The following is a 1,153,433-nucleotide window of genomic DNA, read 5'->3' on the forward strand; positions in this document are numbered from 1 at the left end:
ATCTGGGGCTTTTAGGAAGGTGATTAGATCTATCACCTCCAGAGAAAGGGAAGAGCCTAAAACATGTAAAAGGAAATTTAGTTTGATAGTTTTCTGTCTGGTAAGAACTCACTTATCAATAGACACAGCTGGAGAACCCTTATGTCTGTATAGATGTAGTTGTGAAATCCTCACTTCTGTATTGTTTTGTATGTTTATTTGCATGGTTTCTGGTTCTGTGATTGTTTCTGTCTGCTGTATAATTCATGTTGCCGGGTGTAAACTAATTAAGGTGGTGGGATATAATTGGTTAGCTAATCATGTTACAATATGTTAGGATTGTTAGGTAAATTTTAGTAGAATGGTTGGTTAAGGTATAGCTAAGAATACTACTATATAAATTAGGGGCAAACAGGAAGTAAATTGAGATTTGAAAATAAGGAAAAGGAACTTGAGTTTAAGCTTGCTGGAAGTTCACCCCAATAAACATTGAATTGTTTGCACCTTCGGACTTTGGGTATTGCTCTCTGTTCATGTGAGAAGGACCAGGGAAGTGTGAGAGTGAAGGAATAAGATCTCTAACATAAAGATTAAAGACAACACTTCAAGGTTCATGCTCCTTTGAAAACATGGGGTAGAAAATATTGCAGTACCTATATGCAGTATGACTGATATAACATTGGGCCTCTGTGGCAAGGTGAATCTGAGTTGGGATGGCAGAGGGGCATTTTCTGTGCCCTTCTACACTCATTGGCACCCAGGAAGCACCCTGAAATGACTATAGTATATCTGTGTGAAAACAACTTGGGATTTTATACGTGGGTTGTACAGAGATTTTTCCCAGACCTTTGCCCAAGGATGAGGTAAATTGGTCTGAAATGCTACAGTGGAGCGGTTGGTGGGGAGCTGCTAGGTTTCCATAGGTAGACAAGGCCAGAGGTAGTGTGTGTCATTGAGAATGGGAAGGATTAGTAACAACCCACCAAACTATCATATCTGGTACCTGAGGGATGTTCGGGTACACCTCTCCAAGTGGAGAGTGGATATATTTTTGACTGATGTTAGTTAACAATTCCCTCCCTATCTGGAAATCTGTTGCATGTGGGAAGGGGAGGAGGAGGCAGCCAAGCTAATTCCTAGTGCTCTTTGTGGTAGATGTCCAGTACAGGTACTCATTCCATTGGGATGCTAGTTCCCTTGAGACCAGCCGAGGGCAACAAAAATTATTAGGGGGCTGGAGCACATGACTTATGAGGAGAGGATGAGGGAACTGGGATTGTTTAGTCTGCAAAAGAGAAGAATGAGGGGGGATTTGATAGCTGCTTTCAACTACCCGAAAGGGGGTCCCAAAGAGGATGGATCTAGACTGTTCTCAGTGGTACCTGATGACAGAACAAGGAGTAATGGTCTCAAGTTGCAGTGGGGGAGATTTAAGTTGGATATTAGGAAAAACTTTTTCGCTCAGAGAGTGGTAAAGCACTGGAATGGGTTGCCTAGGGAGGTGGTGGAATCTCCTTCCTTAGAGGTTTTTAAGGTCAGGCTTGACAAAGCCCTGGCTGGGATGATTTAGTTGGGAATTGGTCCTGGTTTGAGCAGGGGGTTGGACTAGATGACCTCCTGAGGTCCCTTCCAACCCTGATATTCTATGATTCTATGGAGGTAGATTTAGGAGAAGGTATTCTCCAGAGAAGCTAGAGAAAGGTGGGTGAGGTGCCCAATTTCTAGTACAGCAAGGAGACAACCCACTTACCTCTCATGTGAGGGAAGGATGGTGGGGTTCCAGCAGTAGGCTGGGGACCAGCTCTGGAGGGATGGGGTCTGATGGCAGCCCTTTACTAGGTAGAAACAAATTAAAGAAGGAATGATGCCCTACACTGTGCAAGTTATTGTTGCATAGTTTCCAGATGAGCTAAGTTAATAAAATTGCGGCCAAATTAAACCACATCTCATACAGTTTTTGTGTCTGGAACAAATGCTTGATGCAGAATCAAACCTGTAAGGTTCCACAGAATTCTATGGGTCCTAGGTGTAACTAGAACTTTCAAAAAGTGTTCCTATCACAGTCATTACTGTGGAAACCATCCAGACATATTCTGTTTGTGGAAGAATTATATAGAAAGAAGAGCTAAGCACACAGAGATGGACGGTCCCCACAAAAATCACTCAGACAAAAGTATCAGAGGGGTAGCCGTGTTAGTCTGGTTCTGTAGAAGCAGCAAAGAATCCTGTGGCACCTTATAGACTAACAGACGTTTTGCAGCATGAGCTTTCGTGGGTGAATACCCACTTCTTCGGATGCAAGTGCAAAAGGAATACAGAGATTTTAAAAAGAGAAAATTTCCATGGATGTGTCCTGTCTCTCCCTCAGCTGGTCACAAAAACAATGGCTGGCAATATTTTATTTGTAAAGACACAAAAGATAGTGAAATATCAACTGTAAGCCATGAATTCAAACTCTTAATAATTAACCAAATCAGTTTCGCTTTCAGCAAAACATAAACTGTTACACATCCAATTCATGGTTACCATGGTAAACTAAAGTACATAGTGCAACCCCAGCTGTGAATCATTATCCAAACATTCAATTATTAATTCAAGTATCTTCAGTCACAGCATCAACTATTGCCATGTCAAACTAAGGTGCATAGAACAAATACATTTAGATCATCCATGCTGCAGTACATGCAGCTAGGTGATTCAGTATTCTTGAGTATTCTTTAATGCTAGTAATGATATTTTCAGTCCTTAGGCTAGAGCATTAATCTAACTCTACAGTAAGTAATATGTATCTGCATTCATAACACGATCACCTACTGTATGAACATGTGATGGGGCAGAGAGGTCCCACACCAGCAATGGGGGGGTTAAGGAAGCTCACAGGCTTTCCACAGGCAAGGAAAGGGCTTTACAAAACCTGTGGACTGAGGTGGCCCTGCTCTGCTTCACCTGAAGCCAGCATCAGGCATTAAGAGGAGAGCTCAAAGGAGGAGAATAGCCCACTTTGAGGTTGACCCGGAAGGAAGACAGAACTCTGTCTCTCTGGAGGGTGATTGCAGCCCTGAGATGGAGCTTGCTTGCCAGCCAGATCTGTCCTCCTCGAAAGACCTCCAGAATTGGGCAGGGACCAGTGGAAGAACAGACTGCTTGGGAGCCCTGAATGGAAAGGCAAGGCCCCACCAAAGGTTCATCGAATGACCCTGTTTCTGAGTTGTGTGTGTTACCTTTGAACCTCAACACCTGAAAGTGGTAGGACTAAAGGCTGCTTTGTCTGGAAGACCGAATCTCCATTACACTGGTCCTCATAGAGTATGTCTACACTGCAATTAAACACCCGTGGGCCCAGGCCTGAGTCAGACAGAACTGGGTGTAGATGGAGGGGGGATTTTGGCTATAGCCTGAGTCTGAGCCCAGGCTTTCTTTGCAGTGTAGACATACCCTCTATTTCTTCAGATCTTCTAAAGTACAAAGCAGTGGTACTGTAATAGTTCTGATAAATCCAGAATGCTTTGGCTCTCTAACAAGGTCACGTTTCTCTGGCTGCAACGATTCTTCAGACTTCTTCACTGATGATGGGATCCAAACTGTTCAGCTTGCCACAACAATAGCAGATGGTAGTGAAACTGAATGGAATTCTACCATTCAGTTTCTATAGCCGATGTTTTGGTTATATGGGAAGTTGCAGCCGATCACTTGAACTTTGGACCTTTGGCCCTCCTGTCTTGCAAACACCAGCCCGGCAGTCTTAATCCCACTATTGATGGACATTTATAATGTCCACTCTCTTACTATCCGGAGTGAATATTTTTTAGTGAGCCACATGTGAACTGTTAATGTTCTGTCATTTTTTTTCTTTAGACCTGTGAGTAAAGTCTTAAAAGTGAACTTTTTTCAAGCTAAAAATGTACATTTACATCCTGCTAAGATATCTCAAAAATCACTTAAGTGACTTTCCTCTGACTTTATGGATTAATTAATATTTTGACTGAGAACAAGCATTGAAAATTTCAGTCTAAATGAAGAAACTTTCACACAATTCAATTAGTGACAGAAATGAAACTTAAATCATTTGGATTTATCAAGTAGCTGTCCAAAGTTCTAGATGTTAGACATATCTTATAAACATCCACACATAACAACCATAACTATAGCATTTGCTACCCTAAATGGTGGTTTAAGGATTTACCTCAAGAACTGTATGAAATACAGCAAAATTGAAAATGCTTAGGAATTGGCCTTTTTGAGTCTATGGAGCACCACAACATTTCGGAGTCTTCTACGGAAGTGAAATTTTGTCCAGAATGAGCACAGAACATTTCCCACTCTCCATTGAAACTTTGTGGCAACTTTTTATGGTGCATTTATTTTATTTGGATGGGGATTTGCTTGGCCATCCAGTTCAATAGGATTGGTATGGATTTGGCTGGGATTGGTTTCATGGTTTCAGTTATATAGTCCAGTGGAGTGAGGATTTTACTGAATGGAATCAACATGATTGGCTGGATGACTTCTGGTGGTCTTAGCAACTGGGAAGGCAGGCTGGCTGCTGGGAAACTGAACATCTGACCTCCACCCCCCCAATTCAAGTCCCCTATCTTCCTTTTTTAGATCCTGGTATTTGTGACATTGCTTCTACACTCTTTCTAATATTATTTTTCAATACAGTATTCCTCTCATGCTAACTTGAATGTAAATGTATCTTTTGACTATCTCAGTTTTCAGCTGACAGACACATTTTAAATTTCCTTCTCTGAAGGAATAAGCTTCAGCCAGCTAAGCACTGGGAAGCAAAACATTCACAATGAAAATAGTTGTCTCACTAAAATAATGCTCATGAGAATTTATTATTTATAATACATTGCAAGATTTCATGATGTGTTAAGTTACTATGTGCTATTTACAGTATTTTATATTGACATAATGGGCAGAAAGTGAGGTAATGAGCTGGAAAGTATTGTAACTTGCAAGAGAGAAATTCAGATTTTCAGTCTGTGTATGTGTGTGAAGGGAGAAAGAAATTTTCCCATTACACAAGGTCTTACTTTGGACTGAGGCCTCCTTCTTCCTCAGTAGATAAAATAGATATCATGCCAAATTTTCAAAATGTTGTGCACAATTATTTGTGGCACAAATGAGGGTATCTACATGCACAAAATTCCAATTGTATGCAAACATAAGGCCTGATCCAAAGTCCATTGAGGTGAATGGAGTCTTTCCATTGACTTGAATGAGTTGTCGATCATTTCCATAGTGTTCATAATGTATGCATGCAAAAATCATATCTTATTTGTGAGTACAAATAATAACTTGGAAAAAATCTGCATGCCCAAGTGATTTTCATGCACAAAAATAGAGGCCATATTGAGGCCCTTTAAAATTCCTGTTCCTCTCCTACCTACACATCCCCACACCTGCAGGGTAAGATGTATTCTGTTTTTCTTGTGTGTCATGTACAAAATTCTCAACTAAATTCAGATTCCAAAGTCTCCATGCTGGAGAAAGAAAGTCAGGAAGGGCACTTCTGGTTTTGATACCAGATTCAGTTTGAAGTGCTGGCAGTCAGAAATATCTTGTAAAGTGAGGAAGCTTCATACAAAAATTAGTGATGGAGAATAATTGTGGAATGCCATATAGAACTGAGATTTTTTTTGTGGGGGTAATTTTGTTTTTGTAACTTGCAAAACAGCGGCAGTCCTTTTCTTTTATAAGGTGAAATAGGCAGAATGAATACACTGGACAGTTCCAATCCTATGGCTCAATCCTGCCCCTTTTGAAATCAATAGGAGGAACAGGGCTATATAAAGATGCACAAACATATTTTGCCTAATTTTTGGTACCTCACTAACATCCTGGGTTTGAAATGTTGACTGTAATATTACTGGGGTCATTGGCACTTGAGAGGCTATTAAAATGGTCTGATTCTAATTATGATAAATTAGGGCTGTAAGTCTCTCATCCTGCGCCACTTCCAGCAGCCCCCATTGGCCTAGAGCCGTGAACCGCAGCCAGTGGGAGTCATGATCAGCTAGACCTGTGGACGGGGCAGGTACACAAACCAGCCTGCCCGCCAGGGGCTTTCCCTGCACAAGTGGCAACCCCAGTTTGAGAAACACCAATATAGAGGCTGTCCAGCATTATCAGCCTTGGTTTTTTGTTTGTTGAGAAAATGGTTACAGGGAAAAAAGGATCAAAACTCTCACTAATTTTGTGAACTCTCCAAAATTGCTTGTGATTCATGTATGTTTACTGCTGACCCTAACTACTATGTTTTGGGGAAAGAAAAGGATTAAAAGTTCTCAACATCTTTATATAAACTGCAGACATTTTAAAAAGAGTCAGAGGATATATAATGGACTGTCTTATACCCTAAACCATTGTACCCTTCTTAAGACGGGGATTTTCTTCAAATAAAGATGTTGATGTGTATTAGAACACAAAAATACTTTAGTTTGATTCCTTAGCTGGTGGAATTGCTCATTGTCTGCTCTAGACTTTCTGCATAGCTCGGAAATTTGGATATGTAGAAGTCTGCTGTTATAAATTGACCAGAAACATGTTAATAAAAGCACCTGAGTCTTCTGGTTCTGCAAAGCTGCTTTGGGAGTCTACCCATTTAAAGGGCAAGCAAGGAAAATTCTGTGTTGTTCTGTCTGAATGTAAATTAGGCAAAGCTAATTAAATCCTTTGTTGTGTGTTTGAATGTAATAACAATTCGAGATCTCCAAAGAACAGGCTCAAATGGAATTATTTAATCAGAGATTAGTACAGCACTAGATGGAATACAGAAGGAATAGATACATCACCACCTTTGGTATAAAAGCTGACCTCTGTGTCAGGTAAGATGCCGACAGTTTTGTATTCGCCTTCTAATTCCCAATACCCCTGTCTTTTTTTTTTTTATAGAGTATAAGACAAAGAAACCCCTTTTGTGGATGGAAAAATATCACCATATGATATGTTTTAACATTTTTGTTTACCTCACTACTTATAGAATTTCCACTACGGTATCTTTATGTTACAAGATTGATAAGCAAAAAGATAATTCTAATTTTGTCACTATCTCTACAAGATAGGTCGATTGGCAGTTCCCCAAAACATCTTTTTAATGGATCTCCATTTCTTCATTGCAGCCTGCATCTGCAATCACAATTGTTCCTGATCAATCAAGCAGTCCTGCTTATGTCACTGTAGACACTTTTGGTAGTTCGAGGGGAGAGGTCTCTTTTCTGGACATCTGTTTTCCTATAGACTTGGAGGTGCCAGCCAGGATGAATTATAGTCCAATATTCAATCCTAAAGAATTCTTGGATATAGGTCACTCACAGGTTATGGACCAACACTCTGGCCTTACTATCCAAAAACACTCTTTGCTAATACCATAAAGAAGTTTGGTGAATAGTTAATATGTAAACAAAATTAATCTTCAAGGAGGAGGACTAAAAGGGTCAATATTTACTGACAAGTACCAAAACCTTTTCCCAATGCAATTTATAGGCTGCTTGGCACCCCTGTGTGAAAGATCACCTTACCAATTCTATGTCTCTATGGCTTTTCCCCCTCCTCTATTCAACTCTGAATTGAAAGTATACACAAAGATAATCCACACAACTGATGCTCAGTCATGCTCCAGAACTATCTTTTGGTGTCCATCCACCCAAATTCAGATAGCCAGTAAAAGCCACAGATGGCCAATATCACAACTCCATAGAATCACAGAAATGTAGGTCTCAAGAGGTCATATAGCCCATACCCCACCATGCTCAGGGATAACCAAGTATACCTAGACCATCCCTGACAGGTGTTTGTCTAATCTGTTCTTAAAAACTGCCAGTGATGGGGATTCCATAACTTCCTTTGGTAACGTATTTCAGTACTTAACCATCCTTGTAGTTAGAAAGTTTTGTCCCAATATCCCACTAAATCTACCTTAAAGATTAAACCTATTACTTCTTGTCCTACCTTCAGTGGACATGGAAAATAATAGATCACCATCCTCTTTATAATAGCCCTCAACATATTTGAAGACTGTTATCTGGCTTCTTCCCTCCCCTGTTCTCTTTCCTCAGAACTAAACATGCCCAGTTTTTTTAGCCTTTCCTTTTAGGGCAGATTTTCTAAACTTTTTATGATTTGTGTCCCTCTTCCTCCCTGGTCTCTCTGCAGTTTGTCCACATCTTTTCTAATCCTGTCCTCCAAAGTACTTGCAATCCCTTCCATCTCGATCATCTGCAAATTTTATAAGCATACTCTCCACCTCTCCATCCCATTATCCAAGTCATTAATGAAAATATTCAATAGCACTCTACAGACCCCTGTGGGTTCCTGCTAGATACGTACTACTAATTTGACAGTGAACCACTAATAACTATTACTCTTTTAACTGAAGCTCTCTATTGTAGGTCAGTCCCCAGTGAATAATCATAAAAACAGCCACAAGTAAGGTACATGATTGGCCATCTCCATGCTGAGGAGAGATGCTGAACTAAGAGAGCATGAATACTGAATCATTTTCTCGTATGTCAGGGTAGAGTCATTGTCAAGCAGTATGGTGAAGTGCTTTAAAATGCAGCTGCCTTTAATGCCTGTGACATGGCTATAAACAGACTTTGGGCTCCATACTCACTGTAGTGTAGAGCCTTCATAGGTATAACTAAATAAGAAAATGAAAGATAAACTGTGAGACAAGTCCCTTGTTTATGTATGCTTCAGCAAAGTGCAGTATAGGGACCTTATAGTCTCTTAAGATGACCACAGGGAACTATCTTTTAGGATAGTCAAAGACAGATATTTTATTTCTCATGTTTTTTTCTCTGCTTGCCTTTTTTCATCAAACTGCAGACTTGCCTGGAATAAGAAGTGAAGTGTCTCAGTAAACTGAAACTGTCATCCTTTACATCTCTTGCTGCAGATTTGTTCTGTTGATCAAGTCAGTATACCCATCCCAATGGAGGTGTTAGAACATCCAGGTTACAGATATGAAAAAGGTTGGGATAAACTAATTACTGTTGCCAATTGCTTTTTAGGTGGAAATAGTTATTTATGTTGGAGACAGAGAGGTTGAAAGAATAACTTTTAGAAACATCATGCAGCCCTGATGGAAGAGATTGCTAAAACAGTAGTGTGTTCTGGGTATGTATGTGTAAGACATTCTACACAAGAGTGTAGTTTCATAATAGCTTGTTTATGGTTGGATACTATAGATCGTGGGTTAGATTCAGTCCTGGATTGTGCTCTCTTCTGCTGACATAACCTAAGATGCAGGGCTCCTGGCATCAGAAAATGTATCAGAAGGGGATTGTGAGGACCCAGCTCCACTAGGGGCCTGCACTTGCATCCTCAAAAGTAAGGGAGTGCAGTTTGGAAGAGGGTAGGGTTAGGGAGGCTCTGGGCTGTATTAATTCAGCACACGCCCTGGAGGGCCTTTGCTGGTGGAACTTTTATGAAGCTCCAGCTGCTCACTGTTCAAAGCTGCCCTCAGCAAAACCCCCGTGGGAGGGTTGCAGAAACCTGTATGCTGTCATCTGTGATGAGCCCTTAAGGGGCACAGCCCTCGTTGGTCAAGGAGGTGCAGTTTGTACTGTCTACAGCAAATGAACGGTCTATGGCAAATAGTGCAGCCAGTGCATGTAGCCTATATGTTATAAGGGACTATATTAATTCCCATTTTCTGTGGAAAAATGGACAATGAAACATCACAACATATATTTAAAGTATGGTTACCACTAGCATCTGTGGAGCTTCTTGCCAATCAAAGAACAGTCCATGATGAGTAAACTATTGCATAGCTCCTTGGGACAGAGACCATGTCTTCAGATATGTTTGTACAATTCATTGCACAATAGCTGTACAAAACAACAATAATGCTAGAGCTTGTTCCCCGTTCTCCGTTATTAAGGAACTCTTTTCCTTGTAGAAAATGGAACTCTCCAGACGTCCTTTTGCTGAAGTTCACCTTTAGGAAAGCTAGTTTTGAAAATGTGGCGAGTGCAACAGTGAGGATGTCAGAAAGGCCTGAAAATTCATCTCCTCCACATCTATTACTGTCAATGTTCTTTTCATTATGATTTCATCAGGATTAATTAACAGGATCTGTGATAATATGATGCATGTATTTGATATACAAAACCAAATTAGCTGTACAATTTATGCTTCTGTGCAGCTGCTACTCTACATTTTGATAGTCCGGAGTATAGATTGGATGCATTAGCCTACACCAGCTGTCTGTGACTAGCTACTTGGCTTCCTGCTGTCTGATACCCATGAGGTGACACAGGTCACAGTGAATGCTGGTGCTAGTGGTTGAACTTGCTGGAGTCATGGCATCTGAAGTGGACAACCAATACAGAAAATCATAGGTTTTCTTACAAGCATATGTATTAAATGTTTTTACATTATGTTAGAATACTATATTTTAAAAATATTTTAGGGCAGAATCATGGAATGTCTAATGATATTTTTTGTGTGTGTTTTCTCAATAATCATTCATAGAAGAAACTTGTAAGATATATTACTGGTATGATTTATCAGTAGCTACAGTAAATCCAAGAAGAGGCTGCTTGTAAAATTGTTCAGAGGAGGAGGTCAGATTTAGCACAGACAAGCTTTAGTCGATAACTCCAGTAGTATCTGGTTAATCTCCTTTCTGTATAACTACCTGGTTCTGACATGAGAAGTCACTTTTACAGGGATTATTTTCTCAGCAATTTAGTAGAGCAGTTAATAGCTTAAACCCTTGAGTCATATTTCTATCTTTTTAAAAGATAGTATACCATTCTATGCATGCAAAAAATGCAGTATTGACTATGTTTTGAGAGCCTGATCTGAAGCACTTGAAATCAGTGGGTGTCTGTTCCCTGCCTTCACAGGGTTTCTCATTAGGCCTTTAATATTTACATTTTAATCTTTTCCATTTGACTGTAGTATGTGTTCATATTTGGACTCAGTCTTGCGAAAGATGCCAGGCTGACAGCCCAGGAGACTGAAGCCTTCTGTTTATTCACAAAATAGGTACAAAGTTCAAACTTCCCTCACCAGTTGAAGTGTCTCTATCTTGAACCGGAGGGACCACTACAAGACATGAGATTGTTCAGTTTCCATACTCAGTTCCTTCGCCTCTCAGAAGGCCAACAAAGAAGAAGCCAATTTAATGTCCGCTGTGGTGGGTTTAGTTTTTATTTGGGGAGCAGTGGTTTTTTTTGTTTTGTTAGATGGATATGCTCATCCACTGGTAATTAAGCCACCAAATAGCCATAAGACGGTACACAATTTTGAGTGTCTACTGACCTAGGCTGGATTTGAACTGATGATCTAGAAGCAAAAGACTACATTTCACTACGGGTCCCAATACACTATAATTAGAGCGGGGTGACATTTTTTAACCAGGACTCCTTTTTTTCAGTGAAAAATGCAGATTTGGCGACACTGAAATATTTCACTAATTATATCCATTTTGTCAAATTGTTTTGAATAAGAAAAAAATCCCCCAAAATTGAAATGTTTTGTTTCAACATTTTTGAAACATTTTAATTTTTCAGTTTGGAACAATTTTCTGTTTTGAACCTTCCTTTAATTTTGTTTTACAAAAATTCCAAAAATGTTTAAAAATGTTTGAAGTAGAAACAATGTTTTGTTTTATCTGAAACACTTCCCCCCCAACTTTTTGAAATTGCCAATAGGCTGAAAAATCCATTAGGTGGTCAGCTCTCATTATAACATTGTTGTGAGGGTCTTACCAGAAGGTCAAATATTTAAAAAATGTTTCAGCTAATGAAGGAATGCAAAACAGAGGGAAACATGTTCCATGAACATGAAGTAGGGGTCTCTTTACTGAAATGTGATGTATATTTAATAGGTCAGGGTAGCAGCTCAGATTATAAATGTAATGCCTTTGTATTATATCCGGTGCACATTTATCTAAATAGTGTTGGGCTTTAAAACAGCTGACATTAACTCTGCATGTGTGCTGTGAATTCAGTTAAGCCATTTTTCATGATTTTGGCAGGTGAGAAGGAACTTGTTACTGATACATGTTTGCTTCCCCATCCTTCCCCGAATTGTACACTTCTGAAATGGACATAATAAATGAGGAAAGTAGATTGATTCTAAGATAACATATGGAGTGAGAAGGAAGGCACATTAAGCAACGAAGAGGAGCATATTACAGCTAGGTGGATTATGGGAAAGCTCCAAAAAGTTTCCAGTTCTCGCTTTGCTCCAAAACTATTAGGTCTGACAGTTTAACATGCATGTGCATTCGAATAGGAGTTTCTCCAGTGTGTTTCCTTTGAGATGGTATTGCATGGGACACTGACAGGGCACCACAGAATGTCTATGCAGATCCAGCAATCTTTCTGCTAGTAGATAAAAATTGTGCCACCTCATTATGGGGTTCTGTTCATTCCCTCCACTGTGCTTTGTGAATTGGTACAGACAGGGCCACCCAGAGGATTCAGGGGGCCTGAGGTCTTTGGCAGCGGGGGGCCCCCGCTTCAGCGGTAATTCAGCGGTGGGGGGGTCCTTCCATCCTGGGGCAGAAGGACCCCCGCTGCAGAAGACCTGGAGTGGAAGAAGCTCCAGGGGCCCGGGCCCCGCGAGAGTTTTCCAGGGCCCCCGTAGCAAGTGAAGGGCCCTGCTCCAGGGGCCCCAAAAAACTCTCATGAGGGCCCCTGCGGGGCCCGGGGCCTGGGGCAAATTGCCCCACTTCCCCCCCCTCCCTCAGGCAGCCCTGGGTACAGAGGGGGAGAGGGAGAAATGAACTTGCTTTCTCCTTTAGGGCACTGTGCATCCCTTATGGTCCCCTCTCCCGCCTTATGTACAGTGAGGCATGTGTCTACATCCCCCATAGAATAAAGATGGCTATTCTGATTGCCCACAACCTCCCTTTTCTCCAGGCTGCACACCCACATAAGAATATGGCCTAGAATAAATTATTTGTGCAACAGTGACCCTCTTCTCGGAAATCTATTAGCTGATGCTCTGTTTCCCCATCTTTAAATATCAAAATCATTGTCTTATGTGGGGTAAGAGAAAATAATACATTAGCAGGCCAGTGATTGCCACTTGGCTAGCAAATGCCAGGTCATTCTCATATCCATGTTGTTGTGTATTTGGTTGTCATGTTTTTTGTTCCTATGGCAACTGAGTTAGATTATTAGGGGATAGCCCAGCCAGTTTCGGCCGGTTGGGTGAGCTCTGTGTCTGTAAATAAAATGGTAGTTTTGTTAGCTGTCGGCTCTCTGGCCTCAAGTGATTTCTTCCTAAATCGGCTGCCCCCAAGGGTATAACAAGTGGTGACGATGGATGGGATTCCGGTGCTGCTCCAGTAACAGAAGGAAGTAGAAGTCAAGGTAAAGAACAAACAAACAAAAAACCTACTTGTTTGCACTGACTGTGAAAGTGAAACTAAAAATCATGGCTACTCCGACCAGGCCACTGGAACCTTTTGATGAGAATATAGAGCAGTGGCATGTGTATACTGAGCGTTTTGAGTTTTTTGTTATTGCAAATGACATTACAGAAGCGAAGAAGGTGCCAATATTCGTAAGTGTTGTAGGGGCTAAAACCTACTCCCTGCTACGCAGCTTACTACACCCTGTTAAGCCTGAGACTAAATCTTACAGTGACATTGTGGAAATCCTGGGGTCCCATTTTCCCCCCAAACCACTGGTAATTGCTGAAAGAGATAGGTTCCACAAAAGAGACCAGAAGGAAGTTGAAACAGTTGTACAATTTGTAGCCATTTTAAAAAAGCTAGCAGAACACTGTGAATTTAAAGAGACGTTAAATGATGCTCTGCGTGACAGGTTAGTGTGTGGCCTCTACAGTGAAGCTATACGGAAGCGCCTACTGATAGAGGCTCAGCTTACATTACAGAAGGCTGTTGATATTGCTGTCTCCATGGAACTGGCTTCAAGGGAGGCGCAATACATCGGTGCATCCCCTAGGGTGCAAAAAGTGTCAAAAGGACCGACCCACAAAACTGTGCAGAGTCAAGAATGTTACTGCTGTGGTCACCAGGCATCAGAATGCTGGTGTAAGGACCTGGTGTGTCGACACTGTGGCAAAAAGGGACACATTGAGTGTGCCTGTAAACAAAAGAAAAAGAGGCCTGTGATCTGGCCGACAAAAAGAGGAACCCTGCATACCCTAGAGCAGACCCAGGATGATCAAGGTGACACCTCATCGCAAGAGGAAGTGCCACTGCATGTTTTGTCTTTGGCAGTGGGCTCACATGAATACTGGGTAACCCCATTGTTGGATGGCAAACCTATATGGATGGAACTGGACACCGGTGCAGCCGTCTCGCTGGTCTCTGAGACTGTGTATAAAGAAAAGCTACAGCATCTTCCACTTAAGGCAACAAAAACTGTTCTGAAGATGTATACGGGAGAAGCTGTGCCCATGTTGGGCACTATTGATGTTAAGGTGGAGCTCAATGGACAGGCTGCTAAATTGCCACTGTTTGTGGTGAGAGGTAACTACCCAGCCTTAATGGGTAGGTCTTGGCTTGGGAAGATTCAACTGAACTGGGCAGAAGTGCACCGGATGACTAAAGAAGAAACCAGTCTAACCCCTATACTAAGGAAACATGCTGCTGTTTTTGGAGATGATTTGGAAAGTATGAAGGGAATCTCTGTGTCCTTGAACATTAAACCTGACAGTCCACCAAAATATCTGAAAGCCAGAACTGTGCCATATGCCATCAGTTGAAGCAGACCTGGAGCGCCTGGTCACCAATGGAGTCCTAATACCAGTTACCCATAGCTCATGGGCCACTCCTATTGTTCCAATAGTGAAGAAAGATGGCTCTCTCCGGATTTGCGGTGATTTTAAAGTCACTGTCAACCCAGTGTTGTGTGCAGAGCAATACCCGCTTCCCCGCATGGATGACCTCTTCGCAGGCCTGGCTGGGGGACAAAAGTTCAGTAAGATTGATCTGAGTCAAGCATATTTACAGATGCACATCGATGAAAAGTCCCAAGAGCTGTTGACTATTAAGGGGCTTTATCGATACTGTCGCCTACCCTTCGGAATAACGTCTGCTCCCGCCCTGTTCCAGAGGGCTATGGACCAGATCTTGTGTGGCTTGTCAGGAATTCAGTGCTATCTGGATGATATCCTGGTCACTGGAAGAAATGAAGAGGATCACTTAAACAATTTAGAGGCTATCCTACAAAGACTGGAAGAGTATGGCCTACGAGTTCGCAAAGACAAGTGTGAATTCTTCAAGCCCTCTGTTGAATATTTGGGACACATCATTGATTCTGCAGGTCTTCATAAGGCCCCTGCAAAAGTTAAAGCTATTGTGTAGGCTCCCCCACCTCGAAATGTAAGCCAGCTGCGCTCGTTTCTAGGACTACTGAACTATTATGGAAAGTTCATCTCACAGTTAGCCACACTGCTAAAACCACTTCATGAGCTCCTTGGGCAGAACAAGGCCTGGAAGTGGACTGAGGCCTGTGATGTTGCATTTAACAAAGCTAAGGATGCATTGCTAAATTCTGAAGTTCTAACGCACTTTGATCCATCCTTACCCCTACAATTGGCCTGCGATGCCTCCCCTTATGGAGTGCAGTCGTGTCACACATTATGCCTTCGGGAGAATTTAGACCTATTGCTTTTGCTTCACGCACTCTAAGCAAAGCAGAAACTAACTACGCCCAAATCGAACATGAGGCATTAGGAGTTGTTTTTGGAATTCGGAAGTTTCATCAGTACCTGTTTGGGCAAAAGTTTACTCTTCTCACAGACCAACGACCTCTGACATCAATTTTTGGACCCTACACAGGCATTCCCCCATTAGCTGCTAGTCGTATGCAACGTTGGGCATTGTTACTTTCAGCACACACATATGAAATCAAATATCGGAAATCCACTCTGCACGGCAATGCATATGGCCTCTCATGATTGCCTTTGCTGGTCAAACATCAAGATAGTACCCAAAAGGAAATCTTCTACTTTGAACAGGTAGAGAATACACCCATCACTGCTACTCAGATAAAGAAGGCAACTTGCGTTGACCCAGTATTGTCCCAAGTTATGGACCTGGTGATGCATGGAAAATCTCGACAAACCTCTCCGGTCTCACCTGACCTTGTTCCCTACATGTCCAGGAGGACGGAGTTATCGGTCCAATCTGGTTGTTTGTTGTGGGGGAGATGTATCATTATTCCACCACCACTGAGATCACAGATGCTAGAACAGCTACATTCCGGTCACTGTGGAATAGTGCGCATGAAGGAAATTGCACGAAGCTATTTTTGGTGGCCTGGATTGGACAGTGCTATTGAAGAGAAGGCAAAAGCTTGTATGTCATGTCAGGGTATGAGGAATGCACCCCAGTGGGCACCCCTACACCCATGGGACTTGCCTGAAAACCCGTGGCAACGTATTCACATTGACTTCGCTGGCCCCCTTGAAGGAAGCATGTTCTTGATGGCAGTAGATGCCCATTCTAAATGGCCAGAAGTCTCTATAATGCAGTCCACTACTGCAGAGAGTACTATCCAAAAACTACGGGGACTCTTTAGTCGTTTTGGTCTGCCAGAACAACTTGTGAGCGACAATGGACCGCAGTTCGTCTCTCAGGAGTTTCAAAATTTTATGAAGGCAAATGGGATACACCACATCACGTCAGCACCATATCATCCATCCACCAACGGATTAGCTGAAAGATTTGTGCAGACAATGAAACACACTTTGAAATCAGCAAGGGGACAACACTCCATTCAAAAGCGTCTGGATACCTTCTTACTTTCCTACAGAGAAACGCCTCATGCTACGACCCAGGCATCCCCAGCCTTTCTAATGATGGGACGACAGCTGCGCACGTGCTTTGATCTGCTGAAACCTTCTGAACCCCGACAAATTGTGCAACATCAGCAGCAATATCAAGTCATCAGATGGGCACCCAGAGCAAAAGACTGAACCTTTAGCCCGGGACAGCCAGTTTTGGCTCAGAATTATACTTCCAGAGCTAAATGGGTCCCTGCCACAATCATCACTCAAACAGGACCTGTTTCCTACACAGTCCGGACTGCAGAGAATCTTACCTGGCGGCGACATGTAGATCAGCTGTTGCCAGGTCATGCCAGTCCTCAGGACACATCTGCAGTTGAGTGGTCTGACTCCACCTCTTCTGGTGAGACACCGAATCACAAATCACCTGTTCCTGACTGTTCTCCTCCATTACTGCCGGCGGCTGAGATACCCCTTTGCCCAGCATGAGCTGATACCACCTTCTCACCTGTTCGTGCTGCGGACCCTGAGCCCATGGTACTTTCGGGTGCAACAACACCAGAAGTTCGCCGTAATCCACCTAGAGACAGAAGGCCTTCTCATCGGCTGGATCTTTAGCTAGGGCGAACCCATGGTTATGGGGCAAAATAATCCCCAGGGTTTAGCCGGGAATGGAGGTAGTCCACCCTCCTTCTCTAGTCTAGTGTGTGTTTTATTTAGGGGATGTTCTGATTAGGGGGGAGGAATATGTTGTGTATTTGGTTGTCATGTTTTTGTTCCTATGGCAACTGAGTTAGATTATTAGGGGATAGCCCAGCCAGTTTCGCCCGGTTGGGTGAGCTCTGTGTCTGTAAATAAAATGGTAGTTTTGTTAGCTGTCTGCTCTCTGGCCTCAAGTGATTTCTTCCTAAACCGGCTGCCCCCAAGGATATAACACATGTCTCTTAACTGATGCAAATAATTTCTCCTTCATGCCAAGATCCACAGATATATTACAATGGGCTCTTCAGTCTCCTTGCAGTTGGGGGGCAGAAGCACACCTGACGGTCACTGACAAGTTGGTTCAGTAATAACTCTGTCAATTCCTAGTGGTGTCCCAGGCTGCATTTGATTTTTGGGGATGTTGTCCCTTCTGCACCACTTCCCCTTCTGAGGTATTTGCAAGCTTAAGGGATGAGAGGTAGGACAAGGAAAGCCAGATGCAGAAGGGAAGGGTCTGTATCTTTTGCTCCCTTCCTTCTTGAGTGTCTCATTGGGGCACTCAGTGAGCTCTTTGGGAACAGAACAGTTTTCCACACAGGCCCGGCAGGGTTACCTTGGCTCCCTGCTCCTTGGCAGGAAAGCAGACAGGCAGGATGGGAAAAGAACTGGCTCTAGGACAAGGTCACCCCTGCATCTCCATGAGGGGAGCAAAGCCAGAAGGGCAATGCACTGCACAGAAGATTGCAGAGCTCAGTCTCCTCCCTCTGTTTCCCCTCAAATCACTGATGGCAGGTATCAGACACAGAACAGGCACCATCAACACCAGGGAATGTGGTAAGGGGCCTTCAGTATTAGTTCTTTCCATCTGCTTCTGCTTCTATAACAGCCCCCGGCCCCAACCCTCCCACTGGGTATCCCTACTCAGATCCCAGGTCAAGACCTTGAGGGGAAACACTGACCAATATGGCCCAAGTGGACCCCATACAACAGAGAGGGGTCTAGCTCTTGGGGAAACCATCCTTGAGCCCCAGGCCCTCGTACCTCCCTTGAGAGATCCAAAAGGGCCCCATGTTGTTGGAGCAGGGACATGAAGTCAGTCATAGGCCTGAAATGAGGACGAATACGATCAAATACAAGGTCTCATCTCAGAAGGCTGGTAACAGAAGATTCAAAAGGCCATAACAACAAAGAAGTGGTATCATAGAACAAGAATCCAGTTCTGATTGGTGCCTCACACAGAAGCATGCTTAAGTGAGGCAGTGTTCATATGATACATATTCAGTAATTCTGGGTATCCCCTCTGCAGCTCACTTGTTGGCAAAGATCTAATTCCAACTGTATATTCTCTGCTCCCTCAAATGTTGAATTCAGAGAATCAGATATTTTTAAGGGATCCTTCCAATTCAGTTCTGCAGACTGGGATAAGTTTGGGTGCACATGCACGAGCCATTAGTAACTGGCGAGTTATGTACATTGTTTAACAGATGAGATTGATGAATCACATAAGTATAGACATGAACACTTTATTTACCATCCAAATAATTAGTAAAAGCAGCAAAGAATCCTGTGGCACCTTATAGACTAACAGACGTTTTGCAGCATGAGCTTTCGACGAAGTGGGTATTCACCCATGAAAGCTCATGCTGCAAAACGTCTGTTAGTCTATAAGGTGCCACAGGATTCTTTGCTGCTTTTACAGATCCAGACTAACACGGCTACCCCTCTGTTACAAATAATTAGTGTGACTGAGAAAAATACAGATACATACAATAGAAAGGCTGCTTGTGCCGTCATACTATCAAACTCCTGGAAGCCATGGAAAATACATAGTAGAAGATAGTTAGTGGAGTACATCATAAGTGGAGGCAATGGCCCAGTTTACATCAACCTGTCAATCCCGATGTGTCCACTCGGGTCCGGCAAACACTTTTAGTAGACCTTTTTCCCATTCTACCCACATAGATCCTGGACCATATCTGATGAGATTTCAGCCCCTTGCCCACATGTGGTATTCCAGGAAGCTTTCTTTGGTATTGTAGCTAACCAAAATCAAACTTCCGAGGCCGGCCTACATTATTTGCATCAACTCCTTTCCCAATACTTTTGACATGTGCAGTTGGTGTCATGGATACATTTACTATAAATCCCCCAAAAGCTACTATTTTAAACTTGTTTTTGCTTTAATTGTTTGTCAAAAGTTGTATATTGCTAAATCCGGTGATCTTTGGTCAAGTACTCCTGCTTAGGTAGACTCTTTACTGGGCCTATTTAGGCCTCAGCCTATTGCCAATAATAATATTTTGTATCTTATATATGTCCCTACTTGTGTTTCTGCTATATTAACATCACTTATAAAAGCACTTTTGCATATAACATATGAGTTAAGATTGCCTCATAACTTTTATAATATCAAGCTCTGGGCCACAAGTCAACAGCTCAGAGAATGGGCACGAGAAAAAGAGCACAACATCTACCAGTTGGAACACAATGATTCACTAAGGTCTCAGAGCATGGCTGCTTCCATGGATAGCAGACCTGTTCTGCTTGTAATAGCCAATGTGTCAGAGAAGAGTCGTGTGGCACCATATAGACTAACAGACGTATTGGAGCATGAGCTTTCGTGAGTGAATACCCACTTTGATGGATGCATGTATTCACTCACGAAAGCTCATGCTCCAATACGTCTGTTAGTCTATAAGATGCCACAGGACTCTTTGCTGCTTTTACAGATCCAGACTAACACAGCTACCCCTCTGATACTTGAAATGTGTCAGAAGGGGGTTTCAACAATAACTGGGAAGAAAACACCATCAGCCCTATCCCAAAGAGTGAGTCTCCTGTCCTGGATGTAGTAAAGCTTCCTATCTCGATGTGCACTGCTCACCCAGGGGAAGATGAACTCCAAGGCTTACATAGCAGAAGTTGGATTAGAAGAGTGGTTCCTACACCCATAAATATCTCCGTCGTCGCAAGTCCAGTGTGGCTGTCTGGAAACCGACCTCTTTGCATCTGAAAACAGTAAATAAAGTGCCCTGCAGTCTCTCTCTTTCAGGACTCGGGTTGTGGAGATGGTATATGACCTCTTGCAAAGCTAGGCAAGGTCCCTACTGTGTCTTCCCACCTTTTCCACTGCTCCGCAGGAGAATACAAACAAGACATGGCAAGGATATTTTCTGCCATTCTGGCTGAAAAGGCAATGGCTGTCAGGCCTGATTAACCTAGCACTGGATCATCAGATATTTCTGTCTCTCAGAGGAGGGCTGCTATGGCAAAACCTGGACCAGACGTGTTTAAAATGAATATTTGGATGAAGTGATTTTATTGCTCTCATGGATCCTAAAAGAAAAGTCAACAAATAGAACTTATTCTACTGGCTGGTTCAAAGTTTGCAGTATAACTACCATGCTAAACCAGTGAAACATAATCTTGAGTGGCCATATCCCAGGAAGGCTTTATTGTGGGTTTATAAAACTGTCCAAGCAAAAAGGTCAAGTCTCTGTAGTATAATATTCTCAGCATGTTCAAGAGCGTGAAGCTTTGTACAAATCCCTATATTAAATGCTCCCGTAGGGCACCAATCTTATTGCAATCCGGTGAGGTCGTAGAGCATGACTTTGGAACCCCATTCTGCTGCTGACACACTGTCTGAGCTGAACTCCTGCTGGATGTGTCACAGTACTTTCTATCCATTAGAGTAAGCTACTACCTCCAATCGAATTAATGCTTTTATATGAAGCTGGGAACATTCTCTGAGACCCAGTATTGTACTTTTCATTCAGACAGAAACTCCTCACAACTGTCACAGTACTCATTGCTTAAGTAAATTCAAGAAATATTCCTCCTTCCGTTAAGTATCAGTCCCGTCCTTCGGCGCATTGATAATATCAGGGCAAAGTAATCATGTCACCTGTATTGAGGCCATTAGTTCCCCACATTTTGTATATTGGCTATCCTGTTTTAGCTGATGCCATTTTCCTTCCTTTTGGCAGAAGTCTTCACCATGCTTTAGTGACCAGGAGAAAATGGAGGAAAGAGATTACATAATCTATCTTGGTTTAGATTACCATCCTTAAAGGATGATTCTCTTTACCACCCTGGAGGTACCCAGCTCTGAGAATGACATTGTAATGGATCTGTGGAACTTAGCATGAAGAAGAATAGAAAAATTCATCTGTGCTTGCTTGAAAATTTCCTTTCTTTTGAGTAATAGGGTTCACAGATCCAGTTTACTCTAGAGAGAAATGGATTATGCATAAGGCTGCAATTTAGTCATGGAGGTCACGGAATCCGTGACTTCCAAAGGCCTCTGTGACTTCAGCCAGCACTGCCTGGGAGCTGCAGGGTCCCTTGCTGCCTGCGGAGGCAGGGAGCTGCAGGGTACCTCCACCTCCCCAGGCAGCAGGAGCCCCCCAAAGCTCCAGGCTGCTGCGGGCGGCAGGGGGGACCCCTAGGGCTCCCAGCCCACCAGAAGCTGCCCAGGCTTTCCATTTTGTCATGGATATTTTTAGTAAAAGTCAGGGAAAGGTCACAGGCTTCCTTGAATTTTTCATTATTGCCCGTGACCTGCCCATGACTTTTACAGAAAAATATCCGTGACAAAATCTTAGCCTTAATTATGCAGAATAGAGATGGAAATTTACATGCAAAGATTTGGGTTTGTTGTCAGTAGGTGGAATATTCCATGCTCTGCATTAGGAGAAATTGTTGTTTTTCCATAATCTGTAATATAAGAAAGTAGGTTTGAATTATTCCAGCTATAGAGGGAGGGAACTTCAGGAGAGAGGGCATTCTCCTGTTGCCACTGAATGACAGGTCTGGTTTTGACCCCAACCTGTAAGGAGGAGGAGGTACCACTATTACATCTCTGTGGATCTTATTAATGTTTCAGTAAATACTAACATAATTTCCTATTCTATCACCTACTAGCCTTTTGAAGAGGTGTACATACATAACATCTCTGTAAAATCTCTCAGATAAAGTTAAATTTACAAACACAATTCATTACTATTATTTTACTCTGTATATTTTAGAAATGGTTTCATTCCTTGTCTAGTGAAGTTTTTTGAATTTCACTGTCCCTCAGATCTCCTTTCCTGCTGCATACAAACATTTTTTCTAGGCTGTATAACCCAGCTTCAAATACTTTCTCTTTAAACAGAAAGGGAGCTTGCTTTTCATTATACCACTTCCAAAGGCAATTGCTCCACTAGGAAGATAAGGTGAAGAGGCAACTGAAATAATATATATCATTAAAACTAAAATGTGTTACAATTTTGGTGTAGTGTTACTGAGGGAATTCCATTTCAACATCCTTCCGTCTGTGCCCCAAAGCATAATAGACTAGTGAGCATTCCCACTTTTTGCAAAGTCCCAGTTATGACATACACTGGAGTATATGTGCTGCAAGCAAAAAACAAAAATTCTTCCCCCAACATAAAATCTCACTAGCTTTAAATCTTCTGTTACTGCTGGCTACATTATAATGGAGTGCTTTTCATGATAAAGTGTTGTATATCCTCACTCCCTAAGAAAGATACTTTGGGGGTCTCAAACAAATAGTTGTACAATATCCTCACAGTGTGGCCATGCAAAATTGTCTCAGTTAATCAAGTCCATAATATGCTTTTGGTACAGTGTGTTGAGTAATATCTCTTGAAAGCTTTGTAATAGCAGTCTGTAAACTCTGTGTGGTTGGTCCAACACATCATCAAATCTGGACTTTCATCTCTCATGCTCAACTGGAAGCGCCACCTATTTATTTGTGTTAAATTAGCCCCGAGAGGGTTAGGATTGAGGCTCTGTTGTGTTTATACATCATTTAACACAAAGTAGAACAGCAATCCTTGTCTTGAAGAGCAAGATATAACAAATAGTGGGGGAAAGGGGGATGAGGAAAACAACAAAAAGGCTCCCTCTCCTCCTTTCCCCACAACTCTCTACCCACAAATGTCCATGGGGGTCAATGAATAAAAGTAAATGAGTTAGACTCTAATCCACATGATCAGACAACCTACTGAAGTCCACTTAAAGAGAATCAGTTCTCCAAGACTGAATAACAGCTCCTGTAATTTCCTGAGTTGATACTGAGGAGGGATACAAACAGTAACAGCTCCTTTCTTCCCATTCTCGTCTTTGTGTGTGGGTGTAAATATGATTCAATACAAAATTGTAACATCAACAACTGGGTGGAGGGCTCATTTCCAAACGTTTATTTCAACTTGGAAAAGGTTTTGGATGAAGGTGTCAGAGGAAGAGCTAATAAAAGCAAAATAATTAGGAGAAGGGAAAAGTAAGAAGTCAAAGAGAAAAACCTCCATTGTTTTCAGTGGGGCCAGCATAAGGTGTTGCCTGATTTAGGGTGTTCATAATATTAATTTGGATAGTATGGGTTTTAGGCTCGCCAGTCTGTTAGATCAGAAGATAAAAGTTCTTGTCCCGAGTCAGGCTCCACAGACTTTACAAAGGACCCTCGGGGGTATGACAGGAAGCTCACACTGAGACAGATATAGCCATAAAGACTTTTTATTAAAATCCATTAAATAGTAAGTAAATGGTAAAATAATCAGAGTTACAAAGTTACAGTTGCATTACTGCTATTCAAAAGAGACATATAGTATTATATGCTACAAAGCTTTGGTTAATATACTCATACCCTTCCTCGATAACCTGGTCATGAGGGACACAGAACAAGCCTCGCAGTTCAGGTTTCTCAATTCTTGAGTGAGAGATGCAGTGCTTAGAAGAAGCTAATGCTAAGAACTATCAAAGCTAACTTAGAGTTTACTTGATTAACTTAAACTTAAAATCAAAACCTAATAAACAAACTAAGAACAAAAGCTTAGGGAAACCAAGCTTAGCCTAGTTCCCTTGGAACTTAAAGTTTGAAAGAAAATGAGTACGGCCTACTAATAATTAGTAGTGTCATGGATACATAGCATAGATAGAAGAGGAATAGAGTAGAAAATAGAGAGTACTCTAGCAAAGTGGGTCACCTCTTTTAGAGGGCACAAGTGCCAAAAATCCTTCCTGCTATGCCCAAATTTCATTTCTCACCCACAAAATGTTAGGGTACGCTTACTCCAAAGGCTAGTATGTTTGTGCATATTGATGACATATACATACGCACATATGTTGTTTTTGTTCTTTTTAATCATTTCAGTTCTTTCCTTGTGGTGTACCTGTTAAGTCTGTGGGTACAAACTTGGAAACCTCATATACCATTCTTCCATTATCTATCTGTCTAGATAAAAGGTCTTAGACATATGCATGGGTGCTTATCTAGGTAAAAGGTCTTAATATAGATATGCTAACTTTGCCTTAGCTTAACATACAGGCTTGTAGGTCCCTTGCATTACAGCCAAACTTAGGTTAATATAAATTTATATTAACCTATTACAATAAACCAAAATACTTAAACTATAAGAAAATATATATATATATATATATATATATATATATATATATATATATATATATATATATATATATATATATATATATATATATATATATATATATATATATATGCAAATAAGTAGATTAATCCTATAGGCTACACGCTCCCTGCCCCCCTTTGATGGGGTGGTTTGCACCAATGAACCCAATTAACCATGTAGGTAGTTAAGTATTTAGTGAGCATGTACTTTGGATAGTTAAATCCGGATAGGCTGGGTCGGACGGAATAATGGTGATGTTTTTAAAAGTGGGAATAGGGGAAATAGCTTGATTTCCTATTAAAGTGGGTTGCTTTGGAGTAAAACAAAAATTTGGTTCTGTGACAGGACACTCCAAGGGGCCATATTGGTACCACTTTTGGTTGGTAACCACGCAAAATTGGTTATTTCCAGCATAGATCACCCTCTCCATCAGAGTCTTCCATTTGGTCAGACTCACTAGGCATGACGATGATGAATTATGTACTTTCTCTCCCTGGAGTCCACACAGAACAGTGTCTGTTTCAAACATGTTAAACCTACACATGTACTGAGGCCCTTTTTTAGAGCAACAGGCCATTTGTGGCACTTTCCAAATCTGAGTTGTAGTGTGATAGACCAACAGGGGAGGTGCATTAATTCATTCCCTATAGATGTCGACTTTGAGGTGACCTATAGAATGGACAGCAACCAATTGCCTATACACATCCTTGTTTGGGTCAAATACTGGTAATGAGACTGTAAATGAGACATACAAGGATCGTGCCATCATACAGTCTTTTGAAAGAGAACAACTGTCTCGGTTGGGGTGAGGTGTCACAGATCTCATTTCTCTTATAGCACCCACTGATAAATGATGGCATGAATTCAAACACGTGGATTGTTCCTTTTCCAGCTTTTGAAAAATACTTGGGACAGTACCAACTTAACAGTTGCTCATTTTTAGTTAAGTCAGGAACCTTTCCCAATTTTAAGGATCGTAATGCATCAGTGATTGCATGTACAACGTATTCCCCATATGAAGAGCATATAATTTCCTTTCCTAAATGCTGATCCCTGTGCTGATCATTGTTTAAAGTGATCAGCTGATTAATTTTACGTTGGGTCTCATTAAACAGTTGGGTTATGTTATGCATATTATAAACATTAAATTGCTCTTCCTATGGATAAGTCCTGGGTTGAATATAATAGTCCGTTTCTTTTGTGTTGGTATGTCCTGTTTCACGTGCTCAAGCAATCGAGCATGACTGTGTCATCTGGTTTTATGAGGTTGTAACAGTGCAGTTCCAAATTTGTGACTTTGGCTCAGTCTTACCCTTAGAGCAACGATAAGGGTGTAGTAAATCAGAAATACTAATGTCCATTTCATGGTTGCAATCTGCTGGACTCCAATTGTCGCGATTCTGTCGGATGCTGTTCACTTAAGTGCTGAGGAGGAAATTGCTCCTGCAACCTGAATGATTGATGCAGCTTTAACTGATTAGTATGATAGATTTTGTTTCTATTACACTTGCCTCCTGTTATCCTAATTTTATATACTGCTGAACTGAATTTATCGATGGTTCAGAAGGGTCCAAACCATCGGTTGCATAGCCCATGTTCTGGTGTTTTATAAGAGAACAGCATTACTTGGTCTTTAATCTTTCAAGTAGTCTCTCTTTGGTTTTTGTCAAAGTAAGTCATTGCTTTTCCTTTGGATTTTCCCAATTTGGCTGCTACCTGCAAGTGGATTTGATTTAAATATTTTTGCCGATTCTGCAGGTAGGTATCCATTTTTATTCCCTTTAATTGAGTGCCACTGGTGTGCCAAATTAAATGCTTTGGTAATTGCATCATTCGGCCTGTCATCACTTAAAAGTGTGTTTTATCAGTAGATGCAGCCAATGTCGCTCTCAATGACATTAAAATTAGAGTCATGAGAGTGTCCCAGTTATGTCCATTGGCATTAACCAGTTTCCTCAATATCATTTTTATTGTCCGATTGGATGGTTCCACCATCCCAGATGACTGTGGTCTGTATGGTATGTGTAGTCTCTGTGGAACTCCCATTAAGTTAAGACAGTCTCTAAAGAACTGTCCAGTGAAATGTGATCCCTGGTCCAATTCTACCTTTGCAGGGATCCCCCCTCGAGAGGCGACTTGCTCTACTAGGACTTTGGCGGTGGCTTTTGCAGTATTGGCATTAAGAGGAAATGCCTCTACCCACTTTGAAAAAGGACTGAGAACTATAAATAGGTATTGGTTACCTCTTTGAGTCTTTGGCAAAGGACCTACAGTCAACCTGCAAAACCATCCAATGACCTTCATACACCTGAGATTTTAATGGCACATTTCTTTTGGATGGAGTTGGATTGGCTTGGGCACTTGCCAGCTAATGTTAATGGCTGAAGTAAAGTTGATCCCTGCCTCATTGAGGGCCTAATTCTGTGGCATTAACATCAGGATAAATGTGGAGTAATTCTACTGAAGACAAGAGAGTTCATATTTATACTGAGGTAATTCAGAATTTGGCCCTTTAAAGAGTGCAAGTTGGATGGTGTAAAGTCAAGAATTCAGGCATCCATGCAGAGTTTGGTTCATTGAGCAGTAAGGATAAAGATAATTAATTTGATTTGTTTAAAAAAAGAATGTGCTTCCTATTGATAATAGAAATTATATTTTAGTTTTCATTGACAGATATTGTACTGTGCTGTCTTGCTCTTTGCATCTGTTTTAAGTACTATTTCAAAGTGAAAATGTCAGTCTCTTTCCTCATTCACTGTACATCGTCCTTGGTAGATTTTTATCTAAACCCCATTGAAGTCCTTTGGAAATACTCCTAAGGATTTCAATGGTCTTTAGATCAGGCTTTGAATGAGGCGGGGGCTCCTGTGGAAAATAATAGTGTGAAATCTTGTAATTAGAGGCCTATGCAAAAGGGGGAGGATTTAAGGTAGCATAGGCAGCTGTAACTTTATTTCTTGAGTGCTTAACTTTCCAAATTGAATGTTCTCTTAATATAATACTTTGTTTGAAGTTTTACACTGTAATTGTAGGATCATTTCCCAATCTTCTGTGCCCTACAATCCTTATCAAGAGATTGGAGTCCTGTTGCGCATTTTTCATTTCCTATTAATAATCTTGTTCACCAAACTGGGCATCAGGAATTGAAGGTCTAATGTAATCTTGGAAATTATTGTAATGTGTTAAACTAATTTTGACCTTTTTAAGGCTCTCTATTTTGATTGCCTGGCTATCCCACCCCTTCAGCATGAATCAGTGAGACTGCAATCAAAGGAGAAATAAAAATAAGCAGAAAAATGTGAAGTATGTTAGTTTCAAATCCTACATCTCTTGATATGAGCCAGAGCTACTGTCAAAATCTCAGGGCATGTCTATACTACCGCTTAAGTCACTGTAATTTGCGTCGCTCAGGGGTGTGAAAAAGACCCCAGCACCCCCCGCAAGAGACACAAGTTACAGCAACGTAAATGCTGTCCACATCGGCGTTATGTCGGCAGGAGACGTTCTCCTACTGACATAGGTTCTGCCTCTCGAGGAATAATTTTGTCGACTGGAGAGCGCTCTCCATTGGCGTAGAGTGTTTTCATCAGACACACTACAGCTAGTGTGCCGATGTAGCATTTCTAGTGTGGAATTGCCCTCAGTATCAGTGCTTCATTTGTCCTGGAAACACAGGAGATATTGGTTTAAATGGAATCAGTCACATACCACTTCGCTTGCTAATGTGAATAAATGCTGGCAGAAGTGATTATTCTCACCATTCCCACTAGATTTTGACTGCATGATATACTGGAGCAACCACATTTTTGTGATTTTTGCTTATGTTTATGACTGGGAGCTACATAACAATTAACTGAGAACAAGACCCATTACAAATGATTGATTGATTTATGTTGCTTCTGCGTATCTGTTACAAATTGCCAATATGAATTGCATTTTAATTAAAAGTACTGCTTTTATTAATAAATGTGACTATAACCAGCTGAATATAAATTATGAAAACCTTGTATGCTGCATCCCCCTTTATAGACACACAATGATTTTCTATTCCTGTTACCAGGATAGTGTTTTGTGTCTCAAATCAAGTGTTTAACTCCATTAATAATATAAGCAAGTTTGTGCTACAATCAACAAAAGCAAAAAACAAACAAACAAACCCCCTGAAGGTTATATCTATGGGAATTTATAAAGTGCTTGTTGCCAACAAATTTCAATTACTTGCACAGTCTTGCCCCCCAAACCTGGGCCCCTGGTGCCTTTATAGCAAGTCTAAACTATTATTGGTAAGAGATATGATTGAAAACTGGGTTTAATCCAAGTTTAGAAATAAATTGGGGATATCTTGCACTGTCCCGCAAGATAAGTCCGTGGATCAAATGTCACTGAAAGCACATGCCTTGAATTAAATGGCAGCCTGTTTGTATGATTCTCTCAGATATACAACCATTGACACAGAAATTAGAAATTGAAGAAACCCAAAGTCATCTTAATCATCCTGTTCTCCTCTCAATGCAAGATTATTCTTTTCGGGGTATTTACTAGTTCTTTCTCTAATATAATGTTAAATGTTTGTATCACCATTTCACTTGAAAGGCTATTGCACAACCTAATAGATCTCAGTATAAGGAAACTTGTCTTGATAATCAGCCTAAATTTTCCTTTTTAAATTCAGTCCGTTAATCCTAGTTGCATCCCTTTACATTTGTGCTACCCTAATTTCTGCATCTCCTTTGTGCTTACATTTGGTTACCTTCCCCCCTCTCCACACATACACACAGATCTGTCGCTTAGGCCTTGTCTACACTACAGGACTATTTCGAATCTACTTAAGTCGAATTTGTGGATTCGACCTTATGAAGTCGAATTTGTGTATCCATACTAAAACAGTGGGGCTGGTTGATGCTGTAAGGAAAGAGCTTGTACAAATTTACAGCGCGAGAGTTGTCTCGAACATTATCGGTGTGCTGCAGTGCAGGGACAGTTCTCACGGCCCCTACCGCCCCTCCTTCTTGTAACTTTGGGTGAGGGGGGGACAGGACTTCCTGGCGTTGGAGGGCGGTTGCAGATGCACTGCAGGGGGGCTCTCTCCTCCTGCCTGCGGTCTTGCAGAACATCTACAAGGCGCCGGAGCGTGTCCGTTTGGTCCCTCATTAGACCAAGCAGCGTTTGAGTCGCCTGCTGGTCTTCCTGCCGCCACCTATCCTCCCGTTGACACAGGCTCTCCCTCGACTGTCTCTGCTCTGCCGCCTCCGCTCTGGAGCTGGCCATCAGTTCCTGGAACATGTCATCCCTAGTCTTTTTCTTTCAGCGTCTAATCTGAGCCAGCCTCTGCGAGGGGGATGCCGGGGCAGTCCGGGAAGGAGCCGAAGCTGTGTGATGCGAAAAAGTAGGTGATTTCCTTGAACAAATACATGTTTGCCAACAGTAAAAACACAGTCTAGTCAGTTTCAGTTAAGAAGACCAAAGAGGGAACCAAGTCTCATGAGATCTCAGAACTAGTCCGAGATTTCGGAATACGCTCTCATTGGCGGCGCCATTGCACTGGATAGCGCACAAGCGAGGAAAGACAGCTGCATCCCTCTTGCACAAAGTCCTGGTAAGCCTTACAGTACAGAGTGCTTATCAGTTAGTGCTTAGCTGTGCTCTCCTGCTGGAGGCAATGTGCAAAGCAGAAAAGATGACCGTTTTGCGGCCCCTCCCGCCAGTGCACGGGAAAGATCACTGTATGCTTTTCCTCTGTGGCCTCCAACACGTGGCTGTTAAGCGAGGGTCATTCTTATGCAAAGTAAAACTCTGTTAAGCGAGGGTCATTCTTATGCAAAGTAAAAGTCTACCATTCACAATAGTAACAGTACACTAATTCCACTAATTAGATGCAGCACTTCCACAACGACATCACCCTGAGGTGTGTCAGGCGGACTGAGAGAGAGCGGATGCTAACAGAAGCCCTGCACAGACCAGGACCATACGCTGCCATGCTCGTCGAGGCGATGGTCCCCCTTTACCTGAGGATGGCCTGGCGCGGAAGAGTGTGCTTCAACGGAGCACCCAACAAGGCACCTCTACCAAGGAACCTCCTGCTGAGGCTTTTCCAGCTGCTCTCTGAGAGCTTTTTTGAACTGTCCCCAGAGGACTATTGCTCCATTCCTGTATGTGTAGACCTGCTGTTTGTATAGCTCCTATATGTGTAGACCTGCTGTTTGTATAGTTTCATATTTAAAAATTTTTGTATAGTATAGTATAATTTTTGTATAGTATTTCTATTTTTTCTATTTTTTATATAGTATTTCTATTTTTGATATATATCCCTGTTTCTTAAAAAAATAAATCTTTCCCTGTTTGTAGCACTTACCGCCTGATCCTTCCCCTGATTCCGAGTCCGGGTTAACGGGCGGGGACGGTTGGTAGGGGATCTCTGTGAGGGTGATGAAGAGATCCTGGCTGTCAGGGAAAGCGGGAGTGGGTTCGATGTCGCCTGCGCCGTCCTCAAAAGACCCTTCCTCATCTTCCCCATTGGCGAACAGGCAGGAGGAACTGTCCCGGTACACTATTCCGTCCTCGGAGTCCACCGTCACTGGTGGGGCACTGGTGGCAGACCCACCTAGAATGTCATGCAGTGCCTCGTAGAAGCGGCATGTCTGGGGCTGGGCTCCGGAGTGTCCGTTTGCCGCTCTGACTTTTTGATACCCTTGTCTTAGGTCCTTCACTTTCACGCGGCACTGCATCGCATCCCGGCTGTATCCTTTCTCTTTCATGGCTTTAGAGACCTTCTCGAAGGTCTTCGCGTTCCGCTTGTTGGAGCGCAGCTCCGAGAGCACAGACTCCTCGCCCCACACAGCGATCAGATCCTGGACTTCCCGGTCACTCCATGCTGGGGACCTCTTTCTATTCTGGGATTGCCCGGACTCCTCTGCTGGAGAGCTCTGCATCGTTGCAGGTGCTGCGGAGCTCGCCCCGATGTGCAACCAGAACGTCAGATTCAAACCGCCCAGACAGGAAAATGAATTCAAATTTTCGCGGGTCATTTCCTGTGTGGCTGGCCAGAGAATCCAAGCTCGGACTGCTGTCCAGAGCGTCAACAGAGTGGTGCACTGTGGGATAGCTCCCGGAGCTGCTAAGTTCGATTAGCATCCACACCTAGCCTAATTCGAGCTAGCCATGTCGAATTTAGCGTTACTCCACCTGCCGGGGTGGAGTACCAAATTCGAACTAAAGAGCCCTCTAGTTCGAATTAAATGGCTTCCTGGTGTGGACGGTTGAGCGGTTAGTTCGAATTAACGCTGATAAATTCGAATTAAAGTCCTAGTGTAGACCAGGCCTTAGCAAGACTATTCATGCCCACGTTGTACCACCAGAGATGACTTTGGTCCAGTATGTTCAATTTGTTTGTGAAAAGTCAAGAGTCAAAAATGAAAACACTTGTTGAGCTAAATATTGGCATCATGTTGAGTATCATAGTTATTGATGCAGAATGTTGTTGCTTAGAAGCAATTTGTAAGCAGGTCAATATTCTTACCTTAGCAAACAAGGTATTATATCTAGTATGTTTGTTTTGCACTGAATGTTTGTTTTTGCAATTTGCTCAGTTGTTATGTTGGGCTGGGGGATTAAGCTAATCACGTTGGACAGAAGATTACAAAATTCCATGCCTATTTATAAAAAAAAAGTATACAGGGTTTGTGTAGCCACAAAATGCGAATTATGTGTTTTTTCCAGGGAAGAAAAATGCTCATCTTTGGAATACAATAAATGTAATCTTTAAAAAATGGTATTAAAGTAGCATCTGCCTATATGATATGTCATATAACTGTTCCTATTTTAAATCATGTTCTACAGGGATTTCAGGATAACATGCCTTAGATGAAGCTTACTGTTTTATATTATCCTGCTTGACTGCATGGAGTTAAATCAAAGGCGGCTGCTTGGTGTGGAGGGAGGGGGAAGCAAAGGAAATGAAATAATGACAAAAGTAAGACTCCTTAAGGGAATAAAGGGGAGGGGCAGTTGTTAGTCGGGCAGAGGGTATGTAGGAAGAAAGGGAAGAATTAAGGAAGAGAATTCAACAAGACTGGGACAGCAGTAAAAGCTATTCTGCATCAAGAACATGTGGAGAAGGAAGTTAAAAGATAGAGACAGAGAATGGATGGAAATCAAAGCAACAGAAACCAAGGAGGCAAACAATCGAGAGGATTCAAAAAAAGCTTTTTCTAGTATCCAAACAACTGATATCACAATTCTTAAAACATGTGGCATTGTGAAGGCTTAGGATGTTTTGATATTAAACCACCAAGGAAGGACAGAGACCCCATTGATATGAATATTTCCAGGCTGTGCCTAAGCAGTCAGACCCACTAATACATTGAGAGATGTGAAGAAATAGTGGACTTACCTCTATCACTAGGAGTAATTGCCTTTGCGGAAGTAACTAAGGCCATAAAACAACTGAAGAGTGGTAAAGCACCAGGCTATAAGATAGATGCTCAAATGTTAAAAGCTGGAGAGGAAGGGATGTTGAATTACATGTGCATGTTGTATACAGTAGTTTGGGGAAAGGTCTGTCCTAGAGATTGGAGAAGAGCTGTTATCTGTAAAATGCCTTAAAAGGGGACCAGTTTATTTGTGATAACTGGAATGTTTTGTATTATCATTTTGAACAAAATGAAAATGGCCGTTGACAAAGTACTCAGGGAAGAACAGGCGGGATTTTGATCTGGTGCATAGCCTTCAGATCAGATTTTCTCTTTGAGAAGACTTATTGAGAAAGGCCTAGAATACCAGCAGAAGACTGATTTTTACAAAAGCATTTGATAGTGTCCACAGAGAACCCCCCTGGAAGTTCCTGAGACACTATGAAATTCCAAAAAAGGTAGTTAATTTGACCAAAGCTTTGCATGATAAATCCGCAGGCTGTATCAGGACAGAAAGCGAACACATGGAATGCTTTAAGATTGTGACTGGTGTACGGCAAGGTTGAGTACCCTCCCCATTTCTCTTCTGCATAGTCATAGGCTTTGTGATCAGAAGAGTGATGGCTGCTGCAGAGGGCACTGGTACTGTTTCAGCAAGACTTAAGTTGCAGGTCCTAAATTTTGCAGATGACGTAGTCATGCTGGTGTCATGACTGGGCCATGGGCAGTCTGATCTAGTGGTGTGAGCAGGGATCTGGAATCAGGCTGGGTCAGATAGCAGGCAGAATCCAAGGCAAACCAGAGGGCAAAACCAAGAGTCACATGTCAAGAGGCAGGCAGGGTCAGGTTACCAGAAGATCAGTAGGAGCAGGTGAAGCAGGGGAAGCAGTCCTAAGCAGGGAGAACCCAGTTGCATGGACAGCTCCCTGTTCCTGTGCTTGGGTTAAATAGAAGCTGGGGACCAACCAGGAACCTCTAGAATTCCACCAGTTAGATCCCAAGACTGGAGTTCTCTGTGAGAAATCAGCTGCTATTCTGGCATCTGTTAGCAGGTCACTGGCTGGAAGGTCAGGACTGCCTACCTCCTAAGATCCCTGTAGACTAGTATTCAAGATCTGTAGTCCCTGACAACTGGATACTATCTTTGATGGAATGAAGACTTTTTATGAGCATAAAACAGAAACTGCTAAAATGGTACATTGTATCAGTAGATAAATGACCAAGATCATGGTGATAGGATAGAATGCTGTCAGATGTGGGACTGATGGAGCAGAGTACAAAAGAGTTGATTACTTTGCTTATTTTGGAATAGGATGACCAGATGTCCTGATTTTATAGGGACAGTCCTGATTTCTGGGTCTTTTTCTTATATCGGTTCCTATTAACCCCCACCCCCATCCCAATTTTTCACACTTGCTGTCTGGTCACCCTATTTTGGAAGTACAGTGTCTGTTAATAGCCAGTTCACTTAAGAAGTGAAGGCAAGAATCGGCAAAGCCGGTGGATCATTTTCCCATTTGTAAAATATCTGGAAAATGAAGAGGATATATCTGCATACTAAAATTAAATTTGTAAAATGTTGTTGTCCTTCCAGCATGGCTGTATGCTTCAGAAATATGGCAGATGGTGGAAGTACACAGCAGGAAGTTCAATGCATTCAATCAGCTTTGTTTAAGAAGAATTTTTTGGAGATCATGTTTAACCAATGTGGAAGTGTTACACCACACCGGTCAGCAGATAGTGGACTCAGTAATTAGACCATGATGGAGACTGTTGATCAGCTATGTCATCAGACTACCTTGTGGTAGAGACACAAAATATGTCTTAGATTGGATTCCACTTAGAGGGAAGGGAACGCGTGGAGGACAAAAAATAACCTATTGCAGGCCGATCATCATTGCTATCATGGAGACAACTTCTGATAGCCATCTTGCTCTGAACAGACAGTAGTGGAAAAAATGGGTTGCCTCATGCGCCATGAGGCTCGGGTGTCTCTAAGTCTACATAAGTGAGTGGTTAATGATGAGTAACTGACAGAGAGATACAGAGAAACTGACAGCTTGCTTTGTGGCTCTTCCAACCCACAGATGGAGGTAACTGGGCTGAATGGATTTTACCAAAACTTGACAGGAAAGATTAGGTCCTCATTGTTTTTACCCTTTGCTCTACTTTTGGATGAATGAACAAATAATGCTTTGTTTTTTAATAAGCATTTTTTTTTTTGGGTCGCTTGAATTAGCTGCTATCACATGATCCTGGAGGAAAAGGGCTTACAAGTGCGAAGCACAGTTGGGCATGTCATGTTAACACTGTTGATATAAAGAAGGGGCTGCAGATCAGAGAGCCCATCTAGGGGTGCTAAGACTGCATGGTGCCACCTAGAGAGGAGTGAAGGTAGCAAAACCTGTCCTCAAAGGGATGCACTGGAGATGGACTAAAGAAAAACTCACCCTATAACCATGACAGCTACCTTTCAGTATAGCTGAGACAAATGGGTTTAGCCAACTGGGCTGTGGGCTGTCATGCCTAATGTTGGAAGGGAGAGTTCAACCTACAGGTTAGAACTGGGTCCTGGGTGGGAAGAGTCCAGGAAATGAGCTGAGGGACAGAAGCCAAATGCCAGAGCTGGAGGGTAAACAACAGGAGTTCAGAGGCAGAGCCAGGAATCAGTACCAGAAAGGCAGAAGCCAAGTGCCAGAGCTGGAGGGTCAACCAGAGTCATAAACCAGGGATTAAAGCCAGAGGTCTGAAGCTGAAGGGGAGCAGAGGCTGAAAGCAGGCTGGAACAGGGACTGGAACAAGGGCAAGTGCAGCTGTGGGCATGGTACATGTTGAGCAGCTGCTCGCCTGCCGTGGGGGCCAGACTTATAAGCAGGGCTGCTAAATCAGCAGCCAGTCAGGGAGCTGTGGCCACGCTGTCAGTTCCAAGGCAGTGCAGTTGGGCTCACTGGTTGCGCAGCAGCAAAATTAGTTAGGGAGCAGGTGGTCCTAGCTTGTCTGGTCCCTAACTGTGGGTAAGGTATTATCTTGAGACCAACACAGCTACAACAACACTGCTTTCAACATAACTCCGAGTCAACACGTTTGGCAAGAAATAGGTGAGTATGTTAGCTAGGTAGATCCTATGAACCATTTCCCCAAGATTAACTGTACAATCTAGTAATCTGGAATCAACATAAAGGTTTAGAAATTTGATTATGCTGTGTATACTATAACTGGCTACACAGTAACGCTCTGTCAACCTGGTGTATTGGCTTCTACACAACATTTATATGTGAGGCAAATGGTGCATACAGCCAAAGTGTGCTTATAAAAAATTGCCCATGCTTCACCCCAGATCTGGGACATATTGTACACACATACTCTTCTAATATATACTCTCCAGTAGAAGCATTAGTAAAATTGGGCAAAGGAGTATGACACGACTCCAAAAATTCCATGTACATCAGATATTTTGTAATGATTTTTTTTTACAAGAGAGCCTATTAAACTAACCATGTGACAAACCTAGAAGCGATTCCAGCGCTACTAGCTTAACTGCCAAGGGAGCCTGCCAACACGCCAGATGTCACTAGGAATGTTTCTGTCACCACTTAGCTTCTGGGTCCTGTGGCTGCCCTGAAACAAGAGAAGAAATGGGACAATATATCTCACTATCATAGGGCAGCACCCTTTCTATCACTCTGCTGGGACTTACTGAGGCTATTAAAAGCAAATATTGTGGGTGGGGGAGGGAAAAATGTCATTACCATAATATATAATGAAAAGTCTCCCTAATTTATTAAAAACTTTTCAGTAAATTGTAACTCTAAAGTAGCAGAGTTTGGGTCAAGACTTTCTAGTTTGGGTGTGTTTGGTTGCAGTGGTTTGGTTTTGTCTGTTAGAAGGGTCCTCCAGGCAGATGAGATACATTTCAAAGTTTCCCAAAGATAGGGAGAGTTCACATCTGAAGCTTGTGCTCCGGCCCATCTCTGGACAAAACATCAGTCGTGTTTGTCCTCATCTTTGCTGTGGTTACCACCCATCACTTTATATATTGTTGATGCATGTTAACTCAAACATTTTTCTTTTCAGAAAAAAAAAGTGTTTGCAGTTTCCTGCCTGACTTCAGCAAGGTGGCACCTCTGCGAGTAAAATTAATGATGAAAATCATGGTTAAGGAAGTACAGATATGGACTACTGCATGCTGCAGAGGAGGGAAGGTACAGATATATAATAAGATAATGCTCCAAGTGGCAGTGCAGAAAAATTCGGATTTGTCTCTATTTTTAGACACATGGCATGATCTATATCTTTAGTATACTGTTACTGTGTGTGAGTGACTGAAGTGCTTTGTTCATCCAGATGGCAGTTCATCTCTGTGCAAAGGGCCAGAAAAAGGCCTGTGCACTACTCAAATCCCATTTGAGTTCTCAAGCAAGGGCTTAATTGTAACGGGTGTATAGGCATTGTGTTGGTCCTCTGTACGGAGGTGATCTTTATCTCTCTCACTGAATAACACTGTGTGGTCTCCCCAGCACCAGCCTGCCAGTGTGCCTTATAGCTGTCCTTGAGTGACCACCCTTAGGGTTAAATGCACATTTCTATATTAACAGAAAAAAATGAGGAGTCCTTGTGGCATCTTAGAGACTAACAAATTTATTTGGGCATAAGCTTTCGTGGGCTAGAACACACTTCATCAGATATATGAAGTAAAAAATACAGGAATGGGTATAAATACATGAAAGGATGGGGGTTGCTTTACCAAGTGTTAGGTCAATCTAACGAGATAAATCAATTAACAGCAGGATACCAAGGGAGGAAAAATAACTTTTGAAGTGGTAAGAGAGTGGCCCATTACAGACAGTTGACAAGAAGATGTGAGTAACAGTAGGGAGAAATTAGTATTGGGGAAATTAAGTTTAGGTTTTGTAATGACCCAACCACTCCCAGTCTTTATTCAGGCCTAATCTGATGGTATCTAGTTTGCAAAATAATTCCAGTTCTGCAGCTTCACATTGGAGTCTGTTTTTAAGCACTTTGAGGTCTGTTATTGAGTGACCGGAGAGACTGAAGTGTTCTCCTACTGGTTTTTTAATGTTATGATTCCTGATGTCAGATTTGTGTCCATTTATTCTTTTGCGTAGGGACTGTCCGGTGTGGCCAATGTATATGGCAGAGGAGCATTGCTGGCACATGATGGTATATATCACATTGGTAGATGTGCAGGTGAACAAGCCCCTGATGGTGTGGCTGATGTGGTTAGGTCCTATGATGGTGTCCCTTAAATAGATACGTGGACAGAGTTGGCAACGGGCTTTTTAGCAGGGTTTGGTTCCTGAGTTGGTGTCTTTATTGTGTGGTGTGTAGTTGCTGGTGAGTATTTGCTTCAGGTTGGGGGGCTGTCTCTAAGTGAGGACTGGCCTGTATCCCAAGGTCTGTGAGAGTGATGGATCATCCTTCCGGATAGGTTGTAGATCCTTGATGATGCGCTGGAGAGGTTTTAGTTGGGGGCTGTAGGTGATGGCTAGTGGCGTTCTGTTACTTTCTTTGTTGGACCTGTCTTGTAATAGGTGACTTCTCGGTACCCTTTTGGCTCTGTCAATCTGTTTCTTCTCTTCACCAGGTGGATATTGCAGTTTTAAGAATGCTTGATAGAGATTCTGTAGGTGTTTGTCTCTGTCTGCGAGATCGGAGCAAATGCGGTTGTATCTTAGAGCTTGGCTGTAGACAATGGATCGTGTGATGTGGTGGCTTTTCAGTCCTTTCCTTCGCTGCTGAGGAAGAAGCAAACTGTACTGTCGATGCCTGTGCAGTGGAAGATAGACTGAAATCAACAATTTAGTTAATATAGGCCACTTTCTACCAGCCTGAGATGGCCTCACATCATTGAACTAAATCAGCACTGAACTGAACACACTGGTGATCACATGAGCCAGCCAGTGTCCCTGTTCTCCTGCATACATTAAATTGTACAAAGATTGGTCCCTTATGTAAGTGTATTTGCCAATGCCTTTTATGAAAATTATATTTTGCTAACTGTGGGGGCACGTTAACAACAACAACCAAAAAATTACCCAAAATTAAGTGCAGTGCCCCCCTTTGCCTTAGATATTATGTTGAGAGAGTCTAGGAGAATTCACTCCTATGGTAATCTGAGACTGAGACATTCACAGTTGTTTTTCACATTCTGCTTCTCCAAACCCCTTACTGCTGCTGTAGCTTTACCTCTCTGATGATGGGTGACAACTCACCCCTCTCCACATTAAAATAAAATAAGATTAGGTTTCAAAGGCCCTGATGCTTAGTGGGAGGAAAAAGAAGATTCTCGTGTTCAGCATCAGCTGCTGCTACTATCATTACAGCATCTGTCCTCTGCCTCTATGCTTGTCAGTACTGTGGTTATCAGGCTTTGCAGCAGTGGCATCTGTAACTGCTATTTCCCCCCGTTTCTTTTAAATTGAAGAAAACATGTTTAAAAATGTATTTGGTACTGGATGGTCTTCCCAAAATCTGCTTGATTTGAATGGGACTATTTATGGTTTCAGAGACTAATGAGTGTGAGTAAAGGTATCATAACCCAGCCCTTAAACTAGAATTACAATAACCCAGACATGAATTAAAATATCCATTCAAGTTTTAAAGGAATAATACCAATCACTATATGACTTAAAACTGAACAAAACATCACAGTAGGATTTTGTATTTTTCAATTTCCCTTTAAATGTGTTTTTCAGATTTTTTTTAAATAAGATAATAAAAATTGTGATTATGATTACTGGCAGTTTTGCTTTATTTCTTAGCCTGATATGTCAGTTTCTGATTGGGAAAGAGGAAATCTGAGTATAGAAAAATTGGGGTGGGTATAAAAATTAACAAGAGACACTTTGTTTTTAGACACTAAATAATCCTGTTTGGGTTTTCTGTAGTTCCAAGAATTTGGCAAGCTTTTTTAATTGATGGTATAAATTGTCAATACTCTATATAATGATGTGTTTTATTTAATGTTCATAGGAATATTTCTAGACCTGCTACATATCCAACCAAATGCCTTCAGCATACTAGACTATTCTAGAGACATCACTTTATTGAGGGTTACTAAAATGAAAGCAAGAGGCCTGCATGTTAAATTCTTATTTCAAAAGATTTCCATTTTCTTCTGCAGACCTGCCACTTTACTCTCCGGTTGTATTATGAAAAGCTGTGCTAATAGTAAACCTATTGTCGACTGAAAATAGAAAATGCTTTGTTACAAGGGAGTAGCTAATTCACTATTCTTCAGGGACTGATATTCATCTGTCCTTCAATAAAAGCTAATGGTTAAATAGACTCAATGCACTCAGCTAATCTAGGAAGAAGTCAATGCTTGGGGGTTGGGATTCAATCAAAGTTCACATAGAAGTGCTTGTATTGCAGACAAAAACATACTTACATTTACCTTTAACATATAAAAATGTTATAAAAATAGTCTCAAATAGTTGGGTAATTGTTTTTTTTTTTACAAGAGGAAAGACATATCAGACTGGGTCATAGGCAGTCAGCCAGTGGTCAGAGTCTAAATGCCAGAGCCAAGAGTTTGAGGCAGAAGCAGAGGCAGACCTGAGGTTGGAACCGGATTACCAGGAGTCAGGGAAGGCAGGAGTAGGGCTGGTTCTGAGGCAGAAGCAAGGCTGGAACAGGATGGGAACAAAGCTGAGTGCACGGCAGGATCTGGGCTAGAGCATTGGAGAAGCAAAGCAGGAGCAGGGTTTGGAGAGTCAAGCGCAGGGAGGCAGAGAGTCCACCAGCATGTGTATTGAGCAGCCAGTGAGCTACTTCTGATACAAAGTTTAAGAATCACCCTGCTGGTTTCCTCAGCCAATCAGGCAGGGTGGCCCATCAGGCAGCGTACCTGGCTCATTAGGGCATCAGAAGTACTGAGAAGACACAGCTGAGGGCCTTATTCCTGATAGTACTGGAATATCCATTTGGTTGCTTCTGCAAAAAAAGTGTTTTGTTATTTTTTAAATATATAGCATTGTGTTGTACTTGTTTTCTTTGAAAGGATTTGAAATATTTAAGCAATAGGGGTTTTTTATTATTATTTTCAGTTTTGGTTTCGTTTAGGTTGGTTTGTTTAATAACCCACTGGCTGGTGTTTTGCCATTTGGATTCTAACATAAAAGGCAATTTTTACTGTGCATTCCCAGAGGGTGAGAGAAGAGAAGAAGTTTCTCTTCATATAAGCATTGTTCCAGTTACACGTACTGCTGTGCTGTGCAGTGCATATCAAAGGGTACGTCTTCACTACCCGCCGTATCGGCGGGTAGCAATCGATTTCTCGGGGATCGATATATCGCGTCTCATCTAGACGCGATATATCGATCCCCGAACGTGCTCATGTCGACTCCGTAACTCCACCAATGCGAACGGCGGTAGCGGAGTCGACATGGGGAGCCGCGGACGTCGATCCCGCGCCGTGAGGACGGTAAGTAATTCGATATAAGATACTTCGACTTCAGCTACGTTATTCACGTAGCTGAAGTTGCGTATCTTATATTGATTTTCCCCTGTAGTGTAGACCTGCCCAAACAGTCCCAAGAAGGGAAGAAGCTCATTTGAGAAATCAGCAGCAGAAACACCCAACCAAACCAAAACCAAACAAAACCACCCACAACCAAAATAGCAGCCTACACAAGTGCAGAATGGGTTTTTACAAGCCAGGTTACAACTTGAAGTAAAATATGCAGGAAATCATGCGGCTTCCGGACAGCTGCAGCAGCCTATGTCTGTTTTGGTTGGTCCTTCAACAGATGTAGTGAAAATGTTTAATCTATACTTAAGGGAATAGTAATATAGCCATTTCATGCATGCACACCAAGAGTTATATAATGGCCTGAATACGCCAACTTTTGATTTAACTGAAGTATGCAATCAATAGATCACAAACAGCCTGCTTCTGCTCCCGCTGAAATCAATGGCAAAGTTCCCACTGGTTTCAATGGACGCAGAATGGTACCCAGACTGACTGAGTCTGTCATTACTTTAGCAAGAATTCAGGGGGAATGAAATAATGTACTCTGTATTCAGACCATGCTTGTGGATGTAAACTGATAACCACCAAAATGGAAATGTTTTCATGTGAACAACATGATGCAATTGGATAGGTTCTCTGTGAGAGGGGCAGAAGATTCATTGCTCTCTCTGACCCATTAGGCACTGGTGACCGCCAGGTGGGGGATCCCAGACTGTGGAAATCAACTCCTATTCTCCAAATAATCTCTAAACATACCATTTAATTTTTTTAAATATTATTCCTCCTCATCTACTACTGCATGGCTAAAGAGATCTGTGCAGATCCCTAGTGCACCGTCACTTCAGGGTGTGCAGGAAGAGGGAATCCTCTTGAGTTGGACACCAATGCTAGGAAGATGGGATTGTTTTGTGGTTAAGGCACTGGACTTAAAACACCTGGTTCAGTTACTAGCTCTCCTGTTTCTATGACCAAAGTGCACTGACCCTAATTCTTATCTGTCAAATTGGGATAATATTTAACTATTGCACAAAGGTGTTGTGAGATTAAATTTAATTAATGTTTGAGACACATTTATGTTTATGTGCAGATATAATGAAGATATATGCAGCACCGGATTTACCATGGCACCAGGCCCATGTTCCAAAGGGGCCCCAACCCAGCCCAGTCTTCTCCGCCCCCCACCCACCACTCTCTCCTGTGGGGGCAGTAGGCAGAAGCTTGGTCCTGCCGGCTCCAGCTGCAGCAGGGCAGGCTCTGCGGGCAGCCAAGCTCCCCTTCCTCCAAGCGTGCCACATTCCTGCCCCTCTCCCTCCCAGCGCTTCCCCCACTGCCAAACAGCTGTTCACCCCTGTGAGGGAGGGGGAGGAGCGGAGCCACAGCGCACTTGCTGCTCGGGGGAGGGGGCGGAGAAGAGGCGGGGGCAGGCCTTGGGGAAGGGGGTGGAATCAAGACATACCCCCTCCAGCCCCCTGCCATGAGGCACTCAGGGCAGGGGGCTGGGAGCACCCCCATGACCCCAGCCCAACACCCCCAGCCCTCTTCCCTGACTCCTGCCCCCCCACATACCCACCCCCACCCCGAGCACCAAATGGGAGCTCCTGAACCCCCCCCCACATTCCCATTTGCACTCCTCACACCAAATGGGAGCTGCCCCAGTGCTCCACACCCCAAACTCCTGCCCCAAACCTGAGCCCCCTCCCTCACCCTAGCTCCTGGCCAGACCCTGCACCCCAACCCTCAGCCTGCTCTTGCATCTCCCAGATCCTGAACCCCCAACCCTGTGCTTAGTGCACTCCCACCCTAGTGCAGAGAGAGATGAAGAGAATGGGCTAGAACCAGGGAGAAGGTAGGTACCCACTCTATGTGGGTAGGGGCGGGGGGGGATCCTGTTTACTCGCTCCTCAGCCTTGGTGCACTTGCAGTTTACCCTGGCCCCTCCCTTGCTCCAGGGACCAGCCCTAGCTCCTGCCCCACTGTGCTTTTGCCCCCGGCCCCTGCCTTGTTCCAATCAGCAGGGACTAATCTTCCCCCCTTACCCCACTGTGCTCATATTGCCCCTGGCCCCTGCCTCGCTCCAGCTGGGGACCAATCCTCCCCCCTCCCCCACATCATGCCCCACTGTCAGGGTGGATCAAAATCAATGACTTTTTTTATTTAAATCGGATTTTTGAGGGAAAAAATATATCTAAAGATAGTTTTAATTAAGATACATTAATCGCTATTCCATGATAAGATCTATACATTCAAATTCTACAGTATGAGACAATATATTCATGTAATGTTTAAGAAAAGTTTTGTAAAAGCGTTCTAATAGTTCATGGATTAGGGACCCAATCTTATGGCGTTCCGTAGACTTCTGCATAGATTATTGAGGTTAATCTCCCCAATGGGACTCGGTGCTCAGTCTAGAAGATACCATCAAAGATGCTTAGTTTTGCAGTTCTCAAACTGTGGATTTGTGTCTCCAAAGGTAACATGCTTGTTAACAGCAAAAATGTTTTAAAATAAATAAATAATATATAGAGGTGAGAAATAACAGACCTCAACTCTATTGTCCCTCTGCAAATTTGTGTACACAAAGTCAATTCCTTACCTCTCTCTAAAAGTGAAAAGTTTCAAAAAGTTTTCAAAAATGAATAGAAGATTGTTGGGGACGGAATAGATGTGGATAAAGAGAAGAAGTCTGGAGATAAATGTGAGAAGCGAGGGACATATGCTTTTTTCTTAAAATATGATGTTTGCTGTTGAAGAAAAAATCCAGAATACTTAACATTGTTGTTTTAGTTAAATAAAACAATTTAAATGTCTGTCTGGTGATGTTCTCCTTCTAATACAGCCTGGCAAGAAAATCCTCCAAATATTAATGATTAACCTGTTGAACTGGAAATAATTCATCTCCCAATGACTTCATAAATATCTGCTTTAATTATTTTTGGTAAATGAAATAACCAAACAATCATTCATTTTCCGATATATCTGTAAAACTCATCTGAAACATTTTCAAAAAAATCACTGTTTAAAAATGTATAGTGTGTACCTTCTAAAAATGAAACCTACATCTATCTCTGAGTTGTGAACAATATGTACTAAGGTTATAACAACCAACAAGAATGGACTTTTATGTAGAAAACCATGATTAAATCAATGTTTTCTAACTAGTGATTTAAATTATGATTTAAATCGAATCTACCCTGCCCACTGTGCTCTTGCCCCTGGCCCCTTCATTTCCCAGGGGGCCCACACATATATTTGGCACTAGCAGTGGTGAGCCGGAGCCGGTTCCCACCAGTTCGCAGGAACCGGTTGTTAAATTTAGAAGCCCGCGAGGGACAACGGGTTCGAAAAGGGCTTTTAAATGTAACAAAAGCTCTAGCAGCTCCCTGCCCTTCTCCTGGCCCCAGCTCACCTCACTCCACCTCTGCCTCCTCCCCTGGGGGGTTGGATGGGGCAGGAGTCCCGGGGGGGGGCAGGACCCCCTCGTGGGCTGAGGGTGAGGGAACCGGTTGTTAATATTTTTGCAGCTCATCACTGGGCACCGGGCCCACAAAAAGTTAATTGGGCCCTGCATATATGAAGCCATTCTGGTGAGCTGGCCAGCAGCTTTCATGTGGTAAAGGAATTGCAGAGTAACTGCAACCAATTGTCATGTATGTGAAAATGGAAATTTATTTGGATACTTCAGAGGGTTTTGTTATATATTTCCCCTTTGAAAGATATCCCAACAGTGCTTTTCACTAAGGGGTGAAAACTTGTTACAGTAATTATGTAGCCATATATTTTACACTCTTCAACATATCAAACATAGTCTTGGACACTATAATCCATTTTAATGACAGGGAAAATATTGACCCCTAATCTTTTTGCAATTAAAAGTGCAAGGCTACATTTCACTCATACTGGGGCCAGTGTGTGAAACTGGTATTTATTTTTGTTCAGTTCAGTTTTGGGTTCACTTGCATTCAGTGTGTTTGGGTTGAGTTCTGGTTCAAGCCACCAAAACAAAAAAAATGGTTTCGTTACTGGTTCAAATCAAATTTCAATCATAGTGGAAGTAAATTCAAAGAAGAGAGTTGAAATTTAAAATTGAAACTATTTTTATTTTGACCATTTATTTATTTTTGGACTTTACGTAGGTTTTCCTTATGTGTTTGCATTGTCAAATCAACCAAATTATTTTTCATGAACAATTTGAGCGAACTAAAACAACATCATCAATATTTGCTCTGCCATATTGGACTTTTGCCATGAAAGAATATATTTGAGTTTGGGGCCTGGGCCTTGCCTCAAGTGGGGCAGTTGGAGGAAGGAGCTGCCCCAGGGGTGTGGGATGGGTGGGAGGAGACCAGTCTAAAGGGGAGAAGGGCTGGGGAGCCATTACCTCTTTCTATGGGCTTGAGGAGTTATTGTTAACTTCTGGGACCAGGAAATATTCCAACTCTTCTCTTCCTAGTGGGGAGTCTGAGAGAGTTCATCTATTTTGGAGGGGGGAGGGGGCTGCTTCTTCATGTGGTGTGTAGGCAGCTACTAAGCATCCCCCTACTCTTGTGGGCTGGACTCCTTCTGTTCTTATTTTCTTCTCATTAACCTGGCACCAGTCTTTCTGGTAACAATCACATGCCTATATGTTATTTAGCTGTCTGGTTTTATAATGAAAATAAGATCATAGTACTGTAGATTTTTTTTAAAATCTTGAGCTTAAAAAAGGTTTAACTTTATTTTAACTAGTGACCCACATTTTTTTTTCCTTTCTAGTTCAGTAGGAAGGACAAAATTATGGTTCAGGTTTGGTTTTGGTTCACGTAAAAATACCAGTTTAAGTTGGTTCTTGTCCAACTCCCTGATTGGCATGGCCACCAGAGTCCGATAGAAGTGATAGAATTTTGGTTCACCATTGCAATCAAAGGACCATACATTAGTGAGTAAGTATTACAACAACAGACGCTAAGCTACTAGCATAGAAAAGATTTGTGAGTTTCTGTTGCTGTGTCCTGAAAATCTACTCTGAGCAAGTCTCAGTTACGTAGTGGTGATAACACCTGAGCCCTGGCTGTGCTACCACTTACTATCATTGCCGGTAGTATGATATGGCTACTAGTTTTTCTAGTGTATATTCTGTTGTGCATATCCTAATGTTTGTATTACTGGTAGGAACCTAAAACCTGGTGGGGGAATTGAACTTATGACCTCCATAATGGAGAATACTTTCACTGTAGCTATATGCCACTAGTGTCTTATCCTATAATTTAAAAGCTGCTCAGTATTTTCCTTTTTAATTGCACATGAGGTTCCAATTAGCAGAATAAAATATTCTAATTTAATAAACAACTATAGTGTTATTAATTACTGTTACAATAATGACCTCTAGCACGAGGTACTGCCACACACAGCACAGTAATATACAGCAGGTAGATAGGTGCTTAGATCTGCTAAAATTACTCATCTTCCAGTTTACACAAGAAGGGAATTTTTAAAGTTGTTCTGTGAAAGATCTGCTGCTGCTGTTTGATATCATTTAGAATGTCAATGACTCCTTCAAATAGGTTTGTGAGTGACAGAATTGTTTAAGGAACGATCACTGAGGGAAATGATTGATTTAAATCACACCTTAAAACAGTTTATGAATATGTGGTATTTCATTTCCCAGAGTGGTGTTTTTACTAAATTAAAATGACCTTGGAGAACTAAAATATTTGGTGAGTTCTCTGAATATGATGAGTCTGAATCAATTGTACTCAATGGTTATAAGTGGAAAGACCTGGCCCATTCAAATGCATGGTTTTTCACTGAAGAGTTCTGGTAAACGTACTACTGAATGTAGATGAGGCATTTAATACCAGACAAAGAGGTCACAGTCAGCTTGAAAAACAGAAAGAACCAATAGTGCGAACCAGTTGATATATGTGAGGGGGGTATGGAGTAAAAAATAAATCCCCCATAAATTCACATTGTTTCCTTTTGCCTCTTCTGCTTTTGTAGAAACTACTGACTTTGCTTTTTAAATGTCATCCATATTTATCAGACTGCATGGTTCTTGACATTTAGGAATATTTTTTCATCAAACTGTAACTGAAGCTTTGACAAAGGGTGCTAATTATTAAGGGGCTGGAGGGCTTGGGGTTTTTTTGTTTGGTTTGGTTTGGTTTGGTTTGTTGTTTTAAGAACCAGCAGGCTATGGAGACAGTGTGAATTATCAGCCACTCTGAAAGCTGTCTTTTCCCCCTACAGCTACAAACGCAGTTCTAATTTTGAATTAAAATAATGACTGAACCATGTACAAAGTATAGTGGGAGTTGAGTAGCAGTAGATGCCAAATGACAGACAAGTCATTAGGTTAGTTACTCGGGTCCTAAAATCTAACGCTTTCTGGTAGTACTACCTGAAATAGCAATTACTGAACAGAAAAGGCCTGACTGAAAATGCTGATTATTTGTTGGTGATGATTTCTTTGCCTTAGAGATGCCCAGTTTGTGCAGTATTACTACAACACCCATAACAAAAATTGCCCCTAGAATATGAGACGTTGTAAAAGCAAGTTGCTCTAAAGCCTAAACAGAGGATTAGAAAATGTCCACAGGGAAGAAAGCTGCATTTTTGATAATCTGGTGTTTGTCACTAAAAGTTGTGCATAATGGAAGCACTCTGATGCTCTTGTCCTCCTTCATTGTAAAGATGTACTGAGCTCTGATCAGCCACACAGGGACCGTTTGTACAAATCCTTTCCATGCTCATCCAAATGAAGGCTAATGTAAGAGTATGGATATACATTTGCATTCTATTATTAATCCATCCTCAGTTGCCTAGCAATGGCACAACTGAGGAAGCAAGAAAGATATGTGGTGTAGAATAAATTTTTATTTGTATTGATAATCTTGGCTCCATATAGTTCTTTTCCACTGTAACCCTATGTGCCATCACCTATAAATGATTTGATTTCCTTGACTGCTCACATATAGAACACTTTTGGCTTGAAGCAGGAGTTTTGCCTAAGTAAGAAATGTTGTATCAAGCCCATTAGAAAATCAGATTTAATGTAGTTACCATGTCAAAGGTTACTTTGAATATGTACTCCATGATTTCATCTGTGCTAATAGTGACTCTGAGGTCAGGTTATCAGAATCAATTTGATAAGAGCCCAAGGTAAACAGCACTTATATATCCTATTTTTAAGTAAGGGAAAAAAGGTGATCTGAGTAAATATAGGCCTGTTAGTTTAACATCTGTAGTATTCAAGGTCTTGGAAAAAATTCTGAAGGAGAAAGTAGTTAAGGACATTGAGGTCAATGGTAATTGGGACAAAATACAACATGGTTTTACAAAAGGTAGATCATGCCAAACCAACCTGATCTCCTTCTTTAAGAAGGTAACAGATTTTTTTAGCCAAAGGAAACACAGTGGATCTAATTTACCTCGATTTCAGTAAGGCATTTGATACGGCTCCACATGGGGAATTATTAGTTAAATTGGAAAAGATGGGGCTCAATATAAAAATTGAAAGGTGGATAAGGAACTGGTTAAAGGGGAGACTACAACGGGTCATACTGAAAGATGAACTGTCAGGCTGGAAGGAGGTTACTAGTGGAGTTCCTCAGGGATCGGTTTTGGGACCAATCTTATTTAATCTTTTTATTACTGACCTTGGCACAAAAAGTGGGAATGTGCTAATAAAGTTTGCAGATGACACAAAGCTGGGAGGTATTGCTAACACAGAGAAGTACCGGGATATCATACAGGAAGATCTGGATGACCTTGTAAACTGGAGTAATAGTAATAGGATGAAATTTAATAGCGAAAAGTGCAAGGTCATGCATTTAGGGATTAATAACAAGAATTTTGGTTATAAATTGGGGATGCATCAGTTGGCAGTAACAGAGGAGGAGAAGGACCTTGGAGTACTGGTTGATCACAGGATGACTATGAGCCGCCAATGTGATATGTCCATTAAAAAAGCTAATACAGTTTTAGGATGCATCAGGCAAGGTATTTCCAGTAAAGATAAGGAGGTGTTAGTACCATTATGCAAGGCACTGGTGAGACTTCATCTGGAATATTGTGTGGAGTTCTGATCTCCCATGTTTAAAAAGAATGAATTCAAACTGGAACAGATACAAAGAAGGGCTACTAGGATGATCCGAGGAATGGAAAATCTGTCTTATGAAAGGAGACTGAAAGAGCTTGGCTTGTTTAGCCTAACCAAAAGAAGGCTGAGGGGAGATATGATTGCTTTTTATAAATATATCCGAGGGATAAATATCAGGGAGGGAGAGGAATTATTTAAGCTTAGTACCAATGTGGACACAAGAACAAATGGATATAAACTGGACACTAGGAAGTTTAGACTTGAAATTAGACTAAGGTTTCTAACCATTAGAGGAGTGAAGTTCTGGAACAGCCTTCCAAGGGGAGTAGTGGGGGCAAAAGACATATCTGGCTTCAAGACTAAGCTTGATAAGTTTATGGAAGGAATGGTATGATGGGATAGCCTAATTTTGGCAATTAATTGATCTTTGATTATTAGCAGGTAAATAGGCCCAATGGCCTGTGATGGGATGTTAGATGGGCTGGGATCTGAGTTACTACAGAGAATTCTTTCCTGGGTGCTGGCTGGTGAGTCTTGTCCACATGCTCAGGGTTTAACTGATCGCCATATTTGGGGTCGAGAAGGAATTTTCCTCCAGGGAAGATTGGCAGAGGCTCTGGAGGTTTTTCGCCTTCCTCTGCAGCATGCAGCACGGGTCACTTGCTGGAGGATTCTCTGCACCTTGAGGTCTTTAAACCACGATTTGAGGACTTCAGTAACTCAGGCATAGGTTAGGAGTTTGTTACAGGAGTGGGTGGGTGAGATTCTGTGGCCTGCATTGTGCAGGAGGTCAGACTAGATGACCATAATGGTCCCTTCTGACTTTAAGTCTATGAATCTATGAATTTTGTGCAGGGACACTTTAATGTTATTTAAATGTAAACTGACACATTGTCCTACTTTAATGACAGATAGGCATCCAGCCCTGGTTGCTGCAGTGAAAGTATAAAGCCTTTCTTTGCTGCACATGTGAAGCCAGTCTCAAATAGGCACCCATGGCAGAAGAAAAGTAATATAGACCTAAGCACTTCTGATAAGGCTCTGTACTTCTTCTAATGGTGAGCCTATCTTATCTTCACTGATTTCCGCCATCTACATAGTATTTCTTAATACAAGTATAAAAATAAGAAACATTAATATGGACATCTGCTTGCATGCTTTGAATCCAATAAGGGAAAGTAAGTAGAAGTGCCTTTGAGAAGAATGCACCATAGGTCCCAGATTGTTCTCACATCATCTTCTTTTATGCACTTGTTTTTATCTCTGAGAAATAATTCTGGCATTAGTGAAAAATCCATCTTTTCCAAATTACTGAAAAAGTAAGAGTTTTGGGGCCATAGTGTCCTTCAGAAAGGTTATTCCCACTTAGAGAACTTCATCTTCATAGGGTTTACTTCCTATGATTCTATGCAGAAGGTGAAGATTTGGGCCGCTTTGCCTCCCACCCCCCGTGTAATTGGCAGTAGTTTAACCCATATAACCTCTGGATTTTAGGGGATCAAAGTAAAAGTTTTATGTTGCCTTCTAATACATATTTCTAATACAAATATTATCCCTTAAGTTTTCCTACCTTGGAAGTCCAGCTCCAAAAAAACCCCAGAGCACAGACTGGGAACGCCACGTCCGCATTAATGTAAGCATTCGACCGCGGAACAGGAGACAATGCTGCAAAGAACAATACATCTGCCTGGCTCCATCTCTTTCTTACCCACATGGCCCAAGCCCTACAGAGAACCAATAGATGGACTTCAGTGTTGGGGAACAATGTCACAGCGGTGGTACTTTCCTTTAGCCCCGGCATAGAGTTGGGGAGGACGATTTGGCCCTTGGTTCTTCAAGTGATAGGACTTCTGCAATTTTTTCTAGAAGTCAGAGAACTGAGAAAATGTATTCTGGCATCAAGAATTGTTCAATATAGAACACAGAATTCCGCAAGTAAACCAACAGATAACTGACCTAGATAGCTTTATATCAGTTACTAGACTACTAAGTCCTTAAATTCTGCATTATATTAAATTAGGTGTGGTGTTATTAAGCCAAATTCTGTAGGATTTGTCCCATTTTATATATAGATAATTAATTTTCACACCTGGGCTTAATTCTCCACTGTAAGCAGCTACACCTGCATAAAGTGGGTATAAAGTTTACCATTATTGGATTCTCTTCTTGTACAAAATAGATGCAATTATTGTTAAGCTGTCTGTCTGTGAGCTGAGGAGTGATCATTAAAAAGGGTGCGATTAGCAAAAATCTACATTGCCCTTATTCTCTGGCTTGGTGCCTCTGTTAATCTGGTTTAATTGGCAGGTGTTTGATGAGACATGTCTTTTAATATTATCTGTTCTGTACTTCCACTTTTGTATATTTATTGTCTGACAGGTAGATCATGGAAACTGCATTTTTGTCTGATATGGAGGAACCCACATTTGCATGGGCACAATATTTGAAATTCACTGAGGGCTTGTGCAGACAGGAGAAACCAGAGAGGAAAAAGTAGCAAAGCAGCTGAGAGGACTATTTAGAGAATCTTTCTACAATTTACTAATTTTGTTTGCGATTGTGAAAACTTGATGTTTAAGCATTGATGATGATCTTTACTGCATTCTTGCTTCAGACTCCTTGTGCAGAGGAGACAGGGAGGAGCACCTGAGGGCTTGGCTACACTTACAAGTTGCAGCGCTGGAAGTTACAGCGCTGGTCATGCAGCTGTGTAGGGCCAGTGCTGGAGTGTGGCCACACTGACAGCTACCAGCGCTGCAGTGTGGCCACACTTGCAGCACTTTCCAGCGCTGTATTGAGAGGTGCATTGTGGGCAGCTATCCCACAGAGCACCTCGTCCCATTTTGGCGCTGAGTATTGTGGGAAGGGGAAGGAAGTGTGCGGGTCATTCCGCTTCCTGTCCCAACGCCCCATGGTGCATCGCTTCACATCCCAGCATTCACTCTTTCCGGCAACGTTTGGCGCCATTGTGAGTGTCTTTCTGTTTTACTCTCTGTGTGTGAATCGCGATTTCTGTGGCAAATGGAGCCCGAGCTGCTGAGGACTGTGCTGATGAGTGTCGCCAGCACAACACGTTTGGCAGTCGAGCTATTCCTTCAGCTCCAAAGTGACAGTGAGGAGTCTGACGATGATATCGATATCGATTCTCCTGCCGCGTGTGACACTAAAGTGCTTGTGGCATTCACGGAAATGCTCAGCACCGTTGAACGCCGCTTTTGGGCTTGGGAAACAAGCACTGACTGGTGGGATCACATCGTCATGGAAGTCTGGGATGACGAGCAGTGGCTGCAGAACTTTCGTATGAGAAAAGCCACTTTCATGGGACTGTGTGCTGAGCTCGCCCCCACTCTGCGGCGCAAGGACACAAGATTGAGAGCTGCCCTGACGGTGGAAAAGCGGGTGGCTATTGCAATCTGGAAGCTGGCAACTCCAGACAGCTACCGGTCGGTCGGGAACCAGTTTGGAGTGGGAAAGTCGACCGTTGGAATCGTTTTGATGCAAGTTTGCAAGGCAATTAATCGCATCCTGCTAAGAAAGACCATGACTCTGGGGAGCGTGCAGGACATTGTGGATGGCTTTGCACAAATGGGTTTCCCTAACTGTGGAGGGGCGATAGATGGGACGCATATTCCTATTCTGCCCCCCCCCCACCTGGCATCAGAGTACGTTAATCGTAAGGGGTATTTCTCTATGGTTCTCCAGGCGCTTGTGGATCACCGCGGGCGTTTCATTGACATTTACACAGGCTGGCCTGGAAAGGTGCATGATGCACGCATCTTTCGGAACAGTGGCCTGTTCAGGAAGATGCAGGCAGGGACTTTTTTCCCAGACAGGAAGATCACAGTAGGGGACGTCGAAATGCCCATTGTGATCCTTGGAGACCCCGCTTACCCGTTACTGCCTTGGCTCATGAAACCCTATACAGGGAAGCTTGACAGGAGCAAGGACCGGTTCAACTACAGGCTAAGCCGGTGCCGAATGACTGTGGAGTGTGCTTTTGGCCGTTTAAAGGCACGCTGGCGTTCCTTGTATGGGAAGCTAGACTTGGGGGAAAGCAGCATCCCCGCGGTTATATGCGCTTGCTGTACCCTCCATAATATTTGTGAAGGGAAGGGTGAAACATTCAGTCAGGCATGGACCACCGAGGTTCAAGTCCTGGAGGCTGAATATGCACAGCCAGAGAGCAGGGCTAATAGAGAGGCCCAGCACAGGGCTTCAAGGATTAGGGATACCTTGAGGGAAGAATTTGAGGCTGAAAGCCAACAGTAATGTTTGCTGCCTTGCATGGGAGTGAATTGCACTGTTTACACTGTTATTCTATTATCCCTAAAATGATTTGCAGTGCCTCTTTCTTTACTGGGCTAAGGTATCTTTCACTATCTGCTATAATAAAGACTGTTTTCAAAGCCAAGAATTGTTTTATTGAAAAGAAAAAAACTTCCTTGACAGACAGACAGACACACAACATTTCATGAACACAAGAGGGCAGGGGTGTGGGTTGGTGAACTGTACAGTCACAAGTTTGCATATGTCCTGTCGGGAGTGCTGTTTAATGAATCCTGCACTTCAGGGTGCATATACTGCATGGTGATGGGGGTTGAGTGCAGAGGGTAAGGGTGGTAGTTATCAGGGCTGGTTGGTGAACGTACAGGTGTTGGAGGCAGCTGGTGGTGGTAAGAACCTGGATGCTGGGGAAAGGTGGTTTGAGCTGACATTGGGGCACAAGGCAAAAAGCTTTGGGACGGGGGTGGTGGTGGAGTAGCACAGTAGTGCTCTGCTTGCATGGCAACGAGTGACTCTATAGAGTCTGCTTGGCGCGACAGGATGCTTAGCAGCCGCTCTGTGCTTTTCCTCTTGGCCACTGCATTTCTCTTGCGGATCCTGCTTTCCTTCTCTCTCCACTCCTTCAATTCTTTACTCTCTCTAGCAGAGTGATGAAGAACAGTTTTCAACATGTCCTCCTTGCTCTTTCGGGGATTTTTCCTCAAATTGTGCAGCCTCTGTGCTGTGGTACATCTGCTCAGTCCAGCAGTCAAGGTCACTGTAGAAAGCCAGAAATGTATACATTTAACAGGGCAGCATTGTATTCACTATCTCCAGACATTAATTGCTACACTGAGGGAGTTCTTAGTCCTCAGTTTAGCATTCTTTTACCACACACATAACACAACAGAAGACACGAAATGGTGAGTGAGGGGTGCTTATAGAGGGAGAAGTGGGGCTTGAATGATAGAGGGGTGCTTGCTTCGGGTAATCTGGAGTGATAGAGGGGTTGAGTGAAGATGCAGCTGCAGGGGTGATCTTCACTATCTCCCAATCTCTTCACTAAAGAGTCTCCCAACATTTTTCACAGGAGTTAATCCTGGAAGATATCTCCCTGCTGCAAGTCACTAGGGAACAGCGGGAGGCTCTTTTACAGCAATGTGGATTCCGCCCTGGACCCTATGCGGCTTCCCTGTGTTCAGAAATGGTCCCCCCACCCCTCGCGGCACAGTGGCGCGGACGCGTCAGCGTGACTGGGACAAGGAACACAGTGGCTCTCCCTATAAACCTGCGCAGGCATATTGCCCACGCTCTGGCTGAAACTTTTGCTGAGATCACTGCAGCCGATTACCGCGACGTGATAGACCACATCAATGGGCTATTCCACATCTAGGCTGGCATGCATGCAGCCCTAAACCCCCTTCCTCTCCAGAAACATTTCCACCCAGAAAATAAAAGCCGCTTACCGGTAACCCGCTCCTCTGCTTGTCCTTCTGCAACTGCTGGCTGCTGCGATTGGGTACTTTCCTCCTGGTTTGAGAAGAGCTCCTGGCTGCATGCCCACTCTGAGGTGTCTTCCCCCATCCCAGTAGCTTCACTCGCGTTTTCCTCCCCCCCCCGCCGCCTCCGCATCCGCCTCCGCCTCCTCCTCCTCCTGTCCCCCAGCCTGCTCAGAAGTGTCCATCGTTGTCCTGGGATTGGCAGTGGGGTCACCCCCAAGTATCGCGTCCATCTCCCTGTAAAAACGGCAGGTCGTGGGGGCAGCTCCGGATCGGCGATTACCCTCACGGGCTTTGTAATAGGCACTCCGCAGCTCTTTAACTTTCACCCTGCATTGTAGTGCGTCCCGATCATGGCCCCTATCCAGCATGGACCTTGATACCTGCTCAAAGATATCGTAATTCCTACGGCTGGAGCGCAGCTGGGACTGCACAGCTTCCTCCCCCCAAACACTAATGAGGTCCTGCAATTCGCCAGTGCTCCATGCTGGGGCTCGTTTGCCGCGTGGAGGCATGGTCACCTGTAAAGATTAACTGATTGCACTCCACACCTGGCTGCAGCAAACAGGAAGGAGATTTTTAAAATTCCCGGGGCATTTAAAGGGCGGGTCACCTGAGGCAAGAGCAGTAGAGTGCAAACTGATGAGCAGAGTGGCTGAACAGGAATTGTGGGATAACTCCTTATTCCCTGGAGGACAATTAAAGCGCTGGTGAGTGTCCACACCTGCTGAGCAGCGCTGGATCACCAGCGCTGCACTCCTTATACCCCAACCGGGATGGGTTTTCAGCCAGCGCTGCAACCAGGGAGTTGCAGCGCTGGTTGTGCCCTGCAAGTGTGGACGGGGTGTAATTGCAGCGCTGGAAAGCCTCCACCAGCGCTGCAACTTGTAAGTGTAGCCAAGCCCTGAGTTTCTCTCTGAACAGCTGAGCCATTAAAGACTATCAATACCTGAATAGGTCTTACCTGAACAGAGCAAGAGGATGGCTGCATCCTAGGTGAAATCAGTTTTTTCCAGCTTGTCTGCCAAGAGCTAGGGTATGGAGAGGTAGAAAATCCCCAGAAGGAGAACAAAGAAACCAACTGTTAGTTCAGGCCTTTTTAAAACCACAGAGACTGAAAAATTTGGGAGAGAGGAACAAAGGGTCAGGTTTCCAGAGCGAGGAGGAACGTTTTTGACTGCCTGAAAAGACACTGACACAAATCCCACAGAATGCACAAGAGTGGTGAAAAGACTGGGGGAGGGAATAGTGTAAAGATGTTTCTTGTTTTACCTGAATCTGGGTTTATCTTGTGCCATCCAAAGTAAAGAGTGGTTGTCTTAGAAATCCTTCTGCCAAACTATTATCATGTGTTCCTGAAGGGGTAAACTATACCTGTCATGCCCACAAGGAGGGAGCTCTGGTGTTCTTAGGCAACTGGGTTGTCTTGGAGGGGTGGAGGTCAGCATGGTGCTGAGAATGTAGGGCAGCTGGGAAGTGGGATCCTACTTCCAGAAGAGGTATCAGACAGATAGCTTCCACCCCGGAAGTATGCCAGAGAGGCTGGAGCCAGAGAGAGTTCTGGAGAGTACCCAGGGAAGCTTAAAGGTGCATGGGTCTAGCATGAGGGACTCAAACACTGCAGCTTCGTGAGTGTTCAGCAGGGGAAGCATGAACAGGATTATGACAGAAGGTTATATCGGCTGGTAAAAGTGGAGCCTCTTCTTTTCAGCTAGGCCTTGTCAGGAGTAGGCAAAAATCACTTCTAGGCTGAGACTTGATTATTGAACTAGTGCAGATGTGGAGAACTTTAGTGGTTTGGGCCTGGGCATGAGCATCTCTCCAGAGATGCATTCTTTTCCTCTGCAGAATTATTCTGAATTTGCCTTAGAGCTACTTGTGCCTGTTTTTCACATAAAGCCAACACAGATCTCTTTTACCAGTGTGCTACTCTTCAAGTGCTCTAAGAAGCAGTGACAGGATGAGCAGGTCAAGGATTCCAGTGCCCTGGCGAGCTACAGCTACAGAAGGGAAAGAAGGAAACAACATGTGACCGAGAAGCTGATATCTTTACCCGAAGTTGCTCCATCTACACATCCATCTATCCATCATTCTTCAGTACTGTGACAGACCCAGACCAGTGGGGTACAGGAGTCTGGTAGAGGGCAAATATACTGGTCACTGGATGAGTAGTTTTCTGTTCCCTGAGTGACCAGAGCAGGGGCTGCACTAGAGTAATCAGGAACCTGCTAGAACCAATTAAGGCTGACAGGCTGATTAGATCACCTGCAGCCAATCAAGGCAGGCTAATCAGGGCACCTGGGTTTAAAAAGGAGCTCACTCCAGTCAGGCGGGGAGGAGCCAGAGGAGAGGAAGTGCGTGTGAGGAGCTGGGAGCAAGAGGCACAAGGAGCTGAGAGTGAGAGGGTGTGCTGCTGGAGGACTAAGGAGTACAAGTGTTATCAGACACCAGGAGGAAGGTCCTGTGGTGAGGATAAGGAAGGTATTTGGAGGAGGCCATGGGGAAGTAGCCCAGGGAGTTGTAGCTGTCATGCAGCTGTTGCAAGAGGCACTATAGACAGCTGCAATCCACAGGGCCCTGGGCTGGAACCCGGAGTAGAGGGCGGGCCCGGGTTCCCCCCAAACCTCCCAACTCCTGATCAGACACAGGAGGAGTTGATCCAGACTGTGGGGAAGATCACTGAGGTGAGCAAATCTGCCAATAAGCACAGGACCCACCAAGATAGAGGAGGAACTTTGTCACAGTACTCATATGGCCCTCACTACGGTAGTATCTGAGCATCTCACAGTCTTCAGTGTATTTATCCTCACAACACCCCTGTGATGATGTTTTACAAATAGGGAACTGAGATGAAGAGAGACTAAGGCCCAGATACTCAAAGGTAGTTAGGTGCCTGACTTCCATTAATTTCAGTGGAAGTTAAGTGCCTAAATACCTTTGAGGATCTGGGCCACAGTCACCCCTGTGCCTAGGAGCCGGACATGGTGGCCACTTCCGGGAGCTGCACAGATCCAGGTCAGGCAGGGAGCCTGCCTTTGTCCCTCTTGCACCACCAACCAGACTTTTAGCAGCCCGGTCAGCTGTGCTGGCCAAAGCCGCCAGGGGCCCTTTTTGACTTGGTATTCCGGTTGAAAACTGGATGCCTGGCAACCCTACCCCAGGTTAGCACCCCAACCACTACACCATCCTTTGTCACTCAGGCATTTCTGCTGTAAAAACTACTGAAGCATCGGGATGCCGAAACTCACATTTCTGTTGTCCCAGAATTATCCATGGAACTGAAACTGCAGTGCTCATTTTACACCAGCACTATCCACTCCATTGTCTCTTCATTCCCCATCCTTGAGATGTCTGGTACAGCAATTAGCAATGTTGTTGAATTGTGATGAGGTGTCTACCCCCACAGATGACTAGAAGGGGTTAAGATGACCAGGTGGGCCAATTAACTCCACAGGCTGCACCTGGAGGAGGACCCAGGATGCAGGGAATTGATTGGGAGCAGGCTTGGCTGTACAAAGCCCCAAGACCTATCATAGAATCATAGAATTCAAGATCAGAAGGGACCAATATGATCATCTAGTCTGACCTCCTGCAAGATGCAGGCCACATAAGCCGATCCCCCCACTCCTTTAGCAAGCGACCCCTGCCCCATGCTTCGGAGGAAGGCGAAAAACCTCCAGGGCCACAGCCAATCTACCCTGGAGGAAAATTCCTTCCCGACCCCAAATATGGCGGTCAGCTGAACCCCGAGCATGCGGGCAAGACTCTCCAGCCATACCCTCTGGAAAAAGGTTAAGAATATCATATCATTGACCCATGTACTATTTACCAGTATGGCACTTAATTAACCTATTGACTAAGCCCGGTATCCTATCATACCATCTCCTCCATAAACTTATCTAGCTTAATCTTAAAGTCATGGAGGTCCTTCGCCCCCACTGTTTCCCTCGGTAGGCTGTTCCAGTATTGCACTCCCCTGATAGTTAGAAACCTTCGTCTAATTTCAAGCCTAAATTTCCTGACTGACAATTTATATCCGTTTGTCCTCGTGTCCACATTAGCACTGAGCTGAAATAATTCCTCTCCTTCCCTGGTATTTATCCCTCTGATATATTTAAAGAGTGCAATCATATCTCCTCTTATCCTTCTTTTGGTTAGGGAAAAGAGGCTGCAGGGAAGTAGGCTGTAATCACTCCCTAGGAAAAGGAAGATGCATTAGGGGTTAGAGGTTAGTCCACAGTTTCCCTAAGAGAAGGGAGTTGGGAGGCTGGTGAACCTAGAGAGGGGGAAAGCAGCAAGATTGGACAGTGCAGGCCATTGCTGCTGGTCAGAGGGCCCCTGAGCTGGAACTTGGAGTCAAGGATGGGCTCAAGTTTCCTTTCCAGCCACTGGGGATGTGGCAAAGTCCAGGCAGAGGACAGCAGACTGCCTGGGATGGTTTGTCTGAGAAAGACTTTGTTACATTCCCCACCCCAGAAGGGGAATATGTATGGTGACCCAGCTGAAGGACTGAATCACAAAGAGGAGGCTTCAGTTCCTGGAACTAGAGAGGCCACAGATGAAGACAGGATAGGTAAAGACACCACCTGAGGAGGGTGCAACGCCTGGAAGAGCTAATTCCCAGGAGGCCAGGAGGAGGCACCACTAGCAGTGAATGGACCTCATCACACGAATATAAACCTATTTTGCCCCCCCCCCTTTTTAATTGTGATGCATGTAAATAATGTACATTAAAAAAGCTAAACTTTTTACCAAGTGCTGGAAAATCAAAGGGATCTTATTAAATGTTTATATATTCAAAGTAGTTTTAAAATAAATGTAAATTCTGGAGTTATATTTTGAAAGTTTATTTAGTCTGTTCAATCAGTTGTCTCAAGCACTGAGGCTTTTGGTTTATGCTGGGTCAATGCATGGTCAAGCTCCCTGGCACAACAGGTACTGAAACAAGAAGCTTTGATATGGAGATTGCCAAGAGCATACAGTAAACCCATTTTTAAACTGTAACAGTGCAGTAACTCCTCACTTAGTCGTCCCAGTTATCATTGTTTCATTATTAGGTTGCTGATCTATTCAAGAACATACTCATTTAAAGTCGCACAATGTTCCATTATAAGGTTGTTTGGCTCACCCCGTCCAGCTGGGGAGTGGACAAGCCCCTGACCCTGATCCCCGGCAGGAGCGCCAGATGGGCAGAATGGGGCAAGCCCCCACGCCTGGGCTCCACTCCCCAGCTGGAATGCCAGGTGGGTGGAGTGGGGCAAGCCCCTATCTCCCAACCCCACTCCCCAGCTGGAATGCCGGGTGGGCAGGGCAAGCCCCCGACCCCGCTATGCCCCTGCCTGAACCAAGCTTCCCAATCATCATTGGGGAGTACTGTATTAAATTGTTTGTTTAAAATTATTTAAAACTTATACTCTATATGTATATAATGTCTTTTATCTGGTGAAGAAAATTTCCCTGGAACCTAACCCCCCCCCACTTAAATTAATTCTTATGGGGAAATTGGATTTGCTTAACATCGTTTCGCTTAAAGTAGCATTTTTCAGGAACATGACTACAACATTAACAAAGGAGTTGCTGTACAGTGGGGGCGCACATATAAATGGTCATATTTTAAACATAGCTGCCTTGTTGCTGACCCAGGGCATACACGAGGGCTACCTGGGGTTTCCACTGACCAAGCAGTTCCAGCCCTGCAGAGACCAGCATCCAGAGTATCGGAGATGGGACCCAGCACTGGCTACTGAGAGTCAGCCGAGACCCCAACGCGACTCCAAACTAGAGAGCCAGAAGAGGACCTTGCCCCTCGGAGGGGTGAAGACAACATAAGGGGACCCCTTTTTGTTTTAGCTGGCCCATGTTCTCAATGCTGCAGCACTTATCTCCAGACTTATCATCTGCCTGAGGAGGTGCCAGGGAGGTAGGCAGGAACTTGGGATAAATTGCGTGTTGCGAGATGGGAAATTTGTTGATTTTATTAATGTTTAGTACTTAGTAATTAACCCTCTTCTTCCCCAAATCCTTTTTTCCTGTTAGTAAGAAATTCCCCCTTTGTTATATTGTTTTGGGGTGTGTCATCTCCTTGCTGCTTCTTCATTTTCCCAGGGACAGCACCCCTTGTGTCCCAGGCACAGTGAGGAGGCACCGGGTGTCACAAAAAAAGAACCGAGGACCCAACCCATAAAGGGGAGAAGCCATGCCAAGTAGCAAGCACCAGGGAGGTGGCTTGAGACACACCTCTGGGGAGGGGCTATATTGGAATTTTGGTTACACTGTTAGCCAAAATCAGGCAAAGGCTCTCTCAGGTTGGGCAACCACAAAGTGAAGCACCAAAAATCAGTGGCCACTTTTGAAAAATGTAGACATTACCCTTTCTATTCCTCAGTTTCCCTATCCACAAAATAGAGACCACAATACCTATCTCATATGAGTGTTGTAATGTTTTATTCATATTTATAGAGTACGCAGTCAGCGGACACTATTGAAATATAAAATGAGTTTTTTTTTATTAAAAGCCATTCCATGGCCTTGTCCAATTTTATTTATTCCTGTTTGACCTTTGAAATTGGTGAATCCTGAACTTCTTACCATTCCTAAATATCATCTGAAGTCATGTGGTTATAGAACCTTTAGTCTCTTTGCTCTTTAGCTTTACTTATCATTGCTGATTGAAGTAAATGCATCACCTGCTGATGCTTTTGAGAGGTAAAGGTTATGTTTTCTCTTAAGTATTTTTATAATCATTCTTTTAGGAAATATCCATGCTTTGGTATTAACAGTCCTTGGCTCAGTGTGCTAGACGACTGGATTTGGAAACAGTCACTCCAGGGACTGAGTTTGTTCCTGTAGTGCATAGGAATTGAATAGCATTCCTTTAAATAGTTTGGGGTGCCTTCTAATGGATCTCCCTGCCTTCTATTGCAGGTGCCCACCAGAAGGGCAGTGTACATAGGGAGACAGGCTTTGTATAATTAGTAAACATGGTTATTATGAACTCAGTTGTGTCTCCTTATTCTTATAGGCATGTAGAAAGCAAAGACTCAACAGTTCCCAAATTGGAAAATATCCCGATTTGGGAAAAGTAACTATCTGATCAAATACAATATGTGCAATGGGTTGGGACTCAGGCAGATATGATTGGTTATAATAACTGCCCCCGGTTAAATTTCCTTAATAGTATGTTGCTTGAAGATAAATCCTTAGTTATCTGACAATGCAGAGGTTCAGTTATACACCAAAAGACAGGCAAAACATTAAATTTAAGCCTGCCTCCATTCTTTTCTTTTTTTAAGGCAAAGTGATGGGGGACGGGAATGTATTTTCTTTTAGCGAAATAGCATAAAGGCTGTTACATCAGAGGACCACTTTAGTAAAGTCAGACAGAGAAGCCGTTTCTAGCAGATAAATACTGCAAAGGCATGGACTACATGCATAGACAAAGACAAGGGGTGCTTAGATCTTTAATGGACTGTAAAAACTGGTAGCTTATATTAAAATAGTATATGAAGGATTTAGTGATGTAAACCCTCTCCATAAAATTTTGAAAAGACTACTTTCATGCAAAGCTTTCTAGCTGCTACCTGTAAAGGATATCATTACTAGGGGAAGCAGATGTCCATCTTCAGGAAAATGCTAGGTGAAACTACTGTTGAAGAGATTCCTTATGGTAAATGGTGCTACTAAATCCTCTGGACAGCATATGGGAATAATGGCTTCTCCTGGAGACTTCTTCCCTACCTTGTGTAGAAATCACTGTATGTTTCCCTCAGACCTATTTCATGTGCATTTAAACCATTCTTCAATATAATTGAGCCACTGTAGCAGTTCCTTCACAGTTTTGAAAACAGTATGACCACTTATGAGTTACACGACTTTTAACCTTGAGAGCTATTCTTTTTGCAGGCCCTTTTAGTATATTTTAAGGTGCAAGGAACCAGCTCCTGTATGATAAGACAAGAACCTCAAAAGCCTTGCCAAGTCACAGAGCAAACTGCATCTTAGGTGGCTCATTTAGGATTTTCTACTACAGTTATGGGATGTCTGTATGTTCATTGGAGATGCAAAAAAATTCATGCATGGTTCCAAGATTTTACAGAATCTCAGAATTTCCAACCTGTCCTCCCTTATCCCCCAAAACCAGTCTGCAACCGCCTTTCCCACTTTCACAGCTGCCCCTTCTCTTTTGAGTCAATGAGCATACAGCAGGTCTGGTGGCCTCTTGGCTGGACTAAACAGGTCATTCCTTTCACATTTGTCATCTTTGGGGCTTTGTTTTTTGTTTCCCACGAGGTTCTGTGAACCACCTCTAGGCCTGGCAGTTTATAGCCCCAGCACCTCTGGGCTTGCTACATCGGTTATGAGTGTAAAAAACTTGCTTGAACCCTGGCATCTCTTTCATTACAAATTAAGCCCTGTGTTTATCCATTACTAATCTAAATTGACTGCCTTGGTTCCCTGTATATCACAAACCAGCAAGTGAGCTATACAAAATACCTTTGTCCTGGAGGGAGTCTTCTAGGACTGGTGCCAGGCTTCCAAAAGTTAAATAAAATAATTGGGTGATAGCCTAACAATATTTCAGGATATCTCTGCAATATATCTTTCTGTCTTCAGAGAATACATTTTCACGTAAGGAGATATTTTATGAGTGATGTGATGGGGGATGTAAAATGAATCTGTTTTGGGTATTTCAGCGGAGCAGCATGGGTTAGTAGATAGAGCCCTGGACTGGGACTGAGGAGACCAATGTTTTATTCCCAACTCAGCTGCTGGCCTCCTGAGTGAATTTGGGCAAGTCACTTCCTCTCTCAACTTCAGTTTTTCCACCTGTAAAATGGAGATAATACTGACTCCCTTTTTACAGTACTTTGGTTTTCTTTACAGCTACTGGAGTGGCAAAAATAAAGGGAAAGCAATGTGCAGAGGAAGGAGCTTTGGGGGATTAAAGTAAAATGGTTAGGTACTGTTCAGTAGCCAGAGACCCAGGGACGATAACTGTTTGTTTGTTAGCTCTGTAACTGTGCAGTTTAATCTCATATCCAGTAGTGGTGCTTCACATTCACCAGCATACATCAGTCTGAACATTTCATTCATTTAACTCATGTACATGGAGGCTCCAAGCTGTAGTTTAGCTGGGCAATACCATGGCTTTTCACATGCCATGTGAGGATTTAATCTCCACAGGGACCAGTTATAATCTTCTCATTGACTCTGGGTTTGTTGTTATACTTCAGCTGTTGCTGTTTGCTACACAGTGACTTTCTTCATGCTAATGGTCTCCTCTTTCTGTCCTTGTGACCTAGTGGATTTTGGGCTGTGAAGTGTTGAGCGCTACACTAAACTGCTTCTTTACTGTTGACTTGCTGTGTAGTTGGCACATCCGTTGCATGGCCTTGGATGTTCTGTGCCAGACGGTGAATTTTGAAATCAGCCACAGCTGAGCACTAAGTGATGGCTTTGACTGTCCTTTTTGTTGAAAGCTGTGATGGCATGTGAATCTTAGGATAAGTATAGTAAAGATCTATTTTAATTTACACCTTGCAGCTTCAACACCCTTAGCCAGATTCAGATCTCAGTCATATAGGCTGACATCCAAAGTAATTTTGCTGACCTCAGGGGAGTTATTCCAGAGGTAACCAGCCTAACTAAGAATAGAACCAAGCCCCTTTTGCTCACTTATACCCTGCAGGATGATCTTAGCTTTCTATTATCCTCAATACACCCACTTTTGCTACAGTACCTCTTTTCTGTGTTACACTCCCCTCTGTTGACTATGATAATTTAGGCTCTGTTCTACATCAGGATGCAGGATAACATTTTGCATCTTGTCTAGTCACACCCCACTGCTGCCTAATTTACTCTTGCTTAACTGGTTAAAGGCATCTTATGTACCACTTGGTCCACTCTGCCTCAGTTTCACCATCTGTACAATAGGAGAAATGATACGTATTGACCCCTTATGCTAGCATATGACCCCATCTTCTCTCCACCTCTCCCCATCTCCCTTTCAGTGGGGACAGAGCACAGGGATTACTATAGAGGGCAGCACCTAAGAAGATGGAAAATAGTGCTTAGAAGTTTGCTGTTTTTTTCCACTTGCTGTACGTATTTTAGATAAGAGACTTGATTATTTGGAACTAGAGTAGAAATATAGATGAGGAATGACTATGTTAAGTGTTGCCTTTTAAGTATTTGTATTAAATAAAATTGAGTTCACAGTTGGCTGGATTATGCCCTTCTGTGGAAAACCAGGAGGAGGGGTCAGGTTCATTTTGCAGTTTCCTCAATGTTTCCTTCCAATGGGAGTGCAGGCTTTGCTTTTCACCCAACCCCGCAGTGGTCCAGCCTCACAGATCTCAGGGGATCTGCTGGAGGTACAGGGCCACTGTGCTGAAGACTTGTTGTTCCATGTTGCCCTCACACTGACAGGGAGTCAAGACAGTGCCTATGTCCCTTGAGATGTGTTGACAAGATTTTCCAGGTAGGCAACAGTCCATATCCTGCAGAGAACTCTCCAGGCCTAAGTGCGGGGAGATGGTGACCCTAAGGTGGTTGACCTTGCCTCTTCTGAGTAGAACTGAGGAAGTCCCAAAAAGGGGACCCTTTGTGCACAGATCTCAGCAGTATGGTCTCATCCATTGTTCCATTTTCACCAGGTGCATTCTTCTATCAATTTATTGATCACAACGTTTAATTAAATGGAGGGAGAGAGGCTTCCACTTAAGGAAAAAAAGTTATTTTTTCATATCGTGGCCATCTGCAAAGCTATTCACTCCCAAAGGCTGATACGAGATGAAATTATTCCTACAATTTCAAAACTGCCCATTTACACCGTTTTGAATCATTTCGTCTTTTTGGTACTTGACAGCATGTAAAATAGATGGACTGTGTTATGCTCCTATTCACTACATATCTGCTACTTCCTGACAATACAATTTTGGCTTTATAATAAATCCTTGCTGCAAATCATTTTAAGAATTCCAGACCCATAATTCGCCAAAAAGCTTTTTGACCTTGTTAACTACAGATTTTAGAGTAGAAGTTTGAAATAAATGTCAACCTGGCTGATGCAGTCTTATTGTTTCCTTCCATTAAGATAACTTAATAGGCTTAGACGGCTGGAAGTGAATATCCTTTATAAATTTTAAGAGCCATCATTAATTTACTTTAATGAAAAGCAAAACAGAATGACAACAACCTTTGTAGTGGTCTGTGTGTACTAATGAAACACTGTTAAAGATGAAAGGAATAACCAAAAGAAAGTCCTCTTACTAGTTGTTTGTTATCCATTAGATTATCATTGCTAAGATTGGTCCAGATAAATGAATGTATTGACCCTGTAACAATAAAGGGAAGTGTGTTTTGACGTTGCTGCTATTGTAGCAGAAATAAAACAGCAGTATGTACCTGGGATGTTTCATTGAAGGCCTGCTCCTGCTCCCATTGAAATCAACAGGAGGTTTGCCATTCACATCAATGAAATCAAGGTTGAGCCCTAAATGAAGTACACTGTTATAGTCTGTATACAACGCTAATGGGACAAAGTCCCATCAATTATTTCCTTAAACAAAACAAACAAGTTTGTGGCCAATGCTCTTTTTCCTTTCGCTGCCTTCTCTCCAGCTGCACAATGGAGAGAAGAGGGCAGTGGGGAGGCAAAGAGGGGCTGGCAGCATCTAGTTCTTTTTGGTGCAATGAGGAGTGGTGGGCTGGTGACTTCCAGCCACTGAGATTGCTCCTCTGTCCATTGAAGGTATAAACCAGTGCTGAATTCAGTGCTGTCCTTTTTGTTTTCTCTGGGGCTAAAGGTTTGCATCAAAGGCCTTGTTTATGCTATGGGTGCTATAGCAGAATAGCTACTGATTTTTTCACACCCATGAATGCCATAGGTATGTCAACCTAAGTTTTAAGTGTAGTCCAGGCCAAAGAGTCTGAGGGTATGGCTACACTGGCGAGTTGCAGCGCTGGTAGTTTGCAGCGCTGGTCGTCCAGCTGTGCAGGGCCAGCGCTGCAGTGTGGCCACACTGACAGCTACCAGCGCTGCAGTGTGGCCACATTGGCAGCATTTCCAGCGCTGTACTGAGAGGTGCATTGTGGGCAGCTATCCCACAGAGCACCTCGTCCCGTTTTGGCGCCGTTTTGGCACTGAGTATTGTGGGAAGGGGAAGGAAGTCTGTGGGTCATTCCGCTTCCTGTTCCAACGCCCCGTGGTGCATCGCTTCACTTCCCAGCAGTCACAGTTTCGCCGTCCACGTTTCTTGCCATTGTGAGTGCAGCACGCCTTCAGTGTGTGAAATGGAGCCTGAGCTGCTGAGGAATTTGCTGCTGACTGTCGCCAGCACATCACGTTTGGCAGTTGAGCTATTCCTTCAGCTCCAAAGTGACAGCGAGGAGTCCGATGATGATATGGATTTGCCTAAAGCGGGTGACATGAAATTGCTTGTGGCGGTAACGGAAATGCTCAGCACCGTGGAACGCCGCTTTTGGGCTCGTGAGACAAGCAGTGAGTGGTGGGATCACATTGTCATGGAAGTCTGGGATGACGAGCAGTGGCTGCAGAACTTTCGTATGAGAAAAGCCACTTTCATGGGACTGTGTGCTGAGCTCGCCCCCACCCTGCGGCGCAAGGACACAAGATTGAGAGCTGCCCTGACGGTGGAAAAGCGGGTGGCTATTGCAATCTGGAAGCTGGCAACTCCAGACAGCTACCGGTCGGTCGGGAACCAGTTTGGAGTGGGAAAGTCGACCGTTGGAATCGTGTTGATGCAAGTTTGCAGGGCCATTAATCGCATCCTGCTAAGGAGAACCGTGACTGTGGGGAACGTGCAGGACATTGTGGATGGCTTTGCAGAAATGGGTTTCCCTAACTGTGGAGGGGCAATAGATGGGACGCATATTCCGATTCTGGCACCACCCCATCTAGCCTACGAGTACATTAATCGCAAGGGGTATTTCTCTATGGTTCTCCAGGCGCTTGTGGATCACCGTGGGCGTTTCATTGATATTTACACAGGCTGGCCTGGAAAAGTGCATGATGCACGCATCTTTCGGAACAGTGGCCTGTTCAGGAAGATGCAGGAAGGAAAATTTTTCCCAGACCGAAAGATCACAGTAGGGGACGTTGAAATGCCCATTGTGATCCTTGGGGACCCCACTTACCCATTAATGCCTTGGCTCATGAAACCCTATACAGGGAAGCTGGACAGGAGCCAGGACCGTTTCAACTACAGGCTGAGCCGATGCCGAATGACTGTGGAGTGTGCTTTTGGCCGTTTAAAGGGGCGCTGGCGGGCGCTTTATGGGAAGCTAGACTTGGGGGAAAGCAGCATCCCTGCGGTTATATGCGCTTGCTGTACCCTCCATAATATTTGTGAAGGGAAGGGTGAAACATTCAGCCAGGCATGGAACAACGAGGTGCAAGTCCTGGAGGCTGAATTTGCACAGCCAGACAGCAGGGCTACTAGAGACGCCCACCACAGGGCAACAAGGATTAGGGATGCCTTGAGGGAGGAATTTGAGGCTGAAAGCCAACAGTAATGTTTTTTTGCCTTGACCAGGAGTGACGTGCACTGGTTACAGTGCTTTTAAGTGCCTGTGTTTTCCTTGATGTTTGTTACCTGTGTTTTCATTGGGGTTTGTTATCTTTAACTTTATGCAGTAATAAAAACTGTTTCATAATCAAAGAAATCATTTATTTAAAAAAAAGGAAGTACATGGGCAGGGGGATTGGTTGTTGAACTGTACATTCATAGTTTTGCATATGTACTGCCAGGAGTGCTGTGCACCTCAGGATTGTACTGTTGCATGGTGATGGGGGTTGAGTGCAGAGGGTAAGGGTCGTAGTTCTCTGGGCTCATAGGTGACCGTACAGGTGTCGGGGGCAGCTGGTGATGGTGTAGGTAAGAACCTGGATGCTGGGGAATGGGACTTGGAGCTGACATTGGTGCATAGGGGAAAGAGGTTTGGGAGGGTGGGGGTTTTGCACGGTAGTGCTCTGCCTGCATTGCTACCAGCGACTGCATACAGTCTGTTTGGCGCGCAATGAGATTTATAAGCTGCCTCGTGGTTTTCTTCAGCGTCAACGCCTTTCTCCTGCTTTCTGTTTCCCTCCAGTGCTGCATCTTTTCTCTCCATTTCTGCGCATTTTTATTCTCTGCTGCACACTGGTTCATAACTGCCTTGACCAAATCTTCTTTGCTTCTGTTAGGTTTCCTTCTCAGGTTCTGAAGCTTTCTTTCAGTCACTGATAAGACCGGCCCAGGACTACTCAAGGTCACTATAAAAATACAGCAAATGATACATTTTAAGAGAGCTTGCATTGTGTATAATCTGAAGTAAAAGTCTCACACAAGCATTCCTCAGATATTTCAGCAACTGCTAGAGAATTCACAGCCTCCCAGAAATGGTAATGGTAATTAACCCTGGGGTTCCTGCCTGCCGCGGTCTGCTCGAGCAGGGTGCTTCTTGCTTCATGGCTAGACTGCCTGTTTTGGGGCTTTGTTAAACGCAGCACTGCCATGTCCCTCAGGAATTAACCCAGGGGTTCCTGCCTGCCGCGGTATGCTCGAGCAGGGGGCTTCAAGCTTCATGGCTAGACTGCCTGTTTTTGGGCTTTGTTAAAGGCAGCACTGCCATGTCCCTCAGGAATTAACCCTGGGGTTCCTGCCTGCCGCGGTCTGCTCGAGCAGGGTGCTTCTTGCTTCATGGCTAGACTGCCTGTTTTTGGGCTTTGTTAAACGCAGCACTGCCATGTCCCTCAGGAATTAACCCTGGGGTTCCTGCCTGCCGCGGTATGCAGTTGGGGAAACCAGCACTGAAACACTCCCTCCATTTCCCACAGGAGTTAATACTTGAAGATATCTCCCTTCTGCGGGTTACCAAAGAAGCAAGGGAGGGTCTCCTACAACAATGCGGATTCCGCCCTGGCCCTTATGCAGCTTGCCTCTGTGCAAGCATGGTTCCCCCACCCCTCCTGGAACAGTGGCGCGGACGCGTTAGCCTGAATGGGACAGGGACCACAATGGCTCTCCCTTTAAACTTGGTCACGCGAATTGCCTATGCTCTTGCAGAAACTTTTGAAGAGATTACAGAGGCAGATTACTGCGACGTGATAGACCACATCAATGGGATATTCCATGTCTAGGCATGCAGGCATGCAGCCATACCATCCCCCCTCCTCTCCCAAAACCTTTGCATTGCAATAAAAGCTGCTTACCTGGGACCTGCTCCTGTGATTCTTCTGCACCAAGTTCCAGGGGCTGCGACTGGCTAGCTTCCTCCTGGCTTGAGAAGAGCTCCTGACTGCATGCCTCCTGGGACTCCGGGGTGTCTTCCCCCACCACAGTAGCCTCACTGTCTGCCTCCCCCTCCCCCTCCTCCACCGGCTCTGAACTGTCCATCGTGGTCCTTGGATTTACAGAGTGGTCACCCCCATAAATCGCATCCAGCTCCTTGTAAAACCGGCAGGTCGTGGGGGCACTGCCGGATCTGCGGTTCCCCTCATGTGCTTTGCAATAGGCACTCCGGAGCTCCTTTACTTTTACCCTGCACTGCAGCGCGTCATGCTCATGGCCCCTTTCCAGCATGGCTCTCGATACCTGGGCAAAGGTATCATAATTCTTACGGCTAGAGCGCAGCTGTGCCTGCACAGATTCCTCCCCCCAAACACTGATGAGGTCCATCAGCTCGCCATTGCTCCATGCTGGGGCTCATTTGCCACGTGGCGGCATGGTCACCTGTAAAGATTCACTGATTGCATTCCATACCTGGCTGAGCAAACAGGAAGGGGATTTTTAAAATTCCCGGGGCATTTAAAGGGCGGGTCACCTGAGGCCAGGGAAGTAGAGTCTGACCTGATGAGCAGAGTGGCTGAACAGGCATTCTGGGATACATCCTTATACCCTGGAGGCCAATCACAGCGCTGGTGTGTGGCCACACTTGATGACCAGCACTGCAGAACCAGCGCTGGAATCCTTATTCCCCATGCCGAGTGAGGTGTACGGCCAGCGCTGCAGCCAGGGAGTTGCAGCGCTGGAAGTGCCTTGCAGGTGTGGCCACTTACTAATTGCAGCGCTGGTGGAGGCTTTCCAGCGCTGCAAATCGCCAGTGTAGCCATACCCTGAGTTCAGGTGCAGTGCCAGCGTAGCTTAGGAGAATCTAATTATCACAGGTGTGAATAAGAGACCTAGTGCTTCTCCCATTACAGCTACTGCTGTGTATTCCCAGAAAGACCTGTCTGGAGTTCCATCTGGGAGTTACCCAGAAACATCTCATACTATTGTCAGGCTCGGTGGGATCTCCTGCTAAGGACATCTCCATGTCCTGCTTCTCCCACATATTGCACCCAGTATAAAGCTCCTCACGTACTCTGTTATAGCCATGTAAATCCCTAATATAGTACTACACTGACACTTGTGTGCAGCAGATGTAGGATGGAGTGACAGCCAAAACAACAAAGGAATGTTGGATGTCTTTTTTTTTTTTTTAAGGAATTCATATTTGTGAAAAGCGGGGTAAAGCATTTGGGGCTGGTGACAGTTTCAAAGGGACAGGCCCCCCTACTGTACGAAACAAAATGATAAATACACAAAATAAGCATGGCATGAGCCTGCTGTGGTTCCATACAAGTGGACCTTTGCACCTGTGCAGAGCCCTATCGACTCAAAGGGACTCCGCACAGGTGAAAGGGTCTATCTGTCCTGAGTGGAGACAGTCACAGGTTTGGAGCTCACTGCCTGCTCTTTAGAATTGTATTGATGCTTTTAATCTACAGGAGTTCATGAAGACTTTGTACCTGAGGCAGAACAGGGGTGGCTACTGCTACAGTCTTTTAACAAGGTAGTATTTGCTCCTGCTGCATCAGATCAGCTCTGCTGAGAGCTCCTTTGGGCCTTCTAGTGCTGGCTGCAGCACCAGAATCTCAGAGCACAGCACTGAGGAGACACTGCCTCAACTTTTTTTTAGATGTTTTTAAGAATCAGTACAAAATCAGACAACATTGCACAGACATAACATGTTGGGGCAGGGGTAACAATATATTTAATAAAAGCATAAATAGGAGAAAAGGGGAAATAGAGAGTGGTGGGAGAGGGAGGGAAAAAGTGGAGCGGTCAGGTGGAATGAAAGTCTGTCATCTGAGCTACTCGGCATTCTTTATTCAAATGCTATTCAAGAAACAGGGTTCAAATGTCTTCAAATTCATATAATTGCTTTTTACATCAATAAAACTATTCTTTCTTTTGCTGCTAACTCAGACAGGCCCAAATACCTCCGCTCTATTCTGAGCGTAAGCCTACTCCTCCATCTTTGTAAAATCATTTGCTTGGCTATCATTGCAGCCTTGTGGTAGAATTAAATCCAATGCAGTAGGTACATAACCTAAGATATAATTTTCAGCTGAGGTTTAGTTGCTGAAGTCAGGCACTATTTTCACTCTTGTGTCCACCTCTTTCCACAGCTGCCTGACTCTGGAACAGTCCTGTAGCATATACATCAGGGTTCCTTTTCCTTGATGACAGCGCAACAAATGGTAAGGCACAAGGCTGCCAATTTGCACAACTCTGTGGCATCCAATACATTTTGAATAGACTCTCTTGCTGTAATAACATAGGCTGAGATCCACTGAAGCATTTTTAACATTCCATAATATGCTCTACCATTATCTGTTCAGGGCTGTCATAACTCCCCTTCCCATGCTTTCACAAGCAACTCCACATCAATGGAGTTCCTCTTCATTAGTAAGGCAGACAGAGTGGACATGGGCCTGGGGAGTTTCTAAAGCATTTCCAAGGTTCTGGGGCCTCTGGCAGTCCTAGGGCCTTCGGACCAAACCGACACATTAGCAAGTTTTTAGTTTTAAGTATGCTTAGGGTGGCAGGTCATATTGTCACTTTAGTGTTAGAAAAGAGACTAAATGGAAAATTTTAATGCCCGTTTAGCATTCACATAGCTAAAGCCTGGTCTAACAGCTGTTCCCTGGCATGCAGGAGGCTCTGGGAGGGAGGGGCAGGACTTGAGTTGATCAGCGGGCCCCACGGACCCCCGGGAGTACCCTCACAGACCCCCAGGGGTCTGCGGACCCCAGTTTGAGAAACGCTGCTATAATAGTTCTTTTTCATCTCCAGTGTATATGAGTCACTGAATGCAGGATACTCTCCTTTATCTGAAGACCTGTGAGTATGTCAGGTATTTTAAATTATGGAGGGGTATTACAAGGATTCCACTATGTTGCAGCATCACTGTTGATGCCATACTCTTCTTAGAAGCTCACCTTCCCCTTTAAAATGCCTATGGGTAGGTTTGATATTTCATGATGCTTGAATTTGTCCTTCCTTTCACCCCCACATAGAATTTACATTGAACATGCACTGTACTCATGGTAATATATTGTGGGAGGTTGTGTATAAGAGGCAGGCAAATAGTTGGTCAGTAGCAAAAAAAAAAAAAGGATCATAATGGATGTTCAGCCTTTCAGATTCTCTCTGATGTTGAAGATGGACATTTTAGTCGGCATTATAAGATGTTTAACACTTGATGGTTAGCTAATTCTTCTGAACCTGCTACAGTGAGCATGAAAAAATACAACTTGCAAAATAAATTAAGCAAATTATAGTGAGGGCTACAAAGAAGAAAATTATGTGTTGTCATCAGCTTAGGCAATAGAATCATTTTAATAACTTTCTCCATTAATTTTGTCATTCCCTTTGTGACTTGTACATTTCTGTTGGATGACTAAACATTCTAATTGTTTAGAAAGGCACAGATTAAAAGTTTTTTGCGCATAAATTAAAGATTTCTCAAGCACACTATGTTTAGTTTCTAATTCTTTGTTGTTTTCTCTTACTATTCATTTAAGATTCAAAGATCAAGAATAAAATTCCAGCTGAAAAGGCAGCCAGTGTTTAATTTGTACACGAATCCACTTGGGCAATTGATGTTTTGTTTCCAGCTGACAACACTGACAAGAATATATAGTCTTTTGTCTTGTAATTATATTAGCCTGGGAAGATAGCCCAGTGGAGCAGGTCACACTATTATGATTTCAAAAGAGGTCTTTTCAAATGCTGAGCTGCTAGAAGTGAAGAATGCAGTCTGCTAAGCCAGATAGCTGCGTAACCAATGGGTGTTGGTCAGCCATGGAGTTGGAGCAGGAAGACGATGGGGAAGAAAAAGATGGTAAGTAGCCAAAAACCTGTGTTTGAAAACACATGAGCAACTGCAGGCCTAAGGAACTGTGGACAACCATAGAGCTTCCCTAGTGACACAAAGTATTGTTAGAAAAGAGACTCCACCAGGGTTGTAACAATTTTCAGATGAAGCCACTAAGCAACAATTCATAAACAGCTATGATGTGCCTCCTTTCCCCAACCCCTTCTAGCACCCTGATCTTTTCTGGCCACCCTGTGCTGTGTCTGTCCTAACACATGCCACCCTCAGACAAACAAAACCAAATCAGTGATTCTGCCCCTTCAAATGTTTGGTGTTTTGCTAAAAGCTGGGCAAAATTCTTAAGACAAAACATTTTTTGCCTCAAAAATTCAGATTTGATCAACCAATATATTTCACAAATCCATGTAAAATTTGCCAATTTTTTTCCACTTTAAAGCATTTTTCCTACTTTGATTCAAAACAAAGTTATTTTGAATTTTACTTTGATTTTATTGAGTTTTTTAAAAAAGTTAAAAAAAAATACAAAAAAAAACCCTCAAAACATTCTGTTCACCCCAAAATGATTTTTTTTTTGTTCAGCCACCAAACCAAAATATTGGTTATTTACACAGCTCCTTTCTTCACTCACCATGATTTCTATTCCATTCCCCGTCTGCTGCCTGGGATGCTCTGGCAAACAAGCACAACTGTTGCTGGTTGTCAAAAGGCTACTTATGCCTATTGCTACTCTCCTGTATTCCTCTCACAACTTGCTTCTGCAGGGCCACTGGAGGGGATGTTGGAAGGTAACAGGCCGACAGTTCAGCAGGTGACTTCAATGAAGTTTTACTCTGCTTCCTCTACTCCCTTTCTGCAATGAGGATGGGATCTGGCAGGGTTTTTTTACTTCCTCTGGTGCCTCAATCTTTCTCATTTTCCTTGTTCTCTATCTCTCCCATTTTATGCAACCCCTTTGCTTCTCTCTTCACTCTGAGTTCTCCTTTACCCCCCTAAGTCAGACCCTTCATTGCTTTCACCACTGTTTCCCTTCTTGTCTTTCATTTTCCCTTTTCTATTTCCTCTTTGCCAGTTTCTCCTGTTTTTTCCTCTAAATTTCTCTGTTGATTCTTCCATTGTTTTATCGTCTCTCTGTTTTCTTTCTCTTTGCCGTATTTTCTCTTATTCTTCATCTTTACCAGCACAGTTACACAGCAAGAGAAATCCTCTTAACTTTGATGATCAGCCTTTGCCAAGTGCTATATTCTGTAATTGATGATGTCTTTGTGGTATGTCCTGCCTCTGTGGTACAGTAGACACTCATTAGTAGCAACATCTTGGTGCCCTTTTGCTATGTTGCTCCTAAACGGCTATTGCTATTATGGGGAGTGTCCACAAGTCTCAGTAGGGAAGGTGTTCCCTGGGGAAATGTTGCTCGTGAGCAGTGGTTGCTGCAAAAAAAAAAGTCTACGTAATGTGACAGAGGGGATGTTATGGTGCCTATGGGGATTAGTTGCCACGAATTACCCTTGTATGCCGCCCAAAGATGTAGACAATGACTGTATCTTCCTCCAAGCAAGAAGGTAGAAAAGTAGCTTTCAGATGGAAGAGAGCAGCATGAAAGGGGACATTTAGAAGGTATATTCTTGCTTTGAGATGGGTTACCTTACTGGGGGATCTCTGCCATAACAAAGCATGCTTACACATAACAATGTTGTGGTACAGACGGTACTGCATGACAATTGATTATTTAAAAAGAAAAAGAGGCCAATCAGATTAAAAACATAAAATGAAATTATTTACATAATCAAAGAGTATGTCAGGTAATTTCACTTAGTTGTCTCTTCTAATTTTAGTTTCCATTGTTTAAAAATGTAGCTACTTACCAATTTTATCCTTTGACAAATGAGGAAAAATTGATTTTATTCTGTGGTTCTAACAATACTTGAAATACGTACATTTTGTTCACTTTTTGTATATTGTGACCATCAGTGATTCAGGTGCATCGGGAATAGGTTTTGTTTGTGTATTTATGTTCTAATTCTGTAGCAACTCAGTAAAATAATATTTATTTTTTATTCAGGTCCTATATAAAGATGATCACTTTTTGTTACAGTTCCACAATTACAATAGTGATAATTTCTCATTTAGAAGCCAACAGGCATTTCCCAAAAGATTTCTCTTCTTTCAAAGTATATCAGGTTTGGATTTAAATATGTTGACAATGTCCCTTTAAAGATGCACAATCCAACATACCTTCTCTGAAAGTCAGTATCAAAAATGGGTTGTTTTTTAAGGAACTACAGTAAGTGATTATTTCTTTTAACAAAGCACACTAGGTCATAAATGTCAGATTTGCAAACAAACAGTTTCTTTCAAACTGATATGGGTGGCAAACTGATATAGGTGGCAAACTGTTCTGTGCAGAGCATCCATTTGTATAGATTTTTGAACACTGAAAAGAAACAAAAACAAAACTGAACATTATTAAATACCAACACATTCAACAGAAAGCTTAATATTACAAACCAGTGAAGAAAGATTTTGTCCTTTCAGGCTGAGACTAAACGTATGGTTTGCTAACACAGATTACACAACAAGCTGAATCCAACTAACATTTATTCAAAAACAGCATTGTCATAAAAAAAACACTGTACATTTTAGAATACAGTACAAAAAACAGTGCCTGTTTGTGTACCAATCCACTTCCTGTGTCTATCTTGGTAGCTTGTAGATCCAATCAGCATAGTAAATGAGAACCATAAACAAATATGTCCCTCATAAAACCACAAGTAGACCCCATAAAAATCTACATTGATTTGCTATTTTATTGGTTTATTGGCAATTGTCAGCTGGCAAATGTTATGAACTGTATCAGGTTGATTATGGTATATGGGTGATAATCCTCAAAGCTGCAACGACATGAATCCCACTTTAGTACTCCTGCTGGAAGAATGAAGTAGCTCTGTTGGGAGCTGCTTTGTTAAAGTCAGGCCTACTCCACATTTTGAAATATCCTTGATAGCCTAAATAAAATGTTTGAGAGCTTGCTATAGTAACTACCAAAAGATAAGCTGATGATCAGCATCCAGACACTTTGACATGTACCCGTCACTAATATTTTTAAACTTATATTTTGTTGTGTTGGGGGTGTCTGAATAAATAAGATGAGACCACAATTGTCAAAAAACCTTATGCTGTCAGAGCCTTCCTCGCAAAGCAGTGCCTGTCTCTTTATAGAGCAACCACCCCTCTCCCCACACAGTTCAAAAGAACATTTTGTTTTAATTTCATTTCCATTTCCTCCATCTCAAGCCATGTTCACCTGCAACGCTGCTAAACTCTGGATCTACCAATCCCATGAGGCAATGCATTACTGTTGGTAGATGCAGTTTATTGTTGAACTGATTTGAAATTAAATGTTTTGAGTCTGTTCAACAAATCAGAATGAAGCATTTTGATTCAGGAATATCAGAATGTTCTGTTTTAATAAAACATGTCAAAAATAACCTGTTTTTCCCTTTCCAATTCAAATTATTTCAAAATATTTCCTTCAGTGAAAAATGTTGACATTTCAACTTTCTCCTGATCCGAGATGAAAGCAAACATTGAAATACTGGAATTTTGGATTTTTCGCTTAGCTCTGCTTATATCAAAGATGCACTAAATGACTTCAGCTGGTAAGTTGTTAGTGGTTTGGAAGGTTGCTAAAAGTGAAACATCTATAAACATCACATTTTATGGTATAAATCTTCAGTTTAGAAAAAAGTTATGAAATCATGCACATGGAGAAAAAAAATAAAAACTGTAGAATTTATTTGAGAGGTCAAGTGCTGTTTCAACCAAGATGTTCAGTACCTTGTAGGAGTTGCTCAGGTTTTGGTTCCCGGTTGTTTGTATGCTTACTTGGATAGCCCCTTTTTTTTGTGTATGACCATATGCATATTCATGACAATGCCAAGGGGAGACAGCAGTGATACAATCACATTCTAGAATACTTCCATAAATCACTCACAATACAATTTAGGATATTAGATTGTAACAACAACATTCAGTTGAACAATCATCACTCAGTCAAATAAAAAATGCTCATTCTAGACAACTGGGAGGGCTTCTTAAAATAAGAGATTTTTATAACTAAATAATGTAGGTACCTTTTCAATGGGTTTTAATACTGGAGGGTTGTGCCCCCAAAACCCAGCCCTTCACCCCAAAATATAGGTGGCTTTCTCTATAACTGTCATCAGAAAAATATTGAAAGTTAGCAGAATAATGAGCCAATTTCTATGGAAATAGTCTCGTTATTATTTAATCAAGCCAGCAACTAAGCGATTCATGAACGGCCTGTTGAAATTCAATAAGCAGTTCATGAATCTCTCAGTTCAGGATGTCTGAAGGAAAAAAGCGCAAAAAAAAACCACCCACAGGAATCAGTAAATACTTTGTGTCAATGACGAATGTCACCCAATTTACTTCAAAGCAGTTATGAAGCTCCTTAGTACCTCTGCTCATTCTGAATCCACTTAAAATCATTGTAGCGTTGCTCAATAAATATGACATCTATAGCTATATGCTGAAAATATTTATTATTTGTATTGCGGTAGCATGTAGGAGCTTCATTCATGGATCTACTGCCCATTGTGCTTGTACAAATCTGGAACAAAAAGACAAGCCCTTGCACAAAATTGCTTATAGACATGAACGTGGCCTATGGTGCTTAGGTTGCTAGGAGGGGAAACTTACCATCCTTCCTTCATTGCTGCCACCATCTATTCTCCCACTGAAATTTGGGAGTATGTTGAGTAAAGTTGAAAGCTTAGCTGTACTCAAGGGTAGGAATTGAGACATTAGAATAAAGCTGTCACATGTACATCTAATGGGAATTATTCCCATGTGAGAGAATTATTTTTAATTGTCCTGGCCTCAACTCCAGAGGAGGAAGATGTCCTCCACCATTATCCTTATGTTGTGTGTGTGGAAACATTTAAGATTTTACACTCTTCTTCTTTAAAGAACAAACATAAAAAGAGACATGCTTCTGAGCTAAAGACTATTCCACTAATGTTTCCACAGAGTGATCTTAGTAGTCTATTAAACATTTATAATCAACTGAAGCTTAAAATAGGTAAATGAAGGAATAAGATTTGCATTGTATCTAAGCTCATTGCGCAGAATGAACCCAGGCAGCTAAAACAGATTTCCAGAAGAGTGGTACTGACTCCTTGGGGACTTGAAGCTTATCCACCTTACTATCATTTCTGCCACCACCTAGTCTCCTACCCGATAAAGGTAGGAGGAAAAGGAAGAAACTGAGGAGAGAGCGGGAAGGATGGAACACAGCTTGCCACTGGAACAAATGACACACATTGAATTCTATCGGTGTTCTGTTCCTGTTTTCAGACGGGTGATGTGCACAGCTTTTTTTAAAATGTAAAAAAAAAAAAAGTAATCCTGACTGCTTTGCTCTTGAGTTGCATCAGTTTTCTGTCTCCTTTCATCTTTTTTTAATTCAAAGTATAAATGTAGTTCCATTGCTTTAACAGAGCACAAAAAGAATCCTTGTGATGTTTTACCAAGGCAAAAATACATTCTCTCTCTCTCAAACAAACACACGTTCTTTATTATCATTGCTAGCTTTAGAATAATAAAAGCACAACTACCACCTTAATCACAGAACTCAGAAGAAATATGGTTGTTTTCCAGATCATTCTGGATGTACTGTGGCTATTGAAGTCAGTGAAAATTCAGCTTGCGCATTAGTCCCATATCCTCAAAGATATTTAGCCACCTAACTCTCACTGAAATCAATGGGAATTAGGCACCTAAATACCTTTGAGAATCTGGGCCTACGTGCTTTGCTGAATATGGATGAACCGCTGGATCTGGGCCATGGTGCTTATACAAATTTGATTACAAAGGTGATGACAGCATGTTGTAGGCAAATAAAAAATAAACTAGGTAATAAACAAGGCTACGTACACAGGGATTTTGTATACAATGAAAATGAAAGCTGAGAACTGTCTGTAGAAAATAGCTGGGCTTTCTTCAACTTCTACCTTCTCTAGAGTTAAACCAGGCTGCTTGCTGTCAGAGCAAATCATGTGTTCACAGTCTCTCTCTCTCTCTATGCTTATATCTGCCCTCTTGATTATTGTAACCTGCTTTGTAGGAGGAGGTCTTTCTACAAACAACCTCTTCTCCATTTTGGATTCTTTGTTTCTAGTGGTGCAGAGAGCAGCCAAAAGCAGGGAAGATTTTACCCCAAAGAAAAAGGGAAATAAAGACATTGTGCAACTTTCCTATTGGTCCTAGTAACTAGTGGGATCCTTGATACTGTGTTGCTACCTCAGAGTTTTAATTAATGGGAAGGTTTGGATTGCCTGATCATCCATAAGAAACTATGGAGGAGAAGGATATTGGCTTTTCTACCATCCGGTTTCTTGTCCTAGTTTGTTAGAATGAGGCAGATTTTCACTTCTAGGCATCTGTCTCCCTGTCACGGGGCCAGTATACTCCATCCCCCTGGAGGCAAAGGAAGGGAGGGATAGGCCCACAGTTAAAGTCAGTGGTCCAATGGCCAGTCGGGGGGGGGCGGTTTGATGTGCCACCCCCCAAAGGGGGCAGCTGGGTAAGGGGACACAGGTCCTTCCTGCTCCACCACGTCCCAGTCCAGGGCCCAGGTAGTGGCAAATGGATTCACCACTAAGTCAGCGGGGAATCCACCCACAACACACCGACTGCTGCCAGAACACTGGCTAGTCCCTCCCTGGGCTACTTCTTACCATGACTCCTGCAGTTGAAGTCGAGGTGTCTTCAGAGTCTCTGGGCTCCTCAGGTGGCAACTGCAATCTCCCTGGGGTGTCCACAAGTACATGGGCCCCTGCCTGGGCTTCAGCATCTCCTGCTCCTGGGATCCTGGCTGCTTCTCAGCTGGTGTCAGCAGGGTCCATTCTTCCTCCTCAGCAGCCAGCCCAGACTGACCCTTTTATAATGCAGCATCACTTGGAGCATGCCCAACATGTGGCTTCTGCTGCTAAGGAGCACTGCTTTAGCCCCTTTCTCTCCAGTGTGGGGGCAGTACACCCCGTCACACTCTTCCATGCTTATTTCCTCTAATTGGGTAAAATCAGAAATTCTGCAGTCCCTCCCACAAACTGATCCCCGGGTACACAGACCCTCTATCCCAGGATTGCATCACTATTAAGTATTATGCCTTGGAAGGGCTGCAGTTTCTAACAATAATAGCAGAAACACTCAAGGGAGGGGAGTCACATGACCAAACAGAATTAGCTGATAAAAGGGCTAGTTCTGTCTGTGTTCAGTCAGAAGAGACACCAGTAGGGAGCAAATGTGGTAGAGGCAGGAAGTGCTTGGAGACTCTTGGCCTCACAAACAGCCAAAAAGGGCAGAGAGGGGAACACTAAAGGTTAGGAAAGCTCTGGGAAAGGTCTCTCTAGGCAGAGAGTTCCCTTGCTCAAAGGACTCTGTGGAACTGAGAGAGACCCAAGGCCTAAAGCCCCAAAACAAGACTAAGCAGGAAGGAATCCCTGATGCAATGGTAACTTGCAAGCCCTAGGTAAGGGATCAAAGACTTGGGGAGTCCTGGTGGGTTGGAAAGCCTGGAGAAGGGCCAGAAGGATAGTGGGAGCCCTGAGCTTAAGGTGAAGCATGGAAAAATATTTGTATTTTGTTAGCATTTTTATGATTTGGCTTGAGGACTAAATAATTTAGAAGCACTGGACCTTAGCCATCTGAGAGCAGGAGACTGAAGCCTCTGGAGCTGGAAGAGGGAAAACTGTGGCACAGAGCACTAGGTTAGAGGCCTGCTTGGGCCCAATTTTAAAGCCCAATGTGGATCTGAACCTGAGCTGAGCACAGCCGACCTGAACCTGACCCTAGGCTGTCGAGTTGTTTTTAGAACCAACCCGACCCTGACAGTTCCCCCTGAACCTATGACAGTGCTGCCACTGCTGCTTCATCCTTGGAGCTTGGCCTGGTAGGAGTTTCCCACTCAGTGCACTCCATGCCTGTGATCCATCTCTGGCCACCTCCTGCCCCTGGGGTCAGTGCAGTGAATGTATGGCCTGCTCCTGCCAGCTGCTGCTGTCTTGCTGCAGAGTTAGAAGTGCTGAGACTCTTCAGTGCACACACACACGGCAATACACACAGCACAGCGAGGTGGCAGCAGCCAGAAGGAAAAGGGCACGTACTTATTGACCCATGGATGATCATAGATGACCTGACCCAACCTTGAGAGGGTTGGATTGTTTTCAGATCAGGACCAACCTGAATCTGACACTTGAAGTCACTGGGTCCTGTCAGGCTTGGGTTGTATGTCAAGGCCCAGGGTTCCAAGGTGAGTGAGTTACACTTGCCTCAACTGCTTGTTTGTATGTTTATTTTTAAGTCGTGGTAGCTGTGGGAGAAAGTGCTCTTTAAAAAACACCTAGTGGGACATATTAAGGGGTGGAAAGAATTGCCTCGCTAAGCATTTTGTAACATTTTTTTAGGGCTGTCAAGCGATTAAAATATTAATGATGATTAATCACGCTGTTAAACAATAGTAGAATACCCTTTAAATATTTTGGGATGTTTTCCACATTTTCAAATATATTGATTTCAATTACAACACAGCATACAAATTTATTTTTATTACAAATATTTGCACCGTAAGGAACAAAAGAAATAGTATTTTAAATTAACCTAATATGAGTACTGTAGTGCAAACTCTTTATCATGAAAGTTGAACTTACAAATGTAGAATTATGTACAAAAACACTGTATTCAAAAATAAAATAATGTAAAATGTTAGAGCCTACAAATCCACTCAGTCCTACTTCTTGTTCAGCCAATTGCTCAGACAAACAAGTTTGTTTACATTTGCAGGAGACAATGCTGCCCACTTCCTGTTTACAATGTCACCTGAAAGTGAGAACAGGTGTTCGCATGGCACTGTTGTAGCCAGTGTTGCAAGATATTTACGTGCCAGATGCGCTAAAGATTCATATGTCCCTTAATGCTTCAACCACCATTCCAGAGGACATGTGTCCATGCTGATGACGGGTTCTGCTCGATAACGATCCAAAGCAGCATGGACCGACGCATGTTCATTTTCATCATCTAAGTCAGATGCCACCAGCAGAAGGTTGACTTTTTTTTTGGTTGGTTTGGGTTCTGTAGTTTCTGCATCACACTGTTGCTCTTTTAAGGCTTCTGAAAGCATGCTCCACACCTCGTCCATCTCAGATTTCGGAAGGCACTTCAGATTCTTAACTCTTGAGTCGAGTGCTGTAGCTATTTTTAGAAATCTCACATGGGTACCTTCTTTGCGTTTTGTCAAATGTGCAGTGAAAATGTTCTTAAAATGAACAATATGTGCTGGGTTATCATCCGAGACTGCTATAACATGAAATATATGGCAGAATGTGGGTAAAACAAAGAATAGGAGACAAACAATTCTCCCCCAAGGAGTTCAGTCACAAATTTAATTAATGCATTATTTTTTTAGTGAGTGTCATCAGCATGGAAGCATGTCCTCTGGAATGGTGGCCAAACCATGAAGGGGCATATGAATGCTTAGCATATCTGGCATGTAAATATCTTGCAATTCCAGCTACAAAAGTGGCATATGAACGTCTGTTCTCGCTTTCAGGTAAATAAGAAGCGGGCAGAATTATCTCCGTAAATGTTCAATCGCTAAGACAAACAAGTTCCTTTACAAGACTTAGGGCTGAGTGGACTTGTAGGCTCTAAAGTTTTACATTGTTTTGTTTTTGAGTGCAGTTATGTAACAAAAAAAAACCCCACATTTGTAAGTTGCACTTTCATGATAAAGAAATTGCACTACAGAACTTGTTTGAGGTGAATTGAAAAATACTATTTCTTTTGTTTATCTTTTTTATAATGTAAAGATTTATAATAAAAAATAATAACATAAAGTGAGCACTGTTCACTTTATATTTTGTGTTGTCATTGAAATCAATATACTTAAAAATGTAGAAAAACATCCACAAATATTTAATAAATTTCAGTTGGTATTCTATTGTTTAACAGTGTGGTTTAAACTGCAATCAATCACAATTTTTTCAATTGCAATTCATTTTTTGAGTTAATCACATGAGTTAACTGCGATTAATCAACAGCCCAACTTTTTATACTTCTACTCACAAATTCTTATATTATGAAAACATTAAAATTTGGCTCAACCTGGTTGCTTCTTGTGGTCCGCTAGGTCCATTTATTGTGCTGTGCTGAAAATAAGAGTCAATGTGTAAACATTTATAATATTCCATTACTGGAGAAGATAATCTAGAGGCAAGGGTGAAGGAAATATTCCTGTCCGGGAGCACTTACAACACAGGGAAATGAGCCTGCAATCAGACCCTTATGGACAGACTCATGGACTTTTTTAGAGCCCTATTGACTTCAGTGGGACTCCACATTGACATAAGGGTCTGTCTGTTTTGATCAGTCAGCGGGGTCAGGGACTAAATTAGATAAAATGCCGATCAAGAAGGCAGGAAAGCACTGACACAAAAAGCAAAGGGACTCAGTATTTTTAGCACAGGTCTTGTTAGTTTGGGATTTTTAAAAGATCTAATTTTAACCATCTGTTATAAAGTGAGCACAATTGAAAGCTTTAGGAATGTGAGAACTGTAGCGGAGGTTAACCGGTGGATGGCTCACCACAGAAGTGAGAGATGATTGTAGCTGCTCTGTGCTGGAGTACACCAGACCTCTACGGGTGTTAGTAGTGTGTCAAGTGTACTGTGACTCAGAGGCAAACATTGCAGGCATTTTAGTGGCTAGGTCTTGTAAGCACAAGTGGATCCCAATAACCACTTAGACTCATGCCTAAAATGAAGGGGTATTTTACTAGGCTACCTGGCAAGGAAATGTCGGGAAAGGTTGCAGATACCATAGGTCCAGTGGCTTTAGGGTGACCAGATGTCCCGATTTTATAGGGACAGTCCCGATTTTTGGGTCTTTTTCTTACATTACCCCCTACCCCCTGTCCCGATTTTTCACATTTTTGTCTGGTCACCCTAAGTGGCTTAGGCAGTTACAACTCAGTGAGACAACACTGTTTTTTATTTGGTCCCCTGATGGAGAGAGGGGGCAATCCCATCAAGGGTTAGGGCTCTTTGGTTTGCCCTCCCCAGTGCTGACTTCTGTTCGAACCTACTAAGAGGTTGCAGGTTTCCAGGCCAGGTTTACTTGGTGATGTGAATCACTGAGGCTCCTCTGCCCTGCCTTCTTCCCCAGTCTCCGCACAGTAGTGTCTGGGGCACATTGTTCCCCAGCTTCTGCATAGCCTGTTGGTTGCCTGGTTCTGGGGGGTTCTCCTCTGCACGTGACTTCTCTGTTGCTCCTGGCTTCCCAACAGCTGCTGCTTCTCCAGAAATGCATGGTCATTTCCTGGGTCAGAGTCTTTCCTTCTACCTGGCCATGAGGAAGGGGACGTGCAGTGGGGTGGGGGTTGATGGGAATCGTAGTCTCTAGCTTAACAGGTTCATCTCATGAGTTGTAGGTGTGAAGTTGCTTGATGAACTGGAAAAGGAAGTCTGTTCCAGATGTAGGGAGTGAGATGAATAAAGGAGCAGAATTGTGAGTGGCAGAGGAGAGATGTAGGGCTTCAAAGGGTAGGAAAATCTGGCTGAATATTGTGCACTAAGAAGAAATGTAATTGGAATAGAGACAATGTATACAGGGATGATCCCTTTCAGAGCCTTGAAAATGAGGATGACGCATCTGCCAGTAGTTATATGTAGAGCTGTAACCTATTCCTTATCATAGATGCAAAACTGTGGAAATTCATATTTTGCAATCTCCAAACTCAACCTTGTTATCCAGTGACTACCACACTGAATAAATAATGTGAATCATTTAAAAGCCCCATAGGCTGTTCAAATGACTCAAAGCCACTTGCACTAAGCTCTGCTGCCTGGCTGTTGCTTGCTGTAAACATGGCGCTCTCTAGGAAGGCTGCTCTACGGTTTCATGGAATGGCTGCCCTCACTTATATGCTGACACAGTCAGATTACTGCTCACACAGTGGCCTTGCAGGCCCTCGATGAATAAATGTTCTATGCAAGTAGCAGCTCTACTTTCTGGGACACTGTGTTCATAAGGCAATCATTTATTCTGCACTTATTGTTGTGTATGACTGTATAATCAGGAAGAGCAAGGGGAACAGGCAGCTGCTTACCAAAAAATGCTGTAAATAAGAGAATCTGTGCAAGAGGCAGAAATAAAAACCTGGAGGGAAGAGGCTGCTTTCTACAGACTTCATTGTCATCTTAGAATCTCTCCTGAGAGAGGGCCAGCATATAGCTGCAGTGCCCAGGAGTAGGACAGTAGTAACTCTTGGGGCTTCTCTTCACTGCAGAGTTAACAAAAGCTCTTACTCAGCTGTTGCATAGTTTACTGAGGTGCTAAGAACCTTGCGATGTGACCTCAGAAGTCCTAACACCTCACACAATTGAGTTATGGCACCAGTGTGGACACAGTTGAGTGGACACCTGTGGATACGGTTTACAGTTTGGCCGCTCACGCCTCAGAGCTGATCACGTGACTTAATGCTGCAGTGAAGACATACTATTAGGCTATTTCTTCACTACAGTTAACTTGCATGATCCTCTCTCAAGTGAGTGCTAACTTGATATGTTGCTTATAATCCCTGGTGGGCCAGACAACTTGAGTTAAAAGCACCAGCGCCCTCAAGTTAAGGGTTTTTGTGTGTGGATGGGACTTGAATTAGGGACAACGCTCGACTTACAACTCTAGTTACTTCAGCAGTCAGGACCAGCCCTCAGCCACACTCGGGTTGGTGTTTCCCCATTGCTCCAAGTTGGGGAGCAGCGATCTGCATTAGCCCTTTGCTGGCTCAGTTGCGCTGGTTGATGCATGGTGAGTAGAACCAATGCACTGCCCACTCCACAGCCACCTGAGTGAGATGGGAAGCATAGCCCAGTATAGGCTGAGTTTTCATCCCCTAATTGGCTTGGATGATGCAGGTAGCCTACACAAGCTAGTAATGAAGATCCTTTCTTCTCTTTACTCCCCTCAGAGGGTGTGCTACTGGGCTCACCATTGAGCCCTACACGGTTGGTTTAAACTCTGGGTTGCAGTGAATATAGCTTGAAACCATAAAAAATGTTATTTCAGTTGTGTAGATAAAATAGCTTCTTTTTATTTGAACTGTCTGCTACCTTGGAAATGTATAATATGGTCATTCCTTTAATAAAATGTTTTAATATCAAAAGTTTTATAATTTGGGAGAAAGGGAAATTTTGTATATTTACTTCTAGTCTGACAGAAAATCTCACACCATCTTAGAGATTAAATACTCTTTGGCAGATGCTGGGTCAATACCCTTATTGCCTTGTTACAATATCTAAACCAATCGTTGTTGCTGTCCAATCGGATTTCATACAGGATTTGGGTCTCAGTACATATGGTATGGGCACTATGAAGCCTGCACTTGGATCCAGCCAGACTTACAAGAAGTATATTTCAGATTCTTGAGCATCTGGAGACCGTGGGCAGACTGCTCAAAGAACATGTAAACTACTTAATGCATCCAAACTGGAAATATCCATGCCAAATTAGCATGTGGCTTGTGAAATGCAAATTAAAATGAAAGGTTAAAGATGAGCTGGATTAGCAACATTCTGGTGCACGTAGAAAATCCATGTTTGGAAATGGCATCAGGTCTCCTGCCATCCAACATGAAGCATTACACAACAGGTGATACACTTGAATCTTGAGGGAGTGGGAGCAATTTGCTACACAAGTAGATACACCTATGCAAAGTGGCGGTAAAAACACTACGAGACCAGCATGGTAGCATTTTACATTAACTGTGCACTCACTCTGCACAGTTGTTTTTTTGTGTTTAATTTCTAATTGATTTTCAAAAAAGCAGACTCTGAAAAGTACAAAAAGGTAAATGATTTACAGCTCGTATATGTTTCCAAATACCGCATGCTTCACGGGATTGCTAATACAATTATGCAGTTTTACAACTTGTCAAAGCTTCTGCAAGCCCAGCCAATAAAAAACCAGTCAGCCCTACATAGACATAATATGTCAGGGTAATAAAATAGGGGAAGACATGCACGAATAAGGAGAGGAGGAGGTCGAGGGAATAGAGGTCTACCATTCTTTGAGCCATCTTAACATTTTTATCCAAGTATATCTAGAAACTGGGTCCAAATGTCTTCAGTTTCATATAATTGCTATTTAGGACAGTTGTAAAGGTGTAGTGATTTAGCATTTGGCCTGTGGTCATAGGGAGAAATTTAAATATATAAAATGAAAACAAGCATAGGGAAAACACAAGTTAATAGCTCAAATGGTTCTTTAGAAAGCGAGTTCTTTAGAAAGCTTGGTGCCAATGTTACAAATACACACACATGCGCTCACACAGTGCTAGGTGCTTACAGGGGCTGTGATTCTGTAGAATAAAGTGGGCTAGAGGGAAATGAAAAATAGAAAGTTAAAGAAAATTTGTCAAACATCAAATAAGTTTGAACTTGAGAAAAAGGTTTGTTGATTTGGGTGTCAATATTACTTCCAGTGCTCACCATCTCGCTACAAAGTACATCTCATTACAAAGGAATAGACTCAGCTAATTGCTTGTGTAAGGAACCAAACTTTGCCCTTCTAGTTTGCGTTTGCCACCCTTTCTTTAGTAGTCAGCATCTGATGACTCACTGGAAGGCAAAAGCCCCCCCTGGAAAAACAAAACAAAAAACAATCAGCATACTGTGACCCTGCCCCTTGTGCAATGCTGGGATTTCTTCCTGAACCTTGAAGGTAATCAGTTTAGGCATAACAATAAGATTTGATTGCTCTTATCTTACATAGCTACATAGTTATTCTGCCTGTTTTCAGATCCATTCAGTGCTTATTGAGCTCTTGCTGCAGTGTATTGCACACACAGACCATAAGGTGTATCAAATAGTATTTGCTGTACATATCTTGCCCTTTAACCTAATGGGAAAAATAGGATGCTGGATGTTAGTTTCAGCTCAATTATGTTCTTATTTTCAGGTTTTGTCACGTCACTAGCACTCATATGTTATTTCAATGTACCACGAGCCTGAGAATCAACTTGTTAGTAAATAATCTGGGTCTGTTTTGTTGGCTGGCATTGGACATGTTACAAGCTGAAGCTGCTGGTTCAGCCGTCAATTCAGTTAACGGAGAAGCAACTCCAGACCTACTGTGCTGTGTATTTAATAAAAAAAAAAGCTAAAATCTCCATGAGATCTCTAGGTGAGAACCTATTATATTTAGAAATATTCAATTTCTAAAAGATTTCTAGCAGCCAGGATGTATAATGGAAGTTGTCTTTCCTTGGACGTTTACATAATCATTTAATTTGATCCTTCCTGAGATATTTCTCATCCAACACTTTAGTTCTTTGATCATAATACAATAGGACAAATGTCAGAAAATATGAGCCTACAAAGTGATGTAAATCTTGTTTCCTATCAGAAATGACTAAGAATGTTACCTTCATGATAATTGCATTCACATGCATTTTTTCTGCTCTGTTTTCCCAGTTCCATGGTGAGAGTGAATGTCAATTTTTTTTAAGTTAAAGGTAAGATCACAACTACTTATCAGGTAATCAGACCCTGGCATCTAAACTGGCAAGGAAATATTTTGGCTTGTACTATTTGTGGAGGAAAATATTTTTGATAAAGTTGGATTGAATATTTTTTGTAAGCTGAGTGATGTTACATTGTTTTTAACGAACCATAGGTATTGTCTTAAGTGGTACTTGCCATCATTTCAACTCAATTGCTATGATGTATGACAAGACCTACATTTATGTGTCTCTCACATATCAGTCACTTAATGAACAGCACAGAAACCAATGCTTTTCTTACCCTTTGATAGCTTGGGTTATTATGAATTACTGTAAATTGGAAAAACAAAAATTTCAGAAGATAGTTGATTTAGATCATTGTATCAATAAAAGCAGCAACAAAGGGCATCCAGCCATATAGATCTGTATAGTTTCTTGCAAGTTTTATATTCATCAGTTTAAAATAAAGAGAGCTAGGAAACATTCCAGTCCTGTGATAACCTGACTTTTATATCCATTTCATCTGAGTTTCATATGAAGATATGGTACAATTCATGATTTAAAGTAAAAGAAAAATTGGAGTAAAATGTGGAGGCCCTTGAAACAGTCAAAAAGTGTTTTATATGCTGCCATCTAATATTTCAATGTTTTGTACATAAGGATATTTTTTCTCAACAATGAAATCCTAGCCTGCTTTTAATTAATGCCACATTACTCTTCGTAATAACATCAGTTAGATGTCTCTAACATTAAATTAATGGATGCATTCCAATGGCATTCTATTAGGTTTTCCCAGTTAAATTAGCATGATGGTCTTTTAATGGATATTTTAATAGACATTATTAACCAGAATATTGTAAAATTAAAATCAGACTCAGAGTACTTTGAATTCCTGTTGTAATAGTCTTTGCAGTCATTGATGTTGAGTCTCTGAGGAATAACTAGATATACATTAATTTAGTTTGTGATATTTGGCAAGAAATAGGACATGAACATGTCCTGTTTATGAAGAGAAAAAAAAAACAAATGTTTACCTAATTAAATGGCTGCTGATTTAAAAAAATAATCTGATACTTCAATTCTGTGGCTTAATGATCTTCTTAAAATATTGGTGGTAGAGAGAAACTAAACAGATTTAAAAAAAAAAACAGGAGTACTTGTGGCACCTTAAAGACTAACAAATTTATTTTAGCATGAGCTTTCGTGAGCTAAAGCTCACTTAGCTTTAGCTCACGAAAGCTCATGCTAAAATAAATTTGTTAGTCTTTAAAGTGCCACAAGTACTCCTGTTTTTTTTTTGCGGATACAGACTAACACGGCTGCTACTCTGAAACCTAAACAGATTTAGAAACTTTTGGTTATTCCTAAACTTGAGGGGGTGGGCGGTGGGAGGTATCTGTGGCTACTGCAGAGAGTTTCTACATCAGTAGATAATCCAAAGCATCATACACATCAGAAGTCAACCCTAAATAAGTTATCTTTTCAATACTAAGGAGCCACTTTCTCTGGGATGGTATGCTCTTCTCATCATGCAGTGTCATCAGCCATTTCTAATTGTCTCTGACATTAAGTCAAACCCTTCCACCAATTTTTTAAAAAATACACGTAACTAAGAAAGTTATATCTTTTCTTCACTAGATTTATTTGCTTATCCTCATCCCCTTCCATTCATCTTTACATTGTAAATCATTCAAGGCAGAGGATTGTCTGTCTTCTGTGTTTTTACAGCACCCAGCACAATGGGGGGGGCCTCAATCCCAATTGAGGCCTTTGCCTGATACTCCAGCATACTTAATAATCATTAAGGTATGTTGCATCAGACAAAGAAGTACTCCAAAACTGGGCAGAAGGAATGCTGCTGATCTGTCTGCAGAACAACTCTTTACAGTAGCTTCTTGGAAAACTGAATTGAGCTGAAGGTGGAGAATACTTATTTAGTAGACTCCATGGATCAGTATTGGAGTATGTGCAGTGAATTCCGTGAACACACTATGATTTAAATGCTCATAATTGATTTTCTACATGCCAGCCAGATTGCTGAAAATACATATTCCTCCATTGCAGCTGCTGTGCTCATTCTCATAGATTAAGAGCTGCAGGCCATATTCTTTCAGCAGCAGTTGAGACACATGTTTTTCGTTCTGCTCTTATGTTGATTCTTTTTCTTCTTTATTCTGTTATATTGGTGCCAAATGGCAGTCATATTGTCATATTTAAGAACTTAATGCTCCAGACAACATTTTTGGATGTTGAACCCCAAATTTTCAAAGCCAAGTGGATCAGGATTGTAATGGTTGGTCCTTCTTGGATGTATTGCCTAGTGGTTAGGGTGTGTGTGTGTCAGTTTCTTTTTAATGTGGAGGGGATACTGGGCCATTCTACTCCACCAGACTCCAGGCCAGGAGCCTGTGAGGGTTACCAAAGGCCATGCATCCAAGGGTGCCTTAAGGCTGCCCTTCCTAGTCCACTGTCTGGTCCACGCTTTGCAATCTGTAGCAAAAGGTGCTAACTGCATCGTCTCTCTATCTGGGGCCCAGAAGTAGGCTCCTTTTTTCCCAAAGGGGTTTCTGCAGCCACCCTTCTCAGGAGATCGCAGAGCAAGGTAGGTCCTTCTCCCTGCCTTGTCAGCCCCCTTTAAGCTGCCTGTCTTCCCTTTTAAGCTCCACCTCCATCTGAAGCATACTCTGCAGGTGTGGCTGAGTGAGGTCATCTGGGTGCACAGTTGCTGTTTAATCCCTTCAGTCTCAGTGTGGGGTTTATACACCCTGTCAGAAGGCTAACCAGTGGCCTGACATGTTGAATAATTTGTTCTCTCTTAGATTTGGACATAACTTTGAAGAACTGTCCTAGTTTTGGGTGCTCTGGAAACACCTGCCAAGATTTGTTCAAACCTGTAACTTCTGGGAATTTGGGTAAAAGGTTTTCCCTCACTCAAGTGACTTTAATCACTAGGGAGTTTGTTTCAAAATCAAAATATGCTTGTCTCATTGTGTAATGGTTTTAATTCAGTCAACACACAAAACTTGCAGATCTGGTATGAATTTACCATTGATATGAATCTAAACCTTAATGAAAAGGAGGAACTAACCAAACCCCTTCTCATTTCTGTGACAGGGTATACTAATGCCACCCTAGACAACAGGGGGTTAAGGAGCTGCTCTGGGCTCAGGCAGCTCCGCCCACCACACCTGCAAAGCATGCACAGGCTGGAACAGGAATTTAAAAGAAGAGCAGAACAGGGCTGCCCAGAGGATTGAGGGGGCCTGGGGCAAAGGAATTTCGGGGGTCCCTTCCATATAAAAAAGTTGCAATACTATAGAATACTATATTCTTGTGGGGGCCCCTGTGGGGCCCGGGGCCCGGGGCAAATTGCCCCACTTTCCCCGCCCCTCTGGGCAGCCCTGGAGCAGAACAGCTCACTTGTGGGTAGATCAGGCCAGAGAACAGACATTCAGCTCCTCAGAAAAGCTGACTAAATGCAAGAGTTTCCCAGGTGACCACTTCCTGCAGGCCCTTTCCTGAGGGAAGGGAGGGCCAGATCCTGATATACTATGAGAGGGTGTCATTTCCCTCTGTTCCTTATTAACGCCGTTTATTTGTGTTAATTTCCTTTGCATTTTGTTCCTGGGCTACTCTCAAAGGGGAGACACTTTAAAGTGACCTGTCTGGTGTGCCACATAACAGGAAGAGGCAGGTCACTACAGAAGTGGAGTGGCTGTTAGCAGGAGAAGAGCTACTATGTCACCCCTGGCCGCAAGGGGCTCCAGCAGTGAATCCACTCCTTTACAGCTCACAGAATGTCTTGCCAAAACTTGTGTGAACTGAAATCTCCATTTCTCACACATCACTCTGTTACCTGCCCACATCTAATTTGCACTTTGTGAACATCATGGTAGGTTCCTGACCTTCCAGACTTGTCCTGTTTCCAAGTAAACAAATGGTATTTGTAGTGTGAATCTTGTGTGCTTTAGAAGCTACACACAGTCACTAAACAAGCAGCATGATCAAACATATTTGGTGGAAATGGTAGGGGAATCATATATTGTTTGCAGCAAGAAGAGAAGTTTCTGTATTTTAAAAGTCCAGCCTTTTCATATATAAATATTAAGAAACGTGGCTAAAATAAGATGTTTGAAAAGTGGACTGGAGGGACATGTTTCTCGTAACATTGAACTTCACTCTGTCTGCATTCTCTTATGTTGTGCAGAGAAGCAATTGTCAAAAGAACATGCCTAGAGGCTCTTTCAAGAAGAGAAGACGGTTTTATTATAATCCTGGATCTCAAAAGTTCCCACAATGCAGCAGGATGCAAACAAACATGAAAGCAAACTTTGTTATAAGCTAAGGTGAACTCCTGCAGTGCCAAGTAGGCTAGAATACACTGTAAATTCCTCAGAAATCAGCATTAACACCCTTTTGGAAAAAGAAAAGTAGAAATAGGGTTTTATAGCATCTGTGGGAGATGGTTGTGCCAGTTGTGCCAATTTTTAAATGGGTAAATGGGATGACCTGAGTAATTACAGACCTGTCAGCCTGATATTGATCCGGGGCAAGATAACAAAGGGACTGATACAGGACTCGATTAATAAAGAATTAAAGGAGGATAATGTTATTAATGTCCATCAATATGGGTTTATGGAAAATAGATTGTATCAAATATCTGTGCTGATGAGATTACAAGTTTGCTTGATAAAGTAATAGTGTGGATGCCATATACTTAGACATCTATCTGGTGTTTGACTTGGTAACACACAACTAGAACAATATAATGAAGAGGGCAGATCACTGATACAGAATGATGTTGATCACTTGATAAGCTGGGCACAAGCAAACAGTATGTGTTTTAATATGGCTAAATGTTCCTAGATGTGTACATTCACAAAGAATGTAGATCATACTAACAGGATGCGGGTCTCCATCTTGGGAAGCAGTGACTCTGAAAAAGATTTGGGTGTCGTGGCTCACAATATGATGCTGTGGCCGAAAGAGCTAATGTGATCCTGGGTGCATAAACACAAAATCTTTAGTGGGAGTAGAGTTGTTATTTACCCCAATATTTGGCACTGGTGTGACTACTGAGTGCTGCTGAGTACTTAGGAGAAGCCTAGTGGAAGGCAGTGACAAAAATCTTGGAGTCTGGGAAGGACTGAGGGTTTACAAAGGAGAAAGCTCCTGAAAAGAACAAGAATCTAAAAGATAGAGCCCTGTGTGTATACAAAATTTAGATCTGTGGATGCGGCTATCCACAGATATAAAGCAGATATCCATGGAGTGGCAGGGCTTTACCAGGAGCCACAGCAGTGAAATCAGCAGCATGTTGGGCTGCCGCTTGCAGGAGCCAACACTCAGCCTGGGCTGTACCACCATAGATGACTCTTGCCTGATGACAGTAGGAGGCACAGCCCCAGAACAGCTGAAGTCATGTCCTTCCCCTTCCCAGTAGCTGTCCCTCTTTCCCCTGCCCCCGGGAAAGAGGCAGTCCCTCTGTGCAGCTCCTAGCTGTTCCTCTGTCTCTCCCAGCAGAGTTAAAGCAGTAGCACCTCCAAGCAGCTCCCAGCTGTTCTTCCACTCCGTCCTCTGCCTCCACCTGTCCAGTGCAGTTCCCTGGCTCAGCTCCTCCACAGGGAGGGGGGTCCAGCCGCACCATGGGAACATGCAATCTGGGGGCCATGTGACCCCATAATCCATCCCCCATGTGATGCCTCTGTGTACCGCCCCAAGCCCTGCCCATTGGGGCAGGCACTAGACACACCAACAGCTGTCCCTGTTTGCACTAGTATGTGCAAGTGACTCACACGTTCCCGGACAGGAGACGCAGACTCGCTGCATGGAGGGGACTCCTGTCCAGCAGTGTGTGAGCCACTTGCATACACTAGCATGACCAGGGACAGCTGCTGATGAGCTTGGTGTCCACCCAGTGGGCAGAGCTGGGCAGTACATCCATGCCAGAAGAGCTGCCCAGGCTGGACACTGGCTTCTGCGAGCGGCAGCCCGACACACCACTGCTTTCACCACTGCGGTTGCTGTAGAGCCCTGCAGCTCTGTGGATATCCGCTTTATATCCGTCGATATCTGCAGATATAAATTTTGTATCCATGCAGGGAGCTACTAAAAGGTAAGAGTGCATCTATGATTATAAGGTATAGAAAAATTGTAGGGAAACAAGAAAAGGTCCTGAAACTGAAAAAACATCTTTAGAATTAGGAGTGATGTTAACATTAACAGCAGAGATGGTACCTTATGGGAGAGCATAATAAAGTCATTAAGTCATACAGCATTAACTCTGTTTTTTGACTGTGTTCATGTAGGTCATCTCATTCACGGAAAAGAGTAATAAATCTTCCATGTATTGAGGAGAGGTGTTAAGAAAATATCTTGCAGCTAGTATATCTTTCAGATCTGATCTTATAAAATAAACAAGTGACAGTATGATTTTCTTTGATATGAGACTTTCTTTAGTGGTTATTAAATCTGCTGTGCAATAGACAAAGTTGTTCTACTCTCAATTACTTGTAAACTGTGACACTGAACACTTCTTTCTACTTTGTTATTCTTCTGTCTTTTCAAGAAATCAGTTGGGTATTTACAATAGAAATGAAATAGCATCCATGGTATTCTCCTACCTTTATTGTATTTTCAATGCTATAAACAAGAATAGAGGCAACATTTTTATGGTCAATTATTTTTAATGTAAACTATTCAGTCTAAAAAGAAGCTTATTCTCACTGTTGTGTGTGGATGATCTATTCTACAGTAAAGAAAAACAAGGAAGAAAGTCCCTAGTTCTGTATTAAGTGAGCAGCAGGGTGAGTGGTTGAGTGGCAAATGTTGTAAACCCATAAGGACATTTTAGTGTGAAGTGTAATAGAATGCTAAAGCGTATTACACTGTTCACCACTAGGCGGTGCTGGGATCATGTGATGGGGTGCCTGCCCCGCAGTGGCCCTGAGAGGGTTAAAACCAGTCTAGGGAGGCTGAGCAGCAGACAACCAAAGGAGTGGCTGCAGGGGAAACAGCCATTGGGTGGTGGCTGCAGACAATTAGGGTGGTGGCTGGACCAGCCAATCAGGGCCCAGCTGCCCCATATAAAAGGAAGCTGCAGACCAGAGCGGGTTAGTCTGCTGCAGGGAGCCCTTGGGAGAAGACTGGCTTCCTAGAGGGCTACAGAGAGACCAGCACTTGGGGAAGGGCAGGTGCTAGCACGGACCAGGGGAGCTAGGGAGAGCTCCTGATGGGCTGCCAAGACTTACAGGCTCGAGACCCTGGGAAGAGGGTAAAGGAGCTGGAGCCAGAGGCAGGAGCAGAAGGAACTGAGGCTGTGAGGAAGTGGCCCAGGGAATAGAGATAGTGAGCAGGAAGAAAGAGGCAGCAGGAAGTTGCAGTTTGCAGGGCCCTTGGGCCGGGGCCCCTAATAGTGGGTGGACCTGCCCACCCTCCCACTAGCCACTGAAGGAGCGGCTCAGCTGTGGACTGCTAAGCTGCTGCAAAGAGTGGTTGGACTCTTGTTGGAGGAGTCCCCCGGAAAGGGGGGAAACTGGATGGTGATATGGCTGGAGGGCTGTGCTATGAAGCAGACACTGAGAGAAAGGAGCTGTACCAGGTCTGCAGGCAGAGGCGAGGATGGGAGAGCCACCTCCACCCGAGGGCTCACCTGCTGGGACTGAGGTAATTCAGAGTGGTGAGTGACACCATGACAGATCAACATACCTTAACTTAAATTAATCTCAGTCATACCTGTCAGTACATTAAAGATACGTATGGTGAACACATCTGGTGTAGCTCCAGAAGGAAGTTCTGTAGCCAGTCCATACCTGGTATAGAAGACTGCCGTGCTAATAGCTGTCCTTCAACCTACAGTGTACAAGGTGTACATGACATGATGTCAGAAGTAAAATAGTGCCAGAGGAGAACAGCAACAAAGGTTGCAAACAGAAGAAACAAAGGCAAGAGAGGCTGCAGGATTTAATCAACACACTACTTTTCATGCATCTGACAACTTCAACTTTGATCAGACCTTCAGAATGGACAGACTGGAAGCAGTGTTTTGCAAAATTTCCCATTGCTATAAAACTCCACAAGGAAATTGAGACATTCAGATATGCTCTCTAATTTATGCTATGAGGAAGCAGGCATAGTGTATCTTTAAATCCTTTGACTTTATTGAGGATGGTCACAAAGATGACTATGAAAAGATTATTGCTATGTCTAATGCATACTTTATACCTCATGGAAATGTGGCTTATGAAAGAGCATGTTTTCTCCAGAGAATTCATGGCTAGGGGGAAATGTTGCATGTTTTATAAAAGTTCTGCATGTATGAGCTTAAAACTCTGATTTTTTGGGACTATAAAACATGAAAAAATCAGAGGCAAGCTGGTTATTGGGTTAACAGTCAAGAACCTTTTCACAGCAGCTACCGATGAAGACAGACCTAACCCTAGACACAGCTATACAGATAGCAAACAATCTGAACTAGTCAAACAGCAGAACACCAGGCAGGAGCAACTTGGAAAAAAACTGAAAAACGAGAAATTAGCTTAGAAGGTGTAAACGGCATGAATGCTAAAAGTCATTTATCATAAAATCCCTGAGGCAAGAAGAAAGAACTTCCAGGCTAAGCAGGACAAATACTAGTCAAATGCCAAAACCTTTCAGCCTAAATGCACAAGATGTGGAAAAATACATTGCACAAGAGATGGTGTATGTTCAACCAAGGGGCAAGGTGTAATAAATGCACAAAATATGGACATTTTGCAGTTGGTTTCCATACCAAGCCATTGCTTCTGGGATCTATCGTGTGATAACAGAGTCTACCTGCAGAGTGAAGCTGAATGTTTGTGGAAAGAGGCAGCGAGACACTGGCCTGCAGAGGGCGCTCCAGAGACTGGAGAGCTAATTCCCTGAGACCACCAGCAGGAGGCGCCTCAGGGGTGAGTCCACTCCCTTACAATGGGTCTTTGCTGTCTGAAATTGGCGTTCTTTATATGATGAGGCTTTAGTATTTTAAAAGGACCAAGGAGCTATTAATTTTGAATACGTGAGAAAGGAGAATATAAGGATTCTGAAAAAATGAAAATGTATCTTTTGGCAATGTGTCTAAGCATCTGCATTGTGTGGGTTTCCCTGTCTCAAACTGGGTAGGAGGGATCGGAAGACCTCATGTTTAGACTGAAGAAGTGACTCCTTGTAAGTGGAGTTTCAGTGTTTGAAGGTAGTAGGTGGAGAGAAATTGCTGTTTATTGAGGAATAGACTTTACTTACTGGTGAATATTGTCTGTATGTTGGGGTGCCTTGGATATCTCAAGTGAAAGGGAAGCTTCTAATTTTGGTAGATCTTTGAGCTCTTAAATGGAAGGATCTCTTCTTTGTGAAGGTCAGTGATTGTCACAAATTGAAGAAGAGGAGAATTTTAGTGCCTCAAACTGAGGAGAAGCTCTTCCTTTGGATGACATGCTATCTATAGCTTTACCTGGATGAGATGATAATTTAGGCTTTCTGTGTCTGAATTTGGGAGAGCATAGCTATTACTTCTGCAAGAACTGTGTCTGAGGAACAGGTTTAATTGACATTGTAATAAAGACTCCAGCAGTTGATGAAGCCTTTATACCAGGGTTCCCAAAGTATTAGCACTGGTTCAACCTCAAGAGGAACCTTTCATAGACAGGGATTCTGTGTCTGGAGCTTCTCCTTGAGGTCTACTGACTTCCTGTTCCTCTGGCCTTTTGTTTCTGCTAAAGCTTAGATAAGAATGCAGCAACTGGAAGTTTTTTCTGTATCTGATGCATTGTTAATAAATGCTAAGTGATCTAGGTTGCAGCACTTTACTTTGGTGCCTTCTGTACTGGCAACTGCAAGCATTCAAAAATAATGAGCTAGGCTTTAAAAATCATAAGATTGACTTTAAAATGAGATTTTAAAAAATGTTATCTTTTTATTTGAGTTTTTGAGGCTTTAGGTTTAATGTTTTCAAGCTGTTGTCTACAACCCTCAGGACTAAAAACGTACTTTAAATAAATAAATTAAATAAAGCTGAGATTCTCATATAATCCTAAAATTCTAGAAATAGAGTTTTAAGAAAAACACCAAATATTGTGAGTTGGCAATACTGTGACTTCCCAACTTTGTTTTCCATTTCTTATCTTCAAAATGGTTGCAATCGTGTTTGCTAAACTGGGAATTACAAGAATGTGCATTGGAAGCAGCAGAGAACAGATGACTGAAATCAGATATATAAATTAGTCCTCATCCAGATTATCATTTTAATCAGGTCATATGATTCCTGTCATATTGATCATATCATGTCGCTTGGTTTCAAAACAGCTCCTTGCAGAATCTGATAGGATGTTTATTTGGCAACCGATCTTTTTTTGGATAATCATGCATAAAATGACTTTCAAATTTTGTTCATGAAAGAAAGGAAGCATTTGAATTCTGTGAGTAACCCCAGCCACATACCTTACTGATATAGCAGTTTTTCTTCCTGGCTGAAGACTTATTTCACTGCTTGTAAGTGATAAGCGGACCTTTCAGCTTTCAAACAGAGAAGCCTAGGATTTATTTAAAAAAAGGCAAGAGAGAGAGAATGAGGAAGAGAAGGGTGAAATCATGACAGAGTCAGAAAGAGGAAGACAGAAAACAAAGATCAAAAATATATGGAAGCTAATACTTAAATTTTAAAGCTGGAAATGTTCTACTATAATATAACTAGGTTTTTAAAAGCAAGAGAAGATGTATAATGAGGGATCACATGATGAGAGAGGAATGTCGTACAGTTTTAGCCCATACTAGGAACTGCTGACAGATACTGAGACAGGCTTCATGCAAATCAATATGGAAACACTTTGAACCTATCTAATAATCATTATGCACTGTTGCCTCCATTGTGAAAGATCCATTTTGAGTGCTTTCAGATAAGAAATCGGAGTACTGCAGGGCTATTTTTCTCAAGTTACTCTGCTATCGAGCACCTGCAACTCCACTGACTTCACTTGGACTTGTTGCTGCTCAATAAAACTGAACCAACTTGAATCTTTGTCTGAAATGTGAAAACTAACCAAATCATTTGCAAAAGCTAGTAACTTAAGTTCATTTTTATGCACCTCTCTGTTTCTTCTTTTTATCCAGGACCTGAAAGAAAAATGATGAAATTGATTTAATAAAGCATACATGAATGTGTCATGATATATCAAAACAATAAATACATTTTAAGCTTTGATTAAAATTTTAATAAGTCAATATAAATCTGGCAAGATGACTGTGTAGACTTAAAACATAGAGATGGTAGGAATGGAAATTCTAGAAAGAGACTTAAATTGAGCACAGTTTTTAAGTGAGCATAGATGCAGAAATCAAATTATGCAGGTAGAATACCATTTCAGAGTGAAAAACTTTTAATGTCAGGGTCAACACCATTAACTATATATATAAAAAGCAGGAAGTCAATTGAGGCATATAAGTAACAGGATTATATGTGAGAATTGGTTTTAATATGAAGAGGGTAGAGGCTAATAAACCAGCAAATAGACCATATGTAATAACTGGAGATACACCAATCTCCTAGAACTGGAAGGGACCTTGAATCCAGCCCCCTGCCTTCACCAGCAGGACCAAGTACTGATTTTGCCCCAGATCCCTAAGTGGCCCCCTCAAGGATTAAACTCACAACCCTGGGTTTAGCAGGCCAATGCTCAAACCACTGAGCTATCCCTCCCCCCGTGTAAGAGAATGAGGGCATGTCCCAAAATTGTGTCAGTTAGCACATAGGCCTGGATTTTTGAGAACTTGAATAAAGGAAATTGTATTGTTTAATCCTCTCAATGTAAGGGAGAATGACATATTTCAAGTATGTTAGGTACTATTTAAATAATACTCAAAAAATACATCTAGTCCTTGAGCCATTGGGTCTGGAGAAATGTGGGAAGAATTTTCACATAGAGACCTGTAAGTAGTATGATGATGCCAAAATGTGGCTTATCTATGTTTTTAAAAATAAATAACATTACTACTCTAGTTGGGGACATCTCTCAGACTATGATAAATACATAGATGTGGAACCCTGGAAAATATTGAAAAAGTAATATAAAGATAACTCCACCTAAAACTAAAAATGGGCTGAGTCATCAGCATCTGAAATGGGAATTGAATGTGAGCGTCTCCAAATTTCAGGGCTGACCAGAATTTTTCTGTGAGCTCCATTTTATGGAGGATCCTGAGTCACAAAGGTTGCAGATCCTGTAATTTGCACCTGCATGTAGCCCCATTTCAGTCACTGGGACTCTTTGTGGGTGCAGTATTCCACCCTTGCGCAACAAATTACAGGATCCTGGCCAAAGTGTGGCTCTGGATCCAGATGTGAACTTCCCAATAGCTTGGGTGGGAGTTAAAATGCAGTATTTCTGTTCAGGGCCATAAGGGATGACAATGCACTGAGTGGCAGAAGGTAGAGAGAAGTAGGTCTAATATAATTCTTCTGTGGAACAAGCAACTGTAAATATTATGGCAAAGATACATCAGAAGCATAAATTGCCCAAAATGACTGGTCAGGTCATCTCAGACAATAGTGATGATGATCAAGATAATAGTTTCAGAAGATCCAGTGTATCAAATGCTGCTGATGGTTCCAATAAGAGCAGATGAGATTACATTACCATGAACATAGCCACATCAAGGGAACTGTATATCTTTATCACAGTGGTTTCCATCAACACTCTAAACAATGACTGAAGTGGTTTTATCTGAAGATAGAGGTGTAGTAAAAGCTGTTCCAGAACATTCACTCTAACAGCTTTGAAATAAAAGGAAAAAGAGGACTGTAAAACATCTGGAAAACTGTCAAAACAAACTTTTTCATTCCGTTATATTTTCTGTTGTGGAAGATTTTTATTTTTTTTTAAATAAAACTGAAGGAATAGATGTACAATGAATCTCAAGGGAAAAAGTAGTATAAAAAGGAAATGTTGGTGATATTGAAACAGGATATAAAAATGTATGTATAGCGAGACAATCTGTGTTACCCTGAAGTAGCCTTAACTGCATGTATATCCCACCGTCAAACCTTTAAATCAAGGAAATACCATGTTGAGGAAGAACCTCCTCCATCTGGACATCCTGGAGAATGCTGTCAATAAACAGGGGCATCCTTTTTTATTCCAAAATATACTTCAAACCCACTACACACTCGCCATGCCTTTAGCAATGCCCTTCTGACTTCATTACTGTACCAGCTTTAATACTGTTCCTTGCGGAGGGTGCATATCAGTATATGTCATTATGATTATATCAGTCCCATCTTCTCTTCCTAGAATGAATCTGTAAGTTGGACAGGGGTAAAGGGCTCCAAACTATAATGGGAAGTCATACAGAGAAAGATGGGCAAAGACACTGAAGTTTCCATCCTGTATTTGGAGAATGTGAATGGGTATGAGGTGATACCAGTGGCAGATCTACACTGTGGTACATTCAACACACTGAACAAACATTAACTGTTTACCCTTCCTCTCCTGGTGGACACAGAAGGACCACAGAATTTTTTTCGGAGCTGCTCCCTGGCAACAGTGTGGTCAGAAGCCCATGAATCTGCTGCCATTGTGCCTCTTGTAATCTCTTTCAGCTCATCCTGGAGACTACAGTGTGTCACAGTGACCGAGACATGAGTCCATTGCCAATAAAGCTGTAAATAACCTTTTTATATACCTCTTTACCCAGACTAGGCAAAGCCGTACTTCTTGTGGAGAGCTAACTATAGGGAAAGCCAAAACTTGGAAAAGCTATATTTGAGTTGTAGTATAAGTGGACAAATAAATTGGTCTTTCTGCAAAAGTCAAACATAATTTTTTGGAACTCTGTAATACAAAAATGTCTTGACCATTTTCCCACAAAAAACATTCAAGTTTGGTCTGAGATGAAGCACAATAATTTGCAAGCAGAAAGTAGTTATTTAGCCAAAGTTAAAAGGTGCTTACTAATAATGTTTAGAATAGAATAGGTCTTTTTAAATTTTAGAGTTATGACTTATTGATACTTAAATCATTGAGGTTATTCTGCATCTCTGACCATATTTATGAAGAAATATGAATTAGTGTCACATTACAACTGTGGTGTGGGTCAGATATTTACAGGGAATCCAAAGACTCAAAGTAATAGCAAAAAAAAAAAAAAAGCACATCAGAAGCAGGAAGCATGGTAAACAACCAGTGGGTCCACTGGACAATCAAGATGCTAAGGGAGCACTCAAGAATGATAAGGCCATTATGGAGAAACTACGTTAATTCTTTGCATTGGTCTTCATGGCTGAGGATGTCAGGGAGATTCCCAAACCTGAGCCATTTGTTTAGGTGACAAATCTGAGGAACTGTCCCAGACTGAGGTGTCATTAGAGAAGGTTTTGGAACAAATTGATAAATTAAACAGCAATAAGTCACCAGGACCAGATGGTATTCACTCAAGAGTCCTGAAGGAATTCAAATGTGAAATTGCAGAACTACTAATGTGGTTTGTAACCTATCATTTAAATGAGCTTCTGTACCAAATGACTGGAGGATAGCTAATGTGACACCAATTTTTAAAAAGGGCTCCAGAGGTGGTCCCAGCAATTACAGGCTGGTAAAACTGACCTCAGTTCTGAGCAAATTGGTTTAAACTTTAGTAAAGAAGACTGTTATCAGACACATAGATTAACATCATTTTTTGTGGAAGAGTCAACATGGTTTTTGTAAAAGGAAATCATGTCTCACCAATCTACTCGAATTCTTTGAGGGGGATCAACAAGCATGTGGACAATGGGGACCAGTGGATAGTGTGTATTCTAGATTTTCAGAAAGCCTTTGACAAGGTCCCTCACCAAAGGCTCTTAAGCAAATTAAGCTGTTGTGGGATAAGAGGGTAGGTCCTATCATGGATTGGTAATTGGTTAAAAGATAGGAACCAAAGGGTCAGAATACATGGTCAGTTTTCAGAATGGAGACAGGTACATAGTGGTGTTCCCTAGGGGTCTATACTGGGACATGTCCTATTCAACATAATTTATGAATATCTTGAAAAAGGGATAAATAGTGAGGTGGCAAAATTTGCAGATGATACAAAATTGCTCAAGATAGTTAAGTCCCAGGCAGACTGTGAAGAGCTACAAGAGGATCTCTCAAAACTGGGTTTCTGGGCAACAAAATGGCAGATGAAATTCAATGTTGATAAATGCAAAGTAAAGCACATTGGAAAACATAATCCCAACTACACATATAAAATGATGGGGTCTAAATTGGCTGTTACCACTCAAAGTATTTCTTCACACAACACACAGTCAACCTGTGGAACTCTTTGCCAGAGGATGTTATGAAGGCCAAGACTACAACAGGGTTCAAAAAAGAACTAGATAAATTCATGGAGGATAAGTCCATCAACGTCTATTAGCCAGGTTGGGCAGGGATGGTGACCCTAGCGTCTGTTTGCCAGAAACTGGGAATGGGTGATGGGATGGATCACTTGCTATTTACCTGTTATGTTCGTTCCTTCTGGGGCACCTGGCATTGGCCACTGTCGGAAGACAGGATATTGGGCTATATGGACCTTTGGTCTGACCCAGTATGGCCGTTCTTATGACAGAAAGGAATTCATTACAAGTATCAAAATTTAATCTGAGATCTCCTGAAAATGAACACTTTAATTTAAAAAGAACAGGAGTACTTGTGGCACCTTAGAGACTAACAAATTTATTTCAGCATGAGCTTTCGTGGGCTACAGCTCACTTCTTTGGATGCATAGAATGGAACACACAGACTGGAGATATTTATACATACAGAGAACACGAAAAGGTGGAAGTATGCATACCAACTGTAAGGGCTTGGCTATACTTGAAAGTTGCAGCGCTGGGAGTTACAGTGCTGGTCGAGCAGCTGTGTAGGGACAGCGCTGGTGTGTGGCCACACTGACAGCTACCAGCGCTGCAGTGTGGCCGCATTTGCAGCATTTGAAGCGCTGTTGGGAGCAGAGCATTATGGGCAGCTATCCCAGCGTTCAAGTGGCAGCAACGTGCTTTTCAAAAGAGGGGGGTGGGGTCGTGTGTAGTGTGACAGGGAGCGGGGGAGAGAGAGAGAGTGGATTTTTGGAGCCAACACTGTATGTTAGCTTCCTGACTTGCAAAATCAGAAAATGTTCCCGACCCCTTAATCTTAACTCTTAACTGCAAACAGCCTGCATCCAACGGACTCCCGTTCTCCCCTCTGCCCCCACTGTTCCTGGTCAAGCAAACACTCAACCCCTGTGAATGAGACAGGCAGGGGGTTTTCTCATTTGATTGTTCACAATCGGGTACAGATTGATCACAGCAAACAGGAGCTGTGTTTGTTTTTTAGATAAGCAGCTCCCTGTGCTCCAGAGTGCCGCGGAGCTCCGAGTTCACAACAAAACAAAGAGAGGCTGCATAACAAAACAAAGAGAGTAATTTAGTTAAAAGCATTCTGGGATATCTCCTAATACCCTGGAGGCCAATAACAGTGCTGGTGTGTGGCCACACTTGACGAGCAGCGCTGGATCACCAGCGCTGCACTCGTTATACCCCAAGCAGACCAGGTGTACAGCCAGCGCTGCAGCCAGGGAGTTGCAGCGCTGGATGTGCCTTGCAGGTGTGGACAGTTACTAATTGCAGCGCTGGAAAGCCTCCACCAGCGCTGCAACTTTCAAGTGTAGCCTAGCCCTAAGAGTCCAATCAATTGAGATGAGCTATCAGCAGGAGAAAAAATAGCTCATCTCAATTGATTGGACTCTTACAGTTGGTATGCGTACTTCCACCTTTTCATGTTCTCTGTATGTATAAATATCTCCTGTCTGTGTGTTCCATTCTATGCATCCAAAGAAGTGAGCTGTAGCCCACGAAAGCTTATGCTGAAATAAATTTGTTAGTCTCTAAGGTGCCACAAGTACTCCTGTTCTTTTTGCGGATACAGACTAACACGGCTGCTACTCTGAAACCACTTTTAATTTAGAATTCCAGTATCAATAACTGTATGAAATAGTCACCTCTTTGTAAAATGCGGGACCAGAAGGTATCTGGCAAAAATCCTTAAACTAATCAGCATTAAACCATCATCCGAACTGAGTTTTTTACAGGATCAAACTCATTAAGCTAGTAACCTCCTAGAGTGACTGAACATCTAGGCTAGAGTGGGCTTCTGATACTGGAGATCAGTTTCATAATCCCTTGTATCCACCCATTTTGGGGTTTAGCCAATCTGCCTCCTCTACTTCTTTATTTATTTATTTATTTTGGATATGTGCATGTTTCCCCCCCCCTTTCTATATTAAAACATTACTTATTACTTCTGACCACCCCCACACCACCTAAAATAAACAAACCAGAATCAAAGCCCTCATAACTTAGGGCTTCTCTTCACTGTATTGTTAACTTGAGCTAAAACTAGTTTTGCCCCAACCTGATTCGTGTCCATACACACAAATCACTAGCGTGAGTTAAGTGGTGCTTTAATCTTGAGGTAGCTGGCCTGCCAAAAGTGGATGGAGGGATGGAGGATAAAAGTGCAAATAACTAATTTTTGGTTTGCTGGAATTTCCAGAAAAAAGTAGTAAGTAGTAGTTTTAGGTCAAACAATGTTTCACTTGACCCAAAACAGAATGTTTTGTTTGATTTCGTGTCTTTTAAATTACTGAAACTTTTAAATAAAATTAAATAGGGCTGTCAAGTGATTAAAAAAATTAATCATGATTAATCACGTGATGAAAAAATTAATCACGATTAATCGTGTGATTAATCATGCTGTTGAACAATAATAGAATACCATTTATTTAAATATTTTTGGATGTTTTCCACATTTTCAAATATATTGATTTCAATTACAACACAGAATACAAAGTGTACAGTGCTCACTTTATTTTTTATTACAAATATTTGCACTGTAAAAAACAAAATAAATAGTATTTTTTCAATTCACCTAATACAAGAACTGTAGTGCAATCTCTTGATCATGAAAGTTGAACTTACATATGTAGAATTATGTGCAAAAAAACCCCTATATTCAAAAATAAAACAATGTAAAACTTTAGAGCCTACAAGTCCACTCAGTCCTACTTCTTGTTCAACCAATTGCTCAGACAAACACATTTATTTACATTTGCAGAAGATAATGCTGCCTGCGTCTTGTTTACAATGTCACCTGAAAGTGAGAACAGGTATTTGCATGGCACTGTTGTAGCTAGTATCATAAAATATTTACATGCCAGATGCACTAAAAATTCATATCTCCCTTAATGCTTCAACCACCATTCCAGAGGACATGCATCCATGCTGATGACAAGTTCTATTTGATAACCATCCAAAGCAGTGTGGACCAACGCATGTTCATTTTCATCATCTGAGTCAGATGCCACCAGTAGAAGGTTGATTTTCTTTTTCAGTGATTTGGGTTCTGTAGCTTGCGCATCAGAGTGTTGCTCTTTTAAGCTCTTCTGAAAGCATGCTCAACACCTCATTCCCCTCAAATTTTGGAAGGCACTTCAGATTCTTAACTCTTGGGTTGAGTGCTGTAGCAATCTTTAGAAATTTTACATTGGTATCTTCTTCGCATTTTGTCAGATTTGCAGTGAAAGTGTTTGTAAAATGAACAACATGTTCTGGGTCATCAGCCGAGATTGCTATAACATGAAATATATGGCAGAAAGTGGGTAAAACAGAGCAGGAGACTACAATTCTCCCTACCACAAGGAGTTCAGTCACAAATTGAATTAACGCATTATTTTTTAAGCGTCATCAGCATGGAAGCATGTCCTCTGGAAAGATGGCCGAAGCATGAAGAGGCATATGAATCTTTAGCACATCTGGCACAGAAATATCCTACGATGCCAGTTACAACAGTACCATGCAAATGTCTGTTCTCACTTTCAGGTGACATTGTAATTAAGAAGTTGGCAGCATTATCTCCCATAAATGTAAACAAACTTATTTCTTTTAGCAATTGACTGAACAAGAAGTAGGACTAAGTGGACTTGTAGGATCTAAAGTTTTACATTGTTTTTGTTTTTGAGTGCCGTTATGTAACAAAAAACCCTACATTTGTAAGTTGCACTTTCATGATAAAAAGATTGCACTATAGTACTTGTATGAGGTGAATTGAAAAATACTATTTATTTTATCATTTGTACAGCGCAAATATTTATAATCCAAAATAATATAAAGTTAGCACTGTACACTTTGTATTCTGTGTTGTAACTGAAATATCTATATTTGAAAATGTAGAAAAACATACAAAATATTTAATACATTTCAGTTGGTATTCTATTGTTTAACAGTGCAATTAATCACTATTAATTTTTTTCAGTTAATCACGAGTTAACTTCAATTATTCAATAACCCTAAAGTTAAATAAAAGTTCAGAACATATTGATTTTGAATCGAAAAATCAAAACTGCATTTTGAAAATTCCAGTACAAAACATTTCATTTTTTTCCCAGATTTTTTTAGGTTGTTTTGACCTAAACAACTTGCAAAATCAATACAGATTTTTTAAATGTTTCAGTGTCACCAAATCTGCATTTTTCACTAACATTTTTTTTCTATTGAAAACTTTGGCCTGCTCTGTTGCTCATGCATGAGCTAGCAATGAAGTGAGGATTCAACAGCTTGAATTACAACAACTCATCAGCTGCTTATCAAATCACTCTGTGTAGTTCCAGTGTGTTGCAGTGTGATCATTCTTTCTCAAGAGAGGCTACTTAGTGCATGTAGTTGAGCTAATAATGTAGAGAAGATAAGACCTTAGTGTTTGTCCACTTTCAGTGGGAAGCAGCAGTGCTGCCCTCCTTCCAGTACTACCTTCATAACACCAGATGCTGCTATGTAAGATACAAATAGCAACACTTACTAACTCCCTTAGATAACCTAAAATGGAGTCCAATACTGTGGCTTCTCGTGGCTCCAGAGAAAGTTTTACTTCTTGCAAATAATGATTTTTTTGTTCCTACTTGAGCCAGTCTGGAGATAATGGGAGAAGCTCCAGCCTTCACAACATTTTAGACTGCACAGAGCCTCTGATTGGCTGCTTTCCCACCTCCTACCAAAGAACAACCCACCACAGCTGCTGCAGGAGGTATGCTGAGCAATTTCCCCTATGTCTCATGATACAGAGAAGTTTTTGGATGGGGGTGAGGGAGAGGGGAGGAGCCAACTGATACTATGCTCACAGTGTGGGAGGAAGAAGCAGAAAAAGCCTAGAATCTCAGAGTGACTTTTCACACCCACAACTCTTGCGGGGGGAAAAATGGTTTGGCTCATTTCTGCTCCTTCCTCTCCTCATGTCTCTCCAATGCTGCAATACCAGGCCTAGGAGGGGAAGAACAGGACCTCCCCTGGAATTCCCCACCTCCACACAATGTGGGAGAGGTGCAGGAAGAACAGAGATGAGTTGGGGGGCAAGCAGGGTGCAGAATTGTTGTGCAGCTTTGTGAGTGGAGACTGTGGGGTGTGTTGAGGGTCCAAAATTAATTGATTTGTGGCTGGGGATGAAGAGTTGATGTAGGAGGAGTGGCACAAAACAGGCAGTTGTAGAGAGAAGAAGTCAGAGAGGAGGTCTGGCAGGAGGTCACAGCAGTATTCTGCATGGCTGGAGACAGATGAGCATGGGCAGGCTGTGGCCACCAGAGAGAAGAGGACCAGGAAGAATTCCACACAGCTAGAAGTTTTTAATCAATACCAGGTCACCAGCATGGAGACTGTGGATGATACTTCTCAAGATCCAGCTGGTCCAAGAGAATGGGGACATGTGTGGAACACACCTGTGGATGGTAGCTCAGCCCAACTTGTACAAGAATCAAGTTTGCCCACAAAGAGTTCTCCAATTGGCCAAGGAAGCAACAGTCTTTGCTGGAGGTTCTACACTCAGAAGAATCTAAAGAACATTCTGCAAATGACAGGCAGACAACAGATCCAAGACACAAGACATCATTTTAAGATTGGATAGGATTTTGAAGCTGACTGGCAAAGATCTGTTGGTGATGGTTCATATTAGCACTTATGACACTGTCACAAGATATCTCACAGATAATAGCTGACTTCAGAGAAATCGGAAGTGTGCTGCTGATGAAGAAAAATGTCCATGCCATCTTCTCTGAGATCTTTCCTGTCCCACAGGGCATAGAGAACAGAAAGCAGAAGCATCTGGATGCAAATCAATGGCTAGCTCAGTGGTGTACAGTAGATGATTTTGGTTTTGTTGCACATTGGTCCGCCTTCTATGGAGAGAGGGGGCTTGATCATTTGGATGTCCTTGTGTAAGTGTTGGACTTCTACTTAGGAATTAGATTTATTCAGCCGAGCCCTCAAGGGTATTCCCAGATGAGAGAGTTGTAGGATTTTTGAAGGTCAGCCATTAAATAATAAATCAAACCAGCTGTGATGACACTCCATTGGCAGTACAGCATATATTATCATCAGCGTAGTGTATAGCAGTGATCAGAAATTAATAAACCAGGGGGAAGCCATAACATCCACATCAATAATTTATGAGGAGGAGCAACAACATCTGGGAAAACTGGAAGCTGTGATTCAGCACTTCATCGTTTTATATAACAAACTGTCTGACTAAAGGACTAAGAGGAAAACAGGAGTTCAGTGGTGATTTTCTCCTAACTGCAATGAAAATACCATCCTGCATTGGTTCGAGTCATGTCAGTACACCCTGGCTACCTTTATTTTCAAAGGAAGGCTCAAAAATCTTAGCTGTTAGCCCAAAGCAGGATCCCCGAACAAGGGGCACCATAAGAATATAAGAACAGCCATACTGGGTCATACCAAAGGTCCATCTAGTCCAGTATCCTGTCTTCTGACAGTGGCCAATGCCAGATGCCCCTGAGAGAATGAACAGAACAGGTAATCACCAAGTGATCCATTTCCTGTTGTCCATTCCCAGCTTCTGGCAAACAGTGGCTAGGGACACCATCCCTGCCCATCCTGGCTAATAGACATTGGTGGACCTATCCTCCATGAATTTATCTAGTTCTTTTTTGAATGCTGTTGTAGTCTTGGCCTTCACAGTATCCTCTGGCAAAGAGTTCCACAGGTTGACTGTGCATTATGTGAAGAAATACTTCCTTTTGTTTGTTTTAAATCTGCTCCCTATTAATTTAATTTGGTGACTCTGAGTTCTTGTGTTATGAGAAGGAGTAAATAACACTTCCTATTTACTTTCTCCACACCAGTCATGATTTTATAGACCTCTATCATATCCCCCCTTAGTCATCTCTTTTCCAAGCTGAAAAGTCCCAGTCTTATTAATCTCTCCTCATACAAGAGCTGTTCCATACCCTTAATCATTTCTGTTGCCCTTTTCTGAACCTTTTCCAATTCCAATATATCTTTTTAGAGATGAGGTGACCACATCTGCACTCAGTATTCAAGATGTGGGCATACCCTGGATTTATATAGAGGCAATATGATATTTTTTGTCTTATTATCTATCCCTTTCTTAATGATTCCCAAAATTCTGTTCGCTTTTTTGACTGCCGCTGCACATCGAGTGGATGTTTTCAGAGAACAACCCACAATGACTCAAAGATCTCTTTCTTGAGTGGTAACAACTAATGTAGACCCCATCATTTATATGTACACATATAATTGGGATTATATTTTCCAATGTGCATTACTTTGCATTTATCAACATTGAATTTCATCTGCCATTTTGTTGCCCAGAAACCCAGTTTTGAGAAATCCTTTTGTAGCTCTTCATAGTCTGCCTGGGACTTAACTATCGTGAGTAGTTTTGTATCATCTGCAAATTTTGCCATCTCACTGTTTACCTCTTTTTCCAGATAATTTATGATATGTTGAATAGGACTGGTCCCAGTACAGACCCCTGGGGGACACCACTATTTACCTCTCTCCATTCTAAAAACTGACCATTTATTCCTATCCTTTGTTTTCTATATTTTAACCAGTTACCAATCCATGAGAGGACTTTCCCTCTTATCCCATGAGAGCTTACTTTGCTTAAGAGCCTTTGTTGAGGCACCTTGCCAAAGGGTTTCTGAAAATCTAAGTACATTATCGCCTCTGGTTCCCCCTTGTCCACATGCTTGCTGACCTCCTCAAAGAATTCTAATAGATTGGTGAGGCATGATTTCCCTTTACAAAAACCATGTTGACTCTTCCCCAACAAATTATGTTCATTTATGTGTCTGAAATGTTTGTTCTTTACTGTAGTTTCAAGCAGTTTGCCCGGTACTGAAGTCCGGCTTACTGCCCTGTAATTGCTGGAATCACCTCTGAAGCCCTTTTTAAAAATTGGCGTCAGACTTAGACTGCAATGTGTCCCCTTAGTATGCAGCTGACTTCTGTACAAAGCAGATGCTGGCTGGTGCAACTATACCTGAACTCCCCTCACTGGAGCTTTTCCTTGCACTCTGGTTCCTTGGGCAGATTTAATTTGATTTACGAACGACACCCTTGAACTAATTGTAAAGATATCTGTCTCTCTTCTTCCCCTCTCACACATGCCCTTGTACCTAAATTCAACTGAAGGTCTCTGGACAGGGGGGAACTACTAGAATATACTTGATTTCATTAGTTGTGTATAGCTGGGTAGCTTCTCATGTATTCATTTGTCTTTCAGAGGATGGTTCTCACTTCTGTGGCTTACCATTATCAGTTGTTTCCATCTGTTTCACATCAGTCTCCTGGTACAAACTCCACTTTCTATCTCTAAGAATACACTTCCTAATTGCACCATGGCCAGATGCTCAGATGGCATAAATCTATATAGCTCCACTGCAGTCAGTGGAGCGACACCAATTTCCACTAGCTAAGGATGTGATTTCATGTCTTAGTGTTTTCAGTGAGAATCTGTCCTTGGATCTCTTATAAATTCAGTCTGGGGTGTGCATTTAACTTAAGAGAAGAAAGGAGGATATAAAATGGAGTGTTTTCAAACCACAAAAAATGGAAGAGCTAAAAAGAACTTTTTTTTCTGCCATCAGAACTTTTCTGAAAGCCTAACCCGTCTGCCATCTCCTTCATCACTAGCTATGTGGACTGCCCACAAACCAACATTTGAGAGTCACAATAAGCAAAATAAATCAAAGAAATAAACTAAGATTAGTGCAAGAAACTAAGTCTGCAAATTACTAACAGAAATGCATGCTTGTAACCCTAAGTAACACAGATCTGTTGGATGACATTGTTTGAGTCACAGATGAATCCTTATTAACTTACTATTCTAAATTATCCACTTAATAAGTTAACAATGCCATCAATATCATTCACTTTCGCAGGCATTCAGGGCATTTCCATTGCAGATCCACCATCTTGTCCATCTAACTCTGGCTGTGGCATTACTGATGCCAAGTCTACACTACAAAATTAAGTCCACATAAGTTACGTACAGCCGCTGCAGCAATTAAATCACTTTTGCACATTCACACTATGCTCCTTATGTCGGCAGAGTGCGCCCTCACTAGCAGCACTTCCATAGATGCAAAGAGCAGTGCACCATGGGTAGCTATCCCACTGTGCAGCTCTCCTCCTTCTAGGACAGGGTGTTTTGGGAAGAGTTTGCAATGCCTCATGGGAGCAAATGAGTCACACGGGTGACTGGGAATATGGGTTTAGCATACAACAATGCAGTTTTCTCCATCCCATCATTCCATGGGCATCCTATTGTGTTTTGTACATCTTTTCAAAATACCCGCAAACCTCCGCATCCACCATCTCTGAGAGAATCATGGATCCTGCATTGCTCTGCAGTACTCTGATGAACATTATGAACACAACCTGCAGTATTGTGATGAGCGTCACGAATGTGCCTGATCATGCAGTATTTCCAGAGCTGTGAGACGGAATATGACTGCAGTCTGCCTTGCTGTTTGCAAAGGAAAGAAACAATTCAAGGTTGTTGGCATTCACAGAGCAGCTGAACACAGTGGACTGCCATTTCTGAGCCTGAGAAACAAGCACTGACTGGTGGGATCGCATCATTATGTAGGTATCAGCTGATGAGTAGTGGCTGCAGAACTTTCAGATGCACAAGGCGACATTCATGGAACTGTATGTGGAGCTCACTCTAGCCCTCCAGCGGAGTGACACCAAAATAAGAGCTGAATTTATGGTGGAAAAGTGAGTGACAATCTCCGTGTGGTAGCTTGCAATGCCAGATTGCTACTGATCAGCCAGGAATCAATTTGAAGTTGGGAAATCCACTGTGGGGGTTGCTGTGATACAAGGAGTGCAAAGCCATGAATTGTGTCCTGCTATGAAGGACTGTGGCTATGGGCAATGTGAGGGAAATAGCGGATAGTTTTGCAGCAAAGTGGTTCCCAAACTGTGGTGGGGCGATAGATGGCATGCATATCCCTATTTTAGCACCAGACCACCTTGCCACAGAACATCAACAGAAAGGGCTACTTTTCTATGGTATTGCAAGTGTTGATCGATCACTGGGGTCATTCCACTGATATCAATGTGGGCTGGTCAAGAAAGGTGCATGATGCATGAATTTTTAAGAGCACAGGAGTGTACGGAAAGCTGCAAGAAGAGACTTTTATTCCAGACCATAGGATTACCCTTGAGGATGTTGAAATGTCAGTAGTGATCCTGGGAGACCCAGACTACTCCTTACTCCCTTGGCTCATGAAGCCTTACACCAACCACCTCGACAGAGCAAGGAGCGCTTCAACAACAGGCTCAGCACGAGCAGAATCACGGTTGAATGTGCTTTTGGCTGTTTGAAGGGTTGCTGGCACTCTCTTCTCATGAGATTAAACCTCTGTGAATAAAATATCCCCATGATCATAGCTGCTTGCTGTGTGCTTCATAGTATCTGTGAAGCAAAGGAGACGTTTCTGCAGAGGAAGGGCACAGAGGTGGAGTGCCTGTCTGCTGATTTTGAGCAGCCAGATATCAGGACTATAAAAAGTGCTCAACGGGGAGCTATACAGCTCAGGTAGGCTTTGAAGGACCATTTTAACAATGTGCCACAGTAATATATGTTACTGTCGTGTGCTGTGCCTGGCACTGGTTTTTTTGCACCCTGGTATGACCCTTGTAAGGAGTGCTGTGTGTGTGGCAATAGAACATTTCAAATGCCTCTATTGCTATTATCTGTGAATGACGTCAGTCCCAGCAACTATATGTTGTAGACTAATAAAGTTTCCATAAATAGTGAATTAAGTTTCCATAAATAGATTTTTATTCTAAAACCCATGCAAACATATACACTTAAAACTGAAAAAAACTTTATAAATACAGGGGACCGTACCTTTGAAAGGGAAAGAACAGTCATTTCCATTTCACAAACACATATACCAACTCTCTCTCTCACAGGTCAGTGTATGTGCGGTAGTGATTGTGTGTACTCTCCTAAGGGCTGGAGTGGTAAGAGAAGTGCTGCTGCCCTGGAAGATATGTGGAATGGAGTGGGGGGGGAGGAAGTGTAAGGAGGTCCCAGAATGCAGCTCTTTATGGGCCACAGGGGGAGGCAAGCATAGTTCTGTCCAGCCTGAAGTTCAGTCAGAGACTGCAATCATGTCTCTTTGCTCCATGCGGAGTGCTATCATCTCTTGCTGCCCGTTTCTCCTGTCCTCACTATCCCTTTGCAGTCTGTCTTTGAGCATGATCCTCCAAGCCCTGTGCTCAGAATCTGGAGCACAAGAAACTTGCAGGAGCTCTTGGAACATGTCTTCCCTTGTCCTCTTCTTTTTCCTCCTTATCTGGCCAAGCTGCTCTGCTGGTGTGGATGGAGAGACCCTCAAGGCCACATTTCCAGCTGCTAAAGAAACAATGGACAGAGGTACTATTGTGAGTGCATTCACTCTCCTTGACAAGTTAGGGTCAGTCTATGCCGGGTCCCTCTTTCTATTCAGAGATTACATGAACTCCTCTGCTGGAGAGCTCTGCATTGCTGCCGGTGCTGCGGAGCTCGCCCCGATGTGCAACCAGAACGTCAGATTCAAACCGCCCAGACAGGAAAATGAATTCAAATTTTCGCGGGTCATTTCCTGTGTGGCTGGGCAGAGAATCCAAGCTCGGGCTGCTGTCCAGAGCGTCAACAGAGTGGTGCAGTGTGGGATAGCTCCCGGAGCTACTAAGTTCGATTTCCATCCACACCTAGCCTAATTCGAACTAGCCATGTCGAACTTAGCGTTACTCCACCTGCCGGGGTGGAGTACCAAATTCGAACTAAAGAGCCCTCTAGTTCGAATTAAATGGCTTCCTGGTGTGGACGGTTGAGCGGTTAGTTCGAATTAACGCTGATAAATTCGAATTAAAGTCCTAGTGTAGACCAGGCCTTAGAAGCACAACATTCACACTTCTCTTTGGGATTCATAAAGCACAGTGGCAGTCCCAGCCATGGGGAATACAGCCCAGGGTAAAGGGGATGAGTTGGGACAATGTGGGGGGTAGCCCGTGGGCATCAGTATATGTGGATAGGGCAATTGAACTGAATGCTGCCACCATTTTCTACAGCAGTGGTGATTTATCTCACTCCTGAGGCTAATGGAGGCTGAAACAGAACAGTTCCTGCATGGGCCCAGCTGCAGACCAGATCCATAGGCTGCTAGCCTGTGTGCTGCAATGGTGCCTGCTGAAGTAATTGCTGACTGGCATGGGAAAGTATCCTACCGTGTTGAAAGAAATAAGGCAGCCCTCCACAGAAACCTTCAGCAGAGGATTACAGGCTACTTTCAGGAAAGTTTCCTATGAATCTCTGTGGAGGATTGACCGGACATCCCAGTACACATAAACAAACTGTTCCACAGGGTCCCATCTGCCTAGCTGTATAGGGGAATGATAAGCAGGTAGCAAATATACCTCTATTGGTTATTTCACTACCCCTTCTAGCCTGATTTAAAAAAAAAAGTAACTGAACAGATGAGTCCCTGCAATATTGAAGCAAACTGCATATTCCCCCGCATCAGGCTTGCCAGTGCGGGACTGCTGGGGGTGGTTCATTCAGGAGTCAAAAAGAGGTCCTGGCTCGCCATTTCACAGGATCCCTGGGTCTCCTGTCCCCCATCCTGCTCCTCCTCCTCTTCCTTGTCCAATGCCTAGTCCTCAGGGTTCATTCCGATGGCCTTTGACTCCAGTTCCCCTGAAGTATCCATGGGGCCCATGGGGCATGGGTCGCCGCAGAGCATGGCATGCTGCTCCTTATAGCAATGGCATGTCTAAGGCTCCACACCAGAGCAACTGTTTGCCTCCCTTGCCTTCTGGTATGCCCACTGCAACTCCTTGATTTTCATGTGGCACTGTTGCATGTCCTTGTTGTAGTCCTTCTCCCCCATGCCCCAAATAATCTGGCCATAGATGGTGACATTTCTATGGTTGGATTGGAGCTGTGACTGCACAGCCTCCTCTCCCCACAAAGCCAGGAGATCCACCATCTCCTGTGGACTCCAGGAAGGAGCATGTTTGTTGCATGGAGCCGGCACGGTCAACTGGGCAGTTGCTATGTGAACTCTCCATGCTGAGCAAACAGGAAATGAATTTAAAATTTGCAGGGCTTTAAAAGGGGAGGGACGTGTTCCTGTGTACCTGGCCACCAGGCAGCAGAGTTCAAAACCATGGTTAGAGTAGTCATGGTGGGGCATTGTGGGAAACCTCCTGGATTCCACTAAAGTTGATATAAGTAACACAGTGTATATGCTGACACTGCATCGACCTAACTACATTGAACTAAGCGCAACTACATTGAACTACGTCTCTTGCGGAGGTGGAGTTATTAGGTCGATGTAGCAGGTGAGTTAAATCAATGGGAGGAACATTGTAATGTAAATACTTACACAGTTAGGTCAACATAAGCTGCCTTGGGTCGATCTAACTCTGTAGTGTAGACTGGGCCTGACTTAGAAAGGGAATCCTGTGGCAATGCAGGGCCCCAATGGCTGGTTTGAGTGTGCTGTGGGCCTATATATTACAAATTCTGTCATTCTTGAACTTGCTGTCAGCTCAATGACGTATCATTCCTGTATCTGCTCTTTATACGCTGTAAAACTTGTAAGAGCTTTATTCATGTCATGGCCTGAGCTGGTGTTTTTGGTTTCATATGCTCCCAGCACTCTTGGGCTCTCTCAAATTTTGTGGAACTGATTGGTTTCCCTTTTTTCTCTCTCTCCACCACCATTTTACCTCTATGGTCCATATTTCCTCCCCCACCCCCTGCCACCCTTCTTCCCAGTCATAACTTACAGGGAACAGAAGCATAAAAATTACAAAGAAAAAATACCATTACTTTCTCCTATTTTTATTTAATTTTTGAGATAGGCCATGCTTTTCAGTTTCATCTCTGCTGTGCATTGTAGCTTCTTCCATTCCAAAACCTCTGTATTGTGATAGTTCTCATTTCTGAGTGATCATTTAGAGTAGACTATGACCAAGAGATACAAGGTTAAATATGGGTCTGGTCCTGCAGCCTATTGAAGCAGGATCTCCCATGTAATAACTGCTTAATGTCCTTTTTAAAAAATGAAAAGTTAATCTAATGTTTTAGAAATATAGTTGGCCCTGCCTGGGTGCATTTATTCAGGAGGTAACCACAATGCTGATCATTGTGCTTCATGAACGCAGTGGGAAGGACTAACTGGCCCTTCTGGTCAGATTGGACATTCCTCCATGGATCCTGAGTAAGGCTACGAGTTGGTCACGGACTCCGTGATTTTATGTGACCACTGCAACTTGAGCCTTGGGTGGCAAGGACTTGGACTGTCAGCCCCACACTGTGGTGACTGGGTCTCCGTGATTTATTGTTTATTGCCCACATCCTATCCATGATTTTTACTCTCCAGGCTTGTTGCAAGACTTGTCTTTTCTCATGGCTGTAAGAATTCCTTAGGAACTTTGTTGCAATTTGTTTAGGGTTAGACACTCTCCCTCTTTCCCCTGAGAGGTGGGTGGTAGTGAGTAGATATTCAGTAGGGGAGTGAAGTTTGCTTACAGTAAGGGAGGCATCACCCCATATACAAACAAAACATTATTTAGCCTAATGTAAAAAAGTCATAGGCACTTTTGACTGGGCTAGAAGGGGAGCATGATGCAAATTCCCCCCCACCATCACCACCACATACACACCCAGCCCCTACCAAATACGTCATTGCCTTAAACCAGGCAGACTTCCTTTGGAGGGCCTCTAAGATAGGGAAGTGGAGCTATGCAGTTCTCATGCTGCCTTCTCCAGATGTGCTAATTTCTATTCCTTTCTTCCTGCATTATAGGAGGAGCGCATTGGGCTTAAATTATATAAACAAAACACCGCTCAGCCCTGTAGGACCTGATTCTTGCATTCCTTGTGCACACAAAACTCCCATTGACTTCATTGTGCATGTGTGAGTGTGCCAGGGATGCAGTATTGTGTCTGTAAAATTATTGGCACTGAAACAGTTCTTTTAACTCACCAAGTAAATGACATATAGAAAGCAGCTGCTGAGGTCTTTGGACCTGGGAACAGAAGAGCAGTTTTTATGGACGCACTGGAAATAGGTGTGTGATTTTGGGTCTGAAATTTGTCAAATACCACATTTCCCCCAAGAGCATAGCTAGACCTCTTGGGCTAAACTATAGCTGTTCCTCCACAATGCATTAAATGGGTGCAAATAGCCCCTTTACCCCTTCCCTTCCCACCATCATGGCCTAACACAGCTGTACAAGAAGCAGTCACACTTTGACTGCTAGAACTGGGGAGTTGTCTAGCACTGATAAAACCAAAGGGTGTGTATTTGAACTGAGCAGGAGCAGGGCCATAACTTTCCCCTGGAAAACACCACTAGGGAAGTGTTGAGTATGAAAAAGCACTATATTTTTTTTTCTGAAGGTGTAGTAAGACTTAATGCTCACTGTGCTTCCAAAGGCAGCCGGGGCATTATGACTTCCAGAGTTGTCATGCCCTCGTCCACTACCACTGATGTGCGCCCCCTCCTGTCCTCTTCCCCCAAAGCTAGATGCCATAATCTACACCTTATATGTTAATGCATCTGTCTCTAAGCATACTACATAAAAACAGGCACATAGTTATGGAATGTATTGCCATTTATTAAAGCTTTATATAAGAATTGTAATCCTGTAATAGTCTGTACCGGCCAAACTGTGGCCAGTACAGACTGTGGTGTATAAAGTGTAGATTAGGATTCACCTTTGGACCTGAAGTGGTACCTTTGGCCAATGAAAAGGAAAGATTATTAATGTGACATTATTATTTATAGAATGTAACGTTTTCCATTCGGCAATTCTAAGAAACCTCAACACCCTGTGATTTACATGCAGTAATAATGTAATTTAGGCAGGAAAGAACCTTATTCTTTTTATATCCATTATTTATATTTGTAAGAGCTAAATTTACATCTAGAACTGCCTCCATTTCCCTTTGGAGCCTCCCAGTAGCTCTTTATGTTCTATTAAGCATTAGACAAAGAGGAGAGGTCTAATTAAAAGTTGAAGAAATGTGCTTCTGTTAATTGAATTTGTGGTACAGTTACATTTTGCAGACCAATGTTAATCAAAGCTCCAGTTCAGAGTGGACGGAGCTAGGTAATTAAGTTAGCTGTTATATTTCCTTACCTGAAAACGCCAATAAAACCTGCTCTGTAAAAACCAAAGAACTCAATTATGGCGAATTTTATTTGCAGCCATTGATTAGATGTTACTGCACACGAACTCCTCACAGCTGTAGGGTTGGAAAGCGCCCATCCAGAAGGCAATTTAAAAAAAAAACAAGTATTAAAAGGGGGTCAGAGAAATGAACAAGTTCACCAGCTCAGTTTGCACCTGAAAAACAGCAGCCGCCGCATCCTGGGCTCTGTTGCTGATTAAGACTCTTGCTCTTTTACTTTTATTAGTGCCTGTGGTTCCTGCTCACCTCTCTGCCCCATCCCCCATCTCCTGCTTCTCTCTTACTGCGCCTCTCTTTGTGGTCGGTAAATGCCATACTATAAATTGCCTGAAGTCCCAGGGGGTGGGGCGAATCAGGTCACCCAGCCGTCTCTGTTTCCAGCTTGCAGCACTGCTTGGGGGTCATCACTTTGCCGGTCCAGAGGACTGATTTGATGTCCTTGATTGTCATTCGCAGGGAACTCCCTCCCAGCCCCCTGGCCCGCTGGGGGGGACAGAGACTCTCAGATCCCTGGGATGGGCGATGCCGGCTGAGCAGGTCCACCTATTATTAGTGCAGCCTGATTGGCTAGCGGAGGCAGCATCCCCGCCTCTCGGCCAATCAGGCAGCCAGGGCTGGGGGATGATGGGCTGCCTCTCACTGGAGGGATTCCTGGAGAAGCTGCAGTGTGGTGATGCTCTAGGAGCTGCACAGCCCCCAGTTTCTCTCTCTCCTCCTCCTCCTCCTCCGCCCAGCCAGCAGCAGCTGAAACTTAACACCCAACACAAAGCGAGCCCCACTGAGAGCAGGGGGCTACAGAAACCTGCTGGTGGATGTGGGAGGGCTGCCACACACACACACCTTTTTGTATTGCAGTTTCCTCCCAGGAGAGGCAGAGAGAGCGTGTGTGATTGCTACTAGACAAGGAGGCGAGAGCATTGAAGGACAAACAGACTCCTCCTGCCCTGGTTGCCAGGTAAGGCAGTGGTGTTGGTGCTTCTGCTGCTGCTGGATCTGTCTGCGATGTTTGCTGTCTAGCAGTGACTTGGATTTTGTGGTTACCGTGGGGGGGGGGGGGGATTAAGAGATGTACAGAGAAAGAGAGAGGGAGACCCAGGTGGTCTATTGTGTGGGCGGTGATGAGAGCGCACATGTTCCTGTTAGCGGATGCTGGAAAACAGTTTGTCCGGTGTCTCCTGATCTGAATGCTGGCTTGAATTGAGGCAATCCCCAGCCACCCAGTGTTTCTCCTGTCTCGGAGAAGGCTGCTTTCCAGTCCACTGGAAGGTGGCATGGGACGAAACTGGGGGAGATGGGAGGGGTGGGATTCTGCAGGCTAAAGGAAACGGGAGGTAAAAAAACTGAACCTAAAGCAATCAAACTGCTTACAAGCGAGTAAGCAAATCCTCGAGCTCCTGCTGTGGGAGATGGAAAGCAGCTTGACTTTACTCGTCTTCCAAGTGGATCTGTCTGTCACTTGACTTGTTCAGCGGGAAAAAAATACATTTAATTGTTGGGTTTAAGCGTCAATCACCTGACTTCTCATTCCTTCTCTGACCCCCTCTTGCATGATTGTTTGACACCGAAAAAAGAGTTTCAGTATCAAAAACTTGAAATCTCAGGTAACAAAATAGAGAAGGATTCGTTTCCAAGATCTGCAATCTTTGAACAGATAGTGTTCTTATTAAGACTTGTTGTTTGAAACACTGGTGTTGTTCTCAAAACACTATTCCCTGGAGGATCTGCTTTTCTGATAGTAGAGGACTAAATTAATCCTTTGTATTGTAGTTTAAAAAAAAGTAATTAAATGCCATGACACCTGCTTCCCTTTCTTAGAAAAAGCTGACAAATTAATTTTCTTTAGATTTTTCATATAATTACATGTTTCTACCTTTTAGACTTGCATCTTTCTACTCTCTCCTTCCTTCCCTTTATACTCCTCTTTTGCCTTGTTTTCTAATATTTTACAGTGTGCATATTGTGGGCACAGAGGGTGCTAATATGGGTTCAAAACTGTGTTTAGAAGTTAAATGTGTGTTGGCTTAGGCACCTATCACATTACAAAAAGTTTAGGGAGTATAATCAAAAAGTGGCACAAATGTTTAATAATTTTTCACAGAAAATGGTGGTTCTTTTTTGTTTTGAGTCTTGTAAAATAAAGACCTCAAACAACTACAAGCTTCTAGCCCTGAGCAGAGTAAGTAAATTAAATATACTCATTGGAATGAGCCTTTATGGCAGTTTTAACAATGTGTAATTCAATCATCACTGATAGAAGCTGCCTTTTACCATTATTCATCAGACCCAGCTGAATGATTTCTGTCAGATGGGAAGTAGAAGAGAGAAATCTCTAAGTAAATGTAACTGGAAAGCTTTCCAAGTAGAGTCCTAAATGAACACAGAAAAGCACTTGGCCACAATCTGCAGACAGATGTTAGTATCCAAATAAATCTTTTCCTTTGATTGTTGGGGGGGAAGTCAAGTCTTATTTTTCTTTCTTAATATCTATTTGTGAATGAAGAAGAGGGATCTCTGTGCTTAGATGACTATGACCTTGTACATTTAGTGTAATATGCTGTATTTCAATAGTATTTCCCTACCTTTCAAATGCTGTATTTTCTATACAGAGGTCAGTACAGTAATTTCAGACACTCGTGTATTGTTGCCTGCAACCAGACCCTCATTCTGTCAACTACATATTGATCCTCTGAACAGATACCCTATTGTGCCATCCGTGTTTCATGTTCATCTTTCTTTTACAGATGGAAAAAGTGCTTTTTAAAATGCATGAGTTATTTCTTCTTCAAAACCATACACTACCAGCAGTTGTAAATCTGAGAGGAGACCTTCTCCCTTGTGGAGTGGCATCCAGAATTACATAAATGTAATTATTTTAGTGGTGATCTCATACCAATATTTAAAAACACAATACCTATAACCTTCCTGCTCTTTTAATAAATGATAGATTGGGCTACAATGGCAAATGGGCAATACATTAATTTGCCTTTTAGTATGGTGTATGTATGTAGGAATTAATAAGCATTAGTTATGGTAAAATGGACAGATAGCAAAAGTATAGGGAAATTCCTTATATTCCTTCCTGATATGGTCAGAATAGTATTTTCTTATCTTTATTGGGGGTGGGGTGGGGAACTTGACCTGGCTTTATGTCTGAGATACATTTTTTTTTTCTCTCCAAGTTCTTGCAGTTGTAGTTCTATTAGGAGTGTCCAAAGGGAGTATACCTCAATATGGTATGTTACTTGACTTGTGATGTAGTTGCTCAAAATTTGAATACACACTATTCACAATTTGAAAAGTATGTAGCTTGAAAACTATACAGCTTAAAAACATAGTGCAGACAGCTTGAGTGAAAAGAGATAATTTTAAAAAGCACCACAGGGCAGAGGATAATGACATACTGTAGGAAATGATCGCACTACTGCACTTGCAAAAGCATGAAATGTCCTAGTGTAGCCATTTCATACAAACCCAATTTTCCTTCACATTAAGAGTGCCTAAGTGAGCCTTATTAATGTTTGATACAAAAGATGCTCAAGCTATTTTCAAGTATTTATACTGGACTTTTAAGCATTAGCCCATAGATCAAGAGTACTTGCTTGCTTTTCTACACATAAGTATAAAAATAGTTGTTTACAACGTCTAATAGTAGCGTAAATGGAATATAGGAAACTCCATATGAGATCAGACTAACAATTCATCCTGCCAATAAATCATGGCTACAGAATAATATTTGGTTTATAATACAAAACTTTATCACACCTTATTCTTAGTGTAAACCAAATATCTGGAAAACACTCACTGTCTTATATTGGCTTGATAGTTTTAAGAATGTAAGAGAACTGGAAAAAATCTGTATTTGTCCAATTACGATAAAGAAACCATAAGCATAAACTCATTTTTTTTCTTAATCTTTTGACAGGTTCATAATTCATATTATATATATTATAGCGCAGGGTCATAACACAAGTTTTTAGAGCCATTCACCCTTCTGGAACTCAAAGTTAATTGATGAGGCCTCAGATGAAACAATCTCTTATTTATCATACTGTGTCTTGCCTATACCACAATATATAGGATGTTACCGTTTAGGAGATCCTGGTATATAGAATGTTACTGGAAAATGAGATCGAAGTAAAGATGACAGTGCATCTTTATGACCTTACATGCTGTGTGGGAGACACCAAAGTTGACAATAATATTGTAAAGGGCAAGCAAAGATTTCCTAATTTTCTTAATTGAAAACATGGAAGCATCATTACTTATAGATTCCATGTTCTTCTCAAATCTGCTCATGCAGTGCATCTTCATGTTCAATTTTACAAAGAAAAATATCTGACCACTTTGGGTTACTTTCATCCCCTACAGGATATGTTTGTTTTAAACATTATTCTGCATCTTGGAAGAGCTTAATTAGAAATACACATAAGGGAAGCTTGCTAGCCAACTATGAATTTATATTTACCAGTGACATTTACAAAAGATACTTCAGGTTAAAATAAAAGCATTTGCCAAACTGAATAAACAAATCATTATGTTAACAAATATTTTCAGGATCTTTATGTATGACAGTCCTCTTTGCTACAATCGGCTTTACTCATTCGTGATACACTCCAATCAAAGAGAGAGGATTACAAAATGCTGGAAATAATATTGCATCTTTTACAAAAAATAACAGCGTAGTGGAGAGTTCAACATTAAAAAGAGGACATCTGTATAGGGCTTTTAGTGGTTCTTTGGATGAAAGACTAAGACCAGCTAGAGACAATGCTAATATGCTGCCTGTCTAAATCTTTCTCTTTACTCAGGATTTATGTGGATTTGAGGAGAGGTTGTTTATATAAACAATGAGTGAAAAACTTGCCCAGTCAAACAAAATGGAAATCTACAATTGGACATTTTTTGTTCTAAAGAAGAACATATTTTTGTATGCAAGACTTATGATTGAAAGTATGAGACCGGCTGTGATAAAACTGTTTTCTAATACTTTTATCAGCTGTTGCAATCAAAATGTTTTTTCTATTAAGCTCTTATTTATTCAAGGGATTTAATGAGTAGGCTATCGTCAGCTTTATGGATATTCAGTTTGGGGGTTTATTAAAAATCCTTACCAAAGAGTTTAGTATTTTCTTACTATGTTTTTATTTGTCTTTGGGAACTCCCCCAAAACTGCATGCATTTAATGTCTCCTTTTCTTTCTAGACGGACTGGGGCCTCCCTCTTTAAGATTCTCAAACATTTGCTAAGTCAAGACATCACTTTCTCTTTCAGCCAATTAGCTATTACCTAAAATAAGTGTTTTAACATTCAGCAGTTGTTAATTGTAACATTAATATAAAATCTCTTCGTTAACTGTGATTTTAAAATAATTATGATTACTTAACTATCTTAAGGGTAAATTTCCAATGACTCTTCAGGATATATGGATAAGCACAATTTTATTGTGGTGTGCCTATGTAGTAGAACTGAGGATGTGTTTTGTCTGCTCGATACATTTTGTCTGCTCACTGCTGATTTAACAGAGTTTGTTATAATCCTGTTTACCTATTCTGTTTGATACTTTTTGTCTGAAGAAATAATTTTATTGCAATGAGGGTGAAATTCAATTCACCAGTGCAATGTGGGGGAGCTAGGGAGACAATCTACCACTATCCAACCTGGATCCAAGACCTAAATCTGTAGCAAAGAACCTCATTCCTGTCACTTGGTGACTGAACCTTTAAGAGGCAATGGGTCCAGCCCCAACCTGTGATGCACTTAGCGACACACTTAGCTCACCTCCCCAGGTGTTTGGGTTTTTTTGTTTTTTTTAAAGCAAAGCTCATGGCAAGCAGGTCATGTGGCTAAAACCACCCCAGAAGGCTTGACTACAAAAGCAGAAGCCTCTGGAGAGCCAAGGAGGAGAGAAAGAAGGGAGGCTCTGCAAAGCAGATTTGGAACCTGGCTATTGGAGAACAGGGAAAGCTGGCTTGAACCACTCCACAGCCCCATGGAGAGCTGTGGAATCCTTAACAAGGAGAAAGGATTTGCACCTGAGGGGCCAAAGGAGACTTTTTTTTATAAAGACTTAATAAATTGGACCCCAAGCAGGGGAATATTACTCTAAGTACTTTGGACTGTGAACAAGTTATTTGGGGAGAGGCAAGAGGGTGGCATACTGCACCCTATGAGCTGAAATGTGACCATTGCTCATTTGTACCTCTTAGAAATGTAGGTCAGTCCAATGGTCCATCCAGCTCAGTACCCTCTCTCTGTCAGAGATCAATACCAGATGCCTCAAAGTAAGATGTACACCCACACAGAGGCTCTTCCAAAGTTCTTGGGGAGGGATGCTGCACCCCCGCTCTGCCTGGGGCCCTGCCCCCGCTCCACCCCTTCTCCCAAGCCCAACCTCTTCCCACCCTGTTCTGCTCCTTCCCCTGCTCTTCCCACCCTGTTCTGCCCCTTCCCCTGCTCCTTCCTGCTCCTCCCCCCTCCTGCCCCGTACCTCCTGCATGCTGTTGAACAGCTCATCACCAGCAGACAGGAGTCGCTGGGAGAGGAGGGGGGAGAGATGGTCAGCGGGGCCTGTTGGCAGGCAGAAGGCACTGGGGAGAGGGGGAAGAGCTGATCTACGGGGCTGCCAGTGGGTGCTGACCACCTACTATTTTTTTTTCCGTGGGTGCTCCAGCCTTGGAACACCCATGGAGTTGGCACCTATGCACCTGCATAATGGGCATCTAGGCAATAATCTTCCAATAGGCTTACTTTCTTCTTAATTCCAGTTGTTTAATGGTTGATTTATGAATGGCATGAAGGTTTTTATCCCATATACATTTTTGTCCTATCTAATGAAACTGCTGGTATTATTAACCATTGGCTCTTCTTTGAATTCTGTGAACAAACCTTGGAACACTGGAGAAGTTCCAGAGGGCTGGGAAAAAGCTAATTGTGCCAGTATTTTAAAAGGAAAAATGGAATAACCTGAGAAACTTTAGAACAGAGAGGCTGACACTGCGCCTGGACGAAAACATGGAAAAGCTGATTGGGAATGCAATCAGTAGAGAATTAAAAGATGCCAATAATTAATGCCAGTCAACATGATTTTATGGAAAATAGGTTTTTGTCAAACTTGATATTGTTGTTTGGTGAAATCACAAGTTTGGCTGACATAATATACTTAGCCCCCATGACATTCTGATTAAAAAAAAAAAACCTGAAACTCACTATATAACATCAGTACAACCCTATTAAATCAAAGAAAAGATGGTTAAGTGATGATTACAAAAATAATTATAAATGGGGAATCATCGTTCAGAGGGGGTATTTCTAGTGGGGTGTCACAGAGGTCTTTTCTCAGCCCAATACTGTTCAATATCTTTATCAATGATCTGGAAGAACATTTGCAAATCCACACAAAAATTGAAGTGGGAAATACTGGTGGGGCAAGTCTGTTATACAAACTGATCTAGATTGGTTAGTAAGGTGGAATGAATTGAGCAATATACAAATGTATATTTGTAAGGTCATACTTCTAGAAACAAAGCATGTCAATAACACTTGCAGTTCCCCATCTTATATCCTGGAAAAGTGCGACTCTGAAAAGGACTTAGGTGGTCCAGTAGATAAGCAATTGAACATGAACAACCAGTGTGATTCTGTATCTGAGGGCATATGCAATTCTTAGATGTATAAGCAGGGAAATATCCAGTAGGAGTAGGTGGTTTTATCACTATATGTCATTAGTGAGACTATTGTTGGAAAAAATGTGTCCAGTTTTAGTGTCCAAACTTCAAAAAGGATGTTGACCAATTGGAAATGTAGCTTTTTTTTTTTTTTTTTGGAGACAAGAGAATAATTTCAGGTCTAGGAAACATGTCTTCTAGTGAGAAACTAAAGAAGATTAATCTATTTGGTTTATCTAAGAGGTTAGTAGGTGCCTTGATCTTGGACTACATGGAGAAAAGGTTTCTGATAGTTAGAAAGTTCTTTAATGTATCAGAAAAGGCACAATGAGATGCAATGGTTGGATTCTGAAGCTAGACAAATTCAGACTAGAAATAAGGCACAGGTTTGTTTGTTTTTTAAATAGTGAGAATAATTAACCATTGGAATTAAGTGACCAAGAATCCCTAGGTAAGTTAAGTCTTTAAAACAAGACTTTCTCTTTTTTTAAAAAAAGAGAAATTATAGCTCAAACAGCAGTTATGGACTTCTTGCAGAAATTACTGGGTGAAGTTCTTTGGCTTGTGTATGCAGGAGCTCAAACTAGATGACCATAATGGTCTTTTCTGACCTTAAAATATATGAATCTGAGAGCCTCTTAGCCTGAATATCTTGTGGCAGTGACTTCCACAGACTGAATAATTCATTGTGTAAAAAAGTAAAGTATTTTCCTTGGGTAGGGATAGGATACAAAGGGACCTAGACAAATTAGAGGATTGGACCAAAAGAAATCTGATGAGGTTCAACAAGGACAAGTGCAGAGTCCTGCACTAGGATGGAAGAATCCCATGCACTGCTACAGACTAGGGACCGAATGGCTAGGCAGCAATTCTGCAGAAAAGGACCTAAGGGTTACAGTGGACGAGAAGCTAGATATGAGTTGATAGTGAGCCCTTGTTGCCAAGAAGGCTAACTGCATTTTGGGCTGTGTAAGAAGGGGCATTGCCAGCATATCGAGGGACGTGATCATTCCCTTCTATTTGACATTGGTGAGGCCTCATCTGGAGTACTGTGTCCAGTTTTGGGCCCTACACTACAAGAAGGATGTGGAAAAATTGGAAACAGTCCAGCGGAGGGCAACAAAATGGCTGGAGCACATGACTTATGAGGAGAGGCTGAGGGAACTGAGATTGTTTAGTCTGCAGTAGAGAAGAATGAGGGGATTTGATAGCTGCTTTCAACTACCTGAAAGAGGGTTCTAAAGAGGATGGATCTAGACTGTTCTCAGTGGTAGAAGATGACAGAACAAGGAGTAATGGTCTCAAGTTGTAGTGGGGGAGGTTTAGGTTGGATATTAGGAAAAACTTTTTCACTAGGAGGGTGGTGAAGCACTGGAATGGGTTACCTAGGGAGGTGGTAGAATCTTCTTCCTTAGAGGTTTTTAAGGTCATGCTTGACAAAGCCCTGGCTGGGATGATTTGGGGACAGTTGGGGATTGGTCCTGCTTTGAGCAAGGGGTTGGACTAGATGACCTCCTGAGGTCCCTTCCAACCCTGATATTCTATGATTCCTTTTATCAGTTTTTTAATCAGTGTCCTTTACATTTCAGTGAGTATATTCCTGATTCTTTTAATATGGGGAGCATGTATTTGAGCTGGTATAAAGCCTGTTGTAAGTTTTCACATTGACTTCTTTGGGCTTTGGAGAAGTTTCTATGACTGTCTTATGGAAGTCTCTCAATGTCTCTAATTATATGTTATCAATGATAATTCTGCTTAAAAAAGTGATGATATGATAGGGCTGTCTACTAGGTCTTTCTGGTGTTCCTACATAATATTAGGCATACAGATATTTTGCTTTCTCACTGTTCCCTAGCACTACTTTTCCAGGCAATAATTAGATTAAATGCTGGGTGAATCAGTTTGGATCCTAAATGAATGAACCATTTATTTGTACTCTTTCTATCTTTTAGCCTGTTTCCAATCCATAACAGAACTCTCTCTCTCTCTCTCTCTCTCTCTCTCAATTTACCGGCATTAGTGAGGGACTTTATCAGTCTTTTTTTTTTTTTTTTTTAAATCCAAGTAAAGCTACAGGTGGTTCTTTAGCATGTATTGTTGTGCAAGATTTAAGGCCACTGAATCTACACAGTGGATGCATCTTGTATGTCTGTAATATGCTTACATCCAGCAACACTCTTCATGCCAGGCTTTGAAAGGCCATTTTGGATACCCTTTCTTTAGTATACAGATTCATCCCAAAGTAGCCGCTACATCAAGGGTCCTCTTCTAAACAAACCCAATGGCAGTCTTGTGTTCCACATAACACAAGCAGGGGCGGCTCTAGGAATTTTGCCGCCCCAAGCACGGCAGGCAGGCAGGTTGTCTTCGGCGGCTTGCCTTCAGAGGGTCCGCTGGTCCTGCGGCTTTGGAGCCTGTGGGAGGTCCGCCGAAGCCGCGGGACCAGTGGACCGTCCGCAGGCAAGCCGCCGAAGGCAACCTGCCTGCCGTGCTTGGGGCGGCAAAATTCCTAGAGCCGCCCCTGCTTGTGTTATGTGAATGGCATTGTCCCGGACCTCTGAACCAGAAGGAATTTCATTGTGCATGTATTACCTTGCTCCAGGGGTAACTTTATCTTGTATGCATCACCTTCCAGACCCTAGGTGCTAGGAAATGATATTTACATACACACGCCATAGACTGTTGCCACTATTTATAAGTGAGTGCTTTTCATTTTCAGTGAACTGCCTTGGTGAATTGGCAAGAAAAGATGGTTGGAATGGGCTCTTCTCCTCTGGGTGTGTCACTGAGTTGTAGAAGATGGGAAATTAGGTGGCTCAGGCCTAATTGAAAAGATGCTTATCGGGGTGGGTGGAGCAACATCAATCTTCTAGATTTCTTGTGCCTGGAATTAAGAAATGATGTTTCTATTTGAAGGGTCCAAGTTTTTAACTAAACATACATTTGGTAAGCACAGCAACAAAGCTATTGCTTTTGATATAAATCTACAAATTGATCACCTTTTTATTCTTCTGCACTGCACTTTACCATTGCTGTTTCCTGTTTAATAATAATCAGGACACATCATGAATTTGTTCCTCACTTTGATCTTTCTGAGTATCTGGTGGTTAAAGCAGAGAGACATGGGGAACATGTTCAAGTAACCTTGGCAGAGGTCAAATATATCTTCATGATATACTAGAATTGCTTAAAGCTATGAGCAGTCGGATGTGTATTGCTTTTATTTTTTATAAATACTTGCAAAATGGGATTGGAATGAGGTTTTATATATGAATGTGTATTTAGTACCATTTAAACATGTTGGGATAAGTGCTAAAACAGAAGCACTCCAAGAAAAATCAGCTGGGACAAAATAAGCTTGTAGGCATTTAATCTAACTCTATGCACTGTTGCATTTGTTATTTTCAAAATTTATTTCCATTTTTAGTGACCTTGACAATGACTTAAATTTATTTTAATACATGATCTTCAAAGGCTGGATTGACCACTTGTACATTAATTAAGATAACTGTTAGCTGGTTACACAATGAAAATTAATTTATTCTTTATAAAGGTGGACAGAAATCCTGTACTTTTAAAGGTAAATAAGGCATAGAACCCACTATGAAAATCAGCAGTGTCTAAGAAAATAGTGACACTAAATATTTCTAGCTCGCAATCAGGCAGCTAGAAGAAGTTGCAATCCTTAAATTGATCACTGTTTACCCAAATGTCAACTGGCTTCCAAAGTAATAAACAGCTAAGTGTTTACTAAAGGTGATGAATCAGATTCCTGGAGGAATAATTGAGACTGTCTACTCTGACTATTCTTGAAGGATTCAAACATATCCCTAAAGCCAAAATTTATTTCTGCTTTTCTGTCTAACTTGTGGACCTCTTTATCTGTCAATTGGATTCTAAAATGCACGTATCACATCTTGGCGAGATGAAAGATAATCAGTGCTAGCATAATGAAACACGACAGTGCCCCTGTAGTTAAGGCTCTATTGGAATTCCCTTTTTTTAATATCAACATGAGTTTTGAGTAGTGTATAACTAATCAATTTGCATTTTTATTGGGTTGAAATTTGGCTCTAAGCAATGGCTTTTTTTATTCAAATAATTTTTTGGTTTTTAAAAAGACATAAAACAGTTCAGTGGTCTTAAGGGCTCATTTCAGAGCGACAAGGGCAAATTCTTTGTTGTAAATTGACTCAGCTTACTTGCAAACCATGTGGTGCTCTCCCTCCCACACTGCAGTTTCAGTACAGTGGACACCTTCCTGAGATGAACTAAAGTCATCTCCTCTGAGGAACTCCGTATGTACAATTTTCAGTGTGTTAGCCTTGTAGGTTCTCAAGAAAATGAAAGAGTATAAAGTTAGGGAGATCTGTTGCTGATGCACTAGGGTAGAAGGAAGGGCTCAACATGAGTATGTAGAAAGTAGTGAGCCTTGTTAATTGTAGAGCTTTTTGTATGATAGTGTAAAAGGTTGTGCACATTTGTTCCCTCCGCTAGGCCAAACATTTTCTACCACACAGGTTATTCTGAGGATAAATTGTATTGCCCCATCTTTGTAGTATCTGAGCACATCAGGTATTTAGAAACAAGTAGGCATGCAAAATGTTGGCTTTTGTCTAGTCCTTCCCTAGTTACACCCAGGATACTACTAGGGCTGCATAAATGAAGTTGCTTTAAACAGGCTTAGTGGTAATTATGCTGCTCAAATTCTCAGTACAGTTTCTGGGACAGGTATGATGTCAATAATTTTTAAAGTTCTAACACAACTCAATGTTTCCATTGACATATCCATAAGGGTCCGATTTAAGCCATTTAGGCAAAGGCATTTTAATTTAAAACTGTTGTTCCATCTTCAGTCAGATCACGCTTTCGCGTCTCCATGAGGCTATTGCACATATGATCGGACTGCCCACTTTACCATCTGAAATTATAATGGGGACTTGGTGAAGTTAAAGATAATGGGCTATATTCAGTCCATGCCTACATGGGTGTATGGGTGGCAAAAATCTGTGCCCACGGTTTTGGGGTAAATATGATATATGTCATAACATTACCTGCCAGAGTGAGACTGTTGCTTCAATGGGGCTAACAGCATGGAATAAGCAAATTCACCATAAGGTCAGCCAGAATCCTGGCAAATGTATACATAGTCATCCACAATAAGTGCAAGCTGCCAGCAATAGCAGCAAGGGAGCTGCTCAGAGGACCAGGCAAAGTAGCAAGTGCCCTGTAGCACATACAGGCAGCCTGAAATGGAAGCCTGCACTGATGGAAGGTTTCTTGTTGCAAAGCCGGTTGTTGTCCCATACTGCCTTGTGTTTGTGCAGGACTTGGTTCTTTGTGGCACACTCCGCTCTGAACGTCCTTGCTTTTGTGCATTTAAGTCACATCTTTCTTTTTTTAAAGCATAGTTCTATAAAATTTAATTTCCTTTCATAGGAGAAGTTTAATTCCATCTTCTAAATTTTAATTTAGATTTCAAAGCACCAGTGAATAAGCCATGTGAATGATGAAGAAAGTTGCACAAAACAAATCATCCACTGTCAATCATAATTTAGACAACACGAGTCTAAAAGCCTTAACCGGATATTACTTTTCTTTATATCCCATCTCTTGTCCTGCTTTCAAGGGCTCAACAAATGATTGAGAAGATCGGTTTGAAAATGCACTCCCAGTTGTTTGACAAACATAAAGTATAGTTCGCACGTTCCTTCCCTTTTGCCTGAAAAGGAAAAGTAGGAGCAGATGGTACTCAAATTGTCCTCATCCTCATATTAAAACGATGTGAGTTTATAATGGTGAGTTGCAATCAGTGGCAGCAGTTTCAGAAAGAAACAAATATTCCATATCAGGAAGAGGCAGCATTTACTCTGATTGTAAACCTTTCAGAACAGGGACCATCATTTTAGTTGTGTTCATATAGTGCCTAGCACAATAGAACCCTGATCCCTAACTGAGAACTCTACATGTTGCTGCAATACAAATATTAATGTACCCAAGTGCTCTAAAGGTGCAGTCATTTATGGTACCTGCAGATCAATGAACACTTTGAACAGTAGATTGCTGTAACCGTATTAACCATCTTCATCATTATATTATGGATCTGATTTGTGCTTTAAAACTAGTGAACATTCTTTATTTGTTATACTGTTGTTTGCTAGATATACAGGAATTGGTAATAATACAAGTTATAATGGGGAACAGATATACTAGGAAATTGGGATACTGGATTTATTAACTATAATTAGAAACTAGTTCTGTTTGGTTACCCAATATACCAGCTTCCTAGTATAGCCAATAAATCCATTTTCTAGTTTATAAGCAGCACAAGTTTCCATTATGCCAGTTTCCCAGTATGTTGATTCGCCTGTTTCCAGTATAACCCTAGTGAATTGTTTGCTTATTTTATTTTAACTAGTATATACATAGGGCCAGATTCTCAACTGAGATCTAGCTCCTTTGCACCATAGAAAACACAAAGGGGTTGGATTTTGGCTGTAAACAGCTAGCAAGGAATTTAAATGGGCTGTAAATGGCAAGCTGATGAGGTGGCTCCTGCTTCAGCAGCCCCCACTGTCTCTGGTGTTGGAAAGGAAGGGGACATGTCAGGGACATAGCAGGAATCTTCTGTGCCTATCATCTACTGGCAGAGAGTCCATTAGAGGCTGTGCTCTGGCATAAGTTAGAGTAGTCCCTAGTTGTTATCAGGGCTGGTGCAATTTTTGTCGTCTTACTGTATGTGCTGTCCACAAACCTGTTTATGTTGGTAGCTGCCCATATGGTGGCCCCCATAAAAGCAATATCTGACCGCTTCACATCACATTAACAAATACCCTGTTGAAGTAGACACAACTGTTGTGTATTTGGTTGTCATGGTTTTTGTTCCTATGGCAACTGAGTTAGATTATTAGGGGATAGCCCAGCCAGTTTCGGCCAGTTGGGTGAGCTCTGTGTCTGTAAATAAAATGGTAGTTTTGTTAGCTGTCTGCTGTCTGGCCTCAAGTGATTTCTTCCTAAACCGGCTGCCCCCAAGGATATAACAAGTGGCGACGAGGATGGGATTCCGGTGCTGCTCCAGTAACAGAAGGAAGTAGAAGTCAAGGTAAAGAACAAACAAACAAACAAAAACCAACAAAAAAAAAACCTGCTTGTTTGCACTGACTGTGAAAGTGAAACTAAAAATCATGGCTACTCTGACCAGGCCACTGGAACCTTTTGATGAGAATATAGAGCAGTGGCATGTGTATACTGAGCGTTTTAAGCTTTTTTGTTGTTGCAAATGACATTACAGAAGCGAAGAAGGTGCCAATATTCTTAAGTGTTGTAGGGGCTAAAACCTACTCCCTGCTACGCAGCTTACTACACCCTGTTAAGCCAGCGACTAAATCTTACAGTGACATTGTGGAAATCCTGGGGTCCCATTTTTCCCCAAAACCACTGGTAATTGCTGAAAGAGAGAGGATCCACAAAAGAGACCAAAAGGAAGTTGAAACAGTTGTACAATTTGTAGCAATTTTAAAAAAGCTAGCAGAACACTGAATTTAAAGAGATGTTAAATGATGCCCTGCGTGACAGGTTAGTGTGTGGCCTCTACAGTGAAGCTATACGGAAGCGCCTACTGACAGAGGCTCAGCTTACATTACAGAAGGCTGTTGATATTGCTGTCTCCATGGAACTGGCTACAAGGCAGGCGCAATACATCGGTGCATCCCCTAGGGTGCAAAAAGTGTCAAAAGGACCGACCCACAAAACTGTGCAGAGTCAAAAATGTTACTGCTGTGGTAAGCCGGGTCACCAGGCATCAGAATGCTGGTGTAAGGACCTGGTGTGTCGACACTGTGGCAAAAAGGGACACATTGAGTATGCCTGTAAACAAAAGAAAGAGGCCTGTGGTCTGGCCGACAAAAAGAGGAACCCTGCATACCCTAGAGCAGACCCAGGATGATCAAGGTGACACCTCATCACAAGAGGAAGTGCCACTGCATGTTTTGTCTTTGGCAGTGGGCTCACATGAATACTGGGTAACCCCGTTGTTGGGTGGCAAACCTATACGCATGGAACTGGACACCAGTGCAGCCGTCTCGCTGGTCTCCGAGACTGTGTATAAAGAAAAGCTACAGCATCTTCCACTTAAGGCAACAAAAACTGTTCTGAAGATGTATACGGGAGAAGCTGTGCCCATGTTGGGCACTATTGATGTTAAGGTAGAGCTCAATGGACAGCCTGCTAAATTGCCACTGTTTGTGGTGAGAGGTAACTACCCAGCCTTAATGGGTAGGTCTTGGCTTGGGAAGATTCAACTGAACTGGGCAGAAGTTCACCGGATGACTAAAGAAGAAACCAGTCTAACCCCTATACTAAGGAAACATGCTGCTGTTTTTGGAGATGATTTGGGAAGTATGAAGGGAATCACTGTGTCCTTGAACATTAAACCTGACAGTCCACCAAAATATCTGAAAGCCAGAACTGTGCCATATGCCATCAGGCCAAAAGTTGAAGCAGACCTGGAGCGCCTGGTCACCAATGGAGTCCTAATACCAGTTACCCATAGCTCATGGGCCACTCCTATCGTTCCAATAGTGAAGAAAGCTGGCTCTCTCCGGATTTGCGGTGATTTTAAAGTCACTGTCAACCCAGTGTTGTGTGCAGAGCAATACCCGCTTCCCCTGCATGGATGACCTCTTCGCAGGCCTGGCTGGGGGACAAAAGTTCAATAAGATTGATCTGAGTCAAGCATATTTACAGATGCATGTCGATGAAAAGTCCCAAGAGCTATTGACTATTGTGACTCATAAGGGGCTTTATCGATACTGTCGCCTACACTTTGGAATAACGTCTGCTTCCACCCTGTTCCAGAGGGCTATGGACCAGATCTTGTGTGGCTTGTCAGGAGTTCAGTGCTATCTGGATGATATCCTGGTCACTGGAAGAAATGAAGAGGATCACTTAAAGAATTTAAAGGCTATCCTACAAAGACTGGAAGAGTATGGCCTACGAGTTCGCAAAGACAAGTGTGAATTCTTCAAGCCCTCTGTTGAATATTTGGGACACATCATTGATTCTGCAGGTCTTCATAAGGCCCCAGCAAAAGTTAAAGCTATTGTGGAGGCTCCCCCACCTCGAAATGTAAGCCAGCTGCGCTCGTTTCTAGGACTACTGAACTATTATGGAAAGTTCATCTCACAGTTAGCCACACTGCTAAAACCACTTCATGAGCTCCTTGGGCAGAACAAGACCTGGAAGTGGACTGAAGCCTGTGATGTTGCATTTAACAAAGCTAAGGATGCATTGCTAAATTCTGAAGTTCTAACGCACTTTGATCCATCCTTACCTCTACAATTGGCCTGCGATGCCTCCCCTTATGGACTGGGAGCAGTCGTGTCACACATTATGCCTTCGGGAGAATTTAGACCTATTGCTTTTGCTTCATGCACTCTAAGCAAAGCAGAAACTAACTATGCCCAAATCGAACGTGAGGCATTAGGAATTGTTTTTGGAATTCGGAAGTTTCATCAGTACCTGTTTGGGCGAAAGTTTACTCTTCTCACAGACCATCGACCTCTGACATCAATCTTTGGACCCTACACAGACATTCCCCCATTAGCTGCTAGTCGTATGCAATGTTGGGCATTGTTACTTTCAGCACACACATATGAAATCAAATATCGGAAATCCACTCTACACGGCAATGCAGATGGCCTCTCAAGGTTCCCTTTGCCGGTCAAACATCAAGATAGTGCCCAAAAGGAAATCTTCTACTTTGAACAGGTAGATAATACACCCATCACTGCTACTCAGATAAAGAAGGCAACTCGCGTTGACCCAGTATTGTCCCAAGTTATGGACCTGGTGATGCATGGAAAATCTCGACAAACCTCTCCGGTCTCACCTGACCTTGTTACCTACATGTCCAGGAGGACGGAGTTATCGGTCCAATCTGGTTGTTTGTTGTGGGGGAGACGTGTCATTATTCCACCACCCCTGAGATCACAGATGCTAGAACAGCTACATTCCAGTCACTGTGGAATAGTGCGCATGAAGGAAATTGCACGAAGCTATTTTTGGTAGCCTGGATTGGACAGTGCTATTGAAGAGAAGGGAAAAGCTTGTATGTCATGTCAGGGTGTGAGGAATGCACCCCAGTGGGCACCCCTACACCCATTGGACTGGCCTGAAAACCCGTGGCAACATATTCACATTGACTTCGCTGGCCTCCGTGAAGGAAGCATGTTCTTGGTGGCAGTAGATACCCATTCTAAATGGCCAGAAGTCTCTATAATGCAGTCCACTACTGCAGAGAGTACTATCCAAAAACTACGAGGACTCTTTTTAGTCGTTTTGGTCTGCCAGAACAACTTGTGAGCGACAACGGACCGCAGTTCATCTCTCAGGAGTTTCAAAATTTTATGAAGGCAAATGGGATACACCACATCACGTCAGCACCATATCATCCATCCACCAACCGATTAGCTGAAAGATTTGTGCAGACAATGAAACACGCTTTGAAATCAGCAAGGGGACAACACTCCATTCAAAAGCGTCTGGATACCTTCTTACTTGCCTACAGAAACACACCTCATGCTACGACCCAGGCATCCCCGGCCTTTCTAATGATCGGACGACAGCTGTGCACTTGCTTTGATCTGCTGAAACCTTCTGAACCCCGACAAATTGTGCAACATCAGCAGCAATATCAAGTCATCAGATGGGCACCCAGAGCAAAAGAGCGAACCATTAGCCCAGGACAGCCAGTTTTGGCTCAGAATTATACTTCCAGAGCTAAATGGGTCCCTGCCACAATCCATCACTCAAACAGGACCTGTTTCCTACACAGTCCGGACTGCAGAGAATCTTACCTGGCGGCGACATGTAGATCAGCTGTTGCCAGGTCATGCCAGTCCTCAGGACACATCTGCAGTTGAGTGGTCTGACTCCACCTCTTCTGGTGAGACACCGAATCACCTGTTCCTGACTGTTCTTCTCCATTACTGCCGGCGGCTGAGATACCCCTTTGCCCAGCACGAGCTGATACCACCTCCTTACCTGTTCATGCTGCGGACCCTGAGCCCATGGTACTTTCGGGTGCAACAACACCAGAAGTTCTCCGTAATCCACCTAGAGACAGAAGGCCTCCTCATCGGCTGGATCTTTAGCTAGGGCGAACCCAGGGTTATGGGGCAAAATAATCCCCAGGGTTTAGCCGGGAATGGAGGCAGTCTACCCTCCTTCTCTAGTCTAGTGTGTGTTTTATTTAGGGGATATTCTTATTAGGGGGGGAGGAATATGTTGTGTATTTGGTTGTCATGGTTTTTGTTCCTATGGCAACTGAGTTAGATTATTAGGGGATAGCCCAGCCAGTTTCGGCCGGTTGGGTGAGCTCTGTGTCTGTAAATAAAATGGTAGTTTTGTTAGCTGTCTGCTGTCTGGCCTCAAGTGATTACTTCCTAAACCGGCTGCCCCCAAGGATTTAACATAAACCCCCTTTTACAGATGGGAGGGTGGGGGAGAACGGAGGCCCAGAGGGTTGAAGTGATTTATCCAAGGTCATTCTAGAAGTGTGGTAGAGTTTAAACCCAGGTCTCCGGTCATGGTCTTAGCCCCAACATCACTGAGGGAAGTAGAATAGAGCTAGCATATGAAAGGCTCAGTAGCCTTTCAGTAGAAAGATTTTTCTCTCAAACCCACTAGGCGCGATATAATTAAGTGGGTTTTGTTTTGTGTGTGTGTGTGTTAATAATGGCAGTGTCAAGCTACAAATCTGGTTAAAATAAAAGCAATCATATATTTATTTACTTTAATGGCGTTTAGAAGATTGTATTTCCTTAAGTCATACGTACCTTTCCCCCCCCAACCACTGGCAGAGGATTTCACTGCAATATCTTGACAGTATAAGGGAGTAGCTAGTTAAAAATAAACCACATTATTCAGAGCTCAGAGTTTGTGCGCAGTTTTTTGCCTTATTATAAAGGAACTGGTGGGTGGGTGTGTGTGTGTGTGTGTGTGTTTGCCAAATCCCTGCAGAGCTGTCAAGAAAGAACAAACTTTCTATCCTTGAGCAAGATTTTGAATGGTAATTAAAACTTTACTATTGGCTGCTTAGAAAGTTGTAAAGTTAAGAGCCAGTAAAACTTTAAATGAACACCTGACACAGTGCTTTTGAAAAAAAATGTTTTCTTTATGTTCTGAATGTGATGGGGGCAATGGTTAAAGATAAAAGGCTAGATTTTTGTCTACCTGTCTACAAGTGTTCAATAGGGAGAGGGCTCTTGCACAAGGCTGATCAATAACTGTGATTCCTGAGGCACTCTCCAGTGCACATTGAAGTCCATGGGAAAACTGTGATGGACTTCATTAAGCTTTGGATCAGGCCTGTCACATTGAAGGAACCAAGGAGTTCAGCACCAACAGTAGTGCCAGAAATATCACAGAGGGTGAGAATGATGAGGGTGGAACCATGGCTTCTCCTCTCTGCAGTCTGCAATGTTGGTCTAAGTTGACTAAGCAGTAATGGTTTTTGAGCTGTATTGTAAAAAAAAAAACCATTTAAGGTATTTTGTATTATTTGTCTGTCAAAACTTGTTCAGAAGATCTGGGTAGCTTGTGACCCCCTCAAAGTCATGGCATCACAGTTCTTTAAATGGGAACAGTATGTGATGTTAAAGCCTCGGGGTGTGAAAACATGTTTGCAGTGTAGTGCTGGAAAATATGCAGGGGAAAAGAACTCTGCTAAATAAAGATAAAAGAGAAGCTGGCAACGTGGAGAATAAGATATGATGTATATTTTAGGCTTAAAGTTTTTTTTTTTTTTTAATCTGAGACTGGCTGTTTCACAGTATCGTATATTGTAGAAAGTATATTTTTACATCAGCTGTAAAGAGGAGTGTTAAGTTAGAACAGTCTAGGAAGAGAAATTTAATACAGCATGTGAAAAATCAGATCACAGCAAAATGGTCGTCCTTGTTGATATCATTTGCCACTAAAATGTATCACTCATTTCCATCTTCCTTCAAACTAACAGCTAAATGTGATGTTTTGGTAGTTGATTTCTGGCTTATAAAGGTTAATTTAACTATATATAAATGCAAAATAGCAGCTCTACAACTGATTTCTCTACAAGTATGGTAATTCTCATGTATCTGGTTTCTCTCCCTCTCCTACTTTCCCCTCTGTATTTTGATATGCATTCATGTGAAAGAGGCCAATTATACTTTGACCATGGTATAAATAATGCAAAATTTGTTGCCATCAATAGAGGAAACAATTTATTTTTAAAAACCTGTGCCCAAACACAAGTTGAAATGTTGAGGAGGGGATTAAAAGGACCTTTTAAAAAAGAGAAATAGTTTTCATTCTCTTTATCACTTTATCACCTGTTAAAATACAGTGAAACACAATCTTAACAATTTTAGCTTAAGTTGTGTCTTTTTTTTTTTCTTGGTCTGAGTATTAAATTTGATAATGAAATCCCAGATCATCCTCTATGGGAACTGTGAGGTCAAGAGCATCTTCCATGCATTGACCTCCTCCTGTGCTGCTTCTGTAACATTGCCCTTCTGTCTTCTCTAGAGCCTGTGGAAGATGGTGCATCTTCATCCTCATTCAATGTTGGGAGATAAATGTTTACTAGAAGACACATAATTGTCCTTCTCTGGCCCTATGGAGAGTACTTGGAAAAAAATTAATACAACCAGGGACTGTTATTTTTCTGTGGTTATCTGTAGCTATCTTCAAGGGCCTGCTGTTCTCAGAGGGAGTTCTTGATAGCACAACTTCAATAGAACCATGCTACAGATTACTGGGGAAGTGGGGGAGAGCAGTCTCCATGAATAGATCCGTAGTGACATTTCCTCCCCAGCGATTTCTCCCTTGGGTTTCATTCTGGGGGAGAGTGAACTGGCTTGAAATTTGACACAATCTATACATTAACATTCAGTGGGGCTTATCAACCTCTGTAAATCAGCTTATAAAAATCATCTGTGAATCTTGCTGGACCATATGCCTGCTTCTCCCATGGTGCCTCCTATTGCAGAATCAGCATTGGCTTAAGAACTGACTTCACATAATTACTTGTTCTGTTTTCAAAAAGTGGTGCTATTAAAGGTAAAAGAACCTTTCTAATGGGAAGATAAATAAAAAACTGCATCTTCACTGGGCCTTAAAACAGGAGTAATGAGATAAGCAAGTAACTTTTTTTCTCTCTCTTTAATTTTTTTTTTTAAACAGGGAGCTCAAATTTATGCTTTTCCTCTTTATCTTGATGCTTTCATGATTGAGCTGCTTCCTTCCAGATGGCGCCTATGCGTGTAAGGACTGGAATACACATAGCTCAATCTGTTCAGCTGCAGGCCTCTGCCATCAAAGGGAGCCGTAAGTGCTGGACATGCTAGACTTTTCAGAGTGGTTCAAGAGCCCATCTCTTAGCAAACATTCTCATTTATAATGCTTTTGTTTCCAGCTACAAAGGCTTTGGAGTAGTTATATATATATATATAATCATAGAACTGGAAGGGACCCCAGTTCTATGAGATAAGGGGGTGTGTGTGTGTGTCTCTCTCTCTCTCTTTCTCTCTCTCTAGAGATATATATAATTACATATATAAACTACTCCAAAGCCTTTGTAGCTCTTTTCATAGTTGATGATGATAATACTGTTACAGGATTCAGCTGATAAGAAATGCAAAAATCCAGAGACATCTACCACCTGTCTACAGAGAGAGAATTAATTATCATTTTCAAACATGTTCATGTCACCACAGAACTGTGACCTAGCATTCCGAGTTTGCTCCAGGCCTTGATTTCTTAGCGGCCAACTTCTGTTCATTGTGTTGCTGTTAAAATGTCTGAAATGTTCAAAAACGTAGCATCATATTGGAGGAAATGCCAGAAAGAATGTTTAAATGGTTGTAAATTGGGCAAGGGACTTCTATTAAAAACCCAAAGGGATGAGGAGTTTTGATCTGAAAACAAAAACTCAACATGCTTGATCACGGAAGTGCTGGTCAATCCTGGCAAAGGACCTAATCTTACATTTTTGGGAAGCTTCAGTTTTAGTCCCTCATTGTTTATGCCTCTGGCTAGATTATGTCTAATCAGATTGAATGTCATTTTTTTTCTTAGTTTTCTCCACTCCCTCCCCTTCACTCTGATTTCCTCCCCATTTTCCCCCACCCCCTTGAAATGAATACATGTGCAGTAATAAAATTTGATTGCAAGCCAAAGAGACAAAACACATTTACCATACTTGAAGGCTCAAAAGGTGCCATGTTCATAATCAAAAAATAACTGTCAATAATACAGTAAACAAGATGATTATGTACCACATTGTTGACCCTGTGAATTTATTATTGTGATTCATTGAGTCACTCAAGTTGCTATTTGACAGTTAAAGAGGGTGAATTTTTTCAGTGCTGCTACTATATTCCCACTGGGAGGTTATAAGTTGAAAGTGTGACTAGAGAGTGTAGGCAAGCATGGAAACTACATTTTAAGACCCTGATCCTGAAAGGTGCTCTGTGCATATGGACCCTTAACCTATACAGATCCCCATTAAAGTCGGTGGGCTAGAGTGCAAGCAAAAAGATTCACCCACACAAAACATCTTGTAGCATTGGACCCTAAAGATATTGCCATCAACTGATTACAGTATGTGGACTCAATTCCTTAAGCAATAGAAACCTTCATCCATTGCTTGTTATTTCAGTCAGAGACACAAAGCCGTTTTTCTGTGCTAAGGATCATCTCAAGTACACATTATCAATATCTTTGTTTATGAAAGAATACTATAGAGATGAATAGAAAATTATATCCTTATGTAGAATTCTATGAGACATTTCAAAAAGCCTATGGAAAGAATGTCATTCTCTATGACATTCTGTTGGTTACAAATGCCTATTAAATTTGCATAAACCCCTATTGGCTTAATCCCTACTGAACACTCTATCATTGTTTTCTTATCAGAAAACATTTCAGAAATATGTTTGTTCTTCTTAAAACTGAAAAAACCCCATAGATTTGTTTGTTATTGCACGTAAGACTGTGACTGAGGCTCTTTGGTCTTGGAATCTATTTGCCTGGAAGTTTGTCTGTGTTTAGAAACATACATTCCTGAATCAAAGATACATTTGCTCTGCCATGTTACAGCAGTGCTAAAAATAATAGCTGTAAATGTATAGGTTCAGACGGCTATCACGGCAGATAGCTGCAAAAGAATGAAGAAGTCCCATGTGGAAAACATTGTCATTACTCGCATGATCTCAACATTTCCCAGAATGACGACGGTCATTTTATCGGTATCCAGTATTAAAAAGCCCAAAGAATAGAGCCCTTTGAATTGTATTTCCTGTTTCTTTAATGGTTGTTTGAGAGAAATGAAAGAGAATTCAAGGATTGCTACTTCTTACTACAATGAGCAGTAAAACAAAAGGAAAAGCAGTTCATTCAAGTCACTTGGTGATATCAGTGAGCCTTCTGTACATGTCCGTCTTTTTGGTTTCGTTTTTTTATTGCGGGGTGGGGAGTCAGAATTGATTTTTTTCTATTCTGCTTTTTGTAAAAACTAAATATATATCCCTGGATTCCCCTCCCCACACTTAAAATAACACCATAATACATGTTATGCTACAATGTTTCCCTCCACAAGTCGGAGAGCAAGGGGTTTATTTTCCTGTCAACAAGTGAAGACCAATTATATTCCAGTTTCCCTACACCGTAGGAAGTAGTGATGTATCATGCCTTTTCATTTAGGTTGTGTTTCATAGCTTTTGCAATAGATATCCTTGGGTCATACTCCCAAACTCAAGATGTGGTCAGTGTGCTACTAGGATTATTTGGTTTTGGGGGGGTGGGGGGGTTCTTTCTTTCTGCCAGAAAAGGAATTACCAGTATGTAAAATGATCCAAGAAGCCTCTTCAGTGAACAGTTTGCTTGTACTGCTATAGTTTCAGAAAAGTTGAGTGAGATAAGAGCTAAACAATTTTAATGTAATAAATGATTTGACCTCACTGCACATTCCAGGCAAGGATAGGAGCTAGTGCCCTGTAAAAAAGGCTCAGATGAATTAATCTCCTCAGTTTCTTATTGGTAAATGACAGCACTGAATAGTAAATCATTGTTAAGACTAGTGATTTAGAGTATCCAACTTAAAACACCTTTAAAAGGGGCTTCTTGTCCACATGTGCTGAGCACACACTCTGCGGAAGTCAGGCCCTGCACAAGCTCCACCCAAAGGCTATTTTAATTCATGTGTGGCAGAAGCGGAAGTACAATTGGATAAAAGCTTTATGACAGTCCTGATATAGGTCAGGAGAAAGTTAATTAGCTATTCTAGCTAACTAAGGTTCTGACTCATTGATGTACATGGAAAGATTCCCATTGACTTTGTAGACACTGAATCAGGCCTTAAATGTGTAATGGTGCTACCTAAGAGGCACAATTGGGCAGGGGCGGCTCTAGAAAATAGGCTGCCCCAAGCAGCGCGGTGTGCTGCGCCGCCCTTCCTCGGTCCCGCGGCGGGTCCCCTCTTCCCGCGGCTCCGGTTGAGCTCCCGCGGCAGGTCCACCGGAGCCCCGGGACGAGCGGACCTCCCGCGGGCACGGCTGCGGACGGTTCGCGGGTCCGGCGGCTCCGCTTGAGCTGCCGCAGTCATGCCTGCGGGAGGTCCAGCCGAGCCGCGGGACGAGCGCCCCCTCCGCAGTCATGCCTGCGGCAGGTCCGCTCGTCCGCGGCTCCGGTGGACCTCCCGCAGGCATGACTGCGGCAGGTCCACCGGCCCAGCCTGCCGCCCCCTAGATTTGGCCGCCCTAGGCAACAGCTTGGTTTGCTGGTGCCTAGAGCCGCCCCTGCAATTGGGGCACATTTTTCTCTGCTTCATGGAACTTGCTGTTTTGCCTTGACAAGTATTGAAGATCTGAGATCGAATAGGAGGTGGGGAAATTCTGGTTTATCAATTTCAGACATTAGTTGCCATAGTATTAGGATACTGATGTCCAAGTGGAGATCAGGGAGCTGTCAATGTTTGTCTCACCCCACCTTCAAGCAAGAAATGTGAAGCCAGATATTATTGACAAATAAAGAGGAGCTTTAGAAAGATGCACAAATTCTACTTTTCTGTGAAATAAATGTAATTGATTTCCCTGGGTATTGACAAATTAGTATATATGTATTAGCTACAGATCACTCAATCTGTACTGGTAAGGTGGAAAAAGCACTTTAAAGTAATCTAATATTCTTACCTAACAGTGTGCTGGTGAATAGTTTTGTCATTATTCTCATTTGTATCTGATACATATTTTACTTGGTGTTTTGCAATTGATTTGCATGTATGATGCTTTGATTTTACAAACTTGAATGAATTTCTGCATCTCCTAAAACACAAACTGCATATGACATGAAATGTTCCTTAATAGGCTTCTGTAGAGTGCCTTTCAGTACTTAGTCAAATGTTTACATGATCACTTAATCTTAAATTGCTCTGTTTTCCAATTATTTTTTTCTGTCCCTGGAAACCATAGATATGTGCAAATATCTCAGCCCAAAATCTGGAAAGGATGGTGTAAAATGTAGTTGTGCAAAGCTATCTGAAAGGCTGATTTCACCACCTTTTATATATAGGTATCAAATAAATCTTATCTATCTATCTATAAATGTATTGAATTTTAGACATACCTTAAGTAAATAAAATATATTTGACTGAGGATAGTAAGGGAGGGGTGTGTGTGGGTGTGTGTGTTTCTTTAATATTAAGCTTACATTACCAAGTAAACTGTTACTATCACTTGTACCTCTCTTCCTTGTCTCGTTGGTGAACCTTATCCAGCATTGCTATAGATTAGATTTTTTTATTATTATTACTAAGGTAACGTCTAGGAACCCCAGTCATGGGCCAGGGTTCCATTGCGTTATAGGAGCTCTACAAACTCAAAACAAGAACTTTGCCACAAATAATTTACAATTCTAGCATACTTATTTCAATCTTAATATAATCTGAGGCCAGTTCTAGATTTGCTAGAGTACTTAATTTTGTTTTGTTTTTTGAGGTAGCCAACGTGCATAAGAATATCTAAATATCAACAAAGCCAATTAACAATACACGTTTGCTAAATAATAAGATAAAATATCCAACCCAAATTCTTCAGGCCTTATCTAGGCAAAATTCCCAGTGATTCTGAATAGGCATCAAATAAATCTCTTCTTCCCGTTAACAGTCCCTGAAGTATTTCTTTTGCTCCATGTGTTGGCTATCTTGTGCTCTCAACAACTGCTGAGTTTACTTTCTCATTTTCCCCAGCCGATCAGAAGTAAGAATATAATACAGATAATTAGCTCCTAGCTGAATTGTGTTCTATGGAAGATTTATTATAAAGCCATATTTTTCTCTGGAATATGCAAGGGTGGGAACCCCCTCCCCCAAAATCTATCACTTATGAGAAGATGGAATATTTGTTTTAAATCAACATAATATGTACTAGGTGAAATAAACTCCAACCCTTTTCACACCTTCATGAGATAAAATCACTGGCCATTTCATGAAACAAGATCTCTTTTTATTAGAACTATCCACTGTATGTGTGTAGATAAATAGGATCATTCTTAAATGTATTCTAGCTAAGGCCCAATACAGTAATACATGGAACCACTTCTTACTATTAAACATGTGAATAGTCCCATATGACCTGAGATTAGTTTTCTATTTAGGGATTTTGTTATACATTGCAGTGAGACTGCTCATATAATCTTAGTTACGTGCATTTAAGAGCTTTGCTGGATTTGCTGATTCAAAGTCCATTGAAGTCAGTCTACACTAGACTTTTTGTTAACCTCAGGTTGATTGCTAATTAACTCAAGGTAGTTGATGAGATGCATCTGAAACTGCTCTATAATAATTTATTAATACTGGATGTTGACTTGATTAAGAGGATGTTTGCTATATGAATATATTGGATAAACTGAATAAAGGGATGTTTAGAAAAGCAGGCAGGACAGACAAGAGTACAGTAGAACCTAAGCATTAAGAACACCCCTGGGAATGGAATGTTCATAATGCTGAGCAAACAGTAGGACATTTATTTATTTTATTTCCTACTGTTTTTAAGAAGGCTGCCTGGTCGCTACATAGCACTAGTCACAGGCTCCCACAGGGGAGAATCATGGGTACCTGAACTCAGTTGGGTTTACAGGGTAAGCACAGTGGATTTGGAGTGGATCTGCAGCCTAGGGTCCAGTCTAAGAGTGGGAGAATTCCAGCCCAGGACAGGTAAAGCTATAAGGCCTAGCACCTGCTATAAGGGTGCCCTCAGAGGGGACACAGATGCAACTAAACCTGTAACTGTACATTTGTAAGGGCTAGTGTGGTTACCCTCAATGTGTGTATTCTGGAACAAACCCTAGGTAAAGCACAAACATTGTTTTCCCTGGAAGAAGCATGTGGAGATGGTCCACACTGGTCTTTACAAAAACATTAACTACCTCAAGTTAATTGGCTATCCGTTAACTCAGTGTAAAAGAAGTCTAATGTAGATATATCCTCAATGACTATAGTGAGTTTTGGAGTAGACATGAGTTGTGTTTGGTGTTTTTTTTTTTTAATTGGGTTCTTTTATTTGCCTTCTGGTTTTGCTTCTTTTTTAGCTTGGCAGAGGGAGTCACTTTTTCAAGCTATTCTCTATAACCATGAGAGGTAGAGCCTCTCCCACCCACCCCCCACCCTTTTTTTTTTAAATGCAAAATGAGATTCTGGCATAATCATGTGACTCTAAGAGCTGAGACTTTAAGATATTGTAAGATATTGCAAATATTGTAAGACATTCAGTAAAATCTTGAGATTGACAATACTGCTGTGATTTTCTCTTTCCTGTGTAACCCACAAACAATACATGATTAAATCCCTAATATAAAACATATCTCACAATGCATGCTATTAACGTTTAAATGGTAATTCCAGTTAACAATAGAACATACTGAAAGTGTCTTTAAAAATGTAATAAGTGATTGTGTAACAATGTTCTAAGAAAATGTCACTGAATCAAGAATTTGTTTCCCTAAATAATCCCTAATGGACAATGATGCTAGGGTTTTAAAAAAAAAACAAAAACCTCTTTTAAACAAGCAATTATAGAACAGTCGATGGCAGGTTTTGTTATTAACCATTGCACTTATTTACTGAAAGTTACTTAAGACTTGACTTGCCTGCACAAGAGTAAAACACACTAACATGCTGCACTTTCATTTCCCTGAGTAGACCCTTCTGGTGAGCTCTAAAAGGTATGTAGTTTGCACGAACATAGGAATGTTTGAAACAGGACTAAATTAAGTCTAAAAAAGTACCTAGTATGTGTGCGCCAGCAGGATCTACGTGGCAGTTAGAGCACATGTTAGAATGCTTAACAAATCACAAACCACTTTGCCAGCTCTGTGAAGACAAGCCCTTAGCTCATTAGAAGACCAGTGGCATTCAGTAGGGAAAAGTAAATAGGCAAGAAATTTTTTTTGTTTTTGTTTTTTGCACCACAAGAGAAGAGTAATTCTCAGCATGTTTTTAATATCCCAAAGGCCTAGCAGTCTGTCTAGAAACAGGCAAGAATGTTTGTCAGCAATTTCTCTAGAAAGGTGCAGTAAAATTTGAATTATGTTTAAGGGAGCACTTTTAGAAGTTCAAGAATATTTTCTTTTTCTTTTTTGTATCTTTGGAGAAAAAAAATGAACTGAGATGCAAGTTGTCTCATGCTTGACTTATAAGATGCCTAAAGGTGATGCTCAACCTTTGTAGTTCAGAACCAAATTCATTTTTTCTCATTAAGGACTAAAAGTTTCATTCCGTTGCAGATCGTGGAGCAGTATACAAAATACATAATTTTTAACCATATATTTCCTTATATCAGCTTCATGACTGAGCAGCCAGTAGCTCTTCTGACGTATGTTGTTTCTTGTCACATTGTTCATGATTAAAAATGTTAGCTAGCTAGCTTTACTGTCTTGTCTTTTATGATCTACTTGAACCTTACAGATTTAGTGAATCCCTCCGGAACACACACTGGGAATAAACCCTTTTATAATGTGCCTGAGGCATACTTACGTGATATGATTAAAAACAAGGAAACTGTTCAGTTCAGCCTACCACGTTAGAACCAAAGTTCACCAATTTCACTATACAAAGCCAGCATAGATTCCATTGTGTTACTAGCATGTTACCACTGTTTTTTTAAAAAAATTTTGTTATAAATTCAACCTTTTAAGTTTAGTTTCTAGCTATCTAATTTCATGAATGTGTTGTCTGAAACCTTTCTTTATCAATTATTCTGAGACAAAAAGCCATCACAGGGAATAGAAATAGTGTTACATTTTTATACGAGTTAGAAGCTTGTATATTTCTGTTAGTATAATAGTACTTCATATATTATTGGAAAAAAAATTGACGCCTATATTTGGCTCTGGGGCCTGAAAATGTGCAACAGTTAAATTAGTAGATAGCGAAGAACTGACTAAAAAGAACTGGAAGAATATGCAACTGAAAGTGATCTTTTGTAGTAAGTGTCAAACAAGTCAAGGACAGTTTCCAGTAGTCTTTGTTAGGCTAATGAGGAAATATTAGCCAAATGTCACAATAAGAAAAGAAATACAAAAATTAAGATTGGAACTTGAAAAAGAAACTGAAAAATAGCAATAGATGGAGTGCGCAAATGGAAAGAAAAAGGAAATAGCTTTATCTACTAATAAAGATATTTAAAGGAACCAGTAGCCTGGACATTAAATGAAAGAGGGGTCTTCTGTATAGTATCTGAACTAGAGGGTGTAGTCCTGGTGGTGACTGATGGAGATTGTGGCATTAGATGGCTCAGGAGAATGAGACTTGGAGAGGAGACTTTTGAACAAGGTGTTTCCAGAAGTTCTGCAACTTTGTGGGGATCTGCTTCCAGATATGACTGTCAGCAGTGCCTTGCACCAGAAGGTACAGGATTCTCCAAGGTTCCCAATCACCAGAGTGATGTAAAATGGGATGCTAAAGAATTTTAGTAGTTCCAGCTATGCTAGTTGTACAGAAAATATGGGAAAAATAATGAAGGAACAGCCAGAACTTTTTCTGGTTTCTTATCCTCCTGGATAGATGAGCCCAGTTACGATGATTCTGACAGACGTTATAATGCTGGGTTTTACTGTGATCAGTGAGTACTGGTAGGAAATTTAAATCCTCAGCCAAACATTCTGATTCAGAATTCTGCATCCAATTCAGAGTTCTGAAGATTCTGTCCAGGAAGGGATTTTTGGCTGCCTTTTCCCCCCTGAAATGATAGATGGGCTCAAGATTCTAAAGTCTCTTTGGGCTAAATTCTCTTTGGGTTTCTAGGAGACTTGCACTGTGAATGTGATGAAGTGGCTGTAACACTTTGGATGTTAAAACATTATTGCTTGTGACACTTTTTCTTTCTTCTTTTTAGCTTTTATGGTTAAAGATCTGTGCACTGTTCTAGAAGTTATTTGAAATCAAGAGCATATGTTGATTGCAGCTGAAGAGATCATGAGGCAGATTTTCAAAAGTGCTTGCCACCTAATAGCCCTCATTTTAAATATTACCATACCCAAGTGTTGAAAAATCATGTTAACTTCCTGCCCCCCCCACCACCAAAATTAGATTGGCTTAAAAACCTTGACGTTTTAAAAATTGTAGGTTCTTTTTATTTGTCTTCTGATTTTTGAGCCTTTTTTGGTGCAACCATGAGGACTTGAAACCTTTTCGTTAAATGAAAGCTGATATTTTTCACATCATGGCATGACTGCAGGAGCTTGAGGCTTTTAAAAAACACCAAATATTCCAGGACTTGCACTGCTTTTTGTGAGCATGAGAATGGCATATTGAAAGAGCTGATCATTGAATGGAATACTTAATTATGTTCTGCTGGTCCTAAAATCTGAATTCTAGAAATTAAAAACAAATAAATTAAAATAAATAAGTAAATAAATCTGGCCAGCTGCTGTTCTCATCCAAAGTTATGATATACCGAAAGAACTTAACAAAAATATAGTTGACTGACCATCATGGTTCAATGGAGTTCAGTTAGTTGGATTCATACTGTTTACTGCTACAGTAGTATGTCAATTTGGTTGTGATTTTAATGTTCAATAAATACTTCATACTTACATGATTGCCACTGATACATCATGGCAAATTCAAAATGTTGCATCTAGGCACACATCAATGTTGATATGCAGTTTTGATTAGAATTGGAAATCAAATTGATTCAAGTGTAATTGATTATTGATGGTATCTATTTGTTAAAATTAATGTGTCAAATTTTGTTTCCTGTCAATTTCCTGGTAGTGGGATTGCACGGGTGTAACCGAGAACAGAATTTGGCCCTCTGATTGTTCTTGTCATTTACTTTAGAACTTTGAGGCAGATTAAAAGATTACATTTGGACCACAGTGAGAATTTCTGATCTATAAATGAATAAAGAGGTATAATGATAGCAATACATTAATTTCTAATAAACATGTACAGTAAGAATACTGTACATTCATGTTACTGAAGTCAATGGCAAACCCCCCATTGACTTCAGTGCAGGAAGGATCAGGCCATGAATATGTTTATGTATGTGTGTATTATAGGTAGAGCTGGTATTAACATCTATAACTAAGGTTTCCTGACACTTCCCATTACAAGACCTGTCTTCAGTTGCTTATAACTCTGCCAAACTGAAATAATTCAGGTGGAGTATCTACTTGAGGCTCTCTTTTTTATTATTATTATTTTTTAAAGTTTCAGCTAAAATGGTTAATCTGTTTCCAAGAATGAGACTAGGGGAAAATACAGTGGTTTGCCCATGTTAAATAAACCCATTTAGTTAAGAAGCTTGAGCACCTCCATGATTTGGAGCAGGGACTTGAAATTTGGTATGGAGGTCATCCTGGTGTCAGGGATTTGCCTTTTGCCAACCCTGTGAAAATCCACCAATTTTGGTAAAGTTAACAGCCTTTGAAAAATCTCTGTGCACACATGTTCAGTAGTCTTGTTAGAGTTTGGCGCACAAATTCAATGAAGATTCTGTATGTGCTGAGCATGCTTATCCCTTTGCAGCTCCTAGGTGCCAACCATACTGCTCATGTGCTAGCCATCCCAGGGGTTGAGGACTTTCTGTGGAATTGCTCCTCCTGGCTAACAGTGACTACTCTGGCATGGGGCACAGGAAATGAGTACAGGGAGACAGTCTTTCTTGTACAGTCAAAGCTCCCTTTTCTGACGCACAGGCAATGTGTAAGAGGAAGCAGCCTGACTCAAATGTAGAGGGGACAAGAGGTTGACCTGGGCTGGGGGTGATGGCAGAGAGAATAGATTGGGATGAGGAGCCTTGGCAGGGGACACTGGAACCAGGAGCTAGGACTGGCTGGGCTAGGCGACTGCAATAGGGTGCCAAAGGAGATGTGGTGGTGGTGGTGGTAGTAGTCCTTGGGAGTCAGTGGGGTGAGGGTTCAGACTGGAGGAAGAGCTGAGCAGGGGGATGCTGGGACTGGCTTGGAGAGGAGCCTAGAACAAGGAGTGAGGAAGGGGAAAGGCTGGGGGAGGAGGGACTGGAACTGGAAGTGTGAGGAGAAGACAAGGAAGGACAAAAGAGATCAGGCTTCGGGAGTACAGAGCAGGAAGGTCTGTGACCACAAGACACTGCCTTTCAGAACCTGGAATAGAACCCAAGATTCCAAACTGTCACTGTTCCTCTGTTAGCCAATATCGGTGAAATCTACTAGCAAAACATGCATTCCATCCCAATCCTTGTAGCTGGCTCACATAAAGGGCAACATACCTGTAAGGTACCTGTAAAGCTCTGAATGAGAATGGCCCTGGTTATATCTGAGATCTTTTCCCTGAGCCACCACCTGATAGGTATTAGTGGGCAATCAAAACTTTGCTGTGGCAGGTTTAACAGTGTGGAACTTGCTCCCTCCAGTTCATTTCATCTCGCCCATTTAAAAAAAAAACAAACCTAAAAATTTACTCTCTTCAGAGCTCTTTTTAAATTACTATCCTGGTCACTGCACGCCACAACATAATCACAACCGCTGGCTACTGCAAGAGTCGGTCCACTGCTCCAGCCATGGTGAGTAAGGCCACAAGGCATGGGGCGAGAGGTCTTGTGCTGCAGCTTTTTTGAAGACATCCTTGGGATCACAGGTTGGAACTGCAACCTAGCAACCTCCATGTTGCCTGAGAACAGGCACCAGTGTAAAGTTACCCAAATAGGTTTTTTTTGTTTGTTTGTTTGTTTTTTACAAAAGCAGCACCAGGTTGGGGGCAGGGGAGGGCGGAAAGGGAGACAAATGGGAAGCCGCCCCCCATTTTTAAGTGCAGATTGCAATACATGGTGATCCCTTACAACCATGGCACATTTAGGAAAGTGTGGTGGTGTGACCCATATTTCACCAAACAGGGTGTGGATTCCTTGTTTAATTGTTTGAGGTTTAAGGGCTAGCATTGAAAACTTCCCCCATTTCCCCTAGGTGACTCTATGTGATATCACTCTCCTGAGGGTAACACAGGCAGCAAAGGAGCAGATGCTGCAAGCGTCTGGGTACCGACCTGGTCCTTATGCTGTAATGCTGTGTTCTGCTATGATGCCAGCAGAGTTAATACTGGAGTGGAGAGGGAAAGTGTCATACCATGGTGGACGAAATAAGGCAGCCCTTCCCAGAAACCTTCTGCAAAGGATTGAAGAGTACCTCCATGAAAGTTTCCTAGAGATCTCCATGGAGGATTCCCAAGCCATCCCTGTGCACATAAACAGTCTTTTTCGGAGCGCACGCTCTGCATAGCTGGCGTGGCCATCAATTCCCACTACACCTACTTTTTGTTAAGATTAAACATACATGCTATTATTTTTTTTAACTCCTACAGTTTGACTGGAAATGTGTACTCACCAGAGGTATGTTCCCCAGCATGGGGGGAGGGATAGCTCAGTGGTTTGAGCATTGGCCTGCTAAACCCAAGGTTGTGAGTTCAATCCTTGAGGAGGCCACTTAGGAATCTGGGGCAAAAATTGGTCCTGCTAGTGAAGGCAGGGGGCTGGACTTGAGGACCTTTCAAGGTCCCTTCCAGTTCTAGGGGATTGGTATGTCTCCAATTATTACCTTAATTACCTTAGCATCAGGCTCCCCTGCCAACTCGTCATGTGAAGGGATGGGCTCCGGGGTAAAAAACAGTTCTTGATGTCGGGGAGAATGGATCCTTTGCTTGCCTGCCTCACATTCTCCTAGTCAACAATGTCATCCTCATTGTTGCTTGAGGTCACACAGGGCTCCTGGGAGGTATCCACAGAGCATTTTGGGGTAGTGGTGGGGTTGCCACTGAGAATGGCATGCAGCTCCTCAGAAAAGCAGCATGTCTGTGGGGCAGCACCAGAACTACTGTTCACCTCCCTTGTCTTCTGGCATGCTTGCTGAAGCTCTTCTATTTTCACACGGCACTGCTGCATGTCCCTGTTGTAGCCCTTCTCCCTTGTGCCCTGTGCTATTGTAACCCACACACCTCCTGGGTGTGCTGTTCTGTCCCATCTAGTGGCTCCAAGACCACTTAGAGATTAATGAGTTTGCTCTACAGCCTTAATTAACAATCAGTTGGCTTTTAGCTCATGTGGTAGAGACTCATGCTTTAAGCTCCAGAGACCCCAGGTTTGATCCTGCCTGCTGACAACCGGGGTCTGTTGGCATTGCACTATCTTGGCATTTCTTCGTCTGGATAGGAGCTCTGCCTGCACAAACTCTTCTTCCTACAGAGCAATAAGATCCACCACCTCCTGTGTACTCTATGCTGGAGCACGTTTGCGGCCTTGAGTCTCAATGATCAGCTATTCTATGCTTATCAAACAGGAAATGAAAATTCAAAAGTTTCCGGGACTTTAACAGGGGAGTGACTGTTTCCTGTGTACCTGGCTGACGTGCGGTGGAGTTGAAAGTGCTCTCCAGAGCGGTTACAGTGGAGCACTGTGGGAGACCTCCTGGAGGCCAATTCATTCGAATTACACAATTTCCATCTTGACCCGTGGATGTCGAATCAAGCGGTACGACCTCTCGCTCAGGTGGAGTACAGAAGTCAACTTTACAGGCCACTTAGGTCAGCGGAAGGGACTCAGTAGTGTAGACACATATTATTAGATCGACTTAATGAGGCTTATGTCAACCTAAGCTTGTAGGGTAGACCAGGCTACAGTGGGGTTTTTCTCTCATCACCTGTTGTATGACTTGAACAATAAGCTTCCATTAAGCAATTGATATAAATTGGGGAAAATGTATGTGCTTATCTTAAAAACTGTAGGGTGTAACCAGCCCAAAAAATGAAGTTAATTCATTCAGTAATAGGTCTTTGTTCATTGCTTAGTCTCACAAATTCACATTGATTTTCCTGTGAAACTAATTTTCATAGTGTGTGCTATTTAATAATAATAAAAAGATTGTTCAGTTTATAAAAGCAGATCTGCTTCTTAGATGACAGTTAAATGCAACTAAATAGAATAGTTTTTTTATATATTAATATGAGAGAAACTTGTAGAATCTGTTAATTTAAAAAGTTATATGCAACTTATTATCCAAAGTTGTTATCCACTTCCGCTGGCAAGATAAAATAAATGACAGTATAATGTTGCATTATTACTCTGTTTCTGAATAATATTGAGATAGAAAATGTCTGAACTGGTATACAGATACCTGTTGGCTACTTATTTTTTGGTTTCTTTGTTTTGCTTGTTTGTTTTTTACTGCATGTTGCATAAAAGTAAACGATAAAATCTATGGGTGTTTTAGGTTACCTTGACTACTATTCATTAATTGAAGAGCACCATCAGATTGGAAATTTATAGGATCTTTCCTGGGATTTATTCCATAATCTGGATTATTTTCTTTGTTGTATAAATGAAAGCAGTTTGAAGATCTGAGCCTTTAAAATAAGCCAATTGCCTTAAAGTCAGAATTAGTTGAACAAGCAAGTGGCCTTTTATTGTATTACAAGGATAGTTGAAAATGGTCTTTAAATCCTGCTTTATCTTTCTCTAGCTAAAAAAAGCTCAAATTAGAGTGGCTGGGTTAACTCTTTCATCAAGAATGATCAGAACATAGAAGGGCTGAGCAATGAACACAAGAGAACAGCACTAGAGAGAGAAAGTATGCCAATCTATGAAAAACTGACCAACATGGAATCTATTTGGAAGATAAGAATTCTACTAAGCTAAAAAAAATTAAATATTAATAATTTGTCTTCTGTCTTTTTATGTTGAAAAAATCATTTAGAAAAGGAGATGCAGTTGTTGTTTTGTTTTAAATATGTCTGATTTCTTAGGATAAAGTGCTTTAAATCATCATATATTAGACCAAATATTCCAAACAAGATAATGATGTTAGCAGAGTAATTGTGACTTGACTTCCAGTAATAACCAATTTATTGGAAGTAATCTCATAGCCCACAAGCCACATCTGCTCCGTCAGGCCTTTTAATCTGGCCCTCGAGCTCCCGCCTGGGAGCGGGTTTGGGGGCTTGCCGTGTGGTGCCCAGAAGCAGCAGCTTGTCGCCGTCTCCAGCTCCTATGCGTAGGGGTAGGCAGGGTCTCTGCACGCTGCCCCTCCCCAACTGTTGCCCCCTGTAGCCCCCATTGGCCGTGGTTCACAGACAATGGGAGCTGCAGGGGCGGCACCTGCGGACGGGCAGTGCACAGAGTCACCTGGCTGCGCCTCCATGTAGTAGCCAGAGGAGGGACATGCCGCTGCTTCGGGGCACTGCTTAAGGTAAGCATTGCCTGGAGCTTGCACCCCTGAGCTCCGCCCGTGCCCCAACCTTCTGCCCCAGCCCTGATCCACTCCTGCCCTCCACACCCCTCGGTCCGAGCCCAGAGCACCCTCCTGCACCCCAAACTCCTCATCCCCAGCCTCACCCCAGAGCCTGCACCCCCAGCCAGAGCACCCCCACAGATACACACACACACACACACACACACACACACACACACACACACACACACACACACACCCCAGCTCGGAGCCCTCTCCCACACCCTGAACTCATTTCAGTCCGCACCCCAACCTCCAATTTCGTGAGCATTCATGGCCTGCCATACAATTTTTATACCTAGATGTGGCCCTCAGGTCAAAAAATTTGCCCACCCCTCTCATAGACTGATTCTGACTTGGGGTCTAAATGTTTAAATGTATTTCAACTGGTATAAAATTATAACAAATTTCATCTTTGTAATCTCCTTCAGGTTTCCATTGGGCTGAACACTAAGTGCTTTCTTCTTACATGAACCTCAGTGAGTCTACAAAACTATAATAATCTGAGGTCCCTGGATCTGACTGTTAAAACACAGCACCACACCACTTGCACAGGTCCCATCTGCTACAGGAGAATTTATGCGTGTTTGTTAAATGGCAGAATTTGTCCCACCAGTGTGATACACTAGATTATTCAGCTATACCAAAAGGAGGACAGGAGACACTTGATAAAGATTTAATCAGGCCGCAACTTTATTAGATGTCTGGGACTACCTGACAAATGAGAGTGTACAGTGCAGGAAATTCCATGTCCATTCAAATAAGTACTTGGGGCTTCCACCAGCCCCCACTTCATTTTCCATCCAGGTTCCCCAGCCAACCCATGGCTGGGACCTTACCACCCAACCCCTCCACTCCTCCCCAAGAGTTAAGGGCGACTATAAGAAAGGGGGTTGGCTCCCTGCCATACCAATCATAGGAGCCCTAAATCCTCCCCCACACATTTTGTTCCTTTAAGAAGCACCTCCTTTTAAAGTTCTTTAGCAAGGCATTTTTCTGGTCATTGGGTGCCTTCCCTATGGAGTACCTGCACTGGACATTTTTCTGGTCATTGGGTGCCTTCCCTATGGAGTACCTGCACTGGACATCCATCCCACACTTACATAAAGTGTGTGACATCATAGCTTAACTCCTTCTCACCATAATAGGTCCTCCCTGACACCATAATAGGTCCTGGAGAATGTGGGGGGAAAAAACCCCACCAATTCGCTCGATACCCACAGCAGGTCCTAACCCAATCTGATATTTATCACATCGAGGGGAGAGAGGGTGGGTGCTGCCTTGCCTGCTGTGTGGCAAAAGGGCTTCTAACGCCAGGGCTTGCACCTTTTAAAGCCTTCCACCCTTATGCTCCCAGGGGATGAGTCAGCATCGCCAAGCTGACCACCAGCCACCTTTTTACAGCAGTTTCTGACCTCCAGACCCCTTCTTCCCCCTCCCCGCCCCATAAAGCACTGCTACCTTCCTCCGGCAAGCCCAGACAATGTCCCCTCTGCTTCGGGTGCAGTGCGGCCAACCTCCCTAATCTGCACTTTCCTAAACCACACCGTTTATAATCTCCACAAATATTGGTGGTCTCTCGTCATTTCTCAGGAAAGATTTAATAGCGAATGCTAATAGCTCTATGATAAAAGCTAGTACAGTGCATTTACTATTATACAAGGAAGCATTATCATGAATAATTAAACTACAAGTGACAAAATAAATGCGTACATTTAGCAATGCCTTTTTGTTTGTTCATTTAGGGTCAGATTTTCAAAAGTGCCTAGGTGACTTTCAATGGTACTCCTAAATAATGTAGAGTCTTCTGAAAATCCAACTTCTGTTCATTAATTTGCAAACTTCTGTAATTTGCAGTAAGTCTTCCACTCAAGGTTCAACTGAACATTGGTAGATGATAATGAATTCTTAATGAGAAACATTCACTACCTTCCCATATATAATTGTATCTATCAAGGACACTGACATTTTTTGTATTGTATTTCTTTCCATTGCAATATTCTAAAGGCCTAATTCCTACTTTTGATCACTGTAGACATCTTTGGGTAATGTATAACCAAAAGTAACAATGAACCAAATTTCTCATTCCATAATTTACTCTGCATGTGCTACTATGTGAACCTATTGGTCCAGACATCAGTATAGGCTACTTGCCAATTCCCCTTTACCCATGTGCAACACATGTGGGTTGACAGAGCTGCATATTTCATGCTCAGATAAACCTATAGGAAACCCAAAAATATTTAACCATAGAGATGGGACAATAGGCCATTCTCTACCACACCTTTGGAATTTCAGCTCTGGGCTTGGCACCTCACACTAGGTCTAGGCACCAGAATTGAGAGTAGGGAAACTGCCTCTCCTGTGCTCTTAATGACTGCATGCTGGGCCCAGGCTTCATGCAGGAGGAAGCTGCCTGCTTTGACCATAATGAGAGAACAAGATCCAGACCAGGGAGAAGGGCGTAGAAACTGGTGCAAGGATCTTAGGGGGAGTGGACATTGTGATTGAACAAGGACCTCTAGGAAGGAGACTGAAACTTTGAGCCAGTGGGGACAGGGAATGAAGGTGGGAGAGGACTGGCGGTCAGAATTGGGAGCGAGAGACAGAATGGTTGAGGAAGTGGGGTGGGGGAAGAGTGGACTGGGGATAAGGACCAAGAAGGAGGGTGGGGTGCTGCAATGGCTGTCAAGGAGACTGGGATGGGGAGTTTGGAGGAGTGAGAGTAGTATTTTCTGGGGAAGAAGACTGGGACTTGGGAGTAGGATGAGAAGCCTGAGGACTGGAGACTGAGAGTGTGTAGGCAAGGAGAATGGGATTGGGAAAAGGAGCTGGGGGTATAGAAGAGACAGGTCAGAGACAGTTTGGAGGGAACAGGGCAGAAGGGGTCAAGCTTAGGAGGAATGGGCAGAAGAGGCTGTGCCCAGTTAGACCATACACCCCTCCAGAGCCAAGATTCTTGAGTGTATGCCATTCCTTTGCTATCAGTCCATATCTGTACTGCCAAATGGCAAGGTGTCCCATCCCCCTTCTAGTGACAAAACCTGCCAGATCTGAAGATCATATGTGCTGGTTCACATGGAGTATGACAACATACTATTGGTATCAGTTACTCCATTAGCTCAACTGACAGAGGACGGTGTGGTTAATCTAAAAATGCCATCCATGATGATGAACAATGTGAGTAGCAATATACCACACGATGGACCTTCTATTTGCTTTAAAAATCTACACAATTACACAGAAACTCTCTATATTAAAAGAACATTATTAAGGTTACAATATCAAGCACTCAAAATTTAGGAAATGCCAGAATTAAGGTTGTCTGTGCATATTAATTCACTCTCTTTGTGAATATATGTTATGATAATTCCATGATCACCTACTATTTTTTCCTGGCTTTGAAAGAATCTAAAAATTAATGAAAGAATTTCAACTTGATGATTTGATATAGTCATAACTATAAAACTGCATAACTGACTCTTCAAACTTGAATTCAACTTATCTGAGAAAACCTTAATGCTGAGTTGCCTTATCACAGAGGAATATTTATAATAAAAATAGTTCTCTGCATTTAATAGTATAATTTATTTATAGGCTTTCCTATGGTGATTGAGTGCCTCACAAACATTATTGAATGTCTTGCAATACCTCCAAGAGCGTTATGACTTCCTCACTTCATTGACATCATTGAGACCAGCAGGTGCTCAGCACCTTTGAGAAGCAGGTCAAGTTTCTAAAATGAATGGCCACTTTTGAAAATATTGGCTTATGTGACTTGCTCTTCACCATATAGTGAATTAGTGGAAAAGATGAGAACAGAGCCCTGATTTTTTTTGAGTCTCAGTACAAACTTTTAACCATGGACCCATGCTACCACTTTTGGACTTGCATAATTGTTGAAGCATTTCACAACTATTAATGAAGTAAGCCTTGCAACACCTATTTGAAGAAGGCAAGTGGTGTTATCCCCAATTCACAGATGAATAATTTTAAAAGGGCATGTCTGTTTTCACTCTGCTTCCACAAAAAAACCTTTGCAGATGTTAAACAACTTGCACAAGGTCACACAGGAAGTCAGGCAAAAGTGAGAATAGAGTTCAAATCTTCAAATACTAGTCCCATGCCATAACTGCAACATTCAACCACATATTGGGGGAATACGTTTTGCCATGTTCAGCCGCTAACTCAGCACCTACAGTGAAGTTAGTTCAAAACAAAGCACTTCACAGTTCAGTTTGTTTGTTTTTATTTCAAGTAATCCTAATTCTAAAATTACTGAATTTATGTTAATTTTCTTCAGGTTTGTTTTGAAGATGTCAATCTTCACTTAAAAAACCCTTAAACTTTTTAAAATATCTGGCCAGCTCTGAAGAGCGTGGTTTTTGTTTGTTTGGTTTTTGTTTTTGTTTTTTTTAAATATGCTCACATGATTTCTTAAGCACTGGCATATTTTGTCCAGTCAGGCTCTCTGCTCCCCATAACAGAAGCGTTGATAATGGTACCCATCACAAGCTCTGACAGAGAATTTGCCCAGATGTTTGTGGAAGTAATCCTTCTAGTCTAAGGGCTGCTCTACACCTAAAATTTAGGTCAACCTAGCTACGTCACTCAAGGGTGTGAAAATTCACCACCCTGAGAGATTTAGCTAAGCTCCCCTAAACCCTCATATAGGCACTGCTAGATTAGCAAAATGATTTTTCTATTGACCTAGCTACCATCTCTCAAGCGAGTGGATTTACTCCATTAATGGGAAACCCTCTCTAGTTGCTGTAGCTGGTGTCTACACTACAGCAGCATAGCTGCATTGCTGGAGATGTACTACTATAGCACTTGTAGCGCAGACACAACTTAAGACTCTTCACACACAGTATTAACCTCAGCTTGAGGAGCATCTAAATGTCTGCCAGCTTACACTGACGCTGCTTCCTGGTATCACAGAGACTGGCTCTAATACAATCAATTTTCTCATCAAAAAAGTGATCAACTGATGAACCTGTTTTAGGGAGACATTCTCTGGGTGCACCAGACTCTTATTTGCTTCCCTGCTTTACTAAGGATGAAGGCATTCACTTATGCTAAAAAGAAATGGAAACAAGTGAAGTGGGAATACACCCTGTGCTATCCCTCTGAGTGTGTGGCTGTTTTAGGAGTCCTGATTAGTGGTGGCAGTTAAGTGTATTGTCCATTATGGAGATAATTTGCAGTGATGCAGATTTCCTTCAAAATCGGGCACTGGATGGTTTTGTCCCCCTTCTCCCCCCCACCACCCCACTCCAGTTGGGACTAACATTCATAACTAAGAAAGAAAATTAACATTTTCAGCTTTCCCAAAGCTAAGAGGGAATTGTATGACAAGACAGGGCATCAGACATTTGAGACTGCAGTTTGAGCTGTTGCTTTGTCTGTATTCCTTTCTTTGTTTTGCTGCTATTCTGGTGCCTTTCACTTACTTGGACCATTTGATTGAGTGCTTGCACTGAGGCTGGTTCTTAATGAAAGGTGCTGACTGTTTATCTTGCTCTGTTAGTAGAGCAGCTCTTACGGAAGAGGTGGGGATGATATAGTAGTTGCTGCAGTGATCTATTTAAGACTTGGGATATTGTCTTATGTTTTGATCAGCAGAACTGAAATTTCAGGAAGATGTACTGAGATTACACATATGAGGGAAGAAAAAGTAATTGTAAATCCAAAGGAGAACACAACTTGCACTTGCATAGGCATTATATTTTTCACAAGCTGTGTTTCAAAACAAGGTTGCCTGAATAGTCATGAGGTGGCTAGAGGTGTGGTCACTTCTGAAATGTGAAATCCCACCACTCAAAGTAGCTGTGAATTGTTTGTCTGTGCATCCAATGTAGTTGATTCATTTTCACCTTTCGAGTGAAATTGTTGTGCAGAGCCAGCAAAAGACCTATGCACCATTTAGATCCCAAGTGTTTTGAGGACTCAAGTGGTCCATAGATCTGTGCTGCTATTCTGTACAGAGTGAATTTCACTATTAACACTGATGTGTTTAAAATCATCCCAATACAGTACTTTAATCAAGATTTGTGAGTTTCAAATGAATGGATTTTATTATAATTTTGGGGAAAAACTGTTAAAAATGAAAACCTCCTTTCCCCTATATATCCTGTTAGTAGGCAAAAACCCATCTCTTCTTTTTATTCCCTTTGCAGCAGTATCAATCGGACAGACTACATTTTAAAATTTGTGAGCAGTTTATAAGGGATTTGTAGAGAACATAATTCCTTTCTATTTTAATCCTCTCTGTGATTTTTCATTTCTGTCCTTCTATCAATAAAACTAGTATGCTGTTTCTGATTGAAGCATCTTAGTCACATGGCCTACCAGTGAGCATGGAACTAGAAGTAGGGGACACAGAATTGTCATGGCATCTCAATGCTGCCTACTGTTGGTAGCCAGTTAAGCTGGCTTTCCAGCTGCTTCATCCTGCCAGAACATGAGAGAAGGTACAGGCCTAGATACTTAAAGCTTGACTGAAATATGATTGAGACAATATATATTTGCAAATACTGGGTTTCAGTTCAGGGAGGAATTATTATAATTAGTGGGCCATAACCCTGCTTACCATAGTGATCTTGTTTTTTATTTTTATTGTGGCAGCAGGGCTGCCCAGAGGATTCAGGGGGCCTGGGGCAAAGCAATTTCAGGGGCCCCTTCCATTAAAAAAAAAAAGTTGCAATACTATAGAATACTATATTCTCATGGGGGCCCCTGCGGGGCCCAGGGCAAATTACCCCACTTGCCCCCCCCCACCTCCCAGGCAGCCCTGTGTGGCAGTGCCTAGAAGTCCAAGTTATAGACCGTGGTGCTAGGTGCCATAAATACACACCCTGCAGCGGGGGTGGTATCGTAGAATCAGTTCTGTAGCAGCCGAGAGATTCTCTGAGGTAAATATCACATATTGCATACTAGCTCTCACCCACAACCATACAGACAGTGAACTTATTAGCTTCTGAACAGTTATATAATTATTTTTAAACACATAAATACACATACCACCTACCTCCAAAAGCAATTAAACACATTTTATAGAAAATAATGTGCACTTCTTGACAATAGAGAAAATGGTTCTCAGCTGTGCATGCTAACTAATAAGTTAAAAGCAGGAGATCTGCAGCAGGAACCAGATCAAGTCATCCCAAAACCATAAGAAAAGTTTGTTTTGGGAAGGAAAAAGGAAAAAATGTCACTGATCCCAAGGCTGCAGCCGGCCTTTGTAGTATTGGCCTGATTGGCGCCGCAAGCCTGGGAGGGGAGGAGAATTAAAGCAGGGGCGGTGTGCTCGGGGAGGACGCGGAGCAGAGGTGAGCTGCCGTGGGAGGGGGGTGCCTCAGGGTAGGGGGGGGAGCTGCTGCAGGGCTGTGGCGGGGGGGGAGAGGGGCGCGCAAGGTGGAAGTTTCGCCTAGGGCGCAAAACTTCCTTGCACCGGCCCTGGTGACGTGGCTAAATAGCAGCCAGAGATCACCTTGTCAGGGGAAGTTACAGGGAATAAGGCAATGGAGCTGTAACTGGGCTGCACAAGTACAAAACATTACTCTAGGATCTATGTATCATGAAGAATTTAGTTTACAAGGACTTGCTGGAAGGAATTGATACTTTAGAGGCTTCCAAAATGCAAGTGTCAGAATAACTTGTAAATACATTTTGTATCGGTGATTGGCTTATCCTTGCAAAAGGGGAAATAATAAATTCATTGCTTTTTTCTCTAGACACTGTAAAAAGCAACAACTTTAATGACCAATTTTATTAAAATATATCTAAAATCCACTTGCAGTTTCTAAAGTCACTTAAACATTAATAATCATTGTTCAATTGCATTGCATATGCATTAAATTAACAATTAGAAAACATAATTGAGGTATTTAACCAAAAGAAATATATTGTCTGTTTACCTCATTATGGGCTTGCTCCAGCTCCCATTGGTGTCAACAGAAAAGCTCACAATGAGAGCTGATTCAGGTCCAGTATAAAACTAGCAAAAGTATATTTTTGTCTATTTTAGGAGGAAGGATAAAACACGGAGAGTTATTTTATCTGTCAGTTTTTCTACCTACATATTTTCTTTGTCTTTTCTATATAGAGAATGGGTTACATGCGTTAGGACTGATCTCCCTTGATCATAGTAATTAATTTTATTTTTGAAATGTTGTACCTATAAAAAAGGAAAGGACAAAAACACAGAACCGGATGACTTTTGATGGTATAAATTAATTTTGGTTTCACTTCTGGGAAAGGGTTTGGAAATGGCAATCAACTTGTAAAATAAACAATTAGAAACTTCAGAATTGCAGAGTCAAGCATGATATTAATGTTGTAAATGATTAGCTATCAACTTGGAAAAGTAACGAATGAATTACAAAGCTCGTTCAAGAAAAAAACAACAACCCACTTTTGACATGTGCACCCCCCTGTCAAGTCCAAAATGTATTAAGGGATATAAACATCTTTTCTAATCTTCCTTCCCAAAGCTGATTTTCTTTCTGAAAGCGTAATAAAATAGCAGAATAATTAAAATTTACAGTAGAAAAGATTAAGCAACACAGGATTCTAGATTAGTTCCACTTGTTCCAATTTCAACATCAATAACCCCAAGTAATATCTATCTGTTCTAAAGATGAAGTATACCCTCTGAAAATCATAACAGAATTATCCAACCAGAAAAAAACATTAAACCAGAGATAATTCTGGTTGCTATTTTCCACTATGGTTCAGAATGCTAATTATTTGGTTTTTAATAGGGTATCAGAGCAAGTAAAGCGAAGCTCAGGGAATTTTTAAAATGTGTATATGTACATACAAGTTTTCTTCTCTTTAGGAACAAAAAATATTAAACAGGTGGTGGTACTAATCAAGGAGTGCTTTTTACACAACTCTTCTTAACCCATTCCAGCTACTGAATTGTTTCTAATTATGCAGTGCACTAATCAACAGCTCTGATTCCATCAGCTTGATTAGTAGTTTTTAATCATTAGAGAGAGGTGGGAGAATATGCTAATATATTGTAAAATAAAAGTACATTGAGCTCCATACAGCATGTGTGGACATTGTTTTTCCTTGCATAAATACGTATCAGGACTGCCTAGACTAATAGATCAAGGATGCCAAATGACTTACAGATGTTAGGCATCATGCCCAGGTTGGGATACAAAATCGTCTTGGGGTCTGGATATGTGATACTGGGAGCCAGCAACTCCTGTGATCTCACTGTCATGCCCTTTCTGGCTTGTGAAAGAGTCATGAACAGCTGGTGCCTCTCCTAACCAAAATAGTCAATGCTTCATTCAGAGAAGGAATCTTCCCTTCCTCCTTCATATACACAGTAATCAGACCAATTCTGAAAAAACTCAGCCTGGATACTTCAGTTCTATTCAACTATCACCAGTGTCAAACCTTCCATTCCTGAGTAATCTCATAGAGAAGCTAGACAAAGACTGACTACAAGCTCATCTAAATGAAGCCAACATTCTAGACCCAACATCATGCAGATTCAGGCCAAGACATAGAACTGAAACTGCTTTAGTGGATAGAGGACTGACATCCATGCTCATCCTTCTGGACCTCTCTGCAGCATTCAGTGCTGTTGACCATGAGATACTGCTGTCTTACCTGAGAGAAGGGGCAGGAGTCCAGGGCAATGTGCTAAAATGGTTTTAGTCCTTCTTGGGAGGGATGCAACTAAACAGTAGAGATGGGAAATTGCACTTCCACCCCTAGACTTCTCATTTGTGGGGTTCCACAAGGATCAATTCTCTCTGGTGCTTTTCAACATCTGTGTGCAATTACTAGATGAAATAATCAGACCTGGACTCAAGTCCTGGTCATAAGAACATAAGAATGGCCATACTGGGTCAGACCAAAGGTCCATCCAGCCCAGTATCCTGTCTGCCAACAGTGGCCAGTGCCAGGTGCCCCAGAGGGAGTGAACCTAACAGGTAATGGTCAAGTGATCTCTCTCCTGCCATCCCTATGCAGATGACGTACAGCTCTACCTATAGTTCACTGCATACAACCATACCATTACTTCCAAGATAGCCGGGAGCTTGGAAGAGATGTGTTCCTGAATGAAGAACAACTGACTGAAGCTGCACCTGAGCAAACCAGAGGTGATACTGGTGGGCAGAGGAAAGTATTTTGAGGAATTTGCAGCCATGATGCAGTCTCCTTTGATTAAAGGTTCACATCTGCAATTGGTCAATTCAGTACTTAGTCTTCAAGTACTCTTGGATTCCTCTCTGACACTTAGCTCTCACATTGCAACAACCATGAGTAATGCTTTCTACCATCTCCAGTTGGCTAGGCAACTCCATCCTATCCTGGCAGATAAAGCACATGGGAAACTCCAACTTGTACAAAACACTGCAGCGTGTCTCCTCAGCAACGCAGGCTACTGTGAGCGAATCACTCCTATCCCTCTGTTCTCTACACTGGCTTCCCATAGAATTTTGAATCAAGTTCAAGGTCTTGGTCTTTGTTTTCAAAGCACTTGTGGTCTGGACCCAGGATACCTAAAAGACCGTGCAAAGCTCCGGGATAAAGACTGTCATCCATAACTTCACTCCTCTGGCACTATGGAATTCTCAAAAGGAAGAGTAAAGCTCATCTGTGCAGGAGACCGAACTTTCTCTGGGGGTTGTCTGAGATTGGGGAATGAACTTCTCCAGGAACTAAGGACTATCACAAACTTCGCCATCTTCCATTTCAATTGCAAGGCACATTTCTTTTACTTTGCCTTCTCTAACATAAATACATAGCAACAGGTATGTTTAACAGCAAACCAACCCCCGCTACCAAATCAAGACATTCCATTCCACTCCACATGCTTCTCCTTCTGGGGAGCAGCTGAGAGACCAAACAAGACATGATGGATGTGTAGTCATGTTGCTTCCTGCACTACTGGAAGACACTGAGATACTACAATGATGAGCGCAGTATAAAATCTTATACAGAATAGAATGGAATTTTGGCTCTGTCACTTTATAATCTTGGCTGAAATTTTCAGAAGGGGGTCTCTGAATTTTGGTGCCTCCATTTTGGATGTCCAACTTTAAGTCCCCATGAGCTTGTTCCACTCCTGCTGGCCTCCTTTGTGGCAATTTATCTGGAGCAGGCTCACAGGTGGTGAGAAGGCCTTTCAGTCTGGATGCTTCATATCTACACCCCCACCCCATGAAGCCTGACTGCAGGGCCCGTGTGGTGTCATGTCATCAGGGTCTTGCTCCCTGGATGTGTTGGAGGAGTGAGGTTTTGAATTATGGAGACCCCTTGTAGTTTTCTCATTTTTCCATAATCTTGTAATACTTTTTCCAGTTATTCCTTCCTGATGAGATCAGCTTTTCTGTCTGAGCAGTTGTGGATGGCTCACTCAGCCAGTCTGCCTTACTTCAACTTCCTCAGAGTGATTCTCTTGTTCTTTGTTTTCCAAGTTCCCACACAAGACTTTGATTGCTGGCACTTGGTATGTTTTGCCTTTAAAAAGGAAATATAAGGGTATTTTGCCTTCATAGGTGAATGCTACTGACATGGTTTCTGAAGGCTCGTAGGAATGGAGGGGATTTCAGACAGATTGGTTACTTGTCTGTTTAAATTTGTCTGATTTAAAAATTTAGCTTTGCAACACATGACCTGAAAACAAGTTCACCTACTCTCCTCTTAGGACATCTCTGAGAACAGAAATAATTGGACTCCAATTAATATCATTTTTATGACAGTGAATGACTCTGTAGTAACATCTAGTTAATAAATCCTAGCAAAAATCCATTACAACTTGATGTTTTTTTTCTGCATAGGATAGAGTGACATAAAACATACATTAAATCTTATTTCTTTGGTACTGTTGTACCATGAAAGTTGTGCTGTTCCCTGGATTTACATATGGTGGACATATATAATGTTCATACAGCTGTTACTAAATAAAATATCCCACAAATGCAGTGGTGGTAATATGAGGCAGCCATGGCATTAAATCTGAGGAAGTGTATGCTCCATGAATGGATTTTCCCTACCTTTCAGAGCTTATTCTATTCAAACTCTGGGGTTTCCTTTGCTGCAACCTACAGGACTGTAAATGAATGAGGCTAGCTGTTTTGTGCGACATTAGAAAGTGACCTTTTCCCCTGAAACACTGCTTGAGTCATTGCTATATTTGATGTATTTTTCAAAAACAGCAATATGCTGGTACTGTGGTGCAATTGTGATGCACTATGTTTAACCAGCTTCCAGATCCTTGACTATAGACAAGCCTCGAGCCCCTAAGCAGTAATTCTTCACTCACAACTCCGTTTTCTGAAATGATCGACCACTCTGGAGACCTGGCTAACATCTGTGGCACTAAGATAGAAAGAATCTCTCTTCCTGCCATCTGCCCTGTGTTCACATACACGTTTTCCCAGTATTTGTACAATATCATGATAAAAGGTGTGGTTATACTCCCATTGAGGTCAATGGCAAAATGCCCATTGATTTAGTGTGGACCAGGATCGAACCAGTGGTAATTTCCAGAGTTCCATCACAAAAACTGACCGGGAGCACTTATAGAAAAGCCAATGACAATTCTCTTGTCTCTTAACAAAGGTATATCATTGGCTGAATATCTTTATGCTAGATACTTATAAAATATTAGAAATTGTGTTTTGGGGGATTAAAGGTGGGATTTTCCAAAGTGTTCCTCGACCATTAACTTTAATGAGAGATGAGTTAGGCCAAGAGCAGTCTAGTCTAAATGTAAATGAATGATCCAATTACATGAAAATAACTGGAGTTTCAGAGAAATTAGACCCATCAAACATTTTCTTAGTAAATACATTTTGATTCAATACCTTATTTTAGGAAAATAACCTCAGCTCCATAGTTTTGGCAGTGCACAATGATGTGAAGAGGACATTGAGAAGAAGAGGGAATTTCTTTTTTTTCTGAAAGTGATACACTTAAAGTGTAACTAGATCCCGCTTTACCCCTAGAGTTGTCTTATATAAACCATAGTTATGCTTAGAACTTTATATACTGCTTTTTGTGTTCAAAGCACATTTAAAAAATTACCTTAATTAGTCATCACAATCCCCATGAAAAAGGTTAAGCAAATATAATCCTTGTTTTTACAGATTTCATCCAGAAAGGTTAGGTAACTTGCCTAATGACACAAAGGGAGACATGGTCAGAGCTAGGCTGGGAACTCAAGGGTTCTTTTTTCCCAGTCTTTTACTTTGTTTGCTGCAACACAATTCTTTCATACAAAATGCTTCTCAGTTATAAATGTCTAAGATATTACTGGTCACTGTTGGACTATAGTGTTTTGGTTTGCGTTTACCCTTGTTGGTCAAAGCAATAGTTTAATCATGGAAGCAATCGAATTCACTGAAGGTAGAATATAACAACACAATCCCTTTCAACAAAAATGTCGTTTTACTAGCCTCTTTGGTCTATAATTAGATAGCAAAAGGTAGTAGGCAATGTTGATTATGATTGGTTCATGCAATTCTGCAAAGTCAACAGTCATCTAGATGTTTAAGCGTATAATGGAATAGGCAGTGTTCTATGAAAGGAAGATATGTTTACTCTTCCCCTGCAATCTATTGGTTCAGGGCACATTAATATAACAGTGCCATATTACAATAAACGCACAACATGCTGCTTGTGAAGATTTCTTTTTTCAGTGCCATGCATTTTGTTTGACTTCAGGAAAAATGAATATGCTATGCATATATTTATTTGAGTAGAATTTTCTGTTCTGATAAAAAGGAAAAACGGGATATGGGGTTGGTAGTTTTTATCCGTTTTTTGAGTGTAGTTTAGAATTGCAGGAATTGAAAATCGATACTGTGCTTCTACAATTATGCCTCCCTTCAAAGTATAACTATTGGGTGTCTGCAAATATTCTACAGTACCATCTATGTCTTAGGTCTCTAATCCCTCAAGCAGGAAGACATGTAAGGGCTGAATATGTCAAATGAGTTTCCTATTTGCTGAGCTTTTGAGAGACAATTTGCCACAATATAAAACACTAGAGAGTCTGGAAGGTTAGTAAATGATACATTTTAAAGGGGAGATGGAAGGTAAAGGAATGGGATGGAACTTTGGGGTGCCCTGAAACACATCTCTCTCCACAATCTGAGAAGTAAATCAATACATCACAGGAAATGATTGGAAGCATTGAAGTTTATTCAATGCATAGCACACCCGTGAACCCATAAACTGAGACTGCGTTAACATCAGGACCATATAGCAGTCTAGGATGTCAGAGCTCTGGCTATCAACAGATGATTTAACCCATTATAGCTGGGTTGAATGTGAGCAACTCAGGGCCGGTGCATGGATGTTTCACACCCTAGGCGAAACTTCCACCTTGCGCCCCCCCCACCCTGAGGCCCCCCCTTCCCCTACGGCAGCTCCCCCCTTCCTCCCTGAGGTGCCCCCCTTGCAGCAGCTCCCCACCCTCTGCCCTGAGGCACCCCCCCACCCTAGCTCACCCCTGCTCCGCGCACGAGCATGCCGTCACTGATTCACTTCTCCTGCCTCCCAGGGTTGCGGCGCCTAAAGTGATTGAGCAGGGAGTTCCTCTGCGTGCTGCCCCCACTTACTTGCTGCAGGCGGCCCTCCCCGCGCTCCCCTGCCCCAGCTCCCTCGCCTAAATGTTGGCGGCGACTGGGGCGGCCGAAGAAAATGGCGCCTCCCAAATTCCAGCACCCTAGGCGACTGCCTAGGTCGCCTAAATGGTTGCACCGGCCCTGGAGCAGCTGTCTAGTCAAAATAGTGATGGAGAAGGACATGAGAGATGGATCTGACTGGGGAAGTTCCCTTAACTGAAGGTATCTTTGAGTAGGTATTTAATGATTAGTGGGAAAGAGGGATCAAGCTTGGTTTGTTTTTCCCTTTTTGTTCCAAGCCAGCCAAAGTTTTTAACAAGCAATAAGTTTAACACTGGTCTGCATGCTGCATAGTTTAGAAAATTTCTAAAACAACCCAAACTCTTTTGCCATCAGGGGGGGATAGCTCAGTGGTTTGAGTATTGGCCTGCTAAACCCAGGGTTGTGAGTTCAATCCTTGAGGGGGCCACTTAGGGATCTGGGGCAAAAAAATTGTTCCTGCTAGTGAAGGCAGGAGGCTGGACTCGATGACTTTTCAAGGTCCCTTCCAGTTCTAGGAGATTGGTATATCTCCAATAATTACCTTTTTATCCCTGGGTTCACACTGGAACCATTTCATCAGCAATTTTGGAAACTGTAAGTCCTGCAGAGCATATATGAGGAATCTTTGGCCATTTTCACATGTGCAAATAAATTGCAAAAGCAGGTGTAAAATGCTACCCCTGGAAGTGGAGAATTCTCCATTGGTAGGTTTTTACATGCACTTTTGCGCTCATTTACACAGGTCTAAATGGTGTAAGGCAATGGAGAATCAGCCCTTATGAACTTAACTGAAGGACAAGACTTAGGTAAAATTACTAAACATTTGACTGGCTACATGTGCAGGGGTAGCAAGAAAGAACAGGGTCATTTACCCAAGGGTAGCAAAATTAGTCATTGGCTGAATGTCAGGTAATTTTCCGGGGTAATTATTAAGCTTACTACAGATGCTAGCGTAGTTACTATAAGATTTGGAAATTTGAAGTGTCATTAGCTAGCACCCTCCCCCATCCTTTTTAAATTTTAAACTGCAGATTATCCTCTCTTACGATTTAAGCAAAGGATTGGATCACATACAAACCATGATTTGTAAAATAAGTGTATGTATTATACAGAGAACTTATGGACTGGTAAGAAATGATTGTTTCCGATAACATGCACCATAGACTGTTACATTTGTAAGTGCCTTATTCCATTAACTATATAGAAAGTGTTTTATCCTTTTTTGTTTTTCACAGTATGAATACATTTAGTAGGCAAGAGTTATTTTAAACTGTTCTTGGAATCTTAACATTATACATTCAGTAAATTGCCTCCTTGTCACTGGATTTTATTTTACAACCTTGGAGAATTTCAGAAAAAAATTATTGCAATTTTTAACTATTAACATTAATAACTATTCCAAATTATTTAGCATTCAAATTTCTTATTTATAACCAATTAAATCCTCTGTCAGTGTCCTTCTAAAATAATTGACTATGAATATAACAGTGATGATTTTTCTTTTGTTAGCTACAAATTTAGTGAGACCAGACATTTTTCAAAAATATGAACACTAAGGACTTTTCTTTCTTTCTTTCCCCTCTACTGCAATCTCGTGCAAAGGCGTGAGTTTGAGATAATCACAAAGCAGTGCCAGGTTTTGATTTACCAGTCAAAAAGTCATTTTGTTTTGTGAAGTCTTCTGATGGATTTATTCAGATGGTGATTAAGGCGCAGCTGGCAAGTAGAGTCTAAAATTTGAATGTTAAATGCACAAACTAAAAGGTCAGAAGGTTACAATCTTTTCTTTCTGATCCCCTTTTCTGTCATCTGTCTCCAAGTGGTCACAATCCTTCTAAAGCTTCTGTGCTATGGCTTCCAGGATTCTAGGAAATTTTATCTGTCTCTCCTCAAAACCATTGAGTCTTCATCATGACTAGATTTCTCCCACAATTCTACTTCCATTTTGTACTCAGTGTCATTTCAAGTCATCCCAGAATTCTTGATCATGTGTCGTACTCATCCCTGGAACCCCGCGACACAATGAACTCACACCTCCCTGGTTCCTTCACAATTGGCTAGCACGTGGGTCACTCATGCCTCTCCCAACTGAAATGCCTAGATAACAGCAGCTTTTAACAGTTTGGGAATCACTTAAACCATGTCCCTAGGGGGAAAAAAACTGGTAGGCTTGAGTTTTGCTCAAAGTCTTTCTTTGTTTTCCCCCAGAGTTTATTCTAAAAGTTGGTACTGAAGACAGATGCTTTTGATGCCCTGTATTATTTTTTTTTTGTAAGTGACCTAATATCTGAGCAGTAAGGGCACTGATACGGTTACTAAGATAATAGACAGAGATACAATATGAAGAAGTGTTTAAGTGTGCAGGTATCTGAGCAGGTTTTTATTAGCGCTTCAAGAATAACTGGTTTGTCAGTTTATCAGAGGTTCAGAAAAATCAGAAAAAAACCATTTTGGTTTAAACAAAAATGTTTAATTTTGATTTCATGCTTTTTTATGTTTTTTTAAATGAAAATTGAAGAAATGTCAAAACCAAGTCACTTTGGATCAAAATGGAAATGTTTCATTTAGAAAATGTCAAAACAAAGCATTTTACATTTTGTTTAAATGCTATTTGTTTTTATTTTTTAAGCAAAACAATTCAGCAAATTTGACAGAAATTTGCAAAATGTTTTGGTTGACCCAAATCTGCATTTGTGGCTGAAAAATGTTTCAGTCAAAAATGTTCACCCATTTCTAGTCATTATAGTAGATATCAGAATGAATAATTTGAGGGGAAATATAATTTTGCAATAAACTGGGCAGATCTAGAGAAGGGAAAGAGATTTAAAAAGGGGAAATGGCAGTTAAACCACCTGAGTGCAGTCACTCATTGTGAGCTGAAGGTGCCTGCACTATTCAAATAGCTGGCAAAGAAATATAAGACTCTACCTATAATCTAATCTGTTTAGGTGCTTGTGTGTATATAACTGTATGCACACTGAGGAAAACTTCCCCATTCTAGGCTTACCTGAAGGTTGAAGGGGAAATGAAAATCCATGAGCGATAAGGATACAGATTGTTTAGAAAGATATTGGAAGGAAAGTTTTAGAAATAACTAATATCTCAAATATACTGTTATGTTCAGGTTTGGATAAAAAATAAAACCGAGAAGAGAGATTATGTCCCCAGAGCTCAAACTCGTACATAGCTCCAACAGATGGGTCTGTGACTTCAGTGGATAAAATTCTCTGAAACCCTTGGCATGTTGTAACCCCCTGCTCCTTCCTTTCCCTACAGTTTGGGAATACATAAAGGTCTCAAGCATTGGAGGATATTTATTCTTGCACTGCACAAAAGAGATAAGTGAAACCACATTTGGGATACTATGCAGAATTCTGAACAAAAGTCTGCATATCAAACCAAAAATAATTTCAGGATAATTCTTTACAACGCAAATAGATAGTACCTAGGATAAATAACTAAGGACAGCAATAAGACAAATAGTGTAGACAGTTTAGTAAGTATAATTATTGTGAGTTACACCAGCTAACCAGATTTGCTTTTGACTTGAAATTTCCTGTGTTCCTGTTTTGTTTTTGTTTTGCTGGTATTCTACTGAGGACTGTTGTCACGAGAGAGCAGACTACCACATCTTATTTACTCTTCTTTGCAGGCAGTGATGCAAAGAGGTTCTTTTTTATTATGTTTGATGAGTAATAACAAAAATCTGCCTTTTTAAAATTTAACAGCTTTTAAGTCCCACAAAGGGTAAGTTTATTAGTTTTTTACTAAGTAGGCATCCTTGGCCTAGTAAATGAATCCATTTCTTACAAGTGACGTTTTCTTGGATGGCAAAGCTTGAATAAAATGTGAAGCAAACTAACCTGACTCTACAGTTATTCTAATATATTCCTTTTGGGTAAGTGTCAGTTGATTCTAGTCCAACGGATTTTGTACATCTAAGATTAAGTGAAGGAGGCCAGACTTTCCCTTACATCAAAGGAGAAGAATTAATGTTCTCCATAAGCTTGTCATTTTGCTACTGTTCAATATAATATAGCTGTGATTAATCAACTTTGCCAAATTGTCTTTCCCTCCTGTCAAGGCTGATTCCCCACTCTGGCATTTTGAGTGCAGAAGGTGGGGCTCACAAGCATTCTAAAAATTAATACTGGCCACTCCAGGCTGGTATTAAACTCCCAAGGTTACAGCTTTTCTTTGACCTTGGATGGGTAGATGGTGCCACCACTCAAGTGCGCAAAAAAAAAAACCCCACACCCTTTGAGAACCCAAGAAGGAGCACTTGGAAATTTCTTCCTATGGGGTATCCTCAAGCTCCTTCACCCCTCCTTCGGGAAAGAGCTGAGAAAGAAAACAAAGAAAATCATCTGTTGTCACCAGTTAATTAAGCAACATGTGCACAAACCTCTTCGGACACAAAAATCCAATCTTGTTCTTTTTAAAGAGGTAAATTTTATTAAAAACAAAAAGAAAAAAATACATCTAAAAATTCAGACTATTGCTAGATTTTTAAAAAGAACCACTTATAAGAATTAAGCATCAAAATAACTTCCTTGAGGTCCAGCTTAACGGTTACAAGCAAAACAAAAGCACCTCGGGTTAGCACAGAGGAGTCCACAAGCCATAAAGAAATAAGAGATAAACCTATTCACATCTTCCTAGACATTTCCTGATCTACTTACATATCTGGGGTTTCAAGTGAGTAGTTTTTAGGTATGATTTGATGATTTTTCATACCTGGCTCAAAGCTTCTTACAGCATTGCTGCTCTGTGTCTCGTCTCTGGGAGAACAAGACAAAAAGGGGACAGACAAAAGGGGAGTCTTGTTTCAATTTTAAAAAGTTCTAGCCTTCCCATTGGCTCTTTTGGCCAGATGCCCACTCATGTCCCTTTTAACTGTGCATGCAGTCAGACACTTTAACCCTTTACAGGTAAAGTAAATAGAGAACAGCTACTAACAGGAATTTAATAGCTAACTGGCTGGCTGAGTGTCCATAAAAGGTAGCTCTCCCCACCCCGCCCCCTTAATTTATCACACCTCCCATCCCCAATTTATTTCTGAAGAGACTAGGTAAAATATACAAAATGTGGGCAGCACAATTGCTTGCTTCTTGCTTATGAAGAGTTTATTTCACTGGAACATTTGTAATTCTAGATTTAAAGTAAGTGAAGTAAAGGTATACATACAAATGATATATAAGCAAATTACTTTTAAAGCATATGGACTCTATCTATTCAAATCTCACAGAAATCAGTGGGAGTCTTTCCATTGGCTTTACTGGGAACTGGAGCAAACCCAAACGAATTCAGTCTGGAAAAAAAAAGTCAGTTGAATAAAGCATGTCACATGCGCTATATAGAAAGAGTATTTAGTAAAATAATATAAATAGGTTTAACAACAAAAATAGATTTCACAGCAATGAGGAGAGCAGTCCTTTGTTCCCACGCAGAGCCTCGCTGACTTAATGGGGACTACGTGGTGGGAATAAAGATCCATTCACCCAGGTCCATTTGTAGGATGGGGCCAAAGCGAGACTACTATTTTCATCTGGAGCCTGACCTTGATTGTTTTAATTGCACAATATAAAATTTTAATTCAGTACACATTATAGATGAGATATGTCTTGTCAGCAATGGCAGCGATATCAAATGGTGAACTTTTCAGTGACAGTAATATATATTGCTGACATGACATCATCTGATCTTTAATGTGTACTGAAATAAATTTTTATATATAATATGAGAAAGAGAGACACTTTGCAGTACCTCACTTTATGATACTTGGTACAATACCACAGTGATTATGTATGAGTTTGTTGTATGCATAAAATAATTAATGTCATTCATCAAACAGTTTTAAAAATATCTCTTCCAAAATGCAGGTTGTGCAAATACTAATTGTGACCCAAGTGCAGCTACCCTTACTCAAATTAAGCAGTGCTTTTCTCTACAAGGAGTCCTGTTGATTTTATTGGGACTAGTCACAGAGTAATATACTACCGTGTGTGCAAGTTCAGCAGAATCTGGCCATATGTTGTTATCAGAATGCCTCAGTCAAAAACAATTTTATTTTTATAGCCTTCATTAGAGAGGCTAGTCTAGGGTATCATTTTACAAAATAAAGGCAGCCCCAAATCTGTAAACTAACCTTTTTATCGTGTTGTTTTTCTATCCAGTTACATGTGCATCGTATAATATTACCTACAGAAAATCAAAGATACTAAGCAAGCACTCAAGAGGAAATGTGAGAAGCAAGGCTGCCCACACAATTTTAAATGTGCCCACCTTATGTGTACATGTTTTTGTAGTCTTTCCCAACATCTCATGGGAAGTCTATGGTAGAGCCAGGAATAGTACCCAGCACGCCTGCATCCCCATTCTGTGCCTTAACTTCAGGAGACCCTTGTGCTTACTGCAATCCTCAGCTTTCTTTACTGTCAATGAAGCAGGGGTCCTGCAGAGCATATGTGATTATATAATTAAATGCTGTCATACAGGGTGGGTGCAAGGATGTTTCGCGCCCTAGGCGAAACTTCCACCTTGCCCCCCCCCCCGAGCCCTGTGGAAGCTGTCCGCCCCCTCCTCCACCCGAAGGTGCCTCCCCCCATGGCAGCTCCCTCCCCGTCCTCAGGCACCACCCCCCCGCCGCAGCTCCTCCCAGCCCGGGGAGACTTGCGGCAGCTCCCCGCCCCAGCTCACCTCTGCTCCGCCTCCTCCCCAAGCACGCCGTCACTGCTCCACGTCTCCCGTCTCCCACCTCCCAGGCTTGCGGCACCAATCAGCTGTTTGGCACCGCAAGCCTGGGAGGGAGAGAAGCAGAGTGGGGCGGCATGCTCAGGGGAGGAAGCGGAGCAGAGGTGAGCTGGGGTGGGGAGCGGTTCCCCTGTGTGCCACCCCCCCCACCTTACTTGTTGCAGGTGGCCCTCCCCATGCCCCCCTGCCCCAGGTCCCTCCACCTAAATGCCGACAACGACTGGGGTGGCCGAAGATCCGGCCGCCACAGTCACCGCTGAAGGACCCAAAATGCCGCCCCCCAAATGCTAGTACCCTAGGCGACCGCCTAGGTCGCCTAATGGGTTGCACCAGCCCTGCTGTCATAATGCATACACAGAAGGAGGTTGAATTAAGGTTGTTTGGGCTTTGCTCAATAACAACAGCTATAAATTCCACAGAATGATTAATACCAGTAAATGGAAGAGATGGGTGTAGAACCCCTGCTTTCTTCCTAGCTCCTATCACACTTCCCATAAACTAAATGTGTGCTGCTGCTACATTCTGTGTAGATGTAAGCTTGGTTGGGTATGAGCGCATCCTTAATGAAGAAAGGCTGTTCAGAGACTTTAGCGAGCCTCCAAAAAGCTCTGAGCGTGTCAAGTGGCAACTTTTATTAGCTTATACGGTGCCCAAATCTAGGTATGTTGTCATGGGAACAGCTCAAGGCATCTTTCTGGATCCTGAACCATGCTTGTGTCAAATTTTAATCTTCCTATTTCAGACAATAGAAGCAATGGCGGGGAAGGGACGGGGGGACATGGAATTAACACTTGCAAAACTACCTGTTTTTTTTCCCCATGTTCATTCTTGGAAATGGCTGAGAGACTTTTGCTGCAACTCTTCAAACAAACTTTAGGCTGATGCAGAGACCAGGCATAGAAAGTTTCAGCCCAAATGGTTAAAGTTTGGCCTGGTTATAAGCAACTGAAAACAGTGGTTTTAAAATGGAAAGTATTATTTTATTTATAAAAGTATTTAATTTCATCTATAGATAACACTGCCAGCTCTGCCTATAGATTTATGAAGAAGGTTTTTAATATTATTTTAATTCTGACATCAAAAAAACTAGCTACCAGTTAATAAACACATTGTTCTAATAGTGAAAGTCTGAACAATATTGAATAGAGACAGCTCTTCAGCTGGTATAACTTGGCATAATTCCATTGAAATCAATACTTAATATAGTTTAAAAGGAAAAAGAAAGCAAATGCCACCTATAATTATTTTGGGAGCTGTAGAAAATTGTTTTTATGTGACCTTACAAGCCATTTAATACATAACATGGATAGAGAACAGTAAACTTGATTATTGATCAAATATTAGTATTAGTTTCAACATACAATGTTTAGAGTCTGTTACAAAGTCTGCTGAAGTAAATGGAAAGACTCCTGTTAATATGGAGCTGCTCTTTAATAATTTATGAATACTTGTTGTAACTATTGGGATGAGGTTTACTGTATGTATCTATTGCTTTAACTCAATAGGTGTCTATCTGGATTACCGGACCAACATATATAAGATATTATCTCACCCACTTTGTCTCTCTATCTGAAATACAGACAGGAAGGAAAAGAATAGTTCAAGATAGCTACCTATCGGCAAACACTTAAGAGTTGTTAAGGGAAAGTGCCAGTTCTATTAGCCTTGGTGAGTTTGTCTCTGGTCTCCAGCCAGCCTATGAAGCTGGTTTGTCTAGTAAACGACAAGACTTGAAAAACATGACAGAACAAACAACTCTCAGCGTTTAAAAAGGGCTCTGTCAGGGGAAGGAGATCAAAAAGTGGGGGGAGGGGCAAACTGAAATGAGATGCAGACACAAGAGCCCACTGAGGGTGTCTAGAGAACCCAGGCCTACCTATGTGGCCATCTTAGAATGGTAGGACTTTAGGTAGAATAGACATGCATGCAGATTGTTCGTTGTTTTAAAATCCTTTTTTCTCTAAAGCTTTGTTCTTACTGATAAATAAAACAACACTTTTATTTTTTAAGAAGGCTGTTGGCTGCATCACTGGCCACAGATGCAGGTGTCCAGTCAGACCTGCAGGGTAATAATTGTTTGTTTGGCATAGTGGTTGTGCCCAGATCCCATCTAACAGTGGGAGAAATGCAAAATTCCAGCTCAGGACAGGCATGGGGCCTACAACCTAGGGGCTTCACTCAGAGAGTCAGAAAGGGGACAGCACAGGAAGCAGTCCCATAACAGTGACAACTCCCATTGATTTCAGTGGGTGTTGGATTAGGCCTTTAATGGGCATGTCAAATTGTGCAAAATTTAATAACGGAAATGAGTCCAAACCAAAACCCAAGATTTGAACACTTCTGAATTTTGAGGAAGTTCAGATCCAGAGTAGAAATTCAGACCTTGTAACCATGGCTAAATATCAATATAGCAGGTGAAATTGATTAATGATGCATATTGTCAGAGCTGGAGCCTCAAGGAGTGGTTGTACAAACTATATCTTGATCAGATATTTCATCTGACTATGAAATGTAATAGCAGATGTAATTTCTAATAATAATGTTTTTTTTTCTTGCAGAACACATTTGTATTGACATTTAAGTATTGCTCAGCTAAAAAGTCACACAGCTGAGGGAGAAGGGAAAACTTTCACTTCCCAATAAATTATAATTCTTTCTTCTGAGTGACTACATTTGACAAGAGGGGAGGGACAGAATGGTAAAAGGATCACAGAAGGATAAACACTGTTGTTCCTACCTGCCCTTTGCTGTAATGTGTGCCAGTTTTTCAGGGGCTCTCTGTCGTTCCATTTTCCCACCAGCCTACTCCATCTCCCACCAGCACCCTTCCCTTTGACAACCCTCACCAGTGACCCAGATCTTCATTTTTAAAGGCAACCTGTAGGAGGTGGTTCCTGCAGCCTCAGCTCTTATTTTGGGGACCAGCTGCCACTGCTAGGTAACAAGAAGAGAGAACTTGGTGACTAGTTGGCAGGGAGAGAAAATGTTGTTCTTTTGCTAAAAATTGTTGCATCTATTTAAAAACAATCCTGTCACCAACTCTTTCCAAAGACTCCAATAGTTCAGTCTTCCTTAGTCTTTACAAGAATGTAGCTTGGAGTTTAAAGAATCACTAAATGTTCTTTAAATAGCATCAGATATTACACAGAAAACGTATCTATAGTTATCACTCTCTTTATGCTGACTGTTAACATGTGCTGCAAAATTTGGGTACTAGAGTTTTCTAGGTGCTTTTTCTAGCAGTCTAGTTTTTCCTAGTATTTAGTAGATTTAAGTAGAGTAATATAGTGAATTTATTCTATATCCTCAGAGAAAGAGATTTATAGTCTGGACATGATGTACATTATTCTAATCTAATCCACTCTAAATTTACTATGCATTATAACATTGAAATACTTTCCAGTTACTAATTGGGCCATTTTGGGCCACCATCAAATGTAATCAAAATGCCATATATACTGGAAATATTCAGTTCAGACAGGCTGCTACTGGAACAAGGTATAATAGTAAAAGAATTAACTTCATTCCTTTTGCAAGATCTAGTGAGAGATGTTTTCTGAATTCTGATGAGTTACTGCAACTGTGAACCATTATTTGAATTGGGGTAATGGCTCACTCTGGCATCTGGAGCCTATCTTGAGATGTTCAGTGCAATCATGTAAAATCTTCTGAGATGTACAAGATTAATCTGCGTCAACTCTATATTATGTGCATTGAATCCTGCCTGTTTTGGAGATCAGCAATAGTGCAACCTTGGGGAAGAATCCCTGCAGTAGTTACTTATTCCGGATATTAGTGTAATTGCATTTTTTATACCAAGAAGTGTCAGTTAAGAACAACACCTAACGAGGAAGTAAAATGAAAAAGCTGACCGTATGCAAGGTACCAGTTATCTTCCTAGACAGTTCCACAAAAATATGACAAATTAAACTCTGGCATCCCTAAGGTCCCATCATCTTAAAATAATGGTAGTCTTGGATTTGTTTAGCATACACTGAATTTCTTAATTGATCTTAACATGATTCATAGCAAGGTTACTTCTAGAAAGGCAACAGTGCCAAAAATGTTAGACCATGCAAAGTGAACAGAAGGTTGGTTACAATATGTGCAGTTGTCATTCATATGTACCTGTGAACATTTGTACAGTGTAATATATGATGCTAGTCCTCAAAGTATGCAGCTGGCTGTTCTTAAATGTCTTATATAATAAGAACACAGGTGGAGCTACATAAGTAAAGATTACATCGACTTTTCATTTATAAGCTGCCATTTCTCAGCTATTCCAGTTTATTTTCAGTTTTGCAAATGTTCTCATTTTTTTAGCTTTCTTAAAGTTTACAGATAGAAAATAATTTAGATCTAGTTTCCATTTTTTTTCTCAAGCTACAGACAAAATAGCAAACACTGTTCAACTTTGACAAATAGCATTTGGCATGCAATTAGTTCATAGATATCCAAGTACAATTGGTATATGAACTAACAATTCTTGTAAATATTTGATGTAATGAGGTTTTGAAAACTAGCTATTGAGAGTACTTAGTAGACAATTTCAGTAACTGACAGGTGAACAATTTTATTAAGGGTAGGCTAAAAGCTAACCCAAACCGGAGCCATTCTTTTTAGGTGACAGATCTGAGGAACTGTCCCAGATTGAGGTGTCATTAGAGGAGGTTTTGGAACAAACTGATAAACTAAACAGTAGTAAGTCACCAAGACCAGATAGTATTCACCCAAGAGTTCTGAAGGAACTCAAATGTGAAATTGCAGAACTACTAACTGTAGTCTGTAACTTATCATTTAAATCAGCTTCTGTACCAAATGACTGGAGGATATCTAATGTGATGCCAATTTTTAAAAAGGGCTCCAGAGGTGATCCTGGCAATTACAGGCTGACAAGTCTGACTGCAGTACCGGGCAAACTGGTTGAAACTATAGAACAAAATTGTAGACACATAGAGGAACATAATTTGTTGGGGAAGAGTCAACATGGTTTTTGTAAAGGGAAATCATGCCTCACCAATCTACTAGAATTTTATGAGGGGGTCAACAAGCATATGGACAAAGGGGATCCAGTGGATATAGTGTACTTTAGATTTTCAGAAAGCTTTTCACAAGGTCCCTCATCAAAAGCTCTTAAGCAAAGTAAGCTGTCATGGGATAAGAGGGAAGGTCCTCTCATGGATTGGTAACTGGTTAAAAGATAGGAAACAAAGGGTAGGAATAAATGGCCAGTTTTCAGAATGGAGAGAGGTAAATAGTGGTATCTCCCAGGGGTCTGTACTGGGACCAGTCCTATTCAACATATTCATAAATTATCTGGGAAAAGGGGTAAACAGTGAAGTGGCAAAATTTGCAGATGATACAAAATTGCTCAGGATAGTTAAGTCGCAGGCAGAGCTGTGAAGAGCTACAAAAGGATCTCTCAAAACTGGGTGACTGGGCAACAAAATGGCAGATGAAATTCAGTGTTGATAAATGCAAAGTAATGCACATTGGAAAATAAAATCCCAACTATACATAGAAAATTATGGGATCTAAATTGGTTGCTATCACTCAAGAAAGAGATCTTGGAGTCATTGTGGATAGTTCTCTGAAAACATCAACTTAATGTGCAGTAGCAGTCAAAAAAGCGAACAGAAAGTTGGGAATCATTAAGAAAGGGATAGATAATAAGACAAAAAATATCATATTGCCTCTATATAAATCCATGGTACGACCACATCTTGAATACTGCGTGCAAATGTGGTTGCCCCATCTCAAAAAAGATATATTGAAATTGGAAAAGGTTCAGAAAAGGGCAACAAAAATTATTAGGGGTATGGAACGGCTGCCATATGAGGAGAGATGAATAAGACTGGGACTTTTCATCTTGGAAAAGAGACGGCTAAGGGGGGATATGATAGAGACCTATAAAATCATGACTGATGTGGAGAAAGTAAATAAGGAAGTGTTATTTACTCCTTCTCATAACACAAGAACTAGGGGTCACCAAATGAAATTAATAGGCAGCAGGTTTAAAAGAAACAAAAGGAAGTATTTTTTTTCACACAATGCATAGTCAACCTGTGGAACTCCTTGCCAGAAGATGTTGTGAAAGCCAAGACTATAACAGGGTTCAAAAAAGAACTAGATAAATTCATGGAGGATAGGTCCATCAATGTCTATTAGCCAGGATGGGCAGGGATGGTGTCCCTAGCCACTGTTTGCCAGAAGCTGGGAATGGGCGACAGGGGATGGATCACTTGGTGATTACCTGTTATGTTCGTTCCTTCTGGGGCACCTGGCATTGGCCTCTTTTGGAAGACAGGATACTGGGCTAGATGGACCTTGGTCTGACCCAGTATGGCCATTCTTATGTTTATGTTCTTAACCAGTTATACAAATTCCCCTAACCTTTGAGGAGTAAGTTATTACAGTGGTTAGAGCAGATCAGAGGAACTCAAGAGAATTGTGTCCTAATCCTGTCTCTGCTACAGTCTCACTTTTTTACCTCAAGCAAGTCACTTAACTTCTTTGTGCCTTTTCCCTCCTTCTGGATAATAGTATAGATAAAATAAATCCAAATTTTATGACATTTATTCAGAAATACCTGGGTGTTCCTAACCTAATAATGGATTTTTGTATTTTCCTCTGACTTTACAAACAGTGGCTGTCCCCTGATACTTTGTAAAATCTAGATTTACCTGTAATAGCTTTTGTTAAAGCATTCTGACATTCCAGAATGGTGGTTACTATATAAATGTATATTATTGCTATAATAACTATAAAAAGGCATCTAGATCCACACCACCGTTTGTTACATTTAAAAAAATAAAACCTGGACTGGTGAGAACTTGAAAACCCAAAGTCACTCAAAGCTTTGCTGCAGACTGGAATACCTAACCATGCTGTTCCTCCCAAACTCAGAGGTTTGAACCACTCCTACTTGGCAAAACCAAACCACAGTATAAGAAGTTTGTTTTATTTTCCCAGCTCTAGTTCTTTGGATTCCATAGTCAACTTTTATCTGAGGATCTCAAAGTACTTTACAGCCATTATTAAATGTCAGAACACTCCTTTGAGTTAATTAAGCATTACTTACCTTATTTGACATATGGGAAAACTATGGAAAATTGATTAAGATGCCAATCCTATGAGGAGAACTATCTGTCTGTGCTAAGTGCTGTGTTTGCGAGGGGTCACACTGAAGTTCGTATAGTCATATACACTTGAATCTGTGACGCCTCTTTGACTTATGCCAGGCCATGCAGTGAGTCTGTGGCAGAGTTCAGAGTAGAAAATCCTAGGAATGTTGCCTCCAAGTCTTTTATCCCCAGAGCTAAGCAACACTTCCCTATTATAACTAGGGCCCTACCAAATTCATGGTCATGAAAAATGCGTCTCGGACCGTGAAATCTGGTTTCTTCCCTCCCCCATCCCCCATCAAATTCTGGCCTTTTGTGTGCTTTTACCCTATACTATACAGACTGGGGCAGAAAACGACGAGACCAGTGTTTCTCAAATTGGGCATCCTGACCCCAAAGGGAGTTGAAGGGGGGGTTGCAAGGTTATTTTAGGGGGGTCATGGTATTGCTACCCTTACTTCTGTGCTGCCTTCAGAGCTGGATGGACGGAGAGCGGTGGCTGTTGGCCAGGCACCCAGCTCTGAAGGTGGCCTCTTTACCTTACCTTACCATGCCATCTTTACTTCTGTGCTGCTGCTGTCAGCGGCTCTACCTTCAGAGCTGGGCTCCCAGCCAGCAGCTGCCACTCTCCAGCTGCTCAGCTCTGAAGGCAGTGCTGCCGTCAGCAGCAGCACAGAAGTATGTGTAGCAGTACTGCAACCCCCCCTTCAATAACCTTGTGACCCCACCCCTACAACTCCTTTTTGGGTCAGGACCCCTAGAATTACAACACTGTGAAATTTCAGATTTAAATAGCTGAAATCGTGAAATTTATTATTTTTAAAATCCTATGACCATGAAATTGACAAAAATGGACTGAATTTTGTAGGGCCCTAATTATAAACTATTCAGATTTTGTAATAGATTAAATGAAAGCTAAAACCATTTTTGACTTCATTGTACATTGTAAATAAGAACAGGATCAATTATATGGAGAAAAGGCTAACGCTTTGTTTCTAATCCTTACAATTAGCGTGAGGTTTTTTAGAGTTAAGTAGGGAGGTAAGGCTACCATGTGTTGTTAACTTGTCCTGTTGTGTCTGGGCATTATAGCACATATGGTGCTCTATCAGAAGTTCTAAGAACAGTGGGAGAACTTACAAACCATATGTTCTGCTATACCTAGTCACTTGCAGGGAATTGACGATGATGTGGCAGTTTTAACTTATAATTTCTTTTTATTGGTATGTATCTCAACTTTAATGTCCTCATTTGCATAAGTTTAAATAACTATGTAAATTATAGCTTTGAAACTGACATATGGTATTTTTATGTGCACATCTATCCTCTAACACATACTTAAGGAATACAACACTTTGACTAATAGAGCCAAAATGCTACACTAGAGACATGTTGCCTGCTTCTATCGTTTCTACATTTCATGTTTGAATTAAAAAAAAAATAGTCCTTTTTATTCTGGGATAGTTATTATGTAGGATGCAGTTGAGTCTAGCTTGAATTCAAATGGAACACAATATAACAAAAACAGTATGTCAGTGAGAAGTCTAAGGTATTTACAAAACAGACTTATTTAGATTTTTAAAATCTAAATGGACCTAAAGTTTAATGACTAGATGCTTAATAAGAATATTCTCATAAAAGGAAATATTTCAGAACTCTCCCAGAACTCCTTTTTCAGAACACTTGGCAAAATTCTTGTTTCTACCTGTATGCTTTACTAAGATTCACCTGGCAATCTTTTACAAAAGGCACCATTACAGTAGTAGCCACTACTGTTTATACTCTACACACTGCACCACAGATACCTCCTGTAGTAAATATAAGTGAGAACTATGGAAAACTCAGATAAACTCAGTATGTGGTAATTCTTTGTCAATGTGATTTTAAATGAAAAGAAGGTGCATTTGGGTGATGTTGGTGCATCCATTTAAACAAATACAAAACTAAGTGATAGACAACTCAATAAGAAGGAAATATTAAATACAAACGTTGATGAGTTGGGGAGTTTGACATTATAGAACACAAGGAGAAAATGGAAGAATGAGTGATGAAATTACTAAAATTCTGAAACTTCATTTCCCTTAAATTAAGGCTACTGGTTAAAAGCAGCTGTCACTGATGATAGCTGCCATGGAGCTCTATGGCTGGCAGATCCATTTAAAAAAAGCAAGTTTTTTTTTTTTTAAATGTGAAGAAAGACAGGGGATTTTTTCCAGCTAGAAAGCTACTTACCACTAATGTTATTACATTTCATGTTTAATGCAGAGGATCATCCGCTTCACTATTTTATTTCCCTAAGGTGAAATTCTTAGCTCCAGTGCAAACTCTGAGTAAATGGATTTTGCACAGGCAGGGGAAGGATGCAAAACACCTTCACAGCTGATCTTGCAGGTAGAAAGGCCTCACAGTTCACAGACTGGCTGGCTGACCATATCCCTACTGTAAGATCAATCTACCTACAAATTCTTCTGTGTACCTTTATGGAGTTCTGCTACATGTCTGCTCTTCCACCTGTCTCCTCTCACCACATGATCCTGTTTCTTGCAGGACCATTATAAGTCTCTTTGTCTTTTGACCTTTCCACAGTGATGGGATGGGTCAGGATTTCACCTTTTGTGAGGCTAGTCAAAGATAAAGGCAAAGAGCAGGAAAAAACAAAACACATTTGATTTTTCCTCTTATTCCAAGTGTAATATAATTTGCTAAGCAGCTCCAGAGTTACTATTTAAAACTCTGGAATGGGAGAAACAAATATCTCTTGACTTATCCTTTTGAATAAAAAGTGGAGTTTTGCCTATAGTGGAAGTGCTCTTAAATCCTGTAGCTGTCCCTGTGGGGTGAGGGATAGGCAGTAAGTGGTAAATCAAGGAAGCTTTTAAAAATATTAATGTTGCACTTAAACCATCTGTAGATTAAGAATTTTGTTGTAAATAACTAAATCTATTTATTTTACTAACTTTAAGTTTACTTCCATCCCTTGCCCTAACAATTTGAAAAGATGTTTGTTTGAATTTCACAGAACACGCGTGGCAATATGCTGAATACATAACTCTATTTTTTTTTTAAGTAAACAGAACCGTATTTGTTGCAGTGGATACTTTCCCCACCCATGGTTTATTTTCCTTTTTCTTTGTTACAATAAGACTAATCAGATGAGACAATGAACGGTAACTAAAGGCTCACGAATTCTTCTTTCCACAGATGCTTCTATAAATTATTTTTCAAATAAGAATATACAGTCACTTTTTAAAACCTAGGTTATAATAGCAGCAACATGCCAAGTAGCTCATTTCCATTGCTGTTTTGCACTTCTTGGGTGCGAGAAGGTGATCTAACATGCATGTTTCATATATGCTTGGCGTTGGATTAGAATTCAAATTAAAAAACAAAAACTGACAATGTTGTGCAATTCCAGTTATGTCATCTAGTGGACAGAGCACAGGATTGAGATTCAAGAGATGTGGGTTCTGTTCCCAGATCTGTCACTGCCTTACTGGGTGCCCTTGGACAAGTCACTTCACCTCTCTGTGCTGTGGTTTTCCCCATCTGTAAAATGGAGGTAGTGATACTGACCGCCTGATGAAAAGCACTATATAAGAGTAGGTGGTGTTTATTATGATGAGATATTAGAGCATATGAGCCAAAGCTTGCATTCCTGCATCCTATATAGAATTTATAGTGTAGTCATTTCTAAAAAATATTCAGGCTTAATTTACCACTGTTACTCCAGTGTTGCACCAATAAAATGCCCTAGAAATCAGTGAAAATGCCATGGAAATCAGTGGTAAGTCAGACCCAGTACACTTCTAAATGACAATGAAAATGGCAGGCTGCTGCTTTCTTCTGTATCTTCTATTTCATTTTTCCTATCTATGCCCCCACCGTTAACAAGCGAGTGTTTATTTTTTAATATCTTACTCATGTACTATTAAATTAATCCCCTCTCCGCACAAGTCGCATGTCACCAAGAATTATGCAGGGGGTTCAAGTGTCCAAATTTCCTTTCATTTAAGTCAATGGCAAAATTCCCAATGACCTCAGTGGGAGCTGGATCAGGTCTTTAATGGGTAGGGAATGGATTATTGAAAAATATGTGCCAACCTGTTGACAGGGCTAGTGGCTGCAGCATAGTCTCTGTATGATCACTACTGCAGCCTATGGATGCTTGGGACTATTTAGGAGATTAAAACTATATAAGCATGAGTCCACCCTCATTCTGCCCCAGAATACTGGCCTCTTTGGAACAGCATGGAATAACCTCTATAGTATCTAGGAGGTGTGGGGACCTGCTGCTCCTTTCACACCTCTGCTGTATAGAAGGCCTGTGTGAGCCCTGTACACCTGGGTGGATTTTACCAAAATTGCAGTTTTCATTCAGCAACATACTGTTTTCTTTAGCTTCCTTACTTTTCTTTACAGTTGCATTTAAAATGAGCTGAATTGCATTTTGATTACTAGTGAGCCTGATGAGCCCTGCCCATTATGAAGCAATCAAAATGCTTTTTAATTACTTTCATTACTATATGTTTGATAGTATTCGTTGAAATTGGGGCTTCTAATTGCGTCTTCAGTAGTTCATTTCTCCTAAGGAATGTCATTTGTTTGAAACTCTGCCTTTTCACATCTTTTAAGGTTTTACTTCAGTGTATTTGTGCTTCACAAATAGGTGCTTCAAAATTGTCCTTCCTAGGACAATATCCTTAGAAATACATGCTTGATACACCCGTATGCAAGGCTGATGCTAGCTTCTTTATAACAGCAATATATTAAAGCTGCCTGCTTTGATATGTGCTACTGCCAAATCTCTCTCTCCTCTCTCTTCTCCCGCCTTCCCCCCCCCAACACACACATCCTTGTTTTTCTTTCTTTCTTCTCCAGGGAAAACTCCTCTGTGGACCCAATGACTTGCTAATAAACACTATGGCCTTGTTCCTCCCCAGTGCTGCTAAAAACATCTACTACTACTACTAAAAAGCTCTGTAGTTTGTTAGGTGACACATTAGCTTCCTATTATTCCAGTCCTGTGGTCAGAATAAAAGGTGCCACCAGGATCCAGAAAACGAAAGCTTGACTAGCTGATTCCCACTGTTTTTCACAGTGCTAAGTAAAGATCACTTATCACATCACCATTATGGAGCTACTGAGGAAACAAATTCACCTGACTGAGAACTGCAGAAAAAGCAGCTTTAACTTATCCAGCCTCTGAGAAGTCTTTCAGCGACAGCAAGTGTCTAATGATGCAAAATGATTCTAATATCTTGGGATTTAGACATTTCAGACAGGGAAACCTCTGAGGCACTTTCTGTGGGGGATTTAGTTCTCTAGATTCTTCATGAATACAAAGACCTGTGAATCAAACAATTGGTGGTTAACTGTATTTAGTTGAAATGATTAATTTGAGAACCTGCCAGGTTCTTAGGAAAAATAAATAAATTAGCAAGTGGATAACTTTTTCCAGTAAGAATCTGGCATATCTGGGGCAAAATTGGGTCCTTGTTTTTGCAGGGAACTTTGTGGGGTGGGTGGTGGAAGAGAAGGTGGGCAGGAAAGAGATAGAAGGTCCAATGAGCCGCTTGTCGTCTTCATCCCACTGGGCATCTATTTAGTAGTAGAGCAGGTTAGACGTTTTCTGGTGCTCTAGCTCTATGCTTGGCTAACATGCACACTCATGTTCCACAGGACCAGTGGGAGAGGCCGTTAACCCCATTGTATGCATGATGCAGTATGCAGCATGGGAAAGGTGGATGCAACCACATTCTGCTCCTTTGGGGAGCAGAAGAAATGTGTGCTCCAGAACATGTTCCCTTGGGCCTCCTTAAGCATCCTGACCTGCACCAACATGATGGCTGCAAAAAACTATTTCTAGCAACAGGAAGATTTGCTCTTAATTTTTCAACCACAAAAACATATTTGAATGTGGTTTTACAGTTATCTGACCAATATGAATGATGAAACAAGGGAACTTAGACATATTTCTAAGTTCCTTCCTCACAGGTCTTCATTAATCAGTAAGTTAATAAGATCAGCTGTATTACTAGTGCAAGGTCTTTCACACTCCAATTCTCTCCCACCTCTGGTTTGTGTTTGACACATCAAGGTTTGATTAAATATGTAGTCTTTTAGCTTTGCTCTTCCTAATACACCACCAGTGTTTTCTGGCATTCGCTGCACCCGAATAAAGCAGCCAGTGTTCCTTTATCTTTATCAGAAACTCCTCTTGCTGTTTATTTGTTTTAATCTACTGATGGACCGACATGTACATATTTAATACTTTAATTACGATTGTGATAGCAGTTGCTTGCTTAAATATGAATTGACGCAAGTTAACTTTAATATTATTTGTTGGAGCAGGAACACCAGAGAATGTTATTGAAAACCAGACGCCTGGCAACTCTATCCCTACTGCGTTTTTAAATGATAACCTATACGCTTGAAGATCTACATGCCAAAGGGAACTTGTTATGCATACAATAGTGCAGATTTTTATAGCGGTGAGTTGGTTAAAGGGATAGGGCATAACAACATAGTGTGACAATGTTCTTGAGAGATTAGTGAGACAGGGTAACTTTCTGAAGGGAGAGATGATGGAGAATGTTTTCAGATGCAACCAGGGATTGGTCAGCATAGATGAGATCATGGATAAAATTAGAGGAGAGAGAGGGTATGTTGTCAATAGCCAAGGATAAGACTGGGATAAATGACAGGACTATGGAAGCTAAGGATGGAGGTGAAATTAGAGGAAAGAGAGTGAAGATGACTACTTGACTGACTCCCACTACACTTAGGCAGATGAGCTTTAACTCCTCATAAGTCTATGGAGAGCTAGTCCAGCATCAATCCACTGCTCTCCAGTTCACTGTGAGGGAGAGAAATGAGATGTATTTGGGGGTGGTGGGGATACCCCTGACCATCCTCTTGTACAGAATGTGCACTGAGGATTAAAGGTTGGAGAAGAGAAAAAGCAACTAACAAAATTGGAGATGAATGCTAAACATTCAGTCATAACTTGGAGTTGGAATATAATTAGTGAAGTTAATGGAAAATCAAACCACTCTGCCAAATGGTTTCTGCTAGGCTAAAGGTGGCTAATTTGCAACACTAATATAACAAAATTTGTTACACTGCCTTTGTTTCTTACACAGAACAGTATTAAAGTGCATATGTATTCATAGTATTGTATAAAATGATTGAGGTCCTCAGCTTTTCTCCCAGATTTTAAAGTTGTCCATGGTACCTTCAAACTTGAATAACATTGGTTTACAGTATATTGTGGTTTAGATTTATTATTATTATGGGGTTTTTTTGGCATTCTATTCAATTTGTAAAATCCTCTTTACAAAAAAAAATTTTGGACCTAAACTATTGTAGTCACTATAATTCAACTGTGTGATTTATTATTGTCTGTCTTGTTGAAATACCTGTACTCTAATCCATGAATAGTCTAATGCCCTCTCTCTCTCTCTCTCTGTTCATATTTCAGATTAGGTCAGAGTAACCAAAAATAATCAATGGTTAATAACATACATGTTTTGTATATTCTTGTGGGTGACTTACTGTATGAATTCCATCAGATTCAAAGTCATGCCTCCTAACCCAGGCACTTCCCACATTAAATAATCATGAAAGTGCCTACATGTTTAAAGCACTTTAAATATTTCATTTATTTTTTGTGATTATTTCACTTGGATGGAATAGGAGATGTGAAGGTAGAATGATTCTGCTGCAACTCCTCAAGGATCATAATTACTTGATCCACTTTGCATGGGTACTGTAATAAGCTAGCTGTGTTTGTCTGGAACACTTGCCTCTCCTGTTGTTAGCATGTGTTGCTCCTGCTTAGAGAATATTTAACAGGGCTCTACTAATTCAGAGTCAGGTGAGTTATTAACCTACTGATATAAAAAGAACATGTGAGTGTGTGTCCCTCTTAGAGGAAACAGGCTCTAAGATGTGGACTGAGCAGTCCTGAGGGGATACTCCTAGGACCACTGAGATCTGGAGAGAAAGTTTGAGCCAATATTTATTATCTTATTGTTGTCGTTGTTAATCAAGTCTAGGGAATGAGTGTGAACAGTGGTTCTAAGAGCCGTTTGGGGAAGGTGTCCGCTTAAACAGAGGTGTTGGAAATTATGAAGGGGGGTTGTTGTTTTTCTAAACCCTCTGCAAGAAAGGTATACAAAGGAAAAATGGAAAAGAGATTGAAATGGATGATGAAGCAAAAATGACCGCAAGCCCAAACTATGGCTCAGCACCACAGACTGTACTAGGAGCTGATGTTATAGAAGCTCACTAACCTCAAGACAAGGAACTGGAACTGGCCACAATTTCTGAATACATCTAGGCTTTTTCACCCTGGCTTTGACCTTATTCTAGAGGTGATGACATATATTAACCCCCCTCTTGGAAATTACTGTAAGATTACATTGTCACCAGTGCCTCCACTTTATTTGTACACCCACCCAAAATGTTTGAACCCCTCTGAATTTTCATGTGCTCTGAACCCCATTTCTCTTGGCTAAAGGTGATATTGTAACACCTACATTACAGACCAGATTCTCCTCGCCATTATATCAGGAAAAGTTAGCATTGAACTGTTATACCTGAGTGGAGAATTGGGCCCCATACCTTGCTCAACAACATTAGATAAGAATACAAGATAAGATTAACATCAGTGACATTTGACCACTTCTTATTAAGTGTTTCCAATTACATTGCAGTGTTCTCACCAAGTAATTACTCTATAAATAGATATTTAAGTACAGGTTTTTTACATGTAACTATACATACTAGCAATTTACATAATTGTTATAATTTGTGATATCTGTAGGTACATAATTACACCAGTTTATTGGATGGATTTGCTGGTTCCAAAGTATTCCTTTTAACAATGTCAAATCTACATTTTCATAGTGTCACTGGTTAGCTCAATTTATACTTCACTACATTTGCCATTATCCTTAATTATACAGATCAGGAGACAGGATTACTCCATTAAATAAAAAGTCAAAATGCACCCAGCTTCAAATCTCACAATGGACTTGTATTGTGCTCTAATTAGACATTTCAAATGTATTTGTTGAATAAGTACATGGACTTCATATTTATAGTCTTCTTTTATATGTACTTAATTTAGAATCTCATAATTTATGTATATTTGAGGTGTCTAATGCAGTCAGAAAAACTAAACCTGGAAAAAAATAAGAACAGGTTTATTTCTAGAAATCGTCACTTTAATAATTTTCTGGTATGTAGTGATAAACATACAAACTTCAGGTACTATGGAAATATAATAGACTTTAATGAGACTAATTAGAAAGTTTTATCATCTATTCTTGTTTCCACTATCATTGTTTTGCATAACGATGTATACTGTAACTAAGTCATAATTAGGTAATATCTTGGTTGGTTTTCAGAGTGGCAATACTGATGACTACTTCCTTTTATACAGATGCATCAGTATAAAAAGTACTGCATAGCAATGTTCTTTTTTTTGCCATCATAACTAATGTAAAATTCTAGCATTTATTTGAAAACTGTGTGGAAGTGTTGAAGCAGAAAAACAAAATGGTTGTACAGAAATTGGTGGTAGTTTTACAAAATATGTATTTTTCAGCTACTCTGTCACGTGTTAGCTCTTACACCACTGAGGGGAAATTTTTCCTTTAACAAGAGAGTGGCTATCTGTACTGATGTTCTCTTTCTGGTGCATAGGTGTTTTTTGTTTCGTTTATGGTGGTTTCTCTGATTTTTGGGAATCATCTGGACCAGTAAGAGGTTCTGTCAGCACCTATTTTGTAACTTCGGGTGCTTTAATACTATGCTACTATGACTCAGAGCCCTGGCACCAATAGTCTGCGCACAAGCATGAAGTTTTCACCATGGTTCTCACCAGCTTACTTCCTTCTTGCAGGATGACACTAATAGACCTGCTGGTCCTGAATCTCTCCAAATCCATCTACCCCAAATTCTTAACTGCAAGACACTTGGACTTTTCCCCGCTGGTTCATCACATCTGAAGGTGTGAAAACTTCCCCCAGTTATCAGTTCACTTTGGCACCCACACGCCACACAGTTGCATACCAGACACCTGCTTGGGGTAAAAATAAACAAAATGTTTGTTTAATAGAAAAATCACAGATTCAAAGATGAAATAATAAGGAAAACTCATACAAGTCACAGAGAAATAAACATCAAGACACAACTTCAGACTTCACATGTCTATATTAGATAAATGTCCTTTTCTTATACAAGTTACCTATTGCCTTTGAACAGTTTCCCAGAATGCCCCAGCCCTAAGGGGCAATCTAGTGTTCCCAGACAAAACTCCACTGCCTTTGAGACTGTCCCTTGGTTCTGGATCAAGACTTCAGTTTCAAGCTCCCTTTTTAAAAGGCCTTTTTTTTTTTTCCTTTTCTTTTCCTTTTTTTCCTGGCATGGTGACTCGCGGTCACTTAGGATAGGGAACTTGTAGCTGGGATTTCTCAGTGTTTCTTCACTAACCCTAATGGCCCATCATTTGTCTTTTTCCCGAGTTGTACAATGCTAGGTGCTTGGAACTAGTCTCCTCTGGTTGTGGAGGCAGCCCCCGCCTGCTTTACTGCTCCGTTGTCAGGTGATAAGTTGCATCACAGTTACGATTAGAATTTGCTACATATATAATACATTCAGAACTATGACCTATATACATAGATCATAGGGACCAAGTTCAGAAAATTACAAGCTTTCATAAAAGACCTTGACATATTTTGATACACAATAACATTGTATACAACCATTTGATACAATTGCTTATTCTTTGGGGCTCAGACCCCCTAGTCTCCTCTTGGGGTGTCTGCACCTTGATTGTCACAGTTTGTTTTAAAAAATCACATTTGGGATTTGTTGGTTTATATGAAATTGTTGTACAGGTACTTGGAGACATTTTGCAATGGATCCTTTTTTAATATATTGAAAAATAGATATATAATCACAAGGCATCTGATGTTTTGGATCCAGATTCTGCAAGTTACTCCATGTGGGCAGATCCCCTGCATCTTCCCTGAAGTCAGTGGCGCTCCTCCCAAAAACAGAGTTAATTGTGGGATTGGAACCTTGGACTGTGATCTCCTTAGGGCAGGGATTATGCTGCTATCTTTTTTTTTTGGCAAGCCCCCGGTATATTGTGAGCGCTACTAGAACTATGTAATAGACAATAATAATTTACTTTGACTGACTGTTTATTGGATAGTTTTGGAGACCTGTCTTACTCTAGACTGGTATGACACAGAAAGGGAGAATTGTGTCAGTTCCCTCCCTGCCCCCCTTTGGGATATATTACAGAGCAGTGTGTGTTGAACATCCTCTTTTAAATCTGATCTTTGCTGCCTCATCCTTACAAAATTTAGTATACAATAGTAAGAAAATAAGATTTAAGCCAATCCCAGGGTGGACACTCTACCATTTCAGAACCCCTGTAGTGCATGGACTTGACTTCATGGAATGGTCTAAAACTAATACACAAAGACATGTTGGGAAGAATTAAAGAGAATATCAGCCTCAACTTTCCACTTTGAATTTTCCTGCTTCTGTGACTCTGACGGTTATTTCATGTTGGTTTTAATTAATCTGTTTGCTTTACATTTCATGGATATGTGACTTCTGTGTTTTAGAAAACCAGTATTTTTGTTTTGTTGATTATTTTACCTCTAGATACTAATTTTCATTTCATTAATCTTCTACTAGATGTCTTCATAGTGTAGTATCACATTTATTGGTACACTTTTGCCCAACCTCTAATCTCCGATGCATAGTAACAGATTGTTTTCACGATGTGCTGTGATGTGCTCGGTGCACTTGACTCTTTCTATGATTAAAGTAATATTTTAGGAACAATTTACTTGACTTTCGCATGGTGAAAAAAATGAAACCATTTTTGCCTTAATTTGATTTTAAAACATCTAATTAAAGACATATTTTAAAAATGATGTTGGGACTCATGTTCCCCACCCCATTAGATGAAGGCTACCTAAGGGTATGTCTACACTTCAATTAAACACCCATGGCTGGCCCATGCCAGCTGACTTGGGCTAAGGGGTTCGGGATAAGGGGTTGTTTAATTGCAGTGTGGACATTCAGGCTCACGCTGAAGCCTGGGCTCTGGGACCCCATGGTGGGGGGAGGGAGGAGGGTACCAGCCTGAACATCTACACTGCAATTAAACAGCCCCTTAGTCTGAGCCTGGTGAGCTGAGTCAGCTGGCACGGGCCAGCTGTGGGCTTTTAACTGCAGCGTTGGCATACCCTTAGAAGTGATTCATTTAGACTAGGGAGTGGAGGAGCATTAGGAGTGCTGGCAGTACTGTTCAGCACTCTTGGTTAATTCCTGGAAGAGCAGGCTGCATATATTACTGCAACATCAGGGGTACAGCTGCTTTCTTTGTGCACTTTCACAACTCCCTTAAACAACTGGCTGATTAGAATTGAGAAAAAAATGCTGCTCAGCACAAAAGAAGAAGGTAGGTGGCTTTCATAGATTCCAAGGCCAGAAGGGACCATTGTGATCATCTAGTCTCACTTCCTGTATAACAAAGGCCATAGAATTTCCCCAAAATAATTCCTAGCGCATATCTTTGAGAAAAGCTGATCTTGATTTAAAAACTGTCAGTGATAGAGAAGTCTTGGTAAATTGTTCCAATGGTTAATTACTCTCACCATTAAAAGTGTATACCTTCTTTCCAGTCTGAATTTGTCCCAGCCATTGGATCATGTTATACCTTTTTCTGTTAGATTGAAGAGCCCATTATTTAATATTTGTTCCCCATGTAGCTACCTAAAGACTGCAATCTGGCCACAAAGGAGGATGGAGAAACAGCAGGTGGTACAGCCTGGTTTAATGGACAAAGCATGGAACTGACAGCAGAGGATTCCTATCATCTAATCTAGCTCTGATATATAGTCTGGGGTCATAATCATGTTGCTTAACCTCCCTACCTTAATCTCTCTGCCCACAAAATGGGAATATGTGCCTCTGTCACAGCAATGTTATGATGATGATTGTATAATAAAGCTCACCTGTGTGCATACATAGGCCCTCAGTGACTGAGGCTTAATAGACTACAGGCACCTGAGCTAATTAGAGAGAATTTTTTCCTTGAAACACTTTTAATTGTTGGCAACCATGCATGGCACCAAGCACACCAGCTGGGCTCCATGCTTCCTCCCTCTGTATATACATTGAATTAGTTACATTTGTTGTTAATTGAGGATTTCACTGACTCCAGACTTCTAAATGCCCTAGTCCTGGCCTTGCTTGCACATACTGTTTTCAATTACATTTGGAGTGAAGTGCAGTGAATGTGGAAAAAATGGTTTTGCAGGCCCACCCCAAAATGAAAAGCCTGGATCAGCTTATGACAACAAAATATGTTTTCCAGCTACCTCTGCATCAGAAATTATGGTAATTATTAAAACTCCACTATATTTCCCTCCAGTCACTCTTCTTAGATGGCTGGAGACTTCATTTAACTGTCAACAGGCAAAGAAGGGACTCTTTGAAATTCTACATGAAACCAGTGAATGTGCTACAGCAAAGATGGATTTATATTTATATTCATCTTCACCCCCATCTTATAGAAAATTCCTCTTCAAAAGCCAGGGCACACTATGAAAACAGGACAGACTGCTTACGTTGACGGAACACCTCACTTCAGACAGCCATCAGGGAGTAAGTACTAATCATGCCAGTACTCAGTAAGCCATGTCTGAAAGCTTGCTTGTTCCTCTGGGCTTAATATGGATAAAGCAAGTAGTGAAAAGAGAAATTGGGAAATGTGGCTTTACTGATAAGAAAACCTACCATAAAGTTTGAATTAGTGGCAGTGTAACAGACTTGCTTCTGGAGGGTTTCATTAGTATTGTAGGGGCTCCATTGCATTTTAGCTTTCTGCGATCTATCACCTGAGGTAATTCCTGTACCTGTTCAAATACATGCATTTAAGAAACAAGCTAGTTTCTCACAATCCCCCCTGACTCCCAGAAAAAAATCAGAATAAAATGACAGATTGGACCAGAGACGCAGATCTAGTCTGTCCAGGCAGTGAAGCTGTGTATGACAACATTAAGCAAACAGCTGCTGTCTTTGTGTCGCTCACTATATAGGCTGTTTTATGCAGACCCTAATGAGGACAAAACCAATTAACAGATTAGAAATTGCCAGAAATAAAAGAGAGCACTTACGTGCCACCAAAAGTAAAAATGCATTTCATCAGTAGTGTTGCCAAGTACTGTTGATCTAAGGATTGTAGGAGAAATCACTGAGCAATACATTGTTTAAAAGGTCATATTTGTCCAACTCCTTTTTATTTTGTTTATTTTTACTGAGATCTTGATGAAATTCCAGCATTAAACAAGTATACATTCTGCAGCTGAAATAGTATTCTTTTAAAATGGAACAGCAGAGAACTGATCAAAGCTAATATTCAAGGGCAACATAAAATAAACTCCCAAACTGAACATTTTAATAGTTTTAAAGTAACATGAGATATTTTTCAAAGAATATCTAATCTCATTTAAATGTAAATTTGGGGTTCAGTTATCAAAGCAGACATGTCTTTTTACAGTCCTATATTTCTAGAGATCTGGGATCAAAGTCATTGATTGGACTTGCAAACCAAGTGTTTGAGGTGGCTAGTGGTAGGGTATGAATTACATTGAAGGTAGAGTTCTTATGTAACTTTTGCAGCAAACAGAATAAAACTGAATTAACAGTAGAGAGATTCTAGAGAGCTCCATAATATAAATAATACTTTGTACCTTTACAGCATTTTTAATTACGCTCTCAAATGAGTTTACAGACATTAAAAGCCAGATTTTGCCTAGACAAGGGAAAAGGGGATGGAGCTGAACATGACTGTAGTTCTTGCTCTCTGGCAGTGCAAGAACTTGGCAGCACCTCTGACACAAGCTTGTGTAAAGGGGGCATGGATGCACCTGGAAAAGACCATGCCTTGGGATGAGTAGGTGAAGCCAGTCAAGTGGGAAGTGCCTGCAGCACTTACTTTTACTTTGAAGGTAGCATAGCAACTGCAGCCCAGCTGGTGTTCCAGGAAGCATTGTGCACACAATTTAACCCTGACTGACGCATTCCAGGGCAACTCTGTATGCACCTATGTAATCTGTAAGCAAGGTAAATTGAAACATTTCTATGAGCTTTTTGGGCGTAAAAAAGATGAATAAAAATTGTTCAGGAAAGATTAAATTGAAGGAAGTAGAGTCACTGAGTCAAATTCCAAGTAAATCGAGAATAACTTCAGTGGAGTGAAGATTTACCAGAAAAGAGCTATCTTATTCATAATCTAGAGAAGTAATGTTGAGTAGCCATATGTTGTAGTGAGACGTAAGAGGAAGGGCCATACATATGAGTGGCTGGTCATAAAATTGTCAGCAAAATTCAATCAGGGATGTACTTCTCCTTTTCTCTCTCTTCTGTTGGAGTGTATAAGAAATCTGTTTTTATTACTTGTATCACATGCAGTAAGCTGGGATAGAAATGAAGTGTTATGTTTATTCCTTATCGAATGATGCATTTGTCTTTTCTACCATCTGCCTTTTTGTAACTGTTCTGATATAGGTGATTTTTTATTATGGGTTGTTGTTGTTATTAAAGGAGCTGTCATTTTACTAGGCAATTAAATCTATGGTCTGAAAGTGGGAACTGAATGATTGCATTTTTCTTTATAGTTATTCTAATAGTATGGAACTTCACAAACTAATTTTTGGAACAGCGTCTGCTGTTGTGAGTCAGGTGTTAGGAAGATTCAGTATCATGAGCGGAACACTGAAAAACCTGCAGAATAAACAGAGTGGGCAGAATTCAATTTTTATTTTATATAACATTTTGAGAGACAATATCAATGTTTAATTTTGAGCATATTTTTATCTATTTAAATTTTTTATGGTTGCAGAAAATTATGAAGGGAGTTCACAAAATAATTATTTTGACGACAGATTTTGAGATTCAAAAAGTTCAAGCTTTATAACTGTTAAAACACCAAGGATCAACATCACATGTCAAAATATGCAGAGTAAATAGCCTTAAATCAAACTCTAAGTTTTCAAGCAGCATTTTCCTTACTTTGCCTATGTGTAAACTTTGATTATTATTGATGGAAATATTTTGTCAGTTTGTGTGTTTTGTATGATGGAATTGACATTCACTGATTTAAAATCTAATCCTTCTAAGCCTAAGAATAAAGTACAAAACCACCCCACAATGGCAGACCACAGGATACTTATCTGGATGTTGCCAGATAGAATTTAACTCATTCACCAGCTCTACGTTACTCCATAGTAACCACGTCTTGGAAATTAGATCTCAACCATCCCCAAAGGCGGGCTTTTCCCAGCCTAACCAGACCCTGCCTGTTCACTCAGCATCAGAGAGAATCCTGTGCTTAGGTCTAGGGAAAGGAGTAACTGTACTGAAGAGGCAACTAACCTGTTATCTTCCTTATCCTTATTCTGATCCTTAGTCATTCTTATTTCAACAGATGACAAGGGCAATGCTCTCTAAATATCCCTTTGTAACTGTCTAGAATAATTCAAAATCCCTAAAGTCATGTGTCTAGTTAAATTAGCTTGTTCCTTTATAAAATAGTAATCCAAAGACACTTATTTCTAAAGAGGTCAGAACTGAATGCACATGCATATCTATCCTGTGAAGCTATTGTTAATTGAAAGAGCTCAGCAGATATGTACCATAACCATCCAGGTTTCTTGTATTCATTCAACTACGCACATTTTGTACTATGTTCATATAAGTTTTAAAAAATAGCATACCAGTGTTGCATCAACTGTTGGCCTCCAAGTATGTTATTACAATATATTAAACAGAAGTGTATGTATATTGAGAGTGGAAGGATGGTCTACTGGATAAGGCACAGAAGTGAGACTTGGGAGATCCATTTTCTATTACTGCATTCATATACAGCTATGTTGATGAGAACATAGAAAAGCCTATAACAATACATATATTTCACCTTTCTCTAGGTAATGAGGGGGATTTCTTATTGTGTATAGAAGTTGAAAATTCCTTACTTCTACCATATGCCAGTTTCAGATCAAAATATACAATCCCAGGTCTTTTGCAGCACAGGACAGTTGGCATAAAGCAATCCTGAAATTAGTATAGCCAGCCATAGTAGGATCACTTCACCAACATGGTACCTCCGATGCCTCATCCCTATTGCAGTTTTACAGGCTTCCTTATGTCCTGGAGAATTAAAGTTGCAGTGTCATTTCTTGAAACTTAAAGCAGGATTGGGGTGGGAACACAGCCAGCCCTGCTTAAGGATGTGGGAGCGCTATTTTTGCACAAATCATGTTCTGAGAAGATCTGGGCAAATAAAAGGATTTTTTGGTTTGCTTGTAAAATTTAAAAAAAAAAAAAAGAAGAAAGATCATTTCAGATCAAACAGTGTTTAGCTTGAGCTGAAACAAAACATGTCAGTTTGGCTTCAAGCATTTCTAATTTTTTAAAAATTAAAGGAAATCTCAAAATAGTCATTTTGAGTCAAAACTTTTTGACCTTTTTTCAGATTTTTTTTAGGATTTTTGGACCAAAACAATTCAGTGAAATCAACATGAACACTCAAATATTTCCATGTTGCCAAATCTGCAATTCCCCGCTCCCCCACCACCAAAAAAAAAAAAAGTTTCAACAGAAAATTTCATCCAGCTCTATTGCTGACCAATCCGGTGTGTTTCTTGGCCATTGGTGAGGATCTGGTCTAAAGGCTAGGAAGTCCTATTTTATAATGTCATTCATACCTTTGTGAGTTGAACAATTTTTTAATAATTAAGTTCTATTGCGATGCTCTGATTTTATGGCACTCCCATATTTCTTAATATATTTTTATACTTTTTTGTTAAATGTCTGAGCATCGTAGTAGAATTCTTAAGCTACCATTTTATAAGCTGTCTAAATAGCCAGTAGGCTGCTAGTTGTGTACTGAGAAACAGTATTTGGACTATCAAGAAAGGAGGCTTGAGCAAAGCACAGTCAGCAGGATCAGAATTATGAATTTGTTCTGGAGGTGAAGCTCAAGCTTTTTATAGAAGAAAGGGGAAACTGGTGAAGGTATTTTAAAAGAGAGATGATATGGTCTGAGTGTCAGGACAAGAATATGATCTTCACTGTTGAATTTTGTATAGACTGAAGCAAAGAGATAGGAGAGGACAAAGTCAGAGATGCAGGCATTGCAGTAGAGTTTTATGTAGGCCGTCTTGCCTTGTAGTTATGACAGGAATCAGATGTAGAAGGCAGAGCAGGTGTCCAGGTTGGGGAATGAAACTAAGGGACAGCACCAGAGTCAACTGCCAATTACCAGAGCCAGGGGCCAAGCCAGAGTTGGAACCATTAATCAAAGCTGAGTGTCAGAGCTGAGGTCAGACACCAAATGCCAGAGCCAAGGGTCAAGTCAGAATCAGAGTCAGAGGCCAGGATCAGATTGGTGATTGGAGGCAAGGTGTAAGGGCAAGAATTGGAGGAGAAGCAAGAATCCAAACACTGAGCAAGAGAAGAGGCAGGAGTGGAACAGGAATAGGGTTGGGTACACGAGACAGGCACAAGCTGGGTCCAATGCAGTCACAACAGGAAATCACCTTATTGGTCAGACAGCTTCCTGTGCTTTCTTTTGGCTTAAATACCATGGTTGGCCCAATTGGTGGAGTCGGGTGATCCTCCAATCAGGGCTGCTGGGGGTGGAGTCTTGGCTGAGGCTATAGTCCTACTAGTTTCAGAGTAGCAGCCGTGTTAGTCTGTATCCGCAAAAAGAACAGGACAACTTGTGGCACCTTAGAGACTAACAAATTTATTTGAGCATAAGCTTTCGTGGCCTACAGCCCACTTCATTGGATGCTAGTAGGATACAGTCCTACTAGCTGTCTGAGGACTCCCAGACCTGCGTTCAAGACCTGGAATATGACATAAAGAAAATGAGAGCAAACTACCATACCTATGATATACATGGCATAAAAAGATAGACAGGCTGAGTTTTGTATGTTATAAATACTTTAGTGATAGGATTTACTAGCTGTGAGGAGAAAGGGTGAAAGAATTATCAAAGAGGACACTAAGATATCAAGGCTGGATGATGAAGAGGTTGGATGCTCACAGAAGTCTGCAGTAATAGGGTTAATAGAGAGAGGTTACAGATGTATGGCTGTGGGAGGAGAATGAGAAGTGGGTCTAGCCATGTTGGGCTTAAGTGGTAGAGGTTAAAAGGAAATACTATATAGAAGCTTTGGGATTTAATCTGAGGTTAGTATGGCCTTTTTTGCTTAGCTATGGAGAAACATTTTGGAACCTTAGGCCAACTTTCTTGACCTCATTCACCCACAACATGGCTGTTAGTGAAATGTAATTTTTTGGCCTTTGGAAAGAGCAGACAAAATATTTTGCATGCTGATGAATAATGCAAGCAGACTGTAATGTGGTGCATTAGAAGTGAATTAAATTTTCTCTTACCTGCCAAATGCTGGGACACTGTGTAATTTAGCTGCATGTCTCTCTCTCTCTCTCAAAAAAAAAACAAAAAAAAACAGAAAAACTAGTTTAATTGCTGATAGAATCCAATACTGAGAAAATTTCCTTTTGCATTATCTATTATCAATACCCATGTAAATAATTCACTGTTAGATCTCTTCTGTATATTAATGCAGAGCAGTGTCTTCTGAAGTTTCATATCCCAGGAAGCTCACAGGTGTTTCTGTTAAGACTTCTTCTTAGCCATTTATTTATTTATTTATCATTTGGATTTCTTCCTACCCCATTGTTTGTTTTAACTTGTATAGAAATCAGCATGGCTTCATTTTGTTTGTTCCCTGGCATGTGAGAGAACAGTACTGATGATGCTAACAATATTGTGCCTAACTCTGGAGAGTAATGTTAGTTAATTGCTGTTGCATATCCAGGAGAGGAAAAACAGGAGTACCAAAGATTGTTTGGGTTTCTTCTGCCCAGGTCCCATTTGAATAATGTCTTCTGGGAGGGGTATGTCTCTTTATTTTACATGAAATGTAGCCAGGGTTTCACTACACACTGCTGATTCCTGACTCTGTTTGGCAGCTGGCATAACTTACAGTAAAGTTTAGACCGCTCAAAATTGCACTGGGGGATTGGTCTGCCAAACATCAGGCTCAGCACTCCATCTTTGCACTTTGTCTTGAACAGCGTTGTTTTCTCCTCAGCTGTGGCTAGGGAGCTGTGCATCTATATTTGGTGGGCATACTAATATGAGGTATATTGCTAGATGGGTGTTCCTTTCCCCTCATTCTTGAATGCTTATCTTAATCCAAGATAGTGAAGTTTCTGATTTTTACCTAAAAAAAAATAAAAATGAGACAGATTTCTTGTATATATCTCTGTAATGGCCTAATCAGTTCCACAATTCTGAACATCATATGCTTTAGAATACTGGACTGAGGTCATAACTTTGAGACTCAAACCATCCCTTGTAATTGGTGGAATAATGTAATTGATGTAGCTCAAGTTGTTGTACCAAAAAGTCCCAGTTGGGGAATATTGTGTCAGGTGCTGTACGTGTACACACACACACACACACACACACACACGAAAGACAGAACCTCAAAGAGCTTACAATCTAAATATAAGACGAGTCAATAGGTGGATGCAATAGAGCAAGGAGGAGACCAAGTTAAATGTAGTAAATGGAGGTTGCAGCTAGAAGTGGGTGAAACTTTTCAGGCGAATAGCTAATTCTCCCAAAAATGCAGTTTTAGTTGAACCAAAACTATTCATGAATTTGACACAAATTTGCTAAATAGCTTCAGTCTCCCCCCCCCCGCCCGCAAAAAGTGACTGAGGAGCCATTTGCAAAAGAGGAGGAAGTGGAGGTGGTAGTGCTGCTTCCTTTCCCTCCCCACAACCCATCTAACCTTTTTAACCCAGTGATTAGTGCACTCACCTGCGATGTAGAAGATCCAGGTTCTAGTCTTCCCCCTCCAATTAACACTAATTATTTATAAACCGTGGAACAGCTTCAACAGGAGAGCGCGTGAGTGAGCCATCCCTGAATAGCCTGGGGTTAGGGAAGGAACCTGACTTAAAATTCCTGTTCCAGAGCAGGTATTCAAACCTGGGTCTCCCCCATCCCAGGTGAATATCCTAACTACTGGGCTAAAGGTTATAAGGGGGCACTGCCACCATCTCCTCCAGCCATTTTGTGAATCTATCTCCTTAAAATGCTCAGAAACAACCTGTTTTGGATTGAATGTAACATTTAATGCGGTCCAAAATGGACCTTTTTGGTTCAGCAAAAAATTCAGATTCCAAAATGATTTTTGTTTTGAACTATCACCAAACCCCAACACCAGTTCTTTGCCCAGTTTCAGTCACAGCATACCAACTGCCTAGCCAAGTGACAGTGCTACAGTTCGAGAACCTTGGTTCTAATCCCAAAATGGACACATTTTACAGGTTAGATAATTACTGTATTATGTAATTCAATTTGTTTAGTGATATTTTTTCCACTTTTTCATCTGAATTAAAATCCTAGTTCTGCAGCCTTTATACTGAGTAGGGTTTACTCATGTGAGTAGTGCCATTAACTTAGTTAGCACCACGCCATATAAAGACAACAGATTTGGGCCCTATATTAGCAGTTATGAACTACACATTTTTGTTTTCCAAATTTTAGTGGCCTCTATCCCACAGTAAGGAGTCAGCCAGCATGACTCCATGCCTGTCAAACTTCAGCTTAATTCTCAATGAAAAATAGCAAGTGATGTTTAATTGTACTTGCCGTATGGCAAAAATGGCTTACACAGTGACATGAGAAACCTTTCCTAGCATTATCTTCTTTAGGTGAAGGCCTTCCACTGGTGTGGAAAAAATACCTCGTGCAACAGGAGGAGTTTCACAAGGATAACAACAAAAGGTGTTGAACCTGATTCATGTTCCTAATTGAAAGGCTTATGGTAATTCAAGTCTTGCATGCAAATATGTTCTCTAATAAATCATGGTGATAGCTGATTTAGGTGAAAGGGATGAAAACACTCTATCGACCAGAATTTTTTAGCTGTATTGCGACTTACAAATGTCAGCATCGTGGAGTTTATACTAAAGGAATTGTAAGTGATTTAGAGGACTAATATTTTATGAAAACACCACCTTACCTCAGTAGCATAATATTTAAATGATTAATACAGTATAAGGAATAGTTATGAACAAACTGCAGGCAAGACAATAAATTCTCTTCAGCTAATTTTAACCATTTCATTAAGAAGACCATCAATAAAATTTTTCTTGAATTATAGTCTGTATTGTCACAGTACAACACAATGACTTACTTTATGAAACATTTTCAGTCTAAAGACATTAGCATAATTTTATTTGCATTATCATAGCACCCAGGATCCCTAGTTTTGGAGCAGGACTCCATTGTGCTATCCACTGTACCAATACTGAACAAAAGATAGTCCTTATTCCAGGGACTTTACAGCCTAATCATAAGAAAAGAGACAACAGATGGATAGAGGCAAATGGGGGAGTACAAGGGAACAATGAGACAATATTGGTCAGCAGCACACTAGCAGTCTAACTGTCAATTTTTTTTTGTAGGCATAATTTTGAGGAGGTATTTGGGGGATAATGAGTTTTGTTGATGTTTATGGGGAGCTCCTCCAAAGCATGAGGGGCAGCATGGAAAAAAGCACAAAGGTGCTTGTTTGAACATTTACCAAGTGAGTGATGGAGCTAACATCATGGTCTGATCAGAGGCAAGAGTCAGCCTCCGGATAGCAAATGAGAAATGGGAAGGAGGGAGGGGATAGGCCATGAAGGGCCTTGAAAATGAATACAAGCAGCTTATATCTGATGCACTAGAGAAGGGGATTGTAGACTGTTTGCTCAGTGAGTTTAGAGATGGAAGGCAGATGGGCAGTGGAATCAAGAGTGTGTGTGTGTTTGTTAATATATATGGAAGAGATTAATGCATGATAATATGGAGGGGGGAGATTGGTGAGATCGTCTGTGGAGAGAAAGAAGTGGAAGCAGGAGGAAGGGAAGAGTTGAGGAGTGAGTCAAAGGTGGTGAAAATGATTGTGGGCATGGAATTTAGTTAAGGTGGAGAAAGAGTTGTTTAGCAAGGAAGATGGCAGAACTTGGAGAAGAGAATGAATTTGTAATAGAGGAAGTTGGCTTGGTCATGGGATTTCCACCAGAGACACTCTCCATTGTGAAAGCATGAGTGGGGGAAATGGGTGTAAAGAGTGAGCCAGGGTGGTTGTTGACAAGGTGGACTTTGCTATAGGAGAGGGGGTAAAAGGGTTGAGGGTGGAAGAGAAAGAAGCCTGGAGAGAATAGACAAACATATAAATGGAAAAGAGGGAACACAGGGCAGGGAGGAGAAGACTGAGAACAGATGAGAAGCCACCAGTGCTGGATGGACTGGAAGTCACAGAACAGCCAAGTAACAGAGCATGGGAGGGGGGAGGGTCTAATAGGTAATGCTGAAAGACATCAAATGATGATGGTAGAGAGAACTCAGCAACAGATTAAAAAGAGAGCAGTGTTTGATGCAGAGCAATTCAAGTGGGTGGTGTTTTTGGTGAATAGGAGGCCTGGTCTACACTGGGAGGGGATCCATCTAAGATACACAATTTCAGCTATGAGAATAGCATAGCTGAAATCGACGCATCTTAGATCGATTTAGAATCACTTACTTCGTGTCCTCACAGCGCGGGACCGACAGCCGCCGCTCCCCCGTCGACTCCGCTTCCGCCTGTCACCGTGGTGGAGGTCTGGAGTCGACAGCAGAGCAATCAGGGATTGATTTATCTGCATCTACGCTAGATGCGATAAATCAATCCCCAATAGATTGATCACTACCCACCGATCCGGCGGGTAGTGAAGACATACCCAGAGAGTTGAACTAGAGCTGCAGGTCAAATGAAAAATGTGCAGCTAAGGAGTTGGATGGGTAATCATCAGGCGACATTGTGAGGACAGGATGAGAAAGAGAGAGTTAGGAGTTGAAATAAGAGAGGAAGGCTGATGGGGAGGAGGTAGGTGCACGGTAGATGACAGAAGAGTCTGATGCAGTGCTGTTAACAAGAGAGAGTGGGAAGGGGAAAGGGTGGAGAAGGAGGAGATGGAAGCAGCAGGAACTGGGAAGAAGCCCAGCCTGGTCTGATCTAGGGGACCTCATCCTGAAGGTCCACACCACACCTTTCAAGATCCATGGATCCTCTACATGCCTATCACAACCTGTGGTGTACCTCATCCAGTGCACTGGATGCCCGCATAACAACTATGTGGGTGAAGCCAGACAATCACTATCCTCTTGAATGTACTCACACAGGGAAATGATTGATAAAAGACAAAAGCATCCTATCATCTGTGGGTGAACACTTTTCACAAACCAATCACTCTGTGGCTGACCTATCAGTCCTAATCCCCAAAGGAAATTTGTACAATGCTTTTGAAAGACAAGCCCAGGAGCTTAAATTCATAATTCTGCTGGACACTAAAAACCATGGACTGAACAAAGATACTGGATTTATGGCTTATTACAATAATCTATAACCCTCTAACCCCCTCTTTTTGTCTTATGACTGTAGAGGTGTTAACAGGCCACTCGACTTTGAATGGTCCCTTAGAATATGTGTTAACCATTTATGCTAAACCATATGTTCCACCTTCTATTTAACTGTGTCACTCGGAGTACCTTTCCCAGACCCGAAGACCTGCTCTCTGTGGCTTGAAAGCTTGTTTCTCCTACCAACAGAAGTTGGTTCAATGCAAGCTATTACCTCAGCCACCTTGTGTCTCTAACATCCTGAGACCAAAGTAGCTACAACTACGCTTGCATACAACATTTTTAATTACTGGCCATTATCTTTATAATACTGAGTTTGGCACTGAAAGTGAATGTTCACGTAGTCTCTAGTCATGGTTCTGTTTATTGGAAAGGAGCCAATTTTAAATGTGGCCAGATGCTTCTGTGGCTGCAGGTTGCTGTCCTTTCTGTAGGTGTGATGCCTGTCCAACCAATATCAAGTCCACTACAATTTAATACAGACTTTCTTTTCAATGTAACATGCACTATGAAGTAGCCACTGCCCAGCTCTAACCCCACTGTGGCTTGTCTCCTTCTTTATCCACCTCTGGTGGAGACTCTGAGTGACCTTGTTGATTACGGTAATACTTATTTTGGGTGAGTTAAATATACATTTCCCTTTGGGTGAGTTAAATATACATTTCCCATATATCTCATATGCAAATCTACATGAAAGAAAGGATCACTCTTTCCAGATTTCATGTACCTAACAATATGCTCTAGACTAATAGAGCACCGTGAATGGGTTAAAATGTTACTGCTCTATTTTCTGTGCTAGAATGATGGTGGTTGTGGGAGTCGATCTCTTTATTTAATCATATTCTATAAAATCATTCCAGTATTTCACCTGAAATGAATTGCTGTCCAGAGGCCTTATAGGGTCTGTCTTCTGAGTTTTTTCTTGAATACTAATGTAGGCTGTAATTAATCATTTGTGATCTTACAAAGCATAAAGCATTTATATGATCTTCATACCTGACATCTGAACTCTCCACAAGAGACTAGCTGAAATAGGGCTAAAACAGAAAAAGTATATTTCTTCTAGAATGTTCATACATTTGTAATGCTAGAATGTATGTATTTAAAATACTCTTTGAGAGAGCTAGTTCAGAAACGTCATTTGATTTATAGCTCTGAATACAGTCTTGATTTTTAGTGTTGACATAGTGTCAAGTATCAGAGGGGTAGCCGTGTTAGTCTGGATCTGTAAAAGCAGCAAAGAATCCTGTGGCATCCGACGAAGTGAGTATTCACCCACGAAAGCTCATGCTGCAAAACGTCTGTTAGTCTTTAAAGTGCCACAGGATTCTTTGCTGCTTTTAGTGTTGACATAGTTAATATTCCTTTGCAACTATTCTTAATATCTAAAAGGTATTTAAATAAAAAAAATACTTGCTTTGGTTCAGTACCGGTGTTTTCAGAGTACAAAATACAAACTTAAATGTTAATTAAAATATTTAAATGATTCTGTTAAACTGCCAAAACTGTAATTGTAGCCTTCACATGACTCTTTCTGGCTGACAACCCTGTTAGTTAAAATGTTAAAAAAATTAAGTAAGGATGAGTAGTGCCACTCAAGAAATAAGCAGTTTCTTAAAGGACCTCAACAAGTTTTGCTGTTTTTAGTAACACTGGGAATGTCTGGGGTTTTTTTTTTTGGGGGGGGGGGGGAATTGTTTTTTTTAAATCTCCAAACCTTCAATTAAATAAATCAGTGCATTGCTGTAAATAACTTTTTGCCAGATATCAATTAGATTTTGATATTTTTAAACATTTCTTTCTTAATAAAGTATCAGTTGTAATATATTCACTACAGGTTTGTACAGTGTCTAGCACAATGGGACCCCACCCATGTTTGGCCCTAAGGCTCTATGATAATAAGCATATTGATGAATAATAATAATAATCTGAATGGAAATAAATTTCAGTTTCTGTGAGATCTTGTGTCTGATCTGTCACTGGTCAATATGAGCTATCATAGATGGGAATCTAATTTTCAGTACAAATAATAGTTCTTGTTATCCATGACAGTTTGATACTTACTTGGTATATCGTGCTTTCACCTTAACAACAATATTGTAATTAGATAAATATCTTATATTTGCACAACTCCTAGCACAGTGCATTACTAATCTTGATTGGGATATCTGGGTGCTGCTGTAATAGGAATAAATAAGAATTCTAAGGGAAAAAAACATTCATTATAACACTTGGACATACAAACACCATGACACCTTAAAGAATGATAAAACAACTTTTTGTATTTTGAATAGATTAAACAAGGAATTGGATGTTCTTTGGAATTACCATGGATCCATCATGCTACACATGAAGCCCTGTTCAGTAAAATGCATTAGTATATTCATTTTGATATAGTTTTCCAACATGACCAAATAGGTGTTCTGGATGCACATCTGTGATTGGAAAAACTCTGAATTGCCCATCTGCAGAAAGCCATTTTATTAGCAAGTTTTCTTTTCTAAACACTACCGTAAGTCATTTCTTAACAGGAACATTGTGGAACTTGGCTACAAGGAAGTCAGCAGCTGCTATGGCTTGTTGAACAACTGAGTGCTCTCCTAATGAGGACCATACACTTAAATTTGTTCTCTATTGTCTTTCACGCACACAATTAATGGGTGATGATAACCAACTTTGTAATGACCCTCAAACAAGGTATTTCATATTTTTCAGGTACATTTTTGTGTTCATAATAAACTGGTGTTAAATTGCAAGCACAATTAATTGTATGTATCAGTAGTATTTAGACATCTGACTTATTGATTGTACCTGCAAACCAGGTTATTAGCAAGCTATATGATCAGATTAGCATTAGCAATTAAATAAATTGAGTAATAATGTAATAATGACTGCTAAAATGCTCTCTCAAAACTGGAAATCTTTATTTAAAATGTTGGCTCTGTGTGAAAATGTTAAATATCGCATGTCAAAGAAACATCAAGCTGAGAAAAACGTAACCTTCTTGTTGGATTGGATGGTGGAGAATCATGCAATCACAGAAATTAGAGATGGAGACTGGGGTTGGGTTATCTACTTCACTCAGCCACATTAGAGTTTTATTCCCTTTAGCACACCTGATAGAGCCCCTGCCTGCAGGTCAGGTATCCTCCAGTTTAAGGTTTGTTGTGCTGCTTTGAACATTATGCTCTAGTAACTAAATCATGGGAGAACAGTCTGTGCTAGTTGACCTAGGGCCAGATTTAAAGGTTTTTAGATACCTAAAGATGCAGATAGGTGCATTTGTAAATCCCACCAGATGCCTAGGTGAGTTAAACATCTAACTGCCATTGAAAGTAAATGGGAGATAGACTCCTATTGCGATTAACAAATGCTCCTAAGCACAAATTAAGCTCCTTTGATACTCAATGGGAGTTAGGAACCTAACGGGATTTACAAAATCTTCTAAGCACGTTAGATGTCTATCTGCATCTTTAGGCATCTAACTACCTTTGTAAATCTGGCCCCTAGTCTAGACAGAACCTCCATACTAATCATACATGGATATAAATTAGGGGTAACTCCTATAGAAGCCAATTGAGTTACACTGGTTAAAATCAGAGTGAGTTCAGAATTGGGCCCAGTGTCTCTGGTTACCAGTAGGCAGAGAAAACAACAACAACAAAAAAGATGCAGAAAAATGCATTCTGAAGACAGAAAGACAAAAAATAAAATTACATCCATGTGACACAAAGACATTAGAAGCTTGATAAATCTGGATTAGTTGCATCTTTAACAATAGCTGATATTAAATCCCTGGCCAGAAGATAGATAATTGGAATCACACAATACACAGCACTTCGGTTTGGCATCAATTTCATAATATAATAAAACTTATCATTTGTAAGCTTGTCTGGTTTTTAGAAAGACTGAGAACAATTTGATCTGTCCTGGTACATCAGACAGCACAGTGCAGGTGGCTTAAAAACAAAGCATTTAATCAGGCAAAATTTTACTTAAACTACCTGATGATTTATCATCCAGCTCTTGTTCATTGTCAGTTGTCTTTCTAAGCTATTATTCACAGAATATTTAAAAAGCCTGGACTGCATGTGCCGCTGCCATGAATGCTATTGTACTGTAAATTACAGCTCCAATTTGTTTCGGATTCAGAATAGACTGTCAGCATTGCAGTGACTCATCCTTCTGTGTCTATGAATACTCTGCAACAGCTATACAGAAAATCAAGCTTTGCCACCAATAATTTCTTGCTAACATTGGAATATTCTTAGGCTATTCTTTAGTGGGCTCGAAGAAATACTAGAAATTTAGGCAAATCAGAGATTTCATATTTATTCTTTTCCTCGTGTTTTCCCTGCCTCTTATACATGCTGCAGTATCAAATTCTATTGAAAATTGTGCCTTTGCAAATACGGGCTGCTATTTAGGTGCAGTCTCTGTGATCCCAATATCAGCAATGCATTTAAATTCCAAACTGTTAGTCACATTTTATCTGCTTCTCCAGAGTAGTTCCCTGTTGGTCAGAGTAAAGAAAAATAAGGAGCTTTCATAGCTGTTTTTTGGTTGGGTTGCATGGAGTATGGGGAATGTTAGGGCGGTCAGAGGGAAATTATAGAAGTTAAAGTATGAACTGATCAAGAGCTGCACAAGACTTTTGGCAGCTGGAATAGAGATGAAAAGACAGAGTTGAAGCAGCTGTAGAAAGGGTGGGGAAGCAGGATTTTCTGGTAGTTTCTCTGTGAGGCATCAAAAATGGCAATATAATTGTGAGGCTGAGAGATGGGAGAAGGTGAAATTGCCATTGGTAGTGATGGGTACATGACTTGATAGAAATGAGTATTTTTTTACTTTGACATTGAATTAGTGGTTGAGGCTAGAGATGGGAGACTAGGTGGAGAGGGAGAGGTCCTCTGGGAGTCAGTGACAGTAGTTTAAGCTTAGATAGAGTGGCAAAGTTAGGGATTGTGTGTAAAGATAGAGTTGGAGAGCCAAAAATGGATCCCCCAAGTGACTAGAGCTGGCTGGGAAAAAAAGATGTAAAATTTTAAATTGTGTTGTTTTTTTAAATTGACCACTCTGTAAGGTGGGGTCAAAAACCAGCACATATTTTTAATTAAATTAATTTTTATTAAAATCCAAACATCATCTGGCATTAGCAGTGACCTATTGCTTTTGTGTGTATACTCCTGTATTCACGCATGGTGATACCTTATCACCACACCCCACTAAGCCAGTATTCTAAAGAAGCTCCTTCAGGCCCTACCTGATGTCCTAAAGCCAGGGGTTATCACAATTCCTGGGATCACCTCAGTAAACAATTTTATAGGGTTTCAACAAGAGATACCCCAATACCCACTGGTACTACATCATTCAGTGGCAATGACTGACCAACCTTCAGTACCACAGGATTGCCATTAGGTACTGCACAATCACCCTCAGGTACCTACCTCCTCGGCATCAGGAGACACCCAGGAGCAGCAGAACCCCTAAATTGAGGAAAACTTATCTCCATCAACTAAGGCTCAGAACACTACCAGTACCGAGTCCTTTCCTTCGGGCACTTCACAGCCCACACAGGCTTTACAAACTTCTCATGATAGTGGTGAACCATCTATGTCAGAGGAGAATAGCAATATTCCCTTACCTGGATGATTGGCTCCCCAAGGTCAATCAGCTCTACAGGTCCACTCAGTGAGCAACCTCCAGGACTGTAGCCCTATTTCAGTCTCTGGGCTTTTGCATCAATCAAAAGAAGTCTACATTGACCCCAACCCAAAGATTAGGCTTCATTTTAGCCACTCAGACTCTGGCAATTACAGAGTCTAATCTCCCCACAGAAAGATTCACCACTCTGTTCAGTCTAGTCTCGACAATACAACACAAACAACGGCAAGCATCTGCCTACAACTCGTAGGCACATGTCAGCCTCCACATTCATCACCTTTTATGCAAGACTGCACCCCAAGTGCCTTCAATGTGGCTAAGGTTGATGTACACCCCAAACAGACACGGTCTCTCCAGATGCAACACAGAACCTCAGAAAGTTCTGCACTCTCTCAGGTGGTGGAAAGACCCAGTGAATGTCTGCATGGGAACCCCATTTTCACATCCCCCACCCTCAAGGTTCCTCACAACAGATGCTTCTCTTCTGGGATGTGAGGGGCTCACCTGTAAGGGGCCATAGCCTAGGGCAAGTGGTCCGTACAAGAGGTAATGCTCCAGTTGAACATTCTGGAGCTGAACACAGTTTGTTGTGCTTGCCAACACTTCCTTCACACCATCAGGGTAATGCTTGACAACAGAGTAGCAATGTATTATATCAACCAACAGGGAAGAGCAAGATCCTAGTCCTTGTGCACCAATTGTGTAATTGGTGCATTTCCCATCAGATAGAAATCTCAACAATCTATCTTCCAGGCATCCAGAATACAATGGCAGACTCCCTGAGCAGACATTTCCTTCAGGAACACAAATGGGAGATCAGTGATTCTGTCTTCCACAGCATCTTCCAGACATGAAGCGCCCCAAGACTAGACCTCCTTTGTCACCCTGAACAATGCAAAATACCATCTTTTCTGCTCCCAGGGAGGATACAGCTGCAACTCATAGGGAGATGTCCTCATGACGCTGTGGCCCCTTACCGTACTGTATGTTTACAAACCTCTACCTCTAATCCTCAAGAAATTACTCAAACCATACCAAGAAAGAGCAAAGGTTATCCTCATAGTGCATCCCACCCAAGACAAATAAATGTAGCACTTTAACTTCATTTATCTCTCTGTGGCAAGGCCTCTTTGAATATCTCTCAGGAAGGATCTCTTGTCACAGAACTCAGGGGCCCACATCCATCCCAACCACTTCTTCTTGAACCTGAGAACATGGTTCTTAGATGATTCTCAGGCATGGATCTCATCTCTTTTGATGAGGCCCAGTCAGTTCTCCTATCTAGCAGAAAACCTAGACCTTGCATAACTTACCTTCAAAAGTGGAAACACTTCCACTCCTGGTGTTCCTGTCACTCTTCCCAAACCTCAGATGTTCCGCTCTCCAAAATCCTGGGTAACCTCTTGGATTTCAAAATGCAAGGTCTACAAGTGAGCTGAGTGAGGGTACGTTTGGCCACTATAACAGCCTTCCACTCACAAATTGAAGGCTTCACAGTGTTTGCCCAGCTTACAACAGCTAGATTCCTCAAGGGCTTATAGAACTTGTTTCTCCCCCGCGCCCCATACAGAACCTGGCTTTTCAGTGGGAACTCAGTTTAGTTCTCAATTCCCTGAGGAAACCTCCATTTGAACTAGTGTTTATAAATGCAGGTTACACTGCAGCCCCATCCTTACTTCTCCCCAAAGGTCTTTTCAGAATATCACATTAATTAAGAGATACACCTGCCAGTGTTCTAACCAAAACTTCATGCTTCCAGAGAGAAGCCCAGCCTACATACACTAGATGTCAGAAGGGCTCTCACCTTCTATCTTGACAAGATTAAGACCTTCCAGGCTTCTCCTAAGCTATTTGTATCACTTGCAGAGAGGATGAAGTGTCAACCTATTTCCTTTCAAAGACTGTCAACATGGGTTTTGGGTTGCATCTTAATCTGCTATGAATCCACTGGGATGGAAGCCCCTCATAGAGTGACAATATATTCCTCTAGAGCTCAGTCCACATCTATGGCACTACTCAAGTACGTTCCCATAAGAGAAGTGTATAGGACTGCAATTTGGGCTTCCTTTGGCCAAGCATCTTACCTGCTTCCAGGGATAACTTTGCCAACAGTCCTCTGAACCATCTTGAACTTCCCTCCTTAGCACCCACCTCCTGATTGAGTTACTGCTTGGAAATCTCTTATGGTGGAGCACCCATAAGGACATTTACTTGAAGAAGTTGGAAAAGTTACTTGAGTTCTTTGTTTTGTCACTATGGGTTCTCCACCTCCTGCCCTCCTTCCCTTTGAGTGTGGAGGCTCTGCTTTACTTTTGAGAAGGAACTGAGTGGTGGTGGGTCCATGCCTATTATATGCCCTAATTTGGAGTCATGAGGTGCAGATCTGCACAGGTGTCGGCCCGCAGCCCTGCTTTTCATTCTCCGGCTGAGAACGCACTGGTGTGTGCTCATGCTATGGTGAAGCATCCACAAGGACAAAAAATCTAAAAATTCAAGTTACTGTAAGGTAAGTAATCTCTCCTTTTTTACTGTGAGGGAGGTTTTTTTGTGAGTGATATATCTGTGAGGATCTTATGGATCCAGGTGGTGCCATAGGCACCAACTCTGGGGTGCTCTGGGGTGGCCACCAAACAGGTGTTTGGCAGTGTTGGCACACTCCGGGAGGGAAGGGGAGGAGCGGGAACGTGGCACACTCAGGGGAGGAGACGGGGAAGAGGCGGGGCCGGGGCAGGGATTTGGGGAAGGAGTTGGACTAGGGGCAGGGGTGGAGTTGGGGGGGGACTTTGGGGAGGGGGTTGGAATGGGGCAAGGCATGGGTGGGAAGGGGCGGGGGCCTCATGGAAGGGGTGGAGTGGGGTTGGGGCCATGGGCAGAAGTTGGGTTGAGCACCTAGGGGAAAGAGGGGAAGTCATCTCCTATGGATGGTGCTGTATCCTACTGCTTTGCTAGTCAGTTAGGGACACGTTATAAGTAAGAACTTACTCGTGCTACTCATGAAATATCAAGAATTTGTATCTGGTTATTCTCTGCACATTTCATTTTGAGGCCTTGGAAAAATAAAAGCATTAATCTGCAATTAGATCATTTCATCTTTCAAAATGTCTAGTTAAGGTGAAGTGTATAATTAGATGTAGAAAATTGCATGCCATTGCCACCCACTCAGAGGCGACATGTGCTATTTTCCTTCCCCATTAAGTGCTGTACAAGAATTCTTCCATGGTATAAGAGAGCCATGGCTTCCAGGGTAAATAAAAGTAGCTGAAAATGGTATTTCCATCATTATATTGGATGTTCTAGTATGATAAAATAGATGTTGGGTGGGTATACTGTATATCTAATATATATTAATAGAAGGAAGGTATTGATAGAAAAGACTTAGTAGGTTGTGTAGTATTCCCTCTGCCAAGGCAGGATTGTACCCTACAGTATACTTTGTTGTATTTGCACAAATTAGTTTCAAATATCTCAAATGTTGTCTTCCACCGTATCTTTTGGGGGTTAATTTTGCTCTTGGGGATGTGATCTTTGATGTTCCCCTATATAGACAGATTTTCTCCATCACCTCCTCCCCCACCCCCAAATAATAAGAAAACAAAGGAAAACGTAAAAACTATATTTACCTATCTGAATTGTTGTCTTTTAGGCAACAGAATCTCATAAATCTAGTTTTAAAGGAAACAACTCACATTATAGTAAACCGTCTACTGGTTGCAACTAAGCTATAACACAACAATAAATGACTACATCATGCAAAAACGAAGTGGTAGTGAACTTTTTTTTCCCTTTTAGTGTGAACACTAATTTTCAAGGGAGCTAATTAAAATCTTTATCTGATCCTTAGCTATGAGAAAGCTCTGCCTGGATGCACGTGATAAGTTCATAGCCTTTGGGATTTTTTTTTTATTGTATGATTTTGAGTTGTCATGACTAGAGGTGTTTTTTAAAAAACAAAAAAACCGTATCATAGACTTTTGTTGGAGCAAACAGCAACCTCTCCTCTAAATGCTGTTGCTAAGAAACAACCATTTAAAATAAAAGGGGTGTGTGTAAATAATGTTTATTTTAGTTCATCATGGCTGACGGGGTAGAGGGAAGAGAGACACATCATCTCCATCCTTACTAGTTAATGAGTTGTTGTCTTAAATTCTGTCCAACAGAGGGTACAGTGTGTAGTGCTCAGTGTGATATCTTGGTAACTTGCAAGATCAATAGTCAAAGCTCTGGAAAAAGTATTGTTTTATCAGCTTAAAAAAGTCACACAGAGGTCTTTAGATACAGAGTGATATTCTGTATCAGCTGGACATCAGTAAAGAGCACTAAACTCTTATGTTGGGGTTATAGGCTGTCAGCTGATCGCTTGAGTTGACTTTAATATTTTCTAAATGAGCACTTACACAAATCAGGAAGAGAGAACCTCAAAAAAATTGCCCTTTCTCTGACAGCTTGTTAGTTTTATGTGTGCAGGTTTTTTTCCCTTGTAGCATTAAAAAAACAAGTTTTTCCCCCCCATCTGCACAAGGGTCTTATACCAGCAGATTGATCATGTTTTTTGAAGTCTTTCATAAATTGAAGGTCACACTCATAGTTTAAGCTTGAGATATTGTGCTTTAGCAGCAAGTAAATGAGTTGATCGGTATGGAATTGGGTTGGTGAGGGAGGTCAGAAAGTAGACTTATGACAGAACCTGCTGCATTATAAAGAAATGGTGTAAAATTCATGTGCTTATTGTGTAGTGACCTACGGATTTATTTATTTATTACTGTATATTCCAGCATTTGTGTATGAGGATAAAGCTTATGGGACATCTAAGCAAGAAGCTCTCTGTATATTCTAACCTAGCTATAGAAGAAAATCAAAGTTAATAACTTGAATTATAGTTTAAAACCAAAAATATTCTAAGGGATAGGCGAAATCCCAATTAGGGGATTTCATCTGATTCTGGTTAATTGCTGACAAATAGTTTGTGTGTGTCTGTTATGGCCAACAGGTGTCTTCAGAATTTGATGGTGAATGACGAAGGGGCACTAGCAGATTTTCTAGAAGTGTTATAATCTATGTGACAATATTGAAAAGCTATATAATTTGAGGAACCCATGCTGACACAATTTTATAATCGCACTTGCACAACCCTGACACTTTTTTTTCGAGTCATAGGACAATAAAGTGTCTATAGTTTTTTAGAAAGAAATAGAGAGAGAGGGCCAAACTCTGTTATGTGTACATCCTGAAAAGTAATCAGTTAAATTAATACAGGGCCACCCAGAAGCTTTAGGGCACCTGGGGCAAAGCGGGAGAGCTGTGGTGCTTGTACACACCCGGCGACAGTCCAGGTCTTTAGCGGCATTTCGACGGCGGAGGGCCCTTCAGTCGCTCCGTGCCTTTGGCAGCACTGAAGGGCCCCCTGCCGCCAAAATGCAGCCAAAGACCCGGACTGCCACCGGGCCAGGGCTCGCAGGGCATTTCAGCAGCGGGGGGCCTTTCAGTTGCTCTGCGTTTTTGGCAGCACTGAAGGGCCCCCTGCCGCTGAAATACCGCCAAAGACCCAGACCGCCACTGGGCCAGGACTCACGGGTCTCCTGCGGGACCTGGGGCAAATTGCCCCACTTGCCCCCCTCCACCCCCCCGGGCAGCCCTGAATTAATAGCATGCAAGGGAGTTAAGAATTTTGCACAAAGACTCCTTTACATGTAGTCCTGGTAAATATACAGGAAATTAAGAAGAAGGCAAATATTTTCTTGGAAACAAGGATGGCTGATTCTCTTTCATGGCCTTAACACACAAGGTATTGTACAAGTATTCTATTGAGCAGAGAGCATGAGTCACAGAAAAGACAAATGGCCTAGAACATCGTGTGAGCATCAGCTGGGTAATGCTGAAAGGTGGTAACACACAGATGTTGGCAAGAAAACTTGCAGGTCATGATTCTTATAGACGTTAATATAAACAATACCTAATACAATTTATATGACTAACACACACTCTGTAGCGGCTGCCAAGCAGAACAGGATCAGTCCTACTGCATGACCGCCATTCATGTGCAGCACTGGCTTTACTAAGAGTTAGCCATGCCACCAGGCTGGCAGGATCTGTGCTAAAGTTGTTTCTATATAAACAGATGCAACATCTATATGTAAAAAAGATTATTTATTATGTCTCATCCCTTATCTGCTACATCCTTAGCTGCAGGAAAAGAGAGTGGGTTGGAGAAAATATCCTGCAGAATGTAATCCCAAGATGGTTGTTGCAAAGTTACTTGGCTGGTCCAGAGTTATTTCATCTCTCAAATAGGACTATATGTGCTTATGCAGTTCTTTCTGGCCTTATATTTTGGCAGGGGGACTCAGTACACCTGGTATTGACACTCTGGTATCCTGCAATAATTTTTGCCAAGTAATGAAAGGAATTCTCCGAAGCATCTCAAGTTAAAGCCATAAAAAGTAATTTGGCACAAATGAATGTGCCCGTTTCTCCCTTATTTTCAGTTCATGATTGGTGCAAAATGCAGAATGCATTCTTCTCCCCAGGCTTGCACAGCCTTGCCCAATCCCTTGATTGATCAGGCATCAATTTACATATCTGCCTTTGATCAGATATAAAATGTAATATAAGCTCAAGCCTTGCCACTCTGGATGGGATTTTTCATATGCACAGTACTCTACTAAGCCTTCAAATTTTATAAAAGACTATACCAGAAATCTTCCCTTGATAGTTTTTACATTGAGAGAATATAATTTCTCACTGTGCAGTTCTAGGGCAGAAATGACAATGCTAACAAATGTTTCCCCACTGCATTATTTGTGGGGTCCATTGTGAACATGGTCTCTAGTAATGCTGCACAACAGCCCATTAACATTGTTAGTAGAGTTAATTGCAAAAAAATAAATGTGGAGAGTCAACGTTTGGCTATAGAGTGCATATTAAGGTTTGTAGCATCTAAACGTTTGTTAATATCCTAGCTGCTATTGTACAAGCTGTGTACAAAAGCTATGGAAAAAGCGTATGGTGACATAAGCCGGATTTTGTTGAAACCTGGGCAGTTGTCCAAAGCATCAAATAGAAGGGCAAGGAGGATCTGTTAGATACCAGTCAAGCCCTTATTATTTATATGTTTTGTGATTTTCATTTAGACAGGAGAATCATGTAATAAACTTTTTATATTTTCCCCAATTTAGTGTGGTGTAGCTTAAAGATTGTTGTGTAACTGAATCATAACAAAACATAATGTGATCCAAATAACTGCATGCATCACCTAGTGCATTTAGGTCAAGGCTGACTGAAAGATCTTACTGTATAGGAACAGATGCCAGACTTCTTAGAGATTCTTGTCCCCATTACTGAACAGAGATAAGTTTTAACCTGCCTCAGACTAAAATAAATGCTATTATGATGCAGGAGATAGACGTACAGTAGGCAATCAGATAAAAGTTGACATAAAAGACTTAGTATCTTTTAGAATTATAATAGTATTTAAATTTTACTTGTAGATTAATGATGCTTCCTGAAACTATTCGGTATTTTTATGGCTCTAATATCTTGAACTAAAAAAGGAACAGTGCAACACATTGTATAGGATTAAAATCTGATTTGAGAAAGGATTGAAAAGTTTAAAGGAGGTATGAAGATTGGGTCAAATCATAAGCTCTTTACACTGGGCTAGATTGTGTTAACTGCACACACCCACAATAGAGGGTGATGCAGAGAAAGAGTATTTTGGAGAGGAGAGGAAGGGTGTAAGCAGCAGGTGTGTCTTCATTGCACACCTGGAATCTCTGAGAAGAATTTTCTTGCTCAGAATAAGAATTCTATCTTCCTCCATTCTCCATCACCACTTGCAGTTCCAGGATGCTCTCTGTCATTTCGGCTCACAACTTCATTTCCATTTTTGATCGCTCTCCCTTCTCCTTCAACATTAAAACTGTCATTTAAATCTTTTTTTGTTTCTGTTTTTCCCATAACAGCTTCACCAGAAATCTGTCCTTTCACCCTGAGTCCGACCCCCAAGCCCTTTGTCCCGGTCTTGATCCTTTTTTTCACCTTAGCTACAGTAACTTCCTCTGCTCCAATCTCCCTGATCCTTACTTTACTCCAACGAACCAACCAATCAATCCAAAATGCAGCTGCAAAACTGGTTTACCTTGTTCTCTGCTCTAAACCAGTCTAACCCCTCTATTATATATACCTTTGCTGTCTTCTAGCATTCCTGATCAACTTCATGCCCTTTGTACATGCTTTCAAGCACCTACAAAATTTCTCATTACTACCTCTTGGTACTAGTCTCTCTTCCCTTTCTATTTTATCCCCTTTGCTCTATTCAAGTTGTTCAACTCAACCCCTGCCTTGTCTCCTTCCATGCTTACCTATTCTACAGACTCCCTGTGCTTGGATCCCCCTTCCTGACCATACCCATCAAACTTCCCTCCTTTCCTCCTCCAAGTCTGTTCAAAACAGTCTTTGGTGAGACCCAGTTTTTCCCTTGTGTTTATGTTTTAGAAATAAAAAAGCCACCTAAAACCCTCAAAGCTTTGTAACCCTCAAGATACATTAATTTACTAACTTCAGTAGCTGCATAATCCATTATAGTAGCCCTTGTCTTCCCATTCTCTTATCATCCCAGTATTTATCCCCATTCTTTGTTTGATTTTTTTTGGCCTTAAACTGCAAATTTCTTGGAGAAGGTATGTGCTCTGCATTGTTTGTAATGGCTCTTAGCTCTCCCACTATGAAAATTGTTCCAGCACCCATGCTTTGGCCCATAGGAGTTTGTTTTTTTGTGTCTACTGAGGAAATGTATAGGATACACGAGTTCACCCACTAGCTGTTGAATGAAACCAGTCTGGATTTTTTTTTTCAATTAAACATTTTTTGTTGGAAAATGTAGATTCATCAAAACTGAAGCTTTTTGTGGATTATTTTTGGTGAAATAGAATTCTTGTTTTTCAGCCAGTCCAGTTGTTGAACAAACTAGGAATGTCTCATTAAGTATCTTGGCACCAGCTGGCAGATAGCAAATACTCCGTTTCACCAAATTTTCCTCTGGACACTACAGTAGCATAAACATATTTTTGTAAGCATTCAGACATGTTAGTTTGGCTCTCATTACATCATGTCAGCATGAGCTCATTGTGTGGTTCACCAGACCTCTTTTTTGGAAGTCTACAGAGAATATTTTCCTCTTGCAGTAAAATTTCAACTTTGAGAGAGAGATTTTACAAAACTACATTGACTGTGTAAGAGATGTTGGGAAGTTACTCAGGCTAACGCACACCTATTTATTCTAGTCTTTACAATGCAACTGAAACTATGATGGTCTTTAAAAAATTCTCAAACATCTTCAGATTTAAATAAACACTGCAGTCTTCATATGCAAGCAAAACAAGGGAATGCACTGACCTCTGTATCCTTCTAAGAGGGAATAACAACTGAACTGCCCTTCTTGGGTCTGGATAATGAAGTCTGCTGTTTGTTTCAAACTGTGGAAATGGCCAGTCAACGTTTTGGTTGGTTGGTTGGACTGAATTTTTTTCTAGACAAAGTTTAGACTTAATGTTTGATTTTACCTACATCTTACAGTGCTGCTATTACCATCCTGTATTAGTTGATCACAGACCTTTCTAGATAAGAGAGCCTTTTCCTGCTCATTCATGATGACTTCTCTCTCCTTCTCCCCCTGCCCTTGAAAAAAGACACTAATTGTGCGGGGAGGCTGCCTGAGGACCAGGATCTCAATGAAGAAAGGCTAGTTCATTTTTTTTAAATGGTCTGCCTAAGCCACTAGCTTGAACAGGTATTAATGAATCTGAAAATTTGGTTACAAAATGCAAATGGAAAAGATTTCTGCATGTGATTTGTATTTATACAAAAGATAAGTCAGAACTCTTTCCATAAAGAACCGTTGGTATCCAGCAACAACTGTCAGTTTGCTACATAGCCCATCAAAGTGCTGATAGATGCAGTATTGTATAGAAATTTAAGGACTATATTCATGTGTTCTATATGCATCATGCAAATAACTGAGTACTAAGAGTGAGAAGTATTATGAGAACAAAGGATTTAAAATCTTCTATCACTGCTGTGTTTCATAATGTAGTAGGATACCAAAAACATCTGCTTGGTTTTCCTGCTGCATTTTGTCTCAATAGCCATGTTTGCATATATTTAGGCGTCTTTATTTCATTATGCAGAGTATTATGCATTGTTCGTCCAATAAGTGAAGCGCTCATTTTGTAACCCAAGGGACTTGTTCTTAGCGATCTAAAACATCTCTTTATACCTACAAATACTTGTTAAAACATGGATCATGTTTCACTATCACTTCTATTAATACTCTAAAATGTACATTATTGACTAAGTTATCCATTTCTTCTGGACTCTGTAGGTATCAAAATATTTCTGTAAATAGGGTTTTCACACAAGGAAGACTCTTAAACAAATAGTAGTCACCACCTAAGGTTGCCCACCACTTTCCATTATAAGACCCTGTTTTCAGTTGCTTATAACTTCACTAAGTTTAACAATTGGGATGAAATTTTCCATTCTGGATGTCTGCCTTAGGCTGAACTTATTATTTATGTAGCCCATAGAATTATTTTGCTAGCTATAATATCCTATTAATCCAGCCAGCCGTATCAAATAATATGTTTCTCTTTCTGAATTAATCCATTTCATTCTTGTATTTTATCAGTATTAATTCCTTTGAATTTAGGATGTGTTGAGGCATATGTTAAGTGTTTCCTCATAATTATACATAAGTTTTGCTGAAATGCAAGAAGCCTATCAGCCTGTAAAATCCGGTAAGATCTGCTATATAGCAAAAAGTATAATCAGTTAAGAGTATGTCAGCATAAAAATTGGTAACCTTTGGCACAGATAAGAATGATCCCTTAACTTTGGGGAGCCAAAGGGAAGAACTACATACATCACTAAACAGGTTTATCCGGCGTCTACAACCAGTTGGTAACCGCAGGGTACACCACAGCTTGGAAGTCACCAGGAGAGCCTAGGTTGGCAGTTTTTGGCGTGAGATAATCCTTATTAATACATAGAGAGTAAGTGTCATAATCCACTAACCTATAGGATAAGGGTACCCATAAATTTCTTTGGGTACAGAAATAAAATTTGAGTATAGTAGGTTGGGCCTGAATTACATAATGTCAGGATCCTATAAAATACCTGGTAAGGAAGTGTCTTGGCACTCGCTATTTTAGCCCTCTTTGAGTACTTCTTCTGGTCTTTAGCTCATTCTTTAGTTCTCCTATATTCTATAGGCTACCTTTTTATCTACCTATCATTCTATCTTCTATCATACTATCAGCTCAGCTTATGCAGTATAGTATAACTACTCAACATTTCTAACTATTGGGGGAAGCCAGAACCATTGCCAGAACTTCACCTCCTATTACTGGGTCCTTAAGGAAGGGTGTGAGTATGTTAAATTAAGGAACTTGGGGTATGTCTACACTACCCGCCAGATCAGCGGGCAGCGATCAATCCAGCAGGGATCGATTTATCGCATCTAGTCTAGATGCGACAAATCGATTCCCGAGTGCTCTCCCTTCGACTCCTGTACTCCAGCTTGGTGAGAGGTGCAGGTGGAGTCGACGGGGGAGCGACAGCAGTCGACTTACCACAGTGAAGACACCATGGTAAGTAGATCTAAGTACGTCAACTTCAGCTACGTTATTCACGTAGCTGAAGTTGCGTAACTTAGATTGATTCCCCCCCAGTGTAGACTAGGGCTTATAATAAGAATGTTACCACCAGAAGTTTTGGAATTCTTTAACTGTTTAGCAGTTATAAGTTTCATAGCATTTATTATTCTTTTGTTAATCTCAATAAAGTTTTTATCAATTTGGTGTTGTCCTCAGTGTAAGTGTTGTTGCCAAGCACCCCGAGAGTCCTCTCCTGATATAGAACTCTGAGTTCTTGAACCCTGTAGTCTGAATTGGACAAGAACCTATAAATCTTCTGGTCGGATGTGATCAGTGGTGAGCCATAACAACTAACCTATCAAATTCAGGTCAACATTTATTAATTATTATTATATATTTTATTTCAGACAAAATAGTGCAGCTGTTTCCAAGAATGAGATTAGGGAAAATTAGCAGGGATTTGAAATTGGAAGAGGGATGGCCTTTGTGTCAAGAGTGTTGTTCTTTGACATCCCTGTGAAAATCCACCCAAATTTGGCCAAGATATATTGGAAAAATTGCAGTGTGCACATGCTCAGTAGAGACTTGCTAGAGCTTAATAGCTAAAATCTCTGAAGATTCTGTCCAAGGGAGCATGCTTGACTCTCTCACGGTTCCTAGCATTTATCCCACAGAGCAACTGAGCATGATACATCCCCTCAGAGATCCTACACATGACAGGACTGCATGCTCCATCCCCACAGAGCAACTGAGCGTGCTCCAGCCCAGGGCTACAAAGGCTTTCCCTGTAATGGCTGTTGCCAGATGCTCTGGGCTGGAATAGGACAGGGCACTAGAGGTGAGAGCAGGGACTCTGTCTCTTCTGTGTTCAGTTCCTCCACCACAACATGTTGGCACCCGGGTAGTTGTCTGATTTGAATGCAGAGAAGAGAAAAGCGAGACTTGGGGGTGGGGGAGAAGCAAAGAAGTGAGTTGGGACAAGGAGCTTGGGGTGGGGAAAGTGGGAGAGGAGGGGAGAAACTGAGAGTTGGAGGGGGTAGACTGTGATGGGTTGGACAAGGAGACTGGCAGATGATGGGGAAGACAGGGCTGGGTGGAAGAGAGATCTGACAAAGAGCTGTGGTTCAGAAGAAGAAATGGGACTGTCTGGGCAAAGAGACAGGTTCTTGTTCCAGGGAGCAGGTATGGGGGGGACTGGAGGTTGGAAGAGGACCCTCAGGAAGGAGACTGTGCATCAGGGTGGGGAGGGAAGTGGGGAGAGACAAACCAGATGAGGATCAGGGGAGGGCTGGAACTGGCTGGGCAAAGAGATTAGTACTATGTGTGGGGAGGAGGTGAGACTGGGGCCTGGATCCACAGTGTTTATCTTGTGAGTGCCTAGAAAATCACTGGAATCCACAAACTGGAGGTTAGGTGCCTAGGGTCCCTATGCAATGAATGGGATCCATAAAAGCCAGCATGCTAGGTGGGGAGCTGGCTATGTGAGCCAGTGGGAGACGCTGGTGAGAGGAGTGTATCCTAATCCCTTTCATGGAGCGAAGTGCCTAAGTCTGTGGTGGAGGGAGGTGCTTATCTGGTCTTGGGATCCATAACTGGGAACCCCTCACCTGGAGTCAAGTGTCTAAGGTGTTTCCTGTGAGAATGGCTTAGGCATCTGTCTAACTCTACACAACATCCAGGAGGTTGGGAGGAGGAGGTGATCTCCCTTATGAACTTTAAACCAGTAGTTATGGTGCTGGGCTAAAGGCTATAAAGGAGGCCTCTTTTTCCCACCCTAAATCTGGGATTCAGGCACTTAAATCCAATTGTGGATCTGGGCCTGAGCATCAGGGGGAGGGCAGAGATTGGGACTTGAAGAAGGAAACGAGAGATAGCTGGGTAAGGAAACTGGGACTGGCATGAGACATCTGAGGACTGGAGACAAAGACTCAGTAGGCAAGGAAAATACGACTCGGCCAAGGAACTTTGTGTGGGGAAGAGACAGGACTGGGAAGGGACAGGGTGGAAGGAACAGGGCAGAAGGGATCAAGCTTGGGGAGTGGGGATGGGAACATGCAGAATCTGTGCCCACTAGAGCACATTCCCCTCCAAAGCCTGGAATGAAACCCAAGACCCCTGAATTTCATCATTCTAGCAAATATCTGTGAAACTCATGGGCAAAGTGTGTGTCTCATCCCCCCTTATTATGGTCCTCATAATAAGCTACTACTGCTATCAGTTATCATTACCTCAAGTGGCAGAGGTCTGGGCAGTAGATTTAAAGGTTCCAAACCTGTTGATAACTGATGTGAGTGTCAGTATGACGCCTCAGGATGGAGTTTTCTATTTATTTATTTTTTTTAGTTTTCTTCTTTGAATCTCAGAAATTGCACATAAAATAATGTTAAAACATGATTAAGGTTAAAAAGTCAAGTACTCAAAAGTTAGGAAATGGCAGAATTAAGGATGCCTCTGCTTAAGTGGCTCTGGAAAAGCTAGATTTGAAAGTAATTATTTTCCAACAGAAATAATCTTCTTTGAAGATTCAATGCATCATTGGGAATTTTGAAAAATCTTGGATTTATACATAATTCTGTTTTGTCATTTTATTCCATTTTATTAATACTAAACTGTTCTTTTGAAATTCCTGCTGGCACAGAAGAAAAGAGGATATTTTCAAGCATCTAATAGAGGAGTTGAAGAAAATAGTCTAAAGCTAGTGAAAATATTCAGAAAATATTTAGCAATATCTCTAAGCACAATCTCCTGGTTTTTCTGCAATTTTACATTTTAATACTGTGCTTTTCAGTGATTTTTAAGAAAGTGCATTTAATGTCTTCTGCTACAATTGTTTCCAAGACCTTGCAAATATGGAAAAAGCCTGAACTTCACAATAATGTGAAAAAGTCACTTACTTTTCTGTGCCTCAGTTCTCCATCTGAAAACTGAGTAGGACACATCATTTCTCCTGTCCTTTGACTGCCTTGTCTATTTAGATTTCAGTTCAGCGACTATCTCTTATTATGCGTTTGTACAGCACTAGCACAGGGGCCTATCGTCACAACTCTAATGTTAATAATATGCAGCAAAGGCTATTTAGCTCTTTGGATGCAGCACCCTAATGTGGACTTGTATCAAAGGACCTGTTTGTCTGAAACACCCCACTATCTTCAGTAGGTATTGATCTGGGGGAAAATTGTTTCTACTAAATCACTAGGTGAGGTGACTCATTTACCCCACCTGAGGTCGGATGTAAGGTGTGGGTGGAAATTTATGAGTAGCCAAGACTGTGGAAAAAATTTGAACTGATCTTTGTTACTGCTGCACCTTTGTCCAAGTGGGTTAGCCAATATTCAGGGCCTTGCTGCATTGTTTCATTAGGAGGAGAAATTGATGATGAGTAAAGTCCTGTTTTCCTGACCCCAAATGGAATAAGCAACAGCAGGGAGTTTTCTTGCTTATCACTTCCAAGCCTGCCTTTCCACCCTCACTGATGCCTTCTTTTCTGTCTTTGTCACCCACATCCCACACAGAAAACCACAGCTGCAACCAAACAACCTCCCAGCCCTTGTGTTCACAATCAGTCCCAGGGAAAACCTCTCATTCTCCCTGAGTTAGTTCTCACTCTGGTCTTCCCCTGTGGCACAGTGTTGGGGGCGGGGAGGGGAGTTTGGTTTTTCAGGTATCTTATTCCATAAATGATCTTAACTGCTCCTTCCATTTGGATGAATGAAGGGTGGCTCACATGCCTATAAGCTTTAATGAGGTCTATGATTGCCTATAGCTCAAAAGACCTGCTTGCACTCAGTCATTAACACCTTCCAGCATAACATTATGTTGTTGTGGTTGTTTTCTTTGTTGATAAAGCTAAACCAAAGGAAGACTTTCCATATTGTGTGAACTGTGTTTATAGAGCAGATTGGAAAAGCCACCTGCTCAGAGGGCCAAATTCTATAAAGACTGATCCAAAGCCTATTAAAATCAATTGGAGTCTTTTGATTTATTTCAGTAGACTATAGATCAGTCCCCATAATCTTTACCCAGCCAAAACTCCCATGGTAATCAACTGAATTCATTAAGTAGATTAACTGAGTAAGACCTGTGGGCTGTGGCCCAAAACAAAGTGTGATTCCTGCAGAGCAAATTCTTCTGTCCTCACATTTTACAGTAAAGAGTTTACTCAACACTGACTAAAGTAAGGACTCCTGGGATTCCTGTCTTCAGTTGCCCCAAGTTTCCATTGACTTTTCTAAAGTACGTATCAGCAAAGTGTTGGGGTGAGAGTGATAAACATTCACATAATTTTGGTTATATATTATGGCCTTTAATCTCAAACAGGCAGAAAGATAAATGAATGTCCAAGAAGTTAAAACTATGGAATCATTCTCTCACATGTTTATCAGCTGGCATATAAGTATCTCATTGGTGTGACAGCACTAGAATGGGAAATTCACCACATTTGCCTCAGTTTTAAAAAGTGCAGAAAACAAAAAATATTGTCACATTAATAAAGTAAATAAATAAAACCCTATGTGTCAATGATAAAGTGTTAACATAAAGAAGGAAGAAATTTCTTCATCCAAGGTTCATTTTTGTAGATCTTATGATTGATTCTCCTTTGTTACCGCTCAACCTCTCACAATCAAGAACTGAAGGGGATAGAACAAACCAAGAATAATTAATGTGTTTTCTAAACGGAAGTTGGTTGTGGGCAAAGAGATAATAGCAAATGCAAGTAGAGAGGTGCCTAACAGTGTTCAGATGGAATCTCTCTCACTTTCTCTTTTTAAAGTGAAAAAGAAAAGGGAGCTTGAGCAGTGAAGAATTTAGAACCTGACTGGTACATACTTCACTCGAGATTTCCCTGTGAAAAGAAAACTGCATTGATGCCGATCATATAAGGTATTTTAAAAACACCAAAAAAAATTTGGTATCCTTGTGGATTTTGTATAGCTTGTGAAATGTTTTAGTGCAAGATACTTTTCTATAGAGAAAATTATATTTTCTAAACATGGCTTTTTCTGATTTCAAGGGTATGTCAAATTAGTGGAGGCATATTTTTATGGCTCTTATGTTGCTATTTCAGATTGCAAGGATAAGCAAAAAACAATCTGTCTGCATTTGCTGACTGTTCAAATATTTCTTGCATTCCTTTGCCTTCTTTCACTATCAACTTATGCTTCATCAAATTCAAAGTTGTCATGGTTCATTATCCATAGATGATCTTGAGCAGTCTTGCATCATAAAAAAAATATGCTGTGACATCTGCCTTTGAGCTTTTGTGCACCACTGTACATATCACTTCTAGGCAAGGTTATCTATCTTTGGTTTAACCTATGTTTAATATACAGTATTGATGGGTACAGCAGGATGTATCATTGTTTTACATATGTATGTCTCAATCCATGGAAACTGTATACATTACATTGTTATGAACAGTGTAGTTGTGTTTATAAAATGTCTGCTTTATTGTTTTAGCTAATGAGTTTCATCCAATTCAATTATTACACAGCTCAGAATCTTCATTAGCCAATCAAGTTGCTCCCTCAGTCTGTCATTTTGAGTTCTTTGTACTGAATGTAAGAGTGTGTTTTGAAGTTAGTTGTAATTGAATTATGAATAATGATCTTTTTATTCAGTCCCATGTTTTCTGAATATTCAGATTTTAGAAACCATAAATGAATTCCACAATCCTGACACTTTATATTATTAATATTGATTATATTCATAAAAGTTAATTATGTCCAGACACTCAGAATTATGTTTAATGAATTGAATTACCATAGAGGAAATAAAGATTCAAGTGGTTACTAATTTAAAAAATACATTTTTTTAAAGAAAACTTATGTACTTAGATAATGGTAAATAAATGCCAGTTCACGCTCTTTTGTATCCTACAATTCACATGCTGAATGTCTTTGATAAGGGATGTTTTGAGGTTAAAATTTCTCTATGTACTTCTTTGCTGGAGTAATAGTTTAAATTTTAATCAGAAGTTAACTTACTATTAAAACTGCATTCATTACTTCTGACTTCTTTATCTGAAAACAGATGCTTTCAGAAGTGATATTCACTACTAATTCTTTTAGCTTTGTTTCAATGCCTCTTGAATTAGTAAATGTTTGAAATAATATGCACTGAAATAATTGGCTTTATGTATCCAAGTGTAGTTTATTCTTAGTACACTAAACACAGGTACTTCTGCCTACTACAGCCCAGAGATCTAGAGACACTCGGGTGACATTCTCCCTAGGAAGTCATAGCACAAGAGAAACATTAGATTCCCTATATTGTTACAAGCTTGATACAACTTTTGATTAAAATACCATAGTATGTGCCATTCCTTCTAACTGTTGAAAGGTATTTTCATAGTCTGAAGTTATTTTCAAGACTTTTGATGCATGTCACACATTATTCATACCACTTTTTTCTTGCTTACATTGTAAGGACTTCATTCCAATAGCGCTTCCGTGTGTGTGTGTGTGTGTGTGTGTGTGTTTTGGATGGATGTGAGGGAGAGCTTCTAGAATTTGAGATAATTCACAGGTCAAAAGACAGACAAAAACCTACAAAGCTGGGGAAATGCCAGGAGAGTACCCAATAAAAGTTCACAAAACAAGTGAAAGGCTAAATGTGAATGAAAGGCAATATGTCCTGCTCTGTCCCCTATGAAAATAATACACTTACAAAAGATTAGTATTATTTTTCTATTTGTAGAGGGAGGTCCCAGTGAAGCTAAGTCTTTCAGTCCATCTGTGACCTTAGCTCTGGCTCTTGTTTTGCCTACAGCCTGTTTTATTTTCAGTACAAAAAATTCAATACAACTTTTTGCAATTTGTAAGAAAGGGAAGGAGAGATGGAGATTGGAAAAAAAAAATCTTACTCCTCCAACACTTTCTCCCACAGATACTGTTGAAAATGAATCTTGATTGCAGTAGGAGTGTGTTCATTAGGATGATAAATATTAATTTCCATCTCTGTTCGCAATCATGTGTGTCTCAGTCATGTGTAGCTTCTTCTGGGAATATGAATATGTGTCTGGGAGTTAAATAAGTCACCAATGTTTAAATCTGTTCTCGTAGATAACTCATTCTAATTGAAATGAGAACTGGCAAACGTTTGAGATCTGAGAGCTGAAGTTCCTATTTGAACTGTGGCTTCCAGGACTTGCACTCACATCTGACTGTGTTTGAACCTGGATTGCTACTAAACAGCTTACCCACATATACCTGTGATTCACAATAAGATACGTAACTAAGAACATGGACAAGAATTAGCCTATCCAAATCATGAAGAAATTCTACTTAGGGCTTAATCCTGCAGTCAAATTTTTCACATTTAAAACTCCTAGTAAAGCAGAGTTTTGCCTATGTAGGACTGCAGGATTGGGTCCTAAATAGGGTTGCCAGCTCTTGAGGATTGTCTTGTGGTCTCCAGGAATTACAAATTTATTTTTAATTAAAGATTATGATCATGGGATGAAACCTCCAGGAATATACCTATCCAATATTGGCAACCCTAGTCCTAAATATGTATAGTGTTACTGTTTCATAAATATTGGGTCTGGTTCTGATGTTTTTTTTTATTTTAATTTTTATTTTTTTACTGCTGTAAGAACATTGATTTCAAGGAAGTTCGTCTGTCTTTATGCTTCTTATGAACTCAGAATCTGCCCCAAAGTTTATTTTATGGAAATAATTTTATTTTCAGCAGAACTGTTTATGGTAGAAGTGGAGAGCCACTGATTTTTGTTGTTTGTTTATTCATATCCAGTGTGGCTTGAATCTTGTGCTAGTAAAGAAAAGCAAACAGGCTAAATTCTGCCATGGTGCATCCTACTGACCATACTTCCTATCCATTCAGCCTTGCTGGCCTGATACAGATAAAGAATGCACAATGTACATAGTATGTGTGTGTTTATAATCACCTCTTAACTGTCATCATTCAAATTCTATGTTAATAATGCCACAAACACCACATTTATGGTCAACTTTCCAATGGCAACCACAGTATGTAATAACTGGTATTTATATAATATATGCCTATATATTATGGAAATGTATAGGGTTAAAGTGTTCTCAGCATTACTACTACTGTTTGTTCCTGACATTGTGAGAGAGATAGAGAACCAAGCAAAGCAATTCGTTGACTTTTACAACATGACCAACTGGTTTGAACAGTTTGTCCAAACAATTGGTTTCTTTTCTTTTCTTTTCTTTTCTTCTGTTTTTTTTAAGATGATATGATGTGAAATCTTTGTATTTTTGGAACTGCTTATCTGTGCCTGACACCACATCACATCATTATGAGAGGTCCAAAATTTGCAGTTCTTTCTTGGATTTAATTATCTAGCAGTTTTCAACAGTAGCCTGACTGCTACTGACATGTAGAATTTCAATTTGTTCAAATATCTTGTGTGTGTGTGCCTCCTTGATATTGGTAACAGTGGCTTCTGTTAGTGCTTATCTATTTTGATTTTTAAAATGGAATAAAGAGGGAAAATGCAAAGTAATAGCTACATGTTCTAGTTAGCAAGGCAGCGATCAAGGCTTTTTATCACACTAATATTTGGAAAAATACAGTATGCGTGTTGAAGCTTAGTTTTTCAGATATCTCAAGGAAACAGAGATTGCAAGGAACAGGTTTGGCATGGCAAATATGCCCACAAAGCAAAATAAATCATCATCCAAACAAGGAGTGATTGGTCTTGTGGGATTATTTGTTACATATTCCTGATAGCTTTCTGACATGTTAATTATCATGTTTATCTCGCTTGCTACAGTTTTTTGATTCTATGGTGTACTTGTTGTCCAAACACAGCAGAGATGAGAAAAGAAGCCATTGTTAGTTTTTCAGTGTAACATGAACCAGTCAGAGTGGCCAGTCAAGGTAAAGAAAATTTGTGAAGAGAGGAACCCTGTATTCTTGTGTTTGCAAAATAAAATAGATTCTCTAAGTACTGAGCAGTTGGCAAAATGGAAGCAGAATTGAAAATATGGGTGAATTTGAATTCATCTGTAAAGGAAGTCATAAAATTCAGGAAGCGTGGATAATGTAGGTACAGGTCAAGTGTTATATTTTGCTCCCTTTTAAATGAGTGGAAACATTGAAGACCTGTATATTGAAAATACAAAATAAAACACAACTTGTGTTTATAAAATATTCTTGTGGCCCTGCCACACCCCATCCCAGAGAAGGGCAGTAGAGAGGTCCTCCAAGCTGCCTAGAGTTGCTGTGTGGGAAGCATCCAACCATGGCCCAGCAGGTCAGTATAAGAACAGCTGCAGGGCCAGAATGAGTTCAGTTCCTTGCTAGAGCTGAAAGAGAGTGGATGATGCTCCAGGCTGGCTGCTGGGACTCCATGAGGACAAGGTCCTGAGGTAAGGGTGAAGAGTGTGTGGGAGCCACAGGGAAATGGCCCAGGGAATTATAGCAGCAATGCAGTTTATTTAAAGAGACGTTGTGAACAGCTGCTATCTATAGGGTCCCTCAGCTGGGACCCGGAGTAGAGGATGGGCCCAGATTCCCCCCACCCACCCCCCAGCCACTGGGAAAGTGGCCTGAACTTTGAGGCACTCCAAAAAGGGGACTGAACTGTAGTGGGCCAGCTGAAGAGTTGGGGCCAGAAAGGGAGAAGACACTGCCTCCAGGGAAGGATCCCTGGAGCACTGCTCTATTCTGGATCAGGGACAAACAGAGAGACTTCACAGAGGGCACTGAGAGAGGCTCCTGTTGGACTTGTACCCCAAAATGGGTTTGCGTTGCTTTTATCACAGGTGGACAGTGTATGCGACTCGGCCAGAGGGCTGAATCACTGAAGACCTGCCAAGAGAGAGAGTGCAGGCAAATGCTCTCGGCCAGGGGGCACTGTTGAGAGGTGAGTGCAACCCCGTTACAATAATAAATACAGTATGGTGGTGTTTAGTTGACATTTTGGGGGTGAAAATCAAACATAGTCTATAGAAATATGAAATGCTGGTATTTTCTAAGTTACAATTTACATAAAAGTTTAGTCTTAAAGAATATTAATTCTATTTTTATAGCTGTCACTTAGGAAACTATTTTGGGCAAAGCAAAACGTTCTTGATATACAGATGGACTGTTGGATACACGCAGACTATCAGTGCCTCTATGCTGTTTTTTGTGAATCCAGCCCTTTATTTCTTTGATTTTGTAATGCCCAAACCAAAACACTTTGTGTGACAGACTACATTATGTTCACCTTTTTTACAAAACTATGATAAATTTTGTATGAAGTATGCCTTTTGAGGTATCATTTTTAAAACTCATAATCTGCTGAGCATTATTGTCCTGGTAAAATGTGTGTGGCACCATTGTATGTAAAGTTTATAAGATTCTACTGTATAACATTGCTGTAACATGTTCCAAAGTTAGAAAAGCAGACCCAAACCAGTTCTTCAGAGTCAAAAAGACACACTGATGCCCTGGCCAGGTATTGGCATAATAAAATGGACTATCCAGAACTATCACCTGGCTAATGGCCATTCTTTGGCAGGAAGAAGGGTGTGAGTGAGAAATTTACATATTGGCAAAGACACAACTGGGTTTTTTCCATGTAAACAGACTATTGCCTGAGCCCCAGCTGGAGGTAATCCTCAAATTGGGAAGAGGGGTATAAGAATGAGAAACAGTGCCACCCAAATCACCTCTTTCCCCATCTCTACTCACAACATCAACATCTTAAAGACAAAAGAAGCATTATTGAACCGTGGGGAGGTCCTGGCTGAAGCAATCCAGCCAGACTGCTGTAAGCTTATAGTGAGGAAAAACCTTTTGCTTTTAAGTACACTTAGCTTGATAAGTTAGATATTAGTTTGCCTCTTATATTTTTTTCCTTTGTGACCAGTTCTGACTTTTATGCCTCATTACTTGTAGTCACTTAAAATATGTCTTTCTGTAGTTAATAAACTAGATTTATTGATTTTATCTAAACCAGTGTGTGTTTGGATTGAGGTGTTGGGAAGCTTCACTTGAGATAACAGGACTGTGCATATCAATTTCCATTAATGAAATATCAGACTGTCTATGAGCTTGTATTATGCAGGAGGGTGCTGGGCAGTATAAAATGAACATTTCTGGGGGACTATCTGGGACTGGGAAGTTGCTGGTGTCGTCCTATATATAATTCATGAGCGGCTAGCCGGAGCATTCATGTAATTCATCAAGGAATGATGTTGCATATACTGGCCAGGAGTGGTTGTTCTCATAGCAAAGTAGAGTAAAATGAATCCCAGCTTGGAGAATTGAGGGGACACAGCTGCTGAACAGTCCAGATTGTACGCTGAAGAATATCACACTTTCTTATACCCAGAATGAAACATTTCCAACTTTTTTGATTTGCTGACAATTCTGAAAAATTTTGGGTTTGGGTGGAACTAACATTATTTTTCACTTTTTTGGAACTGCCTGCTAACAAAAAAAAATAAGCTATTTGTACAGATGTAGCTTCCATTTCCATGCTGGCCTCCATCCTGTCAATGTCAGGGATTGAACAGGAACTTCCCGAGTTAAACACAGGAGTCTGTATAATTTGAGTTTAAGAGCCAAACTCCAAAATTATTAGCTGTAACACTCGGATATTCTCTTTGGATTGTGTATATAGGGGCATGTAACATGCACTGACCAGCGGGGGCGGGCGATTGGTGTGTGTAGACAGAGGGTGGGAAGAAATCTTTCTTTATAATGTGAGCCAGGAGGTGGGACAGTTAGGTATATCTGATACATTGGCTCTTGTAAGTAAGCTTTAAAATCTACTGGAACAGCACTAAAAAAATAAATAAATAAAAAGAAAGGAGCAAGTGGAGACAGTACAGAGAGCTTCCATCACTCAACATCATTCCAGTTCTTTCTTTCTCAGAAACAGATGGCTGAAATGAAATGGGATTCCTCTCTATTTTATAAATCTTAGTACAGTATAAGGTAAAATTGTACTTTTGTACATTGAGGTTATGACACAAGGTAGAGAACGTAGGTCTACCTTTCGGGGCAGGAGAACAGATGAAAGACAGCAGGTTGGCATCCTTAGTGTATGTGATTGGTTTTGGCAGGAGAGGTGCAGGTCATCTTACAGTATTTACTAAAAGACAGCTGTTGTTATGATTTGTATTTGATGGTAGAACTCTTGTCCACATCAGTTAAGATGCACATGTACTGGAGAATATAACAAACGCCTAAATAATGGACAAATTGTCTTTTGCACAAACTTGTAATAAAAGAAGCACAGCGTGTGAAATTTCATTCAACTGCAGCAAAATTGTACATATTTATGAACATAGGGGATGCTTGATACTTCTTTGGTAAGCTCGGAAATACTTTATAAGTGAATAGTTGTGTACAGCACACTGTGACTTGCACACATTTTTTCCAGTATATTTCTGCACTGCTGTTCATTCTGCTTCCCTTTTTCACCAGCAACAAAATGGCTCCTTCTGTGTTAATACATTTTCCATTTTTGCTGCTGTAAGCAAGATATATTCTGGTCTTTCTATACTCCATGTTTTAAAATGTGCACTTTGTCCATTTATAAGCAGCACGGGACACTACCTAGCTTTAAAGTCTGGCATGAAGTACTGCATGGAAAATATCACATAATAATAGTGAGAGATGTATATGCAGCTTTATGTTTAGAATGCAGGCTCATCCATATGGCCACTCAGACGTGTTCTATCTTTAACAGCATAAGGAGGCTGGCTAGATGATTTTAAATTGCCAGACATTTTCCTCTGCTCGGTTTCTGTGATTCAGCTACTCCAATTATGAACCACTAGGTTTCTTTCTCTTTAATTATGAATAACACAAGGTAGCCAGTATTTAACCAGGGGTTGTTGGTTTTTAGTTTTGTTTTTTGTTTGTTTTGGGGTTTTTTTTTCGTCATTACTTCCATCCTCTTCTTCAGCCTGCCTATGTCACAGTTCACTTACTGCTTGAGTACTGGAAGGTCTGGTGTTAGACATCACCACTAGGTCATTCTATTGTTATGGTTTGGTTAATGTTGGTTCCCTGGAATAAAAATACTTAACTGCTTTCAAGAACCAAAACTTACTAGGACAAAAAACAAATGGGGAGGCAGTGAATGAAGACATGTAGGAGTGTTGGACAGACCGGTTTGAATAAAATAAGCACTGGTCCAAACCTTCACCTGTCCCTAAACCAAAATGTGAAGCAAATACTTTGAAGGTTAGAAAAAGTTCTGAACCTCATTTACTTGCCTGTTGCAGTGGATCTTTTGGGGGTAGGAGAGGGCTTCTCCTATCCCTGAAGAGATCTATTTCCTTCTCAGTGGGCTTGGTGTCAGCAAGACCCACCAATCCTTCTGGGACGCGGATACAGTATTTTTAAATGCAAATGTACTGTATCACCAATCTTCTGTATAACTTGTGACCCATTGTGTTCCTCTGAGTTTGTAAAATCCCCAGAACAAGTATAAATCCCTATCCCAAGGTTAGCAGGAAGGGAAGGAGCTATCTAATGTGCTCTGGAATTTTACTATCCATCACTGCTTTCCAGGAAGTCCCAGAGTGCCTTTCCATTTTGAAATATAGTTCAATAGAACTGAGTTCCACATGGTCCCTACCTATTGCATCCAGGTGGGATTTGGGAAAGCTGTCTACCTCACTGTCCTCTAAAGAGGAAACCTGCTTCCTAGCAAGATGCAGTAACTCCTCACTTAATGTTGTAGTTATGTTCCTGAAAAATGTGACTTTAAGTGAAACAATGTTAAGCAAATCCAATTTCCCCATAAGAATTAATGTAAATGAGGGGGTTAGGTTCCAGGGACATTTTTTTCAAAAGACTATATTTTACACACACACACACACACACACACACACACACACACACACAGTATAAGTTTTAAACAAACAATTTAATACTGGTACACAGTGATGATGATTGTGAAGCTTGGTTGAGGTGGAGGAGTCAGAGGATGGGATAGTTCCCTGGGAAAGCCTTACTGCTAAATGATGAACTAGCAATTGGCTGAGCCCTCAAGGGTTAACTCTCACACTCTACAAGGCAGCAAGAATGGAGGGAGGGGAGACAGCATCGCAGACAGACACACACCGTATGTGAGAGAGAGAGATGCGTATTTCCCCTTTAAGTACGCTGACCCTACTCAAGTACACTGGCTTGTTAATTAGATCAGCTTGCTGAGACCGCAGCTGCTGCCAGCAAGCTCCCTTCGTCCTGAGCCCTGTCATGGTTTTATTCAATATCTTCATTAATGATCTGGAGGGTGGTGTGGACTGCACCCTTAGCAAGTTTGCAGATGACACTAAACTGGGAGGAGTGGTTGATACGCTGGAGGGTAGGGCTAGGATACAGAGGGACCTAGACAAATTAGAGGATTGGGCCAAAAGAAATATGATGAGGTTCAACAAGGACAAGTGCAGAGTCCTGCACTTAGGACGGAAGAATCCCATGCACTGCTACAGACTAGGGACCGAATGGCTGGGCAGCAGTTCTGCAGAAAAGGACCTAGGGGTTACGGTGGACGAAAAGCTGAATATGAGTCAACAGTGTGCCCTTGTTGCCAAGAAGGCTAATGGCATTTTGGGTTGTATAAGTAGGGGCATTTCCAGCAGATCAAGGGATGTGATCATTCCCCTCTACTCAGCACTGGTGAGGCCTCATTTGGAGTACTGTGTCCAGTTTTGGGCCCCACACTACAAGAAGGATGTGAATAAATTGGAGAGAGTCCAGCGGAGGACAACAAAAATGATTAGGGGGCTGGAGCACATGACTTATGAGGAGAGGCTGAGGGAACTGGGATTGTTTAGTCTGCAGAAGAGAAGAATGAGGGGGGATTTGATAGCTGCTTTCAACTACCTGAAAGGGGGTTCCAAAGAGGATGGATCTAGACTGTTCTCAGTGGTAGAAGATGACAGAACAAGGAGTAATGGTCTCAAGTTGCAGAGGGGGAGGTTTAGGTTGGATATTAGAAAAAACTTTTTCACTAGTAGGGTGGTGAAGAACTGGAATGGGTTACCTAGGGAGGTAGTGGAATCTCCTTCCTTAGAGGTTTTTAAGGTCAGGCTTGACAAAGCCCTGGCTGGGATGACTTAGTTGGGTTTGGTCCTGCTTTGAGCAGGGGGTTGGACTAGATGACCTCCTGAGGTCCCTTCCAACCCTGAGATTCTATGATTCTATGTGTGTCTCCCCTGCTCTATGGAAGATGGGGTAAGTGGTGTGTGGGAGCAGGGGGAAGGGGGACACCCTGACAGCCCCCTCTTCCTCCCCTCCCATCCACACAGAAAGCAGTAGTCTCGGGGAGCAGAGGGCAGGAGCAGCACATGACAGTGGGGAGAGGGACAGCTGAACTGCCAGCAATTGATAGCCTGCTGGACAGCTGCTGCACAGAGAACTTAGGCAAGTGGGGAACTGATTGATAGGGGGGCTGCCAGTCCAGCCTGGTTCCAAGCCCTCACCAGCTAGCTCCAATGGGCTGCTCTTTCAGCAAGCACTGTACAAAGCAGGCGGCTGCCAAACACCGTTATATGCACAACTTTAAACGAGCATGTTCTCTAATTGATCAGCAACATAACGAAACAACGTTAATCAGGACAACTTTAAGTGAGGAGTTACTGCAGCATGGACCAGCTGAGCCACTCCTCTCAGCTAAAGTGGATCTGCTAGATGAAGGCTGGTTAGATGAGCGGGTATTTACTGGGGAGGGTGGTGCTGGGAGCCTATGGTTAGGACAGTTGAGAGAGATTTTGAATAAACATTTATAATTTCAAGTGCTTATCTAAATCCTTTGAGGTTTGTCCACCACTAATGTGTGTTATATGCTCCCACCACCCATAATATGATCTCTTGCAGGAGTATTTTGTTCAGTTAGTGACTTGGCCAGCCATGCCCTGATGTAATGTTACCACTTTACTTTCCTACCATTGCTTTTGCAGCATGTTGAACATACTACTACCATTACCAGGGGAGAAAGGGCTTTTACAGCCTGCATGACCAGGAGGAATTCTTTTTGATGCAATTTTTGCCCCTTCTGACCCTCTGCAGCAAACACCCAAGAAAAAGCTTCAACTCTTGCTGTATTTAGCAGCTGCTGCTTGGCAAAGTGCCTCAGTCTTATCTGTGAAATTCTGCTGGGGCTATATGGATATTTTTAGCTTTGATTTCTGTCTTTTATGCAGAACATCATAAAGTAAAGACTTGTAACGGGTTGGCGGTGTTGGCCTAAACTACTCCACTCTCTGAACAGATGTTGCCGTTATGGGAGGAAGAGTTAAACTGGCTCTGAATTTCTATGGCAGGTGACATATTTCCCTAACTGAATGTAAGAGAAGTGGGAGTAACTCTTAAGAGAGATGGAGGATCTAGGGTGGAGGAACTAAGCAGTCTTGGGATAGCAGTCTCTTGGAGCAGTCAATCCTGGGAAGAAGGCTGGAGTTGAACTTTATTTTAATTCCGTTTTTTTTGTTAGCAAAGCCAGACTCCAAGAAGAGGGTGAGGATTTTTTTTTTCTACCCGATGTGCAGACTTAATTATAGAGCGGGTTCAGAAAGGCGCTGCTCAAACACTCCTGTTGACATTAGAGGTCATGTCACTCACGTTTAGGGAAGAATAGGGCCCTAACTCATTTAGGGTCTGCTCTTCCCTTGCATTCGTCTGTTCAAGTCCCATTGATGCTAATGGGACTTTTCAATATGTATTGACAGGAGAATTAGACTTCCTTTTTTCTTCTGTCACTTGGTATTTATATAGCTGGAGAGCTTGACTGCTTCACCGAGAAGACTGCTGTTTTGCTGATAGAACTAAGTTTAAAGGGAGGATCAGATGGCAATGACATAGGGGAGGCTATTTTTCCTTTTTACTTCAGTGTTTTCCTACGTGTCTCTCTCCCTACAATTATCATTTTAACTCAGGCTTTTTCATACCCATCCTTTCCTTTGTTCTTGCCCATCACCTTGAAATTCTTCCTAGATACTAACTGTACTTCTGCTGATCCGCTGACTTCATTTTAACAAGGGTCTGTTCAGCCAGGACAGTGCTAGTGTTAATCAATTACCTGGCTAGGGCCAGCAACCCCTTACTGCCAGTTAAGAGGTGACTGCTAGATTGAACACATCTTTCCTTGAACACCTAATATCACATAGCAACACTGCAATATCAGTGCTAGCCTTGGGATTAGACATAGATTAAAATTATGTAACCCTTCTGCCATGGGCTGTCAGCAGTGAAACAGGCTGTGTTCAAATATCTAGGGGTTCCTCTTGAAATTTACAAATGCCACTGGCGCAAATCCCAACCCAGAAACCTGGGAGAAACTAAATACCTTCCCTGGCCAGCCTTAACAAACACTGCTTCCTCTCTTGCAAGCACAATCTGTGTACAACACAAAGAACTTTATTAAGGGGGAAACGACCACAGCATTAATTTGGGGAAACAAAAACCAATAACTTTAAAGTATGTTTGTACAAATTGTAAGTAAAATGCCCACCTTGGGCAGTAGTTCTTTGTGTCGGTCTCTTGGCCTGCTGGTTTCAACCTTGGATTGACAAACAGTCCTGGTTTGTTGTCAGTGGTTAATGAAGTCCCAGAGCCCAGCACTCGGGCAGGTCTATCTCAGGCCCCTGCAGGGGGGAAGAAGGTCTGCCTGACTTCCATGAAGAGACACTGTCTCTGCCTGTAGCCATGATGCCATCTCTGTGCTGTGCTGTTGCCTCTAGCTGCACAGCTGTCTTATGTGCTGTCGCTCCTAACTGCCTCTGTATCACTGTCACTGCACCACTGTCTCCATGCCATCTCTCACCTCTAGTCACAATTCCAGATCTAGGTCTTCCAGCTCCTAACTCAGCTATAGTGATCACAGCTCTTAGGGGTGCTGGTAGATGCTGGATCCAGCTCCTTGCCCATGGTCATTCAGCTCTGTCATTGTACCTGGAGACAGTTCAGTAGTACTGTATGCAGGACAGTTGAGTAGAGCCTTTGCTACTAAGGATTCACTCCTCCCTACAAAGTAGGAGTCTGTTTTTCTAATTTCCATTACCCAGCAGTTTTGGTTAGGGCATATCTTCACTCTGGTCATATCAAGTACAGTTGTATTGCCCTTTTGTCACATAATAAGAATATTATTATTTATTTGTATTATTGTAGCATCTAGGAATTCCAGTCATGGATCAGGACCCCATTTTTATGAATTTTAATCAAAATGCCCTCACTGGGAGGGAGAGTAACAAACATGCAAATAAGGCTTGCTCATTCTAGCTCACCAATAGAACACCAATAGAAGGCAGCAGAGAGCTCATTCCCTGGAGCTGCCAAACTGCCAGAGGTTTCCATATATTATCCTGCTGCTACTGTTGCTCTGTTTTAAAGAGTTGTGTTCTTTAATGATTTCAGATAATTAAAAGTGACAATGAAGCTATTGACAAGCTTTGTGCTAAATTTCACTTCCCCAACCAGTTAGTCCATTCTGTGAATCATAATACTTATCATAAACTGCGTATGTGACATAGATGTGTGTGGGTCTATCTGTATGTGCAGAGAGACAGAGAACACACACAAGCAAAGCACTAGAGCTTTACAATTACATTTATCCTGTGGGAAAGTAGTTTCTGTATTTTTGGAATGGAGGGGATGGTTATTTTTATTTTAAAGAACTTCAGCGTTCAGTGTCTTGCAGAACATCCTCTGCAGGAACTGTGAAATCTTGAGGTTCAGAGCTCTGTGTGTGTGTGTGTGTGTGTGAGATATTTATATAGTTATTCAAATGTATGCTCCATAAGAGTGCCCATGCCTAGCTCTGACCACCCTTCACAAATACCTCCTCTGACCACATCTTAAAAATACAGATCATGGCAAGTGCCGACAGATAATAGTACCCTGGCAGCAACATAAATATAACAAAAGCTTAATAAATCCATCAACAAAATCACAGCCAAAGTCTCCCTCCATTCTTTGCATGATTTATATGGCTTTAAAACAGCAGTCTGTAACTGTCTACCGTGACCCAAACTTGCTCTGCAGAAAGACAAAAGAATCTTGGACTTCTATGCGCCGAGTAAGGGATAGCAATACTAAAGGTCAAACATCATGTCAGCTGCACTTTCAGACTCTGATTGTATTAATCAAAAGTAACATAATAAGCAGTCTAATATTGCATTCTTCATCCCTGTATGCTGTAGCATCATTGCAGATCTTTAACTATTTTATGCAAAACTGACCCAAGAATCAAACAATACAACAACCTATCTGTTGAGAAAGAAAAGACTTAAGTACTGAATAACGGCTACCTTGTGGTGCTTAAATACATAGGAAGTAAAATGTTTGCTGCAGCCTCTTGTTATGTTACAAATCATAGCTTTTCTTTTCACCTTTTACATGGATTTTCTTGTAAACCAATAAATTGGACAAAGCAAGATACAGCATATTGCAGCATACTTTTTGTCATAAAATGTCTAATCTCATAAAAGTGAGAGACTACTGGCACAGGCTAAGGCCAGGAATCATGTAGCTAACTGCTATATGAGTTTCCTCACACCGTTCTGCCAACTTTGAGCTCAGTTCATACTGGTAAAACTGCTATTTCAATCCTAACCACTCTTGGGCAGAAACTCAGCCACACTAAACTAGCCAAAGGGTTTGAATTGTGGACATATATGTACTAGTTACCAAAATCATTTTTACTTTTTACCAAGCTCTAGTGTTGTGCCAGGTCTTGAGAAAGGACCGTGCCTTGCAGTACATGTCCTTTTTATACCAAACTTATAGTTTTATATTGTATAACTACAGACCCAGGGGTCTGTAGTGGGACCAGTACTGTTCAACATATCCATAAATGATCTGGAAAAAGGGGTAAACAGTGAGGTGGCAAAACTACTCAAAATAGTTAAGGCCAAAGCACACTGCGAAGAATTGCAAAGGGACCTCACAAAACTGGGTGACGGGGCAACAAAAGGGCAGATGAAATTCAATGATTAAATGCAAAGTAAAGCACATTGGAAAACATAATCCCAACTGTACATATAAAATGATGGAAAGAGATCTTGGAGTCATTGTGGATAGTTCTCTGAAAACATCCACTCAATGTACAGCAGCTGTCAAGAAAGCTAACAATGTGGGGAATCATTAGGAAAATGATAGATAAGACAGAAAATATCATATTGCCTCTATATAAATCCATGGTACACCCACATCTTGAATACTGCTTGCAGATCTCGTCATTTCATCTCAAACACGATATATTGGAATTGGAAAAGGTTCAGAAAAGGGCAACAAAAATTATTAGTGATATGGAACAGCTCCCGTATGAGGAGAGATTAATAAGACTGGGACCTTTCAGCCTGGAAAAACTACGACTAAGGGGGAATATGATGGAGGTCTATAAAATCATGATTGGTATGGAGAAAGTAAATAAGAAAGTGTTATTTACTCCTTCTCATAACAGAAAAACCAGGGGTCACCCAATGAAATTAATAGGCAGCAGGTTTAAAACAAGCAAAAGGAAGTATTTCTTCACACAACATACAGTCAACCTATGGAACTCTTTGCCAGAGGAGGTTGTGATGGCCAAGAGTATAACAGGGTTCAAAAAAGAACTAGGTATACTTATGTAGGATAGGTCCATCAAGGGCTATTAGCCAGGATGGACAGGGATGATGTCCCTAGCCTCTGTTTGCCAGAAGCTGGGAATGGGCGACGGGATAGACCACTCAATTACCTGTTCTGTTCATTCCCTTTGAATCACCTGGCATTGCCACTGTTGGAAGATAGGATACTGGACTAGATGGATCTTTGATCTGACTCAGTATGGCTGTTCTTATGTTTTTAAGTACAATACAGATTATTTAGGGCAAGGTTCTACCCCCCTTGACTATGTTGAGTATCGCCTTACTTCACAAGTAGTCCACTAGTTTTTGTGGGAATAATCATGGATTAAGATGCTATTCAACATGAGAGAATGGAAGAATCTACCCCATAAGGTCCTAGTCTTAAAAACCCTTAAACAATTAGTTCTCGTCAGCAGCTAACGAACTCACTCACTCATAGGCGAGGAGTAGAAATAAATCTGAAGGTAGTTAACGTTACAGCATAGTGTTCATTAACTTGAGCAAGAGGTGATTTTGAGGGAAAATGTTGCTATCATCTAATGTGTTTAAATAAGCAATCTTACCTTTTACTGGAGGCTGAATAACCATCTGTTTTGGATGGTTTAGACCCAACAAATCCTGCATCTTGGCATGGGATTAGACTAGATGACCCTTGAGGTCCAATCTAACCCTGTGATTCTATACCAAGCAAGTGATGGGCAGAGATCTGAGAGTTCCCATGAGACAATAGGTGGGAGGTAACTCATTTTTCCCTAACAGATACACAATTTACTATGCAAGATTTATAACTGTAATAAGAAATGTTGTGTGTCAGGTATGTGAATCACAGAAGCTGAGAAATTTAAAGACACATTTTGAAAGGGTGTGCTTGTATTTCTTTATTTGTTTTGTGCTAGAGGCCTCTATAGGGGTTCAGGCCTGATTATGCTAGGCACTAAACACACACATAATGGAAAAGACAGTCCCCACCTCAGAGACCTATTTATTTAGCACTAATTTGTTTGTGCTCACTGAATTCAATACTGCAGCAGCTCTCCTCTGTACTGCCCATTAGTTGTGTATAAACATCATTCAGATGTGGAATATTACATCTATAAAAATGTTGATCTTTCAATAGGGGTACTCTGCTTACACATGATGAAATACAAAGAATAATATGATGTGATGAGTGAACAAGTTTGGATAAAATAACTCTCACAACCTGATTCCTTGACCAAATCTTGCATTAAGTAATTTTTTGAGATTTAGGGGGTTAAAAGCATTTTTGTTTTGTTTTTTGCCAATACTTTTTAATTTAGCAATCTCATTTGATGATTAGCTTTGGCTGAGAAAGAAAGTTTTGAAGTTTCAAAATATTCTTAGAAAATCTGTTCTTAGGAAATTTCCAGTTCTCTTGACTTATAGGTTAATATTCTGTAGCTTTGTTCAGCATCTCAACTTTCAGTGCTCATCCAAACAGAACCACTGACGTGTCTGAGCTTAACTTTTCACTAACACTGTGTGTTCACTTTGTCATACTGGGTGTGACTCTCCACTGCCTTAAACCTTGCATGGTCACACCTGTGCAAAAACAGAGTGAAACACTCCCATTTGGATTTGCTAGTATTTTATATCTGCTTGGCATAGTCATGTTCACTTGGTCAAGGTACACAGCAATGAAGAATCAGTCTCTTTGTGTCTGGGTCAGTTTTGCATTATCCTGGATGGGCTAGGGATATAACGGTATGAAATATTCAACCAAAACCCCTTTTCTCAGGCTATGCAGGTGGTAGTTAAAGATCTCATGGCACGTTTCAAACACAATAGTCCTCAAGTGTCCCTTTGTAGTGTCCACCCCTTGTTCCACTGAACTCACTCAGATTCTCTACTCCCAAAGGAGTAGTACATATTAGCTTACTAGTTTTAACCCAGGATCACCATTCCACTTAACACAGAGCACTCAAATATATTTGAAGTGAAAACAAGAATAAATTTATTATCAAAGAACAGAGATTCAAATGATAGCACATAAGAATATTGGAAATAAATGGTTACATATAAAACAAAATCATAACATGCTTTCTAGAGCCTAAACTTAACTCACAAGGCTTTCCCCTGTCTACTACAGCATAGCTTACCCCAAATCCTTTTCCCAGCATTTTTGCCCAGGATGGCTGAGATCTTTTTTTCATAAGATAAAGCCTGCTGGCAATTGCCTTCTCAGACTAAAGGATACCTGGGGGTGGGTTCATCTACATCCCAGATATACCAGACCTTTCGATCTTCGCCTGAAGACAGGGTCACCCCACACTGTTAATTTTCTTTTGGAGTTCCCCATCCCCCCCCAAGATCTTCATTAGCATTTGACTTGGTACGGTAATAGACTTCTGTTATAAGATACACACTACACAATGGTTAAGTAAGGAGATAAGCATCTCTCACCTCCCATCTGGAGACGTTTGTCTCAAGGAATGCACACTCCCTTTAACTGCAAGGCCTTAAGAACATAATTTCCAATGTATCTTCCAATATACCAATGATTATGATGACCAGTGTGGTGTAGGCTTTCATTAGAGGCCTTAAGTGGCATTCTTTGGGAGACTAGGATATAGACACCAGACCCAGGGGACTCCTGTACCACTGATTTACCTCTGTGCCCTTTGCCAGTTGGCACAATGAGGGTCACAGGCAGGGCCGCTCAGAGGATTCCGGGGGCCTGGGGTCTTCGGTGGTGGGGGGCCCCTGCTTCGGCAGTAATTCGGCAGCGGGGGGTCCTTCCACTCTGGGACCCGCCACCGAAGTGCCCCGAAGACCCGCAGTGGGGGCCCCCCACTGCCGAATTACTGCCGAAGCGGGACCCGCCAAAGTGCAGCCGGGTGTTCGGCGGTAGTTCAGCGGCAGGGGGGGCCCGCAGCAGGTCTTCGGGGCACTTCACCGGTGGGTCCCAGAGCGGAAGGGCCCCTTGCCACCGCCGAATTACCGCCGAACACCCAGCTGCACTTCAGCGGCAGGTCCTGCTTCGGCGGTAATTCGGTGGCAGGGGGTCCTTCCGGCCCGGAGCGGAAGAAGCTCTGGGGGCCCGGGCCCCGCGAGAGTTTTCCGGGGCCCCCGGAGCGAGTGAAGGACCCCGCTCCAGGGGCCCCAAAAAACTCTCGTGGGGGCACCTGGGGCAAATTGCCCCACTTGCCCCCCTCTCAGGGCGGCCCTGGTCACAGGTGGGTTCCATTTTAATAGGTTTGCTTGCATGAGTCAGTACTATTCAGCTGGAGTAAGAGTTGAAGGAATGGGCTATCTGAAGTGGAGCAGGGATCTGAGCCGAGATTAAACCCTTGCTCACCACAGACTGAGCAGTGCCTCTACATCCAATCACAGCTTTCTGTACAACCAAATTCTGTCTTCTGTAAGTGACAAAGAACCATGGAGAAGAACATAAGAAAGGCCGTACTGGGTCAGACCAAAGGTCCATCTAGCCCAGTATCTGTCTACCGACAGTGGCCAATGCCAGGTGCCCCAGAGGGAGTGAACCTAACAGGCAATGATCAAGTGATCTCTCTCCTGCCATCCATCTCCATCCTCTGACGAACAGAGGCAAGGGACACCATTCTTTCCCATCCTGGCTAATAGCCATTTATGGACTTAGCCATCATGAATTTATCCAGTCCCCTTTTAAACATTGTTATAGTCCTAGCCTTCACAACCTCCTCAGGTAAGGAGTTCCACAAGTTGACTGTGCGCTGTGTGAAGAAGAACTTCCTTTTATTTGTTTTAAACCTGCTGCCTATTAATTTCATTTGGTGACCCCTAGTTCTTGTATTATGGGAATAAGTAAATAACTTTTCCTTATCCACTTTCTCAACATCACTCATGATTTTATATACCTCTATCATGTCCCCCCTTAGTCTTCTCTTTTCAAGCTGAAGAGTCCTAGCCTCTTTAATCTTTCCTCGTATGGGACCCTCTCTAAACCCCTAATCATTTTAGTTGCCCTTTTCTGAACCTTTTCTAGTGCTAGAATATCTTTTTTGAGGTGAGGAGACCACATCTGTACACAGTATTCGAGATGTGGGCGTACCATGGATTTATATAAGGGCAATAATATATTCTCAGTCTTATTCTCTATCCCCTTTTTAATGATTCCTAACATCCTGTTTGCTTTTTTGACCGCCTCTGCACACTGCGTGGACATCTTCAGAGAACTATCCATGATGACGCCAAGATCTTTTTCCTGACTCATAGCTAAATTAGCCCCCATCATGTTTTATGTATAGTTGGGGTTATTTTTTCCAATGTGCATTACTTTACATTTATCCACATTAAATGTCATTTGCCATTTTGTTGCCCAATCACTTAGTTTTGTGAGATCTTTTTGAAGTTCTTCACAATCTGCTTTGGTCTTAACTATCTTGAGCAGTTTAGTATCATCTGCAAACTTTGCTACCTCACTGTTTACTCCTTTTTCCAGATCATTTATGAATAAATTGAATAGGATTGGTCCGAGGACTGACCCTTGGGGAACACCACTAGTTACCCCTCTCCATTCTGAGAATTTACCATTAATTCCTACCCTTTGTTCCCTGTCCTTTAACCAGTTCTCAATCCATGAAAGGACCTTCCCTTTTATCCCATGACAGCTTAATTTACGTAAGAGCCTTTGGTGAGGGACCTTGTCAAAGGCTTTCTGGAAATCTAAGTACACTATGTCCACTGGATCCCCCTTGTCCACATGTTTGTTGACCCCTTCAGAGAATTCTAATTGATTAGTAAGACACGATTTCCCTTTACAGAAACCATGTTGACTATTGCTCAAGAGTTTATGTTTTTCTATGTGTCTGACAATTTTATTCTTTACTATTGTTTCAACTAATTTGCCCAGTACCGACGTTAGACTTACCGGTCTGTAATTGCTGGGATCACCCCTAGAGCCTTTTTTAAATATTGGCGTTACATTAGCTAACTTCCAGTCATTGGGTACCGAAGCCGATTTAAAGGACAGGTTACAAACCTTAGTTAATAGTTCCGCAACTTCACATTTGAGTTCTTTCAGAACTCTTGGGTGAATGCCATCTGGTCCCGGTGACTTGTTAATGTTGAGTTTATCAATTAATTCCAAAACCTCCTCTAGTGACACTTCAATCTGTGACAGTTCCTCAGATTTGTCACCTACAAAAGCCAGCTCAGGTTTGGGAATCTCCCTAACATCCTCAGCCGTGAAAACTGAAGCAAAGAATCCATTTAGTTTCTCCGCAATGACTTTATCCTCTTTAAGCGCTCCTTTTGTATTTTGATCATCAAGGGGCCCCACTGGTTGTTTAGCAGGCTTCCTGCTTCTGATGTACTTAAACATTTTGTTATTACCTTTGGAGTTTTTGGCTAGCTGTTCTTCAAACTCCTCTTTGGCTTTTCTTATTACACTCTTGCACTTAAGTTGGCAGTGTTTGTGCTCCTTTCTATTTGCCTCACTAGGATTTGACTTCCACTTCTTAAAGGAAGTCTTTTTATCTCTCACTGCTTCTTTTACATGGTTGTTAAGCCACGGTGGCTCTTGTTTAGTTCTTTTACTGTTTTTCTTAATTTGGGGTATACATTGAAGTTGGGCCTCTATTATGGTGTCTTTAAAAAGGGCCCATGCAACTTGCAGGGATTTAACTTTAGTCGCTGTACCTTTTAACTTTTGTCTAACTAACCCCCTCATTTTTGTATAGTTCCCCATTTTGAAATTAAATGCCACAGTGTTGGGCTGTTGAGGTGTTCTTCCCACCACAGGGATGTTGAATGTTATTGTATTATGGTCCCTATTTCCAAGCGGTCCTGCTATAGTTACCTCTTGGACCAGCTCCTGTGCTCCACTCAGGATTAAATCTAGAGTCGCCTCTCCCCTTGTGGGTTCCCGTACCAGCTGCTCCATGAAGCAGTCATTTAAAGTATCGAGAAATTTTATCTCTGCATTTCGTCCTGAAGTGAAATGTTCCCAGTCAATATGGGGAAAATTGAAATCCCCCACTATTATTGTGTTCTTAATTTTGATAGCCTCTCTAATTTCCCTTAGCATTTCATCATCACTATTACTGTCCTGGTCAGGTGATCGATAATAGATCCCTAATGTTATATTTTTACTAGAGCATGAAATTTCTATCCATAGAGACTCTATGGAACATGTGGATTCGCTTACGATTTTTACTTCATTTGAATCTACACTTTCTTTCACATATAGTGCCACTCCTCCCCCTGCACGACCTGTTCTGTCCTTCCGATATATTTTGTACCCCGGAATGATTGTGTCCCATTGATTGGTCTCAGTCCACCAGGTTTCTGTGATGCCTATTATATCTATATCCTCCTTTATCACAAGGCACTCTAGTTCACCCATCTTATTATTTAGACTTCTGGCATTTGTGTACAAGCACTTTAAAAACTTGTCCCTGTTTATTAGCTTGCCTTTTTCTGATGTGCCAGATTCTTTTTTATGTGACTGTTTATCATCTGATCCAGCCCTTACATTATACTTTTCAGTCCTCTGCTCCTGACTATAACCTGGAGATTCTCTATCATCAGACTCTCCCCTAAGAGAAGTCTGTGTCCGATCCACACGCTCCTCTGCAGCAGTCGGCTTTCCCCCATCTCCTAGTTTAAAAACTGCTCTACAACCTTTTTAATGTTTAGTGCCAGCAGTCTGGTTCCACTTTGGTTTAGGTGGAGCCCATCTCTCCTGTATAGGCTCCTCCCATCCCAGAAGTTTCCCCAGTTCCTAATGAACGTGAACCCCTCCTCTCTACACCATCGTCTCATCCACGCATTGAGACTCTGAAGCTCTGCCTGCCTACCTGGCCCTGCGCGTGGAACTGGGAGCGTTTCGGAAAATGCCACCATAGAGGTCCTGGATTTCAGTCTCTTCCCTAGCAGCCTAAATTTGGCTTCCAGGACATCTCTCCTACCCTTCCCTATGTCATTGGTACCTACATGTACCACGACCACCGGCTCCTCCCCAGCACTACACATAAGTCTATCTAGATGCCTCGAGAGATCCGCAACCTTCGCACCAGGCAGGCAAGTCACCATACGGTTCTCCTGGTCATCACAGACCCAGCTATCTACATTTCTAATAATCAAATCTCCCATTACTAACACCTGCCTTTTCCTAGAAACTGGAGTTCCCTCCCCCGGAGAGGCAACCTCAATGCGAGAGGTAACCCCAGCACCATCTGGAAGGAGGGTCCCGACTACGGGAAGGTTTCCCTCTGCTCCCATCGACTGCTCTACTTCCCTGGGCCGTTCTTCCTCCTCAACAGCACAGGAGCTGTCTGAGCGGAGGTGGGACAATTCTACAGTGTCCCGGAAAGCCTCATCAACATATCTCTCTGCCTCTCTTAGCTCCTCCAGTTCCGCCACCCTGGCCTCCAAAGTCTGTACATGGTCTCTGAGGGCCAGGAGCTCCTTGCACCGACTGCACACATATGCCACCCGCCCACAGGGCAGGTAATCATACATGCAACACTCAGCGCAATAAACTGGATAGCCCCCACTCTGCTGCTGGGCTTCTGCCTGCATTGTCTCCTAGTTAGTGGAAGGGTGGTTTACAGAAAGGAGTTTTGGAATGTAGTTCGGTTTACAGGTTTTAGGGGGACCACAGGAAAAGGGTTTAGGGCTGGCGAGGGACTTCCGCTCCCTTCCCACTCCCCTTGCGAAACTCCCTGTTAGCAGCCCCTGGTCGCTTGTGCGCGGCTTTATAAAGCCCTGGCCTGAGTGAATGCCCCACCCACTGATTAAGGCTCAGCCAATTACCAGAGGCTTCGAGCTTTCAAACCTGCCTCCAACTGCCAGCCAGAGCACACGGTCCCCCAAACAACCAAACAGACTGACAAACACAAGCTCAGCACACAGCAAGTAACCCCCAAACACAAACAAACACACACTACAGACAGTCACTTACCCCACAGATGCTGTATTAGCTCCTCCTTCACCTGGAGAACTCCCTTGCGAAACTCCCTGTTAGCAGCCCCCATTCAATGACTGTGTGAAATGTGTGCCATTGTCTTCAGTGGAGAATATTTTAGTAATATTAAAAAGAGTAAAAAAATGTTTTGAATCATATGAAACTAGGTCAAAAAGTGGAAACTAGGTCAAATTACAAACACATAACACACGTATGTAGGGACAACATTAGAAAGGCCAAGACACAAAATGAGATCAAACCAGCTAGAGACATAAAGGGTAACAAGACAACATTCAACAAATACATTAGAAGCAAGAGGAAGACCAAGGACAGAGTAGGCCCATTCCTCACAGAGGGGAGAAAAACAATAACAGAAAATATGGAAATGACAGAAGTGCTAAATGACTTGTTTCAGTTTTCATTGAAAAGATTAGTGGTGATTGGGCATCTAACATAGTGAATGCCAGTGAAAATGAGGTAGGATCAGACGCTAAAATAGGTAAAGAACAAGTTAAAAATTACTTAGATGTCTTAAAGTTAGCAGGGCCTGATGAAATACATCCTAGAATACTCAAGGAGGTGACTGAGGAGATATCTGAGCCATTAGCAATTATCTTCGAAAAGTCATGGAAGACAGGAGAGATTCCAGAGGACTGGAAAAGGGCAAATATATTGTCCATGTATTTTTAAAAAAAGGGAAATAAGGACAACCTGGAGAATTACAGACCAGTCATCTTAACTTCAGTACCTGGAAAGACAATGGAGCAAATAATTAAGCAATCAGTTTGCAAACACCTACAAGATAAGGTGATAAGTAACAGCATGGATTTGTCAAGAACAAATCAAGCCTTGTGGATAGAGGAGTAGCAGTAGATGTGGTATATCTTGACTTTAGAAAGGCTTTTGACACCGTCTCACATGAGCTTCTCCTAAACAAACTAGGAAAATACAACCTACTATAAGGTGGGTGCATAATTGATTGGAAAATCATTCCCAGAGAACAGTTATCAGTGGTTCACAGTCAAGCAGGGAAGAGCATATCAAGTGGGGTCCCATGGGGATCAGATCTGAGTCCAGTTCTATTCAATATCTTCATCAATGATTTAGATAATGGCATAGAGAATACACTTATAAAGTTTGTGGAAGATACCAAGCAAGGAGGGGTTGCAAGTGCTTTGGGGAATAGAATTAAAATTCAAAATGATCTGGATAAACTGAAGAAATGGTCTGAAGTAAATAGGATGAAATTCAATAAGGACAAATGCAAAGTGCTCCACTTAGGAAGACACAGTCAGTTGCGCACATACAAAATGGGAAATGACTGTTTAGGAAGGAGTACTGCGGAAAGGGATCTAGGGGTCAAGCTAAATATGAGTCAACGGCATAACGCTGTTGCAAAAAAAAGCAAACATCGTTCCGGGATGTATTAGCAGGAGAGTTGTAACCCAGACACAACAAGTAATTGTTCTGCTCTACTCTGTACTGATTAGGCCTCAACTGGAGTATTGTGTCTAGCTCTGGGTGCCACATTTCAGGAAAATGACAAAAAATTATTAAAGTTCTAGAAAACACGACCTATGAGGGAAGAGTTAAAAAATTGGCATGCATCCGACGAAGTGGGTATTCACCCATGAAAGCTCATGCTCCAATACGTCTGTTAGTCTATAAGGTGCCACAGGACTCTTTGCTGCTTTTACAGATCCAGACTAACATGGCTACCCCTCTGATACTTAAAAAAAATTGGGTTTGTCTGGAGAAGAAAAGACTGGGAGGGGACATGGTAACAATTTTCAAGTACATAAAAGGTTGTTACAAGGAGGAGGGAGAAAAATTGTTCTCCTTAACCTCTGAGGCAGACGTTCTCAAACTGGGGGTCGGGACCCCTCAAGGGGTTGTGAGGTTATTACATGGGGGGTCATGAGCTGTCAGCCTCCACTCCAAACCCTGCTTTGCCTCCAGCATTTATAATGGTGTTAAATATATAAAAAGTGTTTTTAATGTATAAGTGGGGGTCGCACTCAGAGGCTTGCTGTGTGAAAGGGGTCACCAGTACAAAAGTCTGAGAACCCCTGCTCTGAGAATAGGACAAGAAGCAATGGTCTTAAATTGCAGCAAGGGAGGTTTAGGTTGGACATTAGGAAAAACTTGCTAACTGTCAGAGTGGTTAAGCGCTGGAATAAATTGCCTAGGGAGGCTGTGGAATCTCTATCGCTGGAGATTTTTAAGAGCAAGTTAGACAAACACCTGTCAGGGATGGTCTAGATAATACTTAGTTCTGCCATGAGTGCAAGGGACTGGACTAGATGACCTCTCGAGGTCCCTTCCAGTCCTACGATTCTATGATTAAGGCAACAAAAGAATTTTTTTGGTTCTTTGTTGTGACTCTCAGTTCTTCATCTAGATGTTTCTTTCAGCTTTCGCTTTTTCTTTATTGTAGTAAAGGCTAATTTTTTGGCAGTCTCTTCCTCCAATTCAGAAAGCCTGGGAATGTTTAATTTGCATGGATTAAGCGAATGATTAGATTAACTGAGAGGTTTGCTTTAGGTAATTTCAAGGTTTTGTAATTCTACTTTAAGTGCATCCTCTGCTTTAATTATTTGCATGATGAAAGAATTTAAATATTTAAAATCAAGGACCACAGGGCACATCAAAGAGTTTCTAAATCATTATTGAACAAAGTCTAGTATATACTGGATCTGTAATGCTACAAAAATGCCTAATTATAATCACTTTACAATAAAGATTTTCAACACTAGATGCAAACTTTAGGAGAAATTGTATGGAAAAGGTAAGTTTAATAGCAGAATAAAATATGTCAGTGCGATCTCCCACGGGGATGGAGGGAATAGTAAATTAAAAGTCATCATGGCATGTGCTTTCTACTCATTCTTTATAATTTACATTCATTAATAACTTATGTCTTATAGCTGTAATTTTGGGAGAAGGAATAACAATATATTTCTAGCTTCAAGATGAAAGATTCAACATGCTACATCTAATCCTCCCTGACCAAATGCTTTTGATTTCTACTTTAAAAAAAATGCTTTGAAAATATAAATATTTTCTGATCGTCTCCTCTTCTCCTGGTTGGTTCTTCTGAAATGGTTTGGCTCTTGACCATCCATTTCAGTACCTAGGTGACTATGCTATAAATGGTTTGATGTTATATTTATTGAGTTGACCTGAACTCTTGCCTCCAGCTTATTCAATTTATATGCCATGTTAACTCTGGCTGTGCAACTAGTATGGCGTCACTTAAAACTAAAAAATTCACTTAATGATCATATTGTCTTTGCAACTAAATTGTTAACAATTCCTATATCATTTGCCCATACTTAGTTAGGCTGAGGGAAGGAATAACTGATTTTTAAAAAATCCTGTGTGAATAATGAATTATGGTCGGTGTCTCTCTCTCTCTCTCTCTCACACACACACACACACACACACACACACACACACACACACACACACACACACACACACACACACAGTGAGACGCATGGTAATATGTGGCAGTACAGTATCATGATTTTATAAGCATGAATTTTCAGTGATCAAATTTACTAATGAGTAAGTTATGTAGGTCATTCCAGCTGAGTGTGCATCCATTTTTTTTATTCTGCAGCACATCACGTATTGTGTTTATATCATATATTTTAGAGAAGTTATATTAGAAAATTTGTTGAGTTTCAGTTTTTTGGATGGATGTAAAAGTATTATTTTTCATATCCTCTTAACTGTAAAGTCAGTTTGCTTTAGTTCCCATATACAGAGGGGAGAAATGCTATTACATTTTTAAAACCTCTTAAAGTGAAATTCAGTAACTATTTTATAAATCATGAATTCATTATTTTAAGGTCTGAGAGCTTGCAAGCTTCCATGAACCAAAATGTATGTTGTTTCTCACTGGTAAGTCTGGAATCTCAGTAAAGTGGGTCTGTATTGTTGGAGACATGAGGGGAAATTTTTCAAAAAGTACAAATGACATTTAGGCAATGGGAGTTGGGCACCTTTTGAAAATCTCCACCAGATTAATTTAAAAACTGCTATTTGTAAGGGCTCTTTTTGTAAAGACACTAATTTAGATTATTATTTATAGTTTCCACCTATGCCTAAAATTTCCCCTGCAGTAATATGTGTATTTACACAGAATACAGCAACCTCTAGAGTGGAACAGAGTACGTTAGTTTCTCAACATTGTACAGGAACATCACAATTTAGGACAGGAAGTATAATTTTAAGCATTTGGAATTTTAGTGGCTTTAGACACATCCTTCTCTTGCAGAAACTGTGCAAGCTCTTTAAAAGTCATATTCGATCAGGATCTGAATTTTATTTGCCAGGATGGCAAATACAGAAAGGTTCATTTCATTTTATAATATGTACAGCTTTCTTATCTTCTGAGGCCTAATCCCCTAGCAACTAGTGCACTGGATGGGGATTCAGGAGACCTAGGGTTCTATTCCTTGCCTGGCTGTTGGGTGACCTTATACAAGTCACTTTGGCTTTCTCTGCCTCAGTTTCCCCCATCAGTAAAATGAGGATAACAATTCTGACCTCTTTTATAAAGCACTTTGAGATCTACTGATGACAAGTGCTATATAGAGGTTTGATATTACCATAGTAGGGATAGTACAATAAAACTATAATTAATTTCATTTATTTTGTTTCCTTAGAAAAGAGGTTTTCTCTTTCATACCACTGTTATGTAGAATGTGCCCTAGAAGTCTGCTTTTACAAGGCTATGGACCAGTAAATCTTAATTATTGGCCAAATTCTATTTCAGTATATCTTAATTATTGGTCAAATTCACCTAGTTGAGGGTGCTCAGCACCTTACATTATCAGGCTCTATGTTTTTGTTTCTGCCTTCTAGTAAAAACATTGTAATCTTTTTGAAGTCAGATTGATTCTGCATACTACCAGGCAAGATTTGAATTATGACTCTGTAAATAGACTATTTTCCACTTTTAATGTAATTATGACAGACTCTTAAGACATCTGTTCATTGAAACAGCCTTAGCTATGAACTCAGTATGGTTTTAGAAAATAGTCCAGTGTGTGAGAGGCTGAAGTCCAGAAAGCTTTGTGAATCAAAGCTTGGGCCAAGATTTTCAAAAGTGTCAACTCATTCGGAGTGGCTCATTTTTGGGTGCCCAACTGGAGATACCTAGATGAGGCCTCAAAATCAGGACCCTTTAAGTTGTCTCAAATTGGATACCAAAAAATAGAGGCACCCCCACATCACTAGTCTTTTCAAAATCTTTCAGTGTTTTTTTTTTCTTTTTTTCTCTTTGATTTGGTGGTTGTTTGGTTTGTTGATTTGTTGTTCTACCTTTCTTTGAGATGGGGGAAGGCTGGACCCATAAACCTTGTGGCCTTGTACCTTGGGTCTGGCCTAGTTCTAGTCAGTGCAGGACAATGTGCAGTGCACAGATGGCTTTACTTTACAGACCTCTATTCTCAGTTCCTGTCCCTAATTTAGCACCCAGTGGATATTAAAGCAGCAGTCAGGCTGCTCTAATCTTGTATCTGGCTGCAGCAGTCTCTAAGGGGCCATCCCAGAGGCTGAAGATCACTGGAGCACAGCACTGCTCCAGCCACATCCTCTGACGCACTCCCTTTACCACCCAGAGATTCCTCTGTTCTGGACTGGAACAAGGCACCTACAATCAGAGCTAGAATCTGGCAATATATATTTCCCGCTTGATTAACATTAACATTTAAATAACTGCTGTCTCATTGACAAAGGTTAAAGGCACTTAAGTACATGCGTAGGAGCTTTGTTAAATAGGGACTTATGTTGAGAACAAGTGCACCTACAAAATGTCAACATCACCCAGAGTCTCCTTTTCAGGAAGTCCTCTGTTAGCACAAAAATGACTTTTTATAAGGCCCTCAAAGATCAGAATAGGCATAAAAATACTTTGTATTGGAAATGTAAGGGCCCAATTTTCTCTTGGTTTGGCTTCTCTGAAACAAATCTGCAGGGAGAACTTGGTGCTAAATGTTGGCAGTACTTCTAGCATTCAGATCTTGTAAATGTTAAAGCTACTTTTTACACTTTCCATGACGATTTATCTGAAATGGCATGACTCCTGACAGTCTAGCTGTAAAAGAGTCATTCACTTTACTTTCAGCTCATTAGAAAGCAGTATATTTAAGGGTAGAAAAGAGTAGCAGTTAATTAAGACCTCTATAAAATAAAAACCCAATTTCTTTTAACATCCACTTTTGTGTGCCATAGAGTTTGAGTTAGTGGTGAACTGATTGAGCAGACGGAGCAGTAATACTTTCAGTGCTGCATGGTTGGGTGTGGCAGCAGGCAGGAATCAATATTGCCTTGCACTTCTACAGAATTATGACTTTTTAAAGAAATTCTATTACAGTTGGGACATTTTTTAACATAGTGCTGGGACACTGTCCCTTTTAATGTTTATGACACAGCTATTTGTAGATAGAATGGAATGAGAACAGCAATAGCAGACTATTAAAATGCATGACGAGGTTTCTTGTAGATGTAGTGCTAGAAGAGTTAACTGATGCAAAAATATCAACAGATTCCTTAAAGTTTATATTAGGACATTTTACATCACTTTCATTTTTAGATGTACTAGGTGTTGCTGTTTTTTTTTTAATTTCTTTCCTCCAACAGATAAGAGTTCTTAAGAGCTGTGCTTCTTACAGAAACCCATTTCTAATCCCATTTATTTTTCTCCTTTTATTTACATGTTTAGATCTTCATTTGACCTATAAAAATCTTATTTGCTGAGCTGATTTGGGATGTTCTGTTTTTTCTACATCAAGGGGTGTGTGTGTGTGGTTTTTTACTCCTTTCAGTTTGGTGGTGTCAGTTAATTTTTAAGTTGATGTTTGAAGGCACCAACACCTCTGTGTTAGTGTCTGACAGCTTTTGTTGTGGGTGTTGTAAAATGCAAGGTAGTAATCTAATAGAAAGCTTGTCAGGTCCCTATACCTAATCTGTACACTCCCCAATCTGAACACTCATCTATGTAAGATAAAATCCTATTCATCTAATGTATATTTAGACAAACACCAAAGATGTACAGCTCTGTACAAGACCCAAAAATATCTCTGGCTCGAAGTCTTTCAGACAAAAAGACAGATATATGTAAAAGAAGATGTACTAGAAGGCCTATGGGTTTTTGTTAAGTTAGCAAATGTGTTTCCTTCCCCTCTAATACAATATTGAGGTGAAGAGACTATTTAACCAATGTGGATTAGTGTTTGTGACTTCACGCAATAGTGTTTAGAAGTGGTTTGAATTGGAGAGAAGAGTAGAGGCATCTGTGGCACTGTGGTTGCCTTGGGGGCAGCTTGGAAGAGGTCACAAAGCCAGGAGTTAGAAAAGGAGATTCACAGAGGGGTGAGGCTGGCATCACTGATAGGGTGAGGAACAAACAAGCTCTGAGGAGTAGCTTGGAGCAGGGACATGAAGGTGAGAAGGAATAATTTATACTTGATATGATAGGAATTTCAAGAGGATAATTATGTGATCTGCTTGGATGAGGAAGATAACTTTAGCAGTTGTATTGTAGGTGGACTTCAGCGAAGCAATGTGCTAACAGGGAAGCCAGAGAGATGGAGTTTAAATAATGAAGGCAGGAAATGACCAGACCCACACGTGTTTTGGCTGTTGAGAAAGAAGGGTTAGGGGTGGGAGGTTTTTTCTGTGTTGTAGAGGAAGAAGTGATAGGACTTAGGGCTTGTCTTCACTACAGGGGTAAGTTGACCTAAGTTATGCTACTCCAGCTACATAAATAACATAGCTGGAGTTGACGTAGCTTAGGCTGACTTACCCCAGCGTCTTCACGGTGCTGAGTCGATGGGAAATACTCTCCAGTCAACTTCCCTTAGTCTTCTTGGAGAGCTGGAGTACCAGGGTCAATCAGAGGGCACTTTGCCATCAATTTAGCAGGTCTTCACTAGACCTGCTAAATTGATCCCTGCTGCATCGATTGCAGCAGTGTCAATCTCCCCATAGTGGCAACCAGCCCTTAGTAGCAGCTCGGTTGTGTGCAAGAAGGATAGAATGTGACCAAGTTTTATGAGCCTGAGTGATGGGGAAAATAAGGGCTTTGTCCACAGCAAGAAAGAGGGAAGCATTTGGGAAGAAAAATAAGAACTTCAAGTTTGGCAACATTAAGTTTGAGCTGATAGCAGGTCACCCAGGATGATACATTGGAAAGATAGTTAGATATAAAAGAGGAGAGTGAACAGTTGGGGAGAAATAGATATGAGTCATAGGCATAGATAAGATAGTTGAACCTACATGAGGTCCCCCAGGGATAAAGTTAAAGAGAAGGTGACCAAGGACTGAATGCTGTGGGGAAGAGGAAGGAGGAACCACAAAAGGAGATGCTGGAAGAGTAGTTGGAAAGGTGAAAACCAAGAAAAGACAAGACCACAAAATCTAAAGGATATCAAGGAACAGGGAGTAGATGATAATACCAAAAGCTGTAGAGCAGTCAAGGAGTATGCGGAATAGAGGCCCTAAAAGTGAGTTGTTTGGGAAGAGATCACTGGAACCCTTGGGGAAACTGTTTCAGTGGAGTGGGGGAGGACAATGTCCAGACTGGAGAGCATCTAGGACAGCGTCACAGGAAACAAAGTAGTTATAAGGTGAAAAGGATGAATAAGATGGTAGATAAAGGGACAGCGGTAAGGTCTGGTTTTTTTTTAGAATGTGGACTGTTGTAGCATGCTTGTACTTTGAGGGGAAGGAGTCAGAAGAGAAGGTGAGATTGCTGATAAGGAAGAGGGAGGGATAGCAGTAACAGCAAGGGAGTGCAACAGTCAAAAGAGAACAGGGTCAAGGTAAGGTCATAAAAAGGCTGGAGGCAGAGTGTGAAACACTTTAGTCAGCAGCTAAGGGAAAAAAAGAAAACACAGGAGGAGGGAGGAGGAAGAAATAAACTCACGCCAGATTTTGTCAGTCTTCTCTTTAGAAAAGTCTGAAATAACTCAAGGGCAGAGTCAAAGGTGGCAAATAGGCATTGCAGTTATCGTCATTGGACTCAATGAGGCATGAGAAATAGAGCCATTTGGTGAGGAGAATAGCTGTGCTGAAGTGTGGGAGGACAAACTGAAGTCAAATTGAACTCACAGCTCATATGAGTGAGACACTCAAGGTTTGGTCCATAGTATATTTTCATTACAATCCCAAGTAAGAACTGATAGCACATATCGCAGGAATAACGCTTCTAACCCATAGATTCCCAGCAATGGCTTAGTCTTTTAAATGATCAGCAATTAAAAGATTAACCATCTTGAAATACCACATTATTTTGAGTGTTACCAATTCATACTTGGGACTGTAATGAAAATAAAACTGCGGGCTAAATCCTGTTCAATCAAATAGTTCCACTGACTTCAATTAAAACGGCACATTGTATGTTAAAGGTGTAGATAAGTACTGATCCACCTAGCCCATCTAGCACCCACTGGGAAGAACACCCTGCTCAGCAGCAGGCAGACCCAGTAATATTACTGAAAATGTAAGTATGTGTCAATTCTTTTATTATCATTCTTTTTCCTACTTGCTCCTTCTCCAGTCACCTCTTGTGACATCATAGAAATGCATCTTCTCCCTTCTCTCAGATATGTCATGTTACTCCTTTTTCCAGCTTCCAATTCAGCTATCTTCTATAATCTGATCAGCTCTTTCTCAAGAATACCAATACATGCTATGATCAAGCCCCCTTTTACTCTTCCTTTAAATGCTGGACATATTCAGAGCTCTTGAAGCCTTTCATCATAAAATAACTTTTTAATCCCCAGATAAGCCCTCCAGCTCTCCTTTACATCCTTTCAAGAATATGAATGTCCTTAAACTTGGAGTCCAGGACTGGACATGACTTTCCCAGTGTAGCATACAAGGTAATGTTTGTACCTTGCATCTGTGGGTTATTTAATTTTCTGGTGCTAACTGGCCCTGCTCTGGGGGAAGACTTCAGCCTTTCCGTACTGGACTCTATATTCAGTCATCTTTTCTTTGCCTCAGTGGAAGCCTGTTACTACTTCACTATCAACACCCAATTCAGTTTAAATTAAACAAAAAAGTAGTATTTATTGGGAACTAACAGAGCACAGAGAAAACAACAATCAGAAACTAACTAAAATTTGTAGTCTCTAGCATGGGGTCCCCTACAGGAAGAACCTAAAAGCTAGCGTGACAAGTATGAGTTAAAGAAGATGATTTTAAGATTTCCTTGTCTGTACCTTTACCTGTCAGAGATACTGTACCTCCAGGAATGGTATCTCTTCAGAGAAAGCAGTGTTTTGAGCCATGGGAAATCTAGCCCACATGTGGTAGGTGGTTCCTGCGAACTCAGTTTGTCAAAAGATAGGTTTCCCTTGTGATATTCTATCAAAAATATATCAGCTTTTGTTGCAGACACTAGCTCATGTGAAGTTGAGAGTACACAGCCAACTACCCTCCTTCCTCTTGGATTATCACTGATTTTCCTTTAATATGCACCATTATATCTTCCTTATATTATTCCAGTTCAGATATAGTCATCCTCTCTTACCCTGTTTCTGAGTAAATAAAATTATTGTGTAAAGTTTAATCATCTCTTCAAGTTGCCTATCTAAAGATTGACAGGAACACCATTTCTGCCATTAAAAGGGTAAATTATTGTCAATTTTTATCTGCTTTATGTACGGAAATCTTAAGTTCACAACCGTAGAGATTTCAACTCTTAAAATCATACGTACAGTTATTTCAAAGATTAAAAATTTGGAGAGGCTGGATATAGCCTGAAACATGAGGATTTGGTTTAATGTAACCATTATTTCTTTTGATTCATAACTAATCCCTTTCCTTATGCATCCTAAGACCTTACTAGCCTTTTCTTTTAACAGTTGTCACACACTGGTATTCTATCTTCAAATTATCACATACTGATTTCAACAGTGTTACCTGAAACGTAGGATATAGGCTTGTATTGCTTTTTGATTTGCTTTCCCCAGGTGTGTAACACTTATTAACCTTAAATGTTATGATTTCATGTTCGCCCCATATTCCTGTCCTATTTTCATCCTCTTCTTAGTCTGGCAATGTCTCCCCTGCTAACCACCTCCAAGACTTGTCTCATCTGAAAATTTGATCATTATTCATTTCAAATCCATTTTTAAATCATTAATATGAACTTTAAACAAAAATGGCGCATAGGTTAACAGTTCAAATTCAGCCCAAGCCTGTAGTGGCTGAAAGTCATTATCGGCCGATGTCTGCTTGGTGGTTTATTTGAAGCGAGCCATTTGTTACTCCATTTCTCCAGTCCAGTATGAACAGCAGCATTTTTGACCTTTTTATACTGGCTTCTTGTGAGATACTTTATCAAAAACTCAGCTAAAATCGAGATAAATTAAGTCAGAAGATCTCCCTTTATCTAGTTAGTTACTCCATCAAATACTGTGGCTGTTGTTGCAGATTGGATAAGTTTGATCGCTTCTCAGCTCTCTGAGCTAAGAGGTGAAAACATTATTTAAAAGTATATCAAGCACAGGAGTAATCACTGTACAAGTTCTAGATTAAAATATGCAATAACAGACATACACCTTAGTGATCCTTAATGATTCCATCCTCCTGGTAACTGGAATGAAAGCTCAGTCTTTTTCATGTGTTATGAAATATGTCCATAAGTATTATGTCTGCCTTTAAATAATATTGTTCATATTTAAACAGCTGTTGTGTCTTCAGCTGAGTTTCATTTATGCTGGTTATAATTGCAGTGCTGTACAAAATAGCTATTCTATTTTAATTTAAAGCCTGACATATGAGTAACTTTAAAAGTAAATAGAGAGAGGTTTTTCAAAATCGGAATCAATTTAAATATTAACTAACAGCAGTGGTGGAAACATGGGACTGTGGATTCATACATTTAAAGTAAAAAATACATTTATATAATTCATGAGTACTTGTGAAGATGCATTATGCTTTATTAGTATGACTTGACTTTTGAACTGGAAATACTGTTTCCTGAAGAAAAGTGTAAATTTTTTTCTTTTACTTAGTGAGTCATTTTCTTTGATTGCAACTGTTGTAAATGCTTAACAGTGTCAGCTTTTCATATTTCTGCACGTGCTTGGGATATTAAATGTTAGTAGCCACAGGTAAAATCTGGCACCTTTGCCATTCTATGGCAGCACAATCAATAACTGCCATGTATTCCTTAATTTTCATGAAAGCAAGCTTTTACTAATTCCACTGGGGAAAAATCAATTAAAATAGACCTTTACTTTCTCATAAATATGTAACTTATTCACTTTCTACTCTCTGTCTCTACCACTGGGTTTCTTTCCATCCTCTTTGCAACACACCTTTGTTTTCCTTAAAATGGGAAAAAACCTTCCTCTCATTTACTCCCTTGTTTCTATCTGCTACCAAACTCATTTTACTCTCTTGGCCTTCTTCGGTTTGTTCCCCTGTAATTTGGCTTTTACCCCTTTTACTGCCCAGATTAATCTTTAAGCCTTAGAAAAGTGCCTTTTCTTTGTCCTTCTGAAATATCATTCAAGTTTGGCTGAATTATACACTATGAAAATTACCATTTCCCTTCTGTTGTGTGCTCTGCGCAGGAAAATGTTGGCAGCTTGCCAGTATCATTGAACATTCTGGGGCCAGGCTCAAATTGCCACCAAAAGCAGCAGCACATGGCTGTATTTTCCATTGCCCTGAAGTTTTTTAAAGGTTTAGCACTCCAGAGTGTGAGGTCCTGGCAGCCAATCAAGCCATGGGCTTTTGTGTGCTGTGTGTTCATGGTTTGATCCTTGACAAATTTCAATAAAATGATCTAATGTGAAATAGTTCAACCTAGTCTGGGAGTGTAGGGGACACACTATACTGGGAATGCCTGAAAGTTGCTGAGGCAGCTGTAGTTGGGGGTGAGAGAGAGCCAGCTGGACTCTACCCAACCACCTGCCCCTGAACCCAGCACATGACCCCAGTACTACTATCCTGGGGTGGGAGAAGACAGAACAGTGCCCAGGCCTCCTCCTCCCCATTCATCGGCTAGACCAAACAACTGGGCACCAAAGCCTACCTTCCCACCTTTCCCATCCAGTATGATAACCTTTACCTATGGCTTGCTAAAGCAGTTTGTCCTGTAGTTCAGGTGGTTGAACTCTGTACCACAATGTGAAAGGTTCAGGGTTCACATCCTTTTCATGTACAGTAGCATGTAATTTGTTTTTTACCCTTTTTAAAAAGAACTTAGGAAATGACATTTAAAATATGTTAAAAGAACATTATTTGGGGTGCAAAGTCAAGCACTCAAAAATTTAAGAATTGCCAGTATTTAGGTTGCCCCTGAAATCTGAATTCCCTCCCTGATGAATATGCAATATGGTACAATCTTAATTACATACTCATATACAGATATTTTTGTTCTGTAGAGACCTTGCCTCATCCTCATTCAGTGAACAGGATAGAAGCACAGGCAACCTTAAACTGGCCTGTCAAAGACGGAGCAGGGCCAGTGTACCTGTGCCACATCAGCTGGACAGGATTAGGCTTTAAAAGAGGGCACCTGGGCCTAGGGAAAAGGGATGTCTGGTGAGTCAGAGCTAGGAAGCTGCAGGATGGCCAGAGTCCCCTGAGAGGACCTCTTCTGAAAAGGGGAATTCAGGGAGAAAAGCCCTGGGGGGTGGTGCTCAGGGAAGAAGGCAAAAGAGATGGGAGCAGGACTGTCAAGAATTCCCTGGGTGAGGATGGAATCAGAGTATGTGATGTAGAAGGGAAAAATTGGTGAACTGAAACTGTTTGCTTTTGTTTGTTCTGTTTAAGATTGACATAGTAAATCTGCCTCGAAAGACTGTGGGTGTGGCAGTGTCTTTGGGAGCTGGGGAGGAGCCCTGCCTAGTTATACATGGTGGAGAATGTGGACAGGCAGTTGGTCCCTGGAACTAAGGGGAAATTGAAACTTAGATTTGACTGATACCCTCAACCCAATTTGAGTGACCAGGAATTGATGGAGCTGAAGTATGTGGAAGCCTGCCTTGCTAAAGGTAGATCCATCCTCCCAAGTTGATGCATGGAAGAATGGCTGCAACAGCAAGAGTTCCTGCTCCAGTTTCCGCAGGTGGCCAGATGACTAAAGCAGCAGGAGGAGGTGCAGCTTGATCTACAGAAGTGACTATCCATACTCAAGGAACAGCAACAGCAGTACTTCCTGGAGATCCCACAGAGGGAAAAGATCAGTGGGCACAGGTATAAAACAGTAAAGCGGCATTTGAGGATATGCAACATGCGGCCCAAAGGAGGGAATGTTTTGCCTCAGGGCAAGAAGGACATATAAGAAGCATTTGTCCCTATGTGAACTGAGCTTTTAAGACTGGCTCAGCTGTTCAGAGCATAGAAGAAACAGGAGAGTCCTAGTGAGTCAGAGCAGACTGGTTCAATTCGGAAGGGCAGGTGACAACTGCCAGAGAACAGGGGACTGGAGGAGTCCCAGAGGGCAGCAGGGAGAGGCTGAAGGCAGGAGAGAAGTAAGAGGGGTTTGCTGGCTCATGTCTCCAAACCAGAGAGTCAGGGCTGAAGGAGGAGCTTGTCAGCTCTCCAGCCCTGGAGATGACAGCAAGCAGTAGAGAGGCTGTGGAGTTCCTACTGGGAAAAGTGGGGGTTGCACTCTAGCTGTAGGGACTGAGGTGGCTGTGAGCAGGAGAGCACTTCACCGAAGCCAGGGCATGGTGAGGGATGCTGGGACTGCACTGGTAAAGGCAGAGGAGTACAGGGGAGTGGAAGCTCATGGTGGAGGCAAAACACTTAATAGCGGGGACCCAGACAGGCCTTCAGCTGATCAATGTGCAACAGGGACCCAGAGGGCCTCAGAAGAACAGTATCTGTGAGAAGGGCACAGGTATAGAGGTTGCAGGAAAAAATGGATGCTGCAACACTAAATGCATGAGCACACCATGAGTGGGGAGGAGAGGCAAGGCTTGTTTTTTGTGAAGGAAAAGCGCTTGGTGGAGCTTACTGCTTCTGAACAGTGCTGGCAGCAAGCCCTAAAAGGGAAGGAGTAGCTAAAAGAAATACGAGAGTTGAAGTTACAGGTTGAGCTCCTGGAGGATGAGTGGGATTTGAAATATATCCAGGGTTTGCAAGAGGTGCTCCAGGGGAGAGATGAGTTATTCTTTGAAATCAGCCTGCTAAAGGAAAAGCTGGAGCAACTACAGACTGAAAAAAACACTGGTAAGGCCAGAGATGGGGATGATGCTCTAAGAGACAGGGCTAGCATAAAACCCAGAGTGGCAAGGACTGGGGACTTGTTTCCTCCATGACTGTTTTTTTTTTTAAGACTTTGAGGAACCCTCTGTGTCTGAATGTACATGGAATAATTGGAGTAAAACATCGGTAGAGAATGTGGGGAAAGTTTGAGAGTCCACTTTGGGGGGTGGGCTGGACTAAGGATGGGTTTTAAAAGGCTTACCCAAGGGGTTAGCTAAGCCTGAATGGGAAGAAGTGATACAGGGTGACACTAGCCCTCTAAAAGGGAATAGAGCCAGTGCACCTTGCTGCATCAGCAGGGCCGGCCCACAACATTTTGGCACCTGAGGCAGGGAGCTCAAATGATGCCCCCTCGCTTGGGCCAAAACTTTGAAAGGTCTCAATTCTGCCTTCTTCCTGTTCTTCTACTCTCATGGTACTGCTTTGCTACCTACCCCAATAAAGGAGAACTAACAACTTAAAATGCCTTGTTCAAAAATTTTAAGTAACACTTAACTTTCAAACGCCTGAAGAGCAAATGTAACTTTTCTTGTCTGCATAGTAAGCAGTGGCATTTTTATCTGTTTGAATAATCAAAGTGGTGCTTTACCTGCCTTCTTGGTTGCAAAGATTTGAACTGCTTCCTGCTGAAGGTCCACAGTCTGGGCCAGCTCATGCTCTATTGAGATGGTTGCAAGGCCGATCAGCCTCTCCTGTGTCATTGTGGAGCATAGATGTGTTTTTATTAACTTCAGCTTGAAGAAGCTGCGTTCTCCAGTGACAACTGTTACAGGAAGTGTTAGACGTATGCGTAGAGCAACAAAAGCATTTGGAAAGAGGGTGGTCATCTTATTTGTGCACATCCATTTCAGAACAGCCTTTGGAGTTGATCCTGTTGAAATGTATCTTGAAAGGGCTTTCAGTTCATCACCTAAATCACTTTAATCAATATCACGCATGTCATAATGTGTCACCACTGTCTCTAGTGCCCTGCATTGCTGGTGTAGGTCTTCTTCAGGTATAATGAGGAGTTTTGGAATATCATACAACATCCCAAATATACTGCTGTGTTCCTTGAGCTGCATGAAACGTTCTTCAACTGACTGTATTGCACAATCTAGCACCTGGTTAAAGAATTCAACTTTGAATTGTTGTTTGGGGTCTCTTATAGGATTATCCCATGCCTCGTAATCAAAATGTCGTCTTCTTCAGTGACTCTTGTATTCTTGAATGGGTGGGAAAATAGCTTCAGTGTGAAGTTCCTCTGCCACCTTCTGTGCACTCTTCAGAACATTTTGAAATCCCTCATCTGACTGGTCAGACTCTAGGTATGACTTTGCTTTGTCCAGTTGTTCCATTGCTCCAGATATATCAAGGTCAACACCTTGGATTCTCTTGCTTACAACATTTATTTCAAACAGTATGTCATGCCACAACACTAAGCCACACAGAAATTTGAAGTTATGTATGTTTCTGGTGATACCATTTCCCTCTGCCGCTATTCTCTGATGAACAGTTCCTGTCATAGCATTATCTTCCATAATGGCAACTATGGCATCATCTATCTTCCCAATTTGCTGGGTGTTAGGCTTTATCACCTCCACTCGACTTTCCCATCATGTGGCACTCAGTGGTTTCAGTGTCAGAGAGGATGTTCCCAGATGTTGCTTCAAAATCTGCCATTGATGAGTTGATGTAGCAAAAAGTACATAGATGCTTTCAATTACATTAAAAAATTCAGCAGCCTCACTAGAAGCTGATGCTGCATCACTGACCACCAAGTTCAATGAATGAGAACTGCATGGGACAAAAAAAACTTTGAGGGTTTAACTCTCGGATCCGTGTCTGCATGCCTCTGTTCTTTCCTCTCATGTTGGCACCATTATCGTAGCCCTGACCTCTCATATCAGTTACAGGAATTGCGATATCTTCCAGCTTTTTAAGAAGCACATTTGTCATACCAGCTCCTGTAGTATCATCAATGTCATGAAATTCTAGAAAATGCTCTCTGACAGTCACCATTGCAGGGACATTTTCACTAGGTTCTGTTGTTACAACATGCACCATTAAAGTCATTTGTTCCGTATGGCTGATGTCAGGTGTGCAGTCCAGAATAACAGAGTAATACCTTGCTGACTTCAAATCTGCTACAATCTTCTGTTTGACTTTTGTTGCCAGTAACTGTATGATCTCATTTTGAATTGTTCTTCCAAGGTAGTGGTGTGTGTACATTTCTTGGGTGGTGACTCTTAGGGTAGGTCTATACTCACCGTCCGGGTCGACGCGGTGAGTTCGACTTCTCGGAGTTCGAACTATCGCGTCTAATCAAGACTCCCCGTGTGCTCCGGTCGACTCCGGAACTCCACCACCGCGAACGGCGGTGGCGGAGTCGACCTTGGAGCCGCGGAGTTCGACCCCGCCGTGTCTGGACAGGTAAGTCAGTCGAACTAGGGTACTTCGAGTTCAGCTACGCTATTCACGTAGCTGAACTTGCGTACCCTAGTTTGACCCCCCCTCCTTAGTGTAGACCAGGCCTCAGATGCTCCTGGAGTACAGCATCAAATTCAGCCATCAGCTCCACAATTTTAAGGAAGTTTCCATTGTTTGGCACATACAGCTGATCTGAAGTGCTACACAGTGCTAGGTTTTGGGTAGCAAGCAGTCTCACGATGCCAATGAGCCTTTTCAGAACATTTTTCCAGTAAAGAGACTCTGATGCAAACTTCTCTTGATGCTGATCATCTCTGGTGGCCTTTAACCTTAGTCTCATCTCAAGCTCTTTCCACCTCTGGAATGCTCTCTGGTAATTTGCTAACTTCTCATGGCATACAGATTTTTCCAGTCCTTTGTTCCTGTAGAATCCAATGTGGCTGGAACATTAGACTGGAAGAGTTTGTAACAAAAACAGTATGCAGCATTCTGGGTTTTTGTGTACATAAGCCATGGCCTCTCCACTTTGTCACCATTGGTGATTTCACACCAGTAATGTGTTGGATGGAAACTTCTATTTTCATTGTCTTTGTGGAACATGAAGTTTTTCACTTGCTGTGGCCTGTGCAGTACAAGGAAGTCCCTCAGACTATGCTCATGTTGGTCCATAGTCCTGGATCATCTAGACCAGGGGTCGGCAACCTTTTAGAAGTGGTGTGCCAAGTCTTCATTTATTCACTCTAATTTAAGGTTTCACATGCCAGTAATACATTTTAATGTTTTTAGAAGGTCTCTTTCTATAAGTCTATAATATATAACTAAACTATTGTTGTATGTAAAGTAACTAAGGTTTTTAAAATGTTTAAGAAGCTTCATTTAAAATTCAGTTAAAATGCAGAGCCTCCTGGACCGGTGGCCAGGACCCAGGCAGTGTGAGTGCCACTGAAAATCAGCTCACGTGCCGCCTTCAGCACGCGTACCATAGGTTGCCTACCCCGATCTAGACGTAAGGAACTAAACTCAACAGCAGCAGCTGTTTCTTGCGCTTCCAGCAGACTCTTCTCTGATCTACACTTTTCTTCAGAAATGTGCATGGTTACATCCATTTGAGATGGAGATATGGATGCTGCAGTAGCTGCCAGGTCACCTGCACTCTGACTAACTGGAAGATCAGGCATGTCCTCACCACTCACATCCTCACTGGAGCTGGAAGGCTCATCATGAACATTTGTATCTATGTATCTCAGGAGAGCTCCTTCCTGCTTAGATAGAAAAGCTTCCTTTGCTTGCTTTCTTTTTCTGAATGCTGCCACAGAGGGGCATTTTCTTCTTTCACTCATGACTGCTGTTCTGTGCCAACTATAGTGGCTCTCAACACTCAACTGAAGGGGACAAATAAGCAGGCTGGTAGCAGGGCCTGAGTGAGGGAAGATATCAGCATCTTAAGGGCCTAACTGGCTCCTACTACTTCAGTTGACTGCCTGTTCTCCTCAAGTGGGTTCAGGGAGGCAGTAGGAAACAAGAAGCTCCCTGAGAAGCTGGTGTTAATCAATCCAGGCTCCTGGAGGTGCTAGAGAGGTATATAAGAGGCTCCTTCTCCTCCTCTCTCTCCGTGCAGCTCCTGCTGCTTTCTGTTATTCCCTCTCACCTTTTCTCCTGCCGGCTTGTCATGTCTCTTGTGCCCTCCTTCCTCCAGCACAGCACTCCACCATCTCTGCATCTAGAGCAGAGAGAATACATATGCACCAGCAGCAGACACAATTTTCTACACTCTGGGTCCTAGTGGCGCCCTCCCCTTCCCCGCACCCCCAGTCTGGCGGCTGCCTCAGTTCTCCTCATGGTAAGGCCAGCCCTGTGCATCAGCTAGCCCAGATTAGGCTTTAAAAAAGAGCACCTGGGGATGAGGGAGACTTGGTGAGTCAGAGCTATAAAGTAGGACTGCCCGAGACCTCTAGGAGGGAAAGTAGTGAACCCTGGGAGGTAAAGGAGAAATGAAGAAATGTTTGTTTTTATTATTTATTTGTTTTTGTTTTTGCTTAAGTTTTGGACACTAAAACAGCCTGAGACTGTAAGTAGGGCAGCGTGTTTTTGGGAGCTGGGGAGAAGCCCTACCTTGTGACATGGCCTTTCCTAACTCTCAAGTGCTTGACTTTGCAATGTAAATAATATTTTTAATATACTTTTTATATTTAATATGTGTCTGCTTGGGTGTGATAACATATATTTTAAAACCATATTAACAGAGTAACTTCCTTAATTTAACTATTAAGTCTTCTTTCCAGTGCCTTTCTAGTATACTTATCTTTTATGTTTGTTTTTATGATTGACACCAGTTGAGAACAGCTGACCTGAGTCCAACAGTTCATTAGTAAGATTGGTATGGGAGTTATCGGAGCTTGCAACAGCATAGCTCATTAACATAAACATTAAAAATGAAAGCATGTTACTGCTGTCTGACAGACACTCTATTTGTACTAAATGGCCTGATGGATACCGGTAATTGAATAATGCTGAAGCATTGTCAATTAAATCTGACTCCAATAGCATACTTCAACCTATTTTTTTCCTGCAATGTAGCAGATACAGAATAATTGTGGAAAAGATCTTGGGAAGGACTAATTGTCTCTTTATTCATATTAAAATATTTTCCTTTTTCATAATTCATCTTACCAGTAGGTATTCCCTATCAAGCAAAATAGATTAATCTTTTCTATCCATAATGTTACTCCTTGCTTTTGAATGATACACTGCACCATGTAATGACACTCGCACACTGAGCTGATGCAAAACCTCATTTTGAGAAACAAAACTAGTGTCAGTTTATGGCAAGATAATGAATACTATATTCTTAGCTCATATAGGATCTGACATTTCAAAACTAAAATAAATTATTCGGAAGGCCTACTCTCTTCTTCATTGACCTTGGTATTAATAATATTTGTGCCCCCAGCATGTAAATGAGGCCCGTTACCAAGGACCTTCTCCATCAAAGTAAATTAACAGCTTTTTAATTCATATATCTATGAACACCGATTTATTTTCAAACAAGTAATTTCCATCTATCTAAATCAATTTCACCAGGAACAAGGTTCGGATGTAACTCATTTGTTTCATGCTAGTGGTTAGCATTACATTGTCAAACAAGAAGCCCTGGCCGATTTGTGAACTTTCCTGGCTATTTCCAATTAACATAATTCCCAGCATCTTCCCATGCTAAAGCCCAAATGTGGAATGCAGAGTGTGACAGAAACTTTACATGAGGATGACAGACAAATTCATCTAAAAATACTCTCAGATTAATTCTTTTAGGGTAAATTCTTTCTATAACCCGTTTCACCATTCTTTCTTTGTGACATAAATATCAATCTCAAAAAGGAGGCAACACCAAACTTGTGTGGCTGGAGGTAATTTTGGCACTAAAAGTGAGTGATGTCCCTCAGTGAGGGAGATGTAAAGAGGTATGCTTTCCACGTCAATAGGCTAAGAAACTCAAAGCATTTGCAGTCAGTAAAAATATGGATATTTAATGGGTCAAATCCACAAATCCCTACTGCTTGCTGCTCAAGGTGAAGAAAGCTTCTTGAGAGGAGTTCAGCGAAGTGCTGAGCTCTTCCGAGGAGGCAGTCAGCATTTCTATTGGATCAGGTCCTCACTCAGGCAAAGGCTCTGTGCAGGGGCGGCTCCAGGCCCCAGCACGCCAAGCGCGTGCTTGGGGCGGCATGCCGCGAGGGGCGCTCTGCCGGTCGCCAGGAGGGCGGCAGGCAGGGTGCCTTCGGCGGCATGCCTGCAGAGGGTCCACTGGTCCACAGAAGCCGCGGGACCAGCGGACCCTCCGCAGGCACGCCTGCGGGAGGTCCACCGGAGCCACGGGACTGGCGAGCGGCAGAGCGCCCCCCGCGGCACAACGCCGTGCTTGGGGCGGCGAAATGTCTAGAGCCGCCCCTGGCTCTGTGGAAGTCAATGGGAGTTTGGACTGAGAAAACAATGAGCAAGTACTTCAGATGTTAGCATTATTAATCAAACCATCCTAATGACAAAAGTAGTAGGCAACAAAAATAAAAGAAACAGCAAAATACTAGCTGGGGCATGAAATGTGTGACTTTGTTTCAGTGCACACATTTGGCATATTTTTTCTTTCAGTTGCACCTGTGAAACCCCAACTTACTCTTCTCTTCAACCCTGATCCTCTAAATGCTGATCCATGTGCTTCACTTGATGCCTACTAATGAATTGGGTTTATTTTTCTATGATAGCTCAAAGCCTCATATTTCCAAAATTAGAGTTAATGTTTTTATTCGTTACAGAATCTTTGCTCTTTAAGTAACACCTACTTTTTGTAGCTATTATCAGTGTAGCAAAATCTGCAGTACTTTTATGAGTTTTGAAAAGGAAATTAACAAACTAATATCTGGAAGTATGCACTAAAATATTAAAAAAAGAATTACTTTTTTGGAATATATTTTTGATCAACGTCCCTTTTTATTAAAAGATTTTAAAGAATGATAAAACTAATCACAAGGTATTTGTTGGAGACAAGGAAGTAAACACAAGCAAAACCCTCTTTGAACTTGAGGGGGGAAATATTAGTAATACTAAAAGCTGACTTAAGATGAAGTGATATGAATAATTTGTAATGTGAAACACCTTGATTTTTACACCCAGTCAAAATACTCAGCATAAGGTTGACTAATGTACAAAATTATTTTGGGGTTAGTTTCCCCTTTTATGGAATACCCAATAACAGATGCACAATATATTGGGATTTTTCCCTTCGCTGTCCACCAAATTTTATGTCCAGTACGTAAAGAAAAAGTAGTTACAAAAGGGGAAATATTTTTATTGTTACTGTTGATCTAGCCTAGGTTAATATGAACATGCCCTCCTATTAGATATTCACGTTCTCAGGATAAAAAGCTTCCAGCTATAAATTCTGCCCACTACATTCATATAGAATCATAGACATGGAGGACCATACAGGACTTCAAGAGATCATCTAATCCAGCCAAGTATACCTAGAGCACTGCTGATAGGTATTTATCTAATCTGTTCTTAAAAACTCCCAGTGATGGGGATTCCACAACCTTCTTTAGTAACCTACTGCAGTGCTTAACTACCCTTATAGTTATAAAGTTTTTTCCTATCTAATCTAAATCTCCCTTGCTGCAGTTTAGTTTTTGTCCTACTTGCAGTGGACATGGAGAACAATTGATCACAGTCTTCTTTGTAACAGCCCTTAACATTATTGAAGATGGTTATCAGGTCCCCTCTCAGTCATCTTTTCTCAAGACTAAACATACCCAATAGTTTAGTTTTCCTCACAGGTCAGGTTTTCTTAACTTATCATTTTTGTTGCTTTCCTTTGGACACTCTCCAATTTATCCACATCTTTCCTAAAGGGTGGTGCCCAGACTTGAACACACAACTCCAGCTGAGACCTCACCCGTGCTGAGTGTTACCGGACAGTTACCTTTCTTGTCTTTGATATGACACTTCTCTTAATATACCACCAAATGATATTAGCCTCTTTTGCAACAGCACCACACTGTTGACTCTCATTCAATTTGTGATCCACTATAACCCCTAGGTACTTTTCTGCAGTACTATTGTTTAGCCATTTATTCCCCATTTTGTAGTTTTGTATTTTATTTTTCCTTCCTAAAGTTCTTCCTTAGTCCTTTGCACTTTTCTTTACTGAATTTTATTTTGCTGATTTCAGAGCAATTTTCCAATTTTTCCAGGTCACTTTGAACTCTAATATTGTCTTCCAAAATGCTTTCAATCTCTCCCTGCTTGGTGTCCTCTGCACATTTTATATGCATACTCTCCATTCCATTATCCAAGTCATTTAATGGAAAATATTGAATAGCATCACACTTGGTAGCATCCTCTTTGAGTATGGTTTTTCAACCAATTGTGCACCCACCTCATAGTAACCTAATCTAGACCAAATGTCCCTGGTTTGCTTATGAGACTATCATGTGTCACTGTGTCAAAAAGTCTTACTAAAATCAAGATATATCTTTTCTACATCTTTCCTCCCCCCATCCAGTAGGCCAATAACCGTGTCAAAAAAGGAAATTAGGTTGGTCTGGCATGATGTATTCTTGAAAAATCCATATTGGTTATTACTTATCACCCTATTATTCTTTAGGAGATAACAGTATCCAGTATCTTTCTAGATATCAAAGTTAGGCTGACTGATTTATAATTCTTTGGGTCCTCTTTGTTTTCCTTTTTAAAGGTGAGTACTATGTTTATCCTTTTCCATTTCTCTGGGATCTTACCTGTCCTCCATGGGTTCTTGAAAATAATCCCAAATAGTTCTGAGATTGCTTCAGCTCTTTCCTTACCTAGGGTAAATTTTATCAGGCCCTGCCAACTTGAATACCTCTAATTTATCTAAATATTATTTAACCTGTTCTTTCCCTAATCTGGCTTGTGTTCCTTCCTCCTTGTTAATATTGTGTTGAGTATCTGGTCACCATTGAGCTTTGTAATCAAGACTGAATCAAAATAGGCTATTAAACACCTCAGATTTCTCGATATCGTTTGTCATCAGCTCTCTTTCTCCACTAAATAGTAGACCTACACTTTCCTTCATCTTTCTCTTGCTCCTAATGTATTTCAAAAACCTCTTTTGCCTTTTATGTTCCTTGCTAGAATATAGTAATTTATTTTGGCCTTAGCCTTTCTGCTCTGATCTCTACAGGCTTGAGCTGTTCTTTTGTATTCATCCTCAGCAATTTGGGCATGTTTCTTTTTTTTTTCAGGATTCCTTTTCGATTTTCAGATAATTAAAGAGCTCCTGATGCTGTCATATTGACCACTTACTATTCTTCCTCTCTTTCCTTGGCATTGGGATAGTTTGCTGTTGTGGCTTTAATATTGTCTCTTTGAGAAACTGCCAGCTCTCCTGAACTCCTTACTCCCTTAATTTTCTTCTCGGGGACCCTACCTACCAGTTATCTGAATTCATTAAATCCTGTTTTTAAAAATATCCATTGTCCTTATTCTCATGCCTTCCTTTCTTTACAACTGTGAAATCAATTGTTTCATCATCACTTTCACCTAGATTGCCTTCTATCTTCAGATTTGAAGCCAATTCCTCCCTGTGAGTCAAAATCAAGTCTCACATGGGTGCCCCAATGGTTACTTCCTCCATCTTCTGAAACAAGAAGTTGTCCCCAATACATTCCAAGAACTTATTGAAGATTTTGGGTTTTGCCAAATTCTTTTTCCAGTGGATATTGGTAGTAATGGGGGGACTTTACCCAGGTTTTGTGAGCTGGGTATTTGTTCTAGAAATGCCGCCTCCTGGTATGTAGTAGATACCCTACTACGACCTCACACCTGTCTCTTGCCCCTTTTTTTCTTCACCCAGAGACTTTCAGCTGGTCTGCTTCTCATCTCCTTTTGGACCTCAGAACAACTGCCTACATTATTGATGTATTATGCAATACCTACTCCCTCTTTTCCCTGCCTGTCCTTCCTATACCAATATCCCAGTCATTAGATTTATCCCAACAAATTTCTGTGGTGCCAACTAAATCATAATTTAGTCTGTGTACTTAGACTTGTAGCACTTCCTGTTTATTCTACATATGCCTTTCATTTGTGTATAGACATCTAAGATATTGAGTAGATTCCCCCACTGTATTTATCTTGTTGTTCCTATGACCCTGTTGTAACTTATATTTTCCCACACCAACTTCCAGACCTCTGATAAGGTCACTTTTTCTTGATACTTACATTCACTTACCTATACAGACTTCCTTCACAGAAAAGCAACCCCTCTTCTCACACCATTTGTGCAGCCTCACACTCATCTCCAAGCTCTACATGTCCTTGCTTGGACCCTCGTCCCCAATCAGAAGGATGTATGAGAACATCAGCTGCACACCCAACTCCTCCACTCTAATGTATGTGTCATTCTTATGTGGTATATGTACAAGATCTGCAGGTTTGCTCCACCTATTCCATCTCACAGGTTGGTTAGATCCTTTCACTGAGAACTAGTACAACAACATTCTGGAAGTTCTGTCTCTGCTAGAGGAAATTCTTCTTTTATGATAGCATTGCTATACTGGTGACATGCTTTTTAACCTTGATTAAGGTTAAAAGTGATTACTATGGTTGTCTGTTTAAAAAAACAACACCATAATGTGTCTATATGCATACTTTTAGATGTACAGGCCAAGATTTTCAGAAGAGGCTAGTGATTTTGATGCCTTTTCTTGGGTCTCCAAACTGAGACCCCTTAAAGGGCTTAGTTTTTCACTGTGGGTATACCGCAAGTGAAAATCAGGTCTTTTTCAGGCATCTCAGGCTGGGCATCCAAAATCACTTATCACTTTGGAAAATCTTAGGCGTTGTATGTAGAAATGTAGTATGATTACAGGGAAAACAAAGAGGTACAAATAACAAATGTGTACATATCATTTGTTAAACTGACTGCATTTACAGAGCTCTATCATGTAATGTATTAGGATGATTGGGTATTGATATCTTACATTACTGTAACTCAGCTAATTTAAACAGTCTAGTAATAGGAAAATATAATGATTGTTGTACAGGACCTTAGGACTACCACACAGTATTTATATATTTTTGAGAAGAATGAGCCAGAAGAAAGATCAAAGAGCAGGGAGGAGAAGGGGGAGAGTAGGATCAAGGGAAAACACTCAGAAAAGGATTAAGTCAAGCCAGGGGAGAAGGGGGGGAGTGAGAAGTAGAAGGCTTGTAGTTTGAAAAAGTAGTTGTAGTTAGAAGCAAGGAGGTATGGAGTCAAGGAGGAATTGAAGATCAGGAGGAGTTGGAGTTTATGAAAGAAAAGGAGGGGGGAAGGATGTTCAAAGCAGAAAAGTGGGGAGCAACAGATGGGGGGAAGAAAGAGGTCAGGGAGGATCATGTTGAGCTGTTTGAAGAAGTCTATCGATCTCATGCAGGGGAGCTTTAGAAGGGAGTCAAAGACTAGAAGGTGTAGCATTCATCTAGAGTGGAGAAGAAGTGTTGCTCAACAAGGAGAGTAGCAGAGCTTAAGGAGGAGAGAGCAGACTTGGAGTGGAAGAAATTTACTTGGTCACCAGCTTTCTTCAGAGGCATTCAGACTAAACAGAAATATGGTCTGGGGCAAGGAGGCTAGAGGTTGGAAGGAGAGGGAAGTACTAAACATGTTCATTATGTTTAAATTTAGTTCTAAATCATTTATAAATCCCATATTTCATTACATTCATCAACTTTATCCTGAACTCTAAACATAAATCTCGTAAGAACTGACCTCTGAAACTCAGAGCCAATTTAGTTATTGCAGATGTCCTTCCAATATCTGAGCAATGTCATTGTATCTATCAAACTTATCTGGAGCCATTCGATTCTAGTGGGAATCAAAATAGAAATCCTAAAACAAAAAGCTTCCTTTCAAAAGCCAGTTTAAGTGTTTTCATGTAGCAACCTTCTTATTCTATCGCTATTCTATATGGCTTTTTAAGATCACCATAGTACCTGAGTGCCTTTCAGTAGTGTACACATTTATCACATTTGTTCTCTCATCCTGTCCCCAGAGGGAGAAGTGTGCAGAGTGTCTTGTTTTGGTAGGGTGTAGTTTCTATTACTGTTGTTAAATATGCCTATTGCTCTGTGTGTGTTAGAGAAGGCGAGGTCAAAGAAATGTGCCTTGCACTTGAAGTGGAACGTGGTGAGATTTGTGATGTCCCTTAATTCCTGGGGTGGTTCATTCCACAGTGTTGGACCATTGCCAGAGAAGGTTCTGTTTCTCACACAGACAAGCTTTACTCAGGTTTCAGAGTAGCAGCCATGTTAGTCTGTATCCGCAAAAAGAACAGGAGTACTTGTGGCACCTTATAGATTAATAAATTTGTTAGTCTCTAAGGTGCCACAAGTACTCCTGTTCTTATTGTTGAGAATTCCATTGAGCAAAGTTGTCAACCACAGTCTTTGTCTTGGAGCTTTAAACAGTCTCCATGGCCTGGGCCCCCGGATTGCTTTGAAGATAAGGACCCAGACTTTGAAACAGATGCAAAATTCCATGGGAAGCTAGTGTTGGAGAGCAGAGGACAGGTGATGTGCTCACGGTAGCCTGTGTTGCTGAGGAGATGTGCTGCAGCATTTTGTACTAGTTAGAGTTTAGTGCTGAAGGTTTTGTGCACAGGTATGTTGCATTGCTGTAGTTCAGCCAAAAGGTGATGAAAACATGAATAACTGAGGCCAGATCTTCATCTTCCAGTAGGGAATGGAGTCTCCTAGCCAACAGGAGATAGTAGAAAGCATTACTCATGGTCACTGCGACGTGAGAGCTCAGTGTCAGTGAGGACTCCTAGACTACAGACTGAATTGACTAATTGTGGATGTAAACCTTAAATCAAAGGAGACTGAGGTGTTGGCAGCCACAATTCAAAATAATGTGGACTTGAAAAGGGCAATTTTAAATGTTTGGACACCGAGTAATTTTGTTTTAAAAATTACTACAAATATTTAGTTGAGGTAAAACAAGAAATGGTAGGTCAGCTCTTACTAATTGGTTCTCTGACTGCCAACTCAGTGGTGTGGAGCCCACTATTGACTCATAGGGGTTCTTTTACATACTTTAGGGGCACCATGATCAGAACTAGGCAAAATAATTATCAGTATTGACCATGGCTATTTTATTGTTCAAGAAAAGAAATCTGCTTGTTTAAAATGTTGTGGTCTATTTCAATGTAGTTGGGCTGAGAGAGGGAGACAAACAAACAATTTGCAAAACTTTACAAAAGAAGCCATTTTTAAAGCTTTTAATTTCAAAAGTTATTACCTAGTTTCTCAGAAACATCTTGAAAATATCCGTTGCTACTAAGAGCTTGACCTTAAAATGTTCAGAATATGCTCATTTTTATTTTTGGAGTTCGTAGGGATAGGACAATATTCCTGAGAATGGAAGCCTGGTTACAAGCTTAACAGCAGAGCTCAGAATTAGAGAGAGCCTACAAAGCGTTCACATACTTTAGATGCAACCAAGACAGCCTGTATTACCTTTGTAATCCTTTGAGATGACTTGTATGAAAATCTATTTAACCTGAGACATCAAGCAACAAACTGGTTCATGACAAAATACTGAACTTGTACTCTGGACACAGAAGTGTACGATCTCAGAAGGAACATAATAGGTAAGGTCAACAACTGGGTATTCTGTACCTTTTTAAGGACATGAATCTGTTCTCATTGAAGTCAAGTGTGTGTTTTTCTTTGAATCACATGGAATAGGATCAATTTCAAACTGAGATAAAGGCATACAGAGCTTTGTGCATATTTTCCTGAGTGAAAAACATGCCTGGTAATCTGAGATAATGTCTGTTTGCATATAACAAATGTAATCAAGTCATGATCACTTGCACCTAAGCAACCACTAATATTTAGTTCTGGGATCAATTCCTCTTTACTTGTTTAGATTGGGGTCTAATATAGAATTCCCCCATGTTGAATGCAACATCTTTAGTTAGGAAATTATCATCTATAATTTTTAGAAATACCAAGGACATTTTAGTACTGGCAGTATGAGACCCCCAGCATATTGAAATCCCTCCCATGATGGTGCAACTCTCCCCCCCATATATGATAGATCAGGGGTTCTCAACTTTTTCTCTTCGAGGCCCCCCTCAACATGCTATAAAAACTCCAGCATGAGGGGGGCACTCGGGGCACAGGGCTGGAGGTGGGCTCTCAGGCATGGGCGTAGTTTGAATTATATTTTGGGGGGAAGAGGCCAGGGGGGCTTGAGCCAGTTCCATGCAGCAGGGTCCAGGAAGGCAATGCCACCTCCACTCTGACTCACCTCAGCAAGCCACCCAGCCTGTCTGGGTTGTGTGTGGTGGGGGTTCAGCTCAAAAAGTTAGAAAACTGTTCAGGGTACAGAGAGAGGGTAACTACTGGCTGTGTGCAGCCAGGGGTGTAGCTCGGGGTTCAGAGAGGGGGTAGCTAGGGGCTGTGTGTGGGCAGGGGGGCAGCTCAGTGTGCAGGGAGGGGGTACCTGGGGGCTGTATGTGGGCAGGAGGGCAGCTCAGGATGCAGGGAGGGAATAGCTAGGGTCTGTGTGCCAGGAGGGCTCCCTTTCAGTCAGTGCTCCTCAAGGGCTCTGCCGGCCACAGAGTGAGGTCCCCCTGCCTGGGTGGCTCTTACACGCTGCGTGAGCTGAGAAGCAGCTGCAACCCCAGGCACCAACAGCAGACAGGGGAATGTCGTTGCTGCCTACTCCATGGCACTAGCCAAAGCAGCAGCTGCCCCACTGCCCACTCTGGCTCCCACCTCCAACCTGGCTAGGGAGTGAGGCCTCGGGGATAGGGAGAGGAATAAGGTGGGGGGGAGCTTCTCCCGGGACTGCCCCCCTCTGGTACTGCAATGGGGGAGGCAACCAGTGCTCAGGGTTTCAGCCCCACAGCAGGGAGCACCGGGGCTCCAGCCCTGCAGCCCCTCTGAAAGGAGGGCTGTGGCCTCCCAGTTGAGAACAGCTGTGATAGATGGTCAGTGTGTTCTTTAGTGTGATTTTACTGGTGTGTAGCAGACAACAACTAGTATTCCATCTTGTTTGTTTTATCGGTTAGAGTGTTGATCCATAAACATTCAAGATCACTTGCTTCTGAGTTGTCAGTGACCTTGAAACAGATATTTGATGTATCTCCCTCCCCTTTTGCCAGCTTGATCCTACCTAAATAGATTTGTAAAATTGACTTTAACATTCCAATCATGCACATCTTCCCACCAGGTTTCAATAATACCAACTAAGTCAAATTTATGCTCATAGTAGAGCAGTTCCAATTCCTTTTGTTTGTTACCCATGCTCCTAGCATTGGTGTATAGGCCATTAAAAAGTTTCTTCTCCATGGCCCTTGGTGTCTTGATTAATTTGTTCTTAACATCTTAATTTTGTGCTAATTGAGTGTTCTTTTTTTTCCCCTCTTCACCCTCCCCTTTTGCTGTTAGTTTAATAGCCTCCTGACTGCTCTAGCTAGCCAGTCCCCTGGCAGATTTGCTCACTTTCTACTGAAATGGAGGCCATCAAACCTGTATAGCCCTCTTACCCCATAGAAGGTGAACCAGTGTCCCACAGAACCCAAACTCTCTATTTTACACCATGTATCTAGCCAGTGGTTTGCTTCTAGAGTCTTCTGACTTCTGTCTTCCTTCGCTTGTGGGACAGGGAGGATCACCAAGAAAATCATTTGGATGTTCTTTTCTTTCAGCACCCTTCAGAGTTCCCTGAAGTCATCTGTGAGGTATTACATGAAGCAATGTAGCCAGCATCCATATGCATCATCACCAGTATGGTTCCTTGTACTCCAACTTCAGAAGTCTAGCCAGTCTTAGGGTATATCTGCACTTCGAAGCTGTCAACAAAACTTTTGTCTTTCACGGATACTTAAAAAAGCCCCCCTACGAAAGACAGAAGTTTTGCTGACGCAAATGGCAGTGTGAATGCAGCTTTGTTGGTAGGAGCGCACTCCTGCTGACAAAGCTAACGCCACTTGCGAGGCTGGAAGTATTCTGTCGGCAAAAGTGCCGATAAAGTACTGACAGAGCATTTACACATGCTGACTTTTAGCAACAAGGCTGTGTTGACACAGCCTTGCCGTTAAAAGCTGTGTGGTGTAGACAAGCCCAGAGTCTTCTCTCATGTTTTGGCTCCAGGAAGACAGCACACCATCCGTCTTCTGTTTGTCCCTTGCAGAAGGTTGTTAGTATAGAACACCACAACAAGGATCTTCTGTCTTCTTTGGATAGTTGGAGATCTTTACGAGAACACTTGATTGTCTTGCAGATTGGGCTGAGCTGCCATCACAGTTGTGTCCTGTATAATGATCTGTTCCATTTGAGCAGCTGAATCTTCAGAGATAACTTTTGTAGTTTCCATGCTGAAAACCCGATGATAATTTTGCTTGGGGCAGCTTGCCCATCCTCCACCTATGTACAATGCCACTTGATCCAGTTTTCTCTGGCGCTCTGCCAAGTACCCTCTTTGATTAATTCTCTCTCTAGTTCCTTGATGGCCAGCTTCTTTCTTCCTTGAATTTGGGGTGGTGATGTTTCCGGAATCTTTTACAAAGGAACTCCTCTCAGCCTCTCTAATGCTCCATAGTGTCTGTACTTACAAACTGTTAATCTTTTCTTCCCGCATGGCCACCAAGTTGCATTTCATACCCCAGAAATAAAAAACACAATGCAGATCATAAGCACTGATTTATTACTGACCATTACGTTTTTAAGTTTTGAGTTGTACCTAGAAAGAAAGCCTCATTCACTCTGACATACCAGGGTACAATCCAGACCAGTGAGGGGCCGTGTCACTCCTGCCCTGTAACCTGGGGTGCCTTGCAATGCCTTGCTGTTGTAGTCTCCAACCTGGTCTGCTCACGACCAGCCATCAACATACACAAATATATATGGATTGACCTGTAACTGCAGCCTGCCAGTTATACCCTGGCTCTCACTAGCATTGGCTATACTGCAGGATGACCCCAACACTGGACTCTCAGTCCTGGACTCTCCCCAGAAAGATATGTTCTGTACTGCCCAGTCTTCTCCTAGTCAGTCCAAATATATTCAGTCTGCTATTCCTTTAAGGGAATAATATACACTAACTTGTTATTTTAAATAGCTACCCAGACATTTCTGCTTAAACACACTGGGTTAGGTAAAACAAACTTATTAACTGCAAAGGGAGATTTTAAGTGAGTACACATGATTTTTATGCCTCATTAGAAATGGTTACACGAAAAATAAAGATTAAATGCTTTCTAGCGCCTTACTTAACTAGATTAGATTCAAGCAAAACTTCTCACCACATGCTTCCAGCAAGATTACTGATCAAACTTTTCAGATCAGGACCACCCTTCTCCCAGTCCAACAGCTGTTTCGTTTTCTCTTCTCAGGTGTGGCTACTGTGATGAGCAGGGCTATGGGTGTGCCTTGGGCTATTTGCCCTTCCTTTTTATAGTTTCTGTCCCCTTCTTGAAAAATATGTCCAGCTGAAAACCAGCAGACAAAGAGTCTATGTGGAACGATGTTCCCTTCCACCTATTTGAGCATCCTTTGTTTTCCCTTCCTCCTTGATGACTGTTTACTGCTCAAATGCAAATTAAGACAAGCATATAGTCCTTTGTTCAAGACAGACCCGTTTGGCCAGTTTGGTGCTACATGATTCTGAACATGTGTTTGGTTTTTTTTTAACATCATTCAGGGGAAATCGATAACTTTATGCATAAAGCTGCTGCACACATTTTACCATGATATTACTGATCAGTATATTATGAGCTTCCAAATGATACCTCGTAAGATAAACCTTGTACAAAGATTATTACAATAATGCGTGGGGTGTGAATACAGGGGTGTATTCCATCACACTCCTCCAAACTTCCTCCAAAACTACCTGGTTTGACACTTCTGTTTGCCTGCCAGAGCTGATCTCACTAGGAACTTAGTGAACAGGCAAAAGCTTGTTGTAAAATCAAGAAACACATTTATATGTAAACTCTAGCAGCAGTCTTTCATTTTGTACAGAGGCAGGATGCAACTCTAGAAAATAGGGCAATATAATGGCCTGGTAATTTGGAAAATATAAATCCAATCAATCAAAAAAAAAAAAGAAACACAAGGGAAGTTTGAGGAACTTGGACCCAATTACTGTCAAAAATACTAATTGGGAAATTACAATGTTCTTGTTGTAGTATTTTCTCTAGTGAGGAATGCGTATGTATCAGCACACCTGCACTGTAGCTCAGAAACATGCTCTAGTGTGACTTTGTATATTTGTGGAACTAAAATTAATTTGATTATTTTTTAGTAAGAGGTCTCAAGGACCAGATCCAGAATCATGCTTTGCCTTGCCTCCTGCTATCCTCCTTCTCTGATTTTTCTAGGGCCGTATGCTACCCTCTCCTATCCAGTGCCAAATTGAATTGGCCTCATTAGCACTGACCCCGCACTTGGTAAGGCAATTCCCATCTTTTCAAGTTATACTGCTTACTATATTATTCATTCCATGAATCTGATGAAGTGGGTTTTAGCCCATGAAAGCTTATGCCCAAATAAATGTGTTAGACTCTAAGGTGCCACAAGGACTCCTTGTTGTTTTTGTGGCAGAATAGGATCTCATTTTAACTGTAGAGCAGGAAGAGCAGTGGCTCCCAGGCATGCCCTTATTTAGCCCTAAACATGTGAGTAGCCCCACTGGCGCTACTTCTTTTTTTTTCAGAGGCTTCATGACTGGGGCTTGGTAGAGATAGGAACATTTGTGGAAAACCCTCTACAAACATGAGAGTTCACAATCTGAATTAACACATTGGACACAAGCTGATACAACAAACCAAAGGAATAGAAGAGAAAGGTCAAGTTTAATGGGGAATATTGTTCACTGGCCTTTAATTTTGTTCCCAAATATTGTTCACTGGCCTGAGAATCAGAGGCAAAACCAGTTGCAAACAAAAGATAGAATTCAGAGGTGGAATTCTGAAGTGCTCAACATCACTCTAATACTGCTCCTGTTGAAGTCAGCAATTGCTTGGTACCAGCTAAGTCCCCAGGCCTACAGTCTGATTCATGCAGGCACCTATTAAGGCTTAAAAGGCTATATTTAAAAACTTGATCTTGTGTGTTCAAACCACTGTACAGACATTAACTAATTAATCCTCCCAACTCCCTTGTGAGTTTTAACTTAACTAAGGTCACAGTGAGTCAGTGGCCAATCCAGGATTAGAGCTCAGGAGTGCTTGACTTCCAACCCTGTGCTCATTCTTCCAGACCATGCTGCCTCCATAATAACTCGGTACTCACTGAGAAATGTTTGAAACAGTGAAAAATGTATTTGTCAATAGCTCCTTTTCCTGCCAGTACAAGAACAGTTCCTATAATACATTTTCTAATGCTTTTCTTCATTTAGTTTTAAGTGTCCCAAGCAATAAGGCTTCCACCACTTTTCTTGGCAGACTATCCCCCAGCCTACTATGTCTTAAGGAAGCTTTTTCTGATTAGTGAGCCTACACTTCCTTTTTCCTGATTTCATTCTCTTATGCCTACTTACACCTGCTGGTAACACTTCAAATAGCTCCTCTTCAATCGTGGGTGTTTTCATCCTTCAAATTCTTACTGTTCTAGTGTCTGCTCTGAGTTCTTACCTACCACATTTATGTAAATTTCCTCATAAATCAATCTGTCCAGGTTCCTAATCACTTTTGACAAATTGGAGGAAATACAGAGAAAGGTGACAGTCTTTTTGTGATATTGATGAGCCCAGAACTGAATGCAGTATTCTAAATGTCATCTCACCAGACCCTTATAAGGAACTATCGCCTCCCTGTAACATGCACTGATGCCTCTGTGTGTGAAGCCTGAGTTACATTGCCTTTTTTATTTTTTATTTTAGCTGTTACATTGTAAACTCACCCCTTAGGACAGTGCACTGGTTAAATGATTGGAATTAGAGCCTAGGTCTATAGTCCTACCAAAGACTTCTGTGTGATTTTGGGCAAGTCACTTAGCCTCTCTCTGCTTCAGTTTACCCTTATAAAATACTTACTCTATTCTCAGGGATGTTGTGAGGGATAGCTCAGTGGTTTGAGTATTGGCCTGCTAAACCCAGGGGGTTGTGAGTTCAATCCTTGAGGGGGGCCACTTAGGGATCTGGGGCAAAATCAGTACTTGGTCCTGCTAGTGAAGGCAGGGGGCTGGACTCAATGACCTTTCATGTCCGTTCTATGAGATAGGTATATCTCCATATATTATTATTATTAATTTGTAAAGTGCTTTCCCATCTTGGACTCAGAGGAGCCATTGAGGTGCAAAGAATCCCTTATTACTCTCTTATTGTGCAGATGTGACTCTACAATTAAATGCAAGTCTAGCATTCTATTAAGTCCCACTCTTGGGGTGTGTCTACATTACAAGCAATACAGCAGTTCAGCTGTAGCACTGGAACTATGCTGCTGTAGCGTTATAGTAGCAAGTGTCCATACAACAATGGAAGGGGCTTTTCAGTTGCTATAGTAAATCCACACCCTCAAAAGGTGGTAGATAGGTTGACAGAAAAATTCTTGTGTCAACCTAGCTGCGTCAAGAGGTACAATGTTGCACAGGGCTGAGTGACATAGCTAGGTTGACCTAAGTTTTAGGTGTAGACCAAGCCTCAAGTCGGGAGGAAGCGGGAGAAGGTGAGGAAACAAGACAGAGAAGGGGGGTGAATCAGGGAGAGGGGGGAGATTTTTGGTTTCTTTTCAGTTACATCTTGTCTCTGAATTTTTCAGTGTTTCTATTGTTTAATAAGTACAAAGTGAGGTAATTTTGTCCTTAAGTTATTGATATGTGCTATCAGTCTTATAGTCAGTTAAACAAAGATGTTTGGTTATTATTTATTAACCCTTCTTACAACTTGTTGTGAGCAAGGAACTTTCCTTGTTGGATCCTAAAATCTCCATGTGTCACAACTCTGTGTTAAAGATTTGCAGACTGCATCGTAGAATTCCATCGAGTGAATTTACTTCATGTGCCACACTTCTGTTACCCCAGAGAGAGCACTGAGAGTTGATGGAAGATGGCTGATTTTGCCAAAAGTGGAAAGTTGAGATTAAAAAACTGTCTGCATACTTTCAAAGATAGTAGAAATTGATTGAAACAGTTGATTGTGTTCTATTCGAGGAAATTTATGGTAGTCATATGAACACCAAATGTGCCAGCCAACTTCAGCAAGTGCATCTACTGATTTGTTGACTTGAACTTCAGATTTCCTTTTTACAATTTATATTAAAAGCTTCCCCTCTCCAGATTATCTTTATCAGATGTTTCCGCTTTGCTGAAATGTAATTTTAGACACAAACATTCCATGATGCATGGTGGGATTTTTTTTCTCCCCAAAAAATCAATTTTAAGTGCTCTTAAAGGTGCTGAAATGACAGCTCTGCTTAGTGAAGTCCTGTATGCAATCTCCCCCACACATGCACCCACACATTATTCCTCACTCACTCACACATCCACACCACGTTCACTAGTGTCCATCTATCATTCATAGCTTTATTTTCCTCAGCCCCTCCCACTCCCCCCCCCATAAGCTCCAGTTGAAAGAACTGTTCAGTGGCACTTGGTAAGGGCTGTCCTGGGACATCCAGCAACGGATGTTTTTGGAGTTGGTGTGAAGGCAGCAGCTGCAGTTTGGAAGCTCAGATGGAGAGAGACGGAAAAAAATCTTCACACCATTGCTGGACTGACTCTAATACTAGTGGTGCCATAGAAGAACTGGATAAGAAGGCTAGTAGAAGTTATTTATGTGGAAATTATTGCAGGGGTTGCTCCCTTGAGTTTGTCCACTCAAGCTGTTCTAGAAATTGTAGCATTTCCTTCCTGAAAGGGGTGTGAGAAAGAGCCCTCCTAAAATGTTTAACAAAACGTAATTAAGAGAACATATTATAGTACTATGTACACAATGGCCAAACCTCACTATGTCAGTGGGAGAAATGAACAAGACCCATTTTGGAGGGTGATTGTGCATTGAGCTAGAGTGTATACCTGCCTCTAGTCTAGACAATACAGACATCTGTTATGTTTTCTAACTTTGTTTCTTGCAGTTTTGTGCTATGGGTAGTACAGATTGCTTTTGTTTTATAGGTTTTGCTAATATGTTTGCAAATTACAATGAAAGAATCTCAGAAAATTACTCCATACATCAGTGCAGACAGTACAAATGATTTTTCTCCTTCAAACTGTTCTAATGTGCCACTTGAGTGCAAATCAGTAGTTATAAAGTGGCTAAAATCAGGTCTGAATAAGGTAGCTATGCTGTAAAGAACCTAAGAATAAAATGAAAATGTTTTCCCACAACAACTAGAAAGATTAAATTAAATGGAGGTTTAGGTCAAACGTGGTTCTACAAAGATTTACAAATATTTCTACATGGATTTCTTAGCATCATTAGTTAAACTGGCCCAATTAAAATATTTGCCATATGTCTTTTAGAGTTTCAAATAGACCTGGTTTGAATTTTCCTTGATACAGAGATACCAACATTGAATACAGCACATTTTATTTTAGCTGAATAAATCAGCTATCCCTATCAGATGTCCTCTGGCAATATCTGGCTGAGACTGATAATTTTATAGCCAAATGCAATAACAAAGTGTCTCTTCTTCATTCAACTATGTAAGAAGCAATAACCTTAACTGCCTCTTTTGCTGTTTCCAGACGTCTCTACCTAGATGTATTGTAATGCATGATGTGTTGCTTTCTGATTGGACTGTCAGACTTTCTGAAGATCTTCTTGATGGGTCCTGAATTGTCCTTTCATGAGAATTTGCAAAATCAGGGCTTGTCTTATGCGTTGTATCCTGTCACAAATTGCTTGCATTTAATCTGCAAGGATTGCTTCTCTAGCACTCTATCAGCGGAGTCGAGAGTAATAACTGTATAAAAGAAGTTAGGACTGAACTCTCCAGTCTCTATAGTGTTTGCATCTAGTTTCATGACAAAAGAAGTCCATTAATTTTTTATCTTTAGCACCCCAAAATCTGCATTACAAAAATTGTGTTTATTTGTAAAGTATATGCAATGTTATGAAGGACAAATTAGTGCATTGCAATATCTAAATGTCTTATCAAAAGGAATTACTTTCTGCCGGCAATAGGATAATCAAGTATCATAGCTGTATAATCTAATAACTTTACTCATTTAGGCCCAAATCCGCCTTTCCAGGGCACAACCTGAATTCGTCAGGTTTTATGTAGGCTAGCTCCTTAGGAAAGAGACACATACCCTCCAGACAGTGGAACCAGTGGCGGCTCCAGGCACCAGCGCTCCAAGTGTGTGCCTGGGGCGGCAAGCCGCGGGGGGTGCCCTGCCGCTCCCTGCGAGGGTGGCAGTCAAGCAGCCTTCAGCGGCGTGCCTGCGGGAGGTCCACCGATCCCACGGATTCAGTGGCAATTCAGCAGCGGGTGACTGCCGTGCTTGGGGCGGCAAAAAAGCTAGAGCCGCCCCTGTGTGGAACAGCTGTGCGGCTGCAGTTTCTGAGGCTACTATAGCCCCTATGACTACACACCATATCCTCCAATAACTTTCAGAGGCCATGGGCATGCAAGATCTCCTCTCACTCGTTCAGATTATACCTTCTTCAGCAATATATACTCTGACTAAAAAGTTCAGCATTAGCTTGCATTTATATTACTTACTCATAGCTCTCAACTTGCATGGATTTTTCCCGCAATTACTAACTTTGGCTCTTCCCCCTCTCTTCCCTTTTGCCCTCCTGGAGTGCCCTCATGCATTTCTCTTCTGTGTCTAGGCAAAAGCTTTGCAGGAGCAGAGAAATCCGGTGACTGGTGCTCAAGTAGAAGGAATGGAACATCAATCACATTGCTCTGTGCTCCTTAGCCTCTACTTCCCTAGTGGTGCTATATGCTGCTTTCCCCAGGGCACAGTCTTGCCTGTTACCTTGATGATGGGTGATAAAAGTTTGCATAGTGCCAGCCAGGTGGGGAAGACGGGTGATAGTGGCAGTAGTAGATTTGCAAAACAAATGTAACAATTTTTTACAAAAACTAGACTAGTCAAGCCTCAGTGGCACCTCTTTAAAGTCCTATCTTCTTTACTGCTTGTCAGGGTTTTTTTTTCTTGTTTTTTTTCTTCTTTTCTTGTTTTACAGCTTCTGAGAGTTGTAGAATCATCAGCCAGTCAAAATGCAATTTTTTTTTTACAACTGCCTAGTTTTTTCCACTAATTAAGCAGAGGATTAATATTCTGATGTCTTATTCCAATGAAGAAGACTGAAGATGGCATAATATGAATTCATGTTCTTTTGAAAAAAAAATTGTAATGAGTAAACAGACACTTTTGTTGTTGTTGTTGTTGTTTGTTGTTGAAGGGTTAGTAATCACGTTTTTGGTAAATTTGATTAATAAATCCCTGTCTGTTTTAGCTTGAAAACAAATGACTGGCTACTTTAAAACCTACCAGTAACGTTTTTATCAGCAATTTCAATATGCTCCCATTTAAAACTATTAGTGTTTATGAATTTGGTAGGGGACTTTCACAGTGTCTTAAATAAATGGCCCCTGGGTGATTATACTAGAGACCACACGAAGAGACAAAAGGCCAGACCATTTTCTCGTGCAAATGGTGTAGCTTTGCTGAAGCCACTGGGAACTTCACTCACTTACCTTCACTGAAGAGTGGCCAATAAAATCCTCTTTGACAGTGGTCAGGTGTCACACAAGGAGGCAAAAGTAGTTTTGTGCTGCACAGTTTCCAGCTCTTTGTACAAAGATTAAAAGGGGGCAGGAGTGTGGTAGAGCAAATCATGTGGCAAAGAATGTGACAGATCATGTCTGAAAGGAGTCACAAAGTGACGCATCTTTATATAATATTAGTTTTGCTAGCTGCCAGACCATGCCTTGAGCAGTCCTTACCTCTTGGATTAGTAGATAACAGAATGGGGGGGGTGAAAACTTTGTTTAGGATTGGCTTCACGTGGGGTATGTTTTTAAAATAACACAACTGAAGGGTCACTACTACATGAATAGGTTCATAATTGTTATGTAACCCTTTGACCAGGTGGTGTAGGCAGCAATAAGGGCTGGATTCAGTATTTCGGGGTTCCTCTTAACCATATAAAACAGACCTCGCTCAAGCCTCCACCCAAAAATCTGAGAAAACTGACCACCACCCCTGGCTGCTTCTAAGAAGCAATACTTCTCCACTCACAAGCTTTGAGTCTATGTATAACAAAATAAGAAGAAAACACACCATTAATTTGGGGAAATACTGCAACACTAACTTGAAAGTACCCAACCAATAAGTAAAACACCCACCTTACAATATCTTGGGTGTTGTCTTTTTTTTCTCTGTTTCCTACCTTGCAGTGGGAAAATCCCAGAGATGAATGTGTCTTGGACATGCCTCTCCCCTTTTCCCTCCACTGCACTCACTCATAGTTTGTTGTCTGAGGTCAGCTACGTCTCCAAAGTCCAGGCATGTGTTTGGGTGGATTCACCTCCTGAAGGGAGAGAGTGGTTGTGTGAAGCCTCCACTTCTGCTCATCAGTGTCAGTCTTTGGCCGCTATATGTTGCTATTGCTGCTGCTGTCATCACTGCTGCTGCTTGTAGCTGCCACTGTTGCTGCAACCTCTCACTGTAATGCTGTGTTCAGAGGTCCTACCAGTTAGCTGAAATCCCTGAAGTGTGCTGTCTAATATTTCACTGGGTAGCGAGGAACCTTTCTGCTGCTGCCTCTTTGTTGTCTTTTCACCACAGAACTGTCTCTCTAGCAAGTCTAAGGTTCAGCCCCTTACATCAGCAACCTTGGCACTAGTGATCACAGAGAAAGAACAAGTTGCTCAAATGCACCTTGTCAGCTCAGTCTTTAAACACTGCAGATGGAGGGTCAAATGGCTTCTGGGAATCTTCAACAGGGCCACACCACTAAAGAGGAGCACCTGTCCCCATCACACTTGGATTTGGCATCTCTATCCTCTGCTTAGCAAATGAGGTTAAAGCTAGGATGACCCCCTCAGTTAGGGTGATACCCTCAGTGAGGTGCCATCCTGTTGCCCTTTACAGAATAACATTTCATTACCCCTGAATTTTAACCCAAAACAGCCAAAATTAATCACTTTAACAACACAGGTCTGTCTGCTGCTCCCCTAAGCAGAGTAGGTGTGTCAATGCAAATTCAGTCTGCTCTTGAGGTCTTTCCTCCTCTCCTTCCCCCCTCCCCAGTTCATTACCAGATGTCAGGGGAAAGCTCATTCAGACCCTGGTTACGGTTAGTTTACTTTTGTTTTACAGTAACTTCTAGTGTACTTTTCATTAAGCCAAATACCCATTTTATAATAATCACTTTAAAAGGAGTTCCATCATCAGTATTAAAACAATAGTAAAAATTAGAAGGAGCTGTATATGAGAGAACATCTAAGGTGCTACGTAAACCCCAGTCACTCTTCAACAATCCATACTAGTTTTAGTGCATTTGTTCTCGTGTACGTCAGATTAACACTATGGCTGTGTAGCTGTTTGGGTTATTCTTAATAGTTTTCTTTGAACTGATGTATCTAAACTACCAGTAAAGATTGAAGTTGCTGCTGTCTTTAGTCACCCTTTGTGTATTATGGCTATGAAAACAATTCACTCATAGGGTTATATTGTTTGATCTACTGAGGTGCTACTTAGCAAGTTAAAAGAGTATGGATTGGATGAATGGACTAGGTGGATACAAAGCTGGCTAGATTGTCGGGTTCAAAGGGTAATGATCAATGTCTAGTTGGCAGCCGGTATCAAGCAAAGTGCCCCAAGGGTCAGTCCTGGTGCTGGTTTTGTTCAACATCTTTATTAATGATCTTGATGATGAGATGGATTGCACCATCAGAACGTTAGCAGATGAAACTAAGCTGGGGGAGAAAGGTAGATACGCTGGAGGGTAGGGATAGGGTCCAGAGTGACCTAGACAAATTGGAGGATTGGGCCAAAAGAAATCCGATGAGGTTCAACAAGGACAAGTGCAGAGTCCTGCACTTAGGATAGAAGAATCCCATGCACCGCTACAGGCTGGGGACCGATGAGATGAAGAAAATATTGGGACACATAGGGGAGTCGGGGGGGTCCGCTGGAGGAGCAAAAAAAAAAAAAAAAAAGCCAAGTGCTGCCGGCAGAGCAACAACAAAAAAACAGTGCTGCCAGTGGAGTGAAATATCGGGACAAATTGCATCCCGACCAAAGATCGGTCAGGACGCAGGATAGCCACCCAAATATCGGGACAGTCCCGATTTTATCGGGACGTCTGTCACCCTAGACTGGCTAAGCAGCAGTTCTGCAGAAAAGAACCTGGGGATTAGAGTGGATGAGAAGCTGGATAGAGTCAGCAGTATGCCCTTGTTGCCAATAAGGCTAATGGCATATTGGGCTGCATTAGTAGGAGCATTGCCAGCAGATTGAGGGAAGTGATTATTCCCCTCTATTTGGCATTGGTGAGGCTTCATCTGGAGTATTGCATCCAGTTTTGGGCCCTCCACTACAAAAAGGATGTGGACAAATTGGAGAGAGTCCAGCAGAGGGCAACAAAAATGATCAGGAGGTTGGGGCACATGACTTATGAGGAGAGGCTGAAGGAATTGGGTTTGTTTAGTCTGCAGAAGACAAGAGTAAGGCGGGATTTGATAGCAGCCTTCAGCTACCTGAAGGGGGGTTCCAAAGAGGATGGAGCTAGGCTGTTCTCAGTGGTGGCAGATGACAGAACATGGAGCAATGGTCTCAAGTTGCAGTGCAGGAGGTCTGGGTTGGATATTAGGAAACACTTTCACTAGGAGGGTGTTGAAGCACTGAAATGGGTTACCTAGGGAGGTGGTGCAATCTCCAACTTCAGAGGTTTTTAAGGCCTAGATTAATAAAGCCCTAGCTGGGATGATTTAGTTGGTGTTGGCCCTGCTTTGAGCAGGGGGTTGGACTAGATGACCTCCTGAGGTCTCTTCCAACCCTAATCTTCTATGATTCTATGATACTCTTTGGAGAGTTTTATGAGTGAATTGCTGGCCTACATTAATGCTTCGTTGTAAAACAGTATCAAGACATATTTTTATACATCAGACTTTCTGAACAAAAAGATCAGCAGCATTTTGTAATATGTAATCATGTCACACAGTGGATTGCATAGCATTTTGTTGGCTCTTTTGTCCTGTGATAAAAGCAATTAGATATTGAACCTCTTAACACTGAAAGACGGCCAAGTGAGTATCGAAGATACTGAAGTTCTTATAAGTGATTGCCACTAGATAAACTAGAGTTAGTTGCATTACATACACCATCTGTAAATGTCAAGATCTATGTTATCTGGCTGGGAAGGAGTTGGAAGACTGATTAATAACCTTCATTTGCTACTGAATAAAAGCTTTGATTTAGAGTTGTAGTGAACAACCCAAATATGATTTCTGAAATTCACTTCATGCTAAAAGCTGTTTTATTTCAGATGTAATATAATCAAAAAAAATCTGTCAGATTCCCCTTTTACCCCTAGTTTATGTTTAGAATTAATATGGGGGAAAGTCGTTTATTTATTTCTATGATTCTCCATGGGGAAATGATTCAATAGTGGCAACTTTTTGACTTTTTGTCTAGGAATGTCAGAAAATATTTCAATTCAGATTTGATAAACTACCCTCATCAATGTTGGTAGTTTCTACTGATGTCATGGGAATCTTTACCAAGCAAATTCAAGTTAACTTCTGATGCATAAGCTACTAAGAACTTAATGGCATTAATATGCATGTTCTAATGGTTTTATCTGTGCGTGCATATCTGGACCTATGTTTTGTGCTTCATGTAGAGCCTGAGGGATGCTTATGCCTTTAGCTTCTAAGTGGCTTTGGATCCAGGGCCAAGCTAGAGTAGCAGGCCTTGCACTGGATACATGGAAGTGGGAGCCGGGGGACCTGTGTGGGGAAAAGAATTCTCTTCCTACACCTAGGAGCACCTGGAGAGTTGCTACATGGAAGTTATAGTCCAGATACTGAAGAATCCCTCCATAACCCATTGTTCTGCCCCTATTCACTGACAGAGAGAGCTCCTTGGAGATGGGTCCCATGCCATATGAGGTGCATGCTTCTTGCATATCCACTCCTCGCCCCTCCTTCATACAATAGAGCCACATCAGTTCCGCTGTCTGGAGTATCTCCGTGAAGGTGAAGCTGGATGTAGCATTGAATACAAGGGAAAAACCATAGTAAAGTTTCAGAACTCATATCTTTTCAGGACCCCTAGATATTAACATGTCTCCTCATATGAATGTGATTCTAAGTAGCTGATTCAAATACTGATTTGTGACTATGCTGTCATTGGCTACACAGTGTGTATTGTTTCACTTTAAGTGCTTAAAGTGAGAACAATTTTGTGGGTAAATAAAGGTGTCACAGTGAAGTAATTAACAGGTTTTTTTTCTCATGAAAAGAGAGCACTGTAATGCCCACTGATTCCTGTGATTGTTTATTGATCATGGAGCTCTGATACAGAGTCAAGCGTTATCATGGTTCAGTTATCAGAGTAGTATGTTGTCAAATGATGTTCTCTTTTGACTTGGGATCAAGCTGAGGATGAAGCAGAAGTTGCAGAAAGCTATATAAATCCATCACAAGAGCTATGGGAGCCTTGAATCCTTCCAGGCTTCCGTCCCTGCTGTGCTGCCCCATTTCAATGTGTCCACCTGCTGCAGAGCAATATTGACCAAGATATTTAAATCCCTGAATTTGTGCTTCAGAGGCTGGGACCTATTAACCAAATTGCCTCTGAGGCCTGGGCACCAACACTTTTAAGACAATGAAGGAAAATGAAGCTAAGCCTTTCAGTCTGGAATTTCATTTTAAAACGTATAACACGATGGTAACTGGGGCAACACCTCAAGGAATGAGATCACAGAGGAGTGCAACAGAGTGGGTTCTGGTAGTACATATAGTGAAGAAGTTGGACTGGTGAGGATGGAGCCAGAGAGGCAGGCAGGCAATTAGGAGTGGCAACAGCTACTGCTGTGCCAACCAGATTATTGAAGGAGCTATAGCTGCCTGCCAGCTATGCACAGCAGAGAAAGAGCATGTCAAAGGAGAGAGGATGGCGGAGTAAAGAGGTGAAATTGGATGGAAAAGGAAAGACTGACAGGGGGAGTCAGCTGTGGGAGAAGAAGATTGTAAGCTGCAACCCTTTGACCTCTGAATAGTTTTGGACTGACTTTTTCCCCTGAGGTGCCAGTGAAGTTATATGGAAGCAATGATGCTCACCACCTTTGAAAATCTGGTCATTGAGATGTTGGGATAGCTAGATTAGAATGTGAATGAAAAGAGGCCAAAAGATCCAGGCCTATGGCGTTGTTGCTAACATTGTAAAAATGTTTCCAGGGACAAATTCTCCTAATGGGCAGGTTTCTGGGGAATGTTTTGGAGGCTGAAAGTGGATTTTGGTGAACTACAGGCCAATTTAAATATGAATATCCTAGTTCAGGGTAGGGTTACCACCTTTGAAATGCAACCCCCGCACGGCAAGCCCTCCATAACCACAAGTCAACTCGGTAACCCCCTCCAACAGCCACTTATAGTATCTAGAGAGATAACATCCCACGTCTCCTCACTCTTGTGTGACTCAAACCCTCTCTCATACATGTGTGATACACTTGTGTGTTGGTGGGCAGACAGCTGCTGTATTTTCAGCAGTTTTGATCTGTTATTGCTTAAACTGCAGAAATGGGAACACTCCACATCTTTAGCTGGGCATAGAAACTTTTAACTTTGGCTATTCTAGTGTATTGTAATGATAATAATAATAATAATTAATAATGCAAATCTTTATACTCACATTTAAAAAAACAACAACAGAAAAACAGCAGATTAATCTAGCAACTGGCAAATCCATTTAAAAAAAAGGCCAGGTGGTAACCCTAGTCTGGGGCCTGAAAAAGTTCGGGGGCTAGAAAAATATCTGAAAAATCGGATATTTATCCAAAACTGTGGAGATCCCACAAAAGACCCTTCCTCTCAACAAACTTTTTGTCTCTGGATTTCTTCTTGTGAAGAGGCACTCACTGATGTATTTGGAGGAAGACAACATTCCTCCAGCATCTCCCTCTTGGGGAGAGGTAGTGGAGACAGTTTGGAAAGGGATGGTAGGGCTTTTCCTCTCTCTGGGATACTTTCCTTGAGGGGAGATAGGGGTTTCCTTCCTTCTTGGGAGGAGCATGAAGCTTCTCCTCCCCTTGCGTTCGCCCATTTCTCCTGCTATTAAAATCCCATTTTTCCTCTCTCTGGTTGGCCTTTTGTCCCTGTGTGTATCCTCCAATCCTGGCTCCTTCTCTGTCTTCCGCTTTCTGTGTGCCCTATTTATCCTCCTTTGTGCACCCATTCTCTCCACCACCACCCCTCTGCCTCCCTTTCCCCTTCCAAGTAGTTTCCTTGCCCTCTCATTCACTGCTGCATTGGAGGGGTTCATGATCCTCCTGCACTGGGCAGAGGGACAGAAACAGGGAACTGACACTCCTGCTTCTGTGTAAAACCTCCACGCAGGCAGCCACGTGACACAATTTCCTTTCCTACTCCCTGTATTAGCTTCTCCTGCTGGTGCACTAGAGATTACAGAGAGGCTAAGGAAGGGCTTGGCCCTGCCTGCTCTGTACAGTGACATCTAGTGGCAGGAACACTGTTTGCTCTCATTTGGTAAGTGTACGTAGGAGTGCACATTTGGTAAGTGTACCTAGGTTTATCCAGACCTGTGCACAATTTTAGAGGGCTGTTTGAAAACATGGCCCAGATCAGTGTTTGCATTGCCTATGAAACTTTACTTTTTAACAATACTGAATAGTTCTCAGATTTAAATCAAACGTTTTGTATAATACATGTGTGTTTGTGGTGTGTCTGCTCAGCAGAGCACTTTCTGCTACACATTTTTGGTATACAACATAGCAATGACTATTGAACATCTCTTCCCTTCATTATTCTCTCACCAAACTGTTTGAGTCATCACCCACAACCATTCAGTACTAACATATTTGTAAAGTAAAATGGATATTATTTTTTGCTGTATACTTCTACCATTTGTTTATATGGTGGTGAATGCTGTCATTTAAAATTTATGAACTTAATGAATCATATTTAGTCTTTTTGTTTTTCCTCGTATATTTAAAAGAAGGTTTCCATTCTATTACATTAAAGGCCTCAGTTCAGACAGTAATGACCTGAATAGTGCCTGTTTTAATGTAATCTCTGCTGACTGCTGTTCCAAGAATAAAAATTTAAGCCCAAAGATTTAATGAAATCCCTTGAGATTAGTGCTTACTGTGCTGAAGAAATTGCATATCAACCTTTTCTCTGCACTCTAACCATAAGGTTTGGTGTCTGAATAGGAGGGTGTCCAAGAGAGAGACAACTCTGAGTTCATCAATAATTTACATTTTTGTTACTTACAAACCTGGTATTTGGGATTCTGTTGCTATAGCAATCCATCTGGGCCTGAATGGATAGTGTTTTAAGTGGTGGTTGTATACGGATTCACAGTGTGTGCTTTAAATCCCATGCTAAACTAATCCTTAGATCTGTGCTGTGAATTATTTGAGGCTTCAACAAAATCAATGTTACTTACAGTTAATGTTACAGACATATTGAGCAAATTAAGCTTATTAAATATTTGAATATGAATATTGGGAAAGCGTTTGAAATTGCACTACATTGCAACTTTCATATGAATATGTCAGGCACTTAACAAACTTACACAACTCCCTCTATTCAAAATAAATCTAATTTGTTGCAGATCTGGAATTTATGTAGGTTATGTATTTTGATTTAAGATACAGACCGGCTTTCTACATAATATTACATATCAGAATATTAGCTTGGCTTTCTGAGGTACCATTTTTATGTCTTAAGAACATCCATGTAAGTCATCATACAGTATAATTCCAGTCTTCAAATAATCCGGTTTTATCTCTGTGATGGTAGTCAGGGTTCTAAGGCTGAGAACAAGATTTTAAATTCCCATCTGCTTTGCTGACATTAAACTAAATTTACAATTTGCAGTTGAGGTTTTAAATCCAGCTTCACAAAGCCCAGCAGTTTTATTTCACACTTTGATTTCAATTTGCATGGTTTTGCAATCCCAAAATTCAAAATGAAACTAATTTGACATCACCTGGTATCTACATAAAACCATAAATCTGCCCGGGGTCAATGAAAAATTCAAAGGCATCTCCGTGAACCTGAGCTAAATTTCAAATTTACTGCAAAACCAGAAACGAAGCAAGTTTATAGATTCATGGATTCCAAGATCAGAAGGGACCATTGTGACCATCTAGTCTGACCTCCTATATAACATGGCCCATTGAACTTCCCTAAAATAATTCCTAAAGCAGATCTTTTAGAAAAAACACCCAATCTTGATTTAAAAATCCTCAGTGTTGGAGAATCCACCACAATATTTGGTAAGTTGTTCCAGTGAGTAATGCACAATTTCATGTGGCTTCTGTTTTTTATAAGAAAAGTTTCATGTAGTTCAAATGTAAAATTATAGCCAAATCTGTCATATGCCATCATTACTTTATTATCTCAAAATAAAGAAAGTCCAGTTTGGAAAATATTCCCAGTGTTCAAAAGAATACATATGTAAATACACAATAAACTAAACAGAACCTGGACATATTGATCCAAAAATTTAAGGAGATAGGAATTGTTATCTCCATATAGAATAGACCGCCCCATTCATCTTGGGAGTGTTGTGCGTGCAAAACAGTAATAAAGTAAAACTGTCACAAATGGTCCAACAAGTCTTGAAAAATGTTTAATTACTACACAGCTACTCTTTTGAAAACAGGTCTCTCAGAGAAGAACGAAGCATAAAATAGAGGGGGGTCTAGTTTGCTAATGTTTTTATAAAGTAGAGGGGTTCCATGTTTCTAGTAACAAGTTCCCATCTACTTCTATTCTATTTAAATGATTTAAAACAAAACAAACCCCTATTTATTTTAAATGTATAGGTGACATTCTGGCTCCATTGAACTCCCCTTGCCAATGTATTAAGATTTCACCCTATATCAACATACTTGGCATATTGGACTAGGTTTATTTTGATCCCCTTACTTAATGGAACTGTTCTCATAGTAGGGTACTATTCTGTGTAACTAGGGGTGGAGGAGTTAAAATGAGACCCAAAATGGCTTTATTTTGTTGGGTGAGTAATCATGAGTAAATGAAATAGACGTTGCAGGTTATTTATGTGACTGGTTAGTGCCCTGAAGTATCTTTTGTAGACACCATATGTAAAATATAGATTATGCTTCAAACAGATATTGTAAAATGCAGCCAAGCATATCTAAATGTATTTTATTCTGTGGGTATTTCTAATGGCTTTCATTAGAAAACTGTTTCCTTTCAAATACCATTGAAATGAAACCAAATTGTGCAAGAGACTAGTAATGTGACAGATGCTACATCTGTAGCTTTGGAAATGTAGTTGTCACTACAGGGGATCTTTCGCATTGAAGACCCACAGGAGCCCATAACTAAAGCTGAGTAAATTAATCTTCCAGCACATCTCATCAAAAATATTCTGTTTAATAGTAAGCAATAGAAGCACAGATGAACTCCCATTGTAGAGACATTTTTATCTTCCTTTTACAGTATGTATTTTTTATTTCTTTTGTATCTCTATTGTATTTCTGAACTCTGATAGTAACTTTGAGAAGAATTTCAGTATTTAGTCTACGCAAAGCTTTCTGGTCATTGTGCTATGATTTTTTTTTAAATTATTTATTCAAGGCTGTTAATATGTCACAAACTGTAGCCTAACCTGTGTACCATTACTACCTTGAGGAACACTCCCTGTGTTAACACCAAGGAAGGTAGACAGGCTCTCTTTATTTTTCACTTAATAAACCACCTGACATGATCATGATGTTGCATAATTTTGTTTCACTTTTTTTGTCTTCTCTGGGGAAGAGACTATATTTTTATTCAGTCCTTTTCGATTAATACTCAAGTAGGGATCTATATTTTCATAACTTTCTCTGGCATTCTCTGTCTTTATGGTAAAAAGAAATAGTTTTCATCTGAGACACATAGTGATAATATGACACAGCTTGACACAGACAGCTTGTATAAACAGAGTAAGACTGAGACAGTATACAACAGCGCAGGTGTGACTGTGTGTTAATTTGTCTGAGGCCCGATAGTTCTATCTGTTTTAATACTAAATGTACAGATGGATCTGAACCCCAGGATCAGGTTTGGATCCAAATTTCTAGCTGAAGCATATCTTTGTAATGAACCAAATGTGAATATGCTACAATTTGGGAAGGTTCAGATTTGGGTCTGAATTTCAAATTCCCAAATTTTGGAGCATTTGAACCAAAGTTTGATCTAGAGCAGGGGTGGGCAAACTTTTTGGCCCGAGAGTCACATCTGGGTGGGGAAATTGCATGCAGGGCCATGAATGTAGGGCTGGGGCAGGGGGTTTGGGTGCAGGAAGGGGGCAGGGTGTGCAAGGGGGCTCAGGGCAGGGAGTTGGGGTGCGGCAGGGATTCGGAGTGTGGGCTCCGGCCCAGCGCTGCTTACCTGGAGTGGCTCCGGGGTGGCAGCAGCACGCAGTGGGGCTAAGACAGGCTTCCTGCAGCCCCTGGGGTGGGGGGGACAGAGGGATCCGCATGCTGACCTCCCCTGCGGGTACCTCCCCCGAAGCTCCCATTGGCTGCAGTTCCCCATTCCTGGCCAATGGGAGCTGCTGGAGGCGGTGACTGGAGACAAGGACAGCGCACAGAGCCCTCTTCCCCAGAAGCTGCAGGGACATGGTGCCGGAAGCAGCGGTGCGGGGTCCACAGCACCACAGCGTGGCAATCCTGCGGCCCAGATCCAAAGCCCTAATGCCCACCCCGATCTAGAGGTTTGGTTCAGCCCACTGTAGAAATAAGAAGCTTGCATCCAGGAATTTGGATTAGGCCCAACAATGGCAGAATCAACAGAATTTATATCGTATCTAAGAATGAGCAAAGTCATTGTTCTATATACATGCATGCGATTACTCACAGCTGAACTGAAAAATCTGGAGAGGATATTAGTTCATCCCACAGCTATGTGTTGCTAGATTTTTCTAAACTTAACCTCTTCTTTTTGAAATAATGGTCTTCTGTAATCCTGCCAGTCAATTTTCTATTACTTCATTGCTCCAGAACTCTTTGTCATTTTGTCATACCAGTGACTCTGCTAGATGGAGGAGCTAGAACATATAGTTTTGAAAAAGTTTAAAAATTAATGTTCTATCCCAAGGGCTGCAGAATAATGTTGTTTTTTTCAATATAATGGAATATGTAACCCATCCAGCTCTATTGTCCAGCAGGTGTCTCTAGCTGTGATATGTGAAAGGATGATTTTTGGGGCACCACAGTGACTGGAAGAACAGCACAGGAGCTAAAATTAATGCTTTAATAAAAAAAAGGAGGGAAGCAGATTTAGAATAATTTACAAGCGGAGTCATTTGCTAATTGTGTCATAAAACATAGTTGCAGGGTTAACTAATTTGGAGTGGGATGGTGGAGGGAATAACAAATTATCTTTTTAAAAAATGTGATAAGGATTGATATGATATGGTTTAAAGGTTTTCGAAGAGCCCAGCCCTAGATACTGCCAGTGCCATTCTTCTGTAGAAACGTTGAGGTAAAAGTGCATTTACCTCTCTTTGTAACCCTCCACCTGGCTTTCTAGTCTCCACTGCATCAAACAAATTGCTCATCTTCACTTTTAAGTTCCTTCAAAGATTCGCCCTTCCCTCCATTTAACTCTTATATCCTAGCAACCATCGAGTTCTGCCAATGATGCCTACCTTTGCCCAGTAGTCCAAATTTCCCTCAAACACCTTACTGTTTTCACCATGCTGCCTTTATGCATGGGAATTGCTCCTTGTAACAAACTGTGAAGTCACTGTGTTACACGCCTCCAAATCCAGCTCTAAAACTCATCTCTGCTGTGATGCCTATAAAACACCCGACAATGGTGAGGTAGCTGGTATGCTGTGATCACTGCTTATCATATAGCTGACTGCATGACAAGGTGGAGGAGGCATGAGGCACCCCTGCAGCAGTTTCCCCACTCTTCCTCTGGCAGGGGAGGGAGAAGGCTGTGGCAGTAACAGGGAAGAAATCGTGTATGTCCCCACCCTCTTCACTTTCATGAGGACCCTGTTTAAGAGTTAATACAACCAGAATGTGAAATTTAAGTGGAGGATTTCAGGGGGCATTATCCCTAGGTGAAGGCCTGTCAGTATAAGAGTTGAGGAGAGCCTCAGGAGTGCCTCAGAGGCCCAGATTTCAGAAGGTATTGGACAATCCATGGGTTCTCGGGGGGGCAAACTCTCTGCTTCTCCTGCAGGGTACAAGAGTCAAAACCACTGGGTTCAAAGGAATCTTTGGAAAGGGAACCTTGAAGATTTTCTTCCCACGGTAAACCTGGGCTGTAAATCTTAGGCTACGTCTACATTGTAAATGAAGCTGTGATTGTAGCATGGGTAGGAATAGCCACGATAGCTTTGATTGAGCTGGTCTGGGTAACAGTGATAGTAAAGATGTGGTGATGGGGGTTAGTCGCCTCACTACAGGCCCATTCGGGATTCTGTGTATGTTCTCTGGTTGCTGGCCCACACCAGGATCTGTACTCCCTTGTCTTCACTGCTATTGTTAAAGCTAGTGAAATTAGTACCAGCTCTAGCTAAATTCAAACTAGTGTTGGTAGCCTACCTGGTTTGCAATGACACCTGCATTTGTGGTGTAGACGTACCCTTAGAGCGTACACAAGTTAACTAAAAAGGCAAACCTGTGGCATGAAGTAATTGACCTGATTTGTTTTATGCATATGAAAAATCAAATTAATGTTTTTCTTACAGAAACCTGGAATCCTGAACAAAGAAAATATTTGGTCACAGAATCTGTACTCTGAACAGTAAGTAGTTTGATTACACACTAGAAAGATGAACATTGTTTGTTTTTTTTTAACCCTACTGTAGGTAACTTTCTACATTTGCCTTTCTTCTACCTGTGTAAGAAATTTAGTGTAGTAAGCAATTTCTGCCTTCTCTGAAAACTCAATTTCATTTCACTGGAGTGGATTTTTATTAATTTACCCTATAATCCTCTTAGATAAGATCATGATAATCCATGCAACGTATCTTTGGGTCAGTACATAGTGAAAATATTGGTGTTGCTTTTACTTTTTTTTGTTTTGTTAACAAAAGTGCATTGTTGTAATACTGGAAGTTAGCAAAGTAATAAAGAATAAACTAAAATTTGTCAAATCTGGGATTCTATGTAGTTTAGTGATAAAAGAATAGCTGGCTCTTGGGTTTGAGATATACAATTCATTCAATGTGGACAGGGTGGGGAGAGAATTCTGTGTGCTCATGTTATCTATTTAATCGTTAGTTCAGAATCACAAAGTGCTGACATAGTCACCTACAAGCTTAAAACATACAGCTGTTCTGTAAAGATTAGTCTTTGATTTCTACTGCTTCATGATGCATCAGGAAATTAAAATTGTCTGCAGAGATCAGACAATGAACCATGATGTCTGTGTTGTGAATAATAAGGTATCTTCTTTTAAAAGAATTTTTCAGGTTGGTGATGAAGTTCAAATTGTGGTCTGAAAAAAATGCAGACAGTGTTTTTATTTCCAATCCTCAATAGTATTCTTTGCAGAAAGTAGCAAAAGGTATATTAGTCCTGTATCTTTGGGTATCAGAAGTGACAACTCTCTGATAATCAGCATAAATAAATGTGTTTAAAGCATTTCTATTTACAGTTCAATCCAAAGAGCTGCTGTGCATTATGCACTAGTAGAGGCTGCCTCTTTGTGGCAGAATATTGTGGGCAACGTGTATTGTACATAAGACATATACTATTCTTTACTATGCTTTGTAAATATATGTATAGTGGAAATGAGAGCCTTTTCATGGTCATATTTGAAATCTCTATTCAGATAACTAGTTTGTTGTATAATCCTAAATAGAATAGAATAGAATCACATATTGTGAAGACTCTTCAGCAACATAGTGTGGCCAATATACTTTGGGTGCATAGAAGATCCATGGGGGGGCCCATGGGGGAATTTATATATGTAATTTTTAAAAGCCAGAATACAGCCCTTGATCTCTGTATGTACCCAGGTTCAGTGAATGGTTTTAAGATTCCGTTAATCACTGACATCATGAAAGGAATTGTGTGACATTCTGTTAATGCTGATTCAAGTGGTACGCTTCTTTGAAAACCTTAAGCTCTACCTTTGCTGTTGTTCATATAGCACCCAAAAGTAGGCACTTTACCAGCATAAAGTGAATGCATGCCCTATGCAGCTTATCTAAAAAGAAAGCAACATTTTTTAAATGTTTTATCCATCAACCAGTATAATGATTGCAACCAACCCTGAGCTCTTATTTCCCATTTTTAACTATACTAAATATATTTTTATTATTGCAAAATGTTTAATATTTTACACTTTGTTCATTCCCTACAACTTTTGTCCATTCACCCCAAACTTTACCCCTTCCTGCAATTGTTTTCCCCCATTTCCTACTGATCGTAACCCCATCCACTCCTCCTCCCCACCATAACAACCCCTAACCTCACTTAGTTTCTCACCAAACACTCCCACCCAAAAATCACCCTTTCTTCCTCTTCACAGATTTGGCTTTTAGTACATTTCAGGTTAAAATATTACAGTATACAAATCAGCCACTATGGATAAAATTGAAATTACAAGCTAAACTAGTGTCCTAAAATAGGCAAAATGTTTAATTTCCAAGTGTAGTATGGGATAGAGGTCATGTGTGTCAAGGCAACCTGATAATGCAGTGAATAGATTCTCACACATATATCTAAGGAAATTGAGAGGGATTGCAAAACATGAAATATGGATGAGCTGTTGCAATTTGTATTTGAAGTTAGACCTGCAAAAGGATAGCTTTTTGACATTGGAAAAAGGTGCAAATAAATCAATTATAATTTTGCCTCAAAGATTTAGGTTCTAGCAGCAAATCATTGATGGAGGTGTACATGGATTGTAGCAACTCCCCAATATTTTGTATTGCATTAATGGTTTATGCATTACAAGAAATTTCATGAACCGCTATATTTCTGTCTATAGAAGGTGAATTTCTCTATCCTCCCTACACATTCACATACTCTCACAAGTCCTCCTCACTTGTCTTCCTCCGCTAACTTGCCAGAACTTTTTAAATAAAACAGCTGTTTCAAAAGAGTGTGGATTTATTTGTGTATATGGAAAATAAATTAATCAACTTTCACTGGTGCTCCATCACATTCAGCTTCCTTCCCTCCCTCTGGCAGAATAGGATGATGGAACCTTTTCAGAGTATCCATTACTTAATTTATCAGTCATGGTATTATGGTTATAGAATATAAATGCCCTATCCATAAATGTATAATTACAGAAATGGAAAAATACAGTGATTATTTAACATTTGTAATACATAATTTATTTAATATCCTCTTTGGAGTATATATTAGAAATTAAAATAAACATAGAAATGTATTTTTATCTTACACCCATCATCTGCAATAAGTCACATTACTAACTCGATCAGGCTATACATCCAATCATGTAGAGTACATTCAACTCACATTGGCTTTTTACCATTCAACTTAATATTTTTCACATGAATTGTACATTCCTTATGCACTAGTATTCCTTATACATTCATTTGACCTGGGATAATAAATTATATATTACCATTTTAAAGTATTTTTATTTCTCAACCATTTCTCGGAATGAAAATCCTGAAATGTCTAGAGTTAGTATAAAAATACAGACCTTATCTCAAAAGTAGGACAAATATAATGAATATTGCATTAAATGCTCACCTTGTTTAGCTATAAAATTTGACATTTTGAATTATGTTGATGTGTTATTTTATAGTGTGCTTACAGGTGCCCAGAAAATGAACAGAAGACAGACTTCTTCAGATATTCAGCCTAATACCCCAGTTCAGGAAAACACTTAAGGATATGCTTAATTTTAGGCAAATAATTACATCCCAAAGTTCAGAGGGTAGCCATCTTAGTTTGTATCCACAAAAACAACAAGGAGTCCGGTGGCACCTTAAAGACTAACAGGTTTATTTGGGCATAAGCTTTTGTGGATAAAAACCCCCATTTCTTCAGATGCACCCTCGTTGTTTTTATCCCAAAGTTAAGGACTTGCTGAAGTACTGTCCTGAATAGGGATACTTTCCTAATTCCCATTATCTTCAGTGGCCTTTGGGTCAGGCCCCAAACTCACAAATGGATCTGCATGAGCATATCCCTGTGTTTGCATGGAGCTCTGTTGACTCCAACACCAGTGCCCATTCTATCTGTGTACATATGATTGCAATATTAGGGACTTGATGACAAACCATTGAAGATATAATACACACCATCAAGGTGGATGAGCAAGGAAAATCACAGGTTATGCATATACAATTATGCACTCACTTTGTTTAGGCAGGCATATATCTAGTCTATGTGTCTCTGATGGGTTTCCTTTGTTGTTAAAAATACACTGCTTCTTACACTTTAGGAGTGACTCAAGCAAGGTCACGATGTAGACTTGTAGAGTACATTTGCAATAACGTGAATAGTATCTTCCAAATCTATAAAGCTCTGATTAATAAAAACATTCTTATTCAAGACAGCACTTAAGCAAGTACTTAAATTAAGCACGTGCTTAAGTTGCATGCAAGTTAATTGTCCCATTATGTTTAAAAAATTGCCATCCCATATCATTATTACATCTTTGTCTGCTTGCTATAGAACTAGTGATAACGAAGGGGCTGACTTACCTCCCATCTTCCTATTGACTTTAATAGAAGTTCCTAGAGCTCTGCTCATTTCTGTTTATTTTAATGAGAGTTCATGCAAAGACAGAAAAGGATCACGGAAGGGGCAGTCATCTTAGCTTTGGCTTAAAAAGCTTAGACACCAAAGTTAGTGGGGGAAGGGGGGGATGCAAACTATTCTGTGATTTTTAACTTTTACCATCTTCATTTAAAATGCAGCAGCCCTTGTCATTTGTCTTTGATATTTTAAAAGTTCAGAATCGTGCGGCTGTGGAGGAAGAAAATAATCTTGCAATATGTGTACCACAAGCGGTGTTCATCATCCTTCTGCATTTAACTGCAATCAAATTTCATCTGTCACTACACATATTTTGGTTTATCATGTAATTGACAGCTTTGATGGTTTTTAATGGCTGTCTGGTTAATGACAGGTTTTTTTCCATTATTTATGCATAATAAAGACAAATTCATGTAATGTAATATAAATTAGGAGACTGCTCAAATCAACAGTCAGTGCAAGAGGAGCCTGGTAGAACTATAGTCTGCTACAATGAGATGAGAGTGGACTTATTCTATTGAAAATAATTGCATGGGCAGTTTCACTCCATTAATTCTAGAAGAATTGAATTCGTGTTTTGCTTATTAGCTCACAAATACCCAGAATTATAGTGTGTTGTTTACTCTAACTTCTGTTCTGAAGCTACCATAGTATAGAACATTAATGTATTGTAATATCCAAATAAACAGTTCCTATGAGAAGCAGGTATTTCGATTTTGAAACGGTCAATTTTGTATAAGATGGATTTATATAATTTGAAAAGAAATAAGTCAGTGCTTTCTGAATCTTTCATGGCAATCAGGATAATGTTATGTTTCATTAAAATAATATACATGCTTTAAAATCTAGAAGCAGCATGCAGTCACCCTCATTCCCCATGCTCCTAGTTTTCTGATTGCCCATCAAGACTTGTGTACATATACCACAGCTATGGATAAAATAATTCATTCTAATGCTCACACTACCTGACTTACTCCATAGTGTTCTCACATAAATTGATTTTACGTAATTTCTATGAAAGTCCAGACTTTTTGTTACTGCAGGGTATAGCATTTGCACAGAATAGTATGATTTATTTGTTTTTTCCTCTCTTGTTGTTGTCTTCTAAGAACTGGTGAAAGCAGTACATTCTTTGTGACTTGCCTGCTCATGAATTCTTATGCACAAAAGCTATTTTCCTTCCCCCATCACTTATCTGTATCTGATATTAGGGCTACAACATTACATTTTCAGCTGAGAAACCTCAGACATAGATTTAGATTCTGTAGTGTTTTGAGATATACTAGTTATGCAACTTAATTTTGCAAAATGGCTGTCTACATACCTCCTTGGGGCTTCAGTTTAGTTGTCGTCTATCATTTTAGCACCTTGATTGATTATTCTCTGCTATTTAATTTATCTTCTGCTTCTTAGCTTTTTCTTCAGTTGGCAAACACATACTTTTCTAGACACATTTTTAAATGCAGTGCTTGCCAAGTGCCCTAGAAGTCACTTTTTTTCCCCCTGAGAATTTAGCCATTAAAACAAATGACGGGCTGAGAATATTTTTGTCAATTGTCCATAGACTCTAAATATGAAATCATTGGTTGTGAAATTTTCTATTATAAATCCATTTTTTCCAGGGTTTTCAACTCCACTGTGTAAGTTAATTATGACATATAAGGATGCAGCCCTGAAACTCTGTGGGGGTGAGGTGTGTGTGTGTGTTGCCCTCTGCCCTGCAAATAAAAGGAGCAGCTTCTTAAAAATTATGGGCCAAATTCAGCATTGATGTTTCTCTGTCAGCTTCAGTTGAATTACCCGAGGTACACCAGTGGAATTTCACCTGCTTTAGACTCATTTACTCATAGACTTTAAGGTCAGAAAGGGACAATCGTGCTCATCTAGTCTGACCTCCTGCACATTGTAATAGACCCCTAACCTCTGACTGAGTTATTGAAGTCCTCAAATAGTGATTTAAAGATTTTATACCCTATAACTGCAAATTTACTGGCTTAATATGCTTCTTTGTAATTCACAGAATATTTTCACTTTAAAATAGAAAAGTAAGCACATGGTAAGTGTGTTGGTTTACTAACTTTTGACATTTTGAAATATGAAATAATCAACACACTACTGTGACTTTAGATTAGGTTACTACACACACTCCTGGGAACATTTTTCCATTTTAAAAAAAATCAGGATTTTTTGCATGAAGATTTAGTGTGTATGTACATTTGGCAGCAGGAATGACATGACTGACCACAACATTTCCAAGGAAGCTACTGCAGTTTATTGGATCCGTGATCCATGAATCAAGAAGCTTGCACTTTGAATTTCTTTGCTTTCCTTGTTTTGTGTAGACTTTAAGGCCCAAAAGGACAATTGTGATCACCTGGTCTGAACTTCAGCACATTGCAGGCTACAGAACCTCACCTACCCACTCCTGCAATAGAGCTATAACCTCTGGCTGAGTTACTGCAGCCCTCAAATCATGATTTAAAGACATCAAGTTAAAAAGAATACACCATGTACTCTAGTTTAAACCAGCAAATGAGCCATGCCCCACACTACAGAGGAAGCCCCCACCCCCCAAAAAAACAACAAAAAAACAAAACAAAACATGGTCTTTGCCAATCTGACCTGGGGGAAGATTTCTTCATGACCCCAAATATGGCAATCAGTTAGATTCACCAGCCAGACACCTGGAAAAGAATTCTCTGTAGTAACTCAGAGCCCTCCCCATCTCTGGCCCTTGGAAATATTTTACTCCTGGGGGAATTTTGTGCCTCTGCACATGTCCAGAAAACAGAGGTGAGGCATTGAGGGGGGGCACACTGGGTGATGTGCCACTGCCCTGCCCCCTGCACACCATTTCTGCGAGTGCAGGGCTACCCAGTTGAAAGAGGGTGCCCCTTGCTGACTCTGCAGCTGGATACCGCCTCCTGGGTTCTTGTGTTGGTTGTGCTCGCTTTCTGTGTGCTGGGAGCCATCCTGTTTTCTGCACAACAATGAGTGCCCACACCCAGCCCCCCACCGCTGAGCCCCAACCACCCTCACCTTGACCCTCCCCCGCACAGTCAGAACCACTCAATGAGCCCCTGTGCATCCAAATTCCTCACTGAGCTGCCCACACCCAGATTGCCCCAACACAGAACCCTCTTGCCCCCCCCCATATGCTTGGATCCTGCTGAGCTCAGCCTGCCTGCCCACACCTGGTATGTCTGTTGCAGAGGAGTAGGGTGCCAAAGTGTTTCTAGGGCAGGCCTGGCCCTTGCACTGTGTCAGGGCCAGCTGCAGCCTCCCTGCTCAGTCTGTGGCCCAGGGGAAGGGGGCGGGGGGTGAAGAGGGCTGCAAGGTGAGCTCCCACCTCTTTGCAGCCAGTCACCTGAGCTGGAGACTCCACATTTACTTATTGACAAATAAAATTTGCAGAATTTTGCAGACTTTTAAAATATTGTTTGATTTTTTTTTATTATTTTTTTTGCGCAGAATTCCCTCAGGAATAATATTTGCTACTAGCAGTTGTATATGGGCCATTAGATAGATAATAATGTAGATAATCTCATCATACTATTTCCTCCATAAATTAATCAAGCTCAGTCTGGAAACCACTTAGATTTTTTGCCTCCACTAATCCTTCTGGGAGGCTGTCCCAGAGCTTCACACTCCTCTGATGGTTAGAAATCTTCTTCTAATTTCAAGCCTAAACTTGTCAATGGCCAGTTTTATATCCATTTGTTCTTGGGCCAACATTGGCACTTAATTTAAATAATTCCTCTCTTCCTGGTGTTTAACCCTTCTGATGGATGTATAGAGAGCAAACATATCTCCTCTCAGCCTGTCTTTGATTAGGCTAAACAAGCCAAGCTCCTTAAGTCTCCTCTTGCAAGATAGGTTCTCTATTTCTCTGATCATTCTAGTAACCCTTCTCTGCGCCAGTTCTAGTTTGAATTCATCTTTCTTAAACATGGGAGACCTGAATTGCACACAGTATTCCAGATGAACTCTCACCAGTGCCTTGTATAATGGTACTAACACTTCCCTATCTCTACTAAAAACACCTGCACCTGATGCATTAGCCTTTTTCACGGCCACATCACACTGGCAGCTCACAGTCATCCCGTGATCGACCAAAACACCAAGAAACACTGAGAAATCTCCTCCTCTGTTGCTTGCAACTCATGAATCCCCAGCTTATAGCAAAAAAATTTGTGCATGACCCTGCACTTTATTAAATTTCATCCCATTTTTTTTACCCCAGTTTTCAAGATCATCCAGATCTTCTTGTATGATATTCCAGTCCTCCTCCTCATTGGCGATACCTCCCAACTTTATGTCATCTGCAAATTTTATTAGTATGCGCTCACTTTTTGTGCCAAGGTCATTAATGAAAATGTTAAATAAGATTGGACCCAAGACTGATCCCTGAGGAACTCCACTAGTAACCTCCCACCAGCCTGACAGTTCACCTTTCACTGTGGCCTGTTGTACTCTCCCCTTTAACCATTCCCTACCCATCTTTCAATTCTTGTATTGATCCCCATCTTCTACAATTCCCTAATAATTTCCCATGTAGAAATGTATCAAATGCCTTACTGAAATCCAGGTAGGTTAGATCTACTACATTTCCTCGGTATAAAAAAATCAGTCATCCTCTCAAAGAAAGAGATCAGGTTGGTCTGGCACAATCTACCTTTTGTAAAACCATTTTATCCCATTTACCTGTATGTCCTTAACTGCTTTCTCTTTCAAAATGTGTTCCAAGACCTTGGGGTCAAACTAACAAGGCTGTAGTGTCCTGAATCACGTTTTTCCCCTTTCTTAAAAATAGGCAGTTCTCCAGTCATAGGGTACAACTCCCGAGTTTACAGATTCATTATAAATTCTTTGCTCTTGAATTTGCAATTTCATGTGCCAGTTCCTGTAATATTCTTGGATAGAGACTATCTGGCCCCCCAATCTGGTCCCATTAAACTGTTTGAGTTTGACTTCTACCTGAGAGGTGGTAATTTCTATTCCCATGTCCTCATTTCCATTAGACCCTCTGCCACTACCCCTAAGGTCCTTGTTACCTTTTTAAAAACTGAGGAAAAATATTTGTTTAGAAGTTAGACCAGGCCTAGATTATCTTTAATCTCCACCCCATCCTCAGTGTTTAGCAGTTCCACTTCTTCTGTAAGGTGGAAGCTGTAATTTATGTGAAGGATTTTCTTTGGTTGTGGATTGTAGTTAACATTTTGTGGAAAAAAATCTCTGTTCAGAAAAGCTGTTCAAGTCACAAATTATTAGGGTTTTTTTACTATCTCAGCATAGTTCCAACTGTGCCATATTCCTAGCTTTAAAACAAGTAAATAAGACATGCACTTTTCCAAGATGCAATCAACAACCTGGCGGGCACATGTCAAAGATAGTGTGATCAGCAGTTGTTTTTCTTTCTTTGGAACAAAGACTGTCCCTTCACATCCTCCCTCATTCAGGGGAAAATCACTTTGGATTCAGATACATATTTATTTAATTACCAGTCAGTAATCGCCAGCCCATATTTCATTAAAATGCTAGAGATAGCAAATGTCACAATCCTGTCATACCTCTTGACATACCTTACTGACTTTGTCTTATGAGACTAGCAGAATTTTCTTTTCTATCGATCCAGATGTTTGACAGTTATGGCACACAAGGTTTAACTTTGACTTCTCAATGGTATGTTACAAATAACTGCATGTATAATTTAATCTTGCCTGGCTGAGATTGTTCTCCAGTGTGCAGATAATGCTAGCTCATGATATTGAGTCTTTATTGTCTTCTAAAAATAATTTGGTAGTTTTGGGTAAGCTCTGTGTAAAGACTTATTCTTCAGTGCTACTTTTTCTTGTCTTCCTGTTTTTTCTTTCAAAGATTTCCAATGTAGACTTTCATTTTAGGGATTTGTAGCCACCATAAATATCACACTCACCGAGATTTTGAATCAAATGCTCAGCCTGTACACATTTTTTTTGTACCTAAGGTTAGAGACATTTTGTTCAATTGGCTGAAGATCAAACTGATTTAAATGGGTTCATCCAGAGTGGGAAAAGGTATGTCTGGAACATATTAACATCAAACTTGACCTTCATCTGTTTTGAGTCAGTGATATGCTGCCAATATTTTAACATTGAGCTTCTTGTAGAGAGAAGGGAGAGAAGGTTGGGAAGCCTAGTCATTCATTTTCTTAGTATACGAATACTTTTTCAGAACCATAACCAATGAAGGATACAACTGCTTTGCAAAATATATTAAATGCACATTGCTAGAGAAGTTTATACTTGATTTCTTAAAAATATTTTGCATTACTGGTGATCTAGCATTGTGTTCATTTTGATTTCTGAGCTGGGGTGAGGGTGATGAAGACCTTGTAAAGGTCTTAGAATATCTTCCCCCAGGAGTTATTTTAAAAATATCTGATACTTGATGCTGCTGGGGGCATTTTGAATAAAAATAATTTTGCATTGGAGACGTATTTTTCTGTTTTCTCTGAATAATGGGACAGAAATGATTTACTAGCATCCAGAATGAGAGTGAACTCTTTCAGAGGCAAGAAAATCACCTCTCACTTCAATTTGCTGGAGTCTTAACAAGCAGCTCCCACAACTCCAAGTGCAATACAGCACTGATTTGAGCGGAAAGTAAAAGCTTTCTTAATTACAAGTACATAACATGGTCTAATTTATATATTTTTTAAAAGACAAGACAACAGGTGGCTGTAAGCCAAGTCTAAAGCTACATCTTCAATACCATTGTTTATGCATAGGCATTGCTATACAAATGACAAATAAGCAGTGCTGCCAAGCCAAGCACTCAAACATCATAAGTCAGGTTGCTGAAAATAATGAGATTGGCTTGAAAATCGTGAAAGTTTTTCAAAGAATAATAGACGTGGGGTTGGGTTTTTTACTTGCCTTCTGGTTTCTGAGTCCTGACACTGCCCTTGGGTCACATTTTCAAACTTTCTTCACAACCGTGAAGGCTAGAATCTTACTACTTTTTGTCTGAATTGCATGAATCCAGGAGCTGGGGCTTTAGGAATAAAAACAAATATTATTAGACCTGTGATACCATTCACTGAGAGATTTGACAACACTGGGTAAGATCCCTCACTGTTCGCAGGACTCTGTTAATACTATTTATCTTTTCCATACCATGTGAGAAGGATTGCCCAGAATCCTTCTCACATGTAGCAGAGACCATACCCTGCCATTTAGCAATATAGGAAGGGTCAGGTGGTCTTGACACCTGGGCACTCATTCACACGCCTACATGTTCATGATGGTCTCCAGTTGAGAACATATACTTTAGAGCAAGAGGGTAAGAAAAAGGATAACGTCACTTGGGACGTAGAACCTTAACTATTAATTTTTTTTAACAGAATTGTGTTCTGGGCAACACATGATACAGAATATGACTCTTTAATTTGAATCAGACCCAGAACACAAATAGGGTGTTTAAAGGTTTTTAGCAGTAATTTAGGAACCCCGAAAGGTCTATTAAAGTGCAGTTTAAAACTATTAGCTATGCAATTATGAATTTATCCCATAGACCACAACGATTCCTTCTGAGGAGTTATGGTCTGTTGGGCAAATATGTATTTAGGGAGCTTTTAACATGTGAATTACTTCCTAGACTATGTAATTATGTATTTAGACCTTTCAAAAAGTGTATTAATGCTCTTATTTATACAAGGAGTATCTGTTTTGTTCTAAACTGTAAGTAAAGTAGTAAATCTGCAGTAGTTACATTTCAGTTGCAATATCTTTGTCACTTTAATATTTTAAGTGAAATTTCTTTCAGGTCATTGATAACAATGTTAAAAAATGTAAGGCCAAGAATAGATCCGTGTGGGACCTCCACTAGAAACAGACCTGTTCAATGGTGATTTCCTGTTTACAGTAATATTTTGAGACCCGTTAGGTAGCCAGCTTTTAATAATATGATGTGTGCCATGTTAATTTTATATCATTGTAGTTTTTTAATCAAGATGTTGTGCAGTACCAAGTCAGTGCCTGACAGAACTCTATGTACATTGCATCAGCACTACAAATTTGGTTGATAAAGGTAATAATCTCATTTAAAAAAATGTTAATTTGACAGGATCTATTTTTCATAAACCCATATTGATTGGCATTAACTATTTTATCCTTCCTTAATTCTTTATTAATCAAGTCCCTTATCAGCCACTCCATTATCTTGCCTGGGATACATGTCAGACTGACAGGCCTATAATTACCCGTCATTCTTTTTACCTTACATTTTTCTTCCACTCAACTCTTTTTGTGGGGTTACAAAGGGAGAATTTCCCTGTACTTCCCCCCACTGGCACATCTTCACAGTGCCAAGTGACAGAGTTGCAGTAAATTGGCATTTTCCTTGTTTTTATAGCCCATAATTTCCATTTGGGACCTACCATATGAGTGGTGCACTCAGACACCACCTGCTTCCCAGGGAACTTACCATGGCTTTTTTGCTTATTCATTTTCAATTGAGTAAAGGGAATCCTACTTTGGGATGTTCCCTTCTCCACTTGTTTGTCTCCAGCTCTTTCCTCTTTGAAGAAACACGGAAAGACATTTTTTCTTAATAATGATTTTTAATATGATCACTATTGTTCCCATGTTCTCTTTCTCCACACCCCATATTTTGGACCCTATGGATTTATTGTATATACATTTTAAGGGGCAGGGAGGTGTGCACACAAGACACTTTTTTCATGGTGTCATCAATAATATTGTGGAGTGGTCTAGAGGAACAAATATAGGATGCAGAGTCAGGAAATCCTGAGTGTTAATACCAGATCTTCCAATAACTTTCTATGTGCCCCTGGGCAACTCACTTAAATGTTCTCTGAGCCAGTCTCCCGACCTTTGAAATAGGGATGATTGTAATTGCATGCTTCCCAGGGGTTTTGTGAGGATAATCCTGCCCTGAAATCAGTAGGACTTTTGTCATTGACTTAAATGGAAATGGGACTGGGCTTTTAATTAGTTAATGTTTACACAGCACTTTGAATATATAAAAGCTACATAAATGCTAAATGTTATTTATTATTATTAATTCAGACTTTGAAAGCTCCATAAATATCTATTTGCTTGATAGACCATAACTACATAGAAGAAGCTGTTATGGTGAAATATTAGGTTAATGAATTTTCTCTGCGTCTAATTATGTTGAGACCATTTTTATTTAAGCTGTTGTTAACTAGAGAAACCTTTACATTCTTGTTAGTTTTCCTTGATTTCTTGTGGCTTGAAAATAGTTGGTCTAAGTCTGATGAAAAGACGGTTACTCACCTGTAGTAACTGGTGTTCTTCGAGATGTGTTGCTCCTATCCATTCCATTGTAGGTGTGCGCGCCACGCGTGCACGGTTCTTCGGAACATTTTTACCCTAGCAACACCGGCGGGCCGGCTGGGCGCCCCCTGGAGTGGCGCCGCCATGGCGCTGTATATATACCCCAGCCGGCCCGTCCGCTCCTCAGTTCCTTCTTGCCGGCTATTCCGACAGTGGGGAAGGAGGGCGGGTCTGGAATGGATAGGAGCAACACATCTCGAAGAACACCAGTTACTACAGGTGAGTAACCGTCTTTTCTTCTTCGAGTGATTGCTCCTATGCATTCCATTGTAGGTGATTCCCAAGCCTTACCTAGGCGTGGGGTCAGAATGAGACGTGGCGGAGCGTAATACCGCATGGCCGAAGGCTGCGTCATCCCGAGACTGCTGCACCAACGCGTAGTGGGAAGCGAAGGTGTGGACTGAAGACCAGGTAGCCGCTCTGCAGATGTCCTGGATGGGAATGTGGGCCAGGAAGGCGGCCGACGAGGCGTGCGCCCTCGTCGAGTGTGCGGTGAGGCGGCACGGGGGGACGCGAGCAAGCTTGTAGCACGCTCGTATGCAGGACGTCACCCAGGACGAAATCCGCTGCGAGGAAACCGACTCGCCTTTCATACGCTCAGCAATTGCCACGAAGAGCTGCGAGGAACGCCGGAAGGACTTTGTCCGGTCGATGTAAAAGGCGAGGGCCCTACGGACATCCAGAGAGTGGAGCTGCTGCTCACGAGGTGAGGCGTGCGGCTTTGGAAAGAAAACCGGGAGGAAGATCTCCTGATTAAGATGGAAGGCCGACACCACCTTGGGGAGGAAGGCCGGATGCGGTCGAAGCTGCACTTTGTCCCCGTGGAAGACGGTATATGGGGGGCCCGCTGTCAGGGCGCGGAGTTCCGAGACTCGTCTGGCGGATGTGATCGCCACGAGGAAGGCCGTCTTCCAGGTAAGATGCAGCAGAGAGCACGTGGCCATGGGCTCGAAGGGTGGGCCCATCATCTGGGCGAGAACCAGGTTCAGGTCCCAAGTCGGAGCAGGCGGACGCACCTGAGGGTAGAGATGGTCTAATCCTTTAAGGAAGCGGGCTACCATCGGGTTAGAGAAGACGGAGCGCCCTCCGACAGCGGGCCGGAAGGCTAACAGAGCCGCCAGGTGCACCCTCAGGGACGAGATCGCGAGACCTTGACCTTTCAGGTACCAGAGGTAATCGAGGACGGTCTGGATGGGGGCCGAGAATGGGTTAAAACTGCGCTGGTCGCACCATAGCGCAAAGCGTTTCCACTTTGCGAGGTAGGTAGACGGCTTTCTGCTTTCCAGCAGAACTTGCTGCACCGCTGCCGAACATCCCCTCTCTGCGTCGGTCAACCACTCAGGAACCAAGCTGTAAGATGCAGCGACTGCAGGTTCGGGTGACAAAGCCTGCCGAGGTCCTGAGTGATGAGGTCCGGCCATAGCGGAAGGGGAATGGGTTCCCGAACCGACAGCTCGAGCAGCAGGGTATACCAATGCTGCCTCGGCCAGGCCGGAGCGACGAGTATTATGCGGGCCCTGTCTCTCTGAAGCTTGAGTAATACTCGGTGGATGAGCGGAAACGGGGGGAACGCGTAGAGGAGAGGCTCCGTCCATGGCAGGAGAAACGCATCCGGGAGGGAGCCTGGAGCTTGACCCTGGAAGGAGCAAAACCTGTGGCACTTCCTGTTGGCCCGGGAGGCGAAGAGGTCTATCTGGGGAAACCCCCACCTCTGGAAGATTGCGTAAGCCACATCTGGGCGAAGGGACCACTCGTGGGAGGCGAAGGACCTGCTCAAACGGTCCCCCAACGTGTTCTGTACCCCCGGTAGAAAAAACGCTTCTAGGCGAATCGAGTGGGTCACGCAAAGGTCCCAGAGGAGCATCGCCTCCTTGCAAAGCGGGGAGGACCGAGCTCCGCCCTGCTTGTTGACATAGAACATGGCTGTGGTGTTGTCCGTGTACACCGCTGCACAGCGGCCCTGAAGGTGGGTCCGAAAGGCGAGACACGCCAGACGGATCGCTCTCAGCTCCCGGACTTTGATATGGAGGGAGAGCTCCTGGGCTGACCAAAGACCTTGGGTGTGCAGGTCTCCTATGTGAGCCTCCCAACCCAGCGCCGACGCGTCTGTGGTCAGGGTGATCGACGGGCGAGGAGGGCGGAACGGAACCCCTGCGCAGACTGTCTCCGGATCCAGCCACCAGGTGAGTGACTGAAGAGCGGGACCCGGTACCACCACCACCATGTCCAGTGGGTCGCGCTGAGGGCGGTACACCGAAGCCAGCCACATTTGGAACGGGCGCAGTCGCAGCCTTGCGTGCGCGGTCACAAACGTACACGCTGCCATGTGGCCCAGAAGACGAAGGCAGCACCGCACTGTTGTTGTCGGAAAGGCCTGAAGTGTTCGTATCAGGGATGCCAACGTGTCGTGTCGGCCCCGAGGGAGGCAGGCCCTGGCCAGAGTGGAGTCGAGGACGGCTCCTATGAATTCCACTCTTTGTGTTGGAACCAGGTGGGACTTGTCGGTGTTGACAAGCAGGCCGAGAGATCGAAACAGACACAGTATCTCGGATACCTGAGCCGCCACCTGCTCTTGGGTACGGCCACGAATCAGCCAGTCGTCGAGGTATGGGTACACGTGAATCCGACGACGACGGAGGGCCGCAGCTACGACCGCCATGCATTTGGTGAATACCCGTGGTGCGGTGGAGAGGCCGAAGGGTAACACCGCAAACTGGTAGTGGGCCTTGTTGACCATAAAGCGCAGGTAGCGTCTGTGGGGGGGGTAAATTGCCACATGAAAGTAAGCATCCTTCATGTCGAGGGCGGCAAACCAGTCTCCTGGATCCAAAGAAGGGATAATGGTCCCCAAAGTTACCATCCGAAACTTGAGCTTGCAGAGGTATTTGTTCAGCTCTCGGAGGTCCAAGATGGGACCAAGACCCCCTTTCGCCTTGGGGATGAGAAAATATCTGGAGTAGAATCCCCTGCCCCACCTGCTGGGAGGCACCTCCTCGATGGCACCCACGCTCAACAGAGACTGGACCTCCTGTAAGAGGACTTGCTCGTGAGAGGGGTCCCTGAAGAGGGACGGGGAGGGTGGGTGGGAGGGAGGGGGCGAAGTAAACTGTAGGTGGTAGCCGTGCTGGATGGTGTTGAGCACCCAGCCGTCTGATATTACTGAATACCACGCCTGGAGGAAGCGGGAAAGGCGATTCGAAAATAACGGGGATGGATCCTGAGGGGAGAGTGGTGCGCCGTCCTCGGGCGTCCCGTCAAAAGGCCGGCTTGGGACCTTGGGGAGCCTTGGACGAGCCTTGAGATTGGTTATGCCGCCCGCCCGACGGTCTGCGGCGGAATGGGGCCCTGCGATTGTTAAATGGCCGAGACCTGGCCTGCGGTCCGGGCCGATAGGGCTGTTGGCGGAACGGACGCCTCTGAGTGGCTGGTGTATGCATCCCCAAAGTACGGATTGCCACTCGTCCGTCCTTGAGGGTCTGAATTCTCGTATCAGTTTTTTCCGAGAACAGGCCCTGCGTTTCAAAGGGGAGGTCCTGGAGGGTATATTGTACCTCCGGTGGCAGAGTGGATGACTGTAGCCACGCGATGCGTCGCATGGTTACACCGGACGCCACAGTCCTGGCCCCCGAGTCCGCCGAGTCGACCGCGGCCTTAATCAAGGTCCTGGAGGTCAACTTGCCTTCCTCTAGAAGCGCCGAGAATTCCCGGCGGGAGTCTTGTGGGGTCAGCTCCGCGAACTTTCCCAGGCAACCCAGGATGTTAAAGGTATACCGGGAGAGCAGGGCCATTTGATTAGCGATGCGGAGTTGGAGACCGCCCGTGGAGTAAATCTTTCGTCCCAGCAAGTCCATGCGCCTGGACTCCTTAGACTTCGGCGCAGCGGCAGGCTGTCCGTTACGCTCCCGGTCGTTAACGGATTGGACCACCAACGAGTCCGGGGCCGGGTGGACATAAAGGTATTCGTACCCTGTTGGTGGTACCGAATACTTCCTCTCCACGCCGCGTGCCGTGGGAGGGACGGAGGAGGGCGACTGCCAGATGGTGGCATTGTTCCGCTGGATTGTGCGGATGAATGGCAGCGCTACTCTTACGGGGGCGTCTGCTCCCACTACGTCCGTGATGGGATCATCGACCTCCTGGACCTCCTCGATTGGCAGGTTGATGGCTTTCGCTACCCGCCGAAGAAGGTCCTGGTGCGCTTTGAGGTCTATCGGTGGGGGCTCTGCTGGCGACGCCCCCGCCACCGCCTCGTCGGGAGAGGAGGACGAGGAGTGACCAGGCAGCACCTCTTCAGGAGCTGGCTGCGCATCTGGTCTGTCTGGTGCCAGCGTCTCATGCCCCAACGGTGTATCACGGGGGGCAGACTGCGGCGTGGGAGACGGGGGTGGCCTGCTCACCGTGGCCTCCGGCACCGAACGCACCGAACCAGGCTGTCTCGGTGGAAGGGGAGGCCCCTGCTCATGTTGGGCCCAGGGTACCCAAAACCCCCATTGCTGAGGTCCATGGTCTTGCGGAATAGACCCCGCTCTGAAGTCCACCGCGCTGCCCTCCGGAGAAGCAACTGAGGGCTCCCTCGAAGGCCAGGGAGGGGCCGTAGCGGTACCCGGGTGAACATCCGGTGCCGGGATAAACTGTCTCTCCGGTGCCGGTGGACGGTACCGGTCGTCATGCTTGATCGGCGAACGAGATCGTCGTGAAGCGCGGTACCGGGAGCTCGACCGGCGGTGCCGGGAGCTCGACCTGCGGCGCCGAGAGCTCGACCTGCGGTGCCGGGAGACTGACCTCGAGCGCGATCGGCGGCGCCTTGAGCGGCTGCGCGAACCGCGATAACGTCCGCGATGTCTGGAGCCGGACCTGGTGCGGTGCCGGTGACTCGGCGACCGGGACCTGGAACGCCGCCGGGAGTGCGACCGGTACCGCGATTGCGAGCGGTACCGGGACTGCGACCGGCGACGAGATGGGGAGCGGCGTCTCGACGTCGACCGCCATGCGGAGCGGGCCCGGTGCGGTGGTGATCGGCCCCTTGAAGGAGAACGGGAGCGAGAGTGGATCACGGTGCTCCGATCACCTTGGCCGAGAGAAGGAGGGCGCATCATCAGAGGCTTTCCCATGGATTTTAGAGTCCGTACCGGCGGCGCCGGTAGCTGATGGCCCTGGTCCGTGAGGTCAATTAGCTCCCTTGCCGTTGCGAACGCCTCCGGCGTAGACGGGAGCCTCAGCTCTTCCTCGGTCGGCACCGGGGAGCCGGGCGGTGCCGGACTCGACGGCCCTTGCGGCGCCGGAGTCAACGGCCCGGTGCACTTCTTGTGCACCGCCTCAGCCTGTACCGTTGTAGTCGGCGGCGGCTGGGCTGACGGCTTGTGCTGTTGTTTAGCAGCTGCCGTTTTCGGCACCTTTTGCTTCTTCCTCGGGGAGAGGGAGCGGTGCCGGGTCTTCGGTGCCGGGTGCCGAGATGCGCCGGCACCGGAGTGGCTCGGTGCTGCCGGTGCGCTGCTCACTGAGGCCGGTTTCGGCGCCGACGGAGCTGGTGCCGGAGGTTGGAGAGCCGACTCCATCAGGAGCTGTTTTAATCGAGAGTCCCGCTCCTTCCTCGTACGCGGCTTGAAAGCCACACAAATGGGGCACTTATCTGACCGGTGCGACTCTCCCAGGCAGCGGAGGCAAGAGTCGTGCGGGTCACTCACCGGCATGGACCGTTGGCAAGCCACGCAGGGCTTGAATCCCGGTGCCCCGGGCATAAGCCCGCACCGGGGCGGAAGAAGAGGGCTAGCCCCTCTAATTCCCTAACTACTATGCTATACAACTAACTATCAACTTTAACAAGAAAACTAACGAACTATTAACAACTATATACAGGAAACTATTGAGAACGCTAGGGCTGTGGAGGTAAGAGAGCACTCCACTGTTCCTACTAGCCGTCACGGGCGGAAAGAAGGAACTGAGGAGCGGACGGGCCGGCTGGGGTATATATACAGCGCCATGGCGGCGCCACTCCAGGGGGCGCCCAGCCGGCCCGCCGGTGTTGCTAGGGTAAAAATGTTCCGAAGAACCGTGCACGCGCGGCGCGCACACCTACAATGGAATGCATAGGAGCAATCACTCGAAGAAGAATGCTCAGAATTCAGTTCCATAGTGGGCTTTTAGTCATCAGTATCCTTGTTTTTGTTGTAATGTCAACATGTGAGTCAGGGGGATTGGGAAAAGGGAAGGGAAGAGGAATGTTCTGATATATTGCCATCTTGATCTGCTGCAGCCTCTTTCTTTTTTTTTTTCTTCCTACCATTTAGCCCTTACCCTCCCACATTTTTTTCATGCCCTCATCACTCCTTTGAGTTTTACTCATCTTCCCCCTGCAAACAGGGAAGTTTGAGAGTGGGAGAAAAAGATTCCCCTGCTGAATGAACGAGGTGCGAGTACTAACACTGGGGTGAGTGAGTTTGTTTGGCTGTTTGCATTTTTCTTTCTCTTTCAGGTTATTTCAGTTATTTTCAGTTATTTCAGTTACTGAGTCAGTTAGGATTGTGTGTCTGGGGACTGTTTTGAGCCCTTGTTCCGTGGATCATCCTTGATCATCTTTGATCAGCCTCGTGATCACCCTCCCCTGTGTGATTAATGAGGGAGTAGGGCTGACCTAGGAGAGAAGGCCTTAAGAGCCAGAGGCTAAGCAATCAAGGGGAGCTAGCAAACAGGGGAGTTTGAGAGGGAGTTTGTAGGAGGGTAATATAGTCACTATGGTTAGGAAGGGCTGCATTGCCAGTGCCAACGCTGCTCCTGTTTCCTCCACCTGCACCTGTATCCAGACAGACAGCCTAACCATGAGTGCCTCTACCCAGATCCTGGTGTGGATTTGCAGAGACTGTGGCCTGCATTTCCCACTCTCAGAAAGCCAGGCTGGGGGATCATCCAGCGTGAAAGGTGCCTGCTGGTGGAATCTCTCAGGAAGCAGGTGGGAGAGCTAGAGGAGGAGGTGTCCAGGCTGAGGAGCATCCGTGCCCATGAGGAATTCCTTGAGAGTATTCACATGGAGACACTCAAGGCTGAGGAAGCTATCCAGCCACAGAGGATTGCTGTCTCACCACCAGAGGAGGAGGATATGGCTCTGTCACAGGGAGGACACTGGCAGATGGTTACTTCTGGCAGCAGGCAGTGCTCCACCCCTTCCCCAACCCACCCACCATATCATGTGATGGAAAACTGATATGCTGCCCTGGCAATGAGCGATGAGGAATCACCCCTAGAGGACGAGGAGAAGCCATGTACCCCCAAGGCTGGGAGGATCACAGCCACCACTCCCAGGAGGAAACACAGGGTAGTGGTGATTGGTGACTCTCTTCTGAGGGGGACGGAGGCACCCATCTGTCGCCCTGATATGGCATCCCGGGAGGTATGCTGCCTGCCAGGGGCCGCTATCCGAGACATTACGGAGGGATTGTCGAGGATCATCCGGCCCTGTGACTACTACCCTTTCCTACTCATCCACGTGGGCACTAATGATAGTGCAAGGCATTACCCTCAGCAGATTAAACGTGACTACAGGGTTCTGGGAGTAAGAGTGAGGGAGTTGGGAGTGCAGGTGGTGTTCTCTTTGATTCTTCCAGTCCAGGGTAGGGGCCCAAGCAGAGACAGATGCATCCTGGAGGTGAATGCCTGCCTGCGAAGATGGTGTCACCAGGCGGGCTTCGGCTTCCTTGACCATGGGATGCTGTTCCAGGAAGAAGGATTGCTAAGCAGAGATGGGGTCCATCTATTGAGGAAGGGGAAGAGCATAATTGGATACAGACTGGCTAACCTAGTGAGGAGGGCTTTAAACTAGATTTGAAGGGGGCAGGTGACCAAAGCCCATAGGTACCGTAAGTCAAGAACATGGAGACCTGGAAGAAGGTTTGGAATTTGGGGGGGGGGGGAGCATGGGCTGTTATAGCAGGGATAAAGAAGAGACAAGCCAGAACTTAGATATCTGTATACTAATGAGAGAAGTATGGGAAATAAGCAGGAAGAACTCAAAATGCTAGTAAATAAACACAACTATGACATAGTTGGCATCACAGAGACTTGGTAAGATAATACACATGGTATAGAAAGTATAGGTATAGAAGGGTACAGCTTGCTCAGGAAGGACCGGCAGGGGGAAAAGGGAGGAGGTGTTGCCTTATATATTAAAAATGTATACATATGGACTGAGGTTGAGATGGAAATAGGAGACAGACTTGTTGAAAGTCTCTGGGTAAGGATAAAAGGAGTAAAAACAAGAGTGATGTCATGGTAGGGGTCTACTTCAAACCCCACCTAACCAGGAAGAAGAGGTGGATGAAGCTTTTTTTTTAAACAGCTAACAAAATCATCCAAAGCACAGGACTTGGTGGTGATGGGGGACTTCAACTACCCAGACATCTGTTGGGAAAATAACACAGTAGGCCACAGATTATCCAATAAGTTCTTGGAATGTATTGGAGATAATTTTTTATTTCAGAAGGTGGAGACAGCTACCGGGAAGAGGCTGTTCTAGATTTGATTTTGACAAATAGAGAAGAACCGGTTGAGAATTTGAAAGTGGAAGGCAACTTGGGTGACAGTGATCATGAAATAGTAGAGTTCATAATTCTAAGGAATGGTAGGAAGGAAAACAGCAAAATAAAGACAATGGAATTCCAGAAGGCAGACTTTAGCAAACTCAGGGAGTTGTTAGGTAAGATCCCATGGGAAGTAAGTCTAAAGGGGAAAACAATAGAAGACAGTTTGCAGTTTTTTAAAGAGACATGATTAAAGGCACAAGAGGAAAATATCCTACTGCACAGGAAAGATAAGAAGTACTTCAAGAGACCCTGGCTTAACCAGGAGATCTTCAGTGATCTAAAAATTAAAAAAAAGAGTCCTACAAATAGTGGAAACTAGGTCAAATTACAAAGGATGAATATAAACAAATAACACAAGTATGTAGGGACAAAATTAGTAAGGCCAAGGCACAAAACAAGATCAAACTAGCCAGAGCCATAAAGGGTAACAAGAAAACATTCTACAAATACATTAGAAGCAAGAGGAAGACCAAGGATAGGGTAGGCCCATTACTCAACGAGGAGAGAAAAATAATAACAGAAAATGTGGAAATGGCAGAGGTGCTTACTGACTTCTTTGTTTCAGTTTTCACCAAGAAGATTGGTGGTGATTGGACATCTGACGTAGTGAATGTCAGTCAAAATGAGGTAGGAACAGAAGAGGCTAAAATAAGGAAAGAACAAGTTAAAACGTACTTGGACAAATTAGATGTCTTCAAGTCTCCAGGGCCTGATGAAATGCATCCTAGAATACTCAAGGAGTTGACTGAGGAGATATCTGAGCCATTAACAATTGTATCTTTGAGAAGTCATGGAAGACAGGAGAGATTCCAGAAGACTGTAAAAGGGCAAATCTGGTGCCCATCTATAAAAAGGGAAATAAGGACAACCCAGGAAATTGCAGACCAGTCAGCTTAACTACTGTACCTGGAAAGATAATGGAGCAGTAATTAAGCAATCAGTTTGCAAACATCTAGAAGATAATAAGGTGATAAGTAACCATCATCATGAATTTGTCAAAAACAAATCATGTTAAACCAGCCCGATAGCTTTCTTTGACAGGGTAACAAGCCTTGTGGATAGTGGGGAAGCAGTAGATGTGGTATATCTTGACTTTAGTAAGGCTTTTGATACTCTCTCACATGACCTTCTCATAAACAAACTAGGGAAATGCAACCTAGATGGAGCTACTATAAGGTGGGTGCAAAACTGATTGGAAAACCATTCCCAGAGGGTAGTTATCAGTGGTTCACAATCATCCTGGAAGGGCATAATGAGTGGGGTCCAACAGGGATCAATTCTGGGTCTGGTTCTGTTCAATATCTTCATCAATTATTTAGATAATGGCATACAGAGTACACTTGTAAAGTTTGCGGATGATACCAAGCTGGGAGGTGTGGCAAGTGCTTTGGAGGATAGGATTAAAATTCAAAATGATCTGGACAAACCGGAGAAATGGTCTGAAGTAAATAGGATGAAATTCAATAAGGACAAATGCAAAGTACTCCATTTAGGAAGGAACAATCAATTGCACACATACAAAATGGGAAATGACTGCATAGGAAGGAGTACTGAGGAATTCTGAGGGATCTGGGGGTCATAGTGGACCACAATGTAAAGGTGAATCAACTGTGTAATGCTGTTGCAAAAAAAAAAAAAAGCAAACATCCTTCTGGGATGTATTAGGAGGGTTGTAAGCAACACTCAAGAAGTAATTCTTCCAGTCTACTCCTCTCTGATTAGGCCTCAACTGGAGTATTGTGTCCAGTTCTGGGCGCCACATTTCAGGAAGGATGTGGACAAATTGGAGAGTGTCCAAAGAAGAGCAACAAAAATGATTAAAGGTCTAGAAAACATGACCTATGAGGGAAGGTTGAAAAAGTTGAGTTTGTTAAATCTGGAAAAGAGAAGACTGAGAGGAGACATGATGATAATTTTCAAGTATGTAAATGGTTATGAGGAGGAGGAGGAAGAAAAATTGGTTTTCTTAATCGCTGAGGATAGGACAAGGTGCAATGGGCTTAAATTGCAGCAAGGGAAGTTTAGGTTGGATATTAGGAAAAACTTCCCAACTGTCAGGGTGGTTAAGCACTGAAATAAATTGCCTAGGGAGGTTGTGAAATCTCCATCACTGGAGATTTTTAAGAGCAGATTAGACAAACGCCTATCAGGAATGGTCTAGATAATTAGTCCTGTCATAAGTGCAGGGGACTGGACTAGATGACCTCTCAAGGTACCTTGCAGTTCTATGATTCTATGATTCCTCTGTATCTCTATCTCTCATTTTTACCCTTTTCTCCAGATCTTTGTCTCTCTTCCCCTCTCCCAAATGCACCCGAACCCATTCCCCTCTGTCTCTCTCCTCACTCCCCAGAAAAGGTCCCTGATCCCCTGTGACATAAATTGTCCTCCTTAGTCTAACATACCCTCCATTGTCACTCATCACCTGTGTTCCTAATGTCTCACTGTAACAGAGCGCACCTGGCCCTCCTGGCTCCTGCCTCTGCTAGGCTCAGATAAAATCACGCAGAGACCCTCGGGTTCTGAAACCACTGGTGCTTTTATTCACAAGTTTGTGCTCTCACCACGTTCACACCATACAACGTACACAGCTCTGGGTTCCTTGTGTCTGAACCCAGAAGGCAAGGGCTTTCTCCCTGCCTATACTTGCTCACTCTCCTTCATCCCACAACCCTAGCTTCCTACTTCCCAGCCTCTTATATAGCCCTGGGCTAATTGGGCTGGCAGCTGGCTCTCATTCCCCAATTAGGGCAGGTTCTTTCCAGCCAGCTCCACTTTATTCACCTAAATGGGGCTGGTGTGGCAGGGGGCTGGCTCTGCAGTCTTCCTGCTCAGCACCCTGTCACACCCACTCCCTAGTTTCTTCCTCACCCCCTGTTCCTCGCTTTGTAGCAGGCCATGGAACTGTGAATGGGATGGAGGTGGCTTCCAGCTGGTGGTGCACATCACAATTGCCCTTTTAGTTCTAAGGGAAGTAACTGAGAAGAATGAAGACAGTTGTCTTCACAGCCACATATCCTCATCCAGCTGCTGACAGTTCTTGCAGCATGCTACAGTGGATGGCATAGTGGTGGGGTAGGGACTTTGGAGCAAGCTTTCTTTCTCAACTGTTTTCTTCACTCCCTGACCTTAGCTTAGAGCCGAGGTTCTCAAACTGAGGGATGCAGAATGTATTCTGGGGGGAGGGCAAGAGATGCTTTAGGGGGAAAAAAATTACAGAGCACATTTTACTCTCAACAATGAATAACTAGCAAAGCTGATTCGTCCAGACATATCAGATCCTCAGATGGCACTGTACATTTCACTCTAGATTGGGGTGAGCAAAATTTTTGGTCTGAGGGCCACATCGGGGTTGCACAACTGTATGGAGAGCCGAGTAGGGAAGGCTGTGCCTGGCCCCCACCCCCTATCTGTCCCCTCCCACTTCCCGCACCCTGACTGCCCCTCTCAGAACCCCCAACCGATCCAACCCCCTGATCCTTGTCCCCTGACTACACCCTCCTGGGACCCCCCGCCTCTAACTGTCCCCTGGGATCCCACCCCTGTATCCACACACACCCCCGCTCCCTGTCCCCTGACTGCCCTCCCAATCCCTATCCACATCCCGGCCCCCTGACAGGCCCCCTGGGACTCCCACTTCCAACCCTACCTGTTCCCCATCCCCTGACTGCCCCCCAGAACCTCCGCCCCATCCAACCACCCCCTCCTCCCTGTCTGCCCCCCCAGGGTCCCCTGCTCCCCGCCCCTTACCAGCAGCAGGAGCTTGCAGCTGCCACACCTGGCTAGAGCCAGCTGCACTCCCCATGCTGCCCAGCGGGAGTGGCGGGCCAGAGCGCAGCCCGCATGGCAGCATGGCTGCGGAGGAGGGGAGACAGTGTGGGAAGAGCCAGGGGCTAGGCTCCCTGGCCTGGAGCTTAGGGGCCGGGGAGGACAGTCCCGTGGGCCGGATGTGGCCGCGGGACGTAGTTTGCCCACATCTGCTCTAGATGATGCTGTGCATTTTGATGGATTTCTGTTAAGCTTGCATAGCATTATACAAAGTCGTTGCCATCTCTACATTAATCCATTTGCTATAACATGATCTGCACATTTAATTCTCAGCATCGACCACCATAGCAGCTTTGCTTTTGCTCTTATTACAATGGATCATTGGCTCTGTTTAAATCAATGCCTTACTGTTTTTAATATTTAGTGAGAGTTGCATATTTTGTTTTGTTTTTTTATCAGCTCTTTGGACACTGGAGAACTTAGTTTGCTCCATTTGCCTCCTGTTGCTTCACTCCCACCACTTTCTCCCCATCTATTGACCCAATTGGAGCATTGTTTAAATTATGCAGTAAATGCTACAAGAGCATACTTCTTCCTCAGCTTTTTGTTGGTAGTTTAATTGTTAACATTAGCAAACGGAACTGTACCTAAATTATCTGACTATAACACGCATTGTCTCTGATCTGTTTGAAGGGTTTCTGCTTGCTGCTGTGATTAGGTATTTTAATGAGAGCTCCATGAAACTCTATGTTTATGGGGGATGGGGAGATTGTTGGGTTTTTTTTATTATGTTTGCTGGAACATTATGTCCTCGGTTGTCAAATAGCTTTTCTCAGCTGAAGTTTCAATGCTCAATTGAAATAAATTAAACAGAAGCACTAGAAAGTGGCTCATTATTACAATAAAACTGAATTTTAAAACACAAACTATTCTAAAACACAAACATGATTTTTTTTTAAAAAAAAACCCTGCTATCTCCACGAAAGGCTCACTAAGATACAGTACATAAAAATACAAATGCTGTGACACTGAGATTATGGAACTCCACAATTTTTTTATGATGTACTTGTTTGGGTTCAAAACAAAGCTCCCTCTCCTTAATTCTAAGTGTCCTTTCATTTGTTGCAGTATGTTAAATCAGGGATAACCCTCCAAGGTGCAACTTCTCATTAACATTAGTGTCCTGGAGGTACAAAGCTAATCTGTAGCAATCAATCAACTAAAGACTGACACAACACAGGAAATAAATATGGATGCTTAGGCAAGAAGACATTAGTGGTACATAGATCACAACATCCTTCTTATTCATGCAACAACAACAGGAGATTTTTTAAAAATAACTAAAGTATACAGCATTCAATAAATGTATAGCTGCTAATAATGTGTCTTTATTGACTTGTTAAACCAATGTGGTGAGCAGGAGCGGCTCTAGCTTTTTTGCCGCCCCAAGCACGGCAGGCAGGCAGCCTTCGGCAGCTTGCCTGAGGGAGGTCCGCCGGTCCCGCAGCTTTGGTGTACCCGCCGCCGAATCCGCAGGACCAGCGGACCTCCTGCAGGCGCGCCGCCAAAGGCTGCTTAACTGCTGCCCTCAGAGGGACCGGCAGGGCGCCCCCCACGGCTTGCCGCCCCAGTCACACGCTTGGAGCGCTGGTGCCTGGAGCCGCCACTGGTGGTGAGTTAGTATGTTTGTCTGAGGGAGAATGGGAATGACAGATTATGAGTTATAGACTTCCAGGAGTTGTGAGCTACAAAGAAAGCAGTTAATATTAATGTAAGAACTGTATGACAGTGGTGAATCATAGCTGAATAAAAAATCTCAGGTCTACAAGCAGATATTGCAATCTGCAGTAACATTTTCTGCAAATCTCCCTACCTGAATTTTCTCCTTTTTGTTTTTTTCCCCCTGAGGTGGGGATCACACCCTCCTAAGGAAATGCCCATGAGAGGAGGCCCAAGCATGAAGCCTTCACTATGTTCTCTTTGCATTTTCCTCTGAATTCTTTTGTTAGGAGGTGGGGTTTGCAGGTGGTCAAGGAAATCTTAACAGATATGCTGGAAGCATAGTGCTGTCTGTGCAGAGGCCCTGTGCCTCTGCACTGGCTGTTGGCCTCTTGAAAACCCTTTAGTTCCCTGGCAGTTCAATTCCATTGGAGCCCTATATCCAGTGACTACCCATCCCACAGAAGCCCTGGAACACCCCAATAAAGGGATTTCCATAGCACTGAGAGCAACTATGCTAAAGTTACTATGGAGCTTGAGGATCAGAAGTGAAAATGCACAAAGCCCACCTATCCCACCGCAGCCTCTCCCCTGCCCAGGCATGCAATCCAAATGCCACAGAAGTTGCTCCATCGTTTTGTTGGCCAGCAGAATGAAGGGGAAGTATCATATAAGGGTTGCACCTGCTTCCCATTCCACAAGTCATTCCACATGTAACAGGAGTGGACCATGAAAGCAGAGTCTTCTCGTCAGGTTGATCCTGGGGTAAAGAGGCAGTTCCTTGCCCCACGGCCCTAGATTTATAGTGAATTCCCGCTTTATTGAGCTATCCCAGACAAAACCTGTGGGTTTGATCAGATTGTGCTAACCACTTGGTGAGAATCATCTCAAATGAGGTTTTAAAAAATTCTTTGCAAGAAAGACTTGGATAATTTTCACTTGTAAGAGTTTTTAAATTTAATCAACTGTTTTATAAGAATTGTTCTTCTCCAAGGGATTAACAAAAGGAGCAGATGAACCCTAAAGAAGCAGGGTTTCTGTCATAATTTTAAGTGTCATAAGTAATAAAAGGCCAGAGAAAAGAAATACAGGAAATAGGAAATGCCAGAATAGTTTCTAAATAGAATGTGCTCTAAAGTTTTTCATGAGGTATCAGGCATCGTTCAACTTGTTTTACACCATCCTCTAGATAAATTCAATCTAGCCTATGGAGGGAGGAAGATGTTTTAGAGGAGAAAACAGATATTATTTGGGGGCAGGAAGGAGTTTATCCCTGGGTCAGAATGGCACAGACCTTGGAGGGGTTTTCCACCTTGCTCTGCAGCATGTAGGGTTGCCAGCCCTCCAGGATTGTCCTGGAGTCTTCAGGAATTAAAGATTAATCTTTAATTAAAGATTTTGTCATGATGAAACCTCCAGAAATGCATCCAACTAAAATTGGCAACCCTAGCAGCATGGGGCACAGGTCACTTGCAGGTTTAAACTACTGTAAATAGTGGATTCTCTGTAACCTGAAGTCTCTAAATCACGATTCGAGGACTTCAGTAACTCAGATGGAGGCTAGGGGTCTATTACAGGAGAGGGTCAGAGCCCTGTAAGAGGGCAAAGTGCAGGAGATAGGTGTGAAATGTCAGCACAAAAGCAATGGTCAAACACATGGATGGGATGGGATGGGATGGGATGAGTTTCTCTATGGAGTTATCCAAGGACAGTGCTGTAATGTAAGAAGTGGGCCATGATTAGAACTCTGAAATATCCTAATAGAAGAGATGCAGTGGAGAAGATGTTAGCTAAACTATAAAACAAGAACCACAGCAATAAAGAAGGAAGGTACATTTCTTATCAGAAAATCCCTGATACTCAAGACTGCTTAGTGGAAAATGTACAGTGTGCTGATTTCAAAGGCAGTTTGCTATTAAAAGTAACTTTGAGATTTGTTCCACTTATTAAAGCTGTTTCATCCAAAGTAACTACAGAAAACTTTTATTTTGTTTAATAGTTTAGGAATGGGGGGGGGGGAATATTTAACATTAAGCCTGATCTGAGAGCACTGTGTATGTTATGAAATTATGTGAAAACATTTAAGCAGAAACTTCTGTATATATAACATTATAATGTCTATAAGGCTAAATATTCTGGCTTCTGTGCAAGTGCAGCTTTGCTTGCAAAACACTTTTGCGCATTACTATTTCTGCATACAAAGGAGAGAATTAATACATGTATTCCTAATTCATTTAGGACATTAGAAAATGGATTACAGAACATATGCAGCACTTAATTTTTGGTTAATTTAAAGTATGCTTACTGAACTGGCTTCTTTACACAAGAGTGTGGATGTATTTATTTGGGCATGTGTGAATTGGACTTATTATTTATTTATTTTACACAAATATCTTGCCCCCGGTAAGCACAGTCTTTGAGCATTTGTAAAGGATTTTGACAGTAGCTCTTCCATAGTTTGGTTGCCTTATCATTTTCTGGTGCTGCTGATACAGTGATGCTTTTTCTGTTGGGTAAAATTTATAGGAACATTACCCTGCTTTTCTGGAACAGTGAGCTACAATACAAGATTTTCCTCAAGAGAAACCTGTGAATGAGGTTTCTTATTTTGCTTTTGCATACAGTTTAATTTGCTAACTCTACTAATTATGCTATCACCCTGTCATACAACCATAGCTAAAATACTGTGCAGACCTTTTTTAAGGACAGTCTAGGACTTTTTTTAAACAACTTCTGTAAGAAGATAACTTGTAGCATCAAGATTTCTTAAAAAATAATCCAAGGCAAAATGAATTGAGACATAGTGTTGCAGATATTTGCTGACGTTAATGCCTGCATTGGTGCTCAGGTGCACCTCTGTTAGTGCAGAGCACCCTATGGCAGGGGTTCTCAAACTGGGGGTCGGGACTCCTCAGGGGTTGCAAGGTTATTACATGGGGAGTCGCGAGCTGTCAGCCTCCACCCCAAGCCCCGCTTTGCATCCAGCATTTATAATGATGTTAAATATATTCAAAAGTGTTTTTAATTTATAAAGGGGGGTCCCACTCAGAGGCTTGCTATTTGAAAGGGGTCACCAGTACAAAAGTTTGAGAACCACTGCCCTATGGGGCCTGATGAGTGCCTTATTGACAATGTAGAAGTGAAGGTATTGGGGCTGCCCAAGCGAGTGGCCAGTTGTTCTGCCATTGTGTGGATCTACAAGTCAAATCTCATCTACCCCAGCAGGACTCCAGTTGCTATTGTAGCTCATGGGCTGTAGAGAAACTGATCAGGGATAAAGATTCCCTCTCCTCTATCCTTTCTTGGATGCCTTGTGCAAAGCCCATTTACTCTGAATTAGTACTCTCTCCATCAGTGGGGGAAAAAGCATACCCTTGCTAGAAGTTGTTGCTAAGCAGAGGTGATTTCCAGCAAGGCAAGTCTTGCTAACAAAGAACTAGTTGGGTGAATTTTACAGGGAAGTCACCAAATTAATTTCTTCTATGTTTAAAGTAATCTGTTATTTCTTGCTCATTAATTTTGCATAACGTGTGATTCTCTACCCTATGCATCTTGCCATGTATTTGTGATTTTTTGTGTGTCTGAAAATATGTAGTTTATTCATTGTACTTTAGATGTTAGGGTGGCTGATTAATAATTATTATGGTGTTGCTATTACCAGGGCTAGTAAATGTCTAGTTAACTCTGGGCACTGGTATTTTTCATGCAGGAAAGTTATCTTTTTCCCCTAATTTTCATTTGTACACACTATCCTGATTCTTAGCAAAATGTAGTTGATTCCCAGGAGTAAAAAGCTTTTCATGTGAAAAGTTGGCCCTTTGTGTGTAACAGAAGGCCCTGAGTATTAAAATGTTGGCTTTCCCTTCATCACTCATTACTCAGCCATCATCATAAGATAGACATTTGCCAAGAGTCTGTCTCCTCCATGGCAGGAGCTCAGACAAATTACTTTAGTCCAAATGTGTGTTTGTATGCGTGCTTTACTGTAAAACACCACCCTTTAAAAACTTATCTTTATGCCTGTTAATGGAAACGCAACGTTTTCAATAGTCCCTACAGTAGGTAACACTCATTATCAGGGAGGGCATTCAGTCCACCCTTAGGTCACATCATTGCTGCTTCTTTAGCTAGCAGCTAAGGCTTGCTTGAGGATAGCACAATATGGGGCATTTCCTCAGAGACTAAGCCTGTCACATCCAACCCACTCTGTGATTCCTTTGAAATTTAAGTACAAAAATATCACCTGCTTGTGCCAATGGAGCTGTCAAGACAGCCAGGTAAATTGTGAATTAAACATACATCTGATTTACAATAGCCTACCAAAGGGAATTCCCATAATGAGCTTGTTCAGATGCCCCATGCTATAATTTACAGCTGGTATGCAAACATTTGGATACTCTCTCTCTCTCTCTATCAGTGCCGTAACAAGGGCGAGGCAAGTGAGGCACTTGCCTCAGGTGCACAAAGCGGAGGCATACAGCTCCACCGTGATTGGGGGCACTTCGGCGGCAGCTCTACCACCGCCACTTCTTCGGCGGCAATTCGGCGGTGGGTCCCTGAGTCCCTCCGAATTGCCACGGAAGAATGAATGAAGCAGCAGTGGCAATTCGACTGCAGGTCCTTCCCTCCGACAGGGACTCAGGAACCCACTGCTGAATTGACGCCGAAGAGCCTGGAGCCGGCCCTTGCCTCGGGCGCAAAAATTCCTTGTTACGGCTCTGGTCTCTCTATATATAGATAGGTAGATAGATAAAGATATCTATCTATCTAGGTGATGGATGTACACATGTAGCACATCTTTCTGGGAAAAGAATAAACTGGTTAAATTCCATAGTTTTCTTTATGAAATAATCAAAGACTCTCCAAGCCATGTTGCAAATTAAACAAAAATGTTGACTGAATGCAAATCTGCAACACAAGACCATTGACTAATAAACAGCATATCTGGTTTTGGAGACTCTTAAAAAATAGCTCTCAGTTATCATTTTGGCTACTGAAATATATGGAAAACAGTAAGCTGACATACTGTTTGGTGCAGCATGTAAACAATGTCCTTCCCAAAACAATACCAGCAAACATGATGATGATGATGATGATGATTTTTATGGCTACATCTGAAAAAGACTATTTACCTCAGGGACTGTTCATGGTCTAGTGATACTCCAGGTCATAAAAGGGAAGTTGATAATGGTCTTTAATGTAGTTGAAGTAGCATGTAATAGTACGTAATAGGCCTATATCCAAAGTCACTGTATAATAGAGTTGTTTTCTGAAATATGCATAATTATCCACATTTCAGTGTGAGTAACTAGCAGATGTGGAAAAAGATGTATGATTTTTGCCTGCACTGTTGCTTTCCATTCCCTAATAAGTATTAAATTCATTCTGTGCTACCTGAATTAATACTGGATGTCAAAGCTGTGGGGGGGAACCCCAAGTTTTTGTGTTTATCATGGAAAGTTATGCTGTAAACTGTTTTTGGTTACTGCCAACTCATATACTGAGTTCCAAATAAATATGCATCTATAAAGACCAATAAAGACTTTGAAATTATTATTTCTGGGTAGATAAATGTGCAGCAATTTATTATCATTTATCTAAATAACAATTAAGTGATCAGATTTGCTCTTAAAAATCCATCTTAGCCCTTCTAGTTTCCCTTTTACGTATTGCCAGTTCTAATCATGGTTTTGTTTATTGGCTACCCTAGGGTTAGATTTTCTAATTTTGAAAGATTTCTGTTAGGCTCAAATAACCTCTGAAACCTTTTTATTTAGTCGTATTGGTTTACTTATTTCCTTACTGTCACTCTCCTTGTTCAGAGGTACGAATGCCTTCTAAGGAGCTATTATTGTATTTTTATGTAGCATCTATACCACATCTAAGAATTTTACTTCCTTTACTTTTAACTTTTTTAAAGCATTTTGACTAGATGCATCGTTTTACTGAACTCACTCATGTCATGGAAACTGTTGTGATAAAATAGAGCATGATCACCTAACTTTAGCATTAATTAATAAATAATTAGGATCAGATTGCTCCTGAGAGAGCATTGTTGGTTTTGGCTTTTGCTAATTATTTAATCTAATTTTGGGGTTATGTGCTCAGAACATATTAAACATGTGGAAAACTTAGTTTCAAGCTATATTGGCCCAGGTCTTGGGCTGTGTTAGGAGAGGGTTGTGCCAGTCCTCTTAGTCTAGTGGAAGGTTACTCAACATTATACTACTGCAAATCATCCCTAGATTGGTAAGCACAAAAGGTGGCCTAAAACTAGAGCTGGTCAAAACTCAGAATTTCCATTTTGTAAGGAATTTTGAGATTTCAAAATTTTGTTTTCATTTTGAATCAGAACAAAATCAAATATTTTTGGAATTTCCTGCAAAATAGATTTTCTGAAAAAAATCAACTTGGAAAAATTTATTTCTTAAAAATTTGAAATTTCAATTCAAAATGTATTTTATTGTTTCTTTGTTTATATTTCTTATACTATTTCATGGCATCTCATTGGTAAAGCACATAAGATGACATTCTACTATATGCCTACTACTATACATTGCTGACATGACATATGACATAATAGTCAAAATATTCTATTAATTTATTTTCAGGTAAGTACTCAGTGTACTGTTAGAGCAACAACAGTTTTCAATATCTAGAAAAATTATTTCAGGAGATTACAAGAATATTAAAAACAGCTGCTGCTCTAATAGTACACCTAGTGCTTATCTGATTTTCTTGTACAAAGTGTCACACTGTTTCATTACAACACAAAGCATGAGACTTTGTTCTAAAAAAAGAAAAAAAAAGTAGGAAGTTTCAAGCAATACAAAGTAGCCGCTGCCCTTAATGTGTATAAAAATAATAAAGAAATATTCCATTATTTTATTTTAATTCTATAATATGTCATATTATGTCATAGTATGTCCGTTGACTACTATGTCATAAAATGTAAAAATAATAACATATACAAATGAAAATCATTTCAAAACATATTTTCCATTTTGAAATGAAATTTCTAAATGTTCCCAAAACAAAATTTCAAAACACATTTTTGCTATCCAACTATTTGTTTTTGAAGGTAATGTTATTGAATCCCTGTGATTTTTGAAAAAACCCAAAACCTTCAGTTTAGATGAAACAGCATTTTCTGTCTGAAAACTGTTTTGATGAAAATTTTTCAACTAGCTCTACTTAAAACCATCTTTCCACCAACTCCTTTTTTCTGAGCTCCACAGAGTGCTCCTCTTCACAGCCCATGATCGGAGTATGAAAGATATATTTGCACATCAGCAGTGGTTCCAGGGGAGAGATTACAAGCCCACTCTACTATCCTGAGAACGTCTACGTGTGAAACAACACATCCAGTTGAGATTACAAAAATGTTTCCAGTCCAGTTCTGTTAATTAAGTTGAAAGGGGATTGCAAATCTGACTGTCACATCAGCTTTTCAATAGGAAAATAAGAATGACCACAGCGACCATATGAGGTCAAGGCTGGGGAGAGTTTCATCCCCTTCCTCTCTAAGGCCACTGGCCTTCTGATGTTGCTGTTACTAGAACCAGCCAAATTACTAGCAAGTCATAAATTCAAAATATTATATAAAGAAAACTTCCTATAAAATTAAAATCCCTTTTTCTCTTCTTGTTCTCCAATCTGTTTTCCTATATGTTGGTGCACTTTCTCAGTCCTTTCCAGTGTCCATATTTTCCATCCGAGTAATTTTTCAAATGTTTCATTAATTTTCAGAGACTCTTCTTTTTTGATATTTGCCTGTCTCTCAACTTTTACCCTCAGTATTTTCTCCTTCCTATCTGTATCCCAACTTCTCCCCACCATTTCTTCCTCTCCCCAAGTCCTTATTTGGATGAGAGCTTGAGCACAGATGATCAGTGGTGACAGAGTGTATTTGCTGTGTATTGCTCCAAATGTGAGTGAGCTGACGGCCCTGCGTGTAGCTGGCTGGGAAAATCCTGTTGTCTGGAAGGCTAGAACAATGAAAAACCAGTTTGGACAAATAAAATGTAATTACATGTTGCCCCACAAATAAGCAGCTGACCTGTATTTTAAAATCCTGAGTACACAGATTGAGTGACATATGTCAAACCTGAGGCTGAAATGAGAATGGACCTTCCACCTCAGTTTCCTTGTATATGCCACTGAATGACAGAATTGTATGACTTGTTCAGCTAGCCAACTGCTTTGCTAAAAATTCTACTTCTGGCCCTGCTCAGTAAATTATATTCCCCATATTGTATCTTAGAAAGAATGGACATGGCTAACTATGTTTTTCCTCTACGCTTAAGTTTTTATATGGGACACAACTACAGTTCACTGGTATTTACAAGAACACTGACGCAGGAGATCAGTTCTCTTTTTCAGCCCCAAATGTGACACATCAGTCAGCAAATCCAGGATTTCTATGGTCAGGTCAGATCAGGTCAACAACTTGTCCTTGAGAAAGAGACATACAACATTGTCATTTTGGGCTGGTTTGAGCACCAAATTTGGATTCAGGTTATTTCTGGACAAATTGCACATAAAGCATGCCCTAGCAGGTAGTAGCATGTGTGTTTTAAAAAGTTAGGGTTGAAAACACCTAGTCCATTATTCATACATATGAGTAACTAAAATAGTCTGATGTAGTGAATGTTCCAGTTGTGGCAAACGAAGCAGCCTTCTGAATACGCTTTTCAGTATTGTCCACAAATAATGCAAGTGAATTCTGTGTTTTCATACCTTATTGAAGTATGACTTAGTAATATTCTGTACAAATGAATAACAACAATTAGAATAGAAAATCAGTGAATAAGAAAAACATTGAAAAGGGTCAGCAGAATAGGTCAGAAACACATTTTTACATCATACTCTTCCTGTGGGGATATTTTTAAACATTGATATTGCTGTTTGCAATGGCATTAGCAGCTGAAAGCCCAGAATGTAGTTTAGCTTGTGTATCTTAACAGACTGTTTCATCAAATGCAGTTCTGTGTACTGTTGAAATTATCTTAAGTTTTTTAATTCAATCCCTGTTTATCTAACAAGTTTCCATGATAAATAGCTAAGGAAAACTCTTACAGAAGTAGATAAGAAAGCACAGCTTTGAAAATACTGATACCTTCAGTCCTGTCAAAAAATACTCATTCTTCAAAAAGGAGCAGAGATGGAGTTTGCTTTAGTGCAAATTAACCATATATCTTGTTATTCCAGCTGAGATTTATTCATGTAAAATTGTGGCTGAAGGGAGGTGGATAAAAGTTAATGGAAGGAGGGCTTCATCTTGTGTGTCTCTGTGCTTGTATATGTGAGGGTTCATGTCCATGAGAATTTTACCTTGATGTTTTCCAAAGGTTTGACATTAAAAATGTCAAAGTAATTAGTGGCAAACATGTAATGTCCAGACTATTGAAGAATGGAAAATGGCACTTCTTCTGTATGTAATGCTTTTTAAAGCCTGGAATAGAAAGGATTACTCAAGAAACAAACCCTTAAATTAGTTCTATGAAAAAATAAATGAAGTCACATCACAGTGAAATATTAAATCATATATAATATATATGTAATCATAGAATCAGAGAAATGTAGGGCTGGAAGGAATCTCAAAAAGCCATTAAGTCCATCCCCCTGCACTGTGGAATGGATAAGTATACCTAGGCCATCCCTGACAGGTGTTTGTTCAACCTGTTTTTAAAAACCTCCTATGATAAGGATTCCACAACCTCCTGTGGAAGCCAATTACAGTGCTTAACTACTCTTACAAAACTGGACACAGTATTGCAGTTGATGCCTCACCAGTGCTGAGTAGAGGGAGACAGTTATCTCCAGTGTCTTATGTATGAGACTTCTGTTAATGCACTCCAGAATATTAGCCTTTTTCACAACTGCATCACATTGTTGACTTTCATTCAGTTTGTGATTCACTATAACTCCAGCTCCTTTTCAGCAGTATTACCACTTAGCCAGTTGTTCCTCATTTTGTGGTGTGCATTTGATTTTCCTTCCTAAGTGTAGTACTTTGCACTTATCTTTTATTGAATTTCATCTTGTTGATTTCTGACCAATTTTCCAATTTGTCAAGATCATTTTGAAGTCCAGTCCTATCCTCCAAAGTGCTTGCAACCCCTCTCAGCTTGGTGTCATCAGCAAATGTTATAACCATACTCTTCACTCCATTATCCAAATCATTAATTAAAATATTGAGTATCAGACCCAGGACTGACCCTACAGGGCCCACTATATACACCCTCTCAGTTTGACAGCGAACTATTGATAACTACTCTTTGAGTATGGTCTTTTAACCAGTTGTGCACACATCTTATAGTAACTTCATCTGGAGCAGGGGTTTTGCGAGACATTTTTGCCGGCCTTAAAATACGAGTACCAATTCTTTCTGGTGGCCGCTCTGACAATTTTTTTAAGATACTTAACTTTAGGGAAAACAAATATGTACATGTACATGTCCAAATCATTGTAATTTATTTAAGTAGGGTTTTTGCTGAATCAGTAATAAAAATAATGTACAATTATTTCTATTCTTTACAGGACATAAACAGAATAGAAACAAAATAAAGTGCTTTGCATGGTCTTGTCCTTTTTTATTGTTTCTTTTACTTTTTTGATTTCTTTTCTTTAGATTTGCTAGTAGTAAGTCTATTGCTGTGAAAACTGATATTTGCATGTTTGTTAATATCACTTTTAACAGCAGCCTATCTATCTAGCTGGGGGGCTGTGAAAATTGATATTAACAAACATACAAATATCGCTTTTCACAGCAGACTTACTCAGCCCTTGCACAAGCCTGGTGACAAATTAAGCCTTGGATAGAGAGGTGGGTAGGAAGGCAGTGCAGGTCAGGGCGATGGAGAGCAGAGGGAAGTTGCGGGGTCCAGGAAGACTGGGGGGTTGGTGAGCCTGCAGCCAGAGCTTGAAGCACTGCAGCCAGGGGATGGAGCCCTAAGCTAGAGCCTGCCGTCCGCCACCCCAGGGCGGAAGCCAGAAGCCTGAGCCCCACTGCCCCTGAGAAGATGGGGAACTCACATCGGCTGCCTGCTCCTCTTGCATTTGTGGCTCCAGAGAGTGCCAGGGCTGGTAGCCCCAGGAGAGGGGCCACTGCTTTGCCCCCCCATCACTGCCCAGAAGGGTGTGGCCGCAAGAAGAGCCCCTGGTGGCCACATTTGAGAAACACCGATCTAAAACATATTTCTTTAGTTTGCTTATTGAGAATGTCAAGTGGGACTTTGTCAAAAGCCTTACTAAAATCAAGATATTTCACATCTACTTCTTTCCCCCATCCAGTATGCCAGTAACATTGTCAAAGAAGATTAAGTTGGTTTGGCATGATTTGTTCTTGACAAATCCATCTGGCTATTCCTTATAACATTATTAGCCTCCTACTGGTCTTCCTATCTTTTCTTTGCATTGGGTTAGTTTGCAGTTGTGCCTTTAATATTGTTTCCTTGAGAAATTGCCAGCTCTCCTGAATTCCTTTTTCCCTTAGATGTTCTTCCCAAGGGACCCTATTTACCAATTATCTGAGTTTTTAAAGTCTGGTTTCTGAAGACCATTGTCCTTATTCTACTGCTCTTACTCTTTCCTGGTTTTAGAATCATGAAATCTGTCATTTTGTGATCACTATCACCCAAATTGCCTTCTACTTTCATATTTGCTACCGATGCATTCTTGTTGGTCAGAATCAAGTCTAAAATGGCTGTCCCCTAGTTGTTTCCGCCACTTTCTGAAAGTTGTTCTCAGTACATTACAAGACATCATTGGAAATGTTCTGTTTTGCTGTATTACTTTTTCCAACAGATGTATGGGTAGGTTGTCCCCCATTACTACCAGTTCTTGTGTTCTAGATATTTATTTGTTCTAGAAATGCCTCATCCACCTTCTCTTTCTGATTTGGTTAGTCTATAATAGATGTCAACTCTATTTTTATCCCTTTTATCTTTACCCAGATACTCTCAATTGGGCTCCTCCCACCTCCTCCTGGACCTCAGAAAAAGTGTATATATTCTTGAAGTATAATGCTACACACCTCCTTTTTTTACCCTGAACAAGCTGTAACCCTCTATACCAATATTTCAGTCATGACACTTATCCCATCAAGTCTGTGATGCCAGTTTGTGATGATTTAGCTTATGTACCAGTTCTTCCTGCTCATTCCCTAAAATCCTTGCATTTGTGTATCGATCTTTAAGAAATAGAGCAGATTCCACCACTGATTTCCCTTCTATTGCTCCTATGACCCTATTGTCATTTTTCAGGTCCCCCTCAAACATCTAACCCTTTTATTAAGATCATCTTTTTTTATACTTACTTGTGGGCTTTTGTTAGCTGCCCCCTTTGAACGTAGTTTAAATCCCTCCTCACTAGGCTGGAGAGTTTATGTGCAAAGATGATGGGCCCCTTCTTGGTCAAGTGGACCCCATCTCTTTCCTTCTTCCCAGAACAGCATCTAAAGGTTGTGGAAGCTGAAGCCCTCCTGAGAACACCATCTGTGCAGCCATGCATTCATCTTCAAGATGGGTGTGTCCCTGCTTGGGCCAACACCTTCAGTCGGGAGGATGGATGAAAACACAACCTGTACTCCTGACCTTTTTAGCCTAGCTCCCAGACCCCTGTAGTCACTGCTGATCTGCTCAGTGTCAGACCTGATAGTATCCTTAGTGCCCACATGTGCAATGTGGGATACCAATCAGAGAAATGGCAGCCTTTCACTAGTGTCTCAGATGTGGGCTCCAGGCAGACAGCATGCTTCCCAGGACGTCGTATCAGGCATGCAGTGTAGTTGTAGCCATGTCGGTCCAAGAGTATTAGAGAAAAAAGGTGGGTGAGGTAATATCTTTTATTGGACTGACTTCTGCTGGTGAGAGAGAGGTTTTTGAGCCATACAGAGCTCTTCTTCAGGTATGTGAAAGGTACCGCAAGCATCACAGCTGAATGCAAGGTGGTATAGATTGTGTAGCATAAGTAGTTCACACTTTTCTAAGGGATTATTCAAGGTAGAGCTCCATGTGGCTCGAAAGCTCTATCTTTAATCAACAGAAGTTGGTCCAATATTACCTCATCCACCTTGTATTCATATCAGGTAGGCAGATAGATGTCTCAGTTCCGCTCAGAAGGGTGTCCCCAGCCACCAATGCTCTACATCTCCCTGACCTGTGTGTGGTAGCTGTAAGCCTCCCAGCCTTGGAGATGAATTGCTCCTCCTCAGCCATTGGGGTCTGCTCCTCACCTTCTGTTGCCATTACAGCATACCAGTTTTTCCACCTTGATGGATGGCTCGATGGGTAGGTGAGTGGGTAGAGCACTGTCTACTGCCCGAGGTGGATAGCAGCCAGTTCTCCTCCTTGAACTGCAGCCAGTTTTCCTTCTTCCTCTGGTGTTGCTGTAATCCTCTGTAGCCATCTAGCATCCTCCATCCCAGATGTCTCCATGTGCATCTTGTCAATGAAGTTCTCATGTTCCCAGATGCTATGCAGATGAGCTGCCTCCTCCTGCAGCTCTCTTATGTGCTTCCTGAGGGACTCCACCAACAGACTCTTCTCACACTAGATGGTTTTCAGTGGAAGGAGTATGCAGGCTGCATTCCCAGCAAGTCAAGATCAGGGCCTGGGGGAAGCCTCAAGGATCATAATGCTTGTCTGACGGGGGCCCCAACAGGTGCAGGCAGAAGAAGAGCAAGCAGTGGTGTTGACGACATCATTTTCCTCCCAGGACAGGTTCTTTATTGTAGGGTACCTGCAAGTAAAGCAAACAAAAAACAACACACAACTCTGCCACCCTCTGCTGGCAAAATTAGCTGGCTAATTCTCTTAGTCTCCTACCTGTCTTCATTTCGTATATAACATATACAGTGTGTGTGAGAGACAGTTGTATAAATAAAGACTTCGCAACCTTAATAATGTTCTTTTAAATTTAGGCACTCAGAAGTTAAGAAATGTCAAAATTAAGGTTGCCAGTGTAACCTTAGTTCAGCCTTGTTGTGTATATGTATTTTGATACAGCCTTTAATTACATGATCACTTCCTATATTTTCCCCTGCCTCATTCAATGCACAGAATAGATGGTGCTAACTTAATGAGGAGAGATTCAGTGTTTTTTCTCATTGTTTGATGTGTGCCCCGTCTTATTTATTGTGCACTCTTCCAGTCCTGCTCTGAAGACAGAATTATTAATTTCCTCATGGACTCTCCTGTGGTGCTCATCTATATGGTATCTGAGTGCTTCACAAACAATAACTAAAAAGGGATGCGAGACTCAGTTTACCAATGGGTCTCTCCAATATTTGCTGACACCAGAGGAATGATGAGGAACTTTGGGTTCAGTTCCAGATAGTAGAGGAGTGCCTTCTAGTGCAGTGGTTTTCAAACTGCGGGTCGTGACCCAGTACTGGGTTGTGGAATGTAGGGTACTGGATCACGGGGGCTCTGGTCAGCACTACCAACCAGGCCATTAAAAGTTCTGTCAGTGATGCTGCCTGGCTAAGACAGGCTAGTCCCTTCCTGTTCTGACACCGCACCACACCCTGGAAGCGGCCAGCATCATGTCTGGCTCCTAGGTTGGGGGGGCCATGGGCCTCCACATGTTGCCCCCGCACCAAGCACTAGCTCTGCACTCTCATTGGCCGGTTCCCCACCCTGCAGACCTCACCCCCTCTCCCCAACCTTCTGCCTCAGCCCTGAGCCCCTCCCCACACCCCAAATCCCTCATACCCAGCTCTGTTGGGTCATGGACATCAACAATTTTCTTCATCTGGGTCGCCAGGAAAAAAAGTTTGAAAACCACTGTATTAGTGGGCAGAGCCTTTCTGCCCCTGTTACTCCTCCCCAAACCTGATCCCTTCTTTCTGTATCTCCTTCAGCCTTCCCTGTGATACTCCTGTTTTCCCCAGCTCCTCATCCCACTCTCCTCCACCCTGGGCCAGTCTCTTTTCCCAGTCAGTCCTGGACTTCCACTCTGAGTTCTTTGTCAAAGACCACATCTCCCTCACAACCCAGTTTTCTTGCCCTGCCAGATCCAGTATGTATGTATGTACATGTACGCCCCCCACACATGCACACCTTTAGTCTTCCCCTAAACCCCATGCTGACTCCTTATCCCAATCTATTCCCTGTCCGCCAGGATTAGCTCCTCACCCCACTGAATTTCAGTCAGTCAGCTTCCTCCTCCATGCCGCCTGGGAGCCAATGAGAGGGTTATTGAGAGCTTAGGGGAGACAAGCTCCCTGTTCTCAGTTCCTGGGTCCAGGACCTCTGCAGTCTTGGGAAGGAATATCCTTAGTGAAGATGGAATCTTTGGAAAAATTAGCTGCCAAACACTAGCCAATCTCTACTGAGCATTTATGAACTGAGACTTTTTCAAACGCTCATCACTTAGTTATGTGTAGATGATTTTTCACAGGAATCAACACATTTCTGACACCAGAGCGAATCTCTTGGCAAATTTCAAGTCTCTGTGCTTCAGTCCATGGGGGTGCTAGAACCGCTCAGTGAGAAGTCTATAAGAAATTTTTTAACATCGATTAAAACAACATATTTTCCTCTAACCTCTTTCTGAGAAATGGCTGAATTGTTTTTACTGAAATATTCTTTAAATATTCAGTATGAGGCATACTCCCAGTGTGGGAAATTTCAAAATGAAATTTTTAAGTTTATCAAAGTCACTGTATAAGCAATGGAAAACAGGGTCTCATAATGGAAAGTGTCGAACAAATTAAGTATAGGTGGTGCTACTTGTCCTGTCTATAACATTTTAAAGAATTTATTTTTTTACCCCCTCTCATATCTTTATATAATTTATATGTAATGGCAACATCAGTAACTTTGGTGTGGAGGGGAAAATCTTTAACCTAAAGTTCCAAATGACTTTTTATTAAATGAATGGATGCATAAATCTAACTCATTAAGCTGGGGGACAAAGCGAGAAAAAATTCAATTATAGGATCTAATAGTGCATTGTGTTGTGATTTAAATTAGTCCCATGAAAGGATGAACAAAGTGCTTTAGACTTTTATTTCTTGACAGATTATTTCCATTCAAGGCTGTAAGCTTATTTTCATTAAAACCCTTAACTATGGGAGTATCTTCCTTTCTTCAGGAATCTGGTTGCTACATGTTTTCAGTAAATTATTTTGCAGTTTTGAATGTCAAAACTTTGTAAAATATCAAGGTCAAATATAGACTTGCAAATGAATGCAAAAAATATAATTAACATACCAGTAGATATTATTCTAGTCAAATGCCATTATTTTTACACTGGATGCATTTTTAAAAAAAATCTTTAAATTCCTTTTTTTAAATTTTATCAGCTGAAACTGATGTCTTAGTGTCATTGGTTTAAGCCAGGCATGATGCAGACAGGTGCTGTGTAAGATTTTCCCATGGAACTCTGCCAATGTAACTCAGTCCTGACCTGAAAAAACCCTGCTAATCTAGTCCTGGCTGTCTTGAACAGAGAATGACACTCTTACTAAGCAGCATGGTACTTCTTTTTTTTTTTAAATGAACAACATATAAAATAAAGATAATGCTACTGAATAGGCAGGTTCCTGATTAGGCTAAAGTTCAGATTGTTACAAGGGGCTAGCATTTTTGCCTGTCTTAAGTAGAGAACAAAAATCATGTTTTCACTTTACTTTCTAGACCTCTTAGCATGAAATTCATCCATCTGCAGAAGTGAATATACGTAAGTGTTCCCAGGCCTTGTGCCGGGGTGTGTGTGTGTTAATTTCAGCCTTTATTCATGTATAACATACATGTCTACGTAGAGGTCACAGCACTATTAATATCATATAAGTGCAAGTAGAACATCTTTCATGTTAATACAGGAAGGATATGTTCACATCCATGAGTTCCCTTACACAGGGAACATCTTAATACATAAATAATTATGTAATGAGTAGTACTTCTGGTCTCAAAGTGTTTCTGTTATGCTGTGTCTCTCATAGAAACTGGAAATCATGAGTAGAGCTGGTTGGGAATTTTTCTCAAAACATTTTTTCTTTGGAAAATGTTGATTCCTCAGAACTGAGACTTTTTGAGGGGAACCTATTGGTTTCAGTGACCTTTCATCAGGAAAAGATTCTCAAGTCCAGCATGGCAGTGAGAGAAACACCCACCCTAGAATAACTAATAGCCCAGAGGTTCAGGTGCTCATACACAATGTGAGAGATACAGGTTCAAGTCTCTGTTCTGCTTGATTCAGATGGGAGAGCTGAACCTACATCTTCCATATCCTAGGTCAATGCCCTGACCTGGCTATTCTGGGGTGGAGTGTGTGTGAGGTTTCTCTTGTTTTTCATGAGAAATGCCAAAAGGTCTTGGGTTTGTCACAATGTGGAATGGGAAACCTTTCAAAAGTTTTCATGGGATGGAAAGGCTGTTTCTGGTCCCACTGCAACTATGATTCGAAGGATGTACCAAACAGTTTTCATTTGCAACTCTAAAAATGAAACCATAGTTTTAACTGGAAAAAAATACCCTGGAAGTGACAATAGTAAAGGCTTGGATAGTACCACAGGAGTGCCAGTAAACAGGTAAATCTAACTTAGACAGGAGGCTAGTATTAATTCAGCAAAAATCCTTTTTTGAATTTAGCAAATTAGTAAAGTCCATAAAACTGTGCAAAAACCTCGTGGACAATGTGGGGCAATGACTAGGTTGCTGGTCCATGTTACAGGATGGCAGAAGGATAAAAGTTAGAAGCAGGCTAAATATCATATTTGAAACAGAAATGCCAAAGGAACATTTGATCTTTGTCTTAGCCCATCCAACTTTCTATTGTACTCTAATTCCTGTTTTTTAAAAACAGGTGCCCGTCTTCCTAAAAGAATCATTTTAGAAATTGAAACCCACATGTCAATTAAGTGTAGCAATCTGGTATTGATACCTTAAGGTATCTTTAAATATTGTCCTGTTACTGTCAAAGCAAATGAACATCATAGAAAATATCTAAAAAGCTAAATAGTTTAGCTGACTAGTGTCTTCATTTTAGTTTAGGCTTCTAACTTGAGCCTTACATACCAATTTCTATATGTGGCAATGAAGTTGTGGGGAGGGAGAGCTGTTTGATATCGTCCACACCATGTCTATCTGCAAGTATAGACTGTCCTTCAGCTAACAGGACAGAATGAGGCTGGGCTGTCAGTCAGGATAGAATTTTAATTTAATGGCAATATCATATTAAAAAGTGATAGAAAGAAGAAAGTAGTCAGAGAGCAAAATCACTTAGACAGGAGGTCAGGTATCTTTTTTTTCTAAATCTTAAATAATTTTGATTTCTAGATACCAACTATGGTCCTTCCTAACCCCATCCTTCTCCTGCACTTCCTTTGGATTGGGGGAGGTTGTATATGTCTGAATTAGCTGGGGGTTCGTTCAAGCTTGGTATTGAGTGAGGAAAAGACAGGCAGGACCAGGGTAACACTGAAAAGCCAAGTGGCTGCGTTTATTTAAGGGATAATTACAACTTGGGCTGGGGGAATAGGCACCTTTGGCTGGGAGGGTATTAAAAGTACAAACACACCCCAAAACACAGTAATAATACACTTTATACTGCTCACCACACCACACTAGATAGTCAGACACACCAATCACACAGATAAGAATCGGGTTCGTCAGGGCGGTGCCCGGTGCAAACACAGAAAAGAGACCCACGGGCCACTGCCTCAGCCACCCTTGCTTTCACACAGAGGGTAAACCCAGAGTGTGGTGCAGCTGCAGCTGGGCAGATTCCACTCACTCAGACCACGGGGACTGGACCCCCTTGGTCAGCTACCCTCTAAGTAGAGGCAGCTCCCAAGTTAAACACACACACACTGGACACAGACAGAGCAGTGATTCAAACACATAAAGCAGTTGGCAATTAACAATTTAATAACAACTAGAACTATTATACAAGCTAGCTAAGCAATTGTGCAATTCTGAGCTCACTAATACAATCCTGATATCCTGAGTAGATATTTGGTACCAAGTTAGGGAGGGGAACAAATAAGAGGCTAGATAAGCTAACTGTCAGATATCAAAAAGCAAATACCGCACTCCAGGCGCAGCTGACCAGCAGAACAGACACCAGAAGCATGACGAGCTGACAGGGATCGGGTCCAAACGACAACGAATCCAAACGATACGACACGAGTGCACTTTACCGGGAGGAGACCCTGGCCGAACGAGTGATCAGGTCCTTCAGCTAACACGCGGATGCTCCACACAAATTTTGGGGGGAAATCTAGTTTTATAGAAAGGTCTCACTCCCTTGTGTCAGCATCTGATTGGCTCCCTGGTCCCTCCTCCCTTCAGGATTTGAGCTGTTGCCACCCCACGTCGGAAGGCTTTGCACACGGCACACTGGAGTTGACGAGTAAACAAACCTGACCCTTAGATGACTGGGTCCAAAAAGAGCAGGAAAGTGAGTCTCTGGGCAGAATTAACCTGACCTCCAGATGACCGACCCAAAAAAAACAGGTTGCTGGGCAGAATCAGGCCTCCACACACAGAACTAGCCTGACCTTTAGATGGCCCAGCAGGAGAGAGAAAAAAACAAAAACACAGGAGATCATACACAGCCAGTGTTGCTGGGCAGGATTGAGTCTCTGCCCTCTCCTATACAACAAGAACCTGGTCCAAGATGGAGGCTGCCTTGTCCTTTTAACAGGACAAGATGGCCATGGACCGACAAGTGGCCATACATAGCCATAACTGTGCATCGGATTGCGACAGTATAATAAAAATACTCTTGTCTTGGGCTAAAAAATTCAGTACCTAGCTGTGACTTATGCTTTAAATGGCTAGATGAATTTGTCAAAAGGCTCTTCCACCAGCTTTTGTGAGCCTCATATCTCTGCAGCGGGCCAATTAAGTCAGCAGAAAGCCAAGACTGGTACATGCAGACAGCCACTGATGGTTACAGCTGCTAAGAGCCCGGAAAAGTAAGGCATACATTTCCGTAACCCTGCTTCACGTGCAGGATGCACCCTTATTGAAATGAAATCCTCACTTGCATGAAAATGATGTGCTATGATTGACTGTTGCATTCTAATGATTTTATAATAATAATAAACATCTGATGCCATTTTGTTAATAAGTAAATATAGTAATTAATATTAAATTGCTGGGAGCAATTTGAAAGGAAACAGCTCACTAGTTAAATGCAAATAGTTTTAATTATTAGCTATTAGGCCACAGGTTTGAAGAGGCTAAGCATAGTATAACAGCAAGGGAGACAAAGCAAAACTTTGTATTAGTTCCACTGGGTGTCTTGTTCTTTGGTTTGAGTAATGACATGGATAAATGGACAGTTTCCAAAAGAGGATGGAGAAGTTGGTGCTTGCTGTGTGTGAATGAGAGAAGATGAGCAGGGGAATGGGCAAATCGAATATGAAATTTGACAAACAGCATGAATGTTAATGGCATCCAGCTGGGTAGTACTTTGACTCAGCACGTTTCACTGATATCTATCACAAGAGCAGAGAATTTCCTTAGACTCAGTGCACTATGGGGCATCTCGGAGCCCCAGATTTAAAGGGCAGCATAGAAGCAGCAGAATGGTTTCCTGACCCACTGTTTTCCAGTAATACAAAAAAAAGTTTGTGTTTTGAAGCAGACCCACCTTGCTGGCTCCCTGGTGCTCATCAGGGGGAAAACAGAAACTAGGAGATAGGGGATCAAGGCAATGGCTGGTCACTGAAAGCATTGGAAAGCAAGGGAGTTAACTACAAGTAAACTTCCCATCTCTCACCTAACCTCCCTCCCCTGCAGTATAACAGTAGATACCAATAATGGAGAGTCTTGTTGGAGGGAGAGAACCGTGGAGAATGGGAAAGAAGGATGAGTCATTCACATTGGGGGTATGAATGTTTTCTGAATAGTCAGACCCTCAATTACTGTGTGACTATCGCCAACACTAAATAATTAGCTACTAGCCCTTACTAGTGAACAGCCCCTGGACCAGATTGTGTTCCTCTTACTCCTGCTTCTGAGCAGTTACTCTCATGAGTCCCCCCACTGTCTGCTGCAGAACAGGAGGAAGAAGGCAGGTTCAGGAGAAGTCACAAGAAAAACACCTCTGTGTCTTGGGTGCACTATGGCAGTGGTGGGCAACCTGCAGCCCATCAGGGTAAGCTGATTGCGGGCTGCGCGACATCTTGCTGACATTGATCATCCACAGGCATGGCCCCCCGCAGCTCCCAGTGGCTGCAGTTCATCATTCCCCGCCAATGGGAGCTCTGGGAAGAGGCAGGTTGCAGGAACATGCTGTCCGCCCCTCCCCGCAGCTCCCATTGGCCGGGAATGGCGGCCACTGGGAGCTGCTGGGGGCTGTGCCTGCGGACGTTCAGCGTAAACAAACTGTCTCCCAGCCTGCAATCAGATTACCCTGATGGGCTGCATGCGGCATGCGGGCTGCAGGTTGCCCACCATTGTTCTATGGCCTCAACTGTCCATGAACATCCAGAGGGAAGAAATATGACAAGTTGGGGTAGGGGTCATGGGTGCATGAACTGCTGACCTAACACCTGGCCATTACTGCTGCTCTAGCCCAAGGGCTGGAGTAGCATCTGCTGTATGGAGGCTCAAGTGCTTCCTATTTAGATGGAAGAATTTTCTCCTCTTTAACCTCAGCATAGGTCACCCTTGCAAAACCCATTCATGCCCCCAGGGAATAAACAGTTATTTGTGTTTTAAACTACCTCTTTGATGTTGGTTGCATAGGTAGGGAGTTTCTGCAAGAGTTGTTGGAAAAGTTCCTGGTGTACCAGCTACAGCCAAAGAAAATATATCCTGGATTTTCAAGTATCAGACATTTTTAGTCAAGCTTCTATACAGATGGCTCTACTAATGGCTGCTGAGGAAACCATCAAAAGTGACCTTGGGGCACTGTGGAAAAGAAATAGTTGCTTATTGTCAATCACAGTTGAATGTCAAGCTAACTGTAGGTAATTTTGTTGTCAAAAGCTCTGTTTTTGCTGATTTCAAGCTATTGGATTTCTGTCCTGCCTTTTCTTGGTACTTCATCAGCTCAGAACTTGGAATATGAAATACTGTATGTTCATTAGGAAACTACTACAATTGCTACTTTGAAATGCTGATGCTGACACGATAGCTCTTTATAAACTATTTGTGTGTTGCTTTGCCTGGAATTTGGACAAGCTGGCCACCGAAGCAGAAAAAGCACAGCCAGTGTTGTCAACTATTATTGGTGCAATGTGCCTTTATATGTGCCTGGCTGAGCAGCATCAAATGGCATTTGACATGGTTCTTTCCCAAGGCCATAGCTTGCTGTGTACGGCGGGCTCCAAGTTAAATCAGTTATAGATAGAACAAGATTAACGTGAAGAAAAAATATTTTACAAATTCGTGCAAAGTAGGCTGGTGCATTGTAAGTGGAAACCTTATAGAGATGTGTATATATCATACCATGGGTATAGGGGTCCTTGTTATAATGCCTCAGCCTGCTTTGCGTAAATTTCTAAAGTACCATTTTTTTCAGGTTAATCTCGCGCTCCCGACTGATTAATCATTTTGAACCATAGCATCATTCCTAACATAGCTTAAATGAACAAGCATGAATGCATACAACAGTGATGCTATACAGCAGTCAAAAATAAGATTTCTTTAATAAATAATAAAGAGCAGGCCTAAAAACAGTAATTTAGCTGCTATTAAAGAATACTACTGGAATTTTTCTGGGTGATTCTTTTGGACAATGCTTTTCAAACCTGTGAATATTTGTTTATATAAAGCAATGAATTGGTCTTAGAATTATGGGAGAACATAAGCATTATTATTTGTTTCTGGTATCAGTGCAAATACAAATCAAATCCATTAAGTAATATGTTCTACTCTGAAAGATGAGGGGAAATGTCAAAGTAATTCTCAAATAGCATTATTTTAAAATAAGCCTGTGCTTTATTAGTAAAGATTTCTTTAAAAAAAACCTGTGATTCAGCTCCAAAAAAAGCAATGCTGGTTTACAGCACTCCGTTATTAATATTCACTTTGGAAGTAATGAAAATAGTATTTCAGATCCTAATTAAGATTGATGCCCAACATGTATAAACCTAACACACTAACAAATATGTGCTTCTCTTTTTGCGCAAAAACATTTCCTAGACCAGTAAACATAGTTAATAATTGGAATTAATATTGGATACAGGCTGCTAGTGAATATAGCTTGTGTAGATCTAAAGAACTGAAAATGTATTTATTTTTAGTTGAATTCTGGCTAGTACAGACTGAATAATAAAGGTGAATCTTATTCTTTTTTCTCCATGCTGTTTTATTTTCTGTACCCCAACTCACTTGAGGCTGAAAAAAAAAAACACCTGCCAATCGGTACTGAAACATTTGTGTTTCATTGATTGCTGCCTGCAGGGACTATCCCAGTAATGACTGTGTAACAACTTTGGGGTGAAAATGATCTCCTTGTCTAGTCTTGTGTGGGATGATGCCCTAGTGTGAAGGACAAATGGCCAAAACCCCACTGCTGCTTTGCTCTAGGCTTGTCTTTTCAGTAAGATTTTATTCACCGTACTTCCTTCCTGCTGCTAGCTGCAGATGTATTTTTTAGACATAGTAGATTCTTTCTTATGAAAAGACAGTTTTTCTTATCATATTTAAGTGATCCTATTAAAACCTTTTGAAAGGTTTGAAGCACAGTGCTATTAAAGCCTGTGCATTCTATCCTTATCTTGACAAGACAAATCAGAGTATTAACTTTTGACTCGGATAATAATCAATTTTTTAAAAATTCTTCTTGCACCAAATTGGAAAGAAAAAAAAATATGGTGGATTATTTCATGAAGTAGAAAATAAACTTTAGATACTAGGAATAAGATGTTTTGGGGCATAATGTAAAGCTACCTCAGGCTTAGTAAGTCTGTTACCTCTTTACTCAAACCAATGGTACTTAATTGTATTACTTTAAGTGGGTGATCAGAATGTAAAGGGACACCATCAACTTAGCATCTTATCATTTAAAAATGTATTTCAATAGTTTCAGATACAGTCCAGCCTCTCTACCAATTTTTGCAGTAACATTTTTCTATTTTTTCGATATTTTTCTCCTCCTCTTGGTATGTGAAAACCCATACCAACAAATGAGGAAACTGCCTCCATAACAGACACTGTGAAATTGACTAGACACTGTGCTGTGAGTAGAGCGAAGTAGTGAAATTTTTCAGACAAATTATTACAATCTTCATAGCACCTAAGAATACCAGTCACAGATAAGGACCCAATTGTGCCAGGTGCTGTACAAAGAGAATTTTTGGTGAATAGTTTTGTCCAGAAAAAAAGCAATGGACATTTTTTAAGTCAAAATATTTCATTTTGACATTTTCAAAATGAAACGTTTCAAAGTTTCATTTCAAAATAACATTTCAGTAAGAAATTCAGCTAGGTTTATATAAGACACAAAAGGATTTATAAAAAGCTGCAAATTAAACAAAGAAAATGTGTTTCAGCAAGAAAAAATGAAAAAATTGTGTTTCTGGTCACCTTGAAACAAATTTTTTTCAGATTTTTTGTTTCAGACACTAAACCAAAAAATTCTTATTCTTTCAGATTTAGCTGTCAAATGCACAGAATAAACTGGACACGATTAAAGAGAGATATTTCTCCTCTAACCTTTTTCAGTTATGGCAATGTCAAGTGTAATAGTATGGTTCAATTTTGTTCAAAAGAAGCACATACAAACCATACATGGTATCATTTATTTCATTTTCTGTAGATTTTATGTTTAACATTTATTTAAACTCCTGTGCAGTACATTCATATCTTCATGCGACAGTATTTCTAGGGAAATTTTATTTCCAGGGTAGCTGTTTTTAACTGACAATTGTGGTTTCTAGATACTTTTTGCTAATTGAAAGAACAGATTTCTCATACTATGTGTAGTGTGAGGGTGGGTTTATATTTACAATTTTCTGCAAACCTGTCAACACAACAAAATGTTATAGCAGACTTTACTTTTGGGGGGGAAGGCGGGATGCCTTTTTTTCATTATATTAATGTAACCTGGCTGCATGAATTCTACTGTCATGCTGGATGAATTCCACTGAATTCCTATTAAAAAGACACCGCTTTCTAGTAGTGCAGGTGGAATTTTAAGCCTTAATGTTGCTTATATTATCAATATGCAAATCATACTATTTTTGGTGAACAGAAGAATCAGGACTTCATCTGATTTTAAACTTCTCCCTCCTGAATATGAACTCTTAATTTTGTGACTGGGCACAGGTAGATGAAATACTCCTCTTCAGTATCTTCTGGCTGCTTGAAGCTTGAACATATTAGCCAAAATTTTCAAAAGAAACTAGAGAGACAAGGTGGGTGAGCTTGTCTCTCTCACCAACAGACGTTTTTCCAATAAAAGATATTACCTTACTTATCTTGTCTCTCTAATATCCTAGGACCAGCACCGCATACAAAAGAAACTGGTAATTTTAAGTGTCCAACCTGAGATGCTTCAAAGCAGCCTGATTTTCAGTCAGTCCTGAGCATCTACTCTCTGAAAATCAAAGTGCCTGCAAGGTATCTCAAATTAGGCACTCAAAAAAATCACTTTTGAAAATCTTGGCTATTGCATCTCTGAAGTGATCATATACAAGAGCAGCTACTTGCCAATGAAGACCCCTTTCATGATCTGTTGATATATTGAGTTCTTTTGTGAACTAATAGGCATCTTCTGAGACAGATCTGATTTAAGAAGAACATAACTTTCATGATCCTAGAATTGTTGCCTCACCACATATTATTTCAAAGCTTGTGAATAGCACATTAAAAAGGTTGTTTGAAGAGCAACTTGAATTGGTCCGCTGTATGAGCATTGATTTTTGTCCTTTGGAGCTTTGCCATAGTTACACTAGGAAAAATAGAGAAATAACTGCAGGAGGCACAACCCAAAAGCAATTTTCTACATTGAGAGCACAACCAGAGGAGAAGGTACTGTTTTAATATGCTCAACACTCACTAGCAGGGCCGGCTCCAGACCCCAGCGCGCCAAGCGTGCGCTTGGGGCGGCATTTTCCCGGGAGGGCAGCAGGCGGCTCCGGCGGACCTCCCGCAGGCATGACTGCGGAGGGTCCGCTGGTCCCGCGGCTCCGGTGGAGCATCCACAAGCGTGCCTGTGGGAGGTCCACCAGAGCCACGGGACCAGCGGACCTTCCGCAGGCACGTCTGCAGGAGGTCCCCCGGAGCCGTGGGACCGGCGACCGCCAGAGCACGCCCGCAGCACGCCGCCCTGCTTGGGGCGGCGGAATTCCTAGAGCCGCCCCTGCTCACTAGCCCTGTTTTTGCACGACATCTTGGCTGGTGACAAGACAGCAATGAAGATTGAACCAAAAGAGTAGGTAGGATTCAGTCCTGGAGGATGTGATATCTTTAGTGCCCCTGCTAGACAGGAAGTGAAATCATTCACATCCGTATTACAATGAAAATGATTTGCACATCATTTTGTCTGACCTTGGAAACAGCTAATCAAACATTTTAAGTTATTCTATTCAAATATAGTAATCCACCTAGCATTCAAAAAGATTTATTAAACCAAACACTAAAGCCTGGTTGCGAAAAAGAAGATCAAGTCCAATAAATGTTCCTTTTCTGATGGTTATTATTTATTCATTGCAAGTAGAACTTTAAAGCAAGGTAATTTGGAGTAAACGGATACATTGTTAATGGTTATTCCTCACATAGGAATAAAAATTAAAAATTTAAGACTGCTAGGCCTAGAAGGCTGCTGTTTTGATGAAAGTGCCCCTTTTAAGTGCACAAGAATGTAATAATCTACTTAAATGCATTTTGGAAATATGCATTTTATTTTTTCAAATATTGGGTCATTCCTTGTGACCAGAGAGAGAAAATTAAGTGGTTTTTTTTTTAGTAACATGCACTGCTTTGTGTTTGTTTTCATTTTAGTCTTAATTTTCACTGGGGTTTTAGAAAGTATGCATGCCTTCAGAAAGGAAAAACACATTTGAAGTCTGCCTAATTAGTTTTTAAAAGGACTCTGACCAAAGACAATTGGCAAAACTCAACCCTTTTGTATCTCTGTTCAATTTTAATGCTTAACATCCATGGATTTACGGCAGAGATGAGATTGACCTACAATATTTTGTCTGTTGTCAAGCCATTGTTTCTATTTGTACATGGCTCAGACAAGATTATACTTATTTATCTGTGTACACACAATCTTGAAATAAAATATAACTATTAAGACAAATGAGATTGTAACTTAATGGTATGTGCTCTCGTGGGACTAGTTTACTTACACAAATATTAGAAAATACAGAATGTGTTGAAAAAATCTTTGATTCCTCACAAAGGGATTTTTCTTTTCAAAAGATTCACTGATAAACCCAATGAGTCAGATTCTGTGCTGTGCTTCTTTGAGGCCCCTGTACCTATGCGAAGGTCATTGTAGCACCAAAGCCTAGTAATGCTTTGAGAAACAGTGGACTGGCTGGAGATTATATGTAGGGGTTCACAGATAATCCAATCACCCTTGCTCCTGAAGTTCCATGTACCTCCTTAAAAACATCCAACAGACACAGTGGTCACCAGGACTGAAGTAGTGGCTTGCAAAGCTGCTCTTAACCTTGGAAGAGGATTGTATTCCTTACCTTTTTCTTTCTTCTCGCAGAGTTGTATTTTATTTAATCTGGGCTGATCTCAGGAGGGACCTAAGTAGACACAGAATGAGAAAAGGTCCATGAGAGCAGCAATTAAATACTATCAGAGTTGAATTCGCTTCTTCTGTTGCTTTGGAAATGCTGTGTACCATACGTCATGTTACTTGCTTAAATATTTGACTTTAGTTATAAAAGTTTTTTGAAAAAAATCAGCAGCAGAAAAAAAATTAGCCCCACAGACTGTGGAGGTTTTACTGTATGGATAGTAGGAGGAATTGTAAAGAGACTCGGGGCTAATTGACTCATAAAATCCTCAATCAGTTAATAAGTCATTTTAAAATATATAAACTTCAAACCCATCTGAACAATGAATCACAGCATTTTGTAACTCATAAATCATTATTAATACATTAAATTTCTTAGAATAAGCCTTTTCTGAATTAACTCATTTATGCATCATTTATGTATTCCACAGGTATTCCAATCAAATTTAACATAAATATTCCTTTGCTTATGCCCTAAAATCCTGCACAACGGGAGCGGTCCATTTGGTTGTAAAGCTAACACTAGATAGTAAATGGTAAAGACTCTTTGGGACAGCCATATGGAACAGTCAGTACTAATTCTAAATCAAAGCATGCAAAACTGCTTTGGCTTCATCTGCCCACTTCATATTCTTTTATGTGCTCCATGACATGGTAAATGATGTTGGATGATACGATATGTTATAAATTATAAGTTAGAAAAACAGACGAAAGTGAATACAGGAGTGTGGGATATTTCTGGTGAAGCCAAGGACATAGCATGTCAACTGGAAAACAAATACATTGTTTGTAAAAATGAGGCACTAGTAAATCCACAGCCATTTAAAACATCTGGCCTTCTCTACAGTTCTTTAATACTGTAGTACAGGGGTAGGCAACCTATGGCACATGAAGGCGGCACGCAAGCTGATTTTCAGTGGCACTCACACTGCCCGGATCCTGGCCACCAGTCCGGGGGGCTCTGCATTTTAATTTAATTTTAAATGAAGCTTCTTAAACATTTTAAAAACCTTATTTACTTTACATACAACAATAGTTTAGTTATACATTATAGACTTATAGAAAGAGACCTTCTAAAAACGTTAACATGTATTACTGGTACGTGAAATCTTAAATCAGAGTGAATAAATGAAGACTCGGCACACCACTTCTGAAAGGTTGCCGACCCCTGCTGTAGTATCATTACAACATAGGGAAATTGGAAGCCCAAATCTGTAACATAGTTTTGCTTGGGAGTTATAAGAATTAGGTGAATTTAAGGAGGTTTCAAAAATTGTCCTAGAATGTATGCTTCCAGACAGCTAAAATGTTTCATTTAGCCAATACTACAGTGATATCCCTTTAACATAGTTAATCAGTTGTATTACTCTGTGTCTGAGAGAACTGTCTAAACATTCATTAACAACATCTTTAGTTATTCCAGGGCCACAAAATGAAGCCTGTACTCCTGCTCAGTGCATTTAATAGTTTACTTATAGGGAGATTTGTACAACTTACCCTTATTATGGAGTAGAGTGTGTGTCACAAATAACAGCTACTGTAATCTATAACAACACAAAATAGAGTTTGGGTAAAAACCAATTTATGGACATTTTGATGGACAAACACTGCAGCTCACTCTACACAGACAAAGTAAATAATTGTTAATCGTCTAGACAGACCCTTCGGTGCTGATCTACTCTGTGTAGGTTGTGGCATGAATCTAAAATGTGGCATAGCTCTGCGCTGTGAAGTTGCATTCAGGGCCGCCGAGAGTGGGTTCGGGTCCCAGTGAAAAAAAAATTTCGGGCCCCCTAGCAAGGGCGGACCGGCTAATTGGGGCGGACAAAGCCGGGGAAGCTGGGCCCCCTTCCGGACCGCCGGGCCCCAGTAATTTGTACCGGCTTCCCCCCCACCCCTCGTCAGCCTGGTTGCATTTCATCAGTGAGCTCAGTAGTGAATGAAATCTGAGGATCATAATATGCAAAAGGCCAATACCCACATATCTGTGGCAGACAGTGTGAAGTGGCTTTTCTTCCACAGTCCTTTCAAACCATCCCAAGCATGTGGCCTGGTTACAATGTTGCCATTGGCTCCCAAGCTGTTGTAACCCACACTAAGGTTGTGTGGCTCTTTGTCCCCCTCTAGCAGCTATATCACGTAGCAGTATGAGTCTGCTACTGCATTTTAGCTAATGTACATGGCTTAAGCAGTAGAAGTTCATGTATTTAGATTTGGAGGTCCTGAATTCATTCCCCAGAAAATATCTGTGTGGGGGCACTGTTATAAGTGTTACAAGTGTGGCTTCCTATAATGAAGCTTCTGATCAGGTCAATATGCTTGGGACCTGGTGCTTTTCTGTATGGCTGTGCGCTGTTAGTCAACCTCCATGTAAAACCCCTGGAAGACATCGTGAAACAACATGAACTAATTTGCCAGCGCTGTGCAGATAATATTCAGCTCTACAGCACCTTTGCATTTGGTGCATACAGCACCATCTGCCAGTTATCTCAGTGCCTTGATCAAGAGAAACTTTCTGAAGCTAAAATGATGGTGGAGAAAGACAAATATTTTGAGGAACTGGATTCCATGATGGCTAAAAATAATGCTTCCCAGCTCTGGCTGCTCAGAAGTCTGCAACCTCTCCTCAAAGATGAGAACCAGGTCATAGTGATCCACTTATTTTGCACTTCCAGATTTGGCTATTGCAGCATGTAACAGGGAATTAAAACAAGGTCCCTAAAACAACTGCTGGTTCAGCAAGCAGCAGCACACCTGCTCATCAACCCAAAGCACTAAGAATATATCACGCCTTGCCCCCAGACTCTCTATTTGCTCCCCACTGAATACTGGATCCAATTCACAATTGTGCTCCTAATCTTCAAAACCCTTGAGTGAGGCAGTTCAAGGCAGGGTTTACATTACTGACTTCTGTCAGCATAGCTGTGTCAGTCAGGTGCATGACAAATTGTGATCCCTGACCAACATAATTGTGTGAGCAAAAGCCTCTAGTGTAGACTGCTGTAACATCAAAGTTGTGCTACTGTTGGTATAACTTGTTTTGTTCCAGGGCTGGAATAAGTTATATCAGCAAAAGTGCAGCTTTGCTGGTCTAAACAGCATCTAAGCAAGGAGCACTTTATTTTTTTAGTATACTGTTAAAATGATACTGTGCAGGCTAGGAGCATTTTGCCCTAGCCAAAGAAACCTCAAAGATCACCTGTCACTTTAAGATTAAAGACCGCTTCATTACTTGAAGACACCAGAGTTGTCAACAACTAGAGTGAAATTAGTGGTAACAGGGACAAAACTTTCCTGTTAGATGGTCCCGTTATGGAGTTCCCTTCTGAAAGAGCTGAAAACAGACCTGGCTCTTAGTGCATTCAAGACAGAATGAAAAATCCACCTTTCTGTGTTGTGTTTGCCAAGATGATGACTTCTATAAAGCAAACAACATCCACATCAAAAGCAAAGCAGAGAGGGCAAGTATTGAATAAAACTGGAGACAAACGTCCTGTAATTTTTTGTAAGTCATTGTTGAAGACCAGTGTCCCAGGAGGATGGTGGGTACTTGTATTTCAGCCTGTGCTGTGCCTGTTCTCTGGATGAATGAGACTCCAAGTGCCAGGGCTGTCAACAAGCAATTTTTAGGAATACCACATTCACTTAACTTTTTAAACAATATGGATGTGTCTTCACATAAAACAAAAAGAACATCCAATGGATAATCCTTTTATTCTTCATTGAAGTTTACTGTAAATGGATGATTTTGGGAGGTGTGATGGCATCATGCACATTTCTGTGATGAACTCTTTTTTTGTAGTATTTAGTTTTAGATAATGAACCTACTGCAAGAGCAGAATATACATCTTTTCAGCAAAACTATACTACATTGGCTGAATCATGGCCTGACTAGTACAGGATGTAAGGGAGTTTAAGGCACCCCCTTTACACCTCTGCGTTGGCAAAGGTTCTACAGCGTTGCTACATCCCCTCTGTGTGCAGGTGAGCAGGAGGCAGCAGGGAACGGATGGAGCCTTTGCTCTACTCCCTCAATATGTCCAGCAGCGTAGCTGCGCTGGCAAGTCCATGCGCATACGTGGTCCCAGTATAGATCAGAATGTCATGATCTAGCCCCAGATAAGTAATGAGAGAAGGGAGTGGTTCCTTTGTAGCTGGTGTACCTTTATTCCCATTGTACTTTTAGAATACAAATAGTTGCTTAAAGCTATTGTTTCTTTGGTAGCACTTCATCTGCAAGAAGCGATGTTGACAAGTCTTGACATGCACCATTAGCACCTTAATGAAATCGGGCTTTATTTTTATAAGGGCATGAGTAGAAAAAACAACAGGATACTATTGCTTTTAGCAATTATTTACCTGAACTGATAGGCTGGAAAATTGACTGGAGTCTTCCTGGGTCGTCTTTCCAGATTGTGATAGCCTGGAGATAAAGATGTGCGACAGAACGTTTTATAGATGAGCACTATGTCACTGCTTAATGTTAGTCATCTCTTCTCTTCTCTTTCTTTTTTTATTTTTATTTTCTTGGTGAGAAATAAATAAAACAGAAGACTCTACAAGTAAATGTGTTGTCTCTGATCCAGGAAGTTATCGGCAAAGACAGCTGAACTTCCTGGTATAAATTGACTTTACAATGCATATAACTTCAGAACATTAATGAGGAAAAATATTTATGCTCACTCAACTCATGCTCAGTTCAGCTATATTTGTACCCCTTTGTGTATGTATTTTTGTGAATATATTTGTTATTGATTTGTTCATCTGAATTGATAAAAAGTTTAGGATTGTAGCTAAAATTCTTTTTTGTGACTAATATACATTTGGTTTGCCTGAAAACTAAGGTGGGGGGTTTGTGAATGACAGGAGACTGAGTAAAAATAAGGGGTTTAGTTGGAGAGAGAGTGGAGGAAGAAATAGGAACAGAGGGGAGTTGGAGTTTGAGGAGGAGGGGGTTGAGAATGAGGGTGGGAGAAGGCAGATTGTTTTTGTGTAAGTATTTTCAGCATAAAATTTGTATCATAATTAGGTGTTACTTAGTTGGGAAGGACGCAGGGATAGCTCAGTGGTTTGAGCATTGGCCTGCTAAACCCAGGATTGTGAGTTCAATCCTTGGGGGGGCCACTTAGGGATCTGGGGCAAAAATTGGTCCTGCTAGTGAAGGCAGGGGGCTGGACTTGATGACCTTTCAAGGTCCCTTCCAGTTCTAGGAGATTGGTATATCTCCAATTATTACCTTTTAGTTTGGTATAGAACATTCTATAGTTCTTTGACATAGCTCTGAGGTGGAAGCACATTTGGGATACTGGCATACTGAAAGAACTCCGTCCAAAATACTGTAGAGATGTTTAGCAAAACATACTCTCCCACATTGAAAATCAGAGGTGAATTAGTACTTATGAAAGGTTCTGCACTGATAGCAACTGAAATTCTGCCTTTATTATCTACAGAATAGATATGGTACGAACAGTATCAGTGAAAGCTTCTTGAGATTGCCATAACAGTGCACTTGAGCCTTTTTCTGTGAGCCCACCTTTTGCTGTTAAAATAGGTTAGATTCTATTCAGTAATTTGTTCTCTGTCCTCTGTACTGTGAGTACCAACAGGAATGTCAGTCAAGCAAGTGATGGACATCAGTCCATTACTGGCTAAATAAAAATCATCAACTCATTTTGCCTACGCCACTAAACAGATGATGTCTTTCAGTTCCTAGCAACATTATGACCCACTGGTGATACCAAGATGTAGAAGAATGTGCATGTCTGTATTCACCAGTCACCTGAATTATCTAGTTCTCTTTGATTAAAATTTTAAAGGCCAAGTTCCTATGTATTATGAAGAAGGAATATTACAAGTCGGGTTGTCAGATTAAAATAGAATTAATGGCATTTCCTTCATTTAAAGCTTACTGTATAAACCTGAAATTCTGCATGCATGGTGCCTTCCTTTTATTAAAACACACAGTAGTATACTTTAAGAGAAATGAGTAATATGTAACTTGCCAGCATCTATTAGTCAAATGCATTTAGAGAGGCATCCTTCCTTATTCTGTCCTTCCCTTTGTCCCCTTGTCCCATGCAGGGTTTGTTGTTTGTTAGTTTTTAACTGGACAATCATTTTCCACATTGTTGAGCAACATCATAAGGCGACTGTGTGACACTGAGATCTGCAATTATTGTGCATAAACTATTTCTGCCAACAAGAAAGAGTAACTCAAACAGGTATTTTGATGGGGAGAGGTGCATCGGATCAGTCTCTGTCTGCGGTGCATCTGAACTAGAACTCGAATTACAACTGCCACGAGGCACCAAAGTGTCATTTTGAAATGAAACATTTCCATTTTTGGCCAGAAACGTTTGAGTTTTCAGCTTGAATATGAAAACTTTTGGGTTTTGTGCATTTTGACATAATATCAGAATTGTCTGCAGAAAGCTGACATTTTTAAGAGAGAAAATTCATTTTATTGAACTCCCACTTTTCTCACACTCACAGAATCAAAAGGAGCAGGGAAGTTTCAGCTCAGCTGGAGAGGTCAGGGTATAAGGGTGGCTCTAAGGGCCACATTTTTAAAGGCAATTAGGTGGTGAAGGCTGCCAAAGTCCCCCCCATGACTGGTGATCAGCAGACCAGTGATATGCTCCCATCCATTCTTGTCCCTGGCAGGTACTTTCTGTGGAATTGGAGGAGGATGGGCTAGAACTGAGATTGTCTTACCTAAAGATTCCTAGTGTCTGTGGGGGGGGGGGGGGTGGAGGGAGGGGGGAGGATCTTCAGCTACCTGTTTTTAGGCCAGTATTACAGCTGCTTCACACAGACATAGGGCAGGCGGAATATCTGGCCTATTAACAGTATCATCAACTACTGCAATTTGTTGTAGTCTCACAATATTTGGTGTTTTCTTAAAGTCACAGCTATGAAGTAAGTGGTTACAGGAAAGTTTTTTGGTTTGCATTTTAAAAAAAATATGTTTCTAGCCCTCATGATTGGAGAGAAAAGACTGAAAATGTGATTCAAGTACTTGGACTCAAAAATTAGAAGGTAAATAAAAAATTCCTCAAATTTCTTATTTTATTTTATTTATTTTTAAAAGCTTATGATGTTTAAGCCAATCTCATAATTCTGGAGCCTGAATCATAATTCTTGAATGCCTAGGGTTGGCAATAGTGCTATAGTTTGTGTTTAAATTCAAGCTATATCAACATATATAGCAGTCAGAAGGACATTCTGGGTACTGGTAGGCTGATAAGGTCATCAAGGGCTTCCCAGAATGTAAGAGCCTCCTGTTGTGAGTTGTATATTTTGACATGTGAGCGGGGTTTATTGAGGACAGAACATGACCCCCCCACATATGTGTATTGATCCTATTCAAGGTCCTCTGTGTGGAATAGCAATCTGGCTTAGATAAAACTGGGTATATTTCCAAATATATTCTCAGTAATGCCATAGACTCGCAGAGGATGAATTTGGAGACTACTCTCCATCACTCTCACTTGCAAAGTACATTCCGTATAGGATGGGGAGTCAGTGTCCAAACCATTCACTATGTCACCAATTTGCCTGCATCCTGATGGAGCTGGAAGAGATTTCTGTGTACTAGAATGCAAATATCCATATATAAGGCAAAATAGTGCTGATTGATACCAGTTCATAAGCTACCACTGCTACTAGTAAGGCATTCTTCTACCTCACAGCTATGTAACAGTAGTGCAAGCATATTAGTGATGTACAAACAAATTAGTGATGTTTAAAGGTTTGGAGGATCTGTTCAGTTCTGTTTATGCACCCCAAAATAGACAGTTTAATTTCATACATGCAGGCTTTCTTTCGGCCTGACTGGAAATCCCAAAGCAAAGTCTGGGCAGCCTTTCTCATGATATTGCTGCTTTTGACCTTAGCCAGTACTGGAATTGCAGAGAAACTTAAAAGTGAAAACTTATAGAGTCAAAAGTGTTTAAAACATTTTCAAACTTCTTAAGTTTCATTTGGACAGAGTTTTCATTGAAGGTTTTGTTTGGTTCATATAGGTCTGACCTGGTTTGCTCATCTCCATAGGAGTAGGATCTGCTTTTACAGATCCAGACTAACACGGCTACCCCTCTGATACTTGAAAAGCAGAAGTTAGTCTGGAATTTTCAGAGGTCTAAGAGTCAGGTGCTTGACTCCTGTTGAATTCTGAAGACCCCTCAGGCGTCTTTGAAAATCCTAAACGTATTAAGTGTAAAGAAAGGCATGTAGTTTATTTGCTAGTTTACTTAGAAAATGTCACTGATATTTAAACACTCATCGATCAAAATTCTTAACTGAATTCCAGCTGAGCAATTAGTTCTGCTTACCTCAAATTGTGTCTCCTTTGGTACCATACTCTGTCCAGAACCGTGGCATAGTGCAGTGCGCTTTTAAAGTGCTGCTCCCTTCCACCCCAAAGATGTCTGCACTCAAGAAATGCATGAGTGATTTCCTTCCAGTGTATTCTGGGAAAGGACGGCAAGCAAGCCTGTTCTCTTCTCCAGCGTCTCCCCTTTACTTCTTTGGGGTCATACTAAAGGGGTATCTTCTTTCCTTCCTTGGGAAGGCAAGAGGATGCTCCCCTCTCCTTTTACTTCTGGGAAGTAGTGGGCTTCCCCCATAGCTCCCAGATCCCTGAGAAGATTTCTTGTGCACTTTAAAGGCTTTAGGACATGGGACTTCCGAACTTTATCTTGAAATGATGGATGAAGTACCTGTTGGCCTTTTAAGCTGAAATCCAATAATATCTACCAAGAATGGCCCTAATGATCATGATAGCGAGAGACTTTTTTTTTTAATTGGAAGGAGTGTGACTTTTGTAGCCTTATTACCACTTTAATTGATTTACAATTCAAATGGTGAAAAGTTGGATTTTCTTTTGCCATGTAAATGTCTAGCTAGAATCACACCTCACCAAAATGAAGAATGAATAAATAAATATGTAACTTTGTCGCTGCAGATAACTGAACTACTGTTCAGCTTTACAACAAAAGCTACCTGATTGCTCCTTGTTTTAAGCCTCTCAAATCCTCATGATTTAGTTCTACAAATATAGCAAATCATTTCTTTCCCTAGGTTGCTCTGTACTGTTAAAAAACAGAGGAAGCTACATGAGGCCAGTATGAAGAGACTGTTAGTGTCAGTACTTTACAATACTTACGATTGTACTTGAAGATGTCTTTGCATTATCTATGTATCTTTAAGAAGTGCATTCTTCTAGTTCATTCCCATAAAAGAGAAGAACTAGACTTGAATCTCCCCATTTGATGAGTTTTTCAGGCTGTACAAAATAGCTATTAGGACCAGAGAATTGTGACTCAGTGGGGTTAAATTAGATTTGTTACTGCTTGCAACTGAACTCCCTTTGGTAGTTGGAGTGAGCTTCTATAGCAGATGGAAAAAAATAGAGCATGAGGCACACAGCAATTTTTCATAGTTATTACAGGTGACATATCTAAACTGGCAGGATGCAGGCACAGGAAGGGCATATAAATTACACAAATAAAAGTTTATTTAGACTCATTCGAAATCACCAACAGAAATATAGATAGAAAGGAACTTCAGTGGGGTCTGAGTGTGAATAAAATTATCATGCCTTCTTAGATGTCTTTCAATGAAAAAAATCTAGAAGAAAGAAATGTAGCTGTGGCCTTTCATTGTGCAGTGAGTCAAAAAACAAGTGTGACATTTAAGCAAAATCTGTACTAACTTGCCCTGCTTCAGAGAATGGTGTGCATAATACAATGTCCTTTCATTTTAGAAAGCATTTAAAAATCCAGGTCATTAATGATCTCTTCAAGGATAAATAGTTTGTAAAGGGTTGGATCTTTCTGCTCCATGGATTTTATTAAAAGACTGTACACTTTATTCACATTTTTATTCTGTGAAAAGAAGATTCAATAACAATAGGTCACAAGTAGCATGTGCATCATACTTAAAAGCTAATTCCTGTGAACATTTTTCCCCACTGCAATACAGCCACACTATCTGTTAGGGGGCATACGATTATTGCAAGTGAGGACTACTGATAAAGTGAGGACTACTGAAGATTAATTCAAGCAGGAGTGCTGAAACAATTTGTATAGTGAGAGCTATTGAACCAAACTGTAAACCCTATATATAATCAAATCCACTTCAAGCCACGGGGTGCAGCAGCTCCTTCCACATCCCCAGTTCCAGCACCTACAAATTCAAGTATTAACCAGTGCTACAGTACTCTTGTTATTCTATCTAATCTTATCAGATTTAAGGCATTTGTAGTGCACACTCTGCAGTGTTAAATACAATAGTGCACATTTAAAATACTCACCTCTATGCAAAATGAATTATTTATCTGCTCTTGTCTCACACAGGAGATCTTATGTCCTGTGCTGGGGGTGGGTAGGTAGGGGAAGAGAACCTTTTTCCTTTTCATTTCTTGTTTTGTTAGCCAATTTTATTGGAGGTGAAACATGGACTCACCTTGATCTTCAGTGGTGAGAAGCTACACAGCCAAAGGCCTCTCTACCGCAATTGTCCTTTCTCTGTTTTGCTAGAAACGTATCATTGACTCCATCTACTGTAATAACCCCACAAAGCAGTGCATTCTTGGTTGGCTGCATAAAGACAAGGGTCCCTAAGATTGTCAGACTGAAGCCCACTGAGAGCTTCTACTAATCTTTCATTTTCAGGAACATCAAAACTGTACAAGTGAAAGTGGAAAAACACAGGCCTTTCACTTGAGAGACTAACGTGCAGAGAAAGAGTCAGGAAGAAAATAAGTATTTCGAGATGTAAAATCTAAATTTGAAAGAAACTAGTTGTTACAGAGTTGGAATATTTCTTTCTGTTTCTATAAAAACGATTGTACTTTTGCATTAGTCTCTTAGTAAATCAAGGCCAAGGTATTATTTCCCAACATTATTGTGAGGCCAGTCTTACTATATCCTCAAATACCTAAGGTGGTTTATAAATGGTAAAAATAATTTTTTTGAAGAAAAGGTGGATTATGCTGGTTATTAATAACCAGACAGTTGATAATTGGGCAAAATAAACAATCTTAATCCCATGAAATTAAAGAAAATATTTAAATCGGTTATTTAGAAGAAGTCATTTAAGAAGCTGTCTGAAAACAGGCCTATTACAAGTATTTGTAATCTCAAAGCAAATTAAATCCTACCATTTACTTGTTTACCAATGGTCTCTTCTCAGGAATACATGGTCTCACAATTTGGTGATTAACAGGAGATTCTGTTAATATTTTAAATTACAATTGCATTTCAACATTCCAATAAAATCATTACAAGAGACTTTAAATCTAATACCTTGGCAATGTCTTAGTTAACTTTCTTTCACCAATCCATGTTGACATTTTTGGGAGGATTTCCTTGGACTGGTTTCTTCTTGAGTCTTCTCTGTTCTTAGCTGTTTGTAATAGTTTGCTTGTAGAGATGGGCAGGATGAGTTGTGAAGCATCTGCAGGGTAGCAAAGGATGTATGTGGGGGGTGCTCACTTCAGAATTTGTACACTCTTCTCCTTCCTGTTTCCATGAAATTATAGGAAGATACACCTGTGTCAGGCTTGTTTAGATTCACAGTTAGTTGCTGTCACCCTTTACCTGGCTCCATGGCTTTGGGGTTGGCTTAGGTGACACCTTCAGCTCCTCAGTATTCAGTCTGCTTAATGAAAATGCAGCTAGCTAACAGGAGTAGCAAACAGGAGTTTTACAAGGAAGTTCTCCAAGTGAAGGAGGAAAGACTACATGTCTCTTGAGGTGAGTTTGTCTGCCAGTTTGTTTTGTTTGTTGTGTGCTTGCTTGTTTTCTGTGTCTCTGGCTGATTAAAGAATACACAGTGTTGTCTGTTATGGGGGCTGTGTGCTGAGCCAAGTGGGCCTGCTAGGCTAGGCTGAGAGCTTACTAACAAGGCTTTAGTCTCCAGTCTTTTGTTTCCTCAACCTTTAAGCATTCCTTGAAGCGGGGGCGGGGGGCGGGCATTCAGTCAGGATGAACAGGGGTTTAAAAAGGCAGCTCCTAAGTGGCAAGACCAGCAAACGGGATTTTTTTGAGGGAGTTTAAAAAGGGAGTGTGAGAGGCAGATACACTTAACAAACATACTCTAAACTTAGGCCAATAACCCTCCATCCCCCGTGCCCAAAAATACCCCTTGCAAGAGTGAAAATGATGCAGACAAAAGTCCTGCAGAAGATTGGAGGCTATCCAGGTTATTGCTCTGAATGCAGACTACATGATTACCTGTCTCGTGGGCAGGAGGTGTGCCTACAATGCAAGCAGCTCTTGGCCCTCAGAGACACCGTACAGAGTCTTGAGACCAGAATGGCTGAAGTGGAGGAGCAAAGGGAGACAGAACAATACATAAAGGAAACGTTCAGACACACAATAGAGCTTTCCCACCTCCAATCTTATAGGTGGTGTACTGTTAAGGAAGATTAAAGTCTCTCAGGGTAGGAGGCCATCAGGCTGGAGTGGAGGTAAAGAATCCCATAGTTTGGACCCTCCTTTCAGATGATGTCATGGTATCCTCTTGCACCGAGGCTATCCCTCTAGGCGAGGGAACCCCAGTTACTAGGAAGAGCCTGATAATATTAATGGGGGATTTGATTATTAGAAATATAAATAGTTGTGTTTGTGATGACTGGGAGAACTGCATGGGTAATTGCCAGCAAGATGTGAAGGTGGCAGACCTCTTGAGACATCTAGATAGACATATGTGCAGTGCTGGGGAGGAGCTAGTGGTTGTGGCAGCAAGGTAGGTACCAGTGACATACGGAAATGTAGGGGAGAGAGGTTCTGAAGGCCAAATTTGGGCCTCTAGATAAGAGATTAAAGTCCAGAACCTTCATGGTAGCATTCTATGAAATGCTTCCAGTTCCACAGGGCCAGGAAGACAAGCAGAACTGCAAGGTCGCTATGCATGGAAGAGACGTAAGGAGGAGGGATTTAGGATTATTAGAAACTGAGGAACCTTTTTGGAAAGCAGGAGCCTATACAGGAAGGATTGGCTCCACCTACATGAAAAAACCAGATTTCTGGCATATAATGTTTTTTAAAATAAAGGCAGGGGTAAAACTGACAGGTGCAGAGAGCACATGGTTTGAGTGGAGATATCCCCTAAGGATGCATTTGTAACACTGACAGCCCCTGGTCATCGGCGGGTGGGATCAAACCTGGGACCTCTGGAGTTAAATGCATGACCCTCTACTGCATGAGCTAAAAGCCATATGGTTGTTGGCTAAGGCTGTAGAGCAGATTCATTAACCGCTAAGTGGTCTCAGTGCCACTCTGTGGGACAGAGCTCCACACCCAGGAGGTGCGTGGGTTACACATTTATTAAAGGAGGAGCTCTATATCCTTGTAAAGAGGACAGGAAAGAAGTTGTAAAGTCCTGGTAGGAGCTAGTGAGGAACAGTCATATGTAAAAGAGTCCCATTTAAATATAGCACATGAAGGCAAACAACTGAATATTGACAAAATGTACAAGTGTTTATATACAAATGCTAGAACTCTAAATTCTAACATGGATGAACCAGAGTGTCTGGCATTAAATGAAAATATTGATATAATAAAAACATAAGAATGCCCATACACAGTCAGACCAACGGTCTATGTAGCCCAGTATCCTTTCTTGTTTCAGTAGCCAGTGCCAGATGTTTCCATCGAAATGAATTTATTGAATGATCCATCCTCTGTCATCCAGTTCCAGCTTCTAGCAGTCAGAGGGTTAGGGACACCCAGAGAATGGGGTTGTGTCCCTAACCATGTTGGCTAGTAGACATTAGTGGACCTATCCTCCATGAACTTATCTAATTCTTTTTTTAACCCAGTTATACTTTTGGCCTTCACAACATCTGCTGGCAATGCGTTCCATGGGTTGACTGTGTTCTGTGAAGTACTCTCTTATGTTTGTTTTAAACATGCTGACTATTAATTGATTGGGTGACTCTGGTTCTTGTGTTATGTGAAAGGTAAATAACACTTCCTTATTCACTTTCTCCACACCATTCATAATTTTATAGATCTCTGTCATATCCCCCTTTAGTTGTCTCTTGTTCTAAGAGAACAATTCCAGTCTTTTTTCATCTCTCCTCTTATGGAAGTGCTTCCATGCCCCTAAGCATTTTGGTTGCCCTTCTCTGTGTTTTTTCAATTCTAATATATATTTTTGAGATGAGGGACCAGAACTGTATGCCATAATCCAGGCATGGATGTACCATGGATTTGTGTAATGGCCTTTACTAGGTGTGTTTATCTGTCCCTTTCCTCATGGTTCTTAACATTCGGTTAACTTTTTGACTACCTCTACACACTGAGCAGATGTTTTTGGAGAACTATCCACATTGACCCCAAAATTTCTTTCTTGAGTGGTAACAGCTAATTTATATCCCATCATTTACTTTATATATCTAGGATTATATTTTCCAATGTCCATTTGCATTTATCAACATTAAATTTCATTTGCCATTTTGTGTCCCAGTCATCCGTTTTTGTGAGATCCCTTTCTGATTCTTCACAGTCAGCTTTGGACTTAAATATCTTGATAAATTGTATAATTTGCAAATTTCTCCACCTCACTGTTTACCCCCTTTTCCCAGGTCATTTATGAATATGTTAAACAGCACAGGTCACAGTACAAATCTTTGGCGGACCCTGCTATTTACCGCTCTTCATTGTGATTAAAAACCCATTTATTACTACCCTTTGTTTCCCATCTTTTCACCAGTTACCATGAGAGGACCATCCCTCTTATCCCATGACTGCTTACTTTGCTTAAGACTCTTTGGTGCGAGACCTTGTCAAAGGCTTTCTGAAAGTCCAAGTACACCATATCAACTGGATTATCTTTGTCCACATACTTGTTGACCCCCTCAAAGAATTATATTAGATTGGTGAGACATGTTGTCTCTCCCCAACATATCGTATTCATCTATGCGTCTATGATAATTCCATTTTTCCTATAGTTTCAACTTATATGCATGGTGCTGAAGTTAGGCTTACTGGCTTGTAATTGCCATGTTATTGCCATGTATTTGTTATGCTTATATTTGACACCGCTTGAATATAGATTTCAAACACAGTATGGTATGACCACTTCTATCCCTTCCCCTTCTCCATTTTGTAACAACATATTCAACATCCCTTTATTGTAAACTTTTGCCAACAGCTGGTCCACATGTCCCTCAGCTGGTAGTTTTCAACTTTAATTGAAAGCTACTGGTTCCAGAGATACTATTATGGAACTCGTTGCATCTTATGAAGTTTGACTGTAGTTCCACCCAATCATGCTTCAGGAGCAAACTCGCATCCAAGCATGGATGTGATCAGTTAGCTGTCAGCAGCAGAAATGCTCTGGCTTTTGAAGCATGAAAGTGCAGAACTCCAGTCAGCAACATCTACTAACAGATGGTTGCTGTTGTTTAAATTGGAAAAAATGGAAAAGGTAGAGTTGATAGGTCACAGAGGGGAAACTGAAATGAATTCTTATGAAGCCATATTTATGTCTCTTGATGTGTTAGTGATTTGGTGACTGTTTCTGCTATCCTATGCACAGCATCAAAATGTGTCTGACATAAGGCAAGGGAAAGAAATATTAGAGATATATTCCCAATTTGCTTTACCCTGTTATAGATTAATAGATTCCAAGGCCAGATCATAGAATCATAGAATATGGTTGTGATCTAGTATGATCTCCAGTATAATATAGGCCATAGAACTTCCCCAAAATAATTCCTGTACTATATCTTTTAGAAAAAACATCCAATCTTGATTTAAAAATTGTCAGTGATGGAAAATCTGCTGCATCCATGGTAAGTTGTTCCAGTAGTTAATTACCGTCACCCTTAAAAATTTACACCATTTTTCCAGTCTGAATTTATTTGCTTCAATTTCCAGCCTTTAGGTAGTATTATACCTTGCTCTGGTAGATTGAAGAGCCCATTATTAAATATTTGTTCCCTGTGTACATACTTATAGACTGTAATCAAGTTACCCGTTGGCCTTCTCTTAGTTAAGCTAAATAGATTGAGCTCTTTGAGTCTATCGTTATAGAGTATTGTGATGGGGTTGTGATGGGATGTACCCTCGGGATGAAGCTTGGAAGATGTTGGAACCACTGTGCCCCGTAACTATTAAACTGTTGGCCTCTCACTCTGCTTTTGCTGATGACACACAGCCAGCCCCTCTAGGCCCTATCATTCAACAAGACAGCAGGTGATGCCACACCCCCAACTGAGTCATGCGAGTGCTTTACCTAAGTAGGGTGACCAGATGTCCTGTTTTTAAAGGGACAGTCCCATTTTTTGGGACTTTTTCTTTTATAGGCGCCTATTACCCCCACCCCCGTCCCTTTTTTTCACAGTTGCTATCTGGTAACCCTATACTTAAGCCACTCGTGGACCACCAATGGAGGCACCAGCCAATTTCCCAGTCTTGCACCCTACTGGAGTATAAACCCAGAAATATGCCATCTTGCACTGCATAGGGATCTGTGCAGTGCAAGCTCATTAATTAGTCTGGTCCCCCCTCGATGTGGGGCAGATATACACTAGCCTTTGTTAGCAGAGCTAAGATTCCCTAACACTTCACTCAAAAACACACTGGGTAAGATAAAACCTAATACAGGTTTATTAACTATGGAAAGATAGATGTGAAGTGATTGTAAGTGATAACAAACAGACCAAAGCCGGTTACCTAGGATTTGATTCAGCAACATCTCACCATGACTGATGATACAAGCAGATTTACAGATTCCTGAGGCACAGGTTTCCTCCCCCATTCAAAGTTCTTTGTTTTCCAGAGGTTCTTTCAGGTGTTGAGTTGTGGGGGAGTAAAGACAAGTCATGATGTCACTCCCCATCTTTTATAGTTTCTTCCAGCTTGCTGGAAAGTCTATGCATGTGATGTCGGGGGTCCGCCCCCATTGGTCAAACAGTCTCCATTATGTCCATGCTCCTTCCTTATACAGAGTTCCTGTGTTAGTGTATTCTTCCCTTGATGTCAAATATCAGAGGGGTAGCCATGTTAGTCTGGATCTGTAAAAGCGGCAAAGAGTTCTGTGGCACCTTATAGACTAACAAATGTATTCACCCACGAAAGCTCATGCTCCAATACATTTGTAAGTCTATAAGGTGCCACAGGACTCTTTGCCACCTTCCCTTGATGGGTGTTGATGAGAGCAATTAACACTGTCTGGCTACTCCATTGTTGTACCTGAAAGGCTGGTTTGGGGTGTTTCCAGCCTCATGTCATACTTTAGTAACTCACACATAGTAAGACTTCATACTTTCACATGTAATGATAGCACACACAATCCAACAAGATATTAACGTTTAGCAGATCAAGACTTTTAGAATGATACCTCACAAGGCATACTTTGTACAAAACATATTATAAATACATCATCATCATAAGTATGGGGTGCTTTGGGATGCAAACTGTCACAGGGGTGTACCTGGCCTTTTGAGACCCCTGGCTGGAGGATCTGTTGTCCGACCACACCCTGCCTCAGGAGAGGAGCAGCAAAGGTGGGTCCTTCATGCCTGCCTAGAGAGCCTGCATAGAAGCAGCCAATCAGAACCTAGCTGGCTCCGATAAAAGGAGCTGCAGGGCCTGAACAGGTCACTTCCTGGTTGGTACCAGCGGAGCAAGGAAGGAAGGGTGCCCCTGGTCACAGAAGCTCAAGAGAGAATCAGAAGATGTGTTCTGGTGTCATTTGCATTCAGCAAGGAGGAAGAGGATCTGAGAACTTGAGCCCTGAGGTAAGGGTGAAGAGAAAGGTCTTATGTGGGAAAAGGCCCAGGAAATAGCAGCAGCAAACTGGAAGTAGCAGTACATGTATGCTGTTTATTGGGTCCAGGGTTGGAACGTGGAGTGGTGGGCAGGCCCGGGTTCCCTCACTGGCCAGTAGCAAAGTGGTCTAAATCCCAAGAATAGGATAAGGCTTGCTTAGAAGCTCAAGTGAAGGGATTTAAAGGGCCAAGAGATGGGGCTGAAGACTCTGGTAAGAGCAGATAGGAGTTGTTGGGGTGTTTTTGTTTTGTTTTGTTTTTGGACTTTTGCTACCCCAGAAGAGGTTCATCTATTTTGACTGTGAGACTTGGCTGAAGAGCTGAGCCACTGAAGACCTGCCTAGTGAGGTCACCAATCTACAGGGGACACCAGGAATAGGGAAAAAAGAGTGCACACCACACTCAACTGCTAGGAGCACCCAGGAGGTGAGTGCCCCATCACAGGCATGTTTTGTAATCCATTAATAATTCTTGTGGCTCTTCTGTCAACCCTCTCCAATTTATCAATATGCTTCTTGAAATGTAAACACCAGAACTGGACACAGTATTCCAGCAGTAGTCACACCAATACTAAATGCAGAGGTAACCTCTGTATTCCTACTCAAAGTTCCCATGTTTATGCATCCAAAGATTGCATTAGCCCAGTGTTTCCCAAACTTACAACACTTGCGTACCCCTTTTGAGATATTTGTCTTACTGGCGTACCCCTTCTTCAATTAAGATAAATTGTGGGGGAGGCCCCGCTCAGGCCAATGCCGGCCCCTTGCCACCCAGGGTCCCGGCCACTTCCCCAGCTCAGCCCGCTGCTGGCCTGGGTGAATGGGACCCCCAGCCGGCAGCGGGCTGAGTGGGACCGGCGGACGGAACCCTGGGCTGGCAGTGGGCTGAGCCGCTCAGCCCGCCGTGGGTCTGGGGTCCCGGCCGCCAGCCCCACTCAGCCCACTGCCAGCCTGGGTGAACGGGACCCCCGACCGACAGCAGGCTGAGTGGGGCCAGCATCTGGGACCCAGCTGGCAGGAGCCGGCAGACGGAACCCCAGACCAGCAGCGGGCTGAGCCACTCAGCCCGCCGCAGGTCCGGGGTTCCATCCGCCAGCCCTGCTCAGGCCACTGCCGGCCCCTTGCCAGCCGGGGTGAAGGGCTGCGTGCCCCTTGAAACCCTTTCACGTACCACCAGGGGTACGCGTACCACACTTTGGGAAACACTGCATTAGCCCTTTTGGCCATGGCATCACACTGGTAGCTAATGTTCAGCTGATTATCCACCATGAGCCCAAATCTTCTCAGAGTCACTGCTTCCCAGGATAGAGTACCGCATGCAATTGCGGCCTACATTCTTTGTTCCTAGATGAACACATTTACATTTAGCCATATCAAAATACATACTGTTTACTTGCGCCCAGCTTACCAAATAATCCAGATCGATCTGAATCAGTGACTTGTCCTCTTAGTTATTTACGACTCCCCCAATTTTTGTGTCATCTGCAAACTTTATCAGTGATGATTTTATGTTTTCTTTCAGGTCATTGATAAAAAATATTGAATAGCAGAGGGAGAAGAACCAATCCCTTTGGGACTCCATGAGAAACACACCCATTCAATTATTTCTTTACAGTTATCCAGATTTTAATCCATTTAATGTGTGTCATGTTAATTTTATATCTTTCTAGTTTTTAATATAAATGTCATGCTATGGCAAGTCAAATGCCTTACTATTTACCAATTTACCAATACTTATTATTAACCAATTTTGTAACCTAATCAAGTTAGCTTGACAGGATCTATTTTCCATATATCCATGTTGTTTTTTGCTAATTACATTACCCTCCTTTAATTCTCTATTAATCAAGTCCCATATCTGCCTGTCCATTACCATTTCTGGGATCAGTGTCAGACTGACAGGCCTATAATTACCCAGGTAATACCATTAATGCTTTTTAAATATTGAAATGACATTAGCTTTCTTGCAGTCTTCTGGATCTTCCCCAGTGCTCCATGTTGAAAATCAAGATTAATGTCCATCGAGGTCATCAGCCAGTTCTCTTACAACTCTTGGATACAAGTTAATCAGGCCGTCTGGTTTAAAATTGTCTAAATTTGTTAGCTGCTGTTTTACATCCTCCTGAGATATTAGTGCAATGGGAAGAGTTATCATGTAATATGATTACATCATCTTTCTTTCCCAGATGCAGAACAGAAATATTTATTAAACTCTACTGCTTTTTCTGCATTATTATTGATAATTCTATTATTTCCATCTAGTAGTGGACCAATATCATTGTCAGGATTCTTTTTGTTCCTAATATACTTTAAAAACTCTTTGTTGTCCTTAACACCGCTGGCCATAGATTTCTCCTTGTGTTCCTTGGCTTCCCTTATCAGTTTTCTAGAGTTCTGATTTATACATATTACTATCAACTTCCCCTTTCATTCATTTGTTATATGTTATTTTTATAACTGTCTTCACTTCCCCTCTAAATCAGCTTGATTTTTAGCCAATACGACTTTCTTCCTCAATTGTAGGATTATGTCTTTTGGGGTGTCTAGTAACGTGTTCTCAAATGATTCCCAATGATCATTCACATTTTTCTGATTTAAATTCTTCATCTCAATTGATTTGGCTCATAATGTGTCTTCAGCTTTGTGAAATTAGCCCTTTTAAAGCACCACTTACATATCACTGGTCTGGACTTCATTCTGTTTGCACATTGTATATGTGATCAAGTTATGAACAGTTGTACCTAAATTACCATTAGTTGTGATCAGTTCCTTTATCTATCAAGATGAGGTCTAATATAAAATTCTCCTTTGTTGGATGCAACACTTGAGTTAGGAAATTGTCATCTATAATATTTAGAAATTTCAATGATGTTTTAGTACTGACAGCATGAGACCTCCCAGAGTCCAGCATACATCACTCAAATTGAAGTCCCCTATGATCACACAGCTTTTTTTCCCCTACACAATCTAGACAGGTATGTGGATCTGGTTATCTTGTTCCTTAGTGTGATTTGGTGGTCTACACCAGACACCAACTAATACCCCATCTTATGCTTTATCCGTTAAGACCTTGATCCATAAGTATTCAAGATCATTTTCTCCCAATTCATCACTGGGTATGTCTACACTGCAATTAAACACCCATGGCTGGCCCTTGTCAGCTAACTTGGGCTTGTGAGGCTCGTGCTATGGGTCTGTTTAACTGTGATGTAGACGTTCGGGCTCAGGCTGGAGCTTGGGCTCTGGGACTCTCCCACCTCGCGGGGTCCCAGAGCCCAGGCTCCAGCCCAAGCCTGAACACCTACATCACAATTTAAAGAGCCCCTTAGCCTGAGTCAGCTAACACAGACTAGCCACGGATGTTTAATTGCAGCGTAGATGTACCCAGTGACTTGGAAACAGTGTAGTGCCATATCTAACATGGAGTTGGTTCAGTGGAAAGGTTAGCCACGTTTGTAATATGAATGGTATGGTGTTTCTGAAAAAGGAGATGAGAATACATCTGAGCAGTGGAAAAATGGCATGACGTGACACCAACACACATGGGACTCCCTTTTCTAACAAAGTTGAACTTGCTCCTTCTTTCTTGTTAAAGTCAGTGGTGGTGGTGATACTTTCAGAAATTATAGGGGGCTGAACCAAGATTTTTTAAAAAGCGACTAGTGATTTGGGGCACTTCAATTTTTGGGTTCTCATCTTCTGGTCCTTTCAAGGGGTGCTCAGCACTTGCTAAAAATCAGACCTCTGGAGATGTCTTGAGTTGAGCACCCCAAAATTGAATCACCCGAAAGAACTACCTGCTTTTGAAAAACTTGACTTTCTGTATTTACACTAGCTGAGGAACTGGATCCAAATGGTGTAGGTGGCACCACTTTAATCTTGTAATTAACTATGACTAATCCTGCTGCTTACTGCAAAGCTGAGAGTATAATGGAGTGGTTTTATATTTCTGTATGCATGCACAGTACTCGCTATTAAAGATTGACATCACAATTAGAGGAAAGGAACTTTGTGGAGTTTGTCAGATTTTTAATTTACCTTTCAAATTATTTTGGGAGCTCACAGTGATCACAAATCTGGTTGGTTTGTGAATCATTTCTTCCTTTAATGTATAGCTGTGGATTTTTGCCAAGAGAGGTTTGGTTTTAAAAAAACAACTAATACAAAGTCAATGTTGTGTGTTAGGTACAGTATTAGGGAGAAGAAAATCCCTCAAAAGCTAGGCTGACAATCCAGTGCCCTAATAAAGTAAATGAACAACATTTTTAATTGAAATTTTCTCTCGCCTTCTCAGCTACTTGTTTTACAGACTCTTTATATTTATTTGTCCCTCTTCAAGCTTTGTTCCATTTTCTACTCTTCTCTTCTCCCCCCCTCCCCGACACATACACACACTGGATTTTTCTCTCTGTCCCTTCATTTCCATCCCCTAAACAGAATGTGAACCCAGTGATGTTCAGATGAACTTTTAACCCCCCGTGTGTGTGTACTGATTTGAAAGTAAGTTCAGCAAGCAGTCCTATTCCTAACAATGGTATCATGATAATACTTGCATAGCACCTTTCATCCAGGATCTCAAAGTGCTTTGTAAATGTAGGAGAGCATTATTATCTCCATTTGACAGATGGGGAAACTGTGGAACAGAGAAATTAAGGCAAATGTTTTCAAAAATGGGTGGCTTAAAATTAGGCACATAGCAAAATTCATTCCACACGTGGATGGAAAAAAATGAGAGGGAACACTGCTTATGACTTACAACGGGGCCAGAGACAACGGCATTCTTAATACTTTATTTTTATATTGCTGGCTACTCAGTGCTTAATTTGTGCTGGGCCTTGCTGGGGCTCAGCCTCAGCGCCTCTAGGCATGGCAGTTCTTAGCCCCAGCTCCTCTGGGCTCCCGGCCATCAGCCACTGACCAGCTGGCTAACCAGCCAGTGCTTAATTTGTGCCAGAGCTTGCTGGGGCTAAGCCCTGGCATCTCTTCTTTTACAGATTAATCACTGTGACTACTATTTTTTCCATTTTGGGGGAGTAGTCCAGAGACCTCTTCACCCCAGGGAGAAAAGAATGAAAGAGGTGCAAATATACCAGCTATTTAAACAATAGTAGTGCATAATTTTTATGGTGCAATATACAGGTAGCAATTATAGTATCTTTCATTTCTAGTCTAGTTCAAAGCACTCAGACATTCACTGCACCTGAGTTAATCTGTATTTATATGTATACAACTTGTGAGTGATTACTTAAGAAATATACTCACACTCTGTGATGTAGGGAAAATTATAGCATGCATTTCTCAGAACTTTATAAAGAGAATTGACATAGGAAACATAAAAGAATCTACTAATGAATCTTTTGTGTGTGCAAAAGCTAATTAAATATTTTAGTTGATTGCAATTTGAATAGTTACACTGCAAGTAAGAGTAGAAGTTACAAAGAAAATGTAAAAGCTTAATCATCTAATTCCAGAGGTGAAAGTAAGCCAGTACACCCCTGTACAGCGTACTGGGGTGGATCGGCTTCCCCTGGCGGCAATTTAAAAGATCTGGGGCTCCCAGCAGTGGCTGGAGCCCCAGGCCCTTTAAATTGCCGCTAGAGCTCTGCTGCCAGAGCCCTGGGGTAGCGGTATTTAAAGGGCCCAGGACTCAAGCCACAGCTACTGCCCTGGTCCCTTTAAATCATCCCCAGAGCCCTGGGGTAGTGGCGGGGCTCTGGTGGCGATTTAGAGGGCCTGGGGCTCTGGCAGCCGCTACCACCTCGGCCCTTAAAATAGCCGCTGGAGCCCCGCCGCCGCCTCCCCAAGGCTCCGGCAGCAGGGCTCCAGGGATGATTTAAAGGGCCCTGGGCAGTAGCGGCAGCCAGAGCCTTGGGCCCTTTAAATCACCGCTGGAGCCCCTGGCTGCTGCTGCTACCCCGGGGCTCTGGCAGCGGGGCTCAGGTGGCAATTTAAAGAGCCCAGCGCTCCCACTGCCACTACCCTCCGGGGCCCTTTAAATTGCCACCCGAGCCCCACTGCTGGAGCCCTGGGGTAGTGGCAGCAGGGCTCTGGCGTGATTTAAAGGGCCAGGGGCTTCCAGCTGCCACTACTGCAGTGGAGCTCCGGGCCCTTTAAAGCTCCACCAGAGCCCGGGGCCCCGGGGTAGTGGCGGCAGCTGGGAACCCCCTCCAATGGTGATTTAAAGTGCCTGGGACTCCGCTGCGGTAGTGGCCTCTGCAGCTGGGAGCTCTGGGGGTGATTTAAAGGACCCGGGGCTCCCAGCTGCTGCTACCACAGCTCCAGCCTCGGTCCCTTTAAATCCTGATTTAAGGCGCCCAGCGATTTAAAGGCCCCGCCTCTTCTGGTTGAGGCCCCGCCCCCTCCTAAGGACTCCAGAGTACTGGTAAATCCTTTAAGTTACTTTCACCCTTGTCTAACTCTTATATTTTCTTTCCATAGTATTTTTATTGCTTTATATTTTCCTCCATTATTCTCTATTCCAAAAATTAATAAGGTTTGAAATCTCATTTCAATATACACCCTAAGTGAAGATTCTTGCACTAATTATTGCTTCCCTTATCTACAGCAACTCTTCTAGCAACAAGCAGTCTCTACATGAATCATATGTAAAAATTTGTTGGAGGGGGAGGGCGAGAAAGAAATCATCTCTTAGAACAAACTCAGTGGTTTATTTCAGTTGGTATAATCCAAGAAATATCATATAGAATATAAAACATAAAAGGGACTTATTTAATTTTTATAACATTATTTTGAAACAGCTCAACATTTAAATTCAATGAGTGAGATCGTGGTCCCATTGAAATCAATGGGAATTTTGTGATTTACTTCAGTGGGGTCAAGATTTCACCTATTGTGGGTGTTAAGGGAATATGTGTAGAGATTTCATGGACTATATAGATGTTTTAACACATAAATAAAATTATCATATGGGTTGCATTATCTGTTATCAACATGAATAATATTGCCTATTCACCAGTTTCTTGTGCCTCCCAGTTAGCCATTTTCTATTTATGTGCTTGCTCAGTGCTTCTAGTAGCTATCCCTAATGTATCTCAGTAACATAAGTAATATGAAGATGGTGTTTTAAAAATAAATCTAAGCACAAAATAAACATATCAAAGAACGAATGCTACTTAGTTCAGGTGAGCAAGTACCTGACTTGACAGTCTATACTTGTGGTCCAGGATGAAAACAGTTTCAGCAGATTAAATAATATATGTGGGAGTCTGAATCTTCATGAATTTCGTACTGCATGTTTATTTCTCAAAGTCTAAAACAAACCATGATGGCCAGTTACACCAAATCTACGTGTGGGTAATGATTAGTAATTAAATGGTTCATTTTTCTTATTCAATAGGAACAAAAAAAAAGTTATTCAAACAATTCTAACCAACATTTCTAACGTTCAACTCTCTGTCTCTCTGAAGACCTAAATCTCTCATCCTGGTTCTCATTATCTCTTCCATCTTTGTCAGTGTAGCTTCCTCTTCACTGATATGCACAACACACGCATTGCTATGCCCCTCTCCCAACAGTCCATACAAAACCAACAGCAAAGATCTTATGTTCTGTTCCTCTGACCACATCTTCTCTTTGAATCTCTCTTCTCCTCCACATCAAGTTCAAAAGTCTTGTGAAAGCCATTATGACACTACATGGCTCTGCCCCACTCCTGTTCTTGTCTCTCCTTGAATAACCCTCCTCTTTCCATTCTATCAACAATTTCAGCTTCATAAAAGTAGGGGGAAAAGAGACATATTTTCAAGGTGGGTCAGGTTATATTTTTTTTATGGCACCAACTTCTATTGGTGAGAGAGACAAGTTTTTGAGCTTCTTTGGAGCTCTGTGTAGCTCAAAAGTTTGTTTCTCTCGGCTACAGAATTTGGTCCAATAAAAGATATTACCTCACCCACCTGGTCTCTCTAATATCCTGGGACCAAGACGGCTACAACAACACTGCATACATATTTTCAAGTTTGATAACGTGTGTGTAAAATTTACTGGTTAAATCTAACTGCACTTTGAAGTGTTTTAAGAAACTTTGGTAGAATGACAACTTTGAAGTTGCTCTTTTGCATGATTGTTTCATTAGTGAGAGATGATCTCTTTTGATTAAACTAGCTTCAAATGATATGTTTGAAAAAGGACATCATTTTATGGAGATTTCTTTCAAGATTTTGTAGAGGACCTCTCCTTTTTCTGTATAAAAACGAGCAACTTTCAGTTGTCAGAGAGTTCATCTAGTTTGCACATTTTTCCATGTTAGTAGCATACTGCATCTGTTAAACTTAGATAAAAGGTTAAAAATGGCAAGATGTCATCACTTTTAAAGGGGATTTTTTGGTGATATTTTTTTCACATTGTCTCTGAGTTAAATGAAAAGTCAACCCAGCTGTCCCACTTTGTTGTTTAACTGTCCTAGCTGTGGCTGCTTTGAAAGTGCCTGTGTGACAGTGCAGGTAACAGTTTTTCTGTAGAACATCCCTTCAAATAAATGGAATGTCAGTTAGTGCCAGGTATCTTAGAAAAGTGCCCTTAGAAAAGTGCATTCACTAGATGTATTTGCTCCATCATTAACAGTGAAGTGGTTGACATCATTGACATTTACATTTTGAGATTAAAAACTTAACAATTGAAGCTTCAACATTAATACCACAATCAGATGAATGAGGAAGTTCATACTTTTTTTCCTTGGTGCTATTATGTCAACCTGTTAGGTTGCAGGCTAGGCAAGATGACTGACCATTGTTTTACTTTGCAAAGGTTATCTTCACAAGCAGAAGGGCTAGCAGCCTCCTCACTGTAAAAGAGAAGCTTAGATTTTGGAAGACCCTAAAACAATCAACGTAAGAAATCCCTAAATCTGCACATTTCCATTGTCATTGGTTACATTAATAACTTTGCAATGTGGAATAATGTGTTGCGAAAATAAATTGTCACATCAATAATAAATGGTGTTAGTATTGTTGTGATTTCCAAGGATTCAAGCTGTGAGTTAATTTCTCTTAAGAAGATAAAGGAGTGGCCTTGGACACAAGATCAGGAAATGATTCAGTAATTTTTATTTACGTTATGGTATAGTTTCTATGGTGTGGCCTGTCTATCTTGATTACTGTGGGCTATGAAGGAAAGCTGCTTGAAATTAACTGCTCGTATCCTCGTATTATTTCAAATGGGCCCTCTGTGTGAGAGACAATAGCTCATGCTTGCCAAATATGGCTCCCATCCAGCAAGTTGCTGAGCATCCGCAACACCCACTGGTGTTAATGGGAGCTGAGGGATTTCAGAACCTTGTAGAAAGCACTCTGAGAGCTTGTCTATATGATAATCTCCAGGGATCCCGCCAGCTTGCTTCTGAGTGAGAATTGTTTGATTGTTTTAACTATTTGTTGGGAAACTCCTTTGCATGTTGTATCAATCTTACTTTATAAAATAATACAAGAGTGTTATACTTTTGACACATCACAGGACCTTGGGCCAGAGCATGTTCTCAAGTAGTCATCTCCCCAGCCATATAACTTGCATTTCTGCATAGATGGGTAAGAACCAGTTACCTTCAGGGCACTATCTCTCCTTCCTAAAATCCTACAGAAAGTTGTCCATGGAGTTGGGATCTGCAAAGGAGAGAGGAGAGGGGTAAGGCAGGCTTAGGAGCAAGAAGAGGATAACCCTATATTGGGCAGAGTTCAGGTCAACTTATATATGCTGTCTCCACTCACTCCCAAGCAGCACAGAGCTTACATGGTGGGGATTCCCATTTGAGGTGTCCTTGTAATCCTGACCCTCTCAACAGTCTAGGAGGAATCATTTTCAATTGACTCACCATGTGTGTGTTTGGTCCTGAAGCATCTCCAGGTGGCTTATCTTATTACTTTAAACTACCACAGCTTGCTGTAAAACAATCTTTTCCTTGCCTTTTGGAAGCCCTTCTGCCTATTGATTACCAGTTATAAAAGGTGTGGTGTGGTAAACTATTTTTAACCTGCAGTGGAGTCCGGTGACACACCAAGTCACTTTAGGGAATAGATGAAAATTAGTTATGTTAGTGTTAAACTCTCCAATAGTATTTCTTTATGCAAAACTCCCTTTGACTTTCTTGGATAAGCAAACAAGTGGATAAAGCTTGTGCTCAAAGGAGTTAGATGACACCTCCTCTCAGGATAGGTTTATCATTTTCTTGAGATGGAAGCACTGGGTGCACCACTAGTAAAACTTGAGGACCACAGGGGAGAGCTTGTTGGACCCAGAGTTTTTTCACCATGGGTCCTCCCAATTGAACACGCTCACTCTTTTGACAGGATGAGTCCTTTAATACCAGTGCTGCTATTAGCTTTCTATCTAGATGCTGATGTGGATCTCATTACAGTATTATTTCACAATAATTGATTTTTATCTTCACAACACCCCCGCGAGGTAAGCAGTGCTATCCCCATCCGGGGAGCCGAGGCACAGGATACAATGACTTGCACAGGAAGTGTGTGCCTGAGCAGGGTATTTAATCCAGATTTCTTGAGAATCAGTCTTGTGCTTTGTCTTAGTCTATCCTTTCTACCACTGTGCCTTATCCATTAGACCAGCCTTCCTCTGAACCCTTGTTTTTTCCCAGGCCCATCCACAGAATTCCTCGAGAGACTTCTTCACTTTTGGGGAGCTACGGAGGAGAATGCTGTGGACATGCAGACCTCTCCCTTCATGTCTGTGGCCCGTTCTCTCCTGCTATGTTCTCTTTTGCCTTGTCGAGAGTAGAAGACCCTGTTACTCTGAATAAGGAATACAAAATCTAGCCTTTGGTAATTTGTACTCTATACAGAACCTGTGCTGCCAGGCTTTTTCTTACAGTGGGCATCATTTACAAATTTAACATTTGCTATTCTGCAGTTATTGTCATGCTGCAAAATCTGCTATCCTAAATGCAGTTATTGGAGATATTGAAACTGTGTTTCCAGGAGTGCCCACAATATGCAAGCCCAAACATGGGTGGAAGGCTGTTATTGTTGCTGCTTAATATATTTCAAGCCTTTTATTTTTTTGTAAATAGGTAACTATTGATGTGGCTTTCAAGAGACATACTCTCCCCAATGTCAATAGTGTATCAGTTTAATACATCCTGTATCTTTAATTGGAAGAACAAATCCTGATACTGTATCAGAATATTTTTCAAATCTTCTCCTGTTCCTCATTTCAGAATACGGAACAGCCTTGTAGCAAATGCAATAAAATTCAGAGAGCTGAGAGCAGAGCACCCCTTTTCTCATAGCAATATCTTTAAACGTGATTTCTGCTTGGCCATACACTATTCACTGGTTCATATTTTGTTGAACTTGATCCCTTTTGGTCCCAGTTCTGGAAAATGCTGAGTACTTTTAGCTTTCATTATCATCGGTAGAAACTCTGATCCTCATTCAACAAAGCACTTAAGCATGTGCTTAAGTCCAACTGAAGTTAATACTTTGCTGAAACAGGGTCTTGGGACACTCAGCACCTTGCTAGATATGCCTAAATTATTTTCAGTATACTTAATTGATTCCAGTACAAAGTAAAGAGTATTAATGTACTAATTACTGCATTACTTCATTAATTCAGTAATTAATATGATTATAACATTGTTAATAAATAATACAGAATTGTATTCTCTGAACCTTTGAACCTGTAAACAAAGAAATGAGTAGAATAGCAATGGGAAAAGGACATTTAAAACAGGTTTTGCAAGTATAGGTACTACTACTTTTCAGATATCTAAATCCTGCCATTCCTGGGGAGTTTGGCACACACCTCTCTAAAATGTAGCCATGATATCAATTCATTTCATTTACTGTTACCAGAATTACCTTGTCATGTTACAAGACCATTTGATGTTAGCCCGCATTGAAGGCTATGTGATAATCAGAGTGTTGCATTAGAATACATCATTTTCAATTACAATTGTGTACATCACTTTCACTACATCAATTATGAGTTGTCACTAGTTAATGCTTCATGCATTGTAGAGCTATAGCTAAAACTGTAATTATCACATAAAATCAGCTTCTTACAGAGGTGATTTCATACTAGACCAACCTTCCAAAATTCTACTCACTGATCTGCCTGGAGGAGGTGAATAATGTTTTTGATGGGCAGAGAAAATGTCACCATACCATTGTCAGAATGAGCATGTGGGGTTTTTGCTTAAGGTAGTATATTTTTCACGACTTCATAAATCTCTATTAGCCTATTTTTCATGAATTTATAAAGATTTTTCTTTGCAAAGGAATGTTAAATGGCTGCTGCCACAAAATATCATTCTGTATTAATTTAAAAGAAAGGTCTGTATCTCTGAAGTGAATGCTTGAGAAAGCTGCCCACCATGTGATTTGGGAGTTTATGAATAGAGACTATAATTTTTTAGTACTGGCGCAAGTTCCTTGTTTTTCATTTGTAAAAAGTGCAACAAAAATATTTTAATGGATTTATTATGTTCTCATCTTGCTGCTCATCCATTTATAACAGAAACCACCTTCCACAGAGTTTCAGCTCATTTTGTGAAAATTTCCATGTAACAAAATATATTTTTATTTAATGTCTTCTGACTGCTAAGTTTTTACTTGAAGCAGGTATTTTATAAATGCATTCACAGTGTTTTCCTAGATATCAATCAGAGTTTTAAGACGTTTAATTTGGCCTCTCTTGCTTTAGAGCTTAGTAGGAATTCTTAAATTTTAATGCTGAGGATGAACCTGTAAACTCAGTGGAAGATAAATGTGCTAATGAGAAAATATTCAAGAATGCTTCAGATCTGTTTGTAATATTTATTTATTTATTTTTACTTCCTGCATTGACTGTTAAGTAAGAGAGGGTAGCTTAATGACTTATAACATTAGAATAATGTGCCATGGTAATTAAAAAGGTACGTGAACATTTTGCATAAGATTGTAGGCTTTCTAATTACAGCCTGAGAAAACCCACCTGGTGAGCAAGCTTGATTATTATTGTTAATTTTATTTTACTCTTTTATGTATTTTATGTAGTAATTCTTTTCTTTAAAAAATCACTTCACTAATGCTCAGATTCTGCATTGGGTTGTAAGCCCCACTGAAGTCATAGTTTTAGTCACAGCTCCCTGATTGTCAGGGCAGATCGAGGCTACAGTGAACTGTGGTGTAGGTTTGAACAGCATAGGGGCTGCTCCAATTTATGCCAGCTGGTTATGGTGCCTAAGGAAACATGCACCAATTCAATATAACTGAAGTGCAGTGTGCTCCAGTTCCTATGCTGGAAACAAGTGCGGGGGCATGGTGCAGCAGACAGCTATGCTGGCTTCATGCCTACTTAGAGCTCTCCTCATGCCAGGAATATTCTCATTTTGGCCAAATCTAATTGCTTTCCAGTCTTCTTTGCTGCTCATGTGGCTCAAAGGACCATGTTCTTGGTTGCTTTCTGATCCTACTATGGAAACACTTATGACCATGTCTGATACCGTGCAGCAGCAACTTATGTTCCTACAAACTCTGTCAATTTAAAATAAAATTTGTGGCCTTAGGGATAGCATAATTAAAGTAAAAAGATCGGTGAAAAAGGGAAGGTAGGATTGTAAGAAAAAACAAACTAGAAAGGAAGAGAAGATAAAAGAAAAACAATAAGGAAAAAATAAGTGTGACACGGTGGACTTTACCATTACCAAATCCTCCCTTCTCAATTCTGTCTAATCTCCCTATTTAAAGTATCCCATATAGGGTTCTGCATGAGAGGCATTCACACAGTTGTGCATATCTGCACAGATTGACTGGGAGAAGAACAAAGACACTGGCCTTAGTCTACACCACAACAGGCTCCATGCTGAACCAGTTCCACCCCTAAGTAGTTGCCAGATTCTCAACAGTTTGGAAATAGATTTTTTTTCCTAATCATATTGCATAATACTGCACCATGGGAATATTGGGAATAACATATAGAGATAGGAAGACGAATGAAGAAGTCAGTAAAATTACTGGACAAGGTACCCTCTCACAAATAATCTACAAAAGAAGACATCGGTGGTTGGGACATGTGCTGAAATGGAAAAAAATGCTTGCCAAATTCCGTCCTTGAATGGAAGCCAGAAAACACAAGAAGAAAGAGAGGAAGGCTGCGAATAACATGGAAACGAATAGTTCTGAACGACATCAAGATTTGGAGAGAAGGGAAGTTGACAGGCAAGGATGGCAAATATGGGTAGCCCAATGTGCAGCAAAGCACAAGATGGACTAAGATCTAAGTCACCATGGTGTTGGGGAGCTTCTGTGAAGGAAAAGGATGTAGTGAAAGTGCTATCTTGAAAGTGTTCACTGGTATCCCTGTTTTTTTAAGCCTAGATTTGGCACTGATTCCATGTGTTGTACCTTTGCTGGACTTTACCCTGGCAGGTCACAGCTGCAGCTGTAGTACAGGAACTTTTTATAACTGATGCCTGGGTTGCTATATTACAGAACCCATGGAGGTAGATCCCATAGTAGTGGCCTTAAATGTTCTTTTATTATTTGGCTGTTTTCATTATCTCTGAGTCTCAAGTGAGCTTTTTCCAAACTAGTAGCCTGTGACCCAGGACTAAGGAGATAAAACATCTTAGAAATATAAAAGGCAGAAAAAGAAATTGAGAAAAATTAGTTTCAAGCTTCTGTTGATAGATGTTTATATAGTAAAACAAAATCTTTGCCCATTATGCCTAGACAATGCAGTGATGCTAGGCTGTTGTAATAGATGTGCAGCCCAAAGCACAGCAGAGAGAAAAGCATACAGTGTTCCAACAGTGAGGCGGCAACGTGTCCGCACTGAAGGGAAGATCTCTCCTCCAAAGTTTCCTATTTTACTGTAACTTGGGGGCAGAATCAGCACCAGCATCTGGTATGGATGGCAGAGCTGGCGAGAAAAAAAATCTGTTTCATGAAAAATATTGAGGTTTTAAAATTTGTTGCCATTCCAGCATGGGGCAAAAATAAACTCTTTCACATTTTGTGAAAAAGAGCCAGTAGCCTGGTAATCAGGGCACTCATCTGAGATGTGGAAGGCCCAAGTTGAAGTCCCCAATTCAAATCAGATAGAACCAGTATATGAACATGGGTCTCCTACATCCGCTGTGAGTGACCTAACCACTGGGCTACTGACTATTCTGGGTTGGGGTAGTTTGAAATTTGTGTTGAAACCAACATATTTCCATTAAACACTTTGCTTTTGACAAAATAGCATTTTTGATGGGGAATAAAAATCATTTTTTTTCAACCAGCTCTTCCAGAGAGAGAGGCCAGGTGATGGAGGAAGTAGAACTCTGGAGATGTGGATTCAATTCCTGGCTTTCCCACAGGCTTCCTGGATGAACTTGGATAAATGCTTTAATCCCTCAGTGCCTCTCTTCCCCGTGTGTAAAAGGAGGAAAATAACACTTCCTTTCTCCCACCCTTTGTGTGCCTTGTCTGTAAGCTGTTCAGTGTATGGATTGTTTCTGTGTTTGTACAACCCCTAACATGAGGGAACCCTACCCTTGGTTAGGGCATCTAGGTACTACTTATTAACTATTGCACTGTATTGCATTAATTGAATTTAAAATTATTTATCTTACTAGATGATTGCTCACCTACATAAATATTGAAATGTTCACAACTGAATGTTTCAGAAGATAGAGAATTTAATTTAATGAACACAAAGAAGGGAATACAAAGTTGCAAACAAAGCTTAAAAGCAAAACAAGCCCAATCCTATGTTCCTTACTCATGGGAAAACTCTGATTTACATCTGTGGGAGTCTTGCCAGAGAAGGATTGGGACCTATTTGTGTTAAATTAGAAGTGCAAAAATGGTGTGAAAGGAGTGGTGATAAAACACAGCTGTGGGAATTAATAAGCTGTTTCCTTCCCCTATGAACAGAAATACAAACAGCCATAATATGACTGCAACATGCTGCCCTGATCGCTGTGTTGCCATGTTTGCTTTGTAACACTTCATCAATATGCAGTATGTCACAATGCAGTGTCATCACATATTAACTCACTACAACACAAGTATGTCAACACAATGCCAGGAGTGAATGGCTCCATTCAACACAATATATCCTCTCCCTCTTTCTCCATCCTCCCTTCTGGCTGCCAGAGAGAGACCCCAGCAGTTCCTTATCTCGGATTTGCGGTTTGGGATGGTGCCCAAACCTCTGATCTGTTTTCATTAGGGACCACTAATCAGACTGGTGGAGTCAGTAAGAACCATGTACAAACAGCTGCTAAGTATGAGGCACGTGAGCTACAAGCAAAGTATCTCTGACTTAAGACATAGGAGAGCAGGGGCTACAGGACACCATTTGAAGTGGGGGACTATGCTAGGTGGAGAGATGAGTCTTGCCCCCTGGGGCTTGTGATACAGGGGTGGGGGTAGCATCCTGCCCTCATGGGTGAAAAGTCCTGGTTTGGGGGTGGGAGGCTTGGACACCAATCCCATCCCAAATTCACCCCACAGTGGCCCCTGTCCCAGAGTTGGTCTGCTTCTCCACTCTGGCCCGTTGACTTTCCACATCATGCAGGCAGGGCCCTCCCTCCATGACTCCCCATCCCCACCACTAAGTCTCCTGTCCCAAGCTGGGCTAAGGTGGGCCAAAAAGGTGTTGCAGTGAGTTAATATGTGATGACACTGCATTGTACAGTATTGCCAACCCTAAGAGTTCAAAAATCACTAGTCAGAACAATCAGAATTCATAAGAATAGGCTAAATATAATGAAATTCAAAAATATATATTTTTGTTAGTCTGATTTCTAGTTTTTGAACTCCCCAATCTCTGCTAGTGTGTGTGTGAGATAATTTCAGGGTGAAAATTCAATTTTAAATGCCTACAGAATGTGTGCACAAGCCCTGGGCTCCCCAAATCATCCCCACCGGCAATCTCCCACAGCTGCCCCATCATCAGCCAGCCCAAGAAGGGCTTCCAGAGGGCTCTTTTGTCCCCCTCACTGTACTGTGGTGGAGGAGGAGAAGAGGGTGCTACTGCTGAGCATGGATTGGGGGCCAGCTCTGCTGTTCTGGACCTGCTCTTGGACACAGCCCCCTCCAAGCACACAGAGGTGTCTGGTGCTCAGGTGCTAGAGGCAGTTGTCTCTAGTGGTCAAAGATGGAAATTGCAAGGAGTTCTGGCAACATTCCTGAGCTGGCTGTATTTCATCACAAGAAACCCTCAAAGTCTATAAAGTCACAGTAGTGTCACAGAGTTGACCCCACTGTAGGATGACCTTGTAAAACAACTTTCTTTCATCGTTCAGTGTGAACATTTTTCCTGATTGCACATGTAAATTCATTTAATTAATTTCTAACTTATGCACAACTTTGCACAAACTTTCATCTATAAAAGCACTAGAGGTTACAATGGATATCACAAAACACTTACAAAAAAGAAAAAGATTAAATACATTCTACTCCCAAACTTAATTATTATTGTTACATAACATTTATAATAGGATATTTGGAAACCAAGAAAATCCTTAAGAATATGTTGCAGTAATTGTTACTTGACAAAAATAATTATTGTGAATGATCATTCACTTGAGATAATTCATTGCTTCAGTGTCAGCTGGGAGATCAACACTTATGCACTACACTTTTTTGCTTTGATCATGCAATCAGTGTCTCACTTGCTAACAGCCTATATGCTGTCTCACTGAAGGACAGGCTGGATTTGCACAGATTCATAGACCTTTCTGTATCCTTTCTCCTCATTTCCTCTCCCCTCTTCCCCATGATATAAATTGTTTTTAGCCGTTCCAAATAATGTTCATGCTGCATAGGCTTATTTTCTGCATAAGTGCTTAACTCTCTGAGGAGGATAGTTGTAATATCCATATCCATGACTTTTGTTACTATGGGAATTCTTCTACTGTGGATTGGTTGGCTGGTGTTTGTTCATTTTCTTTATGCACATTGATACAACTGCAGCAGTGTTATATAACTCAAAGTGTTCATAAAAAAAAAACCATACATGTGCTTAGAAATGAAACATAAAGCCTGGGAGCTAGATCAGTGCAGCAGCTAAGAGACATGACATATTGATATTTCCCTTGTTGAGAGGCTATGAAAATGCTCAAAGTGTACAGTAAAACTTTATAATTTTAGATCATTGTCTGAGTCTCTGTAATCAAATGTATTTTAACCTCTTTAATCGGTCTAGACGGTTCCACAAAAAACAGTGTTTAAATTAGAACTAGACTCTAGTATTCGTTGCATTTTCTATCATGACTTTTAGTAATTTATTGATCACGTGTGTATATGATGTTATGAGACAGTAATAAAACATTACATTGTGAAGCATTATTCATTAGGTTAAATAGTCTGTCATTGACTCGGGTATCTTTCTTCAGTGTACTCTGATGTGCACCAGGACCCAGCAGCTTGAGCTATGGAATTAGCATATTGTTTCTCGGGGAATGCCCTTGAATGTGCTTGAGTAGCTGTCTTTTGCAAGACGTGAGTTGCATTGCTGAAGGAAAGAGCGGAAATTTTGTTTCTGGCACCATGTATTAATCCTGTGTGGCTATGTCTACTTTTATATCTCAGGAAAGCTCTTCAGAAATGTCAGGATCACTGGTCAGTGATTAACGAACAGCCAGTGCTGGACTAGTGTTGCAGCTGGGGAATCAGTGCTAGGTCACTTTACAGCACACTTGTGTAGAGCTCCAGAAAGGGACTATATTGGGTACCAGGTAAGAATCTAATCCTCACTTCTAATGCTCTGAAGATATTGCTGAGAAAAAGATAAGCAGAGCTAAGGCCTCTCCGTTGCTACCACATGAAAAATCCCCTCATGTAAATTTTTAAGAAAGACTTTTATAATGAGTGGATTTTCTGAAATGTATTTAAGATTTAAATAGAGGCTTGATTGACAAATCTCACTGAACATAAAAAGCTATCAAAGATCAACCTTGATGTGACCAGCCAAGAGAGACAGCCAGCATGACTTTTTATTAATGTCACATGCCAGGGAACATTGTGTCACTTGCTAAGATGGATGGAACAAAATGTTTCCATTTGGCATAATGCTAAGAAATGGAGAAAATTGCAATCAATCAAATGCAGCAACCTTAGTAAATCAGGAGAAAAAATAACACTAGCAACATACTGTGGAACTGTCTCCTATTAACACTCATTTATTTTATGTACAGAAATGTAAGATTTAAGTCTTTTTTTATTTTCAGACTTTTAATCAAAACTTGTATTGTGAGAATTAAATGTGTGTGGACCTACTGCTTGAAGGAATTATTCTGTACTTCCCTCATCATTTAAAGCTGGAAATGTTTTGCCTGCCTATAGTGTACAGTACTTTAATTAATTTATTTATGGTAATCATGTCAGCCACAGAAAGCTAGGGAAAGATTACTCTTTGAATTAGACAACAGGCTGCAAATTGCAATGAGCGCTGGCCTATGTCCACATGTATCTTTTTGTGTGCAAGGTAAATCCAAATGCTACCCATACATGTGAGAAGTGAGGATATATAGCAGAGCGCAGACCCTGGATATTTTTTTTGTAATGGCATGGGGTTTTTTTTAATATTAAAAAAGTCGTATTGCTGTGCAGGATCGTAGAGATACATTTGTGTGTGCAGGTAGGTACAATATCTAACGATGATGCTAAGTATAAATTACATCTTTAGCAGGAGATCTTTCAGTAATCATAGGAACATCACCATTAATGAGTGTCACATACATGTATGCATATGCTTTCCCATAATTCCCATCAATCCTTTGTTATGTATTATGCTCTCTATGTGTGCATGTGTGTTATGTTGTCATAGGTAAATCTTAATAGATGTTCCCTTCCTGTTAAAGAACATATATCACTCTTGGCATTAAGTAAGGCATCGTCTACATGGGGAGTTGTTCAGGAACAGCTATTCCTGATTAACACTCTTATTCCCAAATAAGCATGGTTTTATTCCAAATTAACATAATCTATTTTGGAAGTGAATTAAGATAATTCATAGTAAACTAATTTGGAATAAGAGCATCCACATAGGGAGTTAATTTGGAGTAGCTATCCTGCTTGAAATTCACACCCAAATTTCATCTGAATTAACTTCTCAGTGTAGACAAGTCTAACCTTAAATGAAACACCATTCTTTGCCTGCAAGCTTCATCTCATTTTCACTCACTTTTTACTTTACTATAAAAATGAACGTGTTTAGCTTTCTTACCTTTATTTTTCTTCATGAAGAAAACAAACTCTTTGCCACCCTGGGTGAAAATTGCTGCCGAAAGCCATGGAAGGATCCAACACAGTCAAAGAGCAAGAACGATTATAACAAAGAGAAGCTGTTGTCATTGCTGCATGTTGTAGTAGTGCTGCAGCTACAGTCATGGCATCTATAACTTTGATTTTGCTTTGGAAACCCTAAATCAGGAGAAGTAAACATCTCTTCGGTTAGCTAATATAGATAAAAAGGGGCAAACTAGAAGCAATGAGGTCAAAAGTGAAGGGGTTATTTGAAGACTAAAGCCCCATAGAGATGATGAAACACAAAGTCTCTGGAGCAAAAAGCACATTTTCACTAAAAGAGATTATGACCCTCCCTGTGGGAGAGATTCTGCCTTGGTTACACTGGAATACATCTGGAGTGGCATATTGAATCGACTGGTGTTAACTCCTACATTTTTCATTGGTGAAAATGGGAGCGGCACCTGACCCTATACTAATCCTTGTTATAAAACTTTGCATGGTCATTTTTTAAGTTCCAGTCAAAGGATATAAATTTTACAAAACGTCATTGATATGCAGTAGACTCTGTCAGATAACGTTAAATTAATTGGGCTAAATTCAATTCTCATTTACCTAAGACAAAATATGCAGCAGCTCTGTTGAAGTCAGTGGAGTTACTCCGGGTTTATATTCATCCAGCTGAGAGCAGAATTTGGCCTGATAATTTTAGATGAAAAAATTTAAAACCTCATTCTGTAAAATGCATTATTTAGTATTGACTCCATCATAATCTTATTTGGCTAAATTAAGTAAAGGAAACAATCAATCAGTGTTTCATTTCCTTTTAAATATCTATGTCCATCTTAGTTAAACTAGTTTCATAAGCACCGCCATTGTTTAGTTCTTTGTTAATTAAACAATGTTTCAGTCATTTGCAGTCTTTATTTTTTTTTGACCCCATCATGTGTGTCATTTTTCATTTGCTTAATAACTGTCAAAAGCCTGTTGCTGAATTTCCTATTCCCCAACAAGTCATAATTGCCACCACCTACCCACCCCCCTCGCCCCAATCAAAGTGTTTCAAACACATTTCTACTAATTTCCATCACCAGGTTGTTCAAAAAGCTGGAAGCACTGATCCTAGTGAGCGTCATGTCCTGGCCACTCACTAGCACTGCTGTGAGGAGAATCCAAGCTGCAGCTGCTCGGGATCCCCACAGTGTTTAAAGCCCTGAAGTCCATCCATTGTCCCAGTACCCAATATCAGAGTCACTAGGACACTCAGGGCACAGACTTTCTATCAGTGTTGGAACCTCCATCCAGCTGCCTAGCCCCTTTGAACACACCGCTGACCCTTCAGACTCCCCGGCACTTAATATACCCCTCTCCCAGAACTCCACCCAAAAGGTCTGAAGCATCTGATTTACAGTTTAATTCTCTCGGGAATCCACAGCAGTTGTTGAGCAGTTACACACACACACACACACACACACACATTTTGCACAGTCCAACGCCTTTATGCTGAATCATATAAAGCACAGGGGAGTTCAGATCCTGCAAAACAAACATCTCAGATGGCAATATTCCTCATTTTCTCACAACCCTTCCCTTGTGAGTCCTTGAGGAAATATCCATGTCCAGGAAGGCAAGGCGTTCCTTGCTCATGCAGGCTGTTGCATGCTAATTGGTCTTTCTTCCTCATTGGTGAGGGGACCTAGCTTCTGTGACCTTACTGTCTCCTGTCCCAGGCTTCCTCCTTCTGAATGCCACCCCACCTTGTTCCCCTGGGTTTCACTATGCAACTCACCTAGCTTCCTTCTTTCTGTCTTTTGGGTGACTTTCCACTGTGCTTGCCTTTTTCCCTCCCTTGGGAGGAATTAAGCTAAGGGCTTGGCTACACTTACAAATTTGCAGCGCTGCAGCAGGGTGTGAAAACACACCCTCTGCAGCGCTGCAAATTGCGGCGCTACAAAGCGCCAGTGTAGTCAAAGCCCCAGCGCTGGGAGCTGTGCTCCCAGCGCTGTCCGTTATTCCCCACAGGGAGGTGGAGTACGGACAGCGCTGGGAGAGCTTTCTCCCAGCGCTGGCGCTTTGACTACACTTAGCGCTTCAAAGCGCTGCCGCGGCAGCGCTTTGAAGTGTAAGTGTAGCCAAAGCCTAAAACTGGTTTTCTAAGGGTGCAGTTCACCCATTGTTCAGGTGTTTGCACCTGAATAGAGTCATTGAGTCCCACCCCATTGTTTCTCTGGTGTGTGTATGTGTGTGTGGGGGAGGATAGAGGAGTTGTCAGGAGTGGTAGATCCACATACATATAGGTATTCATGACACAGCAGTTTTTCATAATACAACTTCACAATATCAGCCAGAATTCTTAAGTGGTACAGATTTAGTGACAATGCATCACAAAGGATAATAAGCAAATCTTCCCTTTTTATGGGGAAAAGTGTATAATAAAGCAGACCCATCTAGATTTTATTGTTTTTCAACATTATTCTTTCTATTCATTCATAGAATCATAGAATATCAGGGTTGGAAGGGACCTCAGGAGGTTATATAGTTCAACCCCCTGCTCAAAGCAGAACCAGTCCCCAACTAAATCATCCCAGCTAGGGCTTTGTCAAGCCTAACCTTAAAAACTTCTAAGGATGGAGATTCCACCACCTCCCTAGGTAACCCATGCCAGTACTTCACCACCCTCCTAGTGAAAGTTTTTCCTAATATTCAACTTAAACCTCCTCCACTGCAACTTGAGACCATTACTCCTTGTTCTGTCATCTGGTACCACTAAGAACTGTCTAGATCCATCCTCTGTGGAACCCCCTTTCAGGTAGTTGAAAGCAGCTATCAAATCCCCCCTCATTCTTCTCTTCTGCCAACTAAACAATCCCAGTTCCCTCAGCCTCTCCTCATAAGTCATGTGCTCCAGCCCCCTAATCATTTTTGTTGCCCTCCGCTGGACTCTTTTAAATTTTTCCACATCCTTCTTGTAGTGTGGGACCCAAGAACTATGTGCTTAGGTTGTTCATATATTAGAATTTTCTTACCACTGTGGTTCTAAACTACATAGAATGGATGGTACTCCTCAAATAAACTCTGTTCTCAGTTATGCCAGTAGCTTCAGTAGATATATTGACTTTTGTGTATTTACCTTGGTGTAGAAGACAACAGACTTTGGCCCCTTGCCTTCAAATAAGGTGTTCCAGGCATGAGCTCGTGCAGCCTTCACAAAAATCCTATACGCAGCAGACATGTTATGATGAATTAGTGACTTCAGAGAAGAGAATGAGAGAACTTGTTTGCCATAGCTCAAGCAATGCAACAAGCACAAAAAAACTGTCTATGTTTTACTGATGTGTCATTATGTATATTATCAATCTACAGCATATCATGAGTATCAGTTATGGTATATCATCTGAAGGAATTTGTGTGTTACTAAAGTGGTCAGCATCCTAAGATTTATCTTTAAATAAAAACCAATCTGTATTGGTTTACGAATTTATTTACATATTTAATTGATGAAAATGTTGAGAATAACATGTAGCTGTGATTCAATATTCAACCCATGAAGTATGCCATAAACTATTGTAAAAAAACAAAAACAAAAACCACTTATTAATGGTGAAGTGTAGAAATGGACAGAAGACTAAGTAGCAAATAGAAAAATGCACTACTGTGTTGGTGCACTGGGCTGGAGAATTAGATTCTGAAATTTCATTACAATAAAGTATTAATTTTGAAATCCAGAAGAGTTTTTTTAGATGAAGCTGAAGAATAATTTGTTGTCTTGTGCAGGGTTAAATTGCATTTAGAGAGCTTGGATTTAATGTGTCTGCCCAGCAGTGACCAGACAATTTAAGTGTATTTAGGCAATTAACGGTGAACCTCTACTCATGTCTGAGCTTGTTTTTGTGTTCACCATAAGTGACACAGCAGCCATGCCTCACAACATGACATTCTGTCTGCAGGCAGTGTTTTACCTGGTGTGGTAATAGGAGCCAGTAAAATTTGTGCTAAGTTTTTCCACCTGGAAGTCACTTGTACATATGACACAGAGATGATGGGGAAATAATTAGAAGTGGTTAATATGTAAAGTAGGCAGAGCTACTTAGGAGAAAGCAATATAGAAGATGAGCAATAAGAATTTGACTCTTGTGGTTTTTATGCCTGCTATGGTAAAGCCAAAATGAGTAAAGATCTCTCTTTAGGAGACCGTGTATGAAAACCTTTTTGTGCTGGTGATGGAAGAGGAGGAAAAATGAACACCCATGTTAAGGTGTAATTGGACTCTACAAATTTTAATGCTGCATCTGGAGAACAGATTAATGTAAACTGCTGCAGGTATAATTACTGAAGATAATTGCAATGCAGCTTGGGGTGGGGGGTGTTAAAAAATTGCCAAGCAAATAAAACCACAAGCATCAAAAAGACAAAAAGTTTGTGATAAATGGTTCATTTAGGCATATAGTGCTGCGTGGGCAAAATTGGACTGCAATCATAGCCATTTCAAAAAATGAAAACATTAAGAGAAAAGGAAATTGGACAGAAATGGCATGGAAATTACAGCCTTTGATCCATTTTTGAAGAACCTTTTATGAGGCATCATCATGAGTGGGCAGCAAATTCTTTCCAATCTCCTCTTAAAGCACTTGTGAAAGCCTGGAGACCATGAGACAGAAATAAATGTTTAAGTACAGATTGTGATGGCATATCTCTCTGACCTTTTTTTAGCTTTTATAAACAGTATAAAATTGCACTACATATTTAAATTGTTTTCAGATTTTGATATGGAAAGGAGACCATGTTTTTTTATAGTACCGTTGACCTACTCACCAATGTTCTGTTAATAATCAAGAGCTACTGAATGAAAAACACTGGATATTACTGTTCGTGAGGTGTTAGAACTGCAGGTAGTATTTACAGGTTTACTGTCTGAAGGCTGATTTGAATTGGGTTGGTTGTTTTTCTCTAGCCAGGACAAATGTGCCATCTTTATTCTTCTTAATCAAGTAAAGTTTTGAATCTTTTGAGTTATCCTGCTATCTCGAATGAATGATCATGTCCTTTCAAATATACAATAAAATAAGTAAACATAGACCATGTTCGGAATGAGGAAGTAAATTGTTAACATGAATAAAATACTGTAATTGCCAAGGCCTGCACAGTCCAGCTCTGTATTAGCTACAATTAGATTAAGCTCTGAGGCTATAAAACAGTGATGATCAGAGGCTTGTTCAATCCAGTATTAAAATATCTGTAATTCTGCTGTAACACATTAATGTATGGATGTACTCTTTGGCGTTCTTTATTAAGTACCAGTAATTAATGGGTTCAACATACACTGAGATAGCTGACCCATTTTGTAAAATCAAGTAATTAGCTTTCAGGTAATTGGTCAGATTAGTTACTGTACATATAATGATTGCAGATTGTTGTATATGAAAGGGAAAATGTTACATCCTGATTTCAAGGAGCAGGGATGCTGTCAAATAAAAGGAATAAGCACATTATTTTACGTTTCAGTAAACAACAGCTGGATTCTTCTGAGACTGCTGCTTAAATCAGATTCGGGCTGCCTGAAGCAAAATCTCTGTTTATTTTCTTATTTTATTTGACTTGACTGGGTTCTGTTTTCATTAACATTTCTATTTGACCTTTTGAATTAGAGAACCTTTCTATTCTACGAAGATGTTGCTATAAAAAAAGGTGCCAGTATGCTTTAGATCTGTGAAATTTGGGATCTATGGTTTTTTGTAGCATTATTAATGTGAAAATGGAGGCCAGATATTTCAACCAAAACTAGAAGGGGAAACAATATAAATTCATTAAAAATGTTTTCTGGACTATAAGAGACACACAACAGAATGTCTGTCTTGTCTGGGTTTTGTTATTGTTTTATTGCATAGATGGTGGAGATAGATTTGTAACTTACACTGTTTTTGCTTATATTGTTATTGTTATTAATAATCTATATATTTCCTAAAGGTTGCTATTCACTTTACAAGCAAACAAAAGATGCCGTCCATGCCCTGAAGTTTTTATAATCTAAAATTAGGCAAAGCACAACAAGGGAGACAACAGATAGCGGTGCCTGGGGCAAGGGAAGAGGAGAACAAGAACTATGTGATGAGAGCATATTGTTGCACTTCTTAAAGATTCCACATTTGAATGCTTACATTTGCTTCTCATTTTACATACAGCAATAGCTAACAACATTAGTAATTGTTTAGGTGGGACTAGCCTGAAGAGTTTGGGGTTGATATGAAGGGAGGTAGAGGAGGTCTTTTGCAGGAGTAAAAGGAGCAGGAAGAAGAAGAGATGGACATAGTGAGGGGTAAGGATGAGAGAGCAGGAAGACGAGGGGTGCATAGATGGAGGCAGAAGGTAGATCAGAAGGATGAGATGCATGGTGGGCATGTGAGTGTGAAGCTGGTGAGCAGAGGCAGTGGCTAAAGACCTGATCCAATGCCAATTGAAATCAACAGGAATCTTCCTGTTTATTTCAACACGTGTTGGTTCAGCTCATAAATCCGGGAAGTGGCAGGATGTTAGAAACAAGAGATACCACAGTCAAGACAGAGTTCATTCCTGAAAGTTCAGCTGATGCCTGGGGCCTTTTGGGTTTGAAGCTTCCCTCCTCTACCTCCTGCTGCTGTTGGTGGCTGCTGCTATTGGGACATCTGGAGCTGGGGGCTCTGTAAGAGGCAGCATTAGGAATAAATATTGGTTTGTGGAGGTTTTTGAATGATTATCTGCCTCCCAATGGCTCAGAAGTGAATTGGTTGGATGACCATCCAGAGAGTTGTATGCTGTGTTGATGTAGCTGTATTGGTCCCAGGATATTAGAGAGACAAGGTGGGTGAGGAAATATCTGTTATTGAACCAACTTGTGCTGGTGAGAGAGAGAAGCTTTGGAGCTTACACAAAGCTCTTCTTCGAGCTCTGTAAACTCACAAGCTTCTTGTTCTAACCAGCAGAAGTTGGTCCAATAAAAGATATTTCCTCATCCATCCACAGGATGTGTTTTAATACATCTCTTCAAAACACACTGAAGTGGTGTAGAATGAACTCTGGGCTAAAATGATATTGTAAATTCTCAAGTTCTCACAGGAAAAGCTAAAAGCAAAGCTTTGATTTAGAACTTAAATTATAGTATTTTTTTCTACCGAGCCACTGAACGATAAAGAAACTTAAATGGTCTTTATCAATTTAGCACAAGATTTGCCAGTGGGTCTGCTTTGCAAGAAATTATAGTGTATGCACAGTATATCATGAAGCCCGGAGCTGGTAGTTTAATTCAGTCTTCCCCGCCTTTCTTTACTTTTTTGGCATGCACATGCTTTTTTTTTTTTTTCATTTTAACACTATTCCATCATCTAGTTGTGTGATATGTAGTATACATGCCAATGTTATTTAGCCAAGGAACTAAATGTAACTTCATCCAACCTCAAATGCTAATCTGCACAATCATTTAAATTCCATCATTGAGAGAGAGCTCTCTCCATGTTTAGGAGCATTGCTGGCCTGTTTGGTTTCCTGCTGGGAGGATAAGCAATTGGGACTTGGCTGTCTTCTCTAATACTTCCCATATTGGTCCATGTGTTGTCACTGGAGAATGCTACAATACATATTTATTTCATTTATTTATTTTGATTTATAAAATGCACCAATAAACACAGGAACCATAGAAATCCTTTGCAAAAAATCCTGAAAACTTCACACTGTCTCATTCACAAATGCTCCAAAATAAAGACAAGTTTTATAGTGTGTCCAAACAATTGGTAAAGCAGACCTCTGGCAAACCAAGGCAGGGAAATGCATTCCAGAGCAAAGGGGTATTCATAGAAAACACCAGTACCCCTCTTGTGTAGATCCAAAGAGTTCTTGCTTGAGCACAACTGTACAGAAGTTTGGCGGAAGTAGAAGGAGGAGGGGGTCAGGTATAGCACATTCCCCCCTAGAATCATAGAATCGTAGGACTGGAAGGAACCTCGACAAGTCTAGTCAGTCCCCTGCACTCATGGCAGGACTAAATATTATCTAGACCATCCATGACAGGTGTTTGTCTAGCCTGCTCTTAAAAATCTCCAATGCTGGAGATTCCACAGCCTCCCTAGGCAATTTATTCCAGTGCTTAACTAAAACTCAAGCACATTAGGCCTTAATAGATATTCATCTGCATCTCAGATCACAGCATACAATAGGTGAAGTGAAAAAGGATTTAAATATAACAAGCAGGTAACAAAGGCAATCTTCCTTCAAGTAGGAACTCTCTATACTTAGAATCAGGGGCGGCTCCAGACCCCAGCACGCCAAGCGCGTGCTTGGGGCGGCATGCCGCGGGGGGGCGCTCTGCCGGTCCCGGGAGGGCGGCAGGCAGCTCCGGTGGACCTCCCGCGGACGTGCCTGCGGAGGGTCCACTGGTCCCACGGCTCCGGTGGAGCATCCGCAGGCACGTCTGCAGGAGGTCCACTGGAGCCACGGGACCACCGGACCCTCCGCAGGCACGTCTGCAGGAGGTCCACCGGAGCCACGGGACCACTGGACCCTCCGCAGGCACATCCGCGGGACTGGCGACTGGCAGAGCGCCCCCCGCGGCGTGCCGCCGTGCTTGGGGCGGCGAAATGGCTAGAGCTGCCCCTGCTTAGAATAGAATTGTATGGAAATGGAAAATGGGCCGAGTCCCATAACTGTTCGTTTCTGGTCTTTTTTTAATATTTGGAATTATTTTAAATATTAGAGGTTTGTACAGAAATTGTTTGTTTGTAATTGTTTATTTTCAGCATTCTCTGGAATCCATAGAAAAACACAATCACCCTTATTTCTTTTTAAGAGTGTGTGTGTGTGTGTGTGTGTGTGTGTGTGTGTGTGTGTGTGTGTGTGTGTGTGTGTGTGTGTGAAGTTTTTCTGTCTTTCTCTCCATCCAAACTGAGAGTGGGACAGTGAAGTATAGTTTTATAGTAAAGAGTCCCATTTTATTTACAAACTTCAAGCAAATAATATAGGAAGTTGTTGTTCAGTAATATTTGTAAGGATATTGAAAGAATGTTTTATAAAAAGATGTTTCTCAGGTTTTAACATACTGACTTTCATTACTCTTTCCAGTGGTCATTTTCATATAAATGAAATTTGTAAATAGCAACCTGATCCCTTTCCGCATTGGATTGATTACAGTGAATGGCTCCAAGGCCAACAATGCAGAGACAATCTTACCTCTGCCACTCTCTTTCAAATTAAGTCAAGGATCCAGAACTTTTTTTCAATACATGCTGGATGTTATCAACATAATAACAAAGAAAACAACATTAAACTATCTTTCTCCTATTTCTTGTTTATTTCCTTTCATTCCCCCATAGCCCCACTGGAGCTGTGCAAATATATTTTTAACCCAAAGTGAAATTTGCTAGTTCTTCTTTGCACGAAACATTTCTAACAATGTGTCTGAAATATCACTGTCAGATTGGAATACTAGCCCTTTCCTTGCCTCACCTTCTGCACTAAATAGAAATGAAAACCCCTGAAAATCACAGGCCTGTTAATTTTTTTAAAAAGAAAAAATAATCTAAGGAGTGGATTTATACCTCTGAGTGCTACCTCTTCCCTTTCCCTCCTATGTTTTCTTGTCAGTTTCAACTTCCTGTTGCCGCATCTTTTTTCCAGACTGCTGTCTTCCTGGAACAGAGTTGTAAGGCAGTGCATTGCACCTTCCTGCAAGCACCAGTGCTGTCTGCAACCTTCAGAATCTTGCCACGAGGCCACCAGGGATTTGGTAGCTCCTAGGAGGACAAGGTAGAATCCAGGCAAAGTTGTTAAAATTACTTAGAAAAACTCATCTCTTTACAAACTATTATATTCTTTCATGAAAAGGAATCCATTACCTACTGCTAATTACTCTCTGTAGAAGTTACAGATTGCTGATTACTGATGACTTTTATATTACTTTGGTGTCATGTTTTAGCTGCACTGTGACAATTTAGTTTTTTGGAGTGCTGTGACAGTCTCCCTTACACCTGGAACATAGATGACCAGATTGGTTAGAAAAGCAATGTAAAGCTCCCAGAGAAGTATTTCAATACAAGTTCCTGTATCTCAGCTCAGGGGAGGAGGAGGAGGACTTATCTTATTAATAATTAATGATTAATTCATTAAAGATGTCACTAGGACCCACAATGAAAACAAATGTTGCTGCTTGTGGAATTCCATGTCTAATCAGTATTCCAAAACCTACTCCCCAAGATGCATTTTAACAAAGCTTTTACTGGCATAGCCAAGTGGAAGCTTGCTTGTGGCTCAGTGGTACAGCTGCTGTTTGATCCATGAAGTTCTTCATTACAGTCGTGGATAAAATAACATGAAGGTCTTGCACAAAATGGGGGGCTCTTCCAATGCCTTAATGAACGGATGAATGGACTATAAGGGGGATAGAAAGCTGGCTAGATCATCAGGCTCAGGAGATAGTGATCAACGGGTCCATGTCTAGTTGGCAACTGGTATCAAGTGGAGTGCTCCAAAGGTCAGTCCTGGGGCCGGTTTTGTTTGATATCTTCATTAATGATCTGGAGGATGGCATGGACTGCACCCTCAGCAAGTTTGCAGATGACAACTAAACTGGGAGGGGTGCTGGATAAAAACGCTAGAGGGTAGGGATAGGATACAGAGGAACCTAGACATATTAGAGGACTGGGCCAAAAGAAATCTAATGAGGTTCAACAAGGACAAGTGCAGAGTCCTGCACTTAGGATGGAAGAATCCCATGCACTGCTACAGACTAGGGACTGAATGGCTAGGCAGCAGTTCTGCAGAAAAGGACCTAGGGATTACAGTGGATGAGAAGCTAGATATGAGTCAACAGTGAGCCCTTGTTGCCAAGAAGGCTAACTGCATTTTGAGCTGTATAAGTAGGGACATTGCCAGCAGATTGAGGGACGTGATCATTCCCCTCGATTCAAAATTGGTGAGGCCTCATCTGGAGTAACTGTGTCCAGTTTTGGGCCCCACACTACAAGAAGGATGTGAAAAAATTGGAAAGAGTCCAGTGGAGGGCAACAAAAATGATTAGAGAGCTGGAGCACATGACTTATGAAGAGATGCTGAAGGAACTGGGATTGTTTAGTCTGCAGAAGAGAAGAAAGAGGGGGGATTTGATAGCTACTTTCAACTACCTGAAAGGGGGTTCCAAAAGGAAGGATCTAGACAGTTCTCAGTGGTACCAGATGACAGAACAAGGAGTAATGGTCTCAAGTTGCTGTGGGGGAGGTTTTGGTTGGATATTAGGAAACACTATTTCACTAGGAGGGTGGTGAAGCACTGGAATGGGTTATCTAGAGAGGTGGTGGAATCTCCTTCCTTAGAGGTTTTTAAGGTCAGGCTTGACAAAGCCCTGGCTGGGATGATTTAGTTGGGGATTGGTCGTGCTTTGAGCAGGGGGTTGGACTAGATGACCTCCTGAGGTCCCTTCCAACCCTATATTCTATGATTCTAAAACTACTCTTTTCTCTGACCACCTGTTGGCAGACAAAGGTGTCTATTCATATCCCTGACATTTCAGAACCTTTTTATCACAAGTTAAGCAGACTTCTTCCATAAACGTCTGTTCTGTTGTGAAGTATCAGAGAGGTAGCTGTGTTAGTCTGGTTCTGTAAAAGCAGCAAAGAATCCTGTGGCACCTTATAGACTAACAGACGTTTTGCAGCATGAGCTTTCGTGGGTGAACGCCCACTTCGTCGGATGCACTCTTGCATCCGACGAAGTGGGCATTCACCCACGAAAGCTCATGCTGCAAAACGTCTGTTAGTCTATAAGGTGCCACAGGATTCTTTGCTGCTTGTTCTGTTGTGTTTACCTCTGTGGAAAATGATTCCAAAGAAGCTTGTATCTGTTATATTCTATTACAGTTGATTCCTAAGATGTCTAATATCTCTAGTGATTAAACTTCAGTTTCCCTGCCCAATTCAGCAAGATTTAAATCACTAGGTTGAAACTACTCAATTGTGTCTTAAGGACTGTTGCTGAGATCTAGAAGTTGGAATGCATAAAAAAAGTTAGCTTAAATTTATGATGGCTTAGTGATTACTTTGACATGCCGTTCATATCTTTTTTAAATGACTGTGATTAAGCTCAACTGCTGATGGAAAATAGTATGCATTAATTAGTACAAGGACTGATAAGCATATTAAATCAGCCGCATTTGTTGCATATAAATTATAATATGAAAGAGAGGTTGATGATTGGGATGTACTAGTGCTAATAGTGATTTATAAAACAATTTTTAAAAAGGAAGTTGAAAAAAGCTGCCCTCAGAGGTAGACATTAATTTTCTGTCTTCTCCCCACCTCACACCAACCCTTTTCTTGATCAGCTACTCTAATTACATAATTTTAACAAGAGAAACTCCATTTTCCCACTTCTTCAACGTGGCCTCTGAATAGAGTCTGGCATTTAATTCCATGCAGGTTTTTGTATTAGGCAACAAGCATGAGCATGTGTCAATGCTAATGGCAGAGGAGCAAACGATCAGTATTGTTCATCCATTTTGTAGTTTGACAATATTAAACTTTACAATGAAATTACCCATAAACTATTACCTGAACTACCTAGTTTACTCACTTAGACTAGAGAAATGTCTCTACACCTCTAAATTTATATTAACATCTAAGATTCAAATGTACTGAAAATTAAGCCACAGCAAACTTTTTGTATTATGTTGACATTGTTTCACATAAACTCTTAATTCCCTTCTTTGAAACCACACACAATAAATAACAATGGTGATAAAGCCTGTTTAAGTGCAAACTACCTTGATAAGACACTGAAGGACAGGTATTGCTCACTTGTTTGTGAAACCTTAAAAACATCGTTAGATTAAAATTAATCTGTTTTATAATTATTATTTATATTTTAAACAGCTTTTCACTCCAAAAGATTCCAAAGCATGTGAGAGGTGAAGGGCTCCCACTGAGTAGTTTTGCCCGAATAGGGAATGCAGGCTTGTGTGTGTTTGTACACACCCACACCTACAACCACCCAATCCTCCCCCCCGCCACACACAAAAGAGTGCACTATTTAAATGCAATCACCTCTGGGGAGGAGGATGCAACATATTGCACAATAATTGTGGAAGGGTAAGTTTGGTTAAGAAAGCCAGTTCTAATGCCTGCTTTTTCTAAAAGAGCCATGAAATCTACAAAGTCCACCAATCAGAGAGCACTCCAGCCAAACTTTTCAAATGTAGGTGCTCAAAGTTAGGCATCTAAATCTATATTTAGGTACCTAAATAAGAGGCCTGATTTTCAGAGGTGCTGGGAACCTACAGCTCCCATTGGCTTTAAAAAGCATTACATGTACACAGCAGCTGTGAATAGTTAGTCACTCGTTTATGTGTCTATGATTTTAAGTACCTATCTTTTTGGCAGTCAAGTTAAAAAGTGACTCTAGTGTTCTTTAAGGTGTCATCTGAAAGACCCAGCTCCCATTCTACCTCTGCAGTAAACATCATGGTAATTAGTCTATGAAGGATGAAGAGCTGAATGAACATTGTTGAGATATGAACCACTGTAATCTAGGAAGTCTGTTTTATGGTAACCTCTAAGTTTGTGCCTGCCAGATACAGATTATATTATAAATAAAGAGCTGTTAAGAGCCCTAAAGCATGAAGCTTGAAATATTAGCCATTTTCCATTTTCTGATATAATTGCATGATTGTTTTAGAATTCACTTATTTTAAGCAAAGTAAAAAATATTAAAATACATTTTAATTTAAAATATAGCATTTGCCCAATGGACATTGACATACAAGCTGTCAGTTGGAGCTGTTAACTTGTTTTTTAAAAAATTAACCATAATTATTTTTTTGAACTTATATGGCTGACTTTATGCCTGTAGTTTGTAGAAATCTGTTAATAATTTAGAGTTGTCCTAGATTCAGAAAATGTTGTTAAAATTTGTGGATTAAAGTATGCCTGAGAAAGACCCATTGTTATGGGTTAAAATTGCCTTGCTTATGTGGAATATATGTTTCCTATATTTTTATTTGCTCTCTAGCGGAAAATAAGAATTTCATCTTGTGTTTGCACACACACATTAAGTTTCCTGTGTTCCTTAATATTTACTATAGTGAATGAGATGCAGTCACCTCTCTGACAATCTATTGGAAATTCTTAACAGTTTGGGGGTTATGACATTTATGTTGCCTCTCAATAATTCCTTTACTTTTTTTTTTGTTTGTTTGTTTGGTTGGGTTTTTTTGTTAGTGCTATTTCAGTGATCTAGCCTTTTAGCAGGCGGCAATAATAGACATACAGTCTTAGGCCCTAATGCCTCAAGGTCCATAAGCAAATGAGTGGTTTCACTGAAGTCAAATTTGAGTGGGCAGGGCCAGCATTAGAGGGTAGCAAGCAAGGCAATTGCCTGGGGCCCCACACCACATGGGGCCCAGTGAAGTTAAGTTACATGATATCTGCAGCGTCACTGTGGGTGAATGGATTACGAGTAGTACAGTAATTTAATTTCTAAGGGTGGAAATAAATCAGTGGGCTGTAGCCCACGAAAGCTTATGCTCAAATAAATTTGTTAGTCTCTAAGGTGCCACAAGTACTCCTGTTCTTTTTGTGAATACAGACTAACATGGCTGCTACTCTGAAACCTGTCACTAAAGCAGAGGTTTTCAAACTATGGGGGACATCCGCCTATGGAGGAATAGAGGAACATTCGGGAGGGCAAGTGGTGACGCCAGCCGACACAGGCTTCAGAGCCAGATGGTGGGGCTCGGGCTTCAGAGCCAGGTAGCGGGGCTGGGACTTGGGCTTGGCTTTCAGACTCAGGCAGCGGGGCTTGGGCTTCAGGGTCAGCCCAAAGCGGCCAGGCTTGAGCTTCGGCTTCAGAACCGGCTGGTCGGGCTCTGGCTTTGGCTTTGGCTTCAGACCCGGGTGGCCTGCTGAGTCCAAGTGCTGTCTGCCTAGAAGTACTATTTCAGTGTTTCTGCAATAGGGTATGCCGGTCAGCACAGCATTCAGCTAAATAATCAAAGTAAACTGTGATTATTACCTGCTGAAAAAAACTCCTCTCCTTTAAGTAGCTAGGTTTTAGGGTAATTTTAGGCTCTGTAATATTTGGGGCGAGGGCTTGCAGCAAGAGCTGTTACAATGATTAAATATCGAGACATTTACATTGAACTGGGTTTTCCCTGTGTTACTTGCAGATGAAGGTTGTAGTAGTGAAAGGTTGTTCCCAGGCTACAAACTCCATGTAAATCACATTGTGCAGTTCGGAAATGCCAAACATGAGTCAATATTTATTGTGTTAATCTGTACAGCACAAGCCAAGTCTTCTGCCATCAGGGCAAACTCTGCTGACACAGGTTGAAATTTATCCAGGCATGGAAGGGCTGTGCCAGACCCTCTTCATTTACCCTCCATGTTGGTCCCAAACAGGTTTCTGTTGGGAAGATGATGTGGGAGGGCAGAGATTTACCGTACACAGATAAGTGACCCTCACACATTGATCTTATGTTTTCAGAGTTGGTTGCTGCAGAATGATATTCAAGCTCCATGTCCTGGACCCAAACTGAGGGTTTGAATTTTACCTCTGGACCTCTGCTAACTTTAGTTCACCAAAAATTTTGTCTGCATAAGGGCTACAGAACTGGGGGATTTAAAAGGGGTTGTGGGGAGAGAAGCTGGTAGCGACTCTATTTCCTTTCTTGCTGCAGGAGAAAACAAAACAAGTAAGTTCTGCAGAGCAGTGATTGTCTTTTTCTGTGTTTGAAAGCACCTAGCTCATTTTGGTTACCACTGCAATTATTAGTAGTAATAGCTGATATTAACTGTAACCACAGGCTACTGCTTCTATACAGTGTACAAAATGTACAGTGTATGACTACAATATGTTACAATCTACATGTATTCAAACAGATGCTTAAGTGATCTGTAATTGGCTATTGCAATTTGGGGCCAATTATTTATCATTACAATAGCTGAAGAGGTGTTTATTGGCAGGCATTTGCTATTGGAAGAGTGGTTTTGTTTTGTTTTCTGTTCTAAAAAGATTTTGTAATTGGTCAATATTTGTTTTATTAATCTTAAGTCTTTTATTGGCCTGCGTTTATGGAAATGTTATTAACATTTCTCTACCCTGGTTTAGTCCAGGGTTTAGGGGAAGTAGGAGTGTCCCTATCCCTGTTTGTCTGAATACACATTGGTATCTGTAACCTCAGTATTTCTCTGGACTTAGAATAGCAGTTACCTGTGGGTAAATGTTGGCTTTTTAACAGTAACCACTGTATAAATCATATACATATAGCTGGGCATGAAAACTCATGCTTTTCAAATGTATTGTGGTGTTTGGTATGGCTGGAAGATGACACAGATCATCAGCTGTTTGTGGTTTCCATCATTCTATCTGAAGTCAGCAAGTGATCAGATCTCTTTTTTTGTGGTGAGACTGTTGAATCCCCTGCCTGAAATTTCATCCCTCTTTACTTAAAAAACAACAACAGCGAAATCTCAAATACTTCTTTAAATCCCCAAAAGTGTTTTTAGAATGGCTCTCTTAATGTCTTTCTTTCCTTTAAGATTGAATACCCTCCCTGGTTTCGTCTTTGGATTTTCAAGTTATGTTGTTTTATTAGGCTTTTATTATATTGCATTTGTTTTTATTCTGTTGTATAACAGCTCAAATGCTTTGCCAAGGCCATTCTATGTAAATAAAATTATTTTATTGTTGTACTTGTTAATAAAGGAGACACTCAAAGTTGACTGGCCAAAATCCTTTTAAGAAAAAAATCCTCCTGGCATATTTTACCCTTCTTATAAACTGGTGGTTGTATCATTTTTGTGAGAAGATGGGACATTTAAATGTTTGAGAATCCTGCTCTTTTTCCCCCTCCAGTTTACTTCAGCAATAACTCCTGCATGATTTTCCACTCATAATTCTGTGCTCGGGGAAGGGGAGCATGCTGTGCACATGGGGAGCTCCCCTTTCCAGATGCCTCTTTTAGACCTACAGAAACAACCTCATGGGTCTTTGATGGAGGGGACTTCCACAGTGTCCAGAGGCAAGAAGGGATCATATCATGGTGGCTTCTCCTTCTCCTGTAGATCTGTGGCATTTTCAGCCTCATTTTGCTCTTTGCACCACATTCTGTAGGGCTGCCTATATGATGTACAAAAGGCAGCATGATTGTAGCTCATTACATGATATCTCACTAACCTTAACCTCATATTTATCTCTGTGCTGTGAAGATGTGGTGTTGCCTCCAGTGTTTATTTGTTGCATGAAATGGTGGTGTAGCCATCTGAGTCCCAGGATATTAGAGAGCCAAGATGGTTGAGGTAATATCTTTTATTGGACCAGCTTTTGTTGGTGAGAGAGACAAGGGCCTGGTCTACACTACAAAGTTAGGTCAAGGTAAGACAGTTTACACTAAAATGTAGCTCCCACCGCTGTAAGTCGCCCACTACATCAACTTAATTCCACCTCTGTGAGAGGCATAGCGCTTAGGTCAATGGCATTAGGGCAACCCAGTGTTGGTGTCAACACTGTGTTACTTACATTGCCTGTTGGCTGTCAGCCTCATGCGAGGAACAGCTAGAATCATGCCACCGGGGGCTGACAGCGTGAGATGTCAGCCCAGTGTGGGGCTCACAGCTGGAGCTTTCCGCCACCCGAGGCAGGGAGGGCTCCAGCTATTAGCCGCATGCCCAGCTGACAGCCCGAGTTCCAGATGTCAGTCCTGTGCTGGGCTGACTGCTTGAGCTGTCAGTCTCAGGGCAGCAGGTCTCCAGCTGTCAGTGCTCCACAATGCCCTGTTTCAGTCAATGGAAGCACTCCTGGTGAGGGCGCGCACCTCCAACAGAAAGAGCTTAGTATGGATGTGAAACACTGGTATAATTACTGTGGTGGCTTTAAGTCAACTTAACTTAAGTTTTTTTAGTGTAGACCTGACCAAGATTTTGAGATTACACACAGCTCTTCTTCAGGTTTGGAAAACTAACTCAGGCTTTGGCTACACTTACACTTCAAAGCGCTGCCGCGGCAGCGCTTTGAAGCGCTAAGTGTAGTCAAAGCACCAGCGCTGGGAGAGAGCTCTCCCAGCGCTGTCCGTACTCCACCTCCCTGTGGGGAATAACGGACAGCGCTGGGACCGCAACGTTGCAGCGCCGCAATTTGCAGCGCTGGAGAGAGTGTGTTTTCACACCCTGCTGCAGCGCTGCAAATTTGTAAGTGTAGCCAAGCCCTCAGAGTGTCATGGCTAAATACAAGATTTGAACAGACGGTTTAGCATAAGTAGTTAGCACATTTCAAGGGACCATTGAAGGTGAAATGGCCCGTTAACATCCTTCCAATTCAAAGCTGCGCCAGACCCTGCCAGAACAATAGATGCAAAACCTGCAGACGTATCTCCATTGCTACAATAATCAGCACCCCCCACAACAGACCTTTCAAGATCCATTGGTTCTACACATGACTAACAATATGTGGCATACCTCATTCCTGCACTAAATGCCCCAATAGCAACTGTGTGGATGAAACCAGAGAAGCACTTACGCTCTTGAATGAACTCACACAGGAAAATGATAAAAGACAAAAACACCATGTCACCTGTGTTTGAACACTTTTCACAAGCCAATCACTCTATATCTGACCTCATCCTCAAAGGAAACCTGCATAAGACTTTCAAAGGATGAGCCTGGGAGCTTAAATTCATAACTTTGCTAGACACTTAAAATCACAGACTGAGTAGAGACACTTATGGTTTATTATAACAATCTATAACCCAATAACAACCCTACCACAATTATTTCCCCCTCTTCCTTTTTCTCACTATGACTGGAAGAATGCTAATGGGCCAGGTTTCCCGGACCTGAAGAACTCTGTGTAAGGTCAAAATCTTGGGCATGCCTACACTACAAAATTAAGTCAACTTCATTAGTGACACTTTGAATTAGGCCACGTCTACACTTACAAGCTTACAGCGGCACAGCTCATGTAGCTGCATTATGCCAACAGGAGAGAGCTCTCCTGTCTACATAATAAAACCACCTCAATGAGCGGTAGTAGCTGTGTTAGCAGGAGAGCATCTCCCACCAACATAGCGCTGTGCACATGAGCTCTTATGCCAGCAAAACTTAGCCACAAAAGGGCTAATGTAGGCATGGCCACAGTTTCCCAGACCTGAAGAAAAGTTCTGTGTAAACTCAAAAGCTTGTGTCTCTCACCAACAGATAAAAGATATTACCTCTCCCACCTTGTCTCTCTATTTGTCATAAATTAAGACATCAGAGATGCTCTGTCTTAAAGCAGAGGCTGTTGGATATGTGCTTGTTCAAGAAATTAACCACACAGCATTTTAAGGTTTTGGTTGTGTCTCACTTCCATTCTATTGTTGAATGTTTATGTCCATATATTGAGGGCCATCAATGTCACAGCATGCATGATGCTGTTGTGATAAAGGCACTGAAATGGGATCTGGGAGATCTGTGTTATGTTTTGAGTTCTGTCACAAACCTCTCTTAATTTTTATGTGCCTCAGTTCCCCATTTGTAAAGTACAAGTACAGAGATAATACTTTAACACCACCCAGGGATAACCCTGTGCTGAGGGAATCCTCATCTGTCCCATTATTACAGTTCTCTTTGCAGTGCAGGTGTAATGCGAAGGGCCATATCAGACCAAAAATCTTCCTCTACTTGTTTCACGCAGCACTTTCCTTTACAAAATGTCAGCTAATTAGTGTGTTGTATGTATTATATGGGAACAAAGAGCCTGCACAAAATGAAGTTACTAAGGTGTAGTAAACCAAAATTATATATTTCATTGTCATGGGATAAATCCTGGACCCACTGAAATAAATGGCAAAACTCCCATTGATTTTTTAAAGGACCCAGGATTTTATTTACATCCTCTTCTTGGAGTTCATATATTTTACACAAGTGACTGATTAAAGGAAAAGTTCTGTTTAATATTCAAGTTGCTGTGCCAATGTGTGAATGGAATTTATGTGAATATAAGTGGGTATGTAGCGGCAAATTTTCTAAATGACCTTTAACCAGCCCCCCTCTGTGCACTTGCAAACAGCAATATGCACAGGTGTTCCATAAACACCTAGGTGTGGAGGTGGCAGTGTGAGGAGTTCAGGTGCCAGTATTTGCACGTGCAGTATTGCATGCACATGGATGGGAGTCGTGTTAGAATATAGTCCATAACTTTCAGAACTTCACAAAGGGTAGCATGGGCTAATTTGCTTATCTCTGGAGAGGTTGTATTTATACACAATACCATTTTTAAAAACATTGGTTTGAATCTGTTTGGCATTAAACACTATATAGCTTTACGTGGCTCTGTGAGAGTTAGAGTACTTGGCAATATTTTGCAACAAAAAATATCAATCCAGTACATATAAAACATGCTTTTTGAAAGTGGGTTTAAGTGCACATTATTCCAAGAATCCAATCTACCTAGCCTGGCAAGTTTGCCATATCTCAGATAGATTTATAATGAAAATAGATCTGGGAGATGCTAAGTAGAAAGGTTGACGGTGACTATATAAGAGAAATACCTATTGCAACATATTGCCTTGAAATGTAGGACAGTAGAATAGTGAGTAAAATCAAGGATGATTGTACCTTAATCAGTAAACAACATGGAGGAGCCAAGAAAAGGATCATGACTAGGTTTGTTTTCACATTGTCTTCTATACTGTAGTTAAAGGGAAGGAGTCAACTCAAAAATCATGTTTTTAAAAACAAATTTCCTTATTTGTGTGTAACCCTTCTGCCCCTCTGAGTTGGCAGCAACAAGGGCCGGGTTCAGTATCCAGGGGTTCCATTTCAATAACACAATGCAAAACCGTCTTGAGCCCCCACCCAGTGACCTGGAACAATTACATACCACCCCACCGGGCGCCTCTAGGAGGCAATACTTCCCCACTCGCAAGCACGGAGTCCGAGTGTAGCAAAATCCTTTTAATAAAGGAGGGAAACAATGCGGCATCACGTTGGAGAAACACCACAAACAGGATTATAACACAAACCATAAGCAAAAAACCCACCTCCAAGTACGTTTGGCAATGTCCTTTCCCCCTTAGGGTCTTAAGTCCAATCACCCCAAAGTCCAACAACCCAAAAGTCTCTGTCTCTGGTCAGTGCCACCCCAGAGTTCAAAAGTTTATCTGCAGAGTTTTACCCCCCCCAGCCTGGGTGGAAATGGGGGGGTGTACACAGGGTGTTAAGGGGCACCTTACGTGGGCCAGGGCCTACTGCTCCACCTCTCCGTGGAGTTCTGCTGCAGCCTTCACCACGACCGACTCCACTCTACCAGCTGTGCCTCTCCTCCAGCCGACCCGTGAGCCACTCCAGCCGTCCCCGCAAACCGCTCCGCTCACTGTTCCGTGGGCTGCTCCAACATGCTGCAAACTGCTCCGCTCTGCCAGCCGCTTAGCGATAGTTCTTCCGGCTCCCCTCTAGTTAACACAGCACTCCGTGATCTCAGCTCAGTAAGCTTAGCTCTTTTAGTGATTTCAGCTCTTAGTGATTTCAACTTGTAGTAGGGGAGCCCCGGTGCTGGTGCACCATTGGGCCAACGTTAATTCAGCTCAGCAGCCTCTAGATGGACTCCTAATGGATTCAAAATTAGCTCTGCTCTTCAACAGTGGAGAGAGGAGGATGTGCAATTGGTGTTCCAGGCCCTCAAAATGGCCCATACCATCAGGTACACACACCAGTCCTCACCCTCTCTCCATTCACTGGGTTTTGGCACCCATGTCCCTTGTCTAACGAGTGCTACTTAATTGAGGTGAGACATCTCTGTCATAAAGCAATCTCATAGTTCCTCATTCACATAATCAGGGTGACAACACTTTATTCCTCCTGCCCCAATAACAAAGAAATTTGGGATCCCAGAGCTGTCAAAATAACCATCCCAGGCTGCCGTGGTCTATCTTAGGGGGGGTGGGTGTGCCAATGCAAATACCTGAAATTCCTTTCCACACTCCCCATAATTCACCACCAGATGTCAGGGTAGAACTCATCCTGACTCTGCTTACATGTGTAATAAAAAACAAAACAGAGTCCCCAAAACCTACAGTCATTAAAACTGAAAGGGTTTTTATAATCTGATGTTCTTCTCTCCATGCTGTTTGCTAACTTACAGCATTTCTCTCAGCTTGGTCAATAATGGAGATGGGTTTATAGTCAGTTTCACAAAAAGGTTCTCATTCTTTTGTACAGTGCTGCAATGTTTGGGTTGTAGGCACTTCAGAGGTGTGTTTACATTCAAAAATGGTTTCCATTGGGATTTTAAAAAATTAAACCCATGGAGTAATTTTAGTTTGTCTATGGTTATGCCACCTAAAGTTTTAATTTTTACAAACCTAAATTTTATGGCAAATTTAACTTGGCAGTATCCCTTCAAAAGGCACTTAAATGTGAAACACACTAAATTAAATCACATTGTACCAATTTTCATGTAACATTAAAAATATACTCTGGCAGAGCATCCCTGCTCATCACCAGAGCAGGACGGGAGCAGGTGGGGTGTATGCATTAGGTCTGCCTACCCAGTTATGGATGTAAACAACTTCTATTGGTTCCTTTAATATCTTGTGGTGTTGCTATTTTCTGCCCTGATCCTGTAAATAACTGAACTAGTGCAGACCCCTGTGTGATGGGATCTACAAACCCCACATTGGGCAGGAGGGAGTCAGTGAGGGCCTGTGGGCCCAATCAACCCTGCCTCACTACAACTGCAGTTAGTGTCAGGAGTGTAAAGGGGAGTTAAAAAGAGGGCTTAGGTCAGTTGCAGGCTGACCAGAGAGGAGAGCAGACCTCTGCCTCACCCTCTCTGAGGGAAGTCCTCATCTCAGCCAAACCTGAGTGTGCCTGGTAGCTAGGTGGGCCTCCCCAGGGACAAGGAGACAGGCCCAGAAGAGAAGGGCAGGGTCCTGCTGAAGACACGATATATGACCCTCTCTTGAGTTCCCTGTTCACCCAGAGAGAGGCAGCAACCAACTAGCAGAGACCCTATGGCAAGGTGAGTTGTGCCATATTGGACCATTGGTTCACCATGGAGGTGAACCCTGCCATACCCGGCAAGTCTTTGGAAACCTGTGAAAGTCTGGAGCCCTGCATGAACACAAATGTTTATATTAGCATACCTGCTTGCAGGAACAGGCCCTTAGTTTTGGGGTTTCCATTCACTGTTGGATCCTTTTCTTGCTGTCAAATAATGTTGTCCAAATGAACAATTAAAATATAACAAGGGCATTTTAAAAAAAACCCTGCTCTTTCTTCTCTGTCTGCTGGGACCATACACCCATCTACAGGCTGCTGTTGGCCCACTTCCTTGTAAAGCATACAACAGAAATGACCTGGAGGTGCAGTATAACATCTACTGACTAATGCTATTGCCAGGATGGCACACAGCTTTGGAGGGAACCCACAGGGCAGCACAGCCACAACCAGCCCGTTAAGGACCTCTATCATCTTTTGGTTTACATATAAAATTAGCTTGACTAGCACCTGGCTTAGCTTCTCAAATTATTACTTATTAAAAGAGCTGTGTTGAATTGGGTCTGCAACAGCAAGAGGGTGGTGGCAAAGACGCCTCTTATGTCTGGAGTATAGACCTAACCTATGTCAGTAAAATTACATTGCTCGGGTGTAAAAAATTCACAGAACCCGACCGACGTAGATATACCGACAACGGCCCAAGTAGACAATGCCATGTTGACGAGAGAGTTTCTCCCATCAATGTAGCTACCATCTCTCAGGGAGGTGGGTTAACTACACTGACAGGAGAGCTGTTTCTCCCATCAGCGTAGGAGCATCATCACTTAACAGCTACGCATCAGTGCAGCTGCGCCAGTGGAGTGCTTTTAGTGTAGACCTGCCCGTAGAAAAGCCTTTGTGTGGTATACCTGCTTTTAATAACTGATGGCCGAACTTTCAAAGGTGCTGAGTACCTTCCTCTCCCATTGACTTTAATAGGATTTGTGACTGTGCCATACCTTTGAGAATCAGCCCTTGAAGTCATTTTCTTTTCTTAATTTGAAAGTATTTTATACATTTTATTAACAGGTAAAACAACCACAATTTTCCCTTTCCATTTTATCAATGTAATAAGTTACTCCCTGCTGTGCTGTAGATCTGATCATTTCTCTTCTCAGGTGAGTTAGGGGCACTTGGCTTCTCATAACTCACTGTGCACTGAAGACTTCTATTAATCAATATGAAATATGTCTCTTCTTTTTTCTTAGAGGCAAATAAAATAGTGACAACTTTAAACTAATTTTGCTATATTTAAATGAACAGATTCCACATTTTATTTTGATAGCTAACTGTAATATACACAGTGAGTGCATCTTTGTAATAACTATATTTTCTGATAAAAATCATTCATTCAGCACCTTAGATTACAGATACAATACAAACAGCCTCCAGGTTAATAATGGAGAACATGCTCTAATAATGAGTAATCACCTCTACAGTAAAAGCAAACCGGTGTGCTCAGCTCTTTCTTAGACAATTAAATTATAAATCAAATTCTCATTAAAGGAGATGAGGTGCTTCAATCTGTTTTGAAGGGATATAATTGGTGCCACTTCTCTGTGTTTTTGCACGTGGCAAAATCCTGCTTGTTCTGTAAAGTATGGGTGCACGAGAACTTCAAGGGCTGGCATGCTACTGCCACTCAGGCATATGGGGTGGAGCATTCATGCTGGCCCTCCTCAACCGCTACTCAATGCTGAGAGCTGAAGCTGGTTAATTCACCAAGTCGAGGATCCACAGAACCCTACCCTACCCTTTGCCTCTCCCTACATATACCCAAACTAACTACTGGGGCATTTTACAGCCCCTGAGTACCTTGTCCTTTCTTCCATAGTGGAACTGCACCAGTTATGCTGCACTGAGGGCTCCTCGTTTGGTCCAGAGGATTTAGCCCATAGAAAGCTGAAGTTTTTACAGATGTAATTTCAAGGGTGCCCAAACTTTGCTTAGTTAACACCAGTGTTGGTGATTTACCAGGAAACCCAGAGCTATAGCTAATTGCATTAAAAGGAGCATGTTTTACCCACTGTTCTATTTAATATAGAGGTACAGGCCTAAGGTGCTGAGACCAACATACGGGAAAGTTTAGAATCTAAATTGTTCATGTCAGGGATTGTCTAGCACTCTGTGTTTGTACAGTGCCTATCGCAATTGGGCCTGATCTTGGTCATTACCTAGGCACTACTACAATAAATATGATGAACATAATTAACACAGTCATCTGTGCAGACTGCTGCTTCATATTGTTTTAGTTCATTAGACCATCCTCACATCTAATTTAGTAAATTAAAGCTGTACAGCATTCATTGTATCTAATAATGCTAAATGGTAGTGCTACATACTCAGAATTATTCTATGATCCGTGAAAAATATTCCATTGTCTAATTGACCTTATATGTGGTTTCTTTCCTCATATCTAACTTAAATGTTCTCTTAGTTTCAAGCTATTACCCCTTGTTTACCACTTTAAACAATTCCTCCTTCACTTTTATGTCATTAGTTCTCAAGCGTGTTGAGAATGAGAATGAAGCCCGTTGAGATATTTAAAGTATCCTGGCATTACTGATCGCCTTTTTTAGAATTAGACCAATTTCTTCATTACACAATGATTTAAAAACCCTTTGGTAATTTGTATTGAATAAATTTTCTAGATAATCATTAAAGATGAGGACAAATTAAAAAGATGCATAGGTTGTACTTGAAATTTTTCTGTCCGAATGAAGAGATTCACCAGCTTCAAAGATTTAGACCTCCAAGGTCTTTTGAAATGTTCTTGGTATGGACAATGTCTGTTGATAGTAGACATACTGAATAATAGAGTCAAAGGAATCCTTTCTATTTTGCTTTTTATAGCTTTCAATCCTACCTCATGTCTGCACACAGCAACACATCTGTTTTGTTTTGCAAAATATAATTGGATTATGCTATTTCAGAGGTGGTTAGTGTGACAGCAACTCACACCAGGCTGTTACTGGTTTTTACTCAGCTTCAACAAGTCAGCATTTGTTACTTTTGAACCAAGACAAGGGTTTGGTTTGAGAACCTCTTTTTGGAGTTCATGGCCTACAGAAAAAGTAAGATTTTTCTAAAACTGAGTAGGACTATCCTTTTAACAGTAATAGCTCTTGTAGGAAAAGCCCTATGGAAATGAATAGGGAATGATGAACTTCATATAGAATTTTTAAACCAATCTGTAAAACTTAGATGTATGGGTATAATTCTGTATTAAATTGTTTTGGGGGGTTGAAAATCCTGTTGAGATGTAATAATTCCATACGTTTTCAGTGTAATTTCTGTAGTAATTACTATTGGATTCTTTCCTGTTCAATTTAATAGGACTTTTCCATTAGAGACTGATATTGTAATTATGTCAGAGCCTGTGAGAGAAACAGAGTTTTACTGGAACACTTTAGTTTTTGGAGACAGAGAGATGGTCTTTCTATTGCATTTGTGTGAAGCTGCAATGCCATCCAGTGCTTTATCTGGTTATTATTATTAGGTTTTTGTTTGTCCCAAATCGTATTTCATAGTTAAGGGTAGTGTTATGGGGAGCTTCTTATCATTTTGTTTCTCTGTTCAGGCTATTTCTATTGAGCACTTTCTTGTATTGAGAAATCATGTAGCAGTGATCATTGAGGATCCCATGGCAGTAATTTATGCAGCATATGGGGAACTCATGACTCTACCCTTGGTTGCATCTAGTGATTTTTAAACAAATATATTAGAACATATCCAGCGTATACAAGCATGGGAATTTTATTAACTGATATTTTATGCACTGGTATACTAGCTTCAGAAAAACCAACATTTAATGACTATGGCTAGCTGTGAAAGGGGAGGATTGTGCAAGTAGCCTTACTAAAATAAGTTGTATTATATAAAAACACATTATACATTCCTTCATAAATTCTGAGGGCTTTGAAATAACCTTTGTACTATATGAAGTGATCCTGTTTGTTTTCCTAGAGAGGCCTGGATTTAGAACAGTACTGCTCAATCAATATGAAACACCAGCCAGAAGTGGGTCACAAAGGTCACACACCATACCAGCAAAGAGGTGGTGTGGGGGTGAAATCAACAAAATTCCCCACTCTTTATGACCCAGCTGGAGCCTGTGGAGGGGAAGAAAAGAACAACACACTCCCAGACAATCTTCCTACACTCACGGCTTCTGCTGCTGGTGCCACCCCACCACAGCATGCCTTATCACCTAAGCCAGTCACACTGGCACTCTCCCCTTCCCCATCTAGCACTTGGCTTTCCATGCAGCAGTACCAGCCTTTTCCACCATACAAAAATTGCCAAACAATTCCTTTATAGGTTATGCTGGGTTAAAGAACCAGAGGATTAGGGAATATACAGTGATCCCTGTTTAAAAAGTTGACATCTGACAAAATACGTAAATAATATATGAAAAGATTATGTATTATTTACATTTCCTAAGCAATCTACTATGCAGTTCCCCGCTGCAATTGATTTTTAAAGTGACCTAGTCCGTCGTCTTTTTAATATTTTTTTTTAAGTCCACACTCCATCCAGTATGAGGACTCTTCAGTGCCTTTATGATTGTCATCTGACTTGTATCACAAAGCCAGGCTCCTTTAGCGTCAATAACACATATTGGAAATGTGTCCAGGAAGCAAGGCCTAAAAGAAAATGCAATGTTCATAGCAGAGAGAAGACTGTGCTGATCATAAAAGGTGCACATGGAGCACCTATATTCTGCAGTAATTACTGTCCTATTGGTGTCATTGTAAGTTCAGTGCCATCCAAGATGTTCACAGTACCTCTCTTCTCTCTCTCTCAATGCTATGCTTGTCCAATCTCCTGGCAATGACAATGGCTGTTCCCCTGCATGATCAAAAGAGAGTGTATTGGAAATGCTGCTTCCAAAGAGAGGCAGCAGCTGGAACACACCTGGGATCATGGTGTATTTAAGGAGATTTTGCAATTTTTGTGCGTTTTAGCAGTGAATACATTCCCAAAAATTTGTTGCAGAGTTCTATTACACATTCATGTATTCCTGCTCTACATCTGTCAGGGAGCATTATAAAAGCCTTCATTAAAGAATAAGTTGAGTCCTGTTCCTCCTCCTCACAAACCACTTCACATCCTTTGCAGTTTGTCTGTTGGGTAATTAGAAGAACACTCCCTCCAATCAGTTGGGGTCAGTTTACAGATAATGAGACTTTACAGACTGCAGGAAGCAAAGCACATTTTCTGGTCCTTGCTGCATGACTCCTGCGATATAAAGGAATCAGAATTCCATTGACCTGGGAAACAAGAAAAGTAAAGCTTCTCTTAAACCCAGCTTTCACATATAGCAGGAGGCAGAGACGATGCATAACTATGGATAGTGGGGGGCGCACAATGTAAAGGTTCTGGAGGGGCATTTGACTGCCCCACGTGTCGGCACTAAATCTAAAACAGAGGTTTTCAAACTGTGGAGCACACCACCCTGGGGGGGTGAAGAGGAACGTTGTGGGGAGAGGGGGGGAGGCGGCGAGCAGTGATTCCAGGTGGCTTAGGTCAGTGATGTCAAGTGGTTCAGGCCAGTGACACCAGGTGGCTTAGGCATCACTCTAGGATTTGGATCAGCCCCACAAGGTGGGGCTCAGGGAGGGAGTGCCACCTCCACCCCATGACTCACCTTAGAAGCTGTTGCTAAATGGAAGGCAGGGCAAGCCCGGCTGCAGTGCGAGGGGAGCAGTTTCCCCTGGGCAGACCCCCTTCTCATAGGAGTGAGAAAGCGGCCTCTGCCCTGGGAACAGGCACGGGGCATTTGCCCGGGGCATTTGCCCAGGGCAGTCTGCAAAGCAGTCTTCCACATCTCGAATGAGTTCCCTAGCTACTGGGCTAAAAGTTTTATAAGTGAGAACCACCACTTTCTGTGGGTTTAGACATATCCTGAGCATATCTACTGGATGGGGTTGGCAGGCAGGGGAACGACTAGTTTGTGAATCCCTCTGGGGCTAAGGTGTTAGGAGCTGAACTGCGGGGTGATGCCAGGATTAAGGTGATTAAGCGCATGTCCAGCCATTGAAACGTAAGGTGCCTAGAGACATTAAGCACTCATGGAGTTAGTTAGGAGGCATCTGAGCATGGATTTTATGAATGCCAGTGGTACCTAAGGTGGCAGTTGGGCATCTAAGTCCTCCTTGTGAATCCCACCTGAAATGTGAAAGTTGAGGTTGAAAGGAGAACTTGACTCTCTAATTACTGTGGTTTATGGTGTGTAAGGCTTTTTCACGTAATCACATGCTATTTCTAAAATATATGCATAGCTATCTGGCAGCCTGTAATACTGTGTATTACTCTGTGGAATGTATGCTCATTATGTTCACTAAAGTAAAAGTATATAGTAACCACCTTAGACAATATAGTATAATGATCTATAATTCCAAAATAATTAGTGAAGGATGTTGTCTTGGCATATATAAAGCTTTTCAGTTAAAGTACAGAATTGACTCTCAATAACTACATTACCATCCATACTGCTTCATTAATACACTTATTATAATTGTACTGTTTTTATTTAGTGCAATTAAATACTTTGCTGGAACTATACATTTTTTAAATCAGATGATGGGCAACAAACAGTTATACTTCAGTTGTAAAGTTAGAAATACCTTGTTAACATTCAAACCAGCAGTGCACAAATATAAATTCTTTACAAGAAAAGATTGTACAATATTTTAAATACAGTAAATCAGAACCTTGCTAAACCATGCTTTATATTCTATACAAAAAAACTTTGGTATCTCATGCCACCTTTCAAAAAGATTTAACAGATGCAGTAGTGAAGTCCATTGTAATGAAGAAATTAGTGTAAACATACAAGACTGAAATTGTATGTGAATCTGATGTAGAAAATAATTTTCTGCAATATCATTTGAGGAAAATTGTGTGGTTATAGAATTAAAGATTAATCATAATTCACATGAATAACCAGGAAAGTTAGTTTAACGTTCAACATTGGCATTGTCTGTCTATTGAACATTTAAATTTGTAACAAAGCATTGGTAACATTATATTTTAATTTCCCCGTTTCTTTGCAAGAAAAAACAGGAAAAATCAAACCATCTTATATTCGTGAAGCTTGTAAGATCTTTGAACTATGTTCAAGGCCTCAAGCTTTTGGAATACACAAGCTTCGCCATTTGAAATTGCTTCATCAGTTTTCTCTTCCCGTGATTATATATTGTGCCAAAGAAAGTGTCTCTTCTGTGGAGTTCTCAAGCTAAGCCCAAGAAAGAATCCCTGCTGTGTAGTTTACAAGCTGTGTAGCAGAATAAAGACTTCAAAACAGAATCCCGTTTCCACAGTGAAATCTGTCTACAGAGAAAATCTTCCATGTTTAAAACTTTATATATATATATTGCACTAGATCTTCAGTAAGCATGCCCATTTATGCATAACTGCTCATTCACACCATTTGAGGATCTGGCCCATTAAGTATAGTATTTACTTAGCATTGCACTTAGCATAATAATTCGTCCCAAAGGCAGCAATAATTCGCCCCAAAGTTACTATTGCACGTATGCAGAATTGAGTTTTTAAATAGTCAACCAACAAAAGAGCTTAGTTCTCAGTGGGGACTAGACAACCTGAACATTTCAGATGTGCAAAGTTCTGCTGTTTTAGCAAAATATGTCTGCATGGACTCAAAACAGAAAGTGTGCGTTTTTCATTCTTGATTAATTCAGACATCCAAAGAGATTTTGCTCAACAATTAGCCCTCCACCATACACACACTGTCACTAATGTGCTGCATGGAAAATTTCAGAGAGGAAAATTTTTGCTAGGCAAGAACATATGAAAATGGAATTTTAATTGAAAGTTAACTTTGATCATAGAAGGTACTGTGAGGCACCCACTAAAATGACTTCAGAATTTTGCAAGATATAGTACTGCACTGTGAAACGGCAACAGTGAAAGTGGTTATTGCTGGTACATTCAACTGCCTAACTGAAACCGTGTTTAAATGTTTAGACTTCTTAAATGTTTGTAACTATTTTATGATAATTAAATGTAGTAGTGTTGGATAATTATCACCTAAATTCCCATATTTACAGAGCTTAATCATGATTCATATCTTGTGTGAATTATGCAGCAAAATCACAGTTGGAATTTGGCCAAATGCAGCTGCTCCACATGTATACGTATGGAGGAATATAGTAATTTACTATACCTGATCAAACCTACGGTCCATGTAGTCCAGAATCCTGTCTGACAGTGACAGATGCATCAGAGGAAGGTGCAGGGTTCCCCAAAGTGGATTGTTATGTAATAACCTGCCCATAAAGGAAGCTTCTATCTGTCAGATGGAGATTACCTTAAGCCCAAAAGAATGTGTGTATACCTTCAATATACTGAAGGTATAGATGTATATATGAGGGAAGGGAGAGGGTATTGGAGAAATGAGATTTGATAGGTTGGGGGTGGGGGTGGAGTGACTATCACATCAGGGCCCCCCAGAGGATTCCAGGGGCCTGGGGTCTTCGGCAGCGGGGGGCCCCCGCTTCGGCAGTAAGTCGGCGGTGGGGGGTCCTTCCGCTCTGGGACCCACCGAAGTGCCCCGAAGTGGGGGCCCCCTGCCGCCAAAGTGCAGCCGGATTTTTGGCGGTAATTCGGTGGCGGGGGGCTCCCGCTCCAGGGGCCCCGAAAAACTCTCGTGGGGGCCCCTGCAGGCCCCGGAGCCTGGGGCAAATTGCCCCTCTTGCCCCCCCACCCCCCTCTGGGCGGCCCTGTATCACATTCCATTTCCCCTCCACATGGACACATCTGATATGAGCATGGTCAGTAGAATGCTTATTGCTTACTTTTTATTAGTGTGTGTGGTGGGGCGGGGACACAATTTCTTAAGCTGTTAGATATCTGGTTTTCGTGTTTTTGTCTTAGGAGAGCATCAAAGAAGAATCACATCTATATCTATATATGTATATGTATGTTGATTACAGGCTTTTTTTGACACAAATTAGTTCAGATGAAAGAGCTCCAAGTTATGAGTGGCCCTGTGTTTATGTAGTGCTACTTTCCATTACTAGTGGAAGAGATGATCTTAGAAATGTAGCATTTAAATTCTACACAGCATCATCAGGGTGCAGTACTCAGCAGGGCACCCAGGGTTGGGTAAAGAGCTTTGGCTTTTGTTTCCTATATTATTAAAATGATTTTTCTAGCACAAAGAAACTTTTCAGCAGTCTTATATGTAATGGGACAGGCCCTTCATTTTAGATTCTAATTTCTTTCACCCCCCCACCGTTGTGATTTACTAACATCACAAGCATGAGCAACGTTAAAAAAGGCCTGCTTATTATTCATATGGTATTTCCAGCGATACTAATTGGATGGATCCTCCACACCTGTACCCTCTCTTAGAAGGAGAATATCAAACCTGCTCAAATATCAAACCTGTGTTCTCTCTAGTAGCTGAACTAATGACTCTGCAGCTTTAACCCATTGCATGGATGCCTGTATTATTTTTTGTAAGCAACTGTCTGGAATTCTATAAGTGACTTATTAAACATTTATAGGGTCCCATTATCAATTTTACATGGTACTTTCTGGGGAATGTAAAAGGACAGTCCCTGCCCCAAAGAGCTTGCACAATCTAAATTAGAGAAGCAAAGAAAAGTAAAGATATTAGACAAAAGGAAGGGAACAGGAAGGGAGGGAGGGAGAGACAACGGGTACAAGAAATAAAAATTAGTCTTATTCTAGAATAGGAGAGTTAGAGATGTAGGGGGAGATTTTTAAAGGCACAAATACAGACACCTAAGTTCCCTTCATGCCTTTGAAAATCTCTCCATAGAGAATGAGGTAAGGCAAGTGGGAGGAGTAGAGCAAAGAAGTGAAAGACAACGCAGGAAAGAGCAGGAGAGGAAGGAGCTTTGAGGAGGGAGCTGAAGAAATGGTGTGAAGGTTGATGCACAGGAAGAGGGGTGTTGTCCCAGGGTTAGCAGAGTAATATGGAAAAGACACAGCGGTGAGACTTGGAGGAGAGAAATGGAGTAAAAAAGGCAAGAAACCTGGAGCAAGTTCAGAGATGAGGTGAGAACAGCTGAGATAATAATTGAGATGGAAGCAGAAAAAGAATCTTTGAAGGGTAGTCAAGAAGTGTGAATTTATGTAGAAAGAAACAGACCTGCATGATACCCCCATAGGGGGGAGGAGGGCATTGGGCTAGAGGTGATGGTGTAGGCCTATGACATACCCTTTATAAAAGGCAATATGGCATAGAAGAGGAGGCTTCGCTCGGCTCTATATGTCAGATGAGGTTCTATTCTCAGCTGTGCTTGAAGTGACCAACCACTTAGTTACCTTATTTGTAAAATGGGTGAGTGACACTTGCCTGCTTGGAGGGCAGGAGTATGAGGATGTGGTCAGAAATACGGTTTGTGAACTGCTCAGAAATATTAACACTGCTCTAGGCAACACTCTCCTCCTAAAGCAAGAAACAGAAAGCAGGAATTCTCATAACCAACACTCCACAGTTGTGTAACCCTCTGGCAAAGTGTGTGTTGTACTCTCCTCTTAGAGAACAATAGACTACTTCTGTTACCAATTACTCCTTTAACTCAAGTGGAAATTCTCTGTTGTGGATCTAAAGATCTTGGATTCAAACAGTGTTGATGGTCTAGGTCAGAAAAAATACTATGTGATCATAATATATAGGCACAAAAGGATAAAATTAAAGTTGCACAGGTAACCTCTATGTCATACTCCCTAACTTTTGAGTTCTAAACTTTGCAACCTTAAAGTTCTTTTCAAACAGCCTTTTTATATGGTAAGTATATAGACAGCTATACAGACAGGAACTCTTCATAAGTCAGCACTTAATGGGGGACGGCATGCCTTGGGACACTTCTAATCAGCTACTGTGGTCACCAGTTTGAATCCAGCCCAGCTTGTAAGGATTAAAAGGATGCAATCTTCAACTATTCCCAATTTCACGTGCACAGTATGCAGCTAATGGAATGTTATACCACCATGGACTGTTACAGAAGCCTGGTAAATTGTATAAAAGGGATGCAAACCCTGAGTTGTGTTCCTTAAAGAGTCCCCTACTGATTTTGGACTCATGGGATTGGTGTGTAGGATAAACAAATAATTAGTCAAGCAACCACCAAGCTTTAATCATGGTTTTCCATCCACAAATGTTAGTAAAGGAATGTTTGAGTGGGAGGGCGAAAGGATGAATTTGTTGAATCTAAAACTCACTAAAGAAGCAACATTCCACTACGCTGCTTCTGTTAAATTTTATTTTGCACACAGGCATGAGATTTCCCAATTAATTTTCTGATTGCACTGTATCTAGACTTCTTGTTCTACTAAAGTGACAACCTTTAGTTTGGTTGGTAAGAGCACAGTTCCTACATCTTCAGCATATCTTCCACAAGAACTGAGAGTTTCTCACAGAGATAGTCCCTCCTTCTTTGGAGGCAGCCAGCTGCCACTATATTCTTTCTCTCCCAGTGGAGTACTTTGGCAGTAGATTTCTTTTACAGTTGTGACTACAATTTCAATGAGGAGAGTATTGGTTTAGAAAAGGAGGTATTTAGCAGAGCACAGAATTATTGTTTTAAATGACTGGGAAAGTGATGAGAATTCCACTCCCTGAGTTGAGCTTGCAGATTAAACACAAATATCATTGGCTACCATAAATGCTGCCTTTTACCCTGTGTGACACTGGGGCAACTGAGATAATTGAAACACACATGCAGCTAAATCCAGGAGTTAAATAGGAAAGGGCTTTCAGAGAGGGTCTATTGACTCTAAAACTTCAAACTCCAGTGCTGCTCATACTGACCACAGATTTGTTAATCTCTTCAAGGACTATTGCATTACATGGGCTCTTGTATGTGGGGAGATCTGAGGTTCTTTTTCATTTGTGGGGATTGAGTGTGGGGGAGAGAGAGTTGGAGTTGTTTATTGGTATTGAGCCACTTTTGTAAAATTATTCATTATTTTTGTATTACAAGTATGCTAAGAAAATATGCAAGTTAGAGAACTAACAAAGTCAAATATGGCCCTATTTGAGCACAAATTTCCTTTTAGTTTTTGAAATGATCTTAAGCTATTCTGTTTGACTTCCTTTAGCAGTAATAATGTAAATAAAATGAAGTCTGGGTTCCTTACATAAAGCACCATGACTTAAAAACCCCAGAACATAATGCAGTTACCCTAGTTTGAAAGCTAAACCAGTTTTTGGTATTTACTGTATTTGTTTAAAATGACTCTGACGTGTTAAGTGACTTTTTCTCTGGTACCACCTTCTCTTCTGGATATAATGTTCTTTGTTTATGTGTCTCCCAACAAAGTGCTAGATTCTGGCCTGACTTAAATCATTGGCTTTGTTTGGGTTGCACCACTAGACGTCAAGCTAGAACTTGAACTATGGTCTCTTTGCATTTCTAATAGTCTTTGTCTTCCTTGTAACATTCCTTGTATGTTGAATCCATTTTGATTCCAGTGGTACTCTAGCCTCCATTATAATAACCAACTTTCTACTTGTACTGTACAATCCCTAAACTATCCATCCTTTGCTGCTCTGTGTTCATCAAGGTCCTGCCCTTGGCAACTAGGATAACAGCCTGCTAGAGAAGATTTCTTCCTTTCACACATCACAATACATCTTTGCTTTTCCAAAGAGATTTCTGAAGCTCCTCAGACAACCTCACTACAAAACAATGTGTCCATGTGCTCTGTCCCAGATAGCCACCTTTTCTTCTCACACAGCTTTGAAAGAATGCCAACTTATTTATTAGGTTCATCTAAACATAAAGCAAACAATTCATTATTCATGTTAAATCCTTCTGTGCTCCCTTTTTATACAGTTGGTATAATAGCTTCTGAGGAGCTCTGTGATTTCTTTAGCAACCAATTCTGTAGTCATTGTGCAGCAACCAAGTTCCAACAAGTGTCATTTATTTCCAGTCCAGGATCCAGAACCGCTGAAGTAGCTGAAATGCACAGAGTACATATTAGGAATATGTGTGCACAGGTGGCTAAAAGCTCAGGTTTGCAGTCCCCTGATCTTGTTGCGATTCTGTGCATACTAACCCCACCCTATGCTGAGAAGGCTTCTCTAATTTATGCGAGCTACAAATGGTATAGGAGTGCTACAAGAGGTTGAAACTGAAGAAAAGGATCTATGTGGCATCCCAGTCACTCCCTCTTTCCTCTGACTGCACCTTCTTTTCTCAGCTATACAAGCAGTAGTGAAGATGACCGACATCAGAACTCTGCATACTGACTCTTCTCCTTTAGAGAATCTATGTTTTGTCAGGGTGACTCCTTGAGTTGGTTAAACCCACTTCTCAAACAGATTGTGCTGTCACTGTAAAAGTAGCTATACCCCATTGGAGGATCTGTTCCTTAATGTCTTTGAGTTCTATACTCTTAAATGCTCTCTGACTTCAGGGTGTCTGCTTCTCATATCATGGGATGGTCAGAAACCATGTTTTTGGTGGATAAAATTGTGTTGATTAGATCAGTGACCATGATTGCCAAATTTGTTATGTCATAGCTGAACACTGAGCTTTCCAAGAAGTTAAATATAGTAAAAAACAAAGTCAGGACAGAATCTCTGACCTGAAAAAACTTCAATCAGAGGACACGCATATGGTCATGCTAGGATAAATTACCGTATGTACTCGTTCATAAGCCAAATATTTTTGGAAAGAAGTGACGCATCAAAGAGCAGGGGTCGGCTTATAAATGGGTCTACACCAATATTTGATTATTTTAAACTCTATGGAATCATTGAATTGAATATCTAATACATTGTTGTTTTGTTTACCTGGAGGGTCTGCAGGCACAGAGCCCCTCAGCTCCCTGTGGCCGCGGTTAGCTGTTCCCAGACAATGGGAGCTGCGGGAAGTGGCGCGCCACTTCCCGCAGCTCCCATTGTCTGGGAACAGCAAACCATGGACACTGGGATCTGAGGGGCTCCATGCCTGTGAACACTCCAGGTAAACAAAACGTCCAGGCCCGCTTGAAGCTTACCCTAATGGGCCAGGAGCCAGAGTTTGCCAACCCCTGAAATATAGGGTCGGCTTATGAAAGGGTCATACAGTTTTTGCTATTTTTACCTAACTATCTTGGGGGGTCAACTTGTAAACGAACAGGCTAATGAACGAGTATATACGGTAAGTGTGAAAGGATGACCAAATTATTAGTATGTTTCACAGGTGGGGTTTTAGAAATGATAAGGTGGAGAAGCAGGGTATCAAAGAGAATTGTTGAGTTCTTTCATATTTCTCTCTTGACTTCAAGCTAATCTGATATTTTGTTGCATAAACATTTGCTCACTTGTACATCCCATGTTGATATTCAGCAAAACCCAAGTGTATCTTTACTGTGTATTCTCTGCTTGAGTAAGGTCCATGTAATCTTTCTGGATCTTCTGCTGTGTTTATTCCTTCTTAAAGTGAAGACCTGTTAGCAGATGAATGTAGCACCCCCTATCCACCTCGTTACCTCCTTTAACACCAATCTCCTTTCAGGTTTTGATGGACAGGCCTGGGTTATTCTGGATCCAACCTCCAGCTTAGCAGGTTATAACATAGTTTATTTTCTTCCCATATGAATTTATTTAGCAGTGTCTCTGCCCTCCTTGCTCCTTCCTCGCCGGGTCACCAGGGCAGCTTGGAAGGAAAATTCTAACCACAAGGAAATGCCCAGTTACTTTCCAGATAGCTGGAGACTCCCAGGAAATAATACAAATACATACAATATATTCAACAGAGTAATTATATTAAACAGGAAGTAAATATAACAGAACGGGGTAAGATAATACTCTTAGGGTCACTGTTGCCTGCATTGATAATATGCAGTGAATTTCCCCAGTCATGTGACCTAATATAGCAAGACAAAGTTGGTTGTAGTATTGCATTGGTACGCATACTTTGTAGGAGTCCTTGATGGCCTGTGACCATGATATTCTCTGTGCAGCAGTTAGCAACTTGGCCAACTGGCTTCAGTGCAGTAAGTTACCTAATAGCAGCAGGTAATAACATCCCCAATCCCTTATCCCCTGGCTTGAGGACATTGGGATCTCCCATGCAATTTCCCTGACTATCTAACTAGCAGATTGTGCACTCACAACTCCTTGAATGCACCTCAGGTTTGGAGATGAATCTGGACTCCTCAGTCACTGCACAGTGGCTGATGACCACTGCTGGCAGGGATCCTCTTCATGCAGGAGTCAAGCTGCTTCTGGTCCTCAGATTTCCCCTCATCACAAAGGGAAGCAGGGTTCAAGGGGCAGATTACAAAAACTCTATGAAAGACCCTAACTTTAGTCTCTCCCCTAGTGCTCAGATATACTCACAGCAAGCTAGCAGCCCTGGACTAGCAGCCAGTGAAGAGCTGACTGATTTTACGTTCAGAGCTAGAGGCTTCCTCTTCCTGGCTGGGTGGACAGTTTTCCCAACAAAACTCTATAAACTGAGAGTCACTTTGAAAAGGAAAAGTACCAAGCTGAGGGATGTTGCTTCCAGGTCCCCAGAGGCCATTTCTCAGGAGACTTTGCATGCAGACCTGGGATTCACCAGCTCATCCATAGCCAGTCTTGCCCTTTCTGTGGCTGGCTCCAGACTACTCCAAAGTGGCTTTCCCCTCTCACAGTGGTCTCGAAAGTGAGCATCTCACTTCCTATTGGTCAGGCTAGCTCTTCTTCCCAGGCTTTGCTGGAAGGGCGAAGTGGATGATGAGAGGAAAAGAGAGGAAGATGAAAAAGGAGGGGAAACACACACCCAGGAACAAGGAAGGCTGTGAAAATATGTGCATTAAGGGTGCACTCATTGCTAACTTTAATTGCTGTAGACCACATAGATACCAGTATGACAGGCATTTTAGAACAGAGGAAAAACATGCACTTCCAATTTTCAAGCACTGTAGATTTGCTTTCTGGGGTTCCCACATTTTTCCATAATACATGCCAGATATTAATAGAAAGATTACTTTGTGAACACCTCTTCTCCCATTCGTAATCACATAACATTCCTCTGGCAACTACATGTTACATAAAAGAGTAATAGTAGGAAAATGACATTTTTAGCCCCTTTAAATATGGTTTAGCCAGAGGAGAGTTAGAGCTGTGCAACAAGCTAGCTCTCTGGACCACCAGGGCAGAAGTACTGTACCTATGGTAGATGTGTAATCTATAAATTAGTAGTTCTAAACTGTGTTTGGGTGACCAGGAGCTGCTCCGTGGCCTCCAGTGTCACCCAAACACAGTTTAGGACTACTAATTTATAGATTACACATCTACCATAGGTACAGTACTTCTGCCCTAGTTCAGATCTATCTCAAATGGTTTCAGTACTGAGTTTCACAGGGCAAAATGTCTATAGTTTAAGATTTACTCCCATAAATCCTTATATAAGAGCTAAAATGTCATTAAATTCAAAATCCTCGACTGCTTTCTTCCTCTCCCTTTGTTTTACTTCCTCATCCTCATGCAGATGTTGTCTTTTCACATGTGTTCTGTGTATATATTCAGTTGCAAAATCCTTCAAACAGTGTCTTTGTCTTGAGTGCCTAGCTCTTCTCTGGATCCATAGAAATAACAACAACAAAAATAATGACTGTGATAAAATTTTAATATCCTAACTCACCTTGGGATCATCATTCATTGCTAAAATAATTGAAAATGTAAATATCACTTAGATGGACCATTTATAAAGATCATTCTCCAATTCACCATAGGGACTCCAATCCTTATAATCGTAAATTAGCTTGCTTTTATTTTCAGCAGAAAAATGTTACAAATTAGGAACTAATTGTCCCATGATCGATTGATAATTTTCCCTCCCATTGTGTGTGGAAAGCTTCTAGATAGCAAGCATTCTGCTTCCAACAGCAGGGGAAAGTATAAGTCAATTATGAGACAATTAGTTCAAATTTCCACTACTTTTTTACATGTGCTGACAAGATTGCCTTAAAAGTGTAAAAACAGTGATTAACCATAGACAACATGTAACTTACTTTTAAACTTAAAAATCAAACCTAGAGGCAGATGCTTCCAGAAGCCATCATTTCTTGGAGAGGTGAAATTAATGAAATAATAATTACTTTTTGACAGCAATTAGAAGAGACTGTCATGACCAAGTCAACTTGCATTTGTGGTTTTTCAAGGCTGCTCATTATTGCAGCTTTGACATGACATGAAATGTTCTTGAAAACCTCAACATCAACATTGTTAATTAATTTAGACTGTGCATCATAGACAAACCCCTTACTTCATCACAGCACCCCTGAAATAACCCCTAAACATAAGTTCCTTTATGAGAACATAAGTGGAACAGAAAACATCACAAACTTCAAGAATCAAGACATAATACTCATTAGGTCAGCTTCATTCTCATCCTTACTGAATAATAGTGTATCACTAATCCATATACAAGATGTATCTGAGATGTATTCATGTAACTTGTGTGTGTGTATATACACTACATATATGAAGTTAATATTTGTGTGCTAAACTCATGGTCATTGTATAAATTACATTTGTCCTGCACCTTATGAGTGCAACATTTGAGTCCTTTATTGCACACACATCTGCAAAGCTTTGAAGCTGATCTTCATGATTCAATCAAATGCAAGTATTCTTTCCATTAGAATGCTTGGGTGACAAATGTTGAAGTTTTAATACCAAATACCAACCATTTTCAAGTAAAATGTTTTTCTAAATGCCAATGGTATAAACTCATCAAAGAGCTGAAAGATTAAGTGAGTTATTTCTCCCACATACCACCAGTAACTCAGGCCAAATTTTATGCCCTCTGGTACACGACCACGTGCAACCCCAGTATTCTAATTATGCCTCTAATGACCATACTGCCTACAACAGGCTTTCACAAATGTACCTGACTGGCCCTTGGAATTTAGTAAATAATTCTGTTGATGATGATGCACAGGAGGAATAGAATCCAGCCCACATTCTCTTAGTTGTTTGGCACTGCAGATTTAACAGGAAGAAAAAATAGTCAATACTTAACGTCCAGATTCTTTTATCATTAAAGTCAACAGATATGACTGAATATATACAGGGAGCAGATCTTTTCAGAAAGAAGGTGCCATTATACATAGCCACTTGTCAGAGTAGAACCACGTTTTAAAGTACCAGTTATTTTGCAACCTAATTCTAAGAATTAACTACACTGTGAGGTAACACTAAATTGTGCTTCTCAGCTCCCTGTATTTAATACTTTAATGCATGCATCATCCTGCATGTTCCTAATTAATTTAACTAATCCCATGGTTACTGAGTGCAGAAATTTGGACAAGTAAGAAATATCAATTGAAGGAAAATTCAAATGGGAAAAAAAATGAATTTGGAATTGTGGCCTACAGATATTAAAGAAAGCATGTTACAGTAATAGCATCTGTCTTTCATGAATTTTACAATTTCTGTTGTATTACTGCTTATGAATTTTATCACTTCATATTTAATCTCTATGGCTTGTTATTAGTTTCTAGTCTTTTTTTAAAGACAGTGATTTGACAGTAGCCAAATATGTGAATAGAAATTGATTTTATGCAATACACACAACAAGAATTTTATTGATATAAAGGGCTTCATTATTTGTAGAATTACTCTAAAATTATTTCGAAACAGCAAGAACTCTCTCTGGACTATATTAAAATTTCATGCCTAAATGCAGTTGAACATTCATTTTTATGTGAGTTCTTTGTTTTGTGCTGCGTATAAAAGAAGTCTGTTGGAAGTAAATATCAGGGGAGTACAAATGCAGATTAAAGCTTCAGGAAACAAGATGTAAGTGTGAAAGATGACAGAATGATCATGTGGGAGGCAATAGCTGTAGCTTTTTTCTCTCCTTCATTCCTATTCATAATTATGGTTAAGAGCAAGGACCTCAGTCATTTTACTGCAGCATTTGCAGATAATCGCGGGAGATAGTGCGGTTAAATTATATGCATTCAGACATTTTGGCAGGCTCGATAATCTTACCAATCTTGCTTGATACACAGCAACAATGTCAACATCTACAGATACAACTTTGTCTCCAGCACAGTTTCCTTTAATATTAAGAAAAAACAGATTACTAAGAATTTCTGTATTTAGGGTCAAATCCTGGCTTCAGTGCATAGCCCATTTAACAGGGAATGTATTGTGAATGTTTGATGGGGATTTGTGTATCAGGATGATGATGTCTTTTACTCTACCCCAAATTGCCACTTTTAGGCTGTTATGTCTGCCTTATACCTGCTATTATGGCTATTATGACACGCTCTTTGCATAGTGGAATGGCTATTGCAATCAAGTTGGTAAGGCTGGAATTTTCAAAATCACTCACTTCATAAGTATTTGTTGTCCTACCTTTGCTCTCATTGAAATCAGTGGGAGGTTTACTGATGACTTCTGTGAAAGCAAAGATACCCTAGTCCTGAGCACTTTTGAAAATCCCACCCAGAAACTGAATGTTGACTGATATTACTTATCATTCTATTGGGCTGATATATTGTCTAGGCATGTCGCAAAATGAAAATTAATGGAAGCACATGCAATTTAGAGACTAAGATAGAAATTCTATATTCCATTTATGCTTCTCGATACAGTTACTGCAAATCCTCGTTTGGCCTAGAAACACAGTTTTCTTTGGAAAAAAGTTCAGAATCGTTTTGAACCAGGAGTTAATGTTCACTTGTGTTATCTGCCTAACCAATGAGAGGTGGCAGTCCGGAAGCTTTTAAATGGCCATGTACCGGTAACAGGGCTTGGTAGTACCACATGCTTTTTGAGTGGCTGTTTTTCAATTTTGTGTATGACTGTTTGACAAGAGACCGATGACAGTTTTAATGTAGTACTATAGCCCTGGGGAAATGTTTTGAGTCGCAAAACAGTAACTTTGGCCTGGATACACAAAAGGAACTAGGTGTTGTGTTGCTGAGCGTCACAGTGCCTAACTTTTAGACACCTAGAAAATCACTGGGATTCGCAAACCCTGAGTTAGGCCCCTAGACACTTTATACAATGAATGTGGGGAGAGTGGCACCTTCACAAAAGCCAGAATTCTAGGCAAGGAGCCACTTAAGCTAATCAATGTGAGATGCTGACCAGAGGGATGTCTGACCCTCTCGCAGAGATAGGTCCCTAAGTCAGGACTGCAGTGAGGTGATGATTTTTGAAGTTAAGCAACTGGTTCAATAGGAGAGATTGAAGGAACCCCACATCTGAATATCCCATAGGTCAGTGGTTAGCTCTGATAGATGTCAGACCCCTTTTCACATCTCTTCTTCCCCCTGAGGCAGAGGGGAGACTTCAACTGCAGGGTCTCCCACATCCAAGATGAGTATCCTCATCCCTGGGCTAAAAGTTATAATTGATGTCCTCCTCCCACCCCATAGCTATTTTGTGCGAACTTGCCTGAGGGGCACAAGCTAGTAGGTGTGCTCAGAGGGCACCTACTGGATCGGGGCCAGCACATGACTTAGTTAGCCAATGCCAATCTTATACTGGGGCTTTGGCAGGAGATAGACACCTGGACATCTAGAGAGAGGCAGCAGTATGCATGCCCAGAGGTAGAAACATAGGCACCTCTGGTAACTTTTACTGCAAAAATCTAGGTGCCTGCAGGGTTCAGCATGAGTTTTGTGTACCATAGAGATGCCAAAAAGGTACCATTTAGATACCTAAAGCAGGGATTTAAACACCTAACTACTTTTGTGTATCCAGTCCTTTACAGCTTAGACATGTGCCTGTGGCTGGTGATCGCTTTATGAGGCTATTCAGCATGTTAAATTAAAGCTGAAGGTCTGTGTTCAACTCTCATCCACATTATTCCCACGACAGACACAATAAGATTCTCAATATGATATACCTGGCAAGCATCAGAAAGCAGTTTTAATATTGATTATGTACAGCTGTCAGCTGGCCTGATAGATCCTATAAGCTTGAAGAGGGGTCTATTCTTAACATACAGATTCACAGATTCCAAGCCCAGAGGGGACCATTCTGATCTTCTACTCTGACCCGCTGTATAACGCAGGCCATAGAACTTCCCCAAAATAATTCCTACGGCATATATTTTAGAAAAACAGCCAATCTTGATTTAAAATTTGTCAGTAATGGAGACTCCGCCATGACCCTTAGTTATTGGCCATTGTCGGAAGACAGGATACTGGGCTAGATGGACCTTTGGTCTGACCCAGTATGGCTGTTCTTATGTTCTTAATTGTTCCAATGGTTAATTACGCTCACTGTTAAAAATTTACACCATATTTCCAGTCTGAATTTGTCTAGCTTCAACTTCCAGCCATTGAATTGTTCTATACCTTCCTCTGCTAGACTGAAGATCCCTTTATCAAATATTTCTTCCCCTTGTAGTACTTACAGACTGTAAGTCCCGCCTTAACCTTCTCTTTGGTAGACTCAAGGTGCTCAGTCTATTTAGCTTATCACCATAAGGCATGTTTTCTACTCCTTTAATCATTCTTGTGGCTCCTCTTTAAACCTTTCCAAGTTATCAACATCCTTCTTGAATTGTGGATACCAGAACTGGATGCAATATTCCAGCAGCGGTCATGCCGATGCCAAATATAGAGGTAAATTAACCTCTATACTTCTAGTTATGATTCCCGTTTATGCATCCCAGAATCTCATTAGCTCTTTTAGCCATAGCATCAGATTGGGATCCATGGCCCCTGTGACTGAATGCACCCCTATATTCACACCCTGCACACATTTGTAATAATCTCTGTAAAAATATGCCTTGTAAGGCATCATTTGAAAACTAATAACTCACTGGTCAATAATATCATGATGAAATATGTGCAACAACATTATAAAGTTATAAGCATAAGCTGAAATTAGGTCTGAAATGTGTTTACCAGACAAGTCTGGGTAAATCGGTTTCTCAAAGACAGAGGACAAGCTGACACCTCTAGCTAGCTGTCATCAAAGTTGATGGTCAATCAGCTATAAGTGTCCTTTTTTGACAAGGAAGCGAGGCAGGAAGAAACAGATCATGGAACAACATCATGGAACCTTTTTTAACACCAGACTCCTTGTCTTCATCCTTAGCAGGAATGAGCTTTCTCTAAAGGTAACACTCAGGAAAATGCATGTCCAAAGGGTGACTGAACTATAAAAGAGGGGCAAAAAAACCCAGCTTATCTCTCCCTATCCATCTCTCTCTCTCTCTTTCATCTAAGAAGACAAAAGAAACAGCTGTTGGACTTTGGGTACAGATCCTGGCCTGAGAATTTGGTCAGCAATGTTACTGGAAACATGTGGTAAGGGATTTCACCTTGAACCAAGTTTAGTTAACTAAGTTTTAGTACTAGGAAGTGTTTTATCTTTATTTCTCTTCTAACTATTTCTGACTTTAATGTCTTGTACTCACTTAAAATCTCTATTTGTAATTAAATAAACTTTTTATTCTTTAATCAAAACAAATCAAGTGTTGTGAATTGTTCGAGTAACTCCATTTGGGGTAGCAAAGTGTTTTATGTTGTTCCCTGCTAGCGGCAACAAACCTAAAATATCTGAACTGTCCAGGAGAGGCTGGACAGTGCAAAACACATGTTGTTGGGGGGAAATTCAGGAGTGTGTTGGGAGTCATCCTGCAAGTAGTAACCAAGGCTGCTGGAAGCCAGTGCATAGCTGGAGTGTGCTGGCAAGCTGCTGCGGTCAGAGTTGCTGAACCAGGGCTAAGGCTATACACAGACACTCTCAGCATGACCTGCATACGGACAGGCTGATTGGGTGCCCCACAATGCTTTGCTGTTGTGGCTTCCAACTTGGGTCGCTCACAAAGTTGCAGTGAAGGAGTGACGCAGCACCTAAGTTCCCTTTAAGCTGCGCAGCTGCCTATTAAGCCCTGAGCAGGGGCTCAGAGTTGTGGCAGGGAGAGATGCCTCTCCCCCAGCATGGACTTGCCACAGCGGGGACAGGCACCCCTCCCCGCCGGCCCCAGCTTGGACCTGCCCCGGACTTGCTGTGGCCAGGGGAGAGAAGCCCCTCCTTTGGCCTGGCTCAGCCCAGGCCTGCAGGAGCTGCTGGGAAGAGTAGTCCCTCCCCAGGACCATTGGAGCTGCCAGGCAGAGGAGCGCCTCCCTCGGCCCGGCCCAGCCCCGCTGGAGCTGTCATGGCCAGGGAAAAGTGCCTCTCTCCCAGCCCCAAGCTGCTGTGGCCACTCAGCAAGAGAGGGCTGGGGGGAGTCCTCTCTCCCTACTGCAGCCTTGGGGCAGCCTGCACCCCAAACTCCTCATCCCCAGCCCCACCCCAAAGCCTGAATCTGCTGCACCCCAACCCTCTGCCCCAGCCCTGAGCCCCCTCCCACACTCCGAACCCCTTATCCTCAGTCCCACCCTAGAGCCTGCACCCCCAGCCAGAGCCTTCGCCCCACCCCGCTCCTCAACCCCCACCACATGAATTTTGTTATGTGCACCAATATGGAGGTGATGTGTCCTGCACATGGACATAAAAAATTAGAGGGAACACTGCATAGCACCTCACTGGTCTGGATTGCATCCTGGAATGTTACAGCCCCCAAATCTTTTTCAGAGTCGCTGCCTCCCAGGATGGAGTCCCCCATCCTTTAAGTATGGCCTACATTCTTTGTTCACAGATGTATCCATTTAGCCATATTAAAACATATATTGATTATGCCCAGTTTACCAAGTGATCTACATTGCTCTGAATCAGTGACCTGTCCTCTTTATTATTTACCACTCCTCCAATTTTTGTGTTATCTTCAAACTTTATCTGTGATGATTTTATGTTTTCTTCCATTAATAAAGATGTTAAGTGGCGCAAGACCAAGAACTGATTCCTGCAGGACCTCAGTGGAAACAGACCCATTCGATGATAATTCCCTGTTTGCAGTTACATTTTGAGATCTAGCTGTTACCTGATTTTTTTAATATATGCCATGTTGATTTTATATGCTAGTTTTTTAATCAAAATGTCATGTGTTACCAAGTCAAACACCCTACAGAAGTCCGTCTATTACATCCACACTATTACCTTTATCAACCAAACTTGTATTCTCATCAAAAAAGATATCAAGTTAGTTTGACAGGATCTATTATATAGGCAGATAATGCCCATAATTGTTCACATATACATTCCTTCCACATAAAGGGCAACATTGCTCAGTGGTTTGAGCATTGGCCTGCTAAACCCAGGGTTGGGAGTTCAATCCTTGAGGGGGCCATTTGGGGCAAAAATCTAAGTGGGGATTGGTCCTGCTTTGAGGAGGGAGTTGGACTAGATGACCTCCTGAGGTCCCTTCCAACACTGATATTCTATGATAGATCCCAGGGAGATTTAAATTCCACCTCCATCATGTTGCCTTTTTCACAAGAAACATTGGCCATTTCCTGGACCTTCTTTAAAACCGCACTAAATACAGTTTGTATTTGAAGGCTCTGTGGCGGTTTTGAAATGGCTGTTTTGATATAACATCTTTATCGTGACCCTTCCATTCTTCTGAAAACACAGTTACAAGCCTATCGTTACAAAATGCTTAGAAAAGCTCTTTTTGGAGCTTGTCTTTTTAAAATAAATGTCAGTTACTGAAGCTCGAAAGATAGGCTATTTCATTAATGGGGAGATGAATGAGGAAGAAATGTATTATTAACACCAGAATATTTAAACCTAGGAAGAGATCGTTTATTTCAGATATCTTTAGACACTCTGCTAATGCTTCCATTTTGTTAATGATGAATTCACTTCATTTAAATAAAAAACTAATGGAATTTGGTACATTTTCAGTATAATGTGAAACCTTTCTCCATTCCCAGTATATACTTATCCTGGCCTACTGTCACTGAAGGTTAATGATGTTGTCTCTCGCCTTCATTGTGCTATAGGATATAGCTGTAAACAGAAAATGATAGAGCAACTAAAGTAATTTTTACTTGCCAAGTATTTAGTTTTATCTTAGTGGTTTTTTTTCCCAGAATGTGTTTTGTGATTATGTTCAAAGCTAAATGTAATTATTGTGGTGAACATGTTTGGGGTGCTGAATAGATCTACTGTACTGTATATACCATGCATAATCTGGAAGCAAACTTCCAATATTAGATTCTGATTAAAGTACTGTACCCTTCACTATAGTTGCACCACAGTCGTTGAAGTATTGTTCATAATTATTGCTCAGAGTTTTATAACCACCCATCGAAAACTATTCTGGTGTGAAACTTGCCATAACAGGACTTTAAAAAAAATAGTTTCAGCCATTTTAATTTGTAAGAGGGTGGTAAATAAATACAGTTGGTACTTTGCAGATCATGTTACTTACTCCTTTAAATTGATAATACTTTTTTAATGGCATTGGTGAGGTTCAGAGTTGGTCCAGATGCAATATTTTGAAATGGCCAAAGATCTCAAATGTCTCTAAAAATTTTCATATTAATGATAGGAGGAAAAATAAAATAGACACTTTCCAGTAAGTCTCTCACTGGTCAAGCTGCCTTGCTCATTCAGTTTGGATGTAAAGGAGCAAACAAAGACAAGGTAGGCCTGCTCTCCTCAATTCCTCTGCCTTGAAGGGATGGCGCCAATTCTTTGTCAACAGGGGCTAAACATGTTCCACCAGATCCTTTTGCTCCTGCTGTGCTGGACCCATAGTGTACCCCATTCTGGGACCTGATATGCCCATAATGTACAGAGCAGAAAACCATAGAAACTTGGCTGGTTTAGACTCTAGCCTGCACATCCTGAAGGAATGCCAAAAGGTGATGTACTTTGGTGAGCTTCACTCTCAATGAAACCTGAAACTGACAAGTTTCACCTGCTTGTGGAGGGGGTGGGGTTCACTGTGAGCATTTCACACATCTCTAATTGGCATGTCTTGAAAGGACAACAAAGATTTCGCCTATTAGAAGTGGTTCAGGTTTCTTTTCAAGAACACTTTAGAGCAGGTCAAGCAGAATTCTAATGAGGTCAGCCTCTTCCAAATGGCCCCATGCTCCTTCCATTTTCCTGTGAGATGTTCAGATTTCAGCTTCAGTGTGCATGTGTTTGAAAGGGGGAAGTGCTGCCTCTGCAGCATATTCCCTCTTCTCCAACTCTCCAGTCCTATGGATGGGGAAGAAGGAAGGTTAAATCATGGGTTTAAACCCCTTCTCCCCACATAGGTTACATCAACTCTGTCTACATCCACTGCCTCCCACTTCTCATTATGACCCTTCGAGATGGGTTTCAAGGGATCTCCTTGCAGCAGGACTTCTGAAGGAATCCTGCACAGGGACAGCTGGGCAGAGGCGGGTGCCTCCATAAAGAAACTTCTGATGAATCCCCAAGATTTTCATATTTGTGTGGTTGTAGACTGTTCAGATACTAAAGAATTAACAGTGTCATACCTGCTCTAAAAAGGTATTACCTTCTTCAGAGGAAGAGTTAGGAAGAAATTGAGTTGACACTAATGGAATGTCCATTCACTAGTGATTATTCATGCATAGTGGAGATTGGAGCCATAAATTCTAGCATTCTCAGTGGTCCAGATTATCATCTCTCCCAGAGTTAGTTTCTAATTCCTGCAAATTTCTATATAGAAGAGAACAATTTTCCTTAATAAGAGCTCCCGATAACACTTTTACATTCTCTATTGGCTTGTTTGGTTCTTTGTTTGTTTTATATCTAGGTTTTAAATATGACTTCTAATAAACTCAGCACTAACGTGTGGATAGCAATAGTGGTACACAAAGGAATCAGTATGCATAAGGATAACAATTGTCTGTGGGGGTATTTCAAAATCACGCAATGTTGACAGTATTACACTATTTGGCAAATGCATTAGAATATAACACAAGGAAACTGCACTTTTTCTTATAACTGTAAATCCATATGTAATATTCCATAGAGGTCAGTATAATCATATAATAAAACTTTATTAATGCTGCAAAGGGAATCATAACTGCATTCCATGGCTACTTATTTCTTAACCTAAATTTAGTTTTAGAAAGAGCCACCATGGCTTAACAACCATGTAAAAGAAGCAGTGAGAGATAAAAAGACTTCCTTTAAAAAGTGGAAGTCAAATCCTAGTGAGGCAAATAGAAAGGAGCACAAACACTGCCAACTTAAGTGCAAGAGTGTAATAAGAAAAGCCAAAGAGGAGTTTGAAGAACAGCTAGCCAAAAACTCCAAAGGTAATAACAAAATGTTTTTTAAGTACATCAGAAGCAGGAAGCCTGCTAAACAACCAGTGGGGCCCCTTGACGATCAAAATTCAAAAGGAGCGCTTAAAGATGATAAAGTCATTGCGGAGAAACTAAATGGATTCTTTGCTTCAGTCTTCACGGCTGAGGATGTTAGGGAGATTCCCAAACCTGAGCTGGCTTTTGTAGGTGACAAATCTGAGGAACTGTCACAGATTGAAGTGTCACTAGAGGAGGTTTTGGAATTAATTGATAAACTCAACATTAACAAGTCACCGGGACCAGATGGCATTCACCCAAGAGTTCTGAAAGAACTCAAATGTGAAGTTGCGGAACTATTAACTAAGGTTTGTAACCTGTCCTTTAAATCGGCTTCGGTACCCAATGACTGGAAGTTAGCTAATGTAATGCCAATATTTAAAAAGGGCTCTAGGGGTGATCCCGGCAATTACAGACCGGTAAGTCTAACGTCGGTACCGGGCAAATTAGTTGAAACAATAGTAAAGAATAAAATTGTCAGACACATAGAAAAACATAAACTCTTGAGCAATAGTCAACATGGTTTCTGTAAAGGGAAATCGTGTCTTACTAATCTATTAGAGTTCTTTGAAGGGGTCAACAAACATGTGGACAAGGGGGATCCGGTGGACATAGTGTACTTAGATTTCCAGAAAGCCTTTGACAAGGTCCCTCACCAAAGGCTCTTACGTAAATTAAGCTGTCATGGGATAAAAGGAAAGGTCCTTTCATGGATTGAGAACTGGTTAAAGGACAGGGAACAAAGGGTAGGACTTAATGGTAAATTCTCAGAATGGAGAGGGGTAACTAGTGGTGTTCCCCAAGGGTCAGTCCTAGGACCAATCCTATTCAATTTATTCATAAATGATCTGGAGAAAGGGGTAAACAGTGAGGTGGCAAAGTTTGCAGATGATACTAAACTACTCAAGATAGTTAAGACCAAAGCAGATTGTGAAGAACTTCAAAAAGATCTCACAAAACTAAGTGATTGGGCAACAAAATGGCAAATGAAATTTAATGTGGATAAATGTAAAGTAATGCACATTGGAAAAAATAACCCCAACTATACATACAACATGATGGGGGCTAATTTAGCTACAACGAGTCAGGAAAAAGATCTTGGAGTTATCGTGGATAGTTCTCTGAAGATGTCCACGCAGTGTGCAGAGGCGGTCAAAAAAGCAAACAGGATGTTAGGAATCATTAAAAAGGGGATAGAGAATAAGACTGAGAATATATTATTGCCCTTATATAAATCCATGGTACGCCCACATCTCGAATACTGTGTACAGATATGGTCTCCTCACCTCAAAAAAGATATTCTAGCACTAGAAAAGGTTCAGAAAAGAGCAACTAAAATGATTAGGGGTTTAGAGAGGGTCCCATATGAGGAAAGATTAAAGAGGCTAGGACTCTTCAGTTTGGAAAAGAGAAGACTAAGGGGGGACATGATAGAGGTATATAAAATCATGAGTGATGTTGAGAAAGTGGATAAGGAAAAGTTATTTACTTATTCCCATAATACAAAAACTAGGGGTCACCAAATGAAATTAATAGGCAGCAGGTTTAAAACAAATAAAAGGAAGTTCTTCTTCACGCAGCGCACAGTCAACTTGTGGAACTCCTTACCTGAGCAGGTTGTGAAGGCTAGGACTATAACAATGTTTAAAAAGGGACTGGATAAATTCATGGTGGCTAAGTCCATAAATGGCTATTAGCCAGGATGGGTAAGAATGGTGTCCCTAGCCTCTGTTCGTCAGAGGATGGAGATGGATGGCAGGAGAGAGATCACTTGATCATTGCCTGTTAGGTTCACTCCCTCAGGGGCACTTGGCATTGGCCACTGTCGGTAGACAGATACTGGGCTAGATGGACCTTTGGTCTGACCCGGTACGGCCTTTCTTATGTTCTTATTATTTTGTGTGCTTGTGTCTATGGCTGTCACTTCATAAATGGCAATTATTCTGCTATTATATAAAGCTTTACCTTCACAAACACACTGTAGTATTAAAGTAATCTTTATTTTACAAAAGAACAGTACACCAATCATTCAGACTCTATGCTCTATAATAATGCCACTACAGTGTTTATACCATCCCTGTGGAATAGAATAGTAGTATGATAATGGCAGCCTTTGGGTGCCATCTCTGTGCACATATGTGCTGTTCAGAAGCTTAAAATTTATTGCAGGGAACTTTTCTGGATCATGATTTTTTTTCTTTTAGGCCCATACACATCTTTTAGAAATATGACTGTCTTTGGCATGTAAAGGTGGAAGGCTTTATGGCAAGTCTCAGAGTATTCGTGCATGCCTCATTAGATATAGTGACCTCTTACTGCACTATGAATTTAGAGAGGACTGTTCCTCGAGATCAGAGGAATCTACTTGTTTTGTTATTTTTCCTTACTTTTTTTTAAGAAACATTTCAAATTTGCTCTTCCAGTACATTTTTTTTAAAATGTGACTCCAAAATTATAAGTAAATAAATTACAACATTTGCCTTAATTTTTAATTAGCTGAAAGTCATCACTGGAAATTGTGTCTTCTATCACAAGTGAGACTATTCAACTGCCAGGCCTGAAATAATTAAGCAATATATTACAATTAAGCAATGTAATTTTAATTTAATTATGATATATCATAGACTCTGCTTCTGATTTAACTGGCATTCATTGACAAAATGCTACAACATAAAAATAACACTAAAATATACAGCTAACGGCACTGCGTGTTTTGTTTCATAGTATTTGGCATTCATCAGAGCATATGGAGAGAGATCCTTCTAGTCTGAAATAGCTGGCATGTTTTTTAGTGCTGGGCACAAATGCTGCAATTTTCATTTTGCCCTAATGTAATTGTGGGCAGTGACTGGGGAGAGTTACAGTCATAAGACCTGATCCAAAGTCCACTGAAACCCATACGAATATTTCCAGTGACCTAAGTGTGCTTTAGATCAAGCCACTATTGAACTTCCCCCACACCATTATAGGCAGTAGGTAAATAGATTCATGTTGGCAAATAACATAAGAAATTAAATATTAGACAAATAATATAACATCTGGTGCATCACCGTCGTCATCCTTTTCTGTTAGGCTGGAAACTGCACAGGGCAGATGCAGAATGCAGAGAATAAGGTAAAAAGCAAAGAGCAGGACAAGGAACACAGGGGCACTCAGCTCTGGGGTGGGGCCGGGGATGAGGGTTGCAGTTCAGGGGGTGAGGGCTCTGGCTGGGGGTGCGAACTCTGGGGTGGGGCTGGGAATGAGGGGTTTGTGGTGCAGGAGGGTGCTCAGGGGCTACAGTAGGGAGAGAGGACTCCCCACAGCTCTCTTTCCCCACAGCAGCACCTGGAATGGGGGGAAAAGGCAGCCCTCCATGCTGCAGCAGCTCTGGGGCTGGGGAATAGGCATCCCTCCCCCGGCCCCAGCAGATCTGGGCCAGAGGAGGGCCACCCTAGCCTGCCTGGGTCCGGTCCGATCCAGGCCGGGCCACCCCGGTCGCGACTGGGGCCAGGCCGCATCAGCCGTGCCAGGCTGCACCACAGCAGAGTTAGGGCCAGGGGAGGAGTGCCCCGGCCACAGCAGGTTGGGGGTCGCACTAGGTGGGAGCTGGGGGAGGGATGCCCCTCCCCTGGCCACAGCACATCCCCAGGCAGGTTCCTTGAGCACCTGTGTGGCACTAAATAGGCTGCTGCATGGCCGTGCAGCTTACAGGGAACTTAGCTGCCAACTCTCATGTGAGTGCTCTAACCAGTGGGCTCTGGGATAGTCTGATGTGGGGCTCTCTCAATCTCTCCCTGCTGAACCTGTTGCACTGTGGATAAATACAGTCATTGTAGCAGGGGGATTGGATTCTGGGTCTCCCACGTAGTGGGTGAGTGCTCACTATTTTAAAATGTTATAAAATTACAAAATATACACACAAAAGATATTCATAAAATAAAGCGAAACATAGCTTAATTAAGTGAACATTTAACATGAATCACTAAAGCATCATCACCAAGTTCACTCAAAATATTGTTAACACCAAGTCACCCGAAAAGTGTCCAGGTTACATGTCAGTTTATGAAAAGTATAATCAATCCATAGCTGGGCCACAATGGTGCACGTGGAACAGCTCTAGCACATCTCACCCCATAACCCCAGCTACTATGTTCTTGTAAGATTTCAAAAGGGATAGTTTTGCCTGACCCGGAAACCATCCAAATGAGAGCACTGTCTCATTCCCAGAACAAAGAGGGGCTTGGAGAAAACTCATCCCAAACCACTGAAAACTGCTGCAAAAAAACCAAAAAGAGGAATCAAACAGGGGTATCTGAAACCGAGCAAAAGGGATACTGGACAAACACCTCCGGGTAATATGGTGCACAAAATAATTGGTTGCTACAAGTCACTGAAGCACTTAGGAAGAGGTTTGTACAATGTACTCCAGTTTATGGGGAGGTGCAGGAATGGCTCCAAACTAAAAGTGTCACCAGGCTGAATCAGGAAGATCAGAGAGGGTGGCAAAATGCTGCACTTTGACTCATATATTACAGAGTTGCTTCTTGGTTATGGTTGCAAAAGGAACATTCACCAAATCCTTCCAGTATCAACAATCTGCCTGGTTGTACAAGGATCTCATCCACAGAAGGGGAGACAGCTAGGGAGGGGAATTCAGGATTCAATCTCTGCAATCTTTGCAAAAACGTACTACAACTGCTGAGCAGTCTTTTGCCGAAGCAACACCTGGAATTCAGCGAGGACCTTGTCCAAAAAATGCACAGACCGGATTCTGGTCTGAATAGCAAGAGTTGTTGTCAACTTCCAGCTTGACCAACTAGAAACAATCAGGTAGAAGAGCTTGGTCAATCCAGCCTGCATAAAGGCAGGCAACAGGCTCCTGGAGGAGAGCACTTCATCAGGAAAACGTGGGTTAACAAACAGCAGCTCTTCCAAGAGCCATAAACTGGAAAACATCTGCTCAGGCTGCGCTCTTCGCAGAAGTCACCAGGCATTAGAGACCATTATAGAATCAAAGCAAATCTAGACTCTATAACTGAACAGGTGCCAATAAAAATAGGTGAGAGTCAAAGTCCATCCCCCCAGCACGACAGAGGAGAGAAAAAGCAAGCGACTTCCAGGCCAGCAGGGAGTCAGAGTACAGCAAATGGTAAACAGACTAGAGGCAAAAAGCTGCCACCGGACTGACTAAATCAGAGAACTTCTGGCCTCCTTCATCTAATGACAGGAACAGCAAAGCAGGGCACAACCAATGGGAACTATTTAAAAATGGTTAATATTCCTCTGAATACTGTCCCAAAAGCCTGGGGAGGGTCCCAGACACATTAGTCGGTGCCACAACATTGAGGCCACAGTTTTGTTGGCAATCAAAAACCTGTCCCCAAAAACAGTCCTGGAAGGAACCAGCGCCATTTCTGCCAGGTGATCTTCCACCTTCTCCTTGGCTACCTCCTAGTTCCTTAGCATATATTGCTCAGATCCAAAAAAGACCCCTAACATGATAGTCTTAGAGGTCCCCTATAGCAATTGTTGGGGCAATAAAGAGGGACTGCTACACTGCCAAGAACCCAGTAAGACTGAATTGCTCTTAGCCCAGTAGTGCAGGCAGATGATGCCTGTTCATACACTTGTAAACAAGCACACAGTGCCTGCACGTCACTGTCAGATGTGAGGAAAACTGACAGTCAGACAGAGAAAGGCCAGTCAGACAGTGTATGAGGAGGTGCAGGAATGGCGCCAAACTAAAAGCATACAGTATCCCATAGGACACCACTGACAAACGCCTCTGTGAACTGGGAAGTTGAGGCTAAGACCTCCTTTAATCTTTTAGGAAAATAAAAACATTATGGTACAATAAAGAAATGTATGAAGAGAACTCTGGCCCAATCCCAAAAGCTTCAATCCTTTATAAAAGAAAGTTATGGCTAATTCTGTCAAAGGCCTTCTCCTGGTCCATTAAAATAAGCCCCAGATCCAGATTACAAAGTTTGGTAACTGTAGTATGTCACCCATTTAAAAAGAGGATCAAAAATACAGTGTTTAGGGATACAATATATTTGATCGGGGTTTATCGAAGAGTCCAGATAGTCCTTCGGCCAGTTAGCTAAGGTCCTGGATAAAATCTTATAATCAGAGAGGAGAAACAGGTCTCCAGTTCCATGAATCACAGAGGTCCCCTTTTTTGATATCACTGCCCTGCATCCACTGAGGGGCAGTTCTTTCTCCTGGATACACTCCACCACTACTAGAAAAAAAGTCAGGGCCAATAAGATGCTAGAAATGCTTGTAAAATTCAGATTGCAGCCCATCAATATTTGTGGCTTTGCCTGTAGAGAGCTGCTGGACACCCTGCAGTGACAGAAGGGTGTCCAGGCACTGCTGTTCCTCACCAGTCAGACGGGATAACCCCTGGGCCAGCTCCTCTATTGCCAGCACATCACAGGCATCAGGTGAGTACAGAGTAATGTAAAAAGAAACAGCTGCTTTCCAGCTCTCAGCAGGGTCAGCCATCAGATGACCACCCAGCAGTTGTAGGCAAAAATCTCCTGATAGCACATAGACTCTTTCTCCAACCCGAAAAAGAACACTGTAGGAGCATCAGTTTTATGCAGCTGAGTAAAATGGGCCTGAACCAGGGCTCCTTTGCACCTTCTCTTCCAACAAGCACCTCAGGATCTGATAGTCCTCAGTTAAGGTTTGGTCAATCTGCACCTGGTTTCACACATCAAGGTTGCCATGAAAGCCCAAGATGTCTCATTCCAGGGCACTGATGGCCTGATGCAAAGACCACGTGGCAGCATGGGTATACTGTTGGTAGAACAGTTGAATCTGGACCTTTCTGACGTCCCACCACTGTCTCAGGGACTAGTACAAGGCCTTGTGCTACCTCCAACACTCCCAAAACACAGCAAATATCTGGGTGAAATTCATGTCCTGTAGTGATTTACTAATAAAGTGCCAGTGGGCAGCACAGGCAGGAACAAGAAACACACTGACAGAAACATAATGATGATCAGACAAATGAGTGGGATACATGAAAGACTGAACATACATATTCATGCTGGCCTTAATGGTATAAAAGTGATCCAGTGTAACCCCTTGAGACCATATTGGGAGTAGCCTTCAGCCAAGAGTACTGCCTAAAAGTGGAGTGAGAGAATCTCCAAACATCTACTAGTCCAAAGGTCTGCAGGAGACAACACAGTTCTTTGACTGACTGACAGGGTGTGGCTGCTCATGGTTCCTGTCTCAAACATAATGTATAGTGCAACTGAAATTTCCTCCCAGGACAATAATATCAGAGGATCACAGTCAAGCATGGCAGGGGCAAGTGTCTGCAGAAAGGAGAAAAGATGTCGCCTCAGAGTAGGGGCATGCAAAGTAAAAAGATTAAAAACAAAAGTGCCGGTACATGTTCCCTCTTGAAGGAGCCAACCCTGCACAGTCTCCTTCATAGAGATGATCTGTGCCACTGCACCCTGGGAAAAGAGAACAGCCACCCCAACAGTGACATTGGCTCAAGGACCTGTCTGTTCCTTCAACCAGTTTCCCTGATTATCAGAGTCCGAATGCATCTCTTGCAAAAGGATAACATCAGCCCATTTTTGTCTGAGAAATTCAAAGAGTTGTGCCCTTTTATGACCATCCCAGCATCCATTCAGAGTTAGAGTGCCAAAGTTGAGCAGCACCATCGACTCTAGAAGGAGAGAGTCAAGCACCAGAGAGAAACAATGGAAAGTGAAAATACTTTGAACAAAATGAGCCATGGAGAGGCCTCCGCACACACTTCCTCACCTTGCTCAACAACTTTCTGAAATGGAAATGTTTCCTACAATCAGCCGCGGTATCCCTCTTAATGCTTGTGGTGGGGTGTATAAGCCCCATACCAGGGGAGAAAGGATTAATGAGCAGCTCTGGGCCCAGATGCTCTGCCCAGCCACACCTGCTGGGCATGCTCACAATTGAGGCAGAGCTCAAAAGGGAGCATCCCAGCTCAGTCAGGGCAGACTACACAAGGGAGCAGCCCTAGGCTTAGGGAGAGAGGCTGCAGGAGTTCCTCACCACCTGGACCAGACCCCGCTGCCGACTTGCTGGAGGCCCCCATTGAGACCAGGAAGGGCGGGTCACGACTAACAAATAGAAGCCTCCGGGACACAGTCATGGAGAAGCCCCTTTGGTGAGTCCATAAGCTGACTCCCCTGTGACTTTGGAGGGGCAGAAGCCATGATAGGATGTGACCTAGAGAGTAGGCTTTGTGGCATCTGCCCCACAGGCTACATATCCAAACAGCTAGTCACCCTGCTTTGCAACTTGTTGGAGCAGGAGGATCTGGTTTCCCCTAATACCAGTTGTAGACTCTTGCTGCTTGGCAACATGGCCACAGGCACTCAGCCACAGTCTCTTCGCTGGTAATACCGCCAGACTCAGTTGCAAACCCCGCAACAGAGATGAATGAATGAAACACTAATACAGGGAAATAGGCCTCAACGTCAATTCCCCGCTTCTCTTTAGCGCTATCTAAAAAGTTACTAATCTCCATCATGCTGTACCCACCCTTTCTATACAGCTGACTGGCTGGGACATCAGGAACCAGTGAAGAGTCAGAGAGATCCTCATCATCTTCTTCCTCCCCCTCAGACTCCACCAGCTCAGAAGGACATTGAGCTGCTATTGTAACATTCTCATTATTCATGAAGGAGCATGCTGACATATCTATTTTCCCAAGAGTGGGAGGCAGCACAGCCCCAGGCTGGGACCCAGCATCATCACTGCAGCATGCAGGATTGGAGGCTTGAGGACTCACCATGTCAGGGGAAGGCAGTACCCCACTGGGAGCTCCACGCATGGAGCTACCACCCATTGCAACACTCTGCTCCTTTTCAGGGCATGCAGCTCCATTCTCAGCCACTGCCAGCAGCTCAGGGGTTTCCAACATCTTAGCCCTTTTAGACATAATCTCGGCTAAATGTCTCGTTGGTTTGTTCTTCACCTCCATCTCTAGAATCTGTCTCTCCTTCCTCCGCAGGGAGGGGCTCTTCAACCTCCAGATTTGCTTCTGGCCAGTACAAGTGATTGAGTCATAATAGAGGTTTCCTTGGAGAAGGGGAGGAGCTGCTCCCTGGACAACAGCAGACCATATATGGCGGGAGGGGGTAGAATCTTTCAGTACAGTTGCAGGCTGTTTCCTGCTGCTCCCTTGATGTCCCAGCCCCTTCCCCACTATTCCCGGGTCTCACATTCTTACCAGGGACCTCCTAGCCAGCAGTGGGCAGGAACCCTTCAAATGACCAGGGCCACCACACAAGAAATATTTCATGTTTTCAGAGGTAGCAAATACTGTCGTATCCACCCCATCTATGTGCAAACGGGTTCAAGGGCTATTCGGGGTTATTTAGAGCCCCATCGACCTGGTGCCAGAATGATATAACATGCCTCATATTTGGGTTCTTGCATCCTAACAGAAATACCCTAACAGCAGAAACTGCCCTCCCATAATGGGAGAAAGCAGACACTATCATCTCATTGTGAAGGACATGTGGGACTTTGGAAAAAACTACCTTAGCAGCAGGAGTAAACAAGGGAAAACATGAACAAAAAACTCCTTCACCCAAAGTCCCTCCTATACCAAACAATTCACAAACTGCTCCTGGACCAGGAAAATTGCTATAGATTTGCTCATTTGAGAGGCAGATTTTATATTAGCACAGTCAATAACATTACCTACAGTCAGCAACATATCCTCCCCAGTGCAGGAGAGAGTAGAGACACACAAAACACTTGACTTGCGGGTCAAATCGCTAAACCCATCTGAAGTGGGCCCCATGGAGAACCCTCACCTAGGGCAAAGGGGGAGACCCAACAGTGCCTCTAAAACAAAGAAACAGCCAGTAACCAAACAAAAAACAGACTAACAGAAACCAACTAGTGCACACAGCATGTAACAAACACATCTTCAGTCTCAGGGGAGCGGGGGTGGGGATGAGAGAGCACAAGAGCAAATGCACAAACATAAACACAAGTGACTTTATAGACCGGTGGTTGGTGCTCTGACCCAGGATATGGGAGACCCAGGATCCAGTCTTTCTACTCCAATGACTCTAATTATTTACCCTGAGTGCAGCAGCTTCAGCAGGAGAGGTTGAGGGAGCCCCACCTCAGAATATCCCATAGCCCAGTGGTTAGAGCACTCATCCAAGGGGTGGCAGATTGGCAGGCAAATCCCTTCTCCCCCTCAAGCAGGGGGTGGGAAATTGAAGTGGGGGATCTCCAACATTTTAGATGAGTCCCTAAGCACTGGGCTAAATGTTATGAGGGAGAAAGTCCTTGTCGTCCTCAGCCTTGTACAAACATGGCATAGGGGCCTAACACCAGGAGAAGGTTTATAGTTGAGAATCGCTAGCAGAGAAAGGTGCCCCTCTGCAGTTTGGAATTAGGCCCTTATCTCCACGAGAAGGATGGGGCTTAGCACACATCCCTCTGATCAGCATCGCCCATTGGCTAGCTTAGACGACATCCTGCATAGTGTGCTGACTTCTGTAGATCACCATCTAAGGCTCCTATCTCTGCCCATTTATTGTACAGGAGCCCAAGTGCCTAACTCAGGCTTCGTGAATCCCAACGATTTTTCTAGGCACCTAGAAGTTAGGCACTGTGATGCTCAGCATCACAATGCCTTACTGAAGAAGTGGGTTTTTTAGTGCATCTGAAGTGGGTTTTTTACCCACGAAAGCTTATGCCCAAATAAATCTGTTAGTCTTTAAGGTGCCACCGGACTCCTCGTTGTTCTTATTGCCTGAGTAACTTGAAGAGGCCCATGATGTAAGTTGAGAAAGATTTGGGTCTTGATACATGAATTTGCTACGTGGAAGTTTTTTGCTCATTTCATTTTCATGTGTCTCATTTTGTTCATTTGGTGGTTATTTAAATTTCTTTATGGAAGGCTGTAGGCCAAGTTCCTTTTGGGACTGTGAGAGCAGTTGTATACTCGAAGCAATAATGAATGATTGTTATCTCTCAAATCCCTTCTCCCTCTGGTTTTCTGAAATAAAAAATGAAGGATGATTAGTCAAGTCAATGATATTTAGGACACAGTGGAACATCAGAACACTGTTAAACCAAGACAAACACTTCAACCCAGGGCCGGCTCTACCATTTTTGCCCCAAGCAACAAAAAAAAAAGACACTTGGACTGCCGCCTGAACTGCCAAAGCAAAAAACAAAAAAACACCTGGACTGTGCCACCCCAAGAATGGACGGAATGCCACCCCTTAGCCGCCCCAAGCACGTGCTTCCTCCGTTGGTGTCTGGAGCCGGCCCTGCTTCAACCAACGCTCTGGTAACACTAAAATTGTGCCACGTGTGCCCCATAACAATTCTTTATCCTATAGTTCAAGTAAAGGTTTTGCAAAACGCACCTCAAATAAACATTACATTAAAAGTATGTTAATGTGGGAGCATATGTGTGTCAACATTGTGATTGCTTCAATCTGGCTTCAGTTAACTACCTCATAGACATAGTTCATGAATACACTGGTGAAACAACTGCATCATTTAAGAGAATATTGTCTGTAGCAAATGTCATCATAGGAAATGACTAGAAGGGAAGTTACTTTCAAAAAGTGAGGATCAGGAATGGATGCTAACCACTTTCTGCATAATGTACAATTCTGCTTAACTGGGTGCAACAGTAGATTATTGGTTTTGCAAGAAAGCTTGGAGGTGTTTTTCTTATATGATTATAATTTCTTGATTTATTTTACATAAACATCTTGGCTCTGACTCTTCTCACCCCCTACCAACACACACACACACAATTCTGTAAATACAATGTAGTGTTTGTTTATCTTGAACTGCTGTCAGCGAGTTTACTTACACTTTCAAAATTAAAGGGCAAAAAGCTAAATCTAAGCAACAGGGTTATAGCAACTGTGAGGTATCTAACAGATTCAACAGTTCAAAACTCAGCAGTGTTGGAGAAGGATCATAAGATAATAACTACAGTTGATATTTCCTCTGGAAAAGACCCTTCCCTGTAGTCTAATAAATATTGTATGAACCAACAAGAAGCAGTATGCTAATGATGTGATATTTACCCAGTATGCTGAAGCATCAGCTGATGTCCTGTATCTTTGAGACCTGTTGATATGAGAACCATTTAAATATTTTCTTTTGCTTCTATTTTTCCAGTAGCTGTTTTCCTGGAAACGAAAATGGTGAGTGAAAGTCGTCACGAGGCCTTGGCCGCACCACCAGCCACCACCATTGCTGCTTCACTGCCAATTAATGTCACAGAACCAGCCAGTCCTGGAGCAGGAGGTGGAAAAGAAGATGCATTTTCAAAGTTAAAGGAGAAGTTTATGAATGAACTGAATAAAATCCCATGTAAGTAAAATATGGTTGGATAGACACACTAATGGTAAAAAGCAACTGCTAATATTCTAGATCTTTTTTAGAAAATATTTCTACAGTTTAACTAGAAAATATTAAAACCATATTTGTGGGCCTTTCAGCAAATCAGGTGGATGCACCAGGAATGCTGACACTGGATTAATTTTATTTTCAGTTTCCAAAACAGTAACTATATAGTTATATATTTTCCAGAACATTATTATTATGACCAAGCCTCTTTACTACATATAATTATATATTATTAATAATAATACTTAGTTTCTGAAAACTGAAAATAAAGTACAATTAATAGACTATTATTAGAAGCATTTTTGAGGTGATATTGCATATAATAATTATAAAATTCCTTTTCATTTTAAAAATGTCACATAGCAACACAAATAGGTTATTTTGATACTTGACTAACCTCCAAAATGAATTAAGGTTTTTTTTAAATAGCAGCTATCATAACAGTGTCCATGCTCTTAAAAAAATAGCAAGTAGACAGTACAAGGAAATTAAAAATATATTTGGAAAAGCATTACATTTAACAGAATAGGTTTTTTCCCCTAGAGGTTATAACTTGTGGAAAGGTATAATATAGTGTGACCAATAATGACAGGTAACAAATCAGAATATTAATCGATTTTTGTCTCTGAAATGGATCTTGGCAATCTGGCAGATGCAATTTTTGCTAAATTGATAGCAAACAGCTTTGGTCTGTCACTCCAAATTCCCACTTGTAAGAATAGAGGTGTTACAATGGCAAGAAGGCTTCATGTCATTAGTTTGGTAATCTGCACAGTCCAGCATGGACCACATTCAGGCAGAATTGTCTGATAATATCATAGGGAAAACAAAACTACTAGGAGCAACAAGAAAAGAAAAAAGCATTTAGGAAAATGATAACATGGGAAAACCTTTATTGTTTAATTTATAGTTCAAGGTGTTATCTAAATGAGGCAGACTAGAATTTTATATAGGATATACCTTTATTTTTCAGCTTTGATGTTAATATGACTAAGGGCATGAATGGTTTGTACTATGCAAAATTCTGTAGTTTGCAGGTCTGGGAATGGAGTCCGTACACAGAGATGAACTTGAAGTGCAGCACATCTTTCCTTTCTAAAATAATAATGAAAACAACTGGAAAGCCTAATATCGAGAATTTGCCTTTTGTTTGAATAAAAAGCTCCCATGATGCACAGCATTATGGATGAAGGAGAATTACCTACTATTAGTCTCTGAAATTACTTACTGGAATTTTTTTTTTAATCATACATGTTTCATGCACTATTTCATAATATATTGAAAGTGACATGAGTCTGTACCTTGACAGTTTCAACATGACTTGTTCTTCCTACCTGCGTCAACTCTTAGAGAAATACTGTTATGTATTATCATTTTAAAATGGAGAAAAAAAGGACTGTATTGGATGCAGAATACCAGTAAGCCAGCCAAGCCCCAAAAGAATTCGGTTAAGCCAACTATCTATATTCCTGCATGCTGCTGGAAGTGGATCAGATGACCAGCTTGATGATTTCCATGTGTATTACCCATCCTTTAGATAATTCCCCTACCTGGAAACATCTGTGCATGGGGATAGAAAACATCACAATGTTCCTTCACAAAGTTTCACCAGATCATTCTTTTTGGAACAGAAACCCTTGGTCCTTAAAAAGTCAGGACCTTCATTGCATCTCCATGCTGCCTCCAGGCACTCTACAGCTCTCTCGCTCTCCACCAGCACAGCATCAGAGAGCTCTGTAGTGCTCCCAGTATATCCCCGCTGCCACTCCCCAAAAGAGGGTTGCATAGTGCAGAGAGGCTCCATGAGAAAATTAATACAACCAAGCTATATTACGCATTTATATGGGCCCCCATCATGATAGTCTGTGTGCCTCAATCTTTAATGCATTTGTCCTCTCAACACCCCTGTGATGGAGAAAAGCGCTATTATCCCCATGTTGTAGATGGGCATCTAAGGCACAGAAAGGCTAACGGCTAGCTTTTTAAAGGGATTTAGGCACTCGAACAGATATATGTCTACGTCCATCATGTAAGCACCACTAGCATTTTCCAAACCTCAGCTCAGGTGCTGCCTAACACCTTTAAGTGCCTGTGCTTCCATCAGGTGACATTTTCAAACCAGCCAAAATGGTACTCAGAGTGATAGCTCAAACTGGAGCTCCAGAGGCCCTGGAGCAGGATTTTTAAGTTAGGCAGGGGAATACCTATCTTGCCAACAGGGCCCAAACCTGTAGGCCTGCTCTGAGCACATCTGAGACCGGTCAAACTCTGCAGCAGGAGGGCTAGATGCAGGCCACCAATGGTGAGGGGCAGCATAGCACCCAAACAAAAGACAGCCAGGGGCACAGGGCACTGTAGGGTGGCCGCGAGAGAGCTGTTGAATGTGAGCAGGAGACACAGAGTGAGAGACATGGTTTTGGCTGCTAGGGCATGGGGCTGTATCAGCATAACTATATTGGTATACATTGCACCCGTACCCAATACAATCATACTGGCACAAAAACTGTGTGTGTAAATTGTTTACAGTCACATCTCCCTGCCTACACACACAAATCCCTGCCTACACACACAAATCATAAAATGTCAAGTCATGGATATTTTGTAAAAAGCCATTAATTTGTGGCTTGCATGATGGCAGCCACAAAAATGTAGTCTTCCTTTAATGATCAGTGAACACGCCTGAAATGTACCTTTCCTTCCAGTATTTTTCAGTGAAAACTGCACAGTTTATTTTAATGTGGATTAAAAGGGAATCAAAAATCTTTAAAAATAGTGCATTTTGTAGAACATTAAAGGTCACATGCTTAATGTAATGTGCAGGCCTAAATAAGTACAAAGACAGTAGGCATGCTTTAAAGCAGAAATTTAAATATCAGCTGGCTCTTAACAAACCAGCCAAGATTCCAGTCCAAAATGTTAAATTTCACCTTACTCTACGAAATTCCAGCGTGGGGTGCATTGGATTTAAGTGACATTCATCATTGTTGATGTGCTTTATAACACTAAAATTCCATTCCTCCCAAAGGCCAAGGAGCTTCCCACAGTGAGGGAATAAAATTTATTGCCAAGGAAAAGAGAGGGGGTCAATTACACTATTGCTGCTATAAGCTTAGTTAATACAAAATTTAAAACCCTTGTTACAGTTCCTACCAATAGAGGCTCAAATCCTGGCCTTTCACTGATATCTGTTCCCCTAAAAAAGAACAGTGTACTGTCCCCTATGTTGTGTACGAAGAGTCTGAGCATCTGAGGACATGCAGAATGTTCAGGAAGATGTCTCATCATTCATTCTACTGTGGATAAAATGATTGGAGTTATTTTATTACAGTGACTCATACAATTAAAGTGCAGAGATGCTATAAGGTTACTGAGGCACAACTGTAGAGATTTTTTTTCTCAGTAATGCAAATCCCTGCACTCTGGTTGTGAGTGTCTGATTTGCATAATCACAGAACAGTTTCTGAATAACTGTACTGTATGTAAATCTCTCTAAACTGATTGGCTGCTGTAATCCTTCCACTTTGAATTGTCTCCTGTATGCAGAAATTTCAAACTGTTTACAAGCAACAAGGACTCCAGCTCAGTTTTTTACTTCCTTCATTTTAAACAGAAAAATCCCAACATTTAAATGAAAGAGAAGGAAGAACAGATCTAAAGGAAAGAAAATGGCACTGTCAAACTGATGAAAGGGAAATTGCTTTGAAAAGTTTTTCAGACCTCCTTTTATTCATTTCTTTTCTTTCTCTCCTCATTTTCCCTCTTGATCCCTCTCTACAGGCCAGCAAAGCTCTTGTCCTTACAGTAACTGATGTATATTAATGTTCATTTTCTTTACATTATAGAATCCCAGCCCCTCCTCCTAAATTCTGTATTGAACACTATGTAAACAAAAGTGTATTGCAAGTGGTTCTGGGGACAAGGGCCTTACAGTACTGAAGGAAGGAGAGATCAGGGAGGGAGAAGGTGAGAGGGAAAAGGATAAATCACAGAACAGAGGAGGAGGAATTAGAAAGGGCAAAGCGGGGGGCTTTAAATAAAATCCCTTTAAGCTGCTTGACAGTCCCCATGCAATTTTTATTGGGTGTTTTTCCCCTTAATTTGAAGTTTAAATGTTTAGTTTAAAAATTTGATGATGATGATAATGATAATTACATATAAATATAGACAAATGTTTATAATTTTACTCTACATAAATGAGCACCCATCTCAAATGCTAGATGACCTTGAAAAACTCTTAAAAATATATTCATACATAAACTGATTCCTGTAATTGCCCACAGATAATACTCTCCTGGGAGCAACATAAGTTTAACGATACATGAATAAGCCCCACAACAAAGCCTACCAGAGTTCCCTCAATAATAATAATAATAATAAATATGAGAGTGCTTCCTGTACCCTTAGTAATAACTGTATTGGAATTCAGCTGTCATAACTCCCACAGCTTGCTGTATGTTTCTCCCTACCTGTCTTTCTTTTTCTATCCATTCTGGCCCCCTTGATTTACCAGTTTAGGTTGGATTAAGTGTTTTTATTACCCCCTCTAAGAGACATTAAACTCATTTCTTGATTTTTCTCTCTCCCTTGACACCGGGATTCTGGGCTATTACTTTGAATGATACTTTCTAATCACATTTTGGGACTTCACACACACTCTTATGTGGTATTTCTGAAATCTAACTTTTATGGGCCTGCCATTTTGACTGCATTTAGAAAATAACTTGGGGCTTTGTTCAGCTTTCAACTTTCTTCATAGTTGTCACACCACTGAGGTTGATGGGACACTCATGAGGTTCTGGTCAGTGTGACTAAGGGTGGCTAGATCATGCAAACAGTGCTGAGGAAGAGATACTGAGTTCCAAAACTGTTCTAATACACAGAGACAACAAATATAGGAAAATCAGCATTAACTTCCTATTAATTATTTGTATTACCATAACACCTAAGAGCCCCGGCCATGGATGAGGACCCATTGTGCTAGATGCTGTACAAACACCAAACAAAAAGTCATCCATGCCTTAAAGAGCTTACAATCTAAGTATAAGACAAGAGGCAACAGATGGAGACAGGCAGACAAGGGAGTGTAAGGAAACAATGAGACAATATTGATCAGCTGTCTCGGTACTCCGGCAGTCTAAACCTTGTCAAGTATTTTATAGGCTTCATGGCAGAGGAGAGTTTTTAAGGAGGAATTAGGAGGGTAAATAAGTTAATTTTGTGGATATTTACGGAGAACCCCTCCTGAGTGTGAGTCAGCACTGGAGAAAGCACAATGGGCCGAGGCTCACTTCCTCCTGTAGCACTCCCCATCTTGCAACACATGTTCAATTGGCTCATGTCATTCAAAGACATTCATTGTTCTACATGGGTGGCAGATATGAGTAATTATGAATAGTGCCTTATTGGTGACATACAATAGAAATGGGAAGAAGATGTGACAGGGCAGTAGCGGGACAAGTCAAAGATCCAATGTTCTCAACTAGTGCAATTTTTTTTTTGCAAATCTCACAATATTTGTCCTTTTCATTAAAAGCCCATCTCCTAGAGTCCTCTGATTACATAAAATCTCAGCTTTCATTCTTTTTAAAAACAGTTTGTTGTAGAGACAGGCTAGAAAACATGGCACAAATGCACCCTGAAGACTCAGAAACCACAAGGTAAATAAAAAGAACCCAAATTTATTATTTTTTTTTAGAAATCTCAATTTATAAACCACCTCAATTTTGGGGAGCCTGACCCTTAATTTTTGAATGCTCAGGGTTGATATTACTGAAAATCTGATTCCAGAATGTATTACTCTCTATGTCGCTATGAGTGAGTGGAAAATATAAACTAAAAGCTCATTACACAGAGCATAACTGAAAAGAAGCATTTGTAAAGAAAATCGCAGAATCTGACATCCTATTTGATTATTTAGTGATGTGGTGCTGATATTTGAACAACTGACTCCAACAAAAAATTTTCCCTTAAGGAAATAATGATTAACTCATGTTATCCTAGTAAAATGTTGATTGATATCCACCTCTTTAAAATGTTCTGTACATCATGTATTAGGGTGCATGTCTTACAGTCAGCATCTTAGCACTCAGACTAGGAACTGAACTGGGGACCTACAGAGCTTAAAAGAGGCTATAACAGACACACATGCTCTGCAGATCAGGCACAGAGGAGACCCGTAACACACCCTCACAAGCAGGTTACATCCTTCCTCTAATAAAAAAAAGCTTGTCACAGGCAGCTGAGGTTTACAGCAGTTCTAATCCAGGGCAAGCCCTGAGTTATGTGATTACCACCATCTTGGCTGACTTATCAAGGATTGAACCAGAGACCTCAATCAAAAGTGTGAGTTGCTACAACCTCAGCTGAAGAGCCAGCTGTAACAGAATATACCTGCTGTTACTTGGGCACAGAGGAGAAGCTGTAACGCACACACTCAACCGTGGAGGGAGGGATCTGGCAACCTATCCATTTGTTGTCCTAAGTATAAAAAATGCTTTCTCTTAGCCAGAACCCCAGAAAAAGCAAAATCTCCCTGCCAAAGAGAGTGACACACTATTAATTACATTTTCTGGAAACTGTATATTTTGTTCCTGAAAAGGATACTAATTAAACCATTAATATAATATAGTTTTTTAATTGTGTGATTTGAAGTGAGGGGGGAAGACAATTAAGACCTCATAGGGGACCTCTCATGAATGTTTTTGAAAACACCTGGTGCAATCATATTTTCTCTGCCACAGGGAGAAAAGTAATCTATAGTAAAGAGGGGGTTGAGCACATACCATACATTTGGTGACAGGATTTTAAGAAGGGACTCCTAACAAGCAGCAAGGGTCCCTGTGATGGGCTATTCACCTCACACCAGAAAGGAAGGGATTAAAAGCAGCCTAGGGAGGTTGTGCAGGGAGCAGCCAATCAGGGGCTGGTGGGCTTACATAAAAGGAGCTGCAAGGCTAGAGACAATCAGTTGCCTTGGGGAGCCCAAGGCATGAGGACTAGCAAGCTGCAGAAAGGGTAGCACCTTGGGCAGAGCAGTTGCTGGTAGGGATTTAGGGAACAAGAGGGAGCTCCTGGCTGGCTGCTGGGATTAGCTGGCTGAAAGCTCTGAGAAGAGTAGTGGGCGGGCCCAGGTCTCCCTCACTCACAACTGGGGAAGTGGCTGGACTGTTGAACTAAGATACTCCTCCCACTCCCACCCCGGGAAGGGCGGAAACACAAATGGTGACACGGCCGGAGGGCCAAGTCATGAAGAGAACCCTGCGATACTTGGACTGAGGCAGGTCTGCAGGCGGAGACAATGATGGGAGATGCACCACCTGGAGAGGGCACACCAGTTTGTGGAGCTAATCCCCGTGATGGCCATCAGGCCACTGTGGTGAGTAGACTCTGTCACAGTCCTCTCCAGCACATCATTGTGTTTATTTCTTTATAGTCATTACAATGACTGTGTAGATATTTTATTGCATTATGGATATGTCAAGTTGTGGCAGTTCTTATTAAATTGAGTAGAGAATTTAATTTGCAACCAGAAAACTGTGAACATGTTGTTCACAAGTTTATTTTCAGCACTGGGAATTTCTTTTTTAATTCTTTATATTAGAAAAAGGCAGTACAAATGTGTTAAACATTATTTACATATATCGTATAATAATTTTGCATGTTCTAAAAATTACATGAAGACGGATTATCTACTAAAATTATGCTATATGTATAATTCATTATGCACTATTGTACTGACATTTTTTGTGAAAGGGTGCACAGGGCAGTTATGAACTCACAATTAGCACTATATTAAAACTGAGGTTTTTTGCAGCAATATATTATGTGAAAGAAACATGACAATTAGTACTAAGTTTAATACAGTTACTTAAAAATCTAATAAAGGTATCACAAAATCAAGGAAATTCAAATTTAAGCCTGGCATTGCATCTTTAACTCATCTATTTGTGCCTAGGTAGCATAGCATCTCTAAGCCATTATCACACAAAGTTATGAAAAACCTGCAGTAGGTTGGCACAGAGGTACAAATTAAGAATAGACCATCCGTCTTTGCTATTGTTGCTTGTTAAACAGTAATATTTCACTGGATGTGCTTGGTTCTGCAAAAGATCCCAAAACAAGTAAGACTTCCCTGATGCATATGACAACATTAATTTAAGTTTGTGTATGTTAACTATCTTGTTTTGTTAACTTTTAAAAAATCATTGCTATATCTTGGAAGGCTTGCTCAACACTTCTGACAATCAGACCAAAGTCACTCACGTTGGGCACCCAAAAACTGAGGCACAAAACTGATGGATCCTTTCAAATATTTGAGCCCATTATTTGTCATCCAAAGTACATTGTATATAGCTTTCTTCACCTTCCTCTGGTCTTTATTCTAAAAAAATTCGTCCATGGCTAAAACTAATCCTATGTCTAATATACGTCATCTGTAAGAAAATATGTGCATTAATCAGGACAAGCAAGTGAATGGCCACAGCTTTATTAAAATTGAAGATCAGAGTTGGGGGAGTTTTTTGCCCATCTCCCCATACCAGGCATTCAGGTGGGTCCAGTGCAATGTTTACAAAAAAGGCCATCTATCATATAGCCCATAACTCAGGGTAAACTGTCCACTGCCTACCCCGAGAATTCAGCTTGTTTTGCAGAATCCTCTCACCTTCCCTCTACAAAGGGGATAGAAAGTATCAGATGGGACCCCGATCTGCAGACTTCAGGTCTCCTTTTTGCCCATAGACTTGGGGTCCACCAGCAAAATCCTATGTCTCTGATTTTCTGTTTGTTTGCTGTTTGGCCTTTTATTCGTACTGGACACCGGCTGCAAATTATGACAAGCTAACATTCATACAATTCCTAATGTTAAACTCCAAAATCCTATATCTATCAAACCTAACTGTGTCTCCATGATGGTATGAGGAAGGCAAAAAAAAAACAAAAAAAAAACTAGGCCCCAGCCAATTTGGCTCCAATGGGAAAAATACCTTACTGGTCCCTTGAGCAGGTGATCAGTCAGGCCCACAGCATCCTTGTACTCTCTTACCTTTTATCCTATAGCTGTCTGGCAGCTTGCAGACCCAATAAAGTTTCCCACCTGTTAAATCAATGGGTGGCATTCTAATACTCAGATTTGTCAGAATGGGAGGGAACTAAGCATTTACTCTATTGTGTGGATCCTAAATATGAAGTCAAACAATTTTATCATTTCCGAACATTTTAAAGATGGAATCACGGAATATAGCACCAGGAATAGGTTAACGTTCGTTGATTCTGTAGACAAAAGACTTTGGTACGCATTCTGGATCACTGCCTGTCATTGACATTTCGCTGTTCTTCTGTAGAACTGCATCTCTTCCTGAATTCTCTTGTTCTGTTTAGGCTTATAATTGCACTTCAGGCCAGATCCTCCACTGGTGTAATAGCTTTATTGACTTAATTTGAGTTATGCCAGTTTGCACCAGCAGAGGACTTGGCCTCAAACCTTTATAAGAATCCTGGTGTGGATAGGTGAGACTCTTACTATACAAAAGAGACTATAAAACCCTGTTTGAATGATGGGCTTGTGAAGACTCAGTTCCGGTTGAGCAATCCATCTGCTAAATCCCATGCAGGCTTCTCAATGTGAATCTAATCTTAATCATCAGCTTTGGCAAAAGCAGCCTAATTTTCTCATTGCCCCTATATTATCTGGGGGTACGTTTCAGTACTCTAGCCGGCATCATTTTCCAAACTCAGGAAAGGATTGCAAAACGAAAGAAGGGGGGACAGGAGCGTCTTTTCAAATGGCACAGAAATCTACTGTGACCTTTGACCAAAACGCATCCTCCATCTCTTGGTCTTCATGACTTGTTGTCAGGATAGTGTTCTGTAAGCAAGACTTTGCCATTCAGTATGTTATCTCAGTTCCCACTGAGTGAAACACTTCATTTACTAAAGGTGTGAAGTTTACTTTTCCTATCATGAATTTGTAGTCCAGGAAGGCAACATGTTGTTGGTGTTTAACAGTAACAAGTGGGGATGTGTGAAGACAAAGCTTTCCTCTCCTAGGTAGCAGTGATATTTATTTTTATGAGTTGTTATTACAGTTTTCAATCACTCCTCACCGTAGAAGACTTCTCCATTTCCTTGCTATGTTATTTCATTTATGGATTTATTAACACTCCCTTATTAGCCAAAGTCATATAGAAGATTTGGCCTGAGCAGGGCCATCACTATGCCAACATTGAGGCTTGTTTGTTGTCTTTGCTTAGAAACCTCCTTGCTCTTCCTCCAAGTCCAGACCTTTTATAACCAGGTTTCTCAGCTCACAGTAACCCACTTGCTCTGTGCTGAAATGTAATATTCTAGGTCTCCATCCAGAAGCCAGCTATTTGTTTGTAAATTCCAGTGATGCAGATTTATGTGCAGCTTGGGCAATGGAAGAAAGACAGTGGAAGATAAGGCAGGTTTACTATCCATAACTTGCAGTCTAGCATATCCTTTTAGATTATACCTCTGTGATGGTAATCACTTCACATGAACTGCTCCAGAATACCAATTTCTAAACTGTCTTGCCTTGTGAAACATTTGTTGAAGGGTTTTAAGTCCTAGAACTGGTGAGATGTCCCAATGCACAGAAAAATAGGGGTTTTAAAAAAAAAGATTAGTAGACAAATAGAAATACCTAATGGAATCTTAACTCGGGCATAGCATTTGGCCTTATAAAATGTCATGGAAAAAATACAAGTCAAAAGTGACTTGACTGATAACAATTCTGAAGCAGCAATGTATATATTTAATAATGATTGTGTGGTATGGAACTATTTAGTCACATCACCCTCTTCATCTAAATACATATACTGTAGGAAGGAACAGACAAAATAAGAGAGAAAAAATCTTTACTTAAAGTCTTTTTCTATTAAATTAATGTATAAATAGAAGCTTAAGGGTATGTCTCCACTACTGCTGGGAGCTAGCACAAGAAAGTAGCAGTGTAGCTGGGGGTAGCTTGGGCCATGTCTCAGGCTAGCCACCTGAGTACACACCCAGGGGGTCTGGACAGGTTGGTATTCAGGCAGCTAGCCTGATGTGCCCTCCATGTTACCCCTGGCTACCGTGCTATTTTTAGCAGGCTAGCTTGAGCAGAACTAATGTGTCTCTGTCTATCTGCACTGGGAAGCATGCTCCCAGCTGCAGTGTAGACATACCCTTAAAGGCCTGCAACATCCCAAGCCTGCTTTTACTGAGGGTAGGTTTACACTATGTAGCTATGCTGCTATAACCCCATAGTGTAGACACAGCCTACACGGATGGACAGAGTAGTTCTGTGGTCTAGGAACATCTCCTCAAGCAAAGTTAGTTAAGTTGTCAGAAGAATTCTTCCATCGACATAGCTGCATAGGTCAACATATCTATGTCAGTTGGGGTGTGGTTTTTTCACACCCCTGAACAGCGTACCTATGTCAACCTAACTTTTCAGTGTAGACCAAGCCTCAGGCACAGAGGTAATTACAAGATTGGGGCCTTACTGCCATGCTTGTGTGACCAAAGTGGATTCCCAAAGAAGGAAACCAAAAAATAATTTATTTAACGATAAGAACAACTAAAGTGATTTAGTTGTCTATTCAGAGTTGAACAACAAATAACCCCACTGAGGCAGGAACAGAAGATTAAAGGTTCTTTAAAAAAAAAATCAACATAAGTTGCCCCACTTCAAACAGTGTCAACACAATGAGTCCAATTAACAGACTGGTGTGCCACAATCTACTACAGGTTTTAGAATCATATAGGCCTCAGTCCAGAAAAGCACTTAAGCATTTGTTGACCTTTAAGCACTTCAGTGATCCATTGACTTCAGTACAGCACATACTAAAGTGCTTTGCTGGTTCAGGGCCATAAAATCTTAATACCTCAACTGCATTTAGTTTCATTTAAAACGGGCAGGGGAGAGAGGGTAGGAAATCTGGAGGAAAAAAAAGACACATGCAGGAATTTATTTAATGGAATATTGTGTTCATTCACCTGTTTTAGATTGTTTTTCCACATGTAAAATAGTTGTACTGTATTAATAACTTTAAATTAATAGAGAAGATATTTAAAACAAAATAAGATGCAATAGCAAAAAAAGTGTATTGCCACTATGTACTAATGTTAGAATGTTCAGTACCAGAAAAAATTCCTATCAAAATATTAATAAATACAAGCCTGTTTTTCCTCCCAATTCATTTTAGCGTTATTGTTTTCCACAGCTGCTTGTTGAGTGTGTCCTTTCCATTACATTGACCCAATGACTCATTATCACAACATGCTTCTTCAAATTTGCTTATCAAAGAGATGGTATTTAGCTAGTTGTTAAATTCTAAATGTGCAATATTTTTCTACTTTGACATAATTATCTGGGTAACTATTGAAAGCTTCCAGTGAAACTGCTTGGAGAATTCAGGTAGGGAGGATATAATTACCTCTGTTGAAATTTTGGACAGATTGCTAAACATTTTAATCCAATTCCTTCTGAAATGATTGAGCATCTTTCCATTTACTTTAATAGGAGTTGGATTGGGCCCTCAGGCATTGCTATCCTTATCAGAAGTCCCATGGGGATGTTTAACAATCACAAGTGCTCAGTACATAAGTTTTATGACTTATTAAAAGGACAGTACCTCCTGTAGTAGAGTGTTTTCAACACCATCCATGGGCAGCTTTAGTAACTCAGAGGGAAGCCTGCCATCTTCAGCCTGCCTGAGTGGGGTCCAGGATACCAGCAAATGGCATTGTTAACTTTCTTCCTGTCTATTATGTTTATGTGGTCACACACAGAGCATGGTGATCTGTGTGGCTGGTGGGATAGTGCTGACGTGTCTATAACAGCGATCAAGGAGTGGTTATAACGTCTTGCTAATTCTTCCATTCTTTGGGTTCTTGATTGGTAGAATTTTCTCTAAGTGAGCTTTTGAATCTGGCAGGGTCTAAGACTTTTCAGTGGCAGTGGAAGGTGATGCTCTTATTCTTGTGGAGAAACGAGTTTTCAGGATACTCTGGAGCACGGGTTGGCAACCTTTCAGAAGTGGTGTGCTGAATCTTCATTTATTCACTCTAATTTAAGGTTTCAGGTGCCGGTAATACATTTTAATGTTTTTAGAAGGTCTCTCTCTATAAGTCTATAAACTATTGTATGTAAACTAAATACATTTTTTAAAATGTTTAAGAAGTTTCATTTAAAATTAAATTAAAATGCAGATCTTATCAGTTTAGTGCAGTGGTTCTTAACCTGGGGTGCACGCACGCCCTGGGGCAGGGCAGGTGCAAGGATATTTTGCACCTTAAGTGAAACTTCCACCTTGCGCCCTCCCCCCCCGCGCCCTTGCACATCGGTTCATTGAGGGGCAAATCCCAATGAGCTTTTATAGACCCCAGGGGCTCTCCCCAGACCAGGTTCCCCCCTCCCCGCCCCCTGAACTCCCCTGGAGGGTGCACAGCCCCCTCCCCCCCCCGCGAGCCCTCTCCACCCCACCCAGGTGGCCCCCGTCTTCAGTCCACTCACTGGCTTTGCCGGGCTTGGGCTGCTGCAGCAGCTTGGCAGGGAGGAGCCACCTTGTGGAGGCACCGGAGAGCCAGAATGTCCCGCTTGAGGCAGCAGCGAGCCCCAGCCATGGAGGAGCCAGCGTGCTGCAGGGGAACAGCAGCCCTGCAAAGGCGGCAGCGCCACTAGCGGGGAGCAGCTGCGCCCCCCCCACACCCATCCTGCCCAGGCTGCAGCCCGGCGCCCCCCCCCCGGGGGCTCCTGCAGGCTGCGGTGGATGTATGTGGGCGCCAGCCCCCATGCGCCCTCCGGCTCCCCCCTCGCCTAGGGTTACCATATTTCAACAATCAAAAAAGAGGGGAGAGCCCTGCCCTAGCCCCGCCCCCATCCACTCCCTCCCACTTCCCACCTCGATTGCCCCGGTCAGAACCCCCAACCCGCCCCCCTGCTCCTTGTTCCCTGACTGCCCCCTCCTGAGACTCCCCCCACCCTACCTGTCCCCTGACTGCCCCAACCCTTATCCACACTCCCGCCCCCAGACAGACCCCTGGGGACTCCCACACCCCATCCAACCACTCCCCGCTCCCTGACAGGACCCCCAGAACTCCCGACCCATCCAACCCTCCCCCTGGTCCCTGACTGCCCCTCGGGACTCACCTTACCAGGCCCATGCCGGTCAGATGCTGGCTCCACATTGGAGGCAAAATTCCACGTGGGGTGCTGAGGCAGCGGGAGCGGGAGGGCTGTGGGAGGGGCAGCGGCGGCGGTGGCTCACACTTCCGAGCGCGGTGAGTGGGGAGCCGGGGGACGCGCCTGCCTGGGCTGCAGCCCAGTGCCCCCGGGGGGCTCCTGCAGCGGATGCATGCGGGTGGCGGTCCCCATGTGCCCCCTGGCTCCCCCCTCGCCGTGCTCAGGCTCTGCAGCTCCTGGGATTCTGAGCTGCTGCCGCCCCTCCCACAGCAAGCTCAGGGCCCCACGCCCCAGCAGCTCATACTCCCAGGAGCCACAGAACCCGAGCATGGTGAGGGAGGAGCTAGGGGGTCTGGGGTCCCGGCCGTTGGCCCTGCTCAGCCTCTGCTGGCCTGGGGTTCCGTTCACTCAGCCAACCGCATGCTAGGCAAAATCAGTTCATGTGCCGTAGGTTGCCGACCCCTGCTCTGGAGGCTGACACCCAGACCATCTACTGCTCTCTGACTGAGCTCCAGCATGGAGAAGAATACAGTGGAAAAAAATTTATTGGAGGTGTATACTGATTTGAGAGCTCAAGATCACCATGTTGCTGAAGTACTGGATGGCCTTGAATAATACTGGGGACTTCCAAACTGTGCTAGTGTTATTGGTGGAACTCACTTCCTAGTTCTTTGCCAAAACAACCCGAGAAGGGGCAGACTATCCAGGACCAGCTGGAGGGCTGAGCCTCTTAGGACTGGAACTAGAGTGGGAAAACCACCTGGAGATTGCAGAGCTGCTGCCCAGGTTAATGCTGGGGACCTGCCCAGAGCCTAGTACAGGGTTTGGCAACCTTCAGCTCGCAGCCCATCAGGGTAATCCGCTGGCAGGCCGCGAGACATTTTGTTTACGTTGACCATCCTCATGCATGGCCCCCCACAGCTCCCAGTGGCCGCGGTTCTCCATTCCCGGCCAATGGGAGCTTCAGGAAGCTGAGGGCCGCAGGGACGTGCTGGCCGCCACTTTCTGCAGCTCTCATTGGCTGGGAACAGCAAACCGCAGCCACTGGTTGCTGCGGGGGGCCATGCCTGCAGACAGTCAACATAAACAAACTGTCTCACGGCCTGCCAGCGGATTACCCTGATGGGCCGTGTGCCAAAGGTTGCCAACCTCTGGCCTAGTGGGTGCCCGGGGAAGGGACTCCAGTGACTGTCTGTACTTACTGTAAAAGTTGGGGAGCTTGTTTATCCTTTATTGCCCTGGAATGGGCCTGGATCATGAAGCTTTACCCAGGTTCTGAGGGTGTTGAGAAACAGCAGGTTAGTGACTCTCTCAGCACTGCCAAAGTGGTGGTGGTTGCTGACACCGTCCATTTTCCCAGACAAGCATGGTAAGGGTGGCTCTGTGCCATTGTTTTGTTCAGACTGTTATTCAAGGAGTGGTGAATGAGAAGCAATGAGATCTCCATGTTTATATTCTGATGTTACATGACCTTTCATTAAATTGCATTGTAAATAGATAATTTTTATGTTAGTCAATCATTCCTGCATGTAATAAGCAATTTGATTGAAAAACGTTTCCAGTAGCACAAATATTTTTATTAAACAATAATGAATATTTTTAAAACATTTCAAACTATGTAGAGCCTGCAAGCTGATCAAAAAGATACATTGAAGTGCTGCTAATGTGCTTAAATGCAATGGATATATCACAATAATAGTTCATGTCTTCACAGTACCTACAGGAAGTAGATCAGCTGTTTTGGAATAAATTAAATAGGCCCTTCATTCTTGGAGTAGAGGAAATAAGAATCATTGCTATGAAGTATCAGAAGTCATATTTGTGATCTGGGGGCAAATGATACTAATGCAGCCATCATCATTTGCACACTATAAACCCATATCTCTATCTTGACTGCAACTGTTCTCGTGAGTCTCCATTTCCTCTGTCTTGTCTTTAATCTCTTTCTTAGTCTCTCTTCCTTCTGCTTCTCTAGAAAAACCAGCATTCTGTCACCCTCATTATCCATAAAGACTCCTCATGGGGTCTATAGTCTTCTCTTAATTTTTCTTCCTTATCTGCCTTAAATTATTAAGATCCTCTGACACTCTTATAGGCTACTTTTGACATATAGGTGGTGCAGGGACACTACGCATTTGAGACGGGAGGAGGGGTTGTTAGACATGGTTGCATCCTCAGGTTGTCCGGTAAGCCTGGCATTCTGTTAGTAACATGTGAAGCATTTCACTCTGTGAATGTATCTCATCAGCCTCTGAATGTGAGCTACCCTTTCTCTGCTGACCATTGTATCCCAGGTTCAAATTGTGACCTTGATGTCATTTTTTTTTAAAGCTCTTCACTACACTTCAAGTCAACTGTGCTAATTTCTTTCCTTAGAAAGGACAAAGGAGGTGTGAAAAACATCCAGCTAGCCTTATAGCAAACCGGACCACTGGATAGTGATTTTTTTTTAAATAACTTCAAGTCTAATATACTGCAAAACATATAGAATTCAGTAACACAATAGCAGGACTAGTGAACAGAGGACTCACTCTTTCCTTCTTGAATGCTTCTGCCATTGATTTCTCATTACCCATTGTGACTCTATTAAACATTCCTCTGGTGACCAGTGAACTAGAAGCTAAATCTCTGCTCAGATTTCTCAAAACTGTTATGCTCCTATATGGTTGGACAAGAAGGGTATTTGGAAGTAGGGTCAGAAGGCAAATGTGCCCCCCCCCACACACACACACCCCCGTGACCCTGGTGCATCAGTGGCTGTCAGGAAAGTTCCATGTCATCTTAGATAGTCAGGGAAAGATACAAGCTAGGATAAACTTCCTCATTGGCTAGATCACAGAGTAGTGAAAGGAAGAGCTATTTATCAAGAACTGGTTACAATGCTGGCTTCCAGAAAGCGGTAGAGTTTGTCTGTTATGAAATGGCTTACTTGAAGGCATCCCAAGGCCATAAGATAGTTACTAGCCACCTGGAAAGGGGTTATTTTGCAGAAATTTGCTACAATCTGTGCACCCTGCCCCCATGGGGATGTCTAGCAAAAAACTCCTCACTGATGGCCCCAGGATCTGATAAGTAAAATAAATTGACTGCCTACACAACAGTTTAATAGTTTGTTTTAACATGTTTTGGATGTTCTGCTTATGGAATCCATTACAAGGATGCTGGATCTCTGAGCTGTCAGCACTGAAGGGCATGGCATTTAACTTCTGCACAATACTGCTTATGCTGTTAACAAATGCTGCATCCACTAAGACGTTTTAGGAAACGTTTCTGTTGTGCAATCCAGGGAGCTTTGATGGAAAGGGCTGAGGCAACATTACTAATGTGAGTGATTATTGATTGTGGATTGGTTGAATATTAGCTTCAGCAAGAAAACAATTCTATCTTCTGGGCTCACTGCAGACTGGAGGAAATAGAGAGAAAGCTTCTATCCTCACTGTAGGACAGTTTCGTCATAGCAATAAAAACTGGCATGACTCTATTCCAACCCTCACCATCTGCACTGACCATGCCCCAAACTGCATTCTATATATAGCAGCAGCTGTGGCTCCATAGCCATTCTGTACCTCTAGCATGACCCATAAAACAGTTTTCAGTGTTGTCTTCCTTCTCATACTCCACTTGCAACTTGTGGACAGTGATGAGCCTGATCCCAAGATTCATGGGCTCTGTGGCAGGTCTGGTTATGAGCACCCGATCCATCTCCTCAAAAATTAAACAGGTTGTCTGCCGGTTGCTGGAGACCTTATTTGAATCTTTGAGTATTGGACCTGCATGAGCTTTTTTTCCCCAGTACTGTAGCAGTCCACATGGTTAAGGTTCAGTTGCTAATAGTATGGCACAGTAAAAGATGTCTTTGTGGTCAGAGTCTTAGAATCTGATTTCCCTTGATCTTTGTGTCCCAATGTGGACTATTTTAAAATAGCCATATACGAACTAACATTTTTTTTTTAAATACTGTCTTATTTACAAAATATTTTTATTTTAAACTACTATTTTTACATATGTTGTAGAAGTCTCTTGGGCTTGCAATCTTGATTGAGGTACAGGTACTTCACTGGTTACTGACCCTACAAGGCATACATATGTTATAAAAAGAGTTTGCTCTCTATACCGTTTGCTCTGTATATTTCAAGCTAACCTAGAAAAACAAAGTGATCAAGGCCAGAGCAACACAAGTAACTGCACTATGTCTAAAGTGCTGAATGTTCAGCCAGTTGCTTATAGCCTTTTAAAATCCACAGTACAAAATACAGTGAGATCAAAATAAGAATTTTAACTATAACTATTTCTTTTAAATTCGCCTCCACACTCTGCCACAAAATTATAGTATCTGGAGAACTTTACACCAAGGAAACTCTACTTTGGATTTTGATTTTTAAAAATCTCTGTCTATTTAAGTGCCCTAAAGTGTTTTCACTCACACCTCTCTCTGCAGTGTATAAGCTGAAGGAAAAAAAAGACAAAACCTTCTAAGAGGGCCCAATTGGCCTATGCCTTTATACTGTAGTTCCCAACGCCATTAATCCTAGTGTTCACATAGGGCAACATTCACCCCAGTGCAAAGGTCTGTACAGGAGTCCATGCAGCACTTAAACCTCACCTTAATGTGGGTCTTAAATTATACAGTGCTCCTTAGCAGGCCCTCTACACTGCAGTGAATTTAACATAAGAATTTTTAAAAATACCATGAAGATTGATCAATGAATTGAGACTGACATTTTATTTGAAAATTAACTATGACTTTTTCTGCAGATGGCAACTGATGGTCTCTGGCAGGTTAAAGTGACACTGTCAAATTAAAAAAAAATCAAGCACAAACACTTCCTTACCTGTGTTGTTAATTCCACCTCAAAACCTAGTCCTGGCCACATTAGTGAGCATAGTGCTTGTTGCCATTAATGGGACTACTTGTAGCCGAGAGTACTGCACCTGGGAATAAATGTTTGCAGGAGTGGGCCCTTCAATGGTTTAATAAATAAAAAGTAATGGGATTTCACTCTAATCACTGTTTTACTGAAACACAGTTAAGTGTAAATGGGTTTCATTGTATACCGAACAAAATATTAGAATAAACAATAGAATAAATATAGCATACAGCAATCAATTATGCCATCCGTAAACACACTAACATTCCTAAATCTGTTACAACATGGCTCTCATATCAATGATGAAGCCTTATTTTATCCTTACAGTGGATCCAGATGGGAACTGCTCCCGGCCAGAGGCAATGGGCAGGAGGAAAGTGACTTCAGCCTTCTTTGTGATTCACAGTTTCTGGCCCCAGCCAGGAGCTTGTCTATTTTAGCAGCCCCTACAGTGGCTTCCCACAGCCATCTCTGGGCTCCTCCAACAGTCCAGAATAGCCATAGCACAGCACAATCTGGCCCCACCTTGTCCTTCCCCAAGATGGGGTGGCATAGAGCAACTCTGCCAGCTCTAAATGAGCAGGGAAGCTTCTTTATGCCGCTGTTTTTCCTGGGATCTGTCCCCCTTCATACTCCTTTCCCACCACATGAGCAGAATGAAGTGACCAGAGCATGGAGAGAAAATTGAGGCCTGCACTATTAGTTCTACTAACATTACACGTTCTTGTTTAAATTCAGTATTATTTTACTTTTAATGTAGACTTGCCCAGATTGAAACGTCTCTTATTTGGTTCCCATCTTACTTTGTCTAGACAGACTGGTGAAGACCCTGGGGTTTGTTCTTTTAAAATTCCCTATTGATGTGGTTTCACACCACATGTGAGTGTGCACTGAGGAGAGGGGCATGGGAACTAATTTCTAGGTGTTATTTTATTCCCTCGTGGCACATTTTGATTCTCAGCATTGATAGCTGTTAGGTCAGGATTTTGATCATGAGCAGTGAATTTCCTTGCCAAAAGAGAATCTGTGAAATGATTATTTACTAGGGAAAGTATATTTTAAAAAATATATTCCAGCTACTTCACAAGCTAACATTTATGCCCATGCTTAACTTTACATGCTTGAGTAGTTGTGTTGAACTCAACTATTCACACGAGTAAAGTTACGCATGTGCTTAAGTGTTTGCAAGATCAGGATCTCAGTTTATTAGTGTCCAATGCTGCCTTTCTCCCCTATATGAAGTGTTGTGCAATGAAGGATCTTAACACTGAATAGAAGTTATTTTGTTAAAAGGCAATTCCAAAGAGTGAGGGAGCTAAATAGCAGCCTGACCAGCTTCCAGCAAGCTCTTTACAAGCTCAGAAGGCATTCGCAGTGCAACTGTGTTCTGTGCAGCTCTCAGGCTGCTTTGCAGATCCACCCCATATTTAATTAGACAAGGCTTAATTAGATTACAAAGGCAAAGTTGCATCTGTGTATCACTTAGTACTTTTAGCCAATAACAAACCAGCAGCTCATTTGCATTTGTTTTAAAATAATTAACCTTTTATTTGCTGGATTATGTGCTGTACAAAGAATATATATAACACAGAGTGTAGTTATATTAGTGATGTGTAGTTATTATCGTGCAGCACCTTAGAGCAAAGACAACAGCCCAAAAGATAGAATGTTCAAGGGAAGAGGGAGATAAATTGCTCTGGAGAATAAATGTGCTGTAAGAGGTTTCTGAAAACTCATTAATACTCTTCCAAATAACTTTAAGTACACTTATTTTCAAAGGCAGTTTTTGCTAGCCTTGGGCTTTGCTGTTTTTGTTTTTTTTATATATAGCATTAATAACCACTTTCTTAAAGTTATGTTTTCATTTCTTCATGCTTCATAGACACTATTTTCTTTTGCTCAGTATATCTCTCTCCTACAGCTAACTTATTCAGTGACAAAGAATTAATTGTTCAGTGCTGGTGATTCTACAGGTTTGAAAGAATTGTCAATTAACTATAACAAAGTTTCTGTTAGCATGAGAAAGCACAGCTGCTCCTTTAGTTAATGGCAAAACACTTGTCTGGGTAAATGAAGACCTGGGGTGAAATGCTGGTACCATGGAAGTCAACGGGAGTTTTGCCATTGACTTCACTGGAATAGGGATTTCGCTCTTGGGTTCCAATTCCAGTGGTGATTATTTTCCCTGTGTCTTAATTGTGTTTTTTTTTTAAATCTCCTTTTAATGTTTTTATTTTGACTGAACATAAGGCTTAACTACTTGCAGTATATTTGCATTTATATAAAGACTGCAGCAAGAACCCACTCGTGTGGTTTTTGCTTTTAGATTTTGTGATTTTCAGCTTAACAGAAAACTTGATCTATAGCAATGAAGTGGATCCACAGGCAAATTGGTTTTTCTGGCTTTTGCCACACACAAAAAAATAAATTAAAGCACAAGGCAGCGGATCCCACTTGGCATTTTTATTTTGATTATGCAGCATAAAAGACGACTAGTCCATATGCATCCGCTTTTGGGGGTAATCTACAAATTCTGAAAAACAAAACTATGTTATGGCGGAAATGCTGATAAGATACCATCCTAATAAGAAAGATGTGGTCTAAATATCTCTTTTTTGTAAATCTCTTTTTTGACACACGTCCTCTGTGGCTTTAGACAAGTAATTTATCCTCCTTGCCTCAGTTTCTCCTCTGTAAAAGAGGAATAATACTTCACCTCTCAGGAGTATTATGAAGATTAACGACTTCATGTTCATAAAATGCTTTGAAGATGAAAAGGAATATTTAGAAGCCAAGCATTAATATTACTACATGGACACTGGAAAAAATAAGCATGTTGGCAGCCCCAGACTGTAGATCCGAGTCCTTTATGGAGGTATGGAACAGACCCTAATGGCCATTTAATGGAGTAAGATTTTACATGGTGTTTATTGTTTAATAAAGTGTGTGTAGAGGGGAGTTCAAATTATACAGTTCTAAGTATCTCTTTCCTCTGGAATTGTGGAGGTTGGGGATATTGCAGAGGCTGGGTTTTTATTTAGCCTGTAGCAGATATGTCAAATTCATTTGGCGAAGAAGGCTTGACTGGGACATAACTTTAAGACTCCATGGCCAATTGGCCGTTCCATTCATGGCAAGATACTCACTAATATCAATGGAAGGCTGCACACAGAGTAAGGGTAGAATCTGGCCTTTATCTAGTCACTGACCATTTAGTTACTATTATTTATGAAGTACATTGTCACAATCAGTAGGCTATTTCTTCTCCTCCAACTTGGGCCACTTTTTATTTCTTTCCTTCGTATCTTTTCCTTCTTCACCCTCTTTTCTGTTTTTCTCATCTTCTTCTGGGTCTTTACATCTCCCGTGTTCATCCTCTGCATTTCCTTTTCTGCAGCAATACCCAATTCTCATCCCCATTAGACTTCTCTTCCTTTTCCCTTCCTTGGTCGATCCACTCATATAATCAACAATGCAATAGTTAATGTGGACATTAAAGTGTCAACATTTTAGCTGACACTCCAAGGAGTTTAACAGGTCACAGGAGTGTTTGCATCTCTGAGTCATTATTTCAAGCTCTCTGCAAACTCTGGGAGGTAATACAGCAGTGGTTTGCCTTCAGTTCCTATTTGGAAGAGATTTTTTTAGCAGCCACGAGAGCTAGAAAGATATTATTTTATGAAATATAAGCTCCCTCTATTCTGGATGCTCACATTACCCCAGTGACTCCACTCCCCTGTGCACTAGTCCAGAGAGCAGGCCAGCTATTCAGGGCAAGAGCAGGGTCACTGGTTTTTAGGATGATGCCTATGTGCACTCAGTGAGACATGGTCCCTCCCAGAGCTTCTCCCAGGGAGGGACAATTCCGTAATTCCCCTGCTCAAGGTTTCGGCTAAATATTGCAGTTCACATCAGACAGATGTGAACCTTGTGCTGTGGCTGTAACACACAGTAAATGGTCTAACGGGGTTGAGGGCCAGCCGAGAGCATATGTGAATTAATTATGCATACTATAATTAGCCCAAGTCTAAAGCATAATATGAGGCAAAACCTATTCCCGGAATGCAAAATGAATAGCTGCTTACACCGTTCTCACCTGCTAGGTATGGGAAGTGACAAGCACAGCAGAGATTATGATTGTCTCACACTGGTGCCCTCCAGAACAATAGATGAAGGATAAGAGAGAGAATTTTCAGTTAGAATGTAGAAAATCTAGATTAAAAGGCCAAAAGGCAGATTGCAGTCTTGTCATTTCACAGTTACGGAGAAGCCAAATTATCCCCACACAATCCAGCCTTTCCATGTAGATTTTTCAATGTTTGTATGAAATTTATGCTGTATAATGATTTAATAGATTAGGTGTTCCTAATTCCTAGCAAATGCTAGAAAATCAACCCTGCAGATATTTTCTCCCTTAAAAGACTAATTCATCAAAGACTATTCCCCCACATTCTTGTTTGGCATTCTGTATTCACATAGGTTTTTCCTGATATTTTGTAAACATTTCCCTGATCTTTGATAGTTACGCAGTTTAAGCATTCAACACTGCCACCCCTCACAAGTCCACTCTTCTAAATCTGACCAGTAGGTATTTTAAAAAGCATTCACAATATCCATTCATTCAAGGCTAAAATGTTTGTACATATATAGCACTTCTTCAGTCCAAACATCCAGCTCCCAATAGAAGTTGCAGATACAGATCAAGATCAGTATCTGGCCTTCTGTATATGGACTGCTGGGATAGTTATGAAGAATGTTAGTGACCCAGCAGCAGATGCTTATTCTCCATCCCCAAGTTATCGTTACTCAGAGCTTCAGTACTAACATAAATGGCTTTTGAAAGCTGAATAGTTTGCCAAGATAGATAATCTTCTTTGGCCTTGTATAGAATAAAAAGGTGTAGTTATTTTTTGTTTTTGAATTGAATCTTAAATAAGTTTAACTGACTTGGTAAAAAAGCAATGTTCTCCAAAGCCAAATGGAAAGAATGAGGCAATAACATTTGCTTAAAACATTTTGGGTGAAATCCTGGCCCCACCTGATGTTCAGTGGGGCAAGATTTGACCATTTGAATTTATTGGGACTGGCAAAAAGAGTCTGTCTACTCTCCTAAAATAATTGTCCTTCTCCTTAGGTACATGTAACGTTGGATTTGATTAGAAGCCATTAATGAAGTCAAATAATGCTTTAGTCTAGTAGCTAATGTAAACCAAATCTATTTATCACCTTGGCAGTGGCTTCTGCAAGGAAGTTAATGACCATTACTGCTCTGCTACTTAGCCAATCAGAAATCATGCTTTTTGTGCAGAAAAGCAGAAGCCGGTAATCAATCATCATCATCCTCATCATAATAGCATGTTAAATGGGCCTCTAAAAAGGAAAGAAAAGCAACTTGGCTATTAACCTCAAATGCATCTTCGAAATTGATTTCTTTGTACATAGGCTGTCTCAGAAATCTGGGTTACATTGGAGGTGAGCGTTCCTTGCAACATAAAGGAGGTGGAAACACTAGGCAATAGGAGAACCCACGTTTCATTTTTTATTACATCTTTAAAAATAAAAATGTATGTTTGGAAAAAAAAAGTTTGGGAAAAAAAATGATTTTATTTCCCTAAAGACTAGTTAAAATAATAGGTAAAAGCACCAATTTCTTATGCAAGAGACACAAGTTTCATGCAAACCATAGATAATCACATGGGATTTCTTTCTTGTCTCAGCATTGTAAATGGTTAATAGCTTCCATTTTCCATGCACAGATTTATTAAAATTACCCCTCTCCCCCACCAACAACTCACCTTTGTAGTAATGCCTACAAAGAACTCAACAATGGCTAGGCAGCTGGGGAGCTGACGCTGCTACATACAATGCCAAAGATAATTGTTTCACTTGTTTCTTTTCCTCGCCCTCATTTGTTTGTTTTATACACCTGTTGTTTCATGTCACATGCTAAAGTCCCCTTCCCCCAATCCTGCATTGTAATTGGCAAAGGTGAACTGGTGCACCCCCACACACAACACATCACAGACTTGAGGCCTTAGGGCAGGGGTGGGCAAACTTTTTGGCCTGAGGGCCACATCGGGGAATAGAAATTCTATGGCGGGCTATGAATGCTCACAAAATTGGGGTTGGGGTGTGGGAGGGGGTGAGGGCTCTGGTTTGGGGTACAAGCTCTGGGGTGGGGATGAGGATGAGGAGTTTGGGGTAGAGGAGGGGGCTCTGGGCTGGGACCAAGGTGTTCGGAGGGCGGGAGGGGGGTTAGGGCTGGGGCAGAAAGGGGGCAGGTTCCAGCTGAGGGTGCGGGCTCTGGGGTGGGGCTGGGGATGAGAGGTTTGAGGTGCATGAGGGTGCTCCGGGCTGGGACCAAGGGGTTCGAAGGGCAGGAGGAGGATCAGAGCTGGGGCAGAGGGTTGAGGCATGGGGAGAGGTTCAGGGGTGCAGGCTCAGAGAGGCGCTTACCTCAAGCAACTCCCGGAAGCAGTGACATGTCCCTTCTCTGGCTCCTATGCTGCCCCATCCATAGGCATTGCCCCTGCAGCTCCCATTGGAGCACCGGAGGGGGCCATTGGAGTGCGGTAGGAGCCAGAGTGGGGCCATGCCACAGTTTCTGGGAGCCACATGGTGTGGCCCGCGCCCCAGCTGGAGCGCCGGAGCAGGGCCGAGCCGCATGTTGTGGCCCGTGACCCAGCGCCCCGGCTGGAGCAGGGCCGAGCCGCGTGTTGTGGCCCGTGACCCAGCGCCCCAGCTGGAGCTCTGGTGCAGGGCCAAGCTGCAGACCCAGCTCCTCAGCAGGAGCTGGCGGCCAGGCTTAAAATGGCTCACGGGCTGGATCCAGCCTGCGGGCCATAGTTTGCCCACCCCTGCCTTAGGCCCAAAAAAAACAACCAACCATGGCAGAGGGTCTTGGAGCCCAGGTTTACAGCCCTGGGCTCATGCTCTGACACTAAAAATAGCTGTGTAGACAGTCAGGCTCAGGTTGGAGTTCAGCCTCTGAAATCCACCCCAGTTCCTGGCTTTCAGAGCCCAAGCCAGAATGTCTCCATGGCTATATTTAGTGTCACAGTCCAAGCCCTCTGCCACTGAATTTTTCTCTTGCTGTGTAGACATACCTTTAGATTGTAATTAAGCCCTTTGGGCAGGAACTGTCTTTTTGTTTTGTGTGTATACGTTGCTGAGTACTCTGGGGTCATGAGCTTTGATTGCGGCCTTTAGGCATTACCATAATTCAAATAATGTAATATTAATAATGATAGTATTGCATATAAAAGAATCTCTGTTAGTTCAAAGCTAAATGTGTGCAGTTAAAATATGAGAAAATGTGGAAGCTGAATTGATTTGTTGGGGTTGCTGTTCAGCAAAATAAATATGCATATTCAGAATCATTAGATACCCTCCTGGCACAGGAAAGACACAACCCATCCTCTCAACAATTACTACATACCTAATACAATTGACCTAACATTCAGTATATAAAAAAATATTAATAAAACTCTGAAAGTAATTGGTTTTTTTGGTGTGTTGTTTGATTGATTTGCTAGTTGAATTTTCAATACTCCAGGCATGTCATTTAAGAATTTAATGAGAAAAAAAATCGCTGACATATAGGGAAGACTTTAAAAGAGCTCCTGTCCCTACTTGGGAATGAAGCCACTCTAGCTGTTAACTACATTTAAGCAATGCTTTCCTAGTGAAGTGATAAGAAGAGGGGTTTCTTTTTGAAAAATTACAAACGTTTTTGGACTGAAAATGTTAACCGTTTTTCAGAGTCAGTTGTTTCCCTGATTTTAACAGCAAAAGATTCTTAAATCCTGGGTCATTATGTTGCAAATAAGTTATGAATAAAGACCCAGTTTTTCATCAGTGCCTTCTTAGAGTCCATCCAAAGTCAATATAGCTCCACATAGTCACTCTGGTGGATCCCAGCGAAAGATCAAGGCCTATGGGGCATTTCTGTCATAGCTCTCTTGGATTCCATGAAGTTCATCATTTAAAAAATAAAAATCCTTGGCTCTTTAACATGTTGGTCTTATATCATACGGGTAGGCAGTAAACAGTTGCAATTGCACTGAGAACCTCAACGGCTGCCAGTTCAAAATCTGAGCTGGATGTAAGGCTGAGCGACAGCAGGAACTGTCCGATATTAGGATTAGTGGTTTCCCACAGGGATCTGTGTAAGTGATTCCAGGCAGCTCCCTGCAGAGATTCAATACTATTTTGATTAAAATAATACAAACCATGGGGATTTTAGCATTTTTATTATAAATTCATGACTTGTGCCTTCTCTCCAACATCTAGTCCATGATTTTTTTGGATAATTTACCATAAGAGAACAGTAGGAAAGGGGGCAGGGAGGCAGATCACACAAGGGACCTAAAGTCATTGCTGTTTGCTGTTCTCACAAACTGCCATCACACCTGGCATCCATATGGTATTGTCAATAGAGACTGAATGAACTCCCTCCTAGAAGTAGCTCATCTACAGTAGAAATGACTCATTTTGGTGAAGAAATGTGTGCTGCTGTTTGCCTGCATTGTATGTATATGATGGATAAACAGAGGACATCATTCTCTGAGCTGCAACCCTGACACCTTTTATGAGCACTAAATTTACTTACAGTTTTTATATAAGCTAATAAACATCCTGCTGATATTGTGCTCTGAGGGGATAGAGCACTGGCATGGGACTCAGGAGACCAGGTTTGTATTCCCAGCTCTGGCTTACTGGATGACTTTGGGCAATTCACTTTCATCGCTCTGTGCCTCAGTTTCCCTGCATGTGAAATGGTGCTAATGATAGTGATCTCCTTTGTAAAGTGCTTTGCGGTCTACTGATGAAAAGCACTTTAGTCTAAAACAATATAACCCAAGCAACAAAACTTAATATTCCTCTGTACTATGCTTGATGAAGTTAACACTGAGTCATTCTTATTTTGAGGTCTTCTAAATTAATATTGAGCATCAATAAATCAAAGCAATGACTTTCCCTGGGAGCTGGGCATCTAACTCCTAAGACTGCTGATTCACACAATGTTCTGTGTTTTCTTATAGTCCCAACTCCTGAATTCTTGCAGTAAATTAGCATATCAGCTTTTATTTGACAAAAATGAAGTATATTTCTAACCCCTCCTGGCTGCAAGACAAACTTTGAAAATGTGATCCAAACGTGACCCAAAAGATCAAAAACTTAGAAGGCAAATAAAAATTACCCAAAATGTATTACTGTATTTTTAAATATCTCAAAATTTTTAAGCCAATGCAATGAATTATTGAGGCTTGACTCAGGATTTTTGGATGCTGGAGGTTAGTATCACTGAACTTTCTTAGCTGCCTTTGAAAATCCCAGTCTAAAATCATAGGCAGATGTCTGAGGTTTTTCATTTGTTTTTTTTTTCTTGAGACTATCGATCAAAGCTTGAAGTGTAACATACAGTAAATGTCACAGGAAAAGTGAAATGCTCTTTAACCACAAAATACCATTGTCCACAACATGATTGAAAATGCTGTCTCAAGCTTCTACAGGTTTTTAGAGCTGAATATTAGCTCCTTGAATTGCCTCATTGTCCTCCACTGGCAAGTTACCTGGCATCACCATATGTTTGCAAATGCACCTTTCCTGAAAGCCTGCAGCAGAGCTGCCTCCTGTCCAGCTTTTGGCTGGAGGCTCCATCTTTCTGCACTCTTCTCCAGTTGTGCAGCATGCCCATGCTGCCTTTGGCATTTCTGGAAGTCATCTAGAGCTTTTCATTTTGTTACGTTTTATTCTAAAGGCTTTGTGGCCACAGCTACGGTGCATTCCCCCTAACTGCTAGACAGGCAGGAATCATCAGGCTCAGAGGCTCACCTCCTTCCCTGGCCCAGTTGCTATACATGCAGTGAGTGTGCTAGGGGCCTGTTGGGAAGGGAGAGATTTGGAAACCCCTCTGCCCTACTTTCTTGACTCTGCAGAGTCTCTCAAAAAGGATGGGTCAAAAGGAGCAGGTGAGAGGGGAGTAGACAGAGAGATCTTGTGGGGGGGGGGGTAAAAAAATGGGGGAGAGAGAAATTGGTGACGAGGAGAAAGAAAGAAAAAAAGACTCAGCCATAGAGGAAGATGGGGTGATGGCCTGATGTTTATCTAGGGAAGAGAAGCCTACCACCTGCCCTGAAGATGTAGTAATTAAACACATTTCATTTCCAATAGTTTGTAAAGCATATTTATGTAAATTAGCATCTACTTTATGCAGATTTGGCCTCAGGCATTTGAAGGGCAAGGTAAGCAGATCTGCTCAGCCAGCATTCCAAGTGTCTTGGCTAGGTGTATAATCCTGTCTAATGCTGCCAGATAACAGGCTGCAGCTCCTCTGTGCCTGCTAGACTGCAGGTCAGTTCATTTGCCAAGTTTGGAATATTCAGCAATACAAAGTGTCAGTGATTTTGCATGATAACAGCTAACAAACAGTTTAGGCAGCAGCATATTCAACAAGTGAAACTCATCTGATCAGCACACTTTCATGTCACACTATTTTGCATGGAGGGAAGTTTTGCTGTCATAACACACATCTCTTAGCTCAGTTACAGCTTCAGTAATTTCCAGAAGTTATTCATGGAGACTGTCTTCTGCAACAACACTTTGAATGCTCATACAATAGACAGAGTGGAGAAATGTCAGCATCATTCTATTTCATTAAGATGCTTTGTCCTGGTTCCCTCTAGTGGTAGGTAGGATTTAAACACACATTATAGTAAGCACTAAGCAGAGCCATACAGAAAATCTAAGATAGAAGTAAGGAAGTGAAAATGGGAGTAAAGTGTGAATGCCATATGCAAAGAGTGCTCACAGAGCCACACGGCATATGTAACTGTGTCTGGGAAAAAACACGTGTGCAAGTAGTGAGTGTTAATATTTAAACTGTATTGATATGATAGGTGTTTTTTCTCTTCATGCCTTCCCAGTGCATTCTGGCATTCTAACTAGTCCACACCAGTACTTATATTTGTGGTTTTTTGTAACCTGCATACTGCCTCCTCAGTCAGCTGTGGTATCCTCTTCCACTGTTTACATTCCAGGGTGGGTTTCCAGAGCATATGTTCTTCAGCCAGCCTCAGTCTCATCCTTTCACCTGTGTGGCAGACTGGTTTTGTGGATGTGGACTTTAGGAGATAGGGAATTTTTTTAATATGTCCTGAGCTGTAAAGGTACTGTTGGGCAGCTGTTAAGCTGCCCTTTCTTTTCTGTCTTGGCACCATCAAAAGTAAATAGCAGAAGTAAGTCTAGAGCATATTATAGAAAAGACTAGACAAAAAAATACAGTACTAGTGCAGCTACACAGTACTTCTTAATAATAAAACTGGGGTTTGTTACTCAGATGTGCAATCTGGAGAGTTTCAATCCCCAAATTTTTGTGGATGGATGCACAGAGAGCAGCTGTTTTCAAAACAACTTTCCAACATCTGTACTCGGCAAGAAGCTTGTAACCCTTTTTTCATATGTGAAAGTTGTCAGAGTAGTCCATGCTTTTGCCACCACAGTTGGAATGCTTCCGTGTGCTTCATATGGGATTACACCTTCAAACCATTTGGAAATTGCAGCTGCCTGCTTACTGAGTAGTATGTCTCACAGAGAGCATGATTTCTGGCTGAGATGCTGATTTTGATCAATACATTCCTAAATGGTTTGGTTTCTGACTGCCTTAGAGACTGCCTACGGTTGCAAACCCTCCAGTATTGTCCTAGAGTCTCCAGGAATTAAAGATTAATCTTTAATTAAAGATTATGTCATGTGATGAAACCTCCAGGAATACATCCAACCAAAATTGGCAACCCTAAGACCACCTGTTTCCCTGTAGTATACCCTGACAGTTGCCATTAGCTATGGGGAATTAGCTACTATTCCCCTAGCTTAAATAGGAGTGGGATACTGGCAGGAACTTCTTGATACGGGGCCCTTAATTTTGGAATTCAGTTCACCCTCTTGGTCCAAAGAATACTGTTCTTTCTTTCCCTCTTCCTTGTTTTTAAACTTCAGAGCACCAGGCTTTTCCCTGATGTTAAAGACTGGCTGGAGGAAGGGGAAATGCTTACTGGTGTGAGTGTTTGGTGGGTAGTGGTTGTTTTTGTTTTGGTGGGTTTTGTGCCTTCCTCCCTCACCCCCACTTCTTATAATAACTGTACAGCACCTAAAGCCCTTGTGCTCACATAAATAAACTAAATTTAGGAATGTTAATGTTACATATGCTGGTTTTTGCTTTTCCTCTCTTTGTTCCTATCTTTTTCTTCCCCTCTCCCACTTACATTCTCTCTTTTTTGTGGCTTGACTTTTCTCCCAGACTTAACTGGGTTTCCCTTGTTGTGTCCTTGGGTGATTTCAAAGCACTAGTCCCTTCAGGGCCGCCCAGAGGGGGGGGCAAGAGGGGCAATTTGCCCCAGGCCCTGGGCCCAGCAGGGGCCCCCACGAGAGTTTTTCGGGGCCCCTGGAGTGGGGTCCTTCACTCGCTCTGGGGGGCCCGGAAAACTCTTGCGGGGCTGAGCCCAGGAGCTTCTTCGCTCCCCGTCTTCGCCAGCGGGGGGTCCTTCTGCTCCGGGGCGGAAGGACCCCCCGCCAGCGAATTACCGCCGAAGCGGGACCCGCCGCCGAAGTTCAGCTCGGTCTTCGGTGGTAATTCGGCGGTGGGGGGCCCTTCCGTTCCGGGACCCGCCGCCGAAGTGCCCCGAAGACCCGCAGCGGGGACCCCCCCGCCGCCAAATTACCGCCGAAGACCGGGCTGCACTTCGGCGGCGGGTCCCGCTTTGGCGGTAATTCGGCGGGGGGGGGCCCCGCCGCGGGTCTTTGGGACACTTCGGTGGCGGGTCCCGGAACAGAAGGGCCCCCCGCCGCCGAAGACCCCAGGCCCCCGGAATTCTCTGGGCGGCCCTGAGTCCCTTTATACAATTTTTCCTTTTTTTCTGCTGTCTGTTTTCCTCATTCCCTGATACTTCCTTACTCCAGTCTCTCCATCTGTTTTTTCCGCTGCCTTTATCCTTCCAAACATCTGAGCTCCCTCCAAGGGAGGAGAATTTTTTCTCCTGACATTGAATAAACATACCAACCTGTCTGATTTGGCCAGGAAACTCAGGGTTTGAAGGGAGCAATCTCTGTTCAATGCATATAGGTAAGGGAATTTGGGGGCCCGGGATTTGGTGTGTATTTAGTTTAGAATATATTTTACCAGTGTCAAGCTGTTGTTCTACAGAATTCCATTTTCATACCAAGTAGGATTACTTTTTTTTTAATCATTTAATTGTTAAAATATTTTTTATGATCACCTAAAACCCAGGAATTTTCCACTGGTATTTTCAAATCGGTTTCCAAAGGCAGATTCCAAGATTTTAATTTAAATCAAACAAAAAGCCTTGACAAAGTTGTCCCTTCTGATCAATTGTAAATGTTGGCAAATATGGTAATTTGTGTCTATTGGCAATTATCTCTTTCTTCCCTATCCTACCCTGTGTGTGTGTTACTAGGCTATATAATATAAGACAGGCATAAATCAGTAGGACTTATAAAAGCCAACTGGAAAATATGAGGATTTCACAAACTGAACCCAGGCATAAAAGTTCTGCTCTACAGAGGTAGCAGCAACTGATGTGCTAAATTAAGTACTACTTTGCTTTTGATTATTCCAGAATAATCCATTATAATTGGAGCAAACTTGTCATCAAGCTCAGTTCCTATATGCATATTCATACATGTGTCTGTGTTAGGGTGATACAGTTCAAAACATCAAACTTATTGGATTTCTGGTCACCTTGTATTGTCTGTAAGTTAGCCAACACCAGGAGGGTAATACATGTCTGAGAATTATGACAAGCCTGATGCCACAGTTATTGCAAATGTTCTTATAAAAATACAGATTAATTTGACTAGGGAGCGTCGAAAGCCGGTGGTACATGCCTGGAATTAGAACCTGTCAAAATCAGTGTTGAAACTTTCCAGAACAGGGCTTTTACATCATTTGGTAATGTTATAGATATTCACGTTTATTAAGGCATTTTTGAGTAGTTTAGTAGGAGGGACTCTCTCTATGCAGCGTACACCAACATTAGTACTTTGATGCTGATATGCAGCTTTCTTCTTCCCTCACGTTGCCTCTTTCTCTGGAATCAATTGTCCTCCCTGGCATTTAATATTTTCAGATTGTCTCACTGGAATGTCAGCATTGAACTTCTCCAAGCATTTTTTGTAAAGCTAACCAAAAAAAAAAAGAGGTTTTATACAAAGGATGCAATTTTGCACCTCTTCCCATTTTGCAACTCACTCACCTAAATTGTCCTTTTGAACTTGGTGGATTCAGAGGGACTACTCGCATGAGTCATTGCTGCTCAACATGAGTGAGGTCAACAGAAATGGTCCCTAAAATATCTTGGCTAATGATCGTCCTGATGCTTATCTCTTTGGTTCAGTGTTATTGTTCAGGGGGGAGCTGTACCTTCGACCTCTCTGTCTCTCCATGGGTACCCTTTCCAAGTGACAGGCCTGTGCCTGAACTTCTCTGCATCAAATCCCATGATTCACCGCACTTCAGACTGGATCACCAGGCTGCAGCATCCCTCTGGACAAACCAAGCTACCTTCAGCAGGTCCGTCTGGGTTTGGCCCCTGTTATAGACTTCTTTCCAAAAGCATGTGATAGGTATGAAATTGCAGCGACTCAGGACAGCTTCTTCAAAACAAATATTAGGTATTTGTCCACAAGAACATATCAGATAGGGAAGACAACAATGAAAAGCCTACATTCATGTTATCTATCTTAAACTTTAGCCTTTCCTTGCAACTAAATGTTATTCTTGCTTGTTTCAGGCACAACCACCCACCACTGGGGCTGGGCAAGACAGGCTGTACCTCCCACTGCTCCAGCCTTTCTGATGGTCTGATCCATCAGTCAATGTGTTTCCCTCAGGTCACAGTCTGCCTTTTTATCCTTTTCAACAGTTCAATGATTCTTTTTTTAAGAGTCCCTGCCCCAGATCTCCTGGGGTTTGGAGCAGCCTGAACCTGGTCACACATTTCTTCAGAGGGGGTCCGAGATCACCTTCCAGCAATGTATTGTCCATTGAATTAGAAGCTTTGCCAGATTCTTGGATACCTGGCAAGAGATCCAGCTGGAATTAACCTTTAGGGTTCCATAAAGCCAGCCACCCCACAGTAACTACCATATCCACAGATTATAAGCTTCATAAAATTAATACAGATATCTCCCTCATTCTTCATATTCAGTATGTCAGAAAATTAAAGGCTATAGGCATACATTTGCAAAAGTGACTAGTGATTTAGAGTGCCTGTGTTCTGGGATGTCCAACTTGAGACATCTTAAAGGGGTCTGATTTTCAGAGGCTCCACTCTTTCTGAAAATCAAGCCCCTTTAAGGTATCAGAAATTGGGGCACTTGAAATCACTGGTCTCCTTTGAAAATCTTGGCTTTATCATATAGCATAATTAATTCTATTCAGAAGGATTTAAATAAAATTTCTATGAAACATTCTGAAAACAAACACCTGGTTCTGTTTCAAAGCCTATACAGTTGAAATTTTACTTGTTTTAAACCTCATTTGTACATTCAGTGCCAGTAACACAAGGCTGAGTGCTCTCTGCCAGTAGCAGTATTGTGATGAGCCATCTTCTTGACAGAGATTGTACACTCATATTGAAGAAAATATTCTTTACAGTCTGTCTGGTTTGGGTTTTTTCCTTTCTTTTCCTGAAGATTTGGCTGTTGAAGCCTTTTTGAAAGTCTCCAGAGCTTGAACTGCTTTAAAAGATTCCTTCCTTTATACCTGTATTTGCTTTAACAAAAAACTGGGGAGTGTCTTCTTTGAAGAGATCAATTAAAAATTCTGAATCACTTTGAGCATCGCAGTCATTTGTTCGTGATTTAATTATAACACAAGAGTTATTGTCTGCAATTAATTACAAATGGATTAAAATAAAATAAACAGTTTAACAAAGGAGCTGAGGGTCTGTGTGTCAAGGCAGCAGTGCTTGAAGAACTCCCCATGGTGCTGCTGCCTCATTACTCTGGGGAACCAAGGCAGCAGTGCCAGAGGACCCCCTGCATTCAGCATATAGGCATCTGACTGCCCCAGACACCCCCCTCTCATATTGTCTTTCTTCCCAGGCAACATGCACATCCAGGCTAACCCCCATCCTGCTCCTCTCAAGTCTCAATCCCTTGTGTCCCCCACCCTGGGTATATTCCATTTGCCTCTCCTTATCCTCCCTTTCCTCCCATGGTGCGTGCTCTCTCTCTCTCTCTCTCTCTCACACACACACACAAACACACACACACACACACCCCTCTCTTACTTCTGAAGTCCATCTTCATACCTCCTGTTGCCAGCTGCCTCCCCACATCACTGGGAGTATGTGCAAAGCACAGCTGGTGAAGTGGGTTGGCAGCACTGGAAAACAGAAATAGCTGATGGATCTGAGCAGTTCCTTTGGTTAATCTTGGCATAACTCAAGTAAGAAGACTAGCATTTTATGTTTATTTTCAGATGTTAAAAGTGGCCTACACCTCTGTTGTAGTCGTAGACTGTGTTTACATGTGATGTTTGGAATTGACGAGGACTGTGGGTTGGGGGTGGGGGGCTTAATAACAGAGGAACCCAAAGAAACATGAAGAAAATAAGGTAAAATTTCCCAAAGGCAGCATTTAAAATGGTTTCTTCTGGAAAAGTTAGTAAATACTTTACAAAAAAATAAATGACAGAGAAAAGTCAATTGCCCTCTAAAGTATTGTGCCAAATTTGAAAACAAAATTCAATTGTTAAAGCATAAAATGGAGATTTTAGTCTTGCAATAAGTGCAGATCTCAATGCAGCCCTAACTGTGGAATTGCTACTGCTACCGCCATAAAATATATTTCTTAAACAGCTGCTAATCTGCTCACTGTATCTGTTAACATTCATTTCTTTGATAATCAGTTCACATTTATTCTACATGGTACAACATCTCTTTTATGGCAACTACATTAAATGAACATTTGGAGACACATAAAGTGTTATGGAATTTATTATTTAACTATTCCAAACATGTCTCCTACAGTCTTTTTATATCTCTAGTGCAACTTCCAGTAATTATGCTTTCTACTCTACTTGGCTGCTTTAAGCAATTGCGTTTTCTGTATTTTCACTGTCCACTTCCCTTTTGTGAGTCACTGATGTAAATTTGTCAAATTCTGATACCACTTTTGTTGTGTCCTGTGTAATTTTAGAGATGTTTATGTATTGAGTTGAGAGAATACCTTGCAGATCTGATAGGCAGAATACATTTCAAGACACAAAAATGATTCTCCTCTTTAAAACCCCATTGTTTATCACATTATGTATTTTGTCATGTATGTCAATGAAAAGTATGGGAATCAGAAGAGCTCATATTAAAGTTTACTTATGTGAAGATAATTCTCGTCTTAATTTTTTCAAGACCAATTCATCATCATTATTATTATTATTATTATGTATTCTTTGTATTACAGCAGTGTCCAGAAGCCTGGACTGAATGAATAAACGAAACATGTTTTTCTTTATAAGGCTTTAATGAAACATAGATGTACACTGAAACATTGCCAATATCAGAAGGGCTTGATGGTTATCAGCATAGATGCTGGACTGAGCAGTCCTCTGACCTTGGTCATTGTTTACTGATAACCTTGACCTGCATCTATAATGAGTAGCCCACTAGTCTGTCAAATAAAACAGTGGAAAAATGCTGCTCATTAAAACTGCCTGTGTGGATCAGAGGCACTTCTTTACCTAAGCTCTGTTGGAGGCAAGTCCCCAGTCAGCGCCACATGACTTCAAGCTAGGTTGGTTTACCAGGCCATAATGCAAGGTGGGTTACAAGAGTGATTTTACAGAGAGAAGTAAACAATTTCCTCTAAACATGATTAACATTTTAAAGGTGGTTTTTAAATTTTTGCTAGATGCGTACCTTGTGAGTACATTAGACAAATCAAATTATTCCTGCTGATTAATCTAAATAACTGCAAGTTACATTCTTTGTTGTTTATTTCCAAGTAGGTTGCTAGATAATGCTTGCTTTGTTATATTAATGTTCTCTGTGTAAATGTTCAATTGAGGGAAATATACAAATTCAACAGAACATTTTTAGATATATGCTCAAAAGGTTGATAAAAGGTTTGGCTACAAATGAAATCTGTTGGTTTTTACATTTAAATTTACTAACAGTGTGCCACTTTGTGTGTTTCTTTTTCTCTTCCAGTGCCACCTTGGGCCTTAATAGCCATAGCCATAGTTGCAGTCCTATTAATCCTTACCTGCTGCTTTTGTCTCTGTAAGAAATGCTTGTTCAAAAAGAAGAACAAGAAGAAGGGAAAGGAAAAGGGAGGGAAGAATGCTATTAACATGAAAGATGTTAAAGATTTAGGGAAGACCATGAAAGACCAGGTAAAGTAGCCATCCTGTTCTTGGACACTATTTATGTTTAAAGTGTTAAGTCTTCTAGCAATTATCTATTTATGGTATTGCTCAATGGTTGGATAGTGGTGCTGTGCAGTGGAGACCAGCTGTCTGTGCTTTGTATTGGAGTTCCAGTTAGTAACCCCCTGGTGCCCATTGGAGGATGCTAACCCTACAGGCAAATGCTACTGGTGGCAGCCCTAGTCAATGCTTTCAAAGCAGCCAGTTAACTTCTCTCCAAATGAGAGGAGGAATACTGCCACTGGTCCATATAAAAGAGGGGGGGGGTTTGAGACCCCTGTGGTCTCAAAAATATAGCTGTGGGAGAGTCTTACAGCCATGTCTATATAGGACTTTGACTAGGACCAGGTGCAATAGTGAGGTAGAGAGAACCCATGTTTGGATGACCGGTACTAATCAAGTTCTTGTGAGACTAAATGACATGCAAGAGTGCACCTGGGCTACTAAATCTTTTGCTGCACAAAAACAGAAGCTTACCTAGAGAGAGACCAAAGGCAAAGTACAGCAAAAGAATGGTGGAAGAGACGCAAAGGAACAGGGGAAAGGGACAAAAAAAGGAAAGAATAAAAGAAAATTGGAAAGGGGGATGAAGGCAGAGTTATATATGTGGGAGGGAGAAGGAGATTAAAGGTGACAGAATACAGTTTTAGCTGAGAGCCAATGAATGGCTTGGGGACAGATCATCATGCTGCTATTTGCACAACATTAATTGAGAACAGCAGAGAAACCCTTGCTTCTGACCTGTTGTGTGTGTGAGAGAGAGGTGCTATACTTGGGCACTAACTGGAAGGTTGCAGGACCCTGCATCTAATCCAATGTTCCCTTGGAGCCACAGAATAGATTAGCATTGATCTGAAAGAAGACCGTCTACACTTTTGATCAGAGGAAAATTCCACAGTGCTGGCTCTCTTGTGGGATGGGGTGGTAAAGAGTTCAGATGTATGGTAAATACAGAGGTGGTAAAATATAAACGAAACCATCTTCACTAGTTATCTAATTAGTGCTAGGGTTGATGGGTGGGGATAAAACCACACTGTTGTGTAGATCATCTGGAGGTATTTCAGCAGCTAAGGACACACAGGAGTACATTTTTCAAATAATGTATATTCAGAAGAATTAAGGAACCGCAGCACAAAACCTTTTCAGCTGGAGTAGGTGCTTCAGCTTCACTTCTGCAAATAATTAAGATTTTTGCATGGGGAAGATTAGAATCCAAAGGCACTCTTTGTGCACTTGGGATCTAATCCTGCACCACTGACGTCAGTTGAAGTTCCACAGTTGCCTTCAGCGGCAGCAGGATCAGGCCCTTAGCAGCATGCAGTATCCAGCCAGAGAGCTCTTTAATATTTCCTTACTCCTTACATTTGCAGGCCCATTGACTAAATTTAGAGGCACAGTTTGCACATAACTGAAAATGGACTCTTCATTTACACACCATTTGAAAGCAATTAGCGTTATCAAGATATTACAGGCATTCCCTATACTGAATAAGTAATATTGTGGGGAAAGCTCATTACTTTAAGACTATATGGATCAACATTTTAATGGTGACCACTGTGTATAGTTTCCTGTCATCAGAAGTGCCACAAAATATGTTAAATTCCACAGTGGTGAAGCTCAGAATATTACTGAGCAGAAAACTTGGATCCTCCCTTGCAAAAGTCTTATGAGGATTTTGTTTTACTTAATATGATAAATGTGAAAAAGAAAGTTCTTATACTCTCTTGATTCAGGCACTTTGAGGAGGCATTTTTGGACTCCCTGTGCTTGAGCTATAGAAATTGTTCTAGTTTATCAATATTAAGTAATTGTGAGATATTTCCCTCTGAGATATTGTCTGAAGAAGCAGTCCATTAAATGCTGAGTTAGTCCTGGCCAACTTTAGCAAACTTTTGATCATAGAAACGAAAATAATTTGAAAATACTGTTTGAACATTTTTGGGATAAAATTCAGTGTGTTGTTTGTTGTGTGCTATCAAATGATACTAACGATAACAAACCTAACATTTCTTTGTAGGACAAGTTGTTAGTAGATATCTGTGTGAGATTTGTTCTGTATCATATAAGACTGTTCTCGTACTTATACTATATTATTAAGTGTTGTTTATTATACTTGTTATGACCTGGATAAATGACCAATGACTCTAGCATTGAAATATAAAATTGTGCTTAATAGTTAATGATGAGTTTGACACATAGTCCCTTTTTGGAGGAAAACAAAGGTCAAATTCCAGTTACTAATTCATTGTCATGGAGATAATCAAAACTTTGCAAAAAGCATACAAAAAGCTACAGTTTCAAGTCATATAGAACTTAATATCTTATTATTTATTTTAAAATAAATGTGTCCATATATTTAGAATTTAACCAGTGGTCTGTTGATAAATTTATGCACCACTGAACATCTGGATTGGATCCTCAGATGATGGAAATTCCACCAGTTGAGGAGATCTGCTTGCCAACGTTTTCAGAAATGGGTTGCTAAAGTTAGGCTCTTAGGTCCATATTTCAGCATCTAAATCAGTGGCCTTATTTTCAGAAGTCCTAAACTCATATCATCTTTAATTCCTAATCTGGAAAACCTTGACCATATTTGCAGTATTTGTTTTTTAGTATAAGGAAAATCAGTTAATGATTTATTCTTGAATCAACACCACAGATTTCAGCATTTCCCCATGAGGACAGTGTATTGCTAAATTGAATGTAAGATATTTCAGAACGTAATCATTTTAGTGCCTCTGTTACAAATAAAATGGCAAGAGAGTGCCTCCAAGATATCAAGGAGATACATTTTAAAGCAAACAGACAAATATATATGAAAAAGGTCTACTTGAATCCACCTGGAAAGAATTATTGCATTGGTCAGGTATGGTGCCAGAAATCTGAAATGTTGCCAAAGCACAAAGGCTTAATCCTGTAGTCATTAGGCCCTAACCTGCAAAGTTCTGATCACCTCCTGGATTCAACACAGTGCCTTCAGTTCCCTTTGATTTCAGTGGAAGTTGAGTGCTCAATACCTCATGGTAGGCAATAGGCAGCTTGCAAGTTCTAGCCCAGAGTGCATGCAGAAGTCCCATTAACTTCACTGTGAAATATTCCACTTGATAGAGCTAAAGGATTGGGCCCTCAAAGTAACTTCTTTTTTTCTTCTTCCTCCAATAAATATTCATTAAAACCAATAACATTCCACTGACTCTAGGCCCTGATCCTGCTAGTAGCAGCCCCTGTGCCCACCTAGAGCACCTCTGAAGCCAATGAAGCTCTGCTTGGTCACAGGGGTCCATAATAGTAGATCTAGGGTGACCAGATAGCAACTGTGAAAAAACGGGACAGGGGGTGGGGAGTAATAGGCACCTATATAAGAAAAAGTCCCAAAAAACGGGACTATCCCTTTAAAAATGGGACATCTGGTCACCCTAAGTAGATCTGAATGCAGAGTCAGAACTTATCACTGGTAACTGTTAGACACTGAATTGTGTAATATCCAATATTCAGATAAATTTGTCATATTTCAACATGTTTTTTTCTTTAACATAATTTTAATATGATATTTTGAATAAATGTTGTTGCTATGAAGAGGGAGAATAGTTAAAGGACAGATTAGGATCCTGATCTTGAAACTCTTACTCATGAGAGTAATTCTTAGTCATGCAAGTAGAGCTATCTGCTCCAGCAGGACCAATCGCATGAGTAAAGGTTGCAGGATCAGACCTTTCTTGTGTAGAGGTGAATAAAGAATATATTATCTGTGAAAAAGGTCATTTCTCCATGGTTTTTACTAATGTTTGTGCGTGGATATTTTAATTTTTATTTCTTCCTTCTATGTCATCCTTATCTATGTTGTGTCTCATGACTGTTCTGGATTGTCACTTGCGGTAGGTTTATTTTGCTATTGGACACGCCTAATCTAAAGCTCTGATATATTTAGTCTCCTGACAGCTGTGGCTCCTCAGCTAAGATTTATACATAGCTTTGACACATCAAAAGGCTGAACTAAATTGATTTTTTTTTGTGGGATAAAAGGTTGTCATTTTCTCCATACTCAAAATATATTAAGTCAAAATGTACTAGAAAGCTCAAGTTTAAAATTGATATGCACAAAAAAGAAATGTACTGCTTTTATTTCTTTTTAATATGCATTTTCACTGTATCAAATCTAGACCAAAACAGAAAAATATTCAAAAACACCAAAACAATGGTCTCTTTCTACTGGTGCTAAAATATTCAGTATCTCATGCTGTTACTTTATTCTCGTTATTTTGTAGTCTTAATACAGTGAGTACACTTCAAGGTGTCAGCCAAAGTCTACTCCACACCAGATTGATTTTAGTGGGGTAATTCCAGAATTACACTGGTGTACCTGGGTGCAGATGGAGTCAAACATTTTTTAAAGATATCCCTCACAATTTTCTGTGCTACAGTTTATCAGTCTCTACCAATCTCCTGTAATTTTCTCCTGCAGTTTTTTTTTTCATCTGTAGAAAAACATCCAGCTCTAGAGACACTGTAATAGCTGCTGATTTAATGGGTCTGAATTTAATGCATTGGTACAGCAAATTTCTTGCTTAAGCTCAGCCTTTGGGAAAGGAATAGACTTAATCACTTCTGTGATGAACAGTGGCACTGAAAAATTATCAAAATTCAGCCCTGTTTCTTGGAGAATAATTGCCGTGATGGTCTGCACCTTTTATTGGGTCACAAAGCATTTGTAGAGAAGGAGGTTTAATATCTCAGCCATTTCTAATTGCATCAGGCTGAAACACTGCTATTTGTGAGAGATTTTTATCTTGGGAGGAGTTTGTGTATTAACTAAAGCAGGAGATTGGAAATCAAGCTGTATGGATTCCATCCCCAGTGCCATTGACTCACTGTGTGACCGGGGGTAAATCACTTAAGAACATAAGAATGGCCATACTGTGTCAGACCAATGGTTCATCAATCTAGTATCCTGTATTTCGACAGTGGACAGTGCGAGATGCTTCAGAGGGAATGATGGACCTATCCTAAATGAACTTATATAAATTTTTAACCCAGTTTTATTTTTAGCCTTCACAACATCCATTGGCAATGAATTCCACAGGTTGATTGTGCATTGTATGAAGTACTTCCTTATGTATGTTTTAAACCAGCTGACGATTAATTTCATTATGTGACTGTTAGTTCTTTTGCTATGTGAAGAGGTAAATAACACTTCCCTATTCACTTTCTCCACACCATTCATAACTGTATTGACCTCTGTTGTCTCTCCCCGTAGTCATCTCTTTTCAAAGCTGAACAATCCCCATCTTTTTAATTGCTGTTTGTATGGAAGCTGTTCCATACCCTTGATCATTTTTCTTTCCCTTTTCTTTACCTTTTCCAATTCTATTATATATTTTTTTAGAGATGGGGCAACCAGAACTGCATGCAGTATTCAAGGCGTATCACAAATTTATATAGTGGCATTATGATATTTTCTATCTTGTTATCTATCCCTTTCTGAATGGTTCCTACATTCTGTTGGCTTTTTTGACTGTTGCTGCACATTGAGCAGATATTTTCAGAGAACTATCCATAATGACTCCAAGATCTCTTCTTGAATGGGAACAGCTAATTTAGAACCCACCATTTTGTATGTATAGTTAGGATTATGTTTTCCAATGTGCATTACTTTTGTGAGATCCCTTTGTAATTCTTTGCAGTCAGCTTTGGACTTAATTATCTTGAGTAATTTAGTATCATCTCTAACTTTGCCATGTCACTGTTTAACCCCTTTTCCAGATCATTTATGAATAGGTTGAACAGCACAAGTCCCAGTACAGATCCTTGAGGGGACCCCACTATTTACCTCTTTCCATTGTGAAAACTGATCATTTATTCCTACCCTTTATTTCCTAACTTTTAACCAGTAACTAATTCATGAGAGGACCTTCCCTTTTATCTTATGACTGCTTACTATACTTAAGAATCTGTAGTGTGGGACATTGTCAAAGGCTTTCTGAAAGTCCAAGAATACTATATCAGCTGGATCACCCTTGTCCACATGCTTGTTGACATGCTCAAAGAATTCTGATAGAGTGGTGAGAGATGATGTCCCTTTACAAAAGCTGTATTGACTCTTTCCCAACACATCTTGTTCATCTATACGTCTGATAATTCTGTTCTTTGCTATAATTTCAGCCAATTTTCCTGGTACTGAATTTAGCCTGTAATCACCAGGATCGCCTCTGGAGCCTTTTATAAAAAATGGCATTATTTAACTACTGTCCAGTCATCTGATACAGAGGCTGATTTAAGCAATAGGTTACATACCACAATTAGTAATGCTGCAATTTTATATTTGAGTTCCTTTAGAACTGTTGGGTGAATACCATCTAATCCTGGAGATTTACTACTGTTTAGTTTATTAATTTGATCCAAAACCTCTTCTACTGACACCTCAATCTGGGACAGTTTCTCAGCTTTGTCACCTAAAATGAATAGCTCAGGTGTAGGAATCTTCCTCACATCCTCTGCAGTAAAGACTGATGCAAATAATTCATTTAACAGATTCTCTGCAATAGCCTTGTCTTCCTCAAGAGCTCCTTTAGCAGCTTGATTGTCCATTGGCCCCATTGATTGCTTGGCAGGCTTCTGATGTGCTTAAAAATAACTGTTGTTTAGTTTTTGTGTCTTTTGCTAGTCGCCCTTCAAATTCTTTCTTGGCCTGCCTAGTTATATTTTTACAGTTTACTTGCCAGAGTTTGTTCCTTTCTGTTTTCCTCAGTAGGATTTGACTTCCAAATTTTAAAGGCTGCCTTTTGCCTCTAACCACTTCTTTTACTCTGCTGTTTAGCCATGGTGGCATCTTTTTGGTCTTCTTACTGTTTTTTATTATTATTATTATTATTATTATTATTTGGGGTGTACATGTAGTTTGAGCCTTTGTTATGGAGTTTTTAAATAGTTGTCTTGCAGCTTTCAGGCATTTCACTCTTCTGACTGTTCCTTTTAATTTCTGTTTAACTAGCTTCCTCAGTTTTGTGTAGTTTCCCTTTTTGAAGTTAAATGCTGCTGTGGTGGATTTCTTTGGCATTTTCTCCTTTACAGGGATGTTAAATGTAATTTCGTAATGATCTCTATTACCGAGATGTTCAGCTATATTACCTCTTGGAACAGATGGTCTGCTCCATTTAGGACTAAATCAGGAATTGCCTTTCTCCTTTTGGGTTCCAGGACAAGCAGCTCCAAGGAGTAGTCATTAATAGTATCTAGAAATTTTCTCTCTCTATCCCATCCTGAGGTGACATGTGCCCAGTCAATATCAAGATAGTTGAAATCCCCCATTATTATTAAAATTTCTGTCTTTGTAGCCTCTCTAATCTCCCTAAGCATTTCACAATCGCTGTCACCATTCTGGTCAGGTGGTTGGTAATATACTCCAACTGCTATATTCTTATTATTCAAACATGGAATTACTATCCATAAAGATTCTATGGTACTGTTTGATTCACTTAAGATTTTTCCTATATTTGACTCTGTTTTCTTTCACATACAATATGCTGACCCCCACAGTCACACCTACTCTGTCATTCCTATATATTTTATACCATGGTATTACCGTGTCCCATTAATTATAATCTTTCCACCAAGTTTCTGTGATGCATGTTATATCAGTGTCCTCCTTTAATATCAGGCATTCAAGTCCACACAACTTAGTATTTAGCCTTCTTGCGTTTATATACAAGCACTTATAAAATGTGTCAATATTTACCTGTCTGTCTTCATGAGATGTGATTGAACGGAACTCTCTTTCATTTGACTGGTTCTCTTTGGTTCTTAGCTGTATTTTATATACTTCTGTCCTCTCCTCTTTACTAGAATATAAAGTATCCCCTCTCCTATGGGCTGTCTCTGTCTGAACCATGTGCTCCACTGCAATTGTTGGCTTTCCCCCAGCCCTTAGTTTAAGAATTCCTCTATGACCTTTTTAATTTTATATGCTAGCAGTCCGGTTCCATATTGGTTTAGGTGGAGTCCATCCTTCCTGTATAGGCTCCTCCTTTCCCAAGTGTTCCCCAGTTCCTAATAAACCTCTAATAAATCCCTCCCCTCTGACCACCATCATCTCATTCATGCATTGAGACCCTGCTGTTTTGACTATCTAACTGGCCCTGTGCATGGAATTGGAAGCATGTCAAAAAATGTTACCATGTTTAATTAATGTTTAACAGCTAGGAGATATTTACTCCATTAAACTCTTTAAATTATAAAATAGTAAGATATTTGCTCCATTAAAATCTTTAAATTATACAATGGTGACATCACTTCACCACCCTTCAATGTGTAACTGATTAGTTAAACTAACTCCATATTCTTATGGGCTATAAAACTCTTTGTCCACATGGAAACAAAATATGCCAAAGGAGTGAGCTTTTTAATATTAGATACCTTCAGATAGCTAGGGAAAAGAGCAAATTAATGTACATTAACCCACAAAAAAGCAAGCATCAAAATCCCAGTCCCAATGAGGAGTCACAAAACTCTCATTGACTTCAGTAGAGCCAAGATTTCACCCAAGGGCCAATAGTGCCCAGCAAAAAAAGTCAACTGTCAAGCAAGTGGGTTTCTGAAACAAAGGTTCTCCAGCTGACACTAGCCTTCTCTTCTGTAATCCTTTTTCTGAACTGGACTCCTCTGAGTCCAGTTTCTTTATCTGGTAATGATCTGCGTCCCTGCTATGGGGTAAGCCATTTCCCGTTCTGTGCTGTATGCTGTTTCCCTCTCTATATGTCTTCTGACGAGCACATGACCTCTCTAATTTACTGGTCCACACTAATTCAAACTAATGCAAACTTCTAGAATGCCCTTATTCAAAGTCTTTTATATTTTTACTAGTAAAAATATAAAGTTATTAATTTTATAGGACGTTCTTTTACAGTTAGAATGATTTTAATTTTATGTTAGAGTATAAATTATAACTTATCTTAGATCTGTTACTTTCTGTAGTAAAGCAGTTGCATACTAGTTTCCATTGTAATACCTTGTTTTCACCTGCCCAGTAGACCAACCTCTGAGCTCCTTATTAAAGACCAGATTCTACTCAGCCCTTAATGAGTACATCATAGTGGTTGGGGAGAGTGTGAGGAGCCTTTCCCATTGCATAGTCCTCGCAAAGGATAGGCAGAATTGTAGCCTCTTCACTCTTTGATACAAAGGATCTTCTGCCTTGTTACTCCCTTGGGGTGCTCTGTAACCCAAAGGGTCAGGGAGAAAGTCAGGCAAGTCTCTGTCCTTCCCCCCTCACCACAAACTAGCCAGTAGGGCTGGCCAGGCAGAGAGGGGAGTAGTAGAAGTCCCCAGGTTCTTCCTGAACACACAGGTTCAGCTAGCTGTTCCTTGAAGCAGAATGCTTCCTAGTGGTCCTGAAAGGTGCAGCCCCCCGTCACCTCTTAGTTGTATGGGCTGTGCCTAAATGGCACAGGAAAAGCACTGCGATATTACAGTGCTAAGTGTTATAGCAAATTCATAGAGAGAAAACTCAAGTAAATGTATCTGACTTGTAACTCTCTAAAATGTTCCCTTTTTAGGCTGAAATTTTCCATGTTTAGTCACTGCCCAAAAGTGATTTTTTTCTGGGCCATGTTTGAGTTCTGGGACAATGAAACGAGTATACTTTTCCTGTTCTAAACATTTCTGTGCGGACTTTTTTTAACCAAAGCCACACAAAAAAAGGTTGAAGTTTGACATTTGCCAATTGCAATGTTTGGACAAGGGGAATTTAAAAAAAAATAGCTGTTGAGATAAGACTTCTGAGCATGTTTAGGGAGAGCTGCCCCCAGCAAGACATTTGCAGTCCATAATAATGTTATTGAACCTACAAAATTATGAACAATACAACAGATGTGATTATTATTAAGAACATAAGAATGGCCATACTGGGGTCAGACCAAAGGTCCATCTAGCCCAGTATACATCTAGCCCAGTATCCTGTCTTCCAACAGTGGCCAATGCCAGGTACCCCAGAGGGAATGAACAGAACAGGTAATCATCAAGTGATCCATTCCCTGATGCTCATTCCCAGCTTCTGGCAAACAGAGGCTAGAGACACCATCCCTGCCCATCCTGGCTAATAGCCATTGATGGACCTATCCTCCATGAATTTATCTAGCTCTTTTTTGAACCCTATTATGGTCTTGGCCTTCACAACATCCTCTGGGAAAGAGTTCCACAGGTTGACTGTGCATTGTGTGAAGAAATATATATTATATGCAACTGGATGGTGATCTTTATTTATCATTCTATTTATGCACACAGATATACATATTATTCATTGTAAACAACTCTTATAACAGGTGGTATTGCCTAAGACTTTAGCGGAGTTTATTGAAACCCCATTCCCTTTTGGATATTATTACAGTTCTCTCTGCCCAGCCTGATCAGTCCAGTGTCTGCTGCTGAGGCAGTCTGTATGAGTCAGATCATATACATCTAATTGAAACATACGTAGTAAAATCCTCCCTATGGGCCTGATCCGAAGTCTCTGGAAGTCAGTGGAAAGATTGCCCTTGACTTAAATGGGCTTTGGATCATGTTCTATCTGCCTTAGGAGAACAGATAGTACAAAAGTACAGGTGTGTGTGGGGGAGAGGAATTGAGAAATGCTTCAGCTTTAGGGACTTGTCTCAAGTCAAGCTCTGACAGACCAAGGCTGGCAGTGAATTCCAGATTCAAGGGCCATTCATTCTGGCCCTATGTATTCTAGACAATATTAAGAAAAAAATCCCCACTCGGGCAGCTGAACCAGTTGTAGCACTGGTGGGAACTTGTTGCAAAATTGTACTACATATGTGGCCTGAGAACACACTGCTTCCTGTTCCCAAATGCTAAAGAATCTCAGCTGCTGCTATGGACTGGTGATGTCTTGGAGAGCCAGAGCCAATACTACATAGGGCTTTAGAGATCAAAGTAAACACCTGAAATTGCACAATAGCAGCAACAATTCAATTCATTGAGGTATGAATTTCATAGCATAATTGGGACTACTTAAATGCTAACATGGTTAAGCAAAGGCATTTTCTCTTTAAAAATAAGCACCACACCTAAGAATATAAATGCCAAGGCCTTCATTGATGCATTATTAAGACAACACAGTTAAAATCTCAAAAATCAGGAAATTGGAAAATTTTTATCAAGATCAGCTTTAAACACAAGCATAGCAAATGCTCTCTCTGGTCATTCCACTTTGCAGCTCAGAGTATAGTCCAGTCACTATCTCAAGCAATTGTGCCAAAGGGGAAGACAACTCATTGCCTGATTTTAACCTTTGTAGCAGCCTGAGGCTTCACATATCATAAGGCTGGCTATGCTTATGTTTGCACTGTAAAATGCATACAGTCCAAATTGGATATAGTGACCTATTGTGGTTATAATGATTAATTTAGATTATCATGTTCAATTTCAGCAAACTGATACTGGCTGCGGATAAAGGGGTTGCTTGTGGGGAGCTAACAGTGCCATATCTCCCACACTTAGTACAGTGTCTTCCAGCTTCCAGTCCATGTTCAGATTGCACCAAAGACAGCAATATGGCCACAAACAATACCCAAACGAGCCACTGATATCTAATGAAACACTTCAAAAGCCTTGTCTAATCTCACAACACTCCTCAAAACCAAAACATTTTGAGTAACTGGCTGTCCATTTAAAACCTGTATAACAAGGGAGAAAGTGATGTCAAAACGCTCCATGTTGGACACAGCTCATTACATGCATCGGTATGGCCAACTGCTGATGCAGGACAACAGTCTTGCAGCAGTAATGGATAAAGTAGATTTCACAGTAACCAAAGCCTGGCTTAGCCACTGGAACCTGAGAAACAAAATGGGTTTTTAATGAATTCATGGAGAGAAAGCAGATGCTGGAAGAATCAGACTTGCCTCTCCTTCTGAGAGACTCTGATAAGCGGATGTAGTTACAATAGTGAGGAGACCAGGCTGTTGTTTTGATGGATGATGGGAAATCAGCCAGTAACTTTTAAAGGTCCTCCTGTCCCTATGGGATAAAAGATCAGGAGGGTCACAGCTATGCTGTTCTTGAATGTGTGTGGAACTGATAAGATATGTACTCATATTGTGGGGATTTCAGCAGTTCCTCATTGTTTTCTTTAGATATTCGATCCACCTGTGGAGGTTAGAAAAAACAAGCCTGAATGATTGCACTTGAGTTTGGCTTGAAATAAAAGAGAGATATGGAGCTTGGCCATTAAATTTGGGAGAAGGAGGGAAATTGGCCTTGCGACAAACTGCATTGTTGGACATAGCACAAAATTTTCTCTTTATAATATGAATATTGTTTTCCTGCCTGCACATTCAACAAGCTTTGCACAATCCTGAGGCCAGGGCAGCATGCAGACATTAAAAAAACCCTATTTTTTACCCTGTGAACAAAAAGATTGGCTGATGGGATAGCCTTGGGTGGAATTCAGACTGCAGTGAACATTGCTTGGCAGGTAGCCTTACAGACTGTACTCTACATGATTTTGTTTTGTTTTTACTACTGGGGTGCTTTCACAGTTGCTTTTGTTAACTGTTTCTTGAAGCATGAATTCATGGTCCACTTAGTGGGTGGAAACAATCCTGAGGACACTATTGATGAAGATATTCCTCTACAAATGACACTGAAAGAGTTTAGCCTATTTGGAGTCCTAGCTAGGTCACAGTGAAATTAGTGAGGAGCTAGCAAAATGCAGTGCTGTAAGATAACTGAGACCAGAAGCATAATGGGCTGGAGACTTCTTCATGGATCTTTGCATGGAGATCCCTCATACATGATTCCTCTCCCTTTCTATGTAGTAGGTGGAGGAGGACAACCCCTGCTGTAGTATTTTCCCATTTTGTGATTCACATGGCTCAGCTCTGTGTTGATAGAGATTGAGGAAGTTGAGGAGGATCAGAGGACCCACTATGCTCAGTCCCTTGCAGACCTTCAGAGTTTCCATGTGAAATTCTGGGAGTGAGTAAATAGAGCCTGGAGCTGTTTTAGTCCTTCAGGGTCCCCTTTGTGGCTGATGCTGAGAAGTTACAGGTTAACCCAATCAATGGGAGCTTGGCCCTGATGGGGGCTATGTTGTGAGGGAGGAAGGGAAGGACAGGAGAACCAGCAGAAGAACAGCTGTCCCTGCAGGATGGCTCATGTCTGCACATGAAAAGAGCCTGTAGGGTGAAAATTCAAGAAACACTCTTCGTTGAACCCTACAGAATTCTGACTCCTCCCAAGTTTTTCTAGCACTGAGGGAGTCAAGAAGAGATGAGACTACCAAAAATGAGGAAGAGGAGGGATCTTGGTTCATAGTGATGCACAAGAAAATAGAAGTGTACAAATCCACCCTTAATTGTGCTATAAAAATGAGGAAAGAACAAACACATTGTGACTGTCACTCACTTCTGACTTGAATTGTTCTAATGTTTTCTAGAAGGCACTTAAACAGTGGAAGAGCTTTAAAAAGAGTTAACTAAAACATGGCACAGAAAGGGAAATCAGAGTGTCATATGTTAATTGATGTCTGGACCATTGGCTAGAACTAGTTACAATGGTCATTCAAATATGGATCAAATAATACATTTGTCAACAATCCTTATAATCATCAGAGTACTGTAAAACATACAAGATATTTAGTGTGGCTGAGTTATGTTGTAGCTGGAATCTTAACTTTTGCATTTCCTGACTATTTGTGACATGAGCGTGCAACCTTTCACCTTTATGTTGCACTAACACAGGAGTTTTTTTGCACTGCTCTGCATGTTTACGTATACGTATATACACAAATACATAAAACAGACATACATATGATGATATGGTATCATGATTTTATTGTTTTTGTATATATTACTCAGAAATGGTGAAATCTCTTGAGTGAATTATGAAGTCATCCCAAATTAGTGCAAATAAAACCACTCCATGATGTATTCTTTTTATGCTGGATGTTTTACAGAAAAACAAATTTTAAAATATTGAATGTCCTTTCAAAAATGATTAGATAAACTTTTCACATCCCTCTCCCTGTAAACCAGTGCTACCTGAGTACCATGAAATCAATTGTACAGTCTTGAAGAGGAAAAGAAATTATAATTATAAACTTCTTAATAGTACTAAAAACAACCCAAAATAGCTTACAGGCATGATATATCATGAAATATTGGACCTAAAAGCTAAAACACTATGATCAGTTGAAAAAAAAAAGACCAAAAAAACCTGAGGGTCACAGTACATTTCCTTTAAATATTCCCTGTCCAAAGACCCTCAACATAAAATAAAAATCCCTAGGTGGTGCTTCAACTACTTTGACACAATCCAGTGCTTCTTCCTCTTTGGAACAGAGTAGATGCATCACACGAGAAACTTCTGTGCCAACTTCTTTTGACCCAGATTCTATTAAAGTACCAGCCTTTGATTTGAAAGCAAATTCCTTCCTTAAAGATAAAAATTATTGTACGCAGCTTGCTATGGTAACATCCAGTCCCTCCTCTTCTCCTGACCTTGGTAAAATCAACGCACTTGATCCTATTCTCAAAGTTTTATAAGTCTCCTGTATTTCTGGTCCAAGGTCAGAAAGAACAATCTGGCTGCTTGATAGAGACAAGTAATATGGTACCTCTTCTTTCTCTTCTACCAAACAATTACCTTCCAAATGCCTTCTACAGTGCATGTGGAAGGGGTCTGTGTGCACTTAGCACTGTGCAAGAAATCCACCACTTACAACTTCCTGTGTTCCCTGTTTTATTTTATTTGTTTGTGTTTTACTATTTGTTTGATAATGATGTCTCTGTAGCTCTGGCATCTGTGTAGGATATTTTTTCTTTCCTAGAGAGAACAAATTACTTGCATGTAACTCTTGTTCTCTGCAAGCAGTATCCTAGATTATAGAGACCTATTCTCACCGACCACTTCTCAATGAGTCAGTAGATGGCTAACATCACTAAAAATATAGTCAGAGAGGTCTTCTCTCCACTCCCCGAAAGACAAAGGCCACAATATTTGGCCTCTTTCCCCCCCAAGAAACGGCAGCAAGGATGCCCTTGCCTTCAAGAGAGGCAGGGACAGCAACAGGGGGTCTCCTCTTCCTCTGCCTCTCCCAGCCCCCCAGATACGGAGGATGGGCAGTACTCACCCCAGCAGCTAGGGTATATCTGCCTGGATGAATATGCTGGACCTGTTTAATTCTTCTTCTGCCACAGAGTCCTCTACTGGGGTGACGTTAACAAGGCTCCTCAGAGCAGTGCATCATGGTGTTAGCTCTGAGAGGGGCAAACTGTGTGTTATTATTCCTGGCAGTCTGCAGACTCAGTCACATATCTCTGTGTCGATTACACATGGTCGCACCCTCAAATTCTTCTTCACAACTGAGGGGCCTAGAAATTTACTTTTATTTTTTTAAAATGAGAATGGAGAGTCTGATGTAATCACATGATGACTCCAAAAACTGGGGCCTAAGACATGGGCCTTAATCTGGCCCTGCTCCAATGCTATCCTTTGTTACCAGGCAGATCATTTTTGCAGTGCCATCTTTGCCAGCACTTAAAAGATTGCCATTCAGCCATAGCAAAGGAGCTTCAGTAGAGACCAGCAGCTCAGGGATTAAGAAATGTAAATGTTACTCACATTTTAAATAGGTTTATCACAGCCAAAATGAAATATTTTTCTTTAGAAAAATATTCCACCATCTCTCTCTTTCAGGTTTACTGACTTGACTTCATAGGAGATTTTGATCCATTTTAAACCTTTTTTCCCCTATAAAAATATACAGTAATTTATATTCTGACTAAGAGAGCTCAAATCATTAATCGGCATCCATCATTCACTAATAGAATTGGTATCTGTAATATCTGAACCAGATCCTCATCTTGCATAAACCGATGTTACTTCATTGACTTCAGTGGAAGTATGCTGATTTACACAAGCTGAGGATCTAACCCATTAGCATCTGATTACAAAAGTTTATTATAGTACTTGACAATTCTGAATCTGACCTTTAGTTTACAAGTGATTCTTGACAAATGAATGTTTCTGCTTCAGTGTTCCTATTCGAATCACTGTTGCTCAGCGCCTACTCTCTTTGCATCTGACTAAGGAGGTTGATGCTTTTGCAGAGAACTCAAGTTGGCAAAGTTGTAACGCATGATTTTTTGTGAGAACTGGTGTGATGTCACACAGTCTCCTGTTCACAACTCCAGAAAAAAAACAAAAAGACTGAGCGAGGTTGCTGAGAGGGACAGTCTTTTAGTAAAGCTGCCTAATATCATTCAGCTCTACTTTCCCATCAATGACTCCCCTCTACACCACTCAGCTTCAGTTCCTGTCTGCCCACTGACTGATTGGTTCTCACTCCCAAACAATCTGGCTCTGGCCAACACACACACACATTCCAGAAGTGCGTGGAGGCAGGGCGCTCCTCCGCCAATGAGGGAGCTGTGGATGGCGTAATGGTGGAGCCCCCCTCCCAGCTCCCATGACAGAAGGGTGGCTGGGCTAAATTTAAGTGACGTTGTGACCCAGCGCATGGGCTTCTGCTCCTAGAGATTTCATGAAGTAAGCATGAATATGTGAGACAGGGTGTCAAGGCATGAATGTGACATGAGTGGTCTGGCTTTTGCAGCCAATATTTCTTTGGCAACCAGTGCCAACTGTAGGTATAGTCTTTGTCACCTTCGTTGTACCTAGATCTCAAGTATATACATCCACCTGACATCTGTGTCGTTACAAATAATGTCGATTAGTTCTAACATTTGATGGCATGACAGGAAAAACAAAAACAAGCAAGTGGTTCTCTCACTGTCCTGTACTCTGCATTTTATTAAAAATGAGTAATATGAGCCCTTTTGAAAATAATCAGTGCTTTATATTGAGCGCCACTTTCACGCTGATAAAATTTGCATATATAACACTGTATATTCATACAATCTACTGGCACAAACATGCCAGTTATCCCTAGGTAAAAAGAACAATCTCTGATTTTTAGCAAAATATTTAGCTTTTTACCTTCCAGAAATCTTAATCCAGTATTTTAAAGGAGTTGAAACTTACAATCCTATTTTTTCTTCCCACAAGTCCCTCTTTCTAAAGTTCAAGTGCTGGCAAATATCCTATATATTCAGTAAAGAGGTTATTAATAACAAAAACAAGGATCGTTGGAACAGGTCCTTACTATTTGACTTTCTGAGCTAAAGCATTTAGGACTTTCAATAATGAGAGGCATTGGGATACAAGGGCCCAATCTTCTTCACATCAAAGTAAAAAACTAAACTCCCATTCACTTCAATAGAAGTAAGATCAGTGTATATTGTCTGCACCGCAATCACTGGCTTTTGGGAAGTTATAGAAATTTCAGAAGCTTTTCGAGCACTCCCTAAAAGGAACATTCAAGAGTGTAAATCTATGATGAATGCAGTTTTCTCATATCAGTTCCAGGTAAGTATTCAGTATTTAATTCTTTGCCTTTGTGCTCTTGATATTATTTTCATGCTTATGAGGAAATATTAATAATTTTATTTTAATATTTGGCTTATTACCCTGAGCCCCATCATTTAGTTCTCCCTCAAGCAAAAGTTTGCAAGATGGGGCACTTTTAACATGTTTTCAAAATTGTATGTATTCCTTTGCAACAAAAATACTTCTGCTTTCTGGTACAGCACAAAAGGATGTTTTCAAATTGTATTTTTCTCTTGTGTAGCATCTGAGATAGCTGCTGCGTCTTAAAAAGAAGAATGCTGTTTTATATAACAGACAAAATTATATTTCTCTCTAACTTTACTAAAATCAGTGCATCTGTAAATCTGTTTGGTTCAGCCTAGCTTTGTATAAAGAATGAATAAAAGGACAATGGGACTAGTGTGGTGGCCTTTTCTATGAACATGCATTTGCTAGTAGCATGGTGATACCTTTTGCTTCCATATTCATCCTAAATAACAACCTGTCAAATGTAGGAAGAACTCACCCACAATAGTCTCTTTTTACCAGCCGTAATCCTACAGAAACGCGTGGCTCTGTTGCAAATAATTCACAGCATGCGCAGCTAGATTTGACGTTACTGAGATCTCTTTAAGAGGAATGAATGTGACTTTGCCTACTTAATAGCATGTTTGTCCACATTGGCCTCTTTAAGAGGCAACTGGATTAGAGCAGACTTTTTAAAATATCAAGTTGACATTTGCTTTCTGTTTTCAGACTTTGTAACAGTTCTTGCTGGCCATGTCCCAAGAAGCTTTCTTCCTACTTCCATTGCTTCCCTGCTGCTTGCTGATTTAAAAAAAGTTTTCTTGCGCAACTTGAATACTAAAAATATATGTAAACAGCATATATGGATTTGTGCCATCATGCTTGCTTTTAATGGCTTTACAATAGATTTGAGGATAGAATATCTATTTTAGGTTACTGTTAAGAAGGTAGTCATATTTATTATTGTTTCTTTTCTTCTTTGCAGGCCCTTAAGGATGATGATGCTGAGACTGGGCTGACTGATGGGGAAGATAAAGAAGAACCCAAAGAAGAGGAAAAACTAGGGAAAATCCAATACTCTTTGGATTATGACTTCCAGAACAATCAGGTGTGAAACAAACAACCAGTGATACATTGTTGTGTAGGTGAAAGGAGACTGCAAAAATACAGACATGCAGAGTAGATACTTAGCATTCTAGCTTGCATTGAAGAAAATTAGAAAACAAGCCTGAAGCTTTATGAAACAATTCCTTCTCCATTTGTGTTTAATACATGTTAAGGGTACACTACATTTCTAGTCAAACTTTATGCCAAAGTTTTTTTCTTATGATGATGATGGTTGATTGATTTATTATCTATTTGTATTACAGTATCGCCTACAAGCTCCAACTAAGATTGGGCCCCATTGTGCTAGGCAGTCTTTGAACGAATTGTAAGAAACAGTCATTGCCCTAAGGAGTTTATAATCTAAACAAACAAGATAGACAAAGTGTGGGAGAGAAAATGGAGGCACAGAGAGGTGCAGTGACTCATCCAAAGTCTCACAGCAGGTCAATAGTACAGTGAGGGATAATCTCCTGACCGCCAGTCTAATGGTCTATACATTGGCCCATGCTGTCTCTCTAATTAATTAGAATTCCAGGCTCTCTTATCTAGTTCTGTTGGGTTGAGCAGAAATGTACAGCCTGCTAATCAGTCCTTAGTCTGTCAGTGAAATCCAAATAAAAGGGCTCTGCCCTTAAGAACTCTGCAGGGAGTTGGGTAGAAAAAAATCTCCTACCTCCACTAATACCACCGCCTGAAATTTGGAGGCTGGAAACTGATACAATTGAGGTTTGGCTGCTTCTCCAGACTATGAACGGGAATAGCGGCCATAAATGTGGAATTTCAGGGGCGTAAATCTGTTTTGTACAGACCTGCGTCTCATGTCTTCATCATACCCTGAGCTTGCCCACATTCCTCCGCTCAGCTTGGCTTCTTGCCAGGCATGGAGTGCAAAGCTTCTTTGTTTGGGATCCGCACTCCACAATCTGCATGCTCATATGCACAAGCACGCACTCACATTGAAAAGACTATTTCATTTATTTGGGACAGAAAACTTCAAAGAATGTTTCTTCTCCACGTTATTGTCTTTGGGTGAACTTTTCATTAGAGAAATCAAATCAAAGGTTTGTTGTCTTTAAGGCTTTTAGTCAGAACAAAAAATTGTTCTCTATTTAGGGAAAGAAATGAATATTAACTGAAAGTCCTGTACATTTCTTCAACTAAACTAACTTCCATATGTAGTTTGCAATATATTTCCACTAACATACATTCAGATTCTTTATCTAATGCTCTTCTTGGCATAAAATATGTTTGCTTCAGGGGTGGAAGGGGGAGCATAGGCAGAAATTAAGTAAATTCCCTGTATCTACAGGAGGACATTGCATAAGGCTATGTCCTGGCACTATACACTATACTCCCCAAATCATTTCAACTAACTTCTAACTGCCACTGCTTCTGCTTTTCAAAGCAAGAGGCAAAAATAATTCTGAAGTCTTTCTAGAGCCTATGGATGAAGGACATTTTTCCTCAACTCCCCAAGAAAACACTGTAGTGAGAATTCTCTGCCCTATAGTCCTTTACCTGGCCTGTTTTCATCACTTGAAATCCGTAGGAAACTTAAGAATCTTCAAAGGGTAGAAGATCTAAGGAAGAAAAAAGAAAAGAAAAGCTGCAATCTTTTGTGATAAATAGATCTGAGATCCCATAGTAGATGAAAATAAACTTTCTTTGTGAATTTTATTAAGGAAATGCCACATTGAGTTTGAGAACTAAATTTTCCAAAAACAAAATAGAATGTGATAAAAAACCATTTATTTCTTTTCCCCGCACCACATCTTTGATAGTGTGCCGTGTTTAATTAAGGTGCGAAATTCTATGGTGGTGTGGGTTCCTATTTTATTCTGCTGCCCTAACAGTAAGATTAAATTTCCCTTCTGAGCTCTGGTACTTCCTTGGGATTAGATGTTAGTGGTGTGATAGTGCAGCACAGCTGCATGGAGCTGGAAACCCAATTACCATTTGGTGTGTTCAGCTGGGTTAAAAATGGGGACAAGCTGACCAAAATACTCTCTCAAGCATGATGTTTCCTTTTTAGAGCGCAAGCTTTTAAAATGGAAGTGAATTCCTTTTCCACTCTGTTCACTGTCATAGGCTCATTTTTCACTCTTTGATGTGAAAGATTTGAGGTAGATCCCGAGCCCGTCCATGTATTTATGAACTATTATGCATCTAGAATAGCAATGAGAGAGAAAAAGAAAAGCGCCAAGTAGAGGTAAAGGAAAAATGCTTCATGGAGCTTAAGAAGGTAGGAAAGCACATATGACACATTTTGAATTTAAAATAGGCATAAATAAATCCCACTTTTAAGAATCTGTGAGAATACAGTTACTTTCCCAGGTGAGAATTTAGTTGTTCCAATTGCTTGAGCATCTATTTCTAATTTTCAAACAACTGGTCTATGAGAACAAAGAAAGGCACTGGATTGTCACTTAGAAGGAGCTTTGCCTCACATTTCCTGTGTGACCTTGGACAAGTCACCTAGGCCCAGAGTTTTAAGGTATTTAGGTATTGCTGCACACAGTGTTGCAATGTCTAACTAATCTAGGAGCCTAAATCTCATTTTCAAAAAAGGATTTAGGCACTCTGAGTTGATGGGATTTGAGCTCCTGTGTGCCTAAATCCCCTTTTTAAAGTGAGATTTGGGCTCCTAAATCAATTAAGTATTGCAGTCCAGTGTACAAAGATGGCTAAATGCCCCTTTAAAAATCTGGGCCATAAGGACTCTCTGTTTCAATTCCCTGCCTGTAAAATGAGTTTGCTAATACTGCCTTTCACTAACCCTTTGTATGTGTTGTCTATTCAGCTTGTAAGAGCTTCAATGCAGGGAGTGTGTTTTACTACCCATATGTACAGCGTTTAGCAGAGTAAGGCCCTGATCTCAGCTGGTTCTTTTGGGGCTACTGTAATACAAATAATAATCATGGTCAGCTTTAGAGCAGGACATCCATCCTTTTGTGACTGACAAAAATGGATACTGTGGGTAAAATGATCAAAAATGCCTAGGGCCCAGGTTTTTAAAGGTATATAGGCATTGCTGTGCTCAGTGTAGCAATGCCTAATTGATTTAGGAGCCTGTCACATTTTGAAAAGGGGTTTAGGCACATAAGTGCTTGAATCCCTTTTAAAATGAGAGGCAAGCTCCTAAATCGGTTAGGTTCTGCAGTGTTCAAAAATCTGAGCCAAAGTGCCTTTGCCACCTAAATCTATTTTCAGAAGTGATTTAGACAGTTAGAGCCTAAACCTCATTGACTTGTAGTCACTTATATGCCTTTAAAAATGTTACTGTTTAGTGCCTAAGACCGATGTTTGCATAGAGAAATAAATATGAAGTGTGAAGATTGCAGGACCCACTTGTTTCTATGAAAATTCTACCCCATACCATTTAACTTCCTTGTTTCTTTTTTTACGTATTTTGGGGATGGTTTTGGAATACAAATTTCATAGTCAAAATTGCACAGTGCCCTGCACAGAAAACGAATGTACAAGCAACTCTAGCAATTGGGAACCTATTTGATTGCAGTTTTAAAAAAAAATGAATTTCATATTTAACTGTAATCAGCTGCGCTTTAAAAAGCCTCTTTTCTGCTTAAAAACACACTGCCTAGAGCCTCCTTCTTCCATAATTGGTTTTGTGCAGTCTATAGCTTTGCTCCATTTGCCTTTTGTGCAGAGGCTCTTGAAAGGATGGAAGATGTTTTTGTTTGCTTTTTTCTTTTAAAGCCGAGCAACAAGCAGAAAAGAAAAAGTAGTAACGACAGAAAAATCGCCATTTTTTGACTACATAAATCTTTTCTTAAATGTCTCTTCAGTAGTCCATTCTCTCTCTCTCTCTCTCTCTCCTTTCAGCTTTTGGTAGGGATTATTCAGGCAGCTGAGTTGCCTGCTTTAGATATGGGCGGAACATCTGATCCCTATGTGAAAGTTTTCCTGCTGCCTGATAAGAAGAAGAAATATGAAACAAAAGTCCACAGAAAGACCCTTAACCCTGTCTTCAATGAGCAATTTACGTTCAAGGTATTCCTTTGATAATTATTTGGAGTTCATTTCTTTGCTCATTATATAGAGTAAAGGTTCATCTCATGCTCAGTTACAGTATTGCTCATGTCTTAGTTAGTTGGTGACCTGAGGCACAGCGGATTTTTCTGTTGCAGAAACCTTTGAGATTCAGTCTTGTGATGAAAAATGTAGTCACGCTGGGCCAGATCCTTTGAGGGTGTAATTAGACTTAGCTTAATTGTAGTGAGTGACCCTATGCCCATTATTCTAAATGGGGGTCTGGCCCCTACCTTGTAGTTGGAGACTACTACAAAATAGAGTGACACTTTGACAAAGGTATATGTGAATTTCCCTAAACCAGCATTTTCTTAAAAAAATCTGTTGCAGTCTGATTTATGAATTCTGGTATACTGCTCCTTTTCCCCCTCTCAAATAAATTAAAGCATGAGCAAGGCATATGGATGAAGGGAACAAGTATGAGATCAGTCTTGTTTGGTTTTCCTATATCCTGACACAGTAATGCTTTACCATGCTACCTTACATAAGAGGCGAAATCATGACCCCCAGCTTACAGGGCACATATTAAATAAATGTAGTTAAGGGTTTGATTGTAAAATTTCAGCAGCAGTATTAATAGTGACTTAAGAAAATTCTAGCCATGCTGAAAGTCCAGTTAAATGTAATAAAGAAGCATCAGGGAATGTATTTCAAAGGGATTTTCCTAATGTGTGTCTTACTTCTATTACTTTAGGCTCTTCCATGTATATGCTCAGTCTTATAATGACAGCTCCAGTTTGAGAACAGGAACAATAAGAGACTCAGGCTATGCAATCACTCAACGAGAAAGATATCCCCAGAGGTCGCAGCCACTTCTGCATACATAGTCTGTTTTTCCCCTTGAAGATGTTCATAAAAATAATCCTTTTTGGGGACATTTCTTTACTGAGCTTTCCTAGGAGAGTATTTAAAAGAAACCAGATCTATAAATTACAGATCCCACGGTAGCATACGCAAGAAACAACAAACAAATCTGTCATCTAACAGGAAGGCACAGTGAATAAATCAAAACACTCACTCACAGGCAGATAATGTCCACTTATTTTAAGTCACAGCTTTAATAGTCACATTTTGGAACCCAGAAGGAAATGTATGCTGAAATCTTTTGCCTAACAAGCTGTGACTGAGGTGTTTAGGTGTGCCACAACACAGTACTGATAGTGGGCTAGATCCTTCAGTCTTTACTCAAGCAAAACTGATGGTGGTTTTGCCTAAATAAGGACTGCAGGCACCGGCTCAGTGGTATAGTGGCTTTACTTTCTGCAACATCAGTAGTTTGTCTGCATGGCTGCATACACGCATTGCTTTCGGGTGCTTCAACACAACATGATTTTATCTTGGTTTCACTGCTTTGAAGGATAGAAGCAGCTGTTCTTTGAAATACCCGCTGTTTAAAACATTCTAAATTCTTAAATTAACACATTTATTATCATAAATATTAAGAGGGGGAAAACTTAACCTATACAGCTACAACTTGCCCACAATGCATGGAAATGAGAATCCAATTGAATGGGATTTATTCCATTAGCATATGGAGGTAAAGTGCTGTTGTAATTTAAAGGGTTCTCTCTGGAGGGACACGCCAGAAAGTTTCTTGGTGGTGTTGGCTGGAATAATTTCTCAAAAAGAGAGAAATCTTCAATTTCTGTGTTTTCTGGGCTGCTATCCAGTGTCTTGCAAAGAGAAAAGTTCACCTCAATATCTCAATTAGTGTAAGTTTTGCTACTGCCTTCTCTGGGGTCAGAATTTCATCCTTTGTATTGTACATTACACCTGGGGGAATTCTGTACTACTGCATATGTGAATAATTAATGAGTTGTGCATATTTTTAATTTTTTTGCACAGTAAAAAGCTTCTGCTGAAATGTTGCTGCAGTTCCGCCTTTTGCCCACGTGAGGGCACTGTGGTGCAAGAACAGCAGCAGCTCCCAGCAGAAAATAACTTCTGCAGTTCTGTCTTTTGCCCACCAGAGTGCACTGTGGCGATAGAAAGCAGCAGCAGCAGCTCCCGGCCAGCTAGGGAAAAGAAAGAACCTGCCTTAGTCACAACACCTGTTAGCAGGGCCGGCTCCAGGCACCAGCTTAGCAAGCAGGTGCTTGGGGCGGCCACTCCGGAGCGGGGTGGCAGGTTCAGGTATTCGGTAGCAGGTTCAGGCAATTCGGCGGAGGGTCCCTCACTCCTGCTCAGAGCAAAGGACGTCCTGCTGAATTGCCGCAGATCGCAATCGTGATCGCGTCTTTTTTGGGGGGGGCTGCTTGGGGCGACAAAACCCCAGGAGCTGGCCCTGCCTGTCAGGCTAGGTCAGGAGACAGGGGCTATGGGGAGACAGACAGAGTGGGGTGCTGTGGGGGGGGGTCAGACAGGAGCTCATAAGGACTAGTGGGGGAGGACAGACCGAGGCAGGGGCTGAATGGGAGTGGAGGTACAGGGCCACAGTGAAGAGGGAGGTACAGGGCTACTTGGTGATTGGGGAGGGGGTGCAGAGCTACATAGGGATGGGGGTGGCTGAGTGGAGGCATAGAGACACATGGGGAGGGGGGAGGGGTACAGGGACACATAGGGACAAGGGTGGCTCAGTGGGGGTACAGAGACACATGGGGACAGGGACAGAAGAGCAACTAGGTAGGGGCACAGAGACATGTAGGGATGTGGGATGGGGGTGCAGGGCCACATGGGGAGGGGACAATGTGTGTCTGAGTGGGGGTGGAGGGATACATGTGGAGAGGGGGTGAAAGGACACATGGGGGTGCAGGAACACTTGGGGACAGGGGCATATGTGCCTGACTGAATGGGAGAGCTGCATGGACTTCCAGCTGTCAGTGAGCATGAAGCTAGGCAGTATAGCATAGACCATCTGAAAATAAGATTGGTGACAATATGATGGGCTTGCCAGATGCCATCATTTTCTTGGACACAAGAGAAAGAAAGTCAAGACACCAGGAATGTGCTTTAACTAGGTTTCAGGTTTATTAATTAGTGACACATCTGAAAACTAGCTGGTAATAACTTGTCTAGTGCAGGGACAAGTACCTTCTGAGTCTGTACCCACTTGGTGGAGGGCTCATCCCCCATCTCCCCCACACACACCATTTATCTGGCCCCAGCACCATTGCAAGAAGAGATTGCACAAGGGCTAAGGTAGGAGGGGGGAAGTTTCCGTACTGCACCAGACATTAGAAGCCCCAACCCCATTCCCCACCTTCTTTTGGGGATGCCTTCTTCTAATCCACTTACAATTTCTGTTTATCGGGGAACTAGACACTCTATTGAAGGAGTACCTGTACTGGGCACCTGCCATTTTACAACCTAACTACCCACCACGTCCCTGGGCTGCTGAGAGAAAGGTTAAAACCCTGCTCTGCACAGGCCAGTATGGGAATGAGGGGGAAATTTCTTCCCAGATTACAAAAGGTGACTAGTGCAATGCCCAGAGCAAGGCCCAAATGTCCAGTCCTCCTCTGATCCCAACTGGAGGAATGGGGAGCATTTCCTTGTGGTGCAGCATGTCACCCTGTGCAGGGGGAAGGGCTTATAAACCTTCCCCTTATGAGTGAAGGAGCCAATAGATTTACATTGTTTCCCTTCTCTCCTAACCAATCAGCTATAGAGCCTGACTCCTGAAGCCCACAGAGAAAGAAGGAAACGAGAGGAAGCAATCCTTAAAGGGACCAAGGGTTTTCTTTGCCCTGCTGGTCCAGACAAACCCTCCCAGCCTCTGAAGCAGGAGAGAAGAGGAGGTGGCATTGTTACCAAATCTTCTTTTAAAATGTATTTGAATAAACTAAACTTTAACAAAATACAGTGCCTAAAGTTACTGAAGATAAAAATTAAATAATAGCTAATATACCTTATCAAATTGATAGAGTACATTATGTCTAATGCACAGTGAATATAAATTTATGAAAAGGGACACTTTAATATTGCTGTAAAGACAAGCATAAATGTACTTAAAACTTTTCGTACTGTATGTTTAAACCTACTACGCCATTTAAAAAGCACTCATTACAGAACTAATTTACAATATTCAAAATACATTTTGCTATTGTGTTCGTACCATGTTAATGCACAGGCCTGTTCCCATTGAAGTTATCATAGACTTTAGCAAAAGCAGGATCAGGTCCTTAACTTGAAATATTCTGTGTAATTGTTCTATAACACTTTTTGACTAAAGGTTAAATACCATCGGGTCAGTCAATATTTTAAAAAGCAAGTGAAAGCCAAATAGTCACACAATATTTGAAGACCCAGAGCTCAACAGACTAGAACATTTGGGTGTTCATGTGACTAAATATTATGCCATGCTATGACTTCCCTTTTTATAGAGACAATTACTAGAGAAATGTTTACTGAAGCATATGGTAATCGTTTAAACCTGCAAAATATAGAGAATTTATTAAAATTGACCAAGCCTTCAATGCAAGTTCAAACAATTTTAATTAGGCTTTTCTACCCAGCTACTCAAGTGTAGCTTACCTGAACTGCATCGCTTACCCCGAATATTAAAAATGTGTCTAATAAAGATCCTAACCCAGAGCATCTGTCCCAAACCCATCAGAACAGCTGGAGAATTAGTCAGGACTTGGCCTGCTGCCGCCGCAATTTCTAATCGTACACTGTGTCTTAGAATGAACTTTATCATCTATGGCGTGAAAGGTATAATGTTGAAAAAATATACCTGAATAAGTAATAAATAGTTACCCTGTAAGAAGACGATCTAGTCTCTAATTACCTTGTGTCAGATGCAGTAAATCTGTTCTGTAGTTTCTCATCAGTCTCTGGGCTACCCTTTTCTGAGTGTTGACAGTATGATTTATTGGCAGAAACCATACTGCAGTGTTAAAAACTCATGTATCTTTGGGGCAAATAACTGGCCTCCAGTTTCAGTTTCACCACACACAAAATAATATTTGAGGACAGAGGACAAAAACTGGAGAGTGATAAGTGAGCTGCCACATTGTTCTATTGAGTGCCATATTCTGGTCTCGGGAAACAGTGCATCAGATGACTACAAAAATATATACCTCATAATTTTCCCCCAGTTCAATTTACCCAAGATGACAGCTGGTAAACCAAAGAAATTGATTTGCATTGCAGTGAACCCATCTTTATTGTCTGAGCTAGAGAGCTTGTCATTTTTTCTTCTTTATAGGTGCCGTACTCCGAACTGGGTGGAAAAACCTTAGTGATGGCAGTATATGACTTCGATCGTTTCTCCAAACATGATATCATTGGGGAATATAAGGTGGCCATGAACACAGTGGACTTTGGCCATGTGACTGAGGAGTGGCGGGACTTGCAAAGTGCTGAGAAGGAAGAGGTAGGAAAAACAATTGTTATCTTTTTGGCCGCATACTTTTATCATTGGCTGGTGAAACAGTCAAACTAGTAAGTGGGAATTGACTTATAGCAAGAAACCTATCAATATTTCTCAAGTTAGCCTGATGGCAGCTTGATGGAACTAAACTATCTTATAAACATGTATTGCTATCAGAAGATTTTCATGGTGCATTATATCTTGTTACCCCCTAGTTCCAATCATTTGTGACAATTTAGGCACTCTGTTGTGGGACAGACTTAAAAAGAGTGACCTTTCTCTTGAGTGGGTGCAGTTTGCACCCACAACATTTGCACCCTCATTTGCAGTTGAATAGTGAGAGTGATTTACCCCTGCAGTTAATAGTGAAACATACATCTGAGAATTTGAATTTCTATGCATCATACTGTGAGGTAAGATGTTGCTGGTTTTAACATACAATCATAGAATGTTAGGGTTGGAAGAGACCTCAGGAGGTCATCTAGTCCAATCCCCTGCTCAAAGCAGGACCAACACCAACTAAATCATCCCAACCAGGCCGTTGTCAAGCCAGGCCTTAAAAACCTCTAAAGATGGAGATTCCACCACCTCCCTAGGTAACCCACTCCAGTGCTTCAACACCCTCCTAGTGAAATAGTGTTTCCTAATATCCAACCTAGACCTCCCCAACTGCAATTTGAGACCATTGCTCCTTGTTCTGTCATCTGCCGCCACTGAGAACAGCCAAGCTCCATCCTCTTTGGAACCCCCCCTTCAGGTAGTTGAAGGCTGCTATCAAATCCGCCCCCCCACACACACACACTCTTCTCTTCTGCAGACTAAATGACCCCCGTTCCCTTAAGCCTCTCCTTGTAAGTCATGTGCCGCAGCCCCCTAATCATTTTTGATGCCCTCTGCTGGAATCTTTCCAATTTGTCCACATCCCTTCTGTAGTGGGGGATCCAAAACTGGACACAATACTCCAGGTGTGGCTGGAGTAACATGTGGCTTTAACATGCTAGATTTTTATTATCATGTAACAATTCAAACAGTATTCAGTGATTAAAAACGTTGTATTAAAAGAGAGTGCATTGGAATGAACTGTACTATACCATAATATTATTCTCTCCCTTGCCTTTTGCTGTCTCTAAAGATCAGTTTTGTCACAGTCAGCTTCGGAGAAGAACGTTTATAATAATTTGCTATCTAAAGTGCTATGTACACATATAGCATTCTTTAGAAATATTTAATGACTAAATTGTGCATTCTGCAATGTTGTTCATACCTAGGGTGACCAGACGTCCCAATTTTATCGGGACTGTCCCGATATTTGCTTGTTTGTCCCGCGTCCTGACCAATGTTAGGTCGGGACACTGGACAAACAAGCAAAGGCTCTGGAGCCCGGAAGGGCTCGCGCCCTCCCCCACCCCGACTCCGCCCCCTCCTTCCCCCAGTGGCCAAGCACGTGGCGCTCGGCGGCTGCGGCTTTGGCGCCCAGGCCCGAACCCGGGCCTGCTGCGGGGACCCAGCAGCGCACACGCTGTGCCCAGCCCCTGGCCAGTCGCATCTGGGCTGGCTGCCCAGCTGGTGCAATCCCGCGGCGGAGGCATCGGCAGCCCAGCCCCGTTCATTCCCCTGCAGGACCCGAGGGGATGGGGGGGATGGGGCCTGCTGCCCCCACTCCGGGGCCGCCTGCAGGATTGCACAGCTGGGCAGCCAGCCCAGACACGACGTGTGCACGCTGCTGGGTCCCCGCAGCAGGCCCGGGCTTGGGGGGTTCGTGGGCGCCAGAGCCGCAGCCGCTGAGCTTGGCCAGCGGCCGCTTCCTCCCCCCGCGGCAGTGGGAGCTGCAGCAGCGGCTGCTCCCGAGTCCTGCTGCCCAGGTGGGGAAATCAGATGGCGCCGGGCCCCGCAGGTCAGCCCCTACTCTCCCTCCAGGTACCGCGCCCGAGTTCTGCCTGCTCGGGGCCAGGCCGGACTCACACTCACCCCAGCCCCGCGCTCCCCTGAGTCTCCCGGGCCTCCCTCCATCACTTGCGGAGGGAGGAGGAATCGGGGGTGGGGGATTTTTTTTTTTTTTGCTCTGCCGCCATTTTTTTCCCCTCTGCCCCCACCCCGCCCCCCCACATCCCAATATTTGACATGGGTGATCTGGTCACCCTATTCATTCCAGTATATCCACATTTTGCTTATCATGAGAACATTTTTTCTTAAATTTTACATTATTTTTCTTTTTGATTGTCAGATAATAAATAGCTTCCCATTCGTAATAGACAGAATGTACAACATGTTTCAGTTTTCTGGTGAGGCTAGAATGAATCTGAGTCTGATTTCCTTATTGTCTAGTTTAGCCAATAAATTGCTTTAGATTCCAACCTTGTTTTCTATGATTAGAGGGACAACCTCTGGATAAAATCCTTCCCCAATCCATGTGAAGAAAAGCTGAATACTGGATTAAGAACATAAGAACATAAGAACATAAGAAAGGCCGTACCGGGTCAGACCAGAGGTCCATCTAGCCCAGTATCTGTCTACCGACAGTGGCCAATGCCAGGTGCCCCTGAGGGAGTGAACCTAACAGGCAATGATCAAGTGATCTCTCTCCTGCCATCCATCTCCATCCTCTGACGAACAGAGGCTAGGGACACCATTCTTACCCATCCTGGCTAATAGCCATTTATGGACTTAGCCACCATGAATTTATCCAGTCCCCTTTTAAACATTGTTATAGTCCTAGCCTTCACAACCTCCTCAGGTAAGGAGTTCCACAAGTTGACTGTGCGCTGCGTGAAGAAGAATTTCCTTTTATTTGTTTTAAACCTGCTGCCTATTAATTTCATTTGGTGACCCCTAGTTCTTGTATTATGGGAATAAGTAAATAACTTTTCCTTATCCACTTTCTCAACATCACTCATGATTTTATATACCTCTATCATGTCCCCCCTTAGTCTTCTCTTTTCCAAACTGAAGAGTCCTAGCCTCTTTAATCTTTCCTCATATGGGACCCTCTCTAAACCCCTAATCATTTTAGTTGCTCTTTTCTGAACCTTTTCTAGTGCTAGAATATCTTTTTTGAGGTGAGGAGACCACATCTGTACACAGTATTCGAGATGTGGGCGTACCATGGATTTATATAAGGGCAATAATATATTCTCAGTCTTATTTTCTATCCCCTTTTTAATGATTCCTAACATCCTGTTTGCTTTTTTGACCGCCTCTGCACACTGCGTGGACATCTTCAGAGAACTATCCACTATAACTCCAAGATCTTTTTCCTGACTCGTTGTAGCTAAATTAGCCCCCATCATGTTGTATGTATAGTTGGGGTTATTTTTTCCAATGTGCATTACTTTACATTTATCCACATTAAATTTCATTTGCCATTTTGTTGCCCAATCACTTAGTTTTGTGAGATCTTTTTGAAGTTCTTCACAATCTGCTTTTGTCTTAACTATCTTGAGCAGTTTAGTATCATCTGCAAACTTTGCCACCTCACTTTTTACCCCTTTCTCCAGATCATTTATGAATAAATTGAATAGGATTGGTCCTAGGACTGACCCTTGGGGAACACCACTAGTTACCCCTCTCCATTCTGAGAATTTACCATTAATTCCTACCCTTTGTTCCTTGTCCTTTAACCAGTTCTCAATCCATGAAAGGACCTTTCCTTTTATCCCATGACAGCTTAATTTACGTAAGAGCCTTTGGTGAGGGACCTTGTCAAAGGCTTTCTGGAAATCTAAGTACACTATGTCCACCGGATCCCCCTTGTCCACATGTTTGTTGACCCCTTCAAAGAACTCTAATAGATTAGTAAGACACGATTTCCCTTTACAGAAACCATGTTGACTATCGCTCAAGAGTTTGTTTTTCTATGTGTCTGACAATTTTATTCTTTACTATTGTTTCAACTAATTTGCCCGGTACCGACGTTAGACTTACCGGTCTGTAATTGCCGGGATCACCCCTAGAGCCCTTTTTAAATACTGGCGTTACATTAGCTAACTTCCAGTCATTGGGTACCGAAGCCGATTTAAAGGACAGGTTACAAACCTTAGTTAATAGTTCCGCAACTTCACATTTGAGTTCTTTCAGAACTCTTGGGTGAATGCCATCTGGTCCCGGTGACTTGTTAATGTTGAGTTTATCAATTAATTCCAAAACCTCCTCTAGTGACACTTCAATTTGTGACAGTTCCTCAGATCTGTCACCTACAAAAGCCAGCTCAGGTTTGGGAATCTCCCTAACATCCTCAGCCGTGAAGACTGAAGCAAAGAATCCATTTAGTTTTTCCGCAATGACTTTATCATCTTTAAGCGCTCCTTTTGAATTTTGATCGTCAAGGGGCCCCACTGGTTGTTTAGCAGGCTTCCTGCTTCTGATGTACTTAAAAAACATTTTGTTATTACCTTTGGAGTTTTTGGCTAGCCGTTCTTCAAACTCCTCTTTGGCTTTTCTTATTACACTCTTGCACTTAAGTTGGCAGCGTTTGTGCTCCTTTCTATTTGCCTCACTAGGATTTGACTTCCACTTTTTAAAGGAAGTCTTTTTATCTCTCACTGTTTCTTTTACATGGTTGTTAAGCCACGGTGGCTCTTTTTTAGTTCTTTTACTGTTTTTCTTAATTTGGGGTATACATTGAAGTTGGGCCTCTATTATGGTGTCTTTAAAGAGGGCCCATGCAACTTGCAGGGATTTCACTTTAGTCACTGTACCTTTTAACTTTTGTCTAACTAACCCTCTCATTTTTGTATAGTTCCCCCTTTTGAAATTAAAGGCCACAGTGTTGGGCAGGTGAGATGTTCTTCCCACCACAGGGATGTTGAATGCTATTGTATTATGGTCACTATTTCCAAGCGGTCCTGCTACAGTTACCTCTTGGACCAGCTCCTGCGCTCCACTCAGGATTAAATCTAGAGTCGCCTCTCCCCTTGTGGGTTCCTGTACCAGCTGCTCCATGAAGCAGTCGTTTAAAGTATCGAGAAATTTTATCTCTGCATTTCGTCCTGAAGTGAAATGTTCCCAATCAATATGGGGATAATTGAAATCCCCCACTATTATTGGGTTCTTAATTTTGATAGCCTCTCTAATTTCCCTTAGCATTTCATCATCATTATTACTGTCCTGGTCAGGTGGTCGATAATAGATCCCTACTGTTATATTTTTACTAGAGCATGAAATTTCTATCCATAGAGACTCTATGGAACCTGTGGATTCGCTTAAGATTTTTACTTCATTTGAATCTACACTTTCTTTAACATATAGTGCCACTCCTCCCCCTGCACGGCCTGTTCTGTCCTTCCGATATATTTTGTACCCCGGAATGATTGTGTCCCATTGATTGCTCTCAGTCCACCAAGTTTCTGTGATGCCTATTATATCTATATCCTCCTTTATCACAAGGCACTCTAGTTCACCCATCTTATTATTTAGACTTCTGGCATTTGTGTACAAGCACTTTAAAAACTTGTCCCTGTTTATTAGCCTGCCTTTTTCTGATGTGCCAGATTCTTTTTTATGTGACTGTTTATCATCTGATGCGGCCCTTACATTATATTTCTCATTCCTCTGCTCCTGACTATAACCTGGAGATTCTCTATCATCAGACTCTCCCCTAAGAGAAGTCTGTGTCCGATCCACACGCTCCTCTGCAGCAGTCGGCTTTCCCCCATCTCCTAGTTTAAAAACTGCTCTACAACCTTTTTAATGTTTAGTGCCAGCAGTCTGGTTCCACTTTGGTTTAGGTGGAGCCCATCTCTCCTGTATAGGCTCCTCCCATCCCAGAAGTTTCCCCAGTTCCTAATGAACGTGAACCCCTCCTCTCTACACCATCGTCTCATCCACGCATTGAGACTCTGAAGCTCTGCCTGCCTACCTGGCCCTGCGCGTGGAACTGGGAGCATTTCTGAAAATGCCACCTTAGAGGTCCTGGATTTCAGTCTCTTCCCTAGCAGCCTAAATTTGGCTTCCAGGACATCTCTCCTACCCTTCCCTATGTCATTGGTACCTACATGTACCACGACCACTGGCTCCTCCCCAGCACTACACATAAGTCTATCTAGATGCCTCGAGAGATCCGCAACCTTCACACCAGGCAGGCAAGTCACCATACGGTTCTCCCGGTCATCACAGACCCAGCTATCTACATTTCTAATAATCGAATCTCCCATTACTAACACCTGCCTTTTCCTAGAAACTGGAGTTCCCTCCCCCGGAGAGGCAACCTCAGTGCGAGAGGCAACCCCAGCACCATCTGGAAGGAGGGTCCCAACTACGGGAAGGTTTCCCTCTGCTCCCATTGACTGCTCTACTTCCCTGGGCCCTTCTTCCTCCTCAACAGCACAGGAGCTGTCTAAGCGGAGGTGGGACAATTCTACAGTGTCCCGGAAAGCCTCATCAACATACCTCTCTGCCTCTCTCAGCTCCTCCAGTTCCGCCACCCTGGCCTCCAAAGTCCGTACATGGTCTCTGAGGGCCAGGAGCTCCTTGCACCGACTGCACACATACGCCACCCGCCCACAGGGCAGGTAATCATACATGCGACAGTCAGTGCAATAAACTGGATAGCCCCCACTCTGCTGCTGGGCTTCTGCCTGCATTGTCTCCTAGTTAGTGAAAGGGTGGTTTACGGAAAGTAGTTTTAGAATGTAGTTTGGTATATAGGTTTTAGGATTTTAGGGGGGGGCCACGGGGAAGGGGTTAGAGCTGGCGAGGGGCTCCCACTCCCTTCCCACTCCCCTTCTAAACTCCCTTGCGAAACTCCCTGTTAGCAGCCCCTGGTCGCTTGTGCGCGGCTTTATAAAGCCCTGGCCTGAGTGAATGCCCCGCCCACTGATTAAGGCTCAGCCAATTACCAGAGGCTTCGAGCTTTCAAACCTGCCTCCAACTGCCAGCCAGAGCACACGGTCCCTCAAACAAACAAACAAACAAACAGACTGACAAACACAGGTTCCTTGCTCTAAACAATATATTGGTTTAAATTTTATTCCTTCCCGCTTTATATCTTCATCACCAGTGTCTTCTCAGATCTTCAGTTATGTATTTCACAGTGTGCCTTTTCCGTGTTCACTTTTGATGACTGTATCAGCCAACAGTTTTCTGTTTTTCTGTTTTTCTGTTTTTCTGGTGTATACTCATTTTTCTGTGGCATTTTCTTGGCCATCTTTCGTAGGTTTCTCTTACTAAAAAAGTCTGTAACATTGGTAGATGTGTATTGTGGCATGTTTCTATCCCACTCTTATAGTAAAGGTCAAAAGAAGTGTGTGAATCATATTACCCCAAGAGGGCCTGATCCTGGGTAACTCTTCTTTAAAGTCCATGCACACGGGAGAGTCAGAAATGTTAAACCAGTGTGTATTTGATCACTCCACTCTGTAGTAAGTGCCATGAATGTCAGGGAATCAGATTTTTATTTCACTATCTCATGACTTCTATTTTGTCACAATAAAAGCTACAATCATACAGTATCAGTGTCTCACACCACTACACCTCGAAAAGCATAAAATGAAGCCAAATGATGCATGAAAAGTATTTGAACCTTTACCTCTTTAACAAAAACTTAACATTTTAAACAAAACTATTACTCTCATGGGCAGACAGCCAGTAAAATAATACAGGTTAGTAATGTGACAGTCTGTTGAACATGTACTTTCCATATTTGCAGCAATATTTGACATAGTCCCTCTGTTCTTTGATAAAGTTCCCACACTGCTAATACAAAATTATGTTAAAGTTGCTACAGACAGTTGTTCTACAGGGCATGCTAACTCTGTCAGTCAAATACTTGCACAACAGACTTCTGACTTGACTGGAGCCTGGCTTTTTATTAAAGATGAAGTGAATTAATTAAAAACATACATTGTTCCTGAACTTGGAAGTTAATAAATATAATAATTCATGTAAAGTACATTGTGGACCTGATTTGAAAAGGGCAAAAGCCTAGGGCTGCATGTAATGATGCACTTTATTTGTATATGCAGTGGCCATAAATGCACGGACAAATGTGGTATTTGTATGTACGCATAGAAGTTAGACATTTAACTGGCAATGTGCACATACAGATACCATTTTGCATGAGCATTGTGCTAACTAATGGATCCCTTCATTGGTTCCCACCAGTTCACATTTAAGTTTTTGCCCTCACATGTAAAGCCTCCTACAACATTGCCCCTCCCTATTTATTCACTTTGTCTCTTATCTCATTGCCTTCCCCTGTTCCATTGTGGTTTGATCCTGCAAGGTGAAGACTCCTGCAAGATATGGACTAAGTGTCCTCCACTCGCATCAGTGGGCTGAGAGTGCTCAGCTTGTTCCAGAATCAAACCCTTAATGGCCTGGTGGGAAGATATTTGTCACCATGCCATTTCCTAGACCACCCCACCCAGGCACATGTCCAGCTCAGTAGGTGAAGCTCCATGTCCAGCAGCACCAGGGCCAAGAAGGGGACAGGGCATAGCCAGGGGAGGGCCCCGCCTGCACGCAAACATGCATATTGGTGATGCTGTGACAGGTTCCTCTAAACCCAGGAATGGCAAGAGCCAATGGGCTGGAGCAGGAAGCCAGGCCCAGCTGCACAGGACAGGAAGCACTGCTATAGGATGCAGGCAGAGCTGGCTCAACACCACCCCCCACAAGAATATTTTCCCCAGATGCCTGTAGCTAGGGTAAATAACCCCAAGAATGTATCATTTCCCTCATCGTCCCTCTATTCTTCTCTCTTTGTTCATTATATTCACTCATTGAAGCAGTTTCAAATTTGATTGCAAGGTCTTTGGTGCTACCCTAGGTTTGTATGGCACAAGCATGATGTGGAACTGATCCTGATTGGTATTTCTAGATGCGATCACAATATGAATAACAAATAAAGATAATAGCTGTTATGCATGCAGGTCAGGTGTGCAACTGTGCATAGCTCAGGGCTTCAGTCCCTTTGAAAATCAGGTCTCTAATCTCAAACACATACATCAAAAGACCAAATAATTCCCATTTCTCATTCATTTTAAGGTTAATTCTCTTCCCTATTGCTGCCTAATCACTCATGGCTATATTCCAGGTATCATATGTACAGAGGAGAATTTCCATTTGTGTATAATCTGGTTTGATTTGGTTTCCCACTATTATTATGTGGCGATTTCCCTTTATAACCATTAGGCAATTTGACATGGAAAAATGTCCTACTGCATACAAATATTTTGTCTTGTAGATGATTGAATCCAACCACTAAATACATTCCCATAGTAAATGGAGTAAGTTTCCAATTTCTTTTTATATCTCTGATTATATTCCACATCTATTTATATGACTTTCCAATAAATGTTGGAAATTATCATTTAGGTTTGCTGAAGACTTAGATTAAGTTTAAATTTCTTAATGTTAGAGCAGTTGTTCTTTTGACAATATACAGCACTGTAGTACACACAGCTATCACTGCACCTGTGCCAGTTGTGGCATTTTTGTTGTTATCGTTAAGATTATTCTAAGCTCATTTCTTGTGGGCATCATGGAAAAAGTGGGATTTTAGGAGCGATTTGAATGAGGGGAGGGTTGTTATGCAAACTGTGATGCATTTGATAGGTAAGCTATTTCACGCAATAGACTCAGACCTTACTTCCACCTTGCTCCCCTCTCTCCTTTCCCACACCCATGACAGACTTATACAAACCTCCAGATCCCAACAGAGAAGAGCTCTTTGTTTAAGAATATTGGATTTTGCACTGTTCTTAGTAGGTCTCTGAAAGATGAGCCTTGCACACAGTCTCCTCAGAATGGATTTTGTTATTCTCCATTTAGATTCTAAAGGACTTAATCAGATGAAGATAATAATGCTATAGTGATTGCATAAGAGTTTTTTTTTAAACATTCACTAGTCTAAAATCACTTATGGGTTCTTTACTAACCAATTTATGAAACGTGCAGTGCAATACAATGCAGCATAGTTTGATACTGTATTGTGTTTTGCAAACAAAAGTCTCACAATATACCCCCATTATAGCACCATATAATGTTTTCAAAATGTAGTAAGAAGTGAGAGGTAAGCGGGACTGCAAGAAATGAGCCAGGAGGTATCTGGAAGTACTCAATATAGGAGAGGTGCTTTCTGAATTGTGTTGTTAAAAGTGTCAGTGAGAAGCTTAGCCTGGCAAGAGGAAATTAGCATGCAGAGGGACTCCTCTGTGTGTATATTGTGGTGGGGGAACAATCCTTCCCCACCCATTCACATGGGTGAGATCAATGACAAGGTCATTTATTGGAAAGGCAATTCTGAACGTCTTTCCTTATGTTGATAATCAGTATTTACCCCCCACCTCTTGGCCCCACGTTATAGGGGTTTGATTTCACTTCTCAAACCACTCAGCACTTCACTCACAGTTATGGCTACATCTTCACTGCAGAGTTAACTCAAATTGACTCCCCTTGAGTTAGCCTAACTTGAGTGAGAATTAATCCTTGAGCTACACCGAGTGCTTGGATTACAGCAAAGAGTGGTTGTACTAGCAGCTGATGAGTTGTACAAATTCAGGCTGTAGCCTCTACTCACAGTGGGCTAGCCAACTTGAATTAAAAGTACCACCAGGCTCGATTTATGGGTGTGTGTGTATGTGGACAGTACTCAAGTTAGGGGCAACACTTGGGTTATAACTGCTATGAAGATAAAACCACGTAATCCAGTTATTTGGGTTCTATGCAAGGGATTTCATCCAAAGAGTCTTTATGCATGTTTGGTCTATTATGGATCCTATGTTTGTCTTACGTTGAGCCTGATTCAGAAGAACTTCATTGCTTATGCTAATTCTGGAACCTAAATATCTCCAAGAACAACAGAGATAAATCTGTAAATGGTTTGGAGAGATTTATTTTGCAGGACATTTCTTTGTTTTTATATTTTCTATTTCTTGGCATTTAGCTATCAGCAATGTTACAATCTGCTCCCTAATTCTGCAGTGACGATACAAAACAGCCTAATGGCAAGACCTGACTCAGGAGAATCTCTAGTAGAGCTTGCTCTGAGGACAGAATAACTTACGTTTGGTGCCCTGTTCTTCTCTCCAAAGATTAAGGTGACTGGGCCCTCAGGATTTGAACAGCCTTCATTGATTCAGGATCTTAGGGCATTCCCAAAATACTGTTTTCTCCTTACAAATGAGGAAAAATTTTAAAATAATAGTAGTCTACTTTATATGAAGATATAAGGAGTATGGATATTTTGTAATTGAGGAAAAAGAGAGCAAGAGAGACTGGTTTGGTAAGCTAATAGCAAACTTCTACTGCATGGATGCATGCAAATAATAATACCTTTCAAATTGCTCCTGTCATGACCAGGATATAGGGAGTCTGGCCTAGTGGGTAGAACCAGGAGTCAGGAGCCAACAGTCAAATCAATGGTTGGCACTAGAGTCAGGGGTCTATTCAGAAATTATAGCCAGAGCCAGGGATCAAGCCAAGAGTCAGAGCTGAAGAACAGAGCCAGGATCCAAAGTAGGGAACAAAAGCAGGGTCTGTGGTAGCAACAGGCCAAGTACTGCCAAGTTGTACAGACAGTTTCCTGGAACTTATTCTATGTTTGAATAGTGCACCTGGACCAATCAGAGGTCACGGGGCATGCTGTCAGTCAAGTCTTCTGTGGGCAGCACTTCCTGTGGTGCTTAGTTACCCAGAGTTTATAGTGCTCTGATCGCAGCTCTATGATGTCTGCCGAGTGGTGGCATGGAAAAGTCAGTCACCTGAAGCCATGGGTTCTAGTCTTCTGAATCCTTACAGCTTCTACAGCTCAGGTTCTACCACTGATTCTGAATCAATCTGGGTTTTAACTTCAAATGTGCACATCAAACACCATCCTTTGCTTCAGACTTACTAAATACAAGACTGCCATTACAAAGACAAGAACAGAGTTTACCTAGGCTAGATGTACAGCAACAGACCCAGGCGTATGTCTTCTACTAATTACAACCAAACATGATAAAAATAGGATAAAACCCTAAGGAATTGGCTAAAATTGTATGGACAAATGTAATTACGTTAGATTACTGCAGTGACATTTTATAGCATATTCCACATATAACTGCAGAATGTAATGTTCATCACTGAAAAGCAAAATCCGTATATAGTCCGTTCGTTTATAATATCCATTATCTGAGGAATATCATGTAATTTATTTGCTTACAACATCAGTTAGGTTTTTCGGGTCCTAACAACTTGTCACTAAGTGGAATTATAAATAAATTGGCAATTAAGTAGATGTGAAGTCAGATTCTGAAATGCTCTTAATGTTTTAAATTATGACCCTGAAGTAAGATGTATTCCAAAGTGTGTTAATGGCAGTCATAAGCAATCACTTTGCCAGAGTCACCTAAGTGATCTCAATCAACTTTAGCATGAAGATCCTGTTTTATAGCCCTTTACATAGAATTCAGTTGTTGCACATAATAACACATACATTTTAATGAACAGCACAATCACAGAGGAGAAAAGCATCTGATGAGCAGTTAGCCTCCTTTTTGTCCACAAAGCTCCTCGTGCTTCTCAGCCTCTTCCTAAAAGTATCTCGGAAGAAGTCAGAGGGTGAGAATTTAATGAGATATTAGAAGCTTCCTTCTACTCTCATGACCCAGTCAGATTTGAATGCCATCTTTTCCCATCTCTCCTGGAAAAGGATGATTAATAAGTTAACGTTGCTAAAGCCCTTGAAAGATAAAAGTCTCTATATAAGGATTTGTTATGCACTATGCGAGCTTTAAAGAACTGGGTCGCTCGGCTCAATGATTGCCTGATATTGGGCAGTCCATTACACATGAACTACATGCCCAGAATCCATTTTACCTTACTCCTGCTATCTTTGTGCATAATTGCTGCTGATATAATATATTCTTCAGGCTCATATGACTGGAAGAGTGGAACTGATGGAAAGACTATTTTCCTGCACCAACTCCAGCATGTAAGATTTTGGGCAGAGAATGTAGAAAAAAAAAAGGTGTTGAAAGGAGTTTGCTCCTCTGTGGCATAGGCCAGATGTTGTTGCCAATAACTTTATATGCATCATGTGGATGTTAACACTTCAGTACAGTGGACCAGAGATACCCCCTTAATGCTTATTGCTTTGTGAATCTCTTCGTTTACTGCACATGATTAATTTTTTTTTCCTTCAGACATTTTGACAATATTTGAACTTAAGCCCAGATACAGCCCCAGTGACCAGTCCAAGGAACTCAACTGGCTGATGAGAATCTCTGTGTGGGGAGGGAGAGAGTCTTCCTCCTAGACAGCAGAGCAGGAGCAGAGCCATTAAATTGGAGTAAATTCTACAACCCTAATAACTTCCTTCCCTGGGGAGAAGGACTGCCAGCAGGAGAGGGAGACGGAGAGGGGTGTGTGTGTGTGTGTGTGTGTGTGTGTGTGTGTGTACTACTGCCATCCTTCCCCTTCCATACACAGTGGTTCTGCTGTGTTGGGGACTATCAGTACCTGAAGAGGAGGCGATAGGTGTTGGGCTTCCAGGGGGACTCCTTATTTTAACACTCAAGCAAGCTTCATAGAAATTAAAGATGGAAGATACCAATTAACCATCTAGTTTGTTGAACCCCCAGTGCAGAAACTCTGTAAGTGAGAGTTAAGGTCATTTATACAAAGAGCAGTCATTCACTTCACCAGTCATTTTCTGTTATATAAAAGATGGACAAATGATCAAATAGGCCTTTTCCATCTCTAATAATAATATTTGGCTCTTACATAGCTGTATAGATAGTGATTTACAAAGGAAAGTATCATTATCCCTATGGAGATGCTGCCCACGGTGCCAGACACATTTTTTAAAATTTAAGTTTTTATTTAACTGAATATGAAAATGAACTTCTGTGTTTTCCGCTGTGGTGTTTAATTATATATTAAAATTATTTTACATTTTTAAAATTGTCATGGTGGTGCAGAATTTTGTATTCTCATTGCACCATGCTGTGTTATAGCATTTCTCAGCAGGAGAGATAGGGGACAGTTGGACTTTTGGAACTTGCAAGGCAGTTTAGGTTTGTGGGGAAAGCATCTTAGCTGGATGTTAAAATCACCAGCAGTTAATTAGTTGCTGTTTACCAGGAAATTTGCAGCATAAAATGTTATAACTTCAGAGATAACACCCCACTGAGATGAATGTGGGGGTGAACGCTGCCTGCTTGGAACTATTGTTTCAGGATTTGCAGAACTATATATTTCCTTCAGGGCCCCTCACATTTATGATGTTGGTAATCCTATTACACACCTTCCTTGAAGTAGCATCCTCTTTCTGTACTCCCTCTCTGGAAAGAAATGTGCATATGGTGGTCATGGGCATTTTTATGTCATCAATGAGGGATTTAATTGGCTCATTGAAATCAAAAGGGGAAAAAAAGCCAATTTGTGTGTCTTGATTCACCTCAGACTACATGGAGATACAGCCATCAAGCGTTCCACCCAAACAGTAGAAAAGAAACCAAATATTCCACCGTGGAATTAAAATCTGCCTCCTTTGGGGCCTTTCTGTTTCTGGGCAGCAGGCTGAGCAGCGTGTGTTCTGAGGTCAGAAAACCTTGTGGTGCTTATTTGTCAGAAGCGAGTTAATTACCCATTTGACTTCCACATGCAGAAATGCGTCTTGAGCAGGTCTACTAAAAAAGTACTTCCCGGCATCTATATATTTGCAGCTAGTGTTAAAACATCTTTTACCAATCAATATACAAAAAAGAATAATACCAGGCAGAGTACATTCCTGACAACGAATAATACCAGACGGAGTACATTCCTGACAAGTGTGCAGAAGGTCAGTGGAGCAAAATGGAGTTACAACAAGAAAGGAAGGAATAGCAGAGAGAAGCTTTGCTTTTTTCTTTTTTTTTTTAACAACAATAATTTTTTTTTTGTCCTTGTTGAAGTACAGGACAGAGAATAGAGGAAATGGATAAATTGAAGTTCACTAAACTTGAATGTTTAACATGCTATGGCATTTGGAAAGTAATATTATACAGGTTTTTTTATAAGCTTCTTAGAAACGTGGTGGGAGAGGTCAAAATGATCTCAGCTAATTCTTTCTAAAAGGTTTACGGAGAGTCTGGATTGCTCAGGGGCAGGCAGTGGTCTGCCAACCAATTGCCTCTAGGTCTTTAGTTCAGATGATTGGTATGCCAATCATTTACATTGGTTGAAATCCAGTTCAAGGGAAAGAATCTTCCCTCTATGCTGCAGATGCATTGAAGAGGGCTTTGTCTTGCTGTGGACCTGCAGGGGGGAATTCTGGTCTAGTCAGCTATAATTTTTTCTGGGGTCTCCTGGTGTGCACACATTGTAATAGCAGCTCTGGCACTCTGTGCTCTGCTACATCTGGTGGCAGATGCAGAGGGGCAGTGGATATGTGTCCCTTGTTTTGTGTCTATGGGTTTGCCGGCATCCTTCTTTCCCAGCCTTATTTAGACAGCCAACGTCTGGGATGTACTGTCCAGAAGCAGAAACTGCATTCCTCATAAGGATTCTGGTCATCCCCCTTTACAGGAGTCCAAGAAGAAACGGGAGCTCCATGCATTTCCCCCACACTCTTTGCAAACCCATGCAGGGTGTAGCTAGATTCTGGCCCCAAGTCAGTAAGTGACCAAAAATCATTATCTGTTTGCTGTTAGATAAACTGAGTTCATGAGCCAGATATTTGTTTCTAAATATTATAATACCCCATCATAGGTTTCAATAATTGGCAAGCTTGTTTGGCAGTCTCTCAGCATAGAGATCTGCATTGTAATAGACTGAGGAAATACCAGCTTTCGCACTGGTGAAATTGGTCCACTCAAAAAAAAAAAATGTTGGGGCACATTGGTGTTGCAGTGTTCCTGCTACCCATGCTGTACCCACTCTGTGGAGAACTAGAGCTTTCCAGAAGCATCAGAAAAAGGCATTAGGTTTGGGAGTAGTAGTCCATGAAAAAGAGAAATTAGTCATTTTCTTCATTTTCTTTTTTCTGGCAGTTCTTAAACACCAATTTAGACCATGTCATCGATTACCATAGTAACCATTTAGCCTCTTTTCTGAGCCTTTTGTGTTTCAGCTTAGTTTAACAACTTGCTTAACTGACAGCTGAAGCACTTCGTACTGTAGCTATGATAGGTACTGGTAGCACGAATTGCCTTTTTTTTTTTTAAATTGCAGCTATAGTCTAAAACACAGCACAATATTGTAAACCGTAGTGTGTTGGACTTTTACTGTAGAGTACTGTAACATTTTAAAAGATTAGATTACAAGAAGTTAGTGTATGATATTGTCATGTGTCCATTGGCCCCTTCCTGTTTACTTTCTGTGATAGGTGGAAGGCCTGCAGGGATTACTAATACCTATTTTATATCTTAAAAACTGTTTTGGATCCATCTAATTATGCACATACCTGGTCTCTGTAATCATACGTCCTTATTGCTATAACTCTCATACTTCCTTTCCCCCGGCCTTTCCTTCATCTCTTTGTTACACTTACTTGTTGTTATCGTACCCCTAGAAAGACCATTGGCTGCATCATGTCTTAAATTAGAATATAAATTCTTTGAGGGAAGCCTTTTATTATGTGTTTATACAGCACCTTGCACAGTGCTAGTGAGGCCCTAGTCCTGACTGGGCACCTATCAGTTATATATAATATAACTAATAATGTGTAGACAAACCCCTTCCACTTAATTTCTGTTTCAGGATTTTATGCATTCCTTTCTGCTACGCTAGTAAGAGACTGACTTTTCTAGGTTTTAAGACTTTGCAATGTGTCTTACATACATGCAATCTCTTTTTGTAGGACTGATTATAGTGAATCTTTAACTTCTGTCATGTAGATCAAGGTGAATAATAAATTCATAATAATAATTATCATTCTCAGATATTGACAGGTTGCACAGAGAAAATATTTAAGAAAACAAAAAATGGATATAAATGCTGTTCTGTAGATTAGTCTAGAACATACATTTATAAAGGTGGTAAAGAACAATTTGAATTGTATAGTACCATCTATATCATCTGGGTTTCTCACACTGGAATCACTGTCAGAACAAGACTATTCTGTGAAGATCAAACCAACACCCTTCTCAACTTTCTCTCTCACTAAAATCACTGACACCCCTGTTCTCTCCCCCGCACCTCCATTGGAGAACATAGTAAAGTTAGACTGATCTCCTAATTTCTCATCCTGGTTGGCTATTTTTGAATTGTTCCATCATTCTGCATATGTGATTTTGATAGTGATAGCTTAGTTGCACTTTTTGGCCTGTGTACTTTAAGGTGATATTGCTCTTTCATGATGGCTCTTTGGTCAGGATATTCAATTTTTGTGAATTGTTCTCTGCTGAGAGCATTTTCATTGTGCATATGTTAAAAATGCAGGCCCAGGTATGGCACAGAAACATATCTGTCTTTTCTGATCTAGCCACAGTGGAACAAACCAATAAAACCTCCATGATGATTGATTTAGTTCTGTTAGCAGTCTTTAGTACCACTGACCATGACGTTTTGTTGACTCATTTGTGTTGCTCTGATTGGATAGAAGGAATGGATGAAGTGGTCCTTTCCTTCTTCCTGCAGAGATGCCATGGTGTAGAGTGAAATCTGCCTCAAAGGGGCTTTAGAATGTATATTGCCACAGGGTTCCATCTCATTACCCCTGCTGGCTGTTGGGACAGAGTGCAAGGCACTGTGGGCTGCAGTCATCCGTATGCAGGTGACATGCAGCTCTGACCTCCTTTTGAATCCACATTGTACTGTCTCTGTGCTTCTCAGTTCTGAGTGATGATTTGGATCTGGATGGGAGAGAACTGACTGTGATTTAACTTGATGACGCTGGTGGGCCTGAAGATTCATTTTAAGGATTGCATCTGCACTTACAAACATAGAAATAATGCCAGAGAGCAGTTGTGGTCTTGAGTGCCTTTTTTTCATTTGTGGCTGACCATGATACTGCATTCTTTCTTCTTCAACACAGACCTTGTCACAGAAATCTATACCTATGGCATTTCCAAGCAGAGTTAGTGTAATGTGCAGTTTATAGGGCTTCCAACGTAAAGAAACTAAAGTTGGTGCAAAACATGGCAGCCGACCTTCTAAGTGGGTTGGATGGATGACTACATGTGTTCCACTAGCTCCCGAATCAGTTGTGGGTACAATTTAAAGTGCTTGTAGTAGTCTTCTAAAGTTCTACATTGTCTGATACCCAGTTATTTATGTTCTGCCTCTCCTTATCTTCCATAACAACTTTTAAAATCCATTGAGGAATCTCTGTTGTTGATGCCTGGCCTTGCTGCCAGTTCAGAAAACTGCGTGCATTATCATCTGAGTATCCTAATATCCTGAACTTATTTCTCCTGACTGTCTATTAGTGCCCAAGCCAGAAATTAGTTTCACATTATACTGCACATGTTTTTGGTTCATTTAGGCTTTTATATTAATCAGTCAGGCTGAACATTAATTTCTTCTAATGCTGTTTTCTTTGAAAGGCAGGACATTTGAATTGATTTTGATTACTCTAATTTTTGTTTGCACTTTTGTACAGAAGGTAGACACAATTGTTAAAGGTGCTATACCAGGCAAAATAAATTCCCACATGAGTAAATTTCCTTTAGTAACTATGGTTTTCTTTTTTGTAATTTTAGATGTAATTTCCTTCATTTTCTTACTTTCCATATTACTTTTAAAAATATTAACCTGTACATTACAATGTGCATCAAAACCCTACTAAAGAAACCTAAGTATTTGCATGTGTTATCCAAATATGCAACTAATCTAATGTTTTCGCCTGATTTCTACAATGGGAGATGTTTCAGCTCATTGACATTTGACATAGCTACCAAGAATTTTTTTAAAAAATCTATTATTTACTGAACAGTGTCAGTTAATATTTGATACTGATTGCTACAGGAACACACAAGTATGCAATAAATGTGCTTCTATGTCACCAGATCCTGGCTAAGGTTTGAATTTTCAAGTAGCAAATGAATCATAGAAGGCAGAGATAGAAATAATCTATTGGATTAGCCAGTCAAATTTCTTGCCATGGCAGGATTGTTCTCTATTGTACGTTTGCTAGTATTCTGTCCAGTCTCATTGTATATATTCCATGTGAAGGGGGTTCCATGTCTTTCCTTGCAATCCTATTCCACTGCCCTAATGCATTTTTGTCAGGAAGTTTCCCCCTGATAATATATCATCAAAAAGGAGTGACTGTAGCTAGGTATTATTCACAAACAGAAGAATTCCCCCGCTTCCTAGACTGGACACAGCTGCAACAAAACAGAGGAAGTATATATAGGAAAATACTTTTGGAAAAGAAGCAAGTAATGCAATTGTTAATTAAGTGGGATTAATTTTGTGCATCAATTTACTAAAGTGTCCGTCTCCAGAAATAGTTTATGGGTCAGGGTCCAAACTTTAGATAAAATTAAAGAAAGCTAGAGCTGATTCCTACAAAAAGCAGCCATTCCTTAAAATCAACTGACCAACCAAAGAAGAAATTGTGAAAAAGAATGGTCAAAATGATCAAGGTGTTACCCATCTTAATAGCAAGCTGCCTTGCACCATGCCTCAAACACAGCCACAGAGGGAGTTCCATAGATTGGATCCGTGACTGAGGACCCCATCTCCCACAGAACTTGTAGAGAGAGAAAATCTATATGATCTTGATATGCTTGGAGAGTCATGTGGGAGAGATAGTTGCTCAAATATTTTTAATGGACTTCATACAGTACTAATAAGGCCTTAAATGAAGTATGTTTATAGCTTCTGCAGTATTTATAAAGTTTAAAAAATGTTCTAATGTCTGTGAGAGCTGTGACTAAATCCATAATCGTTTCTTCATTTGCAGTGCCAAGCCCCCTTCCCAGTTTTCTCAGTCCCAGCAGCGCTGATCCTTTTCAGGCTGTGTGCCACCATCTTAGCTCCAAGAGTTCTGAAAGTTCCATGGTTTGCTCAGGGCCGGTGCAAGGATGTTTCGTGCCCTAGGCAAAACTTCCACCTTGCGCCCCCCCACCCCACGCCCCTGCTCTGAGGTGCCCCCCCACAGCAGCTCCTCCCCTCCGCCCTGAGGTGCCCCCCTTGTGGCAGCTCCCCACCCCCACCCTCCGCCCTGAGGCACCACCCCCACCCCAGCTCACCCCTGCTCCGCGCACAAGCACCCCGAGCACGCCGTCGCTGCTTCACTTCTCCTGCCTCCCAGGCTTGCAGCGCCTCAGCTGATTGGCGCCGCAAGCCTGGGAGGCAGGAGAAGTGAAGCAGCTCACCCCTGCCCCGCCTCCTCCTCGAGCACACCATGGCTGCTTCACTTCTCCCGCCTTGCGGCGCCAATCAGCTTAGGCGCCGCAAGCCTGGGAGGTGGGAGAAGTGAAGCAGCCATGGCGTGCTCGGGGAGGAGGCGGGGTAGGGGTGAGCTGGGGCGGGGAGTTCCCCTGCGTGCCCCCCCCCTTACTTGCTGCAGGCGGCCCTCCCCGCGCTCCCCTGCCCCAGCTCCCTCCGCCTAAATGCCGGTGGCGACTGGGGCAGCCAAAGATCCGGCCACTGAGGTCGCTGCCAAAGAAAATGGCGCCCCCCAAATCCTAGCACCCTAGGTGACCGCCTAGGTCACCTAAATGGTTGCACTGGCCCTGGGTTTGCTGTGTTCTCTTTTTCATACTCTTTCTTTCCTATTGACACCACTTTAGGTTTCTTGGCCTCTTTGATGCTGCTTTCTTGCTTTTCATCCTCTTGAATTTTCTTGGTCATCTTCTGGCTCTCCAGCTGCTGCTTCTTGAGTTTGAAAGGACTCAGGGTACCAGTGTTCTCCCTCTGCTGGACATTACCCCTTAGTTACCAAGCTCCCAAACCTTCTTTATTGCGGTTGCTGTTCTTTTAAACATTTAACATTGAACCAGAGCTTTCTTGTGTGCAGCTAGGTAGCACCTGCTGTGATGGAAGCAGACACAGCCATGGTGTTTCGTTCTAAAAGACATACTGAGGCTGGAGGATTTGTGGATTTTGAAATCTCTTGGTTACCTTTTTCTGGAATCTTCACAGCAGGAGGAATGGATGTAGCTGGAGCTGTTGGAACATTTTGCAGAATTATCAGAAATTATAAATAATTATATTACTATGACCCTATCCACCTTTCCCTTTATCTCCACCCACTGGTTTGTTTTCTCTGTTTGCTTTTGTCCTTAATCAAGATTGTAAGGTCATTGCGTCAGGAAATCTATTTATGCTACATGTTTGTACAGCACCTAGCACAGTGGAGCACCGATTCCTGACTGCGACCTCTAGGTGCTACTGTAATACAAAAAATAATAATGTATTAGGAGCTAGTTTGTGTGTACAAAATCAAGCTTTGCTCACATGTATTCTTAAGCTTTTAAAATCCAAACATTTTAATTACAGTCCTTTGATGGCTACTGGCCTTGTACATTTTCTGATACATGGTATAATGTCAATCTAAAATCTCTGATTCAATCGCTTTCAGAATCCGAGGCAATCTTTCGATAGTAGGAACTGCATTAACTAAGCAGTAATATGCACATACTTATTATGAGAGATGTCTTTAAATCAAGCAAGGGCACTGTACTATGGCCTCTCTTGTCCTCTCACAATAGGACAAAGATTATCTTTAGAGTAGCTACAATAGACACATAATTTTACCATAATTATGGAAAAGCGTTCCTATTTGACTTCTTACAGTGTCTGGTAATCAAAAAAAAAAATTCCTTCAAATGTATTACATTTCCTCTCGGTGTTGTACTTAGACTATTCACTCGGAGAAGAGCCTTGTGACATGCTATAGTTAATAAGTTTTCCATGCTGTCAAAAGTAATAATATTAATGTGCCATTCTGAGTTAAATTAATTTTGTTTTGTGCATTGGTCTGCATAAACGTGAGTGACATTTAGAAATATGATCAGGCAGGAGCTGAGGAGAAGCCAAGTGGCAAAACCGAATGAGATGCAATCATTAGAGCATAACAGCCAGCTGCAAGCATTTGTGGGGTAGGCAAAGAGTTACGAAATGCCATTCCATCATGCTTTTGGGGTATTTGTTTTAGTTCATTTTCCCCCTTCTCATTTATTCAGAAATTACATTTCCCCCCTTTTTAATTAGGAACTCAAGATGTTTGCTAGCGTGGCTCCCTGTTTTGAAATGGAAGAGCACATTCCTGCTAATCTCTGATTTCAAGTGCCTTGAGCCACAGCTTATTCTCATTCCACAAGAGGCAGCTGATTGTAATAGCTTTTAAACTGATGACCATGAAGTAGTATTTTCAACTCATAATGACAGTGTTTATTCCTATTTCTTCTGCTTTTTTAAAAAAACATCCGTTTCTATAAACAGTTAAAAGTAATGAAGAGTACCAAAAGGGGGAGGCTAACAGAGGATGAGTAATAAATATTGTGATCAAAATGATTGGTCCAAGTTGTTGCCTAACTTGCCTTCAGCTCTGATTTGCCAATACACTGGAGCGCATTAAATTATTAGGCCATTTAACACAATATGAATCCATTATTTTTCTACATACTTTTCACTGCTTTGTTATTGTGACAAGAGAGAGAGGCCAGGAAGCCATGCACTAGTAACCGGTAATATAAATTAGTGCAGTCGGATTTAAAAATAAACAAACAGCCCAGTTTCGACAGGTCTGCTATCACTACTCTGTCTTCCCTCTCTATGAAAAGATCCTACCACTGGTGGAACCTCTGCTATTTCTAACCTAACAGATCAGTAGGTGTGAGAAAGTTACATGCCAAAGGAGTAAGAAGAGTAGGGTTGTAGTAGGAAAAGCAACCAACTGGAATGTACAAGATAAAGCAGCTCCTCCTCCTTTCTTACCCAGTCCTATTTTTAAACCCAGATCTCCACCTACTTGCTCAGCATGTAATTTACATCAGATTGATGATTTTGCTCTTTCCATTACATAGATTTGTAATTTACACCACTATGTACAACAACTTCCAATTTGGTCCTTTACTTCTATGTTTAACCCTAACTACCATTTTTTCACTGAGGAGCCAGAGCTAGGATAGATCATCTAGTGCTTTCAATAAATTATCCTGATTCACACAACCATTTCAGGTTCCAGTTCAAAACTGCCCTCCTGTTTTTGAAAACCTGTCTCCTAGACCTTGCCTCTTTGATACCATCTCCCCTCTCTCTATTCATTTAGCACCTGCCTCCTTTCTGTCCCTTCCCAGAATTTTGTCACTGATGCAAAACCCTTCTTCCCTGTCATTTGGAACTGGCTTTCTGTATCTCTCGGCCCTCATGGACTTTCCACATCTCTTCTTAAAACATAACGTTTATCACCTGACTGTGCCTCTTAATTTTCTCTGAGTTTGTGACCAAATGCTTTAATTTTAATTATTTTTTTTATTTTAATTTTAATTCAGTTTTGCATACTAAGGTTCTACCAAGGCATGGGAGGTTTGAAGAGTGAATATGATCAGTGTATTGGGTCTAAGCCCCAGTAATAGTAAAATCAAGCAGCGAGATATTTTGTCCATTGGTACTTGAGATCACCTTGGAGGTTAATCACCCGGACTTCAGTGAATAAAGCCTGCTTTCTAAGTAAGAAGGTGCATGATAGGACAGCTATCTGTACATTATTTATATTTAATAATAACTTAAAATATTTTAATCAGGAAGTGTGGGTTGTGCAGTTCTGAAGATGATTTATTTTTTAAAAATAACTTCTTAGGGATTTTTAGCACCTGTATAGGTACACTGAGGCAGCTGTTTTCTTGATAACATGGAAGCAAAATAATCTTAGCACTGCAAAGGAATAGTTCTGCTTGTCAGGTTAATAATTTCATAGAATTAATCTAGTCCAGTCCCCTGGACTCATGGCAGGACTATGTATTATCTAAACCATCCCTGACAGGTGTTTGTGTCATTAAAGTCCCTAAATGTATATTTAGAGGGTCTATAATCTACATTTCAAAAGTCTGTAAATATGTATTTCCATAATCAGCAATTTTTGGGTGAAATTGTGCTACCAGTCTCACTGAATAGCACCTTTCACCAAGAGCAGTTCATGATGGGCAAGATATTACTCAGTGTAAATGAGGGTGGCAGAACATGCCCCTATGCGAATATATAGTTATGTTGTTATTAAGCCACTTTTGAAGATTTCCTGGCTTGTCATGTGAATAATAATTACCTCCAGGTGACTTTCTGTCTTTGCCAGCACAGTTGCTATTGATGTGATTGAGTTTATTTTGAAAAGAACATTAATACACACACTGTGTTGCTTGAGTAATGCTCAAATTGCTCCACAAATTGACAAATCCAAAAAGATTCAATGCTACCACTGACATCCTGTTCTGAACTCTTCCCAATGCCCCTCTAGACAGGGCACCTCTTTCAGATTTCGGTGTGCATGAGAGAAACAGAGACATCTTTGGCATCATGGGCCCATCGTCCCCTTTTGCAAAAAAAACCCATGAGAGAGGAAAAGATACTAAGGAAGGCCTGTGTGGTTCAGCATGTGGAGTTTCCTAGCTACCACCTGCTCAAGAAGAAAGATTTGCAAGCATGTGAGGTCAGAGAGAGTGAGGATGGCCTTCCAGCAATGTGAAGCATGCGGCCCAACCTGGGAGAACTTGATGCAGTTGAGAGACTGCCTCTCCATGGGTCTCCATCCTCACTTAGGGTGACCAGACAGCAAATATGAAAAATCGGGATTGGGGTGGGGGGTAATAGGAGCCTGTATAAGAAAAAGACCCCAAAATCGGGACTGTCCCTGTAAAATCGGGACATCTGGTCACCCTATCCTCACTTAAGATATGTGTTTATAGCGCCTGATCCAACCCTGTGCCATCCCCACTTTTCCCAGAGAGTTTTAGAAGGTGTTGATTGGCATGAATGCTAATCATAGCATAAATTCTGTCTGGAAATGTTGCTGGGTTGCCAGGGAATAATGATACACGAAGGAGTCCTTTTCTCCCCCCTCCTTCCAATCTAACATGTAAACCTATCACCAAACCCAACAAATTGCAACTGCAACTTTCAAAAGCCACATTGCAGCCCCTTTAAATGCTCCTTTTTCTGATAGTTTTCTACTCCTCTCAGTGCTACACAGCGGACAAGCTGATAAGGCCCAATATTGTTTTGGGTTTTTTATTTGTTTTTTAAAGTGTGTCAGAAACATCAACTTTTTGTATCATTCTATAAAAAGTATGATAAATATTATATGCTAGAGAGGGGCTCTATTCCTAGAGATTAAGCACCATGAATGAGAGTAATCTGTGTATACAGCAATTTTTTTTTCAATACCTCATTAGGAAACTATTTTACCAAGACAAAAGTGCAGAATCAAGAGGAGAATCATCAGAAAAGCATGAGCCACTCAGTACCTTCTCTATAAGACAGCTTCTATCTCAATAGGTCTTAAACTGGCCTTTTGTAAAGCAGCAAAAATGGTTCCTGTGCTGTCTGTTAAAGTCATGAATTCATTTCTGTTCTGCTCAGTTGCAGCCTCTTTAAAAGTAATGAAATTATCAAGCTGCTTAGATGGAAGGAGCCTTCTGATTGGCAGTTGGACATTCTAAGAGAATAGGTTAATGTCTGTGAACCTCACAGTTGGATGTTTCTAACACTCTAACTGGAAGTTTCCATCCAGTGATCAAAGTAATTTATTTAAATAAAGTATTTATACACAAAGCTGAAAGAAATTCAAAATGACAATAAAGCCCCTGCATGAGATAATCACCCCACCAGAGGCACTCATCTGTATCCTGTAGCCCTGTAGGGGTTGGCAATTATCTCACAAAAACCACACCTTTACTGAAGGCTTTTTATTGCTTCACTGCAGTGCTGCCACTCAGAGTATTTTGTCTGCTGAATATTTCAAAAAGTTATCAGATAAATTACAGTACACATTAGAAATATAAAATTGAATGCAATTTTTATTTAGTAGGAATAAAAACTGGATGCAATACTTTATCCCCACAGGCAATTTCTTTGATGTGTAGGAAGCATTTATGGAATGCACTAGCACAGATTTGAACAAAAAATTGTGTACCACATGGTACTTTGAGCTTTTAAAGAGGTGCTTAAGCTGTTTTCTCAGGTTTTTCATTGTGATGGGCCCATGTTTTAATGCAGTTTCCCAAACTGTGGTCCATTTAAAGCTTGTTGGTGATCTGTGAACTAGCTGTTCACATGGTACTGGCTCCTCCTCCTCATTTCCTAGAAGCTAAATTGCATGCAAAGAGGCTAAAAATAAATGCTTTCCTAAAGTTACTCCTGCATGTAAACAATTGTAGTAGTTGTCATAGAGATCTTACATGATTGCGAATGGGAAGAGAGGCAATCCATATGAGACATGACAGTCTGTCTTTTAAGATGTGGTCCACCCCATGAAAAAATCCAGGAAAGTCTAATTTAATGTGTTGGCATATGAGAGCCTGTAACTTTTAAAAACTAAAAAGCATTATTGAATTGTATGAATATCAAGGATTAAAATCCCCTAACCTGGGGTAAAATGGTATTCCTTGTCATAAGGGGAGCTCTCTCTTGAGTTCTATACTTAATTTTAGAATAGTTGAAAATTAAAAATTGATTTAAAGAAATACTGGCTGCACAATGCAGAGATATTCTTACTACTTAAAGCCCTGATTCTGCATTCTTCTTTCTTTCTTTCTTTGTATGGTTTTTGTAGGTAGCAACAACTACACATTTATATCTAAATTTGATAGCCAGCACATTGCTGCAGCACTGAGCTGGTGAACGACAAAAGAACGAAGGGGACACTCAGATACGATGTGCTCCATTTTTTTGTGCCTTTGTGCCAAGCATCCAGTTTTCGACCAGAACGCCCTGTTGAAAAGGCCTGGCGGCTCCAGTCAGCACAGTTGACAGGCGGTGGCGCAACGGGGTTAAGGCAGGCTCCCTGCCTGCCTGGCTCCCCATAGCTCCTGGAAGTGACCAGCATGTCTCTGTGGCCCCTAGGTGCAAGTGCAATCAGGGAAGCTCCATGCGTTACCCCTGACCCCTTGCCCCAGATCGGAACCCCCTCCCGCACCCTAATTCCCTCCCAGCCACCGCATCCCAACCCCCTGCCCCAGGTCAGAACCCCCTCCTGCACCTCAACCTCCTTCCCCAGCCCAGAACCCCATCCTGGAGTCCACACCCCCTCCTACATCCCAACCCCGTGCCCCAGCCCAGAGCTCCCTCCCATACCCTGAACCCCTCATTTCTGAACCCGAGCCTGCATCCCCATCTGGAACCCTCACCCCCTCCTGCATCCCAACCCCCTCTCCCAGCCTAGTGAAAGTGAGTGAGGGTGGGGAAGAGCGAGCAACAGAGGGAGGCTGGAGTGAGGGGGATGGGGCCTCAGAGAAGGGGTGGGGTGGAGGTGGGGCAGCAAGGAAGGGGGCAGGGCAAAGGTTTTCAGTTTTGTGCAATTAGAAAATTGGCAACCCTATGTGACCACAGTTGCATAGAGGTGTTTGCCTCATTTTCCATTTAAAGAAGGTTTGGCCACATCTCCCATGAGTTGTCCTGATGCGATTCAATCTGTAACAGTCTTTCCGACTGTAGCGGGGTGGTCACCCCGCTCCAGCCATGAAGGGGTTAAAGCAGCAGCTGGGAAAAGGTAGGCTGATGGGGAAAGCAGCCACAGCTGTGGCCAGCTTAATAAGGGCCCAGCTGGCCCTTATAAGAGGGCAGTGGGCCAGAAGCTAACACACATTCACTCTCCAGCTTCCTGAGAGAGAAGGACCTGGCTGCCCGGTAGCTGAGAAGGGTACCTGAGGTGGAGCAGTGCTGGGGAAGGGCAGAGGGAGCTGGGGAGCTCCAGCCTATTAAAACCCCAGGCTGCTAAAAAGGCCAAGACGTACTGGGGGCTGCAGGGAGGCAGCCCAGAGACAGGCAAAGGCAGCAGGTCCTAACCCACCTTGCCGATGATGAGTGGCCATTACAGACTGCAGTCTGCCCCAGTGAGTGGGGGCTAGATGGAGACTGGCACTAGCCACTGAGGCAAGGTGGGGATAGAGAGTTGGCAGTTCCCCTGGGTGGGGAGACCCAAATTGTGGGTTGCTGCTGGGGGCAGAACCCCGATGATAGAGACACACTGGGGTCCAGGAGGGACACGGGGGCCAGCGGCAGGCAAGCCACCGGCCTGCAGAGGGCACTCTGGGCTGGAAAGACCTTATTCCCAAATTTCCAGCAGGAGCCAGTGCCAGTGAGTCGTTGCCCTGCCACACCGACATAAATCAAAACCTAGAGGTTCCTTGCCAGGGTCAACAACAAGCTGTTTGTTTTGAGCAGTCGAAACACTCTGTCACTCTCCATTGAGCCTCAGCATCGAAGTTGGGTGTAAGGGTCTTGATGCGGTTCCATAAAGAGTTGTGGGATTTTAGTCTTTGGCAGGTTCTGCAGCTCATCGTGCAGCAGGAGCCTCACATTTGCATTGACATGGTTAAGAAAGCGAGATGTCTGAGCAGCTCTTCTAATCTGTGGAGGCTGGATGTGCAGTTGACTGGAGTTGATTTGAGCGTCCCTGTCGCTATGTGCTTAGCATTATAGAGTTGAGTGTCAAGGAGTTCACTGCTGTGAAACCACACTGGTTCATAATATTCAGCTGCAGAAAATACCAAGCCAATTGTTGCAGTTCGTAAGGTCCATGGACTGAACCCCATGATGTTCCGGCCAATTTTCTGATAAGCGCGACATGAGACCTGACCTTACCACGGTCAGGTGTTCTCGAAGTGTTGTCACAAGATGAAACTCCAGTCCAGTATAACACCAAGATATTTTGGACCTCGTGGTTGACGCTCTTGCCGCAGAACTGCACGTCAAGTTTGGTATTCGCCATTTTATTGTTCAGATGGAAAGCAGTTACTATGGGGTTTTTTTCAGGATAGGTCTAAGTTTCCAGCATTGGAAATAATCAGCCATTGTGCTAATAGCTCTGGTTAGGGTGCAGCTGATGGTATGGAGGCTTGTATGCTGAACAGCCAGGACAACATCATCCGCATACGTGAATCTCCTTGACTCCGTCACTGGTATATCTGTGGTGTATAGATTAAAGAGTACTGGAGTCAGGTCAGAGCCCTGAGGGATGCCTTTCTGCATTGAAAACCATGTGAGCAGGCCCCTGCACATGAATGGGGCCCTGCTGAAATCAACCCATCTAGTTCTTAATGTAGGATTGGGGTGTAACATTTTAGTATGCGCTGCATGGATAGCATATATGTCTCCGTGCTGACAGGCTATGGGTTCAAATCACACAGCAGGATCTGGTTCATATTGAGTGTTGACTCTAAAATGATGGTGTAGAGGAGGTACTGTCCTATTCAAAGTATTGATAGAGAAGTTTAACAAGAACTTCAAAGTAAATATATAAAATATATATTAATCACTATGGATGATAGTTTCAAAAGCACTTCAGTTATTTAGGAGCTTAAATCCCAATGACAGTCAATAAAAATTATACTGCCAAAGTCACTTTTGAAAAATGGGACTTACGCTCCTAAGGCATTTAAGCTCTTTCAGAACTTTTACCTTGAGTGCCTAAAGATGCAGATAGGTACCTAGCGGGCTTTTCAAAAGCAGCGAAGCAGGTAAGATGCTTAATAGCTGTTGCCAGAAATAAAGTTGCTCTGAAATCATTTCCTAACTTTTGAGTGCTTGACTTCGCAACCTTAAAAATGTTCTAATACAGTTATTTGTATATAATATTTATCTAAGGGCCAAAACCTGATTTTTATGCAGGACTCTCCATTGTTTCCTTTGGGGAGTTATGCGTGAAGACTTTTAGCAGTGTGTGGTTATTAAAAAGTGGCACTGAAACTTGCAGAGCTAGACAGCAACTTTGTCACTCTACAAAAATTAACAAAATCCCATCCAGTGTGGGAAAATATGATTACAGCATAGGGGAGGCTTTTCTGGATGTTACAGAGGGTAAAATAATAAATTTGTTCAAGTAAGTTAATGACAATGCCACTGTGAATTCATTCCCTCTCCGTGTACTGAAGTACATGCTACTTAGGAAAGCAAAAATTAAACCTGCCCAAATAATGGAATTAAAATACAACCGTGTATCATTTAAAAATAGATCTGACATGAAACACATGTAATAGACAAAAATAATATTGTTACTTTTTTATGCCTCCCTTATCATTCCCTAATTATCTTCCTTTCCATCTGCTGTCATCTCTTCCTATGTTATGTCTAATTTAGGCCCAGTCCTTGACTATGGTGGGACTTTGTGCCAGAGTAAGAGTCTGTGCATGCAGCTTTACGTTGTAGGCTCCTTAGGACATGACACTCTCTTTTACATGTCCATAATATTTCAGGCACACTTATGGATATGTTTAAAAAACATTATCAGTGATTTTCCTCCTCTTTCTTAGCTGAGGCTCTGATTTGTACACTTAGTTTCTTCAAAACTGGCAGCTGCCATATCCTCACCATGTTCCAAGTTGTGGACCAGCTGCACTTTCAAAATTGGCTAATTTGGATAAAACAAAAAATCTATCAAATAAATAGACTTGTATTGTACTGCAAAGATGCATTTGTGGGATGGAAAGATTTCTTTAAAGATAGTTCTTTTCTTTTCTCCCAAAATTAACTGTGGGATTAGATTATGTGCCAAAAGGAGTGCCATCGTTTGAAAGAGAAGCAGTGATGTCTGAAATGCCTAATTGAAATGTTTAGTGTAACCTGATTCTTCTGTTTGCTAAAGTAACACAGATAACTCCCCAGAGGCACCATTGTGAATGAGAGGAGATAGCAGATCTAATCACCCTCATGATAATTTCTGAGCAGTGTTTTTGTTCATTTATATCTCTCTTGTATCTTAAAGTTCAGAAGTATTTGTCCTTATTTTTAACACAAAGTTTCCATAATTTTGAGAGTAATTCAGTCTTCCTTGAAGTGCCATCACTGTAAGAAATATATTTAACAGCAAAACACAATAGGTTGTGGTCACAGGCTCCCCACTGATATGTTCTGGCGCTTGAAGCAAAATGAAGTGCCTCCAGGCACTCAAGATGTGTAGAGGTTAGCACTGTGACCCTTCCCAGAGCTGCCATCCTATCCAATCTGGTACAATATGAAGGAGACAAGACCTTTTTGCAATCATAGAATCATAGAAATGTAGAGTGGGGAGGGACCTTGAGAGGTCATTTAGTCCAGTCCCCTGCACTGAGGCAGGACCAAGAAAACCTAGACCATCCCTGACACAGGTTTGTCTAACCCGTTCTTAAAAACCTCCATGGACAGGGATTCCTCAGCATCCCTAGGTGACGTGTTCCAATGCTTAGCTACCCTTATAGCTAGCAAGTTTTTCCTAATAACCAAACTAAATCTCCCTGGCTGCAAACTAAGACAATTACTTCTTGTTCTACCCTTTGTGGGCATAGGCAGAGGTGAAGATATTGTTTGCGTGTGCGGGGCTGAGGAAAACTTAATAGCTACCCAGAGAGGACCAGGGTGTTGGAAAGTGAGCCTACCCCACATTCACCGGCCTGCAGAGTATGTACTGAGGTCCCCTACAACTGCCACTTCCTCCTTTCTGCAGGAGAGAGGGGACCTTTCTGTTCCCTAGGGGAGTGAAGCCCCTGTTACCATTCCTGAGAGGACAAGGAGTCCCAGTGCCACAGTTCATGCCTCGCTGGGAGAGGACCCCTACCACCGACACTCCTAAAAGATGAGGGATCAGAGTGCTGGGGCAGAGTTCCAGGAGTGGTGCCACAAGTGACCCAGGACATAGTGGGCCTCGTCAGGTGGCTATTCAGTGGCCTTCCAAATCCTTCGATGGCTTCCATTACTGTGGTATAGAGGTCTATGGGAAGCAATTTGGTGGTCTCAGTTCCTTTCCTGATGAACAAATAAATATCCATGCCCGATACAAATATTTACAAGTATTTTTCCAAAGCACTGCAGCTCACCACGAAAAATGAAGGGACATTTCAAGGGCAATAACTGACATTCTTAGCAGAGAGAGGCCAAAGACTGTACAGGTCAGGGAGACTGATATATTCTGTCACACACTGATCAGGGAGAAGTCATGTTGGCAGCAGTGGCTTCTGTCCCTCAGGGCTGGGCCCAGCTCTGTGCTGGGCCGGCATGGGGAAAACGGGAGGTAAGGTTGGAGAGTGGGCCTGTACAACCCTGCACTCACCCAGGGGACTTGGAGAACAAGCCCACCCAGCCCCACACTCACCCCAACAGCAGTGGCTCCCTCCTGTCCTGCGGGGCTGGACCCATGGCTTGCAGAGCCAGCTCAACTAGCTGTATGTTCAATTTGGGTAGCAGCAGTTCCATCCTGTCCCAGAGTGCTGGCTAGGGCCCAGTTCCCCACTGCGTCCCATTGGCTCTTGGCGCTAGGAGGAGCCTGCAACTGCATCATGTGGTGCACTTCAGGGCTTCTCCTCAAGCTGGGCATGTGTTGGCAGGGGCAGATGTGTGCTGAGTTTATAGATTTGGGGGGGCTGGACCCACTCTATCCTAGCCACCCGATGCCTGTGTTGGTGAGCCTGGAGAATATTGATGACTGTCTCTTTATAACAGCTTCTGACATATTTGAAGACTGATATCATGCACCTCAGTCAGCCTTCTGTCCTCTAAACTAAACATGCCAAAATTCTCACCTTTTCCTCATAGATCATGTCTAAACTTCTTGTCATATAATGGCTTCTGTTTGCATGGCAAAGCATGGTAAGAATGACCCCAGTTTACTGTTTCACTGACAATAATGTAATGATTATTTGGATAAGTGCTAACCAACCAGCTGAAGCTGAAACTCAATACGAGGAACAAAAATTGTAACTCTGCTGCTTTGTGTTACAGCACAAGTGGAACCTCTGAAGGCCTGATCTTGTGGGATGCTGACTTTGTGCAACTTGCATTGAAGCCAACTGAACTCACGGGCATTCAGCACCTCACAGGATATAGCCCAATGAGCTTAAAACAGAGTTGCTGAAGCAGGGTTCAGGTTTCCCACTTTTTAAACTGAACAGCTTGAAGCTGATTTCTCAGACTGTAATATTACACATTTTATTTTAAAACAAGTGTTTGAAATACAATCCAATTAACCTACTTTGTGGGCTTTCAGAAGTCCATGGTTTTTTTTAAAAATGTACTTAAACTGATTAAAAATAGCACATTTCCTTGTTTGTTTTCATAGCAAGAGAAGTTGGGTGATATCTGCTTTTCCCTTCGCTATGTGCCTACTGCTGGCAAGCTGACTGTCGTCATTCTAGAGGCAAAGAATCTGAAGAAGATGGACGTGGGTGGCTTGTCAGGTAAGTTTAAGGACGTCTGCATGTAGCAGATACTCTGCTAACCCGTAAAGCAAAGGAACTGCTTTTCCACAATAGCCCTCTCCCTTGAGAAAGTGAAGAGTCTTGCTTATATTCTGGTGAATTTTGTAGTCACTGCTACTCATTGGATAGTTGTGTGCATGAGAGCCCATACATAACTTAAAAACAACTCAGTGCATTATGCATTGCGTTCAGGATTTAGACAAGATCTAAACAATTAAACAGTCAGATGACACTGCAACCTCACTGTAATTTCCTCCTTTCCTGTTGCCTGGAGATAAATATGGATTATTCAACAGGAAAAACTCTGATTATACTTCCTATTGTCTGTCTAATCTCCCACCAAACCTTGAGAATGAGCTGCATTTCTCTGCAATGTTTCAGACACTGTATAATACAGGTACTTACAACAGGTCACTATACTGGCTAGTGATTGAGGTGCTGGGGGTGATTGCGTCTACATTGTCAGGGCTTGATTGTGACTGGCTCATGCACAAGGGTAGGAGGGACACCCTCTCTCTTGTTCCTATGTGCGGGGGTGGTCACAGTTGCAGTCCCTGTACTTGTGGGAGAACAGGGGTTGCTTCCTCCCTGCCCCATTGGATGCTCAATGCCCCAAAGGGGTTAGGAAAGCATGGCCCCATCTCCCTTTTGGCACCAGCTCATAGTAAGGCTGGCACACTGTGGGTAGGATCATATGCCATTCTAAAGGATGGTGAAGCCTGCACATGTGAAGTTTGGAGCAGGATTGTGAATCACAGTCCATCCCCAAAATCCTTTGGGAGTGGTAGAGCTCCACACTGATCTCCATTCATGGCTGTGTCTAAAATACAGAATCTAGCTAATGCATGAATTACACATTAGCAGAAATCAAAGTATGTGCTGTTAAATAAGATAGTTTGTACAAGGAGAGATCTTACAAAAAGTGGTTTTTTTTATTCACCTCATGTTTAGAAGAGACTATTTGTAATTTCTCATCAGTTTATACAAACACAATGGGAATGGAGTTGTTTCTAATAACAACTAGGTCATGGTCTAGAAATAGAAACCTTTAGTGATGTCACTACGGTGGTGAGAGGACTGGAGACCATACCATAGGGAATGATCTCCAGTTGGCAAGGAGATGATGGATGAAATGATCTCATAGGTATGTGTTTGCTTATTTCTACAAATCTATGTTAGGACTAGAAAGAGTTGTGTCAAATACTCATACAGAACTCAGGAACTTGCTCAAACTACGTACTGCATTTGAAAAACATAAGGAGGGAAGGTCACAAAGTGAGGAAATCTGAGTTCCTCACTAGCTGTCTAGGTCCCTTCTTTTCCCCACCAAATTTTGGGTCCCCACACTCCCCCACTATGTGCTATTTTTTTGTCTTCAGGGAAACAAGGTGATCTCCCTTCCCTTCTGCTACTTCCTGTGCTTTTGGGGGCACAGGTACCCACTACTGCTATCTTTATAGAGGGACTGCCAGCCTGGGTCATAGCCCCTAACTTCTACTTTCAGGAAAATAGAAGATGGAAACATTCCCATTTTCATCACATCTAGCTCTGTAATAAGCCAAGAGGCAGCAAGTACCCTTAAGGTTTAGCATAGTAATTAGAGTTTCCCTAGGAAATCACTATCTATCATGTGCTATCAGTAATGGTATTAACAGACCATAATGATAAGACAAACTTGTGTTTTTAAGATAGCAGACAAGGGAACATCCATAATGAAGATTCATAGATTTTAAGACCAGGAAGGATCACATGACCATCTAGTCTGACCTCCGGCATTACACATTTTATAGAATTTTCCCCAGCAATTCCTAGATGAAATGCAATAACTTCTGGTTGAGCTAGAGCAAATCCTTTAAAAAGATATCCAGGCTTGATTTATAGCTTCAAGTGGTGGAGAATTCATCCCATTTTCTGGTGTGTTGTTCCAATGGTTAATTCCCCTATTAATTCTTTTATTGAAACTTTTGCCATTCTGAATTTGAACTTGTCTAACTTCATCTTCCAGCCATTAGATTTTTTTATGTATTTGTCTGCTAGATTAAACTGCCATCTACTATCAGAAATCTCTTATCGTCGGTAGGTACTTATATACTGTGATCAAGTCACCTCTTGACCTTCTGTTTGGTAAACTCAATAGATTGAGCTTCTAAAATCTTTCACTGTAAGACAGTTTTCCAGAACCTCAAATCATTCTTGTATCTCTTTTCTGAATCGTTTCTAATTTTTCACAATCTGTTTTGAAATGTGGACAACGGAGATGTGGTACTGCCTCATCGATGCTGCATATGGAATGAATTGCAAATAGATGCTAACGTGCATCTTCTTTGAGCCCTATATTGTGATCCTTTCAATAGCATTTTTTTACTACTTTGTATTCTAACCTATGATCAGGGTAAGTCCTTTGACTCAGTTACAGGGCAGACAGTCAGGACAACTGTATTCTACTCGCGGCTATGCTACAAACTTACTGATATTGGAAAACAGTAATTCAACTGTGTAAGTAGTAATGGGACTACTCATGTGAGTAAGGGGATCACAATGTGGCCCTAATCGCTAGGTACCTTGGCGCTCTCATCTGTTGAAAAGGGATGATAATTCCACAAAATTTTGTGAAATTTACAAACCTCAATGAATTAAAAGCATTCTGTCAACTTCAGATGGAAAATGTTATCTTAAAAATGTTTTGCAAATAAGCATGTTTAGTATTGCTCTAAGTGCTGAAATGCCTCAAATAGTGCAAGAGGTTATTTCTAGAAGGGAATTAGATTCTGCATTCCTTTGCTAGGATCAAACCGTACTAAAGATACCACCACTCCTCGGCAACAAGCAAACCCAACAGGACCTAGCAGTTCTAAGTGGGGGGTCTGAAAGTCACTGATCTGAGGTCAGTTGTAGATATATGAATTCCTGCCAGAACCTGTTTATTTGGAGCCGTTCGGAACATAATACAAAACTTATTCTAGGGTAGGTGTTTAAAAATAATAGCATAGAATTTAAATAAAAAATAATCAAGATGATTGATCACAGATGGCAGTGAATTACAGTCCTCCATGCTGTTGACCATCAGCATTTTGCAACACATGAATTGAGATCCCCTCCAAAAAAGTTTTGTTTGCCTGACCGTCACAAATAGCAATATCTCTAATATAAAAACCAAGGCCTTGTCTACACTACACAGTTTTGTCACAAAAGTCAGCATTTGTTGACAAAACAGCAGAGGTGTACACCCAGAAATGCTCCTCCCACCAGTGTAACTCCCCTGTTATGCCGACCTAATAAAACCACCTCAACGAGAGGCATGGGACTTATGTCAGTGTAGTAAGGGTGATGCCGTGACTGTGTAGATGCTGCGTTCCTTACAGCGGCTGTTAGCTGTCATCTTGTCTGCTGCCTGGTTTCCACTCCAAGCCGGGCTGCCACCCAGGCTCCCCACTCTCTACCGGGAACCCTGCTGCCCTCTGGCTCCCTGCTCCCCACACTGGAAGCATGGCAGCCAGCTGGACTCCAGGCGTAGATCTCCCTGCCAGAGGCAAGAAACCCTAGGCAGCCTCCCCCTGCTCCTGGCTGGGAGCGTGGAGGCGAGAAGCCATGGGGGGCAGCTGGGCTCCCACTGGGGAGCTGCATGGAGCTGACAGCCCTCGCTCTGAGTCCCCCACACTGCCCTTCTTCAGTCGGTGGAAGCGCTCCTGTCGAGGATGTGCACCTTCGACGGAAGAGGGAGGGTAGTGTGGGCATCAGTAATTACTGTGATGGCTGTAAGTCAGCCTAACATAGGTCAACTTATCTTTGTAGTGTAGACATAGCCTAAAGGCGACGTGTTGGTTTAAAGTGGGGGAGTAGTTTTTACTATGGAATATCTCTCTCCCACAAATCATGCAGAAGCAACTTTCAAAACCAAGACCCAGATTCTGCCCCCACCTCACACTAAATAGCATCTTACTCTGCAAGTAGAACTACTCTTGGAATAAGATGTTATTCAGTGTAAGTTGGGGCAGCAGGATGTGATCCCAACAAATGAACTTTCCCAGTATAGTTTTGTGATTTCTGTCCCCCAAAAGCAAAAATTGCTTTTCATTTTGTAAAACTGAAAGTAGTGCATCACAGTGGAGGTGGGAATATGTGAACAATCAAACATGATCTTAAGCTGAATATTGCCCACACATTCAACAGCACTTACTGTCACTCGGAGGAGGCCATTAGCAGGAGATGGAAATTATGTAGGTGTCACATGGAAAAAAAAACTTAAAAGTTTGTGAAAAATAGAGACAAGTCTGCTGTTTTTCAAGTTAAAAACCATTTTATCTTTTGTTATCCTTTCCTGTTGTGAGAAGGGCATGCGAAAGGGGGAATAGGAAGGGATACAGCATTGTGTTACACCTGAACTCTGTGCCCCACAGAAGAGTTTTTTACCTGTATTGCATGTTCAAAGGAGGAGGCGCACCCCAGTTCCTGTGGCATTCTGACATGGGCATGCTTCTGGGCAGCACACACATTGCAGTTGCATCAGAGACAGGGCAGCAGGTTTCCTTCATGCCTTATCCCACACCTTTTGGGTTTTGTTGCTGGTGTTGGTAAATGTGTGCAGTGCCTTTTTCACATGGAGGAAGATCCCTGTGCAGCATTTTAAGGGAGTAGGAACTAGTACCCTAAGGGTATGTCTACTCTGTAGCTGGGAGTGACCCATCCAGCCCAGATACACAGACTCACACTACCGGGTCTTGAGCGATAATGCTACAAATAACAGTGAGGACATTATGGTTTGGGCTGGAGCTTGGGCTTGACCCCCTAGGCTTCAGAACCCCAACTCCAGCCCAAGTCATAACAACCCCATTGCGCTTTTTTAGCACACTAGCTTGAGTCTGTCTAGCTGGGCTGGGAGGTTCAGTGTAGACATACCCTCAGTCTTCCTCTGCCCTCTTCCCCCACATGGAACTGGCCATGATGTAGCCCAATAGCTTCATAAACCTTAATTTAGCAATTTGTGAAGTTGTTGTTGTTGTTCTAAGACACCCCTGTTCAGGACAGCATTTTAATTTACCATTGTAGTCAGTGGGATTTAAGGACATACTTAAAGTTAATCGTGCATTTAAGTGCTTCCCTAAATAGGGATGGGCTTAAGTGCTTTTGGGAATGGGCAATAAACTTCTAGGCCTTAAACTTAATTGCAACATCAGGCAGCAACTATAGCAAGCCATAGCTTGAAAACTGGAACTGCTTGGCCCTAGCTCATCAGCTCAACGGAACAAGTGGAAATTCTTGCTGTTGCTGAATGAGGGCTTCTGGCAAACAATTATGTGTGTTTAAAAATGACATTTTAAATATTTTATTGCACTTTGATATCTGGAAAGTGTTATCTAGAAATGTTGGGTGTGAAAAGATTGTCTCTCTTTGCCAACATTTGGTAAGACCTTGCTACATGGTTTTATAGGTAAAATTTCCAGAAGCATCTAAGTAATTTAGGCACCTAAGTCCCTTTGCAAGTCAATGGGATATAGGCTCCTAAGTCCTTTAGAGCTGTTCAAAATTTCATCTATATTATTTGGACAAGTTAAAAAGATTTCAAAAATGGGTTGCAACTCAGCCCCTCCATACAGCCCACAAAGTAAGGCCAGATTTACAGCCTCCTCCCTGCAGATACTGTCTCCATTTCCCCAGCAGGCATAAAGCCTGTGTGGCAAGCTCCTATGACACCTGAGCATAAAGAGTGAAGAGGGGCATGGCCGGAGTGCACTGCATTGGACAGTGACTTCAGAACCGTTGCCAGGTTCCATAAATTATGGCAGCCCCTAGACAGCTCTAATCTATGCCAGAGTCAGGATTTAAGAAGAATTGGGAAGAGAATCGAACTGTAATTGGCTCCTTGGTGGTCCTCTCTGCAAAATCAAGCAGATCTTGGCATAAAAGAGAATCTAGCCCATAATCCAGCCCATAATGTTTCTAAACTAATCTCAGTATTAATGGATTATAAATAGAAAATACAATCAGATTTTCAGCATCTTTTTGTCTGCAAAGCAAAATATCATAAACATAAAACTATCCCAAGGGATCAAATTATATTACAACAGAAATAAAGCTACAGTTTCCTGTAATTATAAATCTATTTTCAACACCACCTTCACATTTTAAAAGGCTTTCTTGGATGTCTTATTAAAAAAAAAGTCATTGACAAGAAAAAAATAGTTTAGAGTCAGAATTGTTGAAGAGATAGTGAATGCTCATGAATTATGCTAGTCAGAACTTTCATTTTAATAACTTCATTAAAATATAAAAAACCTTAAAAGCCAGCCAACATGAATACATATAATATTGTAGAAGAGAAATACATTGAGTGCTGTGACCTTGCTACCAGCCATATTGAAAGAATAACGCAAAAAACCTTAGAGGAAAAGAAAAGAGATTTATTAATGGGCAAAATTAACAATAAAAAACAAACACCACAACAACTACATATCCACCAATATTAATCCTAAAGATTCCATCAGAGTCTCTACACTCTGTACAGAAGCTATCCAGCCATTTTAGGGTTGTCTGTAATGCCTATCACCAGGGGCAAGCAGTCATGCGCGGGAGGCGCCCCGGAGCCGCGGGAGCAGCGGACCTCCCGCGGGCATGACTGCGGAGGGTCTGCTGGTCGCACGGCTCGGCTGGACCTCCCGCAGCTGCGGACGGTTCGCAGGTCCGGCGGCTCCACTGGAGCTGCCGCAGGCATGCCTGTGGGAGGTCCAGCCAAGCCGCGGGACCAGCGAACCGTCCGCAGTCATGCTTGCGGGAGGTCCACTGGAGCCGCGGGACGAGCGCCCCCTCCGCAGTCATGCCTGCGGCAGGTCCGGTCATCCCGGGACTCCGGTGGACCTCCCGCAGGCATGACTGCGGCAGGTCTGCCGGCCCAGCCTGCCGCCCCCCCGGGAAAGGGCCGCCCCATGCGCGTGCTTGCCGCGCTGGGGTCTGGAGCCGGCCCTGCTTATCACCTTAACATCTAAGCTGTCACTGACTGGCAGAAACACAGGCAAAAGATGAGTGCAGCCTGCATAGTTATCTAATCCCTCCCGAACAGCCTCATATGTGACACCAAGGTAAATTCTGTTTGTGTTAGATTGCCCACCTGCGCAGGGATGGGATCAATTCAAAATAATCAGGTGTATCATCTTCATAGCACCCTTGTGTTGAAACTGACTCTTCTATCTTGATCAAAATATCACCTGATGATGTCCTCCATATCACTGTGTAGACTGGAATTTACCTCTCTGATCCCAGCCTTTGTCTGCTCTGGCACAGCTGGTAATTTCTGTGCAGTCTTTTACCTGCACAGAAATTACCTGGCAGGTTGCTATTTTGGATCATAGAAAAGGCCTAAGGGAGTTGGTCCCTCCAATCCAACTCTGTCCTTTCCAATCCATCAGTTGATCGTTTTCCTCAACTGGGGAAGCCAGTTCTGAGGCTGAAAGCTGGAGGGATTTGACATTTATATTGGCTAAAAATCTCCATATTATATCAAAATTAAGATCTGTAGACCCTCATACTTCAGGGCATACGTCAACCTGGGTTAGGAAGAAACTTTCCTTATGGATAGATTTTCCTATGTTTGTTCATTTGGGGAGTGAGTGGAGGAAGGGAAGAGAGGGTTGCACTTTCCACTGAATCATCTGCTACAGGCTACTTGACTGCAACAGCATATTGAATTAGATGGACCATCTAAAATATGGCAATTCCTACTAAGAAGGGACATTATTTCAGCAGAGTAAAATTGTTCTGCTATGTTTTCTTCCAATGCCTAGGGTGAGAAATAGATTGCACATGCCGATTAACGATTAAATTAGAATTGTACCGAGCTTGTAAACATTGCTCTCAGAAGCTTTAATACAAGCCCTTTACTACAAGCAAAAGACATATAGATTCATTCAAAATTAACATACAGTAGCTATTTTAGCAGCTGGATTATTTGATAGGGAGATATTTCTAATTACATATATAAACCACTATAGTAATACACGTTGATCAAGGATAGCGTGATCAACAATCAACTGGTCAGATTGATAGATGAACCTTATAAACAAACTGGTCATTATCTCAACTTCAGATCTGAAAAAAAAAAAGTGTGGAGGAGGACGACTTATCCTTCCAGTGCTAATTTTCCATTCCTTCCCTTTACACTTTTAAAAAGTAATAATCTTGCCTTTTTAAAATTAGATTTTCTCATATGGTCTAATTTTAAGAGGATTTTTGTTTAATTTATGTTGTATTTGTTTTTATTCTGTTGTACAGCAACCCCAAGCAAGAGGAAGGCCTATCTACATATAATTATTATTAACTTATTAATAATTATGTTGTTAAAAATGTAGTTATTAATATCCAAGATTTGGCTTAACTCTACAAGAACATCATACCAATATGAGCAGCTGTGAAATAGATTCAGAAATACTAGCTAGTAGCTAGTGTTGCAGTGCTGGAGTTCTTGAGGCGATTAGTCAAACAGAGTTGCACATAGGCTTACCAGCAGGCTTAATTTGCTTTTAATAATACTGAAAGCTGCCGCAGTTGAGATACTGGCTGTAAAGCTGCTGCCTATTTCTTGGTTTTTGCTATAATTGTTTATAAGAAACAATTTTTTAAAAAATATTATGCTAAAATCAGGGGGGAAAAGAACCAGAATAAATATATTTTTAGATTAATGCTTAAATTTTGGCAAAAACTTGAAAAATATAGTTTAGGATTTTGCGAGTGGGGGAGGGACTCTGTAAAGCCACATGATTTCTAAAGCACCACAAGCATTTTACTGACACTGCTGTGCGCTTCAAGTTCTAGGGAGCTTGTATTACTTTCTAATGAAATTATAAAACTGATTTGAAAATCTGATTACACCTTACGTACATTTTACATGCTTTTTTCCCCTTGTCTAAGCCCTGTGTGGGCAGGACAGGTGATTGATGTGACTATTTTGTGTGTGACTGTTTTATAGGCTTCTCTGTTCTGTTTCTAGGTGGGAAACTGGCATGTGTGTGCATCTCAAAGGAAAGGGAAAAAATCACAAATTAGAGCCTTGATCTTATATTCCCACTGAAATCAGTGGTAGTTGTTTACAGTAATAAGAATTGAGACGCCTAATGCCCTATACTGTGCTAAAAACATACCTGTGAATGTATAGGAAATAGTGGTTCTGGCACTTCTATTGCTAATGAATACTTTTCTTGTAATAAAATATATAGGAAAATGGGTTACATATTTCTTATTCTCTAGCAGTATTGCCAGTTTATATATACTTTTTCATGCGGTTTGTTTGTGGAAATTCATTTACTAGTCTGAAGACTCAAGGTTCATCAAATATGTTAGAAAATGTGTACTTGTCATGGGGAAGGCTCTCCCTTGATAGCTGGGAGATTAGATTGCCCAAACAAAAATAAAAGCAAAGTTCCAAGTTACAAAACTATGCCAAATTAAAGCTCTTCTGTTTCAAGGTAAATAAAATTAGGAGAACAACACAATTTCTTCTCTCATTGAGTCCTGGATTCTCCACTTTCAGTTATCCATTTCCTCTTCTGCTTTCTGTGAACATCAGCTTGATTCTGTAACATGCACATGCCGATGTGCCTCCATGGCATTCTCTCCCCAGCAACTTTACCTGTCCTGGTTTATTTCCATAATCCTGCAGAAGTGACCGAGAAATCAGGATCATGGGCTTTGGTCATACCTGGGCAACACAACCCAAGCTGTCTTTGGGCTACTGGGTACAAAGAGGTAGAATATCCATTACAGTAACTTAGTTACATGGGAATTAACCACTTAAGAGGATAATCAAATAGCTACAGAAAGTGTAGAATTACCATTTTTGCCTCTTTCAAAAGTAGGATGATGATGGAGCTGAGAGAGCAGTGTGTATCAATAGCTGCATGGTATAGTTTGTTGACTGCCCTTCTAGAACAGCTGAGGCCCTGAAATCTCCAGTCCTTTTATTCTAGATGTTATCAACCTAAATTACAGATTTGGGGTTGGCGGGGGGAGTGAATTAAGAAGAGCTGAGTGTACCTCATTATGCAAGAAAGTCACTATGTCCATTCACTTGGGATCATACTAAATGAGGAAGACTGGGGGCATCATTAGAGTTCAGTAGTCAATGGAAATAAAAATGTCAGTGTTTTGAGTTTAACGATTTCGTAGCCATTGAGAGCGCTTGTGGCTCCCAGCACATTAGTGAATTATCAAAATTGACTGGGTAAAATGCCAATGACTGACTGTTCTTTTGAGACTATTTTTCATTGCATTGGGTAGCTTCTTGTTAGTACATCTGACGACAGTGCTGCACAAGTTTGGGGCACCACAGTTTAGGGAAGATGTGGATAAACTGGTGAGAGTCCAGAAGAGAGCAACAAAAATGATAAAATGTTTAGAAAACCTGAGGTCAGGTTAAAAAAAACTGGGTGTGATTACTCTTAAGAAAAGAAGACTGAGGGAGACCTGATAAAAAGTCTTCAAATATGTTAAGGGCTATTGCAAAGAGGATGGTGATCAATTGTTCTCCATGTCCACTGAAAGTAGGACAAGAGGTAATGGGCTTAATCTGCATCAAGGGAGACTTAGGTTAGATATTAAGAAAAAAATTCTAACTATATGGATAGTGAAGAACTGGAATAGGTTAACAAGGGTAGGCTGTGGAATCCCCATTATTGGAGGTTTTTAAGAACATGTCGGACAAACACCTGTGAGGGATGGTCTAGGCATACTTGATCTTGCCTCAGAACCAGAGGGCTGAACTAGATGACTTCTCAAAGTCCTTTCTAGCCCTATATTTCTATGATTCTCTTAAAAGAATAAATATTTTATGCCTTGTAATGAGAATATTTAATAGGCGTGTCCCATGGTTAGTATAAACCATACAAAATTAAGTATATATAATACTTCATAATTGCATCTGAGTGTATCAGGTATGTCTTCAGCAATTGGGTAATGTTTGCATAAGCAGGTGCAATGGGGCACAGCAAATGAGGTTAAATTAAAATAAATTATACTAATTCATAATGCTCTTTATTGGCAAAAATACAAAATTTCAAATAATTTTAAAGGGAAAAAAAGCTCAGGAGAATTACCCACTTCCCATGTTAAGACACATCAAGCAAAGCAAGGATGCTGAAATATTGTATAATCATTTGAATAATGAGTTGATAAAACCTAAGGCTGAAATTTTTAAATTAAGGCACCTAAAGTTAGTCCCTGGGATAAGATTTGCAAGTGGGATTTGAGCATCTAATTGTCTTAGGTTCCCTTGAAAAGTTGTAGATTCATATATTTTAAAGCCAGAAAGGATCATTAGATCATGTAGTCTGACTCCTGTAAAACAGAGGCCATAGAATTTCCTCTTGTTATTCCTATACTGAGCCCAATAACTTGTGTTTGGCTAAAGCTTATCTTCTAGAAAGACATCCAGTCTTAAAGACTTCAAGAGATCAAGACTATTTCACTTGCCTTGGTAGTTTGTTGCAATGGTTAATTGCCTTCACTGTTAAAATTGTTTGCCTTGTTTGTAATTTAAATTTATCAGGCTTTAACTTCCAGCCATTGGTTGTTGTTATACCTTTAAAAAATCCTTTAGTACTTGATATTTTTTCACCTTGAAGGTACTTATATATTATAATCAAGTCACCTCTTGATCTCCCTTTTAATAAACTAAACAGATCGGGCTTCTTAGGTCTCTCACTGTAAGGTTTTTTTCTAGCCCTCAAATCACTTTTGTGCCCTTTCTCTGCACCCTTTGCAATTTTTTTAGTGATAAGCATGGGCTTGCAACATGTAGATTTTTTTTTTAAGATCAGAAGCTATGGATGTGCAGAAGATAAATAAAGGTTTGTTTGACTTCACAATAGCATCTGCAAAGTGTTGTAGAGCAAAGCTGTTCCAGTTGGTCAATATCTAGATTAAATCTGGGTTAATCTGAGCTGCATCTTCTTGGTTATAGAGTATTGGTACTGGTGAATGGTTAGAAAAAAGTTTCATGTTACTTTGTAGATAAAATCATTTAGATGTTTACAGAATTGTCTACTGCAGTGGAAACACAGCACTGTTTTGAGGGGGAGTCTTCTCTTCTTGCTACTTTCACTCATGGTCCCTCATGCTAGGGCTGCTCCAAGTTAAAGAGGTCCAATGGCAACTGGACCAATGTCCTTCCTGGCTGGTGAAGGCAAGTAGAGAAGTACTGTCTCAGCTGTTGCTGGAGATTGTCCATGTTACTTTGTGTGTATTCATGTGGAGGTGGGGGATATGGTGATGGCTATTCTTAAGAATGTTATTATCTGGCTGTGGTTGGGTCCCTGGGCTGCTTTGTGTCCATTTATTCTTTTACGTAAATCAGACGTCAAGAATTATGACATTCAAAAACTAGTCGGAGAAAACTTCAATCTCCCCGGTCACTCGATTACAGACCTAAAAGTCGTAATATTACAACAAAAAAACTTCAAAAACAGACTCCAACGAGAGACTGCTGAATTGGAATTAATTTGCAAAATGGACACCATTAAATTAGGCTTGAATAAAGACTGAGAGTGGATGGGTCATTAGACAAAGTAAAACTATTTCCCCATCTTCCCCCCACACACACACACTGTTCCTCACAACTTCTTGTCAATTGCTGGAAATGGGCCATTTTCATTACCACTACAAACAGTTTTTTTCTCTCCTGCTGGTAATAGCTCACCTTAATTGATCACTCTCATTAATGTGTGTATGGTGACACCCATTGTTTCATGTTCTCTGTGTGTGTATATATATATCTTCCTACTGTATTTTCCACTGCATGCATCCGATGAAGTGGGCTGTAGCCTACGAAAGCTTATGCTCAAATAAATTTGTTAGTCTCTAAGGTGCCACAAGTACTCCTGTTCTTTTTGCGGATAAAGACTAACACAGCTGCTACTCTGAAACCTGTTAATCAGGAGTAACTCTTGGGGTGAGGTGTTTTGCACTGGTGTAAACTGGCACAAGAGAAGAATCAGGTCCCAAGTGTGCATACTCTCCCTTTAGCTCTGTCTGCAGCCTTTACCCCCACTGACCACATGTTTCTACAGACTTATCTTTGGACTCCAGCTTGGGTGGGACAGCATCCCTCCTGGGTGCCTCCATTCTTATTTCCCTGAGAGGAGCCAGAGGGTAATGGGTGGGCAATTGCGCCTCTGCATGTAAGATAACATAGGGGTCTATTCTGTTCTTCCTGATGCTCAGTGTGTATAAGAGGCTGTTGGGAGGGTTAGTGAGGAGACAGAGACTACTGTGTAACTCAGTATGTTCATTCTCTGCCTCTACCATATCTGACTTGGTTGGAATTCCTCTCCAAGTCCAGCTTTGTTTACCTTCTGGGTGCATTGCAAGGCCCATTTTTTCCCCCAGGCATGTGGGAAGCAGGTTGGTAGATTTTATTTCTATGCCTGCTGTGGAGGAGGCTTTATTTTGTTATTAAGTCATCTGGGACACATTTGTTCATTTATTGCAAAGATATTCATAGTGAAAATTAAAATTATGTATGTGTCCCGTCCCCCCTCAAAACCTGGGATAGATGTTCTTTTATGTTTTTTTAATCAAAATCAATTAATCAATCAGCACATCTCCCATGTACCCTGGTCACCACCCCTCTCTGTCTGTGTAATATATTTATGCCATAATATCTAGGCATTGTCACAGTCAACTCAAAATCCTACAGAGGATGGGCTTTGCACTGATGGAGTACTCCAGTGCCCTAAGATAAGCTGACCAAAGACAAGGGTATATATATAAAAGATTGTACATTGTTCTGTACAACTGCCAACTGCAGAGACAAAAATTCTTTGCTGATTTCACTCTGTTCCAATTTACTTATTGTGTGTCTGGTTTCAAGCCCTGGCTAAAAGAAATTAATACAGTTTTTCTTTTTTGTTTTCTTTTACTGTTCATAACCATTCCCAGAAGCTATTACATTCCTCTTTATTTTTGATTGTACTGTATCCAGAGAGGACCCTGAATCTGGGGATTGCATTTCAACAGCCAGACTGAGTGACCTAAATCGTACAGATTTTATAAAGCAGTTTCTGCAGCTTCTGTTCACTCTTGATTTCAGCACAGAACACACAGAGTCCCTAAGCATACCATAGCCATTGCTATTTGCATAAGGGTTTGCTTACTTGGAGTCATTCCTAGTATAGACACATTGGCTTTCCTTGTTTACATTCTGTTTGCTATATTTTTCCCTTGTTTACAGTTTTAGCATATTTGAATACTGATAGAAGATGAAAAGGAAGAATAGAATCACCCAAAGTGCTGCTGCCTGACCTACCCAACACACATCTTGCTTTTAGAAAAACCCAATCGTTCTTCAGCAGTGCTTTGAGGTACATTCAAATCTGCTCTGGCATCTGTCCAGCCCTGCATAATATCAAGCAGGGGACGTCCTGTCTGAGAGAACAGATTGTTAGTTCAATTATACTACTGAAATTGAGTTAAATTTCCATGAAATCTGCTTCAAAATGTGAAGAGCCCCAGGGGAATTTTTTGTTTGTCTTCTATTACGGCAATCAGGCATATCAAATGGAAGCATGACATATATTGTATACGTGTGTGTTTTGTATGCTGTTTGTGGTTGTTTAGTTCACGTGTTGGGTAATAAGGCAAAAGTGAACTGCTGTATCTTGAGAAGGTTGATAGAGCTGCCATCTAAAGACAAAATCCAGCAGTTGTACATGCCTCAGTAATGAGAAAGGAGGAGCTGTGACTTTTTTACATTTAATTGTATAATAATGTTGTTATATTATAACCAAAAGGAAATTAGGAGTGCTTTAAGATTCTACCTGTGTAAAGATGACTAAAGGAATTCCTCAACAACATAGCAAGCTGTTTATATGATAGGTTTGGGTCAATAGTTTTTAAAATGATCTTTGTATATTGTACTACCTGGAATCTTCAATTCTGACTTGGTAGCAACCACTCTACCAGTGCCTTATGTTGTTGTTGCCAGAATAATAACAGTATTTCCCCATGAGCATCACATCTGGTGTATACACAAGCATGATGAGGTTCCCCTGAACTTTTTACTGCATCACACAACTTTTAGTTCACTTTCTGGCAGAGGGACATACAGGTGCAACTTTTTTGGCAGTGACCCAAATATCCATATGGTACAAACTTGCTCTGCATTGATTTCAACATTGTTTTAATAAAATATATTCTTCTAGTTACATGGATCCTGTCACGCCTGGTTTTACATGATTTACCTTTGATTTTTCACTCTCCATTTCTGTACTCTCTCTAAAGTTTGAAAACAGTATTTCCCCCTCCACCTGTTTTGTCCTTTCCTTTACAATGAACATTTATTTCCCTGCCTCCTAACTTCACACATTTCTTGGGAAACACAAGCCAACACAGCTTTAACTTACCTTAGGTCATAGTATGCCACTCCTTCGCAGGTTGATAATATACATACTCACAAATTGTCCCATTTATTTCAGTGTAGAACTTGCCTCCACCTTCAGTTTTTGAAACATCCTTGTTTAAAAAAAGGTCAGCAGTGTCAGCACAGGTTTGAGAAAAGGGTTTGCAATTTAGCTAAAGCTCTCTCTGATGGGGAGATGGCTGCCTCTCAAGAATCATGAAGGAACTTTGTCTATTATTCATTTTTAATTTCTTGGTGACAGTTGGTGGATTTTTGTTTTTAGCTTGAAGAGGGTTGGGGGTAGTTGTAACAGTTTATAAAATCCAGAGGACCTTTCCCAATATGCCAGTTTAAGAATGGTCAAATCAAGGTCTTGAGAGTGTCCCTTTTCGTTGAAAAATGAGAGAGAGAAATGCTTATTAATGTCTATGCTGTATCTTAGGCAATTCATGGCTTTTAAAATATTCTGCATTTTACTTGTAAGGCAGTAACTTTTTTTACATTTACGTATAGCACTCTTTGATTCTTTCCTGCAATTTTCCTGTCAATTTTTACTTGCAAAGAATGAAATTGGACTGTATAGCATGTATTCCAAAATGGAATTTAAGGCATAGAAAAACAACAACATATGATCAAATATTGCCTAGCACGCTGATCAGATATTGTCTAGTAAGCTAATCAGAATGTAGGAAAGACAATAGGATATACTAGCAACAATAAATCATTTGATGACTTAATTAGGTTAGCATGACTTCCACACAGTGATATACTGTAGTTTCTTAAAACCAAATCACAAAGAAAAGTATTTGAAAGTAATGTCATGCAAATTGTCAGGAAGGCAATAACCTTGGCTTTCCAAAAGACACCAAGAGGTGCAAGCTATGCATCACCACAGATTGTTAAGGCTAAAAGCATGCTCACACGATGGGTTTGATAAAGATCATAAAACACAAAGTAACGTAGAACAGTACAAACTGTGCAATAGCCACACTAATCTACATAAAGCTTGTGCATGTATTTATTTATTTATTCATTCATTTTTGGCATGCACTCTTTCTCTGGAAAGGTCTAAGTAAACCCAAGTATTAGGGTTGGTTCAAATGCATATTTTTCAAGCTTTACATCAACTCATTTACAGGATGATATCAAACATGCTGCTCTGCTGTATCTTTTGGGTGTTACTAGAGTAAAGCTTAACATGCGACATATTAAAATAAAGACAGTTTAATGTAATAAAGAACTTTATTAAAATAACAAGGATCTTTTGCAACAGTTTTATTTAAATTTTCACTGAGTTGGGATTTTAGAAAGTTGCAAGCTCCTGTTTATTCCTTTGCATAGTACAAACAAAAAAGTGACATTCAGTTAAGTTAAGCAGCAGCAAATTTTAACAGGCAAGAGGAAAGACCACATATAATTAACCTCTGGAACTCACTGGCAAAGGATACTGAGTCAAATAATACAGTAAGTTGCAAAATAGAATTGTTGGCATCAAGACCAGATTTTTAAACGTATTTAGGTGTCTAACGGTACTGATAGGATCCTCCTAGAGAGATTTTCAAACATGCCTAGGCACTTAACTCCCGTTGAAATTAATGGGAATTGAGCACCTAGGTGCTTTTGAAAATCTGCTGGGCACCTAACTGTTTCTTTAGGCACCTATATACCTTTAAAAATCTGGCCCGCAAGGTCTGCCTCTGATCCGGTTGAAGATAATGACAAAACTCTCATTGGCTCAGTGGTACAAGATCAAGCCTTTATATACTGTGAATAAATTAGAGGGCTGGTACTCAGCTATACTAAGGCCCAGCAATTACAGACCTGTAAGTCTAACATCAGTACCGGGCAAATTAGTTGAAACAATAGTAAAGAATAAGATTGTCAGACACATAGAAGAACATAAATTGTTGGGCAAAAGTCAGCATGGTTTCTGTAAAGGGAAATCATGTCTTAGTAATCTATTAGAGTTCTTTGAAGGGATCAACAAACATGTGGATAAGGGGGATCCAGTGTACTTAGATTTCCAGAAGGCCTTTGACAAGGTCCCTCACCAAAGGCTCTTATGTAAATAAAGTTGTCATGGGATAAGAGGGAAGATCTTTTCATGGATTGAGAACTAGTTCAAAGACAGGGAACAAAGGGTAGGAATAAATGGTAAATTTTCAAAATGGAGAGGGGTAACTAGTGATATTCCCCAGTGGTCAGTCCTAGGACCAATCCTATTCAACTTATTCATAAAATGATCTGGAGAAAGGGGTAAACAGTGAGGTGGCAAAGTTTGCAGATAGTAGTTAAGACCAAAGCAGACTGTGAAGAACTTCAAAAAGATCTCACAAAACTAAGTGCTTGGGCAACAAAATGGCAAATGAAATTTAATGTGGATAAATGTAAAGTAATGCACATTGGAAAAAAATAACCCCAACTATACATACAATATGATAGGGGCTAATTTAGCTACAACTAATCAGGAAAGAGATCTTGGAATCATCGTGGATAGTTCTCTGAAGACATCCACGCAGTGTGCAGCGGCAGTCAAAAAAGTACACAGGATGTTAGGAATCATTCAAAAAGGGATAGAGAATAAGACAAAGAATATCTTACTGCCCTTATATAAATCCATGGTACACCCACATCTTGAATACTGTGTACAGATGTGGTCTCCTCATCTCAAAAAAGATATACTGGCAGTAGAAAAGGTTCAGAGAAGGACAACTAAAATGATTAGGGGGTTGGAACAGGTCCCATATGAGGAGAGATTAAAGAGGCTAGGACTTTTCAACTTGGAAAAGAGGAGACTAAGGGGGAATATGATAGAGGTATATAAAATCATGAGTTGTGTGGAGAGAGTGAATAAGGAAAAATTCCCATAATATAAGAACTAGGGGCCACCAAATGAAATTAATGGGCAGCAGGTTTAAAACAAATAAAAGGAAGTTCTTCTTCCCACAGCGCACAGTTAACCTGTGGAACTCCTTGCCTGAGGAGGTTGTGAAGGCTAGGATTATAACAGGGTTTAAAAGAGAACTAGATAAATTCATGGAGGTAAGTCCATTAATGGTTATTAGCCAGGATGAATAAGGAATGGTATCCCTAGCCTTTGTTTGTCAGAGGGTGGAGATGGGTGGCAGGAGAGAGATCACTTGATCATTACCTGTTAGGTTCACTCCCTCTGGGACATATGGCATTGGTCACTGTCAGTAGACAGGATACTGGGCACAGGACACTGCTCTGACAAGCAAAGGAACCTTCAACTGGACAGAAATCTCCCCACATAATACCCCTTGTTTATTAATTAAAGACACTTTAATTCATATAATACCTTCTAATGCAAGTAGCTCTATAAAGAATCTTTTGGGTTTAAGCTAATGCCTACCTGAGCTTTTTCAGATGTGCAATCAATAGGGAAATACTTGACTACATCCTATTTTAGTCATCTATCAGCTAACTGAGATATCCAAATTCAAAAAGGAGCATTCGGAAGAATCAGGTGGAGTTAAGTTGTTAACTCCACAAACCCAAGACTGGATTTGAATGAGAGTTAAGCCCAGTGACAAATGATAAAATGTTATTTAAATGAGAGTTGGGGCCATTACTTCAGACCACTACTCTGACATTTTCCAAGAGGTAAAACAAAGAGAGATGACTAAGAGGGAAAGAGAAATGAATGATATATGTCTGGATTTGCCACTAACCTTCCCATCAATGTAAATTATAGTATTTCCCATGGCCTGGGCACCACTGTTGTGCATGATCCAGTTGATATAGTTGATGGGGAGGCAGAAAATCCAAGATAAATGGTGAGTTTCTGTTCTGATTTATAAGTCTCTTTGCCTGTATTGATGCTTTATGTTTATGTAATAGGAAACAGAATTTGATTCAGAGAGTTTAAAGTAGAGTGTAGCTCATTGTATTGTAGTAAATAGGGCAGTGGCAAGGACTCAGGAGACCTGAACTCTGTTTCCAGCTCTGCCACTGACCTGTTGTGTGACCTTGGGCAAGTCACTTCATCTCTCTGTGCCTCTGTTTTCTCTTCTACCATTTGTATTGTCTATTAAGGTCTTGAGGTAGAGGCTAGCTCTTACTGTATGTATGCACAATGTGACCTCTAAGTGCCACTGTAACATTAATAATAGAATAGACAGAGCTGGTATGGCATCTTCTCTGTATGTATATATATATACTCTTCTTATATGTTCCATTCTATGGATCTGATGAAGTGGGTTCTAGCCTACGAAAGCTTATGCTCAAATAAATTTGTTAGTCCCTAACAAGTACTCCTCGTTGTTTTTACAAGTTCTTTGAGCCCTTCTGCACTCAGGAGCACTAAGCTGTGGGAGTTGTCTGCCTCCTTTTGGCCTTGCAATCCAGGCTGACCTTTTCCCCATATATGTGGCCATATTTCTATTGTTTATTATTTGTGGACTGTACAAACAGAACAAAAAGACAGTCCCTACTACAAAAAGCTTGCACTCTAAGTAACTGTTCAGAATAGTCAAGTTAAACAAGAACCAATTTGTGCTAAATGTACTTGCTCCTCCCTACCACCTTAACATGAGAGTTGGGAATCATATTGGTGGGCAGACAATTTTGTGCACATATGATAAATGTTTGGGGTAGAGCTTTTGTTTTCTTGGTTTATTTATAATTCATTGCTAGTGGCATGTAAATTTAAGAATCATATGATATTAATCCAACCCAGTACTTACAATAAAATGCAGGTTGAAAGAATCGTGACTGAAAATGCAATGGAATGCATTTTTATACCCACAAAAAAGTCAGTTTTGCTGTTCTCTGTTCTCTCGTTTAACTTTCCTATGTACTCAGTCCTGCTGATTGAATTAGACAAAATCTCCACTCCATTCTGTACTAGTATGTACCTGAATTTTGCTAAACTATTTGGTACCTCTGTAGCTGAAACTGTCTCAAGTTTCCACTGAATCAGATAATTCTTATCAGATATCCTTGAGGATGATAAGAGGATCACCAAGTGCAAAGCAGCACAAAATTATGGTTCAGTCTAGAGCTGTTCACTGCCATCCTGGTACTGTGTGGCAAGAGTTTTGAATGATTTGAATATGAGATTTCTGATACAATCATTTCTGCCATGAATGAGACCTGAAATGATTACTTATCCCTGTAGGGTAAATGGAACAGCTCATCATGAAGGTCTTTGTAGAGATAATGCATATAACTATTAGGAAGATTTAATATTCTTGGTTGAAATACCAGGTCTGCAGCTCAAGGGTTAGGAAGGATGGTTAAGCTTTAAAATTATTTGGAAGCAGCTGATTTTAAGTTGCCATGGCAAAGGATTTTCAGACAATGAGAGGCTTTTACATTAATAGCATTGTAAGACTTGTTGTGATAGAATTGTCTCACTGAAGAGCAGCCTCTTTTTTGCTCCTGCCGACACACACGCTGATAAAATCATAAACTAATTATATAGTGTTATAATGATTTCTGGATACCTTCTCTGAGGGCTTTGTAACTGGGTTGGAGATGACTTTTCTGATAGATTTTTCTAATAGGACCTGTACTATTCAATATTTTTATCAATCAATTATCAAAATATGCCCCAGGACTATACAAATGCTGCTTTATGGAAATGACTGAGAATTTCAGATATGTTCGTCTTTTAAACTAGAGGCATGGCTGACTGTGAATAGGCTGCTTTTTACTTGGAATGGAAAATATTTTCTTATGGTTTATTGTGATTTTCCTTTAGATTCTTCAACTTTGGGGCTGCAGTGGACTCTATGTGCTGCTGATGTTCAGTTGCACATTTTCTCAAATCCAGATTGTGTCTTTTCTACATTCCCAGTGTGTATCCAAGATAGAGGGCTGGAGAAGTGTGATCTGGCTGAGGTTTAATCTGGATAGGACTGACGCTTTTTGGTAGGGGAATGTGTTTGAAGGAATTGATAGGAGTTTATTCTCCTCCCTCTTTTGCATTCCTGGGGTTGTCTATCCTTTTCCAGGATCTCCATAGAAGCAGTAGTAGCCAATAGTGCCCCTTTCTATGTATGGCTAGCTAAAAAATAAAGCAGCTTCTCTTTTGTAATGCAGAGCATGAGTGAAATTCTGACTCTGTTAAGGTTAGTGGGAGTTTTGCTATTAACTTCAATGAATCCAGGACAACACCTCTTGTCATTGTTATCTACGTCTTTGTAGCCTGGGAGACAGATCCTCTCCCCCAGTTCCAGGTGCTTTGCACTTCTCAGATGGTACAAAATGGCTGGAATCTGGCCCTACTAACTGAAAATTTGTCTGGCAAAGGGAATCTCTCAAATGGCATAAATCCAGCATAAGCAGCCCATGTATTTACTGCCCTTCTGGTGTATGGGGCATGTTGGAGGTGGCGGGGGGGGAAGGGCAGGGAGGCAAGATAGAGTGAAGGATGTCTGTGCCCTGCCAATTCTCAACTGGAGTTTGGTCCCTTGGGAACTACAGCCCACTGGTGTAAGCTGGAATAGCTCCTAGGCTGCTCAGATTTACACCAGAGTCACAACTGAGGAGTAGTAAGTAGCTGACTGACTGCACCCTACCTGCTTCTCATCCCTCTCCTGTCCTGACTAGGCCTCAGTAACAAAGAAAATATGGGCCAATATTATATGGCAGTGTTCCTAACTGGGTCCACTCCACCCACTCAGAAGCCTGCAATGGGTGCAAAATACTGCTGCTCACCTCTGATGTGGGAGAGGATGTTGGAAGCCCTGTGCTCTGTGTTTTGCCCTTTCTCCCTATTGGCTTTGGGGTGAAATTCCAGGTGCTGATTGCAGTCATGAATAGTCTGGAAGTCAATATTTTGAAAAGCCCCTTCTCTCCCTTGCTGCAGTGACAGGACAGACTGTCACTAGTCACTCCTGAGATAGAGCTCTCTAGGCTGACAACAAGGCTGTTTTGGCAGCGTCGCATCTTCATTTCCTGTGGCACTCTGTCAGACCGGAGTCTGATGGGCTTCAGGACATAGTATGAGGCACATTTGTTCTGACAAGCTTTTAATTAAGGCTTTCATCAGAGGCTTTTAATTGAATTGTTGCTTGACGCTGACCACTTCCTTGTTTGTGGTTCAACAGGTCTAGATAGATTTCAGTGGGGAGAGGGTTATAACTGTAGGTTTTAAATGTAGTTATTAGTTATGTACTATATAGGAGTGCACTGTTTCCTATAAGTTAGCATGGTACAAAGGCTGCCTAACTGAGCTGCTGTGCTTGAGTTGAGAACTGAAGCTCCATTACAAAGCATTGGTTTTGCCATCTATACTGCAGCCCAGGCAACCTATTTATGTAGTTTTAGCAATAACAGCAGCACGCAAGATAAAGGGGGTCTGACAGCACGTTGCAAATATTGTCAATTTAATTGTGTATTGTAAGCTATATGAAGCACCCAAGTGCCATGGTGATGTACAAATGTAATACATTTAAACAATTATTTTAAAATAAATAGATTAATCCAATGAATCTCCAGTCCATATATTTTTTTAGTAGCATGTGGCCTTTTAGCTACTCAGCAGGGGCAGCTCCAGGCCCCAGCACGCCAAGCGCGTGCTTGGGGTGGCATGCCGCGGGGGGCGCTCTGCCGGCGCCGCGAGGGCGGCAGGCAAGCTGCCTTCGGCGGCTTGCCTGTGGAGGGTCCGCTGGTCCCACGGCTTCGGCGGACCTCCCACAGGCACGCCTGCCTGCCGTGCTTGGGGCGGCAAAATGCCTAGAGCCACCCCGCTACTCAGTTCCCATTAAAGCACATGGCTGTTGCACAGAAGGGCTTAAAAACCCAAACAAACTCCAAACCCTGCTCAGCTTTGAAAATCTCAGTCATTAACCCTTGAAACTAGCCAAATTATTTACCCTGGGTGAAATGAAAAGATTAGGTAAGGATTGTAGAGGCAACTGAAATTATTCACAAAGCTATATTAAATGATTTATCGTAGCCCCCTGAAAAGATGTGAAAAGAAGTCATTTTGGAGGAGACAAAGATATTAAAATCTGCAAAAGTATGGCTAGAAAAGATTCTAAACTGTTGAGATTAAGATGGTTACATGATAATGGTAATTTTAAAAAATATGTTACTTATAGATACAGAAATATAAGAGAAAACATAACTGCCAGTTGTTGATCTTGTTAGCACATGACAAATTTCGCTCAGAGACCCCCAACTTCGAGAAATAACCACACTGCAGGATTTTCACATGTTCAAAACTCCTCTGAAATCTTAAAGGGCCATAATTTAAATCCGCAGTGAGATTTTAGAGTACTTTTGATCATATGGTTTGCTTTTTTTTAATTAAACTTGTATTGGTATTTTCAATATAGTTGACAAGATATTAATTCCAATCCAATTCTCTTTATTTAAAAACAACCATAAAAGATCCTAGGCTTGATTTTCAGATGTGTCAAGGTCTCAGTCGTCTTTCTGACTACACTGAGCCTGGCAGAGGAGAAAACTGACCCCCAGCATACCTTAGAGATGCCACAGGGCTGCTTTAACATACAATGGCTGCAAACAGTTTCTCAGGGGCCATTCCACTGACTGGACACATTCACAGAAGCAAACCACACTCTAGCCATACGGCAACTGCTCCTGCTGTGTGGAAGAAGATGCAGTGGGTGGTATAGAGTCATGCCACGGTGGCCTCCCCTACATTGGGGAATACCCAGTTGTCCTTTATAGTCCTGTTAGCACCAGTGGAGCAATCTGATATCGGGACATGGCCCCTTTTACACGTGAGAGAACCTATACGCTGAAGTGGATGAAACAGGAAATTAATCATTTAACACTTTTAAAGTTTTGTGACAATTTTCTATGCCACAGAAGTAATAATAACAATGAAGGTAAAAGTAAATGAAAAGTAAAACTGAAAGGATAGAGGGTCAAAATATGGCATAAAAAATGTACCATAAAAAGGGCAACTAGAACAAATAGCTGCAATTTGGGATGGGTTACAATTAACAATAGAACTCTAATCTACAACAGAAAGCTATTTATCTACTAAACAAGAGCTTATAAATGTAAGCATTAATGAACAAATAAATCCCTTGAGTGGGAATAATCCTCCATCTGGAGCACTACTGTACAGATGCCCTCAAGTTGCCCCCACATCAGACCACAGGAGAGCAACTTGTAGTTTTCAGAACCAGGGCAATATGGAACTAATGAATGAATAAACATCCAGCACACAACATTAAGCGGACAGTCCACATCTATGTTCATCACTGGCAGGCATTTAGAATACACACATCTGTGTACTTCACTACTGTCAACAAATGCATTGCAGAGTTTTTGATGATAAGTGAAAGTCTCTTATTTTCGAAGTATTTGTTTTTCCATCTGGATTTTCACCTATACATTTAGGAATTGGCAATACATGAAAGAAGAATGGAACTAAACATGACAGAATTATTTGAGATTTCAATAAGGTGTATGTCAACCTTGCTGCTAAATGTCTAGAAAACCAAAGCCCACAAATTCTAGTGGGATTCAGGAACCATAGAATGAAGAAAATGGTTTCAAAAGCCTAAGATATTGCCATGTAGTAGGTATGATGCCATAGCACTATTCAGCGTAAAAAATGGCCCCATATTGATGCCTTTTGTGGATCACATATTGGATTGGAATCAGGGCAAACCAAACAACTGTGGATGATAGCTTGGGAAAACAGCATAACTCACTGCATAATAGACTTAGAGTGGGAACATAATGTCAGTTTGAGCGGCAACAACTTGCTGTTGGCAGAAACTTTCTCCTCAGAGTGGAAAGTAGATTCCAAAGCATCCTGGGTAAACTGCAAATACTGTGGGATGTATCCCAAAGGGGCAAAAAAGCTCATTGCAGATGTAGCCATAAGTGTAGCAGTGCAGTACTGTGTTTTGTTCCCCAGCAAGGGATTTGTCTTTTTTGCCTTTCTTTATTGGTCATGTCTAGTCATTCTTACTGCCAGCTACTAAAAATACTTTCTTTTCTCTTATGACTGGGTGACATTCTATACATAAATTTGTGCAGCCCGTTTTTGTAATGAATTTGTATAGCATTTTTCCCCTTTTGCACATTTTTATTACTTCTTAAATAACGAAGCCAATTTCTGTGCAACCCAATTATTTTGGAGGAATTAGAGTTTTATCATTACATTTTAAATTACATTGCGAGTCCAGTGCACACGACGGAACGTGGAGTGGAGATTCAGTTTTCACACAAAAATACTGGAGAATTGTAGCCCCCATACTATATTGCCAGTTTTAATGTATGGTTCCCTGCTATATCATAACATGTTTTGAAGAGTCACATCTACCTATGAAAGAGTATGTTGATTCTGTTTTCTTGGCATATATGAAAGAACTTTATTGTTCTTTGTATGTGAGGCTTAATTGGCTTTCTCCTGAATTACACAGACAATATGTTTCTTAATTTGTTTGTATATAGGGTGTTTAATATCAAAAACTCTGAATTATTGTTTGATTGTTTAGCCTTTTCCAAATAATGATTGTTTACAAAGAGTAATTTATTGTAAACATCTGGTTTGTGGATATTGGTATCCAATTTGGAATAAGCTAACTATTACACTGAGAACTGTTCTTTAAATATCTAGGTTTAAGAATGTAAAATGTAATCATATTTGTCAATGAATTCTTGTGGTATTTGAATGTCACTTTTGTTTGCTATATTTCTTGTGGATAATTAGAGTTTTATGCATATTCATTGCTTATCTGGCCACCCTATTAGCATTTAAAATGATTCTTTCTTCCTTCTTTTTATACAGTTGACAAAATATTCAGTGAAATATCAACTGAAACTATGTTTCCACAGAAAATTAGCAACCAAGATGTTCAGGAGATTGTGACCTAATCATGGCATCATGAATCCTTGCTGTACTGGATGGATTTTTTTATATAGAAGTTGTTAAGAGGTTTCAGATTTGCTTAGTCATTTGAGACACAATAACTTTCTCGTTGTGAGTTCATTCTGAGAAAAAAAAACTTTTTGAAAAACATGTAGAAAATGACTAGGTTAATCAAAATAAACCCAGCCAGGGTCATGCCAAATACGCCATCTGTTGAGAGAGATAGTGGCCTGACAGTCCAGTTTAGAATTGTTCAGTCATTTTGACTGCAACCACACTGATTACCTTCCTTACTCTGCTAGTGAGTTCTGACAGTTGACCCTGCTTCAACACTCATAAATACGCTATCATGCAAGGTACTGTACCAATTTGACAATATGGGGAAATCTTACTTTTCATTTTGGTGTTTGGAACGAAAGGGACCTCTTGTCTCAGATTCCTCTCTCAGATTAGTACAATATCCATCCAAGTGGTCACACAATGACTTAACATGGAGAACTTAGGAGCTTTATTTAATACAGTGGTTGACATTAACAAGTCCGCATTTGTCAATATTTAGCCATAGAGTGCAGTCTCAGACACTTGTTTTACATATAACCATTATGTGGTAAGTGTTGTTAAAAGTTCAATTTTAATTGGCACTTCTCTACTGTTGGAGGAAAAAAATCTACCTACTGCCTAGGACTCATCTAAAAAATCAGAGTAAAAGGACTGTCACAGCTGTAGTCTCTGGAACTGTAAAAAAGATGGTGTTTACATATAGCATTCGTGGTTTTTACATTGCATTTAGATTGTAAGTATTTCAGGCCAGGGATTATCTCTTAATGGTGCCTATTTGACATTATCATCAAAACATAACGGATAATAATATATCACATTTCTGTATTTTAATACCAGAAATAACAAATGTTAAAATACAGAACTCGTTACCAGAATTTTATGATTTGGAAAAACATATTACCCAGTAAATGGTCACCTAAGCAAATTTCTGAATAACGTGAGTCATGTAGACTTGTTTTGGTGGCTCAGACATATAAATGTGTCACAAAAGGGTAATGATTTAGAGAACAGAGAAACATTTTTTTCCAGTGCCAGAATACCAGGACTAAGGGGAATTTGGAAGCCTGATGCTTAGAATTTTGAAAAGCTCCTTGAGAAGGGAAGAAACTAATTTAATAAAGAAAGACACAGTCCATAGGTCATTTAACTCCAAAGCACATATCGGGAAGATGGCCAAGAGCTAAAGTGGACTCCTTTCATTATTTTCTAGACATGGATAAGATTGCCAAGAGCAAAGAAAGACATCCTCTTTTCAAATCATTAAAGTAGAATCTTTAGTTGATCCTCCAACACTGTTGAGTGTAGATAGCAAAAATTACACATGATTACACCACTAAAGGAAGTGAGAATAGAAAATAGATTAAGTTTTTGTTCAAGCTGCTTTGCTTGTTGTGATGAGAAGCCAAAGAAATTCTAAAACACCTGAGAGTGCAAAATACGTGAGAAAATACAAGACAACAACATGAGTCTACATATGGCACCTAGCTGAAGCAATGAATAGAATAATTGGGCACACAAGTTTCTGAGATAACAGTCTGCAAACTAATATGTGCTAGTGTTGAGAACCCTCATGCACTAATGAATACTTTATCAGTTCCCAAAAATTACAATATTCTGCTCCACTTGAGCATTTTAAATGGCTGTGAGAATACTGGTGCTGTAACCAAACACATTGTGAAAAGATAGACAACAACCACTGATGGTTTTATTTTGTTTCTTCCAAAGGCAAAGGTTAAATCTGCTTGAATAGTAACGATAAAGCTGAGTTCAAGGCCCTTACAGATCTAAACTGAAGAGAAACAAAAACTGAAGTTCATGAGATCATTTTTGTTAATTTAATATTTTCAGTGAATTTAATGCCACATATCAGATTGACAGCCCTGAGATAGATGCCCTCTCTTCACAGACCAGGTAGTGTCACTGCTTGGGAAATGTGCAGCATCAGCCATGTTCTGAAAGGAGCCACTCGTAGGCATGAAAGAATTATTTCTGGTTAACCTATTGTATGGTAAGAATATCAGGACTCTGACAATACAGTAGGTAACATTATATTAGATTTATATTAGAAGAACCCCTTTAAAAGGAGGAGGTCATGTCACAGGGATCAGAAAAGAAGATTCCAGAAAGTGGCAGGTGAGCTCAGCTGGAGAAGGTGAGATGAGAGCAGGACAGGGTGGGGTTCACTATATTTTTCTGATTCAGTATTCATAGACATTTATAGCAAATAATATTACACAGCATATTTTGTGTGCGTGGGCATTTGTATTGTTAACTAAACAAGAAAACCTATTGTAATGAAGCAAATCAAAGACTCCCTTACTGTGTGCATACTGTACACACAGAACATGCAACTAACATTTCAGAGAAGGCTATGCCATTTCCATGAGATGTATCTTTTTAAGTCAGTACCGGCCGCTGTCTAGGCCTAAGACCTCATACTGCAGTGAATAGAGGTGATGCCATCAGTCTCTGGGGGAGTACAAAGCATCTATCATGTTTAACACACTCGAGCAGTAGAGTACCAAGAAGAGGTTATAGTCGCAATGGCAAATGTCTTCGCAGCTGCAAGTGCAGTGACTTCAGTTGCCAAAAGGGAGCAGGGACTGAACAACTCAAGTAAGATGTGAGAAACACACAAAATGTTATTCATATACAAATGAGGACAATACGTTCATAACATTTATATATTGTTATTTAAATCTGGAATTAGAGAAATCATTTGAGGGAGAAGATAGACTCACTCTCTCTCCCATCAACCCTTCAGCTGCACTTCAGATTGCAAGCTAGAAAAATCATTATTAAGGAATTGTTCTAGAGACTAGATGAACCCAGATTTCCTAGGAGGACAAAAGGTTTTACTCATTTACCCCCTTACAAAGTAGGTATAAAATGCCACCAGATCGGAATGGCAGGGTTTTATATTCACTTTGCACAGATGAAAATAACAATGCAAGGTACAATGCGGTGGACAATGAGGCCTAAGCAACATAACCCCACAATTTTGAACTGCTAAGGGGATTGCATCATGCTGGAAGGTGTCCCAGGTGTCCGAATGGTGAATTTAGACAGCACTTATTAAATTCTGACAAATTTACCATTCTCTACTGCTTATCCTGATATTTCTAGTGGATATGACTAAATACAAGTAGTAATATACTGATTTGAATAGAAATGGGCAGACTGATATTACTATAAGTTGGGATGTCCCTCAGGCACTTGTCAAAGGGGGAAACGTTATCACTGGTTTTGCTTGGAATAAGCAATTGAGAGTAGAGCAAATAAAGAAGGAAAACTTAAAGGAAAAAGACAAACAATGGGCCAGCATTATCCTAATGCAGCTTGCAATTGAGCTGGTCTAGTGAAGATGATGGGCTGTAGTATCAAAAGCAGTGCACCTGTTGTAATTCATTATCACAGTATAATGCCATTTGACAGCATAACAATAAAACCTAAGCAGATGTTGATAGTACAGGATCCAGGTGCTCCTCCCCAATACTTTGTTCGTATACATAATGGTGGGAGGGGAGACCAATGGATCTCTGTTAATCAGATTTTGTTGAAGGAAACATGCCTGAGTTAATTGTCCACTACACCAGATTTAATTGGTTGTCTTGTGAAATTCTCTGTTGGTGTAATTTGACAAAATTTCATTTAAGTCAAGGGTGATGTGCCCACTTATGCTAGCAGAGAACTTGTCGCCATATGTTTGCTGTAGTTTGAAATGTCTTTCTGGCTTTGTTTTGTCAGAACCCTTTTCCAACTATATTAAACCAGTGCACTGGGGGTTGGTTCATGGAGAGCACTGAGCGGCATTATTATTATTTATTGTTTGTATTATGTAATGGCAGCTAGGTGTCCCAGCAATGGAACAGGGCCTCCTTGTTCTTTGCATGATACAAACATATAACAAATTATGGTCCCTGCCCCAAAGAGCTTACTGTCTATTCTGCTCCAGGGAGATGGTTACAATCCTTGATGGGGAGCAGAATAATCTCCAGCCTGCTTTGCACCACTTGGAAGATAGAGAGAGAGCACTCCCTCTGCTCCTCTGAGTATAGCCTGTAGTTGTTCCAGGCTCTTATGTGAGTTACTAAGGAGGTTGAGGAAAGTATGGTCTAGCCCTAAGTCATAAGACATAAGTCAGACAAAACTCCCAGTGACTTCAGTTGCCATTGGCCATTCCTCTCTGCCTGCATATAGCTCACCTGCCCCAACGTACTTCAGTTAATATTCAGGAGACCAGTGTTTCTCAACTATCAGTCCGTGGACTGACTGGCGTCCATCCTGGAGATCTCCCTGACAATTTAAGAAGGCAGCAAGCCATTCTCTGCTATCAAAGAAGGTTGAGTAACACTGCAATAGACATGTCATTGATTTTTGACAGTCTGGGTCATCCTTATTTCTGAGGTTACCTGTGTTTTTGTGAGTATGGTTTATACTGGCAGTGAGTCCAATCCTGAAGTCCTTGTTCAAGCAAAAGACATATTTACTTCAGTCTGAAATATCCTACAGCAGGAGTGTCAGAACTTTCTGTGGAGATGGGCAAATTCCATTTTTAATTCTAACCTGTGATGCACAGTATAAATTTAGCTCTGCACCCTACCCTCACTCCACAGCACAATTCCTACTGATGTCAGTGGGAGGGCAGAATACAGCCTTTATATAGTAATTAAGTTCTTTGTTATGATATTATACATGACTTTTTCAGTGCCTTATTCCTGTACTGAGCTTCAATCAGCAGGAAAATATGGACATTGCTGTTACTACTCTTTCTCTTCCTTCCCCATCATCCTTCCTCTATATCTCTCTCCATTCCTGTTTGTCATATCTCCTGTCCTGTGTTCCCTCTGAAGTACTCACAATTCTACACACACACACACACACACACACACACACACACACACACACTTGAGGCTTTTTTCTCACCCTCTTCTCTGTTCCATCTTCCAAAATTATCAGCAACGAATTGTGAATGTTGACATGAAAATGGCATCAGAAAGCTTTAGGGGGAACACCCCAGTGAGATGAATGCTAAGTGGGAGAGTTCACTCCTCTCCAGTACAGGTAGCCTCTGGGGTTACAGGTTGCCTGTTTGCAGATTTAGAAAGATAACAGTGCAGTAGTTCACATTCATTTCACATCTGGAAGGTTATCTTTGCAACCATGTGAATTAAAAATATACACAGACAGGCTCTGACCGTGGCATGAGGGCCACAAAAATACATTTAGTCTGGCTAGCTTCAGCCCATTGGCTGGGTGTTTGACATCACTGACAAACAGGATCCAGCTACATTATATGGAATATATTTTACTTATCAGTAGCCATAGGCATTTGTTAATTTTGTATCACTTCTTGACCTTATTAAGAAAGTGTAGCGGATGCAAATCAGAGATCACACAAATGCACCATGGCTACATAAGGGATTTGCACTTTATCCAGCTATGCTGGTGGCTAAAATCTCCACTGAAGGCAAGGCCCTAGTGACTCAGAAATATACCCAATTTATCATTTTGTGACTGAACACAGAGCAATTGGTCTGTCGTGTAACAGAGTGTATTGAAAGGGAGAGTGAAATCTCCTAAAACATGTTGTACCGATATTCTACGTCCAATACATGAGTTGAGCTGAGATTCACAAAGTCAATAATAGAACATCATTTGTGTGTCAGTAGATATCAAATTAGTATAAAATAATCAGCCCATATACTTCTTATAAAAAGAATGTTTCCCCTTGTTCTTTTGAGCTGGGTATACAACTTTCTTGTTACTAGAATGATGGTTATTAGGTAAATTTGAGACATCAATTTGTACAATTTTGGATTCATTTCAATATGCCTTTTTTCATCTCTTATTACATTGTGCAATAGTCATTATTTCCAGCTTCTACAACTGCAGAGAAAATAGTGTGAAGATGAAAGTCAAACTAAAATGTAGGTCACTGACAGTGTAACTATTTAAATATATAGTTACACTGTTTTTTTCTGTTTGTTTGTTTTCAGAAACCCTGGCAAGTTGTTTTTAGATACTGATATACCTACATCTGTGCAAAAACAACACTGGTTATATTGCATGTAGTTGTCCACTGGAAGTCTCTTTAACAGACAATTTTTATTCTTACTGTTATACTCTATTGACAAATAGTGCCAGGAAAAATGACAAGAATTTCAAGACTGAATCTAATAAATGCTAGAGTTGTGTCAAGGGCACCTTTTCTTTAGATGGTAAAAATAATTCTACAGGGGAATTATGGTACAAAGCATATCTAGAGATCTCCTGCTGTTCTTGTGAGACATGATATTTGAAACTAATCAACTGGTTTTGATGGCATTAAGGACTTCATAGGAATAGGTTGCTGCACCCTGCCAATTACTTTTGACAAACTCTACCAGGACACAAAATCTTGTTTTGATCTACTGTATAAATTCATCGATAGAAGACCATGAAGGGGTGTGGAATTATAATGCTAACAACTCTCCCCGTTATGCTTATTCTTATTCTGAAAAAGATAATCCAAGTCACAAATTAGCAATGGTATAGCCCATTAACCAAGGCTGAGTAAATTCAGTAGTGTTATATGTGCCGGGTAGATGAGAGGTCTGTACAGACTCTTCTGCAATGCCTTTTGTTGCGCAATGCATCTTTAAACATAATTCTCTATACAATGGTTGCCATCAAAAAATTCAAGATTTTCTATTCCTCAGTGGTTGTGTTGCTGTGGTACTCCAGTTCTGAATATGAGTAATAAGTACTGAGTTTTTAGTGCACCTACTATGTAAGCTTATACCCTAAGAATCAATACAGAAACAAGGCAAAAAATATGTCAAATTCAAAGGTACTTGTGGTTCCTTAGCGATGTCTGGGTTCATCAGGTTTCTTTAAATCCCATCAAAGCCAATCAGGGGGCTGCAGAGGGCTTATAATGTATGTAACAGAAAGTATATTAATGCAGTTAGCTGAGATTGTCTAAATACAGACTCTGTGAGCCAATTGTATTAATCTGAAGTCTTTAAATCAAGATCGGATACCTTTCTGAAAGGTATGCTCTAGCTCAACCAGAAGTTGTCGGCTTGATGCAGAAATCACTTCATGAGATTCTGTGGCAGGAAGTCAGACTAGGTTGTGATTCCTCCTGGCCTTAAAATCTACAAATGAAACTGAGATTTGAGGAAAAATAAACTGCAAGGGAGGATGTGCACTAGCTTCTGGAAATGTGCTCAGATTCAGGACATAATTATGATTTAACAACAATGGAAGTAAGATGCCCTTTCATGTAAATAAAGGCAAAAAGTGATGTGTATATTTGTTATATCTGAGTAACAGCTCTGGTTTTATATAGTATAGTTTAAGATTAGGATTGTCAAGTTTGGTTGGCTGAATGCCTGCAGATTTCATCACATGACATGACCTTTAATTAAAGGTTAGTCTTTAACTCCTGGAGACTCCAGGACAATCCTGGAGGATTGGCAACCCTATTTAAAGTCAGCAGACATTTTCTTCTAGCTACAGTCGACATGTAAATTGGAAGATACAAAGTGGGTGAGGTAATATCTTTTATTGGACCAACATCTAAGGGTGAAAGACCAGCTTTTGAGATTATGCAGAGCTCTACGTCAGTGTAAACTCAAAATCTTGTCTTTCACCCACAGAAATTGGTCTAATAAAAGATACTATCCCACCCACCTTATCTTGCTAATATCCTGCAACCAACAATGCAAACAACATGTAAACAAAAAGTAAGACAACTGTGGTTTAAATAATCCAGAGCCTGTAAATCCATGCTAACAGACCACAGGGAAGAAACCTGAATTTATTCGTTGAGCATATTAGCCTACAGAAGCATTCTTACTCGACCTATGAAAGTCCTCTTCCTAAGTATCATGATCCTGGGCACGAGTGAATTCTTGTTTCATGCTAGTCTTGAGAGTGTTGGCAAAGCTCTAAGTCTAACCGCCATAGTAACAGAGCAGGACAACCTGGCACCTGAATCAGAATTATGCAGCACAACTGCTTTGCTGTGGAAGCCACAGGAAGATTTTGTGACAAGGACTGCAACAATCTACTTTTGTCTGATTAGATTCCTAAATTTGTTTACTTTTTTGCTCATGAGTGGCAACCTAAATAACAATAATTGACAGTGGTTGTTATTTCCTCCTACCACATTTTGAACGTGGGCTATAGGAACTTTGATGAAAAATCAAATAGCAGTGAAGAAGCATAACCTGAGGTCAGAGCTTTGAGAATTGGTGCGTGCTTTAGCTCATAGCAGTCTGGTAGTGAATCAGCCAAGACAGTTTGAAACCTCTAAGAAGAGCCCCTGTCTCCAAAACTTTTGCAGCACCTATAAAAGACAAAGCTGATGCCTTGCCCAGTTCAGTTCAGTGTGAGACAAATCCCACCCACAATAGGTTGAGAGCAGCAGGCACGGGCATGTAGAAAACTCTGGGGGTGGGGAGGGGTAGAGGGGGCTGCATATCATACTGCTCTCACTCTCACCCCAACAAAAGAAGGTGGGAGAGTTGGCAGGTAGGGTTGTTAATGAAAGTGTTTCATTGCTATTTTTTAAGATTATATCATGGCTATGTTATTATTTTTAGTCGGAGAACCACAAAGCGAGAGGTAGTAAGGTGATTTATATTCTTCTGCGGATAATTAAAGGAGAGTTTCAGTATTGCCAATGCCATGTGTTCAAAAACCTTGAGATTTTTTAAAAATAATAAATGTTGGGTGCTTTCCTGGTTCTGAGCCTTTAGGGTTCAGGTTTTCAAGCTTTTCCTTACAATTAGGGTGGCTACAAAAATACTTTTTGTTTTAAGTGAAAGCTGAGATTTTAGATGATAACATGCCTCCAAGAGTTGAGGCTTTCAGAAATACATAGCATATTTCAATACTTGTGATAAAATTACACAAAAGTTGGCAGCACTACAGTATTCCCAAAGGAAGATTTTTACACAGTTGATTTTATAGTCTCACTTCTGTAATGATACAGATCTTATGGCAGCCAGTTGTTAGCAAAGCTGGACTTATTAAATCTATAGCCATTAAAGGGCTTGATGCATTAAAATGAAGTGTGTATTTTGATCCACTTTGAAAGAATGAGTATAGCACCCTTTCAGAACTCAAACAAGAGTGCGGAGGCAGCCTGAAAGCCAATATGATACCCAGGAACTAGTGGCAAATGAGAATGTTTAAAAATAACTGCTTTACTTGTAAAACAAGCTTATCAGCATCACGCTGTTTGGCATAATTCAAGTTTAAGCATTACTCTTCATCTGTGACTTTTTATCTTCTGATTGCAGTGGCTGTCTCAGACAAGAGGGAGGGCTGTCTCTGTCATGAGGAAGGGCAAGAGACTCAGCTGACATTTTGCTAGAGACCTTTAGCACTGCATGGTCATCTGTGACTCAGACAAAATGCTGGAAAATAAAACACTAGCTTTTGCTCTCATTGAACCAGCAATGTTTAAAATTGCCACTACTTTCTTTTTGGTTTGGGTTTTGTTGTTTGCTTTAATATGAGAGCAATGCACTAAAAGTGGCTACAAATTTCCCAAAAGCATCTTTCTTCCATTTTTATAAAGTGATCTAGTGCATCTTACAAGTTTTGGCGTACAGTAAGTATACTTATTACTGTGATACAAAATTGATTGTTCTTTTAAATGCCCCCAACAATTTTCCCCTAAAATGTATTTGATTGTGGAACAACAGTAATAACCATTTAAATGTTGGAATGCATTCTTTCCTTCCAGAGCAGCCATTTTTCAAGGCAATAAAGTTTTAGGTTAAAAATTTCTTGGCTGCTTAATACTATATTCTGACCTAGTCAGTAACTGGAAGCAATAAGAGGATTTCTCTCAGTTTTTGTGCTCTGTGGTTGCATTAGTGACTGTGTGAAAAATGGGATATGACAAAGGCTTCTTATCCATGATAAAAGTTTGGCAAAGTGACCTACTTAGTCATGAAAAGTAAAACATATAAAGGGTTGTTTTTTAAATCACTCTCCGTCTTTTTAGCTGTCTACTACTGCTTCTCAGTCTGGGGTTGGATAAAGAACAATATTGTCACATGTAAAGACACATTTATAACATGTTCAAACACTTAAGAGGCAAAAATACTGATGAAGGAAGAACACCGTGCCTTGGTACAGTTCCAGGGACTTAGATTGAGGCTCTCGTTTGGGGTTCTCCCAGGGCAGCATGTGAGGGTAAATGTAGGATGAAGGGGAAATCCATAAAAGGATTATTTTGATGCAGTAGGTGTTGCACCACAGGTTAAGTTTGGTTTACAGAGTTCAGTTTTAATAGGAGCTTTAAACCTTTATTTGTAAAAATCTCATTGAATTGTGAAAAACCAAAACATAGTATTTCACTGGATTATCTCACGTTTTTAATACCCCTTTTGCAAGAAATCTAAAACAGTTTGGGACCTCTGTTGTGACCACAATATCCTCATGTGCTTATTCCTTGAATATCAGTTATACATTGGTAGTGTTTGTTACAGACTATTTTATAATTTCAGCCATAACAGAAAATATGCCTGTCAAACCCATGACAGATTGGTTGTGGTGCAAATGCCATCATTCACTTGCAGAAGAGAGAGGGAGTAAAATGAGACCCAGTTCAGGCCATCCCTCCCACCAGCACTCACCTATATACAGAATTGTGCAGGTTGGGGCCTTCTGTTCTGAGGCTTGTGAGAAAACTGTAAAAAGGAGCCAGTAACAGACTGTAGCCAGAAGAAACAGCCAAAGCAAGGGTCTTTGGCCATTCAGAGAACTTTCTACAGATTTATTTGGAATTTGTCTGCCCCAGTGATTCTCAGTATATTTACCATTGTGCAGGGCCGCCCAGAGGGGGGGGGCAAAGGGGGCAATTTGCCCTGGGCCCCGGGCTCCGCAGGGGCCCCCAAGAGAAGAGCGGAGGCTCCCGCCTCCGCCCCTCTCCTGGAGCCTCAGCGCATCAAGCGCTGAATCTCCGGCCGAGCCCCTGAGCCCCGCCCCGATCCGAGCCACGTGATGAGGGGGCGGGGCTGGGAGCTCCAACGGGGCCTGAGCCCCGCCCCGCTCAGAGCGGCATGGGGAGGGGGCAGGGCTGCGAGCTCCGGGCTGAGCTCCCAGCCCCGCCCCCTCACCACGCGGCTCTGAGCGGGACGGAGCTTTGGCCCCACCGGAGACGCACTCGGGTAAGAGGCTGGGGCCGGGGCTGGGGGGAAGCGGGACCCGCCGCCGTCGCCGAAGCGCAGCCCGGTCTTCGGCGGCGGGGGCCCTTTCTGTTCCGGGACCCGCCGCCGAAGTGCCCCGAAGGCCCGCGGCGGGGACCCCCCCCCACCACCGAATTACCGCCGAAGACCGGGCTGCGCTTCGGCGGCGGGTCCCGCTTCGGCGGTAATTCGGCGGCGGGGGACTCCCGCCGCGGGTCTTCGGGGCACTTTGGCGGCGGGTCCCGGAACGGAAGGGCCCCCCGCCGCCGAAGACCCCGGGCCCCCGGAATCGTCTGGGCGGCCCTGCCATTGTGGGATGCATATGCAGTTCTCTCTATGTTATGTGGGCCGCAGCCGCACAATATATATACTACCTGTTTGGCCCTGAGGATGTCACATGGGCCACAGCTGTGTGCTGATTGGGCCGCAAGCGGCCTACAGGCTGCAGGTTGAGAACCACTGCCCTATACTGATTGGCTGCTGGTTCCAACCCTGATGCTTCTCCTCTTGCAGCCTCTTCACCTTAACTTCACTCCGCGCCTGTTAGGGTGACCAGACAGCAAGTGTGAAAAATCAGGAAGGGGTGGAGGGTAATAGGTGCCTATATAAGACAAAGCCCCAAATATCAGGACTGTCCCTATATAATTGGGACATCTAGTCACACTAACGCCTGTCCCTCTTATCCTCTCCTCCCCTGCCCTCTCTTTTTTCAACCCTTTCCTCTCCCCCACCCCTGATATTGCTAACCTCAATGGATGGAAAATCATGAGATTGGCCCAAAACATCATTAGATTTTTTTAAATATATTGTGGGTCAGTTTTGGTCTATCTTTTGATATTTTTTTAATGCCCCCTTCCCATCCCGTGTCTGTGGGTGGGAGTATGAAAGAGAAAGAGAGAGAGAGAGAGACACACACACACACACAGTTAGTATTGCTATGTATGGGGTAAGATGATTTTGGCTCCACATCCACAATCTGCCCATCCCCTACCTAGCAATTAATCCTGTTTCCAGTCCCCACATCAGTTATGTCCCAACCCAGCCAACTCATCTGTTCAGGCCCCACCCCTCTCAATCCAATGCCAGCCTCACCTCTGCTCCTGGAAGTCTTCACTCCCCTCTTCCAGGCCTGGGGGGTGGGCTGCAGTAGGGTCCCCTCTCCCTCTTCCTGCCTGAGGGGCAGCTCAAGGGGCTCTTCATCCCCTTTTCCTCCTTGCCAGGCCAGGAGCTATGGGGAGGGGGGAGGAGCAGAGCCACCATCCTGTGAGAATGGTGAGTGGAGAGAAGACACTTTGCTGGCTACCAACAGGGTTGAACGTCTCCAGGGGATCAGAGCCTCTTGCGGCATCATGAGACAAGCTTCAGAATCCCCCAAAATCTCATCGTTTATGAAAAAAATCATGAGAGTTGGCAACACTGCTTTCTATTTCCCCTAATCCACCCACCCCTTGTCTCCCCCCACAAAAGAAGTGTGGAACTAACATATGGTTTGCTATCATCACAGTGTTCACTGCTTGTGTGTTACGCTCCTTCCCCCACCCTTGTGGATGTCATGTGCATTTAGATTCTAAACTCTTTAGAGCAGGGTCCATCTACTTCTCTTTGTTTGTACAGTGCCTAGCACAACGGGGCACCACTTTTGGTAAGTCCTTAAGCACTACTGTAATAAATATGTTAAATTTTAAAAAAGGTCTATCGGTCCCTCCTTCACTGAATACCTCAGAAGGCTGGAGCACAATCTCTGAGGTAAGATAGGAGGAGGCTGTTTAAAGTCCCATCTAGAACACTAATCTTAGTATTTACTTCAGCTATGAACACAACCAGAAAACATTTACAAAGGAGCTACTTTGAACATTCCCCCCTTTTTAAAATAAGTTATTTCATTTTTATTTATTCTTATCCCTCCTTAAAACCGTCAGTAGCTGTGTAAACTACTCTATCAGTGGCAGGTTTTGTTGTCACCTCTAAATAGAAAGGAACCTCAACAGGTTAAAACAGGTTAAAGTCCCAAATGCATGGAATTTCTGATAGATGTGCTGACCTATTGATATAATTGCATATGAGGTCCCTGTTAAGGTTTTTCATTGGAGTATGAGTTTGCTGAGGGATCACATAATGCTTTTTTGGTACAGATGGAAATGAAAGCTTTATAGAGTGCTGGAGTGTGCTGACATATTGCAGGCAATATAAAGGTGGAAAGGAATGCACAAATCTTTCCCATTTTTTTTTATTTCCTTCCTTTCTTTTAAGGTTTTGTGTGAATAGAGTGTGTCCTGTTGCAATCTTGATGGCCACTAAGCGTAGTTGTGTTCATAAGTTTTGTGGCCGTTTGGCTGGCCAGATAAGACTGACTTCCATCGGATTGAAGGCTCAAAATATCAGTATATCCAAATAGGTGAAATGACAGCATACAGCCATTAAGCCATTGATAGAAGAGAGACCTTTGAGGAAAGAGACTGTATGCCTGAGAGAAAAGGAAATGTCATATTACTACAAAATAGCGGCTCCTTTCCCTTAGCAAAGACCAGAAAAAAGTGCAAGTTACAACTGCCAGGGCCACTTCTTCCATCCCCTCAGCCACTGCTTATTTCCATACATGGAGAGGTGCTGGAATAGAGCATCCCTTTGTGTCCCTCTGTAATCAGATCCCACTCTAGGCTGCTTTAGGCTCCTGCTCTGTCAGGGGAAAGGTTAGTGGGACAAGACCCAGAGGGAAGTCAAAGAAGCCCAAGGGAACAGGGCTTAGTCTAGGCATGTATGCAGCAATTTCCTTGCTTCCTCCTCATTGCTCCCAGGCAAAGGCTACCATCACAAATACAATTCTAGCCTTTTTAGAAGGTAGAGGTACTGCTGTTGCTTAGCAATGTATCACTCCTACTCCTCTCCCCACTCTTACTTACCGTGCAGATGGTTTTATGTCTGTGGAAATTTCAGCTGTCTAAAACTGAGTCCACGTGGATTTCAGAATGAAATATCTACTGGTCGAATGTTGATATAAAGAAAACTGACATGCAGCAGAAATATTAGTTTGCATGAGGTGAGAGAGGGTCTGCTTCACGGTTAGCACGATTATATTATGAGGTAGTGAGTAACGTGCCTGAGATGACAAGCTAAATGATATAGTTTTAAAAAAAGGGAGTTCCAGCCGCCATGTCTGTTAGGAAGCTGGAGTCTTTCCAGTCTAAATGCTAGCTCTCTCCCTGCTCAAATGAAATCAGGGAAGTTTGTGCATTCTGAACACTCCCATTATAATCCTAGGAATTTGCAAAGCTCGAGGTAGGATTGGAATTTTTGGAGTAGAATCTATCAGTCTCAGTGTGAACTCCTGGACTGCCAAGCAGCAGGAGTGAGCATTTTCTTGTGTTTTAATGGCTTTTGGCTTATGTTGTTGTTGTATGTTGTGCTATTACTTTCACTCATATTTACTATTATGTTAAGCATTCATGCTTTATCTACACAAGCCATTTCTCCTATGTAAAAGCCCCAATCCTCCAAAGACTTATGCATTTGTGTAACCCTTGTGCCAGATGGAGCCAGCAGCAACAAGGGCCGGGTTCAGTATCTACTATCTTTTCAACAATACAACACAAAACCAGCTCGAGCCTCCACCCAGTGACCTGGGATAATTACACATCCCCCGCCGGGTGCCTCTAAGAGGCAATACTTCTCTTGCAAGCACAGAGTCTGAGTGTAGCAAAAAATTTTAATAAAAGGAGGGAAGTAACTCAGCATTAATTTGGGAAAACAGAGCCACTGGGGTTCATAAACACAAACCATGAGCAAAAGACCCACCCCCAAGTAAGTTGGGCAGAGTCCTTTTCCCCTCAGGTTCTTAAGTCCAGCAACCCAAAAGTCCCTTTAACATGCCCATCCCTTCTCTGTACCCCACTCACAGTTGGCCAGTGCAACCCCAGAGTTCAGCGGTTCATCCGCAGACTTCGCCTCCGACCCTGGGTGGAAGGGGGTGGTAAGGAGGCACCTTACGTGCTCCGCTGCTCAGGCAATCAGTTGTCATCCCAACGGCCAATTGCTGCACCACTTTGCGGGGCTCTGCTCCGGCCCTCTCCGCCAGCCCTCTTGCTGACCACTCACCAAGATATCTTCAGGGTCCCCCACAACACAGCTGTCAGTGATTTCAGCTCTTAGTGAGGGAGCCTCGCTGCTGGTGCACACTGGGCAGCTTCTTGCCATAGAGACACTGTTCCAAAGTAGGTCTAATACTTAGACCTCAATATCAGTGATTTCAGCTCTCCAGCATGTAACAAGACTCTCAATTGAGTCTAAATTAGGTTTTTTTTATTATATCATGGAGAAAAGAAGAGTCAAATGGTGTCCAGGACCCTTTAACAAGTCACCCGATACTAATACCTGTCCCTGCCCTCTCTCATTTCATTGGGCTTTGGAACCAATGTCCCCTGCCTAGCGAGTGCCGTTCAGTTGAGAGTGAGTCCCGCCATTGCGGTATGCTAGGTACTGTTCTGCTCCCCTCAGTTCACACAACAAGGATAACAACCCTTTATTACTCCTGCCCCAATAAAAAGGAGACAGGGGATCCAACGCCAGACACAAGTGATTATTTGGACGAGCAATCCCATCATGCTGAGCACCTAGGCAAGGTGGGTGTGTCCATGCAAATGAAATCAGCTCCTAAAGTCCATTTACACAGCTCACTACTAGATGTCAGGGGAGAGCTCATTCAGACTCTGCTTACATATGCTTAACTTTAAGCGTGTGTGTAGTCCCACTGAAGTCCATAGAACTATGCACATGTGTAAATTTAAGAAACCATGTAAGTCTTTGAAAGATTGGGACCTTAACTTGTAACCTTCTTTCTGTGTAATGCTATTCTACACTGTGCCATCTGTTATTCACTACAGCAAGAAGATATATGCAAAAACAGTTATAGAGGCCCTGATTCAAGTTGATCTTCCATATTTGTGCAAGGTCACTGGATTTGACATGGTTAGCCCATTGCTTATAAACCATGGTCTTGGCCTATGTAGTCTTGAGGTGATTACAGAAGGCATTACACAAGACATGATCCTGTTTAGATTGTCTTCACACATGTCTGTCTATCATGTTTTTGGCAATACGTACTATAAATAAAAACAGACAACTTAAATGTACTACCTAGTCTCTATCCCCTACCACAACTTCCATAGGAGCCATATTATTAATTGCCTTTATTAATCTGTGTGGGTTTTAAACAACATTTCATATGACAAAGGACTGAAACTTGCAATCCCCAAGATTTTATCTTGTTTTCCTTAAAGTTCCAGCTTCTGGAGGCAACCAATTATGAAAGAGTCTCAGCTTTCTTTGTCTTTCTTTTTTTTTTTAAGTAAATTCTAGCCCTCTTGGCTGATGAGAAACACCTGAAAACATGAACCAGAAGGCTCAGAAGCCAGAGGGTAAATTGGTGGGGGGGGGTGTGTGGAAAAGCCCACATTTATCATGTTCTAAAACCTCATGAGTAAATCTCAGGATTCAGGGGAAGGGCAGGGGGACAGGGGGACTGATTCATAAATTTTGACTACTTAAGGTTATCAATACTGCAATCCTCACACAGACCAAACTCCCAATGGAACTTCAGTAGGATTTCGCCCTGAATAAAGACTGCAGGATTTTCTCCTTTAAGTTTAATTATCTCAAACTCATATGCATCTGAGCATCTCTCCCTTCTATCCTTTATTTATGTTTCTTTACCTGTTTGGGTGTTCTGATTATTATTATTTATTTATTTATTTATTATTTTATTATTTATTTTATTATGTATTTGTATTGCAGTAGCACTTAGGACCCCACATCATGGATCAAGACCCCATTGTGTTAAGTGCTGTACAAACGCAGAACAATTCATGCCCCTAAGAGCTTACAGTCTAAGTTTAAGAGGACAGATAACAGACGGACACAGACTAGACGGTCATGGGACTATGTGTAAACACCAAGACAATATTTGTCAGCATGATAGACTGTGCTATCAGGCTGTTTTGTCAAGTTTTTGGTGGGCTTTACAACTACTGAGTTTTAAGGAGGGATATGAAGGAGGATAGTGACATAACTTTGTGGATATTCATGGGTGCTCCTGCCAAGCATAGGACAGTATGGGAAAAAGAACAAAGATGAGTGTTTGAAAATTTAACAAGGGAGCAATGGAGGCTGGCATCATTAGTGATTTGGAGGTGGGAGACAACATTTCAATAATGATAGGCTGCAGATGGACTGTGAAAGGCCTTGAAAGTAGCTTAACAGACAAGTATCTAATGCAATAAAAAAGAAGGAGCTAATGGAGAGATGCAAAGAGAGGGGTGATGTGATCAAAGTGATAGGCCAGTAGGAGAATGATCTACGCAGCAGCATTCTGAATGGATATGAGTGAGGCAAGACTGCATTTGTCAAGACCAGAGAAAAGGATGTTGCAGTATTCGAGACACAAGATAAGAGACCAGACAGGAGTTCTAGCTGTGTGGATGGATAAGGACGGATGTATTTGAGCGATGTTACACATAAAGAATCAGCAAGATTTAGACATAGCCTGGATGTGACAACCTATAGAGAGGTCCAAGTTGAAGATAACACTCAGGTCTGAGTGACAGGCAGGATGGTGGTGATTGAGAAAGGAGGCTAAGTAGGGGGTGATCTTCAGTGGAAAATATTAGGAGCTCTGTTTTAACATGTTGAGCTTGAGCTGACAGCTGGACATCCACAAGGAAATACCAGAGAAACAGGCCAAGATTTTAGTTTGGAAAGAATGAGACAAATCTGGAGTACAGAAGTAAATATGAGTTGTCAATATAGAGATGGTAGCTGAATTTGTGTTTGTGAATGAGATTACCCAGAGCTGAGGTCCAGAGGGAGAAGAGAGGGGACCAAGGTCAGAGCTCTGTGGAACTCCCCACAGAGAGTTGGAGAGAAGCATAAGGAAGATTCTCCAAAGGACTTCTGTTGCTTCAAATTCCTGCATCAGGCTTCATCTGGCTGCATGTAGTGATTAAGAATTTTAGTCCCAGCACTTCTCAGTACTTGGTGCCTAATGTTTACGTACAACTGAAGTAAAATCTATAGATTTTAATCATTTCCACTTGGGACTTCTTCCTTACACTGATGGCACAATGAGGTAAATAGCCTGTTACTGGAGATAGTGCAAAAAGCAGCCACAGATATGTTTTGAAGTATGATATCAAGTACTACAGCTCTGCTTTCATACACAAAGGGCTGGATCATTTAAAAACCATGTACTTTAAATGAGATTTTCTATGAAGTACAAGACAGATCTTCAGTGAAAGAATTACTACACTTATGATTACAGGAAATCTCAGTAGAAATTGAATGGTCAGATTATCAAGTGGTGTGAACTGACATTTACTTCAATAGAGCTATGCCAATTAACACCAGCTCAGTTTCTTCACTGCAATATGGGCTGTGTATCTGACCCAAAAGGATTTATTAAAAATATTAGCTAAGTTTTGAAACTAAGGATTGGTGTGTGACTCACGGCTCAGAGGCACAACAAAGTGGAAGTAACAAGGTTTTCTTGTGTGTCCATAAGATCTGCTGGTTTCTAGCCAAGATTTAGTAGAAAGTCTGATAGAAGTGATGGGGCACTATATTCTAAAGCCTACTAGTCATTTTTTATTATTACTGTTATTTATTTTGTTTCCTCAACCATTTTGCTTTACTCATTTAGCTGGAAGGCAAACACATTCCCTGTTGATTATCCCCCCTCAGCCATAAGCTTCTGCTACACATTTTGATTCCTAATATGGTAGCAAGAGATTTTGTATGAGTTCCAAAGAGCTCCTCTCAGCTTGTGGAATGCAGCAAGAAAAGAATCCTGCAGAGACAAAAATCTGTGTACTTGTACTAATAAAGAACAGAAAATGAGCTCCGCATACTCTAAAAGTTTGTGCTTTCATTACTCTTGAAATCACCACTTTATCTTACTTTACTCCAATGCTACAAATTTTCTGTTATTTTCCTGAACAGACTTTCTTAACCATTTCAAAAATCATATGTCCAATAACTTTGAGGTTTCCTTTACCAAGTCTACTCTATCAAGATGAAGTTTTTATTATACTAGCTTTTAGCCTGAAAACGTGCTGCTGTCACAGTACCAGTAGAATGAAATGTTAGGGGAATTGAGGAAACTTAGAGATTTCATTTAAAAACTTATTTGAAAACATTTAAAACTTTTCAGTGCTGTGAAATATCTGCTGTCCATTCACTGGATCGGGATAAGGCCAGTTGTTTATCAGCTTTTGTAATGTTTATAAAGTGCTTTCCAGATAATTTTCTGGACACTTCATGAAATCCAGAAATTTTTGCTGTTTGAGCAATAACCTTGTGTGGGCCCTATTCACTGAAGAAATTTAATTCTTTGGGTCTTGGTACTGTGGAGGGGGGAGTTTATTTCTCCCAAAATAATGAACAGTTTTTAGTAGTCTGGTTTTGGATAAATATTTCTTAAAGCTACATGCTCTTTAAGCCTCACTGTCATTTTCCTATTGTTATTAGCAACCTAGCTTCTGTAGAAAAGGTGTCATAAAGGCAAATATAGTCTTTCCTGAATATTACAATTATCACTTTTTTGTGTGTTTGTGTTTTCAATTTTTGGTAATAGACCATTTGGTCTTTCTTACTGACATCCACATATTTAAAATTCTTGCTGCCACTTGCCCTAGCTCTGGATGGACAGCAAATAATAAGAATTTAAACTATTAATTTATTGACAGGTGACAATCCCAGTTCTCAGCATTCAGAGATAAAAGGCTTGATTTTCAAAGCTATGTAGGTACCTTAAGATACAGATAAATGCCTAGTGGGATTTTGAAAAGTGCCTAGGCACTTTAATCCCATTGATTTCAATACAGGCACCTAAATAGAAAATATGACCCAAATTAAATATTTCTCCACCATCATAATGTTTTCTGCCATTGTTTCTGTATCACTTACAATAAGTAGTGCCTTGACTTGGATAGAGAACACCATCCATCCTCTCCCAGCTATCATATCATTTTATTGAGCTTGAATACAAACATTTATCAGTCCTCCTACCCTCCCAATAAGTGTAATAATCTCAAACAACTAGACTCATTCTTTCAACTCTGAAATTTCAAAGGTCTTCTGAAATTCATACATGATTTATGGGTTGTTGGTTTTTTGATATAGCAGATGTTCCTTTGACTAGACTGTGTCCAGATCTTGTCTCAATAGAATGGCAAAGAGAAATATGCTGAACTGCTCACATTTAATCGAAGTAGTCAGTGAACCACAAGATCTATCTGCTCAACCACTTTCATACCGGATTGGATATCTGCAGTCCAAATTTGTAGCTGAAAACTATCATGTACCTTCAGGTTTCTGATGGTTTGTGTCATGTTTCACTTCCTTTTAAGCCAAAGTGAGATGCAATAAGTGGCAAAACTGCAACATGTCAATCAAATACCTATTTGTATCGGCGAATGGCTGGAAGAATTTGAAGCATCCTGAGATACATTGGCCCACAAGCTACTGATCACACTATCAGAAACACTTCCTCCCTTTTTCTAATGATGCAATTTTCCAGGTCTTCTTTTCTCTTGTCTGATAACAGGAATAATGTTCTTGGTGTTGGAGTATTCTCACCATTGTTGTTGATAGCCTTGAATACTTTTTCTCCATTCTGCCTTGAATATTAGCACTTATATATTTTTCAGGACTTTTGTCTCTGAGACAGAAACCTTTTCATCTTGTACCTGTCTGTAAATTGCCATTCACACATATGGTGTTATACAATAAATAACATGTTCATTCTTCCAAACAGTTTCAACAGTTGCATGTATCTTCTGAGGTCTGAAGCCCAGTCACATTCCAGTTGTTCAGAGAACTGTACATCATAAGTTAGCGGCTGCTACTTTTCAAGAAGAATAACAGAGAGCTCGTGAAGAGATGCACCTAAGCCCCAGATGTATCTTTGCAAGCACTTGTGTTCAAAGTCTGCCTTCAGCACGTTTCAGCTTTGAGTGGAGAGCGGAAAGAAGTTAGTTTTATTGGGAAACAGCAAAATTGCTTTTCATCAGATTTGAAGACGTCAACTTGTTTCTTGTTCAGCTAATGTCTTGCTACCAGTTAGCACAGATGCAATCTAAAGATCCACAGAGACATTTTTAGGAAGTGGAGCCCTGATCATTAATATTACTTAGAAGCAGAAGTCATGCAATGGGGCAAAACAGTAAATCCTGGAAGCCTAATCTCCGAATAACATCTGTGAGTTGTCTTTCACCCTTCCATTAGTATAGCAAGGGACAGATTGTGGCAATAAACAAGTTAGCACAACAAAGGGTAATGTGACAAGGCACCATCCCAGAAGGAGATACTGGGCAAGATCAAGTTGCTGTTGCAAATTGAGCCTAAACAACCTCTCAAACTACTAGAACAGAGATCAGGGTGTTGTCCTGCACTGGGAAATGTGCTCAAGTTTAAGTTGGGTTTCTCTAGCTTGTGGTAACTAAGCCCTATCTAAACTTGCCCATTTTTCCTAGTCTGGACAGAGCCAGTATCTCCAGGAGTGTCAAGGGAGCATGGGCCAGAACAGCCCCTGTCACACCTCGAAAGGGCGCAGTATGTGCTCCTTCCTGTGCCAGCCCCACTGCCAGTTTCCAGTGCCTCACCCCTTTAAGGAGGCAACAAGACGCACACAGGCTGTATTTGTCACTAGCCCCTGCACAGGGAAGCAAAGAGTGGGGAAAGCGTCCGCTATCAGTCAGAATGTAGAAGTAGATGTCCATAGCTTATTGCTTTCGGTTTCAAATGTAGGATTGTTGATATAAGCTTTGAGCCACTAAAGATTGCTCCTGCCTTTTGGGAAAAAGTTTAGTTAGCCTTGGGGAAACCAATACAAAGCTGTTCATGGTGTATTCAGAAAAGGCTGCTTAGGGAAGAGGTGTGTATGTGTGTGTTGGGAGGGAGGGATCTGTTAAACAAATAGTTTCTCCTGGTGTTGGTGACCTAGTTGTTTTGGTAGGCAAAAGCAACACAACAATCATTCAAATATACTGAAGAGCTGGAATTTTTTCCCTTAAAGCTGTAATTGCTAGGAAAATGCAGACACTTAAAAAAACCCACATCACTGAGCTACATGTAAATATGAATTTCTCAGGTAGAAAAAAGAAGTTGCTTCAGATTGAGAAGAAAAAAATCTGAGTTAGTAGGATCCTTTTTATATAAAACCACTGATGAGTAAAATGTGGTAGGAAAGTCATGATATGCTCTTGAAAATAAATATCAGCTTTGATAAAGCGTAACTAGGACTGGTTTCTCACTCAGCTGTGAAGTGTGGAGAACAGGTTTCTTTGATGGTCCTTGTAGTTGCAGAAGCTATAAGAAGAAAACTCCAGGACTGTATTTTTTATTCTTTCTGTACTGCAGCATTCCTACAGTATTAGATGTCATTGATTTGATATTTTTGACTTAATGATTTGAATTATAAAACATGCCTCTTTCACGCTGTCAGATGTCAAAAGGCTGCATGTTTTCCTAAGCTCAGCTAAGAAAAACATTGTCAATAAAGCAGCAGCAATGGGCTTTTAAACAAAATTCTACAGTTGTTGTACAATCTGTAGTTTTGCACATTTTTCTCTATAAATTATACAAATTAAAAGTGTTTTTCAGGCGTGAATAATTGGTTTCCTTACCTTTATACTGTATGTAGCTATATAGATGTGAATTTAAAATAAAATGAATTACTTTTTAATCACTCATACATTACTTTCCTATTTCATCATCTCCCTGTCCTCTCTGCTTTTTCTCCAACACACTTATTTTTTATTAGGAGTACGTCATATCCAGTCATAACCATGTTTGCTGAATTTAGGGAAAGAGTAGTTTGTAAATAGAGTCATAGCACAGTAGTTTGTATAAGGGGCAGCCTTTTTCTCTGCTTCTGTCATCTTTCCAAATACGTTGCTTCCAGTTCTCTGGATAGCGGGGGAGGAGAGAGATTATTCTTAAACATTGTGTCATCCTTTTTTCCTGTGCTGAAAAGCAGAACCATGTTGATGTGCTGTCAAGCCACAAAGCTGTAGTACAGGGGTAGGCAACCTATGGCACGCGAGCTGATTTTCAGTGGCACTCTCACTACCCAGGCAGGGCCGGCTCCAGACCCCAGCGTGCCAAGCGCGCGCTTGGGGCGGCGTCCCGCAGGATGGCGGCAGGCGGCTCCGGTGGACCTCCCGCAGGCATGCCTGCGGAAGGTCCGCTGGGACCGCGGCTCCGGTGGACCTCCTGCAGACGTGCCTGCGGAGGTTCCGCTGGTCCCGCGGCTCCGGTGGAGCATCTGCAGGCATGCCTGCGGGAGGTCCACCGGAGCCGCGGGACCAGCGGACCCTCCGCAGGCACGTCTGCAGGAGATCCACCGGAGCCACGGGACCGGCGACCGCTAGAGCGCCCCCCGCGGCGTGCAGCCCTGCTTGGGGCAGCGGAAATCCTAGAGCCGCCCCTGTACCCAGGTCCTGGCCATCGGTCCAGGGGGCTCTGCATTTTAATTTAATTTTAAATGAAGCTTCTTAAACATTGTAAAAACCTTATTTACTTTACATACAACGATAGTTTAGTTATATATTATAGACTTATAGAAAGAGACCTTCTTAAACTGTATTACTGGCACGTGAAACCTTAAATTAGAGTGAATAAATGAAGACTCAGCACAGCACTTCTGAAAGGTTGATGCAGCATTAGAAGACTATCACATGAAATGTACGTTCTTGCTACAGTAAATTGCTAATAAACTAATTGGGCTTGTTGCTGTTGTTAATATACTTTTGATAAACATTGTCACTCAGATTCTCTTTTCTTATCCTGTGATAGTGGAAGTATTGCCTGCCCTCAGGTCAGTTTGGGATTGGATCAGGTCTTGTTACTTCACAGCGACTGGGCTGTTTTTATCATGAGAGACATTGTTTTGGTCTCAATTAGTAGTTTCTGGGAATGTAGACGGGAGTTAGCTAGAGATAGAGAAAAAAAATCTATGAAGTCATTTTGGGTAGACAATGCCTGTCCCAATACAGGATTATTTCCTATAGCAATATATACTTTACAATGCTTTGTCCCATCCATTTCTAATTGATTCAAGTGGTGGGACTTTAACCACTTTCCAGGAGAGACTATTCTAGTATAATTTATTTTCTGATATGTGTTCAATCTAAAACTTCCTTTAGTTAATTTCATCCCCATTTCTCTTAGTTATATGCCCCCTTTCGACACCTTGAACAATTCCTCTCCTCACCCTTCATTGACTTTCACATGAAATCATAACCCCACTTAGTGTTTGGCCAGGCTGTACACATTTAGTTCTTCTACTCTTTCATCACGTCAGTCACTCCAGTCACTTAATCATATTTGTTACTTTTCTCTGAATTACTTTGTTAAATAGCTGCCCTGGTTCTAGAGAGCTCAGAACCGTACCCAGTATTCCAGATGCTTCAGCAATAAACCATTTCTGTGGTTCTATTAGAATCTTTTTTCCCCGTTGGCTTCCTGATATTTCTAACCTTTCCAAGCTCCTTTGTATTCTCTCTCTGTCCTGCTCCTATTTGCTCTACCACCCAATTTAATAGTATCTGTGAATTTAACTAATGTCCTGTTTAGCCCCTCTTCTTCCATAGCATTAATCATTATCATTAAAACACTAACTAAAACCATGCCCAGCACCGATCTCAGCAGCACCCCATTGAACCTCTTGTTCCAGCTTGATAGATTGCCACTACCCTCTGTGTTGAGTCTTTTCGCTCGAAATCAGTCCATGAGATGCTGTTTATAGCCGCACAATTTGAATTCATGTATTGAGAAAGATTCCATTAAAGATAATATGTAGGTTTGAATTATACCCACTAGTTCATGCTCGCCATCATTTAGTGTCAAGTCTACTACAGCTTGATTATGATTACCTGCACTGCTTGTGTTTTTGCATAGCCACAAAGTATAATACCATTCCTTTCTGTTGATGTTGTTGTTGTTGTTGTTGCCTTAAATTGAAGGACCAACTCCTTCTTCTTACTCAGACTAGAAGCACATGCTGGATTTTTTTATCTGCATTAAAGCCTGATCAACAAGCAGCTCTACCCCCTTTGAAGTGAGTAAGGTGGTGTCCCATCTGATGCAATGGAAATAGGTTTACTGCTTTGTAGTTTGATATTTCATTTGTAATCAAAGTGCTTGATTCAGTTGCTTTATTATTACAGCAGGGCGTTTAGTTTGGCTCAGGATTAAAACATAAGGCATGTTTTGCTGCTGGGTTCAACCCAAATGTACTGTGCTTTCTAAAACAATTTGTTTTGCATATCTGTAGCTAGGTTGAAATGGCTGCCAGTATTCAAGTGAGACCGATCAATTGCCCATTTTTTGGCAGCAAACTTTACCTCAGGCTTCTAAGCACTAGGCTGTGCAGTTTTTAAATAAGTTTGGGGGCGGGGGTTGTTTTGGGGTTTTGTATTTTTTTTTCATGTAATGCATCTTTTCCCATCTGGAGTTCTAACATTTCTTATACAATTCTGGTTGGAGACCACTGTGGATGGAATTACAGCCTGAGCTTCTGTCTAAATCGTCCTCAGGCCACTATGAACCATTCTGTTTCTACTGTCTGCTTTCCATGGTTAGCAATTCCAGCCTGGAATTCTCAGATGAGTAAATCATTGGCTCTTTGTCAGTTTTCCTCCTTTGCCCCAATGCTCTCTGATTCTCTAGATTCAGCATTTTAAGACCAACTTCATATTCATTTAATTGTACAACAGTGAAAGGTGGTTATTTTTGAATCATGTTTGGCTTCTTTCCCCCATTCTAACTTCCTTTGCGGCCTAGAGGCTATTGTTAGTACTTATAGGGCTGGATTTGCAAAGAAATTTAAGCCTGGTGATGCTGAATAAATTTTAAGTGCCTAGAAAATCACTGGAACTCACAAAGCCTGAGTTAGGCTTCTAGGCTCTCTAGTCAATGAATGAGGAGAGAGAGAGACACCTTAGACTGGGATTCACAAAAAGTCAGGGTGTTAGGCAGCTCCCCAACTAAGCTAGGGACGCCAAGCTGAGGGATGTGTGCTAAGCTTTACCCTTCTTTCAGATCCAGGCCCAAGTCCAGGCTGCACAGAGGCACCTTCCTCTGTTTGGGATTCTCAGCTGCAAACCCTCTCTTGAAGTTAGGTACCTATGCTGGTCTTGCAAAGGAGGAGGAGCAGCTCTCTCGTAACTTTTAGCCCAGTGGTTGGGGTACTCACCTGGCATGTGGGAAATCCGTGGTTGAAGTCCCCCCTCTGCCTAAAGGGAGAAGGTTTTTGGACAGGGATCTACCACCCCTCAGGTGAATGCTCTGAGCTATGGGATAGTCTGAAATGAGTAGGGCCCTACCAAATTCACGGCCATGAAAAACACATCATGGACCATGAAATTTTATCTCCCCAGTGATATCTGTCTACTGTAGGGGAGGGGCAGGGCTGGGGGCTCCCCAGCCGAGGGCTCCTACCCTATGCCGGGCTCCAGCTGCTAATCCTGGCCAGGCTGGAGAGGGATAGAACTTCCTCTTCTCTTGCAGGGGTGGCTCTCGGGGCCGGGTCAGACCCACTTCTGGGAATCTTCCCCAGCTGCAGGAAGCACTGCGGCTGCTGGCTGGGAGCCTTGCTCTGAAGGCAGCACAGAGGTGAGAATGGCACACCTTCCCGTGCTTTCACTCTCTGCCTCTGGCCCAATGACTCTTCCATTATTTATTCACAGTGGAACAACTTCAACAGCTTTGCTCTCCTCCTCTTCCACTCCATCAGCCATTTTGTGCAAGCTCACCTACAGGTGCTTGCTTCAGTAGGCGAGGTCTGAGCATGCTTACCAGATCAGACCCCACAGATGAGTTAGACGGAGGGACACCTCTCTTTCCCTTGTTTGTGCATTGCACTGAGGCTTATGCGTCTGGATACGTGGTAAGGGGCTGCAGTATACATGCAGAGAGGCAGAAACATAGGTGCCCAGAAAACTTCTACTGCAAAAATGTAGGCACCAAGCAAGTTTAGAGGGGTTAGCAGCAGCTGAGCAGGTGGTTTGTGAATCCCTGTGGACCCGAATCTGGGATTTAGACACCTGAAGAGGCATTTAGGCATCTAAGTCTTTTTGTGAATGCAGCCCATAAATGTGAATTCCATGTAGTATTAAAAAGTCCTTGTTATCGAAAAAGTTGCTGTTTCTGTGAGAAAGATGTTTAATTTTACTGAAACCACATTTATAAAATGCTTCATCTCAAAATTCACCACTCTGTGAGCTCTTCCTTTAGAGGGGCTTATTTAAAGATATGTAAAGAAGTAGGAGTCAGTCAAGATATGTAAAAATATAGACCTTATGGACAACAAATTCCAAGGCTGCTCTATTTTACACCCAGTTGCATATGATGCTCAAGGGCCATTCTGGCAGCCATAGACTAACCTTATCAATGACTCTTTGCCCTGGCCATGGCCACTATTCCATGGGGTGGCATAAGGCCAGCTTTAAGGAATTCCCCCATGTAGCAGAATCTCCAGCATGCTGGTTAGGTTGGCTTTAAAGGCTGCTCTGTATTGCTGAGGCCATGGGTGGCACAGAAATCACCGCAGAATCAGGGTGCTAAAATGGGCTTTTGCAGCCCATCCTTTCCCACCCCCAGCTGAACCCAGAAGATACTCGGCACATCTCAAGATCTGTCTCATAACCCTCAAGTGAGTTATGCTGTTATGGAAATTGTGATGATGTCCCAATCAAAGAAATCTTAATAATGGCTGAGGAATAAACACCAAATAAACTCCAAGGACTCAACAATCCCATTTTCATGCAAATATTGTTGGCAAGAAAAAAAACAAATTATATTTTATGCCAAGAGAATTGTTTCTAATTACAAGGTTTTTCAGTGTTTTCCTTGAGATGTCAGCTGCTCTTAAAAGATAACACTACATCTTGCTCATTTGTGGAGGCATGTAGAAGGCACAGCAGCATGAGTTAGAGTATAAATCATAACTTTTATGAAATCTAGAATTCAGCACAGTATTTGTACTGATTCTTAGCCTTTGTTTCATATATTGCTGCTTCCCCAAAGAGTTCAATCTTTCGCCTTCTGGCTTTCCTTCCAGTTCCAAGGATCACTCAACACTCATTAGAGGTTAGTTCTGAGGCCTTAATTATCTCCTCCCACACACAAATACACAGAGGAGAAAAGTTAAGGCAAATTATCCATGGCTTGAAAGCCACAAGCATCATACTGACTCATCCCCTCTCACAAGGGAGGGGATTGTGTGCCCAAGGAGAGAGGATGTCCCAAGATCCAGGGGAAAATCCAGCCATGGTGAGGAAGCCACATGGAGGGCTTGCCCTGCTGTGCTCCTCTCTCAGGAGCTATGCTGCTTCTGACCCCCCAACCAAACCCCTGCCCTACCTCTTCCAAAGGTGGGAGACAGCATAGGGTAGACTAACAGCATTAACCCCCAGTACAATTGCCATAGAAATTCAATATGTTTGCTACGTAGAGCAGGCAAGGAGCTTTTCCCCATGCTGTCCTCCCATTGCCACAAAGCCCTGTCTGCACAGTAGTTGCAAGGAGGAGTTGCAGCAGGCTCAGCATAGAATGGTGCTGTACTGATTCCATTGCCCTTCTTGCTTCAGCCTTTGGTACAAATCTTTTCCATCTCTCTGTGCAGTGGCAGCCGGGGGAGAGCAATTCTAGCCCGCTGATATCTTTCTCATTATAGCTTTACCCTTCAAATCACCTCTAGTCCAAACATGTTTTGAGATCCATGTATAAAACATGCATTTCCAAATTTGACTTTATTGGATGCATTTCTGGGCTGTTCTCAACAGTTCATTCTGTTCCCTAAAATGGAAACTGTACTGAACACTTGGCGTTCTGTGGTACTGCTTTGTCATCAGTTTTGATCAACGTTTCTCCTTAAAGGTGGAATGTGCTAATTAGCACCCTGAACTTCATAAACAAAAATTGACTGTAGGCATTCTAACCCTATGTTTCTGCCCAATTACCAATTTTAATTGCCAAGTATCATCTGACATATTATTTTGTCATGTGAAATTTTATGATTATGCAACTGCACATATTACTAGATTAGTCTGGCTGGGTTATTCCTCTATTAATGAGCATGCTGGCTCAATCAAGAGTTACAGAATTTGAGAGGTTGGGGTGGTTTTTTTTCTGATCTCCACTCAGGGTTGTGCAGATTGATTTATTTTTTTAAACAATCACACGCACCCCTAGGAAAGTAGTCACTCTTGTAATCAATTTCCAATGTTTTCACCTACAGCAGTTTCCAAATTTGTCAACTTTCTATCTGCTAGCTTTTCATACTTTGATTAGATTACCACAGAACAGAGACCTGACAAATATTTATCAAAGATCAGCACTATTTTTATGTTTGTGTTCAGAATAAACCCTTGTAGTAATACCATTCCTATTTGGCTGCTTTGTTGACATTGCAGTGCTGAAGAGAATTTGTTTCACCAATTGGAAATTCATGTGTTCTGTAAATTCTATTCTTTCTGAAGGAAAATAATACTGATTTTTCATTTAAGACTAATCACCTACAACTTGATTTTCATCTTAAAATCCGCAGACAAAGGCTCTCCAGCTCCATATTTTGTTTGTCAGAATATTTCCATCTCCGATCTGTTGCACTTTACAGACTCTATACTGACCTTGAATTTTAGATGTTGCTGACACAGGTGATTGACTGAAACATGCCATTTTCTGAGATACACATTATTTTCGCTTGAACGTCAAATACGTTACTGTTTTTTCTTATCTAACAAATTAAGTACACCCAATCCACAAAGTGGTGGTGATCTGGGTATTAGTTTTAGCAGAATTATTCTGGTATTTTAGTAGCACTGTCTCTAAAATCAATAACAGTGTGTTTACCGCCTAGTTAACACTACTTCAACTTCCATTTCAGAGGAAGCACAGCTCTTTTAGTTTCCTTTAAATAACACCCTCACATTTTTACGGTAAACTTCAACAAAGCAAAGGATGTCAGGTTGGCACCCCAATGCTTTAAAAGCTGCCTTATTAGCTTCCCGTGAGATATTTTTGTAAAACCCATGATGCACAATTTGAGTGATGATTTTTACAGCTTTTTTACATTTGTGAATAAAATGTTAATGAGAAAGCAAATGAAGTAGAAGCAACTAGTATTTAATCTCACAGTCATTTTAAAATGAAGTTAGCAGGGGAGCTTGGCCAGTCCTATCCCCCAGGGAGCCCTATCAGAGGAGTACCTGTGAAGTTCCACACATACAGCCCTTCCTTTTTCACATGGACCTGGGGAGATCCACAACAGAGGATCCCCTCATTGTGGAGATAATCTGGGCCCCTGTCTCAGTTTGATCTAGGTAAACCATTAAAGTTGATTCAAAGAAGTTCACTCTGCCTTGTGAGTTGTGGCTATATTCATGCTGTACAACTTTTGTCCATTGTGCTTAGGTCTATCACCCTTACTCATGTTGAATAGCACCTTATTCAATTAGACTATTCACATATAAGGTATCACTCAACATGAGGAATGCTGGCAGAATTGAGCCTTTGGTAAAACTAGAAAGTATAGCTGTCCTCACTAAACTTTATCACTGAAAATCACTTGCAGTATTTTTCTGTGACTTTTCAGATAAAAGAACAGTCTATCATCATTATTTTTACTCTGTTATCCTGTGTTCTTGCAATGGTTTGCTTCTGTTAGTTTGTGGAAGAGAGACTCTTTTTAAAAGGGATATCTTTATTTTATTTTTTTAATTGAAAAATCCTTTCCTTTAAATCCTTACATATTCTTTGTCATGCTTTGCTCTAGAGCGATAATCGACAATATAAAGGAAATATTTTTAATCATAAATGTGTAATACAATCTTTCTTTACTAGTATTGTAAAATTTGTTGAATTATGTAATGAAGTCAGGTAATTTTTTTTGCTATAATAAGTGGGGGAAACAACAAAGTAATAACCATCAATGGGTATTAGCCAGGATGGGCAGGGATGGTGTCCCTTTCCTCTGTTTGCCAGAAGCTGGGAATGAGAGACGGAATGTATCACTTGATGATTACCTGTTCTGTTCATTCTCTCTGGGGCACCTGGCACTGGCCACTGTTGGAAGACAGGATACTGGGCTAGATGGACCTTTGATCTGACCCAGCATGGCCGTTCTTATTTCTTATGTTTGCCTTACTGGTTGAAATTTTATTATTAATTTCAGTTCTAACACCACACTTCACTGTAGCAGATTGTAGCCTTTAGAGGTGAATGGCTACTACAGGTTACATGCAGTGTTGTTGTAATCGTGTTGGTCCCAAGATATTAGAGAGAGAAGTTGGGTTAAGTTGTATCTTTCATTGGACCAATTTCTGGTGGTAAAAGAGACAAGCTATCAAGCTACACAGAGCTCTACTTCAGGTCTAGGAAAGGTACTTGGGGCATGTCTGCACTTAAAACACTGCATCAGCACAGCTGTGCCACTGTAGTGCTTTAGTGAAGATGCTCTATGCCGACTGGAGAGAGCTTTCCCATCAACATCATTAATACACCTCCTTGAGAGGTGGTAGCTATGTTGGCAGGAGAAACTCTCCCGCCAGCATAGACCTGATCTACACGGGGGGTTAGGTTGGTATAACTACATCTCTCAGGAGTGTGGATTTTTCACATCCCGGAGCAATGTACTTATACTGATATAGGTCTGTCGTGTAGAGTTTCACAACTAAATACAAGGTGGAACAGATTGTTTAGCATAAATAGTTAGCACGTATTCTAAGAGACCAGTGAAGGTGAAGTGGTTAACATCCCTGTAGTCCAAGGACAAAAAAAAGCATTAGTGGGTTACAGATTGTTGTAATAAACCATAACAATGTGTAACTCACTAAACCCCCCTTTGTCCTATGACAAATCTGAGGAACTGTCACAGATTGAAGTGTCATTAGAGGAGGTTTTGGAATTAATTGATAAACTCAACATGAACAAATCACCAGGACCAGATGGCATTCACCCAAGAGTTCTTAAAGAACTCAAATGTGAAGTTGCAGAAATATTAACTAAGGTTTGTAACCTGTCCTTTAAATCAGCTTCTGTATCCAATGACTGGAAGTTAGCTAATGTAACACCAATATTTAAAAAGGGCTCTAGAGGTTATCCTGGCAATTACAGACCAGTAAGTCTAACGTCGGTACCGGGCAAATTAGTCGAAACAATAGTTAAGAATAAAATTGTCAGACACACAGAAAAACATAAACTGTTGAGCAATATCAACATGGTTTCTGTAAACGGAAATTGTGTTTTAGTAATCTATTAGAGTTCTTTGAAGGGGTCAACAAACATGTGGACAAGGGGTATCCAGTGGACATAGTGTACTTAGATTTCCAGAAAGCCTTTTACAAGGTCCCTCACCAAAGACTCTTATGTAAATTAAGCTGTCATGGGATAAAAGGGAAGGTCCTTTCATGGATTGAGAACTAGTTAAAAGACAGGGAACAAAGAGTAGGAATTAATGGTAAATTCTCAGAATGGAGAGGGGTAACTAGTGGTGTTCCTCAAGGGTCAGTCCTTGGACCAATCCTATTCAACTTATTCATAAATGATCTGGAGAAAGGGGTAAGCAGTGAGGTGGCAAAGTTTGCAGATGATACTAAACTGCTCCAGATAGTTAAGACCAAAGCAAACTGTGAAGAACTTCAAAAAAATCTCACAAAACTAAGTGATTGGGCAACAAAATGGCAAATGAAATTTAATGTGGATAAATGTAAAGTAATGCACATTGGAAAAAATAACCCCAACTATATATACAATATGATGGGGGATAATTTAGCTACAAGTCAGGGAAAAGATCTTGGAGTCATCGTGGATAGTTCTCTGAAGATGTCCACGCAGTGTGCAGAGGCAGTCAAAAAAGCAAACAGGATCTTAGGAATCATTAAAAAGGGGATAGAGAATAAGAATGAGAATATATTATTGCCCTTATATAAATCCATGGTACGCCCACATCTCGAATACTGCATACAGATGTGGTCTCCTCATCTCAAAAAAGATATACTGGCACTAGAAAAGGTTCAGAAAAGGGCAACTAAAATGATTAGGGGTTTGGAGAGGGTCCCGTATGAGGAAAGATTAAAGAGGCTAGGACTCTTCAGCTTGGAAAAGAGGAGACTAAGGGGGGGGTATATATAGAGGTATATAAAATCATGAGTGATGTAGAGAAAGTGGATAAGGAAAAGTTATTTACTTATTCTCAAAATACAAGAACTAGGGGTCACCAAATGAAATTAATAGGCAGCAGGTTTAAAACAAATAAAAGGAAGTTCTTCTTCACACAGCACACAGTCAACCTGTGGAAATCCTTACCTGAGGAGGTTGTGAAGGCTAGGACTATAACAGCATTTAAAAGAGAACTGGATAAATTCATGGTGGTTAAGTCCATAAAGGGCTATTAGCCAGGATGGGTAAGAATGGTGTCCCTAGCCTCTGTTCGTCAGAGGATGGAGATGGATGGCAGGAGAGAGATCACTTGATCATTGCCTGTTAAGTTCACTCCCTCTGGGGCACCTGGCATTGGCCACTGTCGGTAGACAGGATACTGGGCTAGATGGACCTTGGTCTGACCCGGTACGGCCATTCTTATGTTCTTATGACTACAGATGTGTTAACTGTCCACTTCACCGTTTAGGTGGCTTGCTGCCTAGTGGAATCCATAGCCCCAAGTTAGGCACTTAGGCTCCCTGTACCATGTCTGGGGAGAGTTAGATGTCCTCTGTGTATATCTATCTTCCTACTGTATTTTCCACTGCATGCATCCGATGAACTGGGCTGTGGCCCATGAAAGCTTATGCTCAGATAAATTTGTTAGTCTCTAAGGTGCCACAAGGACTCCTGTTCTTTTTCCTTTGAGCATAAGAATGAGATTCACAGAAGCCAGCAAGCTGAGCAGAAAGCTGCTAATGCTAGGGAATGCTGAGAGAGGCGTGTGGCCTAAGCCAGCCCTCCGAGTGATTTTAGGTACCTAAATCTAGACTGGAGGGAAGATCCTGCCTCTGCCCAAATTCACAGCCATTAACCCTTTCCTGAAATTAGGCACTTAAGAGGTTTTTTTTGAAAGACACAACATTGGTGCTGCTGTTACTGTGATGGTGGCAGCTGCTGCCTTGGTCCTCCCTCCCGCCCCCTTATAATCTTTATCCCAGTGGTTAGAGCACTCACCCAGGCGGTGGGAGACCCATGTTCAAATCATTCCTCTGCCTCCTGTGAAAAAGAAATTTGAACTTAGCTCTCCCACCTCTCATGAGAGTGCCCCAAGCACTCGGATATTCTGGGCTGGGGTCTCTCAACCTTTCTTTTTCAAACGGAGCCACTATATGCAAATAATTAAATATGTGTTGGGCCAGAGAGAGAGTGAGAGAAAGTGACGCTGTAGGCCATTGGTTAGTGGCATTTAGGCTCCTAAGTCTCTGCAAAACTAGTCCTTTGCTTCTGTGATTTTCTTCACACACCCCTAAACTTCTTTAACACTGTTTTCCAACCAGTACTGATGCTGAAATGGTCTTTTATTTCAAACCAGCTTTACACTCAACATGGAGCCTTAGCAAAACCAACAATTTAGACCACTTCTTTCGGGAAGCAGAGAACCATCTGCTTTACACCATCAAATCCCTAAAAGCGCTGGTGCTAAACCCAGTGTTGAGGCTGCAGGGGCAATAACTCTTCTACTGAGAAAAAGCCAGGAGAGTTTTAAGCTTTTCACACAATACTTCCTTATTGTAGGAGGATGCAATTATTCCCAGATTCTTCAGGCACCGATTCTATTGGACAGTCCTGAAAGATTGTGTACTCATAGTAAAGATAAGGAAATTTAACAACAAAGTGTTCACTGGTTTCCCTCCCCTCACCTGCTTTCACAGCAGGGAGTCATGCTCTCTTTGATAGAAATAATTTAATAAAAACCTTCACGCAAGATATGCCAAGAGTGACTTCCAGCTAGCAGGCATTTGGCACAGATCCTGTTGTTTTGCGCTAGGGGATGCTTCCTTGTGGCTTACATTGCAGAATTGCTGTCTAAAGTCACAAAGGTTGTTAGTCAAGTCGTGGCTGCAGTAATATACAGGATGTTACAAACAGTGAGCCTGATTCTCTCTACCACTCAGTGCTTTAATTGTGTATGGGTGTAAAACAAGTTATTCCTGATTTACACTGGTACAAGAGGAAGACTGGGTCCAGTAAGTCCATTCTCTGAATGGGGTAAAGGATCCATTAAGCACTCGGTTGCACATGTCCTAAGCAGGCACAATTCCAATTGAAGTTTTAGCCACCAAGATATCATTTCAAAGCAGAAACTTCACTGGGAGTTGAGCTTGTGCAAGGAATCTGTGATTAGGTGATAAATCTGTTCTTACGTCTGGCCACCAGTACTCATACAAACTCATGAACAATGAGAATTGAGTAGAGAGTAACAACACTTGGTTATATATGTATGTGTCTGTAAAGAGGACAGTAGTCCCCTACCACTATGTAATCTGGCTGCTTCTACAGACAATCAAACCCAGTGCACATGGGAGTTCGGGGGAGCAAGAAGACCAGCACATGTGGGGAGATTGGGATAGAACTACTATGCAGAGTTAGAGTGGCTGGGACTGGCTTCCCAGATCATTATTCTCTGTGTTCTAGTAGTGCTAAATGCCAATTTCAGTGAAAGGGGGCCTATTGTGCTAGACTCTGTACAAACATGTAACAGTCCTTGGACTAAAGAGATTATGCTGATATGAGAGAGAAGAGTAATATAACATGGAGCAGAGTGAGGTTGGGATTTACCTCCTCCTTGGGCTTGTGCATAAGTGGATATAAGAAGAACTGGTATGTACCTTATTTAGTACAGTTTGTATTTAAATGCCAGATATAGCACTTGATCAGATTTCATCCAATGTAAATACAGACTTTGTTTAAATGACCATTGTTTGCTATGACCATGTCTAATTTTTCACCTAATAGTCATTTCAGGGATTACTCTATACTGGGGTAGTCAGTTATTTTTTGTGAAGGTCCACATTTCTTGGTCAGGGAATAATCAAGGTCCAGACTCCAGGGAAAATAAATAAATAAATAATAATTATAAGTAAATACATAGATTTCAGGGTCTGTTCAAAAGCATCTGGTGATCTGGATTTGGCCCGCAGTCCACCTGTTGACTACCCCTGCAATACACATTGACGTGATTAGCATTTCTTAACTACGCTTTTTCATTGTAATTATTCAGATCCCTATGTGAAAATCCATCTGATGCAGAATGGTAAGAGACTGAAGAAGAAAAAGACAACAATTAAAAAGAACACTCTGAACCCCTACTACAATGAATCGTTCAGCTTTGAGGTACCCTTCGAGCAAATCCAGGTAATGTCAAACCCTGCTTTCCCCTTCCTCTGAATTCCATTTCTCAGCCCTCATAAATATTTAACAGGGACCTTGTTAATTCTGAAGTGTGCATGCCTTCATTAGCACCTATGTGCCAGCCCCGCTTTACGGTAGATGAGTGTGACTGCTTCAAGAGGGAAATGATAACATGCACAGAACTTATGAAGTGTTGATTCATCAGTGAAAAATGGATAACTGACGTTTTATGGTCAGAAGCAATGGATTCCAAAAAGAAAAACCAAACAGGAAGATAGTTATAAGAGAAGAAATGCACTGACAAAAGTTATAGAGATAGAAGTTAAATGAGTTTTGGCCATTTTTCCCATATCATATTCATTATTTAATTAGCCTCATCATATCTGTGGTATCTGGGGATGGAAGTGTGATGAGCAGTTTCAGTACAAAGGCTCCAGTGGCTCCATGGAGTCAGGCCCATGCTCAGAAGGGGCCCTGGCCTGCTCTGCTTGCACTGCACCCCGAGACCCCACTGGCTCCCCCGGCCCACCACTTGCTCCTCTCGGCCTGCCCACCGGCTGGCTGCGGGATCCTCCACACTCCCTGGCCCCACCCCCTGCTCCTCTCAGCCCCCTGGTTGGACCGCAGTGCACCTCTGGCTCTGGACAGTCTCTGCTTCCCACCACCTGTGGGGCCCCACCTGTCTCCCCGGAGCTGAGCCACCTGGGACTGGCGCAGAAGCCTGGCCAATCTCAGCCAGGTGTGGGGGGAGACAGTGCAGAGGGCTTGCTGGGCAGGCCCTGGCCTAGCTGATCATGCCACTCCCGAGGGGCCGGAGCAATTCCCGGCCCTGGGACCAGCCCTGGCTGTGCTGCTGGCTCAGCCCAGTAGACACAGTCACCTCCCAGCAGGGCTGGTGAGTGCAGCTGGGAGGCAGGGCTTGGGAGAATGGGTCTGTGGGGAGCATTGGGGGGTGCTGGGCTGTGAAGGGGCAGAGAGAATCAGTGTGTGTTGGGGCACTAGGTAGTGATGGTTCTGTGCGGGGTGCTGGGCAGTTGCGGTAGGGCTGAGGGCAGGGGTGGTGTTGTGCAGGGGCTGTACATTTGTGGGTGGAGCTGGGGGGTGCTGGGTCCAGGGAGCCTCTGGCCATAGGGAGTCGGGGGTGTTGGGGGAGGGGGCTGTGTGGTGTGGCATAGGCCCACCCCTGAGGGGAAGGAGCATGCTGGCAGCACAGAGCCAGGCAGGCCACTGTGCATCTGGCAACTGCCGGTTTGTAAATAGTGCCCTCACATTGGGAGGAGCAGGGCCTCCCCTGCCATGCCATGCCCCGTTGCCTCTGGCTAGCCCCTCACTCCAGGGACTGACCTCCCCATACCATGCTCCATTGCCTCCATGGGGGCCCACAACAGGTTAATCCAGCCCTGGCAGTTATAGTTCATGTTGTTTGGAATAAAATGCTTAAACAGAAGTAAGTTAACTGACAGACCAAGAAAAAAATTCAAAAGCAGCGAAGTCCCATTTTCAAAAGTGATTTACTAGCTAGATTTATCTAAATATCTCAGTATTCAGGCACATAAATATAAACAAATTAATGGGAATTAGGCACCTAACTCACTTACATGCTTTTGTAAATCTGGCTCTTGGGAGCATAAGTGTCCAAGACCCTGATTTTCAAAGGTATTTAGGCACCTAGCCCTCTTTGAAATCAATGGGCCTAAATATCTTTGAGGATCCTGGCCTAAGTCACTTATGAAAATTGGACTTAGGTACATTTGAAAATTTTACCCGTCATGTTTAATTGTTTCAAATTTAACTTTCTTGTGGTTCTGTTAGAATGGTTTTATTACTGGTTCCCTCATCAGGGAGTCTCAATTCAAAAATGTGTAATCGGGGACCAATATCATAAGTCATTGTATTTAGGTGTTTGTTATAAGAAACTAGTTTCAAAGGTAAGTTGTGGCTATGTTACTTTCATTTATAGAAAAACATATTTAAACATTATTTAAATGAATACTGTAAATGTTGCTGTGACCTTTGGTACTTCAGGTATAACATTTGCTCAGGTAAACTTCCACTAACACGTCAGGTAATGGAATAATGGTTATACCAGGTCCAAGATCATTAGAGAGCAAAGAAAGAGATCATGGAGGCAAAGCAGAGTTGTCAAGAAACAGCTCGTTAGCAGCACCAATGTGGACTGTAAAACAGGATAAGAATAATGTCTTTCAACAAACCTCATCATAAATTCAGATTTGTGTATTTGTGAACAGTCTGCAGCTATACATGCACACAGAATTGTGTACCAGAGAGAGGTGATCCTGGAGCACAGAGTTTTTAAAAAAAGACTTTAGTGAACTGCTATCTTAAAAGTGCTGAATCAACCCCACTGGAGTGTGAAATCCTACACAGGACAAGCACAAAATAGGCAGCTACCCCATTCTGTTCTGCCAGTGTTCAGCTGTTAGCTTCTGAGTGTGAAAGAATAGTTCAGTCTCCATGCCCACTCTGGCCACTCTGCTGAGGTTGCTAATACAGGTGCTTATTGCTGTTAATGGTCTTTGATAGCAATATCCACAGACATTTGCACTGAAACCTACATTTTAAATAGGCCACCAATCAGCCACCAGATGGCAATGATTTTCAGTCACTAATTAAGCCATGCAGATTTGAACCAGTGACCAGAAGATGAAACTCATTTCATGATCAATCCTTTGAGCCCTCCATTCCCACCCTCTCAAGGCCACAACACTGTTTGTACTGTGTCCATCCTTGGGGGTATGACAATAAAAAAAAAAACATTCCACTAGTCATTAGGCTAATGGTTCCCAGTAACATCAGGCATTTTATTTTGTACCATAATAAGAATTTTAAACAGTCTTACACTAAGATAAAGCCAATACACTTTAGGGCAATGATCATACCCTGCTCTAATACATAAATGTCCATTTATGATGATCATTGACAATAAAAGCAAATACACTGCAAGCAACATTATGTTGTAAGACATCATTCTGGCTTCTAGAAATAGAAGCAAGAAGAATATTGCATTTTATCATGAATGGTCTTGGGGAAGAGAGTCTGAGTTTGATGGGCACTTTTGCCATAAATGATTATGTAAATACTTACATGCCTGGAGCTCTCATATCCTCCTCTGGCTCATTGATTTGTGCACTCTCTCATGGGAAGGGGCTATAAAGAGTCATTATGACTCAGCTCTTGAAGCCTTTACTCACAGGAGTAATCCCATTAATAGTAGTGGAACTACTACTGCAAGTAAGGACTGTAGGATCTGGCCTTTTTAGAATAAAAGGATGACGGACCCCTTGGCACTAAAAATATTTATCTTTGTAAATTACGTTTTCCCGCAATTCATAAAACCTACCTGTAGAAACAAATCCCAGTCTAGCATGAATCCAGGAGCTGTGTACATATATAATATCATGAAGCAGAGTCAGGAAAACAGTCATACATTCATCTTTTAAAATGAAAGTCTCGAAGGGAAAGTGTATACAGTTAAGTCAAATCAGCCTGAGGCTGTTTCATCTAGGATGCTATTGAGGAAAACCCAGTTTCACTAGGGGAATAAGTTATGTTTGTGCTATTCAGACAAATAATAAGGACCAAATGAGCACAGACGCACTTACTAATGCACAAAATAGACACCCTGAGATTCACTTAGACCGGGCCATATGGGAGGCAATACATAAAACGATGTAATATCCAATCTCATCCCAACCTCCTCAGCATGTAGATTACATTAGCCTGACTTGCCTTAGACTCTCTCATGCACCTAAATGTAATTTACACCCTTATGTAACAACTCTGAATTTGGTCTCCTGAGTCTACATTGCTGTCACTAACATGCTGGAGGACTAGAAAAGAGGCCTGGAATACAAAATGCAACTAACAGAGTCTAAGAAGTTGTAAGTTACACTTCTGAATCTGATCCTCTGAGTTTGTGGGTATAACTTACGCAGTGGGGAGGATATAAGTTACACCAGTGTCAACACCTTTAGATTCACATCTCAAGTTAGCCCTACAAGCCTATGCCAATCTAATCATCTTTCCACAAAAAACACAAGTTACGCTGTTAGGTTTTTTCTTAAAATATTGCCTCAGAACCCATTTGAATAAAAAATTTGATTAGAAGAAAGCTGTGGGAGGGACTTTGGCTCAGGATCCACCTACAGTAGCTTTCTTGGAACATGCTGTTTGTTGTCCTGCTTTGGTGTCCTGACTTCTATTCCCGGCTCAGCCACTGACCAACCTTGGAGAAACTGAGGCACAGAGAGGGGGCAATGACTTGCCCATCTGTAAAATGAGGATAATGATGCTTACCACCTTTATAATGCACTTTAAGGTTTGCTGATGAAGTTCACTATATAAGAGCTAGGTAGCATTATTATTGACTTCCAAGGTGGGTGCAAAAGCCCATTCCATGGGAAGAGAAAGTGCACAGTAGTCATTTCACAAGCTCTGTTGCTGCCTGCAAAAAACAATATCACTCTGACTCCTATGTAATTCTGTTTGTTTGGGATTTCACATCAGAAGCCCAAATAAAAAGAAGAGAATAAACAGCTGTGTTTTTGCTCTGTGGGTGGGTTTCTTTTCCAGAGGGTTGTACTTTTGCAGTCATGTTTCCTGTCGGAGCTGATTAAGATAATAAAAAATTGCATGTGGTTTTGAAGATATATCTCATAGTGGGCCCAAAAAAAAAAAAAGGGTATGCCCATACCTGGCTATTGTATTTTACTTCACACACACCTGATCCCTACTCACATGGTTCCTTTCAGCCAACCACTGCTTTTTTTTAGAATCTTTCTAATGTCCATGTCTTCAAACATGCAGAAACAGGAGCTACATCATCTTATGTTGATATCAATGAATGTAGACCCAGGATGCAGCCCTCTTGGTGTGGCAGGGTGGAAGAGCCACCCTACACACTGGCTGTGTGTCCACGATCTGGGGCACACAAGAACACTGGTATATGCCACCTCTTGAGCTGCACTGTGCATTCCTTAGCCATAACAAAAGATCTCTTCCATACCAATCAATTGACATGGCCGTTTTGATCTTGATTTCATTCATAGGAGTTTGCTACCTACTATATCAGACTTTGAATTCTCATATCATTGGGAATCTGCTACGACTTATTGTGCTACCCACCCTCCCCCTTCTCAGGCACAAGCTCTGAATTCCAGTTCTGTACTGTATTTACCTGCAGGTCTTGCTCATTGCTCTTTCTTGTCTCCTTTTAGAAAGTGCAAGTTGTTGTGACTGTTTTGGACTATGACAAGATTGGCAAGAACGATGCTATCGGGAAAGTCTTTGTGGGCTACAACAGCACTGGAGCAGAGCTACGACACTGGTCAGACATGCTGGCCAACCCCAGGCGACCCATTGCACAGTGGCACACCTTACAGGTTGAGGAAGAGGTAGACGCCATGCTTACAGTCAAGAAGTAAACAAAAAACAAAAGAAGCCTTTCTGCATTTGCCCACATAGTGCTCTTTAGCCAGTATCTGTAAATACCTCAGTAATATGGGTCCTTTCATTTCCAGCCATGCGTCCCTAACACAGATGAGTGGTACTTAAAATCCTGTTTTAATTTGCACAACTTTAAATGTAGAGAGCCCTCTAAAGGCCTTTCATTTCACCACTGCCCCCAGATCTACTCTTCTTTTAAGCAATATGATGTGTAGATAGAGCATGACAGAAATTATTTATTGTATCACACAGTTGTATATACCAGTATGCTGAGAATTTATTTCTAGTTTGTGTATTTGTATGTTGTAAACGTTTCCTAATCTGTGTATATCTAGATGTTTTTAATAAGATGTTCTATTTTAAATTATGTAAATTGACTGAGATATAGGAGAGCTGATAATATATTATAGGGTAACTATTGTATCGTCTGCATTCCAGCAAAAATTCCAACTTGTAAGGCACTAGTAGTGTTACACTGACATATTAAAGGACAACTTAAATCTGAGCTTTCAAGTGAACCATTTAAAATAACAAGATATGCCTACACAGTACACCTTGGAGGGGTGAATCCAATTTTGTAGACTTCTTTTTCACAGGCAACTTAGCATGATCTGAGCAGCTCCGTGGCTGACCTCAAGGAAGCGTAGCCAATAGATCATTTTTTTCTGTATATATTTAAAAAACTGAAATCATGGCTTTAAACTGACAATTGAGGAAGCAGTTCCATGGGAGATAATTTCACATAACAACAACATGGGGGAGATTGTGTAGGGGGTGGGGGGAATTTCAGCAGTAATGAAATGCTGCTGCATAGAACCATGAAAAAAAAAAGTAGCTCTCCATTATCACCTTTATACAAAATTAACATACTGTGAATTCCAGTTGTGATTTCACATTCTAGGATTCTAATGAGTTTGCACATTAGACTTTGTAACAAAATATTTTATTATACTAACAGATTAGAAGGAATGCAGAATATTTTTAAGCACAGCCGTGTATGTTTATTATACAAGTTTCATGGTGAACAGACAGTATTGTAATCCCATCAAAAGAAGACAAAAATTAGCCATAGTTCTGAATGCACTTCAAAGTAAGCCAAAAGAGAACAGCGAGTGACCTTTTTATATACTATTTATACTTAAGTTTTAATTTGTCCTTTAAAAACAAGTGAAACAAAACAAACAAGTTCAAGAAAACTGAAGCAACCTCTTATGTATACTAGATGCTCGTTTCAGGAGGAGTTTTTAAATGTTTTCAATGTTATTCTGTAGTAAATGGCACTATTATAAAGCTATTAGTCATTCCATAAGAGTCTTGAAAGACTGCTCTGTGTACCACTGTGACTGCCGTGTGTGCTTAGAAATGTAGTTTTCTCAGTGGATAGCAATCAATTTATTCCGTAGTGATATTGTACTAATACTGCCATTCCCTTCTACTGCACTGCCGAAGGAGTGCATAGCACAAGCAGTTCTAGTTACTATGGACCAATTTAGAACTGACACACTATGCGTAGGGCAAGGATGTTATATAGATTGGGATGACCACACAGCATTTTGTCCAGCACTGTGCAATATTCCACATTCCGCCCCCTTCCCCTCCACCCCCCATTTGTAGACAGTTTTGTCTCATGGCTAGACAGCATATGATCTCAGATTATAGCATTTCATCCTGTCATTTTGGGCATTACGTTTTATCTCACATCTCATCCTTTGAGACTTTATTTTACGGACTGTGAATATATTTATAATGCTTTGAAGACTTAGTTCTTTTCAGTACCACTAAACACCAAAAAATGCGATTTTCTTTAAATAAAATAAAATAAAGCTACAGCCTGAAATTATGTTAAACTAAACAAGGGTGTGAGCAATGGAGTCCATACAGAAAAATAAATTCCCCAAGCCCCTCCAAATTTTACTTATGAGGGATAAGGTGTAGCCCTACAGAATTCAGCCCATGTGTAGCAAACCAACCCAACTCTCATTAAATTGGGAAGCACAAAATTGATATGAATCAAAGCACTATAGTCTCTCCTCACTCCAAAATATAAGAATAGCAACACTGATCATTTTTAGAGTTGTTTCTTTTGACGTGAAACATGGAAAAGGTACAACTGAGGCATATTCTGAGATAACATGTGTGAACACAGTAAGTGTCAAGCTGGAATATTTTTTTAAAGGACTAAATCCCACCAGAGAAAGGAACTAGGTTGACAGAGTTGCAGCAAAGAACAGGTATTCAGCTTCATGATATCCAGCTTTAAGTTGTTCATTCAAGAAATTTGCAGGTTCAAACTGCCAGAACCGATTCATTGTGTTAAGGTATTCTTAATGCATTCTCTTCCTACACTGCCAGACTGAATGTCACCAGAGAATTGGTTTGTAATGTACTATGACTCTCAGAGACCGAACCTGCTATATGACCAAGATGACATATTCATCCTCAAAGAAGCCACATGTACCTTTCTGACAAAGCTGTGTAAAGTATTAGAATCTGATGCTGTAGAAAGATCCTAGTTGCCTTTGTGTATATTTACTGCCTGCTTGAGTGTTTCTACATGTGGGTTTTCTCTGTATCTTGTAGAAATGTTTGGGGTGTTTTATCCTGCCATATTGCTCGTGACCCACGAGCTGACAACTTTAGCTGTATTTTACCTTCATTTTTGATGAGGTGGTTTATATTTTGTTTCACTTTGTGTAGTAAATTCCCCAGTAGAGTTGTCATTAAAATAACATACATAGATATTCAATAAAAATGTTTTATTTCCTGTTGATGTCTCAGTGTTTCAACTCTTTTGATTTAAAATAAAAAAGACATTGCTCCCTAATGTTTATGAGCCCAGTCACAGTCTGGCTTCACTCTGATACAAGTGGACAAGTAACCAAAAATCTCAAACTGAACAGCTGCCTGGTCTCTGTAAATATAAGGGCTAACTACAAAGAAAACCTAGACACTGTAAATGTGCTTCCATTACTTTCCAGCAGTCAAGGGCAATAAATTGTTTTTACAGCTCAAGTACTGTTTTCCCAAGTAGTTTGAAGTACTGAGTGTTTATTGGTGTCTACATTATGATTTAGAACTCATACTGCCCCATCAGGAGATGCATTAGCTTCTATACAGAGCCAACAAGTGAGCCCACCCAACTGGCTTCTATCCATTTACTTTGTGTTAAAGTGACAAACATCAGAAGAAATACTCATCTTTTTATTTAATTTCCACTCCAAATAGTGAGGCACTTGACTGAAATATCTGGAGGAACATGACCAGTGGCAACACAAAGCACAGAGAAATGGTTCAGGATCTAAGTAACTCCTTCCAAGAAGAATGGTAAAAAATGAAGTAAGTTTTTAAAGGCATTTAATTGTCATTTAACATTTACAAATATTTATCACTCTGTGGGGTTCCACCTACTGTCATTGCTTTCCTGTACTCAGACCAGGAGATAACTGTTTTGTTGGATCCCACACAGTGGTAATTGTTGATAAATATCTTTTAGCAGCAACCTCTGTATTGCACCACTGTTTACCAAGAAGTATAGTATCAGGGGTAGCCGTGTTAGTCTGTATCCACAAAAACAACGAGGAGTCTGGTGGCACCTTAAAGACTAACCGATTTATTTGGGCATACGCTTTCATGGGTAAAAAACCCCACTTCTTCAGATGCATGGAGTCACGAAAGCTTTTTATCCACGAAAGCTTATGCCCAAATAAATCAGTCTTTAAGGTGGCACTGGACTCCTCGTTGTTCAAGAAGTATAGCTTGTTTTCAAATTGGTTTTGTATTTTTTTTTCCGTTTTTACACATCCCAGATTATTTTGTTTTATGAGTTATACTGCCACCACATAATTTCATTTGCATTCAGGGCTAAAGGTAGTTTTCCGTGATCCTCTTTACTGTTCGAATAGCATTTGCACAGTACAATGTATTAGGCTGGTTCCCTCTCTCCTCTAGGCCTTGATTCAGCAGTCCATCCCTATTCAGTAGAGTACTTCTGTCAAAGAGAAATTAAGCACATGCTTAAGTGCTTTGCTCAACAGGGACAGATTTAAGAATATGCTTAAAAGCTTTGCTAAATGTGGGGCTCTAGTGCTGCCCTTTCTAATAAATGACAGCCTTACAGTCAGTGTTTAAGACCAGCTGGGACCACCAGATCATCTAATCTGACCTCCATACAGCACAGGCCACCAACACACTGAACCCAGCAACTGAAAATTAGACCAAAGTATTACAGCCCACAGGAGCCTAGACTGTTATGTGTCACAGGCAAGGAACAGAAACATTATTTGACAGATAATTCTGGCAAGTGGCCCCCACCCACATGCTGCAGAGAAAGGTGAAGAACCTCCCCATGGTCACAGCTAAGATGACCACAGGGAAAATTCCTTCCTGCTCCCCGACATATGGTGAGCAGTTAGACCCTGAGTACATCACCAAGAACCAACCAGCCATGCACCTGACAGACAGGGAATGCTCGATGTCACCTCAGAGCTCTGGTCCACCTTGCCCAGTGTCCCATCTCCAGCCATGGACATCCCAGATGCTGCAGAGAGAGAAGATTTTTTTTTAAAAACTGAATACATTCGGCAGGGGAGAGAGAGAATCCCTTCTTGACCCCTGCAGGTGGCCAGGTGGAACCCTGAAGCTTAAGCTTTTAGGCACATAAGACAAACCAGAAGTGAACCACACAGCTGCTAACTCCTGCTCCCACACACAACAATCAACCCTGTCATATAGTTGCACTCATAAATCTGTCCAGCTCTTTCTAAGTTGTTTGCCCCCACAACTCCTTTTGCAAGGCTGGTCCAGAACCTCACCCTGAGATGATTAGAAACCTTCTAATGTCCAGCCTCAATTTGATCATGACCACTTTATACCCATTTGTTCTTGTGCCAATCTTGTTCTTCATCTTAAATAACTCTTCACCCTCCCTGGTCTTTTCTTATAAAAAGTACTCGTATCCCCTCTCAGGCTTCTTTTTTTGCTAGACTGAACAAGCCAGGCTCTTTTAATCTCGTCTCATACGAGAGGCCCTCCATTCCCTGGTCATCTTATAGCTTTTCTCTATACTTGTTTCAGTTTAATGTCACCTTTCTTGAACATGGGTAACCAAAAATGTACACGGTATTCCCAGTGAGGTCTTTCAAGTGCTTTGAACAAAGTCATTAATAACAGTCTATCTGTGTAAATGCATTGCCTGATACATCCTAGGCTCACACTGGTAGTTCACAGTCATCCTGTGATCAACCCACATACCCAGGCTCTCACCTTGGCTATCATTTCCAATCAATAAGGCCCCCAGCTTGTAGCAGAAATTCTTATTATTAGAGTCTAAGTGCATGACCTTGCATGTTGTACTATTGAATTTCATGCCATGTCTATCATTCTAGTCTTCAAGACCATCCAGATCTTCCTATATAATAGGCCAATCCTCCTCTGTATTGCTGGTGCCTGCTAACTTTGTGTCGTCAGCAAAATTTCAGTAGTATGCTCCTACCTTTTGTGCCAAGATCATTATAGGCTTGATTGCAGCTCAGATTTGAGAGCTCGCAAAGCCTACTGAACACCATGAAGAAGTTCAGCACCTCACAGGCGTGCCGAGCAGTTTACAGGATCAAACCCAAAATGATGGAAAATGACACAACTCATTGTATTTTAGGGTAGCCTTAAGAAGAAATATATGTATCAACAAATGACAATTATAAAGCAAGCCATGTAACCAAAGAAGACTTGCTTTTGTTCTTGTCTAGCCCTATGAATTGTCTCATCAGCAGCTTCTGCAGATGCTCAGAGTTAGCCTGTGAGTATCTTTACAGCCTTCTGGAACCCTTAGACAGTCTCCCAATTCAATCTACCAGATAAACTGGAGCTTGCTGAGAATGCCTTAAGATGCTAATGCTGGCAGACTATTCAGAATGTCCTCTCCTCCCCTAGTCACACTGTTCCCCTGCCAACCAACCAAAACCTTGTGTAGCTGCCAGCTCCAAGCAAGACAAAGCAGTCATACGTCTTCTCAAGTCTCCAAAGTGATCTTGAGAGCAGTCAAGCTTTCAGGTAAATGATGCATGGAATCTGCATCCATGTATTGTCAGAGATGCTGTGAGGAGCTCTCCCTACAGGTGCTGCAGCGTACATAATTTCCCCCGAGCTGCAAGTGGTACCAACATCAGGAGAAATTGGCTTCTTTTTCTCCTTCCATTCTAAGCTTCTGCATGTTCATAAGAAGCATCTGGTGCCTCGGCTCAATAGCTTCTGATCCCATATGAGCAGGAGATTGCTTGAACACAGTTTTTCCACTTTGTCCTAGCGCATAGGAAAAAACAAACAAAACAAACCCCCATGCTTCCGTTATCTGCTCAGTTTCCATTCTTATCAGCCATTTTAGCTGATTTTCAAAATGCTAGCCTTTTGGCAGCCAAAATCAGTTTTTCTACCATGGATAATCAGTTAATTTTGTTTTTATAACTAACATAAGGGAAAAATGCTTCAGATAATCGCTGTTATACTAAGTGGGAAAAGCAGCAAAAATTACTCATTTTATTCAGCTCATTTAACCCCTAATCAACTGTCAAGTAAAATATTCTTCCCAACTGACAGCCTCAGTTAGCAAGGACCTACATCTCTCAATCACTTTTCACATCATGCGTTACTGAAAGAAAGCTAATTGCCTCTTACTTATGCAAAATGAGAATGAGAACATTATATATTCTGATTACTGTATGGGCCAGTTTCCTTATTTATTTTTCCATTAGTATTTTCATTTTATATATTGCCAGATGAACTCCTTACCCTTAAAACTGATTTCTCAAGATACGCATTAAAAAAAAATTACTGCCGGATTCCTGTTTCTGGTGTCAGTTTAGGCACAATTTTATTATCCACACTTAATATTTTTTTAATTTTTAAGAATGTTCAGCATGCTAAAAGTTATTTTTCACCCCTCCTACAGATACCAGTGTTAGTAGGACTTTCTTAGGTCACAGGAAAAACAAACACATCATTTCTGTCTTTGAGTGATACAGTAGTGGCCTTTGGCAATTTTGCCGAAGATAAATAGTTATGGTTACCTCGTCAGCTGCAACACTCCTTTGTACTTAATATAGGGTAGACACTGAATATTGCAAATATTGAGGTTACCTAATTTCACTCAAAAGTTTAGGGGTGAAAAGTTACCTTCTGCAAAGTGGTATTAACCAGTATGGTACTTGGCGATTACTCCAGTAATGGTCTCTGAAACAAGTAGCATCACCAAGTAATTTATTAAGATTTTTCCCGTATTCAATATAAAATTACCTTTAATTACTAAGGACACATCCTGTGTGATACTTAGTGGCTCTTCTGAGACACCAAACCTGCCAATGGGAGGCAAGAGTTTTACCGAGATTTTTAAGCTCCCTGGGCATGGGTTGTCTTTTTATTGTCTGTGTGTACAGTGCCTAGTACAATAAGGCCTGGATCAGTGGTCTCTAGGCACCACTCACAATATAAATAAATAATGGGGACTTGGCCTCGCACAGGATTGTGCCCACCATGTGACTCCTCAAACTGAGCTCTTAGACCGATTCAGTGAAGATTTATTAACTCTCAGTATTGACATGTACTATATGTATCATCATTATTTAAAAACATTAAGTCATGAAAACGCTACAAAGGCTACTAAACAGCAGTGCTATTAAAAGCAGCCTTTTGCCAAAGAAAAGGAAGGCATAATTTCGAGTGGCCATTATACATTAAATCTAATCTCCAAGCCTAGCCCACATTCCTTCACAAATCCCTCAACATTTTACCACTTCATCCTTCCAGCCCTTTATCTATGATTCCAGGGACATCTCAGCCCTTATAGTCTTATCACATGTGTTGCACTTGGCCAGGGATGCCTATTCTTTCATCTTGTCTCTTTTTCCTAAAACATAACTCACATCACTCCTAAGAAGTTGTTTCCAGTGCACTGAACATGGATTTGTCATCAAAAAAATTCCAAGTATGGGCTTAGGATAAATGATCTATGGGACAAGATAAACTTATCACAAGGAAGTGGTCTGTGACTGTAAATCCTGATTGAAAGTCTGTCAGTTTGGCACTTGGAATGTACCATTGCAGTCAATTGTTTCACACCTCGTCAAAAATGTTATCATCCACTTGTTCTGGCAAAAGACAAAATGGAGTGTACTCACTCATATCCCACTTGTCACATTTTCTTCTTTAGGCAAATGGCAATTTTATTAAGCCAATTTCTTGGAGACATTTTCTGTGACATTCAGAAAACCAACTGGTCTTTCATATGCTGTTTCTGAGTTTCTTTTTCTTATAAAAGGTTGTCCTACTCTTACACCATGAGGGTTAAGATTTTCAAATATGATTCACTGAAATTAATAATGCGTGGTTAACTTGCCTCATTGGCTTTGGCAATCTACACTTAACTTTGGTAATGTTTTTCAAGGTTCTCAGAGTTTTCGCTCATTCTTTCCTCAGAACTGATCTTGACTGACAAGGTCCTAGATGGAAGTTTTTTACGGAAATTAAATGATCATAGGTTGAGAGGTAGAGCTCTCATCGTGGCTTAAAAAATGGCTACGAGATAAATCAAAGATTAAAAATAAGTGATCAGCTTTCAATATGCCATAAAATTAATGGTGAAATTCCAAAAGGCTCAGTACTGGAACTGATATTTATTAATGATCTTGAAAAAAGAGATGAACAGTGAGGTGCTATATTTGGCAATGCACAAAATTATTTGTGTTGGAACAGATCTGAATTATGAACCCATCTCTAAGTTCAGCTACTTTAGTAATAAATATCCATGTAGGCACTTCAGCCTACAAATATTGATTACTTTTTCTACAGTGGTCCATATGCATGCGTGTAATAGCTCCAAAAGATACCAAATAAGCGGTAGAAACCACAACCGCTGCCCACATCATTAATGAAAAGCCATAAGATGACAGAACCCCTTACACTTATACAGAACCATTACAACAAAAACAAGCTCTTCTTGGTGATGGTCTCCTGGCCATACTATATGCACCCACATGCAGGATGCAACTAAAAGTTCACAATGAACTATACATTGAGTGTTTTAATCAAGACACAAGAAGAGGAGGTTACTTACTGTAATTGGAGGTTCTTACAGATGTGTGGGGCCTACCCACATTTCATACGTGGGGTGTGCATATATGCCTTGTGCCTGAGTCCGAAGTTGTCTCCAAGCAGTGTTTGTTGACCTGCAAATGTGTAGTGTCTTCTCTCGTGCTTTCAACCGAGGGTAAAAGGCGCAGTCTGGGTCAACGCCACTCCAGTTCCTCCTCTTACCGCAATGCAATCAAATCTGAAGCAGAGGGGAAGGAGGGTGAGTAGTGGAATACAGATATGGACCATACGTCTTGAAGAACCGCCAGTTACAGTAAGTAACCTCCTTGTCTTCAATCATGGTCCCTATGAGTATTTAACACATGCAAGCAGTGATCAGTGTGGAGATAGGTGCAAGGAGGCTGGTGGCAGAGCAGTTTGTAATACAGCCCTTCCTACTGCTGCAGCCATGGCTGTCACTTGAGTCAAGGTGTAGTGTGCTGTAAACAAGTGGACAGATCACTGTGTTGTGGCTTCACAAATGTCCTGCAATGGGATGGCCAATAACAATGCCATAGAGGCAGCCTGCACCTGCGTAGAGTGAGCTGTAACAGCCCCAGGAGAGGGAGAGTTTGCTATCTTTTAGCATTCTAGTATGCAACCCATGACCTACCTAGAAATTGTCTGTGAGTCTATGGCTTGACCCACCCCTTGATCTGTCTGCCCTTGCAACAGAAAGTCTTGGACGCTTTCTAATGGGCTTTGGTCTTTGCCGATAAATAGTAGGTATGTCTGACGTTAACGGAGTACAGTTTCTTGTCTTAAGGCGAGGCATGTGGCTGATTGGTTGAGATGGAATTCAGCCACAACCTTGGGGAGGAATTTGGGGTGTAACTATAGGGAAATTGTCTCCATGTGAAAAAACCACGTAGAGAAGGTCTGCCGTCATGGCTGCTAGCTCACTGACCAACCTGGCCGAAGTGATGGCTACTGAGAATGCCACTTTCATGGAAAGATGGCTCATGGTACAGATTGCCATATGTTTGAAGGGAGGCCCTATGAGAGATACAAGGTTAAGAGCCCACTGGGGCATGGGTTTACCAACCGGTGGGATGGTTCTGAGCAACACTTTCCTAAAGCATACTGTCATTGGGTGTATGAAGCTAGGGAGTCCCTATACTGGAGGAAGAAAGGCACTAAGCACCACTAGGTGTACTTGGAGGGTGCTTACGGATGAGGATAAGTGGGCTGCTCACTGCAAATCTGGCGGGGAGTGGGGAGAAGCAGAGCGGCGGCAGCGTGCTCAGGGGAGCAGGAGGGAGCGGAGGTGAGCTGCAGCGGTGGGGAGGGGGCAGGGAGGGCCACAGGAAGTAACCCTGAGGGGGGGAGCAGAGGAACTGCTCTCCCCTCCATCTCACCTCCATCTCCTCCCCTAAGCGTGCCGCCTCTCCACTTCTTCCCCAGGTAGGAGGGGAAATGTGGTGCACCCTGGGGAGGAGGCGGGGCCGGGGATTTGGGGAAGGGGCAGAGTTGGGGCAGGGCCGGGCGGGGGGGCGGCCACCGGAAAATTTTTTGGCTTGGGGCAGCAAAAAACTTAGAATGTGCCAGGGCCAGCTCCATGTCTGATACCCACCCAAACACCAGGCCATGAGGTGGAGGAAGCTCAGATTGAGGCACCTGAGCCTCCCATGATCCTCTGTGATAAGAACTGGGAACAGCCAGACCTGATTGCTGGAAAGTCTCAGGAGGTCTGTGAACCAGAATTACTGGGAGCAATAGGGTGCTGGGAGAATGCCCATGGCCCCATCCTGGCAAACTTTCTGGAGAACTTGGGGGAAAAGCATATTGAAGGTCACCTGCCCAGGGGAGCAGCACCATGGGAGTCGCTGCTTACCACCCCCACACCTCCCAATGCAGAACATGCTCATTAATATAGATAACCGAGGTCAGACCCATCGATAGCAATGGGCGCCCCCTACAAAGGGATGGCTGAGGTTTGATTCATGCAGGGTGGGCTGGAGCCAGGCCCCACGCTGCTGCTGGCATCATGGACGCAGAGCTGGACCACGTATGGCAGCAGGTACACGCATGCACAAGCCACGCCCATGAGGATGCAGTCCACCTGGCATTTGGGCGGTGCTGCACCTGCACTGGCTGGTGCCCAGCAAGCTGCTGTTGGGTGCACTCTTCTGGCACAGCCAGCATAAGCGTTGACTCCGTGGGTAGGCCAGGACTGGAGCACTCATGGGGAAAAAATGGTTGCTGCTGAGCACCCAGCAGCAGTCGCCCTACCACAACCTCCCCCCTCCCTCCAGCACCTCCTGCCCACCGGGGAGCCCTGCTGATCAGCCTCTTCCCCTCTCTCCCTCCCAGCACCTACCTCCTGCCATGGATCAGCTGTTTCACGGTGTCTGGAGGCATGGGAGGGGGAGGAGTGAGGGTGTAGCATGCTGGGAGAGGAGGGTGGAACTGGGTGGGCAAGGGGCAGGGGAGGAAAGAAGCAGGGTGGGGAGGAGCAGGGGGTGGGAAGAAGCGGGTGGGGGGCCTTGGGGGAAGAGTGGCATGGGATGGGGCGTGGGCAGAGCCAGAAGGGGGGAGCACTCTCCAGCAGATTAGAAACTCAGTGCCTATGATGGGCAGGGCTTCCACATGCCTGCCTGGCAGCCTTCACTGCCACTGGTACCACCCCGTGCATGCCTCGGAGCCCTGCAGCCTGCCCGAGAAATTGAAAAGGGCCCGGGGCTCCCGGCTGCCATCACTGCTACCGCAGCCGCTAGGTGGACAGCGCTGAGCTCCCGTATATTAATGTGCAGCCTGGTTTCCCATGGTGTCCAGTCACGACCCTGTGGCATGTGGTGGTCCAGGTGGGCACCCCCATCCTATAAGGGAGCTATCCATCACAATGGTGGCCCTCGGTAGGGGAGGGCTGAAGAGAGTCCCACTCATGATTTGGGAGGGATCAGACTACTAAGTGAGAAATGCTAGAACTGCTGAATGAACAGTGACTCTGGCATCGATGAGCTCCCTAGTCGACCTGGTCGTCGAATGGAGCCAAGCTTGTAGGTACCACAGGTGGAATCTGGAAAGGGATGTCCCATAGATGCAGGCAGCCATGTGTCCCAAGAAGGAGAGGCACTGATGCACCAGGTGCCTATCGCAGAGAACCTGTCTGCCAGAAAGAAGGCTCACATGGAGCCCAAATCCAGCCTTGCCCCTATAAAGAGAGAGAGAGACAAAACAAACATGCCTTCATTCAGGCAGACACCTAAGACTGTATCAAGAAGGCAATTTCTTGTTGGGACTATCCCACCAGAAGCAAGTCCTCCAGGTACGGAAACACCATACATCCTTGAAATACGCATCTTTCATGTCTAGAACCACAGTCCCTCCTGGAAGGAGGAGATTATCAGCGTCAGTGTGCCCATGCTGAATTTCAGCTTCCTGATGAAACTATTGAGAGGTTGAGGATCAGGATAGGCCTCTGCCTTCTTTTTTTGTTGTTTGGTTTTTTTGGAACAAGGAAATATGGTGAGTAGAACACTCATCCCTGGTATTAGGCAGGACACCCTCTATCACAACTTTGAGAAGTTTACCTGCCGCATCCACAGGTTTGGCCGATCGCAGCTCCCACTGGCCGTGGTTTGCCACGCGAGGCCAATGGGGTCTGCGGGAAGCAGCGTGTGCCGAGGGATGTGCTAGCCATCACTTCTTGCAGCCCCCATTGGCCTGGGACAGCCCCCATTGGCCTGGGACAGCGAACCACGGCCAGTGGGAGCTGCAATCAGCCAAACCTGCGGATGCGGCAAGTAAACAAACTGGCCCAGCCCGCCAGGGCGCTTACCCTGGCAAGCCGCGTGCCAAAGGTTGCCGATCCCTGGATTATGGTCACTATACCAACTGAAATTTCATGTTAAAATTATGACGATATTCTTACAGTTTGTTATTTCTTAAGATTTAACATTAAAAAGAACAGCCCTACAAAAGCTCTGAGCACTGTGCCCCAATCAGACTTGCAGTGGCCACCAATCCAGCAGCATAAATACTAATATACAAATAAATTTACTCCTCCACCCAGCAACCTTAATTATCAAATGGTAATAATAATTTACCTTAATCAGCTGACAATAAAAATTTATAGAAAAAAACCACACATCATACTCAGGCTGGCATCCTCATATAGGGTGACCAGATGTTCCGATTTTATAGGGACAGTCCTGATATTTGAGGCTTTTTCTTATATGTGCACCTATTACCCCTGACACTCAGTTCTGATTTTTCATACTTGCTGTCTGGTCACCATATCCTCATATATCCCCCAAATAATGTTGGTTATTTTGGACCAAAATAGGGAGCAAATTCCAGAGGTTGGGGGCCCTCTCTGAGAATACCCTGTGACCAGCCCCATCTCTTTTTTAGAAGTTTAAGCATGTCATAAAGTTTCTCAGATGAATGCATCTCCACTGGCCTGCGGGCCAGGATATTAATCATCATGATGTGCTCATAAAATCTGTTTTATTTTTACCCAAACCACTGTAGATCACACATTGCCCATCTGATGTATTATCTTATTTATCATATAAAACCTTCATCAAGATGAAAGGAACGTTAGAAGATTTACAAAACAAAATACATTGTGGAAGAAACTAACTCCCACCATCGTCAGAGTGATTAACTTTTTATGATTGGGTTATCCTCATTTGCATTAATGGATAATTTCCTATGGTTTGTACCTCTCTCTACTCTGCACATGTTCATACTTTCCCTTTCTGCTCCCAGACCATATTTTAATCTCACAGTTTTCTTCTTCTCCTCCTATTGAGGACCATTGCTGGACCAAGGCCACATTTTTTCATTAGGCTCCATCTTCCCCCATATTTCTATCATAATAATGTACACATACGATGCCTCCCACCTCAGATGTTGATCCCACATATTTGCTAATCTATGACAGTATGGCTCACCTCTGCAGTGCTCCATCATTCATCTAGCCAACAAACAGCTCAAGTGTTAATTCTTCTCATCCTTCTCCTTTCCGTATCACTACTTCTATACCTCTTTCCAAGACTTTACCTCATAATTGGTTCCCTCATGCACAGAAGAATCCCATGCACTGCTACAGACTAGGGACCGAGTGGCTGGGCAGCAGTTCTGCAGAAAAGGACCTAGGGGTTACAGTGGACGAGAAGCTGGATATGAATCAACAGTGTGCCCTTGTTGCCAAGAAGGCTAACAGCATTTGGGGCTGTATAAGTAGAAGCATTGTCCTCTATTCGGCATTGGTGAGGCCTCATCTGGAGTACTGTGTCCAGTTTTGGGCCCCACACTACAAGAAGGATGTGGAAAAATTGGAAAGAGTCCAATGGAGGACAACAAAAATGATTAAGGGGCTGGAGCACATGACTTATGAGGAGAGGCTGAGGGAACTGGAATTATTTAGTCTGCAGAAGAGAAGAATGAGGGGGGATTTGATAGCTGCTTTCAACTACCTGAAAGGGGGTTCCAAAGAGGATGGATCTATTCTAGACTGTTCTCAGTGGTACCAGATGACAGAACAAAGAGTAATGGTCTCACGTTGCAGTGGGGGAGGTTTATGTTGGACATTAGGAAAAACTTTTTCACTAGGAGGGTGGTGAAGCACTGGAATGGGTTACCTTGGGAGGTGGCGGAATCTCCTTCCTTAGAGGTTTTTAAGGTCAGGCTTGACAAAGTCTGGGCTGGGATGATTTAGTTAGGGATTGATCCTGCTTTGAGCAGGGGGTTGGACTAGGTGATCTCCTGAAGACCCACTAAATCAACAAAAGGGCACTCTCCAGTTGACTCTGGTACTCCAGCCCCCCGAGAAGAGTAAGGTAATTCAACCGCAGTGCAGTGAAAACCCTGCCTTTAGTCAACCTAAGCTACGTCGACTCCAGCTACGTTATTTACTAAGCTGGAGTAGGGTAATTTAGGTCAATTTATCCTGGTGGTATAGACAAGGCCATAGTTGCAAGACTGAGCTGCTATGTACTTCCACTTTAGAAATGAAAAGCTTATCTGCTGGGCACTAGCCACTACTCCTAAATGAAAGCACTATGGGACCTGTTCTGCAAAACAAACAACTCACTTCCTTGAGAGAAATATACTAGACTGCTGTAAGATAAGATTTGTATCCTAAAGTAAAGAAATGGCATGGCACAAGGAAGCACTCTATGCACTTCATTGCTCACTCGTGCTGGATTAAGATCAGAAGCCCAATTTCTGCACCTAGCGATCCACAAAGTTAGACTGATGAATTATCCCTCCTTCTCTTTCAGTTGACAGGCAGCACCTTTGGGTCAGTTCAGACTATGATTTCCTTAAGTGTTGATCCCTGATACACATTCCACTTCTCTTAGTGCAGCTGTAGCTCCACTATGTGGAAAATGAGGGAAGACAGAAAGAGATTAAGGTGTGATACTTGCATAGTTATGTAGAGGATTTCCAAACTTGAGGATGTGTATTTAGAATCTAGGGTATGAAACTTCTCATCCACCAAGAATTAGTCACTAAGTCTTCTCTGTATCTGGTTATATATTCACAGTTCTATCTGAAAAAATACAGCTGAGACTTGAAGGAAAATTTATGAGGACTAAACCAACCCCCACCCGTTCATTTTCAATGGAAGGCTTGCACATTCTCCCATAAATCTTCGCTACTTTTCAGCACTCTACATATAGATATCACTGAAACAAAATGCATCTGCAAGATACTGAAATCAAGAGACTGAAGGAAAACGATTTCCTGATATCTAAGTATGCAGCCATGGAAACTGGCAGGCCGCAGTTTCCAGCTCTGTAAAAGGAAAGGATGTTTTTTCAGCATATGCAGTCTCCTGTTGAGTATCATGATGGGAATTAAAGTTTTTTTCCTCCTTAGAAAATCTTCAAATTTTTAGCGCCAACGATGGAGCTGCAGTAATATGTATTTGAGTACCCAAATACTATAGTGGTGGATGTGTTCAAAATGTGTGTAATAATTAATAAAAATAATAATAGTGATTTTCAAAAGATTTCTTTCCTCTTTCACGCACTGGGGTGGGTTTCATGGCATTTTAAGGCCATGAGGGACTGGATTTCTTCAAGGGATCATCTAGCCATTCGCTCAGAAACCTTTAAAATACCTGGAGGTTTTTCCTGTTTAGATGGTAAGGGCTTAGAAGCCTCCGCATCCAAGTGACATCCCTCTTCCTTTTCGTAGGCAATGATCATCTTATCACAAACATGTGATGCAGTACAATGTGTTGATGCTGTCAGAGTACCACTGACAGAGATACTGTCTGCTGCTTTCCTACCAGCACAGGTTGTGCTGGATGTCATGTCACTGAATGGCCACCTCTCACTACAGCCCAGGTTCCATGGAAAGTATTCTTCTCTTGATCATGGTCAAATTGGACATGCTGAGAGCCTTGATGTTCTGATCAGTGCTGGATACACCAATTCAAGATACACCAGTTCAGGCAGGATACAGCTTGTCATATCAAAATAGTGGAAGCAGAGATCTAGGACTTATCTTTTCAGACTTACAGTGCTGCAAGTAGGGACACCAGTCTCAACTCTCGATCTTTTGAGGCCAATGCCTTCAAGGGTTTCTAGGCCACCTTCAAGCCATGCTGAGCAAAAGAACTGAGGGCAGCCAGGAGAGCTTTGGAATGTTTCCTCACTGGGCCATCAGTCGCCATCTCTCTTAGCACAGTCATTAGCTTTGTTGAGGAGAAAGGGGGAATGATGTAGGCACTTTCTGAACACTTTCATCATTTCATTTGAGTACTGCTCTATCCGAAAGAAAAAAGGAAGAGGAGAAAGGGGGGGGGGGAGTAACAAAATAATTTGATGCAACATTCAGAGAGTGTTGAGATGGATGCCTCAACTACTGTTGAACTGGAGCTCTGAAGCATACGTTCAGCCTTGAAGCAATAAAGCATGAAGCTCATAGCACTTGAGGAGAGCACTGAAAGCTCAACAGTGGTCCAAAGGGAGCATAGGACAAAGCTTGATGCTGCTGGGTACCTTGCTGATGGCCATATGATCAAAGGAGACCTCCCTAAAGAGCGCTGCAAATAGGCCTGGAGCCCTCATGTTCATTGACTCTGCAGCTGGACAATAGTAGCTCCAATAGGAACGGGAGGGGAAGGCATGAAGCTCTAGTGGAATGCACAATGCCAGTAAATCAAAGTCTGAGAGGAATTACCATGGAGTATTGTGTAAAGGGATCTGGGGGTCATAGTGGATCACAAGCTAAATATGAGTCAACAGTGTAACAATGCTGCAAAAAAAGCAAACATCATTCTGGGATGTATTAGCGAGTGTTGTAAGCAAGACACGAAAAGGAATTCTTCTGCAGATATGGCCTCAATATGGTGTCCAGTTCTGGGAGTCACTTTTCAGGAAAGATGTGGACAAATTGGAGAAATTCCAGAGGAAAGCAACAAAAATGATCAAAGATCTAGAAAACATGACCTCCGAGGAAAGATTGTAAGAATTGGATTTGTTTAGTCTGAAGCAGAGAACATTGAGCGGGGACATAATAACAATTTTCAAGTACATATAAAGTTACAAGGAGGAGGGAGAAAACTGTTCTTGTTAACCTCTGAGGCTAAGACAAAAGCAATGGGCTTACATTTCAGCAAGGGAGGTTTAGGTTGGACATTATGAAAAACTTCCTAACTGTCAGGGTAGTTAAGCACTGGAATAAATTGCCTACTGAGTTGTGGAATCTCTGTCACTGGGAGTTTTTAAGAGCAGGTTAGGCAATCACGTGTCAGGGATGGTGCAGATAATACTTAGTCCTGCCTTGAGTGCGGGGGACTTGAACTAGAAGACCTCTCAAGGTCCCTTCCAGTCCTACAATTTTATGACCTATTCAACTAGCACTAGTACAAACTGCACTCTTCAAAAGACATTTAAAAAGATATAAATGTAATGCCTTCGTAATACTCCTTTTTCAACAAGTGTCAAAAAAGATTGAACATCTTGGAAAAAATAGAAGATCCTTTGGGTCTGAAGTTCAAATAGGGTGACCAGATGTCCCGATTTTATAGGGACAGTCCTGATTTTGGGGGCTTTTTCTTATATAGGCACCTATTACTCCCTACCCCCGTCCCGATTTTTTACACTTGCTGTCTGGTCACCCTACGTTCAAATTAGTCCAACTTGGGAAAACCCACTGGCTTTCTCATGAGCGATCCTTGGCTGTTGTCTTAAAATTAGTGAAACCATTATTACTGGCTTTGGCAAGTATCTACCAAGATGGGACAGATCTAAGTAGTGAAACTGGTGGACTACTTTTGCTACTACATTCAGAAAAGACAATCGCCATTCTTTCTCTTGTAAGTCTACTGTTGAAATCTCTTGGGTCATTAAACAATGCCATCCAGGGATCTGCTACAACAGTAGTAGATCTTTGTCTAGCAATAGAAGCTTCACTTGGATCTATCAGAAATATACCCATTGAAAATGTACTGGGAGAAGTAAAGGCTTCAGTCCAGAAGTTGGCTAACGACGGCTCTTACACTGAATCCTTAAGTGAAGAGGACAAGAGGTATTTGTTAAGCCAGCTGAAAAAGTACACAGACTTTATTGTCACAAATCTACAACAGTGACTTCTGGATTCTACTCAACCTCTGTGTAGCTTTTACAGATGCTTGTCTTTCAAACAATGGGCCTCCCATGTGATCAGGACAGAATAGAGAATTTGAACACAGGAGTGGAATGTCATACAATGAAAGAATGAAGATTTGACTTCAACTTATTTTTTTATCATTACTAGTGTCTTGACCCAATCTTTGTGCTATGTTTCCTGGGATGAAAGAAATAAGAATTCATCTCTTGCTACTTCCAGTCACAACAGCTACAGCTGAATAGAATGTTGTGTTCTGAAAGAAGACAACAAGAAAGATGTAGAGGTCGTGCTTCATCGAAGGCTTGAGTAGCCAACTTTAATTTGTGTGATGATTTTAAAACATGTTAAATCTAATGAAATGTTTGTGACACATTTTTCAATTTTTACTATGGTGCCATACTGCCCGCCTTTGCCCACATGGTCTCACCCCTCACCACCATCCCCCGTACATTCAAACCCCTCCCTAATTTCAATTCCAGGGGAAAAGTCTCTCTCTCTCTCTCGGCAGCCCAGGGCAGCTACAGACTACAGCCAAATGAACTAACTATTGGAGTAGTGGCAGCAGCCTATGAGACACACCCAGCTTAAAGAGCTTTAAATTCCTGCCTGCTCCCCACACAGACCCATTAATCCGTGGTGGGAATTCCCGGAGACAGATCTCTTTAGAAAAATCAAAATGTCTCCTTTCTTGGATAGCTGTAGGGCTGCAGACCATGTAAACAGTTTGAGTCTCTGAATGAATGGAATGTTGAGTGGAATGAAGATGAGGGAATAGACAAACAAAACAGGCAGCGTCTTTAAATTAAAAACATACCTATCTACCCACTGCTTCATACAAATGCATGACTGGTTCAGGTTGTTCCCAGGAAGAACAAGATCAAGTCGTGCAGCATAAAGGAGAAAAACTGCTTTAACCTTTACTTAAGGAAATGAACTTTATGAGACTCTAAAGCATGTGTCATGGTGCGGCTTATCGAAGAGACCCTGAAGCTGCGGAGTGAATTGCTGAGTTAATTTGAAAGCAATCCAGAGCCATCACAGGAGAGTTAAATACATTGATTTTATCTCTTGTGCGCTTAAAAAAAAATGTTCTTCCCCTTATTTCTGAGCCATGATTTAAAAAATAAAAAACTATGAACTGGTGACCTAAAAACTAGGAGAAACTTGAAGACAAGAGCCTATCCGAAAGTTTGGGTGAGCTTTTGTGTGTGTTCATGTATGAAAATAACCTTAAATGGTTGTGAAACTTTAATGCAACTATTTCACAAAAGCCTGGCTCCTACTCATAACCTGACATAAGAGTCAAGGTTTTCAGTACACTAACACTCAGTATTAATTATAGGCTTGTCTGGGGCTAAGCTATATGTTGCAGTGGGTGACAGTCAACACAAGGTGGCAGAAACACACTGTGAATTCATGCTTTTTAGCACAACAAAACTGAAAAAAGGTGTCTCAGCTACAGGAGCCTCACAGAATCTGCAGTAGTAAACACTCCCTTCATAAACAACTGGCTGGCACAGATGCCAATGCTAATATTTTAATCATTATTTTACACTCACGGAGGGTGAGAAAACTAGGAAACATGTTTATGACTATTTGTTATCCCAGCAAAAAGGTGAAACAATATTATCCTTTCCATCTGATGTTGTTAGTGCTCTCAATTCTTCATCAGAAAAGTGATCAAGCCACAGCAGAGGTAGGTATTACTATTTTTAAATACCAAGTGTTCTATACAGATTATACATGCTTAGGTCAAGGGGCCAATGCCTTTTTTGTGTAGTACCACAAATCATTTTGATAGCAGAACACATTGGAGCCAAAATTCAGTCTGTATACTGCAAAGTTACCATGTTTCCAATACGTAAAGCCACTGAAGCAAGCCCTTTTATGCCATTTTATTTAAGGAGCCTGGGGAAAAATAAACCTGCATATTGTATTGTGTATATTTTTTCCTGTCCACTAAAATTCCTTTTACTTCATTCAAGTGAAAATGTCAGTTGTCATTAGTGAAACTGAATTCAGTATACTGTAGCCCTAAATATTCATGAAAATGAATAATATGGTGTCTCATCACTCTTTGGTCTTTCCTTTCACTAGGAAAATCTTGACTCTTTGCAGGTTTTTGTGATGACATGCTCTTATGTTTTCAGAGGGTGTCTAAACCAATGAAAACCCCCATCCATAATCCTTAGTGACTGGAAAATGCAGTAATGCAAAGAAGCAGTAACAAGACTCTGGAGAGTTCACTCGCAGGTGGCTCAGGTCATCCATCATAGGCCGTTTAGGAACTAATCTCCAGCCTATCTGAAAACATTTTGTAGAAACGTGTCCCAAGAGTTTTCAGTAAATGGATTACCAAGTCTTTATGCTGTCCAATTCTAAATCACTAAGAGTCCCACAGACACTTGACAATCACCACTGCTTTGGCAAGTCTAAATTCAATAGACTTCAAAACATGGGATTTGGCTGTCTTGGAGACTCTTTCCATACGGCTCCACTTGGCAATCTCCACGTTGTTCCGACTCCCACAGATGCACAGAACTTCAAGAAAGAACAGCCTGGATTTTGTTTAAGTGCCAGAGTCCTTTTTCAAATCCCCTGGAGATAAGGCCTTGGCTGTCCCAATGTTACACAAAGGGAGTTGAGGGTTGGGCTGCCGGGGGGGGAGGAATGTATTTTTGGTTCAGTAACTAAACTGACTTCATGAACTCAGATCAGAGTGTTTTCTTTCTATAATTAAAAAGACAATAAAAATTTTGTTTACAATAAATAAATAAATACTGCAGTTTTTAACTCTTACAGGCTTAAAATAAGCTACATTCACTGTCTGAATATGTTCATTAGTTATTCTGATCTTTCAATTGCCCTGCAAAATATTTGTTCATTCTAAGGTCTAGTACTGGACATTTTTATGTAACTCTAATGCTGCAGCTGCATTAATCTTTTAATTTCTAATAAATATACACTTTGACACTATTGTCCATGCTTCACAGAAGCGGATTACCATGACACTAAGATTTTTTTCTTGTTGTTTCACATCAAACGAACTAAATTAACTCAGATTAATGAAGCCCAATTTGATTCTAATCCAAACCACACACCTTATATGTTCCTGCCAAATGGGCTTTGAATTACTAAAAATCATGAGCACTTCTAATTTAGTGACCTGCAGTACTGGAATTTATAATAGGGTTGACAGGCTAGCGCTGCAGGTCAGGAAAAGAATGTTGAACGTGGAAGACAGTAAACAGATTGGCCTAGAGACCTGACTTTATCAAAACTACGTTTCTCGTGGAATTCAAATGCTAAGAAGAGAGCAGAACTTTGTATCAAGAAAGACGACAGAGAGAGAGAGAGAGAGAGAAAAAAGCACTTTCTTTATATGCACAAAATAATCTTTCATTGTTTTAGTTACAAGGACTGGGTAAAACTGCTTCATGAAATATTTGCAATAAAATTAAATTACTGTGTGGAGCTGTACAAGAGAATAGAGACTGAAATTAATTCCCCCCCTTTAATCAAATTAACAAGTGAGTCAATATTTGAGTAAATTGATGTAAGCGCTGCCTCTTCCTTATTACAAACACTTGGGTAGTCTCTTGTTTAAAAGGCATTCCTTTACCTTATCATAAAGACTGCACTAAGCCAAAATTCATCACTCTTTTTACCCATGCCTTCTCACCCCACGCCCCCTTTTACTATAGCTCTAGTAGTTATATTTAACTTGTTAAGATATAGTAGCTTTTCTACATTGAAAAAAATGCAGATGGACTGTGAGCTAATATTCCTAAACAGTAATCCCAAGTAATCCTGCAACATATTTCAGATTAAACGAAATGACACAGTTTACTCTCTGGTGCCATCAAGCCTCAGTCGCTCTCTGGCTGGTTTTGTCGACTCCAAGTTTGTAGGATGATTTTAGTACTTTGGTTCTCCCTTTCCATATCAGAATAAGAATGCAAACGAAACACACAAATCCAAATGGAACACGTTCTTCAGGGTTGACTCGGTGTCTTTTGCCCTATCTGGGCTAGTCGTTCCTTCACTCTCAATGCAGAACTCCCCTCCTCTCCTTGTATCGGAGCTGCCCACAATCCCTCTTTTACACAGCACAGTTGGCTTTTGCCTCTGGTCTTAAAAGTCTTTATCCTTGAGGCAGGAGCTTCTTTAGGTGACATCATAGGAAGGTCCATGAGTGGGGATTTGATAGCAAATACCTGAAGGGGGGGTTCCAAAGAGGGTGGAGCTAGGCTGTTCTCAATGGTGGCAGAGGACAGAACAAGAAGCAATGGTCTCAAGTTGCAGTGGGGGAGGTCTAGGTTGGATATTAGGAAACACAATTTCACTAGGAGGTGGTGAAGCACTGGAATGGGTTACCTAGGGAGGTGGTGGAATCTGGAATCTCCATCCTTAGAGGTTTTTAAGGCCCAGCTTGACAAAGCCCTGGCTGGGATGATTTAGTTGGTGTTGGTCCTGCTTTGAGCAGAGGATTGGACTAGATGATCTCTTGAGGTCCCTTCCAACCCTGATATTCTATGACTCTATGGGAGCCTAAACTGTAGGCAGTAGTTTGCCCCAAGCCCAAGTCTGCCCTTTCCACTACTTCCCATGGCTATTTACTCCTTCAGGTTTCAGTGAGTTGGGCCCTCTTCAAATGGTCCTTTGCCGAGCCCCTCTTGGGTGTTTCCCTATTTCCTCTGATCCAGACAATCCCCAGACATACTTCAAACCCCTGGCTGCTGAAGAGCTTTCCCAGCTAGCTATTGCCCACTCCAGAACTCTCTGCTCCTGGCTCTCCCAGGTCGAGCCCCTCCATAGGCTTGTTTCTTCTTCAAGAAGTGCCTCACAACATATACTGCTCAGCTTGAATCTCTATCTTGAGTAAGGCACTGTGATGTGCAGGAAGTCTTAAGTAGTCCTGCCCTCACATGATCCTCCATAGTATGACCCTCCCTAGTCAGTCTCAAAGAGCCTATAAACCCTAACAGAAAGTCTAGTGCTTAACGGACCAGCTCACACTAACAAATATTTGTTTGAAATGGCTTGTCTGAAATGTATGTTTTCATTTGAACTGCATGATTCCAATAATTAGACTATTGAAAGCAAAAAAGTTGACTTTGGATGTTGATCCTGCAGTATCTGCACAAGTTTATATCATCTCCTATTGCACAGTCTACAATTTTCAGAGAGACAAGTTGGGTGAGGTAATATCTTTTATTGGACCAACATCTGTTGGTGAAAGAGACGAGCTTTTGAGCTTCACAGAGCTCTTCTTCAGGTCTGGCAAAGTTAACCAGTGTGTCCCCGCTAAATACAAGGTGAAACAGATTATTAAGCATAAGGAGTTAACACATGTTGCAAGGAACCACTTAAAATGAAATGGGAAAGTAACACCTCTGCTGTCATACAATGAAGGAAATTAGTCAGTTACAAATTGTTGTAATGAGCCTTGCAACCAGGGTCTCTGCTAAGTCTAGCAGTTTTGAATTTAAATTCCAAGGCTTATCACAATTCTCTAAACATGACACAGAACTTGGTTCATTAACAATAAGCCATGTAGTAGACAGGCAGCGTTGTAGGAAAGAGATTGTTACTAAGTATGCTGAGAGGCCAGTGTTATATTCTATGGCTCCAGAGTTTGAATGCAAGCAGCCTCTGACCCAGCTTGCTTTCCTGACTCCCTTGGTATGACACCAGACAAGGTCCCTCCTGAAACCTGACCTTTTGTTCTTTCAGTTCCACTCATCATATTACAGAATGTGGAAGAGATGTGGGATTCATAAACAACTTAATACCAGTGGCTCCCCAACAGTGGTCCTTAGAAGTATGTGCCAGTGTTTTATGGAGAGCTCGTGGGTCATATGATGATCCTTGGCTTTTTTCAGAGAGAAACCAAACAGGAGGAGAAATGCAAGGAAGAGAAAAAATAGATAGTGTGATTAACATTTTATGCAAGCATTTTCTGTAGTTGTCACAGGGGTATTCTACCATCCTCAGTGGAAGGAAGGGTGTTCACAATACTCTATATAGTGAGGTTCATATTATGGAAATTCCTGCCTTATACTTATTATTGTTGCTTGCTGTAGGGTGACATTTTTCTAATGTGAAGGCCTTCCACTTGGCTTGCTGTAACATTTAGCCCCCACACTAGGGCTACATGAGGATAAGGGAATGTAGGTGGAGTCTAAATAAATGTTGTTATATCTGTTTTTTTAACTGCCTTTTTATTTACTTAGATGTGTATACAAACTAGATTCTAGAATGCCCATCCCAAGCTCTGGGCACCCCTTCCAAAACATAAAATTCTAAATAAAAATAAGCCATTAAAACAATTTACTTCCTGTGTTTCCAATCATAATCAGAAGTAGGTCTAGAACACAATTCTCCCATGCCAATAAATAACCCCATTGAACCATCTTCATATTGCCTCCCCAAATGCTGGGGTGGGTTTGGGGGGAAGCTGAGCTTTACAGTGTGTCCAGAATGGTAATAAGTCCAAGCTCCTATATGGTAAACATGAGTGCATAAGGGGACGCGTAATCCAGAGTTGAGGACTTCTCAGGGAACAAACCCTAACAGCAGCTCCCTCTCCTTTATCAAGGAAACACCCTTGAGTAGGGTGACTTGCCCTTTAATGTAATCTGGAGAGTTAGCTCAAGATTTCTGTGTGTGTGTGATTAATTTTATTGATTTTCATAAAGAAGCAGGCAATGAGAAGTACAAAAAGGTAAATGATTTACAGCAAATACTGCTTGCTTCACAGGATCACCAACAGAATTATGCAATTACTCAGCTTTACAAATGGAAAGCTACAAGACCAGACAATACTACACAGACATAACATGTTAGGCGTGGGAAACCATAATAAAATAGGAGAAGACATACAGGAATAGGGAGAGAAGGAAAGGATGGGACCAGCAGGGAAGGGGAAAAAAGGTCTGGCATTCTGAGAGTCATCTTACTATTTTTTATACAAATGTATCTCCAGAGAGGTCCACATTTCTTCAGATTCATATAATTGCCTTCTACATCAATACGCTATTCTTTCTTTGGCTGCTAACCCAGACAGATCCAGACAGGACCAACACCAACTAAATCATTCCAGCCAGAGCTTTGTCAAGCCTCTAAGGATGGATATTCCACCACCTACCTAGGTAACCCATTCCAGTGCTTCACCACCCTCCTAGTGAAATAGTGTTTCCTAATATCCAATCTAGACTTCACCCACTGCAACTGAGACCATTGCTTCTTGTTCTGTCATCTGCCACCACTGAGAACAGCCGAGCTCCATTCTCTTTGGAACCCCCCTTCAGATATTTGAAGGCTGCTATCAAATCCCCCTCACTCTTCTCTTCTACAGACTAAAATTCTATGATTCTATGAACTAAGTGATATGTGTTGGCAAATACTGCCCATTTATTGGTGACCACTGTATCTCAATGCCCCATTCTGCATCCTGGTTATCAGAGGGAGTTTCTTCTCTTGTTGGGAATTATCAAATCCTAGACATTTCACTCACTGCTTCATGAACTCCCTGGGAAACTCTGTTTGCAGTTTACAGTCTGCAGTGCATGCTGAGTCACAGACCTCTGTGTAATGCTCCCACCCCACCCTGGCAACCTACATTCCGTAGCTGCTCGTCCATCCCCAACATATGAATTTCAAACAAAAGACTAGAAGGACACACCCATTCCTCCTCAGAAAACCTCCCTAATTTCAATTACTCATTCTAAATCCAGAATCTGCTGCTGCTTCTGTTCTCCTGTTTAATCATTCTATGTGGAGCAGAGAGACACCTCATTTCTCTTTCCACTGCTTCACATTGACACATTTTTAAAAATGTAAGCAAAGTGTCCTAAAAATAAATATACATAGTACATCTGCTACCATGTTCACTAAAGACCGCTACAAAGTAACATTTAGACTTTTTATCAACTAAAGATTGACCAAACCGCTAGCGTCTAAAAAGAATTAACTGCCTGAAAAAGAGAACCTTTGGCCCTTACTTTTCAGTGTATAGCGTGGAGGCCATTCTGGATGACTGTTTGACTGCTATTACTTTTGCTGAATGCTGGAACAGGCTGTCTGCTGGCAGACCGGCTCCATTCACTCTTCCCTTGCATTTCACTAGCTGTCTCCATTTTCATTTGTTTGTTATTTTAACACTTTCCCTGATCAATTTTATTTGCAATACTGTACTTTGATTTGTTACCTTTCTGCCCCTTTTGTTATCTCTTGCCTTGAAGATCGCTTGCCTCTATACCTCCCTTCACACTGCCATCACTCCCCATTGCACTAAACAAACAGTCCTAGAGTCAGAAAGCTCGGGATTTAGATTTTAAACTGAAAACAACACATTTTTGCAGGTTCAGTGTTGCTTGGCTAGCAGGACAGCTCTTTCCACAACACAAACATCTCACCCAACAGCACTGTCGTTGCCCATCCCATGTCTGAGTCTCTTCCCCTCCTATTGCCCCAAGCTAATGCATCTTCCCACACATGCACCTAACTCCACTGTGAGTCCCCTACCTGTTGTGCAGTCTGACCTTTGTTCCAGCTCCTCTCTTGCTGACACGCCCTAGAATTCTTTAAGCAACAAAAAAAAGGGCAGTTGAGCAGACTAAAAAGCACTAGTCGAGAAAGATAAGAGACTAAATAAATCCACTAGGCATTTTCCCTGACTCTATTATATTTAAATTGATTCCAAAGGCTTCCTTTCACCAGTCTTGTCGCTTACTATTCTAAGCCTGATACCTTATAGCTATGCTATTAAGAAAATCCAGCTACTTGTTTAATCTGCACACCTAATTGTTGCGATCTTGGACCTCCTGCACTAGGTAATGTAAACTATAGCCAAAGCTGCCTTTTTTCCCTATGTATTTAAACTATAGCCAAGGCTAACAGAGACAAATCCTCTAAAACATGCTTGAAGAGTATATTTGTTCTGCGACTGGTAAATTATGTTACTGTGTGGATTTTTAACAACTTTTATTAAAACACTAAAATCTGCAAATTACTTTTCTGTTTTGACATTTAAAAGATTCAGTTATAAACTTTTGTTAAGATCTTGTTTTACAGGGATCTGATTTTATAAGTACTGAAAAGGTTATTCTTCAGAACTATGTATTATCTTTTCTTTGTCTTGCAAGTGCCAAGAATGTTTAACAAACCAAGGAATGGAAGATTATTCAAGGAACAAAATAGGATTAACTTTCCTCACCACAGTTCTGAATTAGGACATTTTTTGCACAGATAAACGCAAAGACTAAAAAAAAAAACCAATAAAAAAAAACAACCAAAAACCAAAGTACTATTTGTTTTCTATGTCTTAAAACAGTATGTTATTTTAATTCTTGTGTAATTGAGGAGGGAAAATATGTTTTGTTCCAATCTCTTTGGAGAACTTTGTATGGCTTTGTGCCATAGTGCGGGGGGGGCAGAATCTCTCTTTAGTGCCAATGCTTAGTAAACTATATCCTGTGTCTCACTGCCTCAGAGCACTCCAGAACAACCAATAGCCAACTTGCTCTGAAACCTCCCTGTTCCTCGGTATCAGAACACAGTGTAATTTGTAAGCATGCATTAAAAAAGGGGACAAAAATTCAGAGATTTGGGGTGGTGGGGAGAAAATGACATGTTGCCAGTCTGCATGAATTGAAGTTGATTCATACTATTTTTGGACCCCCATATCAGCACTTAGTTAATAATTCTTCCCTCTAATACGTTGGTTCAACGCTCTAGTCATAGCAGGTTAATAAGACGGTGCAAGTGTAAGGCTTAAGAGAAAAAAAATAAAATTATTTACCAGTAACCATTCTTCATCTCAGTGGATTACTTTCTTGTAGGCTCTGGACATCTCTGTGCTTCCAGTGCATAACCACACAGGACTGCTAACAGAGTCAAAATGTTGGGTGTTCAGAGGCACCACGAGGAGCGCCTCAGAATATTATCATCATTGTGTGTGCTTCTGTCAGTGCCTTAGGCTGCCCATATTAGACTAAAAGTCCAGCAAAATATACCAAAAAATTACAGAACTCTCAAAGCTCAGAGAAAGAAAGAGGGAAGCTGGTAATCCACTGGAATATCCTTTGGCAGATAAAATAATATATAAATAACTGGATGCATCTCAGGGGATTTTAGCTCTTGAAGATTAAAAGAAAAAAATCAAGGGATGTCTGTAAAATGAAGCATAACAGAAAAACTGCAATGGAAGAAAATTGCCAACTAAACTTCTGTGATGTGGAACACTCAAGAAAACAGCAGCCAAATGAAACTAAAATAAAAATAACTAATATTAACAAACAATGGAATGGTGTTGAAAAGTTACCAAACGGACTGTCAGGAGAGTAGGAGTACTTTATTAATCTACCGAGTAGGCAGACCACGGACATCAGCTTCACTGTGCACCCTAACAGTGTTCTGGAAGTACTGACATGTACTTGTACCTGGAATGGAACACTCCACTCATGTTATGTAGTCTGGCATGAAACTTTCTGTCAGTCACTACCATCTTTGAAATATTAAAGATTTCCAGTAACCGTTATACATCCTAAAAGGCAACCTACTCTACTGGATTAGGAGACCATTAAAATCTGCTAGGCTACAGGAGAACAGTTTTCTGCAAATTCTTTGCTGCTTCAATTGGTGGAGAAAATTATAGCTACTGTGAACCACTGCTTCAGAATATGGACTCCTGCAGAAGGTATCTAAAGTAATTTGATCTGTTGTCAGCTCTCTCAGATAAAATATTGATAGTGTTCAAAAGCCTTCTGAAATTGCAGTAGACAGGTTTTAAAATAAAAAAGGATGAGATAGCTAGACAGACTGTTACTGAGAGAGGCAGCTGGCTGCTTTAAAAGGAGTTTGAAGAAAGAGAGCACTTCAAGGCACACTAACTTTGAAATCTAATGAGTCTGAGAGAAAAAAAAAGGAATTCAAAGAGGTTTTAGGTAAGTGCCTTTCTTGAGACCCCTGCTCATTTTTGTGGTTCTACAGTCACAAAAGAAACATGTATACAAAATATTTTTCTCCTGCTGTTGGGGTATGATCGATCTATCAGGGATCGGTCTATCGCATCTCATCTAGATACATTGATCCCCAAACGCGCTCCCCATCGACTCTGGAACTCCACCAGGGCAAGAAGAAGCAGCGGAGTTGATGGGGGAGCGGCGGGCGTTGATCCCGCGCCGCGAGGATGCGAAGTAAGTCATTCTAAGTCGATCTAAGATACATCAACTTCAGCTATGCTATTCTCATAGCTGAAGTTGTGTATCTTAGATCGATTCCCCCCCCCCCCCACAGTGTAGACTAGGCCTTGCTGTGCAAAAGAACCACACCAAAAAAAAAACAACCCAGGAGAAACTGATTAATTCAACTGACTTCAGAGCAGAAACAATAAAAACTACTGTACACATAGTAAAATGGAAAAAAGTAGAGAACTTTTTTTTCCTCTAATCTCTTTCAGTTTTAGTAGTCATAGGTGTTACTTGTAACAATAACTACTGTAGATAACCATTACAATATATGGAGAAAAATAGCTTGTGAGCGGCCAATACTAAGGATGATCAGAATGTAGTAAAAAATGTTAGGTCATGACACCAGCCAGCATAGTTGCTAATCCTAGTTAGTATTTCCTGTAGGACATGGCTATTTGACAAAAACAAATTCAGTGCAATAATTTAAAATAGTGTAGAGGAGAGAAGTATGTTAGTTCTAAAACCAAAAAGAATCTTTAACGTTGGACACTAAAGAAAAAAATATAGTGCCAGGGTAACTTAAATGTAACATGTTTAATACAAAAATCTATATAATTCTATTGTCTGCCAATAAAAAAAAATGATAGGTGAGCAATATTTTAACCAGTTTCCCATAAAAAAAATCCCTGTCTTGGCATGTAATGCACCCTGTGTACCAGCTGTGTGTTTGTTTGCAGAACTGAAGAGATGAGTGGCTGAGAAGTCTATTAATGCATTTCTGCATTTAACCAAAGCACTATCTAATAACCAAAATCAGACACATGACCCTGATGCCAACTGGCAGAGGGCACAGGGGTTGCACAGAGTTTTACAGGGATCCCTTGGTCAGATATATGCATATTAAGTTTATCAAAGGGTGAAGTTTCTACCAAGTCTCAAGAGCACACTGGTCATCATAATCATTGCGAAATGTTTGTACAGCTAATGTCTAAGGAATAATGTACCTGTACTGAAAATTATGTTTTTAAGGTACATGAGTTAAGGCAGTGGTAAAACATGCTCCTGTCAGGTAGGAGGGAAGAGATTCTTTTCTCTCTCTCTGGCTGGTCATATGTGTATTGACCACTTCACAACAGAGGCCAATCTAGTCAAAGCCAAATCAAGAGATTGTGTAACTGACAAGAAAGAGGCACACAGAAAAAGACAACAGGGAAGCAGTCTGTTTGCTAGTAAACACAATGGATTGGGGAGTATAACTGAGGGTACAGAGAGATACCTGGGATCTTTTTCACTAAGGAAGCAAGCTGAGTGCATGACTTGTCTCATGAATGGAAGATCATAGGGAAGCCTGGCTGCAATACACTGGAAGTACCTGGGGTGAGTGTTTCTCTATAAGACATGACAGTAACTAGTTAAGTAAGTCTAGGTTCTAGAATACATATTGTTTTTATTTTATATGTAACCATTTGTTTCCAATATTTCTACTTGCTATCACTTGAATCCCTGTCCTTCGTCAAATAATCTTACTTGTTTTCACTATAAACTTATCTAAGTGCTGTGTGCTAAGCAGAGCAGTGATCAGAGGTGAAGCTGGTAAGCTGAGGTGTATGGTTTCTTGGGGAGCAGTGACTTTGTGAACACTGTAAGTGTCCAGTGCAGCAGGGACTCCAGAGGGACCTATCACTAACCTGTAGACAGCAGGAGCCTGCATACGCTGAGTGGGGAATACTTGTGGTGCCTGTGGCCAGTGGGATCAGGGAGTTGACTCATAGCTGGCACAGAAAAGGTTTCCTTATGCTAAGGGCAGGTGGGAGAAAGGTGCTTCACCACACTGGGTACCCCTGGGCAGTGTCACAGGACTGCAAATATTTAGCCAATACTCGGTTCCTAAAATACAGGTATACAAGAGTACATTATATATATTCTTATTGGGTGATTTTAAACCTTTTCTTCTCTATTTTAAACTATTACACAAGCACCTACATACAAGAAGATGTGATTTAAATTAAATCAAAGTTAATACAATGAATTGACAATATAACACTATGTCCCATTTATGTTTTAAAAGATAGGAGAGCTGGTTTTTGTTTTTAAACATCTGACATAATGCAACATGGTACATTCCACAGGCAAAACATTTGTCTTCAGAAGCCCCAGGAATAATTCATCTTTGGCACATTTTATTTTACAGCATGCAGGGAGAGGGGAATCACAACTCCTCTGCAAGTTGCTGACAGAATTTTAACAAGAGACTCCCACCATAACCCAATAGTCACCTCCAGCACATCACTGCAAGGGATAAATAAAATGCTAAATAACCAGGGCCAGTTTTAGACATAGACTACTCAGTCAAAAACATCAACACAGTATTACCACCCCCAGCCAGTTTGCAGCCCGTTACAATTGGTTGGGGCTGGAGTGAGGGTGGGGGTATGGATATCCAGAAAGAGTGTTATGATTTGGCATATAGCCCCAATTCCTCTGACTACAACCCAGCCAGGACTGAGAGACAATTTTTTTTTTTTTTTTTTTAAGAAACACAATTCTAAAGTATTCCTTGAAGAAGCAGCTAGGAGCTTGGTTTCTAGGAATTATAGTTCAGTCTTGTGTAGGGTAGGGGAAAAGTAAGGGCTGAAGCCACTATTGTTTGGAGTGGATCCTGGACTGACTAGACAGCAGGAGTGGCTTCAGGCCTTTATTAAACAGGGGCTTCAGCTCCTCATTTTCCCCTCTACAACTCTGTAACCTTGTTGTATAAAACCTAAATCTCCAACCTCCATAATTAGTTCTTTTGTGTGTGTATTTTTAATTAGGTATTTTCTCCTATGTTTGTTAACCTTTACCAGAGCCTGTATCTAAGGGACAGGATAAAGCTGAAATTTACCACTAGAAGTAGTTGGCCTCTTTCAGCCCCAGCACTCATCTCTATTTGATGCTGCCAGAGTAATGAAGTGTCACATCATTTTATACGTATATTTTGTTACAGAATACAGTAAGCAGGAGCAGGCACATAAATAGAGGTGGGAAGAGAAAGTCCCTGATAAACAGAATTAACATCTTTCCTTTCATTTATCCATGGAGAAATCTGAGAATTGTTCAAGTTTATTCAAGAGTCTAAACTCATGAAGACTCGGTAGTTTGTATTCTCCCCTCCTCCCAACCTTTTAAGCATATTTGGTGGCTGATTGCAACCACACCTACACTGCTGCAATCAAATATTAAAATGTTTCTAAAATGCATCATTGTTATTAGGAGCCTTGAGTCAAAAACATGGATTAATTAGTACAGAAAAACAAAAATTTCGTTCTAGACTCTTGGTCTACAGAATCCATCCGAGTTCCAGAGATAAATACTAATGGGTCAATGTCAACATGCCAATAACCATATTGGAGCTTTTTCAGATAGTCTTACGTAACACCCCCCCCGCCATTTTCTTATAAATTATCATTACATTCCTTATACAATGCCCAGAGTTATAAAGAAAGGGCGCAACAATATTGATTTGTTACACATGGTTAAATGGTAGACATTTAGCACAACGTTTGTGCTCATTGTGTGTACTGCAACACCTCACTATCTTCTGGTAATTTGGATTAAGAGAAGCTCTGGTAAAAACTGGTCAAGTACCATCCATTCATGATTAAGGTTGTTTTTTTGTCTAGGACCACTCGTTTAAGTGATACAAAGAAGCAAATGTGTGTCCTTTAGCTATTTCCAGAAGTGAAGTCAATGTTCAAATAGTGAATTGTAAAAAACTGTTTAAATCATGTTTGCCTTTTGCCAGAAAACATACTTAGTGTTAACATCTAAGGGTATGTCTACACTCCAATAAAAAACCCATGGCTGGCTCATGTTAGTTGATTCGGGCTCCAGTTAAGGGGGTGTTTAATTGTGGTGTAGGGCCCTGCGAGGTGGGAGCCTAAGCTTGAATGTTTAGACTGAAATTAAACAGCCTCATAGCCCGAGCCAGCAGGCATAGGTATCTAATTGCAGTGTAGACATACCCTACGATAGCTACCAGGGTAATGACCTACAAAAAAAAATGGGGGGGGGGGCAGGGGAGATAATTTAACCCTTTCATCCAGGATGGGCCACAGCTTTCAGGAGGAAGTTTTGTTTTTCTTCAAAGAAGTGGATCTTGTAGTCCAGCCCTGAGCCTTGTTCAGTGGAGGAGTCTGTGGTGACCATGGGATATACAGGATAAAAGGTTCCTCTGTCTGAGGCTAACTTAAAGCCCCAGCCTGCTACTGGTAATAGAAGACTATATAAATACTAAAGGCTTTTGAAAAGTTTGAGTGCATGCTGAACGAGGACTTTGGATCCCTTAGACAAGGGAGGACAGCCATTAAGGCCACTAGATCTGAAAGCCTGATTTCCAGACAGAGCTCTTCCCCGACGGAGGGACCGAAGTGACTAGTCCAAGAGAATGACGTGCAGTCTTTTTAAAGAGTAAAAAGGACTGCACCTGCCTCCCAAACAAGTTCTGTGGTTTAAGGCATGTGCTTGATCTTTCTCTAAACCTTGTGATGGAATCCAGATGCCTTTAGCCAATCAGGCCTACAGGGAGATCCATCTTTGAGGCAATGGCAAGAGGAGCTATGAATGCCAGCAATAAGACCAGAACTTCCTGAACCAGAAATGCCAACTCTTGGGTGCAAGCATCAGTCTCAGTGCAAGAAGTGCTCCAACTCCACAATATCCTCTGTCAATACAGGCCAAAAGAAATGCAATGGTGATAGCTGGGCTTCATGGTTGTCTCAGAAAGGACCAGGTGTGAACAAGCCACATCACTGAACACATGCTAAAGATCAGAACTGCCATCAACCTCTCTACTTTGAATACATAAATGCAGGAGGGAAACATCTGGAGACCTCAGTATAGGGACCCTGACAGAAACATGTCAGAAAGCAACTGGTCCTCTCTTGGTACTTCTTGCTTGTCAAAACTCAGCACCATTGACTTTAAGCCCTGAATGCATCCATGAGTCAATGCTTAGCAGTGCCATCAGCTTTACTGGTAATAAATGCAGGAACTTCAGGATGTAAAGCCTCCCCATTGGGTTTACCTGTGAGAGAGTAGTCCTGACACTGAGTTCTGGTGCTCAACAACTCTGTATCAGACTTAAGTATTAACCCTTCAAAGCATTCTGGCAAGCTGAGTGTTGAATTTACAAGAGTCCCTGGGATGTCTCAAAGAGAACTCAAAAGATGATCACTATGTTTCTTCAGCATGTGGTGTGACATCTGCATTAATATCTGGCACTCAGGCATGTTGTAGGAACGCAGGAATTGCTATACTGGATCAGATACGAGGTCCATCTAGTCTAGTATTCTCTCTCCTACAGGTGCCAGTACCAGATGTTTCAGAGAAAGGTGTAAAAACACTTACCGGTAAATACTTACGCAAGCCTTCCGTTCCAGAATTCCTTGTGTAAGTTGGATTTTGCCTAAGTCGGGAACATATCTCTGACAATTACGCAAAAAAAAAAGGGAACTTATTCCATAAATCCAGATTTCCATAAATCGGGTTTGTGTAACCCGGGGAGTGTCTGTAAACAGATTAGGGTAATCCTGCCCCCCCACACATAAGGTCTCATCCTGATTTCTAACAGCTAGAGATTGTCTTGAATCCTGAAGCCTGAAGTTTAATATCCCTTCCAAAGTTTATAATAATTAGAAGTCTGGATAATTTTGTTATCCATATATAAATGTCCAATCTCTTTTGGAATCTAAGTTCTTGGCCTCAACTGCTTCCTGTGGCAATGAAGTCTACAGTCCAATTACTCACTGTGTAGAAAGTATTTCCTTTTATCAGTTCTAAATTGTGTTTGACTCTGACCAGACAACACAACAAAAATGGTTGCCAATCATAGATGTTGTTTTGCCATACAGACATGCTTTGAAGCTGTTAAATGGTCTTCCTTCTTCCACTGATTCCAAACCTACAAAAGAAAAGTGGATAGTTGTGCTTTGAGTGAAATATTGGACCAACCAAAGAAATATGTGCCCAATACCAAGATCATATAGATGTTGAATTGTAACATAAAGAAATTTGGCAGCAAAGAAGCAGAGCAGGCATCTATGCACTTTGACTTAAGGTTTCCTAACAAGAACTGGGACAGATAGACATTGAAGTGGCATGAAAACAGATGCCAAAGCACCAGAGGTGCTCTGAAGTACTCAAGGCAAACACCTCACATTTGAAACTCTGAATTGTACCTCACTGGAAAGATTAGCTCCAGAGTTAAAAAAATAACCAATCAAAAACAACCTTCATCAGTCTCACATAAAAGAACTAACATATAGGAATGATACCATCTGTGCAGGTTTATCTTTAAAAAATAATTCCAGTCATTAAATACAAACACATACCATGTCTTATTCAAAGCAGGTGTTTTTAAACACATTGATTAACACCATCATTGTGGTATTTCTATAGTAAGTGGATTGTTTGAATCAAAAGATTAAAATCAATATTACAAGCTTCAAAATAATTCATTTAAATCTGTTCCATTTCCCTAATGCTCTGTACTAAACACACTAAACAAAGAACAAGTGTATGTATTAGGCTGCCTTTGAGGCCTCTGCGTGTACTTACGAATGTATGTACACACACACACACACACAGCAAGCATTCACACATGTGCAAGTCCCAGAGGGACTGAGTGTATTGTGGAATCAGTGCACTCAGCACCTCCAGGAGGAAGCATCTTGGATACATCTTCTAAGACCTTCAGCCAAATGAAATAGCTGGACTTACAGCTCTAGAAGCAGCATTTCCAGATCTCCTTACTGAAGGTAGGTCATGATTTCAGTCTATGAAGGTGAAATGGGATACAGGGTAAAAGAACCACCAAGCAGAAGACTACAAGTGGAGGTGGAAGGTGGTTCTAAAGTAGAGATTAGATGCAGCCAGACACAAAGAAGGTTGTAGTTGGATCTGAATTTATACTTTGTTTTTAAATCTATAGGTCTGAAGTGTAATTTCAGAGTAAAAATAATGAAACTAACTAATGAGGACTTCCCAACTTTGATGATAGGCCCCAGTGAGTGTATTTGGTATTAATTTTAGTCATATTCTATTATTTCTCTCTGAGCACATTCAAGAACAAACTCAGACTTAAAAGCATTTTGTTTTTATTTGGACAAAAGGCACACAGTCTTTATTGGTAGGTTAAAAGGGATATCTTTTACCTGCAAAAGTAAATTTCTCAATACCATTTTTTTAAAAACAAATGTTATCATAAGATAGGAAACAACTAGCCAACGTTCAAAAATAAAAACATTTAGTTCTTTATAACTAAGTGATGATTCAGCTTTTTAAATACATATAACGGTTATATTTTAAAATGACTGTACATACATTTTAAGACTGGATTATGACTGAAATTTTTAAATGAAAAATGTAGTGGGTATAACAATTTTGCCTCCTCTCCCCACCCCCCAAAATATCTCACAACCACAACCCTGAATAACAGTACACCAGAAATCCAAGAATAAAAGCAATAAGACTCAATTAACAGAATAATGTACATCTGTTGCAATATGAGGAGAAAGGCATACATTGAGATACAGAAAAAGTGATTTTAGTAAGTTAACACTTTAAAATCATGACTTGGTACATCAGCTGCATAGTTACATTATTTGTGTCCTGCATACATATTATAAGCGGTTCTACAAAAATGCATAACACAAGTAAAAGTCATGTCTATACATGTATTGACACCAAAATTACTGGCTGGGAATAGACCTATAGTGGTATGGAAGTTTTCTTTTACAGCTTCAAGTTACCTGATCGCTCCCAGTAACCAATTTGTTCATTTTGTACTGTTTGTAGAAATGCTATAATCAAATGCTTAAGTTGGAAAACACATTTTTATGCTTTTCTTCCCATTAGCTGATTATGACTGTGAATTCACTGATACTAGTGCAGACGGGTCCACGGTGCTCATCTACTCTGACCTCCTGCATAGAACAGGCCATAGAACTTCCCTGAAATAATTTGTTTGAACTGGAGCATACCTTTTAGAAAAATATCCACTCTTGATTTAAAAAATGGCCAGTGGTGGAGAATCTGCCACAACCATTGATAAATTGTTCCAATAATTAATTACCATCATTGTTAAAATTTTACGCCTTATTTCCCATCTGAATGAGTTGGTGGAAATAAACTGTTTTCTCTGGCAGTTCTCCTTCATGACAAAGGCCATCTTACTTGCTTGTGATGCCAGCTGTCTAGATTATTAGTCAATACTGATGAAAATGCATCAATATAACTGACATCTTCACCGAGAGAAGTATGAACTCAAGAAATACTGAGAGGCAGACACAAGATAGTAATACCTAAATTTAAAAATAAATTTGCTTCAATAATTTCCAATAATTCCCAATAATCACCTCTCTACTTGGCTGCTATACCGAATTACTTTGCTTCCAGCTGGAAAAAAGTAGCAAAGACCTTGCTCCAACACAACAGTTGAAGCCTACATCTCTCTACGTTAGTAGTGCATTTTACAAAGTAATGCGATCGCCAGCCTTCCCCACTGACCTCTCTTACGGCAGCAAAATCTGCATGTTGCCAGTACAGTAGGCAAGCTGAAATGCCACTTGATGTAGATTAAAATCAGCTGGTTTGAGCTATATTAAAAGCTCTTTATATTATTGAATGGTGTTAATGCCAATCATATTCACTTTAGCTAATTCTCAGTACAAGTAACTGAGAAACAAATTGCTAGGTTATGCTTGATACTTTGATTCTTGATACTATCAGTTTATTTCCTGTTTCCAAGTTATATATTCCAAACAGATAAATTAGTATCAATTACTTACTCCCCCCCCCCCAAAAGAATCAATTTAAAGAAAAAATACATTCAGAAACATATGATCCAAAACCTAGTTATAGAAAGGGAACACTTTTTGGCTTTTAAGATATAAAAAATACCCATTTTCAAACATAGGCTGTTTCTCTGGTTAATAAGTACATCAAGTAATGTCAAAGCATAAGGATGACAGCTTAATTCTTTTAAAAATTAAAAAAGCTATTCTGATTATTTAAAATATTCATATACCATTAATTTCTTATCTTCAGAAAAAAAATCCCCAAAATATTAATGCATACCATTTATGGTCACTATCTCCATGTGCTATTTTAAATTTCAGGTCTTCAGACATATCTGTCTGCTACACAACAGAACTTGACAGTCAGAGTCATAGAAAAACCTCATAATGCATTATCAGTACAATACAAATTAATGCATGGCAGCTCATCCATTATGGAATATATCGTGCACCATTCATTATGAAAATAAGATAAAGCAGATGTCTGCCCTATTAGTTTTATTAACAGCCGACACGGACATTTGTTAAAATTTCCAATGGTGACCAAGTTTACCTTTTTTTTTTTTCTTCTTTTTTTTTTTTTTTTAAGAGAAATGTGTCAAGTCTTTGTAGTTTGGTCCCATTTTTAAGAGATGAAAGTACATAAATCTGTCTCACAAATTTACTTGCACAATTTATATCAGAACATTAGTGAACCCAAACCTCTTGCATGTTAGGTTCACCTTACTACAAAATATCCAGATCAGCTTAGGAAACATACAACCTTCCCAAATGAGGTGGGTTTTCACTTTAAGGCCTATTAAGCTATTGCTCAATTTCAGTGTCCCTGATATTTAACTCACCCCAATTTACATTAATTCTGAACAATCCAGCAGTAAGTAGGTAGGTAGGAGAAAGTAAACAAACTGTAAACGGTCAACAAAAAGTCCTTATACTAGAGTAGCTAAAGTAACACCCTCTAAAACTACTTAGATTAAAAGCTTGCTGTATGTTTGAGTTTAAGGATACCCTACTAAGAGAAAAAAGTATTGGCTACACAAATAGTCTAAGTACTGCATCATTTTTCTATAGAATGAGACTATCAAACTTCTGCCAAGAGCCTGATAATACCGTAATTTACCATAAATTTTTGCAGTGACTGAAATACTTTCCTCCGGATATATTTAAGATCTACAGGACTGTCGGCTGAAGTGTGGGGGAGCTTCATGGTGCAGTTGCGTAAGATCATGCAGGGTATTACATATGTGCATTTATGCAGAGCCACATTAATGCCATGAGCCGCTTTCTGTCTGAACTCCCACAATTTGTATTAAGGGACACAATGATGGCACTGTTCTTGAGTTGAACCACTGTCATTTTCAAGAATGCTAAAACTTTACTTCAAAAGCCCCCAGGGAAGTCTACTGTAAATACTTCTCCCATACCATTAAAAAATCCCTCTCGTATTAAATGTGTCAAAAGGAAAAAACATTGTTTGTGAACTTCAGCCATTATCTTTTACTTAATTCATTAAAAAAAGTTAATTTTTGAAGAGGTAATGAGATATAGAGAAATACTGGTCCATTTGCATTGTTTTCTTTCATGGGCTGAAATTAATATTGTCTCTTAGATAATCATGTAAGACAAAAGAGCAACTATCCTGATGCGAAGAAAAGCTCAGAAGAATAATAAGGGACCATCAGGAGCTCTTTAATGACCTGAAAATCAAAAAGGAAACATACAAAAAGTGGAAACATCGACAGATTGCTAAGGAGGAGTAACAAAAGAATAGCACAAGGATATAGGGACAAAAATCAGAAAGGCTAAGGCACAAAATGAGTTACACCTAGCAAGGGACATAAAAGACAGTAAGAAGAGTTTCTATAAATACATAAGAAACAAGAGAAAGATGAATAAAGTGTAGGTCCTCTACTTAGTGGGGAATGAGAGCTAACAACAACAAGAAGGCTGAAGTGTTTAATGACTATTTTAATGCCTTCAGTCATCACTTAAAAGGTTAATTATGACCAGATACTTAACACAATATTAACAAAAGGGGGAGGGGGAGAAATGAAGCTAAAATAAGGAAAGAATGGGTTAAAGAATATTTAGATAAGTTAGATATATTCAGGGCCTGAAGGAAATCACGCTAGGTTACTCAAGGAACCAGCCAAAGAAATCTCAGAACTGCTAGCGATTATCTTTAAGGACTCACAGACAACGGGTGAGGTCCTGTAGGAGAGAAAAAACAGTACCAAAGGGGAACAAAAAGGACCTAGGTAATTTTAGGCCAGTCAGCATAACTTCAATATCTGGAAAGATACTGGAACTAATTATTAAGCAATTTCTATGCACACAGAGGATAACAGGGTTGTAAGTTATAGCCAGCCTGGATTTGTCAAGAACAAATAATGCCAAACCAACCTAATATGCTTCTTTGACAGGGTTACTGGCCTAATGAATGGGGGAAAGTTGCAGATATGATACATCTTGATTTTAATAAGGCTTTTAATAAGTCCCACATGACATTCTCCTAAGCAAACTAAGGAAATGAAGTCTAGATGAAGTTACCATAAGGAGGGTGCACAACTGGTTGAAAAAATTACTCCAAGAGTAGTTATCAATCATTTGCTATCAAACTGTGGGGACATACCTAGTAAGATATTGTAGAGGTCTGTCCTGGGTCCAGTACTAGTCATTATTTTCATTAATGACTTGGAGAATGGAGTGGAGAGTATGCTTATAAAAAATTTGCAAATTATACCAACTTGTGAGGGATTAAAAGCACTTTGGAGGCGAGAATTAGAATTCAAAATGATCTTGACAAATTGGAACATTAGTCTGAAACCAACAAGATTCACTTTAATAAAAACAAGTGCAAAATGTACACTCAGGAAGGAAAAAAAATCAAATGAACAACTCCAAAAAAAGGGAATAACTGACTAGGTACTTTTGAAAACGATCTGGGGGTTATAGTGGATCACACACTGACTAAGTCAGTAATGTGATGCAGTTGTGAAAAAGGCGAATACTCTGTGGTGCATTAACAAGAATGTTGTATTTGAGACACAGAAGGTAACTGTCCCACTCTACTCACATGGTGAGGCCTCAGCTGGACTACTGTGTCCAGTTCTGGGCACCACACTTTAAGAAGGAAGTAGAAATACTGGAAAGGGTCTAGAGGACAGCAACAAAAATGATAAAAGTTTAGAAAACCTGATCTTTGAGGAAAGGTTAAAAAAAAGGGGGGCATGTTTAGTTTTGAGAAAGGAAGCCTAAGGGGTGATCTGATGGCAGTCTTCAAATGTGTTATGGACTGTTATAACAATGATGGTTATCAACTGTTCTGTGTCCCACTGAAAGTAGAACAAGTAGTAATGGGCTTAATCTGCTGCAAGAGAAATTTAAGTTAGACACAAGGAAAAACTTTCTAACTATAAAGATAGTTAAGCACTGGAATCGGCCTCCCTGGGAGGATGTGGAATCTGTCATTGGAGATTTTAAAGACAGGCTATACACGCACTTGTCAGGAATAGTCTAACTATACTTGGTTTTGTTACAGCACAGGGGACTGGACGACATGACCTCCTGAGATCACTTCCAGCCCTACATTTTTTCTGTGATTCTATGTGAAATATAATTTAGAAATATCCAGTTCATAACTTTGTTTATATTTGACATTATGGTCTCTGTATGTTCAGAGTATGACACTGAGCATCTAAATTATCTTGGTATTACGTCAAATATAAATTTGGAAGCACACTCTACAAGTCCTTAAATTTTGCCTACAGATTAAATGGAGAGGGAAATAGATGCTATTTCAAAGAAAGTTTCAATGTTAGGTTCAGATCCATTAAGACCACTTACATGTGTGAATATTATATAAAGTTGTTTTTCCCCCCTTTACATGTTTAAATTTCCAATTTTGTAAACGTGATCAAATTAAGGACTTATTATTGCTGGACCAAGATATAGATTAGTGCTCACTCGTGATCTTCACCCTTGTGCCAATTAAACCCTGCATTAAGGATATAAACTCCGAGTAAGACTGTGTGGGCTCACTCCTACTGTGAGCACAACTTCCAAGCACATTAGAAGGTAAATGTACTGTGTAATACTTCTTAAGCTCTCAATCTCTTCTCTCTCATTGGAATATAAAATAAACAAAGCAAAGTAACCTGTTCAAGATTCAGAACGAAACCAAAGCATCTAACATGAAGTGATAATTCCTGGATTTAAAAAATTAAGAATTCCTTAGTCTCATTAAATACAAAGACTGTTTAACTCAAAACGGAAGCTATGGGCAAATCTTTGTAGATGGCTATCATTATGTATTAATGTTATCTTTATATTTTAAGGCAACAAAAACTGTAGATGTTTCAAACTTTGTATTTTGGTATATTCAAGATATGAGAGGAAGAATGCTTGGAACTTCAGGAAGGTTTTAAAGTTGATTTTGTAACTCAAATGACTTACATATTTTTTAAAATCAGGGATGAGTTATGCCCTACCAGGATGAGTCCAAGCATCAGTCTAGTTTCAGTCTAGCAAGAATTTTTAGGCTAGAATTATTTGTGACTGAAGACAGTGGTTTATATATCACGAAAGTGTCATCTTGCACTAAAAAAACAATGCTAGAATATTGCCCCAAGTGGCTAAAATTAACTGCATATTCAAGCTTTAATTTTCATACACATTAGCGGCAATCAAGAGTGAATGTTTTTATTGTATGTTGCATACTTCATGTTTTTCAAAGGCCTAAATAATTTATGAAACTTCCCTTTCATACATTATAACAAGCTTTATCACAGCTTTAAAAACCCTTAAAACTCTCATTTATTATGAGCACTAAATATTTTAAATAGGTAGATTTAAATATAATTATGTTTTAATACTTTTGCAAAATGAAAGCTCCAGGCTTTGTTTATATTCTCAATACACAAAACAAACTTACTGTAGGATAGTAAATTTGCATTTCACTGCTAAAGCACAAGCATTATGATATACTATAGTGCACAACTTAGACATGTTACAAAAATGTTGGTAACTACAATTGATTTATTGAATTTTAATAAAACAACTTATTTTTCCCCAAGACAACTGCTATACAGAAGAAAATCGCTACTCAAATATTGTTTGTCTTTCAGATATAGTAAAAAACTCACAACATACAAGATTTGTATTTTAGAACAAGTAATCAATCTGCAAAATGTTATACATCAGTAAGGCACCTACACGTAACAGCGGCTGAAACAAAATGAAAATATCTCCCAAAATATATATTTTGGATCTGTGTAAACAAAGCTTATTTTTATTGCTTCCTTTCATTCAAGAAAAAAATATACACCCAACAAAGACCAAAAGTGATCCTGGTGCTCTGATTTTTAAACTACTATAACCAGATTATATGTAGTCAGAAGACAAAACCCAATACAACCACCATGAATTTAATGTTTTTGAAAGATGTCATAATTGTTAATTATTGTTGATGTGAAAAGTAAGGTTAAAAATACCCACAAAAGTTGATGCCATTTTACTGAATGAAAAAGAATGTATTATGAAAATAAACATCCATCTGGTTTCCTAATAATAAATATAAAGACTTGGTTATTTTAACATACTGCAACACAGGAAGTATTACTGTCATGTTGACTTTATCAATCAGTAGTTTTTAAATCTCTCTCTCCTCATTGAGGTTTGAATCTTCTACCTTGTCAGCTGTCCAACAACTTTTAAGAGGGTCTTATTTTCCTGCTTTAATTGCTCATTTTCATCCTCTATATCATCTAGGTCCTTTGGGGGGGAAAAAAAAACATTTGTCAGGATGCAAAAATGGATTCTTAAACTAGTAATTTAAAAGTCCTGGAATTTAAGAGATCAGTACATGAAACCAAGAGATGATAGAGTAAAGACAGAGGAAGAGTTAGTTTCACAGCATCTATATTTAAAAGGGCTAATGAAGCAAAGCAAAAATTGCTAAAAATTCACATATTTCCAATGCTACTCTCATGACAAAACATTCTTTCACATTCCCAAGTGACAAGCTACTTTTCAAAAGAAATATATAATCAAAAACTGACTGTGTCAGGAGATTAATAGTAAGAAGCCACTTGGCACGTGCCCATGTTATTTCATATTTGCAAAACACAGGGGCTTTCACGCACCACAGTGCACTGATACACACAGTTTATTAGCATAGGACAGCACATTAAATTTTAAGACTTTTTTGTAAAATAAGTTTGGTGTCAGAGGCTTATGACAAGTATCTGTTAGCACACTTTCAATTTTCATTTTCTATTTGAAAAAATAGTTGAAAAGCCATATCTTGCCCTCGTCAGAGTTCTGATTAAAGCTAGATGGCTTGAAAATTAGAAGTTCAATTTATTTTTTTCAACAGAAGGCGAGTGTAAGGGGACCAGAGAACAGCAGGGTTCATTAAAAAAAGGGGCATCCTATTTCTCTGCTTCCGTCCTTCCTTCCCTCTTCTCCCAATATTGTGCCTGCCATTCCCCCCAGCTTGCCCCTTATTCCTCCTTTGCTTCTTCACTTCTGCTCCCACAGTGAAGTTTAACTGAAAAGCAGCACAGCTGCTATGGTCGGCAGTGCTGTAGAAGAAGGGAAAAGAAGAAGAGAGGTGGAAGGAGAAGGGGCAAAGGCAGAAAAGTTAACCTGGTGAGAGGTAAAAAGAGGTGGATGGTGGAAGTTTGGAGGAGAAAAACCAGAGATGGGGAATTAGGGTTTTCAGCTTCCTTTGCAATGAAAACGTGTAAAATCCCCACAATAGTTATGTCAGATGGCAGGGGAAGGGACAAAAAAGGGGTGAAAGATTATCCACTTCCCCCATTCCCTTAATTTTGAAACACACACTTAACAAAAAGAACAGGAGTACTTGTGGCACCTTAGAGACTAACAAATTTATTTGAGCATAAGCTTTCGTGGGCTACAACCCACTTCATCGGATGCATAGACTGGAACATACAGCAAGAAGATATTTATACATACAGAGAACATGAAAAGGTGGAAGTACACATACCAACTGTAAGAGGCCAATCAACTGAGATGAGCTGTCATCAGCAGGAGAAAAAAAACTTTTGAAGTGATAATAGAGATGACCCATAGAAGGTGTGAGGATACTTAACATGGGGAAATAGAGTCAATTAGTGTAATGGCCCAACCATTCCCAGTCTCTGTTAAAACCTAAGTTAATTGTATCTAATTTGCATATTAATTCAAGTTCAGCAGAGAACATGAAAAGGCTCTCTTTGGAGTCTGTTTTTGAAAAAATTTTTGTTGTAAAACTGCCACCTTCAAGTCTGTCACTGAGTGCTTAGAGAGGTTGAAGTGTTCTCCCACTGGTTTTTGAATGTTATGATTCCTGATGTCAGATTTGTGTCCATTTATTCTTTTGCATAGAGACTGTCCGGTTTGGCCAATCTATATGGCAGAGGGGCATTGCTGGCACATGATGGCATATATCATGTTGGTAGATGTGCAGGTGAATGAGCCCCTGATGGCGTGGCTGATGCGATTAGGTCCTATGATGTTGTCACTTGAATAGATATGTGGACAGAGGTTTTTTTTCTCCTGCTGATGATAGCTCATCTCAATTGATTGGCCTCTTACAGTTGGTATGGCTACTTCCACCTTTTCATGTTCTCTGTATGTATAAATATCTTCTTGCTGTATGTTCCAGTCTATGCATCCGATGAAGTGGGCTGTAGCCCACGAAAGCTTATGCTCAAATAAATTTGTTAGTCTCTAAGGTGCCACAAGTACTCCGGTTCTTTTCACGGATACAGACTAACACGGCTGCTACTCTGACACTTAACAAAATGATCATATGAATATGCCTATTTCTTTTGGTGGGGGCATCCCAGAAGTGCACCTTTGGGAGTAGGTGCTTAAGTGTGCCATCAGTAAAAAGCTCCAGCCTGCCAGCCAAAACATGGCTTTGGCAATCAGTGCTCAAAGCCACACTGCAGTACCTTTGCAGTTACTCTTTTGTCCTATGTAGCATGCAATACAGAGATTAGCAGCAGAATGTCTTATGTGCCTAACAAAAATACAAACATTTTAGAGATGTTATATCAAAATATAGCTGGCTTTCTGAAACAGATGATATTTAATTGTTCTGAAGACACAGATGAACCAATCATTTAATATGATCTATAAATATGGTAATTTGTATTTAGAGGTAATAACAGTGCATGAACACATAGCACCTTATTTTAACTAACCACCGTAGGCTTTGCTTTTTCTATTGCAAAGTCCATGTCAGCAACAGATGTTATAATAAACAGTTGTAAGGAATAATGAAACAGCACCTTTTCAATAAAATGGCTTAAGTGCAGCTTTCCATAATCATAATTTTATGCTTATTTTTTAAGCTAACTCAACCAATTATGTACTATAACTAAATGGTAGATGACTCAACTACATTGAAACAACTGTTTAAAAGCCTTTGGACAAAAATATTTCAGAGTTACTCAAAAATTAGATAAAATGTAAAAGACTTTGTGGAATGTTTATGCTACAAAAATAACATTCCAAAGATTACTGTAAGTATGGGCTACTTGAATACAATCCAGTAACAACAACTGACTGTAGTTTAAATGTATAAAGAAATAATAATGGATGCATACATGTAAGTGACTTTTACCACTTTAGATTTAAAAAATTACATTATTAATTTAATACTGTTTATTATAAAAGAACTACAATGGCAAAGAAGTGTAGGCTTCAGATACCAAAATGACAGATGACTAAACTGATACTTTAATCAGAGTGCAAATGCTCTCTGAATATATTCTCTCCAAACACACATTTAACTACAGTGACTCCCCAGTGAGGTCACAGATGACCAACTCTAAACTACTCCAAAGTTGAACTAAGTCAACAAACAGTTTAATATCTTCAGATGCCTTTCCTTTCAGACAGCTGGGAACTTTATGTACTCATTCTCCCTTTCTTTTAAAAGGTAGCAGAAGTTCATCGAATAGCTCAGCCATTGAACTGAGACAACTCCATTTATGGCACAAAGTTTTTGCCGGGTTCTCAATGCAAAGGGATCTCTTGTTCTAGAAGCTTCTCCATAATCTGCTGACTGATTTTAGTAAAAATCTTTCAAGTAAAAAGTTATTTAACCTAATTTACTTAGAAAGGACACAACTTAAGAAGTTTTCTAGATTTGTTAAAAAAACAAGTTACAAAAGTGAAGATTTACTTACCACTGACTAGAGCCCTTGAACAGCCTTTGTATATCTACACTAATGGGGGACACATCACTGGTGCAGCAGGACCAGCAGGAACCTCTAGAAGTGATGCCTAGAAGTTGGAGTGTGAGCCTATGCCCGCTGGCAGCTCTGAGTGTTTGGAGAGCTAGACTATAAAAGGGGGCATCATAACCGCTTCAGTTCTTTTCACCACAAATCGACCGCCTAGTAAATAGCAACAGGACTCTAAGGAAAAGGGGGAAGGTGGAGGAATAGCTTGAATGTCCAGAGGCACAATTAGAAGAACTCTAGCTATTTGTAAGGAACCGTCAGTACTTCTGTGAGTAGGCCTCTGTTAAACTCCCGTTAATGGGAATGTATAAACAGTGCATCCTCTTCTCAGAAGAGTGGGATGAGGCTGACTAGCTAAGGAGTAATTGTAGTACTGATCTCCAAAATTGGGATTCTGAACTAATGCCAGGTCCATTGTATAATGTTCTGTGAATGGGTGAATTGAGCTCTAAGAGGCAGTTCTAAAGATCTCAACTATTATGTTATGCCTCAGATAAGCCATAGAGCCCATTCATTTAGTGCTAAGGCAATCTCTCAGTCCCTCTGGCACAGGGACATTAGCTTTCCCCAATACACAGCCTGATCCAATTGGCCAGGCATTAGGTTGTAGTGGCCTTTTACCAGAAAACACAAATGTAACCTCAGCAACCGTCTATAGTCTTTTGATCTACATATATGAAAGGCTACAACCTTACCTCCTGGGGATATGAGTGTGGTTTTGGAAGAAATACTATTAGATTCAAGGTTTGGTTAAGATGAAAGCCAGTTACCATCTTGTGCATAAATTTAGTTGCCTTTGAAAGAACTATTTTGTCCTCATGGGAGCCCATAAAGGGTGGGGTCAGCAAGGAGCACTTGCAGTTTAGAAACTCACAGTTGATGTCATGTCTAAGATAAAGATGGTCTTGATGAAGAAATGGGAAAGGGAACATTCTTCCCTGGGTTCAAAGGAGAATGCATCACTGAGTGTCACACCTCACTGAATCCTTCAGTGACTATTCACGCTAATCTTGCTGATTCCTGCTCATGTGGCCAGCAAGTATGTTGTCCTTTCCTGCCAGATGGGCAGCCACAGGATAAGAGAGATAGGTGATGCATCACTGTCATAGGATATTGCTTCCCTTCACTGCTGGGTGGAGGGAATCCTTCCCTCCCCTTTTTATTGAAATAAAACATTCTTATGGTATTGTGGGTGACTATTTGCACCACAGGTGACAGATTGAAAAGGTCCCTGCAGAGCTATAAGTGGCTAACTTAGTAATGGCAACCTCATAGGGGATGATTTGTTGGTTTTATGGTTTTCAAAAGAGAGAGAGAGACAGAGACAGACAGACAGAAGGGGGCCTACGGAATTGGAAACAGAAACTTGAGAAGTTTTCATTCCCATATCTGCAATCCTAACTTTTGCCCTGGAACCATGATGAAATCTCTCTCTCTTAGGAAAGGAAGCCATCCCTGTGTATCTGTTTTATGCTTCTGTCCCTTGTGTGTAAGGGTCAAAGAGAGAGAACTGAGTCCCAGTTGCAATTCTCCCTCAACCGGATCCAATACCAGGTTTGAGGGCCATTCATGGCCTGGGACCTGAACTGAAATGGGAGTCATGGATCTGCTAGGCCATCAACTGGGGCACTGGGAAAGACTGATTCCCTATACTCTGAAGGAACAGCTGAAGCTTTCAAGCAAGCGTTGGTCAATGGAATGAGCCAGCAGGTGGAGGTGGTCAGATTCATACGTGATGGATCCATGACTATTAACACCTTTAGGCTTAGGTCTACACCCAGAAGCCAACATCTTAACAGGCCAGTTCCTTTCTAGCAGTTGAATACACATATCATAAGATCCTTACCAGCTGAATCTTTAAATATCGCTCTATGTATGGAGACAGATACCTGAGAAGCAATTTGGCCAGGTCTCTTAGTCCTCAGGAAGGACACTAGGACCTGAGGAACACCTCTCAAAACTTAAAGCATTCAAGGAACCAGGAGTATCTGAAGCAAACATCTTTCCCATTAGAGCCTCTAGTAGGAAGACTGCCTACAACCAGTTCTGTAGCTCCTTCCTAGCCTGTGGGGTGAAAGTCTTGCAGACAGACCACCTAGGTGGGAGATAACATTCCCATAGAAAGTTCAGACACAGTCTCTGGGTATCTGAAACCAGGAAGGTGGCAGGAGTAGAGGGGCACCTCTCAAACTTTGGTCTCTTAGCTTTGGAATCTACCCTCATGAGTATGGGAATGTGCAATAGGATGCAGAAGATCCCTAAAGGCCCAAAATATTCCTAAAAACTATATAAATTACCAATACTCACTGGAACTAAAGTTTTATTTAAACTACAATAAATTTGTCTAAGAAAAGTATTGGAAAACCAAGTTTCCAGAGAACTGGGTCAAAGTGTTAGCAGAGAGGATCAGGAGCCTCATTATTGTGATTAGAAAGAACTAAAATGGTTAAGCCCGGCCCTACCCATTTTTATAGCCTCTCAGAAGATTCAGAGCAGCAAGGGGGAACATGCAGGCACTCTAGTGGGCACTGTGTCTAGACGTTTCCTCTGGTCCAGTTGTAACCCTGGCACATTACTAGGAATGGGCAGAGGCCACTTCAAGAAAGAAGTCTATTAAATCTGAGGTGAAAAGTTAAACACAAAATAAATGCCTAATTCCCTCCTTATCTTGTCCTGGAAAATATAGGGAGAGTGGGGAAGAAGAGAAGAGATGGAAGAATTTGGAAGCTTTTCTCATCCTTGTGTAATACATGTACTTACTCTGTTTAATAAATCAATTTCTTCCTTCAATTTCCCAATCTGTTCCTCTTTGTCCTGTGTCATCCTCAATAATCTTACATTTTCTTGCCTCTCCTTGGCTAGTTCCTATAAAAGACACAAATTAACAGTCTCAAATTGAATGTTCTTCCAGCACTCCTAAAAATTAATTTGAAAAAGGACAGTTTTAAAATTCTGTAATTAGGCAAATTTTGCTTCTTACCTGAAATCTCCTTTCTTCAGATAGCTAGGCCTACAAATCCTGCAGTGTGTCTTCAAGTCCTTGTAGCTCAAGGAGGCCAAGCAGACCTGTTAGTCACAGGTCTAGGGCAAAATTCTGCCCCGAAGAACCCACCAGTGCAATGACCTCTAAAGCTGACCTTTTAACTGATTAATTTCTAACTTAAGCCCTGATCCTATGGTGAGTTCTGAAACAAAGCCCAAATTGGATATTAAAATCAAAATATCAAGTCCTAAAGTAACCATGCTGGTGGGCTTTTCAGAGGCAGAATTTTGCTCCGATATATGACTAAGGTCTACTTGGCCTTCTTGACCTATAGGAGCCTGAAGACCCACCCATGGGCCTGGATGCAAAGGTGTACGAAACATTTGTCATACACGAGGCTTCAATTACTGAAGAAGTTATTCAAACTCCTCCCCCATCTCTTGCTATCCTTTTGGTAGTTTGACTGGTTTGGGAGGAAGCCAGTTTTGGAAGGGAGAGATTACAAGGCAATTTAAATTAACTCAAGGATTCCATAATTCCTAAAAATATATATAAAAGCTTCCTGGTGTTTTACTCCCATCCTTTTTAGAAGGAAGATCTCCCCCAAACAATATTTTTATTTTGCAACTTTCATCTACAAGGATTCAAGCGTATTTGGTAGGTTATATTACAAGGATCACTTCAGAAGGAGCATGGAACATCAGGAATATGACAGATCAATGGCCCAGGAAAATATCTGTAAGGGATTAGGGTTTAGGTTATGTTTCAGTGCCTGAGAGGAGAACAGGAGATGGTTGTCTCTCTGATCAAATCACCTTTAGCCTTGGTATTATTCCCTGGTTGAACAAATGGCAATTTAGCATTTGTAATACAAATTTCACATTCTTCTCAGACAATCTGATTCTGTATGCGTATTGGTATTCACAAGAAATTATTGCTACTTTTTATTAAAAATTTAGGACCATTGCTTAATATTTTTGTAACACTGACCACCCCAGTCATCATCAGCGATCAAACCTGGGACCTGTTGAGCTTATTGCATGAACCTCTACTGCCTGAGCTAAAAAACCATGTCTCTTAGCCAAGATCGTAGCAGGCTCATCAATCTCTACCTGGCCAAGCCACCACTAGAGGGGGACAGAGTTCCACACCGAGTTGGCATGGCACTAGTATTTCCTCATGGAATTTATAAGGTATTTTATTTTGAAATTAACATTGGGCATCAGTTCAATTTGTATTTACCTTTTCAAGTTCTTCAATCCTCTTTTCCAAAGCACTGCTTGGTACAGAATTCCCAGAAGAATTTGCATCCCTGCTGTATCTGCTATATCCTGTCCTGTCTGTTCGGGAATATCGATTTGGACCATCATCTTCAGGTGCATTAGTTGCACTGTGAAGTAAAGATTAAACGTTATTAATACGCCTAGTGTAAAAAATAGGTTTAGTAAATATTTTCTGTGTTCCTTATATTTTTCTCCTAGTGCCAATACATTCATGTAAAATTGACTTATTCATATTGTAAATCACCACTACTTCAAGACAACATGGATAAAACTTAATTTTCTTACCTGTAATTTTGTCTTCTCTGAGAAACAAAATCAGTTGCTTGGTCAGACCTGCAATTTCTGGGTTTTTCTGTCTCTAACTGGATTTTCTTTTCTTGCCTCTAAGGTAGGACAGCAGTACCTGTTTCCCAACACCCCCAATGCAATCTGCCTCTCATTGATCTATACAGAACTGCACAGCTGTTGCTTCAAAGTCCCTGAGTTTCTAGGAACTCAGGTTAATTCCTTCAAGGGGTCCATGCCTCGAAAAGTGCTGTCTGTATCTAGCGCCCAGAGCCAGATATTTCCTTATGCCTGTGTGCTGCAAAGAAGAAATCTGAAGAAGAATCTGTTGAGGTCACTAGAGGCCAGCTCCAGTGCCCACTGGTGCCATGTGCTCATGTATTGGTACAAGAGGCCCGGCTTATCCCGCATCTTCTCAGTTTCTTCTTGCGGCTAACTCCAACAGAGGGGCAGGAGGGTAGGTTGTGGAATAGACATAAGCAACATATCTCAAAGAACAGTTACGGAAAGGTTAGTAACCGGTTTTTCTTCTTCGAGTGCTTATTTATGTCCATTCCATGTTAGATGACTCACAAGCGGTATCCGAGGCACTGGACTCGGAGTTCATAGACATGCGGATTGCAACATTACTTTTCTGAACTTGGCATCATCTCTGGCCTGCTGGGCGATGGCGTAGTGGAAAGAGGAGGTCTGAACCAACAACCAGGTCGCTGCTCTGTAGATGCCTTGTGTGACGTTGCAGTCTATATGGTTTTATACAAATATACTAACGAGTGAATATAATGTAACTGGAATATGCTTCATGCAAAAGGTCTCTTGTAAGGTATCATTACAAAGCTTATAATCTACTGAGTGTGATCATCCTATCTGTATAAATGTATCACTCTTGTATCTAAAACTAGAAATATGAAATATAACTCTAAGGGCCTATTGTAATTATGCAAAGTGTGGGCCATTAATGGTGGTTTGGAATCTTGACTCCCATTAACCAGGACAATTGGCTGCAGATAGCTGTTTTACCTGCAAGTCTTCCTTTTATACATGTGTGCTGGCAAGTGGGCAATGAAGTCTTGCAGTGACATGCGATCATGTCACCTGAACTGGAATCCATCTTGAACCTGGTGCTTTTCCATTGAGAAGGAGGGGATGGGAACCCAGAGAAGGACAAAGGATTCCCACCTTATGCAAAAGATATATAAAGGGGTGGAACAGAACAAAGGGAGAAGAGGAGCCATCATGAAGAATCCCCTAGCTACTACCTGAGCTGGAACAAGAGCTGTACCAGGGGAAAGAATTGTGCCCAGGCCTGGAAGGTGTCCAGTCTGAGGCAAAAACTTACTGAAGCATCTCTGAGGATGAGATTATCTGTATTCAGTTTGATTAGACATAGATTTGCGCATTTTATTTCATTTTGCTTGGTGACTTACTTTGTTCTGTCTGTTACTCCTTGGAACCACTTAAATCCTACTTTCTCTATTTAATAAAATCACTTTTTACTTATTAGTTAACTCAGAGTATGTATTAATACCTGGGTGAGCAAACAACTGTGCATCTCTCTCTATCAGTGTTATAGAGGGCAAACAATTTATGAGTTTACCCTATATAAGCTTTATACAGGGTAAAACAGATTTATTTGGGTTTAGACCGCATTGGGAACTGGGCATCTGAGTGTTAAAGACAAGAACACTTCTGTTAGCTGCTTTCAGGTAAACCTGCAGCTTTGGGGCAAGTAATTCAGACCCTGGGTCTTTGTTGGAGCAGACGGGAGTGTCTGGCTCAGCAGGACAGGGTGCTGAGGCCCTGAGCTGGCAGGGAAGGCAGGGGTAGAAGTAGTCTTGGCACATCATGTGGCAGCTTCCAGGGGGCTTCTGTGATCCAACCCGCCACACCTTGGATCAGGACCTGGGCCTGGGCTGATGATGAAAGCCTGAGCTCTTGTTGAATGGGTGGTCACGATGGCAGGAGGTGGGACACCCGCCTTCTCGCAACATGGGTGAATACAGGAGAATGAAATACTCTGGGCTGAAACAAGTATGCCTTTCATCTTATCTGCTACTGCCACAAAGAGCTGCATTGTTTTACGGAACGGCTGATCCTCTCAACGCACAAGGCCAGGTCACATCTAATATCCAGTGAGTGGAGATGACGCTCCTCTGCATTCCTGTGCAGTTTCAGGAAGAAAACTGGCCTGATTACTATAAAACTGCAAGATCACCTTTGAAAGGAATGCTGGATCGGGATGCAGTTGAACCTCGTCCTTAAGGAACACCATATACTGGGGCTCAGACATAAGACCCTAATCTCCGAGACCCTCCTGGCTGAGGTAATCACTACTGGGAAAGCGACCTTCCAGGAGAGATACGACAGAGGGAACAGTGCCAGCAGTTCAAAGGGAGGACCTGTAAGTCTTGACAGGACCAGGTTTAAGTCCCATGGTGGAATCCATTTGTGAATTTGAGGGTAAAGTCTCTCTAATCTCTTGAGGAAGCGGATGGACATTTCATGAGATAAGACTGATTTACCATCCATCAGAGGGTGGGAGACTGAGGTTGCTGCTAGATGCACCCTGACTGAAGAAAAAGTCAATCCCTGTTGTTTCACGTGGAGCAGGTATTCCAGCATAGACTGGAGGGGCAATTGAGTCGGAGAAAGACTTCGATGGGAAGATCCCTGAAAAAACTTCCACTTGGCTAGGTAAGTTGCTCTAGTAGAGAATTTCCTACTACCCAGCAAGACCTGGTGGACTTGTTCTGAACAGGTCTGTTCTGCTGGGTTCAACCATGGCTTCCACATGGTCAGGTGGAGGTTCAGGTGGAGTAAATGGCCATGATCCTGCAAGATCAGGTCTGGGCAGGGCAGAAGCAGCATCATGAGCTCTACTGACAAGTCCAGCAGCATGCCAAACCACTGTTGTTGCAGCCACTCAGGGGCTATAAGGATCACCCACGCTCTGTCTCACTTGACTTTCAGGAGGACCTTGTGTACCACAGGAATGGGAGGAAAATCATAGAACAGGAGCTCTCTTCATGGAATTAGAAAGGCATCAGAGAGAACCTGGGCTGTGACCACGCAATGAGCAAAACGGATGACATTTCCTGTTCTGCCTGGTTGTGAACATGTTGACATGGGGAGACCCCCCCACTGCTGGATCTGGTCACCTCTAGGTGAAGGGACCACTTGTGGTGAGAACAGAAAGACTTGCTGAGGTGATCTGCCAGAACGTTCCAGGCTCCCAGAAGATGGGAAGCTTTGAGGTAGACGGAGTGTTTCTCACACAAGTCCCACAGGTGAATGGCCTCCTGGCACAGGGCAGAAGAGCATGTTCTTCTGTACCTGTTAATGTAAAACATGGCTGCCGTGTTGTCCATGAGCACTCGTACAACTTTGCCCATGATCTGGGGTAGGAACACTTGGCAAGCTAAGCCGATCATGCTGAGCAATCTGATGTTTATGTGCAGCGAGAGCTCTTCCCAGGACCACAAGCCCTGAGATGCTCAAGGTGAGCCCCCCAACCTAGACTGGCTGCATCTGAAATTAGGGATACTGAAGGCTGGGGGTGACAAAGGGAATGCCCACAGCCATTGATTGGGGATCCTTCCACTAGTTGAGGGAGGCGAGGACTGGGGTGGGAACTATAAGCATTGAATCCAAGTAGTTACGGTTCAGTGAATACATAGGGCCCTTCAGATTTAGTTGGCATCATAGATTTGTGTGCTGTACTACCTAAGTTCATGAGGCCACGTGACCCAAAAGTTTGAGGCAAAAAAATGTGTTGTCGTGACCGGCTGGGCCTTGACCTTGGATATCAGACCTGACATTGTCTGAACCAAGCCTCCAGGAGGAAGGCTCCAGTCCAGGTTGAATCGAGCACCACTCCAATAAACTCTATTCTCTGGACAGGGACAAGAGTCAACTTTTGCTTGTTTATCAACAGGTGCAGGGCCAGCAGGATTGCAGTGCCTTGGACCAGGCTGATGCTGGTTTTCACTTGAGTCTCTGAGCAGCCCTTGATAAGCCAGTCATTGAGGTACAGGTAGACTTGAACGCCTTGCCTTCCGAGGAAGACCACTACCACCTCCGTGCATTTCATGAAAACCTGAGGGGCTGCTTTCAGACCAAAAGGAAGGATGGCAAACTGGTAATGGGTCTGGTTTACGATAAATCTGAGGAACTTTCTGTGGCCCCAGAAAATGGAGATTGTGGAAATAGACATCTTTCAAGTCGAGGGCGGAGTACCAGTCCCCTGGATCCAGGAAGGGAATAATGGAGGCCAGGGAGATTACACGAAACCTCAGTTTCTTGTGATAACTGTTGAAGTGATGCAGGGCTAGGATGGGTCAGAGACCCCCTTTGGCCTTCAGAATTAGGAAATAATGGGAGTAAAATCGCTTCCCACTCAAGTTCTGAGGCATCTACCCCACAGCCCTTACGCAAAGGAGGGCTTGCTCCTCCTGAATTAGAAGTTGCTCATGAAAAGGGTCCCTGAAGAGGGATGGGGATAGGAGGTGGGTGGGAGAAAACTGAAGGGTGTAACCTTCTTCCACTGTACTCATCACCTCAGATCATGGGGTGCCAAGGGACAATGCCATGCTAAAGTAGGAAAGACGGTCTGAAAACAAAAGGTGCGCAGGATATGGTGTGTGAACTGATAGAACTCTTGAAGGGACACCTGACGGCGTTATGTTTGGGCCCTCCCAGGTATCTGTGCAACCAGGGTATCAAGGTTGAAATGGAGGTGGGCAGTTGTCTGCGCTTATAATTGCTCCTCCATTTTTTAAACAGGTCCTGGCAAGGTGCCGGAGCCAAGCAGCGGATCAGCTGTTGAGGCTTGAACTGCTTCCTCAAAAGTGCTGAGGAATAGAGGCCAGGAATCTGAGAGTGGCCCTAGTGTCCTTCAGACCGGGGAGCTTTGAGTCCATCTGCTCCAAGAAGCAGGAGGTACCCTCAAAGGGAAGATCCTAAATGGACTACTGGACCTCAGGTGGCAGCCCTGACCTCAGGATTGAAGCCAGGAGCATCACCTCATAATCACTGCCAAAGCTCACTGTTCTGGCTGCAGTGTCAGCTGCATCCAGGGCCACTTGGAGAGAGGCTCTGGCTATGGTCTTCCCTTCTTCCATTAAGGTGGAAAACTCGGAGTCCTATGGCAGCAAGTCTTTAAACTTCGCCATGGAATCCCAAATGTTGTAATTGTACATCCTAAGCAAGGTTTATTGGTTGGAAATACGAATCTGGAACTTACCCATCAAAGTAATCTTCCTTCTGAACTGATCTAGTGTCTTTAAATCCTTTGGCCTGGGGGTTGTGCCTAACTGACCTTGCCTGTCCCTCTCATTGGCAACTGTGACCACAAGGGATCCAGGAGGAGGGTGGAAGAACAAGTATTTATAATCCCTTGGCAGAAACATAGTATTTTTCTCTGCCCTCTTTGAGGTGGGAGGAAGAGAAAATGGAGTCTGCCAGAGGGACCTGACAGGATCCATAATAGTCCTGTTGAGGGGTAGGGTCACCTTTGATGGGGACACCATGGTCAAAATGTCAGTGAGGGTAGGAGAGGACTCTTTAAGAATCTCCACCTATAGCCCCAGGTTAGAAGCCACCCTTTTTAATAGCTCCTGGTGATCTCTAAAGTCATCCTGTGGCACTGAGCCGCTCAGTCCCAAGAACGCTTTGTCTGGGGAGGAGGAGGAGGAGGAAGAATAAGCCTGTACCAGTACCAGTCCCAACTTTAGGGCCAGGCTTAAGTCCTGTGTGTTGGTACCAGAGTCTGGGTCAGGTGCTGGATGGTGCAGTGGAGAGGCCCTCCTCTCGGACACAACTGAATAGGAATGGCTGGATGGTGGTCATAATACCAGGGAAAAACCCCAAGAATTCCAGAACAGCCACTTGACCTGCATCGACCACTGTCCTCCAGGCCAGGTGTCGGGGCAGAGGGGGGAGCCTGTACCAAGATCCGGTGGAACTTAGGATGGGTAATGGTGGTGGCTCTTTGGCTGTGTTCAGGATTCCGCCTGAGGAAGTGTCTTCTTGAGGAGACCATGGGATAGTGGTACCCCTCGCTTCCACTGCTTAGTGCGAATGATCTGGGGATTTGTGCCGGATCAGGAAAGTCCTCGCGAAGACAGGAGGGCCAGTTTTCCTCTGGTAGGTACCAAAGAGCCCAGTGCCAGGTATGAGCTCAGAGGCACATGCTCCCTTTTGCTCGACACACTTGGAGCTGGTGGTTTTCCCATCAGGGTTGGCGGAACCAGGAGCCTCATTAGGTCCCTGTCTGCTGCAAAGACTTCTGGGTGGAAGGCACTGCAATCCTGCTGGTGCCACAATGACCCCTACCCCCAGCCCAGCGTCAGCAGATAGTCCCACACTGGACTCAACAACACCTGCGAGCAGGGTGGAGTCGACAGTGCCACTAGCGAAACAGGGATGAAGGAGTGGCCCAACGCAGGTCACACTCTGCTGCATTCCTCTCATATGTCCTTCTCTGATACCAGGGAGTGTTCCCTCTTTGGACCACTGTTTCTTGTGCTTCTTTCTTGATACAGGAGAGGGGGGGATCAGTGCCAAGGAACACACGGTGCCAGAGGGATGCTTTGCACCAAAGCCGAGGTGCTTGGCGCCGAGTCCGACCAGCTTGGCTCTGACACTGGTCTGACTGCAGCTTCCAATACGATAGCCTTAGCCTAGCCTGTCCTTTTTTGTACAAGGTTTAAAGTCCTGGCAGATTTGGTAAAGCTCTCATATGTGAGCCACTCTCCCAGACACTTCAGACAGTCGCTCACCAGCATAGGCTTGTCACAGGTGGCTCAGGGTATGACGCCCGGAGACTGGGGCATGCCCGGCCCCAGGGGCAAAAGAAGCCCTTCTAATTTAAGAGAGGGGGTCCAACTATATACACTAATACTACCTACACTATGTACACTAATACTAGAAATTAAAACCGAAGATAACTAAACTAGAGAACAACAGGAAAAAACACTGTATGAATGCCTTGCCAAAGCAAGAGAAGCTGTTCCAGCGACTGTCACAGATAAGAAGGAACAGAGGGTGTGGGGCGAGCCAGGCCCCTTATACTGGGTCATGAGTGTGCGGCACCAGAAGGTGCTAGAGCCGACCTGAGGGACACCACTGAGGAAAAAAATCTCTGGTGACTGTGCATGTGGCACGCACACACCTAACACGGAATGGACATGAGTAAGCACTCAAAGAACTTGATAGCTATAGCTGATCAGAATTAGGACAGTTGCAGACAGACTTTATTGATTTCCTTTGCCTGAGCTGGATGAGAGTCAACAATTTTATCTTGAGGATCCAGCAAGGTTAAATCCTATCTCCTTTACACCTCACCTTGAGGAGGGGCTAAGAAGATTAGAATGGGTCAAGACTTGCATCTCCATTAAGGAATGTGTGATCTGAATCTTTTGGATCACAATGCTTGGAAACTACCCCTTCCCAGCTGAGCAATGACTGCTAGTTACATCTAGGGGAAAACTTTGGAAGAAGCAGGCAGTGTGTTTTTGGTAGGGCAATTACAGCCTTTGATTTGAGAGTCCTGAAAAGCAGGGGAGTCCCTACTCATACTGCTTGAGGACAGAGGGGAAGCTATCTGAGTAGACCCTTAAGCAGAGACTGATATTCTGATTTGTGGGGAACAGGCCAAAAAGAACGTGAAGCGGGTCATGGGTGGTTCTGGGAAAAGCTAGGATATGAAGGTGGTGGTGGGGATGTTTAGACTGATCCTCAGATTCAAACAAGCTATGGAGGTAGTGGATCACTTGTGGCTTAAGAGACTGTTCCTGAGCAGGAAACTCTCAGATAAAGCAGAGGTCCAATAGTGGGAGAAAGTGAGGCTCCAGTGCTACCATCCTCACTTTAACATTATTCAATAGAAGCCATCCATTGTAGCATTTTGGGGGCTCCCACATAGCCCATATTTGTTCTCTTGCTAACCAACCTGAGGCTTCCTGGCTATCATGGAACTGAAAGTTGTGAAAAAGAGCAGGACTTAACAGCTGGAAAAACAGCTATCACGTATGAGAAGCCCCCAAAACTAATAGATGCTGAAATGGGAGGATGACGCCAACATGTGGAACTGAATATAGGAATAAGATTCCTTTGACATTGCCAGCTCTTCACAACCAAGGAAATGCTCAAGTGGCTAGGAATATGCTGTTAGGCTAAAGAGATCCCCAGCCTCCCCTGAACTGATCCCCTGAAGACCCTCTGTCCCTAAAGAGAGAAGATGGTAAAACTTACTGAGGAAAATAAAGCCCCCAGTGACCAAACTTCTGAAAACAGGAACAGGTGACTGGGAAGCAACCATAGTGCATTTCACCAGATGAGGGACAGATAAGGCAACAACATTCTTGATTGTCTGAGACTTTAAAAAACAAACAGTAAAACTTAAAGGTCCAAACCAAAGGGAGTAGCAGATTCTTTTGACAGAACTGGCCCAGCACATGCACTCTCCCTACCAAAAGAGAGCAGAGCTATATAGTCACTACAGATATCAATTCATATATAAAACAGAGGATGCAGGAAAAAAGTGAAGCATTATTTAATTTGCCCTCTGCTAGCTAGCAGGCTTGAATATCTATTTCTTTCCTGTCTCTAGCATCAAGAAATGTGCTTAAAAAAATTCTGCTATTAAACTGTACAACACTGCAAGCAAGAAACTCCCATTTGTGTATAAAAATCATTGCGTCCGGAAGAACATAAGGATGACCATACAGGGCTAGACCAATGGTCCATGTAGCCCAGTATCCTGTCTTCTGACCGCTGTCAATGACAGATGCTTCAGAAGGAATGAACAGAACAGGCCAATTATTGTGCGACCCAACCCTTGTCATCCACATCCAGCTTCACTCATTCAAAATCTGGGAATGCCTACAGCATGAGGTTGCATCCCTGAACATCTTGGCTAATAGCCGTTGATGGACCTATTCTCCATGAAATTAGCTAATTCTTTTTTGAACGCAGTTATAGTTTTGGCCTTCACAACATCCCCGGCAATGAGTTCCACAGATGGACTCTGTGTTGTATGACGAAATACTTCCTTTGTTTGTTTGTTTGAAACCTGCTGCCTATTAATTTCATTGGGGGACTGCTGATTCTTATGTTATGAGAAGGAGTAAACAACACTTATTTATTCACTTTCTCCACATCATTCATAATTTGATAGACCTCTGTTATATGCTCTCTTAGTTGTCTCTTTCCAAGCTGAAAATTCCCAGTCTTTTTAATCTCACCTCATATGGAATCATTTTTGACTCAGACCCTGAATCATTTTTGTTGCTCTTCTCTGTATCTTTTCCAATTCTAACATCTTTTTTGAGATGGGATGACCAGAACTGCAGGCAGAATTCAAGATGTTGGTGTACCATGGATTTATATAGCAGCATTGTTATATTTACTGGATTATCTATCCCACCGGTTCTCAAACTGTGGGTCGGGACCCCAAAGTGGGTCACAACCCCATTTTAATGGGGCTGCCAGGGCTGGCATTAGACTTGCTGGGGCCCAGGGCTGAAGCCCAACCCCAAGCCCAACCATCTGGGACTTTGGCCTTGGTTTCAGCTCCTGGTGGTGAGGCTCAGGCTTCAGCTTCAGCCCTGAGTGACAGGGCTCGGGCTATAGTGTCTCCCCCCCCCACACACACACACGGGCTAAAACCCTTAGTGTTCGATTTTGCTGCCCCCGCCTGGGGCGGCGGGGCTTGAGCTCCCCCCCCCAATTTGGGGGGGCTCGGGCTTTGGCTTTGCCCCCTCTCCCCCCACACCACACACACTTGGGGTGGTGGGGCTCAGGCAGGCTCAGACTTCAGCCTCATCTCCTGGGGTCATGTAGTAATTTTTGTTGTCAGAAGGGGGTTGCAGTACAATGAAGTTTGAGAACCCCTGATCTATCCCTTTCCTAATTGTTTCTAACATTCTGTTAGCTTTTTTGACTGCTGTCACACATTGAGCAGATGTATGCAGAGAACTATCCACGATGACTCCACTGTCTCTTTCTTGAGCAGTAGCAGCTAATTTAGACCCCATCACTCCTTAGTTGGGATTATGTTTTCAAAATGCGCTACTGTGCATTTATCAACACTGAATTTCATCTGCCATTGTTGCCCAGTCATCCAGTTTTGAGAGATCAATTTTTGTAACTCTTCACAGTTCTTTGAACTTCAATATCCTGAGTAATTCTGTATTACCTGCAAATTTTGCCACCTCACTGCTTACCCCTTTTTCCAGATCATTTATGAAAATGTTGAACAGCATTGGTCCCAATAAGAGTCCCTGGGGGACACCACTATGAGAGGACCTTCCTTCTTATTTTGCTTAAGAGCCTTTGGTGAGGGACCTGGTCAAAGGCTTTCTGAAAGTCCAAGTACACTATAGCCACTAGATCTCCTTGTCCATGTTTACTGACCTCCTCAAAGAATTCTAATAAATCGGTGAAGGCCATGTTGACTCTTCACCAACAAATCACATTAATCTCTCTGTCTGATAATTCTGTTCTTTACTATAGTTTCAATCAATCAATCTGCCTGGTACTGAAGTTAGGCGTACTGGCCTATAATCACCAGGATCACCTCTAAAGCCTTTTTTAAAAAACTGACATTATATTAGCTACTGTCCTGTCATCTGATACAGAGGCTGATTTACGCAATAGGTTACATACCACAATCAGTAGTTCAGCAATTTCATATCTGAGCTCTTGGAGAGCTCTTGGGTGAATACCATCTGGTCCTGGTGACTTACTGCTGTTTAATTTATCAATTTGTTCCAAAACCTCCTCTACTGACACCTCAATCTGGGACAGTTCCTCAGATCTGTCACCTAAAAAGACTGACTCAGGTGTGGGAATCTTCTTAACACCCTCTGAAGTGAAGACCAAAGCAAAGAATTCATTTAGCTTCTCCATAATGGCCGTATCGTCCTTAAGTGCTCCTTTAGCACCTTAGATCATCCATTGGCCCCACTGATTATTTGGCAGGCTTCTGCTTCTAATGTACTTAATTCATTTGCTGTTAGTTTTTGAGTCTTCTGCTAGCTGCTCTTCAAATTCTTTTTTGGCCTGCCTAATTATACTTTTACACTTCATTTGCCAGAATTTATGTTCCTTTCTATTTTCCTCAGTAGGATCTGACTTACAAATTTTAAAGGATGCCTTTTTGCCTCTAACTGCTTCCTTTACTTCATTGTTTAGCCATGGTGGCACTTTTTTGGCTCTCAGACTGTATTTTCTCATTTGGGGTATACACTTAATTTGAGCCTCTATAGCAGTGTTTTAAAAATAGTTTCCATGCAGTTTACAGGCATTTCACTTTTGTGACTAACAATTTTCATTTAACTCACTTCTTCATTTTTGTGTAGTTCCCCTTTCTGAAGTTAAATGCTACTGTGGTCAGCTTCTTTGGTGTTTTCTCTCCCACAAGGACGTTAGACGTAATTATATTATGGTCACTATTACTGAGCAGTTCAACTATATTCACCTCTTGGATCAGATCCCATGCTCCACTTAGGACTAAATCAAGAATTGCCTCTCCTTTTGTGGGTTCCAAGAAGCAGTCATTAATGGTGTCTAGAAACTTTATCTCTGCATTCCATCCTGAGATGACATGTACCCAGTTAATGTGGGGATAGCTGAAATATTATTATTGAATTTTCTTTTTTATAGCCTCTCTAATCTCTCAGAGCATTTCACAATAACCAGCCTGGTAAAGTGGTTGGTAGTATATTCCTACTCCTATATATAGGACATTATAACTGTGGGCGTATATTTAAGTATATAGCAGTTGTTTCACAAGTGAACCTGGCTTTGGCTTTAATTCAAACAGTTTTAAGCTCGAATCAGTTGAAAATAAAGACGTGTAAACTTCTGTGCTATTACACTATCAGATTTGCAAGTTTATATGAAAATGAAAGAACAGACCACAACCTCAGTCCAAGCACAGTATTTGTTAGTCTACATGGAGTATACAATTTTTACGCCAAATCAATTCTTTAACTTTTTTAGTTTGTTCTATTAGGAAAAAAATGCTCTTTTGAAAGCATTTTATTAGCCCATGTGTAACAAAATTCCTGATACCCAGTTTAAGAGTGTTAAAAGAAAATGTCAAAGTTTTCTGAAATACCAATATTAAAAAAAGCCAATCTATTTAAAAGCCAAGCAAGGTGGTTTTACTTTAAAAAGGAGGATCTCACAAGAGAGTCAACATCAAAAACTAGAGTTTTCATAAATGTGTGTTAAGATGGGAAACTTGTATCTCAACCTCATACTCGGAGCTTCTTCAAATTAAGAGTCAGTCACCTAATGAACTAAAGCACCGTTATAGAATCCTTAAAAAATGGAAATTGTCAGAGCACAGAGCGCCACTGAAACAAAACTCAAGGGGGAAGTGCAACTACATTCTCAGTTATTATTATGAAATGTAGATAATATAAAATATGGCCAATTTTTAAAAGTTACACTGTCAAACATTTTCATATGGGAAATCTCAGATTCAATATGGTCTCTCTTCAAGTTTGAATAAGGGGCGATGTTAAATAACTCTGAAGTAGTCCATAGTTACGTCTCCTCAACCAGGAAAGTCAGCACCCACAATGCAGACCCTCAAGTAGAAGTTACTGTGAATAGTAAAAAATATATATATAAAAAATAAAAATATTTTTGGAAGTTTTCTACATTTTCAACTCTATTGATTTCAATTACAACACACAATACAGTGTATAGTTTTCACTTTATTTTTTTATTACAAATATTTGCACTGTAAAAAACAAAATAATATTTTTCAATTCACCCAATACAAGTACTGTAGTGCATTCTCTTTATCATGAAAGTTGAACTTACAAATGTAGAATTATGTACAAAAAAACCTGCATTCAAAAAGAAAACGTAAAACTTTAGAGCCTACAAGTCCACTCAGTCCTACTTGTTCTGCCAATCGCTCAAACAAGTTTGTTTACATTTGCAGGAGATAATGCTGCCTGCTTCTTGTTTACAATGTCACCTGAAAGTGAGAATAGGTGTTTGCATGGTACTGTTGTAGCTAGTGTCGTAAGATATTTACATGTTACATACACTAAAGATTCATATGTCCCATCATGCTTCAACCACCATTCCAGGGGACATGCATCCATGCTGATGATGGGTTCTGCTTGATAACCAAAGCAATGTAGACTCATTTTCATCATCATGAGTCAGAGGTCACCAGCAAAAGGTTGATTTTCTTTTTCGGTGGTTTGTGTTCTGTAGTTTCCACATCAAAGTGTTGCTCTTTTAAGACTTCTGAAAACATGTTCCACACGCCCACCCTCTCAGATTTTGGAAGGCACTTCAGATTCTTAAACCTTGGGTCTAGTGCTGTAGCTATGTTTAGAAATTTTACATTGGTACCTTCTTTGCATTTTGTCAAATTTGCAGTGAAAATGTTCTTAAAATGAACATGTGCTGGGCCATCATGCGAGACTGCTATAACATGAAACATATGGCAGAATGCGGGTAAAACAGAGCAGGAGACAAACAGTTCTCCCCCAAGGAGCTCAGTCACAAATTTAATTAACGCATTATTTTAACAAGCGTCATCAGCATGGAAGCATGTCCTCTGGAATGATGGCCGAAGCATGAAGAAGCATATGAATCTTTAGCACATTTGGCACATAAATATCTTGCGATGCCAGCTACAACAGTGCCATGCGAATGCCTCTTCTCACATTGTAATTAAGAAGTGGGCCGCATTATCTCCTGTAAATGTAAACAAACTTATTTCTCTTAGCAATTGGCTGAACAAGAAGTAGGACTGAGTGGACTTGTAGGATCTAAAGCTTTACATTGTTTTGTTTTTGAGTGCAGTTATGTAACAAAAAACCCTACATTTGTAAGTTGCACTTTCATGATAAAGAGATTGCACTACAGTACTTAGTAATTTTCAATTCACGTCATACATTTATTTTATAATTTTTACAGTGCAAATATTTGTAATAAAAAGTAAGCACTGTACACTTTGTATTCTGTGTTGTAACTGAAATAGATATATTTGAAAATGTAGAAAAACATCCAAAATATTTAATAAATGTCAGTTGGTATTCTATTGTTTAACAGTGTGATTAATTTTTTTGAGTTAATCGCATGAGTTAACTGTGATTAATCAACAGCCTGTGTGTGTGTGTGTGTGTGTGTGTGTGTGTGTGTGTGTGTGTGTGTGTGTGTAAGTAAATAAAAAAACATACACTGAAGAAAGCAAATATTTTGTGATTGGGTGGAAGAGTAAATGAATATCACCCCACACACAATCCCAACCGCCAGAGAAGGGCAGCAAAACCTAGTTGGAATCATCTTCCAACAAGAGAATTACAAATCATAAATCATATGACTGAAATGAGCGTGTGATTCAGGGTACCTAGGATGCATAAGCAAAGTACTACCACTGTACCATATAGTATTTCATTTAAAAACACTTAGAGTCTGTTTAAAATGGTCATTTAACAACCGGGGCGGCTCCAGGCCCCAGCACGCCAAGCGCGTGCTTGGGGCGGCATGCAGCGGGGGGCGCTCTGCCGGTCGCCAGGAGGGCGGCAGGTGGCTCCGGTGGACCTCCCGCAGCCGTGCCTGCAGAGGGTCCGCTGGTCCCGCGGCTTCGGTGGAGCATCCGCAGGCACGCCTGTGGGAGGTCCACCGGAGCCACGGGACTGGCGATCGGCAGAGCGCCCCCCCGTGGCGTGCCGCTGTGCTTGGGGCGGCAAAATGGCTAGAGCCACCCCTGTTAACAACCATGCATTTCATAATTTGAGGAAGCCCTTGACAATGTGCAAACCTGGATGGACAAAGTGCAAATTAAAAGCAGGCATAACTTGGCATGAGATGATCTTTTCATGGATATAAATATTGTTATGCTCCAGTATGTGTGAAGTTTCCAAGGCACACTGACACAATTGTAAGGAATTTCCTAACTTACTGTGATCACCATATTTAGCACTGTTTATTCTTCATTTAGAAGGTTTAAAATATTTCTGTTCTGTTGTGTTGCAACGTGCCTATCTGGTCCTAGAAATATGGTTTGTTTGTTTTTTAGATTAACCCCATAAATCCTAGAATATTTGATTTTTAAAAAGATGTACTTTCTACTATTCTATACTCTGAGTGCCAGGAGGGACTCGGAACACTATAAAACTAACATGCTCAATCTCTAGTCTCATTACTCAACAGTAACCCTTTTGCCAAGACTGGAACAGTATTGACTTGCTTCAGTCAATCATCTTTGGCAGTGCTCTTATGTGAAATTTGGAAGAAAGAAACTAGAGAGTGGATTGTTTTCAGTGGTAGCGAAAAGGATACTTCAAGGGAAATAAGGTATTTTTAATTGGTAATGTTCTCTTCACATCCTTGCTTTAAAGGAAGCCACAAGGATAAATGTTTTCTTCTATTTGACTAGGGTAGTAGAAGTGGACGGGAGACTTAGACCCACCTCTCAACAGCCTCTACTAACCAATGCTGATGTTTATTCATTTAGCCTCAGTAGCAGCGATGCCAGATAGGAACATCTTCATGAACAGACAAGTAGAGCCAAGAGCATGACCTGGCATGCTAAAAAAGAGAATTTTGAAGTGGCGTTGGAAGAAGAATCATGGAAGAGCTCATATATCAAAGAGGAATCAGATATTTTCCACTTAGCTGAAACAGAAAACTGATAAAGATAATTTATTATAACATAAATTATCTTATGACCAGTTACTTTGATAGCTGCGTCCCACCAATAGCCACACATGGTGCCCAGGAAAGTAGAGCAGCACTGAGAATCTCTTGAGATCTGGTGGACAGGAAGAAAACCTTTCACAGGGAGAGGAATTTCAGAGTCCTGTTGTGACTAATATTAGAAAATTTGTGGGAGGGTAGAAGAGTCCCTTTATCAGATAGAAATTAAATTATTTCCTGTTAATCCTATAGGCTTAATCCAAGGCAATATACCAAGGGTGCAAGGCAAAGTTTACCAGAAGCTCTAAATTCCTGCCCTTGCTATTTAAGAAGTGGTTGGTCACTGATAACACTGTCACTATGCAGGATATAACCATGGATAAAACACCGGATTTACTCTTGGTCTCATCAACTATATGAGGCTGCAGAATAATTTGAGCACATAATCTTCAGTTCATGGAATACAGATAGTGACACCTAACCCTCCTTTCCAAACACGTCTTTCCTCAGAGGTCAACAAAATATGCAGACAATTTACAAAAGACGTAGAGTCTGTGATGGAATGCTCTGAAAGTGTAAGAAACAGCATCAGAATATTTGGTACTTATGTTGTTCTCATAAATGAGGTTGTTCTCATGGATGAGGTTGGTCCGCAAAATGTAGATCAGTAGATAAATTCTGAATTTTGGGGAGTCTGAGGAGGACTGCTTCAGCACAGGAACAAAATCTCTCTCATTGCAAAGAACTGTCAATTTATTTCTCAGATCAATCTGATCAGATTTAACACTTCTGTGGGAACAGAGTTCAAGCAGAAGGGAAGAGATATATATCCTCTAACAACTGATTTTCACTCCATTTGGATTAATGAAGTTCTGGATGTGTTTAAGACATTTATTATAGCCAGCCACCAGTGAAATGAAGCTCTCTCTTTTATGGCAGATTAAAAGACACACGCTGACTCCATTCTATCTTTTGAGAGTTATTAAGGTACTTTTTCAGGAGGGCAAGCCACCAAATATGCTTACATAGAGGATAGGTGTTTAAACATTGTTTACTCAAGAAACAATCTTTGGAGTTTAATAACCTTTCACATGATCACCCTGTCCTGAACTTCCTTTTTTGAGAAGATAATCAACAGGATGATGTGCCAGTTTCAGCTAAACCAGTACTCCATTATTGTTTAATCTTATCAGTTTTAGTTCAGATGAGGGCATAGAACTGAGAGTGTATGGATGATTTACTTCTAGCAATGAACAAACAAACTGGCCCTGCTGAGTACTAATCGGCAGCTTTTGATATCGAATATAAGGCATTGTTTACTTACCTACAAGCTTTTGTGGTATCATACAAAATAGCACCTTAGAAGGCTCCTGCTTCTCACAGAAAAAGAGGTTACCACAACAGTTGGAGGCCCTGCAACTGGAACTAATTTCCTTGGTGTCCCACCCAAGTGAAAACATAACTTCTAGAGAACAATGCTGTGTTTGTTTTGTTTAGCACTGGATTAACTTTTGTGCATGTTTCAATACCTGCAGCTGAAATGTCTTTCTGCCTTGGCTACAGGGTGTATAGTAATTGATATTATAATTTTTCAGGAAGAACATCTGACAGCTTAATTATAGCTGTACCGAGGCTTCTGTTCTTATATTTAAAGGCATATTTGGGCATTAAGTTGAGCAGGTCATCATTTGGGTGTCAGACTACGATGCTTGTATGACTGTTTAGCAAACGAGAATGGATTTCGTTGAACACACTAGTCACTGTTATGTTGATAAGGGGAAGAATCTGGCCCAAGTGATAAGATGTTTAATAAAAGCCTTGTTACTGTTACAACATTAAATATTTAAGCAGAGTCCAGAGTTTTCTGTAAAGTTATCGCTAGCTACCCAAATTGTAACTACTATAATCAAAACCTTTTAACAAACATATGGGGGGGAAGGAAGGGGCAAATTCATACAAAAGGGGGGAAAAACAATAGGACAGATAGAAAAATACATTTTCTCTGTTTTCTTTTGCTTGCCACCAATAGGGCTGAGAAATTGTAGGCACAGCACTGTCTTATTAGCTACTGTGAAGCCTGGCAAACTTATCAACCTCAGGATTTTTAAGGCATTACTTTGAGCTTGTCTCTAAGGTCACAAGATGGCAGCAGTATTGCAAGCAGGTGGATATGTCTTGGCTGGCTATGCTGAACTCTTACTAGATGGATGAGAAAAAAGACAGGAGAAAACACTGAGAAGGAAAATAACACACTAAGGAGAGGGTAAAAGCAGGAGCTTAAGTTCACATCCTAGGTGTTGTTCATGATTTAGCCAAAGCCAACGAAGGTGGTAATATAATCTGGTGCACTCTCTCTTACTTGGCCTGGTCAAGACAAAAGGAGCAGTGGTGTTATGGAACACCCTAAAGTGGGTTCCAGCAGACAGATGTGAGCACTGCTCCTTCCAATCCAGCTCCCCCGCACACCTCATTGTCCTACTGGCTCTTTCAATTGCTCCCAAATAAGCAGCATCCACAAATGGTGCCAACCTCATCTCAACGAAGTTACCCAATCAAAAATACATTTTGGTTATTTAAACTATAAACATATCTCTGTATTTCTAGAATGTTTCAGCTTGATGTTATGCCAAACCACGATATTACAGGAGCCTTGAAGATTCCTAATCAATTTTCTTAGCCAGAAACACATCTATTTGGTTCCAGTTTCTCTTTCTAGAATTTTTGCTTACTTTTATACATCATATATACAGGTTGGTTGGACTTTTGTTATGTTGGACAAGTTAGTATGAAGAACTCTGCACAACATCAGTAGGGGCTACAAGAGAATTAAAAGTGAAAAGATCAGAGTGCATGTGCCCACACAACTTTCTTCTCTCAGACCCTGCAGAGGACTCTGATATCCCCATCTTAAAGAAACTCATGTCTAGCACCATGGTAGCGGCCTCATCCCCAACATAAGACACCTTAATTGAGACTACAAGTCTATCATGAGGTCCAAACATAACAGTTAAGGGCAGTATTTCAAACCCCACAAAAATAAAGGGAATCCTGATGTTACGAAATATTTTTGTGCTTACATATTTTGGTTTAGTGAGACCCAGGAGCTGAAACTGTTATGGGTGGAGCTTTTAGTCACTGAAGTAATACATTTAGCAATAAATTCTAGATGGCTTTAACATTTCATCCATAGTACTTCCAAATAAGTTCTACTGATTTCTTACAACTTATTTAACATAAGGGTTTTTAAAATGCATTTCAGAGCACAACATACACCCTCTTGGAATTAGAGGGGGCAGTTTCTACCTGCTGGGCTTCATCTCAGTGTTCAGTACTGTCAAATAAACAAAACCAAGAAGTTGGGCTTCTATTTTATTTGTAAACCATATTGTATCAATTTCCAGTACGGAATAAAAACTACCAGGTGAGCATACCCCACAAGAGTCACGAAGAGTGTGATAAATGAAAGCAGGGGGTAGCCTTTTATGGACACCCAGCCAGCCGGTTAGCTATAAAATCTCACTTGGTAATTGTTCTCTACTTCCTTTACCTGTTAAGGGTTATGCTCTCCCTGCATAGGTAAAAGGAAGTGAGTGGGCACCTGACCAAAAGAGCCAATGGGAAAGCTAGAACTTTTTAAAATTGGGAAAAAAACTTCTCCTTTTGTCTGTCTGTGTTGTTCTCCCGGAGACCAGAGACAGGGCTGAAACTATGCTCTAAAAAGCTTTGGGCCAGGTATGAAAAACCATCAGATCATACCTAGAAACTACTAATTTGAAACCACAGATATATAAGTAGATCAGGAAATGTCTAGGAAGATGCAATTAAGTTTCTCTCTTTTATTTCTTTATGGCTTGTGCACTCCTCTGTGCTAACCTTCAAATGCTTTTGTTTTACTTGTAACCATTAAGCTGGACCTCAAGAGAGGTATCTTGATGCTTAATCCTTGTAATTGTTTTTTTTTAATCTAGCAAAAAGCCTAAATTCCAAATGTATTTTCTTTTTGTTTTTAATAAAATTTACCTTTTTTAAGAACAGGATTTGATTTTTGAGTCCTAATAGGTTTGTGCCTATGTTTAATTAGCTGGTGGCAACAGCTGATTTCCTTTTTTTCTTTATCAGCTCTTCCCAGAGGAGGGAGTGAAAGGGCTTGAGGGTACCCCACAGGAAGGAATTCCCAAGTGCACATTCCTGGGTTCTCAAAGGGTTTTTTTTGCACTTGGGTGGTGGCAGCATCTACCAATCCAAGGTCAGAGAAAAGCTGTAATCTTGGGAGTTTAATACAAGCCTGGAGTGGCCAGTATTAATTTTTAGAATCCTTGTGCTCCCTTCCCCCCCCCCCCGCACTCGAAGTGCCAGAGTGAGGAACCAGACTTGACAAAGAGGTTCTCATCTGACTCTTATTGTAAATTGATCTAGCCAAGTCTGTCCGATCCATGAACCATTGCAAAACCTTTGAGTTATTTTTAAACCGTGATAAGCAAGTTTGTTGTTTTCTTAAATTAAGACTTTGAGGCCTGGTCTACACTAAGCGTTTAAACCGGTTTTAGGAGCGTAAAACCGATTTAACGCCACACCCGTTCACACTGAGAGGCCCTTTATATCGACATAAAGGGCTCTTTAAATCGATTTCTGTACTCCTCCCTAACGAGAGGAGTAGCGCTAGAATCAGAATTACCATATCGGATTAGGGTTAGTGTGGCCGCAGATCGACGGTATTGGCCTCCGGGCGGTATCCCACAGTGCACCACTGACCGCTCTGGACAGCAATCTGAACTCGGATGCAATGGCCAGGTAGACAGGAAAAGCCCCGCGAACTTTTGAATATTTCCTGTTTGCCCAGCGTGGAGCTCCGATCAGCACGTGTGGCGATGCAGTTAAAAATCAAAATAAAGAAAGAGCTCCAGCATGGACCATGCGGATGTGATTGCTGTAAGGGCAGGCAAATCTGTTCTATCAGCGCTCCGTTACAGAAGACGAAATTCAAAATCATTTTAAAAAAATCTCCAGACAGACGCCATAGCAGGGACGCAGCGCACTGCTGCGTGACAAGCGTAACGGAAAGCCAAAGAATCAAATGGACGCTCATGGACTGGAGGACTCAAGCTATCCCACAGTTCCTGCAGTCTCCGAAAAGCATTTGCATTCTTGGCTGAGCTCCAAATGCTTCTAGGGTCAAACACAGTGTCTGCGGTGGGTCAGGGCATAGCTCGGCAATTTACGCCCCCCACCCACCCACCCCCAGAAGTGAAAGGGAAAACAATCCTCTCTTGACTCTTTTACATGTCACCCTATCCTTACTGAATGCTGCAGATAGACGCGATGCTGCAGCACTCAACACCAACATCCTTGCTCCTCCCCAGCCATGGGTGGCTGATGGTACAATATGGCTGATATCCATCATCATCATCAGCCTATTGGCACATGGGGCAGTGCAAAAGGACTGGTAACCATGCCGACTAGCATCAGTTAGGTCGATCAAGGGCGCCTGCTCCTAATTTTTCCTGGTAGATGGTGCAGTATGGCTAGTAACCGTCTTCATCATAGCAACAGGGGGCTGAGCTCCATCAGCCCCCCCCTTCATGTGTAAAGAAAAGATTCAATTGCCCCTGGACTAGCAGCGGGATGCTGGGCTCCTCTCCTCCACACTGCTTAATGTCCCGTCTGGACTATCATAGCAGCTGGAGGCTGCCTTCCACTCATTTCTCACTAACAAGTCACTGTCTATTCCTGCATTCTTTATTACTTCATCACACAAGTGGGGGGACAATGCTACGGTAGCCCAGGAAGGCTGGGGGAAGAACGGAATCAACAGGTGGGGTTGTTGCAGGAGCACCCCCTGTGAATAGCATACAGCTCATAATTTCTGCAGGATCTGACACAGAGCAGCTGTGCTCTCTGGTTCTATGATACAGTGGTTCTCTAGTACACTTGCCCATATTCTAGGCAGGACTGATTCTATTTTTAGATACCAAAAAGGAGGGATTGTCTCAGGGAGTCATTCCCAATTTTGGCTTTTGCGCCCCTGGCTGATCTCAGCCAGGGGCACTTATGACAGCAGCAAATGGTGCAGTGCAAAAGGACTGGTAACCATGATCATCTTATTACCAATTTATGGTATGGTAGATGGTACAGTATGGCTGGTAACCATCTCTGCTGTCATGCAAAAGCAAAAGCATGCTGCTGTGTAGCGCTGCTGAATCGCCTCTGTCAGCGGCATCTAGTACACATACGGTGACAGTCACAAAAGGAAAAACAGGCTCCATGGTTTCCACGCTGTGGCGTCTGCCAGGGCAATCCAGGGAAAACGGGCTTGAAATGCTTGTCTGCCGTTGCTTTCCCAGAGGAAGGAGTGACTGACAACATTTACCCAGAACCACCCGCGACAATGATTTTTGCCCCATCAGGCACTGGGATCTCAACCCGGAAATTCCAAGGGGCGGGGGAGGCTGCGGGAACTATGGGATAGCTACGGAATAGCTACCCACAGTGCAAGGCTCCAGAAATCGACGCTAGCCTCGGACCGTGGACGCACACCACCGATTTAATGTGTTTAGTGTGGCCGCGCGCACTCGATTTTATACAATCTGTTTTGCTAAACCGGTTTATGTAAATTCGGAATAATCCCGTAGTGTAGACGTACCCTAAGACGTTTTAAAAACACTTGATCATAGAAGCCAAATAGTTCCAGAGCTAGTAAATGGAAATCAAAATGAGCTGTTAAAGTGAACCGTATCTGTACTCTCTTTTTTCCAACTCTTTTGTGTTTAAATTCCTTGCCATGATGCTACATTTTCAACTGACTTTCTGTTAACAAAAAGTTGATTCCTGTGGATATGCACTCTATGATCAAACATTCAAATAAAGACAACCTGTTTGTGTCATTTCACCATGAAACCAAAAATTAAACAATCAAATAAATTAGTTTCTTAGGCCAGGTGATATAATTATAACCCACTCAGAAAAATCGAAGTTACTTCAAGAGGATGCATGCTTGACTCCCAAAAAATGAGTGCCCACATAGCAACTTGGGGACTGGAAAAATCCAGGGGTTTGACAGCTTGCAGTGAGTAAAATGACGCACACAGGTCTGGGTTAGAGTATAACTGAAGACATTTGGAAGATGAGGAAGTGGGATTTTGCCACAGGAGAGCATTTATATGAATGTTCTGTATAAGCAAAGCATTGAGAAAGGAAAAAGTACTCATTTCTTTTTTTAGGCCTTTCATACCCCATAGTGTTAGCAGTAGCTTTCCTCCCACTACTAGATGATTGAAGGCAAAGCAGATTTTTTTGTCCTGGCTGGTGTTTAAGACTGAATACTGAGTCTCTCTCAAAGCTATAGCTTTCAAAGATATAAAATATTAAATTTCTTTTAAAGCAAAATACTTAATGATGTTACAAAGTAAATATTTGCAATGGAGCCTTTAATTATTGGCAACAAGTGAAGTGACACCTTAAATCAGTGGTTCTTAAGCTGGGGTGCGAGATGCCCTTTCTGGAGGTGCGAGACATGCCAGATTTTTTTAGAAGGTAAATCATCGAAAACACAAATTAAGCACAGGCACGTAAGTACAACTACTTTGTTTCATCAAACCTATGTATTAACATTATACATTTTTTTAACAACTACTGTAATATAAAAAAATATATCTAGGTTTAAGGGGTGCGAGAACATATTTTGATTTTTGATAAAGGGGTGCCAGAACATATTTTGAGAACCAAAGGGGTGCAGGCTGCAGTAAAGGTTAAGAACCACTGCCTTAAATGCTACTACTCCTCAGATATAGTTCTCTGTGGGAGGGTCAGTTTGAGGGACCTCAAAGTTCAAGGAAGAAAATGATCAGAAAGTTTTTCTCTTTTTGGTCTTCTTATCTCGTAATCTTAACAATGAGATGTTCACAGCAGAAAAGGTGAGGAGGGAGGATGATTAAATCAAAAGTTATATAAACATAGTGTCAGTGTAGGCTGAGGGTTTATTAAAACACCGTGTTCCGTAGGACTCTTTGGCCAAATACTGCATCCCTAGTACCTCAAGAACATGTGGATCAAGAACTTTATTGCTGGTTGCATATTTCTTCATCAGAAGCAGTTGAATTTTTCCATCCACTGGAAAGAACTGCAAAGTTTTTGGATGGCATTTATGTTCTACAATACATACTTTTGACCCCCTTTACCAACAAAGCTTTCTTGCCCTGACCACTTGCTAGTAAAAAGCATCAGGGGTGAAATCCTGGCTCCGCTGAAGTCAGTTGTAAAGCTCCCATTGACTTCAATGGGGTTAGGATTTCACCTTAAGTGCAGTGCAGTCAACCTTCTGTAACCTTCAGCCATTTTAGGTACATTTTATCTTCCCTCTGCATGGCTACTACGTGCCAGTCCATCTCTTTAGGACTGATGGATTTCTGATGGGACAAAAGGAAAATGTCTGCACATATATGCAATTACTCTCAAATAATTAATTCTTTCTTTGATATTAAACACAGAAGAGGAGGATATGGATGGGTGAATGGCCAGACTTAGAAAGACACATTTCTGGACATGGAGGCACATTTATACCTGGATAAGGTGCAAGAAACCTGGCCTTGTTTGGAGCTATGAGGAGTATTGTGACACTGTAAAAACTGATCCAATTATATTTTCTTTACAGCCTTTGGTGGGTAGAATTGGTAAGATGACAGAGAAGGACCGGGGCGGGCGATTTCTGAAGAGAAAACCCATTAATCTCACTTCTGGATTTCATTCACTGTGAGCAAAACTCTCAGTCTCTAGGTTGAGTCAGGGTAAGCAGATCTTTCAAAGGGAATCAACTTCTGGGTTATCTTAAATGTTTGTGGGGTCTATTTCTCTCCTGATGAGCCACTCTGCTGACAAGTTTGCCTTTTTGTTGACATGGACAGACCACACATAGTTTTCTGCCCAATTTGCTTCCTTCTGATGACTAAAGAATGTCATTGCTGCTGGGGTTAGCAAGGACTATAACCTGCTTGTCAAATATTGCTTGGTGGAAAACACAGAGGAAGTGTGCTCTAACTAGGTGGTGCTTTTCTTTGATTCTGCATAACTAACTAATCTTCGTCACTTGGGATTCTAGATGTGCTCCTTATCGCCAAAAACTGGATGAGGATTCCTCTCTGGTTATGAAAAACTATCCTGGGCTTCAATTCAGACTTACTTCAGAGATTGAACTTCTTTGCCCTCTACAGAGCCCTCATGGGCAAGCAGACCCATTGAAGGATTTTCAACACAATGACATGATTGGTAGCTGCATTTGATTTTGTCTAGGACAATACCCAGATGTTGCAGCCTGCGTACTGAAGAGGTGATTATTTTCTTTTGCCTGTAACAAATTCATGCTTGCAGCCAAATCCTAGAATGCTTCTCCTTTGAAGATGTGATGAGCAGAAGTCATCCAGGAAAGGGTCAATGTGGATCCCTCACACACCATGTCTAAGACGACCTAGATAAAGGCCCTTAACAAGGTTCAAAAATCGAAAAGGAGAGACCAGCTCTGTACTGAAAATGCTTCCTGTGGTAGGAGAATGGCAGATACTTGCAATGTTGAAGGGTTTTTGATTACAGGCAATCCAGAGGCAGGGTCCCACAATTGTAAACTTTAAGATCTGCATACTGAACTTTCATTGTCCCTTCATTTAGTGAGGCAGACTCAGTTTGTCTGGTCAAGTCATGACAGTTGTCAAAAAGCAGGATGCTTCCTGTCCACAAGGTCTCAAGACAAAACCTTCTCTATCGATAGAATGTGTGTTTAACTAGGAGAGGGGAATCTGCATCCACCTCAGGCTTGTACGCTGACAGGAAATAAAACTTGTAGTACTGGTTGGCCTTCTAACCTACTGAGGAGCTCCAGTTCCACTGGCCCTGAAAGTAGGGAGCCTGTCTCTCCTGTGCTCTCAGTGAGTCTTCTCTGCTGCACCCAGGTAGTGTGGAGGAGGAAACTGACGGTTTGAATGCAAAGTGGACAAGAGACCAGGTGGGAGGCTATGGACAACAACTCCGTTCATTATTTTTTGAGAAAATGAATGGCCAGGAACAAGGAAAGGCTGTAGGAATGGGAAGTACTCACAGACCACATATACAAGTACTAAGAGCTTGAACACCACCCACTTATGTCAGTATAACTTACGTGGCTTAGGGAGTGTGAATAAGCCAGCCCCTTAAGTGCCATAAATTACACTGACCTAAGTGCCAGTGTTGACAGCACTATGTCAGCAGCAGAGCTTCTCACAGAAGGGGTTTTATTATGTTGACAGGAGAGCTCTCTTCTATCAGCATAGAGAGTCTTCACCAGACGCACTACAGCAGCACAGCGTCATCAGTTCAGCTGTGCCACTGTACCGCTTCTAAGGCAGACTAGCCCTAAGACTACCGAGAATGTAGAATATCAGCCACAGACATAAAAGGATGAATGAACAATTCTGTGGGGTAGAATGACACTCCACACTAGTAGAGATATTAAGGGTTGGTTACAACTATTCTAATACAATAGCCTATGAAGATAAAAAATAAATTTGGTAGAGAGAACAAAAAGATTATCTTTATGTAATCAGGAAAAAACAAAGGCATGGCAAAGTAGCTTTTGAATAACGGACATTAAAAAGGGAACATTCTTTGGTTGAGTTTAAAGCAAAAATCTATTGATGTTTTGTTTTAGCTGACATGTCCACAGATTCTCACTAATACTTCCTAATAAACTGACAAACTGAGTAGTAAAGGATGGCTGTATCTATATTACTGCTAGGTTGCCAAAAATGACAAGTTGTTGGATTTTTATACTCTTCCCCCCACTGTACCAAACAAACTATTGAAGAGCTATTCTTCTCTGAAGTACCAAGATTAAGGCCACAAGACTCTTGGTTTAAAGGCTATGAACAAGACATTAATGAATAAAGAACAGGATGTTGGGCATATCTATCTCTAGTGGCAGGTATAGAATCATAGAATATCAGGGTTGGAAGGGACCTCAGGAGGTCATCTAGTCCAACCCCCTGCTCAAAGCAGGATCAATTCCCAACTAAATCATCCCAGCCAGGGCTCTAAGCCTGACCTTAAAAACCTCTAAGGAAGGAGATTCCACCACCTCTCTAGGTAACCCATTCCAGTGCTTCACCACCCTCCTAGTGAAAAAGTTTTTCCTAATATCCAACCTAACCTCCCCCACTGCAACTTGAGACCATTACTCCTTGTTCTGTCATCTGGTACCACTAAGAACAGTCTAGATCCATCCTCTTTGGAACCCCCTTTCAGGTAGTGGAAAGCAGCTATCAAATCCCCCCTCATTCTTCTCTTCTGCAGACTAAATAATCCCAGTTCCCTCAGCCTCTCCTCATAAATCATGTGCTCCAACCCCCTAATCATTTTTGTTGCCCTCTGCTGGACTCTTTCCAATTTTTCCACATCCTTCTTGTAGTGTGGGGCCCAAAACTGGACACAGTACTCCAGATGAGGCCTCACCAATGTTGAATAGAGGGGAATGATCACGTCCCTTGATCTGCTGGCAATGCCCCTACTTATACAGCCCAAAATGCTGTTAGACTTCTTGGAAACAAGGGCACACTGTTGGCTCATATCCAGCTTCTTGTCCAATGTAACCCCTAGGTCCTTTTCTGCAGAACTGCTGCCTAGCCATTCGTTCCCTAGTCTGTAACAGTGAATGGGATTCTTCCATCCTAAGTGCAGGTGCAGTATGTTGGTGAATAGGTCAGTACCAAATCAGCCCAAGGACAACTGTCCCACAAACAAGCAGAGTGACTTCACATACAAGATTGAGACAAACAGGTGGCTCCTACGTTACACTTCAGCCAAAAGCCAACTTACCTGGTTTGGTGGAGAATGCTATGGAGAGCACCAACTCCAGTAAAATCAGACAAAATGCTGACTTAGTTGGTTAAAAAATGGCAAAATAATAAAAACTATTAAGAGATTGTTACATCTCTTACTCAGGTTCTGTGATTAAATACTGGCCCAATAATCAAGTCATGGTATCAAGCAGAGGGAGGAGGGCCCTACTGTTGACAAATATTCCAAATGTTTAATCAACTTCATTTTGCTTTAGACAGGTTCACAATATGCAAAGAATACTGAAACATTTTTAAAAACTAAGTCCCTTACCTTTTATATCTGCTTGAAACTGTTCTAGAGGATTCCTACAAGAAATTGAAAAAACAAAAAGGAAAATATAATTTCATGCTTTTCATTAAATACACTAATGCTTTTATGAACACTCAATCATCTCGTATACAAGCAATTTACAAATAATTAAAAATTAGAATTGCAATTTCAGATCAAGATAATCATTTAGCTTTTACATTATCCTGTCTATGACCTACTAGTCCAAAAGTAGCAGGTAGTAACTATAGGGTGGGGTGGGAAGGAGAAGAAAGGGCCCCAAAGGTACAGCCAAAATTCTGATGAGAAATCCAGATCGCTGCCTCATCCATGTGCTGCAAAATCCAGATCCCTGCCCCACTCAGATGTTAAGAGGCAGGGTCTGAGATTTCTACAAGGAAACTCTTTCTAGACCCCAACTGGAAGTTTTTCATTTCAGCCTTTGGTTAGTAGAAATCATATAAATTTGAAGACCCTTCCAGAATGCATAGGTAGATATCTCTCCATTATTCTACCGTTATCAAAACTCCAATGTCCATTTCTACTGTTGCTCTTAGGTTTGTCAAAGGACAGCTGAGTGAAACTGCTACCATTCTTTAGGGCCACTGCTGAACGACAAAAGTAAAACTGACCAGTGTTTCAATTTCATTTGTAACTGATGAGCAGCAACGCTGAAGTATTCTGTCTGCAGACTCCGTAAGACAGTACTGTGTTCATTTGCATTCAGTTCATGTTTGCAAGATTATCTTCACATATTTCTAGACAGTAGTTCAAATGTTGCAAAATGTATGTTTCAGCTTCGAACTTGACAGAATCAGCTTTGTGCTCATCACTGGTTCATGGTTTTATTTTACTTTAAAAAAAATCTACTTTTCTTAATACAAGCCATGAACATGTTTGCTTTTTTCCACTGCTGCTATACAATGGATGCAGGTTTTTACTAAGTTGTCTACAATGCTGCCTAGGCCTGTTTTTCTTTAGTGTTACAGTTAAATTTAGAACGTGCCAATATAACAGCTTTCTACATCTCAAGCAGTCCCAAGAGTCAGAGTTTCTGTTTACTTATCTAATTTTTTCAATTAACAGAGTTTTATTTTTCTTTAATGTTCATAGCATTCAGTTTAGAACAGGGGTTGGCAACCTTTCAGAAGTGCTGTGCCCAGTCTTCATTTATTCACTCTGATTTAAGGTTTCGTGTGCCAGTAATACATTTTAACATTTTTAGAAGGTCTCTTTCTATAAGTCTATAATATATAACTGAACTATTGTTGTATGTAAAGTAAATAAGGTTTTTAAAATGTTTAAGAAGCTTCATTTAAAATTAAATTAAAATGCAGAGCTCCCCGACCGGTGGCCAGGACCTGGGTAGTGACAGTGCCACTGAACATCAGCTCGCGTGCCGCCTTCGGCACACGTGCTATAGGTTGCCTACCCCTGGCTTAGAACATTTATTTTTTATGACCTTGAAACCGTATCTCTTGCAGCAACATTTCAAATTGGGTATTTTTAACTGATATTTTGGTCCATCAACCACAGCTGTGATACCTCTAGCACAGAGATGCATCCTCTGTGTGGTGAAAGGGTGTAGCCAGCTTGGGGAAACCTAGAAGGTTGCAATGAATAACAGAATAAGGTGCTGTGAACCAACAGTATGTAGGAGGATGGCCAAACAAAAAATCCCAGACTGACCACATTATGATTAAAAGGCACAGATGGCACTTCTATGGACTAACATCCAACAGTGACCGAGTAGAAAAGTAATAATGAACTTCTAGCAGGAAAAATTAAGATTAAGTTAAAGTGAAAGAAAGAGATGGTGCAACTGGAGCCAAATTTGATCTTGATAAATTAAAGGATTGGGAATACAAGGTAATACTTGCCAGGCATTTCAGGCTATTAATTTGTGATGATGAAGAAATCTCACTACAGACTGGATGGAAAATATTCAAGGAAGCAATACAAAACAGCAAAGGAAGTTACTGGAATGCGTAAGCAAACAAAAGCTGCACAAACAAGGAAACAAGAATATTACAGGAAAGGTGTGAACAAGCTAAGAATGCTGGGAAGGTGAAAGTAGTAAAAGCATTATGTAAAGTAGAGAAATCAAAGGTTGGACAAGCAAAAGTTTTGGAAAGAAGATGCTCAAGAACTAGAAAAGGCATCAAGAAAACAAGGTGTAAACAATATACAAAAAGGTGAAATTATGTGAAACCCAATCAGGTCAATGATGCAAGTGGTGAAGAAGGCTGCCAGTGAATGGACAACAAATGCCAAAGAGTTGCTGGAAACCTGGAAGGAACATTTTGACAAAGTGCTGAACCATGCATTTCACCCAGAAGCAAGCATTCTAGATATCCAAGGTGAACAGGGCAGCTTGCAAGGCAGAATGGATATCAGCTCTGAACCACCATCAGCTAAAGAAAGAGCAGTGAAGCAGTTAAATGGGAAAGCTGCAGGAATAGACAACATAACAGCTGAACTGCTAAAAGCCAGTGCAACAAGTGCTATCAAAGCATAAGGGGGAAAAAACAGGGGGTATCTGAGCAAGAGGAGCTATTAGACAACTGGCTAACAGCAATAGCTGTACTAATCTTGAAGAAAGGATATTCTGCCAATTCAAATAATTATAGATATATAATGCAGAAGAAAAACAGATGACATGGTGGCAAAGAAAATAACGTAAGCACAACCAACATCAGTTTGTCCTAGAGGCTGATCACCAACTAAATGACAGGATATTGTACACAGGGACACGAGCAAGCAGGGCTTAATAGAGGAACAAATCATGGACAGAAGTGAATGGTGTTGCTGTACTGTCTTCAAAGATGCTCTGGGATTAAAGCAAGATAGATACTGGGCTGCATTAGTAGGAGCATTGCCAGCAGATCGAGGGAAGTGATTATTCCCCTCTATTCAGCACTGGTGAGGCCACATCTGGAGTACTGCATCCAGTTTTGGTCCCCCACTACAGAACGGATGTGGACAAATTGGAGACAATCCAGCGGAGGGCAATGAAAATTATCAGGGGGCTGGGGCACATGACTTATGAGGAGAGGCTGAGGGAATTGGGTTTATTTAGTCTGCAGAAGAGAAGGAGTTAGGGGGGGATTCGATAGCAGTCTTCAAGTATTTGAAGGGGGGGTTCCAAAGAGGATGGAGCTTGGCTGTTCTCAGTGATGGCAGATGACAGAACAAGGAACAATGGTCTCAAGGTGAGGTGGGGGTGGGGGTCTAGGTTGGATATTAGGAAAAACTATTTCACTAGGAGGGTGGTGAAGCACTGGAATGGGTTACCTAGGAAGGTGGTAGAATCTCCGTCCTTAGAGGTTTTTAAGGCCCAGTTTGACAAAGCCCTGGCTGGGATGATTTAGTTGGGGTTTGTCCTGCTTTGAGCAGGGGGTTGGACTAGATGACCTCCTGAGGTCTCTTCCAACCTAATCTTCTATGATAGGTGACAACTAAGGGTGTGCAGTCAGAGAGGGTTTTATTTCTGTATTGAAGCAGGTTGTGTCTTGGGGTATTTGGCCCATTCCATGATGCAATCTACTTATATGATGGAATATCCTTGTTTGGTGAAGGCAGTTTTAAAGTGTGCTACGGTATATATCCCAGACTTTCTCCTCAGAGCATATTCTGTGGTATCTGAGTGCCAGAATAGATTTCTTAGTGTGTTTGGGGTGGTTACCGGATCTATGAAGGTAGGTGTGGTGATCTATGGGCTTCTTGTATATAGTTGATCATAGGCTTCCATTGTTGAAACTGATTGTGGTGTCCAGAAAGTTGATGCTAGTCTAGAAGTGTTCCAGAGAGAGTTTAAAGGACAAGTGGTGGTTGCTGAAGTTGTAATGGAAATCCATGAGGGAGTTTAAGTCATCTGTCTAGAAGATGAAAATATCATCCATGTATATCATTGGTTTCCTGGTGCACTTGTCCAGAAATTCTTCTTCAAAGTTGGCATATAGGGGAGCCATCCTAGTACCAATGGCTGTTCTCATGGTTTGGATCAAGTATTTGTTGTTAAATGTAAAATTGTTATGGTGAGGAAGAAATGGATGAGTTTGATGATGTATTTGGGGTAGCTATCTGAGGGTTATCCATTTTCTTATAAATATTTGAGGCAGGCAGATATGCTGTCATTGTGCGGGATGTTGGTGTACACAGAAATTTCAACCCTGGTGGCAAAGATGGTGTTCTGAGGGAGGTTGTTAACGTCATGGAGTTTGTGGGGCAAGTTGGTTGCGTCCTGGAGGAAGCTGGTCCTTTGTGTGGTCTTTTGTTTGAGGATGGTTTCTACGAGTCCCGAAATTACTTCAGTCAGAGTGTCATGGCCGGATATGATGGGTCTACATGTATATCTTTGGAAGCATGTAGAAGGATCCGGGGTAGGTTCCTGGGGCATGAGTTTATAGAGTTTCTCTTGGAGTTGTTTGAGAAAGGATTTAATTATACCCATAAGTTTAGAATAAACTATCCTGTGAGGTCTTCTTTGAGTTCTTTACAGTAGGTGGTGTCAGAGAGTTGTCAGTTGGCCTCCTTAGCATAATCATCATAGTTGAGGGTTATGATGGTGTCCCTTTTGTCTGCAGGTTTGATCACTATCTGATGATTAAATATCAGGGACTGTATAGCTGTCCCCTCAGGAGATGTGATCTTTGTTAAGGATTTCATAGGCATTTTTTTCCCCCCTGATGCAATCAATGTAATGATCAAGAGCGTGGTTTTGTCTGCTCTGTGATGTCCCATCAGATGATTATTTTTTGTTATGACTGGTGGTGGGGATGTGGTAATTGTGAGTGGTGTTGTCATTGTTGTGAAAGAATTCTTTGAAGAATTCTTCTAATTCTCCACATGGTAACATGGTTCTGTGATGGGGCAGAAGTTCAATCCCTTACAGATAATTCAGCTCCAGTCAGGGATGGTCTAGATCAGTGTTTCCCAAACTTGGAATGTCGCTTGTTTAGGGAAAGCCCCTGGTTTGTTTACTGGCTGTGTCCGCAGGTCCAGCCAATTGCGGCTCCCACGGGCCACAGTTCGCTGCTCCAGGCCAATGGGAGCTGCTGGAAGCGGTGGCCAGTACATCCCTTGGCCCGCGCCACTTCCAGCAGATCCCATTGGCCTGGAGCAGCGAACTGCAGCCAGTGGGAGCCACAATTGGCCAGACCTGCAGATGCGGCAGGTAAACAAACCGGCCCGGCCCGCCAGGGCTTTCCCTAAACAAGCGGCGTCCCAAGTTTGGGAAACACTGGTCTAGATAAATTGATATTTGAGTGTTGTGTAATGTTCAGGTTGTAGGTACTGGTTCCATGGTTTCTCCCGGTGGTGTTCTGTGGGTAGTTGGCACAACTTTTTGTTTTCATGTTGAACGGCTTTCGTCAGGTTTCTTTTAATAGTTGTGCTGGATTTCTTACATGATTTCCAGGTAACTTCTCTGACTTTTTTTCTTTCACCATGTGGGAACATGTGATGATTTCTTGTCTGTGGCAGTCCCTTCTGGTGTATGGGAGGTGCAGTAAGTGGTTCCTCAGTTTTTCTGAAGTCCGTTTGCAGAGCTGTTCATCATATTCGGAGCTGTGTATAGTGGTTGGAAAATTTGGCAGTGTTATTAAGATAATTAGTTTTGGAGGAAGGCAAAGATAGGAAAAGGGAAATAATCAGGAACACAAGAATGTCAAGCTAGCTATATGTTTGCTACAAATGGCAAGTATTTCAACACTGGAAAAGCAATTAACAGAGCATTCTGCTGTGTTTTAAACAAGCTATCAAACACAGAGATAGAGTTTATAAACAACAGATAAACATAACAACCTCCCCATAAATTAGTATTCTGATCAGCAAAGTTGCCTTGCAGACTTGGTAAAGTTTGGCTTATGTTATTTTGGCATTTTTATAACAAACACACATTTTAAAGTATTATTTTGGTTCTCAGTGCAAGCAGCAGAACAGAACTGTGATGCCAAGAACTGTGTTTTTGGGCTGTCGTTCTATTTTGAAAGATTAGAATATGCATTAGTTATCCAAAAGACATTTGGAAGATACAAATCGATAATAAACTGCATTATGTATCTGTTAAGACAAAATGGGTCTTGCACAATTTTTCCAAGACATATTATTAGTTTAAGCAAAACATTTGTTTCTTGCCTGAGGAAATTAAAAAGAAGGGGGAAAGGAAAGGAAATACAAATGATTGTGACAAACTGAAAACTCCTTTGAGACTGCAAAATCTTTGGGGAAGGACAATGACTTCATCTGTGTCTTGTCTTCACAGTACATAGTACCCATGCTTAATAGATAAGAATAGCACAATGTACCTCTGGTTTATATTTATAGCCTTTTTAGTGTGGAAGTTTTGAACTTTGTTTTGATTATATTAATATTTAAAACACTGAGTGAATTGGTAAAACAATGCACTCTGTTTCAAGAGCTGAAAAGACAAAGTAACTCATCTAAGAGTCTCAAGAAGACCTCCCTGCAGAAAGTCTGACTGGACAGAGTCTGAGTGTCAGAGAGAGTCTGAGTGCACGCAAACAAGCAATAAACAAACAAACAAACAAACAAGTAAGTAAATGGACTGGCAAAGAAGCTGGCGGAGAGAAGAGATGAATGTATGAAGTCATTAGTAATACTAACACTTATAGTAGGAAAATATTATTTTCAGAGATAGATTCCATATTTAAGAAGTGAGGTTGTAGTTAAACACTTTTGCACCAATAGTGTACTTAAAAGTAACTTCAAAGGCAGCCTTTCATCTCTTGCACTTTATTGCGACAGCTTTCAACAATAAATGTTACTGTTAACAATTTATGTAATTCAAGACTGTTTCTTCTCTTTCCCCATCTAACCAATTCAGATTAACTTTCCTTCCAGCTACTGGTTATTTCACTTGGGTCACATGTAGTTTACAGAAAATCTGGATGTGCTTGCAATAAGCTGGACTTAAATTTTGTGATGAGGTCCATGGAATCTGCAGAACTTAAGCACTGCAAAATATAAAAATCTACCAAATGTTTATTTAAACTTAGGGAATTGCAGAGAAAGAGGATGCAGAGTGTATGCTCCAGAACCCCAGAACAAATAGCTATGAGAATAGTGAGAGGCCAAAGAAGTATCCCCTCTACTTCCCCTATCACCCCCCCACCTCCTTGAGAGAACTGATCCCTTAGGATTTATAGTGTCATTGAAACCCCACCTACAGTTGATTCCAACCCCCATCCCAACCACATGAACATTGCTGGAGGGAATTTTCACACAAAAATAACACTGAAGTTGTTTTACACAGTAAAGCTTTCACAAGTTGCAAGCTATACTTGCAGCTTCCATCCTGTCTCCTGTTCACACCATGATCCCCTGAAGCTGTGAGTATTGGTATTTATGCTGTTTCATCACATTCCCATTGCTCCATCTATGCCACTGTAACAATACAATTTTCAGACAGAGAAACCCCACCCCCAGTAATAAACTCCCCATAAGATTTTATATTCAGATTTCCAAAATTACTCTGTTAAATATTTTTTCTGTAAAGAATTCTCTAGATATTATTTCAAAATATGGAGAATCTTTATTCATTGAGTAATATCTCACTTATAAGTAGCCGTTCTAAAAAAGTATGTTTTATTTGTGGAACTGTTGGGTGGTGATTACCTCATCCAGTCTTATTAATCAACTAAAATAAATTTAAACAGGAATTTGCTAAAAATCAAAGAAAAATAAAAGCTGACCTATTGTAATTAAATAGCTCGACAAAAAAATTTCACATTTTGATCTTCCTTTGATTTGCACACTATCAAGGCTGGAACAAAGACCATTTAAAAGAGTATTGTGTAATGTATACTTTTTTTGGTTAACATGGCTAACAGGATGGGCAAAGATTAGACCCCCCACACACACAAAAAGACATTCTTTTATCCCTGGGATTAACACTCAATTGTTAATATTTACATATTGTAGACCCCAGAAGTCCCTATGAGGATCAAAACTCCATTGTACTTGACATGCACAAAACACATGAAAACATGGTCCTTTCCATGAAGAGTATACATTCTAAGATGAAAGTTATGAGATTTTGGGGGGGATGGGGTGGGAAAAGATACAAACAAATACACAGACGTTTTATATACACACACCCACACCCCTTAATAAATCTGCAAATGGCAAAAGTAATATGCCCACTACTCCCAAGCTCTGGATATTTGGCCAACTACTTTGAGGCATTGTGGCAGATATTAGGGTTGCCAACTTTCTAACCGCAGAAAACCGAACACCCTTGCCCCACCCCTGCCTCTTTCCAAGGCCCCGCCCCCCTCTCACTCCATCTCTCCCCTTGCTCTGCCGCTGGCTCTCTCCACCACCCTGGCTCACTCACTCATTTTCAGTGGGCTGGGGCAGGGGGTTGAGGGCTCTGGCTGGGAGTGTGGGCTCGGGGATGAGGGGTTTAGGGTGCGGGAGGGGGCTCCGGGCTGGGGCGGAGTTCAGGAGGGGATGTGGGCATTGGGCTAGACGTGCGGATTCTAGGGGGGGCTGGAAATTATGGGTTCAGGATGCGGGAAGAAGTTTGGGTGTGGATTCTGGACAGCACTTACCTCAGGCAGCTCATGGAAATGGCAACATGTCCCTCTGGCTCCTAGGTGAAGGGGCAGCCAGGGAGGCTCCGCACACTGCCCCCGCCCACAGGCGCCTCCCCCACAGCTCCCACTCACAGTCCTGGGAGAAGCATTTGCTGAGGCTGTCCACCGAAGTGTGTGTGTCACTGGTTGTCAACAGATACACCAGGTTCAGAGTTTTACAGCTTCTATACAGAGAGAGGTGGATTTCACTCCTGTTAGTTGATACAGAATACCTTAGACACGTTGTCTGACATCACCTGGAGGTGGAGAGACTTTCTGAAGGGATAAACTATTTACATGCTTCTCAGACTGCTCATAGTTCTTGCTGGTTTATGTGTGTTCTGTATTCCCATGTTAACCATGAGCCCAATGCTGTATGATTTTCCAGATGGGCACCCTAGCCAAACATGGAGGCTTCTGTAATCAATGTTTTATGTGGTGAGGATGGAGCAAATGGGACTTCCATACACTCCCAGATGGTCCTTGTTCTCCCCCAGACCAGGGAGGCTCACACTTTGTGAGGGAGGGAGACTAACTTGCTCTGCTGGGTGACTAAACTGAGTGAAGCCAGGCCAGCAGGCAACAAAGACAGTTTCAATAAAAGGGTTACGCAAGTACAGGATGTCATGTGATCCAGGTGGATGAGAAGGAGTGAACCTCACACTCAGTTGCACAGTAAGTTCTTTTATCGTCTATACTCTATCCTGTGGGAGATGCACCTTGGCAGTGATTGAATCCTCAGTCATTCCTACAGGCAGAGTTGGTACCAACGTGGACTTTTGAGTTTATCCTAGTTACTGTCGGAAGCTGGTCAAGTCTATGGTTGTTAATGTTTCTTGGTAGGATTCTCCCATCAGTAGTAAGTCAACTAGCCGGGGGGAAACTGATAACCCATGGCGTTCGAAATGAGCTGTCAGAACTGAGAGAACTTTGGTCAATACCTTTGGCAGTTGCTAAAAGAAGCACTTTTTACTGGAAGTGGTAATTTTCGATAGTAAACGTCTGAGAGAGAAGTGAATTGCTATATGGAAGTCGGCATCCTTCTTATTGAGAGCTGTGAACCAGACCCCTCTGATCAATTAGGGGATAACTGATGCCAAAGTAACCATTCTGAATCTCAATTTGCAGATGAAGATATTGAGTTGCCTGAGTCTAAGATGGGCATCCATCCTCCTTTCTTCTTTGGTATGAGGAAGCGTTTTGGTATGAGAGAACCCTTTCTCTCAGAGCTGAAGAAGAACTAGCCCTATGGCTCCTTGAAGAAGGAGGACATCTGCCTCTTAAACAAGCATCCTCTCCTAGATGCTTGAGGGATGAGAACTTGATGGTATAACCTGATTGTACTATATTGAGGACCCATCTGTCTTTTGTCATGGCCTGAAAAGCTAGGCAATCTCCAAACTGAGGCAATGGAGACTTGTTTGGTGGAAGTGGCATCTGGGTTTGTTCACAGCTCTGGAAGCTGCCATCAAAACTATTTCGTGACTGATGGTTGAGAACAGAAAGATGAAGGAAGAGCGTTCTGTTTAGCATGATGCAGCTTGTCTCTCTTTCAGGGAGGTTCATATGCCCTTTGATGGAAAAACTGTTAGGGCATTGTATGAAGTCTACAGGATAGAGTTTTGTGGTGCTTCCACTTTGGTGCCAGGGTGCAGATCCCCAGTGAGCAGAGTGTTGCCCTTGAGTACTTCGAAGAGTAAGGATTTGTCTGTTCTGTCACTGAAAATATTCCTACCTTAGAAGGACAAATATACCACTGTCACTTGTACTTCAAGGGAACCCCACAGAGTGAATCCACAATGCTGTGTATAACCCCTATAACTATAGCCTTGGCTTGTGAAGCTCTGTTGACTGCATCTACAGAAGATTGCAGGGATAATCTGGCTATCAGTTTTCCCTCCTCTATCAGTGCCTGAAATTGTGTTCTGTTTTTCTGAAGAAACTTGTGTGTAAATTCCATCCACTTAGAATAGTTAATCAAATCATATTTTGAAAGTAAATCCTGAGTATTGGTTACTTGAAACTGCATGCTGGTAGATGTGAAGACCTTTCTGCTTACCAGGTGCAGGTGTTTAGTGTCTATGCTTGACTGTGTGGATCTTGCCTGGTGTTGTCTGCTCCTTTTACTCGCAGTCTGAAGATTATGGAATTTGGGGCCGGTTCCGTAAATATAAATTCTGCTCCCTTACCTTGCACACAATACTTTTTCTTGAGTCTTTTGGAAGTAGGGGGATCAGGGTGGCCAGAATGTGCCAAATGAGCTTTGTCATCTCCACAGTGGCTTTATTGACTGGGAGCACAACCCTTCTTGGCCCTGTGCTTCGCAGGATGTCACAACGTTCATGAATTTCTTGTACCTACTCTAACTGCACTTTCAGAGTATCTACTACTCTTCTCAGTAGGTCTGGAAACTGCCTCAAAAATCAGATGGAGAAGACGGTGTCACAGCCTCACCCGGTGACAATGATGCCGCTGTCTGGACTGGCGGTATCTGTGGATCCAGTTCCAATTCCTTTTCTTTTGTTGGCAGAGAAAAGAAAATTGTTTCTTCTCCTGGTGGAGATGGTTGGCATCAATTGAGGTGTGATCGAACTAGCTCAGGTTACTGTGCACATATGTCCCACACAGTCTCCAGGAAGGCCAGTGTGATGGTTTGTACTTCGGTAAAGGGAGGTCCCCAAGGCACAGTGTACCACCAATCCTGGATAGGGTAAACCTGCCTAGGCAATTGAGAAGGGGGCCCAGAGGTTATTCTCATCTTTGAAGAGGGAAGCATAGTTCTTCCTCAGCATCTAACTCTGAGGATGAGAACATGGGATCCATTTATCATGGTGAGGCCACTGGAACCAGAAACAAGGATGTTTTGCAGCTAGTAGAAGAGATTGGAGAGTGGATCCTCTGGTTGCTCCATCCTGGTACCAATGAAGTCAAAATCTCTCTCATGAGGACGGGGTGTAAAGCAGGAGGATACTCTGGGTCAGGAAGGATAATGTAGTCCTGTAGACTTGTAAACGTGTGGAATGTTTCTATGCACCCTCCGGACTGATGTAGCAGGGGGCTTCACTATAGATACTTTCTTGCTGACCCACTGAAGAGCCATTGGATGCTTGTCTCTTGCTGGTGTCAGTCAACTGCAGGAAGTGCTTATGTTTAGTTGGTGCTGGTAACGATCCTGACCCCACCTCTAATGTTGGTATAGTCTTTCTCTCCTGAGCCTGTGGATCCACTGTAGGCTCTTTGCAATATTCTGAGGATCCAAGTGCTTCTCCCAGCTTGGAAGGCATCAGGGAAGAGGTCCTCTTGGAAGACCATTTCAATGGGATTCTCTCAGAAGGCATACAAGAGTGCTTTCTGCTTTTGTGTAGAGCACTGGAAGAGGAGTCTGTCCCTGCTCCTGCCTACCCCTACATCCAATGTCCAACTGGGCAATGCACTCCTTGGTACTTTTGGTCGCTGTACAGGGGGGTCTGCCAAGCCTCTATCAGGTTGCAGCCTCACTGCACGCTCCATGAGATTCTTTCTAAGTCTGTTCTCCTGTGCCTGTTTTGTTTGGCTTGGTAAGGGGTGGGAGCAGAAGAGACAGCTTTTAAAGCCTGGGATTTTGGGAATCCCACCATGCCATAGAGGGGACGGGGGAACATCGTCCCCCCCAAGCCTTAACAAGCTAACACACATTAAAAATAACACTAAGTTGTTCTAAAAATGATAAAAACATACAACATTTACAGGAATTCTGGCTGAATAAGCTTCAGGGACACTAGAGAACTTCTGTCTCAGACCATCTGGTGGTAAGAAGGAACTGAGAAGGAGAGATGGTTGGTCTGTACTACCCACTATGTCCCTGGTTTGGAGCAGGAGGCTGCAGACACTAATAGCAAAATTTTCTGGTCTCAGGCACATGGTGCGCACAGTGGAACACCCATAGGGACCAGTATTCTAAGGAGAATCCTGGACTCCACAGAAGACTCTGACATAAGCCCAGAGAACTATCCAGAGTAATGAGGAAACTACGGCAGGGACAAGAGTGTATATTTTTTTCTTATACAAGTGAAGAGTAATTTGTGTTTAGAAAGCTTTGCAAAGCCTACTTTGTCTGTTTCCATCACCCATCACATGCCCCTGAAGAGTTAAACGGTAAACCCAAAGTACCCACAAGGTGGAACTGAAGGAGAGGGTGTGCTAGGCTACTGAAGAGTCTAGGGAGTCAGCAACCTGGCTCATGTGGTCCCATTTTCATGAAGGTACCAGAGAGGGAGCTCATTCCCAGGATGTGTTCCTGGAAGCCAACGTGGAGAGGGTGTGCTGCAGCCTACCCAGTGCAAGGGAAGCTACTGGTTCAGTGAATGGGGCCAAAAACACAGCAGCCTGGTGAGTGTCCGGCAGAGGGAACTTAATTCAACCTATGAGAGCCTCCATGAGAATGGTGCTACCAAGGGACAGGTGAGGAGCATGTCCAAGGGAACAGGGATAAAAAAGGACCAAATAGCTGGGCACCACATCCAGGAGAGAGAGCAGCCAAACAATAGGGCAGGAGGTGACAATCAGGCAACAGAGAAGCTTGTATAGAAGAGAAAGCAAGGAACAGAAAAGATGGAAGGAGACTAAATGAAGAGCAGCAAGAAAATGAAGTGTAATTAGCGTTTTTTCCAAGAGCAGACACTTGGCAGTAAAAATATATCAACATTTTTTCATGTAAGTAATCGCTGGTTTTGCCACCATGATGTTATGCAACTGTAAATGGGAAGGACAATATTATGATACACACTATGAAAACGTTTGAGAACCCATCTATACACCTGTTTCTATAGCAAAATATTTTTGCCTATGTTTTCTGCAAGATAGAAAAGGAATCTAATTTTACTCAATTAGACATGTATGAAAATATTTGGCAGGAGTCCACCACGTGCCAAGCCCTGTTCAGGTCTACTACTTCCAAGTGGGTATTCACCCACGAAAGCTCATGCTGCAAAACGTCTGTTAGTCTATAAGGTGCCACAGGATTCTTTGCTGCTTTTACAGATCCAGACTAACACGGCTACCCCTCTGATACTTCCATCTAGATACTCAAATGGCCCACATCATTGCAGTGTAACCTGTCTTCAAGCTCATGTCACAATTTGCATGAAAATAGTTCTTGGAGATTCCAGGTGGAATGAACTTCGCTTGACTACCAGTTACATGGATCTGCTCTCTCGGATAAGTAAAGCCAGTGAAGACTGAGTGATATAATGAATACCTTTCTCAGGAAAAGCTAGCTTTCAGGAGATCTTAAACATTTTGTGGTTCAGACCTAGTTCAAAAACCCAATGCTGAAAAACAATCACCTTGCCAGTACTACAAAGAAATGATGGAGGTGACTGAGAAAGCCATATCTAGTAATAAGAAAGAGGCGTACTTGTGGCACCTTAGAGACTAACATATTTATTTGGGCATAAGCTTTCATGGGCCCACGAAAGCTTATGCCCAAATAAATGTTAGTCTCTAAGGTGCCACAAGTACGCCTCTTTCTTTTTGCTGATACAGACTAAAGCGGCTACTACTCTGAAACCATATCCAGTAATGACACCCTCTGATTTTCTTGGATCCTTGTAAGCCAAACTTTCAAACTTGGTTCTGGCATGAAAGCAGCATTAACTAGAGTGCTCTCTAGTTTAGGGGTAGTGGACAGATGCCAGACATCCATGCTACTAGTATCAACAGCCTTTGACATCAGTCATGTGATGCTACTTACTATATTAGAGGACCTGGGAGGAATGGACCTGCCAGTTTAAAGGGGCTTCACTTGTTCCTTTCAAAACCTTTACAAGTTATAGTGCAAGGTAGTAGGTCTACCTTCCCTATCTCAGCTGAGTAATGTCACAGCACTCTGTCATCACCACTCCTGCTCAATATTTATATGAAACCATAAGGGAAGATTGTGAGGAGCTGCAATAGCATTCAGCACCAAGTCTTTTTTTTACAGATGAATAAAAATTTCTTTCCTGTTCTCCCTAGTTATTTGAGAGAAAAAGACCTGGCTGCAAACCATCAGTCTTATGTTCATTCCAGAGGAGACAAAGTGATGCTGGTCAGCAGACGAATGCACACGGAAGAACTGGCAAAGACATCTGCTCCTTCAGTTGAGGGCATCTGCCTACCAAATTAAAAAAAAATGGCTTGGAGTTTGAGTTATTATGTTTCCCATTGCTCAGGCCAATACAAAAGCTCCAGCTGGTACGGCATGGGCTAAAGAGGAAAGCAAGATAGGAAAACAACTTCATGAACCTGAGGGTGAAAGAAAAAGTAATAGATCAGGCTACTAATGCAGAGTTAGGAAGTATGACATTTAGCACTTGCACGACCCTGTAAATAAATATTCATCTCAGCTGTGTCGATCTGTGAATGGGAAAACCATAAAAAAACTGAACAAAAATTTCTTAATGGAGACATCTTAATTGAATTTAGAGAAACAAACAACAAGAAATCCAGACTTATTGCGTCTTATTCTGTCTTCACAATTATTCAAGATACATGAAAGCACACGCTGCACTAAGACCCCTAGAATTAAAGGGCACAAAAGCCTTAAAGATGAAGTAAGAAGCTTCTACTGTGACATGCCCAGTTCTGGGAAGTTTAACTTGGTCCAGTGTTATTTTTATGTAGTTCTTATGATTATATTTATACAGGAACTCGTAATCAATTATAAAACACTTCATGGTAAGTTTAATATTTTCTAGTGGCATTGAAATGCATTTGTGGAACAAAACTATCTAAATTTAAACCACTGATGTACTAAAAGTACATTTTATTGAACACAGATGATGAAAATATGTTACTTTAAAAAAAAAAGAAAAGGAAAGTTTGTCTATCATCTGTAGTTCAATCTATTCTGACAAATGTTAGAATACTGAGTTCACATCAAACTTTCCAGCAGAGATTAAATTCTCTCAATGGTTACATATACAACTTGCTATAATTACATACAAGTTTTCTTCTGCCAGAACAGATGTCTGTGTGATTTCTCTTAAACGATAGGTCACATTTAAATATGAAAAGTATATGTGACACCCAGTGCACAGACCTCTGACACTTGCGCTAACGGAGTATCTGATAGAGTACGCTGTCATCCATTAATTATGCAGACCAGTATTAGAGGGAGCGGGACACTTAGCCAGTGGATTTCACAGATATTTGCTAGCAGGAGAGGAATGGTCAGACGCAAGAAATCTGGGTTCTGTTCCAGGCCCTAGGGGAAATATGTTCTAGTTGCATCCGAAGAAGTGGGTATTCACCCACGAAAGCTCATGCTGCAAAAACATCTGTTAGTCTATAAGGTGCCACAGGATTCTTTACTGCTTCTACAGAACCAGACTAACACGGCTACCCCTCTGATATATGTTCTAGTGGTCATAGACCCTTCTGTCCATTTCCCCACCAGCTGGACCACTTCTCTCCTAATCCGGTCTCTTCCCCAGTGCTGGTTCCTTGTCCGAGTCTAACCTAGCCATTCTCACTGTTCCCTCCTCAGGCTTCAAGCTACTTCCCGTTAGCCCTCACCTCCATCATCTGATCATCATATTCCTTGCCCAAACAAGAGATCAAATTCCCCACCATCCCATCTCCTCACCAGATCCATCTTCCCTCCACCTTACCTCCTTTTTCCTGCCTCACTGGTTCCCAGTCTCAATCTCCTTGCCCAGCCAGATCTCACCTGCTCCCTAGTTTCTCATCTGATCCATCTCTCTTGCCCTCCTTTATCCATGTTCCTTGTGTCCATGGTCTCAACTGCTCTTCCTCCGGCCATAGGCTCCCCCTCCAATCTGTGACCCACTTCTCTCCCCATGCTTCTTGTCCCAGGCTCTTTTGCTCAGCCAGCCCTAGCTCTCTCCCAGCACCCTGACTCCTTATCTGATCTCAGCCCCCTACCCCGCATTTACTGGCTCCCAGTCCCAGTCTCTTTGCCCAGCCAGACCAGTGTTTCCCCTCACAAACTTTCTGCCAGCCTCCAGTCCTAATCTCCTCTCCCAGCAGCCTGGCTCTTGTCTCTCTGTTTACAAATCAGGCAGCTTCTTCTTACATGATGCTTGGGCCCAGCAGCTGTCATTAAAAGAACCGGGGTGACCAGGGCCGTTGCAAGGATGTTTCTTGCCCTAGGCGAAACTTCCACCTTGCGCCCCCCACCCCCACCCCCGCGGCAGCTCCCTCCCTCCGTCCTGAGGTGCTCCCCTCCGCGGCAGCTCCCACCCTCTGCCCTGACAACAGCTATGACCTCCTGTGGGTTACAATACCCAGGAAGAGAATGCATGTCATGTTTTGCCCCTGGAGAGAAGCATTCAGAGCAAGCCAAAGCTGAACTGAGAGATATTCAGCAAGGCAGAAAACCACATTCAGCACAGAAAATCCTTGCATCTACTCTGAGCTCAAACAAGAGATTAAAAACTTTGCCACACAAACTTCAATGTGGAAAAGAAGTTTCCAATGTTGACAGCCCATTTCTTTGCATAAAATAGTGAAGAGGCATGTGTTAGTGGGCTTATGTTTGTAAAATTTGTGAAATTTATTAGTCTCATTAAGTATCTTTTGCAGTTCCATTGTCACCTCTACTGCTAAAGCTGTTCAGTAGAATGGATGGCCCCTTTGCTTTCCCTATCATAGCCTGGGCATCATCTGTGCAGACACCTGCTCAATGATGCAAACCCAACCAAGCTACAAGAGAGTTAGCCATTGGAAAGATTAAATGATAGCCTGCTCCTTCCCCATTTTGGGCAGCATGTCCTGTCAGTGGACAACAAAATTCATGTATGGATTCTTCCAACTCAGATTGCACAAATGTTAGAAGCTGAGCAGAAGAATCCACATCTTAGCCCTGGTCTACACTATGAGTTTAGGTTGAATTTAGCAGCATTAGATCGATTTAACCCTGCACCCGTCCACATGACGAAGCCATTTTTGTTGACTTAAAGAGCTCTTAAAATCGATTTCTGTAGTCCTCCCCGATGAAGGGATTTGCGCTGAAATCGACCCTGCTGGGTCAAATTTGGGGTAGTGAGGACATAATTCAACGGTATTGGCCTCCGGGAGCTATCCCAGAGTGCTCCATTGTGACCGCTCTGGACAGCACTCTCAATTCCGATGCACTGGCCGGGTAGACAGGAAAAGCCCCACAAACTTTTCATATCCTGTTTGGCCACCGTGGCGAGCGGATCAGCACAGGTGACCATGCAGAGCTCATCAGCACAGGTGACCATGGAGTCCCAGAATTGCAAAAGAGCTCCAGCATGGACTGTACTGGATCTGATTGCTGTATGGGGAGACGAATCCATGCTATCAGAACTCCGTTCTAAAAGACTAAAGGATTAAGCGCAGCCAGACACCAGGGCGGTTAGAAGAGTGCAGCAGGGCGCGCTGCGCATCAGAGAAGCTTTGAAACCAGTTTCATGACTGGCCAGGCTATGGTGTGAAAGTTCTATTTGTTTCTCCTTGATGAAAAACCGCCCCCTTGGTTTACTCTACTTCCCTATAAGCCAACCGCCCTCCCCTCCCCCCTTTGATCTCCGCTTGCAGAGGCAATAAAGTCATTGTTTCAAATTCATGCATTCTTTATTAATTCATCACACCAATGAGGGGATAACTGCCAAGGTAGCCTGGGAGGGGTGGGGGAGGAGGGAAGCATAGGGTGGGGTAGTTGTATGGGCACCCCCTAGAATGGCATGCAGCTCATCATAAAAGCGGGATGTCTGGGGCTCTGCCCCGGAGCGGCCGTTTGCCTTTCTGGTTCTTTGGTAGGCTTGCCTGATATTCCAGTAAGGACTGAATCTCCATTAGATGAAACTTAAAGAAGGGAATGACCTGGAGTCACTCCCATTTATGTCCAGGAGCCGCCGACCGACCTCACGAAGGCCAGCCAGGAGCACTCATGTCTGCCCAGGAGCGCCTGACAGACCTCACTGAGGCCGGCCAGGAGGAACCAGGAGACAGTAACAGACAGTACAATACAGCTGCTAACTGTCTTTGCTAACTTGCAACGGCAAGGAGCTGCTGCTGTGTAGCACTGCAGTAACGCATCTACCAGCAGCACCCAGGAGACATATGGTGACAGTGAGCTGAGCGGGCTCCATGCTTGCCATGGTATGTCGTCTGCACAGGTAACCCAGGAAAAAAGGTGAGAAATGATTTTTTGCCGTTGCTTTCGAGGAGTGTGTGGGGGGGTGCTGATGACATGTACCCACAACCACACGTGACAATGTTTTTGCCCCATCAGGCATTTGGAGCTCAACCCATAATTCCAATGAGCAGCAGAGACTGAGGGAACTGTGGGATAGCTACCCACAGTGCCGAGGCTAGCATTGACTTTCGGAGAGTTGAACTGTGGGATAGCTACCCACAGTGCAACTCTCCGAAAGTCAATGCTAGCCTCGGTACTGTGGACACACTCCACTGACCTAATGGTCTTAAGTGGGGACACACACAATTGACTATCAAATCGATTTCTAAAAAATCGACATATTAAATCGACCTAATTTCGTAGTGTAGACATACCCTTAGTTTCATCCAGTTGCATTGAGAAGTACTGGCCCTCTTGAACATCTGCAGATATGGTCAGGAATACACAGGCTGACTGCGTTACTGGAGGGGAATTGTTTCAATTTGACTCTCAGTAGCAGATTCCAACATAAGTTAATGACATCTAAGACAGATGCAATCTACGGTTCCCCAGTTTTGAGGATTGGCAGCTTTTGCTGTTTGCATGTTTGATGTGCATTTCTGTTTTCAGCATGGTCATTTAACAAAACGATATTCTGATTTTGTAAACCCATTAGCTTTCACTTGAAGAATTCAATGGATTTCTTTTGTAAAGACTGATGCCTAGTCTCCAACTGGCTCAGTGCTTCCTCCTTTGAATGGCCATAGGCACACCTTTGGAAGCTTCTGGAAAAACTACTTCGAAGTACTTCAGTAGAACTCTGGTGTACGTTTCGGTCCAAGACTGCCAGAAAATAAAGTCAGGCTGCAAGTGTCCTGCTGTATCTTGGTGCCCTCATCTCTCTGTATCCACCTATTTTGATTGCAAGATCTTTGGAGCTGAAGTCTTGTACAAATAAATATTCATAAACTTTAAGGCCAGAAAGAAACCCGAGATCATTTAGTCTGGCCGCCTGTACATCGCAGACCATTAAATTTCACACAATTACTCCTGTATTTAGCTCAATAACTTGTGTCTGACTAAAGCAGTTTTTCCAGAAAGCGTTCAGTCTTGAATTTAAGATACCAAGAGCTGCAGAATCCACCACTTTCCTTGGTAGTTTGTTCCAGTAATTAATAAACAAACATCACTGGTAAAAGTGTGCCTTATTTCCAACTTGAAGTTGTCTGGCTATGACTTCAGCCATGATGATGATTTTTCCACTAGACTAAAGAGCACTTTCAATTTCCAGTATTTTCTCCCCATGAATGTACTTATACACCACAAATCATCTTTTTTATAAATTAAAACAGACTGAGCTCCAAGTCTTTCACTGTAAGGCATTTTTCCAGCTCTCAAATTAGCTTAATGGTGCTTTTCTGGACCATCTCCAAATTTTCAACATTTTAAAAAATGTTACCACCACGCCCAAATGCAGTATTCCAGTATCAGCCTCACCAATATTGTATACTGAGATAATCATCACCACCTCCTTATTCCTACTGACTACTCCCCTGTCTCCACATCCATGGATCACATTAGCCCTTTCAGTCACAGTGTCACACTGGAAGTTCATGTTCAGTTGTTTGTTCACTATGACCCCTAAAATCTTTTTCTGAATCACTGCTTTCCAGGATACAGTCCCACATTCTGCAAGTAGGGGCTTCATTTCTTGTTCCTAGATGTATGAAAGTTTGCATTTGGCAGTATTAAAAACTCTTTTTGATCAAATGGGCAGGTCCATATTACCAAACGATCCAGATTGCTTTGCATGACTTATTATTAAATCAGTCTGCCAATTTTTGTGTCATCTGCAAATGTATTCAGCAATGATTTTATATTTGCTTCCAAATCATTAACAAGATACTGAATAGCATTGGGATTAGTACTAATCCTTGAAGAACCCCACTGGGAATACCTCCATTTGATGACTCCCTATTAACAACTACTTTTTGGAGCCATATTCCCATCATGGCTCAACACTGAACCAATTAATTTAAATTGTTGCATAGACTAACTCTGCATTTGGCTTCTCATTGTCCCTCTCAAGGAAGCATCATATGTACAGTAACTCCTCGCTTAATGTTGCAGTTATATTCCTGAAAAATGCGACTTTAAGCAAAACAATGTTAAGCGAATCCAATTTCCCCATAAGTTTCAGGGAAATTTTTTTCACCAGACAAAAGACTATATATATATTTTACACACACACACACACACACCATAAGTTTTAAACAAACAATTTGATAGTGTACACAGCAATGATGATTGTGAAGCTTGGTTGAGGTGGTGAAGTCAGAGGATGGACTATTTCCCAGGGAATGCCTTAGTGCTGAATGATGAACTAGCACTCGGCTGAGCCCTCAAGGGTTAACACATTGTTAATGTTAAGGCAACACAAATGGAGGGAGGGGAGACAGCATGGCAGAGACACACACCCTGTGAGAGAGAGAGAGAGAGAGAGAGATGCGCATTGCCCCTGTAAGTATGCTGACTCCACCCTAAGTATATTCCCTTTTTAAGTAGGCCAGCAAGTTGAGACAGCAGCTGCTGCTAGCAAGCTCCCTCTGTCCTGAGCCCTGTCATGTCCCTCCTCCCCCACCCCCGCTCTATGGAGATGGGGTAAGTGGGGGGAGGGAGACACCCTGACATTAGCCCCCCTCTTCCTGCCCTCTCCCCTTCACAGCAAGCAGGAGGCTCCGGGGAGCAACTCCGAGGCAGAGGGCAGGAGCAGCACAAGGCAGTGAGGGGAGGGACAGCTGAACTGCTGACAACTGATAGCCTGCTGGGCGGCTGCTGCACAGGGAACTTAAGGGAGCGGAGAGCTGATGGGGGGCTGCCAGTCCACCCTGGTTCCAAGCCCCCACCAGCTAGCTCCAATGGGCTGCTCTTTCTGCAAGCAGTGGACAAAGCAGGCGGCTGCCAAACACCGTGGTAAGGGAGCATTGCGCAACTTTAAACGAGCATGTTCCCTAATTGATCAGCAACATAACAAAACAATGTTAACTGGGACGACTTTAAGTGAGGAGTTACTGTATTTAGTCTTTTCAGATGATTTGTAAGCCATTTTCTTCTAATATAGCCCTTCCATAGTACTAGGTCCATTTCCAGTTTGTATTTATCTTCATGGCATAATTGACAATAATGTCATTGACAAAAAAGCATGCTTCCCAGAGTCTCCCCTCTAACTTCCTGCATAAAGGTGTCCATTACAAATCACAAACAGTAATGGGTTTAACACTAATCCTTAATGTAGGCCTACCGTCACAGTGAATAATTCATGTTGTACCATACTAACTACACTAAGCTTCCTACAGAAGTCTAGGACTATTACATCTATGCAGTTACCTTTATCAACCAAACCTGTAATTTCCTTAAAATGAAATCAGGTTTGTCTGACAAGACCTATTTTCCATAAAACTGTGACCAACTGGGCAAGAGACTAGGACAAAGCACCTCAGAGAACAGAAAGAGACAAGGAGATTGTATCCCTGCCTCATTCAGTGCACAGGATGGACCTGCTCTGGGGATGAATAAGGATTATGTAGTGAAGCAGACTCATCTGTAGAACCCTTGCCTCATTTGTTGCAGAAGTTGGAAGGTGTGCAGTGAAAGAGGCAAGGGATTGAAGGAAGTGAAAGGACAAGCTCATGGGTAAGGCAACTTGAATGATACCCTGGAGACCGGTATTCTGTCCCTGCATCTGCCACAGAGAGCTCCTATGTGATTCTAGGCAAGCCATTTAAACCAAACTTTTCAAAGGTGGTCACTAACTGCGTACCCATTTTCTGGGTGCTTGAGTTGAGACACTGGGGTGTAATTTGTAGAAGTGCTCACGATGCACAAATACAACTGAAATCTGTGGGTGTCATACTTTGAAATGCAATGCCCCTGCTTGTCAGTATTCATTTCTGAATATTACAGAAGTAAATACTCCCTAGTTAGTTAGTAAAATAGGGACTTTATCGTACTTTATTTTTGGAGAAACATCTCACATGCTTTGAGCATATATAGTGCCATATAATTTTATGTAATTGGAAAAATTAGGCTCTAGGCATTTCAAACTGGACATTTTTATCATTTTAGAGAGGAATCCAAGATCAGACTTATTTTCTATTATAAGTCTCAATCTTAACTGAGGAGGAGCTGCCACAGATGATTTACTACAGTATTTTATTTTAATAATGATATTAAAAAGTTTACAGTTTGTAGATTCTTACTCAGTCTTTTACTAGCAAAAGTGAGAGATTATCTGTTGACTTCCTGAAAATGAAAATGGGTATCTTTATTTATTAACACAGACATCTTTTGCCATGTAACTAAGTTTAGTCAGTCTAACCATTAAAAACAAAAAGATGGCAGATATACATTCAATAATGTTTTAAAAAAAACACACTTTGCTTATTTGCTTAATGGAAATTTTCCTGTGACAATGCAATGAACAATAAAGTTTTTAAAAATACACTACACTAATTGTTTAAAACTGTTTCCTGTGCTTGAAAATTTGTTCACAGAAATCATTCAATTTAATTATAGTTTAGAAAGGTCAATAAACAAATCACAGTGTGTGAAGTTTAAACATAAATAAATCAGTATCTTGTAGCCCATAGGACTAGCCTGCTTGCTTATATATAGGGCCCTACCAAACACACGTCACGGACTGTGAAATCTGGTCTCCCACCACGAAATCTGGTCTTTTGTGTGCTTTTACCCTATATATACAGATTTCATGGGGGAGACCAGCATTTCTCAGATTGGGGGTTCTGACTCAAAAGGAAGTTGGGGAGTGTGTGTGGGGGGGGTGTCACAAGGTTATTTTAGGAGGGTCATGGTATTACCACACTTACTTCAGAGCTGGGCAGCTGGAAAGCAGTGGCTGCTGGCTGGGAGACCAGCTCTGAAAGCAGCGCTCTGCCAGCAGCAGCGCAGAAGAAAAGAAAATCAGGCAACAATCAGGTAACAAGACAAATACAATTAATGAGCATTTTAAATGTGATAAAAATGAAGGATGACTAAATCAATGTACATTTTAAGTAATACAATGGACTACCAGTTTTGATAACTTGTTTCCACTTACAAAATAGTTTATTGCCTTGGTTGGAGTTGAAACAGAAGTCAGAAACATGAGATTAACCAAATTTAAGTCTGGAATTAGCAACTGAATTAAATTTTAAATGGAACAAAATTTTAAGTTCTCACCTGTATTAGGTACGAGCCCCCTGGGTCTGCACTGGCAGATTCATTCTGCATTGTATTCTGCTGTGTAATAGAATCTTCCCTCTTTCGCTCCTTCTGTCCTGTTTCATCATCGTCATATTCATCTAGACTCTAAAACAAAATACTCAGCTGAAAAAAGCTATTTTACATTTTGGATTTGTATGCAAACAAAAACAGAAGCAGTCTATAAAGTTTATATATCAGTATTAATACTTTCAAAGGTTAGTTCAAGATTTATGTATTTTGTTTAAATTAACATGGCATTTTGATTCTATATTGGTCATGCTAAAATAGTTTAAATATAGGGATCAAGTTTGGGAAACTAAGTAGATTTTGTTTTTTTTTAAATAGTAGTTAAGAAAAAGTCAGTTCCCCAAAAAACACCCAATTGGCTTGAGCAACATTTGCAGGCCTGTATAAGCCCAACAAAGGAAATAAGAGAGGAAATGTAGAGGCAAAGCAGAAAAACCAGACTGACACTTCAACACACACCACTGGACCTTCTTTTTGCCACAGCAGCATTTGCTAAGACTGGAATGTCAATCTGAATTTTCTGCCTTAATTCTAAGTTTCCATGCTTTTGTCATCTCAGTTGCACTCTTAACATTAAACAAATCTAGTGGTCTGATTTTGTTTTCAGTAGTTTGTGTAGCTTGAAAGCTTGTCTTTTTTACCCACAGAAGTTGGTCCAATAAAAGATATTACCTCACCCATCTTGTCTAACTAGTACTAATGAGTAAGGCTACGTGACTATCACAGAGGTCACGGATTCTGTGACTTTCCATGACTTCTGCGGGTGCCGGTTCAGGGGCTGGCCAAGCCAGGCAGCCCCTGGGCCAGCAGCAGCAGTTTGGATGTATGGGAGGAGGCTCAGGGTTGGGGCAGGGAGTTGGGGAGCGGGACAGCGCTTACCCTGTATTTCCTAGTCTCTCATTGGCTGCGTTTCCCAGGCAGCGGGAGCTGCCAGAACCGGTGCTTGTGGCGGAAGCAGCATGCAGAGCCCCCCTGGCCACCCTTCCCCCTATGAGCTTCAGGGACATGCCTATCGGAGCCGGGTAAGGAGCCTGCCAGCCTCGCCAACCCTTTCTCCACCCTCCCGCCCCACACCAGCAGAGGTCCCGGGTCGTGCGGTGCCGCCGCAGCCCACCTCCCCGACCCCAGCACCAGCGGGGGTCCTGGGCCATCCAACTTTTAGTAGGGGTATATAGTAAAAGTCATGGACAAGTTGCAGGCTGTGAATTTTTGTTTACTGCCCATGACCTGTCCGATTTTTAGTAAAAATACCTGTGACTAAAACGTAGCCTTACTAATAAGAGGTTCTCCTCTTAAAGACAGAATACACTAGCATTTATAACATTGAAAATGCTACAGGCTATAACACTAGAAGCTCAAGACCAGCCATTATCCTAATAATTCATTCTGATGGAACACAAGACTTTAAATAAAATAAAACAAACCCAAACAATAAAAACGAAAAAGAGAAAGCAATTTATATCTTTAGTTCTTACAAAGCCAGACTTCTACAAAAAGAACTATTGATCTGATACAAGATTTCTCAAATGAAGTGAAGATTAGTGTCACACAGTGGATGTATGATACTTTACTGGAAAAATAAAAATGAAGATTAAAACTCAGTGCAGATTCTGCCCCCACATTTCAAAATATTCAATTAATAAAGTGAAAACCCTGGAAAACCTCAAAGGAAAAAAGTTTTCAACTTTGAGATTAGAGTGAGGAAAGCTGTCTCAAACTATCATGTAATAAATCTTAAAGTTATAAAAAAACAAGCAGAAAGCAATTATTTCAAATAAACTCTTTACATTTTTAAAAGATTATCCATCTAAATTTACACAAAATGTACACAGAATACAAAACCTCTGAAGTAGTTAAGTTGCTATTTTATCTTCCTCTGCTGCTTCAACTTCATCTCAAATGCACCTAATTTAGATTTTGTAGCAATCATAGTGAGACGAAAGCTTTTTTCATAGCTTTTCAATGCAAGGATTGTCTATTTGTTACTAACAATGGTATTGAAAATACCCTTAGCAGTTTTGGACATTAACATAGTGATTGGTATGGGATTCCCACCCTCAACATTTTAGAGAAAAATGTTAAGTTAGCAGCACATTGAGCAGTGCATCTCCTCCACCCCTCATCACCATGCCCATGAGCTCAAAGGACACACACAATAGTGACAATAAATCAATATTGTCAAAGTGCATTACACACAAATACTCCAAATGAGACTGCAACTGAACTGTGTAGTGTGAGGCTCACTCCCGGACAGGAGAGCAGCTGTGTAAGCCTGAAACTGCATGATTACCCTGAGAGGAGGGCGGGGAGATTGCCTCCCCTTCCAACTGAAACATGGAGCAGAACCCGTACACCAGCTCGTGCTAAGGCAATTGTGAGCTGTGCAGAGCCACAAAATGCTATGGTGCCTTATGACTGCATATAGATGCACTAAGGGCTTGGCTACACTTACAAATTTGCAGCGCTGCAGCAGGGTGTGAAAACACCCCCTCTCCAGCGCTGCAAATTGCGGCGCTGCAAAGCGCCAGTGTGGTCAAAGCCACAGCGCTGGGAGCGCGGCTCCCAGTGCTGTCCGTTATTCCCCACAGGGAGGTGGAGTACGGACAGCGCTGGGAGAGCTTTCTCCCAGCGCTGGCGCTTTGACTACACTTAGCGCTTCAAAGCGCTGCCGCAGCAGCGCTTTGAAGTGTAAGTGTAGCCAAAGCCTAAGAGAAGTTTGCTGAGATCCTGTGAAATGGATTGTCTGCTCCTCATGGTTCCTTACAGCTAATAAAGTCTTGACAAGGATTGTTACCATCCCTCTGAAATGGACAAGCTGCCAGCAACTTTCAAAACCTGTTACAGTCTGGCCCATCCTCAAGAAAAAAAAAACATACACTAGCTGAAAACATACTGACGTGCTCACATAGACGTAATATTTACAACTATTTTAAACACAAGATGTTTAACTTAATATTTGTAACAATATTTATGAAGAGCTATTCTTAGCTTTCAGTTCTAGTGACCATGGTTCTAAGTTTTGGAAGTAAAATATGATATGTGATAAAACTTGAGACTTTTACTGACTTTAAGTGGTAGATTTAATTAAAAAGTTAGAAATATACAAAATCTCATCACAGTCTGAATATATTAAAAACAGACTCTCTTACTGCTGCAATTATCTAGACCATTAGGACATATCAGTCAACTGGAGCGTTGTTTTGCCTTGCATTCCACTCTTCTCTGAAATAGTTTGCTTTGCTTCATAAAATGGTTCCACATCATTAAACACAACAAATACAAGAATTCATGTCTCTGTCAGCAGTATCGGAGTACTGTACTCATGTCAGCACCACACCTCAGTGGTTATCATACTTTTCTTGCTTTTCTTAAATTTTGCTGCTCGATGCAAGGGATTTCAAATCTCTAAAAAAGTATTTTCCTTTCAAATCACTTGTGTTCTGGTACAGCACATATTCAATGTGACATTTGCACATCTGATCTTAATACTAGCAATCCACAGAAATTCCTTAGGTTTTCTAGCATTTCAATAAATATTTGATGCTGTAGCATAAACAGTTTTCCTATAAATCTCTACTGTGGAAAATAAAAGTAGGAAGTTTTCTTCTTCATTCTAATTCACTTGAAAACAGCCACAAAGATATTCCTGCATTCCCAACTCACTGCCAGTTTGCAGTTGAATTTGACTTAGTAGAAAGAAAACATTTTAAATGAATCACAGCTGTACACAAGCACTTTAGTGGAAGTGACTAAAAACAATTAGAGATTATGTTTTTCCCATAACTGAAAATGGTGTTTTTCTAATGGAAGAAAAGTCTCTAACTAGATCAGTTTACACTAAACATCACATTTGAACACATATGAGCAACTGCTGAAATTGCAGAATTCAAGCACCACTGCTTGTCATTTTGAAACTTCTTTATAACAAAAATAACTTTACTGTTTAGGAGGCAAGACAGACATGATTGTACAGAAATTGGTTAGAGAACAAAATTCATTCTAGTCTATAAACAAGCTTTTAATCTAGTAAACAATATATTAACAGCAACTTAAAAAAAAGTTTGAGGTGCTAAGGATTCACTGGTGTTGAAAATTAAGCAGGCAACCCCAGAGACAGAGATACAGAACTGAAACAGTTAAAACATTTTCTAAGATTCCCTTTTATCACAAAAGAATCAGCCCAAGAACTTGGCTATACTGGAATTCACTTGGGAGTAACCAACATCTTGCTTCCTCAGCTGATTATTTATAAAAGCTTGATAAACTTAGCTGCAAGTGTGAAAGGACTATCTTACAAATCCCTCATTCAAAGTCACCTTTTTTCTTAGCATTCAGTTTCCACTGCTGCGCTGTCTGCTCTTACTATCACACCTAAACCTGGTTTGTCACATACCTGTCCAACTTCAGTCATAAGGTTTCATCTTCCTATATTTGTAAAGAGTGTCATGCACACCTATGAAACTGTAACAAAACAAAAAAAAAACAAACCACCACACACACATCCACCCACCCCTATTTGGGGATATAGTACTTTTCCCCAAAAACCTTCAAAGGAGGTGGAGCCACCACACATTTATTTAGTTCATATCTTTTTGGCAATTACTGAAATGTTTAGCTGAACCTGTAGCAATTGCTTTTCATTTTTACAGAATTCTTTGTATGGAAAGAACCTAACAGCTTTGCAGAATTAGCTAGTCTACAAACACATGCATCAAAACCAATTAACACAGCCATCTCAGGTGTGGAATGTTCCAGATGTTTAACAGAGAATATCAGCACTACAGAACTGTTTAGGCCAAAGAATGGTGACTGCAAGATAGGCAAACAGCGTTCAAGCAAGAATCAAATGTTCAAATTCTGCCTATTTAGGAGCTTTACAAGACTCTTTAATGGCTTGTTCAACACTCTTCCCAGGAACCTGCTCAACAGGTTTTAATAACCTATGAGAGATGTGACAAATATTTGGATCTTATACAGGGCCTTTTGTACTCCACATATCTCTAAGTGCTTTCCATGTAATAGGTTAGTGACTATGCTGGATAAAAGGGCAGGTATTATACACTCAATTCTTTCAGTCTATAATCTAGAAACTATTTTATTGAAAAGGGGAACGCAGTGACATTAGGATTAGCCACTTTTTTTTTTAAATGCTAGACTCTTACTACTCACATAAAATAATAAAATAAACATGAGTGTCCCAAACAGGGGCTTCAAACATCTGATCTCAAGGAAGGAACTTTCAGAAGTGCAGAAGGTAACCACATCAAAGTAGAGCATTTCAGCATCTATATTGGTCATGGTCATAAGCATGGATTTTCAACTAAGGGGCAGATTAAAGGCAGAAATCTTTTGTATTAAAGAACATCTGAATGCAGCAATGGATCAGTGAAAAGCAGGTGGCCCACCGTTTATTACAGACTGCATGGTGGGATGGTTTGAGGTTGATTGTGATGCATTTGGAAAGAAAGACAAGGGTTCAAAAATTGACAAATGTTCCTGGGGGTGGAAATAGGAGCAGGACTCCCTGTGGGGAACCTCAAGCTTCTGGTGGTTATAAGCCACATTTACATGAATCTTTTCAAATTGATTGTCATGGTAATACAAGTTTTGCAGTCAGTTTCACTGCTGCTATTCAGAAGACTATGTGTAAAAATGAAACTCAATAATCATGTAAGTTACATGCTGCTGCTTGGAGAAGCTACAATATGAGCAGCTGCAGGCACTGTAGTTATCCAAAGAAAAATATCTTTGCCATCCCCTCCAAAAAAAGGGAGAGGCCGGAAGAATAGTGGCCAAGGCTCCCTTTTCTCATATCAGCCAGGAGGCTTCAGCAGGAAGAGACAAAACTGTGCCTCCCTCCAGCAAATAGATGGGCTGGAGCTTCAGTTTAGTACACATGTACATGCTAATAAAGCAGGGTTTCTCAAAACAGGGGTCGCCGCTTGTGTAGGGAAAGCCCCTGGCGGGCCAGGCCGGTGTGTTTACCTGCCCCGTCTGCAGGTCCAACCGATCATGGCTCTCACTGGCCTCGGATCGCTGCTCCACGGCCACTTCCAGCAGCTCCCACTGGCCTGGAGCAGCGAGCCGTGGCCAGTGGGAGCCGCGATCAGCCAGACCTGCGGACAGGGCAGGTAAACATACCGGCCCGGCCCGTCAGGGGCTTTCCCTACACAAGCAGAGGCCGCTGTTTGAGAAACCCTGATCTATACTACCAATTTTTTCTAAATTTCCCTCCTGTTCAGCTTGGTGGTGTTAATGTAAACAGTTCAAGATTGTATGCAATGTTACCAACATGTAGTCTCACCCTGCTCAGAGAGAGTTAAAGGACTACTGTGAAAATAATGCTCTTACTTGTGCTACCCTTGTGTGTATCACTGCTGAAGCAACTGCTGGGTGGGAGCAACAGTGGGGAATTTGGGGAAAAAATCCTAATGTAGATAAGCCCCAAACAGATGCCTTAGATGCTAGAAGAGAACTCTGAAAAAGATACCTATTGTTGAAAAAAGACTGACTAGGATAGTCACTACAATATTTTGGGACATCTTTAAAACAAGCAAACTAGTAGATTTGTATTGCACTCTATTTCCTTCCCTTACACTAGAGTCTAGCATCTTAAAGAGTTATAGGGTGAGTGGATGGTTGGGGGAAGTGTTTGAGCAAATGAGTTTATCAATTCTGTGTTTCTAAATGTATATTCTCTTACATTTGTAAACTAATAATTTCATCAGTTTGCAATACAACCTTGATATCAAGTTGCATTGAAAATATTTGTTAAAAGTTAGTTATGAGGCTTTCATATGTTTCTATTTCCTGGTTTAGTGAGCTAATACTTTGTTTTCTGTTGCTATCCACCTGAATGTCATTCAATGTTTACAGCAATCATTACCACACTTGAAGGGTTGGAGTCAGGTCATACCATACTGTTTAAACCAGACATGAATACTGAGCAGTGACACTCAATAGGCAATAACCAATACCTTGTACGTGATACCAATACTAACAGGGGATTGAAGAGTTCATAAAATTTATCATTTCAAAATTACAGTGCTTAAGCTGCAGTATGGTGCACTGCATCGCCTTCTCCTTATCCTTCACGTCACCACAAAGCAATTTCCAGTGCACAATTTCCAGTGCAGTGAAGGCATTGGAATATGAAGAGATGTTGATTTGTTCTTCAACACTTAATTAAGGGTGCCATTGGGTTCATATTAATGGTCGTTTGTACAAATTGGTGTTTGTTAAAAATCATCATCATCAAGGTTCTACTATAAAGTCAGATTTTTCTCTAAATGCTGGAGGTCTCTCATAGATGGATCCAAGTTTTCCATCTGCACTTATACACCCCACCGTCCCAGAAAGCATGTGCACTCTGGTCTGCTCGGTCTCTTCAGAATTATTGGAAGTTTCTGAGATGTTAGGGACACTACTTATGTAGAGGTGTGGAATTATTTTCTGTTGGTGCTTTCTCCAGGATGTTGAAGTGGTGGTGGATATCTGTCTGCATGTCTGGCTATGGCATTTTAGAATTCTGATTTCTATTCATGTTTCACATGCTGTGATTATTCTGTTTCTCTGTCATTGAGTTGTATAGAGTCTAGTAGTTACTCCTTTTGTTCACATCTTCTCAATTCATCTTCAAAAACAGACATCATCATCCGTATTACCATAGCACCCAACAGCCCTAGTCATGGATAAGACCACTCCAATGTACAGTGCCTAGCACAAACCGAACAAAAAGATTATCTGTGCCCCCAAAGAATTTACCATTTATATCTACATAGTGGTGCAGTGCAAACTGGATAGGTACCTTCTAGTTTTCACCAGCAGGACCTACACATTGCAGAGTGCAAAACATTAGAGGGCTCTACAATACACACCTCTCTAGTTCACTCTGCAGCATTGTGTAGACAAGCCCTACTTATAGGACAAGAGATGGATCCAGACTGATTGATGAGGTACAATAAAAACAGAGAATATTGGTCAGCACACCAACAATCTAATGACTGTCAACTGATTGTGAGCATCATAGGAAAGGGGAGTTTCAAAGAATGTCTTCCTTCAGATCCCTATCAGGTAGCTGCAGATGTGCATGGGGAGCTCCTCCCAAGCACATGGGGTATAATGGGGGGAAAAATGCAGGCTTATTTGAAAATGTTACAAGAGAGTGATGGAGGCTAGTATCATGGGCCAAAGAGAGGCAAAAGTCAACATCTGAACAGCAAATGAGAGATGACAGGTAGCAGCGGAGGCTCCAGGCACCAGCGCGTGCCTGGGGTGGCAAGCCGCGGGGGGCATCCTGCCGGTCCCTGTGAGGGCGGCAGTCAGGCAGCCTTTGGCGGCGCGCCTGCGGGAGGTCCACCGGTCCCGCGGATTCAGCAGCAAGTACGCCAAAGCTGTGGGACCGGTGGACCTCCCATAGGCAAGCCGCCGAATCCGCGGGACAGGGGACCTCCCGCAGGCAAGCCGCTGAAGGCTGCCTGACTGCCATGCTTGGGGCGGCAAAAAAGCTAGAGCCGCCCCTGACAGGTAGGATGGGGATAAGTTGGGACATCCCTTGAAAGTGAAGAGAAGCAGTTTATGTTTGATGCAATAGAGAAGGTGGAGCCAGTGGAAGGCTGCAAAGAGGAATGACATGGTCAAAGCGACAGGCTAGGAAAAATCTTTGCAGCAGAATTCTGAATGGATAGGAGGCGAAACAGGAGAGGACAGAGTGAAAGAAGCCAAGAGAGGACAAGATTTCAAGAACAAAAATATGTATTATTGTGTCAAAGGCAGTTGACATGTCAAGGAGGATGAAGATGGAGTACTGGTTCTGCACTTTAGCTATGAATAAGTCACTAGAGACTATGGCAAGAGCAATTTCAGTGGAGAGCAAGAGACAGAAACTGGATTGCAAAGGGTCTATGACAGAAGTGCAGGAGAAGAACTCCAGACAGCGATTATAAACATCACATTTATTGACCTTAGAAATCAAAGAAAGATGTGAGATGGGGCAGTAGTTAGAGAGGCAAGTGGGGACTTGAGGGTTTTTGTTTGTTTGTTTTTAAGATGGGAAAGACTAAAGCATGCTTGTATTATGAGAGGGAAGAACCATAAGAGAGTAAAAGGCTAAACAGAAGAGTAAGAGTAATGGAAGGGAGATGATGGGATGGGGTCACTGAAGCAAAAAGAACAGCAGAGGAGAAAGTTCTGCATCTGTAACAGAGAAGCCACACTGAAGAGTAGGGGAAGGTCATGTGATGTTCTCAATTTTCTCTGGGAAGAAGTCTTGAGTGGAGAAAGAAGTAGAGGCAAAGGAGGAGAGGATTTGAGGAGTGAGTCAAAGGTGGTAAAAAGGCAGATAAGATTGGATTAAATTAAGTTGGAGAAGTAACATTGTTTAGTTAGCAAAATGGAAGGAGGAGAGAATGAATTTGTAATAGAGAGTCACCTTGGTGTCAGGATTTCTGCCAGACACACTTGGTGGGGAAGAAGCAGATATAGGGAATGAGCTAGGGTTGGGGGCTAGTAGGATGGCCCTTGCATTGGGAGAGAGGGGCAAAAGAGTATAAGAGAAGACTGAAGCATGGAGAGAATCAACCATATCAATGAAAGAAAGGAAAGAAAAGAGCGGGCTGAGAGCAGACAAGAAGTCATCAGTGCTGATAAACATGAAGACGTGGAAAGGCCATATGACAGAGGAAAAGGGCAGTGACTGATGAGTGATGATGAAAGACACCAGGTAATGGTTGGACAAAGGAAAATCAGCATCAGAAAGATCAAAGGGAGAGCAGTGCTTGGTAAAGACCAAGTTCAGCGAACAGCCTTTTTGGAGTGGGAGAGTTGAGCCAGGGCTGCAGGTCAAATGAAGAAGTGAGGAAATGTGAAGCTAAGAGTCTCATTGAAATTTCTGGAAGGAAAGGACAAGAGTGAGGACTGAAAATCAGAGGGGCTTGTGGTCCATGGAAAGGGAGAAGAGCACAAGAGCCAACTATCCCACTGCATAAGCAGGGGTGCTGGAAAAATTGTTATAGTGGGGGCGCTGAGAGCCATTGAACCCAACTGTAAACCCTGTATATAACGGAAACCACTTCAAGCCAGGGGTGCAGTGGCACCACCAGCATCCCTAGTTCCAGCACTTATGTTCGTGAAAAGGATAGGAAGTATGGCAAGAGACCATCCTGGCTTAACCAGGAGATCTTCAATGATCTGAAACTAAAAAAAATTAAAAAAAAAATCCTATAATAATTGGAAAATAGGTCAAATTACAAAGGATGAATATAAAAAAATAATACAAGTATGTAGAGACAAAATTAGAAAGGCCAAAGCACAAAATGAGATTAAACTAGCTAGAGACATAAAAAGTAACAATAAAACATTCTATAAATACATTAGAAGCAAGAGGAAGACGAAGGACAGGGTAGGCCTATTACTCAGTGGGGGGGGGGAACAATAGCAGCAAATGTGGAAAGGGCAGAAGTGTTTTTTGTTTCAGTTTTCACTGACTGGAGGCTAAAATAGAGAAAGAACAAAGTTAAAAATTACTTAGACACATTAGATGTCTTCAAGTTACCAGGGCCTGATGAAATAATCCTAGAATACTCAAGGAGATGACTGAGGAGTTATCTGAGCCATTAGCAATTATCTTCTAAAAGTCATGGAAGACAGGAGCGATTCCAGAGGACTGAAAAAGAGGCAAATATAGTCAGGGCTGGCTTTAGGCCAATTCCCCCGATTCCCTGGAATCGGGTCCCGTGCCCAAGCGGCCCCACTCCGGCATTTTGGCGGAGGAAGACCCTGAGCGGACCCCCTGCTGCTGAAGTGCCACCGAAGCCCCAGACCACCGCCAGGTATTCAAATTGGGCCCTGCAGGTCATAAAGCCGGCCCTGAATATAGTGCCCATCTACAAAAAGGGCAACCCAGGGAATTACAGACTAGTCAGCTTAACTTCACTACCCAGAAAGATAATGGAGCAAATAATTAAGCAAGCAATTTCCAAACACCTAGAAAATAATAAGGTGATAAGTAACAGTCAGCATGGATTTGTGATGGGGTAACAAGCCTTGTGGATTGGGGAACGGGGGAAGAGAAGCAGTAGATGTAGTATATCTTGATTTTAGTAAGGCTTTTGATGCTGTCTCACATAACCTTCTTATAAACAAACTAGGGAAATACAACCTAGATGGAGCTACTATAAGTAGTGCCTAAATGATTGGAGTAATCATCAGGGGTTCACAGTCAAGCTGGAAGGGCATACCAATCAGTTCTGTTCAATATCTTCATCAATTATGGCATAGAGAGAGTACACTTATAAAGTTTATAGACCATACCAAGCTGGGAGGTGTTGCAAGTGCTTTCAAGGATAGGATTAAAGTTCAAAATGATCTGGACAAACTGGAGAAATGGTCTGAAGAAAATAGGATGAAATTCAATAAGGACAAATACAAAGTACTCCACTTAGGAAGGAACAACCGGTTGAACACATACAAAATGGGAAATGACTGCCCAGGGAGGAATACTGTAGAAAGGGATCATAGTGGATCACAAGCTAAATATGAGTCAACAGTGTAACATGGTTGAAAAAAAAAAGCGAACATCACTCTGGGATGTATTAGCAGGAGTGTTGTACGCAAAACACTAGAGGTAATACTTCCGCTCTATCTGTTCACACTGATACAGCCTTAACTGGAAAATTGTGTCTAGTCCTGGGAGCCACATTTCAGGAAGGATGTAGACAAATTGGAGAAAGTCCAGAGAAGAGCAACAAAAATGATTAAAAGGTCTAGGAAACATGATCTATGAGGGAAGACTGAAAAAAAAACAACTGGGGTTGTTTAGTCTGGAGAAGAGAAGAATGAGAGGGGACATAGTAACAGTCTTCAAGTTTATAAAAGATTGTTATAAAGAGGAGGGAGAAAAATTGTTCTCCTTAACCTCTGATGATAGGACATGAAACAATGGGCTTAAATTCCAGCAATGGCAATTTAGGTTGTACGTTAGGAAAAACTTCCTGTCAGGGTAGTTAAGCACTAGAATAAATTGCCCAGGGTGGTTGTGGAATCGCCATCATTGGAGATTTTTAACAGCAGGTTAGACAGACACTTAGTCCTGCCAGGAGTGCAGGGGACTGAACTAGATTACCTCTCGAGGTCCCTTCCAGTTCTACGTTTCTATAGTGGGAGCAGGCATGTCTGGCTCAGGATTGCATGATTTGCTGTTTCAGGGAAATAAATCCTTTTGAGCTTCTGGCTTGATACTATTGAGTGCGCTTGGAGAATGGGTGATTTACAATAAAAGTTGAAAAGGTGGAAAGAACATTTTTCTCCACTCTCACAATTCACAACTGCTCAACATGGTGGCACGTAGTCAGTGCCTGGAACAAAACTGTTAAACCCCCTTATGCACTCTGTACCTGGACAGTTTATTGTAGTACAGCACATAATACTTACTGATTGAAGTTCTCTAAACGGCATTGTCAGGCTGGTTCTCTGCCCACATCTCAGGGACCATCTCTTTCCTGGGTCCCTGGCTCAAGTGTGCCAAAGTTTTGGCTATCTAGGGAAATCGCCTTGTCGGCATTCGTGGTTGGCTGGGTGCCTTCCAAACTGTCCTGAATACTGGGGTTCTATGGTGGCCACTCAGGTAAAAATTGGTGCAGCTCCTTCAGCACTGCTGAAGGTGTTTGTATTTCAAAAAAAAATTTTTATAATTCTATTAGAGTTTTGGAACAGCAATGAGTGTGCCAGGAGTGCCCTTCAACCTCATTTGTTCCGACAGCTATTTGTAGATCTTTGCATTGGACTCCTGTTCAGATAGCCTGGACATGCTCCTCTTCCAGAGAGCAAGGAAGTCAGGACTCCCAGATAGAATGATACAGAAACATAGCAGCCATGCCCTATAACAGACTCTGGGTATATGAACTTACCTCAAAGGGTGCACCTGAGAGTGTACCATTTAAACAGGGAGGTGACATCCAATCAAGATGACCCCATAGCAATGGAGGGCACACAGGTAAATAGAGATGATGAAAAGCATTGCAGCATGGGATAGCAGTGGGAGGACTGCCTGAAGTGATATAGCAGCAAAGAATCCTGTGGCACCTTATAGACTAACAGACGTTTTGCAGCATGAGCTTTCGTGGGTGAATACCCACTTCTTTGGATGCAAGTAGTGGAAAGTGCATCCGAAGAAGTGGGTATTCACCCACGAAAGCTCATGCTGCAAAACGCCTGTTAGTCTATAAGGTGCCACAGGATTCTTTGCTGCCTCTACAGAACCAGACTAACACTGCTACCCCTCTGATACTTGAAGTGATATAGTTAATCTGAAATATGGATGCATCCACACAAAACTTGTACCAATATTATTTATTCTAGAATAGAGTAGTGTTGCACACGAAGTGAATTAAATGGGGGAATAAGATGACAGGCAGATATAAATAGATAAAAGAAAAAGAGAACTTGCATGGGGACACAAGGGAGTTTATGTAGGAAAAACTAGTTCTACAAAAAAAAAGCTTTCCCATGTAGACGAGGCCTAACAAAGGTCTTTTTCAGTTTGTTCATGGAGTGATGCAGTTTTTGTTGTTTAGGGATTTAACATCAGGCTATCCAATGCTTTAATTGTAAAATATTGGAAGTCCTCTGCCCAATATTCAGCAGTCAAGATTTCAGATTCCTGTGGGAGGCTGCTGTTTTAGGATAACAGATTCTTTACAGTTTGTGTATTTTCAGGTCACATACTTAGCAAGATATCAGCTTTGTCCTAGTGACTGTTAGTAATAAGACATTTTATTTAATGATGAAGCAAAAAGTAAACTACATCTAGTTTCCTATCTGTAAAGTGGGGATAATGATACTAGTTTCCCTTGTAAAGTGCTTTGAGAGCTATTTATGAAAAGCAAAATTTAAGAGCTAGGTATTATATACTGAAATTATTATCTTCATAGGCATGCACCCTATTGGGGTTTATTCTATATTTTATTGGCAAGGGACTCAACTGCTAAGGCAAAGGGCCATCTTTATTTGCTTTTCTATTGTGTGTAAGGGGGTTCTGAGTTTAAGCCATTCACTCAGATTGGTGGGTATGGTGGGGGTGAGGGAGAGAATGAATACAAGATATTCATCCTTGAGATGAATTAAACTCCAAATCCCATGTGGTGCAAATTAAACTACTATTACCACTACTTTTATTCTGTGGTAAACTCTCTCAACATTCAGTGATTGACCAAGAAGGTTACTGCCAGAAAGTTTATGGTTCAGGTAAAAACATTTAGAGTTATTGCTACAACTGCACTATAATAAATCCATTTGGAGGAGGTGGGGAGGAGTCTGGATAAGGAGTCTGCTACTCATGTTATTAAAATGTGCTTTTAATTTCTCAGACTACAGGCTAAAGCCTGTAATAATGTCACTTGGAAAACAGAAGGCTGAGTGAGCATGAGGGTAAAAAGGAATGTTTTCACAGGCGCAGTTAGTAAATACCACTGGCTCTAGCAGACATTCTTCCTTACATGGAAACTAACACTGAGTTAGCTAAAAGAATATTTTGCTACAATAGAAGTGACAGGCTAGCTATTAACCTTTGTAGCACCTGCACTAAAACCCATAAAAGCAGTAGGATACTTGAACACATACATTGCCTTTAGAATAGTGGAGAATTAAACACTTTAGAAATGCTTCATTTTCCTCCCATTTTATGTTTGGCTTTTGCATAGCTTTGGCAGAGAGAAAAAACTAGAAGCATCATATACAAATAAGCATTATTAAAACAGAAATAGCTCAACTAGGACAGATCTTATAAGGCCTTAAGACAATTTAAGGATGGGAGAACTAGTTCAGCTAAAATCAGAACTGAACCTTCATCCAAAATTGTGGCCAAGTTTCATTTGCCAATTTAAAAAAAAAAAAAGGATTGCTCTTAAAAATAAGTGAAAATAAAAATTATTTTCACACACCTCTGCAATTCCTTATTCTGTTTGAGAAACACCACAGTGCTCTCTTCAGCTTCCACCTCCCACCCAGATTTCCAGTCCAGTTTGACAAACATAATAGACTCAAAATATGACTCAAACACCCCAAAGTCTGGATGTGTATCTGAACTGATTCTACTTTAGTGTATGCCTCTGAACTGAACATTTCTAGACCTGACTGTCACCTCACATTAACCGTACATACTTTAAAAGGACAAACTCTGTGCTTCTGGATTAAAGGTTTACAAATGCAAGATGAGGTCATCACCTCAAACCTTCAGGCTGTGTGTCTTGTAGGACTTTTTCCCTAAAAATTCCCATGGTAGCAGTTTCCCATTTCCACTGGTTCTTCCCCACTGGTGTTAGCAATGGTAAGAACATTCGTTTAGGACAGAGATTCTACACTGCTAGAATTTTTTGCTATCACTTTGTCTAACACTGCTCAGAGCAGGCAGACACACACACATCTTGGTAATTAAAGCATTATCATCTTTTACACTCAACCATTACCAAACACTGCTACTTCCAGTGGAGCTGACCTACTGATAACGATGGTGGGAAATTTTTAGAAAGAAAAATATGGTGTAGACATGACCACAGAGACTGCAACATAGCAGTTACATTCCACCTAACATTCTAGGGTTTTAAGCTTCTTTTATTCCTGTTTTAGGTAAATTTTCTGCTGCATTAGGTTTACAAAACCACTTGTTTTCCTTAGCATGGTTAAGCTCTATCTAGACTTCCAGCACACTGTTCAGATAACTATTAAATATGTTCTTAAGGATTTGGGCAAGCCTATACTACAATGGCACAGCTATGGTGCTGTAGCTGTGCCGCTGTATTGTAGCTACTTCCTACAATTGACAGTAGTGGTTTTTTGGTCTATGCCGGTAAACCACCTCTCAGAGGCAGTAGCTACGTCAACGGAAGAATTATTCTGTCAGCCTACCTGCAACTACAGTGGAGATTAGGTTGACTTAACTACATTGCACAGGTATGAATTTTTTCACAATCCAATTTTCAGGTGTAGACCAGGCCTAGAGCCCTGTCTACACTAGTTTTATTACAGAGCTAATAGAAACGAAACATGGCTAAATAAGGTATAAACTATTGTAGCTGTACTGGGTTCTAATAGTTTGTCCAAAATGGGCTAGAACTCTCTCTGGAACAACTGAGTTAGAAAAGTGTGCAAACGCACAGTTTAAAAGCGTTTGGACTGCAGACACATGCATGCTATGTGCTCTATTTTCAGTGAGTACCTTAATTTTTTGTTTTGCTTCCCTGAGTTAACAACAAAAAAGTGTGTATTTAAAAAACAATTACAAATTGAAAGAGTTCACAGAAAGGAGAAAAGGCATGTGCTTAGCATTAGCACTTGAAATAGTCCATGTAAGTGCTGACATTCATCTCTCTTTTATATGAAAGCTGAGCGGAGGATTTCTGTCACAGGTGCACGAATGCACACACAGATTAACCAACCATATTGGGTCATTGTTGACAAAAATCCCACCTTGTTAACAGAATACAGCCTTCTTGATTCATTTATGTAGCCCTCAAATCATATTCTGATTCTGCAGAACTTCAGCTTTCATTTTAAAAGTCTCTCTCTTGTGCTAGCAAAGAAAACCTACCGGTGTAAACCAATGCAGCAATGTCTTCCAGATCCTGTAGAAAACCTGCAGGAGTGACTGAGGGTGTGCCTACACTGTTAGTGAAGATCTGAGTGTAGCACAGGTAGGCATACTGCACTAGATTAAAGCTAGCTAGCATGAGTAACACTATTAAGTGTAGACATGACAGCTCAGGCTACATCTCCTGGGCTCCAATGGGCTTGTATTCCATTTGCTAGCCTGTGCTGCCAAGTCTATACTTGGATGTGTTACCTGTGCTTGCTAAATTAAAGCTACCGTGCTAAAAGTACATCTTCATTCGCAGTGTGGACACACACTGAGGTATGAAATGCAACCTAGACCGAACTACTATAAGATGGGTGCAAAAATGGTTGGAAAACCATTCCCAGAGAGTAAGTTACCAGTGGTTCACTATCATGCTGGAAGTGTGATAGTCGGGTCCCGTAGCGATCAGTTCTGGATCCAGTTCTGTTCAATATCTTCATCAGTGATTTAGATAATGGCACAGAGTATGTTTATGTTTGCAGACAATACCAAGCTTGGAGGGTTTGCAAGTGCTTTGGACAATAGGACAATGATCTGGACAAACTGGAGAAATGGTCTTAAGTAAATAGGATGAAATTCAATAAGGATGAATGTAAAGTACTTCATTTAGGAAGGGACAATCAGTTGCACACATACAAAACGAAAAATGACTGTCTAAGAAGGAGTACTGCAGAAAGGGATCTGTGGGTCATTGTGGACAACAAGCTAAATATGAGTCAACAGTTTAACAGTGTTGCAAAAAAAGTAAACATTCTGGGATGTATTAGCAGGAGTGTTGTAGGCAAGACACGAGAAGTAATTCTTCTGCTCTACTCTGTGCTGATTAGGCCTCAACTGGAGTACTGTATCCAGTTCCGGGCACCACATTTCAGGAATGATGTGGACAAACGAGAAAGTCCAGAGAAGAGCAACAAAAATGATTAAAGGTCTAGAAAACATGACCTATGAAGGAAGATTGAAAAAACTTGTTTAGTCTGGAGAAGAGAAGACTGAGAGGGGACATAACAGTTTCTGAGTATATAAAAGGTTGTTACAAGGACCAGGGAGAAAAAAATTTCTTTTAACATCTGAGGATAGGACAAGAAGCAATGGGTTTAAATTGCCGCAAGGGAAGTTTAGGTCGGACATTAGGAAAAATTTCCTAACTCTCAGGATGGTTAGGCACTGGAATGAATTGCCTAGGGAGGTTGTGGAATCTCCGTCATTAGAGATTTTTAAGAGCAGGTTGGACAAACACCTGTCAAGAGTGGTCTAGGTAATACTTAGTCCAGCCATGAGTGCAGAAGACTGGACTAGCTGACCTCTCGAGATCCCTTCCAGTCCCATGATTCTATGAACTTGTAAGTTTTATTTAATTTTGGTCTTATGATGACAGTAAGTGTCATCATTCACTATTTGTTGATCATTATTGTTTATTGAATAGGTTTTAAATCAGCAGATTTATTTACTTTGAGATCACTGATGAATACCTTTGAGACTCTCAGAACCCCCACTAGAAAAATCCTCAATTCAATGATTATTCCCCATTGACAAGTACTTTGAGATGTCAGCCATTTTTTAATCCATTTACCATATTGTACAGTGCCAATTTTTAAATCAGAATGTTGTGAGGTACTAACACCTTAGGAAAGTCTAAATATATTGCATCTATGTAGTTACTTGTATCAACCAAATTTGTAATGTCCTCATAGAAGGAAATCAGGTTTGTTTGACAAGACCTACTTTATATAAAACCATGTTGATCAGCACTTATATTACTATCCTTTAATTCTTTATTAAATGACTCCCATTTTGGCTTTTCCATTATTTTGCCAGAACTGATGTCTGGCTAACCTGTCTATATTTACCCAGGTCATCCTTTTTGCCCATTTGGCCTTTTTGAATTTTGGCATAACATTAGCACTCACTCAGTATTCCGAAATATTCCCAATATTCCAAGATCCATTAAAAGTTGTCAGCCACGTCAACAATCTTCTCAGCCAACTCCTTTAAGACTCCTACATGCAAGTTATCCAGGTCAAATGATTTAAAAATGCTTATCCCTCGTAAATGATGTTTAACAGCTTCCTTGGTTACTAATGAAATGGAAAGTATTTCATCATCCTCTAGTGATGCAAGTGCACAGCTTTGTTCCAAAAACAGAACAAAAATATTTATTGAACACTTCCTCCTCCTCATTCATGGCAAACACCTTGCCATATGCCAGATTAGTCCTTCATGTAAGCAGAACTTGGGTGAAACGGAAGGGAGAGGCGAGTAGCATGTCTTGACTTAAAACACCTCCCTGGGGACCCTTTTGTTAGAGGCATGTAATCTGAAGTGAATTCACTTAGTGCATCTGTATCCCTAATGTTCAGTTTTCCCATGAGTGCAAGCTTTGAATATTACTCATTATCTCCCCCTTCATGAAAAAGAGCTGAAAACCATTAACTGAGCCACTTCTGGCCTAATTCTAATGCTAGAATCTAACTCCATGACTTCAGTGTCACTACTTATTTTTACTAATGATGAGATCCAAATTGGGACCTCAGAGAAATCTTACCCAAGATTTCTTTTAAATATATAGCCAAGCCGTACCTTTGATTTTTAAAGTCTTTCCTGATGGTTTAATTCATAATCCCCTACTTCAGGAGGAAGAGTACAGTGTGCCCCACTGCATCAGAATAATTACAATAGTGGCTAGTTTACACTGGGGATTTTGGCCCTTTTTCTTAACCTATGATCAGGGCCGGCTCCAGGCACCAGCTCAGCAAGCAGGTGCTTGGGGCGGCCAAGGGGAAGGGGCGGCAAGTCGGGCTCTTCGGAGGCGGGTCCTCGGTCCCTTGGTCCCTCTCGGAGGGAAGGACCTGCCACCCAATTGCCGCCAAAGAAGAAAGTGGCGCGGTGGAGCTGCCGCCAATTGCGATCACAGCACTTTTTTTTTTCCCCCGCTGCTTGGGGCGGCAAAAACCCTGGAGCCAGCCCTGCCGATGATTGCATAAATGCATGCAGGATCAGGCTCTAAACTAAATACCAAAATGTATTTGCAAAGAATGTACATTTTGAAGCAAGTCTTTTCAATCAGTATGTGAAAACCCCTAGAACAGATACCATGCATTCCTAGGAGGATTGAAATTTGTTTGAGAAACAGCAAAACCTGGGTTTTGGGCAATGGTTTGAATTTAAACTTTAAAAAAGTTACATTTGTAACTTTTGAAATATTCTACCAGTTCTGCTGATCACTACCAGATATTTTATACTTTTAGTAAGTTCAGATTCCAGAGTAGGTTGTTGATTTCAACTGAATCTTTGAAAAGTACTAATTCGAATAATTACCTGTAATTTTTTATATTCTTCAAGTGGAATTCCTAAAAGGGTTTTGGTTTTGTTGTTGCTGACATTTGTTTAAAGGCTATTTCCTGCTTGCGTATGCCAAACCTGATTTCCCTCCCTCCCGCCCGCCTATAAATCAGTCATTAGAGTAAAATAGATATTAAAAAATATCAAAGAATCTCAAAATAATCTTACTAAATGTCCCTCCCTTCTCAACTATTCAGGTTTCAGTCTCTCCTCTTGTGGTAACATAACTTCTTTAGTTCTCCATTCACCATGGAGTCATCCATGGTAAACAAGGCCAGAATTATCTACCATAAAAACAAGTATTGCAAAATGGCACGGCTGTAAAGTAATTTAGAATGGTCTGTAGGCAATACATAAAGTTGTACCACCAAAAGGTAGGGGAAGGGAGAGAGGATACGTGGGATATTTTTGACAGTAGAGTGCCTTTTTTAGTCGCTGCCATAGCACTCAGCAGCCAAATGCTGCACCAGGATTAACCAATGGGAACCACTTTTTAAGGAGAGAAACCATTGGTAGTTGGGCACTGCAGCACTACCTGGATGTATGGTCCATCCCACAGACTGTCTTATAATCCAAGTCAATGGGGAAGACTGACTCAATAGAAATATTCATAGGATAACAATGAAAACTGGCATAAAGCTAAAGAGATAAGGACAGCTATCGACATTTTCCCCAATAATTTTAGCCTTTTTTGAGCAGCTAAGAAAGGACTATTCTGATACTAAGAGGTATGAAACAACAAAATTAAACATTAATAGTCACACAATTTCACAACAGAAAAGAGACTGCAACAAAGTAGTAAAGTAGGTATTTTTAATTTTATAGACACTTTTCATTTAAAAATTATAACGTCAGTAGTTACTGTCTCTATTTAGTCCAGCTGCAAGTACTGTACTGAAGTCTTCCTTTCCAACTGCTCTTTAAACAATATTTGCCAGAGAGAGGGGATTGGGTGGCAGTAATCAGCATGGAGGAGCAGCAAGCAGAGGACCTTAACATGGACATTAATTCCCAGAAAATGTCAGACCCAGCTATCATCACTGTGAAACATTTGAGATTAGTAAATGAAAACAATTATTTAGTGTTTTATTCCTGTGACTGATGTAAGCTGTAGGGTTTGTTTTGCTTTAAATGCCACACATTTCACAGCAGTTGGCAAAAGGTTGAGTAAAAAAGGGAAGTAGGACTTTATATCTAATGGAATTTGAGAATAAAGAGACCTCCATTAATACCGCGAGAAAGAGCCAGAGAACCAGAACTCCCATTTATAGTTCAAATCATAAGTCTAAAGAATAAAAATGATGAGGTTTCAAATGCATGACTTCTAACGTGCAAGGGTAATGCACAGCTCATGCATTAACTTACCCGGACATGGTTCACGTTAATCCAACTATCTCTATAGAATCAAAATGTTACATGACTTATATTCTTGGAAAATAACACAATAGTTCATTCCTTTTGATATTCACACAAACTTCAGTTTAGTAAAAATTAAAGTATTTTACATATATAGCTTTTCAGTTGCAAAATAAGGAGGAAGAGGAAGTGCTTTTATTTAGCTTTCTTCGAGAAGTACACCATGACATGAAAATATGCTATACAGCATGAGTATATTTGCCATATGTATATGTAAAGACACATGGAGGTAAAGTCAGATATTTGGGCTAAATGTTAGGTGAACCCGAAGAGTCCTGTATAAGCCTGAAAGCTTGTCTCTTTCAGAACAGAAGTTTTTCCAATTAAAAAAAGCATTACCTCCTCCAGCTTGTATCTAATAGCCTCGTTTTATGTATTTATATATATTAGGGCTGCCAAACAAGTTTAAAAATTGCAATTAAACATGAGAAAAAAATAATCGCAGTTTTAATCGCACTGTTAAACAATACCAGAATACCATTAATGAATAATTTTTTGGTATTTTCAAATACACTGATTTCCGTGACAAATATTTACAAATATTTGCACTGTAAAAAAAAAAAAAAGTATTTTTCAGTTCACCTCATACAAGTACTATAGTGCAATCCCTTTATCATGAAACTGTAATTTACAAGTGCAGATTTTTGTGTCACATAACTACACTCAAAACAAAATGTAAAACTTTAGCACCTACAAATCCATTCAGTCCTAATTCTTGTTCAGCCAATCACTAAGACAAACAAGTTTGTTTACATTTACAGGACATAATGCTGCCCACTTCTTATTTACAATGTCACCTGGAAGGGACAACAGGTGTTCGCATGGCACTGTTGTACCAGAGGCTGCAAGATAGTGCCAGATAAGGGGCATACAAATGGTTAGCCTATCTGACACATAAATACTTTGCAACAACAAACAACCACCACAACAAAAGTCTGTATTTGCAAGTTTCACTTTCATGATAAAGAGATGCACTAATGTACTTGTATGAGGTGAACTGAAAAATACTCTTGCTCCCAGGTCTGCAAGATTTACAAAAAAAAACAAACTGCACTGCCTTTTCACAGCAAGCCCAAACCAAGCCAATCCCATTTCGGAGGCACCGCCCACTGCCAAGCCAAAAACAAGCCACACACTTCAATGACAAATCTACTTAAAGAAAAGCAACAGGCTTCTTAATTTGAATGAATGGGCAATTACATACACAAAGAAGCCAATATAGGCTTGCTAAAGCAGGAAAAAAACAAAAAACAAAAAAAAAGCCCACCCCCACCTGGGAAAAACCCCAAAAGAAGCAACAGGCTACTTAAAGAAATGAATAGGCAATTAAAGTAACAAAGAAACCAATATCCGCTTTGCTGGGAGCTGCCTTGGCAACAAAATATATTTGTAATAAAAAATAATATAAAGTGAGCACTGTACACTTTGTATTCTGTAACTGAAATCAATACATTTGAAAATGTAGACAATAAATTTTATAATAAATTTCAGTTGGTATTCTAGAATTAACAGTGTGATATATAAATAAATAAATAAATGGCATTTGGCCCAGCAATTTTGCAGAAAAAGTATTTGGGCAATTAGTATGAATTTAAGACCAAGGATGGGGGGGAAAAAAGATATTTTTACTAAGTTATAACAAGATAAGTTGTAGTTCAATTATGGACTCAAACACCATACCTTACACCGAAAGACAGCTAGCTATTCACTGGTTTAAAAAAAAAAAAAAAAAAAGATGTTCTAACCTATTTACAATACACTATTCACAAAAAGGTTCACAGATTAAGTGGCTACAAATTATAACATATATCACAGAAGATGCAACTTCCAAAACCTTTCTTAAATCCTTGACATGCTTTGCTTTAGAACAATCTCCTCACCTCATTCCTTTAGAAAAGGATTTAATTTTCATATTAGCAAAGGTAGCTTGATCATAAAGGTTGTTTATTGTAATAGTTAAGAAAATATGAAGGGAAAATTCATGTGTGCACTAATACAATAAATTATTTTTTAATAAAACTGGTCAGGTAACAAAACACGATACTTGTATTTGTAATTCAATTATTTCATGTCAATGAAGGACATCTTCAGAGCAAAATAATACCCTGCCAAAATAAAAAGACATTTTACTTCATTGTGTAAAACAGCTGTTACCCCATATTGCGCCCAATAACTTGTCCATGGCTAATGCATATCTTTCAGAAAGTCAGTCAGTCATGAGCTAAGATACCAAAAGATTGAGAGTCTACCACATGGGTCGGCAACCTACGGCAGCCAATTTTGCCTGGCATGCAGCTGCCAGCCGGGGTCCCGGCCGCCAGCCTCTCTCAGCCGGCTGAGTGAACAGAACCCCAGGCTGGCAAGGGCTGGCAGCCAGGACCCCAGACCGGCGGCAGGCGTGCCCCCCAGCTCCTCCCTCACTGTGCTTGGGTTCTCCGGTCCCGGGAGCGTGAGCCGCCGGGGCGCGGGGCTCTGAGCCTGCTGCAGGAGGGGCAGCAGTGGCTCTCGCTCCCAGGAGCTGCAGAACCCGAGCGCGGCGAGGGGGAAGCCAGGGGACATACGGGGACCACCGCCCACATACATCCACATACATACGCCCCCCCAGCTGCTCCCTCACTGCGCTTGGGTTCTGCGGCTCCCAGAAGTGTGAGCCGCCGCTGCCCCTCCCGCAGCTCCCCCCTCCCGCTGCCTCAGCACTCTGCGGGGGAGGGGCTGTGCCCGCAGCAGCCCATGTGGAGCCAGCATCTGACCGGCATGGTAAGGGGAGTCATGGGGAGCAGACAGGGAGCAGGGGGAGGGTTGGATGGGTCAGGAGTTCTGGGGGTCCTGTCAGGGGTGGGGAGTGGTTGGATGGGGTGTGGGAGTCCTTGAGGGTCTGTCTGGGGGCGGGGGTGTGGATAAGGGCTGGGGTAGCCAGGGGACAGGTAGGGGGTGGGGTTCTTGGGGCAGTTCGGGGCAGGGGTCCCAGGAGGGGGCAAGTCAGGGGACAAGGAGCAGGCGGGGTTGGGGGTTCTGACGGGGGCAGTCAGGGTGGGAAGTGGGGAGTGGATGGGGGCGGGGCTAGGGCAAGGCTCTCCTCTGTTTTTTGATTGTTGAAATATGGCGAGGGAGGAGCTGGGGGGCGCATGGGGGCTGGTGCCCGCATACATCCACTGCAGCCTGCAGGAGCCCCCAGGGGGGCGCCGGGCCGCAGCCTGGACAGGAGGGATGGGGGGGCACGGCTGCTCCCCACTAGCGGCACCGCCGCCTTTGCAAGGCTTCTGCCCCCCTGCACCGTGCCAGCTCCTCCATGGCTGGGGCTCGCTTCTGCCGCAAGCAGGAGACACTGGCTCTCCGGTGCCTCTGGAAGGCGGCTCCTCCCTGCCAAGCTGCTGCAGCGGCCCAAGCCCAGCAAAGCCAGTGAGTGGACTCGGGGCGAGGGCCACCGGGGTGGGGAGGGCTTGTGGGGGGGGGCTGTGCACCCTCCAGGGGAGTTCAGGGGGCAGGGAGGGGGGAACCTGGTCTGGGGGAGCAGCCCCTTGGCAAGGCTGGCCCCTGGGGTCTATAAAGGCTCATTGAGATTTGCCCCTCAATGAACCGATGCGCAAGGGGGGCGGGGGCACGGTGGAAGTTTTGCCTAGGGCGCAAAATATCCTTACACCGGCCCTGCCCAGGGGGTTACATGCACCCCAGGTTAAGAACCACTGCACTAAATTGATAAGATCTGCATTTTAAATTTAATTTTAAATGAAGCTTCTTAAACATTTTTAAAAACTCATTTACTTTACATACAAGAATAGTTTATAGATTTATAGAGAGAGACCCTCTAAAAACATTAAGATGTATTACCGCCACGCGAAACCTTAAATTAGAGTGAATAAATGAAGACTCAGCACACCGCATCTGAAAGGTTCCGACCCCTGGTTTACCACTTCCCTTGTTAGTTTGTTCCAATGGTTAATCACCCTGTTAAAAATTGTGCCTTGTTTCTAACTTGAATTCGTCTGGCTATGCTTTCCAGGCATTTTGCCTCGTTATACATTTCTCCACCAAATTAAAGAGCTCTTTAGTACAGTACCTGGTACTTCTTTCCCCATGAAGGTATACTGTGCAAACAGCGTAATCAACTCTCAATCTTCTTGAGAAGCTAACCAGATTGGTCTTCGTAAGTCTCTCAATGTAAGGAAGTTTTCTCCAGCCTATGAATAATTTACACGCCTCTTTTTTGCACCCTCTGAGTCATCTGCACATTTTTAATCAGCAATGGTTTGGTATTTACTACCTGATAAACCAATAAAAGTATTCAATAATGTCCGGGCTAGTAACACCCTCCGGAACCCCACTAGAAACATCGCCATTGGATAATGATTTCACATTGAAATCTGTCAGTTAGCCAGTTCTTAATCCATTTAATGTATGCTTTATTGATAAAATAAATAATTCCTTGGTAACAGAGATGTTAACAGATTTTAGGATTACAGGATGGCTTTCCGGGCTTTCCCAAGATTGCTCTGAGAGACTCCCTGGGTATGAGACGCTCAAGTAATTTATTCTTTTTGACCATGTGGCATCACATCCTGAGTGTTGACAGTTAAAGCACATAACTTGCCCATATAAAAGTTTACAACCAGCATCACTACAGAATCTTGACAGGATGATAAGGAGGAACCACTCTTGAATGATCCTGCTGTTAGTCTACCACAGGCATGATGAAAAAAACAAAACAAAACCCACCTGTTACCTATCTTTCATAACTATTGTTCTTCGAGATGTGTTGATCATTCTATTCTAGGCATGTGCATGCCCACCTGCGCAGCCCTTGGAGATTTTTGCCTTAGTGGTATCCATAGGGCCGGCAGTGGTGCCCCCTGGAATGCCGCGCTCATGCCAGCTCTACCCCCTCAGTTCCTTCTTACCGACAATTCCGACACAGGGGCAGGAGGGCGGGTAATGGAATCGACATGAGCAACACATCTTGAAGAACAACAGTTAGGAAAGGCAGGTAACTGTTTTTTCTTCTTCAAGTGCTTGCTCATGTCAGTTTCATTCTAGGTGACACAAGCAATATCAATGGAGGTGGGCATAGAGTTCACCGTCATGCAGCTTGTAGCACAGCTCTGTCAAAGCCAGCATCATCCTGAGCTTACTGGGTCAGTGCATAGTGTGAAGTGAATGTGTGGACAGATGACCAGGTTATGGCCTGACAGATCTCTTGGATCAGCACCTGAGCAAGGAAAGCTGCCGAGGATACCTGCATCTTAGTCAAGTGAGTAGTCACTATCGGCAGCGGGGACACCTTCACTAGCTCATAGCAGTAGAAGATATAGGCTGCGATCCATGAAGATATTCTTTGGGCAGACACAGGGCAACCTTTCATCCCCTCTGCCATCATCATGAACAACTCTGTTCACTTACGGAATGGCTTTGTTCTATGTTGTAGGCCAGAGCACATCTAGGTATGCAACATGCATTCTTCATTTGTCGCGTGGGGCTTAGGACAAAGAACCAGCAAGTATATGTCTTGACCAGTATGGAATTGGGAGAGAACCTTGGGCAGAAAGGCTGGGTGTGGACGCAGCTGAACCTTGTCCTTATAGAAGACCGTGTAAGATGGTTCAGATGTTAGCGCTCTGAATTCGTTCACTCGACGGGCCAAAGTTATGGCGACTAGGAAGGAGACCTTCCAGGAGAGAAGCAGTAGAGAACAGGAAGCTAGGGACTTGAAGGGGGGATCTATGATTGGTGACAGCACAAGATTCAGGTCCCAAGGTGGTACCGGATTCCCCACATGCGGGTAAATGTGCTCCAGGCCCTTCAGAAACCATGCAATATAGGGTGGGCAAAAAACAGCCTGCCTTGAAATGGAGGCTGGAACGCCAAAATGGCTGCCAGGTGCACCTTGACTGAAGACAGTGACAAGCCCTGGAGCTTAAGGTGCAGCAAATAGTCCAGGATGTTCTGCAAAGGGGCCTCCTCCACACGGATGCAGCAATCCGAAGCCCAAACACATAGAACGCTTCCATTTTGCCACATAGGTAGCTTGGGTTGAAGACGTCCTGCTGCGGAACATCGTTGCACCTCCCCACTCAGCAGCCAGGCTGTCAAATGCAGCGCCACCAGATTTGGGTGCAGCAAATTGCCATGGTTCCGAGACAGATCCGGCTGAAGAGGCAGCTGCAGGGGGGTATGCTGCCAATAGACTCAGCAGCATGCTGAACCAGTGCTGACGCGGCCAGAAGGATGACTTGGCCTTGTCTTGCTTCACCTTCAGGAGCACCCTGTGGATCAAGGGCACCGTCGGGAAGGCATACATCATCACTCCCAACCACAAGATCAGAAAGGCATCCGACAGGGAGCCTTTGTCCCTGCCCTGCAGAGAGCAAAACACATGGCACTTCCTGTTCTGCCTGGGGACTCCCTCACTTGCGAAAGATCAGGCTGACTACTTCTGGATGGAGCGATCATTTGTGGCAAGACGAGAAGATTCTGCTGAGGCGATCTGCCACGACGTTCTTGGTCCCCGGCAGGTGGGCAGCCACTAACGCAAAAGTCCTGATGCAAAAGTCCCAGAGGCTGAGCATTTCTCAACAAAGGGACGAAGACCTGGTGCCACCCTGCCTGTTAATTTAATACATCGTGGCGGTATTGTCCATCAGGACCTGCACCACCTTGCCCTTCAGGTGGGGCAAGAAAGCCTGACAAGCCAGTCGAACCGCCCTGAGCTATTTTACATTAATGTGGAGGGCCAGGTTGGGTTGTAGCCAACAACGCTGGGTGTTGAGCTCACCCAGGTGGGCTCCCCAGCCCAAATCCGAAGCATCCAAGATGAGGGTGAGCGATGGGGTCAGGGACACAAAGGGAATTCCTTGGAGCACCGACTCAGGATCCTGCCACCAGTCCAATGACAGTAGGATATGGCTCGGTACTGTGACTACTCAGTCTAGGGGGTGCCTGCTAGGAGTGTAAACCAAAGCCAGCCACGTTTGCAGAGGCCTCATTCGAAGACGGGTGTGGCTGACCATGTACGTGCATGCAGCCATGTGGCCCAACAATTGCAGATACATGTGGGCCATAGTGAGTGGGTGGATTTTTATGTGGGAGATTAAGCACGCCATAGCCCGAAAAGGTGCCTCAGGAAGCAAGGCCCTGGCTGTGTGGAGTTGAGAACCGCCCCAATAAACTATGCGTTGGACTGGCATTAACGTGGACTTTTCTGTGTTGATCAACAGGCCCAGGTTGCTGCAGGTGGAATGCACCATATATCAAGGCTCCTTTGCACCTGCTCCAGAGACCTGCCCTTGATGAACCAGTCATCAAGATATGGAAAGTTCTGGAACCCCCCCCCCCCGACTTCTGAGGTAAGCCACCACTGGCACCACGCATTTTGTGAACACCCTGGGGACCGAGGACAGGCCAAAAGGTGGCGCCTTGAACTGAAAGTATCATCCGGCCACTATGAAGCGCAAGAACCGTCTGCGTCTTGGGAATATAGAGACATGGAAGTACACATCCTTTAAGTTGAGAGCGGTGTACCAGTCCCCCAATTCCAGGGAAGGGATGAGGGAGGCCAGGGAGACCATGCAGAACTCCAACTTCTTGAGAGACTTGTTGAGGCTGAGCAGGCCCAGAATGGGTCTGAGGCTCCCTTTTGCCTTCAGGATTAGGAAGTAATGGGAATAGAATCCTCTTCCTTCCATATCTCAAGGAACCTCCTCCACCGCCCCCAAGGTCAGGAGTTTCTCAAACTCCTGAATGAGGAGATGCTCATGAGATGGGTCTCTGAAGAGGGACGGAGGGGGCGGGGTCCAAAAATTGCAGGGTATAGCCCAAGCGATTATGTCCAGGACCCAGCGATCCAACATAACCCTGGAAGATGCCGAACAATAATGGAAGAGGCGGTCTAGGAAAGGGCAGAAAGGATCCGGGCAGATGGCTGGTGTGTCGCTCTCGGGCATGTCTGTTACAGCTGTCCCCCTGCTGGATTCCTTCCCCCCCCCCTCCTTTCTGTTTGTGCTAAGTGGCCACCCCCCCGGCCCTTGAACTGACCAAAGTCACAGACTGGCCCTGCTCATGGGGATGGCTTGTGCAGACTGACTGGAGCCATTGCTCTGCTCAGGGAGGGGGGCTTTTTGCTCCTTTGTCTAGCTTCTTTGTTCAGACCCAGCTCGGTGTAGGGTGCTCTGCCCAGGAATGCAAGACCTAAAGTGGCCAAATAGCTGAGTGTATGAGTCATACCTGTGGCTCAAAAACTTGCCCAGGCATGTTCTGTGCTCACCTGCAGCCTTCTCTCCTCCCCTGTAACAAGGGGAACCAATTAGAGTTACTGGCGGGAAACTGCCTAAGTTTGCCTTTAAAACCAGACATTTTCTGATCAGACCCCGGAGAGGTTCCTGCATTGCCACCTGGTCTGATCAGCTAGGGGTCTTTGGGGGGCCCTCTCCCCGCTCACATTTGTTTTTGAGCGTACCCCCGTTTTTAAACTCCCCTCCCACGAACAACGAATTTTGCCTAGAGATCTCCTGATTATTGTAAGCGAATCGAGTCCCCTCTGCGTCCTCTGCTAAAACTGCTGTTCCTGTTGCTGCTTTGGGGATTGGTAAGAAAAACCTCTTGCACACTCCCCTTGTTCTAGCTGCTGGCTTTCTTCCCCCAGCAGGCAGACCCAAGTTAACTCCGTGGTCTGTGTTCTGTAACTGCTCTGCTTCTAGCTCCGCAGCGCCTTTGCTGCTAGAAATAAACCTGTGCCACTGCTAAGCTGTGCCTCCCTGGACTCTATCCTGGGCAGCCTACTTGCAGTCATACCACTGCTGCAGCCACCACCTTAACCCCACCCCCTTGGAGCTGTATCCTGGGCACACACCACTCTGCCCTCTGGAACTACCCCTAGTATAAGGTGCACCCATTAGGTTAGGTTTAGCCTTTAATCTAGATAAATTGTAATTTCATTTTGCATAGCTGTGGTTAAGTTAGGTTTAGAAAATTGTTTGCATTGTACTCTGTAAGTTAGGCTTAGAGAATTGTTGTATTGTGTTTTGTTACTTGCTAATTTGTGTAGTCTTGGTTAAGTTAGATCATAGATAAAAACCTTGCTGTGTTCTGTATAATTGTGTTTCCCCCGTTCTCCCTATGCCCCCACTCCCCGGGCTTCCCCAGTCACTTGTTGCAGCCTGTCTGTTCTCTGTGTCCCCCAGTCACTCGTTGCAGTCTCTCTGCTGTTTAAACTTGCAACCTGTCTGCTCTCTGTCTCTCCTTGAGTTTAAATCTCCCTCAATTGTATTGCTAAAATCTAGCATAAAACCCCATTGGTTACCCCCTTTTCTCTCTGACATACCTCACATTTTACATTTACACCACTAACGCATTTTTATCTAGAGTTGTTGGTTATTTAACACATTTTACCCTTAACTGTTAGTTGGTTATATGCTGCTGTGACACACCCTTTACATAGAAATTGTTAGCTACCTGTTACATTTATACTTCAGTGTTAATTGGTTACCAACTGTATTGTACCCCACTGTATTGTACCCCACTATTGAAACCCCCTATACTATTTACTAAAAGAAACCCCATCCCAATTGTCTACCTTAACAAACCCTATACCCCTCAATATTGAATTTTCCCTGTTTTTGCATTTTTCTTAATAAAGCTTATTTTGCACCCCACCAGTGCAGTAGTTTTCCCCCAAGATCCCCTACCTGCTGGCAGGGTCAGGGCACACCCTCAAAATGAGCACTTCTGGCCCCCTTGGTGCTTCACCCTCAAAATGAGCACTTCTGGCACCCTTGCTACGCAAGGCTGCGTAGAGGAACGCAGGCGGTGGCAACTAAACTAGGTGTCCCATCTCCTTGTAGGCCCATAACGACGCTGCCACTGTTGCGGAGGAGGCCAGAATGGCTGTCTTGACACCTGAGGAGCATGCATCCCCAGAGAGCAGAGAGAATCGCCTGTGTGTCCTTAAGGCCGTGTAGCCATGCTGCCGTCTGATCAGAGAACAGGCCAACACCATTAAATGGGAGGTCCTAGATAGAAGCCAGCATCTCCTGGGACAGGCCTGCACTCTGGAACCAGGAACTGCGCTTCAATCACCGCTGAGGCGACCACCCAAGCACCAAATTGGCCGTATCCCAGGCTATTTTGAGGGAGCACTGAGCCACCACAGTGCCTTCCTCCACCAGGGTTGCAAACTCCTGGACCACCTCCTGGGCCATGGAGTATTTAAACTGGAATAGGGAGTCCCAAGAGGGCCTGGTGGTTTGCCACCCGAAACTAGAGGCTGGCCATAGAATAAATCTTGCAACCAAACAAGTTCAACTGCCTTGTGTCTTTATTTTTAGGGGTGGAACTGGTGGGGCCCTGCTTATCCTTTTCGTTAGCCGCAGATATGGCCAATGGTGGGTATGTAAGTACTCGAACCCTTTCGCCGGGACGAAGTACTTTTTCTCCACTCTTTTAGACACGGGCAGAATAGAGGACGGGGTTTGCCAGACGGACTTGGCAATGTTCAAGACCCCTTCATGCACCAGGAGTGGGACCTGGGCTGGGGTGGCCACCAAGAGCACATTGAACAATATGTCCGCCTCCTCCTCCATCTCCTCTGCTTTGAGGCCTAATTTCAAAACCCACCCTACAGCGCAGCGCCAGAAGCTCCTTGAAATCATCAGGTGGGCTAGCTGTGGAGGGGCCCACCACAATCTTGCTGGGGAGGAGGACAAGGATGATTAGACCAGCGGGGGAGGCCTGCTGGCATCTTCCCCCGACAGGGAGGGTGCCCTTGGGGTGGGCACTGGCTCCTCACCCGCAACCATCATCGGAGCGTCCTGCACCGAACCCAGTGCTGGCAGTGCCCCGGGTGCTGACTTTGGCCTCTCCAATGCGGCGACTGAGGGTTGGCGAGAGTCGGCCACTGAGTCAGCCATTGACTCTCTGGGGCCCAGTCCTGTTGCTGCCTGGATGAGGGGCTGAACTGCACCTCTGATCTGGAGAAGTCATCGCCCTCCGGTGACCACAGCAGGGCCGTCGAGGCCCGGGTCTGGTGGCTAACCGTTGCCGCCGGTAGCATTCTGACCAGTGCTGGGAGTTGGGAGAGAGTCACTGTGTTGGGGAGCGAGGTCTTGGTGTCGGCAACCAACAACGTGACGTGAACCGGTGCCGGCGGGGCGGGAGAATCATCTATGCCTGGGAGAGCTTCCGCGTGAAGATGGGGACTGGGAACAGAGTACCGATGACTGATAACGACCGGCGGGAGACCTGGGCCACAGAGACCAAGAACATGGTGACCTAGAGCTCTGCCTTGGCTCCAGAAATCGGTGGCGCTTGCTCGTCCTGTGCGATGCCTTACCGGCGGGCTTGCCCTCGGAGGGAGCCTTAGCCAGTTCCATTGCTGAACACGGTGCAGGTTGTGGTGGGAGCCCCTTGGGTTCTGCAGGCACCGAGAGCTGAGCAAGTATCGACTGCACCATTGGCTTGGACCCTGTACTGCTCGCCTGAGTCAGTGGCGGGTCTTTTCGGGGGGAGGCACTCCCCAGGGCAGAGCCCTTGTGCGGGTCTGGAGTGGGCGTAAGGCCCACACAGGGTCCCTTTGCCCAGGGCGCCTTTATCAGGCTTGCCCGGTGCCATCGGCTTTGGCTTCTTTCTTGGTACCAGCGACAGGGAATGGTGCGAGAGGAGTCCAGTGCCAGAGGTGTGCTACACACCAAGGCCGAAGCACTGGGTGTCATTACGGACTGAGCCAGGGCCCTCCCTGCATCAGGAGGGCCCTGAGATATATGTAGCGTTCCCTCTGTGTCCGAGGACGAAAGTTCTTGCAGATGTGACAACGCTCCTTCACATGGGACTCCCCGAGGCACTGCAGACAACTACTGTGCGGGTCACTAACAGGCATAGGCCTGTTACACATGGAGCAGGGCTTAAAATCCTGAGACTCTAACTGAACACTTAAGAGCTACTTAACTACTAACTAACAAACAATAGAATTATTTACAACTGGAAGCACAAGACTGAAACAGTAAAAAAAAACCGCTGGCCGCTTGCAAAGCAAGGGACAGAGGCACTCCGACTGATGACCACGGGCAGTAAGAAGGAACTGAGAGGGCATAGGGCCGGCGGTGCCTAATATACCGTAGCATGAGCATGGCACTCCAGGGGGCGCCACAACCAACCTTACAGATACCACTAAGGCAAAAATCTCCAATGGCTGCACACCTAGAATAGAATCAACATGAGCAAGCACTCAAAGAAGAATTTCACTTCTCAGAGTACTTGCACCTTGGCATTCACATCACATCTTGAAGGAGGCTATAAAATAATTATTCTTTGTATTTTATATATTTGTAGGCCCTTCATATGGAGTTTGGTTCCTTGAAGAATAGACAAACTGAAGTATTCTTGAGATTTACAGACTGGCTCTTTATGAATGGTACTTTACAGCTGAAATCTGGTTTCCATACCCCCCCCAAAACCCTCAAACTTGCCCTCTTATAGGGACTATCTAAAGCAGAATCTTTCTATATGATCTCCAAAACAAAATATTTTTACAAGCAACAAGAATACTCTTTCCTCAGTTGAGGACAAAGACTTGTTCCTGAAAAGTTATAAAGGCAAAGGAGGTATTGATGGCTTCTGGGGACTTGAATGAGGATGTTGTCCACGTCAAAGTAAAGGCAAATGCCTTTCATCAATAAGAGTGCTTTCAGAATGACTGGTATCCTTGGGAAAGTTCCAGACATAAAAGGAATTAAGGTCAAATAGACTAAGCATGAATGCCAACTATGTACTCTGGATTGAAAACTCAGTAACCTTGGGTGTCTGAGTTTGATGAATATGTCTGTGCGTGCATTTCATGATCAACTGAGGTGAAGAGAAGGTCTCCTGTTGAGAGAGTTCCATGGCATAACTGAAGTCCTTCCATCCCAAATTCTGAGCATTTATTGGTATATATTCAATCCCAATAACTAATGGTCATCTTGAATACTCAAGAAATTTTCAGGTTCAAACACCCCAATCTCAAAATGAACAATCTAAAAGATATGACCTAGCTCAATCACAAGTTACAGAACTTGGTGAAAAAATTACTGGGTGAAAGTCTATAACCTAACTGCAAGTGGCCCGACAGATAATCACAATGGTCACTTCTGACCTTTAAAAATCTATAAATCATTTAAGTTTCCTGGGATTTTGAAGTATCCCAGGAGATCTAGGATAGGACAAATCTGAGGGGGAGGAAATTGAACTCTAAGCTTCCCTGAGGTCCAATATAACGTTGGCTCTTTCCTAGGTATCTGATAACAGTTCTGCAAAGGGAGCCATTAAAATTTGGGAATTAATTTTATTGTTCCTGTTCCCTCTGGCTGGCATTTTTCATGATGTGGGCATTGAATAATTAGAGCCATTTCTGCAAAGCTTATTCTGTTGATAGGCCCAAAATGAACTCTTTGTTATTTTCTGGTTTATTTAGTTATTAACTTTTCTACATTGTAAGCAAAAGCCTAGCTTAGTATTTCCTAAGGAGCTTCCCTGCACAGAACTTTGAAGCAGACGGGGTTTTGCCTGAATTCATTGGGCATAAATCCAGACATGTCTTCTGAGAACAAAGGAATCAACAGACCTGGAAGAAATAAGTAATCAGAAGCACCATTTGCCATGAAGGATGTTGCAAGAAACATTTCCTAACTGTGCAGCAAAAAAACTGCTCATTTCAAAGGACCATACGCCAAACAAATCATGGCTTTAACAAAGAAAGTTGATATCTATCCCTGATTGGAACTGAGGAAATGTCAGTGTTTCATATAAGTGAATCCTTTAGCTAGTTATAGGTCTGCTTTATATAAAAATAGCCATGTAAAGAGCAGGAGGGAACTACCACATCCAAATCTGACTATAAAAGACTGTTCTTATCAAGTTTGTAAAATTTCACAAATTGACAGTTTACTGGACTGCTCCCACTCAGTCTGACCTTTGTTTAGGGGAATGACTCAACATTTCACATAGACATACCAAATCCCTCAATAAAACCATATACTAAAATAGGTTAATTTAATGTATACTCCCCCACCCCCCACCACCACCTGGCCAACCCTTCTCCCCCCCAGTGTTGTAAAGAGGCATTAGATTTCTGACTAGGATAACAGAGTAAATATGTGCTTTCAAGAATGCACACTCCAGAGCACCGCTTGGAGCATGAACCATCTAAAATTAGGAGCCTACTCATCTTTTTTCACTGCCACTAGCTTTCACATGGCACTGCAATAATTTTTTTTTTTACTACATCCTTCTCAACCATCTATTTCAAACCTCAAGCACACACTGCAACTTCATGCAAAGGGCACACTCTGAACACTCTAGCATGTACATTCTCAGAGCACATGAAATATGAATTGAATGATCAAGTGAACCTGACCTTTCAGGATACAGTAATATGCGCATAAACACATCTCCCGCTCCCCTCCTCAACTTCTCATTTTAGCAGACACACACACCTTCCTACACCCAAGAATGAGACTAACCTGAATTGTACATGATTTATCAGAAGATGAAGTGACTGCACAAGAGATTACACAAGAATGAATCCAGTGATGAGAATTCAGTAAACTGAAATCAGTTGCCTAACCAAGTTTATTTTTCATTTCAATAGATGTACCCAGGTGTACATATGACTACTACGACCAGTTGGCTCTTTGTGATTCAGCACAAAACAAGACAGTGTAGGCCAATTTTTAGAGTTCACCAAACAAATGATTTCCCTGTCTCCAAAATCCCAGGTAATGTTTTAGGAGTCTGACATGTCCTACTCAGCTATATTTCGTAAACACATACTTAGTTTTATGTAAGTGTTATGGTGTTGATTTGTTTACCTGCTCCTTCCAGCTTCCTTAAATCTTTTACAAAGCCCTACCCTATGTACTGTGAAATCTGATCTCTCCCGTGAAATCCAGGGGCTCCTAACCTGCGCAGGCTGCAGCTGGCCAGGGATAGGGAGGGACAAGACTTTCTCTTCCCCTGCAGGGGCTGCTCCCGGGGCGGGTTAAACCCATCTCCAGGAACCTCCCCCACTGCAGGAAGCTCCACAGCTGCCTGGAGAGGCTGCACCTCCAGCTGTCAGCCCCCAACCCAGGAAGGAAGCTGCCAGGAAAACTGGACATACGGTAACCCCCACCCCCCATAGCTTGCAACCCTCACTTCTGAGCTGCTGCTGGCAGCAGCGCTGGCTTTAGAGCTGGGTGCCTAGCCGGCAGCCTTCCTCTCTGGGTGGCCAGCTCTGAAGGCAGCGTCCCCAGCAGCAGCACGGCAGAAGTAAGCATGGCAATCCCACAACCTCCCTACAATAGCCTTGCAGCCCTCACCCGCTGACCACGTTTTGACCCCCACGGTTAAAATATTGTGAAATTTCAGATGTAAACATCTGAAAGCATTAAATTGACTAATTTTAAATTCCCCTGGCCATGAAATCATCCAAAAGTGCCCTACCACATTCACAGTCTCTAACTAACCTATAATCAGCAGCTACATTAAGGCTCCAATTCAATAAGGCACTTAAACCTATGTCTAATTTAAGCAGGTGTAGTCTTACCTATTCAACGGGAATAATTCAAGAGCTTAAAAGTGAGGTAACTACCCCACTAAAATCAGGACCTAAATGAATACAACATCATTGATTTTTTATTTAAATCATAATGACACTATAGAAAGCTGGTAAAGGTTCTCTCCTGAATCGTGACAGTTTCCAGGTTAAATGCAAACTTTTTTTTATTGCCCCCTAGTTTTATTTTTAGATCTTGCTTGGTTCTCAAAATGAATTGCATTTAAAGAGTTTCAAATACCATGCTACTACATCTTGACTTTCCCCAGAATCCTCCAAAGGGGGAGCAAGGGGAGAGAGAATGAGTATTTTGCTAAACAAACAGAGTTAAAAAATAAAATGATTTGCCAATTTAGGTGTTCAGCTAACAGGTGGCAACTACTGTGCACTAGTGTTTATGAAAAATTTAGATCAAATATTCACTATCCAAATGGGATGAAAACATCTAATCAGATTCCTTCTGCCTTATTTTTGGACATCTATTTGATGTTAGCACACAACATGACAAATGAATGACAAAGCTGAATTCTGTTTACCTTTACTTGCTAGAAAAGTTTTATTTTCTATTTAGATTTAATCATACCAAATGCTAGAATGAACAGGACATTCTGATCAGTTGTTTGTCCACTAAGCTTGTGTCAAGAATTTCCCAAAAAACACCCACAAAGAGACATTCTGATGGAGGAGCAGTAAGTTTAAAAATAGTACTACTATTTGTACAGAGATGCCAACCAGTTCTGTCTGGTGCTGCAGAATTTGTCTTGTTGACAAAAGCAGTACAAGTTCAGACTGATTGGGCTGAAAGATGACTACCTTAGTGCTATCTTCAACTCCACTATTTCCTAAAATGGAGAGGAGATGATCTAGAGCAACGGCAATTTATAGCTCCCTGATAAAGAACGAAAGCTCAGGTATTGGAGCACAGAATTGTGTTTTAAACAACGGAAAAGGAGACTTTTAGGATTCAGCAGTTAGATTCATTTCATAAACCTATTAGAAATGAAAACAAAAGATTTTTTAAAAAATGGTGGTGGTCAATCTATATGCTTTACTAAAATTAAAACTAACAATCAATCCACAATAAATAAGTGTTTGCATTTAAGCAGCTAGTATCACATATATGAAGGACAAATTCTTCAAAGGTTTTCCAGTAAGAAATATTAAGATAGACAGACATTTTATCAGATTGAAACTTGCTTGTATTAACTTTATAGCCTTCAACATTACTGAGTGCCAACTGTAAAGCAAAAGGCAAAAAGAACCAAATGCTCACACTGTTTAAACAAAACAAACAAAAAATAAAAAAGCAACCACACATTTTCTAGCTAATTTTAGTAAAAAAATAATCTCTAGTCCACCTTAATTCCACACTGCCTGCTTTTGGGGGAATTTATTTAGATCTCTGTTGTGATCTCCGTCCCCTCACATTTTTGAACACACAGCTTGATGCTACTGGCCTCACTAAATTCAAGGCTGCAAATTCCTGACATTTACATCTTCTTAGTCTGCTTAGTCTACTAACATAACTTGAGGTGCTGGTTAAAAGTTGACCTTTGCTCTGCCTCATTTGCACTTGGAGAAGAAATAGAAGGTAGTACATGCAACATGCATTCACAATCTGAATGAACGGGGTATTTTGTTTTGTCAAGTCTTTGGCACTCAAGCTTTAAAAAGTAAACCATTTACAAATCCAAAAGGTGACTTTTTGTGTGTGTGTATTTATATATATATAAATTATTTTACTGGTTCAACAGAGGTTTTGCTATGAGTATTATGACCACCACAGATTCATATAAGTAGTGACGTTTTAAGCTGATAAATTGAAGAGCAACAAGTCACTAGAACAGGGGTCGGCAACCTGCGGCTCCCGGCTCGCCCGGGGAAGCACCCTGGCGGGCCGGCCCGGTTTGTTTATCCGCCGCGTCGGCAACTTCGGCCGATCGCGGCTCCCACTGGCCGCGGTTCGCGGTCCCAGGCCAATGCGGGAGGCAGGAAGCGGCACGAGCCACGAGATGTTCTGGCCGCGGCTTCCTGCCTCCCGCATTGGCCTGGGACCGCGAACCGCGGCCAGTGGGAGCCGCGATCGGCCGAAGTTGCCGACGCGGCGGATAAATAAACCAGGCCGGCCCACCAGGGTGCTTCCCCGGGCGAGCCGGGAGCCGCAGGTTGCCGACCCCTGCACTAGAACATCCATGAGTTCCACAGGAATTTGGCAATTATTGACTAAACTGCTAATGAACATATATAATCTCCTTAAAAACCAACTACTACACTAGATGACAGAGGTAACAATGTACAAGTTACATAGTTGACAAAGGTTATTGAGAAAATTAGTCATGGGACAGAGATAAAGCACTGGCATGAATTTTAAAACTGCTTAGAAGACAAAAGATATCTTGTCATATTAAACATGTCATAACATAACATAAAAGATAACATCTTGGGGAGTTCCCCAAGGCTCTATATTAGGATCAGTTCTGCTCACTATATTGATTCGTGATCTGGAAAAGAGGATAAACAGCAAAGTGATCAAATTTGCAGAGATGCAAATGAGATAAAATAGTCAGACTAAAGACAACTAAGGAATTTTAAAGACCTAACAAAGCCAGGTGAACTGGCAGCACAATTACAGATGAAATCCAATGTTCACAAATGCCAGGTGCACACTGAAAGGAATAATTTGAACTACCCTACATACTGCTTGGTTTTTTATTAACAATCATTCAAGAAAAGAATCTGGGTGGACAGTTTAATGAAAATCTCTGTTCAATGTATACACTGAAAAAAGCAAAGAAAACAAATATACAAAACTGGGATCAAAATTCCTGAAAACATTGGGAAACTACAACAACATATAAATCCATGGAATACCTTAATATGGAATTCTGTATTCACTCTGGTTACTCTACCTCAAAAAATATTTAGAAAGAGAAAAGGAATGACAACTAAGGGCACAGAGAGACTTTTGTAGGAAGAGAGATTGGAGAAAAACTGGGACTACATAGAGAAAGAACATGACAGAGCTATAAAAAACAATGGTATACACAAGGCGAGTCAAAGGCTCCTATGTATCTTCTCCTGAAATACAAGAACAAGGAGACTTCACTAACATGAAAATGCTGAGGGTTCAAAAAAGGGTTAATACAATTATATGGATAAAAGGAACATTTAAAGCTACAACAGAGAATAAAAAAAATTGTTTGATGTATTTTTTTTTGTTTTTAGAAGGGATATAAACATTCATGCTTCAGTACATAATTTAACTAACTGATGAGATATTAGGAAGAAGTCTTCCTCTATGAGCAGATTATTCCATGCTTGTAACATGACACTCTCTTTGGTACAGTATTTCGTACAGTATTGAGTAAATATGAGAAAGTTGCACTCACTGTGCTGTTTTTGTGTATGTTAATCCATCCAGATTTGCTCAGAATATTAGTGTTGGATTTAAGATTTCAGGACAAAGACGACAAATTTCACTCTTTACTGAAAATTGCTCCATAATTGACAAGGTCTCTCACCAAAGACTCTTATGCAAAGTAAGTTGCCATGAGATAAGAGGGAAGGTGCTCTCATGGATTGGTAACTGGTTAAAAGATGGGAAACAAAGGGTAGAAATAAATGGTCAGTTTTCAGAATGGAGAGAGGTAAATAGTGGTGTCCCCCAGGGGTCTGTTCTGGGACCAGTCCTATTCAACATATTCATAAATGATCTGGAAAAAGGAGTAAACAGTGAGGTGGCAAAATTTGCAGATGATACAAAATTACTAAAGATAGTTAAGATCCAGGCACACTGCAAAGAGCTACAAAAGGATCTCTCAAAACTGGGTGACTGGGCAACAAAATGGCAGATGAAATTTAATGTTGATAAATGCAAAGTAATGCACATTGGAAAACATAATCTCAACTATACATATAAAATGATGGTGTTTAAATTAGCTGTTACCACTCAAGAAAAAGATCTTGGAGTCATTGTGGATAGTTCTCTGAAAACATCCACTCAGTGTGCAGCAGACGCTCACATCTTGAATACTGTGTGCAGATGTGGTCACCCCATCTCAAAAAAGAGATACTGGAATCGTAAAATGTTCAGAAAAGGGCAACAAAAATTATTAGGGGTATGGAACGGCTCCCATATGAGGAGAAATTAATAAGACTGGAACTTTTCACCTTGGAAAAAAGACGGCTAAGGGGAGATATGATTGAGGTCTACAAAATCATGACTGATGTAGAGAAACTAGATAAGCAAGTGTTGTTTACTACTTCTCATAACACAAGAACTAGGGGTCACCAAATGAAATTAAGAGGCAGCAGGTTTAAAACAAATAAAAGGAAGCATGTCTTCACACAATGCACAGTCAACCTGTGGAACTCCTTGCCAGAGGATGTTGTGAGGGCCAAGACTATAACAGGGTTCAAAAAAGAACTAGATAAGTTCATGGAGGATAGGTTCATCAATGGCTATTAGCCAGGATGGGAAGGAATGGTGTCCCCAGCCTCTGTTTGCCAGAAGCTGGGAATGAGCAACAGGGGATGGATCACTTGATGTTTACCTATTCTGTTCATTCCCTCTGGGGCACCTGGCACTGGCCACTGTCAGAAGACAGGATATCGGGCTAGATGGACCTGTGGTCTGACCCAGTAGGGCCATTCTTATGTTCCCATGTAGGCTTGTTCACTCCATAAAACAACAGTTCATTTGGCCAAGTCATACATTAATTCATGGTACCCTCCAAAACTGATGGAGATTTATTCTTAGGATTACGAAGACTTTAATACCTTAATGAAATGAGATTAACACTTGAGGATACATTTCAAATTTTAATACAAATGGCCAATTTATTCACTATTTGTTCTGTCATTAAGTTCTTAAAGCATTGTGCTATCCACATAATGTCACTTTTTCAAAAGAAAAACCACACAGGTTAAATAACTAGCCAATCTTCTAAAAAAAATTTTAAAAAGGCATAATGTAACAAAATTTGTGGAAACCCTGCTTAACTATACTCCTGCATCATTGCAGAGGGCAAGACCAACTGGGAGAGCAACAGCAGCAGGTGGCTAAAGAAGAGAGACACTCCTGCTGCCCTGAGCGACAGTCAGGCAGATCTAGAAAGGAAGAGCGCTTGTTCCCCTCATACAGTTGTGGGTATGAGCAAAGAGGGAACCTATTCCTCAATCAGGAAGCACCAACAGGGAAGGAGTGTTTAAGAAGCATTATCTGCCACTTCTTTAGAGAGGAAAGGGAGGGGGGAATCTGTGGTAGTCCAGAAGGGCCACCTGTCCCCAGAGATGGTAGAGGCAACGGTGAGAAAGGGAGAAAAGTGGGGAGAAAGCACCTATGTTAATCCCTCCCAAGACTCTAGCAGCCCATATTGCCACCCTTTTCTCCTTCTCCACAAGAGGAGACTATGTCTGTGCACCACACCCATTTACACAAACAAAAAGTGGAGCATGGAAGGAATTTTTCCCCTCCCCCTCAGAAAGATAGCAGGTGGATAGTGCTACAGGGAACTCAGGTTGATTATTCAAGTTGGCCCTGAGCTCTTTACTCCCTCCCGCCACCTCCAGGATCGCAGGCACACCATCTGTGCTCTCCTTATAGCCACCCTTTAAGCTGCTGCTGCTGCAGTGGGATGAGGTTGTGTTTCACCTTTGCTAGTTTTGGACTTTACCTCCCCCTCCTCCCCGCCCCCCAACTCCAGAATTCCCCCCAAGTTCAGAGAAAACCCAGGGAGGCATGGAGGTGACATCCCCAATCTCCTTTCCCTCTCAGCAGATCAAAGGGTAACTGGACACCCTCTCGTCTACTCTATGAAGAAGTCCCTTCTACATCTCCCCTCCCCTCAGTTACGACAGAATCTTAGGATAGGGAGAAGTACTCTGGCCCCCTGTGCTTTTTAAGATTATGGGTCTGAAGCAGCAGCAGTCTATCCCTCCTCCCCCAATCTCTTCAGTCATTGCTACCCCATTTGATCTTACCTCTATGAATATAAGTAGGAGTCTACATGGCTGGCGCCTTTCCCTACAGTCAGGAGAGAACAACGCTGAAAGAAGATTCCTGTAGGTAGGAAGGGGACTAAATGTCAAAGATTCATTTTTTTCCCCTTTAATAAAACAACTGGATTGCTGTTGCACTATAAGTCTTTTACACCCATCTGAAGAGAGGCAAAAATATAGCTCTACAGAAGTTTAGAGTTAAAAAGATTTTAACTGAATTCGTTCTACAGATAATTTGGGGACGGGGGAGGGAGGGGTGTTTTCTCCATCTTCCTACTTTCCTTTGTTTAAAGCAAACAAAAAAAAGTATAAATGAAAGAATGTGCAACTATACTCAGATGGTTTGTCAGCTGCACTTCCTACAGGATTTTTTTTTTCATGGCTAGGTGGTTCTTTGTTTCACGTCAGAAACATTTATTATGGATTAAATTCCTTGCTTGTCAATGGGAATTTTCCTATAGATACCATGCATCATTACCTCAAATGAACTTGTTAGGACATTTAGACTTTTGGTCCTTTCTCCCCTTAATTACTAGCACACACGGACCTGCTAGTATCTTGGCACTGCCAGAATTTTGAGGAAGAAAGAAAAGTCGTGGTTGGGAAGACAAGGGACTAACAGGATTGTTTAATGGTTTTATAAGCTCTTGTGCTTCTGACAGAGTTCCCATCTGCCCTCGCTTCTATTGGCCTCAGGCATTTTATTTCTCATGTAATTAGGACATGACCGAACTTGCAATTTTGAGGAAATTCTTTAAGTCAAGTCTGCAGCTACAAGTGATTAAGGGAGTTCCTTTTTTGGTCACAATCTATGTAAATAGTCATGGGTAGAAAATGCTTGAGGGTAAGGTAGATTTAATAAGCAGAAGACCTGGCTTCCTTGGTAATACATTTTCACTTCCACTCACAGTGGCACTTTTATTTTTAAGCTCATCTCTACCACTAACAGCCACTAACTAGTTATGAAAGCACTAGCTGGTAGATTTGTAACTGTGTGCTGAGGGTTACAATTCGTATTCTGATCAGACTTACCTAGCTAAAAGTGAAGTACACCACAAAAAAGTGTTTGTGCCCTTTATTTCCAAACAAAAGCTTACTTGACAAACAGCTGAAAGCCTTCCTTGGAAGCTAGCTACCACCCCACAACAATATTGCACTCTTTACAAATTTCTACACCCTTTTTATACAAAAGGTTTAAGACATCTGGAAAAGCCCAGTTAAGGAATCCAGCAAGCACCCCAGTGCTTCTCCCCCTACTGATTTACATCAACTGATCACCTTAAACTTGTCTCTTAACAATTGCAATAGTATGTGCAAGAGTCAACACAAGTTACTAAAAAATTGACAATCCCTTGAACAGGAAATGGGGTTATATGATCTACTAGAAAGTATTTTTTGAACTTAATGTTGCTCCCAACCACTCATTTCCAAGTATTTAAAAATCTGAAGCATTTAAAAAAAGGTGTAGAATTTCTCTGGAGAAACTTAACATTGGTTGTGGGTTCCAGATAGACTAGACAATGAAACAATTTTCTGGAGGAGCTGCAAAAGTGTGATTGGTGTATAAGGTCTGAAGGACAAGAGTTCAACTCTGGCAAATCTGATAAGGGCCACAAAAACTGGGTTCTCCTCCTGCACACTTTGGCAAATTTATGGAAGGAGCGAGTGGGAGAGAGATGTAGGTATCTGTGTCCTCACTGGAGGGGTGAAAAAAATCATCTCTCCATCAAGGATGTAAAATCCTGGTAGAGACAAGGAATAGGGAAAAATTGTACCTCAACATAGCTGATTGAAGTCAGCCCCAGGTGAGGATGTAAGGCTGACCGTGACCAGTTACAATTTCATCCGAGCCTTTGCTTCACTAGAATTTTACATTGACAGCTATTTAAATTTAAAAAAGCAAAAAAACACTTTTTGCAGCGAAGACAAAGCTTTTGAGAGGGAGGATTTAAATCGACACAAACATTAATTTTTATTTCTAGAAAATGAAGTATTTGAAGTCTCTTGCCTTTCCCTATCTCTCTGCATGCTCCCTCTCCTTGTCAATTCCTTCCATCCTCCTCTAGATCACCCCCACTGGACTACTGCACATTTTTCCAATTATCCTTCCCCGCCATGATCTGCCATTCTCTTAGTCCCTATTTCATCCTGTCTCCTGCATTCCAAAGACTAGGGGCCTGCCTACTTGGAACCTGCAATAGAAATAATTAAATAAACTGTAATTCACACTGTTAGGGCTTGTCTACACTACCAGCCAGATCAATGGGCAGCGATCGATCCAGCGGGGGCCGATTTATTGTGTCTAGTATAGACGCAATAAATCAACCACCAATCGCTCCAGCGTTGACTCCGATACTCCACCTCAACGAGAAGCACAAGGGAAATCGATGGGAGAGCTTCTCCCATTGATACACCACAGTGAAGACACAGTGGTAAGTAGATCTAAGTATGTCGACTTCAGCTATGTTATTCAGCTGAAGTTGCAGAACTTAGATCAATCCCCACCCCTCCACCCCATTGACCAGCCCTTACTTTGGTGCAAGTCTGTGCAGACAGACATTTCATTATAAGAGCACTCTTTTTATATAAAACTTATGGTGTGAATTACAATCAAGTTATTTTGGTTCCAGTTTTGGAGTAAATAATGCCTGGAAACAGCTCCATACCATGTAGTCAGGTACCCCCAGTTCATAATCCTCACAGTCCATTGGCCCCTCAAGCACATCTTTTCTGCTCCTCCCCACTCCAATTCATCCCTGGAATCAGCAGAGGCTACTTAAAAATTATTTTAAATTCTGCCTTTCATACATATGAGCACAGCTCTATGAATTTATACCCCAGTTAACAGAAAGAGGGGGGAGAGGATGGGAACAATGACAAAATATTGCCTCTAGCCTCTTTAAGGCATGCACTCCCTTTGTGCACAGCATTTCTTCAGCCCAACAATGTACAAGCAGTCAGAATCAGCATAAATCCAGCAAGCAACAGACTTCTCAGATAATGCGGTCCTGTACCATTCAGCACTTTATCCTATAAAGCCAGCACTTGGAATGACATTTAGCAGCTTACTGGAAGCCAGTACAGATCATAGAGCCTGGTCTAACATGCTCCCAACATACAGCTGCACTCAAACAGGCTACAACGTTTTGTATTAGCTTCAGCTTCTTTATGCTCTATAGGCCTATGGAGAATGCATTATAGAAATCTACCTTCAAGGGGGGGAGAGTATCAAAGAGAAAAGGGATACATTTATCTTGACAGGTGAAGATAGCAAAAAGCCATCTTTGCCATTGCCATTACTCTTGCATACAGGGAAATCGCAGATTCTAACTCTACCCCCAAGTTACACACCTCTTTTGCTAACGGTGATTGCATTCCCTCAATGAAGAGGATCAACATAAGTTCTGTTCCAGCTACTTCCCCGAGCAGACCAACACTGTTTTCAGTCTTAGCTGGATTAAGTCACAGACAACTAGCACTCATCCAAACAGAGCTGAGTGTTTTCAGCATAGGGAAAGCATTGCCACCTCATATCTCATCAACAACTCTCCTCACAGTCTCATACACATTGAGCAAGAGAAGTGACAAATCTATACTCCTATGGCATTCTGCAAGAGAACCCTCAGAGCAAATTAATTGCCTCAGTTACTCTATGTACTCTCTCAAGGACAGAACTAGAGCAACTCAGGAGCAGACCCATACACTTGTTAGTCTTCACCAGGGGTTCTCAAACTGGGGGTCAGGACTCCTCAGGGAGTCGTGAGGTTATTACATGAGGGGGTCGTGAACTGTCAGCCTCCACCCCAAACCCTGCTTCACCTCCAGCATTTATAATGGTTTTACGTATATAAAAATGTGTTTTTAATTTAAAAGGGGGGGGTGCACTCAGAGGCTTGCTATGTGAAAGGGGTAACCAGTACAAAAGTTTGAGAACCACTGGCCTTCACCAACAACTCCACAAAGTCTCATGGTCAGCAAAATTAAAGGATATGAACAGATCTAGAAGAATCAGCAAAGACTATCTTCATCCACTGTTTGGAAGAAGATAACATAACCAATGCAGTTTCTGCTTCATATCCAGGTCTATAGTTAGATGATTGACCAAGCTCAAGAAAATCTGAGGAATCAAGAAACTGCTTGAGTTACCCCACCACAACCTTTTCAATAACTTCTCTAACAGTGGGAAGTGGGATACAGGTTGACTGTTGCTGCTTTCATCTGTCATAACTCCAGCAGTAAGTTCAGCCAATGAGGTAACAGAGGTTTCAGTCAATGAAAGCAGGGGGAATCCCACAAGAAAGGCTACTGCAAGAGAAACACTTGAGGTAGATTGTTTCAGCATTTCTCTGGTCACAATACAAGTAGTGGCCAGAGGCAACAGCGGAGGCCAACTTTCTGCACATGGTAGGACTCAAGCTAGAGAAACAGTTGTTTTCTTCTTGCTGCAGCACAGGAGTCTGTCTGGCCAGAAAGCCAGAATCCCAGTTATCTCATATTTCCCACAGAAGCTTTTCATCAAAGAGCTAGCTTCTGTAGGATTCAAGCTTTTGTGTTAAAGCACATTAAGAGGACTGGTAAAAAGGTGAGCGAGAATGAGATCCCCTGAGATGTCATCTTTCCTGAAGGTGACAGCCTGTCTCTGCCCTTCTGGTTTGTATACTTCCTCCTGAACCCTAAACCAAGCCTTTCTTGGGTTACACAGCTCTTAAGCCTCTGTTTTGTAGATTTGCAGTTCCTTGTCCTAAAACTAAATTCCTGGTACCATAGGACAGTCACCTCACCCAGAACAAGAGAGCTCTCTATGCTGTCCTGTAGTCCTCTGTACTTTGTCTTGCATAACAACCAGGTGGCCCTTTGCACCTGTCCCAGATTTTTCACAATGCATAAAAAGGACCTCACTTTAGAGTATGTCTAATTCTAACCAAGTGGAAAAACTCTCCACACAGCTTTGGCCTAAGAAGGGCCTTTCAAACATACTTAGGCTTATTAGAAATCTTCAGGGGAAGCCTTTTTCCATTTCTCTTGCATGGTCCAAGGGAATCTTTGTCACAGTCAAATGGATATTGGTTCACTATTCAGGAGGCTTACAAAGCTACAGAAGTTCCTGTCCAGTGAGACTCAGAGCTCACTCCAGGGCCACCCCTAACTTGGAGAAAGGAGGCACAGGTGGACAAGTTCATAAAGCTGTGATTTTGGGTCCCCTGCACTCTTTCATTAGGCACTATCAGCAGAACACACAGGTATATGCAGATGCAGAGACAGCCCTTGACCACAGAGCATTTAGAGCTCCTGTGAGAAGCCCTTACTTTCCCTTTCTAGTTCCCCCCATTCAGTCTCTTGTTCTGCCTACCTAAGGTAGGGTACTGCCACACAGAACTTAGTGCCTTCACTACTGCGAAGAAACCAAAACAAATGTCTTTGAATATTTATCTCAAATTTGGGTCAACATATTAAACTTCCTATTATGTAAATGCAGTAGCTTTATTTGTCTGAACATAGAAAAATAAGTTAATTTCTCACTTTAGAGCACATATACATTTATGTGCGTTATAATACTAGGATTTGAGATTAGGACACGCTTACAAATATATACATTTCATTATGGATAATTAAAAGCATGATATGCACCTCTTTGGCATGAACATCCTCCATTCCCCATCTTCTTTCTTTTCCAAATCTTTTTTTCTGGACTTTGTCAACATGACAGCTTAAAACTGCCTGCTTTGCCTCACAAACACTCATTTTAGAAGCATTTGCTAAAATAAGATGAGAACCCAGTCATCAGCTTCATTGATATTAACACAATTTTAAATGTCTCCTGCAGCAGAGCTTAGTGTCTTCTTTCATCATCTAACATATTTTCTAGTGATTTCAAGAAGAGGTTACGATTAAGCAACCACTATTATTAAAACAATCATATATGTAAATGTGAGCAGAGGGCAGGGAAGAGAAGAAGAAAATTAAGAAAAACATAGACAAAGGGGGAAAAGAAAAGGATATTAAATTGGAAGTGAAAGAATGTAATTAAGGCCTGGTCTACACTAGGACTTTAAATCGAATTTAGCAGCGTTAATTCGAATTAACCGCTCAACCGTCCACACCAGGAAGCCGTTTCATTCGACCTAGAGGGCTCTTTAGTTCGAATTCGGTACTCCACCCAGACGAGGGGAGTAGCGCTAAATTCGACATGGCTATCTCGAATTAGGCTATGTGTGGATGCAAATCGAACTTAGTAGCTCCAGGAGCTATCCCACAGTGCACCACTCTGTTGACGCTCTGGACAGCAGTCCAAGCTTGGATTCTCTGACCAGCCACACAGGAAACGACCCGGGAAAATTTGAATTCCTTTTCCTGTCTGGGCACTTTGAATCTCATGTCCTGGTTGGACATCGGGGCGAGCTCAGCAGCACCTGCAACGATGCAGAGCTCTCCAGCAGAGGAGTCCATGCAATCCCAGAATAGAAAGAGGTCCCCAGCATGGACAGACCGGGAAGTCCTGGATCTGATTGCTGTGTGGGGCGATGAGTCTGTGCTTTCGGAGCTGCGCTCCAACAAACGGAATGCAAAGACCTACGAGAAGGTCTCCAAAGCCATGGCACTCAGAGGATACAGCCGGGATACAACGCAGTGCCGCGTGAAAATCAAGGACCTGAGACAAGGCTACCAAAAAGTCAGAGCGGCAAACGGACGCTCCGGAGCCCAGCCCCAGACATGCCGCTTCTACGAGGCACTGCATGCCATTCTAGGTGGGTCTGCCACCAATGCCCCACCAGTGACCGTGGACTCTGAGGATGGGATAGTGTCGACGGGCAGTTCCTCGGCGATGTTCGCCGATGGGGAAGATGAGGAAGGATTTGTGGAGGACGACGTAGGCGACAGCGCTTACAATACCGCTTTCCCCGACAGCCAGGATCTCTTCATCATCCTTACAGAGATCCCCTACCAACCCTCCCTGGCCATTAACCCGGACTCAGAATAAGGGGAAGGATCAGTCGGTAAGTGCTATAAACATGGAAACATTTATTTTTTAAAAAACAGGAATAAAAAATATATAAAAACTACATAAAAACTTTGTTGTGTATTTGGTTGTCATGGTTTTTGTTGCTATGGCAACTGAGTTAGATTATTATGGGTTAGCTCAGCCAGCTTCAGCCGGCTGAGTGAGCTCTCTCTCTCTCTGTAAACAAAATGGTGGTTTTGTTAGCTGTCAGCTCTCTGGCCTCAACTGATTTCTTCCTAAACCGGCTCCCCCCCAAGGATATAACAAGTGGCGACGAGGATGGGATTACGGTGCTGCTCCAGTAACAGGAGGAAGTAGAAGTCAAGGTAAAGAACAAACAACCAAAAGAGCTGCTTGTTTGCACTGACTGTGAAAGTGAAACTAAAAATCATGGCTACTCTGACCAGGCCACTGGAACCTTTTGATGAGAATATAGAGCAATGGCATGTGTATACTGAGCATTTTGAGCTTTTTTTTATTGCAAATGACATTACAGAAGCGAAGAAGGTGCCAATATTCTTAAGTGTTGTAGGGGCTAAAACCTACTCCCTGCTACGCAGCTTACTACACCCTGTTAAGCCAGCAACTAAATCTTACAGTGACATTGTGGAAATCCTGGGGTCCCATTTTTCCCCAAAACCACTGGTAATTGCTGAAAGATATAGGTTCCACAAAAGAGACCAAAAGGAAGATGAAACAGTTGTACAATCTGTAGCCATTTTAAAAAAGCTAGCAGAACACTGTGAATTTAAAGAAATGTTAAATGATGCCCTGCGTGACAGGTTAGTGTGTGGCCTCTGCAGTGAAGCTATACGGAAGCGCCTACTGACAGAGGCTCAGCTTACCTTACAGAAGGCTGTTGATATTGCTGTCTCCATGGAACTGGCTACAAGGGAGGCGCAATACATCGGTGCATCCCCTAGGGTGCAAAAAGTGTCACAAGAACCGACCCACAAAACTGTGCAGAGTCAAGAATGTTACCGCTGTGGTAAGCCGGGTCACCAGGCATCGGAATGCTGGTGTAAGGACCTGGTGTGTCGACACTATGGCAAAAAGGGACACATTGAGTGTGCCTGTAAACAAAAGAAAAAGAGGCCTGTGGTCTGGCCAACAAAAAGAGGAACCCTGCATACCCTAGAGCAGACCAAGGATGATCAAGGTGACACCTCATTGCAAGAGGAAGTGCTACTGCATGTTTTGTCTTTGGCAATGGGCTCACATGAATACTGGGTAACCCCGTTATTGGAGGGCAAACCTATACGCATGGAACTGGACACCGGTGCAGCTGTCTCGCTGGTCTCAGAGACTGTGTATAAAGAAAAGCTACAGCATCTTCCGCTTAAGGCAACAAAAACTGTTCTGAAGACGTATACGGGAGAAGCTGTGCCCATGTTGGGCACTATTGATGTTAAGGTGGAGCTCAATGGACAGGCTGCTAAATTGCCACTGTTTGTGGTGAGAGGTGACTACCCAGCCCTAATGGGTAGGTCTTGGCTTGGGAAGATTCAACTGAACTGGGCAGAAGTGCACCAGATGACTAAAGAAGAAACCAGTCTAACCCCTATACTAAGGAAACATGCTGCTGTTTTTGGAGATGATTTGGGAAGTATGAAGGGAATCACTGTGACATTGAACATTAAACCTGACAGTCCACCAAAATATCTGAAAGCCCGAACTGTGCCATATGCCATCAGGCCAAAAGTTGAAGCAGACCTGGAGCGCCTGGTCACCAATGGAGTCCTAATACCAGTTACCCATAGCTCATGGGCCACTCCTATCGTTCCAATCGTGAAGAAAGATGGCTCTCTCCGGATTTGCGGTGATTTTAAAGTCACTGTCAACCCAGTGTTGTGTGCAGAGCAATACCCGCTTCCCCGCATCGATGACCTCTTCGCAGGCCTGGCTGGGGGACAAAAGTTCAGTAAGATTGATCTGCATGTCGATGAAAAGTCCCAAGAGCTGTTGACTATTGTGACTCATAAGGGGCTTTATCGATACTGTCGCCTACCCTTCGGAATAACATCTGCTCCCGCCCTGTTCCAGAGGGCTATGGACCAGATCTTGTGTGGCTTGTCAGGAGTTCAGTGCTATCTGGATGATATCCTGGTCACTGGAAGAAATGAAGAGGATCACTTAAAGAATTTAGAGGCTACCCTACAAAGACTGGAAGAGTATGGCCTACGAGTTCGCAAAGACAAGTGTGAATTCTTCAAGCCCTCTGTTGAATATTTGGGACACATCATTGATTCTGCAGGTCTTCATAAGGCCCCTGCAAAAGTTAAAGCTATTGTGGAGGCTCCCCCACCTCGAAATGTAAGCCAGTTGCGCTCGTTTCTAGGACTCCTGAACTATTATGGAAAGTTCATCTCACAGTTAGCCACACTGCTAAAACCACTTCATGAGCTCCTTGGGCAGAAAAAGGCCTGGAAGTGGACTGAAGCCTGTGATGTTGCATTTAACAAAGCTAAGGATGCACTGCTAAATTCTGAAGTTCTAACGCACTTTGATCCATCCTTACCACTGCAATTGGCCTGCGACGCCTCCCCTTATGGAGTGGGAGCAGTCGTGTCACATATTATGCCTTCAGGAGAAGAGAGACCTATTGCTTTTGCTTCATGCACTCTAAGCAAAGCAGAAACTAACTACGCCCAAATCGAACGTGAGGCATTAGGAATTGTTTTTGGAATTCGGAAGTTTCATCAGTACCTGTTTGGGCGAAAGTTTACTCTTCTCACAGACCATCGACCTCTGACATCAATTTTTGGACCCTACACAGGCATTCCCCCATTAGCTGCTAGTCATATGCAACGTTGGGCATTGTTACTTTCAGCACACACATATGAAATCAAATATCGGAAATCCACTCTGCACGGCAATGCAGATGGCCTCTCAAGGTTGCCTTTGCCGGTCAAACACCAAGATAGTGCCCAAAAGGAAATCTTCTACTTTGAACAGGTAGAGAATACACCCATCACTGCTACTCAGATAAAGAAGGCAACTCGCGTTGACCCAGTATTGTCCCAAGTTATGGACCTGGTGATGCATGGAAAATCTCGACAAACCTCTCCGGTCTCATCCGACCTTGTTCCCTACATGTCCAAGCGGACGGAGTTATCGGTCCAATCTGTTTGTTTGTTGTGGGGGAGACGTGTCATTATTCCACCACCACTGAGATCACAGATGTTAGAACAGCTACATTCCGGTCACTGTGGAATAGTGCGCATGAAGGAAATTGCACGAAGCTATTTTTGGTGGCCTGGATTGGACAGCGCTATTGAAGAGAAGGCAAAAGCTTGTATGTCATGTCAGGGTGTGAGGAATGCACCCCAGTGGGCACCCCTACACCCATGGGACTGGCCTGAAAACCCGTGGCAATGTATTCACGTTGACTTTGCTGGCCCCCTTGAAGGAAGCATGTTCTTGGTGGCAATAGATGCCCAGTCTAAATGGCCAGAAGTCTCTATAATGCAGTCCACTTCTGCAGAGAGTACTATCCAAAAACTACGAGGACTCTTTAGTCGTTTTGGTCTGCCAGAACAACTTGTGAGCGACAACGGACCGCAGTTCGTTTCTCAGGAGTTTCAAAATTTTATGAAGGCAAATGGGATACACCACATCACGTCAGCACCATATCATCCGTCCACCAACGGATTAGCTGAAAGATTTGTGCAGACAATGAAAAACGCTTTGAAATCAGCAAGGGGACAACACTCCATTCAAAAGCGTCTGGATACCTTTTTACTTTCCTACAGAAACACACCTCATGCTACGACCCACGCATCTCCGGCCTTTCTAATGATGGGACGACAGCTGCGCACTTGCTTCGATCTGCTGAAACCTTCTGAACCCCGACAAATTGTGCAACATCAGCAGCAATATCAAGTCATCAGACGGGCACCCAGAGCAAAAGACCGAACCTTTAGCCCGGGACAGCCAGTTTTGGCTCGGAATTATACTTCCAGAGCTAAATGGGTCCCGGCCACAGTCATCACTCAAACAGGACCTGTTTCCTACACAGTCCGGACTGCAGAGAATCTTACCTGGCGGCGACATGTAGATCAGCTGTTGCCAGGTCATGCCAGTCCTCAGGACCCATCTGCAGTTGAGGGGTCTGACTTCACCTCTTCTGGTGAGGCACCGAATCACAAGTCACCTGTTCCTGACTGTTCTCCTCCATTACTGCTGGCGGCTGAGATACCCCTTTGCCCAGCACGAGCTGATACCACCTCCCCACCCGTTCGTGCTGCGGACCCTGAGCCCCTAGTGCTTTCGGGTGCAATAACACCAGAAGTTCGCCGTAATCCACCTAGAGACAGAAGGCCTCCTCATCGGCTAGATCTTTAGCTCGGGCGAACCCACGGTTATGGGGCAAAATAATCCCCGGGGTTTAGCCGGGAATGGAGGCAGTCTACCCTCCTTCTCTAGTCTAGTGTGTGTTTTATTTAGGGGATGTTCTTATTAGGGGGGGAGGAATATGTTGTGTATTTGGTTGTCATGGTTTTTGTTGCTATGGCAACTGAGTTAGATTATTATGGGTTAGCTCAGCCAGCTTCAGCCGGCTGAGTGAGCTCTCTCTCTCTCTGTAAATAAAATGGTGGTTTTGTTAGCTGTCAGCTCTCTGGCCTCAACTGATTTCTTCCTAAACCGGCTCCCCCCAAGGATATAACAAACTTTTCCATATAAAACTATATAAAAAGAAGGTCCACACATATAGGGACGGAACAGAAATCCTCCTGGGACACTTCCACGAAGCTCTCGTACAGGAGCTCGAAAAGCCTCCGCAGGAGGTTCCTGGGGAGAGGTGCCTTATTTGGTGCTCCGTGGAAGCACACTCTTCCGCACCAGGCCATCCTAATGTACAGCGGAATCATTGCCTCCACCAGCATGGCAGCATACGGTCCTGGTCTGTGCAGGGATTCTAGCAGCATCCTCTCTCTCTCTCTCCGAGTGACCCGCCTCAGGGTAATCTCGTTCGGCGACTACTGCATCTAATTAGGGCAATTAGTGTACTGTTACTATTGTGAATGCTTGACTTTTACTTTGCATAGCAATGACCTTCCTTTAACAGCCACGTGTTGGAGGCCGCAGAGGAAAAGCATACAGTGATCTTTCCCGGGCACAGCCGCGAGGGGCTGGAACAGGGTCAGACTTTATGCTTTCCAGATTGCCTTCAGCGGGAGGGCACAGCTATCCATTAACTGTTAAGCAGCCTATAGTGTAGTGCTTACCAGGCCTGGCTGCTACACGGATTCAGCTGTACCGCCCCGCTTGTCCGATCTCCTGTGCAAGACCGCAGCCAATGAAAGCGTATTCCAAAATCTCGAACTTGTCCTGAGAGCTCATGAGACTAGGTGCCCTGTATGGTCTTGTTCACAGAAACTGAGTAGACTGTGTTCAGTGTTCGCAAACATGTATCTTTTCAAGGAAATCACTTCCTTTTTCCCATCACACAGCTGCGGCTCTTTCACGAACTGCCCCGGCATCCCCCTCACAGAGGCTGGCGCAGATTAGGCGGCGAAAGAAAAAGACTAGGGACGACATGTTCTCGGAACTGATGGCCTGCTCCAGAGCCGAGGCGGCCGAGCAGAGACAGTGGAGGGAGACCCTATGTCAGCACCAGCGCTCACACAGCGAACGGGAGGACAGGTGGCGGCAGGAAGACCAGCAGGCGACTCAAACGCTGCTTGGGCTAATGAGGGAGCAAACGGACACACTCCGGCGCCTTGTAGATGTTCTGCAGGACCGCAGGCAGGAGCAGAGAGCCCCCCTGAACTGTATCTGCAACCACCTTCCCCCGCCACAAAGTCCTGTCCCCCCCCCTCACCCAAAATCACAAGAAGGAGGGGCGCTAGGGGCCGTGAAAACTGTCACTCCACCCCAGCAGAGCGCTCATGTACCAAACAGCTCTCATGCCATAAATTTTGAGAAGTGCTTCCCTTCCTGGATCACCCAGTCCCAAATCCAAGTTTCATCCCCCCACTGTGTAGTTGAGTATTAAAAGTAGTTTGTTGTTATTCACTGTTTCCGTCACGTTTTCCTTGTCAGAAGACTTTGTGTGAAGGGGGGGGGAGGGTTTTTTTAATTGCGTAGGACAGCCTCCATTACCAGGGTACAGACTTGGGGGCAGGATCAACAGCAGGACACACACAGACTGCAGTCACTAGGCACCAGGGTCATTCTGGGAGGTGAATGCTGCCCCGGGTCAGTCTGTGAGGTGTATGCTGCCCCAGGGTCCTAGCGCCTGACATCCACAAATGGCAAGGCAGGCTGCCCTTACCATACCCTTCCACCCTAGCCACGAGCCTCTCCGATGCCCTGAGCCCCAGCAAGAGCCCTCATCCACGGACACATACTCACCCTTCCCACACCCCCCTCACCCCTTCCTACGCCCCAACCCCCAGCCCAGAGCCTGCATCCAAACTCCGTCCCAAAGATGGCACCCCTCACCCCTTCCTGCAAACCCACCCCTTCCTGCACACCCACCTGCAACCGTCCTTCCCCCAGAGACCGCTGTAGGAGCAGGAGCCTGTCATTCCTCTAGTGTAGAAGCGGTCTGGACATCAGTGCACACCGTACCCACCACAGTCTGCGTCCATGTTTCAACCCTTGAACAGGAATTCATAATTAAAGAAAACTTTATTAATAATCAGTGTTCCATTAAATTTATTTTAAAACGTGTGTTGGAAGGGGGGAAACCTGGAGAACGGGGTATGTAACCGCAGATCGAAGTCAACAGTCACTGAAACAGGCTCAGGTTCAGCTTCTCTGTAAATCAACTGGAGAGTCATAGGTTACCCTGCTCTCCGAGGAACCTATCTTTCAAAGCCTCCCGGATGCACAGCGCTTCCCGCTGGGATCTTCTATCGGCACGGCTGTCTGGCTGAGCGTAATCAGCAGCCAGGCGATTTGCCTCAACCTCCCATCCCGCCATAAAGGTCTCCCCCTTGCTCTCACAGAGATTGTGGAGCACACAGCAAGCAGCAATAACAACGGGGATATTTTTTTCGCTGAGGTCCGAGCGAGTCAGTAAGCTCCGCCATCTCCCCTTGAGACGTCCGAAAGCACACTCCACCACCATTCTGCACTTGCTCAGCCGGTAGTTGAAGAGTTCCTTCTCACTGTCCAAGGCGCCTGTATAGGGCTTCATGAGCCAGGGCATTAGCGGGTAGGCTGGGTCCCCGAGGATCACTGTAGGCATCTGCACATCCCCAACCGTTATTTTGTGGTCCGGGAAGAAACTACCTGCCTGGAGGCGTTTAAACAGACCAGAGATCCTGAACACACGCGCGTCATGAACCTTGCCCGGCCACCCCACGTAGATGTTGGTAAAACGTCCCCTATGGTCCACCAATGCTTGCAGCACCATAGAAAAGTAGCCCTTTCGGTTAATGTACTCGCTGGCCTGGTGGGCCGGTCCCAGGATAGGGATGTGAGTCCCATCTATAGCCCCACCGCAGTTTGGGAATCCCATCGCGCCGAAGCCATCTATGACGACCTGGACGTTTCCCAGGGTCACTACCTTTGAGAGCAGTTGCTCAACGATTGCGTGGGCTACTTCAATCACAGCAACCCCCACGGTAGATTTGCCCACGCCAAAGTGGTTCGCTACTGACCGGTAGCTGTCTGGCGTTGCAAGTTTCCAGAGGGCTATGGCCACTCGCTTCTGCACACTCAGGGCTGCTCGCATCCGGGTGTCCTGGCGCTTCAGGGCAGGGGACAGCAAGTCAAAGTTCAAGGAAAGTGCCCTTACGCATCCTGAAGTTTCGCAGCCACTGTGATTCATCCCAGACCTGCAGCACTATGCGGTCCCACCAGTCCGTGCTTGTTTCCCGGGCCCAGAATCGCCGTTCCACACCATGAACTTGACCCATTGCCACCATGATCTCCACTGCGCGGCGTACCCTGCTTTGTGAGAGGTCTGCGCCACTCTGTGACTTCCTGTCCTCACCGCGCTGACGGAGCCTCCTCGCCCGATTTCTCAGCAGCTGACTGTGGAAGAGGTGGACGATAAGGTGCGAGGAGTTGACAACGGCCATAAGTGCAGCGATGATCGCAGCGGGCTCCATGCTCGCAGTGCTGTGGCGTCCGCGCTGTAACCGACCAGAGAAGGGCGCGAACAGATTTCCCGCCGGCGCTTTCAGGGAGGGAGGGCGTGATTGACGGTTCAATGATGACAGTTACCCAAAACCACCTTCGACACATTTTTTCCCCCAGCAGGCATTGGGGGCTCTACCCAGCATTCCAATGGGCAGCGGGGACTGCGGGAACTGTGGGATAGCTTCCCACAGTGCACCGCTTCCACAGTCGACGCTGGCCCCATTACTGTGGACTCAGACAGTCGAATTAGTGTACTTAGTGTGGATACACAAATTCGACTTCATAAGGTCGATTCCACAAATTCGAGTTAAGTAGATTCGAAATAGTCTTGTAGTGTAGACGTACCCTAAGTACTGAGTTACAAGCAAGCAGAGATCAAACTTCCTCACATCTTCCCCAACCCACTTCAATCAGATTTTGGACTAACCCTTTTCTAGAAATCAAAAGGGACTCAATCTAGTCAATCCTTCGCCAAGTGGTCCCCAAAAACTATGGGGCGTGCCCCCTGGGAGGGGGATGGAGGAACATTCAGGGGGCACAGTGGGACCCGGTCTGCCCCCACAAGGGGTGGGGAGGAAGTGCCCCTTATCCCCAGCTCCGGCCTTGGGCCCCGCTCTGGGCCCCGCTCCCAGCAGAGGTCACAGACAGACTCCATTGCAGGTAAGGGAGTGACAAAGTTTACGGGCCACTGCGTTAGCCAGTCTGCTTTATGTACAATATTCAGGATATGTGACAGGGAACTGTGATCTATTTTACTAGAGCCAACAAAACAAAAGTTTAAGCACTTCTTGCTAAGTAAAGCAGAGAGGGCAACAGATTGATGAGACTGAGCTGCCTTCGTGGCTATTATTTCTTATTTTAAGAGACAGCACTATTCAAACTAGAATGCATTCTAGTGGCTCCTCCTAGACAACCATTTTTTATTTTTGTTTTCATGCTCTTGTAAACATATTGAGTATGTTAACGCTAAACTTGCATAAAAAAATCAATAAGCCTATATTACTTAAAATGTGCATCTAAAATAAAATGTAGAGTGAAGATATTTTCTATGGCCAATAATATACTGTAGTAGTTCAGCCATCTAATTTTAGTTTAATCTTAGTCATTTGTACAATATTAATAACTGCTAAACTTGTGACAATGTAGAGACAAAATTCCCACTCCAGAGAGCTAAAAATCTACACAGACGAGACAAACGAAGGAGACAGAAAAAGAGTGCACACAAGCGTGCACACACCCACAACTGACTGGCTCCAACATCCTACTTTTTGACTTTAGAAAAAGTTGAACAGCGTGTGGATGGAGGGCCCCATCCTTAGGGAAGGGCTGGAACGACAGGGCCTACCAAAGCCCCATAAGATTGTGTGCTTGTCCTGAGATGAAGTTGTGACGAACTAAAACCACAAAGAAACTCGCTGGGTGTGGTTTTGAAAGTCTGCTCCTGCCAGAGCACATAAAATAAGAAGTGATATCTGACACTGAGCTGCTCAGTCAACATACAGTAGCACCTATGCTCAAATTACTTTAGGGTAAAGTTAACAGAACTGAACTGACATCTGCAGGCTCCAAGTTTAAATTTGCTCTTTTAAAAAAAAGAAAGGAAAAATACAAACATGCACCACAGGCGTATATTATGCCTATTTTAGTTTGATACTATGCAGTGTCTGAAAAATTACAGATGTGGGAAGTGTCCTGCAGTTTCCCTTCTCAGCCTCTTCCTAAAAATGACTGTATTAAATACGGTGATAATTCCGGCATTTAGTTGTAAGAAGCACCCACTTGAGTCTTCTTGCTTCATACAAAACAGAGATACATGTTTAGTCTCATCAGAATGCAAGAAGTCTTTACAAACACTTATGCACTAAGTTTTCTTACCTGGTAATTTTTAAAGGCAGTTTATGGCCCATCTGCTTTTTAAAAAATCCTAATATATTTGGAAATACTAAAACTTCCATGTCTTGCTAGCACTGGGAATCCATGTAGGGCGGGGGGTGGGGAGGACCTTATCCACCAAGTAATTAGATCTGTCTCAGAGTTTTTCATTCCTCTATCTTAGAAACAAAAGCCAAGAAGTAGAAAAATAGGTTTCCATTCAAGATGCCTAATAGAGAAGATTAGGATTAACAACTCTGAAATTTAGTGCCTAAATTTAGACAGCTAAAGCCATACTTAGCCACCTAAATAAGTGGTTTAATTTTTAGAGAGAGTGAGAACCCACAATTCCAATATACTTCTTGGACTCAGTGCTCAGTACCTCAAAGTCAACCCACTTATTTAGCTGCTTGACTTGAGACTCCTGAGTGAGAAACCTTTAGCATCTATGTATGAGCTGGTTCACACTTCAGCAGGCAGCTTCAGAAAGAAGACCATCCTAAGGGGTAAGGAGATAAGAAAAATGGAAATGTTTAAATTCTCCTAATATTGTTCATTCTTAGTGTGTAAGAAATGCTCTACAAAAATGTCATGTAAAAACTAAACTTATCACAATACACTGTGTTACTTGGAAGACTAGGGTTATTTGAGCCAGAAGCTGAAACCAAAGCTAAAAAAAGGTATCAGATAAAGAGCAGCTCAGTTCAGAGCAACTAGCCTTTCACCTGCATTAAAAAATGAACTATTGCTATAGAAAGCAAATGCTACAACCACTGAGAGCTTAGCTATAAATAAGCCTCTAATTAATCTTTTCCCAAGAAGTATATGTTTAGTAAGTTTATTTCACTCTCACATACACACACCCTGCTCATATTAATTTTTTTTGTGGGTTGGGAGGTGGAGGGAGGGCAGAGTCCTAACAGTATCTACCATTTCTTCAGAATACAGAATGACCAAGCTTTCTTGTCCATGACCAAAATAAGTGACACAGTACTTTTCACTAATTTACTCCAAGGGGGATGCACTTAAATATTTTAGTGATACAGGATTTATTACACTAGCATAAATCTACCCTACAAACTTGTGCATCCTTAAAATAGTCAAAATACACCTATCAGATAACATTAGAAATAAACTGCTGTCCACTAAATAAATATCAGTGTGAGGTACTAATGGATGGTAAAGAAAAATATGACTTATACCGGTGGCTTTTGGGGAGGGATTTTGGGGGCAGAGGGGAGAATCCAGAGACTTCTGAAATTTCCATAAGGATGGTCATGAACTCAGCCAAAGTTACAGTCAAGAATATTTCAGGTTGTTAGTACATTACTGTGACAGACTGACAATATTAGACAACCCTTATGAAATTAAGATAAACATTACTGACGCTTAATGCCTTCAGAGTCTATTGCATTAAAAAAAGCAACCGTCTGTTTCTATGTGTTTCCATGGGAAGGATAGATAGGAGAACAGCAGGGAGCAAATTCACCCACACTAATATCTCCAGAGAAAAACACACACCGGATATACTAATTCAAACTGGATTCTCCAGGGACAAACAAACAAAAAGGATTTTTGGATAAATAGCCTGTGTTTTTTTTTTAAATTAGATCAGGACCTTCTTTCTGATCCAGCAAACGGACAGAGCCTCTCGTTCATGGACGGAAGGCCCCACCCATAGGGAATGGCTGAAAGGACTGGGCCTACTGAAACCCCATAAGACTTTGTGCTTGTTCTGAGCCAAAGCTGTGATGAACTTGAAAGCATAAGGAAACTCCTTGAGTGGTCTGCTCCTGCCAGAGCCCATGTTAGTGCCTCCCAGGCATGACTGCTTGGGGCGGCCAAAAACGTAGAGCCGCCACTGGTGACCTGATACCAACCAATTTTTAGGCTTTCCCCATGGCACTTCAGAATCATATTTTACATACAAAACAGTTTCTAGGGTGCAGAACTCACTTGGTCTAAATATCTGCTTCAGTTCATCTCCCTTAGCCTTTAGATAAAAAGAACATTTGAAGGTTTTTCCAGAGAAGTTCTGTCTTTTGTTAAAGTATTAAACACTTGGAGCAGCTTTTCCAAATTTATTTTTGACACCAGATCATTTGGCTTTTGAATTATATAATCCTTTTTTATATTCATTACATTTAATTGTATTTTAAAATGTTTGTGCTGTACTGAGAACATCTTGGTTCTTTACAAAGATAGGTACAGCAATTACTGTATACCAGAGGTCAGCAACCTATAGCACGTGTGCCAAAGGTGGCACGCAAGCCGATTTTTAATGGCACGCAGGGCAGGCTGAGCCGCTCAGCCCGCCGCCGCTCTGAGGTTCCCGCTGCTGGCCCCTTGCCAGCTGGGGTCCCCCCTGCCACAGCCCCACTCAGCACCCGCTGCTGGCCTCAGGGAAGGAATCCCAGGCTGGCAGGAGGCTGAGACCCCAGCTGGCAGGAGTCCGCGGCTGAAACCCCAGAGCGGCGGCAGGCTGAGCCGCAGCCCCACTTACCTTGTGCAGGCCCCCTTCCAGACACAGTCCAGGCCTCCAGCCCTGCTCAGCCCTACCACGGCCAGCTCACTCACCTCAGCTGCCAATCTGGGGTTCCAGTTGCTGACCTCCTGCCAGCCCAGGTCTAGATCTCCAGCCTTGCTCAGCCTGCTTTCTGGCCTGGAGTCCCTGCAGGCCACCCTTGGCTCTGCTCCTAGCCTTGGATCACTGCTCTGCAGCCTTCCCGCTGTGGCCCACTGTTCCTGGGACAGTGAGGGTTGCACACAAGGCAAGAGGTGGTGCAGCTCAGCACCCCCATCTTAAAATTGCTTATCTCAGACCACACTGCGTTTGACCTAGTGCCTGCCTTCTATCGCCATTTTTTTCCCCACTGAGAGTTGAAGGGAACATTCGACAAAATGTCAGCTCCTAAGAAAGCGAAGCTAGACGTCCGATCATTTCAGCCTGCTTGGACAGACGCATTTGGGTTTATGGAAAAGAAGGACCGTGCTATTTGTGCTTTCAGTTATGAAAGTGTTGTTTGTCGCACGTCAAGTGTTCGACGACATTTTGAAACGAAGCACGAGAAAACCTTTCTTGACGAAGCAGACAAGACTGAATCAATCAAAAAGGCAGTGAGAAGCAAAGCAGTGTTTTTAAAAGCTTAAGTGTAAGTAAAAATCAAGCTACAGAAGGAAGTTACAAGATTGCACAGTGCATTGCAAAAAACGGAAAGCCATTAACAGATGGGGAATATATAAAAGAAGTTTTTCTCAGCAGTTCGGAGATTTTGTTCAATGATTTGCCAAATAAACATACAATCATATCTAGAATAAAAGAACTGCCCATCTCTGCCAGAACAGTTGAGAGACGCATAAGTGAAATGGCAGAAAACATTAAGGAAAAGCAGATGACTGTATTGAAACAGCAGTGTTTAGTGTTGCAGTTGATGAGAGTGTGGATATAAACAATGTTCCATGTTTGGCAGTTGTCGCAAGATATTGTGCTTCCGATGAAATCCAAGAGGAACTTAGTTGCCTAAAACCCCTGCATGGCACAACAAAGGTGGAAGATATACTGGAAAGTTTTGTAAACCATTTTGAAGAACGAGGAGTTGACATCAGAAAAATATTTTGTGTGACAACAGATGGTGCTCCTGCCATGGTCGGAAAACAGAAGGGATTTGTAAAGTTACTTGAAGATCAAATTGGCCGTCCGAGAGTCAAATTTCACTGTATCATTCATCAAGAAAACCTGTGTGCTAAAATTTCTAATTCAGAGCTTAATAATGTGATGAATACAGTGGTGCGAATTGTGAATTTCCTTGTTGCTCTATCTGCTTTGACTCACAGGCAATTTCAAGCACTGGACAGTGCTTATAATTACATCCCACTTCACAGCAACATTTGGTGGCTAAGTCGTGGCAAGGTTTTGGTGCGCTTTGTAAACTGTTTTGATGCAATCAAGGCCTTTTTGTCGGAAAAAGAACAAAACTACCCCGAACTGGATGATGACAAATGGCTGTGTAAGCTCATGTTTCTAACTAACTGATACCACCGCTCCCCTAAACAAACTCAACCTCTGTCTCCAGGGTGCAGGGCAAACAGTTCTGGATCTTTATGAAGCCTGGAAAGCATTTGTTGTGAAACTAGCAGTTTTTTCCAGGGATATTCAAACTTCTACTTTCCGCTACTTCCAACTCATAAAAGAGCTATCGACACGTTGCACTGTCAATGTCGATGAGATTGGAAAGTACATGCAAGAACTGGAATCAGAATTTTCTGACAGATTTCAAGATTTCCAGCGATTTGGCCCAATGCTTTCTTTTCTAATTAAACCTGAAAAGTTCAATGAAAGCAACTTGGATTTGTCTGTATTTCAGTGGATGGGTGTTGAAGATTTTGAAATGAAATTCATTCAGTTAAAAAGCTCAGAATTGTGGACATCAAAGTTTGTGGATCTGCGGAGCGCACTAGAAGCTACCGAGAGAGATCATGGGGCCTCTATTCTGACCTGCTGGACATCCCCGCCAGTGAAATTTAACTGTTTGAAGAAAATTGAGTTTGCAATGCTTTCAGCATTTGGATCCACATACCTGTGTGAAAAGGTATTTTCACACATGAAATCTGTCCTCTGACCCTCTCGAAGCCGGTTAACAAGTGATCACTCAGAAGCCTGTGTGCAGCTTAAAGTATCCAAATACGTGCCAGACATTGGAAAACTCAGCATGGAAAAGCAAGGGCAAGGATCACACTAAACTGATAAGATCTGCGTTTTAATTTAATTTTAAATAAAGCTTCTGAAACATTTTGAAAACCTTGTTTACTTTACATATAACAGTAGTTTGGTTATATATTATAGACTTATAGAGAGATCTTCTAAAAAACGTTAAAATGTATTACCGGCATGCGAAGCCTTAAATTAGTGTGTATAAATGAAGACTCGGCACACCACCGCTGAAAGGTTGCCGACCCCTGCTGGATACATAAGCCATACCTTCATCCATCCATTCAACTATATGGCAACATGCAATAAAACTTCTGCTCTTGAACCTTAAGTATTATGTTTACATAGGATATTTTAGTGTGAGGATCTCAAAGTGCTTTATGGGGAAAAATTCTGAACATAACTGTGAAACATATCAATTTGTAAAATACAAAAGCAAAGAGGAGAAAGGTTAAATAGCTTGTCCAGAATCATACTAAGTCAAGGACTGAGTTAGAAACAGAACCCAGAACTTCTGAATCTGTATCATGTTCTAGCTACTAGACCAGTGGGCCCCAACGCGGTGCCTGCGGGCGCCATGGCACCCACCAGTGGGCCCCAACTGGCCGGCAGACGAGCATCTGCCAAAATGCTGCCAAAAAGCAGCAGTGTCCAGAGGCGTCGCCACCAAAATGCTGCTGATTTTCGGCGGCATTTCAGTGGTGACGCCTCTGGATGACTCTGCTTGTCAGCGGCATTTAGGCGGCGACGCCTATTGACGTTGCCACTTCTCGGCGGCATTTCAGCGGATGCTCGTCCGCCAGCCACAGTCCTCGGCTTGTCGCCCACCAGATGAAAAAGGTTGGGGATCACTGTACCAGACTATACACCTTCCAAAATACACCTCTACCCCGATATAAGGCTGTCCTTGGGAGCCAAAAAAAATCTTACCGTGTTATAGGTGAAACCGCCTTTATATCAAATTTCCTTTAATCCGCAGGACTGCGCAGTCCCCTCCCTCCCGGAGCACTGCTTTACTGCGTTATATCTGAATTCGTGTTATATTGGGTCACATTATATCAGGGTACAGGTGGACATAAATTGTTAATCAAAGTCAACTTCACAGAAAACTGAATGTAATTAAGTTTGTATTACTACTTACATGGAAGAGTTCTGCAATAGTCAGTTGAGTTCAAGAGGTGATTGTACCTCTAGAACAAATACTTGAGAGATAAAGCATATCATGGTTGATTTAAGAAGGTTAAGGATCCATTTATAGTGATCCTGAATAGACACCAGCAAAAAGTATAAACAAGGCATATCTTTGGACTTGTGACACTGTCTTTAGCCACTTAATTTCTAATGCCTTTACTGTAAGAATGTGATTTTTATGGAATCAGGAAGGGACATGGTGGAGGAGGAAGAAAGGCAGCATCTTCCATACAAGAGTGCTCTCCTCTATACCTCTAGCTCCTTGTAGCAGGGTGGACCCCTGCTCCTGCCATGAAGGGTTAAAAACAGCCCTGGGAGGGGGCTGTGACTGGAGAAAGCAGCTACTAAGCTGGGCTGATTGGGAAGTGGCTGCAGGTGGGCCATGCCCCAATCAGGCCACAGCTGGCCCCTATAAGAGGCTGTGAGCCAGAAGCCCAAAGAGTCTCTCTCTGTTTGTAGAGGGAGATGGGCTTGGCTGCAGGGACCTGAGCAGAGTACCTGAGTGAAGCAGGGCTGGGGAAAGGCTGAGCAGCTGGGGAGCTCCAGCCTGGAAAGCCCCAGGCTGCGGCCTAGCATTGGGCCAACAGGTACTGGGGGTTGCAGAGGGCAGCCCAGGGGTAGGCCAAAGCAGCAAGTCCAAACCCCACCCTTGCCAGTGATGAGTAGGCTGATACTGCAGTCTGCCCTAGGGCGCGGGGGATAGACAATGACTGGCACTAGCCTTATACTGAGACAAGGTGGGAATAGTGGGTGGGGGTTCCCTGGGGAGGGGAGACCCTGAGAGAAAGGGGTTACTGCCAGGAGGCAGCACCCCATGTAAAAAGGCACCAGGTCCAGGGAGGGACATGGGGGCCAGAGGACAGGTGGCTCACCAGCCTGCAGAGGGCGCTCCAGAGCGGAATCAAGCTAATTCCCAGAAGTCACCAGCAGGAGGTGCCGCAGGGGTGAGTCCGCTCATCTACACTCCTATCTTCCCAAACCATGACCCTGTATTCACAGAATAGGTAGGAACATGGCAAGGGTTGGGGGATCAGGTAGCTCAGAGTATGATAGTAAGATATTCTTAGATATTGTTACCCAGTTCTATGACTGCCACTGATTCTCCTTTGCTGTGCCTAGCAGCTTTAGAGCTTGCTGTACAGATGCAAATACCTAGGAGTTGTTACTGTTCATGTATATGGTAGCAACAAAGAGTTTACATACCCTGGCATCTGCCTCTGATCTGTAATCAGTACTGTAGCAATAAGTCTGTTTATATTCAACACTATAAAGTTAGGAAGAAGAATCTGTTTAATCAGAACATTTCAAAAACAAGATGTGCACCCAGCAGAGTTTTAACCTAGCTCAGGCCTGGTCTACACTAGGACTTTAATTCGAATTTAGCAGCGTTAATTCGAACTAACCGCTCAACCGTCCACACCAGGAAGCCATTTAATTCGAACTAGAGGGCTCGTTAGTTCGAATTTGGTACTCCACCCCGACAGGTGGAGTAACGCTAAATTCGACATGGCTAGCTCGAATTAGGCTAGGTGTGGATGCAAATCGAACTTAGTAGCTCCGGGAGCTATCCCACAGTGCACCACTCTGTTGACGCTCTGGACAGCAGTCCGAGCTTGGATTCTCTGACCAGCCACACAGGAAATGACCCGGAAAATTTGAATGAATTTTCCTGTCTGGGCACTTTGAATCTGACGTCCTGGCTGGACATCGGGGCGAGCTCCGCAGCACCTGCAACGATGCAGAGCTCTCCAGCAGAGGAGTTCATGTTATCTGTGAATAGAAAGAGGGACCCAGCATAGACTGACTGGGAACTCTTGGTGTGTGGGGCGAGGAGTCTGTGCTTTCGGAGCTGCGCTCCAAAACAGGGAATGCGAAGACCTACGAGAAGGTCTCCAAAGCCATGAGATACAGAGGATACAGGCGGGATGCAACGCAGCGCCGTGTGAAAATCAAGGACCCCAGACAAGGCTACCAAAAAATCAAAGCGGCAAACGGACGCTACGGAGCCTGCCACCATTGCCCCACCAGTGACCGTGGACTCTGACGATGGGACAGTGTCGACGGCCAGTTCCTCGGTGATGTTCGCGGACGGGGAAGATGAGGAAGGGTTTGTGGAGGACGAGGCAGGCGAGAGCGCTTACAACGATGGTTTCCCCGACAGCCAGGATCTATTCATCACCGTCACGGAGATCCCCCAACAACCCTCCCCGGCCATTAATCCGGACCCTGAATCAGGGGAAGGAGCAGTCGGTAAGTGCTTTAACCATGTTAACTTTTATTCTTAATATAACAGGAATCTTAACTGTGTGAAAAGGAGGTCTCTCTAGATATGGCGATAGAACAGAAATCATCCTTGGAGATCTCCACGAAGCTCTCCTTGCGTTAATCGAAAAGCATCAGCAGGAGGTTCCTGGGGAGAGCTGCCTTATTGGGTGCTCCGTGGTAGCACAGTTTTCCGCGCGAGGCTTTCATGAGGAACTCAGGGAGCACTGCCTCCCCGAGCACAGCTGCATCGGGCCCTGGTTCGTGCTAGCTTTCACGCAGCATGCGCTCTCTATCTCCTTCAGTGACCCTCCTCAGGGTGATCTCGCTCGGAGACTCCTGCATCTAATTAGGGTAATTACTGTAATTTTACGCCTGGTCCAAAGTATTTTTAATAAATCTACGGACAGACGGCATAGCACAGACTCAGCACGCAGCTGCGTGACGAGCGTAACGGAAAGCCAAAGAATATAATGGACGCTCATGGAGGGAGGGGGGAATGAGGACGCAAGGTATCCCACAGTTCCTGCTGTCTCCGAAAAGTATTTGCATTCTTGGATGAGCTCCAAATGCTTCTAGGGCCAAACACAGTGTCTGCGGTGGGTCAGGGCATAGTTCGGCAATTTGCGCACACACCCCACCCACCACCAGAAGTGAAAACAACCCTCTGTTGACTCTTTTACATGTCACCCTATCTTTACTGAATGCTGCAGATAGACGCGATGGTGCAGCACTCAACACCAACATCCTTGCTCCCCCCACGCTATGGATGCCTGATGATGACGATGGATTTCCATCTTTTTGTACCATCAGCCTATTGGCACATGGGGCAGTGCAAAAGGGCTGGTAACCATGCCGACTAGCATCAGTAAGGTCGATCAAGGGCGCCTGTCCCTAATTTTTGATGGCAGATGGTGCAATATGGCTGGTAACCGTCCTCATCATTGCAACAGGGGGCTGAGCTCCATCAGCCCCCACCCTTCATTGTAAATAAAAGATTCGATTGCCCCTGGACTAGCAGAGGGATGATGGGCTCCTTCATCCACACTCCTTAATGTCCTGCCTGGACTATCATTGCAGCTGGAGGCTTCCTTCCACTCATTTCTCACAAACAAGTCACTGTGTCTTATTCCTGCATTCTTTATTACTTCATCACACAAGGGGGGGGACAATGGTATGGTAGCCCAGGAAGGCTGGGGTAAGAACGGAATGAACAGGTGGTGTTGTTGCAGGAGCACCCCCTGTGAATAGCATACAACTCATAATATATGCAGGATCGGACACAGAGCAGCTGTGCTCTCTGGTTCTATGATACAGTGGTTCTCTAGTACACTTGCCCATAATCTAGGCAGGACTGATTCTATTTTTAGGTACCAAAAAGGAGGGATTGACTCAGGGAGTCATTCCCAATTTTTGCTTTTGCGCCCCTGGCTCCTCGGCCAGGGGCACTTATGACAGCCCCAAAATGGGGCAGTGCAAAAGGACAGGTAACCATGCCCATCTTATTACCATCTTATTACCAATTTATGGTATGGTTGATGGTACAATATGGCTGGTAACCATCTCTGCTGTCATGCAAAAGCAAAAGCATGCTGCTGTGTAGCGCTGCTTGCCCGCCTCTGTCAGCGGCATCTAGTACACATACGGTGACATACACAAAAGGCAAAACAGTGTCCATGGTTGCCACGCTATGGCGTATGCCAGGGCAATTCTGGGAAAACGGGCTTGAAATGATTGTCTGCCGTTGCTTTCCCGGAGGAAGGAATGACTGGTGACATTTACCCAGAATCCACCGCGAAAATGATTTGTGCCCCAGCAGGCACAGGGGTCTCAACCCAGAATTCACAGAGACAGCCTAGACTCAGTTAATTGTTCGCAAAAATGTATCTTTGCAAGGAATTCACTCCCTGTTTCCCATCTCACAGCTTCCACTGTCTCCAGACCTGCCACAGCATCCCCCTCGCAGAGGCTGGCGAAGATTAGGCGGCGAAAGAAAAAGACAAGGGACAAGATGTTCGAGGAACGTATGGGCTGCTACCTAGCAGAGGCGGACCAGCAGAGCCAGTGGAGGGAGACCGTCTCTCTGTGCCAGCGCTCACACAGCGAACGGGAGGAGAGGTGGCGTGAGGAAGACAAGCAGGCGACTGAAACAATGCTTGGACTAGTGAGGGAGCACACGGACACGCTCAGGCGCCTTGTGGATGTTCTGCAGGACCGCAGGAGGACAGAGCCCCCCTGCAGTGTATCTGCAACCGCCCTCCCCCGCCACAAAGTCCCATACGCCCCTCACCGAAAATAATCAGGAGGAGGGGCGGCCGGGGACGTGAATACTGTCACTGCACCACAGCACAGTGCTCAAGTACCCAAAAGCTCTCATACCCTACATTTGCCGAAGTCCTTCACTTCCAGACTCACAGTAGTCCCAATCCCAGTCCCATCCCCTAACTGTCTACTTAATTAATAAAAATGCTTTGCTGTTAATTACTGTTTCCGTTATGTTTTTTCAAAGGATACTGTGTTCGAATGGGGGGCGTGGGGAAGGGGGTGGTTAATTGCATAGGACAGTCACCTTTCCCAGGGTACAGACACGGGGGCAGGATCAGCAGCGGGTCACACACACGGTGCAGTCAGTAGGCAACCTGGTCGGTTTTTGGAGGTGGTTTCCAGGATCTGTGTGGGTGGGGGAGATGTGACTTTGCAGCGGGGGAGGGCGGTTACAGATCTTATACAGCGGTCCTTGTCCTGGATCGCTGAGTCACGCAGCTGAGGAATCTGTATCCGTCCTCCTCCACCACAAGGTCACATATCCGCCCGCACACAGAATTCCATAAAGAGGGATGGCAGGCTCCGTTGAAAGAAGCATTCCGGCACTGCGGACCGCTCTAGGAGCAGGAGCCTGTCATTCCTTGAGTTTAGAGGCGGTCTTTACATCACCGCACACCCTACCCAGCACAGCCTGCGTCCCAGTTTCAACCCTTTCACGAACAGTCATGAATAAAGAAACCTTTGTTAAGTAATAATGGGACATGTATTTTATTTTAACACGTGTGCTGGAAGTGGGGGTAACGGGGTGAACGGGGTATGTAACCGAAGAGGAGAGTCAACAGTAACTGGGTAAAGAAACAGGGGCAGGTTCAGCTTCTCTGTAAAGAAACTGAACAGTCACAGGTCTCGCTGCTCGCTGGTATTTGAAGAGTTCCTTGTCGCTGTCCCAGGCGCCTGTATAGGGCTTCATGAGCAAGTGCATTAGCAGGCAGGCTGGGTCCCCGAGGATGACTATAGGCATCTGCACATCCACAACAGTTATTTCGTGGTCCGGGAAGAAACTACCTTCCTGCAGGCGTCTGAGCAGCCCACAGTTCCTGAAAACACACGCATCATGAACCTTGCCCGGCACCCGACGTTGATGTTTGTAAAACGTCCCCTATGGTCCCCCAGTGCTTGCAGCACCATTGAAAAGTAGCCCAATTTCTCAGCAGCTGACTGTGGAAGACGTGGACAATAAAGTGCGAGGAGGAGAAAACGGCGATGATCGCAGCGGGCTCCGTGCTTGCAGTGCTGTGGCGTCCGCGCTGTCACTGACCAGAAAAGTGCACGAACAGATTGCCCGCAGGCGCTTTCACGGAGGGAGGGAGGGAGGTTGTGATTGACGGTTCAATGACGACACTTACCCAAAACCACCCTCGACACATTTTTTCCCCCAGCAGGCATTGGGGGCTCTACCCAGCATTCCAATGGGCAGCGGGGAGTGCGGGAACTGTGGGATAGCTTCCCACAGTGCACCGCTTCCAAAGTCAACGCTGGCCCCGTGAATGTGGACTCAGAAATTCGAATTAGTGTATTTAGTATGGATACACAAATTCGACTTCATAAGGTCGAATCCACAAATTCGAACTAAGTTGATTCGAAATAGTCTTGTAGTGTAGACAAGGCCTAAGTATTAGTTATTTATATAGCTAAATCCATTCAATTAACTCCTAATCCAGTCTCCAAACAGAAAGGACAGGACTTCTGTGCAAAGAGTTGGAAGCTGTATTACTAGAACAGTTTAAAAATATCATTCTAATTGCATCTTGTGAAATATGTAGCCAGATTAAGTAATCTGCTCTAAGTATTTTTTAGAAAGAACTTCACTTTTAGTCCCAACTGTAAGAATTCAATGCAAGGTGTAATAGAAATAAAGTCACTTGCTCCTGCACTATTTCAAATTTAAAAAAAATTTTAAAAGGCACTGAAGAATATTTTACTTTGATATTTTTCAGCTCTCTTAACAGAAATCCCCCCAACCCCACATCTGCACTCTATGAAGAATTCCATTCCTCTGGGTACGTAAATTAATAGATAAAACCAGAAGGAACCATCGTGATCATCTACTCTGACCTCCTGTATAACACAGACAACAGAACTTCCCTGAATTAATTCCTGTGAAGAAGAAGGAATGCTACTTCCTTATAAAAATGGAAAGTAGTTTTTATCAAAATATGTAAGTTCAATTGTCTGTTAGGTTATCCAAGACTAATATTGAATATCCAAATACATAACTCAACATTTATGAAGAAAGGGAGGCTGAAGATGACAACTACAAATGTCCAGTTTCTGATTTACTACCAGCCACACCACAGACATCACTCAGCGGTGTGAAAAACCCTACACCTCTGAGCGATGTAGTTAAGGTGACCTAACCGCCAGTGTAGACAGTGCTAGGTCAAGAGAAGAATTCTTCCACTGATCTAGCTATGGCCTCTTGAAGGTAGCTTAATCACAGTGAGGGGAGAACCCCTCCCATCACTGCAATGAGTGCCTGCACTGAAGTGCTACAGTGGTGCTACTACAGCGTCTTAAGTATACACATAACCTCATTTTCCTTTCCTATCGTCTGGTGGGAGAAAAGGTGACCAGATAGCAAGTGTGAAAGGGAGTGGTAATAGGTAGCCATGTAAGAAAAAGCCCCAAATATCAGGACTATCCCTATAAAATCAGGACATCACCCTAGGTGGGAGAAAGGGTGTCAATAAGTATCATAACAAGGCAAAATACTCCTCTGTTAACTATTAAGAAACTATTTTTAAGTCAATGGAAGTGTTTTTACTATCATTTATTAGTTGTACCAGTGGAAATATATGTATATGTTGGGGGGAGGTTAAGATATGTATTTTTAAATAATGTGGGCCCAATTTACAATGGAGTTTTGACATGCCCCACACTTGCGTACACTTTGTACTAAAAAAACCACAAGCATCACCATGGAAATTAAAAACTTTACATAAAAATCTACAAGAGTGATCCACTGTTTTGAAAAATGTTTTAGAGATGACAATAGCTATATAGAGAAAAAATAGCATCAAATAAAAACTTGAGCAGATTGTTTAGCATTTAAACTTGTAACAAATTTATTTAGAAAAAAAGCAAAGTGCTAAATGCCTTGTTGTACTTATACCTATCTATATTCATGCAACATATCTTTTATATAGCACTCAACACCTTTCTGCTTTTATGCATCATATAGGAAAGAATGCATGCAGACACTTCTGAATATGAATATCCAACCAAACTATAACAGATAGCCAGGGCTGCCATATATCTCACACAACACTCATGCCTTTGGCAGCCCTGTCATGCCTCCCCACAGCCCTTACTCAGATGTCATGCATTCGCAGGGCTGCTAATACTATTCTGCAGCACTCCTCAACATCACTGTGAGCTGTGTTGGTACCTGCTCTGCAGCTGCCAGACAGCCTCTCTGCCTCACCTCTCACAAAGCCCTGCTGCTGACTGAGGCAACCATGGCAGTGGCAATGGCAGGTCAAAACTAATAAAAAGGTGGGGAGGAGCACTGGCCCTAGCACACTTTTGTCCCAAGCAATCTATAGATGCGCGCGCACACACACACCAGACTGCCCAGACACATTACCCAAGCCACCACTCACTCCAGCCCAACTCAAATTGCTGCAGGCACCCTCACCTCCTCATGCCCCAAATATCCCAGCCCCAAATGCCTCACCAGTCTCCTCCCAACCAGCCTCCAGCAAGAGCCCTTCTCCATCCAACATGCTACCAACCTCAGCAACTCCTGCCCACATCCCTCCTTAGAGAGGAGATCCCCAAGCATCCCAAGCATGTACACAGAGGGCAACCCCTTCAGTATGTGGTTCAGGAGGCTTTCCCCTACTATTCAGGGTGCCAGGTGGGGTGAGGACAAAAGTTATTCTCTCCCACCTGCATGGAGCCACCCTGAACTTTGTAGCTATGTATAGCCCCTTTGGCTCATTGAAGTTTATGCCAGACTAATGAGCTGGTGAACAGTGCATATTAGCCATTTTACACAGGTATATTTGCAGCTGCCACAATAGTTTTCATTAACTTTAAATGACACTATCCCACACAACAGTAAGAGCTGCAGATCAAGCACATTAAAAAGCACAGACTAAAACATGGTTTGGAGATTTTAGTTGTTTTATGTTACTTCCCATGCTTCACGAGGTCATGGGAAACAAAAGTTATCCACCTACACTTTTCCATTTGAAAGGAAAACATCTTTTAACTTAAAAAAAGGAGTACCATCCAGAGGCAAAAAAAGGACACACACAGTAAAGCCAAAAGTCCAAACATCAGTAATGTGGGTGGGTAAGTCAATACATTCAAGGATACTGTATGCCACAAACTTCACAACTGATTCTTAAGAAATGCTTACCAAATCTAATAATTACAAGGCTTCTTTACAGGGCACATCTGTGTACTTGAGTTATGGAAGGTTTTTTTAATTATATAACTAAAGTTTTAGAGATATTGCTAAGCCTAACAAGTGGGACACTCCCCCTCCCCCCAACTCTTCCTGTTGACAAAACCTTTGCTCTTTCCAAATGGAAATCAAATGTAGTGAAGAAAATGTTTTTTAGAATACCACATGTAAAACTTCATTGATGAAGCAAGTTCCAGTTTGCTTTATACATGATCCTCAGTTATGGCAAAAAATAGATTTAGTAAGTTAAATCTAGAACATTAATGCTGCATTAAGCACACAGTGCAAAAGTTAAGGTTCTCTCAGCAACATTAATTTGCTCATACTATATGTACTGTAGATATTAAAGTATACATTTAGTAATTAGCTAAAGGGGAAATCCCTCCTATTATATAACACTTTACAGGATTATCTGTACCTCCCAGAACTGTTTTGTCAATCAAATTTAAAAAATTCAGGGCAACTTACTTGTATAAGATTGTGATTTATCAATATATTAATTACCCCATCTTGGTTGAAAGAAATGATATACTTAAAAAAAAACCCAACGTACAGTTAGTAGTACAAGAAATAGAAAGAACAGCCACTTTGCAAAACATAACAGAATTTTGTTTGTGTCATACAAACTACTGGATAATATTTACAACTATGGAACACTGAAAATCTGGAATTATGTCATTCAAACTAGCTGTAGGACTATCATGTGTCAGGAAATGAATTCCAGTTGTGCTTATCTGCATGTCGTCATATTTCCATATCTTAGGATTTAAAATATTTCAAAATTTGAGTGTTTCTGTTCCTTTTCACCTTCCTTTGGAGGGTGAGGTATTTAAGTGTTTCCATCCGACTCCTGTCCTTTTCACGGTATGAGGGAGACCCTGGCACATATATACCCTGCAGTGCATCAGGTTGCAGCCTCTATGCACACCCTGCCCATTGCCCCATGAAGTCATGCGACCTCCTCATCAATCTCCTCTGGCGCTGGCCAAAGTGCCCATTTATGACCCCAGGAGGAGGAGGATGCTGGACCGGGAGGTGCTCTGCGACTGTGGGGGCTATTTCTGCTCCTCCCTTGGCTCACGTATCTGGGCAGATTCATTTGGGCCACATGAGCTGGCTCCCTTGACATATTTGAGGAGCAGTGGGTACTGTCTGAGGTTCTATCCTGGGTGTCCCCTTCTGGATTTGTTAATTTTGAACCTATGACCCTCATACCCATTCCCATTTTATCATTTGTTATCCTGCGCTTTCATTTGAACCTCTGGTGTAGTACAGTTTCTCTCAAATATGGCCACCGGTGCTTTTCTTGTGGCCATAGCCTAGAGGGGTGGGAGTAAACACTGCCCTGGGACCACCAGGATGGGTTTGGCCCTGGCCCCACTCTGGAGTCACAACGCTGGAGGAGCGGACAGGTAGTGCAAATTCACCACCTTCCCAGGAGCAGCAGGGCTCTGGCTTCGGCCACGGGGCAACGGGCTCCGGCCACGGGGCAACGGGCTCCGGCCACCGGCACTGCCCCCCATCCGCAGTGCCTGACAGGCTCCATCCCCTGATCCATCCACCCTGGCCCTCACTGCCTCCCTACTCACCCTCCCTATCCAAGGCTTAATTTATCCCCCAGCATGCCAGGACTGAGTAAGTCTGGTGTGAAAAGTGATATTTGTATTTTTGTTAATATGACTTTTCACTGCCTCCCAACTAGCTAACAAGTCTGCTGCTGTGAAAAGTGATATTAACAAACATACAAATATCACAAAACCAGACTTACTAGCTAGCAAGTCTAAAACAAAAATGCAACCAAAAAAGCACAACAAGACAAGAACATGCCATGTACCTTATCTGTGTTTCTATTCTGTTTAGGTCTAATAAGGAAGAGACACAACTCTACATTATTTTTATTATTCAGTCTGCAAAATAACCCTTACATAAATAAATGACTGTGATTTGGACGTGTACATGTTCATATATCTTTTTTCTAAAGTTAATTAAGTATTTTAGGAAAAACTGTCAGAGTGACCACCAGCAAGAGCTGGTGGCCATACTCGGAGGCCACCAAAGATTGTGTTGAGAGAATCCCTAGTCTAGTAGCTCCTGCTCTTAGGTTCAGGGAGGACTTTCAGATGTGGGCAGACTACCACCCACCCGTGGGCAGGGCCGCCCGGGGGGGGGGGGGGAAGGGGGCAATTTGCCCCGGGCCCCGGGCTCCGCAGGGGCCCCCAAGAGAACAGCAGAGGCTCCCGCCTCCACCCCTCTCCTGGAGCCTCAGCGCATTAAGTGGCATGTCTCCGCCGGGGCCCCTGAGCCCCACCCCACTCAGAGCCGCATGGTGAGGGGGCGGGGCTGGGAGCTCCGGGCTGAGCTCAGCTCCCTCCGCTCGGCGTGGCGCTCCCAGCCCCGCCCCCTCCCCACGCGGCTCTGAGCGGGACGGGGCTCAGGCCCCGCCGGCCGCACGCTGCGGCTGTTCCGGCGAGGCGCTGAGGCTCCGGGTGAGGAGGGAGCCGGGGGTAAGAGGCTGAGGCTGGGGCCGGGGGGGAAGCGGGACCCACCGCCGCCGCCGAAGCGCAGCCCGGTCTTCGGCGGCGGGGGCCCCTTCCGTTCCGGGACCCGCCGCCGAAGTGCCCCGAAGAAGGGCATCTCCTGGTCTGGACACACCTTGCCTGTTTATCAAATTATACCTGGTAAAATTAAATTTGTAAAAGTTCTAAATTCTATTCTACCATTCTTGTAATATACAGTGGGTTTTATTAAGACTATATTAGGGCTGTCAATCGCGGTTAACTCACGCAATTAACTCATAAAATTAATGGCACTGTTAAATAGAATACCAATTGAAATTTATTAAATATTTTGGATGTTTTTCTACATTTTCAAATATAATCAATTTCAATTACAACAGAATACAAAGTGTACAGTGCTCACTTTGCACTGTAAAAATGATAAAAATACAAATATTTGTAAACAAAAGAAATTGAATTTTTCAATTCACCTCATACAAGTACTGTAGTGCAATCTATCATGAAAGTGCAACTTACAAATGTAATTTTGGTTACATAACTGCACTCAAAAACAAAACAAAACTTTACAGTCTACAAGTCCACTCAGTCCTGCTTCTTGTTCAGCCAATCACTAAGAGAAACAAGATTGTTTACATTTATGGGAGATAATGCTGCCCACTTCTTAATTACAATGCACTGTTGTAGCTGGTGTAACAAGATATTTATGTGCCAGATGTGCTAAAGAGTCATATGCTTCAGGACATGCTTCCATGCTGACAATGGCCGTTTAAAAAAAAATAATGTGTTAATTAAATTTGTGACTGAACTCCTTGGGGGGTGAGGGGGAAAGAGAACTGTATGTCTCCTGCTCTGTTTTACACATATTCTGCCATATATTTCATGTTATAGCAGTCTCGGATGGACCCAGCATGTTGTTCATTTTAAGAACATTTTCACTGCATATTTAACAAAATGCAAAGAAGATAGTAATGTGAAATTTCTAAAGATAGATACAGCACTCAACCCAAGATTTAAGAATCTGAAGTGTCGTACAAAATCTGAGGGATGAGGTGTGGAATATGCTTTCAGAAGTCTTAAAAGAGCAACACTTTTGGTGGTTTGGGTTCTGTAGTTTTGTACATAATTCTACATCTGTAAATTCAACTTTCATGATAAAGAGTTTGGATTACAGTGAATTGAAAAACAGTATTTCTTTTTATTTTTACAGTGCAAATAGTTACAATCAAAAATAAATATGAAGCAAGCACTGTCTACTTTGTATTCTGTGTTGTAATTGAAATCAATGTATTGGAAAATGTAGAAAACATTGAAAAATATTTAAATAAATGGTATTCTATTATTGTTTAATTGCACAGTTAGTCTTTTTAATTGCTTGACAGCCCTAGAACGTATTAGTAGAAAACAATTTTAAATTTGGAAGTCATCTCCTGGGGTCACTACAGTGCTGCAACAAAGGGAATCCAAAATCTGAAGTGGGAAGAAAAAAGTTTAATTGCAATGGAATGTGTGGTTGTAATCCATGAGTTGCACCCAGACCAGCATGCGCCCTCCAGTATTGGGGGGAGGGAGAGGGCAAAGAGGGGGGGAGAAAGGAGGGAGGGAATACAAAAGATGACAAAAAAGGAAACAGTTTTAAACAAACCATTCTGTATTTTGTTATTTACTCTATGCAAGTTTTTTCAGGTGTCAGTCCAAAAAGAGGCACTCTCAGTATTGCGAAGCCCAAGCATTCAGAAATCATGAGACAAGAGAAAACCATGAGATTTTTTAAATGATAATTTGGAATTTTTTTTTTAATTTTCTTTCTGGTTTTTGAACTTTTAGAGAGTTACTATATCTCAGACTTTTTTTCTGCAACCTGAAAGGCTAGAACTTAGTTTAAAATACTTAAGATCTAAGATTCTCATGTAAATAACACCCAACTCTGGAACTAGCTGGGGCATTAAGACAGACGACTACCATCCTGAGAGGTAGCAACATGGCCTTGGAAGTAAAGCCAAAAACATCTGGGCATTTTTCTATAAAATAGTCTTCATTTATATTCCCGGGGGAGGGGAGGGGCTGAAGGAAGAAGAAAATCCATGTGAATAGCCTTTTCAGACTTAATAGCTTCATGTGTTGGAAAATTTTACAACAAAACATGGGTTATGACTGAGAAAGGAGAGGTGCTGAATTCTCACTATCTCTAAATTTGTATCTTTGACTTGTCCTAGCATGTTGTGTGCAAGAAAAAGTGAAAATGAGCAATCTGTTTGTCCAAGCTGACTGAAGTAAGAAAAGGTAAAACCAATCAAAATGGTGATGAATTAAACAAAAAAACCAACTCTAGAGTGTAGGATTCTTTGCAACTCTAGAGTGTTTAGTTGTAAAATAAATGTAATTACTTTTAGAATTACAATTACCATCTTAGTATTCATTTAAATAAATATTTTCCTCTCCGTAGTAGGAAAACTTTCTAAAAGTTTCCCTGCTGTTGCCAAATCCAGTTCAGTTCCACCACAGCGTTAGCAAAACAGGGTCATAATGTAGCCAGAATTTAACACTATGTCAATTAGATTTGCTCTGAACCAGGAATAGGTGACAATGTTAAAAATACCAGTAAAAGCCAGCAGCTTGTCTATGCTAGAACTCCCTATGTTACCAGCATTGGTGGAAAGTTAAAAAGTTTCCCTAAAATAGAGACCGGGCCTATGGTCTGTTATACTAAACTATGCCATGAGTAATAAGGGTTTGTCACACAGGAATGTTGGAAAGCAACTGACTTTAATTCCTGGCCCCAGTCACATGACCTAGGTCAGGATGAAGGTTAATACCCTGGTCTTACGACAGAAGTCAATACTGCCTGAATTCCAGCAGCTACTGTAACGCCAGGTAGTTTCTACAGAACAAAGAGCAGGGAAAGAAGAAAGATTCTGTTTAGATTGAAATACAATCTCTTGGAAAGTAACTAATAATTTGGGATGACATTTACACTTGTGAAACAACAGAACCTAACTAACCCAAAAGCAATGTCTTCTCCATTGCAGGAGACCATTAACCTAGTAATTAAATAAGGCATTTCTAGTTCATCCAGCTTGAGGGTAAGATTAAAACACTTTACAAACCACCACAAGCAATTAGCAAGTGCTTTGAAAATGAACACCATGGATTGACAAGCTATACACAAATTCACTGACTTGTTAGGGGGCATTATGAAATGCACTCCATACTTGTCCTTTAGTACTCTTATTCCACAGACACCTATTGGTTTAATCTGAAGTCCCATAGCACAGATTTTCTATAAAGATCACAGGGGTAGATCAATCATCTCTCTTCAGTCAAGAGGCAATGTAAAAAGGGTTAGCTTATAAAGAGGCTTGCTACAGGACTGAAGTGTGGACAGCCCTGATAAAAAGGCAAGAGAAAAAGGTTACCGGGCAGAGAGCAAAGCTACAGATTTGAAGGAAACTTCAACCACTGATTAGAATATAAAGTGAGAGGACAGAAGGAAATATTATTTTATGTAGTCCATTAAAAGTATACAAACATTATTGCTCATTTTCATTTTGCTTATATTGAACTTATTTTCTCCCACTGGAATTTTTGTCAATCCATAGTTGCAAGTAAACTTGAAATATACAATGGAGAGAATAAAGCACCATAAAAATAAAGTGTAAGAGTCCAGAATAGCTATACCTAATTACTAAAGCAGAAGCTAGTCAAGGAATACCACTGTTCCAGAGACTGCACTCAGAAGTTTAAAAAAAAAAATGCTGAAGTCAAAAGAAACTGAGGGGACTGATAATGACTTCTGCTCCTTTTCACCACTGTCCATCCCATGTCACTAGCATTCAGTGGCACATAAATTACTAGTCTCTGGTCAACTGCAAATATCCATAACACAAAAATCACCATCATAATCTACCTTTGATGAAAGCCTCACCAGACAACAAAGATTAAAGATTGCCCTCATCTCTTAAAGTGATAATTCCACAACTGGAGTACAGCACATCAGCAGTGTAGCATGCAGAAGGTTGCACTATCCTATTTTATCTGCATGAAGAGGACTTCTGTTTCCAGTGTCACCAATCCTGCAGTTTCAGGAGCTCTACATTTTAAAATATATGAAAGACACCAAAAAGAGAGGAACATCTACAAAAATACAGGAGGGGAGGAGGTGGTGATGAGAACAAAGACAGAAAGGGGAGAGGGCTGCATTATTTTTAAATAAGTTACAAACAAGGCAATGAGATGTAGAAACTGTAGCTATGTTCCCATCAGGAACAAATTTGTTCTGTTTACACTGGCAAACTTAAAGCTGTAATTCATTATCAGTGCAACTCCACCATCAGTAACAATGGTAGAAGCAGTTCTGTAGCCCGGACTCCATAGTGGTAAAATAAATAAATGCTGGACATCATATCTATCTACACAATATCTTCTACTGTTGCTACCACTTGTCATGAGTTAGTGTTAAAAGTTTTTGGTATCTAGACAAAACCTGGGAGCAGAGGGCACTCCTCACAGGATTAGGTACTTATGTTGTTTCCAACCAGAGTTCTCAAGCTTTGAGAACTCATTTTCCATCCAATTGAAATGTTCCGTCATCCCTGCTTTAATATCTCCTCCTCTCACAATACCAACATTTAGACAACCATTCATGTCACCAAAACATGAACTTTAAACCTTAAAACCACAGTTGCATACTCAATCTTGGAGTTATCAAGTTTTAAGAAGGGAATTTCTTTTTTGGGACTTTGTTATCTTATCTTCCCAGCATGAGCAAGTTTAAAAAAAAAAAAAAACCCAAAAACCTGATTTAGCTATTGCTTACAGTTTCAATGAGTCAAAACTATGTATCCACAACATTTTGCCATTTTATTCAAAGCTACAATTGAAAAGTTACATAAAGTTCACAATACAGATTTGCTCCAGCAGCATATTGCTTTAAGTGGATGAGTTTATTTGCTCAAAACTAGTTCACCCTAACATTAGACAAAAATGTAATTACTGTAATTTGGCAACAAACATTATTTGAAAGCTGGATTTATAGTCAAAGGGGCAAATATAAAAACAGTGTTCACAATTTTGTAAGAAAAATATTTTGAAATATATACATTTACTTTAGGAGCGTTAGTATAGTGTTTTTATTGCGGTTAAACATAGTTCATGTCAACCTTGTGTTACCTACTGATACTAATTCTGCTGCAAGAAAGTTTTCCCTATAACATTATATACAGCTCTCTGAAAGAGAAGAGAACTTGCACTAAATATATTCCCAACAACCCATGCAAATCCACTCACCTAGTCTCATTTTTCAAATTAAACAGACATCAATTTGTGGGCAGAAAGGAGGAAATCATACCTAAGATTTTGTACCTACTGTAAATGAAAAGATCAAAGGAAAGAAGTTTCTGCTTTTTTCCAGCTTGACTCAAGAAGCAGATGTCACTGAAGGTACTTTAACACCAAAGATTGTGAAACATGATAAAAATCCAGATAGCTGGCAACAGGATAGCAAGAGGATAGCCATGGCTGAGAGGTTCGGAGTGCGGGAGAGGTGAGGGCTCTGGCTGGGGGTGCGGGCTCTGGGGATGAGGGGTTTGGGGTGCAGGAGAGTGCTCCAGAGGTTCGGCCCACCACGGCTCCCAGTGGCCGCGGTACGCTGCTCCAGGCCAATGGGAGCTGCTGGAAGCGGCAGCCAGTACGTCCCTGGGCCCGTGCCGCTTCCAGCAGCTCCCATTGGCCACTGAGAGCCGCGATCGGCCAAACCTGCAGACACGGCAGGTAAACAAACCGGCCCAGCCCACCAGGGGCTTTCCCTGCACAAGTGGCGGAACAAGTCTGGGAACCACTGCTCTAAGGAATAGTAAAATAGTCCAGTATTACTAAAATAGGTGTTGAGAGATACAGCTGGTGATGAATTGTGCAAATTAGAAAAACTTGTTCATTTAGCTATATAAGCAAGTCTGGTTGAAGGTTTCCTGCTTTGGAGAATAAAAGTTCTGATCTTCAGCTGAACAGCTTTTTAAAGTGGACATCAGCCAGCCAGGATCCACGCTGTTAGATTGGCCTATTGATCAGTGGGACAGTGTCAGCCAAAGCCCTTCAGCCATGGCGGCTGCACCAATAAGTTAATTAGATCAAAGTACCAGAAATGCCTGGCCTATGCTGCAGCTATCATAATCAGTCCTGCATCTTGCCTCAGTGCTCTTGGTATCATGAAAATGGGTAGAAAGGCATACATCTGCCCTGGTATCCAGAGGATGAGAAAGGTATCTGTTAAGGAGCCTTGGCTTGAACCCAGTCCAAAACAACATCTGATACTTATTACGGCAAAAATATCTAATTCTTGGGAATCCCCATTAGTAAAATCTGTGAAACTAATTCTTTTATGGACCATTTGTGGCTGTCAGAGAATTGCCTACCAAGATGATCTGCCAGGATGTTCTGAAGGCCGGAAAGGTGCAGAGCCACCAGTGGGATCTGGTTCAAAATGCACTCATTCCAAAGTGGTGTGGCACTGCCTCCTGACAGAGGGGGTACGATCCTTTGCCACTATGCATAGGTTGGTGCTGTCAGCACTTGTATTATGGATCCCTGAAGTAGAGACAGGAATGCTTTTTAAATGCCAGGCAAATAGCTGAATGCTAGGGCTTTTTAGGACCTGAATCTAGAAGAGCCCCCTGCCCGCCACCAACCCCTGAGTGGAGGCATCTGTGACCCAAATCTTGGGAAGCAGAGGTGCAGAGAAAGGTTCTCCACTACATGCATGAAGAAGGTCCTTCCAACCGTTTAACCAGGAGAAGACTTCTTATGGGAAATATGACCATCACATCCATGCAGTGTCTGCTAGGTAGATGTACTGATTGCAACCACCACCAAATATGGAGCGTAAGTGAAGTATGGCATGCTGTGTGATAAGTACATGATGCCATCTATCTTGGAAGTCTGAGAAATCTTCTCAGAGATGTTCTTGGGTGACTCTGAAGTTAGCTGAAGAGACTTATTGTTTGGTTCTCTCTGATCGGGAGTCTGTCAGCACTCCTAGGAACTCTATGCTCTAAGTTAGTGGGGACTTTTGTCTGATCACTTGAAGCCTATCAAAGCAAGGAACTTCAGAATTACTTGAATAGAGTTTCATTTGTTTTGAATATCTCAATGACTGGCCGATTACAGGAAGATAAGGAGAGACCTGGATCCCTTGTCTCTTTACATGAGCTGCCACAACTCCAAAGCACTTGTGGAATATCTTCGGTGCTCCAGAAAGACCATAGGACAGGACCCTGACCTGGTAGTGAGATGTTCCTAACAGGAATTTGAGGTACTCCCTGTGAGCTGCATGGATTGATACAGTAACTCCTCGCTTAACATTGTAGTTATGTTCCTGAAAAATGCGACTTTAAGCAAAACGATGTTAAGCTAATCCAATTTCCCCATAAGAATTAATGTAAATGGGGGGGGGATTAGGTTCCAGGGAAATTTTCTTCACCGGACAAAAAAAACTATGTATTATATTATATAAATATATATATATACACACACACACACACACACAGTGTAAAAGTTTTAAACAAACAATTTAATGCCGTACACAGCAATGATGATTGTGAAGCTTGGCTGAGGTAGTAAAGTTAGAAGGTGGGATAATTCCCAGGGAATGCCTTACTGCTAAATGATGAACTAGCAATCAGCTGAGCCCTCAAGGGTTAACACGTTGTTAATGTAGCCTCACACTCTACAACAAAGCACGAATGGAGGGAGGGGAGACAGCATGGCAGATAGAGACAGAGAGACACCCTGTGAGAGAGAGAGAGAGACACACACACACACAGATGCATTGTCCCTTTAAGTACGCTGACCCCACTCTGAGTCATTGCCTTTTTAAATATATATATATCAGGAAGTTGAGAGAACAGCTGTGGCCAGCAAGCTCCCTCCATTCTGAGCCCTGTCCTGTCTCCCCGCTGCTCTATGGATGGAGCCATGCTGACCTCCTCATGGTTATTGCAGGGGCCATCTTGCATTCTGTAGTGTCACACATGTCTATCACTGCCTGTGGTGACATGCAAGCAGTCTTCCACCATGATAGACATGTGTTGCTTCTCTTGAAACACTTTGAAGGGGCTGTGCAAAGTTGCTTCCATGCATTTCATCAGGTTCCGGAATACTTTGAATTCATCAACTGAGGCACACAAGGGTAAATTAACTGCCTCATCTAGGAAGGATGTAGTGATAGCAGCAGTTCTTCCCCTGGCAGCTGATGTTTTTCCTCACTCACCTCCTTCTGCCTCTCAAGTATCAACTGGCTTGTCTGAAGCAGCTTAATTTGTCTCTTTGGAAAGGGTGGCCTAGCCCTGGAGACAGTTAAAGAAACCAGCTTCCTGGAGTATGGCTGCCCACCCCAGGGTGTCCAGGAAGACCACTGTTGGTAAGGATAGAAATACTGAAGTGGAGGACACACAGGGGTACCAAGTAGGATAATCCCTACAAACCCCTGGCCTCTTACTACTTCCCATCTTGGACTCCTCCCTAGAATCCTTCCCTGGCTCCCAGTGTGAAAGCCAGAGATGGAAAGGTGATAGAGATGAGTCTCTGCTATGCTCAGCAAGAGTTGAAGGAGGAAAATTTCTCTGAAAGAGGCCACTCTGTCAGTTGTACCCTGTCTTGGAATAGGAGAGTTTAGTATCTCTTTAACCTGACATACTGACAACTCAAACTGAAATTACCCTCAATATCTCAACGTGAGCTGACTGGTACACAGATAAGTCATACACGTGCTGAAAGATCTAGATGCCAAGATAGTGCTGAGGTAGTAGGTACCACAGAGGTAGCTGGTATCAAAGTGGAAGGTACTGGGGCTATGGTCACCTAGGACTCAGTGCTGAGGATCTGGATACCAAGGCACTCAGTGCCAGGGGCAATGCCGAAGGGTCACTACTAAAGGCAGTGTAGTCAGCCAGTTCAGAGGGTACCACATATGCTGACGTGGAAGTTGGTACCAGGGAGCCAAAAGGGCCTTCTCAGATTGTTGGCCATCAGTCAAATGAACCCAAGACAGGTCATGCATCTGATGACCCTTTTATCTAGTCTGCCTGTGCTGGCGATAGCAACCAGTGCCTTGGCTCATCTTTGGAACAGTGTTCCTTTCTGCCCATCAGACATCAACAGTGATGCAATGGCAGACAAACAGGGTCTCAGAGTGGATGTGGCCTGGGAGCTCGTGGTGGAATCATGGCTCATCAGGTCACAGAGACAGACTGCCTCAGTGATTGAGGTTCGGTTGTAGCCCCTCTCTCTCTGTCCAAGGGAGCATGTATCACCCGTTCTAGGAAAAACAGCATCAGATGAGTTTTACTCACTCTGAGTGTGCTTGGAGAAAGAGCAACAAATGGAACATCACACCAGGATTTGGCTTTCAAGACAGAGCAATCACTGTTAGTGTCTGTCATTAATAGGCATTGAAGCATCATACCGGTCTTAAATCCCGGTGACTTGACTTCTGCCATAATACTAGTACTTGTAATTAACAGGGAGGGAAGGGAGAGGAGAGGAGAGGAGAGAAGGAGTTAGCCTCACTAACACTGACTGAAGGGGTATTTTAAAATATCTTTTGCTTGGGGAATTTGCTCACTAAATTTGTCTAATCGAGTTACTTTCTCTTGTTCCACACAACAGAACATACTGGAATACTGTGGTAGCAGGAATTTTACCTTTAGAGTGTTTATTTCTCTGCCTCATTTAGAACTTTCACTTTCTGTAAGTTCTGGCAGTATTAAGCACCACAGATACAGTATGCTCTAAAATGATTAGGCATATATTATTATTTATTGAATACTGTGTTGGGGAATGAGCCAAGAGAAGGTAGATTTCAGAAAGATGGATCCTTGTAGCCATTACACAGAGATAGACTACTACTTCTGTTAATACCCCTACAAAACAGATTTAGCCCCACGGTGTTCTCTCATTTAAGCTCTTTCTCACTAATAGTTTCTCTAATATTCTTTACAACTAGGTCAGGAGATTGTCATGTCTAGAATATGGTAGCCACAAGTACAAGATATACAGATCAGAGTTCTTTGGACCCTCTTAAATCACTCATCACCCTGTCAATAACAAAAGAACACCTCTGAGTTTAGATGACTTCATTTCCTAGTGCAAAAATATAAATGCTATCAGTGAGGGTATTAAATCAAAACCAACTGTCTAGCTTGCTGTCCTACATCAGCATATATCAGAAACATGCATGAGTCGCATCTGAACAGTAAAATTTTGATTCATTATACCTTTTAAAATATAATTCATTATATTGGGGAAAAATGTAGTCCATAATATAGCTACTATTTTTTGCAGCTTAAGTGACCATTTACAAAGTATATATGAAAATATAACATCTGCTAGCATAGCTGAGAAACCATACCAGCTTACACGATATGACATATACTTTGTAGATTTATGGCTAACACTTCCAGCAAGTAGACAAAGGTCTCAAAATTACTGGGAAGGAGCTCTACTGTACAACTAAAAAAAGTCTCTTAGGTCTAAAATGAATGCTTCTATCATTAACAAAAAGTCATATTAGTAGTTCTTCCCTAGTAGTAGTCTTCCAAGTCCCCCTTAAAAATCCCACTCCTAAAGACACTTATGCAAAAAGTGGCCCTATTGAAATCAATATAATTACGCAAGAACATGCTTCACTTTACTCCTTGAAGTGTTTAAGATGGAGCCCTAAAGCTTATTTTCTTGTTGATTACAAGGAATGAGAAACTTGATCATTAAAATAATAACCTATTGAAATCATAAAGATAGGGACGTACAGCAGGACAGACAAACAGGTAACCCTTCTCCTGCCCTTTTCTACTACGTATTTGTTAAACTCACTCATTGCATTACATTTAAAAATAAAAGTGTATGTTCCTGGAGCAGGGACTTTTATTATTATTCCTGTCTCATGTCTAGAACACTATTATGCACTATATAACAGTTACAATGCAAATTTGTATTTAGCAGATTATTCCCTTTTACTATTACCATCACACACACACACACACAAAATAAACATACCAGACCAGAATTCTCATTTTTCACCAGTGCCATCCTGTTTGTTGGCAACAGAGGTGGAGGGACAGTAGCATTATGAGTACTTAAGGATTTTTTTTGCCACTATACATATTTAAAAGTTCTCAATAATGATACATTAGGGCATCTCAGTTGTGAATTTAGAGAACATAAGACTCACAAAGAAAAGGAACAAAGACAGTAAAACCCAGTGAGTCACAGAATATACTAGGCATGTAAACATAATTTTTTAAAGTACCCGCTTAAATTATTAAAATTATATTGGTTAATCGTTAAGTTCGCAATCTACCTCTGGCTTGGAAGTGGAGTACAGTGGGCTGGGGGATTGTTTGTGCATGCAAGGCTGGGCACCACGCGCCTTGTTCTGATCCTACCCCTTGCTCTCCCAGTTACTAAGTGCCAGGGCAGCCCAGAGGATGCAGGGGGCCTGGGGCAAAGCGGGGGAGCTGCGGCGCTTGTACTCCCAGACAAGTCCACAGACTCACGCTAGCACTCCAAAAATAGCTGTGCAGATGTTGTTTAATGTTGCGGCTTGGGTTATCAAGTTCACAGCCCCGCAGGCTTCAGAGCCTGATCCCCTACCCAAGCCACAACATTTATACAGCTGTTTTTAGCAAGGTGGCACAAGACACGCTAGCACAAGTTTGCAGACCCAGGCTAGAACGCTCATTCCCATATGCGGTGTAGACACGTCCTAAGTCTTTTGAGAACTGAAATGCTTAGGTCTAACACCTTTAGGCTTAATATTGAGATAGCTGGATGAAATGTAATGGCTTGTGTTATGCAGATCAGACAATGATTTGAGGGTTCCTTCTGGCCTTGAACTATGAATTCTTAGTGCTACATATACTCCTATTTAAAAATGTTAATCTTAGACTTACAAGAAGTTGGCCTGATCTCAAAAAAGTCAGTTTCATGTAAATATTTGCCTGTCAAGATGCAATGTTCATCACTTATGAATTCTACCCAAAAGCCAGAACTTGAAAAAAAAATGCAATCAGCACCTTAAAGCACTCCCTCAGATCTGCAGGTTAAGTAATTTTATTTAGCTCCCATCATAAATATAAATGTTATAACAAAAGTTGACGTTAAAAAGAAATCAGTTTCTTGGTCAAAGTGTACCTAATTTTAAAAAAGAGACACTTAAAGGTGTGAAAGAACCATTTGTTTATTGTTATTGGCTATGAAGTTATTCAAAGTTTTAAGACAAAACCTATACCATGTCAAAAACTTTATTAAGTTATTCCAAGGAATGTTGACACATGGTGAAAGATTTTGCGAAGTTGTTCTTAAAGAGACAGAGATAGAAAAAAGTGGTCACCTAAGGCAAGCAGATATTTGGGACCAAATGGGAAAAATGAAGCTGGCTGTCTCTTTGGAGTAGAGAAGCAGCACAGTGGCCCCAACAAATCCACTCCTTTAGTAGTATAAGAGGGGAAAGTAAGGGAGCAGATCCATCCAGGCAACTTGTGACTGAAGGGAGGGAGAAGCCAAAAAAAAAAAAAGTATAGCAGGCCCTAAGCCACTGCTCCTCTAATAGTAAGGGAGTACAAGCAAAAAGCAGAGGGCCCAGGTTCAAGAGAAGGACAGTAGGGGTGGGAGCAACAATAAGAAGGCAGGACACTTAGTTTAATGTGCAGGAGCAGCAATAACTGGGCACACGGAACTGATAATATAAAACTATTTATTTGGTGGAAATGCAGATATGGTACTTAATTTAAATAGGTGTGGTGGTGCACGTATTTTTCACACAGGCTAGAAGGATCAGTCTTCAGGCATGTAGGTATCAAGGAAGTTTTCAAGCTCTGAGTTTTGTTGTGTTTTTTTAACTCACAACTTTCCTCACTTTCTAGAGTGTGAGTACTTAGGATCCAGTCCTGCAACCTTTCACTTCAAAGTGAAGACTGTGCAAGAAACGAGGCTTATCACTTGAGTGAAAGTTATGGGACTGAGCCCTAAAACAGAATTTTTTTTATTTAAGACTTCATTTGTTCCTGCTGCTTATTCCTCACCTGACAATGCTTCTGGTATTACAAGTGGTTGCTGTGAAAGTGATTATGTCATCACAAAGAAAGGATTAGTGACTTCAGGTGAGGAAAACAGGATTTCATCTTCTCCTGCTGCATAAGACACAAAAGATTGGTTTTCATGCAGCAGTCCCTAGCAGAGGAGGAGAAAGAGTGATATACGTTTTCTAAAATAGTGTTGTTCTTTATCATCAATATAAAATTGAAGAATGCAATTCAGCTTTGTTTTCAGTCTCCTCTAGCCTTCAGCTGTAAAAAGCAAACGATCTGGTTATCATGCTTCTAAATTCCTATAAGAGTATTTTAAATGAATGCCAGATTTTCATGCTAGTAGCAAACCACAAAGAACAGTTGTGTTGGCTGATAAAAATATTCTTCTCAGCATCAAAAAAATGCACTTCAAACCACTGCATTTTTTCCAATGCAGGAAATTGTTTTAAATTAAGAAGTACATTTACACCTGAATATTTATCCAGAGCTTGATACCATGATTTCCTTTCTTCAGTGTTTAGATCAGTAAAGTAACTGATTAGTAACATGAACCAATGTACTTTTTAATTTTACATATTTATTAAGATTAAAAACTCACCTTCAGATTAGAGTAATAGATTACAAAAACAGAAGATAATCATTAAAGATTACCTTTGATAAAAGATAACCACACTGAGTCTTAAGTGGTGAGATAATCAGACTATAATTAGGAGGGTGTTTCATATTAATGAATACTTTGCAATTCTTCTAATGCACACACACACACACACACACACAATATTTCACATCCTAGTTTCAACCAGGACACACTAAAAAGTGCCATTCTTGTACTATTTTAAAAAGTGATCAAAGATATATTGAAGATGCTGATCCTGTCAATGTTCACTAATCCTTCCTCAGTAGGAGCCCAAGCCTGCAGCCATGCAAGCATCACAACATTGGGCTCAGACCCAGCCCAAAGTGTTTGGAACCGGAGGACTGTTTAATCTTGTTTTTAAGCTCACAGTGTGTGTGGGGGGGGAGGAGAATGACGTTACAACCCTGGTCCAGCACACCACCAAAATCCCACCAAACGATTCCCAAACCCAAACCTTTAGCTTTGCCACCGACAGGCCTATTATTGGTCCCCCAGAGGGTTGAGGACAGGATGGACGATGCTCAGCCCGCGTTACGCGGCAGCCTGGGATACAGCACAGCTCACGGGTTAGGCAGCGTCCCCACCCCTCATCCTGAGCAGGAGGGAACAAGCCTCCTTCGCGGCAAGAAACTGGAAGCAATCCCGCCGCCTGAGCAGCTCCAGGGCGGGGGTGGGATCGGCAGACAGCAGAGCTCACAGCTGGGCGCTGGCTGCTCAGGTGCGGCATCCCAGCAGGGCTGCAGCGAGCTCGCCAAGCCCCTGAGCACCGCCCCCCCCCCCCAGCACTCCCCTACCCCGGGCAGGGGCGCGGGGCTCACCTCGGCGGCGGCGGGGATGTTCACCACACCTGTCGATCGCCTCTTCTCCCGCAGCTTCCTCTTCTCGATCTGCCCCTTCCCCTTCCTGGCGCTGGGACCGGAGCTTTTCCCCTTCGCCGGCGCCGCCGCCGCCGCCACCTTCTCCTCCTCCGGGGAGCCGGGCGCGGCGGGGGGCTTCCCCGCAGGCTCGGCCGCTCTGCCCCCGGCTGGGGGCGGGGGCTCCTTGGAGGCGGCTCTGGCGGCGAGGGGGACACAGTTCGCGCCCCCGCCGGGGGCCGGGGCGCCCCGCTCCGGGGGGGGCGGCGGGGCGGCGGGGTGCAGGGCGCTGTTGAGCTCGGCCGCCGAGGCGGCGCTCCCGGGGGCTTTGCCGTCAGTCCCGGCCGGTGCCGCTGGCAGCGGCGGCGCCTGCTTCGCCCGCATCTTCTCCCGCTTGGCTTTCCACTCCTCCAGAAAGTCCGTGGTGCTGCCCCCGCTGCTCCGGTAGCCGCCGGACGCCATGTTCCCAGCGGGGCAGATGGGCGATGCTCCGGGGGGAGGGGCGGCTACGGGCCCAGGCACCGGAGCCTGCGGAGAGCACAGGGGAGTGAGTGAGCCCCGCCCCCGGGGAGCCCGGCCGCCCCCCCCCCGGCGCCCCACCTCCACCCCCGGGGGCCCCTCACTCGCTCCCCACCCGACCCTACCCCCGGGGGGGTCTATGAACCCCCCAACAATCCCACACCCCTCCCCCAGGACAGCCCCTATTCGGCTCCCCCCATGGGAAAGCACCACTCGCCCCCCTCCAAAGAAAGCCCCCCCCCGAGGGCGCCTGTCCACCCCGCCAACAATCCCCCTCTTACCCCCCCCAGGGAAGCGCCCCCCCCCGCAGGTCACCCCGCTCCACACGCTCCCGCTGCTCCCGCGCCCCGTACCCCGGCGGGGCCAGAGCAGCGAGCGCCCCCAGCCTGCTCCGGGGTGGGGAGGGGGAGTAACTACCGGGCTAGTCCCGGGGGCTCCGCGTTACCCGCTGCAGGGGGCCACCCCGCCCGGGGAGGCTCCGCCGCGCAGCCCCGTCCCCGCAGTAGCGCCCAGCACGGCTCCCGCGCCGCCCGCTCCCGCTCACCTACCTCGCTGCTGCGGGGAAAGGGGCCGCGGCGCTGCCCGTCCCGGCGCCAGGTGAGTCGCGGCGGCTCGCACTGCCCCGCTCCCGGAAGGAGCTGAGCGGCTGCTCCGAAGTTTCCCGAGCGCCCCGGGCCGGGCGGCGGCGAGCAGAGCCGAAGCGCGGGCGGAAGCGGCCGAGAGGCTTTAACAATGGGGTGCGGGGGAGGAGGGGGGGGCCGCCCTGCCACTGGCCGGAGCGCGGCGTCCTTCCCGCGGGGACACCTGCCCGCACGTGGCGAGCCCAGCGAGGCGTCGGGCACCGGGACCCGGCTTCCCTGCGGGGCTCGGGAAGGGTCCTTGTGGGGCAGCTCAGAGCGGTGCGAACCCGCCGCTGCGCTGCGTCCCTGTGTGGGGAGAGCCCGCTCCCGCGAGCAGCCCTGCCTGGCCGAAAGCCCGGTCCCCAGCTGAGATGGGCAGTTCTCACCTAGTGGGAGCCCACTGTGGTCACAGAAACAGGCGAGTGCCACCCACTCCCGGGGTTGGTTAACTATTGCCACAGCTCAGAGGTTATCCCCAAAGCTGCCCCAGCTCTTCCATCTGCAAAGCGGGCTGGGAAATATAGATTGTGAGGTCTCTGGCACAATGACAGTCTGTGTTTGTACAGCACCTTGCACAATATGATCTTGGTCTTCCAGGTGCTACCACAATATACATAAATAAGAATGATAATGGGTCTTTGGGGAGGTCTCTGGCCCTAGGGTCTGACCAGAAATACCACAAGCACATCCTTTCCTGCCTTGTGCTTGTGGTTCCAGACAGAAAAGGAGATAATATTGACTTATCTGAACACTTCAGAACCTCAAAAAGTTTGAATCCGAAGATTTGAGAAAGGATGTTCTTACTCAACAGAACCATTGTCAGATCCTACCTACAATACATGTAAGAAACAATTGGTTTAATAGTATGTGTTACTGGTGTTTTATTCCTCCTATTAAAATCTTTTCTTGTTTAACCGTCCTGTATATACAGTAGACTGAATGATGCTTTGTAAAATCTCTAGCTGATCACAACTTTCATGAATTACTGTGTATGCCATACTAACTTCCTTTTGCTGTCCACAGATCTGGTAAACGACAAACTGAAATTTGTCAAAAGAACAGGAGTACTTGTGGTACCTTAAAGACTAACAAATTTATTTTAGCATGAGCTTTCGTGAGCTAAAGCTCACTTCTTCGGATGCATAGAATGGAACACACAGACAGGGGATATTTATACATACAGAGAACATGAAAAGGTGGAAGTATGCATACCAACAGGCAGAGTCTAATCAATTGAGATGAGCTATCGTTAGCAGGAGGAAAAAAAACTTTTTGAAGTGATAATTAAGATGGCCCATAGAAGGTGTGAGGAGAACTTAACATAGGGAAATAGATTCAATTTCAATAGATTCAAATCTGCTAACGATAGCTCATCTCAATTGATTAGACTCTGCCTGTTGGTATGCATACTTCCACCTTTTCATGTTCTCTGTATGTATAAATATCCCCTGTCTGTGCATCCGAAGAAGTGAGCTGCAGCTCACGAAAGCTCATGCTAAAATAAATTTGTTAGTCTTTAAGGTGCCACAAGTACTCCTGTTCTTTTTGCGGATACAGACTAACACGGCTGCTACTCTGAAACCTGAAATTTGTCATTTACATTAATTCCCTCAGAATTCATTTGCTTCTGGAAATGAAAGATGGCTATAGTCAAGACATGGCATTCTCTCTCTCTCGCTAAGAAACATTGAGGCATCTTTCCATTCTAAATAATATTAGGGCTAACCCGTCCTTGAGACTGTAGCTGTGTAGGTTTCACTATCAAGTACAGCAAATGTTTTGGTTAAAGTGTACAGCATTCATGGATACCCTAAATTTCTGTAGATCAACTGGAAGAAGTTTGCCTAGGAAGCATGATCAACCAAGGTTTATTTCCCTGAATATCATGGTAGATACCCTGAAATGTAATGGAGTTTTTAGACATTCGCAGTTTTAAAGTTTTGGGGCATGATCCACCTAATCCTGGTTCACAAGGGGTATATTAACTGAACTGAATGATTTGCTTATTTCAGTAGATGCAGGCATCTTGGAACAGTGGGAGGGAGATGTGGTAGCATGATATAGACGTTTGTGTCATAAACAAAGGAAATCCAGATACCTGGAACTGTGGAAGTTGGAGCATATCTCATTGTCATCCATCTCTTTCCTATCTCATTCAGATTCCATTGCAAATTTGGCCATCTGGTTAATAAAACGCTTAATGGATTTTAAAATGTAAACTCTTTTGCGGGGGATGGTTCATTGTGTGTTTAGCACAATGGTGCCCTAGACCCTGACTGGGGCCTCTAGGCATTCCTACAATATAAATAATAGACTTAGTCCATGGTTCTACTTTGACCTCATGTACCTCTCCTCCCTGCTCTCCTCTCCAGTGTTAGCACTCTGTCACCTGGCCAACATTCAATGACGCTCTGGTGATCACTTAATTCACTTCTAAGTTTCACTCTCTCTGACAGTATTTTTGAGGGGCACCTGTGAAGAAAAAAAGTTCACACTTGAGACTTGTCAGTCTAGATTGATTCCTCTTGTATTTTTCACGGCAAGGGAATAGTCCAAATCATAAAATTTAATCCTTTGGGATATTTTGGAAAACTTTCAATAATAAGCAGGATATTAACTTCAGAAAATTTAATTCTGCACCAGCACTAAAATTATTTACCACAGTATTCGCTCAACAATATGTACATACTCCAACTGGTTGACATTTTTCTAATTTCCATTTATCAATGACATTTTTGTCTAAACCCTCTCAAAAATAGAAAATTCTTGGATTTGATGGTGGTTGTTTGTTTTGTTTTGTTTTTGTTATTCTACCAGCCATAAAGCTGTCAATTTTGAAAATGATTGAAATGTAAAAACAGTAAACTGTAATATCCTTCAGATGAGTTCTGAATTTATGTGGTAGATATTGCTTCCACTCTGTAGCATTCTTCCTGACTATGCAAAGGGGCATTCTCTTCAGAGAGAGATGCATCCAACACAATACCAATTCTTCTCCACTGCACACACTTCCCAGAGTCACTGATGAGGCAAAAGAATAGCTAAAAACGGACCCGAGGTGGAGAAACTGTTCTTTCCATGTAATATATTGTGTACATTTTCTATCCCTTCTGGGCTGTAGCTGCATCAGCCATTGTTAGATGTTTTTGCTTCTCAAAAAATGTTTTTTTTTTTATGCCAAAAAAGGCTCTGTGACCCTCACAGTCTGTTATTTATTAACAGAAGTTATGTTGTGGTGAGGTTGGTTTAAGTGCCCAATGCAAAAATGCTGACTGTCAGATGTTTGCATCTTAATAAGGGTGTCTGTGCTGGTGAGCTTTCAGGGATAAAGTCCCAAATACCGGGACTTTATTATCTCACTGCATGTTTTCCTCAGCCGCAATTGGGAGAAACTTACTAAGTTGGAAAACATTTTCAGAACAGCCTTTTCCTTCTAAAAATCTTAAGCACATGATATTTTCAAAGCCTAGAAATGCACTTTTATTTTATAAGTTAAGTATTAAACAGCATGCAGACAGAGGATCGTAAGCCTAAAATAGTGAATTTTGCATAGCTTTTATTATGGAGTGAGAGTCTCTTCTCCTTAGTTAAATTGCAACCAGGATTTGGAAGGCTAATTTTGACCTCCTTTGTAAATCAAAAAACAATAAATGCTCATGTTTCAAATGTATTTGGTTAAACCTGGTGTGCATTCTTAAAAACTTGGGGAAATGTAGTATGTATTGAGACTAAGCGCCTTAAAATTGGTTCCTCTTTAAAAGGTTGCAAATTGTCGAATGTTTCTGTCGCCTTCTAGCAGTGCAACCAAATTACCCAAACCCACAAAATTCCACACAAACGTAGATTTTAACACAGACTTATTCAAAGAGGCAGTTTACAAGGGCAGGATAGTAAAATGTTAAAGAAATGTACATTATTGTCCTAATGAAGCAAGGCCCTGAACTCAACTTCATGGCATTTCTCCATTTGTCTGCTACACACAACTTCCCAAACCCACGAAAATCCTCTGTACTCATTTCCCCACTGAAATTTACCCTTCTCCCACCTCACCACCTTTAGAAAAATCTCCCCCTTCTGGTGAACTCCACCATCTCTCTCTCTCTCTCTCTCTCTCTCCTCTACTTTAGTTCCACCCCACCCCACCCACTTTACCTAACTCCTCATGAAATACCCATTCTCCCTAGAGCCATCTCCCTGCCACTCCTCCACCCCGCCAGCCTCACCTCCCCGAATGAAATTACCCTACTATCTTCCTCGCCTGCTGCCTCCTCCCCCTTGAAAATCCTCCTACTAACATTCCCATTGTTCCTGCCCCAGTACAGCTCATTGCCTCACCACCCCATGAAGCCCCCTAAGTAAAATCATCAGTGAAATCATTTCCAATACCTCAAACCCATCCCATTAAATCTACCTTCCTACTGCCTCAAATTTCCCCTGCTGAATACTCTTCAAGTCCATTACTTCAAACCATCATCACTTACATGCCCACTGTCTCAGCACTCCCCTACTGCCAGTAAATCACCCTCACTGTCTCATCTCAAGCCACATCTGGTGACAACCATGCCTCAGACCACGCCCCCCCTTGATGAAATCTTACCATCCTTCCTAGTGAAATACCCCTCCTTCAGTCCTTGCCTATGAAATCCCAACCCACTGACTCAATTCCTCTTCTCCATCCTTTCCCTTGCTACTATCTCCACCCTCTGTAAAATACCCCCACACTGCACCTCATTCCCTCACAAAATCCCAGTATTGCCTCACCCATTCATGCTGCAGCCTCCTCCACCTCAGCTCAAATCCTCCCCCACCCCCATCCCCACACGGCTACCCTGTTTCCTCTTCTCTTTTTCTATCTCAGTCTTCTCTTGATGATGTTCACCCACTCCCATTCCTCATGGTGGTACTTACCTTCCCCTGTACTTCAAACCACTCGCCCTGCCTCACCCAGGTATACCCAAGACCTTAACCTTGAGGGATGTGTTTCCCAAATGCTCATTTATGCCCCTCTCTTCTGTCTCTCTGTTCTGTTACTCAGAATTATGGCTGCAACGTAAGTCAGAAGAATTTCAGAACTTGAGGCCTTATCCATAGAACTTGAATATTGCCCCTTGCGCACAGACTTCAGTGGCACTCTGCCAAGGTACAGGGTTTTATTGTGTAGTCTTGGGGCCTTGAAGAATAACTGGAGCATTCTTTCTGATTGCCCTCTGGCCATACATTCTGTCTCGCCAGCAGACTTCAAACTTTTCGGATACTCAAAGAGTTTCATATTTGTCTTTACACTTGTAGCTGTTTGTTCTTCAAATTCCCTCTTAATCTCCATTTTACATTTTATCTACAAAAATGTAAATTCTGTTCTGTTATCACTTGTTAGGTTACTTTTTTTAAAAGATTATTTTAGTGTGAAAAATCTCATATTCCCTGCCATTTAACATGGTATTTTTCTTGCTCCTTGTTTTTAGCTATGCATACCACCTGTGACTCTGATAAGACATGCTTAGGAAGCCCACGTGGTGATTATGTGGATTTTCATTTCCCAACTTTCCCATTAAGTTGTTACTAACTTCCTCGTTTATTCTTTAAATCCCTCTCCTGAAGTTTAGTGTCATAGTACTTACCTACTGATAAGATTTCTCTCTACAAGGATCTCCCACTTAATTATGTTCTAGTCCAGGGGTGGGCAAACTTTTTGGCCCGAGGGCCACATCGGGTTTCGTAAATTGTATGGAGGGCCGGTTAGGAGAGGGGGTCATGCCCCCGCCAGGGACTCCTGCCTCATCCAACCCCCACCCCGTTCCCTGATAGCCCCTCTGGGATCCCTGCCCCATCCACACGCCCCTGGACCCCTCCTCTCATTCCTGACAGCCCCCCTGGGACCCTTGCCCCATCCAACCACCCCTTCTCCCTGTCCCCTGACTTCCCCCTCCTTCCTGACTGCCCCCCAGGACCCCTGTCACCATTCAACCCCGTTTCAGCGAGCTGAGGCTGCAGTGTAGGGGGTCAGCGGGGGAGGGGGAGGGGGTGGGGTCTAGGGCCAGGAGCTCGGGGGCCAGACAGGACAGTCCGCGAGCCATAGTTTGCCCACCTCTGTTCTAGTCACTAGTGTTAGCATTTAAGATTGACACTAAGTCCATACCTTTCAGTCTCATTTTTGCACTTGAGAAAAGGCAACTTATTTTCTTATCCTTCTTGAGCTCAATGTAATAAAGGCCCAGATCCTCAAAGGAATTGAGGTGCTTAACTCCCATTCATTTCCATCATGAAAGGACTGTTTTTGGACTCACAGCCTCAAAATTGCAATGAAATCCCAACTGATTCTATAAATATGTTAATCAAATGCTGCCTTCTTTACAGAGGCCACTCACTTTTTGAGCTCATCCTTAAACAGTTGCTCACCTTAGCTCTACCCCTGATGTGACAAGTAATAGAAAGGCTAAAAAGATGAAGCACAGAATTTGAAACCTTGAGAGAGGAAAACATTTTTCCTTTTCTGTATTGTGGTGGTTGTTGCATTGAAATATAACAGAAAGAAAATGCAAACAGATTACCTTTAATGTATGAACTGGCAAATGTATAAAAGATAATATGTTAGCTGAAAGCAGAGATTCCAGCAATTATAAAACACATTAAAAGGGTCATCATGTTTATAGTATGAAAACCAGAGCAGTGTAATCTCAATTCCATGATTAATAAACTGTCCCAAATAGAACAGGTTTAATTTAAATATGCACCAGTCCTATATAAAATTTTAAAGACTACTGGTGAGTATTTAATTACAAAGTCTACTTTATTCCCATTGCATCAAACTCCATTTTTCCCCACTATTACCAATATTTCTACTGCCCTAATTACCGTAGTGTACAGAGGCCTCACATTCTTAAAATAATTTTGAAAGTATACACTACAGTAACTCCTCGCTTAACATTGTAGTTATGTTCCTAAAAAATGCGACTTTATGAAAGATGATGTTAAGCAAATCCAATTTCCCCATAAGAATTAATGTAAATGGGGGGGGATTAGGTTCCAGGGAAATTTTCTTCACCGGACAAAAAAACTATGTATTATATTATATAAATATATATATATATACACACACACACACACACAGAGTATACATTTTAAACAATTTAATACTGTACACAGCGATGATTGTGAAGCTAGGTTGAGGTGTGTGAAGTCAGAGGGTGGAAAAGGGAATGCCTTACTGCTAAATGATGAACTAGCTTTTGGCTGAACCCACAAGGGTTAATATGTTGTTGTTATTGTAGCCTCACACTCTACAAGGCAGCACGAATGGAGGGAGGGGAGACAGCATGGCAGGCAGAGACACACACCCTGTGTGAGAGAGATTGCTCCTTTAAGTATGCTGAGCCCACTCTAAGTACATTGCCTTTTTAAGTAGATCAGCAAGTTTAGACAGCAGCTGCTCCCAGGAAGCTCCCTCCATCCTGAGCCCTGTCGTGTAGTTCCGCCCCCCATGGAGATGGGATAAGTGGGGTGAAGGAGCATGGGAGAGGGGGACACCCTGACATTACCCCCCTACTAAACAGCAAGCAGGAGGCTCCCAGGAGCAGCTCCAAGGCAGAGGGCAGGAGCAGCACATGGCAGTAGGGGGAGGGACAGCTGAACTGCCGGCAATTGATAGCCTGCTGGGCGGCTGCCACACAGGGAACTTAGGGGAATGGGGAGCTGATAGGGAGGCTGCCGGTCCACCCTGGTTCCAAGCCCCTACCAGCTAACTCCAACGGGCTGCTCTTCCTGCAATCAGTGGACAAAGCAGGCGGCTGCCAAATGACGTTATAAGGGAGCATTGCGCAACTTTAAATGAGCATGTTCCCTAACTGATCAGCAACATAACAACGAAACAATGTTAACCAGGATGACTTTAAGTGAGGAATTACTGTACTGCCCACATGAGATAGTCAAGCAACTATGACTCTGTCAGCTTGTTAAAAGCAATATAAGATGGAAACAAGATGGAAAAATCGGTCTGTGGGTAAATATTGGTGCCATTATTCACATAGAAGAAGCAGAATTACAAATCCATAAATTCAAAGTAATATAGTTTTTATCTGATCAAGAACAAAAAACTTTAATTCTATGTATGATACATAACACTTCCATTAGCAGTTGCCAGATTGTTTATCAGCGTATGGTGGCCTCCATTAGTACTTAATGCAGATTCTTTATACATTCCAACAAGCTACTGTTATTAAAACTGAAGAACTACAACCATCTTTATCAACAGTTGTGCAGCCCCAACAGCCAACCTTTTATATTAATTTAAACCATGATTTCACTCTGTTCTTACTGGTTTAATAGACCCAATATAGGACATAAAAAGCCATTCCAACTCCTGCTGTTTTATACCTCCAAACAAGAAAGTATGTAAAACTCTCTAGATCTGAATATTTAGAAACCAAAGCCAACAGTTACTGGCTCTCTGTCAGTTTGTGGCATGTGTGTACTAGTTAACAGAAACTCAGGTACCTTTAGGGCTCTTTTACATCAACAACTCTATAAATCTTATCATTTATTTTGATACTCCCAAGGACCAATATAGAATCACTAAAATAGCTTAGGCCCTAATCCTGCTACACTTTGGCAGAGCCCGAGTGACTTCACTAGAGCTCTCTGCAGGCAAATGGGAGCTCTGCATGCACATTGCAATCCTCCAGGCCATGTCGTATGGAACATTATGGAATGCATTGCCAAACGTGTGACAATAACACTGCCATGTCCCAAAAGAATCAGAGTTATGATTTACAGGTTTCCTCAAAAAGACGATGCAGATTTACATGCTTGGCCTTGGTAGATGCTGCATGCATGGTTTTACAATGTTTTTATGTGAGCCTGCAGTTGATTTGGAGATTTTATTTGTTTTTATTTTTTTTCTTAGCAACACTATTTCAAGCATCTACACACATTAATAGAGTGGACAATAAAGGAACATCCCTGTAAAGAGAGACAGTCAAATATCTTAGGAATTTAGTTATGTGACAGTGTCCAAATCAAACAAAAGAAATCACGTCCTTGCCCCCACAAGCAATCAACAAAAGGCCATGATATTTCTGTGGGGGAGTTAAGGGGGAGGCAGGTGTTCAATTGCATTGAGCTCATAGCAGAATCGGGACCTAAGAAGTCAAGCAACATTCAAGGGAAGAGAGAGGTTTAAAAAATATACAGCAAAACATAATCTTACAAAAATATTGTAATAAATGTCTGAAGTTAAAGTTGTTAGCATTTTCCATTATACATCATATTTTGAAAGACGTGTAATTTTACTGTAAAAACTTGCTTACAGCATGAAAATTTAGGCGTAAATTGTTTTGGGAGAAACTGGAGCAAAATCTGTATGACTATAAATATAATTAAAAAACAAATATGGAGGATATTTAAAATGTTTAGCTGCCTCAATGATTACTTATTTGTGATCTGGTTTTCATAAGATACTATAATTAATACCTGTTTTGAGAGAAAAATCAAAGCCTACCAAATTTGTTTGTTTATTTAAACATGGATCAATTTTGCTGTGAATGGGTAAAAGAAAAAAAGCGCAAGGAATTCTAACACAGAAAGTTACTTGAAAAGAATGTAAATTTCAGAGCCCCAAACCTGAGAAAATTCACAATTAGTGTTCAGATGTACCATTTGTTCTACAGCTATGGATAGGCACAACAGGAAATTATCTTAATTACTTCCCTATTGTTCCTCCAGTGATTTATTTCACCAGAAACTGTAGATATATTTGCTTTTACTCTTTTGACACTAACTTGAAGCCAAAATTTGGCAGACCTTTAAAAATTCTATGCAAACCTCATTAAAGACCTAAATCCTGCACCCCCTTCCCCTCACACAGATTGAGTAGGCCCTTACTTATAGAGCTGGTCGAAAAACTAAAACCTGTTTTCAAGTAAAATTTAAAAAAAAATGTTTTCATTTCAAAGTATTCAAAACTGATCTTTTTGTGTGGGTTTTTTTGTATTTTTTCACAACATTTATCAACATTACCAAAAATGCTAATTAATGTTTTTGTTTAAATGACAATAACTATTTTGCTAATCATTTTGATAAAGTTTTTGAAAAAGGGGCATGAATTCTTCTTGCAAAACATAAATTTCAACAATATCAACAATTAACCAAAAAATCATTTTTGAAACAAGGCTTTTTTTTAATTTAAAATCTTTCTTTAAAGCGCTTCAAGCAGTTTTACTTATGACACAAGTAGTCCCATTGACATGAGCAAAGGTGGCAAAATTAGGTGTACAGTACTTCCTTTCCTATCATTGCTGATTACCTAAGTGTTTAATATAAATAGAAATTCCCTCTTTTATAACCAGCCTCTTCCTGCTTAATGTATTCAATTATGCCACAATTCAGAATTCAGAATTTGTGACATCATAGGTAGTTCTCTTCATGAAAACACTGGATTGTAAACATCAGTGGATTACTTGTACACATCAAAGGCATTGTAAATGAAAATATGGAATATTCTTCCAAAGGAGATGGTGGAAGTTCCATCATGAATCATTTAAATCAGACTAGACAAAGCACTAGAAAATACAGTGAAAGAAACAAAACTGCACTGGCAGTGGGATGGACTGGATTACATACTAAGAGTGTGTCTAAAAATGGAAACTGGTATAGCTATTCTGCAATAAACTAATCTGCAATAGCTACTTTGGAACAGCTCTCCATGTGGACACACTGTTCCAGATAAAGTGACTTTTATTCCACAATTGAGTGTCCACACAGGACGCTATTTCAGAATACCTTACTCTGGAATAGTTTATTCTGCTATCAGTATGCGGGTCAATTTTCCTATGTAGACAAGGCCTAAGTGTTTTAAATCTCTAATTCTTCTTGTTGTTTGAGATTCATGAAGAGGTGGAAGGAGACTAAGAGCGAGCATCTGTCCAGAAAATGTCTTGATGGGAAAGAAAACAAAAGAAAAAAATATGATAATTGAATCAGCTGGGTAGAGGCAAATGGGAGAAGGGGCTGATTCCTAAAGAGAGACTAATTGGGCTGTGGGCAGTGGATGGATTAAGTAGGGACAGAATGGTATTAGGTAATAAGTGTTCAACTACTATACTGACGAGCATGGTACAAGAACCGGAATGGATTAGTGGTGATGGAGGGGAAATGAAGTGAGCAAGGAGGATAACTGGGATGTCATGTGGGGAGTGAAATGGGGTAAGGGAAAGGCTGGGAAAGGAGAGAAATTTCTTATGATTGGATTGGAACCTTTGAGTTCATCAGGGATGTGTGTTTCTGAGCAGTGGGGGATAAGTAGGTGGAAAAGAGTAGTGGGAGAGGGACAGGAGGAGGAAGAGACAAGTGGAGCAGGAGGAGTGTGTGTGCGTGGAAGCCACTGAAGTGCTAGAATGACAAGCTGAGGAAAGAAGCTGTAGTGGTAGGAGGTGGCTGGGGAACTTTTGCAATGAGGAGGAGTTGGAGGAGTGAGTAGGGAAGAAGTAGGTGGGAAGCAGCAGGATTAGTAGTGGAGAGGTGGGTAAGGAGGTATTTAAACGGGGTGAGGCTGGGTGTGGGACTAGAAAGGCCAGTGGGAAAGAGGCATCTGGAGAGCAACTGCATCAGGGAAGCAGTGCTTGGCTGGAGCCATTGAAGCAGGGGAGAGATGGAAAGACCTGATAGGAGGAGGAAGGCAGAGAGAAGCTGTAGCTAGAAAGAAGAAAGCAAATGGGGTGGGGTGAGAGGAACATTATAGTGAAAAGGAGGGGGCAGCAGAAGCCAGGGGGCCAGCTTGGGAAGAAGAGCTGGAAAACAAATGGTGAAGGAGGAACTGAAGAGCAATGGGAGGGGCAGAGAGGAGTTGTGGGGAGACTGGCAGTCAGGGAGAAGCTGATGGGTGGGCATGTTTGTGTGATTGAAAAGTTGTGTCACAACAGGAGCGCTGCAGCAGTTTGTTGGCTGAGCAAAGTGAGATCTTACACTCAGCTCGATGGCATTTCTCTTTTTGCCTGTTTGTCTGTAACATAACTTTTCAGTGCTGCATCCCATCAAGTCCAAAATTTCAGGGAATGTTCTAGGCTTCCGTGGCCAAAACCCTTTTTGATTTTGACACCTTGGATGACTTATCAGAAAGAAGAGCAATAAGAATGGTGGAGTGGAATGGGGCACACGGAGCCCCTGATATGGGGGGCATTGGGAAGTGGGGTGGTGCACAGAGCCCCTGGTAGGGGGAGCACATGGGAATTTCTGGCGGGATGTGGGGGGGAAATAGGAGACCCTGAGCAAGAATGGCAACATGGGGGAAAGGACAGAGAATGAGGGGGGCAATGAAGGACAATAGCTTGGGGGACACACAGAGCCCCTGCCACATGGCAGAGGGTAGAATGGGTCACACAGTGCCCCTGGCATAGGGGGAGAATGAAGGACACAGAGAATCCCTGGCATAAGGGAGGGGTTGCTGGGGGTCCATGAAATAGAGGGGATGGAAGGGTGGCACATAGGAAGTTTGAGGGGAGACTAGAAGAGGAAGGTGCCCCTGGGGCATGAAAAGACAGTTACGTTTTCTGTAACTGGTGTTGTGTTGCTCATGTGTATTCCACAGTAGGTGTGCGCGCTCACCACGTGCACCGGTACCATAAGTTTTTCCCCTAGCAGTACCCGTAGGGGAACACCCCCTGGAGTGGCACCTCCATGGCGCGGTATAAGGGGCGCTGCACGGTCCCCCCACCCTCAGTTCCTTCTTGTCAGACAACTCCGGCAGCGGGGAAGGAGGGCGGGATAGAAATGAGCAACACTTCTTGAAGAACACCAGTTATGGAAAAGGTAGCTGTCTTTTCTTCTTCGAGTGATTGCTCATGTGTATCCCACAGTAGGTGATTCCAAGCTGGATCTGCTGGAGGTGGGTAGGAGTTCACAAGTTCTTGGGATCGAGCACAGCCCTGCTGAACCTGGCGTCCTCTCTGGTTTGGGAGACAATCGCATAATGCGAGGTGAAAATGTGAACTGAAGACCACGTAGCAGCCCTACAAATGTCCTGGATGGGGACATGGGCCAAAAAGGCAGCCAACGAGGCCTGCGCTCGAGTTGAGTGTGTCCTCACAATTGGTGGCGGAGGGATTCCTGCCAGGCCATAACAGGTACGGATGCATGAGGTGATCCAGTTGGAGCGCCGCTGAGTGGAGATTGGCTGACCTTTCATTCCCTCGGCTGAGGCGATGAACAGTTGCGAGGACTTTCTGAACAGCTTAGTCCACTCCAGGTAGAAATCCAGAGCCCGTCTCACATCCAGCGTGTGGAGGCGGCACTCCTCACTGGACGCATGGGGCTTGGGCCAGAGGACCAGCAGAAAAATGTCCTGACCCATGTAATAGGCGGAGACCACCTTCGGGAGGAACGAGGGGTGTGGGTGGAGCTGGACCTTATCCTTATGAAACACCATGTACGGGGCCCTGAGTTCCGAGACCCGCCTAGCTGACTGTGATTGCAACCAGGAAGGCCACCTTCCATGAGAGATGTGACCAGGAGCACGTGGCTAGCGGCTGAAATGGGGGCCCTGTGAGACGGGCCAACACCAGGTTTAGATCCCACTGCAGGACAGAGGGCCTAATATACGGGAAGAGATGAACCAACCCCTTGAGGAATCGGCCAGTCATAGCATGGGAGAATATTGTGTGGCCCTGCACTGGCGGATGGAAGGCCAATATGGCTGCTAGGTGCACCTTGACTGACGAGGGAGCCAGGCCCTGGGCTCTAAGGTGAAGGAGGTAGTCCAGAATAAATTGGATTGGGGCGGCCACCGGGGAAACGCCCTGCTCATCCACCCATCTGGAAAACCGAGACCACTTTGCCAAGTAGGCTCGGCCCGTGGAAGAGCACCTAATTTCTAGAAGGATGCGCCGAACCCCTTCCAAGCCACATCCTTTCCTCCTTACCTCACCATTGAGCAGCCACGCCATGAGGTGGAGTGCCGCTAGTTTGGGGTGGAGAAAGCGGCCCTGGTCCTGGGAGAGCAGGTCTGGGCGGGACAGCAATGGCCATGGCGGGGCGACCGCCAGGCCTGTGGGGTGTTCTGTACCAATGCTGCCTGGGCCATGCCGGGGCAATCAGAAGGACCCGAGCCTTGTCCGACTTTATCTTTTCCAGGACCTTGCCGATCAGCGAGAACGGGGGAAAGGCATAGAGAAACTGGCTTGTCCAGGACAGGAGGAAGGCATTGGAGATAGTGCCCCATCCAAGGCCGCCCCCCTGGAAGCAGAACCGGGGACAGCGATGGTTCTGCTGAGTCACGAACAAGTCCACCTGGGGAGTTTCCCACACTTGGAAAAGTGTGCACCACCTCTTGGTGGAGAGACCACTTGTGCTGAGAGGAGAAGTCCTTGTTCAAGCAATCTGCCCGCGCGTTCCGGGCACCCAATAGATGGAAGGCCTGTAGGCAGATGTCGTGGGCTATACAAAAGCCCCACATCATGAGGGCTTCGCAGCAGAGGATTGGTTCTCATCTTGCCTGTTGTTATAGAACATTGAGGCCATGTTGTCCATGAAGACCCTGACCTCCGGGCCCTCCAGGTGCGAGCGGAAGGCCTTGCACACCAGCCATACTGCCCTGAGCTCCTTGATGTTTATGTGGAGGGTCAGATCCTGAGCCAGCCACAGACCTTGAGTCTGAACGTTCCCCAAATGAGACCCCCATCCCAGGTCCAATGCATCGGATACCAGTTCCAGCAATGGGGACTTGCCCCTGAACAGGACTCCTTGGAGCACGTTTCTTGGGGAGGACCACCACCATAGGGAGGTGATCACTGGCTTGGGCACCATGAGGACTTTGTCCATCCAGTCCCTGGCCTGGGAGAACTCAGAGGCCAACCAGAGCTGGAGGGGCCTCATCCTGAGTTTGGCATGATGGACCACATACGTGCAATGCGACATGTGACCCAAGAGCTGGAGGCACACTCAGGCTGTTGTCACCAGAAACCTTGTGTCCGTGTTGATGACACCCTTCAGGGTCTCGAACTTGTCTGGTGGGAGGGAGGCTTTGGCCGACGTGGTGTCCAGGACCACCCCGATAAATTCTATGCTTTGTACTGGGACTAACATGGACTTGGTGTTGTTTACCAACAGGCCCAAAGTGGTGCACGTGGACAGAAGGAGTGAGTTCTGATCCCGCACCTGCGACCGGGAGCTGCCCTTGACCAACCAGTCTCCAGATGAGGAAGATCTGGACCCCCCAGCACCCGAGGTAGGCCGCCACCACCAACATACATTTTGTGAATACCCTGGGGGCAGTGGATAGGCCAAATGGGAGGACCATAAATTAGTAGTGTTCCTGAGCCACCATGAAATGGAGGAAGTGTCTGTGCCCCTCGAATATATGAATGTGGAAGTACGCGTCCTGCAGATTGAGGGCGGCGTACCAGTCCCCGGGATCCAGGGAGGAGATGATGGAGGCCAGGGAGACCATGAGGAACTTGAGCTTCACCATGCACTGTTACAGGCCTCGCAGGTCCAAGATGGGCCTGAGCCTCCCTTTGGCCTTTGGGATAAGGAAATAGCAGGAGGAGTTCCTCTTGCCTTTGAACTCCCCCGGTACCGCTTCCACCGCTCCTAGGCTCAGGAGGTTTCCCATCTCCTGCTCGAGTAGAGCCTCGTGCAAGGGATCCCCCCAGGAAGGATGGGGATGGTGGGTAGTTGGGCGGGGAGGAAGTAAACTGGAGGGTGTAGCCCCAGGAGATGGTGTTGAGGATCCATCGGTCCGAGGTTAGCTGCGACCACTCCAGGAGGAAACCACACAACCGATTGGAGAAGGAAATCTTTATTGGGGGTGGATCCCTGATGAGAACTGGCAGGCTCCCCCAGGCATCCCATCAAAACCGCCTTTTCCCCGCTTGTTAGCCCTTGGAGGACCCAGGCTGGGGAGCAGGCTGAGACTGCCTCTGTGGGCACCTCTTATAGTCCAGCGACTTCTTATAAGCCGTCTTGTATTTTGACTGGGTAGCCTGAGCGGGAGTCTGTTGCGGCTTGAACTTAGGTTTAGCCGGAGCCGGACCATAGAGACCCAGAGTCTGGAGAGTCGTGCGGGAGTCTTTCAGGCCATGCAGCTTTGTATCCATTTGTTCCACAAACAGAGCTTTGCCATCAAACAGGAGGTCCTGCAGGGAGGTCTGCGCCTTGCTGGACAGCCCAGATTGCAGGATCCATGACGCCCTTCTCATGGACACCGCGGAGGCCATGGACCGCAGGGCCGTGTCCGCTGCATCCGAAGCTGCCTGCAGGGTTGCCCTGGCAGCTGCTGTGCCCTCCTCCACCAGCGCTTTGAACTCCTTCCCGTCGCGCTCCTGGAGAGAGTCCTCTAACTTGGGCAGGGAGCTCCACAGATTGAACTCATACTGGCCCAGGAGAGCCTGGTGGTTTGCCACCCATAACTGGAAGCTCGAGGATGAATACATTTTCCTTCCAAATGAGTCCAACTTCCTTGAATCTTTATTTTTCGGGGTAGGGGATTGTTGGCGCTCCACTACGGGTACTGCTAGGGGAAAAACTTCTGGCACCGGTGTACGTGGCGAGCACGCAGGCACATCTACTGTGGAATACACATGAGCAATCACTCGAAAAAGAAATGTGCTTGGCCTACAGAAGCAACAGAGTGCAGCCCTCTAGTTTACACAGTGACCCTAACATGCTGTGCTGTTAAAGTGAGGTGTTAGGGTGATGGGATTAATAATGTTTTTTTTTAAATATTTCAGCCAGATTCAGTGCTGAAGTAAAGAGCTGGCTGGTCAGCCTTAGAGACTGAAGTTCTTTCTGGCTTCCCACACTGTCCCTGATCTGGGAGCCTCTAGGGGAGTGAGAATAGTTTAGGATCTAGGTTGGGGTGGGCACACTTTTTGGCCTGAGGGCCACATCTGGGTATAGAAATTGTATGGCGGGCCATGAATGCTCCGGAAATTGGGGTTGGGGTGCGGGAGTGGGTGTGGGCTCCAGAGTGGGGCCAGAAATGAGGACTTGACGGTGTGGGAGGGGGCTCCGGGCTGGGGGGAGGTGAGGGCTCCGGCTGCGGGTGCAGGTTCTGGGGTGGAGCTGGGAATGAGGGCTTTGGGGTGGCTCAGGGGCACACGCTCCAGGCGGTGCTTATCTCAAGCAGCTCCCGGAAGCAGCAGCCTGTCCCCACTCCAGTTCCTAAGTGGAGGTGTGGCCAGGCAGCTCTGCTGCGTGTTGGTTCCTGGCCAATTGGAGCTGGTGGTGGCACTTGGGGCAGGGTCAGCATGTGGAGCAGAGCCCCCTGGCTGCCCATATGTGAAGGAGCTGGAGAGGGGACATGCCACTGCTTCCGGGAGCCACGTGAAGCGACCCCCAACCCTGCTGCCCAGCTGGAGCACTGGCACAGGGCAAGCCCCAGAACCCGCTCCCCAGTGTGAGCTCAAGGGCCAGATTAAAATGGCAGGCAGGCCGGATAGTTTGCCCACCCCGACCTAGGTCCACTCAGTGCATAGCCTGACACTTCAGTGCTGATTATGAAGTTGCAACTTGTCCAGCAGGAACCAAATTGAGCTCACAATCTCCTTTCCCACAGACTGATAAGTAGTCATCCTTGGGTAACAACTTTCTGTCAGTAATGACCTTTACTGGATTTCAATTGGCAACCCAGATGTGAAAAACTTGGTGTCCCATTTCAATCTTCTGAGTCTGCAGGCCCCTTTAATGGGCTCCTGATAAAATTGGCTCTGGTTCGGCATGTTTTTGTGTGTGAATTAACTTTAGATTTCTATTCAGATCAAAACACTTCCTCTCTCATTTCAGAATTTGTTTAACATTCATCAAGGCAGATTTTTCTTGAGCAAATACTACATACTCATGTAAAAAAAAAGCTATAGGACCCACACCATCCTTCCAGGCAAATACTACATGGAACTTTGTGCATAACTTTCTAGATCAGATTTTGTTCAGAAGGGTGGTGATTCATCCTATCATTCACTGGGATAAACGGTGGGCAGGACTGAAACAGCTTTCTTGTGCCACCTACTGGCTTACATTGTAATATGTAAGAAATCCTTTCAACCATGTTGATGCTTAATCTGGAAGGTTCGCAAAACTACTCCCAATGTGATTGTCTGTTAGGCCTGGTCTACACTAGGACTTTAATTCGAATTTATCAGCGTTAATTCGAACTAACCGCTCAACCGTCCACACCAGGAAGCCATTTAATTCGAACTAGAGGGCTCTTTAGTTCGAATTTGGTACTCCACCCCGGCAGGTGGAGTAACGCTAAATTCGCACTTGCTAGCTCGAATTAGGCTTGGTGTGGATGCTAATCGAACTTAGCAGCTCCGGGAGCTATCCCACAGTTCACCACTCTGTTGACGCTCTGGACAGCATTCCGAGCTTGGATTCTCTGGCCAGCCACACAGGAAATGACCCGCGAAAATTTGAATTCATTTTCCTGTCTGGGCGGTTTGAATCTGACGTTCTGGTTGCACATCGGGGCGAGCTCCGCAGCACCTGCAACGATGCAGAGCTCTCCAGCAGAGGAGTCCGGGCAATCCCAGAATAGAAAGAGGTCCCCAGCATGGACTGACCGGGAAGTCCAGGATCTGATCGCTGTGTGGGGCGAGGAGTCTGTGCTCTCGGAGCTGCGCTCCAACAAGCGGAACGCGAAGACCTTCGAGAAGGTCTCTAAAGCCATGAAAGACAAAGGATACAGCCGGGATGCGATGCAGTGCCGCGTGAAAGTGAAGGACCTAAGACAAGGGTATCAAAAAGTCAGAGCGGCAAACGGACGCTCCGGAGCCCAGCCCCAGACATGCCGCTTCTACGAGGCACTGCATGCCATTCTAGGTGGGTCTGCCACCAGTGCCCCACCAGTGACGGTGGACTCCGAGGACGGAATAGTGTACCGGGACAGTTCCCCCTCCCTGTTCGCCGATGGGGAAGATGAGGAAGGGTCTGTTGAGGACGGCGCAGGCGACATCGAACCCACTCCCGCTTTCCCTGACAGCCAGGATCTCTTCATCACCCTCACAGAGATCCCCTACCAACCGTCCCCGCCCGTTAACCCGGACTCGGAATCAGGGGAAGGATCAGGCGGTAAGTGCTACAAACAGGGATACATTTATTTTTTTAAGAAACAGGGATATATATAAAAAATAGAAATACTATATAACAATTTTTAAATATGAAACTAGACAAACAGCAGGTCTACACAAACAGCAATGGAGCAATAGTCCTCTGGGGATAGTTCAAAAAAGCTCTCAGAGAGCAGCTGGAAAAGCCTCAGCAAGAGGTTTCTTGGGAGAGGTGCTTTATTGGGTGCTCCGTTGAAGCACACTCTTCCGCGCCAGGCCATCCTCAGGTACAGGGGGACCATCGCCTCGACAAGCATGGCAGCGTATGGTCCTGGTCTGTGCAGGGCTTCTGTTAGCATCCGCTCTCTCTGTGTGCGCCTGACACGCCTCAGGGTGATGTCGTTGTGGAAGTGCTGCATCTAATTAGTGGAATTAGTGTACCGTTACTATTGTGCATGGTAGACTTTTACTTTGCATAAGAATGACCCTCGCTTAACAGAGTTTTACTTTGCATAAGAATGACCCTCGCTTAACAGCCACGTGTTGCAGGCCACAGAGGAAACGCATACAGGGGTCTTTCCCGTTCACTGGCGGGAGGTGCCGCATAACGCTCATCTTTTCTGCTTTGCACATTGCCTCCAGCAGGAGAGCACAGCTAAGCAGTAACTGATAAGCACTCTGTACTGTAAGGCTTACCAGGACTTTGTGCAAGAGGGATGCAGCTGTCTCTCCTCGCTTGTGCGCTATCCAGTGCAATCGCGCCGCCAATGAGAGCGTATTCCGAAATCTCGGACTAGTTCCGAGATCTCCTGAGACTTGGTTCCCTGTTTGGTCTTCTTAACTGAAACTGACTAGACTGTGTTTACTGTTGGCAAACATGTATTTGTTCAAGGAAATCACCTACTTTTTCGCATCACACAGCTTCGGGTCCTTCCCGGACTGCCCCGCCATCCCCCTCGCAGAGGCTGGCTCAGATTAGACGCCGAAAGAAAAAGACAAGGGACGACATGTTCCAGGAACTGATGGCCAGCTCCAGAGCGGAGGCGGCAGAGCAGAGACAGTCGAGGGAGAGCCTGTGTCAGCAGCATCGCACACACATGGAACGGGAGGATAGGTGGCGGCAGGAAGACCAGCAGGCGACTCAAACGCTGCTTGGTCTAATGAGGGAGCAAACGGACACGCTCCAGCGCCTTGTAGATGTTCTGCAAGACCGCAGTCAGGAGGAGAGAGCCCCCCTGCAGTGCATCTGCAACCGCCCTCCAACGCCAAGAAGTCCTGTCCCCCCCTCACCCAAAGTGACAAGACGGAGGGGCGGTAGGGGCCGTGAGAACTGTCCCTGCACCGCAGCACACCGATAATGTTCGAGACAACTGTCGCGCTGTAAATTTGTACAAGCTCTTTCCTTAAAGCATCAACCAGTCCCAACTCCAAGTTTAAACCCCCCACTGTGTACTACATTATTAAAAGCGGTTTTGTGTTACTGACTGTTTCCGTCACGTTTCTGGTGTCAGAAGACTTTCTGTTGTTCTGTAGGGGGGGGGGGGGGGTTGTAATTTCACTGCATAGCCCACAGTGCCATGCTACAGACTTGGCTGCAGGGTCAACTGCAGGGCACACACAGACTGCAGTCACTAGGCACCAGGGACAGTCTGTGTGGTGTATGCTGCCCCGGGTCTTTCCTTGATGTGTATGCTTGTGCAGGGTCCTGGTGCCTGACATCCCAGAATGTAAAGGCAGGCTTCCCTTCACATGCACTTGGACCGTAGTCACGATCCTCCCCGGTGCCCTGAGCCCCAAAAAGAGACCTCATCCAGGGGCAGATACTCACCCTTCCCCCACACCCCTCACCCCTTCCAACGCCCAAACCCACAGCCGTCATGTTAACCCCTATCCAAAGACGGCACCCCTCGCCCCTTCCTGCAAACCCACCCATCAGTGCACACCTTAACCAGCACAGAGTGCTTCCATGTTTCAACGAAGAAAGAGAAATGCAAAGTCAACGAAAGATTTATTATTAATTACTAAAACATGTCCTTAGTTTTAAAACGTCCTTCGGAACTGGGGGAAATTTGGTTTATGATCAGGCTCTCTTAAAATCAAGTGGACAGTCACAGGTTACCCTGCTCTGCGAGGAAACTCGCTTTCAAAGCCTCCCTGATGCATATCGCTTCCCGCTGGGATATTCTCTCAGCACGGGTGTCTGGCTGATCGTAAACAGCAGCCAGGCGATTTGCCTCAACCTCCCAAGCGGCCAAAAAGGTCTCGCCCTTGCTCTCACAGAGATTGTGGAGCACACAGCAAGCAGCAATCACTACGGGGATATTCTTTTCGCTGATGTCCGAGCGAGTCAGTAAGGTCCGCCATCTCCCCTTGAGACGTCCGAAAGCACACTCCACCACCATTCTGCACTTGCTCAGCCGGTAGTTGAAGAGTTCCTTTTCACTGTCCAAGGCGCCTGTATAGGGCTTCATGAGCCAGGGCATTAGCGGGTAGGCCGGGTCCCCGAGGATCACTGTAGGCATCTGCACATCCCCAACCGTTATTTTGTGGTCCGGGAAGAAAGTGCCTGCCTGGAGGCGTCTAAACAGACCAGAGTTCCTGAACACACGCGCGTCATGAACCTTGCCCGCCCACCCGACGTTGATGTTGGTAAAACGTCCCCTATGGTCCACCACAGCTTGCAGCACCATTGAAAAGTAGCCCTTTCGGTTAATGTACTCGCTGGCCTGGTGGGCTGGTGCCAGGATAGGGATGTGAGTCCCATCTATAGCCCCACCGCAGTTTGGGAATCCCATCGCGGCGAAGCCATCTATGATGACCTGGACATTTCCGACAGTCACTACCTTTGAGAGCAGTTGCTCAACGATTGCGTGGGCTACTTGAATGACAGCAATCCCCACGGTAGATTTGCCCACGCCAAAGTGGTTCGCTACTGACCGGTAGCTGTCTGGCGTGGCAAGTTTCCAGAGGGCTATGGCCACTCGCTTCTGCACACTCAGGGCTGCTCGCATCCTTGTGTCCTGGCGCTTCAGGGCAGTGGACAGCAAGTCACACAGTTCAAGGAAAGTGCCCTTACGCATCCTGAAGTTTCGCAGCCACTCTGTGTCATCCCAGACCTGCAGCACTATGCGGTCCCACCAGTCTGTGCTTGTTTCCCGGGCCCAGAATCGCCGTTCCACACCATGAACTTGACCCATTGCCACCATGATCTCCACTGCCCGGCGTACCCTGCTTTCTGAGAGGTCTGCGCCACTCTCCTCACCGTGCTGCCGGAGCCTCCTCGCCCGGTTTCTCAGCATCTGACTGTGGAAGAGGTGGACGACGTGCGAGGAGTTGACAACGGCCATAAGTGCAGCGATGATCGCAGCGGGCTCCATGCTCGCAGTGCTGTGGCGTCCGCGCTGTAACCGACCAGACAAGGGCGCGAACAGATTTCCCGCCGGCGCTTTCAAGGAAGACAGGGAGGGCGGGATTGACGGTTCAATGACGACACATTTTTTCCCCCAGCATGCATTGGGGGGAAATCCCACAATTCCAATGGGCAGCAGGGAGTGCGGGAACTGTGGGATAGCTTCCCACAGTGCACCGCTTCCAAAGTCGAAGCTGGCCCCGTGAATGTGGACTCAGAAGTTCGAATTTGTGTATTTAGTATGGATACACAAATTCGACTTATTAAGGTCGAATCCACAAATTCGACTTAAGTAGATTCGAAATAGTCCTGTAGTGTAGACAAGCCCTTTGTATTAGTAAAGTAATATTATAGCATTAAACATTCATGCTATAACTGAATCCACATGAGCAACTTTATTTTTCCCCTCTTGTAATCATCTTTGGTAACAAAGCAGTAAATCTAATCAATATCCAAGTTTTGTTTTAAAATGCAGAAAACATATTAAAAGTTTGCACCAGGGTTTTCTCAAACTTCTTCAGTATGCAGATCACATCTTAATAGAAGTTGTCTTGTGCACATCTTCCTCTCCTATTTGGAGTCAACTACATGTGGCAACTAAAACATTTGATTACATAGAATGATGATGGAGTCTCACATTGGTGTGGACGTACAAGGATTCAGCAAATGCTATCATAGGCGCCGACTCCATGGGTGATCCGGGGCTGGAGCACTCATGGGGAAAAATTGGTGGGTGCTCTGCACCCACCGGCAGCTCCCTGCCCCCCCACACTCCAGCTCACCTCCGCCTCCTCCCCTGAGCATGCCACTGCGTCCTGCTTCTCCCTCCTCCCTCCCAGCACTTGCACCACAAAACAGTTGTTTCACGCGGCAAGTGAGGGAGGGAGGGAGGAGGGGGAACACAGTGTGCTTGGGGGAGGAGGCAGAGCTGGGGGCGGGGATTTGGGGAGGGGTCCAATGGGGCAGGGAGGGGTGGAGTTAGGGCGGGGACTTTGGGGCAGGGGTGGAGTACCCACCGGAGGAAAAAAAAAGTTGGCAACTATGAATGCTATAGGTGAACACATATCTGTGATGTTAGACCAATGGGAGAACTGCAGGCACGGTTACATGTGGGACAGATAAGATTGTCCATGACCATTGCAGGTCTGTTGTATCCTCGCTTTGCACGGTTCATGTTTTTCACATAAAATGTTAATGCCCTTTGCTTCAAAGCAGTTAACAGCAACATGACAAATCTGCCACCATCTTTCTCTGTCATGGATTGTTGCTTCCCAATTGCGAGGGTCAACCAGACATGCTTTCAAGTATGACTTCAGTGTGTCTATACTGTTTGCACTGGCCACCATGAGAACGGGTACCTTGATTTAGCTGACCATAAAACTCAGCCTTGGGTATTCTCAAGTCAGCCATACATGAGGTAGAGGTGTCCTTTATGTGCTCCTGCCTGGAATACACTGGAGTTGCTGGGTTTGTTGGGAGAGGAGGCTGTGCAGTTGCAGCTCTGATCCAGCAGTAGGAACTTTGACACCTATGAGCAGATTGCTCATGGCATAGATGAGAAGGGGCACGAAAGGGACACGCAGCAGTGCCATGCTAAGATAAAGTTGCCGAGGCAGGTGTACCAGAAATCAAGAGAGGCCAACAGTCACTCTGATGTGGCACTGAAAACATGCCGCTTTTACATGGAGTTGCATGCCGTGCTCACTGGCGAGCCCACCGCCACTGCCTGAGCCCCTTGGATACTTCTGGGGGACTGGAGGCAGCGGCCACTGGAGTTAACCCTGAGGACGAAGGGGTGGACAAGAAGGTCAAGCTGGAGGAGGGTTTGGGACAGGCTCATCCAGTGGCGTGGCAAGCCAGAACCTCTTTTTGATTCTGGAGGGGTCTAGCCAGCCTGGCTCTGGTGCACCTGAAGCAGGAGAGGGAAGCTCCGGTAAATATTCATTTTGCTTTGATACTGCACGGTTACATGAGGTAGAGGTGCCCTTTATTTTGTTACATGGTGCATTTGGGAGAAGGGATTGAAATTAACAACACTAGGTACTGTTTGCAACTGCTTCGCATTCCCCTGTGCAGCTGTGCAGTGGGGGCCTTACAGAAAAGTTTGTTAATGCACATCAAGATCTCCTGGGAATTCTCCATAAAGACCTCTAGGAAACTTTCCTGCAATACTCTGCCAAAGGTTCCTTGGCAGAGCTGGTTTGTTTTTTCTCCTCTTGTAGGAAACTTTGCCATGCTAATCGGCAACTACTTCTGCAGGAACCAAAGCAGCACACAGGTGAGCAGCATATGGATCCTGTCTGAAGCCGCCCGCAAGCAGGAGATGCATCCTTGCCTCTTTGGTTACCCTCAGCAGTGTAATTTCAGCTTCGATCACCCCTCATCTGTGGAAAACAGTGCCAGTATTCAGAATAGTGTCTGTAAGCGCTTGTACTGATCCCCTTCTGAAACCACCCAGACCCTTTGTCCCATCTTGCACCTCCTCCCCCCCGGCCCAACTCACCATGTTCAGTGCTCTGGCCATGCTGCGTGCTTGCCAAGGGAAAGTGAGAAAGCGGTGTATGCAACTTTTATGATTCAAGACTGAGTGCAGGCACAATACTGATTCTGTGTATTGTTACTTTTGCTTCTTCAGATGTGCCCTTGAGGGCCAGTTCCTACACACTGGCGGAGGACATATTTCAAGATGTGCTGCAATCGTCTGAGCAGGCTTATAGCGAGCACAGAGCATGGAGAGTGACAGTAAATGAAAAACTGGAAATGGATATCCAGGAGAGGAGACAGGGGCAGGAACAGATAATAGAAGGGCAGGAACAGATGATAAAGCTCATGGAGGACCAGAGATGTTCAGGTCCCAGTTGGAACACATGTGTGCTTGACTCTCCCTGCAGCCCATACAGAGCGGTGTTCCATGTCCTCCCCAAACTCCCCCCAAACATTCGTTGTATGTTCCCAGCCCACCGCAGTACCCTTTGCACTCCAGGCCTGGGGACATTTTCCATAATGACAGCTGGACTTACATTCAGCTGTGAGATCCTCATTTCAGAGTGCTACGCAGTGTCATGTCTCTTGTAAGAAATGTTAATCTGTGTATTGCTGTTTAATAAAAAATTAATCTTACAAAGACAATGATTCTTTATTTGTGACCTACACACGGTGGTTGCAGCAGGGTAAATTACCATTTTTGACTAGGTGAAGCTCCATGTGATACATATGCAGACAATGCTTGGGTGTGAGATTCAGACTTTGATTAGTCAGTAATGTTGATTTCAATTATAAAAATCCTTCTCCAATCTAATTGTGGCCAGAAAACTACAGCCTTCTCAGTCCATTGACCTGTGGTAAGTAACTGGTCCTTTGGGACTAGGAGTAATCTGAATATTGCTGTGATTCTTGGTGTTAAGGGACATTTATCACAGAGATACCCTGGTTCGTGTTGTCACCAGGTGAGTGTATCCAAGGGGAATGTCTTTGACTTTGTTTAAGGCTATTAATGGGTCTGAGGAGTTGGTTGGTGAAATCTAGGTTTAAAACTCATGACCAGTTTGAGGTTTGTGCCGTGAGTGTTTTGCCAGTTTGCCCTGAGGTTGGTACTCGCACTTTTGTGTCACCGATGGGAGCATCAAAAAGACTCTTCAACTCCCATGACAAAGTAAACAAACACATCCAAATAGGTAGGATAACCCTCCATAATAGTTCTACTGCCGTACTGCGGGCTAATCACCGCCAGCACTCAGTGCTCAGCTGCTGGCCCATTTTTACTAGCCATAGACTAAAATATGGGTGTCTGATTACTAATGATGGAGAGAGGAATGACTGGCTTAGAGGAAAGGTCTACAATTGGCTAAACTTAATACAGATGTGCAGAAGTCATCCCATCAGCATTTTTAAAGTGCGGGATCCAAGTTGGAGAAGGACGAGGGGTGGGTTATTTTGATTATCAGACTTGAGGGTCGGTCCCTTTCTTGCTTTTGTCTGATTGATAGGTCCATTCCTGAGATAAGAAATTTATACCATCCTCTCATTCTTCCAAGAAATGGGAAGGTAAAGTCAAATAGCGGTCAGAAAAAAGCTCCTTGCTTAAATTAATGAATAGACTTGTCAGCCAAGAAGGAACCAAACAATGAACTTCACTGCTTTGTGCATTTCAAATTCTGTCTCAGCTGCATGATATGTTGGCAATCAGAAATTAATCATCTCTGAGATTAGAAAAGTGGAGAGACTTTAATCTTACCAAGGAGCCCAGTTGTAGAGTCACGGATCTTCACAACAGATGTTCAGAGGCTATTAAAGATCAAATTTTCAAAGAAAGTTAGAAAATACTCTTATGTTGCAAGGTAAATTACCATTTTTGACTAGCTGAAGCTCCATGTGATACATAGGCAGACAATGCTTGGGTGTGAGATTCAGACTTCGATTAGTCAGTAATGTTGATTTCAATTATAAAAATCCTTTGCCAATCTAATTGTGGCCAGAAAACTACAGCCTTCTCAGTCCATTTCCACAGACATCATCCACGCCCTTTTTCACTCTAAGATGAGGCTACTGTAATGCACGCGATAATGGATTTTAATTATAGTACCATAAGACACTAAGGCCTGGTCTACACTAGGACTTTAATTCGAATTTAGCAGCGTTAATTCGAATTAACCGTGCACCCGTCCACACCAGGAAGCCATTTAGTTCGACCTAGAGGGCTCTTTAGTTCGAATTCGGTACTCCACCCCGACGAAGGGAGTAGCGCTAAATTCGACATGGCTATGTCGAATTAGGCTAGGTGTGGATGCAAATCGAACTTACTAGCTCCGGGAGCTATCCCACAGTGCACCACTCTGTTGACGCTCTGGACAGCAGTCCAAGCTTGGATTCTATGACCAGCCACACAGGAAACGACCCGGGAAAATTTGAATTCCTTTTCCTGTCTGGGCACTTTGAATCTCATGTCCTGGTTGGACATCGGGGCGAGTTCAGCAGCACCTGCAACGATGCAGAGCTCTCCAGCAGAGGAGTCCATGCAATCCCAGAATAGAAAGAGGTCCCCAGCATGGACAGACTGTGAAGTCCTGGATCTGATCGCTGTGTGGGGCGATGAGTCTGTGCTTTCGGAGCTGCGCTCCAACAAACGGAATGCAAAGACCTACGAGAAGGTCTCCAAAGCCATGGCACTCAGAGGATACAGCCGGGATACAACGCAGTGCCGCGTGAAAATCAAGGACCTGAGACAAGGCTACCAAAAAGTCAGAGCGGCAAACGGACGCTCCGGAGCACAGCCCCAGACCTGCCGCTTCTACGAGGCACTGCATGCCATTCTAGGTGGGTCTGCCACCACTGCCCCACCAGTGACCGTGGACTCTGAGTATGGGATAGTGTCGAGGGGCAGTTCCTCGGCGATGTTCGCCGATGGGGAAGATGAGGAAGGGTTTGTGGAGGACGACACAGGCGACAGCGCTTACAATACCGCTTTCCCCGACAGCCAGGATCTCTTCATCACCCTCACAGAGATCCCCTACCAACCCTTCCCGGCCGTTAACCTGGACTCAGAATCAGGGGAAGGATCAGTCGGTAAGTGCTATAAACATGGAAACATTTATTTTTTAAAAAACAGGAATAAAAAATATGTAAAAACTATATAAAACCTTTTGCTTAAAAAACTATATAAAGAGAAGGTCCACACAGATAGGGATGGAACAGAAATCCTCCTGGGACAGTTCCACGAAGCTCTCGGAGAGCAGCTCGAAAAGTCTCTGCAGGAGGTTCCTGGGGAGAGGTGCCTTATTTGGTGCTCCGTGGAAGCACACTCTTCCACGCCAGGCCATCCTAACGTACAGCGGAATCATTGCCTCCACCAGCATTGCAGCGTACGGTCCTGGTCTGTGCAGGGATTCGAGCAGCATCCGCTCTCTCCCTCTCCGAGTGACCCGCCTCAGGCTAATCTCGTTCGGCGACTGCTGCATCTAATTAGGGCAATTAGTGTACTGTTACTATTGTGAATGCTTGACTTTTACTTTGCATAGCAATGACCTTCGCTTAACAGCCACGTGTTGGAGGCCGCAGAGGAAAAGCATACAGTGATCTTTCCCGTGCACAGCTGCGAGGGGCTGGAACAGGGTCAGACTTTATGCTTTCCAGATTGCCTTCAGCGGGAGGGCACAGCTATCCATTAACTGTTAAGCAGCCTATAGTGTAGTGCTTACCAGGCCTGGCTGCTACATGGATTCACCTGTACCGCCCCGCTTGTCCGATCTCCTGTGCAAGACCGCAGCCAATGAAAGCGTATTCCGAAATCTCGAACTTGTCCTGAGAGCTCGTGAGACTAGGTGCCCTGTATGGTCTTGTTCACAGAAACTGACTAGACTGTGTTCAGTGTTTGCAAACATGTATCTTTTCAAGGAAATCACTTCCTTTTTCCCATCACACAGCTGCGGCTCTTTCACGAACTGCCCCGGCATCCCCCTTACAGAGGCTGGCGCAGATTAGGTGGCGAAAGAAAAAGACTAGGGACGACATGTTCTCAGAACTGGTGGCTTGCTCCAGAGCCGAGGTGGCCGAGCAGAGACAGTGGAGGGAGACCCTATGTCAGCAGCAGCGCTCACACAGCGAACGGGAGGACAGGTGGCGGCAGGAAGACCAGCAGGCGACTCAAACGCTGCTTGGGCTAATGAGGGAACAAACGGACACGCTCCGGCGCCTTGTAGATGTTCTGCAGGACCGCAGGCAGGAGCAGAGAGCCCCCCTGAACTGTATCTGCAACCGCCTTCCCCCGCCACAAAGTCCTGTCCCCCCCTCACCCAAAATCACAAGAAGGAGGGGCGCTAGGGGCCGTGAAAACTGTCACTCCACCCCAGCAGAGCGCTCATGTACCAAACAGCTCTCATTCCCTAAAGTGTGAGAAGTGCTTCCCTTCCTGGATCACCCAGTCCCAAATCCAAGTTTCATCCCCCCACTGTGTAGTTGAGTATTAAAAGTAGTTTGTTGTTATTCACTGTTTCCGTCACGTTTTCCTTGTCAGAAGACTTTGTGTGAAGGGGGGGAGGGGTTTTTTAATTGCATAGGACAGCCTCCATTACCAGGGTACAGACTTGGGGGCAGGATCAACAGCAGGACACACACAGACTGCAGTCACTAGGCACTAGGGTCATTCTGGGAGGTGAATGCTGCCCCAGGTCAGTCTGTGAGGTGTATGCTGCCCCAGGGTCCTAGCGCCTGACATCCACAAATGGCAAGGCAGGCTGCCCTTACCATGCCCTTCCCCCCTAGCCACGAGCCTCTCCGATGCCCTGAGCCCCAGCAAGAGCCCTCATCCACGGACACATACTCACCCTTCCCACACATCCCTCACCCCTTCCTACGCCCCAACCCCCAGTCCAGAGCCTGCATCCAAACTCCGTCCCAAAGACGGCACCCCTCACCCCTTCCTGCAAACCCACCCCTTCCTGCACACCCACCTGCAACCGTCCTCCCCCCAGAGACCGCTGTAGGAGCAGGAGCCTGTCATTCCTCTAGTGTAGAAGCGGTCTGGACATCAGTGCACACCATACCCACCACAGTCCGCGTCCATGTTTCAACCCTTGAACAGGAATTCATAATTAAAGAAAACTTTATTAATAATCAGTGTTCCATTAAAGTTATTTTAAAACGTGTGTTGGAAGGGGGGAAACCTGGAGAACGGGGTATGTAACCGCAGATCGAAGTCAACAGTCACTGAAACAGGCTCAGGTTCAGCTTCTCTGTAAATCAACTGGAGAGTCATAGGTTACCCTGCTCTCCGAGGAACCTATCTTTCAAAGCCTCCCGGATGCACAGCGCTTCCCGCTGGGATCTTCTATCGGCACGGGTGTCTGGCTGAGCGTAATCAGCAGCCAGGCAATTGGCCTCAACCTCCCATCCCGCCATAAAGGTCTCGCCCTTGCTCTCACAGAGATTGTGGAGCACACAGCAAGCAGCAATAACAACGGGGGTATTTTTTTCGCTGAGGTCCGAGCGAGTCAGTAAGCTCCGCCATCTCCCCTTGAGACGTCCGAAAGCACACTCCACCACCATTCTGCACTTGCTCAGCTGGTAGTTGAAGAGTTCCTTCTCACTGTCCAAGGCGCCTGTATAGGGCTTCATGAGCCAGGGCATTAGCGGGTAGGCTGGGTCCCCGAGGATCACTGTAGGCATCTGCACATCCCCAACCGTTATTTTGTGGTCTGGGAAGAAACTACCTGCCTGGAGGCGTTTAAACAGACCAGAGTTCCTGAACACACGCGCGTCATGAACCTTGCCCGGCCACCCGACGTAGATGTTGGTAAAACGTCCCCTATGGTCCACCAGTGCTTGCAGCACCATAGAAAAGTAGCCCTTTCGGTTAATGTACTCGCTGGCCTGGTGGGCCGGTCCCAGGATAGTGATGTGAGTCCCATCTATAGCCCCACCGCAGTTTGGGAATCCCATCGCACCGAAGCCATCTATGACGACCTGGACGTTTCCCAGGGTCACTACCTTTGAGAACAGTTGCTCAACGATTGCGTGGGCTACTTGAATCACAGCAAGCCCTACGGTAGATTTGCCCACGCCAAAGTGGTTCGCTACTGACCGGTAGCTGTCTGGTGTTGCAAGTTTCCAGAGGGCTATGGCCACTCGCTTCTGCACACTCAGGGCTGCTCGCATCCGGGTGTCCTGGCGCTTCAGGGCAGGGGACAGCAAGTCACAGAGTTCAAGGAAAGTGCCCTTACGCATCCTGAAGTTTCGCAGCCACTGTGATTCATCCCAGACCTGCAGCACTATGCGGTCCCACCAGTCCGTGCTTGTTTCCCGGGCCCAGAATCACTGTTCCACACCATGAACTTGACCCATTGCCACCATGATCTCCACTGCGCGGCGTACCCTGCTTTGTGAGAGGTCTGCGCCACTCTGTGACTTCCTGTCCTCACCGCGCTGACGGAGCCTCCTCGCCCGATTTCTCAGCAGCTGACTGTGGAAGAGGTGGACGATAAGGTGCGAGGAGTTGACAACGGCCATAAGTGCAGCCATGATCGCAACGGGCTCCATGCTCGCAGTGCTGTGGCGTCCGAGCTGTAACCGACCAGAGAAGGGCGCGAACAGATTTCCTGCCGGCGCTTTCACGGAGAGAGGGCGGGAGTGATGGTTCAATGATGACAGTTACCCAAAACCACCCTCGACACATTTTTCCCCCCAGCATGCATTGGCGGGAAATCCCAGGATTCCAATGGGCAGCGGGGAGTGCGGGAACTGTGGGATAGCTTCCCACAGTGCACCGCTTCCAAAGTCGACACTGGCCCCGTTACTGTGGACTCACACAGTCGAACTAGTGTATTTAGTGTGGATACACAACTTCGACTTCATAAGGTCGATTCCACAAATTCGAATTAAGTTGATTCGAAATAGTCTTGTAGTGTAGACGTACCCTAAGGCTGGTACAGAATGTAGCAGGCCACCAAGATATCTTACTGAAATCACATCACCAGGGCTCCATAATTCTCAGTGACTGCCTCTTGGTTTCCTGGTAGAAACAAAGGGGTTTTGTTCAAGCTTTAATGATCTGGAACCTGTTGGTCCAAAAGTCTGCTTTCTCCAACCTATGCTATGCTGTTGCAGTTGGAATCAGCAGGGCACTTAAGCTTGGCTTAGGAGAGGCATTCTGCATGTAGGATGCTTGACACTCAGATACATTCCCTTCCTCAATTCAGAATAGACCAAATTTACTGGCCTTTAGCGTGGTGAGCAAAGTCCCAGCTTTATGGGTAGAGTGAGGTAAGGAGAGAACAGGGACTTCGAGGCAGGATGAGAGAACCTGGATGTTGTTGCTCTAGTTATAAAGGTTATTTGTGTTATAGAATTGAGCTGACTGATTTCTAATTTAATAAAATATAGGTGAGTGATCTTTTAATTTTCAGGGGACCTAGAGCTCCCCATTTTTCTCCTATTACTGATTAGACATGGAAAGTGTGTATCCTTTAGATGAGGAAAGAACTGCTGGTTTAGGGCAACAATTCTCAAACTTTTGCATTGCTGACCCCTTTCACACAGCAAGCCTCTGAGTGCGACCCCCCTTATAAATTAAAAACACTCTTCAGAAACATTATAATAAATGCTGGAGGAGCAGCAGTATTTAGGGGTGGAGGCTGACAGCTGGTGACCCTTCTAATAACCTCACAACCCCCTGAGGGGTCACAACCTTCAGTTTGAGACCTCTTGGTTTAGGGTTTGTTTGAAGTGCTGTCACCTGTTCGATGTCCAAAGTTTCTGTTTACTAAATATTATGGAGAAGGTGCTTTTTTCTATTAAACACTTATTTTGCAGAGTTATTTAATATCTGAAGGAATAAGCAGGCACAGCTATTGTCCAGTTATGACTGCAGGATATTTTAAGTGGAGAATAAAGTGTATTTAAGACTAAGTGAGAAATAGTTTGACACTTGGCTTCCCAGGAAAGAAACTGCTTCTCTTCTGCCTCCTCACCCCTTTCTCACTGTGTTTCCAGGGTGGTTTTTCAAATTAATTATTTTTTTAGCAAAAACAAACAGTGCAAGTTTGTGTTGGCCTGGGCTCGCTGGCATTTAACACAGGGAAGCAATGCTTTGGGAGATGGATTGTGCTGCCTTGCCTAACTATTCTTGATAAGCTTCACTAAGCTAGGAAGACAAAAGTGTAAGGGCCAACTAAGTAAGGAGGATTGAAATAATTACAAAGTTGGAATGTGAGGCTCTGGTCCCTGCTATAATTATCCATAGATAGAAACTTTAGACATCCAACAGGTGACCGCACTTAAAAAAGAAACAACCCTCAAATCATAGTTTCCTCTTTTTTTCTGAAGATTAGATATGGCAAATATGTAATCCGTAATAGCAGCAAAAAGGGGAGGTGCTGACATAAGCAAGAATAGTAGATGATTTAATCAGCATGGCAGCAGTTGTGTGTGTGTGTGTGTAAGTGATTCATTAGGAATGTTTTTAAATCCTATCGTGTATGCACCTTTGAGGCTGCTGTACATGACTACTCTAAACTAAAACAGAAATCAGTCTAATTTTGAGCAGGATACAGCTGCAGCTATTTGCTACCAAATACCAGCTACTGCTCAGGCAAGCAAGACAAATGCGAAAGACACCTGCTTAATAAAGCTGACTGGAAATTTTCCAGCAAAACATTTTTGCATTAGAAAGTGCCCATTCGTCAAAACCAAGATTTTTGTGGAAACATGTAGATTTTGATGAATCTTCCAACAGAACATTAGAAGATTTTGAAACCCAGCTGGTTTCCTATCAATTTGACAACCCGGCTCTTCAGCTGCCCTGGAGCTGGGGACTCCAGGCCTTCCAGACTCTCATGCCAGTTGGCTCCATGGGCTGCCTGACTTCCACAACCTGGGAGCTAGCGCCTGAGACTTTGGCAGTTGCAGGGGTCAGGTAGCCCTAGGGTCCCTGACTCTAAAGCAGGTAGCATGGTGGGGCTGCCCAGAAACCAACAACACTGAAAGGCCAAGAAGCTGCTGACTGAAATTGACACAATGCTGATCAGTTTCAGGACTGCTCACTACTGAATTACAGCTATGAAACTGATCAGACTGGCCAGTTAGCAAATACAAAAGAACCACAGGAGCGAGTTTTGGTGTTTTAAAATGAAAAATTGCAGGATTTAAGTTCCAGGGAAAATTGAGTTTTTGGCCTTGTTCAGATATGGAAAAAATTGTCTTCCAAAAACACTATTATCGAACAAAAAAAATCTGTTTCCTGGCCAATTCTAGTACTTAACAATAATACTTTCCCCTGCTATCTGTGCTTTTTGGCTTAAGGTGAACAGAATCGCTCTCAAACTAGATGTTAAAATTCAGTATATGTGAGCACCCCCCCTTTAAAAAAAAACCTACGTAAAATAGGTGACTATCATCCCTGTCCCCCCAAAAGTAGTCTAGGTATTCTCATATGAAAATGTCCAATAAATGTCAGATGTAACTATGAGTTCTACAGAAGTTCATTTTATTTAGTTTTTTTAAAACAAGAAGATAATTCTTATAGGATTTTTTAAAAAATAGGAGTATTCTACTAACTTTGAGTTATAAAAATTATAGAAAAGTTTTATAGAATTTCAGTATAATTTAACTTAGAACTGAAGAATGTCTTTTTCTTAAGCCACACACAAAGGAAGCATTGCTAGATGTTCTGGAAGTAACATTCATGTCTCTCAAGAGGTATTATGTACTGATGAGAAGAAACCCCAAAAAGGCAGTTGCAGGCCTTGTGTTATTTTCCGCACTCTATTTAGTGGAGTCCCAGCCATATATGTAACATTCCATAATACACACACTCAGTTTTGTATTGGCTGGGTACTTACATCTAGTCCAACAGTGAATTGCATCTTTATAGTTTGGTGCAACAGAAAAGCTGCCTTTCCTACATGTATAAGCTTAACTTCAAAGAGATGCAATTTGAAATTAAAATTGTTGCACAACTTCCGATTTTGCAAGTGGATAAACAGGTCATAAAAGAACCAAGTTTACTATCTTCATGCTGCATCATGAAGTAAAATATGTGGAAGCCCCAACTGAAAGAGGGGGAAATTATTTAATCCAGTAAAAATGTAGGTACCTTTTAAAGTGCCCCCCCTTTCCATTCAGAAGTGAATAACCTCATCCTTCCTCAGAGCAAAGTGTCAGCTAAGTATGACAAAATCAACAAGATAAAACGTATGCCATTACTAACCTTAGGCCAGGGACACACAATACGGGGCAAGGAACTCCACGTTTGAGCTGGTTCTAGTTCTGATGGATGGGTTTGCTGCCTCTCCCTATACAGAACAGGCATAGGGGGTTAGCATACTGGCTAGACAGATCTGAGGACACTGGCAGAACCCTCTCTATCAAGATTCTCAACTTCTAAGATGGTGTGACGGCTGCTCCCTGCCATTTCATTCCTCTCACAACACCATGGAGATTTCCTATGTATGATTATGCTGACCCTGTTGGAAATTAAGTAGTGTCTGCTCTATTGAATGAAAGCCTCTTGATCAAGGCTATGATAGAGATAGCAGCTCTCCCATTTGGTGGAGCCAGATTTCTGTAGTAGACATGCAGAAGACTTCTGTAGGAGCAAAGTAAAAAGGAAGATCCCATGCAGTTAGCACTCTCCTTCCTTACACCCAAAGGGAGATGTGGAATCAGTGGATCTACATTTGGAATTCCTGCTTGAGGGGAGACACCCTTGCTAGCCCTGATGGAGCTAGCATGCTAAAAGCAGAGAGAGTAGCTGGGGTGGATCAAGGGCTTCCTGACAAGTACATACCTGTGGGTCTCAGACAGGATCATATGCAGGGCAACTAGCCCCTCCTGCACCTACACTCTTTTTAGCACACTATCTCAACCAGAGGGAGCACAGCACAGTATGTCTCAAGCTAGAATTTACATCTCCAGCTTGAAAGGTAGACATACCCGAAGGTCAGTATCCTCTGTTCACAGACATGTGAATGGAGGGGTCAATTGATCTCCCTCCCCATGTTTAAAGTGGTGATTTGACCAAAATACTTTTCCAATTTATAAACTGAAAACAAATAAATGCTTACGCCTTGTCTCCAAATAAGAGTACATTTGTTTTGCTTTAATCCAAACACATTAGTGTTCCTTTTCTTTAAAAAGCAGCTGCTGCACAATGAGGTGGAATAGGTAATATGAAGACCCAGTAGGTCTGCAATGTGGATAGAACAGATCTGGCTTTACACTCTGGAGCACAAAGCAGAGTTTTGCATGGAAGTATGCCAGCTCAGACCATGTCAATGTAGATAGGAGTGGATGATTTTTTTATTTGATGTAGGTGAAAGAACTGGAAACAGAAGAGAAGGGTGCGCAAAGACCGAAGGGAAAATGAATGGTGGTTAACTGAAAACTAACCTCAGTCTTTTCTGGGTACGGGGAGGAAGTGGCAGAAGGCTGCATGGTGTGTGCGCGGTGGGGATTGGGGAAAAGCACAAAGGATTGTTTGGGGAGGGGAACTAGAATCCAAGAGTTCCAATTTGCAGTTTGTCTATCTACAGTAAAGTTGAGTTAGCAAAATGTTTATGGGGAAATGAATTGGTGCTACAGAATAATCAATTACATTCATCAGCTGCTCTAATAGATTCAGGGTTGTATTTTACTGTGGTAATAGCACAAAAAACTGGTTCTCAATTAAGTTCTGCATACAGACAGGTTTATGTAAAATATATAAACATTTGTCCAAGTTGTTACAGATTGCATAAATATGGCATTTTTACTGGTGCATTTACATATGTGCATGTACAATGATGTGCAAATAATCACAATTTGATTACAATCTTTGAAAAGCACTTGAACTTTGCATCCAAGTAAAGCAATGAATGAAAAAATGCCCACTGAATAATTTAAATACCAAACTCATAACATGGTTTAAAATATTCTCAGTAAAACTTTCACACATTTAAAATAGTTTTTATTCATTTTATTTGTATATGTCAAAATACATTTTTTCCAAAAGAGTGGGTTTTGCAACTAGTTTCATGCAGATACAAGGTCTGCTCAGTACTACCAATAAAATCAATATAGCACAGTAGCCGTTCGGTTCTTAGATAAAGAATAAATAACCTAAATATAAAACACTAAAATATTAGAAACACGTATTTACTCATTCACAGGCACTCAAACTTTACCAAATATAATCCAGAATATGCCTTAAGTGTCTCATAACAGAACTGAACATGTTGCATCCATTCAAACTGATCAATTCTCTGCCTTTTATGTTAGCATAAGACAATGGTGGTTCCCTATATTCAGATCCATCTTTCATACAGATCAATTATAACAAGATATCTCAAAAACTATCCTTGTACCTTTAAAATCAAGAATCCTGAGCTTGGTAGTAAGAGCATAACCTTACATCTTCAAAAAACCAATCAACAGAAAGAACATGTTCCCCTTACCAAAAAAACAAAAACAAAACAAAAATAAAACAAAAACAAAACAAAAAACACACAAAAAAACCTCCCCACCCCAATAAAACAAAACCCCTCCCCAAGAAATAGGCAGTAGAACACAATGACCTTTTTAAATGAAGGGGTACAAATTCACATTTAATATAGTATACAATAACCGAGAATACAATAGCTACTACAAGCTTTACAATGTACAATTTATTTTAATGGCTGAACTGTTCAGTGGTATTAGGCAATAGTCTATGTGCCAATAAGATGTCGTCTTGTATAGTTTAGTGAAAATATAAAAGCTGTTTGTTTCTAACAAAAGCAATCTTCACTTAAGTACTTTTTTTAAAAAAGGCCACTGAAATGTATAAAATGGTCTGAACATGATGGTGGTATCAACTCAGATGCCTTTTCACATGGCAATAACAGTGCATATAAACATTGTGAGTGTAATGGGTTAGGTTTTTCAAATGATTTAGTAACTTTACTTTGGCTAGCACAACGGTTTTGGACAGCACTCAGATAAATACAGGTATGTGAAATGTAGTGAAGCAGTTATATTTATGCAACTTTTATTATGGTGAACACTATCAAATGAAAAAATGGGAGTAACAAGGTAATACAAGTATTTTATAGTTCAAACCTTTTGTCAAGATAGGGCTCTGTAGAATGTACAATGTGTAAATTCATTATACCATAAAAATTAATGAACTTTGTTAAACACACTATTCTGGAGTAGCCTAATTTGCATTAACAGACATTTGCAATAGGGAAGATATTCAAGCATGCCACGTGGTGGTCTGAAAATCAAAACAGTACACATTTATATATACAGCATCACTCAGTACCTGCTAAAATGAATGTGAAGATTACAGGATCTAACATGTTTCACTACAAACTTTTTTTTTTTAAAGTGACCAATAAAGGCAGAAAACAGGACTTGTAAAATAATTCTAGTTTCAACTGACTTTAAAGCATCTTGTATAGGAAATAAATGCATATTGCACAAACAGTGAAAGCAAATGTTCCACCAAACATCTCTGTTCCAGGTGGTTGGACAATACAACTCTAGTTAGCAACACAAAGATGTATTTTAAAGGGTTGTGTGGTCTCTGCAAATGATAAAGCTGTGAAAACACTGTACAAGAAAAAAACTGGTACAAGAATAATTAAAAGGGAAAACACAAATCCAAACTTAGATGTAAAGAAAAAACTGAGTATAGAAAAACTATGAACTGTGGCACAACATGAGTAACTGTCTTCTGTGAGAGCTGAAAGCTTTTGTTGATGCAAAAGTGTTTATGTACAACTAAGGCTTACTGGTTAAATATCTGAGGCATATCTGGCCTTGAACACTTTCCTTATATGCTGTAGCTGTAAACAAGATTTCTCAGTCATTTTATCTTCTCAGCAGCTGCACTTTAACATGAAACAATGATCCTGATAAAAAGAACACAGGTAAGAGGGCATTTGGCAGGATATCTGAAAATGACAGTCTCCAAGAAATCTTCCCAAGCTTCCAGTGACTGCCACATCATGGTCCACTGGAGTTGCTAGATATGTGCAATACCATTTTGCTGCTGTAGTAAACCTTTTTATTTGGAAAGTTTGCTTATAACTCTGATCAAGGCCCCATTTTCATCTTTTAGCCTCTGGTTGTCTGCCTTCAAGTCTGGTAGCATCTATCAAAAAATGGAAGCACAATGGTTATTTTGCTGGTATAAAGTAACAAAACTAGACAAGGCAGTCATCAGAAATTGAACCCTTATTCACAGAAGTTAGTTTAGTTCTTTCAGTAATAAAGTGGTTTAGAGCACTTGGCCTTCTGGCATGAAACAATTAGGCTGGAATATAAATTCTCCTTTGCTAGCACCGGATGCAGTAAAACTCAGTAGCCGGAAAAAAATAGCTTCATCCTGCTCTAGGTGCTTTTTGTGCAAAGTAAACGTTGATTGAATTGTTTTAAAGGTTTTAATTACTTACAAGTGCACAACCAATGTTTAATCGATTGATTCTTACTATTCAAGAGGCCCATCTACACTAGCAGTCTGCATTATTTCATCAAGATTTAATATTAAAGCTAAGCATTTCTAGTACTGTTTGTTCCTGCATTGGTTCCAGCTTTCCGTAATACCCAGCCTGATCAACATAACATGCTTCAGCATGTCTACCTGTAGCACTACCTTCAACCTATGCTTCGGATCACCCATCCCAAATAGAGTGTACAGACACCCAAGAAAACTACATTAAAATAACATTAAAGGTTGCAAAGTCAAACATTCAAAAGTTAGAAAATTCCAGAATTAAGGTTCCCCTGGAAGGCTGGGAAATGCACAGGCACAGAGAGTTAGGAACCAACGATGGGGGAGGGAGGGTGGACAGGCACAGGGTGGGGGGGGGGGAGCAGGAGCTGGGATGACAGTTGGACAGGATCAGAGGGAGTGGATGGGCTAGGATCACAAAGATCTATAACCACTATAGAGAACACTCCCCTACAGAAATTACTCTCCACATTCACCTGCTGTCAGAAAATATCTGTGAAGACTCTTGGGAAACTGTGTCTCCTCACCCGACACGAAAGATAACAGCCTATTTCTGCTAACAGCTACCTCAAGCATCAGAGCTCTGTGCTTTGGATCTAAATGTCCAAACCCTGCTGATGACCCATTCAACACAATTCCAACATGATTTTTTTTGGTTTGTTTGTTTAAAAAAAGTTAGCAAATTGCACACACAACAACCCCATATGTTAAAAGAACACTAAGGCTGCAAAATCAAGCATTCAAAAGTTAGGCTGCCCACACAATATAATTCTCCCCTGCCCCCAGTGTGTCTGTATTATGATACAGACTGACTACATGATCACATCCCCCCCGCATAATACCTGTCTCTTCAGTGCACAGGACAGGCCTGCCCAGGGAATGAATCATGGTTGTGTAGTGAGTTACGGTGTCTCATTTGCAGAAAAGTGAAGGTGCGTGGTGAGTGCAGCAGGACATTGCGGGAAGAGGAAAGATGGTCTCATCATGATTAAGGAACTTAAATGCCACCTGGAGAATTAGAGTCTATCCTTGACTCTGCCACAGCGTTCCTGTGTGAAGCTAAGCACTTTAAAACCAGACTTTTCACAGATGGCCACTAATTGTGTGTTCCTCATTTTATGGGTGTCCTAATTTTTGACCCTGGGGAGTGATGTGCAGAAGTGCTCAGCACTCACAGCTGCAACTGAAGTCAATGGGAACTGAGCTTCGATCATATAAACAGCTATAAAATGCTATGGCCTTTGAAAAAAAATCAAGCCCCGTGTGTCTCCACTTGGGCACCCAAAATTAGCAGGCACTTTACTATTTTGCCCTTAATCTCTCTGAGTTTCAGTTCCCCAGCTGTAAAATGGGGACAATCCCCCTCATCTCAGGGGTGTGATTAATGTTTGTGAAGCACTCTCATGCTATGGTCAGAGAACCATAGAAACACTCACGAGGATATTAATAATTCTATCTTCAGATCAGGGTTTGAATGGTATGTGTTAAATCAGGCATGGGGCTGAACACGGAACAAAGGAGAAGATAAAACTTCATGGAATGAGGCAGGGGCTTTTTGAGCACTTGACTTTGCAATGTTAACTCTTAATGTCTCTTTTTTTAATGCAATATTATCTCTAGTTTACTGTGGTGTATGTATTACGTGTATGGACATATCTCTGTACCACGTAATATGGTTTGTTCCAGTGTTTCTGTCCTATCTGGGGAAATAGTGTATAGTGAAATATAGATGAAATGGCCAAAGGCTACCACGCTCCTACCTCTTCTGCTGCTCAGTTTGCTCTGGGCTTCTAGACCCAGAATCCTATGAAACCCCAGTGCCTTCTGAGTGTCTGTGCTCGCGGAGGTAAGACACTTGGCTTTATTCTTCGTATATTTGTAAAAATAATTATTTTGTTTTACATGGTATTGTGTTTGCCTGCTTCTTGTTTTGAAGCTAAACAGTTTTCTCTTTAGGATCTAGAGAGCAGAAAAATGCAAGTTCAGGTGTGGAGTGAGAACGTCTCTCTGACCTATCCATGAGGCTTAGTCAATTCCGCCATGTCCCCAAACGTACTAGTCAGTCCTCAAGGCAAATTTCGGGGAGTGTGGTATGGCAGGCTGACCAGAAGTGCACCTGAAGGAGATAAGTACCATAGAGAGCTGAGAGTTACTGGTGTGTGTATGGGGCGGGGGGAGCTTGATCTCTTTTCACAAATGGTTTTTTTTTATTTTCTGTACAAATCTCTGGTGTGTGGGAGATGTGCCTCCAGCTCCACAGTCCTGTGCCAACTCACTCCTTAATGAGGGAGCTACAGTTATGTAAGTGAGTACACACGAGCTTTAGCTCTCTCCCCCCCCGCCCCCCCAGTGAATTTCCATCCAGATGAAAAACACACTGTTCAAACATAGGGCTTTATCTAAATACAGTCTATTTGGTATGCGGTTACACAGTTGCCAAAAACTGTCCTTAATAGTTTTTATTCTGAAGAAGCTATTTGTGCATTACTACTCAAGGCAGGAAGGAGTAATGGGCAGAGAATATATCAGCCAAATACTGAACGGGGGAGGTGACAACACCAGTGTTCTGTATCACTGCAGTAGTAGATATAGGTATTATGGGATTGATCTGGGAGGACAAGCTGAAATAGATTAGCTGCACCTTTGTGCTCCTTATGTATATGAATGCTAAAATGGTTCAACGTGAACCAGCCGAAGCAGAACAACTGACAACATTTGCTTGCAGCTAGTGCAATCTTACTGGATTTAGAAGTTCTGGCGACATGTCCACATACCACTTTCAATACAAAGGGGCAGATCCTCAGCTGGTATAAGTAATGAAGCTCTGACAAGTTACACCAGCTGAGGATCTGCCCCCAAACGGTTCACTACCATTTCAGGTGCTTGAACAGGTGGTGTAAATGCCAAAATTCTCTAGTGTAGCTGAGCCTTTGGTTAACCCTTCACTATATATGTAAAGCTTCAATTCCAGTTTACTTCTCCCTGAAAATCAAAAGCATCTTTCTGTGGTCTCAAATAAGCAAGACCATAATGTGCACTATTTATGTCTTGTTATATTATTGTGGGTAATTTTGCATAGGTGTACTTGATGCAAAATGTCATTCAATAGTCACTAAGCACGTCTTTTAGTAGCCAAACCCAGATTTTTACAAAACCAAACTCACAAATGATTAACAGTTTTGCATAAACAAAGGTTTCAACAGACTGTGCTCATGAGCATGTGTGGCCTCCTACCCCGAACCCCACAATGGAAAATTCTGAGGCTTGAGGCATGTAGGCAGAACCAAAAAAAATGCATACGTCTCTCCTTTGGGACAGATAGAGAGAATGTGTGTGTGTAAAAATGAGGATGGTTTGAGAGCCATTAGGCATAAAAAAATTCTATTTTAAAATATATTTTCATCTGGCCCAGAGCTTCAGCCGTGCACAATTTTTCTATCAAGGACAAAGGGCTAGTGGGCTGAAAGATTTGGCATGTGGAGAAGGGGCAGGGGAATGGGTCAAATTTTGTTTTCTCAAAGGTAGCCACCAAATGGATTTTTCACAGATGTCCCCTGTAATTGGATTTCACACAGGTATAACGTGTAATCTTCAAAATCAACACTCAGATTTCCTTTGGTTTACAGTCACAGATTTTCAAGACTATTCTAAATCTAGTTTGATAAAAAAAATATTAGCACAACTGAGCCAGACCTGAACTAAACAAAGTATTTGAACAAATACATAATAAGGCTTGAAATTCAAATATATTCTTGAAGAAAAGATGACTTTTTTGCATACTAAAACTCTACATACTGGAATGTAAAAACTAGAATAGCTGATGCAAACAATCAAGTCCATAATCCTGAAATCATTACTCAGATATTCACTAGTACAATTTTGATTTGGGTCAGTCTTATACAAGTTAACTATAGTGGAGAGAGGAAGATCTCTACTGTCAATTTTAATATATTGGAAATCTTGAGGTCAATTTTCCAACTCTGCATCTTGTACAAAAGTCAAAACAAAGGAAACCTAATTCTAGTTCAAGTCCTGTGTGAATAGCCATGCCTTTTGGGGCACCACAACTTTACATAACCTATAAATCAACTACAATAAAAAATCCTGTACAAGCCAAGACAGACCTATTTCTTGAACTGCCCTCTGATTCGTCTTTGAATGCAAAATGAGAAGATATGATGCTAGTAAGGATAATATCAAATCCTACCAATGTGTCTGTAATAAGGAACAGAAGCTGGGACAACTGGACAGCATGCATAAGCCACACTTCTGTAATCAAGCAATAAGTAAATCTTTGGACACACAAGCATTAATAGTAAAGTGCTGCCAAAGCACTAGCTAAAATTCAACACCTGCCAAGCTACTCAAAGGAGGAAAAATGAAGAAAGAAGAAATTACAAGTCAACAGAACGTAGTTGCCTACAGGACCCTGAGAGCTTTGTAACCACTCTGGTCAAGGCCCTATTCTCAGCCAGCAGTCGCTCATTTAAATGTCTCAAAGATTGAATCTGCAGGAATCAAAGAAATTGGAATGAAAACAAGAGAAAAGCAAGTATAGTACGTTTAAAAAAAACAGACGAGGAGAATTGAAAGAAAACTTAAATCAAAAGAGACAGTCATGTTAAAAGCAGATAACTAGCTGTGAAAGGAAAGGATCAAAATGTGGCACATTCTTGAAATGTAATCTAAGAACAGCCAGTGATTAGTCACAGCTTTCCAGAACAATTCAGGATGCATTAACAATGAGAGTTATTCCAGGAATTCTTTACTTAAAATTCTAATTACATGGACTAAATTTCCTATTCAGCAATCTGCAAATAATCATGTGCTTAACACTACATGACACTTATGTGACACTATAGCAAACAATAGGATGAGAGTTAATCTTATAATTAAAAACATTAATGTGTGGCTGCAAATAAAGAACTTTGTAAAACTGGTAATATATTTGTATTCTCTATTTCTCTTATCACTCTAGCCATCCTTAAGGATATACTTGTAGGTTAACACAATGTGAAATTCTCTATCCTGCAATTCTCCATCATTAGAAGAATGATAATTTTTTCCCATGCTGTAGTTTGCTTTCTGTCCCAAATATTATTTTGTCCTCCATTAAGGCACGCGTACTTGGCTCTAAATCTAATGCAGATAAAACAACATGGTTGTCTTTTGTATACTTCTCTGCTTCTCATCATCCATCATGTCAGCAAGAACTCATGTATGCATTTAAAAGAACAGTATCTGGAAGTAAGTGCTGTTGCAGAGCAGCAGGGAGAGCTCAAAAATGTGTTTTAGAAGAAACCCTTTAGCAACAGAATAGTGAATACTGGCTGTCAATAGACTGGTGGTGTCTCTAAAATTATAGCATCCAAAGATGTTTTCTAGTTCACCACATTCCAACTGCTTCCTTGGTATGATTCAATTTTATCATTGGTTTGGTTGGCTCACTTCTGGAGTTTTGTCCATGGATATAATGAAAAATGTATATATGGTCAACTCCCTGGATTAACCTTGTTTAGCTCAAATCATATCACTCAGGATCTAAACTGGGTAAACGTTGGAGGGAGAAGAAATGTGCATTGAACCATACCATGACTTAAGAAAACAAATCACAGAAATTAACTCTAAAACTACAAGGTTAAAGTCACATTTGTTAAAAAAATCTCATAGGCCAATCTTCTGTTTTGCACTACTTTAAGAAATTAGTGAAAACCATACAATACCATCTCAGCCTCTAAAAGTGATACACTTTTTGAGTTTAAGTTAAAAAAATTACTACCCAAGAAACCTTTGACTTTTCTCCCTGGTTACCACCCTAAACTTGTAAATTTCAACCACTTTCTTTAACAAAAAAAATATATATTTTAAAAATCACCCTTTGCTGTTATATCCTTTGCAAACAGAAAAGCAATGGAATTGCAGATTACTGCACAAGAGATTCTGTTGTGTTGGAAACTCAGGGAAATGATGTATTTGCTTATTTGCCAATGAGACTGCCAACAGCTGGAAAACTTCCACCTTACAAATAATGTTAACAACCAACGCACACTTTTACAGAATTAGTCACAAATGGTGTGACACACTTACTTTGAGTTCCTCTTCCATTTCAGATATCCGTCTTTCCAGAGCTCTTCGTTCCTAGATCAAAGGAGTGGCGTTAATGGTAAGCAATGCAAATTGCATTTTTAATACTTCTTATAAATATGGTGAACATTGTGATACATGTCAAGTTTCAAAGACCAAACAACTAGAAGCACAGAGCATACAGGAGACTTGTGATGCCAGTGATGTGTAGAAAATTCGTTCACATTAAAATGTAAAAATTTAGATGGAAGAGAGATTAAGATATTCATTAATTTTTTCAAAATACACCCCATCTCTTCCTGTACATTAATTTGGATAGGGTATAAGTTTATAAGTATGCCTTTGTTCAGATTTATTTCCTCAGGTAGACTTTTGTGATAATTTAACACACAAGAAATGCAGAAAATGATCAGAAACAAACAAGTATATTAAAAGAAACAAAAGCACAAAAAGCATAAGCTTTCATAGACAAGCAAATATAGCTGAAACGTTTGTCTCCTCTCACAATCTTCCCAAGACACTATTTTTTTTTTAAGTTCATTCCCATAACATATTCTAGATTAACAACGCAGGCAACAGACTTTATATCATGATTGCTTTCCTTGTGTAAGACAATGCAGTGGGTCTTATTTAAAAGCAGTTGCCGTATTCAGTATTTTACATTCCAATTTTTCAAAGAGTGAAAGGCAAAAGCAACAGATTACTGCAAAGTGTACATTTATATCTGCATACAATGGTGTTATGCAAAACAGCAAGCAGCATTAACTGAGGTGTGTAAAACTTTGGTTAGATCATACCGCCCAGTAGATACTGACTCTTGCCGGTCACCTTTCAGATACAAACCATTTGAATTTAGTTTAATCATAGTGAAGTTATTCCCCAGACATATTTCCCCATTTTAGCAAAATAACTTTAAAGGTTTAGCAAAGTAATCATTTACTGCAGTTGTTAGTATTAGTTTATTCTACTTAACGATTTTGAGTTGAGAATTGTATTTTGACGAGATGATATTGACAGATAATAATGGGCATAGTTATCAGTACCAGTGAGTTAACTGCAGTAAGCAAGTGAGTAACAAAAGCAAAATAACAAAGCCAAATAAAATAATTCCAAGAAAGTAGTAAACCCAAGTCACCAAGAGTTACATCAGTTACTTATTAGTTTTTAAGGGTAGCATTTATTACCAGAGCTCATAGAAACTAGCGGTCAATTAAATATAGTTCAGACTTCATTAAGTTTTTACAGTTCAAGCCAGGGTGGATTGAGTCAAATCTAAAGCAATTTAAATAACCAATTTCAATCATGATTTAAATCAGCAAGCAGGAAACACTGATTTAAAATAATTTTAATTGTGTTTCCCAGTTGTACTTCATAATTTTTTTCTAAAGAAAGGTTGATTTTCATTGGTTGGTAACCAATGAAAATGTTGATTTACAACTAAATGTAGCCTTTACACTAGATTTGGTGCTTAATTTTGCTAAACCAGGAGGATATGCTATATCTATACGTTTTAAGATTTACTTAAAATAACTTATTTATGCTTATTCGCATTCTTAACATGTTTATGTTAGAAAATGTTTATTATCTAAAAGTTTATAAAAACATGTTTTGCATTTAAAACTGATTAAACAAAGGAAGCATTATGCCTAATTAATGAACTGAACTGATTATGACCAGAAACAGAGTTTAATGTCAAAAGGGACTACCAGATCATGTAGTCTGACCTCCTGAATATCTACTGCCACTGAGCACCCACATACTAAACTAAACCAAAATACTGCAGCCCACAGGAGACTAGACTATTATGTGTCACAGGCAGAGAATAGAAGGGAGTGAGCTGCACCAGTGCCCGAGGTCCCGCAATTGCGGGGAAATAATTAAGTAGTGTATACCCAGATAATCCTGGCAAATGACCCACACCGACATTTAGTGGAAGGCGAACCCCCACAAGGACACAGCCACCTGACCTAGGGGAAAATTCCTGCCTGATCCCACATATGGTGATCAGTTAGACCCTGAGCATGTGAACAAGAACCAGCCAACCAAACACCTGCATGAAAGAATGCTTGGGGCCACTTCAACACTAGCCCTCCCCATCCAGTGTCCATGGTCACCATGTCCTTCAAAATTTTAGAATTAGCAGATCTCATGCTTTCTCACCTAATCTGTATTCATAGTTTAGAAGAGGAAATCAAGCTTTCCTGCTTTTTTAGCTCCCTATTGGTGTCTCAACTTGGACTGAACTAGTCATTGAACTGAACAAGTTGAATAAACTGAAATGAAGAAAATATTCTCTCTGCACCTACAGAAGAGGCTACTGCTGTGAAAGCTAGTTTAGCACTTCAACAAATTCTGGTTCCAGGTGTTTTGCCAGTGACTTCCGAGAGTTCAGTGGTACATTGGGAGGAGGGATAGCTCAGTGGTTTGAACATCGGCCTGCTATGAGTTCAATCCTTGAGGGGGCCACTTAGGGATCTGGTGCAAAAATCAGTACTTGGTTCTGCTAGTGAAGGCAGGGAGCTGGACTCAATGACTTTTCAAGGTCCCTTCCAGTTCTAGGAGATAGGCATATCTCCAATTATATAAAAGGTAAATATCTTTCTTTAAAATTTGGCAAATTTACTATTTAATACTATTTGGTATTTAAATGATTTTAATAGATTATAGAAGCAGCAAAGAATCCTGTGGCACCTTATAGACTAACAGACGTTTTGCAGCATGAGCTTTCGTGGGTGAATACCCACTTCTTCGGATGCATCTGAAGAAGTGGGTATTCACCCACGAAAGCTCATGCTGCAAAACGTCTGTTAGTCTATAAGGTGCCACAGGATTCTTTGCTGCTTCTACAGAACCAGACTAACACGGCTACCCCTCTGATACTTAATAGATTATAGTAAGTTTAGGCCTTAAAATAGATTATCTATTTCAAATTTTAATTTTAAATAGGTTTATTTTAAAAAAAAACAACCAGTTTTTATTTTGAATAAAACAATCCAATTTAAATAAAAATGTATTTTTTAAAGAATATAATTGCTTTTTATCTACACTGGTCCAAGCTACACAAGAGGGGCTCTTAATTGGGCTGACCTAGTAAATTGTTTGTTATGCAAATAGCAAAATTCTGATTAATAGAATCATAGAATATCAGGGTTGGAAGGGGTCATCTAGTCCAACCCCCAGACAGACTTTTTGACCCAGATCCCTAAATGGCCCCCTCAAGGATTGAACTCATAACCCTGGGTTTAGCAGGCCAATGTTCAAACCACTGAGCTATCCAAGATGTGTCCAGAAAATGAAAGTTGTTTCTATGATACAGAAGCATCCCTAACAACAAGCTTCTTACTGTAGTGGGAGCGTATTTTAAAAAACAAAAACACAGTTACAGCTACATGTCACTATTTTCTCATGGAGGGAAAAAAACCCCAAAAATAAAAAAACTACAGTGGATTCCCTGTACCAAAACTTACTGAAGTAACATTTAAACAGCAATTTTAGCAGCTTTTAGTAGTTAATAGAAATACTGACAAGTTATTAGTAGGACTGTCAAGTGATTAAAAAATATTGCAATTAATCGCACTGTTAAATAATAGAATACCATTTAAATATTTTTGGATGTCTTCTACATTTTCAAATGTATTGATTTCAATTACAACACAGAATAAAAAGTTTACAGTGATCACTTTATATTTATTTTTTATTACAAATATTTGCACTGTAAAAAACAAAAAAAAATAGTATTTTTCAATTCACCTAATACAAGTACTGTAGTGCAATCTCTTTATAATGAAAGTTGAATTTACAAATGTAGAATTACGTACAAAAAATAACTGCATTCAAAAATAAAACAATTTAAAACGTTAGAACCTACAAGTCCAATCAGTCCTACTTCAGCCAATCGCTCACACAAACAAGTTTGGTTACAATTTGCAGGAGTTAATGTTGCCCATGTCTTGTTTACAATGTCACCTGAAAGTGAGAACAGGCATTTGCATGGCACTGTTGTAGCCGGTATTGCAAGATATTTATGTGCCAGATGCACAAAAGATTCATATATCCCTTCATGTCTCAACTACCATTCCAGAAGACACGCATCCATGACGGGTTCTACTCTATAATGGTCCAAAGCAGAGTGGACCGACATATGTTCATTTCCATCATCTGAGTCAGATGCCACCAGCAGAAGGGTAAATTTTCTTTTTTGGTGGTTCAGGTTCTGTAGTTTCCACATCGGAGAGTTGCTCTTTTAAAACATCTGAAAGCATTCTCCGCATCTCGTCTCTCTGATTTTCGAAGGCACTTCAGATTCTTAAACCCTGGTCAAGTGCTGTATCTATCCTTAGAAATCTCACATTGGTACCTTCTTTGCGTTTTGTCAAATCTGCTGTGAAAATGTTCTTAAAACGAACATGCGCTGGATCATCGTCTGAGACTGCTATAACATAAAATATATGGCAGAATGCAGGTAAAATAGAACAGGAGACATACAATTCTCCCCCAAGGAGATCAGTCACAAATTTAATTAACACTTTTTTTAATGAGCATGATCAGCATGAAGCATGTCCTCTGGATTGGTGGCCGAAGCATGAAGGGGCATATGAATGTTTAGCACATCTGGCACGTAAATACCTTGCAATGCTGGCTACAAAAGTGCCATGAAAATGCCTGTTCTCACTTTCAGGTAACATTATAAATAAGAAGCAGATGGCATTATCTCCCGTAAATGTAAACAAACTTGTTTGTCTTAGCAATTGGCTGAACAAGAAGTAGGACTGAGCGGACTTGTAGGCTCTAAAGTTTGTTTTGTTTTTGAGTGCAGTTATGTGACAAAAAAAATCTACACGTGTAAGTTACACTTTCATGATAAAGAGATTGTACTACAGTACTTGTATGAGGTGAATTGAAAAGTACTATTTCTTCTTATTTTTACAGTGCAAATATTTGTAATAAAAACTAATATAAAGTGAGCCCTGTATACTTTGTTTTCTGTGTTGTAATAGAAATCAATATATTTGATAATGTACAAAAACATCCAAAAATATTTAATAAATTTCAATTGGTATTTTATTGTTTAATAGTGTGATTAATCACAATTAATTTTTTTGAGTCAATCATGTGAATTAACTGCAATTAATCGACAGCCCTAGTTATTAGTCATCTTTTTCAGGAAGTTGTTCTTTTTAAAATTTCCATGTCTGTTGTTTTAAGTTACAGGATTAAAGTCAAATCACGATTTGTGCATCCCATAAAAACAACTTTCCTCACTTCTGCGTGAAGATTTAGTCCAGAGATGTACTGAAGTCTCATAATGCTAAGACTTCATTCTCTGTTGTATACCTGATCTTTAACCCTGGGTTTGTTTGCTTTCCAACTGCAATAATCTTCTGTTAATTACAGTGCATTAGTGCTGTTCAACTCTATTTAATCTAATAGTTTTATTTATGAAGTGTCCTCCATGGGTGCCACTGAAAAAGTAAGTTTCCCTAAGAAACAAAAGATCTGACTTAAAAAATAAGAAAATAGCGGTTATAATAAAATAAAACCATACTATTGTTCAGAAAAAGCCAGAACCATCACTCAAGGTCAACATTGCATGCATTTTCCCCTTCCCCAAAGTGAATGACATATCTATTTACATAGTAATGTTTGGATCATGCAACGTATCAGCGCTCACACATTTCAATTAGAGTTTTGCTTTTATCTAATTCTCTAATCCTACCTAAAAGAAATCTCAGTCAGAGCACAAAAATTAGCTTTACTAATCCCTCACTATATGCTTGTTTGTCAATTATGAAGTTTCTGATTCAGTTAACTGCAATATGCAAATCCTGTATTCTGAATAAGGGCCAGGGATACTTCTCCTGGCTACTCTCCATCCACATGCTAACAAACACAGGTACCACAACTTCTGACGCTCTTCCCAACCAGCTTCAAAGATTGAATACCATTAAATTTAAAAAAGAATTACTTTTAGCAGGAGAGGGCCAAAGGGGTTTGACAAAATAATGAGATGTCTGGGGTTTCGTAAGGTGACAGGCTGTAGCCAAGCACCATTGAGGAATTAATAGTAATCAGAATGCAGGTGTGAAGATGTACTTCAGTATAAAAATGAACAACCTGAGGATATTCTCTATTACATCAGCAGCAACCATATTCTGGGCTTATAAACACCTCAACCTTTCACCTCAAAGAGTTGGTTTACCCCAGTATATAGTTATTGCCTCCAAACAAGAAGCATCTTTGGGTTATATGAATTATGTTCAATAACTAAGGTAGAGATGTCCCCAATCCAAATCCTCAGATCTGAGCAGCCCCACACTTTGGGGAGACTTCAGGATGATGTCTGAAGTCCTGATCCAGATCCAAATTTTGCAGTTTTGGCTCATCTATTATATGATGGTAAACTCCTCTCACAGTACTACTTGGAATGCCCAAAAGCATGCCTAACCTACATTTCCAAGTTAAGGGCTATACATGGAACCCTTAATCCTGTTCTGCCTAAATACTGCCGGGATCTCCTAGCAGTGATGAGACATGTGCCACCCATCCCAATCTTCAAAGGACTGGCCCAGGTCCTACAACATTGTAACTAATCTCAAATAACTATGCTGACAATGAATCGTCAGTTTTATGTAATAAATTTGGTACAAGAGTAACATTTCTACAGTGAAACTGATTGGATAAAAAGTCTCCTCTGTGGAAAATGAACAGTTTCATAGGGTATGTATACACTACCCGCCGGATTGGTGGGCAGTGATTGATCTAGCGGGGGTTGATTTATCGCATCTAGATGCAATAAATCGACCCCCGAGTGCTCTCCCATCAACTCCTGTACTCCACCGCCGCGAGAGGTACAGGCTGAGTTGACGGAGGAGCGGCAGAAGTCGACTCACCGCAGTGAAGACACCGCGGTGAGTAGGTCTAAGTATGTCGACTTCAGCTACGTTATTCATGTAGCTGAAGTTGCATAACTTAGATCCATCCCCCCAGTGTAGACCAGGCCATAGTGTCACTAAGTCTCTTAATACAATGGCCTATTTTAGGAACTGAGAGCAAAGCAGGAAATTTGCTACTGAAATACAAGAGTATCATGCACTACACCTTTAAATAAATTGCAACGCATATTAAAAAACAGGAGCCATTACACCTATGATATACATAATTAAAAGTAATAAATTCCACTTGTGTGACCACAGTGGCAAAGGAAATGCCCGTTAAAGCAGGTGATTATCACTGCCCAGAGAAAAAGATGAGAGCTACCTTAGGGGGTCAAAAGAACTGAGGGACAGAAGGTGCAGAGAAACAGTTAGAGCTATCTGGAGAGGAAGCAGAAATGAATGAATGCAACAGTAAGGAAAGCTGTCTTCATCTCTGCATATCAGGAGCCTTATTTTCCTTATGCATTGTTCATTCACTAAACTACCATAGTGGAATTTCAGTCAGTTAGTGCAGCTGAGTATTTCTGCATCTCCCTGGTTCCCTACCATAACTAACAAGTAAATTTTTATTTTATCATTGGTAAGATTTGTAGAACTAGAAGTGGCTTCTTAATCTGCAATAATTCCTGTTAAACTTCTAGATCCAGTACTCCTGTATACTATTAAAACAATCTATAGCTGCAGAGTTGGATTGGAGTTTTTTTGGTCTGGCTTTTGTTTAGGTGGCAGAGGGCAAAAGGCAAGTTTAAGGGATTCATATAATGTTTCAATATAAATAATTTAATTTAAGAATAACGAAACTAACACTATAAAAAATCCTCCTCTCACTACTCTTCTTTTTATACCTTAAAAACAGCTTAAACCATTTCAATGAATTTGGCTTTTTTTTTTTTTTTTTAAAAGTTGCTCGAGAAGAGCCAAACTTTTGTTCAAAGGAAATTTTTACAGCTAAGTTACTAGCTTTGAAAAAATGAGTCTATAATGGAAATGCAGACACCAAATTAAATGTTTGTGTCATATATAAACTTCAGGATGACCATAATTTTAAACCCTGTGTCTTATTGCTTACATATACATTTGTGTACAAATATACATCTCTCTCACAGAATGTGAGTGATCTGTATTTTCAACAACCTCATCTTCACTCTGCCTACAAATCCATCTCCTTTAGGAGTACTAAAATTCCCAGCCTTTGCACAACTTCAAACAGATCCTCTCACCCAGTTTAAAAAAATAAAATCCCCCCATCAATTTTCCTCTTCTCCCCTCCCTCAAAGTGGTATCATCATCATTACTGATGATAAAAGGAGATTCCCATGAGACACCCCGTACTTGCTTTTCACCCTGGAAAGTTCCAAGACATCAGATCCTAAGTAAACGAGGAGAAAGTTTTGAGGTTTTTTTTTTTGGTTTTTTTTAACGAAGCTGTTTGAAGCCGCTTAGAGATATGGAATGTTAGACATAATTCCGGGGAAAACTGTTTAACAAGCAGAGTACAGAATTGGAAGTCAATGGTGCAACTTACTACATCACCACCACATGTGTGGTTATATTACATATAATTAACTTATAGTATTGTATGCAGTGTTACTGAAGCATGTTGATTCCAGAATATTAGAGAGACAAGGTGGGTGGGGTATTATCTATTAATGGACCAACTTCTGTTGGTGAGAGACAGACTTTTGAGCCACACAGAGCCCTTCTTCAGGTCTGGGAAAGATACTTTGAGCATCACAGTTGAATACAAGGTAGAACACAGATGTGACACACACACACAGAGCTCATCCACCTTCTCTCTCTAATATAACTGACAGTTTGAGGACAACTAATTAAAAGAAGTATTACTGACTATAATGCTACCTTATATTTATTGCCACTTTGCATCCTACAAACCCAACATCTAAATCGTAAGAATCAGTTCAATAAAATATATCCACCCTGGGGTTGGAAAACAAAACAAACTAAAGAATCCACTAGATCTTTTGCAGAAACTTACCCTTTTTTCCATTTCCAAGAGTGACCTATCAGCAAATCTCTCTTGTCTCTGAAATATAATGTTAATAATTACATTTGGGATTTAGGGTAGAAAAACAATATAAAATATAGGAGGCAAACAAAAAAACCACAATATTTTGACTCTTTATGGTCTTAACAGTCAAAGAAAAGTCAAAAGTCAAAGAATTAAACAAATAAAAGCTTTTTTGTATTCCTGAAATCAAAACATACAATTTTACATAGTATTTCATCTCATGCCCAAGAAACTCTTTAATACCTATATTCTGAGAGACAGTGTTGTAGTTAAGGTTCTAGAATGGTATAAAAGTGAACAGAGTTTGTTCCTGGCTCAGTCACAGATGTCCTTTGTGACCTTGGACAAGTAATTTCATCTTTTTGCACCCTTTGGCAAAGTAAGTTAATACATCCTTACCATTAAGGGTGTTACATCAATGATTTCATTGATGTTTTTGAGATGCTTAGGGCTAGTCTATGCTACTGTGCTACATTGGCACAGCTGCTGTAGTGTTGAAGACATGCTATGCTTACGGGAGAGCACTCTCCCATCGGCTTAATTACTCCATCTCAATCAGAGGCGGAAGCTATGCTGCCAGGAGAGCGTCTCCTGCCAACATAATGCTGGTATGGACACCACTTTAAGTCGATGCAACTTACATCGCTCAGGGGAGGAGGGGGGGACTTTTTCACACTCCTGTGTGATGTAAGTTGCATCGATTTAAGCAATAGTGTAGACAAGCCCTTAGATACTACAGTGATGTATACTGGGTACAGATATTTATTTATAAATTCTTTCTACAATAGTTTTTAACAAGAAACCTACTATCAATCTACAGATGTGATATCACCATATGCCACACTGTTATTTGAGAGCAGTTATCTGCACCTATTTAGAGGTTGCACTATCTGCTCTTTAACTGCAAGACAGGATGTCTACTCAGCCAGTGACAGCATGGCAGTCTGTAACAACCTGCCATCAGGTTTATAAATCAATCAGTTCATAAGTTAATCATTGATACTTTGAACATAAACGTAATTCAACAATGTAGAATCATTTTCTCTGTTTTTATGCCTTCCTCCCTGCAGAGAAATTACTTAGATATATGCTGGCAAGAATCATTGATTCCTTAACAATTAACACTTGCATTAGGCGACCAGACCCATCTGGCCTTCCCTCATCTCCAGCAACGATGGCAGTTGCAGTACTTAGCCCCATTCTTTTAGAAAAAGAGAAGGTAAAGCCGACACCCGAGAAAAATGTCAATTCCATTTCCAGGATTTGCTGGTTTGTTACCCATTTTACCAGCTAGAGACTTTGCTTTGTGAGTGAATACAAACCTGTGTGGCCTTTTCCAACTGCAGTTTAAGATCCGTCAGCTCCATGTTGGTATCATGTAACTGCGCTTTCAGCTTCTCATTTTCAGTTAGAATCTGTTCATAAAGCTAAGAGAAAATTTAGACAGGTTTAAGAAATGTGCATCTCTTTTAGTTGCATTACTTAATGTATAAGGGGCTAAATTCTTCTAAAACTTGATTTAATTGTATGAAAAGAAATTTATATTCAGAGGGTCTATAGAACAGAACAGTACTTTTCTCTGTGTGTTCTGAACCAACTTAATAGAGAACTATATTCCGACTACTGAATGGCTCAAAAACACCTGCAGAAACAATATCATTTCAACTAATTTTTAGGGCATTTTCTTAAGAACATTACTAGCTTATCCCTTATTAAATTATACAGTACAATTTCATAAGGGTGACAAAAGTATTGTAAGTAGTATTACAAGAAAATTCTAGCTTCCACACGTAAAATGTTTAAATTCCCTGAAAGGAGAAATTTCTGTCTTTTATATTACAGACAAGAAGAAATGTATGATGATTTTACCTTATATTTCCATAATAAAGAAAACAATTTGAAACATTTTCCTTCTGAAAAAAATCTCTCATTGACAATAAGTTGAACAGTTGCTCATTTCTTCACAAGTTTCTTCTAGTTTTCAACAAGACTCGATTTTATATTGTACTAGCAAGTGCACCAAATAAAAGTCTCCATTATAGATGTCAAGCAATTCCAACAACACAAGGACCAAGGTAGTGGTATGTGATGTCATTAAAACAGCATTTGGCTCCTCTGGACTTTCCCCTTCTCTTGCAGAGGTGAATGAAAGGGCCAGAAGCTACTATATAGCCAGGGAGGTGGATATGATTCTTCCCCTTTGTCTTTGTGGAGTTCCGAGTTGAGTTACTTAGGGTATGTCTACACTTACTGGGGATCAACACTGCGGCGACTGATGCACCAGGGGTCAATTTAGTGGGTCTAGTGAAGACCCGCTAAATCGCCTACTGATCACTCTCCCTCGACGCTGGTACACCACTGGAATGAGACGTGTAAGAGAGTCGATGGGACAGTTTCTCCCGTCAACCCAGTGTGGTGTAGACACCACAGTAAATCAACCTAAGCTATGACAACCTCAGCTATGTTATCCACGTAGCTGGAGTTGTGTAACTTAGATCGACTTACCTCAGTAGGCCTTAGGCTGAGGCAAGATTTGGGACTTAATGGGAGTAATATGATTACTTCAGGATAGAATTTATTGGGGGCGGGGGGGGGGGGGGAGAAGGAGAAGACCGCACATAATGGTTTATTTTAATATCAGAACTACTGGCCCAGATACCTTTTTAAAGTCAGTTGCATCTTCTTTTTCTAGCCTACTACAATATGGTTTTCGTTCTTCAAAGTAACTCTGTGACCCAGACCGCCCCAGCAGTGAATCATAACGGTCGCCTGATGATGTGCTGATTGATCCTGCATCATATCTTTAAAAGAAGAAAAGTTCATTATTTTCATAACATTGCTAACCTGGTGCAGTGTATCAAGCATACATAGTTTATTCATATCATTATCTCCTATCCCCTCTCTAACTGGTGGAAACAATTTTTAAAGTTTTCTTTCTTCCACTCAACACTAAGATTTATTTCAAATGAAAAGAGGTTTTCTGACTGTCAAGTACGGCTTAGGGAGTGCAAACATTAGCCTTCTATGTCAAAATTTCTTTTGAATTAAAATACATTCCTTCAAGACATTGTTGCATGATTCTGAAGAAGACCTAGTCAAAAAATTTTAAAAGAACTTTTCTTTGCTTATTCATCTTTTATAAGCATTGAATTATTTTTTGGGTTTTATTTTTAACCTCAAAAAGATCTGCCAAGTCGAGTCTGGTCTTCCCAGTTTTACTGGAGGACTTCAGGGAATTCTCAAGGATATTAATTGTGAGCTCAACTACCTTACCAGAAGCAGCATGGCTCCTTTAACAAAGGCTTCTTTTAGTCAATATTAGTCATTGGAGTAAAATAGATATTAACACACACAAAAAATTCCTAACGGCTTTAAACAATCTGACCAAAAATCTGTTCCCCTTCCCATTGCTCAACTTGCATGGTTCAGCTGTTGTAACATCCTCATTTAACACAGAGGTTTCTAGCACAGACAGGACCCGACTTCTTAATATTTTTTTTAAAAGTACATTGTTTTTGACTATTTATTTTTAAAGAAGTTTTTCAGGCCATTTATCATAAAGCTGTTACAATGAGTACACACCCATTTTTTCCCTTTACAGGTTTCTTTTAAAAGAGTCAACTGTAAATAAAATACTTCATAGTTCAGAATTTTTGTAATATTACTTCCTTAAGATTAAATCCTCCAAATGAATGAGTTCAGTGGCATTTTCAGCCTATTTCTAATGTTCACTGACATTGCATTTCACGTCTACTGAATGCAGCCTACTTTGCTTCCCATTGAGCGTGAATGCTCCATATTCAGTATCAACTCACTGATCAAGAGCATTGGCACTAGTTTGCCAAAAGCCAAGTCATATTAGCATACATTCATTGTTAGTTAAGAAATGTTTTTGTACCTAAGTAACATCTAGAAATGCACTTATTGGGGGTGAGGAGTGCAGGATTTGTTTCTCTCTGACAGGTAAACATCTTGAGAAAACTTCAAGAAGCCTGATTTTCAGAGGAGGCAGCACTTTCTGAACGTGAAGCCCCTTATAGTGTCTCAAACTGGGTATCCAAAAATTGAGACAGTTTATGAAAATCTGAGCTTTGTATTGTAAACTGCATGGGACACAGTCTGGATCAACTATGTTTTGCGAAGTACCTAGCATATTTTAGGTGCAGTATAAATAAATACTTCAGCACATAACCGAAACAACATTTTGGACATATCTTCAGGTCCCCTGTAATCTCCCACCTGCCTGAATGTGTAAAAAGTCAATCCTATGGCTTTATTGCTATATTCTATATAAAATATACTAAATCTTTACAGCATTAACATTTTTTCAGAGCTTAACCTAACCAACTATTGAGAGCAAAGTAGGATTTGTAAATTAAGAACTTAAATAGAATACAAGTCAAAAAAGTTTCTGTTTTATAAATAAATGATTTGTTTAAATCAAACACATACCTTGAAAGACTATCACTCTGGAAAAGAGAAGAAAAAACATTAGGACAAACTGATATTTGTACATTCATTAAATATAATATTCAACATATCTGAGAACAAATGTAGCCTGGCAGAGTTGCGTTAAAGGGCAGGAGAAAGCTGAATGCTATTCAACCATTCATTATCTGAACACCATGTACAGCTTCATTTTGTTATGGCTATCAAAAAAGAGGAAACATGCTAGAATGTATTTGCCAGAAAAATGTTTTGCAAACAAGTTAGTACAAATGCATAAGACTTAGATTTTAGTATTATCTGAAACATTAGAATAGTTTTAGAAGTATGTAAATTCCTCAGTTTCTCTGCCATTTGGCAAAGTTGTTAAATAAGACACAAGGATTTTGTCCCCTCCAATCCTCTTCCTCCTATCCTTTTTTATTTTTTAATTGGAGAACAGTATTTTAAGAGCTCAATTGTCTGAGTCACTACATACCATCCTGAACAACATTCAGTGGCAAGCTAGAAAAATATTGGCATTACTGTTATTTAAACAGGATTAAACTGGGTGGGGAATCTGAACTTCTGCCCCAACAATATGTAGCAAAATGAAACCTTTTGTACACAGCTACTCAATTTAAGATCATATACAAAAGAGTAATTTAACAGGTTCCCAAATTACAGAGGAGTTTGCAGACACAGGAAAGTCTCACGTTGGGTCAAGAACCAAATTTAATTAAAATTAATTATAGAATTGTGTGTGCGGGAATGCACTTAAACACTACAGAACTTGTAGTTCTCCATTATTTCTCCTTTGAATGAGCAATATAAGTGTATTGTTTTATGAATGCAGGCTCTTTCTAGTAACTATAATGCCACCTGCACATTCCCAGCAATGTTTATCTGCTAGGCTGGCTTAAGACTTGATTTTGTTTCCTTTTTTACAACTTTATGATATATGGGAGAATTTCTGAAAGGGCTGGATTGTTTGTTGTCCTGTAAGGACAAAACAAAACAAATCTAAATACCTCATTTTTCCTCTTCCCTTCTGGGATATTCAACAGTGCTAGGACCTAATTCTACTCCCACTAAATTCAATAGTAATACTCCCATTAGTTTCAGTGGGAGTGAAGTTAGGCTAATACTGGGCTCTTCTGAAGACTCCACTCTGTTTCTAAGTCAGAGATTTGAAACCCTGCTGCATGAGACACACACTGGAATGGATTTTAAGCAATAGGCTGCAACTTTATTAACACTGGTTGGAGGCGGAACATGACCATCCATCTCAAATACCAGGCATTTAACTGGGTCCAGTGTGGGGTTGCAGAGCTCCCTACATAACCAATAACCCAGGGCAGACCCTGCAGCCTAGTTCCAGGACTCAGGGAGCTATAAAGGGTACCAAGGGTGGTGGGGGGTAGGAGGGAGAGGAGAGAAAAGCTTGGTCTGCAAAGAATTCTGGCCTTCCCTTCTCCTTACAAGCACACGGTCTAGGAGCTGGTCCTTCTAGCTTTTATCTGCATTGGCCTCATTTGCAACAAACTACCCATACCCATATTATCTCTTAATATTAGAGTTCCAAATTCTATTTGTTATCCCAACTGCACCTCCACAGTGCTGCGAGGAAAGCAAATAACTCATCTGACCCGTGTCTAATTTGGCCCAATAAGAAAACCCAGGTGATCAGTAAGACCACGAAACAGTCCCCTATCTAGATTTACAGGGCAGGAGTGGGGCAGCTGGAGAGACAAGGGAGTCTTTAAGCCTGGGTGAAAAATTTCAATTGTTTGGGGAGGAAAAATCAGCTCCTACTCTTTCTCCCCAGTCTACCAACAGGATGCAAGAACCCAAGGAAAAGGAGTGGCATCTGGCATCTTTGGGAATGCACATTCTACCATCACCTCCAGGGCAGAGCATCCTTTTTTCTGATCCCGCTAACATCCCACCCGCTCACCCACGGTGGAGGGAGCATTTCTCAGGCATGCCCTCTTCTCCCTCCTCCTCACTTCTGGGGCAGTGCATTCCGACCAAACATTGCCCTCCACCCCCCGACCAGGAAAGGATTGTTGTTGTTGCCGCCTTTATATTGTTTATGTTGTTTCCTTATTATTTTCTCCTCTTGGTCCCTTTCAAAGTTTTTCTGTCTCAACCAAAAATATTCTGCATATAATAAATACTTCTAGAAGATCGTATTAACCCTTTGGACACTGGCATTTTAGGACTAGCAGGGAAATGGGAGCTCAGGAAGACATATCTGCAGCATTCAGAAGGGTTTTCAAAGAGTTCTGCATAAAGTGAGTTTTGGTGAGAAGTTTCCAACACAGATATCTGTGAACATTCACATCACATATGAGACTGCTTGAATGCTGTAGCAAATTTTCAGTTGTCAGTCTGTGTTCCTAATGCATTCACAAAACTGAACAGAGTCTGGTGCCTAATTTTATCCATAAATTATCCATTACATTGCTTCATTTTTTCCCATCTATGCAAGTAACAATAATGCTTATCTCTAAACACCATTCACACTACCGGGGCCATATAAACAACAACACTAAAAGAAAAAAAAAATCGCAGAATCCTATGAAAACATATATTGTGTTCACCATAGAAGTCTTGTTGACCCTTAGGACAACTATCAGTAAAGAAAATAAAATGAGAACATATGTGCACTAATCGTACACTCAGTCACTGTTACCGAGCAGTTTTTATAAAACTGCCACACACAGATGATTTGAAAGCTGAAAAACAAGACTGGAGTTCAGTATTAAATCACAGTCACTTGTGTCAATCTTTGGTGGCTGCCTAGGTGGAATTTAAACATACAGTGCCATTTGTTATCCTAATATTGGCAACCTCAAGCTTCCAAAAGTTACGACCCAGTACTCAAAAAATGACATTCTATTCTATTTTAATATTTATACTTTATCTATTACTGTGGTGTTGGCTTAACCATCACAAGACTTTAAAAATAAATTACATTTGTGTTTTGCCTGCCTGGAGATTTTTGAGCCTATGATGGCATGTGGCCCATCAGCAACTGCCAGTAGCAAAAATCCCCAACTCCTGGAGATGGGGCACTAGATGGGGAGGGCTCTGAGTTACTACAGATAATTCTTTCCCAGGTGTCTAGCTGGTAGGTCTTGCCCACATGCTCAGTGTCTAACTCAGTGGTCTCCAAACTTTTTTGATCGCGCACCCCTATCAGTAGAACATTTTTTAGCACACACCCCCTGCTTCGCTGACGGAAAAAAAAAGAAAAAGAAAAAGCCACTCGGACTCCTGGTCTAACTGATCATCATATTTGGGATCGGGAAGGAATTTTCCCCCAAGTCAGACTGGCTGGGACCCTGGGGAGTTTTCAGTTTCCTCTGCAGCATGGGGCATGGGTCACTTGCAGGTTTAAACAAGTGTAAATGGTGGGTTCTCTGTAACTTGGAGTCTTTAAATCATGATTTGAGGACTTCAGTAACTCAGCCAGAGGTTATGGGTCTATTTGAGGAGTTGGTAAGGTTCTGTGGCCTGAAGGAGATCAAAAGATGATCATGATGGTCCCTTCTGACCTTAAAGTCTATGAATACACTTATATACAATTTGCATGTGAAAATACAAAAACAGAAAGGCAAGCCTCCCTCTGACTGCTGGGTGGTGATCCATCTGTCATTCCCTCATAATTAAGGCTAAGATTTTGTCACTGTTATTTTTATTAAATATCACAGACAGGTCACAGGCAATAACCAAACACTCTCAGAAGCCCCTGCTCTGTCCCTGACTTTTATTAAAAATAACTATGACAAAATGGGGAGGGAGGAGGGTCCAGCATCCACACCCACGGTAGCTGAGAGCACGGGGTCCCAACTGCTGCCAGCAGCATCTTAGAGCCGTGGGGGTGCCCCTGCTGCCCAGGAGCTCTGGGCTACTCCTTCCCCTCCCCTCGCTGGCTGACAGCTCCTGCCCCACAGCCCTGAAGCTGAAGCAGGATTCCATGACAAAATTTTAGCCTCTCATATAACCTTGGAGGTGGGAGATCTCTATTTCCTTCCTTCTCTATCTGTCTTCCATATCTCCCTCTCATCAAAGCTTTCAGCACTCATAGAATCATAGAATATCAGGGTTGGAAGGGACCTCAGGAGGTCATCTAGTCCAATCCCCTGCTCAAAACAGGACCAACCCCCAGACAGATTTTTACCCCAGTTCCCTAGATGGCCCCCACAAAGATTGAACTCACAACCCTGGGTTTAGCAGGCCAATGCTCAAACCACTGAGCTATCCCATTCTCCATGCCTGCTCTTGCCATCTTCTGTCCTCCACGTTGACCTCTGCCCCTCACATAATCCATGCCTGCCCTCCAATATCACCTTGTTCTTGTTACCCTTTCTCACAGTCTGTCCTCCAGCATTCCCTTGATCCCTCTTAATTATTTCCATCACAACCATCCTTATATCTCCTGTTCCCTCACTGTCTCCTTCCTGTGCCATGCATAATGAGAATGAGAGCTGGTCAACTGAGATAATAGTAGCCTCATTTCTATCTGCAAAAGCTTAGGGAAACACTGGTCATCTTAATGATGGCAACCTGGCTTCCACTGAAAGTAATGAAAGAGTGGCAACAGTTTGTGAAATGAAAACTTTTAAAATAACACCTAACATCAGACTTGCAATATTATCATGAGAGTTGGCAGTTCCGTGAGGCCTTTAATCTTTGTCAAGTGTCCTGGCCAACATTCCAGTTCTAGCAAATCAGGTTCTAACATTCCAATTTTTGAGCATTATTTTTGCTAAAAGGCCAAATAGCTATCCCAAAATAATAATAATAAGACATGGATTGCAATTCACAAGATGAAATTAAATTCTGAAGTACAATCTAATTAGTAAAAAGATACACAACAAACTAATTGCTGAAGACTACCTGAGCACAATGAAACAACACATCACTAAAGTAAACACCTTCCCTACAGCAAACCAGCAACAAACCATGTCATTCAGGCACGTCTGGCAGCAACAGTGTGAGCTATTCAGTGGTATTGCTCTGGAATGCACATTTTAAAATCAGTGCTTATGGCAACTTAACTACTGAAGTAACTTCTAATAGTTAAATTATTTTGTCACCTTCCTCCTTGAAATCCATCCTAGTTGTGAAAAGATTTCATTGCTAGTGATATGACAAATGATCAATTTGGACAAAATTTTGCAATCTTTCCTTGGTTTGTATTCATGCAAACCAGATCTGATTCACCAGTGCAGAAAATGGATGTGCCTATTTTCAGTGAGCCCTGGCTTACAAGCAGCACTGCTTGGTAACCCCCCTCTCTCTCTCTTCCTACTCAGCATTCAAACCAACTTAAGATAAGGGTTTCTAGAACCTGACACTTAGAATAACAGAAACTATTGGTAATCAATCTATAGCATTTCTCTAGCACAATGCTACATCGATGGAATGCATTGATCTGGAAGACAATTCATCTTGAAATTGAGACTACAAAGGGATACCAATTCAGGAAATGAGTAGAGAGAGCAGTGAACAGTACTGGTATACTGTAATTAAATATAGGGCTTCAATGAAAGACCTTTAGTTTTTCAGACTGAGGTATTGCAGAACCATTTGCAGACAAATTTTTTTTCTAGTTTACTCAGCAATTTGTGTGGGTCTAAGTTCATCTTCCTTGTGAAAGCACAGATTTCCTATAAGTAGCAAGGTATTTTGAATTTATGTGCTGTATTGGGAAATCTTTGCTCTTGGCACAGAGCAGCTGAAATAAAATTATATTACAATGACCTTCAAGTTATAAACTGTTACTGCTGTTTGACTTTTTTTCTTTATAAAAAAAATAGGGATGAATGATCAGCTAACTAGTGAAAATGCAGTTCTGTACAGGGAACATCAAAGCGTAGACTGAGGACTTATAAACAACTTTTCAAAGACCTCTGATGTTGAAAAATATTTAACTCGTTTGTCAGGTTCCTTACAGATTTCATGCCAAAAACCATTCTGTCTATTTCAACTTTCTTTGTGGCATCTGCAAGACTTGACCTCTTCCCTTCAGCTTAAACTCTTGAGTTACAGCCAAGGCTGTCAGAACTTTATAGCTGCCATCTTCTGTCTCTGGCCTGTAACTTCACTAGGCAATGAAAGCAACAGCAGCACCACTTAAGGGAGTAACAGAGAACTTCATTATCTCAAATGATTTTTATTTTCTGACCAACATGTAAAATAAGCAGCAAAATCAATAGATTATTCCAAAGTGTATTTAAATATTTTCAAAAACATGTTATGAATTTTTATTTGCCCCACAAACTGTATGGGTTATTGGGGCTGGTGGTCTGGGTATGCAGAAGTGAGAAAAAAAACAGTTTTTCCAATATTAATCATCACAGTTAAGGGTCGACAAGTAAATTTTGTGCTTGGGACAGCAAGTATTCCCAACAATTGTGCACAGGTGCCTTGGAGGCAGGAGTTTTTCAGTTTCTCTCTAAGAACCACACACAGCAGAGAGTTTACGATTATTCCATAGAATGCAGTATTTAGAACCATTTGAAAGGAAGCAGAGATTTCACTTCTTGTCATGGAATTTAGGAATAGACTTCAATCAAAAGTCAGTATTCAAAACATTTTCTAATCTAAGTTCTTTAGAGATGGCCAAAAATTGTCACAAAATATTAAGTTACCAGTTTAAAATTTCAGATTCAAATGTGAAAAATTATTAATAAAATGGTTGCTATTTAACTGGAGGAACAAGAGACTTGAAGTCTGCTTAGCCTTACAATAGGATTGAATTGTAAAAGACTGTCAGAACTATAGGCCCACACCAGCACTGCAAATGCTGGGAACTGAGCTAAGAAAGAAGGAGCAGAATTTGCACAATATTTTGAAACACAAATATAAGATGTGGGGTTAATGTTTTGAACAAGTTGCAAACTAAAAACTTTCACAAGTTCAAAGCAATTACACCCCAAACTCAATGTATTCTCTGGTAAAATGGACCTGAATTCTGCAGAACTCTGGCTGCATCAGACACATCAGCTTCAATTATATTTGAAAACGTAGGTTTTTAATAGCACTGTATTATTTATTTTGATATTAAACCCATTTTCATGCTGTCCCCATATTTTCTGATTATGATATATCAGATGTTTGTATAAACAAAGCATAACTGTAAACTGGAGGTACAGCTGTTGGAGAAGAGAACTCACACATTTTCAGAGCTATTATTTTAAGTGGTCCGCAAACTCAGTAATACACAAAAATTTATAACTGGTTAATATTTTCAAGGTACAACCATAAGAGATAGGAACAATTTTTAAAAAAATGAAAGACTGGACACTGGAACCCATTTCTGTGACAGGCCATGGAATGTGCAGCAAATTCTATGGTTGCAGAATTACAGAATACATGAATGGCGCCCTATTTACTCCTTTGGCTTCTAGTCTAGTCATACAAAAAATGTGTGTTAATGGTAAGGTTGAGAAATCAAGCAACCATATGCCAGGAAATGAGAGGTAAGCTTCAAAATCAATCTTAACTCTGCCTCCAACTCTCATGCGTATGCCTTAAAATATCACCTTTGCCATATGATGTTCGTCCATCGTTGTCGATGAAGACCTCAACAACTCATTCGTTCAATGACCGGGCTCTGTGCGTCCGAAGATGACTGATCAGTCCGATTTGTGCGTGGAACGTCCTGTCACACGTCGGGCAGACATGTGATGGCACTGTCGATGATGTGTGGGTAGCTCTGGACTTGCACAGCTCACGCTTTCTTTCAGCCTCAGCAGTATGCCTCGCCTCAGAGGTATTACTGCCTATGTGAATGAGGCTGCGCCATGCTGGACGGTTCAGTGCGAGAGTTTCCTATGTGGCGGTGTTGATCTCGAGGGACTTCAGAGAGGTCTTCAGCGTGTCCTTGAACCGCTTCTTTTGTCCTCCATGGGAGCACTTTCCCTGGGTGAGTTCTCCGTAGAAGAGCTGTTTAGGAATGAACTCGTCTGACATTTTCACGACATGTCCGGCCCATCTGGTCTGGGCTTTCATCAGCAGTGTGTGAACTGATGGCAGACTGGCTCTGGTAAGGACTTCAGTATCGGGCACTTTGTCCTGCCATCTGATTTTTAGAAGCTTTCGCAGACAGGAAATGTGGAAGTGATTGAGCCTTCGTGCATGACTCCGATAGACAATCCACGTCTCGCAGGCATACAGCAGAGTTGGAAGCACCACTGCTCAGTAGACCTTCAGCTTCGTTGGTAGGCTGATCCCTCAACGTTCCCAGATGCTGGAGCGCAATCGGCCAAATGCAAAGCTGGCTTTAGCAATTCTGCAGTTTACTTCATCATCGATTGACGCTGCTCGGGAAAGGGTCTGCCCAGGTACGTGAAGTGGTCCACTGCCTGAAGTCTCTGTCCATTTACAGTGATGGACGGTTCTGAGTATGGAGCATGGGGAGCTGGCTGTTGCATGACCTCAGTCTTCTTGATGTTAATGGTGAGACCGAAGTTGTTGCATGCAGATGAAAACTCGTCCATACTGGCTTGCATTTCTGGCTCTGTAATAGCATTCAGAGCACAATCATCGGCAAAGAGAAAGTCTCGAAGTACAATTTCCTTCACCTTGGTGATGGCACGCAGTCGCCTCAGACTGAATAGTTTCCCATCAGTTCTGTACTTCAGGCCTACTCCTTCAGTGAAGTGTTGAAAGGCATCAGTCAGAGTGGCAGAGAATATCATGCTGAACAAAGAGGGTGCTAAAACACACCCTTGCTTGACGCCGTTGGTGACTGGGAAGGCCTCAGATGTTTCACCGTCATCCAGGACATGAGCCATCATACCGTGATGAAATTGACGTACCATTCGTATGAATCTGTCTGGACAGCCGAATTTCTACATGATCCTCCACAGGCTCTGGCGTCTGACAGAGTCGAACGCTTTTGTGAGGTCCACAAAAGTTATGCAGAGTTCACGATTCTGCTCTTGACATTTCTCCTGTAGCTGACGCGCAGCGAAGATCATGTCAATAGTCCCACGTCCCTTGCGGAAGCCGCACCGTGATTCTGGCAGTAAGCCCTGCTCCAGGTGAGTGATCAATCGGTTCAACAGAACCCGTGCAAGAACTTTCCCCGCTGTAGAGAGCAGCGAGATTCCACGATGATTGTCGCATACCTGGCGATTGCCCTTCCTCTTATAGAGGTGCACGATGGACGCGTCTCTAAATTCCTGTGGAATGGATCCCTGCTTCCAGAAGGACTGAAACAGCTCAGTGAGTTTCCGTAGCAGCACGGGTCCACCAACTTTGTACACCTCTGCTGGTATGGCATCTGACGACCCTGGGGCTTTGCCACTTGACAGCTGGTTGATGGCTTTCTTCACTTCGTCCTCTTCTGGTGAAGCATCCATGGAGTCATTGACTGCAACCTGGGGCATCCTGTCAACGGCCTCATCATTGATGACTGAGGGGCAGTTAAGAACTGCTTCAAAATGTTCAGCCCATCTCTGGAGAATCTGCGTCTTCTCTGTAAGGAGCCCAGTGCCATCAGAGTTCAAGAGGGGAAAGCTCCCAGAAGACTGTGGACCATAGAGTGTGTTGAGGGCTTCAGAGAACTGCTTATAGTCATTCCTTTCCGCATACGCCTGTATTTCATCTGCTTTGGTGCTCAGCCACAAGTCCCGCATTTTGCGCAGTCGGTTCTGTACTGTTCTGTGAGAGTTGATAAAGGCGGTCTTCTTTGCCGCTGAGGATGGGTCGTTCTGATATGCACAATGCAGGCGGTGCTTCTCAGCAAGTAAGGCCTGGATTTCTGCATCATTTTCATCAAACCAGTCTTGCCACCTGCGTGTGGATGGCCCGAATACCTTCGATGCAGCTGTATGGACAGTTGTTGCGGAATCGCTCCCAGTCTTTCTCAGCGTCATCCTCAATACGAAGATCAGCAAGCTCATTCTCTAGGTCTTCCACTAGATTTTCAGTGATGCGGCTGTTCTTCAGCTTCGACACGTTGATCCTTTTGAGAGCCTTACAGACTTGTGGTCGTCTCTTCGGCATGATACGGAGCTTCATTTTGGATACTATGAGCCTGTGATCTGTTCAACAATCAGTGTCGCACATAGCTTTTGTAACCCTGACATCTTGTCTGTCCCTTCTCCTGATGATGACATAGTCGATCAGATGCCAGTGCTTGGAACGGGGATGCATCCACGAAGTCCTGTTACGGGTAGGGAGGCAGAAGACCGTATTGGTGATCAGAAGGTCATGTGCTGCACAAGTTTTCAGCAGTAACAGGCCATTGCTGTTACACTTTCCCACTCCATTTTTCCCCCAATGACTCCTTCCCAGGCTGCAGCATCGCATCCGACTCTTGCATTAAAATGGCCAAGCAGGATCAGCTTGTCTGTGCGGTGCACTGATGATAGCAGAGCATCTAGTTCTTCGTAGAATTTATCCTTCACATCCTCTGAGTTGGTCATTGTGGGAGCGTATGCGCTGATCAAAGTAGCTTGTTTTCCTTTTTGAAGCGGAAGCTGCATTGTCATGAGTCGATCATTCACACCCTTGGGGGGACTTGCAAGTTTCCGAACAAGATGATTCTTGATGGCAAAGCCAACTCCAGATTCGTGACGCTCATTGCTGCGGCCACTCCAGAAGAATGTATAGCCTCCGCCTGACTTGGACAGCTGTCCTTCATTAACAAGGCGAGTTTCGCTAAGGGCTGCAATGTCAATGTTGTAGCGTGCGAGCTCTCTGGCGACAAGTGCTGTTCTTCTCTCCAGTCTGTCTGCCGTGATGTTGTCCAGTAGCGTGCGCACATTCCATGTGCCAATGGTGATCGGTGTCACTCTAAGTTTTGTTTTTGTTCGACCGCTTTTATGGGATCCCCGCCAGCCGCGGTATGCTGGCCAGGGTAAGGTGAAGCAGGCAATGTTTAGCGCACCTTTTCTAGCCCCCTCCTCATTCTACGGAGGTGAGCAGTGCAATCCTGAATAGGGCTGCTCAGTCGCTCAAGACGACGCCGAGCTCCACTGCTGCTTCGGTCAGTGAGGAACGACCATTATACCTGAGCCACCTGCGTGCAGGTCCATGGCTACAGCGCCCAGTGTATCCACACCTGTTGCTTCGTCGCTTGCCCATCACCACAGGACTTGATATGATGTGATATGATATGATGTCGAGACTTGCGCGTGAATTGGATTAAAGTGAGGGAGAGTTGCGCGACGTCAACCTCACTCTCTCTTCCCAGTTCCTATCTGTATCCAGTGGCAGGACAAGAGTCGAGACGGCTGGAGATCGGGCAGGGCATCTTTGCCATTATATAAATCATTATTAAAAATACAGTTTGTAGTAATACCAGCTAGAATTTCTTATGCAACCCTACCTACAACTCAGTACACAACAGTCACACAATTTATGTTTGAAGAAAATAGTTTAAATAACTTTAAAGTTATGAACATTCAAAGTTAAATGACACAGAACTAGAGACAGTTTTAAGACGCTCTAATGGCAAATGATAAGTCTCAGTGTGATAGCTTCATATGTTTAAAGCTTTACAACTACTGAAGTGATTTCTCAAATTTCACCTCTGCCTCAAATCTCAGTGTTATGTACAGAACAAATATGAACAAAACACATTCATTCATTTTTTTCCCCCCAAGGTGCAAATACAAGCTTTATGAATAGAACGCAAAAAGCTTTTTCATTCACCCACACTGTTGTGCTTAAGTTTTGGAAAACAATTCAGTTCCTAGGTAAGAAGCTACAGGGAAATTCCCAGCCTACAAGGCATTAAAGTGATCAAGCTATCAACAAATCTAAAAGAGAGTAATGAAGCATGTTGCCGCTCTATACTATAGTTTATGCTATGGTAAACATTTTCCTCCTTCAGCAATGCAGCTCAATTTCCAACTAGTTCTCCTGCAACTCCGATGCTGGAATCTGTTTTTCTGGAGGATGCACCTCATGCCTGCATCTGACAAGTAATATAGTTTCTAGCCCGATTAGTTTTTTTTTCCCCCTTTCTTCTGGCTTGTTGTATCAAATATTCCTTTTGCTTTCTTAAAAATTATTATTCCCACCCCTTGTCGGGATTCTCGTTATGCAGGTAATCTGTTTCTCAACTTGCGTACACTACCCGGCTACTGTATTGTGCACAATGCTGAAGTGGTTCAGCTGGAGGCAGAATCATTTGGAAAAGCAAGAACTTAGCCCACCACTTCTTCTTTAATGGACAAGGAGCATGGTATTTAGCTAGTCCAATCCCATGTAAAACTTAGGTTCTGGACAACATTTAGTACTGGTAGAGTGTGTAGCTTTATTTGAGAAGTTCATTCATGAAATCCCTCAAGTTAGCATCCATACAGCTTTGCATGCATCACTCTGCCCCCACCTCTCTAACCTATATGCTTTCATCAAGAGATTTAAAAAATATATTCAGTTGCCCACACACAAAAGTTTATTAAAAAGCACTTACATAATTTGGGGCTTGATTTACTATTGTATTGCTTTGGCTTTACATTCACATAACTCCTTCGAAATTACCATAATCACATATCAGACAACAATTCCACAAAAAGAAATAAGGAAGAAGTGAGTAATGCACAATATAGCAACATGAAAGAATAATTACAGATCTGAGGGCAACAAAGAATCTGCACTGGAGACTGATGAAGGAGAAAGGAAATATGAACACACAATCCATTAGGCTTATAGAAAAGACACAAAAGCAGCAAGAGAGGACAGAATGAATCATTTAACCAAAGCGGTTGAGGAATGTGTAAAGACAGTTATACAAACACAACAAGAGGGAAAATATTAGAAAATTGGGAGACTAAAATAAGACAGTCTGATTCACCAGTGTGTTACTTCAATGTTCTGGTCAACAGAAATGTATTCTCTTATGCCATATTATGGTATAGTTTAAGATGTAATCATTTTTTTCACCCACACTCAAGTCAAGACTTTAATTTCAGAGACCTGTCTTGCCGATGTCACCACCACCAGGAACGCGACCCTCCATGACAGGTGGGAAAGGGAGCAGGAACCCAGCGGCTCAAAGGGCGGGCCGGTGAGCCTAGAGAGGACCAAGTTAAGATCCCACTGTGGGACAGGAGTCCGTACCTGCGGGAAGAGTCTCTTGAGCCCTCTCAAGAATCTGACCATCATGTCATGAGAAAACACTGTCTGTCCTTGGATCGGCGGGTGAAAAGTGGAGATGTCCACTAGATGCATTGTAATAGAAGAGTGTGCCAGGCCCTGGTTCCTCAGGTAGTCCAGGACAGCTTGTATGGAAGAATGCAAGGGAGAGAAGCCACGCTCGGACACCCAGTGGGAAAACCTCCTCCACTTGGCCAGGTAAGTCAGTCTGGTTGAGGGCTTCCTACTCCCCAGGAGGATCTGTTGGACTCCCCTTCTATACAGGTCTGTTCCTCCAGGTGCAGACACACAGTATCCATGCCAAGAGGTGGAGGGACCTGAGGTTGGGGTTCTAGGAGCCGGCCGTGGTCCTGTGACAGCAGGTCCAGGTGGTTGGGCAGGGGCCAGGGAGGGGCTGCTGACAAGCTCATGAGCATGCCGAACCAACGCTGGGTAGGCCACGCTGGGGCGATCATGACAACCTGCGCTTTGTCTCTTTTCTTCTTTGCCAGCACCCTGCCAATGACTGGAATCGGAGGGAACGCGTACATCAGGCTCCCAGACCATGACAGGAGGAAGGCATCTGAGAAGGAGCCCTTGCTCAGACCTTGCTGAGAGCAAAACCGGTGGCATTTCCTGTTCTGTCTGGTAGCAAAAAGGTCCACGGAGTTCCCCACCTTTGGAAGATCATGCAGGCTACCTCTGGATGGAGCAATCACTCATGGTGAGAAGAAGTAGTCACTGCTGAGCTGGTCTGCCAGGGTATTCTCGACACTGGAAAGTTGACAAGCTTCCAGGTGGATTTCGTGGCTGATGCAGAAGTCCATAGATGGAGTGCCTTCTGACAGAGCTGACGCGCACACTCCGCCTTGCCTGTTGATGTAGAATATCGAGGCTGTGCGGTCCATCAGGACTCATACCATCTTGCCTGACAGGTGGGGCAGGAAGACTCTGCTTCGAGCAGTCCAGCTGGCGTGCGCTTTGACGTTTGGTTGTAACCGCGCCTCCTCCGGGGACCACATTCCCCCATGTCTGGAGGTCGCCAATATGTGCACCCCAGCCAATGTCCGAGGCATCCAACACCAACTCAATGGAGTGAGGGGGTTGTCGAACGGAATCCTCTCCAGGACTGTCCTGTGGCTGGTCCACCATCGCAGCAAGATAAGTATCGCCTGGGGAATGGTAATGATCTTTGCCAGAGGGTCTCTGGACTGGGACTAGATTATTCCCAGCCATTGTTGCAGGGGATTTGCATTGGATAACCGGCCATCCATGCCTCATGCTAATCGACCGGTAATGGGACGTCGAACGGGACCAGGAGCTACTATGAGCCAGTTGCTGGGAGGATCATTCTGAGTAGGGCAACCTTCCTTTTGGACACCGGTGATGATGGCATGGAGATCCGCGGTCTCTGGTGCCTAATCCATCCCAGGCCCCTGAAGATGGTCGGGGCTGATCCCGGAGTTCTTGCCAGGTGGTGAGTGCCTGAAAGGGTCTGCACCAATCTACCGGCAAGGTAAGCCTCGAGTCCGTCGATCAGTGCCTCCGGTGAGGGGACTGAAGAAGGCTCTGCTGAGCCTGCCTCTCCTGTCCTGAGGCGTCGGCTGCGGGCGAGTGAATGTTGGCAGGACGTCCCTCTTATGGGGAATGGTACTGCTGAGGCAGGGAGGGGACACATGCATAGGCTCCAATGCGGGTTTTCCCCAAGATCGGGGTACCACAGAAGCTGGTGAGGGCAGCATCGGGAGTGTCAGGATCTCCTGAGCTATTTGAACAGCTTAGTGCGTCGACAGCACCTGAAGTTGGCTGGGGCCTACACCACTATCCGGAGTCGCAGGCAAGGCATGGGATGGGCTGCACCGCTTGACTTTAGATTTCCCAAGGGGGATGCTGAGCTGCCCAACATGAGTCTTGGCTTGCTCCCTGCCCTCTCCTTTCCCTTGCCGGAGGTAGGAGATCTTCCCCTCACAATCTCTTTCAGCTTCTTGACCGGAGCCATGGAGGGAGACCGGTGCCAGCTCACGGATGGCGCCAGGGGAGCACTGCGCATGGAGGCCACGATGCGGAATCAGACCGCTGCTTGAGTCAGTGCCGACTCCATTAGAAGTGCTTTCAAATGAATACCATGCTTCTTCCTCATCCTGGGTTTGAAGGATTTGCAGATATGGCACATGTCACTGATGTGCCCCTTGCTTAAGCGCCTTAGGCAGCTAGTATGTGGGTTGCTGACAGGCATAGGCCGTTTGCAGCAATCTAAGGGCTTAAAGCCTGGGAACGGGGCATGCCCCCACTCCCGGCTGAGTCCTGCTCGGGACTAAAGAAGAGTTTGAGAACTACTACTAAGGATAACTAAGAAAACTACTATGTATAACTATTTTACAGGATTTCTAAGTTTGCAAGAACAGAGAATGAATCAGTGCTAGCCGAAGCAGCAGATGTTCCAGCACCGTCACTGGTGGCAAGGAGGAACTGAGAGTGGGGGGAGCTGGCGGCGCCCCTTATACCACGCCATGCGGGCGCCACTCCAGAGGGCGCCAGAGCCAGTCTAGTCCAGATAATGCTGAGGAAAAAACTTCAGGCACCAGTGCATGTGGCGAGCACATACATCTAATATGGAACGGACATGAGCGAGCACTCAAGAAACTACTAAGAATTCCCTCAACTACCAGCCTAAGCATCAGTCAGAAACAATATCAATATTTACAACAAATTCTACTTATCTATTCCTAGAATGCAAGAAAGGGGGAGGTAATACTCAGCAAACAACCACTATTAAAATATATTAAAAACTATCATTAAAGACTGTAGTTAATTTATAAGCTAGAAGACATCTTTCACACAAAAAACGGCAAAGAAACTGGTACTGAAACAGACCAACAAGCTATGATTCAAAAGATACCCCATCAGATGTGTTCTTATAACCGAATCTAACTGCAATGAAAGAAAATTAAAACATAAAATGTATCTCAAGAGATCACAATTGAATTAAAAATACCCAACAATTACCTGAGTTTCTTTCTTATTTGTTCCTTCTTCTGAATCAGACTGGTGTTCCTGTTCATTTTCATCACTCTGGAGAAAATAATAGTAATAAAAATAGTAAACTTTTGAAATGCTATTGAGTTTTAAAACATTTTATATTTCTAAGGTCAAAATTCAAGACAGAGGGCTGGTCTACATTACTGCTTAAGTCAATGTAACTTACATTGCTTAGGGGTGTGAAAAAGACACCCCTCTGAGTGACAAAAGTTACAGCAGCCTAAGCGCTGTCCACACCAGTGCTATGTCGGCGGGAGATGCTCTCCCACCAAAATAGCTTCTGCCTCTTGCAGAGGTGGAGTAATTATGCCGATGGGAGAGTGCTCTCCTGTCGGCATACGTCTTCCCTAAATGCGCTACAATGGTGCAGCTGCATCGGTACAGCTGTGCCAATATAACTCTATAGTATAGATTCATCCAGAGTTTATTTGAATTAAATCTATTTTGTATAAAAGCAATAGAAGCAAACACAAGGACAAGAATTTCTCCAAAAGTATCCCATAATATTCCTGGATGGCTTTGTTCTGTTTAACAAAACAAAATGGCAGAAACATTGAACAAGTAGATATTTTTAGTACTAGACTGCTATATAATGGAAGAAAGTTGGATTATACAGTTGGCATAAGAAAACACTTGCTTTTACAACAGTGACATTTAAACACTTATTTTTAGAAGCAAAAGGAAAAGGCAACCAATCCCACCATTGAGAGTATAGGCCTTCTTGTTAATTTGTTCAGAATTCACTTATCTTAATTACTTTCAATTATAAATGCACAGTAATTTGCAGAGTACATTACAGGATAATGGATCTACTTCTCACAAATTATGTACGTAGATTAAGAGGGGGGAGGGAATTTTGTTCTAAATTGATCATCATTGCTTATGATTCTCAACTGTGAAACTACCCCTGTTAACATTATCTTGCATCAAAACAGCTGGATATAAAAGATATCTATTCTTGCCCATTAGACACTTGTTGAACTACACTTGAAGGATCATGAACTTTTTTTTTATGGTGTAAGTATCGTTCTAAAATTACAATACTTTAGGTTAGAAGAGTTTTAAAAACATCACAAACAACTCTGGGACAGTGGCTAAGGTCAGGGCTCTCTTCTCTGGACTATCTTAATAGGCTGGACAGGGAAGGTATTTGTTTTATATACCAGTTCTACAAGCTTCTTCAAAGGAGTGAGGGGCCTTGTTTTAAAATCAAGGCAGGAAATCCAGGAGAGAATGGGCCTATCAGACTCTTCTGAATTTTATCCTCAATTTCTTTTCTCTCTTATTCTCATGCCATGTATGCAATCCAGAAGGCATTATTATTATTATTAGTAGTAGTAGTAGTAGTAGTAGTAGTATTACAGTAACACTTGGTGCCTCAACTCATTGTGCTAGACACTGTACAAATAGAGTAAGTGAAAGTAATTATTTGTTTTTTACCTATTGATTCTACCCAGATTCCTAGGAGCACTTTATGTTAACCATTTGACATGTTGAATATCGACCATTTATTCCAACACTGTTTCTGAGCCAGTTTCTAAACTATGTCAATACTTTACCCCTTATACCATGACTTAGTTTTCTTAAATGCCTCTTGTGACAGACTTTGTCAAAGGCTTAAAAAAAGTACAAATGTGTTGTCAGCTGGTTTTCTTTAATCTATTATTTGCTCAAAGAATTCTAGTAGATTAAAGATAAATGATTTTGGTTAATAAAAGCTGTTCTGGTTTGTCCCTATCGTATCATGATCATCTATGTGTTTTAGAATTTTTTATTATAATAATTTGATATGCGTACTGCGTGGAAATGTTATTATCCCTTCAAAAGAAGGTGTTTTCTAAAGGAATGATCAATACACCCCAATTTAGATGTGTTTAAATCTGAACCCAAGTTACTGCTGCTCTCATTGTTTACTTGCACCGTACAAGTGGACTCCATTAGCTTGTAGACCTATACAGAACAACTATATCTGAGCACATCAGCAAAAGTCACTTCAGGCATGATAGGCCTATGGGATTAGCAACTGGTGTGGCCACACTCATGCAAAAAGAATGATGACCTATACAGCCGTCATCTCATTCTATAAGGAATAACGTCCTATGTATTGGTCATCTCATTCTATGTATTACTAATCTAAATGGCCTGGGAAGAAATCCCAGACAATATAGACCTCAACAATCCATGCTACTCCAATATGCTAACACATTTTATATAGAGAAAAACATGTTACGAGCAAGATTGCAATTATTTTTGGAAAAACCCACTAGTATGAGCATAGTTGAATCCATCTCATGATGATGTATTTCCTCTGTTTTCCAGAAAGAATCATATTAAATCATATAACTCAGTGGTTCTCAAACTTAGGCAACCCAAGGACCCCCATTTTTATTTAAAATTTTTCACAGACTCCAAGTTCCCTGATCAGCCCCAAGGCCCTGCCTTCACTCCCCCCCTTCAATACCCCCCCATCACCCCACCTCTTCCTGTTCCCGGTCAACCCCTACCCCTCCTCTTCCCCACCCCCTCCTCCAAGCATGTCCCATCCCTGCTCCTCCCCCTCCCTCCCAGCACCTACTGCACGCTGCTGAACAGCTGTTCCCCGGTGCGAAGGAGGTACTGGGAGGGAAAGGAGAAGTTGAGAGAGAGGGAGAGAAGTTGATCAGCGGGGCCCGCGGACCGCCTGGAGTAACTGGGGGTCTGCGAACCCCAGTTTGAGAAACACTGATAAAAACTCTAAGCTATTCCCTATTATTTTAATGTGATAATTTTATATACATTCTAAATTATGTGAAATAGACGCATGTTTTAGTTGTTTTAAGCAGTTTCTCACATCTTGAGTCCAAAAGGAAACTCCTGTAGATCTTCGTTTTTCTCTTGGTCGCCGCCTGTCTCTTATTGATTTTGACTGTGATTTATCTTCTTCCTTTTCTTCTTCTTTTTTCCGGCCTTCTGTTAATAACAACATTTTTTAAATATGACACAGAAATCATGTGATCTTCTGTAATATATAACTTACATGTTAACCTGAGAGGTGCTGGGGCAAGCAGCTCAGTAGCCAGTTTTATAAATTATGTGGTAACACACATCTGCTCAGAACACAGTTGTGAAATATTGTTGTAAATATCATTTAAGTGGTCTGGCAAGTATTCTGTATTTCCCAATCACTCTCTGTAACATTCTACTTTAGCCACCTAACCAAAATATTTCAATAGAATACTAAGACTTCTGACAACAATCTAGAGGTTGGTTCTAATATTCAAGCTTTAAAACTTCTGCCTACTTTTTATTATGGGGGCATCTGACTGAAGAGAAACAAGCATAAAAGAATACCAGGTCACACTTCCTCACATAAATATTTCCTTAGTTATAGCATCAAGAATTTAGTGCAATTGACATATGTTCATTTGTTTAAGCTTTCTTTGCCAAAAAAAAAAATCTCTTTTCGGACAATGTACTGAAATTTTCTGGATTTCATTAAGATTGTGCTACAGGTTTCCTTCTTCCTTAAATTTAGTTTCAGTTCAGCATTGGCCTTACTGACAAACTTTCTCACTTTTGAGTTCTGATTTTCCACCTCTCACATGCTTTCAACAAAATAAGCATTATTCACGGTTGCACAAACAAAACATTTACTTGCTCTAATGTATTTTTATCTATTTATTTACCCTTCTATTAATACAACAAATCATACATAGCCAGCAGGCACTGTAGTAAGCACTACACTAACTTATTTATTTCAGTGCTTCCAGTCTTCACGGTTTTAAAATGAATCTGTTAAAAGATGAACCAAGGATGAGATAGAAACAAAAGAAATAAAACATTCAAGGTGAAAATACCCCTTTGCTTTGATTTTGGCTTCCTTGAACAGCATTCTTTTTTCTCTCACCAAACAGAATTGCAACATAGTATTATGGAAATCTGACCCAAATTCAGGATCACTTCACAATAGAAGGAAATAAAGTATTATATATTGGGAGGCACCACTTGAAGACAGTTGCTTCAGAAGATAATGATCCTAGGGAGGCAGCGATGCTTAAAGTGGCGTTAAGAAATCCCTTACCTCATAACACATGCAGTTTAAGACCCTCAGTAGAGACAAAAGATCCTCTAATAAATAAGCAAAGAAAAAAGTCAAAACATATAGTCTTACCTCTCTCATTTTCTTTTGTTCCACTCCTGGGATAAACAGAAGTTATACCTATAAGGCTGTTTGGTCTGTTTACTTGACTTGAAGTAGAAAGAGAACTAGTGGAGGTGGAAAGCGAAGAGGATGATGAAGTAGTTGGAGTTGTAGTTGAAACTGGCCTATAACGATGATAGGGCTGTTCAGCAGAAAAAAGTAAATATTAATTTCCAAAGATTAAAAGGAGAGATAAAAATACCCATCATATAGGATATTAACATAAGACATTTAAATAAGTAAAGAAAACTTAAGCCTACTATAATTTTAGTACCACCAAACAAAAATTAAGATTTATAACAATTACACCACTTAAAAGGAAAAGTATGAGATACCTCCTCAAGAGTTCTGGAATATCTTTGTCTAAAGTCATCTTCTTTAGTTTCTGATTCCTTCTTGTCCTCCTGTTTTTCTTTGTCTTGTTTTTCCTTCTCCTCCTTTTCTTCATTCTCTTGTTCTCTGGTTCGTGTAGGACGACTTCTTCCTATAGTTTTTTCAGCTTCTTGAAGATCAGTCAGTGTTACACCCTGTGGAAAAAAACAGAAGCAAAAAGCAACATTTCAACAGGTGTCACTTACAGTTTTTACTATTACTGATGGCCAGTCTATAAACTCCTAAAATAGATTTAAAGTTTTTAACTCTGGAGTGTTTTTCTTCCATTTTGCAATTAACAAAACTTACTCTTTATTCTGTACCCTCAACACGTGCCTGCTAAACTGTAGATCAATAATGGCTGCTTCTGTGATATGATTTTCAATGGGACATTACACTTCTAAATCATGGTGGCACTTTAGAAAATTCCACCCTAGATCTTTTTTCCACTGTATTATAATATTTTAGAGAGAAAGTTTATGAAAATACAGCAGTATTCATGCATTAGACTGCTGAATTTAAGAGGCGTTGAGCCTTCAGACATTCCACTGACTACAACTAGAGTTGTGGGTACTCAGCACACCTGAAAAAATCATGCCTGCAGCACTTACTGCCCTTACATTTCCTCACAGTGGTTTCTGCTTAACTGAATAGGCTGACATTTATCGTTATGAATTTTCATGTTACTTTGAAGATAAAATTATCTGAGCTGTCTACTGCTATGGAAACAGAACATCTCAAGGAAATGCTAGGTATTCTCTTCTTGAGTTTCAGCCAGTGTGATTTACTGAAATTCTGATGATGCCAACTGCGAGATGGGACTAGGACTAACATATGTGAGCTAGACCTATTGTGTCCAGCATTGATAGAGACTGTCAACATTTCCCTACAGAAGACATTGTGTCAGCTGTTCTTAAAGAAACTGTTGTGTGGCCTCTTTTCTTGAAGCCAGCTCTTGAAAGAGATCATTTTGCTGTCAACTCTCTCTCTTTTCCAGGGAAGGGCATGGACAGGCTTGTGGTAGGGTAGCTCTGATAGTTTCTTCAATTTACAGATTCTCTTGACTTTAGTCAATCTGATTATAGGTTTGGTTTTAGATTAGAAAGTGCAATGATTATATTATTTGATTATTTCTTCCTAGCCCTGGATTAAGTTAAAGCAACCTTGCTGAATCATTTATATCTGTCAGCAGACGCTAATGGGTGGATGGAATCACTTTTTGGTGTTTCTGCTGCTATCTTTTTGAGTGGACTCAAATGATAATTATGGACAATTGCTCCTCTGCCTTTAGGGCATTCATGTGGGGGTACTAGAGCTGTCTATTTTGTCTTCCTCTTTGTTTTATGTGTATTTGAGGATACTGGAAGAGTTAGTGAGAGGATGTGGGCTGCAACATATTCAATATACCGAGGACTCCCAGATCTCTCTCTTTTTTGGTATGGGCTAGTGCATTGGAACATGTGTACTAGGGGCTATATGATTTTTAAGGATTAGAGGAGTTGTAACTAGCTACCACTTAATTCCGATAAGATGATGATACGGTTTGTTGTTGGCTTGGGAGAAATAGCTGAAAGACTGTACCAGTGCCCGAAATCAGAGTGCGCAACTATTATTTGTAAAAGACATACACAAAACTACAGAGTGTTCTTAGATCTTGGGTTAGTCCTAGATGTTCAAAGAGCACTTCTCTCCCTCCCCCCTCCAATCTATATCTAGGCATACTAGCTTGAACTTTTCTCTTTGATGTGGAACACACCACAGATCCAGGTCTGTCACTTCAATCAAGGGCCCATTCAGAAACTGAAGCAAATATAATATACCAGGCCTGCTTCTTAAATAGAGTTTCAAGCCTGGAGCACCTCGCACTGTGTTTCAGACAATGTAATGGCTACCAGTAAGTTTCCTTGTGGAATTCAAAGTGTTGGTTTTAAAGGTCTAAATAGCTTGGGACCCAATTATCCAGGCATGTCATATTGTCACAGCTAAAAACAATAAAGATGTTCAACTGGAGCCACTTTGCTATATAACAGGAAAAGGCTTTCAGGAAGACACTCTGTGGGGAAACCTCTGCTTGCTTCCCTCCAGTCTGCAGTCTGGATCTTTAACCTTAAGGGCACACTGGAAGGCCCATCTTTTCTCCCAAACATTTTGAGAGGAAGAGGTTTAAATTTGGAGAGGTGGTGTTGTTTGCAGTGTGGTTTATTTTATCTGCTGGTATGTACTGAGTTTACACTGGGGAGAACAGTCACTGTATTTGAAGTTTTACTGTGAAAATTATGATGTTATTGCAGAGTTTGGCACCAATTTATTTGTTCATAAATGAAAAAAACAAAAGACTGTACCTGTGTGGATCTTCTGGACTGTCTTGCTTGCCTGGATCTAGCTTTTCTTTGAGACTCAGACTCTTCATCCCGAACAGGAGTGAGGTATGATCTGAAGAGTAAAATTAAAATAATATTCAATAACCACTAATTTTTGCACAATGCATTAAATGATGAAAGAAATGGACATTTGCAATGTGATATGATTGAAAATCAATGCAATTATTAAAAAAACCCAAAACTAAATTCTACATAATGTAACTCGATTCATAAATCTGTCTTTGAAAATGCAAGAAATACAGAACTGTATTTTGAATAAATCTTAGCATAATTATAGCCAGTTAATCTTTAAGTGTTATATCAGAATTATGTCACCAAAATGCACTACTGATCTAGACAAATATCCTAACCAGTCAATTTTCTTATTTACAATAAACTCATTTTGCCATTTTCTCTCAACACCACTTTCTTACGCTATTTTGGTATTCTACCAGTCTGCTAAAACAAGGGTGGAGTATCTCAGATATATAGTGTGTGGGTATATATGAGTGACTATGAAGCTTTAATGTACATTTTATATGCTTAATGTAAAGAATATCGCTATTACAGGAAAGCCCTACTATGCCATCTATTGTCTCAGAGTATTAAAAACCCAGAGTACGTGACTGCTCAGTAAATGAATTTGGAAAACTTTTTAGAAACAAACCATATTTAGCACTGATTAGGTAGCATTGTTACCAAGCAAATCTATTTCATATACGAGTTTGCTATTCCCCTAACTTTAGTCTACTCTGAATATAGCTATAGGTTAGTGAAATATTGTCATTTTTTCAGTATTAAAGGTTTGTAGTCATTTTATAAAAGCAAAGATCATACAAACATCTAGAACAACAGCCTCTAAATAATAGATTTTTAGCCATGTTGCCAAGCAAAACAAAACATTAAAACATAACACTTAGCCTCATGACTAATCAACCTCCCCAAAAGTCCATGGCAGTTAAAACTCCAAGTAGTTTTACAAGACACAAGATCTAAAACTAGCACTCTTCTCTAACTCTGGGGGAAAGAGAACAAAGTTTTCTGAATTATTTTCATGAGAGATTCTGTTTCATATATAAATTTGAGTGCTCTATCCTAAAGCCATTAAATGAATGTCTGCTTTTGAGGCTTCAACTTTCTCAGATTTGAAGGACAAATCTTGAACCCAGTGTAAAATGTGTCTATGTGACCAAGGTCTTATGTGACTTTCATGCCCTGCAAAGGAGGACAGGAGAATTTGTATAGAAGCAGATCCTTAAATCCCACCCCTTCCTTCACCTTAGCCTGTACACCTACAGCCCACTGTGTATTACCATACAGGGACCCCTGCACATAGGGGGGACCCAATTTATGGATGCTCCACGGCTCCTTTACACTAGCTCTGATTGCGTAAAAGAGTTCTAAAGCTATCACAAGGGCCCCAAAAGAATATCTCCTATGTACAGGGAGACTTCTCTGCGGGTGTACACTACGCCAACCCTTGACCGCTTCCATCAGAAGCCCGCGGGGCAGGTGGCTTGCTTGGGTGCTCTCACAACCCTGCTATTCCAGCTGCTTTAATAGCCCACAGAATCTGTTGGCTGTTCACTACAAATTAGTCCAGGCAGCTCAGTACAAATTAATCCAGCCTCAAAGCTGCTCTCACGTGTGGTAGAGGCTGGCCAAAGCCTCCACAATCATAGCACAGGGGAGGTGCCAAAATGTGAGAAGCCATTTCCTCCCTGAACTTTCTGGGTCCTCATGCTGAGCTACGTTCTGACACATGGATCAGCTGTGCTCAGGGTTTATGCTCCCTGCATCCCCCTCTCCCACAAGCATCTTCCTACCTCCTTTGTGCAGCAGAACAACAAGTGAGGCCTCATCAGCTGTGGACACAGGATTTGCCCTTTACTGAATTATCTATAAAACTATAATAATCCCATTAAAAATCTTAATGGAACTGCTGATTTTCTATTACAGGATAATAAACCAGTGCTAGACCTATTAATAATCAGTTCTTTGCTGTGTAACACAGTTATTTAGAAGTATCAAGTATATTTTAGCATCTTTAGAGTAACAAAGTTGGAAAAAAAAGCTGAGAAGCAGCCAAAAATTAAGGCCTTGAAACAAAGTTCTATTCACAAATTATATATCCTGCATTCCAAGTTTGAGGACAACAAACTGTGCAGCCTTGAACCATTCTGGGTCCCAGAACTGGTCAATGTATCCATCTTTCACAATAATGACTTAGCTACTATTACATTTTCTGATGCTGTATACAAACCGGTTGGTTATGTTTTATTAGTTTTTTTGTAAAGCACATATTTGTTAACGTTGGAAACATTCCTTTACTTTTGGGAGACCGCTCGCTAAAAACATCATTAAGAATAGTTCTTTAAATTAATGAGATGTTGGCCAATTTGAAAACACTAAAATTATTTAACAACATTTTTGAGAGGATGTTCTATCTTTAAAAAAAACAAATAATTGCACAAACTAATATTGGATTATCACCCATGTTCTACCTCTACTTTACCAACAGACAGATTAAAAATGAAAAGACAGATTTGCCTTAATATATACAAACATAGCTATTTCTACAAGTGCCTTCCGTCCTGCTATGTAACATCTATAAAATACTATCCATAAGAACGTTCATTTCCCATCCTCCTCTCACCATCCATGTAGTATTTTTGGTAGCTCTTCTCTTTTGCTAGATAGCGAGGCCTAGTCTAGATTAGGAAAAAAGGTTTTAATTTTTTAAAAACTGGGCTAGCTAACGTGTTTGGAAATACCACTTACCACCTAAACCTTGCCTTCATCAGGAAAACCACATAATTTTAGCTTATTAGGTAACAAACATGTTAAAATTCTAATGTAGAAGGGACCAACCGCTGCTGGCAGCCCTGGGGGTGGGGTCACTACTTTGCCACTCCTTCCCCCAACCCCATCAGCACCCAGGAGGCTGTGGCCGCACGAAAAGTCCCCAAGGTTTACCTCGGCTGGCTAACGCATGTTGAAACACAAACTGCCATGTCTACACTAGGATTTTAAGATGTTAGTTATCATTTTTAAACACACACACACACACGTTTTATATCACCTTAAAAATTGTCTTAGCTGGCCAGGCTCTACTCTGGGCTTTCCCCGATTAGACCAATGAGCTAACAAGATTTTAAAGGTGTTAAACTGCTTCTACACTAGATGCTAAGTAGTGTTTCAAATTGTGGACTGGTTTACACTAGAAAATTTGATCAACCCAGCTACATTGCTCTGGGGTGTGAAAACTTCACAACCTTGAGCAACGTAATTAAGCCAACCTAAGTCTCTATGTAGACCAGGGGTCTCAAACATGCGGCCCATGGGCCGCATGCGGCCCTCGGAGCTCTTCCCTGCGGCCCGCGGAGCTCCCCCAGTTACTTCCTGTCGCCGCCAAACTCCCCTCACCCCCGCCCCCCTCCCCGAGTTATTTTCTGTGCCTAAGCTCCCCGCGCGCTGCTCCCCAATGTTTGGGGCCAGGTCTCTCCCCTGGCCCCACCTTCCTCCCCCACGTGCCTCCCCCCAGTGTCTCCCGGCCCCCACTTGCTGCCCCCTCACCGCCCGGGAGCCTGCCCGGGAGCTCACGCTGACTCCACTCCTCCGCTATGCCGGCTTCCGGCATCACCTGCTGCCGCAGGGTCCTAGCGCCCCCCTGCACTAGGGCCAGGGCAGGCTGCCCTTCCCCTGCCCTTCTGCCCTAGTCCTGAGACTCTCCAATGCCCCGAGCCTCTCCAATGCCTCAAACCCCTCACCCTCAGCCCCACAGCCCTCACCCCTGCACCCCCTCCTATCCCCAAACTCCGTCCCAAAGCCTGCACCCCCACCCCCTGCCGCAGCCTGGAGCCTGCACCGAGCACAGAGCCTGCACTCCAGACCCCCTCCCCCACCCAAACTCCAGCCCAGGGCCTGTACTCCAGACCCCCTCCCCCACCCAAACTCCCTCCCAGAGCCTTAGGCAGTAAATCTAAGTGCGTGTTTTGTCCTTTGAGTGAGGTGCATTACTGAGTGTATATATTTATTAAAACTGCTTGGAAATGACTTCGTCAAAAAAAAGAACACTCATGGAAGAAAAGAGAGTTTTCCAAGACAAATGGGAGAATTTATATTTTTTCACAGAGGTAAAAGATAAAATTCAATGCCTTATTTGTCAGCAAACGATTGCTGTTCCCAAGGAGTATAACGTGCGTCGGCACTATGACACGATGCACCGTGAAAAATATGATGCATTCACCGGAAAAATCCGAGAGGAAAAAGTTCAGCAACTTAAAGCAGCATTTGCCAAGCAAAGAAATTTATTTTCAGGGATTAACAAGTCTAGCGAAGATTCAGTAAGAGCAAGTTTTGTGATAAGCGAAATGATAGCTAAATCATCGCGACCTTTTACAGAAGGCTTATTCATAAAAGAATGTCTTATGAAGGCCAGTGAAATTTTATGTCCTGATAGGAAGAAAGTTTTTGAAGGCATAAGCTTGTCTGCAAATACAGTTGCCTGCAGGATAACGGATTTAGCTGATAATGTGCAAAAACAATTGATTCAAATGGCAAAAGACTTTGAAGTATTTTCAATTGCTCTTGATGAGAGTACAGATGTATCAGATACCACACAGTGTGCAGTGTTCATTAGAGGTGTGGACTGCAATTTGAATATAACTGAAGAATTGCTAGACTTAATGCCACTGAAGAGTACCACAACGGGACGTGACATATTTCAAGGATTGGAAGAGTGCATTGAAAAAGCTGCGCTGCCATGGAACAAACTCGTATCTTTGGCTACGGACGGTGTGCCATCAATGTGCTCTGAAAACATTGGTGTGGTTGGATTATTGAAGACCAAACTGAACAGCCTCAATATACCAGGAATTAGCTTCACCAGTATACATTGTATTTTGCACCAAGAAGCCCTGTGTAGTAAAAGTCTACAAATGAAAGAAGTTATGGATGTAGTTGTTAAAACTGTTAATTTTATACATGCACGAGGGCTGAATCACAGACAGTTCACTTCTTTTCTAGCAAGTATGGACAGTGAATATGGGGAACTTCTGTATCACACTCAAGTTAGATGGCTGAGTCGTGGAAATGTTTTGAAGCGTTTTTTTGCACTTAAAGAGGAGATTGATTCCTTCATGAAAACAAAAAACAAGGAGGTTCCACAGCTTGCTGATTCCACTTTTATCTGCAACCTTGCTTTTCTAACAGATGTAACTGATCACCTGAATGCATTGAACTTGAAACTTCAGGGTAGAAAACAGGTGATAACACAGATGTATGACAGTATTAAGTCATTCAAAGTCAAGCTTACTTTATGGGGGAAACAGCTGACTGCTGGCAATTTGGTCCATTTCTCAACTCTGAATTCCTTAGGAAAAGTTGAACCCAAATCCTTGAAAGAATATGCAGAGATCATTTCTAACTTACACAAACAGTTTGATGTGCGGTTTAAAGATTTCAAGGCACTTGAACCACATTTTCAACTTTTTTCCACACCATTTGCTGTTGAAATTGACAGAGGAAATGCAGATGGAGTTAGTGGAGCTTCAGTGTGACACGATTTTGAAGCAGAAGTATACAGATGTTGGAATTCCAGAATTCTACAGGTTTCTTTCACAAGAAAGATTTCCCATGTTATTCTCTGCTTCTGCAAGGATAATGGCAATGTTTGGAAGTACATATATATGTGAACAGTTTTTCTCTTCCATGAAGATTAACAAATCTGTGTTAAGGTCAAGGCTCACTGATGAACATTTGCAAGCAACACTGAGATTGGTTTCGTCTCAGGATATCAAACCTAATATTGATGCTCTGGTTGATGCAAAACGCTGCCAGCTAAGTGGCCAAAAATGAAATGACTGTCAAAATTAGCACTGACGTTTCACATTACAGTTAAAGAAGTTAATAAAAAAGTTAATAAATTGACTTTTAATAGCATACTATATTTTAATACTATACTACTATATTACTCTTCATTTTTTTTTCTGCCTACCTCCAGGCGCTTCCCGCCGCCAAGCCGCCAAACAGCTGTTGGTGGCGCTTAGCACTTTCCAGGAGGGAGGGGGAGGAGCGGGGAGCTGCGCGCTTAGGGGAGGAGGTGGAGAAGAGACAGGGCAGGGGCGGGGCCTCATGGAAGGGGTGGATTGGGGGTGGGGCCAGGGGCAGCAAGGGGGCGTGTCAGTGATGCGGCCCTCAGGCCAATGCAATAGTCCTCATGCAGCCATTGGGGTCATTTGAATTTGAGACCCCTGGTGTAGACAGTGCTAGGTCAATAGAAGAATTCTTTCACTGACCTTCTTTCGGAAAGGTGGATTACCTATGTCAACAGAAGAACCCTTCCCATAAGCATAGGTAGTGTCTATGCTGAAGTGCTACAGTGGCACAGCTACAGTTGTAGCATTTCAAGTGCAGACAAGCCCCATGTTAGCAACCCTGAATTAGTGATGCACGAGTGCTAATGTTCATCAAATTATGCACCAGGACCCTCAAAGTCTTTTGCAGTCACTACTTCCCAAGACAGAGTACTCCATCCTGTAAGTATGGCCTATACTCTTTATTCTTAGATGTATGACTTTACTGAAATGCATAGTTTGCCTACAACTAGCTTACCAAGCAAACCAGATACCTCTGTATCAGTGACCTGTCCTCTTCATTATTTACCACTTCTCCAATCTGTGTCATCTGCAAACTTTATCAGTTATGATATTACGTTTTCTTTATTGATGAAAATGTTAAATAGCATTGGGCTATAAATGGATCCTTGTGGTATCTCTCTACAAACACACCATTTGATTCCCCTTTTACAACTATATTTTGAGACCTAACAGTTAGCCTATTTTTAATTCATTCAATATGTGCCATGTTGATTTTGCATCTTTCTAATTTCTTAATCAAAACGTCATGCAGTTCCAAGTAAAATGCCCTACAGAAGGCTAAGTGTACTATATCAACCAAATTTGTATTCTCATAAAAAAACTGATAAGGAGTTTGACTTCCATAAACCCAGGTGGACAGGCATTAATTACATTACCTTCCTCTAATTCTTTAAGTTCCTTATCAGCCGTCCATTATTTAGCCCAGAAGAGATGTCAGACTGGCAGGCTTATAATTACTCAGGTTATCCTGTTTACTCTGTTATAATATCGGTACAAGATTAGCTTTCTTCTGGTCCTCTGGAACTTCCCCAGTATTGCAACAGTTACTGAAAGTCAACATTAACAGTCCAGAGAGCTCGCTGAACTACTCTTTTAGAATGCTTGGAAGCAAGCCATCCCACCTGCTGATTTAAAAATATCTAACTTTGCTAGCTTCTGTTTAACATCTTCCCAAGTTACTGTTGGAATGGAAAGTATTTCATCATGATATAAATACTGATCAAAAATATCTATTGAACATTTCTGACTTTTATTACTGACAATTCTACCATTTCCATCTAGTAAAGTACTACTTTAGGATTCTTTTTGTTCCTAATATAATTAAATAACTCCTTATTGGCCTTAGCTCTGCTAGCCATAAATTAATTTGGGTCCTTTTTGCTTTCCTTATCTATTTTCTAAAATTCTTAGTTTCCTGTTCATATTAATTGCTCCCAGCTTTTCCTTCCTTCCATTCTCACTCTCTCTCACACACACATAAGATATCTTCTTTCAGACCTCATTTCCAAATCAGGCTGGTGTTATGTTGTGACTGTTTTCGTTCTGAAACAAGGGTAGCCTTCTTTCACAATTGTGGATTTTTGGTCATCTAGTAAAATGTTCTCAAACAATTGCCAGTTATCATTGACTTTTTTTGTTTTAATTTTCTCTCAGCTGTTCTGACTCAACTGCTTTTAGATTTGTGAAATTGCTCTTTTAAGGCACCATGTAAATATATATTACTGGTTTGGACCTGAATCTCTTTGCACATCACAAACAATCAAACCATCATCATTTTGCACCTTCGTTTAGTCACTTTGAATGTGGTTTAAACTAAACCAGAAAAAAAGCTACTCTTACACCTGATCAAGAGTCTTCAGACACGGAGTTACACTGGTATAATTATACTGGTGTAACTTTCCAGGTAGATAAACCTCTAGTCTAGACAAAGCCCTAGAGCCTACAATTACTATACTAGTATTTGTTACTGCTAATATACCTATAATGGAAAAGCTCCCATACCACTAGAATCCTTTTTATAGGCTTATAATTCTGTGTGCAAAAATGTGTGACAGATTAAAATTGCATAAAGTTTTATCTGATAGAGTATTTTTGTCCCACTCTTCCCTACTTTGTTCCCAATTTAAAAAAAAAAAATTATTTACAGATGAACACTTTCACTACTTCAACTTGCCCCAAAATGCACAGTTTGTTTAGGCACTAGAATAGCTTTGAATGGGTTTACTTTTCAAGTAAGATTTTGAAGACATTTTGTGTATTAATATGGACTAAGTCACTATATATTTTTTTTTAATATTTAGCAAGCTATGCACTACACATACAATCAACACTTTTCATTTAGAACAGTTTTACATTGCACCAAATCTTTTGGCCAGTATATAATTAAAAATCAAGGAAATTCAGTCTACTTGCAGAAATCTAACAGTGTATATTGTGATCTTATGTAATATATGTGCAATACCTAGACACACTAGTAAGGAGTGAATGACAGAGTGACAGCCTTAACTCTGAATTTCCTTGTTTTTTTCAGTCCGTAACAGACTTTCAGTGGTTACAGTAACAGTTTAAAATTCAAACTTTTCTGATAGGTTTTCTTCACTGGGAGCGATACTTCCACTAATTTTACATTGCTTGCATTTATTTATATAAATTTTATGTGACAGAGACTTTGCCTGCAGCAACCATGCTACTTTATGAAAAATACATATGCGAAGTAGTGCTTACTACCAAAATGGCTTCTGAGCCACATCATTCCCCCAGATGCCTCCAATGTCAAAGTGGGGAAAACGGATTAAAAAATGTCCCAAGTAAGTTTAAATCACAAAATTAGCATGTCTGTCATGTGGAATCTTCTGGTGTAGTAAACCAGAAGGATCTAGGTTTCTCCTACCAGTTTCCCACCTGTTGTGAATGTTAAACATCAATTACATTAGGCAACTAGAGAGCTTGATTTCTGAATTTCCCTAGGCCTTTTATTTTCCAAAGAGAAAGTAGGATGTGATTACATATTGAAGATAAATACTTAGGGCTTGTCTACACTACAGGTTAGGTCGGTATACTTTATGTTGCTCATGGGTGTGAATAAACCATCCCCCGAGCAATGTAAGTGACACTAACCTAAGCACCAGTGTAGACAGTACTATGTCGGTGGGAAAGCTTCTCCTGCCAACATAGCTACTGCTTCTTGAGGAGGTGGTTTTATTATGCCAACAGGAGAACTCACTCCCGTCAGCAGACGGCATCTTCACCAGATGCACTACAGCAGTGCAACCACATCAGTGCTGCTGTAGCACTTCTAGTGTAGACTAGCCCTCAAGGTATTTCTATGCAGCCTACAGCAGCAAGCCTCCCAGCCCAGGTCAACAAACTTGGGCTCGCAATCTCGTGCTACCATGCTAAAAATACAAATGTAGACAATGAAGCTTGGGATACAGCTTGGATTCTGAAACTTAGAGAGGGATGTGGACTTCAGAGCCCAAGCTGCAACTTTAAAGCACTGTCTAATGCAGCTATTTTTAGCACAGTACCACAAGCCCAACTTTGTTGATCTGGGCTGGTAGGCTCGATTCTGCATGAGCTATAGACATCACAAAGAACGTTTGGTTCAATGTTCTGTATCTCTATGCGATCAGACATACACACTAACAACTGAAATAAATACTACACAATGCCTTCTTATTTCAGTGTATGGTTATTGAGATACTTCTATATTTATATTACTAAGGGTAATTACTTATTACAAAGTTCATTGTAATCACTTCAGTTGTCAACCAGTTTCTTCCCTCCCTACCCCCCATTTAGAAATCTTTCCACAGTGTTACTATAGGTATTTATTTGGGATTTTTCTTTTTTTAGGTGAACCGTTTAAGCAAAGAACAGAAATATAAACCTGCAAGTAACCTATGTAATAGTATTTGTGCTGCCAAAAATCTACATTATAATTCAAGAGCAAAACAAAATAGAAGTAACATGAAAGAGCATAACTCACAATGTTATCTTTAGTTTAAGGTATTTTGTGAGATTCTTTGGAAGTTTCTCTCAAAACAGTTTTTGGAAGGTTAATGAAATCTGTATCATGTTGATAGCTGTTTCAGTACAGTTAGTAAACAGACAAGTATTGCTTCACTTACTGTACTAGCTGATTTACAATTAACTACTGCACTTTTTTATAAATAAGAAAACGACCATTTTGTGTAACAGCACCATTACTCGCAGGACCTTTACACACCTCCGTCTCTCCCTGACCTCTGACGTTGAGGACACAGTGCCAGAAGTAGTTGTAGTCATGGTTGTGGTAGTAGCTGTAGCATTTACAACAGATGGTGCAACAGGAACGGTCACTGCTGTAGGAACATTGTCCTTTTCTTTCTCAGTACTATCCTCAGCCCACAAACGATTTGAGGTACTATCGCATCACAAGCAGCAACACAAAAAAGAGAAAAGGAAACGCTAAACAATGAAAGCACTTTACTAAACAGCTGATAACATGTAAGTTGAGGGATGGATTTTTTTAAAAGAACAAAATGGAGAAATGTCTCTGCTATGAAATATGAAGCTCACCTGGAGCCATTAAATTAGATAAATTCGAAGTTAAACAGTTCACACTGCTTGAACTTTATTATTCTTTACCCTTCTAGCACTCAATTTATTCTTTTACAGACATGCATAGCTGCCACTTAATAGCGAAAGCCATCCACAATTATTTTTTAGCCAAATTGTATATGCTTAAACAAATTTAACAAGAAAATGAAAAAATCCAGAGCCCCATGACCTACTAAACAAAAAAAGCATGCACATACATAAGCACACAGTCGATCTGACACACAGTGTGTTGATGCCCTTACCTGCTTTGTACACCTGCTGAAGTAGAACCCGTTGTAATCTTTGTAGTAGTGTTTGTGCTGGAAAGCAGGCTTTTCTGAAGACCAGCTGAAGAGGTAACTGTTGGTGCTGATGTAGTACTTGGAACATGAGAACTAATCAAGTCATCTTGTCTTCTACCAAAGGAGCCACTGAGGGTGAGAGGCATTTACATAGGATGTGTTTGTATCATTTATATTTGCATATAAAGACATCATAAAGCTACGAAGTGACTAATTAAAACACAAGACCTCATCTCAGACACATTTTTGGGGCAAACGGAACATTTTCAAATTGGAATTGCATTCCTATTTCCCTTGACTCAGCCCCCTTTCAGCCTCCGATGCTGTAACCTGAGAGTCATCCTTAATCCTGGACTTTTCTTCTGCTACTCAGGCAGATTTGGAGACAGAATATCACCACCCCATAGGCTCACATATATGTAGTTGTGTTTCAACTGCCTCTGCCGAAGTCCTCATCATTATCTTCATTGCCTCATTCTTCGACTATTGCATCACTCATCTCAATGGATTCTCCAATATCCATACACACAGATGCCAGCAATATTCTCAGTTATTCATATCTGCTGCCTCTCTTTTCAAGCTCTCTGTGGATTTGCTCCATCATAGCTCAGAAATATTATGCCACTCTATTTCTAACTCTCTTTCTAACACTCCCCCTTTCATCTCGATATTTCAAGGTGTAGAGAGGAAAAGGAGGTCGGGGGAAAGAAAAGAACACAAAGGTTCCCACACAACTGTCCCTGAACTTCTCATTCTGCATAGCAGAGTTGAAAGCACTGTGATCAGATATGCTTTTTCTGTGCCTGAACTTAGTAGCTCCATAGCCTCTTGGGCTCTATAGACTGTCACCCTACTGCAAAACATTAGTATGAGTACTGTCAGTTTGCCATCACTACTCTGGATTTTTTATTCTTCTATGGCTGTTAAATTTGCATACAAAGAAACCTATGATAAAAGAACATAAAAGTTGAACATTAAGAATGCAGGAATTACCAACTTAAAGTTGCATGCACAATCTGAACTCTACCCCTTGTGCAGATGGAATATAATACAGTCTTCAGCTGCATGATCTCATGCTATTTCTCAAGCAATAGCAATATAGGTGTCACATTCTGATTTGTTTACTGGCCCCTCTGGGCTGCCTGAATTACACAAAAGGGGTCAGAAAGCAGCTGGAGCTGCCCATCTTAGAATGCTGCTAGCGTGGGGAGCTCTCAAATGGTACCAAGCTGGCACACTAAGCCCCCACTCAGTCCTGGTGTGTAACCATAACCAGCTCCTTCAGAGAGCCCACTGCAGCTCTGAAACCTGTCACTGCAGCTCTGTACTGCAGATAATCTAAGCCACAATACAGAAGCTTTTTCAACAACTTAAAATATACATGTGCAGCATCATGCTGTATTCTATGTTTGCCAGAGAACCAGTCTATTATTTCTATCCTCTCCCTTCAGCCCTTCTTCCACTGGAACATTCGCTCCATCTTTTTTTTTTTTTTTAAGCCAGCAACAGTATCAAAATATGCACACAATGAATTTAAGCAAGCACATAATATTATTGTAACCCTCATTCACCATGCCTACCCCCCAACTGTTTGCTACTCCAACTAGTTGTACTATGTTTAAAATTAAATTAACAGGAGTACTTGTGGCACCTTAGAGACTAACAAACTTGTTAGTCTCTAAGGTGCCACAAGTACTCCTGTTCTTTTTGCGGATACAGACTAATACGTCTGCTACTCTGAAACCTAAAATTAAATTGTAAGTGTTCTTGGGTGAGAAACTTTGTCTTACTTATTCTCTAAAGAGTTTACTATACTTTAGGCACTGGATAGATTAATAAATACTATTACTAGTAATATATAGTTAGCCACTTTAAAACATACTACAGATAACTGTAGTAGTGAACAAACTGAAAATTTGCTGGTGTAGCTGTAATAGGACACCTAAGTCTGAAGTTAAATAAGATTCACAGTTAGCTGTCTTACCACTAAATTGCACCAAAGGAAGGCTGAGCTGCTACATTAATAAAGTATGCCTAAAAGAGATGGCAACTAAACATTTAAGTATTCAATGATATACCAGACTGGGTAAAATTTTCGAGAGTGCCTAAATGACTTAGGAGGTCAAGTTTGGTTTTCAAACGTGAGTTAGGCTCCTTGGAGCGTAAGCCTCACTGAAAGTCAATGGTGCTTAAACGATTGTTGAAAACAGGACTTAGGATAACATTTTCAAAAGCATCTATGATAATAAAAACAGTGCAAGTAAAAAAAGAATGAAAAGATATTAGAAAGTGCTACATGAATAGGTCAGATACAGAAAAAACTGATTGCATATGAGAAATAGCATTAAAACTATATAATAATGCATATACACAAAGGTTTCTCCTACAACCCTAACTTTGACATTTTCCAACTGCTAAGGTTATGCAGCCTTTGTCTTAAATTCCATTTAAAAAATGAATTTAAAGGTTTTTCTTCTTTTCTTTTAAAGAAAAACATGAAAGATATACTCTATAATATGGAACAATTTAGCTACACAATACTGGAACCACTGATTTGCATCTTAGTGACAAAGAAAAAGGCTCTGAAGGAGTACACCTCACCACCTTTTGCACTATTAGCATGTTTCAGCGTGCAGTTAGTTATCCATACATCCATGGACAGCAAGGCCTTTTTTAATTTATACACTTTACATGCTTATGGCCCAATCATACAAACATTTACCGAAGTGAGTAACTTTACTCACATGAGTAGTCCCATCCGTGGAATTACTCAATTGAATAAAGTTATTCATGTGTATGTTTGCAGGACTTGACCCTTTGCGAGAAAACTCTGCAATGTGTACTGTAAATGCATGGAGAGTTATTTTCAATGGAGTCAAATCTCATTCATATCGAGAACCTTCTTTAAAAAAAAATCCAGAGTAGGCATATGTCTATATTCTCTGAAGACTGTGACCAAGCCTAATTTTAAAATAGTTCCATCCCTAGGAATATTGGCACAAGAACTTTGTCCAAAAAATAAAATAAAATAAAATTTAAAAAAAAAAATCACAATTTTTCTATCCCACCATCCTCAAACTTACAAGAGGCTGAACCATTTTATTCAAAATTTAAAAAATAGTGACCTACTATTTGGATAATTAGTTACCAAATCTGGGAAATTTCAAACCTAATTCCAGGTACCTAGGAAAGACTGAAAAAACAGGATGGCAGAATGGAAATAATGCAATTTTAAATATAGTGGTTACTGCTATTCCTACTTCACATGCACAACTCTAAGCTGGTTTGTAAAATCATGTTTAGAAAAAATAATGGTTTGTGAAAGAAGTAATTGGTATTGGTGTGTGCGTGTGTGTGTGTAAAAGAATAAATGAACGCCACAAGGATTTTAACTTCTCTTCCTTTAGGAGTCTCTCTTGGCATTACTTTGGAATTAATTTTTGTTTTATGATAAAAAAAAGAGTGACATCTTTACGGTGGCAATGTTTAATTGAAAACTGTCCTTGTAGGGTAAAAAAAATCCATTAATCATTTAATAGTTTTTCTTAAACACAAGCTAACAATTTGTTCACTTATTTTGCTGAAAGCAATGCACATGGTCACAGCCCTTACCTTTTTTGATAACTTGTATTTAGTGATGTAGGTCCTTCATTCAAGCTGTTTTTCTTGATATCTTCCTCCCATTTTCTTCTTGTGTAAGAACCACTACTACGTATTGAGCTAGCAGATGAATCCCTGTAAAAAGATTGTATTTGTGTAAGGCTTGTATTAGTGATAGTTTTGTTTGTTTGTTTAAAGGGGATTGCAAAAGAGGAAAAATACAGGATTGGGACTTGAGAAAGTAAGCATACCTGTGCAGACAACAATAAAATTACCTTTTAGTTAGCAAATTTCAAAGCTCCTATAGATAAATTACTATATCTAGTCATGTTAATACTGATAGACATATAAAAGAAAACACATGGATGAAAAGAGGCTATGGTAGAGAAGGGAAACCAGAAATATCAAATTAATAGGCGTATTTTACATGTTGACATCATTGGTTTTATCTTCTTATGACAGGGTCAAGAGCAGGGGTCGGCAACCGGTGGCTCGCGGCTCGCCAGGGTAAGCACCCTGGCTTTGGAGAAGCAAAATTACAGGTAAGTAGTTTTCCCTTGACTACATTATGGTGTCCCAGTAGCATTGTGGGACACTCTTGACCAGAGGTCGGCAACCGGTGGCTCGCGGCTCGCCAGGGTAAGCACCTATTCTCGTAGCTGAAGTTGCATATCTTAGATCGATCCCCACCCAGTGTAGGCCAGGCCTAAGAGACTAGATGAGCAACCAGTCTTCCCACTTCAATCCTCCACTCCAACAGGTCTACACCAGAACTTTTGCTTTTCTCACTTCGTGTATGATTTTCTAGACAAGAGCAAAGCTCAGAGAGAGGGAGAAGTGAAAAGAGTCTAAGGCTTTAAACAGCTATTGTGTTAGATCTATTGGCTCCCATGGGTCTAACTGCAGGCAAGGAAATCCAACTTTTTTTTTTTAAAATAAGGCCAGTAAGAGTTTTTCCAGCCAGTGTCCAGCTAGATAGAAATTCTACAACTCCTACAGGCGCATATGAAATGGCTAACACAAGTACAGGACTCACAAAAATATGTTGCTACAAGTCCCCCTTGGAAAATATATTTGCCTCTACAAAATAAAGAAAGCCTACGACACACCACAAATTTTATATTGGAAGAAAAATATTAGTGGCAAACTAAAATGATAACATTACATTAAATTCAAGCAAAAGAGAAAGAGGATGCACTTGTAACAGCAATGTAAATATGTAGAAAATGTTTATTATTGTATATGAAGGGCCTTAAGTAGCTACGACTACCATCTTAGTACATGAAAACATTTAACAACCTACTACAATATTCTAGAGGCATGACATCATTAAAGACAATGTCTAAATGATGAACTTCTAGATGTAATGTAATTTGGCACTTTAAGGTTTCTGAAACTTTCTCCACAAAACTAGACTTGCATTATATTTTAAAGATAACATAGTACTGTTTCAAACAGCACTATGTTAAAGTCCACTAAGAAAAAAACGGGTACTCACCTTTCTGTAACTGTTGTTCTTCGAGATGTGTTGCTCATATCTATTCCAGTTAGGTGTGTGCACGTGCCACGTGCACGGATGTCGAAAACTTTTTCCCTAGCAGCTACCCATTGGGCTGGCTGGGGAGCCCCCTGGAGTGGCGCAGATATGGCGTTTTATACAAGACCCTGCCGGCCCGACGCCCCTTCAGTTCCTTCTTGCCGGCTACTCCGACAGAAGGGAAGGAGGGTGGGAATGGAATAGATATTAGCAACACATCTCAAAGAACAACAGTTACAGAAAGGTGAGTAACCATTTTTTCTTCTTCGAGTGATTGCTCTTATCAATTCCAGTTAGGTGACTCCCAAGCCTTACCTCGGAGGTGGGGTCGGAGTCAAGGAACTGCAGATTGGAGGATCGCTCTGCCAAAGGCCGCATCATCCCGAGAGTGCTGGACAATGGCATAGTGGGACGTGAAGGTGTGAGCCGAGGCCCACATGGCAGCCCTGCAGATTTCCTGGAGAAGAATGTGTGCCAGGAAGGCAGCTGATGATGCCTGAGCTCTCGTTGAGTGAGCCGTAACAGCAGGCGGAGGGACATTTGCCAGGTTATAGCAAGCACGAATGCACCCGGTGGATCCACGAAGATATTTGTTGAGAGGAAAACAGGGCACCTTTCATCCGCTCCACAATGGCGACAAACAACTGGGTTGTTTTACGAAAGGGCTTTGTTTGGTCTATATAGAAGGCGAGTGCCCTTCTAATGTCAAGAGAATGGAGACGTTGTTCACGAAGGTCAGCATGCGGTTTTGGGTAGAAAACCGGTAGGAAGATATCCTGGCTCACATGGAAGCGGGACAGCACTTTTGGTAAGAAGGCCGGGGGAGGTCTTAGTTGAACGTTATCTTTATGAAAGGTGTTATAGAGCGGCTCACACATGAGAGTCCGTAGTTCGGACACCCGACGTGCGGAAGTGATGGCCACTAGGAAGGTGACCTTCCAGAAGAGATAGAGAAGTGAGCAGGAGGCCAGCGACTCAAAAGGAGGGTCCAGAAGGCAAGAGAGGACCAAGTTAAAGGTTCCATGCAGGCATGGGTGGCTTCGTTGGAGGATGGATTTTTCTCCAGGCCTTTGAGGAAACGCCGCACGACTGGGTGTGCAAACATGGAGCGCCCGGCTGCGCCTGGGTGAAACGCAGCGATGGCCGCGAGGTGGACCTTAAGGGATTCAAAGGCTAGGTGCTGGTCCTTTAGGAACATCAAGTAGTCCAAGATGCACGGAATTGGAGCCTGAAGTGGGGGCACCTGCCGCTGAGCGCACCAGCTGGAAAATCTTTTCCACTTGGCTTCATAGGTAAGCCTGGTTGATGGCTTGCAACTTTCGAGAAGCACCCGCCTTACCGAGTCTGAACAGGCGCGTTCAGCCTGGTTTAGCCACAGATCCTTGAGGCCATGAAGTGGAGCGACTGAAGGTCCGGGTGCAGGAGACGACTGTGGTTCTGAGAGATGAGGTTGGTGCTGAGAGGGAGACTCAGGGGAGCCTGGATTGACAGGTCCAGCAGGATCGGGTACCAACACTGACATGGCCAGGCAGGGGCTACCAGAATGACATCTGCCTTGTCCCGGCAGACCTTGAGGAGCACCTCGTGTACCAATGGGAACGGAGGGAAGGCATAAAACAACTGACTCGACCATGTGATTTGGAAGGCGTCTGCTATCGAGCCCGGACTGTAGCCCCGGAAGGAACAGAAGGCTGGGCACTTCCTGTTGGACTGCGAAGCGAACAAGTCAACTCGGGGAAACCCCCAGGTGTGGAAAATGGAATGAATGATATCCAGACATATCAACCACTCATGAGTAAGAAAACACCTGCTCAAGCTGTCCGCCAGAACGTTCTGGACACCTAGCAGGTACGTGTGGGCTAAGCAGAAGTTCCACAGAAGGAGGGCTTCTTAGCAGAGTGGCAATGACCAGGCTCTGCCTTGCTTGTTCAGGTAGGACAGGGGTCTCAAACTCAAATGACCACGAGGGCCACATGAGGACTAGTGCATTGGCCCGAAGGCCGCATCACTGACACCCCCACTCGCTGCCTCTGGCCCCGCCCCCACTCCATCCCTTCCATGAGGCCCCACCCCTGCCCCGTCTATTCTCCACCTCCTCCCCTGAGCGCACAGCACCCCGCTCCTCCCCACTCCCTCCTGGAAAATGCTAAAGCATCACCAACAGCTGTTTGGAGGCTTGGCGGTGGGAAGCGCCTAGAAGTAGGCAGAAAAAAAAAGAAGAGTAATATAGTAGTATAGTATTAAAATATAGTATGCTATTAAAAGTCAATTTATTAACTTTTTTATTAACTTCTTTAGCTGTAATGTGAAAAGTCAGTGCTAATTTTGACAGTCATTTCATTTTTGGCCACTTAGCTGGCAGCGTTTTGCATCAACCAGAGCATCAATATTAGGTTTGATATCCTGAGACAAAAGCAATCTCAGTGTTGCTTTCAAATGTTCATCTGTGAGCCTTGACCTTAACACAGATTTGTTAAACTTCATGGAAGAGAAAAACTGTTCACATATATATGTACTTCCAAACATTGCCATTATCCTTGCAGAAGCAGAGAATAACATGGGAAATCTTTCTTGTGGAAGAAACCTGTAGAATTCTGGAATTCCAACATCTGTATACTTCTGCTTCAAAATGGTGTCACACTGAAGCTCCACTAACTCCATCTGCATTTCCTCTGCAACATAATCAATTTCAACAGCAAATGATGTGGAAAAAAGTTGAAAATGCGGTTCAAGTGTCTTGAAATCTTTAAACCGCACATCAAACTGTTTGTGTAAGTTAGAAATGATCTCTACATATTCTTTCAAGGATTTGGGTTCAACTTTTCCTAAGGAATTCAGAGTCGAGAAATTAACCAAATTGCCAGCAGTCAGCTGTTTCCCCCACAAAGTAAGCTTGACTTTGAATAACTTAACACTGTCATACATCTGTGTTATCACCTGTTTTCTACCCTGAAGTTTCAACTTCAGTGCATTCAGGTGATTAGTTACATCTGTTAGAAAAGCGAGGTTGCAGATAAAAGTGGAATCAGCAAGCTGTGGAACCTCCTTGTTTTTTGTTTTCATGAAGGAATCAATCTCCTCTCTAAGTGCAAAAAAACCCTTCAAAACATTTCCACAACTCAGCCATCTAACCTGAGTGCGATACAGAAGTTCCCCATATTCGCTGTACATACTTGCTAGAAAAGAAGTGAACTGTCTGTAATTCAGCCCTCGTGCACGTATAAAATTAACAGTTTTAACCACTACATCTATAACTTCCTTCATTTGTAGACTTTTGCTACACAGGGCTTCTTGGTGCAAAATACAATGTATACTGGTGAAGCTAATTTCTAGTATATTGAGGCTGTTGAGTTTGGTCTTCAATAATCCAACACATCAACGTTTTCAGGGCACATTGATGGCACACCGTCCATAGCCAAAGATACGAGTTTGTTCCATGGCAGCGCAGCTTTTTCAATGCACTCTTCCAATCCTTGAAATATGTCACGTCCCGTTGTGGTACTCTTCAGTGGCATTAAGTCTAGCAATTTTTCAGTTATATTCAAATTGCAGTCCACACCTCTAATGAACACTGCACACTGTGCGGTATCTGATACATCTGTACTCTCATCAAGAGCAATTGAAAATGCTTCAAAGTCTTTTGCCATTTGAATCAATTGTTTTGGCACATTATCAGCTAAATCCGTTATCCTGCAGGCAACTGTACTGGCAGACAAGCTTATGCCTTCAAAAGCTTTCTTCCTATCAGGACATAAAATTTCACTGGACTTCATAAGACATTCTTTTATGAATAAGCCTTCTGTAAAAGGTCACGATGATTTAGCTATCATTTTGCTTATCACAAAACTTGCTCTGACTGAATCTTCGCTAGAATTGTTAATCCCCAAAAAGAAATTCCTTTGCTTGGCAAAAATGCTGCTTTAAGTTGCTGGATTTTTCCAATGAATGCATCATATTTTTCACGGTGCATCGTGTTGTAGTGCTGATGCATGTTATACTCCTTGGGAACAGCAATCGTTCGCTGAGAAATAAGGTGTTGAATTTTATCTTTTACCTCTGTGAAAAAATATAAATTCTCCCATTTGTCTTGAAAAACTCTTTTCTTCCATGAGTGTTCTTTTTTTCAACGAAGTCATTTCCAAGCGGTTTTAATAAAATATATACACTCAGTAAAGCCCCCCTCTCCACTGCACTGGGCTGCACCACCACTCCACTCCTGCTCTGCCTCTTCCAGGGGTAGCAGGTTTGTAGAAATTTTGGTGGTGCTCAGAACCTGCCTTCCCACAAACTCTGCCCCTACCTGCCTAAGGCTCTGGGAAGGAGTTTGGGTGGAGGAGAGGGGTCTGGGGTGCAGACTCTGGGATGGAGTTTGGGTGCTGGGTGCAGGCTCCGGGATGGAGTTTGGGGATAGGAGAGGTGCAGGGGTGAGGGTTGTGGGGCTGGGGATGAGGGGTTTGGCATTGGAGGGGCTCAGGACTAGGGCAGGGTAAGGGCAACCTGCCCTGGCCCTAGGGGCGGGGGGGGCCGGGGGAGAAGCACTAGAACCCTGCAGCAACAGGTGATGCCAGAAGCTGGCAGAGCTGAGTGGAGTCAGCATGAGCTGCAGGCTCCTACCGGAGCGGTGAGGGGGCAAGCAAGTGGGGGCCGGGGGAGAGACCCGGCCCCAAACATTGGGGAGCAGTATGCAGGGAGCTTAGCTGCCATATAAAATAACTCGGGGGGGGGGAGGGAAGGGCAGCAGAGGGGCATTTGGCAGTGACAGGAAATAACGGGGGGGGGGGGCACGTGCAGGGAGCTTAGTGGGCGTGCAATGAAGAGCTCTGCGGGCGTGTTTGAGACCCCTGAGGTAGAACATGGCCGTGGTGTTGTCCGTTAGGACTGCTACGCAGTGGCCCTGCAAGTGGAGGAGAAAGGCTTGGCATGCAAGACGAATCACCCTGAGCTCTTTGACGTTGATGTGCAATGACAGCTCGCTCTCGTGCCATAAGCCCTGCGTTGTCAGGTTCCCGAGGTGGGCCCCCCATCCCAGGGCAGATGCATCTGTGACCAGGATAAGGGTGGGTTGGGGAGATGGAACGGGACCCCGGCACCCACCATCCAAGGACCCAGCCACCATTGTAGGGAGTCGAGTGTGCACTTCGGGACCATGAGGACCATTTCTAGACTGTTGCGTCCAGGTTGGTAGGCTGAAGCCAACCACATCTGTAGCGGCCTGAGTCTTAGTCTGGCGTGCTGCACCATGTAGATACAGGACGCCATGTGACCCAGCAACCTGAGGCACTGCCTTGCTGTGGTGGTGGGAAACTTGCAGAGGCTGGTAATTGTGCCTCCTATAGCTAGGCACCATGCTTCCGGAAGGAAAGCCCTCGCTTGGTTTGCATCCAGGACTATGTTTGAGTAGGTGCGAGGACGGAATTGCTGATGTTTACCCATGATACCCAAGAGAGTGAATATGTCCGTGATTAGATGTACCTGAGACTGGACATGATGGTGAGACTGGCCCCATATAAGCCAGTCGTCAAGGTACGGGAAGATGTGCACGTGATGTAGGTGAAGGAAGGCTGCCACAACCACCATTGGTAAAGATGCAAGGGGCTGTGCACAAGCCGAACGAGAGGGCTGTGAACTGATAGTGCATCCTGCTCATCTCGAAGCGGAGGAAATGTCTGTGAGGTGGAGTAACTGAAATGTGAAAGTATGCATCTTTCATATTGAGGGCGGCATACCAGTCTCCCGGATCCAGTGAGGAAAGGATAGTGGCTAAGGAACTTCAGGTTGACGATGTACTTGTTGAGCTCCCCGAGGTCCAGAATAAGTCTTAGGCCTCCCTTTGCCTTAGGGACAAGGAAATAGCAGGAATAGAAACCCTTGCCCCTGAGGAACTTCGTCCACTGCCCCTAAGGCAAGGAGGGATTGAACCTGTTGGATGAGGAGTTGCTCGTGAGAAGGGTCCTTGAAGAGGGACGAGGAAGGAGGGTGGGAGGGCGGGATGGCATGGAGAATATCCCATCTGCACCGTGTGGAGGACCCAACGGTTCGAAGTGATATGGGACCAGGCATGGTAGAAATGGGATAGGCGGTTCAGAAAGGGATAACTGTTCGGGGTAAGAGTTGGTATTCCGTCCTCTGGCGCACCTTCAAAACGGGCACTTAGGGACCGGGGGTGGCTTGTACTGTCCTTGACCTTGCCCAGAGGGGGGGCGAGACAGTCTACGTTGAGAATATCTACTTCTTCGACGAGAAACGTCCTGCCTTGGTCTAGGAGGTAAGGGGCGTTGCTGGGTGGTCTGGGGTTTAAATGGCTTCCTTTGGTTAGTATGCATACTTGAGGATTTAATAGTATTCCTCGTGTCCTTTAATGTATGCAGGCGGGAATAAGTTTCTTCTGTAAACAAGCCCTGACTATCAAAGGGGAGGTCCTGGATAGCGTGATAAACCTCAGGCGGGAGGCCTGAAGACTGAAGCCAGGCTTTCCGCCACATGGCGATACCTGATGCCAGAGTGCATGCAGCCGCAGCATTGAGGGAACCTTGGAGGGAGGTCCGAGCAATCAATTTACCCTCCTCAGCAATGGCCCCCAGTTCTGTACGAGCCTCTGCTGGGAGAAGATCTTGAAATTTGAGGACCGCAGACCAAGAGTTAAAATTGTACCTACTGAAAATCGCTAGCTGATTAGCGATCCGCAGCGAGAGACCCCCAGTAGAATAATTTTTTCTCCCAAAAAGGTCCAGCCACTTAGCGTCCTTTGACTTGAGAGCAGGCCCTTGTTGGCCCGGCCTTTCCCTGGCATTCACTGCGTTCATCACAAGCGAGCAAGGGGCGGAGTGGGTAAAAAGGTATTCATAACCCCCTGGTGCAGACAAAGTAATTTTTTTCTATCCCCTTAGCTGTGGGAGGGATGGAGGCCGGGATTTGCCAGAGAGACTTAGCGTTGTTCTGAATGGTTTTATTCATGGGGAGGGCCACCGTGGAAGGTGCCTCTGGGCCTAGAATGTCCACCATAGGATCCTCCTCCTTCACAATCTCCTCAATTTGGAGGTTCATATTGAGGGCCACGTGCCTCAATAGTTCTTGAAGGCGGTGGACCAGATGTGTATGTGCCAGCCACAGCCTCATAACCAGGGCCGGCTCCAGACCCCAGCGTGCGCTTGGGATGGCATTTTGCCGGTAGGGCGGCAGGCGGCTCCGGCGGACCTTCCGCAGTCATGCCTGCGGAGGGTCCGCTGGTCCCGCGGCTCCGGTGGACCTCCCGCAGGCATGACTGCGGACGGTTCGCTGGTCCCGCGGCTCGGGTGGACCTCCCGCAGGCATGACTGCGGATGCTCCACCGGAGCCGCGGGACCACCGCAGCCTCCGCAGGCACGTCTGCAAGAGGTCCTCTGGAGCCGCGGGACCGGCGACCGGCAGCGCGCCCCCTGCGGCATGCCGCCCTGCTTGGGGCAGCCAGATTCCTAGAGCCGCCCCTGCTCATAACGGGAGGATGAAGATGACTCCACTGGAAGAGCCGGTGCAGAGAGAGTCTGCATGGGTCGGGCATGGGTGGTGGTTCTAGAGTGCCTGGGATAGCCCATACTATGGGTGCTGGTTCCGCAGGTGGTCTGAGTCCGGAGGGGGGTGGCTGAGGGTCGCCTCAGGGGGCCGGGCGCTCAAACCTGACGGTGGTCGGGCAACTGGGGGGAAGTGATATGCCCAGGGGATCCAAAATTGCCATTGGGACTGCCAGTTGAGTGCTGGGGGATTTTGGCCAAGACTCCCCAGACCCGATTGGGGAATGTCTGAGAACCCTGAAGCTCTCTCTGACCTGCCAGAAGGGGACCAAGATTGCGACAGCCAAGGAAGAGCAGTGTGCAAGTGAAGCAAAGGGGGCACCGAGTCCCTTGGGAGGCGCGGGTCATGCGGGGATCCATGCCAGGAGGCTGATCGCGACTGCGAACGGTGACATGATGAAGAGCGGTGCCAGGCAGTAGAGCGCCGCCGTGACGGCGCCACAACCGGCGCCGCAATGGAGAGTGGTGCCCCGCGGGCTGGTGTCGTGGCGACAGTCGACACAGGGATTGGAGTTCCATACTGCGTCGGTCCAAATGGTGCTGCGAGGTGGCCGATTGTGACCTGGATCTCGAGCGGGACCATGATCCAGCAGTCGATAGCGACCTCGTGCGGGAACAGCTCTGAGGATCAGGACTGTAAGACCAGCGCCGCGAGTCTAACTGGTGCCGTGAGTCAGACCGGTACCTGTGGCAGTGCCAGGACTCGGAACGGCGCCGGGACACCAAGTGGCGTGGAGATGCTGGTCTGAGGGCTGCCATTCCGAACATGGCCGGTTTACCCTTGGACGGTACTGGGACTCAGGTTGGGGCTGGTGGTGGGGCTGGAGGCACCGGAACTGTCATTTCGATGAGCCCTCTGGTGGCCTCGAAGGTATCCGGTGTGGAAGGTAATGTGATCTCTTCCACTTGCACTGTCCCTTGTGCACCGTCCCAGGGCTGGGATGAGCAGATCAGGGCCTGGCGGCCTTGTCCTGGTTAGAGGCCTGGTTAGAGTCTTGTCGGTCGGGACTGGAACAACTGCTTCGGCCCTAACAGGGGTCCTTCCAAGGCTTGCTTCTTCCCAGCAACTGGGAAATGGGAGCAGTGCCGAGGCGGGCGTTTTTGGGGCCCGGGAGATTGCCTGTCCCGAGATGAACACAGGATCTTCCACAGTGCCGAAGACGGTACCGCAGGAGGGACACTCTGCACTCCGACAGGAATCGTGGGGGTCGCCCGTAGGCATGGGCTTGTTGCAAGAGTTGCAAGGCTTGAAGCTCTGGGACGGCATGCCCCAGAGCCCCGTAGGGCAGTAGTTGAGGGGACTGCCCTCAACTACTAACCTATGCTTAATACTACAGGAAACACTTAACACTAACTAATAACAATTAATCTACAATCAAGATAAGAGAAGCTGGGGATAAGTGGAGCACTTGATGAGACAAGAGACCACTGTTCCAACAACCGTCATGAGCATTAAGAAAAACTGAATGGGGGGTGGGAGGTCAGGCCGGCAGGGTCTTATATAGAACGCCATATTGGCACCACTCCAGGGGGCTCCCCAGCCGGCCTGACGGGTAGCTGCTAGGGAAAAAGTTTCTAACATCCGTGCACGCGGCGCGCGCGCACACACACCTAACTGGAATTGATATGAGCAATCACTCGAAGAAGAACCTTTCGTGCATACCAGCAGGTTCTACATGGACCAATTAATATACCACATGTTAGTGCACTTTAGAAATCACAGCCGTTAGTATACCCAACCATGCAATACCCAACCATGCAGACAAAGCCCCCAGGTAACTTCACATAAAACCAGCAGAACTCTGTTCTTCTGATGCTATTCATCTTAAAGTGACTAGCAGAGTATCTACACCAGCAAAAACCAGTAATCATATTTCAGCAGCTGTCAGTAACACCGCAACTATAGCATGTTAAGATGCTAGTGTGGACATGGATCAGCCAGTTTTATGACATCATGAAAACCTACTGCAAATTGATGGTTAAAAAGCACACCTAAGCCTTACCTACAATAGCAAATTACTTAATTCTTTTTACCAGTGCAGTGACAGTGTATTAGTTGCTAAAATACAGGTGTTAATTTTGCTTGAATAGACAAGACCTAGGGATTACAACCATTTAGTGCTTTCCCCACATATGCCCACTGTTCCTGTAAGAAGGAAATATATTGCAATTTATAAATATTCTGTTCTGAGACAACAAGACAGCAGTTGTCTTGTGACTGCAATATATTGCCTGGCTACAAGAATCAAAGTGACAGAAATACTTTGGATTGAAGGGATACTGTAATATATATATATATGTGCACCATCCAAAATAGCTTTTACCATTAGTTTCAACTCAACTTTTCTTTTGGAGGGCCAGAGGCTAGTTTTCAAAAGATTCAGATATCAAATAATTGTGTGTATAGTTAAAAAGCAAGTTACAGCTTCAAGAGTCACCTGTTTTCTTTCTCGTCAATGTCAGATGTACTGGCCAGTCGTCTTGGTATTGTAGGTGCAACATAAGCAAGTCTAGTTCCTTTATTATCCTTCTCCTTTAAGACAGAAAATGTTTTAGAAGTCAAGAATAGCTTTGTATGATAGTCATAAGTTATATTAAAAGCTATTCAAATGTCCCTAGTAGCACTCCTGTCAAAGTTACAAAATTATCTATGCCAATTCCAACTCTATCTATATTCTAAGTTAATTTGCACGATTAGCATCAGGCAGAAGTTAAGAACAACAAGCATCATACTGGGAACGGCAAACTGTTCAAAGGACCCAACTGTCTTAATTTTATGTCCTTTTGTTTTTCTATTAATATGTCTCCAAAGGTTCAGTTTAAAACAACAGCCAATTGTAACTACCGTTTAAAGTGTTTTAGTGTTTTTCTAAAATCCGCAAACATATTTAATCACATGCACAAAGACATTAGAACCTGAAAAAAGGAATTACATTACTTTGTAACAAGCAAAAGCATGAAGTATTTTTGCTCAAATATCTAGGTCAAATTAGTAACAGTTTTAATTAATGCTTAATTTAGAAAGATAAAAGATTAATCTTTGTCCACACAACATGTGAATGAAGGGGTATAAGGAGCCTTTTTGGTCCTCATCCCCAGCACTCTGCAGCAAGGGACAGAAAGTATCACAATCTTTGCACTCCCTTCACTGCACAAGACTTTGCACGACTAGTGGTGCAAGTCTTTCCAAAGGTGGCAAGGCCCTGCACATACTCTCTTGCACCAGCTAATGAAGCTGCTCTTTGTGGAGAGAGAGGCCTGCTGCATTTTTCAAAAGGTGGCACAACAGCTGCATTTCTTCTAGGGCAGCTCTACTGCCTATCAAGAGCACGATGCCACAATTTAACAGCTGACATTTAGTACAACTTCGTAAGAGCATTATGTACTCATATAGATAGCTACATTGTAGTGAAGTTTATATGACATTCACTGTAAATTATAACTAATATTTATACTAAGTTAACTGGCCAGAATTTAAAATGTTTTATATTCTGAAAATGGTTACCTTTTCTTTGTTGTCTAATGAAGAAGAGAGTCTGGGACTTGAAGCTGAACGCATAACACCTGTAGAGTCCTTTTCTTTCTGAGCTTCTTTGGAAGCTGTAATCTCTGCAAGTGCCCCATAGCTGCCTGTCTTTCGAAGACCTAACCTCCAAGAGGCAGGAGATTCATCTTTTCTCTCTTCCTCTTTGGGAGAAACCTTGGTTGTTGAAGTTGGAAACTGTAAACAAAGACATCATTAAGTTAAATGTCATTAACTTACACTAACTCTGCTATTTCATGCTTCTTAAGGATATTTCAAAATACTTAGCTACTTCCAGTTATCATATTGGATTTTTTTTTGGTGGAGGAAGGGGCAACCAATACACATTCATTTCCTGGGTAGGTTAATGACATAAGAAACAAATAGATCAAAAAGGAAAACAACTTTTCTAAAAGTTAGCTTGAAAACCCTCTCCACTTCATAATACACACTGTGATAAAGAGATGCAAACAAAAATTTACACACAATTGAAAACCATGCAACTCTGGTATCAACACTTTGATTAAAAATGTTACTTTGCAACCTGAAACAAATCCTGTGCACACCAAAGCCTCACCATAGACTTTTCACCCTTATTGGGCACAAGAACAATGCCAGTTTTGCGCAAGCCCTGCCTCCATGATGCAGGATGTACTGACTCCACCACAGGCATGATAGAAGGAATGAAATCATACTAAAGCCAATTAAGACAAGACACAAAGATGAAGAGTGAAAGAATGGAAATAGAGAAAAAGGAACGTTTTGTTTTAAATCCACACACTTGATTCCTTATTCATGTACACTACTCTTCTTTGAAGCACAAAATATCTAAAAGCAACAAGACATTTCTAATACTTTTGTAAAAAGTTCCTATTAAATACACTAGACCATGTTGTGAAATGATAAATGTTGATACAAAAATGCATTTAGTTGCCACATACAAAAGGCAATGAAGCTTTCATATACAACAAAGATAATTATAACATTCTGATAAACTTTCTCAAAATGTAGAATATCTGCTGTACTTTTTACACAGTAGACCCAAACATAAAAAACTTACCATATATAATGGTATTGAATAAGCTAAATGACCAATGTATTCCAGTTTTTAATCATTTGTTCAATATACACCGTCAACTTGAAGTTATATTTAAAATGTTCTCCCTTTTATGTTACAAAAATTCTTTAGACACCTGAAATCCAAGAATTCTGTGGAAGATGGAGGTCACACTGCTCAGATAGTTGTGTAATCACTTGGGACAATTTTAACAGAAACTAGAAGTCAGAGAAGCTGGAATGGTTACCAGACAAAGAAAGACTGGATATGTCCAAGGAGGCGGCGGCTTGGGATGATGGAAAGCTTGGAGCGGCCAGAGTGCAGAGGTGTTGGGATGGGGTATGAAGGCTAGACAAAGAGCAAATCAATCAAATCGCCACATTATAAACAACGCACACATATCACTGGATGGACTGAAAATCCATCTAACAGTCGCCTATCCAATCCACTGGTTGGTAAAATTCACATTAACTGTTTGTTCTTACAGCAGTTGAGAATAGCTATGAAACTAGCAATTACTGTTGGTCACTGGGTGGTATCCTCTTCACCTACTGAAAAACCTATATTTCACTGTGCCTGATCCTTCCTCCTTAGTCAGTACTGACCCATTTTTTGCTCTTTGCATCTCTCTACATTTCAAAGATCTAAAGTGCCATGTCTTTCCAACCCTACAGGGCACACAAATGATGTACAGCTCTATTCATCAGCCAGAAGCACACACTTTGCAAAATATGTGTCGTCATCTCATTGAATCTAGCCTTCATCAACTAAAGGAATAAGATACTGAAGGCTGTTAATGATCATGGGTCCCTGACTGCAGAACAAGAAAGAGGATTAAGCAAGAGTGGCTTAGCATCTGAGTGTGACCTTTCACTGTTACCTCTGGTCAGGACATACATATACACATCCAAAGATGCTCTCATCTCCATACAGTATAGTGGCCATTATCATAAGCGACCTACAACTATTTTTAACTCTAGTGTATTTTTTATTTCCGTTCTCCCCTCCCATAACAGAAGAGTGTACTATACTGCACATATTGCTATGAATGAAGATGATACAAGCAGTTGATGGGATCTTCAGAAATAAAACTAGACTACCACATTTCACATAACCGCTCCACTTTAGAAGCAGAACCATTCCTCTCCAAACCTTGGACGTTTAACTCTACTACAATGCAATATATAGCACTTATCAGTTTGGTCATCCACCAGTTCAAATTTACTTTTATCCAAGCACTGATGGAATCTCAAAGGTTAAGCTAAATTTATTTTACCTACCATAAGATAACATTACATGAGGAACTGTGGCAATTTATAGGATTCTCTTCTATTTGAGCAGGTTTGAGGCTAGAACATATATTGCACGCTGAATTATTGCACAAAATGGGATCTATTGTGCCTAAAGCACAGCCCTCAGGGCCTCTAGGGAGCACAAACATCATGCTCCCTTCAAGAAGGGTCAGTGCCTGCCCATAAAGCCTAACCTCCTCTTCAAATGTTCTCTGGTGACTAGGTAGAGAGATCATAGGGATCCTTGATATCCAATTTGTTTATTCATAGCCTCTAATTCTAACTTATTAAAAACCTTCTGGCTGTGCATATAAAACTTTATAGCCATGGCTTGCATGTTATACTATACTATATAATCACAGGTTTCCCACATTTTTTTTAGCCTAACGATCCCACCCCTACTTCTTTAGATTGTGTGATATATCACCTTGTTGCATTTTTTTTTAATTAGAACAAATTTAAGTTCTTTGGGTAGGAACTGCCTTTCATGACGTGTTTGTACAGCCTAATACAAAGATACCCCTTATTAGCTCCTCCTGGCCATACCGCAATACAAACATTATACTCATCCACTTTGAGGAACTAGTGCTGCAGTAGCCTTTTCATAGTCCTTGAAAGAGGTGCTGAGCTCGAGGCTCCTTGTGCCCCCCTACCCCCCCAAGCCTGAGCACTCTCTTGGATATTATGTCCAGAGCATCTCAACTCTTGATATGCTTTGAGACACTAGCCTTAAGATGTATTACTACCTAATACAATGGTTGAAGCCTCCTAGAGTTCTGGCCATTAAATTTTGAGAGACCAAACTCAGAGGCTCCGAAAGAGAGTTAATAACCCAGAGAAACTGCCTTCTCCTCCCATACTGTGGAGGGGCCTCTTGCAACTAGCATGAGCCTGATGTGCAGAGGTTGCCTACCCCACTCACGCCATGGCGCTCAATGGTGTCTTCCTGAGAAGCAATGCAGAATAAGGATTTGAAAGTGGGGCAGAAATGGTGTATCCACTAGTAACTTCCCCATCAATACGGCCAGTGTACAAGCAGTGCAGAGGTTAGAGCTATAACAACCTGAGGGTAGAATTCTTCCTTAAGTCCTGGAAAAGCTCTCCGGCACATGACCCAACTACACTGGGGTCAAGATTGGGGCCATAGCAGTTTATACTTCCTGTTTCAGGCTTCTCTTTTAAACTTCTATGGATTAAAGCTAGTGGAATCCTTCCAAGCACTCCCTTGAGACTAATCCAGTCAAGACTGCTTCTATCTTTCCTTGAAGAGCACAAGACATGCTGGAAAGGAGCCTGAAAATAAGAGTCTCTTCTTGAAGAAAAAAAAATTAAGAGAGACAGACACAGCTTTGGAGTTTAACTCACTCAAATACCGGTCATATGCAGGGACAGACTCTTCAGAAATCTATCATTACTATCTTTAGGTGAATTTCTCTAGTTTTGCTAGTGAGAAAAATGGTGTCCAAAATTTTTTTTTTGTTTTTCTTCTTCCTTACTTAATTGGCCTCTTAGAGTTGGTAGGGCAACTCCCACCTTTTCCTGCTCTCTGTATGTGTATATATATCTCCTCAATATATGTTCCATACCATGCATCCGAACAAGTGGGCTGTAGCCCACAAAAGCTTATGCTCAAATAAATTTGTTAGTCTCTAAGGTGCCACAAGTACTCCTGTTCTTTTTGCGGATACAGACTAACATGGTTGCTACATTGAAAATATCATGCTTCAGATAATTAAGGCAAATGATCATACTTAAATTCCTTTTCAAGGCTCTCTTCTATCATGCCTACTGTTAATCTAGTTGACCTACACTAATATGCATACAATAAAATAAGTATATTGTTAAATTTAACCTTTTTGTTAGCTGTGACCAAGTCATGGCCACTCTACCAGTAGGTTTTACCCTTTCCCCTCTAAAATCTATCTTGTTATATGCCTGTCTTTAGATTGTGAGCTCCTTGTGGCAAGGGCAGTACATTCTTTTCTGTCTGGAAAATGTCTGGCACACTGAACATGCTCTCATGAACTAATAATGCTAACGCTAGATGCCATCCTCAGCTTCACAAGAAACATAGCATTTGTGCTAAAGTTACCGGTACCTAACTATTGATGTTTAAGACAATCTGGTAAATCTAATACAGGATTTCAGGTAAGTTACAACAGCCTTACATATTACTTCCAAATATGAAAAGCAAATTAAGCAAATAGCTGGCCAGGTTAGCCTGCTGATGTATAATACAGAAACATGATTGTAGACTGACGAACACGTTGGAATGTTTTATTTTGTTTAAAATTCACGTAAGAATTTAAAACAGAAAGTTCCCCAAGTTAGTGCTGCTGTGTATTCTCCTACCAGGACAGGGCTCCAGGGAGAGATGGGATTCTCTATCCTTGTTTCAACACACATTTAAAAAAAGATAAGATAAACTTAAAATAAAATGTTGAAAGTCATATCCCTACCATTTCAATGCAGAGTTCTTACCTGTACTTGTTTTTAAAATTAATGAATAAATAACATTCACTTCTCATGTCTATCACTCCCAAATAACCAATGAGAGGGAACCACATATACATATATATCAGAGGACAAAGTTCTGACCAGCTCATATTGCTGCAAATATAATTTTACACAAGTTCTGAGAGAGCAGGGAAAAGTTTGGGTCCTTTGTGGACCATCACATTATATTTTAAAAGTTTGAGATGTCTCCTCTACTGCTTGAGCCATTTTCACAGAACTCCTTCCCAGAGTTCAACTGTTCAACACATCCTTTCTGCTTTATAAATCTGTTATTTTTGTAACTGATGGGGTTTGGTGATAAACATAACCAAGACTGGCCAAGACTGAAAATTCTTCTGTATTTGTCTGCTATTGGCAACCTCAGATTTGCAAAGAGGAGGCAGAAGCAGCAGAGATATTTTGAGGCTTTCAGTTCAGCTGCATGACTTTAGAACCAATGAACACTGTGCAACTGGTATAGAAAACACAGGAGAAGCTGAAGAACCAAGCACAGAACAGTCATTAAGATTTAAAATACTACATGGGAGTCCTCCCTCAACTATGGAGCAGTACTGACAGGAGACTGAAAGCTGCATGACAGAGGACCTGAGCAGATTTCTTCTCTCAAGTCCCTCCTCCAACAAGTCTAAAAATGCAGCTTGTACATCAAACAAAAAGTCAATTTCAAACACAATTTCCATTCTAGCCATCTATCCAGGTTTATGAGTAGCTTAACTGATTCCAACACTCAACACCTTAGATCTATCAACAATGAACACACATGGTCCCAATATGTATACACATTAAACAATAAGTTACATTATTTGAAAAAGGTGTTTTCAGTTAGATATATGGAACATCAGTTTAAAATTCCTGTCCTCTATTGGTTTGTGATCATGTGTCAGTTTTTTATTAAAATTGCTACTTGTTATTTCTTGTGTTTCAGAAGAGTCCAAGTGTTCAGGAACACAAGTACTTCCTTTTCTACACAACTACATATGCGGTACGTTAAGTTACATTCTTGAGGTTCTTGTTTACAGTCTGCTTTGTTTAGATTTAAATAGAACAAGTTCCCCCATTCTCCATAAAAAGTAGAGTGGGTTTATAAATAAAAAATGTTTAACAGAGATGCTTTTTCTTGGACAATATTTTTTGTTAAACAACTACCATCCTTCAGGTATGTAACATACATGTAGAAGTCTTAGTAAAACATGATGAAACTCAATTTTGAAAATACTTAAAGCTGTACGTTTTATAAAAATTGAAAGCAAATATTCTAAAGAAGAATACAGAATACTCCAATATTCTTGGTGTATTATCTAAAATTCATTTGGTCAAGCCAATTCACATTTTTTCACTGGAATCAACACATAGTACTTAGTGTTCTATTGTTTAAGAATAAATTCTATCTAGAAACACATATATAAAGAAATTTTGTTTTGTTTTACCTTCTTAATGGGTGATGTAGGTGTCACTTGACCAGTGGTTATGGAAGATGCTGTCACAGCTACAGAAGCTGGTTGTGCACTAATGTTATTTGCATTATTAGTTACAGATGCCAAAGGTTTGGTTTTGTCTGCAAATAAAACATTTAAGATGTGTCATTTGTAAATTTCTTGATTTCATATTTTATAGGAATCACATTTCTTCAGAATAGGTTAAAACCCTAGTTAAACCTTCCCAAGTAATATACCGTTAGTCATCCCATTTTCTAGCCTTCAATGTTTACTCCTGCCCCCACCCATTTTAATTGTCTCTTGGTCAAAAATAACAAGATATTTTCCCATAGTCATTAGGCATACAGCACTCCCATTCACATTAGTCAGAATTACATGCTCTTAAGGGTTGCAGCTTCAGGCCCTAGTCATTTGCTGATGCCCCTCAAAAAAATGAAGCTCTCAGAAGAAGCTCTCAGAAAAAAAAAATTAAAAAAAAAAATCAGCCTACTTAGTTTTGGACAGTGTGGGTAACGTAATCCTTGTTAGGTCTGGACTGCTTGCCTTCGGAAGGATCGTAACTGTTTATTCCTAGACTACAACATTCTTCTATATCTTTATTAACAAAGGCCTCAATTCAGCAACGTATTCATCTATGTGTTTAACTTTAAGCCTCTAATAAGTCCCATTGGGACAACTTGTGCTTAAAGTTACACATGTGGTTAAGTACCTTGTACTGAATAATATACTGCAATTCAGCAAATAAACACAGATTCTGATCCAAAACTGATTCAGAGTTTTCAAAGATAATACAAGACTATTTACATAGTGCAATGAACGTACACTGCACTACAGTAAAACAGGTCCTTGCTTTAAAGAGGTCATAGTCTAAAGACAAAACAGGTATAATACAGTACAGCATAAAACCCAATGGAAAGATATTAATGTGTGGTTCTGCTGTGAAAAGTAACTAATTAAATAACTGGCACCTCCTTACTCCAACAATCTGCTCCCCATACAAATTCAGTCATATATGTTATTCACTAAGTTTAAACTACTTTTAACTTATATAAGCACAGAAGAGCCAACACAGACCTGGGAGAGCAATTAATCAACAAATAAAATTGTTAGTTTAAGGTCCAATTGCAGAATCTTTATTGCTGGTGAAGCATGTGGCAAAGTACCTGGCTTGGCTTCAGGTCAAATTTGCAAGCCTGGCACTTAGTAAAAACACATTTTAACTGGCAAAGTGAGCACATCTACAGGTTGGAGGGGTCTTGGTGTATGTGATATGGTGTGTATTTCATAAAAAGCTCCTTGCACACATAGGGAATACATAAAAAGGCAAAAACTCTGTATTCACTTGACAAAAAGATCAATTAGACAAGAAATTTGGATTGTCCATGTGAACTGACAGAAGTATGGAGACAGATATAGGTGCAGTAGTTAGAGAGAGATTTATAAGTGAGGAGTACAGTCTTGAATCTAATGTGGAAGAAGAGCAATAGCAGCATAATAATTCAAGTATGTGAGAGGAGGGGCTAGATGGGAAGGAAAAGATAGAACATGACAACTTTTTAAATGATCTGAGGGAATGGCAGGCCAGCCAATAAAACTATACATTAATTATATGAGTTAGTGTACATATTAAATTCAAAAATCAGGAGTCAAGCTACCCCAAAAATCATGAAACTTAAAAAATAAATAAACATTAGGTTTTTATTTACTTTCTGGTTGGTTAGCCTTCAGAGCATGAGTTCACATATTTAAGCTTTTCTACACCCCAAGCCCTTACAGATAGAAACTTATCTAAACAAAGGGAGATTCTCACATAATCAATAGCCTTCAGGAGCTGAGGTTTTACAAAAACACACCAACTATCACATCACTTGTGATAAAAGTCATAGGAGTTTGCAACACAACATTTGTGTGGAAAAGCGCTTTACATTATCCAATTGGAATCATCATTAAATTTCTGAGAATTTTCACTATAAAAGCTACATTAGGAGGAATAATGGGAAAAAAGGGAAAGTGCAGTTGAAATTTAGAGATGCAGCTCTTCAGGGAAAAGCCTAACTTCTCTTGCTTGCCAAATAAAGTATGATAAAAGCCTTGTTTATATTAAAGAAAGTCCAAAGTTTACATGAAAATTAATTCTTGTGTCACAGTCAAATTTTCCTGGCACAAAACCATCTACTAGTAATCAAGAGAAAACAGTTAGAAAACTCATGGAGTTCAGGAAACATTATAGCTAGCTCAGTGACTGAGGCACCACTGCATGATGTATCAAAGGTGACTTAAGTTTAACAAACCTCAAACTCTCTAGATGAGGGACGTAGGAATACCAAAGTGATGTTTGACACTCTAAGTTTGAAAGTGATTTTGCAGTATATCATTAAACATTTATAGGAGATGTCTAATTAAAATATAAAAACATAAAAATCTAGTAAGAATTTAGTTCTGGAGCTTACCCCATCCCACAATTTCATTTATGGAAAATATTTATAGCATTTTTATTGGTCTAGTGCTGAAATGTAGCTCAGGTGGATGAACTATATGAAGGCAGAATATTTTAAGAGGAGCAGAGATGGCTGACAAGGATATTTTCATTATTTAAAAATGTTCAAGTCACTATGTCCAAGAGATAGTTTTATTGACTGTATATGAGTATCATTGCACTATAATGCTAATAGATGTAACAAGGATTTAACAAGATTATGACAAAACAACTTAGAAACATTAAACTGATCCAAATATCTTCTCTGATTTGGAAGAATTTTCTTCTTCACTGTAGGAATGTCAATCTGATAAAGTGTCACAATCTGCCACAACCTGCTAACAGAATTTTCAAAGGTGAGGTAGCAAAGGCCTGATGCAGAACAGCAACTTGACAGAGAAGGGAGCTATATAAAGTGAAAGGCTCTTTCTGAGGGTAATCAGGGGAACCCTGTATGAGAACCAGAGAGGGTAAGGGGAAACCTAAAAAATGCAGACAGTTTCTCTCACATGGGGATGCTGATTATGGGCCTTTTGTAGTTCACCAGAGACCCAGTTCATGAAGTGGCGAGTCAAACCAGAAAGGAGAATAAAGCTTTACTGTTTTTCAAGTTTTTTTGGTTCCAATGAAAATTTATTAAATTAATCAAATCTTTCAATTTACATAATCTACAGTATTCTTGAAAATTAGGATTAAAATGGTAATAGTCTAAAAACAGAAAACTAAGTAGTGCAACTATATATTAAGCCTCTCTCTAGATATTCTGATGCATACCTCTAAATTAGGTACAAAATAATTTAACCTTCTGCAAATTTCTTTCCAAATACTGTGTGATTTCTTGTCCATTAGTCATTTGTTCTTTAGAATATAATGTACTTACAACTACAGTTGTGTCAAGTATCAGAGGGGTAGCCGTGTTAGTCTGGTTTTGTAGAAGCAGCAAAGAATCCTGTGGCACCTTATAGACTAACAGACGTTTTGCAGCATGAGCTTTCGTGTGTGAATACCCACTTCTTTGCATCCGAAGAAGTGGGTATTCACCCACGAAAGCTCATGCTGCAAAACGTCTGTTAGTCTATAAGGTGCCACAGGATTCTTTGCTGCAACTACAGTTGTGTCAAACATCTCTGTTTTACATATTACAAGCATTGCTGTATTAGTAATAGCTGTCTATGACTGCCTAGCATATTTTACAATCACACAGAACACAAGTTTAAGCAATGTATTTACACATTCACCTAACACTACATGCAAGCATAAAACCCGGCCCCAGATATACGTGGAGGCCCAGGTGGTAATTTAAGTACCACTGCTTCTGTATGGTGACACATAAAAGATCCTCCTTTGATCTGCCTGCAGGGGGAAAGGGGCAGTTGGGAAAGCAGCTGGTAACTCTTCTGAAATTGTTTGATCACCCACATAGACTAACCAACTTCTCCTCTCCCCAACTCTAGGGCAGTCCCTAGAGCAGCCATTTGCAGATGGGTAGGCAGTTATCCAAACAGGCAACAGCAGCATTGTTTTTCCAACTATCAACATACCTAGACAGAGACACAGGAGAGGAAGGTTGTAAGAAGATAAGAGCTACTATGCAATTTGGTGGCGGCATGAGAAGAGGTGGCAAATTTTGATGGACATTTGGGGTGGACCGGGTTTATGAAGAAGATGCTAGAAAACTGTGCGCCTCCCAATTCTCCCCAATCCCCCCTCTCTCCCCATACATACTGTATTTGTGTGTTAGACGCTTATAAATATTGTTATAGCCCTGTGTACATGTACACATACACACATGTGCACAAAATGCTGCACATCTGCTCCAGTCTAGGAGTGTACAGAGAAGTCTGAACAATGGCATCCAACTCAGATTTTTAAAACAAGACTGCTGTAATGCCAGTTTCTCTGCAAATGAATCTAAGCTCTTTTGAGGTATTATTAATCTTGAGCTGAAGTTGCATGAGAAGCAGATGTTGAGCTACTACCAAAAATAATACTTTTAAAACCACATTTATCCAGTATATAATAATCAATCCGAAACAGGTCTCAAATTTGTCAATATCTGAGCAAGAATTATTCACTGCATTTGTCAGAGTCTGTTTCAAGATGACAGAACACAGGAGGATGTTTTCTTTTCCAATGTTCCATGATGAAAGGCATTAAGATGGTAAGCAAAGAACTCTACCCATAGAGGTCTTATTTCTGTCTTTTCCTTTGTCTCCTCCCTGTTCCAAATCTGCTACGTTGTATTATTCTTGGATTATCTGATTAAAAATACTGATTATAAATAGCTAATCAAATTACTGAATTAAGAGTTTCAATTCCAATCACTGCTATAAATATAGCTCATTGCAAAAGTCTGCATATGAATTACATTTTGTGTTTATAAATGGGGATTTAAACTTATTTAAAAATGAAAAGTGGAATCAAGAAGCTACAATGATTAATTCCCATCATCATATAAGCCCAGCATAATGAGTTTAACTGAAGCAACATCCTAAACCAAAGATACCTCTCCAAAATTATTTACCTGTTTCAGCTTCAGATTCTGAGTCTTCTTCCTCATCCTCTTCACTAGAACAACTGGATTCATCCTTCTTTCCCTCTTCTTCCTCATCTGCTTTCTCTTGCTCCAGAGACTCAATACTAGATGCATTCTTTTCTTGCTCAATAATCAAAGTTTCTTTACTGGAATAAAAAACATTAATTTCAAATAAAAAATATAGAATATCTAATCTTAACCTCAGTAAAACCAACCAGCCAAGTAAGTACTTAATATTTGTGAAAGTTTGAGAAGTTATTTTCCTCACCAGGAACATCTTAATGATTTACTTACTTTTTAAATGGCTTTTGTGACTGATTATTATCCATGTTGGCTGTAGATTCAATTAAGGGAGATTTCTTTTCCCGTTTTTCACTATGAAGCTTAAAGAGATATAAAATGATGCAATTAAAATGACAGAATGGTATAAATTACACATATTTAATAAAAGTGTTATTAAAAGATACCATCTTCTGCAGAATATAAGAAATCCTCTATTTACAACACATATAACTTAACACCCCCAAACAAGCATATGCCAAATAACGGTATATAGCATTTGCCTTGAATAGTTAAATACAGTGAAAGCTTTGCCTAAAAAACATCACTTTTCCTTTCAAGATTTTCAGATCAACTTCACTGACCAAATAGAACAAGAAAGAGTGGCACAGAAGGACAGTTAAGCACCTCAAGTCAAACCCGAAGGTTAATTCCATATACTAATCTGAATTAGTTATAGCTTGCATATAAACACACATGCACCATAATACAGAGAGAGAGAGAGAGAGATCTCTAAAAAGCCTACCAGATTTTGCTTCTTTTGTAATTCTTCTAAATATCCTAGAATATCTTCATCTGCTACATCAAACGCTGTCTGACCCTGGTGTGGAAGGGGAAAATGTAATACATCAGAATTATAAAGAAGAATTAAAAAAAAAGATGATATCTAAACTAGTCACAAGATCATGTAATAAGACACACAACTGTAAGTATGAGCTAGATGTCATCACAAAATAGATAGCATTCCACCTGTCTAGCAGTGATTCAGCAGAATTCTGCAAATCCACTTCTACCTGAAGCTGAAATGAGCAGGAAAATATACATGCTCAGAAAAGCATTTCTCCATGGGAAAAAAGATTTCATTGTAGTAGAATTTTAAATTCCATAATGCTATGAACCCAGCTTAAAAAAAAAAAGTGTTTGAAAGACACTTATCTTACTCTGAACCTCAATGAGTTTTAAACAGCTAAGAGAGTCATCCTAATAGCTGCTTGTTATATGGTGCTCAGAGAAGGTTGGGAGTGAGTAGGATGATCAGCTCAGATCAGTGATATATGGGGAATGGATGCCAATTTCATTTAGCTGGAGACATCTGTAGCTTTCTATTTCTCACAGGTCCATGGATCAGAACAAAGTTAAAAAAAATTAACTCGTACCATGTAAACAGATAAAAGCAGTGCAGGTAACACTGCCTATAATTAAGGTTGCCTGACACTTTCCCTTATAAGAACCAGTTTTCAGTTGCCTATGAGTTTACCAACTTTAACCATTTTGACTGAAATTTACTGTGTCTACCTTAAGCTGAATATTTTTGAAGAATTTCAGCATTTAACTGCTCAGCTATTTCTTCAAACAAGATTAAGGGAAAACATGTTGTTTAGCGATGTTAACAAGTTTCTTACAAAATGTTTAATTGAGAAACTAGTGCATAAATGCTTTGGAGCAAGGACTTGACATTTGACATGGGGATCACCTAGGTTTCAAGGATGTGCTGTTTGCTGTCCCCATAAAAATTCACCCAAATTTGGCCAAGCTCTAAGCCTCTGAAAAACTCAGTTCACACATGCTCAGTAGACAATTTTTAGAAATTGGCAGCTAAATTCTCTGAAGATTCTGTCTAATGAGCAGGTTTTCTGTCCAGGGCCGTGGGGCTGAGAATTTCCCTACAATATCCTTCATTCTGATGTTTCCTAACTTTTGAGTGCTTGACTTTGAAACCTTAACATTCTTTAATGTATTTTTATGTAATATTATTAACAATGTTATCTGAATTATCAGGTTACTTTATTTTATTGTATTTGGTAAACTGTTTCCCCAATCTTCCGCAAGGCTGGCTGAAAAGATGCTGAGAGGGAAAGGATTTTTTTTTCTGTTCATAATATAAAACGCTCCTTTTAATTTAAAATGAATAATTTTTCTTAAAATAGTTACTGTAAGTCTTTAATATTAACCGATAAGGGTGATTTTGGTAAAAATAACCTTACACCTAAATTTCTTAATCTTAAATGTTCTCTCATATCTGATGTAGTCCTTTTGAATTAATGGTTTTCAAACTACAGTAATATACTTTAGAGGTATTATGGATTAATGATGCTCCTTTAGTTTCATGCTTGACAACCAACAAGGCATGTCATTAGATTGTAAGACACCCCCTTAGTCACTGTATATAAACTTGCAGGGGCACCTTCTTTTTATTAAGGGCATAGCTCAAGGTAATATTTACATCAAGTGCATCATTTTTAAATGTTTAGGTAATAAGCAATTTTAATAAAAATACAAGATCTATGAGGCGTTTTTTCTCTCTAGATAATCTGTATGTCAAACAGACATGTTCTGACTCATCTAGTCTAAAAAACCAGTTAAAATGAACACCTGTCAGTCAGTTGTTGCTCACTGCAGAAAAGGAATTTTTCCAGAGAGAAATTGACCAAACATAGTAATGATGCCTTGATCAGCTCTGCCAGGAGTCTCTCTGGTACAAATTTCCAGAATGCCAAAAGCTCATTCTTTAGGAAGACATTCTCTGTAACAGTAATGTGCTGCAAGTCAATCAAAGCCAGCTCTGCTTATGCTCTATGTAACTGCAAAGCTATAGTCTTTTAGATGTAAAACAGACTATTTAATATTGTGAACAGCTCATGATCCTGCCATCCTATAGTGAAATAAACAGTTGTTCCAGTATGAATAGTAGTAGTTGAGGAAACTGGATTCAACTATTACTCTGATTTTGCAGCAGCTATTTTTTCAAATGAAAACCCATTCACCCCCTCTAACCTAAAACCAAAACATTCATTACTATTAGAGTTTCTCCCTACTTACTGTGACTTTAGTAGGTCATAACTACTGTTTCAATTTTGCCAGCTGTAAAATAGTGGTAGTAATACTTACCTACCTCATCGCAATGTTGTATGCAATTTTGTGTTGAAAACTACTGTATCAAATAAACAAAGCTCAAATAGCCAGTGCTAACTGCTAAGATCTAAAACAGGCCACTACTGTCACTGATTACAGTGGATTCAGAAACTGAACGTGGTTTACTTTTGCCCACCCACTTGTATACCCGGTGCAACAAAAAGGTCCTAAAACCTGATTTGCTGAGTTCTGATATTTTAAATATACATAATTAACTTCCCTTCAAATCAAAAGCTTTGTTAGCTTTAAAATAAAGTTTCTTCTCTATGAAGTGACTATGATAGGGTGATAAGATGTTCCGATTTTATAGGGACAGTCCTGATATTTAGGGCTTTGTCTTATATAGGTGCCAATTACCCCCCGCCCATCCCAATTTTTCACCCTTGCTATCTGGTCACCCTAGACTATAAATAAATAACCATTTCTGACTCAACAAATCTGTTTCCTATATGTATTTAAAAAATCCCATAACTTTAATGACTAAAGAAAGCTTTTACTACTGCTTTTCGTTCCAGTTAGCCTTGAAGGACTAATACAGCTAAGGGGGCGGGGAGCAGCAGAGAGAGACAGCATGAGCGTGATTCATTCCTCCTTGTGCCTTAATCTTTTTTACAAAAAGGACCAATTTATGCAAATAACTGAAATAGCTGCTCAGGTGCTGTGGAGCATATTAATTTAGCTGGCACAATACTGATCATTTATAAAGAAGAAATAAAGTCTGAACTTGCAGTGTGCACTGCAGGAAAAAAGGGTCTTTTTACTTGTAAACTGAACACAGACATGTACAAGAGAAACTGCCATACCAGATCAGACCACTATTCCACCTAGTCCAGTATCCTGCCTTTGACAGTGACGAGCACCAGGTGCTTCAGAGAAAATGCAAGAACCACAGAAGTAAGGATAATCTGCCCCTAGAGAAAATTTCTATCTAAACCTCAACAGTTAGAGGCTGTCATATCCTCTGAGGCCTGGAGATTGTTCTCTCTTCCAATATTATCATTTTTAATATTTGTTCTTATAACTCTGGATATTCTTATCCAAAGAGGCATCAAATCATTTTTTTTTAATATTGTTACCCCAAATATCAGGTGACAGTGTTCACAGGCTAACTGCACATTAATAACAGGAAATGGTTTCAGTTTTAAATTTGATCCTGTTTCATTGAATGGCTTGTTCTTGAATTATGAGAAAAAGACTAGCAGTACCCTTATCTTCTGAATATCATCATCATCATCATCGTTATTTCAGGTACATTTACAATGTATCTCCAGTTGTTATTCTCCTTTCTAAGATTAGAGAGTTCTAATCTCTACACAGAAAAAACACCATCTAACCAAAAATCTAACCATTCTTATCATCCATCTTTTCAAAGATAACCAGAACTGAATACAATATTCCGCAGGAGGGCATACCACTGATTTATATAATAGCAATATTTTCTTTGTTCTCCAGCTCATTCTGTATACATGTTAATATTTTGTTTGCTTTTCTGATACTGCTGTGCACTGGAGTACAGGTCTTTAATGAGCTGTCCATTATTAAGCATGGGGTGAAATCCTGCCCCCACTTAAGTCAATGTGAGTTTTGTCATTGCCTTCAAGGTGTCCTGGATTTCATTCCAGGTCTCTCTCTTTATTTGATATAGTCCATTTAGAACCCACTACTTTGCATTTGTCAATAGCAGTTTTTATTGTGTTGCACATTTATCGCATTTATCCATTTTGTTGGAAGAAGTTTTATTAAAAAACCCATATGCCCTATAAATCACCTACAAAGCACACCACAGGCAACCAACACTTATTAGCTGATAGCTCTGTATTTTTTTCACATTAATTTTTAAGGATCAGAAATAATAAACTGTTTGATTGTCCACCCCTACCAAAAGAATATGTAAATATATTCAGTTTTAAAACTCTCAGTCTGATTCCTATAGAATATGCATTCACACAAACAGATTATGAACAAATAGATAAATACGCAGATTTAACCCTGTCTTCACTAAGTAAGTCTGTTGGTTGGTTGGAATGCCGCCATCTTGCAATGTCTTGAATCCACACAAAACAGTCATTGCAACTATTGGTAGAATCAGGTAGTTGCAGTAAATGAGATTCCATCTTCAGATCTAGCTAAACTGGTGGTGACTTCAACAATTCACTTTCTCCAGCCCACAGGAATAGCTGAAAGGCACCACTGCACACTGTCCTACTCAGTTCGTCCCATTATGCAGTGATTTGTATTTGGAAGTTTTTATTTGGAACCAAAGGCCTGTTTCCAACAACAGTGCTGTGAAACTACATGAAGTCCCAGATGCACTGGTAGAAATCACAGCAAGCCGGGCAGATATAGCAAAACTACATCAAAAACAGTATAGCTGTAGATGCACTTAAGTGTGGCAAGGGTAAGGACAACGACTAAGTCCTTCAAGCAAACAATGTCTGACCAACTGTTTCCTCCTTGCTTGGCGTAAACACATCCTGTTTGTTGTGGACAAATGACCCAAATTATGTTTTGGCACAAAAATCAGCAATGAAAAAATTAGCAGTGTTGGCATTTAAAAATGATCATAACAGCTTCAGATTTAACAGCTCATTAAGATAAAGGAGAGGAGCTCATACTTGTCTTTATTGTTTCAATCAGACTGGTAGCCAAATAAAGACAACCATGCACCCACTTATATTGCAAAGTCTATTTTAAGCAAACCCAGGACTGCAAAGGGTTCTCTCTTTGATACAGCTTAGATGTGTGCTGCACAATGGTAAGCCAGGCAACATGTGGTCCCCTATGCTTCCTACAACCCAGTTATGATCTTTCCGTTTCTGTGGAACCTTTTGAGTGTGTGCCTGCAGCCTCCAAGCAGTGTCAAAAGCCTGAAATAGTCACTTTCAGAGGTGTAAACTGCCCCATTTATCTCAATGACATTAACTCTGAAACTGAACCATTTATATATTAGAACTGTAAACACACTTCTTGCTGATCATTTTAGCAAAAATATCCAGCTTAGCTAAATATCAAACTTTAAAGATGCAGAAGACCTATTAGTTTGTGTGTACAATCCATGTCCCACAACTGCCCTGTAATGGCAAGAATGGATTCTGGGTGGCTCCAATGAGAAGGTAAAGGGGAGTGCATCTAAACAGAATATCTAGTATATTCAGTAGAGGCTGACTAGAGAAGTTTGTGGGAGTTCATTCTGCAGTTTACTCATTTCAGCAGCTGACAAATAATTTCAGATTCTCAAAAACGTTCAGCGTACTACATGGATTTAGGGGTGTGTGTGTAAGTAACGTAGGGTATCGTCTCAACCTGCAGCCACAAGCCTCTATATGGAAAACTTCAATGAAAAGACCTTCTCCACCTTTTAAAAACAAGTGTCCAAGGAGGGAAAAAAGTGACTCCCGACACTGAAAGAAACAAGACAACATCAAGAATCATCTTAACAGGTCAGAGATTTTGAGGGGCAAAAAAAACCTGTTCATACTGTCTGCAAAAACTGGATCCTGATAAAGCTTAGATCAAATTCAGCTACATTTGATTGACTCATCTCTGTTTTGTGAAGGAAACTTAAAGCTTGCCAGATGGAAATTTAAAGCTTGACAAGTGCCCATAAGTAACAAAGCCACAGTATTTGTGAAAATCTCTATGGATGTTCTTACACAAAGCTATTCTATCAGGAGTGTGTTAAGAGTAACAGGTCACAATCTGATTGACCACTTCAAAGATAAAAGCAGAATGCCAGAAAGTTGATTTCAGGAAGTAGCTGTATAACTTTCTGTTGATGTACTCCCTCACGTGGAACCATCATCTGTGGGCTACACACTTGTAGCACTCTACAAATAGAATATTTTAGCAATAATGGAAAACTTTTATGTACATTTATATGTCAGAAAAGGCCAACATTTTCAAGCCTGTCTGCCTAATGTAAAACACCTAAGTAAATGTTATATTTTCAAGAACTATTGATATAGGCTTATTTTCCTTAGGTAAAATGACTTTGCAATAAAAGTATTTGTTAAAATGCCTTCAATCCACACACAGCTAGGCACCTAAATAAAAGTGTCTTGGTTCTCAGGAGCTGCTCAGCACCCACAACTCAGATTAATTTCAATTGAGTTGTGGGTACTCCGCATCTCTGAAAGCCAAGCACTGATTGGGGATTTTGCAAAGTTACAAATGGAATAGCTCAGCTGCACAGGTAAACCCGTGTCTCCAGTCACCACTGCTCAGCTTCTCTTGTCTGCCTCTCCTCTGTCCTTTCTTGCCTCAGTTTGACTGAGGATATCCAAATTTTCTCTGGGATAGTTCTCCAGAACAACACAACCACCACCTGCACCTCCAGGCCACAAAAAAGTGTAAGGACCCACTCAGTAAATGAACTAAGTTTCGGGGCAGATTTAAGAACAAAGATTAATAGAGCTCAGTTAAACCAATTTCTGACTTTCTGATGCAATTAAAATATGTTGTCTGAGTACAGTGTTATCTTCTGATTTTCAGTGGTTCTGTGTGCATTAATACAGGAGCAGAAAGTTGTTTAAAAGGCAAGTTCATCTTTTTTAATGTTTTGACCCTCTAAGTCTAACCTAAACTTCTAGGCATAATGTCTGATTTTCAAGATAAACTACAATATTACCCTTAAGTGGTTTCCTCATTATATAAATTATAGATACTTACAAACTTATTTCCAGTTTAAGTTTTTACGTCTAAAAACTTCCTTATTTAAAAACAAAAAAAACAAAAAAAACAACAGCACACATTTAAGAAGGGCTTGGTGAATGAATCCCCATACACCTTAAAAGGTGTGCAGGAAAATTCACATGCACTACAGGCACTGAAGAGAAGAAGTGGTTTAGGGTCCAGGTGAAACAAGGGAAGCAACCAGAGCCTCAGCCCCTATTGGCCTGCAATAACAATTTCAGTCCTTGTGAAGCTTATAAACATCATAGGAATGTTTGGATTTTGGTGTAAGCAGGTCCACTGCAGAGTTAAGGAAGTCCACAGCTCCTAAGCTCTGCCCAACGGAAGAGCTGAGAACCTGCAGCAAGAAAACATGAAGCTACACAATACATCATTTTGTAAGCCCAAAGCTGTCTGCTATGTTTCCCAAGTACACAAAAGCAGCAGACAGTGTTAACACTTCAGTGCACATAATACAAGAAGAAATTGCTTTTAATAGTTAATTTTGCCATCCCGCAGCTCAATGCTAGTCAAAGACACCAGCATTCACCTAGGTGAAACATATTAAAGCCAATCTGGGCTTCAAGCAAAGCTGCCGAGTTATGATGAGCCAAAAAGTTAAGAAAATATCCCGGAAGTAAGAAACTGAGTAACATGAGAAATCAAAAATTGAAAGGCCTTATTTTATTTAACCCTAAACATTCAGAAAAAATCTACCACAGCATAAGTTCTCACTAGCTTTATTTCAAATTTAATTTTCAAAGAAAAATAGCAAAGCATATGGGCAATTGTTGAAAACTCAGTACAAAAGTTGAGTCAGCCATCTACAAATCAATTTATAAAACAAAAAATTTAAAACAAAATCTGAACACACAAACATGCTGGTTCTCACAAAACATGCATTACAGAAAGTGCCATGTGCAGGAATGGCACATTATTACTACTGTCCTTACCCTGGCTTCTAAAGTCACTTTAGAGACCAGAACTTTGCATCTTGACAAGGACTACATAAAAATCCTACCACTTTGTTGATAGTCTCCGTATCACACAGGTTTTCCACTAAAATTCGACATGCTTCTTCTTTACCCCAGTGAGCAGCAGCATGAAGTGGTGTCCAGCCATCATAATCTTTAATATTTACATCATAGCCAGCCTGTATTAAAAGCCTAAAGGAATTAGAAGAATTAGATCTAGTATACCACTGACATTAATAATTAAACTGCCACTAAGCAATAAATTTTAAATGGTTTTAATTTTTCTTGCCTTCATTTCACTTCTCTCACACAGGGGTAACAGTAAATCTATGTTAAAAGGAACACTCAATTAAAAAAAAATCTTCAAGAAATATTTACACAATTCCCAAGATTACTACAACAAAAATTCAGAAGTTTGTTTTTCCAGTCTGTTTTGTCCACATGCATTTAACATTTTATGTATCATCAGACAGTTCTCCCTCTTTGTGAGAGTCTTTTATACAGGAACAGGGGACAGACGTGGTTTTTTTTTTTTTTTTTAAATTAGGACAATATGACTGTATAAGCTCAAAAATTATCAGACACCTTGTTACAGGTAAACTACCTGAATTTTTTTAAATTAATTAATTTTTGGAGCTGATGTCATCCCTTTAAGATTACACATGGCTAGTACTGTGGCAGAATACTGTTTAGATGCATCAGTAAAGCTCTTCTCTGAGCATGTGGGACCTCTCAAATCAACAATGTCTCTTCAGCTTAAGTGCAGCATTAAGCTGATTTCTGATTTCATAGGTCAAAACCAGAAACAATCAGCCAATACTTCCCAGAATGATTCCTTAGAAATATGGGTGTGTGAGTCTGTGTGTGAGCGAGTGCAAGAGAGATCGATCATATACATCACAAGATTAATGAAAGTGTTCTAACAGTAGCACCTTCCAACAATTCAACTTAAATGGATTGATGCAGAGACACAGTCTAGCTGTTGAAGACCCATTCGTTTGTACTCACGAGGAAGGGTACAAATGTATCATAAACCTGCAAAAAGTAGTTACCATATTTGGAGAAAAAGAAAAATAATTCTTTATCCAACAGGTAATTTCCATAAATAATGGCTCTTAAAAAACAAGGCTGGCAAACACTATTTGGCTGCAGATACCAAGATATTACCTGAACAAAAACCTCTCTTCCTACTGAAAGTATATTAAAAGAATATATATGATATGATAAATGTTGCTTTAGGAAAAAATCCTAACAATCCATGCAGGGGGTGTAGGATGGGGGAGAATATTTAGTTGCAAAGTACTCCGAGTTAATAATTTAGTTAGCTTACTTAAATGCCATGTAATCTTAACAAACAAGAGTATTTGGTAGGTATACACTTTGAGTCTGCATACTAAATATATATTTTTATCAATCTGAAGATCAACTGTACATGTGTAGAGATATCTTAATATAAGTCACGGTTTCAAAATTATGCACATACCATAGAATCTTCTTACTGCGAAGAAGTCTAATATAAGGGCCTGTCTACATGGAGAAACTGACAATTACAACAGTGTAATTATGTCACTATTCTGGAATGAAAAGGGACTTTTTCAGTATAGTTTATATTGCTCTGCTATACGAAAAAAATCAGTTTTATTTCAGAATGGATTGTCCCCATGGGGAGTTAACAGCATAGATATCACAATATTGTTATACTGCTATAGTTCTGCTGGTCAATTTCCCTATGTAGACAAGGCTTTACAATGTCAGAAGTAGTGAAGTTTATTCATTGAGGGATATTCATTGACATTCACTTTAAGGTACCTTACTGCTCTGCCAGTGCAGGAGCAGTAAAGTACATTTATACTCACTTTAAAGCCACTTTACACTGCCAGAGTGGTGCATAAGCCACCTTAGAGAAAATCCGGGCCTAAGTGTTTTCATTAAAATTAAAGAGCAGGGATTTCACTTAATTTCAAAATAGGTATGTGAGAGGTAGACAGGTTAATGGTACAAAATGTAAACAGCTAGGTTCTTGGAGAGTATTTCATGTATTTCAAAATGAGAAACTTACAGAATACATCTTGTAGTCTCAATGGACAGCAGAAATTTCAAATTTAAAGTAGTCAACTAGTAACTTTAAGAAAATCAAACTCCATAGCCCTGTGAATACACAATTCATCTTGGTGCATAAATCAGATTTTCAAGCACCCCAAAGAGAGGGACTTGCATTAGGGATTCACTATCTGTCAAATTTTAATTATATGAACACAAAATCTCAAATTCTAATTCATTTTGTCATTCATATTTCTATTTAAAAATATTGATAAGGCATGTGAATAGACTGCTTTCCTTATGATAATAAAAAAAAGGATGTCTTTTTTTTTTTAACCTGAATCTGTTTTTTTCTTATCCTCTAGGGCTGTACAATATTTATTTAATTCCATATATTTTCAAATTTTCTAAAACTATTGGTCCCAAAATAAGATCTGTACATTTCTGAGCACAAGTTTTGGCCCCAAATACAAATTTGATAATCAAATTGAAAACTAGCATTTACAATGAAAAAACAAAGATAACCTGTGTTACAGCATGTTGCTTTAGTGCTGTATTATTAAACAGTGACAATTAATTAGAGCTGGGATGCCCAACCTCCAGCCCATGGGCTATACACGGCCTGCCAGAGCATTTCATAAGGCTCCTCGCCTGCTTCAACACAATATACTATCAGTGGATTTGTTAGTGTATTGTTGTCACATTTACATCATTTTAATTTACACAAGTGTGTAAACAGGCAATACTGTACATAGAAACAACCCATCTAAATATACACAAAACAAGTTGAACTTAAAATATAAATACATTCAGGTGACTTTAAATCTTATTAAAATATGCAGAATCTGTTTGGCCCACACAAATGTGCTTAGGTTTATGTGGCCATCCTGTATAATAAGGCTGGGCACCACTGAATTAGAGGATAAGAGAAATCTGAAGGTCTGCAGGAAAAAAATTGAGTTATTTTGATAATACATCTTTTAAAGCCTTTCCCTAAGTAATCCTTCAAGTTTTGGAATAAAATTACTCAGTTTCTTCTCTTAAACCTGGATAGCTTAGTCTGGACTACTTTTACTGCACAAAAACAGCACAGTAAATGATGGTTTTAAACCAGGTGTATTACCCCAAAGATAACAACTAGCATTCAAGAAAGGTATCCTTTTTCCTTAATATAAGTTAAGATATACTTCAGAAATATGGATATTTTTGCCATAGTGATATTGAGGATTCAAATTCAGTATGTGCAATACTGTCAAGTTTTGAATAACTTGAGTAAAGTCATGACACTGTTTAAAGTTTCAACATTAATTGAAAACAGGAAACATAACTGTAAGAAATAGGTAATTCTAAAGATCACAAGGTTCCAGGATGCAATCCAAAAAGCTTCAATAATATTAACGCCAAGTTATTTTACACTAACATCTGGACAAGCTTGGAGACAAGGAAAATCTACCATTTAGAAATAATACTTACTTTAAAACTTCTGTATACCCTTTAGCAGCAGCTACATGAAGTGCTGTACCACCAGATTTTACATGCCTGACATCATTTATACGGCCACTGTTAAGCCATTGTCTTGCATCTCTAAGCATTATCCGTTCTTCTTCTTTTCGAGCTGCCTCTATATCAACCCCTAATTGAAAAAAAGAGAATAGTTTCATTTCAAACATAAGCTCATCATTAACTGATAATTCCTGAACATTGCTTGCATGTGGCAATAAAAACACTGGCTAAACAACATCATTAATGTATTGGGGCAAACATTAAATGGATCTTTTAAAATAAACCCTGAGAAAGTGTGGGCACATCCATTTTGTATGCACAAATGCATGTTTTTACACACAAATCCTCTAGGATCATTTTCAGAGACCTACTAAAAACTGGCCTTTTAATTTTAAGCTTTCATGGTCAAGACAATACTGCTACTACAATGGTCATTATTAAATAAAAAAAGATTGATTACTTTTTGTTAAGCTATCATACATCTCACATAATGTAATGTTATTTCCTAAATAATGCAGCTTGTGATAAATGTTGAAAAAACAAAGTGAGGGGGTGGCAAAGGGGTTCCAATTGTGTGTGCAAAGACATAAGCAATGGCTGCTGAAAATTGGGTTTCCCACAATTAAGACTTTTTAGAGTTATTGCTGTTTTCCAAAGAACCTTTCGTAAAAAGTAGTTTCTAGCTTCTCTTTGTGAACTAATGATTTTCACCCTGGTAATCTAGCCTTGGCAAAAAGCTTGCAGCATAAACAGCAACAGTATATCATGAACTTTTACCTCAGAATTCTCAGGCCTGGGGGGGCGGGGCGGGGGAGAGGAAGAAGGGGTGTCGAAGAAAGATACACAACTTCAGTTACAGGAATAGTGTAACTGAAGTCAACGTATCTTATTTCGACTTACCTCCCGTCCTCAGGGCTCCCCCATCGACTCCGGTTCCGCCTCTCGCCCTGGTGGTGCTCCGGAGTCAACGGGAGCATGTTCGATTTATCACGTCTAGATGAGACGCAATAAATCGATCCCTGATAGATCAATCGCTACCCGCTGATCCGGCGGGTAGTGTGGATGTACCCTCAGAATACACGTTTTACCATATATATAGCATCTCTCATAGAAAACAGTTTGTGGTACTTTATAAGGAAGGGCAGAATAGAAAGAGCACTAAAAGTTCAACAAAGCAATTTAAGTAGAGTGTTTAAAGTCTATAAAGTTGATAAAAGGATGCTGAACTGTTAAAGTGGGAATGTACCAATCTCTTCTACAGTGTTTTTCACAAATAGATGTCAAAGCACTTTACAAAGGAGGTCAGTATCATACTGCCCCATGTGAGTAGGAAGTAAAAAGCACAAGCATTTTAATTGACTAGCTTCAGTAAGGGGAGTATAGAAAACTATAATTAACAGAGAACAGGAAAGAGATGGGGCACTGTAGCTAAGCAAGAGTCTGCTATTTATGCTGAATGGGAGAACTGGGATAGCGGAGAGCAATACACAGGGAAAAACAGCTCTAGGAAGTGTGGTTATCAAAAGCTCAAATCAAAATTGGTTGACCTGTAATAGAGAACTTGGGCTGTTTGAGCTAAAACAGTATACAATAATGAAAAACAGAAAAAGAATACTACTCCACATATAAATCCAAACTGCCAGGGATTTTAGATGGATTGAATGTAATTACCAAATAATAATTTGGCTAGGACACCAAAATTAAACATCTGTTTTTGCAAAAATCACTATGTGGCTTTTAATGAGCACAAGTGGACAAAGTGGTAATTTGTTTTATGATAGTATATATGGCATCATGCTGTTTTCTTGTCTGTAACATCAAGTTAATTTTCTATACCTCCTTCTCTAATAATCTACAATGTGTTTCAAAAAGCATTTCAGCAATATAGTTTTCTCTTTGCCTTCATTCTGCAGTGAAGTTATGCTAAATTTGATATTTCCGTGGGAACAAATATGGAAATCAAGTTTTAACTTAATTGCAGAGTCATGCAGAAAGAGATACTGGGTTGAAAAAGATTTCTCATTCAAACAAGAATCTATGATGACAATATTAAGAGTATTTTTATTAATACTTTATAAAAGGTTAATAAATTACAGATGTTGCTGACAGGAATAGTGTGTGTTATAAATGATTATAAACACATCAGTAGAAGGTATTATAGATCATTTATAAGCAGCCTACTGCACTTTTGGACATAATTAATTGACTAAAATGCCAAAGATTTATTAATCCTTTATGAAAGTATGCTAAACAAAGTCTGGTCAAAACCACAATAATACATGACTCTAGAGGTTCACAGAAAACCTACTTAGCAAGGAGGCTAAAATTTACAAGCTATGTGTACATACTAGACACAGTGCCAGGGTATGATGTTTAGAATGCATCCAAAAGAAATAAAGGACATCCTGTATATACCACCAGACCCAAGGTGGACTGATTTAAAACAAAATGATTTAAATCAGCAAAATGAAACGCTGGTTTAAATCACCAATTTTAATTGTATTTTGGATTTGTACTTTTTAGTTATTGTCCTTAAAAAGGCTGACTCTCACTGGTTGGAAACCATTAACACATGTTGATTTGCAACTAAATATATCTCTTTTATGGTATTTCCTTTTGATAACCAAGAGGATACACTACACATACAGCACTGCTGCTGCATGAATTACCCCCAGAGAATTCTGCACACATGCAGTGGTGCAGAATTTATGCCCCCTTCCCCGATTTCTTTGCTCCTCCGCAGAAAAATGACTTTCTGACAGGGATGCAATGGGAAGCTGCAAGAGCAGTCACCACTCCCTAGCTGCGCAGGTACGTTTCAGGCACCCAGAGCAGACAGTGGAGAGGTAAATCACCATGGGGCTGGAGACACCCCAGACAGTGGCTACTACCCTGAGCCAGGATCAGCTGCTACTCCCGGCTGGGCTGGAGGCAGGAGAGGATGGGACCTTCCTCTTCCCCTGCGAGGAGTCGCTGGGGCTGTGTCAGACCCACCACCAGAAATCTCCCCCAGCTGCAGGAAGCTCAGCATCCTCCCCTGCTTCCTGCCCCCATCACTCCTCAGCTGTGGGGGGAGGGGTCACTGTACATAGAGCTGCTCCCCCATCCATCCAACCCCTAAGCATCTGGACCTCCCATGCCAAGACACCTCTGCCAAGCTTCACCTGGTACATCCAGAACCCCCCTAGCCCTCCATACCCGAACCCCACCACACTGAACCTCAACCCCTGCATCTAGAGCCCCTTGCACCAAGACCCCCACCCCACTGAGCTCCCTGTATTCAACCCCCACACCCTGATGCACCATCCCCTGCACCCCCACATCCAGACCCCCATGTTACTGACCAACTAGCTGCACCCAGACCGCCTGACCAAGCCCCACTTCCCCAGCACCCAGACCCCTCTGCTAAGCCTCAACAACCTTCACTTGGAAGCCCCTGCAGAGGCCCATTGACCCTGTACCTGGAACCCCCCCAATGGTGGGACCCCCCCACCTAGACCCCACACTGAGCTGCCTGCACCAGATTGTCCCACACAGAATTCCTCTCACCCAACACCTGGGTCCTTCCCCTGCCCCCACCCCCCACCCCACTTGGATCCTGCCTGGTTGAGCCTACCTGACCCACACCTGGTGCACCTGGCACAGAGGGGCATGGTCCCAGGGTGTTTCTGGGGCAGGCTGAGGCCTTGTGCTGTGTCAGGGTCAGGTGCAGCCTCTCCACTGAGTAAGTGTCCTGCGGGGTGAGGGGGCTGCAGGGTGATCTTCCACCTTCGTGCAGTCAGTGGCCTGTGGTCCCCACTGCCATGCTGGAGCTTCTGCATTGGATTTATTGACAAATAAAACTTGCAGAATTTTAAAATATTGTGCGCAGGATTTTTTATGCCCTCAGGAGTAATCAATGCAGCTGCACTGTTGCAGCGCGCCTGGTAAAGATGCTCTACATCAATGGGAAGGAGCTCTCCTGTCATCATAATAACCTCCACAAGCGACAGAAGCTATGTCACTAGGAGAAGCTGGCCACACCGGCGCTTATGTCGATGTAACTTATGTTGCTCAGGGGGTGGCTTATTCACACCTCTTAGTGACAGCCTCTGCATTGGCAGAATTTATATGTCTACACTACATCTTATCTATACACATTTATTTAAGCAATTATATAATTTAACTTTTTACTAAATTAAATTTTTACTTGTGATTTGTGGCAAACTATTTGGATGGCAATTCAAATTCAATTTCAAATGCACAAACAGCATTGTAATCTTTTTATTAAATAAAGCTACCTTAAATGTGCTGGATACTTAAGAAAAAAGTTTAGCAAAATATGTTTTACATTTAAAACTAATGGATTTATTAAACAAAGGAAGTAGTATCTGCAGTTAGTGAACTGAAGTGATTGTTTCTGGTGACCATGTCCTTCAAGATTTTAGAACTAGTTCATCTACCAGAAAAGACAACTGCTTTCAAAAGCTGGTCTAGTATTGCAGCCAACTCTGGTTCCAAGTGCCTAAGAAATGACTTCTAAGATCTTCTTTAAAACTCGGCAGCAAACATGTATTTCTTAACATTATTAAAATCATTTAAATTAAATACATGAAAATAGATTATAAATAAGTTTAGGTCTTAACATAGCTTGCCAATTTCAAATTGAATGTAAAAATAATTTTAAAAAATACAACAAACCCAATATAAATGAAAAAATCCATTTTTATTTATTTGTAAATCATTTATTTTTATCCTCCTCACCCAAACTGTCAAAATCTTCTGGTTCTCCTCCACCTACAGCAGCAGCTTTATCTAGGTAGCACTTGGTGAATACTGAGCTTCTCCTCTCACACCCCATCCCTATGAAGAGGTTCCCCATATTCACTTCTCTTCCTGGTAGGAAGGGGAGCCGAAGTTGGTCAGTTATCTTCTCTCCCAACGTAAGGGTGAGGTGTAATCCTTGCACAGCTCTTTGCTCTACCCAACACACACAGGTGTTTTGCTCACTGCCTAACTCTTCTTAGTTTAAACCATTTGTTTGCTGCCTCTGCTTTCCACATTTATGTCTATTGTTTTCATTCAAATTTCCTTCTTTTGCCTTTACAGCATCTTTCATTGAAAAGTTATCCTAATGTTTCCAGGATAGCGCCTCGTCTTTCTTGCCATTTTTCTTGCTTCTTCAACACTTTCGGGATGTTTCTCATTTTGCCCCTGACTGATCTTGATCAATTTCAATATCTGGGTGGGGCAGAGCCAGGGTCTCCCAGTTAGGTGCACTAAGCAGGTAAATTCCAGAGTACCTGGATCGTGGGTGGGGGCTTAATGGAACATTCTGAATACTGCTCTTCAATTTTTGCCAAAGTTGGGGCATGGAGGCAAAGATTCAGAAAGGAAAAGAGGAAGAGAGGAGGGACAATGACTGGAGTTGGTGAATCTAGAAACAAAGGGATTATGGGGAAGAAGGGTAGGGACAATGGTAAAAAAAAAACCAATCAGCAGAAATTTAAAACATCTGAGTTTTAAGCTGTAAAATGCATAGTGTGTTGGTATCACTGGACTATGTAGGGGTTGTGAAGGTGTGCTGCTATACCCAGTTCATACTGGGTCAAGTAGCTATATTCCCAAGGCAGATTCCACCCTGGGAGCTCCTGCAATGCCTCTTAGAGCCTATGTGGCTGAGGAACAGGCTCATGAACATCAGGTCTGGAGCCAGTAAAATTCTGGATAAGTCAAAGTAAATAAGATATCTGAGGGGTTCAGATACTACAGTGATAGATCTATGTAACAATTTACATACAGATTTAAAATACCTGCAAGAAAGATGCTTTCACAATTCTCCCTTCACTAAACCATTAAATATATTACGTGTTTTTACTGAGTGTTCACTATTAACTCCAAGTCTGAAAGAAAGTCAAACACAAAAAAAGGATGTGTAGTTTGTAATAGTCTGTGTGTAAAGTGCTTGGCAATCTTCTGGAAGAAGGGCACAATATTATTATAATATTATGACCTGAGCTTCCTGTTCTTGCCTTACAATTATTAGACTAGTAAAATTTAATCTCTGTACAGATTTATAGTCATGTGAACACTAACATGACTAGTCCTGTGGGACAGGCACCGCCTCTGTGGGTTCACTCCCCAAACCAACCCTTCCCCCTAATCCCTCCTCTGCGTCGGGCAGGAGAAATGTATGTTTGCCTTGGCCAGGGCCCAGTGATGGGCTAATCCAGCCCTGGATGTGTCAGTCCATTTGGAACCTTCCCATGACCCAATAGAGGTCAGGACCCACTGTTTGGAAACTGACCAAAAGCAGTTAAGGCAAAAGCCTCTCATGACAGATGCTGAAAGTAATGACATTTGGAAAAGTGTCAATACCACCATTAGTTCCATTGTAAAGACTAAAAATAATACAGATACTTAATGCACGACATGACATTGTAACATTTATGAAGCTTGAGTTGACTTCAAAAGTCAGAGGTTTTCCCATTGGTTCTGAAAATAATTTAAAAAGTAGTATTCTCATTATAATATGAGGAGTGCTCACTGATGCAACACATTTTTATTTATTTAAATTATTTAAACAGATTATAGTAAATTTAGGATTTAACATGTCATAATTTCAAATTTAATTTTAAACAGTTTTAAAAGAAATGTATTTAATTCAAATAAAACATTTAAATAAAAACAATTTTTTAAAATTATTAATTTGTATTCACTTTGCCTTCAGGGTATGATACAATGCACACATTTTTTGCATAACTCTTAATCTATGTGCTTGTTTTTCCACCTTTTTTATTTTACTCTTGACCATTTGGTTGTTGAATATTCTTTTGGCAGCAACAGTTGTAATCCTTTTAACATTACCTATGGTAGGCAGCTTATGTTTGCCTGATTCCTTATTTTGGCACTAGGAATTATTTTTAAAACCTTAAAGAACAGTGCTAATATCTGGTGAGTTTTACTTTGTTTTGTTTACAAAGAAGAACACATACAAATAATTTACCCTCCTATCTGGAAAAGACTTGCCTAACTAAGCTTCTGTTTACATTACACTTTCTTTCCTGATGATAATACTATTGCAGACATGGTACTTAAGTTTAATTATTAATTGCACACTTGCCCCTTTTACAACTACATGCCAAAGCCCTTATCTTGCTAACACTTATGCACAAGATAAACTTTTTGTACTGAGTAGTCCATATATAAAGTGAGTTCATCTCTGTGTAAAGTTACTCATTGTGTTTGCTAGATAGGAGCCCAAGACCTCTTCCAATCGATGAAAACAGAAGGGTCCCAATGACAGTGAGAGATGAACTTCATAATTAAAAAGAAAAAAAAAAAGAAAAACTTCCCATAAAGGCCTGTATTTGTACTTCTAAAGGTTAGTCTTACACACATGGAGATTAAAGCGACTTCATATTAAACATGGACTGTTGGTACACCTAACAAACTTCTGTACCTCACATGAGAGTAATGGCTACAGAGGACTGAAGACTGCAAGCTTTCAACATTATTTATGATATAAGTGGCACAAACAGGACAGAGTAACTTTACATCATCAAATTTCCCCTGTCAAACACAAGAAAAGCATGAGAGTCAGAAAAAGATGTGCCAATTTATTTAAAACATCCTGTGTTACAATTAGCACCAAAATGGGAGATGAACTTTTCACATCCTAGAGCAGGAAGAAGATATACTTAGAGACACTTCAAATACATATCCCCAGTATTTGTACAGAAAGTAAAATGTAAACATGTTTTAGATTACCTTAAATGGAATTTCCTCTTTGCTTTTGTTTTCAAAACTCAATACTGAGAGCAGAGAAGGTAAAACAAAACCAAACCCACCGCTTCTCAGACATGTAAAATACTTTCTCCAAGTGGCCCATAGATGGTGATGTGGTACCTCTCAGCTCAACAATATTTGACACTTTACAAATGCTTGTAAACTTTACCTCAGGTAGGCTAACAATTTAAAAACTGTTAATACAAAGGACAGATTCATAAATTATTGGCTAAATGCTCTAAACTTTTTTCTGAAAAAAGTGGTATGTAGTAATTTTTTTAAGTAGATACAAAATATGCTGCTCAGCAAGCATTTTATGAAAACAATATTGAAATGCTGAATCACTGTTTCAGCACACACTAGCAATATAAACACATGTTTATGGGTATACTATGCAAAAAATCAACCCACTTTTTATTTCATGTAATAAATGTTTCTATACATATAAACATAGTAGTCATATGCATTTGTATGCATATAAACAAAGTTGAGTCAAACACTGCATTTAACTGATCCACACCTATAATTATTATTTACATTGAAAGATAACTATATACCCTCTGTCAAATAGAGATGATGATCTCACTATTGTATATTGCAGAATCATGGTGGTAATAGGGCACCTTTGACCACCTACCTCATCTGGCCTCTGTCCATCAATTCATCTCCACAACACTTATTCTAACATTCCAAAACTCATGGGCAGCTTCAAGCAGCATGATTCTTTTTATTTTAACTGCAGCTACTTGAAGCTGCTCATGAGTTTTTTTAATGTTAGAATAAGTGCTGTGGAGATGAATTGGTGGGCAGAGACCAGATGAGGTAGGTGGTCAAAGATGCCCTGTTACCATCATGATTCTGCAATATATAATAGTGAGATCATCTCTATTTGACAGAGGGGTGTATAGTTATCTTTCAATGTAAATAATAATTATAGGTATGTATATATTCTATGTATTTCTTCTCTCCAACAAAATATGGATGTTTTGCCTCACACAGTTACTCCTGCCAAAGGTCCCAGCAATAGGCAAGATTTGGTCCTGGTCAGTGTCAGCTTTTCCTGTATGAGAATGTCATAGTCATAGTTCAGGACAACTGCACCTGTATTTCCCCTCTGTGGTCCAGCAGAGTACCAAAGTTTTAGGTTTCTAGCTCCTAAGTTGTCACCTCTCTTCGGCAGAGAATCATGCCTATTTCCCTCTTGAATGTGGTTTTCTAGGCTGCACAGTTCCCTGACTGCATGGAGAGTTCCCCCAGCAAGTAAGTACCAGAGGGGTAGCCATGTTAGTCTGGATCTGTAAAAGCAGCAAAGAGTCCTGTGGCACCTTATAGACTAACAGACATATTGGAGCATGAGCTTTCATGGGTGAATACCCACTTCGTCGGATGCATGTAGTGGAAAGTAAGACTGTCTAAAGCAGACCTGCTTTGTAAAGAAAATTAAGGAAACAAAATTATCCCATTCTTTTTCAAATTCATGTCCAATGACGCTCACAATGGGATCTGTACATCAAGAAAATTAATTTGGCTATGAAAATCTCCTTTGTGAACATATACTTGGGGTAGAGGTGGATTTTTAGCTTTAAATGCTAGAAGGAATACATTTCCTCAGTCACATTTTTAAATTCTTCTTTTTTTCTGGGCTCAAATTTTAGTTTTTTGAGGGGATTAGTCTTGTTGGCTAAGTAATAGAAAAGTTCCACAGCATCTGAGAATTACTCAGATTTTTCTTGGGTGGTTCTAATTTAACATAGTTGAAATCAACTCAGATTTCCACTGATACTGCAACAGTAGTGCGACCAGCCTATAATCTGTCATGTACATATGAAACATACTTCCATCCCACAATTTACCTTTGTGAATTTAGTGCCTCTCTGTAAAGTCCCTTTTTGTGTAAGATGTATGCTGTGTTTTGATCAAAGTCCCTAGCACAATTTCAATATACCTATAGGAATTGAATGCAAATGCAGACACACAAAATAGTAGTCTGGGAAAAGCTGACTAGTTACATGACACAAACTCTTTTCTGGTCTACCGCTGGTTCTGCTGTGGTTCACTGCAGATAGCAGCATAGAGACTTGCCCAAGTAGCTGGAACAAAGGAGGATGTGCCAACCTGTTAACTGTACTAGACACTCAAGAGTCAATTAAGACAGGAATCAAGAATCAAGACCCTTGGCTAGGAAGAAGCCCATATATCCACCAAATATGGATCCAAGGGAATAATTCAGAGAAAACTGAAGTCTGTAGTGCAGTACTTAAATTGTGCCAGTCGCAGATCCACGAAAAACACCAGTATATCAGTTCACATCCTGAAGTTTCCTTACCACCATAAGGATTAGAAACTTTGGTTGTTTTTTGTTTGTTTTGTGAGTTTAAATTCTGAAGAAAGTGATAAGGCAATCAGAGAGGTGCCAATCAGGAATCCCAGAAACACAGGAACTAAATGTCCCTTAATTGTGTATGAAAATAATTAAAACACTTCTGGGATAGAAATGAATAATTACACCATAACATTCAAAAGCAATGACCATAGCAAAACCTAGTAATCTTACATTCTGTTTAATATACAAGATCTAGATGAAGAACTAATGTTCTTGGTCTCCAAGAAAAAGAGATGTTTAAAAGTTATGTTAACTATAGCATGACAGTGCCATGCCATCAGTTTTGCTATTACTAGCATAGGTCTCCAAGAGCTAACTTCATGCATTCTAACAAAGAGCCTTGTCCCACCATATAAAAGCTAGTGGAGGGATGATATATCAAATGGCACTGGGGGTTATGTCAATGACAAGGGAAGGCTGGTTTTATTCTACAATTTAATAAATATTATTATAAGGTATACCTGCCTCAGCATAGGGTGGGGAGGGGGAGGAGACACAGAATCGGACTAGATGCCCCTAGAGGTACCTTCCAGCCCTGTATTTCTATTATTTCTTTTTAATATTTTTAAAATTAGGTATGTATTACATTTCCTTGCTCAGCTCAGGGTGAGGGACCATCAAAAGTTAAAGCATGTGGATAGGGAGATTCTCCTCCAATAGGAATGCAGGTTTACACAGAAGGGCATCCTTCGTGGGCCGAGCTTATTCGAGGTACACCATAGCTACCCATATCCGTTACTGCTGCCAGGAGCGAGTGAATGGATCAACTATATATTTTTAATAGGAAGAGTCTGACATTGAGTTCTCTCTATGGCAGTCCAATTTCATATTTTGTGTTAAAAGATAAACAAACTAACCTCACTGTTCCCCCCCCCCACACACACACACCCAGCAGTAGCCATTATTTGTTGATTCCTGAAGAGATCAATAAATGTATATGCTTCCCTGTCTTGTGAAGCTGGATGCCTCAGAAAGCTTTCAATATGTTTCATACCTAAGATATAGTTTAAATGTTTTGTGTTTATGAATACAGTATGCATATTGAAATTTTCACTAATCTATGTTATTACAAGTTATTAAATTGTAAAATTAGTATCAAACTAACTATAACGTTAATGAGAACTAATATTTACTAACATGAAGCTGAGCACTGTAAAGTATGTAGTACATTTGTATAAGAAACTCCAAAAGATAAAATAAGAAACCATTTTATTTTAATTGTGATATTTTCCAAATTGAGTGTGATTATTCACATTTCAGTGTAGTATTAAGGACAATTAGGATTGCATTTGAGTGAAGTCAAATTTATCAGAAAACAGCTTCACAAAAAAGTTATGAAGAGGCATAAACTGAAGACAACACACTTCATATCTCCTGCAAGCTTTTTTTTTAATTATTATTAAATTAAAACTGTGTTCTACCAAATTAAGTGAAAAAGATAGGGGTTTTGTACAATATGCCACCAAACTATCAATTTACTTTGGTGTCCCTTTACATGCTAACCAGAGTCCAAATCGTATAGTTAACATTTGGTTACTATAAAATGTTTGATCCAAGATTCTAGAAATATAATTACATACTAGTACCTAGATGACATCTTCTTTTCAATGTCATATCCTATTGATCAGTAAATGACAGTACCTGGTTTGGACAATAGGCAGATTCAACCATAACCATTTAATCCTGATAGAACTTGGGTCACTGCATAGTTTACTGTTACTTGAGATTATTTGTATAACACCTTGAAGCTAGAGGTGTATAATCTCCCCTACGTAGGCATGTATAATTCAGTGTTATGGAGAACTGTACACTAGAATGAGAGAAAGTACCCTTTAAACACAAAAAGGAAGAAACTGCCCATGACTGTTTGGAGCAGGACAGGGAAGGGAGAGACTGTGTGTGTGTCCCCAGTCTGATTTTGTGGGGGAAACATGTATTTCAGCCTCCATTTTGAGTGTCACCTTGATTACGTACTTCACCATAACTGTCAGGTTAGACTGCATCATTCCTTGTGTTGGGGGTGGGTGAGGTGGGCTGGCACCTAGGTCATCGACTATTGAATAGCCTTACCCTAGCGGGACAAGGGAGGTTACCAACAGTCATTAACTTAACAACCCTCTGCCAGCAATTCCACTCCAGGGCTGGCACATGGAAAATCCTAGCATAGAAGAGAAATAGGAAAAAGATGTCATAACCAGCTTTTAAAAGGGACAGGCTCTCTAGCAAAAAGACACCTTCCAGAATGAGAAAGCTGAGCAGGAGTGAGAGCGCAGAAATGGCATTGACCACCTGAAGGACACTGACCAAAATCCAGAAGACTCAGCAGTGGTGAGACCACTGGAGGGAGAAGTCTGCATTCAGGTGTGTGTGAGTTTTTCATATATCAATAAACCTCTGGCGCTTTTCTATGAATAAAATGTTTGTGTTTAAGACGACCCTTTCCAAAAAGCCTGTGTGTTCTTTATGTTGTTAACTATAATAACGGTCCCCCAAAAAAGAGTTAAATGGTAAACTGGCATGCCCACCCTGGTGGAACTGTGGGGAGAACATGCGTAGGTATACTGGGAAGACTGGGGAGGTTGAGCACTGGAGTCTTGGGACCTACAGCAGTTGGGTAACAGAGCCCATATGCCAAAAAATGGTATCAGAATGGAAGTCTATGCCCCAGGACTGTGCCTGAGAGGTCAGAACAAGCAACAATGTCTGGACACTGCTCAATAGCCAATTGGACACTCAGAAGCATATGGGATAAAAAGACTGGATCCAGTACAGCAGCCCATATTGGCTCCACAAGGGAAAAACTTAGACAGGGCTGTAATAATGCCTTGGAGGTAATGTTTAGCAGTATACATAGTTTGCTGTAATTCTTTTAAATATAAAAATCACTAAAGATGACTTTCAAACTTTTTTTTAAATACATTCCTATAAAAGTATACTTAGGTTTAAAAGATAATACTAAACTTCCACATTCAACATTACCTTGTCTATTTACTTCATTTTGAAGCAGCTCTTCCATTGCCTCTTCCTCAGCAATATCTAATGGAGTGTCTCCTTCACTATTCACAGCTCCTACATGTGCTCCTTGACTAATTAAATACCTGTAAAAGAAGGGGGGGAAAAAGAGTTGGAAGCTAAACAAAACATAAGGTGAGCATCAGGTTAATAAAGTTGGGTACAGTGAAAAAGTAACAAAAGCTGTTAGAACCTGGGACCACACACTGCAACTAAATATTTTATATTACACACACATACATATACAGTAAGAATAAGACCATAGGTTTACCTACAAGTGTTAGCTGTTTAGGGCAGCATTTCAGATAAGATGTATCTTAGTATATGGTACCAATCTCTGCAGTTATCCACTGAAAAAATTCTCAGTCATATACTGATAGATCTCTTCAGGGCTTGGGGGCACAAAAAGAGACAGTCCAATGGTAAATGAAAGGTTTCCCTGAAGAACATAGGGGCCTGAGACATCTATATTTGCAGGATTAAAGTTTTCAAATTAAGAAAGTTGACATTCCTAGTACTTATGATTGCAAAGGTAACATTTGGAAGGTTGATACCTTATTCTTTGCAGATTTGGGAAGAATAATAACACCAGTGCCTTCAATTCTGCTCCTAACTTAGCCAAGCAGCAGAAAAGTTAACCAGACTGCTCAGTTTCACTCTCACTATTCAGAATTCTTTAAGCAGTGGTGAAACTTAACAATCACCTCAATTTCACAGTGCAGGTGCTGATGGGGAAAAGCTATGACCAACAGAAGAAGGGAGGGAGGACAACTACTGAAGACCTCTTTTCTACTCCCTTCATCTTTCAGCTGCCAAGAGGATGCTGCAGGAATAGCATACTGAAAGCCTGACCCCTTGCAGCAACCACAAAGCTCTGGCAGCAGCAAAAATATTCTGTTTCCATTAACACCTAGAGGGAGCGAGGATTCAAATTTAGAGATAAACTAGCCAAAGTTGCATATAGAGATGGCACTCCCCCAAGCAAGGTACAGATTCACATACCTGCAAAAATCCAAGCACCTTCCTGTGCAGCAGCACAAGTTGAAGAAGTTATTGCTCATTTCGCCAGAGGGCTGACCCCAGTTCTTGCTAGCAGGGCCCTTTACATCATCATTAGATATATATGCACGTGCATGCCCATTCACCCTTGTCTAGGTAGGTTGAGCATTCCAGCAGTTTTGTGTCTAATCAGAGAATACCAGGGTTGGAAGGGACCTCAGGAGGTCATCTAGTCCACCCCTCTGCTCAAAGCAGGACCAATCCCTAGACAGATTTTTGCCCCAGATCCCTAATGGCCCCCTTAAGGATTGAACTCAACCCTGGGTTTAGCAGGCCAATGCTCAAACCACTGAGCTATCCCAATATGTTTCAATATCTAAAATGTTTTATTTTAAACCTAGGGTAGGCACTGAGACCTGGAGTCAACAATCCAGATCAGGAGGAATTTATTCCTGGTTCTGGAATATCAAATAGATAGGTTCCAGCAAGGAGACATACGACAGACATTTTAATAGTTAGAACTTGATTAACTCCCTTATCTCTATTAAACTATAAGTCTATGAAGTCTTTGGAACCTTGCAGCCCAACGTATATTCTACTGTTGTCAAAGCACCCAGTCGATAGTGACTGAAGCATCAGCACCACTCTAGATTGCAGCCTTACAAATTTTTGATCATGAGGTTACTACCTCTCTTATGGATTTACTTTGTTACAGTAGTACGCAGGGGTCCAAATCAGCACCCCATTGTATTAGGCACTGTACACATAAAGACGGTTCTTGCCTCAAAGAGCTTACAATTTAAGAATGAGCCACAAATCTCTTCAGCATAAGCCTTCCGTATATTACACATGCACACTCCCTTTGGTGATGGATATAGACAGATATAATGTGCTTTCTTAAGAACATAGGGGCCTGAGACATCTATATTTGCAGGATTTAAGTTTTCAAATTAAGAAAGCTGTTTCCTGTCATATTACATATATGAAATATATAACCTATGGGGACTGCAGATGCCCAGCCATTTTTATTTAGGGTCCTGAATACAGGTTGTGAAACATAATTTTAGGCACCAACATTTTTTAAAAAAATCGGCTATTAGCAAGACCTGCATATAAACTGGGCAATACTCTTCCGAGGTGGTATCTGATCTAATTGCTAACTTTTCCAGGGAATATCTTAGTGAATTTACTCCTGACTACTTTTGGCTGAAGTGTCCTACCCATCCTTTCAGGCTCATGCTCCTTACCAGAGCATACACCACTACCACACATGCCTGTACATTGTTCTTTTTGCCATTTTATCCAGACTGTGACAATGTAAGATACTGCAACAACTGAAATTGAGTGTATGGCTAATGAAAGCAAGTCTACGCACCAAAGAAAAAAATAGCCTTCAAGGTTTCATCATTTCTCTCTAAGGACATGTAAACAATCCCTCTCCAGTTTTTGAGGACTGCTCTTCAGAGGAGAAGTCTATCCACCAGTATTAAAATCCCACTGATTGAAATGTTAGCATCCTATGATTTCTTTTCCACTTTCCTTAATTTTTGCCTTTGTCAAGTGATGCAACATACCATCTTCTTGTCCAGGATTATAAAGATTACTATTAATTATTATTACTATTTATGGATACTCATGATACACAGGGGAGATTTTTACTAGAAACAGTGCATCTCCACTGAAAGTCACAGAATTTATTTGCTAGACAGTTGGGAAAGCAATGGGATGAACAGCTATTGTTAGCAGCAGCCAATCAATCGCTTGTGTCTATTGCTAAGAACCGTTTAAAACATTTCTCATTTGACTCTACTGCCATGTAACATTGATGGATTCCAGATACAGGACTGATTTTGTTCATCCTGCTTTGATGCTAGTGTCTGAAGTACCTTAGAACTGTTTCTGAGATGTGTATAGTTTGAATAGTAGCATTTATTAAACACTTAGGTTTAGGTCAAATGTGTAGGAGTTACAGATCTGGAAATTCAATAAATACGGTTGACCACACCCATTTGGAGTTGTGGGTAATGAATACATCTGAAAATCAGGCACTTAATAATTAGGTATTTCCATTGGACATTCTTGACTGCTAAATGTATTGAACAGAATTTCTCTCTTCTTGAGGCAGAACAGAATACCTCGCATAAACAATTTTATGTGAGAATTCATTCAAAAGCATAATGATTGATTTCACCCACATAGGTGTTGCTCGGGCATCTGATGCACACCAGGTGTTGTTGATAAGCAGTAAGACCCATGGTTCTTGAAAGATGTGTGTGTAGTTTGGAGGGGGACGGGGGTTAGAGGAAGTGAACATTGTAGCAGTGGTGCCATGTCCACAGATATTTTCACAAAGTGATCACTCCATATCTCAGCTTTTAGTCCTCATCCTCAAGAGCGCCAGCACAACACTTAAAAAGATGAGCCCGGGAACTTAAATTCATAACTCTGCTGGACACTGAACCATGGACTTAGACACACTAGTATTATGGCTTATTTCAAAAAGTTGTAACACCTTACTGCCTGCTAACACTTAATTGCCCACTTCATTTTAAGTGGTCTCCTACAGCTTGTGAAAAACCCTTATACTTAATCTGTCCCTCCTTAAATTTAGCTTAGACACTCTGGTTACCTTCTCCAGACCTGAAAAAGAGCTCTGTGAAGCTAGAAAGCTTGTCCCTTGTGTCGCAATCCGATACGAAGTTATGGCTTTGAATGGCCAATTGTCGGTCCACGGCCATCTTGTCCTGTTAAAAGGACAGGACTACCTCCATCTTGGACTAGGTTCTTGTTGTATAGGAGAGGGCAGAGACTCAATCCTGCCCAGCAACACTGGCTGTGTATGTTCTCCTGTTTTCTTTTTTTTGTTTCCTCTCTCCTGCTGGGCCATCTAAAGGTCAGGCTAGTTCTGTGTGTGAAGGCCTGATTCTGCCCGGCAACCTGTTTTTTGGGTCGGTCGTCTGGAGGTCAGGTTAATCCTGCCCAGCGACTCACTTTCCCGCTCTTTTTGGACCCAGTCATCTAAGGGTCAAGCTTGTTTACTTGTCAACTCCAGTGTGCCGTGTGCAAATCCTGCTAACGTGGGGTGGCAACAGCTCAAAGCCTGGAGGGAGGAGGGACCAGGGAGCCAATCAGATACTGACACGAGGGAGTGAGACCTCTCAATAAAACTAGGTTTCCCCCCAAAATCTGTGTGGAGCATCCGTGTGTTAGCTGAAGGACCTGATCACCCTTTCGGCCAGGGTCTCCTCCCGGTAAAGCGCGCTCGTGTCGTATCGTTTGGATTCGTTGTCGTTTGGACCCGATCCCTGTTAGCTCGTCATGCTTCTGGTGTCTGTTCTGCTGGTCAGCTGCGCCTGGAGTGCGGTATTTGCTTTTTAATGTCTGACAGTTAGCTTATCTAGCCTCTTATTTTTCCCCTCCCTAACTTAGTCAGGATATCAGGATTGTATTAATGAGCTCAGAATTGCACAATTGCTTAGCTAGCTTGTATAATTGTTCTAGTTGTTAGTGAATTGTTAATTGCAAACTGTTTTATGTGTGTGAATCACTGCTCTGTCTTTGTCTGGAGTGAATGAATCTGGGAGCTGTCTCCACCTGGAGATTAGCTGACCAAGGGGTCCCTGTTCTCACGGTCTGTCTGAGTGGAATCTGACCAGCTGCAGCCGCACCACACTCTGGGTTACCCTTAGTGTGAAAGCAAGGGTGGCTGAGGCAGTGGCCCGTGGGTCTCTCTCTCTGTGTTGCACCGGGCACCGCCCTGACGAACCCGATTCCCATCTTGTGTGATTGGTGTGTCTGCCTATTTGGTGTGGTGTGGTGAGCAGTATAAAGTGTATTATTACTGTGTTTTGGGGTGTGTTTGTAATTTTGATACCATCCCAGCCAAAGTTGCCTACTCCCCCAGCCCAAGTTGTAATTATCCCCCAAATAAACGCAGCCACTTGGCTTTTCACTGTTATTCTGGTCCTGCCAGTTTTTCCTCACTCAATACCAAGCTTTAACGGACCGCAATCTATTTCAGACACCTTGCACCAAAGGAAGTTGGCCCAATAAGATATTACCTCATCTACCTTGTTTCAGTACATACTATATACAGAAATACATTTTGTAAAAATAAAATATTACTATGAGAACACCTATAAGCATTTTTGCTCTAACATCTTTTCTGAGAAGTGTGGAAATCACTATTGTTCTGTAAATTATGACATGTAGAATAGTGAGACTTGCTTTAATAATAATGGCACAATTTAAAGTTTGCATTTCTATGCAAATTATTTGTCACAAATGCAATGGTATTTGCTGAAAAGTGCATTCTATTTGTGAAAGTTACTGGAGCAGAAGCTCTAGAAAGTACTCCACAAATCTAAACCACACTATAAATATGTAAAAGTTCTCACTTCCAACTTATTTTCCAAGCTTAAAAAAATGCTGTGAGGATTAGATAAATTTTAATTTTGACACTGCAAAATAGATCTTTCTTATAGGGATAGAAATGACATCTAGAATCATCCGGGTAGGGTCTGGCAACTTATAAAAAAATTAAAGATGGCACATGCCAAGTCACTTTCTTATGTTACTTCCAAAAGTTCAAAAGTTGCTGGAAAGGAAGGAAAGGAGAAGAGATTTAACCATAAGTAGGTACACAAATTTTAATGTACTTTTATTCTTTTTAAATCTAGTTAATCCAACATTGTGAAAGTATTTGGGGAAAGGAAACCACCATTGTACAGTTCCAATAAAATAACAGGAACCTTTGATACCATGTCCAAGCAGTTTCTTTTCAGCAAGGCAAGTTCTGAGGCAATGGAAAAGTAAACATTCAATATACAGTGGAATCAAACTATTACAAGCAAGTCTCTTCAGATTTTTAAACTCCTTCAAAACTTTTGGACAAAGTACTCAAAACAAGTTAAATTTGGAGATTAAAAAAATTATCATAGGATTGGACAAACTGGCTATGCACTGCACTGTATTTCATTTTTTTAAGTGTTATTAAGCAGAGTACCCTCTACAGATATAAAGGATACATTTTGAGAGATCTGCACATTCCATTAGAGATTTCTCTAGAGATGCATGTTTAAAAAAAGAGAGAGAAACAGCAGTCTGGTCACTCACTGCCAAGGCTATCTTTGGACCAAGAGTTTTCGAGTTTGGATACTTCAGGTTTGAAAAATCATTCTTAAATGCACAACTATGTGGACTCAAAATTGTGAGTGCTAAGAATGGCAGGTGTGATACTGTGGGTACAGGGAAAAGCATGCCTTCCCCGCTCAAAAAAAATCAGACCCTCTCTTGTCCAGATGTTTCTGAACACTACTGTAACCTGACCTTAGATTATGTATTAGTTATATTGATTACTTAAGAATCCCCAGTTATCACTTTGAGGGTTGAAAGGTTCTTGCCCAAAGATCAGGCCCAGTATTATTTAAATTATTATATAGTTGGGAACCCTGATGTGCACAGTTGCAACACTTACAATGTAGGAAACCTTGTATTTACAAATATAGTTTATTAGTACATTTAGCACAGTCACAAACACCCCAACTTAGTAAAATAGATAGAGATACTAAAGAATGTACATCTACACACTCATATACTCACACCATCCATTGTAGAACAACTTGAAATGTTACCCATACTCTCTCTCATCACTATCAGCTTCCCCATCACCACCAGTGGCCATCATTTTGGCAGCTCCCAAGGGCTACATCTCTCTCTGCTACCGCCCCTAGGCTGGGATGCCACTTTTATAATATGTTACACACATGCCGTTATGTTTGATGCATATTCAGTAGGGGATTTTTCCCTTTTCCTTATTTATATTTCTTCACCTCACTAACGCTGGAGTGTCTTTTTCCTATAGGTTAGTATATCAATGATCTCAATTTATTATATTTGTCAATTCGTTACTATGGCCCTTTTGTGGTTAGATATCACATTTGTTACTTCGGTCTTAACTAATTATTTCGGATATTTCCAAGTTCTAAGTTATAGTATACCTGTTAAGTTTAAAAGGGGATGAACTTAGGATGTGCCAACCAGCTTTAATGCATCCTCTATGTTAAAGGTCACAATCATACCTGGACCTTATGCTTTAGCTCCATTTATTTAGCTGAAAGGTCCAAGACATATGTATGCTAACTTGTTGAAGCTAATGTCTTACCAGATACAGACCTGTAAGTTTCTTGCATTACTGCTGAATATAATGCAAAGCAGTAAATATAATGAAGGCACGCTAGCCCCCTGGGCTACAGTAGCAGTGAATATAATAAAGCAAGCTAGGCCACTGGGCTATACTACATGGCTTGGCCAATATTGGAGAAAGAAGTTTGCCTTGAAATCCCATTCTTCTGGGGAGGTAAAACTTTGTTTGTGGCCTATATATTTTAGGAACTCTACTCTGTATATATCCCTCAACAGCTCTTACATGCAGAATTTAGACTAAAGTTTGCAGGTCCTATCTTGAAAAATAAGAAAGCAACTCTCCCCTTACATTACTATTTAGAAACCCTGACACACTTTCACCTATTTACAGGAAATGCATTAAAAAACCTTTCCTAATAAAAACATGGAATTTCAATAATTCAGAGTCAAAGATTAATTCTCCTATAAGATAAATGCCAAATTTTGTCTACTCTAAGTCCCGGTTTCAACAGGTCTGAAGGCCAATATTTTATCTCAGGGCTTGGCTTAAAAACTCTGCCTCAAGATCTTCGTGTGATGCAGCAAAAACTATTGCAAAACTCTATTAATATTAAGCTAATCTCTACAGTATATTGGGACATGGTTTGTGACCAGAGAGGGAGGGGGCTTCCTTTGAAACACAGATAACGGAAATAGGGAATTAAAGGGTTTAGAGAGAGACTGCTTCAGAATCTGGCACAACGCTCAAGCTCTAATCTACTTTAGGCATAAAGAATTACTTTGTTGTACAGGACTTCTAGACATCATGATTTAAGATTTAATCAATATTACTTAAAAGGATGGCAGTAGAAAGATGGGCATGTATCTTCATTGTGGCTCTGCTAGAATACTTAGTTTCTGGAACCAGGTTTGCAAGGTCATTAGGGAGATAACTGGATGGTTGATACTGCTGGATCTGATATTTATTAGGATGGAGACTGAAAGAAATTGTCACCAAGTGGGAAAAAGTATCAGAGGGGTAGCAGTGTTAGTCTGGTTCTGTAGAAGCAGCAAAGAATCCTGTGGCACCTTATAGACTAACAGACATTTTGCAGCATGAGCTTTCATCCGAAGAAGTGGGTATTCACCCACGAAAGCTCATGCTGCAAAACGTCTGTTAGACTATAAGGTGCCACAGGATTCTTTGCTGCTTCAAGTGGGAAAAGTGGCCAGACAAATTGTTCTTAAATTCAGAAGAGACCTCTCCTAGAAGTCTGGACCAAGATTTAACAAGTGAAAAAAAAGAGGACTGCCATATGCAATAGTCAGTGTTCTGTAACTATACTAGCAGCAAAGAATCCTGTGGCACCTTATAGACTAACAGACGTTTTGCAGCATGAGCTTTCGTGGGTGAATACCCACTTCTTCGGATGTAGTGGAAATTATACTGAAGTCCAAGTTGAGGATGCCTCCTGGAAGGTCTCTAGTTATACAAACCCATGAGCATCCCTCAGGATGTAAATTTAGGATATGCACTTTTGTTTGGTTATTTAAGTAGCCTGTAGGGCCAATGTGTCATTTTCAGCCAGTTATAGGTGATGTTATTTTTGAACCAAAAGTTATCAATTCTATGTGACAAGCTTAATATTGAAAACTATATTATTCCAGTGCAGGAAGTCTTTTTAAATAAGGGTAACATACTTTTCTAAGCATACTCAAGAAGAGATTCACCAATTTAACACTTCCTTATATATTTCTCTTTGTGGTAGAGACTACACATAAGAAATCTGAGCTCAAAATCAATTTTGTGGAAAAAATTACTGGGAGTCTATATGAAGTTAAGACAGGAAAATCTATCTTCATGACAGCTGTGACATCAGTTACTGGCAGAGGAACTAAGGAAGTATTGTGTGCTGCTTAGTTTTCAGGATTTAATAGTAAATTATCGTTTCAAATCTGTGTCTATATACCACTAACTATGTTTTTAAACAGCTTTTAGAATCATACAAGTTCTATGGTTTTGTTTAAATAAAACCTCTAGAGTTCACCTTTAAAGTATACTTTGCAAATCCCTTCATTTATTAACACAGGAGAATTCTGCTAAAATATCTGTCTACACAGTTAAGTTTCTTTTTATCACATTTAAAAAACTGAGTTTGAGAGAGAGCTTAATATTAAGAGGTCAGAGTATTCTAAAACATTATAATAGCTTATCAAATGACCCTTTTACTGTTCACTTTCCCTGGGGTTAATACTTTTAGAAAAAGACAGAAGTCACCACAACAGGATTTTAATGAACATAAAACTAATATTCAATGGGAATTCTGCCATTGATTAAACTGGAAAAAGGATTGACCCCAGAAAAACCTTACTTCTAAATTAAAGGGAAAAGCTATTAGAAATTCAGGAAGGCAGGCAAATCTGCAACTAAGTGAAAAGTATCAAGAAACATAGTATACACTTTTTAAATTAAAGTTAATATTTGTACTCTTATGTAATACTTTTCATCCACAAATCTCAAAGCACTAAAGTATTAAATAAAAGACCTAGCATTTTCATACTTATCCACAATATTTTTAAAAATTAAAATTTTAAAAATTAAAACTCACTTTTAAAAAGTGAATATTTTATATCAACACAGAGAATACAGTACCAAATTATATCCTGGTATGTACCTTTTTACTTTGGAGTCAATGGACTTTCACAGGTTTAAGGCAAAGAATTTAGTCCTCTGGGCAGCAAAGAACCAAAAACAACCTCACCTCACCCCTCAAAAAATACAAAGCCAAAAAAGTTGTACCATATTAATCTAATCTCAAAGTACTCTAAGCAATTTTTTCTAAATAACCTTTACTCTAAGGTTATCATTAAATTTTATAGCACTGAAAGCGAAGAAATAAACATAACCTTTCCCCTCCCCCCCCCCGTGAAACAGATTTTTAGGCTTCTTTTAAGAGTCAGTTTCAAAATAGCAATCCATTTACTTTTACCCATAATATCAAATCAATAAATTTGAAACAATTTTTAATTCATGCCAATAATGAAATAACAGGTATATTCCACAACAATGAAGTCACTACACATCACAAATCTATTTCATTATAAACATATATCTGTGAATGTTACAATATATTCTTCAGGTCTATAGAAACAAAATCAGATTTATTTATTTTTTTTAAACAACTGTATTGATGTGGGAGGGGTTTGCCTTTCTCTCCCCCTCCCTCCCTTCCCCCGCCCTTAAACTGCATTTCACAATACAGGAAAACGAATGAGGGATTTTGCAGTAAATTGCTCAATACCACCTAGTCTTTTAAAGAAATCCTTCATACAGAGGAAAATCTCTATGAAACCCTACTTCCAGTATGGCTTGTCTGCAGTGTAAATACAGTTTCAGAGAGTAAGACAGCTTCCACCAGCCTCACCTGTGTGTATCAGGAAAGTAATTAATAGATCTAATGCAGAATGGCAAAATTCCATTAGTCTGGGAAAAGTAAAACTGACAGGTCCTGAGCTGCTGCTGGGCAACGTGAAGACAACTCTGAGGGAGCACTACCTGCTCTCCTTAAGTTCTGTAGCAGAATCTGCCTATTATAGGAGTTGTAGCTAAAACTCCTTTGCTTCAGGCTTCCTTCCCTTCCGTGGGGGGAGGTAGAATAGCAGAAACCCACACCTCTTATAGCAGTTAGAGAACGGGATTAGCGAGGAAAAAACCAGGAAAAAAACCCAGAAAACAATGCAGGAAAAGATATACCATTATCTATTTACAGGAAAGAAAAAAGGAAATAAAGCCAGATAACACCATGATGGGTATGGTGTAAGAATCCAAACAGAACAGAAATAGGAAGGAAAAGAAAGTGATTTTTTACACTGTATATTTGATTTTAATTATTATAAATAATTATAGTACACAAACAGTGCACAATTGTTTTATTCTTTTACAGTGCATGGATTAGGGATGTGGAACAGCTTCCAAATAAGGAGAGATTAAAAAGACTGAGACTGTTCATCTTAGAAAAGAGACAGTTAAAGGGGATATGACAGAGGTCTATCAAATCATGAATGGTATGGAGAGAGTGAATAAGAAGTGTCATTTACCCTTTCACATAGCACAAGAGCCAGAGGTCACCCAATGAAGTTAAAAGTTAGCAGGTTTAAAACAAACCTAAGGAAGCATTTCACCCAACACAGTCAACCTGTGGAACTCATTGCCAGGGGATGTTAAGACCAAAAGCATAACTGGGTTTAAAAAAGAATTAGGTAAGTTCATGGAGGATAGCTCCATCAATGGCTATTAGCCAAGTTGGTGAGGGACAAAACCCCATGCTCTTCCAGCTGCTAGAACCTGGAACTGGACAACAGGACGGATCACAACACTTGACCTGTTTTGTTCATTCTCTCTGAAGCATCTGGCATTGTCCACTGGCGTAAGACAAGATACTAGGCTAGACAGACCATTGGCCATACTGGGTCAGACCATTCTCATGTTCTTAGCTATGGCATGGTGGCACAGGTATTTTTCACCATGTCTAGGTTGGTATCTTTTATACACCAGGGATTTAAAAACCATACAAGTGTTCTGCTTCTCTCCCCCAAATGAACAACAGTTACAAGAAAAAGGGAGGTATTAGTCCTCACTGAGAATGGATGAACAAGATAAAGATGGAGTTTCTAGACCAGCCTATTTTTGAGGTAGGACATTGTCCAAAAGTGCTAGAAAACTAAGAAATGAAACAACTGTTTTTTGTTTTTTTACAAATCTCACACAACTAAACAAGTCTCACACATTCAAACTCCAACTCTGACTAGAGAGCAACAAAAAGTTTCAGATGGAACACACTGCATCCACCAAATCCCAAAGTCTAAACCCAAAACCCAATGTTGACATTGATATTGTCATTATCAAACTAAAAAAAAAAAAAGCTATTTATTTAGGAACTTGTAACAGGTTTACAAGTCATTGCCACAAACATCAGAAATAAAACATTAATCATTACAACACTGAACATATCTTTTTGTTTAGAGAAACATTATGCAGTAATATAATCAACAGGTCTCTATATTTAGCAGGGTGTTTCCATATTACAGTATGAGACTTTTACACTACCCAGGACATATCAAACTCATGATCATTTAGATGAATGGGGCAGTTCACACTATGGAGCTACTACTTCGGCATATTTCACCAAATACACCCTTCGAGTCTTCTCCTGAAAATACATTTCTGTCAAGAGAAACTCTAGCCCTCCGCTCAACCAATTATTTATTAAGTAACAACATATGGAACCATCACATTGTGTGCCTAACAATTCCTTTTAATCTCAAATTTGTCATCCTCCTACCAACATCACATTCCCACTCAGTCTATATTTTCTAAGTGCCTATCTACACAGCAAGTACAACCATGTTTTTGTAACGTCACATAGAAATTATCATGGGTCAGCCTATGGTGTCTATACACAGCACATTAACTGTATTTACGTAGGTTTTGGGGGAATCTGAGCAGCTTTCTTTACCACTTCAGCAAAGAACTGGAAGGCTAAACACAATAGTAAATATGCTTTGGAGTGTCCTACTGAACTGGGAGCTGACAAGAAGGAAGACTGGCTACACAGAATACATGGACATGGTAAGAAGGTCCAGTATATATTGCAAAAGTGTGCCAAATCCATTACAGGAAGAAAACCACAAGACAGCTTGAAAGAGATGAAAAATGAGACACTTAATATTCGAGAGCACTGGATGTTAACCATGTGGGGTTTGGACAATGACCATGTTTGTAACCAGCCATGTCACTATCTACATTACAATTTTTAACTGAGTTTGTAATGAAACACAGACAAAGCCTTTCAGAGAAGGGACCTTGTCATTGTCCTCTTCTCTGCACCACCTAGTACACACTGCAGTTGCTATAATGTAAGTGCTATAAACTGTGCAAAACAGTGTTTTGCTTCACATTCAGAGTACACAAGGATCAGCACTAGAACTTTAATAAAAGAAGTAAAGCTTCAATTTTGAATGAACTGATGGGGCCCTCAGAAGTGATAGCATGGCATACTTACCAAGTACTGGGTCAATCCAATCCTGGTTGCTGGTGTGTCTGGAACTGCCCTCCAGTTCCAGTAATACCTAGGGAAATAGGACCCCTATCCACACCCCTGCCCCCTGACAGGCCCCCCAGGATCAAACCCCCTATCCTCCATCCCCCCCGAACCTCTGCCCCCTGCCTTCCCCCCAGGACTCCCTGCCCCATATCCAAGCCCCCGGCCCCCTTACCATGTCGCTCAGAGCAGCATGTCTGGAGCCATGCCTCCTGGTCATAGCCAGACACGCTGCTGCGCTACCCTGCATGAGCGGCCCAGAGCGCTGGTGGCACAGCAAACTGAGGTTGCAGGGGAAGCGGGACATGGGGGATAAGGGCTAGCTCAGGGGCCGGCCAGGGGCTGCAGGGGGCGGGCAGGGGCTGCAGGCTGTAGTTTGCCCAACTCTGCCCTAATGCCTGCCCTGGCTTTTATATGCAGAAAAACTGTTGGTGGCACAGGTTGGCCGTGGAGTTTTTATAGCATGTTGGAGGGGCCTCAGAAAGAGAAAGGTTGAGAACCCCTGCTTTAGAGATCAGTGCTTTGATCTGAACTTGAAAACCTAACAACGTAGGTAAGGCAAGCTAATGTACTCTTTAGAGAACAAGTGGCAGCTCCATACTGGCCAATGCAATTTCCAAGTGATATTGGGATGCAGTCTCAAATAGAGTGCATTGCTATAATCCAATCTTGAGGGCATGAAGGCATGGATAACATCATGAAATCTGCTGTCAAACACTGGCCACTGCTATTACCTGTACTTCCTGAAGTGACCAGGGGCCCAAGACCTGAAAATGACTAGAGTAACAAAAGTATGCCAGATCCCCTCAAAGGAATAGTTACCATCTCTGCCCGTTCATGCTGTTTCCCCTAATCTATCAACAGTATCTCATCTGTGTGCTTCCATCAGTTGGTTCTCATCCAAGTCTCAATCACACCTACACATTGGGAAAGTTTATCAACTGCACAGGCAGAGACTGATGAAAGACTGAATTCAGCACCATCAGCAAACTAATCTGATCAGTGTACTATCTTTTCTAGGAGATTCATGTTCATATAAGAAGAAGTTGTAACAGTATCCTGCAGTACCATAAAGACCTCAGGACAGATGAACTGTCAACCAATGCTAACCTCTGGATCATATCAGAAAAAGAATGGAGCCTCTCAAATACAACTCAGTTTTATCTTTGCAAGGATCTTCAAGAATGAAAGGTGAGGGTGGTCAAAAATAGTAAACAGATATTAGATAATAAAGAATCTGCAGCATCACTTGATAATTTTTAACCAAAAGTAGATCAACCAATTAAACTAGTGTACTGTTTTCTTTACCATGCCTAAACCTAAAATACATCTCCATGGTCAATGAGTCTAGACATTTCAGGTTGCCTCATCACCTTTTTTTTTTATAACCTTCCCTCAACAAAATAAAAGAGGGAGGTTAGAAATGGGGTAATCAGTTACACTGTCCACTTTGAGCATGAGTCTCCAAAGCATCCAGTGACATCTTCATGACTAAGTCCCAAAGTCAATATTCCATCCTCAATGATGACAAGAACAGTTGAAAGAACAGGAGTACTTGTGGCACCTTGGAGACGAACAAATTTATTTGAGCATAAGCTTTCGTGGGCTAAAACCCACTTCATCGGATGCATGCAGTGGAAAATGAGTTTTAGCCCACAAAAGCTTATGCTCAAATAAATTTGTTCGTCTCCAAGGTGCCACAAGTACTCCTGTTCTTTTTGCAGATACAGACCAACACGGCTGCTACTCAAACCTAAGAACAGTTGAGAAGTCAATCACCCCCTCCTTGAAATACTATCCTTCCTTGGCTGTAAAATTTCCCCTCTTCTGCTTCTCTTTCTACTTTCTGACACACTCCTTCAACGCCTGTGTAAGGAGTTGTCCTATCCCTCATTCTCTGGGGAGATACCACAAGGGTCCAACCATGTCTATTTCCTCTTTAAAAAACAAACACACACTGTTTCTCTGGTGATCATTGCTTTCAGTGTTTCAAAAACATCTTAAATTCTGATTACTCTGATTTACCTTGAAGCTTCTCCCTCCATTCAATCCCATATCTCAGCCTTGGAGATCTCAGCACTATAACATCAATCTGAACTTGACAAAACTGAACTTCTGATCATTCTCTGAAGCCTTCTCCACACTCCCAATTCTGTTATTAACACCACCTTTTCCCTTGTAACTCAGGCCTGTAACTGGGATCCAGACTGTGAAGGATGTGAAGGGAGCTGCCTGTAATATTTTATATGTACGTTCCATCTAGCTGTTACTGTGCTGTTTGCTATATGATTATAAAGGGTTACTTCAAACAGGGTTTAATTGTACTTAACCAGGAAAGCAGTTTATAGCTTCAGACAGCCCAATTACCAATACTTAAATGACAATGCAGAAAACCAACACTTTGAAGTCTACCCTGAACCGTCTGGAGAGCAGGCTAAAACCAGTCTGACCAGACTAAAGAGGCAGAAAAGATGACAAAGGACTTGGCAGGTTTTATGAAGGGATGCATTCCTGAAAGACAAGAGACAAAGAAAGGGGCAAAGACTGCTGCTGGGGAGCAGACTGAACCTTGGTCCCCACAGATGGCATGTCTTGGGTAAGCTAGGCCTACCTAGACTTTAGGTAAAGAAAAATGTGTGTACAGACCTTTTATTGCATTAAAAATCCTTCTCTCTTGTTAAGCTTTGTTCCTACAGATGTGATTCAACAATATTTAGCTTTGAAAAGGCTGCTTGGGTCACTATATTCACTACTGATCACAGCTCCTACAGGAAGGCTCACAGGACCCAAACAGTTAATACTCAGGGTGCTGTAGCCTGCAGACCTGGTCTAAAGGGTGGAAGAATCACAGGATCCTCCACAGCACTGGTTCTCAACCAGGAGTATGCATACCCCTGGGAGTACACAGAGGTCTTCCAGCAAGTACATCAACTCATTTAGATATTTGCCTATTTTACAACAGGCAACATAAAAAGCACTAGCAAAATCAGTACAAACTAAAATTTCATACAATTACTTGTTTATTCCCCTCTATATACTATACACTGAAACGCAAGTACAATATTTATATTCCGCTTAATTTATTTTATAATAAGGTAAAAATGAGAAAGTAAGCGCTTTTTCAATAAGAGCATGCTGTGACACTTCTGTATTTTCAGGTCTGATTTTGTAAGCAAGTAGTTTTTCCAGAGAGGTGAAACTTGGCGGTAACAAGATAAATTAGACTTGTGAAAGGAGTACAGTAGTTTTGAAACGTTGAGAGCTATTGCTCCACTGGACAGGTGAAAGCAAGAAGCTTAACAGAGAGGTGTAGGGTTGAGCACTAGACCCATCCAAAAATAACTGGTTAACTGACTGGTCAAACATAGGTCAAAAGCAAAAATGATCAAATATTTTAAAGCACTAATTTATTAGAACAGTAACAGCAGCAACAAAAAAGGAGTAAGAATTTATGATCGCCAAGAGGTTTAGCCTTAGATAGATGCTTATGCCTAATTCCAAAAATAAGTTACTTGAGTTATTTTAACTTGGAAAAATAGAAAAAACAGTTGAGAGAGAGAAGGGGGGAAGTTATGAAGGGAATTTTTGTTGAGAAGGAAGGAGTGGGGGATTATTTACATGGGCATTTAATGTAGACTGTTTGCTTTGTTGAGGATGCACCATACAGATTTGTTGTTGGCCACTTTTAATAGTTGTGATACTTTTGTTTAAGGGAGAAGCTTAATGGCTATGCATCTTTTCTCTGTGTTGGGTCAGGAGGTTTAATAACTGTGGACCCTCCTCTCCTTCCCCCATAGTTAATTTCTACGTATTTGTCTAGTCAGTTTAGATTGTAAGCTCGTAGGGCCGAGACCATGCCTTAACTTGTTTAATGTGCTTTCTAAACTGCCACGTACAATTGATGGGTTGGTATACAAATAAAAATATATCAGAAGATATACGTTTGTTCTAGAAGATCCAGCAAATCAAGATGCTCAACTTTCAATTAGTTCACCTTTTTCATAACAGGTGGCATCAACATAGAAGTAGGCTTGCTAACAGACGGTAACATGATGTCATCAAAAAGGTAAACCAACACTTTTTTTTGCACCACACATCTATGCTGATGTAATCTTGACTTTCTGTCCAGATTGTTAAAATTCATCCATGTCCCTAACTACTGCAACCTCCTCTTCTCTGGTCTTCCCAATACCCATGTCACCAGACCCTCTCATCCATACAAAAGCATAGCTGTTGAGATTCTCTTCCTTCCCAATAACTCTGACCAAATCTCTGATTACCTCCACTGGCTCCTGCTATTTTAATTTACTTGTCCCCTTCAAGTACTTTCATAACCTTAACTCTCCTTCATAAATTTTGTCTAAGTATGCCTGCCTTCACACTCCACCAAAATTGCCAGCCTCGGCTACCTATTTGTCCACTTCTCCCACAATCACTGCCCAATAGTACGTAAGAAAGCTTAAGGAACAGCTGACATTCAGTTTAAAAGCTTGGCATATATTTACAAATATATGATATTATTCCTGTCCTCCATGCTTCACCTATTGTATATCATCTTAGACTACGTTCCTCAGACCAGCACTGTGCCCTGTGTGCACTAAAAAAACTTCACATACAATGAGAGACCAATCTTAATAGGTCCTTTGCATGTAGCTATAATACAAGTTAATTTTAGCTAGTTTGTAGAATCAACACTATATTTTGCCTTCTCCACCTAGTCAGTCTTCCTTCTTTTTCTTGTGCATCAAACCCTTTCAAATGTAACTGTTAAATGGAATGTTAACCTAATTAATGGTTTTATTGTGTTATGTTATTTTTGGAAATGGCTTTCAGGGCGGCATACATATCTTCTACTTTGGTGGATACAGGAGAATGCTTAAGTATTATTAAAATTAATGTTCTAGCCTTTGAATTCTTGAAAACAAGCAGTTTAATTCAAATCAACTACACACTGACAATTATGCATGGTACAAGATCAGACCATGAGAAAGTCTATTTTTAGCAAACACTAATTTTTGCAGCTCAAGAGAAGTTACTGCCATTTCATGAAGTTTATTTTACATCAGTCTTAGTACTATATATAAAGCTCAGAAAAACACGTAGTATAAACATTTTAAAATTGCTACTATTATATGCCATCTTGTGCTATTTCTCCTCCTCTTTGCTAGACTGCAATTTAAGATGCATAAGAAGGAAGAATTTGCTAGTAGCAAAAAAAGATTTCTAGGGTGCCATATATACTCATTCATAAGCTGAATATTTTTGGTAAAAAAATGCATCAAAGAGCAGGGTTCAGCTTATAAACAGGTCTACACCAAAATCTGATGATTAATTTTTATATCATTCTAATTCTTTAATCAAAATGTCATGCAGTATGAAGTAAAACACCTTACAGAAATCCAAGTACATCACATCAACAGTGTTATCTTTAATCAAATAAATTAGTCTGACAGGATCTACTTTCCATAAACCCATGATGACTGGCAATATTAAACACCCTCCTTTAATTTTTTATTAATTTAGTCCCATATCAGCTGCTCCATTATCAATATATCAGAAAGTGGTGCTAGACGCAAAGAAGAATGGAATAGATGCCTGTCAATTTTGTGTTCAAGCTTGTGTTCTCACAGTAAGAACGTTAGAGAGACTCTGGACTAGTCTCTCTGTATAGATGTGCATTTTAAGACAAACTCAAATCTGCAGTTCTATTAACAAACAAGTACATGACATCCACTTTAAGAATTCAAGACTATCAAGTGGGAAGAACTAGCAATATGTAAATAAAATACTCGCTTTTGTTTTTTAAAAGATTTTTAATCTAACCTGGTTCACACACTGTCAAGCAAAGGAACAGTGAAGTAGCAATCCAAGGGAACCAAGCTACAATGGGCGTAGCAAAATTTAGAGGGAGTAAAAATCATACATACTATCCCCACCCCACCCTGAAAAAAGACAGCTGTGTAAAAGTCTAAAATTTCATAATACAAAACCCACGAATGAGAACCATTTCACACTGAGGGAGGTTGGCTGAAAGCCCCAGGAGACTTTTGTTGAAGCAGGTGGCCACAAGGGCTTCTAACCTCACCTCCCCATCACATCACGATGTGTGCAGAGCCACACATTTGAATGGTTTAGTGCTTCCCCATCCCCAGTGATAAATGAGGTACGGCTTGGCAATCAGGAAATAACTTAGATTTTTTTTTCTTTTTTTTTTCCTTTTTTTTTCTTTTTTTTTACACTTAGGGTAACCTTGGGGAGAAAGAGGAGACAATATTTTTACAGAAAAAAATTGTAAAAGTCGTTGGTATATTTATGGAGGAACTTTTTATTTAAAAAAAAACTTGTGTGCCAACTCAATTAGAATGCTTGTATGTTGCATCCTCTCTCTTTACCCTTCATGTTCATCCCTGTTGTAAGCTTGTGTTGTTTTTAGATTCCAAACTCATAGGAGGAGACAAAGCACCACATGGGACATTCTAGTGTTACAACAACATACGGGAAGTGATAGTTCTAAAATAATCTAAGGATAGCCAATTTTGATTTAGGCCTGGTCTACACTACAAAGTTACATTTTCATAAGCCACCTTGTGTCACCCTCATTGTGCATGTGTCTACACTTTAATTTGTCTCCGGTACAGTTAGGCAAGGGGGGCAATGAAGAGCTGTTTACATACACAGGGATGTCCCTTGAAACCTCCTGAGAGATCTCTATGAAACTTTCATGGAAATACTCTGCAATCCTCTCCCGAAGCCTTCTAGGGATGGCAGCCTTATTTCTTCCTCTGCAGTAGGACATTTTCCCATACCAGTCAGCAAAAACTTCAGCAGACAACATTGCAGTACACAGGCTAGCAGCATACGGGCCTGGGCAGCTTCAGGACATCAGAAGCAGCTCTGATTTCTGTGCCTTTGTTACTCTCAGGAGTGAGATCAGCTAAAATCACCACCACCTGTGCAAAATGGTGCCAGTGCCATTGACCCAAACTCGTACTTTCCTGTCACCAAGCAATTCCCTCCTCATTTCCCTCACCCCTGGCAGGCCATACACACCATGGCTAGTGCTTTGAGTGTCACCAAGTACAAGCATGCCGAAGCAGAAATGTCAATAAGCATGACTTGTTTAAAACTTTAGGAAAGCAAGGGAAGGGAATTCTCAATCTTAGCTTTCACTTTTTCCACTGTGACTATATTGATAATGGTACTTCTGCATTTTATCTCCAGCTATTGCAGCCTTGAGGGATTCCCCGTCCCAACCCACATATCTCCAGATCAGAAAATGAGGAGAAAGGACTTGGGATAACACGTTCAGTTAGATCTTAAAAGCTAGTGCTTCATTAGACTGTGAGCACAGGGATTGGAGGGTGAACACTGAAGAGAAGCCCACAAGTCCCAGCAGGAAAAGGAGAGGGAAACACACCAGGAAATAATGGGGCTTCTCCAGGAGCAAACAGATTCTGCACACTCTTGTGGACCTAAAAGTTGAACAATCACGGACCTGCCTCATTTTAAAGTGGCATGGGGAACTCCATTAGAGCACCTCCCAACCCCCTCAACATTCCACATGTTATCAGGGGCTACATTCCTACTCCTACCATTCCACCCTGTGTGATATTCAGGACAACCACATCTTCTCATACAGCAACTGTGGTTTTCACAGCAGTGTATATGTAGGTAAAATACTCATGAATGTTCTTTCCCCTTAAGTTCTGTTCCATTAAGTTTTTATGTATTTGCTTTTAAATTGCACAGATTTTCAGTGCACTGGTTTTGTTACTGAATAAAATTCTATTTGGAAAATAATTAATCTTTTACAACATATGCAGCAGAATGTCTAATAATTCTGAAAGCATCTACTTACTTGTCACTGTACAGTGTGACAACTCAGGATCAGTGACAAACAATATTCATAAATGTACAGCAAGCATCGCAAAATTAGTAAGTGCACTGACAGCATTATATTAATAAATACATACCAAACACCACACAATTCCTAACAGGCCCCAAAACAGCACCGCCACTTACAGCACAGTTGACTGTGCTTCACTGTTAAAATGCTCTTTCAAAGCCCCGCTGAGCTCTTCCAATAGCCCTTGTATCTGGCTGTTCAAACTCAGCATGAAGACAGACACTCCACCTCTGCCCTGATGGCAACTTCTCCTCCTTTGCTTTACAGACATTATGCAGGACACAACAGGCAGCTATAACTATTGCGATTTTTTTTTCCTCTGAGATCCAATCTTGTGAGTAAACAACACCTATGTCCCTTCAATCTACCAAAAGCATGTTCAATCATCATTCTGCATCTGCTGAACCATTAGTTGAATGTTTTCTTGGTGCTATTGAGGTGGCTAACGTGTGGCTTCATGAGCCAAGGGAGAAAGGATTAGGCTAGGTCCCCGGGGATTACTATTGGCATTGCAACATCGCCAGTGGTCATCTGCCAGTACCTTTCTGAAAAGTTTGGTGTTCTTAAAGATATGAGTGTCATGCACCTTCCCTGACCAGCCAACACTGATATTGGAAAAGCATCTCTGGTGATCCATCAACGCTTGCATTACCATAGGAAAAGTAGCCCTTTCTATTGACGTACTCTGTGGTAAAGTGGTCTGGTGCCAAAATGGGATTTGCATATATAGAAGAAATATGATATTGTGCCTTATTATCTATCCCATTCTTAAGGATTCCCAAAATTCTGTTTGCTTTTTTGACTGTTGCTGCACAGTACATGGATGTTTTCAGAGAACTATCCACAATGACTCCAAGATCTCTTTCTTGAGTGGTATCAGCTAATTTAGACCCCATCATTTTATGTTTAAAATGATTATGTTTTCCAATTTGCGCTACTTTGCATTTATCAACATTGAATTTCATCTGCCATTTTGTTGCCCAGTCACCTAGTTTTGAGAGATCCTTTTGTAGCTCTTCACAGTCTGCCTGGGACTTAACCATCTTGAGTAGTTTTGTATCATCTGCAAATTTTGCCACCTGTTTACCCCTTTTTCCAGATCATTTCTGAATATGTTGAATAGGACTAGTCTCATACAGACCCCTGGGGGACACCACTATTTACTTCTCTCCATTCTGAAAACTGACCATTTATTCCTACCCTTTGTTTCCTATCTTTTAGCCAGTTACCAGTCCATGAGAGGCCCTTCCCTCTTATCCCATGACAGCTAACTTTGCATAAGAGCCTTTGGTGAGGGACCTTGTCAAAGGCTTTCTGAAAATCTAAGTACATTATATCCATTGGATCCCCGTCACCACATGCTTGTTGACCCCTTGAAAGAATTCTAGTAGATTGGTGAGTCATGATTTCTCTTTACAAAAACCATGCTGACTTTTCCCCACCAAATTATGTTAATCTATGTGTCTGACCATTTTGTTCTTTACTATAGTTTCAACCAGTTTGCCCAGTACTGAAGTCAGGCTTACCAGTCTGTAGTTGCCTGGATCACCTCTGGAGCCCTTTTTAAAAATTGGCGTCACATTAGCTATCCTCCAGTTATTTGGTACAGAAGCTAATTTAAATGATAAGTTACAGACTACAGTTAGTAGTTCTGCAATTTCACATTTGAGTTCCTTCAGAACTCTTGGGTGAATACTGTCTGGTGCTGGTGACTTATTACTGTTTAGTTTATCAATTTGTTCCAAAACCTCCTCTAATGACACCTCAATTTGGGACAGTTCCTCAGATTTGTCACCTAAGAAGAATGGCTCAGGTCAAATCCTCAGCCATGAAGATGATGCGAAGAATTCATTTAGTTTCTCTGCAATGGCCCTATCATCCTTGACTGCTCTGTTAGCATCTCGATTGCCCAGTGGTTGTTTAGCAGGCTTCCTGCTTCTGATGTACTTAAAAATATTTTGCTATTACTTTTTGAGTCTTTGGCTAGCTGTTCAAATTCTTTTTTGGCCTTCCTAAATATATTTTTACACTTCATTTGCCATTGTTTATGCTCCTTTCTATTTTCCTCATTAGAATTTAACCTGGCATTAACACGGCAAACATTATATGGATTAAAACTGGCTAACTGATAAGTCTCAAAATGTAACTGTCAGTGGGGTATTATCACTGAGCAGGTGTGTTTCCAGTTGGGTCCCACATGTATCAATTCTTGGCCCTACACTATTTAACATTTTTTCAATGACCTGGAAGAAAACATAAAACTACTACTGATAAAGTTTGCAAATGAGACAAAAATTAGGGGAGTGTTAAATAATGAGGAGGACAAGTCACTGATACAGAGCAATCTGGATCACTTCGTAAACTGGGTGCAAATCAATGTGTGTTTTAAGATGGCTAAATGTAAATGTATACATCATTGAGGAAGAGTGTAGCCCATATTTATAGAATGGAGGACGCTAACCTGGGAAGCAGTTACTCTGAAAAAAGGTTTGGGGGTCATAATAGATAATCAGCTGAACGTAAGCTCTAGTGTGACGCTGTGGCCAAAGTTCTAATGTGATCCTGGGATGCATACTACAGAGGAATCTCAAGTAGGAGTGGAGAGGTTATTTTATCCCTGTATTTACCCTATCTGAAAACGCTGTTAGAATACTGTGCCTAGTTCTGGTGCCTAAAATTCAAGAAGGATGTTGATAAACTCGAGAGGATTCAGAGAAGAGCCACATAAATTATGAAAGGATTAGAAAACCTGTCTTAGAGTAACAGACTTAAGAAGCTCAATCTATTTAGCTTAATAAAGAGAAGGTTATGGGGTGACATGTTCCCAAGAATCATGGTGGAGTCTCCATCACTGAATTTTTAAATCAAGATTGGATGTTTTTCTAAAACATATGAGCTATGAATTATTTTGGGGGATTTCAGTGGCCTGTGTTATACAGGAGGTCAGACTAGATCATCACAATAGTCTCTTCTGGCCTTGGAATCTATGAATACCTTATTTATACTTCAGTGCATTCTCACGTGGTATTTTCTGTGACAGGGGATTGCAAGCAGGCAAGAGAAGATGCTCCTCCTGCAGCTCTGGGGCCTTACACCCCTCTCTGTCACTCTAAAGCCCAAAAGAGATGTAAGTGACAGAAGGAAATAAACCAGAAGGAACCAACAATAGTTTTCAGGTAGAAAGTTGCTGGCCCAGTCATAGGTGGGGAGAAGAAGGGAGTGGCTGAATTATTTTTGTTCCCTCCTTCCCTCTTGTTAAAAACGTGTTGCCCAACAGTTTCTCTCTTTCTCCCACTCCCTCCCCCTGTTCAAAAACAGCTCCTGAGCAGCTTTTCTCTTTCCCTCCCTGGTCTCTCAACTGCAACATCTGAGAGTCACTGAGCAGCAGTAGCTACCACTGCCATCCTCTAAAAGGGAAGGCAGACATTAACTGGGTCATTAGGAGGGAGGTAGTCAACCCAATGAGGGTTTAGAATAGAGAGTTCCTGCATTAATTGTGTGTGTGTGTAAGGGAGTGAGATTTTCCTGAATTTGCATGAGGTGGGAGGCTGGCATTAACTTTGGCAGGATGCACTGCATTCATTGAAGGTGTGGTGTCCTGAAGACTCTGTTGGAATGGCAAGCTATTTCTTTAATGCTGTGCGGGGGGGGGGGGGGGGGGGGGTGGGGGTGAGCAGCAGCAAGGGTTCTGGTCCTGCTTGCAGGGCAGGGGGCTCTGTAGTGAGGCATGTGATCTGGGAACAACAGTTACACCTCTACCTCGATAGAACGCTGTCCTCGGGAGCCAAAAAAATCTTACCGTGTTATAGGTGAAACCGCATTATACTGAACTTGCTTTGCTCCGTCAGAGTGCGCAGTCCCGCCCCCCCCGGAGCACTGCTTTACTGCGTTATATCCAAATTCGTGTTATATCGGGTCGCGTTATATTGGAGTAGAGGTGTAGTGTGTAGAAAGCCAGCCTAGAGTAAGGTGGGGAGAGCTGTACCTCTTGGTTTTAAGGAGAAGCCTGCTTTGTGTCTCTGTTTTGGGGTTCTTTGATGTAATCGTTCTGAATTCTAAGAACAAAAGTAGAATTATGTTTCAACTTTCCAGCAAGAATATCTTTTTATCTAACTTCTGTGTATATATCATGAACAAAGAACTGTTTTTTGGAGGTGGATCAGATAAACTATGAGGGGACTGCATTAACTGAACTTTGTGGCATAAAACCATAAACCACCTTCCTTCCTTGAGTCCACACAAGAAGGCTGAGCAAGGACTTTTCTTCAGACACTGTCCCCACACAACAATCCCCATCCCCTTGGGCTCCAAATAAGCAAAAGGTAGAATACACATGCTCTACTGAGCATCACAGCCCAAGCAACAGATAACAGGTTATGTATAAAATCTGTTACAGATTAATTTGCGGAAGAGAAGGGCAACAAGGTTCCAATATTTAGATTCACAAAATGAGAAGACGCCCTTAAAAAGCAAATTTTATACTTAAGACCATTATAAAACAGTCACATGTTCCTCATTTTGGACATTTCCTGTGCCACACACAGGCAGGTTTAACCTTTGAGAAGCATGCACTATTCCCACTTCACTCCAGATGTCTAAACAGGACAATTTTCCTACAAACACAAGACTGCAAGGACTGGTGAACGTTTGAACAATCGTTTGAAAAGGTACTGTATTATGGAGGCTCAGTAAGGGAGCTCAGACTTCTGCTTGGCAGGGGAATTTTCCCTGCCAGTTAAAAAGCCTAAAACAAATAAACGTATTAAAAGCTTTGTTGTATATACATAATATACCCAGTAAAAAAGCAGGGAAATTAAGAGTTATGTACTGTGAGGTGGCATAAAATATCTATTCCTCCAGCCACAGAGTCTCAACTTACCAGTAGCACTATTGTACATTGCAAGCTTTAACTCTGTCCTATAGCGATAATGTCAGCTTTCCAGCATCCCACTTAACTAAATTACCCGTACAAACACAGAGAAACTCGGACTGGGAAACAGTAGTTAGGCAAGAAGAATGGGACTAGACAGAGGAGCTGAGGTAGCAAAGAGACAGGACTGGGATAGAGAAAGATTGGAGGAGAAGGGACAGAAGGGCCTGTGACCCACGAGAACACACCCTCTGCCAGACCCTGGATTGGAATCCAAGATTCATGACTCTCACCATCCCTCTACCGTGAGTAAATATACGTGAAGCCCATTGGCAACATGCCTCATCCCCCTCTAATGCTGCTCCACATAGCAGTAGTAGAGGTTGTCATCCTCTATCAGTTATTTCCCTGAGCTCAAATGGCAGTGGTCTGTGCAGTAGACCTGAAGGTTCCAACCCTCCTGGATGACCATATGGATGTCACTACGATGCCATATGATGGAATCTGTTTCTTTAATATATTTTTTTAAACCTAGAAAATTAATACATATACAATCATATGTTAAAAGACTGCAAAAATCAAGTAGGCAACCTTAATGTTTAATGTACTTTTGTGTGTGTAATTTATATATTATGTATTTGGCATTAGATGCCCCCTACAACTCAGAGCAGCAATACTTGGAGGGAAAGTTCCCTTTTTTATCTTGCTTCAAGCTCCGGATTATCAAGGTAAGAAACTTGAGAAAATTAAAAGTAAAATTTAGTACAACATTTTTCCCCCCAATGACCCTGACTTTGCAATAAGTTAAGATTTATAAACAAAGTACGTCATTTTAAAAAAACTGTAACCCCTTCTAAGTCTGAAAGGAAGCCTCTAGGGATCCCTTACAACAGTAGCAGGGGATGCAAGAGCAGATTACTTGGCTGCGGAAATGTTTCAGCAGCTGCAGGGTGGGCAGTACAAAGATCCAACACTCCACTTTCTCACAGTCTTTTTTTCAATGAGAGCAGGACAGTCACCAGAACACACTCCCACGAGCCCTTTGATGCAAAAAGCAAGCAAGGAAGGAGCAGGAGTCACTCCACACCAAAAACACAATCTTCACATCATAAAGGAAATGCTAGAAAGAAGATGAATGCTTGAATTCATACGCTTGTCTTGATGTATGTTTGGAAAAGTCTTCACGACCTTTAGAAAAATATATTGGCTTTTCTTTATAGTCTTGTAAATCCATGACAATCTATACTACTATATGAACTTTGCTGAAAAGAAGCCTGAAGTGTGGGGAAAACAAAACTTTAGTGATACAAAAGAATGGTTACTTACCACCTTGTATAGTAACTGGAGTTCTTCAGGAGGTGTGGTCCCTATCTGTATTCCACTGGAGATGTGCATGCACTGCATGTGCCTGAGCTTGGAAGATTTTTGCCAGCAGCATCCATTGGTTTGTCCCTGCACTCTTCTCCTCCTCATGCTTTGAACCAAGGGCATAAGATAGTCTCTCCAGTCACCTTTCACTGCAAATAACCCTACGATAAGGCTCTGCAGAAGAGAGGAAGGATGATGGGTAGTGGAATATAGATAGGGACCACACATCTCTAAGAACTCCAGTTACTGTACAAGGAAAGTAACCATCATTTCTTTTTCAAGTCATGGTACCTATGTGTATTCTACTTGAGGTGACTTATCAACAGTATTTATTGAGAAGGAGAATGGAAGAAACTTTACTGTACCACAGCTTGGAGAGATGCTTCTGCTGTAGACACTTGTACTGGGAGCATAATGTCTCACAAAAGGTATGGACAGAGTTGTGCTGCAGACCTCTGAGAAAGGGAGGTCTTGAAGCAAGGCTACTAACATAGCCTGGGCTCTAGTTGAATGGGCCCTTCACATCCTGAGGAGCTCACAACAAAGCAGGATGCAGCATGAAATCCATTTGGACAGACTCTGTAAGGAGATGAAGTTATCTCCCATGCATTCAGGATCCTCTCGGATTCCTGGAAGACTCAAAAAACAGTAATTGGATGATCTGTGTAGTGGGGCAGCTGCCACACGCCTCAAGAACAGGGGTTAAAAGCAGCCCTGGAGAGGGCTGCAGCTGGGAAAGACTAGGCTGATTGGGGAAGCAGCCACAGCTGGCCCTATAAAAGGGCTGTGAGCCAGGAGTTGGAAGAGTCTCTCTCCAGCCTTGGAGGGAGAAGGACCTGGCTGCCCAGGGAGCTCTGGCCTGGCAACTCCCGAGGCTGCAGGCCTTGGGAAAAGGTCAAAACAGGTACTGGGGTTGCAGAGGGTTTAGGGAGAGGCAGCTGGTCCAAACCCCTTGCCAATGATGAGTGGCCTTTACAGACTGTAGTCTTCCCCAGTGAGCGGAGGGCTATATGACTGGCAGTAGCCACTGAGGCAAGGTGGGTTGAGAGAGTTGGGAGTTCCCCTGGGAGGGGAGACCCAGAGCGTGGTGGGGTACTGCTGAGGCAGAACCCCGAGGTAAAGGGCACTGGGGTCCCAGAGATTACTTTAGAAGTCAATTTAGGGTATAATCTCCAGGAAAGTTTATCCTTATGAAAGACTATAGAGAGAGGGTCAGCCATAAGGACACCCAACACACTCTTCTAGCATAGGTGACTGCAATCAGAAATGCAACCTTCATAAAGAAATGTATTAATCAACAGGAGACTACAGGTTAGAATGGGGTAGTCATCTGTGTTGACAGGACAAGACTGAGGTCCCATAAATGGGTAGATTCAGCACTGAAGGAAAGGTCTGCATCAGTCCTTTCAGAAATCTCAGTATAATATGAGCAAAGACAGTCCCCTGGAGGGTGAAAAGTGCTAACAGCTGCCAAGTGGGCTCACAAGGAGCTGATGGATAGCCCTGTCACTTTTAGAGATAACACAATTGTAGGGATGTCAGACATTTTCAGGGGAATCTAATGATGCTGGCATCAGGTATCAAAATCTTTTCCATTTTGCTATGTAGCATTTTCTCATGGAATCTTTCCTACTCTTGCTAAGGATGGATTGTATCACCTCTGAATATGACTTTTCTAGGTCTGTCATCCATCCAACACCACACTTTTTGATAAAGGTATGCTGGGCTGCAGTGTCTTATCTTGCCTTTGTCCTAAGTTAGTAGGTCTGGGAAGAGAGGAATATGGATACATGGATGTGAGGAGTTCTGAAAAATACTCGGGAATCAGAAGTGCTTGGGCTATTCGGGAGCAATGAGGATAACCAATGCTCCAGCTTGTTTAATCTTCCTCAGGACTCAAGATAAGAGAAAGATGGGTGGTAAATTGCACATCAGCTCTGGAATTGTGGCCCTAAACTGCTTGGAGCAGGTGGTCAGCCACTTCTTGTTCTCCTGAGATGCAAAGAGATCCCACAATAGAAATCTCCACTTCCAACAGCTGTCTGTGGCAGCAAGTTGCATAGCTCCCACTCACAGTCTTTGGAGAACTTTCTGCTGAGGCTGTCTGCCAATGTGTTATGCATTCCTAGAAAGTCTGCAGTGGAAGGGGGCGACATGGTGGTGAATGCAACCCTTCTGTAGATTGACCACTTCTATGAAAAGAAGAGTGGACTTTGCTCCCCCCACTTTGTTTGTTGATATAGTAAGCCTGTCACATTGTCTGACATGACCCAGATTTGAGGGGCCCAACTAAAGAGGAGGAATTGTTTGCAGGATTTGTGCACTGCACACAGCTTCAGAAGGTTTATGTGCAAGATTCTTGGAGGGGTCCAAGTACCCTGTGCCATATGTTCATGGAGGTGGGCAAATAACCCTATAAGGCAGCTCTGCACCTCCTAATAGGATTTCTCTGTGAGCAGTCATCTAAGAAGGAGAACTCTGAGAACATAGGTGAGCTGCCACTACAAGTAACACCTTTGTACAAAGGTGCTGTTGAGAAATGAAGGGAAGCACTCTGTATTAGTAATGGCCTGGGCCCATGGCAAATCTCTGGAATCTCCTATGTGCAGAGGGGATGTCTATTTGGAAATAAGTCTCAAATTGAGAGCTATGAACCAGATGCCCTTGTTTAGTGAGGAGATTACTGAAGCCCTCGCTAAACATCTACCATCTGAACCACAGATGAAAATGTTCAGTTGAGATCTAGTATGGGCCTTTGGCCTCCTTCCCTTTTAGGGCTGAGGAAATATCTTGGGTAAAATACTCTTCTCCTATGTTGAAGAGGTATCAGTTCTATGGCTCCCACACAGAACAGGGAGTCTACTTCTTGTCTGAGCATCCACTAATGAGAGGGGTTCCTGAAGAGGGAAGCGAAGGGGAAGAGAGGGCAACTCTATCAGATAACCCAGTGGTGGGCAGCATATGGCCCATCAGGATAAGCTGATTGTGGGCTGCAAGACATTTTGCAGACGTCCCTGTGGTCCGCCGCCTCCCGCGGCTCCCATTGGCGGGAAACGGCAAATCGTGGCCACTGGGAGCTGCGGGGGGCCGTGCCTGTGGATGGTCAATGTCCGCAAAATGTCTCGTGGCCTGCAATCAGTTTACTCTGATGGGCCGCAGGAAGCCCGCGGGCCACTGGCTGCCCACTACTGATATAACCAGTGGTGACTGTTTCCAGAACCCATCTATCTGATGTTATATGGTACTAAGCCTGGGAAAAATTAGCTAGGCAGCCAGCAAGCTGAACATATAACTGTGGCAGGTGGGGACTAAACTAAAGCTCTCAAAAGTCCTGTCAAAAGGTTTTCTTGGTGGGAGGCTGAGGTTGGAAGTAGAGTGAAGCGATGGCGTTGTTTACACTTTACTTCATCCTCTAGCATTTCTTAGGCAGTTCATATGCCCACCCTCTGATTGTATTATGCTTGGGAGCTGGTTGTCACTTGTAGGGTTTAGACCTATGGTTGATACTCAGCGAGTGAAGGATTGCTCGACTCTTTGAGGGAATGTAATGATTCCTTTTTTTGCCCTCAAAAGCAAGATCATGATAGATTGAATTTCTCTGGAAAATCTGGAGCCACACAGCCAGAATCATGAAGTTCCCATCAAGTGGGAGACTGTATCCACTGAGGCCTGGAGGCCCAAGATAGCTAGCAATTTATCTTCATTGATAATTGATTGGAAATGAAGTCTATCTTCTTGAATGAGTGTTGTTGGTGAACTCAGATAACTCATTGTAATTAATAAAATCATCTTTCAACATCAATGCTTGGTAGTTTGCTATGTGGAACTGCAAGCTCACTGAAGTGAAGTTCTTCCTCACAAAGAGGTCGAAATTTGTGGCCTCCTTATCAGTGGGTGCAGATCTCGGATGCTGTTGCTTGTTCCTTTTGGTTACAGCTTGCCTCAGAATAGGGTGCAAGAATAAGTATGCTGTCCCCTTAGATGGCACAAAATATTTCTTCTTCTCTTTGGAGTGGGAGCACAATTGACTGGACACGCCAGTTCTAAGATGGCCTCATTAACTGGCAGCATATGTAGCCCTTCATGCTGGAAAATGGACAGGCCTTCTGTCCTTCGGTGGCACTAGCAGTGCTGGCTTCAGACAGGCCACATCCTTTGGTACCAACAATTCCTCTCTCAGTATCAGTATAGACTGAGTAGGAGACATCTTCTTCCTTCTTTCCCTCGCCAGTACCATATTCCTTGGCAGCTCATGATGCTCCTGTACTAGGGCACAGAATCTTGCCTGACTTAGAGAGCCTCCTCTCTGACATCCTCATTTCTGATAAGGACCTGGAGGGGAATTTCTCACATTTCTTGAGAGAGTGGTTGCTCTTACCCTCCTCATGTCTGTTTCAAAGAGTCATTAGCAGAGTCTTTAGCCCTGTTCTGGTTATTCTCAGAGCTGGATACTACCATGCTTGGAGAGGCACTTCTTAGTACCTCTACCTGAAGTACAGGAGGTCTGATGTGCCAGGATTGGAATCAGGCCTCATTGCATGGTCCATCAGGAATCTTCTAAGACTGAACTCACAGGATCAACAGGTTTGTCGAGGGAAGAACAGATAGATATTGCACTTGCAGGGAGTACGAGTTTTCTCTAGGCAACAGAGGAACATGCAGTGGTCATCGCTGACCACCCCTTCCCCCCCTCAATTTGGAGCATGTGGAGAAGAATGTAGGTGCAAACCAACAGACATTGCCAGGAAAATCTTCCTGTCTGAGGCACAATGAAAGCATGCACACCTCAAGTGGAATACACGTAAGGACCATCACTCAAAGAAGAACAAACTTTCTGGATCCAGTCATGAAAGAGGAAACTGTATCCAACCTGAGATTCTGCAAGAAAGTTTGCATTCTCTCACAGGAGCAGCTGTGCAGTCTATACCCAGTGCCCCATATATATATAGTGGGAAACAGGACAAAGCTCCAAATTCTGCAGCAATTCTCTTGTTCCCCAAACTACCTTCAAACCACACAATTTTAGTTCACAGTTGAAAACACCTGTTAATGTAAACTGTGCCTATTTTTGAGAATGCACTCCCTCCTTCTCCTGTTGTCCATAGCTCAGCTCCACTGTCTCAATAGCTGTGATATGGCCCACTGAGTCCTGCTCAGGACCTTTTTCCCTTCCACTATATGTGGAAATGCTTGTAATCAGCTTCAGCAGCTCATCTTCACAAGTCTTTGGACCTTAGCTGTGCAGTTATCCAAGCAGCCCACCTGGAGATCTTGCTGCACCGCCTGCTGTATACTCTGCTTCCTGTCTGCAAATTGGATTCCCAAACTCCTACTCACTGGTCCCACAGAAAAAATGCAGGGAGAATGTACCATAATCCAATAACCTCCTCTTTGTGGGGAGAGCTAGAGACCACTGAAGACAAGTCACAGCAAGGCAGGAAGAGAAGATAAAATGTCAGGTGCTTGGCTTCTGCAAAATGGTACATTTCACAGAGCTCAAGAGCTGAAGGAGCATGTTTTTCCATTAGTATGGGAAACAAAACTCTTTTCTTTGAGCTTGGAGTCTGCTTTCCCACAGCAAATTGTAATGCTCAATCAAAATTTTTATTTTAGCACCCTTTTCTGGGAAGAAAGCAGGGAGCTTTACTGCTTTTAATGCTCTAGAAATGGCATGACTCCAGAAAGAACTTCCCTATTGACTTAAATAACTATCACATTGTGAGAAGGTATATATTTTCAATACATACTCAAAAATAGGTGAAACCATTACAAATACTTTCACAATATCTAAAGGCAGAACACAAATTACAGAGGCTGTGCAGCCATCAGCCACAATATGTCCCATCTCTTTCAAAAGGATGAAAACAGTCTCTTCTCTCTCTAAAACAATTCTTTAACTTCTTTGCTGTAAAACTGGTACACAAGACAGGCTTCAGATTTTTCACTCATCTTTTATCCATGTAGCCACTAGGTTCATTATAAATGCTTCCCAACCTTTCATGGGCCAGGATGGCAATTACCTTACCCCCTGAACTTACAATTACAGTCCTTTGTCATAGGAATTATTACTAGGGTAGCTATATATTCAAAAAACAGCCTATTTTCTTCCAGGTCTAATGCTGGATCAGACAGTACCCGCAATATAGCAGAACTAATGGAATTTGCCTTAACCCAAAAAGACAAGCGACAGACACAGTGGCCTTTTTATGGCAAGAACCGCATGGTGGCCAACACTTGGAAATCTACATGAAGAGGGGTCAGAATAATATATACCTATCAAAGTAAGTTTATTGCAAACAGATTGTTCCTTCCAGTGGAGACAATGATTTCATAGATAACTAAATTTCTCCAGTTGCTTTCATGTCATATTCAGAAGCACTCAGCAGCCTTTTTGAAGAAAAAGACGCCTCTTCCTGGACTCTGTGGGTGTCTGACTAATTATGTCGATAACTGACCCTTAACGCTGACCCTAACAGTCTGTTCTAATTTACACCACCAGAAGAACCAGGAGAGGAAGTTACACAATCACACGACTGAAAAATTGAAGCATCAAAATTGCAAATACAACCAAGAATGGGACCTATTATGAACTGGTACTAACCTTGGACATGGCTTCAACCTGCTTATAGGATAAAAATAAAAAAAATATTAAGTCCCAACTGTACTACAGGGAAAAGAGCTTTGAAACTGTCACTTGACTGTTGAGATTTATGTGGATGGGCCCTATGAAAACTGGCTGGATAAAGAGCCTAAAAAGGAAAATAAGCTACTTTAAGATGTCCAGTAGGTATGTATGTACGTAAAAGAATAGACAGCTAAAAAGTATAATATACAAAATGTCTCAGATAGCTCCATAACTTAAAGTTAAAAACACTTGTTTATGAATGCCATCTGCTCCTGACAGTCTATCAGCAAAACAATAATATATATACACAAATGTTTTTAATATAGGAGAAAGAGTCCTTACTCTGCTATATCAAGATATCCACAGGATGAAGCCGCATGTAGAGGTATCCAACCTTCGTTATCTGGTTGATTAATGTTTGCTCCATTTTCCACCAGAAATTTCACCATATCTACGTTATCATCTATGCAAGCCTAGAAGGAAAGAAACATTAAAAAATTCACATTAAAGTCTTGCTTCAAATTAATTTTTTTCTAGGAAAAACCTTCAGAAAAAAGAACACTGAAGTTTTAGTTCTTTATCATCAAAAAGAAAATTCCCAAACAAATAACCAAACAAAACAAACAGGAAAAACTGCACAACAAAGCTAAAATATCTATCAAGTCCTCAAATAGATTTGTTCTATCTAAGGCCTATTTTTTTTTCCCCTCAATAAGTCCCTACTTGAATCACGGGATGATCTTCAAATAATTGCGGCAAAGTTGCACACAAGACATGGAAAATCAAGGAAAAGCAATATTGTAACAGACCGTTATTAACAGCAGTAATTTGAAAAAGCCGGACTAGACTTATTTGTTTAAGAAAAATTTGCTGGAACAATATATACACTCTGCTATGAGGCTACCCTCTACATTATGCAGTCTAATTTAAAAAAAACAAAAAACAACCAGATACTTTGCTACAGCTATATTACAGTCACTAAAAAAAGTGACTGGTACAATATAAAATTCAGAAGACTAAAAGTCTTAACCAACTAATGTAGAAATCAAGTCCAGTCACATTTGTCTTTTACATTTTTACAAGCACTGAATATTAGTGCAGTACAGAACTAATTGTATACTCAAAACGTATGCAAAATTTTGGACTTTGGCAAGTAAGCTAATTAAAATCAAAATGGAGGCCTAATATTGAGGGATCCGCAACATTGCAAATTAAGTAGGGCCTTTCCTATAAAGCTTTGTTTACAACTATAACTATGCTGGGGAACCTGTTACAACATGGCTCCATTTAATATTGCATACGGAACCCAATCTGTTACCCAAGCTATGCTACATACTCAAGTAAGTTAACTCGTGTTGGTACTTCAGCGCTGTTTAGAAAACCAGTTAAGGTTCTATCTATATCATAAAATGATATTGTTTTAACTGGGACGGAGGACTACAGTTTTAACAACTGGTGCCCCACTATGGTTTTGGTTTTTAGCTATAGTGCAGATTAGGCATAAAAGTACAGAATGAGAAGTAAAATTGCATTTCTACAACTTCACAGAGTTTCCACTGCAAATGACATTCCATGCTACATTTTTATTCTTTGAACTACTACGGGGTGGGCAAACTTTTTGGCCCGCAGGCCACATCTGTATATAGAACTTGCATGTCGGGCCATAAATGCTCATGAAATTGGGGTTGGGGTGCGGGGGGGATGAAGGGTCTGGCTGGGGGTGTGGACTCCAGGGGAGGGCCAGAAATGAGTAATTCAGGGTGTGGGGGGAGGGTTCCGGCTGGGGCTGCGGATGAGGGCTTTGGTGTGTAGGAAGGTGCTCCTGGCTGGGACCGAGGGGTTTGGAGGGTGGGAGAGGGATCAGGGCTGGGGCAGGGGGTTGGGGCGGGGGGGCTCAGGGGTGCAGGCTCTGGGCAGCATTTACCTCAAGCTGCTCCGGAAGCAGCGACATGTCCATCCGCTGGCTCCTACACGGAAGTGCAGCCAGGCGGCTCTGCTGCATGCTGCTCCATCTGCAGGAGTCACGTCCTGCAGATCCCATTGGCCATGGTACCCAACCAATGGGAGCTGCAGGGGCGGCGCTTGGGGCTGGGGTAGCATACGGAGCGGAGCCCCCTGGCTGCCTCTACGTGTAGGAGCCGAAGGGGGGACATGCCACTGCTTCCAGGAGCCACGCAGAGCGGCCACCGACCCTGTTCCCTGGCTGGAGCATCAAAACAGGGCAAGCCCCAGACCCCGCTTCCCAGCGGGAGCTCAAGGGCCGGATTAAAACGGCCAGTGGACCGAATATGGCCTGCGGGACAGTTTGCCCACCCCTGAGCTACTGTATACCTTTTGGCTGTCTATGAATTTGTGCCTTTAAAAGACACGTATGAGTATCAATTTCAGTGTATTGCAAGAGATATCCACATGTTGTTTTCTAGGGACACAGCCCTGTGTATTCTGCCTGTTATATAGCTGCATAAATTATCACATATTCACCTTTGTTGGTCCTGCATAAATATACAAGAACAGACATTTTCTAGTTCCTCAACTTGACCACCTGCTGTTCTGCTTTCCTCCTCCATGTTAGAGTATTTTTCCTCAGAAGGGGGTATTCAATAGGTTTCCCTGCCAACTTCCATACTGCTGCCCTTAAAAGGGCAGAGCAGAATGCAGAGAGAAGGCCCTTTTTGATTTAGGACAGCAAGGACTCAAGCAGACACACGCACAGGACCTTTCCTCAGAGTTTAATCTACTAAACTATGCCACAATATGCCTCCCCCCAACTCCAACAAGCCAAGCGATTGGAAGAAACACCTCTATTGAAGAGGTCCTAAACCCCTCAGAAGTATTATTCTTCAGATACAACACAAATAAAGTGACCATTTGTAATATACTTTCACTTTGATATAATTTTCTACAAATTTGTCATACTACTACTGAAAGTTAATGATTTAATATTACTCCAAAAATCCCTTCTACCTTCTTTGTACAGGGCAGATCATATTATCATTCAAAGAAAAGGAAATTAAATGTAGTAAGTTGTTAATGTAACTATGTTAATATTTCACTGAAGAATAAAAATAAAAGTTGAGTATAAACAGTAAAGTTAACCTGGCTACAATGCATATATGCGATATTTTCTATTCCTGTTTTTCTGGTTAAAAATTCATAGACTAATGCCAATCACCAAGTACAAGGAGTATACTGTATAGCAGGAGTAGTCAACATGTGGACCGGAGGCCAAATCCGGATCACCAGATGCTTTTGAATTGACACCAAAATCTTTTTATTTACTTATTTTTATTATTATTATTATTATTTTCTCTGGAGTCTGGAACTTGACTAGACCTTCCCCAAGAAATTTGGGCCTTGACAAAAAAACTGACTACGCCAGCTGTACGGTGTACAGGATAAATAACGTGGTTAAATTAATGTTAGTTTTGGAACTTAATCTTTGCATTTCCTGACTGGTTTTAACTATGCAGCTTTCAATGTTGCTAATTGGGTATTGCACTTAATAGATGTGGCAACCTCTCTTTCAAAAGCATTATCAGGAAGAAGAAGAAAAAAGGGGGATATTTAAAGTGTTTTCATTCTGCATCGCAAAATAAACAGCCCTTTTGTTTGTGGCACTAGTTGTCCACAGAACAATCCTCTTGTACATTTTAAAGTATACATAAGAGGAAACTGCCAACACATAACCCATAAAAATATTGTTGCTAAGAGAATCAAAAGCTTACACATGCAGCACATTTAAAGACATATGACTAACTGGCTTAAAATATTTGACCAAATTTGGTCAGTTTATTGTGCCATATATGGCAAGAATCAGGATAGCTTAAATATACTTTGAAAGTCTTATCAGAGATTGTTTTTCTTAGCTTCGCAGGAATGTGTAACCAGCATGATTATCTATAATAAGAGACTGGATGAAGACACTTGTCATTTACTATCCAGGTGCAGATGGGTTTAAGATGATTTTACTGCTTATTATGGTTCTTAACTGATTCAAGAAACTGGTTCTTCAAAACACAAACAAACAACTGGTTAAGTCTGAAGAAACTGAGCAACTGTTAAAACAAAGATGTGCTGATTTTGTTACTTATTTTAAAGGACAAGCTGAATAGACCAAGAAACTGAAGGCTGTAAGAGTTCCAATAGTTGTACACTTGAGTACTTTACAGATTTCAGCCTTTTTTTTGGTGGGGTGGGGGTATTTTCAAAGACAAGACGTGTTCTTTATAGGAGCTCCTTTGTACAATGAATACTAAAAGCAGGATTAGAAGTGTGCTATAGTTACTGTAAGTCTACAGGAAAAGAAAAAGCACCGGCAGTTGATCAGGCAAGACAACTTGAGATTTTTTTTTTAAAACTTATAATTTTAAAGGCTTTATAGAAATGCTCACTGCACACAGATGGTAAGAAACTACATGGACATGTAAATGTAAATAATGTGTTTACATGTTCATGTCAAATCTGAACATGCTAGACTGAGTTTCATCAAAGAAAACTGGAAACAGTTTGTATAGGTTTTTCCTTAAACTTAAAAAAAATGGATTTATTGATTTCAGCAGCACCTCAGGTGATTTGGTTGAGTATTCTCTATACTGTTTCTGCCACTTTCAATAGAAAACAAAACTTGGTTATTAGCAAGGGCTTACAAATTTAGTAAAATTAATTTTTTATCTTTTCCTCTTTTTTATTTCTCCTTCCTCTATCGTAGGGCCTCTTATCACAACAATCACTTTTAAAAGTGATTGTTATCACTGAATGTCAGCATTGCTTCTACTGTTAGCCACCAAAGTTTTAGTCCAAAAAGGAAAGCTTTGCATAGTTGTAAGCTGAACTGAAAGACGCAGCTTCAGAACAGATTGTTCTTCTCAGCCTTAACATGCAATAGCCTGAAAGTTTTAATAAAGGAAAGAAACATACGTAACATATTATAGGATGCACAGTAGAAAATACCATGCACCATTACTACAGTGCAAAATAAATATGCCAGGCAGAAGCAAACCAGAGCAAAATCAGGTAATACAAAATCTGGTTACATTTTCTGGTAATGGACATAAGGACAGAATCCTGAAGAGCAATAAAGGGGAATGTATTTAAGACAGAAAAAAAGTTGTGTTCCACTCCCACCATTAATCTTAACTCTAGGACTGATGAGTTCAACACATAGCACCAGCAATCCTGTTCCCATGTAAATTCCAAGACAGACCTGTGTTTTGGAAAATAACGGTCTACACTAAAGAGTGAAGAAATGTTTACAAAATTTCAAACAGTACCCAAGTGAATGTGGTCCAGTCTGCACACAGTCCTGCTAGTCATGTTAGATTCAGGATTCTTAAAGTTATTCAAAATAGCTTCATACTCCAGTAACACAGGCACGTGTAAGATAACTGCCTCTTGTAAAAGGAGACCAGGGCATTTGGGAAGAACTGACTGAAGACTATGATGAAGAATAACTAACCTATTTCTAGGTAAAGTAGTTCTCTCTCTCAGGTGTTTATAAAGGTCACTATCCCCGAAGTACTTAAGCTCTCTGGGGGGAATTCTGTTCATAAGCACCCCTAAAAATACAAAAACTCAAAACAGTTAAGCCAGTTCTCAACCAGGGGTACGCACACTCCTGAGGGGACACAGAGGTCTTCCCAGGGGGTACATCAACTTATTTAAATATTTAATTTAACTATCTGAGTTAAAACAATTAATAAAAACAAACCTAATTTTAAAAAACTTGAATGTTTAACTAAAATCAAAAATTCATATATTTGTTTTGTTAAAATATTATACGTTTGCTGTTGAAGAAAAAAATCCAGAATACATGATGTTGTTTTAGTTCAGGGGTTGGCAACCTGCGGCACATGTGTCAAAGATGGCACGTGAGCCGATTTTTAATGGCATGCTGCTACCTGCCGGGGTCCTGGCCCCACTCAGCCCCTCTGCCCACTGCTGTCTCCTGTGGAGGCAGAAGCTTGGTCCCGCCAGCAGCCAAGCTCCCACCTCCCCCGCTTCTTCCCCCAGCATGGTGCTTTCCTGCCCCTCCTCCTCTCCTTCCCTGTGCCGATCAGCTGATCGCTCTTGCGAGGGGGAGGAGGAGCGGAGCCGCAGCATGCTTGCTGCTCTGGGGAAGAGGCAGAGAAGAGGTGGGGACAGATAGGGCCCTGGGGAAAGGGGGGAAATCAGGGCATATCCCCTCCAGCCCCCTGCCATGAGCTGCTCAGGGCAGGGTGCTGGGAGCACCTCCATGAACCGAGCACCCCAGTGCTCTGCCCCGATCCCTGAACACCCCCCCACATCCAGCCCTCTCCCCGACCCCTGCACTCCCCACACACACACCCAGCCCTCTGCCCTGACCCCTACACCCCCCCCAACCCCACCCCTGACTTCTGCACCCCCACACATACCCAGCCATCCCACACCCTGACTCTTGCAGCCCCCCCATATCCCCACCCTGAGCACCAAACAGGAGCTCCTGCACACACAAACCCACATTCCCAGCTGCACCCCCTGGTCTGGGGTCCCGGCCGCCGGCCCCGCTCAGCCTGCTGCCAGTCTGGGGTCCCAACTGCCGGCCCCTTACCAGCCAGGGTCCTGCAGTCCCCGCTCAGCCCACTGCCAAACTAGGTGAACGGAACCCCAGGCTGGCAGCGGGCTGAGTGGGCCAGTGGCATAAGATCAGCATTTTAATTTAATTTTAAATTAAGCTTCTTAAACATTTTGAAAACCTTGTTTACTTTACATACAACAATAGTTTAGTTATATAATATAGACTTATAGAGAGAGACCTTCTAAAAAATGTTAAAATGTATTACCGGCACACGAAACCTTAAGTTAAAAGTGAATAAGTGAAGACTCAGTACACCACTTCTGAAAGGTTGCCAACCCCTGTTTTAGTTAAATAAAACAAGTTAAATACCTTGTCTGGTGATGTTCTCCTCCTAATACAGCATGGCAAGAAAATCTGCCAAATATTAATGATTAACCTGTTGAATTGGAGATAGCTCACCTCCCTATGACTTCATAAATATACTTCAATTACCTTTGGTAAATGAAATAACCAAACAATCATGCATTCTCTGATATAGCTGTGAAACTAATCTGAAAAGTTTTCAAAATAAATTACTTTAAAAATGTATAGTGTGTACCTTCTAAAAACGAAACCTCTCTCTGAGTTGTGAAGATGATGCATTAAGGTTATAACAACCAACAAGAATGCACTTTTATGTAGAAAACCATGGTTAAATCGAGTCTTCTTGACTAGTGACTTAAATCAATTTAAATTATAATTTAAAATCAATTTGATTTAAATCAAATCCACCCTGCTGTCAAGTTCTAACTAGAGGGTTACGTACTTCATTGCTTATGTGAGCTGAGCTAGCATATGGTAGGAGGGGCAGGAACACAGTCTACCCCTGAACCTATCGCAATTGTATAGGATATTAACAATGCCACTAAAGCTAAATTGTAAGTCATCCAAGTTGCTCCCTAACCCCTTTGTTGCTTTAGCAGTTTCACATCAATAACCACTTCCCCATGACAGTGCCCACTGTGTGCCACAGGCTGAGGAGCCTGAGTAGTAGTAGCATTGTGACATGAAAGGTAATTGAGCCAAATCCTCCAAGTAACCTTAAACATTGCTCATCTCTCCTCAGGGCAGCGTCCATTTGGAGCTGCAAGCAGAGGACTGCCTACAGCACTATATCAGTGCTGTTTAGATTAACAAAAATAGTTTTGACTGGGCAAAGGTAAATCTTGCCTGAATCAAGCACCTCTCACTCTGTCAAACCACCTCAGTCCTGAACTGCAGTTTCATTTGCTGACTTATTTCAATCAACTGAATTGAAGTATACAAATTAACTGCAGAGAGAGTGAGTGATGACTGACTGAGTTATCTACAGTGTCAAAATGCTTCTCTACCTGAAGCACCACACACAGTTTACTTTGCATCATAAATATCTATGCCTTAAACCAGGGGTCAGCAACCTTTGGCACATGGCCCATCAGGGTAATCTGATGGCAGGCCACAAGATGTTTTGTTTATGTTGACTGTCCACAGCCACGGCCCTCTGCAGCTCCCAGTGGCTGCAGTTTGTCGTTCCCAGCCAATGGGAGCTGCGGGCAGTGGCAGCCAGCACGTCTCTTCGCACACCATCCAAGGGTTGAGAAGGTGTTCTGGCACCTTCACCTTCAAGCTATTGCGCCCCAGGCGGTAGGCAGACGCGAGCAACAGCTTGCAAGGGTCTGAGCCTCAGTCTGGCATGCCGGACCACACAAGTGCAGGCTGCTATGTGGCCCAGGAGACTCAGGCATCCCCTTGCAGTAATGATCGGCTCCCGCCTGAGGTCTTGAATAATATTTGACATGACTTGGAATCAGGTTTCTGGTAAAAACATCCTTGCCTGTACCAAGTCCAGCACCACTCCGATGATCTCTATTCTTTGGGTCGGTGATAAGGTTGATTTGTTCACGTTGAGAAGGAGGACCAGTCTTTTGAAAGCGAATCTGACTAAACAGACCTGAGATTCCACCTGCTCCCTGGTGCACCCCCTGAGCAGCCAGTCGTCTAGGTAGGGGTATACACCTGCACCTGCCTCCTCCGGAGGAAGGCTACTATGACCGACATGCACTTGGTGAACACTTGGGAAGCTGTTAATAGACCAAATGGGAGGACCATGAACTAATAATGTTTGTGGTCGACCACAAACCATAGGAACTGTCTGTGCACAGGCCGAATGGGTATGTGAAAGTATGCGTCTTTCATGTCGATGGTGGCGTACCAGTCTCCCAGATCCAAGGGAAGGGATAATTGTGCTCAGGGAAACCAAACTTCAATTTCACCATGAATTCGTTGAGTCCTTGGAAGTCTAGAAGGGGTCTGAGACTGCCCCTCCCCCCCCCTCCTTTGCCTTGGGGATTAGGAAATAGTGGGAATAGAATCCCTTGCCCCTTAGCTCCTGAGGAACCTCCTCCACAACTCCTATGGTGAGGAGCGCCCGCACCTCTGGATAAGGAGTTCCGCGTGAGAAGGGTCCCTGAAGAGGGAAGAACATTTAGTTGGGCCTTGGCCCTGTCCACAACGGGAACTGGGCATTTTACACCTGCCTCAGCGAAGGAGGATATGGGAGCTGTTGCTGCAGTTGGGGCAGGCAGCCGAGTCTAACGAAACCGGCAAAGAGGTCTGCGCCACAGCCTTCCCTTCATCAATAATGGTCGAGAACTCTACTCTGGTGGAATTAGCTTCTTAAACTTCAACACGGAGTCCTATGAGTTGAGGTTATTATCTACTGAGGACAGCTTGCTGGTTAGCTATCCTCAGCTGTAGGCCACCAGTTGTATAAACCTTCCTGCTGAAAAGGTCCATCCTTTTCTAGACGGTTGATTTAGGGGCCCACCCCTACTGCCCGTCTCTTTCTCATTAACCACCAACCCTACTAGAGAGCATGGTTGCATGTGAGGAACAGATACTCGTATCCCTTAGAGGGGATGAAGTACTTGCACTCAACACCCCTGGCAGTAGCTGGGACTGAAGCAGGGGTCTGCCACAGTCTTAATATTGCTCTGGATCGTTTTTATTAGTGGCAGAGCTACACGGGATGGTCCTTTTGGTGCAAAGATGTTGATCATGGGGTCCTCGGGTTCAACCACTTCCTCTGCCTGTAACCCCATGCTGAGGACAATCCTCCGGAGAAAGTCCTGGTGGGCCCTGCGGTCAACTGGAGGAGGGCCTGAGGTTGAAGCTCCTGCCACTGCCTCTTCCGGGGACGAAGACGAGGAGGCCAGAGGTGGAATGGGGTCCTCCTAGCCCTCCAGCTCCCTGACCTTCCCCGGGGTCAGAGTCTGGGGCCTCTGTGGTGACCACAGCCATGGTGGTGGTAGCCTGGCCTTGCAATGGGTCTTGGAGTCACCTCGGCTGTGACCTGGGCCAGTGGTGGGGCTTGTGCCAAAGTCGCCTTGGATCCCCGGAGCGTAGGCTGATCCTTGTCTGGCTGTAGTGGTCGGTGCTCAGAGGCCACCGAGCGGGAGCCCCTGGAAAAAGAGCCCTGGGCCTGATGGTAGGCCCGGGGGTCCAAAATGGCCATTGTGCCAGAGGCTGCCACTGGGGGTGCCATGCTGTTGGTGTCCCTCCGTCGCCTGTCAGATCTGTCTCGGCTGCAACGGGAATAGAAGGAAGCACCGTCCGAGTCCGATGAGACACAGTGAAGCTGAAGGGTACTGATAAGGGGTTGAGCTGATAATGCGAGGGACAGGTGGAGGGAATCCAGTGTCAGGGATCGGTGACGGTCCTCTTTGAGCTGAGAATCAGTGCCGCTCCATCCTCTGTGTCAGGGAAAGGGAGTGATGTCCCACTGGTGCTGGGGAACCCCACATGGAATCCGAAGAGCAGTACCTTGGCGATAGCGATCTGGAGTGGTGCCAAGGCGAATGGTACCAGGCAGGAGAGGGTGACTGCCACATCATGGTCGGCTTGTCTCTAGACAGCGCCAGTCGCTGCGGCACCGGATGCTTATCTCTAACTGCTGGGGGCTGAGGAGCCGTCATGGCAATTAAATCTCTGGCGGCTTCAAAAGTGTCCAGGGTGAGTAACTCCTTCACCTGGCATTGCCCATCCAGAGAGTCGCTGGGCACCGTACTCAACGGTCCCCTCGGGAGAACCGATGTCAACAGCGCCAACTCTTGCTGCTTGGGCACCGGGTACTCCTTCAAGGGATGCACCAATGCAGCGCCTGCTGATCCTGCTGCTTTCGGGACCCTGGTTGGCTTTTCTATGCCGCTTGTATGGGACCAGTGAACGTGAGCGGTGCCGGGTTGTCTCCTCAGCATGAGGTGCCAAAGAGCACCGGTGCCGAGAGTCTCTTGTACTACAGTCCTTTCTCAGCACCATGTCACGTACCGATGCCAGGGCACTCCATATGGGACGTGCTTGGTGCCGGGTCCTAGTGGTCTGCAGCAGACTGGGGACAGAAAGCGAATGCCATGAGCAGTTGCTTAAGTCGGAAATCTCTCTCCTTTTTTGGCTTGGGGTGGAAAGCTCTGCAGATCTTGCACCTTTCTGTCTGGTGCACCTCCCCCAGAAACTTCAGACACAAGTCGGGGGTGGGGGGTCGCTCACTGGCATTGGCTTACTGCAGGTTCTGCAGGGTTTAAAGCCTGGGGCTCACGGCATGCCCCAGTGCCCAAGGGGGTGGGGAGCTAGGGATTGGGGAAACCCCACTCCCAAACCTTACTATGTATACACACTATCTAGTAATAATAACTAACTATAACTAAACTAAACTAACTATGAAAGAACACTGAGGGAAGAACTTGCTAGGCAAGCGATCACAGTCTCGCCAACCATCACTGGCAGCAAAAAAGAACCGAGGAGGCGCAGGGTCCTATATCCAGCACCATGAAGGCGCCACTCCAGAGGGCTCCACAGCCTACCCGAAGGGAGCTGCTAAGGGAAAACTTTCCAACAACTGTGCATGCAGCGTGCACATGTACCTGAATGGAATTAACACAAACAAGCGCTCGAATAAGAACAGCATTTTCCGACAGAAAAACAAGGTCAGAAAAATATACCCACAGCTCTAGTACAACCTCCAAGTAATTTGTTCTGGTGACAAGTTACAAGTTGGTTTAAATAGCAATTTTTTGCCTACTGTCTTTATTTCACAGAATTGATCTTGATACACCTTTAAATAGAACAGACGTATGTTTTAATTCTACAAAAATTCATAATATTAAAAATTTAGACAACTGACTGAGCTGTTCTAAAATGAAACCTAGCCAGCAGGTTGACAAGGAAATCAAACAATCCACACTAATCAACTAGTATGACTTACTAAACATTTGCAAAATATTTTCCTGATCTTCTAGTGGGCCAAGAGTAATAAAAATAGATACACTTAAGATAAGACTGCCACACAGTCTATAGCATTTACTTTTACAGTGGTTCCTTAAATAGTCAACATACACTTCATTTTGAATGAAGCTTTTTCAAATATACTTTACAGTTGTATTTTGGGATGGGGAGTGACTGCTGTAAGTTTTCAAACTGTTATCAGACAATATTGGCAGGGCAAGTTATTTTGCTGATGTGGATTTCTATGAGATAGGGCAAATATCTTCTGCAATAATGAAATTAAATCTATTTTAAAGTAAAGCTCACCCTTTCTAATTCTCATTTTGCCAATCCAGAAATAAAGTTTCCTGAAGAAATACCCAGTCCCCTGAAAAATTTAAGAACACATAGGATGGCAACGCAAAAAATAATCATTTCAATAAAACAGTACATTAACTAGTATGCTATAAACTATTTTATTTTAGCACATTAATTTTTGATGCAATAGCCTTGTTTGTTTTTGCATGTGTGCTAGTTTGCAAAATGATGCCATATACAGTGGGCCTCTCACACTGTAAAACAACGAAGATTGAATGTACATTATAAAGTATAACCAATTCTAAAACAAAAACTTTAGGTGCTATGATCTCCATCTCTCTGCCCAGAGGATAAACTGTTGATTTAAAATTCCAGGAGACTTGTTTTTTTAACTCAATAGTTGAAATGTAAGTGTCATATTAAACAAATGTCAAATTAATAAGTATTGTCAAACACGTCTCCTTGCTTCTATTACCGGCTACCTTCTACTCTTGAAATTCATGAAAAGCATTTCTTCCGGTCTAAAAGTAAGTAAAGAACCCAAGCTTTTAAAAAACTTTGGGCCAAATTTGAAATGGGAGGGCATTTAAGAAACAGAAAAACTGGTGTACACACTTTCCTTTCCACAGCATTACTGAGTGGTACCTATAGCTGATGTAATCTTTCATGTTTGTTCAAGTCTTATGGAGAAGGCATGCAGAGCTGATTAGTACAAAGCACTTACTGGTTATCACTAGTCATACAGCAATTCGTTTAATAAATTGGTAGACACAACACCCACAAACTTCTCTAAAGAGGTTTCTCTTCTTGCACCATATCTGTAGTTACAAAAAAATGCATCATTATGTAAAATTTAATTCATAATCTTTTTCTAAAGCTAAGGAGAGATACAGGCAAACTGACATTTCTTTTGTATGGCAACATGAAAACCAACATTAAAGGTTGATGGCCATATCTGTCATGCACTCTATGGCTTCTGGTGGCATGGAATGAATCAAGGCTGTCCCTCTGGAGGTCAGCTGCTCACTAGATGTCCCATGGTTTGGAAGCATCAAGTGCTTCTGCACGATCAATGCCATCAACGTGGCAACCTATCGAAAGTCTTGCAGTCTGAAAAGCAACTCAAGCTACAATCTCAATATTTGAACTAAATTGTTAAGCAAATAATGCTACAGATAGTTTACAGGGGGAAAAAAATCAAAATTAAAGATATTTGATGTCAAAAGGCTACACTAAATAGAACATGAAAGAATTTTAAAAGTCAAGATTTTCCAAATCATTGTTCCATATTTTATTTATAGTTGGGAATATATATAATTTCCCAACTATAACTTTGCCCTAATGACATGCAGCATTAGGAAGTAATTTTCATGTATTAAAGTTTTAGATTTGCAGTACGTAACGTTATAGTTAAGATTGCAACTTAATTTCTACATGTGCGCAATGTGATGAGATGCTATGACATAACTTGAATATTAGAGATAGATTTAGTGTTTGTCAGGCTTTTTTTTTTTTTTAACTGCAATCTCATATGTAAATTAAGTATGTAGATTTACCACGATTTTAATCTGAGGGGTAGATATTTTGCCACAAGTGTGCATAATTGGAAGTCTGCATGTTTAAGTCTTGTTACAAGCTTATATAGGGTAAAATTCTTTGTTCCTTGCACACCACACCCACTGAAGTCAATAAGTGGGCAAGGATAGCAGGATCAGGTCCCTAGTATGACTCAAAACCTGGTTTCTTCTTCCCTTATTAAAAAAAATTAAAAACAATGTATATTATGTATAAGTCAATCCAAAGCTGCCCAAAATATGTAAGACAAGAAAGAAGTTTGCAAGTGTGTTTCAAAACCTCCCACAAAGTTATTTAGATTTCCCCACTTTTAACACTTTCAAGTGTGTTAGAATTTTTTTACTAGATGAAACCATCATATTAAAAGTTTTCAGATAAGTGTAACAGTCATTCATTTTTTTTTTGGCCCAAAAACACCAGAAGAAATCTAAAAGATGTGATGTTAAAAGCGTTATCCCACACAAAATGATTTAATCCACCACAGAAAGAAAGGAAATAAATCATTTACAAAAATCAGCATTCCTAGATTGAAAGATAGATATGGGAAAAACACCCAATTACAAGCAAGGTGTTTTAGACTAGGATGTACAAGACCATTAAATTACCTATTATCCCTTGTCTCAAGCCTGGGCTCTATCCTTAAAAATTTAGGTTGACATAACTACTTTGCTCAGGGGTGTGAAAAATCCCCACCCCTGAGTAATGTATCTATGTTGACCTAAGCCCCAGTGTAGATGCAGGTAGGCCAATGGAAGAATGCTTCCACTGACCTAACTACTGCCTCTTGGAGAGGTGATGTTCCCTTTAGCAACAAATACAATCCCCCTTCCATCACTGTTGGCTGCATCTACACTATGGGGTTATGCCAGCACAGCTACAGTGCTGTAACTACACTGCTATAGCCCCCATTGTGTAGACAATGCCTCAGTAACTTGAGCTAAGTATGTTAGAAGCAAGGATGCTACTAAGCAGCTCTCACCAGGGCTCTCAATAGAGCAGCGCACCCTCAAACTTGTAAAATTAACCCCCTTAGGAGTATTGTTTGTAGATTTTGCAGGAGCCTCAGCATTATTTCATATTAAAACAAGACCTATACGTTCTGAGAGAGTAAAGTAAGCAGTTTTATCATCTAAAACAAGGCATTCAGGGATAGCTTGGTCACAATGCCAGCGTGGCCTAGGAATTTGAGCTCAGTGTAAGACATGCATACCAGAGATTGTGGCCTAATCAATGTATGGTTCTGACAGCATACTAAAACATACTAATTGAAATCAATGGATTGCTTTGTTCCCCAAAGACTTTTGTGTATATGTAGATTAGATACGACAAGCTTTGGTTCTAGTTTTACACTTTGTTGAAAACTGTTATCCTGTTTTAGCACCCATTCTACCAATGTTAAACCACATTCCAATATTTACGCATTGTCATCTCAGAAGTAGCTTCACTGTTATTCTGGCCTGTGTCCTAGTAGCGGCGATGATGGGTCATATACTAAGCTCAGTACAGATGTACAATGGTCCACATACTTCACCTGAAACGTGTAGGGATATGATCGACATACAGGATGGATTACTAGATTGTGACTGGTTAAACAGAGAAATTTAATTTTATTGAAAAACTATAAAAGTGATTAAACAGTGAAATCTAGTGACATAAGGAACCATGTCTTGACTCTCACAGCTATTATATTAATGGGTCCACAAGCACTGATTAGTTCTCATGATAAAATAAGGATGCCCAATCCACCACCTTTTAAATTTTGAGGTGGGAAGCTTGAGTTGACATAAAAATGTGCTCAGGCCCAGGTCTAACCTCAGGATAGGCTAAGTAAACTACTCCATCAGAAGTTAGCCATATTTAATTCATTCAATTTTTTGGTACACATACATACACAATCCCACTTTTGGGAGAGCTACAGTCAACAAAACAGGTTCACAAACCAAAGATGCTGGTATCCTGAAGCATACACACTGCTGACTTATGAATCTTAAACCACATTAATCATTCATCTACAGAACACATTGATAGCTTCAGAAAGAAGTCACCATAGAGTACCAAGTATTAATAAAAGTGTCTGCATAGATCAGGGGTATAATTTTCTGACACTTGTCAAGATTCTTGTCACTTCTTTCCCCATCTCAGCCCCTCTGCCTATCACCTCCAAACAGGTTGAAAGCTCTTCTGCAAGGAATCCTGAACTTTCCTTGAAGTACAGGATAGAAACAAGGCAAAATTGACTACAATTGTCAGATCATTTTGTAACACGCAGGGAGCATATTAGTAGTCCCTAGTCAACAGTAGGAGAATCTCTTGTCCCAGTAAGTGGTGACATTTGCAAACCTCTCCAGCAACTCTCCCTAGCCAACAGAAGCAGCAAGTCTCTCACTGTGAAGGGAGAAATATCTCCATAAGGTAAGATCAGGAGGTAGGGGAAGTGCGTGATTCCAAAAGACACCCCACGTGCATATCACCTAGATACAACTGAATAGCCCCCTATAAATACCCAACATAGAAAAGTGTGCTCACCAGATACCAACACACTGCTCTTACCTATAGAAATTTATTCAAGAACAAGAAAGAAGAATCAAGTGTACAAAAAACATTAGAGATAAAGAAAATCAACAAACACTGCTTTTGGAAAATGCATATCTAGGTATGTTCACCATCACCACCACACCACCTAAGTATCCACCAAATAGATTGAGATAAATTTATCCTTAACACCCCATTGGGGTAGAGAAGTAAAGGCAGAGTTCTAGTGACTGGTCTAAAGCCTGCCATAGATTGTGGAACCAAGAAGTGAAGCCATATCTCCCAATCTCAGGCCAGTTCCTCGCCATGGTATCACTTTTCTCTAGAGTTGTACCACAACAATTAATTCTGGAATTTGAAGCAACAGAAGAATGTTGAAGAGTCTAGAGTCATATTGATGCTTGTTGTTTCACATGTGTCCTGGGGACAGACTAGATAGAATAGTCAGGAAAACTTTAAACTAATAACAAAGGGAGAGGATAAAAAGAGATGACAGGAGCACTCACTTACAACAGAATCAAGATATTGAGAACAAAAATTAATAAAGAAACCACAGGACATGAGAAGTTATTTAACTGTCTATAGGCCAATGCTAGGAGGCTGGGTAACAAACAAGAGGAATTGGAATTGCTCATTATGATTCTAACTTTAATCTAGCTGGTATTACTGAAACCTGGTGGGATGATCCCCATGACTGGAATGTCAAAATCAACGGTTATAACCTATTTAGGAAGGATTGTTTGGGCAAAAGACGTAGAAGAGTGGCACTCTGTCAAAAATGGCAGATTCCAAGTCACTGATAACTTGCAAGAAAATTATCTGGAATGCTTATGGATCAACTAAAGCACAAGATGGGTATTAGTGAGTGTCAGTTACAGATCACAAAAATCACACTGGGAACAGCATAACCACCAGCTCCTTAACCATCTCTCTATAACATATAGGGGGAAAAGCTGCACCATGTGAAACATCAACTGGAGTCAAGTATCAGAGGGGTACCCATATTAGTCTGGATCTGTAAAAAGCGACAGAGTCCTGTGGCACCTTATAGACTAACAGAAGTAATGGAGCATTGACGAAGTGGGTATTCACCCACGGAAGCTTATGCTCCAATCCTTCTGTTAGTCTATAAGGTGCCACAGGTCACTCTCTCACTTCAACTGGAGTGACGTCTGCTGTAGGTCTCATGCTGTCAGTACTAAAATATTCCTTGGAATTTCAAATTATAGATGATAAATTTCCAAACTCAAAAATCCAACAGTGGGAAATTCTATATTAGACTGATCTTGACACACAAAGCGGAACTGATCACCTAGCTGGTAGCTTAGGTACAAGTGATCATGACTTGATCACATACAATGTGCAAACAGAATAAAGTCCAAACTAGTAATATATATGTGCAGTGCTTTGAAAAGGCCAATTTCACAAACCTGGGAGAAAGAATTTAATAAAGATGTGAATGATAATTAGGAATTGTTTAAGAACTATTTAGACACCCAGAAGTCCACTACGGAGGAAGAAGATCATATTGGGGAAAAAAACAATCTAGTTTACAGGGGAAGTGAAGGCAACCATAAAAAATTAAAATAAATAAATAAAATGGAAAGGGGAATATTATATTATGAATATAAGTCAGAAGTTAAGAATTGCAGAAAACTGATCAGGGAAGCGAAGGGACACAAGGAAAAAAGATCTAAGACCAATAAAGATAAAAACAATAAGAAGCTAAGTATATTAGGAACAAAGAATCCAAACAACGGTATTGGACCATTACAAGATGGAAGTTCACAGAATTATCAATAATAATGCAGTATTTGGGAAAAACAGATGTAGTTACATGATGATGTTGATAATACTCTTTCCATTCCACTAGTGTCTCAGGAGGATCTAAGTAGATCCATATCCAAGAATTTTAAAAACTGGCTGAAGAGCAGATCATTAATGTTGATTTTCAACAAGTATTGAAACACTGGGGAAATTCTAAAAACTGGAAATAAGCTAATGTTGTGTCAGTATTTAAAAAGGGTAAATGGGAAGATTTGGTAATTATAGGTCTATCAGTCTGACACGAACCTTGGTGAGATACTGGTGTGGCTGATATGGGACGCAAAGAATAATATGATTAATGCCACAGGACATGGGTTTATGGAAAACAGATCCTGTCAAACTAACATTTTTTATTGTGATTAAAAGTTTGGTTGATAAAGGTAATAGTGCTGATGTGTCACACTTGGACCACTGTAAGGTGCTGACTTTGTACTGCATGACATTCTGATTAAAAAGCCAAAATGATAAAATTAATATGGCACAAATTAAATGGATTAAAAGCTGGGTAACTGATAGGTCTCAAAATGTAATTGTAAATGGGGAATCACCATCGAGAAGGTATTTTTCTAGTGGGGTCCTCCAGGGATCAGTTCTTGGCCCTACACGCTAACGCTTTGTTTTTGTTTTTTTTATCATCCAAAAGAAAAGAAAATCACTGATAACATTTGCAGATGAAAAAGTGGGGGAGTGATTAACAAGGAAGAGGACAGGACACTAATACAGAAAGATCTGGATTGCGTGGGCATAAGCAAACAGTGTGCATGCTAATAAAGCTAAATGTAAATATATACATCAGGAACAATTAATATGGGCCATACATACAGGACAGGGGACTATCTTAGGAAGCAGTAACTCTGAAAAAGATTTTTTGGTCATGGTAGATAATCAGCTAACCGTGAGCTCCTGTGCAATACTGTGGCCAAAAGGGCTAATATAATCCTTGGCTGCATAAACTGGGGAATCTCAAGTAGGAATACAGAAGTTATTTTACCTCTGCATTTGACATGAATGCAACTGCTGCTGGAATACTGTGTCCACAATTCAAGAAGGATGTTGATAAATTGGAGAGGGTTCAGCGAAGAACCACGAGAATGATTAATGGATAGAAAACCTGCATTATAGTGATAGACACAAAGAGCTAAATCTACTTAATGTAACAAAGAGAAGGTTGCGGGGTGATTTCATTACAGTCTATAATTATCTACCCAGGGAAGAAATATTTAATAATGGACTCTTCAAACTAGTTGGCAAAGGCGTAACATGATCCAATAGCTTAAAGTTGAAGCTGGACAAATTCATACTGGAAATAAGGCTTATATTTTTGACAGTGTAAGTAATTAAAAATTGAAAAGATCACAGTGAATTCTGCATCATTAGAAATTTTTAAATCTAGATTGTATGTTTTGCTAAAAGATGTGCTCTAGGAATTATTTTGGGGATGTTCTATGGCTTGTGTTACATAGGAGATCAGACTAGATGATCACAATGGTCCTTTCTGGCCTTGGAATCTATGCATCTTCCACTTCAGCTTTTCCAATCTACCACCAATTTAGAGAATTGTTTCTCACAGATACAAATGGATAGCTTTTTACTTATGCTGTAGAACAAAGAGAAATAAATTATGGAGAGGAATTATATAGCTGATCTGAATTCTAATTTAAATATAGCTCCTTGCTTAAACCAGAAGTGTAGTGCAACAGGAGGTAAGTTCCTGCAAAGCTTAAGATCGGTCATTTGGAAAGGGTGTTTTTTTTTTTAAATCACTGTAATTAAATACAAGATCCCCTTTTCAGAATAGGGCTCCAAATGCAATATATAATAAATCTTTAATAAAGACAAATCTTTTGTAAATGTTTTTAGACCAAGTTTCAGAGATTTTCAATGAAAGAAAACATGAAAGAATTTAAGTTTATTAAACACTTAAGCAATTCTTATGTACTAGTTTGGATAAGATTGTATGGAACTTGGCTAAAAAGCAAAATTATTTTAGCCATCCTTTAATCACCCCAAAAAAGTTTTAGTATGAAATAGAATGTGAAAAAAAAACAAACAAAAAAACCAGTAGTTCTTCTGTTTACAATGAAGTAACCAAAGTAATCTAGCCAATGAGAAAATGGTAGAGCTTATCCAGAATAATCCAGCATTATCATTCCTCAAATACATATTGTTTATTATCAAATTAAGAATCATTTGCAGTTTGTGAAACTGTCCATTCAAGTGTATTATTTCCATAGACATGATATGTGGTAAGAAGGGGATAAGGAAAGGGGAAAGATATTTTAATCTTGTAGTTGTGAAATTCTGTCTGCCGCCACCCAACTCCTTAGATGTGACTTTTTCAACTATAGTCCTACCTTTATGGGAAATACAATTCAGTACTGTCAGTAATTTACAGGATGGATTGGTTTAAATTTTAAGATTTAAAATTTAAATCATGATTTAAATCAGCAAGCAGGAAACATTGATTTAAATCAATTTTAACCTTGTTTTGCATTTGTACTTTAAAGTTGTTTTCCTAAAGGTTCATTCTCATTAGTTGGCAGCCATTGAAATCTGAAACTAAATACAGCCTTCAAACTAAATTTGGTACTTTCTGTCAAGAAGAATGATATCTTATTTCTATAGAAATTAACTTAAGCAATTATATAATCTAACATACATTTATTCAGATTCTTAATTTTTACATATTTATATTATGTTAGAAAAATAATGAATGAAGCATTTCTTACTCTTTTTAAACACACTTGTGATTTTGTATCACGCTTCCTTTGGATGGAAGTTGGAATTCGATTAAAAATGTACAAAAACATTTACAAATTTGTTTTACACTAGTTAAATAAAATTACCTTAAGTGGCCTGGATATGTAAGGGGAAAAAGCACCATAATGTGTTTTATATTTAAAAACAGATATTAAAAAAATGTACAAGAACCTGAAGAAAAGCCCTGTGTAGCTTGAAAGCTTCTCTATTTAGCCAACAGAAATTGATCCAATAAGAGACTGCATCACTCATCTTGTCTCTCAAACAAAGAAAGGTGGTTTAGCTCTCTTTAAAATTTCAGCAGCAAACAAGTATTACTTGATTTTTTTAATTACAATTATTTTAATGTTATGGTAAGTTTAGGCCTTAACCCAGGTTATCATGGTTTACATTTTTTAATTTTTTTTAAATAAACCTATTTAATTCAAATAATCAATTTTTTATTTTTAAAAATCACTGATTTTTATTTACTCTGCTTATTTACTTTAGGCATCTTATAAGAACAGGCTGCCAACTGCATGGTGATTTTCTAGTGACTCATCATAGACTAAGCCAAAATGTACTGTGTCTGAACACTAAGTACTGTTTCTCAGCATCTGGCTGTGTTATGATCAGTACTGAAATTCTTAGTAAAGGCACATCAGAGCATTTGGGGAACAGAGCACAATTTTTAATAGAAATATTATCTTCATAAATAAGACATTATTTTCTCCCAAAATTTATAACACAAGCTGATCCAAATACATCAGTGCTTTACAATATACGAGCTACATAAATCTTACATACTAGCAGTTATTAGTTACAGGATTCCAATCGCCCTCCTTCCCTTCACAACCTCCTCAGGCAAAAGACTGTGTAATAACGTAACAAAAATGTAGTTTAATGACAATTACGGATGCAGCAAGACAAACCTCCAATCCAGCAAAAGTCTTAACACCATAGAAATAAGAATTTATGGGGAAGTCTACAGCATTCAGTGCCACTTGATAGCCTAGCATATTTTAGTACCACTGCAAGATTCCATAAGGCATTCACTTCCATCCCAACAGATACCAAAAAGCAATGTATCTTTGCCAACTTCAAAGTCACAATCCAACACAAAGCTTTAACTGGTTAACTTACATTCCTGTACCAAATAAAACAGCACATCCGACTATCATGTTGTCCATACATAGGTAGCAATATCATATCTTAAAATCATAAATGTAACATCAGCAATATTGCATTCAGTCATGAGCCTGAGGAAGGTAGACTGCCTATTGCATCAGCATCTGTTGGAGGAGGAAGAGAATGCCTTATATAGCAGCACAGTGAACTACTACCAACACCGAAGGAGGTATAAAAGGCGGCAACAAATGAAGATTTTTTTTCCCCCTTAAATTCTTACTTCTATGCTTTCAGGGTTTGTAGAGAGCATCTCATTCCAGACATCCTGAGAGAACCCCCCTCTCCTGTTTAATTCAGAGGAGGAAACAATGTTAACACAAGAACCTCAACTAATTACAAGGGACATGGTACTACATGAGGAAGAGACAGCCTACGGTTGACATTACTTAAATCAGAGAGACCTTTACAGGTCAAGACACAAACTTTTGAATTGCATCCAAAAATAAAATGGGAGTCAGCACAGACCACGCAGTACAGGTGTCACTCAGATGTTGAACCAAGGAGTAGCCACACTGGCAATTTCAGCTAGCACACAAACTGCCTTCAAGAGTAACTCCCCAAAGAATATACTGCAGCTACCCAACAGCGACAAAAGAATAAATAATGGTGGAGAGGCTTAAATCAGAAAGAAGCAGTAGCTATTATTTATGCTTACACAAATAGAGGTGCCTACCCAAGATTCTAGATGTCTGTCATAAGTTATTAAAAAAAAAAAGCCCTTAATTGCCCACACAATATTAACTCCCTTCCAGCCCATAAATATGATTACCCTCAGAAGTCCACCTGTCTGTAGCAGTCCATGTACATAGATGTGTTTTAGAACACCTAGAAAAACCACTTTTGGCCACAGCTGCAACTTGATCCTCTTTATCCCTGGCTGCATTCAACAAGCTATCCAGATTGTTCTATTTATTAAGCAAATTCCAACTAGTGGGAACAGATTATCAACTCTTCTATATATTTTCTTCTAGCCAGTCAGGATCATCTGTTTCCCGTTCTTCAGCCAACTTTCATCTAGATAAGAGTCTTTAGTTGACACTGGAAAATGCCAAGACGGTCTCCTAGACAAGTCTGACAAGAGAGAGAGAGAGAGAGAGAGAGCAGAACCTTCACCCACTCCTATTGGGATCCACCAGCCAACTATGCACACTGACAAGAGAACCTTGAAGCCCTGTGAGAGACTATCTGCCAATCCCCACTAACACCGGAATCTTTTTTGGGGTGCCAGGTGGAAGGGAGAAGGATGGGGTTGTGCCTCAAGCTTTGTCTAAACAGCCAAGTTTTCCTTTCAGCCATAACTATACCAATATAACTATACTGAAACAGTGTGGCCATACCACTTTGTTTATGCCGCCTTAAGCTACTTTCCACGTGAATCACTTCATCCACAAAGCTCTGCACTTTTTCAAAATAACTGCAAAACATTCCATCATGCAATGTCCTGCTACTAGTCCCTACGCATTCTGAGATTTCTTCTCATAGTACATTGTGGGATACCTATGGAACATATTGGAATTATGGGACTTGGGCTGAAAATAATAAATTCCCATGATTGCTTTCAAGGTATTCAATAGTTCATCAGGTTTAAAATGGCACTGGATCATTAAACCTGCTGCCAAGCAGCATGGAGGGAACACTGAGTGATGTGATTCTGAATCATTAATACAAACAGGACCCTCCAAATATACTGGTAGTCACACATCCAGACGGCTTTGGATGAGCTGGATGCCAGCTACAAGCACAGCCACTACAATGGCGCATAGATACTGCTATAAGGAGGAGGTGGTAATGGTGGTGATAGAGGAGGATGAAGTTGAGCAGCTACTTCTACAGAAACAAATTCTCACTGATGGGGGCGGGGAAACTGATAATTAACATTAGTGAAACCTAGTGGGATGATCTGCATGTTTGGGAACCTGTTTAGGAAGGGAAGAGGTGGCACTCTACATGAAAGACACTGTTAACTGTTTGGTAGTACAGGATCTTGAATACATATGGATCCAATGTACTACTCTGATTTGATTCTTTGAAGATGCTGAAGGTCTCATGCAGCCAGTAGTAAATCAGATTTTCTAAAAATTACATGTAATTTCCCCACAAAAAAAGATACTGCACCCACCACAAGGGCAGTTGAAGTGGTCCATATGAGAGCTGGATGCTTCTGAGAAAGCTCTGCCTGTGTTATAGTTGCTTGCTGTGTTTTAAACAACATCTGAGAGCCAGGAACAGAGCCTCACTGTGAGCTGGGAGGCTGAGGTAGAGAGACTAGAGGAACTTTATAAACAGCCTCTGCAAAATGCCCCAACTGATTAGGGAATTGTGCTCCTACTCCGATACCAGAATATAGTGGAGGAAAATTAAGGTAAGGTAACCAAGGAAATAAATGAAGTGAATATGCTTTGTGTAATGATTTTATTAGGAATGGATTTTATTAGCGGGAGCTGTTCCTCAATACAAAAATTTTAATGGACTTGTAATTCATTTAAGCAGGTTATTAATTGCATGTGCACCGCTGCAGGCTGCTATAATTTGGATATGTGAGCTTGCCAAAAGCAGGATTCACAAAGGGGAATACCTGGATGTGTACCAGCATTTAAAATGAGGTGGTGGCATTCTGTCAAGATGACCCTGGAGTAGGAGGGCACAAAGAGGCCAGCCCAGGTGTAAAGCAATGCAGAATGATACAGCAGTGGTAGGACTACCTGAAACAGTACAATTAAATCAAGACAGGATACATCCACACAAACCACACACTGGTATATGTCACTTCCGAAGTGGATTAAAGTGCAATAGACTGCCAGATTTAAACCAAAAACACCACTTATGTGGTCACAAGGGAGTTTGTGCCAGAAAAACTAAAGTTATTTAAAAAAAAACTTTCCAATTTAGAAAGGCTTCAGAGAGACAAGAAAGGAGTTTCAAGCTGTGTCAACAAAACCTAGTGGTCAATAGTAACAAAGGCATCTGAAACAGCATGGGAAATTCCTATTTTTCCTTTTCCATCACTAAGAGATCACTTTAGATCAAATAGACCAATGCTGTATTTGTACTATAAACAAGTCTAAAGACGAACTAGATGGGGTCCAAGAAATCTGTCAAAGTTGGGAAATGCTAAAAGTCATTTTACCACAACCCTCCTCAGAAAAAGGGTAAATAAATGGTGGTAATTGGGCAAAATCATCCATGTCAAAACACATCTAAAGCTGACCTGTTGGGTGACCTTGGGCAAGTCACTCTCTTTCCCCCACCTCCCTATGTCTCAGTTTTCCCATCTATAAAATGGGGACAGTGATATTGATTTTCTTTTAAAGCAATTTGAGTTCTACAGATTAAATATGCTAACAGCTAGATATTCTTTTATTTTAAAGCAATGGCTATTTCAGAGAAGCTGGAACCCTGTCCTCTGTCTACTCCTGGGGGAATTCTGCGCCACTGCACACATGCAGAATTCACGTCCCATGCAAAAAAATGTCTCTGGAAAAAATACATTCTGCCAGAGAGGCACTGCAGTTACGCCTTTTGCCCACCTGGAGCTGCTGTGGCGCCAGAACAGAGAGGAGACGGCTGCATTTCTCACAGTGCCTTGCTTGCAGGGCCAGATTAGAAGGCATGGGACATGGGGGGAGGCAGACAGAGCAGGGCACATGGGGCGACAAAGACTGGGGTTCAGAAGGACTAGCAAGGAGCACACAGACTGGGGCAGGAGCTGAATGGAAATGCAGGGACGCGTGGGGTCAGGGTGCTGAGTAGGGGTGCAGAGCCACATCGGGATGCGGGTAGATGTGCCTGACTGAATGGGACAGACCAGGGATCAGCCAGGATCTTCATGAGGGAGGCTCCCCAACTTCCAAACAGTCCCTCCTGCACACACCCCCCCCAAAAAAAAAAACCTGTTCCATACTTCTCCCACACACACCCAACAGCTCTCCAGGTTCACTCCCAGGTTCTTCCCTCTTTCCCATTACTTCCCCCTCTCTCATCTCCTCTGTTACCTCTGACTCCTCTAAGCCTTTGCACTGCTTCAGAGGGGTGCAGGAAATATGTTTTATATTGTAGTTTAAATTAAATTGTATTGGAGCATAAGCTTTCGTGGGTGAATACCCACTTCGTCAGAAGCATGTGTCTGATGAAGTGGGTATTCGCCCACGAAAGCTTATGCTCCAATACATCTGTTAGTCTTTAAAGTGCCACAGGACTCTTTGTTGCTTTTTACAGATCCAGACTAACATGGCTATCCCTCTGCTACTTTAAATTAATTATTACTCAAAGTTCTGTATTAATATGCCTAGTAAGGAATCTATTTGTCAAAAAACATTTCATGAATCTTTTTTGTCTGTATTGGTACAGTCATACTTGCTGACAGGTAATTTGAAATAAATTACCAAAATAATTGAAACTGGTGTGATTATAGTGTGTTATTTTGATAAATAAAATACATAGAAATTTATTTTTTTGGGCACAGAATTCCACCAGGAATCTCTCTCACGGGGATGTGAGTTAAATACTTCACTGAATTTATAAACATTTCAAAAGTGCTTATCTGCCAACTGAATCCTATGATCCAGAGGGACAGTGACCAATTGCAGGTTGGAGCCCTAAGTACCCTAAGCAGCACACATCAGGCTTGTATTGAATTTAATGATTCTCTTTTACTTGAAGGGTAGAAACCTTGTTTATCTATCTCAGACAGGATTAGGCTAGATTATGATGCATCACACTAAGGACTTAAAATCCTCCAAAGAAAAACCTCAATATGTTCCTGAGCAGCGGCGGCAGGTAGTGGTGTCCAGGTCTTGGTCCATTCCCTTGGATCAAAGTTCCTCTCTATAGAGAGCTCTCCTTCCTTTGAGTCATGTAAGACTTGAGCCCTGCAAAGGGACCTTCAGACAAATTCTAAAATCCTCTCTCAGGTGGGAACGTGGAGAATGCAGAGCCAGCCAACCAAACATTTCCTTGCTGCTCCCTTCCATCAAACTCAGATGGGCAAGATCAGCTGCAATTGCTAGGACACCTCTCTCCCTGGGATGTCCACAGACCTGTCCAAGGAGCCCCAAAAAAAATGTTAAAAAAAAATTACTCCTTTTTCCTTGGTCTCAAATGGCTGAATTTAAGAGCCACGGAGTGTACAGGTCCAGCTAGGGAAAGCACAGCAACTCATGGTCCCCTCACCTCAGGTGATGGATCTCAGCCTCCTAGCAGGTTTTACTACTGACCACGGCTCTTCCCTCTTCCCCCAGAGAAGGAAAGAAGACTTCACTTGATCTCTCTGCTCTCTGAAGGGAAAAAGGCCCAGCTGGCAGGAAGGGCATGCAAGGCCTGCTATAGTTCATACCATGTCCTCTCTACCTAAGGAGTACTGCCTTATTTTCCTCCTCTGAGGAAACCATCTTGAGCCACCAAATAGCAAGTTGAAATGTCTAATCCTCCAAAGGTAGAAAAGAAACTGGTAGTAAGAAAGGATGCTAGCTGAGGAGAGCTGTCAAACTCTTATCAGTCAACTGATTGAGCCACATGATTAAGCAAAGGAGAAGCAATTCAGTTTCTGGAATCTGAGAGCCCCTACAAGCAGCAAAATTTCTTCACTATATCTTGAAGATACTAGTGGTAAATGGGTGTAAGATCCAAATCATCTGTAAAAAGATAGTAGTGCATATCCTTCCTGCACAAGAGGACTTATGAAGTATTATGAGCTAACATGTTTTCTGACAATGCTTAACCTTTTAGACAGTATTCTAAACAAAGCACCAAAGCTCCAGCAGTGTCCATTTATAACTGATCTCTTGAGAAGGTTTGTGTGAAGGGAGGATTGGTGGGGGACAGTAGGAACTGTAACAACCTCTAGCCACTGTAAGGTAATTTTTATGCTCTCTTCCTGAGTAACGTTTGCAAATTCAGTAAGTGAAAACAATCCCCTGATATTAGCCCCTTTTAGAGTTTTCCTATTAAAATAACCTTCCATATAAGACCTATTTAATACAATAGGTCAAATGCACAGAGAAAGCACCGTCTTGTAATGGAAATTCAAAGTTGTTGACTTCTGCAGCCTAAACTTTGTTTAAAATACCTACGGGATCAGCCAGTAATTTATACCATGCATGGTTGAAGGCATACCAGCCTATATTGTAGCTTAAGACCATTCTGCAACAATGTTATATAATCAATGTGCTACAATGCTTTATTAAAATAACATTAAATCTCCGGTAAGTAACTACTGCCACAAAAGGAATTTCTTCCACTAGGTATAGAGGCTTCTGCTGCATTTTAAATTTTAGTAATTTAGCTACTGTGCTACTGAAGAGGCCAAGAAAAAGGGTATTATAGACAAAGTTAAAGCCAGCAGGGTGGTTTTTTTTTTTTGGTTTTTTTTTTGGATGACTGCCTTCGTTTCACTGAAATGCTACAAAGCAAGTTGACCATATAAGGCTTTGGGATTCCCACAGAAAACGCTTAAACAAATCAGATCCATGCATTGACTTTAGTTTACATAATGCATAGTTAATACAATACAGGGGTACTTGAAGCATATTTTCAGAAGCTATTTAGAAATTCAGACTTTCAAGGACAGTAATGTTAGCTTTGCCCGGCTTTAATTAATTTTATAATTATATAGGTGATATTTATGCAAAGTCCTCACACTTCCAGAGCTCATACCATCTAACAAAAAGCAATCCTTTCAAATATAAAACAATAGTACAAGTGAGGAGGGTCTACTTATAAACCAAAAAAAAAATGGAAGGAAGACATACAGGTCTAATAGTAATTGGCAGAGCAAAGTGATGAACACTCAATGGCATTTTTTTGTCTAATGTGATAACTTCAGACCACCACAACCAATCAATTCTGAAATTTTAGAGGATGTGTTGGGCATCAATGGGGCACAACCCTTTCATTTTTGATGCAAACTGGAACACTGGAAAAGCCTGATTCACAGGAAAATTGGGGCCCTTAGACAGCCCAGTGCTGCAGACAGAGCAATGTCTCTGCTACCCCCCCGCCACTGCCCACCCATACCATAGGCAGCAGCTTAACTTGCTGTGTGGGGAGACTGCCTACAACCTGGACTCTAACAAATAAGAGCCTTACAGGGTGGGCCTTGTAGTGGGGAGAAATGAGGATTTAGAAAGGGAGGGGGGAAACAGCCATGACCAGAGATATGAAAGGGTGGTGGGCAAAGCAGGGATGTGGAGGGAACTGGGTGATGAAGGCACCCATGAAGGCAGAGACCACCAAGGAGGGGAAACATGGACCTGGAAGGAAGGGATCACAGAGACCCTACCATGAGTGGAGATAATGCTGGACCCTGATATGGGGAAATGGGGGTGTGGGTGTGCCACACAGCCTCTGCCACAGTGGTATGGGGGGAAACACACACAACCCCTGGACTGAGGGAAGGGGTTGGGAGAGCAGATGGGGTTCTTTCTGAAAGAGCGGAACATGGGGAGCTTGGGCAGGAGGAGGGAAAGAATGGAAAAATGCAAGATGCCCAAGTGTATGCAATGCACTCAGCCTACAAATGCGTGTGACTCTTAGTTCTACAGTCCCCTAGGAAAAATTAAATGGTTTCTAAGAAATGGGGAAGGGAGGAGCAGGAAGCTGATATGAACTCCATTTGGAGGAGTACACCTGTCATATGCTACCAGGATTCACTATCTGGGAACTGTCCCTAATCTGTGATTCCCTGCCCCCACCCCATGCCTTCCTTCCCTCACTTGACAGGGGACACAACCATATCTTTTAGATGTGTATTTCAGTGAGCCATGCCTTTATCACATCAAGACAATGATTGCAATGCATTCTATAGCCCTGATTACACTTGACTTATTTTTCTAAAAGACTTTCAAGGATCAGAGTACTAGTGTATATAGGGCTCCATATGGCCACTGTTTTAAATTAATGGACCACTTAAAGCATGTTTGACCAGGGTTAGAAAACAGAGTTATTAAAATGCCAGTAAGTTAGTCTACAGTAAAACTCACCACTGCTGCTGCTACTAGTGGGATTTTTAAAAAATAAAGTGTAATGCAACCTATATAGAGCTACTCCCTATAAAAAACTTCATTGTTACTGAAAGGGGCTGTGCTCTTAAATAGTTCACACAAAGAACATCCTTCATCTGCAATCTCAGTTGGTTCCTTGGTGAAATGTAAAAAAGTTAAAGCTAATATCTGGTTTCCTCAGAGACCATTTCCCTCCTCCCCATTAAAGCAACCAATGTAATGCTCAGGTATTTGTGATCAGTTGAGTGCTTGAGATATCCTCCTACAAGAGGATGACAAAAGGCAGGGCGTTTCCAGGAAATAGTTGTCTGCTTTGAGATCTAGTCCTCCTAGTGGTGCAAAATATCTTTTAGGGCTTATCTACATGGTGCAGCAAAGCACCCTAGAACACTGTGATTTATGAAGCATTCCATCAGGATCTACAAGGGGCAGTTAGAACCCAAATCATTAGAGCACTTTACAAATCACATCCCACTAGATCATTGTGCCACACTGTGTAAACAAGCCCTTAGATTACTCTGCAAGGCTTACTTATTCTCCCAGGTCTTCCTGAGGACTGGGAGAGAAAAGCTGACAACTGATATGGTGCAAGGGCTTTGTGGATTTCAATTTAAATGAACTGTATTTCTGAGAAAAGGAAGTACTAGAGATAGCTGTGGTCACCTGTTCAGTGGAAGTCAGACTGCTATCAGTTTGTTTCACATCTGGGCAAACATACTTTTAATTAGCACTATCACAGGCTGAATTTTAACTATTAACCCCCCCACACCACAACCAATTACCAGTGCCTTCAGCTATTCATCCTGAACAGCTGCTGTTTCTGGGACACATGTAGGTACATCCAAGTTGCTTGCTAAAGTATTTTAGAGTTGGATAAAAAAATGTTTCCTTAGTTGCTGATCCATTCACCCATTTCAGGGCATCTGAAAAATTTGAGGTAGTGACTACACCAGATAATCAAGTACACAATGCATCTTTGACACCAGACTTTCACCTCCTTCACTCATTTTCTACAAAATGCAATCAAATTTCTAACATACAAAAACATTGCAACTTAAACTACTGACCTGGAGAATTCTATATTGCAATGCTTAAGATGAGATTCCTAGACAACACGTATTGCTTCATCATCACATCTCCATGATGTCAACATTCTGAAAATTAGAGGAATCTTGGAGACAAACCACTGAAGTCTGGGTATTTTTCACTTTAGTGAATTAATAAAAAAACTGAGGGAAGGAACTAAATGCAAGACACGAGAGGCACTTAAGTTATTCCAATGCCTAAACTGTTTCTATATTTGACAGCTCCATCAGCCACAGTTAAGGTAATGATCAAGTGGCAAAAGGTCAGGATTTGTTTAAAGAAGGGACATACTTGGAACCCTATTGAATGTCCCTCTAATAGTAACGGTCATGTTGATTTAGACTAAGAATCCTACCTTCCACAGTGACCACCGCCAGGTGCTTCAGTAGAAGGTACAGGAAATTCCATAATGAAATAATATATCCAACATGAAACTTTAATAGCTGATAGCGGCTAACTTATGTCCTGAAGCATGAAAATTTAATATTCCCTTCTGTATTTTTTTTTCTTACAGAAGTGGGGATTTTTTCTTCCCTATTTGAGTATATATTTTAACTGTGATAGCTTTTATAAACTCCATACATTGCCAAGACAGGTTGAGGATTTAGTAGTCTGTCTTGGGGACAGAGAACAAAATGAGCACCACTCCAACACCTGGCAGAACTGTAAATCTTGGAAGGATAGTCCTCTACATTTAATTAATTAGGAAAGAACAAGTGATAAGGGAGAGAAGCAGGCTTCCAGAAAGCTGGTTGATCTTTTAGGTCTCAAAGGAGCTGTCTCCCATGAGTCTGAAACCCATAGCCAGCCAGTAAGACAAGGGACTTCCTTAGCTCCCACAGGCTTTTTTAGTTTAACACATTAAAAAGGTAGTATATCACTTTGTCTACACTAGACTTTTACAGTGTTCTTTTACACACCTACGGGCCTCTCTACACAGCCGTTGCACAAGCTTGCCTCAAAAAATCAATTTAGTAAACTTAAGAACCTCACAAGGGTTTGTTTTAAGCTCTTCATACCAGGCTCATTATAAGGGAGCAGTAGCAATTTCTGTAGTTAAACAGAAAGCTCTCTTCCAATTTAAGAGCCAATTTTTCCAAGATAGTCTTGAAAACTGCTGTGTTAAGCTGAATGACAGAATACAATTAATGGTTCAAGTTTTGGGTCAGTTAGCTGACACCCACCAACCCCATGACTTTTTTAAAATGTGCATCTGTCCTTACAACCTTTTTGCCCACTGTAAAGCAGTATTCACATATAACCCACATCTATGGACAACCTCAGCGCTCATCCAGTCTCCAGCACCAAAATTCATCTTCAAATCCTAATAATTCAAAAATTAAGCTCATTCAGGATCAATAGGGAAGCTCATATGCTTATTGAGCAAGAAAAACTAGCATGCATGCAGGAAATCCCTTGGGCCTGTGGTCTACACAATGTTGCACCAGTTTAATTCGGGTTCAATTTTAAACTGGAAGAAGCCTGCCTTACACTGGTTTACTTTGGGTATAATAAGAAAAGTTTTGTAAATGAGTTCTAACAGTTCATGTATTAGGGACCCAATCTTATGAGGTCCCAAGAGCTTCTGTATAGATTATTTAGGTTAATCTTTCTATCTACCCAATGGGATTCAGTGCTCAGTCTAGAAGATACAATCAGAGAAGCTTAGTTTTGCAGTTTTCAAACTGTGGATTTGTGTTTCCAAAGATAACATGCTTGTTAACAGCAAAAATGTTGTTTTTAAATAAATAAATATATATATAGAGAGAGAGAGAGGTGAGAAATAACAGACTTCAACCCTATTGTCCCTCTGCGAATTTGTGTACAGAGTCAATCTCTTACCTCTCTCTAAAAGTGCAAAGTTTCAAAAAGTTCAATGAATAGAAGATTGTTGGGAGCAGAATAGATCTGGACAAGGAGAAGTCTGGAGATAAATGTGAGAAGGGAGGGACAGGCAGTAGAAACAAAAGTGAAACTGTTTGACCAGCATATTCCAGAAGTCTTGAGGTCTTTCTGAGTGGAGCCTTCATTGATTTGAGATCTACCATACCATTCTCTCACTAGAAAGGAAAACCTATAATGGCCGCAGGCCATAAGAGAGACCCAGTTTAGGAATATTTTAATGAAGTTCCTCTACCTGTGGGTAAGGGTAAGACAGGCATGCATGCAAATGCAAACAGTGCAACAAAGAAATGCAAGGGGCAGGAGGGATAGCTCAGTGGTTTGTGCATTGGCCTGCTAAACCCAGGGTTGTAAGTTCAATCCTTGAGGGGGCCAGTTAGGGACTGGTCCTGCTTTGAGCAGGGGGTTGGACTAGATGATCTCCTGAGATCCCTTGCAACCCTGATATTCTATGATTCTATGATAAGGCCTGATTGCCTGAATGAAACATCATGAGAAGTGTTCCTTCTCAGGAGGAAGCTGGGTTGAAGATCATGAAAGGAACATGTCTGAACATGCAGGATCTTCAGGTTGGTAAACTTTTTTATTTCATACTTCTTTCTTAAGGGCTGCCTGTCTTCCCTCTGGACTATTCTTAAATTCTTATGTTTGAACAAAAAAATATAGTTATTACTCTATGGTACTATCATTTTAGAAGCAGTTCTGAAAAAAAATACCTTTAAAGTAATACTGAGTGTCAGTGAATGCAATGAGTAATACTAAATGAGCAGTAAGGTAATAATTAAATAACTGCATTGATTTATTTTGTTTAGGAGAATCCATACTCAACATACAGGATTCTGAAGACTATCTACCTTCACGATCACCATCATTTTCTATAGTTTCAGAGTTATCTGCCAATTATAGTGTTTTAGTGACATCATGTATGCCACACAGCCACAGTATATCACCTGTAGCAAAAAGGAAAAAAAACAAACTCCATCATCCAGAAACAACCACAGATAAATTTGTGATAAGAACCAGCAGACTACAAAAAGAGTTAATATATGAAAAAATTGCCTGGTTTGTTTATGCAACAAACACTCCTTTCCGTATGATTGAGAATCCACACTTCATTAACATGGTTCAGTCATTAAGACCAGGATACAATCCACCCAACAGAGCAGATGTCTCAGGCAAATTGCTGGATAAAGCGTATGAAAGATAAATTGAGCAGTGTGCAAAAGGTCTAGAGGTTAAAATTATTAATCTGAGTCTTGATGGGACTCAGTAGTGGACTATTTTGAGCACTGTATCAAGAACTGGCCTAATCTGATGACAGTGAACAAAATCTTGAAAAAATAGATGGCACTGTCACAGCCAAAGTTCTCAACATTGGGCTTCAGATAACCAACAAGAATGCACCTTTTATGTAGAAATCCATGATTAAATCAAGTCTTCCTGACTAGTGATTTAAATCACATCCACTCTGTGAAAGACACTCCTGTGAGGTTGCACTAGGCACAAAGATTGACTGGGTCTGTGCCAGGAACAGGCATGTATATTGCATGCCACAGGCAAACAGAAGTACCCTGAGGAATGAGAACAGGTATAACTGGTGCATGGCACAGGCACACAAAAACTAGAGTGAGGACATGTTCAATACATAAATCACACAGTAGAGAGAGACTGGGTGTAGAAAAGGAACACAGACTACACCAACTGAGATGAGATCAATAGGGCAGTTTGTACTGGTCAGAGCTACTGTTTCTGTCTAGAATCATCTCCATGGAGTATTCATTCAGCTGAAAACAGCCCACTATGATAAATAGGCCATTTTACACCTAAACTTCCTATGTTGTACATGGGAGTTTAGGGCTTCTACCCTCTACACCAGGGATGGGCAACTGGTGGCCTGGAGGATGATCTAGCAGGTCGAATGTATTTTATTCGGCCTGTCCATAGGCAGCTGATGAAAATATTCTGGAGACAGGGGCTGAACAGCAGTGTATCCATGGGTGGACCACAGCCCACCTAAGTAGCTCTCAGGCCCAGTTAAAATTTGAGCATCACATAGTGTTTAAAGTGAGGGCAGTTGCGAGGGGTACAGACAGGAATGGAACCTGGGACTTGGAGCAGGATCACACGCATCGCAATGCCATTTATCGGTCCAACTGGGGTTGCCAACTTTCTGATTGCAGAAAGGGAGTCTGCCTTAGCCCCACTGTGCTGCTGACCAGACTTTTAAGAGCCCAGTCAGCAGTGCTGACCAGAGCCATCAGGATCCCTTTTCAACCAGGCGTTCCAGTCAAAATCCAGATGCCTGGCAACCCTAGGTCCAACCACGTCTTCATCACTCACATAGCAGAGGGACTTTGCCCTACGCCACCTGGCTCTGCTTATTGCCTTCCCATTGGCTTCCAATACACACAGCCAATCTGATTATAGCTAGCCCAACCTACCTTGGCCATGGGCAGGCATTAACCAGAGCTGGGTGGTGTAATGGCAAAGCTCTTCCTTGCTGGCATGATGGAGGGGAAGGCTGGGCCAAATTTGAGTGGCATTGCAACCTGATTCATGCGTTCCTGCTGCTCCACCACAGACACAGACTGATACATGGGGAGCCCAGACACCAGGCTCCCCACTGACAGAGGCTCCAGCTCCAACCTACACCACCCAGCTCTGGTTACCTCCTCCCTATTGGTGAAGTTGTACCCTGCTCTCACCCCATGCTGGGGGGCCATGACCAGAATCAGATTAGCTCTCAGCTCCCAAACAATAAGCCAATGGGCAGGCAGTAACTGGAGCTGGGTGGCATGGCACAGACTTGGAAGGGGAAGCAGAACTGAACTGAGTAGAGCAGTATGAGGCAGCAGCAGCTTTACTAAAAGACTGTATGACTCAGTGACCTGGCTCAACCTTAATGATGTATGACTCAAAGGGTAGTTTGGAGTTTGTGGCCTACCACCTTAAAGTTGTTCATCCTTGCTCTATACTTCTGATGGCAGCTTAGCAAGTCTGGGGCTCTCTTCCTTTTGTTGCCTCCAGCTGGTACACAAACTCCTCACAGTTCCATGGCTACCAGTTTGCTTCTTTTCCAGAGGCCACAACGATGGCAGATCTGTTGGTCACTCTCTGCAGCATGGCAGAGAGTGACCAGGAAGTCCTTCTGTGCCAGTCATGTCACCTCACCATTGCAAAATGGTGGTGGAAGGGAATTAACTGCATCTTAAGTAAAAACAAGCCTGTTCACCATGTTTCATGCCCTTCCACAACACAGAGAGTGGCTAAACCCAAGCCTCTATAGACATGGAAGTATATATATGTAAGGTAACATCTCCCCACCCCACATTTTGAGTGCAATCTATGCCTGCAAAATTATAGGACTGTGCCCCTCCCAAGGGTTAGGAGAGCAACGATCAGTGTATGGGAACTTTTAAGGTCTCACCTTGACTAGTAAAAAAAGGAGTTTAGGTATGGCCTAGCAGATACAACTAGCTAAATCCAACCATTATTTTTTAGTCAAGAAATTCCATAGTATCTCACCACTTTCATCCGGTCTTGAGGAATCCCTCTGAGATGTCATCTTTGGCTACTTTTTATTACACTTTGCACCACAAAATGGTGTGACACACCACACTGCTAGTACTCACCAGTACAACAGTACAGCAGAGGACAGGCGTCATGTCCATGCCATTGTGACTATGTTAATGCCAGTGCAGAAGTTGAATTCTGGTGGATACCAAGAATATGCAAGGGGTTGTTCTGATGGGTGAAATGCTTGTTTTCTTTTCTTACTGACAGCCCTGGTGGAACATCAGCTTCAGAAGGCAAGAGTAAAACACATTAACCATCTGCAAGCATATCCCATACTGAGGGATGGAGCAATTGTCTGATTAGGAGCAACATGCTGAGCACAGATCTCATCTATGTTCAGAATGCCTACTGCCATCTGCACATGGGCAGAGTTAAGGTTGTGGGGGAAGACTACATTTCCTGGCTGTTAGTCTTAAATTTAGCCACTTTTTTGAAAAGAGATGAGACAGTACCAAGTAACCTTATGTCTGTATTAACATAATACTACTGAATATAAAATTAGCTTACATCCAATTTAAAGTAAAGTAGATATAAGCCTGGTGTAAAAAGATTTAAGCATAAACAGAGGTTTGCACTGCTTTAGCCGATTGATTTTTAGTTAAAACTGGTTCAACTTGTGTACTTCGACAAGGACTCAGTCATTGATTCAGGCTGTGTGCAAATGAAAGATAACATTTAACTAGTTTAAAACTGTTTATAATTGGAAGGGCTAGTCATGAGGACTAAAAGACTAAGTGAGAATTATGGTTCTGCTGAATCTGAATTTGCCATACAGGTCACATAAAGCAGTCCAGACCCAGACCATAAGGCCCAAGTTTGACATCAGTGGCCTATATATAGTATAATACTTTTCCCTATCATTTTGAAATTGATCCTAGCCCATACTCAAAATGAACAATTGTGCTTTGTGTAGAGCCCAGTTCTTAATCAGGGGTCCAGAGCCCTCAAGCAGGTTTCGGGGGGGGGGGGGGCGCGAAAGAGTCCAAGCAGGGCCAGCATTAGTCTTGCTGGGGCACAGGACAGAAAGCCGAAGCCCCACCGCATGAGGCTGAAGCTCAGGTTCCTGAGCTCCGCCACCCAGGGCTGAAGCTGAAGCCAGAGCAATGTAGCTTTGTGGAGGCCTCTTTGGCATGGGGCTTTTATATGCAGAAAAACAGTTGTGGCACAGGTGGGCTATGGAGTTTTTATAGCATGTTGAGGAGTGGGGCCTCAGAAGGAAAAAGATTGAGAATCTCTGGTGTAGAGGGCTCTCTACCACCACCACCACCACGAAGCTTCCTACACACAATCCAAATTCTTGGCCTCAGATATATACGATGAGTGCCCCCACCCACCCCAAAACACACACACACACACACACACACACACACACACACACACACACACACACACACACTCTATGTAGACGTGTATGTTATTCATTTTTAATTTGCTTTTTATTTCTGGTGGCCTGATGTCCACTTGTTCTTGTGTTAATTTGTGATCTGTGGCATCTTAAATAGGAGCTCGAAAAAGGCTTCAGTCATTTTAACTCCCACCTAGACAAATACTGATCACTCCTGGATTCTTCAAGTTTCTCTGCCTAATAGCCATACCCTGGATGAGAAGACATTAGCCAGAATGTGTGTTTATTTAAACAGTCATATATTTAAGGCATGGGGGTTACCATTCTAGATTAGTGTTATTTCATGGTTCTTTAACAAATATACTTAGAGAGCAACTACCTACAGAGAGTTAGTAAGCACATGTGAGCAATGAAAGCTGGGGCACATGGGAAAGGGGGAGGGGAAAGAGTGAGTCCCCATTCCTCAGTTTAAGATCATGATTAGTGTGTTCCAACAAACACAGGGTTTCTAAAAAAATGTATCCTAATAATTTTAAAAATGTTCCTCACATTGCAATGGAGGTCAGTAATCCTATCTCACAACAGAATTCCTGGAATTACAATCTCCACATGGATTGGCTGCCAGAAAAGTGTTAATAATCTAAATATGGCTATGGTTTAAATTGCTAAACCATGAGAAATTTTAGTTGTTTAGTTACAGTTCAATTTTGTCCACACTAGCACAAAACAAGGCCAACCTAGAAAGTACAGACCAGCTGGAATTTTATAGGCAGTCAAGGAAAACAAAGAACCTTAAATAAAATATTTTAAAATGTAGAAGAGAAACCTATGGAAAAACAGAATCCTCACAAATAGTTTACTAGTCTTGGCCACAATTCAGAGAAACATCCCTATATATGCTCTCCTGAAGTCATGGCCCGTGTTTGGAACAACTACCCACGCCACACCCACCCACCCACACGAGACTCCTGATCAGGACACCAAAGGCAGAAAAGTCTACAAGTGGAATTGATTGTTTTGTTTTCAACATAAGTGGAAGCAAAGTTAGTGCTTTCCATAAGCTAGCCAAAAATATTTTAAATATAGTTTTATGCAAGGTGTTATGCATCTAAGTTTGTCATGTGAATACGTAACAGGGTACCGGGCAAAAAACCCCGCAAGATTTTGTATGTAGGAAGATAACTTGATTTATTCTGAAGTCTTAAACTGAAGATTTGGAATTTACAGTCAAATTTTATCACAAGTTACAGTTCTGTCACACACCAAGACACTAGTGTATTCTTTAGTTATTCTATCCCAACTTTCGTTTACTCATTCATTTACATTAAAACATATAGCTCATCTACATATCTTAAACTACTGAAATTTGAAGACTAAGGGCTTGTCTACATGGTGATTTAGTGCACGCAAGCCAGGGTTAATCTACAGTGCACTAGCTGGCCACATGCACCCTACTACTGAATTAGGAATATGTCAAAGTGCACTATGGAACTTTTCGTGTGTAGTAGCAGGATCCACATGGTGACACAGTGCACTGTAAATTGACACCCTGGCTCGCATGCACTAAACCGCCATGTAGACAAGCTAAGATTATTAGTCACAGTCCCTTCTGTGTGTATTAATGTTGTCAGAAGCCTCTCCCTCATGCCAAAATATAGCCAGAAACCAGAGAAATAATGCCATTTAGAGAGCTTGTTAGTGTCAGATAAATCTTTTTTCTGCAAGTGGCAATGTTCCACAACACAACAGGACATCTATTCTAAAAGTGACTTTGTTGCTCATTAGATTACCTTTTGGACATTAGGAAAAACTTCCTGTCAGAGTGGTTAAGCACTGGAATAAATTGCCTAGGAAGACTGTGGAATCTCCATCATTGGGGATTTTTAAGAGCAGGTTGGACAAACACCTGTCAGGGATGGTCTAGATACTTAGTCCTGCCATGAATGCAGAGCACTGCACTAGATGGCCTCTCAAGGTCCCTTCCAATTCTGTGATTCTATAATTTGATTTTCCATTTAAATTTTGAAAGGAGCTTTGAAAATAAAGTGATAAATTCTCAAAGTACTTATAAAAGCATAAAGCCCATCACTTGGCAAAATTGGCAAGAACCACAACTTTATACTGTTTGTTTAAAATTATGCAGTGCCAAGATACAATGTGCTCAGGTGTTTGTCTGGGGAGGAAGCCAATAGAATGGAACTGTCTTCAGCCAACATGCATGAGAACAAGTCATAAAATGCTTAATTTTCATATCCGTGTTAAGGATAAAATTGTTTAACTGTCTTTCTGCTAGCTTCTACTCTTGCCTTGTATTGAATAAGTTTTTCCATTACTAGAGACAGGTTTGTTTTTATTGGATGCCTTCACTCCAAGTATGTTTAGAATGTCTACGTTTTACAGGACCATGGTTACAATGAGATTAAAAACTGCTTTTCTTTTAATACTTTTCAATTTTTTGTTTTGGCAAAAAAGTTATGGCCTTCTGTTTATCCTATAATCATCTATTTTTCCAGAACAGGATAAGGATACCAATTTAAATTGTAGTTTTGTTTGCCACAAAACTATATGCAATGATAGTCACTTTACATTCCTATACATTTTAATTCAGAGGTAAATAATCAATGCATTATAGCCACAGTTCTTTAAATAGGGATCGTTATCTACTGGATTTATAGGACAAATGAAAACTAGGGAGGCTGTATAGATCTTAAATAGTTTCCTTTCTACTGTACTCTGTTACAAATAAAACTTCATTGAACAGTAAGACTTCTCAAATTTTGTTCTTTTAATGCTTTTTGGCTGAAGCCCTGAGCCACCATCTCCCTGCCCCCCCACAACCCCTGGAGTTTTCACAGCATATTGGAGGGCCTCAGAAAGAAAAAGGTGAGACCGATAAAAGGAGAGGTTATTGGGTTAATTCACTGATGTATTAATTCATCTTCCACAAACAATTCACTGCTTACAGTGGTTTACAGTAAAGACATGTTTTTGTTATTCTATTTAATCTAATATTTTGCTCAAAATTTTAAGTAAGTCTGTAAGCACAATTTTACATTTCATAGGTTCTGACAAGTTTTTTCTGCAAAGATTCAACTGATCAAACTGTTGGACAGCAGAAATGCTGGCAAATGTCACAGTGCTCCACAATTTATATATTGTAATATTTATAAGGTGCCTATCAATTTCTGGGGGTCTGTACAGAGAAGTTTAGATGATCCTATAAGAAGTCAGCCAATTACTAGTTGGAGGAAAGTTAGAAATAGTTAGGAAAATAATTGCAATTGTATGTATGATTGTATTCCTCTCTCTTCAACTGCTGCACAGTCTTCTTTTGGAAGCTCTGCTGAGTAGGAACGACATCCTCATAGGTTTGTATAGCAACTAGCATAATGAGGGCACCATTTCATATTGGGACATCTGGTGCTATTGTAATAGATGACAGACCTTCTGTACAATAGGATAAAGCAGAAAAGTTACTGAACACCTCACCTTTTCTTTTCTAGGAATAGAAACTCATGCTATTCAAGTGGCTTACTTAGATATAATTTTTGCAAGGGGAGGGAGGAGGAAGAAGTAAGGGAGTAGAGAACAAGCCAAAAAAAAGAAGAAAAAACACTGAAGAAAAAGCAAGCAATGCCTTGTGAAAGAGGCACCTGCTCTAAAGGGATCCTAAGCTCTGATGGAATATAGGCCCTCCAAGACATTAGACACCCACAGCTGCGGATTTCTTCAAGTGCATCAAAAAAGGGTTTCCTCCTATGTTAATAAGCTCTGCTACAGGACAGCAGAGATAAAATGGCTTTAAGGGGTGGGAAGAAAAGAAAAAATAAAAAAGATTGAATAGAGAAGCCTTCCCTTTTAAGCACCTGTACTCATGAGCACAATTCCTGGAAGAATTGTTCAGGGAATCCCTTAGAATTTCCATATCCAGGGAAATGCCTAACCTGCAGAAAGTTCCTACACTGAGTATGCACCTACTCTTGCAAACTATTCTTTACATTATTAAAAAATCCATTTGAGTCCCCTTCTGAGGCACCTACTCACACCCACAGACATGGCTACATGTCCCCCAATGTAGAACGGGATATTAAACTGACTTGTGGCAACTGGAGGGAAATGTCTTTGCTGCGTAACACACTGGGCCTTAATATCAAGCGCTCATGGGGCTCAGAAGCTGCCCTTTGAACACCCTGGCATGATGGACATTCTGCAGCTATTTTAATTTAACATTTGTTTAAACAAAAAAAAAGCCAGAATAAAAGAGTTGCAAACATAACATTGATTCTTTGCAAAGAAACTGAGGAACACTGCCAACCAAATTCTCTCATTGTAGGGATTCCCAGAGTCCCATACAGGCCCATTTCAACTGGGTTCCCTCCACCTCCATTCCTACTGCTATTCTCCCTCATTTGCCCTATCCAGGAATCAATGTCTGCCACCTGCTGCTTCTTGGAAAGGAGAGAATTTGAAATGACCCTGGTGGCTTGTGGCTAGCTTTGCCCAGAAAAGGGATGAGTCTCAGACAGGCAAGCGAGTTATTGAAGCTGGCTAGTCTGTTCTTCCCAGATAGATTTCTAAAGATATGCCCATTCTCATACATTTGTCAGCAACTATTAGTGAAGATTTGTCAGCGTTTAACCAACCCAACCAGCTCATGTTCAGCCTGGAAAGATGGGGCTTGTAGCAGCTCAAGGAAAAACCACAAGCTTTAGAAAACCCAGGATAATACTTGAGTGTGCTCTGGGCAAGATGAAGAAAGAAAGGTTCCTCTGCGGTTCACTTCTATCCTTTTATGGACAGATCAGGAGTATGAGATGCAAATCCAGTCAACTCTCCTTTGTAACCTGGAGAACAAAGAGACCAGCCAGGTCCTGACAGGACAGGAAGAAGGAAAACAGCGTCAGGCACCTCTCTGCAGCAAAAATGGTGGCTTCCACGGCCAAAAACGCAGAATTCTGTTTTAGGAACAACCAAAAGTCCATAGTTTTTAAAGCATGGAGCACACAGGCCTTACGTCAGCCCCAACTACAACAGAACTTTATGCATTCCCCGCAATCACCATGACACTCAAAGGTTACTCAGGCAAAGGCAAAAAAAACACACAGATTTTGCAGACACTGAACCCTGAAGTTTTGCTTCTCCTCTGGTCCAGCAGGTGTCTGAGGCCTTCACTGAGAATAAATTGCCTCTAGTCCCCAGCTGTTACTTTATGAACTCTAGGAGCACACAGTTGACTCAAGGAAAAACCACCCATGAAACAGACATTAGCAAAGCATCACACCAGGTGTCCCTTCAAGACCAAAGTCATAAAGATCCTACAGTTACAGTTAAAATTATTAAATATGTTTCTCCAGTGATTCCAGAAAAGTCAACATGTCTCTTCAAACGATCCAATTCATGGGGATGACAAACTGTGTGGGAGCTCTTAGAATTAATACAAATTCAGAACTGATTAGGAAAGCATGTGCTATATGGTACTTCTCAGATAGTGCAGTCATGCAGTGCTGGTGCCAGTAACAACCTGCTGGTATGGCTAAGTATTAACATAATAACACAAGAACGGCAATACTGGGTCAAACCAACGGTCCATCTAGCCCAGTATCCTGTCTTCCAACAGTGGTCAATGACAGGTGCCCCAGAGGGAATAAACAGAACAGGTAATCATCAAGAGATCCATTCCCTGTCTCCCATTCCCAGCTTCTGGCAAACAGAGGCTAGGGACACCATCCCTGCACATCCTGGCTAATAGCCATTGATGGACCTATCCTCCATCAATTTATCTAGTTCTTTTTTGAACCCTGTTATAGTCTTGGCCTTCACAACATCCTCTGGCAAAGAGTTCCACAGGTTGATTGTGCACTGTGTGAAGAAATACTTCCTTTTGTTTTACTCATTGTTTTTTCAGTACTTAGTCTTGTATAAAAAACTGACTAAACCTGTTTGTGCTAAAAACACGCTAATGTTCAGCTGGCCAACAGTGTTCATGGGCTCCTAAAACTGACAACTAAATTTGGTCGTCCTGTATTCACAACTTTACTTACACAATTTTTCCACAACTTGATGCAATGAACTGCCACAACTTTCTTTGCAAGCTAGCAGATTTGAGATAGATATCTGCATTTTCAGGTTTGTCTGCTAGAAGAGGAAGAAGGAACTCAAGACTGTACTATCAGCCATCTTTCATTCTGTTCCTGTTGTGTACTCAACCTATGACTACAATGGTGACCAACACAATAGCTTATTTATGAAAAGCAGCTGGGTGAGGAGGCTGATGCTGCACAACAAAACTTTTTTTGGGGGGGGGTGGGGGGGAGAAGGTAGAGAAATCTGGCTTTGGTTCAAGTCCTGTGTAAAAGTGAACTAGTAGAGATAGGTTAGCTGAGCAGGCAACTGGCAGACACTTCTGAATAGCATCTCTCTGAGTTCATGTTCCACTGTGATGCAAGAACTTGAGTTATTGATGTGGAACAACTTTTAGCAAGTAGGCGAGAGAACCCACCACTTTTTTTTCATTCATGGAAATCAATGCAGAGTGGGAGAACTTAATGGATATGCTGTTCCACTTCTGGCCAGTATCTCTTCTCCATGCCTTTCCTGTGATATCCAAAACACTGTGAAAAATACAAGAAGAGACCAATGGCTTCACCATTCTGGTCCAGAGGCCTTAGGAACTTGCCATTCCAAATGCCTATCAGTCCGAGTGATTTGAGGGGAAGAGACTTTTCTTCAAGTCAGCTGTCAAGCTTGTCTCATTCTAAAACTTAACTTTAACAAAGACTTTCACCAGAATATTAAAGATGCAATGTTGCTGCCCTGCAACTAAGGTATAAGCGCATACATTAAATGTGCTGAGAGATGTCTAGCAGGTTCTCCAGCAAAACAAGACTTAGGTATGTCTAATGCAGTGGTTTTCAACCGTTTTCATTTGCAGACCCCTAAAAATATTTCAGATGGCGATGCAGACCCCTTTGGAAATCACAGTCTGTGGACCCCAAGGGTCCACAGATCACATGTCAAAAACCACAGGTCTAATGTAAACTATCAAGCAAAGGGAATATTTTTGGAAAAACTAAATTTCTAGGTCTTCATACATCACAGAGAAGCAAAAGGTGACACCACCTTTTTTTAATCTTTTGTAAATCAGAATGTAGATTCTCCTAAAGCTGGAACATAACTGGGATATTTTCCCAAAAAGAGGAGCTAAGTCTCCTGTGGCTGTCAGGGCTGGGCCTGCCTCTTGGAGCTGCAGCGGAGACAATAAACTTAATGGCGGGCCTGGATAAATGCAGAAGTACTTGGGTAATGAGTATTTCAAAAGCCAGACTAGCTTACTGATTGACTTGGGTGAAGGGGTGGCATTTTTTAAGACCACTCAGAAGCTATATCTGCCAAAAACAGGTCTGCTCTGCTTATTGAGTAGTAAGGAGCATATTCTACTAAATCTCCAATTACAGTGACTTCCTGCACAGGCTTCCACGTTCAGCCCAAATAGTTCTTCATAAGCAAAGATGATCTTAGATAGATGGAGTATGATCTCTCTATCTAAGGCTACTTCCATGCGTAAAGTCAATGGTCTAGCCACAAAATTCCATGGACTAGCCATTGCTGTTTTATAAGTAATCACAGCCCATTGGGATGGAAGCTGAAAGTGACTGCTGCTGTGTCCTTTCTCCCTCCACCCCACATCCCCTTTCTTTGAAAAGGTTCCAGCTCCTCCAATATATGGTGAAAGGAGTTAAGCGCTCTTTATAGAGTTAGAACTTAAAGATCTCATATTAAACTCTTCTACTCAGCATCTGTGGATACTGGTTGATGAGCAATATGAGAGAGCAAAAAAGCTACTGACATTTTGTTGCATGTCATTTGTACTCGATGGAGGACACTTCTCTTCTCATCCTTTGTCTTGAATATTGCTCTATCCAGGAGCTCCTGGAACAGTCTACAGCAGGGGTAGGCAACCTCTGGCACACGTGCCAAAGGCGGCACATGAGCTGATTTTCAGTGGCACTCACACTGCCTAGGTCCTGGCCACCGGTCTGGGGGAGGGCTCTGCATTTTAATTTAATTTTAAATGAAGTTTCTTAAACATTTTAAAAACCTTATTTACTTTACATACAACAATAGTTTAATTCTATATTATAGACTTATAGAAAGAGACCTTCTAAAAACATTAAAATGTATTACTGGCACGCGAGACCTTAAATCAGAGTGAATAAATGAAGAGTCGGCACAGCACTTCTGAAAGGCTGCCAACCCCTGGTCTACAGTCTCTCACAATGTGGCTCAGGTCATGAAAAACACGTTTGAGCTGAACAATCTGATGGTAAGTGCTACCTTGCAATAGCATTACTTGTCAAGCGAAAAAAAGCCTAGAGACAAAGACAGCTAAGGAAAACTTGTGAAGCATGACTTGAGGTCCTCAGTTTTAATTAGACCACCTCAGATTATCTGCTCAAAGAGAACAGCAAAGGAAAAGTAGTCAGAGGATTCTTAAGTCTTCAATTGTGTCAATTTCAGCACACTGCAATACATTTCACTCACTAACACAGGGGCGGGCAAACTTTTTGGCCTGAGGGACGCATCGAGTTTTGGAAATTGTATGGAGGGCTGGGTAAGGGAGGGGTTCGTGGCCCAACCCCCACCCCAGGAGTCTTACACCATCAACGCCCCCGTTCCCTGAGAGCTCCCCCCTCCGGGACCCCTGCCCCATCCACCCCTACAGTCCCTGTCCCCTGACCGCTCCCAGAACCCCCGCCACCCCACCCCACCCAACCTCTCCTCTCATTCCTGATGCCCCCTGCCCCATCCAACCACCCCTTCTCTCTGTCCCCTGATTGCCCCCAGAACCCCTGCTCCTGACTGCCCCCCACCAGCCCATCCACGCCTCCCCTCATTCCTGACGGCCCCCCCATCCTGCCCCATCCAACCACCCCTTCTCTCTGTCCTCTGACTGTCCCCTCCTTCCTGACTACCCGCCGGGGATCCCTCCCCCATCCAACCACCCCTTCTCTCTGTCCCAACTGCTACCGCAACCCCTGCCCCTGAATGCCCCCCCACCGCCCCATCCAACCCCTCCTCTCATTCCTGACTGCCCCCCAGAACCCTTGCCCCCATTCAACCCCCTATTCCCTGCTCTCTGACCCCTATTCACATCCCCCGCCCTCTGCCCATCCCCCGAACTCCCCTGCCCTCTATCCACCCTCTCCCCCCACCCTGCCCCCTTACCACGCTGGCTGGAGCACCGATGGCTGGCTGGAGCTACAGCCATGCCATCGCCACAGCACAGAGCACCAGGTCAGGCCGGGCTCTGCAGCTGCGCTGTCCCAGGAACTCTCTGCCCAGAGCATTGCGCTGGCGGTGGAGCAAGCTGAGGCTGCGGGGGAGGGAGAATAGCAGGGGAGGGGCGGGGCTAGCCTCCTGAGCCAGGAGCTCAGGGGCCGGGCAGGAGGGTCCCACAGGCCGGATGTGGCCCACCTCTTCACTAACTGGTGAGTAATTCAGGCAGGACCTTGTTTTATGAATGAGTGAATTATTTACCAAACTGGTGACTGACATCTATTTTAGGCAGCAAATTAAATTTTTAACACAGGGCCTAAGAACTGACAAGGCAATTCTGAAAGCCTTTTGATTTTGTTTGCCTTCCCATTTTTACTATCGCTTCTCCCCCACCACCACCACCACACACACCCCCTCTCTCACTCCAAAGACATAGGAGATGCACATCTTTCTCTAATCTCACTTATTCTCAGATTACTCCTTCCCAATGGGCTAAGCGCATAATTATTACCTTACTCTGGCATATGTAAACTAGAAGAAAACAGATTACCCGTCACTCAGTATCCTCTTCTAAGCTGGCTTTGGCTTTGTTTATTGTGGGACTAAAATGTCATGTGAAAACTTGCTTAGATGGTTACAATTTCTTCCCTGAGACTATTGCTTTTTGTGATTTAAAGAAGCTGATAGCACAGTATTCAGCTCAACTACTTTCAAACTATGTTTTATTACACTGAACCCAAGTTTAAGTCCTGTCATCTGAATCAAAGGCCATTGGGACCTTTGGTTGATATGTTCAAGACCTGGAACAATTCTAGGTTAAATGTCTTTAGAAATCAACTCTTAACAGTCTGTGACCAATAAACCTGAGTGAATCCAATACCAAACCAGTGAGAACACAGTTCAACTGGGATGTCCAGAGTTCAGCAAGGATGTTGATCTGTATTCCACAATTATACTAAATTAAAAAAAAAACAACAACATTTGCTTGGCTTTACAGGAACAGATTCTTCACACTCAATCACCTGTCTAAAGTAGGGGGTTGAAATGGATGTTCTAGAGGCATAATTTATGCCTTCACATTTTAAGTTCTGTGCTAGGAACTAAAGAGCCATGAAATGATGGCAGCTGTCAAAATTTTCTTGAGACACAAGGTAGGTGATGTAATATATTTTATCAACTTCTGTCAGTGAAAGGAGCTTTTGAGCTACACAGAGCTCTTTTTCAGGTTCAGGAAAGGTATTTAGCTGTGACACTGAGTACAAGGTGGAACAGATTGTTTAGCATAAGTAGTTAACATAGTCTAAGAAGAGACCATTCAAGGTGAAGTGGCCCATTAATGCCTCTGCAGCTCCAAGAGGCAGGCCAAAGAGAGGGTTAGTGGGTTATAGATTATTGTAATAAGCCATGAATCCAGTGTCCTTATCAAGACCATGAATTTTAGCATCTAGCAAAGTTATGAGTTTAAAGTTCCAGGCTCACCTTTGGATGGTGTTATTCAGGTTTCCTTTAAGGACAAGGACTGAGAGGTCAGATACAGACTGATTATTTTGTGATACGTGTTTGCCCACAGCTAATATTGCATCTGTGTCTTATTTTTCTGTGAGAGTTCATTAGAGAACACAGTGATTGTCTGGTTTCACCCACATAGTTGTTATCGGGGCATTTAATGCACTGTATGAGACACACCCCATATTATGATAGGCATGTGTAGGAGCCATGGATCTAAGAAGGTTGGAGAGCACTGATCGTCGTAGCACTGTAGATAGGTCTGCAGGTTTTGTGTCTGTTATGGCTGAGTCTTGTGCCATTTGGAGTTGGTGAGCCCTGGTCTGTGGAGAACTTGCATCTGATAAGCTTGGCAAGGTGCGGGGGTGAGGAGGAGTGTTTGAAGGCAAGAAGAAGGGGTTCAGGAAAGATCTCTTTCAGGATGTGGTTCCCATCGAGTATGACTTGTAATTGTTTCACGGTACCCCATATGGGTTCCAGTGTGGGTGGCAGATTTTCTTGAGTCATTGGCTGAATGGAGGCATAAACAAAACAAAAAAAAATAATTCTGAATTTCTACAGCAGTTAAAAGAGATCTCTCTTTAGTAGTTAGAAGTATAGCATGGCTCACTGGTTATGGTGATTTATTAGGATTCATGAGGTCTAGGTTCTACCACCAGCTTTGCCACTGATCTGTGGTGTCTCCTCGGCAAAGTCATTTCATTTCTATGTGCCTCTTTCCTTCCTCCACACCATACTATTTATCTGTCTTGTCTATTTATAGCGTAGTTCTTCCACGTAGGGACAGTCTCTTGCTATGTGGGTACACTGTACAACGGGGTCCTGATTTTCTACTGTAATATAAAATAAGTCACAACAGTTATGCAAACACTCTGATTTAGAGCTATACTTTCTACTTGGATGTGGGGCTTTTCATCCAGGTTTACTAGGAACCAAGTGGATATACACAAGAGCAGAATTTAGGCCGCATGTTTATTCCTGACATTACATAAAGTATAAAGAAAGCTTAAATTTGGCTAAAAAAAAAGTATAAATTTTGTAAGAGTTAAGATTTTAACATCAGCTACCAATATTTACATACATTTTAAAATTGCTATACAATATTTGTAACAAGTTCTTCTGGGGTCTGAGGAGTCCACACCATTAGTTCCTACAGAATTTAATCTCCCATCCCCACCCACACCCTACTTACTTATATTGAAAATTTTAGGCTGTAAAACACATACTGAAGTAGTGCTTTTGGTGGCTTATTTAGCAAAGTCTTTGAAATCCTTAGCATGGCTACAACAAAAAAAACTCTAGACAACTAGGTAACATCATCTCATTCTGAAGAGAGTTTCTGCAGAACTGAACCGTAATCAAGATGTCCCCCAGAATCTTCCTTTTGCCTTAGCTCCCACCCACCACATTTTTGATGAGTACTAGGGATTTCATAAGATTTTCAAGCACTGACATGACAACTTACCTATTCTTGAGAAAGGTGCCCCCACTCTTCATAGCAGCAACTCAATTTTTAAGATACTTCAGTTATTGTACCTTATGACTCTGGTATTTTGTATTAAGTCATTTAAATGAAAAAAGCTGTGTCGTACACTTCTGAAATTGAGGCTTTACTGATGTTCCTCAGTTGCGATTCCACACCCCCATCCAAAACAGTAACCCCAACTGTGTTTTTTCTCATCCCAGAGAATCTGCTCATGGCCAGGCTCCAGCGTGCTCAGATGTAGGTGGTTTTCTGCTGCAAGACAGATGCCAGCTCCAGACAGAATATCAAAGGTGACTTTTAGTCACCCATAGGCATCTTATCCACTCAGTTCAAAGAGCCATAATATTGTTCCATTAATGGCAGATCTTGACCCACAGTCTGCCCTGCTTTTTCAGTACATCAAATGAGGACATAAAATTCTACATGTAACTGAAAACAAGCCCCTAGGTATTATCTCAGTACTGCTACCATTCCTGCCCTGATGTGAAGCAGAAAAATCCTGAAGCTAGAGAATATAGCAGCCTGCTGTAACAAGCCATTTTACCTAATGGCTATGGCTGGATTATGTTCTCCCCTAGAAAGAAAGTCCATAATCCTAGGTAGAAAGAAGACGACTTTGGAAAAAAAGAAAAAAAAATCCAAAAAACAACCTTCTCCTAGGTGCAGGCTGCCACCAAGTATTGCTGTATCACTGCCACAGTGCATCCACATCTAGCAACCATGGCAAGAGAACAGCTTTTCTGCCAACTCAACTGCGTGGACACAAAATGAACCAATCAGCCAGTTAAAATAACTGGCTAATGAGAAAAGTTAAGATTTTGTCACGGTTATTTTTAGTAAAAGTCATGGACAGGTCATGGGCAATAAACAAAAATTCATGGAAGCCATGACCTGTCTGACTTTTGCTGCTGCGGCTCCATGGTTTGTCCCCCCATCGTGATGGCTGGGAGCTGCAGGGGAGCCCCCCTCTGCCCACGGCAGCTGAGAGCTGCAGGGTGACCATATTTCCCAAAGAGAAAATGGGACACTCCCAGCTGCTCGCCCAAGGAGCTCCCCGACCCATGCGAGGCTGTCGCCCGTCGCTGAAACCCTGGAGGGCCCCCTAAGGAGTCTGTCACCTGTCGCTGGAACCTTGCAGGGGAGGGCCCTTGCAGAGAATGTCACAGAGGTCTCTGGAAGTCACAGATTCCGTGACTTCCATGACCACTGTGACATAAACATAGCCTTACTAATGAGTAATAAAAATATAGATCTGGGTACAGTATGGATGGGATGGATGTAGGCTGACATATGATAATGAGGAGTGATATCTTGATGTCGCATATTTACTCAATAATGTGGATATCACCTCTGCATAAAGACTGTTTGGATTTGAAAACTAGCTGCCACACCAAATACTCAACTTATCTTAAAAGACAAAATGCATTCTTGTTCTCTACATAGCACATCTCTTCATTAACAAATATTCAGTAATCAGAATTCTGATGGCCAATTTCTTGATGCATGGAGTAGATTACAGCTTGTCCTTCCAAACTAACCTGGCTTTTTAGTACAGGTTAGTAAAGTCATTTGAAGTTTTAGATTTTTCTAAAGAAACAGAAACTATACATATCTTCACAAGATTCTTGGGTGTTTGGTTTTTTTTTTTGGTCATAATAGTCAAGATTTTATAGGGCTGTTCTGCTACAAGCTATTACTGCATGTTGTCCTGACCAAAAAGCGTGCTGTGCTGCCACAAAATTGACTGCTGCAAATAATGCTTAAAATCAGTGTTAAGATATCTACTATCCAGCGGATATTTGAAAGATCAGCCACACTCCCATTCAGCCACTTGAGATCTTTTGATAACACTCTAATGAGAAGGCAAGAGAATAGAATACATCTGACTTGCAAGCCAATAAGGCATTCCCCCCCCAAACCTCTGAAACACAAGGTGGAGGATTACTACACTAGCACAGTTTAAAATTTTGCCCTTTAAGGGGTCGGGGCAAAAGTGTGCAGTAAAAGTTTAGACTCATTTAATGGGGCTTTAGAAATCAAGTCTTTGCTGAAAGTTAGAAGATTTATTGTTTAAGTAAGGACTTCTCAAGCTATTCAAATAAAACGTCCAATTACAGAAATCAAGAGCAATGTTGTAGGATGTACTTCAGCCTTGCAATGTTTTACCCACCTAGAGTAATTTGAGGGGTAAGATTTAGGATGAAACCCTGACTCATTTAAAGTCAATGGACAAGACTTCATTGATTTCAGACTTCATTGGAGCCACGATTTCACTGTTAGTCCCTCCTTCCCCTCATTTAAAAAAAGGTGGGCAAACTGCATGTAGGATAGTATTTTAAGGATTTTGGCAGACTTGCATTTAAGGATCCATTCCTGGGTTATCCTGCCATATTTTTGTCATTATTATAATTACAGCTTGTGACATCTCAAGCTCAAGTGTCTGAATCTTATTCATAAACTTGGCTAATTAAAAGTTTGTTTTTTTTAAAAAGGCTTTCATTTTTAACTCTTATAGATATTACAGAAACTGATTTCTACACATTTATGAATTATGGCCAAACTTCTACTACAAATACATTAATACTTTCATGCAAGTGTTTTCGCCTTTAAGAGATGGGGAACAAGCAGAGTTAACGTAATATCTACAGAAGGAGGAATAGAACCCAGATTCCCTAACTCCTAGTACTGCAGTTTAGCCACAAATCTAGACTTCTCTGTTTGTAACTCGCCTTATTAGAAGATAATTTCCTGCAGTGCAATTGTCATTATGATCACAGCTTGATAACAGTTACCTCCCTTTCAGAGGAACAGCAGAGTAATTTAAAGATTCTCGTCACTTTCACAGCTCTAAGATGCATGGATAGAAGTTGTTGGAAGTTTCACTTTTGCTGTTCAGAATGCTGAGAAAGAATTTTATCTGTATCTTTACAGTAGGTGTGGTCTCGGGGTGGGGGGAGAAATAATGAACAGGTAGACCAAATTACTCATTTTCAGCAAAAGAAAAAGCTACAAATAGCAGCAGTATAGGCCTATTAGGAAAGTTATGAGCAACAGTGGTAAAGCTAGATCATGGGTGGAGGGCTGGATGATGAAAGAAAGGGATGGTGAAAAGGGGAAAAACAAAGAGGAGCTTGGTCACTTCTCATTGCCTCACATTCAATCCTCCCCCCGCCCCAATCAAGAAAGGTAAAACTATTTCTCCACCATAGCTGAAGAGCTGGGAAAACTAGAGAAGAAAAAGTTGTATTTGGCACCCAGATACTACTATACTATTCTGGGACATGTGCGGGGAAGAAGGGGGAGAATAGGGAGTTCCTAAGAGTGTCTTCACAGCAGGTTCACATCCACAGCTGGTCCATGCCAGCGGACTTGGGCTCACAGGGCTCGGGTTGCATGGATGCTTCACTGCTATATAGATGGTTCTGGGACCCTCCCACCTCACAGGGTCCTAGAGCCCAGGCTCCAACCTGAGCCCAGAAGCCTACACAGCAATGAAACAGCCCCAGAACCTGAGGATCCTGAATCAGCTGGCATGGGCCAGCCATAAATTTTTCTTTACTATGTAGACATACCCTTTGATGCTTTTACAAATTACCTGCAATGCTTGAAATAGCTATGTGTCAAGTGAAAAGTGGAAAGCTTTGTCTGACAAATTGTGAGAGCCCAAAATTATTGATTTCTGCAGAATTTAAGAGCCTTTAGATGGGCTAGCTTTCTAGTCCCTCCCCTTAATCTTCTAAATTAACTGAACACAAACCAATGCTGTGTTATCTTTCTGAGTCAGCAAGCAGCTCCAATGGCTCTGCTGCATCAAATGGTATTCCCCAACACCACCATCTTGAAATTAAGATTAAGAGTTGTAAAACTAGTCATTCAGAACTCCATGCAGCAGAGAAATAGTCAAGGATTATTAGTTTCAGGATACTGTTACAAAAAGCTATAAGCAAAGACAATCACTAGAGACGTTCAAGGAATAAGCATACTCCACAAAAGGTTCCAAGCAGCAAAGCAACAGAAAGCTCCTTCTTTGCAAGAGTTATTGGGAAAATATAATTTGAAATTTAACACATACTGGCCAGAGGATAGTATAAAGAATTGAGACCCCATGCAAGAGCCATTGACTACACCAGGGTCGCAACCTTTCAGAAGCGGTGTGCCAAGTCTTCATTTATTCACTCTAATTTAAGGTTTTGCATGCTAGTAATACATTTTAATGTTTTTAGAAGGTCTCTTTCTATACGTCTATAATATATAACTAAACTATTGTTGTATGTAAAGTAAATAAGGTTTTAAAAATGTTAAGAAGCTTCATTTAAAATTAAACTAAAATGCAGAGCCCCCCAGACCGGTGGCCAGGACCTGGGCAGTGTGAGTGCCACTGAAAATCAGCTTGCGTGCCACCTTTGGCACGCGTGCCATAGGTTGCCTACCCCTGGACTACACCCTGCTACTTTATTTACAAGCAAGCTGGGGGTTGTCAAGGACTAGGGTTCTCAGAAAGGCACTGCTTCTGGACCCCAACTGAAGCTCCCTCTTACCTAAATTTGCCCCCTTCCACCTCCTCCCCCCACTAGCTAGTCTAGGAAGTTAAGATGTATGTATTTATTGCACAGTACTATACACTAACAGAAGTTTGGGGAGGATTTGTAAGATTATTATCCTCCCACTGCAGCCACAGAAAGTGTTTCATTTCAAACACTTCCAAGACCAAAATATTTTGAAATACCAAAGCAAAGTCAAAATAAACTTCCCTGGTGAAGAGTCCTGTGTTCCAATTACCCAGCAAGCAAAGGGACATATAGGGGTTAACAGTAAGACCCATCCTGGCCTATTTTTTGTACTGGCCTCCAGCTAGGAGGTACCAATAATTACGGTTGCCCAATTGTCTAATCACACAAACCCAAACACCCTTGACCCCATCACAGCCCATGAGGCCCCGCCCCTTCTCCAAGGCCATGCCCTTGCTCACGCCATCCCCTCTCTCCATCGCTCACTCTCCCACACCCTCACTCACTTTCACCAGACTGGGACAGGGGGTTGGGGTGCAGGAGGGGAGGTGGGCTTTGGGCTGGGGCTGAGGGGTTTCGAGTGTGGGGGGGGCTGCAAGCTGGGCCTGGGGCAGGGGGTAGGGGTGCAGAAGGAGGTGTGAGGTCCAGGCTCTGAGAGGGAGTTTGGGTGCAGGAGGGGGCTCAGGGCTGGGGTGCAGGAGGGGGTGAGGGGTGCAGGCTCCGGCTGGGCAGCACTTACCTCAGTTCCTGGCCAATGGGAGCTGCAGAGTCAGCACTCGGGGCCAGGGCAGCGTGCAGAGGCCAGCTGGCTGCCCCTATGCCTAGGAGCCAAAGAAACGTGCCAGTCGCTTCTGGGAACCGTGCAGTGCCAGGGCAGGCAGGGAGCCTGCCTTAGCCCTGCTGCACCACCGACCAGACTTTGGCCTATTAAAATCTCCTGGATTGCCTTTAATAGTTACTGAGAGACTGAGGCTGATTCTGGGAGACTCCCGGCAAATCTGGGAGGGTTGACAACCCTAATAAAGATTCAAATGTGTTCAGATCTAGTAGGTTTTTTTAAAAAACTGCTTTGAACCAAGAGGTAGTTTTTCATCTTCAGTGCTACATGCAAGATCTTGTTTTTACATAAACCAGGACTTCAGAATTGTTCACATTAGTTGAGAAAGGTGCTAAAATTTGAAATAGACTGGGGGTGAGAATGACATGGCATGCCGCAAGTAGCAAAAAAGGAGCAATTATTTGCTGTTTTAATTCATATACTAAGTGAAATTAAGTATTGGAGGGTTAGTGTAGAGAGAAAATAGTCACACCGCACCTCTGTTTAATTAAATGTCTCTCCCCAAACTAACAGTAGAAACTAAATAGTAATACTAGACCTCCTACGTCTTAGTCAAGTTACCAAAACACCAGTAAGACTATCTTACTGTATCTTCCTACAGTCACATAAAAATACATTTCCCTTAATACGCAAGTTAGATCTCCAGTACATAAAGTGACATGCTGGTATCAGTATTAGATACCCCTTTTCTACACATGCACTTTGGCTATATAGAGACAAGTGCCAAGTATTTGGTTAGATAATCTAAAAAGATGAAACAAAGAGCACAAGCAGCAGTACATGTCTAATAATGGGACTTGTAGCAGGGTGGACCCTGCTCCTGCTGTGAGGGGTTTAAAAATGGCCTGGCAGGGCTTGAGAGCTGCTGCTCTAGCCTGGGCTGATTGGGGAAGTGGCTGCAGCTGAGGCCACACCCCAAACTGAGCCACAGGCCTTATAAAAAGGCCAGGGAAGCCAGAAGCCCAGACAGTCTCTCTCTGCCTTCAGAGAGGGATGGGCCTGGCTGCTTAGCTTGAGGATAGGTACCTGAGTGAAGCAGGGCTGGGGAAGGCTGAGGAGCTGGGAAGCTCCAGCCTAGAGAGCCCCAGGCTGCGGCCTAGCCATAGGCCAACAGGTACTGGGGGTTGCAGAGAGCGGCCCAGGGGTAGGACAAAGCAGCAGGTCCAAACCCCCCTTTGCCTGTGATGAGTAGGCTGATACTGCCATCTGCCCCAGAATGTGGGGCTAGACAATGACTGTCAGTAGCCAATACTGAGGCAAGGTGGGGATAGAGGGTGGGGGTTCCCTGAGACAGAAGGGGAGACCCAGAGAGAAAGGGGTTACTGCTAGGGGGCAGCACCCCATGTAAGAGGGCACCAGGTCCAGGGAGGGACAGGGGGGGCCAGAAGACAGGTGGATCACCAGCCTGCAGAGGGTGCTCCAGTGCTGGAAACAGAGCTAATTCCCAGAAGCACCAGCAGGAGGCGCCGCAGGGGTGAGTCGACCTGTTACTATACTATTCTTGAGAGCCAAGAAACTGACATTATACAAAGATTATCCTTACAAATAGAAAGTGTTAAACTGTCTTTCATGGAGTTGGAGACAAATTACATACTCTATTCAAAAGTAACTTTAATCACTTAGGGCCCTTATAATAAAGTGCACAACAAGTTTCACAGGTTAGACAAAGTGAGGATGTAAATTTTCTAATATTGTGCAGTTTTATATAACTTGTGTTTTTAATTCCATCTGATACTGACTGGGGAGGCCTCTAGGCATAATTAATACAATTACAAACTTCACTCTTTACCTGGACTAAAACCCAAGCGAAGGATGGCACAAGAGAGAGTCTTCCACTTATCCTCGGCTGAGCTTTTTATGGAGGTTAGGCACCATCAAGTCATAAAGCACCAGTACAGAGTGATTTTTAGACCAAAGCAATTTACATGTGAAGTCAACTGTAGATTAGTAACACTCATTTGAAAATGTGTTAATGTAGACTTAAAAAGCCTCAGCATTTAATTAAACTTTAACTGACCCTTCTGGTAAGGTCTCAAATTTTACAAAAATGCTAAAGACAAGATACATAAAGTTAAGGTCTTGGTCCTGGAAACACTAACGCAGTTATGTAAAGTAGTTCACAATAATAGAACAATCTGATTTCAGTGGCTATTCATGTGAGTAAAGCTAAGCGTGTGCATGTTTACAACATTGTAAGGTTGTATTTATTAAAATTTTAGTGGCATAAAATCTCATTTCAAAACAAGACTGAAAGTTTAGACTTTCAATACATTAACAAAATTATCACAAATATTTTTTGTAAATACATAAGCAAGTTTTCAAAACAAGGATCCTAAACCTACATTTAAGCACCTATGGGTATGATTTAAAAAAAAACAACAACAAAAACTACATGATTTAGAAGCACAAGGCCCATGAAAACTACAAACTTATGGAAAACACTTATCCTAGTCAAAGAATTTCAGCTTTTCATAAGTTCAACAGGTTCACAAATTCCAACGTCAGAAGGGAAAATTGTGATCTAGTCTGACCTCCTGTACAACACAGGCCATAGAATTTACACATAATAATTCCTAGAACCGATCTTTTAGAAAACAGCCAATCTTGATTTAAAAGTATCTAAAGATAAAGAATCCACCATAAATTATTAAATTGTTCCAATGGTAAATTACTCTTAAAAATGTGTGCCTTATTTCCAGTCTGAATTTACCTAGCTTGAACTTCCAGTCATTTGATCATGTTATAGCTTTGCCTACTACACTGAAGAGCCCATTATCAAATATTTGTTCCAAGCAGCTCCTTATAGTCTGATCAAATTACCCCATTTAAACTTCTCTTTGTTCAGCTAAATAGCGGTAGATCCAAGGAGCTCAAGCTATGAGGCATATTTTCCATTATTTTAATCATTCTTGTTGCTCTTCTCTGAACCATCCCTCTCCAGTTTATTGACATGCTTCTTCAATTGTGGACATCAGAACCGGACACAATCTTTCAACAACACTGCCAAATACAGTGATAAAATAACCTCTCTATCTTACTCAAGACTCCACTGTTTATGCAGCCACGGGTTACATTAACCCTTTGGCCACAGCATTGTGCTGGGAGTTCATGCCAAATCTTTTTCATAGTCACCACGTCTCAGGATCGTGTCCACCATCCTGGAAATATTGCTCCGAGACGTATATCCAGTTAGCCGTATTATAGATGGACATTTTTATAAAAGTCATGTGCCAAATAAATTAGTTTCCTTGGATGCTGCATTCCTTCTCTCTACCCTTCATGTTTGTCCCTATGGTAAGCTTGGGTTTTTAAATGGTCTCCTCTTACAAATTTGGAACGCACTACCTAGAACATTCTACATTTACAAAACATAAGTATTAGTACTAAAATAATTTGTGGCCAGCCAATTTTGATTGAGAGTGACAGATTTTTATCTGAAGACAAATAGAGCTGCACAGTTCTTATTAGCTATTAAAAGTCAAAAGCACTAACTAGCATTCTTGTGGAGAAAAGCCAGCGTCACCATAAGCAGGTGCAATGCCAAACTGGGCCTTTGTGTGATTATTTTGTCTGTAGTGCCTCAGCCTATTTATTAAAATCTCTGTATTTATCAAAGATCAATTACATTTATTTTATGATTTAAATGCCCCCATTAGCCTTATATTCATAATACGCTCTAAGAAGGTGTATGACAGCAATGGAGAAACTGTTATGCCAACTGAACGCCACCACTCATATTTGAAAACATTTCTAAAACTCTGCATCAGTAAAATTTAAAGTGGAAGACAAGATGAACTGTTTCGTACAGTAGTTAGTGATGCCTCAAAATCCATTAACATACCACTTCGTAGGTGGTAGTTTGACAAAACTTACTATACCTGATTTAAAACCTATGTTTAAAACTCCAGAGACCACTCATGACTAACCATTTTGTTTGTTGTAAATACTTGATAATCTGTGCCTTACTGACATATCACAATGCACTTTAACAGACCACTAGAAAGGTGACAGCTGAGGAATGCCTCCACTCCTATGCCAAGATTTCCATTGACTCATTTCAGGAATGCACACAGCAAGAATGACAGCTTGGAATGTCTCCACCCATCTGATAGCATCTGAACATGCACTGCTTACAACTAGCAGTAAAGACTTTCAGCTCTATTCTAATTAGCCAGATCAACAAAGAAAACTAGTAAGAATAACAACTTTTACATGCAGTATGAAATTCTGCACTACTCAATGCATGCCAAGTAGTGAATACTTAATTATGACGTACTTAATGGCTAAAATCTTAGTTTTTAATCTCAGAAGGGAAATTTAATTGAACAAGAGACAATTAAGGGGCAAGTGCTCGTTCTTATGTAATTCATCCTTTGAAGGATCTGGTCAGAACAATAAAATATAATCAGGTAAATGTTACTAAATGTTGTGTTCTCTTTTGTAGTCCTCAAATCACTTACATCAGTAAGCATAACCTATTAACTGGAATAGACCATATAAAGCTCGCCAAAACACCAAAAAAAACCCACCATTCAAAAGCTTACATTATTTCCAGTTATGCCCGTAAGTGTGTACACAGAAGACATGGGCACAGATCCTCAGCTTAAGGATGATCTTTTGAAGTCATGGCTCCAATAGCAATCATCATCTGAGGATGTGCCACCGCCCCACCCCCTGCCAAGAGCTCACAATACAATCTGAATTATTATACCATTTCAGTAAATAGAAGTGAAATAGTTACAAGTTATGTTCAAAAGCTACGACGACACCTAGGCTTAGGCTACTCTACACCTAAAAATTAGGTGGACCTAGCTACACTGCTCAGGGCTATGAAAAATTTCACACCCTGTGCAACGTAGTTAGATTGACCTAACCCTCATTGTAGACATAGCTAGTGTGACAGAAGAATTCTTCCATTGACCTAGCTACTGCCTCAAGAGTAGAGCAGGGGTTCTCAAACTAGGGGTCAGGACCCTTCAGGGGATTGCAAGGTTATTACATGAGGGGGGTGTCACAAGCTGCCAGCATCCACCCCAAGCCCTGCTTTGCCTCCAGCACTTATTATGTTGTTAAATATATTAAAAATTGTTTTTCATTTATAAGGGGTGGGCACACTCAGAGACTTGGTATGTGAAAGGGGTCACCAGTACAAAAGTGAACCACTGTTCTAGAGCGATGGGAAAAAAACCTTTTGTCAGAGTAGCAAGTATCTATACCTGTAGTTCTCAACCTATTTACCACTGTTGGCCACATATGCAGGTCCCTAGTGTTATGTGAGCCGCATCCGCAGAATATATATACTACCTGTATTGTTCTGAGGATGTCACATGAGCCACAGCCATGTGCTGATTAGACCATAAGTGGCCCGTGGGCAGCAAGTTGAGAACCACTGGCTTATACTATAGCACTTTAGCTCCAGCACTGCAGCGGTAGCATAAGTAGCATAGTCATCTGCCTAGATCAGCAATTAACTTCCTCAATCTGAATATGTTCACATGCAGTGGTTCCCAAACGACCTATTGTTATGAGTGGTTTATGTAACATTCCTTTTACTAAACAGTAGATTACAAAAGAAAAAAAATTAAAAATCAATCAAATGTACCATATGTCAGAACACGCACTGCATTTAATCTATACATTTCATTGTGCCAATGAAGTCTGTAAACACATCAATGTACTGAATCAAGAATACTTAATTCCAGGGTAAAGTTTACAACTAGAAGACATGGTCATTGAACAGCAACTTATTTTACAAAATAAAATTATATTGGCTGTAGTTATTGCCTATATTTTGAATTTGTTATGAAACCTATGTGGCTATCTGATAACGCTATTATTCAAATGCTATATTACAGATATTATAAATAAGTTTGAGATGTTTCTACTCATGTCATTGCCAGTCGTTTTTAAGATGGGAGTTTCCCAACACTTTGTCTCAGCCTAAATGCTAGAATTCAGTTCAGTTATTATAGTGTCCTCTTTTAAATGCACAACTAAGCAGGGACAATGTCATGCCTTTACACACAATTTAAAAAAGAAGTTGCGTTCAAACTTGGCATATAGTTAATCCTCAGTACGTACAAGTCTGTTAAGCCAAGTTTGGAAAGGTATAATATTTACAATTATTGCACTCTACAAAAATTTGTATGCAGTCACATGCTTAGTAGAAAATACGTTTTTTCTTATACGTAGGCTAAGTACTATAGATGCCCTAAGTTATCATGTAGTATGAAGGGGCACATGATGTGCCCAACACTTCATATACTTTAATTTCTGTCCTCTCTAAAGAAGTAGTTGTGGTGGAGGAAGAGATAGACAGGCCTTTATTAATTCAATATTAAGGTAGCAAAATTAAGCACAGAAGTCAGGAAATTAAGACTTCTCTTAAAATAGTTATTAGCTTGGTCACACTGAAGTATTATGCTATTCAATTCCCATTTCCTGGAAATGAACAGGTTTTACAGAATCTATGGCCAGCAGAAGTGTTTGCACCCATTTCTCTGCATTATAATTAATTTTTTTTTAAACAAACACGTTTCCCAGTCTGAAGTCAGACAGTGCAACATTAAGAACATAGAAGTGAAACTGATTTCCCCACTTCTGTTGCCAGACTGAGACACACACAAAAGGAAAAAAGCAGAACAATGACCAATAAAGGATTTTTTAAAAATCCTCACCTCTAAGGATACAGCATTATCAGAAACAAGAAGGATTTCCCCCCACATGCAATGAGATTGAAAGTGTCAGTTTCACAGTAAGCCAAGTACAAATTCTGATGTATGGATTTCAAGATTTTTGTGCTAATTTTTTATATCTAATGTAAAACTAATTGTTTCTGCAAATTGGGCAAGACTCTGTCCTCCAGTAAGACCAACACCACTGAAGTCGCAGCTTAGGGAGTTGGGGGTTGGGTGCTAAGGTGGCTTTGAGTCATTTTTGCATCATCCTGATCCCAAATTGCTCTGCAGCTCCTATTGTAATGTAGATGGCCATAAGGGCTTAGATTACAGCAATCTGCCCCTGGCTACCAGGCTGCCATGCTGTATGTTGTGTCCCCTTGCCCGTAGTACACTTCCTATCCCAGGATTTGCAAGCGGGTCCTCAGAAGACAGTCTTCCAGCTATCTTCCTCTGTTTTTAAGCCAGTGGACTCCATCCACAGCTCAATCACTGGTTTTTAAGCACCCTTTTACACCACTCCAGCCCTTTAATCAGGTGTAAAGGCACTAGAGGGGGATATGGCTATTACCCAAGATATTTAATGGCAATCAGTACTAAAGCCCATGTCAGCATGAGTGATCAAGCATATAGATTTGCCATAAATAAGCAATAACTGCATCTCTTTGAAAGAAAGGGGAGGCAGTTAACTTATTTCAAAGTAAGCTCAAAGCAACTACCTCGGAGATTGGTAAATATTAAGATAATTAATAGCATACATGGCATGTAGTGCCATCTCCAAGCTTGCCCTTTGTCAACCAAAAACAGATCACTGTACAGTTCTATAATGAATTATCTGTGGTTACAGTGTTGTTAGCCGCTGCTGAGCCAGTGCTGAACAATATCAAGACAACGGCATTAAGATATTCTTAAAATCAGTTCCCCCACGCTCCACATGAAAACTGTTTTAGCTACAAAGTGGGTGAGGTAACACTTTTATTGGACCAACTTCTGTTGGTGAGAGATACAAGCTTTTGAGCTACACAGAACTCTTCTTCAGACTAAACAGCAGATTTTGTTAGGAAGAAAAGCTTAAGAGATAGTAAGGCAATGAAATCAGTCTGCACCATAATATCAAGTGTTCAGTTCAAATAGCTAGTGTTATATTTCCACATCAGCTTGATCACCAGTTATGTGGCAAAATGGTGTCAATACTTCCCCATAGCTCACAGGTGTAGAAAGATAAATGACTGTTCACAAAGCACTCCAATATCTTAGGGATGAGCCTACAGAAGAGTCTATTATAGATTAAAAACCTACCACTAATGAGAACTACAAAACTAAAGTCTTTGCTTCAAGATGTGACTATACATACTATGCAATTTAGAGCTCTGGTCAACAAGTTTTAAAATAATTTGGCAGTCTCCTTTTACAAGCAATCATTCCATAAAACCCAGTGCACATGAAGACACTTTTATACCCAACATAAACAAAAACCATGTTTGCATGTGGCTTGTGTCAGTAAGTCTGTTCTCAGAGTTGGCCTGTACTAAGAATTTCTAATTTTATTTTATTTTTTTTGTAAGTGACAATGTGGAGGCTCTAACAGACCAGCCACGCACAGGCAATTTCTCCGCCCCCCGCCCCCCCAAAATTAAATGCTAGCAAGTAGAACATGACATCACATCTCACTCCTGATTCTATTCTTCTCTTAAGTCCCTGCTGAATTACCTGGAAGGACACATCACAAGAAGAGTTTCAAAGACTCCCTACAATCCCTGCGTTACATCCATGCACATAACAGTTACATAGAAAAAATGCATTATTCAGCGCCTCTGTCTTTTACAACGTCCACTGAGTTAATGGAACATTTGGATTAGGAAGCCTCAACCCAAAAACATGGAAACAAACTATGCACAACCCTGTCAAAGGCACAAAATAAGAATCAGATTTGAAGAGGTTAAAATCAGAAGGGACCATTATGATAATCTATTCTAACCTAGATTACAAAAATAAGTATTTTTCTTCACTGAATTGCAAATAGCAAGTTTAAATACTACTTGGAATATAGGTGGTAAATGTGACAAAATGTAGTTTAAGATGCTGCATCCCTTTAAAAAAAGGAAGTGCACTTAACATGCACCATGCCTACTTCTGCACAGCAAAATATAAAATGAAATTAGCAATTAGTGTCAAATCACTGTAGAATTAAAATGTGTAGGCAGTATGGGGGAGAGAGGCACTTATACTTTCCATCTCAGAAATAAATGTCTGCAGTACACATTGGCCTTTAGAATGCATACTGAATAAGAAGCACACTAAGAATTTGTTTGGTTATACAGGAAGAGGGACAAAAACTCCGCCTAGTTCATCCTACAAATTTTATTACTCCACCCAACTAGCTTTTGAGCCTTAATTGGGCTATTGAATGGCCCAGTGGTTTGGCTGGTAGCACAACTTGTTGCCACAATGGAAAATGAGGGTACATCTACACTGAAGCTGGAGAAATAATTTCCATTTTGGGTAGACACATGCATTAACGTTGATCCAGCTAGTATGCTATAAAAAGCAAGTTAGCCACCGTGGCAGCAGCAATCTACCTGCCTAAGTACTTACCTAGAGACTCCAACTGGATTGTTCTCAGGCAGCTAGCTTGCGCTGTACAGCCACACTGTTATTTTTAGCTCACTAGTTTAATCAAAGCTAGCGTGCATCCATCTACCTGATCTGGAAATTACACCTCCAGCTGCAGTGTAACTCAGAGGCGGCTCTACATATTTTGCCACCCCAAGCACGGCTTTTGGCAGCATGCCTGCGGGAGGTCCACCGGTCCTGTGTCTTTGGCATACCCGCCGCCAAATTGGCACCGAAGCTGCGGGACCAGCAGACCGCTCGCAGGCAGGCCGCCGATGGCAGCCTGACTACTGCCCTCACGGCGACCGGCAGGCCACCACCCCTGGTGAAACTGAACCTACCCCATGTGTTCAGGGCTGAACGTGTTGAGGAACTGCCACCAACCACCAGGGCTTTGAAGGAAAGTGCTGCTTACCACTTTTTCCTATACTGCCTTGTAGTTCCATGAAAATATTACAAAAATGTAGTTTATGCTCCTGCTCTAGTGCACTAAAACCTAACTCATGGTGGGCCACTCAAGACAGGAGAATGCAGCTGATGTGGAAAAAATGGATGAGAACAGGGGGAAGAAAGAGGTCCGAAAATGGGGATAAATCACTTCATTTCAGATATCATGACAGTATTCTTGTTTCACATGGATGAGCAGGTCTAAATTGATTGACATAGTGCTTAAAAATTATGGCAACCATGGAAAATCTTGTGTAGAAATAGGACTTTCAACATTACCAACACTGGTAAAGTCACAATGGCATTAGCAAAGTGCTAAACTTTTGAGAAGTTTCCCTAAGGTACATATGGCCTTACTTCATACTACAGCAACTCTCATTTAGTGTAGACCCATCTATTATAAATATGGTGTCCAGCATTTTCTATTTTGTCTCAAATGCATGAACACCACAGAAGTTTGGCTACACTAAAGACTGTGTGTCAATTAAAGGGATACTGCAACCAATACATTCCCTGAAGGGGTTGGGAGATTATACAATCATTTACTAAGCTACCTTAAGAAAACGATCAATTCACAGTTAAATCTCCCAATTTGCTTTTCAATTAGATGTTTGTTGTCAGAAGCCTCTCAAAGTCATTTTTAGTTATACCATATAGCAGTGACATAAGAGTAACAACAGAAGTTTAAAGTAAAAAAACAAAAATCTGCACCTATCTTGATCTCCCACTATCTGCGGTCAGCTTGCAAATTAAGGAGGGGCAAAAGTCTGACAGTAGGGAAACAAGGATGACATTAATAAGTGCTAAAAATGTTGCACTACAGTATCAAAGTTGTCAAGGAGACTCATCCTCACCTGCTTTTTAAAAAGGCTTCTCAAAAATGCCAAAAACTGGAAACAGTCTTAATTTGTTGTTCTACCAATAATTATAAAAAAACAACACTTCATCCTTTTGTTCCCACTATTAAAAACTCTATACATTCTGGATCTGAAAGAACCTGTTTACATATTAACATCTAACCAAATAAGATATGACTTCTGACTAGTACGACATTTCTTCAGCGTACAAGTATCCAGATTGATTAAACAAAGCTACAGTATACTAGTTTGCCAAACAACACAACCTATACTGAAATTAAGGAGTTTGCCAGAATGTTACTAAAACACAAATTTGATGATTATCCCATAAATTGTCATGTTCATTCTTTGGTTTTTTTTGCCAGCAGGAAGCATACCAATTCTATCAAGGCTAATAATTCAATGAAAGGGCAGGTAACAACTTTTGTACAGGAAATAGTAAAGCTGTTATATACCTTACATTACATTAAGAGTTAAAAGCATAAAATCCAGTTCGAAGCAATCCATTTATTGTTAGCTATTACAATAAATAATGGGGCATTCCTCATACTTGTTTCAGTATCAAGAGGTTTACTACATACTAAAGTCATCAGTTTGCATTTAGAAAGAGAACACTGTCACTACACTGCTCTGAATTCCCTCACTGCGCTATTTTGGAAAGATTTTTACCTGATCAAACTAGAGCTCATAATTACTAAGTCTTTCTGGAACTCCTGAGGTACAATTATCAAAACAAAAAATCAATCTGTCAAAGAGATTATTCTTGCTTTTCTGAATTTAGTTCAGTGAATGTGATATGCTGCTATGGTTTTTGGTCTGTTGCAGAAACAGAAAACTATTCAGACAAACCCACATTATCTCTGGATTGCCACTGCCTTTCCTTATTTGGCTAACATTTTCAGATTCCAATCAGATTGCTATAAAACTTTAACATGCACAAAGCATCCATTTTGAGAAAACTTCACGGCCACTTTCCTTTCCGTTCCATTCCCCCCACCCTAAATGAAAGTTAGATCTTAGTTCAAAAACCATGAACAAAGCAATCCCTTCTTACAGCCTCCCACCGCAGGAAAAATATACTGTAAAAACACTGCTAACCTAAGAGTAGGGCTTTCACACTGCAGCAGAAACCATCAATAAAGAAAGAAGCCTGTCTCCTATTGACACGTTTCTATATTAAGAACATAACACTAGTTCCCCCTAGAAACCAGAGAAAAATAAATGATTCGCCTTCACAAAAAGCGGATTTAACCCCCTAAAGTGCAAAGAAATTGGAGGTGTCGGTGCTGCAGGAAATCGCTCCCGATATTAACAGCAAACATGGGAGTGACCCCGTTTCTCATCCCACCATCCCTACCTGCCACCACCACCCCCTTTCCGGGATCTGCCCTTCACCTCCCCCAAGTCCGGGGCGCCATCTCTCCTTCCTGGACACACAGCAGGCAGGGCCCCGGCGGACCCCTCAATGCCAGCCACAGCCAGGGGGTCCCACCGACACCGTCCCCGGAGGGAGGAAGGCAGAGAGGACCCCGGAACACCCCAGCCAGGGGGGGAAAGGGCTTAGCCTCCACCCCAGCCTGTGGAGTAGAGCCGATCCCAGAGATTAGGGAAAACGAGGAAGAGCAGCCTCCGCAGGGCCGGTCCATCTGCCCGGGGCGACACTCCCAGGACAGACCCCGCTCCGCAGAGCTGGAGCCAGACTTGGCAGCACCTCCCCACGCCCGCAGCCAGGCCCCGATCGCCGAGCCCGCCAGAGCCCCTCCCGCCCCCATCCCCAGCCGGGCCCGCCAGAGCCCCTCCCGCCCCCATCCCCAGCCGGGCCCGCCAGAGCCCCTCCCGCCCCCGCGCGGCCGGGCCCAGCCCCGGTGCCCCGCGCTCAGGCCGAGCCAGGCCCCGCACGGACCTGGTGCAGTGCGGTGAGCCCGTCCACATTGGCGTAGTTGATGTCGGCGCCCCGCTCCAGCAGCCGCAGCACCTCGTCCGTGTCCCCGCTGGAGCAGGCGGCCAGGAAGACGGCGCCGTCATCGAACTTCACTTTGGTCTTTTTGCGCTTGACCACGGGCGGCTCCAGGTCGGTCTCGGAGCCGAGCCAGCGCTTCAGCTGCTCGTTCCGCTTCTGTTTGGCGTCCGCCATCTTCATGCCCCGCTCCTGCCTGGCCCTAGCGCTCCGAACCGAGGATAGCCTCTATCCACCACTATCCCATAGAGCACCGCGGCCGGCCCGGCCGCCGCCGCGCCGCACTCGCTCACCCGCCTACAGGGAAAGAGCCGAAAAGGGGGCGCGGAGGCCGGCGGTTTTAACATAATCTCGCGAGATTCCTGAGGGGAGGGAGACATCAGTGGGCGGGGCTACGACAGACTGGAGCGTGAGATCAGAGCTGAGCAGAGGGGGCGGGGCTGGAGGAGGCTGGGCAGGGATAGAGCGGCAGCGGCAGCCGGAGGGTGGGGCGCATCGGAGGGGCACAGGGACCCTGAGGGGGAGCGCGCCTCAGCGGCAGGCTGCTGGGCGGGGTGGCAGCGGAGCAGGGGACCGTTGAGCCGCGCGCGGGGTGAGGTGAGCAGTTCAGCGGGAAGGTCACGCCGGAGCAGGGCCCCCGCCCTTCCTCGGTCAATATCCCCCGTCTGCTCGCTGCGCCTGGCCCGGCGGCCGAGAGAGGCCGCCTGGCAGCGCCTGCGGAAACAGGGAGTCGTGACAACGAGGCGTAGCGGCTGTCAGCGGTCCGTCCCTGAGGCCGCATTTCAGCAAGTGCCTGCCTGGGCAGGGCCCTGGGCTCCTGCAAAGCCCCAGGGGAGGCTTCGTTCACGTTATGCAAAATTTGCCTCAGTTTCCCTCTTTGAACGAAGTGGGGCTAATGCACCTTTCCCGGGTGGTGGGGGAGGGGTTGAATAGTTACTCCCCCGGTAAAGCACGCTGAGGTGCGAAGCAGCAGTACATCTGCCCCTTGTCAACCTAGCTCTGGCCTCTGCCTCCCTTGAGGGAAGATGTGGGATTAAATGTACGGGAGAGGAGTTTGAATTTGTATGAATAAGAATCAAAATATGGTCTGAGACAGTCACAAAACCTCTAACGTTTCAAATGCTGCAAGGTTACCCTTGCTTTCCTCCTCAGAAGGGCTCCTTTTCTTTACTGCAGCCATTCCAACAGCCTGATCAGGCTTTTTCTTTTCTGCCGACTGATGTGTGCCAGCAGCAGCATTTGACAAGAGGTGGTTACATTACGGTTACCCACCTGTAAGGATTAGTTTCTCAGTGTATTTTGGGCTAAATTTCCGTATGCGGATAGCTCTGCTCTATCCACCAAATTTGCTCACATAGCCACTGTGCCTACAGAACCTTTATGCAAAATTTGCAGGCACAGTGGGTGGGTGTGAACATATTCAACAGACATCATTTAGGCAACTGCATTAAGACATCTTTTCAAATGTCAGCAGTGGAGCATGAACACAATTTGCAGATTAAACATCCCCATTGACTATATGCATAAATGTCCATAGACATATTGGGCACCTGCAATTAAAAGTGTGACTCTTTGGATAACTTTTATAGTACCTTTAATCCCCAAAGCACTTTAGAATCAGTCTTCATAGGGGTTTTTACTAACATGAGTAACCCTATTTTCTCTGTCAGAGTCATGATTGAATTCCCCTGTGTGGACATTCACCAGCCTACTGGGTTTGGACCTGAATGCTGGATCTGTGTGCTTCTAAACTTTCTTGCATTTGGGCAGGCTTCAGCCAATCTTGGCCTCTGGGGCAATGATTCTGTGGAATAGGATCCCATAGTCCAGCTGCCCTAGGTCCCAAGACCAATGCAGAACCCCCCAAATATCCCCAATAGCTTAAAAACATTCTCCCCGAGCTCCATCCTCAAAGATACTTGCTTCAAACTATAAACCAGTGTAACAAACAGACTTTGTAGAGTAGGGGTCAGCAACCTTTCGGAAGTGGTGTGCCGAGTCTTCATTTAACGTTTTTAGAAGGTCTCTTTATATAAGTCTATAATATATAACTAAACTATTATTGTATGTAAAGTAAATAAGGTTTTTAAAATGTTTAAGAAGCTTCATTTAAAATTAAATTTAAAATGCAGAGCTCCCCGGACTGGTGGCCAGAACCCAGGCAGTGTGAGTGCCACTGAAAATCAGCTCACGTGCTGCAGGTTGCCTACCCCTGTTGTAGAGGAATTCCTAAACCACTTTACTCATAGACAAATCACAAGATACACACAGTTCTGGGCAAAATAAACACCTGTTTACAATTCCCTGGCTCAGAGTCCTCACCACTCCAGAGTATTCTTCTTTGGGTTTTGATCAGTGCTTTCAGGGCTCCCAGGTCCCCTCTCCTGGAATTCACTCCTCTAGCTCAGTTTTGTCTTCCTGATCAGGGAGTATCCTTTGACTCCTGCAGCAAGCTCCTGTTAGCTGATTCATGTCTGGTGCTCAAAAGGTTCCCCAACTCAGAGTATGTCCCTTTTTGTTTCCTGAATCACTCAGAGTCTGTGTTTTTAAAAGCTATTCTAACACCTTGTTTCTTTGCTTCTTCGGATTTTCCATTGTGCCAATACCACACCCTGCAGACAACTTGCATCCATTTCATTGTTCTAGGTTGCTTCCAACCTAGATTCCTTGTTGTTCCTGTTCACCTGTATAGTCTTGGTTGGGAGCTACATGACATAAACCCTGTGAGCAAATAGCTGATTTGCTATACACTGAGGCATTCAATGATACAGCAGTTTCATAAAACCATACGTTTTACACAGACATTTTGCAAACTGTCACGCGTTCTATAGTAAGTGTTTAGAAGCATCAACTCAATCTTGCAAGGTGCTGACTCCTCAGTTCAATCCAGCAAAGCTCTAAAGCACATGCTTCATTTAAGCATGCTAGTAGTCCTATCATCCATCTAAATCAGTCTCATCATCTCTGAGACTACTCACATGTTAAGTGCTTTTCCAGATCAGGCCAGAGTGCTTAATAACTTGTAGATTCAGGCCCTAAATGCCCTGACCACTGAAATGCATTCTACTCTATGAGCTGTTAACAGGTATGTTCTCACTGCAAAGTTAGCTTGGGCCTCCAGCCCCCTCTAATTCACACATGCACACACCTTGCCTTTCACAGAATTTAGTGGAGCTTTCAACCTGAGCTAGCTGACACAGCTGTGGGTGTAGGTTAGAGCCCAGGTTCTGCTTTCACTTGGGCCAATAACTTTACAGTGAGGATGCATGCTAAATCACTCTAGTGCTGATAATCCTTAAATACCAAGGACAGGCAAGTTTTCCCACAGTTCATGGGGGAAAAATGGTTCTCAGCTTACTGCAGGACAAAGAATCAAGGAACATGCTCCCAGAAGTCCTAGCAAAACACCCTGGAGACTGGAGCAGCAGTGAGTATATGAACTTGAATGTGGTTTTGCTTTGTGGCTGTCCACACTCAGGCTGGGCAAACCTGGGTGCTCAGATCTGGGAGCCAGGCTAACTTTGCAGCAAAGACATTCTATGAGTTAAGATTGTGGTACCCCTGCTCATCTACCCCTGCACTAGCTTTCATCAAGCTAACATGAATATAAATAATAGTGTAGCCACAGTAGTACAAGTAGCAGAGGTATGGCTGGGCTGTGCTGTGCCAAGTATAAACCCACCTGAAATCAGTGAGTATGTGCTCAACACTCCTGCAACCACGGCTTCACTGCTATTTATACTTGTGCTAGCTTAATGAGAGTTAACACAAGTATGTGTACATGAGCAGGGGATCACACCTCTAGGTCATGGTTTAGATGTAGCCTCATAGTGTACAGCAAAACTACACAACATTTTAGAACAAGAATTTAATAATGCTAAACTATACTATTTTGTATCTTCAAAGTGCTTCACACAGAATATCAATTTCTAAATTTGAATTTTGCCAGGATACCAGGGTTAACATACAAAAAGGTGCCCTGGTCTATGTCATAGGCACCGATGCTGTGGGTGCTCCAGCAAGCACTCATGGACAAAAATTAGCAGGTGTTTAGCACCCACCAGCAGCTAAGCTCCCCTCTTCCCTCCCCCCACAGTGCCTCCCACCCGCCAGCAGCCCCGATGATCAATTCCTCCTCCTCCCTCCCATCACCTCCTGCCCACCAGTGACGTACAGGAGACACTGGGAAGGAGGGGGAGGAGTGGAGACATGGGAGGAAGAGGCAAAGCGAGGGTGGGAGGGGGCAGAGACAGGGCCTTTGGGAAATGGGTGGAGTGGGCTGGGGGCAGGAAGAAGTGGGGCTGGGGTGGAGTGATTATGATCTTGTTTTTGTATCTCATACAAAACACTAATCTTAGCAGCAAAATGCCCTTAGCCCAATGGGCTTTTTTCTCTTCTCTGTCATATCAGTTTGATGGTATAGCAGAGTGGAGATCAGACCCTAGGCTGAGGGGTTGGTTCAGTACTCACTCACATGGACATATACCATTTCCTGAAGCATCAATAATTGCTACAGCAATTGTGTGCTCTTTTGTAATCTGCCACACAAGCACAGCTGGTGAAATTCAACTCCATGCAGAGGGTCAACACAAGGCCTATGCACCACTTAAGTCCTACCTTGAGGGTTCTGTTCACCCTTTTTATCTTGACAGGTCCTATCTCTACTTAGCTTGTGTAAACCAACAAGATCACAGAATAAGGTGGGGTAATTGAATAACTGCAGGGCATAAATATATATATGTAAATCCCCAGGGTTATCAAACATGAGCAGTGATTATAAGTGTCTCAATTTTTGAGTGCCCAATTTAGCACCCACCAGCAGCCAAGTTTCCCTCTTTCCCCCCCAGCATCCCTGCTGAACAGCTCCTCCCATCACCTCCCTGGAACCTGGTTAAAGGAACCTCGGTTTTGGAGGGTAGAGGAGGAGCATTTTCTGAAAACCAGGCTACATTGAGGTGCCTGAAGTTGAGCATCCAAAATCATTAGGTATTCTTGAAAATCTTTGTGCGTGTCTATATGCACAATACTATTAGGGAGAGGCCAAATACAGTTTATGTAGTTGATATATAGATTGGATTAAGCATATAATTGTGTGTGATCACAGCAATACTACAAAGAGACCAGAAAATATAAAGTAGGTGACATCAGTAGCAGGAATGTGAGATAATAGGGAATTAAGAGTTAATAAAACAAATTGTTTAGTGACAGTTAAACTTGTACCAAGATACATCTCACCAACCCAGAATCTTACAAATATGAAATAAGGGGAAAGTGTCCAGTATTCATTGCCACCTTCACATCTCCCACACACTATCAATAACACACACACCATCTTCAATAGATAGTGAAAAGCAATACATACCCCAATTTGCACTCTCGGTCAAAGTCTTAACAATGACCTCATAATCTGTTATATTAACAGATTTGCACATTGGACTGTCACACAATCCATTAATTTGGAAAATTATTCTTCCTTAACATTGTTAAGGTTGCTGTAAAGACCATGTGTGAGAACAAGAGTTGGATAATATAAATGAAAACCAGTGACTTGCAAGAACAGTTAATAACACATTTAATAATTAAGGAAGAGAAAAAATGAACTTTTGGCAGGAAAACTTGTGATTGGCAGCAGAATGCTTCATTTGGAAATACTCCCAAATCAAATCATGTTAAGAAAACATCTAAATAGAAAACAATTAGATAGCAGTAGCCCCCTATTCTTACATTTCACTGTCAGCAGGCCTGATCCTGCAAATGTGCAGGTGAACAACTTTACAGACGAGTCATGTAATTGAACTATTGATGTATAAAGTTAATCATATAAGCATTTGCATGACTGGTACTTATGCTTGTATAATATTATTTTAGTTTGTGCAATGACAGGCATCAGTTATTTTTTTAACTTTATCAAATGGAACATAAATGATTTATCAATGTGTTTGGTTTTGTTAAAGACTTTTTTTTGCAATTCTAGGGCTTTGTTAGAAGCCAATTAAATGCAGGTACCATGGCCAGGTCGTGGGCCACCAAACAACAAGAAAGGAGTTGAGAGTCAGCTGGGTCAGGAGATCAGAAGTAAAAGACAAACTTGAGATCAGAACCACAAGTCGGTAACCGGAGGCAGGCTGTGTCAGGATACCAGGGGATCAGAGACTAAGTGGAGATCAGAACCACAGAAAACAGGAGTCAAGCACAGGAGCAGGATGCAAAAGGCACATAATCTGGAGCAAGACAGATCCCCATTGTTCAGACGGCTTCCTGGTCTTGCTGCTGGCTAAAGTATGTCTAATGGGCCAATTGGCTGCTCTGGGACCAATAGGACCTTGGGGTGTAGCCTCAGACTGAAACTGGACTTCATGGGTCTTGAATAAGCAGTTGTCAATAGGCTGCTAAGAGGAGGGTTGGAGCATGGCAGCTCCTGCAGACCTGGGTTTAAGGCCTGTGGGTTATGGCAACAGGCTTTTGCACCAGCCAAAATATTCCACCTGTATGCTTTTTGGGTTGTAGAAACACTTCTTTCCCCAAGCTTCTCAGAGAAGGGATTGTCTTTGTTTACATTTTGAACAGCACTTGGCATACTGTTATAAAAATGAAATGAAATAAAATAATGGAGATATCCTATCTCCTAGAACTGGAAGGGACCCTGGGGTCATTGAGTCCAGCCCCCTGCCTTCACTAGCAGGACCAAGTATTGATTTTGCCCTAGATCCTTAAGTTGCCTCCTTAAGGATTGAACTCACAACCCTGGGTTTAGCAGGCCAGTGTTCAAACCACTGAGCTAACCTTCCCCCCCTTATTGGTGAGAAGGTGATTAACAAATAATATAATCAGTAGCTGCCTGAGTAGGTAACTGGAAGCTTCAGCATAGATTGCCACAGCCATAGAGGAATACTTTCTCCTCCCTGTGCCTTTTCTACCTCTTGGGTAATGGGCTCATTAGCCTGTTGGACTCTCCTCAGCCCATCCCAATACACCCATTAGGCACAGGTTTCAGAGTAGCAGCCGTCTTAGTCTGTATCCGCAAAAAGAACAAGAGTACTTGTGGCACCTTAGAAACTAACACATTTATTTGAGCATAAGCTCTCGTGGGCTACAGCCCACTTCTTCGGATGCATAGAATGGAACATATAGTGAGGAGATATATATACACATACAGAGAGCATGAAAAGGTGGGAGTTGTCTTACCAACTCTGAGAGGCCAAGTAAGAGAAAAAACTTTTGAAGTGATAATCAAGATAGCCCAGTACAGACAGTTTGATAAGAAGTGTGAGAATACTTACATGGGGAGATAGATTCAATACTTGTAATGGCTCAGCCATTCCCAGTCTCTATTCAAGCCTAAATTGATTGTATCTAATTTGAGTTTAGCAGTTTCTCATTGGAGTCTGTTTTCGAAGCTTTTCTGCTGCAAAATTGCCACCCTCGGGTCTGTTATTAGAGTGACCAGACAGGTTAAAGTGTTCTCCTACTGATTTTTGAATGTTATGATTCCTGATGTCAGATTTGTGTCCATTTATTCTTTTGCGTAGGCATAGTTGTTTCCAATAGGGCTACTTCAGAGCAACGACTTGTAGTTGCAGTGACCAGAGTGCTGCATCACTACATGTTTCCTAGTCTCTAATCTCCCGGAAAATGATATGCTCAAGTGGATATCAGTAATATGATGCATCCATCATGTGCTGATGTTTGTTTTACAATCATATTGCCCTATTTTTTAAAATGTCCCCAACTCTCATTGTTTTGGGAGGGAGGACAATCCATAAACCGCAATGGAAACTAATAAACTTCTCATACTGAGGAAAGAGGGAAATATTATACACAAAGTGCTGTCTAAGGTATAAGGCAAATAAACTGAAAAAAACTGAGACCTTTTTTCCTATAATATCTGTAAGTTGTTAAGTACTCTTAGGGGCTTCCTGATAATAACATTTTCAGACAGAACTGTGATATCTGAGTTGACTTTGTCCCTTAGAAACACAGGATCCACAATAACCCACATTGCTTGAGGTGGGGGTTACTTTTTAATACTATGTAATGCTGAGTCATTAAAATCAACTCATACAATAACAACAGAGGCACATATTTATAAATTATCCACCTGTGAATCAAAGAAGCAACAACATATTCTCTCAATTTAATATGTGAGCTCTACAGAGATTGCATTCCCATCCAGGAATATCAAAATGGCAAACTAATATTTAAAATTGATTCACATACAGGCTCTCTGGCATGCCTTTATTCATGCCCATCTGTTAAAATGGCATTTAGCCTACTCACAGTTCCAGCTAATAATAGTTGTTCTGATGAACAAAATGTGATATCACATGTTTGATTTGCAGTGTTCTTGAAGCTGCGTTGGTCCCAGGAAATGTGAGGCTCTATGCTTCATTATAAAATGGACATTGTGTGCCCATTTTTGTTTTCTTTGAAGCCAGTGAACATTTTGCAATGACTTCAATAAGAGCAGAACAAAACAATATATCACTGACAAAGTGCCAATATTTTTATTCGATTTCTCTGCAATCCTGTAAATTCTGCATGTGGAGAAGGATAGATGTAGGAATCTTGTTAGCCAATGTCTTATAGTGTTCAGATTGCTTGATAGCTCTCTCTTTTTGGGTGGAGTTCTTAGGCACTCTTATGAATTATCTTTGCCATTTCATGTCTTCCAAACCTGCAGGGAATATAAGGACTTACAGTTGCTTTTATCCTTTTCTGGTCAGAATTTCTTCAGTGTGCTTTTGTGTTCCTTTTTTACTCCTTCTGAATCTTGAGTCAACAAACGCACTATTGAACTAGCAAAACAACATTTAGATGCTGGGGGCGGGGAGAGGGTAAGGGGAGAGTGAAAATGTTCCCTGGTAATGTGTGCAAGATGTTCCCTGTGTGCTGCATTCATATTGCAGCTGAGACAAACACTTCCCTGGCTGCAGGAGATCACCTTGCACAAAAGGGAATGAAAGCCAGCTCCTGTTCCAGTTATTCCTTTCATAATATGAATGTAAGAATAGTAAAGGGTCACTGATAGGCTCAACATTTAAATATCTTCTACCTTCCCCTACTACTAAGCATATTTATTTGTTTAAATATATTTCTTGGTACATAAAAAGTCATCTTTCTTTCAAATCAAAGTTAACATCTAATTAAGTTAAAATCTCAGTGAGGCATTGACCTGAGCAACTGGTTTGGTTTGGATTCAGGGCATCCATGAGCCTGCCATGCTATCCACTCAGCCGGCAAGCTCTGTTTTCATGAGTCATCTGAACATAAAACATAACCACACAGTTATAATACGTGCACACCTTGCCCATGTACCAACCTAGATGACCAACAAAACCAAAAAAAATGAATAATAATGTTTCCCCTTTGGCCTGAGCTCTCAGCTGCACTTGAGACCCCTTTTAATCTGTCTAGTACATGCCCTCTGGTGACCAGTTTTACTAATTTATCCCTCTCTAGGTACCATGTAGTCCTACAATGAGTGTCAGGGCCACATCCCCCCTTGTTTAGCAACTGTTATAACATGACAGGCCCAATAGTGTTTGGCATCTGTAAGTCCTTTTCTTCCAGGAGCCTGTGACTAGTGGCTGATTAAAATGACTCAAAAACAGCTTCTGCAAAACAGTTACTATTTATTCACCCAAAGGCACATAAACAGAGAAAAGGGATAAAACAATGAAAATCCTGTAATCTTGGGTCTTACCTAAGCATGAGTCTTTCCTTGCAAGTTTTAGGTAAGTTTCATTCAGCCAAGACATCTCTACTCCTGGCCTGGGAGAGAGACAGCACCTGTCAGACTTACCTCCAGCCACTGCTGTCTGCTCACCCTCTTCCTCCAGTGCAGGGACCTCTAACAGTTTAGTGTTCCTTTGATATTAGGCCTGGGCCTGAGCCTGGGCAAAATTGACCTGCTAATCTAGCTGGATCCAGACAGATGGGTATTTCCGAATTAATAGGTCCCCTGCTTTTCCTTTATGGTCCCTATTCTCATTGGAGTTATCTTATCTCTGACACTTTTTCATTTCCTGTTTGTTTTCCCCTATAAGCCTCCTTAGATATAACTCTATGCAGATAGGCAGAGTAATATCAAGGAGGCAAACTGAGGTACAAACACCACTTATACAAAATAATACAGATAACTCCCTCATTCTCTGCAGGTGTCATCAAAACAAATCCACATAACACATATTCGGTGTAGGGAATACAGTAGCAGCATGAAGAAACCCATGAGCCCACAAAAACCCTAATACTAGTGAGTCCACAAAAATCTATGAGCCCACAAAAACCCTAATATTAGTGCTACAGTGTGCTTAATTAAAATATATTATTTAAAATTATATTAGTGTTCTTTTAATTATTTAATTGGGATTGTGACTTATTGAGTAGAGCAGATGACTAGAGGAGGAGGCCTAGGTACTATTTCTGCCTCTTCCAGTGAATCTCTTTCTAACCTTGGACAAATCATTTTAAAACTTTTAAATGTGCACTGCTGAGCTCAACTCAGATACCAACATCAAGACCTGAGTTTGGATCTTTGATCTTAGTGTTTAATATCTTTTAATTTCCACTCACCGCTTTAAAGCTGGAATTTTAAAAGACTGTGGAGTTTGAACATATATAAATATCAATTTTACTTTTCATTTTAGACAATGCATAACTCCAGTAGCAGAAAGGAAACAATTCCACCAAATTCTGCTTCCTCTTAATCATATTGAGTAGTAGTACCTTACTCCATGAGTAGTCTAATTGATTTCAGAGGGACTATGGGTGGAGGAAAGTACTACTACTCATAAATGTAGCAGAATCTGACTCCTGATGTGTGCCTATGGTGGTTTCATTCTTATGCTGTTTCTTTTAAAGTCCAGAAAATGTACAACAGTGTAAAACAGTTAACTTTACATGAAATAAATGTCAAACCCATTCTGCTCCTGTTGACATTAGCAAGAATTCTGCCACTGACGTCAGTTTGAGTAGGATTGGTCTAATAAATGGACAAATACAAGATGACTAGAAGTTTACAATGAAATAAAATGTGTTGCCACGTTTTTAAAGTGACTTCAACTGAGATTGATGGAGATTTTCTTGAAAGTGAAGATGCTTCTGTATGGAAACCATTTTTCAACATGCTGTTCAACAAGAAAGGCAATCTTATCTGAGTAAGGACATTTAAATGGCTTGATACATAAAATTCATGTGCATGTATCTCTTTTGCAATACAAGTAAATCTACCAACTATAAAAAGGAGCCAAATCTTTCTTACATATTTCAACTCTTACATATTTCTTGCCAATGTATTTGAAGTTCTATGTTAATTTTGTGTTTTCTTCTAATTTATGGGCAAATTGTGGCTTGCCCAGTATGCCTGTGAAATGGAGTAAAGGGACATAGCGTGCTCTGTTATTCCCTTATGTGGGTTATGTGACAAGCGTAGAGCAGCCTCTCTGAGACTGATACTTCCCATTCCATTCAGGTGTGGGTGGGCAGGGTTGGGAAATGACAGAGCCTTGCCTCTGCCTGGGCCAGCACACAGACCATCACAGCTAAACTAGTGCGAAAGGGGACACAATCTGATACTTGAATAAACCAGTAACAGATTACTTTCCCCTGGAGCAAAGGGGGAACCAGAGAGAATTGTAGCTTTCAAGCATTTGTCTTCATGTGGAGGTATACAACAGTCACAATTCCCTCCTTGGTTTACTCCTGGGGCAGTATAGCTACTCACTGCCCCTGACTCAGAGAAGGCTGTAAAATTACAATCTAGCCCTAAATTATCAGAGATGAGAGGATTGCTGTATCTCTGCATGAACTAGCTAAGAAACAAAAACAGATGAAGTGGCACTTCAATCCATATCAGAATCAAATAGTTATTCAGTGGCTTTACAAACAGCATCATCTTAAATGTTAATGAGATTCTTACATTCTGTCTTCAACTTTCCTGTTATTCAGTGTTCTGAAAAGATTTTTCTTTCTGGCAGGCTTGCAGCTTTCCTAAACACTAGAGTCTCTAATTAAATTGCTTTAATCATACTGAAATATACGACAATAATTATTTCTTGACGTGTTTATAGTTTCTTGGGCCAATAAGAACTTTTTGAAAGCCCCTTTAACATTGACAGTGAGCATTACATGGAATGGAATGGCCTAAAATACCATTTTGAAGACTTTCTTCTGGGAAAAAAAAAAAGCAAATGTCAAAAATTCATACATTAAAGGTGACCTAATGCAGTTCTACCCTGTGCAGTTTTCTGTGCTCCATCCTGGAGTTTATCCTTGCTTTCACACAGACATCAAGCAGTCTCTTCAGACCAGAGGTTCTCAAACTGTGGTCCGCTGACCACCAGTGGTCCGCAAGCTCCATTCAGGTGGTCCGCGGATTGTTCCCTCTAAAGTACGAGCCTGGGCAGCTGTACACAACAGATGAAGGGCCACCCACCTAGTTAGTGGAGCTGTGCAGGCATGGCTACACTAATTAGGTGCCTGGACCTGGAGAAGAGGCACACGTAAGGTGAGGTGATGGCTTTGGGGGAATAAGGGGTAGGTGAGAGGGGGCAGTGGGTTGAGAAGGGGTGGAGGGAATTTGGGACGTGCAGAGCTGTGGTAGCCAGAGAAGGAGATGACTTTCCCCAGCTCCAGGGCTGCAGCTGCCAGGGAGAGATGGCCCTCCTTCCTAGTGTCAGCCCTGGGGCTGCTGTGGCGGGGGAGAGACCCCCCTCCTTCCCAGCCCCAGCGCAGTGGAGGAGATGGGGCAGATCCAGCTCATTAGAAAAGTAAGACTACTGATATTAAAATGAATTGTGTGCTTTTATTTGTAGAACAAAAAAAGTTTATTATTATTATGTTTTTTTATATAGTGCTTTTATCTAAAGCGCTTTACAATAGCTAACGGTACAAACAACATTTGGAAAGATCATTAAGTGGTCCGCCGAGACCCTCAGCAATTTTCAAGTGGTCCATGAAAAAAAAAAGTTAGAGAACCACTGCTCTAGACATAAAGCAACAATTCCCTGCAATCACATACTGTACATAATAATTTACTAGTCTCATTTCTGTACATTGGCAATAGAAGCATAGAACAAAGAGGCATTTTAGTAATATTTTGTATTCCAGACATTCACAATAATGTTTAATGATGATTACCTCTGTCTTAAAACATAATAATTGGATAGATAATGCATGTATAGAACATTTAGGTGCTCACACTTAGCTTTAGAAGCTATGAATACACTAGCGTACATATTAGAAACATTTAGGGCCACATATTAGAACCCTTACTCAGTGAGCACTTACACATGGAGTCCCACTGAAATCCATTGAAGTTGATTATGAGTAAGTGCTTTCCAACATAAGAAAAGGTTCCAAAATCTGTTTCTTAATTATATGTTAACTTATTACTGGGATTTGTAAAATAGTCAATTTACAGCCATATTATTTTTGGTTCAGATAAAATATAAGGGACCGGGTCCAGCATCCCCTACTTATCCAACATTCCAATTGATTTGCAGTTTAGCTTAGTAAGGCCTGAAGAATCAGGCCTCAAAATAGAAATTAACACAAACAAAGTTAATATATAGAGGGAATAAAGCTAAATATAACATAAAGAATGCCATTTATCTATACAGTATTAAACAAGCCCCATACCATAATCAAAACAAAGTTAAACAAAAATATCCAGTTACCTAGAAACAAAATTACAAATGTCTGTGTCTCCATGACATGACCAAAATCATTTATGGCCCGATTCTGCTATCCTTGCTCTCTATCAGTAGTATTCACAGGTAATCAATGGGACAATAAGTGATTTAAGATGCCATTCTCTGTGAATAAGGGTGGCAGAATCTGGTCATTGATTAGGTAAATCAAATTATTAAGTGTGAGAATCTGTATATTTTAAAATAAATAGAATATAAGTATCTCTGTCCTTAAGACTGCCATAAAAATATATATCTTATTGAACCTGTTGACATGTAGAAGGTACACATTCAGGACCAGATCATCAGCTGCTGTAAACTGCTGACCTCCATTGACTGAAGATCTGGACGGCAAAGTTTAGTGGCTTGGGCAGGGCTAGCTCCAAGTTTTTTGCCACACCAAGCAAAAAAATTTTCCCAGGCCCTGCCCCAACTCCGCCCCTTCCCCGCCCCATTCCAACCCCTTCCTCAAGTCCCCAGCCCCGCCTCCTCCCCAGGCATGCCGCATTTCTCCTCCTACCCCTCCCTCCCAGGCAAGCACGCTCAGGGGAGGAGGAGGAGGTGAGCTGGGGGGGAGCGGTTCTTCTGCCCCCCCCAGGTTACTTCCTGCAGCCCTCCCCGCACCCCACACCGCTGCAGCTCACATCCGCTCCACCTGCTCCCCTGAGCGCACTGCCGCTCCGCTTCTCCCGCCTCCCTCCCGGCTTGCCGCAAAACATCTGATTCACGCAGCAAGCCTGGGAGGGAGAGGGGAGAAGCTGAGCGGTGGGCGCTCGGGGGAGCAGGCAGCAGTGGAGCGGAGGTAAGCTGGGGGGGGGAGCAGTTCCTCTCCCCCCTCCCCCAGGGTTACTTCCTGCAGCCCTCCCCGCCGCAGCTCACCTCCGCTCAGGGCCGGCTCCCAGCTTTTTGTTCCCCAACTGAAAAAAAAGGAGCCGGAGTGCTGCTCCTTGGAAAGTGCCGCCCCAAGCACATGCTTGGAGCACTGGTGCCTAGAGCTGGCCCTGGTCTTGGGCTTTGATTCTGGTCTCAGATATGGGGAGTAAATTCTGAGTGAGTTTAGAGTAACTCTTCCAAAATCAGTGGAGCTATTTTGAATTTATGCTAGTATAACTAAGACCACATTATGATCTATGTTATCAAAGATGGGAGGAGGGATGGGAGTCCCCTGATTTTGCACTTTATCTTCAGAAATATAACTGGAGGTTTGACACAGCAAAAAATTATGTACGGGTTGGGTTGCAAGTCTATCTTTAGCTCACTAGTTTCTATTTCTCACTGAGATGTAAAAAGACAGAATTTCTTTGCCTCATTAGGTAAATGGGATGAACATGGATAATGTAAAGAACTTTTAGATAAATTTAGTATAGATCCCACTGGCTTGGCTCCTTTGGCTCTCGTGATATAGCTGCTTTCTATGGACCATGAAAGGACCCATTCATGTCTTGACTGTGAAAATGCATAGGATACACACATGGCCCGTCTCTGGATAGGGTTTAACACTCTGATCCCTAGTTGGCAGATATAAGGAGCCACATTCATTGACTTAAATGAAGTTGCACCCTCAATTAATCTGGTCCAAGAAGTCTGTGAATTCTTTGGCACCACATAATTTTAATATATTAGTCTGAAGTGCAATCATGTGAGTGGTCCCATTAGAAACAATGGGCCTTCTTAAGTGCTCACCACTGTGAGTAAAAGATCCACAATCTGGCCCTAAATTAGGGTTTGGGGGGTTGCAAGAGGGTAACTAAGGGTGGAACGTGGCTTTAGTGTTTTTTTTTCTGTACCTACAGGGCAGAAGATGGTACAGAAGATGGGGGGGCAACTGTTGGACATGTGGGTCACAGTCATCATTAAAGGGTTACATCCTGCCTTAGGATGGTGTGGAGCTTAAAACAATGGCTGTGAAGAGCCTATCACATGGCCAGTGCTATATAGATGATCATTCTAACTGAGGGGAGAACAGTAATACCTCTGCAGCACTCGGTGTCCTAGTGGAACAAATCAGAGTAGAATGGGATGTGTGGCTATATTTCCTGATGTATCTGCTTGCAGCCGGAGGACTGTGCAGCTTGCATAAACATGAAGGAAAGTTGTGCTCCTTCCAACATACCTTTTAGTATTATGCCTATTCCTGGCTTTAGGCAGTGCAGCTCCTCATCCACATAGCATAGATTTGGCCCTACAAGCCATAAGTGAACTCTAACCGAGCTTCTCAAGAGCAGATGATTTTGCATAACATATTAATGCAAAATGGGGTAGGTTAAATACAGGGTATTAGCTTTAGTATTAAATTGTCTGCATTTTCTGGTTTCTATCATAACCTCAAACACTGCATTCCCAGTGTCATACATATGATTGTAAAATGCGTCAATAATATATATTTTTGATCTGCTCACAGTGAGCATTATTATCCAAAAAAGAACAAAGCCATATTTTCAGATTATTTTCATTTTTATAGCATATTAAATAAGTAGATTAAAAAAGTCACATCACGTCCTACGTTATGTTGTGTTAGTATCCAAAGCAAATCTCAGTTTCCAGTGCCTTGTCTCTTTCAAATGGCTTTGTCATAGCCTAGTAAACAGATTACAATAATACATTAGTCCTGCTGTTGCTGGAAGGTCTGGCAGATGTCCTGCTTTTTTCCAACAAGTGTCCCTTTTGCTTGTTTTTTCCTAAGTACTTTTACAAAGGAGACAACCTAAAATACTTCAGGAATATTTTAGACACTTGTGGTTGTTTGTTATGGGATGGAATAAACCATGCTACAATGGGAGTCAAATGTAATCAGTCTGACCCATGCAATTCCAGTGAAGACAATCAGGTTGCACAGCTGGAACGGAAGGTATGATGTGGCTCTCTGAAGTGTACTGATTTTTGATACTACATTGTAAGAGCCCAGTCCTGCAAGATCTCTGTTGATCAAAATCCCAGTAACTTAAAATTGTCTGGTTTCAGAGTAGCAGCCTTGTTAGTCTCTATCCGCAAAAAGAACAGGAGTACTTGTGGCACCTTAGAGACTAACAATTTATTTGAGCATAAGCTTTCATGGGCTACAGCCTACTTCATCGGATGCATGCAGTGGAAAATACAGTAGGAAGATATATACACAGAGAACATGAAACAATGGGTGTTACCATACACACTCTCATTGTTTCATGTTCTCTCTGTGTGTGTGTATATATATATATATATATATACACACTTCCTACTGTATTTTCCACTGCATGCACCCGATGAAGTGGGCTGTAGCCCACGAAAGCTTATGCTCAGATAAATTTGTTAGTCTCTAAGGTGCCACAAGCACTCCTGTTCTTTTTAAAAAATATTTGTTATAATAATACATTTGATTTAACTAATTCATCATTTCTTATTTGTAAAATGTCATTCTGTACAAAGAACATTTCTTTTAAAAATATTAAATCACCATTGTTTTCTTTGCAACCATTAACAATTGTTTGTTGGGCCTGATTCACTGGTGCCCCATGTGTTTGTGTAGTCGTTTCAACATGTGCAAAGTGGTAGTGTCAACTATGCATTTTGTACTCTCTTTTTACTGGTAAAAGTGGCTGCAAAAAGCTCATGGTAACAGTGAATCAGGGCCACTGAGTAGTATCTCACTCTGCAAGTAGTCCCCCTGATTTCTATGAAACTACTTGCAGAGAAAAGAATTAATTGATATGAGTAAGGATGGCAGAATTCATACCAAATGCTTACTTGAGGCTGCATTTACACTACAAAGTTTAGGAAATGTTAGTTATGTAGGCATAACTCCACAGACTTTTGCGTATCCCTCAGTCTTGTATACACTTGGCTCCTTGTGTCTGCATGGCATACTCACTATAAGTGGTTGCGTCAATAGAAAATGTGATGCACCATGGGTAGGTGTCACAAGGTGCCCATGCTGTCATCTGGCATGATGCCTCCTGGGATGTTTTTGCAGTGCTTTGTGAAATACTAGCAATTTTCCCAGGGATTTCTGGGAAATAGAGTCAAGTTCCCACAATGCCACTTTCTCCATCCCATAATGCTTGATCTATTTCATATTTTTTGCTTTTACTTTTAAAATTCCTACAGGACCATGTGTGCCACCTTTCTGGCAGAATTCTAATGACTGTTTCTAATACAGGAAGCATGATTCTCCTGTATTTCAGAACATAAGAATGGCCATGTTGGCTCACACCAGTAGTCCATCTAGCCCAGTATCCTGTCTTCCAACAGTGGCTGGGGCCAGGTGCTTCAGAGGGAATGAAGAGAACAGGCAATTATTGAGTGATCCATCCCCTGTCATCCAGTTCCAGCTTCTGGCAGTCAGAGGTTTGTATACCCAGAGCATGGGGTTGCTTCCATGATCATCTTGGCTAATAGTCATTGCTGACCTATCCTCCATGAAATTATCTAATTCTTTTTTGAACCCAGTTATACTTTTGGCCTTCACAACATCCACTGGCAACGAGTTCCACAGTTGACTGCATTGTGTGAAGAAGTACTTCCTTATATTTGTTTTAAGCCTTTTGCCTGTTGATTTTATTAGGTGACCCCTGGTTCTTGTGTTATGTGAAAGGGTAAATAACACTTCCTCCTTCACTTTCTGCACTACATTCATAATGTCATAGACCTCTATTATATCCCCCCTTAGTCAACTCTTTTCAAAGCTGAACAGTCCCACGCTTTTTAATCTTTCCTCATGCAAGCTCTTCCAACCCCCAATCATTTTTGTTGCCCTTCTCTGTACTTTTTCCAGTTCTAATATATCCTTTTTGAGATGAGGTGACCAGACCTGCATGCAGTATTCAAGATGTGGGCATACCATGGATTTGTATAGAGGCAACATGATATTTTCTGTTTTATTATCTATCCCTTTCCTAATTGTTCTTTACATTCTGTTAGCTCTTTTGAATGCCACCACACATTGAGCAGATGTTTTCAGAGAACTGTCCACAAAAACTCCAAAATCTCGTTCTTGAGTGAGCATAGCTAATTTAGACCCCCTAATTTTGTATGTATAGTCGGGAGTATGTCTTCCAGTGTGCATTATTTTGCACTTATTAACATGGAATATCATTTTCTTTTTATCACCCAGGTTTGTGAGATTCCTTTGTAACTCTTTGCAGTCTGCTTTGGATTTAACTATTTTAAGGAATTTTGTATCATCTACAAACTTTGCCACCTCATTGTTTACCCCTTTTTCCAGATCACTTATGAATACCAGTTCCTGTACAGATCCTTGGGGGACCCCACTATTCACCTCTCAGTGTGAAAACTGACCATTTATTCCTACCCTTTGCCTCCTATATTTGAACCAGTTGCTGACCCATGAGAGGTCCTTCCCTCTTATCCTATGACTGCTTACTTTGCTTAAGAGACTTTGGTAAGGGACCTTGTCAAAGGCTTTCTGAAAGTCCAAGTACACTATATTCACTGCATCATCTTGACATCTTGAAAGAATTCCACTAGATTGTTGAGGTATGATTTCAATTTACAAAAGCCTTTTGACTCTTCCCGAACATATTGTGTTTATCTGTGTGTCTGGTAATTCTGTTCTTTACTACAGTTTCATCCAGTATGCCTGGTACTGAAATTAGGCTTATGAGCCTGTGATTGCCAGGATTGCCTCTGGAGCCTTTTTTAAAAAATTGGCATTTCATTAGCTATCTGGTCCAGAGGCTGATTTAAGCGATAGGTTACATACCACAATTAGTAGTTCTGCAATTTCATATTTGAGTTTCTTCAGAACTCCTACATGAATATCATCTAGTCCTGGTAACTTATTACTGTTTAGTTTATCCATTTGTACCAAAAACTCCTCTATTGACACCTCAGTCTGGGACAGTTCCTCAGACCTATAATCTAAACAGAATGGCTCAGGTGTGGGTATCTCCTTAACATCCTCTGCAGTGAAGACCGATGCAAAGAATTCATTTAGCTTCTCTGCAATAGCTGTGTCTTCCTTGAGTGCTCCTTTAGCATCTTGCTCATCCAGCGTCCCCACTGATTGTTTGGCAGGCTTCCTGCCTCTGATGTACTTAAAACAATTTATTGTTTACTTTTTGTGTCTTTTGCTAGTTGCTCTTCATATTCTTTTTTGGCCTGCCTAATGATATGTTTACCCTTGAATTGCCAGAGTTTATGCTCTTTTTATTTTCCTCAGTAGAATTGGACTTCCAATTTTTAAAGGATGTCTTTTTGTCTCTCATCATCTCTTTTACTCTGTTGTTAAGCCATGGTGGCACTTTTTTGGTCCTCTTATTGTTTTTGTTTTTTAATTTGGGGTATACATTTAGTTTGAGCCTCTATCATGGTGTTTTTAAAACATTTTCATGCAGGGATTTCACTTTTGTGGCTGCTACTTTTAATTTCCATTTAACTAGCCTCCTCATTTTTGTGTAGTTTTTTTTTTTAAGTTAAATGCTACTGTTTTTGGTTTCTTGAGTATTCCCCCCCGCCCCACACAAGGATTTGCAGAACTTGAAAGAGTACTACTACAACCAGATGTGTGAAGAGAAAGAAAAGGAAATGTTCAATGATGATGACTGGATGCTTTACTGACACAGCGAATAAAAATGCCAGGTTGCTGCTGGCATTCATGCAGCAGCTTGACATAGTGGATTGCCACTTCTGGGTCTGAGAAACGAACACTTATTGGTGGGACTGATTTGTAATGCAGGTTTGAGATGATGAGCAGTGATTGAAGAACTTTTGGATGCAAAAGGCCACATTCCTGGATCTGTTTGCTGAGATCAGCGAGCTCTCCAGCCCAAGGACACCCGAATGAGAGCTGCATTGACAGGCCTTTGTTCCTTATAAGCATTTTTTACCTTTTCTTTGCCCAAAACCTCATTTCTTCCCACCTCTACCCCATTTTTAAATGGCATCCATCTCACTCATGTGTTTGGAGAACAAAGGCATTGATTCTTGATTGCTCACTTTACTTGTAAAATTTTAAAAATTACACCACTACCTTGATATAATGCCACCCGATATAACATGAATTTGGATATAACGCGGTAAAGCAGTGCTCTTGGGGGGTGGGACTGTACACCCCAGTGGATCAAAGTAAGTTCAATATAACATGGTTTCACCTATAACACGCTAAGATTTTTTGGTTCTCAAGGACAGCATTATATCAAGGTAGAGGTGTACTATGGCACTCTGAATTAAACAGTCCACATCAGATCAGTGTCCTGTGCTCAGACAGAGGTAGAAAAAAAGAGGTAGATGTGGTATCTGCTCTTCCATTTGTTGGGGGCTATCACTAAGTCCAGTTTCTCTGAGTGGCAAGATAGACTGGAAAGCGAAAGGGGACTGTGTGACTACATGGTAAGACAGTTATAGTGCTGTAGGAGTTCATACTTATTACTGGGTTGGTGAAATCTAGTTCTAGAGCGTACAATCAGTTTGGGATCTCTGCCCTGCTTCTTGATAGTCTGCCTTGAGGTTGGCACTAATGGTCGTCATCTGCGCTAGCATGGCATGACTGGCTTGACTCTGGCGGAGTTTCAGACAGCTCCTGGCTCACTGCATGGTTTGCATTTCCTTCTAGTTCACCTCATTGCACATTGCCAGGGCCTCTGCATCAGGCTCCCATGAAGTGTTCACACACATGCAGGTAGCATCTATGCCAAATATAGCATGCAGTTCATTGTAGAAGCAGCAGGCCTCTCTCTCCCTCTGATACAGCTGCTGAAATTCATTTATTTTCACACAGCACAGCTGCTCATCTTTGCTGTGCCCCAGGTTCAATGTCCCCTGTGCAATCTGCACAGAGATGTCTGTGCAAGCAAAGCTAAGAAGCAGACAAAGATATTCAGTCTCTTTTCCCCATAGGCTGAGGAGATCCACGACTTCTTTCCTCCTCCTGAGTGTGTCTAGTAGCTCTCTGCATGTGTGGAGCTAGCATGGTTGTATGCTCACCATAGTGGGCCAATAGGTATGCTCACCAAGGTAGGAAATCAGGAAAAGGCATTTCAAAAACATGCTAGGAGTATTAAGGTGTGGGGGCTTCCAGTGTCTATGACCACAGAGCAGTGGAGTTCAAAATTGTGATTGGAGCAATCACTGTTATAGGGACAGGGACATTATGGGACAGCTGCTAGAAAACTTGAGGGTCCTCACACATAATGCAGTGTCTACACTTGCACTGCATCAACGAGAGTAGGTTGACTGAGCCTCCCATTCAGGAAAGTGGTGTTACTATGTCGCTGTAACAGGATGCGTACTTTGCAAATGTTTACATCTAAATATGTTTCCTGCCAAAGTTAAGTCAAAACTAGTTAACGTAGGTTGACCTAACTTAGTAGTGTAGACCAGGCCTGAGAGAGCAGATTTGACAGAAATGCAAATAGGCTATAAGTATTGAGTTATTGCGCATAATTATAACCACAGCTCTTGGAATTCCACAGCATTCAATGTACTTTGCAAATTCTTGGATTTATTTTTAGGAATCTGATTCTCTTCGGTATACTCAGGACTCAATAGCACTCAAAACATATTTCTAGCGCTATAAGCATGAATTATTCACTTTTTGAGACAGTTCTTTCTCCCCCAGAAATCAAAATGCTCTATTAGCACCTCTGAGCACAGGATTAGGCCCACTGCTTTTAATCCAAGTACACGTCAAAAATATTACTGAATTTCTGTATGATAAACTCTAGCATACTAAAATTTCAGGGCTGCCAAGACATTTCTTATAAAGGAAAGCAAACACTGTCACAAAAATTTGTCACTGTATTTTATTGTCTGACCCTCAGCTATGTTTTGTGGGCACAATGTGATCTTTAGTATCTTACTGTAGACGTGCGGACTCACCCCTTAAGCGCCTCTTGCTGGTGCCTTCTGGGAATTAGCTCTTTTTCCAGCCAGGAGCAGCCTCTTCAGGCCAGTGATCGCCTGTCCTGTGGCGGTATCCCTCCCTGGAGCCGGTGCCCTTTTACCTGGGGTGCTGCCCCCTGGCAGTAACCTCTTTTAGCTTCAGCGTCTCCCCCTCCCAGGGGAACCCCCACCCACTATCCTCAACTCAGTATATGGCTACTGCCAGTCATTGTCTAGCCCCCGCGCCCTAGGGCAGACTGCAGTATCAGCCTACTCATCACTGGCAAGGTTGGGTTTGGACCTGCTGCCTTGGCCTACCCCGGGGCTGCCCTCTGCAACCCCCAGTACCTGTTGGCCTTATGCTAGGCCGCAGCCTGGGGCTTTCCAGGCTAGAGCTCCCCAGCTCCTCTACTTTTCCCCAGCCCTGCTCCACTCAGGTACCCTGTCTCTAGCTCCCTGCAACCAGGCCCATCTCCCTCTAAACAGAGAGAGACTGACTGGGCTGCTGGCTCCCAGCCTCTTATAGGGGCCAGCTGGGCTTGACTGGGGCATGGCTCCAGCTGAGCCTACTTTCCCCAATCAGCCCAGACTTCTTGCCCCAGCCACAGCCCTCTCCTGGGCTGTTTTAAGCCCTTCAGGGTAGGCGCGCAGGACCACCCTGCTACACTTACATTATATGGCTAAGTAAGAAGAATTCACTTTTTTATTTCAAGAACTAAAGACTGTTTCTTGTGTTTTTAAAGCTAAGATGACATTAAAGAAGTCATTACAAATATGTTGTTCATATTGATCCAAGTAATTACGTTTAATTCAGTAAATTCCAAATAAGTCACCCTTCATCCTCTTATATTTTTGGTGTTTGGAAACAATTTGCTACTAACCCAAATGCACAAACTTTTAGCTCTGACAATGAGAGCTTTTAAATTCCCCAACCCACTTTAAACAGATTCTTCTGGCTCAGTACAGAGAGATCTGGCAGCAAAAGTAAGTGTTAAGTGCTACAGTGAAAGAATAACTTAAAGGGACGATTTAAACTGGTTATTACAATTACTTGACCTACACATTTGTAAATTAATTTAATTCAGATAATAGCAACAATAACAAGACATAGCACATGTGGAGTCTTCATATCATTTTACAAATATGAACTTAAAACTAACAAGTCCCTTTGCATGTGTCTATACTGAAGCTGGGAGTGTGCTTCCCAGCCATGTAGACAGACATATGCTAGCTCTGCTTTAGCTGGTCTGCTAAAAATAGGAGTGTGGATGTTGCAGCACCAGCGGCAGCTCGAACTAGTAACAAGCTCAGATACAGGGTGGGCTTGTACTTCGGTGGCTAGCCTGCCACCCATACCACAACATCTAGATTGCTATGTTTAGTGTCCTAGCTTGAGCAGAGCTAGTGCATGTTTGTACACGGGCTGGGAGGCATGGTCCCAGCTGCAGTGTACGCATACCCTTATATTCCCAGGGAAGGGCCCAGTAAAGTCAGATTAGAAAGTATACAGCATTCACTTAATTTGTTGTACTCACTTAGACAGACTTCTGCCAAAGAACAATCAAGACAAAACAAAAGCTATAATAAAATAAGAGCTAATCTTGAAATCATTTTAAATAGCGGTATGGGGCACATAAAATCCAAGAGGCCACGTAAACCAGCTGGGAACCAAGATGACCTATCCTGGAAAAGCTCAGCATAGTGCATAAGGAAGAGGGAGGAACTGCATTTGCTTGATGGGTGAAAATAGTGCAACTGCTTGGAAGATTGGGGAAATCCTGTAAATTAACGCTTTTGCCCCACACCTACCTTAAATGACCCAATACATAGCCCTGACCTCCTCTCTACAGGTGGGGCTGCAGCATCTGTGTTAGGACTTACAATCTTAAGGCTTAAGTGACTCTGGCAGCAGAGAAAGACCTTTTGGGCAAGTGGTTCCTGGTGTTTTGTTTTACAACTTGAAGTCCAAATTGCATATGTGTGAGGTAGAGATGCTTGATCACTGGAGAGATTGATGTGTTTTTTCTCCCCAGGCAATTGGCAAGGTGGTATCTTTAGTGCAAGAGGGTCTTTTCACCTCTCCAAAGATGAGCTTCATTTCTGAGCTGTCAGTCAAGGAGAGGCCATTTTGTCATGCAGACCCTGTCAGACAGTTTGCCAAGGGAAGAGACCACCACTGTAGGAAGGCTGGGGAGGCAATGAACATGATATTGGTGTTATCTCCATGAACTCAACTGTCATATGGCAGCACTAGGTGCAGTCTGAGGGGGAAAGCTTAACTCCATTTAAGTCAAAGGCAAAACCTCACTGACTTCAGTGAAGTCAGGGTTTAACCTTGATTGAGTCTCTGCTCTGGGAAGGGCTAGGCCTTGGGTCACCCTATAAATTGTATGTGTTGGTCTCTCGTGAGACAGGATGGATTCATCAACCTGTCAGATTAACAACCAGCTTCAGAGCTCAGAGACACCTCTAGGCACTGAATCGAGGATAGAGTTGCACTCAGGAGGGCCATAGTGGATTCTCTAATACTGCAAAGGAAGACAAGTTCTGCAATAAACAAATCATGGCAAAGTGAGGATTATGTCTGCAATGTCAGTTGCAGGATTAATAGTGATATGAGGAATCAGTTTTGTTTTCAAGTGGGTCACTTTTACATGTTACCAATACAAAAACTGGAGCTATTGTTAAGAGCCTAATCTTACTCCCTTTGAAATAAATTAAATGCCCAAAATTTTCATTAACACAGAGTAAATGTAGCCAAATGGTGCCTCATAATCTTCCAGAATATTGAGTTCATCTACACTCAAACCAAGGGAAACCAGGAAATGAAGAGTTAAGGCATCAGAAACTTACATTTCTGAGAGCCAGGAAATAGAGAGTTAAGGTATGTGCCATCCCCACAATGCAACCTTCACGCTAGCCTAGTGGTTCCCAAATGTTAATAACCTGTGCATCCCTTTCACTAAAATGTCAAGTCTCGCGAACCTCCTAGTAAAAATGAATATTTCCAGGGATTTTCTCATTTACCTGAATATAAATTATAACAGCAGTGATCCTGGAAATATAAATTTTGGTTTTATGACATGCTTATTACATACTATTTATTATTATTTATCATTACAGTATTTTTATTACATTATGAAAACGGCAACACTCTTCCTAAATCTCACTTTCATAGCTTGTATCACTTTGAATAAGCCTGATATAAAACAAGGCTCCTATGTTTCATCAAGGAGCATCAGATGTGAAACAGCATGAAGGTATTTAAGAAGCCAACTCAAAGAGTTTTTCCTACACGAGCATTCAGGTCTTGAGCAGTCCAGGCAAACAACGCACGTTACAACAAACCTTAAACTTGTTCTTCATAATAATTTAAAAAACAATATTATCTGTCTATTTAATTTTAAAAACAGCAAAAAATATCCACCTCCCTTTCCATTTCTTACAAGGAGTCTTGAAATTTAAATCTCCTCAATGTAATAGATATGCTTGCTTTGATCTTCTTAGCTCTTGGAAGTCCAGTGCTGCCCACGGTTTCTAGGGACAGCTCTGTCCACCATTAGGGAATGTGTTCCCGAGAACCCCCTGTAACATTTCGTCAACTCCCAGGGGTTCATGAACCCCAGTTTGGGAATCACTGCTCTAGGCTCTGGGGCAGGCAATGGCCATTGGGAATGGTTCAGTAAGGGCAGTGCCATAAATACACAGAGAATGACTAAGAAAATAGGCCATTGTTTGTGTTGTGTTTCACCAATTTGAATTGCAACACTTATCTGCATGCACTCCAGCTGTGTTAGGTGGAGCTGTATTGAATAATAGAGGGACTAGTTAGAGCAGGTTGTCACAATTGCAACTGTGATGTGAAGAGAGGTGCATGTACCTGGAAGGATCAAGTATACCTCATTTCAGCATTGAGTTCAGTATGTTGTGTTAGTAGCAGTGCCTAGAGAACTTCTTGTCATAGGGTGGCGTACATGACTATGGTCTACAGGGCTTAGTGAGGAGTAAATGAAGGAAATGGTTCAGAGAGACTCCTCTGGACAAAGGATGGTAACATTCTGCATGTCTGGGATGGTTGGTGTGGCGTAGCCTCAGTGTTTGAGTGTAGGTAACTGCTGTGAGCTATGCATTCTCAAAAACTGAGTTTTCCATTAGCAAAGAGAAGGTGTTAGATTGTGATGTTTTGGGGCTCAACCAGACCAGTAAGGGGTTCTGTCACCCTTTGCCCAGTAACCTTGGGTGCCTTTATGCTGTGTAGCTTTGGTTCAGAGCCAGTAGCCTCCCCACAAGCACAAGGTCTCACCTTGGCTTTCACCAGCCTAGTTACTGCAACAGTTCCAGTCCTGAGTCTCCTTAAATCTGTCCTCCACACATTCTTAAGTACCAAACACTCAGACTGTTCCCTTCTGGTTTGTCACCCCGAAAGGCATGAACCAGCCCGCCCCCCTCCGCCCGACACAAGCTTACTCTGGCACACACACTACACAGTTTGCAAACCGGAGAATTACTTGGCATAAAAATAAACAAAAGGTTTATTTAATAGAGAAATCCAATTCTGAGATGAAATTATAAGGGAGAGGAAACACATACAAGTTACAAAGAAAATAAACAAAGATGCAACCTCAGACTTTACAGTTTCAAATGGGAGAAACTCCCTTTTCTAATAAAAGTTACCTATTGCCTCTAAACTTGCCGCACAGGGGATCCAGTGTTTCATGGACAGCCCTTGCCAATGACTGTCTCTCAGGTTTTGTCTGAAGACCTGATTTGCAAGCCTCATTTTTAAAGGCGCTTTTTCCTTCTCTCTCCTGGCACAGTAACTCGTGGTTATTCAGGGTGTAGCCAGGATTGCTCAGCATCTTCCCATTAACACTAGTGCCCATCATTTTCCTGCATTGTACAATGTTAGGTGCTTGGAGCTGGTCTCATGCAACTGGCAAGGCATCCCCTCCCTTCCTGTTTGCACCTTTCCCCACTCCTTGGGAGGTAGCATGGGGAGGGTGGAGTTCCTTCCCCTGATCAGAGAGCAGTGGAGGGAAAGGGAGCCCTGAAGCCCACTCCTTTGGATTGGTGGAGTAATGAGGTAGAGGAATTGGAGGAAGTTGTAGGGGAAGGCTTAGAGCAGGGGCGGGCAAACTTTTTGGCCTGAGGGCCGCATCGGGTTTCAGAAATTGTATGGAGGGTCGGTTAGGGGAGGCTGTGCCTCCCCGAACAGGCAGGCATGACCCAACCCCTACCCTCATCTGACCCCCCCTGCTTCTCACCCCTGACGGCCCCCTCGAGACTCCTGCCCTATCCAACCCCCCCTGTTCCCTGACAGCCCCCCCCAGGCCCCTAACCCATCCACAACCCCTGCTCCCTAACCACCCCCTGCCCCTAACTGCCCCCCGCTGCCCCATCCAACCCCCCCTCCTTCTGGACTCCCCCTCCCCTGGGACCCCTGCCCCATCCAACCACCCCTTCTCCCTGACTGCCCCCAGGACTCCCCACCCCTAACTGCCCCCCACTGCCCCATCCAACACCCCCTCTCCTTCCTGACTGTCTCCCCCAGGACCCCTGCCCCATCCACCCTCCCTGACCCCTGACTGCCCCCAGCCACCCCATCCAACCCCTCCTCTCCTTCCTGACTGCCCCCACCCCGGGATCTCTGCCCCATCCAACTGCCCTTCCCCTGACTGCCCCTGGAACACCTGCCCCATTCAACTCCCCTGTTCCCCGTTCTCTATCCACACCCCTGGCCCCTGACCACCCCCCAAACTCCCCTGCCCCCTATCCAACCCCCCTTCCCCGCTCCCTGCCTCCTTACCACACTGTCTGGAGCACCGGTGGCTGGTGGCACAGCTGCAACAGGACAGGCAGCCGCGCTGCTGGGCTGGAGCCAGCTATGCACTGCACAGCACAGAGCACTGAGTCAGGCTGGGCTCTGGAGCTGTGCTGCCCCAGGAGCTCGCCGCTCAGAGCATTGCACCTGTGGTGCAGTGAGCCGAGACTGCGGGGGAGGGAGGACAGCGGGGGAGGAGCCAGGGGCTAGCCTCCTGGGCCAGGAGCTCAGGGGCCGGGAAGAATGGTCCCGTGGGCCGGATGTGGCCTGTGGGCCGTAGTTTGCCCACCTCTGGCCTAGAAGCTCCACTTCCTTTCCCCCTTAGTATGTCAGTGGAGGTGAGGCACCCAACTTTCCCCTCTTATGAGTCTGTTGTCAGTACTTTTGAGCTCCTAGAGAGCAAACATCTCTTTCTGAGGACAATTCCTTATTTGCTGAGGGGTCATTGAAAAACTACTCTTTTGGAAACCTAGTTCTTCATCAAATTGCTAGTCATCAGACTGGGTTTTCAAAAACATTGTTTGAATAATCCCTTAAACTAAGGCCTGTTCTATGCTTAAAATTTAGGTTGTCATATTACGGTATTCAGGGGTGCCACAGCTAGGCTGACCTAACCATGGGTGGTGCCACAGCTAGGTTGACAGAAGACTGCTTGTTGCTTGGGGAGGTGGAGTTCCTGCAGCAACAAAAAACCCTTTTGTCACTGTAGTCTGAAGTTATGTCAGCATAGATATGGCACTGTAGAGTTCATAGCATAGATGTGACCTAAGAAGCTTCATTGCCTAGGCAGGTGCTGGCTCCTTAGGGTGTGCTCTGGCATAGCTATGAAGGGGCAAAGGTTGGCAAAGGTACAGAGGCCCCACCCTGCACCCTCCCAACTCCCACACTGCTCCAGCATCCACCAGTTCCCTCTTCACTGCTCTGGCCTTCCCACTCCCTATATTCCCTAGCTCTGCACCAAAAAAAGTTATTAGAATCTGAAAAATTTATGAGCAGTTCGTTAGGAGGCTGTGTATCAAGAACCCTTTGACCAGGTGACTCAGTGACATGCTTTCCTTTGATGACATTCAGTCCTCTTGTTCAGGAGCACGACTGCATTATTCTAGGTGTTTATTAGAGTCTTTATGATGATTTCCTTGACAGTACTCTTACAGTAAAATCAGAGTCTGCAGGTGGATTTTAGAGCACTTTAAAATATTGCTCCTAAACCAGAAATTGTAGTCTCAGGGCAACACTCCCACACAGAGCCCGAAAGAAGAGACTAAGCGACAATCACAGTACACATTCTCTGAAAACTGGTAAGCTCAAGTTCCCAGTGCATGCTTATAAGTCAGGTTCACTTGAGCCACTCAGCTTCTGTGACAGCAGACTGCCTGCAAACTTTCTGGCTTCAGCAGAGACCTAGTCTTGTTGCAAATGCACATTTCACTCTCTTTGGACCAGCAGTTTGGGTTGACCCATGCTGGACTAGTAAACTTGACCCTTAACTTTTTCAGTATTGCTTCCCTAAAGGAGTAATGGGTGCTATGCACTAACTGAGATAAACCCTGAGTGACTGAGGTAAGTTTGGAGAGGATTACAATTTTAGTTTGAGCCCCAGCTGTGTGCAAAAAAAAATGTTAAAATAGGGTGATTTTGTAAATGCATAATTTTTAAGTGTGTGGGTATATCTTTGTAAACCTTTGCTCAGATGAATTCACCTTTGGACCACTAACCCTAACCCACACCCCCATGAGGCTCAGGAAATTTCAAGACAATCCGAGACAGCCTTTTAAACAGTGACTCTCAACCTTAGCTATAGCAGAATGACATCTCTGCTGTAACATTAACTCTCTATTGACTGCAAAGGGAGCAAGATCAGGCCACAAATAGTTGTCTTGAAGAAAACAGAAACTGTTGAAAAGTACCTAAATGTATCATTTACAAGTAGCAGTGAAAATATATTAGTAATTAACTATAACCTTTGGAAAACATTAAAATACCAAAGTATTTTATAATATTTGTTCCGAAACTAAGCAAAGTTTATTACTTTTAACTAACACCAAAAATGCCTATTTTCTGAAGAGCTGTTGACTGCAGAAGCAAATATGGCAACCATTATGCACACAGCATTGGTCATACATTACTTTAATACTTGTTTTGCTGAGAAAGTGAATGCTTCCCAAGACACCAGGGTTATTCCCCTATTCTTTTCAAAATATACCATGAAATCTTTAACTTCCAGAGACCTTGGGTCAACAGCTCATTTAAGGGATGAAACCACTAATTGTGTATCCTCCTCTCTTCTCTGCAGCATCAGGAAATATAAAATCAAGTTCTGCTAAGAGATTTAAACTCATAACCTTTCAGCCCAGAGGCAAGAAGTCTACCAACTGAATCACACTGATACTTCGCATTATGTATCACGGTTGGTGGTTGTTTTTTTTAAAACCAGCTAACATTCTTTCATTCTTTAGAGTGCAGTAGTGTGAGCTTCAAAAACACTAAGATGCACTAATTAGTCCAATCCTCTATGAGCTAGATCCCCCGCCCTTTTTTTTGTATCAGGATATTAACTGATTTGAAGGGCTAATCACTTTTAAGAACCACTGAAACTAATTAATAACCACATATCATCAATGCCAAGAAGTCTTTATTGTAACAAGTATAGTAGAAAAATAAATGGTTGCTATTACACGCAACCTGCACCATAAACTAGAAATAGTTTTTCTTCTTTTGCTGCCTTCTCCACCCCCAACCAGTTCAAATGAAGCTTTATTAAAGTAAAGTAATGACGATCTTCTAGAAATGCAGGTGTACTGCTTAATCATGCTGGCTGGGTGACTAAAGGTACCTGTCTTCCACATTACATTAAGGGCACCAGAGATTTTTGGCATAACATATGTTGTTATACCAGTCACCTTGGTAATTACTGCTATAGTTAACGTTGTGAACAGTTTTCATTCCTAACCCTTTGTTTTAATCAGGTACTCATATTTTTCCAGAACATTTACGTGTTTGGGCTGAAATCTTCCACACTTGGTTTTGGGAAATTTTGAGAAAAATCCCTGGATCTATCTTGGTATAATAAGAGTGTGAAAAAATACATTTTCCCCTTAAACAAATTATAACCAGCTCTTTTTTTGCCCCAGGTGGAAAATGCAAAAACGAAAAACTGCAAACTTGGAATGTAAATAGACCGTAGCAAGCAGCATGTGTTTTGATAGACTTGAAAAAAAAATTAGTGTATAAAAACAAATGTAGGAATGTTTGAAATTGTGAGATTGAACATCCACAGCAGAAAACCCTGTTAAGCTATTAGCTTTGGATTTAGGCACAACTGCTCACTGCAGAGCACAGTCTGAGTAAACTGGAGGTATCAGCATGGGAATGCAATAATCCCTCAAAGCCATAGGATAGCTGTTCAATAGACATTGTTACACTCTCAGGACTGGGGAGGTAAAAAAAAAAAAAAAAAAAAGGGCAAAATAGTTTTTTTGGACAAACTGGAAATCTTTGTGAAAAAATAAATGTTGAAATTTTCAAACTTCTGTAAAAAATATACTGAAAGGTTTAGCATTTTGGCAAAAGCTGAAAGCTATCCAAGATAAATATTGTTTTAATCAAAAATCATTTCCTGACCAGCTCCCCTTGTCCCTTAATCACCCTCACATTTGCTGCATACTGCGTACACAGGGGAGAATGATTTGTAGCTCAACCATAGTCCTGGAACTAGCTACCTCACACCGACCCTGTTCCCAACACCCAACTCCACAGCACTATCAGTGGAGCTATGTTTCATGGTTGATCAGGCTGTGGTTCCCAATGGGAAGTCTTTTTGCCCACTTTCTGGTTGTCAGTGAGAAGCTGTTTGGTCACATGGTGCTGGTTCCCCCTCTTTGTTCCACCTGCAAAATTGCATTAAAAGACAGTTAAAAATACATTAACTCCTCTCCTCATATTCATTCCCTTGGTATGCAAATAAAAGGATTGCTAGACCACTGTGGTAATGGGAAGGGGTCTGGCCCACACTATAGTGTCCTTGGCCCTGTCCTATGCATCTGACTTGAGAGCCAGTGTGCAGCCTTCCTCTCTGGACTACAAGTGGAGCTGAGATCCCTTCTGCACATCCACTCCACTTTCCCCAAGGGTACTTGCATGGGCCCTTCACCACCAGGTAAAGCCAATGAGGGGGAGAGAAGTACATTGGGGAAGCTATGTTCTTATATAAAGAGGTAGCCTGTAACAAGTTAAAATGTTATGAAAAGGTTTTTAATGGAAGTTGCTATGCCAGACTCTGGTCTCCCTGGGATGAGTGTAAATCAAGAGTAGCCCTGTTAAAGTTCAGGGAACTTCTCTGGATTTATGCTGGTGGAATGGACAGCAGTATCTGCCCCACTTTTTAAAAATTATATTTCTAACAAATATGTATGCACCAAGATATTGCACCACAAAAATGAAATGCAAATCAAATAATAAAATACTCCTATAGCCCTTCCTTCATGAGCGTGCACAGAAACTTGTTACATATGCAACAAAATGTACTCTTTAGGTTTTGCCATCATGTTCACTATATTGTAGACCATTCCTGAGCAAGGTCTGGACTACAGTTACTCATTAGTATGATTTGTTTAGAAAAGTGGCATTTAAATATTTAAATGTACCAGGTCCTGTATGTTTAATTTCATTGTTTAACTGTCACATAGTTTCCCAACTATGTAGGCGCTGGCACAAAGTGGTGGGCTGCACAGTATTTATGTGCTGCTGCTTTCCAGAGCATTTCAGCGCTCGCCAGGCACTTCAATTATGTGTTATTCTTTTGTTGCTGTTGAAGACGTACGTCAAAATACATAGGATACCAGCAAACCCTCCTTTTATGGAACACAATAACAAAGAACCCCCCTCTCCAAAATACATGCAGTACTTGGTTTCTAGGAATCACAGCTCTTACAGACAGTAACTAGGAATATGGTTTCAATGCACTATGTAGGGAATCAGGCATATAGTATATGTATTCTACAGATAATAAGAGTTGCATATCCACAGTTTCTCTGCATCTTGCTTCAAATGTTCTCTGAGGAATCTAACTATTAATAGGTTTCAGAGTAGCAGCCATGTTAGTCTGTATCCGCAAAAAGAACAGGAGTGCTTGTGGCACCTTAGAGACTAACAAATTTATTTCAGCATAAGCTTTCGTGGGCTACAGCTCACTATGCATCCGAAGTGAGCTGTAGCCCACGAAAGCTTATGCTGACATAAATTTGTTAGTCTCTAAGGTGCCACAAGTACTTCTAAATATTAATGTTCATCAGTTCACTGCTACTATATAAGATATGGAGTAGGCTACAGCAAAAATTCAAAGTTGGTGCCCCAGCTGTCTCTCCATCAGACACACTAATAAATGTTTATAGCAGTGGCTCCCAAACTTTATTGTACCACCTTCTAAAAAAATTGCAGTGACGTGAATGGATGGAACGTCAAGCTTATGTACCCCAGTTTGGGAACCCCAGCTTTAGAGCACTACATTCCTTTTTACAAAACAGGCACTCTCAGAAAAGGAATGTCATGGTCTGATAAAGTTTCTGACCATGTTGATGTCCAGTATAAATGCACAGACTATTAACCAACTATTATAAAAATGGAGAAAAATAGATCTGTGTACTTATTGCTAAGCACTGAGATCATAATAAAGCAATGTCACGTGCTTATGATATTTAGAGAGAATGAAAATACTTCTTTATAAAGAAATCATTAAGCTGGAGGATAGTGAGGGGAGGGCCAAAGATATGGGAGTTAAGGGGGAAAAAAACACATGATAGGAGACACAGAAAGGGATGGAGAGATGGACAAAAATCATAGGGTAAAATGCTAAAAGGCATTGAGGATAGATGTCTACTTGAAAACTCCCACCCAGCAGTAGAGGTTTGGGATGGTTTCCCCTATTTTGGTTGTCCCTAAAACCCCCATGAAAGACTGGTCTGCAGGCCTTCTCCCACAGAAGCTGTAGTAGAAGGATGTGGGATAAGGATGTGGTGTGCATATGTGATGTGCATATTTATTTGAGAGTCTCACCTGACCTGGGAAGGCCTTTAGGCACAGCTCACCTTCCTTCAATACAGATGGCTCTTGCTTCTCAGAGAAAAACTCAGAGACTTTAATGCCAGAAGGGACCATCATGATCATCTAGTCTGACCTCCTGCACATTGCAGAACCTTACTCACCTACTCTGGGGATAGATCCATAACCTCTGGCTGAGTTACTGAAGTCAGAGGGACTGTGCTTTGGATGGCTGCTGGTCAGAATACAGATGCACACTGACTTGGCTTTTGCAGTGTTTCAGTGTGCTTATTTTTCATATTTTTGGCTAATAAAGAGGGAGAATATTTTGGAAACCACTCAGAAACATGTTCTTAAAAAGGTACCTACCATGATGCTGTAATTCCATCTCTGAGGTTCTCATGGTTTATGTCAGTGCCAGAGCCCCTAGATGGAATTGAAACCTTCTTATGTACAGTTCACATAAGGACAAGTCGTGCTTTCCCTTCCTTCCCAGAGAAGCCCTGATTGCAGTAGAACTAATGCAGTTTGCTGCACAGCTTTGCAAAACCTCCCTGGACACAAGCACAGAGTTGGGTAGTGTCAGGGCTTGCCTACACGCAACTTGTGGTTTAGCTAAATTGATATAAGCCATATTTCAATTGCTTTAACAGTGCCCATGGAGGATTCAGCATAGGTTTAATTAGATTGATTTAAAAACCCACTATAGTGAAACTGGTGCAAGTTTGTGTGTAGACAGCCCCCCCCCGCCCCCAGTGTCAAAACCCAACACTGTCCATGTGTGCAAGAAGAATCTTAGCAAAGCTGTGCAGACAGACATCTCCCCACTCATCATTTTCAACAGTGTGGACACTCTTACACTGATTTAAACCTGGCTTATAGCTATTACATTGATGCAGTGATGCGATTAGGACATATTATGTCTTTCATACATGTAATTATCAACAACCTTCTACAGATTCCATTTGTAACTAATACACCTTGTGATCCAGCATTAAGCCTCTTTTCTCTCAGAGAGGAAAAAATATCAGAGGAAAAACAAAAGTTAAAAGACAACAGAAACGTAAGATAACAAAAAAAATGCACTCCTCTCTCCTGAGGTTAGTAATGATAGTTGCATTAATATAAATGTCTTTTTTCTTGAAAAATTAATAAAGAAATGCTTTAAAAAACCCAAACTCTGTGGCAGCTCCCTGGATCTTTTAAAGAATTGTCCCTTGAAACATTTTTTTCAAATGCTGGCAATTTTGATTTAGGTTATATTGCCCAGACCTGCAGTCAATACAATACAAGCCGTATTGAAAACAATTACACCTCTACCCTGATATAATTCTGTCCTCGTGAGCCAAAAAATCTTACCACGTTATAGGTGAAACCACATTATATTGAACTTGCTTTAATCCACCGGAGTGCGCAGTCCCCCCCCCCCTCCGGAGCACTGCTTTACCGCGTTATATCCAAATTGGTGTTATATCGGGTCACATTATATCGGGGTAGAGGTGTAATAAAATTTGTGCTTATTAGTAACTGTGACTTCATTTAGACACCTGGCCCTCAAATACCTTTATATTCACTTGAAAGAGGGAATATATTTTGCTTTCCGTAATATTATGTACTATCCTAGTGCTTTAAAAATGATTGGAAACCAAATCAAAAGTAGTAAGTTGTCTAGCAACAAAGAAACAAACATTTCACTGCAGCAGTCAGAGGCAGAAAACACTGAATGCAAGAAGTGGAGGGAAAGCGAAAAGCAGGAAAGAGAAGAGAAAAATTCTGACAACAGGGATGCTACAGAGAGGCTGATTAAAGTATTGGTGCATCAAAACGACACACTCCAGACTCTCGTAACACTGCAGACTGAGCAGATGCTGGCCTGCCCTCCCCTTCAGCACATTCAGAACTCTTTCCCATGAACTCTGCTAACTCCCCCTGCACATTCCTTTCCACCTTCTGGCACTTGGTGCTTTCCTCTACACTCCATTCCCGCGCAGACAGCTTTTCAAATGAAAGCTGGACCTATACTCAGCTATGAAAATCAGCCCCCACCTGATACCTTCTTCCGCACCAACAGAGTGAGTGTGTGTGTGTGTCCTATTTGTCAATAAAAGCAAACATTTTTGAATCATAAGCACTTTGTTTAGTTGCAAGGTATGATACTTCATGGCATCTGCAAATCAACAAGCACTTTATTTAGTCCCTTTCATTGAATCCTAGCCTTAACAATCACAACCACTTCCTAGCCTACCAAATGTAATTTACCATTGCAGTCCCAATCATAGCAACAAACATTACTGTTTTTCCTCTTCAAAGTATGATCTCAAGGCATCTCTGATTCTTACAGCTCATGTTGCTCCCCTCTAATAGCCCTGGTGTCCGGCTGCTCAAAATCAGCAGCCAGGTGTTGTGCCTTGGCAGTCCACCCCTGAGTAATCCGTTTGCCCTTCCCTTCACAAATATTATGCAGTGTAAAACACGCGGCTATAACCGTGGGTATATTTTCCTCATTTGGATCTAACCTGCCATATAGTCATCGCCAGTGCGCCTTTAATCGGCCAAACACACATTCAACTATCATTCTACACCTACTCAGCCTGTCATTGAACCGCTCCCTACTGCCGTCTAGGTTTCCCATGTACAGCTTCATGAGCCATGGCATTAAGGGGTATGCTGGTTCTCCCAGGATCACAATGGGCATTTTGCCTTTCCCTATGATGATCTTCTGGTCTGGAAAGAAAGCCCTTGCTTACAGCTTTCTGTACAGGCCAGTGTTCCTAAAGATACATGTGTCATGCACCTTTCCAGACCACGCCGCATTAATGCCAGTGACACACCCATGGTGATCCACAAGCATCTGCAAAACCATGGAGAAGTACCCCTTGAATTGGTGTACTCGGCTGCAAGGTAGTCTGGCACGGGCACCATTTAGGTAGGGCAGAGGGGGGCTGAACCCTGCCGAGTTTCGTACAATGGCGCTGCTTGCTCCTCTGCCTCCTCCCCTCACCAGCTGGGAGCGAAAGAGCAACACAGGCTGCTTGCACAGTTTACTCCTCTCCCCCCACCCCACCCCACCCCCAGCCAGAAGCAATGTGGCTCGCTGTTCTCCCACCCCTCCCATCCTTGGGCTGGCTATTCTTTGCTCAGCCTATAGGAATGCAGAGGTGTATCTGGCAGAGCCAATAGCAGGGATGGGAGCTTCTACAGCACTTTTTTCAAATTCATTTTCCTGAAACAAAACAGCCTGTCTGAAACACGCTTAGGGAAAGGAAGCTCTGGGCTTAAGTCAGAAGATGCTTGCTGCAGATTTCATCATGATCTGCCATTCACCTTCACATGTTGACATGTTACAAAGGGACAAGCAAGCCCCTCCTGAAACCAGTAAACACAGAGCTGCTCAGGAGTGGGAGAGGGAGGTGGATACTGCCCCAGGCACATTCAGAGAATAATTATGCCCACAGACAGCCCAGCTTTGGAAGTCTCAGGCTGCAAGAACAGTGCTGAAGTATGACTACCTGGGATCTTTCCCTGCTGTCAAGAAACAGCTGTTGTAACCTTTGGGTGGGCTAGAGTTCACTTAATTTCCTGTCTCCAGTGCCTTAAAAAAATACCCAACTGCCATAGAAAGTAGCTGGAGACCCAGAGTTCAGTCTCTAAGGATTTTCAGTGAGGATTGCACAGGGTCAATCTTCCCACATTCAAGTCCCAAAAGGAACTAAAGAAATGAATTTAATTAAATAACTTTATAAAATCTTATGATAAACAAACAATCTAATTTTTATATCATGACATGGCTATTTTATAATCCACAGATACTACCTTCACAATTATACATAAACATAAAAAAGAAAACAAAAATTAAAATCTGAACAGTTCAATCCCCACAGAAATACAGTGAGAAGGAACTGCAAGTTTCCAAAAGCTTAGGTTTTGTTCACCTAAGTCTCAGTTAGAGTCTTTGATCACCAAATCTATACAGACTGCTGACTCTAAAACAACATCTTCCCTCCACTGGCTTGTAGGAATCTTCAGTTGGAATCCATGCAGACTCTTTCTCTGCTGAAATCACTGCTAGCCAGTCAGCTAACAGATTAACCAACTACTCTGTTAAGTGTATAGATTTAAAGAAAACCCTGTTACAAGAAAATACAAAACGGAGAATAGCAAAATAGAAATGACTTTCCCCATTACTACATTTAAAGAAAAGCTGGTGAATCAGGCTAGTTGAGATAATTTAACAAGAACAGTTTGGCTAAAATCAAAACATTCAAAGCATACAACTGAAACAGAAGTTATTTTTCCCACCCAATTCTTCTTGCTATAATTAGCATTTCCCATGCTTCTCTGTTAGAGGGTAACAATATCACTAGCCTGCTGCAAAATGCTTCAGAGTTAGGGACAACAGCCTGCTTTCTGCTCCTGGGCTCAGCTTCTCCCAACTCACACAGGGCACCTGGCCTTCTGCAAAGCAGCTGCCCTGACTGCTTGCCCTCATGGAGTCTGACCCCAGCAACAGGGAACCTATTGGAGCAGACCCAAAACTACCACACCCAATTCCAGAAGCTTCTGGATGTGGAGTGCTTAATCTGCCTAGCAACAATGACCCAAACACAACTCACTCCTACATCCCTGCAATGGGCCTCTTAAAGAGATATCTTCCTATTAGGCACATGGGTTACACTGTCACATCACAAATATTGTTTCAATTACACTTAAAACTTTCCATTAATGGCAATACCCCAGTGTGGCCATTTATTCTACTACTTGGTGTAATCTGACTGTGAGAGTCTTTCCTTTGCCTACAATGGGTTTTGGGTCAGGTTACCAGGTAGGTCCATATAGGCTATTACACACAAATGCTGAGTCCTCTGTGAATGCCTTGATCATACCAAATCTCCCCAGGGTTGCATTTTTCTAGGACCGTTTCCCCAGAACACCTTTTGAGGAGCTGCTGCTCCTTTACATGTGCAGATACAAGCAACTGCTGCCCTTAAGCAGCCATTTTATAGCTGAGTGTCTGCTGTGCTTTATGTCCTTCTCTTCCAACTGGTAAGTAATCTGCCGCCCAGAGCATTGCGCCGGTGGCGGAGTGAGCAAGCTGAGGCTGCAGGGGAGGGGGAACAGCATGGGAGGGTCCGGGGGCTAGCCTCCCGGGCCAGGAGCTTGGGGGCCGGGCAGGATGGTCCCGTGGTTTGGATGTGGCCCGCGGGCCGTAATTTGCCCACCTCTGGCCTAGGACATACATGATTTTAACTTTATGTCCATTGCTAGAAGCTGAGCAATAATTATTAAAAAGGGAAGGAAGAATGTTATTTTTATCCTGATAATGTTATAGAAGAACAGAGACATTAGGGAAGTGTAAAATAGTCTATATTACTATATGCCACATATCCAAAGTCGGATTTGGTTTTGCCATTGGAAAGGCACAACAGAATGCCTGAGTTTTGACAAATCCAAAGCTGAGCTATCTCAGTCCATCTCTGTGTATGCTCAGCAAGGCAAAAATACAGCCCAGATGCACTTCCTGTGTAAGGAGAACAGAACTGTTTATAGTAAGATCTTGAATATATAGCCAAATCATCGTCAGCAGAACATGGCCAATGCTCAGATAGGGTCTGAGTTAACTACTCTAAAACTCAGCAAGGAAGAAGAAAAGGAAATGAAATCTTCAACCCTGTCCCACTTTTTTAAAAATTGCAAAGTAAAAATAGATCTGAAAAGGCAGGCTTATGTCTCTGAGCTTAAAAAGGAGGTGATTTCATTAGACGAACGAGTGACTGATCAGGAGGTGGGCCAGAATGACACTGCCATGAAGAGGGATGAGAGAAAAGAAAAAAATTAAATGGAAACTTGACAGACTCAAAAACTGGGAGAAATGTCAAGGAGACTGGAATGCTGAACAGAGCACATACATTCAAGAAAAACCCTGGAAAATGAGCTGTGACAATAGTTTGTCTTCCTAGAAAATAGATTGGCCTAGTGTATATGTTCCAATGAACAGCGAATTCTTCAAAGAGATTTTAAAAAACTGAAATTGAAACTAAGCAGACTACGGCCCCCAGATCTGGCACCAACTGAGGTCAGGCTGAGAAACTGCAGGTGCATTTATTTGCAGGAAAAAGCAGGATCTGTAGTCTTCGTAGGCTGTTTCTGCATACTAAATAGGAGGGTGATTATTTTAGAATTGCGTTTGGCCCACAAGTCACATTCTATTCTTTCAGAATAGTTCCAGAGGAGGATGCACTTGTTTGTTTAATGAAGGTCATTCTGTGATTGGACAGCGGTTAGGGAAGAAGTTGTAAATTGTTTTTAATGCATTGAATTTTCTTTGTATAAATAGACTGGAAAGCGTATGCAGCCAAATCTTTGCTTTGCTATTGCATATTTCTTACATGAGATGATAACCCATCATTATGTCACGTTTATCATCATTGCATTAAATAAGGAAATTAAAGTTTTATTTTCTCTCTCTGGTCATGAAATCTTAGAAAACAATACAAGTCCTTGCAAGCACATCTTATTCTCCTCCTCCCCTTTTCTCTTTCTTATGGGTTCCATAATGGCACCTGCTGGTAATTACTAGATTTCAACATTGCTTCAAACTTCACAGTAGAATCAGCCCACTTGGAGTAAGATCTCATTGTTGTAAACTGATTCCATAGTGCAAAGATCATGTCAAGTTGTGTCCTTTCATTTTTAATTCCCCCTTGCCCCCTGGGGGGGGGCAATTTGTTCAAATTAGTGCCTCAGATAGCAATTATTGCTGTACAGTACTCTCATTGTTATTCAAGTCTGGACTAGCTGACTCAAAATCACAGAATCCCATGTGTAATTGAACATAGATGCTAGTCCAGTGCATTTTCTGTAAAGAAGATCTATTCTTAGGGCTCATTTTCCTCTGTTTTCTGAATAAAGCCTTTCTTTGCTCTCAGATTCCTCTTATCTGTGATGCAGAGGAAGTTATTTTAAAAGCTAGCCTTTCCCTGTGAAATTGTGTAGGTACCTAGTGTATAGGAGCAAAAATACTCCAAATAATCTATCTGGGTGATTTATCTTTCCTTGTTCTCTCTGGGCCAGATTCTGCTCCCTTACTAACATTGACAAGCACCTTATTCCACAAGTGGGCCCATTGACTTCAGTTGGACTGCTCATGGAGTACTGTACTCTTTAAACATATTCCAGTTGGGTTTTGTCCCCATTTTCTTGAGTAAAGAACACACCAGCACAGGAACCGTCCATATGTCAAATTTTCTCTAGCAATGTAAAAAATTAGGGAATAATTATGAACTTAGCTGATTCTGCGTCACAGCTTTAAAATCAAGATGTAACACTGAAGAGAGGTTAGCTACTCTGCAAAAAACAGCTTCTGAGTGAAAAACCTTAACGATGTTGTTGAGAACAAAAATAATCTCTCTGGAACTTTATTTTTGACATTTAACTTTTGCTTACAATGAACAACTTCTTTCAAGACAGAGGCTGTATAATTTAATGCAGAGCTAACAATGGTTAGGAAACTCATGCCTGTTTTCCATACAAATGATCATGAAAAATATGAAGCAGCTGTATTTCTGCAGTATCTATTATCTGAAACTGTGTAAAACTGCAGATTTTAATTTCCTGAAGTTGCATTTGCCCATAATTTCTTCAGCTGATAACAATGTTTAAAGTTATTTTGTACATATCAAGTAATGAGAATTCCACTAACTAAATTGCAGTTTATTCATATTGGAACTTTTCCCATAAATACTTACCAGGAAAGATTACTAAAGAAACCATAAACGATGGCATCTCAAAGCAGTCATTTATGAAAAGGTAAACAACATGCATCTAATGTTCTGTGCATTTTATACCAGTCCGGAGGACCTGGTGTCCTTCTGTCAGCAGCTGAGACAGGACCATATTCCCTTTCATTTTCTCTTTCTATTGAAGCTGGCCTCTCTCTCTAGAATATTTTCCTTAAATGCAGATTTTAAGTGAGTCATTGGGTTGCCAAAAATGCTGCTTCCTGCAGCTTTATTAGTGAAAGGGGTTCCAAACACAGAATGCCATCCAGAGGTCATTGAGATCAATGGAAAGATTCTCATTGACTTCAAAGGACTTTGGATCAGGCCAATAGTGAGTTAGTAGAAAGGACAATTACAGTATATAAGGAATGTGAGCTTCTGAACAGAGACAGATTTTATATATTGACTCCAGAGGAAGAGATTTGGATTCATCAGAGAAGATGTTTCACCTGAGTCATGGATCAAAAATTAATAGGTTTCAAATGTCACAAATGGCATCTGGCAACCCAAAAGTTAACCTCAACAAGGGATTTGGTGACTTTTTATTAGGGGACTAATGTGCCCATTATAAGAACATAAGAATGGCCATATTGTGTCAGACCAATGGTCCATCTAGTCCAGTATCTTGTCTTCCGACAGTGACCAATGCCAGGTGCTTCAGAGGGAATGAACAAAACAGGTAATCATCAAGTGATCCATCCCCTGTCGCCCATTCCCAGCTTCTGGCAAACAAATGCTAGGGACGCTTCAGAGCATGGTTTTGCATCCCTGCCATTCTGGCTAATAGCCATTGATGGACCTATCCTCCATGAACTTATCCAATTCTTTTTTGAACCCTGTTATAGTCTTGGCCTTCACAACTTCCTCTGGCAGAGAGTTCCACAGGTTGACTGTGCATTGTGTGAAGAAATACATCCTTTTGTTTGTTTTAAATCTGCTGCTTATTAATTTCATTTGGTGACTCCTCGTTCTTGTGTTATGAGAAGGAGTAAATAACACTTCCTTATTTACTTTCTCCACACCAGTCATGATTTTATATACCTCTATCATATCCCCCCACTTAGTCATCTCTTTTCCAAGCTGAAAAGTCCCAGTCGCATTAATCTCTCCTCATATGGCAGCCGTTCCATACCCCTAATCATTTTTGTTGCCCTTTTCTGAACCTTTTCCAATTCCAATATATCTTTTTTGACATGGGGCCACATCTGCATGCAACATTCAAGATGTGGCCATACCATGGATTTATATAGAGACAATATGATATTTTCTGTTTTATTATCTGTCTCTTTCCTAGGGATTCCCAACATTATTAGCTTTTTTGACTGCCACTGCACACTGAGTGGATGTTTTCACAGTATTATCCACAATGATTCCAAGCGTAGGCGCCGACTCCGTGGGTGCTCTGGGGCTGGAGCACCCAAGGGGAAAAATTGGTGGGTGCTCTGCACCCACCGGCAGCTCCCAGCCCCGCCCCGCCCCAGCTCACCTCCGCCTCTGCCTCCGCCTCCTCCCCTGAACGCGCCACGGCTCTGCTTCTCCCCCTAGTTCCCAGTGCTTGCTGCTGTGAAACAGCTGTTTCATGGTGGAAAGTGCTGGGAGGGAGGGGGGAAGACAGGGAACGCAGCACTCTTGGGGAAGAGATGGGGCTGGGGTGGGGATTTGGGGAAGGGGTTGAAATGGGGGCAGAAGGCAGGGCAGGGGTGGAGTCCGGGGAGGCCCCGGGGTGGGGAGGGGTTTGAGCACCCACCAGCGCTGGGAAAAGTTGTCGCCTATGATTCCAAGATCTCTTCCTTGAGTGGTAATGGCTAATTTAGACCCCATAATTTCATATGTATAGTTGGGATTATGTTTTCCAATGTGCATTACTTTGCATTTATCACCATTGAATTTCATCTGCCATTTTGTTGTCCAGTCACCCAGTTTGTGTGAGAACTCTTCCAAGTTTGCTTTGGACTTAACTATCTTGAGTAGTTTTGTATCATATGCAAATTTTGCTACCTCACTGTTTAACCCTTTTTCCAGATAATTAATTAATATGTTAAACAGTAATGGTTCCAGTAGAGACCCCTGTGGGACACCACTATTTACCTCTCTCCATTCTGAAAATATTCTTATCCTGTTTCCGATCTTTTAACCAATTACTGATCCATGAGGGGACCGTCCCTCTTATCCCATGACTGCTGAAGCTTACTTTGCTTAAGAGTCTTTGGCAAGGGACCTTGTCAAAGGCTTTCTGAAAATCTAAGTACACTATATCCACTGGAACACCTTGTCCACATGCTTGTTGACTCTCTCAAGGATTGCTAGTAGATTGGTGAGGCATGATTTCCCTTTACAAAAATCATGTTGACTCTTCTCCAACAAATTATGTTCACCTATGTATCTGATAATTCTGTTCTTTACTGTAGTTTTAACCAATTTACATAGTACTAAAGTTAGGCTTACTGGCCTGTAACTGCTGGGATCGCCTCTGGAGGGTTTTTTTTTTATATTGGCATCACCATTGCTGGTGGGTATCATAGGCAGGGATGTCTGAGCCTCCCCAAACAGCCTGGAGTGGCCCCGCCCACGCTCCACAGCCAGACCTCCTCCTGCCTGCTGCTGGTCTCTTTGTGGCTCAGAGGCTGAGGCAGGCAGGCTGGGTGCCGCGGTGCGCACAAGACCCCCGGGCTGCCACGACCGCGCTGGCCGCCTAGTGCTCCAGGGCAGGGGGTGTTCCAGCCATGCTGCCTGCCTGCCCAGCGCTAGGGTTGGGGGTGCTCCAGCCACACTGTCTGTCCACACACCCATGGGGGTGTGTGGGGGGCAGAAGGGGCGGGGCGGGGGCTAGCCTCTCCCAAGGGCACATTCACCTGCTGCCCATGGGCATCACATTAGCTATCCTTTAGTACAGAAGCTGATTTACTAGTTGTTTAGCAGGCTTCCTGCTTCTGATGTAGTTAAAAAAAATGTTTGCTGTTACTTTTTGAGTCTTTGGCTAGCTGTTCTTCAGATTCTTTTTTGGCCTTCCTAATTATATTTTTACCCTTCACTTGCTAGACTTTATGCTCCTTTCTATTTTTCTTAATAGGATTTAACTTCCTTTTTAAAGGATGCCCTTTTGCCTCTACCTGCTTCTTTTACTTTGTTGTTTAGCCACAGTGGCACTTTTTTGGTCCTCTTACTGGTTTTTTTAATTTGGGGTATACATTAAATTGAGCCTCTATTATGATGTCTTTAAAATGTTTCCATGCAACTTACAGGGATTTCACTTCTGACACTGTATTTTTTAATTTCTGTTTAACTAACTTCCTCATTTTTGTGTAGTTCCCCTTTCTGAAATTAAATGCTATTGTGGTGGGCTGCTTTGATGTTCTCCCCCATGCAGGGGTGTTAAATTTTGCTATGTTATGGTCACTATTACCAAGCAGTTCAGTTATATTCACCTCTTAGACCAGATCCTGTGCTCCACTTAGAACTAAATCAAGAATTGTCTCTCCTCTTGTGGATTCCAGGACTAGCTGCTCCAAGAAGCAGTCATTTAAGGCAGAGGTGATCAACCTGAGCCTTAGAAGGAGCCAGAATTTGGAATATGTCAGCAGCCCCTCCCATCAGCTACTGCCCTCCAGCCCCTAGCACCTCCCGCCTGCTGGCAGCCCCGCCAGTCAGTGCCTCCCGCCTGCCGCAATCAGCTATTTTGCATACACAGGAGGCTCTGTGCGGGAGTGGGAGGAGCGAGGGCATGGCAGGCTCAGGGGAAGAGGCAGGGGCCTTGGGGGAAGGGGTGGAGCGGGGGCAGGGCCTGGGGCAGAGCAGGGGGTTGAGCAGTGAGCACTCCCCAGCACATTGGAAAGTTAGCATCTGTAGCTCCAGCCCCAGAGACAGTGCCTATGCAAGGAGCCGCATATTAACCTCTGAAGAGCCGCATGCGGGTCTGGAGCCACAGGTTGGCCACCCCTGATTTAAGGTGTCAAGAAACTTTATCTCTGCATCCCATCTTGAGGTGACAGGTCAATATGGGGATAGTTGAAATCCCCTATTATTACTGAGTTTTTTATTTTTATAGCCTCTCTAATCTCCCTGAGCATTTCAGTCACTATCACCATCCTGGTCAGGTGGTCGGTAATATATTCCCTACTGCTATATTCTTATTATTCAAGCATGGAATTACTATCCCTAGAGATGCTATGGTACAGTTTGGTTCATTTAAGATTTTCATTTCATTTGACACTATGCTTTCTTTCGTATATAGTGCCACTCCCCCACCAGTAAGACCTATCCTATCCTTCCGATATATTTTGTACCCTGATATTACTGTGAACTATCTAACTGTACAATATATCAATTATTGTAATGTATACCTTCAAGGAAAGATTCTGTGGGTGTCAGGCTCTGGGTTCTAGGTGGTCAGTCCTGGTAGTTGGAGCGGTGGCTGAAGCCAGACATAGAATCGGGACCGGGCCAAGGGCAGTGCTGAAATCAGGGTCTGGGGACAGGCTGTGAGTCAGAACCATGGTCAGAGTCCATAGACAAGCCAAATTAGGATTATAGTCAGAGTTTGGATGCAGGCTGAAAGTTGAAACCGGGTTGGAGTCAGTCCAAGGATCTGGAGGGTCAAGAAAGAGGTGCAGGACTGGAACTGGTCACAACTAGGGCTGGAGCAGGGTCAGAATAGGGCACAGATGAGGCTGAAGCAGGGTGGAACAAGACTCAGCCAAGGATGGGGTAGGAACGGGGACAGGATCGAGGGCAGACTGGAAGACTAGGGAGTCTGTAACAGCGGGTAGAATGTGGCAGCTGTCTAACAGTGTGTAGTAAGAATACACAACAGATCATATCAAGAAATGAATACTGTATCCACTTGAAAAGACAGTATCTTGAATAGTGCAGTGCTTCCTAGCAACCTGCTGGAGGATTTGTTTGATGACTCATATGGAAGAGTGCAACCTATTGAGTCACCAACACCACTTTGTGCAGCCCTCTGTGTTTTCCTTGGAGGGTCCCCAAACAAGTACTGACCCGGCTCAACCCTGCTTATTTTAGGAGATCTGATAAGTTCATAGGCCAATGCAGTATGGATTTAGGATAATTGCTGAAAATATGCTGTCTTTGTGTCCTATTTAGCCCTCAGTCAAATAGCTGCACTGCGATCACTGACGTTATTTATTATTGCCTAGACTAGAGCCAGGAATTAACAGACAGAAAATACTCTCAGCATTTTAAACTGGTGCTGTGGGTGGGTTATGGGAGATGGTTAAAGGGCAGTAAAAGAATTTAAATCAAACAGCAGTTTGGAAGAAACAAAGATTTCTAGAACTTGATCTCTGAAAGCTGCCCAGATTTTGCTTCTGCAAATTAAAAATTTGAAAGATCTCATCAAGAAAGGAATGTTTTCAGTGCTCTTAGTACACAACAGATACAGAATTAAAGTGGTTTTGCTTTTTTATTCACTTGCCCCTAGATTTCCATCAAGGAATCAGGATTTTATACATCACTAGAATTTTACATTATGTGATATACTCATGACAGTGTTTTCATATGGGCAGGTTTGATCAGCAGCTTTCTCTATTACATTAATAAAGTACAGAAGTAAATATTATACTGTACATTGTTAAAAGTTTGGATCCATACATTGGCTTGATGTAACAGGAATTGTCTACTGTATTGCTGCCACATTTACCTTTGTATTTTCTCTTTAGACCTAAATCCCATCTTCATGGGACTATTGATGGAGTAACACACTTTTCATGGTGAAGAGAGGTGGCAGAGTCTGCTTTCTATTAACCATAAACAAACCAACAAGCCAAAAGAAAAGGAACCTAATAAAACAATCCTCCCATCTTTTTTTCCTTCCCCACAGAAATGATAGTTACCATAGTATCAGATGCCATAAGAGGCACCAACTAAACCACTTTCTCATAAGTTGTTAAATGGTTATCAGATAGCCAGTTTGTTGGAGCACGCAAGGAGACATGTTCCCTTAGAAGAGTAATAAGGCTTTGTAATGATCAGATATAAAATGCAGTTGACTTACGTAATGCTGGGAAGGTGGGATATGATAGATTCAGTTGCAGAAAAGCTAGCAAGATAGGAGCCAAGTTTAATGGTCTGAAGATGTAATACATTAATTGGGCTCTATGGCCTTACAATTAATTATACTTGTATAATGCTTGGAATGATTAAAAACAATGTTTATATACACACATATACGGGGATGTTACAGACTGTTTGGAACAACACAATGTTTGAATATTTCAATGCCTAATGGATAATACTGTCTTCAATGCTGAAAATATTTACCAGTAAATACATTTAAAAAATGTTAAGCTTTCCTGACCAACATATCACTGCGGACCTTGGAAAACTCTGCCAGTTTACAACCTAGCTGCCTTGCTTTTCTGGAATGTTTCAGCTGCATTTCTTTTAAGAGAGAACAAATTTTGCTTGCAAATGGTATTTTCCTAACTTGGTCAGTCTACGTACACTGGCTATATCACAAGAGGAAACTTCTCTGACTTGAATCCTGACTTCCCCTTTATAGTCACTGCCATGGAACAAAATATTTAAGCAACAGAAGGTGAAAGATGCATCTGAAACAAAATATAGTGCCTAGAAAGAATAAATAAAAGGAAAAGGACCAGACTTGTCAGATCCATTGGAAGATACCCCCATCTGGATACCAGGGAGCTGCAAACAAATAGAAGGTGACACTACTCACTAGTAAACAACATGCTTCATCAGTCTACCTACTAGATGGTTTAACTTCTTGCTAATGTCAGGCAAGTCTTAGGACAAGTAGTTATTTTTCCACTCACAGAAACAGGAGACTGAAGTCTGTGACTCTTGAGGCCCCATGCTATATCTGTTCAGAGAAACGTACTACACCTGAATTGTCTGCATGAGGTTGGCTAGTCATTATTTGCAGCCACCAAGTGTCTGACATACTAGAGATTAGAATACAGCTTCCCCTAATAGTGGCACTGTGAGTCATGAGCATTGTCAGGTACAGCTCAGAGCTCGAAATAAATTCAGTGAATGATCCTGATGCAGGACACCAGGCCTGGATCCACAAAAGTGTTTAGATGCCTAACTCCCGTTGAAATAAATGGGTGTTAGGCACCTAATACCTTTTGGGGATTTGAACCCAGAAGGCTAAAAGGGGGAAGCGATACTTGGACAAGAATTCTTTGATTTTTGTCATCCTCTTGGCCAAGAGAAATTTATGTTTGGTCTGGAAATGCTCTCTGAGATTGAGACTCCAAGGCCTTGTCTACACTACAAGACTATTTCGAATCAACTTAGTTCGAATTTGTGGATTCGACCTTATGAAGTCGAATTTGTGTATCCATACTAAATACACTAATTCGAATTTCTGAGTCCACATTCACGGGGCCAGCGTCGACTTTGGAAGCGGTGCACTGTGGGAAGCTATCCCACAGTTCCCGCAATCCCCGCTGCCCATTGGAATGCTGGGTAGAGCCCCCAATGCCTGCTGGGGGGAGAAATGTGTCGAGGGTGGTTTTGGGTAAGTGTCGTCATTGAACCGTCAATCACAACCTCCCTCCCTCCCTCCTTGAAAGCGCCAGCGGGCAATCTGTTCGTGCACTTTTCTGGTCAGTGACAGCGCGGACGCCACAGCACTGCAAGCATGGAGCCCGCTGTGATCATCGCCGTTTTCTCCTCCTCGCACTTTATCGTCCACGTCTTCCACAGTCAGCTGATGAGAAATTGGGCTACTTTTCAATGGTGCTGCAAGCACTGGGGGACCATAGGGGATGTTTTACAAACATCAACGTCGGGTGGCCGGGCAAGGTTCATGATGCGTGTGTTTTCAGGAACTGTGGGCTGCTCAGACGCCTGCAGGAAGGTAGTTTCTTCCCGGACCACGAAATAACTGTTGTTGATGTGCAGATGCCTATAGTCATCCTCGGGGACCCAGCCTGCCCGCTAATGCACTTGCTCATGAAGCCCTATACAGGTGCCTGGGACAGCGACAAGGAACTCTTCAAATACCAGCGAGCAGTGAGACCTGTGACTGTTCAGTTTCTTTACAGAGAAGCTGAACCTGCCCCTGTTTCTTTACCCAGTTACTGTTGACTCTCCTCTTCGGTTACATACCCCGTTCACCCCGTTACCCCCACTTCCAGCACACGTGTAAAAATAAAATACATGTCCCATTATTACTTAACAAAGGTTTCTTTATTCATGACTTTTCGTGAAAGGGTTGAAACTGGGACGCAGACTGTGCTGGGTAGGGTGTGCGGTGATGTAAAGACCGCCTCTAAACTCAAGGAATGACAGGCTCCTGCTCCTAGAGCGGTCCGCAGTGCCGGAATGCTTCTTTCAACGGAGCCTGCCATCCCTCTTTATGGAATTCTATGTGCGGGTGGATATGTGACCTTGTGGTGGAGGAGGACGGATACAGATTCCTCAGCTGCGTGACTCAGCGGTCCAGGACAAGGACCGCTGTATAAGATCTGTAACCGCCCTCCCCCGCTGCAAAGTCACATCTCCCCCGCCCACACAGATCCTGGAAACCACCTCCCATAACGACCAGGGTGCCTACTGACTGCACCGTGTGTGTGACCCGCTGCTGATCCTGCCCCCGTGTCTGTACCCTGGGAAAGGTGACTGTCCTATGCAATTAACCACCGCCCCCCATTCAAACACAGTCTTCTTTGAAAAAACATAACGGAAACAGTAATTAACAGCAAAGCATTTTTATTAATTAAGTAGACAGTTAGGGGATGGGACTGGGATTGGGACTACTGAGAGTCTGGAAGTGAAGGACTTCGGCAAATGTAGGGTATGAGAGCTTTTGGGTACTTGAGCACTGTGCTGTGGTGCAGTGACAGTATTCACGTCCCCGGCCGCCCCTCCTCCTGATTATTTTCGGTGAGGGGGGTATGGGACTTTGTGGCAGGGGAGTGCGGTTGCAGATACACTGCAGGGGGGCTCTGTCCTCCTGCGGTCCTGCAGAACATCCACAAGGCGCCTGAGCGTGTCCGTTTGCTCCCTCACTAGTCCAAGCAGTGTTTCAGTCGCCTGCTTGTCTTCCTCACGCCACCTCTCCTCCCGTTCGCTGTGTGAGCGCTGGCACAGAGAGACGGTCTCCCTCCACTGGCTCTGCTGGTCCGCCTCTGCTAGGTAGCAGCCCATACGTTCATCGAACATCTTGTCCCTTGTCTTTTTCTTTCGCCGCCTAATCTTTGCCAGCCTCTGCGAGGGGGATGCTGTGGCAGGTCTGGAGACAGTGGAAGCTGTGAGATGGGAAACAGGGAGTGAATTCCTTGCAAAGATACATTTTTGCGAACAATTAACTGAGTCTAGGCTGTCTCTGTGAATTCTGGGTTGAGACCCCTGTGCCTGCTGGGGCACAAATCATTTTCGCGGTGGATTCTGGGTAAATGTCGCCAGTCATTCCTTCCTCTGGGAAAGCAACGGCAGACAATCATTTCAAGCCCGTTTTCCCAGAATTGCTCTGGCATACGCCATAGCGTGGCAACCATGGACACTGTTTTGCCTTTTGTGTATGTCACCGTATGTGTACTAGATGCCGCTGACAGAGGCGGGCCAGCAGCGCTACACAGCAGCATGCTTTTGCTTTTGCATGACAGCAGAGATGGTTACCAGCCATATTGTACCATCTACCATACCATACATTGGTAATAAGATGGTAATAAGATGGGCATGGTTACCTGTCCTTTTGCACTACCCCATTTGGTGCTGTCATAAGTGCCCCTGGCCGAGCAGCCAGGGGCGCAAAAGCAAAAATAGGGAATGACTCCCTGAGTCAATCCCTCCTTTTTGGTATCTAAAAATAGAATCAGTCCTGCCTAGATTATGGGCAAGTGTAGTAGAGAACCACTGTATCATAGAACCAGAGAGCACAGCTGCTCTGTGTCCGATCCTGCATAAATTATGAGCTGTATGCTATTCACAGGGGGTGCTCCTGCAACAACACCACCTTTTCATTCCGTTCTTACCCCAGCCTTCCTGGGCTACCATACCATTGTCCCAACACTTGTGTGATGAAGTAATAAAGAATGCAGGAATAAGACACAGTGACTTGTTTGTGAGAAACGAGTGGAAGGAAGCCTCCAGCTGCAATGATAGTCCAGGCAGGACATTAAGGACTGTGGATGAAGGAGCCCATCATCCCTCTGCTAGTCCAGGGGCAATTGAATCTTTTATTTACAATGAAGGGTGGGGGCTGATGGAGCTCAGCCCCCTGTTGCAATGATGAGGACGGTTACCAGCCATATTGCACCATCTGCCATGAAAAATTAGGGACAGGCGCCCTTGATCGACCTTACTGATGCTAGTCAGCATGGTTACCAGCCCTTTTGCACTGCCCCATGTGCCAATAGGCTGATGATGAGGACGGATACCCATCTTTTTGTACCATCAGCCATCCATAGCGTGGGGGGAGCAAGGATGTTGGTGTTGAGTGCTGCACCATCGCGTCTATCTGCAGCATTCAGTAAAGATAGGGTGACATGTAAAAGAGTCAACAGAGGATTGTTTTCACTTCTGGTGGTGGGTGGGGTGTGTGCGCAAATTGCCGAACTATGCCCTGACCCACCGCAGACACTGTGTTTGACCCTAGAAGCATTTGGAGCTCATCCAAGAATGCAAATGATTTTCAGAGACAGCAGGAACTGTGGGATACCTTGCGTCCTCATTCCCCCCTCCCTCCATGAGCGTCCAATATATTCTTTGGCTTTCCGTTACGCTCGTCACGCAGCTGCGTGCTGAGTCTGTGCTATGCCGTCTGTCCGTGGATTTATTAAAAATACTTTGGACCAGGCGCACCATAACAGTAATTCCACTACTTAGATGCATGAGTCTCCTAGCGAGATCACCGTGAGGACGGGCACTGAAGGAGATAGAGAGCGCATGCTGCGTGAAATCTATCACGAACCACGGACCTATGCAGCCGTGCTCGGGGAGGCAATGCTCCCTGAATACCGCATGAAAGCCTCGCGCGGAAAAGGGTGCTATCACGGAGCACCCAATAAGGCAGCTCTCCCCAGGAACCTCCTGCTGATGCTTATCGATTAACGGAAGGAGAGCTTCGTGGAGATCTCCCAGGAGGATTTCTGTTCTATCACCATATATAGAGAGACCTCCTTCTCACACACTTCAGATTCCTGTTATATTAAGAATAAAAGTTAACATGGTTAAAGCACTTACCGACTGCTCCTTCCCCTGATTCAGGATCCGGGTTCATGGCCGGGGAGGGTTGGTAGGGGATCTCCGTGACGGTGATGAATAGATCCTGGCTGTCAGGGAAACCAGCGTTGTAAGCGCTCTCGCCTGCCTCGTCCTCCACATCTTCCCCGTCCGTGAACATCGTCGAGGAACTGTCCGTCGACACTGTCCCATCATCAGAGTCCACGGTCACTGGTGGGGCAGTGGTGGCAGGCTCCGTAGCGTCCGTTTGCCGCTTTGATTTTTTGGTAGCCTTGTCTGGGGTCCTTGATTTTCACGCGGCGCTGCGTTGCATCCCGCCTGTATCCTCTGTCTCTCATGGCTTTGGAGACCTTCTCGTAGGTCTTCGCATTCCGTGTTTTGGAGCGCAGCTCCGAAAGCACAGACTCCTCGCCCCACACACCGATCAGATCGAAGAGTTCCCAGTCAGTCTATGCTGGGTCCCTCTTTCTATTCACAGATAACATGAACTCCTCTGCTGGAGAGCTCTGCATCGTTGCAGGTGCTGCGGAGCTCGCCCCGATGTCCAGCCAGGACGTCAGATTCAAAGTGCCCAGACAGGAAAATGAATTCAAATTTTCACGGGTCGTTTCCTGTGTGGCTGCTCAGAGCATCGAAGCTCGGACTGCTGCCCAGAGCGTCAACAGAGTGGTGCACTGTGGGATAGCTCCCGGAGCTACTAAGTTCGATTTGCATCCACACCTAGCCTAATTCGAGCTAGCCATGTCGAATTTAGCGTTACTCCACCTGTCGGGGTGGAGTACCGAATTCGAACTAAAGAGCCCTCTAGTTCGAATTAAATGGCTTTGTGGTGTGGACGGTTGAGCGGTTAGTTCGAATTAACGCTGCTAAATTCGAATTAAAGTCCTAGTGTAGACCAGGCCCTAGTCAGCGTCACAAGTATAATTGCTGTAACAAATCTGGGGTTTTGCCACAGCCAGCTACCCTTTCAGAGGATGGAGCCCTAGCTGAGCTAGTGGTTCAAGGGAGGAATTGCTGTCCCTCCTCTTTCCTCAAGTGGGCAGCCACCACCACCATTAATTTTGTAAAGATCCAGGTGGGGTCAAAGTTAATCAAAGAGATGGGCATGTTATAGTAGGTGTAGATTCCTGAGGCAAAACTTGAGGAATGTTTGGTGCTGATATATTATTAAAATAGTCAGGTTTACTAAGGCTAGATAAATTCCCCCAGGCTGACACAGGTGCTAATCCCATTTTGGAATGCATGGAGACAATTTACTAGTTTAACCAGTTCAGGACCAGAAGGGTGGAGTATCGTCCTACCCTCTCATGATCAATGGAATAAAGATCTGAGAATCTCTAATCTGAGGGGACATCAGTTATAGCATATTAGTGTTTCTTAGGTGACTGGCAGTCTCTGCATTTTTCCCCCCAGAACATCTTGAGAATGGAGAGAGGTCAACCTGGGGCAGAAAATATTCACAGGACTTAATTAAGTCTCTGGGAAATTGCTGTTTGCCTGCAGCGGCCTCAATCCATCTCAATAGGTCTTCCCATAGCCAAATCCTGTGCCTAATTAGCAAAAGGATGAGCTAAAGCAAAATTGAGACTTGTAAAATGGAAGTAAAATGTTTAGGGTTTTTTGTTTTTGGTTTTTGGTTTTTTTGGAAAGCTGGTATAATTATGTTCTCAGCTAAGTCTCTGAGCTCATGTTCTGCCATCTCTCCTAGTAGTAATGGATTCTGGACAGGCCAGTATGTACGGACTAGGCTGAATCAGCCCATGGAAAAGGGTTAATATAGAAAGGGACAGGAACAAAAGGTATTTAAAGACAGTGTTTGGCACTAAACCCAAGAAGAACTTTATCATTATAACAATGTGTTTTAAAATGGTTCCTTTTGGGCATTCACTAACTCTTTTAAAGCTGAAATACTGCATAAAAGCTTCTAAAATTAAACTAAATTATATATACCCAGTTTTATGAGCAAGTACTGCACTGTTAAAAACCAGAATGCATGGCACTGTTCTTAAAATATTCAGCAAGGATTACAGGACCATTTTAGCTGTCTGTATTAAGTATGATATCAATCACTCAACTCTTTGGTCTTACTTAATTGGCTTGTGGCAGTACAGCAAAAGCACTAAATAAAGAGGGCCTTAAGTAGTCAATTATATGCAACATTAATATCAAATGTATACAAAACACAAAAAATTTAAACAAATATAATAATCTCTCTCAAATGCAACAAACAATAGCTAGGATAGGAGGCTCAGGCTACAATTATTTGGCTCAATTAGATTATATACTGTAGCTTTTTTATATATCTTAAAATTAATTACAAAGGCAACAATATTATGTGCTGGCTTTGCTACTATCTCTTGATTTATTTTTGTAGGCTTACTTTTATTTTGCTTTATCAACACGAATTAAGCTGAAACAAATAATTTCTGCATACAAATACAGTGTGTAGAAGAAAAAGTGATTGAAAGTCAAAGATCGTGGTAAAGTTGTATTAATTATTAATATTCACCAACATTTATGTTTGTTTTCCTGGTGTCAAATTGTATGCAACAAATGAAAGATAAGTGTTATTATGCAAAGTTAGAAACATTTTGTCATTTAATCCTAAACTAGATCTTAAATCATTTTGGCAAGAGAGGTAAACTCTTGTTCAATCGAAAGGATACTATTTGTGATTATTTTCTTCTATAATACAATGACTATTATAAAATAATTGAGATTTTTGGTTTGTCAGTGTGAATAGAGGACAAAAATACCTGCTGAGAAAAGTGCAGCCTCACCAGCAAATATAAGTTATTGTTAAAACCTGACTGCTTCATAGATACCAGTCCTTACAACGCTAGCCAACCCTTTTCAGCTTCACACAGGGCGGTACAACATGTGCAGGAAAATGCCAAAGGGTACACATACACTGGAGCTGCAGGTGTGATTCTCAGCTCAGGTAGACATACCTGGGGTAGCTCTGATTGAGCTTGTGTGCTAAAAATACAAGTGTCACCATGCCAGTGTGGCGGGGCTAGCTGCTCTGAGTACTAATGTCTATGTACTAATCTAAACAGAAAACCCCCCCGCAGAAGCCTTGAATTGTCTGGAAACTAAGACTGTCCGTTAGAAAAGCTGCACTGGTTTAACTAAATATTTTTTAAATCAATCTTGTTAAACTGGTACAAACCCCTAATGTAGATGCACTTGGAGTGATTCAAACTTTGCTTAAATTTGTTTAGCTTGCAATGGTAAATTACCATGTTAAATTAAACTGATTCAAGTGCAGATTAAACTGGTTTAAGTGCATCTACATTTTTTTATTGTGTTAGTGCCTAAGAGCTCCAGTCATAGACCAAGCCCCCATTGTGCAAGGTGCTGTACAATCACAGACTAAAAGACCCTCATACATTAGGAATTTGCACTGGTTTAAATCGGTTTAGTTAAACAGTCAACTTTTCTCATGTAGAGAAGGTCTAAATGGCAAAAAACTATACATCCTAAAAGATAATGCTAACCAGTCACATCCCTTTCAGGAATTAAAATGTAAACAGTGTATTTCATTTGATAAGCCATGGGACCAAGCCGCAAAGGTCAGATCCAGATCCGCCTTCAAGTTTCTCAAGTTCAGCTGTGTTTGGATCCAGGGTTTGCTTTGGCTCTTTATAAACATAAAAGCTGGCTGCAAAGTTCAGGTCTGGATATGAGCTTTCCAAAATTTGTGGGTGTCTTTATCTGCAGTTTGGTTCAGGCCCTCACTTCTATTTGAGGTCACACAAGGAATACTCTAGTAAATGGAAAATTAAACATTCTTCCTAGTTGGGCAAGATACTGACAATTAGGAAGCAATCCAGATGCATACACATGGGGTAAACTTCTGTAAACATGTTCTGCACTCCAGCAAAGAAGTAAATGTCAAGGTAAGCTTGGCAAGCAACAAGGAAGGATGAGTCATATTCCTCCAATTTAATTCCAAAGATGCTATCTTTTACCCTCCTCAGTACTGTGGTCACAAGACTGACACTGCTTCTGCTTCTTTATGGGAAACAGGATTCAAACACTCTGGAGAAATGGTTTACAGGAGCCCCAAAGTCATTTTTCACCTATACTTAGTTTTCATTACCAAAATCTGGAAGGAGTAAGTTTCCATATATAGCAATCGATTGTAAAATTGTCTAGCCAAAATGTAAAACGTGGACATGTGAAAAACAACTTTCCTCTCCCCCTTCTCAGCCAATATACAGTATTTAAATTAAAATATATAAAGTTAAACAGTTTTGTAAGAAACCTCTTGTTCAGCACTTATGGGCATCTACAATAACCTAAGGGCCAAATTCAGTGCTGTTGATTTTGAGGTACGGAAATATTATCTCCATTTTGTAAAGGGGAAACTGAGGCAGAAGCTCTAAGGCCAAGGTTTTCATAAATGGCCACTGATTTTAGGTGACTTAATGTTTGGGTAGGCAAAATAAGACATCTTGAAAACTGACTTTCAGAAATGCTGGGTACCCACAGCTCTGATTGAAATTCCTGGGAGCTGTGGGTGCCCAGCACCCCTGAAAATCAGGCTGTGCACCCAATCTCAGGCAGTGACCCAGAAATTGTGGCCACTTGTGAAAAGACTTGCACAAATTCACACATGATGTCTCTGACAGAGCCAAGAATAAAATCCAGGTCTTCTGGCTCCCACTCCTGTTCTTTTACTATGTAATTATCATTCCTCCCTGATGCTAGCAATTAGTGAGTATTTTCCTGCCACCTACAGGTAAAAGGTGTGTAACATATTTTTGTTGTCCAGCTCCTCCCTACTTCCTTCTTGATTGTTAATTTGACTGTAACCTTATTTTATATTTTTCAGGCATGACCAGTTGTTCTGCACTGATATGAAGTCCATATATGATGTGCTCGAGAGGGCAGAACAATAATTCTAATAGTTTACAAATGTTTCAGATGAGTCCATCAATGGTTTATGTAACTCGAATCACCATAGTTGAGAGGGAGGGTGATGGTTTCCTTTTGTCTAGTTAACAGACGCTGCAATTTCTGTTTCTGAATGAAATATTAGAAAGGACCAAAGATGCAGTGCATTTAAAAGTACAGAAAGCAATTCAGTTGCAAGTTTACACTCCTAATTTATCAGGCTAATAGAACTTTTCTACTTTTCATTTAGGATTTTTATAGAGATGGGTTTCAGAATGATAGATACTAAATTAATTTTATGCTCTTGGCCTGATTGTGCAACCCTTACTCATGCAACTGCTAACATTGTGAACTTAGTGGAACCGCTTCCATAACTAAGCGCTGTTCTGAATGAGTAAGCACTGCAGAATCTGGCTCTATGTGTGTGTGTGTTGTTTTTTGTTTGTTTTCCTTCTATGTGGAAAGTTTCTACCTATTCCACATGATATAATCTATATTATAAGACCATTTGCTGTCTGTAGGTCTCATCATTAACCTGAGGATTTTTAAAGCATCCCAGCTACAGACAATAGAAGTATGAATAAAACTGATAACTTATATAAAGGGACATATTCCAGCTAGCTCTTCATTATTTATGTATATATTACCATTGGTGTGCATGGTAGTACAGATAGGTCACTTATTTCAGTGATATTGTCCACGAAACACTGAGCCAGTTTTGAATGGGAAAATCACTGCCTTTTCATTCTGTTCTACAGCCTGCCATACTTAAATACAAGAAAGATTTACACAGAACACCCCCATTTTGAAACCTTATCACAACAACCTTTAAACTAGTGATGGAAAGTTTCCAAGTGGTTTGGTTCAGATATGCATCTCAGTGTCTGCTACCTTACTGTTTTGGAAATCTCTCAAGGTCAGGTATGTTTGTTTGTTTTGTTTGTCTAGAGAGATTTATGGTGCCTCCTGGTTTTGAAGGAACCAGAAATAATCTTAGAACATTGATTCTTGGAGGATTTCAGTTCTCTCACCTACAGGCAAAACCAGGAGGTGCAAAGGCCTGAAAATAATATTCAAAGCAAGAGAGATTCAGGTTTGGTTATATTCTCCAACTCGGTTCACTTTAAAAACCCTAAGCCAACTTGTGCCCTCAGTTACTCTTGTGCAATGTCACTAAAGTCACTGGGGTTCTATGGCTGTAACTCAGTAGAATATGGCCCATGGTGTGAAGAGCAGCATGAGTAGATATCTTTGGTAGTGGTGGGAAAGGCTGAATAGCAGAAGATGATCTTCAGAAAAACACGGCTGCTTTGCCAGTGTCCACTTTCCACAGACTTGTTGCCTGCACTGACTTTTCTCATATTTTTAAAAACATAATTGTACTTTTAAAATGTCCTTCAGCAGTCATGGCCATATTCAGTTGTGAGATTACAGATTTGGTCTTTTTCGATTGTGTCTACCAGTAAACATCTTTTCTATGATTTTCACAGATGTATGGCTGCTGTATATCCTTCCAGCTCTTCTTGCTCCAGCACTTCCCACCAAGTCTTACTCTGAAAAGCAAGTCTCCAAGGGGTATTGGCACTTTCACCCTCCTACCAATTGTTTTCGATACTATTGACTACCAATGGAATGGCTTGAATAGGAGAGATTGGGAGAACCGCACATCAGAATATCTCATAGCTCAGAACACTCTCCTGAGAGGAGAGAGAAACCTGTTCAAATATTTTTTTTCCCATCAAGCAGAGGAGGGAGCTGAACCTGGCTCACCCACCTGCCAGGAGAGTATTCTAATCACTGGACTAGAAGTTAAAAGGTCACCACTACGAATGGCTGTTTTGTGTGGAGTGAGGCAGGTGCCTCAGTCACCTCGCTCCAAGAAAAGGATTTCTGGCTCTCGATTGCCAGTGGAACTAGGTGCTGATTTCTGTGGGATAGGTGGGATTTAGGACACACCCCTCACATTGTCCTCTCCCATTGGCTAGCTTACCCAGCTCTTAGCATGCTGGCTTTTTTGGATCGCATTCTTATGCACCTATTTCTCCCCATTCATTGTACAGGGAGTCTAAGTGCCCAACACAGGCTTTCTGGATTGCAGTGATGTTCCAGTGATTTGTCTATGCCCCTAAAAGTTAGGGGCTGTGAAGCAGAGCATTGCAATGCCTAAATCCCATTGTGGAGCTAGGCCTCAGTGCCTGAGGAGAGTAATTATGGGAAGCTGGGGTTTTCTTGATTCTTTGGCTATCTGGGTTTAGGTGGTTATTGCTGGGATACAATGGAGTTGGCAGCTGGATTTGTCTCTCATGTTATAATTTGTCTTTTAAAGAAATGTCAAAGTTGTTGAGAGCCAGGACCTCACTACAGCTCCCATGGACAAACATGAGCATGTATGTGGGTGGGAAACCCTCTACAAGCAACTTACCCCCTCAGCCAGATGTACAAGGGAGAGACAGTGCCCAGCAACAGCAGGGTCTTCCCCAGTAACAAAGAGCGGAGGCACCAGCAGGAGGGCAGGGATGAGGCCCTTCAATGTAACAGAGAAAGGTGTAACACAATCCACTAGCTGGGAGCAGAAACTAGACAAATTCAGACTGGTAATAAGATGTAAATTCTTAACAGTGAGAGTAATTAACCATTGGAACAATTTATCAAACGTCACGGCGGATTCTCCATCACTGACAGCTTTTAATTCAAGATTGGATGTTTTTCTAAAATATATGAATTATTTTGGGAATTTCAGTGACCTGTGTTATACAGGAGGTCAGACTAGATGATCACAATTGTCCCTTCTGGCCTTGGGCTCCATGAACCTGTGAGGTACCTTCAGAACCCAAGGCCATCCTGTTAGCAGAAGACTACATTCTAAAAACTGTACTGTGGACATATTTTTTCCTCTCTGCAGCTTGAACTTTATTTAACTTTCTTCTGCCCTTTTTCCTCATGGCTCCTCCTTTGCTCGTTTAAGCCCCCTGCCCTCCATGTTCCTCTTAATCTGCAAGATAAAATCATTTACCTTCAGAATTGACTGATATAGCTATTTTGAAATACTTATCCAAAGTGGACTACGCTAACTCATAAAAAGGTACTCTATTCTTCCTCCTCTCCTCACCCTCAGCGCCCTGCTTCTGTTTCTTTTTTGTGCTCTCATGCTATTAGCTCATTGCCTCCCTCCAGTCCCCCTCTTGCTACCTCTACTCTCATTTTTAAATGAAACAGGAAAAACGGTAAATGATTCAGAAACACCAAGTTATGTGCATAACTACCCTCTAACCATGTGACTGGATTACTATTAACCGTATGCTCTCTCTCCACCTTGTCTCCTACTGTTTATTACGCCCATTTGTCATGTCCTGTCTTTAATTAAACTTGTCTTTAATTAAAGCAATCTGGGTGGGGGCTGTTGTTTACCCTGTGTTTGCACAGCACCTGACAAAGTGGGACTCCAGTCCTTAGGGAGCTAATGCAATATAATTAATGCTCCTTATAAAGCCAATGCAATACTTGCATAATAATCACAAATGAATAATTTACAGCTTTGATTTCCTGGTTTTATAAGTGTGGTTTTTCCTCCCTCCTCTAATCTCTTTGTACGCTTCCTTGCCTTAGTTTTTGAAGTTATGTTAGTTTCCTCATCTTCCCAAATGCACTAGTTCTTAGTGAGACCAGGTGGGTGAGGTAATATCTTTTATTGGACCAACTTCTGTTGGTGAAAGAGACAAGCTTTTAAGCTAACACAGAGTTCTTCTGGTCTGAGAGAGGTACGCTGAGTGTCACAGCTAAATACAAGGTGGAACAAGTTAAGCATAAAGAGTTAAGATATGTTGCAAGAGACCATTCAAGGTGAAGAGGGCAGTTAACATCTCTGCAGCCATAGGACAAAGGAGGGTTAGTGGGTTACATATTGTTGTCAGGGCCGGTTCCAGAGTTTTTGCCGCCCCAAGCGGCAAAAAAAAAAAAAGCCGCAATTGGCGGCAGCTCTACTGCTGCCGCTTCATTCTTTGGTGGCAATTTGGTGGCAGGTCCTTCCCTCCGAGATGGACTGAGGGACCCGCCACCGAATTGCCGCCAAAGAGCCGAACGTGCCGCCCCTCTTCGTTGGCCGCCCCAGGCAGCTGCTTGCTGCGCTGGTGCCTGGAGCCAGCCCTGATTGTTGTAACGAGCCATAAATCCAGTGCCTTTATTGAGTCCAGGATTTTTAGTGTCTAGCAAAGTGATGAATTTAATCGCCCAGGCTCATCTTTTGAAGGTGTTATGCAGGTTTCCTTTGAAAATGAGGACTAAGAGGTCAGATATGGAGTGATCATTTTGTGAACAGTGTTCACCCAGGAGTGATATACTGTTTTTTGTCTTTTATCATTTTTCTGTGTGAGTTCATTTGAGAGTATAGTGGTTGATTTGTTTCATATAATTGCTATTGGAGCATTTAGTGCACTGGATGAAGTATACCACATAGTCTGATAGACATATGTAGAACCCCTGGATCTTGAAAGGTGTGTTGGGGTGGGGAGTATTGATCATTGTAGCAGAGGAGATATGTCTGCAAGTTTTGCATCCATTGTAATGGCAGGGTCTTGTGCTGCTTTGAGCTGATATGTCTTGGTCTGTGTGGACCTTGCTTTGATGATGAGCTTGGCAAGATTGGGGGTTATTTGAAGGCCAGAAGAGAGGGTTGGGGAAAGATTTCTTTCAGATGGTAGTCCCCATTGAGTATGGGTTGTAATTGTTTGATGATACCATGTATGGATTCCAGTTTGGGGTGGCAGGTGACAAGAAGGGGTGTGTGGTCGGTAGGATTTTTCCCCCTGTATTGAAGCAGGTTCTCTCAGGGTATTTGGATGTCCTGTTCCATGATGCGAGCTACTTCTCTGGTGGAGTGTCCTTGTTTGGTAAAGGTGGTTTTAAGAGCATATTCTGTGGTATCTGAGGGCGCGGCTGTGGTTAACAGATTTCTTGGTGTGTTGGGATGGTTACTGCATCTGTGAATATAAGTGTGGTGTTTTATTTCTTGTAAATAGTTATCTGTAGGGTTCCATTGTTCTTAATATCACTTATCTTGTCTCATTCATTCCACAGCTCTTCATCAAGCCTGGTCTCAAACCAGTTCTAGTTAATTCTAGTTATTCCTGTTGTCCCGGCCAAAAAGAACTGATCTCTCTCTATATAAAGATGCCTCACACTGCAGTTAGGCTGCAGCTATTTCTTTCTGCACTCCTCTCTCTTTTTCTCTGGCTCTGTGCTTTTCCTTGGTTATGACGGGCATGCAGCTTTTACAGGTATATTAGGCCCTAAGATGCACTGTATGGCTTTGCAGATAATACAAGACAGAATATAAGGTCATCTAGGCCAGTCAGCTGTTAGAACAGGTTATTTCCTACAGTATATACTGAAAGGGGGGCTATTTGGCACTGGAATCCATATAACTTTCAGCTTTCTCCATCCTCTTGCTCCTAGAGGTGCCTTCCAATGACTTTTTCTATATATCATTTACTTCGGATGAGTGATTTTTTAACAGTAACCCTATGAGCTAGTAGATTGGTCCATCCACAAACTACTCTACTATTGCTCTCTTCTCACAAAGACTTTAGATGGACACTTGTAAAAGTTATTTGCACTTCTGAGGGACAGGATGCCTCAGGGCATTGCTGACAGGCTGCAGAGCCTTTCCCCTGTAGGTCATAAGTTTGAATTCAGCCCACCTCAGCAATGATTAAAAGTTGTTCCCCCTCTATGGGATGTTTGGTAACTTCTCTATGAGAAAACCTGAGGGGGAGGGAGTTCCATTCTCAGCTTCCACAAACTCACGACTCTGCTTTGCTGTAAACTGTTCAGTGCAGGGACTCCCTTTCACTTTGTGTTTGTACAATGGGGCCCTGATCCTGGCTGAGTCCTCTAAAAAGAGCTCCTGCAGCAGGGGCCAAAATCATGTTATGAACAATTTGAGAGAGACAGCACCATTTGAATTGTCACATGCACAGTAGGGGTAGGCAGGTGGATTCAAAATCAGATGAGACTACAAATATGAAATCATCATCTTTTTAAAATACATTTTATGATTTATCAGCCAGGCTCTTGATTTTTGAACTTTTGGGGTTGGCAGTATTGAATAAGTATGTAAATACTGGAAGAAATGCTGTCTGGGCAGCTGGCTTCTGTAAGACAGAGCTACACGTGCTCTATATAGAACTAAGCTTTTTTTTTTTTTTTTTTAAATCAAGAACAGACATTCCCCAAATTAATCAGACCTAGTATGACAAACTGTTTTTATTTGAGATGTGGCTTGAAGGCTTAGCTATTACAGCTGTTCAGTTTTCATCGGGTCTCTAAACACTGTAAAGATTTAGGGCATGGTCCTGCAAGCAGCAGGTGCGTGACCCCCTTTGTGTGTGGAATCCCACTGAGATAATGTGTAGTAGTGTGTATAGGATGAAGCCCTAAATCATAATTTTCTCCATCGTGTCATTCACGCACAATAGACTGGCATCCAGGTAATAGAAGGCGTTTTTCTATTGAAAGGAAAATGTATGTGTAAATCTCTGACCAGAAAACCCACAGGCTACCTTTACATTTATAAATGGCTCAGGTTATTTTCTTAAGCTTAATAATATTTTCCATCATCCCTCCCTCTTTAATACCTACCTGCCATTGTCTAATCATTCACATACTTTGTTTTTCGGCATGTAGATGAGTCATGAAGTGCACATTACCATGATAAATATTTCATCTCTGTTTCCTTTTACTGTTAACTCAGCTGTGTGATTCATGCCATAACACTATTTTACTTGTTCCATTCTATGTTTATGTCAAACCTTGACTTTATGAACATTAATAATGCTGCTGCAATCACCTGTTCTTACTTAAAAGTCAGCATGAAGTTATCTGCTTTACATAATATTATAAATTCAATGTGGTGTAATTCTTCATGCCATTAAGTCAGTTACTCGTAACCAAGAATAATGTTGTATTATGAGTTGTAGAAACAAAAGGGTTTTTCTGCATGATTCTGTCATTGATTTATTTGAATATTTTGAAAGGATTTTTACCAGTCTTTTAATTTTTTTTATGGTAATGCTGTTGCAGGGCATGATTTCAGGCTCTGCAGTGGCCCCTTACAATGTCACTATAATAGGGCCTATTATGGCCACACTCACCATTAGAAGTGCCCCCTCAAGCCTGGAGGCAGCACTGCAGGAATCTGTCTCCTGCATGTTTCTTTGGCTGCTTCATCCACTTTGTGATGGCCTGTCTCTGTCTCTCTGGGTACACCTACATAAAAGACGGGTAGCACAGTCATGGCTAGCTTGGGTCAGCTGACTTGGGTTCATGGGGCTCAGGCTGCGGGGTTATAAAATTGCACTGTAGATGTTCAGCCCAGGTTGGCGCTCAGGCTCAGAGACCCTCTTCCCTCGGAGGGTCTCAGAGCCTGCACTCTAGCCTGGGACTGAACATCTACACTGCAATTATATAGCCCTCCAGCCAACCTGAGCGCCGAGAGCCCAAATCAACTGAGCCAGGCTCTGAGACTCAGTGCCATGGGGTTTTTTAATCGCAGTGTAGACATATTCTTTGAGTATTCTGTGGCCTGGTCCTCCAGCCCCATCTCATAAAAGTTCAACCCCCGCTTTCTGCGGAAACAAAAAGGTCCAACTACAAGTCCAAATTAAATGCCCCTCTTTGGACACACTGCAGTTCTCTGCTCTTATATGAGGACCCTGCAGAACTGCTCTTATGCTACCTTCTTCTAGCAGGATTCTCCCACTAGGACTTTGGCAGCAACCCTTCAAGATCTCCCTGCTCCTTGTAGGCCCTAGCTTGGGGCATCCCCCTTAGGAGCCTGCCCTGCTCTCTATGGGTCCCCTTTAGCTTGATTTCCCTGGCCTTTCCCAGAGAGGGAACTGCCCTTGCATCTCTCTCCTGTGCTGAGTTCTCAACTCTTCCTATATAGTCCTTCCTCCTTTCCCTGGCACCTGGCATCAGTCACTGTAATTAAGTCTCCCAAACAGGTTCAAGTACTGTCACTAATTATCCCTGGGGTTGCTACATCACAGTAGGCAAGATTAAACTCAGCTTGCCTAAAAGGCCAGCCATGACAGGGCCACAAAACCAGCTTAACCCTAGTGCAGGGCCTGCATAGGCGCATACTAGGGGCTGCATAATTCACACCAGTGGTTATCAACCTGAGGTCCGCAGACCCCTGGGGTCCACAGACTATGTGTAAGGGATCTGTGAAACCTGATTATGAAAATAACATTTCAGATCCCAGAAAAGGCATTCCATTTTTCTGATCAATCAAAAGTATGTGAATAGCCTCACCCTACAGGTCAAAACCCAGACATGTTGTCATTACTATAAAAGTTCAGTTTAGTGCCCTTTCTCATGCTGCATCAAATGCTGTGCCAAGCAACATTTACATGCAACATTTATAGTTGAATTCTGTTCAGCCAGTTTTCAGTTAAAGACTTCTATGGTAGGCATCCACAGAACGCAGGTTGAATTTCCAAAGGGGCCCACACCTCCATTCAAAATTTTTTAGGAGTCTGCAGTGAAAAAAAAGGTTGAAAACCACTGACTTACATGGATGACTGCAGTCATCAGACCAAAATCATATGGTATGTACTTTGATTCTCTGGTTTTATGTTAATAGAACATCTGCTGTCATAGTTTTATGACAGCCTAATATTTGATGGTCCTGACTGAATGCATTCACACTTTTCCATATAGGGCTGGGGTGGATGTGGAGCTGCTATGTAATAATCTAAGCATACCAATATGTAATAATTTTATGAATACTGTTAGTGAGCTGGTCAGTGAGGTGAAGTTACTATATACAGGGCATTAGACTTTCTTGTATGAATAAGTCGGTCTTGCTTAATGTAGGGCTGTTGGAAAAACAAGCAGGAAAGCAACACAATGGCTAGCAGGCTAGCAGCCTCCTAACAAATATTTGTGGGGCAATTACAAGACCATGGCCTACTGTCAAGTCTGGGAGCCTAGGCATCAAAGGGATAGTAAACACTTAAAAGTACTGTCTGGAGAGGGGGTGGAGTTGTTCCTGGAGAGTACAGACCCACATGGAACCCATACACATGTCTTGTAGGAGTGTCTGAAAATACTTAGGGCCTTTCCCAGCTTCCAGGGAATGGTGAGCCTTAGTGAAAGACAGGCACGCATATAGACTATTTATGGTTTCATAGATCTGTTTTCTCTGAAATCTTTTGGTTCTAAATAAAATAAATCCTTTGCTTTAAGAAGGCTGTCTGGGATCTGGATTCTACTGTCATAGCTCATGGAGGGAACAAAGCTTAAGTCAGGCCTGCTGAGGGAATCCCAGTCAGCACCTGGGGATTGTAGGCCAAAACCTGTTCTGAGAGTGGGCGAATCAATGATTCTACTCTGAGATAGATAATGGCCCAAGGCCTGAGAGCTGAGGGGGTGTGGTCCCCGATTATCAAAGGTGCTGAACATGCAGTGCTCCCATTGAAGTCAATGGGAGCTACAGGTGCTCAGCCCCTCTGAAAAACAGGATCAAAGTCTATAGCGTAGAGTATGGATGAAATCCTAGCCCCATTGAAATCAACTGGAATTTTGCCCTTGACTTCAACTGGGGTCAGGATTTCATCCTATGCATATTACATAAGGCAGCCTATATGAAATACCATTTATATTAATTTCATGTAGCCATATCTCTGAATAGTTTGTAGACCAGACCACTAAATAGAATAAAACCTCAGGTTTCTACTTTCACTCAAGGACACTGCTTTACCTTTCTGAGTAATAACTAATACAACCAATTCATGGCATAGTTCAGATTTTTCTATGTGTAATTGTGATTATTTTAAAAACATAAGCAAATTTCATAACACTTGAAAAGCTCCCTCTTAATAATATAGTAGTATTTTTAAAAGGTGAATGGATTATCTGATAGCGTGCTATATTTTACTATTGTCAATCAGCTGGGAACTAGTATAAGAATATTACTATGTGGTTAATTGTTCTGGAGTAGCTTTAATGCTGGACCTTTGTTCCATCTTTAACCATGACCACTTAATAACCAATCTACTCACTTTTCCCTCAGCATGGTATTGAATGTCACATTAGTATGTGCCATGGTTACAGAGAAAATGCACATTTGACCCCTCTTCGGTCTCTTCTGAGTGCACCCTTTTCAGTGCCAGGCCCTGAGTCTTCACTCCTTTCTGGAGCAAATCCCATGCTTCTCCCACTCATAGACAAGGTCACTGGGCTGCAGCACCTCTGATTACCAGGCATGTTTCTTCAACAGATTCAGCTGGGTTTGACCTCTGCAAGAAACTTCCTTTCAGGAGCTGTGACCAGTATGTTATGCAGTGACTCAGAACAGCTTCTTCAAAACAAAAGTATTTATTTATCCATGGAATATAACAATCAGAGAAAAGGGGTAAAAACACAGAAACCCACACACATCTTGTCTTACCTAAAGCTTAACTCAAACCCAGATGACACGATGTCTGGGGACTGGGAGTCAGTGATTCCTGGCAGACACTATCCCTGTGTCTTTTGTCTTCCTTGAACTTCAGGGGATGTGTCTTTTTAAAACCAGAGAGGCCTGGTTGCTCACTGTGTCCATAAACTGGACTTTACCAAATTTGGCTAGTGTTTCATGCACCACATGTTGGGTAATAACACAAGAGGATTCACAAGGAACACAAGTTTCAAAACTAAACTGGATCTCTACTAAGAAAACAACTTAAAGAGGTGCTGCAGTCGCAGCTAGCATTCTGGCCGTGTACACACAGACTAACTTCCTGGTGCTTTCTCTAAACTCTTCTCTCCTACATATATGGGCTATTAGGTTTACCCCAAGGACAGAAAGATGTTTACTTTAAAAACTAGGAGGCCAAAGGACTGCTGACCATTGAAGACTTTGTTCCTAACACAACACTATTGAAATGTGAACACCTCAGAATTAAATTTAATCTACCTTCTTGGGATTTCTATATAAACACAAAGTTTAGGAACTACCTAGATCTGGTTATTAAAGAAGAAATTCTACAATTGGGAAACAATAGATTAGAACTAGAAGAAATACTCAAATGAAACACAACCCAAATAAGCCCCTCCTTTTACTGTACAACATATTCATTGAGAAAACACATCTACATAAATTTTAAAATATATATACACACAGATTTCTATATGGTCATACACACCCACATTCACACCACCATCTGTGATTATTTTTAAACAAGAAAGGCCTCAACACTTCAGGTACTGCATCTCAGAAGACAAAGTTTTAGGCCTAAAATTAAACCCTCTGCAATATCTCAAAGCAAAACAGGAAATTAAGAAGAAACAGGAAGCATACCATGTTAATCAAACAACTCTAATTTAACAGTTAGTGACAAAAAAGGTTACAGCAACACACTGAACTATTACACTCTTATTTATTCAAATTGTTATGAGATTGTGCAGGGAAAGTCAGCTGATCTGGTACAGCTGCACTGCCTGGATGGCCCATGCACAGCACAGAAACAATTCATTGGAACCTGAATCATTCCAGTTTGGTTATAAGACTTGCTTTTAACTTATGCAATCACTTAATCGTCAAAAATATTATCATCGCTTTTGTGTGTGAACATGAAGTGTTTTGAAAATGTTTCCAGTGCTTGAAATGGTTCTATAAATGCCAAATGAGCAGATGAGGTTTTTGAGGATTCAGGCCTGAATTCTCTGTCACACTAAGAGCCCTTTACACCACTCTAGCAATGTAAAGGAGTTTTAGTATAACTGAGAATTCAGGTCAGTGTCTTTGCCTCTCCCTGCTGCAGAGAACACAGAAGGATCAGGTCCAGAGGAGTGGTTCTCCTCTTGCCGCAGAAGGCCACAAGAGGAGTTAGCAGGGAGTTCTCCCCACTTCTTTATTGCTACTATACATTTCCTTTCTTCTTGAAGTCTATTTTACCTATCTCATTTCTAGTGCACATAATATAGCAAGCTAGAATGATCTACAGAAATAAACCATTATTTATGCATTTATTCATTCTATATGTAAGCAGAGTCTGAATGAACTCTCCCCTAACATCTAGTGATGAGCTGTGGAAGAGGACTTCAGGAGCTGATTTTGTTTGCACGGGCACACCACCCTGCCTAGGTGTTCAGCATGATGGGATTGCTCACCCAAATAGTCACTTTTGGCTGGTGTGGGATCCCCAGTCTCCTTGTTATTGAGGCAGAAGTAATAAAGAGTTGTTATCCTTGTTGTGTAAATCAAGGGCAGCAGAACTGTACTTGGCATTTCCCAAATGAGGGACTCACCCTCAACTAAATGGCACTCGTGAGGCAGGGGACATGGGTTCCAAAGCCCAGTGAGTTGAGAGAGGGTGGGGACCCTGTGTAAGGGTCCCAGACACCATTTGACTCTTCCGCTTTGCACTGTGTAATAACAGAGCTTATTTGGACTCAACTGAGAGTCTTGTTACACACTGCAGAGCTAAAATCACTGATAACTAGATCTAAGTATTAGACCTGCTTTCGGACAGTGTCTCTGATGCAAGAGACTGTCCAATATGCACCAGCAGTGGGGCTTCCCAATTAACAGTTGAAATCACAGAGCTGTGTTAAGTGGTGGGCTCTGGGAACAGCTTGGTGAGTGGCCAGCAGGGTGGTTGGTAGAGAGGTGTGGCCAGCAGGGTGGCTGGTGGAGAGGGCCCAAGCAGAGCCCAACAGAGAGGGGTGGCAAGTGAGTGCCTGAGCAGTGGAGTGAGTAAGGTGCCACCTTACCTCCCACCTCCACCCAGTGTGGGAGGTGAACTCTGCAGATGCATCTCTGAATTCTGGGTCTGCACTGTCCCAAGGACAGCAACTATGAGTGGGGTGCAGAGAAGAAACGGGCACATTAAAAGGACCTTTGGGTTGCTGGACTTAAGAACTTGAAAGGAAAAGTACTCTGCTCAGCTTACTTGGGAATGGGTCTTTTGCTCATGGTTTATGTTTATTAGCCCTGTTTGCAGTGTTTCCCCAAATTAATGCCGAGTTACTTCCCTCCTTTTAGTAAAAGTTTTTTGCTACACTCAGACTCTGTGCTTACAAGAGGGGAAGTATTGCCTCTTAGAGCACCCAGAGGGTGGTGTGTAATTGTCCCCAGTCACTGGGTGGGGGCTCAAGCCAGTTTTGTGTTGTATTGTTGAAAAGGAACCCCTAGATACTGAACCTGGCCCTTGTTGCTGCCAACTCTGACTGGCAGAAGGGTTACATATACCGGTATATAAATGGATATATTGATCAGACTCTAGACTTGGTTTTCAGTATCCATAGAAACTGAAGAATGCTAAAAATGACATCACATTTCCTTCCCTTTTGCTGATCTTGAGAAGGGTTTCTTAAGCTGTAATGCTACTTGATATTTAATGAATGAACTTTTTAATATACCTTTTAATCAAACTAGTGAATTTTCTTTTTTTTAAATTAGCTAATATTTAATTTTGGTTCAGAATTTGGGAGCTGGTTACCTCTGGGACTATAGCTTTTATTTCATAAAAGTGGATAAAAGGTATCTTCTCTTGGTCAGTCTGTTCATCCCATGACTGGGATGCTTTCACATACTGTGCTCTGACTTTCTAGCCTTCCTGTTTCTTCACAGCTTACCACAGCTTCTCCTTTCTTGAGAGCTGCTGAAAATGTAAGTACTGATGTTACAAAGCTATTTGGCATCTAGAAGTGGTTCCTATGACAACAGAGACAGAGAGAGGTATAGAGGCAAGTGTGAATCCTTCCAGAATTCAGGTACTGTAGCTTTGTAAACACTGAATAGCAATAAAAATACACATTACCACTATTATCACTACAATTTATCACTATACATATAAATATATATTCAGTGTTGTTATCTGTCAGGAAAAATTAAATGTTTTCCCTTTTGACACTGTGACAGGGTAACATCCCACTTCTACTCTGTCTATGCAGACTTAGAGACCTTCAGTTGTTAGACACCCCAGTGCAGTTTACTTATATTTGCGCTTCCCATCATCTCACTAAAACCCCTTAATTAGTTTCAGTTTCTCCTCAATTCTCTGATGAGGGGACAGGGCTCATTCTAGTCAGAGATCATTGGCTCTTTCTCCCTCCCAACATAGCTTTTCTGTGCTGCCTTAGCTTCCTGTGTTAATGGGTCACTTTGCTAATTAATCCTCATCCAACCCATTCTGAGCCACCTACGAGTCCCTGTCAAGCCTACCCTGGGGGGAATTAATTGGTGTTTACCTGACCAGAGTGCTGGTTTAGCTGTTGATTCCCAGCACTGTTTCACTGATACATTTGGCTAACTCATGACTCAGGCCTGGTCTACTCTTGCAAGTTTTTTTGCCAAAAGGCATCAGATGTGTACACACTGCAAAGCCACTTTTTGTGCAGAAACTCCTCAGTTGCAACACTGTAATAAAACCACCCCAACAAGTATGTTACCAGCAGTGAATTAATGTTACTGTTTCAATGCTCTGTGTGTAATTGACTATAGCACTTCTGTTTATTGTTAATTATGTCTCTCCAGACTTGACCTTGAGAACCAACCCTCAACAGCAGCAGAGCATCTGTGCAAGATAAGAAAATGGCCGAGACGGACCAAAGAAAATATGTTCCAGGTGGTGCTGCAGCAGTCAGAGGCAGAAAACACTGAACGCAAGAAGTGGAGGGAAAGCAAAAAGCAGAAAAGAGAAGAGAAGGATTCTTACAACAGGGATGCTACAGAGAGGCTGATTAAAGTTCTGGTGCATCAAACCAACATGCTCCAGACTCTCGTAACACTGCAGACTGAGCAGATGCCAGCCCGCCCTCCCCTTCAGCACATTCAGAACTCTTTCCCATGAACTCCGCAAACTCCCCCTGCACATTCCTTTCCACCTTCTGGCACTTGGTGCTTTCCTCTACACTCCATTCCTTCGCAGATAGATTTTCAAATGAAAGCTGGACCTATACTCAGCTATGAAAATCAGCCCCCACATGGTACCTTCTCCCCCACCAACAGAGAGAGAGAGTATGTGTGTGTGTGTGTGTGTGTGTGTCTGCGTGTCCGCCCGCCCACCCGCATATTGTGTTGTGGTCTATTTGGCAATAAAAGCAAAGTTTTTTTTTTAATTAAAAGCACTCTATTTGTTTCCATGCAAAGTATGATAACTCATGGCACCTGCAAATACAGACATTTTTATTAGTTCTTTATATGAATACTAGGCCTTAACAATCACAACTGCTTCCTAGCCTACTAAATGTAATTAACCATTGTAGTCCCAAGCATAGCAACAAACATGTTTTTCATCTTCGAAGTGTTGTCTCAAGGCCCCACGTTGCGCCCCTCTAATAGCCCTGATGTCTAGCTGCTCAAAATCAGCAGTTAAGTGTTGTGCCTTAGCAGTCCACCCCTGAGTAAACCTTTTGCCCTTCTCTTCACAAATATTTTGTGTGTATAATGCACAGCTATAACCATGGGAATATTTTCCTTATTCAGGTCTAACCTGTCATACAGGCATCGCCAGCATGCCTTTAATTGGCCAAAAACACACTCAATGGTCATTCTGCACCTACTCAACCTATTGTTGAACCGCTCCTTACTGCTATCTAGGTTTCCCATGTACAGCTTCATGAGTCATGGCATTAAGGGGTACGACAGGTCTACCAGGATCACTATGGGCATTTTGATTTCCCCTTCTGGTCTGGAAAGAAAGTCTCTGCTTGCAGCTTTCTGTACAGGCCAGTGCATAATGCACCTTTCCAGA

General features: G+C 41.8%; 3 protein-coding genes and 1 long non-coding RNA gene across 21 annotated transcripts; 1 reads left to right on the forward strand and 3 right to left on the reverse strand.

Moving 5' to 3' along the window:
* Nucleotides 1-116,577: 116,577 nt before the first annotated feature.
* LOC123344017 lies at nucleotides 116,578-122,562 on the reverse strand. Its single transcript, XR_006572432.1, has 4 exons — nucleotides 122,172-122,562; nucleotides 121,874-121,979; nucleotides 120,715-120,757; nucleotides 116,578-117,092 (listed from the first exon to the last, which is right to left on the reverse strand). It is a non-coding gene; the product is annotated as an uncharacterized LOC123344017 (long non-coding RNA).
* On the forward strand, nucleotides 122,544-636,758 carry SYT1 (synaptotagmin 1). Of its 15 annotated transcripts, none has more exons than XM_044979646.1 (13): nucleotides 122,544-122,880; nucleotides 234,586-234,695; nucleotides 239,570-239,670; nucleotides 310,065-310,123; nucleotides 311,346-311,401; nucleotides 466,794-466,985; nucleotides 504,308-504,492; nucleotides 522,962-523,084; nucleotides 526,927-527,094; nucleotides 532,283-532,450; nucleotides 565,542-565,659; nucleotides 628,401-628,534; nucleotides 633,769-636,758. In XM_044979646.1, exons 6-13 carry the CDS (start codon nucleotides 466,814-466,816, stop codon nucleotides 633,973-633,975), a joined length of 1,275 nt encoding a protein of 424 aa, XP_044835581.1. In that variant the 5' UTR covers nucleotides 122,544-122,880; nucleotides 234,586-234,695; nucleotides 239,570-239,670; nucleotides 310,065-310,123; nucleotides 311,346-311,401; nucleotides 466,794-466,813; the 3' UTR covers nucleotides 633,976-636,758. The 15 variants fall into 15 exon arrangements, with proteins under 15 accessions (XP_044835581.1, XP_044835573.1, XP_044835565.1 ...); XM_044979614.1 differs by having other exon boundaries at nucleotides 122,545-122,880; nucleotides 466,791-466,985; XM_044979638.1 differs by lacking the exon at nucleotides 310,065-310,123.
* A 34,258-nt stretch (nucleotides 636,759-671,016) lies between these two features.
* On the reverse strand, nucleotides 671,017-831,412 carry PAWR (pro-apoptotic WT1 regulator). Of its 2 annotated transcripts, none has more exons than XM_044979741.1 (7): nucleotides 831,310-831,412; nucleotides 830,212-830,770; nucleotides 738,305-738,435; nucleotides 714,347-714,381; nucleotides 686,214-686,361; nucleotides 684,749-684,853; nucleotides 671,017-678,497 (listed from the first exon to the last, which is right to left on the reverse strand). In XM_044979741.1, the coding sequence occupies exons 2-7, from the start codon at nucleotides 830,702-830,704 to the stop codon at nucleotides 678,411-678,413; spliced, it is 999 nt and encodes a 332-aa protein (XP_044835676.1). In that variant the 5' UTR covers nucleotides 830,705-830,770; nucleotides 831,310-831,412; the 3' UTR covers nucleotides 671,017-678,410. The 2 variants fall into 2 exon arrangements, with proteins under 2 accessions (XP_044835676.1, XP_044835667.1); XM_044979732.1 differs by having other exon boundaries at nucleotides 738,305-738,433; nucleotides 830,207-830,770.
* A 36,556-nt stretch (nucleotides 831,413-867,968) lies between these two features.
* On the reverse strand, nucleotides 867,969-1,079,774 carry PPP1R12A (protein phosphatase 1 regulatory subunit 12A). 3 transcript variants are annotated; one of them, XM_044979757.1, is made up of 26 exons: nucleotides 1,079,426-1,079,774; nucleotides 1,011,760-1,011,890; nucleotides 977,393-977,511; nucleotides 964,234-964,393; nucleotides 960,768-960,912; nucleotides 952,689-952,763; nucleotides 952,178-952,266; nucleotides 951,872-952,029; nucleotides 946,863-946,990; nucleotides 940,552-940,767; nucleotides 939,485-939,579; nucleotides 927,975-928,097; nucleotides 924,324-924,491; nucleotides 923,708-923,884; nucleotides 913,301-913,391; nucleotides 910,922-911,113; nucleotides 910,557-910,728; nucleotides 909,237-909,355; nucleotides 906,374-906,439; nucleotides 890,285-890,301; nucleotides 888,492-888,633; nucleotides 887,155-887,259; nucleotides 885,800-885,847; nucleotides 877,666-877,696; nucleotides 876,872-876,922; nucleotides 867,969-870,424 (listed from the first exon to the last, which is right to left on the reverse strand). In XM_044979757.1, exons 1-25 carry the CDS (start codon nucleotides 1,079,660-1,079,662, stop codon nucleotides 876,891-876,893), a joined length of 3,036 nt encoding a protein of 1,011 aa, XP_044835692.1. In that variant the 5' UTR covers nucleotides 1,079,663-1,079,774; the 3' UTR covers nucleotides 867,969-870,424; nucleotides 876,872-876,890. The 3 variants fall into 3 exon arrangements, with proteins under 3 accessions (XP_044835692.1, XP_044835685.1, XP_044835701.1); XM_044979750.1 differs by lacking the exon at nucleotides 877,666-877,696; XM_044979766.1 differs by lacking the exons at nucleotides 877,666-877,696; nucleotides 923,708-923,884.
* Nucleotides 1,079,775-1,153,433: the final 73,659 nt, after the last annotated feature.

Source organism: Mauremys mutica, chromosome 1, assembly GCF_020497125.1.
Source record: "Mauremys mutica isolate MM-2020 ecotype Southern chromosome 1, ASM2049712v1, whole genome shotgun sequence".
In the NCBI taxonomy this organism is placed as follows: Eukaryota; Metazoa; Chordata; order Testudines; family Geoemydidae; genus Mauremys; species Mauremys mutica.

Excerpts from the sequence above, each read along its gene's own strand:
- PAWR (XM_044979732.1), bottom strand. The coding sequence starts at position 830,704 with ATGGCGTCCGGCGGCTACCGGAGCAGCGGGGGCAGCACCACGGACTTT. Across the intron at positions 714,382-738,304 it reads GGGGCTCGTACCTAATACAG|GAATCCTCTAGAACAGTTTC; the intron begins GTGAGAACTTAA and ends AATTTCTTGTAG. Across the intron at positions 684,854-686,213 it reads GGATTGAAGAACTTGAAAAG|GAACTAGCCAAGGAGAGGCA; the intron begins GTAAATACAAAT and ends TGTCTTTTATAG.
- PPP1R12A (XM_044979750.1), bottom strand. The coding sequence starts at position 1,079,662 with ATGAAGATGGCGGACGCCAAACAGAAGCGGAACGAGCAGCTGAAGCGC. Across the intron at positions 952,030-952,177 it reads TCACAAAAGCCATTTAAAAA|TAAAGAAACTTTGATTATTG; the intron begins GTAAGTAAATCA and ends TTTTTATTCCAG. Across the intron at positions 946,991-951,871 it reads AGAATCTGAAGCTGAAACAG|ACAAAACCAAACCTTTGGCA; the intron begins GTAAATAATTTT and ends TTTTATTTGCAG.
- SYT1 (XM_044979578.1), top strand. Across the intron at positions 504,493-522,961 it reads GGAAGACCATGAAAGACCAG|GCCCTTAAGGATGATGATGC; the intron begins GTAAAGTAGCCA and ends TCTTCTTTGCAG. Across the intron at positions 628,535-633,768 it reads TACCCTTCGAGCAAATCCAG|AAAGTGCAAGTTGTTGTGAC; the intron begins GTAATGTCAAAC and ends GTCTCCTTTTAG.